Source organism: Tamandua tetradactyla, chromosome 3 (assembly GCF_023851605.1).
Source record: "Tamandua tetradactyla isolate mTamTet1 chromosome 3, mTamTet1.pri, whole genome shotgun sequence".
NCBI classification, from domain to species: domain Eukaryota; kingdom Metazoa; phylum Chordata; class Mammalia; order Pilosa; family Myrmecophagidae; genus Tamandua; species Tamandua tetradactyla.
Genome location: NC_135329.1, coordinates 30,974,675 through 32,015,532, shown reverse-complemented (window position 1 = coordinate 32,015,532; position 1,040,858 = coordinate 30,974,675). Strand labels below are relative to the sequence as shown.

The following is a 1,040,858-nucleotide window of genomic DNA, read 5'->3' as shown; positions in this document are numbered from 1 at the left end:
ACTTATTTTTCAGAAATAGAAAAACCAATAAGCAAATTTATCTGGAAGGCAGGGTGCCCCGAATTGCTAAAAGTATCTTGAGGAAAAAAAATGAAGCTGGAGGTCTCACGCTGCCGGACTTTAAGGCATATTATGAAGCCACAGTGGTCAAAACAGCATGGTATTGGCATAAAGATAGATATATCGACCAATGGAATCGAATAGAGTGCTCAATATAGACTCTCTCATCTATGGACTTTTGATCTTTGATAAGGCAGTCAAGCCAACTCACTTGGGACAGAACAGTCTCTTCAATAAATGGTGCCTAGAGAACTGGATATCCATATGCAAAAGAATGAAAGAGGACCCATATCTCACACCTTATACAAAAGTTAACTCAAAATGGATCAAAGATCTAAGCATTAGGTCTAAGACCATAAAACAGTTAGAGGAAAATGTAGGGAGATAGCTTATGAATCTTACAATTGGAGGCGGTTTTATGGACCTTAAACCTAAAGCAAGAGCACTGAAGAAAGAAATAAATGGGAACTCCTCAAAATTAAACACTTTTGTGCATCAAAGAACTTCATCAAGAAAGTAGAAAGACAGCCTACACAATGGGAGACAATATTTGGAAATGACATATCAGATAAAGGTCTAGTATCCAGAATTTATAAAGAGATTGTTCAACTCAACAACAAAAAGACAGCCAACCCAATTACAAAATGGGAAAAAGACTTGGACACCTCTCAGAGGAGGAAATACAAATGGCCAAGAGGCACATGAAGAGATGCTCAATGTCCCTGGCCATTAGAGAAATGCAAATCAAAACCACAATGAGATATCATCTCACACCCACCAGAATGGCCATTATCAACAAAACAGAAAATGACAAGTGCTGGAGAGGATGTGGAGAAAGAGGCACACTTATCCACTGTTGGTGGGAATGTCAAATGGTGCAACCACTGTGGAAGGCAGTTTGGCGGTTCCTCAAAAAACTGAATATAGAATTGCCATATGACCCAGCAATACCATTGCTAGGTATCTACTCAAAGGACTTAAGGGCAAAGACACAAACAACATCTGCACACCAATGTTTATAACAGCATTATTTACAATTGCAAAGAGATGGAAACAGCCAAAATGTCCATCAACAGACGAGTGGCTAAACAAACTGTGGTATATACATACGATGGAATATTATGCAGCTTTAAGACAGAATAAACTTATGAAGCATGTAATAACATGGATGGACCTAGAGAACATTATGCTGAGTGAGACTACCCAAAAACTAAAGGACAAAAACTGTATGGTCCCACTGATGTGAACCGACATTCGAGAATAAACTTGGAATATGTCATTGGTAACAGAGACCAGCAGGAGTTAGAAACAGGGTAAGATAATGGGTAATTGGAGCTGAAGGGATACAGACTGTGCAACAGGACTAGATACAAAAACTCAAAAATGGACAGCACAATACCACCTAATTGTAATGTAATTTTGTTAAAACACTGAATGAAGCTGCATCTGAGCTATAGTTTTTTATTTGTTTGTTTGTGTGTGTTTTTTTATATATATATATTTTTTATTATTATTATTTTTATTTTTTTCTCTATATTATCATTCTGTATCTTTTTCTGTTGTTTTGCTAGTTCTTTTCCTAGATCGATGCAAATGTACTAAGAAATGATGATCATACATCTTTGTGATGATATTAAGAATTACTGATTGCATATGTAGAATGGAATGATTTCTAAATGTTGTGTTAATTTTTTTTAATTAATTTAAAATAAATAAATAAATAAATAAATAATAGGGGGACAAATGTTAAAAATAAATTTAGTTTAAAGTGCTAGTGGTAAATGAAAGCGAGGGGTAAGGGGTATGGCATGTATAATCTTTTTTTTTTTCTGTTATCGTTTTATTTTTTTTTCTGTTGTCTTTTTTATTTTTTTCTAAATCGATGCAAATGTTCTAGAAAGGATGAATATGCAACTATGTGATGATATTAAGAATTACTGATTGCATATGTAGAATGGAATGATATCTTAATGTTTTGTCTGTTAATTTTTTTTAATTAATAAAAAATTAAAAAAAAAAAAAGAACCACTCCTGGTACTAAGCTATATTAGTGAAGATTCTCTAGAGAAATGGAACCAACAGGAGATATCTGTAAACATGAGATTTATAAAAGTGTCTCACACAACTGTGGGAATGGAATAGTCCAAAATCTGTAGGGCAGGCAGTGAAGCTGGCAGGTTTGATGAAGGGTCTGGATGAACTCCACAAGAGAGGCTCGTTGGCTGAAGAAGGAGTCAAAAAATCTCTCTAAAAGTCTTCAACTGATTAGACTATCTCATGGTTTATCAACCAACCACAAAATATCCTTGCAGCAATGGTCAGGCCAGTGCTTGCCCAACCAAACAACTGGGCACAATCCCTTGGCCAAGTTGACACCAGAACCTAATAGTCAATCACAGTTACCCTCATTCAAACAGTAACTTTTCCCCTGGTCTCCCAGGCTCCTGTCCTCCATGCTGTGGTCAGAAAGGTTTTTCTAAAATATTGACATGCAACCTAAGAAAGACCCTTCATGATCTGGTGCTTGCAGACCTATCTCTCTCATCATCTGTCTAGCCTCCCCACTTGCAGCTACGTGAGCATCTTGCACTTCCTGGAATGTCCATGCCTTCTCCCTCCACCATGCTTTTGCACATATTGCCCCACTAAGAAAGCCTCAATGCATGGATGGTAAGTGTCTGGTGTTGGTTAAACCCTTCTCTGCCCTGACTCTATGGCAGCATTGCTAACTGACCATAGCACACAGGAGACTTCTCATAGCTTTCCAACCACCCAATCCTGTAGCTCAGAGCTGACATCAAGGCAATATCTATTTACCCTGCCTAACTTTTTCCTTCTCTGGAAAATCCTTCAGTTGTCCTTCAGACCTCAGCTCAGGAGGCTCCACATCACCTCTTTCAGGAAGCCTTCGCCAATCTGCTATTCCTCTAACTCTCCTTTCAGTTATACCCTGTATATATCATTATCAGAAGATTTGTTATGCTGCATTTTAATAATGTGCCTACTTGTCACACTAAAATGTGAAGTTTCTGAAGACAGTGCTATGTCCTACTAATTTTTGTATTCCCAAGATCGAGCATTCTCTTCTCCTGATACCCAGTACATAGTAGATGCTCAGAAATGTTTGTTGGCATGAATGAGTGAATGAATACATGATCAAATAAATGAATGACCTGGTTGGGCCAAGTTATTTTGAAGATGAAACAATGGAAATTTCGTTAAGCCTTTTTAAAGAAGAAAATCTGTTTTTTTTCCCACTCTCCATGGTTGCAAGAGGTCTGACCTCTTGATGATTCTCCACGGAGGTGAGGTTGAAGTTGTTTCTGTGTGTTCTGGTCTTGGAGGATTCGGAGAGCAGTTGTTGCATCTGCCTGTGATAAGCAGTGTGATGTTTATGGCCTTATATATCTCATCCTTTGCAATCCTCAGATACAGGCCATCCTTGCTTTTTCATTCTCTTGGGTCCTAACTTCTTCTTAACTTGGTTGTGCGTATGCATGTTCACTTGCGTTCGTGTGTGTGCACATGCGTGTGAAAGAGAGAGAACTTTGTCATACTTTCCCCAAGTCTCCAAAAAGCCACAGAATGGCCATTCTTTTAGCTCCAAAACCACTTCCTCCTTTCCCCATGAAAGCCACCCCTTTGCTTCAGAGATGCTCTCCAGGAAGATGTCTGGAGAGGTTCCCTCTGCCCAGGAAGGGGCTGCAAGGACCAGAATCTGCTGGAGACAGTGGGATAGCTCTGGGGACATGGCAATTCTTTCTTCTCCTCTCAGGTCCCCAGTGAGGACTGAGAAGGATGTTCATGATCTCAAATGAAAATGAAAATCAAGTGAGAAGAAAACTGAGTCTGTTAGGGAAGGTATTTCCAGCGGGCTATACAGATGCTAGCAGGAGGTCTAAGAACAGCTTAAAGGGATTAATTGAGGGCAGAGACTGAGGAAGCTAATTATAAAGTTTGTGTCAGAGATGAAAGAGGATTATAGACCATTTCATGCACCAAGTTTTCAAAAATTAGAGATTTATTTTCCATGTGACTAATGGGGATAAGTAGAGAGCAAAGAAAAAATGGGAAATTGGGGTACTGGCCAAGTCCATCAAAACATATAAATAGATGGAGCAGGCAAGGCCTGTGTTTACCTTTAGTATTAATGAGGTGTATAAATGAGGGTTCTATTATGGTTATGAACTACGTGTAGGCTTAAGAAGTCTCCTCATTTGGTCAAAACTGTTTGATGGAAGCAACTTGAAAGACCTGAGTCTCTGTTGTGAGGCTGCATGAGTTATAAGCATTATTGATCAGAATGTATTTGCTGGGAACCATGGGGGGATACAACGATGGGGACGTCAGGTTCAATCTCCAGGGGCCTTAGGTGTAACTGGCAGGGAAGCATACAGACATGGATTCTTGGGTATGTCAAGTGAGCACTGCTGAAGATAGGGGTGGCCACGGGCTGGGGTGGCTGGGGAAGGCTCTCTGAAATGTTAGGAGGCTACGGATAGAAGGACAGAAGATGGGATGCAGAAAGACAGAAGCAGGCCATGCAGGGAGAATGTCAGAAGCAGGTCAACTGTATCACAATGGAGAATTTTTACAGAAAGAAGCAGGAGCTAAAGCTAGACGGGAACACATTGAAGAGACCCTTGAATAGCAGGATAAAGAGCCCAGACTTTTCCTGAAGACAGCAAGGAACCACTGAAGGTTTTGAAGCATAGGAAATGTCCTGGTGAAAGCAGGATTTCAGGATACCTAAGCCAGTAGGTAGACAAAACAGATTAGAGCACAGCAATTGTTGACAGGAAGAGTCTGCTGGCGGCTTTTGCAAGAGTCCAGCATGGAGCAATAAGGCTTCACCAAGGTTGGCAGTGGGAATAGAAATAAATGGGTTGAATGAATGGTCTTGATCTTACTCTGGTGGGTCTGGGCCACTAGCCCTAGGTAGGAGTTCTCCCAGGCTTAGAGCAGTGGCTGGGGACCCTCAAACCACAAGGTGCATGGCACATTTCCAAAGAGTTGGGGAAGGATGAAAGGAGGCCTTTATTTTTATATTAAAGTGAAATGACCATATCATGAAGACATCAAATAGTATCATTTTCTTTGATTTAAAGGTCTTAAGCTCCAGTTTCCCTTTCAGCTCCCCAATCTAGGAGGGCTTTAGAATAGGTGGATTCCCCCCTAGCCTCTCACCTGATGGCTGGGGAATTCAGAGAGGTGCGGTAACCTCAGCCAGTCTGAGAGTGGTCACACAGTCAATCTGAGAGTGGTGCACAGAACCTGAGCTCCTGGCTCCTCATTTGGTGTTAGTACTGATGCATTGCATAGACTTCTCTTGATTTACCCAACTTTTCGAGATAAGATAAACTACTAAAGTATTAAAAAGAATTCAAGGATTGGTAGAAGAGGGCCAGACAAACAGTATGGGGAGGGAAAGTAAGATTTATTGATGACTGCCCTGTACCAGGTGCTATAATTACGTAATCGTTATGACAACTTTGTAGAGTACATGTATCTGCATTTTATAGATGGGGTACACTGAAACACAGCTTATGTCATTAACTGCCCAGGCCACACAGCTAGTAAGTGGTGGCATTGGGATTTGAACTCGGGACCATCTGAAACCAAACCCCATTCTATCAAAGTGGACTAACAGCCACTTACTTCATAGATGAAAGTGGAGTAAATTTGGGGTGGGTAGGAAGCACCACTGTAAAGAAAGGAAAAGATGAGAAATGCAGACTACCATGAGTTGCTGCTGACTCTCCTCTCCCTTTGATCAGCTACAGCGGCCCGGTCCTACAAGCCATGAACAGCTTCCCAAGTGAAGCCCAAGCCCCAAGCCACCGCAAGTGCCTCCTTCCCTCTGTGGCTCAGACCCTCTCAGTCACCCAGGTCACACCAGCCAAGAAGATAACCTTCTTCAAGCAAGGGGATCCCCAGTTTCCTGGAGTTCGCCTGGCTGTTCACCAGCGTACTTTCAAGAGCTTCAGTGCCCTGATGGATGAACTCTCTCAACGCTTGCCTCTGTCCTTTGGGGTGCGCTCTGTCACCACACCCCGGGGGCTGCACCACCTCCACACCCTGGAGCAGCTGCAAGATGGGGGTTGCTACCTCTGCTCTGACAAGATGCCCCCCAAGACCCTCAGTGGGCCAGGCTGGCAACAGGGGAGAGGCCACTCTGCACTGCAATTGGGGGATGTTGAAGGTAGATTGGAGGTGCCAGGGACATCCTCTTCCTGGAGGGGTCCTAAAGTCCCAAGGAGGATAATGCTGATTAAGAACAGGGACCCTAGATTCCAGCGGACAGTGGTTCTCGGTCATGGAAACACTAGGAACCTCACGGACTTTCTCAGCAAAGCATCAGATGTTCTGCACTTCCCTGTGAAGCAGTTGTACACAATCCATGGGGAAAAGGTAAGCTGTTGGGGTCTGATAATCCCTTGAAAAAATTATTTGAACCTTGAATCAAAATACTTGGATGGGAGCGGGCCACGGTGGCTCAGCAGGTAAGAATGCTTGCCTGCCATGCCCGAGGACCTGCGTTCGATTCCCGGTGCCTGCCCATGTTAAAAAAAAAAAATACTTGGATGGAATGGGGACATTATTCCTTAAAAAGAGGCAATTTCTTACCTGGTTTCTAATTAGAGGTAAATAGAATGGAAGCATTCAGTTAGTTAATCAACAAAGTAATTTGTATCCATATTTTCAACTACCATTTAGTGAATACTTAGTAAATGCCAGGCATCGTATACTTGGCATTATTTTTTTATCCTGTTCTTTCAACTACCCATTTCAGTGAGAGTTCAGTGCAGAGGTTACTCAAGATAACTTAAGCAGAAGACAATTTAATGCAAGGCATTAGGGGGCTTCCTAATCTCTGAGAAGCTGGAGGAGTGAACTCAAAGCTGTGCCTGCAGGAAGGGCTCCTGCAGAAAGCTACCACCTCTGCTTATAGCTACTGTAATTATTGAGTTTAAGAATGCTTCTCTTTAGCTGGTATCCAAGATTATGAAGCTGGGATCAGTAAATTGGTGCAGCTGCCTCCTGACACCCGGGATCACTGGAGCACCAAGTCTAGCCAATGCTGCCTTAGCTGTCATTGCTTCCTGATACCCACACTATTGCTTTTGCAACAACAATAGTCAGAAGCAAGCGAAAGATGGCATCTACTTCACTTTGACCTTCCCAATCTTGACCAGGACATTTAATTGATGGAGAATTCAACTGCATCTAGCACCAATTGTAAAGAAGGCCATTAAATGTAATTGTTCCCTGTCCGGGAGCTGCAGAACATGATGCCCACCAAAAGTGGGAGGAATGGAAGTTCATTTATCTAATCCCCACCCCCCACAATCCAATCCTATAGCCACTTAATGTCTATATATGCTGTTCTACCAATACTTAAATTTCCAAACAGCAATCCCAGCAACATGTTCCCGCCTAATGTGTTCTCTTCTGTAATCAAAAACATATTTACTTTCTCTCCCCAGAGTCTCATCCATCACTGTATCCATACCTCTTCTAGGTCAGTCACAATTCCATTTTGATATCCTGTATCTTTTTTTTTTTTGCATGGGCAGGCACCAGGAATTGAACCCTGGTCTCTGGCATGGCAGGCGAGAATTCTGCCTGCTGAGCAGCTATGGCCCACCCAGTATCCTGTATCTTAAGGTCTAGCTATTAAATCAACCACCAAAATACCTTATATAAAGCAGTATAAGAAAGCAAGAACAATAAATAGGAAATTGGTTAATACACATGCCTAGCAGAGCTGTGAAGAAAATTAGGTTTTCTACTACAAGGACAATGTTGTTATTTAAAATTTCCTGGCACTCTCCATCCCATGTTCCCTCTGCCCTTAGCCAGAACCCTAACCAATTGTGGTTATGTTGCTGGCGAAATGACTGAATCATCATCCCTGACCTCCCTTGGAGGGCCATCTTATATTGGGTCACTGTGGTCTCATATTAACTTTTACTACTAGACATTGAAGCACTAGAAGTCACCCCAAAATCTATACTGGGCAATAGATGTCTTCCTCCCTGCCCCACAGTGTAATGGCAACCCCATTTCCCCTTGATAATCAGGATCAATCACCTCACCTAACACAATGCCCCACTCCCAATGTCATGAGGAGTCTCAAATGGTCAGGAGGGTCTCAGGTTTCTGCTCCGTTGACCATTGAGCCACTGTTGTATCACCTGGTAGAAAGAAACACTTTCCCTTGAAAGAAACACTTTCCCTTGGGCTTTTAGATCTCTAAACAACCAGAGCCCAAAGTTGCTGGGATGAGCAGCAAAAATATTTGCAGCTGAGTCATTAGACTTATGAGTGAAAGGAGCCACTCTCATTTTCACCCACTAATTCTCAAGTGTCTTTCATCTATGAAGGAACAGTACTATATATTGGCTGCCAATTTGGAGCACATATCACTTCCTATAAGATAATACTTCAACATCATGACATGATGCGTTCCAACTGGTACCAAAGTGAATTTTCCAAAGAATTGTCCGCTATTCTATGGTTGTTTTAGGATGATGGGTTGTATGACTACACAGTGAATTCCAAGGGTATTATCCCATGGTCTCATTTCTTTTGCTGTAACATCAGTTCTTTTTATAGAAGTAATCTTTGTGGGTATGGGGATGGTGAAAAAGCCATTCAGTAAGTCTATGGATGGTGATACTAGAAGAAAGATGATGGGTAAGGAAGAAAATCTATACAAAAAATACATGTCAATTTCAGTGAATACATTGTTTATCTGCTCCGTGGTGGAGAGGCCCAATGTAATCAGGTTCCTACCAGGAGGCTGCCTGATGCCCTCAAGGTGTGACAGAAATCGCGACTTTAGCATTGACCTCTGTTTTCCGCATGTTGGGATCTCAGCAGTAGCCAGGTCAACATTTATGACATGGAATTCATGTTGCTGGTTAGTGCTACTTTGTTGCTGGTTACTGCTACTTTGCCACTTTGTTCAGTAGCTGATTGATTGTACCCTGGGGTGTTGTGGAAAGAGGATGACTGACATCCACTAAACCAGTCATTTGTCCACACGATTATTGAGTCTCCTCTGAGCTGGATGACCTTTGGTTTGCATTCACATGGGATTCAAATATTATCACACTCTGGGCCTATTCTGAGAGCTCTCCTTACATATTCTTCTCCAGGTTTCCTTTCACCAATCCTCCAATCTTGTGCCCCCCAAGTTCCTGATTAGCAGATTATACAATTAACCACTGTTCATAAGTTGGCATAGGACCTTTTGCCGTTACTCCTTCCAGGAAAAAAGGTCAATCAAATAGCCCTGTTCCCTAGATTTCTTTCCTTACTGCCCTTCATCTCCTCCCCAAATGTGTCTGTAATGATGAAGCAACCCACTTTTGGCCAATGTTGACATATTTCGTGAAACTATCTAAATCCAGAATGAAATATTTTCTTCTTCAGACAGCTGATCGCAGGGAATTTCCTATGAAGTCATAATCATCTCAGCCACACATTGCCTCTTTACCTCTTTGACCTTTTCTGCTTGTGGCAACAGTTAAAAGCAAAAGGAAAATGGTCTCTGCTTCACTACCATTTTCCATATCTTGTGTAAATGCATCAAATTAGTGGACTGTATTTCACATTTAGAACCATAGCTGTAAGGTGGTCTGGAAAATGTGTTTATAGCTTTCTAAGCTCTGATGTACTGAAAACACACCAGAAAGAGAGTAGGGTAAAAACTAGTGTATAGTACCTACCACACAAACTTATGCGGTAGTTAATAATCTTATCTCCATTTTATAGATGAGAAATTTGAGGCACAGAGGTTAAGTAATTTGTTCTTAATCACATAGGTAGGAAATGATTTCAAAGTCATAATGCATTAATGCTTCTGAATTATTGTGCATCTAACTACGTACTAAGCTTGTGTTACATAAAGAATAGACAGACAAATATATACAGATAAACAAGATAAGGTCCCTACCTTCAATTAACTCACAGTTCAGTGGGTGTGGTGAGAGGAAGACAGCAGGCATATTTAAAATAAGTTAATCAGAAAAAAGGATATTAGGGTTCTCTCTAAGTTTCCCAGTTGCTAAAATAAATAGCATACAATGGGTTGGCTTAAGCAATGGAAATTTATTGACGCATGGTTTTGAGGCTAGGAGAAGCCCAAAATTGAGGTGTCAGCTGAGGAGAGTGGCATTTTGGGGCTGACTGGCTTCGATCTTTGGGTCCTTGGCTTTCCTGTCACATGGTGGCATACATGATGGATTCTTTTCCTTTCTCTTATGGGTTTCATTGACTTTCACCGTCTCCTCCATATGGCTTTCTCTTACCATTACTGAATTTCCTTACTTATAAAAGACTCCATCCTATTTAGATAGAGTTCACACTCAGGGATTAAGATTAAAACATGTTTATTAATTTTGGGTGGGGAGTACATAATTCAACTTACAACCCATTTACAGATCAATTTTCATATAGAATTACTATAGGGCTATTAATGTTTGTGCAGACATAATAACTTGGTTGCTCCCCAGAAGGGGTTGTGACATGATTATCAATTTTCATGTGCTCTATTGGGTGGATAACTCTTGATAATCTTTTTTTTTTCATGGGTTCTAGACTTCTACCTTTCCCTATTTTGGTGAAAATATTACTTTACAATTACAGATGGGAGCATCATTTAGTCCTCAATTCCTTTTTCTTCCCTGGAGAGTCTGATTCCCCAGAAGCATAACTCTGTCTATAAATTCAGAGACTTGGGTTATGTTTAGTTGTAGTGATAGACTCGAAATCTAAATCACAAGAGAAATTTACAAACTTCTAATTACTGTTTTGAAAGATCTAGTGCACGAAAACTCATGTCATTTTTTCCAGAAGAGCATGTAAGCATTCCTTCTTTTTTCATTTCCTTGTTAATGAACACATTCTCCTAATTTGAGAAAATGATAATATTCTGCATTTTCAAGATGGAATTAAATCTCCCACCAACACTGCTACTTACAATATAATGCTATAAATAGTGCAAACCCTCAGATATGCCAGAGTTTTTTGGGCCATTTAGATTTTTATAAAAGCAGGAACCTGTTTCTGGGGTGGAATCCAGTGCTGATGTTGCCTATTAACTCCTAGCCAGGAATGGACTTCTGGACATCCTGAAGGTGGGGACTGGGGCTGGGGAGAGGACAACACAAGCATCTGGATAGGAGCCTAGAGGATGTATAGTAGGAACCTGGAAGGTTTACTCTCTCTGCTTCACTAGGGGCAGAAACAGAAACAGAGGCTTGAATTGTTCTGGAAAACATAGGTCAGACATGAAAAAGGGCTCTGTCTGGGAAAAGAGTGAGTTGATGGATTGCATCACCATAAAGCTGAAGGGTTTTCTTCTTTGGTCACTTGAAAAACACAAACATTTTGGTGGGTGGAAGTGTGGGCAAGGAAGCAGGCTAGAGGGCTTCTTGAAGTCTTTTCTACCTTAGGCACCTAGAGTGAACTTTAAATCATTGACCTCATATCTGGTGGATGGAAGGATGTAGTTAGAGAGGAGGATCATGTTGGTAGTACCTCAGCCTTCATCTACTGATGGAAGTGATGTGAGTGAATGTGATTCTTGGATCAGGAATCTGGGGTAAATTATCCAAAATCAGAGTAGAATGGGAGGAAGAGGATGCTTCCTATACCTTTGCTTTCCTGGGAAGGAGGGGGTTCTGCAGAACTGGTGTCCTGACTCCATACTCTCCCTCTCCAGGTGGACTCCTTGCAGGGTTTGCTGCGCAGCCCCTCAGTACTGGTGTGTGCTGGTCATGAGTCCTTCAGACTTCCAGCAATGGAAGATACCAGGAGAAATGGGGCTGAAGCTTTATCTGAGCTGACTTCAAGGAACAAAAATGGTTAGTTGGTTCTGTTTCCCCCCAATCTAATGTGCAGCAGATGGTGGTACAATACAGTTTGGTGGCTATCCCGTCCAGATAATTCAGGAAACGTGCCTCTGGCTCCCATTCCTGGATACACTGCTGGCTTTGGGATCTCTCTTGTCTCTTCCTTCTCCTTCTTCTCATCACCATCAAACTTAAGTAGGTTGAACATCTGACTGGGATATGAGAGAATAGAGTGTGGTATTTAAAGAGAACAGAGCTTAGGAAATCTACTCAAGTTTGTAGGACCTAAAATGACATTTATTAAGATCCGTGGTGGGCATGACATTGTAGAGGCAATGGACCGTGAGAACGTGGCCTTGCATCCTTTAAGAGTCGTGACTTTTTCAGGCAACAGCGAGGCCTACAGGGGGTCTGTATTAGTTAGGGTTCTCTAGAGAAACAGAATCAACAGAGAACACTCGCAAATATAAAATTTATAAAAGTGTCTCACGTGACCGCGGGCATGCAGAATCCAAAATCCGCAGGGCAGGATGTGAAGCCGATGACTCCGATGGAGGGTCTGGACAACTCCACAGGAGAGACTCGCCAGCCGAAACAGGAGTAGAACCTGTCTCTTCTGAATCCTCCTTAAAAGGCTTCCCATGATTGGATTAAGCATCACTCATTGCAGAAGACACTCCCCCTTGGCTGATTACAAATGGAATCAGCTGTGGATGCAGCTGACGTGATCATGATCTAGTTCTATGAAATGTCCTCATTGCAACAGACAGGCCAGCACCTGCCCAACCAGACAAATAGGTACCACAACTTGGCCAAGTTGACACATGAACCTGACCATGACAGGGACCAAAGGGACTAAAACTAATGATAACCATTGGTCTGTCCATTCATGTATCCATTCAACTATGTACCTATCCAACCAAATGTCCATCCAACCCTGTGTATATCCAACCGTGTGCCTGTCCAACCATACATCTGTCCAATCATACATCCTTCTGACCATGCAGCCATCCAACCATGCATCCATGTAAACAGGCTACTTACTATGTGCAAAGCTCTGGGCTTTGATATTAAAAGGAAAAAAAAACAGATTATTTTTAAAAGTACAAATACTAAATGCTCAATAAAAGTTTAAGCAAAATTACTGGGAGTGACAATGGGCATTTTGGTGAGTGAATAAAGTAATGTCCTTTATAAGAAGTTGTTATAAAACAACATCAAACAACCATGATTTTGGTAACCATTGCATGCCAAGTATTGGAATACTAGGACACAAAGCCATGGTCCCTTCTCTGGTGGAGCCCCCAGTCTCATTTGGCGGTTGTGCAGGAGGAGGACTAGGCAAAGCTTTCTCCTGCCCAGATATAGACAAGGGGTGTGGCGTGTCTGGGGTAGAAGCTCATTTTCTTCCTAAGCAAAAAGGGAATTTATTGATCCATGTAAAATTGGAAAGTCCAGATGGGGAGCTGAAACCAGGGACTCAAGTGTCATTTGACCTCTCTCTCTTTCACTCTCTCTCTTTCTTTCTTTCTCACATACACTCACTCTTGCTGTGACTCTGCTTCTCGCTTTGAGCTGGCCTCCTCTTTTCTGTTACTGACAGTCTTTCTTCAAGAGATGGAAAAGATGACTTTCAACCTCTCCAGGCCACAGCCTCCCAAGTTAACTCAAGTAGAGAGAGCAAGCTTCTCGCAGAATCCTTATACCAATCCCCAGAAAGAACACTGATTCGCCCTCCTTTTATCCAAGGACCATCTCTGAGCCTGGAAGTGCCTGTACTGTGTATGTCAGTCCTAGAAAAACCACATGGAAAGTGAGGGGGCATTTGAAAGCACCCATCCCCATCGCCTTTTAAAATTTTTAATTTTTTAAAATTTAATTTAAAAAAATTACAAACAAACACTCTGTTTTGGGCCATAGGCCCAGCCTCTGTTAGCCCTTCCTTCCTGCCCAGCATTAGCTCAGGAGACGAAATGAGAAAGCACTAAGGCTTCATTCTTTCTTAGGGTCACTTCTTTCTATTCCCAGATGGCCTCCTTTTCTCTTTTTCATGGCTAGGAGTGCAGGCTTGATCATCAGGTCTTGACACTATATGTCCAGGACCTATCTTGCAATCATTTATTAGTGTAAGAGTTTGATGCTTGTTAGGATGATAACTCACCACTCATAATTGTAAAGCAGTTTATAGTTTCCAAGCAGGTTCGTAGGCAGCAGCTTATTGATTTTGCCTCCTGTACTGGGGGTGAGCGAGCAGGGAGTGGCGTTGACTCTGGGCACTGCTGCTCTGCCCTCCAGCTCTGCTGTGAGCTAGAAACTGTGCAGGAAGTTTTGCAGACATTTGTCTCAAATCGTCAAAACAAACTTACTAAATAGGTATTATTGTTCTTATTTTACAGCTCAGTTGAACTGTCTCTGCTTAGAGCTACGCAGTTTAAGTGGCAGAGCTGAGACTGAATTCAGACTTCATGCTCATCCCACTGAGCTGTGCTGATTCACAAACTGGCAGCATTATGGATATTCATTTTAGAACGGCTTCTGCCCGTTTTTGGAGGAGATGGTGGTGTTTGGGGGTGAAAGGCTCATGGCCAGCCTTTATTCTTTTAGTCTGATATGCCCCACAGTGCTTCACTATCTTTTTTCTCTTTCCTCCCCACTTCACTGTGCACCAGGGAGCTGGGGGCTGAAGGCCAAGCAGAGTGTCATCCACTCAAGGTCCAAGTCCGGCAATGGGCCCCGGCGGGTTTCCTCGCCATCGGAGAGGTCTGGCCTCAGTGACCCCCCGGAGTCCCCGCATCACACCTGGATGGGCTCTGACACTAACTGGCACCTTCAGGACACATCTGCCCGCCTTGGTCCCTTGGTGACGGGCGATGACATTGAGAAGAAGGTCCATGTAAATAAGGATGGCAGCCTGTCTGTGGAGATGAAAGTCCGCTTCCACCTACTCAACCAGGACCCGCGCCTGTGGTCCGGGAGGGCCACAGCAGCCGGTGGGGGGGGCCCTGTCCTGCGCAAGGGGGACTCCCTATGTGGTCCATGGGAAGGAAGCTCTTGGGGTTTCTCAAATGCTGGGGCTCTAGGACTGAGGCCCCGTGAGTCAGGATGTGAAGAAGTCTTTTACCAAGGCCAGCGGCCAGGGTCCAGGTATGAGATCTGGACAAATCCCCTGCATACTGCCCAGGGAGAAGGAATGGCTTCTCAGAGGAGGTGCAGGCTGACCCTGCATTCCTGCTCCAGGGGCTGTGAGAATCGAAGGGTCACTAGGAGGACAAGAGCCAGTGACAGGCCTCCAGAAGACTCTGAGCAGGATTTCTCCTACTTTCCCAGGACCCCAGAGAGTAGCATGGGCAGCTGCAGCCTGCATAAGGCCTCAGTGGCTGCTTCTGAGAGATGGCGAGGGCAGGAAGCTGGCAGCATGCTGTGTGCTGGTGAAGGCACAAACGGGGGACCCAACCCATGTCCAAAAGGAGCAGAGGTGGGCGATAGGGCACAACAAGCCAAAGAGTTGGGGAGTGAGGAAGAGCCTTCACTGGGTTGCATGATACCTGGGACCGGAGGCCTGGAAGGTGCTCTGTCTGACTCAGCAAAGAATGCCAGGTCTCATGAGAGCTGCAGGGAGAGAGCTGAGCAGTGCTGGGGCTGTGCAAGTCAGATGGGGGCTGTGACTTCTCAGCAGGAACTCAGCCGGGAGGGAGGCACCAGTTCTCCCACTTTGAGTCCCTTGTCTTTGAGAAATGAAGACCTCCAGGTAGAGGAGAGTATGCAGGGCACTGGGAGCACCAAGGCCAGGCTGCCCAAGGCACAGGGCCATTCTGATTCTTGGAAGGCTGAAGGATGCCCTTCCCCACTTCCTCCCTGGGCCTCAGCCCAGAGTGGGAAAAGAAGGCAGAGGAGCCAAGCTAGCACTGAGTCCTTACCCAGTATGTCTGGCTTTGGCCGAGTTTCCCAGAGAAACCACCAGAGGCAGCAGCACCACCGAAGGGACACTCCCTGCCCACTGGACTCGCTCCCAACCAAGCAAGCGCTGAGTCCTACCAAAAGAGGAAGGGCCTGCTCAGATGGCCCAGCACCAAGGTGTTTGGAAAGCTCATTGAGCCCCAGGGAAGGGGCCTCCAAGGACTCAGGATCTCCCTCCTGTGCCTCTCTTCATTCCCAGTACCCCGCAGGGGTCAGCAGTGCCGCCATTACACCTGTTAGCAATTCAGATCTTCAAAAATCAGACTGTGCTTCTGATTCCTACCACCCAAACTCTACCTCTGCTGAGAATGAAGGGGACCCCGAGCTCAGGGTGAGCTCACCTGCTCCCATAGCTTCTGACACATCAGATTCTTACAGCTCTCAAGCCAGGGCTGATCACCTGGATGAAGAAGCAGTAGGCAGCATCAAGTCTTCCTCTCCCTTGGTTCTTCCAGGAGCTCACCGAGGCAGCTGCTGCTCACAGGTGGGTACATCCCTGGTCTGCACAGATGGTAGTAAAGCACCAGCCCTACCTACACTTGTCTCTGAGGGCTGCTCTGTGCACAGCAGGTACTGTCCTGCCCCCACAAGGGGACAATCTTGTGTCAAGAAGCAGAGTAACTACAACTCTTCAAGTAGCACTAGCAACCGAGGGGCTGCTTGGGGGCTGGGTGGGGCCAGGCAGGGGGAAGAACAGCTCAGTGTACCACATGCACCATCCCCTGGCTCTAAATCAGGGGCCACAAGAACGGTCAGAGCAACCAGGAGAAGCAGCCCTCGCCCCAGAAGAATGTTGCAGGGAAAGGAGGCTGGTGAGGGGGAAAGTCTTGAGCAAGAAGGAGATGGCAGCCTGATGCCTACTGCTCTGCCCCACACCTCGCCAGAAACTGTCGTTTGTGAGTGGCTGAGCAACATTCCAGAAGAGCCCATACTCATAAAATATGAGATGGGGGATGAGACCACAAATGGGGTTGAGGATGGCCCAGAAGGCGCTAAGGAGGACCCTGCTGGTAAACATTCTCTGGAAGTCCTCAGGGAGTTAGCACAGGCCACAGAACAGCCCCTGGAAGGGGAAATCAGTGAGAAACCAAGACACGATGGAACCCTGGTGACTGATGATGCTTGTCCAAAATCAGGAGAAGGTCTCCATCAAAGAGGAGCTTTGGGAGGTGTTTCAGAAGCACCTGAGGAGGCCAGAGCAGGCGAGAAAACCAGGTGTGGTGGGAGCCAGGGTGTCCTGCCCAGCAGGATCTCTGCCTCCATACAGATCATGAAGGCCCTGACCAGCTCAAAGCAGGGCCGGCCCAGTAGCCTGCCCGAAGTACCCACTGCTGTGGGGAGAAGGCTCAGCCACTCTGCCTGTGCTCTTATCACCTGCCTTGCCAGGCTCCATTTCTTTGATGAAGACTTTGGGTCTACTGCCAGCAAAATAAGGTTCACAGACTCCGCCCGGTACCAGGAGCTCCTAAGCACCCTCCAGGTCTTGTGGCCAGGGTGTGACCTTGGAAAAGAAGAGCTGGACTTGGGCTTCCAGGAACTCAAGTCAGGTCAGGCTCTTCCAAGTATAAAGTCCCATGCTGTAAATGAAGACTTCACCCCCATGTCCTCATCAGGAGTGGACGTCAGCAGCGGCTCCGGGGGCTCAGGAGAAAGCAGCATGCCTTGTGCTGTAGACTCTACCTTGACCCCAGAGAGGATGGAGCTGCCCTTGAAAACAGTGGCGAGCATCATCTCCTATAAGAATCCTGATTCTAGATCCTCAGAGAACCCAGAGGATCTGAAAAGCCAACATTTGAGTTGCCCCAAATCCTCCTCAAATTTCCAAGTGTTGTCTTGTATCACAAGCAAAGATGAAACAGGAGAAAATAGCAGGGAACAGATTTTGGGCAGTAACCTGGAACAATCTGTTGAAAACATGATGCAAGAAGAGGGGATGAAATTAGAGAAAATAAAAGAAGAGGTAGAAAGAGAAGCAGTGCAAGAAGAACGTATTAAAGAGGAACCACTTCCAGAAGTAGAAAGAATCAATGAACAAGAATTGCCAGTAGACCATACTCAGGCTGGGAAGGGTACCCAGGAAGATAAGAGAAAGCAGAAGGAGGAAACAGCAAGAGGCCCTGGCTCTGTGGACCAGTGTTTTCCAGGGATGGGAGATAAACCAGTAGAGCCCTCTAGTAGCCCCAGTGAGAGTGGTGGCTCGAATGCCAGTGAGAGTCAGTGTGGTCCCAAAGTTGAGCTGCCCAGAGAGGTTGTGATGGGTGATGGACAAACCCAGGTCTGTTCTTCTGAGGAGCCTAAGGAGAAGAGCATCTCTATGGCCTGCAGAGCATCTCTGGATCCTGACCCCAGCTGGGTGTTTAAGCTGCTGAAAAAGATGGAGAAAGCCTTCATGTCTGACTTTGCCAGTGCCCTGGCTGAGTTCCGAGCCCGTTGGAGCCTGCAGGACAACCATCTGCTGGACCAGATGGTGGCAGAGCTGGAGCAGGACATGGGCCGCCGGCTCCAAGACAGCATGGAGAAGGAGCTCTGGAAGCTGCAGAGCAAGACCGAGGAGAAGGTGCCCAGGCCTCCCAGGGGGCCCTTCCCATGGGAGATGGCGCTACAGACAGAGCACCGAAGGCACTGTCTCCAGAGCCTGCACAAGCTCTCAGCCTTCACTGAGCAGACCTGGGACCTGGAGGAGGAGCTGGTGCCCGCTGGCATCCTGGGAACTGAGCCAGGCGGGACGGTGGCAGCTGGGGAGGAGTTCTGCCCCTGTGAGGCCTGTGTGAGGAAGAAAATGGGCCCCACCTCCCCGATGGACACCACAGGAGCAGCCAGTGCACCCCTCAGAAAGGCCTTTGACCTGCAGCAAATTCTGCAGAAGAGGAAAGGAGGAGACAGCAGTGGGGAGGCAGTAGAGGTGACTCCTAAGAAGGGAGGGACAGAGCCGCTTCTGGGGCAGCCCTCTACAGAGGCAAGGCTCAGCAGAGATGAGGAAGCTCCCGAACCAGGAGAGGCAGAGCAGAATAGTTACCAGAAGGGAGAGGAAGTTATAGCTGCTCAGAAGAAAGAAGGGAAAACAGAAGGAGGTGTTGGCAGAGATGGGGAGGAAGCAGAAAGGAAGGAGCAGGGAGTGACACAGGAGGAAGAAAGCAAGGCTAAGGGCTCACAAGAGAAGGATAATTTGGAGGGTGGAGCCTCAGGAGGAGGTGACCGAAGTCCAGGAGGAGAGGGTAATTGTGCAGAGGCACAGAAAGCAAAAGGAGAGGGACAGAGAAAGCCCGAAAGAGGACATCATCGAAGTGAGAAAGAAGGCAGCCTTCAGGACAGCCTGGGAGAGGGCCAGCTGGGTAGGGCTTCGGAAAACAGCAGTCCAGACCCAGAGGGGAAGCTCCTGCCTCTCATGGGCTCAGGGAAAGACACCTCCCATCAAAGGTCAGGTCCCCAAACAGGCATCGCCCCCTCCAGCAGTTTATCTCTGGGAATCTACTCTCAGGTCTCTCAGAAAGGCTCAGAAGGAATAGGGCATTCAAATGCAGACATAGGGAACACTGAAGATGAGCCTGAGGGAGTCATTCACCCAGAGAGAAAAGTCACTGGGATGTTTCCAGAAAGTTCCATGGCTGAGCAAGAAGGAGCGCCTTTGAGCCCAGGGACTCCAGACCAGGGGACAGATGGAGGCCCTGACTTAGCAGACAAGCAGGTAGTCAAAAGCCTCACCTTTACGGAGGTGGTGGCCAGGACAGATGAATTCGACCAAGATGATTTAGATTTCTAGGGAAGATGAAACCGTGTGATTGTCATGAGTCCAGCAGGTCTGTTCTCTTACTATTTTATTTACAAAGCAGTGTGGGACTCAGTCTGCTGGAGATGCTTAAAGAACATGGCAAGAGATTCAAGGGCTTGCCAAGGACACAGCATATACCACTGTTTCTCTGGTTTCTGAATTTTGCCCTGTGGGCCCGTCACCCCCGAAGCCTGCCCAAGGGTACCTTCAGATCTGACCTCTTGTTGGAGGTCAGCTGACCCTCATCCCCTTTGCCCACTGAGCCCAAGAGGATGGACCAGACTGGAAGTGTTCCATCAGAGCTTTTGTTTGTATTAGTTTTTCTCTTGCTCTTTTGCCTATTGATCTCCTGTTATTTTTCTCCTTGGCCTCTCTTGGCACTCACCTCATTAGACTTTGAGGTGCTTTTTTTTTTAGTCTTGAATTTATTTGGTGACTCTGCAGATGTGAACACTTGGGGAAATCAGATAAAATCAGGGAGGATCATTTGATAAAGTTTGTTCTTAGTCTTAAAGTCCATGTGAATTTCCTTGATTCATATTTTTTAAATGGAAAAATTGGAGAGTGCAAAAAAGCAGGAAGAAGGAAAAGTCACACATAGTCCGTCACTCAGAAATAACTTCTGTTAGTGGTTTGATGTATTTCCTTCCCATCATTTCGTTTTTCTAACCATTTTATAGAGAGATCATCCTTTATATTCATACTTACATACTTCCTTTTTTAATGTAAAAATATAAGAACTTCTCTCATTTATCACAAAATGTTCATAAACAATTTTTAATGTCTGAATAATGTTTCATTATAACAACATAAAGTACTTCACTATTTCCCTATTGTTGACAATTTAGATGGCTTCTGTTATTTTGTTCTTAAAATATTTTTTTCTGAACTTAGGCATTCTTTCCTTAGGAAAGATTCCCAGATGTGGAATTATTGGGTTAAAAGGATATGAACATTTTCAAGGCCCTTAATATCTTGCTACCAAATTGTTTTTCAAAATGTCTGTACTGATTTATATCACCAACAGTATACAAGAATGCCTGGCCTCACGTTCTCAGCAGTTTGGCCTTGTCATTAAAAACAAGAAATAAATTTCTAATTTTAGGGGAAAAGAATAGTACCTCATTTTAATGTGGTACTATTTTAGATATATTTGATTACTAATGAGATTAAAGATTTTTTTTAGGTTTTCAGAGATCTATTTGCATATAAATTATAGGTGCATAGATTTTGCCAATTTTTCTACTGGGATCCTAGCTATTTTTTTTTAAATTGATTTGCATGAGCTCTTCATAACTTTTTAAATATATTCTATTTCTCATTTTTGGAATTGAAAAAATGCCTTCCTTCACAACCCTCTATAGCAGACCTTGGGTTCTGACCGAATAGGGAGTTCCCTGATGGGACAGAATTTCTTTGGTTCTCACTGGCTTTCTGGATTGATTAAAATGAAAAGCTATGCTACAGATAAAGGTGTTGTTTGCAGATGTTTGGTGCGTGCTGTGTCTACCTGCCTGCAGCTATCATTCTACTGTTTCTGAGTGCTGGAGGAGATGTTCTTTAATAAAATTTGACTTGTTTCTAAAAATTCTGAAGAGGTCATTCTTTGAGGTTTTTACACTAAAAGTTAGCATGTATGTTAACTTTTATATACATTGGGCTCACAAAGACCACAGATTCATGGGCCATTTTGCAAGTCCGAGTGAAGAGCTCAAATCTCAGCCAGAATCCCCAGACGGAACAGATCAAGTTGCCAACTTGGTTTAGATTTGGTGACTTTCAGGCTTTGTCCAATACTCACCACTGTTAGTTGACCCGGAGTGTCCACAGTTACCTCTTCTATGAATTGAGGACCCCAGTCACCCCCTAAGAAATGTTCCAAGCTCTTTGTTTCCTATCTGCTGCCTCCCCAAATGCCAGACACAGCCAGCTATAACCCCTACTGACTGGGCACTTCATGAAAATGACCCTAACAGGAGAGTGCAATGGAAAAAAGCATGCGATCTGGAGTAGGAGGATCTAGGCTTAAGTCTCAGCTTTATCACCTGTACCTCAGTTCCAACATCTGTGAACTGGGCCAAATAATATTTTCCTCACTATTTCTTTAAGGGACGCAAATGAGATAACACACATACACATTAGGAAAATATCAATATTTGAAATTATTAATAGTAATTTTAACTGCCACTTATCCAGTGCCTACTCTGTCAGGTATCATATTAGACTCTTTATATAAATGACCCCGTTTAATCTTGCCAACAAGGCAAGAAGGCACTGCTATCCTTATTTTACAAACAAAGAAACTGAGGTTTAGAAAACTTCCATAAACTTGTGCAAGTTCACATAGCTAGCTAGTGGCAGAGCCAGGATTTAAACTCCGGTGTTTCAGATTCTAAAGAACAGGTCCTTTTCCATTGTACCATGTTTCCTTCATTTCAGTTCAGGTCCTATAAATATATAATTCAGCTAAGCATGGTCAACATGTTGGTGATTCATAAAGCTGAGGGTTAAACTGAAGAGCTATTTATATGTGAAATTCTCCCTTTAGTTACAATCTCACCTGCTTGAAGCCCTGTTTTAGTTTGCTAAAGCTGCTGGAATACAATATACAAGCAATGGATTTACAAGGGGGATTTATTAGGCTACAGATTTATAGTTCTAAGGCCATGAAAATGTCCAAATCAAGGCACCAACAAGAAGATACCTTCTCGGAAGAAAAGCAGCTGGCATCTGGGTTCCTTTGTCACATAGGAAGGCACATCATGACATCTGCCATGCTTGTCTCCCGGCTTCTGGTTTCAAACAGCTCTCTTAGCCCCTGTTGGCTTTTCTGGCATCTCCTAGGGCATTTTCCTTCTGTATCTACAAACTTATTTGTGTCAAAGGACTCCAATAAGCAAATTAAGACCCACCTTGAATGGGCACAGTTACATCCCCATGGAAACAACCTAATCAAAAAGTTCCACCCAAATAGTTCTGTACCCATGATTAAATTGAAAGAGCGTACTCCCGACCTGCTCACAAATCAATAAGCACCTGGAGGAAACCGGCATAAACCTCCCAGTGGCTTGCATTCTATGGTCAGTTTGGACCATTGGGATTGAAGTTCCTTGGGGAGGCTGAAGGTCTTTCACCATCTCCCCACCCCCACCCCCACCCCCTTGGCTCCCTAACCCCCTCCCCCACGCCTTACACAGGCACACACATTCTACTGCCGCTGAGGGGTGGCACCCTTGACTTCCCTGTTCTCCCTTCACTGTGTGCTCTCCCCAAGGGACAGTTTGGTTTAATACGAGTTTACTTCTCTCTCTTTCTTCACTTCCCTCCCCTGAGAGGCAACTAGGGTGAGTAAAGTGAAATCTTCCTTCCATACCCAACCCAGTATCCAGAGGCAAAACCAGCAGCCCAGATTCCCTGGTTGCCTTTGTAAAGGGGATGCACCAGCCATAGATCCTGGGCTGCCAAGGCCCTTGCGCTCCCTCTACGGCCAGCCTCCAGCCCCTGGTGAGAGTGACCAAACTTGTCTAGACATCTCATTAGGGTGAGCCAGGCCCTCCCTCCCAAAGGCATCAGTCCAGGCTCTTCAATCCTCTGTCTACTGACTCTTCCCAGAGTCTTAACTGAGCCCCAGGATGTAGGGGGCAAGAGGGACTGCCCCACGATGCTCCACCACTGGACCAGATCCCCACTTCCCACTGGCTTTAGCCCCCTCACCCCGTGAGGAGTTTGCAGAGCCCTACCTGGGCCTTCCTGTGTCTGAGACTCTTAGGCCTGGAAGGGATGGGAGGTGACCATTCCCAGTGCACACTATTTGTTGATGAAAAGACTGAAGACCACCTCAGAGCCCATCTCCCTCTGGATATTTCCCTCCCTCCTCCATTTCCATCTCCCCGTTTTAACTCACTGCCCCCCATCACTTAAGAGACCCTGAAATCACTATTTTCCGACTCTGGGAGCCTATTTCAGTCATTGTCTCCCTGGATGGTGGTGGTCAACATTCCTAACACTCTCCATTCCGCACCCCCATTGCGGTGACTCCCCCCTCTCCTAGCCCCACCCTAGTTTAGGCTCCTCTTCCTTTGGCTTCCACTTGAGATTGGTGCCTCTGTGTCCTCGGCTCACTGCTATTCTCTCCCCTCCCATCTTCCTGGACCATCTCATCTACTCTCACCTCTCACTGTTTCTGCTTTTATTTTTGTGCTGATGACTCCCAAATCCAGGCCTCCAGCCCGCACCTCCCATGTGGCCCCACCAGCCAACTGTCCCGGGCAAAACTCTCCCCCTCGATTGAATCTATGCAAATGGTCCCAGACCTCCTGTAGTTCAGTCCTCAGCAGCACCAACAACTGTCTCCTAAGGGGAGTCTCCCCACTTCTATACTTGTCCCTCTCAAGTTTATCCTCACCATGACCACCAATCATCCATCTAAAAGATACATAAGGCACTCCATGTTACGTCTACTTAAAGCTCACCAGTGGCTCCTCACCACTCAGAGCCAAGTCCAAGCCCCTTGTGGGCTCATGATGTACAGGCTTTGGTTCTACTCACACCTGTTGCTTTTCCTTCCTGTCTTTCCTTCCCTGCCTCTGGCCCCTCTCCCTCTCCCTCCTTCCCTTCCCTCCTGCCTTCTTTATGCTCTAGCCTGTGAGCAGCATTGGGGATACAGCTGCCTGTCCCCAAGAAGCTCCTCCTGTAGCAGGAGACAGCTGAGTTCCAGGGTCTTTGGGTCTTTGCTTTTAACACCTCCACTTAGGCACAATGACTGCCAACGTTTCCCTTAACACAAAAGTAGTACATTCATTATCTTGGAGGTCAGGGTGGCCCACTGGCCCACCTGCTCCTGACTTGCTCATGAAGTACCCCGCATATCATAACACTTATCTACCAAAGGCTTTGGATTTGGTTTTTTTTTGTTTTGTTTTTGGTGACTTGGAGAAATCAAAAGTCTTTATAAAATCTTTTGTTGAAGCTTTGGGAAGAGGTCATTTTCTTCCTAATTACTCTGTCCAGGGTTGAGGCATGAACATGTCTTGTCAGATGCTGGCGCCCAGTGGTTAGGAGCATGGGTTCTGGAGGTAGACTGAGGGGCTCCAGCCTCAGGTCCACCATTAGCCACAATTTGCTGAGCTCCCCAAACCTCCTTTCTGTGAAGAATGAGGGACATGCTAGTATGCAAGTTAAGTTGCTGCAATGGCCCAGAAGGAGCATGCAAGAAGCAGTCAGCACAGTGCCTGGTACCCCACAAGCCATCAGTAAATAGCATCAGCTGTTCTTTCCATCATTTTTTTTTAAGTTGGCAGAGATAGAGATGTCAATCAAAAGGAAGCAACCTGGTGCACTTTTATTTTGGAGACAAGTGAGTGTCCCCAAAATAGAGGCTGGTACAGTCCAGTTAGAGAACAGCATGATGTGGATAAAAATCCTGAACACTCGAAATGGGGAAGGATCTCTTCCAGCTGGGCAATCTGGGAAAGCGCCCTACACACAGCGACACTTGAGCTGGGCATTCAGGATATTTTTGCCAAACAAACGGATTTACTAAAATTCTACATGCACATTACATTTTACAAAAATAGTGTGTGTCCTGTTCTCTTGGCTCCTTCCCTAATCCTTGCAAAAGGAGGGGGGTGCAGTCCTCAGACAGCAAGGAAGACAGAGTCCCCAACCCAAGTGGTCAGGGCTGCCCCAGGCACCCCAGAACCCCAGGTCCACATATAGGAGGTAGAGGGAGGGGAACCCACTCACTGATCCCATAGCTCAGAGTTCCTGGAGTCGCTCATCACCCAATCATGGATGGTGGGTCCGTCTCAGGGGGTGTCCTGCCAGGGCCCCCTGCACAGCTAACCACAGCCTGTGCTCCAGCCAGCCCAGGCAGTCCCGCACTGCACAGGGGAGACGGTATACACAATGGTTGTGTCAGTGGCTGGGCTTCCGTTCCAGCTCCTCCTCCTCCAGGCAGCACTACGAGGGCCAGGCTTTGAAGAAATGAGAGATGTCATGGATGATGAGACCCGCTACCAGCGCCACCTGCAGGAGCCCAACGAGGACATGGCTCCGGTGGTGTTTATGGTTGGACACGCAGGTGTAGCCGACCAAGATACCCGAAGCCCACATAAAGGAGTGCAGGATGGGCTGCAGAGGCCACGCGCACCTCCTGCAGGGCCCCTCCTGCACCCAGAGCGCCAGGGAGTTCATGCAGTACATGGCAAAGGAAAAGCGTCCAGAATAGAAAGACGATCTGGCCTCCGTGACGTGGGCAGGGGTCCCCCCACCCTGCACACCTTCACCAGCTGCACTTAGATGGAGCTGTTCACGCGGCTCCACTTGGGGTCACAGGATGTCCTTCGCCAGGTCGGTCAGTGACCAGCTCACCACTGCCCCGTACAGGAACGAGCCCAACGCCTTCCAGACAGCGGCCACGTTGTTGAAGTTGAAGGGGATAGAGCGCGTGGTGCACACCAGGGAGGCCTCCAGATGGTCGGGGTAGTGGATGGAGCTGTCTCCACAGTAAAATCCTCGCTCGTAGGAGGCATTCGCCAGCATCAGATTGGCAAGTGGCAGAGAGGTGACCAGCACGCACTGCACATCCAGCAGGGCGAAGACCCACCTTCCCTCTATGCTGCATTCTCCACCCAGCCTGGGCTGCCCCATGACCCCTGTCCCAGCATGTCCCACTGCCGCTGGTCACGTGGCCACCCAGGATGAGTTTTGATGTGGGGAGGGAAGGGGAAGCGTCTTCCAGACAATCATAGGAGCAAAGGAACAGAGAGGTAAAGAATGGCCTTGAATGGTGGGAAGAAAACAATTCAGGGTCCCTGGGGCCATGGGTGCCTGGTCAAAGAGAGAGGGCTGGATGTGCTCAGCCACTGCCTCTTCTCAGCCTCACAGCTGAGGCTCCTTGAACCCCTGGGCTCCAGGACCACCCTAACCTTTGGCCAGAGGTATTGAAACAGCTCTGGGATTGATTCAGGCATGATTTAGTTCTGTATTCCAGGGGCCAGACTTGTGCCTCTTTCTCAAGGCTTGGGCCCTTGCTTTGGGAGCTGTGCTATGTCTGGGTCTCCCTTGGATGAAGGGTCAACTTTCTTCTTGAAGGTGTCATCCCCCATCACCTCAACAAAACATGCTGTGACTTACTGAGCCTCTAGTGTGTATCAGGATGAAGCTCTTTTGTACATTCCCACCTGCAACATCACCTTATCCCCACTTCATGGATGAAGAAACAGGTTCAGAGGTGAGTTGCCCAAGGACACAGATGCTTGGTAGCTGTTGAGTCCAGGATTTGACCCTAACCTGACTGTCTCCCAAGCCTGGGCTCTCTCTTCCATGGAGCCCGGCCTTGAGCTCCGTGGTCCCGATACCAGCTCAGGACCTGGTTTCATGACAGTCTTCTCACCTGGCATTCCAGGGCTTGACTCTGGCCCTGCAGGCTTCAAGCCCCACACCTCCCCCTGGAGCCCCGTTGCCAGTGCCTGACGTGAGTCCTGTCCCTGGACTGCTGGAGGAGCCTCCCTGGGTTCTTACATCTATCATCTGCCTTGAGCTTGTGTTTTTCCCAATCCCACTCCACCCGATGACCTTCCCCCTTCAGCAGCATCCCTGATACCCTTTCCACCCCCATTGTCCTGTCTCTTCTAAGGAACAAGCAACCTGCAGTTTTCAACTGTGGATGGTCCCTAGGGAGCACGTGCAGAAATGTTGAGTGTTTTTGTTTCCTATTCTGATGGGGGCGTCCTAGAGTGCAGGGGCATCCTGCAATGCTAAACATCCTCAAAGGAAGAGGAGTCACACCCCGAATGCCTCGGGTGCTGTTGCTGTCCCATTTTACAGTTAAGAAGATGGAATTTGGGAGCATGGTGGCTTTCCCCAAGCCACGTGGCTGTGTGAGTGGCAAGCCGTCACTTAAACTGTATTCTCTTAGTTTCCGACTCTTCCCACTGCGTCCCAGAAAGAACAGGATTGCTTCCCAACAACCCAGGGTGGCTTAGGAGCATCCTGACTTGATGCAAAAAGATGAACTGTGTAACCTCGTGCAGTTCTGTCAATCAGAGTAGTTCTGAGAAAAGACAAAATCAGCAACACTGGCTGGCGTCGGGTCTGCTGTGTTGGAGTGGGGACAAGTACCGGATGGGCGTGATGGACGGGAGGTGGGAAGAGATTGCAAAGTGATTCATTTTCTTGGAAAAGGCTGAGCCCCATGTTCTATTTTGTTCTGCCCTGGCACAATGAGTTATTCCTTGTCCTGCGAGAGACAGGCCCTGACAGGACAGGCAGCTCCAGAAAATGTTGGGAATCCAGGGTTAAGGAGAAGGCTTTATAGCTCTTTTGTTCTGCCATCAAGTCGCAATGCACTTGAACTCCACAGATGCATATCAAGTCCACAGATGCATCAAGTCCACAGATGTATCAAGTCCACAGATGCATATCAAGTCCACAGATGCATCAAGTCCACAGATGCATATCAAGTCCACAGATGCATATCAAGTCCACAGATGCATATCAAGTCCACAGATGCATCAAGTCCACAGATGCATATCAAGTCCACAGATGCATATCAAGTCCACAGATGCATATCAGAGTCAGATCTGCAAAACCGTCCATTGTCGATGAATGAATGGAAGGGATGAGGGTAAGGGGAAGAAACTGCCATAGGATAACTATGTCTGTTCCTTGCTGGGTCAGGGCTTTTTGTCCCTCCTCTGAAGCCAGACGGGGTCCATTTCCTCCTGCTCTTGCAGAGGGAGATTACAATTATGGAATTGGATCCCACAGCAGCACCGCGAGGCTCATGCCAATGGACTTTCCAATGCCTTCCTTGGACCTGCATTTCAGAGCATGTGGCACCCTAGGACGGTGGACATTTGTCAGCTCTTTCATCAGACACCTGTTGAGCAGCTCCTTCCTGCCAGGCAATTTGTCCGCTGATGAAGAAGTGCAGATAAAGCCACGCCCCTGCTGTCCTGATGTGAGCCCCCCACATCTGCCCTGCAGCCCTTCTCTGGGGGATCAGTGGACCAGCCCTGTGTTCCTGCATGGTGTGCTTCAATAAGCCAATGCCTCAGTGAAGGCAGAAAACCCAGAAGGTGGCTGAGAAAACTAGGTTGGGGGTGGCGGGGGGAGGATGGCAGTTGCAGGGGAAAGACTAGACTGTTATGTAAAATTTAGACCGATGGCAGGGAAGAACTGGAGTTAGGATGCATAGGCACGTTTATTATGAACTGAGGCTATGGGAGACAGGATTGCAGGATGGCAGGTGGGTCTGTGGGTAGCGGGAGAAGGGCAGAAGGAGAGCCGAGAGTCACAGAAATGCAGTCGAGTCGAGGCACAGGTGGTTCTCTGATGACCCCTAGCCAGCGATCTGAGAGACGCCAGTTTTTGAAGCAGGAGAATTTTGTCAGAAGGGAGAAGGGTAGAGTGGGAATTTTGGAACCTACTTTAGGCCCTTTCAAAGAAATAGGATAGATCTTTGGTCAGTGAGCAGGCGGCTCTGTGAGAATCCGGTTTGTGGCTTCTTTCTTCCCGGCCCTGAGGATGATGAGGCTTCAGTCAGTCCAGCCGGAGCAGCTGGAGGTCTGTTCCTGCTTCAGAGACCCATGTGGCCACCTGGTTCCTAAAATGCGGACACAGAAAGGAGTGACTGAGAGTCTGCAAGAGGTGTGGGCTGCCGTCCAGCTCGGCCTTTATAGGAAAAGCGCCCGGGCCGAGGCACGGGGGCCCCTGGGATCCTGGGGGCTGGAGTCCATGGCCACCATGAGGAGGGGGTGTCCTCTCGGTCTCTGGGGCCACGTACCCTGCCACAGTGCTTCCTCGCTGTACCTGGCTTCTCGTCCTGGAGGCTCTGTCCTAACCAGCAGCATGACCTGGGGCAACCCACGTCCTTGGAGGATTCAGCAATCCGTCCTCAGCTCCCGGAGCCAAGGATTCCTAAGACCCAGCCCTGTGGTTAACAGCTGCAACAGAGAAGCCAGGGTGAGAAAAGGTGATTTCCCATCTTACCCAAACACCCTCGGCTTCCGGAGTTTATCTAGGACAATGAACTACTGGAAGCATACTGCTCTTTTCCAAGCCTCAAGATGCTAGAAGCATGGCACTTTTAAGTAAGAACGGCCACAAACTGCTGTCTTCACTCTGCAAGGTTTATCTCTATTGCATTAGAGATTACTACTCCAGTGGTTTTGTTTTAGAGGTAAGAACACAGAGGTCCTGAGAGGTCGAGCCCCTCGCCCAAGGTCACACAGCAAGGTGAGGCAGAGTCATACCGAGAAACCAGATTCCCTAATTCACAGACCTGCCTGGCTCCAGAGGCCCAGAAAACGCAAGCATCGCGGCCAGGGCTGCTTCCAGTGCTCGGCGTGTGGGCGGAGAGCCGGGCAGCGAGGCAGCGTCCCAGCCTAATTAGAAGCTGTCGAGGAGCTGGGACACGGGAGGTCGTGCTCAGAGATTAGTGCCCCTTCCATAGATCATAGGCACGCCAAGGACATAATAAATAATCTTCCCAAAGGTTTTAAAGGTAAAAATCAGCAAACCATTAATAACGTCCCCGGCACCATATATCACGCTGAAATCTTCCCATTATGCGGCTCCCTGAGCCCATTCGCATTTTCTCCCTCGTACTTTTTTTTTTCTTTCCAGAGTGTTCTGCTGCAGCTTTGAATCCCCTCCCCCGCAGCCCGCTGAGACGGGAAGGATGGCGGTGCAAGGATGAGAGGGCTCAGTGGGTTTTCTTTTTAGAAGAGCTTTACGGGTTTACTATCGTGGTTTAGGCAGCAGAGGGACCACGGAAGCAGAGATGTCAGTCTCTTTCTTGGGACCCCCATATTTCTGACTCCACTTTTCCTTCCAATGGAAGCCTTAAGTAGGAATAATTCTGTGGTCTCTCTCTGTGGCAAGGACGGTTTAATTAATTAATGCAACAGGGTCAATTTAAATAAGAAAAGTGCTGAATGCTGATGCTGTCATTTCCAGGGCTGGTGTACCTGTGCTCTGCAGAACAGCAGGGGAGGCAGCAAGGAATTGGGGGGCCCTGGTTCTACGATTTGGGTGGATTGGACGTGCTTTATAGTTTGAGGTGATCTGCGGCACCAAGCAAATCAAGAGCTGGAGGCAGCAGTTAGGAAAATAGGGAATTCCTCAGCCCAGGCTGCTCTTTCTAGGCCAAGACACTGATGTGCAAGTGAAGTGACCCTGCAATGGGGTCACATGGGGATAAGGTGAAACAAAGGGCAAGAACCAGGGAGTCGCATTTGGGTCTCCTCTCTAGCACTGGTGTGAGACCTTGGCCAAGTCACATCCCATTTGGGTTCAGCTTCCTCAACTGCAAAATGAAGGAGTTAGAAAAGATGTCCTGCCATCCTTTACTGCAGTGTCATGCCACGATTCTGTTAATTCTTTAAGGACATCTGGATTGAGTAGCTCTTAAAATTAGCACAAGGTGGTTCTTGGACAAGGGATCTGCACTGAAGACGGAAGAATTCCATACTAGCTGATTGCTACCACCTGGGAAGACCCTGGTGAGGCCATGGCTCTCCTGGCAGCTAGGGAAGGTGAGTCCTAGTGCCAGCCCTTTTGTCATAAGCTGGATGACCTTAGATGAGCTCCTTTGTCAATCACCTACAACTAAGTGGCTGTTAAAAATTCCTTCTAGTTCTGAAATCTCGGACTAAGTCCGAGCTGAGCCAGAAGCTATATGCTGGTGGTTCTGGAAAACATCTTCTGTGTTCCTGGTATAGAGCATGGAACTGGACTCCAACAGCCTTGGGCTTTTTAGACCTTGGCTAAGACATATTCCTTTCTGTGGTTCAGTGTGCTTTTGCCATCTCCCCAATTCCACAAGTAGACAGGAATCCACATGACCATGCTGCACATGAGTGTGACATTTCACATCTTATAAAGCACAGCCATCATTTCCTTCAGCCCTCAGAACAACCCAATGATTGTTGATCAGCAAGGCATGGTCTACTGTACCCATTTGATGGATGAAGAAACAGATATGGAAGGATACACAGGAGGGTTACAGAAGTTTATCAAGGCCCTCTTGTGGAGAGATGCCGGGTAACTGTGTGTTACGACAGCCAACAACAGCGGGGTTTGAGAGCTGGTGGATGTGGATGCCTTCAAAACAAAAGCAGTCTCTCTCCCTGGATGAAGTACCTTTGTGTTTTTCCTTAAAGCATATTGCGGTTTGGTGCATATCACCCACGTTGTGAGCTGGCCTTCAACTGGACTTGTGCTTTATGAGAAAGACTCATATTTCCCAGGCCTGAGGGTGGCACCCCAAGTTGACACTGAAGGGTTGACTTGAGCAGGACCCTGAGTTATCAAAAGGGAATTGGTCCCCAGTGACCTTCAAAGATGCTCTAGCTTCTGTGTTTCCTAACAGATACTCCTGAAAGTCCAGCACCCCCAGAGCCAGTGGGACTTCCCTAAACAGATCATTTTGACCACAAGGGAATCCTCGATTGAGTACAGAAGCCACAAAGACACATCGGCAGACCTTGAAGGTTCAAAGGGTGGGCTTCCAAGATGGTTGTCCGCTCTGTCATCCCTTCCTTTGTACCTGCAGCTTGCAGCCCCTCTTCCACTCTGCTTTGGCTCATCTGCCACACTCTGCTTAGCAACAGTGTGATTTGGGGCAACTTAATAACTTCGTGGAGCCTGTTTTCCCATCTGTCAAAACTGGCCTTATACCTACCTTATTTAGTGGCTGTACATGCCCCAGTAATTCTTAATAAATTAGTGATTATAGTGCAAGCTTGTAAATTACTTATCTTGAGAGGTATAGAACGCTACTGGAGTTCAGCAAGGGGAGAGAAAACATTCAAACTGAAGGGAAGCCCATTAGGAATAGATCTCATAATGAAAATTGTATTTGATCTGCACCCTGAGGAAAGAGTTTAGCAGGGTTTGGATAGGAGAAGATAGGAAGATTCCAGGGGAGGGAACAGAAGAGTGAACAGCACAGAGTTTTACAGGCCAGGGGAGGTCCAGCTTGACTCAAGCACAAAGCATTCTGAAAGACCTCTTCCCTCACGTGAGTCCATGTTCCCTGCCAGAGCATCAATTCTGAAGATAAAATGCACTTTCCCAGCCATCTGTCCTGAGAGACTGTGACTTCCCTCAATTCCTTGTCATAGCGACAGGGCCTTGGTCCCCTCTCAGGCCTTGATGGATGACTCCCAAGCTGCATTTCATACAACTCCATCTTCCCTGGAAGCAGTGACACAAGTAATTGGTGTCACCTCTGTTGATTGCATGCCAGATGCTGACAAAACAGTCGGTAATAGCGAGCTGCAGTGTTCTGCCTTTGATTGGGTGGGGGAGGGAACACCTGGGAACCGACCCAAGGTGGCCTGGAGAGCTCTTGGGGTAACCGAGGGAGCAGCAGCCTGTCCACTGGAACCAGAGAAGCAAACGCCAAGACATCCTGGTCCCAACCTGGAGAATGTACTAGAATCCTTCCAAACTGATATAGCCTGGTGTTTGAGATTTATGGTTTGCCCCCAGGGTGCATTCTAAAGCCTGCGCAGATGGATGCATGTCACACACCCTTCTGATCCATCTGGTCAGTTGTCTGCCTGGCAGCCTGGGGGCCTGCAGTCATAAGCCTTGGAGTTGGATGGGCTCTTGAGGGGACATATTCTCCTGGTTCCTGATAGTACAGTTACTATTAATCCCCTTTTTAGATGATGCATCTAAGGTCCCGAGAGTTTAATGCCTTTCTCCTCCAAATGCAGAGTGAGGTGTTGGTGAGAGAAGGTATCAGTGGGATGGGTTAAGTGGGTACAAGTCAGGTCACTGCACCATAACAAGGTGTACTGTGCATTAGCACAGGCCAAATTTGACTAGGTTGGGAGCCTATGGCCTTGTCTCAACTCCAGGGTGGTGGGAGGCAGGATGGCCTCCTTAAACATCTTCTCTTTCACAAGAGAGTGGCAGCCCCACCCACCACCCACAGCTTAGCAGAGAAGCCTGCATCTCACCAGGAACACACGCCTCTGTCCCACCTCCAATGCTATGCTACCCAGGACCTAGTGAATGTTCAACCAAGAGCAACAGGATCGAATGAGAGTTGCCTGAGGACTATGCAAAACATTCACTTTCAGATGCACCAAAATCTGACCCTCCAGCCAGTAAACTGAAACAGCGAGAGCTGCTTACCCCGTCCTCATCACAGTGGCCGACAGAACACTTGTTCTATATGCCACCTCTGCCGACTTTGGGGGAGAATTTTACTTTATTAATTTAGATGCGTGCATGTAGAATCGAGTCTGGGTCTCCCGCATGGAAGGTGAGCATTCTACTGCTGAACCACCCACGCACCCTCACTTTAATTTCAGTATCAGAAATTAGTCTTTTTTTTTTCTCCTTCCAAACAGATTGTGATGAATCATGTTTCTTTTTCATGGTGCCTGTTAATTTTGTGGTTCTTTCTAGCAAATGTGTTGGAGGTTGCAGCATCTACTTTGGTGGGCAACCCTCACTCCTGGCTCAATTTTCCCTGTCTGCTCTTATTTTCTTTTCCCCTCAACTCTCTACCTTATTTTAATTAATTTTACCCTGTCATATTATTTACATGCCGGTAGATTGCTCTACATCTTTATCAGAATAAGGTGGGCCTAAGAAATGAATAAATACGCATAGCTTGAACACCAGCCATCTGAATTACGCACAGGAAAGAGGCAAATAAATATTCATCCAAGGCTCAGTAGTTTATCCACTGGACCAAATCTTTTGTGGTTTCAAATTCTTGCTTGGGCAGGTTCGCTTATACAGTGTTTGCACATTTATTGAATACCTACTGTGGTTCCAGGAACCATGAACAAAGTGGAGGCAGAAAGGACACTATTGGCAGAGAGCAAAGGCAGCTTCTTGTGGATACTATTTTGACCGCACCTGCACAAGGCACTGAGCCATTGGGACAATTGGTCTACCATTTGGCTGCGCCCCAAGCTTTTTCACTCCTAGTTGCCCCAAACAGCTAGTCTACCTGGATGATTGGCAGGCTGGCCTGGTTGTTCTCTGTGTAGACAGCCGCTCGCCATGGCTAATGTTGAAGAGTCCCTCCTGCCGGACCTCAGACAGGTAGAAGAGCAGTATGTTAGAAGTCACTGGGTTTCATGAGGTCAGAGGTGTGGCCATCCTGGAACCAGTTTTCTCCTTGCCCCAAATGCGCTACCCTTGCCCTCCTGCCATTGGAAAGCTGGAATGGTCCTTCTGTGGTTAGTGATTCCGTCTGCACCTGCTCTCCCTGCAGAAAGGGAGGGGTTCTCCCGGGGGCTAGAACAATGCCAAGGCTGTCCCTGACGAGTGGTGCCGTTCCCCCCAGCCCTCCTCCCTGGGGAATGGCCCCCGCCGGTTACTGGGAGCACAGGGCTCCCCCCAAACGCTCCTCCGGAGAGCCGTCTCCAGCCTGGCCCTTGGGACCTACAAATCTTTCCTAGATCTGGCCGAGCCTGGGAGAGTCCCTGCCGCTGGCGCATTGTCCCACTCCTTCGCCACTTTTCCTCTGCCGCATTGTTCCCGTTATCAGCATCCTACACGCTGCAGCGGCTGCACAGGAAAGCGTTGCTGCTGTCGCCCAGGCCGATGGGGCCCAGGTGTCCTGCTGGAAAGGGCTGCGTGAACAATTGGGTCCGCATAGACCCCCCACGGAGTCCCCGTCTTCTGCGGGGGTGGTTGAGGACCGGGCACGCAGACCCATGCTCTCTTTGAGGTATCCTGGTTCTCAGTGCTTGTGGGTGGGGGTGGGGTGGGGGGAGGACAAAAGACTGGGCTCTGGGCCCAGGTTCCCCATTTATCAGTCCGGGAAACCAGGGCCCCCCCCTCAGTCTCTCCGAGTCTCCCCCTCTGCAGCCGTCCTTTAAGGTGGATGCCCTGCACGAATTAGAAGCTGTTCGTCTTGGTTTCTTTATCGGATGCACACAGGCCTGTGTACCTTGTTGAAAGGACCAGATGAAGTTGAGGAAATGAAAGTCCTTCCTGGTCTGTCATGCATCAGACAAGCGACAGAGGAATAAGCGGTTGGGCAGACATGGCACACAATTGTGGCTCTTTCTAAAATGAAGGGTCTAGATTAGAGCAGGTCTAATAAAGCAGGTCCTATCCAAAGTTTTTGGAGGAGAAGGAGCTGAGGGGAGGTAGACAAAAACCTGCTTTCTGTCTGTGCCGGGCTGGAATTCTAGGTGGGAGTGAAAGAGAGCTGGATGGCACAGATTTAGCAAATAAAAATACCGGAAACCCAGTTATCAATTTGAATTTCAGATAAACAATGAATACTTTTTAAAGTATAAGAGTGCCCTATGCAACATCTGAGACAGGTTTATGTGAAATTTGTGTGTGTGTGTGTATCTGAGATTTAAATGTAACAGAGCTTGCTGTATTTTATCAGGCAAACCTGCACAAGACCCTCTTACGGGGTCCTGAACGTTGCAAGGAAGTCTTTGGGATGTTCAGACGGGACTGGCTGAGACAACTTCCAGAAGTCTCATTCTCTAGTGCTACCCAGAAGCACCCTTTCCAGACCCCTGACCCCTCTAGAGTAGACCTGCAGGCTGGGGGTGGCTCTCTTGAGTGCAGGTTGTATTCTAAGTCTGAGGCTCCCAGAGCAGCCCAGGCCAGAAATTTGGATTTAGGGCTCTTTGCTGCCTCCACAGGTGGGGCCACCTCCTCAGAGGATGTGGGTGCATCAGGAAAGTCTGCTGAGCTGGCCAGGTATACTGACCCTACCAAGGAAAGCAACCTGGCTCGGGAGCCAATTTCTTTCTTTCAGACAGGTATGTTTCGCCCTCTGCTGGCCAATGCAGATATGACAGGAGTGCTCATAGATTCCTCTTCACTCCAAGAATTAGCAGACAAGCAGTGTCGTGGGCCTAAATTCAACGCTTCTCTTTTCAGCATGAGGAGCATCTGAATTGTGGATTTTCCCGCAAAGTAAAAGTCACATTAATGAATTCTTCCTGTTGAAAATCTCCACCTATTTTACTTTAGCCAAGCAGGAGCTTGGAGAAAACAAAATATAAAGTTCATTAAGTTTGTCTTCCAGGAGTGAACTCAGAACCTTTTAGAGAAAAAGCATACAGCAGTCTGTGAGATCACAAATTGTCAGTAGCAACAGGAGCCTCAGGAAGGGTTGCCAGGCTGAGGGACCTCCTAGTACCTCTTAATCCAGGCCACTGGGGCAGGACGTCATTACGTTATCGGTTATACCGTGAACTCAATTCTAAAGTCACTGGCTCATGTTTTTCATTATTTACAGCAAATAATCATCTCGTTGTTGACATGAATAATTAGACACTTTCTGTGATCCCCTTCAACTTTAGCTCCAGGCACCTCTAAGAGATCTGTCATCTCAGCACAAAGTTCTCTACATTCCACCTAAAAGGCCAAGAGCTGTATCCCTGCAAATAACAATAAATGGAGTGTAATTAGAGGGGTCTGTTGACTCCAGTTTTACGTGGTATACCAAACGCAGGAAATGGTGGGTGATTTTGCACCATCAGGATATTTATAATTGGAATGGCAAAATGGTGGAAGTGCATGCTAACGTAGTTGCAAGGTGATGTTTCATACAGACAGGGCAGACCAAGATTTTGTGAGGAATTCAATAATTTGCAGGCCTTTCTTAATGAAAAAAAAAAAAAAACGAACTGGTGAATGCATAATAAGGCACAAAGTGAATATTATTTGGGATGAGAAAATACATCACAACAAATGACATATTTTTAAATGCTAGAAAAGTCAACTAATATCATGAAACCAGAAAAATAGTCCAAACAGCCTTCTGTCTCTGTACACTTCAGATCTTGTGTATCCACCACTTGTTACAACTTTCAACACTGGGAGCCCCAAGACACGTTCCCACAGAGGCAGGACTTTTGGGTTTACAGCTTTATCTCACAGCATTGGTGAGTCAGCACAGTGGGGCTCAGGGCTGTGCCTGAAAGCCACTTCTATACCCTGACAGTCAGAAATATTTAACTCTATACAGAAGTGACTAGCATACATAAATAGATGCCACTAAACCCAAATGAATAAATCTTCAACTTAGCCAAATCCTAAATACTGCCGTGGGCCCTCTGATGTCATATGACAGGACAGGTTTGATGGAAGGAAAGTTGGAGTGGAAAGAAACAACTAACTGCCTTGACCAATTCGTGATTAAAATATATTACTTTTGCAAATTTCACATGGAAAAAAGGCCATGTGATTACATTGCTAGGACCCTTTGGCTAGCAGTGAGGAGCCCTGAGGTTTTACCTTCCTGAGTTTCTCTGCAAATCTCTCTCCCTCTGCAGGTAGAACCAGTCCAAATCTCAGATAATGTCACCAACATGAATAATGTTAGCATAATCCAGAAAAATTTGGCTAATGGAGAATTATGCTACAGATGGCTGGTTATTTTTCAGGTTTTACAATGTTTTGGGGAACTTTTCTGATTTTTGCATGTATTTTAAGGATATGAGGAACCTTACTTGCAAGTTCAATAAATTATCAAGTGCTCTTTATTTATTCTTTACAATATCTTTGTTTATCCTGAACTTTCAGACAATGTTAATCTGTCCATGTTTAAATTAGGCTGAACTTGTCCTGTCCCATTCTCACCCTGCCCCCCACCCCCAGATATGCCCAAGTACCAAGATGTTAGCATGGCAGTGAATGGAAGCTAAAGAAGAATAATAGAGGGAAGGCATCTTGGGGAAGTAATTCGATCTGCTGCAATATGAACACAAGGTTCAAAGTCAGTGGAACAGAACAAGAGGAAATGTAACACAATAGATGTAGGTCGGTATGAGAATTTCTTGACAGGGTGGATGGCTACGACAGGACTGAGTTCGTGAGCAAGGCAATGGAGCACTTAATGAACTTACAACCTTCTCGTCTATAGGCCTAGTTTGAGCATGGTCCTGAGTTGATAGGAGAACCAGTCTGATGATCGTTCTTTGGGCATCAGAATTCTAGCTCTCTCCTGTCCTACTTCGATCTTGGATTGCAGGTAAACAATACCCTCTACCGCTAAACAACCAGCAGGACACTCACCGGGCAGCCCGGCTTTCCCACAGAGCCTCTGTCTTCACGGGTCTCTGAAGGAGGGTGAGACTTGGTGGAAAGGATGGTTTGACCCATGTGGCCTTTAGTTGCTGCAATATATTTAAATTCAAGCATTGGTTTGAGGTTGGACCATAAGACCCTTAGAGCTCTACCAGCTCTACCAGCACTGCGATACCTGATTATTCAGATTGGTTGGATTATTTTTTAAACCCTTCTTTTAGGCTCCATGGACTGGTTGTTGAATGTATCTCAATGGGTCAGTTCTCTGAAAGCAGAATGGAAGGCTTTGTAAACTCAGAGCATCTTCTAACAATAAAGAGTTAAGCTCCAACTGCACCTCCCACCCCCACCCCTGGGATTTTTACTTATTTTAGCGAACTCGGGACCATTGATTCCAATACTTGATATAATTTCGAAATATCTCCTCGGAAAACCTGAATTTTCTTCTAATGACCTTTTGAGGCTATAGTGTACCTAGGGACCTAAAATAATCTGGGCTCAATCATTTGAGGCCAAAGTCCCATGTCCACCCTCTCTGAGTCCTTTGGATTTTCAGGTTGCTTAGCTGCCACTCCCTTCTCACTTGATCTTTTGGGGGAGATGCTCACTCCCTTCATTGTCCCTCACTGTAGGTTGGGGTGGCAGGTCAACCTTCCCTTGAGACTCTGCCATTAACTATGTGTTTGACCTCAAACAGATTGCTTTATTTTCTTGTCCTCACTCTTCTCTCCTAGAAAGTGAAGAAATGTTTGGACTAAATGAAGTCTAAACTATCTTCCAGCGCCTCCCTTCTGGGACACACTAATCCCAATTCTTTCTGCCCCAAGCTTCCTCTCAGCACCTCGACAGGCTAGTTACAACCTTGCCATGAGATGCAGAAAGGACCCCAGCAGCATTCATTCAATAGCAGGTAGCCTCTGTGACTTGAAGCACCTATTTAACTTCTCTACAATCTGTGCCTTAACATTTCAATATGATATCTACCTACTCCTTCCCTGTATGAGAATAAATGAAAGTAAGGAAAGTCCTTGATACTCTCTGAAAAAAAAAGGAACATTATGCACATACTCATTTGATCATTATGGATGATTTGACAAGTTGTTTCAATGGCTTATGTGGTTACATCAGTCAAAAATGCCTCAACTCATCTGTGTTTATGACATTTTTAAGACTTAAAAATAACCAAGAGATCCCATTCCAAGGGATCTAGGCTCATATCCCATCTATAATTGCAACCAAAAGGCCTGCAAGCTCATAAAGATCCTTCAGAGTTCAAGTATGCATGTGCCTTAGGTGTTTACCCATTGCCAAGCAGTAGGCTAGATAAGCCTGTGTGCCCTCCAGGAGCTCCCTGACAAGCTCTAACCACCTGACCCTTAAACTTGTGCCAAGTCTCAGTTATGAAGGAGGTTACTCTTCGTGGAGACTCATCTGACTGCCCTCCAATTGATTTCTTGGCAGCTGAAGATGGAATTCATCTATGATAGTTAACCAGGTGCCTCAATGGGTTCTTGAAAACTCCCCTAGGCATGGAACCACCTCAGGAGATAATACATAATAAAGATAGAGAGAAACTAGTATTGGATAGATTCCCTTTGATCTTCTATTTTGTCCGTGAGGGTCTGGGTGCCTGGCTTTCAACAGTAAGCATTTTGTTCTACTGTTTGTGTCTTGGTATGAAAGTAAATACTCCAACTTTCTTCTGACTTCAAGGAGACCTGAGGAGAACTCTCCAGGGACAGCATCCTGACTACTTTCTACCCCCCACAACTTTAGTAAGCTCATGTCTGGAGAAGCTTGGCACCCTAATCCCTGCTGAGGTTCAGGTGGAGAACTTGGAAAGTGAAAAGCTGGGCTTAATATCCTGTTAAACCCACACGTGCTCACACACACACACACACACACACACCTCTGACTGTAAATACAGGATTCAGCTTATAAAAGAAACAATAAGAAATGGATTCAATGAGGTTCCCTCAGCAAATGGAGTGTTTAGGGTTTTGTTGGGATTCTATTGTGTAGAATGGAGTTTCTTAATACAGTAAGACAGCAAGCGGCTTCCTGTTATGGAAACAGTCAAACCCTGACATTCAGAAAGTCAATCTATACAGCAACTGGATAAACAACCAAGATAAGGATCAGCCATAATCGGCACAATAGCCAAAATGGGATTGCTCGGGGGAAAAAGGGCTGGCACAGACTCAAGCAATTCAGATGAATACAAACCATCTCCTGGTTAACAATCCCCATTCATTGCACCCTGGGCTTGTGCACACATCCCTGTACATGGCGCCAGGAGTGTGCATGTACAGATCCCAGAGCTATTTATAGGTCCACCCGCCAAGAGCTTTCTTCAGCTTTGTGTCTGGTTCTCTGGGTGACCTTCTGAAGACCAGCATAGGGCACCATGCCGGGAAAGATGTCCCTTGTCTTTGCCAATCCTGAAATCAGTGTCATACCCCAGGTCCTGTCACTCATGAGGACATATCAGTCTAAATCAGTTCTTGACTCTGGGTCTCAGTTTCCCATGGTAAAGGGGAATCCTAATAATCTGTTCAGACTCTTCTGCTGTTTCCTTTGAGGGCTGCACAACTGGAAGTACCTTTGAACTGGAGCAGTGACAGCAGAGATATATTTTAAGTACTTGCACTGGGCTCAACCCTTTGCAGTTACAAGACTCGGTGCAATGAGTACAGCAGACGCATCTTCTGCCCTTCACATGACCTTCTAACACTGAGAGGATTCTGGACCCCCTTCCGCCCTTACTCAATGCAGATTCAGCCATGTTAACCTGCTCTAGGCATCAAATTAACACAATCCCTCTAATCAGGTGGAATGGATGATCATCCATGTGTTCTGACCTGGAAGGCTCTAGGCCATGACAAATTCCCCAAATCAGCCGAAGTCTAATGGAAGGAAAGAGCCAGTCATTTGACCGACCCCTTTGGATTGAACTAAAAGTTCAGGAGCTTTGTGAGTGAAGGCACTGTGTCAGGAGAGCCCCCATCAGACCAGACATAAAACCTGAGAAGGAGATCTTGGGCACCGGAGGCCCTTGTGACTTTGTTCCGTGCCTACACCTACTAGTTTGCTTGGGTAGGAAGAGCACTCCAGGCAAGGCATGGGTGGTGAGAGGGTGGCATGGGCCATTTCAGGATTCAAAGGGACAGAGAGGTCTAGCCTGGGGATGATGGGACTCTTGGGGTTATTCAGTGGGACAGAAAAAAGGACAAAAGCCACCTGCTAAGTATCATTTGTTTGCTGGTAGCACTAAATTCTGAGGTAGATTGAAGAACGGAAGGGGCTGCAATCAATTTCGAATTTCAAAGAGCAAGAGTCTATTTCTCAGAGTTAATGTTTTAGAGTTATCAAGGATCTTAGAGGCCATTACAGGCCAAAAACTGAGACTCAGAGACATGTGACTTGCAAGTTTGCAGAACAAATTAATGGAAGGGCTGGAGTGAGAACCCAAGCTTTCCAGTCTAACCTTTGTCCTACCATTCCTCACTGCTTCCATTCTGTTTTAGTTTGTTAATGCTGCCAGAAATGCAATATACCAGAGATGGATTGACTTTTATAAAGGGAATTTATTAAGTTACAAGTTCACAGTCTAAGGTCTTACAAATGTTCAAACTAGAGTATCCAGATAAAGATTCTTGACTCAAGAAAAGCTGATCTGGGAAGGCATGTGGCTGGTGTCTGCTGGTCTTCTGGCTTCTGGTTTCAAGCACTTTCCCAGGGGTATTTTCTTTCTGCCTCTCCAAATGTCTCTATCTGTGTCAGCTCTGAGCTTTTTCCAAAACAGTTCCCTCTTAAAGGACTCCAATAAGCAGATTAGGGCCCACCTTGAATGGGCAGAGACACATCTTCATGGAAACCACCTAATCAGAAGGTTTCACCCACAATTGGGAGGATCACATCTCCATGGAAATTACTTAATCAAAAAGATCCCACCCAAACAATAGATCTGCCTCCACAAGACTGGACTAGGAAAAAGAATATGGCTTTTCTAGGGTACTCAACAGTCTCAAACCAGCACACATCCCATGGAGCTGGTGACAGCAGAAGCCTCTGAGAGATGGCTCCCACCTCCCAGAAGGATTTTTCAACTCAAAAGAGTGGATTGACTAGGGCCTTGCTTGTGGAATACTTGCATTCATCATTCTCCAAATCCCTCTGTGCCACCTGCCTCTGAGGAGAAACCTCCTCAAGCACTTACAAAATAAGACCAGCCTTCTTTGATCTCTTAGACATCCATGTCACCCTCTGAGAGGGTAGGAGTGGAGCCAGACTCACTGAATGATCCCTCCAGATCCCTGCCCAAGAATGCAGACCTTACCTGGGCCATGAGTAACCAATGACCTGCTATTGTACTTCATTACTGACAATCCACTTTCCATCCCACCTAGGGAAAGTAGGGAGACAACAGAGCAGGCCAACAGATGATGACTTTGTGCAAGAGATTCTTCGGGCAAAGAAAATCAATCCACCAAGTCAAAAATTGTAATGCTTCCCATTTCTATAGTACTTTACAGTATGTTAAAGCACTTTCATGCCCATATCCCATTCTATCTTGGACAACTCCCTTATATTCACAGTGCCATTCTTCCATTTTACAAATGATAACCCGTGGGGTTATCTAAAACCATCTTGTCAGGATTCAATCAACCCTTTGACTCTAGGTCTGGTGCTTATTCTACTAAATCCCCCCAAATCTAAACTCTACAATCCCCTGCTTAAACACTACATGGGCATTCAGTGACAGAAAGGATGACTAGAGAACAAGGCAGTGTTCATTGTGCTTACCTATATTCATTACAACTGATAATTTTCAGGCACATTAGAGACCATTGCAAGCTGCTATAGGTTCTGACAGAAATCTGTGATCCTATTAATCTAAAGTTCATGAAGTAAAAAAAGAAAAAGTTTTGTTTTCCAAACAAGGTGAATTTGGCATGGCCCATTAAGTCCGCTTCGCTCCGTGGTGGGGAAATCAGCTGCCTTCAACTATATACGATCATAAGGACATGACTTGAGCAGAGGAGCTAGAGGCAAAGGAAACTCCTCTGTCCCTTAAGCAGGTTATTTGCTGGATCCAGCTTCCGGCTTTTTGTTTTTTTCAACCCCACAATCAGCTCTGTGTCTCAGAAGACAAGAGCAGTCTCTGCCTTGGGACCGTGTGTCATGGTCTTAATCTTTGTTCTTTTACAGGGTTCCTGGCCTGGGACGTTGAATCCCTCCACCTGTGTCTTCCTCCCTACTCTTGCTGAGGTAGACCTCAGACTCTGTTTTCCACCTGGCCTTCTGTTTCCCTTGGTGTTCCCATTTGGCCCCCGTGGGTCCAGCGTCTCCCGAGGCAGACATTTAGGGTGGGTGTCCACATGCACTATCTCACAAGGCCTTTACAATGGCCCTGAGAAGGCAATGCTGTTAATCTGAGTGGCGAGTTAAGGCTTGTAAGGGTTTTAATTTGCATACAGGTCCCACAGCTAATAACTGGAAAAAACCTTAAGTTGAACAAGGTTGGCTGCCTGCAGTGTTTGCTCTTCCTAGCTCATTATGTCAATAGATCCCGTGGTCTTAGGCCCTTCCTGGTCTTGAACCAAGGAAGTTCCTTGCCCTTCTAGTTCATTCAGTCTTCTGGTCTGGCCTTCTTTGGCCCTGCTGGGACTTTGATACCTACCTCTCAGCATGATCCCAGATCAAGTATTTCTATCCTGAGACTCCTCTTGCTGACTCCTCCTAAACTCTCTGCTCATTCTCAGGGGGCAGAAATTTCAGTGACTTTGATTTTCCCTGCTTTCTTTGACATCAATACATGGAAGGAAGAGTGAGTGAAAAAATCTCCATGAGCCAAGTTCATGTCCAAGCTTTAGACACCTGTATTGAGGCCTGAAAGAACAGGGGACAAACTGGGTCCCTTTATCACCACGCCATGAATGGATTCTTCATTACAGATGCTAAGGTGGGATCTCAGGCATCTCAGAAACCACTAGCACGACCCACAATATCTTGAAGTCACTTTGAACACAGCCAGAGACCTGTGTTCAAAGTGACACAGCAAAGGATACTTCCTTGCCCTATAAACCTCAAGCTGTTCCCTCTTGCCTGTAGAAAAGACACCTAGCTCACACTTAGGTTAAAGACCCTCCCTGATCTGATTCCTCTCATACACTCTGATTAGCAAGACAGCCACACCACCCCTGCCACTTATTCCCAGGGCAGCCATACTGCCACCCAACCCCAGGACACACTGCCACCCATCCCCCAGACAGCCCACCACCATCCATCTCCAGGACTGCTGCACCACCACCCATCCCCAGGACTGCTGCACCACCACCCATCCCCAGGACAACCCACCACCACTCATCCCCAGGACTGCTGCCCTACCACCCATCCCCAGGACAACCCACCACCACTCATCCCCAGGACTGCTGCACCACCATCCATCCCCAGGACAGCCCACCACCACCCATGCCCAGGACTGCTGCACCACCACCCATGTCCAGGACAGCCCACTACCACCCGTCCCCCGGACAGCCCACCACCATCCATCTCCAGGATAGCTCACCACCACCCATCCCCAGGACTGCTGCACCACCACCCATCCCCACCCTCATCTCTAGCTCTCCTCCATCATGGTCTTTCTTATCTTCTTCATTTCTCCAAATCTTATGCATCCTTCTGGGCTCAATTCAAATGAAGCTTCATTTGTGAAACTTTCCCTTTTGATCATATTTTGCAAATGAGAAAACTGGAGAAGAGGGATTAGGTAATTTACCCAAAGTGGCACAATTAATAAGTAGTGAAATACAGATTTAAAGCCAGGACTGTCAGACTCCAAAATAAAAGACCTTTTTACCAAACCCTAAATCCACATGAGGAACACAAGGGATGACACATTTAATGCACTGACAAATACTAGATGCTGAAGCTCTATTCGTTCCCCTTTCCCCACCTGCTTGAGGGTAGGAAGTATAGGATGTTCTTCTCCATATCACCTAGAAGGGGGCCATGCACGCACAAGGTGTTCAGTCATCCCTGCCAGAAAAAAGACAGTAGCTGGTAACATCCCTTTTTGAATGCATTGTTTTAGTTTGCTAAGCTGCTTAAAGCAATATATTATGAAATGGTTTGGATTGAACAATGGGAATTTATTTGTTTATGATTAGAGTCCAGGAAAATGTCCAAATCAAGGCATCATGAAGGCGATGCTTTCTTCCTGAATACCAGCTGCTTGTGATCCTGGGCTCCTCTGCCACATGGCAAGGCAGTGTCTGCTGGTCTCTCCCTTCTCTTCCAGGTTTCACTGATTTCAGCTTTTTGCTTCTGGGGCTTTCTCCCTCACTGTCTTTATCCCGTTTATAAAGGGACTCCAGTAAGAAGACTCAGACCTACCCTAAACCATGCATTAACTGAAGTAACTTCATGAAAACTTACTTAAAATAGGTTTATACCTACAGGAATGGATTAACTTTAAGAACATGATCTTCTGGGGTATATAAAGTTCCAAACCATCATATTAGGTAGTATTATCTCCACTTTCAGAAGACTGTGCTCAGAAAGCTCCAAAAAGCTAGGCATTTTTCATGCACTATTGCCAGCTTTCTAACAACCATGGGAGGTATGGATGATCAGTTCTTTATTAAAGATGGCAAAATTGAGGCTAAAGGAATTGAAATCACTGGTCATTGCAACTGGAGCTCGGGGGTTAGAACCCAGATCTAAATATTTCCACATGACCGCACTGCCACCAACAACTGAGTATGAGATTTGAGACCCTCCAGACTGGGGCCCTCTGCTGACCGAATGGTCATCAATCAACCATGACCTCTGTATGACCTGGGTAGGTTTACAGCATTTCACTGGAGTGATGGAAGGAGGATGGGGGATGGGGAAAGGAGCAGAGTTCTGAAGATGATGGTACTAAGAGCAACAGCTACGGAGGAGCGTGTCTGTGTAGGTTCAGGGACCCAGGCCCTGGGCCTCTGGCTGGGGTGGAGAGGGAGAAGCTGATGGAGAAGGGGTCATGCCCCCAGCCAGGAACCTTCACCAATTCACTCCTGCCATCCTGGAATGCAAAAAGGCAGGGGCCCTGACTGGACCTCAGCAAACAATTTCCCGTTTCCACTCCCTGGAAAGATAAACAACTGGGGAAAGGAAGCCTTCTCTCTGCATTTCCCTTTAAAGCAAGCATTAACTCAGACATGGGCCCACAGAAAACTGGGAACTTTATTGTCAAGGGAAACAGGCCCAGAGAGGCCAGCAGAGGACCTTATGTGCAAACAGCCTACCAGACGGGAGAGGCACCAACGAAGGGAGCAGATGACTCAGTTCAATTCCATGGTACAGTTCCACGCTGTGGGAACCCAGTGGCAGGGGATGAGTGAGACACAGATCCTGCCCTAAGGTGCTGACAGTTGGGGTGGTCAGTAAAATCTGTCTACTACTCCATTCATGTACATTGACCTTCAACAAATATTTATTGAACTCAACTACAAAGTAGAGAGGAAAGTAAGATGACATGTCTGTTTCAGTTTGTTAATGCTGTCAGAATGCAATATACCAGAAATGGATTGGGTTTTACACATGTGATTTATTAAGTTACAAGTTACAAGTCTAAGGTCATGAAAATGTCCAAATTAAGGCATCAAAAAGAGGAAATCTTCACTAAAGAAAGGCTGATTGTGCCAGCATTCCTCTGTCACATGGAAAAGCACATGATGAAGTCTATTGGCCTTTCTGTCCTAAGTTGTTTTCAAAATGGCTCTTTCAGCTCCTGTGGTCCTTCTGGCTTCTGCTGGGACAATCTCTTTCTTAAGCTTCTCAAAACTATCTAGGCTCTGTTAAAGACCCACCTTGAATGGGTGGGATCATATCTCCATGGAAACAATCTATTTTAAAGGTCCCATCCAACAATAAGTCTGCCCCAAAAGATTGGACTAAAAGAACATGGCTTTTCTGGGAATACATAAGCAATTCAAACCAACACAACGTCCCTAACTAAAATGCAGGGCTTGGTGGTATAAATTAAGTCACAAGGGTGTGCAAATTCTTTAGACTCAAAATAGCTGAGAAAGCTCCTCAGAGGGAGAAGCCATCTGACTTGGACTCGTCACTACTTTTAGGGACAATGAGGCAAATTCCATATAATGTATGAAATGATTAATCGACCAGGAATCCCAAGACCTAGGACAGAGTCTTGTTTCTATTACTAGCTATGTGTCATGGGCAAGTAACCTAGCCTCTCTGAGCTTCCATTTCCTTAAAGTATAAACTGGGGATAACAATAATAAGGATTTATTTTTTCATTCAATAATTCATTTGTTGATTGCCAACTGTCACCCTTCTAGGCTCTGGGAATACGAAGGGTAGACAAGACAAGTATTTGGTCTCATGGAGCTTTCTTTCAAATGAGAAGAAGCAGAAAGTAAAATAGTGAAAAAATAATAGACAGGATAGTTTCAAGCTGTGATAACTGTTATGAGGCATGTAAACAAGGTGAGGAGAAAGATGTATAGAAAGGATGGAGAAGGGAGAAGGAGAGAGAAGTGAAGTAGACTTGCCCCTACTGATTGTCCCCCACCCCTATGAGACAGAGCTCTCTTGGCAGTACATATTTAATGGGTTATTTGCCCTTTCCACTCTTCTGGGCATGGAAATCTCCCTCCTGGTATTTTTTTCTGACTGTCTCTACCGTTTTCCCCTCCCCTAACCCCAAAGGCACAAAGAAGCTCTCTAGTGGTAATCATATCCTTGTCCTCCTTCCACCAGGATTGTTCTTCCTCTTTCCAAGGACATTAGATCACTGCACAGATAGAATTCCTGCTGCTGGGACGGCTGTTGTGTTACAGAGTCACCCATTTTGTAGCCCTGGCAGTAACCATGATCCAAGTCCGAAACTCAGGAGCAAACTGCTACACTTACACAAAATTGTAGTGATTCCAATCTGGCCAGTTCTCCCAAACCTCCCTTCCCACTCTAAAACTAATATCAACACTCTTCCAAGAAGCACAAGAATCAGAAAGAAATCTATGGTCACCATGGCCATACACAAATTGCTGTGAGTTCTTGGCCAAGTGGAGTATGGGAGGGGCAGAGGGTGGAACTGTTCTGGCTTGTGCCTGTGGAGGCTTTCTGGAAAGTAAGAGTCTGAGCTTGGTTTAGAAATTGCAAAATCACAAGTGATGTGGTTTGGCAGTGGGAGGGTGGGGGAGAATGGTGCCCTGGAGATAGGAGAAAGAGCTGGGAAGCACAGAAGGGTTCCTCTGCACTGGAGCAGAGGCCAGGAGGACTATAGGTGGGAGGAGAAAGACCAAACCATAGCTCCTGGAATTTGCTGTTTTGCAGCAGGGTCTCGACCTGAAGGGTAGTTGGGGTTTGGATAGCTGGAGCGGATGGGGAAAGCCTTCTTGGCTGGCTTGAAGGCAGCAGCTACTCCCTGCTCCTAATTTTTCTCTTCTTTCCAACAAGATGACATCATAGCAGCCTCTACTGGGTGGGTTTCTGTAGGGTGCAAGTGGATCCCAAAGGATAGAGGCCAGCAGTGGCTGGAGCCTTTTTAGAGTCACTCAGCAATAGAACTGGAAGAATAACAAAAGGACATCTAATTCAATTCCCTCATATTACAGATGAGGAAGTTGAAGGCCAAAGAGGAAGTTTCTCCTCTAAGATCACACAAGCTCCCAAGTGGCTCAGTTGCAATTTGATCCAGTTTCGTGGCACCCAGGTTGGTGTGTTTTCTACCACATCTCTCACCTATTTTGTGCCTGGCAGTCCGGAGCCCAGCACATGTGTGCAGACCAAAGGTCGGAGAAGGGAAGACATCACCATCCTTCAAGTTTTGGCAGAAGACCTGGGCCCACATGGTTTGCCAAGGAGCTTGAGGAAAATCCAGCTCCATTTATTTGTTGTAAGAAAAATTAAAGTCATCCCGCCCTTGTGGTGTTTCAGAGCCCAGCAAATTTCCCCAGTGTGGACGATTATATTCATCTCACTTAGCATCCTATGGGTAGTTCTGCTGTGGTAGGCTGCTTTGCAGAACTGACTTTCTTGGGTGAGAAGGCAAGATTCCCTGTGCCACTTGATGTATTTAAGAACTCTGAAACCCACATACTTCTATAAGCCTCGTGTTTTTATCTGCACCATAACACATACCGTTCTTACACAATTTAGTTACTAGAACAAAAATAAAATGTATAATATGAATACTACATAGTTCTTCATTAACTCTGAAGCTGTTTATCCATGTAAGGCATCACTATCATCATCAAATACCATCATCATCATCATCATCATCATCATTGCCCAAGGGAACTGAAGATGTACATATTTTGGATGTGGTTATGTATAACTCTGCCAATAACCAAAGGCTTTAAGCTACTAATAAAGATATCAATCAGACACCTGGACTGTCCATAGTCATAACTTGCACTCCAAACAACTTAACCAAGATGACTCCTCTGCTCCCAGTATGTTCTTAGTAAATATTTATTGTTTGGCTGATTGAATTCTCTTGAAGAAAGAACCAAGAGTAGTAAAGGGTAGAAATGTTAGGTTTTAGGGTTGGCAGTCGGAGGTGCTTCTGCCCACCACAGGGATGCTGCAGCAGTGGAATGGTCCTGGGAAATGTGAATATGGAGATCAGCTATTCATATATACAAGGTCATTATCAACCCAAGGAGGCCAGAGTTCAGAGAATGCAGTGTTCACGAGGGCTGGGGCAGTCTAGCAGGCTTTCTGAAGGAAGTGGCCTTCTTACTTGCAATAGCACATGTGCCTGATCCCCTGAGGTACTCTGATTTAAACATGTTTTTAATTTTAATCTACACCCCTGAGAGTGAGAACCCATTGTAAATAGGATTTTTGAAAATGTTTATTTTAGTGAAGGTGTGGCCCAACAGAATGAGGGTGGGTCTTAATCTGGATTATTGGAGTCCTTTATAAGCAAAAGAAGTTCAGAAATAGTAAGAGAAAGCCACAGGGACGAGCTAGAAGATGCCCAGAAGAGAAAAGAGAGAACATCAAAAGGAGATGACTTTGCCACTATGACATGAGACAGAGATGCAAGCCAAGCAACCCTAAGGATTATTGGCAGCCAGCACCAGAATGCTACAGACTTTAGGGAGAAAGTTTTGCTGACTCCTGGATTTTAGACTTCTAGCCTCAAAACCATAAGTCAATAAATGCTCATTGTTTAAGCCAACTGATTGCATGGTATTTTTATAGCAGCCTGATAAACCAAGACACCTCATAAGCAGGAGCAGTTGTCCCAAGATCCTTTGCCAATTCATCTAATGTGTGATGTAAATCATCTATTGTTTAAAGAGCCAAGTAATTTCTGATATATTTTCCAGCTCAACAGAATAAGTCTTACATATTCAAAAAACAAAGTTTTCCTTTGATGTAGCTGTAAGTCTGCATAAAGGTGCAAGCGGCCTTTGTGTGGCCATGAATCTGCTCTATTAAAACATTTAAAACACAAGATGATCATCCCAGTGGGTTCCTCAGCATCTGATGACAAGAAGGCTGTCTTAGCAGGGCCTTTAATCAGGCAGCCAGCAGGGCGGCCATTGGTGTACAATTACATGAGCAGAATGAAGAAAACTGAGAAGTCAAGGACTCTCTCAAGTGTCAGGAAATGATGTAACATCATTAGTCAATACTTCGGTCCTCCTTAATGGAAGCTGGGGTGGGAATGGAGCTGAAGAATGCAGCATTGAACATGCAGTGTTTTCAGAGCCTTTAGACCTCAGAATCAGCAGCTGTGCCTGATGAGTTTGCAAAGAGGCCCAGGAGAGTCACTTTTGGATAGGAAAAGAAATGTAACCGCTTTTTACAGAAGCCCTGCTTCCCTCTGACCTTCTCATTTATTTTCAGATGTGCTGATCTAGTCATGTGGATCAAGAACCCTAGGCTCCTCAGATTGAAGAGCTGTTCTATTCATTGTATGTTTGAACCAACAGGCCACAGGAGCCAGAATGGGAGTGCTAGTCTGCTGTGGTAGACAGAACCCCAGGCAGCATGTATGGAGTCCTAGGTCCAGCTGGTTCTAATAGAGACTGCTAGCTGTTCACCAATCCCATTTGTCCTTCCTGGGCTTCAAGAAGATCCTGTATCCCTTATTGTTATGAATTTGAATTATGCCCCTTAAAAGATATATTCAGGTCCTAACCCCTGGTACTTGTAGATGTCACCTTATTTGGAAAAAGGGCCAGAAGATGAAATTAGGTAAATTAAAATGAAATAATATTGGAGAAGGTTAGCACTCTTAATCCAAAATGACTAGAGTCCGTATTAGACTAGAGAAGGGGCACAGACAAACACAGAGAAGATGGCCATGTGATGACAGAAGCAGAAATTGAAGTGCTGTAGCTGCAAGCCATGGACTGCCATAGATGGCTGACATGCCACCACCAGAAGCCAAGAACATAAGTCTATAAGTTCCCTATAGACTTCAGAGGGAGCATGGCCCTAATAACACCTTGATTTCTAACTTTCAGATTTCTAACTTTCAGAACTGTGAGATAGTAAATTTCTGCTGTTTTCAGCCACCCAGTTTGTGGTACTTTGTTAGGGTAACCCAGAAAACTAAGACATGTGCACTTTGGTCAGGGCCCTGTGACTGAGTTCTGGCCAGTAGAATATGGTGGAAGCCATGAATATAATTACTAGGCTTGTCTATTCAGTGGCCCTTGTCACCCCCTTTGCTCTCTAGAATTCTTGCTTGTCCATCAGTGGTAGGCAAAGGATGGCAATACCAAGCCATGGAAGGCACAGGATCCTGCTAAGCTCCTGATCCAACAGTGCCATGTGTGAGAAATACTTGTTCTGTTAAGCCAGTAGGATTTAGGGTCATTTGTTGCTATAGCATCTAGCATCAATCTCCCTTTCCAGAATCCTGCTCCTGTCTTTATTCACTTCACCCTGGATTTGAAACATGATTCTATTACTTATTAGTTGAATCACCTTGGGCAAAAGAACTAATCTTTCTGAGCCTCTGTTCCTATATCTCTGGGCTGGTCTGAAGCTGTTATTACCCCAGAAAAGCCATGTTCTTTTCTCTAATTCAGTCTTGTGGGAGCAGACCTATCATTTAGGGTAGGACCTTTTGATTAGGTTGTTTCCATGAAAATGTGATCCACCCAATTGTGGGTGGGACCTTTGTATTAGTTGGTTTCCATGGTGTATTAGCTAGGGAAACAGAATCAACAGGAGATATCTGAAAATATAAAATTATAGAAGTGTCTCACGTAACCATGGGGATGTAGAGCCCAAGGTCTGTAGGGCAATCTGTGAGCTCGCAGCTCCAATGAAGTTCCTTAACAAACTCTCAAGAGCGGCTGGCTGAGTAACTGTGGGGGTGTAAGAATCCAAGATCTGTAGGGCAGGCCACAAACTGGCAACTCCAAGGAAGGCCCTCAGTGAACTCTTAGGAGAGGCTGGCTGGCTGAAACAGGAAGAGTGATTGTCTCTTCTGAATCCTCCCTAAAAGCCTTCCAGTGATTAGATTTAGCATCACTCATTGCAGAAAACATTCCCCTTATCTGATTGCAAGTGCAATCAGCTGTAGATGCCACCAACGTGGTCATGATTTAAGTCCATGAAATGTCCTCATAGCAACAGACAGGCCAGCACTTGCTTGACCAGACAACCGGGCACCACCACTTGGCCAAGTTGACACATGAACCTGATTATGACACATGGGTGTATCTCTGCCCATTCAAGCTGAGTCTTAATCCAGTTACTAGAGTCCTTTAAGAGGGAACCATTTTGGAAAAAGCTCAGAGTTGACACAGACAAAGAAGTTCAGAGATGCAGAAAGAAAACATCTCAGGGAAGCCATTTGAAACCAGAAACCAGGAGAGAAATCCAGCAGGCAGTGTTGTGTACCTTCCCATGAAACAGAGAAACATTGAATGCCATCAGCCTTTCTTGAGTCAAGGTATCTTTCTCTGAATGCCTTAGTTTGGACATCTTTATAGCCTTAGAACTGTAAACTTGTAACTTAATAAATTCCCTTTATAAAAGCCAAATCATTTCTGGTGTATTGCATTCTGGCAGCGGTAACAAACTAAAACAGCCTCTAAATTAAATATTAAGGTTCTTATCTGGTAGGATTATTGTGGAAATTAATATGGATGGCAGTTAAGGCAGATCAAACTCACAGGTCACACAGTAAATGTTAGTTGCTCTCCTTTCATTCCACCATTTACTGTGTTCTGGGCTGGGTATGTAGCTTTTGTATTTCAATATTTCCTCAACCAAAAACTGAGATAATAATTTTTGCTATGTGTCCTCCTAGGATTCTTGTGAGGATTTAATAAGATACTGTATGTAAAAGAACTTCAAAATAAACTATGAGGTGCTGTTGAATACAAAGGATTACTATCATTTTTTTTAAAGCTGCACCCCCAGGCTTGGGGAGAGCTCTTTTCCCCAGGAATGTGAACATTAGTCCTGTGGCATTCTCCTGGGATAAGGATATGGTCATCACTGTGTTGTTTTATAGATCTGATAGCTAAAGCCCTCTAAGGTTATGTGTTGGCTGAAGTGGAATTGATTTTGGGGAGTCTCTCATGTGTCAGGACACACCATTCTTAAACCAGCTGAAATGACAGCTTCTTATTCCCCACAGTCACCAGGAAAGGCCCACTCTCTCAACCAGCTTCTTTTGATGTGCTTCAGCCCTAGCAGATGGGTAGTCCTTCTTAGTGTTTAACCCCAATCTCCCCTGTTGTTGGGTAAACCTAAGCCTTAGATGGCCGGGCTCCTGGTTTGAATCCTTGCTGTGTTCCTGTCACCTATTCATGACCATCTGTCTCCACATGCACCCGGGTTCCCTCTTGTGAGCTTCTCCTATTGAAACAGAGGGGGGGAAGTAGACAATTTGGAGGGGGGGGGGCAGCATTTAGTACTCTTGTGACCCCTTCTTTCCCTTTTATTACAAATTCCAAAGAGTTCGGGCTACAAGGGTCAGAAGATCCCTATCACGGGGTCCCAGGAGCTCTAGGCCTGAAGTCGCCCCTAGTGATGGGGTGGGATTGGGGGCCAAGGGGTCAGAGGGTGGGGGAAGATTTGGCAGCACTGGCAATCCCCAAGCCTGAATGAATGGAAATCCCGGCGGAAACACCTGGTGGTAACGGAAATCCAGGACAACTTTTATTATCCCTTTTCACAGGTCCATTCAGACTACATTGGGGGCTTCCTATTTCCTCTGCTGGCACTTCACACTCATTCATAACAAGAAAGGCCATTGTGCTCCTGAGTTATGGGCTGAGGATCCCAATAGAGCTGGCATTAAAACACACGGGCCCCAAGGCTTATTTTTAAAATTGTATTCCCCACTGAATTGCAGGTTCTTATTTTTTCCTCCCACAAAGAAAACTTCACAGAGTAATTTTCTCGCAACTGGGAGGGTAAAAAGTAACTGTTAAATCTGATTTCTGTCTCCCTTCGTGGACTCTTATCCTGTGGGATCCAATAATTGGAAAGGGTGCTCCTATTAACTTCAGTTCTAGATGCTAAAGTTGGCTTTCCCTCCACATTAGCTAGTTGGCTTTGTGTGAGGTGTTTCAACCCAATGGTTCAGCTCCCATTTTCTTCTACTGTCAATTGAGGGAGTAGAACAGAGATCTACGGTCTCTCTTAGTTTCCAAATGCTATGAACATAGATACTGCACATTGAAGAGTCCTCTTCTTCTCAGACATGGCCCCTGGAGAGGGACCTCTGCTTAGAGAGGGCAACTCCAGCCCTGCAGATGCAGCAGAAGCCCAATTTTCAAGAACCAGATTTTCCTGCAAAGATCCTTCCCCAGGCTGCCATGATGGCAGGAGACTGTCAAAGTGACCATGAGCTCAGGATTCATTTCAAGTCAGATCCTCAGATACAGTGAAAAGTATCATGCCTTTGGTAGCCACCAACAGATCTATGGACCCCATTGTGCCAGCAGACCAGCTCCAGGGCTGTCCATGTCCTGGACTGTTCTCTCTTGGAAAAGAAATCCCAACAGTCTTGGGTCTTCCACCTGGCTGTGACTCTGTGCATGTCTGAAAGTCCTTAGGATTGTTCCTTAAGTCCATTTGTCAGCCAGGTACCTCAGAAAATGCATGTGCAAAAATTTATATTCAACAGAGCTCTCTGTGGCCAATCTAACCAAAAGCAGATATTCATTTATTTGTGTCTTTGTTTGTTCGCAATATCGTCCTTATCTCAAACATGGGAAAATGAATTTGCCAAGGGAGAACCACGGCCTTCTCTTTTGGGTTTCATGACTCTGCCTTCTGAGGCTCACAGTCAATAAATTCTTCTTTCCTATTTTCCCATGGGAGAGAGAGAGAGGATCCCTGCCTTGGGTGAGAAATCCTCATTAGTTGCCTTCCAAGTCTGATTCCATGGTCAAAGAAGTCCTTCGGGAATGGTGCCATGGGCCCCCAGGCTACTGGATTCACCTGTCATTTCCTTCAACCCAAGCAGCTAGCAGAAGACTTACATGGACATCTTATGGTTACATGGCATTTCTTGCCTTTCTTTGTCTCTTTTCCTTCTCATTCACTTGGTTATTCATAGCTAAGGGGAGTGGTCACAAGGACTGCAAACTCCGGAAGTGCTGGGATGGGTCTTATTCTCCACTGTGTGCCCAGAGCCCAGCAGCTTAAAAGGTCTGTTTATCCTATCTCTGTCTTCTTAGTTCTAATTTGGGGATTTGCTAGTTTGAAGACCACTGGAAGTGAAAAGTGGAAAAGAAAGTAGGTTAGTTACTCTAGTCTCTTTTTTTTAAGTCCCAGAGTTCTGGCAGGTCTGATTAGAGACAGCTTCAAGGTGGGAAATCTTAGCAAAAAGATTGCCTGTAGATAGGCGGGGAGAACCTGCTCCTGAGTCTGAGTTCCAGTTCTGGTCTCTGTGACCCTCTTCGAAGGGGAGGAGGAGCTTAAGTACCTTCTACGAATTGTGTTTCATGTGTTACGTACTTTATTGCATCAACCAAAGGATGAAGGTCCTCAGTGGATATTAATATATAATATTAATTAATACACTGAATGAAATCGGGGTTCAGGAAGTGTAACTCAGCTCTAGGGCACACAAATGTTAAGGTGCTAAGCCAGGATCCCAGTCCTAATCCTTCTGGCATCAAAGCCCTAGGGCCAGCATTTACCCTCATGCCAAGCTGCAAATGGCGACACTATCACCGGCTCTGCTTTCAAGCACAATTGAGAGAATGAAATGAAGCCACTCATGCAAGCATGTCTCGTGAGCTGCAGAGCAATGCTCTACACATGAGAATGTCTTAGGATGAGTTACATCTCAACCCAGTTGACTCCCACTCTCTCAATCTTCATCACAGTGAAGCAAAGGGCTCATGGGGAAAAGCAAACAGGCCAGAGATGATCCTAAAGATGGCTTTTAAAGAAGGGATGGGCTTGTGGAGAGAAACAGGTATATGTACCTGCCTGGTCCTGGATAAAACTGGGGGCTGTGGCTACTCACTTTGGAAGAACTCCAAGAGGCTAAATTGCAGCCTCTCTGCCTCTGCTATACCTTAGTGCTTTCCTCACCTCATCCAGGACACTCCAGCCACCTGCAAGTGTGTGAGCATGCACAAATGTGCACGCATGCACACATACACACACACACACCATGGGAAAGGGAGTCTGAGGGTAGACTGGGTCTCCATCAGGAGTCTTTGCATTCACATGAAGGTTTTTGTTTACCTTGCTCATCGGCCTCTGAGGATCAGGATTAGCAGCCTTTTTGAGTGTCATCAATCTCCAAATATCCTCTACCGTATATGTCCCTCCCCACCCCAGCTAGACCACTTCTTTCAATGCATGATCCCTCTTCCAAGAATGGAACCTACCTTCACTCAACTAATTTCTGTCATGTCATAACATCGCATGAGCTTGAGTACTCAGCTAAGTTCAATGGATGGTCAAGGTCATCCATGGATGACTTCAGGCAATTCACAATGCCAACAAGTTGTACACAGAAGAAGGGGCTGTTATGGGGGGACATACTTCTCCAGTGAATGTTCCAGGATTCTTTTTGGAGGTCCAGACTTCAGCCCTCACCCATTCTTCCATTTCAGATCCTGCTGCCATTCTCTTGTATTTGTTTCTTTACTTCTTGGGCCACTGGAATATTCATAGAAGCAGACAGTGTCTGGAAATTATCTTAGAGAAAGAACACACAAAATGCCCCCAATCTGCGGACAACCCAGGATGAACAGCCCAGCATATGAGGAAATGGAGCTGCTGAGCAGTGTGCTGAGCACATACTGGTTGTTGTGGGGAGCACGGAGGAGTTTGGTGAGCTGTAGGCTCTGTCAGGGCAGGGAGGTCATCTCTCTTGTATCCTGGTATATGCTCAGAATGCATGAGTGGAAGTGGGTTTTTGAAAACTTCCACTCCAGCTATGGAGCAGAAACCTAAATGTCAGAAATAACTCAGAAACACCTGGGGTGTAACACATTTGTTGTGGGGAAAATAATTCATTGCAAAGTGTGGGGGGGGGGGGGGCGGGGGGCTGATTGCTGCAGAATAAGAGGAAAGAACTCTTCAGAGCCTTTAGGACCCATCAGAGACGCTTCCTTGGGGGAAGTGAGCTGAAGCCTGGCCAGGAAAAAGTTAGGTGGGCCAATGGTGGCATGGGTGTGGGAGTGGGAAGGGACAGGACAGGGAGGGAGTGGAAAACTCCAGAAAAGGTATATTTCCAGAGAGGGCAGAAAGTCGGTTGGGAGTCCCTAGCAGCCCATGGATTTACTGGTCTCGAGCCAGAGGTCCAAGGAGAGAAGTTAGAGGTATGAAGGGACCAGTTTGGGGAAGAAATGGATCAAAATATGCAAGGGTTTTAGGAAGGAAGAGCAAGGAAAACAAGAAGAATAGTGAAAATGTGAGGGTGCAACTGAAAAGTTCTTGAATCTTTGTATCTTGTTTTCATAAGGAACCTTCTGGATTGTTTCTTCTATCTTGCAGGCATTCCTCAAGCAGCACCTTGGCAGGTGGTTGGCCAGCCCCTGTTTGGCAGAACACTGCTCCAGGAGTCTAGAGCCCTGGGTTCTAGTTCTGGCTCTGTCATGGATTCCCTGCAAGGATCTGAGCTGGTCACAGGGGAACCTCAGCTTCCTGGCCCCATGACATCTGGTCTCGATGGTACCTAGGTACCCTCTGGCTCTGACACGCTGAGACTCTGCTGCCAGTGATGGAGGTTCCCTGTGTTCCTCGGGCTGCACAGCCCACTGCTGACAGGGGGGAGCAACCTTATATTGATCTGAAATAGGTCTCCGTCCTTTTCCCCTTGCTCCTAGTTCTGCCCTTTAAGTTACTCAGAGTAAACCTGACCCTCTGCTCCACAACAGCCCACAATACAGTAGGAAAGCCCTATCATAGCCCTGGTGTTCTCCAAGTCTACTTAAGTGGTCTGCCTCTGACACAACTTCCAGACCTCTCATCGGCCTGTAGTCCGCCTTCTGCACTCATCCTGGTTTCTCAATGATTGAAAATGTGTGCTCCCATCTGGGCAGCTTCCTGTGGTAGGAGACGTTAGTCCTTTTTTAGGGCAGTCCCAGTCCCTAGCATTTCATCCTCTTGCCCAACCCCAACTGCTCACCACATCTGGGCAATCTCACATTTCCTAGCATCCAAGTCAGAGCTCCCAACTGCTTCTTGCCCATACCTATCTCAGGACCATGCAATTCGGTCCCCAGCCAACACCAAGAAACTGGGGCCAGGGTCTAGGGCCATTCCGCTGATCTGAAGGGTTAACAGAGCTCCAAGCCAAGGGGCCGGGGTAGGAAACTGGCTCCAAGAAAAGGGGAAGGATATCTTGCCATTTTATCTGGGTTACAATGCTGAAAGTGAGCCAGTTGGGGGAGAGGCTGGAAGCCAAAAAACAACCATCCCCGAATAAAATTATGAATGGGCCGAATCCACAACAATAGTGAAGGTTGTAGGGGGGAGGGGAGGGAAATCATTCTACATGTTGACAAGCAGCAAGGTCACGGGCCTCAGCCAGCCTCCGTAAACAAGGGCTCACAATACCCTCCTTTCCTCCGAGAATCAGCTCCTCTCCCGGCCCCCTGGTCCCCTGGGTCCTTGGCCTCCCCTGTCTCTCATCCTTGCGGTAGTCTGTCACTGAAAAGCCACGGCTACTTCCTCAGGGAAAAGCCCGGCCTTTTGTGAGCCCTCACTTCCTCCTCCTGTGGGAACCACTCTGGACCTATCAACATCTGCTGCAAGGCGTCTTTCTCAGGGGGCCCAAGGTGGGAAAAGAGGAGGGGTGCTGGCTGCAGGGGAGGGGGGCCGTAACCTGTGCCGGGGCTGGGATTGTCATCACGAGGCCCGAGGAGGGAGAACAATGAGGGGACCCCCCCCCAACCCACCGAGGTGCCTCCCTGCACCTCCGGAGAGGCAGATGCTGGCGCGCGCTTCCTCTTCCCACAAGCCTGCTCTTTTGTGTGTATGTTTATTGGGGGGTCAGGGGAATTCTTTTGTTTGCTTTTGTTTCCCTTTATTTTATTTATTTATTTATTTATTTTTTTCTGCTTGGCTTTTGGCTAGCTCCTGGCTGGGGGTGTCTGGAGAGGGCAGTGATGCCAACAGGGACAGATCCTAGAATCTTCCGAAGCAGCCAAGAAGGTGTCAGCATGGAAAAGGGTGCCTGTAGACGAAGAGGATCTGGGTGAAGAGGGAACTCTGTGAGGGAATGTTCTGGAAGCTTTGTGAGAGGAGGAGAATAAGATTCTGGGTAGGACCCAGCCTTTGAGATGCGTGTGCTGTCATCTGGACAGTACGCCTAAATCCCCGGCCAGTGTGCTACAGATGACAGGTGCCTGGTAAATATCTGATGGGGTAGACAGCAGGTGGCGGGGTCGGGAGCAGAGTGATATCTGGAAGGAAATCTGAAGGGAAATGGCTGGGATACCTCGCAGTCACGTGGATATTGAGTGACTCGGTTGCTCCTTGCTTTCATGCTTGCATTCCAGGAAATGGGTCCAAGGAAGCTCTGCCAACTTTCTTGGCTGTAAATGCTACACTGTCTGTTCCTGGCAACTGGAACAGGCATGTGAGATTTGCCTCAGAACAACTAAGAGAGCCCAGAGAAGTCACATAAACTGCTTTGAATTTGACTCTTTATGATCTCTGAGTGCAATTCTAAGAGCTCCCAAGTGAGGCTCAGGCCACAGGAGGCTCAGATATAAATGGAGAGTTCCATTCTCAAGAAAAGCCTCTGGGCCCCCAAGACAGGGTCAGAAGGACAGTGACAGGTAAAGGCCAGCCTGACTCCCCACCTGAATTTAGGTCAATTTTCTCCCAGTATCTGAAACTTGGCTGGAAGCCACCATGTCTTCCTGAGCGCATATCCAAAAGGACCGTGCATTGGCGCGTTAGGAAGGCAGAGGAAACAGCATGCTTCCACACTGGAGCAATGTTTCAGAGAGATTTCCCAGGAATTATCCTTGGAAACATTGGCTATCACAAGTGGATCAAATGAAGACCTCAACTCCATGAGCTAAAGTTCCTCCAGCATCTGGGAATGCCTCAGTTCTGCTTCTAGAACAATGATTCTCAGCCCTGGCTGCACAGTAGAGTCAGACGAGAGTTTTAAAAAAAATGCCAGACAGTCAGTCTGGAAAAGAGTTTGGCAGTTTCTTATAAAACTAAATATGCACTTGCCATACAATCCAGCAGTCACACTCTTGCACGTTTTTCCCAGAGAAATGAAAACTTGCGCTCACATGAAAACCTTCCCTAGAATAGCCATAGCAGCATTATTCATAATAGCACTAAACTGGAAACAACTCAGATTCCTTCAACAGATGAATGGTTAGACTAACCATGCTACAGGCATACCACGGGATACTCAGCAATAAAAACAATGAATTATTGCTCTGTGGAACAACTTGGAGGGATCTCAAAGCGGAGAGTAAAAGAAGCCAATCTCACTCATACTTCATAATTTCCTTTAGGTAATATTCTTTAAATAACAATATGATAGAGATGGAGAATAGATTAGTTGTGTCGAGTGGTGAAGAATAGTAGTGGTGGGGGTGGCTTACAGGGTAACTTTGAGGTGATGGACTAATTCTGTACCTTGATTGTGGTAGTGTTTACACAACTCTTCATGTCTGAGAAAACTGCACAGAAATACACATACACAGATATGCACACACACAAGTGTGTATAAAACTGGTGAAATCTGAATAAATTCTGTGGATTGTACCAACGCCAGTTCCGTGGTTTTGCTATATAAGGTGTTATCAATGCCATCCTTACCAAATGGGGGAAAAGAAGTGTAACAAGTAATGTATCAGTGGCTGAGAGAGTTCAAATAGAGTTGAGAGGCTACTCTGGAGGCCACTCTTACATAAGTTTCAACTAGATGTTGCTACCTATCATAGTTTACCAAACCCCAACCAAAGCCATTCCTGCCAATCCTTAAGAACACCTAGGGCTCTATCTGACATTCTACAAAGATTCCATGCACTAGTGTAATTTTCCAGAAATCTGCAATGTTCAGATGGTTCTGGACCATATAAGTCCTGAAACCCAGAGGGGCCAGTTTCTCTAGAACATCAGCTAGTTCCATCCCTCTAGCCCATATTATCAACAGCTCCTTCCAATATGAAAAAGTTAGAATGGGCAGAGCCCAAATATCCCTGAAGAGTGGAAGAAAGGTCAAAGGTGATGGTGGAGTTATACAGAGGAAGTAGGGTTTAACAAACGAGTATGAGTGCTGAATCATTACTATACTTCTTTTAGTCTCCAGTGTCTTGGAGCTGCTAGAAGTAAAAACCTAAAATTGTAACCCATACCAAACTCTGAAATCTGTTCTACAACTAATTCCGACATGGAAACCAAATGACCTGGACAGCTACATCATGCATTATGGGACGTCCTGTCTCTGAGAAGTCGGTTGTAGCCAGCAGTTAAGAGGTTTTAGAGCCTGCAGTTCTATTCTGAAGGCCCAGCCAGAAAGCCTGAGACCTCCTCAGGACCCAGGAGAGGACAAGAAATTCAGCCTCCCAGAGAGGGACGGAGGGGAGATGCCTGGAGGCAGCTCTGCACAGGTCTCCCATCCTCTCCTGCTCTGGAGAATTGAAAGGTGTCCTGCTCAGACCCAGATCAGCCGAGCCTTTGCCGCGAAGCCTTCATCTCCCTTGGCTGAAGTGTCTCCAGCTCTGATACTAACAGAAATCTTTCCTGAGCTTTGGCAAATCCCCCCTATTAGCAGAGAAGTGCTTGGGATGGGGAAAAGGCACATTTGATGACCATGGTTTCATGAAGCTCTGTCCTATATGTGAGCAGGAAAATGAAAAAGCATTTTGAGAGGAAGCACTTTGGAGGGAACAGGGCACCTGCTAAAATGTGCCACAGCTGTGTGTCCCGTTTATAGTAATTTCTAGAGCAAATGCCTCAGAATGAGAATCTTTCACACATAAACCTACACAGGTCTAATGGTTTTCACCTGGACATCAAAGCAAATTAGGAGAATGTGTCAGATACTAGCTTATTAGCTTTCTTATCCATTCATTTAGTTTATTCATTTGTTCATTCATTTATTCAATCCACAGACACTTAAGATGTGGCTCATCATTATTTGACCCTGCTTCTAATCAACTTTCAATTTCTCCTTTGAAACTGCATGTTCATGCTTGAACTCTGGAGCCTCCAGCAAGTGAACCTATTGATCTGATATTAATTATCAGGGCTTGAAATATGAAGAAATAACCAGGGACAAAAAAATAAGGCTAGAAAATCGGTGGAGGAAAGCAGGGAGCTGGGCCAGGGATATTCATAAGGGAAAGAACCAGGGCAAGGGCCTATTGCTGGCATCTCTGGGGTTGACCAGGGCAGGTGATGTCTTCTAAATGCCTCTGTCAATGGCTGCATTGGCCTATGCCACTATGGGATGTTCACATATGTTGCATGAAGAAAGGTCTTCCAGGGCCATGGAAACTGAGGGAAAGTTGTGTTCTGTCAAGTTGAGCAGTAGCATCATCTATAGAATTTTCCATAATCTTTACATGGAATCCCCAAGATGGGGAATTGGTCAGGAGAGTTTCCTAAATGTATCTGAAGAGGGAGCACCTCAGGGGAACTGCACTCTGTGGTACCCTCTTTGGGAAGTCCTGCCCAATACTAACAACAGAGTCTGTGGAAATGGGGAGGGCTGCTTCTCTCCATGGGAGAGGCTGGGCCCATGCCGAGAACAGACAGGGGTAAAGGACAGGTCGGTAAGGAAAGGGACAGGGGTAAGGAAAGGGGTCGGTTGGGAGGTCTTTGTGGGATTTGGAACCAGGAGAGTCTTGAAAGAAAAAGGGGGGAAGTTCCATCTACCCTAGTGAAGGAGGCTGCTTTTTCTCCTGGACATCCAGGGACAACCCAGCTTAGGGTGAAGGCAGACTTGGGGTGGGGGGTGGGTGAAGAAGAGTGGCAGATGTCTCATCTTTCACAGAAAAGAGCCTGATGAGAAAAGGGGCAGGTCTGGGTTACAGCAGAGGCAGCCCCTGTTGAGGAGTTTTCTAGACTCATACCCCAGGCAAGATGAGCTCCGATTTAGAAACTGAACCAGAACCTTCCCTCCCATCCTAAATATCAATCACTGCAGCAGTCAAAATAAACCATGAACATCTGCCCCCTAGTGGCAGTGAAAAATGTCACCGGACCATGGATTTGAGTACAGCAAATCAACATTTTCACGTAGTTTAATTTAATCTTACTTCATGTAAGACATTTGCTTATGAAAGTTTTTGATCTATTGCAACTTACCACACCAGTACATTTAGAAATAGTGATGCTTATTCCCAGAACTCCAACACCCTGTCAAGGACCTATAATCCTTCTTCATTTAATCCATTGCAATCCCTGGAGTCCAATAAACCCATGGACCCAAGCTCTCTCACCTCTTGAGGGGTCCCCCCGGGGACCTGGTGGTCTTCTTCTCATTCAAAGCCCTCCTGATGGATAAATGCATGTTCCTAAAACAGATGTCTGAATTAGAGGAAGCCCTCGTTAGGCCCTCTTATCTCTTTCAAAACCCTCAAATTGTAAAAATATATTTTTAGTATGGAACACTGGGGGACTTGAAGGTATTCAGCATTTGGTTCTCTGGATTTTAGTTTTAGTTCTTTGCCACAATATTGGGGGCCATTACTTGTGATTAGCCACTAAAAGATGTTTTTCTCCTTGGTTTTGCCACAACATGAAACTAGCCAATGATGGGTACTTGCCCTTTACCCTGCCTTACTGGACCTCAGAGAACCACTTCCTACTCCAAGTTCCCACCACTGTGCTTGAACCAATAATCATTCATTCATTCATTTGTTCAACTTTTATAATTGCATTCTTATCAGGGGGCAGCCACAGTGTTAGGGGCTGGAGAAAGGCCAGTGTTTTCTAAAGGAGGACAATCTGTTAGTGAACACAAACAAGTTCACGGGTAGTTACAACCTGTGTGCTAGAAGCCATGCTAAAAGTAGGTACAACTATAGAGACTCAGAAGAAATGTACCAGGGACTCTATGAAATGTTTCCAAAGGACATGACATCTCATTTGACTAAAAAGTGAATAACAAGGCATACAAAAATCTGGGGAAGGAAAGGAAAGAGTGTTTCAAGTAGACAAACCCTACAAAGGCCCATAGTTGAAAGAGAACTTGAGCTACCTGGGAACCTGAATTCATGGGTTGGAGAGATCAAAGTCTGACCCTGAGTGGCAGTCTTCTGTTTTCCTTGAGATTGAAATTGAGTTCTGAGATAAGTGTGGAAGTCCCACCTGAATGGGCCAAAGTCTTCAAGATAGGCTTCGTTTGAACATATCTCCCAGCAATCTTCTGGTCCAGGGGCAACATGAAGCTTGGGAGGACATATTGGACTTACCCAGTCTGCACTTCGGAAATGGGAGATTTTGGAGGGTCAATATCAGTGGACTCTTTTAGTGTCCAGTCTAGATGGATAGACCAAACACACATCCCTCTAGATGAGTGACCAAAAAATATCCTTGGAGAAATATGTGCACGCCTATGGAAGTGTCCTGGGGTCAGAACATTGGGTCTTGGGATTTAAGACATTAACTCTCTTATACTAGCTTCCTCCCCTAAAATTCCATGATGTTTTCCCTTTGTGGGTCTTGGTTTCCTCATCCATAAAATATGCGAATTGGATAAATAATCTCAAGGACACCTCCAGTGCAAACATTCCATAATTATGAATCAACCTCTTATCGACGTGCTCTTTCCTCTCTTCCCTTCCCTAGCATAGCAGAAGGGTGGGCACTGGGTGTCTGTCACATTCAACCTGCCTCCTGCACAGTGTCTCTGACATCAATCTCCTTGCCAAGAACTTTCTGTAATTAGCAGGGTGATGACAGCCTGCTGGGGGCTGTGTTTTCAGGAGCTGCAGCTGAGAAGCTGATATCACTCTGACATCCACATTGCACTCTGAGCAGCTGCTATTCTCACCCTGCCCCAGGCTGGGAGAACAGAGAGCCAGCCCCGAACCTTCCTGCATTCTCTTTGGGACAGTACCGTGGGAGAAGGAACCAGATTCCTGACAGGTAGGATCACTAGGCACTGCTCTGGGACCACAGAGCTGCCCCAGGCGGGACCCATAGGTCATTCCACACCAGCCTTCCATCTGGCTTCTCCTTCTGGCTCTGTGTGGGGCCAGTATGTGCCACAATGGGGACTTGTCATGCCTCATGCCATGTAGAAGCTCACTACCAAGGGCCAAGCCAATCTGGAACGATCACTCCTGCAACTAGATCGACTTCCTGAGGCTAAGTGGGAGCGGTATGGTGATGGGGTAGTTCCAGCTGATTAGAGAAGGGCCAGTAATATGGGTGGACCCTATCTGCAAAATACCAGGTAGGACGCTGGCATTTGGGCAGTTTGTCAAGAAGGGATGGGGAGGCTCTATTGTGAGTGGTTGGTGTGAAGCACCAAAACATTTGCAGAAGGTCACATCAAGGGGTAATGTGGACCTCAGTTTCCTCATTTATAACATGAGGATAATAATTGGATAAAAAATGGGGATAATAACTGTGAACTGAGAATGGGTATTAAATGAGGTCATGTCCATAAAAGTATCCATTAAAGGGGCATATTAGTCTACCATGATGCTATAACAAATTTCCCATGGCTTGGTGGCTTGAGACAACATACATTTATTCTTTCTCAGTTCTGGAGGGCAAAAGTCCAAAATCAGTGTCACTGGGCTGCAACTGCAGTGTCAGCAGGGCCTCACTCTCTCCAGAGGCTTGAGGGGAGTATCTGTTCATTGTCCTTTCCAGCTTGTGGCCATGTCACTCCAGTCTCCAAAGCCAGTGTCTTTAAATCTCTCTCTGCGTGGTCTTCACATCACTTTCTCCTCCGTGTGTAGTTAAATCTCCCTCTGCATCCCTCTTATAAAGGATTCATGTCATTGCATTTAGGGCCCACCCTGATAATCCAGGATAATTTTCCCATCTAAAGATCCTAAACTTAATCATATCTACAAAGACCCTTTTTCCAAGGAAGGTAACATTCACAAGATCCAGATTTTGAGACCTCATATCTTTGGGGGCCATTATTATGCCTACCACAGTGGGAATAATATCACCTCCTTCCCAGAGTTGTTGTAAGGGTTAAATAAGGCTACATCCTTGAAATACCTGGCACCATGCTTTACAAATAGATGGCACTCAGGAATCATTTTTTTGGCTGTGAAGTGCAGGTGGGCTGGGTGGCGTAGGGCCTGAGCCGCAACTACCTGGCAATCCACTCCCATCTCCCACCCCTCATAACCTTTAGCAAACAGGGAGGCTGAACCAATTCTAGGATTAGTCCTGCCCATGGAGTGGCACACGGGTTTGGGAAACTGAGCCCAGAGCTGACGCTAGCCTAGGAGGCTCAACAAAATGGTCCAGACTAGTTGAGAGCAGACAGGGACCAAGGAGGAAACAGGGGCTTTACAAGCCCTTATATAATGGCCCTGCCTGGCCCTCAGGTTTCATTTCCCAACTAGGGGTTTAAGCTAAGCAAGTGACCCTTTCTCTACAACCATTTTAGGACTGTCAGATTTCAGTTCAAATCTGAGTGCAGAGAATACTTTGAATCAGGTCCTAGAAGATGTACAAAACTGAAAGTTCTGGGCCTCCGCTAGCAGCCAGGATGCTGGGCTTGGAGGACCAGCCAGACCTTCTTACAATAGTGAAGCAGGAGCCAACTTCTGCCAGGGGCCTTTCACAGTAGGGTCGGCCTGATCAGACTGCAACCAGGTTCTTCACCCGGCCCTGGGATCCTGGTGAGACCACTGAGCTCCAGTAGGGAAAAAGTTATCTTCAGGGTCTCTGACTCAGGTGGACCCCTTGTTGCTGACTGCTGATTCCATGGTTAATGTGGGGGGCACATCCTATATTCTGGGATATTGTATGGCCTCTGGGATCCTGCTTTGGGTTAGGGGTCTTCTTAAGGACATGGTTGCCTACAGGAGATTCAGAATCAAGACAGGTAAACTACCCAGGAGTGGTAGTTCTTGGTTCCTGGACTCTCTCTGAACAGTTACTCAGTGCTGGGAAGTTGTTGAGATTCCTTATTGGGCCTGAAAGTGGAATAATCACCAAAACCACAATAGCTCATTCTGGAATTGTACAGACCCTTTACTGTGCTGGACACGGGTGCTCCATCACCAGGGAAATTCCAACATTTGGGAATTTTCCTGTAGTTGGATAGGTAGCAACCATTTGCTCTTGGGGGCCCTTCTTATGTTTCTCTGGATTCAGATGCGCTATGGGGTCTGTGATGCCAGCCTGCAGGCATGGTCTGACCAAAGCTGAGATGGGAGCACCAGGCTGAGGAAGGTCTCCAGAGGTAGCTTTCTGGGTCTAGGGTACCCTGTAGAGGTCAAACCTGCTGAGCTGCGGGAACAATGACCTTGAACTTAGACACTCTGGTCAGTGAGCAGGGAGCTCAGGATGTTGAGGAGCAGAGATTGTGTTAGCTTAGGACCTTTTATGGGTAAAGACAAAAGACTTTTTTGACCAGATGCCATGCCTTCTGGGAGGCAATAAGACTTGATTTTTTTCAAGCTTAGGGGCAAAAGCACTTGAATTTGGGGGGGAAAAAACTTCAGAAAGATTTATCTTTCGTGAGCTGGGGAATCAGATGACCCTGTGGCAAGGCTCCACTGAACAATAGGCTCCATGGAACTTGAGGTTAGCTGGGACCTCATCCTTTAATCCTGGTGAAGACCCTGGAGTCTGGCTTGTAGCTCTAAGGCCTTGGGAAACATTACGGCTCCTGGACACAGGTGAGTCCAGGGTGTTGGATTCATTGGGACATATGACATTTCTTCTGAGAGTTTAAGTCTCAGCAAGGAACCCCACAGCAACTCACAAAGGATGCCAATCACCCATATTTTCAGTCTTTCTTTTCAACCCCAAGAGAGCTTGGAGTGTTAGGATTTTAGATGAATTTAGAATTTCACAAGAATGTGTTAAGAACTCAGCAATTTTCCAAAACCATAGGCTCTTCTGGTCTCTGGGTCTGCCTTTTCTTCTTTTCTTTGTATTTATTTTTTAATCTATGTATACACCATTTACCTATTGAAAAGGTGTTCTGGATGTGGTGGAAGGTGGGCTGGTTAGGAATAAGGAGATTATTTTAATGTCCAAAAAAGCAGACTGAAAAGCTGAGGATGGAACCTGCAATAGTCCAAGGCCTTTTCCAGGGTGGGTAGCATTGCTTCTTTAAAGCACTGATCGAGTGACTCAGAGTATAAAGCTGCCCTCCGAGAATGGTGAAACAGGCCGACCGGTCAACTTGCAGTTGCTTCAGTGTACATCCTGTCTGCTCTTGGCTACTGTGGAAAACCAGAGGCAGCCTGGCTGATTTTCCTTCCTCCCTATGTCAAAGAACAGCCCTCTCATCCATTCAACTGCAGATATTTGAAATCTAGATTCTTTCATTTACCTCTCCCTCACCAAGTCTCTTACAGTCCATTACTAAGTGTCTTCAGTTTTACCTCCTAACTAGCTCTTGAGCCTATTAATTTCTGCCCATCACCCTGGCTGTCCCACCTCCCAGCCCAACCCCGCCCACAACCAGCCACCATCATCTCTCCTGGATCATATCATAGGCCCCTAACTGAATCATACACCCCCACTCTCAATCCACCCTAAAATCTTCTCCCTACATATTCTGAGGGCTTTTTTTCAAAATGGAATTGTGATCATGTCATCCCACTGCTTAGCTTCTTCAGTAGCTCCCCATAACTCTTAAGAGGGAAGTCAAACTCTTTGTATCATAGCCTCCTAGGCCCTGCATTATCCGCCTTGCCCAGCTCTCCAACTGTACCGCCCGCAACTCCTGGATGCCCTCGTCTCCTCTCTGCTCCAGCCACTCTGTCTTTCAGTGCCTTAGACTTGACATGTTTCTTCTTGCTATGACATCTTCTCACATTCCGTTGCTTGGAATGTTCTTCGCTTCATTGCTCTCTTTATTGGGCTGCCCTTCACATCTCAGTTTAAATGTCATTTTCACAGATAACCTTCCAGGATATCCCACAGGAGCCAGATCTCCTCTTATCTGCTCTTTTCATCCCAGCACTCTCTCCAGCATCACAGCATCATGTTTATCACAACTGCAACTGTGCATGTATTTGGGTGATTATTTCATAGACGTCTGATTCTTCCATAGTCTATGCAAGCTCCACAAAGCAATGGCAATTTCCTTTGGCTCTACTGCTCCATTTCCCAATACCTAGCCCACTGAAGGTTTCTGAAAGAAAAGCCATTTAGTCAGTGTAGGCAGGGGTGAAAATCTTAGGGGAAAGAGCAAGGGGATTAGGTTAATTAGAACTCATCTCTAGCTTGGATTCTTCTTTTAAAATATTGCTGTTTTCTTTTCCTGATGATACAGCAACATATGTTAACTATAGGAAATGTGACCACCTCAGTTGGAGTATCTGAAGGCCTAGCAGGTAGCCCTAAGAGGAAAGACCATGGACCATGGAGCAAGGGCAAAAGAGGCCTTCAGAGCCCAGTCCCTAAGGTAGGAGGCCACATACAACTTGGGACCAAAGTTTGGGGAGTTATGTAGGGCTTGCATTTTCCTGGGTGTTTCTCAGCAATTTTATGGATGTGAAACTGAAGGCAAAAAGTCCACCACTGACTGCTCTGTGACCTTGGACAGGTTATTCAAATCCCTTTGTGTCTCAGTTTCTTCATTTGTCAAATGGGTATAAATGCTGGTGCCCACTTCATTGGGCCACAGTGAGGATTAAATGAGGTTTTCTTATAGTGCTTGTACTGTGTTCAATAACTACTATTTATGCTAATTATTATCCAAGGGTTCATTAAGGCAGAATCCTGCCCCCATCTCTTGCCATGAAATATAACCAATCAAGTCATAATCATGAAGAGGCCTAATTTTTCTCGTCAGTGCACCTTATTCCTTTTGCTAGTAATTGGCTGAATTGTCATGATTAGGAAGGCAAAAGGAACCCTTTAGCAATAACTTAAGGCTACTTTTATCACAAAACATGGACATTACCTAAATGAGGAGACTTTATTTATTTTCTGTTCATCTGCACAGAAGAAGTCCTCAAAAGTTTTGAACTCCAGACTGCCTTAGGGACGTGTTTTCTTCCTGAAAAAAAAATGACTCGTACAGCAGAAAAAGAAAAACACAGATTTTGCAGATGTAAGGCATGGGATCCATGTGACCTTCATTTGGTGGTTTCCTGAGTTCATTTCATGTAAATTGGGAAAATATCTTTGCTCTTTCAACTGAATGCTCAGTAGATGAGAGTAGGAGGGTGTTTTCCTGGAGCCCCTCCACCATCTCCCAGCTTTGCAGTTATCAATACTCCCATGATTTCACTGTCTCAAAGAAAGGGGGCTTTCCCAGACATTCCAACCTTGAGGCATCGGTAACTTAGAAATGAGCTCTCTGGTTTAAATCAAATAATCCCTGATGGACATGAGGAGCTTCTTCAAAAACAGTAGCTCCCCAAACCTTTTCTTCTGGCACGTGAAGATATTCCCCATTTGCACAATTCACATTAATGTTTATTGAAGCAAAGCAGAAAAATGAGCCCTTTCCCTCAGTGATCTCTAGCCATTTTCTGCAGTGCTTCTCACCACTCAGTCACTCCATACTTCCCATCACTCAGACACTCCATATTTCTATCATCCAAATATGCAATCGTTCTGTCATGTAACTGTCTGTCTGGGCAGGAACATTTGAAGGCAGGGATTTTGCAAAGGTTCTGTTTTGGGAAGTAGCTTGTTGGCTGCCATCAAATAGACCAGTGGGTTTCCAAAGCAAAGGAAAGCTAGAAGTGCTTTATAGTGAGGTTAGTATGGGGACTCCACACAGGACCAATCATTAGTGCAATTTCTTTGGGGTGGGAACTTCCCCCTGGTCACAGAGCGTCCTCCAGGCCAAGGCAGGGTGATGAGTCCTTCCGTCACTGTTGACCGTGCACGTCAGCGTCTATCACCTGTCAGCCCTGGGAAGTGAAGCCCCTCTGTGAAGTTCTCCTGCTTTGAACAAGTTGATTCAGACAACCACATAGTCATGAAGGAAGCATCTTCTCCATCCTCTGCAATGCTCTGGCTCTCGGTTCAAGCCTCCACTGTGACACTGGCATCACTGCACTGCCACCTTCTGCCTGTGGTCCTGCTGTCAGCGATTCTGCTTCCCCTACTGGATTCTGAGCCCCTCCAGCATGACAGGCAGCTGTGCACAGGGTACTTTTTGTCCCTGCATTTCCCAGCAAGTAGAAAGGCATGTAACTCTTACTCTGATACAATAACATAATAAATGAATGAAGGTGTGAGTGAATGGGTGCATTTTCAAGCCAAGGGTGTTTGTACCTCCTGAGGTCATTGTCTTGTGAGTAAAGAAGGCAAATGAGAACAAGATTGCTAAGAAGTCCAGTGTGCTGGATTGCTTCCTCTACCTTCTGACCTTCAGCTCTGAAGCGTGACCTTTGTGACTAGTTGAGCACAGACTGCTTTTAAAGGATATCCTTCGAGTGCCCTTGGAGACCAAGGAGAGGAGAGTTGGGCTAGGGCTCAGAGGCCCCACTTTCAGGACTCTGTGAACATGATCTGAAATCACAGGGCAGTGGAAGGAAGATGGTAGCAGTATAAAAGTTCAAGGTGGTGCAGGAGGGAGGCTGGGCCCATTTTGGCAGATGGGGCAGGAAAAAGTTTAAGTAGGAGGAATCGGGATTGTTGATTACAAGTCATCTGAATGTAAAAGAAGACAGGAAAACAGAGCCAACATTTCTTCTGCAACCCCCATTCTCCCACAAACACACAAATGCATGTGTACCCATTTGCACAAACCATGTCTTTTTGGGAAGAGGGTCATGTGATAGATACAGGATCTTTCTTCAGAAGAGGTTAATACAGTAGAAATCTGAGATAACATATCCTGGAGTAACAGGAATTTGGATCTAACACAGCTGGCATGAAATATTCTTATGGGCAGCTGGCAGGAAGAAGAATGCAAATCTGGGTGGGGAAGCTGCAGGTAACATGACTCAGGAAGTAGGGAGATAGAAGTTCAAAGATAAAAGTTAAAGATAGAAGATAAAAGCACCCCAGTTTTCTCCAATAAGGCCTTCAAAATCGTGCCAACTGGGAATCTGCATCTACTTGGGAAATCCCAGAATTATCCTTGATATTAAGCCAGAGCAGAGAGCAGCCACCAGGTGGCACCAAACCAGAGCCAGGGACTGGGACAGAGCTGTAGCGTGCAGCCTCCCAGAGATCTCTCTGCCTGCTAACTGCCCAGCTCAAGCCACTCACTTCATGCGCTTTGCTATAACATGAACTTGCATTTTGGGAGCTTGAATTTCTCATAACGCTGCTCACAGAGTTATGGCAGGGTTTTGCCATAGTGAGACAATATTGACTCTTTATGGGATAATGATGATCCTCTAGATATCTAAAATGCCTATAGCTTTGCAAGTGCTTCCCTATGCATCTCTCACAGCAGCAAGACAGAGTTAAACTGGGAAGGGCTCATTACCTCCGTCTTGCAGGTGAGAAAACTGCAGTTTAGAGAAATCACAATGGAAGGGGCAGCTGGCTGTGCCTTTGCACTTTCTTGCCCCCAGCATTCTTTTTCCTCTCTATTGTTCTCTCTTTTCCCTCCCTCTCCTCTCCCTCCTAGACTGTTGCTATGGTCTCTTAACTGTGCTCTGTGTATGATCCTACTGTTCCCTTCTCTCCTCACCCACCTTCCAAACAACAGTTATAAGGAAGTGATCATGTGACTCCTGCTCAACCCTCCCTGCCCCCCCCCCCCCCCCACTGGCTCCCTAGGGCTGCTCCATGTACCTTTCAGGGTCCTAAATGATAGGCTCACCTACACCCGCCCCACCCTCTGGCCTCATTGCTCTCAACCCCTCACCTCCATCATAGCACTTATTATTGTTAAAAATATATACTGGACAAGATATTAATTATGCGAGTTTGAGCGGTTTCCAATGCATGCATTGGGCAGCATCCAAACCACAAGCGGAAAGGAGCTCCACCGAGAGGGTGGAAAGGGGGAGCTTATATAGGGCAAACATAGAAGCAAGTGAGGAAATGTTCTGATTGGCTGATGTTGTTTCCATTTTACGTGGGGTTTACACGCTTTGGTTTACAAAGCGGGGAGCACATATATGTTGACTGGTATGATGCAGATTGTCCATTCTGATAAGCTATCTCTCCTGGACCCAAGCAGGCTTATCATCAGGTGCGGCTTATCTGAAATTCCATAGGGTGCATTCCATTGTTCTATTTTCTGGGAAAGCCCTCAGGTTAATTGCTTTTGTCTTCTGGAAAACACTTTCTCAGAAAGGCGTCCCTCCTGGCAATGCTCAGTGCAGGCAGCCACTTTAGTTTACTTAACATTATGGTCAGTGCTTATCTGTTTACTTTCCTGTCTTCCTTTAACCAGGGGTCAGCAGTGTTCCATAAAAGGCCAGATAGTAAATACTTTTTCAGTCTCTCTCGCAACTACTCAACTCTGTCCATATAGCAATACTTTATAGCAATAGTTAAATGAATGCGCATGACTATGCTCCAGTAAAACTTTATTTCAAAAACAGGCAGTGGGCTGGATCTAGCCTGTGGGCGGTAGTTAGCTGATCCTGCTCTAGAGGATGGGCTCTGTGACAAGAGGACAGTCTCATTGACCGCCGAATTCCCAGCATAGGGCCTGGCACATAGTAGGTGTTTAATAAAAAGTCTTTGAATGAACATATAACCAGGAGGGCTGTCTGGAGCAGGGGTCAGACTGCTGGGCTCCACTCTGCTTGGCCAAAGCCTGGACTTTTCACCTTCGATGGCAGCCTCCTTGTGCTTGCTTTGAGGCATTAGCACGAGGGTGAGCTGTAGGGCGGGAATCCGGGTCCCTAGGGTAGAGGGAAGGGCCCCCAAAAGTCCCCAGCCCCAGAGCAAGGAAAGCTCCTTGTCAGCCCCATTGTGGCATCAGGCTCTCTCAGGAGTTTCTATCGGCTTCAGTGGGGGCCCCAAACCCCACCTGTGAGGGCCAGTCGGGAATGGCAACCATTGGGAGGGTGGGGGAGTCCACTGGCTCCTGGACAGCTCCAGCCAGTTGCCAGGCAAGAAACCTCTGCTTCCTCTTGCTGTTCCGAGGCCATGTCTGTTTGCTGCCTTCCCAGGTATGCCTCACTTACAGGAAGAAAGAACTATCTTCCCAGGTACCTGAAAGACCTTCTGTGTGAAGTCACTCCGCCACCTGGTGGCTATGTTCTGGAATTGCACCCACTGGGTCCAATCTCACATAAACTGCGTTTACCCTACCTGAAAATCCCTCCCCAGCTACCTAACCAGACCCTACTTATTCTGCAAATCTCTGTGACGCTCTATTTTGTAAATGCTCTTTTCCCACTCAGTGACATAGCTCTGTGCTCACTTCCTACCCTCTCTAAAGTTGCCAACTCCTCCATGCATCCAGCCTTCTCACCTTCTTTCCCTTTTTTCCTAATCTCCAGTGTACTGTCTCCCACCAGTAGCATCTATTTGTTTATTGTCTGTCCTCCACTATAAACATTCTAAGGACGTACAGTTTTGTTCACTGATGTATTTTCATGTCCAGAATATATAAAGGTCTCAAATATGATGTTTGATGAATGAATAAACAACACCACATACACACCAGTGATTTTTGTCCTCTCTAAACACTTCATTTCTGTTTTGGGTAATTGTATTTCATTGTGTGTCATCTTGTACACAGCTTCATGTGTGTAAATCCCATATTCCAACCTGGATTGCAAATCCTGGAGAGGATTTTGTTTACTTTTTTCTCACTGAAATTGAAGCTCAGTAAATAAATATTTCCTTATTAAGGTTACTATAATATTAATATTATTGACAGCAATCCCTCACATTTCTATTCTGTTTTATAGCTTCTATCAATTCTCAAAAATTAAAAGCAGGAATTACTAATCCCACCTTTACATAAGGAACAGGTTAACCTCAGTAACGTTAAATGCCTTGCCCAAGATCAAAGCTCCTGAGTGGAAGTGCTGAAACTTTTGTCTCCAAGCTGAGCATTCTGTTTGCTGTCTTTGATTAGTACCAAATGGAGAGGCCGTCCTACAGATAAGGTTGGGGAAAGGTGACATTATACTGTGGGCAAGGGGGATCTGTGAAAATCCTCCTTTGGTCTCTATCAGACAAATGTCACCTCCTTTGTCCATGGGCCTGTGGACTTCTCTGAGGTCCTGGATGCCCTCTGCCTACTCAGAATTGCCAGCAGCTCTCTGCGCCCAAAGTGCCAGCTGGTTGCCCCTGACTAGCATAAGGAAGGGCGAGGCCCCAGGACACCTGACTCACAGACTGTCAGTGACCAAGAGAATGGAAAATCCCAGCAGCCAGAGAAGTTTCTACAGGCAGAGCAGCTTACCTCTATATTATGCCACTTTGGCTGGCAGAAAATTAAAATCCAGAGCAAGGGGCAGGGGGCTTCTTTTGTAAGATGAATGATTTAAAGTCAACATCTAGGGAACTTTCTGCACACCTGGACAGAGGAGACACTTACAGAGCTCAATTTCAGAGGACTAAGAAGCTCTCCAAATTTGTCCTGATTTTCTGATGCCTGAAGCTTGTCCAACTCACTTTGGAACAAGCGTCCTCCCTACCCTGGACCTCAGTTTCTTATCCTGTAAAATGAGGGATTGGACTAGATCCAAGAGTAATATCTGAAAGGAGACCTCTCTGGGATTTAGTGTTCCCACTTCATAAATAAATAGAGCAGGTAATCTCTCACTGGTCCACCAGTTTGGAATTCTCTTTAGCTTAAGATTTTTTTCTACATTGTCCTACACAACCATAACACGACCATCAAAATTAGGAGATTAATATTCAGCTGTTCTCATCCAATCCTCATAGTCAATTCAAATTTCACTAACTGGCTCAATAGCGTCTTTTATAGAAAAAAGATCCATTCTGAATGACACGTTGCCTTAAGTTGTCACTTCTCTTTAGTCTTCTTCAGTCTGGAACAATTACTCCACCTTTCCTTAATTTCCATGACCTTGATATTTTTGAAGAGTACAGGTTAGTTACTTTGTAGAATGTTCCTCAATTCCAAGCCTCCCTACAGGGACGTCTTGCTAGAACTCTGATTTCCCATATCAGCTCATCCTACTGCCGAGACCCATTCAGACTCTGACTCCAGCTCTTTACTGTTATCCCTGCCTGGGCACTTTCCTCTCCCTTCTGGCCTCCAAGCCCCCATGCCAGCCGTTCTTCCCCGAGGATGTCCTCCTCACCCTGCCCGGGCTGCCTCTCTCAGGCTCTAATTCCCAGATCTAGGACAGTATGGCTTCCTCCAACTGAGGCCGCCTCCTTTGCTCTACCCCACGTAATGGTTTTAAGAATGAATTGTCAGGGAAGGGAAGCTGTGACTGTCAGGTTCTGGTGTCAGCTTGGCCAGGTGATGACGCCCAGTTGTCTGGTCAGACAAGCACTGGCCCGACCTCTTCTGCAAGGATATTTCATGGCTGGTTGATATGGAGGTTGGTGTAGTAAATCATCAGTAAGCTGATTGCATCTGTAGCGATTACATCTGTGATCAACTAAGGCATGCCTCCCACAACGAGATAATCCAATCAGTTGAAGACATTTGAGGAAAAAGAGAGACTTTTTCACTGCGAACCTCTCCCACAGGAGGGTTCATCCAGACCCTTCATTGGAGCCACCAGCTTCACAGCCTGCCCTGCGGGTTTTGGACTCTTCCATTCCCACGATTGCCTGAGGCACCTTTATAAATTTCATATTTACAGATATCTCCTGTTGGTTCTGTTTCTCTAGAGAACTCTGACTAGCACAGAAAGGAAGGGAAGGGAAGTGAAGAGAAGGAAAGGGAAGAGAAGGGAAAGGAAGGGAAGGAGAAGGTGGTGGCTTAAGATTTTGATTCCTGAGGGTATGCAAGTCCTCCTGAAAACTTCTACCTGATTAGGGATGAAATGTCTGTGGAATGGGTATCAATAAGAAGGAACAGAGGCACCAAGAAGTCTCAGGAATTCAGCGGAGGTGCTGGTGGTGTTAGAAGAGGAATGAGGGCCTCTAGAAATAAGTTTCATGTGTTCCAGGGTTGAAGAAAGTCTGGTGTAGGATCCAGCCTTGGAATCCCTAAAGATAACCACACAAGGGTAGGATGGGGAAGGGTTCAGAAGCAAATCCACAAAACAACATAGGCTTCCATTGCACAGGAAGCTCGCAGGAATTTTTTTTAAAGGGCGTGGGTCTTTAGGGGCACTGTCAGAAGCCCAGTCTTTAGGTGAAGGGTGATGGTTCTGCTCTGGAGCCCACAGGCTAGACCAGGCCTGGACCACCGCGTTCACCTCAGTGTGTCCCATGCTGGGAAACCATCTGGCACTGGGCCATGTTCAGAGCAAGGATGCCAGGATGGCAGCAGGTGTAAAATTATAAGTAGGTGAAATAACTGAAAATGCTGGGATGGTTAGTGAAGACAAGAGTTGTCTTCAAACATTCACACCACTTCATGGTCCCCAGGACCAGCAGCTGGTGAGTGTGTGGGATCTGCAGGTAGGCTGATGAAGCTCAGCACAAGGACTTTGTTCAATTGGCCAAAGTAGTGCAAAGACAAGACAGGTGGTGAGCTCCCTGTCATCTGGGGTGTTCAAGTTGGACAATGAGATTGATGTTGAGTATTTCAAGGGGATTCAATCTGGGCCAGGAATGGGGATCCAGGGAAGGAATACGGCAACCCTGAAGGTCCTTCTTCATGCCCAGTTCTTGTAGTTCAGTTTTGTCTGTGACGGTCATTTTAGTTCTTCTGGTTGTTTACTATGTGCCAGTCTTTGCTCGTCAGTAGGTGACACTGAGACTTGGCTCTGCAAGCCCAGAGGTCAGCTGTCTTTCCCCTCTCTGTGCTGGGCAGCTGCTCACAGCATCTGAGCCCCTGGGTGATCTGGGGACAGCACTCTGGCAGGATGCTCAGCAGGGAGGTGCTACCCATTCATACACACAAGCAGGAGACATAAGCCAGGGACTAAAGATAGAAATGCCTCTTACTGGGCCTGCTCTGGCATAAAAATGCAGAATTCCAAATTAAGCAGGCACTTTACATTGAGGAGCAATGGTGTCTAATTAAGCTATTCTGGGGCCCCTGGGCACTTAGGAGCTTTGTGAGTTTATACTGCTACAGACAATGAATAATACATAAGTCTGTACAGTTTCAATTCAAATGATGACTCATGAGTCAAACCAAGGACTTCATTCCAATCCAATGCATACTTTAATGCATTCCTCCTATGTAAAACCTGAGCTCAGCAGCTAATAGGCCCTTATTTCTTGATGACTAAAGTTTGGATCTTTTAGGGAAATACCTCTCAAAGTGTGCAACACAGACCATTGCTGGTCTGCAGACTGCTTGCTACTAGTCCATGAAGAGGTAGGTACAGAAATGGAGAGCAAATGTTTGGAAACCTGTGTAGCAATTTAACAGAGTGATTTTATGTCAGTTGAGCCTGATAATAAAAGTCTGGGTTTGCATTCCATGGCTTCAGTTTTTATTTCCTTTTAAATAATTCATTTTTATTATGTGTTATGAAAACACTGGTTTTTCATAAGTTAGAAGTTTTAGGAAAAGGCACTGTTCCTTCCCCAAAGATGGTCTGGGAAGCACTGGTCTTCCTGCTCATTGAGTCTGTGTCTGCAGAGCCGACGTTCAGCTTTATGACCAGTCACTGCAATGTGGTGGCCAGTGGTGCCAGCACTTGGCAAGAAAGAGCGCACACTTCATTCCCTGCCCGGGGCTCTCTGTGACTGACAGTGCTTGGGTCTGGGTGTGCGACCTTAGCTCATGACGATGGCTGACCATCTGGGAGCCACTCTGGGAACCTTCAGACCAGCGATGGAGTCAGGTCACTGAGTTTAAACCCCAGTGGAGTTGGGTGACCTTGGACAAGTCGCTTCCTTCTTTGAATGTCAAGTTTCTCTTTTATAAATTGAGAAGTTTGGATTATATCCTTCCTAAGGGTCCTTCAATTCTTTCATTCTATGCCACCACTACTGGAGCTAAGAATCACTACCCATTTTAAAATAACAAAATCAAGGCTGGATTTCTAAATAAAGTCTTATAGCTCAATGGAGATAATCTCTTAATCTGGGGCACAGAAAGCTACTGTTATCCAGAACTTAAATTTTTTGTTACAACTTTTAATGTTTAATTTAATACAATAAATACACACACTTGGAGTATATAATGTAATGAATTTTGACATATGCATTCATCTCAATAAAATGAGATGTGAAACCATCATCTCAATAAAAATACAAAGCATTTCCATCACTCCCTCAAATTTTCTTGTACCTCTTGGCAATCCATTCTTCCCTACACCTCTGTCCTCCAGGAAATCACTGATCTGCTGTCTAGCACTATGAATTACTTTTCATTTTCTAGCATTTTATACAGAGAATAATGTATTTTGTCCTCTTTTTGGGGGGGGCCTGGCTTTTTTTACTCAGCATAGTGATTTTGAGATTCATCCATTTGGCTGTATGTACCACTAGCCAATAGTTTGTTCTATCTTTATTGCTGAGTGGTATTCCATTTTAAAGAATACACCAAAACATTTTTTTACAACTTTTATAAACATGTTTTATCTGTTTTGCTATACCACCACATTTTAATCTGTTCAATAGTTGCTGAACATTTACATTGTTTAATATTGGCTTTTGAGTATTACAAATAAAGCTACTATAGACCTTCATGTAAAGTTTTTGTGTGAATGTGCACTTGTATTTCTTTTGGAGAAATACTCAGGAGTGGAATAGCTGTGTCATAAGGTAGGAATATGGTGAACTATTTTCTAAAGGGGCTTGTGTCAGTTTGTAAGCTGTCAGAATGCAATATACCAGAACTGGAGCGACTTTTAAAAATGGAAATTTAATAAGTTACAAGTTAACAGTTCTAAGGAAGTGAAACTGTCCAAATTAAAGCACCAGCAAGATGTTACCTTCACTCAAGAGAGGCCAATGGGTGAGGAATACCTCTGTCACCTGGGTAGTCACGTGGCTGGCATCTGCTGGTCCCTTGCTCCTGGGCTCCATTGCTTTCAGTCTCTGTTCCTGTGGGGGTTCCTCACTTTGCTTCTCCAGGGCTGGCTTTCATCTCTTGGCCTCCCTTGACTGTCCCCAGGCTCTGACTTGCTTAACGTCTCAGAGTGATGTCTGCTGGGCTCCAAGCATCTATGACTCTGTTCTCCAAGTCTCAGCATCTGTGTCATCTCTGGGCTCTGTTGGCTCTGAAGTTCCTGTCAGCTCTGAGGCTTCTGTCATTTCTGGGGTTTCTCCAAAATGTTTCCCTTTTTAAAGAATCTAGTAAACTAATCAAGACCCCCCTGGAATAGGTGGAGTCACATCTCCATTTCATCAAAGGTCACACCCACAATCTGGCGTGCTGCATCTCCCTAGGAACAGTCCAGCCAAAGTTCCCAACCTACAGTATTGAATCAGGATCAAAAGAAACTGCTGCCCCCACAAGATTGGGTCAGTAGCTCTCGTTTCAGGGTAAGAATTTGTCTGTCTTATTCTCTGTTTAGCAACTGTTGATACTTTTTAAGTCCTCAGCAAATGTCAGCGCTGCCTTTGCTGCATCCCCTAAGTTTTGGCTTCCTGGGGTACATAATGGCTTCAAACCAGCATAAGGCTGTACCATTTTATAATGCCACCAGCCTTATATTAGAATTCCAGTTGCTCTATGCTCTTATCTATACTTAGTATGGTCAGTCTTTTTTATTTTAGCTGCTCTAATGAATGGATCTATCATGGTATCTCATTATGGCTTTAATTACCCTGATGACTCATGGTGTTGAGCATCATGTCATATGCTTTTTGATCATTCATATATCTGCTTTTGTGAAGTTTCAGTTAAACATTCTGCCCATTTTTAAACTGAGTAATTGAGTTGCAAGAATTCTGTATGCAATCTGGGTAAAAGTTCTTGGTTTGATGTGTTTGCTTACCAAACTGGCAAATATTTTTTCCAATGCCAGCCCTTGCCTTTCAGTTTTGTGACTATCTCCAAGTTCAAGGAGTTTTCATAGTTTCTACAGGTCACCCATAAGCCGACAACCTTAGACCCCAGATGAAGAACATCTGTTCTAAGCTTTCAAACCTGACCAAATGATGACACTGGTGCTGGGGGCAGAAGTAGACCCGTGAAGACAGAGCATTTTTTATGAGTGACACAGTGTGTGTTGTTTCAGATCAGTTGGGTTTTAAGAGATGACAGTAGAGATAAGTGAAAGGTGAACCAGATTCACACTGTCCCTACCTAATATCCCGAGAAATTGCAGCACCTGAGTTGCAGGTTGAAGGTATGCCACTGAGTTAGACCTCTAGAGGACAGTCTGCAGAGAACATAAAATAAACAAGAGATTGAGGGCTGAAGGCTGAGAGAATGATAATCCTAAGTAGGGAGAGGAAGAAGAGGAGACATGAGAGGACTGAAAGAAGCCTGTATCATTGGATTTGGCTTTTGAGGCATTGACCAGGATAGCGGACCCACAAGTGGACTTGGAGAAAATGAGAAAAGATAAAATGAAGTGCATAAGAAAGGGCCTGCAGATACCCGGGGGAGAACAGATGGGACTGGAGAAGGTTTTCCAACAGAGAAGAGGTAGGAGGAGGAGGAAGACCAGACAGACTGGGTTTTGCAGAAAGGGAGAGAAGAATTTGAGTGGCTGCTGTGAACTGGGCATTTTGGGAGAGAGAAGGATGAGTTCAGAGGATTTATGGCAAGTTTTGATCTGTGATTCCAGTGTTACCTTTTCTTCATCTCTCCTTCAAGAAAATTTCAAGTAAAGAGTTTTGATGCACTTCAAAGCTTTTGGAGTAAGATTTGAATTTATTCTGAATGCCACTACATGCCAACACTGACCTCAAGGCAGCCCTATTTTATTCAGGTTCCCCAAAGTAGTTCTCATTTCAGGGTAAGAATTTGTCTGTCTTATTCTCTGTTTAGAAACTGTTGATACTTTATAAGCCTCAGCAGATGTCAGCACCGCCTTTGCTGCATCCCCTAAGTTTTGGTATATTCGGTTTTCATTTTCATTTACCTCAAGATATTTTCTAATTCCTCTTGCGGATTTCTTCTTTGACCCACTGGTTGAGAGAACATTGTTTACTTTCTACATTTCTGTGAATTTTCCATTTCTCTTTACTACTGATTTCTGGCTTCATTTCATTATCATTGGAGAAGATATATTATATGATTTCAATATTTTTAAATTATTGAGACTCGTTTTATGAATTAACATATGGTTTATCCTGAAGAACAGTCCATGTCCACTAGAGAAGAATGTATAATATGCTGCTATTGGGTGAAGTATTCTGTCTGTTAAAACTAGCTGTCTTAATGTATCATTAATATTGCTGTTAGATGCATATATATTATAGTTGTTATGCCTTCTTGTTGAATTACCCCTTGATCAGTACGTAATGGCCTTCTTTTCCCTCATAGCAGTTTTTTGCTTGAAGTCTATTTTATCTGATAAGAGTTTAGCTACCTAGCTCTCTTTTGGTTACTATTTGCATTGTGCATTTTTTCCTTCACTTTCACTTTCACTTTCAACCTACTTATATCTTTGAATTTCAGGTAAGTCTCTTGTAAACAGCGAATAGTTGGGTCATTCCTTTTTATCCATTCTGTCAATCTCTGACCTTTTGACTGGAGAGTTTAATCCATTTACCTTTAAAGTAACTATTGATAATGCAGTACTTTCTTCTGCCATATTCTTATTTTGTTTTTGTAAGTCTTAAACCTTTGTTGACATTCAATTCTTCTGTTAATCTCTACTTCTGTATTTATTTTTTTGCATTATACCATTTTGAGCCCCTTATTATTTCTTCCTCCGTGTATTTTTCACTGTGTTTATAATAGGGTTAAAATTAAACATCCTAAATCTGTAACTATCATATTTGATTTAATATGAACTTATCTTCAACAGCATACACATACGCTGTTTCTATAACCCTCCACTCCCCCACATTTTGGGGGGGGTGTGGTACATAAGCTGAAAATTGAACCCAAGTCTCCCACATGGCAGGTGAGCATTCTACTACTGCCCCACCTTTTTTGTGCTTGTTACAATTTATATTGTATTCCAAAGAGAATACAATTGTATTCTCTTGTATTCCAAAGCCATAAATTTATCACTACTTTTTATGCATTTGCATTTTAGCACCTTCAAAAGTAAGAATTAGAGTTACATAAGAAAAAATACAGTACAACAGTACTGGCATGTAAAAGTACCCATTTGGTTACCTTTATCAGAGGTCTGTATTTATCTAGCTGTTTTGATCCTCTATCTAGTATTCTTTCCTTTCAGTCTGAAAAACTCCCTTTAGTACTGCTTATAGGGCAGGTCTAGTGGTGATGAACTCCCTCAGCTTTTGTTTATCTGGGTGTCTTAACCTCTCCATTTTAAAAAGAAAATCTTGCCAGATATAAAATCTTTGGTTGTCAATTGTTTTGTTTCAGACAAGATTTTTTGTGCCACTGCCTTCTTGCCACCATGGTTTCTGATAATATGTACTAATCTTACATGGATCCCCTTGTACATAGTTTGTTGTTTTTCTCTTGCAGTTTTCTTAACTCTCTCCTTGTCCTTAGCATTAGAAAATTTGATTACTATATGTCTGAATGTGGTTTTCTTTGAGTTCATCCTGTCTGAAGTTCCTTGGGCTTCTTGAATGCATATATTCATGTCTTTTGTTAAATTTAGGAAGTTTTCTGCCAGTATGTCTTTGAATATTACTTCTGCTCCTTTCTCTCTTTCTTCTCCTTCAGTCGTCTTGTCTTCAAGATCGTTGATTCTTTCTTCTACCACCTTCAATCTGCTGTTGAGGACTTCTAGGAAATTTTTCATTTCAGTGATTGCATTCTTAAACTCAAATATCGCTCTGGAGAAAATTCCATATTTTAAAGTCATTGTTTTCCTCAAATCTTTTAGTTCTTTCTCTATTTTTTCCTTGATCTCCTTCTTAAAGTTTCTACCCAGTATGTCCAAATTCTGCTTCTTTGTTGATGGTTTCTGGATTTTTATTTTGTCTGTGAATGGGCCACTATTTACCGTTTCTTTGTTCATCTCGCGATCTTTTGTTGCATTCTGTACATTTTAATTTTTTAAAGTGTAAACTCTGGGATTTATCCTTGAGCAGTCTGTTCATTAAGTTTGTGTCCAACTAGTGATATGCCAGAGAGTTTTTGAATGCCAGGAATTAATCAAAACAAACAAGCCAGGGCAAGAAGTACATTTTGCAGTCTTTGCACACTGGCTCTGCTTTAGCTGGTAGTCTCCTTCCGAGCTTAGCCCTCCTAACAAGATCAGCCCAAGGCAAATGGGAAGTGCACGGTCCTCTCTTTCTTATCTTAGTCTGTACGGAGTAGAGCCATGGAGTTTGCTTCTTTTCCTCAGCTGGTGCTGGCTAGAAGACTTTAGAATTTCCCATTTACAGTTTCCAGGAGTGTAAGTGATTGCCCCACCTCTATTCCCTTTGAAACAGCTCTCTTATCCTCCTGGGTTCTTTACTGAGTGACTTAATACAGGTAGTCCTTTGCTCCAGGCCACTTCAAGTTAATTGTTTTTCACATTGTCCCAGTTGTCTGCAAGCTGCTTCTCTGCTCTCAAATTCTGGGATGGACAACCTGAGACATACCCCTCCATTTGGTCCCCCAGACTTCCACCCAGTAGGATGGCACTGACATACATGCACCACAATATACACAGGGGCCCCCTTCACAATGTTTGCAAATTGGCTCTGCCTTTGTCAGTGCTCTACATCAGGGTTTAGCCCTCTTATCTTGTTCAGGCCAAGGAGAATGTGAAGCGTAGGTTCTCCCCATCTTTTCTGAGCTTGAATTTTGTCCTGGGCTTGTGCTTACATGTGGCCTTAGGAATTCCCCCATTTGCAGGAGTTCAAATACCCTATCTCCTCTCTATGAAATAGACTCTCTTCCCTTCTCTGGTGCTTTGTTGTATGACTTAAAGTAGGTAATTCTTTGCTGCAGGCTGGCAATTGACTTGTTTCTTACACTGCTTTAGCAGTCTGCAAGCTGCTTTAGCCTGCAGGGCTAGTTTTGGGAGGGCCAGCCAGAGATGAGTTTCATGGTTCAGTCTTTCAGACTCCCACCTGATAGAATGCCACTGATATACAGGCACCCCAATATGCACATAGGGGTTACTCTGCTCCCTTCAGAACAGGGCCAGGGACCCACAATGGAAGCCCAGGCTGGCTCCACACTTTGACAGGGGTGGGGAAGAGGCCAGCAAGGTTGCCACAAGCTTCTACACTTTTTAAAGGTTACTACCTTTTTTAAGGCACTCATGCCATTACTGCAATCCTTGAACTGGTTTCCAGAGTTTTGAGGAAGATGGTTCTGCCAGTTTTTGCTGGTTGTCCAAGATGGCTGACCATCTTGGTTGGCCAGAACAATCCCAATTCCTAACCATGCTCTGGAGAGGACTGAAGATCGCAAACAAACTGAATGTACAAAATCTTCTGGAGCACTCTAAGAACTGTGATACATTAGCAGCAGGAAATTCATTGGTCTGAGGAACACCATGTGTGATTTATGCCAGGGCAGGGCTCTTATGTTGGCAACTTGCTTCTTCATTTCCTTGGATTTGTCTCCCTTAACCATAGACTGGGTTAAATCTCCCAGTGGACACTTTTCAGCAAGATTTATCATTCTGGTCATCATCTGTACATTGTCAATTTTCTCTACCACAATACAAAACTCACTACATCTACTTTGTTTATGGTTATTCTTCAGTGCCTAGGGACACCACAGGGGCTTAATAAATGTACTGATTGAATGGTTGATTGCTTTGATGCTTTTTATGTTCCCAGTGAATGAGCCACAAACTAAAAAGGAACAAGGGTCCTCCTCTCCTGTCCCAGGACTCTTCCAGGGATATGAGAGAGGGCATCCCACCAGATAAAAAGCTGAGGTGCTGCCTTAATTTTTTTGCAGATGTAAAATCATAGATTTCATCTCTGTAAGTTTCCTGAGAGCTTCTCTAGAGATTCTGTTCACCAAAGAGGATGCAGAAAGTTTGAACAACTTGACCAGATATTCAGAGAGCAAGCACAAACTGAGGCCCTTAACCCAAGTTTTGGACTCCCAGGTCAGTGTCCTGGCCAGTGGACAGTTCAAGAGGCAGTGTGGCCGAGTGGTGCCATCCACAGACCCTAGAACCAGAAAGTCTGGGTGTGAAAACCAGCCCCACCACCTAATAGCTGTCTGACCTTGGACAAGTTACTTAACCTCTTTAGGACTTGGTTCCCTTAATCTTTAAAAACAGATGATGATTATAATGCCTATTTCATAGGGTTGCTCTGAGAAGTATGAAGATTTTAATACATACGAAAGTATTTAGAACCATGCTTGGTGTATGTGAAGCACTGTGCAAATGAGGGCTGCTATTAGCAGAGAGGGTTGTATGATGTCCCTCATGTGGGGTCAGGAGCCACCGGATGCGTTTCTTCTGTTTAGAGAGAAACACATCAGCAGCAAGTGAGCAACTGAATTAGAACTTTACTCCAGAGTCTCTGGGGCTGCTGTAGTGTCTTAAGTTGTACCTGCCCCACCCCTAGTCTTGGTTCTCTCCCTACTGGTGCGGGACCTTGAGTGAGTCCCCTTCCTTCTCTGAGCCTCAGTTTCCTCATCTGTACAATGGAGATGGTAATATCTACCCTGCTCCATCTTGGTGCCACAAGGGGAGGAGGGAGAAAGTACTGTCAAACAGGAACACCCTGGAGGAATGTGAGTTCACAATTACTTTCTGAGCAAATGAGTTGTTAGGGGGAAGTTTTGAGTCAGAAATATTTTTCCTGCAAGAAGTTGCTCAGAATCTTGGCTTCTTAGGAAACCAAATGACCTCAAGTGGCGAGCAAACAGTTCATTTCATTCGCTCCATCTGTGCCCACACTGGGCGCTGCCAGTGGCGGGTGGCACAGTGCCCAGGCCGGCTGCTAGGGCCGGTGCTGTGTACCGCTACTTGGGGCGGCCAGGAAGAGGCAGGAGACATCTGTGAGGGGGCGGAAGCGGATGCGGCATTTATAGTTGGAAAACAATATGCATTTGTCAGGGTTTTGCTATTTCTTTTCTAAATTCAGAACATTTGGGGAAAGAACAAGAGGGAGGATTACTGATTTCCCCCTCTAGGAAGGGCTGATGGATGGGTAGGAGACAGAAAGCATCAACACTTTTCTCTCCCCGCACCTGCCCCCATCCATCTCTCTTACCAGCTCTTAATCTCTTCCCCTCACCCATTGCCTGATCTTTATCACTCCCCCTTCTCCTCCACGGCCTCCTCTTGTTCCCTCCTGCTCTTCTTCTCTCCCTTTCCTCCTTCCCTGACCAAAACAAAGGGCTGCTTGGTTTCCTTGTTACAAGTCTCAGAAAGAGTTGTCCTGGGAAGTTTTTTCCCTTAATGTAATGCAAATCTCTGGGATGAGCAAAGTGCAGCACTGCTATTGGAGGGTCTGGAAACGGGGTGGGGCCAGTGATACAAGGCAGGTGGGGGGAAGGAGGTAGGTAGCTCACCCATACCCAGCTCAGGGCAGAAGTGCTCTTTAGCAGAAGGAAATATAAAGTTTGGAACCCTACGGATGTGATAATCCAACAGGTAGGCGGTGGTGTAGCAAGAGAAAAGACTGACAAAGAGAAGAGGAGGAGAAGGAATGGCAGAGGAGGTGGGGAGAGGGAGTTCTTCAACCCCAAAGCTGACAGGGGTCCTAGAACAAGGCCTGGGCTGGGTGTCAGGAGACCAGTGCTCTGAAATCCCAGTTCCAATCAGACCTTCCTGAGCTTGGTGAGCCACACAACCTCACTGGTCCCTAGATGAGGGAGAGAGGATCTAAGGCAGGGTTTCTCAACCTTGGCATGACTGACAATTTGGGATGGAAAATTCTTTGTTATGAGCCTGCTCTGTGTTTAGCAGCATCCCAGGTGTCCACCCTCTCAATGCCAGTAGTCACTCACCCCAGTTGTGACAATCAAAAATGTCTCCAGAGGTTGCCAAATGTCCCCTGGGGTCAAAGAGTGCCCTTGGTTGAGAATCACTGATCTATATGGTTTTGTTTGGAATTGTTATTCCCATTGGGAGAAAGAAGAATTTGGTTTGGGCCTTTGGCATTTTTTCAACAGGTCTTCGAGCCCTCACTTTGTAAAAGATGAGTCTGAGATTTCTTCTGATCTTTATTCTGCAGGTAAGAAGCAAAATGGAGAGAGGTTTGGCACTGGGCGATGTAGCCAGCCAGTTTATCAGAAAATAAGATGGGGTGGGAGGGTGTCCATTGGACACCATGACAAATGGTTAAATCCACAAAACAGTGGGCTGGGCTGGATAGATTTTGTGATTTGATTTTGTTTTGTTGTCATTATTTTAAATAATATTTTGGAAATAATGGAGAAAACCTACCACAAAACTCATGTAGAGAGAATGTCAATTCTGGTAAACTGAGACACAGACAAAGAAAGCCCTTATGTAATCCTAGTCAGAACTAGTCTTGAGTTTCTGCCCCAGATCTCAGCTCATGTGCTGGTCCTTGATGTGGCCACAGACTGTACCCTGGCCAGTGTGTACATGGTGAGATCTTGGGAGGTGGAAGCCATATGCAGGGGCCAAACCTGCTCATCCGTCAGTTCCTAGGGCCTAGTACAGCATGTGCTCTCGTGGTCTCCTGCAATGGTAGAGAAACCTAGTGACGTAGGGAGGGAGAGCTGCAGAGCCCTGTGTCACATAGTCAAACTCAAGATGGAGTAGGAAAAGAGAAAGAATCTGGATTACCTGACTCCATACTACAATTACATGAAAGAATAGACCCTTATGTGTTTTGCACTGTTTTTTTCAACCTCCTTATCTCTTTGACAATTATAGTTAACTGATCAAGTTTTTGAAGCTCGGATCCATGCACTTTTCCTTGATGTTAGCCCTCAAGATCCTGCTTCAATGTTACCTTTTTTCAATGAAGAATTCCTTGATCCTTGCAACCTGAGGCAATCTCGCTATCCTCTTACCAATCTCTTATCTTTGTCAGTTCCTCTCTTACAGCGCCTCTTCCTCATTGCGCTGTTACCAATATCCATACTTCCCTTGTTTCCCATTTTCTTTCCATTTTATCTGCTTGGAAAAATCTCAGCTCTGGACCGATTCAACTGTCTTTTTCCTTCTTTTCTTTTCTTTTTTTTTTCCTCTCTCTCCCTCCTTCTCTTTTCTCTTAGTCATTTATCCAGCAGATTTTTAGTGAGTGCTTGCTCTGTTAAGTGTTAGGATAGGCTCTGAGTATCTAATGGTGAACAAAACATGGTCTTTTCTATGTCTAGTTGGGGAGATAGGCAATAAATGAATGTAGTTCTATTGAGATCATAAGAATGATATCGAGATGAAGGGGGAACTCAGTTAGATAAGTGGATCACTGACATTTTCTAAGAGTAGGTAACATCTCAGAAAAGAAGGATGAGAACGGGCAGGTGTGTGGAGAACTCTCCAGGCAGAGGGTGCAATATTTCAGACTTAGAGTTGAGAGAGAGCGGATGTGATCAAGGAACGAAAAGGCAAATGTGGCTGGAGTAGAGTGAGTAAGATGGAGAGAAGAACTGGTGACTGATCAGGCAGGGAAGTGATAGATCATGGAAATGAGTTTGGATTGTACACTGAGAGTATTTGGAAGCCATAAGAAGGTTTTGAGCTGGGAAGTGGCATGATCTGATTTATGTTTTTAAAAACATCACTCTGAGACTTATGGAATGGTGATGGGAGGAGCATGGTGAACCCAATGCCTAGCAAACTAACCATTTAACTATTAAAAATTATTTTTAAAAGACATTTAAAATCTCTGGAAAATTTCCCAAGGTAATACCACAAATGAAATATTTTATTCAAGAAAATCAACTAAGTGTTGGTAAGAACAATGAGAATTGGTGGCATTTGAACCATAAGAACATGTAGCTCCCACTCATAGGGCAGAATCTGTACTCTAGGTATATAGCACACTGAGAAAACTCATACGCAGAGGTGTCACTCTGGGAGAAGTGGGCCTCTGTCCCCACCCCTGGCTCCTGCACAGTCTGCTTAGGAGGAGAGATAGGCCTTAAAACCTTCCTAAGGGGACTGACTGACTTAGAGTGTGGGGAATTTCATACCTAAGAGTATGGTTGAAAACAATGGAGAAATTGACTGTAAGCAATTGAGAAGAGACTGCAACTCCATAATTCTCATAGCAACAAGTAAACTGGTAGACCAGCTAGAAGTTTAGCAGAAAGATCAGGGAAAGAGGGAGCTAAGAAGAGTCCTTCTGGGGTGAGAGCACCCTCTAAGATGGGCAACACTCTGCTCCTGCAAAAGGACCCTACTTTACTCAGATCAGACTATAGAGCAATTTATGCTCCAAGGTGTTGTGAAAAACATAAGGCTATATTCTAGTAATTAGTGGAAACTAGCTTCTGGGTGTAACAGCAATAGAGGCAGACCAGCTCATTCTCTGCGTCCTCTGAAGAAGGACACCAGAGGCTACACTCTGGGGAAAAAAAAGACTTCACTGAACTAGTCCAACCAAGAAACTAAACAAATAAGCAAGCAAACAAGAAGCAATAAGCAAACAAGCTGGAAGGTAGGGTGGAATCAGTGCCCAAAGATTCTTCAATGTTATCTAAAATCACCAGTTTTCAGGAAAAAATTTTGAGACATGCAAAGAAACAGGAAATTGTTCCCCATAAGCAGGGACAAAAGCAGACAATAAAATTACCTATGAAGGGGGTCAAGATGTTAGACATAGCAGATAAACAGTTCACGGCAGCTACTATAAATATATTTTAAAAGCTAAAGGGAACCATGTCTAAGGAATTAAAGGAAGGTGCTAAGACAATGCTCCATAAAAGAGAGAATATCAATAAAGAGATCGAAATTATTGAAAAATAACCAAATGGAGTATCTAGAGTTAAAAGTACAGTAACCACAATAGAAAATTCACTAGTGTAGTTCAACAGCAAATTTGAGTGGACAGAAGAATCAGAGAACTGGAAGATAGGTTGATAGAGATTACACAGTCTGAAAACCTAAGAAAAAACAATGAAGAAAAATGAATAGAACCTCAGAGAAATGAAGGACATCATTAAGCACATCAACATATACATAATGGGAGTACCAGAAAGAGAAAAAGAAAGGAGCAGATAAAATAATCTATGGAGAAATAATGGCTTAAAATTCTCTAAAATCTGATGAAAAATATGAATATATATATATTCAAGAAACTCAAAAAACTCCTGTTAGCTCCCAGGTGTCATAGTGGCTAATTAAGTCAAACCAAACTGAAAACCATAATCAAGGCCTTTATTCACTTACTGTGTTAATATAAGCAAGTGATTACATAGGAAAAGTTACTGGCTTCCTCAATGTTCCATTTTCCCCCATGAATGGCACTGGACAAGGGTCAGATGGCATGTAGCATGGATGGGATAGGGTGGGGGAATTATCTCACTGCCGAGGGAGCCCCGAACATGGGCAGGGGAAGGAGAAGACAAAGGGCTAGATGTGGAAAAGTACTACTACGGAGTCAGAGTGGACAAAAGTATTTTCAAGGTTTCCAATAAGAAGATCTCAACAAAGACAAACTAAACAGTATCTCTGCCAAGTCCTCCCCAAAAAGGCCTCCTAATGGAGGCATCTGGGTTAGGAATGCACTATGCATCAGAGCATGGCTTGCTAAGGAATCTGAGTCCTGAGTCCTTGACTATAACTCACTGCAGAGATTGCAGTGCACTAGCTGTGCAGCACATCTGGTTTGGGGAGGGCAGCTTTTCTATTGAGACTTGTCAGGTAAAGATTTTGTGATTGCCTGAAAGGCACACACAAGATTTTGGCCAGGAGCCAGACTCCTCAATTCCAAGTAGGATAAACACAAAGAGATCCACATCCTGACATGTCATAGTGAAAATGTTGGAAGTTAAAAACAGAGAAAATCTTAAAAACAGCAAGAAAAAACATGACTCATAATGTACAAGAGAAACTCAAAAGATTAACAGCTACATCTCATCAGAGACAACAGAGGCAAGATGCAGTGGGATGATATTTTCAAAGTACTGGGAAAAAGAAAAACACTGTCAACCAAGAGTCTTATTGCCAGCAAAACTATCTTTCAAAAATTAAGGCAAAATAAATAAGTCTTTCCAGATAAATGAAAACAGAGATGATTCACTATTAGCAGATCTGCCTTACAAGAAATTCTAAAAAAAGCTCTTTGAACTGAAAATAAGTAACAACAAATGGAAATCCATATCTGAATGAACAAAAAATGAGTGCCAGTAAATGCAAGTATGTCAATAATTACAAAAGACAGTATAATTGAATATTTCCTCTCTTAACTGACTTAAAAATAAGTTGCATGAAGAATGTATATAATTGTATTGTTGGGTCTATAGTCATACATGGAAATTACATATATATAGCAAGAATAACTGTATTGGGGCAAGGAAATAACACCAGATGATAAAACAAATCCACAGTAAGAAATGAAGGGAACCAGAAATGGCAAATAAGGTGTGCTGGTTTGAAAATATCATGTACCCCAGAAAATCCATGTATTAATTCTGATTCCAACTTGTAGAGGCAGCTATTTCTTTTACTCTTGATTTAATAATATAGGTGGAATCTTTTGATTAGATTATCCCATGGAGCTGTGACACACCCAATTGTGGGTGTTCATTTTTGATTAAAGGGAGATGTGACTCCACCCATTCAAGGTGGGTCTTGACTCGATTACAAGACTCCCTTAAAAAAGGAAGCATTTTGACGAGAGTCAGAAACAACAGAAACTTCAGAGCAGAGCTGACACGCAGAGAACAGACACATGGATGCTTGACGATGCTTGGAGCCCAGCAGATGTCACCATGAGATGTCAAGCAAGCCAGTACCTGGGGAGAGCCAAGGGAAGCCAAAAGATGAAAGCCAGCCCTGGAGAAGCAAAGTGAGGAACCCCACAGGAACAGAGCCTGAAAGCAATGGAGCCCAGGGGCAAGGACCCAATAGATGCCAGCCACATGACTACCCAGCTGACATAAGTGTTTCTGACTCATTGACCTTCCTTTAGTTATGGTATCTTTCCTTGGATGCCCTAGTTGGACATTTTTATAGGCTTAGAACTGTAAAACTGTAACTTAATAAATTCCTCTCTTTAAAAGCCATTCCAGTTCTGTCATATCACATTCCGACAGCTTGCAAAGTAATACAGAAAAGGAGATGAGGCAATAGAACTATATAAAAGTTTCTATATCTCACTTGAAATAAGTTAGCATAAACCTAAAGTCAATTCTGATAAGTTCAGACATATATTGTAGGCCCTAGAGCAACTACTAAGAAAATAAATCAAAATAGTTAAATCATTAAAGGAATAAAAACATTACATGTTAAAATATTATTTTAATGCAAAAAACATTGAAAGGAGAACAGGGGAACAAAAAAGATATGAGACATGGAAAACAGATAAATGACAGACATAAATTCAAACCTATTAAAAGCATCATTAAGTGTGAACATATTAAAATCCTATCAAAAGACAGAGATATTAGAATGGATAAACAAGCTTCAACTACATGCTGTTTAAAGGGAACACACTTTAGATTCAAAGATATGAATAGGTTGAAAGTAACAGTATGGAAAATACGTACTATATAAATAATAATCACAAAAGAACTGGAGTGGGTATACTAATATCAACAAAATAGACTTTAAAACAGTAGCAGCAACAAAAAACCTGAGAAATAGAGTGAGACATTTTATATGAGAAAATGGTCAATTCATCAGGAAGCTATAACAATTATCTACATATTTGTACCTAACAACAGAATCCCAAAACATATGAAGCAAAAATGACACAAATGAAGAGAGAAATAGAAAACTCAACAATAAAAGCTGGAGATTTCAATACCTCATGCTCGGTAATAGATAGAACAACTGGACAGAAGATTAACAAGGATACAGCAGACTTTAACAATACTATAAACCAACTAGACTTAACAGACATTTATAGAGCACTTCACCCAACAAGAGCATAATGCATATTCTTCTCTAGGGTGCATGAAAAATTCTGAGATAGACCATATAGCTAGATAAAGCAATCCTCAAAAATTGAAAAAGATTAAGATCCTATAAAGTGTGTTCTATGACTACAATGGAATTGAATTAGAAATCAATATGAGAAGGGAATTTAGAAATATGGGGAAGTTAAACAACACACTCCTAAATATTAAGTGGATCAAAGAAGAAATATGAAAGAAATGGAAAACCCTTTGAGATAAACGAGAATAAAGACACAACACACTAAAATGTATGGTTTCTAGAAAGAGTGTTTAATGTGGCATTCACGGTTGCAAATGCCTATATTAAAAAAGAAGAAAGATCTCAAGCCAATCATCTAAATTTCCACCTTTAGAAACCTGAAAAAGTAGAGCAAACTAAGCTCAAATCAAGTAGAAGGAAGAAAATAATATAGAGTGGAAATAAAGAATAAAAAAACAGTAGAGAAATCAATAAAAACAGAAAGTCAGTTCTTTGGAAAGTTCTTTTAAAAGGTTGGTAAACCTTTAGCTATACTGGCCAAGGGAAAAAAGAGAAGACTCAAATTACTAAAATCAAGTGAAAGAGGCCGTATAACTACTGACATGAAAGAAAAAATAATACACGAGAATACTATGAACCATATGCTAACAAATTAGATAATGTAGAGGAATTGGGCAAATACCTGCAAAGACATAAACTACAGAAAACTACTCAAGAAGATATAGGTACTTTGAATAGACGTATAGCAGGTAAAGAGATTGAATTAGTCATTTTAAACCTTCCTACCAAGAAAATTCCAGGTCAGAAGATCCCCCTGGTGAATTCTATCAAACACTTAAAGAAGAATTAATGCCAATCATTAATTGATATCAATGTGATGGTTAGGTTCTGGTGTCCACTTGGCCAGGTGTGCTGGTTTAAAAGGATATATGCCCCCTAAGAAAGCCATGTTTTTATTTATTTATTTATTTATTTATTTTTAATCCATATGTTTTACTCATCTGTCCATAAGGTAGATAAAAGAAGCATCAGACACAAGGTTTTCACAACTACACAGTCACATTGCGAAAGCTACATCATTATATAATCATCTTTAAGAAACGTGGTTACTGGAACACAGCTCTACATTTTCAGGCAGTTTCCTCCAGCCTCTCTGTTACATCTTAACTAAAAAGGTGATATCTATTTAATGCATAAGAATAACCTCCAGGATAATGCTCTCAACTCTGTTTGGAATCTCTCAGCCACTTTATTTTATTATTTTTTTTTATTATTAATTAAAAAAAGAATTAAAACAATTAGAAATCATTCCAATCTACATGTACAATCAGTAATTCTTAATAACATCACATAGTTGCATATTCATCATTTCTTAGTACATTTGCATCGATTTAGAAAAAGAAATAAAAAGACAACAGAATAAGAATTAAAACAATAATAGAAAGAAAAAAAAACAAAAACAAAAAACCTATACCTCACATGCAGCTTCATTCAGTGTTTTAACATAATTGCATTACAATTGGGTAGTATTGTGCTGTCCATTTCTGAGTTTTTATATCCAGTCCCATTGTACAGTCTGTATCCCTTCATCTCCAATTATCCCTTCTCTCTTTTTTTTTTTTTTAATTAACGGAAAAAAAGAAATTAACCCAACATTTAGAGATCATACCATTCTACACATGCAATCATTAATTCTTAACATCATCACATAGATGCATGATCATCATTTCTTAGTACATTTGCATTGGTTTAGAAGAACTAGCAACATAACCGAAAAAGATATAGAATGTTAATATAGAGAAAAAAATAAAAGTAATAATAGTAAAATCAAAACAAAACAACACAAAACAAAACAAAAACCTATAGCTCAGATGCAGCTTCATTCAGTGTTTTAACATGATTACTTTACAATTAGGTATTATTGTGCTGTCCATTTTTGAGTTTTTGTATCTAGTCCTGTTGCACAGTCTGTATCCCTTCAGCTTCAATTACCCATTGTCTTACCCTGTTTCTAACTCCTGCTGAACTCTGTTACCAATGACATATTTCAAGTTTATTCTCGAATGTCCGTTCACATCAGTGGGACCATACAGTATTTGTCCTTTAGTTTTTGGCTGGATTCACTCAGCATAATATTCTCTAGGTCCATCCATGTTATTACATGGTTCATAAGTTTATCTTGTCTTAAAGCTGCATAATATTCCATCGTATGTATATACCACAGTTTGTTTAGCCACTCTTCTGTTGATGGAGATTTTGGCTGTTTCCATCTCTTTGCAATTGTAAATAATGCTGCTATAAACATTGGTGTGCAAATGTCCGTTTGTGTCTTTGCCCTTAAGTCCTTTGAGTAGATACCTAGCAATGGTATTGCTGGGTCGTATGGCAATTCTATATTCAGCTTTTTGAGGAACCGCCAAACTGCCTTCCACAGTGGTTGCACCCTTTGACATTCCCACCAACAGTGGATAAGTGTGCCTCTTTCTCCGCATCCTCTCCAGCACTTGTCATTTTCTGTTTTGTTGATAATGGCCATTCTGGTGGGTGTGAGATGATATCTCATTGTGGTTTTGATTTGCATTTCTCTAATGGCCAGGGACATTGAGCATCTCTTCATGTGCCTCTTGGCCATCCGTATTTCCTCTTCTGAGAGGTGTCTGTTCAAGTCTTTTTCCCATTTTGTAATTGGGTTGGCTGTCTTTTTGTTGTTGAGATGAACAATCTCTTTATAAATTCTGGATACTAGACCTTTATCTGATATATCATTTCCAAATATTGTCTCCCATTGTGAAGGCTGTCTTTCTACTTTCTTGATGAAGTTCTTTGATGCACAAAAGAGATTGTGCATCAAACTCCTCTTTTGAGGAGTTCCCATTTATTTATTTCCTTCTTCAGTGCTCTTGCTTTAGGTTTAAGGTCCATAAAACCACCTCCAGTTGTAAGATCCATAAGATATCTCCCAACATTTTCCTCTAACTGCTTTATGGTCTTAGACCTAATGTTTAGATCTTTGATCCATTTTGAGTTAACTTTTGTATAGGGTGTGAGAGATGGGTCTTCTTTCATTCTTTTGCATATGGATATCCAGTTCTCTAGGCACCATTTATTGAAGAGACTGCTCTGTCCCAGGTGAGTTGGCTTGACTGCCTTATCAAAGATCAAATGTCCATAGATGAGAGGGTCTATATCAGAGCACTCTATTCGATTCCATTGGTCGATATATCTATCTTTATGCCAATACCATGCTGTTTTGACCACTGTGGCTTCATAATATGCCTTAAAGTCAGGCAGCGCGAGACCTCCAGCTTCGTTTTTTTTCCTCAAGATGTTTTTAGCAATTCGGGGCACCCTGCCCTTCCAGATAAATTTGCTTATTGGTTTTTCTATTTCTGAAAAATAAGTTGTTGGGATTTTGATTGGTATTGCATTGAATCTGTAAATCAATTTAGGTAGGATTGACATCTTAACTATATTTAGTCTTCCAATCCATGAACACGGTATGCCCTTCCATCTATTTAGGTCTTCTGTGATTTCTTTTAGCAGTTTTTTGTAGTTTTCTTTATATAGGTTTTTTGTCTCTTTAGTTAAATTTATTCCTAGGTATTTTATTCTTTTAGTTGCAATTGTAAATGGGATTCGTTTCTTGATTTCCCCCTCAGCTTGTTCATTACTAGTGTATAGAAATGCTACAGATTTTTGAATGTTGATCTTGTAACCTGCTACTTTGCTGTACTCATTTATTAGCTCTAGTAGTTTTGTTGTGGATTTTTCCGGGTTTTCGACGTATAGTATCATATCGTCTGCAAACAGTGATAGTTTTACTTCTTCCTTTCCAATTTTGATGCCTTGTATTTCTTTTTCTTGTCTAATTGCTCTGGCTAGAACCTCCAACACAATGTTGAATAATAGTGGTGATAGTGGACATCCTTGTCTTGTTCCTGATCTTAGGGGGAAAGTTTTCAATTTTTCCCCATTGAGGATGATATTAGCTGTGGGTTTTTCATATATTCCCTCTATCATTTTAAGGAAGTTCCCTTGTATTCCTATCTTTTGAAGTGTTTTCAACAGGAAAGGATGTTGAATCTTGTCGAATGCCTTCTCTGCATCAATTGAGATGATCATGTGATTTTTCTGCTTTGATTTGTTGATATGGTGTATTACATTAATTGATTTTCTTATGTTGAACCATCCTTGCATACCTGGGATGAATCCTACTTGGTCATGATGTATAATTCTTTTAATGTGCTGTTGGATACGATTTGCTAGAATTTTATTGAGGATTTTTGCATCTGTATTCATTAGAGAGATTGGTCTGTAGTTTTCTTTTTTTGTAATATCTTTGCCTGGTTTTGGTATGAGGGTGATGTTGGCTTCATAGAATGAATTAGGTAGTTTTCCCTCCACTTCGATTTTTTTGAAGAGTTTGAAGAGAATTGGTACTAATTCTTTCTGGAACGTTTGGTAGAATTCACATGTGAAGCCATCTGGTCCTGGACTTTTCTTTTTAGGAAGCTTTTGAATGACTAATTCAATTTCTTTACTTGTGATTGGTTTGTTGAGGTCATCTATGTCTTCTTGAGTCAAAGTTGGTTGTTCATGTCTTTCCAGGAACCCGTCCATTTCCTCTAAATTGTTGTATTTATTAGCATAAAGTTGTTCATAGTATCCTGTTATTACCTCCTTTATTTCTGTGAGGTCAGTAGTTATGTCTCCTCTTCCATTTCTGATCTTATTTATTTGCATCCTCTCTCTTCTTCTTTTTGTCAATCTTGCTAAGGGCCCATCAATCTTATTGATTTTCTCATAGAACCAACTTCTGGCCTTATTGATTTTCTCTATTGTTTTCATGTTTTCAATTTCATTTATTTGTGCTCTAATCTTTGTTATTTCTTTCCTTTTGCTTGCTTTGGGGTTAGCTTGCTGTTCTTTCTCCAGTTCTTCCAAATGGATAGTTAATTCCTGAATTTTTGCCTTTTCTTCTTTTCTGATATAGGCATTTAGAGCAATAAATTTCCCTCTTAGCACTGCCTTTGCTGCGTCCCATAAGTTTTGATATGTTGTGTTTTCATTTTCATTCGCCTCGAGGTATTTGCTAATTTCTCTTGCAATTTCTTCTTTGACCCAGTCGTTGTTTAGGAGTGTGTTGTTGAGCCTCCACGTGTTTGTGAATTTTCTGGCACTCTGCCTATTATTGATTTCCAACATCATTCCTTTATGGTCCGAGAAAGTGTTGTGTAAGATTTCAATCTTTTTAAATTTGTTGAGACTTGCTTTGTGACCCAGCATATGGTCTATCTTTGAGAATGATCCATGAGCACTTGAGAAAAAGGTGTATCCTGCTGTTGTGGGATGTAATGTCCTATAAATGTCTATTAAGTCTAGTTCATTTATAGTAATATTCAGATTCTCTATTTCTTTGTTGATCCTCTGTCTAGATGTTCTGTCCCTTGATGAGAGTGGTGAGTTGAAGTCTCCAACTATTATGGTATATGAGTCTATTTCCCTTTTCAGTGTTTGCAGTATATTCCTCACGTATTTTGGGGCATTCTGATTCGGTGCGTAAATATTTATGATTGTTATGTCTTCTTGTTTAATTGTTCCTTTTATTAGTATATAGTGTCCTTCTTTGTCTCTTTTAACTGTTTTACATTTGAAGTCTAATTTGTTGGATATTAGTATAGCCACTCCTGCTCTTTTCTGGTTGTTATTTGCATGAAATATCTTTTCCCAACCTTTCACTTTCAACCTATGTTTATCTTTGGGTCTAAGATGTGTTTCCTGTAGACAGCATATAGAAGGATCCTGTTTTTTAATCCATTCTGCCAATCTATGTCTTTTGATTGGGGAATTCAGTCCATTGACATTTAGTGTTATTACTGTTTGGATAATATTTTCCTCTAACATTTTGCCTTTTGTATTATATATATCATATCTGATTTTCCTTCTTTCTACACTCTTTTCCATATCTCTCTCTTCTGTCTTTTTGTATCTGACTCTAGTGCTCCCTTTAGTATTTCTTGCAGAGCTGGTCTCTTGGTCACAAATTCTTTCAGTGACTTTTTGTCTGAGAATGTTTTAATTTCTCCCTCATTTTTGAAGGATAATTTTGCTGGATATAGGAGTCTTGGTTGGCAGTTTTTCTCTTTTAGTATTTTAAATATATCATCCCACTGTCTTCTAGCTTCCATGGTTTCTGCTGAGAAATCTACACAAAGTCTTATTGGGTTTCCCTTGTATGTAATGGATTGTTTTTCTCTTGCTGCTTTCAAGATCTTCTCTTTCTCTTTGACCTCTGACATTCTAACTAGTAAGTGTCTTGGAGAACGCCTATTTGTGTCTAATCTCTTTGGGGTGCGCTGCACTTCTTGGATCTGTAATTTTAGGTCTTTCATAAGAGTTGGGAAATTTTCAGTGAAAATTTCTTCCATTAGTTTTTCTCCTCCTTTTCCCTTCTCTTCTCCTTCTGGGACACCCACAACACGTATATTTGTGCGCTTCATATTGTCCTTGAGTTCCCTGATACCCTGTTCAAATTTTTCCATTCTTTTCCCTATAGTTTCTGTTTCTTTTTGGAATTCAGATGTTCCATCCTCCAAATCACTAATTCTATCTTCTGTCTCTTTAAATCTATCATTGTAGCTATCCATTATTTTTTCTATGTTTGCTACTTTATCCTTCACTTCCATAAGTTCTGCGATTTGTTTTTTCAGTTTTTCTATTTCTTCTTTATGTTCAGCCCATGTCCTCTTCATGTCCTCCCTCAATTTATCGATTTCATTTTTGAAGAGGTTTTCCATTTCTGTTCGTATATTCAGCATTAGTTGTCTCAGCTCTTGTGTTTCATTTGAGCTATTGGTTTGTTCCTTTGACTGAGCCATATTCTCAATCTTTTGAGTGTGGACAGTTATCTTCTGCTGCTGGCGTCTGGGCATTTATTCAGATTTCTCTTGGTGTTGGACCCAGCAAGGTTGTAATATTTTTCTGTGAAATCTCTGGGTTCTGTTTTTCTTATCCTGCCCAGTAGGTGGCGCTCGTGGCACACGTTTGTCTGCGGGTCCCACCAGTAAAAGGTGCTGTGGGACCTTAAACTTTGGAAAACTCTCGCCGTCCTGGGGGTTCGCTAGCCGAAGCGGCTTGAGCCGGCCCGGGGTCCGAACGCAGGGAGGGTGTCCGAACGCAGGGAGGGTTGCTGGTCGCCGCAGCCAGGGAAAGAGCCCGTCTGAATTTCCTAGTCGGCCCTGGGCAACAAGCGTGGCGGGAGGGCGCCAGCGGCAGCGGCCCGCCCGAGAGAGTGCACGTTCCCCGGGAGTCACGGGGTCACCGTTCTCCGCCGCCTGGGGGTTTCCGATCCAATTCTCTCAGTTGGTCCGGGGGCTGCGCGTGGTGTGGGCGCCAGTCGCCTTGGTTTCAGGGGACCACCTCTCCAATTCTCCCAGCCGGCCCGGGAAGGGGGAAGGGAGTAACTCCGGCCGCTTGCCACCCCGCCCGGTAAGGCCCGCGCGCCTCGGCGATCTCACCCGAGCTGCTTCTCTCAGCCAGCCAGCCGTTCCAGGATGGGGTACGCTGTCTTTTTTATCTCTGTTGTGGCTTTGGGTGCTTTCTGTATCGTTTCTACTCCCCTAGTAGGTGTCCTGGAGAAGAAACTAAGATCCGCGCGTCTTACTAAGCCGCCATCTTCCAGGAAGTCCTCGCCACTTTATCAGAAAGCCATGTTTTAATATAAATCCCATTTCGTAAAGGTAGAATAATCTCTATTCAATACTGTATGTTTGAAACTGTAATGAGATCATCTCCCTGGTTGATGTGATTTAGTTAAGAATGGTTGTTAAACTGGATTAGGGGATGACATGTCTCCACCCATTTGAGTGGGTCTTGATTAGTTTCTGAAGTCCTATAAAAGAGGAAACATTTTGGAGAATGAGAAACTCAGAGAGGGCAGAGAATGCTGCAGCACCACGAAGCAGAGAGTCCACCAGCCAGTGACCTTTGGAGATGAAGAAGGAAAACGCCTCCCTGGGAGCTTCATGAAATAGGAAGCCAGGAGAGAAAGCTAGCAGATGATGCCGTATTCGCCATGTGCCCTTCCAGCTGAGAGAGAAGCCCTGACTGTGTTCGCCATGTGCCGTCTCACTTAAGAGAGAAACCCTGAACTTCATCGGCCTTCTTGAACCAAGGTATCTTTTCCCTGGATGCCTTTGATTGGACATTTCTATAGACTTGTTTTAATTGGGACATTTTCTCGGCCTTAGAACTGTAAACTTGCAACTCATTAAATTCGCCCTTTTAAAAGCCATTCCATTTCTGGTATATTGCATTCCGGCAGTTAGCAAACTAGAACACCAGGTGATAGCTCCCAGTTGTCTGGTCAGGCAAGCACTGGCCTAACCATTACTGCAAGGATATTTTGTGGCTGGTTAATAACCAGAAGACTGGGTTATTAAATCATCAGTCAGTTGATTGTAGCTGCGGCTGACTACATCTACAGTCAACTAAAGGTGTATCTTCCACAATCAGTTGGATTTGATCCAATTACTTGAAGGCTTTTGAGAAGAAGAATTTTCACTTCTCTAGCCAGTGAGCCTGTGGAGTTCTTTGAGACACTTCAAGGGAATTGCCAGCTTCACAATCTGCCATATGGATTTTGGACTCTTGCATTCCCCAGTTGCATGAGACACCTTTACAAATCTCATATTTATAGATACCTCCTTTTGGTTCTGTTTTTCTAGATAACCTTGACTAATATAATCAATCATATCAAACAATTCTCATTATGAATATAGGCACAAAAATTCTTAATAAAAATACTAGCAAACTGAATCAAAGAATATAAGAATTTTTCACCATGACAAGTGGGATTTATCCCAGGACTCAAGATTGGTTAAACATATGAACAGCAATCATTGCAGTACACCACATTAATAGAATAAAGGACAAAAACTAAATGATCATCTCAAAGACTCAGACAAAGCATTTGACAAAATTCAACACCTTATGATAAAAACACTCAACAAACTAGAACTAGCAGGAAACTTCCTCACAACCTGATAAGGGGCATCTACAAAAACCCATGTTTAACATCATATTTAATGGTAAAGTGGGAGATTTCTCTCTAAAATCAGGAAGAGAACAATGACATCTATTCTTGCCACTCCATATCCTAGTTCTAGCCAGGGCAATTAGGAATAAAAAGAAATAAAAGCCATTTAGATTGGAAAGGAAGAATGTAACTGTCTATAATCATGTCTATAAAAATGTCTATAAATACAAACCACCTTGTATTTAGAAAATCTAAGAAGAACATTAAAAACTATGAGAACAAATAAGTTTAGCAAGTTTGCTATGCAAAATCACTAACAACTCAATGCAGAAACAATAATCTTTTCAACATATGGTGCTTGGACAACTGGGTATTCACATGTCAAAGAAGGAAGTTAAACTCCTCCCACACATCATACTCAAAAATCAAGTTAAAATTGATCATAGGTCTAAAGGTAAGAGCTAAACCTGTAAAGCTTCTAAAAGAAAACACAGAAGTAAATCTTTGTGATCTTTGGTTAGGCAATGGTGTCTTAGATACAACACCAAAAGTACAAGAGTCAAAAGAAAAAATGGATAAATTAGATGTCATCAAAATTTAAAATATTTGTATTGAAACTGTTAACTAAAAAAAATTGCAAAGACAGCCTTAAGTGTGGGAGAAAATATTTTCAAATCATATATCTGATAAGAGACTTGTATCTGGAATATAGTAAAGAACTTTTACACCTTAACAATGAAAAGAGAAATAACCCAATTAAAAATGGCAAGGGTCTGAAAAGACATTTCTCCAAGGAAGATACACAAATGGAAGTTAGGCTGATGAAAAGATGCTCAACATTATTGGTCATCAGGGAAATGAAAATCAAAACCATCATGATAGATGCCTTTTCACACCCACTAGGATGGCTATAGTCAAGAAGATGGATAATAACAAGTATGGACATAGCTAGTAGGAATACAAACTGGTGCCACCATCTTGGGAAAGGTTGGTGTTCCTCAAAAAAGTGAAACAGAGCATTACCTTATGCTCTAGTTTGCTAGCTGCTGGAATGCATATATCAGAAATGGAATAGCTTTAAAAAGGGGAAATTTAATAAATTGCAGGTTTACAGTTCAAAGGCCATGAAAATGTCCAAATTAAGCAAGTCTATAAAAATGTCCAAATAAAGGCACCAACAAGAAGTTACCTTCACTCAAGAAAGGCCGATGAAGTTCAGGGTTTCTCTCTCAACTGGAAAGGCATGTGGGGAACATGGAAACATCTGCTAGCTTCCTCTCTCGGTCTCATGAAGCTCCTCCAGGGGTGTTTTCCTTCTTCATCTCCAAAGGTCTCTGGCTGTGTGGACTCTCGTGGTTCTCTAAAAGGGACTCTCTCTAAAATGCTTCCTCTTTTAAAGGATTCCAGTAAACTAATCAAGACCCAGCTAGAATGAGTGGAATCACTTCTCCATCTAATCAAGGTTAATACCCACAGCTGGGTGTGCCACATCTCTGTGGAGAGAATCTAATCAATTTTCCAGCTTATAGTGTAGAATAGGAACTAAAAGAAAGGGTTGCCTCCAAGAGATTGGATTAGGATTAAAGCATGGTTTTTCTAGGGCACGTAAATCCTTCCAAACTGGCACACCGTATTACTCAGAAATTCCACTCTTAGATATATGCCCAAGAGAAATGAAAATACACATCCACAAAAAACCTTGTACATGAATGTCCACAGCAGGATCATTCGCAAGAGCCAAAAAGTAGAAACAACCCATATTTCATCAATTTATGAATGGATAAAAAAATGCATTTGTTGATAAAGTGAAATAGTCAGCCATAAAAAAGGAATGCAGGTCTGATATATGCTACAACTTGAATAAACTTTGAAAACAGACTAAGTGAAAGAACCCAGCCACTAAAGACCACATATTGTTTGGTTCCATTTACATGTAATGGCCATAACAGGAAAATCTCTAGAGATGGAAAGATTAGTCATTGAGCTGAAGACTTGGGAGTAGGGGGAATGGGGAGTGGTCTTGCCAAGGTCATCGGTGACCTTCTTTTTTTTCCGGTCCCTATTTTCTCTGACCTCTCCGGTAGTATTGGATGTAGCTGACCACTCCCTCTGTCTAGTTTCTGGGACTCTACACTTTTCTGCCTTTCCTCCCATCTCCCTGGCTGCCTCTGCCAGTCTCTTAGTGTTAGTGTTTCTCCAGGGATCTGTCCTCCCCCTTATTTCTTTTCATTAACACTCTCCCTTGGCAATATTTTTCACTCCTATATAGAGAAGGGTCTGAAATCCATTCTCTCCCTTTTCTGGTGACATCATGGGAAAGAAATAGGACCAGTTCAAATTCTTTAATCCAGTAATGCCAGACCTACTGGAAAATGGATCTTGGGCAAAGTTGATCATAAACTGAGAGTGGTGAAGGGAAAGCCTCAAAATAAACTAAGGCATTGCCATGCTGGAGACCCGGATTTGATTCCTGGTGCCTCCCCATGCAGATAAATAAACTAAGGCACTGAGTACAAAGCAGACAAAAAGTCAGTGTCCACCGCAGCCTTGGCTTTGAGTCTCCTGATGGAGGGAGATAACCTTTGAGGAGGTGTTCAGGCTACTCTTGGACTGTGCTGCCACAAAGTTACCGTAACAACCCACGCCTTATTCTTAAAGGCAGATTATGGAAAATATCAGCAGTTTTTCTCTAGGTCACAGGCTCCCAAAATTTCTCAGGTCATGGGCCCTTAGTGTGTCAGTAATTTTTTTCAGTGTTTCTAGGCCAAAAGAAATACCTGATTGTTGTATTTATTAAGTTGTTAGGTCCAAACAATCTAATATAGTGGTTTGTTCAATGTCCAACAGATGTCTCTCTGTATCCATAGCGTCCCTATGAATTTGCCATAGTGTCCCGGGGCACCTCAGTGAACCTTTTAAGAACTATGGCTCTAAGTGTTAAAATTCTGATGGCATATATATGATAATCATGTAGCATGACTAATCACAAATCAGTTGACAGGATAATGTTTAAACTTAGAGGTTCCATATCATGATAAAGGTTGGTTAAATGTTACAATGGCAACAATGCTCCATCTCATTCATCTTAGCAGCCCCTTCCCTGTACTGAAGACATTTCTCCACCGGAAACTTCACATGGTATTTTTTGTTACTCGCTACATGTTAGGAATATGTGCTTATGAGCAGACTTACCTTGAGGATAAATACTTATTCAGCCTTATCTTTTTACTCTTATTTTTTTCCTCAGGATCCAATTTCTGATCATCTTTTTTCACTGCTCACGTTGGAAGTCTTCTCCTGTGGAGCAGAAGGGTATGCTCTCCTTTTCCACACCACTCAGCTTGCTACCAGTCCTCTCTTCTGGTTTATTCTTGAACCAAATTGATGATGCTCATCTCCACCTGACAGATGCTCACCTACATTTGTTCTCCATACTTAGAAAGTTCTCACTTCTCCCTTTGATTATCTTCCTCCAAGTTTCAGCTTCTCTGAGGAATCTTCTGGGTTCCACCAAGTGTAGTGACGGCTCCCTGTGCAGTACACAGTCTTCCCAGGTGGTCCCACACCCTCTAGCATTCAGTTGGATGGGTTGGCTGTGGGATGTTTAACCATTTGCCAAGAAACTCCATGAGGACAGCCTCTTGTCTTCTGTTTAATCCCCCACAGTGCCTGGTACTCTGAATTCTCAATAGAAGACTCAATGATTGAGTGCCACCATTTGCCTCTTTCCTCTGGATTTGGATTTCCTATTGGATTTTCTGGACCCCCACTAAAGATGCAGTCACAATTTAGGAAGTGCAAAGCTTTAAATGGAAGCTTGGCCTTCTCCCATGACCTATAGCACGGCTGATACTTCTTCAGAAAATGTAAGAGGAAATGCTTTCAAACTTTCATCTTCCCACCAGTCTAACCTGATCCTTCAACACTTTTAAAGCACCAATTTCTGGAAATCATTTCTTCAGAAGTTCACAGGATCCTGGTATTTGGCTGCCAATCCACATTAGCCAGGTAGGAAATTCCAACCAGAATTTCCACAATTAAAGGACTTCTCCAATATCCATTCCCCCCCTTAAAAAAATATTTTTATCGAGAAATCTTCACACACATACATTCTATACATAGTGAACAATCAGCAGTTCACAATATCATCACATAGTTGTGTATTCATCACCATGATCATTTTTTGAAATTTGCATCACTCCAGAAAAGAAATAAAAAGAAAAAAGAAAAAACTCATACATACCATATCCCTTATCTCTCCCTCTCATTGACCACTAGTGTATCCATCTACCCAATTTATTTTACTCTTTGTCCCCCCTCTTATTTATTCATTTTTTAATCCATATTTTTTTTACTCATCTATTCATACCCTGAATAAAAGGAGCATCAGACACAGGTTTTCACAATTGCACAATTACATTGTAAAAGTTATATCTTTACACAATTGTCTTCAAGAATCAAGGTTACTGGAACACAGCTCAACAGTTCATTCTCCTTTTTGCATTCAGAACACCTTGATTTTTGTTTGGAGGACCACCCTTGATCTACTCTTAGTGCACACAGTTCTGAATGGATGGCCCTTTGCTGGGTTCTGGTATGGGCATGTGTTCAGAAACAGATTAGAGAAGTACCACTTTTGGACACAGTGATTGATGCAGCAATTGATTTGTGGGTTTATGATTCATGAGTGCTGCACCATGGACATTTGGCCAGAGTTATCAGAAGTGAGGTTACTTTTTCTTCTGGAAGCTACTAACTAAGCTTGTAAGATGTGAACTGGAAATACAGGTGGTCCTTATGGCTACCACTCAGAATCTGTTCTTGAGGGCAATGGCCACAAAAAAGAAACAATCTCTGTCAATCTCTTGAGCCCCTAGATTCAGCCATGCCTGAAGCCATCATACCACCCCTGGTTTCTGTTATGTAAAAAAAAACTTTTTTATTATTTTTTTGGCATAAGCTAGTTTGAGTTGGATTACTATCACTTGTGATGTTAGAGTCCTGAATAATACAGAGAACCAAAGCCAGCCCACAAACCAGAGCTCTAGCCTCTTTTTCTGATCCTATCCTGGATTTTCCTTTTCTGCTATGAGCCTCAGGTCCTAGCCCTTAGCTTTCATCTGTAGCCAATCTCTCTGCTTGTGACATGTTCTCACACATCTTCCTTTGGTTAATGAATAAACATGCTTTATTATCAGTGGAAAACATTTCAGAACAGCATGTAGGGCAGAAAACAGAGCAGGAGCCAGAATCTGGGGATTGGCTCGAAGAATTTTGAGGCCAGGGATTTTACTTCCTCCCTGGGAGTGGTTTTAATTTGCTCATAATTAAAAGGCCTTCCTTCCAACTGGGTCACATTCTTGATCCAGAAGTTGTAATTAGCTAACAAGGTGTATATTCCTGGGACGTTGGTCTGTCCACAGCTTTTCCCCCAGCTGATGATGCCTACCTGGTACCACTTCTCTCCAGGTTCTGGGGTGCAGACTAGAGGCCCCCCACTGTCACCCTGTGAACAGAGAACACAGTTCAGTCGTGAATTACATTCTAAACTGTCCATTTGAAAAAACTGCAGTTTATTAATGGAAGAGGACTCAGAGATTTCCTCTACTCTAGGCCACTGAAGGAAATCTTGCAATTGCCAACCAATCCCTACTCCTATCCTGGCCCTATGAGAGAAGTGTGTTTTGTCAGGCTGCCTCCAGCAGTTGCTTAATTAGGAAACTGAGAATCAGAAGAGATGCGATCATTTCGAATTACCAGATCTTTATTGTGGTACAATTAATTGTGAAACATCTGTGTTATAGAACTTCATGGCCTAGTGGGGGAGAAACAAAGGTAAACAAAGAGGATCATTGTGTTGTATGGAGCAGGCGCAGTATGAATGAGATACGGGAGAAGAACAGAGTATGGGAGGGATAGATTCTGTTGGGGAAAAGATCTTTCAGGAAAGACTTCAAAGCACTTCAAAGTTTGAAGGATGAAAAGGAATTTGATAAGCCGAGTGTGTATGGAGGATCAATTGGAAAGGAGCCAGGCAGGTGGTGGAGGGCTGGCTGGCTAAGGGGAGAAAGGTGATGAGGTCTGAGCCAGGGCACAAGGTAGTCTGGGTGGGAAGTGTGATCAAATGAAAGCAAAACCAACACGACCTGGTGATTGGTCATGGAAGGACATGGGACATGGATGGAGAGGGAGAAAGAATTGACAAGGATTCCGTCCATTTTTTTCTGGTAGGGCTTAGGTCACTGCATGCAGGTAATGGAGATGAAGTACGGGGCAAGAAAATGAGTAAATCTTGTTTGAGTAGAGTTTGGGTTGACTGGAATTTATCACCAAACTGGTTGATGTATAGATCTACGCTGTGAATCTACAGAAAGGTCGAAGCTTGAGACAGCTCAAAGATACCCAGTAAATATCAGAGAAAACCAAAACTACTATTTCCAGTAGACACTTTTCTCGAACACCCATCTATTTTTGTGGCTGCATTTTTTTGTGTTCTTTATTCTAGTTTTATTGGCAAAGTCATAAGGCAAGAATCAAGCGAGCAGGATTTCCACTCAACTAGCTCCTTCCATTACAGTTGTTATTACAATTTTCTTCATTTTATAAAGGAATGAACTTTATAAGAATGTGGCATTGCATATTTATGATTTCTGTACATAACAGGGAGAGAATGGTCCGTAGGCAAATAACCAAACTTTTCTAAGTCTCAGCTTCCTCACCTTTAAAATAGAGATAACAACTATTTTCTAAGATTGTTCATAGATGAAATGAAAAAAATTTATAAAGCAATTGGCACAGGGTCTGGCACATAGTAAATGCTCCAGAAATGGAGTTCAATGTTATTATTTTACTCTTATGTATTAAAACATTGCTTGTATATTAAGAAACAGAGAATTCCTTCATGAACTGCTGGGATCCAGAAGGATATCTGTAAATACATGTCTTTTCATGCTTTTAATTTTTTTTCTTCTTCCTTTTGGTAAGAAAGCAAGGATTGATTCAAGGAGGGCTTGGCCTCAGCCAGCAGGGGATCTGGCACTGATAATAGCCTGCCTAAGGGAAGGTTCCCTTGTAAGGGCTGAGGCTGGTAGCCAGCAACTTGTCTGGTGAGAAACCTACTGACAGCAAAACCTCCCAAGCTCACCCGTGTGAGATAACTGCACCACCTGATCAATGCTCTCCTTTTTGTGGGTACAAGAGGCAGTTTACCTGGCTACCAGGCCTGGCCCTGTCACTTAAAATTCTGAATTCCTGTTTCTTCATCTGTTAAATGGAGAGCGTGGGACCTGTACAAGCCCTTCTTATAGGATAAGGGAGAGGGTAAAATTTAGTATGTGTGAAAGAGCCTCAGAATGATTATATTGTTTCTGATCCATTCAGACATCAAAGGGAATCGTTGTTCCAAATAATTATATAAATCATCCGGGTTTATTTTCTCATCTGTAAAACAGTTTTTTATTTTTATTATTTTTTTTCTGTTTATATAGTCTCACACATATATTTTAATATTGGTTTAACATAGATATTATGTGTTATGTAATTGTCAGTTTATAATAAGTTTTATTATCTGTATTAAAAAAAAAAAGAAAAATAATGGTGGAAGGCTAATGGAAAAAAAATGGCCCATTGCCTCTCTGTGTTAAGGTCCATTATTTGTTTCAACAAATATACAATTTAGTATTAGAATTCTCAGCAATACTCTTCCCACAGCTGTGCTTTCACTTACTAATATTTGTAGGAGGCTGATCTCATTAATTAATATTTAGACTCAAGATCCATTTAACAGTTTCTTCACTGATTGATCCTTGGTGCTCTCTGAAATTTACAAATCCACTTTGCTCTTAACATGTTATATGACAAAATTTGATGGTAATTGCTCAATCATGTTCTAATATTTTAAAGGCATTTTCATCAGTATGATTTCTCTGATGATTAGAAAGATGAGAGCTCAAATGGAAGGTTTTTCTCACATAGTTTACATACATCAGGTCTCTCTCCAGTACAAATTCTCAAATGTTGACCAACGATTGAGCAATGATTGAAGGTTGTCCCACATTCATTAAAACCATAGGGCTTTTCTCCAGTGTGAAATCTCACTGATGTGCTCTATAAATGAAGGATTTCCCACACTGCTTACTTTTTTTTCTTCTTGTTCTTTTTTTTTGCATGGGCAGGCACCAGAAATTGAACCCAGGTCTCCAGCATGGCAGGCAACAATTCTGCCACTGAGCCACCATCACACCGCCCCTACACTGCTTACTTTTATATGGTTTCTTTCCAGTATGAATTCTTTGATGTTCATCAAATGACTTGTTCCAGTTAAATCTTTTTCCACATTTGCTACATTTATAGCATTTTTTGCTGTGTGAGTTCTTTGATGCTTGTAAAGGCTAGAACTCTGGCTAATGGATATTCCATTCTGGTTACATTCATAGGTTTCTCTCTAGTTGAAGTTCTTCCATGTTTTTTAAGGGACATATAATAATTGAAGACTTCTTAATATTAGGCACATTTATATATTTTATCTCCAGTGTGAATTTTCTTATTTTGATTAAGGGATGAATCATAAATGAAGACTTTTCCACAAACATTACATTCATTTGGTTTCTCTTCAGTATGATCACACATACTAAGTTATGTACTGTAAGTGAAACTTTTCCACATTTATTATATTTAAGTGGCTCCTTTATAATATGAATCAACTGGTCTTCATTGACCATTGAGTTTCCAGGTTAAGTCTTTCTATAATTTTTACATTCATATAGCGTTTCTCCTCTATGAACTGTAGGCATTATATTATGATCAAAGAAGTTTCCATTTACAGCGCACAATTAGGGTTTCTGTCCTTTAGGATTCCTTTCAGATTCTAGAATCAGGATGGCCTAATAGAAGAGACCTTTTTCAGCTTTGTAACTCTTATGGGATTTCTTGACTGAGTAACTTCTCTGAATGACTTTGCATCATGTTTCAAACCTTCAACATAAGGGTCATATTTATGGTTTGTGCTCAGATTACTGTCTTTCTCCAGATTCATAATATTCACAGTCTTTCTCCTGAGACACGATATTCTCTTAGGTGAGGGTCACTTGTCTTGAATATCTTCTGTGTTTTGGGAAGATCTAAGTTCTAACGTTCATGAACCTCCCCTAATGGAGGGGACCAGCAATCATCTCTTAGGAAGTTTACCATTATCATACCAAAGAACCAAGATATCTTGCACCAAGATATCTTGGCAACAAAGTTCCTCTTTCTTTTTAAGTCCAGTCTCCCAGCCCAATAAGATGGCATTCCTGAGTCTCTCCAGCATCTCATCTCTGTTGAAGTTTCTCGAAGCAGAGTCCAGCAGTGCCCAGTCTCCTTGGGCGAAGTCCACAACCACTTACAGGATCCTGAGACAAAGTAGTTTGGACCTGGAAGCCATTCTTTCATCCTCACTGTTCCTCTCTGAGTCACAGGTATAGCATTGAACAGAGTGAGCAAAACAGAAAGGAATGGGCAAGATATCAAGCTGAGTGGTGGGTAAATTTTGTATTGACATCTTTCCTTAAAATTGAATTTTGATTAAATGTTTTGGTAATTCTTTTCCGGCTCTAAAAGTTTGTGATTCTAAGATTCTATGTAGTAAAATAAGACTTCCTTGAAACTGCTGTGGGTGATGTGTTTGAGATATTTAACACTCCAGAAAGTAGTCCAGTTTAAAACCAGTTCAGCTTAATAACCAAATACCCAAGCAGCCTAGCTGACTGCTAGCTCTTAACTTCCTTCTCCACCTGAAGACTCTTACATACATCCCTTAGGCCTTGCTCAGATGTTCCCTCCTCTGTGGTTACTTTGTTGACAGGAAGTTGCTGGATTCTGTGGTTCACTTACTTAGCAAACATTTGTTGAACATTTTTTCATAGACCAAGCATTGTGCTAGGCACTGGGAATTCACACATACTTAAGACTACTCTACTTGAGATTGGGGAGATGGAAAAGAAAATAGACAGCTGCAGTTTCCTGTGATAACTGTTAACCCAGAATGTTGCCAGATCCTTCAAAACACTATTTTGCTTTACAGATTGGGGTACGTTTGATTTTACATTTTGCTTGACTGTGCCACTGAAAAATTATTTCTTTGAAATTAAACATTTTATTTTGAGATAACTATAGATTTACATGCAGTTGGAAGAAATAATAGAAAAGTCCACTGTGCCTCTTACCTAGTTGCCCCCACAAGTAACATCTTGCAAAATTCTAGAGTAATATAATTGTTCGGGATATTAACATTTATATAGTCAAGACATAGAACTTTTATGTCACTCCAAAAATCTCTCCTGTTACACTTTCATATCTATGGTCTTGGTTTGTCTCTGGAGATCCATAGAGGTTGTTGTGTATCAGTAGTATGTTCTTTTTAATTGCTGAGCAGTATTCTGTGGTATGGCTGTACCACAGATTGTTTAACAATTAACTGTTGAAGGACAACTAAATTGTCTTCAGTTTGGGGCTATTATGAATAAAGTTTCTATAAACATTTGTGTACACCATTTTGAGTGAATATATGTCTTCGTTTTTCTGATATAAATGCACGGGAGTGCAACTGATGTGACTTATAGGAGTTGTCTATCTAGATCTTTAAGAAATGGGCACGCTGCTTTCCAGAATGGTGGCACCATTTGAAATTCCCACCAGAAATGTAGCGTGAATCGGTTTCTCTGCATTTCTACCAGGATTTGATGTTATCACTATTTTCTTTTTTAATTTCAGCCATTCTGATAGGTGTGTAGTGATCACTCATTGTGGTTTTAATTTGCACATCCCTAATGGATAATCACTTGCACATCTTTTCATGTGCTTATTTGCTATCTGTTTATCCTCTCCAGTGAATTATCTGTTCATGCCTTTTGCCCATTTTCTAATTGGATTGTTTGCTTTTCTCACTGTGGAGTTTTGAGAGTTCCTTATATATTCTAAATACAAGTTCTTTGTTGGATATATGGTTTGCAAAATTTTCTTCCACTCTGGAGCTTATCTTTTCATCCTCTTAACAGTGTCTTTCACAGAATAAGTTCTACATTTGAATGAGTTTCACTTTAACATTTTTCCCTTTTATGGATCATGTTTTTGATGTCAAATCTAAGAACTCTTTACCTATCCCTGACTCCCAAGATCTTCTCTTGTTTTGTTGTTTTTATAGTTTTACATTTCAAATTTAAGTCCATGTTCATTTTGAATTAATGAACAAGGTATGAGGCTTAGGTTAAGCTTCCTTTACTTTGCTTGTGAATGTCCAATTGCTCCAGCATCATTTTTTAAAAGGCTGTCTTCCCTCCATTGAATTGTTTTTGTACCTTTGCCAAAAATCAGATGGGCATATTTGTGTGAATCTACTTCTGTGTTCTATGTTTTTTTCCATTGGTTTATGGGTCTAGCTGTCTGTCAATACCATATAATCTTGATTATTGAAGCTATATATGTAGAAAATCTTAAATTCAGGTGGACTGATTCCTCTCACTTTATTCTGCTTTGTCAAAATTGTTTTAGCTATTCTGTTTCATTTGCCTTTCCATATAAATTTTAAAAGAATTCCTGGTCTGTGCAAAAAAACAAAACAAAACAAAAAAAACCAAGCAAAACAAACAAAAATTCAACAAATGGTTCTGCAATAACGGGATACTCACATGGAAAAACAATGAAATGTGACCCCACCATGCAGCATACAAAAAAAAAAAGAATATTGTCTTTATCTATAAACATTCTCACTAAGATTTTGATACGAATTGTGTGAAACCTGTATATCCATTTGGGAAGAATTGACATCTATACTATGCTGAGTTTTCCAATCCATTTATAAGCTATATTTCTCCATTCTTTGATTTCTTTCACCCATATGATGTAATTTTCACAAAGAAGTCCTGTATATGTTTTGTTAGATATTCATCTATTTCATTTTTTGAGTGACTGTGAATGGCATTGGACTCTTAATCTTTGTTCCACATGTTCATTGACAGTATATAGAAATACTATCGATTTTTGTTTATCTGATATCCTGCAACCTTGTTGAACTCACTTTTTAGTTCTGAGTTTTAAAAAATAGGTTCCTAGAGATTTTTCTATGTAGATAACCATATCATCTGCAAATAGTGACACTTTCATTTCTTCCTTTCCATATCATATGCCTTTTATTTCCTTTTCATGCCTGTCTAGTTTGCTAGCTGCTGGAATGCAATATACCAGAAGCGGAATGGCTTTTAAAAGGGGGGATTTAATAAGTTACAAGTTTATGATTCTATGACCATGAAAATGTCCCAATTAAAGCGAGTTTATAGAAATGTCCAATCTAAGGCATCCAGGGAAAGATATCTTGATTCAAGAAGGCCGATGACATTCAGGGTTTCTCTCTCAAGTGGAAAGTCACATGGTGAACACAGCAATAGATTGCTAGCTTTTTCTGCAAGCCTAGCTGCTGGAGAAGCTCCCTGGGAGGCGTTGTCTTTCGTCATCTCCAAAGGCTGCTGACTGGTGGACTCTGTGGCTCTCTTGTCCTCCTGTCATGGTTCTGCAATTCTCTCCTCATTCTCAAAAGGAACTTTCCCTGAAATGTCTCTCTTGATTCCAGTAAACGAATCAAAATCCACATAGAATGGGTATAGACACTCATCATCTAATCAAGTTTAATACCCACCATTAATTTAGTCACATCTCCATGGAGATAACCTAATCAAGTTTCCAATTTATAGTATTGAATGGAGATTAGAAGAAACCATTGCTCTCACAAGACTGATTAGGATTAAAACATGGCTTTTCTAGGGTATGTAAAATCCTTTCAAACTGGCACAAATTGCACCGACTAGAACTTGCAGTACTATGTGGAATAAGAATGATAAAAGTGAAAATCTTTGCCTCAATCCCAATTTTAGGGTGAAAACACTCAGTCTTTCACCATTAAGTGTAATGCTAATTGCGGACTTGTTGTAGATGCTCTTTATCAAGTTGCAAAAGTTCCCATTTATTCCTATATTTTTCTGAGAAGTTTAATCATGAATTGGTTGTTGATTTTGTCAAATGATTTTTCTGCATCAACTGATAAGATCAGATGACTTTACTTCTATGGTCTTAATACAGTGGATTACATGATTGTTTTTTTAATATTGAAACACACTTGCACCTTTGGATAAACCCCAATTGGTCATGGTGTGTAATTATTACACAGTGTTGAATTCTAGTTGCTAATATTTCATTAATCATTTTTGCATTTATATAATAAACAATATTTGTTTCCAGTTTTCTTTTTTTTTGTACCAAATTTGTCTGGCTGGGTATCAAGTAAAACTAGCTTCATAAAATGATTTTTGAAGTGTTCCCATATCTTCTATTTTCTGGGAGTGATTGTATAGAATTTGTCTTAATTCTTTAAATGTTTGGTAGAACTCTCCACTGAAACCATGTGGACCTGGAGATTCCTTTTTTTTGGAAGATTTTACATTATAAATTCAATTTCCTTAATACGTATCAATATTTATTAGGTTTATTTTTCTTGATTGAATCCATGTACACTAGCACAACTCTAAGTATGACATTTTCTCGACATTTGGGTAGTATACTATGAGACTTGGGTCACTTAAATAATTATGTTTTAACAAGACTGGGGAGGGGGAGGGGGACACCAACTCTTAACACTGGATGGGACTGAAGTCCAGGCTCCTCACTCGGGTCTTTACTGACACCAACGGGAGGGGGTGGGATGCCCCGTTGGAGCTGGATGGGATAGAAGTCCAGGAGGCCTCCACTAGCACTGTGGAGTCAGAGATGGCTCGTTACTACTCGGTGGTGGTAAAAGTCCTGGATTTGCCCTTGGCCTCCTCTGACACCAACTCTTAGAGGTAGAAGGCGGGGTGCCTCATGAAAGCAAGTGGCGCTCCACTTGGCCTCTGCTGGTGGTAAGAAAGGGGATTGTGATTTTTTTCCTGATGATTTTCTTGAATAGAATGTTTATTATAAAAAAAATCAAAAAACAAAATAAACACAATAAAACTTTTCTTTCTTACTAGGCTGATCCTTCTTGGTCATTTGGGAAGAGAGAGCAGACTTTGTTTTCTGTTTTTGTCAGCGCCCATTGGCTTGTGGGCTTCTTCAGCATTGTCCAGAATATGTAAGAGGCAAAAAGAAAACCCAAGTAGCCCACCACTTTTGTACCCCTAGTCCTAGAGTCTGCAGCCAGTTTACCTTTTTCTCTCTGTCTTTCAAAATCTCTTTATGTTTGTTTTACATATAGTGGTCAGGATTTTTAGCTGTATGTAGTAGGAGAGATAAGGAGAAATGCACCTACTCTACCTTGTCCAGAACTAGAAGTCCAACACTCTGATTTATTTTTAATGTTTTGAAATATCCTGATTGGGAAGAAAACACAAGTTTCATAGGATGTTAATTTTGTCTCTCTTTATGTATCTCACTTTATTTACCACGCAGGGACTCTTCCTAGTCCTGGCGCCATGTTGCTGGGTCTATTACATCTTACTTCAGAGACCCTTCTCTATTCTCTTCTCCCTCACTGTCCCCAACCCCTGTTTTGGCACTGGTCTTCCCAAGACCCTATCTCTCCATCCACCAAGGATAACCACCAATCTCCACACATTAAATAATAATTCCTTCCTCTCTCCTTCCATGTGGCAGCCTTTTACGTAACTCCACAGAACATTTAACATTTCATTGAAACATTTGCATTTGTAATTTTCCACCAATCACCAAATCAACTGCCTGAGCCATAAGTAGGCAACTAACTTCAGCTAGAACTAGATGGGTTCATCAGGTGGCCCCTTCCAAGACAAAAGAACATTTTTTAGCTTTGAAGACAAATCCTATCAGTTCTCCTTAAAACCAGAGGAAGGCAACTTCTGGGTTTCTATCTATTCTTCTAGTCATCAATCAAAATTTTTTTCTTTTTAAATTTTTATTTTCATTTCATTAGACAGACACTAAAATACCAGATTGTTAGTTCAGTGAAACCTACACACATCATATTGTTGTTGTTGTTTACTCCTTTAGAAGAGTAGCCATATCTCATTCATGGCTGGATCCCCAGGGTGTAGCATGCAGTAGATGCTCAACAAACTTGGTAAATGAGTGAATTAAAATGACCCTTGGTATAGATCTTAAATACTGCTTGGATTTTTGTTTTTTAAGAATTCCAAGATGTGGGGAAAGGCTTGGAGCCCTATTTACCTGCGCTTCCTGGAGAAGACCAGAAACAATTGTGCAGGGCTGCTGCACATTGACTCCCAGACAGTGCCTGGATTGTATGCATGCAATCTATGTTCCCACTCCCATGGCCCAAGGCCCTGATTCCCACGTTTTCCAGACTCTTAATCATCTATTCCAGCAAAGACAGGATGCACTCGCTGTGGTGGCCTTGAAGCAGAAGAGGCTGTAGGGTACGGGATGGAAACACCTTAGTCACCTGACAAGCATCATAGTTTTCATTTCTGTAGCCAGCACACATCATATTTTTGGTAACTTTTGGAAACTTCTTTGAACATTCCTCCCGATCCATGATGATCATTGGCACTTTCAACAAGTCAGTGTTCGCAGAGTTTTTGTCACCTGGTGCACAAAGAAAGCACATTGGAAAAGCCACCATGCAGAGGGTCTTAGAGCTTCTTATGCTCCTGTATGTCCTACATCCCACTGGCCACCCTATCCAGCCCCCAGGCCCCCATCCTTGTTCCTCACAGCCCCTTTCTCTCCACTCCTTCAGGGAATTCCTTGCACATTTTACCCTCTTCTTCATCTGTCCCCCAGGCTTTTCCAGGCTACTCCCTACCTACTTTACTTGTATGATTCTTTTCATTCAAAATCTTATTTCTATTTCCACATCCACTTCCAGATTCATTCTAACTATGCATACTGACTTGATTTCTCCTTAGAACTGGCTATTGACCATTTCTTAGCATAATCTTGCTTTTTCACATGTTTTCCTGTGGTTATTTTTAATGTGAGTATGGCATTTCCCTCACACAGGGCCACTGAAAATTACTTTGGACCCCCCCAGAGAAAAAAAATTCCAGGTACTCCAGCAAGGGTGAGTTGGCTAAAAGTCGTTAGAGGGAATTTCTCTCAGCTTCTTTCTGGGCTGCTAGGCTCCAGTTATTAGTATGGGCTTCTCTCTATCCCACGAATTCTGACCACACAGAAATTTCTCAGTTCTACCCTTTACTAAGTTTTTTACTGTTATGAATACTCCACCTGCCTAATCCTCCACTTCTAACTTTCCTGTAGTGTCTGAAGCCCAGAATTGTGTTCCACCAGTTTCCCTTTTGTTGCTAAACTGCTGGAATATCTACCATCTTCAAGGACAAGCTTATTGTGAAGCATCCCTATGGATCCAGAATCTTGTTCAGGCCTGAGACATTGCTATCTGTCCCTTTTCCTCCCCTACTTGTTGCATGATCGTCAGCTTTTCTGGGAGGGGGCAGAGAGAGTCTAGCTGGGAATTCATCACACTTTTCTGTACTAATAGACTTTTTCCTACTTTGGTCAAGTAACAGTGTAACAACAAATAGCAAGCAACCAGTAACAACAGATTCATTTCTCAGAATTGCTGGGCAATAGTCCAGAATAGTCAAAAGTCTGGGCTAGGGCTGGCAACTCAAATCCTGCAGGAACCACATAGGAAACGTGAATGTGTGAATCATGGGGGATGTGACAGAACTGTAGCAGGCCCACTGCAGAAAGGTATTTAAATTCAATTAAACAAACAAAGCCACTCTGCCGTAGATGAAGGAAACCACACCTGAGAAATGTATCAGGCCTGGCATTTCAGTTTGCAGAGTGGGACATGCTTCCTTGGCACTTGGAAGAGGCTGAGCTAAGCATCCTCTTCCATGCAGGGATTTGCACTAATGAAGGGTCTTTTCCCTTCCCCTCCCTCCTTTTCTTCCCTCTGCCCTTTTCCTTCAGATTCAGTGGGCTATCCTCAGACACCCATGATATGGCTTTTCACCCAGCAGCCACATCACGTACCCGTCTTAGTCCACCCCCATCCTGCTGCCCAGCATTCGTGCCAGGTGCTGTGGTTGGATTCCTTGGGCAGGCAGATGGGTACTTTCAAGTCATTGAAGATGATGGGTGTGTCCACCAGGAGCAAGGCGATATCATTGTCCATGCTGTTTTTGTCAAAATCCTTGTGGAGAATCATGTTGGTGACCATCCTCATTTCTAATGATGGACTGGTTAGGTCATTGGTCCCAAGCACAACAATCAGCTCTGTTGGCCTGAGGGCAGAGAACCAGAGAGTTAGAAGTGGGAGGGGTGGACAGTCACAAAGTGGACAGAATTTGATGCCAAAAAAACCTAAATCCCAGATAGTTGTTGAGACCTTTGGAACTGGTCCTACTGGGGCTGTGCCAAAACAAAATGTGAGAATTTGAGCAATGCAGAGAAGCAGAATAAAATAGCCAATGCAGCAGACCACAGTCATACTGCTGCTCCATCATGGGGCTCAGGAATATCAATGAAATAACTCAGCTAATAAAGTTAAGGTAGAGCTGAACTTTGGACACTTTGAAGATCCAACAAAAGATGAGATGGCATGGATCAAACCAGTCTTCAGATAGGCAAGGTATTATCATATCTATTTTATACAAATCAGTTTACCCCCAATTTAGAGATCCAGGAATAGGATTTAATCTAGACCTGTTGCTGATTAAGCAAAAAAGATCCTCAATATATGTTAGCATTCAGTCCCCACTTTCAGGTAGAATAACCAGAAACTTTCCAATAGCCAATCCTTAAATATCCCATGGGAAGAGATGACACAAGAATCCTTGGTTATGTCATTTTGAAGCTCTTTCCCCAGGTTGGTGATTAACCCTTTAAAGTTAATCTTTCTCCACACCTTCAAACTTTCTTGAAGTGGTGTGGTGGAAAGCACACACTTCGGAGTCAGAATTTAAATTCTGTCTCTGTCTACTAGTTCCATACCTTGGGTGAGTCACTTAACTTTGTGGACTTAAGTTTCCTTATCTATAAAGTGAGATTTTAAACTCTACCTGCTTTAGAGGGTATTGTAAGATTAGATGAATGAATGCAGATGAAGTTCCTTAGCGGAGTCTCTGACACATGGTCAGTAATCAGTAAATGCTAGATGGTCTAACGATACCCTGAAGAACAGAGGAAACTCTACAAGGGGCAGGGAAATAGAGTTGCAGATGGCCCAGGAAACCAGACTTCCAGAATTTAGAAGAGAATTTTCTCCTAGAAGATTTTGAATGTTCTACAAGAGCTTGGTGGACTAAGCCTTTTGACCCCACCAAGCCACAGCTTTTCCTGGAGAGGATAGCATAGAACCTCAAGGAAAACTACTGGCCTTCCCTGAGGTTACTGGTCCACTGAGGAGGGCACAACAGCGTACCAGTCTCGGGTTCACAGTTTCTACACTCTCAGGGCTGGAGAGTATGCATGGGGATCATCAGGACTTTGTGTCTGACTCAGGACTGAATAGTGATAGCACTCCCCCTCAACCATCAGGTCTGAGAGTGACATGGGTGTAGACAATGATAGAAGTAAACAAAGATGAGCTCTTTTGGTACTTACAAAACTTTATTTATCACAAAGCAATGAGCAGCTGTTAGAATCCACCAGTTGTTCAGGATCGCACCACCACAGAAATGTTCGTTATTTGCTTGGATGCTCACCTGCCATGGAAACTCACCCACCTTGGCCTCAATCCCCCCAATGATTCTGGAATACTGAGCAACTCCCTCGAACATGGGTCTCTCACCACATCCTGTCAGAAAAGGAAATAGAAAGCATTAGTTCTGGATCCTACCAAGGGTTGGCAGAGAATTCACTGCCTCTGAACTTCCCAGGGGAGTGGAAGGGAAAAGATTTAACACTTAGTCAACACCTAATATGAGCCAGGCACTGTGCTAGGAAGAGGAGGCTTAGTGTGACATGATTATACCCATTGTATAGATGAGGGCACTGAGGCTGCCCCAATGAGCCAGTCTAGTAGCATAAGCAAGCTGACAGATACTTTAATGTTGCTGCATAAGGCTCAGGGCATGGGTCAAAAATGTAGGCTCTGTCTCTTCCTGGCACTGAGATCTTAGGCAAGTCACTTCATAGAGCTAGTTTCTGCTCTCATCTAAGAGAAATAAGAAAACACTTGGCCTAATGCCAGCTCTGTGTGGCAGACAGAACAATGGACCCCCAAAGGTGTCCCTGGAACCTAGGAATACGGTACTTTACAAGGAAAAAGGGATTTTTCATATGGAATTAATGTTGCTGATCAGCTGACCCTAAAACAGGGGCGATTATCCAAATAGCCCAATGTAACCACAAGGATCCTTAGAAGTAGAAGGAGGCAGGAGAATAGGGTCAGTCAGAGGACAATGCGACTATGGAAGAAGGCACAGTGAGATGCACTGTTACTGGGTTTCAAGATAGAGGAAGGGAATCATGAGTCAAGGAATGTGAATGACTTCCAGAAGCTAAAAAAGGCAAGGAAATGAACTCTCCCTTAGAATCTCAAGGAAGAAACACAGCCCAGTGAGATCTATTTCAGACTTCTAGCCTATAGAACTGTAAGATAGTAAATTAGTATTGTTTAAATTTCTAAGTTTGTGGTAATTTGTTGCAGCAGCAGTAGAAATTTAATACATCTGGGAAACCAGAAGGGAGGCACAGTAGAGCCTAAACTTACTGGAAACCCTGTAAGAAATGTTCTAGGCTAGTCCAGGCCGAGGAGCTCTATTTACTGGAAAGGTGGGAAGAAAGGCTGCAGCTGCCTCCTCTGAGGACAGAATTCACCTTTAGGCTGAGTCCCAGTCCAGCTCATCTCCCCCAGCCAAGAGGAGACACTACATTAACATATGCTGACTCCACTGACAATCTTGTGTTCTGGAGTAAGGAATGAGTTTGACTGTTAAGAACCCAGGACCCCACCTTCTCTCTTTCCCAATGCTAGTTTTCCAAGCATCAGCTCAACAGAGCCTTTGAGGATTTTGTAGTGTATGCTTAAAGGACCCAGTGATGGTCAGTTTTTTTATTTTAAAAAACCTGGGATATGAATTTAGCAATGTATCAAGAGCCTTAAGTCATCGAATATCCAAAGGCTCTACTCAGGACTTTTGGATTGGTTCTGTCTTTTTAATTTTATTTACCAAACAAATATAGTGCTAACTATGTGTCAAGTACTGTTAGAAGCACTTTAGGAAGACACTCACTTAGTTTTCCTAACAACCCTTTGAGGTTGGCACGATTTTTATCACCACACCCATTTTATACCTGGGAAGACTGAGGCACAGAGAAGTTAAACAGCTTGCCCAAGATTACGCAAGTAATAAATGACCAAATCAAAATTTGAACCCAGCCAAACTGGCTTAAGGGTTAACCCTACTGAATGCTCCTCCCTCCTCAGAATTTTCTCTCAGATGGTTGCATGGCTTACTGCCTTATTTTGTTCAGGTCTCTGTTGAGTTTTTTCTTCAGAGAAGCCATCCTTGACTTGTATCTAAAACAGCCCTCCTACCTGCATTATGTTCCTTCATTCATTTTATCACTGTGTTATATCATTATACTATTGATCTGTCTTTGTCTGACTCTGATGCCAGAATATAAGCTCCATGAGGCCAGGAACCATGTTATTTTGTTGGCACAGAGTGCCAGCGCCTGGGATCATACCAGACTTGGAGGAGACATTCAACCATGAGAGGTAATCCACTCATGGAAACCTATCCTAAGGGAAAAATCTCAAATGCAGCAAATATAAACATCAAAAGATGTTTGCTGCAGTGATATTTATAATAGTAAAAAAATTAAAATAACCTAAATGTTATGATTAATTAAGTCCATATCATGAGCATTTCAGCCTTGAAAATTTTAATGATGTAGACAATGTTAACGATGTGAGTAAAACAGTCAGGAGTTTAGTGATGTGAGTTCTATGATGTTAAACTTTTGGACCTATGGGTGTAGAAGGAAATATGTTAAAATATTAAGAATGATCATGAGCTTGTAGGTTGTCCGGTGACTGTTATGGATCTTCTCTCTGAGATGCAGAATATGGCATCTGCTGAGAGCATGGTCTCTGGATTCAGATAGTCCAAGTCTGAATCCTGGCTCAATTGCTTATTTGGCTAAGTGATTTGGGGAATGTTTACTCATCCTCTCTTTTTGTCAGTTTCTTCATTTTTAAAATGGGCATAACATGACACCTACCCTATAAGATTGCTATAAGGGTTAAACGAGGTAATGGATGTTAACATGCCCATTACAGTGCTTGGCACAGAATAAGTCCTCATGCTGCAATAGCTATCAGAATGTCTAATATCCATTTTGGATATTAGGGTATAAATAGGTGAGAACTGACCTGAGTAAGCATTTGTTTTAGGTCCCCTTGCTATTGGGCACACTTGCAGAGGGGGTATCTGATGTTCTGCAGATTCCCTCTCTACACAACATGCACCCCTTACCCCTACCCCCTGTACTCTGTGAGGCCACAAACCAGAGAAGTTATAAATTCCTAGACACAGCAAACACCCACCCCCACAGATACAACTTAAAGCACACGTGCACATTCCTAAGCATGTTAGTTATCTGCACTAGAACTACTCCTGCTACTTATCAGTAACTTCAAAGAAACATGTTTATGATGTTGTAAATCCTGACTTGGCTTTGTGATTTCCTTGTTCTTACCAGGTATGATCTCCATTCATGCCTCTGGGTAGTGTGGAGTGTTATGCTGAATGTTCTGTGGTCACGAGGACCAGCTGCTAGTCTGTAAGTTCCCTAATAAACTGTTACTATTTCGCTATATGAAGTGACCTGCTTCATTTTTCAGTTTTAAGTGCCTGTCAAATTTTGGCAAAAAACCCTACAGAACCAAAGTGTCTGTAGGTTCACTGCCAGACAGTTGGTGAGCCAGCCAGGAGACTGAAAATATAACAAGTCAAGGGATACAAGAATCCATGAGGGAAATCCCATGGTGGCCACATTCCAGTATGTAGGGGGAGGTAGCCTGTTTTTTTAGAACAGTTTGGCCCAGTGCATGGTATGGGACACTCTGGAAATGCCAGCCAGAGTGTTTTTGTCTTGCAGGAGACCTGGGGGCAAATGGAAATTGCAAGGAAAAGGAGTGAAGTCACCACATGGCAGTTGTTATGGGTGGTTAGATATGCTACTGAAGCCCAATTAAAAACAGAAACTGAAGAAAGAAGATTAGAAGAGACTTTAACTCTAGGAAAGGATATTAGGTTAGCAGTTCCAACAATACTAATGTATTAGCAAAAAAGGTACAAACCCATGAAGGATGATTAGAAGTAATTGGCAAGTAAAGTTGTGAAAATGCACAGATGGAGGATGCCATAGTGGTAGGACCAACAGGTTATCCAGAGGAAAGTCTGGGATCTGAAGAAGGGAGGAGGAAATAGAAATTGAAGACAAGCCTAAACAGGCAAGGCTATTACTAATGGCAAAAATAAAAGCAACCAAGGATCTTGGTGACTCTTGGGAAGCAGACAGCAATGAGGGAGTATACCCCTGCAAAATTAGTAGAATTAACAGTAAAGTTTAAACAAAAGGACTGAGAGAGCATAGTCACTTGGTTACTAAGATTATGAGATGTAGGGGGAGATGTTATTATGCTTTCAGGAGTGGAAATAGCAAAAATGGCTAGCATAACTACAAATCCCCCTCTTCACCAGCATCTTTACCAGGCAGGGAAAAACCAAACAATCCTCAAAACTTATTAGTACGGTCCATTTTAGTTGAAAAATTGGCCTTGCCTAATGAAGGAGATAGGTCATCCACAACAGGCAGATAATCATCTTTGGAAGAGTTACAGGATATATAGTTAGAGAATTGTGAATGAAGAAGGCAGCATATGCGTAACGCTTTTGTGGATTTAATGATGATAAAATCCTCCTGGCTGGTATGGGATGTTAGTAGCTATTCTAAATCCACTAATCAGCCAAGCCATTCACTGGGTGGTAAAGACAATAGTGGACTTGGGTGAAATGGAAAGAATACAGTTCAAAGGGATAAGGAAAGTTACCAAAGAGATCTGGTAAGGAAGGGGGCAGAGAGAGTCTGCACGTGTAATCAGTAAACAGTTATGGGCTGATTTAATTGCCATGGGCACTTCCAATTAAAAAAAATAGACAATCATCTAATGCTATATTAGTATGGTTCTGACAAAATCTGCCTAAGGAGAAAAAATATCAGCCTCTGTCTATGTTTAAATCTGTGCCACCAATTCTCACTCCTACAGCACCCCTCAAGGAAAATAGATCTGGTATTAGGGGATGGATATCCCCTACTCCTGAAGACTAGGGGATTTGCAGGCTATGGTCACCTGCAAATACTAGTAATAGCAGGTGATCAGAGCCCTCACGTAAAGCTGGTTATCCACTGGTCTCCAACAAACCATTTACATGTTGTAGCCCTTACTGATGTTGGCACAGAGTGCACACACATCTATGGAAACCCCAAACAATTAAATGGGCTCCTAAAGGTGATAAGTGGGTTGGGGGAAAAGTCATATGATAGTGCAAACTACTCCAAAGTTGCAAATTGGGTCCTCATCCCCTGAAAAGATATTGTATGTATCTCTCCCATTCCTGAATATGTGTTTAGGGGTAGATGTGTTACAAGATCTAGACCTTACCACCACTCTTGTGCAATTTCACCTTCATGGTGGAATTGATTATATGGGGCTCTTCTCAATGGTCCCTGGTACATGTGCCCCCACCCAGGGGGATTCAGCTCACCAAACTATCACCTCTAAGGTGAACATGCTGAGATGAGTGAAACACTAAAAGAACTGGCCAGACTTCATATGACAAGCACAGAACCCATTTAATAGTCCCATATGGCTAGTGAAAAAATCGGATGGTAGTTGGACAATAACAATTGATTATTGAGAATTAAATAAAGTTGCTCCTCCTTTTCACACAGCAGTGTCTAATATTGCAATGCTTCTTGAAAACTTATAGGCCCAGTTTGGAGAGTTCCATTATGCATTAGACTTAATTAACTTCTTTTAAGTATCCTACTAGCTAAAGATACCCCAAATCAATTTGCATTTATATGGGGAGGGTAGCAGTAGGCTTTCCAGGTTTTGCCACAAGAATACCCACATAGCCCTATCATCTGTCATGGAATGGTGGCAGTTGATCTAGCAAGATAGGAGAAGCTACCAAATGTTGCTGTCTTTCACTATACTGATATTACGCTTACTTCTGATAGCATTACATCTCTAGAAACAGCAGCCTTGTTACAGCACCTTTTACTATGATACTAAGATCCAGAGGCTCAGACAGTTTGTAAAATTCCTAGGGATGGTTTGGTTGGGTAAGACAAAGGTTGTTCCAGTAATGGTCATAAAGTACAAATATGTCCAACAACCTGCACTGTAAAGGAACTACAAGCCTTTATAGGCTTGTTATATTATTGGAGACCCTTTTTACCCCACTTAGCTGAAATATTTTGACCCTTCTATGAATTGATAAAAAGGGAGCTCACTGGTATGGGATACTGAGGCTGAACAAACATTTCAACAAGCAAAAAGAGCTGTAAAAGAGATCCAGTCCCTAGGTATTTTAATAGCAGTGCAAGCTGTGAAGTAAATGTTGCCAGCTACCCAGAAGGGTTTGGTGGGGCCTATGACAAAAACAAACAGTAAGCAAGTACCATCCAGGGTCTGGTTCCAGCTATGGAAAGAAACAACAACAATGTAGTCCTACTGAATAATAATGGTTAGCAGTATATCTTGCTCTTATGCAAACTGAACCTACAACCAAGACTTTGCCAGCAACTATGTGAGTGTCTTTGCAAATAAGTGGATGGGTCAAAAACACTTGTTTTCAAACAAAAGTGCTTGTGCATAGGCTAGCATGCTACAAAAATGGCATCCTTATTTACAACAATGAAGTTCTCTCCAGACTAGTCCACTCTCTGAGAAGTTACATAAATTATTGGGGCCATGTATGTATGTAGGGAATCTGAACTCCCTATACCATCCACGCCAGTAACAGAGGAAGTAGCATCAATGGGGTAAGGGGCACCTACCTATTAATGAGGGTATAGGAGCCCCATCAAAAGATGTTTGGTATACTGAAGGCTCTTGCAGAGTACACCCCCCACTCCCGATGGCAAGTAACAGCAGTTCAAACAACTGCAGACACCACATGGACGGATGCAGGAGAACATCGAGAATGTCAGAGCAGACAACGAGCTGCGAGCTGTCAGATGGTTATGAGCCTATGCTGATATCCATATGCACTGACAGCTGGGCAAGATATTCCCATCTTTGGATGGGATGGTGGCAACAGGATAAGTGGACCATATCTAGCAAGGACATAAAGGGGAAAGCCCTGTGGGAAGATATCTGGGTTAAGGTACCAAATCCCAAAGCCAAAATAATAAAAATACAGTCTGGCACATTCCAGCCTGTACCTCATGCATGCCTCTGGGAAATGTGGGAGCCAACACCTTAGCTAAAATTAGGTAGGTTGATGAAAACCATGACCAAGCAGATTGACTACATCATAAATCGTGACATAAGGACAATAAGACTGTATGGGAACTATGTAAAAGAGTACACCCCCTTTGAAATACAGCAATGTGCTTATGGCCTATGTGTCTTGTCTAACAAACACTCAACAGAGGTGTCCCGTACCCATAATATGGAGCAGATATCATGGGGAATGCAGGCCGGACAACCCTGACAAATAGACTATATAGGACCCCTTCCTCTGCCAGAAGGACAAAAATATGCCCAGATCCATGCAGATACTGCTTCAGGCATTCTGCAGGCTTTTGGACCTCAATGAGTGACTCAAGTGTCAACAATATGAGGACTTGAGAAACTTTCCTATATGGGGACCCACAACATAGACAACAACCTAGGCATCCATTTTACAGGTCACCATATCCAAAACTAGGCACAAGAAAAAACTGCCTGGCATTTTCATCTGCCATACAACCCCCAGGTCACTGGCCCGATAGAGAGGAAATATGGTATTTTGAAATAATAGCTACTGCAGTTATCTTTCAACCATTCATTGCATGGGTGAGCCCCTCAGTTACAGGAAGCAATTAGGCTGATAAATAGTGCACTGGTGACTGGACAAACTTTAGCATACATATGTTTCAGGACTCCTATGTACACTCCACCAGCAATAAAAACAGAAATAGCATCAGAACAAGGTATTCTTCCAATTATAACAGGGACATGTACTGAGATTGCCGCAGGTCATATCCAAAGGCACCGACCAAATATGGGGGGAGGAAGGGGCCTCCACTGGAAAACATCACCCAAATGGACAGGAACTCTTATTCCTTGACAGGGAAAGAAATTAGCAATAACTCTGACACCTCTCAGCTATGAAGAGGATCTCTATTGCTCTAGTTTGCAGACAGCCTCTTCTACAGAAGCTAGGGCAGAAGTTGTACTCCTATTATGGCTTAATACACAAGTCCCTTCATATAATCTCCTTTCGGATGCCATAAAGTCCTTGGTACACCTCCCTGGGATAGAAACCAATGCTGGGAATTATCTTGCCTGGAGATGGGCCTGTAACTCACAAATTACCAAACACATCCATGTTACTTCCACTAAACATCTTGCATTTTGTTCTGAGATTGTTTCTAATCTTTACAACAGAAAGAAATGAATTTCTAAAATGGACAACCAAAGTGGCTGCAACGCATAAGCAGACTGACAGCTGAATGTGTGGATGGTTGCTGGCTTCTACCAGAGATGGGATGCCTTGGAGAGAATTGCCTTTTAACCTAACAGAATGGGGATCCTGGGTCTCCTGACAGTCTCTTGATGATTGGAATTTACCATTAACTAGCCTATCTTTAATCACACACATACCATCCAACAACTAAAGCTATACATGCACTGTAGAAATAAACTGAACATGAGCTGCTCCGCTTTAGTACCGAATATGGGATGGACTAGGATGGGTCATAGCTGAACAAAGTGTCTTAGTGGAGATGGCACCCCTATGCTTCAGACCGAGACAAAAGTAAAACTACTAATACTCCTATACATTTAGGATGGACTCCCACACCAGCATGCACTTGAACATATATTGTATCTGACACACAGTACACAGGACAAAGGCACAAAAACTATACCCACGGCGTTTCCCCAGCTCCTAGCCAGGGTGCACGAGCACGAGGAAACCATCAATGGCCATCTTTACCCTTGGCTGGCAGGTTGATGCACACGAGGATATTCCCTCTCTTACCAGGGCAAATATTAAAAACTTTACCAGCGACACCCCATAACTTTCCAGCCCTGAAAGCCTGCTAGATACATGGTAGAGCTTGATGTGAATATCCCCTGGCCATTATTCTCCCATCAACAGGAGTCCTTTCTTGATGCTGGTTTACAAGTGTATGCTCTTGCAGGTTATACTGCAAGAGCTTTAAATGATAGAAAGCAAAGCATTCAATTCTTAACAGTAGAAACCACCCAGATGCTCAAGGTGAATCTCCAAAACTGCATGGCCTTAGATATTTCCACAGCAGCACAGGAAGGAACTTGTGCCTTAGTTAAAACTAGCTGTTGCACATATATACCTGGAACTGAAGGGAATATCACTGACTTTTTGTCGGATATGAAGAATGAACTAGTGACTATCACTAATATGAGGATGCCCGATGCCTTCACCACGTGGTTTCATCAGTTACTGGGGGGTTTGGGGATCTGCTTTACTGATTTTTCCTCTTGACATTAGCAGGCATAGGTATTGGTATATGTGTCTTATATTGTTGCTGTGAATTCTGCATCTAGAGGTGTCCATCAATTACCATTCAGGGATATTTGTGGAAGAGGAGCGTGTAGAATGTAAGAATGGGGTTTTTTGAAGGATGGAGTGTGAAGCTACAAACCACAAAGCCACAAACACAGAGAAACAAAGCTGCCATCCTTGTTCTCTTGCGAGTTGGCCTCCAGTGGCTAATTATCTAGTTATTCAGTCAGCTAAGAGATTCTCTCTCTCCCTTTGCCCCTGCTGCTGACCACTGAAGGGAGGGAGGGCAGGGGAAGAGGGTGGTCAGGTGGCTGCCATGTCCAGCCCTGAGGATGGACCCAGCCCTGACACTGTGAGATGCTCTGGCCCTTGAGAGAGGTGTACACTCACCGAGGTATGTGCCCTTGGCTTGGGACATGAGCAGCAAAACTGGTAACAGGAGCATGCGGGTGACTTTGCTCATGGGCCTGGAGGTGACAAAGGCAGGGGCTGAGGGAATGACACTGACAGAGCCTTCCTCCTTAGAACTCCATTCTGACTGGTGACATCACAATGGGCTCTTGGTTTGAGAACTCAGACTGAGCTCTCACAGACTCGTTTTCCCTCCTTCTTGCTTCTAACATGGTTGCAGAAAGGGATCTCATCCTTAAAGCTTTTCTTACCAGAGCTTACTTTCCCGCTGACTGGCCGTGAGCTGCCCTTCACCGAGCCCTTTGTGGGTACTTTGCATTTGGCCCCTTCACATCCAGCCTAGTGTTGCCCTTTGTGAAAATACAAATGCCTCCCGTTCCAGAAATCTTTCTGTCTCCCCAATCCCCCACCTCGCCCAGCCATCAATCCCCAATCTTGCTCCCAGCTCACTTCCCAAGAAGCATTTCTATTTGAATATGTAACTTACTGGAGAATATATTTTTTATTATCTTAACTGCTGACCCTGAAATTCTTCTTAAGGAGATAATCAAGTTGGTGTTAAAAAATTTACCCTGATAAACTCTTGGTAATTGAAGGTAACATTTCTACAACTTGATGGTGGCTATTGGCTCTGAGGAGTCAGAGAAGAGGAGTTGAGGAGCAAAATTGACATTTCCAGGAGGGGCAGGGGGTGCAGAGGAGAGGCTAAAAGCCACAGGGAGGTGCAAGGAGAGGAGCCTCAGGCAGGGTGCTGAGAAGCATCTGGAGATGGAGAGGCCCCAAGGGGATTGCTAAATAATTTTACACCAAGTGAGGCTCACCCCAGATTGGAACTGAGATTGTACTGCACCCACAAATGCTGTGATGAGGGCCTGTCCTTGCTTTGGGTGAGCAACTGGGGCAAAATAGCGAAGTGGCTGAATCTGGGGTTTGGAATCCAGATAGTCTGTGGAAGAAGAAGGTAGAGACACAGTGGATTGGGAGACATGATCCCCCGGTAATTCTCAGAAATACTGGGCCATGTTTTGGATTTCACGTTTCCATGAAATTGGAGGTTCAAGGTAAATCTTAAATACAAGCGCATATCCCAAGCTTTCCTGGCCCTTGAGATGGAGATAAAAATCTCCCTGTACACACACATTTTTGTTACCTCCCTTCCCCTATTCCTTCTCCTTTCTCCCTGCATCTCTCCTCCTCTCTCCCCACTCTCATCTCCCACACCCCTCTGCCCCATAGCAGTGTGTTGTGGTCTCAGAATTCTCGCCTGGAACCAAGTGTACATGCTCCCATCTCATCTCCACCATTACGTGGCTACATGATCTTCAGCAAATTGTCCCTACCTTACTATTGTCATCCATAAAAATGGGGTAATGATTATATCCACTTGCTAGGGTTGTGGTGAGGATTAAATGGTTTAAGATGTAAGAGGCACTTGGAATTGGGTCTGTAGGTGGCCAGGTAGTAGGTGCATATGTTGTTCCTGTTATAACACCTATGGAGGAGACGCTCCGGGCTGGGCAAGATCTTTTAGCAAGGACTAACTCTCCCACCTTCGTGTTCCCCAGAGCACCTAGCACAGCTCTTGGGACCTATCAGTAATCAAGAGATCACTGATCAAAGAAAGAATAAATAAACGAAATGCTTTCATGATCTGCTCAGCTTTTTTATTTTTGGTCCAATCTTGTTCTCGCTGGAATACCCTGTGCTCCAGCCACCCTGAAACTCTCACTCTGCCTCAACACACCGAGGAAACCTCTTCTGCACCCATCTGAATTGTTGCAGACACTTCCTAAGTGATCTTCCTTTTTCTAGTTTCATCCTCCCTAAAATAATCTCCATGTTACACCCAGAGTAACCTTTTAATGGAAAAGTGATCATGTGATCCATTTAATTCTTTTTTTTTGTATCCTCTATGGTTGGAGTCACATTTCATCTTTTTCCATGTGAGTATCCCCTTATTACAGCACCGCTTGTTAAATTTTTGTTTGCTTGGTTTTTCGTTTGTTTGCTTGTCTGTTTTTTGGGGAAGTGCATGGGCCGGAAATCGAACCTGGGTGTCCTGCATGGCAGGCGAGTGTGACCCATTTACTTCTACTCCCAGCCTCCCTGCCATTAATCTCATGATGAAGTCCAAATCTCCTAACAAGACTTACTGATATCTGGTTCCAGGTGCCCAAAGACCCAATATTCTTTAATGCCAACATAGACCCTAGAAGGCATAGCTCCTTAAGTCGCTATGCTTATGAGAGCTGAGGGTGGGAGGTGAGTGTGCAGACAAACGTTTGTGCTGAAGTGTTAGACCACGCCTTAGATAAGCCTAACATGGACCTTCAGGGGTGTCCCTTTAGAATCACCACAGAGAGAAAACAGGCAGTGAGGGATTGGGTTGAACAAACTCGGCTAAGCTGCCTGACCCGTGTGCTCTGCTTCCACCCCAAGCCCATGGTTTACTGTGATGTCACCCAGGACCAGTTGGGCCAGGCATTTGTGACGGCCCCACCCAAAGCAGCTGCAGCTGGCATTTCATCAGTTTTGGCTGGAGGCAAAGGTTGGGCAATTCTGGACTGGAATGGAAAAAAGATGCTTCAGTTTCTAATTCCACTGCTCATGGCACTCGAAGGACATACCCAAGAAGATCCAGGTCTGTGCCAGCCTAATGCAGTGCAGAGGTTGGAGAAAGTCCTGTAACCTCTTACTTGTTTCATACAGAGTTGATTAGAGACACGATGGGGGACCAGGTTAGAGCAGATGGCTCAGAAAATGAATATACAGGAATCTGAGGAGATTATAATGATTAATCAAAGTAGGGGTATTAGGGATAGTGAAAAAGCTATTTCAAATGATCCCCTGGGGTCTGTACCCAGAGTTCTGGAAGTATTGAAGACTTTATGGTCTAGTCATGGAGATAGGCAGGTCAACAAATAATACAGTTTGGTAAGTTTTCTATTGAAATTGTTTCAAAGTACTTTGGGACTGTAGAGCTATAAATAACTGCCTTGGGTAATCCAGGAGGGCTTCCCATAAAAGGTGAGTTCTCGAAATCTATGTAAATATCCTAGTGGGTGAGGAAAGTACCTAAGGGAGAGAGAACAGAATTGCAGTCAGGAGACAAAGGCGAGGATATGTGCACAGATCTGAAGGTAATTAGGGATGGGTGTCAGCACGGTGAAGTGTTATGAGCAGCCAGAGGTGAAGCTGCAAATAGGCAGGGGCCAGAGGATGGAAAGTCCGTAAGTCTTGCTGAGGAATATGGCCATGCCCTGTTTGGGGTCATGGGAAGGGGCCAATAAAGGGTTTTGAGAAGAAAATTAGCAAAATCCAATTATCATGCTGGGAAGGGAACAGCTGTGTGCAAGGTACCATTTTGGTCAAGAAGCCTTTCTCAATCCTCTGATGCCAAGTCCCGGCTCATTCCTGGGAGTCAGGGCCCATAGCGCCAGGGAGATTTACACCCCTGGGGACATGTCCTACATTGGGGGGAGGGCAGTGAGTTCACCTGACGAGTTGTTTGTCCATTTTTAAATTTCGGATTACTTGTCTTTGTATTGTTGAGTTGTAGGATTTCTTTGTAAATTCTGGATATTAAACCCTTATCAGATATATGGTTTCCAAATAATTTCTGTCATTTAGTAAGTTGACTTTTCACTTTCTTCACATAGTCCTTTGAAGTATGAAAGTTTTTAATTTGGAGGATGTCCCATTTATCAGTTTCTTCTTTTGTTGCTTATACTTTGGGTGTATAGTATAAGAAATCATTGCCTACTGCAAGATCTTTTTGTTTTTTTGGTTGTTTAAGTTTTTATTTCATAATCATAAACTTAATTCTGCAATCCAACTAGACTTGGAAAGCGAGGACAATGTAGAACCCAAAGAACTGTGGCGTGAGCACAATGATAGGATACAGAGGCAGACCAGCAAAGGTGGGATGCACTCCTGATCTACAGAAAGAATGTTCTGGTGGTTAAGACAAAACACAGCACAAATGGTTCCCAGTTTTTTTATCTGCACTGCTAACACTGAGTGGTTGGTTGGCAAGCACATAGTCTTTGGCAAGGTGAAAGAGGGCATGAATATTGTGGAAGCCATGGAGGGCTCTGGAGTTTTATGGTCCTGATTCTTATAGTTAGGTTTTTGATCCATTTTGAGTTCATTTTTGTATAAGGTATAAGATAAGGGTCCTCTTTCATTTTTTTGCATATGGATATCCAGTTCTTCCAGCACCATGTGTTGAAGAAACTATCCTGTTCCAGTTGAGAGGTCTTGGAAGTCTTGTTTGAATATCAATTTTCCATAGATGTAAGGGTCTATTTCTGACTCTCATTTCAATGCCATTGGTCAATATAACTATCTTTATACAAGTGCCATGCTGTTTTGACCACTGTAGCTTTGTAATGTGCTTTAAAGTCTGGAAGTCAAAATCTTCTTTTCCAAGATGATTCTGATGATTTGGACTGCTTACCCTTCCAAATAAATTTGATAATTGGCTTTTCCATTTGTGCAGACAGGCTTTGGAATTTTGATTGGGATTACATTTAATCTGTAAATCAATTTGGGCAGAATTGAATTCACATCTTAATGATATTTAGTCTTCCAATCCATGAATATAGAATGTCCTTCCATTTATTTAGGTCTTGAGTCTTTAAACAATATTTTGTAGGATTCCATGTACAAGTCCTTTATGTCCTTGTTAAATTTCTAGAGATTTGATTATTTTATTTGCTCTTTTAAATGAAATTTTTTCTTGATATCCTCCACATTTCTCATTCCTAGTGTATATAGAAACACTACTGATTGTATTGTGCATCGATCTTGTACCCTGCCAGTTTGCTGAATTGGCTTTTTAGCTGTATTAGTTTTGTCCTAGATTTTGGGGGACTTTCTCTGTTTAGGAACATGTCATTTGCAAATAATGAATGGTTTACTTCGCCCTTTCCAATTTGGGTGCCTTTTATTTCTTTTTCTTACCTAACTGCTCTAGTTAGAATGTCTAATAACAGTGTTGACAGTGGGCATCCTGTTTTGTTCCAGATATTAGAAGGAAAGATTTCTGTCATACACCATTGAGTATGTGTTAGCTTGGGTTTGTCATGTATGCCCTTTTTCATGTTGAGGAAATTTCCTTCTATTCCTGTGTTTCTAAGTGTTTTTATCAAGAAAGGATGCTGGATTTTGCCAAATGCCTTTTCTGCAACAATCAAGATGATCATGTGGTTTTCCCTTCAATTTGTTAATGTGGTGAATTGTGTTAGTTGACTTTGTTGTGTTGAACCAGCTTTGTGGACCTGGGCTAAAACCCACCGGACCATGGTGATTAATTCATTTAATGTGCTATTGGATTTGATTTGTAAGTATTTTTGTTGAGGATTTTTGCATCTATAGTCATTAAAGAAATTGGTCTGTGATTTTCTTGTCTCGTATTTTCTTTATCTGGCTTTGGTATAGGATGATGTTGGCTTCATAGAATGAATTAGGTAATGTTCCTTCCTCTTCATTTTTTTGGAAGTTTGAACAGAATTGGTATTAATTTCTCTTGGAATTCTCAGTAGAATTCACCTGTGAAGCCATGTGTCCTTGGTTTTTCTTTCTTTCGAGGTGTTTTTCCCAATCTCTTTACTTGTAATTGTTCTGTTGAGGTCTCCTCTTTCTTCTAGAGTCAGTGTATGTTCTGTGTTTTTCTAAAAAAATTGTCCATTTCATCTCATTTGTCTAATTTGTTGGCAAACAGTTGTTCATAGTATCCTCTTATGATACTTTTGGATTTCTTTCCCCAATCTCATTTCTCATTTATTTATTTGCATCTTCTCTTGTTTTTTCTTTGTCAGTCTAGCTAAGAGTTTATCAATTTTATTGATCCTTGCAAATAACCAACTTTTTGCTTTGTTAATTCTCTCTTTTGTTTTTTTTTTTCTTTCTTTGGAGGGTGTGGGGCTCATGATCCAGGAATTCAACCAGGGTCACTCACATGAAAGGTGCCATTCTAGTACTGAAACACCTGCCATGCACCCTCTCTATTGTTTTGTTTGTTTGTTTGCTTGTTTGCATGGGCAAGCACCAGAAAATGAATCTATTGTTTTTTAATTCTCAGTTTCTTTTATTTCTACTCTAATCTTTGTTATTTTGCTACTCCTGCTCACTCTGGGGTTAGTTTACTGTTCTTTTTATAGTTCCTCCAGGTGTGCAAGAGGTCTTTGATTTTTAGCTCTTCTTTGTTAACGTCAGCATCTAGGGCTATAAATTTCCTTCTCAGCACTGCATCCCATAAGTTTTTATATGTTGTGTACTCATTTTCATTCACCTCAAGATATTTACTGATTTCTCTTGCAATTTCTTCTGTGGCCCACTGATTCCTTAAGAGTGTGTTGTTCAACCCCCAAATATTTATGGATTTTCAAGCTCTCTGTTATTGATTTCTAGCTTTATTCCATTATAGTCAGAGAGATGCTTTGTCTGATTTCAATCTCTCTAAACTTATTGGGACTTTTTTTTGTGACCCAACATGTGGTCTATCTTGGAGAATGATCTATGTGCACTCGAGAAGAATGTATATCCTGCTGTTTGGGGTGCAATGTTCTGTATATGTCTATTAGGTCTAGTTCATTTATCATATTGTTAAAGCTCTTTCTTTTCCTTATAGAACCTCAGTCTAGATTTTGCCTATTGATGGGAGTGGCATATCAAAGCCTCCAACCGTTATAGAGGTGCCTATTTCACCCTTCAGTGTTTGCCTTATGTACTTTGGGGCTCTGTGGTTAGGTGCATAAATATTTATGATTGCTATTTCTTCCGGGTGGATTGACACTTTTATTAAAATATAATGTCCTTCTTTGCCTCCTATAACAGTTTTGTACTTAGTCTATTTTTCCAGTATTAAAATAGCCACTCCAGCACTTTTTCAGTTACTGTTTGCATACAATACCTTTTTCCAATCTTTGACTTTCAGCCTATTTGTGTTCTTGGGCCTAAGGTAAGTCTTTTTATATAGTATATAGATGGATTACTTTTTTATCCATTCTGCTCATCTGTGTCTTTCGATTGGAGAGTTTATTCCATTAACATTCAATGTTATTACCGTAAAGGCAGTACTTACTGCAACCATTTCATCCTTTGGTTTTTATATGTCATATCTTATTTTTGGCTCTCTTTTTACCCTTTTAGTTACTTTTATTGATGATCTTCACTTCTATGCTCACCTCCAAGTCTCTCTCCTGTCTCTTCCTTTCAGCCTGAAGAACTCCCTTTAGTGTTTCTTGTAGGGTTGATCTCTTATTGATGAATTCTGTTTATGTTTATCTGTGAACATTTTAAAATCTTCCTCATTTTTGAAGGACAGTTTTGCCAGATATAGAATCTTGACTGACAGTTTTTCTCTTCCAGTTCCTTAAATATATCATAATACTGCCTTCTTGCCTCCATAGTTTCTGATGAGAAATCAGCATTTAATCTTTTTGTAGTTTCTTTGTATGTGATGAATGGCTTTTCAGGACTCTCTTTATTTGGCATTTGGCATTCTGATTAGTAGATGTCCAAGAGTAGGTCCATTAGGATTTATTCTGTTTGGAGAATGCTGTGGTTCTTAGACATGTTTATTCATATCTTTCATAAGAGTTGGGAATTTTTAGCCATTATTTCCTCAAATATTCTTTCTGCCCCATTTTCTTTCTTGTCTCCTTCTGGGAAACCCATGACACATATGTCTGTGTGCTTCATGCTGTCACTCAAATCCTTGAGACCCTGGTCAACTTTTTCCATTCTCTCCTCTATCTGTTCTCTGTTGGTGATATTTTGATTGTCCTATCTTCTAATTCAGTAATTCTTTGCTCTGTTTGTTCAAACCTGGTGTTGCATGCCTCTACTGTATTTTTAATCTCTTGTATTGTGACTTTCATTCCCATAAATTCTGTTATGTTTCTTTTCATACTTTCAAATTCTTCTTTATGCTCAGTTAATGTCTTCTTAATAATCTTTACCTCTTTAGACATATCTTCTTCCATCTCGTTGAATTGATTTATGAGATTTGCTTGAACATCTTTGATTAGTTGTTCCAACTTCTTTGCCTCTTCTGAGGTTTTAATTTGTTTCTTTGACTATTTCATATCTTCCTGTTTCTTAGTATGGTTTGTAATTTTTTGTTAATATCTAGACATCTGATCATCCTGATGAGTGTATGCTGAAGGTCAGTTTCTCTCTCTTGCCTAGGATTTTATTAGTGATTAGCTTTGTTTAAGGCTCTTTTTGACACTTGGTTTAATTTATTCTAGACCTTTAGAATTGCCTGGGTTTAACCGATCAATTTTTTTTCAGCTCTTCATCTAATTCTTGTCCTGTGTATGCAGTAAAAATTTTAAGATTGTACTATTTGTGCAATTTCTATTACAGTTATAAAATTATAATTTTATAATTGTAATATGTATATTTCTATTACAATTATAAAAATGTACTATTTGTACTATTTCATGCCTAGTGGAAAGTTTCCTTTCCTCTGCTCCTTCTACAGGAAACTTTACCTGTTCTGTTTGTTTTGTTTTGCCTCTACAGTTTTTAAAAAATACTTAAACTCTGTTTTCATTGCCTCTAGCTGCTTTTGTCTAGAGGGCAAATTCTGGGAGGAGGATCACCCTGGAGAGGACCTTCCCAAGACCTCTCGGTATTTAGTTCCTAGCCACAACAGGGCCAGGAATCCATGAAGGGGGCACAAATAAGTCCCAATGAGCCCTGGGGAGAGGGTCAGGAATGATGCCCAAAAGCCATTTTATCAGTTCCTTGAAGATGCACTTTCCCTGCCTGCCCTGAAGATGGCAGTCTTATGCAAACTTTTCCCTTCAGCCCTCCACTCTCTAATATTTCGTTGCCTTTGCCACTCTTGAGGGCAGGGTTGAAAGAATAACCAGGCAGTCACTGTCTAGGGCAGGCTAAAACTGTTGCTTAAAGCCAGGAACTACAAACTTCTTTGGATTTCTCTATGCCAGTTATCAATTTATTGCTGCTCAGCTCCAAATCTATACTTCATTATCTGCTCTACAACAATGTAGCTGGACCCTGTAAACAATTTTCATTTGCAGCTAGTACAACATTAAACTCCAGTAGAAGATGCTGGTCCAGAAGATGCTGGACCCAATAATGAAGGGGATTTTCATCCTGGTTCTGTCTGGTATGCTTCTGTTTGCTTCTTCTTGATCTCGCACAGGTACCAGAGGTGGGTGTGGGACATTCAAGGATGTTCTGTCCCTGCCACATGCCTGTGCCTGGAGCATGCAGTTCCTCAGTGAGCTTGCAGCCTCAGTTACCTTCTCTCTGCTCAATAACCTTCTCATTGCAGCCATCCAATGCAGATATTGCACATCTTAACCACCTGGTCAATGAGCAGGCTCCTAAAATCCCTCTGTTTGCCACTTGCTTATCTGCACCAGCCCTGGCCATGGTTTCCTATCCGCTTGCACTGTAGAGGGGTATTTCAGCAGGGGTGTTCTTTCTTGCCCAGCAATGTGGCCCAGCTTAGGCCAGGGGCAAACTGGAAACATTCTTTGCCATCCACTGGGATGCAAACATGCATCTTCCAATGAGTTCTGAACCCCTGTTTTGGGAAGGGGCCCCCTTCCAACTTTTATCCTTCCTTAGGCACTCTTCCCTAACCCTATGGTATTCTGAGTCTTCGTTACCCTTTATAGCTACTCCCCTGTTATAGTTCATAATTCATATGAAACTTTACCCATTCAAATTAATGCATGGTTTCTGACTGACTCCTGATTGAACCCTACATTTCTTTGGAGTTTCTCCACTGACACTATAACCCCACATGGCTTCTGCTCTGACCATCAGACTTCACAACTGTTTTTGAAAGTGAGGAATGGACACAAAAGGACATGCATTTTGGTGATGCTTTCTGACATCTGTCCTTTGGGTTTGCTCAATTTACTTCAGGCAGCTTCAGCACTTGTTTTAGCTGGAGACATGGGATATGTGCTTTTCATGTACAGATAGTACCTTCTTTTTTTCAGAAAGTGTTAAATGTGGCTACAGACCTGCCTTTTCAAACTTATCAAGGTTTCAATTGCATGAACTAATTGAAGTCCAGGAAGGTGAGTTCCCATGGCAAGTGAGTGTCCAGATCTCTCAGAAACACCTATGTGGAGGCTCAATCATACACCGGTGGTGGGTTCTGACAGCAGCACATTGCTTCCAAAGGACACTGTAAGTTTCTGGGGCATTGTTTTAATTTATATAAAGTTTCTTCAATGCATTGTCTGGGGGGGTGGGTGGGTTGTTTAATGGGTTGATGAACAAGGCCTGTGAAGCAATTACTATACCCTGTATCTTCTAATTGACTTTGTACTGAAAAGTCTCTGCTCTACATACATTCTCTCCCCTTTACTTAGCTAACCATATCCAAGTTGGACTGAGGCTATGCCCTCAGTATTGGAAAACTGGTACAAGGCTTCTCTCCTCCTGCCTGTCACCTGTATATGTACACAACACATCAAGTTCACTTGTTCTGTACAAACTCATGGAGTTACCTACTGTGTGCCACCAGATGCTGTTCTAAGAGCTGGGGTTATAGCAGTAGATGAGACAGCCAAGCTCCCTGTCATCAGAGAACTTGCATACTGTTTTCTCAGATGGATTTATTCCACTTCTTCATGGGAGGCTCCTTGGGTAGACAGTTCACTGGCTTAGAGATTTTCCTGGGTTTTGACTAATTGATCTTTAGCTACTCTCTGGACCACATTATCCTCACTACTTTGGACTTCTCAATATTTAATTATAAACTCTGTTGTTTACAAATGTGTCTACAAATATGAAGCACAGTACCACTATTATTGGCATCAGTGTTGTTATATTTATTCTTTAGACTAGAAATGGTAATGGGAAATGTGACTGTGGTCATGGGAACCAGAAAATTCAGCAATATCCACTTGGAGAGGAAGCAAGTGCAGAAGATAATTATTCACAAAGATTATAAACCACCCCACATTGACAGTGACCTCTCCCTGCTTCTGCTGGCCACACCAGTACAGTTCACTAACTTCAAAATGCCCATCTGCCTGCAAGAGAAGGAGAGGGCCTGGGACCGGTGTTGGATGTCAGAGTGGGTTACGACATATAAGTATGGTAGGTGCCTTCCCTTTGAAACCCACAGAAGACACTGTTTAGGTTTTCCTGGGCCAGACAGAATGATGCTTTGGATGCAGGAATACTTTGGTCTGAATTTTGGTTTCACTCCTGTTTAGCTCTGTGATCTTGGGAGAGCTATTTCACCTTCCTAGGCCTCAGTTTTCTCATCTGTAGGATGACAGTAATGGCGCCATCAAATAAGCTGTCAATTAAATGAAATACAATTATACATGTAAAGTCCCTGGTAACACATATGAATCCCAAGATATGAGAGTAATAATAACTTTTAGGAGGCCCAGAGCATTGTAGAACATCTGTGTGGATCCTTCCTTTGTGGGTTGTTTTACAATGCCCATACCCCCATTTGTTTACCCCCCGATTAAGCTCATTGAGACTACCATCCTCAGATAACTCTAACCCAGTGATTCCAAACTCAGCTTGGTCACCAGTGATTCCACCCCTTTCCCCACAAGCACCAGGCTGGCCAGCAGTGAGAGGCTCTGGGAGGGTGGGAGTCGAATGGAGAAAGGACCAGGAGCTCCTCTAGAGTTAAGGGCACTTCCTTTCCACAAGATGACACTTCCAGGTATGTAATTTTCCTAGCTTCTCCATCTGGCCTGACTGAGATTCAAGACACTACGGCTTCAGATGTTGCGCTGTACTGAGCCTCTGCACATGGAGAAAGCATGGCTATGGAGAGGTGATGGGGCAATGATAAAAGCTCATTCCAGGCTCTCCATGCAGGGGCTGGGGCTGGGGATTTTGTAGGCTGCTTCCTGAAGAATTGATGGTCCCGTAGTAAGACAGATATAAGTAGAGTTGAAGGAACCATTTATTTGCATACAGGAAAAGAGATTGCTACCTTGCATTAAGTAAACTTAAAGGATTTTCCATCCTGTGAGTTCATGATTTACTGAAACTTTTTTACTGCAGCATTCCAGGACTTCCAACTTGATCATGTGTGAGCCCATCACTCTTGGTAGCTAATGCAGTGCTTGCTCTCACACTGGCTTCTTCACTTTGCCAGGTAAATATAACAGCTTAAATACATACCTGCAAAAGCTGAGAGTGGTGCAGATTAGCTGGAAAGAATGCAGAAGGAGGGTGGACCAGCTGTCCAGGAACATGCTTTGTGCCTGGAGGGAACCAGGCACTAAGGGCAACTGCCAGGTACTCAGCCCCTGTTCCAGCCCCTACCTCACCCACCCCACCACTTTCTGTTTCCCAGGAGAGAGCCCAGGAGGGTGGCCCCTACCCCATACCACTCCCCTCTCCTTTCTCCTCCCTTTTGTCCTCCTGTTGGCAGTACTGTTGATTGTTTGCCAACTGCTCTTCCTTCCTTCTCTCATTCCCAGGGAGACAGTGGGGCACCTATGGTCTGTACTATCCATGGAACCCAGAGGCTCTACCAAGTGGGTGTCTTCAGTTGGGGCATAAGATCTGGCTCCAGGGGGAGGCCTGGTATGTTTGTGTCTGTGGCTCAATTTATTCCATGGATCCAGGAGGAAACTGAAAAGGAAGGGAAAGCCTATACTATTTCTGGATCCCTGAGAGGCTCCCTGACTCCTGTTCCATGGTACCCCTTATTGCTAGGCTTGGGGTCTCAGGTGCTGCTTACAGCTATGTGTACTCATGATAAATCAAATCACTAAGCCCACTCTTTCCTCTGTGCTTTTTTTCGTCCTTCCCATCTTTACACAAACATTTATGGAACATCCGCTATGGATTAGCCTCAATGCCAGATCCTGAAAGTTAGACTATTAGATCTCCCTAATCTCACAGTCTAATGAAGGAAGAGCAGACACAGTGTTAAAAAAGAGGTACAAGCAATGCATGGGACATCACAGAGGAAGAAACAATGACCCCTGACTAGGAAGTTAGGAAGACTTTGGGAAAGCATTGGAAAATCAATCTCAAGATGTTACTCCATGATTCTGGACTTCATTTCTTCTATGAACGGTGAGATCCAGTCAGATTAACTTTAAGATCTTTCAACATTCTGACACAAGATTAACTTTAAGATCTTTCAACATTCTTACATTCTGGTTAATAATTTAACTTTCTTTCTCTCATGAAATACAACATTAGCTAAGGAAAGACCAGCTTTAGTGTCTCAAGACATCTGTGCATCTTTTCACAGGGTCTCCTGAGATCATTAGTTTCATGAAATATTACTGCTTTACTGACATAGTGCCATCTTCTGGAACCCCCTGGGGATAATATGAAATATAGGCATACCCTCTATGTCAGTTTGCTAATGTGCCAGAATGCAATATATTAGAAATGGGTTGGCTTTTATAAAGGGGATTTATTAAGTTACAAGTTACAATTCTAAGGCCATGAAAATGTTCAAATTAAGGCATCAACAAGAGGATACCTTCACTCAAGAGAGGCCGATAACGTCCAGGATTTCTCTGTTATATAGGCAGGCACATGGCGACATCTGCTGTCCTCTCCCAGCTTCTGGTTTCAAAGTTTCTCACCTTCTGATGTCTCCTGGGGTATTTCCTTTGCATCTCCATATGTCTTTGTCTAGCCGTCTGCTCTCTATATCAGCTGTGAGCTCTTTCTCTCTCCATGAGCTCCTTTAAAGACTCCAGTAAACTAAATAAGACCCACCTTAGTGGGTGGTGTTACAACTCCATGGGAATATCTAATCAAAAGATCCCACCCACAATGGGCCTGCACCCACAAAATTGGATTGGGATTAAAAGAACATGGCTTTTCTGGGATGCATAACAGCTTCAAGCCAGCACACCTTCTTTAGAGTTTAAAACAAAATATAAGATACATCAAACATTTAGCAAAAGGAAGCTAAAATTACTCATGCTACTAAAACACCACTCTTTTTGATGCCCGTTATTCCACAGATGGAGAAACCTGTGGGTTCTTTTCTCTCATGCCCCTGAGAAAGTCTTCCTTGGTCTGTTTCTAGATTTTCCAGACCTCCGAAGTTATTCTGCTTTCCATGGTCAGTCCTCAAGGCTTGCTTCACACCCAGGTTACTACAAATCCTGCTGCTCACATTTTAGGATGTTTCAAGATGTGCATTAGAATTATCTGTATACTTGCTCAGAATGCGGTTCTTGGGCTGAATTAGGAGCTCTCTCAGTGAGGCCTCATACTTCTGTATTAAGATTTTTCGGTTTTTTTAAAATTTAATTATCAACAGGTCTATTGAAGTTAATTCACACAATAAATTGGGCACATTTAAATAGAAAATCACATGTTTTAACATATATATATATATATATATATATATATATATATATATATATATATATATATCCATGAAACAATCACTATAACCAAGATACTGTAATTTATCTATTAACAGATGACTTGTGACTTTGAAGTGTGAAAATTTTAAATTTTGATAAAGTACAGTTTATCATGTTTTTCTTTTATGGCTTGTGCTTTGGGTGTTGTAACTAAGAAACTTTTGCCTAACCTAAGATCAGTTTTTGAATGATAAACCAATCTTACATTCCTGGGATAACCCCATGTGGTCATGATGTATTTTCCTTCTCATATATGGAGAGGGACAGGAGAGAAGTAAACCAATGAGGGATGGAAGTATATATAAATGCTTTAGCCTCCCTTCCTTCTGGTGAAACAATTCTGTGTGAATTCTGTGTGGAACGGTGTGTTCCACACAGTTTATCAGAGTCTCCAGTGGACTGAACTCCAGGTGTCTACAGTGGCAGCTAACACATTGGTGTACCCTCTCCTGGCTCTTCTCTCTCTCTCACTTCACTTTTTCCATTTACTTACTTACTTGCCTTCCTGGACTCACTCCCAAAGTAAACTATTCACACCCAAATAATTTTCATAAGGTTTTTTTTTTGGGGGGGGTATCCAAAACAGAATATCTCCAAAGGTCAGGATTTTTATCTGATATACCACAATATCCACATTTTCTAGCCAAACTGAGTAGCACAGAGTAGACACCCATACTTCTGTGTTCAGTTCAAGGGTACATCCTCTTGTCTTCACTAACTTCTTATAACTGCAAGGGTTTTGGAAACCACAGGAATTTCCAAATGAGACAGTGAGAAAGAATCTAACTTCTTGAGCTGGGATGGCACAAACATGGTACCTGTGCGAACCTCTTCTTTCCTGCACTCATGGAGGATATCACTAATTATCACAGCACACGTTTTTCCACTGTGCCTAAATGTGGTCTGTGAAATCCCAATAGAGCATGCCAAGCTGCCACTGCCAGTGGACTGAAATCGTAACAAGAAATTAAACCTAGGGTTCTCCTGGTTCTGGCATAATTTTAGTACATATTGTACTGCTTTGTATATCCTTTTGAGTACAAAGGTCTGGTTTTGCTGCAGAAAGGTCACTCAGTGACACTTTCAAATAATTCTCCTTTCAAGCTCCTTTTCACTGCTTTGCCCCACCTCAAAAGGAGAGAGGAACAAAAAACATTTTCTCCTTAATGAATAACAAAGAAACCAAAGCATAGAAACAGCATAGAGTTGGTGAACAAGCAAAGACTTTTTTTAGAGACACAGAGACCAGGGTATAAATCCTAGTTCACCACTTTCTGGTTCTGGTTTTTCAGATAATTTGACTAACTTCTCTGAGCCTTAATCTAAACTGTATAGGGACAGTAAAACCTACTACATGGGGTTTTGGTGAGAATGAGATGATTTATTCAAGGAGCCTAGCACAGTACCTAGAAAAATCACTGGTGGGCAATGCACGGTAACTGTTTTCAGTATTACAGAATGAGCAGAAACTTATCCACTATTGGACAGTGCAATGGGGTAGAGTGGAGAAGGAAAGTTTATGTCCAAAAGTCATTTGCTAATTTTTACCTTTGAAGAGAAACTTCTTGAACTTTTTCTAGACATTAGGAGGAAAGACAGCATTTATTGAGAATTTGTTATGTGCCAGGCACATCAGATACATTCTCTCACTGAAACACTATAACATCCTGTATAGTAGGATTATTCTGAGAATTAGGAAACTGGAGCATAGGGAAATCAGAGCTTGGAAGAGAAAGAACTGGGATTACAACTCATGTTTGCCTGGCATCATGGCATGTGCTGTTTCACTGCTCTAACCCCAGAGCCCTGCAATCCTCTCACCTGAGCTCCCTCAGCACCTCCAAAGAACAATCTCCCATGAAATCTCCTAACCACAGGGATGGGCTCCTCTACTTTCTCAGGGATGCACTTCCAAGCTGCTGCTGGAACCCATACCTCTCATCCATGTCCCTCCTGCCTTTCTTCCTCCTTTCTCTGCCAAGGTAGTCTCTTGGCCCTGAGCATTCTAAGTGCGGATAGATGCACAGACTAGGATCCTAGAGATGAGTTCCCGCCACCCAGGCACCTCTATTGGACAGCTAGTCCCGAGGCAAGAGTAGATGCTGGCAGCACTTAGGAAAAGTCAAGGAGAGAGGCCACTGGAAGATGGTACCAATAGCCCTGAAAGTGCTTCCAATGTTCCAGAGCATATTGGCCCCCAGGCACTCAGATGGAGGGTACGGGAGTAAAGAGGATTGGGTGGGGAGTATATCCTAGAGTTAAGTGTAAATAAAGTATGGGGAAGGGTTCTCCCACTTTCAAGCTGCAGAAAAATGCTAAGTCTCCATGTGGGAAGGAAGGCAGAGTCAGGGCTGTACAGGGCAAAAATTGGACCAGAGGATTTTTAGTGTTAATATTAAATGACCAGCCAGGATTAGAACCATTCAGAAGATTACAATAATTTCAGAAGACAGAAGAAGTATAGATTTTTGGAGTAGGTCAATATGCACTAGAAGTCATCCATATCAATGTTTCTTATACTTTTTTTTTGAGCGAACCCCATAGTAAGAAGTAAATTCTTTATCATGGCCTAAGACACATACACACTCACACACACACACACACGCATACAGAACTAAAGTGTCATGATACAATATATATCATTACCATGTGCTGGATACAACTGGACAAATTGACACCATGACCCCTCAATGTGACATGAATCATCATTTGTAAAATTTTGATGGAGATCAAGCCTTGCCTTCATTTTACACTTAAGGAAACTGAGTCCTAAAGAAGGCAAGGTTTTGCTAAGGGTTATCAACAGACCCAGGACTAAAATTTGCATTTCCTAACTCTCAGATCAATTCATTTTATTCTTAAACATCTGTTAAAGAAAATAAAAAGGGAATATGTGGGCTGTATTTTGAAAAATGATTTCTCTAGAAAAAAACTTTGCAGGACAAAATTTAAAAAGCATACTTTAAAATGTGTAGCTGAGCCTCCAAGAAGTAAGGAAATCTCTGAGTCAAACACCAAAGGAAGCAGAAGTCCGGAGTTGTTATCCAGAATGTGAAGCCAACCAGAGGTATGCATCTAAAGCCTTGGGTTTTAATAGCCACGTGGGGACAAGGGCCTGATGAGTTCTTGGAAGGTGGGTTGTGGGAACTGAGAGGCATTCACAAAAAATGGGCACCTAAAGGATTACTCCCTCAGAGAAACTGAGGGATAGGGAAAAAAACATCCTCTGGCAAAAAGAGACTATGAAATAATTTGTTTTAGCTCCAGAGCAGATGGGGAGAGAAGTCTTCCCTGAGAAATAGTAAACACAACCTTTATCCTCACGAATGTCCTGAGTTCAAATTTAACCTTATTTGAAATCCCAGAAACACCAAACTGAGAAATCATAGTGGGCCTGCTTGGGTTATATTCCAGGGAACCCCTCAGAAGTAAGGACAAATATTCTCTGGAGGTACAACTCTTCATCATAGTTAGGAATGCCAGGTAAAGTACAGGATAAAATATTGAATTTGAATTTTAGATAAGAGCAAAAAATTTAGTATAAATACGTCTCATGATATATTTGGGGGATACTTACACAAAAATTATTAGTTGTTTATCTGAAATCCAAATTTAACTGGGCATCCTGTTATTTTTCTTTAAACCTGGCAACCCTAATCAGAGGCTCTTAAAGAGTCCCACAGACTAAGTTCAGCCAAATGTGGGCTCAAAACACAAAATTCCTAAACTCATGAACAGGAAACAAATCGTGATGAGAAAGAGTCAGCAGGAGAAGAAAAAAAAAATCACAGAAGATAGACTCCTAGGGATTTGAGATATTTAAATTATTTGATCATGAGTATAAATAGTATTATAGAAACTATTTGACCAAATAGGAGAAAAATAAAATAGGATACATGGAAAATGAAAATACTGTCAAAAATGACCAGGCAGAATTGGAAAAGAACCAAATAGAACTTATGGGAGCAAAAATATAATCAGTAAACCAGTAGATGGATCTGAAAAAATTACCAGAATGCTAAAAGACACTATGAGAAAATATGAGAGAGAAATTATGAAACAAGGAAAAAAGAGTGAAAAGTTCTAACTGGAGTTTCAGAAGGAGAGAACAGAAATATGGAGAAAAGGCAATGCTTGATGAGTTGCTAAGAATTTTCCATAATTAATGAAAAACATGAATCCTTAAATTCAGGAAACACAACAAAACCCAAGTAGAATTTATAGAAATATATCTCTAAATGCATTATAGTGAAATGGCAGAACAATAAAGACAGAGAAGACATGAAATTAGCATATAGGAAAGAAAATTAAATACTTTTGAAGGAATATCAGAAGCAACAATGGGTGCCAGTAGATATTGGAATAATACTATCAATGTGCAGAGAGAATATCATTCCCAGATTTAAATTGTTGACATCACAAAACTATCAATCAAGTAAAAATAGATTTAATATAGATTTATCACCAACAGATTGTAATAGAATTTTTTAAAACATTAAAAAAATTAAAGTTTATAAGATATATTGAGGAACATTCATAGTATCGTGGTTTATAATAAAAAATTGGAAACAATCTAAATGCTTATCAGAGACATAGCAAACTACATTTTAGTATAGTTATATAATAGAATATCAATCAGGAATGAATGTCTACATGAGGGAGAGTTACACTGATCAACACAGATCAGTCTCACTTGGTTAAGTTGGCAAGTTGCAGAAAAATGGGTTCAATATGACAGCATTTCTATAAGCTCTAAAAAATGTGCAAAACATTACTATCTATAGTACAGCTTAGCATACATTCAGATATAGTAAAAGTAAATAAATGCCCAAGAAAGATAAACATCAATTTCAGGATAGTTATGACTGAAAAGGGTAGAAGTTCCACAGGGGCCTTCAAAAATGTTAGTAATATTTTATTTCTTAAACTGTGAGAGATAAATGGTATTTATTATATTATTTTTATCATTTGTATATCCTAAATATTTTGTTACAATTTTATAAAAGAAATGGAAAAGGGGGGGAAATTTGAAGTTTTTATAACCCCTTGTCATTTTGCAAAGCAAAATGCATACTAAATGGGAAAACTAGTACATATGGAAGATGGCTTCAGGGAAACCGGGGCAAGAGAATAAAGATGCAATGGGCAAAGTTAGCAGACAGAAACATTGTTAAAAGATCAGCCTTAGCTAGTGGGCTGCCACTCCGGTTCTCCAGTGATTTTTTAAGCAGAAGTCATGGGGTCTCTGTTACCCTTCAGGTCATAATACCTATGGCCAGAAGGCTGGTGCTCCAGCCTGTGGTTGGGAGCAGCAGGAAACATAGCTGCTGAACATCTGTCCCATGACCTGGAAGTTGGTGACTATGGGGGGACGGAAAAGTTAGGCCACTGTAATAACTCTTCTGGGGCCCAGTTTCAGATGCCACTGCTACCACCTCACTTCTGCATTTCACATCTTGGCGAGTGCATCTAATTGGATCCTAAATCACATACAGAATGTTAGAGCAAGGGAGCTAAGAAATACAATGGGTAGACTTTCAGATGGAACTGGAATTTGAGTGCAACTAGATAATATCTAGCAAGCCTACCACTTTGGATGCTTAGCATACATATATAACCTTCTGCCACATTCAAATTTTCAGAGGACAATAACAGCAACAACAATATGCTCTGTCTAACATGATGCAACTATCCTTCATACAAACAAGAGTACTCCGTTCCTATTCTCAAAAGGGGAACCCAAAGTTTCATAAATCATAGTATCGGTCTCTGGATGATAATCACAATCACAATCCCACCTCCACATCTTTCAGTTTGAGTCCTTTGAGAAGCACATGCCAAGAAAATTATATGTGAAAGAGATTTATTGGGGGAAACACCTTGGAAGAATAAAGTGGGGAGGCAGGTGTCAGCAGGAAGTCTTCAGGTCTTGGCCAGGTGGATGGCCATTCCAGAACAAAGGCTGCCACTTTAGGCAGTAATGGACTGGTTCTTGTACCCCATGACACTTCCAGTCATTGGCTTTGTGTAGCCCAAGAGAAAGGTGGCCTTCTCACGACTGCCATGATGGATTCGAAGAAGTGGAGCCTGAAGGGTGTCCCTCAACCATGCTCCCTACAGCAGGCTCTCTTGAAGGAAATCTGAGTAGTGAACCTTCATGGCCACTGCAATTGTGTATACTAAGGACTAGATAATTTAACCACTACTAACACACCTTACATAGGATAGTAATGAGGGTAGGAAGAAATATAAACATTGTATATATTCAAATACATAACAAAACAAAAAGGAAAAACTGGGCAGCTACTATTATTCTCAAGTCCACAACTGATCCTGAGGCCATAGTTGTATTTATAAATTCCTTAGCTAGTTGTTCTTTTATTTTAAGGGGCAATCCAAATTTTCATTTCCAAGCTCTTAGTGGTTATGCCTATTTGAGGTTGCCATAGTTTATCATTACTTTGTCCCTTTGGATAATGAAACACTAGGCGCATTCCCAGAGGATTTCATGGATTCCAGACATATTCTTCCTTGCCCCAGTCATAAGTGGCAAACTTATATTCCCTTGATCATTAGAGTCAATCACCTAGCCAGTAGAGTAGCCTCCTCCTTGGCTTATTGGTTGAATGGAACGAGGAATGTCAAATAGCCAGGTAGTCTCAGCTGTCCATTCAAAAGATCCATTGTGACCCTGGTAGAACCATTGCTCCTTTAGAAACTAGGACCTTCAAAACCTCCAGAGCTCAAAGTTTATCTCCCTTGTTTTATAAACCCATGCTTACTTGTCATAAGAAGAACAGCACCATGTATTTATATTTGGCATACATTTATAATACCATACATTAACATATTCCATACTTTGTAGAAGAGTATGGAAACTTTTTAGATTGCAACTGGCTTAGTTATAGAACCTTCGGTGGACAATTCTACTGTTCTATCAGGCATGCTTCTTCTGGATGGTGGGTCCATGGTAAGATCAATGAACCCCTTGGAAATCTACTCATTACTTCACTTCTGTAACACTATAAGTTGATCAGAAATAATGCTGAATATAAAACAATCATGTTGCATAATTAGGCATTTAGTAAGTTATGGATGCTGGAGTGGCAGAAGCATTATATATAAGGAAGGCTCATCCATTTACAGAGTAAATGTCTATTACTATGATGAAAAATTTCTGCCCTTTCCATGATGGAAAGGGTCAACCATAATCAACAGTCCACTAGAGGGTTATGTGCCACACCATCTACAGATGATAATCACAAGGGGGATTTTCAAGGATGCTGATGCTGATGCTTTTCTTGGAAATGTCCCATACCACATATAACAGTGCTCTCAAGGCTCTTCTAAGGCATGGAATTAGGATATGGGTGAATGGTTCACACTGAATAAATTCATTCCAACCTTCCTACCTATTGAAAACTTTGGATTCCTTCTTTTATATTGCACAATGGAAGTTCATTTAATGTCATTTTTTTTTGTCCACGGTTTCAGTCTTTCAACAAAAAACAGAGCCACTTTCAGCTGCCCAGCTAACCCATTAAATTCAGAATTTTTCTTAGATATTGACAAACTTGGTCCAATCAAATTTTACTTTACCCTTCATCTAATTTCCTTAGAATCCATCCTTACACATAATCCTCAGGCTTCTACAAATATAGAAGGTGCAGTTCCTTTGATGTGTAATCTATCTTCTCCTGTATCAATTTGAATTTATCCCTATGAGATCTATTAGGAAGACTCCACTGATGGCTCTGAAGGTTTTGGGGGTTGGGGGTTGGGAAGAATCATAGGCACCCCTTGGAGAATACTTGCCTCAGATGATTCGAAGTCTTTAAACAAGGAGGGCCGAGCCTTCCCAAAAAGGGATGGAGGGGTTAATTTTTTTAGGAAGGGAAGCTCAGTGAGATTTGAGGGCTCAAAGTACATGGATTCATCTTAATCCACCCAACTATCCCACTGAAATTCTCTCAGTGACATTCTTTCCCAATTAATCATCTAATTTTCCTGTAAGAAACTAAAGAGGCCATGAATCCAAGTTATGGTGTAATTCTGCTACTTGCAGGATCAAACTTTGGGTCTGATTTTGATATAAGAGATAAGAGATTCATTTAGGGTAGCTGTAGATGCTCTCTGGCTCTTGATTGCACCTTTGATTTGAAATTTAAAGCCCTGGCATCATCAGGGTTTTGTTTTGTTTTCTGTAAACTTTCCCTTATATTTGATAACTGTAGCCCTTGTATTCATCTCTTCTACCAGGGCATTCTATTGCAAAACCACCTGGTCTCTAGTGGCATTATTCACACACCTAAGTATCCATCAAGGATGAATGGATAAACAAAATGTGATATAGAAATACAATGCACTATTATTCAGCATTAAAAAGGAATGAAGTTCTGATTTATGGACAATATGGATGAACCTTGAAGACACCATGTTGAGTGAAGTAAGAAGTCAGACACAAAAGGACAAATATTGTATGATCTTATGGATATGAAAAAATAAGAATAAGCAAATTCATAGAGTCAGAGTCTAGAATAGAGGTTACCAGGGGCTGGGTTGGGGTAGGGAATGGTGAATTAATGCTTAAATTGTACAGAATTTCCATTTGGTTTGATGGCAAAGTTTGGAAATGGAATGGATTCACAACGTTGTGAATGTAAATAACAGCACTGAAGTATATATGTGAATGTGGTCAAAAGGGAAAATTTTAGGTCATATATATGTTTCTAGTACAAAAATTAAAAGAAAAAATATATAGGACCATCCAACACAGTGAACCTTATTTTAAATGATGGACTATAGTTAATAGTACAATTATTGAAATGTTATTTCATGAATTAGAACTAATGTAAGGTATAAAAGGGTGTTATAAGACAAAAATAATATACCCTAATGTAAACTATGGACTGTTTTTTAAAATCATCAGTCACTTGATTGCATCTGTGGCTGATTATAATCACAATCAACTAAGGGAGTGTCTTCCACAAGGAAAGAATCCAATCAATTGGATTTAAGCCAATCAGTTGAAGACTTTGAAGGGAAAAGAAAATTTTCATTTCTTCTTCAGCCAGCCAGCCTGCCTCTCCTGTGGAGTTCAAGGACCTTCATTGGAGTTGTCAGTCTTGTGGACCGCCCTATGGATTTTGGACACTTGTATCCCCACAGTTGTGTGAGACACTTTTATAAATCTCATATTTACAGATTGATTCCATTTCTCTAGAGAACTCTGACTAATACAAGTACCAAATACTTCATCAGTCAGGATTCTGTCAGGAAAACAGAAAACACTCGTATGTATTTCCAGCAGAAAAGGATTTATTACATAGAACAATATGCTTACAGACCCATTAAAAGGGTTTAGGGGCAAATGTCAGGAAAAAAAGTCACTTGCTTTCAAGAGCTCAGTAAACTACAGTAACCATGGGAAATGGCTGCTAATGATCTTACTTATTCTTGCAGCATCAACTTGATGATTTGAGAAAGTTAATAGCAAAACCTCATGGCTGCCATCCGCTTACATCTACATGCCTGTACATAAGAAAAAGTATTGGTCTCTTCTTTTCCTCTGCTTCCTAAAACTTGGGTAAGAATCCAAACTGGAAGTCTGGTAGGGTTCTTAAAAAAAGAAAGTCATTTTTTAAGCTTTTAGTCTTTACAGTATTTGGGAGAATTTATAAAGGCAGATATGGTACAGAATATCAACATACAGTATCTTGCAAATTGACCTACTAAATGTAGAAAATAAGAAGAGTAATTACCAAATATGGTTGCTAGGAGGATTAAATGAAATAACATTTACAATATCTTAAGCATAAATGATCAGGCTTAATACTGGTTGATTTGAATTTTTAATCAGCCCTAAAATCATATTCCATTCTAAGGATCACTGGCTGAAATAGCCCTGACTGATTCTGAGCAGTTATTTCCCATCTGTCTCCTATTTTCGCACTACAAATCCATTCATGGCCCTTCCCTGTGTCTTGGTTGGATGACCCCTAGGGACTAAATCACCGGGGATCCTAAGCCATTCAGCTCACCCTCAACAAACAGAAGGTACTGAGAGAAGGGGAAGGGCAGGAAGAGAGAAGGTTTGGGTATTTCTTTGCTGTTCCTTTCCTGTTTAGGTCATGGGCCTGCTGGTTGCTTTCTTCCTCCTTGACTCAGTTGATGGTTTCTCCTTCACAGCTGCGGCTGTTACTGCAGTTCAGGAACAATATTTTCTCTCCTTGCTCTAGTTCTTAATATGGCTGCTAGTCTCTGGAGTCTCCTTTGTTGGACCCCTTTATAATGCCCTCAACCCTAATAGCACCTTCATTAGAGTTTCTTCATTTGAATTTTCTAAGCGGGAATCTACTTCCTTCTGAGACCTACCCTAATTGATACTCTCAGGTTATCTTCCTCTAGGTAGCTTGGTTTCAGAACCGTCATTCTCGTCTCTTTGATTCCACCTCAGAGGGACTGAAGGGAAATTCAGAAAGTCATGCCAGTGCTCAGCAAAAGTCAAGGCAGTGGAATAATCCCAAATGCTAAGACTGGATCCACTATTCATCTCAAAGAGACCAACAGGCTGTCAGCAATTCCCTTACGAAGACACAAGTTCAGGGTTTCCTACCTTGCACCCCTTTCCAAAATGGAATCAGTAATCTAGAGTTGAATCTCTGTGGCATTGTACTCAATATGCCAACTGGCCATCTATAAGAAAGAATTAGGGCACAGCTGAAATCCAAAATGGAAAAGAAGCAGGCTAAAATCCATGGGGATTTCTTAATCTCTCTCCTGCCCCACATAGTTCTGCTCTCCTTCTCCAGTTTGTGTTTACGTGTCTGTTTCTCTCCCTTGCAGCAGATGTCACCAGACCATCCGGATTTAAACTAGGTCAGAGAGGGTGATGAGTTGACAAAGGCCTCAGGCCATGTCCTCCCCTGACCTGACTCCCCAGGCTCCCTGGCCTGGCTATCAGTTCCCAGATGACCCTCTGTTCTCCAGGGGATCCTAGCAGGTCCCTGATCCCCATAAGGACTGGATGATCTCCTTTCCTCAAGGGCAGCCAGGGAGCCACCCCTTTCTGCTGTTTCCACTGGGAGATCACTGGGGCCTGTCTCAAACAGACCGACAGGGTCCACACCGCGGCTCCCCTGCAGACAACTGAGGCAGCACTGGTGTAGGGGGTGGGCATAAACTAAGGAGTCAGAACACCTGACTCAAATCCCGGTAAACTGAGGCACAGGGAAACAAGGGCTTTTCCTGAAAAACCCAGTTGGGAAGTGGCAGAGTCCAGTCCTGAACTACCCAGTGCACAGCCTAAGCCACCCATGTCTGTTTCCCCTAAACCTGGGCTCGCCGAGCCCCCCCGCTCCTCCCCAGTGATCTCTGTGAAGCACCCAGTCTCTCATGGCTCCTTTCTCCCCACAGGTGCTTTCCCAGAGCGGCTATGGCCCCATCACCACCGACATCCGCCGAGAGGGCCGGATGTTCTACTACGCGGAAGATTATCACCAGCAGTACCTAAGCAAGAACCCCGATGGATATTGTGGACTGGGGGGCACGGGGGTGTCCTGTCCTGTTGGTATTAAGAAATAATCTCTGCTCCGTGGCTGGGCCTTGAGATTACAGTGAAAAAAAAACAACCAATGCTTTCAACAAACTGAGCAATTCTTTTGTGATTGCTATCAGTGATTGCTATCAGTGGCTTTTTTTTTTTTTTTTTTTTGCATAGGCAGACTCTGGGAAATGAACCCGGGTCTCGGGCATGGCAGGCGAGGAGCCACACAAAGTGCAAAGGCATTTTTTTAAAAGCCTGGGTTTTTGAGGAATAATTTACATACAATGAATTCAACTTTTTAAGGTATACAGTTCTGTGAATTCTGAGAAATGCAAATGTGCGTAACCACCACCACAACCAAGGCACAGAACCTCTCCATCGCCCGCCAACCCCCCCCATACCCTTTTGTAGTCAATCCCCTTCCCCAAACCCCAGCCCTGACAACAATTGATCTGTTCTTTGTGCCTTTAGTTTTACCTTTTCTAGAATGTCATATGAGTGGAATCATATAATATGTAGCCATTTGAATCTGGCTTCTTTACTTGCATAATGCATTTGGGATTCATGTTGCCACATATATCTGCAGCTTATTCCTTTTGTTAAATAACGTTCTGCTGTATGAATGAACCGATGATGGAAGTCTGGGTTCTTACCAGTTTTTAGCAACTATGTATAAAGCTACCATAAACATTCATGTACTGGTTTTTGTGTGGACATATTTCATAGCATGACATTTTGGTAAAAATGTGAATTCATCTGCTGATAATTGCAGTGAGAAAGTTGAGAGATTTCTGGATTATTTGGAGTCCTGAATGAAGATAATACAATAGCTATGCTCTCACTTTCTGAAGCCGAAGAAACCAACTAGTGAAGCTGCGTGATTGTGGGAGATGCTGGGAATTCCTTATGCCCTGTTCCACCTCATATGCACACATGCCTTCCAATGCCTAGAAGTTTGCCAATACATGGAGCAACAACACACACTGGTCAATGAAACATGTTGTTCTACTGAGCACAAATATGTGCTGTTTCCAGAAACAGAGGTAAGGAGGCTTTCTCTTCCATTCTAGAACTCCTCTTAGCAGAGAAAATATACCTTAGGTTGATGAATTCTTAAGTTTTCCTTCAGCTTTAAGAAGCATAGCAAATGCTTATCTATTAAAGCTGTTTGGACAGCTACAAACTGCCTGATATTACATCTGTATTTCCCTAATTCTGATGTGATATTTCCAAGAGTTCTTTTTTTTTTTTTAATTTTTTTATTAATCAAAAAAAAGAAAAGAAATTAACACAACATTTAGAAATCATTCCATTCTACAAATGCACTCAGTAATTCTTAGTATCATCACATAGATGTATGATCATCATTTCTTAGTACATTTGCATCGATTTAGGAAAAGAACTAGCAAAACAGCAGAAAAAGATATAGAATGTTAATATAGAGAAGAGAATTAAAATAATAATACTAATAATATATATATATAAAAAGGAAAAAGAAAAAAAACAAAAACAAAAGATACAAACACACAAACAAACAAACAAAAAACCATATTTCAGGTGCAGCTTCATTCAGTGTTCCAATCTAGTTACATTACACTTAGGTATTATTGTGCTGTCCATTTTTGAGTTTTTGTATCTAGTCCTGTTGCACATTCTGTATCCCTTCAGCTCCAATTACCCATTATCTTACCCTGTTTCTAACTCCTGCTGGTCTCTGTTACCAATGATATATTCCAAGCTGATTCTCGAATGTCGGTTCACATCAATGGGACCTTACAGTATTTGTCCTTTAGTTTTGGGCTAGACTCACTCAGCATAATGTTCTCTAGGTCCATCCATGTTATTACATGCTTCATAAGTTTAGTCTGTCTTAAAGCTGCATAATATTCCATCGTAGGTATACGCCACAGTTTGTTTAGCCACTCGTCTGTTGATGAACATTTTGGCTGTTTCCATCTCTTTGCAATTGTAGATAATGCTGCTATAAACACTGGTGTGCAAATGTCCATCTGTGTCTTTGCCCTTAAGTCCCTTGAGTAGATACCTAGCAGTGGTATTGCTGGGTCGTAATCCATTCTGCCATTCTATGTCTTTTGATTGGGAAATTCAGTCCATTAACTTTTAGTATTATTACTGTTTGGATAATATTTTCCTCTACCATTTTGGCTTTTGTATTATATATATCATATCTGATTTTCCTTCTTTCTACACTTTACTCCATACCTCTCTCTTCTGTCTTTTCGTATCTGACTCTAGTGCTCCCTTTAGTATTTCTTGCAGAGCTGGTCTCTTGGTCACAAATTCTCTCAGTGACTTTTTGTCTATAAATGTTTTAATTTCTCCTTCATTTTTGAAGGACAATTTTGCTGGATATAGGAGTCTTGGTTGGCAGTTTTTCTCTTTTAGTAATTTAAATATATCATCCCACTGTCTTCTAGCTTCCATGGTTTCTGCTGAGAAATCTACACATAGTCTTATTGGGTTTCCCTTGTATGTGACAGATTGTTTTTCTCTTGCTGCTTTCAAGATCCTCTCTTTCTCTTTGACCTCTGACATTCTAACTAGTAAGTGTCTTGGAGAACGCCTATTTGGGTCTATTCTCTTTGGGGTGCGCTGTACTTCTTGGATCTGCAAATTTAGGTCTTTCATAAGAGTTGGGAAATTTTCAGTGATAATTTCTTCCATTAGTTTTTCTCCTCCTTCTCCCTTCTCTTCTCCTTCTGGGACACCCACAACACGTATATTTGTGCGCTTCATATTGTCATTCAGTTCCCTGATCCCCTGCTCAAGTTTTTCCATTCTTTTCCCTATAGTTTCTGTTTCTTTTTGGAATTCAGATGTTCCATCCTCCAGTTCACTAATTGTAGCTTCTGTCTCTTTGATCTACCATTGTAGGTATCCATTGTTTTTTCCATTTTTTCTTCTTTGTCCTTCACTCCCATAAGTTCTGTGATTTGTTTTTTCAGATTTTCTATTTCTTCTTTTTGTTCAGCCCATGTCTTCTTCATGTCCTCCCTCAATTTATTGATTTGGTTTTTGAAGAGTTTTTCCATTTCTGTTCGTATATTCAGCATTAGTTGTCTCAGCTCCTGTATCTCATTTGAACTATTGGTTTGTTCCTTTGACTGGGCCATATCTTCAATTTTCCGAGCGTCATCCATTATTTTCTGCTGGTGTCTGGGCATTTGATCAGATTTCCCTGGGTGTGGGACCCAGCTGGTTAAAGCTTTTTCTGTGAAATCTCTGGGCTCTGTTTTTCTTTTCCTGCCCAGTAGGTGGTGCTCGTGGCGCTCGTCTGTCTGCACGGCAGTCGCCTGGGAAACCGCGCGTGGAGGTGGGGGTCGCTGGCCGCTGCGGCTTGGGAGAGTGCCGGTCCTAATTGCCCAGCTGGCCCGAAACGCCAAGCGTGATGGGAGGGCCCCGCTATCCAACGTTCCCAGTCAGACCAGGGAGCCACGTGCGTGGAGGGGACCCCAGTCGCCAGCCGCCCCGGCCGGGAAAATGCGCGCCCCTCGGGTATCTCACCGCAGCAGATTCTTCCTGCCCGTTCAGCTGTTCCAGAATGGGGTACGCTGTCTTTTTGGTCTCTGTCGTGACTCCGGGAGCTGTTTCGTATTGTTTCTGTTTCTTTAGTTGCTTTTCTGGAGGAGGAACTAAGACCCGCACGTCTTACTAAGCCGCCATCTTCTCCGGAAGTCCTTTCCAAGAGTTCTTAAGACAAATTTTAAAGCCTCAAAACAGCTGGGGGAGGAGAATACCTCACAGTCATCTGCCTTAAAAGGAAATCCATTATGTGTAAAATTTTGGAAAATATCTACACCTACAACTCCCTGAAAATCTCTGGTCCTTGTTGCCCATATACCTGAGACATCCATGATGATTTGTTATGAAAATTATTCAGCGATCGCCAGTAAGCAAGACTGTTTATTCAAATTTCAATTTTATTCACTCGATTGACCCCGGCTTGGTGCTCAACTTGTACATTATTACTACTCAATATATTAGCTTGAATCATATGACTTTGCCAATATTTACTATTTTCAACCCACTAAAACAGCAATTCCATATGACAACTTCAAAGTTCCTGCAGCTCCCATACATATCCACACCTTTGCAAACGCTGCTGCCCAGCTAGAATGCCTTCCCACCCTTTCTCAATCCCATGTGCCTTTGTAGCTAGGCTCATCAAGAGCTTGTTTCCTCAGTGGCCTCCCCTTCTCAACCTCATCCACCACACACCCGTGACCCTCCCTCCCCACTCGATGTGATGCCCCTCCTTGGGCTCCAATGATACTCTTATCCCGTCGCATTACCATAGCCTCTTCGCTCATCTGCCTTTTCCTAATGGAGCTTCAAGAAAAACAGAGAACATGTTTGCTCATCTTGGCATCATACGCCAAGCCTGGCAGATAGAAAATGCTACAGAAAGTGCTGAGTGAACTAATGAATGAACAAATCAATGTAATACATCAATGAAATCAATGAATGCCACCCTCCATGTATGGATCTGTATTTCATGCTTTCTTGTTCATAGAGGCTGCTGTTCAATATGCCATTCTTCACAAGAAGTCATTATTAGAAATGAAATTGGAGAATCAAAGTCAGGGACTTGGCATTTGCCTGATACTGTGCTAGGATATACACATTATCTCATTATTTCTCTCAATAAGGATGTACATACTATTACTATCCCCACTTTACAGATGAGTAATCTGAGGTTCAAAGTTAAGCAACTCTTCTACGAGCTTACTAGAGCGTAGGTGGAGATGTGAGTTCTCATCTGCAGGAGCTTAGTACTGTGCTGTCTCTGCTGAATCCCCTGGTCTGTTTGGCCCAGCCACTTCAGATCCATTATTATTAACTAAGGCTATTCCTGGGTAGTACCTTCATGCTATTTTGTCCTGGCACGTTAATGAATCCTGGATGCCCTGACTCACAGGAGCACAGCTGCATGTGGTGTCCTCCCTTCTTGCCTCCTCTCACCTCCCAGTTCTATGCTGACCTCCCCAGGGCCAGAGGAGCTAGATCATTGAAACCATCAGGCCTTGAGCTCAGGTTTACCCCTGGCTGCTAGCCTGGGTTCTGCCCACCACACACAGTGCTGTATTGTGACCTCGGCAGTCAGGCTGGGCTGTGAGATAACAGGCATGGAGAGTGAAGCCCTCCACTTGGTGCCTTGGCATTGAAATGGGCTGCACCACCTGAAGCATCTCCATCCTCTGTGGTAAAGACCAGGGTCCAATGAAACGGTGGAGGGATGGCAGAGCAGAGCTTCTGCTCCCGGTCGCCCTGCTGCTCCCCTGGGTGCACAGCTCCCTCGCAAGTAGGTCTTCCATTGTGTCCTCTGTGCAGCCACCAGGGTTCTCAGTTCCCAGTGGGCATGAGAATCACCTGGGAGCTTGTGAACAAGGTCAATCCCTAGGAATACTTCAGTAGTTGTTGGGTGGGATCCAGGGAAGGCATTTTTAATAAGCCCCTCATGTGACTTTGATGCAAGTGGTCTGTAGGGCCACACTTTCAAATCATTGCCCCTACAACACCCAAAGCTTTAATGTTTTGTGTGGTGGAGCCTGTTGTATGTGTGTGTGTGTGTGTGTGTGTACTTGTATGTAAATTTAAACATTTATGTTAGAGTCAAATATTCCAGAGTGCAAAGCCAATGGAAGCAATGCCTTTGAAGGGGTAACCAGGCATCTGGTCAGATATGCCAACTAGCCATACCACGCAACTTTAAGGCCAGTGTGTGATCCTAAGATTTTCCTGCTTCCTTTTCTTTGAAAACAGTCAGAAGGGTTGTATGGAGTCTAATTGTTCTAATGCAAAATCCTAACATAATGCAACTCTAACAAAGGCAGAGTATTTATATCTAGTATGGATGTGTGTCCCTGAGTCCTGAGAATGTATATAGCCTTATTTTACACTCAATCATCATTGTTTGGTTCACAAATACTAAAGCCCATGTGGCAACATGCCAGGAGAGGAGCTTGGATTATATTAGAGAATGACATATTCAGTTCCTACCCTAAGAAGTGAGGGGGAGAAAATATTTAACATGTAAATGAGCAAATAAATTAAATGCATTTCCTGTTAAATGGGGATGTTTGTTGGGAACTGTTCTAGCCAGGTTGTCATGGAAGGCCTTCCTGAGATTATGAGACTCAGGTTGGCATGAGACCCAACTGATGAGAAGGAGTCATATCTTCTAGCAGAAGTGACAGCAAGTGTAAAGGCTCTGAGCGGTGAATGAGCTTGATATGTTTCAGAGGCAGATAGGTCAATGTAGCTGGGACAGAGTGAATGGGAAGGGGGTATTGGAGAAAGATGAATTCAGAGAAGTCAGCAGGGTCCAGATGGAGCCAAGCCTTAGAAAAGTATAATAAGGACTTTGGGTTTATTCTGGTTGTAATGGGAAGCCACAAGAATCTGAATAGGAGAGTGAGAAATGAGAGGTTCTTTAGAAAGATATTCTGGCTACTCTATAAAGGATGGACAGTGCAGGAGTAAGAGTGAAAGAAGAAAGATGAGTGAATGAATAAGAAGTTAAAGGCTAGGATGGGTTGTGTTAGTGGGAATGAAGAACAGTGGCTGGTTTCTGGGTATAGTTTGGTAGTAGTGCTGACTGAACTTCCTGATGAATTGGATGTGTGCAAGAGGAACTATCAAGGGTAACTCCCAGATGTTTTTCTTGCTAGAGCAATCAGATGGATGGGAACTTATTGAGCTGTAGAAACTTGTAAGGAAGCAGATTTGGGGTGGGAACAAATAAAGTGGCAGTTTGGTTTTGTCCACATTGAGTTTGAGATGCCTTTTAGCCATTCTGAGTTATTGAGTAGGGTTATTGATGAAATGAATCGGGTGCTCAGTGGAAAGGTTTGAGATAAATGTGAGTCATCTGTATAAGGATGATATTGAAGTTATGTCCCAGGAGATTATCTAGCCAGGGAGTGTAGAGAGGGAAGTGGTTTGAGGAATGAGCCTTGGCTTATGGAAGAGGATGAGGACTCAGCAAAAGAGTTTGAGAATGTGTAGCCCATAGGAAGAGAACCAGAAAAGTACTTTCTCCCAGGGAAAATTCTGCCCAGAGATGTCACCAGATTGCTCCAGATTTCTTCTGCAAAACACCAACTTATTTCTCCTTGGTCCACACTAGAATGCAGTTAAATGCCATCCCTCTAAATCAATGTTACATGAAAAAGTATGCAGAAGGTGGTATTAATAATTATTTTCACATTAAAGGTGAGGAAAATAAAGCCCAGAAAGAGTAAATCAGTTGCTCCAAATCAAACAGCCAGAAAACGATGCAGCCAGAGCTTAAACCCAGAACTTTTGACTCCGAATCCCACCTCCTTCCCCCTTTGCCAGTTACTCGACCAGCTAGGACAGAGTGGCAATTTTCCATGTTACAAACACATTACCTTCTGCAGACCTGAGTTCTGTCTCTCCATTCATTCTTGTCTTTCAAAGTTAGCAGCATATTAATAGGATCTTTTTAAGAGAATTTCTGAGACAGCCTTGATAGTTCAGGCAAAGAGCAACCACTTTGAATTAAAAAGCTGAAATGAAATTTCTCTGTCTTAATGTGTTTTGGTCACATCCCTAGTTCTAGATCAATTATCGCTTTGGAAAAACCTAGAGTCAGGAGCATTTTCATTCTATTGTGATCTTCTATCACCAGGAGGAGGAAACATTTCTGAACATGCACAGCAGGAGTTCTATGACTCCTTTTTTCTCCCCGGCACTGTGGGACTCTGTGGTCTTTCTCTGCCCATAGAATATACAAATTACATGGGTTCCCAGTAACCCTCCTAAATTTACAAACACAGGCCTCAGATTTTCCAGGGCGGCCACAACTTTGTGTCATTTTTTTTCCTTTGTATCATTTTTAACAAAGTTAACCATTAAATACATAGAAATATGGAAGATTTTTATAAGGCTTTTCATGTGAATAAATTCACATGCCAGTTTAAATGACCATTAGCAGACTTACATTAATATCCATTGAGCATTTAAAATGTAATAGAAATCACACACCCCTTCAGGAAAAATTTCTTAAGAGCAAGGAAACTAAAATGAGCTTCAATATTTATATATAAGGATGTAAAGATAGTCCTGTCTTACAGTAATGTCATTTAAGCAAAAAATATTTCTCCCTTGCCATTTTGAACTGTAAAATTACAATGTTTTAGAATTGGAAAGAACATCAGAAATTATTTTGTTGCAAACCTTAATTTTACAGGTGGGGAAACTGGGACCAAGGGGTAACTTGTTCCATGATAGGCAAGTTCCACAAAGTTAATTTTCTTTTTGTATGCTATACGGTGGGGTCACATTTCATTCTTTTTCCATGTGAAATCCCATTATTGCAGCACCATTTGTTGAATTTGGGGGGGGGGGCAGGGTGTTTTGTTTTTGGCTTGTTTGTGGCTTTTGTTTGTTTGTTTGTTTTGGGGGGAAGTGCATGAACTGGGAATCGAACCTGGGTCTCCCACACGGCAGGTGAGACATCTACCACTGAACTACCCTTGCACCCCCCACAAAGTTCATTTTTAATTTAAAACATAAATAAATTCCCTTGCTCCTATGAGTGTTCCCAAGTTTCACAGCCATGGGTCCCAGATCATCCAGGTCAGCTTAATTCTGTGTAACTTCCAATAACATTCGATATAACAATATGGAAGAATTTCTGGATTTTTATAAGATTTTTCATGTCATCCTGTGGTTTTCACCCACTGATGCTGGATCTACCGCGTGGGGCCACAGTGAACAAGTCTAATTCTTCACCTTAGGAAACTCCTGCAGAGATCCGAAGTCTTGGCTGTCTTCCTTCCTCATACGTTTCTTATAAGAATTGGCTTCCCAATCTGCTAGCGACTCACCTCTGAAGGTTTCCCAGGTGGTTAACATCCTACCTCAACCCTGAGACCCACTCCGAATACCACTCAAGAGCTGCCATCTGTGGAGAGGTTAGCAGTCAATCTGGTTAGGACTTTGTTGTTAAAATTTTCATGTGAAAATAATAAATCTTGCCAAGATTCCCTTCACAATCTTGGGCTTTTAATTTATTACTTTTTAGACTGGAATTGCAAGACTTTGTGTATACTCCTTTTTTTTTTTTTTTAGTTTTATATGGCTGGTTTAGGCTCAGGATTCAGATCTGGTGAGATAATTTTCAATCTAGATTCTTTTGATCTATATTAGTTCTCTCTCCCAGTTGTGCATCACACATGTTTATCGTGCATGCTTTCTACGTATGTTTAGGTTTTTTTCAAGGCTTAACATGGCTTTTTACCTATTTAAGTTTTAAAGTCATCTATTAGGAGCCAGCATGGCTTGATACCCTACTGCCCCTCCAACACCTTTTAACCTTCAACAGAAATTGCTGTTAGATGGTGAGGCTCTTTTCTGCTTAGCACAGATGTACCTTCACACCACACAGAGAACTGCAGACAGCCACTGCCAACCAGTCCGACTTGGCTTTCCAGGTGTAACCTTCTCTCACCTCACCAACACTCCCTGCCCCCCATAAAGCTTTCCTTCCCAAGACACTCAGAAGTGATGATCAATATTCAGGCTACAAAACCCTGTCCAATTTTACTTTAGACCACTATCATCCATATCACGCCACTTGAGCTAAATAAGACTATCCAAGAACTGAGCAGATGCTTTGCTGAAATATACACGTACCTCTGATGCTATAAGCAAGATGAAGAGAACAACTGGGGTTTGGATTCAGATATCCCTGTTAGGAAACTCCTGTTCTGCCTTTTACAAGTGGAAAGATCGTGGGCGTCACATGATCTCTCAGAGAGTCTCTCCTTATTTGTAAAATGGGAGTAATAAAACATAGCTTGGTGGTTTGGTGGGGATTATTAAGTGTAACACACACACTGTAGTTGCTCAGCAGCTATTATGTACCAAAAAGAAAACTGGGACTAGTGGAATGAGCTTTTTAACTGTGGACTTAACCTGACTCCTAATCATCAATAATTTTGTTTACATACTCACAATTTTTCACTTTAATTAAAGTTTATTTAAAAATTTCCCAGGGATCGGCATTGCTTTACTGTATAGTAATTCCAAGATTCCCTTGTTGTTCCTGAAAGACCAGACATTTCCATCTGAGAGTCAGTATAGTTTCCTTGTAAAGTAGGCTGTTGCTCTTGGAAGATCAAAACATGTCTTCCCTGATCTCAGGAAGAGTGGGAAGACAGGCATTCCTGAGCCTCAGCTGCTTGTTCACTCTTTGCACCTACAACTGAAATGATACCTCTAAGGTGGGCCACAGTGGCTCAGCAGGCAGAGTTCTCGCCTGCCATGCCAGAGACCCAGGTTCGATTCCCAGTGCCTGCCTGAGCAAAAAAAAAAAAAAAAGAAATGACACCTCTATGAGCCACTTACTCTACTCTCCCCTTACCTGAGGCTTCCTGATTTAAGACTTCAAAGGGCTGTGTTCCAATATCCTTGATTGTTGAAGAAAATTGTATAAGGATGTAACTTTTACAATGTAACTGTGCGATCATGAAAACCTTTGTGTCTGACGCTTTTTATATCCAGGGCATGGATAGATGAGTAAAAAATTATGAATAAAAAATAAATAATAGGGGCAATAAGGGGTAAAATAAATTGGGTGGGTGGAAATACTAGTGGTCAATGAGAGGGGGCTAAGGGGAATGGTATGCATGAGTTTTTTCTTTTTTCTTTTTATTTCTTTTTCTGGAGTGATGCAAATGCTCTAAAAAATGATCACGGTGATGAATACACAACTATGTGATGATATTGTGAGCCATTGATTATACACCATGCATGGAATGTATGTGTATAAAGATTTGTCAATCAAAATATGTGAAAAAAGAGAAATTGAAGGGCAGTGCCTCCATGGGTGTAGGAATTGACATTCCTCAATTCCCTAATCACCTGTAGAGATGATCTGTAGGTCAAGGAATTTTACCACTGATGTTAATATTTCCATTATACATCCATCCTCCCTCCCTGCCTCCTTCTCTTCTTCCCTCTTCTCTCTCTCCCACTTTTCCCCTCCCTGCCACCATCCTTTCTTGCTCTGTTTTATTCAACACATATGTATTGGGTTCCTAGTATGTGCCAGGCTCTAAACTGGGTATCGGAGATGTGAAAACTAGTCAGACAAAGATTATAATCTAATGATTATAATTTAACAAACTAACAATTTTACAAATGTTTGATTATCAACTGTTCTTAGTGTCTGAAAAAAAAGGCACAATGTCTCATAAGAAAGTGTCTAATAATGAGAGTACCTTAGGTAATCTGGAAGGGGAAGGAAGATTTCTAGAAGGACCTTATAATTAAGCTAAGAAGTGAGAGGAATTAAATAGGCAAAGAGGGATGAAAGAGGTCAGGAAAGCGTTCTTTATTTAAATGAGGGTATGTGGAAAGGCACTTTTAGGGAACTGAAGACAGGTTAGGAGACAACTGTAAAGACAGTGGAGATAGTAACTGGTGGCGGTGGTGGTGATGTGCAGTGGTGGTACTGATGATGTGTGATGGTGTGTGGTGCCGGGTGTGTGTTGTTGTGGTGTGTGGTGGTTGTGGTGTGTGGTGGTTGTGGTGTGTGGTGGTTGTGGTGTGTGGTGGTTGTGGTGTGTGGCTGTAGTATGTGGTGGTGGTGTGTGGTTGTGGTTGTAGTGTGTGGCGGTGGTTACATATGGTGATGGTTTGAATAGATATACCTATCTATATTACACTTTTCTGTGAAAAGTTTTTGAATGTCATTGCCTTTTCCACTTATGTATAAAAATTTTAACCCTTTAAAGATGGTTTCCCCATGGCTATGAGAACAGCTGTTCAACTCTTAGCTCAGTCAGACACTAGTGACTGGGTCTTGGCCAGTTGCCCTAACCCTAAATTTGCCTCTGTTGTCTTTCCTATAAAATGGGGTAATGATGACTTCACTTTTCTCACAGGATTTGCATGAAAATTAAATTAATATAGACAGAACAGAATGGTGCCTGACAAACAGTTAAATGCTAAAATTTTTAGACTTATTATAATTCAATTTTTCATTACCCAAGTATCATTAAGTTATCAAAAGTTGTCAAAATAATTTCCTTACATGGGAAATGCCAAACTTTATATTGAATGGGATGATGCCTAGAAATAAAGTTGGGTGAAAGGTGTTACCATTGATTACAATTGGCAATGCAGGGGAAGAAGCAATTAGTGGGGGACTGATCAATTTCCCTTTGCCCTGTAGAATTTCTGGGGCTTGTGGGAAGGCCAGGTAGGAATATGGGCCCAGATCTGAGGGGAATAATTTTATGATCTTTGCCAAGACAATATACGAAGGTTTTGTTCTTTTTCAGAGAACAGCGAGGTATGATTTCAAATAAATTAGGTACCACCTTGACTTACTTCCTCGGGTGCGATAAGATCCAGCCCTAGAGGCTGTGGTGTTGAGTCCCTCTTCTTACAGGACCTCATAGGGACACTTTCTAAGAAGCAAAGCTATGGCAAAAGCAACCCCTGGTACTCCCCATATGCACATTCTCCACAATTGTGATGCCTTGTTAGGCTTAGTGTGGCATCGTTTTTGCCGGATGGATCTCTTGCCTGGTGTTGACCTGACTAAGCTACTGCTGTCTGTGCGCTGGGGGAAGAAGAATGAGCAGCTGCATTTAACTTTCTTCCAAGCCAACCAACCTTGACTCTTGGGTCCTGGCCCTTTCCTCTCTCTCCCTCCTTTCTTCTTTTAGTAACATGTGGCCGAAAAATATATACCAAATCTGTGATGCCAGGAATTTCCCATATCGTAGGCGGGGTTCCTACAGACATTAGAGAATTCCCATGGCAAGTGGCTATTCTTGAAAAAGGGAAGCATCTCTGTGGAGGATCTATACTCAGTGACTGGTGGATTCTGTCTGCATCTCATTGCTTCTCAGACAGAAATGCGTAAGTATTGCAAACAGAATCTTTTTTTTTTTTTTAACCAGTGTGGTTTTCTAGTATTCACTCATAGGTACTTATTATTTCCTTTGAACCCAAACCCAGCTTTGTCAATCATAGAGCAATATACCAGGAATAACAGAAGGCTAAAGATAGGCCTGTGTGGTAAAATATCACACTTTGCAGGGATGAGGTGGGTTGCTCTTCTCCTAAGACCCTTTATACGCACACTGTCAGGTATACCCTCAATTGCAAAACAAACATTCTTAGCATCTCTCCAAGTAGTACATGTATTTCTGGAGTAAACCTCTGAAAAGTACTTTCCTAAGCGTTTGCTCTTACAGATGAGAGTGGAATAGCTGACAGTGACCCAGAGAAGGCTAGGATCTGAGGCATGTCAGCAGGCCTAGAAGCAGATCAGAAGCTCTTGAAATCAGTATTTTTAGCAAATTCTGTCAGATAACAGCTGTCTGTTATCTGGCCAATCTAGTGCTTTTTGAAAATCAAGGCCAAGTCACTCAATTACTTTTGCATAGTAGCATAACTTCACAAACATTGCTTGGTGAGATGTACAAGTGAGGAAACTTAGATTGACTGAGTTGAAATTATTTGCCCAGGCCAGGAGTAGGTTGGAACTCAGGTCTGCCTCCTGCTGCCCAGTTGAGGCCATTTTCCCAGCTCTGTGACAAGTACCCAGCCTCTCTCCCCATATATTGGTGTCACAGCCTCAGACTTGGAGAAATACTTTCCCTTAAGGTTCTCATTTTGCCTTGCCACTGCTTACCTTTTTTTCCCCTCCTTTTATTTTGAAATAAGATCTGATTTGGAGATTGTACATGGTGAAGATAACTTAAACATCATGAACTTGACAAAGGTGAAAGTGGACAAGCTAATTATTCACCCTCAATACAACCCCTGGCTCTTGGATAATGATATAGCCCTGCTCTTGCTCAAGTACCCATTAATCTTTGATGTCAAGAAAGCGCCAATCTGCCTTTCCGAGGTCGCCAACATACGCAGATGGAAGAACTGCTGGGTAACTGGATGGGGCATTACTGGTAAGTTACTATAATCAATTCAATGGGTTGGCATAGCTGACTGATATTTGTAATGGGAAGTAAACTCTGGAGAGTCTCCTAGTTCTGGAGAATCTACCAGGTGGGTCCACCAGATTTTAAGTAAGAACTTAAAGCTTCATTAGAACCTCATCCTCAGTCCACTTTAGAAACCATCTTTTCTCCTACAGCCAGATTTTTATGCCCATAATGTGGAACATGGATCCTGAACTGGGCCTCAGGGATAACCTAGGCAAAGGTTTTCAGAGCTCTAGGGATGACTTGGAGAAATTTTGAGGAACATCTTGATGGAGAAAGGGGTGGCAATGAGGACTGAGCTCTAGGGAATCCACACCAATTTCAATCTGAGAACCTCTGTTCCAATTCACGGTGTCAGCTCTGCTTCCCAGTGACAAAGGGTTCTGTTCCTAAAATGTTTGAAAAGCACAGATCCAGCCCAAGAAGGTGGTCAAACTGAACGTATCTTTTTTCTTAGAGTCAGCCTGTAACCCACTCATCTCCCCTTCCCAGTCAACTCATAAAATTGTGCCCTTTTGTCTTTGTTCTTGGTAAAATTGTTTTGCCTCTTAAAAAAATGGAGCAGAAACAAATACATTGAAGTCACTGCTGCTCTTCAGAGTAGGTACCAAAGAGCTGGACACTTTCAGTGGAGCTCCAAAGTTGTCTTAGAATTCCTCTTTGGGGATTGTCCTCAGAAGCTTTTCATGAGTTTCCAAAAAAGGCCATCCTCTCCCTCTCATTTCACTCAACATGTATTCAATGAGCCTCTTTTATGTTCCAGGTAGTTTTTCTAGGCAACAGAAATGTAGCAAAAAAAGAAAAACAACTCTATCTATGGGGAATGAATATTTTAGGTGTTGCTCTCCTCTCCTCCCAGGCCGTCACCTCCTTAAGGGCCCTGTCACAGATCACGCATGTCTTTATTTCTCCCTGGCCAGAACACTTGCCTGTTGTGGGTTCTCCTTGCATCTTATTTACATTCCTGTGCATTCAAATGAAATACCTCTCCAAGGCCCTAGCTGGCACCTGGCACCTGTGCAGTCTGGGATGACAGTGCACTCTGGCTGAGATTGAGTAGGTACCTAGTCTTGGGGAGCTGTGGATTCAGAGAAGGTGGACTCAAGAGTTTCCTGGACACCTCTCCCACCACCTCCCCAATCAGTCCTAAATACATTGGTCTCTGGGCCATAGGGCAGTTCCCTTGTCACTGAGGTGAAAAGATGTGATGGGGATGAGTGCTCAACCTCAACCCAAAGGAACCACTTTGGCTTCAGGGCCCTCTCCCTATTTATTTCTCCTTTGGGCCAGTTCCAATGCATACTAAGAGTCCAGTGCTGCGGAAAGCTGACCTCACACTGATCAAATGGAAAAAGTGTTCCCATTACGTCTTACTACTCACCAAGAACATGCTGTGTGCTTGGAACACTGAAGGTCTGAAGGATGCCTGCCAGGTAATGGAAGTTGCCCCGTGCTTGTACTGAGGCTGCCACTAAAAGCTCAAGATAGTTGGCTCCCCCCTTCCTCCTCTGGATGTCTGAGTAGATGCTCTGGAACCAAAGGGAGGCCTGGAGGGGTAGTGGTTAAGACTGTAAGTTCTGAAGTCAGATGACCTAGCTTTCCTCCTGGCTTCTGTACTTACTGTCTGTGTGATCTGTAAGTGACTTCCTCTGTGCCTGTGCCAATTTTCTCCATCTGTAAAATGGGATGATTAGTAGTAGTTCTCACTTTTTATCTCACTTTTTATCTTTGGTATGAGAATTAAGTTAATGCATGCAAAGCACTTAGAACAGTACCCAGAAATGTAAGGTAACTGTAGCTGTGTTATGTATGTCATTTTCTTCACCACCATCCTTCACACCTGTTCATTATACTCTATGGCATACAAACTGCTTCTGTAGATACTCAAAAGGGTAGTGAATTAACTGTACGAGACAGTCCTATTGCAGATGGGGAAAGGGGATCAGAGAAACAAAATGTCCCTGCTGAGGATGGACTTGTACCTTAAGTACAGACATAGGATTCTAAGGCTTGCTGGCTTCTGGGTAAGAACCATCTTTTGGGCTCCAACAGAAACAGGGAATCCAAATGCCGCAATCAAGAGTATCCACACACACATCTGCCTGGTTCAACAACCACAAAAGTGAGAGCTGCCATTGATTAAGGGCTTGCCATAGACCAGGAAGTGTGTTGAGTGCTTCACAGGTGTCATTTCCTTCCATTCATACAGCCCACCTGTGGGAGAGGTACAACTATTTTCAACAATTCAAACACCAAAGTTTAAACTGTTTAAGAAAATTTTCAGATTCACTCAGCTATATATTCACATTGCGATTTGAACCAAGATCTTATCTGATTTTAGAAATTTAACTGCTTAATAATACTACCTTTCTGCCTGACATCTTTCACATAGATCCCTTATTTACCCCAGAAAAGGGATTATACTTCTTCATTTTAAAGAAAAGTCATGTGACTTTCCAGTGACATCAAGGAATTTAGTAAAAAACAGTTTGGTTCAAAGTTAAGTTGATGGGCACAGCAATTTGGTAAAACAATCTGATGAAACAAAAGCAAATAACCCCTTATCCCAGTTTTGCTGGTGTGGGTCTTTTTGTTTTGTATTTGAATTTTTAATTCTGGCATATAATTGCTTTTTCCAACTTTCAGTGTGCCAATTAGCATTTTCAAAAATAAAGTTTTGTAAGTTATATAACAATATGTACAGCCTAATCCTATTTCTGTAAAAACAATATTGATTTATGTATATTTGTATGCAAGGATGGGGATAGTTATATTTTAATGTATCAATTGCAATTGCCTTTGCATGGGTAGAAGTATAAGTATCTAAGTGCACATGGTAAATAAAACTCAAATAGAAGCAAGAATGCATACTCTCCCTCTCACTCTTCCTCCCCATTTAACTCCTAAGAGGGGAAACCACTGTTATAAGGTTATGCATCCTTTCTGAAAAATTTTTTCCTTGGACAATTGCATATGTAACTAAATATCTACATAGAAATTTATTTATTTATGTAATTATGAATTATCTTTATGTTCTTTTTCCATGTCTGAGATTTCTGACTTTTTTTTTAAGATTATACAAGCTTTTTAATAGAATAAAAAAATAATCCAGAGACTTACTCTTGTGAAGCTTATGTAGGTAGTGGAGAAGCTTAGACTACCTATAGGCATACCTAAGAGTTACTTCTGGAGGACCTCTGTTGTTGCTCAGATGTGGCCTCAGTCTCTCTAAGCCCAACTCTGCAAGTAGAATCATTGCCCTCCCTCCTACATGGGACATGACATCCAGGGGTGAAAGTCTCCCTGGCAACGTGGGAGAGGACTCCCTGGGATGAATCCAGACCTGGCACTGTGGGATCAACAATTCCATCCTGACCAAAAGGGGGAAAGGAAGTGTAATAAAGTATCAATGGCAGAGAGAGCTCAAATGGAGTTGAGAGGCTACTCTGGAGGTTGCTCTTATGCAAGCTTCAGGTGGACCTTGCTACCTGTCATAACCTGCCAATCTCCAACCAGGACCATTCCAGCCAACCCTAAAGAACACAACTAGGGCAATATATAAGATTCCACAAGGGTTCCAGGCACGAAATTAACTTTCCAGAAACCTACAACCTCCAGATGGGTCCCTGGTCCAGATAAGTCCCAAAACCTAGCCCAGCCTCTCCAGAACATCAGATAGTTCCATCTCCTTATCCCACATTAGTGACAGACCCTTCCAATAGCAAAAATTTAAAATTTCATAGTCCAAACAACCCCAAAGAGAAGTATGGAAAGATCAAAGGTGATGGTGGAATTATACATAGAAGATAGGACTTAAATGAATATGAATGCTGAATCATTAAATTGATATCTCTTTCAGTCTCCAATATTTTAGAGCTAGAAGTAAACACCTAAAATTGTGAAATTGTAACCCATGTCAAAGTCTGAAATATGTTCTACAAGTAATTGTGGTACTGTGCTTTGAAACTTACAGCTTTTTTGTATATATGTTATTGTTCACATAAAAAGAAGGAAAAAAAAAAGTCGATTGTGATGCTAAAACAGTATTTAAGCCCTCTAGTCTCCTATATTCTAGAATATAGCAGCTAGAAGGAAAAATGTGAGAGGATTGTATGGTAGCCCATGACAAACTCTGGGATCTATCCTGTTACCACTTTTTGAAAAGTGCTTTGAAAACTATTGTTTTTATTTCTTTGCTTTGTATATATATTATACTATACAATTAAAAAAAGTTAAAAAAAAATAATCCAAAGGGTTTTGGGTATGAAAGTTACTGTATTTCTCAATTTTCATGCCAACTATGTCTGCTCTACCTAACTCTGCCTATTTGGAAATTTTTTAATGATATATTTCTTTTGTTGTTTTTGTTTTATTAGAAAAGTTGTGGGCTTACAGAAAATTATGAATAAAATACAGGGTTCCCATATACAACTCTATCATTAACACCTTGCCATGTTATGGTACATTTGTTATAATTGATAACAGCACATTTTTTTATGAAAGTAGCCATTCTAGTGGGTGTGAAATGGTATCTAATTGTGGTTTTGATTTGTATTTCAAATCAAATGGCTAGTGATATTAAGCATCATTTCATGCGGCCTGGCCATTTGCATGTCCTCTTTGCAGAAATGTTTATTCATGACTTTTGCCTATTTTTAAGATCAATTTCTAATCTTATTATTATAGTTTTAAATTTATGTAAAAAAGTTTTTAATTAGAGAAATTGTAGATTTACAGAAAATCATGTAGAAAATGCAGCATTCCCACATATCCCCCCATCATCATTATTGTGCTTTAAAGTGGAATCTGTGTTACAATTGATCGAAGAATATTATAATTGTACTATTAACTATAGTCCATAGTTTACATTAGGGTGAATTTTCCCATATACAACCCTACTGTTAATGCCTTGCATTAATCTGGAACATTTGTTATAACTCATGAAAGAACATTTTAATAACTGCACCATTAACAGTAGTCCATCATTTACAATAGCATTCACTGTGTCCTATGTTTTTCCTTTTAATTTTTATTTTAATAACATATATATGACCTAAAATTTCGCCTTCTAACACATTCACTTATATAATCCAGAATTGTTAATTACATTCAGTGTTGTACTACCATCACCACCATCCATTTCCAAAACTTTTCAAACAACCCAAATAGAAACCCTGTAAAATTTAAGCATTAACTCCCCATTTCTTATCCTCCAACTAAGGCTCTATAACCTATATTCTAGATCCTAATTCCATTAGTTTGCTTATTCTAATTATTTCACATCAGTGAATTAATAAAATATTTGTCTTTTGGGGTCTGGTTTAATTCACTCAGTGTCTTCATGTTGTGTGAATAATAACTGCATTCCTTTTTAATGCTGTATAATATCCATTGTGTATATATATTGGGCACCAAAAGAAACAGGGAATATATATGTATATTCACATTTTGTTTATGCATTCTTCTGTTGATGGTGACTGTGGTTGCTTCCTTATTTTGACAATTGTGAATAATGAAGCTGTGAAAATCAGTGTGCAAATATCTGTTCAAGTCTCTGCTTTCAATTCTCTTGGATATATACCTAGTAGAGGGATTGCTGAGATATCAGAGATACGGCTTTCAAATATTTTTTCCCATTAAGTAGGTTGTCTTTTCACTTTCATGATAAAGTCCTTTGATATCCAAAAGTTTTTGAGGAGATCCCATTTATCTATTTTTTTTCTTTTCTTTTGCTACTTGTGCTTTGGATGTAAAGTCTAAGAAATCATTACCTAACACAAGATCCTGAAGATGCTCCTGTTTTGGTTTGCTAAAGCTGACAGAATGCAATCTAACACGAATGGGTTGGCTCTTTCAAAGAAAGCTTATTAGTTTACAAATGTACACTTCTATGGTCATGAAAGTGTCCGAATTAGGATAACTTTTCAGGGGAAAGACAGCTGGTATCTGGGGTTCCTGTTACATGGAAAGGCAGATGGTGATGTCTGCTGGCCCTTCTCTCCAAAATGTCTCTGGCTCCTAAATGTCTCTGGGATTCTGAGGGCCCTTGCTTGTTTCTCCTGGGCATTCCTTTTCTCTCTTTAAGAGTCTCTGGGCATTTCTTTTCTCTCTCTAAATGTCTCTGGGCTCTCTCTGCTTTTAATGTCTTTTTATCCTCTCACAATGAACTCCAGTAAAGATGATTAAGACCCACCTTGAATTGGGTAAGTCACATCTCCAAGGGAATAACCCAATTAAAAGTCCCACCCACAACAGGTCTGCACCCACAAGAATGGATTAGAATCCATTCTTTTCTGGGGTCAATAACAGTTTCAAAGCAGTACATACTTCCCTATATTTTCTTCTGGTAGTTTTATGGTCCTGCTTCTCATATGTAGGTTTTTGATCCATTTGGAATTAATATTCGTATGTTGTGTGAGATAGGGGTTCACTTTTATTTCTTTTGTATATGGATATCCAGTTCTCCCAGCACATTTTGTTGAAGAGACTATTCTGTCCTAATTGAGTGGACTTGGCAGCTTTGTCAAAAATCAGTTGGCCATAGATGTGTAAGGGTCTATTTCTGAACTCCCAATTCAATTCAATTAGTTGGTATGTCTATCTTTCTGCCAGTACCATGGTATTTTAACCACTGTAGCTTTGTAATAAGTTTTGAAATCAGGAAGTGTGAGTCCTCCAACTTCATTCTTCTTTTTCAAGATGTTTTTGCCTATTTGGGGCCCCTTACCTTTCCAAATAAATTTGATAAGTGATTTTTCCATTTCTATAAAGTAGGCTGTTGGAATTTTTGCTGGGATTGCATTAAATCTATAAATCACATCGGGTAGAACTAACATCTTAACAATATTTAGTCTTCCAGTCAATGAGTATGGGATGTCCTTCAATTTATTTAAATCTTCTTTGATTTCTTTTAGCAAAGATTTGTAGTTTTCCATGTGTATATCCTTTATATATTTGTTTAAATGTATTACTAGATATTTGATTCTTTTAGTTTCTATTGTAAATGGAATTTTTTTCTTGATTTCCTCCTCAGATTGCTCATTACTGGTGCACAGAAACAGTATTGATTTTTCATGTTGGTATTGTACCTTCCCTCCCCACCCCACCCCCACTTTGCTGAATTAGTTTAACTTGATAGCATGGTGGTAGATTTTTGGAGATTTTATATAGAATCTTGTTTGAAAATAGTGAAAGTTTTACTTCTTCCTTTCCAATTTGGGTGTCTTTTATTTCTTTTTCTTGCCTAGCTACTCTGGCTAGAACATACAGGATGATGGTGAATAACAGTGGTAACAGTGGACATCCCTGTCTTCTTCCAGATCTTACAGGGCAAACTTTCAGTTTTTCACCATTCAGTATGATGTTAGCTATGGGTTTTTCATTTTTTAATACATTTTCCTGTGGTTACCATCAGGTAAAAAATTAACATTATAAATATATAACAATCACATTTGATTTGATACCAACTTGATTTCAATGGCATACTCATACACCATTCCTATACCCCCCATCCCTGCATTTGTTTGTGCTCATTACAAATTATATCTTTATACATTGTGTATCCAAAACCATGTATCTATCATTAATTTTTATATCTTTACATTTTAGTACCTGTAGGGAGTAACAAGTATAGTGAGTAAGAAGTCCCCAAAGCAGTATAATATTGGCTCTTATAATTACCCAAAGGGTTGTCTTTACTGGAGGTCTTTATTTCTTTATGCTGCTTTGAACCACTGTCTAGGGTCCTTTAGCATTGCTTTTGACATTGTTTTTAAGGCAGGACTAGTGGTGATGAATTCCAACAGCTTTCTTTTATCCGGGAATGACTTAATCTCGCCCTCACTTTTTAAAGAAAGTCTCTCCAGATATGAAGTTCTTCATTGGCAATTGTTTTCTTTCAGCCCTAAGTATTTCAATCCACTGCCTCTTTGCCGCCACAGTTTCTGATGAGAAATTTGCACTTAATCTAATGGGGACTCTTTTGTACACAACATGTTGCTTCATTCTTGCAGCTTTCAGAACTCTCTTCGTGGCCTTTGCCTTCAACAGTTTGATCAGTGTGTGAGTGGGCATGTTTTTCTTCAGTTTTATCTGTTGGGTATTCTCTGGGCTTCTTGGATGTGCAAATTCACATCTTTTTTAAGTTTGGGGAATTTTCTGTCACTAGTTCTTTGAATATTCCTCTTGCCCATTTCCTTCTTCTCCTTCTGGCACTCTCATAACGCAGTGATGATGTCCCACATGTCTCTCAGGCTATTTCTGCTTTTATAATTCTTTTCTCTCTCTGTTCCTCAGACTGACTCATTTCAATTGTCTTGTCTTTGAGTTCATTGATTATTTCTTCAGCCAGCTCCAATCTGCTGTTGAAACCTTCCTGGGAATTTTTAATTTGAGTTATGGTGGTCTTCAACTCCAGTAGTTCTGTTTGGTTCCTTTTTAAAATTTCGATCTCTTTGTTGCTATTCTCATAAAGTTCATTCATTGTTTTCCTGATCTCTTTTAGTTCTTTCTCTGTATTCTCCTTCATCTCCTTAAGCATATTGAAGATCATTTCTTAAAAGTCTTTGTCCAATATATCTATAGTCTGGTCTTCTTTGATGTTTTTCTGTGGCTTTATTCCTTTCTTTAAATGTGCCATCATTTCCTGGTTCTTTTTTTTTTTTTTTTTTTTTTTTGTCCTGTACATTTTTGTGGCACAATGTATGCTTTAAAATATCTGGGATTTGTTTCCTGAGCTGTTTGTTTCTTCAGTTTGTAACCAACTGGTAATTTGACAGATTCTCTTGAATGTCAGAAACTAACAAAACCAAGAAAGTCTAAGCAAAAACAACACCTTTCATTGCCTTTGCATATCAGCTTTGCCTTGTCTGATGCTGCTCTCTGTCAGAGTTCAGCCCTCCTATCAGGCAGGGAAATCCAAGATAAATGCAAAATTCAGGGTCCTCTCAGTCTTTTGGGCCTGTGTCTTGTCCTGGGCTTGTCATTGCTAATGGCCTTAGGTGCTCCCCTTTACAGGTATTTGAATGCCCCCTTCACTTCCTCTCCTTCTTGAGGGTCTTCCCCTGAGGACTTATAGCAGGTAAGCCTTTGCCCCAGGCCATCTGCCTCAATTGTTTCTAACACTGCTTTAATTGTCTCAAACTGCTTTTGTCTGGAGGGCAAATTCTAGGAGGGGAGCAGGCTGGAGAGGAGATTCCCAAGTCAATCTATCCCAGCTTGAACAAGGGAGGGGCCAGAAAGGGCACCAGGAGTTATTCCATGGATTTCCCATGCTATGCTATCTTGCATCAGCCCCTGACCAGCCAGTGCAGACCTTCAACACCCAGTGATATGAACTACCTAATCAAAAGAAGCGATCAGCTCCAGCCTACACAACCCACACTTTACCCCTAATCCCACTCCCAGATCTTGGGGAAGTAGAATTTTATGTTCCTCTCTGGCACTAGCAACCTTCACCAGGGGCTACCCCACTGCTGGCTACCACGACAGTGGGGAGTGGTTTCCAGTAACCACCAGCATGGATAGAGCAATTTACTGATATTTACCATAATTTAACAGCCTCTTCTTTCCATTCTTCCCTGGATGCTGTACAGTGTTCTACTGGACTCTGGAGTTTCAGTATAGCTGATTCAGACAGTTCCTGTTCAACAGTTGTTCTAATAGAAGCAGTGATTCCTGGAGCTTTCTACTCTGCCATCTTCCCACAATTCCCCACCTTTCATGCTGTTTTAAGACTTAAAAGTTGTTTCACATTTAATGTTTTAAACCACAACATTTTAATACAATTATGTATATTTTGCATTTTGTATATGTCAGTTTGTGTATGCATACTGTATTTAACCAATGACCTATAATGACACATAATGGACTTTATTTCTGTGCTTTACTTTTTGCTATTGTGAACAATGCAGAAAGAGAATAATGGGCTCGCGAAAAATGGGTGTGAAGTAAAAAGGCAGAGGAAAATTTTAAAGAAATCTGTAAATCAACAAAAGTGCTTATAGACAAAATGGATTAGAAAACCACTCTTTGATTCATCAAAATGAATACCTGAGACTCGATGATGATGGCTATAAATTTTTGACTAAATTGTCTTTCATCACATTGCTTTTGATCAAATTGTTTGCTATCTTTTCTAACAGTCAAATAGCTGGGAGTACAGTCATGTAGTTGTGGAGCCTAGACAAAATTCAACAGTCTGCGCATCGAAAGGTACCATTAAGTGCTTTTAACAGGTGCCCACAACTCAATAGTCTATAGGAGTAACTTGCTACTGTCCCTTCTACTCCCAAGAAACTCTTCTCTCCTAGGGTGACAGTGGGGGGCCTCTGGTTTGCCAGAAAAAGGAGAACAAAACTGTATGGTACCAGCTGGGCATTGTTAGCTGGGGCATGGGCTGTGGCCGGCAGAACAAACCTGGAGTGTACACAAAGGTGCCTAATTATCTGTCATGGATTGTTTCGGAGACAGCGCTGGCAGGAAAGCCCTACAGGCATGAGCCAGACTCCGGGCACAGTTTTCTTCTATCACCCTGGACCATTTTATTACTGCATTTTGTGATGCTTCTTTTACCATAGTGATTAAACACCATATTGCCTCAAAACAAAGTGTCTTTCTCAGTTTATGGTATAAAATCAAAGGTGGGGTACAGGTTGCAAAGAGTGATTCTCAAATGATTACAGATCCCCAAACTAATTAGGCCCAGACCAAGTTTATGCAGAGCACAAGTTGGTACTGCTGTGAGACTGAAAAACAGGCCAGGCACAGAAGTAGACATAGATTTATTGGGACTTATGCACAGGGGATGTTCTCTGGTGGTGGCCACTTGGGATGTTCAACATTCCACAAGGGATTGGGGGAGTACAAGGAGCAATGAATTATTTTAGAACCAAGACAGTCCATATAGTATGAAGACATCAGATTTCTAGTATAATCATTAGGTGCCTGAAGCCTGATGTTTTACTAAGATTTGCATTTCAGAATAAGATACACCAAAGCAAAAATGTCCTAGAGATTAGGTGGAAAAGAAATCCATAGTTAGTGGTTGGCCTAATCGAGTCACTGTTGCTTGCAAGCAGAATAAATTCAATCTGGAAAAGAAAATAAAACTATAAAGGGGTAGCACAGCTCAAAAGAACAGCAGCACAACCTTGAGAGGCTATTCTAATAAGGCATGGTCTGATGGTGTGACTTAATTCAAGGGTACATTTCAGACTAACTAGAAGATTTACGAGGATTGTCCATCCTTCATGCAATCATCCATGGAACACAATTAATGGCAAAACATAATAAATGGCAGTTTTTTTCTGTGATGCATATTTTTGAAGAGGGGGAGAGGTGTAGAGGATTAAAAAGATGCGTTTTTGTATAAGCTTACCTTATTTAGTGGAATTCCTTGATTTGTAAACAGAAAATGAACAGGAAAAATCAACTTTTCTACCCATGCATTCTGAGAGAAAAGAAAGATCATGGAAACAGTTCTCTACTCAGACCTTCACTGGCAACATCAGTACAAGACAGTGTGGCTATCATTTGAATCTGGAAAGAGGATGGGCAAAGAAGCATTTAGGTAGGTAAGAGTAGGAAGAATCAGTGTATAATACGTTAATTTTTCCCAGATCTGCAGAATTACCGTAAGAATTGTAGCAGATGGTAGACAGGGAAATATGATTAGAGACAGATGTGTTTGTATCCCTGAGAAAGATAGATTTAAAAAGAATTCCCTCTTTCCAGTGAAATATGAGGCAATGATAGGTCCCTGAGCTTCAAGGTCAGAAGGTAGAGGCTGGGAGTGGTCTAGTGAAGGATGGCAGGCTAACAGATAGGAAACAGCCACACCACTCAGCCTGTGAGAGGGAGTGTCTATGCAGAGGGAGCTGTTTTGCCTCAACCATAAAGTATATTGTCAAATTTTAGACTTTTGCCAATCTTACAAAGAAGAAATGAGAGCTCAATACAATTTTTTTAAAATTGAAGTTCAGTTTACATAGAGATAGATGCCCTGATCTTAAGGATAGAGTTTGATGAGTTTTAAAAATTGCTTTATATCCATGCGATCCGTGCTGCCAACGAGATATAGATCATTTCCCTTACCCTATAAAAATCCCTCACACTCCTTTCCTACTGTGATGGATTGGATAGTATTTCCAAAAAGTTATGACTACCTCAAACCTCAAAATGTTACTGTTTTAGTTTGCAAGCTGCCAGAATGCAACATACCAGAAATGGAATGGCTTTTAAAAGGGGAATTTATTCAGTTGCAAGTTTAAAGTTCTAAGGCTGTGAAAATTAGGCATCCAAATTAAGGCATCCAGAGAAAGATATCTTTACTCCAAAGAAAGGACAGATGAAGTTCGGGGTTTCTCTTTCAGCTAGGAGAGCACATGATGACATCCACTAGTTTTCTCTCTTGCTTTCTTTTCATAAGGCTTCCAGGGACATATTCCTTCTGTAACTCCAAAGGTCTCTGGCTCTGTGGGCTCTGTCTGTGCTGAAGCTTTTTCCAAAATGGTTCTCTCTGAAAGGGCTCCAGTAAGCAACCCCACCTTGAATGGATGGAGATGCATCTCCATGGAAACCATCTAATCAAAAGTTTTCACCCGCAACTGGGTGGGTCACATCTCCATGGAAGCAATCAAAAAGCTCCCAACCAACAAAATTGAATGAGGATTAAAGAGCATCATTTTTCTGGGGTGCACAACAGTTTTAAACTGACTGGATTTAGGGTGGGTCCAAAACCCAATCACTGGTGTTTTTGTAAGAAGAGCGGATTCAGACACAGAGACACCATGTGTAGATGGAGTCAGAGATTGGAGGCAAGGAACACCAAGGATTTCCAAGAGCTACCAGAAGCTGGAAGAGGCAGCCTTCAGAGGGACCATAGCCTTTGCTAACACCTTGATTTCAGACATATGGCCTCCAGAACTGAGAGAGAAAAAATGTCTATTGTTTTAGGGATGCTGCCTCTTCCCCCTGCCCTGTTTTGGTACTTTGTTATGGCAGTCCTAGGAAGCTAAGACAATCGGCAAACTCAAATTGTACCCACCCTCCCGACATTGCACCACAGGCAGCCATTGTTCTGGTTTCTTTCACTATATGTTAGTTTTTTCCTGTTTTAGAACTTCTTACCAATAATATAGTATGTGTACTTTTTGTGTTTGATTTTCTTAGCTTAACAAAATAATTTTGAGGTGGTTGTTGTATTTATCAATAGTTCTTTTTTATTTTTTCAGCACCAGGAAATGAACCTGGGTCTCCAACATGGCAGGCAAGAATTCTGCCTGCTGAGCCACTAGTTCTTTCTTTTTTTTATTGCAGAGTAGTATTCCATTGTAAGGATACACCACAATCTATCCATTTTCCTTTTGATGCAAACCTGGATTATTTACAGTGTAGGGCTATTATAAATAAATAAAATTACTATGAAAGTTCTTGTACAAATCTTTTTTGTGTATATATGTTTTCATTTCTCTTGGATAAATACCTAGAAGTACAATTTCTGGGTCATAAAAATGGGTATATTTTTAACTTTAGGAGAAATTTCCAGACCAATTTCCAAAGTGGTTATAACATTTTACACTGCCCCATCCCCACTCCAGTAATAGATGAGATTTCTAGTTACTCCACATCTTTGCCAACATTTGGTATCTTCAATCATTTTAATTTCTCCATTCAGTGGGTGTGAATGGTATCTCGTTATGGTTTTAATTTGCATTTACTTCCTGACCAGTGATGTTGAGCATTTTTTCATGTGTTTACTAGCTGTCTTAGTTTCCTATTGGCTAGAACAAATACCATACACTGGGCTGGCTTAACAATGGGAATTTATTGCCTTGCAGTTTCAGTGGATAAAAGGCTTGCTTCCCCCCAAGGTCAGGATTTCCCAGCTAGCAAAAAATCTTTGGGGTTCCTTGGCTTTTATGTCATATGACAATGCACATAGTGGCATAGTCGCCTTTCTTTTCCGGGTTCTGCTAACTACCAGCTTTTGGCTGCTCCTTGGGGCTTCTGGCATATTGAATTAAGGCCCACCCTCACGCAGTTTGAGCACACCTTAACTAATGACATCATCGAAGGTGCTATTTACAAATGGGTTCACACCAACAGGACCAGGAGTTGGGACCTGAACATGCCTTTGTGGGGGACATAATTCAATCCCTAATAGTCTGCCCTCTGGATCCCCAAACGACATATCCTTCCCATATACAAAATGCATTCATTCCATCCCAACATCCCCCCAAAACTTGAGCCATTTCAGTAACAAAGCTAAGTACAGAACTTCATCAAAAGTACAGCTAAGTACAGCAACTGTGCGGGTGTTGTCCATCCTGGGAAAAATTCCTCTTCAATGGACCTGTGAAACCTAGAAAACAAGTTATCTGCTTGTTATCAAAATACAATGGGAGGACAGAGAGAGGATAAACATTCACATTCCAGAAGAGAGAAACTGGAAGCGAAACTGGTCACACATAGGTCCCAAATAAGTCTGAAACCCAGCAGGGCAACTCCATGAGATCTCAAGTTCTGAGGGCTATCTGTGGCTTGATGCTTTGTCCTTCCAGCTTGATGGAGTGGTAGCCCCACACCTGCCAAGTGCTTGCACAGCAGCCGTGTTCTTCCCGAACACTGGGGTCGAGGCCCTACCCTCTTCTAGCATCAGAATAGTGGCTAGGCATTCTGAGCTCACAGGGCCACAGACTCAGCCCTCCCTGAGCATTGGGATGGTGCCCAGGCTTTCTGTGAACTTGTAACTGAGAAATCAGAATTTAAGGGATGATTTTGATTACTGAATCATTATAGAAATATTCCTTTTTTTGCTTTCTGGCATATTGGAGTAGACAGAGGGAAACAGCTGAAATATCTGAACTGTAATTCATCTGCCTTGACCTCTGATAATGATTGTATACCCCTTATCTTGTGCCTCTGTGATTGTAAAAACGCTGGGACTGACCTTCATTTGTACACAGTTATCCAGTTTTTCAACTTTTTAGAGTCTTATCATCACTAAAGACAGCCCCTAATGTTTATTAATGAAGGGTCTTAGGTCAGCCCAGCCCCAAATCTAAAGTTATTTTGATAATGGAGAGTGGATCTAACCAAAGTGAGCCTCCCTGACATGTGCAGTAGCTCAGACGTTAATCTACAAGTCACCTATACCTCTCTGCCATCTTCTTATACACACCCTGTGACTAAGCATGTAATCAATCTACATAAGCTCAATAATCAGACCACCTCTAATTACATCATCTGGGGCCACTCTGATCATTACCCATCTTTTTAACAAATAAAACTATCAGAATTACTGGAGTTCAGGGAGACAGATTTTGGGCTGCTAGGCATCTGCTCTCCTACTATGCACCTAATAATAAACTTGTTCTCTCTGTGGAAACTCAGTGTCTTAGAAATTGGTTACTGAGCTCATTGGGCAAAAGAATCTACAACCTTTGTCTAGTAGCAAACCACCAGGCCCAGACCCCACCATCTCTGAGCATTGGGGTGGTGGCACTCTCCCCAAACAATGGGGTCCAAGACCCACCCCCTCTAAGGACAGCAGCAGATGGTCTGTCCCCTGAAAATGCAGAGGTGGATTTGCCCTTTCCACAAACATGGGTGGGCTCACTCTCTTGGCTGGAGAAAATAAATTCTGTCCAGAATTTGGCTTCCATATCTGCTCTTGAAGTCATTCTTCCTTCTGTTTATCCCTGCTTTGTCCCTTTCAGCCACTGCTTCTGTCCATGCAAGATTTGTAAAAATCTTATTAGTATTGCATGTAGCTCCAGGGGGTCCAAATCATCACACGAAAGAAAAATATCACAGATCCTCTCTAGATAATTGCATTTCCAAACTTGGCTTCCACTGAAAAGGCTGACTGGATCCATATTCAACTACAGCATCTTTAGCAAATGATTGTTCAGTTAAACACTCTATCCTCTGGGGACTTACTTCCCAAAAGCTCAGGGAAGTTCCTGATAGAGCCATTGAGGGTCCTAGTCTCAGAGTACACTATCACACACTAACTGGACAAGTGTTTCAGTTTGCTAAAGCTGCCAGAATGCAATATAATTTGCTAAAGCTGCCAGAAATGGATTGGCTTTTACAAAGGGGACTTATTAAGTTACAAGTTACAATTCTGAGCTATGAAAATATTCAAATTAGGCATCAACAAGATGATACCTGGACTCTGAAGAAAGGCCACTAGCATCAGGAACACCCCTGTCAGCTGGGAAGACACATGGCTGGCATCTGCTGGTCCTTGCTCCTGGCTCATTGTTTTGAGCTTCTGATTCCAGGGTTCTCTCTCAGCTCTCCAGGTCAAACTCTGGATTTCATCTCGTAGCATCTCCCAGAGCACTTTCTGTCTCCAAATGTCTGTGTTTTCTCCAAAAGGTTTCTCTCTTAAAGGTCTCTAGTAAGCATGTTAAGACCCACCTTGAATGGGCAGGGTCACATCTCCATGGAAACCACCTTATTAAAAGGTGCCACCCAACAATAGTCCTGCTGCACAAGATTGGATTAGAAGAACATAGCTTTTCTGGGATACATAACAGTTTCAAACCAGCACAATAAGCTCAGAATTTTTCAAATCATTAATTGCTGGGTCCTTTGTGCTTCACAATTCAATCCTCATTTTATCTCTTTCCTCTCTCATTTCACTATTAATTGCAAGGAGAAACCAGGCTGCACCTTCCACTCTTAACTTGGAAATTTCCTCAGTTAAATTTCCAAGTTCAAGTAATTTTTTGTTCTTTTAATATCTTTGTCATATTTTTACTGAAAGTTAAGCTAATCTCATAAAAATACTTAAGGGTTAAGTGTTTCCCTTTTCTGGAAAGGTTTGTTCTTGTTTATACTCAGAGTTAATTTCTTTAACAGAGATAGGACAATTTATATTTTCTATTTTTCTTCTGTCAGCTTTGGTAAATTGTATTTTTTGATGCATTTGTACATTCTTCCAACTTGTTAAATTTATTGTAATTAAAGTTGCTCACAAAATCCTTTTATTTTTTGCTGCCTGTAGAATCTGTAGTTCTGTTGTTTCCATCCCTGTCATTAGTAATTTTTCTCTTTTTTATCATAATTGCTCTAATTGGGGGTATATAATTTTATGTTCTTTTTCAAATGACTAAATTTTGACTCTGATGATATACTTTACATTTGTTTATATTTAATGTATTTTAGCTTGTTATTATTTCCTTTTTTCTACTTTCCTTATATTAAATTTGCTCTTCTTTTCTTAGCATTTAAGAAGGAAACAAATGATTTCCAGTCTCTTCATTCAAATATAAAATTTCAAGGCTATAAATTCCCCCCAAGCACTGCTTTATTTCTATCCCACAAATTCTGATATGTGATATCTTAATTTTTACTCAATTAGTATATTCTCTAGTTTTCATTTTTCTTTCACCTTTGGATTATGTAGACTACAGTGGGATTTTTTTTCTTTACCCTTTCGTTATTAATTTCTACCTTAATTCCATTACAGTCAGAATATTCTCTGAATAATTTCAGTCATTTGATATTTGCTGATGCTTTCTTAATGGCCAGTATATGGTCAATTTTGGTAAATGTTCCATGCATCTGTTGAGTGTGATCATATGTGCATTACATAAAATTTGTTAATGGCGTTATTAAGTTCTTCCACTTACTGATCTTTTTATCTTCTTGTTCTATCAGCTGTTCAAAGAGGTAAATTATAATTCCCACTATGATTGTGGAATTATCTATTTATCTTTTTGGTTTCAAAATTTTGTCACATATTTTGAACCTAGATTATTATGACCATTTATGATTGTGATATCTTCCTGTGAAGATATCTACATTTTTTATCCTTTTACCTTCAAATTTTCTGTTTTCTTATATTTAAATGTGACTTCTGTGAGCAGAATAGAGGACTGTGTCTCTTTCTAGCTAGTACAATAATCCCATATTATTTATTGTTTAGTTTGGCTTTATATACCAATTTACTATTTGTTTTCTATTTGCTCCAAAAGGAAAGAACCCTTTCTTTTCCTTATCCCTTGCCTTCTTTTGGCATAGTCAGATAACTTTTATTAATCCATATTTTCCTTCCATTAATTTGTTAGTCACACTTTATAATTTTTAGTAATTAGAGTCAAAACAAGCAAGTTTCACTTATCTCAATCTAATAAAATACATTATTTTACCACTTCCCTGAACTGGCAAAAACTTAGAATCTTTAAACTCTATTTATCCACCCCCATATTTTGTCTTATTGTTCTTATGCATTTTTAGTTCTATGTCTATTTTAAATTCCACAAGAATTGTCATTGTTTATGTAAGTATTCATTTATATTTACCCACATAGTCACTCTTTCTGGGTTTTTTTTTCCATCTAGTATTTTTGCATTTCTATTCAGGGTCATTTTTCTTCTGCCAAAAGAAATCTCTTTCATTATTTTTTTTATTTTATTTTATTTTATTTTATTTTTTATTAATTAAAGAAAAAAAGAAATTAACACAACATTTAGAAATCATTACATTCTACATATGCAATCAGTAATTCTTAACATAATCACATAGATGCATGATCATCATTTCTTAGTACATTTGCATCAATTTAGGAAAAGAACTAGCAAAACAACAGAAAAAGATATAGAATGTTAATACAGAGAAAAAAATAAAAAGGAAAACGAAAAAAAAAAACAAAAGACACAAACAAACATTTTTTTGATGCAGGCCTGCTGGCAACAAACTCCATCAGTTTTCATTTGCTTCAAAACAACACTTTGAAGGATATTTTTACTGGATTAGGATTCTAGATTGTCTATTTCTTTCATCCCTTTAGAGATGTTTTTACCTTATCTTCTGGCTTTCATCATCTCTGTTGGGAAGTCAGCTGCCATTTTCATTGAAGTTGCACTGAAGGTAATGTGTCTTTCTTTTCCTTCTGGCTACTTGTAAGATTTTCTCTGTCTTTGGTTTTTAGTAGTTTTATTATGGTAGGCCTGGATCTGGTTTCTTAGTTTTTGTCTTGCTTGAGGTTCTCTGAGCTTGAATATGGGGATGGATGTTCATCAGTTTTGAAAAATGCAAATTTAATACTTCTTGAATATTGATTTTATCTCCTGCTCCCTCTCTTCCCTCCTCCCTCTGGAGCTATGGTGGTACATATGTTAGACATAAATGGGTACCGTGTGTCTCTTTGTTTTGCATACTTTCCTATTTTTTGCCTCTTGACACTTGACCTGTCTTCCAGCTAACTAGTTCTGTGTTCTGTTGTATCTAATCTGCCACTGAAGCTACCCATTTGGTATTAATTTCAGATATTGTGTTTTCCAGTTCTACTAGGGTACATTTGATTTTTTGATACTTCTGCAATTTATTTTGCAGTTATGTATCTTTTAACTCATTTTGTCCATCTTGCCTCTATTTCATTTAATCTATTAATTATGGTTACTTAAATGCCTTGTCTGCTACCTTGGCTACCTTAATCTTATATAACTCTGCTTCAATTTATAACTTAAAGTCAAGTATATTCAAATAGCTTTACTAGCTTTCTTTTTGTTAGTGTTTATAGTGTTTCTCTCTCATTTTTGACTTTTAATCTATCTGTGTTTTTATATCTAAAATATGCAGGCAGTATTTTTATATCTAAAATATGCAGGCAGTATATAGTTAGCTTTTTAAAAAATCTATATTGGCAATGTTATATTGTTTATATTGTGGGGTCATATTTTCTTGCTTCTTTGTAAGTTAAGCAATTTTTGAAATGTACCCAATATTGTATATTTAGGAAAAAAAGAAAATGACAAGAGTTGCTACCAGAGAGTAGTTTCCTTCCTCTGTTGGACAGATAAATTAAAAGCCTGATTATCTCAATCCAGTAGGGATTTAGTTGTATTGCAGCTATTTTTGCAGTTTTAGTAAGATCCAGGCTATCTCTCATTGACCTTTATTATTTCAACATGGCCCTTGCAAGTTTCTGAGTGACTCCTGGCAGATCTCAAACTCATCAGCCTTGAAAGTCTGTAGATTTCTAGCCTCTCATCCTAGGCAGCTTCAAGCAAGCCCATGAATAGAGATCTTGAAGCTGTCTCCTTCCAGTGATGGGTCTCTGTTCTCCAAGTACTAGAGAATGCAAGGTATTACCCATTGCCTTTCAGAAGATAATAGTCTAGTTTTCCAGACAGCCATAAGGCTCAAAATAGTGCACGTGGGGTTTCTAAAGTTCTATGTCCTACAGGCCCATACAACTGCAAAAAGTTTTACTGGTTTCCCTTTTTACCTGTGAAGGATCTCTACCTGGACCTTGTCTGATACTCAGCCTGGACCAGAGTAGGCAAATGTCCCCAGGAAAGGAGAGAGTCAAAATCCTGTTGGCAATGTCAGCTCATTTCAGGACATGCTGATTCTCTGAAACTTTAGTTCATGTAGTCTTCATAACACTCACGTTTTCCTACACAATGATTTTTAAAAATTGATTCCAATTTTTCTATTGATATTCTAGCATTGGTCTGCTAAAACTTACAGCACTACTCCAAAGTGAAAATCAAGAGATTATCTTTATAATACCAGTTGAAGAGGAAAATACCATGTTCCTGATTCCTCAGTGTTCATTAGCTTTTGCTTCTTTGCTGCTGATAATCTTTGGCATTAATATAATATAATTCATATAATTATTTTCCTTTCAAATATTAGTCATACTCATGCCATAGCTATTCTCTTAAAGTTCACCTTGATAGAAGGGGAAAATTGAAGCCTAGATTCCTAACAAAGGTCAATGAGGAAGAAGGAAAATGTGAATGAAATTGTATATTGGAGTTGGAATTGTAAAGCTTGACACTGGATTCTATCCCTTGGTAGATGCGCAAGTCACTGATTTCCCTAAGTTTTAGTTTCCTGGAATTTGAAATAAGGCTTATTTGACCTTAAAACTTATACTCCACTCATACAGAAATGCTGTCTCAAATGCACAATGGGGAGCCCTGATGTGCATTTTGTCTGTCTATTTGCAATAGGCCCCAGCACAATAGAAAGTCAAGAAGAAAATAGTGGTTTTCTAGCTGCCATGATAAATAGATAGATGTCCTCTGAAGTTATTTCATCTGTGTTATACTGGAATGAAAATGAAAGGGCTCAAGGTTGGTAGAGGCATAAGAAGATGAGGACAGTCAAGATCTATGTACCATTCTTGGTTCCAGCTGAAGGGATTGACAATCTGCAGATAAAGAGTCATGAAGCTGGACAGAGGACTCCCCAAACCCTGATGGTTCTGGGAAACAGGACTACTCTAAGATGTCATGGAAATCAGGCCAGGGAACTGGAGGGGGTGTCAGGACGAGGGATGATGTGGCCCAAGGGCCTTTGTCAGTTCACCACCATTCTTTCTGACCTAGTTTAGGGACGGCCAGTCTGATGACATCTGCTGCAAGAGAAAGAAACTTAATTCATAAACACAAATTGAGGGGAGGAGAGCAGAGCTATTTGGGACAGGAGACAGATTAAGAAATAGAAAGTTCTCCCTATGGGTTTTAGCCTGTTTCTTTTTCCACTTTTGTATTTGATCTGTGCCCTAATTCATTTGCACACCAGATGGCAGAGACTCAACTCCAGTTTCAGCAATTCCACTTAGAACAGAGGGTATAAGATAGGGTCCTAGACTTGTGCTTTCATACTGGCACTGATTCTGTTTAGAGTAAAGAATTGAAGTCTTCTAAGAATATGAGATCTCATCTCAATATAGAGCATTGTTCCTTTGATACTTTTTTTTCTGAGCCCTTGCATGAAATTTTGAATATCCAATCACCCCCACCCCCAACCCCGAGCTGAAGTAATGGAAGTTGATGGTCCTGCAACCCAGGATTCCTGTGATGATGATGTAATGTCCCTTAGCATGAACTCCTTCCAGAGGTAAGGAAACTCAGGCTGAGAAATTAAAATGGATTTGCCTTGGCTGTATTGACTTCAAATGCCCTGCTATACACATCACCCTTCAAAGCCTCTCTGCCTTCCTTCTTTTGGTCCTGTCTCCTCTTCTTTCTCTTACTGATCCATTATGAGCCCAGTCCAGGGCCTCTCTGCTTGTTTCTCAAGAAACCATCACCATCAGGGAGCACATCCAATTACATTGTTCTGTTTCCTTTTGAAAGATAATGCACATCTCCAGCTCTTAGTTAAGACGCTTTACCTTACCTATAAGCAAGGCTACATTGTGATTTTTGTGGACACATCACTTTTTTGTTTTCATTATGTGGTCTTTTTTGCTCTCACAGCCTGTCTTGCTTCACTGTACAGAAAAGCCATGCTGAGGGGCTCAGGAGAGAGGCTTCACCCTGACAGAAAAGTCAGGCTTCTTGCTCTGGTTCCATTTAAGAAAATTTAAAAGCAAGTCCTGCAAGGATCAAACTGTTTTAAAGAAATTTAGCTATGTCCCAGAATAAAGCTCTGTAATATTTATAGAAATACAAAAATATTTGATAACACAAAATTAAAAATTCACTGGCCAAAGGCTTGTCCTGTCCTCAGCAGTACCCGCTTCCATAGCAGAGGTTAAGGGGGAAGGGACCCCTAATCTGCCAGTATGGTTTGGGGGGAGTATAAATGGACACAGCAAAGAAGCTCTAGGAAAGAAGTATGAGAACCAACCAAGAAGTCAAGACCAAGGTGATGAGGGTCCTAAGGGTCCAGTGAGGTACTAGGGACCAGCCTGAACTGCTAAGAACCCTGCCCTGAGCTTCTAAAATGTCACCTATGGCATCACCATAGCTGTAGGAACTCGAGGTGGCCATCCATGACGCTGATACTGGTCAGCTTTGTGTACAGTACAAAGCCACCCTGGAGGCAGCAGAAGAAGGTATGAGGGTCATGGTGGACCAAGAAAGTGGCCACATCCAGCACTTCGGCAGTGGGCTGGCTGGCAAGTTTGGGCATGTCCCATGCTCTGGCAGCCTCTGTGAGTTCATAGGTGCCACTGCTCAATAAAAGCACGTCAATAAGCCCTGGGTTCCATGGTCCTAGCTCTGCTCTATCATGCAGGACCATCTCCTGGTTCTAGTTACCCTTGTCTGACCCCTGCAGTTGCACTTTGTGCTCCCAACCAGGCAGCAGAGGGGCCTCTAGCCCCTACCACAGCTTCCAGAACCTCCTCCAGCTGCAGATCTGGGAGCTGGAACTGAGCCACCAGCCCCTCAAGTTCTGCCTTCTCCTCCACAGAAGCCCCAGCTCCAGGTGGGACAAGAGAGGCTCCAGTCATTGAGGCCATCAGTTATAAAACTGAGCCATGATTTGCACATCACCCTGCATGGCTGTGCTCAGCCCTATGGCCCAGTAACCCAGAGCTTTGGTTTGCTGCTGGCCTCAGCCAGTGTCAGCATGTTGGAGCCAATCGTCACATTGAGAATGTGACCACGAGCGTGTGGCCCACAGCAGAGTTGGTCTGAGCCAGCACTGTCTTCACCAAATGTGGCAAAGCAGCACGAAGGCCATAGCAATTGAGAATATGTAGGCAAGCTTGCATGTCGTGGGGACTGGCCATAGTGGGCCTGCTGGCAAGCATCTCCACAGGGCCCTTTACTACATCTGACACAATCAGGCTCACCATCATGGGCAGGTGAGTTGGCCTTGGCCAGCTCCCCACCTGTGATCTGGGACAGAGCCTTTCAGATGGTATTCAGCTCCTGGATGGTATCTCCACAGCTGCCAGCAGTTTGGTGAGCACCTGATTCTCCTCCAGTGTGGCAGGTAGGCTGGGGCTGGACGTAGGGCTGAGTCACCCCCTGAGATGAGTACCAGCAGCAGGGTTGTCATCTGTGAGGCCCTCAGCCAGCTGCTGGATGGCAAGCACAGCCTGCAGGGCCTCACAATCTGGCAGGTTGTCCTCTACACCTTTGAATATCTGGAGACAGCTGTGTGGTTTTAGCTGCATCTCCTGCTGGTGGGCATACTCCATAGCTGCACAGATCCCCTTAGGAATGTTGAAATCACACCTTGTACAACATGCTGGTCTAACAGCTTCTTGGCTGCAGCTGCCATGCTCAGCATAGTTTTGCTGAAGCCCAGTTAGAGGTTTTCCCATACCTAAAAGCACTGGTCTTACACCTTCAGCTGATCACTGCCAAGGTCCAAGGCCAGGTCCCAGTGTGGCCTGAGGCCCAGCAGCATGCTATCCACAGCACTCTCAAACATGTGACCCATGCTCTGCTGGGGTCATGCCATGGACCAATTGGACCACCAAACCTTACCAAGAGCATGGACACAGGGGTCTTTGGCCAGGTGAGGCAGGACCTACAGGACTGCAGCCATGCCCACCCTGTTCTCAGCACTGCTTGGCATCCATGGCTGCCTGCCAACACTGGGCCCCCAGAGGTGATATCATACGCTGGCCTGCAAGGAGAATGGTTCCCAATGAATACCAGCTGGCGACTCTAGGGATAAAAGCCCACTGCCTCCCGGACCCACCATCACCCAGCTCAGGGCTCACTCCCAGGGCCCATGCAGGTCATCGTGGCATAGACTCACCACCCATGAATCTGGGCCATGGCTTCTAACTGCCCTAGTCGTGTTTATCTCTGTGTGCCCCTCCCTACCTATATCCACATATTTTACAACTGCATTGGTATAAAGATGAATGTTTTAGTACTTATTAAAACATTTTCTTTGACTTTTTTTTCTGATCGTAAAATAAAGTAAACATTTTGTGAGCCTCCTAAAAGTATTGTAGGCCCTGGGCACCATGCTTACTGTACCTAATGGATAAGTAAATCCTGCCTATGTGATTCTTCCATATTCTGAGACTGAGAAAATAACCATCCAAAAATATTAGCAGGACCAATCCTTGGCGCTAACACAGGGCTGGAAATAGTTCCTGGTTCCATCAGATAAAATAGAAAACCTCATATTTCAAGGCATCTACTAGATTGCTCCTAAGAGGGGAAAGTATTCATCCAAGATTTAATCCTGCTCCCGTTCCATCTAAGAAAATTTAAAAGCAAAATCTGCAAGGATCAAAATGTTTTTAAGAAAGTTAGCTATATCCCAGAATAAAGCTCAGTAATATTTATAGAAATACAAAAAATATTTGATACCATGAATCAAATTCACAATGTCTCTGGCATACAGTAAAAAATTACCAGTCATACAAAATTATAAAATAAGACCTATAAGGAGAATGATTATTCAATTAAAAAGGGACCCAGAGACTTCCAGGAAGATGCCACCATCTCAGACTAGGATAGGCTGAGTTCACCCCTGCTCCAAGGAATGGCTAGAGAAGCAACAGGAAAAGGTCTGGGACAGTGATCCCAGGGTGCCAATGACCTGAAAGGGTCTTCCACACTACAAAGGGAGGTCCTGGATGAAAATGCAGAGGAAAGAGATGCAGAGAACTGGAAATCATCCAGCTAGTGCAAAAAGCCCTCCCCCCCCCCCACCCGCACCCCTTTCCAAATGGAGGCCCAGAGCCTGCAGAAATGCACAGACTGGGAGGCGGGAACTAGGAGGTTAACCAAGCCACCTCCTTGAACACACCACACCCACGCGTGCTGCCGCTCCCCGCACCCACCCTCCCTCTGTGCCCCATGTCCCGCACTCCAGCACCTAACGGTACCCCAAACACCTATGTCCATCCCCCCTGTGCATATGCATACCCACATCCTGCCCCATTGACCCCTGCATCCCTCCCCTCCTGCCCCAGACACTTGTGCACTCCCCCTGGCCCCCCACCCCCACCCCCACATCCTTCCCCCCTACCCTCACCGGCCCCAATCTCAATAAGAAACTGGCCCTACAAGAAATACTAAAGGGAAATTTGTTGACTGAAATAAAAAGACAGGACTGGGAGGTCTGGAGGAATGCACAGAGTTGAAGAGTACCAGTATGGGTAATTTAGGGGATAAAAAGAAAAAGAGAGAAAAGAATATATAGACCTGACAAATATAATTCAAAGGATAAGATGGTAGATTCAAGAAATGCCTTTACACTAATAGCTTTGAGTGTTAGTGGACTAAACCCACCAATTAAAATGTACCGATAGGCAGAATTGGATCAAGAAATATGATCCATATATATGCTGCTTACAAGAGCCTTATCTTAGACATAAAGATGCAAATAGATTGAAAGGGAAAAGATGGAAAAAGATGTTCCATGCAAGCTGTAACCAAAAGAAAACAGGAGAAGATATACTAATATCAGACAAAATAGACTTTAAATGTAAAGAAGTCATAAGAGACAAAGAAGGATACTACATATTAATAAAAGGAACGATTTACCAAGAAGAAATAATAATCATCAATGTTTATGCTCCCAATCAAGGATCTCCAAAATACATGAGACAAAAATTGGCAAAACTGAAGGGAATGACAGATGTTTCAACAATAATAGTGGAAGACTTCAATACACCAACCTCCTCTCTAATAGAACAGCCAGACAGAGGATCACTGAGGATATAGATATAGAGAACATAAACTATTTGATTAGTGAATTAGACCTAACAGGCAACTATAGATTCTTATACACCAATACACCAGAATATACATTCTTCTCTAGTGCTTATGGAACAGTTTCCAAGATAGATGTGGTGGGGCATGAAACAGATCTTTATAAATTTAAACACATTGAAATTATTCAGAACACTTTCTTTGCTCACAGTGGACTGAAGCTGGAAATCAACCACCAAAGAACCAGAACTTTCACAAATATATGGAGATTAAATAAGACACTCTTAAGCAACCAGTGGGTCAAAGAATTTGCCAGAGAAATCGGTAACTATCTGGAGATGAATGAAAATGAGAATACGACATATCTGAACTTATGGGATACGGCAAAAGCAGTGCTGTGAGGGAAATTTATTGCCCTAAATGCTTATATCTTTAAAAGAAGATAGAGCAAAAATCAAGGACTTAACTGCTCATCTGGAGGAACTAGAGAATGAACAGCAAACTAACCCCAAAGCAAATAGAGGAAGAAAAACAACAAAGATTAAAGCAGAACTAAGTGAATGGGAGAACAAAAGAACAATAGAAAGAATTAATGAAACTAAAAATTGTTTTTTTGAGAAAATCAGTAAAATTAATGGACCCCTAGCTAGGATGACAAATAAAAAGAGAGGACGCAAATAAATAAAATCAGAAACGAGAGAAGTGTCATTACCATGGACCCTGAAGAAATAAATAATGTCATAAGAGGATACTATGAACAACATACACCAACAAACTAGACAACTTAGATGAAATGGACAAATTCCTAGAAATATGCAAACAACCTAAACTGACTTGATAAGAAATATGAGATCTCAACAAAACAATCATTAGTACAGAAATTCAATCATAAAAAATCTTCCTACAAAGAAAAGCCCAGAGTCAGTGGCTTCACAGGGGAATTTTATCAAACATTTTAAAAAGAACACCAATCCTGCTCAAACTCTTGCAAAAAAAATGGAGTGAAAAGGAACACTACCTAACTCATTTTATGAGTTTTATCACTCTAATAACAAAACCAAGTAAAGATGCTATAAGAAAGGAAAACTACAGGCCAATCTCTCTAATGAATATAGATGCAAAAATTCTGAACAAAATTCTAGCAAATCAAATCCACATTAAAAGAATGATACACCAGGCCTAAGTGTATAGGAATGCAAGGGTGGCTTAACATAAGAAAATCAATCAATGCAATACAGCACATTAACAAATTGAAAGAGAAAAATCACGTGATCACTTTCATGGATGCTGAAAAAGCATTAAAAAAAATTCAACATCCTTTTCTGATAAAATCACTTCAAAAGGTAGGAATCAAAGGAAACTTCCTCAATATGATAAAGGGCATGTATGAAAAACCCATAGCTAGCATAGTACTTAATGGTGAGAGACTGAAAGCCATCCCTCTAAGATCGGAATGAGACAAGGATGCCCTCTGACACAACTATTATTCAACATTATACTAGAAGTTCAAGCTAGAGCAATCAGAAAAAAAAAAAAAAAAAAGGCATCCAAAGCAGAAAAGAAGTAAAACTTTCATTATTTGCAGATGACATGATACTACATTTGGAAAATTCTGAGAAACGTATGAAAAACCTTCTGAGCTAATAAACAAATTCACCCAAGGCAGGATATAAGATTAGTGTGCAAAAAATCAGTAATGGAAGCTTGAGATGGGTGAATGGGTCCGTTAATGTTTCTATACAGAAGCAATGATGTAATGAGGAGACAATTAAGAAAAAACTTCCATTCAAAATTGAACTTAAAATACTTGTTATCTAGGAATAAACTTAACTAGGGATGTAAAGGACCTATGCACAAAAAACTACATCACATCGCTAAAAGAAATCAAAGATGATCTAGGTAGGTAGAAAGACATTCCCTTGTTCATGGATAGGAAAGTTAAATGCAGCGAAGATGTCAATTCTACCCAAATTGGTCTACAGATTCAAAGCAATTCCAGTCAAAATTCCAACAACCTACTTTGAAGACTTGGAAAAGCTAATTATCAAATTCATTTGGAAGGGAAAGAGACCTCGAATAGCTAAAAATATCCTTAAAAAGAAAAACGAAATGGGAGATTAACAGGTCCTGGTTTTAAAATTTATTATAAAGCCACAGTGGTCAAAACAACATAGTACTGGCACAAATATAGAAGTATTGACCAATGAAATTGAATTGAGAGTGTGGTAATAGACCACCAAATCTATGGTCAACTGATCTTCAAATCCACTGAGCTGGGACAAAATAGTCTTTTCAATAAATGGGCACGGGAGAACTGGATATCAATAGCCAAAAGAATGAAAGAGGATCCTTACCTTACACATATGTAAAAAAATTAACTCAGAATGTATCAAAGGCCTAAATATAAGAATCAGTATCATAAAACTCCTAGAAGAAAATATACAGAAACATCATTAAAACCAAGTAATAGGAGGTAGTTTCCTAAATTTTACACTCAAAGCACAAGCTACAAAAGAAAAAGATAAGTGGGAATGCCTCAGAATCAAAAGCTTTTGTGCCTCAAAAGACTTTGTCAAAAAGGTGAAGAGGCAGACAACTCAAGGGGAGAAAATATTTGGAAACATGTACGATAAAGGTTTGATATTCTGTACACATTCTGAAATCATATAACTCAACAACAAAAGAACAAACAGTCCAATTATAAAATTGGCTAAAGATATGAATAGACATTTTTCTGAAGAGGAAATATGGATGGCTAAATTGCACATGAAGAGATACTCATTCTGATTAGCTATAAGGAAAATGCAGATCAAGACTACAATGAGATACCACCTCACAGCTATAAGAATGGCTGCTATTAAAGAAACAGGAAACTACAAGTGTTGGAGAGGATGTGGATAAATTGGAACACTTATGCACTGCTGTTTGGAATGTATAATGGTATAGCCACTTTGGAAGACAGTTTGGCAGTTCCTTAGAAAACTAAATAACAAGTTGCCCTATAACCCAACAATACCACTACTTGGTATATACCCAGAAGAGCTGAAAACAGTGACACAAACAGACATTTGTACACAGATATTCACAGAAGCATTATTCTCAATTGCCAAAAGATGGAAACAATCCAAGTGCCCATGAACAGACGAGTAGATAAACAAAATATTGTATATACACAATGGAATATTATGCAGCAGTAAAATGAAGTGACATACTGCAGCATATCACAACATGGATGAATCTTGAGGACATATGTGGAGTGAAATGATCCAGACACAAAAAGGTACAGTATGATTTCACTATTATGACCTTGGTAAAGGTATACACAGATGCATATAATACAGAATATAGGGGACCTAGAGATACATGGAAGCTCGAGATGGGTGAATGGGTTAGTTAATGAGGTTGAACTTCAATGTAAGGGAATGCATAGAAGTAAATGCAATACATTAGTGAGTCTAGAAGTAATATTGCCATATTGAAGGTGAATGTGATTGAAAGAGGTTGTATAGAGTCATGTATCCCACTGATTAACACTAAAAATATAAATAAGTTCTTGCATGAACTACTTCAAAGGTATGAATTCTGTACAAAGAGTTTATAATATCAGGGTCTAGGGGGAAACTACTATTGCATGCTATGGGCTATGTTTAACATGAATACATCAACAGTACTACAGCAATACCAGGGATAAATAAGTGCGGGGGAAGACAAGAGTTAAGGGGAAGTTTGGATTTTCTATTTGGGGAGGATGTGTTTATTGGTTATTTTTCTCTTGGGAGCAATGAAAATTATCTAAAATTGAGAGTGTTGATTATACCATTAAATGAGGATAATGTGAGATATGGACAGTTGACTTTGGACATTATACATGATGCCCAATAGATGGAAGTGGCTGAAGGATACACTGAGATGTAAAATGACAGACTGTGGTATATACATATGATTGAATATTGCACTGCTACAGAAAGGAATGAAGCTGTGAGGCATACGATGTTGTGAATGAACCTGTTGGACATTATGTGATAGAAAATAAACTAGACACAAAAGAACAAATATTGTATCATCTCATTTAGAAAATACTTATAAGAAAATTGGGGCCAGGATTGCAAGCTCCTGTAGCAGTCTCACTGAATCCAGATCTATAATTGTTATTTGTAGATTTTGGGAGGTTGTGCTATAGATATATAACCTGGTATGTCCCTGGAACTTTGGGTACCTGTGTGACACCTAAGTCACCTAAGACTCTGCAGATCTGAAAGTCAGCATTGCCAGATACAACTACTGTTAAAGAAATTGAAAAAGAGATTAGGGTTAGGGTGCGCGGGTAGTTCAGTGGTTAGAATGCCCACCTTCCATGTGGGAGACCTGAGTTCTATTCCTGGACCATGCACCTCCCCCCTCTCCAAAAAAAAGAGATTAGGCTCCAATTAGAGATAAGAACAAAACCAATTGGGTTGGGACTAAGGTAAATCAGAATACAGGGGTGAGGAGTATAGTGTCTGTATTTTAGAACTTCACCTACACTATGAGACCAAAGGAAGAGAGATTTATTTTTCCAAAACCTAAATTTTCTGTAGCACACTGTGTCAGTTTGAAAGTATTATGTACCCCAGAAAAGTCATGTCTTAACCCTGATCCATTCTTGTGGGAACAGCTCTTTCTTTTAATCCTGATTCAATAATATAGGTTGGAATCTTTTGATTAGATTATCTCCACCGAGATGTGACACATCCAATTGTAGGTGTGATCTTTCGATTAGATGGAGATGTGACACCACCTATCCCAGGTGGGTCTTGATTAGTTTACTGGGATCCTTTAAAAGAGGAAACATTTGGAGAGGGTCAGAAATGACATAAGCTTCAGAGCCAACACAGAGAGGAGATGTAGATGATTGGAAAAAAAGAAACTTCAAATAACAAAGCCAAAGATGTTTGGAGATGCTTGGAGCCTAGCAGACATCACCATGAGATGTTAAGTAAGCCAGAAACTGGAGAGAGCCAAGGGAAGCCAAGAGATGAAAGCCAGCCCTGGAGAAGCAAAGTGAAGAACCCCCAAAGGAAGAGAGGCTGAAAACAATGGAGCCCAGGAGCAAGGAACCAGCAGATGCGACAATGGGACTACCCAGCTGACAGAGGTGTTCCTCACCCATTGGCCTCTCGAGTGAAGGTAACATCTCGTTGGTGCCTTAATTTGGATAGTTTCACCTCCTTAGAACTGTTAACTTGTAATTTATTGAATTCCCCTTTTTGAAAACCATTCCAGTTCTGGTACATTACATTCTGGCAGCTTGCAAACTAACACACACAAAATCTAACTCAACATATCAGGATAGATCATTTAAACAACCCAGTTACATGGAGCCCAGAATGGGAATCAGGGCTTGTAATTCTGTATAGCTAAATATGCTGCCTGGATACATACCAGAGTATATTGAGCAGATAATTCAAAAGGATTGGCGAAGTCCCTTGAGGAACAAGATAAAAATATGGAACTATTTAACTTTACCACCAAGGAAGCCCCTGGTACTGTTTCAAATATTAGGGACTCCCAAGTCAATAGATAAAATGCTTGATCTTGAGGCTTGCTCTTGTGAAGCTTATTTATGTAGTGGAGAAGCTAAGGCTACCAACAGTTTTAGCTAAGATAACCTCTTTACTTTGCTCAGATGTGGACTCTCTCTCTCTCTCAGCCCAACTCTATAAGTAAAAACATTACCCTCCCTGCTACATGGGACTTGATATCCAGGGGTAAAAGCCTTCCTGGCAACATGAGGTATGACTCCCAGGGATGACACTGACCCTGACACTGTGGCGGCAACAATGCCTTCCTGACCAAAAAGGGAAAAAGAATTGTAGCAAATAAGGTATCAGCCTGGCTTGCCAACCCCCAACCAAAACCATTCCCATTAACTCTAAAGAGCACCTAGGATTCTATCTTAGATTCTGCAAAGATTCCATGCATTAACATAACTTTCCAGAAATCTACAACCTCCAAATGGGTTCCTAGGCCAGATAAGTCCTGAAAGCCAGAGGCGCCAGCCTCTCCAGAACATCATCTAGTTCTATCCCTCTATCCCATATTATCAACAGCCCTTTCAACCATGAAAAATTTAGAATAGCCCAAATACCCCTAAAGATTGGGAGAAAGATAAAAGAAGGTGAAGTTATAACAGAGAAAATAGGATTTAGCAAATGGGTATGACTGCTGAATTATTATATTGATATTTCTTTTAGTCTCCAGTGTCTTGGAGCAGCTAGAAGGAAAACTTAAAATTGTGGAGCTGTAACCCATACCAAACTCTGAAATCTGTTCTTTAACTAATTGTTTCAGTGTGCTTTCAAATTTACTGCTTTTTTATATATATGTTATTTTCACAATTAAAAAGATAGAGAGATCCATAAATAACATAGATAATAGAATTAGTAGACCAGGTCATTTAAACAGTTAGTGTAAGTATATTAAATATGTTTAAGAAACTAAATGAAAAACTGAACCTGTTAGTAGAGATATGGAAGGTATACAACATATCCATGTCAAACATCAAGAGATGAAAATAAACATCAAGAGATAGTACTCACAATGTCTAAGATGAAAAACACATGGGATGAAATAAACAGAAGATTAAACATTGAAGAAGATTAGTAAACTTGAAAATATAGCAACTGAATGATATAAACTATTCAAAATAAAACTGAGAGACAAAGAAGGCTGACTAAATAACCAGAATATCAGTGGGATATGTAATTGAAGTCCCCAAAGAAAAGAAGAGGTGGGGAGACTGAAAAATTATTTGAAGAGTTAATGGCAGAAAGCTTTTCAAGCTTTATGGAAATGTTAAAGTCACAGATTCAAGAAGATCGATAAAATCCAAGCACAAGAAATATGAATAACATTACTTCAAGGCACACCATAATCAAATTACTGAAAGCAAGTTGTATTAGTTAGGGTTCTCTAGAGAAACAGAATCAACAGGAAATATCCATAAATGTAAAATTTATAAAAGTGTCTGTGCTGGTTTGAAATGATGTATGTGTCCTAGAAAAGCCATGTTTTAATCCTAATGCCATTTTGTAAAGGCAGCCACTTCTTCTAGTCCCTATTCAGCACTATATGTTTGAAACTGTGATTAGATCATCTCCCTGGAGATGAGATTTAATCTACAGTGGTTGTTAAACTGAATTAGCTGGAGGCGTGTCTCCAACCATTTGGGTAGGTCTTGATTAGTTTCTGGGGTCCTATAAAAGAGGAAACATTTTGGAGATTCAGAGAGTGATTCAGAGAGAGCAGAGTCCACCAGCCAGCAACATTTGGAGATGAAGAAGGGAAACACCTCCTGGGGAGGTTCATGAAACAGAAAGCCAGGAGAAGAAGCTAGCAGATGATGCCGTGTTCACCATGTGCCCTTCTAGAAGAGAGAGGAACCCTGATCATGTTCACCATGTGCCTTTCCAGATGAAAGAGAGTCTCTGACTGTATTTGCCATGAGCCCTTCCACTTGAGAGAGAAACCCTGAACTTCATCAGGAAAGGTATCTTTCCCTGGATGCCTTTGATTGGGCGTTTCTATAGGCTTATTATAATTGGGACATTTTCTCAGTCTTAGAACTATAAACTAGCAACTTATTAAATTCCCCTTTTTTAAAAGCCATTCCATTTCTGGTATATTGCATTCTGGCAGCTAGCAAACTAGAACAGTGTCTCACATAACTGTGGGGATGTAGAATCCAAAATCCGTAGGGCTTTTGAAGCTGATGACTCGGATGGAAGGTCTGGACGAACTCCACAAGAAAGGCTTGCCAGCTGAAGCAGGAAGAGAGACTGTCTCTTCTGAATCCTCTTTAAAAGGCTTCCACTGATCAGATTAAATGTCACTCATTGCAGAAGACACTACCCTTGGCTGATTATAAATGCGATCAGCTGTGGATGCAACTGATACGATCAAGATTTAATTCTATGAAATGTCCTCACAGCAAAAGACAGGCCAGCACTTGCCCAACTAGACAAATGGCTACCACCACCTGGCCAAGTTGACACATGAACTTGACTATGACACAAGTGATTAAGAGAAAATCATAAAAGCAGCTATATGGAGGCGGCACATTTTGTACAGAGGAACAAAAATAAGGACTACAACAAATTTATCATTGGAAACAATTAAAGCCCCCACCAATATACACAAAAGACAATGAAGCAACATCTTTAAATTACTGAAAATTACATATCCTGTGTACACTAATCTAAAGAAACCTGGAGTGACTATATCAATATAGTCACTTGATTTCAGAACAAAGAATATTAACAGGGACAGAGAAGGTCATTTCATAATTATAATAGGATAAATTCATCAAAAGGATATTAAAATCCTAAGTATTTACATAGAACTTCCAAAGACATGACACAGAAATCATCAAGCTGCAAGAAGAAATATGCAACTCACAATTACAGTTGGAAATTTCAACAGTCCTCTCTCAATAATTGATAAAAAAACAAATAAACAGTGTGCCCGGGTGATTCAGTAGTGGAATGCTCGCCTTCCATGCAGGAGACCCGGGCTCGAGTCCCGGACTATGTACCAAACAAACAAACAAAAACAAGTAAACATAACATCAGTAAGGATGTAGAAAATTTGAGCAACAGATCAATTGAATAGAAAATATTGTACAGAAAAATCAATGAAACTAAAAGCTTAACCATTCATAAAGTCAGTAAAATTGATAAAACAGTGGGAAAAGAGATAAACAAATTACCAACTTCAGGAATGAGAGAGGTAATAGCATTCATTTATTATGCCAATAAATTCAATGACCTAGATAAATGGACAAATTCCTTGAAAAACAAAAATGACTATAGTTCATCCAAGAAGAAATAGATTACCTGAATAACCCTATAACTATTAGAGAAATTGAATTTGCAGTAAAAACTCTCCTGCAAAGAAAATTAAAGGCCCAAATAGTTTCACTAGAAAATTCTACCAAACATTTAAGGAAGAAATAATACTAATTCTAACCAGAAATTTGAAGAAGGGAGTACCTCAAAACTAATTTTATGAGGCCAGCATTATGATCCTGATCGCAAAACCAGACAAAGATATTACAGACACAATCAGACAAAGAAAAGAAGTCCAGCTCAATATCCCTCATGCACGTAGATGCAAAAATTTCTTAAACAAATTTTAGCAAATCAAATCCAACCTTATATAAAGGTGGCAATATATCAGAACCAGGTGGATGTATCTCAGAAATATAGGTTACACTCAAAATATCAATTAATGTAATTCATCACATTCACAGACTGAAAAAGAACATCCACGTCCTCATCTCATAAATGCAAAAAAAGTATTTGGCAAAATCCAACAACTACCCCTGTTATTTCTAAAAACAGGAGGAAATTTGGCAAAGGGCTTCTGTGAAAACCTGCAAATAACATCATATTTAATCATGAAGTATAAGGAGCAAGACAAAGATATCTGCTCTCACCACTTCTGTTCCACACTGAACTGGAATAAAGGGTAATAATGGAAGGGGTTAAAAAGGCACTCAGTTTAGAAAGGATGAAGTAAAACCATCTCTGTTTGCATATGACATGATCATCTAGCTGAAAATCGAAAGCAAGTTTAATGAGGTGGCAGTATGCAAGATCAATGTATAAAAATCAATGGCATTTGTATATAATAGCAATGAACAATCAGAAATGGAAAATTTTTAGATGATAACTTATAGAAGCTTTGAATAACCAGTAAGAACTGACAGAAACATCTTTCTCAAAGCTTCAGAAAATAGTTAAAGGCTTACAGAAACAGGGAGAACACCACATCAAGAAAAAGGCTGCTTAAAAGTGGTAGGATCTTGTGGCACCTTGGCTAGCCCCTCCTCCATCCCCCTCAGTAGATTGATGCAATCTACTGAGATTGACCTACACTCTGTGCAGGTCTCAGTTCCTCATTCCAGAGGAGGCAGAATAATCCTTGTGCACATATCGGAAGCATGTTTGTCTGGCATAATCTGACTGGTAGCAACCTGAGGGACTGAATCAGAATACTTGCAGGTTGCAGGTTCACTGTCCCTGAACTTGCCCTGCTTGTAGATGCTTGGACACATATAACACTGTGAGACAGCAGTCAAGTCATGGCTGCTTGAGGGCGAGGGAATGCTGTCTGCAGGACATACAGTGGAGTGCTCAAGACCGTGAGGAAACACTTCCCTAGGAAAGAGAGGACATTCATACCCATGCAAATGGGAGAGTTCCTAGGGCCACACACTCATGCCCAGGTCAAGATACATGCTTAGAAAAATTAGGAGGCTCCCCATGCTTTGGCCTGGAGCTGTTCTCTAAATGGATAAGCTATCCTCTTATATGAGATAAGCTCTGAAGGAGAGCACTGACACAGGAGTGTGAGCTGCAAAAACTAGGAAAGGCGTTTTATTTTTTCCTTTTAATTGTTTTAGCTCCTGGCGTTCAAGGAAAGCTCTGTCATAACAGTAGCTGCATAAACCTTAAAGAACAGACATCTCAATCTAAATTCCAGCCACAGCACATTAAAATATCAAAATGTCTAGGTATCAACAAAAGATTGCAAAACACATGAAGAAACAGGAAGTGTTGACTCAGGCAAAGGAGAGAATTATAGCATTAGAAATCATCAGTAGGGAGAATACCTAGAACATACCAGACAAAGACTTTAAGAACAACGGTCCTAAATATACTCCTAGAGCTATAGGAAAACATGGACAAAGAACTAAAGGAAACCAGGAAAATGACAGAAGAACACAAAGAGAATATCAATGATGGAGAGATAGAAATTATGATGAAAGAGAGAAAGGGGCAGAGGGAATATTTAAAGGAATAATGGCTGAATAATTGAAAGGAATAATTAATGCAGCACATGAATATACACATCCAAGACTCTCAACAAATTCCAGACAGGATAACCCAAATAGAACTACACCACAGCATATTATTTTGCTGTTCATGGATTGGAAAATACAATATTGTTAAGATTTAATTTCTCCACCAATTCATCTTTACAATCAATGCAATCCCAACTGAAATCCCAGCAGGACTTTCTGTAGAAATTAACAAGCTGATTGTATAATTCAAGCATAAATAAAGGATCTAGGCTAACCAAACACAACTTCAAAGAAGAAAAATATTGGAGAATTTATACTATCTGATTTTGTTACAGGTTATAATCTTATTCAGGACATGATTGAGTAAAGATGTAAATTATCAACATTTAAGTTTCCAGAGAGAGACTTCAGTATTAAGTATATTCACATCCAACTTGTATGTATGTAGTTCCTCTCCATATCCCCTCCTGGGAGCCCATAGCAGTCCCATTTCCAGAGTCGCAATACAGCTCACTGCCATGGAGTCACAAAGACCCTCAGGAGCTGGCTTCAAAAATCCAATTCCTGTGCAATGTTTATATGCCAGTTTGTCGTGGTCAGGGAAGCTAGGTTCAGACTGTTTACAACACTTCTTTTTTTTTTCTTCAAGCAGAGAACAAAATAAAATTTTAGAGAAATCAAGGATGTATACTCATGCTGATTGATGGAAAAGAACTATTAAATACCTTATCTCAAGAAGAATAGACTTTTAAATTCTAAATTTTCACTATTTTTCACTGTTCACACTACTGGACACTAGAACTTACCATAAATCTACAGTAATTGAGACAGTGGGTATCAGCATAAAGATAGACCAACAGATTAATAAAACAAAATAGACAGTCCAGAAATAGACCCATGCAATTATGGACAGTTGATTTCCCATGAATGTGACAGATCAATTCAGTTGAGAAAGGACAGACTGTTCAGCATAGTGCTGGAACAACGGATATCCATATGCAAAAAAAAAAAAAGAAGGAGGTGAACTTCAATCCATGCTTTGTGTGATGCACAAAAATACCTCAAGATGGACCATGGACTTAAATGTGAAGTATTTCCTTAGGCAAAGATTTATTAAAGATCTCATAAGCACAATTCACTTTTCAAAAATGATAAATTAGGATTTCATCACACTTAAGAACTTGTGTCATTTAAAAAATACTGCTAAAGGAATGAAAAGAAATCTACTGTCAAAACAGATATTTGGTAAAAGACTTGTATACAGAATATATAAAGTGCTCTCAAAATTCAGTCCATACTTATACCCCTCTAAGTGCCTGAAAAGCATACTAAGCCACATTCTTAGAAGAAGCCCGTTTTCCTTGCCACATGTTCTTCCTCCTTAGCTCGATCATGGCAGCACCTGGGGCTGGCCTCCAGGAGATCCCCTCCCTAAAGTCTTTGTTTGTGGCAACTACTCTCATAGTCTAGGAAGTAAGTTAACGCGCAGACATCTAGGAAGATGCATGGGTCAGCTCAGCAGCTTCAGGGTAGTACCAGGCCATCCATCCCTCGGGTCTTCAAGGACTTTGGGGACACCTGGGGATAGGAAGCCTGATCCTATGGGGCCAAGGGACCAGCACTCAGAACAGAAGCCAGAAACCTGGAAGTCTGCCTTTTTCTATTTCTTCCTTAAAATGGGTGGTGACTCCAGTATTTTCTACAACAGACTTGCCTGGAAGATGGACAATGTTGGCCCACAAACAGGACAGTCAGCCATAACCCTGTTTTACAATTAAATCTCTTTTGTAAGAGGGAGTGAAAGCAGCAAGAAATTCTTACGTACAGCTTTTACAGACTTGTTTCATGACAAACCCAAAAAGAGCTCTTGTAAATTGTTATGCCCAGGGAAACTGTCAAAAACTTCTTCCTCATGACTCTTCTTCATGGAAGGAGGCAAATATTTTAAATTATCCCTTTTTAAATAGCCTCCCCCCAAAATCTTCATTTAGTCTCAATGAAAACCCATTGCAGCCAAACATAAAACTTCACTTCTTAATTATACTCTCTTTTTAGCCCTCAGAAAACAGGAAACTTAGAGGACAAAAGGTCTCCTCTTTTCCCTTTTCCAGAAAAAATGGGAAATGCCAACAGCCAATATAAACTAAAACACTGGGGAAGCATAGCCCTCCAGTGGGACTTTCAATTATAATATCATCCTCCAGTCTGTTAAAGACAGGGATAATAGAAATTCCCTATGCCCAGAATTTTATAGCTCTCTATCAAGATAGGGACCTAAAAAAATTACTTGTCACTTGTGTTATGCCTGTGTCTCAATTTCCATGAGAGAAGAAAATACTTGTTTGATAAAAGGCATGAGAAAATGTACCGCCAAGCTAATTATAATAAGCTCAGGGGAAAAAGGAAATTCTGGCTCTGTTCCAGGAGAGTAGTGAAAGCCTTAAAAAGTTACTTAAGTAAACCTGAATTCCTAGGAAGGTCAAATTTTGCTGGGCACCGATTTCATCAGCTAGTGTGCCCCTTACATTTGGAGATAGCTGCAAAAGCTCTTCATAGGCTCAGAAACTCCCACTAAATGACTTATTAAAAACTGCCTTTTCGGGGCGGGCCGCGGTGGCTCAGCGGGCAAGAGTGCTTGCCTGCCGTGCCGGAGGACCCCGGTTCGATTCCCGGCCCCAGCCCATGTGGGAAACAAACAAACAAACAAAATATAATAAAACAAGAAAATGTTTAAAAAATGTTTCCCTTTCTTCCTCCCTTCCTTCCTTCTCTGTCTTTCCTTCCCTTCCTCCCTTTAAAAAAAAAAAAACTGCCTTTTGTATCTTTAACAATCAAAACAAAGCCAGGGAGGAGGAGAAGGCAAAGGATCAGAGAACAGGCGTGGCTTATTGTCATTGTTAACAGTGCCTTGTCCTCTTGAGGTCACCCAAACTGTGTTTTCAAGCTTCAAGAGCCTCGCTTCAACTGTGAGTCAGAGGGCCACTGGCAAAGAGGGTGCCAGAAACCTTGAGACAACCCTCAACCTCGGACCCACCAGGGACTTGCCCCACGTGCCGCCAACATGGGCTTCAGGCCCAGGGACTGCACTGTGTCCCACAGTGAGGCAGGACAGCCCTTCAAGCTCTGCTTGCAGCAAGTGAAGAAGACTGAGGGTGCCCAAGGCCACATATGGCTCTACTGACTTCACATATGACCAACTCAGAGGAGCCCCAGGTGACATTCAGCAGGACGGGTAAGATTATGAATTTCTTCATTAACACTGGAGTCACTCTGTCCTCAACTGCTACTCCGGGTCTATCTCCACTTGGACTTTCCTAGTTATGAGAGTTAACAGCAAAGCCAAAACTAAAATCTCTGCCACCCCTTTCCTTTATAGGCTCAAGAACATTCTAGTGCCCCATCTTCTCATTGTTCCTGAATGTCCTACCTCCTTCTAGGGAACTTTGTTTTACTCCCTGCAGGCCACTTTAAGACCTTAACACCACCAAGTAGTGTTCACCCTTTTCTTTGCCCTGAGGCCCCTATAAATCGAGGCTTCATGGTTTCCTAGAGAAGACCCTTAAGCAAATAAGCCTGTCTGTATGGGATGAAACCATCCCAAGGCTAGCTCGTGAGTAACCCCTGACTATTCGGATTTTCAGTCCTACATCTTAAAAATGCATCTCTTCACCCTAACTCTCAATACCTATTTGCTGTTAAATGACTTAAAAAATAAGATTCCCACCCTACTTACTTAGGTATCAAAATAATCCTGATATATTTAAAAATACCTTAGCAGCAGACCTTATAGGCCTTCAACTGTCTCCAAGTCCATTCTACTATTGCGGTTGGCCAGTCCTAGTCAATGCTGCTCTCTGTTAAAACTGCTCTTAAAAAAGTTATACAAGGTTTTTCTTAATCATCTGAGTACTGTGTCTACAAGATAAACATTTTATATGAGAATAATATCCTTTTTACTGCTTATGTTAACCTTATCATCCTTTATTTCAGAAGACAAGGCTTCTCATTCTTAAAGGAAAACTGTTATAAAAGATGTGTTCTCTCACCTTATAAAAGTAAAATGCTAAAATAATGTAACATATTATCTTTAAAAAGTGTTTAAAAAGTATTACAATAATTAAAATAGATATTTCTAGGGTGGGCAACAGTAGTTCAGTGGCAGAATTCTCGCCTGCCATGCTGGAGACCTGGGTTCAATTCCCAGAGCCTGCCCATGCCAAACAAAAAACAGATGTTGTATCCTTCTGTTAGATAAGTTTGCATGGGTAAAATGTTATTCATGTATTTAGAAACTGTTTGTATCTTAATACTGATCTAACATTAAAAGTTACAAATCATGGGAACAACTAAATTTCCTCATCAGTTACACTACTCTAAGGCTTCTCTAAAAGTATAGGTGGTCAGCTATAAGGTAGAACTTCATCTTCAAAAAACGGACTTTGAAAGAGAAGCCAGGCAACTATAAAAATTATGTTCTATCTGTTTATTAACATAACCCTGTGTTCTAGTTTGCTAGCTGCTGAAATGTGTTATACCAGAAAGGGAATGGCTTATAAAAAGGGGGAATTTGTTAAGTTGCAAGTTTACAGTTCTAAGGCCATGAAATGTCCCAGTTAAAGCAAGTCTATATAAGTGCCCAAATTAAGGCACCAACAAGATGTTACCTTCACTCAGAAAAAGCCCATGAAGTTCAAGGTCTCTGTGTGCATGGGCTCTCGTGGTTCTTGTGGCTCTCACATGGCTCCACTGTTCTTTCTAAAAAATGTTCCCTCTCTTAAGGGATTCTAGTAAACTAGGCAAGACCCATATGGAATGGGTGGAGTCACATCTCCCTCTAATCAAAAGATAATACACATAATTGGGTGATGAGTCAAATCTCTGTGGAGATACTCTAATCAAATTCCCACCCAGCAATACTGAATGAGAATTAAAGGACATGGCTTTTCTGGGGTACACCACAGATTCAAACCGACACACCCTGGTAAATGTATAAAAAGTAAAACAGTACAAAACTTCTGCTATAGTTTGTTTATATAAAACAACTGTCAAATGTTTTTATTTCTGAAAGTAAATTCATTTTAAAATGCTTATAAAAATTAAAGCTTAAAATGTTAGCTCTTACAGCAATCACATTTACTCCTAAACTTTGTTATTTCTAAATTCTGAGATACTTTGCACTTTGTATAAACTAGTAGTTCCCTATAACTTTAAGTATCTGTGTAAGACTTAAAAGTTCTCCAGCTCTGAAAGTGAGCATTACTCATGTAATTATATCATTTACCACATGTAAATGATGCTGATCTAGTTAGGGCTAGGATAATAGAATATTGTCCAGGTTCTAAAACTTTATCGTCTGTGTGAGTCCAAAAAAGAGCCAGAGTATTTTAAGGAAAAAAAACGTATACATATATATTTTCAAAGTCTCTTAAACGAAAAAAAAAAAAAAAACAACATGTGAAACTATTAAACTTTCCCACCTGGGGAATTCCTTCTATACTCTTAAGCAATGAGGGATTCCAATTATTAATCCAAAACCCTGTGCCCAGGGACTTAAACTCAAAAAGCAAAATTAAGTTCCCTCCCCTGAGCTCTAAAACAAAACAAAACAAAGAAAGAAAAAACAATGTTTTCCTAGTCCTGCATGCTCATGCAACAGTGTAAAAAGAGCAAAAATTAACTTCTTCCCCACAGGAACAAGTTTCATTAAGGGCAAGCCTCTAAATCAAGGGCCTGGCCCATTTTCCTGGGAATCCCCAATGGTAGAGAGGGTAACTGGGGCTTCTGGGATGGGAAAGTTCAATATATATATATTTTTTTTCCTTCAGCCCCTCAAGAGACTCCACCAACACCTCCCAATTATCAACCCACCCCAGATATTACACCAAACTACACAGAACTACAAGGCCTGTTCCCACTCTGGACTCCAGGAGTCTGTGTCATTCAAATGAGCTATCCAGACAGGTTGACTTCGATTGTGTGTTACCGAAAATCTAGGTTCTAGACATAATAAACCTCTCTGCCCTTGGTCCCATACTGTAGGTGAGGGTCTAGAGTACCTATACTATCACCTTTTATCCTTTATTCTGATTTGCCTTAGACTCAGCCAGATTGTCTTCATTTTTAACTCTAATTGAGGACTGATTTTCCCTTCGGTTGCTTTAAAATGCTAACCTTCAGGTTAGCACGCCACCTCTGGGTCCCAGGTGTCACAGAGTTACTCAGAGTCCCAGGGAAATACCAGCTGATGCACATACAGCTCAGTGTCAGCATCCAGAAATATGTTTACAACTGCAGACTAAGAATGGCTGCATGAGGGCTTATACTCGAGGCTCTAATTTTCTTATAAGTATTTTCTGAAAGAGACTTTAGCATTTTTGTTCTTTTGTTTCTGGCTTATTTTGCACAACACATTATCCCAAAGTTTATTCAGTTAATAGCATGCCTCTCAATATCCTTTCTTTTTTGTAGCTATACCATATTCCATCCTATAAATGTATCATGGTTTTCCATTCTGCTTCTCATCATTGTACCCTTCAGCTCCCTTTATGGTATCATGGATAATTTCCCAAATAAACAAACCATATCTTACAGTATCCTCACTTGGTTGTACAATCAGCAGCACTCTCAATTTTAGAGAATTTTCATTGGGCTTTATCAGAGTCATAATAGCAGAATTATACAGAATCAAGGCCTGGGAGTTTCTTCCAGGAAGCCTCTTTGTTGCCCATATGTGGCCTCTCTCTCTTTCTCTCTCTCTCTCTAGGCCCAATTCTGCAAGGAAAGTCATTGCCCCACTCCCCACCTCCACTGCATGGGACATGACATTCACAGGTGAAAGTCTTCCTGGCAGGGTGGGGCATAGATCGTGGGGATGAGTCTGGTCCTAGCACCATGGGATCGACAATGTCTTCCAGACCAAGGAGAGGAAAATACATATAATAAAATAAGGCATCAGTGGCCAAGAGAGATCAAGTGGCGTCTAGAGGCTACTCTGGAGGTGACTCTTTTGCAAGCTTCAGTTAGATAGTGCTGATTGCCATAGTTTTCTAAACTCTGACCAGTATCACTCCTGTTGAGTCTTGAGAATACCTAGGGCACAAATTGAGACTCTATAAAGACATCATGTGCTAGGTTTGCTTTCCTGGAATCTATAATTCCCAGAAGGTTACTAAGTCAGATAAATCCTGAAACCCAGAGGGACCAGCCTCTCCAAGATTATCAATTAATTACTATCCCTTTTCTCTACATGAAAAAAGTCAGAATGGGCATTGCCCATCAAAAAAGTAATACTAAGATCTCTCGAGGGAATAACTAGGGCCAGTAGGGCAGCCAAAGCCTCAGCCTAATCAATTGAACCTTTTCTAAGTCTCATTCCCACACCTCTTAACTTGGCCCTCTTATTTCCCAGTTAAACAGGAATGAACCGTGTAGCTAAAATTCACTCTTAAACTGGAATTCCCTTCCCTCTTCCCCAGTCTTTCTTAGCTAATACCTCTTCTAGACCCACTCACTTCTATCCTCCCCTTGCTATAAATTGGCCCTTGCATTTTTAAACTTCTCGCCAAGTTTAATTCTTCCAGGCTTGAAACTTTTCGCACCAAGCCAATGCTGACACAAAAAACTTCAGTCATTCTAACCACCCCTCCCCGTTCAGATATGACAGCCAGAAAGTTCTGTGCCCTGTTAAGCAGGACCTACACCCCCAACAGGCCAGAAGCAGCTATAGAAGACAGAGCCTCATTCCTCAACAGCCCTTAAGATTAAGGGCTGAGAACTCTCTGAGGGGGAATTTGAGGTAGGCTAGAACAGAGAGAGAGGGGAGGGAACAAACAAACAAACATGAAGAAGCCCTTAAACAGGAATGGTTAATCAAGGTCAGGAGGACCTGTGTCCTGGACAGACAAACTGCCTGGGGGCTACCCACTTACAAGAATCACCCAGCGATAGCCAACCCATCTGGAGCCAAACAACTCCCACCTGAGTGGGTATCTAGCTACAGGGTGGAGCCAAATGAACCCCACCTGAGTGAGTAATCCACAGGGAAGTGTAGAGCCAACCAACCTACCCGAATGCGGTATCTACTTCCAGGCACCATCCTGGAGAGAAGGGAGAAGAGAAGAAAAAGCCCTGAACAAGGAAAGGGGAGGGGGAGTAAGTAAAACTAATCCATGAAAGCAAATGGCCCCACGTTGCTTACTGCCTCTCTCGTCTCATTCACCTCTGTCTTTGCAAGTGTGCCCCCATGTCCTCTAACATGTGTACCTAATAAATTTTCTGTCTTCTTAGTCTGAAAAAAAAAGTTATAACAACTTGGAAAAGTTTGACAGCTCCTTAGTTAAATATGCACCTGTGGTAGTTAGAGTTAGTTGTCAACTTGGCCAGGTGAAGGTGCCTAGTTCTATTGCTGTGGACATGAGCTGATGGCATGTGAACCTCATCTGTTGCTGATTACATCTGCAGATGGCTAGGAGGCATGCCTGCTACAATGAATGATGTTCGACTTAATTGGCTGGTGCTTAAATGAGAGACTCAATGTAGCACAGCCCAAGCAGTTCAGCATATCTCGTCTCAGCACTCGCAGCTCAGCCCAGGCCTTTAGAGATGCAGAAAGAAATCACCCCAGGGAAAGTTGTTGGAACCCAGAGGCCTGGAGAGAAGTCCAGCAGAGATCACCCTGTGCCTTCCCATGTAAGAAACAACCTCAGTTGACAGCCACCTTTCCTCTGAAGAACAAATGAAATAAATCCCCTTTTATTAAAAGCCAATCTGTCTCTGGTGTGTTATGTTCCAGCAGCTAGCAAGCTAGAACAGCACCTATCACATGACCTAGCCATTTTACTCCTAGATATTTACTTAAGAGAAATGTAAGCACTTGTCAAAGACTCATATGAATGTTCATAGCAGCTTTATGTGTTATAGTCACAAATGGAAAAAAAAAGACCATCCACAGATGAATGAATAAATGTAATGTGCTATATTCATACAATGAAATACTAAGCAATAAAGAGGTATGAATTAATGAGACATGCAACAAAACAGATGAACCTCAAAACATTTATATTGAGTGTAAGATGTCAAAGCTATTTTATTCTGGTTATATTCAATTATAGAAATTCAAATTCAAATTAATCTCTAATGATAGAAACCAGACTGGTGACCACCTCAGAATAATGGGTGGGGAAAGAGGTCAGGGAATGAGGGGTTACAAAGAGCCACAGAAGTATTTTGAGGGGTGATGGATGTATTTATTATCTTGCAGTGATGGTTTTATAGCTGTAAACATATGCCAAAATATATCAAATTACACATTTTAAATGTGTAATTTTTTGTGTGCTAATTACATCTCAATAAATCCTTTAAAAGGTGAAATCCAACAGTGAGGTACTAACAGTTTTAGGAAAAGCATCAACAATGAAAACCAAAGGCATCTCTTGAGATGTCCCAAAAGGCCCTCAGGAAGGTGTCTGAAAAGGTTCATGGTCTCATGCACCCCCAGTGCCTAGTGCAGTTGTTCAATTGTGGATGCTCAAAAATTCAGAAACTTATTTTGTGTACGTCACCAACCTTCTTCCCCATGCCCCATCATCCTACTCCTCAGCTGTAAAAATTTAACCATTAACACACACACACTACAGCTGCCCTTAGATTTCCTTCTTCCAATGTCACTGGCCTTCCTTCAGTTTCCCTGAACTACCCTGCTCCTTCATATCTTAGGGTCTTTGCACTGCCTCTGTCTGCAATATGCCCTCTTTGGATTGCATTCTGCACCCCCCTTGGCCCGTTAATTCTCATGAATCTTTCAGAATTCAGCCCAAATTCCCCTTCCTCAGGTTAAATCAATGTTTACTCTTTTATAACACACAATGATTTTCCCTCAGAGCTCTACCCACAGTTTTTAATTATATATTTGGAAAACTTTTAATGTCTCTTTTCCCCTACGAGACTGTGGTTTTTTATGATGCCCTCACATTAAATATGAAGTGAGCAATCATATTTGGCTCACCTGGTGCCCACTTCATCTCACACAGACTCTGGCACATAGAAGAGACTCAATAAATACATTTTGAGAGAAAAAGCAATGAGAAGATCTTAACATTATCAGTGAACTCCTCTGGTCTACAAATTACTTTTACAGGTGCTTGGGAGATCTGGCTCTGGAGTTATTCCCTTTGCTTCTGCCTCCATGGGGACCACAGGATAGCAAAATAACAGCTATATAGCGAGAGGAAGGTTAGTGGCCCATAGAGAAGTCATTTCTTATGAAGATGCACAGAGTAAATTGTTGTCCAAGAATATCTGCCCCACACCCATTGTTGATGTCAGGAGGAAATGTTCTTGGTGTCCCTATGTTCCAGCTGGAACTTAATACATTTCAAGGAAATTGTAGGCAGAACTCAGATGGAAATGTCTAAATTTTCAAGGACAAAGAGGACATCTTGGAACCAATACATGGTGAAAAAAGATTGTTTCCTAGAAATTTAATCAACTATTTCAACAAATTAATAATGTTTAGAAAAGGTCACTGATCATTCTGGAACCAAGATGGAGTCATAAAAAAATGAATGAGATGAAAAAGTCTCATAAAATGATCTTTTCTTTTTTTCATAAAACTCAACAACTACCACATGGGGAGTACAAACTATGTTTCAGGATCTGTACCAAGTGCATATATAATATATATCATATTTAATTTTCCCAGTAACCCTGCAACACAGGTCTTATCATCACCACTTTACTCATGAGGAAACTGAGTCTCAGGCTATCATGTGACTTCATCAAGTTCATTCACTTTAAAAGGCAGATCCAACATTTTCACCCAGCTTTGTCTGATGTTATCTACAGCTACTTCTGTAGTATTTCTTGATTTCAGCAAGGCATTTTCCCCATGCACTGATCACCATTTTGTGGCTATTTTCTGATCATCATTTTTTTTTTACCTAGAAGATAGCTTTCTTAGGGGAACTCATAAATTTAAGGCATTATATGCAAAGCGTTAGTCAACAGTTCTGTGTCTATGTGGAAGGAAAGCTGGTTTTACTTGGGAAACCAAGTCTGACTGGTTGGAAGTGACTGTGCCAAGTCCTCTGTGTAGCAGAATTCTGAAGGTGCCTGCAGGCTTAGCAGGAAAGAGTACCACAATCTACCAGCAATGCCTGCTAGAGGTGGGGGTCAGGGGAGAAGGAGGGTCATGAATGGCAGTACGGTGACAAATTATGCCAATTATAATAGATGCTTTAAGACCTTAAACATGTGACATGTCTTTCTAAGTGAACTGTCCAGTTCAATACTTTGTGTAAGGACTTTTTAAGAAGACAATGAAACCTATGCATGATACAAAACGGAGAGGGAAACAATTTTTAATGTCAACATCTAAATTAAAAGTATGCTCACAGATTGAAATTCAGGGCCTAAACCAACCAAACAGAAGTCAACAAAGAATGAATGGAGATTCCTATAACCCAGGATAAAATGATAAGACTAGAACAAGTGTACAAGAACATGAATAAAGAGACAGCTAGTTCATGTGAGAAAGATTCATGCTTTTATTGGCCACTATAGGCCAACAGGATGACTGGACTGCATTTTTAGAAGGATATCAATATCTAGGTTAAGCCTACTTAAAATTAGGCCTACAAATCACCCCCCAGGAACCCCTTTTGTTGCTTAGATGTGACCTCTCTCTCTAAGTCGACAATGCAAGTGAACCCACTGTCCTCCCCCGCCCTCCCACCCACCCACATGGGACATGACTCCCAGGGGTGTAAATCTCCCTGGCAACATGGGACAGAACTTCTGGGATCAGCCGGAACCCAGCATCAAGGGATTGAGAAAACCTTCTTGACCAAAAGGGGGAAGAGAGAAATGAGGAAAGATAAACTGTCAGTGTCTCAGAGATTTCAAACAGAGTCAAGAGGTTATCCTGGAGGTTATTCTTATGCATTATATAGATACCCCTTTTCAGTTTATGGTATCTGAGTGGCTAAAGGGAAGTACCTGAAACAGTAGAGCTGTGATCCAGAAGCCTTGTTTCTTGAAGATGATTGTATGAAGATATAACCTTTACAATATCACTATGCGATTGGGAAAACCTTGTGTCTGGGGCTCCCTTTATCTAGGGTATGGACCGATGAGTAAAAAATATGGATAAAAAAATAAATAAATAACAGGGGAACAAAGGTTAAGATATATTGGGGAGATGGAAATACTAGTGGTCAATGAGAGGGAGGGGTATGGTATGTATGAGTTTTTTCTTTTTCCTTTTTATTTCTTTTTCTGGAACGATGCAAATGTTCTAAAAATTGATCATGGTGATGAATATGTAACTATATAATTATATTGTGAGGCATTGATTGTATACCATGTATGGAATGTTTCTGCGTTAAGAAACAAAAAAAGACATTATGGTGAAAAAAAATATTTAAAAAGGATATCAATATCATAGAGATCAAAAGACATACAAGTCCCATTGAACTCTCTCCTTAGGTCAACCCTGTCCAATAGACAGGTTCTAGTGTTCCAAATGGTGGTGGAAGCATTCTAAATCTGCACTGTCCTATATGGTAGCCACTAACTACTTGATACAGCTAGCCTGACTGAGGAACTGGATTTTTAACTTTAATTAATTTAAATTTAAGTAGCCACATATGGCTAGAGGTGACCATGTTGCATAACGCAACCTTAGACCATAGTTCACAAATAATCTTTGTTTCTGGACCAAGGGCATCAAGTCGCGCATGGTCAGCAAGTGTGAACTCAGATTTCATAAGGACTGTAGAAAGTTATTCAAGCTTATAAATATGATTATTTGGGGAGAATGAGTCCTGTCTTTAAACATCCTTGGGTAGCTCCTGAGAAAGGGAGTCAGACATTCCTAGTGGCACCCAAGGATAGGGCCAGGACCAGTGATTTGAAAACCACAGGGGGAGGATTTCTTTATAATATCAAAATAAATTTGCAGCACTTCTCCCCCCGCCCCCCCCCCAAAGGCTATATCTTGGGTCCTTGTTTCCTCACATATAAAATGAGGGCTGTCATCTGAATCATCTGTAGGACTCTTCCAGATCTAGGACACTGTGATTTTACGTATCAAAACATGATATTTAAAAATTATTTTTACTTAATAAGCATGAACTTAGAAAAGGAGCATCTTTTTACAATATTTTTTAACATTTATGGAAGGGATTTCACCTTCCTTATTTCTTTCTGTGAGGGTCTTGGCAGGAAACAGATGGCACACTCAAACTGGATCCATAAGGAGAGTTTCATGCAGGGAATATTTACAAAATGAACAAGGTTCAGAGAAACCTTAAAAAGATAGTGTTGCAGACCACAATTGGCAAATGCTGCTAACACCCATACACGGTCAACCCACAGGGACCTATAGGGAGAACTAATACCTTGGCCTTACCCATCTTCTACCAACAATCCCCTACCAGCGCCTCCTATTGGCCAAATCCAAAATGAAGCAAGAAAGCTATTGTCACGGTTGGTATAATACTCCCAGGGCACAAAGCAGGATGGAGAAGAGTGGATTATGGATCCTGAGGGACAAAAATATGATATTCAGCACAAGTTAACTCTTCTGTCTTTCAACAACCATATCCACTCTTTGTCTAGGCAAAGAATTCATGTTCCCAACACAAGTCCCGTTAACAAACATCATGTCAATTTGGTCATATTCCCAGAAGAAACTAAAATGTTAGTTACCTCCAGCAATCTTCAAATAAGGTACTGGGTAAAATGGAGTGGGGAAGGGACAATCAATTTACCTAAAACATTACATGAGACTTAAATTGATATAACACAGCTCCCTTCTTTTACCACCCATTCCATAATCTCCCTTCCCTCTGCCAACAACTCAGCAGGGCAGGGTTCTTTACCTGCTGGGCAATCCATACCTTTATTCCCATTGGGTCCAGGAGTCTATACGTAATCCTCCCTGCTCCCACAGTTTCTTCTTGGTAGTTAGGATAATTCATCTCAGTCCATATAGTCACTCCCTTACCTGTCTATTGGTTCATCAACATAAGGAGCCAAAAAATGGATGGGGGATGAGAGCAGTTTCTACATCAAATTTAATGGAAGTATATGTTCCCTAATGGCAGTTCTGATCCCTTTGAGTGCTGGAGCCTTCAAACTCATCCAGTCCATGGCCTCTGGAAAATGTTGAAGCAAATATTTCTTCGGTGAATTATTTGGCATTATGATGAAAGGGATCATTCCAGTGTCCATGTTTTGATTCCCAGACCTGTGCAGTTAGGATCCTGGGGAGACAGCACCAAATATTGGGTGCTGATCTAAGTCATATTCCACATGATACATCTTATTTTTACAGTTGCAACCCATCTGTAGGTGGGTGTAGTAACCAAGTCTTCAGCAGACCATTCCTCAAGCCAGCTGCTTCTAAGTGATGGGGAATGTGGTATGACGAGTGAATTCTGTGACCAGGAACCCATTAACATACTTCTTTCACTATAAAATATATTCTTTGGCTAGAAGCATTGTCGTGGACTGTTATACCATTATGATATAATATAGGCACACTATCCAGGGTGCTTAAAGGAGCTCCATGAACAGTGGTGCAAATTTGAACCTGGAATATGTATCTAGTATCTAAGCACAAATCAACATCTGCTCCATGATAGAAAAAGTGCAATATAATTAAAATGCTACCAGGTAGCTGGCTGTACACACACACACACACACACACACACACACACACACACACACACACAGTCAGTGAACAGGGCCAGATTGGGGTATTCATTTTTGGATACTCATTAATGGTGGAAGTCAGATCAGGCATGGTGAGTCTATGTTTCTGAGTTCATGCATAGCTTCTATTCCTGCCACATGATTACTTTATGAGTTCAAGGAGCGAGCACTAATGTAGATGGGGAAAATGGCTCATATGCACAGGTTGAGGTATCCTAGCCATTTGCTTACTGACTCCAAAGTGGATGGAGTCTGGTAAACACTTATGTGGAACATGAATACTTTCATACCTTGTGCTCATTTCAAGAAATTTATCCAAATAATTTTTCTCTAGACTTCATTTGCATCAATCTTAACATTTTCTTCTTTTCTTACCTTGACCATTAGACACTAGTGATGAGTCAGTATTGACACATACCTCTGGTGATTTCTCCTTGCATATCAAGTGGCTAACCACATGTACTACTCAAATTGTTGCCCACCAGGAGAGTTTTCTCAACACTGTCATTCAGGGTAATCCAAGTAGTGCTGTAATGTGAATTCTACAGTGAGGAGCCATCTGCTAACCAGGCCCACAACTTTCTCCTTCTTTAACTAGTCATGGGAAACTCCTTACAAGGTCACTGGAGTTGGGCTGAAAGAAAGGGGGGGAAGAATCATGTGAGATCTATCAGACAAGTGCTGAAAATGGAGAGTGTACAGCTCTTCACTCCTAGGTTTACCATTGGTGTCGCTAGTCTTTTCAGTTTTCTCAGAGACAAGGTATTGTTTGTTTATCTACTATTTTGGGAGTAGGGGAGTCTGAAGATCTTTATGTGTCAGGGAACTAAAATGGGGATTTTGTCAGTTATATCATAGATATATCGATTCCCCCTATACCTCTGGAAATGGGAAAGAACTTCAGTTATGTTACTCAAATTCAGACTCGCTGGGAGACAGACATGAAACAAGATGCTGCCTATCACCTGATCTTTAAAACTCCTGCTCTGCCCAGTGGACCATGGTGACATTTCAGGTTTCCAAGGATTAGCATAAGTTCATAGCCAGTATTTAAGAACAGCTAGAGAGCTGGATTATTTCCATTTCTCCAGTGTGTAGCCACCTGGGTAAATGGCTCCTGTTCCCACTGGGGAAAGATTGGAGCAATATTCAAGGTATATAATTCTCAAGGTGTAGCAAAGTCCTTTCTCAAAAGGATCCAGCCTCCTTCTCACTTTTGACTTTGTTCTGCTCTGCATGCAGAGGAAAGTTACTTTCTAGCTTTGCCCCATACTCATGATGCAACCTAGGGTATACATCTGTGCCTAGTTTCCAATAAGATGCCTCCTTCAATTTGACTACTTCAAATGTCAATTCTCAAATTCCTTTGCTGATTCCTCCTCCTTTACCAGAACGCTATATGTTGAAATGCCTCAACATTCAATCCTCATAGTCTCTCTTTCTATATTCCCTCATTAATGATCTCAGCTAGTTACAAGGCCTCAAATGCCATCTATGTATTGGTGATTCTTAAATTTCTCTTTCTCTAATCTCTCCCAAGCTCCAGACCCAAATAGCAAATTGCCATACCCCACATCTCCCCTAGGATGCCTAAGAAATCTCTCAGACTGAACAATATTCATTTACTCATCTCCATCCATATCTGCTCCCTCCAAGTAAATAGCATCACCATCTATACAATTTCATAGGTGAAAGAGAGAGAGAAAAACTGTTTCAAAATTTCCAAAGGCTGCACAATTAAATAGAATAGCTGCAAAAAAAAACATTACCATGTCCTTAGAAGTTTCCATAATCTGGATTCTGCCCACCTCTCTGTGATCCCTCTTCAAAACCCTTCTTCACTTATTCCAGACACACTGGCCTTTCTGGCTCTCCAATACCAGAAATTCTCCCCTGTCTTAGCAAATACTTCCTGACCCTTCTGTTTGGAAAGCTTTGTCTTCAAGCAACCAAAGTGTGGGTGCTGACAGTCACTAGGTATGTTATTACCACTTAGGTATTCCTGAGATGCTGCCTCCTTTTTGTAGTTTAGACCACTCAGGTCTCAACTTATGTTTCACTACCTCAGGAAGACCTTCCTTGGTGAGCCTGGATAAAACAGTCCTAAATCCAACTCCACAAGCCCTCAGATATGATTTATTATCTTTTTCCTAATTATTTTCATATCATTTATCAGGACCTGAAATCATCTTATTTATTAATTTATATATTTATTGCTTATGTCTCCCACCTGTGGTAAAAAACCTGTGGTTTTGCATATAAAAATTCTTAAGGATTTTGAGTATGCTTTGTGCTCTGTTTTATCTTTGAACTTGATTGGTACTTGGTCCATGATAGACACTCAATAAATATGTGTTAAATGACTAAGTTACATGAGTCCTCAGAACTGAAGTAGAGAAGGAGACACATTTTAAAACACATGATTTTATTTTTGCTTTCCCTTGCCACATTGTGGCAGGTGGTTTAGTATAGCAGACCTCTGACAGAATGGCTACTGAGGTTTACAGCCTTAACCTACACAATTAGAATATCTTGAGGATGTTTTTGAAGTGAAAGAAGAATTGCTGTTAGGCCATGTATTGTCTGTCCTTAGAGCTGCATTTCATGGCTTCTTGGGCCTGCTGGCTGGTTGTGCAGGACTTGAAGGATTTCATCATTGTATTAACAATTCAGTCTGGACAAGCTCTGGCACATAAAAGAAAGCTAAGCTCCCTCACACACAACCTCACATACATCAACTTTCCTCCACACATAATGCTCAAGTGTGGGGTGTTGTAGGGGCAATGATTTGAAAGTGTGACCCCATAGACCACTCACATCAAAGTCACATGAGGGGCTTATTAAAAATGCTGGTTCCTGGATCCCACCCCACAACTACTGAAGCAGCATCCCCAGGGATTGACCTTGTTCACAAGCTCCCAGGTGATTCTCATGCCCACTGGGGACTGAGAGCCCAGGCGGCTGCACAGAGGACACAATGGAAGACCTACTTGCAAGGGAGCTGTGCACCCAGGGGAGCAGCAGGGCGACCGGGAGCAGAAGCTCTGCTCTGCCATCCCTCCACCGTTTCATTGGACCCTGGTCTTCACCACAGAGGCTGGAGATGCTTCAGGTGGTGCAGCCCATTTCAATGCCAAAGCACCAAGTGGAGGGCTTCACTCTCCATGCCTGTTATCTCACAGCCCAGCCTGACTGCCGAGGTCACAGTAAAGCACTGTGTGTGGTGGGCAGAGCCCAGACTAGCAGCCAGGAGGAAACCTGAGCTCAGGACCTGATGATTTCAATGATCTAGCTCCTCTGGCCCTGGGGAGGTCAGTATAGAACTGGGAGGTGAGAGGAGGCGAGAAGGGAGGACACCACATGCAGCTGTGCTCCTGTGAGGCAGGGCATCCAGGATTCATTAATGTGCCAGGACAAAATAGCATGAAGGTACTGTCCAGGAATAGCCTTAGTTAATAAGAATGGATCTGAAGCTGCTGGTCCAAACAGGTCAGGAAATGCAGTGGACAGAGCACAGAATTGGACTCCTACAAACAAGATCTTATGACTTACTTTCTATGTGAGAACTCAGGAAATTATTTAACTCTGATCCTCAATATCCCTTTTTCATTTTTCTTTTGGTAAAATGTGGATAATAATAGTACTTTTGGAGCTGTTAAGAAGAGATAATGTATACATCTAACACTGCAATGTTCATTCCTCCACTTATTTTTTCATGTAAAGAAAGCCACCTTTATAAATAAGAGATGTCTGAAGTCCCTAATCACAAATCATCTACATGATGTTTTTCAAAAATGTTTTTTTCATTCAGCCACCATTAAGGACCTACACACCAGGCTGGCCCAGGCATCTGAAACAACGATCAAGTGAAATATAGGCCTTGTCTCCTAGGAGTTCACAGTGTAATAAGAGAAACAAATCGGTTAAAAAAAAAAAAAAGCTAATTTTAATACAATATGCTTGTGATGGTTAAGTTCATATGTCAACTTGGCCAGATTTTGGTGGCTAGTGGTTTGGTCAAACAAGCACTGGCCTGATTACTACTGTGAGGAGATTTTGTGAACTTAAATCATCAGTAAGTTAACCGTTATCTATGGCTGATCATATCTACAATCAACTGAGGAGACTGCCTTCAACAATGAGAGAAGTCTCATCCAAACAGTTGAAGGCTTTAAAAGGAGATTTCCACAGTCAGAAGAGAGAATTTCCATCTCTAGCTCAGCCAGCCAGCTTCTCCTGGGGAATTCACTGAAAACCTCCATTGTGGTTCCTGCCCCATGGAATTTGGACTTGCCCATCCCCACAGTTGTGTGAGACAACTCTTTTAAAAATCTTGTAATATTTACAGACATCTTCTTTTGGTTTTGTTTCCTTAGAGAACTTGGATTAATACAGTGTTGAATGGAGCTGGGTAACTGGAGGTCAGAGATGAGCCCCATCCAGCCTAAAAGGAAGATGTGTGAATGGTTGGTGAGTGGAAAGGTGCCATTGGGGCCCACACAGGGGGACAGCAGGTCACGGGGGGTGGAGTAGGGGGGTGGCAGATGCCATTCCAGGTAGAAAGGACCACACGAGTGAAGGCAAAGAGTCTGCTTGAGAATACGATGTGAGGCTGCAGTGGAACCTAGGGGCCAGTCACAGTCTCAAGCTCAAACCTGAATAAATACTTTCCCTGATTTAAAGGTAGAGAATAATTCTGATTAAAAAAAAAATCATTGTGGATGTGACAAGTATGTAGAAAACAACTATTATTGCTAAAGTTGCAAAGAGCTGGTGGTATACGTGTTTTCCAAAGAATTTCAATCATGGTATTTCCCATTTGGGAGACTATGGGACTTTTTCCCTCCCAAGCTCTATAAAGTTTATATTATAGCACTTAGAAATATCTTATCTAAATAAGTAAAAGTCAAAAAATCAGGCAGTTTGTATTATTGGGCTGTAGTCTTTTATTTGAACACGCATTTCTCATAGCTGTTAGCAAAACATTAGAATTCATCAAGCGAATGCACGTCTTTTCTCTGCCACAAGGAAGGCTAAAAGCCCCTTACACGTCTTGATTCACCAGAGCAAAGCGTTTTGGTGAATGATTCACTGAGGCTGTAAATGTTTGCAAATATTAAGGCACTGGAGGGTACGAGTACATGTGAGGTGGAACAGGGCATAGGTAAACAATTCCCAACATCACCCATATCCTGTCCAACAATCTCCCAGTTTAATTCCTTAGCTTCTATGGCAGGCACTCAGAGTTCGAAAAGGATGAACACAGCATATTCATTATCTTCCTTTAGATCCCAAATGATACCAAAAAATTCACATTATATCGACTTGCCATTGCATTTTATGTAAATTAGACCTCAATAAACCAGAAATTAAAAAATGCCTTTGCACTTTGTGTACTTCAAAAAGCCACTGACATCAATTACAAAATAATTGTTCAATCTGTTTAAAGCTTTTTTTTTTTTTTCGCTGTAATCTCAAGGCCGAGCCACGGAGCAGAGATTATTTCTTAATACCAACAGGACAGGACACCCCCGTGCCCCCCAGTCCGCAGTATCCGTCGGGGTTCTTGCTTAGGTACTGCTGGTGATAATCTTCCGCGTAGTAGAACGTCTGGCCCTCTCGGATGTCGGTGGTGATGGGGCCGTAGCCGCTCTGGGAAAGCACCTGTGGGGAGAAAGGAGCCATGAGAGACTGGGTGCTTCACAGAGATCACTGGGGAGGAGCAGCGGGCTCGGGGCAGCCCAGGTTTCAGGGAAACAGACAGGGGTGGCTTAGGCTGTGCACTGGGTAGTTCAGGACTGGACTCTGCCACTTCCCAACTGGGTTTTTCGGGAAAAGCCCTTGTTTCCCTGTGCCTCAGTTTACCGGGATTTGAGTCAGGTGTTCTGACTCCTTAGTTTATGCCCACCCCCTACACCAGTGCTGCCTCAGTTGTCTGCAGGGGAGCCGCGGTGTGGATCCTGTCAGTCTGTTTGAGACAGGCCCCAGTGATCTCCCAGTGGAAACAGCAGAAAGGGGTGGCTCCCTGGCTGCCCTTGAGGAAAGGAGATCATCCAGTCCTTATGGGGATCAGGGACCCTGCTAGGATCCCCTGGAGAACAGAGAGTCATCTAGGAACTGAGAGCCAGGCCAGGGAGCCTGGGGAGTCAGATCAGGGGAGGACATGGCCTGAGGCCTTTGTCAACTCATCACCCTCTCTGACCTAGTTTAAATCTGGATGGTCTGGTGACATCTGCTGCAAGGGAGAGAAACAGACACGTAAACACAAACTGGAGAAGGAGAGCAGAACTATTTAGGGCAGGAGACAGATTAAGAAAGAGAAAGTTCTCCCTATGGATCTTAGCCTGCTTTTTTTTTTCCCTTTTGCATTTCAGCTGTGCCCTAGTTCTTCCTTATTACAGGCCGCTTGGAGCATTTGAGCACAAGGCGACAGAGACTCAACCTCAGTTCCATTGATTCTATTTGGCACAGAGGTGCCAGAAGAGCCCTGGATTTGTGCTTCATAAGGGAATTGACTGTCTGTTGGGTCCATTTGAGAAGAAGTCTTCAAATCTGCCAAGTATGGTAAATCCAATATTAATATACAGAATTATTCCACTGCTTCAGCTTTTTCTGAGCACTTTCACGATTTTTTCTGAATTGCCTTTCATCCCTCTGAGCCAGAATGAGGCAGCTGGAGGATCCTAAAGCCATGCAGGCCTGGGCTGATAAGCAAAAGGATCCAGCTAAAGTGGGTGAACTGGACAAAGCAGCCCAGAACCAGCCAGTTTTCTCTCAGGGGTTAAAAATGAGAATGAGGAGACATTCTAACTTCAGTTTTGACAATTTTTTTTGTAAACTAGCAATTTTGGAGGGTTTACCATATGTCACACTCTATGCTAAGATTTCACAGTGTTAATTTTTAGGCTCACAACAACCATATGAAGGAAATACTATTATTATCATCCATATTTTAAAATGTATGTCAGATATTGTTCCTTCAACACTGACCTTCTAAGCTTGCCCTAGCACTACATAGGCTGGAAGCTTGGAAACTACATTTTCCAGATTTTATTGCCAGCAATGTTCCAGTTTAGATTCCATTAATGAAAGAGACTTAGATGAAACTTGGAAAACCAAACAAAAGGAGAAGCTACTATTCTCAAGTTGCAGCTGTACGAAGGGGAGCAGGTGCCTGCAGCCAGCAGATGCAAGGTTTTTCCAGTTCCTTCTGGCCGTGCTCCTGAGAACCATTCACTTTGGTGCTGCAGGCTATTAAGATCCTTGGCAATGATTTCTGGCAATTTCTGTAACCTCTTGGTATCCTTAAATATAGAGGTGATTTTCCCTGACCTTCACTCTAATAGCCTTTATAAAGATTCTGAAAACACCCCATTCCCTGTGCGAAACCCATCCTACATGAAATACCTAGAATACTTTTTTGAATCCCAGATAACACAGCATTTGTTATCAGAACCATTTTTAGGAAACAGAATCTCGAAGATGGGAATCTGGGACTGGTTAGTTGTATGCTTAGATTTAGAGTTAGTAATGACCTCTTTGTGAGCACTTCCCATGGTGTGTAGTGGGAAAGCATTATTTAACTTGTCACTAGTATTTGTCTGTAAAGAAGCGCCTATTAGAGGAAGGTTTGAGGACTCCAAGTAGCTGTGGCAATGGAATATTACCGTGAAAATGGTAAGTACAAGGCCTGTGGGGGTATGGTCGCTGCTTCAGGCAGCACTAGAGAGTTTACAGAAAGAAAATGACAAGTTCAGGAGTTTGCATTCTTGACCCAAGGCAAGTTCAGAGAACATCTATGGTGATTTAAAATAATCCCCCATCTCCTGAGCTGTTTCCAAAAACCAAATCAAAACTTTGATCCTGAGGGCTCCAGATTTATAGTGCAAGTGGAAGTCACACCCTCCTTAGGGCTAAAACCCAGAAATAACACACATGTGATTACCCTCTGAGCGCTCATCCACCCACAGCGCTTCAAATACCACCTGTTGAGTGCAGTGGCTCACCTCCAGCTCTGACCCGAGATGCTCTACCACCCTGAACACAGTCTTATCTACATGTTTCTTCCATATTTGCAGGTGACCTCATATTTTGACCCCCGAGTTTCCCACAATGGCTGAGGAATCCGAGCTGCTTCCTTTTGCAGATCCTTTGCCCCTTCCCTAGCTGCTTCATCCCTCACACCCAGGACCGCCCCTTTCTCCACCCACTCTCCTAGTCCAGCTACCTTGGTGAACCACACCATAGCAAGCCCCGCACAGGCTTCCTGCCCTCACTTTTCTCCTTTACAAACTGCTGTCCTCCTAGTGCAAGCAAGAATGGCCTTCCCCAGGCCCTGGAGTGCAAACCACTGTCTCCCAGAAGCTGCTCTTCAAGGAGCTTTGTAAATCAGGCTCCGCCTCCGCCTCACAGGCCCTCTCGGGTCACAAGCCAGTCTCCCCGCAGGCCCTCAGTCTGCATCACCGCCTGCTGAGCAGCAAAGTGCCAGAGTGGGGCAGAGATGGCAGTCTTGGGGAGCAGTGGGAAGGAGGCTTGACAGTTGGGGGCCCAGTCAATACCAGCACCTCGCCACCAGATGGCAGACACTTCACTTTTATTTGAGATTAAAAAATATATATCCAGGAATAAACTGTGATGAAAGGCACAAAAGACAGAGCTACGAGCTGCTGTCCTGCACCTGCTGTTCAGCTGGATCATTCTGGACAGGTCTTGGTGGGGTGGCACATAAACGCCGGAGCCCCCTGGACCTATGGTCAACCTTGTCCCCTCTGCATGCAGCTAGCCTCGCCTCTGGGCTGAGGCTGTCACTTAGCATGGACCTCAGCTATCTTCTGCCCCCTCCTCCCCGCAAAAATGGAAGGGAGTATAGGACAGAAACATGCAAAAGAAACTGGATGTAAAAGAAGAGAAAGAGGACACAGAAAAGCCATTTCTAGTCTGTTTTATTTTTCCTTAACATCCCTTCCTTCCCCATGCACACCCTCTGCATTCTCACTTGTATCTTTCCAGCATCAAGGAGCTCTCCTCAAATACCCCCGGGCCTGTTTCTTTCCTCCATCCGGTCTTGCCAGGCACACACAGACGGGATGCAATACATCGGCCTCTGTGGGAATTTGCCTTCAGCCTTTTATTTTTATTTTTTGATTTTTGTCTGTGACTTTCCATTTTGCAGTTGTCCTTTCAATTTCTCTTCCACCTCCCTCGTTCCCCCTTTTACTGTGCCCTCTTTATGTGCTTGGCACAAGCTACTGAGTTAAATAAAACCTGATGCCTCAATCTAGGGACTTGCAGGCTGGTTGATCTTCAAAAATGGAAGCTTCATCTGATTATTCCCCATAGACTCTGGAACAGCATGTGGTTTTAATGCCAACTCCTTACCCTGAGGAGTGGAAAGCCTCTCACTATCCTTCACAGAGCAGACAAGACCCTTCCTTGCTAGGTCCCACTCATCCTCTTCAGCCTTGTCTCTCTCACCATTTTCTAACTCTTTCCTATCCCTTCCCATCTGTGTACTATTTGCTTGATATCCATTTCCCTGAACATTCCATTTCCTTGTTCACAGCTTCTTTGGAATGCCCCTTCCTTTTTTCCGTGTTATATGAATTCCTTACCATCTTTCAGGGCACAGATCAAATATCGCCACCTCTATAAGACCTTTCCTAATTCTCTAAGGCAGAAGTTATCCATTTTTATGCTTCTGCAACACAACAAAATCCCTTTATTCCAGCACTTAAGACGCTGCTTTGACATGACCATTTATTTCTCTGAGTCCCCCTTCCACTCCCATCTGACAACACACATCCTAGACTGCGTGCTCCTGGAGAGCGTGGACTGTTTTGTTTCTACCTCATCTCAACACTTGATATATTTGAAATGAATGATGACTGAACAAAATGAACAAATGATTCTTGGGGATTCTTGGAGATTCTCCTGACCTCTGAGGGCTCTACCTGTCTTTAATAAGAACCAACCCCTGTTTCTGTCTAAACCCAAAGCACCTCCGTTGGGACCTGGGAAGGAACACTGAGAGAGAGCCAGGGCACCAGGAAACTTGGGACTTCTTTACTGTGGATGGGTTTACTCTCTTTCAGGGGGCTGGGGAGGTATTACTCTTTAGATCATGACATTGCAGTGGCTGTGGCTGTTCAGGGAGGACCAAAAGCCTTCACAGTAGGATGGCCTCAGTGTCATCCACAGCTCCTAGAAATGCCAGTTCTCTCTTCTGAGGGATGAGTGGGGCAAAGGAAGTGGGGAGGAAGTGGGAGGTAAAGACAGTTATCTCTGGGGTATGGACAGTACCTCGGGGCCACCCAAAAGTCCGCAGGCATGGGAGCAGGACGCTTCCCACCGCAGCATTGCTGTCCATCAGGGGTGTCCCAATCAGGTATGAGGGCGTCATAAGCAATTCCTTACTGGTAAAGACTAAAGAATCAATGTTTGTGAATAACTTACTTTTTCTTAATAGACTGGAGAAGATGGAGAACTATCTCAATCATAATATCACTCTCTCACTTGCCTACTAGAGTGGGAGGGAAAGGCGTATCAGGTAGTCTAGGGATGGGGGTACGCATGTAATCAACAGACCATCTTGTCTATCCCAGAGACCATGGTCAGTGACCCACATTGCTGATGAACCATCAATGATTACAGAAAGGGTAAATCACATCACTTACACAGTTGTTTGGTATCTCATGAACAGGATGCTGTCCCGTGAAAGGGGGTTGCCAATAGAAAAGTTGTGGCAGAGAAAGAGGGAAATAGCTGCAGCAAACTTTGGCCTCTAGACACAGGCTTCCTCACTGGGCTGAATCCCTGAGGGATACCCAGGCTGCTCCACCATGTCTCTAATCCAGGGCTGATGCCTCTCCCAGGTGACTTTGTGCTCTTTCTTCAGACTCTAACAGAGTCACCTTTTGGTAGGGGGAATGAATTAAGGTTATGAAGGAGTTGTGTGGTTAGGGTGACTGCCCAGGTTGCTTCAAAATTCCCTCTATGATGCTGCCAGAAATCAGACTTTCTTGCTGGTCAAGTGCCAGGGCAGCTCTCTGCCCAGCCCTTCCTTTCCCTGTCCAGGTCCAGCCATGGTCCACCCACCACTGGCACTGACAGCCCTCCCTGCTCCTCCCACACTCTTTCTCTGCCGGGTTCCTCTCCCCAGGACCAGCTTCAGAGGAGGAAATGACCTAAGCCTAACTACCCCCACTCCTTATTTTTCTATCTTCCACTCTTATTGACTCCAAAACAATTATTTGACATTTGTTGTTTGTGGCATCCTTTTTTTTCTTGCTGATTTTTTTTGGAGGAAAGTGAGATTTAATTAAAATAACCTACATGGGAGTGGCTCCTGGTTCAAGAAAGGTCACCTAATGGGATTGCTTTCATGCTTTCCTCACTGACCCTTACCTCCCTTTTTTCTTAGATCACCAGGAAAACTTCCAGTGCTTTTGTTCTCTTAAGGTTCTCTTACTGGAAGCAGCTTCCCTCTCTGTGAAATGGGGTCAACACCTAGATTGTTGTGCTATTACGAGGCTTAGCGATAATGCACAGAAAGTGCACATCACTCCGACTGGCACATTTTAACTATGCAACAGTGTTGACTCACTCGCCCATTAAGCCTGGCTCCCGCTTTGGAGAAAAGGTAGCCCATCCATCTTTCCCTCCTTAAGTTGGCCCCTATTTACACACTATGTACCTCCCACCCCTATAGGATGAGCAACGCTCTGAGAGACAGGAAAAGAGGGGGAGGGGACATCAATAGGCTGTGGTTGGGTTCCCAGCCCCTGAAGAGCCCGCTGAGCGCCCGTGAACACATGGAGAGGTGGCCAGGTCACTCCCTTACAGCTGCTCCGCCGGCAGGAGCACAGTGAGCCAAATCCATCCTTTAAGGGCTGCCAGTAGGAAGCCTTTCTTTTAATAAAATTAATGAACATGTGATTTCCCTGCTTACTGAAACCTGCTAACAAGCTTATTATTAGCATTGCTGAGATTCTTCAAGTGCCCAGCTATACTCAGCATTTTGCATGGCAATGATACATCTTTGCACCACCCTGGAAACATGCAGATTTGAAGGCACATAGCAGTGCAGGGTATGGTGCAGTATTAATAGGTGGTTTTAAATATTTATCAGGACAGAGGAGGCCAGCATTAATCCCCATCCCTTGCATTTTTCTAGAACTACAGTGTTTTCAAAGGGCTTTCACGTGCTCTGCATTTCATGTGAGCCGTCCGCTGATGCTAAGAGGTGAAGATTAAGTTACTTCTCAGCTGAAGACAATGACACCCAGAAAGGGAAGAAGTTTGTCCAAAGCCACTCACTAGTTAGAAACAGAACTTGTTCTAGAACCCCTATCTCCTGACTATTTCCATTTCTACCATAAGGCTACTGCCCAGATAAAGGTGCCACCTTTCCCTTGAAAACTGACAGTTTTTTATCTTAAAATATCCAAAAGAGTCTTAGAAATGGATCATCCTATATTTGAATCATGCTTTGTCCCCACCCTGCTCACATTCTGAGAACTCAAAATATGTGGTGTGCATCCCACAGGTCATCTAATTGTTTTTAGTTCTCAAATGATACATCTTGCCCTGTGGCAAGCACTCCCTACTACTGTTACTTAGACATTTCCTGGCCTGTTCCTATCACTAGCCACCTGTTACAGTGCAAAGCTCCTTCAGAGAACTGAAAAAGGAACACAAAAGTGAAAAGACTGGCTGCAAATATGTGGCTCAGTTACTTACTATTGTCCCCCTCAACTGAACCCACGTATCAATGACTCCATCATAAAGATGGAAAGCTAATGCAGAGAGCTTGTCCAAGATCACCTAATAGGAGAGAGCTGAAACTGCCTGTCTCCCACCCACCTAGAGGAATGTATGCCCTCCATATACTTAATTCTAAAAACTTCCCAAGGCTCACCTGATCTCAAGAAAATAACATAAACATTCAATAGGTCAGGAAAGTACAGTTTGCATTTTAAGTGCCAGACACCATATCTAGTTTTTAATGGATTTTAGAGGTGTTTGCTGGGCCCTCCCACGTGGCAGACAGGGGTTGTAGAGTGCTTTTTCCTGCATTTTTTTCATTTCCTTATGCCAACAACCTGTGAGGGTGAGGAGACCATTATTCTAACTTAACCCATAAGCGAACTGAAAAAGGTTAAGAACCTTGCCCATATTCACATGCCTAGAACGTTAATGGTGGGTCTGGGACAAGAATTCAGATCTTTCGACTATGGATTCTATTTCCTTCCAACATACACGCTATCCATAGAATTTGGGATTGCAGGGTAAGTACAACCCCAGGGAGCTGAGTCTATACTGTTCTGCAGTGTCAGAGGTACAACAGATCACTATGAACCCAACAAGAACCTGATATTGGGATTTCACAGAGCAGGGCCAGGGAGAGAATAGAGAAGGTTAACTCTAAAGATACTGAACCAGACCAGCACTCAAGGGCCTGGCAAGGTCTCTATGCTCATCTCCAAAGCTGGCTGGAAGCTTGTACATGCATGTGCATGTGTGTACACGTGTACACTGGAGAGGAGGGGCAGTGTGTGCACACTTGCATATGAGTGTGTACTCACATTATGTGTATGCAAATATCTGCTCATGAGGATGCCATAAGATCTATATTCACCTCCCACCTTTGGTGGATTTACCTGTAGATAACTTTCACTTTTTAGAAAACATTATGAGTACAAAGAAGAAACTTGATTTTATGACAGTCTTCTTTACATTTTGGGGGGGTCAGATATTCTCTTGAGATTCAAATGAACACTATGGTACCCTTTCCATGTAAATTCACAAATATTTGCTAATAATTTCAAGGTTCTATGACTCTCTGGAGTTCAATCATTAGCCCCAGGCTCAGAGCCTTGAGATACAGCTGCCAAGTCCAAAGTCATCATAGAAACTGCCCATCCCCCAGCACTTACCATTCAAAGAGTACTGGAAACGAAGACATATCCAATTGGCAATGAACATTTTCAAGACAGATGACCCTAATTTTGATCACAGTTTGAAGGCCCTTGTAGCAATGAGAAATGCCTGTGCTTGCTCAAGGGAAAGTCACTAGGATGGGAGAAGGCACCTGTAGTTCAACCTCATCAGATTCAAATTTTTTTAAGTCTCATTAAATTGGATCCAAGCAATCCAACTCTATCTTCTCCACCCACCAAAGGACTTATCTTAAGTGTGGGATTTTTGTAAAATTGTTTGTAAAATCCATACATGTAGTTTATTTTATTGTCATTTTAAGAAAATATTTCAATTGTATGAAACTAGTTTCCTAGAACTGAAATCCAATTTATGATACTGAGCCCATAGGAAATTGGTGTTTGACTGCCAAATGCTCAGCCAGAAACTGCTGTCCAGGAGCCAGCTAGGTCTCCTTTAGAGGAAGGAGCTCTGGGACAGGACTCAGTGATCTGGAATTGATTCCCACTCTGCCCTCTAGCAGCTGGAGGGAGCTTGTGCCAGGCATCACTTCCTTGGCTTTTCCTTCCCCATTCTGAACGAAGAGACCTTTCAGTTCTTCTATCTATAATTCCATGTTCTGCTTCATTTTATACACACACACACACACACACACACACACACACACACACACACACACACACATATTCACACACGCACGCACGCACCCTGTGCTGGCTTAATAAGTTTCAGCCAATGCCAATGCCCAAGTCAGCAGTTTTATTTCATAGGCAGCTTCTGGCTGACCAGATTGCCATCAATCAAAAATCTAGGAAAGGATACAGAATGACTGGCATAGCTTTTAAATAAACCACTAGCAATAAAAACACCATTTATTTGGAGCTCAGCTTAGGCTTGGTTTGGTATGGCACAAAGCACCCTGAATCTGGGGGTGTCTGGCTCCTGCTGGTGAGTAAGTTTACTCTGCCTATAGTGGTTCAGTCACAAGTGGGGGAAATGGGGGACTGGCTTCTCATCTTCACCAACAGAGAGGCTCCAGACCAATGGGAGCTCCAGGCCCTGGACTAATGGAGTCACCTTTTGTGAGTCAATCAATTATTGTTGACATATGCAAAAGAGGACAAATTAGAGCATGCAGAAGATCACTCAAACAATGACATGACTTTGACAGGGAGAGGGGTGCTAGAAAGGGCTAAAGCCTTTACAAAGCCCAACTGGAGCCACACTGACCTTCACAATTATGTAACTGATGGGAGGGAAAGCAGAAAAAGAGGTGACACAATTAGATCTAATTTGGTCCCCTTTAAAAACCTGCTAATGCAAATGGATGGCCTCTAGATGGAACAATTTGGCTTCTTAGAACAGTTATAGCACCATTGTGCTCAATCTTTTCCCAGACTCTGCAGTTTTGAGGAAGTTAATGGCTTTCATTGTTTATTCCTCTGTGCCCCCCTAACCCTTGAGGTAAGGTATCTTCTGACCCTCAAGTATATTTTTCTTGGTTTGCAAAGCAAAGTGACAAAGCTACAAGATGAGTTTTGTCTCTATAGGGAACGGGTGACTTTATACTGTAGAAATCTCTCTCCCTGCAGAGCAGCTCAGGGCGGGAGGGAGGGGGTTCAATTTGTTCATTAGACCAATAAGGATCGCAAGTGCCACCTTTGCTACTTAAAGCATGGACATTTGTCCAGTAATTGCAAAATCTGAGCCCCTTTCCAGATCTAATGAATCAGAACCTGCATTTTAAAATGATCTCCAGGTAATTCATATATATATCACAACGTGAGAAGCTTTGCTCTAGAGAACAAATGTGGTAGATTGTACCACAGTCTAGGTAAGGTAAGGGTCAGCCAAATCCTTTCCCTTCCTTTCCTCTTCAAGTCAGCTTACCTATGTGAGTTGATTTGGCAAATAAACTGCAAGTGAAAGTGACCTATATCACTTCTGGGCAGAAGCTTCAAAGAGCTAGCGTGAGTTTCACTACCTCCACCTCCCATCAGAGCTCCAGGTAGTGGTTTCTCTATCACCCTGGGTCCTAGTATAAGGGCAATGACAATCTGGGAGCAGACTGGGCCCGTCAAGCAGAATATCTTATTTCCTCTCATTTATTTCTCTGGTTTTTACTGGTTTGGGTGTGTCCATCTATTATATATCTCTGGTTTTCCTGGTTTGGGCGTGATACTGAAAGATGTTTGAAAGACTGGGACAGTTCAGTGAAAGCCAGACATGAGACTTCTCTGCAAATAAGTTAAAAAAAAATTCTCTAACTTCACTTAATTAACTGATTTCAATAATCATTATGGGGCATTTAGTATGTGCCAAGGACTGTGCCAGGCATTAGAAATATAGAGATGAACAAAACAGTCCCTGACCTCAAGTAGCTCTCAGCAGAGTGGAGAAAATGACCCATGCAAACAATTAAAATATAATGCATTTTATATGTCTAATGTGTAGCAGTGACATACTAGACGCTGGGTATATAGGACTGAAGGAGAAAAAGTTCCTTGCCTTAAGAAGTTTATGGTCTACAGGGAGAGTCAGGGGATATGATGAGAATATGATAGCCTCAGGGTGCAGAGTGATAGTTAAAATGTGTTAAAAATGGGACTAGGAGCCACAGGTCTTAGAAGATGGATAGAAGAGAGCTGTAACTCAATTCAATTGATAATCATCAGGTGCCCACTGAGTGCCACAGCCACACACTAAACACTGTGAAAGATGTTCTCTGTCCACAAGAAGGTCAGGATTCTACTAGAGATAGAATGTATGTGAACACGAATATTCATAGTACAAGGCAGAGGGATTGTGCCATAACACTTAAGGTGCGAACAGAATCCTTGGATGACATCCAGCCCGGGAAGCTGAGTCCTAAAGAAGAAGGACACTGATTTGGGAATTTAAAAAAAATGGGTGGTTGTGAGGACAGAAAAGTATCTGTTCCAAGCAGAGGAAACTACTGTAATCAAAAGCCTGGAGGTAGGGAGGTAGGTGATAAGGCATATTTGAGTGGTGCTGAATGGTCTGGGGAGGAGAGGTAGGGAAAGCAATGGTGAAATCGAGGATAAACTAGAAAGGTAGGCTGGGGCTGGGGCCAGGTTGATTGGCAGACAGCCTAAAGAGACTCGGGCTAAATAGCAGGAAAAGATGAAAGCAGAGATAGAGGGATAGTTTTGTGGTCTTTTTCTGTTTGTTCCCATATAAAACAATCCAATGACACACTTTCTGATCACCCACTGCCCTGCAGTCACAGTGACACTACCTGAACCCAGGCATGGGTAGAAATGCCTCTGTGCTTCACCTGCTTGCCTGCAGCTATGTCTATAAGGCCAAGGTGGGGTTGCAGAAGAGGGAGATAATTATTGTTTGTTTTTCCATCACTTCATTGTAATCCTCTACCTCCCCTCCACAAACCTTACACATCGCAAGCACCATTTCCTGGGTACAGGAGGAATTAGGTCTTTACTTTTTCTCTACTGTGCGCCTTAAAAGGTAGAAACCTGCTTGGATGGGCTTCAGGCTGCCCTTCACTGCAGTCCTAGCCTGACGAGGTCTTAGGAGAGAATCCGAACTGCGGACTATTGCTTCTGGCCAGGGGCAGAAGCTAAGGGTTGTTTGGCATAAATCTGCCACTCCCTATTTGCTCTAGTTTAGAGCAAGTTCTCCACCCACAAGATAATTTACATCAATCGTACACTCAAGGACTACTAGTTCTCTTGATTTGATCTTTCCTTTGAGGTTTCCTGGTTTTGAAAAGGAATTTGAGTGACTTTGTATGAGTTTTCCTTCCATGGCTTTCAGTTTCATGAGAAATGGAGGGGTCTCTCTCTCTCTCTCTCTCTCTCTCTCTCTCTCTCTCTTTATACTCCAGATCTCTAATCTGCTTTTTCGTCTGAAATCAATTAACTACCACCTGTTTTTCTTATATTCTTAGCATTGAGTATACAAAAGAAATCACTTTTTGCTTTTCATAGAAAGCCAAGGACACTGGATTTCACCTTGAGAGTGAAACAGATTTAATTAAAAGGAAAGATCTTTCATTCTAAAAGTTTGAGTAGAAAATAACTTAAAGCAAAATGCCAGCTGCTTTAGTTTGGAGCACTGAATTTAGTACAGAAAAAGAACTTTTATGAGCACTGCCATTTCTCATTTATGTATGAATCTCAGTAATTCAGACCAGTTGGAAAGAAAATTGGTCCCAATTTAAACTGTAGCCAGAGGGAGCAACCATCCTGGTTTGTCCAGGACTGTGGGGTTTCTTAGAATGCAGGACCTTCAGAGGTAAAATTGGGAAAGTCTCAGGCAAACTGGAATCTAATGTAGAACAGTTAAAGAAAGGTATGTCTATTATGTTCAAGCACTGGACAATTTGTTTCACTCATCAGGGACTCAACTTCCTCACCTGTAAAATGAAAGTTTTAGTACTAGATTGCCCTCCTATTACAACATGTTCTCTCTTTTACCTGTCTGCCCCACAGCCTTTTCTAAGTTATCTCCTTTTAAAATACAACTGTTTTATTGAGATATACCATAAATTTACTCATTTAAAGTGTACACTGTTGTGGCTTTTTAGTATTACTGATTTTCATCACTCCAAAAAAGAAACCAATACCCTTTAGTGGTCACCATCCATTTCCTTCTCCCCTCAGCCCCTGCAACACATGAATCTACTCTCCGTAGTTATGGCTTTGCCTATTTTGAACCTTTCATATAAATAGAATCATACAATATATGGCCTTTTGTGTCTGGCTTCTTTCACTTAGCATACTGCTTTCCAGAATCATCCATGTTGTGGCATCCATCAGTACCTTTTACACAAAATAATATTCCATTGTATAGATATACCACATTTAATTCATTTGTCATTTAGTAAACATTTGGATTGCTTCTACGTTTCACTATCATGAATAAGGTTAATGTGAACATTCATATGCAAGCTCTTGAATGGGCAAACATTTTCATTTGGGGTGGGGGATATACCTAGGAGTGGGAGTTGCTGGATCATATGATAGCATTTTGAGTTTAAACCATATTTAACATTTTGAGACACTGCCAAATGGTTTTCCAAAGCAGCTGTGCCATTTTGCTTTCCCACCAGCAGTGGGTTCCTATTTGTGCTCGATCTCATCAACACTTATTATTGCCTTTTTATATTTTAGCCATCTTAAGTGGGTATGAAGTGGTATTTTATTGTGGGTTTGATTTGCATTTCCCTATGACTAATGATGCTGAGCCTATCATCTCATGTGCATATTGGTCATCAGTATATCTTCTTTGGAAAAATGCTTATTCAAATCCTTGCCCATTTTTAAATTGGGGGTTATTTATCTTTTTATTGTTGAGTTTTAAGGGCTCTTTATATATTCAGAAAACAAGTCTCTTATATATAATTTGCACTATTTTCTCCCATCCTGTGGGTTGTCTTTTCACTTGCTTGATGATGTTCCATGAAGCATAAAGTTTTAAATTTTGATGGAGCCTACTATTTATTTTTTGTTTTGTCATGTGTGCTTTTGGTATTGGAGCTAAGAAACTACTGTCTTACACAAGGTCACAAAAATTCACTCCTATGTTTTCTACTAAGAGTTTATAGATTTAGCTCTTAGGTTAAGGTCCTTGATCCATTTTGAGTTAATTTTCCATTTGGTAGACCTCTAACTTCATTCTTTTGAATATAGATATCTAATTGCCCTAGCACCTTTTGTTGAAAAGACTGTTCTTTCAAAATTTGAAGTGTCTAGGCACTTTTGTGGAAATCAATTGACTATTAATATGAGACTTTATTTTTGGACTCAACTCCATAGATCTGTTCTATTTCACCGATCTATATGTCTATCCTTGTGCTGATAACACACAGTCATAATTACTACAGTTATGTGGTATGTTTGGAAAGTGACAGTGTGAGTCTTCCAATTCTGCTCTCCTCTTACAGGATTGCTTTGGCTATTGTACATCCCATGGATTTCTATATGAATTTTAAGATCAGCTTCTAAGTTTTGAAAAAAAAAAAAAAAGCCAGCTGGGATTTTGATAGGGATTACATTGAATTACATTGAATCTGTACAGCAATTTGGGAAGTATTATGATTTTAATATAAGCCTTCTGATCCATGAATATGGGATGTCTTTCCATTTACTTATGTCTTTTAAAAATCCTTTGAATAAATAACATTTTATAGTTTTTAGAGTACAAGTCATGCATTCCTTTTGTTAAATGTATTATCAAATTTTTATTTTAATGCTGGTATAATAGAATGCTTTTCTTAATTTCATTTTGGATTATTCATTGTTGTTGTATAGAAATACAATTAATTACTGCTTTTTTACTCTCTAATGCTGCTGGACTTGTTAGCAGTTCTAATAATTTTTTATGTATGTGTGTATTACTTATGAGTTTCTGCATACAAAATCATGTCCCCTGCAAAGAGATCTAATTTTACTTTGTCCTTTCTAAAGTAGATATCTTTTATTTCTTTTTCTTGCTTAATTGCCTTGGACAGAATCTCCAATACAATATCAAACAGAACTGAGGAGAGAAGACATTCTTGCCTTGTTCCTGATCCTAGGAAAAAAGCATTCAGTCTTCCACCACTAAGTATGATGTTAGCTGAGTTTTTTATGAATGTCTTAATCAGGTTGAGGAAGTTGTTCCCTTGGATTCCTAGTTTGTTGGGTATTTTTATGAAAGGATACTGGGTTTTGTTAAACACTTCTCCTGCTTGTGTTGAGATAAAAAAAAAATGTGGGTTTTGTCCTTTATTCTATTAAAACATAAAATGTGTTACATTGATTGATTTTCAGGTGTTAAATCAGCCTTGTATTTCTTGGATAACCCCCACTTGGTCAGGGTATATAATTCTTTTTATATTTTCCTCAACTTGCTTTGCTTGTACTTTGTTGAGAATTTTTGTATCTACATTTATAAGGGGAATTGGTGAGTTTCCTTTTCTCGTAATGTTTTTGTCTGGTTTTTGTATGATGGTAACACTTGCCTCATATTGCCTCATAGTATGAGTTGGGAAGTGTTTCCCTCCTCTTCTATTCTTTGGAAGAGTTTATAAAGAATTGGTATTAATTCTTCTCTAAATGTTTAGTATAATTTACCAGTGAAGCCATCTGGGCCTATGCTTTTCTTGGAAAAGTTTTCTTTTAAAAGAAAATTAAGTCTCTACTTATTATAGGTTTTGGATTTTTTTTCTTCTTACGTCAATTACAGTACTGTGTTTTTCTAGGAATTGGCTCATTTCACCTAGTTTATCTAATTTGTTGGAATACAATTGTTTGCTGTATTCTCTTATAATCCTTTCTCTTAATCTAAGGTCAGTAGCAATGTCTCCTTTTTCATTCTTAATTTTAGTAATTTGTCTACTATCTCTTTTTTTAATTTCTGTCCCTCAGACTAGATAATCTTAACTGACTTATTTTCAAGTTTTATTCCTTTGTCTTGCTTAATTGTCTTGGACAGAATCTTCAATACATTATCAAACAGAAGTGAGGAGAGAAGACATTCTTTCCTTGTTCCTGTCCCTAGGGAGAAAGCATTCATCTTCCACCACTAAGTATGAGGCTAGCTGAGTTTTTGTGAAGTTTGCTGATAGTATTAGTTCGTTAAATGCTGTTGGAATGCAATGTACCAGAAATGGAATGGCTTTTAAAAAGGGAATTTATTAAGTTGCAAGTTTACAGTACTAAGGCCATAAAAAAAGTCCAAACTGAGACATCCAGAGAACGATACCTTGATTTAAGAAAGGCCAACATCTATCACATGGGAAGGCATGTGGCTGGTGTCTGCCGGTCCTTGTTCCTGTTTCTGTTGCTTCCAGTTTCTGATGATAGTGGTTTCCTCTCAAGTGTCTGTGGACCTTCACTTAGCTCCTCCCAGACACAACTCTGAGTTTTGGCTTGCTAAGCATCTCATGCGAAGGCACATGGTGACATCTACTGGGCTCTGCATCTCTGAACATCCATGTCTAGGTGTCTGCTCTCTTGGTCAGTACCCCAAGCATCTCCAAATGTCTGCATCTCTGTTGGCTTTGAAGCAATTGTGTTTTCTCCAAAATGTCTCAGCTTTTAAAGCACTCCAACAAAGTAATAAATACCCACCTTGAATGGGTGAAGTCACATCTCCATCTAATTAAAAGGCCACCTTCACAATTGGTGTGTTACATCTCCATGGATGTAATCTAATCAAAGGGTCAGGCCCAGAATTGAGTGAGCCAATTTCCATGGAAACAATCAAATTAAAGGTTTCCACCCTACAATATTGAATCAGGATTAAAGGACGATGGCTTTTCTGGGGTAAGCTATACTTTAAACCAGCATACTGATTCTTTTTTCAGCCAACTCAGTCCCTGTAGTGAGTTTTTTCATTTAAGCTTTCGTATTTTTGAGTTCCTGTTTGGTTATTTGGTTTTTATAATTTCTATCTTCTTATTTATATTCTTTATCTGGTGAGACATTGCTCTCACATTTTCCTTTAATTCTTTAGGCATGGTTTCCTTTAGTTCTATGAGCATATTTATAATAGTTGATTGAAAGTCTTTTTTTCTACGAAGTCCAACATCAGGGCTTCCTCACAGACAGTTTCTGTTAACTGCTTTTTTTCCCAGTGTATTAACCATATTTTCATGTTTCTTTGTGTCTCAATTTTTGTTGAAAACTGGACATGTTAAATAACATAATGTGGCAACTCTGGAAATCAGATTCCCCTTCTCCCCTCTTGGTTTACTATTGTTGCTGATTTTTGTTGTTATGGCTTCTGCTAGTGTTCATTTATTTAGTGATTTTTATTGGACTAATTCTGTAAAGTTTGTGTTTCATGCCATATGTAGCCACTGAAGTCTCCACAGTTAACAAATGGTGAGGTAATGATAGGAATGAGAGTTTCTTAAATGCCTTGAAGAAATATGCTCAAGCAGTTTTCATCTCTATCTGTCTTTCCATTTTTATTTGTGCAGGGCCTCAAGGTCAGCTACAGGTAAGAGATTAGGGACTCTCAGGTGTAAATATACCACAGTGGAAGAAAATTTGGATTGCTCCCAGTGTGGGGTTATTATGAATAAAGTTGCTATAAACATTCAAGCATAGGTTTTTGTTTGAATTTAGATTTTTCTCTCTGAGGTAAAAATTTAGAAGTAGGATTGCTGAGTCACAGGGTAATTATATATAAAATGTTATAAGACATTTCCCAACAGCTTTCCAATGTGGTCGCACCATCCTGCCTTCCCACCAGCAATGTATACATGTTCCTACTGCTCTGCCTCCTTTCCAGTATGTGGTGTCATTATATCTTACTTTAGTCAGTCTAACTGGTATATAATGGTACATCCAAATTGTTTTAATTTTCACTTCCCTGATGACTAATGATGTCGAACATCTTTTAATATTCTTATTTGACATCCATATATTTTCTTTGCTGAAGTGTCCATTTAAATCTTCTTCCATATTTAAATACTGGGTTGTTTGGTTGTTTTTATTGCTGAGTTTTGAGAGTTATTTATATATTCCAAAGTTGAGTTTTTATTTCAAATGCATAAACTCTACTCCAACTCTCTGGTATGTTCCCCAAGAGTCATATATATTACCCATTGAGCAGCCTGGCTCTGTATTTGTAATGTTTCGTATTTTATATTATATATAATATATATATGTACATATGTATACACATTATACATACCCATACATGTAGCTTCTTAAGCAACTTCCTTTTTTAGTTTAGTTCAAGAAGCATTTATTGTGTCTAAATTCAGGGAGTAAGCACTGAGTAGATATGGCCCCTGTAACTGAGGAACTTTAAGAAATGTGATTTTAATTTGGACTAAATTAACAAACACACAAGAATGCATGCATGCAATACATAAGCATTTTGTGGGTAAAATTATTTATTTATTCAGATAACTGGTTTAAACATTTTCATCACTATTTCATTGAGATCATTAATTGTCATCAGTAAATCTTTATTAATAGTCAAAAATATTCCTCATTAGGTATACATACCAGTTGGCATAAACACTACCTTGGAATTTTCCCCTCTGATATGAATTATTTTAATGAGTATGCCGAGTGTGAAAGCCTCTAAAATTGACCCTCCAGGTGAGATAGTAAAATACCCACAGATTTATGCTATTATTCTAGCCTAAGGAATGCAGGCATTGTGATCTCCAATATATCTGCTTTTTATTTGCCAGTCTGACCTTGACAGAGACAGATTCAAGTGACCATATGGCCGGAACTGTCCATTATGAGCTAGGTTTGGTCAAACCTTCAAGTCATAAGTTCAAGCCATCTCAGCAAAAGATGTAAATGCTATACCCAGTGCTATCTCGGGATTGAACTAACATGGAGGGCAACCCCCTCCTTCTTCGCTGATGGAAAAAAAAATGGGGGGAGGGTGTTAGTGGGTTGGCCATTATGAATAACATGTTATGTATATTCATATGCAAGCCTTTTTGTTTTCATGTATTTTCATTACTTTGTGTAAATACTAAGGATATAACTGGCTGAGTATATGATACTTGCATGATTTTAGTGATCTTAGTGAATATGGAACGGTATCTTATAGAGGTTTTAATTGCATATTCCTGATTATGAATATTTTGGGGCACTGTTGATCACTCAGGTATTATCTTTTCAAAGTGTCTAGTCAAATATTTTGTCCATTTTCATCATTTCTTTTTTATTATTGCATGGTAAAAAGTTTTTTTTAATTCTGGATGCAAGATGTTTTCAGATATATTTGTTTTTGCATGTAATCTCATTCTGTGGGGGCTTACCCTTTTATTTTTTTAATTAGAATTCTTGAACAGTGGACCTTAAAATTTTAATGAGATATATTTTATCAGTTTGTCTTTTGTGGTTCTTGCTTTTGTGCCCAACCTAAGAAACTGTTGCCTATTATCAAAATCGTGGAAGAAGTTCCTCTAGATTTTATGGTCTTAACCTTGCTTAAGGTATATTATGCATTTTAACTTAAGTTTTGGTACAGTGTAAGGGTCAAGGTTCCTCTATCCCATATGATATGGTTTTTTTTCCAGCAGTATTTGTTAAGCAGTATCTGTCCAACGAATTTACTTGATACGCTTGTAAAAATAAATTGGCTGTACAATAATGTAGGTACACTGAATGAAGCTGAATGTGAGAATGACAGAGGGAGAAGGGCTGGGGACACATATGACACCAGAAAGAAAGACAGACGACAAAGATGAGATGGTATAATCTACGAATGCCTAGAGTATACAATGATAGAGACTAAATGTACAAATTAAAAAATGTTTTTGCATGAGGAAGAACAAAGGAATGTCAATATTGCAGGGTGTTGAAAATACATGGTCATCCATTTTTGTTGTTGTTCTTTTATTTCTGGCTTTTTAAAATCATTTTTTTATTGTATAGTATAACATATATATATAAAGCAAAGAAATAGAAAAGCAATAGTTTTCAAAGCACTCTTCAACAAGTAGTTACAGGACAGATCCCCAGAGTTTGTCATGGGCTACCATATGATCCTCTAAGATTTTTCCTTCTAGCTGCTCCAGAATATAGGGGGCTAGAAGGTTTAAGTATTTTTATCATCACAATTGATTTTTTTCTTTTTTGTGAAAAATAACATATATATGAAAAAGCAATAAATTTCAAAGCATAGCACCACAATTAGTTGTAAAACATATTTCAGAGTGTGACATGGGTTACATTTTCATAATTTTAGGTTTTTACTTCTAGCTGCTCTAAGATACTGGAGTCTTAAAAGAGATATTAGTTTAATGATTCAGCATTCATATTCATTTGCTAAATCCTATCCTCACTGTGTAACTCCACCATCATCTTTGATCTTTCCATCCCTCTCTTTAGGGATGCTGAGCTATGGCCATTCCAAATTTCCCATATTGGAAGGGTCTGTCACTAATATGGGGTAGGGAGATGCAACTATCTGATGTTCTGGAGAAGTTGGGCCCTCTCGGTTTCAGGACTCATCTGGACCAGGGAGCCTTATGGATGTTGTAGGTTTCTGGAACATTACTCTAGTGCATGGAACCCTTGTCAAATCTTATATATTGCCCTAGGTCTTCTTTAGGATTGGCTGGAATGGTCCTGGTTGGGGTTTGGGAAGATCTAACTGAAGTTTGTGTAATAGCAACCTCCAGAGTAGCCTCTTGACTCTATTTGAACTCTCTCTGCCACTGATATTTCATTAGTTATACTTCTTTCCCCCCTTTTGGTCAGGATGGAATTGTTGATCCCACAGTGCCAGGGCCAGATTCATCCCTGGGAGTCATCTTCCATGTCACCAAGGAGACCTTCACCCCTGAATGTCATGTCCCATGTACAGGGGAAGGCAAAGATTTCACTTGCAGAGTTGGGTTTAGAGAGAGTGAGACCACATTTGAGCAACAAAAGAGGTCCTCCAGAAGTAACTCTTAGGCATGCCTATAGGTAGTCTAAGCTTCTCCATTACCTACATAAGCTGCACATGAGTAAGCCTCAGGCTCAAGGGCATGGCCTATTGATTTGGGTGTCCCTAAAGTTTGACACAGTATCAGGGGGTTCCCTGATGGTAAGGTTTAATTGGGTCATTCATATTTTAAAACTTCAACTCCTATGTGAGACTAATGTAAAAAATGTTTATTTGGTACAAAATTTATGTTCTAACTAGTGCATTCCTAATTTAACTTATATGGACAGTGTAATTGAACACCATAAGTTCATGGAACCTTGAATAGGACATGAAATTTTTTTGGTTTGTCCAGGTTAGTGTGATGCCCTAATAAATTCTAGAGTGATTTGAACAGTGAATAAAGAGGTACTTGCAGGATCCCCTTTGGAGAATGGGGAGAAAGGGGGAAAAATTCAACTTCCCCATTTGGAGAATTCCTGATATTCTCACAGGCAGTGGGGACAACCAAATCAATAGGCTGAGCCCTTGATCTTGGGGTTTGCCCCTGTGAGACTTATACCAGTAAAGGATAGGCTAAGTCTACTTAACATTAGGCCTAAGAGTCACCCTCAGAGAGCCTCTTTTGTTGCTCAGATGTGGCCTCTCTCTCTCTTAGCCAACATGGTGGGCGAACTCACTGCTCTCCCCCTTGTACATGGGACATGACTCCCACAGGTAGAAACCTTCCTTGCAACGTGGGACAGAAATCCTAGAATGAGCTGCAACTCAGCATCAAGAGATTGAGAAAACCTTCTTGACCAAAAGAGAAATGAGACAAAATAAAGTGTTAGTGGCTAAGAGATTTTGAGTTGAGAGGTTGTCCTGGAGGTTGTTCTTATGCATTTTATAGGTATCCCTTTTTAGTTTAAGGTATATTAGAGAGGCTAGAGGAAAGTGCCAGAAACTGTAGAGCTGTGTTCCAATAGCCATGTTTCTTGAAGATGACTGTATAATGATATAACTTTTGCAATGTGACTGTGTGATTGTGAAAACCTTGTGTAGGATGCTCCTTTTATCTGCAATATGGACAAATGAGTAAAAATATGGGTAAGAAATGAACAAATAATAGGGGGAACAAAGGGTAAAATAAATTGAGTACACTGAAATTTTAGTGGTCAATGAGAGGGAGGGGTAAGGGGTATGGCATGTATGAGATTTTTTTATTTCTTTCGCTGGAGAGATGCAAATATTCAAAAAGATGATCACAGTGATGAATTCACAACTATGGGATGATACCATGAGCCACTGGTTGTAACTATGTCAAGAATGTTTGTATGTCAAGAATGTTTTATTTATTTGCTGTTTATAATAAATAAATAAATAAAAACACAAATTGGCTCTATATGTATGGTTCTATTTCAAGGCAATCTATATGTTCCCTTCATCATTATAAATGCCCCTATAGCAGCAATACTGTAGCTTACTAGTAAATTTTGAAATAAGGTTCTGTGGCTGTTTCATGCTTTATTGATTTTTTTTTTCAAAGTCAATGTAGCTACTTTATGTCCTTTGTATTTTCATATCATTTTAAAATAAAGTCGTCTATTATCATGAAAAAAGTACCTTGCCTAAAGTATCACATATTCTAAATCTAATGCAGTTTACCTTAAAAGATTTCTGCTGTAATTTTTACTGGATACTCCTGTGCTCTAAATTTATGAAATGTGATGAAAGCCAAGCCATGTTCACTTAAAAGATAAGTAAAACCACTGTGTGCACAGTTCAGTACCACCCTCTTCCTGCAGAGGGGTAGTGTCTATACAACAGTCCTATAGGAATTCTTACTTAACTGCAATATGACTACCTGTCTGCAAACTGCTGAAAGAATCTTCTTGAATACAGAGAAAATTTACTTTTAACAGTAACTTAAAAAGCAATTGAAATTCCTTAAAAATCCTCTTATACTGAGTTTAAAAAAGAGACAACAATTTTATTGTTTTTTATTCACTGATTAAGACAATAAAAGTTGTGCTCATTACAATATTAAGAAATGAAGGCATCCCTTGAGTCTTTCTCTGCCCTTGGGTAGGTTACATCTGTCAAGTGCAAACAGGCTGGCCAGCTTGCGAGCAGAAATTCTCCCTTGGGCTGCAATATGTATAACCTCACATTATATTGGCTAGGGCTTAGAATTAAATGATTGGAATTTTATTATCAAAGGAAACTAAAAATAGGACTATAAAATAACGCATAAGCAATAAGAGAAAACACATTTAAGATATATTTTGCTTTAATGCTTTAGCTTCCAGCCTCACATCATAGAGGTTGTTAAATAAAGAATGAAAAGAAGCTTTTGTTACTTCCCTCTAAAGCTTAAAAATGACACAGTGTGAGTAAACGGAGGATGGCCCACAAAAGGCTGTTTCCATGAGACACTGTCAGTGGGAAGTCTAGAAGCTGCAGGTGATAAGCATGCTTTGCTTTCTAGTTTTCGGCAATATCATCTCAACTTCTAAGCAGGCCTCATTGGAGGATTCTTACTTCCTTAGTTCTAAGATGGAAACGCCTGGAATATGAAGACTTTTTAGGCTGTTTAAGCTTTTTTAGCAATGAAGTATAGTCAGGATATTTTTGAAAGACGGAAGGAATGAAGGGAAAGAGCCCAAAATAGGCTATGGGTGTTTTTTGCCAAAACATAATTTTACTTTTCTTAAAGGCTCAGAACCAGTGGAGAACTGGAACTACCTCAAGAGACGATTGCAGGAACATAAGCTAATTACACAATTTAAATTTGGTGGTACAATAAAATTGGCATACTTTTCAGTTAAGGACATAAAAAAAACCCATGTGAGCTGGAGTTAAGACAATGGCCAATATATTGAAAGCAGCATTTTGTATCTCTAAGTACCAAAACTTCCTTATAATACCTCCAGTTGTCAGGTACCTAATGTTTATACAGATTTTGGTGACAAGAGGGGTTGGAATTCTACTCCTGGTTCTCATGAACCACATGACCTTGATGCCTGGCTTTCTCCTCTGTAAAATGGGAATGAGATACCAACTCTCGGCTTTTTTTTTTTTTTTCAGGAATATTCATGAAATTGGATATTCAGAATGAGATCTTTTATTACAGTAGCACTCCTCATACTTTGTCAGTTGTTTTTGAAATGTTGTGGTCTTTTTGAGCTCTTGGCATGTCACACTGTGAGAATTATAAAGTGGTCGAGACTATGCCCGCCCGGTGAAGGTGGGAGAACCAAAAGCCTGGTTTAGTGAAGCCTCATTCTGCCTGTTTCTGTTTGTCACCAGCACATCCAAATGAGTGACTTGATTTTTCACATTTCATCCCAATTTTTGGTACTCTGAATACACAGCCTGTGGACCAGACTTTCCCCAGTAGAGTGTTGGTGGCACTTGGCCAAGCACTCAATCCGCATGTGCGCTGAATGCTCACGCAGCGAAGAGTGGGCTCAGCAGCCGCCACTAGGAAGAACCTGGGCCCAGATTTCAGAGGATAATCTTTCTTTCTTTGATTTTCTCCATGAAAAAAAAATTCTGATTGATCTCTATTAAAACCCCAGTGAGAATCCTGTTTCTGGAAGACAATGGATAGAATGCGTATGTTGGGGCAGAGGGTGGAGAGAAGCTGATAGCTCACATTTCTTGAGAGCCAAGCACTGCCCTAGATGCGTTATATTTTAGTCTTATGTAATCCTCCTAACACCCTCTCTAAGAAAGGAATACTATTAACCCACCTTAGTAATAAGGAACCTAAGCACAGAGAGGCGGTGGAGTGAGAGTTTGAGTCCACGCAGTGCGACTCCAGAGCCCAAGTCTTAACCACTCACTATAGCTGCCTTCCTAACTAAAAAGTATTTCATGGTAGAAAACGTCTCGTAGTATCTTCTTTCAATATGATAAATGAGATAAAATTCATACAAAAATTTGGATGTTTTTATTACATATTTTTCTTTGAGTATCATTACAAAGAAAGAAAGTAAGACTGGTCCTCCTAGTTAATAATCCCTGAGATAATACTACTACTTCTTTTTATTTTTTAGTATCTCTCCTCCCAGACATGTGCCCATTTGTTCCTGCCTTGTGTTTCCTGTCAGTAAGCTAGTTTCTTGTCTGTGACAACACAGTTGTTCTGCTGTGCTCCAGACCTCATGATTACCCTTGAAACAAAATTAGAATTTGGTGCAGAACTTGGCAGCCTGTTATTGTTTTTAGTCAAAGTCTAAGAAGTTCACATCTATTGGTTCCTCTTTGCAATCCTATTAATCCATTCAGAGAACCTCTGCATTGCCAGGGTAGCTTAAAGATGTGATTCCTAAGAAAACCCTCAGAATTGTTACCTGATCAAACTTCAGAATGCAATTATCATAGGGTGCAGATTAAGCATTGAAATAAAAGATATAATGACTGAGTAAGAATTAAAAAAACAACAAACTATCCTATACCCCAGTTACCGTGTTGTTTAGATCAGCACTGACTCACTACACTATTTCTCTCTTCCACCATTTCTTGGTAGCCAGACATACCTCTTTGTTGCTTACTGACTATTGCCACTCACCTTGCAGAACTTTAGACAAAGCATGTCCAAAACTAGATTCCTTCTTTCTGTCCCAAAGCTGTTTGTCTTCCCCAGTTCCTTCGCTTGTTATATGGCACCATCATCCATTTATCCTCCAGGCTTTACATCTCATTGCTATTGCCAACTCTTCCCTGTCTGATGATCCATAGCAAATTATAATTGTCAAGCATATCTTGGCACTTCAACTTGAATAGCCTATGAATACACTCCCATTCTCACTGACACTTTCAGTGTTCAGCCATCACCAACCTTTGCTGGGGCAGTTGCAAAAACCTCTGTATTAGTCAGGGTTCTCCACAGAAACATTATTTTGTAATACTATGAGATTTATTATAGGAATTGGCTTTTGTGATTGCGGGGATTGAAAGTTCAAATTCCCCAGGCAGGCCTCAAGCTGAGAACTCCGATGAAAGTTTCTGATGAATTCCCCAGGAAAAACTGACTGGCTAATGCAGAGATGGAAATTGTCCTGACTGCTGAAGTCATCAGTTCTCCCTTTAAGGCTCTCAATAGATTGAATGAGACTTCTCTCATTGCTGAAGGCAATCTCCTTTGTTGACTGCAGACGTAATCAGCCATAGATGTACTCAACTTACTGATGATTTAAATCCATGAAATACCCTCACAATAACAATCAGGCCAGTGCTTGCTTAACCAAACAACTGGACACCGTAACTTGGCCAAGTTAACATATGAACTTAAACCTCACACCCTTTGACTGCTCTGACACGTCATGTCACTAAAATCTATCCCTCACCCTGACCATGGAGCAAGGGGAGCTGATGCAAAGTTGACTGTGAGAACACAGATGTTCTACATTAACTTCTAAGTTGTGAAACACATAACTTTTATTATATATTTGCATTTACAAATGACAGAAATACCCAAAGATAAAGGTGTGATTAAAGGCCATCTCCAGAAAGAACCTCATCTTGTTTCCTTGAGCTGCATACATTTCAAGGGAGTCACACCTGGCCAGGAAAGTAGGTCCAAAAAAATAAGATGTTGCAAAGAGAAAAGGAAAATCCCTGCACCCTATTTCAAACAAATCGAAGAAACAAGGACATAGCAGCAGAGGAGACCTGGCTCATGTGAAAAATAACAATTTTTGTTTATGAGAGTAGGCTATCAGCTTAAATTATGCCAAGAGGGAAAAGTGAACATCATGAAGATAATTAAACACAGCATAGTGGCCAACACTGAGGGAGAATCCCAAAATACACTAGGTAATCCTACTCCAATATCTGCTGCCTGATATTCCTGATGCTAACTTCTAGCCTGCCTGCTCCTGGCATCGTCCACACCATCTCTCTTATATCTGTGCTCTAACCACCTGTTAGGACACTATGCTAGTAGTAATTATGGCCGCCGTCACCACCACCACCATGTCCACCATTTACTGAGTGACGCCATGTGCTACATGCTACATCGTAGTGGATAAGGGTCATGGACTCCAGAGCCATACTGCCTGTGTTTGATTGCCTGCTTGGTCACTTATCAGCTGTGTGACCATGGCCAAGTCACTTAACCCCTTTCTGTACCTCAATTTTCTCATTTATAAAATGAAAATGTTAATACTACCTTGTAGGGTGGGAAGTTCACTAAACAATTCTTCAAGAGGATATTATTCCCAGTTTTTCGGAAGAATAACAGAGGCTCAGAGAGATTAAGTAGCTTGCCCAAGGTCACACAGCTAGCAAGTTGCTATGACTACTTGATACCATAGTTGGCCTGCCACTAGACTTCCGCTCAGCTCCTCTGGCTGAGAACGTACTTCCCCTCTCCCCTGCTCCTGCCTTACACATGTGGCCCAGTCTGGAGTCTATCACTCCATAAAGAATCAGATACAGTGAAAGTCATTAACACTTCTCTTCTGTATCAGGAAAGAGCAGAAACATGGAGACTTAGTTCCTACTATCTTATTGTGATCCTATTCAGTTCACTAAAATAGTTACTGCACAGAGCCTTACATGTAGAAGACGTTCAGTGAATAGCTTCCCTCTGTCACACCTCTATCCCTTGTGATCCCATCATGGGTGTATGTGCATTTTCCCTCAGAGTGCAACTCTGAGTCTCCCAACTTTGGTAAGCCCCACTCTGCCCATATTCACATCATTTATTCTAATGCCTTGATCAACATCAAGTGGTAAAAGCTTACCCTAAAATAGCTATGGATATTGGTGTGTAAGTTCCAGGGAAAGAAAAGTGACAGCTGAGATGTCAGGGATAAAAAAGAAGAAAAAAATGTGGGACATGAAACATAAATTTTTATTCTCCCTCTCTTTCCGAATCTGGCACAAAGAGCTTATCTCCTTCCTGCCAGTGATGGAACAGTTGTGACTTGGCAACAGTCTCCAGCCAGATGTCATCCTCATCTGGTTGCCTTGGCTGGTTATTTGTTTGGAATGAACAGCCCAAACACAGTACAGGCGGGGCTCCTGCAAAGCTGCCGGATGGCAAAACTGGGTGATGTTCCTAGTAATGCCTGGACACTCTCGAGGGGGGTCAGTTCAGTTCATGGGCATCTCTCAGCTTAGGTGCAGGGTCAGCAGAAGGCAAAGGGCAGACCCACTTAGTTCCTCCTGGCTCTCTCCCAAGGGTGAGCTGTGTGATCCTGTCCCATCTGGCATCAGAAGCACAGAGGTGTCTTGCTATTTTACGAAGAAATGAGGCTTCCAGTGCATTTCCAACCCAGGCAATAGTGGAGCAGCTTCTGATCAAAAGAGTTTATTTTGTCTAATATACACAAGACCACACTCCAGGAAACAGAAGGAAGGAACAAAGTGTGGAGCAGCTCCAGCATCTGGAGACTGCAGCTTGGCCTTTGTGGGATTTCTCCAGGCAGGGCCCAAAGCCATCCGTTGTGGAGCCATGGGTAAACAGCTACAGTTCTAGTTAAACACACCAGTAAGTATACACATATAGTGGCAGAAGGATGAGACAGAGAGCCTTGCCTAGGAGCAAGGACATGCCAGATTCCCAGTTTGGTGGCCAAACAGTGAAGGGTTTCAGATAGGTGAATAGTCCCAGGGAATCCAGGGTCCAGTGTGTCATTCTAGAATGGGCTGTCTGGCTTCACCTGAAACCAAAGGCAGGTGCGTTTAGAACAAAGCCGAGCGCTCAGATGTGTGTTTGTATACACATCAGTATGTGTGATGGGAAGGCGGCATAGTGGTAAAACCTGCCAATGAGCCCATTTTGGTCACCATCTGCTGTGGAGAGCTCAAGCACCTGTTAGAAACAGCTGCTGATGGCAGATCGCAGGTGAGGGAGGGAAGCAGCCCCACCCCGGGATGGCCTATTGCATGGAGCACATGGCCTGGCCCCACAGGAATGCCAACTGTTCACGCTGAAGCCCATCCCAATGAGGAGGGGGAGTGCGATGAAATTCTGCACTGTTCGTTCACCTCATTACAGGGAGTGTGGAGGGAACGCCGCTTTCCTGGCCCCCCTGGTAGAAGATATGACAGTTGTCAAAGGGGCTGAGAAGAAACACATAGGTATTCAGGATTCCCTGTCGTGAAAAGAAAAATTCCAGCGGGACTCTTCTCTGGAGGAGTTGGCCCAAACAACCCCACGGTAAAAATCCCTGCCTCCCTGCGGATGGGGGAACAACAATAACACTTCATTTCCTGGTGTGATTGGGGAACAAGGTGTTCCAGCTGTGTGAAGTAGGGGCAATGGTGACAGATTAGAAAGAACATCAAAGAGAGGGTCTGACGGTTTGGGATTGGGTCTTCCAAAGCATTTTCTTTCAGGAAATTGACCTTTACTCCATTAGAATAAAAACCTTACTATTGTAGTAACTTTTAAAGAAAAATCTTTCTAAAATGAGTTATATACTCTCCTGTACAACATTTTAAAAGAATCTTTTTATAAAAGCTTATTAGTTGCAGATATTTTACTACTTTATGTTCTTTAAACCTAGAACAATCCTATCAGGTAGGGGCAGTTTTTAATCCCTATCTAACAGATTGGAGAACTAAGGCTTTAAGAGGCTAAATTACTCACTAGGGACGCACAGCTGGTAAGTGTGAAGTTAGGACTCAAGCTCAGGCTGTCTGCCTCCAGCCCCTGAGTCGGAACTACTATGCTACACGTCTGCTTCTTCCCGTTGAAGGTCCCCAATCAGTTTCAACTTTGTAGGCCTTAATGAATGTCCACAATGTGCAAGACCCCCATGGGTTAGGCCTTCTGTAGGCCTCCAACACGCGAGGCCCATGTTGTCTGCTCTTCCAGAATTCTCTTTCCCAGACAGCCACTCAACGTCCTTTCTGCTGAATGTCACAGCCCAGCTCAAAGCTCTCTGTCCCCAGTGAGCATTTCTATATGCCCAGGCAGCAGCTGTCCCTCCCCAGGCTCACAAAGCCCTCTGCAAGCTCCATCATGCCAACACTGCCTCAGTCTGCCTCGGAGCAGGTTACCCAGGAACCCGTGAGGCCTCAGAGCTCCTTGGGAGCAGGGACTGCCATCTCATCAGCTTCTAGCAGTGGCACATAAGCTCGTTGAATCGAATAAGGCAGCATACCTGCTTCCTCACACAACACACTGAATTTTTGGCCTTCACTTGCCCAAGGAACCTGAGTCTCAAAGAGATAAAGGGAGTGACAGCAACCCTTAGCCAGTCATAGATCACAATGCACTCCAGATGGGAGAAATACGGAAATCTGAAAAGGAGCCTCCCAAGTTCAGGATCTGACTGCCTTCCTTAACCTCTCTCCTTCTGCCACCACCTGGACCACTTGACTTCTCTGAAAGTCCCCCAACCAGATCATTATTGCCTCCAGGCAGCAGCCTCCAAATACAAGTGCACCATTCCAAGTTGGCACATATTAAGCATAATTCTCTTCTGCTCTCCCTCACCTGTTTCCACTCCTGCTTTCCCTAGTTCAGTTGCAATACCGACCACACAAAGGGGAAACCTTGATGTTCTTCTCAGCTCCAGCCCTCATTCACTCATCACTTAATACTCCTCCCAAATACACATACAGAGACTGACTCTGATTCCAGACTTTGTCTCTGGTTTTTGTCTTATATCCTTCATATATATTGTGCCTCCTTTGCTGTTTATTAGTGACACCAGTAATAATGGCAAAAATGAACACTTCCACCAGCACCACCACAACCATCTCTATCACTATTTACTGCATGCCCCTGTGTTCCAAATCTATGAGGGGTACCTGTAGAATATCTCTCAGAGTATACCAGAATTATTTGTTCTCTTATCCATTTCTTCCCCTAGACAATGAGCTCCTTAAGGACAGGGATTGTCCTCTATTCACCTTTGCAGCTCTGGCACAGGACCTGGCACACATCAGGTGCTAACAAATATTTGCTGTAAAAAAAGACTTACTTCAATCTCCTAGTTTAGAGTTTTTTTTGGAAAATTCCACAGTTTAGGCAGCTGCTAAGTCCTCTGTGCAAATAGGCAGTTTATCAATCCAAAGTTGGCAGCAGATCTGCTGAGCCAAACTCAGTCCTCAGGCTCTTTCCCAGAGCCATCCCTCCGCTCGCGTGGAAGCTGCATCTGACTCTCGATAGGGGCGTCTGCCAGGGAACGAGGAAAGGCTCTGAATTGAGCCCTATCATTTCTAATGTTATTTTAAAAGCAAATCTGGAGGCAATGGCAAACTATTTTGCCCTTAAGAACAAGGCAACTCCTTTGACATAATAAGGTTAAAAAAGAAACAATAAATGTCATACAGCTTTTCCTTTCAGCTGACTTGAAAAAAATTCCCACTCTCCCAGTTCCAGCTGGCAGACCTCTGCTTCCATGAAGAAGGGGAGCAGAAAGTTCAGTCCTCAGCAGCTGAGAACGTATTTTTGGCTGAGCAGCTGGTAGTGGAATTACTGGCATGAGGCAGCTTCTGCCCAGCATAGAGTGCAGGAGCATCTGACACTATCTGGGCAGAACACCCCTGTCCAAATCCGGGCACTTGCTTTTAAATTGACATTGATACGTATGAACATCTTGGGGTGAAGTCCACCCCGAATGGTCAAAAGCATTTTGAGGGACCTTTGGGAGAGAAGAGGGTACTTATACCACTAAAAAGGAGGCTCCAGGAAAACTTCATTGCTGGCCCCAAAGAAAGGTCCTTTTGGAAAAGTAGAGAAGACCTGCTCTGTCTTGCTTTAAAGCTAAGACTAGGACAAGGTGGTGGAATTCCAGAAAGGAGGAATTTGGCTCTTTTATTTTGAAGAAAAACTTTCCCCAAATTAAAGAGGTCTCCGATAATGGAATAATTTGCCCCACAGCTGTTAAAACAGGTTGATGACTGACCATTTATCAGGAATTTTATAAAAGAGGGATCCCTGGATTTTGTAGGGGAAAAACCCAAACCTTAGCTTCTTAGAGTTGAAAGGCTATAGTACATAGTACACCACTTAGGAGCATGAGGACTGTCGACTAGATGGTGGAGGTCAACATTTTGATAGACTCCAAAGTTTTTACACTAAATTATAAATGTGTTTATTTGCTCTGATTAAAGTCACAGAATAATTGTCAATCTTCTTCACTTTGTATAGCAGTGATGTTATAGCCCAAGTTCAAGGTTTTCCATATCAACACAAGAGAAAAGAAAGGACCTCTATCCACTGCCACTCTTCACAAAGCTACTATAATAGACTTGCTTCTCTACTTCTTCGTTACAGTAATTTAGAGCAACAGGAATAAAAAGTCCTAAAGACGGCGAGGAAACAGAATGTTCTTCGAAGAAAGCTTTTGCATTCATATTCAATCCAGATAGTCAATACTCCAAAACAACATGTTCAATGTGAAATACTTTAAAGTAGAAATCTAAAGCAAGAAACCTTTTTGGTAGAAGCAAAAATAAATTTCACTTGCCGAGAGTCTTCTAATTCAATCTCAGAGACCACCTGTTGTGTGCCAGGTACCACATTAATGACCCTTGTGGATAAAGAAAGACCTGTGAAAGATGTGGTCCCTATTCTCCAGGGACCTCTGATAAGCACAACAGAGGCAGCCACAGAGAATGCTCTCAGAGAAGCAAGCACTATAGCATGGTTTTATGAGGGAAAAAATTCAAAACCAGAGGAGAAGATAGTGGAAGCCTTTCTAAAGGCAGCTCCTTTGTCAAGAGAGACAAGGTCATTCAACAGTCAAAAACATATCATCATTCTAAGAAGTTCTAGTTTAGGAGTTATCTTCAACCCACATCTAAAGTCCTTATTCTCTGAGGAACGCCAAAAGATCTGTAATCATTCCAAACAGGTTGAACAATCATGGCGTTCTTTCGGGGGATTGCAGTGTGTGTGTGTTCTGAGAACATACTCTCAAAAAAAAAAAAAATCCCATTTTAGCTATAGCATTTCTCTGGTTTTGCATGCAGACTCTTATCTCACTGGAGCTTTGAATATAGGAAAATGATAAAGTTATTGAAACATTACATCTTCTTTCTTTGAATGCTACATCAGCTTTCACAGCCCTTGCAACTCAATGTGTAAATAAAAGGGCAGGGGCAGGAGGGATGAGAACTAAGAAGGGGGAGAAATGGAAGCCTCTGAGGAATGTGAGCATGGTAAGTGCATGAATGGTTTCCTCTCTGAGACTTGTACCAAGGACATAGACCATTGATAACAACAGCAACTCCTCATTGTCCCTGTAATTTAACTGGCTATGGGTCCAACTAAGTGGGCAGAAAAAAAAATCAACATTCTAAAGGTAAAGACAGTGGAGAATCACTCCTGGCAGGTGGGAGATGCTAGTCTGAGAGATTAAAGGTTGCTGCTAAGGACCCTTGTGGGAAGAGGGGAAGGGAGTGAATAGCATTAGAGATGGATTATTCCAACAGAGATTGTGCAATACGAAGTGTGGAGAAGACATGGCCCACTTGAGCTTGAACGCACTTTGAGGACTTTGTGAAGACTGACAGAAACAGAATGCTTCATGAAAGGCCATTTCTTTTTTTTTTTTTTTTTTTTTTTTAAAGGAAAGACAGAGAGAAGGAAGGAAGGATAGAAGGAAGGAAGGAAGGAAGAAAGGGAAACATTTTTAAACATTTTCTTGTTTTATTGTATTCTGTTTCTCCGTTTTTGTTACATGGGCTGGGGCCGGGAATCGAACCGAGGTCCTCCGGCATAGCAGGCAAGCACTTTGCCCGCTGAGCCACCGCGGCCCGCCCCGAAAGGCCATTTCTGACTTCAGCTTTTGTAGGGAAGGAGGCTGTGTGCTCAGGAGCACCACTTCATATTTTTACTAAAGATAGTTGTCTCTGAAACCCAGAGAAGATGGGACATTTAAAGCTTCAAGGACTTCAGTATTTTTCAGGAATATAGGGAAAAAAAAAAAAAGGAGCTGTAAAACACTTTCTGAAGTAGGCAAATGTGTTGTCACTGAATCCAGGATGGGTTTCAAATTGCTCTGTGCCGAAAGGTAATCTTTGTAGCCAGTGTGGACCCAAAGTCAGTGGACACATAGACATTCTCAACACTTCATTATCATTGGAGGAGCACGGACAAAAACCCTCCTCATTTTGGACTTTTATGGCTCCGCCTGGACTTCTGCAATAGCCTCCAAACTATAGTCTTGGCCTCAGGTTTTTTCCTCCTCCACTCCATTCACCTTACCTCTGGTTGGAGTGATTTTTCTAAAATACATCCCTGGCCTGGCCATACTCTGCTCAAACATATAGCAAAGTATTGCCTCAGGTTTTTTCCTCCTCCACTCCATTCACCTTACCTCTGGTTGGAGCGATTTTTCTAAAATACATCCCTGGCCTGACCACGCTCTGCTCAAAAATATAGCAAAGTATTTCCTCAGCATTTTCACCTCAACCAAACTCTCCAGCCTCTACTCCTTGCCCTCTTTTACCTACATCCTATGCTTCTACCCCAATGAATACACTGTTTCCTAGCCTCACATCCTTTTCAAGCTAGTCTTTCTCCCTGGAGTGCATTCCCTCTTCTCTTGTCCACTGCAGCCCTTCCTGAACATGTGTGTGCATGTACATATACACATGCATGTACACACACACATGTAAACATACATGTTCTTCCACTGCTTGTTAAACATCCTAATCACCTTTCAAGGTACACCTTGAATTGGAACAGCCCCTGGAAAGTCTTCATCTAAATGCTCCCTTCTCTGTGTCCTTAGAATATCTTGAGCCCATCTTTGTTAGAGCACTTATTGCATTGTTACGGATAGCTGTGGTTGACTTACACTTCACTATGAGTTAACTTGAGGGCAGAGACTGAGTAGAAATCATCTTTATGCCCCCTTCCCCCCACACACATCCCAGTGCCTAAGGCAGTGTTTTTAAATGGTAGATACCCAGGATTAATTGAATTGATTTTGTAATTACAGATCATTGTCTCACAATCAATAAGTATGGACAACATTGAAAGAAACTTGGATCCAATTCAGACAAGCAGCCATTACAACAGATAGAAATTGGACAAGCCAACTCACTTTTGTGCCTCAGTGTTTCACTGACTGAAATATTTATAAAGAAAAGAATACAATTTATTAGAGCAAAGAGTAGAAAGGAAGAGTCATAGTTCATTACTGAAAACAGTGAAAAGTATGAAAAATGGCCTGGTTGGAGAACCCAGCTTTATCACTTACCAGTTGTGTGACTCTGATTAAGTTCCACATTTTACAGAGGGGGAAAATGAGCCTTCATTTCCCCCATATGTAAAACAGATGTGAGAATGCTGCCAATCTAACAGGGTAGCTAAATCAACTGAGATGAAAATATGAAAGGGCTTTAAGAACTAAAATCTTGTCTTCAAATCAGTTATCTTATGTAAGCATCTTAAAATACTACTGCGATAAGCAAATTTTCACTGTTAATACAATATTAATCCTTCATTTTGGAGTGTGTGACAGATGTGCATATGGGAACGGTGGGGAGTTCTATTCATGGTTTAATGCCCCTTTGGCAGTAAAGGGTCTAATACTTTAAGACAGACAGCTTCTTTGAAAATACAGACTGTTATCTTTGAGACCACAGAATTCTGGCTTCCAAAAGTATAGATGCATACTATTAACTTTGGTTTCTCTGAAAACAAAACAAAACAAAACAAAACAAATAAAAGCAAACACTAAGCTCCTTTCCTTGGTATTGGAAAGATGAGAAGAACTCATAACAAGGAACATGAAGAGACTGATAAAATAGTTCAATGTTATTGTAAATACACAGGATGCCATCTTCCTAATAATTCCTAGCAATTCCCTAGAAACACAATGCTAAAACTGGACTTGTTGTCTCAGAGTCTCTCCCATCTGCCATTTACTTTGTCATAGATCGTAAAGTGCTTGCACTACACAAGGGCTGTGGGCTGGCAGCATGGCCGTGCATACGTTATGTTGTATGCAGATGTAACTACACATGTGGCATCTTCTGCCAGCTGTATATATGTAAATGCAGGAAACATGAATATTGACCAGGAAGCTACGCACATGTGATGACCGTGGGCTAGTCACAGCACCGGCTTGCTTCTGCACCTGGCACACACCTGGAAGATGAGTAACTGTACCTATACAATACCCCCATGCTGACCCCGCAACTACAGCTATTAGTTGCTTTTGTGCAGGCCATAAACTATTTAAGGCATCTGCTTGCTGGCTAGTCCTGAATATTTACAATTCCTATGCTATAATCAAATACACGGAATATTTCCAGGTTCCCTATATTACTACATATTCTGTTTGTATGATTGCCAAGTAGCTGTACATCCATGATATCTGGCACCAGTCACGACACTGTATTAACACAGTGACCAGGAGCTCGTCATATCACATGGTGGCCATGTGGCTGACATGTAATTATCGTGGCAAGAAGGCATCGTTTTGCCTAAAACTCAAGGCCCATTTTCACTCAAAAGTCAAGAAATCTCTCTCAGTTATACAGCAGGATTTGCTCTAACAACTTTGGATTCATATAGGAAATCTCATTATGGAACGTTCAACAGAAAAACAATGCAATAAAATGTGCCAACAAATCCCAAGGAAATAAACACTAAACTGTCTCACCCTTTCCAAAAGCAGAAGGGGCTCTGTCTCCCCCTTGTACACTGAATGGAAAAGCTTGATGACCTAGAAATTAGGGTGGCAGCTCTGCTTTATGTTCTCCCCCAAATTCTCCTTGAATTCATGGAGTAGCTATGGCAGCCTAGATCTGTTCTGTTCTTGCTATATAACTCAGTGCTTAGGGAATGCAGAACATTACTTTTAAAATATAAGAATGTTCCCTTGAGGTCAGCTAATTCAAGCGTCCTCATAGCACCGATGGAAAAACTGAGGGTAGAGAGGTAAAGTGATGGCTACAGGCCACACTGCTGAATAAAGGATGAACTGTATTGATGGTGACATACTTAGCCACCATATTAATTTTTAATTACAGAGCACACTTGTCTACTGAGCAAATTTACTGATAACAAAAAGAGCATCATGGCCAGACACAGAGAGAGGGAGTAAGCAGGATAAGGGTAGAAAGAAGAGTGTAGGATAAAGTAGTGGCTAGAGGTGGGGAACAGCATGGGATGGAACACTGGACTGGGAGGCAGGGAGCCTGAGGCCAGTGCCTGACTGTGATACTGACCAGCTGTATGGCCTTGGGAAAGTCACCTTCCCTCTCTGGGTGGCGCTTCCTGGGCTTAAATGGAGAGGATAAACTGCTACAATCCCATCTAACATTAATGTTTCAGACTGATTCAGAAGACACAAGATTTAGTCATCATTTTCAGAAGGCCTGGCATTCAGACTGCTAAAATCCAAGAGAGAAGCTGACAGCCATGCACCCACACTGCTCTGGCCAACCTAAGTGGTATGCCTTCAATCACCTCACTCTGCTCTCCCAGGACTGAGGTCAATTTTCATCATTCCATAGCAAAGTTGGTCCCCACAGCCTCCTTCCTGTCACAGAGGTGAACCTTCTACTATCAAGTCAGTAGGGGAGGTTGTGTTACCAAAGTTCTTAGCTTGTTTTCTGAGCACACTCTAATCATGTAGTGAATTCTTCTAAATCTGAAAGTTGGAAAAGTAAATCTAAAATATCAACTTTTGTAAATTTAGATAAATATTCTGTCTGGAAATGTTTTTGCATACTTGTCTAGATCAGGAACCATCCACTGCTTGAACACTGCTGCAGCAAAATTAGGCCAATGAACCCAGTCTCTAGTATGTAAAAGGCAGTATTTTAAAGAAGACATCACAGTTTACCCACTCACTATTCCATCACCTCCTTTTACATAGGACAACTGATGCTGAATAGGCCATGGAGTATTGTTCTTATACTCGAGGGCAGGGCAGGCCAGGATAGTGGGGCCCTGTTAGATGTGGCAGCATAGAGGGAGAACGCAGCTTCTCTATCAGCCACGGGCCAGATGATTGCTAGAAAATCTTCTTAGATTCATTAGACAGATTTATTACTAATAAAATGCCCTCAGTTATAAAGTGAGGAAAATATTTTAATAGAGCTTTAATTAAAGATAAGGTTTTTGTTTTGTCATTCAGAATGACACATATCTACAAGTGTCTGTTGGGTCAAAGCAGATAACTTCGTATCAAATATATGCCTTCCTCTATAGAGGCCCAATCTGGAATAACTATGCCCATTTTCAGATGAAGGAATTGGGACTTAAGTTGCCAAGAGCTTAAAGCATGCTAAGTGTTACAGCAGGATTTGAATGTGGGTCTGCTGTTTGAATGTCACAACAATGATAAATACACCTCTATTCTAGATGGGTCAAGCTGGGTTCACATTAGTGGAATCAAAGGTTGGGATGGCTTAAAGGTTTAAAGGGACAATATAAAACTCAATGCAAAATCAAGTTAATTTTTTTATAAAGGTGTTCTTCCTGGGTGCATGGGTGGCTCAGTAGTAGAATGCTCACCTTCCATGTGGGAGACTTGGGTTCAATTCCTGAACCATGCACACCCCTCAAAAAAACAGTGTTCTTCTGATGGAGTCAGATTATTGAGAAGTAAGTTCAAAAACTACTTTGCTCTGTTTTTCCATTTGGAAGCACCAGAACACAAGCTATATTTGGGAACAGGTAGAATTCACCTTTAAAAATTCCCTTATGTTGTTTTGAAAATGTAATTTTATATCCTTAATTTCATCACTTTTATAAAAGAGTTAATGTGTGCCCCCCACCTCTTGGGAGGATTGAATAAGTTAATATACACAGAAATAATGACAATAATAATTCATTAAACAAGTGCAAGATATGATTTAATTGTTATAATTACTGCTGTTTTGAAAAATATCTCAAAAGTTTCTCAAATCATCATTATGATGATATGATTTAACTAGAAGCTTTCATCTTGCTTGCAATCATTCAATAAATGCCAACAGGGATGCTGCTGGCTTCCTGCAGTGGTAGGAAAAGGGAATAGAAGCTGGGCGGTAAGACCCAAAGGGCAAGCACAAGGAGCCCTAAGGGATGAGCGGGATCAGAGCAGACAGCTAACCAGACTTCTCCAGTTCAATCATATACTCTTTTTTTTTTTTCACATGGGCAGGCACCGAGAATCGAAACTGGTTCTCTGGCATGGCAGGGGAGAACTCTGCCTGCTGAGCCACCATGGCCCGCCCAGTCATATACTTTTGATGGATCTATTAACCAAATTATTGCCATGTCCCCATTTTGCAATGGGAAACAAAGCCTTTTTTTTTTTTCTGATGCCTTCATTCCCTCACAGCAAGCCCCTGCCCAGGGCATGACTATAAGCACTTAACATAGCATCATAGGAGACATCCCCAAATAATACAGACCGAAATTCTGAAAGTGGTCAGCCAGAAACAAGAGGAATAGAGAAGAGGGCGAGATTTGATCTAACTGGGGGACATGGTGGAGGTGGCCATCGAGCTGGGCTTCCAGAAGGGAGAAAGAGTAGGAGTGAAAGCAGGGGAGCAGGCACAGAGATGTCAGAACACAGGGGGTCTGGCTGGCTGGGGCCCGGAGTCTATGCAGAGTGTGCTACGCTGTCAGTGGCCTTGAATTTCAGGCAAGAGTGTCTGATTGTGGGCAATGCAAAACCACTGTATTCTGAAAACAGAGAGTGGTGCTCCAGGATGTAAAAGGAGGGTTAACCTGGCAGTAGAGTCAGAAGGGTTGCTGAAGTGAAAGGCAGGAAGAAAAGGGAGTGAGTGATGGGGTCCACTCCAGCTTTCCAGGGTGAGAGTGTAGCCAGAGCTTGCGCCCAGGTAGCAGAAGGGGGAGAAAAATCAAGACACATGAAGAAGGAAAGCCTGCAAGTGGTTCTTATGACCATCCCTCACCCCACTGTTTTTTAAAAGAAAGAATAATTTGATTACTGAAGTAACAACAAGAAAGTTGCAGTTAGATAGGAAACAAAGAACAATAAATTTATTTCATAGGGTTTTCAGTGTATAACAACCACTTTAAAAAATTATTGCAAAGGGAACTGTGTAACTTTAACCCCTCACACTATAATTGTACACTATCTTATCTTCTCTCAACATGCCTTCAAAATATTTCTGGTAGAATTATATCACATCTCAATTTAGAAGATGAGTCCAGTGATTCTCAAGCCTACCTGCACAGTTAGAATCACCTGAGGACCTTTAAAACGCATAAATGCCAGGGCCCTTGGTTTCTGAGAAGCTGATTCTGTTAGTCTGGGGTGGGGCCTGGTGGCAGTAATTTTTAAGCACCACAGCTGATTCTGATATACTACCAGAGTTTTGAGCTAGCACTCCAGGTCAGCGGTTCTCAATTGGAGGCAATCTTCCCCCTGGGGGAATTTGGCGACGCCTGAAGACATTTTTTGTCACAACTGGGAAGAGGAGTGTTCTACTGGCAGCTGGTGGGGAGAGGCCGGAATGCTGCTAAACATCCTACAATGCACAAGACAGCACCCCCCCCACCCCCCGCCACAACACACTGAGCACTGCTGGTGAGAAACCCTGCTCTAGTTGAAATATATTGGCTTCACTTAAAAAGAAGGGTTGGTATTATAAGGTATTTGGAATGCACTTTGGAGCTTGATATACTAGAAAGAAACCAGAACTTGAACCCTGAGCAGTCTTTAGCTTCCTGAAAGCTCAGTTTCATAATCAGAAAAGTCAGAGAGAGACTGTCTCTTACTGTGCTGGATTTTTTTTTTAAAGCTAATATGAGAAGTATTGATGCATATAACTTTGCATTGCCTGCTTTCTTGAAAATTATAGAGGTTTTCAAAGAGAGATTTTTATACAACTATAACGTTATTCAGGGGATGGGAATCGGGTTAAATCTCAATGAGAAGTCACATGTACCAGTGTGAGCAAGGACCCTTCACGTGTAGAGTGTGGTCTGGCTGGGCAGACAGCAATGTGCGTCTGCTGGGAGTCTGTGGCGAATGCAGAACCTCAGCCTGCTGAATTAAAATCTGCAGGTTAACAAGATCTCCAGGTGATTCACAGGCACATTAAAGTTGGAGGGTCACTGATCAACGGGCTGCAGATCTGTGTCCCTGTGCCTTACAGTATTGCTTTTCTGCAGCTTCTGAATGACACAGGGGAAAAGGATAAACTCTGAAGAGTCTCCTCAAAGGGTTAGCCTTTCTTCTCTGGAGAAGGGCTCTAACGCGGAGATCTAAAACCATATGCATTTATCCCACATTTAAAATTAGAACAGTACGTCTCAAAATGTGATCCCAGGATCATCAGCATCACCTGGGAAGTTGTTAGAAATGCAAATTTTGGAGCACAGTCCTACTGAAACAGAAACTCTACAATGGGGTCCAGCAAATTAGCTTTAACAAGTCCTCCAGGGCCTTCCAATTCACAGTGAAGTTTGAAAAACACTGGAAGGAGGAGACCAGAGCCTCTAAGAATAAGATTTGAATGTTCAGTCTTTGATCTAGTACCGTCCCTTTTCAGAATCCATCCTAAGGAAATACCCATTCCCCTGTCGTTGGACATTTTTGTTGATAATACCCTAATGAATATCATTGTATGAAACATGTCCCCTCCTGTTTCAAGTATATGTATTTCACCCCATTCCACAGCCACTTAAAACAGTTTCCTTAAGTCAGATCTGAGAAAAATAATTGGTGAGCAAATAATGTGAGACAGTAGAAAAGTCTAGGATGAGATAAATCTAGACTCCAGTGCTACCTTTTCCATTTAGCTATAAAACTACGCATTATTTCACCTCCCTGGGCTTCGGTTTTTTCATTTGTAAGCTGGAGACAATAATACTTATCTTATGGGATTGTATGAGAATTAAATGAAACTCAATATATATTAGTTTCTAATCATTTTAATAAATAGGCAACAATACAGTGGAGCAGCCCCTATGTTCTGAACTTTTAAGAGGAACTAACATGATACCACCCATCCATCCCACCCACCTGAAATACCCCCAGAGTCACCAGCGAGTTATGATAAAGGAAGGGGCACTGTGTCCAGAAAGTCATTCCTTCCTCTTCTGTTTTCCACAATATATAATTATCCTCCTGTACCACTGTTTACTCTTAGTCACCTTTGCAAGTTCCTCTCTTTTGCTCTCTCCCTGACTGTGGATCTTCTGTCCTTCACCCTATTTTTATAGGATACCTCACCCAGGGTGAGTGATAAAATTCACAATTCACTCTTATGGCTGATGACTCTTACATTTATAGATCCTCTACCTCCACCCCCAGTTTCTGACCCTCATTTCATTGTCTCCTGGAAATCTCTGCCTGTACTGCCCAGGAAGGACCTCAAATGCTTCTTGCCCACACTGAGTGAATTTCTCTAAGAGCCAGGCCCTCCTAATTTCACAACACCAGAGTAATCTTTCTAAATCACAGACCTCATCTTCTCACTTCCGTGGCCATCCCAGTCATAAAGGCCAAGCCCAAGTTTCTCATCGCCTACCATTTCCGTCTGTCCCACACTCTGTGAGCCTCACCACAATGTGCCAACCACGGTTCCCCAAATAGGTCTGTGAGTCCGTCTATCTAGTCTAGCCGTTCCCAACCCTGACTGCCTACTGAAAACACCTGAGGGCATCTAACAGAAACTACTCAGACCTGTTAAAAATCAGTGAAGGGATGGGGAGGGGTAAGTAGTCTTAAAACTCTACAAGTGACGCCAGCGTGCAGCCAGAGGAGAACCCTGACCCGGATGTTCCTCCCACTCACTCGCCAGCATGGCCACCTGGTGAAAGAGCAATTCTGCCAGGAGTATCCGGGAGACTCTCCCTCAGCACTGCCAGCAGGGCATTTGTCACACTGTCCTGACAACATTTGTTTAACTGTCCAAAGCCCCTGAGGACAGGAATCCTGATTTTTCATTCTTTGAAATCCCATCCCTGGCAGACTGCCTGGCAATGTTTAATTGAATTGAAGGGGCCAGAGCAAGCAAGTAGGGGACAAAATGGAGGCTCGGGGATTCTCCTATTTCAAGGCAGGCTGCTACTACTACTTTCCATCTCTAAGAGCACAGAAGGAATCATCACACAGTTCTCCGATGTGGTGCAGCCCTATATGCAAGGTATTTCTAATTTAAGGTACTTATTCTGAGCTCACAGTTGCCTAAAACTCACAGGTAAATGTCACTGTTAGCATTTTAACTTTTGACCTTGCGAAGCAAGAGATCTAGAGTCGTTGATTTGGGTGTGAATCTCAGCTCTAAAGACCTGGGGAAAGGAATGGGGCGAGTGAATGAAGAAGGCCCCTAAAATTCTTGCCATCTCTAACATCTTACAAAATCTGACAAACAGAACAAAAACAAATGATATGTCCTTAGGTGTGCTCAAATGAAGCAGAAGTTGCAGAAATGAGGGCAACAGTGAGTGGGAAGCAAATGCACAAAGACAACCATGCTGAGAAGCACCCTATAATTTTACAACCCATCACTGGGCTTTGTCTGTGTAGATTGTTGAAAAAGAGATACACCATAGGGTGGCCAGAAGAATAATTCCAATTGTGCTTCCCAGAAATAAATTACTTTAAATTCTTTTTTACTTCAAGGTGTCTGATATGGTTTCCAAAACATTTTTACAAATGTCAAACTCACTGTCAACCCTAAACCGCCTGGGAAAAAATAACTGACAGGCAGCTAAATTAAGGAGCTAAAATTTCACTGAAAGTATTTCAGGGACCTTTTAAGCCACCAAAAAATGAAACTGAAATTATTTCAGTAGAGCCCAGATGCTTGAGTTAGAATAGGACACAAAACTCTCTCTCTCTCTTATCACCTGTGAGAGATGATCCGGAACGTCTTTTTAACACAGGCCCCCAATCATCCTACTTCCATTCTGAATTCACCTTGATATGGCTTACACAGCGATCCTTCTGAAGTCTATTTACCTACCCTCCTCTTTCTAGAAGAGGAAGCCTCTGGCTTCTAGATTGCCACAGAATTTGGCTAGCACCTTTCACTGAACAGTCCTGACTCTGCCACCAACTGGCTCTATGGACCTGAGTGAATCACCAGGTCTCCAATGTTGGGCCTAAAAAGTCAGGTGGGTATACTAGGTCCTCTCTCATGGGTCCTCCTACAGCTCAAGGAGCGTGCCCATATCCTTTTAGAAAGTGAAGACTCAGGAATTGTAATCTCACCTCCAGCACTCCAGGAGATGATGGAATTTGTAAACAGAGGAAAACAAATTTAGGAAGCTGAATATCCAGAAGGGAGTTAGCTGGGCAGGAAGGGAGGAGGATATAAGGGGGTGGGGGGCCAGGAAGCATGAGCCTTCAGGGGCAGAGACTATATGACTTGAGTGAATAGCAGAGCTGGACCTCTTCCAAGAACAGCCCTGTCCTTCTGCTACTGGGGAGCTTCCCCTTGGGGAGAAGAATTTCAGAAAACATATTCAGGCTCTTGAATGACCTTTAGTCTGTTCAAGACCTTTGTCACCTGCCAAATCTGAAAACAGAGCCAATATGTTTGCCAAGCAAAGCTGTAGCTAGTGAATTCCAAAGGCCTGTTGGACAGATTTTCATGAGATTCTTTGGCAAAGCTCTCTCCTGGCATCACCTTCACAATTCTAGATCAGGTTTCCAAATAAGAGGCATTTGGAAAAGGTCATTTTGTAAATGGGGCACTCAAGGTGTGCTTCTCTTCCAGATTAAGATATGCCTCTACATCAGCTGCTACCAATAGATCTTTTCGTTAAAAGAAGTTCAAGGGAGACTCTGGTCACAGGTATTTCCTCAAAACCAGCGTAGGTCAGGGATATAAAGACTAAGAAGATTGTGGCTCTGGACTCTCACCCTAAAAACTTGAGAGAACCATGTAGGAGGGAAATATCTATAGGCAGAGCCATCTCCAAGTCCAAACAGACAAAATTGCTGGCGCTGCTCAATAACTTGGAGAAGCAGTCAGAAGAAGAGAAAGAGGTGGCCCCATCTGCTGAAGCTAAACTAAAGACCTGAAACTCATCCACTATCAAGCAAGACACAACATGATCCCAGTCCAGTGATCACTGAAGGCAGTACAATTTCAGGCAAGCTATTTGTACTTACTGGGCCCGAGTTTCCTCACCTGAAAAGTGGGCAGGAAAACCCTAAACCACATAGGATGAAATGACTTAGCAATACTATTCTCCAATCACAGCCTACGTCTTCAAACAGTTACCTATTTGTGATCTGTCAATTGCAAGTTTATATTTGATGTGTCTCTAATCTCCTAGGGTACCATCAGTGGCTGGTACCCAAGGTGGGGTAGGGGGCAGATTGAACAAGGGTGATTTTTCCAGTTCCTAGGGATCGCCCTGACTTTAGGGGTGGGCTTAGGTTCCTGGAGCTCCGAGGAAAGCAGGGTCTCGTCAGTTTCCAGAGGGTCTACCCTGCCTCTGCTTAGACACTGTGATGGGACAGAATCTATTATTCCTAACATAATGGGGAGTATGGGGGAGAGTGTTCCCCTGTGTGGTTCAAACCAGCAACTCCATAAAGAATGCCAGAACCTAGAGCATCCTCCAACCACAGGATGTCTAGTGGCATAGAGATGAGAAAACAGTTTGGTTCTGGAAGAGCCAATGGTCTCGCACAGGAAAGAAACTATAAATGTAACAGCACTTTTTAATCCAGGGTTGTCTACAGAAGAGTTCAGAGTCTAGGGTATTTCACTCAGTATGGGCATACCAAGATAAATGCACATAAAAAGAGACCACCATTAGCATTTTTCACAAGTCCCTTGGGTATCACAGGTATCCTTAAAGAAAGAAATTTGAAATTGAATGGTAATGACACTCAAAAAAAGCAAAGTAATGCTCAGAAGCCCTGACACATCCCACCAAGCACAGAGCCAGGGGGTGTCTTTTCTCATTGTCTCCCCACCCCAAAGGCTGGGGCTACTGCTGACCCAGAAGAGAGAGTCCTGCAAAGATTCCAGCAGGAGTTGACCCTTCCAGCTGAGTCTTAAACCATGAGTACGAGTCAGTCAGATAGATAAAGGAAGAAAAAGACATTCTAGGCAGAGGAAAGGAAAAAATAAAAGCAAAGCAAAGGTCGGGCAAGAGAGCATGGGCCATTCAGGTATAGTTGGAACATACAGTGGGAAGAATGTATGATAGATGAAATCAAAGGGATAAACCAAAATCAGGATTGGAACCTGTCCTCTTGGTCATTTATCGTTCACTGCAACTTAAAAAAAAGAGAATATGATTGACTCCCAGGGGTGTAAATCTGCTTAACAACGTGGGAATGAGCCTGGCCCTGGCATCAAGGGACTGAAAAAGACTTCTTGACCAAAAGGGGGAAGAGAAATGAAACAAAAAGTTTCAATGGCTGAGACATTCAAGTAGAGTCGAAAGGTCATTCTGGAGGTTATTCTAATGTAGTATATGGATATCCCTGTCTGGTTTTGGGTGTATTGGAGTAGCTAGAGGGAAATACCTGAAATTGCTGAGTAATCCAATAGTCTTGATTCCTTAAGATGACTGTATAACTATATGGCTTTTAAGGTATGACTGTGTGATGGTGAAAACCTTTTAACTGACACTCCTTTTATCCAGTGTATGGACAGATAATTAAGAAAATAAAGATAAAAATAACTAAATAATAGGGAGGGATGGGGGTGTATGGGATGTTTTGAGTGTTCTTTTTTACTCTTATTTTTATTCTTAGTTTTATTTTTGGAGTAATGAAAATGTTCAAAAATTGATTGTAATGATGAATGCACAGTTATATGATGATACTGTGAACCACTGATTGTACACTTTGGATGATTATATGGTATGTGAATGTATAATATATATATATAGATAAAACTGCATTATAAAAAAAAGAATTCTTGATCAGACACAAAGATGGTATTGAACACCCGAGCGTGTTCAATATCACATAACCATGATAAAGAAATCAAAGGTTAAAATAATATCAAATGTTTCACTTACATTAATCCCAAAATGCATTTAAAAAAAAAAAGAACAGTCAGATTTTGTTTCTTGGTATCTCTTTGATTAATATGTAATGAAAACCATTCTTCATTCATTTTTAAAAAATTGAATACGATTGCTTTTAGGTTGGGGGTACTCTCCAGCTCATAGACTCCACCCTTTTCTATCATCTGGCCCGATTCAATATTTATGTAACTAGCCTGCATCTTCTAGGCATTAGAGTTGAGTTTGCAATCCATGAGCCAAATAATGAAGAACCCAGTTGCCATGAAGTTTGGATTTTATCCTTTAAACAATGTGGAGCCAGTGATAGGGCATAAATGCAGATTGCCATGAACAGAAGAGACAATGGCATAAAAGATGCACATACCCATAGACCTAGTGGTCCCATATCTAGGTATTTAGCCTGACAAAATAATTTTAAAAGATACAGTGTTTATATGGCCCAAGAATTATAATTGGTCTGGGCAAAACAAAATGGTCTACCACTAGGGGGCGTGCGGGTCAAGCTGTGTGTTTCAGACTCTAAAAGGGTTCCAGGGGCTGTGAGAAGGAAAAAAGAGACAAGATGGTATACCGGAGTGGGAGAGTGAGAAGGTGGAAGCAGCGTGAGAACAAAAGAGAGGGGCCTTCCTGCTGGGAGACCAGGATGCTGAGGAAATGATGAGTTTCAGCCCCTGCTGGGTGCATACTGTAGGCCTGGCAGAGGGTGAGGCCACAGGTTTCCAGCCTGAAGGGGCAGGGGAAGCACCTGCTCCCATCCCCCACACTAAGCTCCTCCTTTTCCGATACCAAGGTTAAGAAAATGTGGGAGAACAGGGAGTTTTCAGTCATGCTACATCACTGCAGATTTAGTGCCTTCTCTCTCTCTCTCTTTTTTTCTGTTAAGTAATCATGGGATAACCTGATTTGAGGACTTACAGGGAAGGTCGGACATGGGGCTGACAGGAGGCTATGTGGAATGCCTCAGAAGCTGACCTAGCCCTGTGTCTGAGCTCACTGGACAGGCAGACTACTTTTACAGTAGTGGACAGCCAAGTCACCAAATGTCTAACAATAGGGCAGACAAGCATGTAAAGCAGGTCACGGTAGGGAAGTGTTTTGCAGTCATCGAAAACGATAAAGATGAAGGTTACGAAGCAATGGAAAAAAACACTCAAAATGTTATGTGACAAAAGTACAACACAAAAATGTCTCTGCACAGTGTCATCTGTGTAAAAACTGTGTGCAAATGGATGATGGCTGGAAGAAAACCCAGAAGAAGGAAAACAGTTATTGCTATGGGGCAGAGGGGTTACAGGTAATTAAAAAATTATCTTTATTGCTGCACTGTTGTCTTAATAACAAGACAATTTTTTTAAATAATAGAGACAGACAATTCTGAATGGCATTACTTTAGTGCAGTGGTTCTTGAACTTCAGCATGCCTCAGACCAATTGGAGAGCTTTATAAAGAATGTTGGGTCTTGCCCCTTGAGTTTCTGATTCAATAGGTCTGAGGTGGAACTCAAGAATTTGCATTTTTAACAAGTTCCCAGGTGCTAGGACCATACTTGGAGAGCCAATGGTCTCTTGAATGTTCATGTTAACAGGTCAGTGTTAGGGATGGACTTTGAATTGTTAAGAATGATATTGGGAACCAAAGTGATGAGGCCTTCAGCTGGCCCAGGAGATGGTATCTATGTTCTGATGGATGCAGGAAGCCCAGTTATCTCCATCCTGTGGTCAGGATCAGTAACTCTGAAAGGTCATGATCACTAACTCAGAAAGGTCACTAAAGATGTGGCCCTGATAGGGGACCCCTTCCAGGGCTCACAGAGATGGAGAGATCATTAGATGCTAGGTTAGTTAACAAGCCCCCTAAATTTCTGTGGGTGGTGGTGCCTGGCAACAGGGCTCCATGTCTCTGCAAGGATGCTCTCACCAAACAACTGCTGTCCAAGTCGGCTCTTCCCAGCAATCCCCTAGAACAATGAACAGAGAGACTGGGGGACACCATGGGTTATCTAACCCAATCGCCAGCTTTGATGTGTGTAGAAACCAAGGCCTGGAGAGGAGAAACCTGGTTAGTGGCAGAGCTGAGACTAGAAACCGAGTCTCCGAACTCTCCATCCAAAGCTCTTTCTCTACCATTAATGCCCTGTGCTCTTGAGAGTTAGCACAATGACTCACTGCCAATGTTCAGTCACTGATAAAGACATCTGCTGGCCTGGCCACCCAGAGGCTTTCACCCTGAGCAGGTGTCGCTGATTAGAAGCTTCTGTGCTGGGGCCAGAGCTCCCAGTGTGGGGGTCACATGCCCGCTGCCACAGCCAGAGCTCACACTGAGATCCTCCTGGACCACAAACGCCAGTGCTGCCAGGAAACTTCATCCTGGTGGGCAAGGGGGATCTGTGCTAAGCTGTTCCCAGCTGGCCGGCCCTGGGAGATGCAGCGCCACCTCCATGCCTAGCACTTTGGTATTCATGACCCTCCTTTGAAAAAGTGTTTTGACAGCGGGAGTGTGCCCTGTGAACTTGCCATAATTAAAGCAGCCCAGAGAGACCCAGCAGAGGTTCAAATCTGATTTCAGAGCCTGGAATCAGTCAGCCCCAGTGTTCTGAAAGACACATACAGCTCACTCTCCCGCTCTCCCTCAGCTCCAGTTCACAGGCTTCCAGCTGTCTCCATAAGCTATTTTCGTACTAAATCTTGCTGGGCAGAGGCAAAACCAAAAGGTCGGAATTGCAGAGCACATTTTTGAGTAAAAATATCTATACTCCTTACCTCATCCACCCCTGTGCCACTTTTTCTCCTACCCACCCACCCAACCAAAAGATAGAGCTACAAGAGAGTCAGTTCCAATTGAGTCAGGTTCTGTTATTGTAATACGCTCTTTGCTGAAGTGAACAAAGAACCATGATCTGCTGATGGAAAAAGATGGTACTAATGCTAGCAATATCAAAGGATCTGGTTCTTAATAGGTCAAACTGTGCTTCAAATCAGAGGTCCTACGTAGATGCTGGCAGAAATCTCCTTAAAGGGGATTGAGGCCACCTTCAGGTTTGGAATTTTGCCAGCCAAGAATGTCAAATGTAATTAATGTAAAATCATGCAGGCAAACTGGCCTGGATCTTACCCTCTGGCTGAGTCCACCTGTACAGCAGGCGAATGATTCCAAAAGAACTTCTGGTCATTACTTTCAGTCAGATGGATCACCATGGCCCTTCTATACAGTTGCATGATATGAACTACCAATAGAAGCTAGGGCTTAACCTTGCAGCTCCATGGTATAGATGGAGTACGTGTGTCAGACCCTAGAAGCTTCTATGGCTTCCCCAATGGCTCACACAATGAAATAATGGCAGATGTGGGCTAAGGCCCAGTCCTTTTGAGCCCCTCCCCTCCACGTTTTTTAATGTGTAAGGCAAGAGCTTTTTTTTTTTTTTTTTTTAACCCAACTTAAATGAAATAAGAAAGAGAGGACCTTCATATTTGTTGTGCCTATTCTCAGGCATACATGCTTCCATTAGAACGAAATCTTTTCAAGGAAAAGGACCTTAGCTTAGTTGTTTTTATATAATCGGCATTTAGCTGTCAGTTTAGTGTATGTGCTCCCTGAATGCCTATAGTTATAAAAGTTGAGCTCGACAAATAAAACTGGTTTAGAAACTCTAAGAAAGTTAAAAATAGGATTTCCTAGGGGGTTGAAGTATTTAATAATTGCTAATATTTATTTGGCATTTACTAGGTGTCAGGCACTATTCTGAGAGCTTTACATGGAACAACTTATTTAATATTTACCAAACCTCAGGAGGCAGGTACTATTATTATCCTCATTTTACAGACTGGGAAACCGAGGCAGAGTGGATAAATACTGAGTGTTGGAGCCAAGATTCAAACCCCAGATAACAGGATACCAGAGCCTATGATCTTACCCATTGTGCAATGTGCCTCTCGTTGGTAATTTCTTAATCTCTATTTCACTATAAATATATGTGCAGTAATGAAGATGTCTTATAAGTAAGCAATCAGAGTGATTTTTGCTGTTCCTGGTTGTACTGTAGGAGGAAGGAATTTGAGGATTCTCAAAAGACATGCCAAAAACGTTAATGCCCTAAGGTTCAATTGTTCATTATCTCATGTGTACAAAGTACACTAATTTTAGTCAAATGATTCTGCTAGGGAATATATTATCTATCTACTAAGCAATGATGAGCTGCTTAGACTGTCAGAAATGGAATTCTGCCACCCAGAAAGGGATTCATTAAAAGAAACTCAGACAAAATCAAGTCCAATTCCAGGAAGAAGCAATCTTCCCAGGGTCCTTCATGAGGGAAGTCAAAAACTGGGGAGCACCATTATCAAATAGGAACACATTTAATAAACCCTATCACCACCACCTGGGCCAAATCTAAAAATCCATACAGAAATCTCCAGTGTATTACTGATTTCATTGACCTACTACTAAATTTGACTCCAGTGCAAAGAAGGGAAGGGAAATTACTTCCTGTAGATAGGCTGGGCAAGCAGAGTTGCAGAAAACAGGAACAATATGGTGTTTGTATAAAGTCCTTTGGTAGGCAGCTTGGCTCAAGCCCCTATAGCATGATTTTGGTCCTCAGGGGTTGCAGGCACCTGCAGGGCATACCTGTGTATGCTTCCCTATTCCCGTTAGTGCTGTAGCCTCCTGTAGATTGGGTAGAAGCAAACTTGATGCTTTATTTATCAAAGGATTACCACTCTGAAAATTCCAAAACTAAGGATTTGCTGCTGGTTAATGGGCATCTTCCATTAATAACTTGGCTCCCTGCTTTGTGGTCGGCTGTCAACAAATCATGCAGAGTGCCCTTGGCTCCATGCATCCCCAAGTACAGCCTGCTCTTCTGAGGCATCCATGGAACCACCAGCTCCACAAAAAATCATTCCACTGGGGACGTTAAGATAAAAATTTATGAGTTCAGTTTTGAAAAGAAATTCGTAGTAGTGACTCCAATATAAAGTTTTTTTCATTCATCTCAAGGGCCAAAGCTCCACACCACTCAGCCATGTGAAGTTGGTGTAGGATGTCAAAAACTCCTGGATTAGGTTAAGTCTGACATGTCAGACTGATACAGAACTGATGTCAGCCATATGTGGTTCTAAATTTATTGGGGATGGCGAGATGGGAATGTTCAGGAAAGAAAGGAAAAAGTAGGAAGAGGAGGAACAGATATGCGTCTTTACAAGTCAATTACAAAAGTCTCTTGTATATCCAAATGTAGAAGAGATCTCAAAGGCAAAACTGAGGGGGAAATACAAACTAAATGACTGTGCTCTCTGAATAGTTCAAAGCAAAGATCCTTGGCCCAGCCAGCAACCTCCATGTGCTTATTTTCCTGCTAATGTACAGTGGGAAGGGCACAGAATGACCTAAATTATAATTATTATTTGTCATTTACTGGCTGTAAAACCTTGAGAAAGTTATTTAATATTTCTGAGATTTCATTTCCTTACCTGCAAATTAGGACTCATAATAATGCCTTCCTTATAGAGTTCTTATAAGGACACATACAGAAAATGCCTAGCCTGGGACCTGGCATGCACTATGTGCTAAATAAATAGTTACTATTATCACATCTCTAAACCAGTACCTGCGCTGAGGCAGGGGTCTGTGCCCACTCCCACTAAGGCAGCCAAGTGGTCCAACACCACAATACCCTGGATTTAGGAGAATCACTGTCTCTCCCTATAGTGTGTCTATACATAATCCCCAAATTATAGTCTGTGAGCTCACTTCCGTGCTTTCTTATCATACACTCCACAGGCAAAATGTACTGGGACCAAAAGGATCCTAGGAATTTGGCCTGGAAAACAAAAGCCCATCAGTTCACTGCACTGAACATAAGGAGGCTTGACTTCTCGATCAATCAGCATAATAGCTGGGAAAAAAAAAAAGTCTTTACTGGTGTTTCCAGTGTTTGCACATAAGCCAGGAGCAGGGCTGTGCGGTGGGCCCAGGAGTGCATAAACCAAGGCAGAGGATGTTAGAGGATGTTAAGGTGGCAGGAGTCATCCATTTGTCCTCGGCTCTGGCTCACAGTCTGTTTGTGGACTCTGAAAGCCAGCAGCCCCGGCACTGACCCCCAGCCAGCGCTCCGCTTTGACGGTCTTTAGGTATACCTCCCTTCCCACATTCGGCACCTGCTCGAGTCCCTCTGAAGGCTCCTCTGCCTTGGTGTTAAGTCCCATCATAATCCGGCCCATTCTCACCTCGCAAACTGCACTATTTCCTGCCCCTGAGCCTTTAGCCATGCTGGCGTCCTTCCTGGAATGCTCTTCCTTCTCTTACCCCTAGAGAACAACCTTGACCCCATCTGAGGACCAGTTCTGGTCCTGCTCCCTCCACGAAGCCTAGGAAGGCAGCAGCACAATGTTGTAACCAAAGAACCAGTCAGACAGGCCTGGGTTCGAGCCACAGCCCCTTACTGTCTAGGTCACCCGGGACAATTTATTTAACCTCTCCAGTTCTTTTTGACACGTGTGGAAATGATACTAATGCTAGTACCTACCTCAGAGACTGGTATGGGGAACAGAGTAAGATAATGCTCGGAAACCCTCAACACAGTGCTTGGCACACAGTTAACCCTCATAAAGAGCGGCTATTATTTTTATTATTATTCCCCAATTATTCCAACCTTTCTTTGCAAACTCCTGTAGTGCCTATCATCTGTCTCACATCATTCAGTGTTATTCTTTATGCTTTTTCAAGTCTTCACTTTGACTAGTTGTTCACATCCAGTGAGAGAGAGATGGGAATAGAGCTGTATCATTTGGGTCATTCCTGTCACTGGGAACACAGTGAGTGATATCTTTTTGGGCTTGTTTTGATGCCTCTTATCTTGTGCCAATTTTTAAACAATGTTCTAAGGCCTCAGCCATGTCTGTTGGCAGAAACACATTTGATTAAAAGCCCTTATGCCACATGGAAAAATAGAGGCTTAAGATTTGTGGGTTTAATGGATTGCTAAAACTTCCTGAGTTTTCTTTTATGAAAAGGTAAAATATAAATATTTAGACATGCAGTCTTTACACAGCACAATAGAAAGTGCATTCAACATGGAATCAAGCCATGGTTTCTTTGCACACTGGCTGTATGAGTCAGATTCTCTGAGATATCAGTTTATTTATCAAGAAATAGGAAAAATAGCACCTTCCCCACTTACCTCCTAACATTATTGTAGGGAAGTAAAATAAAGTAGTATATGTACAAGCATATTATAACTGCAAAACACTATACAAGCATAAGAAATTTGTTTACATTATTTGTAGTCATGCTGAAAATAGCCTCCATGGAGTTCAGTTAGAAAATTACTACAAACACTTTTAGCTCAATGAGGCCTGTGATTATAATAGTCTATTTCTGAATTCGTAATTGGATCCCTCTGGCTCCTAAGGCAGCCACTGCCCAGCAGAGTCAATGACACCCAGCAAGAAAGTCCTGAGCAGCATTCGAGGTGAAAGGTGCTAGGATCTACTGCCTGTGTTAGAAGAGCCAACAACACCCTTATAAAGACAACGGTCCTGTTTATACCACTCTATCATTCTAGACTAAATTTGTCACTAAAGAACAAAGAAAATGACTTCAGATCCTTGAAATCATATGGCAACCACAAGCTGATTCAACCCTGGCCTCTTCAATGTCAGTCTCATTCAACTTCCCATGTAGGAGGAAAGGGAAAGAAGAATTGTGGAAAACCTTGGGAAACCTGATAGAATCATAAATCACAGACTTGGAGATGTGGAACTGAACAAACCTCAACAAAACTTACTGAGCACCTAACATGTGCCAGATGCTGCACAAGGCCCTGAGGCCACAAAGATGGACATGTGTGCTTCTTCCTCTACAGCTGCTGGGAGAAGACAGAGATGCACGTGTGAATACTGCCTAGCGTGCAGGAACTGTGACACATGGGCCATGTTGAAGGGGGGTATTCACTCTCCCCGGAGAGCTGAAAGTTGACAGAGGGGCAACTAAGGGCAAGCCGGGGGTGGGGGGGGGGGGGGGAGGGAGGGAAGAGAGATCCAGGCAGAGGAAACACCACAACACCACATGCAATGGCGCAGAAGTCTCAAAGAACACAAAGAAATTTTTGGTACCATGAGAGCAGAGGGAAGGTGTGCTTGTTTGAAGTTATGTACTCCAGAAAAGCCATGTCCTTTAATCCTCATTCAATATTGCTGGGTGGGATCTTTTTGACTGTTTCCATGGAGATATGACTCAACCAAATGTGGGTGATAGCTTTTGATTAAATGGTTTCCACAGAGATGCGTCTCCATTCAAGGTGGGGTTGCTTATTGGATCCCTTTAAGAGGGAACCATTTTAGAAAAAGCTGAGAACCAACAGAGCCCACACAGCCATAGATCTTTGGAGATGCAGAAGGAGAACATCTCGGGGGAATCCTTGTGAAACGAGAAGCCAGGAGAGAAAGCTGGCAGATGTTGTCATGTACTTTTCCAGCTGACAGAGGTGTTCTGGACCCATTGGGCTTTCTTGAATTAAGGTATCTTTCCTTGGATGCCTTAGTTTGGCCATTTTCATGGTCTCAGAACTGTAAACTTGTAACTTAATAAATTACCTTTTTAAAAAGCCATTCTGTTTCTGCTATATTGCATTCTGGCAGCTTACAAACTAAAACAGAAGGAGTCTGGCAAAACTGAGTACAGCCTTGGGTGCCACACTAAGAAGACCAAACACTGTCTTAGCCAGATGACCATTACTCTTCTCCTTTACCACTCTTCGCGGCCTTTTAATTTTGTCCAGGCAAAGAGGTGAAAACAAGACATCAAGAATTATGTCGCTCCCAACGTATAGGGACCATGTGGGAAGGGCGTTTGTCAAAACTGGAGAATCAGGTGCTGGCCAGCATAAGTTGTGGCACAGATGACACTCTCCCCTGTGCCCAATAGGTAGGAGATCCCATGAAAGCAGACTTCTCCTATAAGAGAGGAACTTCCCTAATCTTAAATATGTACCACCTCTAGAGCCCGAGATGGCAAGTTACTTCCTTCCTGACTTTCAAATGCCTTCTGGTATTTATCTTCTTTCTAAATCTTGTACCCAAAATAATACACCCTAAAAATAACTGATGAATTAAGTTTTTATCAATCACCTATCATGACAGAATGCTCTGTTTCTTAATTGGAGTTGCAGAGAGGGTACAGCACATAAGCATGGTTTGAAAAAGGTCCCAGGGGATTATGATATACTCAGATTAGCAGAAGATGGTGAGCAAATGATCTTCATTTTTAGGAAGGTCCAAAGTCAGAAAACGATCCAAGAGGAGGCTTGGATCACAGTTAAGATACATTTTGTAATGACTAACCAGTGTGTGACTAATGCATAAGTGTGACAGTATGTCCCAGAACCAAATAACAGCATCTTTTTTTCTCCATGGCAACACTGGCACATATTTGCTCAAATGAGTGTTCACATTTTGACTGATTCATTTGGCAGGAGAACAAATCCAACTGCCAATACAGAGGTTGACCAACAAGAAACCTCTTCAGTGAAAACTGTAAGAGCTTTGAAACTATGTTTTCCTCCTTGTTGTTCACCATGACCAGTAATGACATTCCCCTACTATTCTAGGTGTGGGTCATGGACTGGAGATGGCAAATATGGAAGAGAAAGAGGATTCAGAAAAAGGGTGAGGCACTTCACAATTCATCAAAATGGGGCATTCTTAATAGCGATCAGGTTGTTGTTCTTTCCCATGTTGATGGTTGTTCTAGTTTGCTAGCTGCTGGAATGCAATATACCAGAAACGGAATGGCTTTTAAAAGGGAGAATGTAATGAGTTGCTGGTTTACAGTTCTAAGGCCAAGAAAATGTCCCAATTATAACAAGTCTATAGAAATATCCAATCAAAGGCATCCAGGGAAAGATACCTTGGTTCAAGAAGGCTGATGAAGTTCAGGGTTTCTCTCTCAAGTGAGAAGGCACATGGCGAACACAGTCAGGGCTTCTCTCTCAGCTGGAAGGGCAAATGGCGACCATGGCATCATCTGCTAGCTTTCTCTCCTGGCTTCCTATTTCGTGAAGCTCCCCGGGAGGTGTCTTTCTTCTTCATCTCCAAAGGTCGCTGGGTGGTGGACTCTCTGCCTTGTAGTGTTGCTCTCTCTGAATCTCTCATTCTCCAAAATGTTTCCTCTTTTATAGGACTTCAGAAACTAATCAAGACCCACTCAAATGGGTGGAGACATGTCATCCCCTAATCCAGTTTAACAACCATTCTTAACTAAATCACATCAACCAGGGAGATGATCTCATTACAGTTTCAAACATACAGTATTGAATAGAGATTATTCTACCTTTATGAACTGGGATTTATATTAAAACATGGCTTTTCTTAGGGGGCATACCTCCTTTCAAACCAGCACAATGGTACACGTGATCTGGCTGAAATGCTTTCAGTATTTACTGTTGATTGAGTAAAATGAGTGAATGAAACTGACATTTCATTAAAAGAAAAGATTATATCTCACAATTGAAATGTGAAAACACTTTCCTTGGAAAACTGAGGATAACTGTGTCATTCTCAGGCTAACACCTAACTTGCCAATTCTTGGCTGGCCATAAAGTTGGTTTCCTCATCTATAAAATAAAGGCACTAATGATCTAATGGTTGGGAGAATGGAAATGAAATGTGAAAGCACTTTGCAACTTCAAAACATGATACCAATGTTGATTAGTATTAAATCAGAAAGCAAAAATAATGACAAAACAAGATTATGAGGGTGACCCCCTCTACTTACTGAGGACTCAACATCAAGTTTCTTCTTCAATGAGAACAGAAGTGCCACAGCAGTGTCCATCAAAGATTAGGCCATGAAAACTTTGCCTTTATCTGCTAATGGCAAGCTGATGAATGAGTCTCATGTATGTAGTTTTGTCCCTATAACTGCTTTCTTAAATGTTAGTGATTAATAGGCCCTAATAAAGTAAGTTAAATCACCGAGCTCTCAATAATGCACAAATAAGATGACTGATGCTGCACATCACCTATCACGCATGAATAATTATTTTGATCTATGCCTCATTTTTAACAACAGTTTTCATTCTAAAGTCAAATCTTGGTGTATTGTAAATTTCTGTAATCTTTTTACATTGCCTTTTCTTAATTTCTGATGGACTTTTCATGCATAAAATACCAGGAGTAAAAAGCCAAGCAAATGGGGTGTGAGGGTAGTTCAGTGGTAGAATTCTCACCTGCCAAACAGGAAATCCGGGTTCGATTCCCAGTCCATTGACTCCCCTCCCCCCACAAAAAAACTAACTAACAAAGATAAACAAACAAACAATTCAACAAATGGTGCTGCAATAACAGGATACTCATATGGAAAAAGAATGAAATGTGACCCCTGCCATACAGCATACAAAAAAAGGAAAGCAAAGGCTTTCTTAGTTTTGGGCAGAATATAGACTTCCACTTCCCAATAAGCTGCCACTGGGAAGAATTATTTTCCTGTCCACTCATAACTAGACTGAAGTCCCAACAGGCCCTGAAAGAACTCAGTTGCAACTGAGGTGGAATCTAATTGTGACCATCCCATTTCCTGTGCTTTGGAGTCAGATGATATGGGTTTAAATGCTGGCTCCCCTGCTTAGAACTGAGAACACTGGACAAGGTACTTAATCTTGTTAGCTTTAGTTCTTCTGTGAAAAGAGATTTTAGATTGCAATCTTGAGTGAGACCCTGTTTTGTTAAAACAGAAGTGCCCCAAGATGATCCAACTATTACATGTTCATGGTTCCATAGAACCTGTATTTGTAAAAATACAGTCTTCAGAAGGCAAAGGCCCCTGTGATGCAAAAATAGATGGTGACAAGTAGGATGAGCTCTCCTTTCCTAATGGTCTTCATAAATTGGGTCCAAGTCCATCGTCATTCTTTTTTCTGCAATCCCAGCTCTGGTGGTGTGCAAAGTCAAGGTCATAATAACCTTTGTTCCCAAGATGGGAGGGAAGCCTTCAGTTCTATTTCCTGCACTTTTAGTTTTTGGACTTCATGACAGTTGTTTCAATGCACATGTGGGACATGTTCCCTATAACTGTATAATTTCTGTTTAGGTCTTAAAGCCAATTAAAGAGAGAGACTTACTTTGCTTTTATGGCTGTTGGGTCAGTTAGAAGGTCCTTTCCCAGCCTTCAGTGTTGACTGTCCCATCCCTCAGACAGAAGAAGGAAAAAGTGGTGACAGACACGTGCAACTATCTGTGGGGTGTAAATGTCATGAATCTTTCTAGTACCTAGAAGAAGCTGGTAGTCCACTCTTTCTTAAGGAAGAAGCATCCCTCCATACTTTCTGCATGGTCCCTTGGTAATAAATTAAGCTTAGGGTCTGTCAGAAACTGTCGCACATAATTGATTTATAAAAGAGCTTTTGTCTTTTATCACAGAACAGCGCATCTTGAAATTTATGTAGATAACTTAGCAAGTTTGGTTTTCTTTTTAAAGTAAGCAGGTAGAAAATGTACTGAGAACACATGTGAAAGGACATGCAGGCACTCTTAAGAACAGAGGGGCGGGAGGGGAGAGGCCCCGACCCTGTGGAAAAATACGCTTTTATACATCAGCTTTACTTACTCCCCCTCCCTTGCTCAGGGCTCTTTCTCTGACCCTCTCTTCTCCCGAGGGTGGTGCCTGGTGGTACATAATGCATTTGGGTGGGTCAGTTGGCTCCACCCTTCGCCACAGATGACTCACTCAGGTGTGGGTCATTTGGCTCCAGGTGCTGTCTATTGCTGTTCTTCTCCCCTCCTTGAGGCCTGACCACTTCTGGGAATTTGCCCTTTGCTCACCCGTCACCACCACCATTCTAACCCTATCTCATTTCCCGCCTCAGAGATTTCTAGCTCCCTTCATCCTAAAGGAATTTGAGCCAATGGTCTGTCATCTGTAGTTGCTTCAAGCTGTTAGTGGCATTGCAGGCCCTACTTATGGAACTTAGCAGGGTTTTAAATGTGCATCTTCCATCACTAGAAGAAATCAGAGGAGAGACAAGGTCCAGTTGGATTTGGCCATAAGAGGGTATGTATTTCAGCTGCTCTGCTGAGGCCTGTGTGTCCACCCAAAATGTTTTTGCAGATCAACACTACAGTCCCTGGAAGGGACCACTGTTTTATCTTCCGATATTGCAAAGGAAAACACCCGGGAAGACACCTTTCAGTAAGGCGAATGATAGTGTTACATTTATCTTGTTTTAAAATTTTAATTATTTTTTGAAAATTTGGATTCTCAGATTTTCAAGGCTGGGGGTGGGGGTGGATGTCTTAAAATGACTCATGCTATAAAAATGACTTAAGACTATTTTAAGCTCTAAAGATGTATAATCATCACTGTTTGCTTTACGTACTAAACTAAGGATACAGAATTCAAGAATTTTGGAGGTGGAATGGACATTTTAAGACTCATTTGTACCACGCTCCACATCAGTGAGACAATCTTTCTATGGCTTCAAGACAAATGGACACTTGGTTGCTGCCTGATTCTACTGTGACAGGGCAACTGCTCCTTCCAGGGGCAGGAAAATCTAGTGTTGCGGCACCTCCACTTGCCTGGAAATCCTTTCTTCTGAGAAAAATCTGCCTCTCTGCAATCTTCACCCACAACTCCTCTTCTATGCCTGGAATTAGTAAGAACCCCCTTTCTTCCATCCAAGGATGGCCATCAGAAACTTGAATGCAGTCTCCACACCTCACCCCAGTGTTTTCAGGCTAAATGGAATTGCTTCCTTGAACCTTACTCACAAGGCCCTTCTCGTGTTAGTCACCCTCTTGCAAATGTCTTTTTGCACAGGTCAGTGCTCTTCAGAGTCTCCCCAGGACTGAACACGATGCTCCAGGGAGGCTTGAGCAATGCCAACACAAGGCAAGGGGGTCATCTAAAAGGAGCTCTGGAATTAGAGCAGCCTGGGCCCCCATCTGCCTCTAGGAGAATTAAAATCTCTGTGCTTGGTTGCCTCATCTCTAAAATGAGAACAGTGACTTCATGGTGCTGTTATATAATAAACTGAATTAAACTGTATTAAGAACTTATACAAGGTACCTAGTACAGGGACTAGCATACATGGCAGTTAATAATATTGCCTATTGGAACACAAAATTGTAATATTGGGGGTAAATCAAAAGTAGTTTTCATAAATGGAATTCTATAGGCCCTGAGTCTAGTGGTTAACACAACCAATTAAGCTATGTATAAGCGATTCAGCAACTCACTCATTAAGCATTAGGTGAATACTTATTAATGGTCTTTAGGATCCAAAAGACAAGCAAGATAGTCCCTTCTCACAAGGAGTCTAGCAGGAAGGACAGTTGATTAAAGTGATGAAAACCACCTAATGTGGAGGTGACATAAGAGCTACAGCAGCGAGTGGTCTGTGGGGGTACAGAAAATGGGTTCATGTTATGGTGAGAGAGATGGTTTCTAAGAGGAGATCACACTGCCTGTCTAAAATCCAAATCAAACCAAAAATCACCACCACTACCACAATAGTTCTCATCTCTGACACTCAAATCAAGACCCAAGCTGAGCAGGTACTTGCGTGGACCTAGAATGTGAAACTACAAAAGGGTGATGCTTGTCACTGTTCCTATGGTCAGTTCAAGGAGAATTCCAGGGAGGCTGCACAAGGCCTTGCTCAAGAGACACCCGATGTGCTGCCCCATCCAGCATCAGGTACAAAGGGTCCTCGCATCTTCCCAGCTCAGGCTGGCATCCCCAGGGTTCCAAACTGTAGGCAGTTGCCTTTAGCATAAATTTAGAGCCCTTTGATTCCTCTGCCCACTCATAAGTTCACACTTTTCCCCAAGCTTCCCTTGCCTGGAACAGCTCCCCTAAAAGTTAAATGAAACCTTTTTTTTTTTTTTCAAAAGAGAAAACAGAAGATCTTTAATCCATCTCTGGAAAGCTGTCCAGATACAATAGCCACTCTTCCCCTTAGGCCACAATGTCAACATCACAGTGTCCCCCAAATTATCCTGCTGTACATACCTTCTCTGGCCTGTCCTGCAGAAGCAGGGGAATTAGGCATAAAAGGTTGCCACAGTTAAATATTAAGATCTAAAGGGAGATGGAAGTTCTCTCACACACATAATGACTAGTCAAGACAGGCAAGGGAGGAAGAGATGGGGTAGCAAAAGGATACACCTGGGTGCTAGGAGTTCTGGGTTCAAGACGTTGCTGTTCCATTAAGGAGCATGTGACCTTGAAGAGGCATTCCAACTACATGCATCTCAGCCTTCTCAGCTGAATGACAAGGGGGCCTGCTGAGAAGTTAAGACATGTTTTCCTTTCCTACAGTGGGGAATTATGAAGAGATCCATTCTCCTTGAGGCTGGGACAGTTTCTCCAGCCCCATGGCCCTGTATCCTCTTCTGTCTAGTGCCAGGCAAGTAAAAAGTTAATGTTCTCAGTCTATAAGTAGTTCCTGCTGTTGCAGATAAAATTAAATGGCGTGGCTATTTTGGTGGAAAATCAGGTAAAAATGCTGAAAAATAAACTCTGTCAAATGCCAACTTCCCCCTACCCAAGTTCTTTTTTTAAGCCCATTTGGTATTTGTTTTTAATTCTGGCTGATTGTCAATTTTAAAACCTGATGCATAGAGTGGCTTGCTATTCCGAAGGCGTTATTTTAAGATGAAACAATGTAAATTCTGACTTGGATGGCAGATGGCTGGCAGTTCACTGTTTGGCAAACCAACTGGTATGGTATGTTGGAAATTCAGAGCAGCAGGTATGCAGCTCAATTTGAAACCACCACAGATGCTTGGAGGGAGCGGGGGAGGGGCACAAGCTGGTCAGGAAATTAAGAACAGTAGTTGGAGCTCAGAGGGGGGAAAAGATGATAATTAGCTGAGAGTTTGCTTCTTCCAGTCTCTACTTTTTTTTTTTTTTTTTTTTTTGGTTGCTTCTTAGAAAACGAAGAAGGCCCTTAGAAGTCAGCACAGGGAAAAGCATCTAATTTTGCTTCATATCTGTCTGTTTGGCAAAGCTTAGTCTAGACGAGAAATTCAAAGGTGAAGAACAAGCAGATAAGTGGAATCTCAACTTGTTATTTGGAAGAGAGGTGCAAACAGGCAATGTTAAATGTGGAACCTAACTCCGAGTCCATTTTTAAGCAGTACCAATTAATTGTATGTCAGGAAGAAAGGATTCCCAGTCTAGGAAAGACCTGCACACATAAAATCGACAACTCCAGTGTTTCTACATCTAGGGAGTTCCCCAAAACAAAGTAGGAGGGAGGTAATATTTACTGTCCATTTTGGTTATAGGCCTAGATAGTGCAAAATGATATTCGGCTTGCCTGTCAGTGGTAGGATTAAAGACTCTGCCCGAATTCGCCCATCATTTATGGCCCATCCAAAGTCAGTGAAGACACAGCATACCGTTAAAAAAGGTCACTCACACTGCAAACATCAAATTGTCAGAATTCTATGGAATAGAATGTTAAGACAAATTAGAACAAGAGCTTTTGATTTTTGGTGAAAATTGAGCTATATTTCATTTCCCCCAAATTCATATAATGGCTGGGAGGCAAGTAGGGAAGTTTTGTTACGAGCCCCACAATTCCCTCTGGTGGGGGTGTCAAAAGCAAAAGGAGGATGAACAGGTAAAATGAGATCTAAGATTAAGAATTTGAGACATTATCTTCAAAATTATGCTTGCATTAAGAATCTTCTGGGGCGGGCCACGGTGGCTCAGCAGGCAAGAATGCTTGCCTGCCATGCCAGAGGACCCGGGTTTGATTCCCGGTGCCTGCCCATGTTAAAAAAAAAGAATCCTCTGACACATGGTTGGCTTGGGAAGCTTGTCTGGGTGATTCTGAAAGACAGCAAAAAATCCCACTTGGGGTGTTCATTGATTATATTGAACCTACTTAAATTCAAGCACTATGGTCCTAATGATTTTGAATAACTCCAATGGACATGGGTGATTCCAGTCACTATATTGCAATTAGGTGTTTTGGTCAGAACAACAAGCTAATTAAAAATACAATTCATAACATAATTGCTCATCTGGACCTTCAGTAATGAGCACAGGTTCTCCCGGTTTTTCAATAATAACAAAAGTGTGTATGTACCATGTCTTCAGCAGGGCACTGCCAATTTCAGAAAATAAAAAGGTAGGTAACTGCCCAGCAAGAAAAAACTGGAGAAAGTGCTCTCTTTCTCCTCACATGTTCAGTTAAGTGAGTATTTGTGCATTCTTCCTTTCAGGAGACATTTAGCATCTAGAAGGCACTGTTCCAGGTACAAAGATGAATGAGACTTGAATCCTGCCTTAAAGAACTATACAGATCAGGTGAAACAATAAAATGTAACATACCTAATCACAGAACAAGATGTAATGTGGTAGATCCTGGGGGAGAGATACAGATAAAGAGCTAAGGCAACTTGAGTTCCTAGTTCTCCGAGAAGGCTCTATCTCCGCACAGGTAAATGCACTTTTGGAAGAGAAGTCCTCACAAATTCTGTCTGCAAGATTCCTCTCTTGCTCTATATTGGCCCCATGGGTCAAGGGAGTCCACAGTCTCTCAAGCCCTTCCTTCCAGCATATAGCCTGGAGAAGCAGACTGGATATGGCCATGTTCCCTCACAGGTTTCCCAAGAACCTGGTTCAAAGCTCTGCCAAGGGGCTAGCTCAAGAGGGATCTCCCATATCGACAATAAATTAGGAAACTACTCTGCTTCAAATATAGAATTCCCTGAAAGACAAAGGATTCTAAGGAGAGAGGATTAAATGATAGAATGGACATTTCTGGGAGAAAAATGTTTCACTTGTTGTATCACCAACCACCAAATGTGAACCACACCAGTTGAAGAGGCTGGTGAGGGTCCCTGAATATAATTCTTGTGAGAGCTCTGTATCACCAAATGGATCAAATTTTTTTTTCCTCCTAAGATGCTGCAAAAACAGCGTGTCCTTCTGTTGCTTCAAAAATGACATTTAAGTAGCACTGAAGCTGACTGTATTGGGAAGGGGGGACAGTGACAGAAGAACAAAAGAGTTGGAGGCCAGGAGGGGTGGGGTAAGCCAGGGACAGCACAGGTTGATGGAGAGAACTGGGTTTAAACATTGACAAGAAGGAAAACAAAAGGGACAGAAGGCCTGGAGAGAAATCAGGACCAGCAGGCCTGAGCTTAATTTTCCAGGGTCTCAAACAAAAGGGGCCTCATCTGAGACCACTTTCTGAGACTGGTGGGAGAGGAGGCGTATAGGCCTTTCTGAAAATTCTCGACTCCAAGGGGGTTGCCTGGCTAGAGTCATTCTATGTCCATGAAAAGGGACAGGCCAATACATGAACAGAAAACAGATGAGGCAGGAAAAATTGAGAAATGGGAATGAAGTGAAAAGATGTCTCAGTGACTCCCCCTCCCATCCCACCACCCAGACTTTTCAAAGATCTTGGCCAACATTTCTAATTTGGGTTTCTTTGCTTACAAAATTACTGGATGGGTATTTCAGATTTGTTTTAGTGGCTATAGATAGAATTGCACTGAGAAACATGTCCTCATAATACAGAAAGAGAAAAGGATGAAGCTCATTTTTAACCCATGGTGGACTAGGATTTAAATATATAAAGTATTTATCGTTAGCATTTGCCTTGGCAGAAGTACTCCCCAAATATAAGGGCAATTATTTTTTGAGCATTTATCTTCTGCCAATCACTAAGCACTTTATATGTTATTATATTGATCCTGCTGAGAACCAGGTAGTGGTCAGACATCGGGAATCGAACCCAGGTCTCTGGCATGGTGGGGGAGAATTCTGCCACTGAGCCACCATCGCCCTGAAACAGATTTTTTTAAAAAATATTTTTATTGACAAATCTTACACACATAAGATTCATACATGGTATACAATCAGTAGCTCACAATATTATCTCATAGTTGTGTGTTCATCATCATGATTTTTAGAACATTTGTACCACTCCAGAAAAAGAAATAAAAAGAGAAAACTCATACATCCCATATACCTTATGTCTCCCTCTCATTGACCACTAGTATTCCCATCTACCCAATTTATTTTACCCCTTATTTCCCCTATTATTTATTTATCCATATTTTTTTACTCACCTGTCCATACCCTGGATAAAAGGAGCATGAGACACAAGGTTTTCACAGTCACACAGTCATACTGCAAACACTATATCATTATACAATCATCTTCAAGAATCAAGGCTATTGGAACACAGCTCAACAGTTTCAGGTACTTCCCTTCAGCCATCCCATAACCTAAAAAGGGATATTCATATAGTGCATAAGAATAAGCTCCAGGATACTCTCTCAACTCTGAGATCTCTCAGCCACCGAAACTTTATCTTGTCTCATTTCTTTCTTTTCCCTTTTGGTCAAGAAGGTTTTCTGAGTCCCATGATACTGGGCCCTAGCTCATCCCAGGAGTTCTGTCCCATGTTGCCAAAGAGATTTACACCCTGGGAGTCATGTCCCATGAAGGGGGAAGGGCAGTGAGTTCACCAGCCAAGTTGGCTCTCTGGGGGTGACTCTTAGGCATAATTTTAAGTAGGCTTAGCCTATCCTTTGCAGGAATAAGTTTCATAGGGGTGAAACGCAAGATCAAGAGCTTATTGTCCCCACTGCTTGCGAGAATATCAGGAGTTCTCCAAATGGAGAAGTTAAGTATTTCTTCCTTTCTCACCAGTCTCCCAAAGGGACTATGCAAATACTTCTTTATTCACTGCCGAAATTACTCTGGGATATAGCGAGGCATCACACTAACCTGTAAGACCTCATGCGCTGTTCAATATTCCATGTATTTATGGTGTACAACTAAACTGACCATACAAGTTAAATTAGGTACTGTGCTACCCAAAAATAGAAATTTTGTACCAAATAAACCTCTCTCCCTTTAGTCTCATGTACAAATTGAAATTTTAAAATATGGACCATATCATCCTTTACACTGTATTCTGATCTACTTTAGTGCTATCTAGATCAGCTTCTTTCTTATCTCTAGTCGAGGTCTGATCCCCGTTTCAACTTTTTAAACATTTCCTTTATGGGGAAGTGCTGACTTTCATAGCTTCAGAGCTCTGACTCTGAGTCTCAGGTGTCTCATAAACACCCAGAGTTTCTGGGAACGACCAGGGTATATACAAAAGCTCATATCTCAGAATTTAGAAATAGCAGTTACAACTCCTAAATATATGTGACTGCTGTAAGCACTTACAATCCAGGACCCTTATAACAGGCCCCAACCTGATAACCCATGCTCTTGACTTCAATTCACTGAGTTTTCATATTATACTTAGCCCATATGAGTAAGACATGATAATATTTGTCTTTCTGTTTCTGACATTTCATTCAATATATAGTCCTTAAGGTTCATTCACCTTGTTGCATGCCTCCCAACTTCATTTCTTCTTGCAGCTGCTCAGTAGTTTATTGTATTATTTAGCACAGTTCCCCCTTCCTTCCCTCAGTTGTTGCACCCTTAGGCCATCTCTAATCATTGTGAATCAGGAACATGACAGCCATAAGCACCAGCGTGCAAATGTCCATTCCTGTCCCCAGATATATACTGAACAACAGAGTTGCAGGATCATATGGCAACCCCACCCCTAGCCTGCTGTGGAGCCAGCACACTGGCCTCCAAGGGACTTGGTGCAGGGATTTTTTAATACCCATTTTAAAGGTGAGAAAACTGAGGCTCAAGAGGTTAACTAAATTGTCAAACTCTCAAAGGTGCTTAGGGCAAAGGTGGAATGGGAAGCCAGGTCTCACTCACTGCCACATGCAGGATTTTTGCTCTGCTTCCTTGGGAACAAGAGATTCCATCAAAGTGAAACAGCGATAGGGAAGATTAGGGAAAGAGAAACCATGTGTGTTAGGTAAAGGGAACTATTTCCCTTTCCAGGAAAGGAAGGAAAAGACAGTGAGAAGAAAGAGAAATACAACTTTAACTTGAAGGATGGCAGTGTGACATTTTAAAAGTTGACATTTTAAAACAGGTCAATTGGAGAGTCATTTTTCACATTACAAAGGAAGTATTTAATTAACAAAATGTTTTTCTTAAGATATACTTTAAGTAGACAGCTCCCCCAAGTAAATTTAAGCTAAAAGCCAAATAGAAACTTTTCTCACATAACTTTTAAGGAAGGGGGGGATCCTAAGAAGATAGGAAATAATTTGAGTACTCAACTGTATCTCCCAATAGTTATTTTTTTTATTTGCATCGAGAATTTTTAGTCTCCAGAAATTCTCATAAACTGAAAAAATGAGCTTGGGTACCCACCCACCCCCCAAAAAAAACTAGGATATAACGGAAATTCTAGGAATGAGGCAATTCAAAGAGGATGCTGCCTATTTCAAAAGTTTGCCCAGGATCACGGCCATCTAACTTGAGTTAAAGTCTAAAACAAGCGAGAGAAAAGAAATAGAAGCACATGTCTCTTGAACAAAAATTTAATAAACTTTAGAGACAGATCCCAGAGCTTTTTGGCCAAGTCAGAAGTAAGGCATTATTAGTATGACTCATAATGGTTAAGGCAGTCACTGATCTTGGCTAAACACACTGCATTTCAAAAGGCCTGTTATCTCAGAAAAGGTTGCATTAAGTGTCTCTTGTAATTATGCCTCCAAGAAACAATACTCTTCTCCTCATTAAATGTTTCAGTGGGTGGCCTGCTGAAGGCGGCAGGAACTTAACCCTGGAGCTATCAAGCCTGAGAGGACAAAAGAAGAGGCCACCAAGGAGTTGTCCAACTCTATTAGTCTGGGTGAGGCTGTTTATTGAATTGAAAACTGCTTTAATTAGGAACCGAAGCAAAGAATCAGATAAGTTATTGCTATATAAAGTACTTTAATACACAAAGGCACTGAGAGTCACAAGCTTGCCCAACTACTTTCCATACTGGTCATGGTTCAAAGTGTCAGGCTGTGAACTCTAAAAGCCAATTCAGCATTTGCGACTCATTATCTCCATAAAAGAAGTAGCAGAGAGTCACTCTCCCCCACTAGAGGGTGAACTTTCAAGGACCAGGACCTGACCATGTGTCTCAGACATCCTAATGAACAGCAATTCTCTTTCGAATAGGACGAGTCACCAAAAGCATTTTTGCCTATTTGTGGGCTGGCATTCTAATCCAAAGGTAGACAGTTTTATTTCATTCCAGAAATATTTACTGAGGTCATGTTATGAAGGACAATGTGTGAAGAGCAGCAGAAGATTCAACATTAAGTCCTGCTTTCCATCTGCTTAATATCCTACTAAGGGACAACAAAATTACGTGATAAAGTGTCCCAATGAACTCCAAAATACAAGTCAGCAGATGAAACCAACAAAAGCCACAGACCTGGACTTTATCAGCATCTATGTTAGAGAAAGCAGAGAGAAGAAACAGGGCATCTGATGGACCCAAGAACAAAATACCAAAATATCCAAGTTATTCACTGGAAAACAGAGAGGGCCAATTTGTCACCAACATAAGGATGCTGAGTATTAAATATATAGAAACCTGTAGAACTAAAGCTAAAGAAAGATTAAAAAGTGACAGATTGTAGAATGTATTGGTTTATGGTTTGAGAACATAAATACAGTATTATAAAAATTAGGGGATGGAAGAGAATAAGGAGATATAAAATTAACTATTTTCATGAAATATAATTCGTGGTGGGAGTATTGTTATTGTTATTTTGAAACTATTGTAATAATTAAGGGATATTCTAATTTTAAGATCCCTGGTGTCCTTAAGAACCAGGAACTTTGGTTGGAAGAAAGAAGATGAAAATGAAATATAGAAGTTGTTGTTCAGTCTGGAATCTGAATTAGAAATATCAGTTTGATCTCATAAAGTACTTTTTTGTTGTTTTTGTTTGTTTGTTTTTTGCATGGGCAGGCAACTGGGCATCAAACCCGGGTCTCCAGCATGGCAGGCGAGAACTCTGCCTGCTGAGTCACCGAGGCCTGTCTCTCATAAAGTATTTTATCACACATACAGACATATGTATGGGTTTGCACTCTGTCCATTGAAAAGGCTAGAAAATAATGACCTACCAAGAAACCAAGAAGCATCCCTAGTGCCCAAATTGTGGACTTGATATACCTTTTTCCATTAAAAGAGACCAGGCTTCTTGGATGAATGTCTGATTCTCTGTCTGGGAAAAGAAATGTACAATATGAGCCTGGAATATCTTCATATACCAGATAGTAAAGGAGATATGAAAGCTCCTAGGGTCATGTAAAAAGGATCCAGGAGTCAATCTGAAGAAATCCCCACTGGCCAAAGATGGAAAAATATGAGCTTCAATAAATATAATAATTGCAATCGATTAAAACCCATCAATATATATGAATCCATAAATTCATAATACTATTTAACCTGAACTAATAGGTTTGAGAATGTCAGGAAATTAATTTATATCTTGGAAACTGGGTATGTAAAAGAAAAGCTTTAAGTATTTATCATGCCTTTCCATATAAGAACTGTACCCACTAGGTATTTGGTTAGTAGATGTTTAGGGAAGCATCTCCTTAAAAAATTTATCCCAGCTAAGAAAATGAAAACAGAATTGCAGTTTAGAACGACACCATTTCGCAACCCTCAATGAAGTGATAGAGCTAGGTACTGAGCATCAATAGCTGTTAACATAAAAAAAGAGTGAAAACACACTTTATACATCGTGTGCTTCCTGATAAAAGACATCAGTACCTTGTCAGAGATTGAACCTTAGTCTAATTATGCTTCTGGATCCAGGTGCCAATGCGCAGAAGTATCTAAGACAGGAATGTATTGAACGGCACTACAAGTATACAATCTTGCAGGAATTTATAGATTAAAACTGCTTGGGTTCTTCCAAGCAGAAAATTATAAGGAAAATAAAGGGATGGAATGGAAGCCCAGGTTAAAAGAAACTTCAAAGATACATCAACTTTTAAAAAACAGGAAAGACCAAAAATATCAGTGAGAAATACACACTTAGGTGATAAAACCATAAAGAAATGCAAAAATGGAAATACTATGAAAGTTGGTAAGGGGAGAGGGATTGTGATTGGGAGGGGTAAATAGAGGGCTTTGGGGTGACTGACAAAGTTCGATGGTAGCAAGGGTGCTTGCCTTATAAAAATTCACTAAGCTATACCTTCGTTTAGTATTTCTTTCTGTTTTGTTTTATAATAAAAAGAATCAAATTTCAAAAATTTCCATAGGGATCAATATTAAAAGATTTTCAGTGTTTTCTAGGCTCTATGAAGACCTCATTATAATACTAAAACCCACACCCATCATCATATTAAGGCTGTCATTTTCTTACATACGTTCTGTGGCTAAACAGCTAATCAGTCTACACATGCTCAATAATCAGATCACCTCTAATCTAAAACCTGCCAACTAAGAGATAAGGCTGCCTACTAAGGAGGTAAGAGTAGTGAATGCCCAGACTTTGGTTTCTGTAACTACTGAAACTTCACACCTGGAACCACTTAATCCCACCAACTCCCCAGACAACTTCAGATCAATTGCTCAGCAGTCTGGATTGTTGGTCCCATCTGACCTTTGTACCTCAAAGGAACTGGGCTCCTGTTCGATTCATTGTAACTAAGAAGTTAGGATGTAGGGGATGATTATGATTACTGAAACACTGTACAGATAACCCTTTTTTTACTTTCTGGTATATTAGAATAGACAGGGAAATACCTGATATCTCTGAACTGTAATCCAGCTGCCCTGATCTCCAATAATGATTGTATAGCTTTTATCTTGTGCCCTTGTGATCGTAAAAATTCCATGACTGATCCTCACTTATAGCCACTCTACCTGCTTTTTCAACTTTAGAGTCTTATGATCATTGAAGACAGCCCCTATTGTTTATTAATGAAGGGCCTTGAGTCACCCCAGAACCAACCCACCCCAATTTCAAAGCTATCTTGATAAAGGAAGCCGGATCTAGCCAACATGGGCCTATCTGACATGCGCGGAAGTTTAGGCTTTAACCTTAAGTGACCTATACCTCATTATAATACTAAAACCCACACCCATCATCATATTAAGGCTGTCATTTTCTTACATACGTTCTGTGGCTAAACAGGTAATCAGTCTACACATGCTCAATAATCAGATCACCTCTAATCTAAAACCTGCCCATCTTTTGTACAATAAAACCATCAGAATTACTGCACTTTGGGGAGACAGATTTTAGGCTGATCGGCTATCTGATCTTCTGCTTTGTACTTATCAATGATCTCTTTCTCTCTTTGAAATCCTGATGTCTCAGGAATTGGTCATTTGCACACATCAGGCAAAGAACCCACCGATTTTGATGGATACCAATTGTGAACAGGAACTTTCTTCAAATCCCAGTTCTACCTGAATAGGGAATGAGATCTTGCTATTTTATACAGGTTTTTGTAAAACTTCAGTAAGTCCCAGAGTAATTTGGGCAGAAAATAAAAAAAAGTATTTGCAAAGTCCCCTTGAGGGACTGGGGAAAAAATGTGGAAATACTGAACTTCCCTACCTGGGAAATTCCTGATATTCTCACAAGCATTAGAGATTACCAATTTAATAAGCCAAATCCCAGATCTTGGAACGTGCCCTTATGAAACTTATTCCTGCAAAGGAGAAGCAAAGCCTTCTTACAATTATGCCTAAGAGTCATGCCCAGAGGACAAAAGAGGACATATTTTGTTGCCTCTCTCTAAGCCAACTCTGCAAACAAACTCACTACCTTCCCCCTACCCCCATCCCCTACATGGGACATGATTCCTGGGGATGAGCCTAGCCCTGGCATTGTAGGATTGAAAAAGCTTTTTTGACCAAAAGGAAGAAAAGAAATGAACCACAATAAAATTTCAGTAGCTAAGAATTTCAAATTAGACTCAACAGGTCATTCTGGAGGTTATCTTATGCATTATATAAATATTCTGTTTTAGTTTCTAGTATATTAAAAAAGCTAGAAGGAAATACCTGAAACTGTTGAACTGTAATCTAGTAGCCTTAATTCTTGATGATGACTGTATTATTATATAGCTTTTATGGTGTGACCATGTGATTATGAAAACTTTGTGACTGATACTTCCTTTATCCAGTGTATGGACAAATGACTAAGAAAATAATGAATAGATAATAGAGGTGTGTGTCAGTTTGGATCTCTGGTAGACTCCAGAAAAGCCATGTCCTTTAATCCTCATTCAATATTGCTGGCTGGGAGCTTTTTGATTGTTCCCAAGGAGCTGTGACCCACCCAATTGTGGGTGGTAATCTTCTGATTAGATAGATGATTTCCATGGAGGTGTGTCTTTACCCATTCAAGGTGGGGATGCTTACTGGAGCCCTTTAAGAGAGAACCATTGGAAAGAGCTCTGCAGCCAGAGACCTTTGAAGATAAAGAAGGAAAACACTCCTGGAGCAGCTTCATAAAATAAGAAGCCTGGAAAGAAAGCAAGCAGATGTTGCCATGTTTGCCATGTGCTTTCCCAGTTGAAAGAGAAATCCTGAACATCATCGGCCATCTTGAACCAAGGCACCTTTCCCTGGATGCCTTAGATTGGACATTTCTATAGACTTGCTTTAATTGGACCAATTTCACAGCCTTAAACTGTAAATGTGCAATTTAATAAACTCTCTTTTTAAAAAGCCATTCCATTTCTGGTATATTGCATTCTGGCAGCTAGCAAACTAGAACAGGGGGGATTAGGAGTATAGAATGTTTTGGGTGTTCTTGTTTATTTATTTGTTTGTTTATTTATTTTTGGAGTAATGAAAATGTTCTAAAATGGATTGTGGCGATGAATGCATGACTATAAGATGATAATGTGAGGTACTGATTGTATACATTAGATGATTATATGTTATGTGAGCATATCTCAATACAATTGCAAAAAATTAAAAAATAAATCCCAGTTCTAGTACTAGACTCTAGTTTTCCCATTACTCAAACTCCAAAACCCTAATTCCTATGAAACAGGCCATGCTTTGCTATTTCTAAATCTCCAAGGAATTGGGTTTCTACTTTGAACCCTAATGACACGACTGCTGGGCCTCCCTGAAGCAAAGCAGGCCATCTGCCTGGATAGCCATCTGACCATCACCTCCTTTTGCAACCCCTCACTCAGCACCACTGTCAACCAGCTGCATTCTGAAGGTATCCATCAGATAGATGAAGCTGGTCTTTCAGCCAACCAAAACTTTCAGATACCACCTATTTCCAAGAGCCACCCTGACTGCCTGGCTTCCCACAGTGTGATTGTCCTGATGCAGTCCAGGCCCTTCTGCTGTCATTTAGGTTCTGAAGGAATTTACCTATTAGGTGGTCACTGTCCTTCTCCAACTTCCCTGCAGTTTCTTTTTCTTTGACAGCACACCATTCAAGCCAGCTTTTTCTATCCCTTATGCATGACTCAGAATCAGATTCATAAATGTGCAGATCTGGAAATGCCTTTAGACAGGGCTTCTTTGTTTTTAATTTCCTAGCTTTGCTTTAGTTAGGAAATTGATAATCAAAGAAATAATGAGTATTATACAGGTCCCACATTTTTTAAGTGATAAAGCCTGTACCAGAATCCAGGTTTTGAGTCCCAGTTCAGAATCCAAAGTCCGTTCCATTTCATTGTACTGCATTTTCTACCAATATGCCTTGGAGTCTCCAACGGTGACTTTCTCCTAGTTCTTCTCCATACAACCAGGGCCACTGTCTCACTTCAAACATGCATTAATACCAAGTACTTCCGTGTCAGCTGCCATTAAGTCTGTGCCAAGAACTATGCTGGGCAGGGGGAAGTGGGGCTGGAGGGCGCTGGTGTAGGTTGATGAACAAGGCAAACACAATCCTGCCCTAGCAAAAATAAATATTTATGGGGAGGACAATAAAAAAACAATTACAATATGTCAGGTTAAAGACCATAGTACAAAAAAGAACATGGTACTGTTGACACACATCTATGCCAAAAGCTATTAAAATAGGCATTCCTATATATGCAGTAATTTCCCTGCTGGAAACTTATTTTAGGTAAATAATCATGGATACAAGAAAAGACTTTGCCAAAAGTATATTCATTACAGCTATGTTTATGATAGGGAAATGTTGGAAGCAACCCAAATGCCAAACAATACTGAATTGGTTTAATAAATTATGGTATATTCATTCAATGGAAACTAAGAGTGATAAAAAAAATACAGCAAAATAACACTTAATTATATGAAAGACATTCATGAAATATTGACCAGTGAAAATATATATTACAAAATGAAATGGAGACCGTAATTTTTAAGGTATTTATTCCCATAGAGAAAAGAAATATATATACCAATATATCTTTTAAAAATATGATTAAAGTTTTTTTATTCTCTTCCTTTTGCTTACTGTGTTTTCCACAATACACATACCTTAATTGTGTAGTAGAAAAAAAAAAAGAAAATTAAAACTAATCTGTTCCTCCAGAAAACTCCTTAAAAACTCATCTTATTCTCTCACGTTCTCATTCTTAACTGTTTCCTCTGCATTAGTAAGTTTAGGAGGGGCTTTACAGTGGATCTTAGAAATATGGATTCTACCAACTTAGAGATAAAGTCCAAAGCAAATATATTATAAGTCAATTAATGACTTAGCAAGACCATTAGTAAGCTTGCTTTTCCACATATCAGCAGATGGGCTTTCCTAAGTACAGGAAAATCTTTATTCATGGCTAAAAAAAAAAACTAATTGAAACTCTAATACTAACCAAAGATATGCAAAACAAAATAAAATGCTGTTTTATGCTCATCATATTAGCAAACATTAAAAACAATGATATCACCTGGTGATAAGGTTGTAATAAGAAACATTGCAATGTAGTACACTGAATAGTGCCTACTTTTAAAAGATAACTCATTGACAAAAGAAAAAGAATTCGTTTTAGCTCTCTTCTCAGCATTTGCACAGCAAATTTCCTCACATGCCAGTTATCCAACTTTTCTTTAATAATAACAAAGATTTCACATTTTGAAAAATTCTTGGCTTCATTTTTTTACCTTATTTTATTTTTATTATTTTTTTAAATATACAGCTTCCTAAGATAACATATAAGTTCAGGGAAAACTGCTATGTATTTATTTGCTTTGATTGTCCTATGTGAGATTCTAAAGAATTTTCCAAATGGAATTCTAATCTGTAAGATATCATAGAAGATGGAAGACTGGGCACTATGCAGGCGCAGAAACCAAGGAGACAGGAATAATTAGGGCTCACATCTTTCCTCATTACGGCTCAGTCTATTTCATATTTTTCAATTGGACATGTATATGTACCTTAAAGAAAATTTTATAATTAGAAAGATGATACTTAAGAAAAATATTAAAAGAACAGAGGCTACTCAGAAAAATGCATCTAATCACAGAAAAGTCAGCCATGCTGTTCTGCCATGGAAACTGACCACTACCACAGGAAATACTGCCTCCCTACCCCCACCCCAAGTTTCACAGATGGAGATCAATCAACTCTGAGGTTGGAGAAACCTTCAAGATGGGCCACAGTCCCTCTCAGGATCCCTCTCAATGGATTCTATCAAAGGATCGGTGGCAATCAGCAACAAATCAGTGTAGGGATTTTTTTTCTTTTTTTTAAATGAGTGCACTAAACAGAAAGTTAGTTGCTGAGTGGATTTTTATGAGCAAGACTAGTTGGAAAAGTTAGTCCTCCAGAGAATGTTTTGCAGTGTGTCAACCACCTTAAGCATTGCTTTGCTCCAGAATTCTTTGTCTACGGTAAGAATGTGTGTGAATGCAAGTGCATATTTGCGGCTCTGGCCTATAGTCACAGAAAAATGCAGAGAAAGGGAATACAATGCTCTCCTCCTCCTCCCCCTACCCAAATGAAGATGGTGACTGGTAAAATGACTGCAATTGTAGAAGTACACCCTAAAGACTGCTCAGATGGTCAATGAAGGGAAAGCAATGTGGTACGCCAGCTGAGCAGTGCGACATGCTCTAATATACTGCAAAGCAGAACCGATTTTTAAAAATAAAAGAAAAAGATAGTCAAGGCCTTTTTCTCCCCCTGGTTGTTGTTGACTCTCCAAAACACTGGGTCTGGCGCATATTCTGATCCCTGGAGTTTGCTGCACGTTTGATTCACAGACTGCAGTGTGTCTGCACCAGATGGCCTCGAGTTAATGAACACAAACTCATCACTTTTGCTCACCAGGGAAATGTGCAGCTCAATCTGATTTGTACTCTACAACTAAAAATATTTGAGTATTTTTAGGGAGCATTTTACTGAGACAAAATGGCACTTTAGGAAAGCATTAAAAGAATAGAGACTAACCAGCAAATTGAAACTGCAATCTTCTACAAATTGATAAGCCAGCTCCTCAGACCATTCTTTTACCAACATTAAAGTAATATCCTATAAACTGTAAAGCAATGATCACCCCATTCTGCTTTCCCACCCTTTTCCTCTTCTGCAGCCGACTGCCTTGCCCCAAGTCAAACATGTAATCCCAAAACACACAATGTAAAAGTTTATTCTAAACAGTAGGTTTTCCTCATTTACATACTAGTAAAAAATTTTTTTCATACTATAAATATATAATCATTTACAAATTCTTTTAAGTGTTCATATAGATATACATATATGAATAATTTTAGGACTCAGGTAAAATTCATTAAACTAATTCTACAAGCTCTCTATCTTGTCCTACTGCGACAGGACTTTGTTTAACCAAGTGCTTTCCCAGTCATTAACACAAGCAAACTAAACAGCTGACCCCCAATAATGAATTAGGAAACCAGAAGCTGTTTTGTATAGCTAGCTCACTTTTTCCCTTCTCCATATGCCCACGTTTTCTACAGGTAGTACTGGCTGCAATCATCAGGAACTCTTCCCTATTAGGATTATTTTACAAGTGCTGGGAATTAACAGAAGCCTTTGGTTTTTTTCATAGTGATCATCTATCCTAATAAGTTATACCACTACTCAGAAGCAAAAAAGTCACCCTGCACAAAGTGTTCTTTGAAAGATTAGCATGAAGGAGGGAAAGTTTAATGCTTCTCATTTGACGGGATGAGTCTCAAGTTAGGGTGTCACTACTAAAAAGTAAGCTTCAAACGAAGCATCTCAAATTGCCCTTGGTAGGATGTCTTCTGACTCATAGCCTTTTCCTGCTTAGGGAGCATAAATGAGGTTCTCCTTCCAGCGAATTCTGGAGCAGCTGCATATAATTAACAGGAAATGATAGTTTTGTGCCAATGGTTTAAAAAAGCATACTCTGTCACCTTAATGCCATAGGCAGGGCAGTGCAGTGGGAAGATCTCTGGCTGCTCAGGACTTAACAACTTAACTCCTCTCTGCCAGGCTGACTACAGCAAGTGGTTACAAATGGATCCTGGGCAATGAGAAGAGACCAAGAGAAGTCATGCATGAGGAAAAACTGGAAATGGACCCGAGGCCCCCAAAGGCACTGATACAGGGGGTGAGTCAGTTTGGGGCTTGGTCTGGGTGCTGCAGCCATGGACCAAGAGCACATAGGGGTCTGCCGGCCACGGCAATGAACCACAGGGCCTGGGTCAGAGACAAAGGATGGACTTGCTACAAAGTCCACTCGGTCTTGAATGCCAGTAAATCTGACTCTGCAAATTTGAGAGCCACTTTCTGATTCAGGTTCAAACACTGTGGCCACCAACAAGTGAGTTCTAATTCAGTGAAACAACTAGGGTGGTTCTAGACTAATTTAACTCAGAAATTTACCCAACTATAGATTAACAGTATGTCAGAGTAAAAAGGACTTTATACGACCTACTTATCCAGGGGTTTCATATTTAATTGCCTTCTGAAGTCAGCAAGGACAGTAAATGAGTTGAGAAGGCTATAGAGCTGCACTGTTCAATCATGCAAATACTAGCTACATGTGGCAACTGAAATTGAAATGGGGCTGGTCCATACTGAGATGTGCTGGAAACATAAGATACAAACTTTTTAAAAGATTTAGTAGGAGAAAACAAAAGAATGTAAAACTACTCATTAATAATTTTATATTGATAATATGTTGAAATGATAATATTCTAGAAACATGGGGTTAAATGAAATTATCAAAACTAATTTTGCCCATTTCTTCATAATGCTTTTAATGTGTTGACCAGATAATTTTAAGTTACATATGCTTCTGAGATTTGTGGTTTGTTTTATATTTCCACAGGACAGTGTTACTCTAGAACAATGGGTAAGGGGATGACAGTTGTAAAGTAGATGCGTTTTGAAAGGCATTAATATTTAAACTTTAAAAAGAGAGAAGACTGAAAATCAAATTATGCTCATAAATCACTGTTTTGTGACTAATGATTTTAACCCAAAGGGGGCTGCCCAGATCATGCAGCTGGTTAATGGAAAATCTGAAATGAAAACTTAGGTTTTCTGACACTTAGAGAATGACAATTTTTCCTTACAGATACTTGTTTAACAAAGTCAAAAATTTAAATGGCAGCTGTAAGGAAATCTGTGACTTGAATTAAGCACATTTACCTCTTTGGAATTTGCATCTCTTAGACAGCAGGGCTGTATGAGAAGGCCCCCAGGTCCCCATGGATGCTAACATTCTAGCATTCATGAGCATCACATAGAGAACTCAGGAGAGACCTGTCAAACTTAAAGGGTAGAGGGACCAAATGAGCAGTGATAAGGAGAACAGTAGTTGTCCTAGAATAAACAGTTCTAGGAATCACAATCCTGTGTTAATCCAATTTCATTCAATAAGTATTTACTGATTCCTAATAAGTGTCAGGCCTTATGCTAGGCAGATCATGGGAAAGAGTTCACAAAAGCAGTGAAGAGTGGATCCCCCTTATCTTTGAACAGTTAGCAGGGGTGGAGAGACACATGCAGCAGGCACATTACAAGGTCATATGTGCATGTTAGTAAATGTGAAAGGTGCTATGTCATTGCAGAGAAGAAAGCTGTGGCGAAGAGAGTTTATAGAAGAGTTGGGGTTTTAATTAGATCTTGAAAAATGAAAAATTTGAGAAGGGAGGAAAAGATATTCTAGGCAGAGGGAACAGTGTGTGTAAAGATATACAATTGTAAAATTAAGAAGAATGGGGAAAAGTGTAGAAGAATAGAGAAACATTTCATTGCATCTATACTTCCCACGAGAAGCACTTATTGTACGTTATTAAAATCATTTGAAATGTTGCATTGTAACTCATAACAGCAAAGGTGAATCTGCCAGCAGCATAAATGCTGATGCTATTAAAAGTAATTTCTAAATATAAACTTCTGCAATTTAAACAATAAATGTATTCTGTTTTATTTATAATTGTTTTAATCTATGATGATCATGTATAATTTGCATTATCTAATCATGTCTTAAAACTAATAGCTGTATTGCATATGATTATTCAGATTTTATAGGCATTCTTTTTATTTTATTTTCTAAGGCTAGCATTCTACACATGCTGGCATTGTCCAGATGATTATCTATATCTGATGCCAAAATCCAAGGACTAAAATACCAAATTGGCAAGCTTTTTCAGATAGTGTGAGCCATGGGGCAGTCCTGCTGGTCTATGAGATTCGTCAAGCTCATACCACAAACCTCTTTCTCAGTAAACCTTCTCTTCCCAGTACCTCCCAGATCCCAGCCACCTGTTGGTCTCAAAGTCAGCCAATTCAGTTCCCTTCCCAGCACACATGACTACAGGATTTTGATGAGTAAGTAAATAAATATCTTAAGTGCCCTCCTAGGGTGAACTAAACTTCCACTAAAAAAGAAACCAATCATGTTTGGCCATAACATGGGAATCAGGCTTTTGGCCATGCTACTGGTAAGAAATCCCCTTGGAAGAGGGCCTCAGCACCTACTCAAATCCAAAGAAATTTACTAGTGCTACAAAAGGAAAGATTAAATAAACACTGATGGTTTCAGACATACATTATTTGATACGCTGTCTAGATGGTACCATGATTCACAAGTAGACTTTCAAATGCAAATTTGATCAATCCCTAAATCTATCTAAGCATAAACCCATTTTATATGAAACTCATTCTAGACGTATAGACCAGCTGCCTCGCTCTTTCAACAAATATTTATTGTATGCCTTCTGTCCCCAAGACCAGCTAGAATGGAGGTTTCAATGGGCTTAGACCAGTACAAGAGAGAAGATATCTGCATTGATAACTACAACACAAGGCAGTATATATAACTGCCATCAGAGTGACACAAGGGGAGCAGGTTATCAATGGTTAGGGCAAATAAAACTTGATTTAGCTAAAAAGCCTCCATTGTGAACAAAGACTGGAACTGAATGGTGGATTTGACCTTCTCCTCATATTGTTTTTTACTTCACGCAAACACATCTAGAATTGCCAAACTTCTTTGAGTGAATTTAAAACAGAAAAGAAATGGAACTCTGAGTAAGTCAATTCTTACGATTATGTAATTATTTTAAGTTATGTTATTTTTAATAGACACATGTCTTAATAGATTATGTTAACATTTCATAGATTACATTCATAATCTCATCACAAGTTTTTGAAAGTATCACAAGAATTCTTCCTAAAGGTAATTTGTAAAAATAAATTATATTAGTTTTTCTACTTTCGAGATACTTCCAATTATATTTGATTTCTTCATCATCTTTGTGCAGAAGATGGAAAACAGCTTGTGTGTCGAACCAAGAAATTAGGATTTAAGGGATGACTTTGATTACTGAATCATATTTCTTTTTGCTTTCTGGTATATTGGAGTAGACAGAGGGAAATATCTGAAATCCCTAAAGTATAATTCAGCTGCACTGATGTCTAAAATGATTGTAACAGCCCTTTAGTTTGTGCCTTTGTGACTGTAAGAGCTGTTATCTGGTCACTTTTTTGTAGGGTCCTAAGACTAATGAGGAATTTGAAGTCAGTACCAGACATTTGTAAAGACATTTGTAAATCGTATCTGCTAGACTCTACTAGTGAACGATAGTGTGTCTCCCTTGCTTTTGGCTTACAGCATTAGTATTGAAATGATAGCCCTCCCTCCCCTCCTTTCAGCTTATGTTCTCCTATTGAAATGATAATAATAACACCATCTCCTTTTCTGCTTAGAACCTGCTATTTGAAATTGTAATGACCTCATGTTCCCTTGCTAAAATCCTTAAAAACCTTGAACCCCCTGGGCTGGACTGAAAATATTGTGTACTCCAGAAAAACCATGTTTTAATCCTGACGCAATCTTATGGGAGCAGCCATTTCTTTCAATTCTGATTCAATACTGTGGTTTGGAAACTTAGATTATCTCTATGGAAATGTGACACACCCAATTATGGGTGTGATCCTTTGATTAGATGGAAATGTGACTCAACCCATTCTAGGTGGGTCTTGATTAGATTACTAGAGTCTTTAAAAGGGGAAACTCTTTGGAGAAAGACAGAGCCAAGAGAGAGCCAACAGAAACTTCAGGGCCAACACAAATGTTTGGAGACGCTTGGAACCCAGCAGACGTTGCTGTGTGCCTTCCCATGAGATGTTAAACAAGTCAGAAGCTGGGGACAGTCAAGGGAAGCCAAGAGATGAAAGCCAGCCCCAGAGAAGCAAAGTGAGGAACCCCCATAGGAACAAAGGTTGAAAGCAATGGAGCTCAGCAGCAAGGGACCAGCAGACGCCAGCCATGTGACTTCACAGCTGACAGAGCTATTCTGGACAGTATCAGCCATTCTTGAGTGAAGGTAACCCCTTTGTTTGTTCCTTAATTTGGATACTTTCATTTCCTTAGAACTGTAAATTTGTAACTTAGTAAATTTCCCTTTTGTAAAAGCTGTTCCAGTCCTGATATATTGCATTCCAGCAGCTAGCAGGCTAACACACCCCCTGAATTTGGGACACAGATCTTGGGCCGCTAGGCCACCTGCTCTCCCACCAAGTGCTGAGTAATAAGCTCTTTCTCTCCTGGAAACCCGATGTCTCAGGAATTGGTTATTGAGCGTGTCAGGCAAAAGAACCCATGGCCTTCGTCCAGTAACACGTGTATTGATAGGTGGGCTTTTGGATCATTTTGTTTAAGACTTTCTCTTTACTGATGGGAAAATGGAGACTGTGATCACATACATACTTAGAAAGGGATCTGGCATAGAAAGCACACCTTTTGATTCTCAGGCTGGCTCTTTGTGCATTCTTGGTAACCCATTCCTATCTTTCTAACAAGAAAACAGGCTTCCACAGTCTGTTACACTAACAGCCTCAATGGATCATGCTGCCTTTTGCCCACACCCTTGTATAGTCTCCACCCAAAATAACTCTGGGCTTGAACATCAGCAAAGTGGGCAGAGGCTTGATAAGTAACTGTGTGTTAGGCCTAGGCATTCCACTACCACCTTGGGAAGCAGCCAATCCAGGCTAACTGCCTTGAGGATGAAGAGAGAGTTCCAGACATACCAGCTGTCTCAACTGAGCCCAATCTCTAGGTGATCCACCAATTAAATGTCGTCACATAAATGAGCTTAGGGGAAATCAGCAGACGAACCATCCAGGCAAACCACAAAAAATCATTTTGTTTCAAACCAACTTTTGAAACAAAATTTTGGGGTGGTTTGTTATATACAATAGATAACTGATGCACTAAGGGAAAAGAAATTTTGTCAACAGCAGTCATTTACAGGCCCAAGAAGGACCTTGAGTCGTCAAAGTTTACCACCTCATGCAGAAATGTCTTTGTGAACTGAGCTATCCCTGATTTGGAAACCTGAGATGAAGTTCTAGATTCACTCAAAGTCATAGTGGTTAGCTTATCCAGCTTCTTAACCATTCTTATTTTATGGAAAATATTCTTCCCATCAAGGCCATTGGATATAGTGGCTTTGTACAATATTGCTGGGTGGGACCTTTTTGATTGTTTCCATGGAGGTGTGACCTACCCAATTGTGGGTGGTAACTTTTGATTAGTTGGTTTCCATGGAGACACGTCCCCACCCATTCAAGGTGGGATTGCTTACTGGAGCCCTTTAAAAGGGAACCATTCTGGAGGGAGCCACCAGAACCAACAGAGCTCACAGAGCCAGAGAAAAAAAAGCAGAAAGAAAATGCCCCTGGGGATGCTTATGAAACGATGAGAGAAAGTTAGCAGACATCGTCACCATGAGCCTTTCCAGCTGAGAGAGAAATTCTGAACATTATCGGCCTTCTTGAACCTAGATATCCTTCCCTGGATGCCCTAATTTGGACATTTTCACAGCCTTAGAACAGTAAACTTGCAACTTAATAAGTGCCCTTTTTAAAAGCTGTTCCATTTCAGGTTTATCACATTCCTATAGCTTGCAAACTAGAACAATGGGTAACAAACCATTGATCTATAGACCAACATTAGAGATGGAAAACTTCAGAAAAATCAATGTACAAATGGGGTGAAGGATGAAGGAAATGCCTAAATCACACAGCTGTTAGAACAAGGGCCAGAATGAAAAACCAGGTTTCTTACTCCAAAACTAGTAAGTTTGGGGTGATACATCCTACCTCATTAGCAAGAGGGACAAGCTCTGATACAGTGGCTTAGAGATAATGACTGCGTGTCAGTTCCAGGTGTGGTGGTGCTATTTGGGACTATAGATACTCTATCTTCAAACTGAACTTTAGGTGACCAGAAGAACCACCAGAGTCATCTCGCAGAGATATGCAGCAAGACTGAGGATGGATCAATCTATTCATTCATTATTGATATGTCTAAACAGGATCTGAGAGGGCAGGGCTGTGGATTCTAGATGATATTTGGCTGGATACATAAAACTATAGTTATTTCTAAGGCTTTATTTTAAAACCTCTGTCTTTTGTTGTTTGTTTTTTTTAGTGAAATCTTCAACTTCATATATACATTTTTAACAATATAAATAAGTTGCAGCAGAAATCTGTTGTCCTGCATGTGAGGGCCTCCAGGAACACCCGAGGAACAAAGTGTTACATCTATATTTTTCAAATAAGGAAAGCTGGGTCAAATGCCATCACTAAGCTCTCCCATGAACTGATTAGTAGACAATTAAAAAGTGGTTTAGGAATGCAATTTGCAAATGGATGGGGCTAAAGGAGCACACATTCCACTCTGGGGGGAAAAAAAAGGAAAAAAAATATGCTTGAAACAAATTTTAACCATCATAAATCATGCTTCAATTTATTCAACTATAATAATACTATTTGTTGGCTCATTATAATGCTTCATACCACCTTGAAAACATTGATCACGCCTGCATGACATGCACCATGGATTGTTGGGTCTGACATGTAAACTAATTATATCCAATTTTAGCTCTGCCTTCAGCCTGTTGGGAAGGCAGATAGATAAAGGCATTCACCATGAAGCCGGAAATCCCCTTGCTCTGCTCTGTTGCTGAGCTAGCCTGAAGGCTGTAGGAAAGAGGCACAACTGAGATCACAAGATGGGGGAAAGTCGGTAGTAATTTCCAGGAGTAGTGACTGTTATAACAGTACAAATGTATACCTCCAAGAGCTGTGAAGTTAAAAGAGGAACATAAAAATGATTATAAAGCCAGAGGAGCCAATCAGAGTGCAATAGAGGCTAATAATTTATTAAATGCTTAAGCAAAATGCCAGTCACTGTCCACTTATTATCTCATTTAATTTCCCCAACAAGCCTATGAGGTAGATATTTTTATTATCCATGTTTTTTAGATTAGTAAATTGAGGCCACAGAAGTTAAGAAACTTGCCCAAAGTCATATGGTGGCAGTGCTGGGTTTAGGACAAAGCTGTCTTTTGCCTGCGACTGCATGCTAAGGCACAAAACTAAGATGAAGGAGCAAGGCCAGTAGTAAGAAACTCTAGGTTATAAACTCAGTTTGGTAACTAGACTTGGAAAAATTGCCTCATCTCTCTGGGGTTCAGGTTCGTTGCTTATAAAACCTGGGAACTGGAATGGGCTCTGAGGTCTTCTCTAAGATCCCTTTCTGGTCCTTAAAGTTAGTGCTTCACTGATCATGGCTTTGATTTCTGTGCTTCTCTGTGAGACTGATCAAGATGATAGGCTATAAGCTATGTACTAGAAGTCAACAGTTCTCAGTGTGGCTCAGGAACCCCTGGAGGAGCCCCCCCCATTTTTTTTCAGGGACCCACAAGGTTGAAACTACTTTCATAGTAATATTGATTTACATTTTCTTTTTTCATTTGCATTCTCTCATGAGCATAGATGGTGTTTTCTAGAGGCTACCTGAAGTATGATGACATCATCACTTGGATGTGCTTTAAAAATTTCTCAGCTTTAATTTCTAGTACAGTCAATGTTGACAGATATAACCCTCAAGAACAAAAACCGTCCATAATTTTTAAGAGTGTGAAGAGATCCTGGGGCCCAAAAGTCTGAGGACCACTATTCAAGGTTATGGAACAAAAGAGCTTTTTCTCTCAACACTGGAGAAAAGAATTTAAGAACAAAAAACTGGTGCTTTCATTTTTTGTTTTTGTACAACTGATTAATACCAAGTCATTTTAATTCTTTGAATTTAACAGGGCACAGATAGCTCAGGAGGATGAGAGCAGGAGAAGACTGATGAGCACCTCATGGGTTAAAACTCTTCCCTAAAATTCCAACCACTAATTAGAGCCCACCACCCAGAAGGCATAGCTGATGTCAGGGGATGAGATAGATTGGTAGAAAACTATGTAGCTAAGAATCAAATGTTAATTTTTCAAATAACAGAAAATTATTGCCCTGGCATCAAGATGAGGCATAAATATATCTTAGCCAACAACTGTCCTGACCCCATGCTTCCCTCCAGTGGTTGAGTGTTTAATGTCAAACCCCTTGAGTAAGTCATATCCCTCTATCAGCTAATCGCTGATAAAGCAGAAGACCTCAATATAAACTGAATCTTGATATGACGTGATGGAATGGAAAGAGTGCTGACATGGAGGGGAGATTTAGCAAGCCCTCCTATAAATCATGGACTTGGTACATGATATCTCACGCATTTTACAAAATTATCCTCTGAGGCACATATTATTAGATCCATTTCAGAGAGTAAGAAACTGAAGTTGAGAGGTTAAGTTGCTTATCCATGTTCAAACAGTTAACTATGACACCAAAAGATTAAGTACTTGTCCACAACACTTAGCAGTACAAACCAATTATTTGGGGAGTTTTTTAAAATTTCACATTTCTTGGCCCCATCTCTGACAATTCTAATTAAGTAGGTTCAGATGGGGCTTTTGAACCCTACAAATAATCTACCTCTAGCACTAGCATGACCTCTAATTAGCAATATAATTAGCTGGAAAAGTCATTTCACTTTTGGGGGGCTTTTTCCACACAGGCCCTACTGGTTGGCTTTCTTTTACTAAAGAAATTGTATTTTTTATCACTTATAAGAATTGCTCTTTACATGAAGATAAGCAGTGAACAGAGACCAAGTGACAAGAGAGACTGATGTAGAATGGCTGACAGGCTCTTCCAAGCCCTAGGCCGTCGTGCATACACATTTGTGGACTCTGATTCTGCATATAACTTTCTGTAACACCTGTACCCCAAAAGGCAGGTACATGAGAAATATTTTTTTAATTAAAACGAAATGTGATCTTATGTAATGCTCACAACTCTGTAAAGGAGGTATAATAATTTCCAACTTGGTGGCTCAAAAGTTTTCCACAGTAATTGGAATTGGGATATAAAGCCTTTTTTTCACATGAAAAATCAAGTTCAAAAGCCTGGTGGCAATGATCTGGAAAAGGCTGGGCACTCTGGGGTCTGCTCTGAAGAAGTGATAATGGCACAGAGCTCTGTGGGGAATGAGCAGCTGTGGCTCCCTGGTCTCTGGTGGCCACATATCCCTTTTGCTCTCTTTCCTGGTCTGTGACAGCATTCGCCACTCGTATAGCCTCACACCACACAGGCCAGGTAAAGGCGGTGTTGACAGCTGCTGCCACCCTCAGAGTACCGAGGCCGGCCAGCACCGCCGCCTCTGGGATGTGAAACGGCAGAGGGAGAGCGCCAAGTCCTGCAGAGGCAGGACCTGAGGCCACCGCAAGAGGGCAGGCGAGAGGAAAGTCCCTTTGTCTCCTCTCAATTTCAGACAACCTGAAGGGAAAAACCTCACTGCCTTAGAAGGACACAAAAATAAATAACCTGACAGTGAGACACAGGGTAGACACTGAATTCATCCTTCTGTGTTGACTTCTGAATAGATATTATTTGAAAAATGGTCAATATAGGACATGAATCATAAATTATGGCAGTTCACGGCACAAATCTCAACTCTAATTTTAGGGGTGTGTTCGTCTTCTGAAGACAATTTATTTAGCCAGGAGAGGTACAAAACAGGGCCTGTTTCCAAACTCAGAGAAAGGGACAGACATGCAAGAATTCTACAAACTTCCACCAAAACATGGTCTGTCTGTCACGGCTCACAACTTGTGGTTTTCAGTTTAAAGGGCTGGGAGAAGCAGATGCCGGCTTCCGCAGCGAAGCAGAGGGCTAAGCTGAATTTCCATGTGCAAACCACCCTGCTTTCATTTCTGCAATCAAGGAATCTTACTTCATTAGAATAAAGCAATAGGCTCAGTGAATTTAAAAAATAAAACGTCAAATATTCTCTCAGTTAGAAAATGTAGCTCAGCTAGGGTCATGAACTCGCCCATCATTTGCTCCAGTTCTGAGCGAGCACTGCATTTTGTAGGGTGTTCTCTAGATTACAGTGCTCTTCACACTTAGGATATCTCTGGATCCTCACAGCAGCTCGCAGTGTCAGCCAGTAGGGCTAGGATTACCAACCCAATTTTACAGATTAGAAAATTCTTAAAAAAAAAAAAAAAAAGTTGCATGAGTCACAGGTACCACAAAATCCCATCAAAGGCTATCAGAAACGTTCTGGCACAAAAGCAGTATTCCACAATATATATAATGCATGTTTTTGCATCTGTGTGACTTTTTCCCCAGTGTTTTCTCAACCCTAAAACATTTCATTTTTCTTTCTACCTGGACACAATTATCCTTGATCACCTTTCACTTTCTGCTAGTATTTCTTTATCCAGGCCTACTTTTTTAGGCTCCTCTTACAAACACAATGTGCATTCAGTGGTTCGTTTTTTTCTTTCTTTGTCCTGCCTGGTCCCTCATACATCCTATCTGCCCTTTTTCTCTAGGGATACTTTTTCCTCTTCTGTTCTTTGATTATCCCTTTGGTTCATTTCTCTTATCTTTTATCAACTTCCTAACCCCTGATTTCCTAGGGCCCCTAATTTACCACTTTACTTTCACGTCTTATCAGTCTTTCACCAGAAACACAAAGCCATCATCACAAAGAGTGTCTGCATTTGTTAGGACTACTTTACAAACTGACTTAGCAGAAAGAGGGGTGCCTGGCTGCATACTAATGATGCTTTAATAATTTTCCTATCACAAATTCGTGGGCATTAAAATCTGAAACCACACAGCACCATTTGTGTGAAGATTTATAAAATTACTATGTTAGTATTTAATCCAACCAGCTATATTTAGCACAAACAATGACATCCCCCAAACCAGGTTCCTTTCTTCTTGCATAATTATTTCCTTTCCTATTAAATCTTGCTATTTTGTAATAGAGTATTTGTATTTGTAAATTTGTTTCTACTTTTATAAAACACTCCTTGTGGCGCACGGGTCTGGTGCTTTCCTTTAGGAAATAAGATTGTCTGAATAAAAAGAATATTGGACCTACAATCTGAAGATTGTGTATATTTGTTGCCCTGTAAGGACCTTGGTGTTTTATAAAACATGCAAGGAAGACAAGCTGTAAAGAATTTTCCTCTTGTGTTGTCATTTAGTCTCATGGTATACAGTAGGTACCCAATAAATCTTTGTTGAAAAAATATCAAACTTTAACCCCAATCCATATTCTCTTATCACCATTTTCTTATAGAATCTGAGAAGCAGTGAGAAAATTAAGGGTCATTTTATATAACAACTAAGCCATCGTTGTGGCTGAAAAATGCTGAGCTAGAAGACTATGGGAGTATTTTCTAGGTGGATGAAACTATACTTACAGATAAGAAAAAGGGGGAAAAGGAAAGAAAGAAAAAATATTTTGCCATTTTTAACATGAAGAGTAGGCGGTAAGGGCCTTAGACAGCTAAAGGTCTTGTTCCTCTATGTCTCTAGTAAATCACTGTTACAGGCGGGACTTTCTCTTTTTTTTAACCAATTAAAAGAAGGTTAGATTAATTTCTTTTCAGGACATTTAGACGGACATCAGGAATGTCTCTGACTTTTTCCTTTTTTAATATTTTCTCACTACGTTTTTCTCATGGCCTCATCAATACTGATCTAGGACAATATTTGGAGGGTTAGGAATGAACACTGGAAGTAAATGGAAGGCATGATAAGAACAGCTGATTGCAGGATTCTGAAGACAAATTTTATCCCCTTTATCTTCCACTCTACTTGCTCCTATCTTCTGGGACACAATGATACTTAGGGTAACTTCACCACTCAGGTTTTAATAAGAACATCATTTGACTTGCAATATGAAATGTCCTGGGATTCTTGTTGTCACTGAAGTATATACTTTAGACCCTACTAACATTTTTATCTCTAGGTATTGAAAGGCTCTTCATTTTTATTAAGTTCCCCTAAGTGGATGCTGTATACAGTCTAAGTGGGAGGAAAGGAAGCAAGTCGGTCAGTTTAACATTAAGTTCAATAACCTCTCGCTACATTCAGAGACTGGATTCCAGAGTAACTTCGGGGGACTCCTGCCTTATCGCCAAACTGACCGAATGTTCATTAAGTTTACTGGCTCTGATTAGCATCTGAGTGTTAAAGGCTGGCAGGTGAATCACTGACAACTGTCTGCTCTTGATTTAGCCAAGCTGCAGAAGCAATGGCTCTCATAGCATCACACAAAAAGACATGCACATTACATAACATTTTTTTTCTGTTGCCTACTTTTTTCAAGATTTAGGAATAAATCCCCAAGCTTCTAGAGTCAGGCCTAGGTGTGGCAGAAACACAAACATTAATAATATTGACCTTCTCCTTCATGATTCTGTGGTACTTTTCTATTTTGATAATTCCTAAATCATCCCAAAATTCAGTGACCAAATAAATAAGTCTGAGAGAGGAAAATAGAGGGGAGAATAACTTGTATTTTGTCTCATTGGCTCTGGCACAAATCTACTTCTTGTTCTTAGCCTTGAGCCGTTTTGCTCAGTGAAAATGCATTGAGCTTTCAGTCCAAGTATCCATAACCTAAGCAGCCAACTGGAGGCAACAACCAAAAAAATTCCTCAAATCATTAACCCCTGACCTTGACAAATTAAACAGCAATGAGGCAGTCTTACAAAATGTAAAATAGGCCTAGAAAAATATACGGAGAAACAGGAAAAATTATCTTCTTCATAAGCCTCCTTCCCCGTTTATAAAACTGTGAAGGCGTTAAACGTCCAGGAGGAATCTGTGAGTATGTGATGGGATGGGAAAGCAAGCACGAAGTTTGAAAGAAAAACAAAACGAAGCAAAACGCAAAACCACAATTTGCATCGCGGACTCACCATGCACAAGCGGTGTGACGGTGGGGCCTAGCAGCTCCCCTTTCCTGTAAGGCAGTGCACCTCATGTGCGCATAGGGAAGTTTGTGAAAGTTCGTCCTACACCCCCAGCTATGCTGACCGCTGCCCTCGGTGTGGCCTATGGGGCCAGGTGGCCACCGTCCCTGGCTGGTGGCCTGGCTCTCAGGATTGGAGGCCCTGGGTGTGGCTGAGGCCCAGGCACTCCAGGAGAAGTGAGTCTGAGAGCCGCTGCAGCAGCACCATGCCTCAGCCTGCCCGGACAGTCCTTCTCCAAGCCAGACGCAAGATTGGGCATTGGGGTGACGGGGTCCCTTGGTCATAGGGAAAAGATACACGCAAACGACAGCTATGAGGCCGGAACAGTGATTCCAATCACGTCAATTCAAGTGACTCCAAGAAGAGGAAAATGATTTTAAAAACAATCAGGTTCAGGTGTAGAGGTTGGAATGGAATGCTGCTGTCCTCTTTCATTTTAAAGTGACAGGGTAATGGTCAAGATAAATGGAATCCGATTGAGCCTTTTATTCTGCCAGCTTAACTCAGGCATAGGCCCTCTCACGGTGGGGACGGCTGGGAGCAGAAAGGGTCGTTCTACCGAATTTCAAATCCAAACGCTACAAAAGAACACGGAGCTCAGAGGAGTTCAAGGTGGAGGAAGAGGCAGCCCACTTTCCTCTACACGCTCTGCCTTTGTCCTTCACACGCTTCACACATTGAGGGAGAAGCTAATGACATTGACCTTAGGGGCCCCCACTGCACCCGGCAATGTACACAGCTGTGGTGGGCGGCCCCTGCGGGCCTCTGCTGCCTCCAGCATGCTCCATTAATGTGGCCGCGCCAGCAGACGACAGAAAACGGTGGCAGGCGGGCACTAGGCGCGTGACCCCTGACACTGCGGGCCTTTTTTCCCTCCCCTCTGCTTGCAGCCAATGGGGCGGGCTCTCTTCACCGGCTGCCATGGCAACGAGAAGACTGTTCTGCAGTGCCCAGAACAGATGTGACATGAGCCAAGATGAATGTGGTGGGGGTGGGGAGTGGGTGGTGGGGATGCAGTGGGTGGGGTGGGGGGAGGGGACAAGTTTGGAGTTAAATGGACCCACCAGAGGGAGTAAGTCATATTTTGAAGTAAGTGCCAAGCGGTAACATCTATTTTCTTTCTTTTCCTTGTCCTTTAAGTTCTAAACACACACGCACAAACACAACCGTCCTTTCATCTCCGCTACTGAGGTGCTTGAGGCTCTCTGGCTTTCACGGCAAACATGAAAGCTATGATCTTCCCTAAACCTTAAATGAACAGCGCCTCCATTACAGAAATGCAAGCTGGCATTTTGCGGCCATTTAGAAACGGGCTGGGAAGCTCTATTTCGGTGAATAGGAGAAACTTAGAGGCACAGGGAGCTGAAACAAAAACAGGAATTTTAAAGGCAAACGCACTGTCCCTGTAGGCAAACGACAAATCCTGCTTCACTCTCGCTGTCACTAAAATGAAAGGGCTCCACCAGCCCTCTTCCCCTCTTTGTAGCCTTTCTGTTTATACCATTCCTAAGGCTGCTTTTTATAGACTAAACCAGGGCAAGTATTATAAATCTACTTGCTTGAACAACAAAGGCTCTTTTGTTGTCTCTAAAATAGATTCTATACTAGCTGCAATACTGTATTTAAAATTTTTCCACTGTCTTCCATTTATTGCCCAGTGAAGTTAACAATCAGAGCATCTCTCTATCTACAATAAACCTATATATTTGTTGGTAAAAAGGAGGTGGTATTAGTGGCAGGTGGCACTCTGCACGGGACCCCTGACACTATAGGACAGGCTGGAACCCGGTCCTGTCCTGTTATCAGACCACATGAATGAGGGAGGCCAGAGGAAAAATGCAGAGGTCCTGTCCTAATCCAATAGATGAAACGTGCAGAACATGTCAGAGCATGGGAAAACATTGCTCAGGATTATTCTGTGTGGTGTTTAATTCATACAACAAACATTCACAAAGTGCCTGCTTTGTGCGAAGTACCACATGGAGTGCTGCACTAGATACAAAGCAAAAGAAGGTTCCACTTATAATCAAGAGGGAGAAGAGACGTGGAAACTCTTATTAAAGTGTCAGGTGAAATAAGTGTTCTAAGTAGAACACTTTGAGAACATGGAGGAAGCAGGGCTCTGAGAAATGTCCTGGGGACTGGGGACATGAAAAGGAAGCATGTAGCACTGACCAAGCACCCGTTCTGTGATGGGCACTTTATAACTACCATATCCTATAGTCCCTATAACACCCTATTGAGTAGCTGTTAACTTGTTATCATTTTATCTCTAAACTGAGGTGTAGTAGCAATCCAAAGTTGTACAACAAGCAGAGCTACTCCTGCCCAAACCTCAGCCATCCCTGAATATCTATGGTGGTTTCGGCTGTGCAGTCTAACCAAAGTGATACATCACTGAGAAGAATGCAGCCGTGTGGGTAGGCACCACCTCCTGGTCTTCTCCTAAGCAATAATGTTTGTGAAATCGTGGGCTTTGAACACTCACTGCATTACTTCGAATGCATGTTAAACACAAAACCATTACAATTTAAAGGTTAATCCAGACATCCTAAAATCATCTTGTGTACCACAAAAGGTACACGTGTCACACTTTGCGATGCACTGCGCTTTCCCAGGTTGGCCTTCAGAGATAAATAAGATCATGGCCCAAGAAGAATATGAATCCACTTAAATGTTACACTTACCCTCGTCAGAGTGATTGTGTGTATATACCTCCACTAAAATAAAAATGTTTCCTTGGTTCTTAAAAGAATACGTTCTTCTATCATTATTCTGGCCAGTAAGTAGAATCCTGGGGTGTTTGCAATGTACTTGAATGAAAAGCAGGGAAGGTGATTAAAGACTGACTGCCCATTAATACCCGATGGCTGCATCGCCTCTGGAACCTGCTGCTGCAGGCAGAACTCCACCCCGGGACGCACTCCACCGCCACTGCAGCGAGGGCCTGTAGCCACCAGAGGGCAGTCATACAAACCAGATTTCTCATCTGGGCCAAAATGTGGATGTGCACAGTTTAATAATATGGAAAGCCCATTATTACAAGCTTTTCCTCTCCCCACCCCCTCTTAATGAACAAATGCCCACGGGTAATGCAGAGATTTCTAAATACAGTGCAAGAAAGGGCAATCTGTACCCATACACAGGAAGTCTAACACAAAGTAATAAGTAGAAATGAAAATAATCACCCAGATGCAAGTAAACCATTAGGGCTAAAGATCTAGCTATCTATACGGCTGTATATAGATATACAGATGCATGCAGATAGAGAAATATAGATGCCTGCCTTCCTGAAATGAACATTTCTTAACATTTATTCTCTAAGTTGTTATTTAGAGTTCATAACAATAACCTTAACTATGACCACAAAGTTACAGAAGGGTAGAAGAGGAATTTTATCTCCATTGTTGAGCATCACAAAGGAGGGCTTTTCTCTTTGACTAAGGTAAGTGAATGAATTATTCAGGGGCTTTCCATGGACATTTTAAAACCATAACTTCTTCCTTTAAACAATAACACAAAATTTAGAAAAAACAAAAAGACAATGAAGAAGAGCTGGCTAATCCTCAAGCCCTAAGACATCACCTGATATTTATCCATATCTATTTAGGATTGTCCAATGCAAATAAATTATTTTCAGTGTTGGTGAAAGCAGAAGTCTTTTGGTGCTGTTACTGGTTTTCAACATCACGGCATATGTGATACAATATGCTGAGAAGGGATACCTCTAGTGTGTATGTAACCTATACATTTCCCCATGAACAAAGAAACAAATATCCTTCTCAACGAGGATTCACATATCCTATATTTTAACACTGATTTTGCGAAATTTGAAGGTCTCTGGAAAAGGCAGGAATTGTAGACAGCTTTGTCTCTGGAGTCACCTCCATTAAAGCCTGATATTCATAAACATTTGGCTCAGCACGTGTGAAAGCATATGGAAAGCAGAGCCAAAGGAACTCTAACTCTCAAAATTTACTCTCGGCCATCCTGGGAAGGTGAACTAACCTCTCCGAGTTTCCTCACAAGGCAGGTAAGACTCTTAAGCTTGCCCACCTCCCTGTGTGGATGTGAAGGTCACAGAAAAAAATATGGGAGAAAGCAGTGAAAACTGTTAAGACATACAAAGTTTCACTGCTCTTAATTTTCCAACAAGTTTTCTCATCCAAAGCCATGGTTCTCCCCACTTCAGGCAGCTGAGCACACGGATGGGGAGAGAGTGGACTTCACTGTTCTGCCACACCTTTTCAGTCCAGAGCAACAAATATCGGCTGACAGTCACCTACGTGCCAAGCACAGTAACAAACAATGGGCAAACAAAGAGGAGTGAGAGTACCCAAATAATTTACTAAATGGAGAAACTGTGAAAACATTTCATATGGTGACTCTGTAGGAAATGCTTTACAGGAACGAGCATTTGTGACATGGGCATTTGTGAATACGTGTAGGAAAGTTTATTAAGATAAACTTTATGAGATCCTTCAGATGGCTTTGTTTAGAACCGTGTATGTGAATCTGGCTACTAATCAGTATACAGTTAATAGTTAATAAGTAATTTACTGAGGGGAGGTTGTGAATGAAGAGAAGGAAGGACATTTTTCAGTTACAGATATTTAAAAGGAAACATAAAGAATCATATTTCCTGGTAGGGAATTACCAATACAGTTATACTGTGATGGTTTTAGTATGACTGTTATTTATCAAGTATACTTAATCTCTCTCAATTGGTTTGGCATAATTAAAACTATTTTCTGGATTGGAAACTAAAGGCATTCAACTCCAATTAAGGTATACTGGGTCACTACTACATGCTAGTTACTTTTTATACATATGTATTCTCATTTAATTCTTAGAAGCCAGTGAGGAAAATTAGATAACTTAATGATGAGGAATACAGAAACTAAGCCAAGGCTCACCAACAGCAAGTGACTGATAGAATTTTCTCCTCCCTCCTTCTACCCTACCCAACCTTCTTGCACTTAGGATTTGTTCTGTCTTATTTTTGGTATGTTGCTTCCTTTTAGTGAGTACTATGGAGGTGGAACTGGGTCTTTTGTGGGGGGCAGAGACTCCAAAATATAGAAAATCAAGTCCCCATCTTCCCTGGGGAACTTGAAGCTGTACTTTGTGTGGCCCTGCATTTCACTCAGTGAACATCTTGCCTTTCCTGAATGGTTCAGAGAAGAGCCTCCAGTTTCAGTTTTCCATCTAAAGGTGGGCATATGGTGGTGGCAGGTTTGAAATAACGGCCCCCCAAAAGGTACCCACCCAAATCCCTGGAGCTTGTGAACATTCTCATATGGCAAAGACTTGGCAGATGGGAGTAAGAACCTTGAACTGAGGAAGATTATCCCAGATTATCTGGGTGGGCCCAAACGGCAATCACAAGTTTGGAGGCAGAGGAAGATTATGCACAGAGAAGAGGGGACGGCAACATGACCATAGAGGCAGAGACAGACGTGATGCCACCACGAGCCAAGGAATGCCAGCAATCATCAGAAGTTGTGGGTGGCAAGGAACAGATTCTCTCCTGGAGACTTCCAGAGTGTGACCCAGCCCAAACCTTGATTTAGGCCTAGTGAAACTGATTTTGGACTTCTGGCCTCCAGAAATTTGAAAACATAAATTTCTGTGGCTTTAAACCTCCAAGTTGGTGGCAATTTGTCACAGTAACCATATGAAAAGCCAGAGATTTGGCAAATAGGAGAAAGACAGTTTCATGTATTAACCAATGACTTAATCTTATCAAAGTTGTTTCACGATCATAACATTTAGTAATTTCTTAGGTCAAGAGATCTTGTTACTATAGGCTTTGTGGGCAAGAACACTATGTTAAATGTAGTAAGTATTCCTCCTGGTATAAAACACACACTAAGCAAAGCAGCAGTTCCGCAAACCTCTGAATTTGTCTCTGTGGCAACAGTGGGTTCACCCAGGAGTTAACTTTGAAATACAAAGAAACATAAAACCATCCTTTATGATGTTCACTGCACAGTAGTAAAATTTTCTGACTATTGTGGTTCCCATCCTGAGTTCCCAGATCCCTAGAGGTTCTTGAGTTTTATTTAAAGGTTCTGAGTTCTGGACAAGAAATATATATTACATCTTAGATGTACCATGATAATCAGGCACTTTGATTAAAGTTCTATCTGTCTCATGGAAAGATGGCAAAATTTTTATGTGGGAGCTTACAAAGTCTCATGGAAGAGCTTGAGTTTCATTCTAAAGACAATGGGGAAGCCAGGGGAGAGTTGAAACAAAGAAGGAAGATGATCTAAGTGAAACTTATGAAGGTCACGGTGGCTGCTGGTGGACTACAGTGATGGTGCAGTGGTCCAGGCCTAAAATATCACATGAACATGAAAATGAAGGAGAAGCAGGCACATTTAAGATATATTCTGGAGAAAGAATATAGCCTAATCTGATTAATTGGATTAAACAAGTCAAAAGATGATTAGAGGGAAGACTGTCGGTGGGTGGGGTGAGAGAAGGTTGCTGCAGCTTGTTTATGGATGGGTGTGTGTATGTGAATCAAACCTTCTGTTTAGGAAATATTACATTGACAAGAAAGCGGAAATAATATGATGGCAGTTGGATATAGGGATCTGGAACCCAGCAGACCATAAATTCAAATGTCACTGACATGGAGATTGTATTGAAATCATGCTAGAAAAAGAAACAAAACCTAATTGGTAGCACAGAAAAGTTGCTTATTTGGGAATGAAAGATTATCTCTGTCTGTCCATCTCTCTTTCTCTGTCTCTCTCTCTCACACACACACACAAACACAAATAGCAGCCAAACCCCAACTTGCTAGTACCCTAACTAGAGAGCATGAAGTTTCACTGAATATCTGGCTGCAATATATATATATATATATATAGCAATATAAATGCAATATAAATTAAATGATCAAAGCTGAATCTTTATTCTAAAAAATACTAGTGGATAATATAATCATTTCATACTGTTCTTCATCCTTCACTTTGAATATTTTTCTTTAAAATGACCCTGCATTGAACATCAGATAGTTTCATCTCCCTATCCCATATTATTGACAGACCCCTCCAACATGAAAAAATTAGAATGGCCATAGCCCAAACACCCCTAGAGAGGGGGATGGAAAGATCAAAGGTGATGGTGGAGTGATACAGAGAAGATAGGATTTAACAAATGAATATGATTGCTGAATCATTAAATTGATATCTCTTTTAGTCTCCAGTATCTTAGAGCAGCTAGAAGTAAAAACTTAAAATTGTAGAATTGCAACCCATGTCAAACTCTGAAATATGTTCTACAACTAATTGTGGTGCTGTGCTTTGAAATTTATTCCTTTTTTGGATATATGTTATTTTTCACAAAAAAGAAGAAAAAAGCCGACTATGATGATAAAAAAAAATATTTATGTCTTCTAGCCTCCTATATTCTGGAGCAACTAGAAGGAAAAATCTGAAAGGATGGTATGGTAGCCCATGACAAACTGTGGGATGTCCTGTAACTAGTTGCTGCAGAGTGCTTTGAAATCTATTGCTTTTTCTTTCTTTGCTTTGTATATATGCCACATTGTACAATTTAAAAAGTTAAAAAAAGTTAGATTTCACATGCGCTACAACATGTATGAGCTTTGAAACCTTAAGTGAAATAAGCAAGACACAAAAGGACAGATATTATATGATTCAATTTATAGAAAATGTCTAAAGCAAGCAAATTAATAGACATAGAATGTAGACTGGGGGATGGGAAGCTGGGAACTGTTTCTTAATAGGTAGGTTTATGTTTCATCTGTGTGATAAAAAAGTTTGGTAATAGATATTGGTGATGGTAGCACAACACTGTGAATGTAATTAATACCAGTTAATTGTACACTTGGAAATGGTTAAAATGGGAAATTTTATTTTAATTACATAAATAATATAATCATTGCAAAATATTTGTAAAATACCTAAATCTATAAATTAAACATGAACGACCCCTTCAAAATAGAAAAAAATGACCCTGCATTGAGTGTAGACAAGAACACAGATGACAGCAGATTGATAGATAAATGAAATTTAAAATAAAATAATGATAAATACTTAAAAGATTATAGCTATATATTAGAGATAGAGATGGATGGATAGCATAGATGGATGGATGAATAGATGGTGAGGTGAATGAACAAATAAGCAAGAGACAGAAACAGAGACAGCAGATTTTAAAAGAATGTTTTTATTTAAAATAGCAGGTAATTTAGTGTTTACTTCACAACAGGTTTTATTTGTATAGAATTTAATATGCTGTGAAATGTATGCAAAGCAAACCCTGCATTTTTTTCTCCTATTAATGAAAGAAGTATCCAGAGGAAAGGTTGTATTTATTGTTTCATGAAACTTGAAGAGTTGGGAAGGAGCTAGGTCATATGGCCAGAAGAACAATCTTAAGTATTAATTCTCTATCAAATTATAAGAAACAATCTATCAGGGATCAAAAGATTTGATTTCTAAATGAGGAAGAGTCACACTTGCAAGATGTAAAATTCCCATGCGAACCATCTCCCCACCATTACTAGAAGCCATGATTCAGTTTGGATATTATAAAATTTCTGTCATGTCAGGTTCACTTGGGAGGTAAAAATTGTCTACATTTGAGAATCCAAAAATAGTAATACATCAGATCACCTCCTCTAATTAATACCATAAGCAGATATTTCCACTATGAAACTCTTTGAGGAAAAATTACAAAAATGCAGTTAAGAAAAATTGCTAAATCTTTGTCAAAGGCAGAAACACCCCTCAGGTTTTCTGGCAAAGTTCTCAGCTTATCAAAAGGCACTAAATAGCAGCTATCACATTGTGGGCACAGAATCCAGCACTTTTGGGGTCAGTGAACCCACTCTGAGGTTCATTTTTCACTGTAGTCTCCTCCTTAAGAGTTTCTCCTCTGCCACTAATGGGATTAGAAATTAGTAAACTTCTTCAGCCATCTTTTCTGTCCCTGGGTTGCTGGTGGGCCTGGTATCCACAACCCAGCCAGCTTTGCAGAAAACCACAGTTTAGACGGAAAATCACTTTGGGTTTCTGGCTCATCAGCAGTACTGCACATCTAATTAGCTCAACAATTGGTCCCTGTGATAAAATCAGCTAATTTTATGTTCAAATGGCTGCTCTATGGTAAGCAATACTGTCACTTTAAACTTCACATATAAGGAAGTTGCTGAAGAAGCTGGTTACTAGGGGGTCACTGGGGGCAATTTAATAGTAAAGACTATTAAATTAGCAGCCTAAGTCAATGTTATAGGTGGTGTATAGAGGTCCCAGATGGATTCAAATCAGATGAATTCCCAGAATTTAGTGACAGGGCCAGAAAGTGACAACATATAAAGGGGAAAACAGTATATGTAAAATGAATGAAATGGGTGACCTGCAGAATTTCCCCACTCTTCGAAAGAAACCCTAAATGTTTTTGATGAGACTAGGTTCCAGACCCCAACCTGTGAATTTAACTGTCCTTCACTTAAACACCTCTGTTGTTTCAAGAATTTGGCTCAAGGTTACCCTACAAATAAAACACAGGAAAGAAAATCCCAGTAGTCACCTCTTCCGCATCCTGCTCTCCTTCAATCAGTTAAGACAGGTGGTGAGATCTGAGGGTCTCCCCCTACTTTGTGGGAAACCACATTACTTTTTAAGGTAAAAAGTATATAGCATGTGATGGAATATTATTCAGCCATAAAAAGGAATGAAATCCTGATGCATGAGACAATGTGGATGAACCTTGAGGACATTATGCTGAGTGAAATAAGCCAGCACAAAAGGACAGCTGTGGTATGATCTCACTGATATGAACTTACCATAGTAAGCAAACTATAATAGAGTTAGAATCTAGAATATAGGTTGCCAGGGATAGACTGGGGGTAGCAAATGGGGAGCTGATGCTTAATTTGTACAGAATTTCTGTTTAGGTTGATTGAAAAGTTTGAAAATGGATGGTGGTGTTGGTAACACATTGCTGTCAGCATAATTAACTGTGCTGGATTATGTATGTGCATGTGGTTGAAAGGGGAAGTTCTGGATTGTGTATGTTACTAGAAGGAAAGTTAGAAGATAAAACACAGAATTGTATAACACAGTGAACCCTGCTGTGGCAACCCAGAAGTGCAGAGTGAACCCTGACAAGTGGGGATGGACTCCATCACAAAGATGCTTTCCTTTCTTCTCCGAGGGTCCTTAAATCACCAGTAATGGGGGCCAACTTGTACTGGTTCTTCCTTCTTTTCTTTTTCACTCCTCCGTCCCTTACTCCTGCTTCCCGTAATACATATTCCAAGAAGTACCCACACACAAGCATTTAGTTATGTGTGAACTATCTGGAATATAAGATTAATGTCCCCACATTTATGAAAATAATAGTGACAAGGATTAAAACCATGAATTAATATTTAATACCTAAACTTTATTGCACATGTATCATTTATCTAAAGTCAACATGGATTCCATCCAAAGCTAGAAACAATACTGGAGTAGAAACTGAAAAATGAGATATAAGTAAGCCTTTGTCATCATATGGAAGGCACTGGCCTTTTGGATATAAAATCTTCATTGTTAACACAAGAATTCCATTTCATTTTGAGACATTCTGGAGGAAATGTAATATCCTTCCAGACTCTCTTAGTTTTACTGTTGGTAACCTGAGGAAACATGAATCACTGCATCAGGCAACTGTTTTACAGCCCTAATTACATGTAACTTTCAAGATTAATTATTAATATCACCTTTATATGCAAACATAGTGATATCAAGCCAAACAGAACTGCTTTTCAAGTGTTCCTTGGGGCCCACATCTATGTGCCCAGCACTCCCCTCCCATCTCTCAGATACTGCTGCTCTCAGGTCCCGGGCCGCCTTCTCCCCTCATCTCCCATCACTCTGCCTCAGTGATCGTATCAGCAATTAGATCTGCATTTACCAAATATATGTTGATTACGCCCAATAATTATAAAGACTGATATTTATTGAGCACTTATGATATGATAGGCTTTGTGCTTTATAAGCATTAACCAAGTTAACAGTCACAACAACCCTTCCTATGAGGTAGGAACGGCCCACACCTCCTCTAAACAACAACTTGGATGACCATCTCATGGTTACCTCAGACACTGCATTTCCAAAACTGAACATGCCTTTCCACAAATCTATCTCTCCTCTTCCATACCTTTCTACATAATATTACCAGCCAGAAACTTGTAAACCAATTTGGGCTCCTCCCTCATCCTACTCTCCAATTCCAGTCAAGTTCCAAGTCCTATTTATTCTTCTTTCAAATATCCCTCCATTCCATTCAAACTAGACAACACTCCATTATTTCTTTCCTGGAATCCCACAACAGCTGCCCAACTCATCTTCTTACATCTGGTCTTATTTCTCTCTGATTCCAGTTATTCTACTGATTTAGTCTTATGACTTTGGGCAAACTACTAAACCATCCTAAACTTCAGTTTCCTTATCTGAAAAATGGGGTTAATAATAGGGTTTCCCTCATCCTTATAGGACTGCTTGAGTTAAATAAGATACATGGCTTTCTAAGTATCAGGCCCTGATGGTAACTGCAGGGCTGAACTGAGAGTTGAAACAGCCTGATGCTAGAGGCTACATGCTATATACCCAGGAAATATATACACAACATATACCCAGGAAAGCCCACCATTATCAGGGAAGTCAGTAATGAAAACGGATATGAATATAAATATACTCAAATTACCCCCAAAATGTAGCAGCTTCAAACAACAAACATCAATTATCTCCACTTCTGTGGTCCAGCAAGCTGGGCCTGGCCTCACTGGGCACCTCTGTCTCAGGACCTCTCATGAGGTTGCAAAACAACTGTCAGTCAGGGCTACAGTTTCATCTGAAGGCATGACTGGAGTTCTTGGGCTTCCAAACTCACTCACTTGGTTCTTGGCAGACCCTCATCTCTTACCACATGGGCTATTATATAGGGTTGCTTCTCAACATGACAGCTGGATTTCCCCAGTGTGTGTATGGGGGGTAGGGGTGGGCAAGAGAGAGGGGAGTGAAAGGGCCCCCAAGATGGAAGCCACAATCTTTTTTTAAAAATATTTTTATTGTAAACAACAAAAAAACATACAAACATTCTTGACATGCAGTCTATACATGGTATACAATCAATGGCTCACAATATCATCACATAGTTGTATATTCATCACCGTGATCATTTTTTTGAACATTTGCATCTCTCCAGTAAAAGAAAAAAAGGAAAAAAGAAAAAATTCATGCATACCATACCCTTTACCCCTCCCTCTCACTGACCACTAGTATTTCAATCTACTCAATTTACACGATCTTTCAATATCACTCAGAAGTGCTATCCCATCACTGCCATCACTGATTACTAGTGAGTCACTAAATCCTGTACACTCTCAAGCAAAGGGCAATTCGTAGGGGTAGGGACCATTGGGGGCTGTCCTGGAAGCTACCTACCATAAGAAGGAAGTTTCAGTTATCACCCAAGTAGATTATCACAGCCTTGGAAGGAAGGAGGAAGAACGGGAGGACTGAGGAAAGAATGGGGTCCCATCAACGTTCTCATTTAGTCTTCTCTGCTTTTGAAGTCAAGATGACCACGAGTTGCATGCCCTGCATCTTTTTTGTTGGTAGGTACACTTCCGGGCCTACCTCCTCTTCATACCACCTTGCTGCTACCACAGGGGATGGGAGGAAACCCACAGATTCCTGAGGTCTGTTGTATACCAGCCTTTTTACATAGTTCTTAAATAGGTCAGAATGCCAGTAGCTACTAGTTCTCCTTTGCTAAGTGTGAATCCAAATCAGAAAATATAATGACAATTAACATTTAAACATCATCCCAAAGCTCTAAAAATTAAAACAACTCAAGATGTTTTTAGAAGCATTAAAAATCTATTGGAGAATTTTAAAATTCTGTACAGTTTATTCTGAAAATAATCATTTCCTGATATAATATGCTTCTAAGAAGTATTTTTGTTATAATTTAATCTACTGTTTGATAAGAGAGAGAGAGAATGACTCTACTAGCACATTTATTGAGCACAGTGGCTCTACTCCAAGAGGCTGATAGAAATTTCCAAAAAATATACAAACTTTTCATAGTTTCAGGTGGAGAGAAGCTAGACTATCCCTCTAAAGGCAGCGACCTGGCCTGCGTCATGGTGGCTCAGCCTGATGCAGGCTGTGGTGCGTGAGTTGCCCTACCTTCTGGTAGTCCTCCTTGGACCTGATGGCCACTTCCATTTGCTTCACAGAGGTTGGATAGATGGCTGAGCGGTACTGAGTGCCATGATCGTTGCCTTGGCGCATGCCTGGTAAAGAGGAAAACAAAATAATTGGGGTTGAATGGGTAAAAAAGCCATTGTCTAACTAGGCAAAATCCTGAGGTGTTTAGATATTTTTTTCATATGTTCTCTGTAGCTCATGTGTTGCTAAGTGCTTATCATGGTCAGGTTCATGTGTCAACTTGGCCAAGTAGTGGTTGGGCAAGTGCTGGCTTGTCTGTTGTGATGAAGACACTTCATAGAATTAAATCATGATATGTCAGCTGCATCCACAGCTGATTCCATTTGTAATCAGCCAAAGGGGCGTGTCTTCTGCAATGAGTGATGCTTAATCTAATCACTGAAAGCCTTATAAGGAGGATTCAGAAGAGACAGGCTCTTTCTGTTTCGGCTGGTGACCCTCTCCTGTGGAGTTCGTCCAGACCCTCCATCGGAATCGTTGGCTTCACAGCCTACTCTGCAGATTTTGGACTCTACATTCCCGTGGTCACATGAGATACTTTTAAAAATTTTATATTCGCGAGTGTTCTCTGTTGATTCTGTTTCTCTAGAGAACCCTAACTAATACAGTGCTTATTGGAATTTCGTTTTGACATCATTTTCTTTAAACAAGCATGCATTGTATCTGTTTGATCTTCTTATTTTAATTATAACCAGTATTTTTGAGCTTAGCTAAATTTATCACAGATCTTAGGACACAGATGCTCTATGTGCATGTATTTTTTTTATATAAAAGTATTTAAAAAATAATCTATTCCTCTTATCACTTGCAAAGCACTATGATGCACGTTCTTTCTTTTGGCCCTAACAAGACACACTGTGTGGTAGGTAGTACTGTCTCCCACATGATGGATAAGGAAATGGGATAATATATGTGACAGTCCCCAGCAGAGTGCTTGGCACATAGTGGCTGTCTAAAAGATGAAAAAGTAACTGATGCTCAGTGGAGTTTCAAGAGTTTGCCTGAGATCATACACTTAATCAAAGGAAAACTGAGAGACTTGAAATTAGCCCAGCACACTTTGTACCCAGTTACAACTGGTGAAAAGATGGTGGTCAATTTTTAACTGAACAATAGAATTCCCAAAGTCACCTAAAGGTCACCATGTGTAGTCAAAATGAACTTCACACACATTTATTGGCTCATTCAAGAATTAGTTGCAGTTCTAAGAAGTGTCTCCCAAACTACTCCAGTAGAGGATTAAACCTTCCAAAAGGAATGCTTTAGGATTTTCAGACTTTAATTTGCATGCAAATTCCCTGCAGATCTTGTTGAAATGTAGGTTCTGGTTCAGGAGGTCTAGGTGAGCTTGAGAATCTGCATTTTTAGCACCCTCTCAGGTGATGCTGGTTACCAGACCACACTTTGAGCAGCAAGTGTTTAGAGTTTTCCCAGGTATCTTCAAGATTCCTTATTTAATCCTTCAGCAACATTCTTATTTTCAATACTATGATGAGGAAAACCTGACCCTTATTGGGTACACCATGTGCTATTCTCCCTCTTCCCCCAGCAGTCATGCACATGTTCTGCTTATTCATCTTTCAAGACTTAGTTGAAGCATGTTCTCTCTGTCAGAGCTGCTCTGATTACCTCTCACCAGCTGTGACTGTCACTGTCTTCTTTGGCCTCCCCTGTACCTTGTAAGTCCCTTTCTTATAGATTTCTTCCCACTGCACTGTTAACCACACAGTGTTTATCTACCTTCCTCCTCTATGAGACTTCTAGGGGCAGAGCTTTATAGCCATAGTACCCAGAACAGGGTCATAAATATGGAAATATTTCCACAAATATTTGTTGCATGAAAATTATGAATTTATATCTTATGATCCAAGTCCAGAAGTCAATCTCAGTGTGTAGATCAATTAATCAAAGCTCTTGTGTCATATTTAATTTGTACTGCTAAATGCAAATTAAAAAGTAACCTTTCTTAAGAGCTACAGGAAAAGTGTACAAATGAACTAATTAGTTTGACAAACAGAGGCAAGTACAGTAGCTGAAAACACCAAAGGTTCGCTCTGGCAGTTAATGGATTGACAAGATGGAATTCATGATCAAAATCCAGGCCAAAAACAGAGATTTGAACAGTAACAAACTAATAGAATTTAGGGTCAAGCCAGGTTATCTGCAGTGTATATGTAAGTGCATGTGAGAAAGAGAGAGAGAGGGAGAGATTCACACCCAGTGATCACTGGTTTATATCCCCCGCTTAGCTGAATTCCTAGAAATCCCATTCTCCTGCCTTTAGAGTTCCATTCTCTCCTCGAAGCACCAAGGTCACATGCTGAACAGGAACTAATTATTGGCTTGAAAAGCCAATACCAATAATGGCACCAAAATATTAATTTAATAATATATAATAAAATAAAACCAACTTACGTCTTATGCCGGTTTGAGGCTATTATGTACACAGAAAAGTCATGCTTTAATCCTGATCCAATCTTGTGGGGGCAGCTATTTCTTTTAATCCTGATTCAATCTTGTAGGGTGGAAATTTTGATGAGATTATCACCATGCCCAATAGTGAGTGTAACATTTTTTAAAAAATATTTTTACTGAGAAATATCCACACACATGCAGTCCAATCATATTGTACAATCAATGGCTCACAATATCATCACGCAGTTGTGTATTCTTCACTATGATCATTTTTAGAACATTTGCATCACTCAAGAAAAACAAATAAAAAGAAATACACCACATACCCATTATCCCTCCCTCTCACTGCCCCATAGTACTTCAACGTACCCATTTTTTATGTGGTTGTGACATTTTGATTAGATGGAGATGTGACTCCACCCATTCCAGGTAGGTATTGATTAGTTTACTGGAGTCTTTTAAAAGAGGAAACATTTTGGGGAGGGAGCTCAGAGAAGAGACATAGATGTTTGGAGATACATGGAGCCCAGCAGATGTCACCATGTGCCTTCCCATGAGATGTTAAGTAAGTCTGAACCTGCAGAGAGCCAAGGGAAGCCAAGAGATGAAAGCCAGTCAGAAGAAGCAAAGTGAGGAACACCCAGAGGAACAGAGGCTGAAAGCAATGGAGCCCAGAAGCAAGAGAGCAGTGGATGCCAGCCACGTGACTACCCAGCTGGCAGAAGTATTCCAGACAGCATCAGCCTTTCTTGAGTGAAGGTAACTGCATGTTGGTGCCTTAGTTTGGACATTTTCTTGGCACTAGAACTGTAAATTTATAACTTATTAAATTTTCTTTTTAAATGCCATTCCATTTCTGGTATATTGTATCCTGGCAGCTTAACAAACTAATACATGCCTCCCATAGGCACTATGAATACAAAATCAAAATTTCTCTTTCACAAGATTCATTTCTGTGTAAGTTATATATTTACTTGTTTACTAATTTAAAAATCACTGCTTAAGCATCTGTTTCAGGAACTTTTACAGATGCTAAGGATATGGCAGTGAAGAAAAGAGAGTCTTACCTTCACAGGGTTTATATTCTAGTGGGATGTAAAAGACTGAATAAATAGTCATTCCAGAATGGTACTTTTTTCTTTGCCTTTTTCATTTTTCCCCTTTCACTTATAAGTAGGGCTTTGCTTGTGTCACTATTTCCCATCATTCTTTGCACGTTGGTAGCATATTTCTTTCAGAATCACTCTCCACAAAGAAAAATAATGCTGATGACTGATTTTTTTTTATGAAATTTGAAACCTACTCTCTGACCCTTCCATTCAGTACAAGATAAAGAAAAACAGCATCTTCTATTTGAGTTTTTTTTTTTGAAAGAGAAATTGGTATGTGACAGAGAACCTACAGGTGTGATTTACTTCTGTTTACCTAACAGGCTTTGCTAAGGTTCCACAAGCCTTGTACATTGAAGACAATAAATACCTGTGTATTTGGTTGAAGGTCTTTGCGCTATCACAGGTTTGTGGAAAACTTTTGCTTATGTATAAAAATTGGCTTTTTAGCAAATGCGGTCAGAATAATTAAGAATCACCTCAAGGGTATAGTATACCGATGGGCTCTTTCACTGATCATATTGTTATAAATGGTCTGTAGAAGCATGCACCAGGAAACCCATATTTAGATCTTCTCTAGTAGTTGACATGACAATCTAAGAAGTAGGAACATCTGGAAGATTTCATAAAACTGTGTGGTTGGGCAGAAAAGAGGCACATGACTATCATTCTAGGCAAGTATGGACGGCAATGTACTTTTATAAAAATAATCCATTGTATGTATTATTTATATAACCAGAGGTTCGAAACTATTATTGTAACCCAGGTTAGGGATTTATAGTCCATTCCTTAAAGTCATGATTGCCTGATTCTAAATTTTAACTTGATTAGATATTAATTGTAATACTACAATACTAATATTGCTGCTGGCCAGTTGTCCTTGTACAGATCTGGGATATTTATGCCATTAAAGAGGAATAATGTCATGGGCATTATCCACAGTTGTGCCCCAGTCTCTCTATCCCTTTCCCTTTGCACAAACTCAAATCAATTATTCATCCACTGTAAAGAGTAGAGTTATTCAAACAGAAGTATTGCAGACATGAATTTCCAGCCCTGGGCCTCTGACCCTGGCCCTTCTTGGATGTTCTAACAGAACTGAAACCTCTTGATTTGTCAAAAATAATGCACATTCTCTTCTTGGTCACCCTGGCTAAGCATCTGCCTATTGAGAAAGTAAGTTAAGAAATTGCTAAAGAGAACAGAGAAACAAGAAAAAACGTTAGACCCTTTATTTAGATGGATTGCTTTGAATCTTAAGTGATACTGTAGAGAGCATGAACTCTCCAGTCCACTCATGGGCAATAATGATAATATGATTGATTGTTTTTCCATCAACGTCTAGCCCAAGGAGAAGATATAAAATTTTAAAACAAAACCACACGTGCACACACAAGGAACATAATCAAGTATTAGAGGTGCTAGGGGAAATCCATGCAGATTAGAAAAGCACAGGGGTCTAGAGGAAGGAGTGGGTAAGTTCATGTGGCTGGTGAGGGCTGGGGCTGGGGGCGGGGCCGGTGTGCTAAGCCAGGAAAGGCTTTATAGGGTAAGTGACCCTTGTCTAGAAAGAGCAGTAGATAGGCATGAGGGGTGACAGATATTCTTTAAGAAGCAGAAGAACAAGCAAAGATAAGCACTGTGGAACAGCACGGTGTCTTCAGGGACTTGGAAGGAACTGGTACTGCCTGTAAAAGTAGTGGCAACATGATCAACCTCTTTCTCAAAGCTCTGAGTCATACCATCTCTAGAAGGATGAGCAATTTATGATCAAGCTTGAAGCCCAGATGAGAAAGCTAACTCTAAGAGCTCTGGAAATACAAGAAATAGCCTCCCCTACTTACCTATTGAATTACAAAATAAATAAATATTTCGCTGTTATAAGTTGATTGAAATGCCTTAATGATATTATTAACTAAAGGACACAAGTAACCAAAATTATATTGTGAGAAAAGACAGAAAAAATACCCTTGAGAGACAAAATAAACCCTATTTGTCTTTCTTTCTTCTTCAAATAAATATGTCCTCTCCAGCAAAACGTATTCATATAGGGCTGGCTGTGTACTCAGCACTGTGCAGACTGCAGAAGAATTCTTGAGATCCTTGATCTCAGGAAATTATCCAGAAAAAGGAGGGAGGGAAAGGATCACTTGCTGAGCTTAACACCATGCTACACTGTACTAGGTCTCTGTCAACACTTCTCAATTAACCCATACATTAGCCCTGTGAAGTAGGTATTCTTCCCCCCCCCCCAATTGTTTACTCTTTATCTCCCCCATTATTTATTTATTTTTTTACTTATATGTCCATACCCTTGATAAAAGAAGCATCAGATACAAGGTTTTCACAATCACACAGTCACATTGTAAAAGCTATAGTTATACAGTCTTCTTCAAGAATCAAAGCTACTGGAACACAGTTCAACAGTTTCAGGTAATTTCCTCTAGTCACTTCAATAAACCACAAACTAAAAAGGGATATCTACATAATACATAAGAATAACCTCTAGGATAAACTCCCAACTCTATTTGAAATCTCTCAGCCACTGAGACTTCATTTTGTTTCATTTCTGTTTTCCCTTTTGGTCAAGAAGGCTTTCTCATTTTCATCATTACTCGTGATACAGTATACCAGCTCATCCCCAGGAGTCTTATCCTATATTGCCAGAGAGATTTAAACCCCTGGGAGTCATGTCCCAAGTAGGAGGGAGGGCAGTAAGTTTACCTGCTGTGTTGGCTTAGAGAGTGAAGCCACATCTGAGCAACAAAAGGAGCTTTCTGGGGTGACTCTTAGGTATAATTATCAGTAGGCTTAGCTTCTCCTTTGCAGGAATAAGCTTCATGGGGTGAGCCCCAAGACTGAGGGCTCAGCCTATTGAACTGGTTGTCCCCACTACTTACAAGGAATTTTCCAAATGGGGAAGCTTAATATTTTCCTCCTTTTTCCCCAGTCTTCTAAGGGGACTTTGCAAATTGAAGTAGTTATTTTTAACCCTTTTTTATGAAAACTATAGATCGGAGACATTAAGTGACTGGCCCTAAGTCAGAGAGCATGTCCTATAATTTAAACCTAGATCTACCTGACCCCAACTCTCTTCCTCCTTTGAAATCAATGCACATGAAAGAGTAGCAATATAAGAAAAGAAATGGAAAAAGCATGCCTGTATGTGGTACAGCTATTTACAGCAATGGAAGTTCAGAGGAAAGAGATCCCTGCTGCCTAAAGAAGTCAGGGAAGTGCCAGTGAAAAAGAGGGAACAAGAACTGGGCCTCAAAGAATGAAATACAGAGAAGATAAAAGGGAGCATTCTGGTGGGAAGAAGAATATCACAGCCTAAGCTCCGGAAATAAGAACAAGTTTGGTATATTCTGAGGACCTTGAAGAGATAGGACTGAGTTCTAACAAGAGGCCTGATAGGAAACTAAGCTGGTCAATTTGAGCACGGATGAGGCCACACTGGTACTTTGGCAGGTCTCATCAGGCAGCAGAGATTCATGGAGAAATTAGTTTCAAAGGAGCTACAGAATTCTGTAGAACTCTGGATAAATATAATCATCAAACATTGAGAACTCTTTCACTCTCTCAGAATAAACAATTGTAAAGTTCACTCTGCCCTCCACTTGGCTTCAGAAAAACCAAGAGGGTAAATTAATGACATCCTTTGGCTGTCCTCATTTCCCAGGAAAGCAAACAATGAATGGGCTTGCTGTGGTGGTTAAAAAGAGAATAACTGGCTCAGAGACAACATTTTGTGCTTAAAATTCTTCCATAATACTCTAGAAGCTGATTAATGAGGGTTGGGCTTTAGGGCATTCTTGAAGAGGACTGACCTCTTGGCATCTACCAACTGTTTGTGATTTCTCCATCGACCTTCTCTAAACAAGATTTTAATATGACAAAACATCTTGAGACTGCTCTAAGATTTCTCTTCCTGTCAGCAGAGCCAGAGAAGCACTGGAAAACAAAAGAAATGCTTAATCTGTAATGACACAGAAAGATTGATGAGTTCTCATCTGCTCAGTGGACCTTTCTAACTTGAGCTCATCTTTAGCTACTAGCCTCATTTTATACATTCTAAATGGAGATGTGAGAAACATGATTGAACATGGGAATTTTAAAGGGAAGTTCATGCTATGGGCTGCTTCTAGGTGACTACTTTAAGAGATCCCAGGATTTTCACCACCCGATAGTGAACATCAGGACAAGTAAGGACATATTCCTAAGGGTCTGAAATTACTATCTCTACATTCGGGAGTTTCAAAGCAACAAATTCATTAGCAAGACTACCTATGTTGTTTGTAAGCACAGGGTGACTTCCACCAGGATGAATCCATGTTCTTCTCTTGTATAGATGCATTTTTCTAGGGAAAAAAATGCATCCTGACCCACAGTCTGCTGCATGGAGTAGAGGAACAGGCATGGTGTTCTTCAAGAAACAGCTTTGGATTCTAATTCCAGCTCTGCCATTTACTAACTATGTAACTTCAGGCAAGTTATTAAATGTCTATCAGAAAGAGACACCCCTTTTGCCACCTCCAGGGCTGGATTCTCACCATGTGGAGGATGGCAAGAAGGTAACAGTGCCTGCCTTCCAGGAACTCAGCCCTAGCAGAGCACACCCACTCCATGGTTTGCAGGTGTAGGAGTCACCAACAGAAGCAAAATCCACACAGCGCTGGATGTTTTACTCATGTAAAGTAGACACAGAGTCAAGTCAGCTTCACTAGTAGGCATCGAGTCCCCATGGTCAGTGGGACTTCTATGTAGCACCCCACCCTTAACATGTGTGCACGGTAGTACAAGAACCCCACTCCCTCCCACCAGGGACAGATACATCACTGGGGTATGAGCAGGATGCCATAAACATGCCCACTTTTAATCAGATGGTCTCCAGTGAATATTTACATGTGCTCTAGACAGTGGGGGAAGAAATGTACCCCTATTATCTACTAGGGGATTGTGTCTTACCTCACCAGCCCACACATCTGGTCCTGAGCACAGGATGTATTTGTAGGCAACATGTGGCAGGCCATGTGAAGACTGTCCCCTACCAGACTGAACTTTTGTAAGCTTCAGTTTCCTCATTTGGAAAAATGAGGATAATAATTTGTACGCCCACAGAATTGTTAGATATCTTACATACGTGCTCAGAAAACACATCCTCCTATCCCCTTGTGACTTCTAACGCAGACATCCAAGGAAGAAAATTTTCAACATACTCTTCTAACAATTTAAAAATTCCTCAGCCAACAAAAGAATTACTAATCGCCTACAATAGTCCAGGAATCTTGCTAGGAATTCAACTAAAATATAGACCAATGAGTCGAATCTTAATCCCAGAAAATTTGTGGAACATATAAAACATATAAGAATGTAGAGAAGCAAGATATGAGCTATAAGGATACACACAGATTCATCTGGAAATCCATGCATCTTAACATCTCAGACTCAGTTTGTCATCTATACAAGGGAAAATGTGGATTATATACCTTTAAAAAGTTTTATTGAGGCATAATTGACATACAATAAATTGTATATACTGAAAGTATACAATTTTATCAGTTTTCATACATGTATACAACATGAAACCACGGCCACAATCAAGATAATGACCATATATATATATATCTATCATCTGCAAAGTTTCTTCATGGCCCTTTTTAACTTCTCCCTCCCACTAAACTGTTTTCCAAAATGGTTGTAACATTTTGCAATACTACCAGCAGTGTATGAGCGCTCCAGTTGTTATACATTCACACCAATACTTGGTATGGTCAGTCTTATTAATTTTAGCCATTCTAATAGATGTGTAGTAGTATCTCACTGTGGTTTTAATTTGAATTTCCCAAATGAATAATCATGTTGACATCTTTTAAAGTGATCATTTTCCATTTATACACTTTCATTGGTGAAGTATCTGTTCAAAGCTTTTGCCACTTTCAAATTGTGTTTGTTGTATTATTGCATTTTCAGAGTTCTTTATATGTTTTGGATACAAGTCTTTAATCAGATATGTGGCTTGAAAATATCTTCTCCTAGTTCATGGCTTGTCTTTTCCTCTCAACAGTGATTTTTGAAGAGCAGAAGTTAATCTTGATTAAGTCCAAGAGATTATCTCCTCCCTTACCTACAGTCTAGAAACTTTCAATAAGATGGGGCCAAACTATAAGATATATTTGTTTTTTGCCTGATGTCTGATATCTTGAAAACCACTGTTTCATATGCTTTGTTCAGTTTTATCATTTTGGGTTGTAAATCCAGTTCCTATTATTCCATCACGACCTTAAGAAGCAATCTTTGGGCTAAATATTTTCTAACATACCTGCTAGTCCTAATTTTTAAAATCATCTACACTTAAAATCGTGGGCATGGGGACATAAGCTGCAAAAATTTCCTTTGTCTTATTAAACTATTCTGTTAACAAATGGACTCTGTATATTCATTTCAGTATAATATCTCAGACAATTAAAAATTTATTTAAAAAAAGCACCTGGATGATAATATTTTTAAAGCCCCATCATGTATCAACAAATTAATTTTGTCAATTTTGGGCCTTTTTGTCCTTATTGTTCTTGATCACTGTGCTGCATCTGACAGTGTTAACAGTTCTTTCCTTTCTTCATTGCTTTTCCCTTTGGCTCCTGTAACTTCACTTCCCTAAATAGTTCTCTATTTCCTGACCACTCTCTGTTTACTTTACTGTTTTTCCCCCTCATCTGCCTCACTGCAGTATTCCTGGGTTCAGTCTTTGGTCTCTGCCCTCCCTCCCATGTGCCTTCCAACTGACTCTCTCCTCCCACTATGCTGAGACTTTCCAAATCTACAGCAGTCCTGTAGACCCACCTTCTCAGTAGATGTTTGCACATCCAAGCTCCACGGTCACCAGCTTCTCAACATGACCGCATTATCTCTTATTGCCCCTGCTGTTTTCATTTCTGTTAGTTGATATGGTCATTCTCCTTACCATAGAACCTTCAAACCTTTGTGAGTCAAGCATGTTTTACTGAATCCTCTTTTATTTCTACACCAGGTAGTCTCTCAGCTTTACCACTGCCTTCTATGAAATCCCTTACTAACGTTCTTCTTTCCTTGTAGACAGTGTCTACCCTGATGTATACCAAACACCTCATGGTGTGTATGGGTAAGGGCAGGCTGAATCTCCTGAAGAACTCTCATTCAGGGTTGCTTGACAGATGTTACTTGAGTGTTTTGGTTGTGAGGGTTGAATAAAATGAATTATTATCATTTTATGTAATAAACTAATATTTTAACTGTAGATGATTCTTAATTGTTTTATTGTTAAATATAACATATATACAAAGAAAAGAAAGAAAATGCAATGATTTTCAAAGTACACTTCAACAAGTAGTTACAGAACAGATTTCAGAGTTTGTTATGGGTTACCATTCCACTATTGCAGATTTTTCCTTCTACCTGCTCCAAGACACTGGAGGCTAGTAGAATTTTTTTTTCTTTTTTGTGAAAAATAAAATATATATAAAAAAAAGTGATATATTTCAAAGTCCATCACAATTAGTTGTAGAACAGATTTCAGAGTTTGGTATGGGTTACAATTCCACAATTTCAGGTTTTGATTTCTAGGAGCTCTGAGATACGGGAGGCTAAAAGAAATATCAATATAATGATTTAGCAATCATACTCATTTGTTAATCCCTACCTTCTCTATATAACTCCACCATCACCTTTGATCTTTCTTCCACTCTTTAGGGGTATTTGGGCTATGCCCATTCTAACTTTTTCATTTTAGAAAGTGCTGTCGATAACATGGGATGGGGGATAGAAATAGTTGATGTTCTGGAGAGGCTGGCCCCTCTGCATTTCAGGATTTATCTGGTCCATGGGCACATGTGGAGGTGATAGGTTTCTGGAAAGTTACCCTAGTGCATGGAAACTTTGTAGAATCTTATATAATGTCCTAGGTGTTCTTTAGGATTGGCAGGAATGGTTTTGCTTGGGCTTTGACAAGTTACAGTAGGTAGCAAGGTCTAATTGAAGCTTACATAACAGTGACCTCCAGAGTAGCCTCTCGACTCTATTTGACTCTATCAGCCACTGATACCTTTTGTAAACACTTCTTTTCCCCCTTTTGGTCAGGATGGCGTTGTTCCCACAGTGCCAGGGCCAGACTCAGCCACAGGAGTCATCTCCCATGCCGCGAGGGAGATTCACCCCTGGATATCATGTCCCATGTAGAGGGGAGGACAATGATTTCACTTGCAGAGCTGGGCTTAGAGAGAGAGAGGCCATATCTGAGCAACAAAAGAGATCTTAGGCATACCTTTAGGGAGGTAAAGCTTCTCCACTACATACATAAGCTTCACAAGAGCAAGCCTCAAGATCAAGGACTTGGCCTATTGATTTGAGTGTCCTTAAAGTTTGACACAGTATAAGGGGTTTCCCTGGTGGTAAAGCTTCACACTCTTCTGGGGAGGGGTGAGAGAGGAACCAGCAAAGATGCTAGGAGCTTCCCCTATGGCTCTTTGAAGCTGTGTTTTCTTGGTTTGGCTCTTGCCCAGTAAATGCAGCTTTTTAACCCTTTTCTACAGTTTTGAGGAAGGGTCTTAAAAGCTCCTCTGCTGCTTTTGCTTGGGAGAGTTTCAAACACTGGTTGCTTTCAGAGCCAAGCACACAGTGATCTTAAGTAGCTGATCAAAAGTAGTGATCAGCTATTTGACTACATACCCCTGGATCTTGGAGAAGGGGGGCTTTGTGTCTATCCCATCCTGGCATCAGCAAGTTGTACCACAGGCTGGGGTTGAGGACGTCACTGACTGCCCATGAGTCTAGGGAATCAATGATGGTTGCTGCTGTCTGAAGAGAGCAATTTGCTGGTATTGACTGCAATTTACCAGCCTCTTCCTCCTGCTGTTCCTTGGATGCTTTACAATTTATACCAATCTCCAGAGTTTCAAAATAGCTTGTCCAGACAATTCCTACTTGTTTAATAGTTGTTCTGGTGGAGAGAGTGATTCTTGGAGCTTCCTACTTACCAACCTCCCCCAATTACATTCAAAATTGAGTTGTTTTAAAAGACATTGTTGGGCAATTAAACTTAAACTCAAAGGATGAAAAACAAGGATTCTGTCTACATCAGAGGGAATCTTGGCACTACTGACATCTTGGGCTGCGTAATTCTTCGCTGTGGGGACATCCTATGCCTTGTAGGGTATATAACAGCATCTCTGACTTCTACCCACCAATGCTGGTTGCAGCCACCCAGTTGTGGCAACTACAAGTGTCTCCAGACACTAAATAAATACCCCCAAGGAGAAAAGTCATCACCATTTGAGAATCACTGCTCTGTATTAATGGGCTCATCTTTGAATTTCATCACTTATAAGGCCTCCATTTTCAGGGCAGGCAAATGAAGCAACTCTTATATGACAGCCTTAGGTATCAGAAGTCTGTAGTATTAATATAGTCTTTGTATACACTAATTTCAGGGGTTGCCAGTTCAACTTTTTTTTTTAATATCCAAATTGAAGAGAATAGAGACTTCCATTAGAGAATACAAAACTTTTTTTGTAAAATAGAATTTTAAGCTACAGGTTGAAAATCTAACCAGACGGGAAGAAGAAATTATAGATCTTTAAGGAATAAAAACAAATTAAAATTTAACATGCATGCAAGGTGAAACATGCCAAAGGGCCTCAATTTCAGGGAGAAAACAAAAAAAGTTTTTATAATTTTTCTTAGTGAATAGCTTGGGCAGAAAAAAGGAAAAAAGCAAAGTCATCATGACAATATCCTTCCTGGTGATTATAGAATTTTATCAACTCTCTCAGGAAATCTCTATACCTGTCTTTCTAACTCACTATATCAATTAGGAATTGCATTCAGTACTAGTAACGTAGCCTAAAAAATAACAGTGGCTTAAACAGGCAAGAAATTATTTCTCATTCACTTAAAACAAGTGAAAGACTGCAGAGGTAGGTAGTCTGGGGGTGAAAAGTAGTAGCATGCCTCCAAGAATACCAGGGCTCAGAATTCTTTCTATGTAAGGATCCTTAGTATATGGCTTTAACTTTCAAGGATTAAGATATTTTCTGGTGAGACAGCCATCATATTGAAATCACAGACCAGAAGAAGGAAAAATGGAAAGACACTTCCTCCCAATTCCTCTATCTTTAGAGATTGTGCTGGTCTGAAGCTATTATGTACCTCATAAAAGCCATGACCTTTAATCGTCATTCAATATTGCTGGGTGGAATCTTTTTTATTTTTCCCATGGAGATGTGACCCACCCAGTTGTGGATGGTAATCTCTGATAGATGGTTTCCATGGATATGATTCTCTACCCACTCAAGGCAGGGTTGTTTACTGGAGCCCTTTAAGAAGGAACCACTTTGGAAAAAAGCTTTAGAGCCATCAGAGCAACCAGAAACAAGAGAGTCCACACAGCAAGAGACCTTTGGAGATGAAGAAGGAAAATGCCCCCAAGGGAGCTTACAGAAAGCTAGCAGATATCACCATGTGCTTTCCCAGCTGAAAGAGGAACCCCAAACTTCATCAACCTTTCCTGAGTGAAGGTAACCTCTTGTTGGTGCCTTAATTCAGACGTTTTCACAGACTTAGGACCGCAAACTTTCAACTTAATAAGTTCCCCCTTTTTAAAAGCCATTCCATTTCTGGTATATCACATGCTGGCAGCTTTCAAATTAGAACAGAGGTAGTCCCATATGGCATTTTTTACTTGTATTTCATTGGCCAAAACATAGTCCTATGACCACTTCTCCAGAACTCCCCTCTCTCTCCTGTGAATCAGGTCAGAGATAGACTACCTAAAACTACATACTTGCTTAGCTTCTTCCTTTTCCCTGTCCCATGTCTCTCATGCTCTTACAAGTTTCTTTTCCTGAGTACTTCCTCAGTAAATCATGTGTACCTACATCCCAGTTTCAGACTTTGCTTCCAGAAAAACCAACCTAAATTTCAAGCTATCAACTAGTTTGCTCTCATTCAAGTGCCTCACTGGCCCACCTCTAGCACTATGCTTTCTTACATTCTATTACTTAAGTTGTTAAGGTTTTTGGATAAACTCATGTTAGATATACTTAATAAAGCATTGCTAGACACGTTTATTAAATTATTAGAAGTTACTTCTTGTGGTCAACCACAGAGTTTACACATGCCTGAGAGATATCTCTCTCAGGGAAAGACCTTGGGCTTACATGCTCCATTGGTTACACTCAGAATAGTGTACCTTATGTTATAAATTCATTCTTGTTGTGAGATCAGCATTAGAAGCGTAGCTGTTTGGCTCACTTACCAGATTCTGAACACTCCCCCTCACATCTTATAAATTTATTTTAGTAAAAAAATAAATAAATCAATAACTCAGTGCTCCAAACTTCCCAAGCACATAAACAGAGTTAGTTCCTCAACTAATTGCTTCTTACATTGATTCACTAGTTTGCATCCATGGAAATGGATACAAAGGCCATCAGGACAAAATTCCCTGCATGCTGTAGTGGTACAAGAAGACTGCCATGGACAACAGGCATCAGTGGAACAGCTAATAAAAGCGCTTCTATAAAAATGGCCTCCTGCCTTCTACTGAACAATAGGACCTCTATGGGAAAGTCTATCACAGAGGCCTAAAATCCTACAACACTAGATAAATCTGTTTCACTCACAATCATAGATAGCACTTCTCATTATTACCCACATGACATTTCCCTGGCTTGGGGAAACTGAGTGTATAATCTGCACTTTAACTCAGGTGTTTGAGACAAGGCTTATTAATATGGAACAATCTCAACTCTATCTGATGGAAAAATTAATTATGCCAATTTTAACTGACATCTCATTTTAAATTTAGAAATTTAGAACACTGAATGGATGACAATAACTCGCAGGGGAAGAAAATAATTGGAGTGAGGGAACTATGAGGATGATTCTACTATGAAACTGACCAATCTGCACTTAACGGAATCTCTAGCTTGGAAGAATAATAAGTCATATCACTTCAGAAAAACTCATCTATGTTTTTCTACTTCCACTTCTCATACTTGAACATTACACAAAATTACTTCTCCCAACTAGTTACAAGTACATACATACATGCTCGTTAAACTAACTTACCTTAACTACAAATGAATGACGATTCAGAAGATCACTAAAATGGTTAATGACCCTACAGGCCTTTCTGTGTGCCAGGTGCTAAGCTTTACTTATGTTAATATATGGAGTGTATAATCAAACCCATTTTCCAGAAGATAAAACTGACACTCAGAGAGAGCATGAGCACCTGCCAAAGTAGGTACTACATCCAGACCTATCTATCTCCAGAGTCCATGTTTTAACCTGTATTATTCCAATTTGTAAATAGTATATAATTTAATTTTAAAAACTGGAATGCAGCAAATTATGAAAGACATTATTATATGGTTCTCTTCTAAGAAATAATCTATTGTCACAAACTCATTTTCATAACGTTCTATTTTTCCATACACTGCATCTCAAGAGAGAAAAAACAATATTGCTATGTGCCAGAAGTGCCAAGTATTCACTTTGTACCTAAAAGCAAAAAAGGAAGGTTATTAGTTTGTTAATGCTGCCAGAATGCAATATAACAGAAACGGAATGCCTTTATAACAGAATTTATTATGTTACAAGTTTACAATTCTAAGGCTGTGAAAAAGTCCAAATTAAGGCACCAACAAGAAGTTACCTTCACTCAAGAAAGGTTGATGCTGTCTGGAACACCTTGTCAGCTGGGAAAACTCGTGGCTGGTGTCTGCTGGTCCATGTTCCTGGATCCATTGCTTCCAGTTTCTGATGCTAGTAATTTCTCCTCCAGTGTCTTTGGGCTTCAGTTAACCCCTCTGGGGCACAACTCTGGGTTCTGGCTTGCTTAGCATCTCATGGAAAGGCACATGGCAACGTCTTCTGGGCTCTGCTCACTTCTAGGCATCTGCTCTCTCTGTTGGCACTCCAAACATCTCCAAACATCCATGTCTCTGCCAGCTCTGTCATTTCTGAGGTTTCTCCAAAATGTTTCCCCTTTTAAAGACCCCAGGAAACTAACCAAGATCCACTTTGAATGGGGAGAATAATATCTCTATCTAATCAAAAGGCTATACCCACACTTAGGCATGCCACCTCTCCTTGGAAATAATCTAATAAAAAAATTTCCACACTGTGATGTTGAAACAGGATTAAAAGAAATGGCTGTCCTACAAGATTAGATTAGAATTAAAACACAGCTTTTCTGGACTACACAATAGCTTCAAACCAGCACAGGAGATTTTGCTTTTCAATAATAAACCCATATTACTTCTATAACCACAAATAAATTACTTTGAAAAGATTTTGGTGATTTCTTCCTAAAAGGTAAAAACATATCTCAGAGTGGATTTTGCATCTATAAAATGGAAATTCCACTTATGGTTGGCTGAGGGAAATGTTTTTAATAGTTATATCTCTCCTTGAATGTATTCTGGGACTACATATCCACTTTTGCTCTGAACACCTAAGTTTGACCAAACAATGAGTCTTAAAATGTTCAGATAATTTCAAAACATATCTCACACAGCAAATATTGTTCACATTTTTAGCAGAAGTATCAATCAATATCCTCCCATTGTAATTTCTTGGTCCAATTATAGAAAAGTATGGAAAACATAATTTACAAAAGTGTATAAAAGTTACTGACCAATACCTCTCAAGAATGTAGATGCAAAAATCCTCAACAAAATATTAGCAAATCAAATCTAGCAATGTAAAAAAAAAATTATACATCATGAACAAGTGGGATTTATTCCAGGTTTGTAAGGCTGGTTCAGCATTCAAAAATAAAGTAGTGTAATCTATCACATCAACAGGCTAAAGAAGAAAAATCATAATAATCACGTCAACAGATAGAGAAAAGCTTTTGACAAAATCTATTATCCATTCATGATAAGAACTCTCAGCAAACTAGAAATAGAGGGACTCCCTCAATTTGATAAAGGACATATACCAAACACCTATGGCCACATCATGCATAACAGGAAGAAACCAGATGCTTTCCCCTTAAGATCCAAAACAGGATAAGGATGCCACCTCTCACCATTCCTATTCAACACTGTACTGGAAATCCTAGCTAACACAGTAAGACCAGAAAAGGAAATAAAACGTATTCAGATTGGGAAGGAAGACATAAAACTGTCTTTGTTCACAGATGATATGCTTGCTTTATATAGAAAATGACAGAGTCAATAAAAACAAAAACCCTCCCAGAGCTAATAAACACTTGCAGCAAAGTTGCAGGATACAAGGTTAAAATACAAAAGTCATTTTTGCTTTTAACATACAAAGCCATACAGATGCTTTTCAATATACCAGCCAGCAATGGACAACTGAAATTTGAAATAAAAAACAGAACCCCATTTAACTAGCACCCAATAAAACCGAAAATACTTAGGTATAAATCTAGCAAGCGCTATATGAAGAAAAATATAAAACTATGAATAAGGAAATCAAAGATCTAAATAAACAAAGAGAAATTCCATGTTCATGGATAGGAAGACAGACTATTATTAAAATGTCAGTTCTTTCCAACATGACATATAGAGCCAATATAATACTAATCAAAATCCTAGCAAGGGCAGTGCAATAGTGGCTCAGTGGCAGAGTTCTCACCTGCCATGGCAGAGACCCAGGTTCAATTCCCAGAGCCTGACCATGTAAAAAAAAAAAAGAAATTCCAGTAAGTTATTTTGTGGATAAGATCTTAAGTGTATATGGAAAGTCAAAAGACACAGAATATTCAAGAAAACACTGAAAAAGAACAAAGTCAGAGTACTGACACTGACTTTTTATAGTTTAAGATTTAACTATAAAACTACAGTAATCAAGACTGTATAATATCAGTATTATACAGAATAGACCAATTGATCAATGTTCTTCTTCTCTAGTTGTAACCATGACTGATTTTTGTGATAATCATTTTCTTGGGTACATAGAAACATCCAGAAAAAAACATAGTTTAGTTGGCCTGTTTTTAAAATGTCTATAAATGAAATTACTTGAATTTTTCACTTACTATTATATTCATAACATTATTCCTTTTTTGTTTTTTTTCTTACTTTATAATATCCCATTGTGTGAATAATCCAAAATTTAATTATCCAATTTACTGTTGATGGCATCTGAGTTATTTCCAGCTTTGGGCAGCTAAGAACATTCTTTTTCTTGTTCTAATTTTTTTTTTTTAACATACAAACATGTACATTCTTACATATGATCATTCCATTCTTGGTATATACTCAATAATTCACAATATCATCACATAGTTGTATATTCATCACCATGATCATTTCTTAGAACATCTGCATCAATTCAGAAAAAGAAAAAAACTCATACATAACTCCTCCCTCTCATTGACTGCTAGTATTTCCAACTACCCATATATTTTAGCCTTTGTTTCCCCTATTTTTTTCTTTACCCCTTGCCACTCCCTTTCATTGGTCACTAGCATTCCCCCTATTATTTATTTATTTTTAATCCGTATGTTTTACTCATCTGTCCATACCGTAGATAAAAGGAACATCAGACACAAGGTTTTCACAATCACACAGTCACATTGTGAAAGCTGTATCATTATATAATCATCTTCAAGAAACATGGCTACTGGAACACAGCTCTACATTTTCAGGCAGTTCCCTTCAGCCTCTCCAATATACCTTAGCTATAAAGGTGATATCTATATAATGCGTAAGAATAACCTCCAGGATAACCTCTCGACTCTGTCTGGAATCTCTCAGCCACTGACACTTTATTTTGCCTCATTTCTCTCTTCCCTCTTTTGGTCTAGAAGGTTTTCTCAATCCCTTTATGCTGAGTCCCAGCTCATTCTAGGATTTCTGTCATTGCCAGGAAGGTTTACACCCGTGGGAGTCATGTCCCACGTAGAGATGGAGAGGGCAGTGAGTTTGCTTGTTGTGTTGGCTGAGAGAGGCCACATCTAAGCAACAAAAGAGGTTCACTGGGAGTGAATCTTAGGCCTAATTTTAAGTAGGCTTAGCCTATCCTTTGTGGGGACAAGTTTCATATGAACAAATCCCAAGATTGAGGGATCGGCCTATTGCTATGGTTGTCCCCACTGCTTGTGAGAATATCAGGAATTCTCCACATGGGGAAGTTGAATTTTCCCCTTTTCTCACCATTCCCCCAAGGGAACTTTGCAAATGCTTTTTTATTCACTGTTCAAATCACTCTGAGTTTTTTTTTTTTTTTTTTTACATGGGCAGGCACCAGGAATCGAATCCGGGTCCTCTGGCATCGCAGGCAGGCATTCCTGCCTGCTGAGCCACCGTGGCCCGCCCTCACTCTGAGTTTTATCAGGGCATCACTCTGAACAAACCTACAAAATCTCTTGCCCTACTCAAGGTTACATGTACTTATGGTGTTCAGTTAAGCTGTCCACGTAAGTTACATTAGGAAATACACTAGTCAAAATATAAATTTTGTACCAAATAAACATTTTTTACTTTAGTCTTACACATAAATTTTAAAATATGAATTACCATCTATTTTCAACACCCTGCAATATTGACATTTCTTTGTTCTTCCACATGCAAAAACATTTTTTAATTTGTACATTTTGTCACTATCATTGTACACTCCAGGCACTCCTAGATTATATCATATCAGTCTTTATTGTCTATCTTTCCTTCTGATTTCATTTGTGCCCCCAGTCCTCCTCCCTCTATCATTTTCACATTCAGCTTCATTCAGTGTACTAACATTATTGTATTACAGTTAGGTAGTATTATGCTATCCATTTCTGAATTTTTATAATCAGTCCTGTTGCACAATCAGTAGCCCATCAGCTCCAATTATCCAATATCTACCCTATTTCTATCCCCTGATGGTTTCTGTTCTTAGCTGAAATTCTCTGAGTTCATTCACTAATGTTAGTTTCTATCAGTGAGACCATACAGTATTTGTCCTTTTGTTTCTGGCTAATCTCACTCAGCATAATGTCCTCAAGGTTCATCCATGTTGTTACATGCTTCCTGACTTTATTCTGTCTTACAGCTGCATAATATTCCATCATATGCATATACCATAGCTTGTTTAGCCATTTGTTGATGGACATTTGGGCTGTTTCTATCTCTTGGCAATTGTAAATAATGCTGCTATAAACACTGGTGTGCAAATGTCCATTTGTGTCCTTGCCCTCATGTACTCTGAGTAGATACCTAGCAATGGTATTGCTGGATCATATGGCAATTCTATACTTAGCTTCCTTAGGAACCACCAAACTGCCTTCCACAGTAGCTGTACCATTTTATACTCCCACCAACAGTGGATGAGTGTGCCTCTTTCTCCACATCGTCTTCAGCACTTGTCATTTTCTGTTTTACTGATAATGGCCATTCTGCTGGGTGTGAGATGGTATCTTATTCTGGTTTTGATTTGCATTTCCCTAATAGCCAGGGAAGTTGTGGCCATTTGTATTTCTTCTTCTGAGAAGTGTCTGTTCATATCTTTTGCCCATTTTGTAATTGAGTTGTCTGTCTTTTTGTTGTTGAGTTGAACAATCTCTTTATATATTCTGGATACTAGACCTTTATCTGATATATCTTTTCCAAATATTGTCTCCCATTGTGTAGGCTATTTTTTTTACTTTCTCAGCAAAGTTCGTTGATGTACTAAAGTGTTTAATTTTGAGGAGTTCGCATTTCTTTCTTTCTTTCTTCAATGTTCGTGCTTTGGGTGTAAGGTCCAGGAAACTATAAGATTTATAAAATATTTCCCTACATTTTCTTCTAACAGTTTTATTAACATTTTCATTTAACATTTAGATCTAATGTTTAGGTCTCTGATCCATTTTGAATTAATTTTTCTATAGGGTGTGAGATATGGATCCTCTTTCATTCTTTTGCATGCAGATATCCAGTTCTCTAGGCACCATTTATTGAAGAGGTTGTTCTGTCCCAGGTGAGTTGGCTTGACTGCCTTATCAAAGATCAATTGTCCATAGATGAGAGGGTCTATATCTGAACACTCTATTTGATTTCATGGGCAGTATATTTATCTTTATGCCAGTACCATGCTGTTTTGACCACTGTAGCTTCATAATATGCCTTAAACTCAGGTAGCATGAGACCTCCTACTTCATTTTTCTTTCTCAGGATACTTTTAGCTGTTCAAGGCACCCTGCCCTTCCAGATAAATTTGGTTATTGGTTTTCCTATTTCTGAACAATAAGTTTTTGGGATTTAAATTGATATTGCACTGAATCTGTACATCAATTTAGGTAGAATCGACATCTTAACTATATTTAGTCTTCCAATCCATGAACACGGTATGCCCTTCCGTTTATTTAGGTCTTCTGTGATTTCTTTTAGCAATTTCTGGTAGTTTTCTTTGCATAGGTCTTTCGTATCCTTAGTTAAATTTATTTCTAAATATTTTATTCTTTTGGTTGTAATTGTAAATGGAATTTTTTTTCTTGATTTCCCCATCAGATTGTTCATTACTAGTGTATAGAAACACTACTACCAGTGTATAGAAACACTATGCTAAGAATATTCTTGACAGCTATTCTGCTACACACATGCATGAGTTTCTCTTGAGTACAAAGCTAGAAATAGAATTACTGAATTTCTTCAACTTAAGTAGATGCTGAACCATTTTCCAGAGTAGTTTTATCAATTTACAAATCCACATAAATGCATGAGAGTTCTTGTTGCTCTAAATGATTGCTAATTCACTAAAATCTATTAATCTCAGAACTTTAATTTTTTCATTCTGCTTGGTGTGTACTGAAATCTCACTTGATTTTAAATTTCATTTCCCTCATTAATAGTAATGTTGATAACAGCTTCATGTTTCTTCACCACTGTTTAAGTCCTTTGCTCATTTTTCTATTCAGTTGTGGTTTTTTCAATCTATTCAATATATTTCAAAATCTATTCTGTACATCTACAAATAGTCTTGTCAAATATAATCCCTTTTATTTTCTTTATGATGTTTTCTGAAGAACCAAAGTTATAATTTTAATATAGTTGAGTCTATCTAATATTTTTTCTTTATAGCTATTGTTTTTTGTGTCTTAAGAAATGCTTACCAAACCTGAGGTCATAGTGATATTATCTGATATAATCTAATTGAAGTTTTGCATTTCCCAACTTATATTCATATTTGCATTTATATCTTTAATATATCAAGAATTGAATTTTGTATATGATGTGGGGTAGAAATCCAATTTATTTTTTTCCCATATGAAAACTCAATCATCTTACAACTATATTAAAAAGTCATTCTTTCCTCATGTCAACTGTAACCTGTTATGTTTATATATGTGCAGGTCTGTTTCTGAATTCTCTGCTCTATACCAGTGGTCTATCTGTCTGTCTCTATATCACAGTCACAGTGTTTTAATTACTGTAGCTTTGGAATAAATTATGATATCTGGAAGAATGAACCCATCTTTTTTTTTCTTTTTTATAGCTCAGATGCAGCTTCATTCAGTGTTTTAACATAATTACATTGCAATTAGGTAGTATTGTGCTGTCCATTTTTGAGTTTTTGTATCTAGTCCTGTCTGTTGCACAGTCTGTATCCCTTCAGCTCCAATTACCCATTATCTTACCCTATTTCTAACTCCTGATGGTCTCTGTTACCAATGACATATTCCAAGTTTATTCTCGAATGTCGGTTCACATCAGTGGGACCATACAGTATTTGTCCTTTAGTTTTTGGCTAGTCTCACTCAGCATAATGTTCTCTAGGTCCATCCATGTTATTACATGCTTCATAAGTTTATTCTGTCTTAAAGCTGCATAATATTCCATCATATGTATATACCACAGTTTGTTTAGCCACTCGTCTGTTGTTGGACATTTTGGCTGTTTCCATCTCTTTGCAATTGTAAATAATGCTGCTATAAACATTGGTGTGCAAATGTCCGTTTGTGTCTTTGCCCTTAAGTCCTTTGAGTAGATACCTAGCAATGGTATTGCTGGGTCGTATGGCAATTCTATATTCAGTTTTTGAGGAACCGCCAAACTGCCTTCCACAGTGGTTGCACCATTTGACATTCCCACCAACAGTGGATAAGTGTGCCTCTTTCTCCGCATCCTCTCCAGCACTTGTCATTTTCTGTTTTGTTGATAATGGCCATTCTGGTGGGTGTGAGAGGATATCTCATTGTGGTTTTGATTTGCGTTTCTCTAATGGCCAGGGACATTGAGCATCTCTTCATGTGCCTTTTGGCCATTTGTATTTCCTCTTCTGATAGGTGTCTGTTCAAGTCTTTTTCCCATTTTGTAATTGGGTTGGCTGTCTTTTTGTTGTTGAGATGAACAATCTCTTTATAAATTCTGGATACTAGACCTTTATCTGATATGTCATTTCCAAATATTGTCTCCCATTGTGTAGGCTGTCTTTCTACTTTCTTGATGAAGTTCTTTGATGCACAAAAGTGTTTAATTTTGAGGAGCTCCCATTTATTTATTTCCTTCTTCAGTGCTCTTGCTTTAGGTTTAAGGTCCATAAAAACGCCTCCAGTTGTAAGATTCATAAGATATCTCCCAACATTTTCCTCTAACTGTTTTATGGTCTTAGACCTAATGTTTAGATCTTTAATCCATTTTGAGTTAACTTTTGTATAGGGTGTGAGAGATGGGTCTTCTTTCATTCTTTTGCATATGGATATCCAGTTCTCTAGGCACCATTTATTGAAGAGACTGTTCTGTCCCAGGTGAGTTGGCTTGACTGCTTTATCAAAGATCAAATGTCCATAGATGAGAGGGTCTATATCTGAGCACTCTATTCGATTCCATTGGTCGATATATCTATCTTTATGCCAATACCATGCTGTTTTGACCGCTGTGGCTTCATAATATGCCTTAAAGTCAGGCAGCGCGAGACCTCCAGCTTCGTTTTTTTTCCTCAAGATGTTTTTAGCAATTCGGGGCACCCTGCCCTTCCAGATAAATTTGCTTATTGGTTTTTCTATTTCTGAAAAATAAGTTGTTGGGATTTTGATTGGTATTGCATTGAATCTGTAAATCAATTTAGGTAGGATTGACATCTTAACTATATTTAGTCTTCCAATCCATGAACACGGTATGCCCTTCCATCTATTTAGGTCTTCTGTGATTTCTTTTAACAGTTTTTTGTAGTTTTCTTTGTATAGGTCTTTTGTCTCTGAACCCTTCTTTTTATTCTTATGCTGGTGTCTGCTTTTTTTGTCTTTTAGCATTTCCATATAAATGATAGAATCAGCTTGTGAAGTTCCACAAAAAGAATGGCAAGAAAAACAACAAAAACTATAGTTTGTACTGATTGTATAAAACAATTTGGTAAAAATTGGCACCTTTAAAAACCAGGAACAAGGCCCAGCATTGCAACTTAGCCGCCCAACCACTAAATCAAAGCCATATTTTTTAGGAAGTTTTTTTTTTTTTGATGTTACACCAGGTCAATGTACCAATTTCTGATAAATAAGCCCTAAAATTTCAGTGGTTTAATTTCATATAAGTTTATTTCTTGATCATGCAAAGTCCAATTATTAAAAAGGAGTTGTGAAAGGGTTGTATTTTCTTTTAATTCATTTCAGAGGCCTAGGCTGATGGAAGGTTAATGATTGTCAACATATTGCTTCAAAGGTTTCTTCTGGCATCCACACTGAGCTGGTAGAGAGAGGAATAAAAAAGTTCAGAGATTGTGAAGGAGGTTTTTATAGGTCAGGCCTGGAAGAAGCATATGTCATGTGTGTCCACATTCCATTGGACAGAACATCATATAGCCATTCCAAGGAAGGATGGATAATGTTGTCCAGCTAAGGAATGGTAAACAGGTGTCCATCAAAGTTTTCAATCATTGTATCTCTGTTTCTTTCCTTAAGCTAATGCATCACCCAGGATGTTGTGTTAATTAGAAGTTATAATGGAATCACTATAGTTTCTCAATGTATGTTTGCTGTAGGCTTTTGTATGTACTTTTCATCAGATTAAGAAAGTCATCTTTTTTTATTGTGAAATATAACATATACACAAAAAAGCAACAAATTTCAAAGTACATTGTAACAAGTAGTTACAGAAGAGATTTCAGAGTTGGTATGCACTGCAGTTCCACAGTTTTGGGTGTTTCCTTCTAGCTGCTCCAAGACACCTGTGCTGGTTTGAAGGGAAGTATGCCCCCTAAGAAAAGCCATGTTTTAATATGGATCCCATTTCTTAAAGGTAGAATAGTCTCTATTCAATGCTGTGTATTTGGGACTGTGATGGGATCATCTCCCTGGTTGATGAGATTTAGTTAAGAATGGTTGTTAAACTGGATTAGGGGATGACATGTCTCCACCCATCTGAGTGGGTCTTGATTAGTTTCTGAAGTCCTATAAAAGAGGAAACATTTTGGAGAATGAGAGACTCAGAGAGAGCAGAGAATGCTGCAGCACCATGAAGCAGAGTCCACTAGCCAGCAACCTTTGGAGATGAAGAAGGGAAATGCCTCCCGGGGAGCTTCATGAAACCAGAAGCCAGGAGAGTAAGCTAGCAGATGACGCTGTGTCTGCCATGTGCCCTTCCAGCCGAGAGAGAAGCCCTGACTGCGTTCGCCATGTGCCTTTCCAGATGAGAGAGAAATCCTGAACTTCATCGGCCTTCTTGAACCAAGGTATCTTTCCCCGGATGCCTTTGATTGGACATTTCTATAGACTTGTTTTAATTGGGACATTTTCTCAGCCTTAGATCTGTAAACTAGCAACTCATTAAATTTCCCTTTTTTAAAAGCCATTCCGTTTCTGGTATATTGCATTCCAGCAGCTAGCAAACTAGAACAACACCGGAGACTAAAAGAAACATCGATATAAGGATTCAGCATTCACTCTTATTTATTAAATCCTATCATCTTAGTTATAACTCCTCCTTCTCCTTTGATCATTCTCCCAATATTTAGAGGTGTTTGGACTATGCCCATTCTAACTTTTTCATGTAGGAAAGGGCTGTTGATAATATGTGGTAGGGGGATGGAATTAGTTTATGTTCCAGAGAGGGTAGCACCTCTGGGTTTCAGGATTTATCTGACTTAGGGACCCATCTGGAGGTTGTAGGTTTCTGGAGCATAGAACTTTTGTAGAATCTCAGATAGAGTCCTAGGTGTTCTTTAGGGCTGGCTGGAATAGATTTGGTTAGGGTTTGGCAAACCATGATAAATAGCAATATCTAGCTTAAGCTTGCATGAGAGTAGCCCCCAGAATAGCCTTTCAACTCTATTTGAACTCTCTCAGCCACTGACAACTTCTTTTGTTACAATTCTTTACCCTCATTTGATTAGGTAGGCATTATTGATTCCATGGTGCCAGGGTCAGGCTCATCCCTGGGATTCATATCCCACACTGCCAAGGAGAATTCACCCCTGGATATCATGTCCCATCTGGGCAGGGGGTGGGTAATGATTTTATTTGCAGAGTTGGGCTTAAAGAAATAGACCACATCTGAGCAACAGAAAAGGTACTCTGGAAGTAACTCTTAGGTATAGCTATAGGTAAGCTTAGGATCTCTGCTACATAAGGAAGCTTCACAAGAACAAGCCTCAAGATCAAGGGCTTGACCTCCTAACCTATTGACTTGGGAGTCCCTAATGTTTGAGACAGTATTCCCAGTGGTAGGCTTAATTGTTTCATAGTTTCATTTTTTTGTTGTTGTTGTTGTTGTTGTTTTTTCTTGTCACTCAAGGGACTTGGCCAATACTTTAAAATTATTTGCTCAACATACTCTGGGACGTATCTGGGCATTATATTACTCTATACAGAATTACAAGCCCATATTCCCATTCTGGGTTCTATATGTTTGGGTTGTTTAAATGATCTTCCAGGTTTAGTTAGAATATGCGTTAGAGAAAATTTAGGTTTTGGACAAAATAAATTTTGTTTTGATAATATTTCAGATAATAATTTCAGATAATAACTCTGAAATCTTTAGTCTCAGAATAGGTGAAGTTCTAAAATACAGACAATGTCCTCCTTGCCCCTGTATTCTGATTTACCTTAGTCCCAACCCAGTCAGCTTTGTTCTTATCTCTAATTAAAGCCCGATCTCTTTTTCAGTTTCTTTAACAGTTGTTGCATGTGGCAATGCTGACTTTCAGACTGCAGAACTCCTACTCTGAATCTTAGATGTCACACAGGTATCCAAAATTCCAAGGAAATACCAGGTTATACATATATAGCACAGCCTCTCAAAATCTAGAAATAACAATTACTGCTCTGGACTAAATGTGACTGCTATATAAAAGAGTTTACAATCTGGACCCCAATTTTCCTATAATTATTTTCTAAAAGAGACCATACAATATTTGCTCTTTTGTTTCTGGTTTATTTTGCATCACATAATGTCCCCCAGTTTCATTCACCTCGTTGCAAGCCTCACAACTTTGTTCCTTTCTGTAACCACATAATATTCAACCTTATGTATACACCACACTTTGCCATTCTACTTCTCAATGGTGTATTCTTTGGCCATATCCATCCATTGGGCATCATGTATAATATCCAAAGTCAGCAATCCATGTTTCACATTATCCCCACTTAACTGTATAATCATCAACATTCTCAATTTTAGACAATTTTCATTCCTCCCAAGAGAAAAATAATCAATAAGCACACCCTCATCAAATAGAAAATCCAAACCTCCCCTTAACTCTTGTCCTCCACCCTCAATTATTTACCCATAGTATTGCTGTGGTACTATTGATGTCTTCCTGTTAAACATAGATCATAGCATGCAATAAGAAAGTCACCTTTATTTGTGGTTGTCTAAGAGATTTTTTTTTACCATATATGAATACTGACTTATATTAACACTTTTTATGCATCTATTTTGGAAATCATATGAATACTTTCTTTCATTCTGCTAATGTGGTGAAGTACATTGATTGATACTAAAGTGCTAAACTGACCCTGCACTCCTTGGATGAACTTATATTGGTCATGATGCATTTTCCTTTTTATATATTACAAAATTCAGATTTTCAATATTTCCTTGAGGACTTTTGCATGTACATTCATGAGTAAGATTGTCCTACAATTTTCTTTTCTCATACCATCAGGTTTTGGTGGCAAGGTTATGCAGGGATCATAAGATAAACTGAGACATATACTCTCTCTTTAATCTCTGGAAGAGTTTGTGGAAGAGTATGGTTATTTCTTCCTTAAAGTTGGTAGAACTCACCGATGCAGTTTTCTGAACCTAGCAATTTCTCTGTGAGATGTCTAAATTGATTCAATTTCTTAAATGAATATAGTATATTCAGTTATGGTAAACTGTATTTCCAAAGAGTTCCTTTTATCGAACTTTTCAAATTTATTGACACAAAGTTGTTTATAATGTCTTCCCAGAATCACTCAAGTCTGAAGCATGTATAGTAATAACCCATTTTTTATTCCTGATACTGGATATTCTGCCTTCTCACTTTTTCTTTGGCTCACCAAATTTTTTTCAATTCTACTAATTTTGATATAACTTTTTAGCTTTGTTGATCCTCTCTTCTGTTTGTTTGCTTGATATTTCACTTACTTATACTCTTTATTATTTCTTTTTTTCTTAATTGTTTGGGTTTTGTTGTTGATTTTCTAAATTCTTCAGATGGATACTTAGCTCGGCCTTTCTTGTCTTCTAATATATGAATTCAAGGCTCCATATTTCCTGTAAGAATTGCTTTAGTTATGTCCTTTAAGTTTCAATGTGTAGTATTTTGATTACCATTTAATTCAAAATGTTTTCTAACTTCTAATATGATTTATCTTTGATTCATAGGCTATTCTGAAGTACATTTCTTATTTTCCAGCATAAGGGTTTTTCTAGAAATCTTTCTGCTATTGCTTTATAGCATAATTCCATATGGTAAGAGGATATACTCTATACTGATTTTTAATCTCTTTGAACCATAGTGCGCCTTTATGGTTTAGTACATGCCCCATGTGTGCTTGGGAAGCACATATATTCCACAGGTATAGGGTAAAGTGTTACCTATTTGCCCACTAGGTCAAGTTTTTTTAACTACATTGTATCCTCTATATCATCACTAAGGTCCTTGAAATTAAAAATTTCTGGAATTGGCAAATTCCCTCAAAACAAAAGTATCCTTAGTCCTTTGATTACTGGTCTGAGTTTCTGTGTTCTCTTCAATTATAAATTTCAATTTAAAATTTTGTCAGTTCTTTGACATGATGCTTTTAATAGGTTTTTACATTTTGTACATTTTGAGTTGCTATCTCAAAGAAAAAGAGAAAGTTGGTCTGAATAACTTAGTCTGCCATTACCAGAAACTGGAAATTCTAGTTCCTGCCAATGTTATCAGCTGCGATTTTTCTTTTATCCAATTTAATACTCTTTTATATGAATGATAGTACTTGTACTGACTCCATTTCATTGTATTGATTTTATACTATTTCAGAAATTTATCCAAAATTTAAACTATCTAAAATGTGAAATTCTTCCTGACTGAAAGTTTTCAAAAGCCTGATTATTTGAACTTCTTTATCTTACAAACCCTTAATAGGATTACAAAATTATAATGGATACCATTATTTAACCGTAACTCTACATTAAATAATGTACTGCTATTTTCAGTCTTAGCAGGTTATGCTTTTGCTGTTTGATAGCATCTTATAACAATGTGGGTCTCTGTGCAATACAAAGGGAAAAACACCAGGCTTGGAATTTAGCCTTTAGGTTCAAATCCAGGCTGTGTCACAGAATGCACTGATTGACTTGTGCCAAATCACTTCACTTCTCTGAGCTTGCTTCTTCATGTGTAAAATGGGGCTAAGGCCGCCTACTCACAGTTACTTTAAGGATCAGATATGGATCACGATTATGTACGTGTAACCACACCCAGCAAGGAGAAGACACCCAGTGAGAGTCCTTACATTCAGTCTGGAGGCATCAAATCCTTAGAACACTAAAAAGGCAGAGGAAAAATGTTAACTATAAGCTATAGTAGGATCTGAGAGAATGATTTGAAAGTGTTTTTCTAAACTACTAAGATAATGTCATGCAAGGAAAAGTGTGACTGAAAGAACAATTAATAAAAAAATCAGTTAAATTCTTTGTTACATTTTCTTTCTGCTTCTGAAATCCTTAAAAGAAGAATGAAATCCCTTTCAGAATTCATAATACTGGGTTTGGGTCTTTTTTTTTTTTTTGCGTTTTCTATGTGTGCAGCTGTTCCTCTACTATAAGTATGCACATCTGCTCATTAGCAATACAATATAATTCCCACTGTCTAATTATTTGCAGATGATAGATCTCTTGTACATGGGCTAAAAAAAGTATAGTTCTTCAAAACTGGTGACTTATTTAAAAAACTAACTTAAAGGGTCAGCACAATGAAGTTCAGATATTATTTGTTCAAATATATGAACACCAGCACTTAATTGCCAACTTGATGAGAAACAGAAGGAAAACAGGATTTCTCTCCCTCCAATTAATGTTTCCCAGTAGACAGCACAGGGGTCTTGGTTCTCTACTGTGCACCTGGAAAGAGGCTGTGGAGCTGACTTGCTAAAGATAGAATAAACCAAACCCCCTCCACGTTCTGGGGGCCTCCTAAGAATAACGTGCCTGCTTTGTGGTGAGAGTGGGGAGGGGAAATGTGGAGTCTAAGGACACTGAATGGAGAAGAATCTTTGGGGGTTCTCTAGTTCAACCATGAGCTGAACAGACCCACTTAATCCCCCCCACATGGCTCTGAGACCTTAGGCAGCAGACAGGTGTAAGGTCCAGGGGCCCCATGAAACCCCAAGAAATAAGCCATAAATAGTGTGACCCACTGGAGCAGGCCAGTTGAAGCTTTCTGAGAATGACCTGAGGTTCATGTTGGAGGGTAAAGGTGTTGGGGTAGGGGGTGGGGGAGAAATAGTGATAAATTGATTGAGGAAAAGGGATGAACCAAGAATAGGAAATTTTCAGGGATACTCAGAACATGGGATTGGGACAAATGATAGTTAAAAAGTGGAGAAATATTGGTGTTCGAGAAGGAGCAAGACAAATAGCTGCTGGTGAAAGCAGCTGTCGTATAGGCAGTATAATTGCAATAACTATTACATATGGAGCCCTTATTCTGTGCCAGGCACAATGCTAAGCACAACAGACATTACCTCTCACACCCTGACACAAACTTATGAAGTGGATATTAGTTTACAGATAGAGAAACTGTGAATCATTTTTTTTATCCAATGAGAAAATTTTTAATATGAAGTTTACTTTCTAGAGGAGGAGATGGATAATAAACAATAAATAAGCAACCAGATAACTAATCCTACCTTATGTTGTTAGGAAGGAAATAGAGTGCAGTGATGTTAGAGTGAGAGAGATGTTAGAGTGAGGGCTGCAGAGGACCACTTTAGTTAGTGGGTCAAGGAAGGATTCTTGGAGAAAATGACTTTTTAAAAAAATTTTTTCAGAGAGGACATTTTAAGTTGAGACCTAAGGAAAAGAAGGAGTGAATCTCATCAAGAGCTGTCGGTCGATTAGGCAGTAGGGACAGGCCCCAAGGCAGGGAAATACTTGGGTCTTTTAAGAATGGAATGAACAAAGGCCACAGTTGCTGAAAAGCAGTGAATATGATTAGGGAGGAATGAAGAGTGGCAGAAGCCAAGGCTGGAGAGTAGGCATGGGCCAGTTAATCTGCACCGTATTGGCCACTGCAAATGATTTGTGTATTATTTGCAAAGCGTTTTAAGCAGGAGAGGAATGTACTATGTATTTTTAATAGATAATTATGGAGAAAAGATTGATATAGGGCAAACTGGGCCAGTTAGGAGGTTGTTGAAACAGACATGAGATGATGAAGTTGTCAAGTGAAGATAGAAAGAAATAAAACATAGATAGGGGAAGTAACTTTCTCAGGTCACATAGCCAGTATATGGCAGACCTGGCTCAAAGTCATATCTTTTAGAGTCTATACTCTAGCCAAACAACAGGTTTGATTAAAGAAGTTTTAAGTAAGGGAAAATTTTAATTAAAGTTCTCAGAGAGATGGGACTTGTGTCAGATCAAGGTTGAGCTGTTGTAAAGAAGGAAGGGTGCAAATGCCTAAAATGACCCAAAGTCATAGCAGCTTATAGAAGAGAAGTCTTGCCTAGAGAGTCCAGTCTTGGATAGTTACTCTGTTCTATCAAGTCCAGGTCCAGGATCTATCTTGCAGCTCCACTGTTGCAAACATAAGGGCCCCATGCCTATAGTCCAGGACAGCTCACCACCATATCCACATCCCAGCTTGACAGAAGGCAGGAAGAAGAAAGGCATACCTTTTACTTTAATACTCTAAGAGCACACAACCCAGAAGTTGCAAACTACCACTTGCACTCATGCCCTGTAGTAAGAACTTTGACACACAGTCATACCTAGCCATAAGGAATCTGGGAAATGTAGCCTTTGTTGGTGACTGCTCATCCAGCTAGAATTCTAATACTACAGAAGTGGGGAAACTGATATTGGGGTCAAGTAGTCATCTCAGAAGGTCTCTGCAAAAAGGTATTTGTTTCTAAGGAAAGAATGGGCCAGTTTTCTGCCTGTGACTGCAGTCCCCTGGGCCACAAGGCAGTCTGAAGCCTGCAGAATGCATCATGTGGGTGGGCATTTCCATTTTCCATGGATACATGACACTGTGGTGGCTAATAAAATAGGCATTCAACTTAAAATATGCTAAATTTTTATAGCATTTTAATATTTTCCTTTAAAATGAATACTAAAAGTGTAACCACTATCATTTGAGAGCTCCATAAAAATCTTTATCCTTAAAATAGACCCTTGAGCGGGCCACAGTGGCTCAGCAGGCAGAGTTCTCGCCTGCCATGTAGGAGACCCAGGTTTGATTCCCAGTGCCTGCCCATGTTGAAAAAAGAGAGAGAGATCCTCTTAGTCAGAAAGCTTGGACCCTTCTAGAGGAGGATAAAGAAAACAGACTTCAGCTGTAGACCGAGATGGATCCAATACTGTCATCAATATCAAGCAAGATGATCAATCATTTTGAACTTCATTTTTTCTCTTTGTTAAATGAAAACATGATCCCCTCCTATTCACAGGGTTATTGCAATAAATAAATAAATAAAGTTATAGATACAAAACATCGTTGACTAAGACTGGCATATAAGAGGTGCTTAATAAATGTTGCTATCCTTTCCCCTGACAAGGCCTGAAGGCTGAGAGAAACAGTCTCGTTTGTCACAGAAAGCAGAACAGGTTGGAATTGAGAAGTCAGAATTATAGGGTCAAGTCAGACAAAGTTGAAGCCTCTACCTAGGAATTACATCCACGCAGACGGCACGGTAGTTAGAAGGATACGGACCAGGCAAGAAAGGCTGGGATCTGATCCAGTTCTTTTGATTACTGTGTCAACAGCAAACTTAAGGTGCCTTCCGAGTAAGGATCCCCCAGTTTTACCACCACCATCCCCCAGTTTCATCACAGAACAACAACCAACATAATGCCGAGAACTTTTTAACTAAGGGGAAGTATGAAAGAATATCTGTGGGTAGAAAACCTGTATTTTGGTAGATGGAGGGTAAATATTTTCTGACAGAGAGAAATCAAGGGCAATGTGGGCATTTTAAAGCATTTTGGGTGAAATTTTATTGTCGTTTTGAGAAGGAGACAACAACATTTACATTTGCATGGGACCTTATCATTTTCAAGTTATTTTCACTATATTGCATTTAATTCTTTTGACAGCCCAAGGTAGATAATATCATCCATTTCTGTGAAGGAAGAAAAACGGAAATCCAGATTGAGTGAATGTCATGGCCAAGGTGATGCAGTTGTGAAGGGGCCAAGCTGGGCCCGAACCCAGGTCATCTAAATCTCAGGTTACACAATGTTGCCTGGAGACTGCCTGAGTGTGGGGGCCACGTGATCAGGAATTGGCTCCAGCCTCGCCTTAGAAGGCTGGAGGAACTCTATTTGTTTCATGAGTAAGACAGAAAGCCCAAACAGGATACGTTACTTTTAAACAGTGGTATCTGAGTGCTTCTACAAAATTATAAGTTTCATAATCATTGGTAAAATAAGAGAAAATACTGTGCCATTATCTGGTCAAATGTAAAATACTACTGTTAAGTCTATTACCTCATCTGAAGCTCCTCCATCAGATGGTATTCTCTTGGACTCACTGCAGAGTAAACACGTCTCTGGACCCATATATATTAATGTATTTAAAAATCTACATTTTCTGATCTCTTGCTTAACATTTTGTTGTCGCTTCAACAAAATGGTGCATTATGCATTAGGACAGATACAGTGAGAGCTGCTGCAGTAACCTGAGCAGTGAAGCACATGTGGGAGTTTCTCCGTCTAGTCTCTACCATGAAGATCTGGTTGAAATGAAAGGGGGCTTTAATTAAGCTTAACTTTTTGCTGTTTCTACTCCAGAAGATCCTTGACATTAGCAAGAATTCTCACATTTGCAAATATCATTGTAGAATATTGTTTCTCCCACAAAATGCAGTAAATTATGACTAAAAATTTTAAGTGGCCTCTTCAAATCCCTAATGACTTTATAAATTAGGTACTGAAGTCTTTTGACATGCTAATTAAAATGCATTTATCCTGAGCCATATTTCTGTTGAAAATCATGTGTTTCCTGGGCCTATCTTCACACCAAAGGTCAATGTCTTCTCAACTTTTACTCAAGTTCCATCTCTTTGTTTATAAGCAATTCTGACACAGACAAGAGCATTCCTTGAATAGCTTCAGGAATCATTTGCTATTGTGTCTGAAAAGAACATAGAGTGGGTTATTGCTCCACAGATCAGAGTCTCCACCAAATCCAATATGCCATTCTCTTCCAAAACATCCATTTTCTGAGTAAGAATGATCAGTATAATACTTCTTTAACCTCACTATCAGGTGGCTTTCTTTTCAGGGCCACTTTTCACTGGGAAACTTCACAAGGGTCACCATGTGACTTTAAGTAGAGAATAAAAAAGCTGGGTGTTTGCCTGATGGTCAAGCTCATTTGCCAGCCTGGCATTCTCAATTTGCAAGCCAGTTTTTCAGGGAGCGGTCTTCAAATTCTTGGTTGAGAAAAATTACACATGACTACAGGTTTGGACCTTTAGGGTTTGCTGGAAATATTAAATACATTGACACCAGAGTTCTTCTGAACTTGTGTCTTTTACTTCTAACGTGTCAGTGTTTAAGATACACTTGTTTTAATGATTTTATGTTAGTAATTTAATCTGTGGCCTTATATACATTTATTTGCATATTTACTTAATCTCAGTACATTAGAATTAACTATTTTATTCCTAGAGGAATATATTATTCCTGTGCATTAACCCAGAAACTGGGTCCTCCTGCTCATTCCAGACCACTTGGCGATTAGCAGCACCTAGCAGAGTGCCTGGCTGACAAAGGATACACAAGATAAATGTTGCCAATGACTTACAGGCTTTCAGAGAAGCTCAGAGATATTGAGATGGGGTCTGATACGTTCTTGGGCCATATATCCCAATCCTAAACCCCAATTTTTAGTTTGGGATTGCCAAGGAAACTCCTAATCCAACTGCCAATGGGTTCTGAGGAAACAATTTTTAGTGCCTTCTACTCAACAAAAGAGTCAGTGGTAAAACTAGTTTCCAAATGGCTTAGAACCTCTGCTCTCTAAATCCAAATGAATAGGGTTAACTGATAGTCACTTAGTACGATGAACACGGTGATTGTTTACATTGAATGAGTATATTAGTTAGGTTGTTGTGAGTTTTTTGGTTTTGGTTGCAAATGATAGAAACCAAGAAAAAAAAAAGCTTAAGCAAAATATATTTTAAAAATGGGGAACCTAGTGGTTCTCATAGCTTGGAAGCTACTAGGAGAGCTCTTAGGATTGAAGGAAGAGCTGCAAGAATGAGAGGCTGCAGGGACCTAGTGTCTACTGGGTGTTCTCTCTTTCTGTCTCTCATCTCTCAGTGTTCCTGCTTATCTTCCTCCTCTGGTCCTACCTGGGGCACATATTCATTACTTGGATCAAACACTGTTGACAATGGGACAAGTTATTGTGATTGGCCAGGCCTGAGTCATGAATCCACCCTTTTGGCCAGTGAAGCAAGGTTATTTCCAGAAGGGTCATGGAAAACCTTGCAAGGCAGAAAAAGATTATTACCACAGTACATTACAATGAGCTGTCCATAAAAGAAGCTCTAATGATAATGTGAAAAGACTAGATAACCTGTGACTTCATGTTTATGACTATGACAGTTATACTGCATCAAGCACTATACTAAACAAGAACAAATATATGCAAAAGAAGAAAACTCCCTCCTCATATGAGTATAATTTATCCAAAATCTCAGTGAAAAAAATACATCATTCAGTAATGGAACCACACTGTCCGTAAACCCTGCCATAAGCAATATAGTCTTCTGGCTTACATTGAAACAGAAAGCATCTAGTCTATGATGTTTAACCAGATGGTCTCTAAAGTCTCTTCTAGTTTATGAGTTCATGAATTCTCTGATTGGGACAAAACACCTCTGGAAGAACAGTACACCACACTACTACCAGTTGCTAAAACATTACTGGACTATAAACCATGAATCTCTAAGTAGGTGGCTGGGTTGTGAGGACTGAGACACAATGAACTAAGTTTGACACATAGAGAGGGGAAGAACAAGAGGTTCCTTTAAGGTAAAATTCTCCCAGAAATTCAGGTGCCAGTACTAGTGACTCAATCAGCTGGGGTGGTAGGTAAAAGTGTGATAAAATGTTTAACAAGTTAAGAGAGGTAAGGAGAAAGAAGTAAATGACAGATTTTATTCTCTCAGAAATTTTGCCAGAGCTGGGCCTGAGGAGATTCTTTTAGGACGTGGCAGCATGTTTATCCAGGCCAAAAGCCACATACCCAAACTGGTGTGCCTCTGGGGAGATCCTGCCTCTTACGTGACCTCAGGCTTGTGCAGGCTCCTGATGTGTGTCTTCATTGACAGTTCTGGAGTTCTCAGTGTTCTGCCTTGATCCTTGGCTTTGAGAGTCAAATGACTGAATGGCCTGCTCCATCTGGTTGGAAGGCTTACCAGCATGAGCTCTTGGTCATCACGCCCCCTATTTACGGTGCTCACCAGCTTCCAACTGAGGTTTCTAACCACTTGGGCTTGCCTTTCTCACCTGAGATGACTGTCCAGTACTCCCAACAGCCAAGGTGGCATCTGAACCTTCTGATTATAGTATGCTTATCCTACCAATCCTCTATCTCCCCTTCTCCACACCTTATCCCTCTCACACAAGGTCTCATCACCCTATATCAAACTATCACAAATACCCTACCCCTGGCCTCCTTCCTAGGTCTATCCCCCCTAGCCTTCACCCTCCCTGGTGGGTCTGTCTGGATCCCGGACCTACTGTATGCTGCTGGAGCTTATCCCTCTTTTGCCTTGGAGCTGATCTTTGCCCTCTAATAAGTCACCTTGGTATTCGGATGTTCTTAGATCCATAACTCAGAATCTGCCAACTTGTGCTCCTGAGGTCATGTTAAGATTACACCACAAAGCACAATGAACATTTGGAAACACTCATCCATTCATCGCACAACAGCCAACATTGCATGTCCAAGACACAAAAACCTGACACCAACAGGAAAATATTTCTGTTGAACAGACTGATTGCTAAATGAACAGGGTTTGTGAAAATCACATCTACTATATAAGATTTTTCAGTTTATAAGCTCCATAATATCAGATCATGAAACTGGAAGCAGTGCTTGTAAAGCTGTTAGGATGAAATCTGGAAATTGCTTTTTTATTGAATATTACAATGATATTTGCCAACATGGGAGTTTTGCATGTGTGTACAGTCAAATAAAATTCCTGACCACCATTGTTTATAGCCAAAATATATTAATATCCTCTAAATAACAAATTCCAAAGACGATAAATGAGATATTTAAATAACTCGAGCATTGTGGACCCACTGACTACTGCATTTTACCAATGTTCACTATCTAAAAAAATCACCCACAGATTTTTGAAAAAACAAAAACAAAAACCCGATAACATCAAAAGAAAGGCTAAATTCAGGGAAATAAAGGAGCCATAAATCAGGAAAACTTTGGGAGCTGCTAGAAAGACACTAATTTTGTAGACAAAAGACTGCATTAAGGGGGAATAATGCAATAATCAGAGGTGAAGGGATCTCTATTGTCTGGCGTCTTTCTCTGTGGGAATTTTCCCACCCCTGACAGCTGTACAGGGGGGAGGGGCGACGAACGTGGCTGCGCCTTTATTCTCTCACCCTCTTTCTCCCCAGCCCCTCCTCTTCTCCGTCAATAAATGTCTGCAATCATATTCTTGAGCTCCTGTGTGATTTCAAGGTTCATCTCTTCCATGCAGCTCAAACACTAATTACCCCAGCTGTAATTAGTAAGATAATTAAATACTGGCTCACTCATCACTCTACCTTGTGTCGGGTCATGATTCTCCCAGAAGACCTTGAGCAGTTCCTCAAAGCTGATGTGTTCTGGCTGGTACACAACTCGGACTACTTCCGCATGGCCAGTTTTTCCTTGAAAGAATCAGAACACGCAAGTAAAATTTACCGACAACACCAATTTCTTACAAGTTATTTGCTTCAAAAACCAATAGACAATAGCTGAAAAATCTTCCCTCTGAAAGAAAGGTGGGAAGATGATTGTACTTTGACAGTTTCACACTATGTCTCTGTTGCTGGTTCTTCTTCTATAAAAGCACAGTTATCCTGTGGCGAGCTTCCTGAGGACAATTACAAGCCTCATTGTGCCTCTTATTTTTATTTCTGTAAATTCATGAGGAAACAAAGCCGGGTTTTCATTTTTCTAATCTCACTCTCATGATACCCTACAGATCTAATCTGCCAATGCTCAAGAAGGTTTGAAACTCTGGGAAGAGGAATGAGCCAATTTATTTTTATTATCACCCTATGCTATATGTAGTAAGCTCAGCTGCACTACAGAGGGAGATAGTGGCAGACAGAAAAATCTGTTAAACAAACAACTACAACAACAACACAAATGCAGGTTTATAATTCGTTCACATTAGATAAATTACTTAACGAAGCGACATATTTGCTGTGCTGTTACCACTGAGGCAAAGGTCAGGTTCAAATACCCAGTGGGGCAGAAGTGTTTTCTCAACCTAATTCGTCTCCGTGGTAAACAACACTGTAGAAATGCCTCTCTGCAGCACCCGCGGTTAGCGGACCCATTCTTAAAGGCAGTCCCAGAGGTTCTGTGAATCAGGCAAGTAGATATTTGCAATACCACTTGTACCCATGGAATTCACGCCCGTCCTTATTTTACAGTTTTAGACCATGATAAATAATAGGCTCCTCCATCCTAACATGTTACCACTATATTTAATATTTTTCCCCATCTCTTTTTCTGGGGGGTGCATGGTCCAGGAATCAAACCAGGTCTCCCCCACGGAAGGTGGGCATTCTACCACTGAACCACCCGTGCAGGCCCACCTCCCTCCAATCTCTTTTTATTCTCCTTAGTTTGCAAAAGATTTTTCCTATACGTGCTTACCTCACATATTACCACATTTATCTGATAGTGTAGGTAGTAGGATAGAAAACCCCATTTTCCAGATGGGGAAAACTGAGACATAAAAAAGTTAGAATCGCCCAAGATCACACAGCTAGTGAATTGCTGGGCCATAATATGAAGAAATACTGTCTTACTTCTTGCTCAAGTTTCCTTCCAATACATCAAAGGAAAGCAAGGTAAGTATTTAGAATGTGTATCCAGAAAAGGAAAAACATATATTTATTATCTTTAAACTTTCAACATTAAAATTTCTTTAAATTTGAGTTAGAATTAGAGTTAGAGTTAGAAACAATATTTGCAAACAGTGTGAGGCTTAGAAATTGTGAAGTAAAAAAAAGGAAACAAAAATGACCTCTGATCCTACCATATAAGATAGCTATTTATCAATGTATACCTTTCTGATACATACCAGTTATATAAACATGCCAGCCCCCCCATTTGTTTTATTGTGATTATATCCTATTGTTTTACTTACCAGTATATTGTGATTATTTCCTCATGTCACTGAAATTTTTAGAAAACATCATTTGTGACTACACAGCACTCCATCAGATGATTGTACTATTCCTTATTCAATCATTCCCTATCATTAAGCATTTAGATTAAATCCTATTTTTAACTATGAATATATCATGTATAAATATTTTTTCACATTTCTGAGGCTGCCTTGGGTCATATTTATATAAATGGCATTCTAACTGTTTATAAACCTTTTTAAGTTTCTTGATACCTAGTGCCAAATTGCTTTTCAGTAAAGTGGACCCAATTTTTCTTCCCAATCGGCAGCATATTTGAGAGCCAGTCTCAGTCACTATTACAGTGTTTTTAATCTTTAGAAATTTGTAGCTAATGGGAAAATAGTATCCTATTATTTTATTGGGAATGAATTTCTTAGTGAGGTAAATTTTTCCATGTTTATTAGTAGTTTTAACTTCTTTGTTCATGTCTAATTTTTCTTCATGTCCTTCTTATACTGGATAATTAACATTTTATTATTAATTAGTCAGTGTACACAATTTTTTTTACTTCAGGAATTTTTTTATCTAATATTACTATAACTGCCTATAGTTTTTAAAAAAGTTTTTTAGTTGTAAAATATAATGTATTACAAAGAAAAGAAAGAAAAAAAGCAATAATTTTCAAAGCACACTTCAACAAGCAGCTACAGAACAGTTCCCAGAGTTTGTTATGGGCTACCATGTCCTCAACTCAGATTTTTCCTTCAAACACTATTTTAATTCAAATACTATAGTCATATGAGTGAGCATCTAAACAGATTTTATACTAAGAGATAAAGGATGATAGTGGGGAATTATGGAAAGATGATACATTAAGTATAATAATCATGTTATTATAAAACCACTTTTGATCTACTTTCAAATCATATTAATTTGAAATGTTTAAACAAAGAATTCAAAATATAAATTCTAAAATAGTATAAATATTAATAATGGCAACAATATATTACAAATATGATAGATATATCTGAAAAGCACTGAAGAGAAGCATTGAAACTACAATAGAAATATAAACAAAGGATGACAGGAAATTCACATAAGAAATAAATGCAAATCAAGACATGAAAAATGCTCACCATTTTAGTGATCAAATAAAGCAAATAAATGCATATTAAAACATTAACATGCCACCTCGTTACATTTTGTAAAAATGCTTACAAGTGAACCTAGAGCAGTTTAGGATACAATGAAACCAGTACATTTAAGTGGCTGGTGGCAGTATAAATTACCACAATATTTTTGAAATCCCACTGGAATGTAACAACAGCCACAAAGATGTCCATCCTGATTAAGTGATGCAGGATCTCTAATCCAAAGATACAACTCCAAATAATGAAAAGGATACCCAGACTCACAAAAAAGTCACTGCGTCATTTTTCCAATGGTGGAGGACCAGAAGAAATCCAAAAGTCAAACAAAAAAAAAGAACAAATTATGGTATAGCTACATGATGGAATATTATGTAACCATTAAAACATAACATCCCCACCATATAAAAGTTATTACTATTCACTGAACACTAACAATGTGGCAGGTACTTTACATACCTGACATCTTTTAATACACCCAACACTTTGCATGGGTGATATGGTCCCCATTTTACAGATAAGGAAACCAAAGCTTTCTACAAGTTTTCTCACAAAAAATCTCCCAGCCAGTAAATAAGTGGCAGAATCTGATCAAAATTCAAACAGGTTTCAATCAGAGGTGAAGCTTGGGCTTATTCTATGACCCTATGCTAGAATCTTTTTTTTTTTTTTTTTTTTTACTTTTTAATTGTGTAATATAACATATACAAAGCAAAGAAAGAAAAAAAGCAATAGTTTTCAAAGCACTCTTCAAGAAGTAGTTACAGGACATATCTCAGAGACTGTCATGGGCTACCATACCATCATCTCAGATTTTTCCTTCTAGCTGCTCCAGAATATAGGCGGCTAGAAGGAATATTTTTTTATCATCACAATAAACCATTTTTTTGTGTGTGAAAAGTAACATATGTATAAAAAAGCAGTAAATTTCAAAGCACACACAACAATTAGTTGTACAACAGATTGCAGAATTTGGTATGGGTTACAATTCCACAATTTCAGGTTTTTACTTCTAGCTGCTCTGAAATAGTGGAGACTAAAATAGCAATTTAATGATTCAGCAATCACATACGTTTGTTAAATCCTACATTCTCTGTATAACTCCACCATCACCTTTGCTCTTTTTCCCACTCTTTAGGGGTATTTGGGCTATGGCCATTCTAACTTCTCCATGTTGGAAGGGGCTGTGAATAACATGGGATAGGGAGATGGAACTATCTAATGTTCTGGAGAGGCTGGCCCTTCTAGGTTTCAGGGCTTATCTGGTCCAGGGACCCATCTGGAGGTTGTAGGTTTCTGGAAAGTTACCCTAGAACATGGAAACTTTGTTGAATCTTATATATCACTCTAGGTGTTCTTTAGGATTGTATGCCAGACTCTTGAATGTACAAACCTGGAACCGCCAAGTGACAGCAAACATCACACAGGCAGTGGGCCCAGATTGAGAAATCAAGGGTATGTGGTAATTGACACTCAGGCTGTCAAGCATATTTTACAAGTTTAGGCTCTTCTTTTGTGGCAGCAAATACAGGGTCAGGAAAGATCACCACTCACTGGCAAACACTTTCAGACATAATCTTAGCACTGACATTATTTGTGGAGAGGCTAAAAGTAGCGTGGTTGTTTAAAAGAAACTACCACCATTAAAATTCATGATCCATCTGCATCAATAAACAGTGCAGAGATGCCCTCTCCAAACTCACCTTTAAGTTTCTTTACTCTATTTCTCCAAAGTAAAAGAACCAGTGTAAAGATACAGAGTGCAAATGATCAAAAGGATTAAGGGACTAGGAAGCACTTATAGAAATGCCCACACTTTACAGGAACGAACCAATGTGCTAGGCTAATTTGATTTCAGAGGCCAACCTGCAAATATCTTCTGGTGCTTCCAGAAATAAAAGGCCATATCGTAAAAATGCTGTAAGCGTTGTCTTCACATAGCATCATGTAAATAGTACAACAGATCTAATGTGCAAGGGTGCTTGTTAAACATTCATAGCAGCGTTACAGGTGCTTTAACATCATTGTTCAAAAATATCTTTAAAGTAAAAATGAAAAGGATGAATGTCCTCCTTATGCATTTCCCTCTTTTGCCTCCCTGGGTAATTCCAGAGGGTGAGCACAAAGACCACAGGCAGACATTCCTCACAAGCAAAAGCATCTGGGGACAGAAAAATCAGGCATTCTGAAGTTCACCAAGAGCTGTGTGGAAGCTGAGTCATCCATAGAACCAGATGCCTTTAAAGAGAATCCCAAGATCAGTCATTTTTGTAATCGTCCCATTGAAGGGACAATATCATCTTCAACTCTGTGAAGCTAGCATGATTCATTTTGGCTACTGTTGGACTGTAAGGAGAGAAGATTAAGCAGGAAGTTGGCCTACCCTGTATATGAGAATAGAAGGGAACTGAGAACTTTGATGAGATAGATAAACAGGTGGATTTTAGAGGGAGGAAGTATTGTGCTGTGGTTAAGAGTGTCTGCTCAGGTGCAAGACTACCTGGATTTGCATTTCTGGCTCAGCCACTTGGCAGCTACATGACTTGGTAGGGACAGGGAGAGAGACAAAAGCTGGTTTAAATGACGAGTCCCTGGCAAATGAGCCATGCCTTTCCTAGGGAGGCTCACACCTATTACTGAAGGCCATTACATATTTGAGCCCTTTATGTCTCAGCTTCCTCATCTGCAAAATGGGGGATTAAATATATTAGTGCCTGGAACTCGTCTATGGGTCTATTTGAGTCTATAGGTCTTATCATAAGTAGTATTATTTTAATTATTCTCTAATTAGCTGTGATGGGGTGGGAAAAGATCCGATTTGAAGTAACAAGAAATAGCTTAAGCTGCTGTTGCTACTTGTTTGTGATCCTGGGTCTCCCACTTTTTTAGATGAGAATAAAAGTAACCCCCATGTCAGCACAGTCATGAAGATTAAATGAAGCGATATGTGGGAAGGTATTTGGAAAGAGTAAAGCCTTCTGTACACAAATCTGAGGCCTCTATTGTGGTTTCTTTAAATGGACACCTCCCCCAGAAGGACTAAAATCTGGAAGAAAACATATAAACACTCAACATATGAAACCTCCATTTTATCAAGCTGAATTTATTTCTGTTAAGTGTCTAACTTTCACTTTACTTATCCACTGATTACAGAAATTTCAGTTAAGTATTGAATTGGGTTGTAGAGTATTCACCAACAGTTCATGTCCACCCAGAACCTCGGACAACAGCCTTACTTGGAAACAGGGTCCGTGCAGATATCAACAGTTAAGATGAGGTCATCCTAGATTAGGATGCTAAAATCAAGGACTGATGGCCTTATGATAAGGAGACACATGGAAGGGTAACAGCCAGGCCAAGACAGAAGCAGAAACTGGAGTGATGCCACTAATAGCCAAAGAATGTCAATATTGGCAGTAGCCTCCAAATGCTAGGGGACAGGCAAGGAAGAAATTCGTTCCTAGAACCTTCAGAGGGAATGTGGCCCTGCTGACACTTTGATTTTAGATTTCTAGACTCCAGAACTGTGAGGGAATAAATTTGTGATGTTTCAAGCCACTCAACGTGTGGTAATTTCTAATGGCAGCACTAGGAAAATAATACAAGCCTAACAGCTATTGAGCTGAGTGCTGAGGGCACAACAAACCTGTCTGAAATGCTACCTACCTCTGATTGAGGGCGCAGTTTCTGGCCTTTATTCACACCATGCAAGATTCTCACTTTTCTGATGAACTGGAAGGAGACTATTGCATTTTTTTTTTTTTTAGTTATTGCCATCTGTGACTGGAACTCAAAGACCATTGCATTTTTAAAGTGATTACCCATTTGAAATAAAAAAGGGGGGGGGAACAGATGTAATTAAAGTATACTTAATTAGGATAAATAGAAGCCTCAATAAGTAGGGCTCAAAGAGTAAAAACTGAGGCTAGAACCTTTTCTCTCTAAAGAGCCCATTTCCTACTGTGTCATGTCTGTTGAAAGCTCCTTTCTGACAAAAGATCTCCATCCACCTTAGTCAATGAGATCTGGGGGGATAAAACAGGGCCACTTGGCTGAGAGATGGAGTGGAAGCCCCACCACCACCACCATGTCTCCTGCACTTACAGGCTTCAGAATGCAAGCCTCACCTCTCTCCAGTCAGTGTCCTGTACCCCCCAAGCCAAATGATGGCACATTGTCAGGTGATGGGTTGTCAGCATCACTATATGACAAGAACTAGCTTGGTGAGCAAGTGAGATAAGAGATGAGAATGATACTCCAAATTCTCTATAAAAAATGATGACTCTTTCCAACAGGGGCTGGCAAATTGCATGCAGAGGAGATGAACAGGGCCATCTGTACCAAGAGCAGCTTGATCCAGGGAGGGTTCCTGATGGTGGGCTCATCCATACTGACCAAGAGATCTCCAAGTGGCAACCAGTGAATTGGTCCAGACCCACAAGGTCTGTGTGACTTCCCAGGTCCTACATATGAAGAAAAGATTGGGGAACCAGAGCAGAGCCCTTGCCTTCTGGAACAGGGCTTGATGAGGGTAAGGAAGGGGAAATGAAAAGAGAGATGGAGACAGAGAGATGAGACCAGATAAGTAGAAGAATGTAACAGCACCCACTCAGAGCACTCGGGGCTCCTGGGGCTCTTTGCTGTTTCTACAGGGGGGTGAGGGAAGCAGGGGAGAGGGCAAAGATTCCAGTCCCAGGTAGACACTTGAGTCAAATGTGTACCCTTCTCTTGCAAACAGGGCTGCTGTTATATCTACCAGGGCAATGAGAGACCCCAAGGCTCACTAATTCTTCTCCCTTAAGTCTTAGCCATGGGTCACCACACCACTGTCAACAGGGTGCTTGTCTAGACAGACTGTTGAGTACCCCCCAGACTGAGGAAGCATATGCAGAGGGCTTAGAACTCTGGCTTCAGAGCCAGAGCACCTAAGTTTGCTTAGGTGCAAACTTGGGTTTGCTTCCTGGCCACTTATTAGCTGTGTGATCTTGGCAAAGTTCTTTACCCTCTGGGCTCTAGTTTCCATATGTGTAAAAAAATGATTTTATTGTGAGGATTAGTCAAATAATCCATGGAAAACATTTAGAATAGTCTGGCCCATTACATACATAAGAACTCAATCAATATTAGTTTTATTATTAATGGCATTTTTATTGTTATTTCACTATTGTTAGTTCATAATTTGGGGGGATTCGATCTAGGAATCTATATTTTTATTAGATTCCCCCAGGTGATTCTTGCCTTTCTTTTTTTGGGGGTGGGGAGCAGGCACCAGGAATCGAACCCAAGTCTCTGGCATGGCAGGCAAGAATTCTGTTACTGAGCCACTGTCGCACCACCTCACCCCCACCCCAAGTGATTCTTAATAACTAAATTTTGAAAACCACTGTGCTACAACCCAGGGCACTCCTTAAGGAGTTAACTCTCAACTTCCTCTCTTCTGTAACGCAACATTCACCAACTTATTTATCAGGAGATTTTCAGAAGCCCCCGAAGTCTGGAAGGAAGGAAAGAAGGGAATGGGAAAAGAAGGAAGGGATATATGAGTGGGTGGAGAGAGGAGGGGATGGGGAGAAGGAGGAGGAAAAACAGAGGAAAGATCTACAGTATGAATAAGGAGAATAGGTGAAAAGAGACATATAAACCCTTTCTTTAATTTCAGGAGATGATTCACTAGTAATACTATTGTGAATAGCAAATGTAAAGCAATTAAATCCAATGCATTGTTTTAAGTACTTTATATATATATCAATGAAGCTAATCCTTACAAAAACCCTGAGATAGGTAATAATATTCACTTTTTTTTTTGGTTAAGGAAACTGAAACACAGATAAGTAAAGAACTTGTCCAGTCATACAAATATTAACTGGCAGAGACTGGACTTGAGTCAGGCCTAATATGGCTCACATACACAGACAATTAGAGGACAGGATAAGGTGGGCTTATCATTGGATAATATCATTATTGGAAAATGAGATACATAAAGAGGGAAATGGGTTCAGGAAGCAGGAGAGGGGAGGGCATCTTGAGTGTGGCAAATTTGCTAGCAGAAGCAGGAATTCAATGATGAGAGGTAAAGGGTTAAGGAGTTTGTCTATCCTGCTTCAGTGCTACAAACCTGCTCGTAGGCCACGCCATCATTCCCGTTACTATAAGAGTCTCAGCTGGCCCTTGATCTATGCTCCCCTGGCTGCAATCCAATAGAGGTATGAGCCACAAACTCCCTGACTTTCATACTATAAACCCCCTGCACTTTATACCGTGCAAAGTGCTTTTGGGCACCCAAATTCATTTTATTATCACAACCACCCTGTGAGTCTGTTAAGATGAATATTACATCCGTTTTACTGATAGGAAAGCCACGGCTTCAAGAAATTAAATAACCTGCTCAAAGTCTCAGAATTCATAAGCAACTAAGACTTATCCAGAGTCCAAGGCTTTTTCCTGCCACTTCTCCTATCCCTTTCCTCTACACGAGCATTTGCCTGGCCACAAGGAACCTCAATAAGCTGGATTTATCCCCCACCTCATTTCCCCTCACATTCTCCTCTCCCTAACCCAAACAGACCACAACTTCACAAATCCACCACCCTCCCCCAGCTGGTGTTGTCCCACATCTGCCTGAAATGCCCTGCCTTCAGCCACACTAATTCAAGACTCTGACTACTCTCAAGTCACTTTAGGTCCTGCTCCCTCCACGAAGCCTTCTCTGAGTATGGGGCCTTGAGAACAGGCATGATGTAGTGGTAAAGCCATAGTCTACCAGATCCAATGGGCTCTGATTTGCTCAGATTCAGGCCTTGACTGAATCATGTTCCCTGAGGTTCCTCGGAGGGTTGGTGTGCTGAATAAAGATGAGGTATGTAGGAGGTAAAGTCTACTAACTGGTAAATCAAGTAGCTTCCAAAGAATGATGTTTCTACTTCAAAGCCCCCTAAATCAAGCCTCTTATAATAGTTGGAAGAAGATCCACAAAGTGAAATACTTGAGTGCTAATTGCTCCCAGAGTGCTTCTTTGATCTTTCCACATGTATACTGAGCTCCTAAAGAAAAGGAATCACGATACTGGTTCTTCTCTGTAGCCCCCAGGACTGGGCACATAATGTGACATTAATAATCACATATGAATCAGAAGATTATCTCAAATTTTTTGAAAGGTACTTAACCTTCATTTAGATGGGGAGTGTCCATGCTGACCCCAGCAACCGCCTGATAACCAGTCCCTTAAATGGAATCATACATGCATGCTCTGTTCAGATCTTCTGTCCCTAGCCACTGAATTCCTCATACCTCACCACATATCCTAAATGGACTAGGCAACCACCCAGGGAGAAGTATTAGATATAATCAAAACAACTATAATATTTTACTGTACAAACTGACAATATTTTATTTATTTTTAATTAATAAATACTTTTTGAACATTTACTAAGTACCAGGTACTATGCTAAGTGCTGGGGATTCAATGATGATAAAATTATAATATGGTGACACAAACAACTCACACAATTAATATTACCTGTAACTTGGGTCCATGTAAGGAACCGCTCTCTAAAATAAAAAGATCTGATCTATTTTATTAACTCTACAGGCAAGATGGAGGGGAGAAATTAACTATAGTTATATTTTCATTAAATAATAACTATTCTTTAACTTCCCTCATCCATCCCTGCCAACAAGATCCATCCAAACCATTAAACCAAATCAAACAGCACACGAAAAGATCCAGGTATCTGAAGGGAAGAAGGGGAGAGATGGATGAATAATGCCTCCCCTTTTCTGTACAAGATTCAAAACACTACTTTTCTCTTGCTAATTAACTACAAAGAGGTAAGATGTCAGCTCAGTTTCATCTCCAGCTCCTGCAGATAGAAAATGTGATTTCCAACAATGTACTCATTATATAAAAAAATCCTAATACATCAAAATTGGATGCCCTGTGGAGTTCATTATAGGATTTGAGGAGTGTCTATACTGTCATTTCATCTCAGCTTTTTTTCTTTTGTCTCATCAGTCACTTAAAGTATCCAAAGAGAAATGTAAGCTTTAAAAGCATCCTATTGATTGAAAAGTAGAAAAAAATACTGTTAGAGCAATTGTAATCTTTTTTTTTTTTTTGGTCCACCACGGAGAGACATGGTGGGGAATTTATAATCCTCTGGTGTATATATAATACAGATGCATCCTTCAGAGATTATTCTCTCAAAGGAGTGCTATGAACACAGTTGAATATTTGATCAAGAAAACTCCAAAAAAAGCAGTAACTACAACCCTTCATTCTTTCTGCCACTGGAGGTTTCTTATTATAGCCACAAGGTAACTAGGAAGTTAGTACAGGACTGAGCAGCTCACTAGTTTCTGTATCCAGCTTACTGATTATAGAAACTAGTCTTCACTCCCTTGGTACTGGTTTTTCTAGACCATGAAGTGTATGAAAGGATCGATGTGTTTGTGATGGTCAGCATGTATTTCCTAGACCAGCACCAATTTCCATGATACCATGAGACAGGCAGGCATACTAGCAAAACTAACATGCCAAATAGGATCATGATATCCTTGCAACCTAGGAGTACAAAGTTTTATTAAATTGCCTGATGAATATAAGCAAGAGTGTTGCACACTGAAAAACTATGACTACTTGAGGCTGCTAAATTATATCATTAAGTTTAAATGAGGCCTGTTCGTTGTTACCAGTGAGGCTACAGAACAGTGGGTGGCAACTCTATGCCTTAGAATCCCTTGTGCATTCAAAACATGCCCTCACACTGTCTCCTCTAGCCCCACTGAAATTTTGCCTTGGCATACATCTACTCACATAGCTCTACAGATGCTTCTAATGTGAAGCTGGGAAAGGGAATCTTGAAATTAGGCATCTGATACATGTGACTATACTAAAGGAAAGTAAGCCATATAGAAAGATTTTTTTTTTTAAACAAAATTTCAAGATTGTAAAGAACCTGAAAGGTCATCTAGTCCAAACACCATAATGTGTGTTTAGCCCGCTACAACAACCAGATGGCGATTTCCAGTGACAGGGCACACACAACTTCACCAGATAGTCCATGCCATTGTTGAAATGTCCTAATCTCTGGAAAACTCTTCTTTTATTGAGAAAAATTGGTCTTTCTACCTCCTGGTCTAAGTTGAATCTTTTGGGGTCTGAAAAAAAGCCCTTTTACTCCTCCATAATAGCTCTGCAAAAGGTTGAAGGCTTAAGGCATTATGGGGAAATTAAATGGGCTCTGACTTTAGAGTCAGAATATCTGAATTCAAGGGTATAATCTGCCAAATAGCCTATTCACATCTCTTAACTACAAGTTCCTTCTCTGTGAAATGGGAATACTAACATTTGTCCAATAAATCTTAGATTAAGGTTGAGATAATTAAGTGACAGAAATAAAAGAGAAAGTACTTCAGGAACATACTGGTAGTAATAAAATTTTTCCTATTATAATCACTAGTCTTAATGTAGCCATATTTTAATGATAATGAGCCACATCATAATGGAACTATGAAAAGCAATAAACATTCAGGATTTAGGTTAGGACAAAGAGAACAAAATATATTACTCTCCAAACAAAGATGAGTTTCTGTGAATAAGACGACAAGAACGGGTTTTCCTAAAAGTGTATGTGTTCCATATCAAAGTGAGTAGACAGCTATAGAATCCTCAAAATCATCACAACAGAGGAAGCATTTAAAACCAAATCAGAAGAAGGAAAAACCTGAAGTTGTGGAACTGTAATCCATACCAAATTCTGAAATCTGTTCTATAACTATTTTGTTAAAATATACTTTGAAATTTATTGCTTACATATATATATATATATATATATATATATATATATATATATAATATTTCACAATAAAAATGTTAAAAAAAAGAGCAAATGAGATTGTTTTTTCATTTATTCTTCACAAAATATTCTCCACTGGATTATGGGAAGATGGCAGAGTAGGAAGATCCAGGAATCAGTTTCTTCACTGGAACACTACACTAACAGGCAGGAACCATCTGAATCAACTATTTTGAAACTCCACAGTCCCATAGGACACTGTAGCATCCAGGAAAGAGCAGGAGGAAGAGGCTGGCAAATCATGGTAAATACGAGTAAACTGTTCTCTCTAGTAGGAGATTACCGTTGCCCAGATACCACCCTCACAGCAGGAAGCAGAGAAGTCTGGCCCCTGGCATATCTCGCTGATGCCAAAAAAGGGACATAAAAAATTTACTTCCTGAGATCAGGGTGGACACAGGCTGCTTGATAATCAAAACTTTTGATTAGCTACTTGGGGGCTTGGCTATGAGGGTGGTCATTGTTCCAACCCACCTGGAACAAAGGCAGCAGACGAGACTTAAAATCAGTGTGCTTCCTCAGACCTTCAGATGACAATTGAAGACTACATTTCCTGGGCAAGCCAAGAAAGCGTAGATTTGGGAAGCCATGGAAGAATCTTCTGGTGCCCTTCCTGGCTCTCCCTCATCTTCTATCCAAGGCAGTTTGGAGCTGGCTGGAGAGCCTTGGCCTCTCTGGTGTACCCCATCACCACCCAGAATTTGCCCTCCAGGCAAAAACACCTTGAGATAATGAGAGCAGTGTAGGAAACAATTGAGGTAGACAGCCTGGGAAAGAGATTTACTTGTGTTAACTCCAACAGTCGAATACCCAAGACAGGGAGAAGGGAAGGCCTGTATTCTGAGAAGTAAAGGGGGCATTAAAACACCTTTAAATAGGGAACTCATAAGCCATTAGCAAGCATGAGTACAGGACAATATAGAAGTCTAGAAAAGACAGGGAGGACCAAGACTTAGTATTCACCTCGGAAGGACCTTCCTGATAGGAGGGCTGATACTCATGAAAACCCCTGTTATATCACTGGCTGGTTACAAACTCATGAACTAGACATATCAGGGAATAAATCCCAGAGTTAACATTTCAAACTATTAAAATGTACTACAAGCAGCAAAAGATTACAAGACAAACAAAGATACAGGAAATGATCACCTATCCAAAGGGAGAGGATAAAAATCTAGAAAACACCAACAAAGATGACCAGACTATGAACATACCTGACAAAGACTTTTTAAAAAAGATCTTCAATATGTTAAAGGAGCAGAAAGAACTAACGAATATCAGTAAAACAATGAATGAATAACATGAGAATCTCAATAAAAATAAATTTTAAGAAGGAGCCAAACAATTACTGGAGTTGAAGACTACAATAACTGAAATGAAAAATCCCAGGAGGATTTCAACAGCACACTGGAGCAGATACAAGAACGAATCAGTGAACTTGAAGATAAAACAATTGGATCAGACTGAGGAGCAGGAAGAAAAAAATTATTAAAAAAATGAAAATAAACTAAGAGACTCTGTAACACCATCAAGTCTACCAATGCATGCATTATGGAAGTCTCAGAAGGAAACAAGAGAGAGAAAGGGGCAAAAGGAATATTCAAATAAATAATGACAGAAAATTTCCCAAATATGGCAAAAGATGTGAATATACACACCCGAGAAGCCCAGAGGATACACTTAAGCAGAAATAAGCCCTATCACATACTGTTCAAGCTTTTAAATGTACAGAACACAGGGAGGTTCTGAAAACTGAAAGAGACAAGCAATGAGAGCACTGTATTGCATATATATGGGAGTCACAATTAGATTAAGTGCCTATTTCTCATCAGAAACCATAGAGACAAGAAGGCAAAGTACATTGAAATATTTAAAGTGCTGAAAGAAAACAATTGCCAACCACGAATTTTATATCTGGTGAGACTTCCTTTCAAAAATGAGGAAGAGATTAAGTCATTCCCAGATAACAAAAGCCGAGGGAGCTTCATGACACTAGACCTGTTCCATGAGCAAAAAAAAAGGAACAATAAATCTATGGTTTGGTGTACACATGTACAAAGATAAATAATTTGTAAAAAACACCAAAAAAAAAGGTGGGGGACGAAGGAGTATATGAATAATATATGTATGGTATTTTAGTCAAGTTAGTAGAAAATCAAATATGATTGTACTATATATAGGACGCTAAAATTTAGCCCCTTGGTAAACGCAAGGAAAATATATTAAAAAATATATCCAGATAGAAATGAAAAGGGCCTCAATATAAAAAAATCCAATAAATATGAATGTAGGCATTAACAAATTTTGAGGGACAAAAAAATATATAAAAGATTAATAAAGACTAAATAGCAAAATGACAGAAGAAATTCCTACAATATCAGTAGTGACCTTAAACATAAATGGATTAAACTATCCAGTTTAAAGGCAGAGATTGGCAAAGTGGATAAAAAAGCATGCCCCAACTACAAGCTTTCTACAAGAGGCTTACTTTAAATTCAAAGGCATGAGTAGGTTGTGCGAAAGGATGGAAAAAAAATACAATGCAAGTAGTAACCAAAAGAGAGCTAGAGTAGCTATATTAATATCAGCTAAAATATACTATAAGGCAAAAACAGTTATGAGAGACAAATAAGGTCACTATGTACTGAAAAAGGGGTCAATTTAACAAAAAGACATATTAATTATAAATATATCTGCATCTAAAAGCAGAGCTATAAATCTTATGAAGCAAATAATGACAAATTTGAAGGGAGAAATAGATGGCTCTACAGTAACTGTAGGAGACTTTAATAACCACTTTTAGTTATAGATAGAACATGTAGATAGTAGATCAATAAGGAAATACAAGACTTGAATGACACTCTAAACCAACTACACTTAAACATATATAGGAAACTTCATCCAACAACAGAATATACATTATTCTCAAGGGCACATGGATTACTCTCCAGGACAGATGATATCTTAAATCACAAAACAAATGCCAATAAATTAAAAAATATTGAAACCATATAAAATATCTTCTCTCACCACAACAGAATGAAGGAAGAAATCAGTAACAAAGGAGAAATAGAAATTTCATAAATCTGTGGAAATTAAACAACATTAATTAAAGAAGAAATCACAAGGGAAACTAGGAAATAACTTGAGGTGAATGAAAATAAAAATGCAATGTACCAAAACTTATGGCATGCAGTAAAGGCAGTGCTGAGAGGCAAATTTATAGCTCTAAAATGCTTACATTAAGAAAGAAGGATTTCAAAACAGAGACCTACCCTCAAAAATGGAAGAACTAGAAAAAGAAGAGTGAATTAAACCCAAAGCAAGTGGAAGAAAAGAAAAAACAAACAAAGATTAAAGTGGAGATAAATGAAATAGAGAATCAAAAACAGTAGCAAGAATCAATAAAACCAAAAGTTGGTTCTTCGAAAGGACCAATAAAACTGACAAACATTTAGCTAGACTGATGAAGAAAAAAAGAAGACACAAATGACTAAAACCAAAAATGAAAAGAGGGGCATTATTACCAACCCCAATGAAATAAAAAGGACTATATGAGTATACTATAAACAAATGTACACCAACAAATTAGATAACCTAGATGAAATGGACATCTTAGAAACACACAAATGACCTATACTTATTCAGGAAGGAACAGAAAATCTCAACAAACCAATAACTATTTCAAAGATTGAATCAGTAATAAAAAAACTTCTCAACAAAAAGAAGCCCAGGACTGGATGGCTTCACAGGGGAATTTTGCCAAACATTCCAAGAAAAATTAACACCAGTTCTGCTCAAGCTCTTTCAAAAAAATTAAAGAAGTTATATTTCCCAACCAAATCTCTGAGGCCAACATCACCCTCATACCAAAGCAGGTAAAGAAACCACAAGAAAAGAAAATTACAGACCAACATTTCTTATGAATATAATGCAAAAATACTCAACCAGTAAACCAAACCCAACAGCACATTAAAATAACCATAGACCATGATTAAGCTGGGTTTATCTTAGGTAATGCAAAGGTGATTGAACATAAGAATCAATTAAGGTAAAACATATTAACAGAATGAATGAAAAAAAGCACATGATCCCCTCGGTTGATGCAGAAAAGGAAATTAACAAAATCAAGCACTGCCTCTTGATAAAAATACTTAGAAAACTAGAAATGGAAGGAAACCTCCTCAACATGATAAAGAGTATATATGAAAAACCAATAGCTATCGTCCCATTTAATAGTGAACATCCGGAAGTTTTCCCTGTAAGATCAGGAAGAAGACAAGAATGTCCATGTCCCCACTGTTATTAAACAGAACTAGAAGTTCTTGTCAGAGCAATTAGGCAAGAAAGAGGAATAAAAAGCTTCCCAATTGGAAAAGAAAGAAGTATAACTTTCTTTCTTTGCAGATGACATGATTCTATAAACAGAAAATCCTGAAAAATCCACAACAAAGCTCCTAAAGTTAATAAATGAAATCAGCAACATAGCAAGGTATAAGATGAATACCCCCAAATCAGTAGTGTTTCTCTACACCAATAATGAACAATCAGAAGTAGAAACAAAGAAAACATTTACATTTACAATAGCAACTAAAAAATCAAATATCAAGGAATTTATCTAACCAAGGATAAAAGCAGTTATCCACAGAAAACAATAAAGTATTGCTAAAAGAAATTAAAGACCTAAATAAATGAAAGGTTACTCTGTGTTCATGGATTGGCAGACTAAATATCATTAAGATGTCAATTCTACCCAAAGCAGTTTACAGATTCAGTGCAATATCAATCAAAATTCTAACAATTTCCTCTGCAGATATGGAAAATCCAATAATCAAATTTATATGGAGGAGTAAGGGACCTCCCTCAAAAGGCAAAGCCATCTTGTAAAAGGAGTTGGAGGACTTATTTTTCCTGATTTTAAAACTTCATAATCAAAATAGCATGGTAGAGTAGGCTATGATGGCTCAGCAGGCAGAGTTCTCACCTGCCATGCCAGAGACCCGGGTTCAATTCCTGATACCTGCCCCTGCAAAAAACAAGACAAAAACAAAACAAAACAAACAAAAAAAAACTGACAACAATAACAAAAAAAGTATAGTACTGGCACAAGGACAGACACATAGACCAATGAAGTCAAACTGAGTGTCCAGAAATCAAGCATCATGTTTATATCCAACTTGTTTCTTTTCACTATTTTTTTCTGAAAATTTCATTGAGATATAGTCACATACCATATAATCCATTCAAGTACTCAAGAAATGTCTCACTAGTATCATCACCTCATTGTACAATTATCTTCACATTCATTTATTTCATCATAACCTCACATTCAATTTTAAAACATTTTCATTGCTCCAAAAAGAAAAATAACAGATAGACATAAAAAAAGAAAACCCCAACATCCACACCCCTTACTCTCCCCTATAACTGACCATTAGTATTGGTGTGGTACACTTGTTTCTGCCCAACTCATTTTTGATAAGGGGGCAAAGACACTCAATGGGGAAAGAATAGTCTCAACAACAAATAGTGCTGGGAAAACTGGATCTCCATTTGCAATAGAATGAAGGTGGACCCCTAATTCACACCATGTACAAAAACTAACTCAAAATGGATCAAAGACCTAGATATAATAGCCAGAACTATGAAACTTCTAGAAGTAAAGGCAGAGAAGCAACTCCAAGACCTTGTGTTGGCAATGGTTACTTAGACTTTACACCCAAGCAACAAAATAAAATATAAATATTCTTGCCTCAATGGACTTTATAGTAAAATTAAAATGACAACCTACACAATGGGAGTAAATATTTGGAAACCACATATACAATCAGGTTTAATATCTAAAATAGATAAAGAAATCCATCAACTCAGCAGCAAAAAGACAAATGACCCAATTAGAAATAGCCAAAAGATGTGACTAGGTATTGCTCCAAACAAGGTACACAAATGGTTAAAAAAAAAAAAAAGCACATAAAAAGACACTCAACACTATGAGCTATTAGGGAAATGCAAATCAAAATGACAATGAGACACCATTGCACACCCACTAAAATGGCTACTATTTTTTTTAAAAAGTGGAAAATTACAAGTGTTAGAGAGGATACAGAGAAATAGGAACACTCATTCATTGTTGGTGGAACTGTAAACTGGTGCAGCCACTGTAGAAGAAGGTTAAGTGTAGAATTACCGTACGATCCATCGATCCAAAGAATTGAAAGCAGGGACTTGAATAAATATTTGCACACCAGTATTTCTGGAGGCATTATTCACAATTACCAAAAGATGGAAGCAACCCAAGTATCCATCAACTGATGAATGGATATTGAAAATGTGGTATGTACCAACAATAGAATTTTATTCAGCCCTAAAAAGAGTGAATTTCTGACACATGTGATAACATGGATGAAGATATTTTGTTGAGTGATATGTCAGACACAAAAGGACAAACATTGTATGATCCGACTGATTTGAAATAATTAGAATAAGCAATTCTAACTCACAGACTCAGAATCTAGAATACAGATTACCAGGGGATGAGGTAGCGGGCTAGAGGATAGGGGCTTAAGTCTTAAAAGATACAGATTTCCTATTTGGGATGAAGGAAAAGTTCTGGTAATGGATGGTGATGATGTCAGGACAACATTGTGAACATAATTAACAATGCTGAAACATATCTAAATGAGGTTAAAGGGGAAATGTTAGGTTGTATATATGGTACAAGAATAAATTTTTTTTAAAAATCCATGGAACTGAATAACACAGTGAATCCTAAGGTGATTAATAAATAATTAATAGTATAATTACAAAAATGTGCTTTCATCAATTGTAACAAATGTACCACACCAATGCAAGATGTCAATAATAGGGTGATAATATGTGGACCCTGTATTTTATGCATGAACCTGTAAACCCACAGTTTCATACACACACACACACACACACACACACACACACACACACACACACATACTCAACTTATGGAAGAAATAACACAGATGAGAAAAGGTGCCCCTATTGATGTCTGTCATTATTTTAACACTGTGGCTGCTTACATAAAATTCCCAGAAGAGCTACTTTAATCCACCCAATGGTAACGATAACTTCCTATTCATTTTGCACAGAAACCACCTTATAGTTTATTTTTAAGCCTCTATGGTAGTAGCATATTCTCCCAACTTGCAGTGTATCTTATGTATAAGCAACCTACATAGAAATGATTTGGCAGGATCATCTAGGAAGCACAGCTCTCATTTATTTGAATGTCTAAGTTCATTAACAATAAATATAATTATATATTTAATTTAATAATTTCTGAGAATATTGTCATTAAAAGCCAAGCCTTTGGTTTTATTTATAACTTATCCCCATGTGAAATAATTTTTCATGGTCTGGGAAAAGTCTTGGCTTTATTCATATAGCACCAAAGTCATCAGTTATTTTGTATAAAACATCAATCTTATAGCCTCATTTGCAAAGCACATCAACAAAACATTCCAGGAAGGCTTAAACTTAACAGACTAAGTAAACATCAAATAGAAAGTCTTCAAATATCTACCTAATACCAAAACAACCAGATGATCCTATAAATTTTCAAATATAGTCTAATTCATGCATTCCTAATGCATGTTATCACTCCCAAGTGGGCATAAATTGGTTCTGGGGAGAAAGAAACATTTTACATATTACAATACCCTTCAAAGGGCCAGAGTACATAAACTAATATACAGTATATCTGTGATATTAAAATTAAACGGGGGGAAAGGGTGAGAGGAGACAATTAGCAAGAAATGTCTAAAAAGTCTCCTTAGGGGCACAATAACTTTTAAAAGGTCGAGAAACATTAGTCTAGTTGATTCGATTTATACTTCAGTACCAACAAAATGGCCAAACAATTTATGTCTCATCTTCACCTTCTGATAGGGCATGCAGTGTAACAACCACCAGAGGAGGCGTTCACCCAGCAAGTACTTACTGGGTACCTAGCATGAGTTCTGTGCACTCTTTAAGGTACAACTTACACAATAACGAATAAGACAGGAGTCCCCGCCTCAAGGAGTTCAAAATCCAGAGGAAAGAAACATGTAAATGCAATCTTGCAGGGTAAAGCATCGCTGCTAGGAGAGAAATATGCTCAGAGTTCTGAGAGAACACAGGAGGAATACCTAATCCAGCCTTGAGTCAGAGACAACTTCCCAGAGAAGGGGATAGCTCAAACTCTTCTAGTACTAAACCCTAGATGGTTCCTTCATACCTGGGTGTCTCTCATACTTGGCAACTTCATACTTGTTTGATATCTAGGCACTCTTAAACAAAACTGGGAAGCATTTATCTAAGCTATGTGCCCTTGCTTATAGTTATTTAAATTATGAAGGGGAACAAGGCCCTCAGCAAAAATTTCATCAGACCAGGGCACTAATGCCAAGCACATCATATTAGGACAGTGTGTCCCTCAAAAAGCTCCCATAGTAACTAACACCAGACTGCCAATTAAGTTTTGAAACTTAAGGCAGCTTTTTCTGTATTAATTCACATTCTGCACTAGACTTTTGCTAACTAGATTAATGGGTAGTCAGTAAATGTGGGACAGTGATAGCAATACTTTAGATTTGTGCAATACTTTTCTAGGTTACAAAGGGGCATTCATATGCATTAAGTATCTGTTAAATCTTCATAGTAATTTCATGTATTATGTCCATTTTACAGAGGAGAAAATGAAGGTTCATTGAGATAACATGATTTGCTTAATTAAGGTCATTTAGTAGGTGGCACAGCCCGGTAGGTTGAACCAAGGCTCCCACAGTCACTGATTCTATAAATTCATGCTTTCTCTTCATAAACACTGGAGCTAAGGCTAACCACTAAAGTATTGCTACCCAAGGCTGTCTATATATCCAAATTCAGCTGTAATTTGATTGATATTGGAATTTTTTAGCCTTGATTACCAGGTCTTTGATGACAGCCAGTAATTAATTTAGCAGCCCAAAGAGATGTCTTGAAGAATTTGCCAAATGTTTTCAACAATGAAGCACTGGAACATTGTGCCAAGGGCACTGGCTTTACACTCAGACTATTTGATTTGAATGAGTTACTTAATTTCTCTGAGTCATAAGTAACTTATCTGCAAAGCAAGCAGTTATAATAAGAAAGCCAAACAGGATATTGTAAAGATTATTCTCTCTCATTCTCTCTCTCTCTCTCTCTCTCATACACGAACATACACACACACACACACACACACACACACACACATGCGCAGAGACTTTATTAACTATGAAGTACTCTAATACTTAGTCTCCTCATTCTCTCTCTTCTACCTTAGCAAGGCAATCATTTAATAAACACGAGCCTTGAGTTTTGGCTACTTTGCAGAACACTAAGCCAATGATATGAGAAATCCAAAGATGTGACACACAGAGCCTGCTCTGAGGAAACACATGCAAATGTGCTTCCATAGTTTGGAGGGGAAGAGAACAGGGAATATTTCATAAAGGAGGGATAACTGTGCTGGATCTTGAAAAATAGGTACAATCTAGACATACAGAACCTGGCGAGGGTGTTTCAGATGATAAGAACATAAGCATGATGGCACAGACAGGAAAAACCATGGGGTAGATATGATGGCCCAGATTAACTGATCCATATCATTCCTTCTGGCAAACATGGTGGCAGATGCCCATATCACCAACAATACCCACAGCTGCTTTGGCATTCTCTGGCATACTCGCACCTTTCTGCTTCCACCAATTGAGGCGTATGCTTACCAATTTAATTGGGTTTGTTTCCAAACCTGTTTAGACCAATTGTATTTTTTTTTTATTATAGAAGTGGTTGGTTTACAGAAAAATTATGCATAAAATATAGGATTCCCATATTATCACCCTATTAACACCTTGCATTAGTATAGTACATTGTTACAATTCATGAAAGAACATTTTTATAATTGTAGTATTAACTATAGTCCATGTTCAACTTATAGTTCATTGTTTGTGTTGTACCATCCCATGGATTTTTAAAAATTTTTATTCTAGTACCATTTATACAACCTAACATTAACTCTTTTTATCACATTCAAATATATACTTCAGTGCCAATAATTACATTCACAATGTTGTGCTACCATCACTACCAGCCATTATCAAAACTTTAAAAATAGCACAAAGAAGAAAAAGAAGAGTTCTGTTTCTATTAAAACGAAATAGAATGCTTTAGAAGAAATTCATTAAAAGGAAGTTATTTTTAAAATGCTATCAAATACATAAGTTAGGGAGGGAAATCATAAAAATCCAGGTAAATTCTTTGTTGCACTTGTTTCACAGATGTCTAAGTTCTCCATTGTTTTTAAAGATGTCAAAACTAGAAATCACTGATGATAGTGAGCCATTAGTGATGATCAATAATGATGGTAAACACTTGGTACTTAATCTATATGAGGCATAGTTCTAAGTTGTTAATGTATATTAATTTTTTTAATCCTCTCAACAAGCCAATAAGGGAGGTAGAATATGATCTCTATTGTTTTCTTTTTCTTTTCTTTCTTCTTCTTTTTTTTTTTTTGCATGGGCAGGCACCGGGAATCCAACCAGGTCTCTGGCATGGCAGGTGAGAATTCTGCCTGCTGAGCTTCCGTGGTCCACCCAATATGATACCTATTTCACAGATGAGGAAAATTAGGCACATAGAGATTAAGTAATGTGACAAAAATCACAACACCAATAAGTGGCAGAATCAGAATCCAAACCTAAATAATTTAGCCCCAAAGTTTGCACTCTTAGCCCCACATTATACTACAGAGGAAAGATAAGCAGGCACTCCAATTATAGTAACCATGATCAGTTATTGGCCCTGAATAAAATATGGGTGAAAGAATATATGTGTATTCAAACTTAAAAATATTTAACATTTATGTAAGTCTTTTTTAAAATAACGAATCCCCTTTAATCAATTTTACTAATTAACCAACTATTAGCCTAGAAAAGCAGTGAATAAGACATTTCTACTGTGATGCATTCTAACTGGAGCTTAGGATACTATTGCACTATAAGAAATAAGCATCTACATCAGTAAACAATATGATGAACAAATAGCTTTGATCAATGAAACAGCACAGGAGCATAATACTCCTCAAAACAAACATGATGATGATTCTGAAATCAACTAATTATGTGTACTTTTTATATAACAAAATATAGATTTCCTTGTGTGCCAGTGGCATCCAAGAGAATGTTTGGATGCAGCTCACATGGTGTATGTATTTGAGGGTTCTTTAGAGAAACAGAGCCAACAGGAGATGTCTGTAAATATGAAATTTATAAAGGTGTCTCACGCCATGGTGGGGATGGAAGAGTCCAAAATCCATAGGGCAGGCTGTGAATCTGGCAGCTCTGATGAAGGGTATTGACCACCTCCACAGGAGACATTCACTGCTGAAGAAGCAGTGAAAAAGTCTCTCTTCCTTTGTAAAAGTTTTCAACTCATTGGATTATCTCATTTGAGGGAGATACGCCCTTAGCTGGTCACAGATGTAATCAACCACAGCTGCAATCAACTGACCGCTGATTTAATACACCAGCCTTTGGGTTTATCAATGAGCCACAAAATATATTTGCAGCAACAGTCAGGCCAGTGCTTACCTGACCAGAAAAGTGGGTATCATCACCTGGCCAAGATGACACCAAAATCTAACAGTCACAATTTATTATTAGAATAGTAACTTCTGTAAAAAGCCTTTTCCAAGCAAACACTATGTGTATGTGGGTAATGTGAATATGTATACATAATGTATGGGTATATATAATTTGAATTGGATGGGTTTTAAGGAAGTCTTCTGGGCTAGGTTTAAGGAAGTTCCTGGAGGTAAGAATGCTACCCACTCAACTTGTAACTTAGCAGTCTGCAAGCCCTAGGTATTTTCTGACCTCCTCTTTTTTTTTTTTTTTTAGGACGGGTAAAGGTAGGCAAACTCAATCCAAGTCTTTTTCTCAATAAACTATAAGGAGAAGTTGATGAGAGATATGGCAGCAAGCTCCCTTTCCAGATGTATGATAGCAAACCCTGAATGCCAGGATCAAGAATACAGATCTGGGGGCAAGAAAGTAAGTTGAGAAGAATTAAGAAGTTAATTCTTAAGAACTAACTCAATAGCCCGGTGTAGGATAATTTGGTGGTGACAAGGACTAGTAGCAGACATGACCAATCAAAGAAGCATTCCTCCATTATTCCTTGTTTGCCTTCATCCCTCTTCCCCATCACTGCTGATTCTGGCCAGAAGAACAGACTAGAATGTACTGAAGGGTTTACATCAAGCACTATGCCACCAAGGCTACGTCTACCACCTGGGACTACAGAGACAGCTGAGCTGGACAACAATGGGGCACAGACTGGACACCTGTCCTCAAAATGGCAATGGTACTTGGGCTAGTGGAACAAGCCTTTGCTGGGTTTGCTATTACCTGACAACATCTGAATAATTGAATTTTGTAGTTTTCATCTTGGCATATATTCATTATGTAGGTCAGTACAAATTATATTCCTTGACCACCAAAAAAAAAAAACTGAAGAAGAAAAAAAAAGTTCAAAGTGACTTTCAAAATATAAATTTCAAGCAGCAGATAAATCAATAATTACTTCTGCACTATGTTCTCTATCTTGGCCCTTTTGCAAATTAGGGATAATTGTACTTGCCACACACTTGCTTCAGAGGTTGCTGAGAGGATAATGTTTGTAAAGCTTGTTGGTTTTCATGGATGAAAGGTTTTTGATTAGTACAAATTATAAATTATTACTATTCATTAGAAAGAACAAATGAATTATTTCAGCTCCTAATGCATCTCTGACATCCACATGCTATTGTACACAGGGGGATAGTCTTGAAGCACACACCCTGTTCACAGCAACACTAGTCAGCCAGACCATATCCCCCTACCTTAAAAAGGACACTTCAGAGCAGCCTGAAAAACCTGAAAAGTCAGCCATTATTTCTTTGTCCCTTTATCTAAAAAGCAGGAAAAAAAAATAATTAGAAATGTGGCTAAGAAGCCTTCACTATTGTGCTTGGTTATAAGCTTCAGATGTTTGGATCCCAGCTCTATAATGGCAACCGTCTCGATCAGTGCCCTTTACAGAGACGCTCCTACTTCAGACAGGGTAGGTGGGGTCAAGGTTCCTGGCACAGAGAATCAAGTAAAATTCCCCACAGAGGAGTAACTCCATAGAACTCAGGCATTGTGTAGAGTTGATACCTTTTTCCCCTGTAGCACACGCCAGAAATTATCTCTCAGAGACCACTTCTTGCCTAAAGTATTTTTCTAAGGTGTATTATATATAGCATACTTGCTCCTGCATTCACTGCAGTTGTATTGTTTCAGTGTTCTGTTTTTGTGAAATCATGCTCTAAGCCATTTGTGCTGGTTAGTAACTACTGACATTTTTTTCAAGGTCATGTCATCCAAGCCTGTTTGTATGCCATTACCTATGAGGGTGGAAATCTGAAAATTATGTTCATGTCAATATACTCCATTAATTTTCATTAAATCAGTGTTTTGATAATTAAGTTAAACTTTGTTACATGGTATTTCCAAGGACAGGGGAGTGGGAGAAGGAGAGAAAGAGAAAGAATTTGCAAATGCAACTTTAAATACTTTGGAACTATTATAATTTATTGGCTACTTGGGTAGCATATGCATTTTTTCTAACAGCTTCATTGAGATATAATTATATACTATAGAAGTCAATGGATTATAGTATATTCACAGAGTTGTTCAATGATAAATTTTAGAACATTTTCCTCACCCCAAAAAGAAGCCTTGTACCCTTTAGCTGTCACTTTCCAATCCTATCATCTTCCACAGTCCTAGGCAACCACTATAGATTTGCTTATTCAGGACATTTCATATAAATGGAAGCTTCTGTCACTGGCTTCTTTCACTTACTATCATGGTTTCAAGGTCATCCATGTTGTAGCATGTATGAGGACTTCATTCTTTTATATTGCTGAATAGTATTCCATTGTATGGCTATCCCACATTTTATCCATTCATCAGACGATGGACATTTGGGTTGTTTCCAATTTTGGCTACTATGAATATGCTTCTATGAATAATTGTGTACATGTTTGTGTTTTCAATTCTCTTAGGTATATATCTAGGAGTAGAATTGCTGTGTCATATAGTAACTCTATGTTTAACCTTTTGAGGAACTGCTAAACTGTTTTTCAAAGTGGCTGCACCATTTTATATTTCCACCAACAGTGTATGAGGGCTACTAATGCCTTTTGTGACTTAAGACTTATTTCTAAACAACAGTGTCATCATCTAGCAGCAGAATTCCTCAGTCAGGTAGAATGATTCTAAGGAAACACATTTAGTGATTAGAGTAAAAACCATTTTGCAGGAGTTCACCCAGATTTAGAATATTTATTTCTTTTCCCCATATTTTCTTTATTAAATCAACCCTACTTACACTCAAACATAGCAGTAGAAGTGGTATTTAATTTTTATTAAGTGCTTACATTTGCCAATGGTTAAAAGCCTGGGCTTTGGAGACTGTCTGAATTCAATCCCCAACTCTGTCATTTGCTAGGGTGTATGTCTCTCTGGGCTCAAATTCCTTATAGATGAAATAGGAGCAATAATAGTGTTATACTAGGTTTCTGCAAAGGATATGAGGATGGAGAAATAAGTCCTGTCCACAGGGAGTTCAGAATTGACCAGAAGTCAGTGATGCTGATCAACAACTGCTATAAAATAAGAAGAGTGCTATTGTGGCTATAGATACAGAGCAGACCCAAGAAGGCTAAAGACACTAAAATGTCAACTCTGCTTGCTATTGCCTAAAATTATTTCAATTCAGTTCTGGTTATCTCATGGGAAAAGAAGCTATTAATAAATCCCCTTGTAGACAAAATGTTTTGGATCAGGCAAGCAGTAATAAAAATGGTGGTGAAAAAATAGCAAACCTCCATAAAGCATGAAAAAACCTACTTCAAATTCTAAGACACAAAAGTATACTCTTCTTTAATATTCAACCTCGACCATTCCTTATTCTGCTTCTCTGTTAAACCTGCACTGATTGGACTTCAAAGCAAACCCTTAATTTGTTTCAATTATCTATTTGATGCTATTGTGTGCTGTTCCACTCCAACAGAAACACATCCCTCAGTCCCAGCTATGGAGTCTCTAAGGAAATCATTGTAAGTAAACCCTCCAAGGTCACCTTCTGAAGTTATTCATCAACTGATTTTTACCCTACCTAGGTCATCTTCATTGCTTAGCCTCTTCCTTCCCTCTCTCTCCCTCTCCCTCCCTCTCCCTTTCTCTCTCTCTCTCTCTCCCCCACCCCGCACATGCGTGCGCACACATACACTACACACACACACACACAGACATGCTATAGGAAAAACTTCCATATCCAGCTTTCTACATGAAATTCTCCTGCTACATGATACCTATACAGGCTAAATGTGGTTGCTTGGAGTCATGTAGTAAAACGTGTTCTAATTTTTTGTAAAAAAATACTTTTACTGAGAAATCTTCACACACATACAGTCCATATGTGGTATACAACATCATCACACAGTTGTGTATTCATCACCATGATCATTTTTTAGGACATTTGCATCACTCCAGAAAAGAAATAAAAAGAAAAAATGCATACCTACCTCTTATTCCCTCTCATTGACCACTAGTATTTCAATCTATCCATATTTCTACCCTTTAACACCCCCTCCCCACTATTTATTTATTTATTTTTACTCAGCTGTCCATAACCTGGATAAAAGGAGGGTCAGACACAAGGTTTTCACAATCACAATCAATGTCTCTCTGGGCTCAGCAGTTTCAGGTACTTTCATCCCCCCACTCCAACACACAAAAAGTAAAAGGAGATATCTACATAATGCATAAGAATAACCTCCAGGATAACCTCTCGACTTTGTTTGAAACCTCTCAACCACTGAACCTTTATTTGTCTCATTGTTTCATTTCTCTCTTCCCCCTTTTGGTCAAGAAGGCTTTCTCAATCCCATGATGCCAGATCCCGGCTCATCCCAAGAGTCCTATCCTACATTGCCTGGGAGATTTAACCCCCCGGGAGTTATGTCTCATGTAGGGTGGGGGGGGGGGGCAGTGAGTTCATCTGCTGAGTTGGCTGAGAGGCCACATATGAGCAACAAAAGAGGTTCTCTGGTGGTGACTCTTAGTCCTAATTTTAAGTAGGCTTAGCCTATCTTTTGCAGGAATAAGTTTCATAGGAAAAATCCCCAAGATCAAGGGCTCAGCCGCTGAATTGGTTGTCCCCACTGCCTGGAATAACATCGGGAATTCCCCAGATGAGAAAGTTTAATATTTCCTCCTTTCTCCCCAGTCCTCCCAGGGGATTTTGCAAATATTCTTTATTCTCCGCCCCAATTATTCTGGGATATATTGGGGCATCACACTAACCTGTATAACCAACAAGATCTCATGTCCTATTCAAGATTCCATGTAATTATAGTCTTCAAATAAACTGAACATACAAGTTAAATTAGATAACGCACTACCCAAAATATAAATTTTGCACCAAATAAACATCTCTCCCATCAGTTTCACATAGAAGTTGAAGTTTCAAAATATGGATATCATCCTTTATTCAGTCTTCTGATACACCTTAGTACTCTCCAAATCAGATTCATTCATATCTCCAGTTGAAGTCTGATCACCTTTTCAACTTTTAAATAGTTGCTGAATGGGGTAGTGCTGACTTTCATAGCTTCAGTGCTCCATCTCAGAGTCTCTGGTGTCACATAAATACGCGACGCTTCAGGGAATGACCAGGTTATACACAAATAGCTCTGTATCTCAAAATCTAGAAATAACAGTTACAACTCCTGAATACATGTGACTGCTGTAAGAGCTTACAATTTAGGACCCTTTACAATAGGCCTCAACCTGATAACCCATGCTCTCAACTTCAGTTCTCTGAATTCATATATTATTGTTAGTCCATTTGAGTGAAGCATGATAATATTTGTCTTTTTGTTTCTGCCACTCCATTCAGCACACTGTCCTTAAGTTTCATTCATCTAGTAGTATGCCTCACAACTTCATTCCTTCTTGCAGCCTCTCAGTAGCCCATTGTATATATACATTTCCCTCCTCCATTCCATAGTCATTGTACCCTTAGGCCACCTCAATCCATTGCAAATCACATACACTGCCACTATAAACACGAGTGTGCAAATATCCATTCTGTCCACACTCTCAGTTCCTCAAGGTATATGTGTGTGTGTGTGTGTGTGTGTATTTATATATATATATGTATGTATGTATGTATATATATAAAACCTTGCAAGTTCATATGGCAACCCCACCCCCGGCCTCCTGTGGTACCATCACACTGCCTTCTGGAAGGGCTGGACCTCTCAGCTTCCCTACCAACAGTGAATAGATATATCTCTTTCTCCACATTTTCTCCACTACCTGCTTCTTTCTGTTCATTTTTTAGTTTTATTCACACATAATACAACCCAACCTAAGTATATAGACATGCCTTCACCACCATAATCTATATGAAGACATTTTCTTTTCTTCTGCAAAGAATTCCATACCCCTACCCCAAATCCCCAACTTGTTGACTTTTAGTTTTGGCATAATATCTTTGTTATATTCAGTGGAAGCATATCACAGTGTTACTGTTGACTCTGGACCCTAGCTTGCAGTGATTGTACCTTTTTCCTTTATAACATCCCATTTTCAATACTTCGTAATACTGACATTCATTTGTTCTCCCTTATGGAAAAACATTTTTATATTTGTACATTTAATTACCATCATTGTCCACTCTAGGCATTCCTAAGTTATACTGTTTCAGTCTATCTTTCCTTCTGGTTTCATACATGTCCCCTGCCCTTCTCCCTCAACCATACCCACACTCAGCTTCATTCACTGTACTTATATTATTGTACTATCATCAGACAGCATTGTGCTACCCATTTCTGAGTTTTTAAAATCAGTCCATTGGGGGTGCAAGGGTAGTTCAGTGGTAGAATTCTTGCCTGCCATGTGGGAGACCCAGGTTTGATTCCAGGCCCATGCACTTCCCCAAAACAAACAAACAAGCAAACAAAAAAAGAAAACAACAACAACAAAAATTCAACAAATGGTGCTGCAGTAATGGGATACTCACATGGAAAAAGGATGAAATGTGACCCGGGGCATATAGCATACCAAAAAAAAAACCAGTCCTGTTGCACAGTTTGTATTCCTTAAACACCAAATGCCCAATCTCTACCCTCTTTCTATCTCCTGATAAACTGTGTTCTTAACGTTAACTCTCAAAGTTCACTCGTTAATGTTAGTTCATATTAGTGAGACCATACAGTATTTGTCCTTTTGTTTCTGGCCAGTTTTACTCCACATAATGTCCTTAAGGTTATCCATCCATTGAGACTGGTATATGCTGTGTATATCCAGTCACTGATGTCCCCCAAGCAGTTGTTCTGTATAGTTTTGAGCTATTTTCAGCTGCTCTGGAGGATGAACTGAATTCCACACTTCATCATGCCACCATCTTCTCTTAATCTTAATTCATTCTTGTGCATGTGAACTCATTGTAAATATGACCTTTTGATGAGGTTACTTCAGTGAAGGTGTGGCCCACCTGAATCAGGATGGGTCTTAATCCTCTTACTGGAGGCCATATAGAGAAGGCCACAGAGAAGCTACAGAAGTAGCTCAGTGGTAGAATGGAATTCTCAGGGGTATGGAATTCTTTGCAGAAGAAAAGAAAATATCTTCATATAGATTATGGTGGTGAAGGCATGTCTGTATACTTAGGTTGGGTTGTATTATGTGTGAATAAAACTACTACAGAAGTAGCTTCTTGCCAGAACGTGGAAGTCAATGGAACCCAGACGAGAAAGGAGGAAACACTGGCATGTGCATTGTCATGTTATGGAAAAGCCAAGGAACCCCAAAGACTGCCACCTGACAAAAGACACTGAACCCAGGAGAAAGTAAGCCTTCTAGCCTCTGAAACCATAAGCCAATAAAGTCCTGTTAAGCCAAACCATTGTATAATGTTTGTTTGAACAGCTATGAAATAAAAACTAAAGTATAAAATACCTTTTAAACGCATGGATCAGATGGGAGAAAACTAAAAGAAGTCTTCTATAGCCAAGAATGAAGTAGAAGTGTAAGTTCAGGAAAGTAAAGGAGTAATGAAGCTGCAGTGACATAAAGCTTCACTATTAATAGTCCAGTTAGGGGGAGATAGGAGACATAGCCTTGGGAAGAATGGGGAAGAATCAAATAGAGATGCAGGCATAAAGCCAAGACTATATAGGCTACATCCTCAAGGAAAGGTCAGCTAGAAAAGAATCCACTCTATGGCGGCAACTGTAGAACAATAATGGAGTATATTTAACATCACTGAATTATATACTGCAAAGTGGCTAAAATGATTAATTTTAGGTTGTACATATGTTGCCAGAATAGACCTGTACAACACAAAAAGTGAGTCCTAATGTAAACTATGGACTATAGTTAGTAATATAATTACAATAATGTTTCATCAATTGTAACAAAGGTACTACACCAATGCAAAACGTTAACAATCAGGAAAACTTTGGGGGGAGAATATATGGGAATTCTATACATTCCACATGTTTTTTCTGTAAACCTCCAAATGCTCTCAATAAAAAATCTAAAAAAGAATCCACCCCACTGAGTTAAGCAAAAAGCAAACATTACCTGTCTTAACCTTATCTACAGGTGAGAGGATGGAGGAGATAAAAAATTCTTCCCTAAGAATTAATCTATAGACACAGGTTGGAGCTCACATGGATATGGGGACTAACTCACTGTACACACATTGTCTTAAAACCTATAAGCAAAAATTTAAATTAAAAATGGATTTAGATTTATATTGCTCCCTACCACCTAAAAGAGCCAACCAAAATCCTGGCGAAGAACCTGCTCTCCTTCCCAGGCCTCAGAATTACTGGCACTTATACACATCTTAATGACATGACCTATAATTAAAAAAATGATAATACACAAACAAAAGGGATCTAGGGAATAAGAATCAACAGAAACATAAAAAGGCATAAGCACAGACCCACAAAAGTTTTCGAGTATGAGATAAATAAGTTTTAAAATCTAAAGCAGTAAAAGAGGGAATAAAAGCATAATTAAGGAGAAAGTAACTATCAAAGATGACCAGGCAGATTAGAAAAAGAAAGGTAAACAGAATATAAAATATAATAAGAAAAGAACCTCAATGGCTTTGTAGTAATGGATTAGAATTGAAAACATCTGTAAAAACTCATGTTTAACTTAATACAAACATAGAGGGTAAAACAAAGAAATTTTAATAGACATGTATATATATGTATATATGGTTAATATCCTCACATATTTATTTGTTCTGTTAATTGAGAGGACCTAAAAGAAACAACACCCTGGTAGCAAAGGGTACATTGAGTGCCCAAATGTTGGTTTCAATAAAAAGAAGCAGGGCTCCTCAGAGAAATGGCTGATTTAGGACTGGGGCAGAAAAAATAGAAGATGAGCCTGGAGCATCCTATAGTGTCATAAAGTAAGGAATGCTCAGAGCAAACCACACTGATGGGATCCTGACAAAAGGGCACTTGAGTCAACTGAAAGAGCTCCCAATATGAGCAATAAAATACATAAAGTAGTACTGGATTATAATCTGAACTATAAATTAAATATACATGGTCTGTAACGATCTAAACAAATGATTAAATAAAATAATGAATGGGGGAGAAAAGATAAATCTCCCATGAAGAAGAATTCCAAAAGTAGGCGACTATAACTTCCTACTCATTAAATGTGGGTGGCACACAATGACTTCCTTCCAAAGAGTACAGTATGGAAAGTAAGGGGGAAAAAAAGAGTAACTTTTACAGTAGAGAAATCTGACAAACACAACTTCAGCCAAGTAGTCAAGGTCAATGGCAACATGATCAGTCATAAATCATGCTGCTATTATATACCCTTGATATAATATGATGAAAATGTTACCTTACCTCTACAATATTCCTCCTAAAAAAACATAACCTGAGTTGAATCATGAGAAAAACATCAGAAAAATTCCAAGAGAGGAGTATCCTGAATTATACCTAAACACTACTCTTCAAAATCCTTACAGTCTTAAAAAAAAAACAGAAAAGTCTGAGAAAGTTTTATAGCCAAGAGGAGCCTAAGGAGGCATGACATCTAAATGTAATGCTGTATCCAGGATGGGATCCTGGTACAGAAAAAGGACATTAGGCCCTTTTGAACTAAGGAAATCTGAATAGGCTATAGAATTTAGTTATTAAGAATTATGGATCAATGGTGGTTCATTAATTGTAACAGACAAACCAAACTACTGTAAGATATTAATAATATACAAAACTGTGTGCAGATGGGTATGGGGAAACTGCATTATATGTTCAATTTTTCTGTAAATTTAAAATTGTTATAAATAAGTCTATCAATTTTTTAATAGCCTAAATGGAAATAGGAAACAATGGATTTGAAATGGTTAAAGAAAGAACTAGTGAACTGAATAAACTAGTAAACTGGATAAACTATGCAATCTACAACACAGAGTCAATGAAACAAAAGTACAAAAGAGAGTAATAGACATAGAGAAGAGAGTAAAAGGAGGCTATCAGAGTCCTAGAAGAAATAATAGAAAAAAATATGGTCAAATAATATTTGAAGGGGGTAATACTTTTGAAGGGGGTAATACTTTTGAAATTTCCAGAATTAAAAAAAATTAATTCCTACAGAACTACCACTGACTATTAAGTAACCTAAATAAATAGAAAATTGACACATGCAAACATCAAAGTGAACCTGCAGAATACCAAAGACAAGAAAAAGATTTTAAAAAGTAGCCAGAGAGAAAACACAGATTACCTTCAAATGACTGACAATAAATAGTCTTTGCTATAGCAACAGTGTAAGCTAGAAGGTCAAATGACACATCAATATGACAGAAAAAATACTTACTACCAACCTAATATTACATACAAGGCAAAATTATCAAGAGTAAGGATACAATACAAAGCAGCAGCAGAATACATATTCTTTTCTAGTGCACACGAATCATTCTCCAGGTTAGATCATATGCCAGTTCACAAAATAAGTCTCAATGAATTAAAAAAAATACTGAAATCATACAATGTATCATCTCCCACCAGAATGGAATAAGCTATAAATCAACAAGAGGAAGAAACAGAAAATTCACAAATATGTGGAAATTAAACAACATATTTTTAATCAATGGGTTGAAGAGGAAATCACAAAGGAAATCAGGAAATATTTTAAGAATAAAAATGAAAACAAAACATATGAAGACTTATGGGCTACTGAATTCCTGGTGGGCATTTTGTTTTCTTTAAGGGATTTAAATACGTCTTTTGGCCTCCAAAAGATTTTTCTGATGGGGGTGCAAGGGTAGTTCAGTGGTAGAATTCTCACCTTCCATGCAGGAGACCTGGGTTCGATTTCCAAACCTGCACTTTCCCAAAAAACTAACAAAAATTCAAAACAATGGTGTTGCAATGACAGAACACGCACATGGAAAAATCATGAAATGTGACCCCGCCATACAGGTACAAAAAAAAATTTCTCTGATGAGAAATCTGGCAAAAATTATCTTCAAAAATGAAGTAGAAATTAAGACATTTATAGATAAACAAAAGCTGAAAGAGTTCATTACCACAAGTCCTGCCCTACTAGAAAAAAGCAACTAAATACAAGAAAAATAGTAATGGAATAACTGAGAAAAATACAAAGACACAGAAAACAAATAGCTAAATAGCAGAAGTAAATCTTTACTTCACAGTAATTACCTTAAAGGTAAAGACTGGCAGATTAGATGAAAAAGCATGATGCACCTATGGTATCTATGAGGGATTCACTTTATGCACAAAGATAGCAGGACTTGAAAGTAAAAGACGGAAAAGCTATTCTGCATAGACAATAATAAAAAGACAGTAATATAGACTGTAAGTCAAAAAAGATTACAAGAGATAAAGAAGGATATTATATGTTGATAAAAGGTTCAATCCAGCTAAAAGATGTAAAAATTATAAAGAACATATATGCACCTCAAAACTGAGCCCCAAAAATATATAAAGCAAAAACTGACAAAATTATGTGGAGAAACAGAAAGTTCTACAGTAATAGGGGGATTCAATACACTACTTTCAATAATTGATAGAACATCTAAGCAGATAAATAAGGAAATAAAGGACTTGAACAATATATTAAACAATGAGACCTAATGAATAATCTAGAACATTCCACCCAACAAGAGCAGAATCATATTCTTCTCAAGTGCACATGGAATATTTTCCAGGATAGACCATATGTTAGGCCACAAATCAAATATTAACAAATTTAAGAATATTGAAATCATATCCAGTACTTTCTAAGACCATAATGGAATAAAGCTAAAAATCAATAAAAGAAGGAAAATTATAAAATTAAAACATATGTGGAAATTAAAGAATATACTATTAAACAATCAATGGATCAAAAAATCACAAGAGACAGCAGCTCTGGCTGCAGCGGCTGAGGAACTGAAAGGTAGAAAGCTGGAGGCTGGCATGGAGGCAAGGAGCTGTGGAGCCTGTGGGAGTGCATAGATGGGAGCCTGGGACTAGGAAGTAAGCCAGGTCATGTTCTTAGGCACACTACCCTCACCAGCACAGCCCCATTACTAGCAATTCACCCTACACCCCACGCACCCGAACCTCATTATCCGCTCCCATTCCCAGTGCTCCAGGCACCCCCACCCCACCAGCCCCCAGTGCACTTACCTGTTCCCCACCCCCACCACAAGTGCAGCCCAACCCACCTCTCCTGCATACCTCCCAAGCATCACCTCCCCTTCCCTGTTCCCTGTAGGCTGTTACCAGTGCATAAAGGCTGCAGGCACTAACCTCCATACCTAGGCTACCCACCCCTGCCACCCTACCCCACTGCCCATAGTGTCGCACAGCCACACCCTGCCCCCTCCAAATTCTGTGCATCTGTTTACAGCACTCCCAGGCCCACACATGTGCATGGGCCCCAATCACATCATTCAGCTCTGGGAACCACACTTTACAGCAGTCCTAGAACCGTACATGCACACAGATCTCAGCCTCACTTCCCAGCTCTGAGAGAGTGCTGACCTATGGAGCAGGGTCACATCTGTCTCTAATTCACAAAGGCATAATGCTGACCCACTGTCACAGCTCTAAGCATGTACACAAAGGGCCCCATGCCTCAGACCAGCGCATACCAGGGTTATACCACCCAGACCAGTGTACTCACACAGCTATATCCTCCCTGGCTGCTGGACGCCCACATTCACAAGCATCAGCATAACATCCCCAAACTGCGCCTGTACCTGCCCTGAAACAAATCACTGCACTGAGTGCCCACCCCATGCCCTGATGTACAACCATCCCATAAACACAAGGTCTTAGACTACTGAAAAAAATCAACTCCCAAAGTAAATCAATCAAGATATTTACATGCCAAGAAGACAGCAGAAGATCACCAAGCATATCACAATGCAGACAGATACAGCCCTGCCTAATGACCAAATTGAAACACCAGAGGAGACACAGAGAGTGGAACAACTAATTAAAGATATTCATACAACTCTGATTAAAAAAATAAGTGGTACAGCAAATGACATTAAGAAAGATCAAGAAGACAGTAGAAGAGCATAAAGAGGAATTTGAAAGAATAAATAGGAAAATAGCAGATATCACAGAGATTAATGACTCTGTTGACCAAATAAAAACATATTAGAGGCACTCAACACCAGATCTGGAGAGACAGAAGAAAGAATAAGTGATGTAGAGGACAGGATAATTGACTTCAAAGACTTAAAACAGCAAATGGCAAAAAAGATTGAAAAAATTGAAGGAACTCAGGGAAATGATAGACAAAACAAAGCACACAAATATAAGAATCATTGGTGCCCCAAGAGAAGAGAGGAGTAAAGGGCTAGGAAAAGTAGATGAAGATATAATCGGGAAAAACTTCTGAACCCTCAGAAAGAACATAAATATTCAAGTCAAAGAAGCCCAAAGAACTCCAAACAGAATAAATCCAAATAGGCCTACCCCAAGGCACATACTAATCAGTCCATCAAATGTTGAAGAGAAGCAGAAAATCCTGAAAGCAGTAAGAGAAAAACAATCTACTACATACAAGGGAAATCAAATAAGACTGAGTTCTAGACTACTCAACTAGCACCCTGGAAGTGAGAAGGTAGTGGTATGATATATTCAAGATCCTGAAAGAGAAAGATTTCCAGCCAAGAATTCTGTACCCAGCTGTGCTGTTCAAAAGGACGTATGTCCCCTAAAAAGCCATGTTTTAATCTAAATCCCATTTTGTAAAGGCAGAATAATCCCTATTCAATACTGTATGTTTGAAACTGTAATCAGATCATCTCCCTGGAGATGTGATTTAATCAAGAGTAGTTGTTAAATTGGATTAGGTGATGACATGTCTCCACCCATTTGGGTGGGGCTTGATTGGTTTACTGGAGTCCTGTAAAAGAGGAAACATTTTGGAGAATGACAGATTCAAAGAAAGCAGAGAATGCTGCAGCACCACGAAGGAGAGAGTTCAACAGCCAGCGCTTTGGAGATGAAGAAGGAAAATGCCTCCCAGGGAGCTTCATAAAACAGGAAGCCAGGAGAAGACCTTAGCAGATGATGCCGTGTTCACCATGTGCCTTTCCAGATGAGAGAGAAACTCTGACTGTGTTCACTGTGTGCCTTTTCACTTGAGAGAGAAACCCTGAACTTCATCATCCTTGTTGAACCAAGATATCTTTCACTGGATGCCCTTGGTTGGACATTTCTATAGACTTGTTTTAATTGGGACATTTTCTCGGCCTTAGAACTGTAAACTTGCAACTTATTAAATTCCCCTTTTTAAAAGTCATTCTGTTTCTGGTATATTGCATTCTGGCAGCTAGCAAACTAGAATACCAGCCAAATTGTCCTTCAAACTTGAGGGAGAGATTAAAGTTTTCATAGACAAAGAAGTCCTGAAAGAATTTGTCAAGAAAAGATCAGCCCTACAAGAAATACTAAAAGGAGTCCTGCCAGCTGAAAAAAAAAAGTCAGGAGAGGGAGGTCTGGAGGAGGGCATAGACTGGAAGAGTACCACTAAGGGTAATTTAAAGAATACAAAGAAACATTCTATATCTTTTCCGGTTATGTTGCTAGTTCTTCTAAACCAATGCATATGTACTAAGAAATGATGATCATGCATCTATGTGATGATGTTAAGAATTAATGATTGCATATGTAGAATGGTATGATCTCTAAATGTTGGGTTAATTTCCTTTTTCCGTTAATTAAAAAAAAAAAAAAAGAGAAGGGATAATTGGAGCTGAAGGGATACAGACTGTACAACAGGACTGGATATAAAAACTCAGAAATGGACAGCACAATACTACCCAATTGTAATGCAATTATGTTAAAACACTGAATGAAGCTGCATGTGAGGTATAGGTTTTTTTTTTTTTCTTTCTATTATTGTTTTAATTCTTATTCTGTTGTCTTTTTATTTCTTTTTCTAAATCGATGCAAATATACTAAGAAATGATGAATATGCAACTATGTGATGTTATTAAGAATTACTGATTGTACATGTAGATTGGAATGATTTCTATTGTTTTGTTAATTCTTTTTTTAATTAATAAAAAAAATTAAAAAAATAAAAGAATACAAAGAGAAAGATGGAAAAAATATAGATAGATCTGACAAATAACATAAAAAAGATAAGATGGTGAAATCAAGAAACGCCTTTTCAGTAATAACTTTGAATGTTAATGAACTAAACTTACCAATTAAAAGATACAGATTGGCAGAATAGATTAAGAAACATAATCCAGATATATTTTGCTTACAAGAGATTATCTTAGACACAAGGATACAAATAGATTGAAGTGAAAGGATTAAAAAAGATTTTCCACATAAGTTGAAAGCAGGAGTGGCTATACTAATATTGGACAAAATAGATTTTAAATGTACAGACATCATAAGAGACAAAGAAGGACGCTACATACTAATTAAAGGGTCAATTCACCAAGAAGATAGAACAATCATAAGTGTTTATGCTCCCAATAAAAGAGCTCCAAAATACATGAGACAGATACTGGCAAAACTGAAGGGAGTGATAGATATTTCAACAATAACAGTAAGAGACTTCAATACACCCCTCTCCTCTGCAGACAGAACAAGACAGAAGATCAACAAGGAAATAGAGAAGTTAAATAACTTGATAAATGAATTAGACTTAACAGACATATATAGATCATTGCACCCCAAAGCATAAGGTTATACATTCTTCTCTAGTGCTCATGGAACATTCTCCAGGATAGATCATATGCTGGGGCACAAAACAGGTCTTTATAAACTTAAAAATACAGAAATTATTCAGAGCACTTTCTCTGATCAGAACGTGATGAAGCTGGATCTCAATAACCACCAAAGAGCAAGAACATTTACAAATATATGGAGATTAAGTAACACATTCTTAAACAACCTGTGGGTCAAAGAGGAAATTGCTAGAGAAATCAGTAGCTATCTGGAGATGAATGAAAATGAGAATACAACTTATCAGAACTTATGGGATGTGGCAAAGGCTGTGCTGAGAGGGAAATTTATTGCCCTAAATGCCTATATTAAAAAACAAGAATGAACAAAAATTGAGCACTTAACAGCAAACCTGGAGGAACCTGAGAAAGTACAACAAACTGACCCCAAAGCAAATAGGAAAAGAGAAATAACAAAGATTAAAGCAGAGATAAATGAATGGGAGAACAAAAGAACAATAGAAAGAATCAATAAAACCAAAAGCTGGTTCTTTGAGAAAATCAATAAAATTGATGGACCACTAGCAAGACTGACAAAGAAAAAAAGAGATAGGATGCAAATAAACAGAATCAGAAATGAGAAGGAGTGCATTACCACAGACCCTAAATAAATTAAAGAAATTATAAGATGATACTATGAACAACTATATGCTAACAAACTAGACAACTTAGATGAAATGGGCAAATTCCTAGAGACACACAAACAAGCTACACTGACTCAGGAAGAAATAGAAGATCTCAACAAACTAATCACAAGAAAAGAGAATCAATCAGTCATCAAAAATCTTCCTACAGAGAAATCCCAGGGCCAGATGGCATCACAGGGGAATTTTATTAAACACTCCATAAAGACACCAATCCTGCTCAAACTTTTCCAAAAAATTGAGGAAAAAGGGACTCTACCTAACTCATTTTATGAAATTAATATCATTTTAATACCAAAACTAGGTAAACATGCTATAAGAAAGGAAAACTACAGGCCAATCTTCCTAATGAACATAGATGCAAAAATTCTCAATAAAATATTAACAAATCAAATTTAACCACACATTAAAAGAATTATACACCATGATCCAGTGGGGTCTATACCAGGAATGCAAAGATGGTTCAACACAAGAAAATCAATTAATGTAATACAGCACATTAACAAATCAAAAGGGAAAAATCACATGATCATCTCGATTGATGCTGAAAAAGCATTTGACAAAATTCAGCATCCTTTTCTGATAAAAATACTCCAAAAAATAGGAATCAAAGGTAACTACCTTAATATGATAAAGGGAATATATGAAAAACTGAAAGCCAGCATCATACTCAATGGAGAGAGACTGAAAGCTTTCCCCCTAAGATCAGGTACAAGACAAGGATGCCCACTGTCACTACTATTATTCAACATTGTGCTAGAAGTTCTAGCTAGAGCAATCAGGCAGGATAAAGAAATAAATAGCATCCAAATTGGAAAGGAAGAAGTAAAAGTCTCATTATTTGCAGATGATATGATACCATACTTGGAAGATTCTGAGAAATCCACAGCAAAGTTATTTGAGCTAATAAACAAATTCAGCAACATGGCGGGATATAAAATAAATGTGCAAAAATCAGTAACATTTACACAAACAATGACTTAGCTGAGGCATTGGTTAAGGAAAAAATTCCATTCAAAATAGCAACTAAAAGAATTGAACACTTAGGAATGAACTTAACTATGGTCATAAAGTTTCTTGTACACAGAAAACTACTTAACATTGCTAAAAGAAATCAAGGAAGATGTAAATAGGTAGAAAGACATTCCCTGCTCGCGGATAGGAAGACTAAATATAGTTAAGATGTCAATTCTACCCAAATTGATCTGCAGATTCAACACAGTACCAATCAAAATTCCAACAATCTACTTTGAAGATTTGGAAAAGCTAACTACCAAATTCATCCGGAAGACAAAGAAACCCCTAATAGCCAAAAGCATCCTAATAAAGAAAAACAAAGTGGGAGGATTAACACTCTCTGACTTTAAAACCTATTATAAAGCCACAGTGGTCAAAACAGCATGGTACTGGCACAAAGACAGAAACATTGACTAATGGAATCAAATCCAGAGTGCAGAAATAGACCACCAAATCTATGGCCAATTAATTTTTGACAAGTCCCCCAAATCCTGTGAGCTGGGACAAAATAGTCTTTGCAATAATTGGGCATGGAAGAACTGGGTATCAATAGCCAAGAGAATGAAAGACGACCCCTATCTTACACCCTACACAAAAATTAACTCAAAGTGGATCAAACACCTAAATATAAGAACTAGCACCATACAGCTTCTAGAAGAAAATGTAGGGAAATATTTCCAGGACCTAGTAATAGGAGGTAGCATCCTAAACTTTATACCCAAAGCACAAGCAACAAAAGAAAAAAATAGATAAATGGGAACTCCTCAAAATTAAATGCTTCTGTACCTCAAAAGACGCAGTCAAAAAGATGAAGAGGTAGCCTACTAAATGGGAGAAAATATTTGGAAATCACATATTGGACAAAGGTTTGATTTTCTGTATATACAAAGAAATCATACAACTCAACAACAAAAGAACAAACAACCCAATTATAAAATGGGCTAAAGATATGAAAAGGCATTTTTCTAAAGAGCAAATACAGACGGCTCAAAAGCACATGAAGAGATGCTCAATTTCACTGGCTATAAGGGAAATAAAGATCAAGACTTCAATGAGATACCCCTCACACCTATAAAAATGGCTCCTCACACCTATAAGAATGGCTACTATTAAACAAATAGGAAATTATAAATCTTGAAGAGGATATGGAGAAACTGGGACACTTATGCACTGCTGGTGGAAATGTATAATGGTGCAGCCACTATGGAAGACTATTTGGCAGTTCCTTAGGAAACTAAACATCAAGTTGCCCTATGACTCAGCAATAGCATTACTTGGTATATACCCAGAAGAGCTGAAAGCAATGACATAAGCAGACATTTGCACATCAATGTTCATAGCAGCATTATTCACAATCACCAAAAGATGGAAACAAACCAAATGCCATCAACAGACAAGTGGATCAACAAAATGTGGTATATACATATGATGGAATATTATGCAGCAGTAAGATAAAATGACACCCTGAAGCACATGACAACATGGATGAATCTTGAGGACATAATGCTGAGTGAAATTAGCCAGACACAAAAGGATAGAAACTGTATGATTCCACTTTTATGACCAGCATAAAGGTATAATCAGAGGCTTATAATAGAGAATATAGAGGACTTAGAGTTACACAGATGCTAGAGATGGGTGAACCATTAGTTGATGAGGTTGAAGTCCAATGTAAAGCAACAGATAAGAGTGATGGTGAGGTACCTGAATTATCTTAAAGACGGAGCTTTATAAAGATAAAACTTTATAAAGATGTAAGTTTATGCCTTATGGTCATTTGTATGCCTCAAAATGCCCACACTGCCCAGCACACAGAATGCCACACAAAAATGTGGGCTGAATTTCTGCATATATATGTGCATTTTAGCAATACACATAACTTACTATACAGTGATGGGAAAGACAGACAAAAAGGATTAACTCATACATTTAATTTATAGGTTTGATTTTACAGGCATTTTGTAATAATATAATGTCATGATTTTTATGGCTTTTTTCCTCATAAAGTAACAATATACATAGAAATGCTTAGAAATACTTTTTGTTTGTTTGTTTTTTGCATGTGTAGGCACCAGGAATCGAACCCAGGTCTCTTAGCAGGTGAAAACTCTGCCTGTTAAGAAATACTTTTTAAATCTGCAAATCCTCCACTAGCAAATCATCTCTTATGTCAAGCCTACCATCATGAATAAGATAAATGTGATCATCCTACAGCAATACTTCTTTTGTAAGTTCAGCCTTAATGGATGATGGATTTTTTTTGTTTTTACTTTGGTTTGGTAATCTAATAGAATGTCTAAAGACCTATACAATTACTTACTTATTCTGCTTACAATGTCTCAGAAAGCACAACTTTTATCCAAAATGATGTATTAAAATCCTGTTAACATTTTACAAGTTTTTTTAAAATGAGAATGCTTTTAGACATACACATTCAAACGAAACAAGGATTGAGGAAGCACTCTACATATGTGAAATAAAAAATATAAGAGAAGGAACATGTCTTAGGTTTTAGATACATACTAATTGTGGAGAGCCGCCTCCCGGGTCTGGCCTAGTGGACACGCTGCGGCCTGCTCTAGAGTTCCCCCCGCCCATCGAGTGAGTCAAGATGGCGCCCGCATCCTGTTTCCGCGTATGACGCACGCGCCCACCAACCCTATCTTCCAATCACCTCTGTATACGTGGCACTAACCTATTGGGTTTGGGCACAGTATATAAGAGGTTACCCGGACAGGGTGGGTGGAGACGACCCATAGGGAGCCGTACCTGACGGCCGCATAGAGGTTGTTCCCCCGCGGGGTATTCTGTCCCGCGCGGAATTTGTAACAGAGCTTGCAAGCTTAGCTCCAGTAAAGGTCTGTGCTCACAACTGCAGCGTGTCTCGAACCCGTGTCTGTCACTTGAGTCGGTTTGTCTGCGTCTGTCTCTCTCTCCCTCCTGTTCCCTCCGCCGGCCGGGGACCAGAAGCTGAGCGAGACGGCGCCGGACAAGTGGTGGCCCGTACGGGGACCCTCCTCTCTCGACACCTCTTCTGCAAGGAGAGCCGTACTGTCTCTTCTTGAACTGAGAAGGACGTGCATCCTGAGCTCGCAGCGGACTTCCCGCGCCTGATCACCGCGAGAAGGAGCCAGGACGTCAACCAGTGTGGGTTCCGGAAAGACTGGTGAGAACCGTGACATCGCCCGAGGAGGCCACGGAGCTGTTGCCCAAAAAACCAACAAGCCTTCAACCTGAACCATCAGATCAGGCCTCCAACTCTGCTGATGACGGCGGCGACTGACGAGATGGCAACGAAAACGCCGGTCACCCTTCGACTGTTTAGAAGGGGGGACCAGTTTTAATACCCCCCGCTCTCCCAACAGGTGGAATCAGACCTTAAAGTGCTTGGGAAGATCAAGTTAACCCCCGTTGCCTTCGACCTTTCCAAACTGGGCGAGACTGTACAAAGTCTGTGGAACCGAGTCACCTCTTGGTTCTCTTGGCCCAATTTGACTACTTGGATTCTCGTAGCGGTGGGACTATTAGTGGGATTAGTCACTGTTAAATGCTTGTTAGAACGCTTGTTCCAGACACAGCAGTAATTGCGTGTTACTACCATGTTGGCTATGTCACTCGCCCCTGGTGCTCCTGACAACGACCGCCCTGCTGCCCAGTCCCCCATTTCACCGTATGACCCATCCCGGCCACTCAGGGCGGGACGCTCGAAAGCAAGACCCGCTGCAAGGCCCATGGCTGTGTCCCGGGTATAAAAGGCGGCACCAGCAGTCATAATTTTGGTCGTAGGCTGATCTCTTAGGCGAAGTCGCAGTCCTGGCCAGACTAGACTCCAGCCATTGCACAGAGACACCTAGCGACACTCTCGATTCTGGTTGCCGCTCTCCTGCCCCCCCTCATAACCCAGTTGCGAGGCGAAGCACTGCAGGGAGAGTCACGTGGTTTCCAGCTCACGGGCTCTCCGGTCTCTATATGAGGTGGCATTCTGGTTGGTGCCTAGCAAGCCTAGTCCAGACTCCCCAAAGCACCAAAACATGTAGTGGGCCACTCAGGCCCACGGGAGCACACTCATCAATGGAGACACTGGGTCAAAATAAATAAAAAAAGGGGAGATGTGGAGAGCCGCCTCCCGGGTCTGGCCTAGTGGACACGCTGCGGCCTGCTCTAGAGATCCCCCCGCCCATCGAGTGAGTCAAGATGGCGCCCGCATCCTGTTTCCGCGTATGACGCACGCGCCCACCAACCCTATCTTCCAATCACCTCTGTATACGTGGCACTAACCTATTGGGTTTGGGCACAGTATATAAGAGGTTACCCGGACAGGGTGGGTGGAGACGACCCATAGGGAGCCGTACCTGACGGCCGCATAGAGGTTGTTCCCCCGCGGGGTATTCTGTCCCGTGCGGAATTTGTAACAGAGCTTGCAAGCTTAGCTCCAGTAAAGGTCTGTGCTCACAACTGCAGCGTGTCTCGAACCCGTGTCTGTCACTTGAGTCGGTTTGTCTGCGTCTGTCTCTCTCTCCCTCCTGTTCCCTCCGCCGGCCGGGGACCAGAAGCTGAGCGAGACGGCGCCGGACAACTAATAACCATCAAACTAAATATTATAATCCTAAACTCACATTTACATCATGCTTTATGGTTTGCCAAGCACTGTCACATAGCATGGCAGACACTCTTGGTTGTCAATCCAACAGCTATCCACCACCACCCCCACCACCCCCCGCAGTCGTTTAATTCAGAGCAGGACAGGCATTCTGAAGAGCAGGGGACAAATCTTAACCTTTTGTGTGTTCACGGTCATTTCATTCCGTTTTTAGTGCTGAGTTTAGGCATGGTCATGTGAAACAATTCTAAATAGGGGGCTATAAAGGGGTGTCTTCTAGGGACCCGCTAGGAAATCTTTCTCCATCTTAAAAAAAGTACACAAAAACAGGTCATAGTCCCTTTTCTTGACAATGGACACTGATGCTACAAATTATGGCAGCCATCAGGGCCGATGAAGGAAGATGCCAAAACTGAGACTGGAAGAGTAGGAAGGTGAGAAGAACCTGAATTCTTTATTTTTTTTTGAGTCACTGAATTAACCACCCTGGAACCTCTTGACCTCTAGTTATATTTAAAAAGTACATGTTCCTATTTTTTTTTATTAATTAAAAAAAATTAACTAACACAACATTTAGAAATCATTCCATTCTACATATGCAATCAGTAATTCTTAATATCATCACATAGATGTATGATCATCATTTCTTAGTACACATGCATCGATTTAGAAAAAGAAATAGCAAGACAACAGAAAAAGAAATAAAATGATAATATAGAGAAAAAATAAAAATAAAAAATAAAAAAATATATAAGAAAAAACAACTATAGCTCAGATGCAGCTTCATTCAGTGTTTTAACATAATTACATTACAATTAGGTAGTATTGTGCTGTCCATTTTTTTTTTTTTTTTAGAAATCATACCATTCTACATATGCAATCAGTAATTCTTAACATCATCACATAGATGCATGGTCATCGTTTCTTAGTACATTTGCATCGGTTTAGAAGAACTAGCAATATAACCGAAAAAGATATAGAATGTTAATATAGAGAAAAAAAATAAAAGTAATAATAGTAAGAACAAAACAAAACAACACAAAATAAAACAAAAACCTATAGCTCGGATGCAGCTTCATTCAGTGTTTTAACATGATTACTTTACAATTAGGTATTATTGTGCTGTACATTTTTGAGTTTTTGTATCGAGTCCTATTGCACAGTCCATATCCCATCAGCTCCAATTACCCATTATCTAACCCTGTTTCTAACTCCTGCTGAACTCTGTTACCAATGACATATTCCAAGTTTATTCTCGAGTGTCGATTCACATCATTGGGACCATACAGTATTTGTCTTTTAGTTTTTGGCTAGACTCACTCAGCATAATGTTCTCTAGGTCCATCCATGTTATTACATGCTTCATAAGTTTATCCTGCCTTAAAGCTGCATAATATTCCATCATATGTATATACCACAGTTTGCTTAGCCACTCGTCTGTTGATGGACATTTTGGCTGTTTCCATCTCTTTGCAATTGTAAATAACGCTGCTATAAACATTGGTGTGCAAATGTCCGTTTGAGTTTTTGCCCTTAATTCCTTTGAGTAGATTCCCAGCAATGGTATTGCTGGGTCGTATGGCAATTCTATATTCAGCTTTTTGAGGAACCACCAAACTGCCTTCCACAGTGGTTGCACCATTTGACATTTCCACCAACAGTGGATAAGTGTGCCTCTTTCACCGCATCCTCTCCAGCACTGGTCATTTTCTGTTTTGTTGATAATGGCCATTCTGGTGGGTGTGAGTTGATATCTCATTGTGGTTTTGATTTGCATTTCTCTAATGGCCAGGGACATTGAGCATCTCTTCATGTGCCTTTTGGCCATTTGTATTTCCTACTCTGAGAGGTGTTTATTCAAGTCTTTTTCCCATTTGGTAATTGGGTTGGCTGTCTTTTTGTTGTTGAGTTGAACAATCTCTTTATAAATTCTGGATACTAGACCTTTATCTGATACGTCATTTCCAAATATTGATTCCCATTATGTAGGCTGTCTTTCTACTTTCTTGATGAAGTTCTTTGATGCACAAAAGTGTTTAATTTTGAGGAGTTCCCATTTATTTATTTCCTTCTTCAGTGCTCTTGCTTTAGGTTTAAGGTCCATAAAACTGCCTCCAATTGTAAGATTCATAAGATATTTCCCTACATTTTCCTCTAACTGTTTTATGGTCTTAGACCTAATGTTTAGATCTTTGATCCATTTTGAGTTAACTTTTGTGTAGGGTGTGAGATATGGGTCTTCTTTCATTCTTTTGCATATGGATATCCAGTTCTCTAGGCACCATTTATTGAAGAGACTGTTCTGTCCCAGGTGAGTTGGCTTGACTGCCTTATCAAAGGTCAAATGTCCATAGATGAGAGGGTCTATATCTGAGCACTCTATTCGATTCCATTGGTCGATATATCTATCTTTATGCCAATACCATGCTGTTTTGACCGCTGTGGCTTCATAATATGCCTTAAAGTCAGGCAGTGCAAGACCTCCAGCTTCGTTTTTTTCCCTCAAGATGTTTTTAGCAATTCGGGGCACCCTGCCCTTCCAGATAAATTTGCTTATTGGTTTTTCTATTTCTGAAAAATAAGTTGTTGGGATTTTGATTGGTATTGCATTGAATCTGTAAATCAATTTAGGTAGGATTGACATCTTAACTATATTTAGTCTTCCAATCCATGAACACGGTATGCCCTTCCATCTATTTAGGTCTTCTGTGATTTCTTTTAGCAGTTTTTTGTAGTTTTCTTTATATAAGTTTTTTGTCTCTTTAGTTAAATTTATTCCTAGGTATTTTATTCTTTTAGTTGCAATTGTAAATGGGATTCGTTTCTTGATTTTCCCCTCCGCTTGTTCATTGCTAGTGTATAGAAATGCTACAGATTTTTTAATGTTGATCTTGTAACCTGCTACTTTGCTGTACTCATTTATTAGCGATAGTAGTTTTGTTGTGGATTTTTCTGGGTTTTCGACGTATAGTATCATATCGTCTGCAAACAGCGATAGTTTTACTTCTTCCTTTCCTATTTTGATGCCTTGTATTTCTTTTTCTTGTCTAATTGCTCTGGCTAGAACTTCCAACACAATGTTGAATAATAGTGGTGATAATGGACATCCTTGTCTTGTTCCTGATCTTAGGGGGAAAGTTTTCAATTTTTCCCCATTGAGGATGATATTAGCTGTGGGTTTTTCATATATTCCCTCTATCATTTTAAGGAAGTTCCCTTGTATTCCTATCCTTTGAAGTGTTTTCAACAGGAAAGGATGTTGAATCTTGTCAAATGCCTTCTCTGCATCAATTGAGATGATCATGTGATTTTTCTGCTTTGATTTGTTGATATGGTGTATTACATTAATTGATTTTCTTATGTTGAACCATCCTTGCATACCTGGGATGAATTCTACTTGGTCATGATGTATAATTCTTTTAATGTGTTGTTGGATATGATTTGCTAGAATTTTATTGAGGATTTTTGCATCTATATTCATTAGAGAGATTGGCCTGTAGTTTTCTTTTTTTGTAATATCTTTGCCTGGTTTTGGTATGACGGTGATGTTGGCTTCATAGAATGAATTAGGTATTTTTCCCTCCGCTTCGATTTTTTTGAAGAGTTTGAGGACAGTTGGTACTAATTCTTCCTGGAATGTTTGATAGAATTCACATGTGAAGCCGTCTGGTCCTGGACTTTTCTTTTTAGGAAGCTTTTGAATGACTGATTCAATTTCTTTACTTGTGATTGGTTTGTTGAGGTCATCTATGTCTTCTTGAGTCAAAGTTGGTTGTTCATGTCTTTCCAGGAACCTGTCCATTTCCTCTAAATTGTTGTATTTATTAGTGTAAAGTTGTTCATAGTATCCTGTTATTATCTCCTTTATTTCTGTGAGGTCAGTAGTTGTGTCTCCTCTTCCATTTCTGATCTTATTTATTTGTATCCTCTCTCTTCTTCTTTTTGTCAATCTTGATAAGGGCCCATCAATCTTATTGATTTTCTCATAGAACCAACTTCTGGTCTTATTGATTTTCTCTATTGTTTTCATGTTTTCAATTTCATTTATTTCTGCTCTGATCTTTGTTATTTCTTTCCTTTTGCTTGCTTTGGGATTAGTTTGTTGTTCTTTCTCCAGTTCTTCCAAATGGATAGTTAATTCCTGCATTTTTGCCTTTTCTTCTTTTCTGATATAGGCATTTAGGGCAATAAATTTCCCTCTTAGCACTGCCTTTGCTGCATCCCATAAGTTTTCATATGTTGTGTTTACATTTTCATTCGCCTCGAGGTATTTACTAATTTCTCTAGCAATTTCTTCTTTGACCCACTCGTTGTTTAGGAGTGTGTTGTTGAGCCTCCACGTATTTGTGAATTTTCTGGCATTCCGCCTATTATTGATTTCCAACTTCATTCCTTTATGATCCGAGAAAGTGTTGTGTATGATTTCAATCTTTTTAAATTTGTTAAGACTTGCTTTGTGACCCAGCATATGGTCTATCTTTGAGAATGATCCATGAGCACTTGAGAAAAAGGTGTATCCTGCTGTTGTGGGATGTAATGTCCTATAAATGTCTGTTAAGTCTAGCTCATTTATAGTAATATTCAGAGTCTCTATTTCTTTATTGATCCTCTGTCTAGATGTTCTGTCCATTGATGAGAGTGGTGAATTGAAGTCTCCAACTATTATGGTATATGAGTCTATTTCCCTTTTCAGTGTTTGCAGTGTATTCCTCACGTATTTTGGGGAATTCTGGTTCGGTGTGTAAATATTTATGATTGTTATGTCTTCTTGTTTAATTGTTCCTTTTATTAGTAGATAGTGTCCATCTTTGTCTCTTTTAACTGTTTTACATTTGAAGTCTAATTTGTTGGATATTAATATAGCCACTCCTGCTATTTTCTGGTTGTTATTTGCATGAAATATCTTTTCCCAACCTTTCACTTTCAACCTATGTTTATCTTTGGGTCTAAGATGTGTTTCCTGTAGACAGAATATAGAAGGATCCTGTTTTTTAATCCATTCTGCCAGTCTATGTCTTTTGATTGGGGAATTCAGTCCATTAACATTTAGTGTTATTACTGTTTGGATAATATTTTCCTCTACCATTTTGCCTTTTGAATTATATATATCATATCTGACTTTCCTTCTTTCTACACTCTTCTCCATACCTCTCTCTTCTGTCTTTTCGTATCTGACCCTAGTGCTCCCTTTAGTATTTCTTGCAGAGCTGGTCTCTTGGTCACAAATTCTCTCAGTGACTTTTTGTCTGAGAATATTTTAATTTCTCCCTCGTTTTTGAAGGATAATTTTGCTGGATATAGGAGTCTTGGTTGGCAGTTTTTCTCTTTTAGTAATTTAAATATATCATCCCACTGTCTTCTAGCTTCCATGATTTCTGCTGAGAAATCTACACATAGTCTTATTGGGTTTCCCTTGTATGCGATGGATTGTTTTTCTCTTGCTGCTTTCAAGATCCTCTCTTTCTCTTTGAACTCTGACATTCTAACTAGTAAGTGTCTTGGAGAACACCTATTTGGGTTTAACCTCTTTTGGGTGCGCTGCACTTCTTGGATCTGTAATTTTAGGTCTTTCATAAGAGTTGGGAAATTTTCAGTGATAATTTCTTACATCAGTTTTTCTCCTCCTTTTCCCTTCTCTTCTCCTTCTCGGACACCCACAACACGTATATTTGTGCAGTTCATATTGTCCTTGAGTTCCCTGATACCCTGTTCAAATTTTTCCATTCTTTTCCTGATAGTTTCTGTTTCTTTTTGGAATTCAGATGTTCCATCCTCCAAATCACTAATTCTATCTTCTGTCTCTTTAAAATATCATTGTAGGTTTCCATTGTTTTTTCCATCTTTTCTACTTTATCCTTCATTTCCATAAATTCTGTGATTTGTTTTTTCAGTTTTTCTATTTCTTCCTTATGTTCAGGCCATGTCCTCTTCATGTCCTCCCTCAATTTATCGATTTCATTTTTGAAGAGGTTTTCCATTTCTGTTTGTATATTCAGCATTAGTTGTCTCAGCTCTTGTATCTCATTTGAACTATTGGTTTGTTCCTTTGACTTGGCCATATTCTCAATCTTCTGAGCGCGGACAGTTATCTTCTGCTGCTGGCGTCTGGGCATTTAGTCAGATTTCCCTGGGTGTCGGACCCAGCAAGGTTGTAAGATTTTTCTGTGAAATCTCTGGGTTCTGTTTTTCTTATCCTGCCCAGTAGGTGGCGCTCGTGGCACACGTTTGTCTGCGGGTCCCACCAGTAGAAGGTGCTGTGGGTCCTTTAACTTTGGAAAACTCTCGCCGTCTGGGAGGTTCGCTAGCCGAAGCAGCTTGGAAGAGTGCCAGCCGGCCCGGGGTCCAAACGCGGGGAGGGTCGCTGGCCACCGCAGCCCGGGAATGCGCCCGTCCGAATTTCCTAGTCGGCCCGGGGCACCAAGCTTGGCCGGAGGGCCCCAGCGGCAGCAGCCCGCCTGGGAGAGTGCACGTTCCCGGGGAGTCACGGGTTTGGAATGGCCCCCCCCGTCACCGTTCTCCGCGGCCTGGGGATTTCCGATCCAGTTCTCTCAGTTGGTCCGGGGGGCCGCGCGTGGTGTGGTCGCCAGCCGTCGCAGTTTGAGGGGACCGCCTGTCCAATTCTCCCAGCCGGCCCAGGGAGGGGGAAGGGAGTGACTCCGGCTGCTTGCTGCCCCGCCCGGTGAAGCCCGCGCCCCTCGGCGATCTCACCAGAGCGGGTTCTCTCAGCCAGCCAGCTGTTTCAGGATGGGGTACGCTGTCTTATTTTTATCTCTGTCGTGGCTTTGGGAGCTGTTCTGCATTGTTTCTACTCCCCTAGTAGCTGTCCTGGGGGAGAAACTAAGATCCGCGCATCTTACTAAGCCGCCATCTTCTCTACATTTTCCTATTTTACAACCAATTTTAGTTAAGTTTTTTTTTTTTGTTACTTACAGTCAAAAGAATCCTAAATAATCCACATACTGGCTCTCATTAAATCCTCACAGCAGCGATGCAAAGCAGACATTTTACAAATCTAACAGTGAAAAGTTAAGTGTGTGTGCAAAGGTCACATGCCTGTGAATAAGATAGCTGGATCTGAAACCAGGTCTGATTCCAGATTTGATATTCCCTCCAATGAAACCTGAAGACAATCACAAAAAAACCTAGAGCAAGGAAGCATACTATCAAGTAACGCTGATCTCTGTAAGTCTAAGGCAACTTTGCCATCACATAAAAAGAAAAGCCTCTGGGTACAAGTACTGTCATGACTCCATGATTGTGACTGAATCACTTAGCATTTATCAATTATGAAACTCAGTTTCTTCATCTAGAATTTAAAACAAGAGAATTCAAGACAACTTTTAAAGTATTAAGTGTTGGAGAAATCATAAAATATCACCAACATGGCTGCCATGGCTGATGCAAGGCAACACAAAATGGCTGACCTTAAATCTGCCCTCTGCCCTAGCAACAATGGTGACCAATCCCAGAAATCTGCCCTCCACCCTAGCAACAACAGTGACCAATCCCAGAAATCTGCCCTCCACCCTAGCAACAACGGTGACCAATCCCAGCCTGACAGGTGTCCCTGCATGCTCCCAGTCTATATAAACCTGTGCACTTCCTCAATAAAGGGGACGCCTTCCACTCACCCCTGAGGGTTGTCTCCTGAGTTGTGTGCTGTGTGCTCTGTGTGTGTGTGTGACTGACTCCGTATGGCCACTTACCCCCAGCCATCGGCTACCCAACATTAAGTACCTACCATCTATCTACAACTATTTGGCATATGGAAGGTACATGATAGAGCAGATACCGGCTTGTCCTTAAAGAATTTGCAATTCACCCAAGAATCTAAGTTATAGATAGTTGAAACAGGCTTAAGAAACACACTAAGGATTACATCATATATTAGGCATATATGATGTTGATGGTGGCATAATAGATGCTAAACATAAGCATGGGGTGCAAAAGAAGAATAATCTGCTACTTCCTATGGACTACAAGTTCAAGTATCAAATGTCACTTCATAGCAGATAAAACATCTCATTTCTCCTATATATTAGGTTTAACCATATGAAATTGCTAATTTCAGCAATACGAGATCGGTAATCCACCATTTCTTACCATAAAAATGGCAATTGCGTGCTTCAACTTTGTTAAGCCTACAGATGCAGTAGGAAACAAGAAGCACTTGATCTATTGAGCGAATCAGAGATGTAAACTGGTGATAAAATAGTGGAATTAGTGCTCAGATATAGGTGGGATAAAAGCACTTGAAGGAGACATAACTCAAACTGTGGGCCAAGAATGTTATCTAAATGGAGGAGATACCTCAACTGAGTTTTCAGTGGGAATTAATCTTGATATTACTGATTTCTTAAATTTGATAATGTGTATTTCTAAAATGAATGTTCAGAATCCTCCCAATTTTTACCTACTATCTATGTCTGAAGAGCCAGCAATTTTACATTAATTCACTTAAAGTTATATTGAACAGCTACATGGAAGATACTGCAATGCATGCATGCTCATCCATCAAGGTAAGAATTACAATCCCTACTTATATTAAGGAAGAAACAGAGGCCCAGCTACCCAAGAACATGTATCCATTTAGTAGCAGAGGCTGGAAAAAGTTATGGTGGGAAATAAGAGGAAGAAAACAAAAGGATGATCTCCATACAATCAATGACCTAAATGCCCTTTATTAAAAAAAAAAAAATCAACCATCAAAGGAAATAAACAATTCTACTTTGACACAATCTATTCTGGTTACTGAGCATGCGCAAGCAAGACTACCAGAATTGCCCTGACAACCACCCAAATGGGGCTAATAAGACTTGCAGTTCCAGCAAACTTCAACCAAGCCAGAAGTCAAATTAGCCAGATGGGAGTTTGAAGATGCCTAAGCCCTTTGAAATCCAACTTAAAAAGACCATCTGAAACTTCTAAAGCTCCATAAAGTGCTACACTCATAAATGATAACCATTTCAATACTTCCTTCCAGGAGTTATCAAGGGAAGACAGAGCTGAAAAAGACTTTGGGGATCCTGTGCTAGCTGGTTACCAAAAATCCATTTCATTATCTTTGGAAACCCAATTTAATTGCATTTCCTGGCCTCCCTTGCAATTAGTGACCATGTTACTGAGTTCTAGCCAACAATGTGAGCAAAAGTGATTTGTGCTATTTCTGAGGCAAGACCTTTAAGAAGCAGGTTTTCTCACTATGTGCTCCCCTTACCCATCTGGTAGGCTAGATACTGATGACAACAGGGCTAAGGGAGATAGCAGAGCCACAAAATCTCTACTGCTTGTGAAGAGTTGCCCACAGACTGGGAATGCTTGCTTTAGGTTGTTAAATGAACAAGAAGTAAACCTGTATTGTGATTGAGCCATTACATACTTTTGGATCCATTTGTTATAGCACCTAATCCAATCCCATAGATATGACAATTTAAAAAAAGGTAAGTATGCTGCCACTTTTGTAGAAAATGGGTTTATCAAGCAGATGACTCAGACTAAGTCTTAAAGGAAATTCAAAGTATATCATTGGACTCAGACCAAAGTATCTCATCTGACTCAGTGGCTATCCCCTGCTATACCTGTCTATCAATCCCATTCTCCCCCCCATCCAGGAGTATTACAACAAATCATTTTTGGAAGTGAGATGTAAATAATGGATAAATGAGTGACTCAAGGGATAGAAATATATTTAACAAAACAATGAACATCAGAGTTACACGGGATATCAAAATATTGAGCAAAATGGGAGGTGGAAATGGAAAAATTTTTAGAGCGTGTCCTTGGCATAATATGTACTACTCCTTGATACTGGTTTTTATGGCCTGCATGAAAAGTTCTTAATGCAAACAAAATTTATGGCAATAAGTAGCCAAAGGACTATCAATAAGATGGACATTTATTTAAAAGAAAAATGCTGAGCCATTAAAAGTATATGCAATGATATTGAATTATTTGAGCCTCTTTGACTTCCAGGAATTGCCAGATGTGACTTACATATCAGCACATTTGGTCATTTACACTTTACACTTTGTAAAGGGGAGAAGCAAGAAGACTGCATTGGAATCAGACTCAAAGAATCATATTTTTTAATTGAGTGAGACACATTAGAAGTCGGAGCTATAGAATATGGGGCTAGAAGAGACTTTGGAATACTCTATCAATTTCCTAATTTTATAGAGAAGAAAACTTAGGCACAAAGAAGTTAAATGATTTTTCCAAAGAAACACAGCTCTTGGGTGAGGAAAACATAGAGCTCCATGTTTCCTGAATTCCAGATCTGTGTTCTTTGGCTCTCATAATACAAAAGAAAATTATTTTCCTTAACCTCAAAAAAATAATTAAGCATATAGTTTAATAAACTAAATTATACTACGGGTGAAAAAGAGACTTAGAATTATTACCATCTTAAGTTTTTCAGGATAAATTTTATAAAACTAATTTCACTGAGCTTAAAAATTATTAGAGGCATTTTAAAACAACACCTTTATTTCTTCCACTATCATCCGCCATGGTTGTTATAAAAATGTAGGTCTCAAGTAATGAGGGATATACTTTCTTATTTAAAAAATCTAGCAGATTATTTGTAATCATCATAATGGCTATACACTTTCAATTATAGAGAGAAAAAAATCAAATCCCTTTAATTTTACCTTTCTTAACATTGAAGGATATTTCTTCCAGATTTCACCAGCTGATGCAATTCAGATGAAAAAAAGATCCTTTCTTTATTACTTAAAGGGAGCTGTAAATCAAATGTAGATCTCAGGGGGGTGGGGACAAAGGGGAGAAGGAAGGAGGACTCGTTTGCTTATTAGGTTTTCACAAAAAATTAAGAATAACAAGCTCATCTAAGTCTGCCCATAACTGAAGCCTTGTATCAGTTGCTACTGAAACATTAAAGGCTTTTCTTACAGACAAATTGCAATCAACCTAACTTTCTGTTGTCTTGAGTCCATACGTGCTGCTCCATGTGATGAGATGTTATTAATAAAGGAAGAGATGGCTACAAATTAAAGCAAGCCCTGCTTAATCACATTAATCCAGAGCAAGTCAAAGGCTTCAATTTTCTAAATAATTTTGGGCTTAATGCTTCAGAGATGGGCAGACTGCTCCATTGAGGCAGCAGCTGGTCCAATTTAAGCTGCATTGTGAGGCAGGAATTGTCAGGTCCTTACAGAAACAAGGAAGCCTGACAGTTTTCAGGATGCAACCAAAACTGCTGAGACAAAGGAAATTGCAAGAAATTGAAAGGGCCCCCAAACAATTACTAGGCAGCCCACTGTTGGGTGAATTATATATGATTAATCAACTCTCACTGTCGGGATGGGGTGGCATGCACTTACTGCTGCTGTGCCCCCAACCACTGAGCCCCCAACAGCTGCTGCAGGAAACAAGTCACAGAGCCACACTTTGGACTATCAATCAGCAAAAGGCTTGTCTATAAAAAACAGAGTAACCACCACCATAGAGGTGACCTTAAACATTTTCCCTGTCTCTCCATAGAGACAGAAGTTACACTGACCTCCAGGTAGCTCTATGCCCAGAGAAGAGAAAGGCCTCAGTAAAGCACCAATAAGTAAACACTGCTGGAGCATTTGAGGTTTAAATTTTGAGCATCAGAACAGGTTTTTAGCAGTGGGATTTTTATTTTCAAGAGCAATAATCGCAATGATTTCTATGCATAAAACTAAAAAGTAGGTCAAAAAATAAACAAGTACTGGGCTGTGAATCAAGAGACCTGATTTCTAACCGCAGATGTGCAACTCCTTTGCTGTGTAATGCTGGCCAATTCCCTTTATTTTCTGGGCCTTGGTTTCTTCCGGAGTCGAACCAAGTTTCCAGCTTTATATTATGTGGCTTGTAAATGACAGAGTTGACTAACTCCAAATTTCCCATAATACCTCCCTACACTTATATATTTCCTAACACATTGGGACTTGAGATTGCATGGAGTGGTTACGAGTACGGACTCGGGAGTCAAAAATGACTGAGTGTGAATACTAGCTCCACCACTCACGACTCATTATTACTGTTATCATTACCACTTATTTCAACACGGAACAATGAAGACGCCCTACAGAGGAAATGCTTTTCTTGATTTCATTTTTGTATTAGAACTCCAATTCTTTAAAATTCCCGTCTGTCAGAAAAGGAAACACATCCATTTTCAAGCAGTAAAACCATACCATTAGCCCTCTCAGACAAAGCTTTAAGTAAGGAAACAAGGCATATGAGATATAAAGGACCTACATCCTAGTCCCAGCTATTCTGCTTAGAGGATTTGTTACATTTCTGAAACTTCAGTCTTGATGGTGTAGAATTACCTTAGAGTCACTTGTTTTATTATATAATATGCTGTGATTTCTCATTTTAATGCTTTCATTGTATGTAGTTTTATTCAGTCTCTGCCAATATTACTCCTGTCTTTTTCAATTATCATGAGTCTTTTCTAAAGGACACCTGGAGTAAATAAAAAATTCTATAAATACTTATTTCGTTAATATTGTAGATTATACCATACACAATATCCTTATATATTTTATGTCATCCATTAATATAAGTATAAATATAAATATCCTATAAGACATTCTAGAACATAAATATAAATATATTCTATTATTTAAAATGAATAAAAATAAAGTATTTGTGTGTATGTATCTTCCATTAATTCCAATATTAATATAACTGCTAAACACCGGTTCAAATAATACGAACTTTGTGTAAAATAGCTTCATTAATTTCAAAGAACTCAAAAGAAGGATGAGTGGGAGGGTGGGTGGATGGATGGATGAATGGATAGATGGACTATACATGGATAGGCAGATATACCTCATTTTAGGTAACAGAGGTGTGCCTGAGAACTCCATAATTACTTCAAATTGAAATGACTTTGGAGATTATTCAGTTCAACCCCCTACCCAGGAATCATCCCAGCCTCTGCTTCATCATTCTAAGTGTCAGGATAATTGCTACATTTACAGACAAACATCCACATTCCTTCCATTATGCCAAAATCTGCCTTCCTATAACTTTCACTGCTCTTATCCTCTTTGAGCAATAATGCATAATAATGATTTCCGTCTTTACGTGGCAGTTCTTTAGATATGTGGAAGCCACTAATAAACTCCCTGTCTCTTACCGCCCCTGCCCAAGTCTTTGAGTTAGCATTTTTGGAGTGTATCTATAATATTATTAGAAGACTTGAATTAAATAGGAGTGCCAGTTATTAATTTACTGTCTCTCAATTTCAAATCCACCCTCTTTCTCTGCTCTGTGATAATGGAGGTGGGCTTTGTAACTATTTCTCCTTTGCTAGATGGCATGATGTTAAGCCTCGTCTGTAGAGGGCACTGGAGGGACACTAGAAGAGGTAGGGGTTTTGCCTTCCAGCTGTCAGTGTGCTTTCCTCACCAGGCTCCTGCAGGGTACAGCTTTCTCTCACTCTAGGTGCTGCAGGGAACCATCTTCTCCAGACCTCCTGTAAAGTACAGTTTGCTCTCACCAGGCTCATGCAGACACATTTTCTCTAGCGGTCAGGAATGCACAGTTTCTCCCGCAGCTCAACTCCTAGAAAAAGCAGTTTCTCCAGTTTCTGCTCCCTGCAACTCCTGGCAACCATCATCTCTTCTAGCAGTTTTGCATGGAGGCACTGTCCTATGAATGGCTTTTCCTGACACCCTCTCAGGCAACTTTATAATAAGTTGTGAGGCATGACACCTCCTTGTGGACAGAGTCTTTCTAGTACTCTAGAGGAATGAATAACACAAGTCCCACCAATGAGGCACTCCTAAAACTTCTCCGCCACCCAGTAAGCCATGGCCATACCCCTCCAGTGAGGTCTGGACCCTAGTCCTGGGCAAGTGAGCGTGGTTCTTGGGTACTCTGTCCCAGTCCCTGGGTAAGGGTGTGCCTTTATTGTTACACTGTGCCTGTATTCTTTAGTGTTCACTTTAACTCTTAATAGCTGATTTCCTATTTCTCCAATCCCCTATTAATAACTTTTCATATTAAACTTTCCCTGTTCAAATCACTATGTGGTTTCTGTCTCCTGATTGGACCCTGACTGATACAATAGGATTATGAGAGCAATTTATACTGTCAGTCAAACTTCAGCAGTGGAAACAATTCAATGGAGACATTCAGTTGAAGATGATGGAATGCATTAGTTTTTTCTTTTCTCTCCCAAGACCTAGTTAGATGAGAAATAAAGAATTTGTTTTCAAAAGTAAACCTCCTAAGACAAAGAAAATGAGATCAAGAATGATAACAGAAAAGATATTTCAAACTCTCTGGAAGAGAGAAAACAAGAACAGAGGTGGTAAAGAGGAGCAAGCCGAGATGTCTCCACAGAGTCCTGAAGAGATTAAAGACTCCAATACAATGATTATGGTGGGGGCAGGGAGTAAGATACAGAGCTGAAAACGAATGCTGCATAAAAAAGCTGGTCTCACTCCTACTCATTGAGCTTCTACAGTCAGGCACCTACCACTCAGAAAGAAAATCATTTGTGCCTTGTCTATAGGAATACAGTAACCTCAGAAAATAGTCCTTCACCTTTTAGCACATCAGAGACTGAAGATTGGTGGGTCCACCAGTATAATTCAGCTCCCTTGAGGTGATTCAAAGAGGATAACCAGAAAATAACCCTAAAATATTCAGAAAGCTTCCAAGCAGCATTTTGGTACCTCGTGCTTCAATATGAACTGCCAGTCAAGGTTCATAAAACATATGAAACAAGCTTACAACTCAAAAGACAGAAATAAGATGAATAAACAGAAAATAAAGGAACAGATTAAATTGGGATAAAACTAACAGAAGAGAATTTTTTAAGCTTTAGTATCTTCAGTTATTTGAGAACCAGTGATTAAAGAAACAGCTCTTAAATAATAAACATACAACTTCTAACATTAAAAAAAATAATAGAAGGGGTGGAAGATAAAAGTTAAAGACATTTCCTAGGAAGTAAAACAAAAAGACAAGGAGGTTTAATAAAATATAAAAAGATACAACAGCAAAGTAATAAGAGCTCTAGAAAGAGAGAACAGAGAATATGTTAAAGTATTTCTGTTACAGTGTTAATAAAATCTTAAAGATACAGGAAAATTTTACATGGTTTAAAAGCATAAATCTCCAGACTGAATGAGTCTACCAAGTGCTCTAAAAAAATGACTTTTGAAACCCAATACCAAGATATATCATACCAAACCTTCAAATATCAAGCATAAAAGGATTATCCTATATGCTTCAAAATAAAAGACAGAACATCTACAAATTAACGAGAAACAGAACAGCAAAACAAAATGCTAGAATAAAATTAAATAACTTCAAAATTCTAAGTGAAAATGATGCTTGACCTATAATTCAGTTCTTAATCACACTATAAATACAAAATAAAGACATTTTCAGACTTGTAAGTTCCAGGAAATTTACCTCCTAAGAGCTCTATATTTGAAGTTGGTACTTTAGAAAAATAAGACTTACTAATAAAAAGACAAGAGCATGAATGGTATCCAAGAAATGGTAAATCCAGGCCAAAAGAGCCATGCAGGGAACTCATAGGAGAGCTACTGTGCAGCATGTCCAAAGCGCAGCTGGCCCACATAGGAGCAGGAAGACAGAGACTCCAAGAGAAATTTCCCAGAAAAAGAAAGGAGAACAATTAATGATAAACGAGAGAGGACGAGTTTGATTACTTCAGGCAGAAGATGAGGTGGGGAGTATTTGATTAGATGTAGATCATTATCAAAAGTCTCAGCTTTTGTTCTGGGTGGCAAGTTCTTGGATTATTATTACATTATAAATATAAGCCTACATACATACATACATAAAAGGCAGGTCATACCTGCTGTGTGTCATGAACCAAGAATTATGCTTAATCTAATTCTGTGCACCTGAAGTCCAATACTTACATTTGTTTATATGCTGAAGCAAGCTAAAAATTGTATTTCCCAGACTCCCTTGCAGCTAGAATTTTCAAGTGAGGAAGTTTCATCAAAAGATCAGTGTTCTAGTTTGCTAGCTGCCAGAATGCAATACACCAGAAACGGATTGGCTTTTAATAAAAGGGGATTTATTTTGTTAGTTCTTCAGAGGAGAGGCAGCTAACTTTCCACTGAGGTTCTTTCTTACGTGGAAGGCACAGGATGGTCTCTGCTGGTCTTCTCTCCAGGCCCCTGGGTTCCAACAACTTTCCCTCGGGTGACTTCTTTCTGCATCTCCAAAGGCCTGGGCTGAGCTGCAAGTGCTGAGATGAGGAATTCCAAACTGCTTAGGCTGTGCTACCTTGTGCTCATTTAAGCACCAGCTAGTTAAGTCAAACATTACTCATTGCAGCAGACACGCCTCCTAGCTGACTGCAGATGTAGTTAGCAACAGATGAGGTTCACGTACCATTGGCTTATGTCCGCAGCAACAAGACTAGGTATGCTCACCTGGCCAAGTTGACAACTGAATCTAACTAACACAATCAGCTACACAAGACTTGAATTCAGAAGTAAGTTAAGTGGAGAAAGAGGCAACTTTTTCAAACTTCCTCATCCCTGGATTGCAACTAAGGTGATATGATCCGGGAGTCAAAAGTTGGATTTAGCAGCTTCCCATCTGTGGATGAGGTAGCTTAGTTACCCGAGTAGGCCCATGCTACCATGGTAACATATTTGAGAGACATTCATGGGAACTGGTCTAGACCTGACTCTTGCAGACCAACCATTCTAAGTCCCCAATTCTCTTTATCAGGTTCTGCTTAAAGTAGTTTGAATCATTGGTGTAAAGTTATCTACAACTGTACCTTAACATTCAGTATATTATCTATATCAATTGAGAACATGTTTCTGTAGTCATAATAATATAAAGATTATTTATTGACTTATTGAAAAACTGTGATGTAGTTATTTTGGGAAAATGAGGGGAGAACAGATGGTGAAGGGATATGGAGGTGGTATAAGAAAAGTAAGTTGCCTTGAGTACGACATGAGATTTTGTTGGTTTGTCCAGAGTGATGACCCAATAAATCCCAGAGTGATTTGAACAGTGAATAAAAAAGTATTTGCAAAGTCCCCTTTGGGGAATTGTGAGAAAGGGGCAAAATTCAACTTCCCCAAGTTGAATTCTTGATAGTCTCACAAGCAGTGTGGACAACCAAAGCTATAGGCTGAACCCCCATTCTTGGGGGTTGTTCATATGAAACTTAACCCCACAAAGGATAGGTCAAGCCTACTTAAATTTAGGCCTAAGAGTCAGCCCCAAGAGAGCCTCTCTTGTGGCTCAGATGTGGCCTTTCTCTCCAGCCAACACAACAAGCAAACTCACCACCCTCCCCCCGTCTACATGGGACATGACTCCCAGGGGTGTGGACCTTCCTGGCAACATGGGACAGAAAGCCTAGAATGAGCTGAGACTCAGCATCAAGGGATTGAGAAAACCCCTAGAATGAGCTGAGACTCAGCATCAAGGGATTAAGAAAACTTTCTCAACAAAAAGGGGGAAGAGTGAAATGAGACAAAATAAAGTGTCAATGGCTGAGAGATTCTGAACAGAGTCAAGAGGTTATCCTGGAGGTTATTCTTACACATTAAATAGCTATCACCTTGTTAGTCAAGATGTATTAGAGAGGCTGGAGGGAACTGCCTGAAAATGTAGAGCTGTGTTCCAGTAGCCATGTTTCTTGAAGATGATGGTATAATGATATAGTTAGTTTTCACAATGTGACCATGTGATTGTGAAAACCTTGTGTCTGATGCTCCTTTTATCTACCTCATCAACAGACCAGTAAAACATATGGAATAAAAATAAATAATAGGGGGAACAAATGTTAAAATAAATTCAGATTGAAATGCTACTGAACAATGAAGGGGAGGGGTAAGGGGTACGGTATGTATGAAGTTTTTTTCTGTTTTCTTTTTATTTCTTTTTCTGAATAGATGCAAATGTTCCAAGAAATGATGATGATGATGAATATACAACTATGTGGTGATGTTGTGAATTACTGATTATATATGTAGAACGGAACTATCAAAAGTTAAGAATGTTTGTGTTTGCTTGGTGTTTTTTGGTATTTTAAAAAAAATTTAAAAATTAATAAAAAGAAAAGAAGAAAGGTAAATTCTCATCTGTCATTGATAATCATCATAATCATTGTTAAAAATATCATTCTAGGTCAAAACTACATGACTCTTACTATATACTAAGCACTTTATTTATTATAGCCCATTTAATCCTTTCAAGACTCTTATGAGATATAATATAATTACAAAAGATGAAATTGAAGCACAGCAAAGTCAAATAACTTGTCCAAAGTTTTACAACTACTGAGGGGTGGAAGTTATTAATGTCTAAAATGGGTAAGTTAAGAAACAGCAATACAAATGTATTATCTCAAGATATGGTGGAAAGAAACAGCCAAAGTACAGACTTCAGAAAAGCAGGATTTAAGGCAGAGTATAACAAAGTGGAGAAGTACTGTTTTTTATTTTAAATGTGCATTGATTTTAACCATGTACATATAAAACTTCGTAAAATAATTTTTAATTCCACTACTTTTTAGACTAAAACAAATTCAAATAAACTATATTTTGAGTGATAACTTGATCATACTTATATTTCAAATCTATGTGAATTGTTTTTAAGAATTAACTAGTTTGCTTTCACTGGATCTACTTATCTAGCTTTTTTTTTAAATAAATTATCCTTCATATTTATATCAATCCTGAAATCTACCCGAGTCATTTAAATTTAAAACATTAAAACCTGGTATTTTCTGACTCATGGAGTTTCTCCTAAATCTATTGCAGATGCAATCATTCATCCATTCATTCATTCACTCAATAGACATTAATTGCTACTTGTTCTATGCCAAGCCCCAGTCTACTGCCTAGTGAATGAAAGATGAATAAGACATGATCTCTGCATTATGGGGTTTACAGTCAAGAAATAGATAGAGGAAACAAGCTTTTATAAAGTTTTGGAGGTATGAAAGGACCAATGGCTTTGGCTGGAGGGCTGAAGAGACTGAGGAAAGCAAAGAGCTAAACTGAGGATTTAGAAAAAGAATAATCATGGAAATTAAATAAATCATTTAATAGAATTCCATGGAAAACCATTTTATAAAAGAAACAATCCTATTTGTAATGCAAATAGACTGCCTGTTAAATCTGAATTTTTAAATGGAGATAAAGCCATTTTAATTGAATTTATGGACAGGTGTTTTGCATGTAAAATGTACAGCAATCTATTCCTAAAATTATATGCTTATTTACTTATAATTCTGCATAATTCCTGCAAAGATGTTTATAAAGGATTTGTATTATAAAAGTTTTCAAACATACACAAAAGTAAAAATGGTAAAATAAAATGCCACTTACCCACCCACCTTCCAAGTTCAACAATTTTAACATTTTAACATGCTTACTTCATCAATCCCTTCTTCTTTCTTTCTTCCTTTTTTCCTTTCTTTGGTAGTATTTTAAAGCAAATCCTTCACGTACTTTCATTTCTAAATACTTTCACATATAATTGCCAAAGGAACAATAACTGCAATATCATTATCTCACTCAGCAAAATTAACAGTTATTCTTCAACATCATCTAATTCCTAGCCCATACTCAAATTTCTATGATTATTGCAACAACAAAAAAATTTTTAGAGGTCATCTTTTCCAAATCAATTTCTAATCCACAGTCCACACACTGGAACTGTTATGTTCCTTAAGTGTTAATGTAATCTAAAATCCCCCTTTTTCCCTCCAAACCCTTTATATGTTTAAGAAACCAGGTCAGTTCGCTGAATATCTTACATTCTAGATTTGCCCCACTACATTTGTTTTCTCATTGTATGCATAATGTAAGGAATTTATCCCCTTTATTTCCTGTAAATTGGATGTTGGATCTAGTGTTTTGATTTTATTTAGGTTCAGCTATTTCAGCAAGAATTCTTCATAATTGATACCGTGAAATTCATCTTGTAAAAAACCAGGAGACGTATACTGTGTGGCTGTTCTACTTTTAGCAATACTAAGATTATCAGGAGTTCAGGTGGGGACAGCCATGTAACCTGCCATTAGAAAGTTTTCTAGTAATGTTTATCCTAATGGAGTTGGTAAGATGAATGTTGCAGAAAGAAACTACTTCATTAGGGGATACAAAATGATGATTTTCCTAGTATTACAATTCCCTCTACATTAGTGGCTAGAATACTTCTAAAGAAATGAATTTTGATCAAAACTGAGAGGTCTAAAATCCTACAAAATAGGAATAAAATGCAAATGACATACAAAAAATGCACATATTTAAAGCGTACGTCTTAAGTTTTAACAAACATATATACCCTATATTCTAAACAATGAACATATCTATTGCTCTCCAAAGTTTCCTCATTTACCCTTGAATTCCTCCCTCCCAACCCTCACTGTCACTACTGTCCCCAATCTACCCTATTTCTGTCAGTATAAATTGTTTTTCACTTTTTAGAGTTTCATACAAATTGAATCTATAGTACATATTCTGTTTTGTTTGGCCTTCTTCATTCAGCATAATTGTTTTGAGATTCATCTTTGGTGTGGTGTGTATCAATAGTTCACTTCTTTTCATTGTTGAACAGTATCCCATAGAATAAATATACCACAATTTGTTTACCCATTCACAGGCTGATGGACATTTGGATTGTTTCCAAATTGGGGTTATTATAAATAGAAGCTGCTAAAAAATTCCCTTTAGGTTTTTTTTTGCATGAATATAAGTTTTTATTTCTCTTGAATAATTATCTAGTAATGCGAATACTGGATCATATGATGAATTTTTATTAAACTTTATAGGACATTTCCAAATGGTTTTCCAAATTGGCTGTACCACTTTGGATTCCCATCAGCAATGTATACAAGTTCCAGCTGCCCCACATCCTTAGCAGCACTTGGTATGGTCAATATTTTTTAATTTTGCTATTATAATAAGCATGTGGTAGTATCTCAACTTGGTGGTTTTAATTTGCATCTTCCTGCTGACTAATGATGTTGGGCATCTTTTACCCTGTTCTTATTTGCCACCTGTATATGATACTTGGTGACGTATCCAGTCATATCTTTTGCCCACATTTTTATTGATCTGTTTGTTTCCTTATTATTGAGTTTCGAAAGTTCTTCATATAAAAATTTAATTCTTTTATGGAATATTAAAAAAAGAGGGCATATAAACGAGCTTAAAGTTATTTACAACCAGAACAAAAATGTATGCCAAGAAACTTGGGATTTGAAATAAAATAAAACCCGCTTCCAGGGATGAAAGGAGATTTCTGCCACCTCAATGCTTCTGTGATAGTAAAAGCCTAGAGGTGGGCAAAGATGTCCAGCTGTTTATTTTGCTTGGATGCCCATCTTCTGCTGTAAAAATTCCCACGCTGCAACACCTTTAGTCTAGTTTACATTTCTCTTCTTTTAAAGAAAAAACAGCATAGATCTTAGATTTAAACCTTTCCTAAATTCTTCATAGGGCTATCTATGAATAAGCTAGTGATATACATTTTGTTAATATCCCATGTAAGAAACCATAAACTCAGAGAGTCTCAGATATGCCCACCCACAAGGTGCTTCCTTCTGTTTTAGCATCCCACACCAATATTTGGAGCTAAAGCTGGCCTGACATTTTTTTGGTGACCCTATGCAGGCTCCTGGCAACCATCCCCATCCTCCTCCAGCAGTCACTACTAGAATCTTTTGTGTGACTGGCATCAAGCTGCCAGTCTTTAATTTGCAAACTTCTTTGTCTTTTTTATAATGAAACTTGCATTAAAATTTCTATTACATGAATAAAGCAACTACCAGGCTATTTTGATGTGTTTTCTTCAAAAGAAGACACACATACAATTTTATGAAAGTTGAGTATGAATTGGCCCTCTACCGAAGTATATTGTGTTGCCTCTTGCATAGAATTTTGTAGCTCAATGCATAATGACCTTGAATCAAAAAGAGTGATTGATAGGCAGACAGAACTTTGTTTTATTACTTGTAAAACCTTCAGAGATAAATATATAATTAAAAAAAATTTCCTGATAAAATTTCATTAAGGAGAGATCAAATCCCTAATGTAAAACTTGAATAAGTTTTACGTTTCATACAAGAGTACATTAATTCTATGGAAACTAAAAATTTTTTTCTCCTTTACTGTTTAAACAATACTGTACACCTGTTTTTTCTTATCTGATACTCATGAAACTTTTAAAGAAAAGACTTAAAGATCATAGAATCAAACCTTTTAGAAATTCTTCATAGGTTCATATATGAACCAGCTAATAATATATATTATATCATTGCTCCATATAAATAATCACAAAATTTGAGATTCTCAGATACACCCACTCACATGATGCTTGATTCCCTGGCAGAGAGGATAAATTTTCTGTGATCACATAGCAACCCAGCAATAGCAAAATGAATTTCTGCCTCCAAATCCCATGCTTTTCCCACCATGACACACTGCCTCCCTATAGGTAATACTTCACTGCTACTCATACAACTCTATAGGTGATGTGTCTAGGTAAAGAATTACTAGTGTGTTCCGACCTTACAAAAGTGAGCCAGTAATTAATGTTAACTTTTTCTTCATAAATAGGTATAGGTCATGACATATTTCAGATTCTGCTATAATTTCTGTTTCTTTAAGAAAATAAATTCCTTTAAGCCTTTATTTTCTCACTGAAGAACAGTTGACAAAGGGATAGCTTACAATGAAACCATTTAAATGATTCAGAAAACCCAGAATGGCTCACTCTGTGGTATCATTTCTCTGAGCACAATTGTTTGAGCACAATTGTTTGGATGAATTCTACTCTTTCCCATTATCTGAACACAACAGTGGCAGCAAATTGCATTTTGTGGTAACAATGCATCTACATTGGCTAGTACTCTATTTCCAACTGCCAATAAAGGCGTTGGAGAAGCATTCAAACCTGGAGACAAACGATTGTGCAAGGAGACACAGGGAGCACCTGCAAATGGGTTTGTGGGGTACGCTTTATCTATTTGTAGTGATTGTGTTCAAATCTGCATCTTTTCCAGAAAACTAAAAGTAAAGGTCCTACAAGGTGGAAAATGGTTACAACTATAAAGTTGTGTTATAATGGCAAGAAGTTAATTGTACCTGAATTCCAGGGGGATAACATAATATAATTTTCTTCAGTTGGGTAGCTCAGATAGGTATATGGTGATCCATTAAATGGCTTAATGTGGCCTACTGAGAAAATCAGCCCATAGTCTTGCTCAGGAGAAATAATTGGGTTACAGAGCCACATTAAAATCCCATGATGGTAGAAGAATTCAGGGCTTTAGAATATTTAAAACCAAGGTTATTATTTTGTATTCTTTATAGAACAGAAGTTCTTTGAGCAAATAATCCTTGAGCAGCAATTTACTTATAGAGTTTTTCCTATAAGGCAGGCACTGTTCTAGATGATGGGTATAGAGGAGTGGATAAGACAGTTAGGAGGCAGGTATTAAATAATTACACAAATAATTATTAATAAGTGTCAAAGAAAAAGATAGTGCTGTGAGAATGCACAATGGGGATGGGGGTTAACCCAGTCTAGAGAGTACAGGGGGGTTGCCATGAAAAACTAAGACTTACAGACAAGGACTGACTAGATAAATGAATAAAATCCCTTCATATCTTTTCTATTCTTTTTAGGAATCACTTTTTTCCTCACAACATACCTTCCACCCAAATGTCTTAAGTTCCAATAAAAGCTATTTTATTAGATGAGTGAGAAATGGATAAGATATAGGTGTTCCCATTTTGTTTGAAAATGAATAAATAATTTGCTTGCTATCTAGTCAGAGCAGTGTGCTGCAATCATCCCATATGATTTCCACTTTCTCTATTAGAAATCCTTTACCACTGCCCATCTTCAAATTTATTCATTTATCTGTTTATTCACCAAACATTTAGTAAATGGCACTAAGGCTATAAACATGAATTGAAGGTCTTGGCCCTGAGAAGCTCCAACTCTTAAGTCAGTGAGAAAATCTCTGTGATGTAGTAAGTTCAATGAGGGAAATATCCAATAATGCAGCACACAGGGCAGCTAAACTAGCCTCAGGGTCCAGGGATAGAGATAGGGAAGACTCCATGGAGGAGGGGAGGCAAATTCAGGCAGAGCCTCCCAAACCTACCTGTGGCAAGTAATTTTTGCTGTATGAAAAAATGAAGAATGCACTGCTCTCATGCCATTATTAGTTAATACCATACATGCATTGCATGCTCATAGCGTACCTGTGACTATGCAAAAAAACAAAAAATGCTCTTCTTGTTTGGCAGATACAGAAGTGGGTGTTGGGAGAGGCTAAATGAGCTCTCCCTGACCCATTACCAGGTATAAGGGACAGTTAGGACACAAATACTTGGAACTGCTGACCTCTATTCCAAGGTGCCTTTCTCTATATCTCTACTGCTTTTCAGAAGGCAAGCATACCTCTGGGGCCAGGCGCACAGGGGAAGGCCTAGTTCTAGGGTGAAATACCCAGGGATGAATTCACTAGTGCCAATCCAGGAAAACTGTGGCCTAGAGCCTGACGCATATTATAGTCAGTGGGATGGTGCTAACAAATACTAATAATTACAAGTGCAAATACAGACAAACTCCAGAAATCCCTACACTATCCTATGTAGTCTCTCTAAAATCAGCTCCCTCCCTGTCCATGAGCTCCCTCCCAAGTCCCAAGCCGCCCTACTTCCTCCCCCCACCCCCCCATCCCCCAACACTGTGTCTTCACAATAAGAATCCAAACTTCTCTTTTAGCTATCCTTATGAATGGCAGACAGAGTGCTCTACAATGTTTGGGATATCTTGTGTAGCCATCCAGAGGCATAATTACATGATTAAGCACTACATACTCTCCAGGAAATCTAAAGTACCATAATTACCTCAACCAGGAGGGGCTGGGGGGTAAACAATGGGCAATCACTGCTGCTGACTAGGTTTCAAACTTGAGCCCAAGATTATATTGGTCCCCATTAAAAAGGGAAGAGGCATACTTCTTACTCCAACTATGTTCATATCAAGAATATAACAAACTATAATCAAGAATATAATCAAGAATATAAGAAAACACTGATTGCCCTTAATGACCTTATTATTCTTTCATTAAATGTAGTCTGAACACTGGGCAATACATTTTGGTGTGTGATTTTTTTTTTTTTTGAGTGCCATGCATATAAAATGTATGGTTGACCTTTATATTTACATATGATTGTATTGGTCAAAGGTTCCTATTCTCATCTGTGGATGTGATGAGACCACACGTCTTTTGCTAAATTGCACACATGTGAAAAGACTCTGAGTTTCTTGCACCACTCAAAATGGATCAGAGACTTAATAAAACTATAAAACATCCAGAAAAAAATAGAAAATCTTTGTGTTCTTGGGGAAAGCCAAGATTTCTTAAAAAGACATCAAAAGTACTATCTATGAAAGAACAAAAACAGATTTGACTTTATCAAAGTTTAAAAATTAAAAACTTCTACTCTTTGAAAGACAGTTAAGAGAATGTATAGATAGATCAGACTCAGAGAAAAGATCTACAAATCATATATCTATTAAAGGACTTGTATCCCAAATATATAAAGAACTGTCCAAACTCTATAATAAGAAACAAGCAACCTAATTTTCTTAAATGTACTAATGATTTGAACAGACATCATCAAAGAAGTTATACAGATGGCAAATAATCACATGAAAAAAAACACTCAATATCATTAGTCATTAGAGAAATGCAAATAAAGTCACAGTGAAATATCAATACACATATATTAGAATGACTAAAGTTAAAATGACTGCCCAAACCAGGTGTTACTGAGGATGTGGGGAACTGAAACTCTCATACACTGCTGATGATACCACTGCTCTAGAAAACAGGTTGGCAGTTTCTTAAAAAGGTGAATGCGGACGGGGGGGCCAAGATGGCAGCTTAGAAAGGTGTGGGATTTAGTTCGTCCTCCAGGGCAGCTAATAAATAGCCAAGAACAGTACAGAACAACTGCTGGGGCCACGTCAGTGACCAGACACACAGCATACCCCAGTCTGGACCAGCTGGACTGGCTGCGAGCCCCCAAAGAATTGTGAGTTCCCCACACTGCAGCAGTTGGTGCCCCTTTCCCACAGGCTGCTTCCAGAGGGGAAAGGAAAGGGACTTTAACAGCAGCAGGGGCTGAGGGCAACCCAACTCCAATTGTGGAATTAACTAACAAATTCTGACTACTAAAAATATGCTCCCAGCTTACCTGAACGTCAAGTAAAAGCAAAGGTTGCTGTTTTTTTGCCCTGGCGCAGAGGGGGAAGGGCTGACGGAAAAAGAAAAAAAAAAAACAGGTTTTTTTGGATTTGAAAAGGTCTGGGCTCTGAAGGAAAGGAGGGGGTGCATAGGATCAGGAGATACACAGAACACATAACAACTGAAGCTCTTGATTGGCAAACCAGAGGAACAGTGGTACAGCTCTGAAAAGGATTTTTCTCTTTCACTTTGGTGGCTGTGTTTCTATGGCTGGACTGCTCTTTGGATACAGCTGCAAGGCTTCTCTGGCTGTACTGCCCCAGGCATAGGCAGAATCAAGCTTATTTCAGTGTTTGTCTGGAACCTGTACCTTCCCTATGAGAGGGGTGGGGCCCAGCTCAGGTGGAATTCCTCCCTTAAGGAGGTCAAACTCCAGGGTCTGGAAAAGGGAAGTGATTGAACCCACACTACAACCTCTCCTCTGTCTCCACCACACCCGCAACAGGGAGAGTCTGCTCAAGTTAAAGGTACTGCATCACCTTATGCTGATGGGACCTGCAGGCAAACAAGCACCACATACTGGGTAGGATAGGAAAAATGGAGACCAGAAGCTTCATAGGAAAGCCTCAATCTGCTGGGACTCACCCACAGGGAAAACTGATGCAGGTGACTCTTTCCTCCTGACAGGAGGCTAGTTTGGTCTGGGAAAATCTGGCTGGGGTCTATAACACCTAAGTAGACCCTCCTAAGGGGGGATAAAAAGGCACCATACAGGCAGGGAAAGAAATAGGGAAAAAAGAACTGAAAAATTCTGATCTGTTAAACAAAACCTAAGCTAGAGGTCCAGAACAAGTTGAACTGAAAGTCAAAGAACAGATAGACAACAAAGTCATCCAGCAAGAAAATCCTAGGTAAAAAAAAGTGAAAACAGTCTCCAGAATAAACTAATTAAGGTAATTAAATGCCTAGAAGCCAGCAAAAAATAACGAATCATACTAGGAAAATTGAAGATATGGCCCACTCAAAGGAATAAACCAACAATTCAAATGAGATACAGGAGTTGAAACAATTAATCCAGAATGTTCGAACAGACATGGAAAACCTCACCAAAGATTAAATCAGTGAACTGAGGGAGGACATAAACAAGGAAAGGAAAGAACAAAAAGAAGAACTCAAAAGTCTGAAAAATCAAATCACAGAACTTATGGGAATGAAAGGCACAGTACAAGAGATGAAAAAACAATGGAAACCTACAATGTCAGATTTCAAGAGGCAGAAGATAGGATTAGTGAACTGGAGGATGGGACATCTGAAATCCAACAAGCAAAAGAAAATAGGGAAACAAATGGAAAAATATGAGTAGGGGCCCAGGGAATTGAATGACAACATGAAGTACACAAGTATACATGGTGTGGGTGTCACAGAAAGAGAAGAGAAGGGAAAAGGAGGAGAAAAACTAATGGAGGAAATCATTACTGAAAATTTCCCAACTCTTATGAAAGACTTAAAATTATAGATCCAAGAAGTATAACATACCCCAAACAGAACTGATCCAAATAGACATACTCCAAGACACTTACTAATCAGAATGTCAGAAATGTCAAAAAGAAAGAGAGAATCTTGAAAGCAGCAAGAGGAAAGCAATCCATCAAATACAAGGGAAGTCCAATAAGACTATACGTAGATTTCTCAGCAGAAACAATGGAGGCAAGAAGACAATGGGATGATATATTTAAATTACTAAAAGAGAAAAACTGCCAACCAAGAACTCTAAGCCAGCAAAATTGTCCTTCAAAAATGAGGGGGAAATTAAAACATTTTCAGACAAAAAATCACTGAGAGAATTTGTGGCCAAGAGACTGGCTCTGCAAGAAATACTAAAGGGAGCACTAGAGACAGACATGAAAAGACAGGAGAGAAAGGTGTGGAGAAGAATGTAGAAATGAAGACTATCAGTAAAGGTAAAAGAGGGAAAACTAGTTATAATAATATAAAATCCAAAAGGCAAAACGGTAGAAGAAAGTACTGCCTGTACAGTAATGACACTAAATGTTAATGGATTAAACTCCCCAATCAAAAGACATAGACTGGCAGAATGGATTAAAAAAACAGGACCCATCTATAATCTGTCTATAGGAAATGCATCTCAGACCCAAGGACAAACACAGGTTGAAAGTGGAAGGTTGGGAAAAGATATTTCACGCAAATAACAATCAGAAAAGAGCAGGAGTAGCTGCACTAATATTCAACAAATTAGACTTCAAATGTAAAACAGTTAAAAGAGACAAAGAAGGACACTATGTATTAATAAAAGGAACAATTCAACAAGAAGACATAACAATCATAAATATTTAAGCACTGAGCCAGAATTCTCCAAAATACATGAGGCAAACACAGAGAAACACACACATGAGGCAAACACAGAGAAACAGACACATCTACCATAATAGTTGGAGACTTCAAGTCCCCACCCTCATCAATGGATAGAACATCTAGACAGAGGATCAATTAAAAAAAACAGAGATTTTGAATAATATAATAAATTAGCTAGACTTTACAGACATTTATAGAACATTACACCCTACACCAGTAGGATATACCTTTCTCTCAAGTGCTCATGGATCATTCTCAAGGATAGACCACATGCTGGGTCACAAAGCAAGTCAATAAATTTTAAAAGATTGAAATCATACAAAACACTTTCTCAGATCATAAAGGAATGAAGTTGATCTGAGGAAGAGTGCCAGAAAATTCACACATATATGGAGGCTCAGCAACAATCTCTTAAACAATCAGTGGGTCAAAGAAGAAATTACAAGAGAAATCAGTAAACATCTCAAGGTAAATGAAAACAAAAACATGACATATCAAAATTTATGGGATGCAGCAAAGGCAGTGCTAAGAGGGAAATTTATTGCCCTAAATGCCTATATTAAAAAAGAAGAGATGGTTGGGAGGGGCTAGGGTGGGAAATGCTTTGGTATATATTTGTTTCCACAATCTAAAACCAATAAAAGAGAAGCTAAAGAGACAGTGGCGGACTTTCGGAGAAGATGGCGGCTTAGTAAGACGCGCGGATCTTAGTTTCTTCTCCAGGACAGCTACTAGGGGAGTAGAAACAATACGGAACAGCGCCCAAAGCCACAACAGAGATAAAAAAGACAGCATACCCCATCCTGGAACGGCTGGCTGGCTGAGAGAAGCCGCTCGGGTGAGATCGCCGAGGCGCGCGGGCTTCACTGGGCGGGGCGGCAAGTGGCCGGAGTCACTCCCTTCCCCCTTCCCGGGCCGGCTGGGAGAATTGTAGAAGTGGTCCCCTGAAACAGCGGCGGCTGGCGCCCACACCACGCACGGCCCCCCCGGACCAACTGAGAGAATGGGATCGGAAATCGCCAGGCCGCGGAGAACGGTGACGGGTGGGGGAGGCCCCTTCCAAACACGTGACTCCCCGGGAACGTGCACTCTCCCGGGCGGGCCGCTGCCGCTGGCACCCTCCCGCCACACTTGTCGCCCTGGACCGACTAGGAAATTCGGACGGGCGCTTTCCCGGGCTGCGGCGGCCAGCGACCCTCCCCGCATTCAGACCCCGGCCCAGCTCGCACTCTTCCAAGCCGCTTCGGCTAGCGAACCTCCCGAACGGCGAGAGTTTTCCAAAGTTAAAGGTCCCACAGCACCTTTTACTGGTGGGACCTGCAGACAAACGTGTGCCATGAGCGCAACCTACTGGGCAGGATAAGAAAAACAGAACCCAGAGATTTCACAGAAAAATCTTCCAAACGTTTGGATCCAATACCCAGGGAAATCTGTCTAAATGCGCAGACGCCAACAGAAGATAACGGATCACGCTCAAATAATTGAAAATATGGCCCAGTCAAAGGAACAAACCAATAGTTCAAATGAGATACAGGAGCTAAGACAACTAATGCTGAATATACGAACAGAAATGGAAAACCTCTTCAAAAATCAAATCGATAAATTGAGGGAGGACATGAAGAAGACATGGGCTGAACATAAAGAAGAAATAGAAAAACTGAAAAAACAAATCACAGAACTTATGAAAGTGAAGGACAAAGTAGAAAAGATAGAAAAAAACAGTGGATACCTACAATGATAGATTTAAAGAGACAGAAGATAGAATTAGTGATTTGGAGGACGGAACTTCTGAATTCAAAAAAGAAACAGAAACTATCGGGAAAAGAATGGAAAAATTTGAACAGGGTATCAGGGAACTCAAGGACAATATGAACTGCACAAATATACGTGTTGAGGGTGTCCCAGAAGGAGAAGAGAAGGGAAAGGGAGGAGAAAAACTAATGGAAGAAATTATCACTGAAAATTTCCCAACTCTTATGAAAGACCTAAAATTACAGATCCAAGAAGTGCAGCACACCCCAAAGAGATTAAACCCAAATAGGCGTTCTCCAAGACACTTACTAGTTAGAATGTCAGAGGTCAAAGAGAAAGAGAGGATCTTGAAAGCAGCAAGAGAAAAACAATCCATCACATACAAGGGAAACCCAATAAGACTATGTGTAGATTTCTCAGCAGAAACCATGGAGGCTAGAAGACAGTGGGATGATATATTTAAATTACTAAAAGAGAAAAACTGCCAACCAAGACTTCTATATCCAGCAAAATTGTCCTTCAAAAATGAGGGAGAAATTAAAACATTCTCAGACAAAACGTCACTGAGAGAATTTGTGACCAAGAGACCAGCTCTGCAAGAAATACTAAAGGGAGCACTAGAGTCAGATACAAAAAGACAGAAGAGAGAGGTATGGAGAAGAGTGTAGAAAGAAGGAAAGTAAGATATGATATACATAATACAAAAGGCAAAATGGTAGAGGAAAATATTATCCAAACAGTAATAACACTAAACGTTAATGGACTGAATTGCCCAATCAAAAGACAGAGACTGGCAGAATGGATTAAAAAACAGGATCCTTCTATATGCTGTCTACAGGAAACACATCTTAGACCCAAAGATAAATATAGGTTGAAAGTGAAAGGTTGGGAAAAGATATTTCATGAAAATAACAACCAGAAAATAGCAGGAGTGGCTATATTAATATTCAACAAATTAGACTTCAAATGTAAAACAGTTAAAAGAGACAAAGAAGGACACTATCTACTAATAAAAGGAGCAATTAAACAAGAAGACATAACAATCATAAATATTTATGCACCGAACCAGAATGCCCCAAAATACGTGAGGAATACACTGCAAACACTGAAAAGGGAAATAGACACAGATACCATAATAGTTGGAGACTTCAATTCCCCACTCTCATCAATGGACAGAACATCTAGACAGAGGATCAATAAAGAAATAGAGAATCTGAATATTACTATAAAGGAGCTAGACTTAACAGACATTTATAGGACATTAAATCCCACAACAGCAGGATACACCTTTTTCTCAAGTGCTCATGGATCATTCTCAAAGATAGACCATATGCTGGGTCACAAAGCAAGTCTTAACAAATTTAAAGAGATTGAAATCATACACAACACTTTCTCGGATCATAAAGGAATGAAGTTGGAAATCAATAATAGGCGGAATGCCAGAAAATTCACAAATACGTGGAGGCTCAACAACACACTCTTAAACAACGAGTGGGTCAAAGAAGAAATTGCAAGAGAAATTAGTAAATACCTCGAGGTGAATGAAAATGAAAACACAACATATCAAAACTTATGGGATGCAGCAAAGGCAGTGTTAAGAGGGAAATTTATTGCCCTAAATGCCTATATCAGAAAAGAAGAAAAGGCAAAAATGCAGGAATTAACTGTCCACTTGGAAGAACTGGAGAAGAACAGCAAACTAATCCCAAAGCAAGCAAAAGGAAAGAAATAACAAAGATCAGAGCAGAAATAAATGAAATTGAAAACATGAAAACAATAGAGAAAATCAATAAGACCAGAAGTTGGTTCTATGAGAAAATCAATAAGATTGATGGGCCCCTATCAAGATTGACAAAAAGAAGAAGAGAGAGGATGCAAATAAAAAGATCAGAAATGGAAGAGGAGACATAACTACTGACCTCACAGAAATAAAGGAGGTAATAACAGGATACTATGAACAACTTTACGCTAATAAATACAACAATTTAGATGAAATGGACTGGTTCCTGGAAAGACATGAACAACCAACTTTGACTCAAGAAGACATAGTTGACCTCAACAAACCAATCACAAGTAAAGAAATTGAATTAGTCATTCAAAATCTTCCTAAAAAGAAAAGTCCAGGACCAGACGGCTTCACATGTGAAATCTACCAAACATTCCAGAAAGAATTAGTACCAATTCTCCTCAAACTCTTCAAAAATATCGAAGTGGAGGGAAAACTACCTGATTGATTCTATGAAGCCAACATCACCCTCATACCAAAACCAGGCAAAGATATTACAAAAAAAGAAAACTACAGACCAATCTCTCTAATGAATATAGATGCAAAAATCCTCAATAAAATTCTAGCAAATCGTATCCAACAACACATTAAAAGAATTATACATCATGACCAAGTAGAATTCATCCCAGGTATGCAAGGATGGTTCAACATAAGAAAATCAATTAATGTAATACACCATATCAACAAATCAAAGCAGAAAAATCACATGATCATCTCAATTGATGCAGAGAAGGCATTCGACAAGATTCAACATCCTTTCCTGTTGAAAACACTTCAAAAGATAGGAATACAAGGGAACTTCCTTAAAATGATAGAGGGAATATATGAAAAACCCACAGCTAATATTATCCTCAATGGGGAAAAATTGAAAACTTTCCCCCTAAGATCAGGAACAAGACAAGTATATCCACTATCACCACAATTATTCAACATTGTGTTGGAGGTTCTAGCCAGAGCAATTAGACAAGAAAAAGAAATACAAGGCATCAAAATTGGAAAGGAAGAAGTAAAACTATCACTGTTTGCAGACGATATGATACTATACGTCGAAAACCCGGAAAAATCCACAACAAAACTACTAGAGCTAATAAATGAGTACAGCAAAGTAGCAGGTTACAAGATCAACATTCAAAAATCTGTAGCATTTCTATACACTAGCAATGAACAAGCTGAAGGGGAAATCAAGAAACGAATCCCATTTACAATTGCAACTAAAAGAATAAAATACCTAGGAATAAATTTAACTAAAGAGACAAAAAACCTATATAAAGAAAACTACAAAAAACTGTTAAAAGAAATCACAGAAGACCTAAATAGATGGAAGGGCATACCGTGTTCATGGATTGGAAGACTAAATATAGTTAAGATGTCAATCCTACCTAAATTGATTTACAGATTCAAACAATACCAATCAAAATCCCAACAACCTATTTTTCAGAAATAGAAAAACCAATAAGCAAATTTATCTGGAAGGGCAGGGTGCCCCGAATTGCTAAAAACATCTTGAGGAAAAAAAACGAAGCTGGAGGTCTCACGCTGCCGGACTTTAAGGCATATTATGAAGCCACAGTGGTCAAAACAGCATGGTATTGGCATAAAGATAGATATATCGACCAATGGAATTGAATAGAGTGCTCAGATATAGACCCTCTCATCTATGGACATTTGATCTTTGATAAGGCAGTCAAGCCAACTCACCTGGGACAGAGCAGTCTCTTCAATAAATGGTGCCTAGAGAACTGGATATCCATATGCAAAAGAATGAAAGAAGACCCATCTCTCACACCCTATACAAAAGTTAACTCAAAATGGATCAAAGATCTAAACATTAGGTCTAAGACCATAAAACAGTTAGAGGAAAATGTAGGGAGATATCTTATGGATCTTACAACTGGAGGTGGTTTTATGGACCTTAAACCTAAAGCAAGAACACTGAAGAAGGAAATAAATAAATGGGAACTCCTCAAAATTAAACACTTTTGTGCATCAAAGAACTTCATCAAGAAAGTAGAAAGACAGCCTACACAATGGGAGACAATATTTGGAAATGATATATCAGATAAAGGTCTAGTATCCAGAATTTATAAAGAGATTGTTCATCTCAACAACAAAAAGACAGCCAACCCAATTACAAAATGGGAAAAAGACTTGAACAGACACCTATCAGAAGAGGAAATACAAATGGCCAAAAGGCACATGAAGAGATGCTCAATGTCCCTGGCCATTAGAGAAATGCAAATCAAAGCCACAATGAGATATCCTCTCACACCCACCAGAATGGCCATTATCAACAAAACAGAAAATGACCAGTGCTGGAGAGGATGCGGTGAAAGAGGCACACTTATCCACTGCTGGTGGGAATGTCAAATGGTGCAACCACTGTGGAAGGCAGTTTGGCGGTTCCTCAAAAAGCTGAATATAGAATTGCCATACGACCCAGCAATACCGTTGCTGGGAATCTACTCAAAGGACTTAAGGGCAAAGACACAAACGGACATTTGCACACCAATGTTTATAGCAGCGTTATTTACAATTGCAAAGAGATGGAAACAGCCGAAATCTCCATCAACAGAAGAGTGGCTAAACAAACTGTGGTATATACATACGATGGAATACTATGCAGCTTTAAGACAGGATAAACTTATGAAGCATGTAATAACATGGATGGACCTAGAGAACATTATGCTGAGTGAGACTAGCCAAAAACTAAAGGACAAATACTGTATGGTCCCACTGATGTGAACTGACATTCGAGAATAAATTTGGAATATGTCATTGGTAACAGAGTCCAGCAGGAGGTAGAAACAGGGTAAGATAATGGGCAATTGGAGTTGAAGGGATACAGACGGTGCAACAGGACTAGATACAAAAACTCAAAAATGGACAGCACAATAATACCTAATTGTAAAGTAATCTTGTTAGAACACTGAATGAAGCTGCATCTGAGCTATAGGTTTTTGTTTTGTTTTGTTTTGATTTTACTATTATTACTTTTATTTTTTTCTCTATATTAACATTCTATATCTTTTTCGGTTATGTTGCTAGTTCTTCTAAACCGATGCAAATGTACTAAGAAATGATGATCTTGCATCTATGTGATGATGTTAAGAATTACTGATTGCATATGTAGAATGGTATGATTCCTAAATGTTGGGTTAATTTCTTTTTTTCCGTTAATTAAAAAAAAAAAAAGAGAGAAGGGGTAATTGGAGCTGAAGGGATACAGACTGTACAACGGGACTGGATATAAAAACTCAGAAATGGACAGCACAATACTACCCAATTGTAATGCAATTATGTTAAAACACTGAATGAAGCTGCATGTGAGGTATAGGTTTTTTGTTTTTTTTTTTCTTTCTATTATTGTTTTAATTCTTATTCTGTTGTCTTTTTATTTCTTTTTCTAAATCGATGCAAATGTACTAAGAAATGATGAATATGCAACTATGTGATGTTATTAAGAATTACTGATTGTACATGTAGAATGGAATGATTTCTAATTGTTTTGTTAATTCTTTTTTTAATTAATAAAAAATAAATAAATAAATAAATAAATAAAATAAAATAAAATAAAAAAGAAGAAAGAGCAAAAATCGAGGAGTTAACTCTCCTCTTGGAAGAACTAGGAAAGAACAGCAAACTAACCCCAAAGCAAGCAAAAGGAAAGAAATAATGAAGATGAGCAAAAATAAATGAAACTGAGAACATGAAAACAATTGAGAAAATCAACAAAACCAGAAGTTGGTTCCATGAGAAAATCAATAAGATTGATGGCCCCTAAGCGAGGCTGACAAAAAGAAAAAGAGAGAGGATGCAAATAAAATCAGAAATGGAAGAGGAGACATAACCACGGACCCCACAGAAATAAATGAAGTAATGAGAGGATCCTATGAACAACTTTATGCTAATAAACTCGACAATATAAATGAAATGGACAACTTCCTAGAAAGGCATGAACAACCAACATTGACTTGAGAAGAAATAGAAATAGATGACCTCAACAAACCAATCACAAGTAAAGAAACTGACTCAGTCATTAAGAAGCTCCCCAAAAAGAAAATCCAGGACCAGATGGTTTTACATGTGAATTTTACCAAACATTCCAGAAAGAATTAGTACCAACTCTCCTCAAACTGTTCAAAAAAATTGAAGTGGAGGGAAAGCTACCTAATTCATTCTATGAAGCCAACATCACCCTCATACCAAAACCAGGCAAAGATATTACAAAAAAAGAAAACTGCAGACCAATTTCTCTAATGAATATAGATGCAAAAATCCTCAACAAAATTCTAGCAAATCGAATCCAACAACACATTAAAAGAATTATACATCATGACCAAGTAGGATTCATCCCAGGTATGCAAGGATGGTTCGACATAAGAAAATCAATTAATGTAATACACCATAGAACAAGCCAAAGCAGAAAAACCACATGATCATCTCGATTGATGTAGAAAGGCATTTGACAAAATTCAACATCCTTTCCTGTTGAAAACACTTCAAAGGATAGGAATAGAAGGGAACTTCCTCAACATGATAAAGAGAATATATGAAAAACCCATAGCTAACATCATTCTCAATAGGGAAAAACTGAAAACTTTTCCCCTAAGATCAGGAAAAAGTCAAGGATGTCCACTATCACCACTGTTATTCAACATTGTGTTCGAAGTTCTATCCAGAGCAATTAGACAAGGAAAAGAAATAGAAGGCATCAAAATTGGAAAGGAAGAAGTAAAACTTTCACTGTTTGCAGATGATATGATACTATATGTCAAAAACCCTGAAAAATCCACAGCAAAAATACTAGAGCTAATTAATGACTACAGCAAAGTGGCAGGTTACAAGGTCAACACTCAAAAATATGTAGTGCTTTTATACACTAGTAATGAACAATCTGAGGGGGAAATCACGAAAAAATTCCATTTATAATTGCAACCAAAAGAATAAAATATTTAGGAATAAATTTAACTAAAGAGACAAAATATCTATACAGAGAAAACTATAAGAAATTGCTTAAAGAAATCACAGAAGACCTAAATAAATGGAAGGCATACCATGTTCATGGATTGGAAGACTAAATATAGTTAAGATGTCCATTCTACCCAAATTGATTTACAGATTCAATGCAATACCAATTAAAATCCCAAAAACTTACTTTTCAGAAACAGAAATCCAATAACCAAATTTATCGGGAAGGGCAGGGTGCCCTGAAGAGCTAAAAGAATCCTGAGCAAGAAAAATGAAATCAGAGGTCTCACACTACCTGACTTTAAGGTGTATTACAAAGATAAAGTGGTCAAAACAGCATGGTATTGGCATAAAGACAGATATACTGACCAACGGAATCAAATAGAGTGCTCAGATATAAACCCTCTCATTTATGGACAATTGATCTTTGATAAAGGCAGTCAAGCCAATTCACCTGGGACAGAACAGTCTCTTCAATAAATGGTGCCTGGAGAACTAGATATCCACATGCAAAAGAATGAAAGAGGATCCATATCTCACATCCTATACAAAAATTAACTTAGAATGGATCAAAGACCTAAACATTAGATCTAAGACCATAAAACTGTTAGAAGAAAATGTAGGGAAATATCTTGTAAATCTTATACTAGGAGGTGATTTCCTAGACCTTACACCCAAAGCATAAGCATTAAAAAAAGAAAGAAAGAAATAGGAACTCCTCAAAATTAAATGCTTTTGTGCATCAAAGAACTTCGTCAAGAAAGTAAAAAGACAGCCTACACAATGGGAGACAATATTTGGAAATGATATATCAGATAAAGGTCTAGTATCCAGAATATATAAAGAGATTGTTCAACTCAACAACAAAAAGACAGACAACCCAATTAGAAAATGGGCAAAAGACTTGAACAGACACTTCTCAGAAGAGAAAATACAAATGGCCAAAAAGACACATGAAAAGATGCTCAACTTCCCTGACTATTAGGGAAATGGAAATCAAAATTACAATAAGATACCATCTCACACCCACCAGAATGGCCAATATCAATAAAACAGAAAATGTCAAGTGTTGGAGAGGATGTAGAGAAAGAGGCACACTTATTCACTGTTGGTGGGAATGTCAAATGGTACAACCACTGTGGAGGGCAGTTTGGTGGTTCCTCAGGAAACTAAGTATAGAGTTGCCATATGACCTGGCAATATCATTGCTAGGTATCTAGTCAGAGGACATGAGGGCAAGGAAACAAACGGACATTTGCACACCAACGTTTATAGCAGCATTGTTTACAATTGCCAAGAGATGGAAACAGCCCAAATGTCCATCAACAGATGAGTGGCTAAACAAGTTGTGGTACATACATTCAATGGAATATTATGCAGCTGGAAGACAGAATAAAGTTATGAAGTATGTAACAACATGGATGGACCTTAAAGACATTATGCTGAGTGTGAGATTAACCAGAAACAAAAGGGCAGATACTGTATGGTCTCACTGATATGAACTAAAATTAATGAATGAACTTGGATAATTTCAGTTAAGAACAGAGGTCATCAGGAGATAGAAATAAGGTAGATATTATGTAATTGGAACTGATGGGATACAGATAGTGCAATGGGAATGATTGTAAAAATTCAGAAATGGATAGCATAATACTATCTAACAGTAATACAATAATGTTAGAACACTGAATGAAGCTGAATGTGAGAATGATAGAGGGAGGAGGCCTGGGGGCACAAATGAAATCAGAAGGGAAGATATATGAGAAAGTCTGAGATGGTATAATCTAGGGATGCCTAGAGTGTATAATGATAGTGACTACCAAATGTACAAATTTTTAAATGTTTTGCATGAGGAAGAACAAAGGATGTCAATAATGCGTGGTGTTAAAAATAGATGGTGATTAATATTTTAAAACTTTAACTTATGTGTGAGACTACAGCAGAAAAGGTTTATTTGGTCCAAAGTTTATATTTCAACTAGTGCAATTTCTGGTATAACTTATGTGGACAGCTTAATTGAACACCATAAGTACATGCAACCTTGAGCAGGGCATGAGATTTTGTTGGTTTGTCCAGAGTGATGACCCAATAAATCCCAGAAGAATTTGAACAGTGATTAAAAAAGTATTTGCAAAGTCACCTTGGGGGAATGGTGAGAAAGGGGGAAAAATTCAACTTCTTCAAGTGGAGAATTCTTGATATTCTCACAAGCAGTGGAGACAACCAAAGCTATAGGCTGAGCCCCCAATCTTGGGGTGTGTTCATATGAAGTTAACCCTGCAAAGGATAGGCTAAGCCTACTTAAAATTAGGCCTAAGAGTCACCCCCAAGAGAACCTCTTTTTTTGCTCAGATGTGGCCTCTCTCTCTCAACCAACATGATAAGCAAACTCACTGCCCTCCCCATCTCTATGTGGGACATCTCTCCCAGGGGTGTGGACCTTCCTCGCAATGAGGGACAGAAATCCTAGAATGAGCTGGGACTCAGCACTAAGCAATTGAGAAAACTTTCTAAACCGAAAGCAGGAAGAGAGAAATGAGACAAAATAAAGTGTCAATGGCTGAGAGATTCCAAACAGAGCTGAAAGGTTATCCTGGAGGTTATTCTTATGCATTAAATAGATGTCATATTTTTTGTTAAGGCATAACAGAGAGGCTGGAGGAAACTGCCTGAAAATGTAGAGCTGTGTTCCAGTAGCCATGTTTCTTGAAGATGATGATATAATGATATAGCTTTCGCAGTGTGACTGTGTGATTGTGAAAACCTTGTGTCTGATGCTGCTTTTATCTACCATATGGACAGATGAGTAAAACATATGGATTAAAAATAAATAAATAATAGGGGGAATAGATGTTGAAATAAATTTATTAGATTGAAATGCTAGTGATCAAAGAAAGGGTGGGGTAAGGGATATGGTATGTATGAATTTTTTTCTGTTTTCTTGTTATTTCTTTTTCTGAATTGATGCAAAAGTTCTAAGAAATGATCATGATGATGAATATACAACTATGTGATAAAAAAGAATATTCATATTGTATTTCACTGGTTTTATTAATAAAAGTTAAAAAAAGACTTCCGGAGAAGATGGCGGCTTAGTAAGACACACGGGTCTTAGTTCCTCCTCCAGAACAGCTACAAAAGAAATAGAAACGGTACAGAACAGCTCCCGGAGCCACGACAGAGACCAGAAAGACAGCGTTCCCCATTCTGGAACGGCTGAACCAGCTGGGAGAATCCACTGCGGTGAGATCCCCGAGGGACGCGCGCTTCCCTGGGCCGTGGCAGCTAGTGGCCGGATCCCCTCCCTCCCTCCTTCCCGGGCTGGCTGGGAGATTTGGATCAGAGGTCCCCCAAGTCGCGGAGGCTGGCGACCGGGGTCCCTTCCACACACATGGTTTCCCGGTCCGGCTGGAAACTTTGGAACGGCACTCCCCCAAGCCGTGGAGGCCGGCACTCCCCCACGCGCGGATTCCCGGGCTGGCTGGGAGATTTGAATCGGCACTCCCCCAAGCTCCGGCAACTGGCGCCCCTCCCTCCCTCCTTCCCGGGCCAGCTGGGAGATTTGGATCGGCACTCCCCCAAGCCGCAGCGGCCGGCGCCCCCCGCCACGCTTGCTTTCCCGGGCCGGCTGGGAGATTTGGATCGGCGCTCCCCCAAGTCACAGAGCCAGCGCACCCCCCACGAGCAGATTCCCGGGCCAGCTGGGAGATTTGAATCGCCACTCCCCCAAGCCGCGGTGGCTGGCGCCACTCCATCCCTCCTTCCCGGGCCAGATGGGAGATTTGGATCGGCACTCCCCCAAGCCGCGGTGGCCGGCGCCCCCCCCGACGCACGGATCCCTGGGCCGGCGGGGAGATTTGGATCGGCACTCCACCAAGCCGCTTTGGCTGGCGACCCTCCCCCACAGCGAGAGTCTTCCAAAGTTAAAGGAGCCACAGCATCTTTTACTGGTGGGACCCGCAGACAGACAAGCGCCACATACTGGGCAGGATAAGAAAAACAGAGCCCAGAGATTTCACAGGAAAATCTTTCAACCTGCTGGGTCCCACACCCAGGGAAATTTGATTAAATGCCCAGACGCCAGCAAAAAATAATGGATCATGCCAGGAAAATTGAAGATATGGCCCAGTCAAAGGAACAAACCAATAGTTCAAATGAGATACAGGAGCTGAGACAACTAATTCTGAATATACAAACAGAAATGGAAAACCTCTTCAAAACCAAATCAATAAACTGAGGAAGGACATGAAGCAGACATGGGCTGAACAAAAAGAAGAAATGGAAAAACTGAAAAAACAAATCACAGAACTTATGGGATTGAAGGACAAAGTAGAAAAGATGGAAAAAACAATGGATACCTACAATGGTACATTTAAAGAGACAGAGGCTAGAAATAGTGAACTGTAGGATGGAACATCTGAACTCCAAAAAGAAACAGAAACTATAGGGAAAAGAATGGAAAAATTTGAACAGGGTATCAGGGAACTGAATGATAATATGAAGCGCACAAATATACGTGTTGTGGGTGCCCCAGAAGGAGAAGAGAAGGGAAAAGAAGGAGAAAAACTAATGGAAGAAATTATCACGGAAAATTTCCCAACTCTTATGAAAGACTTAAAATTACAGATCCAAGAAGTGCAGCGCACCTCAAAGAGAATAGACCCAAAGAGGCGTTCTCCAAGATACTTACTAGTTAGAATGTCAGAGGTCAAAGAGAAAGAGAGGATCTTGAAAGCAGCAAAAGAAAAACAATCCATCACATACAAGGGAAACCCAATAAGACTATGTGTAGATTTCTCAGCAGAAACCATGGAAGCTAGAAGACAGTGGGATGATATATTTAAATTACTAAAAGAGAAAAACTTCCAACCAAGACTTCTATATCCAGCAAAATTGTCCTTCAAAAATTAGGTAGAAATTAAAACATTTTCAGACAAAAAGTCACCGAGAGAATTTGTGACCAAGAGACCAGTTCTGCAAGAAATACTAAAGGGAGCACTAGAGTCATATACGAAGACAAAAGAGAGAGGTATGGAGAAGAGTGTAGAAAGAAGGAAAATCAGATATGATATATATAATATAAAAGGCAAAATGGTAGAGGAAAATATTATTCAAACAGTAATAACACTAAATGTTAACGGACTGAATTCCCCAATCAAAAGACACAGACTGGCAGAATGGATCAAAAAACAGGATCCTTCTATTTTCTGTCTACAGGAAATACATCTTAGACCCAAAGATAAACATAGGTTGAAAGTGAAAGGTTGGGAAAAGATATTTCATGCAAATAACAACCAGAAAAGAGCAGGAGTAGCTATACTAATATCCAACAAATTAGACTTCAAATGTAAAACAGTTAAAAGAGACAAAGAAGGACACTATCTACTAATAAAAGGAACAATTAAGCAAGAAGACATAAAAATCATAAATATTCATGCACCAAACCAGAATGCCCCAAAATACGTGAGGAATACACTGCAATCACTGAAAAGGGAAATAGACACATATACCATAATAGTTGGAGACTTCAATTCACCACTCTCATCAATGGACAGAACATCTAGACAGAGGATCAATAAAGAAATAGAGAATCTGAATATTACTTTAAATGAGCTAGACTTAACAGACATTTATAGGACATTACATCCCACAACAGCAGGATACACCTTTTTCTCAAGTGCTCATGGATCATTCTCAAAGATAGACCATATGCTGTGTCACAAAGCAAGTCTTAACAAATTTAAAAAGATTGAAATCATACACAACACTTTCTCGGATCATAAAGGAATGAAGGTGGAAATCAATAATAGGCAGAGTGCCAGAAAATTCACAAATATGTTGAGGCTCAACAACACACTCTTAAACAACGAGTGGGTCAAGGAAGAAATTGCAAGAGAAATTAGTAAATATGTCGAGGCGAATGAAAACGAAAACACAACATATCAAAACCTAAGGGATGAAGCAAAGGCAGTGCTAAGAGGGAAATTTATTGCCCTAAATGCCTATATCAGAAAAGAAGAAAAGGCAAAAATTCAGGAATTAACTGTCCACTTGGAGGAAGTGGAGAAAGAACAGCAAACTAACCCCAAAGCAAGCATATGGAAAGTAGTAACAAAGATTAGAGCAGAAATAAATGAAATTGAAATCATGAAGACAATAGAGAAAATCAATAAGACTAGAAGTTGGTTCTATGACAAAATCAATAAGATTGATGGGCCCTTAGCAAGATTGACAAAAAGAAGAAGAGAGAGGACGCAAATAAATAAGATTAGAAATGGAAGAGGAGACATAACCACTGACCTTACAGAAATAAAGGAGGTAATAACAGGATACTATGAACAACTTTACGCTAATAAATACAACAATGTAGATGAAATGGATGGGTTCCTGGAAAGGCATGAACAACCAACTTTGACTCAAGAAGATATAGATGGACTTCCTGGAAGATGGCGGCTTAGTAAGACGCGCGGATCTTAGTTTCTTCTCCAGGACACCTACTAGGGGAGTAGAAACGATACAGAAAGCGCCCAAAGCCACAACAGAGATAAAAAAGACAGCGTACCCCATCCTGGAACGGCTGGCTGGCTGAGAGAAGCAGCTCGGGTGAGATCGCCGAGGCGCGCGGGCCTTACCGGGCGGGGTGGCAAGCGGCCGGAGTTACTCCCTTCCCCCTTCCCAGGCCGGCTGGGAGAATTGGAGAGGCGGTCCCCTGAAACAAAGACGGCTGGCGCCCACACCACGCACAGCCCCCGGACCAACTGAGAGAATTGGATCAGAAACCCCCAGGCCGCGGAGAACGGTGACGGGTGGGGGAGGCCCCTTCCAAACCTGTGACTCCCGGGGAACGTGCACTCTCTCGGGCGGGCCGCTGCCGCTGGCGCCCTCCCGCCACGCTTGTTGCCCAGGGCCGACTAGGAAATTCGGACGGGCTCTTTCCCTGGCTGCGGCGACCAGCAACCCTCCCTGCGTTCGGACCCCGGGCCGGCTCAAGCCGTTTCGGCTAGCGAACCCCCAGGACGGCGAGAGTTTTCCAAAGTTTAAGGTCCCACAGCACCTTTTACTGGTGGGACCCGCAGACAAACGGGTGCCACGAGCGCCACCTACTGGGCAGGATAAGAAAAACGGAACCCAGAGATTTCACAGAAAAATATTACAACCTTGCTGGGTCCAACACCAAGAGAAATCTGAATAAATGCCCAGACGCCAGCAGCAGAAGATAACTGTCCACGCTCAAAAGATTGAGAATATGGCTCAGTCAAAGGAACAAACCAATAGCTCAAATGAGACACAAGAGCTGAGACAACTAATGCTGAATATACGAACAAAAATGGAAAACCTCTTCAAAAATGAAATCGATAAATTGAGGGAGGACATGAAGAGGACATGGGCTGAACATAAAGAAGAAATAGAAAAACTGAAAAAACAAATCGCAGAACTTATGGAAGTGAAGGATAAAGTAGTAAACATAGAAAAAATAATGGATAGCTACAATGATAGATTTAAAGAGACAGAAGATAGAATTAGTGAATTGGAGGATGGAACATCTGAATTCCAAAAAGAAACAGAAACTATAGGGAAAAGAATGGAAAAATTTGAACAGGGTATCAGGGAACTCAAGGACAATATGAACCGCACAAATATACGTGTTGTGGGTGTCCCAGAAGGAGAAGAGAAGGGAAAAGGAGGAGAAAAACTAATGGAAGAAATTATCACTGAAAATTTCCCAACTCTTATGAAAGACCTAAAATTACAGATCCAAGAAGTGCAGCGCACCCCAAAGAGATTAGACACAAATAGGCGTTCTCCAAGACACTTACTAGTTAGAATGTCAGAAGTCAAAGAGAAAGAGAAGATCTTGAAAGCAGCAAGAGAAAAACAATCCATTACATACAAGGGAAACCCAATAAGATTTTGTGTAGATTTCTCAGCAGAAACCATGGAAGCTAGAAGACAGTGGGATGATATATTTAAAATACTAAAAGAGAAAAACTGCCAACCAAGACTCCTATATCCAGCAAAATTATCCTTCAAAAATGAAGGAGAAATTAAAACATTCTCAGACAAAAAGTCACTGAAAGAATTTGTGACCAAGAGACCAGCTCTGCAAGAAATACTAAAGGGAGCACTAGAGTCAGATACAAAAAGACAGAAGAGAGAGATATGGAAAAGAGTGTAGAAAGAAGGAAAATCAGATATGATATATATAATACAAAAGGCAAAATGTTAGAGGAAAATATTATCCAAACAGTAATAACACTAAATGTCAATGGACTGAATTCCCCAATCAAAAGACATAGATTGGCAGAATGGATTAAAAAACAGGATCCTTCGATATGCTGTCTACAGGAAACACATCTTAGACCCAAAGATAAACATAGGTTGAAAGTGAAAGGTTGGGAAAGATATTTCATGCAAATAACAACCAGAAAAGAGCAGGAGTGGCTATACTAATATCCAACAAATTAGACTTCAAATGTAAAACAGTTAAAAGAGACAAAGAAGGACACTATATACTAATAAAAGGAACAATTAAACAAGAAGACATAACAATCATAAATATTTACGCACCGAATCAGAATGCCCCAAAATACGTGAGGAATATACTTCAAACACTGAAAAGGGAAATAGACTCATATACCATAATAGTTGGAGACTTCAACTCACCACTCTCATCAAGGGACAGAACATCTAGACAGAGGATCAACAAAGAAATAGAGAATCTGAATATTACTATAAATGAACTAGACTTAATAGACATTTATAGGACATTACATCCCACAACAGCAGGATACACCTTTTTCTCAAGTGCTCATGGATCATTCTCAAAGATAGACCATATGCTGGGTCACAAAGCAAGTCTTAACAAATTTAAAAAGATTGAAATCTTACACAACACTTTCTCGGACCATAAAGGAATGATGTTGGAAATCAATAATAGGCAGAGTGCCAGAAAATTCACAAATACGTGGAGGCTCAACAACACACTCCTAAACAACGACTGGGTCAAAGAAGAAATTGCAAGGGAAATTAGCAAATAGCTCGAGGCGAATGAAAATGAAAACACAACATATCAAAACTTATGGGACGCAGCAAAGGCAGTGCTAAGAGGGAAATTTATTGCTCTAAATGCCTATATCAGAAAAGAAGAAAAGGCAAAAATTCAGGAATTAACTATCCATTTGGAAGAACTGGAGAAAGAACAGCAAGCTAACCCCAAAGCAAGCAAAAGGAAAGAAATAACAAAGATTAGAGCACAAATAAATGAAATTGAAAACATGAAAACAATAGAGAATATCAATAAGGCCAGAAGTTGGTTCTATGAGAAAATCAATAAGATTGATGGGCCCTTAGCAAGATTGACAAAAAGAAGAAGAGAGAGGATGCAAATAAATAAGATCAGAAATGGAAGAGGAGACATAACTACTGAGCTCACAGAAATAAAGGAGGTAATAACAGGATACTATGAACAACTTTACGCTAATAAATACAACAATTTAGAGGAAATGGACGGGTTCCTGTAAAGACATGAACAACCAACTTTGACTCAGGAAGATATAGATGACCTCAACAAACCAATCACAAGTAAAGAAATTGAATTAGTCATTCAAAAGCTTCCTAAAAAGAAAAGTCCAGGACCAGATGGCTTCACATGTGAATTCTACCAAACGTTCCAGAAAGAATTAGTACCAATTCTCTTCAAACTCTTCAAAAAAATTGAAGTGGAGGGAAAACTACCTAATTCATTCTATGAAGCCAACATCACCCTCATACCAAAACCAGGCAAAGATATTACAAAAAAAGAAAACTACAGACCAATCTCTCTAATGAATACAGATGCAAAAATCCTCAATAAAATTCTAGCAAATCGTATCCAACAGCACATTAAAAGAATTATACATCATGACCAAGTAGGATTCATCCCAGGTATGCAAGGATGGTTCAACATAAGAAAATCAATTAATGTAATACACCATATCAACAAATCAAAGCAGAAAAATCACATGATCATCTCAATTGATGCAGAGAAGGCATTCGACAAGATTCAACATCCTTTCCTGTTGAAAACACTTCAAAAGATAGGAATACAAGGGAACTTCCTTAAAATGATAGAGGGAATATATGAAAAACCCACAGCTAATATCATCCTCAATGGGGAAAAATTGAAAACTTTCCCCCTAAGATCAGGAACAAGACAAGGATGTCCACTATCACCACTATTATTCAACATTGTGTTGGAGATTCTAGCCAGAGCAATTAGACAAGAAAAAGAAATACAAGGCATCAAAATTGGAAAGGAAGAAGTAAAACTATCACTGTTTGCAGACGATATGATACTATACGTCGAAAACCCGGAAAAATCCACAACAAAACTACTAGAGCTAATAAATGAGTACAGCAAAGTAGCAGGTTACAAGATCAACATTCAAAAATCTGTAGCATTTCTATACACTAGTAATGAACAAGCTGAGGGGGAAATCAAGAAACGAATTCCATTTACAATTGCAACTAAAAGAATAAAATACCTAGGAATAAATCTAACTAAAGAGACAAAAAACCTATATAAAGAAAACTACAAAAAACTGCTAAAAGAAATCACAGAAGACCTAAATAGATGGAAGGGCATACTGTGTTCATGGATTGGAAGACTAAATATAGTTAAGATGTCAATCCTACCTAAATTGATTTACAGATTCAATGCAATACCAATCAAAATCCCAACAACTTATTTTTCAGAAATAGAAAAACCAATAAGCAAATTTATCTGGAAGGGCAGGGTGCCCCGAATTGCTAAAAACATCTTGAGGAAAAAAAACGAAGCTGGAGGTCTCGCGCTGCCTGACTTTAAGGCATATTATGAAGCCACAGTGGTCAAAACAGCATGGTATTGGCATAAAGATAGATATATCGACCAATGGAATCGAATAGAGTGCTCAGATATAGACCCTCTCATCTATGGACATTTGATCTTTGATAAGGCAGTCAAGCCAACTCACCTGGGACAGAGCAGTCTCTTCAATAAATGGTGCCTAGAGAACTGGATATCCATATGCAAAAGAATGAAAGAAGACCCATCTCTCACACCCTATACAAAAGTTAACTCAAAATGGATCAAAGATCTAAACATTAGGTCTAAGACCATAAAACAGTTAGAGGAAAATGTTGGGAGATATCTTATGGATCTTACAACTGGAGGCGGTTTTATGGACCTTAAACCTAAAGCAAGAGCACTGAAGAAGGAAATAAATAAATGGGAACTCCTCAAAATTAAACACTTTTGTGCATCAAAGAACTTCATCAAGAAAGTAGAAAGACAGCCTTCACAATGGGAGACAATATTTGGAAATGATATATCAGATAAAGGTCTAGTATCCAGAATTTATAAAGAGATTGTTCATCTCAACAACAAAAAGACAGCCAACCCAATTACAAAATGGGAAAAAGACTTGAACAGACACCTCTCAGAAGAGGAAATACAGATGGCCAAGAGGCACATGAAGAGATGCTCAATGTCCCTGGCCATTAGAGAAATGCAAATCAAAACCACAATGAGATATCATCTCACACCCACCAGAATGGCCATTATCAACAAAACAGAAAATGACAAGTGCTGGAGAGGATGCGGAGAAAGAGGCACACTTATCCACTGTTGGTGGGAATGTCAAAGGGTGCAACCACTGTGGAAGGCAGTTTGGCGGTTCCTCAAAAAGCTGAATATAGAACTGCCATACGACCCAGCAATACCATTGCTAGGTATCTACTCAAAGGACTTAAGGGCAAAGACACAAACGAACATTTGCACACCAATGTTTATAGCAGCATTATTTACAATTGCAAAGAGATGGAAACAGCCAAAATCTCCATCAACAGAAGAGTGGCTAAACAAACTGTGGTATATACATACGATGGAATATTATGCAGCTTTAAGACAAGATAAACTTATGAACCATGTAATAACATGGATGGACCTAGAGAACATTATGCTGAGTGAATCCAGCCAAAAACTAAAGGACAAATACTGTATGGTCCCACTGATGTGAATGGACATTCGAGAATAAACTTGAAATATGTCATTGGTAACAGAGTTCAGCAGGAGTTAGAAACAGGGTAAGACAATGGGTAATTGAAGCTGAAGGGATACAGACTGTGCAACAGGACTAGATACAAAAACTCAAAAATGGACAGCACAATAATACCTAATTGTAAAGTAATCATGTTAAAACACTGAATGAAGCTGCATCTGAGCTGTAGGTTTTTGTTTTGTTTTGTGTTGTTTTGTTTTGATTTTACTATTATTACTTTTATTTTTTTCTCTATATTAACATTCTATATCTTTTTCGGTTATGTTGCTAGTTCTTCTAAACCAATGCAAATGTACTAAGAAATGATGATCATGCATCTATGTGATGATGTTAAGAATTAATGATTGCATGTGTAGAATGGTATGATCTCTAAATGTTGGGTTAATTTCTTTTTTTCCGTTAATTAAAAAAAAAAAAAAAAAAAAAAGAGAAGGGATAATTGGAGATGAAGGGATACAGACTGTACAACGGGACTGGATATAAAAACTCAGAAATGGACAGCACAATACTACCCAATTGTAATGCAATTATGTTAAAACACTGAATGAAGATGCATGTGAGGTATAGGTTTTTTGTTTTTGTTTTTTTTTTTTTCTTTCTATTATTGTTTTAATTCTTATTCTGTTGTCTTTTTATTTCTTTTTCTAAATCGATGCAAATGTACTAAGAAATGATGAATATGCAACTATGTGATGTTATTAAGAATTACTGATTGTACATGTAGATTGGAATGATTTCTAATTGTTTTGTTAATTCTTTTTTTAATTAATAAAAAAAAAAAAAGAACCTAGCTGAAAAAAAAAAAAAAAAAAAAAAGAAAAGAAGATATAGATGACCTCAACAAACCAATCACAAGTAAAGAAATTGAATGTCATTCAAAAGCTTCCCAAAAAGAAAAGTCCAAGACCAGACGGTTTCACATGTGAATCCTACCAAACATTCCAGAAAGAATTAGTACCAACTCTCCTCAAACTCTTCAAAATAATCGAAGTGGAGGGAAAGCTACCTAATTCATTCTATGAAGCCAACATCACCCTCATACCAAAACCAGGCAAAGATATTACAAAAAAAGAAAACTACAGAACAATTTCTCTAATGAATATAGATGCAAAAATCCTCAACAAAATTCTAGGAAATCGAATCCAACAACACATTAAAAGAATTATACATCATGACCAAGTAGGATTCATCCCAGGTATGCAAGGATGGTTCAACATAAGAAAATCAATTAATGTAATACACCACATCAACAAATCAAAGCAGAAAAATCACATGATCATCTCAATTGATGCGGAGAAGGCATTTGACAAGATTCAACATCCTTTCCTGTTGAAAACACTTCAAAAGATAGGAATACAAGGGAACTTCCTTAAAATGATAGAGGGAATATATGAAAAACCCACAGCTAATATCATCCTCAATGGGGAAAAATTGAAAACTTTCCCCCTAAGATCAGGAACAAGACAAGGATGTCCACTATCACCACTATTATTCAACATCGTGTTGGAGGTTCTAGCCAGAGCAATTAGACAAGAAAAAGAAATACAAGGCATCAAAATAGGAAAGGAAGAAGTAAAACTATCACTGTTTGCAGATGATATGATACTATACGTCGAAAACCCGGAAAAATCCACAACAAAACTACTAGAGCTAATAAATGAGTACAGCAAAGTAGCAGGTTACAAGATCAACATTCAAAAATCTGTAGTATTTCTATACACTAGCAATGAACAAGCTGAGGGGAAAATCAAGAAACGAATTCCATTTACAATTGCAACTAAAAGAATAAAATACCTAAGAATAAATTGAACTAAAGAGACAAAAAACCTATACAAAGAAAACTACAAAAAACTGTTAAAAGAAATCACAGAAGACATAAATAGATGGAAGGGCATACCGTGTTCATGGATTGGAAGACTAAATATAGTTAAGATGTCAATCCTACCTAAATTGATTTACAGATTCAATGCAATACCAATCAAAATCCCAACAACTTATTTTTCAGAAATAGAAAAACCAGTAAGCAAATTTATCTGGAAGGGCAGGGTGCCCCGAATTGCTAAAAAGTATCTTGAGGAAAAAAAACGAAGCTGGAGGTCTCACGCTGCCGGACTTTAAGGCATATTATGAAGTCACAGTGGTCAAAACAGCATGGTACTGGTATAAAGATAGATATATCAACCAATGGAATCGAATAGAGTGCTCAGATATAGACCCTCTCATCTATGGACATTTGATCTTTGATAAGGCAGTCAAGCCAACTCACCTGGGACAGAACAGTCTTTTCAATAAATGGTGCCTAGAGAACTGGATATCCATATGCAAAAGAATGAAAGAGGACCCGTATCTCACACCCTATACAAAAGTTAACTCAAAATGAATCAAAGATCTAAATATTAGATCTAAGACCATAAAATAGTTAGAGGAAAATGTAGGGAGATATCTTATGAAACTTAGAATTGGAGGTGGTTTTATGGACCTTAAAGGAAGAGCACTGAAGAAAGAAAGAAATAAATGGGAGCTCCTCAAAATTAAACCCTTTTGTGCATCAAAGAACTTCATCAAGAAAGTAGAAAGACAGCCTACACAATGGGAGACAATATTTGGAAACGACATATCAGATAAAGGTCTAGTATCCAGAATTTATAAAGAGATTGTTCAACTCAACAACAAAAAGACAGCCAACCCAATTACAAAATCGGAAAAAGACTTGAACAGACACCTCTCAGAAGAGGAAATACAAATGGTCAAAAGGCACATGAAGAGATGCTCGATGTCCCTAGCCATTAGAGAAATGCAAATCAAAACCACAATGAGATATCATCTTACACCCACCAGAATGGCCATTATCAACAAAACAGAAAATGACAAGTGCTGGAGAGGATGTGGAGAAAGAGGCACACTTATCCACTGTTGGTGGGAATGTCAAATGGTGCAACCACTGTGGAAGGCAGTTTGGCGGTTCTTCAAAAAACTGAATATAGAATTGCCATAAGACCCAGCAATACCATTGCTAGGTATCTACTCAAAGGACTTTAGGGCAAAGACACAAACGGACATTTGCACACCAATGTTTATAGCAGCATTATTTACAATTGCAAAGAGATGGAAACAGCCGAAATCTCCATCAACAGAAGAGTGGCTAAACAAACTGTGGTATATACATACGATGGAATGCATTCCAGCTTTAAGACAGAATAAACTTATGAAACATGTAATAACATGGATGGACTTAGAGAACATTATGCTGAGTGAGTCTAGCCAAAAACTAAAGGACAAATACTGTATGGTCCCACTGATGTGACCCGACATTCGAGAATAAACTTGGAATATGTCATTGGTAACAGAGACCATCAGGAGTTAGAAACAGGCTAAGATAATGGGTAATTGGAGTTGAAGGGATACAGACTGTGCAACAGGACTAGATACAAAAACTCAAAAATGGACAGCACAATACTACCTAATTGTAATGTAATTATGTTAAAACACTGAATGAAGCTGTATCTGAGCTATATTTTGTTTGTTTGTTTGTTTGTGTTTTTTGTTTTTTTCTTTTTCCTTTTTTTATGTATTTTTTATTTTTTATTTTTATTATTATTTTTATTTTTTTCTCTACATTATCATTGTATATCTTTCTCTGTTGTTTTGCTAGTTCTTTTCCGAAATCGATGCAAATGTACTAAGAAATGATGATCATACATCTATGTGATGATATTAAGTATTACTGATTGCATATGTAGAATGGAATGATTTCTAAATGTTGTGTTAGTTATTTTTTTTAATTAATAAAAAAAAAAAACGTTGAATGCATACCTACCATATGACCCAGCCATTCCACTCCTAGGTATTTATTCAAGAGAAATGAATGCATGTGTCCACCCAAACACTTGTACATGAATGTTAATGGCAGCTTTTGTGGTAATAGGTGAAAACAGGAAACAAACCAATTGTCCACCAAGTAAATGGATGATGTAAGCCACATAATGGAATACTATTCAGCAGTAAAAAGGAATACACTATTTAGACACACAAGAGCATGGATGAGTCTCAAAATGATTATGTTGAATGAAAGATGCCAGGAATAAAAGAGCACATAATAAAGGATTCCGTATAAAATTCTAGAAAATACAAACTAATCTATAGTGCCAGAAAGGCAATCCATGGTTGTGTGGTTGCCTGGGGATGGTGGAGAGCGGGCACTCATGCAGGTGCAGGAGGAGAGATTACAAAGGCACACAAAGAAACTGTGGGGAGGGCAGATAAGATTTACAGGTATTTACAAAGTCTAAACATACTGAATTGTATGTACACGTCAAAATATGTGTAGTTTATTGTAGAAGAACTATACCTCAATAGAGCTGTTTTCTAAAAATTAAAATAAAAGATCAGAATTCTAAACTTTCTAAAAATTAAGAAAAAAAAATTAGTAGTTCTAGGCCTACTACAGGCTGGCTCCCTGACAGTGGTAAGCCATTTCCCTTCTCTGAGCCTCAGTTCTTCCCTCTGCAATGAGATGATTCCAAAGGCCCTTCCTTAAGTTCTCATCATTTGATAAGAGGCATGGATTACTGTTTCAGCCTGAAGACCTGGCTCAAACGAAACACCCCAGAGCTGACTGCTTCCCATTAGGCCTCAGTAATGGGCCTGTCCTGAGTAAGCACTACACTCTTGGTATCTTGTGCGCAACACAGATCTTTCCAGGAGCCAAGAGCCAACTTTTGACTCTGTGGTGAGCACTCCAGACCAGCCTGCATCCCTTTGCTTCTCCCTTTTACTATCATCAGTTGGTGTTTGATCAGGCTGTCTTCCTGTCAGCTACTTGGCATCTTACCATCTAGTCCTAATTTCTGGAATAAGGACTGGCCTCCCCTGTATTCAGTCCTTAACTGGGTAAATGCCACCATGATATTCACACAAGGCCTCAAATCAGTCGCAGGTGAAAAGTCAACAATCACCCACAATCCTCTCACTTTCCTAAATCAAAGACAAAAACCTTGGTTTTTCATGGCCTATTCCTAGTGGCTGCCTATGATTCACCAAAGCTCTAGCCTCACTCCAGCTCCAGCGCCGCATGTACTTAGAGATGGGTTTAAAGTGCCCTGTCCCTCGTTGGGCCCCCTGATCTCCACTTCCCCCATTTCCAATCTCTTCATCAAGCAGGCCTATCTTTTTAACTATTGCAGTACCCTCTGTTTTTTCTCAAGTTAATTCCAGAGATTTCATATAGAGGATTGTAGTCCTAGCCCGTTCATTGAGGCTAAAAGTTTCTCACTAATAAGTTATCTAAACTTATGCTTTAATTTCCTAGAATGCTCAAGCAAAATACCATGAAATGGGTGCACTTATGTAATGGAAATTTATTTGCTCATTTCCCAGTTTGAGGCTGGGAAAAAGTCCAAATCAGGGTGTCATCAAGGCAATGCTTTCTTCCTGAAGACTACGGCATTCTGGGGCTGGCTGCCGGATCCTTGGCTCCTCTGTCACATGTCAAGGCACATGGCAGCATCTCCTCGTCTCTTCCCTTTCTAACAGGTTCTGTTTCAGCTTCCTGTTTCTTATGTTTTTTTTTCAATCTGAATTTCATTCTCTTATAAAGGACTCCAGTAACAGCCTCCTGATGAGGCTGGGCCATACACACCTTAACTGCAGTAGCCTCATCAAAAGGTCCTACTTGCAATGGGTTCACACTCACAAGAATGGGTTACATTTAAGAACATGTTTTTTTCAATGTACATAAAACTTTAAGCCACCACACTTTAATAGCCATGCATGCCAGAAGGCAAACTTCATCCCAGCTGCCCTCCTTCTTCACCTTGGACATTTCAGCCATTCCCTTGATTATGCCCCTTGTGCTGTTTTGAAATGATGTATGCACCCTAGAAAAGCCATGTTTTAATCCTAATCCCATTTTGTAAAGGCAGGTGTTTCTTCTAATCCCTATTCAGTATTGAATGTTTGAAACTGTAATTAGATCATCTCCCTGGAGATGTGATTTAATCAAGAGTTGTTGTTAAACTGGATTAGCTGGAGGCGTATCTCCACCCATTTGGGTGGGTCTTAATCAGTTTCTGAAGTCCTATAAAAGAGGAAACGTTTTGGAGAAAGAGATTCTGAGAGATGCAGTCACAAGTGACAGAGTCCATCAGCCAGCGACCTTTGGAGATAAAGAAGGAAAATGCCTCTTGGGGAGCTTCATGAAACAGGAAGTCAGGAGAATAAGCTAGCAGATGACGCCATGCTCACCATGTGCCCTTCCAGATGAGAGAGGAACTCTGACTGTGTTCATCATGTACCTTTCCAGATGAGAGAGAAACTCTGACTGTGTTCGCCATGTGCCTTCTCACTTGAGAGAGAAACCCTGAACTTCATTGGCCTTCTTGAACCAAGGTATCTTTCCCTAGATGCCTTAGATTGGACATTTCTATAGACTTGTTTTAATTAGGACATTTTCTCGGCCTTAGAACTATAAACTTAGCAATTTATTAAACTCCCCATTTTAAAAGCCATTCCATTTCTGGTATATTGCATTCCAGCAGCTAGCAAACTAGAACACTCCTGTTCACGTCTGCTTCTCTAAGCAATTGTGACCCAGCCTGACAACTAGCTCCCTAATGTACCCACCTAAGCCCAAGCTGGATCACCTGTACCTGGCAACTTCAACTTTAGTCCAGACAGCCATAATTCCAACAAATAAGTTGAAATAGATCTGGAAAAACAGCAGAATACAAAACTTCGGAAAAGATTCAATGCCAAGCTTCTGAAAAAACTTATAATCAAATATATTTTGCAATTATTTTACACCATGTGCAAGTAATTTATAATAGTTTCATTCAAGGATAAGACTGGTATAATTAAGGAGATGGCATAATATTACATGAGGTGAAATGCTACTACATATTAACAACTGGAGTTTTCATAAGCTAAAGGAAGTGAAGAGAAGACAATTTTGGTACTGCCTTAATAACAAGTAAGTATTGCTTGAGAAGGAAATCTAAAATTTACTTTGGGTGAATTTTTTTGTCCAAAAAAAGTTGTTAATTTTTTCATAAGTAATGTGGTACAACACTTAAGAAATGGCAGTGAAAGATGGCTTTCACATATCTTCTTGCAAATTATTCACTATATGTTTTCTTTTTAAAAAATATATATTTTTATTAAGAAATCTTCACACACATACAGTCCATCCATAGTATACAATCAATGGCTCACAATATCATCACACAGTTGTGTATTCATCACCATGATCATTTTTTAGAACATCTAAATAACTCCAGAAATCAAATAAAAAGAAAAAACTCATACATAACATACCCCTTACTTCTCCTTCTCATTGATCACTAGTATTTTAATCTACCCAATTTTTTATACCTTATCCCCCCTATTTTTCATTTTTTCATCCTTATTTTTTACTCATCTGTCCACAACCTGGATAAAAGGAGCATCAGACACAGGTTTTCACAATCGCACAGTCACATTTTAAACGTTCTATCTTTATACAATCATTTTCAAGAATCAAGGCTAGTGGAATACAGTTTAACAGTTTCAGATACTTCCCTCTCACCACTCCAATACAGCATAAACTAAAAAGGGATATCTATGTAATGAATAAAAATAACCTCCAGAATAACCTCTTGACTCTGAAATCGCTCAGCCACTGAAACTTTATTTTGTCTTATTTCTCTCTTCTCCTTTTGGTCAAGAAGGCTTTCTCAATCCCTTGATGCCAGGTCCCAGCTCATCCCCAGAAGTCTTGTCTCATGTTGCCAGGAAGATTTACACCCCTAAGAGTCACGTCCCAAGTAGGGGGGAGGGCAGTGATTTAACCTGCTGTGTTGGCTTAGAGAGAGATGCTACAACTGAGCAACAAAAGAGGCTCTCTGGGAGTGACTCTTAGGCATAATTATAAGTAAGCTTAGCTTCTCCTTTGCAAGAATAAGTTTCATAGGGGTGAACCGTAAGATTGAGGGCTCAGCCTATTGAATTGGTTGTTCCCACTGCCTGCAAGAATATCAAGAATTTCCCAGATGGGGATGTTTAAAATTTCCTATTTCTCCAGTCCCCAAGGACACTTGGAAATACTATTTTATTCTCTGCCCAAATTATCCTGTGATATATCGGGCATCACACTAACCTACACAAACCAACAAGATCTCATGTTCTATTCAAGATTCCACGTAATTATGGTGTTTGAATAAATTGACCATACAAGTTAAACTAGATAATGCACAACCCAAAATATAAATTTTGCACACTTTGGGTGAATTTTATCAAAAGAATGGTATTTGGAAAATACCATTTTTTTGACTAATGGTATTAGTCAAAAATTTGAAGTTATTCCATAAATTAAATTTGGAGGTCTTAATTTCCCCTATTATAATAAACCATTAGTTTAATAAAGTAAAATACAAATAGATGTATAGAGCTGAAGTTTGTAAAGAGAAAAATTTTATTTAAAGAAAAAACAGATTTTTCTTTTCTTATTTACCTGCATGAAGAGGAAAAAACAAGGGTATAAATAAGCAAATCACAAAGCTTTTACAATTACTAAAGCTTAGTTTTGTAATGTGCTTTGTGTCTACCTTTCATTTGTAAAAGCACCAGAGCATCTAAGAATCCACTTCAAATGGAATAAGAAAAAAAACTGAAAAATGATCTAGTCCTTTCTATCTTATTATTTTACTCAGATGCTTTCCCATTCCTGTACCAGGACAGGTTTTCCTTCATAAAGACCCAAAGCATGACTCTAAAGCCAAGCCTCAGAGGGCCAGCCATGAAGACAGAGCCAGTTTCCAAACTGGTGGCAACTGGAATAAACAAGGGAAAGGGAAGGATAGACTTGAGAAGCATTTCAATTTTTATTAAAAAGGCAAAGATTCTTACCAGATATTAGCACTGTAAAAGTTTGTGTATTACTGTTCGGTATTGAAATGAAGGCTCCATCGTGTATTTCACACTTTATTTTGAAAATTGAACCACATGGTATAATTAACTACTTCCAAGAAAGTTATGATTTTTAACTTTGTCCTCAGAGTAAAAATTCAGCGTTAAAATTTATTTCAGATTTCTTTTGCATATATATCAAAATATCCAAATGTTACTTCCTCTTCCAATGCTCTGGATGTCATATGATTACAACACTCAAAGTGACAGAATGAAAGTCAGGTTTCAGATGAATTAAAGACAAAAAATATATATACACACAATGGGATTTCCCTTATTTTCTTACTGAATTTCATTTTCTCCCCACCAATGCAAACTGCTGTCTATTCCTCTTTCAGATCATGAGCAAATGGCTTCTACTTCTGCCCAGGTATGTTATCATTGGGTCAACCTGATGTGTCCTTGGATTTCTTAACAGGCATTTGTGTTCCCTGAGTATCCAATTTATGCAGTGAACTGTCCATCTGTTGCCCTAACTCCAGGCTACGTGAGCAGCCCATCTGTGCTTGTTGACATCGTGGGCTGCCTCACTAATGTGCATGAGCTGCTAGAGTGGTGAGAAGCTCTCATTCTTCCCCCATCCTCTCTCTCATCTATGGAAACTTTGTTTATTTGCTATTCCATTGATCTTGGCTACCTGAAGCTTTTCCACTCCACTTTCATTACTAACCAGAATTCAGTGCTATATGTATCACTGACCCAGGCATGTTGGTATGTAACAGCTCTTGTTTACTTGTCATATGTGACTCCTCATCTAGAAGTGGGATTTATATGTTGCTGCAACTGGTCCAAATTACAGGGTGAGCACTGTTCATCACACACTCACCCTATATACAGCTGCTGATTTCTTCACCATTTATCCTAACAGATAATATATTTATTGTGCATCCATTTTGTCTTGGCATGTTTATTTCAAATCCAAGTTGGGAAACAAACCAAAATAATCTGATTGTATTTTCTTTTCTGGAACTGCTGTATCATAGAGAATCTCAGGGAAATGGGTCCAGGTTCCTTCTGTGGAGCTTCTGTGTCAAGGTTGTCAAAGGGCATACACCAAACCAGGATCAGGAACGGCAGAGTCACTCATCCACAAGGCACGTGGGTGAGGCAGCCATACCCAAGAAGAATCAAGGTCAGGAATAGAAGTGGGTAGAGTAAAACTGCAAACCCAAAGGGTAAAGCCTACAAGAGCAGCCGTCACAAGTTGCGAAGGCAAAATCAGAGATACAGAAAATAAGATTCAGGAAAGGGTAGAAAATACCACATCTTAACTCTCTCCCTCTATATCCCCAAATCACTTTCCTTAAGTCCTATATTTTCTACTGTAGCATACATTCCTGAAGTAGACTATTCAACATACTCATGTAAGAATTTGAGAATTTTGCCACGCAAAGGAGGACTCCAAGAGACGTTCTCTCATGCAACACGCAAGGGGTTTATTTTCCACACATGTGTGGGGCTCGCTGAACACGCAGGAACAGAGAGCTCCCCGCCTCAGCTTGTAAAAGTTTTTTAAAAGGGGTAAGATGAGGGGGGTGGGAGTCGAGCATGGGTCACAGGTGCTGTTTTGCAAAAAGCAGATAAGAGCAGCTTTACAACAAGCACTTTTAACAGTTTCACAGCGAGCATTTCTTGAGCATGAGTCATGGGAGTGGCTATTGCAGATAGCCACAGTTTTACAACAAGTGATTTAGGCGCAAGGAGTCGGGGGGGGGGGGGGGGGGGGGGGGGGGGGGGAAGGGCGAGGATAACCGCCCTGGGAAAGTCTCGGATTGTTTATTTTCAACCTGATGGGGCCCATAATTCTTTTCTTTATAATTCTTAACTCACACCAAATGCATAGCCATGAATACAAAATGACACAAATGCTTTTGCTGGATATTTCAGAAGCTAAGATATATGTAAATAGCGAAATTAAGCAGGAAAAAATTAGCTACTGTTAAGCTTTATAAAATCCCTTTTTACACTCATTTCTGAACTTCCCCAAAAGCCTAGAAAACTGTTTTTCTCCTAGTAGGTACTCAATAGATACAGGAAGAGAAAGTGAAGTTATAAATCCCACCCACAGAAATGGGAGCGAGAGAGTCAGAGCACCACAGACAGGAAAACGACTTGGGTCTTTAAACACCTGGTTCCACCCCAAAGTTTATCCTTTACCACCTGCCTCTGATTATGAACCATGTTCCTGATCCATGCTTAGAGAGGACTCCAGAGCCAGGTAAACTATCCAGGAGAACTGCGCCACCTTGCCACACACTCCAACAGGTGCCAAGGCAGGGATCATTTTAAAGTTCAGTCTTCCTTACCAGCAAGTAAGTGGCGGTAGATAAAAATTCATTTTTTTTTTTTAGGACATTAAGAACCTCCTTAGATCTGTCAAAGGTAGCAGATGAATGTGTGTTATATATATATATATTTTAATTACTCGGATAACTGATAAGTCCTCTGCTGAAAAATCTGAGGCAAAGCCTGATTTTATCTAAACCTCTCCATTCCAAACCATTAAGAACTTGCAAGCTGAGGGAAGAGAGATTGTGGACAGAATTAAGAAGAGTCCTTGGCCTTTTTTCATGATATTTTTCAATTCTTCAACTAATCAGGCTTCGTACAAGTGTCCCAGGGCCTTCCTGAGACTTCCAGGCTGTATGGCACCTATCTTTCCTCAGGTATTTCCTCATTTTAACACTCAAGGGCATGTAACATCTCTGATTTAGTCCATTAGCATTTATTGGGTGCCTACTGTGTACAAGGCATTATGGGAGTAGACAGATGAAAAAGATATAATCCCTGCCCTAGAAGAAAGTAGAATCAAGTTGGAGGGGAGGGTATGCATAATAATAAGTTCTGCTTCCCAATTATCCCAGTGAATTTTAGCTGAGCATTTTGTTTTTCTGATTTGGGGAGATTATTGTGCAGTTTACTGAAAATAGAGTTCCTTTAAATGTAACTAATTGTTCTTTCTCATTCTCCTTTAGAGAGACATAGTATAGTAGTTTAAAGCAAGGATTCTAGACACAGAGTAGGTATGAATTCTGTCTCTACCACTGACTAGATGCGTGGGTTTATACAAATTAGATAATCTTGCTGTGCCTCAGGGTTTGCTCATCTTTAAAACAGACATACTAGCACCTCCCTCACACAGCTGTTTTGAGAACTGAAGAACTTGTTACATATAAAGACTTCAGAATTAAGCCTAGCATATGGGAAACCATTAATCAAAAATATTAGCCATTATTTTCTTTCTCCAATCTTGTAGTTAAAAATCATAAAAATGTGCAGGTGATAATCTCATAATCTCACTTCCTGCTGCTAAGCAAGAAATGCTTATGCTCACCTCTCAGACGCTTTGATCTGGCTAAACAGGTTAGTGACATCAAGAGCATCCAGTCAGAAAAATAAAATTATGTCGGGGTAAAAGATTGAATTTTTAGATCAAGTAAAGCTCCTGCTCAAAATGGGACTCTTTCTACTTCGCTTCAAAGCCTTGAAAAATGGGCCCAAAGATTGAGATAAAACTGTAACATCTATACTCAAATGTCAGGTCATCAAGGAGCAGTATGTTAACAAAATGGAAAAGGCTTATAGAAGTGCACAGAACACAACACATGGGGCTGCTGGAGGATCTAAGCTGCCGAATGCATTGAGACATGAAGTCTCCAAGACCAAAATTTACTGGTGTAAGTATATTCCGTTTTTAATTACCCTGTTTTACTTGGAGCTGGAGAAAGCCTGTCATCTTCCTCTCACCTCCAAGCTGCCCAAGGACCTTTCCAAGTGACTCGGTTCCATCTGTTCAGGTCTGTTCCTAGCCAGCACCTGAGGGAAATGGTATTACCACTTCTTAAACAAACCCTTGTTTGTCTATGAGCACTAACCATTCCTCACAATGCCCACTGTCAAGAACACAGCAGATGAAAACCTTAAGCAATCTTTCTGTCTAATATAACTAGAACGTTAAGTCAAATTTTTAAAAAAACCTCTTCTAAAAGATCTTCACTGAACTAGCGTGAAAGAAAGAAATGTGCAAAAGCCAAAAACAAAGGGAAAATAGGAACCCAGAAGGTGAGTAAGCTTCCAAGCTCTGGGAGTTTCTTCTGAATCTACTTTGGTAGCTGCATGAGGTGAGGCGAGGAGCTTAGGAGACAAAGCCTGGGGCCTTCCTGAAGTAGGAATCCAAGAGGAAATACGCTCCCCGTACCCCATATGCACACACAATGCTGGAACTTCAAGGAGTTATGCCTTGTGAAGAGAGAAACCCAGCTGCCCCACTGAAAGGGTGGTATGGAAACTCACCTATCAGCCTTAGGACTCAGGGACAGAGAAAACATTTATTTCCCTGAGAATTTATAACCACTAGCCACCCTGCACACAGGTATGCTGTCAAAAGCCTTGTTACCTATATGGCCCTCAAAAACTTCAGTGAAGAATTGACTTGAAAGCAGTTGAGGATAGAAAAAAATCCCAGCGCCTGGCAATACTAACACAAGTTCTCTCTGGCAGGACTCTGCTTCAACCCAGGCCTCTAGCACTGCCCCAGCCCAGAGTCCCTGAGTGTTCTCCCTCCACGGTGTGGTTAAAAACCTGCTTCCTCCCAGCACTCCCCTCTCCCCCAGAACGCGGCTACTTGCCGCTTTACAACCAGACTCTGAAAAGCAGACAGACAATTTTCCCAGGAGCGTTTCAAACTGGCAAACACAAAAGAAAAGCCTTAAACAAGATGACAGATTTTTTGTTTTCTCTAATGCACAAAGATACCCAAGTTCATATATAAAGATATGACTTCTTGTCAACCTACCCTTTCAGAGCAAAGCAGGTCCCTGACGAGGGTGTTAGCGTTACAGCAGCTAACAGTCCCTTACCTTCCAGGACTGAGGAGAGGATTTAAAACAAAAACGTTCAAGGTGCTGGAACTGACATTTAAAAAGGAAGGCATGGGGGAGGGGCGGCCACGGTGGCTCAGCAGGCAAGAATGCTCACCTGCCATGCCAGAGGACCCGGGTTCGATTCCCAGTGCCTGCACATGTAAAAAAAAAAAAAAAAAGGAAGGCACAAAAGCAGTTGGGAGGAACCGGATGTTTCTGGTAGCTCTGTTGTGCAGCCTGCAAGTCTCCTGTAGGGCTTTTCTCATGCCTTGGGCCATCTCTAAAAAGGCTGGGAATGAAAAGTCCATTTCCCATGCCCTCTAGCTTTTTTTCCTTTTGGATGGTCTCCCTGACAATAATTTCCATAAGCGTCCAATGTGCAGACTTAAGGCAGGCAATAGTGTATAGTGGCAGTTGAGACATTTTCTCCTTTTTACTACATATTTCATCCCAGACTTAAGTAATCTATGGTCCTCAATTCCTTTACAAACTGAGCTTCCTGTGGGTTCCAAACAGGCATTTCATGGGTGAGAATACAAGGACAGTGTAAGGGTGGGAGGACCCCTCTCCCAATCAGAACATCTCTAGTACTATGTTTTAATATTAGACTTCTGTATAAAATTTTCACCTGAAGAAAAGATTCTCATGCTCAACAAAAGTTTCAAAAAGAAAAAAAGAAACAGATTATCTCTATGGTCCAACCAACTAAAGGAAAATAAGAACCATGTTTCTATAGACACAGTACATCTAAATGATTACAGACTGATAGATCTTTTTTATAAACAATTTTCAAAATTCAGTTTATTCCTAGGAGAACTTAACAGCTTTATTTAGTATCTTTTAAAGTTTTCCAAAATGCTCAAGAAAGGCACAGAAAATGCATTTATTGGAAATGAATGAAGAAAAGGCTTAGGAGGAGACTGTCTAAAATACAAACCCTGTTTTCTTTGCAAGAAGAAAAACTACCAGAGACTGCTGATACCTCTAATTAGCTGGGTGACAAGCTGAGCAGCGTACTGAATGTTTCTTAGTTGCTTGCACATTTTTAAGGGCAAGCAATGATGCTGTTCTAGCTCATAAGCATGTTGCAAAGATTAGTTGAAAGCACACAGTATGTAAAAGTGGTTAGCGGATCACAAACTAGAAATTAATATAAGATACTATTATAATACCTACCGCAAGTATTATGTTGTACACTGTTCTTGTAAACCTAAATGTGTGCATTATATACCAAGCCACCAGCTTTTGTGATATTTTAGGACTATAATAATAATAAATTCAGGAGTGGAAAAACCAATTTATCCTTAACCAGAGGACAGAAGGAGAGAAAGAGGAAAAGGAAATGAGAGAAAAGAAGAGGAAGGAGACAACCACAAATAAAAGAGTTTGAAACGCGTTGTGGGTGAGGGGTCTTCCCCACCAGAATCCTTCTTCAAACAGTACTGACGCAGACTCCCAATTCCAAAGGCTGAAGACGCTGAAATCAGCTCTGTCCCCTGGCACGTCCCGATAGACCATGTAATCCCACGCATCAGGGGCCAGGATTTATTAAGCAAAGCTTATGCCACAGCTGAGGAAGCTCGGAGGTTGGTAAATGATTCACATGCTGATGAGGCTCCGGCAAAGCTGGGGTGAGGGACCCGCGCTGGCACACGGCAGCCACCCCTACCGAAGCTGCTCAGTTCATAACCGGGTCGATTCACTCACGCGATCCGCGGCTGTGTTTTTGTAGGAGTCCCTCTTTGTTGCAATTTTAACTTGGCAGATAGGGCAGTAATTGACCCAGATATTTATTTTTAATGTAATTGGGGAGGGGGGGGGAGGGTGCAAATGAACCTTATTCTAAGGCTCTAAAAATTGTCAGTCATTATGAAGTAATTAAGACCTAGCATATCACATAAAATTCCTAGAGAAGCTCAACCCCCTCTCTAAGGTTATTTTCTCGTGTTACATTATGGCTTCATTATATGTGATTTGAAAATATCATTGTAGGCACATTCATCAACTGCTTTTGCAATTACATTTGACAAACTGCTTGCCATAGCAAATTCCTCCTAACCTCCCTTCTAAATCTTTGAGAAGATAATACTGAAACAATGAAAGAATAAACTATTCTAGTGCTGTATGGGTATAAAGAATGTTTTATTATTGCCTCTTTCCATATAATTTATTCTTCACTTAAGTGACCTATTAGGATTTTACCATCAGATATGCTAAAATATTGGCACATTTGACTACTTAAGGTCCATCGGCCTTTTGACCTTTGACCCCCACACCTGTTCCCAAAGGTGATTTTAAGTTGTTCAAGGAGAGGAGTGGGCTGAATAGCCAAATAGGCTACAGAATATTAAAATACCCAGCTTGTATGAAGATTATACAGAACATATAAACAGTCTTCATAGAATCCACCATAACAGTACATTTCCTCTCCTCCCCTTAAATGGCAAATAACAAACATTGACACAACTGGACTCTATGGATGCAAGAACTGACAAAGAAAGGAAAGGCACAAAGCACTTCCTTTTACAGTCTGAAGACATCAATCTTGCAGCGCTTTATGTTTTTGTGCTTGCTGGCCTTCAGTCCTTTGCAGTTATTAGAAATTCTCATCCCCTGCCATGACTAAGGATTGATTTAAATATCTTGGTAGACTCTAAATATTTCTAACAAAGCACCCCAATGTCTATTTCATTTCAACTTCTGGAACTTTGGCCTACCCTTCAGGATACTGGTTCCACACCTATCTGAGTATAAGAGACCATATCATTTTGTCAAGAAAGTGTAAAAAGAGACCCCATTAAAGTAGCTCGAATTTTAAAATTCATGCATGAGGGATATATGTGATGACCTAAAGCTGCTCTGAATTCAGGAGCACCTTTCAGTGATTATATATTTTACTTATCAATGTCATCACCCTTACATATTGAAAGCATAAGTCAATGGGACCAAGATGATTATGTATATGGTCTGCAGGTCACGCTTGCTGGACAGATCAATTTGCAGACTGCCCTAACTCTGCAGGCAACAAGGAGCCACAAACCTGTCTGGGAAGCAGACCTGCAGAAGCTTTGAAATATAGTAAGGGGAGGAATCAAGGAAAACACTCTCCTGTTAATGACTACCTTTCTCATTCCTAAATCCAAGGGACATAGGAGAGGCCAAAGCATCTTAACAAGAGAAGCTCCTCCAGGCTCTCTTTATTGTCACATCCTCAGCAGCTCTGCTCCTGGTGGTAGCAGAGGGCACTTAAAGTATCTAGCCAACACAAGAACTGTCAATCAGTAAATCTTGATATTCAATTTTTTAAAAGGATCCAGCCTAATTAAAATAACCATGAGCTAGTTGACAAAAATATTGATCTCTTGGGAAATCTTAACATTACAAACTCAAAAGCCACCTCCAGTTTGAATCCGTGTTCCCCACCCTCACCTCAAAGGGCAAAACGGATGCAAGATTTCAACTTTCTTTTAGAATTCTAGCAAGACTATGATCGAGGGGGATAAATTTCCAACCTTCTATTCAAATCTACTTCGCAAATCACTTAATTTCTCTCCGTCTCAGTTTTCTATGACAAAGAAAATAGTCTCAATGGTTTTCAAACATTAAGAACTTTTAAAAATGAAATATTAGCCAGAACCGCAGTAGGTAATACAGTTAAAAACTGTGAATGAGTTCTCCATTCACAGTTTAAATCTTCATTATTTAAATGATGCATTATTTGTAGAAGCCCTAAAGCCAATTCCTAGAGCCCTAGGGTTCTATAGTGTCAGTCTGAATGCCACTGGAAGAGAAGATGGTGTTAAAGGAACTCTAAATTGACATTCTGGCCCCAGGTCAAAGAATGGCTCCTGGCAAAGGAGGCACCCAAGGGGGACACCTGGTGCTGATGCAATCAGGTTTCAGGAATGTGCAGGCAGAACCAGACTTGTAGGACAAGAAAGAGAGGCCTAAGCTCTGACCAATCAGTTTTGGACAAGTTTCCTTCTGCCTCTAGGTTCTAGTAAGCCATTAGAACAGAGTTCATCTAACAACTGCCCGTTTCCTTTTCTTACAGACTAAATTCCTAAGGCCTGCCCTTTCCTCCACCCCACCCCCACCCCCACCCTCAAACCTTTCGCAAAGGTTTTGAAACACCTGCTGTTATTTGGTGCTGCCCAATCCACAAATTGCTATACTCTTTATAAAGCTCCTTTCTTTGTATTTGCAGTAGTACTTCTTTTAACAATGGTTGAGGTTCCTTCCCGGTTTGAAATATCCTCCTGAGGTCAGTCCTTCAAAGAAGTGCCCCTTAGCAAGAAGTCAAGCTTGTTTTTTCTGGTGATTGAGATTTAGAGAAAAACAAAATGAGCAGGTATCCCTTTACCTGTTTTTTGTTGTTGTTGTTGTTTTGTTTGTTTGTTTGTTTTTGTAGATCAGGCATCCATTCACTGAAATAGTATACTTTGAATAGTAATATGGGGGGGTGGGGGGAGAGGAGCTGTATTTGGTCTAGGAGGTTATAACGATGCGTTACTGGGTCTCTGCACTTGAGGTAGGCTTTCTGTCTGTTGTTTTGAGAGAAATAAGCATTTTCATCAAGCTTGCTATGTGTTCAAAATTCAGTTATATGTCTAAAATAAGAGGAACAAAAAGTGATCACATTGCTTATAGCGAGAACTGAACACCAGAATTCTTACATTTTTTTAGGGATATATAAATAATTTAGTCATAATTTATCTTGACTGACATTGAAATGAGTACAATAAGACTGACTATGCACTAAAAAGATTTAATGTAGTCTGCAAGGAATTTAGAAAGGTTTTTACATTGCTTGATGAAATCTGCTAATAACAGAACTCATCACTACTTTGAAGAAGAATAGATCATTAAACTCATGTGAGATACACAGACGTGTACATCCACCCAAACACTTCAGAAATTAAATCAAACTAAAAAAATACAGTGAGTCGCTTTATGGTAGTGGGGAAATTATGTGATATTTGGTTAGAGACAATACATGCCTTTGGAGAGGTGGGTAGATATGAACCATCAATAACACAGAGGAGGAAGAGGAGAAAATAGGTTGCATTTGTAGCAGCATGCTCTCCTACTGTGAGCTGACCCCAATCCTTCACCAAGAAATGCTCCATGTCCATCATGCTTATCTTTAATACGAGAAAGAGCAAGAGTGATAGAAAACATTTTTGGGAATACTTACGATCTGAAATAGTTTTTAAAATAATTATTTGAAATACCGTTATTTTCACCACAACTCTATTCATTTTATAAAGCAAGCACTGCTCCCATTTTCCAAGTGAGAAAACTGAGGATTAGGGAATGAAGTGGCTTTGGCATCAATTCCACTAGAAGGTGACATGAGGACTCCCACTCTCTGCTCCTCCCAGACTCAGGCTCCTACTCAGGATCTCTGTCCCACATTTTGCCTGAAAATCTATCAGGGCACTCTGTTGATAAGGAAAGTGTCTAGGCCTCAGATTTTCTGTGATGATTGTATAAATCTCACTTATGAGACAAAGTTATGAAGTCCCTTTCATGCTTCTGGCTTTGGTGCCACTTGGGTTTACAGATTTCTAAGAGCTTTTGAATAGACTAATAAACATGAAATTGTTCTGAACATCTGTAAGCAAAATATGAAAGATATTAACCAGTGAATGAACATCCTGGGTTTTCTTGGCAGAAATGGGGTATTTGTGTATTAGGCTAGTGCACTGAAATTAACCCAGAATGCTTATCCATTGCAGAATTTCTTTTCATATTTTCATCTGTACAGTTGTCATAAAATGTAAGAATAACTCTCTATCAGGGTATTCAGGAATCTAATAGCTCAATTACTTCTAAAATCAATACAGTAAAGCAACAGCATGCCAGTTACTCATTGAGTTTGCATAACAACCGTTTGGGGGAGTGTGTGTGAGTATGTGTGTATGCACACACACATATGTATGCAGAGAAAGCCAGGGTCAGTCCAGCTCTTTAAAACAAATGAAAGATTAAGCTTTCATTTTACTAGAGAAAAGAATCTTGGAAGACAGGAACTAGTATCATTCTGCTTCATATTATAAACAACCTTCCCCTCGTACTTAGCATAGTGTCTTGCATTTACTACATTCCCAGTAAATTTATTTATTCAAGAAAGCCTATATGAAATTTAGTCTCCAGGTTCCTATGAGCTCTCCAGTCCCAGGCAAACACCAAGCTTTTAAGGAACACTAAATGATAAATGAATCTTTGGAAATCATTTTCAGAACAGAATGGTGGCCAGCAAGATTTCAATTATTTCTCAGTACGACTCTTAGAGGCAGGTCAGAAGCACAACACACAGTGGCCAAATAGGGGTCTACAGGCTGTGAGAGATGCTAACCCATACTCAAGCCTAGGCTGAGTTCCTGCTGCAGGAGCTGGTGGTGGGCAGGTCTCAGAGGAGTCAATTCAGGCCTGAGACATTTGGGAGATACAAGTTTTACGGCCTATGAGCCATGAGGTCAGTGTTAACAAATACATCTGACGAAGGGAAACTTAAAGTGCCTGTTATGGGAGGATGGTCACTTTTCAGACAGGGTCAAATGAAACTATGAATGCATGTGAGGGATAGGGAGTCTCCAGGGAAATGCATAGAGGCATCAGAATCTTGGAGAAACCATAACGGTTTAGATTCTGGCTCTCAGCTTTGCAAGGCCAGAAATTCAACTGATATTGTTTAATTGAACCTAAAGTTAATCCCATTTGGAAGGAATGATCCATGCAGACTAAATTCACAATAGATTGAGGTACATATCCTAGAATGGCATTTTACTGACTTAGAAATGAGAATTAGAACTGTCTGGCTGACTAACCTGGACTTACTCCATTTTCTTTTTGTAAATAGTCTCCATAGGAAGATAAAAGACTAGACGTTTCCACAGGGTATGGATCAGAACAAGAGACATTAGTCAAACAACTTAAAAGTTTGATGGTGTCAGGCTCTGTGAGCCTGTCCTTTAGATTAGACCTTGCAGAGCACCCAACAGGCAGCTAACAGGCTTCCTTTTCTCTAGGCTGCTATGGCTGGCCAACCTCCTTGTTTATGTCCTGTTTTTCTCTTTTCACAAATCAGTGCATTCCATCCAGTTACTCTGAAGTCTACAGACTTGGAAGGCATTCTCTCTTCTAATTGGCTGCGAATCCCTGCTCTGATTCATTACAGGTATATTTTATACTTTAATATCCAATGGGCAACTTTGTTCCACATTCTTATAAAATTGTTGTCCCCTGGTATCTTCTACAGGCTTAAATCTCCCACAGGAGATCTCCCAGCAATGTAACAGACCCATTAGCAAACCCATTAATGAATGTTCTGCTTACATGTCACAGTCAACTCTAATCATGTGTTAGTTCTGGATTCACATCCTCTCAAGGCTATTATTAGAAGTCATATATCTTTCCTGCATGCTTAATCACAACTCCAGCTTAGGTTTTAGAATCAATGGCCCATTAAATATCCACAAAGAAATATTCAGACATTAATACACATCCACTCTGAAAACACACTTGCTCTTACACTCACATATATGCACATTCACTCACTCATCACCTGATGAGACTGCACATATTAGTAGAGAGGGCACAAAAAAATTTTAACCTATGGCTCCTGGGTATGCATGCCAAGACAATGCTTGGGGAAACTCTGACATTTGCTACCATGTAATAAATTGGGAGTAAATGGTGATGGTAAGGTGAGCCCCATGGATTTGATTACCTCTCCTAAGTGCTACCACTGTAATTCTGCACCTGCCCCCAAGAAATCAAATGCTACCTTAGGCATAAGAGTGTTGCTGCTTGAGAGAAGAATTAGTCACACACTTTAAATTTTTATGCTTCTTTTCTTGGAAAACAACAAAAATCCTTTACAAAATACTCCTAGGTTATGACCAAAGATTTACAAACTTAATTATAAATACAAAAGTCATCAATCTTGGAATTAATGCCAATATTAGAATATAGACTAGAATGTCTCTTACACTCAGCCAAATATTACCCATCTTTGCAGAATCTTGTTTTTTCCTTTCTTTCAAGTCAGACTTTGAGCACTAGAGGTGTCAGAGGGGCAGCCCACCAGTATAACCAGCTTTCCATCTCCTCCAAATCCCTCCTCAGACAAAAATCTTTAATTAGCTAGTTATCATAATTACTCTAGCCAGGGACCTTATTTGTTCTCCTTCCTTCCTATTCCCAGGGATCTGAAATATCTACAACTCCTGTGCCATAGAATCACAGCTTCTTTCTGCCTTTTTGCCTTTCCCTTTTACGATCAGAACAACAAAAAAATCCTGGGGAAAGAAATCATCTCTCCTTCTCTGTTTGGGTAGGACCCTATAACTATCTTTTTCCAATCAGGAACAAGTTTCCATGACAACCGTGCTTCCCAATGCTACCACTAACTTAGCAGGTAGTGTTCATATCAAAGAGAGGGTTCTTTACCAACCTCTGTGGTTTCTGCACTTCCCCACAGCTATAGGGCTCTCACATACCAGCTGTTAGCACAAACTGTATTTTAGGAGGGTTTTGTCCTTTTCTCTTCTAAATCACAGAAAGGCAAAAGAAATTGCTTCTATGCTTCTCATACTAATCATTTTAAAACACATCTAAATATATATAAAATTACTGTAGAGTGAAAGATATGAAAGAGAATTTGTGACTTGGTGGATGGAAATGTGAATAGATGAATGAAAAACAGCTAAGACTAAGGACTTAAGTGACGTAACACCCTGGTCATGGTATAAACCTTGAGCTGCAAGGCAAGGAGATTGGAATCCTTGCTCTGCGTGGCTTTGGCAAACTACTTATTCTCTCCAGGCTCAATGCTCTCTCTGTAAAAGACAGAAACTGAGATACCTCATGGGATTGTAGGAAGACTAGATGGGAAAAAACAGACACAAAAGGTGTTCCTTAGAGTGTCTGGCACATAGTAGGATTGCAACAAATGGCAACAATGCTCTGTTTTAAGGAAAAGAGTTGAATTTGGGAAGAATCTGAGCAAACAAGCAATCACAATGTTCTATTTCATTATTAATATTTTGATAGTAGTGATAACACTAGAAATAATAGTACAAGCACTAGACATTTGGAGATTTTCTTAGCAACCTTTTTCTCTTAGGCTATTAAGTCATGTCTAGAATTCCAGGAAGGGATCAATTCATTTCCGTTTCTGAGACTTGAGAGGAAACACCTGGGTAATCTCCAGGGTTCATCTGAATCTCTCTATTTATAGCTTTGCATAAAAAATTTGTTTAATTTTTATACAGAAGCAAAAGAAAAAGGACTGAACAGAAAGTATTTGTTCACTATTCCACATTCTCAATACCAATCAGTACATTTCAATTCTTCTCTAGAGGCAGGGCAAACAAGAACATACAGTTTTTTTTTTTTGTGATATTTTCATTGTTGTGCAGTTCAAATTTCATTTCAAAATGAGAATTCTTATTGTTGCAATCAAACCAACATGTTCATTACCCCACACATGCCCAGGCTCCCCCTCCTCCCCCACCTTTACTCACTGTGCCTTAGAGAGGCGAGGGGGTCCTCCACAAGCAACACAATTCAAACCTTTAATTTTTAAAACTGGAATTGTTCACATATTTTTAAATCCCATTTCTGCCAATATGGTGGTCTGTATATCTAGATAATCTCTCCCTGTTAAGAACTCTTAAGATGGTGAATAATTTTTTTTTTAAATATGTGTTAAATGCTATCTGAGCTGGCAGGAAAGTAAAGGAAATCCTTGAAAGCCAGAAACAAAAAACAAGTCCAGGGAGGTAATTTGGTATTCAAGCTAGAATTTGTCATGGGGCATTGCCTATTCTTGGTAGCCTAGAGCCCAGGTTAGCAAATTTTTTTCTGTAAAAAACCAGATAGTAAATATTTTAGGCTTTGTAGGCCCTATAATCTCTGTCACAAACACTAGTTCAGCCACTGAAGCACAAAAATAGCCATTGACAATCTGGAAACAAATGAGCATGGCTACATTTAAACCTTAAACTTCAAATTTTGTTGAAACAGTGGGTTGGTTTGGCCTGTGGACCATGGATTGCCGATCCCTGGATTATAGGATGGCTTTTAATGATTTTTCCTCTGGAAAATAAGTCTGGTATGTTTATCCTGTGTGGGAGACTGTTGCAGTGATGACCCCCAATTTCTTCACATCTCCCTTTGTATCCACGCCTTTGGGGAGGCCCCTCCCACATTAACCCTGGGCTAGGTCATGTGATTTACTTTGCCCAATAGGACAATAATAAAGGTGAAGCAGAGATTTGAACAGCACTAGTAAAATGGGGCTTGTTCTCTCTTGCTGCTCCTGGGATCTCTGCAACCACCACCATGTGAATCAGCCCAGGCCAGCCTGCTGAAGACATATGGCCCAGTCATCCCCATGACCCCAGCCAACAGACAGGACCAATTACCAAACACATGAGTGAAGCCATCCTAGACCAATCAATTCCCAGGCAACCCACCAGTCGATGGTGACCACCTGAATGAGCCCAGAGAAGGACAGCAAAACAACCACTAAGCTAAGCCAAGCCTAAATTACTAAGCCACAGAATCCTAAGTTAATAATTGTTTTAAACCTATAGGTTTTAGAGTAGTTGTTCTATGTAAAGAGCCAAATGATCAATTCTGTAGGAAGTTTATTATTTTTTAAAAATATAATGTGAGAGACCAACGGTATATTTACAGAAATGGGAAAGAGGAGACTGATTCATTTTTTTTTATCCTGTCACCCACAGCAGGGACAAGTCAACCCTTTTTCCTCCTAGTGATTTGACAAAGTGAATTTTTCCTACCTGAACAGACTTCTTTATAAGTAGGATTGTTAGTATAGCCTCCTGCAAAACCAACTTGAGTTGAATATACTCCTTTCAGGATCCAGAATTTCCTTTCAGCTCCCCAGAAACAGCCCATTCCTAAGAAAAACATAAGATGCTTTAAATATTTCATCAAAAACAAGATAGACATTTCACATTAGAATTCCTATTTCATTGGAAAATTAAAACTGTTAGTTATTTTTGATTACCAAATGACAGCAAGGTTTTATCTTTTAAAGAAGTTAAATTTAATAAACAATTTATATTTAAGGTGATTAACACAGAATATCTCTACTTTAGAACTGCAAAACCCAAAGGTAAAATTGGGAGCTTATAATACAGAATATAGGGAACTTAGAGATACATAGAAGCTAGAGGTGGGTAAATGGTTAGTTAAGGAGGTTGAACTCAAATGTAATGGAATAGATAGAAGTGAAGGTAGTTCAGTAGTATGTTTATCAGTAATATTACCATATTGAAGGTGGACATGACTAAAAGGGGTTGATATTCCTGTGTGTCCCACTGATTAACACAAGAAATATAAACTAGTTTTTGCAAGAACTAATTCAAAGGTATGATTCGTATAGAAAGAGTGCTTAAGTCCAGTGTACAGTGGGAAAACTGCTATTGTATGCTATGGGCTATGTTCAAAAGGAAAACATCAGCACTACCACAGCAACAGCAGAGGTAAATAATGGGGGGGGAGGGACAAGAGTTAAGAGCAGGTTTAGATTTTCTATTTGGCAAAATAGGAACCAAAACTATTATTGGTTTTCTTTCTCTTGGGAACAATGAAATTTTCTGTAATTTCCTCCCACAGTGAGGAGGGCAATGATTTTACTGGCAGAGTTGGGCTTAGAGAGAGTGAGGCCACATCTGAGCAACAAAAGAGGTCCTCCAGAAGTAACACTTGGACACACTTACAGGTAGGCTAAGCTTCTCTGCTACCTACATAAGCTTCAAAACAGTAAGCCTCAAGATTAAGGGCATGGCCTATTGATTTGGGTGTTCCTAAAGTTTGACGAAGTATCAGGGGATTCACTGATGGTAAAGTTTAATAGTTCCATATTTTTTCTCCCATTCCTCAAGGGACTTTGCCAGTACTTTTTGATTATCTGCTTAATATACTCTAGGATATATCCAGGAATTATATTAGGCTATACAGGATTAAAGGACCTCTTTCTTATTCTGGGCTCCCTGTGTTTTAATTGTACAAATGAGCTATATAGATAGGTTGAGTAAGATGAGGTGCTACAGAAAATTTCAGTTCCAAACCAAATAAACCTTTCTTCCTTTGGTCTCAAAGAATATGTGTGGTTCTAAAATATAAACATTCCTTCCTTACCCCTATGGTCTGAATTACTTTAACCAAACCTGATCAGCGTCATTCTTATCTCTAAATATCAAGTTATATATATAGCATCTTACTCAACCTATCTGTATAGATCATTTGAAAAATTGCCCTCCCCACTATGTGGGACATGACATCCAGGGTGAAAGTCTCCCTGGCAACGTGGGAGATGACTCCAAGGGATGAATCCAGACCCAGCACTGTGGGATCAACAATTCCATCCTGACCAAAAGGGGGAAAAGAAGTACAATTAATAAAGTATCAGTGGCAAGAGAGTTCAAATAGAGTTGAGAGGCTACTCTGGAGGTTGTTTTTACACAAGCTTCAGGTAGACCTTGCTACTCATCATAACCTGCCAATCCCCAACCAGGACCATTCCAGCCAATCCTAAAGAATACCTAGGGCAATTTATAAGATTCCACAAGGGTTCCATGCACTGGAGTAACTTTCCAGAAACCTACTGGGTCCCTGGACCAGATAAGTCATGAAACCTAGCCCAGCCTCTCCAGAACATCAGATAGCTCCACCTCCCTTCCCCATATTAGTGACAGACCCTTCCAACATGAAAAAGTTAGAATGACCATAGCCCAAACACCCCTAAAGAGAGGGATAGAAAGATCAAAGGTGACGGTGGAGTTATACAGAGAAGATAAGATTTAACAAATGTATACGACTGCTGAATCCTAAAATTGATATCTCTTTTAGTCTCCAGTATCTTAGAGCAGCTAGAAGTAGAAACCTAAAATTGTGGAATTGTAACCCATGTCAAACTCTGAAATATGTTCTACAACTAACTGTGGTGCTGTGCTTTGAAATTTATTGCTTTTTTTGGTATATATGTTATTTTTCATGAAAAAAGTCGATTGTGATGATAAAAAAAAATATTTATTCCTTTTAGCCTCCTTTTTCTGGAGCAGCTAGAAGGAAAAATCTGAGAGGATCATATGGTAGCCCATGACAAATTCTGGGATCTGCCCTATAACTGCTTGTTGAAAAGGGCTTTGAAAACTACTGCATATATACAAAGCAAAGAGAGAGAGTGGCTTCACTCTCTCTAACCCCAACTCTGCATATATACTAAGCATATATACAAAGCAAAAAAATATTTATTTCTTTGCTTTGTATATATGCTACACTATATGCAATAGAAAAGTTTTTAAAAAGTGCAAAAATGTAGAAAGCCTTCTAAATAATTTAATAAAATAACTCTTTTTATGAACGAGTCTCAACTCTATTCACTATGAACTTGTCAGAACATAATAACTTGTTGTATTAAATGATCAGCATTCTGATCATGCTTTAAGAAAATATTTCAACAAAGGGTAATACTAAATTACTGATTTTAATGGAAAAACTCCCCAAATCAGCATCAATGCAGTATTTCCAGTGAACAATTTCTACATATATGTTGTTCAGTTTCTGAAGATTTTAAAAAGACTTTATAAAACTTCATGGGATATATACTGTTCAACAAAAAATTATTTTTCTGAGTTCTACTATAGAGTATAATGAAAGAGGGTAGAAAGAGAAAAAGGGAGAAGAGGGAAGGGAGGTAAAGGGGTAAAGATTACAATAAAAATTATAAAGCTCAGAAATACAGTGTTGGATTCAACCAGCAAAATTGTGTTCATTTCAGTAGTCAATGGATTCCTTTGAGCATCTGACGAACACTTAAGATCTATCTCCTCCAAGCACACACACCCGGAACGAAAAGGTGGCATTCCATTTCAGGTGGTTCTTAGACCTATGGAGGCCTATCCATTGGCTCCAGATAAAGAACCCATGATTTCCACCGTAAGTTTCTAAACTATCCAGAACAACTGCTATTCTATGGCTAGTTCCTAGAACTAAGCAAGATTCCTGCCTCCCTCAAGTTTTATATGGCTTTCCTAAGTCATATAAGTATCTTGGGTAGAACAACAGTTGGCAAATTAAAATATGCTTCCTCCTCCTGTAGAAACTAGATTTGCTGGACTCAACAACAGAGGTAAAAAAACAAGATAGGTAGAAGTTTACTGAAGTTATTGCCACTTGTTGACATTCTACTTCAAAAATTCAAAGCAATAACAATAACCAAAAAGCAATGTGCATAAGTTTTTAAATTATAAAATTATTCTATTTGTTAAAATGTAAGGAGAAATCTACTAACCCAAAATAGGCAAACAATTCAACAGCTTGATAGAGTCAAATGATTGAATTTAATATAGTAAAAATTATACTTGTGAAGCTATTGCAATGTGGAAATAAATATATCATAATTATCTAGAACTAAAGGAATATATATATACATGTTTTCATTACAATTGTGAAAAAAATATCCATATCAAAAAGAAAAGACTACAAGAAAATCCACTAAAATTATAGCCATGATTGTGTTAGAGTTGTGACAATAAGGATTTTCTCTTTCAGTTTTCAAATTTTTCTGTAATAGATTCTTATTATCTTAAAGTAAAAACATACACATTTTTTAGAGGAAAGCAAAAAATTCAAAGAAATAACAGATAAATATATGTATTATTTGAGTTAAATGCTGCTAGCTGCCAATTTCCCTGTTTACAAGTGAATTATTCGCTGCTAGTAAATATAAAAAAAAAAACTGAGTATCTATGAAAATTTGAGTGTTCCCAAGTCTTTGAAAAAAGGACTGACTATTAATTTTACTTCACTTCATTCTCTGGGATGAGGGAATAATATCAATCTCTGGAGAAGAAGAGGTAAAAAGCAAACTGACAAGATCATACTTCTGGTATCTTATTTCATGCTTTTGAGACCGGTAGCTGAACATCAGTTAATGTGAGGAATTTTTTTTTTAATTTTAGCTTAAATAAATAAGTATTTAACTTAAATAAATTGACATTTATTTGGTTAACAAAAAATGAGCTGAGCAGTTTCACTGGATATAAAAGTTCACAAAGGTACCCAGGAGTTAGTATGTGTGCTTTGTGCAAAGTTGAAGGTATTTCAGCCCTTGAAGTTCAATCTATAGGGCTCACTGAACAAAATGTTCCTTTATTGTCTAATATTTATCAGTGATAATACCAATAGATACTGTCATGATCAATATTATAAACATCAGGTATGTGGCAGGCTATTTTAGAAGCCAGCCAATCCTGACATTCATTCATAATTTCATTTAGATGGCCCCACACACTTCAGGCCATCTGTCCACACAGTGTAGACAGTACAAACCTAAAATGATCTTGGACAAACCAAGTGAAACATTTGCTGCAAGCAGAGAGAGATTTAATCCCCTTTTTATTTTTAATAGGGATCAAGAACAGACTCCTGCCATAGGGAGGATGATCAATCGCCATCTGTACAAAGGTTTCCAGGGACCACTTGTAGATGAAATAATGCATCAGAGACCTGGGGTATAATCAACATCAAAATTTCTGGAGAGGTACTTAACTTAGGCTGGGGCTTGTGGTTAAGCACGAAAATTCCGTCTGAAGCAATCAGAGGTGTCTGGTATAACCAAAACATTCTATTAGTTCTTTTTCTTTTTTCCACTGTAAAAGTTACATCTTTATACAGTAGTTTTCAAGAATCAAGGATAATGGAACACAGCTCAGTAGTCTCAGGTACTTCCCTCCAGCCACTCCAATATACCTTAAATTAAAAAGGAATATCTATATAATGCATAAGAATAACCTCCAAGATAATCTCTTGACTGTTTGAAATCTCTCAGCCACTGAAACTGTTTTGTCTCATTTCTCTATTCTCTCTTTTGGTCAAGAACGTTTACTCAATCCCTTGATGCCAAGTCCTGGCTCATTCTGGGATTTCTGTCCCACATTGCCAGGGAGATTTATACCCCTGGGAGTCATGTCCCACCTCAGGGGGAGGAAAGTGAGTTCATCTGTTGAGTTGGCTTAGAGAGAGAGGCCAGATCTGGGGGTAACTCTCAGACCTAATTTTAAGTAGCTTAGCCTATACTTTGTAGGAGTAAGTTTCATAGTGGTGAACCCCAAGATCACGGGCTCAGCCTAATGATCTGGTTGTCCCCACTGCTTGTGAGAATATCAGAAATTCTTCAAATGAGGAAGTTGAATATTTCCTCCTTTCTCCCCAGTTCCCCAAGGGGACTTTGCAAATACTTCTTTATTTTCATTGCCCAAAATATTCTGGGATATATCAGGGCATCACACTAACTTGGACAAACCAGCAAAATTTCATGCCCTACTCAAGATTCCACATACTTATGGTATTCAACTAAACTGACCATACAAGTTAAATCAGGAAATGCATTACTCAAAATATAAATTTGGCACCAAATAAACATTTCTCCCTTTGGTCTCACGCAAAAGTTGAAGTTTTAAAATATGGACCATATCATCCTTTACCTTAGTTCTATCTAGATGAGCTTCATTCATATCTCTACTTGAAGTCTGATCACTTTTTCAACTTTTTAAACAGTTCCTGTATGGGATAGCGCTGACTTTCAAACCTTCAAAGCCCTAACTCTGAGTCCCACATGTCACATAAATACCCAAGGTTTCTGGGAATGACCAGGTTATAAACAAACAGCTAAGTATCTCAGAATTTAGAAATAACAGTTACAACTCCTGAATATATGTGACTACTATAAAAGCTTACAACCTAGGACCCTTTACAATAGGCTCCAACCTGATAACCCATGTTCTTGACTTCAGTTCACTGAGTTTTTGTATTATAGTTAGTCCATATGATTAAAGCATGAGAGTATTTGTCTTTTTGTTCCTATATCATTCAACGTACAGTTCTTAAGGTTCATACATGGAGTTACATGCCTCACAACTTCATTTCTTCTTGCAGCCTCTCGGTAGTCCATTATATGTATACACTATAGTTCCCCCTTCCATTCCTTAGTCATTGTACCCTTGGGCCACCTCCATCCATTGTGGATCACGAACGCTGCCACCATAAACACCAGTATGCAAATGTCCATTCCTGGAGGAATACTCAGTTCCTCCAGGAATAAACTGAGCAAAGGATTTCAGGATCATTTGGCAACACCACACCTAGCCTCCAATGGGCTGCACCTCTCAGTTTCCCTACTGAAAGTGAATAGGTACATCTCTTTTTCTGCATTTTCTCCAGTACTTGTTTCTCTCTGTTCATTTCTAAACAGCTTATTCACATATCATACAATATCAAACCTAAGTGTATAGACATGCCTTTGCCACCACAATCTACATAAAGACATTTCCTTTTCTTCCACAAAGAATCTATACCCCGACTTCCAGAGAAGATGGTGGCTTAGCAAGACGTGCAGATCTTAGTTCCTCCTCCAGAACAGCTACTAGGGGAGTAGAAACGATACAGAACAGCTCCCGGAGCCATGACAGAGATCAAAAAGACAGCGTACCCCATCCTGGAACAGCTGACTGGCTGAGAGAACCTGCTCGGGTGAGATTGCCGAGAGGCGCGGGCTTCCCGGGGCCGGGGTGGCAAGCGGCCGGAGTCCCTCCCTTCCTCCTTCCTGGGCCAGCTGGGACAATTGGACAGGCGGTCCCCTCAAGCCGCGGTGGCTGGCGTCCCCCCCACGCGCGGCCCCCCGGACCAACTGGGAGAATTGGATCGGAGATCCCCAGGCCGCGGAGAATGGTGACCGGGATCCCTTCCAAACACGTGACTTCCCGGTCCGGCTGGGAACGGTGCACTCTCCCGGGCCACGGCGGCTGGCGCCCTCCCGCTACGCTTGGTGCCCCGGGCCGACTAGAAGATTCCGACGGGCGTTCTCCCGGGCTGCGGGGGTCGGCGACCCTCCCCGCGTTCGGATCCCCAGGCTAGCTGGCACTCTTCCAAGCTGCTTCGGCTGGCGACCCCCCCCACAGCGAGAGTGTTCCAAAGTTAAAGGACCCACAGCACCTTTTACTGGTGGGACCCGCAGACAAACGTGTGCCACGAGTGTCACCTAATGGGCAGGATAAGAAAAACAGAACCCAGAGATTCCACAGAAAAATCTTACAACCTGTGGGGTCCAACATCCAGGGAAATCTGACTAAATGCCCAAACGCCAGCAGAAGATAACGGATCACGCTCAGAAAATTGAAAATATGGCCCAGTCAAAGGAACAAACCAATTGTTCAAATGAGATACAGGAGGTGAGACAACTAATGCTGAATATACGAACAGAAATGGAAAACCTCTTCAAAAACGAAATCGATAAATTGAGGGAGGACATGAAGAAGACATGGGCTGAACAAAAAGAAGAAATAGAAAAACTGAAAAAACAAATCACAGAACTTACGGAAGTGACGGATAAAGTAGAAAAGATGGAAAAAACAATGGATACATACAATGATAGATTTAAAGAGACAGAAGATAGAATTAGTGATTTGGAGGATGGAACATCTGAATTCCAAAAAGAAACAGAAACTATAGGGAAAAGAATGGAAAAATTTGAACAGGGGATTAGGGAACTGAAGGACAATTTGAACCGCACAAATATACGTGTTATGGGTGTCCCAGAAGGAGAAGAGAAGGGAAAAGGAGGAGAAAAACTAATGGAAGAAATTTTCACTGAAAATTTCCCAACTCTTATGAAAGACCTAAAATTACAGATCCAAGAAGTGCAGCGCACACCAAAGAGAATAGACCCAAATAGGCGTTCTCCAAGACACTTACTAGTTAGAATGTCAGAGGTCAAAGAGAAAGAGAGGATCTTGAAAGCAGCAAGAGAAAAACAATCCATGACATACAAGGGAAACCCAATAAGACTATGTGTAGATTTCTCAGCAGAAACCATGGAAGCTAGAAGACAGTGGGATGATATATTTAAATTACTAAAAGAGAAAAACTGCCAACCAAGACTCCTATATCCAGCAAAACTGTCCTTCAAAAATGAGGGAGAAATTAAAACATTCTCAGACAAAAAGTCACTGAGAGAATTTGTGACCAAGAGATCAGCTCTGCAAGAAATACTAAAGGGAGCACTAGAGTCAGATACGAAAAGACAGAAGAGAGAGGTATGGAGAAGAGTGTAGAAAGAAGGAAAGTCAGATATGATATATATAATACAAAAGGCAAAATGGTAGAGGAAAATATTATCCAAACACTAATAACACTAAATGTTAATGGACTGAATTCCCCAATCAAAAGACACAGAATGGCAGAATGGATTAAAAAACAGGATCCTTCTATATGCTATCTACAGGAAACACATCTTAGATTCAAAGATAAACATAGATTGAAAGTGAAAGGTTGGGAAAAGATATTTCATGCAAATAACAACCAGAAAAGAGCAGGAGTAGCTATACTAATATCCAACAAATTAGACTTCAAATGTAAAACAGTTAAAAGAGACAAAGAAGGACACTATTTACTAATAAAAGGAACAATTAAACAAGAAGACATAACAATCATAAATATTTATGCACCGAACCAGAATGCCCCAAAATACGTGAGGAATACACTGCAAACACTGAAAAGGGAAATAGACATATATACCATAATAGCTGGAGACTTCAATTCACCACTCTCATCAATGGACAGAACATCTAGACAGATGATCAATAAAGACATAGAGAATCTGAATATTACTTTAAATGAGCAAGACTTAACAGACATTTATAGGACATTACATCCCACAACAGCAGGATACACCTTTTTCTCAAGTGCTCATGGATCATTCTCAAAGATAGACCATATGCTGGGTCACAAAGCAAGTCTTAACAAATTTAAAAAGATTGAAATCATGCACAACACTTTCTCGGATCATAAAGGAATGAAGGTGGAAATCAATAATAGGCGGAGTGCCATAAAATTCACAAATATGTGGAGGCTCAACAACACACTCTTAAACAACAAGTGGGTCAAGGAAGAAATTGCAAGAGAAATTAGTAAATACCTCGAGGCGAATGAAAACGAAAACACAACATATCAAAACTTATGGGACGTAGCAAAGGCAGTGCTAAGAGGGAAATTTATTGCCCTAAATGCCTATATCAGAAAAGAAGAAAAGGCAAAATTCAAGGAATTAACTGTCCACTTGGAAGAACTGGAGAAAGAACAGCAAACTAATCCCAAAGCAAGCAAAAGGAAAGAAATAACAAAGATTAGAGCAGAAATAAATGAAATTGAAAACATGAAAACAATAGAGAAAATCAATAAGACCAGAAGTTGGTTCTATGAGAAAATCAATAAGATTGATGGGCCCTTAGCAAGACTGACAAAAAGAAGAAGAGAGAGGATGCAAATAAATAAGATCAGAAATGTAAGAGGAGACATAACTACTGACCTCACAGAAATAAAGGAGGTAATAACAGGATACTATGAACAACTTTACGCTAATAAATACAATTTAGATGAAATGGACGGGTTCCTGGAAAGACATGAACAACCAACTTTGACTCAAGAAGAAACAGATGACCTCAAAAAACCAATCACAAGTAAAGAAATTGAATCAGTCATTCAAAAGCTTCCCAAAAAGAAAAGTCCAGGACCAGACAGCTTCACATGTGAATTCTATCAAACATTCCAGAAAGAATTAGTACCAACTCTGCTCAAACTCTTCAAAAAAATCAAAGTGGAGGGAAAACTACCTAATTCATTCTATGAAGCCAACATCACCCTCATACCAAAACCAGGCAAAGATATTACAAAAAAAGAAAACTACAGACCAATCTCTCTAATGAATATAGATGCAAAAATCCTCAATAAAATTCTAGCAAATTGTATCCAACAACATATTAAAAGAATTATACATCATGACCAAGTAGGATTCATCCCAGCTATGCAAGGATGGTTCAACATAAGAAAATCAATTAATGTAATACACCATATCAACAAATCAAAGCAGAAAAATCACATGATCATCTCAATTGATGCAGAGAAGGCATTTGACAAGATTCAACATCCTTTCCTGTTGAAAACACTTCAAAGGATAGGAATACAAGGGAACTTCCTTAAAATGATAGAGGGAACATATGAAAAACCCACAGCTAATATCATCCTCAATGGGGAAAAATTGAAAACTTTCCCCCTAAGATCAGGAACAAGACAAGGATGTCCACTATCACCACTATTATTCAACATCGTGTTGGAGGTTCTAGCCAGAGCAATTAGACAAGAAAAAGAAATACAAGGCATCAAAATTGGAAAGGAAGAAGTAAAACTATCACTGTTTGCAGATGATATGATACTATACGTCGAAAACCCGGAAAAATCCACAACAAAACTACTAGAGCTAATAAATGAGTACAGCAATGTAGCAGGTCACAAGATCAACATTCAAAAATCTGTATCATTTCTATATACTAGTAATGAACAAGCTGAGGGGGAAATCAAGAAACGTATCCCATTTACAATCGCAACTAAAAGAATAAAATACCTAGGAATAAATTTAACTAAAGAGACAAAAAACCTATATAAAGAAAACTACAAAAAACTGCTAAAAGAAATCACAGAAGACCTAAATAGATGGAAGGGCATACCGTGTTCATGGATTGGAAGACTAAATATAGTTAAGATGTCAATCCTACCTAAATTGATCTACAGATTCAATGCAATACCAATCAAAATCCCAACAACTTATTTTTCAGAAATAGAAAAACCAATAAGCAAATTCATCTGGAAGGGCAGGGTGCCCCGAATTGCTAAAAACATCTTGAGGAAAAAAAACAAAACTGGAGGTCTCACGCTGCCTGACTTTAAAGCATATTATGAAGCCACAGTGGTCAAAACAGCATGGTATTGGCATAAAGATAGATATATCGACCAATGCAATCGAATAGAGTGCTCAGATATAGACCCTCTCATCTATGGACATTTGATCTTTGATAAGGCAGCCAAGCCAGCTCACCTGGGATGGAACAATCTCTTCAATAAATGGTGCCTAGAGAACTGGATATCCATATGCAAAAGAATGAAAGAAGACCCGTATCTCACACCCTACACAAAAGTTAACTCAAAATGGATCAAAGATCTAAACATTAGGTCTAAGACCATAAAACAGTTAGAGGAAAATGTTGAGAGATATCTTATGAATCTTACAACTGGAGGCGGTTTTATGGACCTTAAACCTAAAGCAAGAACACTGAAGAAGGAAATAAATAAATGGGAGCTCCTCAAAATTAAACACTTTTGTGCATCAAAGAACTTCATCAAGAAAGTAGAAAGACAGCCTACACAATGGGAGACAATATTTGGAAATGACATATCAGATAAAGGTCTAGGATCCAGAATTTATAAAGAGATTGTCCAACTCAACAACAAATAGACAGCCAACCCAATTACAAAATGGGAAAAAGATTTTAACAGACACCTATCAGAAGAGAAAATACAAATGGCCAAAAGGCACATGAAGAGATTCTCAATGTCCCTGGCCATTAGAGAAATGCAAATCAAAACCACAATGAGATATCATCTCACACCCACCAGAATGGCCATTATCTACAAAACAGAAAATGACAAATGCTGGAGAGGACGCGGAGAAAGAGGCACACTTATCCACTGTTGGTGGGAATGTCAAATGGTGCAACCACTGTGGAAGGCAGTTTGGCGGTTCCTCAAAAAGCTGAATATAGAATTGCCATATGACCCAGCAATACCATTGCTGGGTATCTACTCAAAGGACTTAAGGGCAAAGACACAAACGGACATTTGCACACCAATGTTTATAGCAGCGTTATTTACAATTGCAAAGAGATGGAAACAGCCGAAATGTCCATCAACAGACGAGTGGCTAAACAAACTGTGGTATATACATACGATGGAATATTATGCAGCTTTAAGACAGAATAAACTTATGAAGCATGTAATAACATGGATGGACCTAGAGAACATTATGCTGAGTGAGTCTAGCCAAAAACTAAAGGACAAATACTGTACGGTCCCACTGATGTGAACCGACATTCGAGAATAAACTTGGAATATGTCATTGGCAACAGAGTCCAGCAGGAATTAGAAAGAGGGTAAGATAATGGGTGATTGGAGCTGAAGGGATACAGACTGTGCAACAGGACTAGATACAAAAACTCAAAAATGGACAGCACAGTAATACCTAATTGTAAAGTAATCATGTTAAAACACTGAATGAAGCTGCATCTGAGCTATAGGTTTTTTTTTTTGTCTGTCTGTTTGTTTGTTTGTCTTTTTTTCTTTTTGTACTATTATTATTATTTTACGTTTTTCTCTATATTAACATTCTACATCTTTTTCTGTTGTTTTGCTAGTTCTTCTAAATCGATGCAAATGTACTAAGAAATGATGATCATGCATCTATGTGATGATATTAAGAATTACTGATTGCATATGCAGAATGGAATGATTTCTAAACGTTGGGTTAATTTCTTTTTTTTTCTTTAATTAATTAAAAAAAAAAAAAAAGAATCTATACCCCTCCTCCACGCCCTCCCACTCCTGCCTGTTGACATTTAGTTCTGGCATAATGCCTTTGTTATATTCAGTGGAAGTATTATTATAGGCCCTAGCTTGCACTGAATGTACTTTTTCCCATACATACCTTCTATTTTCAGTGCCCTGCAATATTGACATTCATTTGTTCTATCTCATGCAAAAACATTGTGTGTGTGTGTGTGTGTGTGTGTGTGTGTGTGTGTGTGTGTGTGTGTGTGTGCATGGTCCGGAAATTGAAGCCAGGTATCGTGCATGCAAGGCCAGCATTCTACCACCTTACCATTGGTGTACCCAGCATTTTTTATTTGTACATTTAATCACCATCATTGTCCACTCTAAGCATTCCTAAATTCACATTCTCAGTCTCTACCCTCTATCTTTCTTTCTGGTTTCATATGTGCCCCCAACCCTTCTCCCTCAATCATACTCACATTCAGCTTCATTCAATGTACTTACATTATTGTGCAACAATCAGGTGGTATTGTGCTAGCCATCTCTGGATTTTTACAATCAGTCCTGTTGCACATTTCGTACTCCTTCAGAACCAAATGCCCAATCTCTACCCTCTTTCTATCTCCTGACAGCCTATGTTCTTAACTTCAATTCTCAATGTTCACTCAATAATGTTAGTTCATATTAGTGAGGCCTATGGTATTTTTCCTTTTGTTTCTGGCCAATTTCACTCGGCATAATGTTCTCAAGGTTCATCCACCTTGTTACATGCTTTATGACTTTATTCTGTTTTACAGCTTCATAATATTCCATTGTATGTGTATACCACAGCTTGTTTAGCCACTCGTCCATTGATGGACATTCCAGTTGTTCCATCTCTTGCCAATCGTAAATAATGCCACTATAAACATTGCTGTGCAAATGTCAATTTGTGTCCTTGCCGTCAGGTTCTCTGAATATATATCTACTAATGGGATTGATGGATCATATGGCATTTCTATACTTAGCTTCCTAAGGAATTACCAAACTGCCTTCCAGAGCAGTTGTACCATTTTACATTCCCACCAACAGTGGATAAGTGTGCCTCCTTCTCCATATCCTCCACATTCGTTGTTTTCTGGTTTTTTGATAATAGCCATTCTAGTGGGTGTCAGATGATATCTCATTGTGGTTTTGATTTGCATTTCCCTAATAGCCAGTAAAGTTGAGCATCTTTCCATGTGCCTTTTAGCCATTTGTATTTCCTCTTCTGAGAAGTGTCTGTTCATGTCTTTTACCCATTTTTTAATTGGGTTCTTTGTCTTTTTTGTTGTTGAGTTGAAGAATCTCTTTATATATTCTGGATACTAACCCTTATCTGATATATGGTTTCCAAATATTGTCTCCAATTGCATAGGCAGCTTTTTTACTTTCTTGACAAAATTCTTTGACATGCAAAAGTGTTAAATTTTGAGGCATTCCCATTTATCTATTTCTTTTTTCAATGTTTGTGCTTTGGGTGTATGGTCTAGGAAACTGCATCCTATTAAATAAGATTTATAAGATATTTCCCTACATTTTCTTCTTAAAGTTTTATGGTCTTAACTCTAATAGTTAGGTCATTGATGCATTCTGAGTTAATTTTTGTAATTGTGAGACATGTTTCCTCTCTCATTCTTTTGCATATGGGTAATCAGTTCTCCAAGCACCATTTATTGAAGAGGCTGCTCTGTCCCAGGTAGGTTTGCTTGATCACTTTATCAAACATCAATTGTCCATAGATGAGAGGGTCTATTTCTGAGCACTCTAATCAATTCCATTGGTCAGTATATCTATCTTTATGCCACTACCATGCTATTTTGACCACTGTAGCTTCATAATATTCTATAAAGTCAGGCAGTGAGAGATCTCCCACTTCATTCTTCTTTCTCAAGATATTTTCAGCTCTTTAGGGCACCCTTCCCTTAAAAATAAATTTGGTTATTGGTTTTCTATTTCTGCAAAGTAAGTTTTTTTGGATTTTAATTGGTATTGCTTTGAAACTATAAATGAATTTGGGTAGAATTGACATCTTAACTATATTTAGTCTTTCAATCCATGAACATGGTATGCCCTTCCATTTATTTAGTTCTCTCATGATTTCTTTTTGCAATTTCTTGTAGTTTTCTGCGTATGTCTTTTATATCCTGTTAAATTTATTCTTAAATATTTCATTCTTTTGGTTGCTGTTGTAGTTAATGGAATTTTTTCTTGATTTCCTCCTCAGATTGCTCATTATTAGTGAATAGAAACACTGATTTGGGGGTGATGATCTTGTACCCTGCCACCTTGCTCTGCTCATTTATCAGCTCTGGTAGCTTTGCTGCAGATTTTTCAGGATTTTCCATTTATATTATCAAATCATCTGCAAACTGTGAAAGTTTTATATCTTCTTTTCCAATTTGGCTACCTTTTATTTCTTTTTCTTGTCTAATTGCGCTGGCTAGATCTTCCAGCACAATGTTGAATAACAACATTGACAGTGGGCATCCTTGTGTTGTTCCTGATCTTAGAGGGAAAGCTTTCAGTTCTTCCCCATTGAAGATGATGTTAGCTGTGGATTTTCACATATTCCCTTTATCATGTTGAGGAAGTTCCCTTCTATTCCTATCCTTTGCACTGTTTTCATCAAGAAAAGATACTGAATTTTGTCACATGCCTTTTCTGCATCAATCAAGATAAGAATGTGGTTGTTCTGCTTTGATTTGTTGATATGGTATGTTACATTAATTGATATTCTTATGTTGAAACATCATTACATACCTGGAATAAATCCCACTTGGTCACAGTGTATAATTCTTTTAATGTGCTGCTGGATTTGATTTGCAAGTATTTTGTTGAGGATTTTTGCATCTATATTCATTAAAGGGATTGGTCTACAATTTTCTTTTCTTGTAGCATCTTTGTCTGGCTTTGGTATTAGGGTGATGTTGGTTCACAGAATGAATTAGGTAGCTTTCCCTCCTCTTCAATTTTTTTGAAGAGTATGAACAGGATTGGTACTAATTCCTTCTTGAATGCTTGGGAGAATTCACATGTGAAACCATCTGGTCCTGGGCTTTTCTTCTCTGGGAGCATCTTGATGACTGATTCAATCTCTTTACTTATGACTGGTTTGTTATTGTCTCTTTCTTCTTATGTCGATGTTGATTGTTCATGCCTTTCTAGGAAGCTGTCCATTTCACCTACATTGTTTTATTTATTAGCATAAAATAATAGATTTTCATAGCATCCTCAGTTATGCCTCCTCTTCCATTTCTGGTTTTATTTAATTGCATTCTCTCCCTCCCTCCCTCCCTCCCTCCCCTCCTCCCTCCCTTCCCCCCTCCTTCTCTCTCTCTCTCTCTCTCTCTCTCTCTCTCTCTCTCTCTCTCTCTCTCTCTCTCTCTCTCTCTCTCTCTCTCTCTTTCTCCCCAATCTAGCTAAGGGTCCATAGATTTTATTGATTTTTCTAAAAGAATCAACTTCTGCTTTCTTTGATTTTCTTAATTGTTTTCATGTTCACAATTTCATTTATTTCTGCTCTAGTCTCTGCTATTTCTTTCCTTTTGTTTTCTTTGGGGTTATTTTCCTATTCTTTCTCAAGTTCTTCCAAGTGAACAGCTAATTCCTCAATGTTTGCTCTTTCTTCTTTTGAATATAGGCATTTAGGGCAATAATTTCCCTCTCAGCACCACTTTTGCTGCATCCCATAAATTTTGATATTATGTGTTTTCACCCTCATTTGCCTCAAGATATTTACTGATTTCTCCTCTAATTTCTTCCTTGACCCACTGGTTGTTTAAGAGTGTGTATTGTTTTATTTATTTGTGAATTTTCTGGCCCTCTGCCTGTTATTGATTTCCAGCTTCATTCCATTATGATCCAATAAAATGTTTTGTATGATTTCAATTTTTTAAAATTTAGTGAGACTTGCTTTGTAACCCAGTATATGGTCTATCCTTGAGAATGGTCCATGAGCACTTGAGAAAAATGTATCTCCTGCTGTTGTGGGGTGTAATGTTCTATAAATGCCTGATAAGTCCAGTTTATTTATTGTATTATTCAAATTATGTCTTTATTGATCCTCTGTCTAGATGTTCTATCCATTGATGAGAGTGGGAAATTGGAGTCTCCAACTACTATGGTAGAAGTGTCTGTTTCTTCCTTCAGCATTATTAGTGTTTGCCTAATGTACTTTGGAACACTCTGGCTTGGTGCATAAATATTTATGATTCTTATGTCTTCTTGTTGAATTGTTCCTTTTATTAATATATAATGTCCTTTCAACTTATTTTTGTTCTTGCATCTAAAATGAGTTTCCTGTAGACAGCATATAGAGGGTTCTGTTTTTAGCCTATTCTGTCACTCTACGTCTTTTGATTGGGAAGTTTAAACCATTAGCATTTAACATTATTACTGTAAAGGCAGTACTTTCGTCTATCATTTTGTCTTTTGAATTCTATATGTCATCTCTAATGATTTTTTTTCTTTTTACTTTTACCAATAGTCTTCATTTCTACACTCTTCTCCAGCCCTCTCTCTCCTACATTTTCCTATCTGCCTGAGGTGCTCCCTTTAGTATTTCTTGCAAAATCGGTCTCTTAGTTACAAATTCTCTCAGTAATTGTCTAAAAATATTTAAATCCCATCCTCATTTTGAAGGACAATTTTTGGGGGTATATAAATTTCGTTTGGAAGTTTTTCTCTTTTAGAATCTTAAATATATCATACCACTGTCTTTTTGCTCTATGGTTTTTGCTAAGAAATCCACACATAGTTTTATGGGGCTTCCCTTGTGTTCTAGTTTGCTAGCTGCTGGAATGCAATGTACCAGAAATGGAATGGCTTTCAAAAGGGGGAATTTAAAAACTTACAAGTTTACAGTCCTAAGGCCATGAAAGCGTCCCAGTTAAAGCAAGTCTATAGAAATGTCCAGTCTAAGGCATCCAGGTAAAGATGTCCTGATTCAAGGAGGCCGATAAAGTTCAGGGTTTCTCTTTCAAGTGGAAAGGCACATGACAAACTTGGTCAGGATTTCTCCCTCATATTTAAAGACACACAGTGAACACAGCATCATCTGCTAGCTTCCTCTCCAAGCCTCTTGCTTCATGAAGCTCCCCCAGGGGCATTCTCCTTCATCTCCAAAAGTCGCTGGCTGGTGGACTCTGCTTTGTGGCTCTTGTCATTCCATCATCCTTCTCTGTTCTCTCAGAATCTCCAGTGGTCGCTCGCTGGTGGACTCTACGGTTCTCTCGGCCTGTGGCTCTGCTTGGCTCTGCTGCAGCTTTCTCCTCGTCCTCAAAAGGTATTCTCTTCAATACATATATATAAAAAACAAAAAACAAAACAACAAAAAAGCATATACATATATGTTGTTTTGTTTTTTGTTTTTTAACATGGGCAGGCACCAGAAAACAAACCTGGGTTTGAAGTTACTGCCTTCAGGTCTCAGCCAGCTACCATCCCATATAACATGGTATCAGTCCAGGGGGACAACTTTACAGTATACAAGATGGAGCAGTGAGCCCACAATCATGTTTCAAACTTTTTCATTATATACCATACAAGCGAGAAGCTGCTGTCCTGATAAAGCACTGGAATAACCCTGAGACACATCTCCGGCCATCAGCTCAGAGCCAATACTCTATGAGGGTAGGGTGCCATCTCTGAGGACATTGAATACACACTGAATCAAAGACATCTATACAGCACCATATCCCCAAAAGGAATAATACATGGTTCTGGAAAACAGGAGTGGAAACAGAAGTTGTCCCACTTCCCATCATTCCCAATGACCCACCGGACTGCCTGTCTCTACAACTTTTTGCTCTGAAAGGATGGAGAACTTGGTCTCCAAAAGGGAACACTTTCATAAGGGGACACAGCAATAGTTCATTGAACAAGGAACTCTGGTTTCCTTGTGTCCAAAAAAGAGCAAGCAAAAACAGCTCAGCAAGTGTAATTGACCTACAAGCAGTACATACTATCTCTGTTCTACCACAGCCTTGCAAAAAACTGATGGGTTTAAAATGGTATCTTGTGATTTTAATATATACTTGGCTGATCAGCAGTAAGGTTGAGCCTATTTCATATTGAGCTGACCATTCACGTTTGCTCTTTTGTAAATTGCCTTTTTATAGCCTTTGTCCACTTCTCTATTAGGTTGTTATATTTTCCTTGTTGATTTGTTGAAATACTTATATTTTCTGAATAGTAATGTTTTGCCAATCATACAGTAGAGAAATCTTGTGTCTGATTTACCTTTTAATTTCATTTATGATGCCTATGAGTCATTCAGATATTTTAAATTTTAATGTGGCTAAATTTCTCTAAATTTTCTTTTCTAATTTGTGTTTTTGGTATCTTGCATAAGAACTCCTTCCATACATTAAGGTTATAAAGGTAATAGCCTATATTTTCAGAAGCTTTAAAATTTTGTTCCGCATGTTTCAGTTGCTAATTCATCTGCATAAGATGTGAGGTTGGGATTTAATTTAGTTTTTTCTATATGGAGAGCCAGTATCTCAAATAATTTATAAAATAACCCTTTCTTTCCCCCACTGATCTGTAATGTCACCTCTGTGTAATATCATATGAGTAGTCTTGTTTCTAGGTTCTTTAATATGTTCCAGTCACCTGTGTATTCCTGCCCCAATACCATACTGTTTTTAATTCACTTACTGAACAAATATTTATCCTATTACGGTGCTCAGGGTAGGTCTCAAAGAAAAGGTGACTTCAAACAAAGACTTGAAGGTAGTGAGGCAGTTACCCACTCGGATATCTGGGGGAAAGAGGGTTCCAGACAGAGGAAACACTCCAAAGGCACCAGAACATGTCTGGCATGTTTAAGGGACAGCAAGGAAGCAAGTGTGACTCAGGTGGAGTGAGCAAGGGGAAAACTAGTGGGACACAGATCAGGTGGGCCAATGTGAGGACTTTGAATTTTTCTAGTTGATTAACCTTTGGTGAAGTTTTGATCAGGAGAAGGGATAATATAAATTATGTTTTACAAAGATCACTCTGGCTTTCCTCTGCTAAGAACAGACTAGAGGGGAACAAGCAAAGAAGCAGTGAATGGTTAGGTCCATAAAATACCTTTAATGATTTTAATTGGAATTACACAATATATAATGATTTGGGGAAAAAAAACATTATTTTGGACAAATGACAGCTTTATCTTTCTCTTTCCAGTTATTATTCCCCTTTATCTCATTTTATCCCGTTGGCTAGGATCTCCAGTGTAACAGCCTGATGGTGGGACTCCCTCTCTTATCCTAAGTTTAGTGAGAGTGCTCCACTAAGTTTGAGATTTGTTGTAGGATTTTGGTAGATCCTCTTTTTATCAGGTTAGGAAAGTTTCCTTCCATTCCTAATTTATAAGAAGCTTTTATCATGAATGAATTTAGAATTTTAACAATGTTTGCATTCTTTTTGTTTGTTTGTTTGTTTTACATGGGCAGGCACCAGGAATTGAACCTGGGTCCTCGGGCATGGCAGGCAAGCACTCTTACCTGCTGAGCCACCGTGGCCCGCCCTCAGGCTCATTTTTAACAATTGCAAACACATGGATGTAACATCTTGGGCAGAAAACAAAAAGACAAGTACCTTCAAGCTGCACCTGCAAACAAGGTTAGCATTCAAAGGGTTAGTTGCTGCTACTGCAGCAGCTGAAACAAAAAAAAAAAACAGGTAAATCCTCTAGGATCTGAAGTGGAGCATAAGAGGTCTTTTACAGAATATTGTCGGAAGAACATTCTATAAATATATAGTTCATATATATAGTTCATCCCAAGGTGATACTGAAGCCAGTAGATTCAAAGGATTAAACCTGTCACTCCCAAGAATTTCTAGAAGATGTCTACAGTCTGTAGAATTAAAGTTTTGAATTGAAGGGAATAAAGATTCAAATTTATGTTCATAGTTTAAGCACCCAAGAGATGTATAGAACATTTCAAAATTACAACCGTATCAATGGAAAAAAAAATTACAACTGTGTCACTGTATCAGATTTACATTTGCAGCACTATCAAGAAAAATCATTACTTGATTAGAATTTTCCAAAAGTCCTGCTAAGTTTTTTTATATTTAGAATTGCCTCTAGATCCCTGCATTTCTATCCAAACTGTTTATCATTTGTCATGAGTTTCTATGGAATCATTTCTATTTGTGGCAATTTTTTTCTTTTAAGTTTTATGATACTCAGTTGCAGTCTTCAGAAAGAACTTTAAAGTAATTCAAAATTTCATTCACACTTCAATTTTGATCTGACTAGTAAAGATCTGTGACTGGGGAAATGCCATTTTTCTAAAAATAATTGAGAGACTGACCACTCCAACTTCAGCACTCTCAAGAGGCAGTCTTCCTCAATCTACCAGAATGTTCTTAACACTGCACAAGTTGGCTAGGAGAAGTTTTGGTAAGAAGAGTACACCCCATCCTCTGCTAACTAGCATAACCAGTTCTCCATCTCTGCTCATTAGGGGTGGCACAGAACAATAAGCACCCAGACACAGATGGGGTAGGAAGAGTGGTCTGCCCGTCAGCGTGGAAACCAACAGAGAGACTGGGCTTTCATTAAAGCATGTGCGTTCACCACATGTTCCTTTAACATTTTATCCAAATGCTCCCTCCCTTCTGGTTCTTTCCCTACTTTTAGACTTCACAAGGAATACAGTCATGCCCACAATAAAATTTCCAATACTATCTCCACTAATAGTATCCTAGGAAGTTAGACGGATAGAAAGAGTGACAGCCGTGCCATTTGTAAGATTGTATGCTTTTCCCCCAACTCTTCTACAATTGTCTGATGGTTTCAGGCAAGAAAATCCCTTTCCTATTTTAGCTTGCCAGAAAGTATATACTTTGCACTTATTTTTTAGCTTTAAAATAGACTTTTTCTATATAGTTCAAGTCACATATCATCTGTTTGAAAATAGCTCTTAAATCTCTAAACTTAATCCCTGACTATTCACCTAACCATGCTTTGGAAGACAAACATTTCCGGCTGCCTGCTGGGTATCTCTACGTGGAAGGATCCCTTACACCATAAATTTAACATATCTAATATCAAATTGACCACCAAGCCAGTTATCCCTCTAATGTTGCTATTAATTAGAAACAAACTTAGGTTTCTGCACCTAGATAAGAAAGCTAGGAGTCACTTGTGTTTCTTCCCTCTGACTTGAATCACATATCTTAACAACTTCCATCAGGAGCCTAGTTCAGCAGCTCACCAGCGAGATGATTACAACTACTAAACAATATCCCTCCATCACCCTGCTCACTCCCTACTCCCCTCTTTCTATTGCTTTAAAGTTGATTTTCATAAGACACACTTTCACATGGCGTTTTTCTTCTTTCTTTCTTTGTTTTTTTTATTTGTATGCTGTATGGTAGGCTCACATTTCATTCTTTTTCCATGTGGGTATCCCAGTATTGCAGCACCATTTGTGGAATTTTTGTTTGTTTGTTTTTTGGGGGAGCGTGTGGACCGGGAAAGGGACCCAGGTCTCCCACATGAGAGATTCCACCACTGAACTACCCTCGCACCGCTGCCCCCCACCCCCATTTTTTTTTTTAAACCATGTGTAGGTAATGTGCAGGAATCTTCTAAGAAGCAGTTCTAAAGAAATATTTCTAACTGACATATTTTGGTTTTTAAAAATGTTTCTAATAGCATTTAATAAAAGATGGGGCACCCATAATTTGGAGTAGAGTATTATGTTATACATCCATGTTTTCTAAGTTTATTTAATTGTATGGAAAAAGATGCTCAAAATATAATGTTAAGAAAAAAGCAAGACAAAAAACACATATGAAGAATTTATTCATATTTGGTTTACTGCATATGTATTGAAAAACAGACTCAAGGGAAATAAACCGAAATGTTAATAGCGGTTATTTCTAACGAGGAGTATATATGATATTTTTTTTACACTCTTCAGTATTTTCCAAATTTCTATGAGAAGTTATGTATTCCAACTGTCAAAGTCAAAAGAGAAGTCTTTCTAAAATGTTTATATAGATTGATTGACAGACAGTCTAGAAGGAAATACAATAAAATGATGAAATGATGTTGGCTCTGGCTGTTATCTATTGTGTTTTCTAAATTTTCTCTAATGAGCATGTGTCATTTTTATATCCAATACAATTAAGGTAGTTTTTTTAAAGTTCTAATACCTACAAGCTACCCTCCAGCCAGCCTGAAGCACCCTGTTCCCCTCTCACCCCTCCTGAATTTGTCTTTGCTCCTTCACTGTGCCTCCTCCACCATCTCTCCCTGAAAATCCTACCCCACCACCAAGAATAATTCTAGGGATCACCTTCTCCCTTAAGTCTTTCCAAAACCCCAATCAGACACAAAGTTTCTCTTCTTGGAATGGCAAAGCAAAAGCACATCTTACGCCTCTTAACTCAGACATTTTTCTAGTCCTACACTGTGACTGTTGGCTTACTTGTTTAAAACTCCATCTCGAGCATGGGATCTGCCTCCCTGGTGTTTGTTTCCCTCTATCACCTAGCATACTGCCTTGTACCTGTTAGGCTCCTTGAAAAACAAAAAATCATTTTAAGTGGAATTCTTTGAAAACTCAATGGCTCATCTTTTCTAATTCCCATGGAGTTTATAATAGGGGAATTTCTAGAAGGCAGAGTCCCAGTTTATGGAAGAGCTCAAGACTTCGCGAAGTTTCTAAAGTAGAAACTCAATTATCATTTGGGGGGAACTGTAGTACTAAGCACAGAGATGAAAATGTACTCATTTCACCTCTTCCTCCTTCCAAATTCCTGAATTTTTGTAGACATGGATTCAGAAGTATTGAATGTTGGATGTTTCATCCAGATCTATATAATGAAACACTTCCTACCTATGTAACCTTGAGTGAGTGCCCTAATATTCTCTAAGCCTTGGTTTCTTCACCAATAAGCTAGAAATAAAAATAATACTTTTATCACAGAGTCATCAAAAGTAGTAAATAACAAAAGATATCAAACATACAGTAGGTACTCAAATATTATTCTCCACTCTCTTCTCCCAGTTTCCCTGCTTGCCCCCCCACCTTCCGACATACACATACACACACTCAAAATACCCTTCTCAATTCACACAAGTCCACAGCTGCTTCTCTTATCCAATATAGCATAAACTAAAAAGCAGTACTATATAATACATAAGAATAATCTCTAGGATAACATCTCAACTTTGTTTGAAATCTCTTAGCCACTGAAATTTTATTTTGTCTCATTTCTCTCTTCCCTCTTCTGAATCCATAATTTTTTAAAAAGCTTAATGCTTCTTCATGTCTCTGCCTTCTTACTGCCTCCTGCCCAACACACTAGTCAGGTCTTGTCACTCCAAGCCAGCAACAACACTGGAACCAGGAACATTCCAAGTTATGTGTCCCTGGGTAATGCACTGGGAAATATTAAGCCTCAATTCTTACCTGAAAAATGAGTAGAACTAAATTCTAACATCCATCTTGATTATTAAATGATCTGATAGTTCTGTAGAGTGAATAATAGAAATTGAAATCTATCTTCTTTTTCTTCTCAACTTTAATTGTGAATTTATATCAGATCAGTTAGCAAGTACAATTTTTTTCTACAAACAGGGCAAAACCTGGTGTTGTTTCCTCATAGAGACAGGAAGGAAAAGAAAGAAAAGGAAAGGGAAGAGAAAGGATAAAGGAGTTCATATTCATCAAATACCAGCTGCGAGCCACACATTGTACTAGTATCTTTGTACACATGTAATCCTAGGAAGAAGGCATTATTAGCCCCAATTTAGGGATGAGAAAATCGAGATTCCTAAAGGTTATGAGATAGATAGGGAAAGAGGGAGGGGGAAGTGACTGTAAGACTCATAACAATAAGTTCCTTTTGTCATGCACAGACCTAGCCCTCACTCAGGTTAGCACTCAAAAAGGACCAATGAAAAGTGCAGCTCATCAATCCCTTTAGCAGAGGGGAAGGACCCCTCCAAGTCCTTATAATGCAAGGATCCCAATCTCAGAGGGCTTCTTCTTGGGACAACGCCCATGCTCACCCCTTTCGAGGTGAGCACTATAGCACTATAGCACAGACTTGCACTATACATTAAAGTCTGGAGCTGTACAAACTGACCAGTCCTTGAACTCTCTCCTGTGGCAGAGTCAAGGACCTTTATGGCCTCAGCCCCAGCCAAGAATTCCCAGAGCTCTTCAGTATCTAGCTGAGAACTCCTGGGGCTCTCTGGGACTGAGCTCATTAAACTATTTGGCTGTACACACCAACTAATCCTTGAGTTCCTTGCTGTGACTAAAACTAAAACATGCCTTCCTCTATAAAAAGATAACAGATAGCAACTAGGGTCTGACTGATACTTTCAGTATTTAATGACAGATAATTACCTCTGTCCGCGGCAATTCCTAATGCTGCTTTAATTTGATCCTCTGCAGTATCTTCCCCAATTTAAGACACACATAAACACCCAGGTACACACCTCTGTACTTCTGTACCGTGATTAACGTAAGAATCCCCATGACACCAGCCCTTGGTTGAGGTCTAGAATTCTCTGAGAACTCCCAGGGCTGTCCGGCTTCAGCCAGGTCATTTGCCCAAAGACAAAACCAAGTCAGAACAAGGAATTCTGATCCAGACATGCCTGATTTTCAAAGCCTATGTTCTTTCCACCATACTATGCTGCCTCCCTAGAAACAACCTCAAAGCCTGCATCTTTGAAGAACCTGTGGAAACATGGAAGTAAGCTGAATTTAGAGCCTTCCTGCTATGGGTACAAAGTTTGAGGATAGTTCTGTTGTATTACAAGACTCATAAAGAATTCAGCAGCAACAGATAAATAAAATACCGTTCATGAGGCTCTCATAAAGACAGCGTGATTTTATAGGGCATTCTCCTGGAATTGCATTTTCTATAATGCGATTTTACTGGGTATAAATAAAGTATATTTAAAGTCAATAGCAAAGGCACAGTGCACCATTTGCAGCACATTCTCCAGGTATTCGTTCCATGGCCCCCCTGTCTTCTCTAAAGGCACAGGGATGATAAGAACTCTGTCCAGGGCAACACACTGAAAACAAAATGCTGACCACAATCTAACAGGTTTAGGCTTTATCAGAAGGTGGAACCCAGGCAGAAAGGGAGCATGCCCCAGGCTAATATCTAGAAAGGCAACTCAGCCCATCTAAGACAAGAAGAGACCAGGCCGTGACTCCAACATTGAAATGTGTGTGGCTTGGGGCAAGTCACTGCTGCACAGCACAACAGGGTGCAAGAGATGGCAAATTTGAAGATGGATTTCAGCTTTAAAATGCTATGAGTCTCTCCCAAGGAAGATGAACATGTGTGAAAAAATGTAAATACGGTTTCAGTATCTTTTCTATGCTAGCTTTACTTTTTTAGCACACCTACATTAAGTTAAATAATTCAATAAGATGCCTTCTGTATCACTACTTTTACTTTAGAACTATAAAACTAAAATATGCTTTCCTCTATAAAAAGATAACAGATAGCAATTAGGGTCTGACTGACACTTTCAGTATTTAATGACAATTAATTACCTCTGTCCATGGCAATTCCTAATGCTGCTTTAATTTGATCCTCTGCAGCATCTTCCCCAATTTAAGACACACATAAACACCCAGGTACACTCCACTGTACTTCTGTACCGTGATTAATGTAGTTTGAGTTCTTTACACAAATTGCTGCATTTCAGCTTTCACCCTGGGAATTTCCTCAAAGAGGACTAGGTCTTTATTGACCAAGAAGGTTAAAGAACCAGAATTTCAAGGTTGGATGAGACCTTAGCTTCCATCTAGCTTAAACTGCCCAGCTAATATTAAAAAATTCTCTTAATATCACAGCCAACCGTTGCCCAGTCAAAGCCTGAATTGCTTTCTATCTCTTGAAGCAGCCCAGTCCACCTCTGAAGAAGTGACAGTCAGAAGGTTCTCCCTACACTGGACCAAAACCCTGGAATGTTCCCTCCTCTGCTCTAATTCTCTCTTAAAGTCACACAGAACAAATTCAATTCCTTTCCTCATGACAACCTGCCAACTTTATTTGAGGCAGCTCCGGTATTTCCCTGAATACAATGACTGCCTTCATCTGTTTCTCATTAGACATATTTTTTAATTCCACTAACTCTCCGCTCTCCTCTGAATGTACCCCAGTGTGCCTTATCCCTTAAAGGACAGTGGGCCAGAACTGCTCCCTGGACACGGACTGCTGAGGCGGTGGATTCCCTGAACAGAATTACCATTAGACGTGCCAGCACTGCTGAAGCCCAGGCTTCTCAAAATCAGCTCACTGAAAGCAGCACCATCCTCCAGGTGGCTGGAAAACAAGTGGATGCTAACTAGACTAGAGGATGACAGATGATGAAATAGCAGCACCTCAATTCAAGAGAACCAAACCCTTCCTGAGGACATGAGCAGGAGGCTGGAGATCAGGCAGGTTGAGAGTAGCTATGGAACTTTAACACAGTCTGACAAATATGTTTAATAGCTTGCCTGGAGCAAAGAAAACAAAGCCTTAAGAAAAAAAAATTAGCATTCAGCTTGACTAAGAGGCATCCTTTAGTTGTTTTCTATTTCCCAAATGTGTCTGTTTATGGGCCCTGCATTCTCTAGGGTACTCGCACTTTGATTTTTCTCTTCTAGAGTAGATAGGGGATCTACAGAATTTCAATGAACAAATGACCATGAAATTTGCCAGTAGGTGCTTATTAACACAGCAGAAGGCTTTCAGTTCCAGCTCAATCCTAAGAGAAAATGTAAGACATATGGACGTGGGAAAGAGGCCCAGATGGAGAAATCTTCCTGAAAGGTCCCTAAAGCAATCTGCAGCCACAGTGTGGCCCTCTTCCTCTCTTTCTCGAAAAATAGTAAAGTGGAGGGAGGCACAAGTCAGCCTGGATCGCACCACTTCATCATGGAAGGGTATAGCTGCAAGGGCTCTCAGTGAAACTCGTTCCCTTCATTTTACCAACATTTTATCCAACAGGATCCACGTGGTCCAGATATAACTAGATAACTCTGCTGCCATCTCAGGCTATTACCCAGTGAATAAGAGGAATTTCAGACTTTCCTTTTTTCTTCTGGCATGTCTCACAGTCATTTACACTCTTATTTTTCTGGCATGGATTTAATTATTCCCTTTTCACTTTCCTATCTCTTGACCATTTTTCTCCCTGTTACTTGGGAAATATCTTCCTCTCAGCATTGCCTGGCATCCAGTTGACAGTCAATAAATGTTGGTCCTCTTTACTGAACACCACCATCCTGTCTCCATTCTCTCTGAATACCCCTCATCCAACAGGTACCAAGAAAACTGAACTGGTGCTACACCTACACCACAGCAGAGAAAAGCCATCCACTATAAAGAGGCTCTTTAATCATGAAAGCAATCAAAAGTAGGTCCCCTTAAGACTTCCTCCAAAAGTCTCTCTGTCTTCTTACTTCTCTAGTGAAAACTTTTCTTCAAGAGAAATTTTAAAAATTTATTTCTTATTCAACTTCACTGTTGAATTGTTTACCAATTTTGTGGTTGGTTGGTTTGTTTTTCTGTCAAGGAGTATGTCTCTCTCTGCTTCTCCCCATTTTTGGTTGCTCTTCAGTGCCTTCAAATAATTGAAATTCTTAAAACATTTTGTCCAGAGTTCAAAATTATCAGTTGAAGATTCAGAAATGTACCCAAGTTCACAACTTATAAGTAGCAGAGTTAGGATTTAAACCCAGATTTGGCTGATAAAAGATACCTGACATTTTTCAAATCAGTCTTTGCAGCTAGAAGAAGAGTTATGTAAATGCTGATTTACTTCATTGGTAAGTTTTACAATATTATTTTAAGCATTGATTTCAGATTTTTAATCACCTCACAACATTCCTTTGTCTTGTGTTCCATTCCACATTTTGCATATACCAAAAGTACAGTTTGACATGCTTCTCAACCATTCAGTGTATTTGTGGAACGATCCATTTTGTATGGTATCCAATGCACACATTAAATATAATTCTATGTGGTTGCATTCAATACATTCCATCTTAAAATGCAAGTAATACTGATCTATAAATAGAGCAATAATACTTAAATACTCTTTACACAGGATTTATGCCTATTTTTTAGCTAATGAATCATTTAAAAGGGCCATTTAGAGTCTTAAAACATAGAAATAGATAACATTCTAAAACAATGAATATATAGAATTTGAGAAAGATTGACAAGGGTGTAGTTAAAGTGTTTATTTTATTTCTTTTACATACAGGCAGTGGGGATTCAAGCCAGAAACACTGGACTAGTAGACTATCACCTCCTGTTGTCCTTTCACTATCCTAAACATTCTATCTTCAACAAAACAGCCAAGGTGATTCTTTTCAAAAAGTCAAATCATCTCTCACTCCTCTGTTCAAAATCCTCTAATGGATTCCCATAGTGTACAAAAATAAAAGTCTAAATTCCCACAACTACCTACAAAGCCCTTCATGAAATAATTCTCCCTTAATACCTGATATCAGCTATTCTCTGTTTACGTGGGCCTCATGACAGGCAAACTCCTACCTCAGGACCTCAGGACCTGCATTCCTTCTGCCTGGAACACTTTTATCAAAGATCTCTGCATGGCAATCTCCCTCACCTTTTTCAAGTCTTTGCATAGATTTACCACTTCATTGATGCCTTCCCTGGCTATCCTATTTAAAATGATAACCAGCCAACCCCAACCTGGCATTTACTATTCCCCTCCTCTGCTTTATTTTAATCAAGTGCACATATCACAATCTGAGAGACCATAATTTTACATATTTGTCTTATTTCCTGTCATACCCTAAGAGAGGGTAAACTCGCTGAGGGGAGGTATTTTTGAGTGTTTGGTTCCTACTGCAATAAACAAACAGTTGAAGAATGAAAGAAAATGTTATCTCAGTTTTCGACCCAGCTCTACAATTAACTAGTAGTTTAACCCTGGGAAAGTCACTTAATCTCTCTAAGCCTCAGTTTTTTCATCTAAAAACAGGAATAAATAACTTTGGCTATTCCTACCTCTCAATTTTAAGGAATGAATGAAGTTACATACATATAAAAATACTTCATAATATGAAAATTGCTACACAAGCATAAAAGTTGGTTGCTGATTATGGTTTCATTTTACAGCTTCTTCACTGTACAATATGTTAAAAATGTCCTAAGTAGAGGGTAAAAAGGGACAAAAATTTCAGCAGAGTTACCAATGTATTAACAGCAATTGAAAAACTATTTGTCATTCAGCTGGTGCAACTACCAGGTTATTTATTATATGTCACCACAGAAGTATTTACTGGCACCAGGGTTAAAACAGATTATCTTCTTGGAAACCCAACTCATTTTTTGCATGTGGGAAAGCAAGCCATATGCTGAATCTATACTTAACTGGACTCTCTCCATATCATGGTCACCCAATTGTACACCTCTACTGCACAGCTGTTAAGGTAAGGTTAAAAGACATACCTGCTGATGGGAACTGCAGGTCGACCTTCCCATGCATTTCTGACAGCTCACTTGCTCCTCAGGAAGCTCTCACTCTAATCTCCTAGTGTTATCATGTTCCTGAAATTTTCCCATACCTACTCACTCCTTCCCCTCCCCATTATATTCTTCCCCTCCCCATAATGTTCATAAAATCAAACTCTCCCATTCTTCCTAGTGCAAACATCACTGTCACCTGGACAAATGTCATAAGTGTTCTTAGTCTATCAGGACTACTATAACAGATACCACACACAGTTGGATTAAACAACAGGAATTTACTGCCCCACAGTTTTGGAGGCTAGAAGTCCAAAGTCACGGTATTGACAGGCCATACATTTTCTAAAGTCTAGCATTCTGGCGGTGGCTTGCTGGCAATCAATCTCTGCCTCCATCATACAGCGATGTGTCTATGTCTCCTCCTGTGGCTTCTACTACCACAGTGTCCAGTGCCCTCTGCTTATAAGGTCTCCAGGCATACTGGATTAAGGCCCACCCTGAATATGATTCAGGTTAGCCTTAAAGTCTTCAAAGATCTTATTTACAAATATGTTCACCCCCACAGATTGGGGGTTAGGACTTGAGCGTGTCTTTGCAGGGGGCATGCAATCTATCACATATGTCAAGGATAAAGAATCCAGGTAAAAAAGTGGGTAACAAGAAATTCTACCACATGTTGAATCAATATGTGGAGGTTAGAAGCAAAATGGTTATGGGCTTCCACTGAAAATATTTTCATCCTAGCCTGACAAGTGGCAACATCATAAAAGTTAAGAAGCTGAAAGAGGAGGACCATCACATAGGAAGTTATTCTGAATTCAAAAAGTGACATGGGAGTTTCTAGGAGAGACCAGAGACTTAGCTAAAAAAATTTTTTAATACTGTTCACACCAAAAAAAAAAAAAAAAAAAAGCAGCGATTCCTGAATAAACTTGATTCTGGCAGGTCACATCTGATCATATTTTGACTCATCTTATGGTATTTTTTTTAAAATGTCTTTTTGGTTTATTCATAAGGTCTACTGTGAACTATAATTAATTCCTTCCATATCATCATGAGTCTCAGAATCACAGTTGAGACTTTGAAGGATAAGTGGTAGGACCCACACCAGAAAGACATCCACTTGGCAAGAGCCACCACTGGTACCGGTGTAGTGAGCTCAAAATAGCCCTTGGCCTTGGTTAAGTATAATCCTTTGCCTAAATCCTAGGACACTGTGCTACATCAGGAAGATGAAAGGTGTTTTACACAACACCCACTATATCTGGACATATGGGTTTTTGTGGACACATTGCACAAAATGTAGGAAAAGTCCACAGATTGTTTCATTATTTTTCATACTCTTTTGGTCAAAAATATATCAAGTCAAATAACTATTTCTCCGCATAGATGGAGCATGTTGCTTCAACCCATCCCAAATCCCAAGGTTTCAATGAAAACATATTTCCAGTTATTCCTGAAAAATAATTAGAACTGGCAGTGTTTGATTCTTTTTTATTTGTATTTTTAGAGAAGCTCTGAGTTTAAAAAACAATCATATGTAAAATATAGGATTTCCATACATCATCTCATCACCAACACCTTGCACTGGTGTGGAACATCTGTTACTGTTAGTGATAAGTCTTTTGTTCATAAATCGTACTTTGTTTTTAACAGAAGTTACCTTTGTTACAACTTATGAAAAATTATTAAAACAGTTCTATTGTTAATTATTTACATTAGCTTTTTCCTCATATACCACCCTATTATTACCACCTTGTATTAGCATTGTACATTTGTTATAATTCATGAAGAGCATTCTTATACGTTGTACTAGTATGTATAGTCTGTCATCTACAGTAGGGTTCACTGTGTTGTATGGTCTTTGTTTATCTTTAAATTTTTATTCTAGTAATATAAACATAAAGTTTCCTCTAGTTAACCACATTCACCTACACAGTTCAGCACTGAGGATTACATGCACCATAATGTACTACCATCACCACTATCCATTACCGAACCTTTACCATCAGCCTAAACAGAAATTCTGTACAAGTTATACTTCAACTATTCATTCTCTAACACTAATCTTTCTTTTGATAACTCATATTCTAGATTCTATTTGTATGAGTTTGCTTATTATAATTAGTTCACAACAGTGAGATCATACAATATTTGTCCTTTTGTGTCTGGCTTATTTCACTCAATATGTCCTCAAGGTTCATACATGTAGTTGCATGCATCAGGACTCCATTCCCTTCTAGAGCTGAATAACATTCTGCTGTATGCATATGCCACATTTTGCTTATCCATTCATCCATTGAAGGACACGTGGGTACTTCCAATACATGAACATGAAATATTCTTCTATTTATTTAGATCCTCCTTGATTTCTTTTAGCAATGTTTTGTAGTTTTCTGTCTATAAGTCCTTTATACCTTTGGTTAAATTTATTCAAGTATTTGATTCTTTTAGTTGCTACTGTAAATGGATTTTTTTTTCTTGATATCCTCCTTAGATTGTTTGTTACTAATAAAGAAACCCTAGTGACTTGGGGTGTTGCTCTTGTATCCTGACACTTTGCTGAACTTGTTTTTTAGGTCTAATAGCTTCATTGTAGATTTCACTATGTATAGGATCATGTCATCTGCAAATACTGAAAGTTTTACATCTTCCTTTCCAATTTGGATGCTTTTCTCCCTCCTTCTTGCCTAGCTGTTACAGTTAGAACTTCCAGCACAATGTTGAATATCAGAAATGACTTTGGGCATCCTTGTCTTGTTCCAGATGTTAGAGGGAATGCTTTCATTCTTTCATCATTGAGTATGATGTTAGCTGTGGGATTTTACATATGACCTTAATCATGTGAGGAAGTTTCTCTCTATTCCTATTTTTCTAACTGTTTCTGTAGAGAAAGAATGCTGAATTTTGTCAAATACCTTTTCTGCATCAATCAAGATTGATCATGTAGCTTTTACCCCTTAGATGTGTTAATGTAGTATGGTACATTAATTGATTTGGGGTAACCGTTGCAGACCTGGGATAAAACCTACTTGATCATGATGTATAATATTTTACTGTGCTGTTAGATTCGATTTGCAAGTATTTTGTTGAGTATTTCTGCATCTATATTCAAAGGATAAATTGCTCTATAATTTTCTCCTCTTGTGTTATCTCTATTTGGCTTTGGTATTAGGGTGATGTTGGTCTTATAGAATGAACTAGTGTTCCCTCCTCTTCAAATTTTTGGAAGAACTTGAACAAAAATAGTACTTATTCTTCTTGGAGTGTTTGGTAGAATTCACCTATGAAACCATGTGGTCCTGGGGTTTTCTTTGTTGGGAAATTTTTGATGACTGCTTCAATCTCTTTTCTTGAAATTGGTCTGTTGCGGTATTTCATTTCTTCTAAAGTCAGAGTGGGTTGTTCATGTGTTTTTAAGCATTTGTCTATTTTATCTGTCTGATATGTTGGCATACGGTTGCATGTATCCTCTTTATTTCTCTTGTAACGTCCTCTAATTTCTTATTTTATTTAATTGTATCTTCTTTTGTTTCTATGTCAATCTGGCTAAAGTCTTGTCAATTTTATTGATCTTTTCATAAAAACAACTTTTGGTTTAATTCTAATTTTATATTCTCAAATCCATTTATTTCTGCTCTAATCCTTGTTATTTCTTTCCTTCTGCTTGCTTTGACATTAGTTTTAAAGTTATTCCAGGAGGGCAAATAGGTCTATGATTTTAGCATTTTCTTACTCTTTAATATAGACATTTGGGGTTATAAATTTTCCTCTCAGCACTACCTTCACTGCATCCCATAAGTTTCGATATGTTGTGCTCTCATTTTCATTGAGATATTTAATGATTTCTCTTGCAATTTCTTCTTTGACCCACTGATTAAGAGCATTGTTTGACTTCCACCTACTTGTGAATTTTCCAGTTATCCACCTGTTATTGATTCCTAGCTTCATTCCACTATGGTCAGAGAAAGGGCACTGCATAATTTCAGTCATTTAAAATGTATTGAGACTTGTACTGTGACTCAACATACAGTCTATCCTGAATTATCCATGAGCACCTGAGAAGAATGTATAGTCTGCTGTCTGGGAGTTCAATGTTCTGTATTTGTCCGTTAAGTCTAAGTAATTTTATCATATTATTCAAGTTCTGCTTCCTTATTGATCCTATATTTAGATGTTCTACCTATTGATGAGAGTCACATGTTGAAATCTCCAACTATTATTTCTCCCTTCAGTTTTGCCACTGTTTGCTTCACGTATTTTTGGGCACTTGGCTTAGGCGCATATATATTTATGATTATTTATTCTTGGTGGATTGTCTCTTTTACTAATACATAGTTTACTTCTTTGTTTCTTTAAACAGTTTTGCATTTAAAGTATTTTTTTCCAATATTGATATAGCTACCCTAGCTCTTTTTTTGGTTACTGTTTGTGTGGAATATCTTTTTTCAGCATTTCACTTTCAACCTATTTCTGTCTTTGGTTCTAAGGGAATTTTCTTGTAAACAGCATATAATAGGATTATGCTTTTTTAAATCTATTCTGCCAATCTGTATCTTTTGATTGGGGAGTTTAATCCATTAACATTCAGTGTTATTACTTTTGCCATTTTATCCTTTGATTTTTATGTGTCATGTCCTTTTCTTTTCTCTCATTTTACCCGTTTAGTTATCCTTACTGATAATCTTCATTTCTTCATCCTACTCCAAGCCTCTCTGTCTTTTTCTTTCAGCCTGCAGAACTCCCTTTAGTATTTGCTGGGCAGGTCTCATGTTGGTAAACTCTCTCAGTTTCTGTTAATCTGAATATATAAAACTCTCCCTTATTTGCAAAGAAAGTTTTTCTGCATAAAAAATTGGGGGTTGGTAGTTCTTTTCTTTCAGTACCTTGAATATATCATACTACTGCCTTCTTACCTCCATGGTTTCTGATGAGAAATTGGCACTGAGCCTTATTGAGAATCTCCTGTTTGTGATGAATCGCTGTTCACTTGCTTTCAAAATTCTCTTTATCTTCGGTAATTGACATTCTGATTAGTACATATTTCGAAGTAGATTTTATTAGGATTTATTCTGTTTGGAGTATGTTGTACTTCTTGGACATGTATATTTGTCTTTCATAAGAGTTGGGAAGTTTTCAGCTATTATTTCCTCAAATATCCCTTCTCCCCCTTTTCCTTTCTCTTTTCCTTTCACGGCATGTATATTTGTTCACTTCATGCTGTATTCAGATCTGAGACCCTGCTCAATTTTTTCCATTCTTTTCTCTATCTGCTCTTCTGTCTGTACGATTTTGATTGTCCTGCCTTCTAGCTCACTGATTCTTCCTTCTGCCTGTTCAAATCTGCTGTTGTATACCTCTAGGGTATTTTAGTTTCTTCTATTGTACCTTAATTCTCCATTTTTTTAATACTTTTGATTCTTCTTAAAATGACTTCTTGATATCATTTATCTTTTTATAAATATTTTCCTTCATCTTCTTGAATTGATTTAGGATATTTGTTTGAACATCTTTGATTAGGTGTTCTAAGTTCTTTATCTCCTCTGAAGTTTTTAATTGTTCCCTCAACTGGGCCATATATCCCTGTTTCTTTATATGGTTTATAATTTTTTTGTTGATGTCTGGGCATCTGATTATCTTGATGAATTTACTCTGGAGGTCAGGTGACAGCGTCTCCCAATCAGATAAGGCCTACGGACCCATGAAGGGGGCACAGACAGGATTCCAAAGTGCCCTGGGGAAGGAATTGGGAAGGACATGAAAAGTTCTTTGACAATTCCTGAAACTATGCTTTCCTGGCCTGCAGAGCAGATGCCACCTTTCAGCAAACTATTCCCCACAGCCCTAAAGAACACTGAGCCTATAAATCTCCACCCCCACTCCCCCACAACTCTTTTTGTGGTAGGGTAGAAACAATGGCTGCCACTGCTTTTGTTCAAGTTGAACTGAAACAGTAGCCAAGAGACAGGACTCAGCAATCCTAACTTGCTAGTCAAAAGCCATGATAGGTGTATGGCCATGTCCTCCCCTGCTCTTGGGGAAGAGAATTTGTCTGTCTCTTTCTGACAGCAATCACCAGACTTGACCGAATCCTAAGGGAGCTGTGCCAGTTTGAAAGGATTATGTAGAAAAGCCATGTTTTAATCCTGATCCATCTTGTGGAGGCAGCTGTTTCTTTTTAAACCCTATTCAGTATTATAAATTGGAAACTTGATTAGATGGAGATGTGATTCCATCTATTGCAGGTGGGTCTTGATTAGTTTACTGGAATCTTTTAAAAGAGGAAACATTTTAGAGAGAGTCCCGTTTTAGAGCCATGAGAACCACTAAAGCCCATGCAGACAGAGACTTCTGGGGATGAAGAAGGAAAATGCCCCTGGGGGAGCTTCATGAAGCAAGAAGCCTAGAGAGAAACATCACCATGTTCACCATGTGCCCTTTCAGTAGAGAGAGAAACCCTGAACTTCATTGGCCTTTCTTGAGTGAAGGTAACCTCTTGTTAGTGCCTTAATTTGGACATTTCTATAGTCTTGCTTTAATTTGGACATTTTCACAGGTTTAGAACTGTTAACTTGCAACTTAATAAATTCCTCTTATTAAGGAATTATTTCTGTTTCTGGTATATTGCATTCCAGTAGCTAGCAAACTAGAACAGTAGCCCACTGTAAGAGCTCAGGATGGGTGCTGGCAGCCACAGTGTGGAGAGAGCAACTTACTGTTCTTTACTGTAATTCATTAGCCTCTTCCTCCCGCTCCTCCTCAGGTGCTGTACAGTGTTCTTCTGACCTCTGGAGTCCCGGAACAGTTGTTTCAGACAGTCCTTCCCTGTTCATAGGTGCTTTGTGGGAAGGACTGTGTCCTGGAGCTCCTACTCTGTCATCTTCTCTGAAATCCAACACACTTTTCAGTACTCTTTGATTGTGATTGCCAAAAAAAATCTGTGTGTTGTACTGGACCTAAGAAATATTCATAGAAATTATTTTTCTTCACTTTATTTACACACAAAATCATTCCAACAGTATTTCAGACAACTTACAAAAATACATAGAGTACCATGAGGTAAAAATAAGTGATCAGTAAATATCTTCTCTTTTTCAATCCCAAAATACTTGACAGTGAAAACTGGATAACTTGACCTACTCTGTGAAAACTGGAAGGCAAATAGTATGTACTCTGATATATGTTTCCTGCTACCTCAAACTCATTCACAATATTAAGCCCAAGTGTGAAAACATGCTCCAGGTGAAATGGCCCAGTTGTTAATCTTTTCGTTAGACAGCATTCCTGAGGAAGCTATGTCATTTGTTGTCTGTTCATCCATTTTCATTTCAATATTTTGAAAGCATTCCACTTTCAGAATCAAGACCTCCCCAGCCTTCCAGCCTGCTTTAAAGTTTTTTGTTTGTTTGTTTTTTCAGTCCTTGTCTGCTGAGGTTCAGGTCTCAAACCTGCATGACAGGATGTCACCTGGTAATGAAATCTGGGGTGAGAATGGAAGAGAGGCTCAGGGTTCCATAGACTCAGATTTTTCCTGAGAAATAACCTTCTGCCACCTGACAAAATGTGCGTGTTTCTTAGGTTTATTCAAATCTGCTGAGGCAATCTGTCTGCTGTGATTATACTTTTAAGCATTTGACCAAATGGTTACAAGTTTTTAAAATTTGGTTAAATGATCAAGTGAAAATGACCACTCAAACAAATTAAAGATGTTTTCATCACTTGTTAAATGACTTGAGGCATTATATATACATGACTTACGAGTTTACATCTAACCCATTCCCAGAGCAAAGCGCTAAATAATGGGGGGGAGAGAGGGGACCTAAGCATTTATCCTTCTTTCCTAATCAAACTGGATCTCAAACAGTTGATGAGGGGAAGTTACTTTTTATAGAAATATTCTATTTAAAAATAAAAGGCAGGGGTGGGTCATGGTGGCTCAGCAGGCAGCGTTCCCACCTGCCATGTCGGGTTTGATTCCCAGTACCTGCCTGTGCATAAATAAATAAATAAAGCTAAAAAACAAAGGGCAACGCTAGAATCAAAATATCACCATTTTACAGGCTCTAATAAAATAACGGATCTATGCACTGATCATTAGGAGGCTGCTAACTTCACCAAAAGAGAGAGAACCAGACAATAAACTCCACCTGAATGACATACATACCACCACCTGCCAAAAAATCAAATCTGAGTCCAATCAAGCTCTACCAATTCAAAGAAAATACAGAGGAAAGATGACATAATTCAACGCATCCTGAAGAAAACATTACAGGATAAATGACCTAATTTCTTGAACAAATAAATTGCATGGGTGGAAAAAAAGGAGAGAGATGAACATAAAGATTTAAAAAGACTAAATATGTATATCAACAATTGCAATGTATGGACTATTTGGATCCCAATTGAAACCAATAATTGAAAAAAAATTTGTGGGGAGATTTGGATTGACTGGATATTTGATATTAAGGAACTACAGTTTGTCTATTATGATAATAGCATGGGGTTACATTTTCTTAAAATTGTTAACTTTTAGAGATACACACTAAAATATTCATAGATGAAGTGATGATACCTGAGATTTGCCCTGAAATAACCTAGGCTGAGGAAGAGGGAATGGGTGGGAATACAAATATAACACATTTAGCCTCAACTGATAACTGTTGAAGCTGAGTGAGTGAGGTCTCATTATATTACTCTCTCTTAATATATGTTTGAAAATGTTTACAATAAAGAACTAAAAATAATTTTTTAAAAAACTAACTGCAAGAAATAATATTGACAGAAATCTCCCTAAAAGACAGTCCATTTCTTATTACAGATACAATGAAACCGACTTCAGAGAAGCACACCAGTGTGCCTGCAGGGCTGCTTGTACTGAATTGTGCCCTGGTGGATGTCATGAACCTAAAGAGAAGAGTGTAACAAACAGCTCCACTGAACTCCTCAGCTGCTCCCTCTAAGGGTGCTGTCAACAGTACTGTTTATTGCATCACATTACTTGGCATTCTCCTTATAAGCACCCTTGAAAGAAATTTCTTTCTGATTTTAGAAATCAGGAATTTTTTTTTATTCCCCCAAGCACTTAGATTTTCAGTATCAAGAAAAACTGAAACCCATGATATAACCAATTAATCTTTCTTCTTTGGGCTGCTAAGAAAGAATCATGGAGTCAAATTTATGGTCAACTCATAAGTTATACAGAATTATGGCATTACACTCTGTATATTTCATTGCTCTTATTTTTCTTTGCTCTAATATTTACCTACTTTTAATACATGTTTTTGCTGAATCTTGCATATATTTTTAAGTTTCCTGCAACTCATTTATAACAATGCTCAAGACAAATAGTTGGGGAGGGTGCAAGTAAAAGAGGGAATGCTCTATTTGGTATCTGCAACATAGGTCACAGTATTTTACTTAAAAGTGCTAGTTGAGGGCCATGGTGGCTTAGCAGTCAGGAATGCTTGCCTGTGATGCCAGAGGACCCGGGTTCGATTCCCGGTGCCTGCCCATGTAAAAAAAAAAAACAAGGAAAAAAAAATGCTAGTTGAATGAAACTGAGTAACTCTCATAGTTTTTATTCTCCATATCTGTTTCTCTTCTAAGAAAAAGTTAGTTAACAGTAAAGCAGTAAAAATATATTTCTCCTACAAATCCTATTGAGTATATTTTCTCTGCAGAAATTTAGAAAAAAAACAAATCTATTTTCAAAACTAAAAAGAAATCAGTCCAGAGGGTGATCACTGTATACTAGTGAGAAGAGTGAAAATTTACCACAACTGATCTACTATATAGTTGTGGCCAAAAGAAAAGTAATGTTACTTTATGAGAGTTCTGAACTGATACTGAAGGAAGCCACCATTCTATCTTAGACCAGTGATGAGAGTAGATCTAACAGAAAATTTAATAACAAGGACTGGTCAGTATGCCATCAACATCAGATCATTTCTCAACTAACGCTATTTGTTTTTTCATAATCACTGACTCCTCAGGACTTGAGGACTCATCAGGTACTGTGGAGGAGAGAGTGGAAATCATGTGGAAACTGCCTAGTGTTGTGGTCACAATTCTGGGCCTTAATCACAGCAGCCCTGACTGGGGAGACCACTAGTGGCCTTCCAGGGAGCACCCTCTCAGGGGGGCCCTGTAAGCACCCAGGGCTGAGACCCCACACCACGCTTAGCTTTGTGTCAGGCCCTATGCTAAATGCCTCATATGCATCATCTCATGACAGCCTCACAATAACCCTATGAGATGAATATTCATGTTCTCATTTTATAGATGAGGATTGAAGCTGAGAAGGGGTAAGAAACTCATCTAGAGTCACACACCTAAGTTTATCGGACTCAAGACCGCTTATGAATTCTGAATTATTTATGGACTTGTCCACAACTTTTTTGTGTAGGAGGGCTTACTTTCCCACTCTCTTTTGCATTCAAAGTGGTTGAGGTTGATGCATAAATGATCTTGAAACAACTGAAGTATTATTTATTTTATTCCTTTCTACAATGGGTTCAGTTCTTTTCTTCAAGTACAGAAAATCCTGGGAGTACAAGGGTAATTCAGTGGTAGAATTCTCACCTGCCATGCAGGAGACCTGGGTTTGATTTCCGGTCCGTGTACTTCCCCACCCCACCCCCCCCAAAAAAACCAAGTACAGAAAATCCCCACCTATACCTCAGCTTCCATACTCGATATATATTCTCCTCTTGCCATCCTCACCCTCAAATAGCCTCTCTGGCTCCATACCTGCTCTTTTTTGGACCTGGACAGGACCATGTAGCTGCATTATCCCAGGAAATATCAAACAAATTAAAAGGAATTTTTATCAGGGTTTTAAAAGATCTCTTCCCTACTCTTAAAACTGTCTGATCTCTCACACTCACAAAGAAAATGAAAACTGAAGATCATTGTACACATGAAAAAGATACACAAAATAAAATGTGTCTTAAAACATGTCTCCATATGACCAGCCATGGACCCTTAAGGTACTTCTAATTACCACGGGAGAAAAGCCTATTTTTGTTCTCCCAAGTGCCTCACGATTTAAGAAGTTTGCACCAGTTAGCAGCCTGCTGTTCTAACAGTCTTGTGAATTTAGATGGTTTAGTTAATTATAAACACATTTCAAAGTCATTCTCGCTGGCCTTTTTCCTGGAATGAGTGACTGTCACTCCACAGCTCACAGAATGATCTTCAATAGTTTTCAGTCAAGGTTCAGAGAGAAATATGCCACACCGGGATTCGATTATTTACCAACATAATGTTGGATTCAAGCCAATGAGACACCAATATATTTTCCTTTGAAGTCTGACATATTGCCTGCTGCTTTCAATGCTGTTTTCTTGGCTGACAGACAAATAACTGTGGCTGTTTCAAAAATCACCTACAATTCAAGTTAAGAAAAAAATTCCTTGCGATTGGTTTATCATACAAACACTGATCTCATTCTCCTTCTGGATGCTGAAGGTGAATCCCCCAAGTAGGGTGAGTTTATGGGCCTCTGACAGCTGCTGGCCCTCTGTTTTGTGATCAGTCAATCCACTCACAGAGCTATACGAGAAAGGGTCCAATGGGTTCTTGGAACTTTGGCTTTAAAGACAGAGGTGCAAAGAGATTATCTGCACATTTCCATGATGTCTTTGATCGGTGTTTGCTCCTTCGCCCTAAGAAAACCTGACTTGGACAATGATTTTTTGTAGTGGTTTGAGGTTGTACAACCATTAATGTCCAGCTATTGTGAGCCTAAAGCCTCATGGCAACCCAAAGGATTTTCTGAGGTGCTTCTGCAGGTGTTGTTTGGTATCAATTACTGAACATAAAGACTTCTCACTGGAGAATCTTCCCTCTCTCCACACAGCCTGGATATGGGTTTCCAAATGATAAGATCAAAGAATTTAGAGACAGAAGTAACTAAAAGGTTTAATATTCTGACACAAAGTAAATTCTCATTAAATGAGAAGAAAGGATCTTAAAGGCCATTTAGTTCCACACAACTGACTAAGAATGGCCTCTCTATCATTTGAATACCTCTAGTGATGGAGAGCTCATTACCATATACCACCAGACAATATTAGTACAATATCCACACTGTAAAGGTATAAATGGATCAATTTCCCCTCACTTATTGGAGTGCTATGAGCCAAGTTTTATAAATATGAATTAACTTTTCATTTGAAGTCATTAAGAAAGAACATGATAATATTTACTGAATAAAACCTTCAGAGTTAATAGTATATTACTAACAGCTTTTGTGTTGATGCTACATTACATAAAATCTAATTCTACAGCATTATAATTTTTTTCATTCAGTTACTTTAGTTTGTACATCTAAGTTCATTATTTTTTCAATTTCAACTTTCCTCAATGCATATTTATTATTCTTGACATGCTATTCTATAACGGACACTCTCATCATAGAGCAGAATTATATCCCAGTTGCCTGAAACCTCCAGGTTTACACCTCATCACTTCAGCATAATTTTTAATAGCACCATTTTCACTCTCAAGTGTCCTAGTTTGAATGCTAAATGATATGGTCAAGAACTGAACTTTAACATTACATAAAATTGTATTTCATTTTCTTAAAAAACTGTACTAAAAAGCTTCAGAACTTAAAATTGGAATTCCCCACACCCTGCTTCCCACCATTCTCAGTTAATAAGCTTTTATTTATTTTATTTTGAAATTCTCAATCTTTTTTTACTATGGAGTATTTTCAATACAATGAATAGCTGCTCCGTGCTTAAGAGCCACCAGCACAGAGAAGCCTGTGCTCTCTGCCTGGATAGAGTGGCCCACTGCCAATGGGATGCCACTTTTCATTAAGACATTGAGAGCCGGAAAGAACCTTTCTAAGACAGGCACAGCATGTTGGCAAATGTAATGTTGGTATCCTCATACCTGAGAAAGCCTTCCCTCTATTTGAGCACATTTCTTTGATCTTTGGGTGCCTCAGTTTCTCTGTCTATAAAAGAGCACAATGATACCCACTTCACAGAGCTGTTATAAGGATTAAAGGGATGATATCTCTAGGGCACTCTCGGGCACCAGGAACAAAGACAGTAAGTAATTGCAAAATGTTCCTTCCGCTTTTCCAGCTTATGAGAAAAGGGCTCCCACTGATTTGAAAGAGAGCATCATACCGAAGAGGAGAAGCCCACTGGGAGAACAGGGCCTATTACCTTCATTATCACTGTCCTAAAGTACAGAGCAGAGAAAGAGGGACAAAGAGGCTAAAGAATTGGTCACAGGAAAACAAAATATGAAAAGGAAAAAGCTAACCAATGGGCCACAAAAGAAAATCAGAAAAATGAACTTCTTATTTTTAAAACAATCTGTGAGGATTGTGTACCAGAAACAGAGTTAATTATATATATATATAAATATATTAACTAATATACATTAATATGTCACTTGCTATAATAACACATTCATATATTTTCACTATAGAACGTGTCTTTGTTCTTCATGTTATCCTTTCTTACATTATAAATTTGAATCTAAAAGCCTAATGACAGTTCAATGGTCACTTTTAGAGTAGGTGAAATTTCAAAGTTCCTGTCCAGACAGCATTCTGTATATTCAAATGATTAACTTATAAATTATGAAGTTTAAATTGGTGTTGCTATTTTGCATAAAATATTAAAACCTCCAAGACTAAAGAATGAGTTTGAATAAACACAAAGTGCCAGTGTTGTTCTGGTTAACTTGCAGTCAAGTAGATGTAAGACATTTTCCTACACATTGACACGTGCTACTAAAATCAAATAGAGCAAAACTATACACAGAAGGAGATGCAGCAAAAGCCACCTTCAAGGGTTCTTGAGATGGGTTTGGAAATGCATAGAAATTTACAAATCAATTTGCTAAATTGGCTTGGTTGGAAATCAGGCTCTTGGGCAATTCTGAATCTACTAGGTTCTCCCAGGGCTTATTCAACCTGAGCTAAGAGTTATGTGGCATCAAAAGGAAAAAAAATGGTCTTTGGGGTCAGTTAGTTCAAATTGTAGCTCCTCCACCTCACTAACATATGGTTTTAGAAAGTCATATCATCTTTCTGAGAAGGGGATTTTATAACATCTCCAGCCTTGTAAGGTTCTAGGAGGATTAAATACCCGAGGTATGTAAAACAGCCGAGCACTCTGCTTAGCTTGGCCTTTTCAGTATAGCTATAAGCAACCAAGAATGAGAGAAGTCCACCCCTGCTCCCTCACTTTACTGCAGGACAGGTGGACAAGCAATACAAAGTGAGAACAGTTTTGAAAACATTAATATAAGATGCTTATATATACTTAACTAAGATAGAAGTCTTAATTTAGGCATCTAGAAGAGCCAAACTGCAGTTGTGAAGAATTCTTAGATGTCAAAATAATACTCTATTTTACAATCTGTGTAATTCTGCTCTTTATATGTTGTTAACTTGTAGAAATTATGCACATGATCCACCTCTTTTAAAAACCAAGCATGGGGCAGGCCACAGTGGCTCAGCAGACTGAGTTCTCACCTACCATGCCAGCGACCTGGGTTCAATTCCCAGTGCCTGCCCAGGAAAAGAAAAAACAAGCATGTGGGCCATTCACAGTGGGCTTCTCAGAAACTGTCTAGTGCCAGAGGAGCTTTTGGTCCTGAATATGTTACAAGAACCCAGAGCAGAAATGGTTTCAGAGCTTATCTAACCTTCTCATACTATGGGTTAAAAAAAAAAATTGAGGCTTGAAAAGGAGAAGTTGCTTGCCCAAAGTAAAACAATGAAGGTCTTAAGATTTTAGTAAGCCACTATAAACCAAACTTGTGCGTGTGTGTATGGGGGCGGGGGGGGGGGATAGATCACAAAGCTTTATTCAGTGATATTTCCAATTCTGTGGCCAAACAAGGTCACTGGTCTATCTAGCACTGGGTCTCGGTCTTCCCTTCAGGAAGGACGTTTTCCTCTAACATCACAACAAAGAGAAACCTGCTAAGATAGGCAGCCCCATCCTATAACTCCAACATGGCATGGAACTTAGTTCCTAACATTCTGGGGGTTGACAAATTCAAAAGATTAAAAAAAAAAAATCATCAAAATAACCTTTCTAACATTGACACATGTAACATATGTCATCCTATGATAAGACACATAGTGCTAGGTGTGCAATTTAGGCAAAAATATCCTCATCTAAACATAATTCCTCCTAGGCGAGTTAACAAATCAAACATTTTAGCATCAATTTTAGGGTGTCTATTAAGCCTTTTTCTATGAAAACCAAGTTTTCCAGTTAAATTTCTGAGAATAATTTCTAAATACTGATCAGTGTATTTAAAAGACGACAGCCCATACAGAGCAAGAGTTACAAACACTTAAGTAGAATTTAGTCTCTGTATCCTAATTCTGGTTCCATCTCCACAATTAAGAAAACTTTACATCCTAAATATACTAATTTAGAGACAAGATTTTTTGTTGAGGCTAATTTCCAGTTCAAATACATTTCAAAGCTTCAAAGCAGTTTTGCATCAACAACCCTGGTAAGAGATTACCATCAAGACCAGAATAAGAGGGAAGCTGGGGGACAGTATGAAGTCAAGAGCCATGTCTTTAGGGTGGGAGAGACCATAGAACCTGTCTATAGGTTGAGAGGTAGGAGCTAGGAGGTACAAAAAAAGTGAGAATCCAGAGGACAGAGAGGGTAATTCCTGAGAGGGTGATACAGGACAAACCCCAGAGAATGGAAGTCAAGAAAAGAGGGAGGGAAAAAGAGAGAGGGGAGGGACAGCAGAAAGTGAGGGGACAGAGGGAAAAGAGGAAGAAGAAGAAGGAAAGCAAGCAAAGAAAGTACCAGATGCACACATATTTTGAAGGAAGTTTTGATGGTGTTATATGAAGGGACGGAAACACGAATTCAAAAGGACTTCTTTAACCAAATGATTTGGGATTAACAGAGAGGTTCCATATAACTACATAATTCTATATTGTAGGTCGGCATTCAAGGACTGGATTTTATTCTGTTCAACACATTTTAATCGATATTTACTCAAGGAATATGCTCAACTCATGATGGAGGGAAAAGAGGTCATTCAAGTAGATTGATTTTTTCTGGAATGATAATTCAAAACTATTTGAATCCCAGCCTTCAACAAAGTCATACCAATATGGAGAAAAAAAATCCCTCCTAGCAAATAAAAACTCAAAACCTAGTTTAGCAGGTTAATTGACAGTGTGGACCTAAGAAACAGCAAATACAGTTTGATATTTATGTCAAAGTGAGAAAAGAAAGCACACTAAATTCTATAAAATAAGCCTTTCCGATCCCAGAAATTACTAAGAATCCAATTGTTTTCTTGGCTGCAATGACTTGTAAATATCTAGAAAAGCCCAGATTTTGAAGCCCAGAGGACACTTGCTAAAACTAAGAAATTTGGCACTAGTCTTTGCACACAATTTGGGTTTTCTCTCAGAGTTGATAACTTACCAAATAGAGCCATCTGTGTTCCCTCTGGGAAAGGTTCAACTGTTCTATTGCCATTGACATGATGTTTGGCTAGAAAAAAAAAGAAAGAAAGAAATGCAAGTTTTAGTGTAAAGTTCTACACACATACTAACACATGTCATTAAATGTGTCAACGAGCCTATTTTTCATTTTTTAACTATACCAAATGCTTTCCCTCTTAAGAGGGCAATGATTTAATGATGAAACACAATGATTTTGCATTTAATCTCAGAGTTAGAAGAATCCTAGAGGGTCATCTAGTTCAGGTACTTCAGGTGACACATATGTGTGCCACAGGCAGAGCTACTGCAGTCACACACTGGTAGCACTGGTGGCAGCAGAGCTAACTAAGCATTAAAGCTCCTTGCTCCTGGCCAGCAGGTTTCCCCTGTGCCAGGGTATCCCCTGGAGAACAAGGGAAAACCCTGGGTTCTAAGACTAGGGGGGTGGCTTTCCCCTTACAACTCCTAACAATTAGAACAATGACCCAATCCATAAAGTGAGAAGTAAAAAGGAGCGGAGTGACATTAGGGACAATTTTTCAAGAAACAGACTAGCAGCACATGTCATTTCACTACAATTCAAGCACTGCTCCCGGGAGCCAAGCACATTGGCTTTCTTAAAGATGAGATGGCTCCTTGCAGTGCTTACAGCGCTCTTCATTCCCCAGCCCCATAACTAATGATCCTTCCCACCCTGGTGTATATCGAGGATTTGGAAATAAGAAAAAGTTACCAGGTGATAAAACTGGAGGAGGACTGTGGGAAGATAGTGGAGTAGGGAGCTCCAAGGCTCATTCCTTCCACCAGAACAACTATTAAACAGGCAAAAACTGTCTAAAACAACTATTCTGAAACTCCGGAGGCCAAAAGAACACTGTATACAATCCAGGGAAGAGCAAGAGGAAGAGGATGCAACCTGCGCCCATTCCCTACCCCCACAGAAGAAGGCCACAGGATCCAACCCCTGGCTAGCTCACTGGTAACAGAAAGTGACATTTAAAATCCTTTCCCCCAAGACCATGGGTGAGCAATCAATGATCACGGCATTTGATTGGCAAATTCAGATAGCTGGGGGCCTGGCTCTGAGGGCAACAACTGTTTCAAATCACCCCAGGCAGTGGCAGCTGCCATTATTTCAACCCTCCCAGGGCAGAAGCAGTGGCGGTAGAGACACAAAGATGTGCGACTTCCTCGGGCCTGTGGGGGACAGTTAACTGAAGGCCTGTATTTGCTGGGCAGGCCAAGAAAGCTTAGCTATGAGGACCCATCAGAGAAGTTCTTGGCCCTTCCTAATCCCCTCTCCAAGGCACTCTGGAGCCAGTCTGCACCCCTTTTGTGGGTCCCTGGCCCTGTCGTGGCTGGGAAGCACTGATCGAGAAAGATCTCTCCAGTGTGTCCTCCTCCCAGAATTTGCCCTCCAAGCAAAAGCAGCTTGAGACAACAAAGGAATGTAAAAACTATGGAGTTGGACAGTCTGGGAAAAAAGGCATTACAGTTTCAAACATTCAGGAGAAAGAAGTCTGTCTCATGGGAAACAGAGGGGACAAGTAAACTCCTGGAAACACGGGAACCCCAAAACAACAAAAAAGCAAATGCCTAGGACAAGACAGAGGCCCAGAAAGATGGGAAAGTTCTGCAAGATGCATTTACCTTGGGCAGACCTTCCTGATAGGAGGGCTGAAGCTCAAGAAAATCTCTGTCTTATCACCAGCTATTTACAAAACCAAGAAATGGATACCTCAGGAAATAAGGCCTGAGCTAACATTTTAAAATATTGAACTGTACAGTGTGCAAAAGATTATAAGACAAAGAAACAGGAAATAACGCCCATCCAAAGAAAGGACAAAAATCCATAAAAACACCAACAAAGAAGAAAAGACTGTGGATGTAATGAACAAAGTCTTTGAAAAAACGATCTTAAAAATGCGCAAGGACAAGAAGGAAAATAAAGAACATGAACTAAAGGATATCAGGAAAACAATGAATGAGCAATATGAGAGTATAAGTAAAGAGAAAGAAATTTTAGAAGGAACCAAACAGAACTGCTGGTGTTAAAGACCATAATAACTAAAATTGAAAATGCCCAGGAGGGCTCCAAGAGGAGACTGGAGCTGGCAGATGAAACAATCAGTGAACTTCAAGACAAGACACTTGAAATGAGTCAGGCTGAAGAAAAGAAAAGAAAAAAAAAAAGAAATATTAAAAGTGAAAATTGCCTAAGACACCTCTGGGGTACCATCAATTTCACCAATATACACATTATGGAAGTCTCCCAAGGAGAAGAAAGGGAGAAAGGGACAGAAGGAATAGTCAAAGAAATTATTTCAGAGAACTTCCCAAATCTAGCAAAACACATGAATATGCACGTCCAATACCGGAGAACACCAAATAGGACGAGCATGAAGAAAATACACTCTATCATTTATTGATCGTACAGTCATATGCAGAGGACAAGGAAAGAGTTCTGAAAGCTGCAAGAGAAAAGCAACTTATTATATACGAGCAAGTCTTAATTAGATTGAGTGATGATTTCTTATCAGAAACCATGGAGGCAAGAAGGCATCAGGTAAAAGACAGAGAAAGATTGAAGGAAAAAACCGCCATCCAAGAATTTTATATCTGGTGAGATGTCCAAAAATAAGGGTGAGATTAAGACATTCTCAGAGAAACAAAAGCTGAGGGGGTTCAACACCACACCTCCCCTACAAGGAACGCTCCTAAAGAGAAGTATGCGGACTGAAAGGCAAGGATAATAGACCGTGTGGATCAAAGCAGCATTCAGAAATCAAGACCTGTGGTAAAGGTAACCATTTGGGTCATTGTAAGTGTCAGTATTATGGTGGTGTATTGTTTGGTATGTAACTCCACTTCTTACTCCCTATAGGTGCTAAAGTGTAAATTCATAAAAAATAACGATAAACCTATGCTTTTAGACATACAACATACAAAAATACAAGGGGTAACAAGTTCAAAAAATGGTGGGGGAAGGCAGAGGGGTGTAGGAAAAAGATATGTACATGCTATTGAAATTAAGTTGGTATTAAAACAAATATGATTGCTATATATTTAGGCTGTTAAATTTTGGCCCTATTGTCACCACAAGGAAAACAGAAGAAAAATATATACTGATAGATATGAGAAGGCAGTCAATGTGGTACAACAAAAAAATCAAATACAAAAGTAGACATTAATGGATGTGAAGAACAAAAAAGAATATATAAGACTTATAAAGGCTAAATAGCAAATGGCAGAAGAAAGTCCTGTATTATCAGTAGTGATTTTAAATGTAAATAAATTAAACTATACAGTCAAAAGGCAGAGATAGGCAGAATGGATAAAGAAAAGTGTGACCCACCAATATGTCTTCAAGAGAATCACCTTAAATTCAAAGATACAAGTAAACTAAGGGTGAAAAGCTGAAAAAAATATATACCATGTAAGTGCTAACCAAAAGAGAGCAGAGGTAGCTACACTAATATCGTAAAATAGTCTAGAAGTCAAAACAGTTACAAGGGAAAATGAAAGTCATTTTATAGTAAGGAACATGACAATTAAACAGAAAGACATAACAACTTCAAATACACATGCACTGAACAGCAGGGCCCCCAAACACATGAAGCAAATAATCACAGATTTGAAAGGAAAAACTGACGGTTCAACATTAATAGTGGAAGAATTTAATACACCACTCTTAATGATGGACTGAACATCTAGGTCAGGTGATCAATAAGGAAGTAGAAGACTTAGAATGATACTCTAAATCAACTAGACCTAACAGACATATATAGAACACTACACCCAATGAAAACAGAATACACATTCTTCTCAAGCACACATAGATCATTCTCCAGGATAGACTTGGTCACAACACAAGTCTCAAAAATTCAAAAATATTGAACTCATATAACGTATATTCTCCAACCACAAGAAATGAAGCTACAAATCAATAACAGGGAAAATGAAAAATGTACAAACATGTGGAAATTAAACAATAGACTCTTAAACAACTAATTAACGGGTTAAAGAGGAAATCAGAAGCAAAATTGGGGAATATCTTGAGACAAATTAAAATAAATATACAACATACCCATACTCATGGGATGAACTAAGGCACGCTGAGGGGGAAATTTATAATTCTAAATGCTCACATTAAAAAAAGAGAAAAGGCTCCAAATCAAATCAAATCAAAGACCTAACCTCAAAACTAGAAGAACTAGGAAAAGAAGAACAAACTAAACTCAAAGCAAGCAGAAGAAAGGAAAGAAAAGAGTGGAGATAAATGAAACAAAGAATAAAACACAATAGAGAAAATCAGCAAAACCTAAAGTTGATTCTTTGAAAAGATCAATAAAATTGGCAAGACTTAAGCTAGACTGAGAAAGAAAAACAAAGAGAGAGAGGATACAAATAACTAAAATCAGAAATTAAATGAGGGATATTACTATCAAACCCACTGAAATAAAGACTCTAAGAGGATTCTATGAACAACTGTTCAACAATAATTTACATAACCTAAATGAAATGGACAAATTCTTAGAAACACACAAACTACCTACCTCAATTCAAGAAGAAATAGAAGGTGTCCACAAATCAATAAATATTAAAGAGATTCAATCTGTAATTAAAAAATCTCCCAACAAAGAAAAGCGCATGGCTTCACAAGGGAATTCTACCAAACATTCCAAGAAGACTTAACTCTGATTCTGCTCAAACTCTTCCAAAGAATTGAAGAGGAGGGAAAAATTCCCTTAATTCATTCTCTGAGGACACCACTACCTTCATACCAAAACCAGATAAAGATACCACAAGAGAACAAAACTACAGACCAATATCTCTTATGAATATGGATGCAAAAATCCTCAAGAAAATACTAGCAATCCAAATGCAACAGCATATTAAAAGAATTTTACACCATGATCAAATGGGATTTAGCTCTAGTATGTAAAGTTGGTTCAACATAAGAAATCCAATTAATGTAATATGCCACATTAACAGAATGAAGAGGGAAAAAAACACCTGATTACCTCGGTCACACACACACACAAAAGGCACTTGACAAAATTCAGCATCACTTCTTGATAAAAACACTTAGCATACAAGGAATAGAAGGAAACTTCCTCAACATGATAAAGGGCATATATGAAAAGCTTACAGCTAATATCCTACTCAGTGGTGAAAGACTGAATGCTTTCCCTCTAAGATCAGGAACAACACAAGAATGTCCACCGTTACCACTGTTATTCAACAATTACTGGAAGTTCTTGCCAAAACAATGAGACAAGAAAAAGAAATAAAAACATCTAAATTAGAAAGGAAGAAGTAAAAGTTTCCCTATCTGCAGATGATATGATCCTATATCCAGAAACCCCTGAAGAATCTGCAGCAAAGCTCATAGAGCTAATAAATTCATTCCGCAAAGTGACAAGGTACAAGAGCAACACCCAAAAGTCAGTAGTGTTTCTTTACACAAGCAATGAACAATTAGAACAAGAAATCAACAAAAAAAATCATTCATAACAGCAACTAAAAGGATCAAATATCTAAATAACTCTAACTAAGGATGTAAAGAATGGTACACAGAAAATTACATAATATTGCTGAAAGAAATCAAAGAAGACCTAAATAAATGGAAGAATATTCCATGTTCATGGACTGGAAGACTAAATATTGTTAAGATACCAATACCACCAAAAGCATTTTACACATTCAGTAAAATCCCAAAATTCTAAAAACGTTCTTTGCAGAAAGGGAAAAGCCAATCATCAAATTTATATGGAAGTGTGAGAAGCCCCAAATACCAAAAGCCATCTTGAAAAAGGAGAATGAAGTTGGAGGACTCATATTTCCTGATCTTAAAACTTATTATAAAGCCACAGTAATCAAAACAGCAGAGTATTGGCATAAGGACAGATATATAGAGCAACAGAGGAGAACTGAGAGTTCAGAAATCAACCCTCACATTTATGGCTAACTGATTTTTTTTAATTTTTTATTTTTTATTGATAAATATTGTATATTCATATAACATATAATTATCCAAAGTGAACAATCAATGGATCACAATATCATCATATATCTATGCAATTATCACCACAAATTGACTTTTTCCTTTTCTGTGAAAAATAACATATACAAAAAAGCAATACATTTCAAAGCACATAGCAAAAATTAGTTGTAGAACAGATTTCAGAGATTGGTATGTGTCCTGGTTTGAAAGGATGTATGGACCCTAGAAAAGCCATGTTTTAATCAAAATCCCATTTCATAAAGGCAGAATAATCCCTATTTAATAGTGTATGTTTGAAACTGTAATCAGATCATCTCCCTGGAGATGTGATTTAGTCAAGAGTAACCACTGGATTAGGTGATGACATGTCTCCACCCATTTGGGTGGGTCTTGATAAATTTCTGGAGTCCTATAAAAGCAAGAACATTTTAGAGAATAACAGATTCAGAGAGAGCAGAGCAGAATGACATAGCCACAAGAAGCAGAGTCCACCAGCCAGCAACCTTTGGAGATGAAGAAGGAACATGCCTCCCAGGGAGCTTCATGAAACAAGAAACCAGAAGAAGAAGCTAGCAGATGTCGCCGTGCTTGCCATGTGCTCTTCCAGATGAGAGAGGAACCCTGACTGTGTTCACCATGTGCCCTTCCACTTGAGAAAGAAACCCAGAACTTCAACGGCCTTCTTGAACCAAGGTATCTTTCCCTGGATGCCTTTGATTAGACATTTCTATAAGTTTGTTTTAATTGGGACATTTTCTCAGCTTAGAACTGTAAACTAGCAACTTATTAAATTCCCCTTTTTTAAAAGCCATTCCATTTCTGGTATATTGCATTCTGGCAGCTAGCAAATTAGAACAGGTAGCAATGTCTAACTGAAGCTGATATAAGAGTGGCCTCCAAAGTAGCGTCTCGACTTTATTTGAACTCTCTCAGCCACTGACACCTTATTTGTTACACTTATTTTCCCCCTCTTGGTCAGGATGGCATGGTGGATGGCTAACTGATTTTTTTTTTTAACTTTTTTTCTTGTATAGTATAACATATATACAAAGCAACTTCAACAAGTAGTTACAGGAGAGATCCCAGAGTTTGGCATGGGCTACCATACATTCCTCTAATATTTTCCTTCTATTTGTTCCAGGACATAGGAGGCTAGAGGACTTAAATGTTTTTTTATCATCACAATTGACTTTTTTCCTTCTTTTTTTATAAAAAATAACATATAGACAACACAACTATAAATTTCAAAGCACAGCACTACAATTATTTGTAGAACATGTTTCAGAGTTTGACATGGGTTACAATTCCACAATTTTAGGTTTTTACTTTTAGCTGCTCTAAAATGCTGGGGACTAAAAGAAATAATCAATTTAATGATGGGTGGTGCAACGGTGGCTCAGTGGTAGAATTCCCGCCTGCCATGTCAGAGACCCGGGTTCAATTACTGGTGCCTGCCCATGCAAAAAAAATATGTATATGTATACCACATATATATATGGTACCTATAACAATATTATTAGAGTATTACTTGTAATAAAATATTAAAATATATAAATATCCAAAATATATAAATTACTTAGAAAATCATAATTCAAGATTTATCAAAATAATGAAATTATGCAACACATTTTAAATATAGCATTTGAAAGATATATAGAAACATGGAAAAATATTTGGGATGACGGTAAGTAAGAAATCCTATTACATATTGCCTGTAAATTATAATTATGACTAATTAAAATACGAATGCTTATAGAAAAAAGACATCTTTTCTTTTTGCATCTGTGCAAAAAAACATGCACATGAAAATAACCAGGGAGATTATGCAAGCTATTTATTTTTACTAATTTCCTTTGTCATTGTTAGTTTCTTTTCTCTTTTCTAGGATGAAAAGCTGTTTATTTGAATGTTTTTTAAAGGAACAGTTATTGATTTTTAGACTTTTTTTCACAGTAGGTAGTCTCCCAGGACAGTCCACCAAGGCTTACTTCTAGTCCAACTGAAATATTACACATTTACACTAAAAAGTGTAGCCTATTTGACATTTCTTCTTGGATAGCTCAAAAGCACCTCAAACTCCAGCCTAAAACTGATCCTCTTACAGCATCTCCTGTCTTTGGGAATAGGACTGCCATTAACTTATTTTTTTAGTTATCCTTGACCTTGCCCTCACTACCCACAGTTAATTTCACTTCCCAGACGTCTTTAGAATCCCTACACTTCTTTCCTTCACCACCCAAACCACCCTAGTCCCAGCTATCTTGACGTCTTGCCTGGATTACTACAATTGTCTTTTAACATTTCTGTTATTTGTTCTTCCCAATATAGCCAAAATTATCTTTCAAGAAGGAAAATCTAACTATCAACACAAACTCTAACCACCTCCCCCACCACCCAAGTCTTCCCACAGTTCTTAAGCTGAAGTCAGAATTCTATAACATGGACTTCAAGTTGTGGACACCTCAGTTCCCATTCACTCTATTAGAGCCACCCTGCTCTCTTAGAACCAAGGACCTTTCTTCTGCAGACATCACCTGAGCTGTAACTTTACATTTATGTCATTACTTGTATATGACTGTATCTATCAGTAGACCATAAGCTCAGTGAGGGAAGGGGTTGTATCTCTTTTTGTCACCGTTTCCTTAATCCTAGCACAGTGTGGTCGCAGCATAGGTGTTGTATCAGTGGGTTAAATTAACGAATGAAGAAGTAAACGGTACTAAAAAGTCCCTTTTTGACCACCATTATGAAAGATATATTATTTTATTTTAAATATCAAAAACAAATATCAAATTTGTGCATACCAAATAAAATACACATGTACACATACACACACACGCCTCTTACGCAAAAGCAATCTTTCAAAATGGTCATTCCGAAAGTTTCCCTAGTCAGATAGCTTAGTGCAAAGAACATCACTGTCCCACTCCTTAAATTTCCACCCCTCTTTTCCTTAGCATTAGCCTCCTCTCATCTGGGAAGGTGGCATGCTGGCAGGGAGCAGAAAGACTAGAAACACTGAATGGACTGGAGAGGAAGGAGGAAGTCCACTTGACACTCCTTCTTCAATGCTGAGGTTACCCCAGAGGTCTCTTACCACACCCCTGAGTACAGCTGTCTTTTATTCTACAGCCCTCTGCCCAAAGACGACCTGTAAACCTGATTTTGAATGTGCTTCTGAAGATTTACATTAGTCCACACGATTAAGAAACAAGAGATAGAACAATACAAAAGGCTAAAAGCATGGGCTCTGGAGCAAGATTGCCTGACTTCACATCTCAAGATTCCCTCTTTCTACCTGTCTGATCTTGACTAAGTCATTTAACCTCCTTCTGCTCAGTTTCCTCATTTGTAAGAAGATGATAATTATACTATCTTATAGGTTGTTTTGAGAATAGAACACTATGTTTACTATGTTAGGCTATTATTATAATTTTTGTGTAAACATTATTTTCCACAAAAAGATCTGAGACAGGATTGGTAAATACATTGCCTCTCCACCACTTCCATGCCCAAGGCTGACATCACTAATCAATAACGGCATGGTTTCTTAATGACCCTAATGTGACCACAAAATCCTTTTTCAACACGGTGCCCCACTGAGTTTCTTACTTAGCAATGGCATGTGTGATGAAATACTTACTTAGACCAGGAATGCCAAACTGATAACACAGAGATGGCATTCCTTTCTTATCTTTTCATGATAAATTACAATTAAAAACCTTCAAAAAAAAAAAGTCCAAAAATCTATATATATAGACTTAAGGAAAAAAAGTGGGGGAAATCAGAACTATTTTCAATTCCATAATGAGAGAATGGGGAGTTTCTTGCAAGCAAACAATTGCAGTTCTACTCTTGGAAACCAAGGCTAAACAGAAGTCCCACTGAAACTCTGCTAAGGCAAGTATCTGAGGACCAAAGAACCAGAAGTCCTATATTTTAAGCACATTATGGGTTAAATAAGACTGGGAGGGCACAAACCTGGGAACTCAACCAGTATTTATATTTCTTCTTTTCAAATTTGAAGTTACATTTCATGGCAGAAACAATCCTACTTCCTAAACAGAAGAGCTGTTTTATTGATTTGGCATTCACTATTGATTACTGGAAAACAAACCAACAGAGTATGATATGCAGACAGAAGTAGTTTCCGATGGGGACAACTGTTGCCCAGCCACAGTCCGGTAGATATTTTGGACCTGTTGCTGCACCCATTCTCTGCTCCATGGGGGCAGGTTCCAAAGCCACACACTCCAGGAGGACAACCTCTGCTGATAGCAATGACTTGTCCTCAGTCAAGGGTATATGAAGATGAGGAATAGATTTTCATTTCTCTTGAAAGCCTCATACTTGAGGAATAACAAGGTTAATTAGTGCAAGAGCAGGTCAAAGCCAACTTTCGCTGAGATTTCTAAAGGGAATTTGGAGGGCATGTTCAAAAGCTTGAATAGATGATACTGTGTGTGTGTGTGTGTGTGTCTAGTGCACTTCAGATTTTGTGGCTGTTTTCTTCCTTAAAAAATGGGCAATAAAACTGCTCAAGAACGTACCTGCAATAATGCAAATTCAGATACAAACCAAACATATCCTGTGCTCGGACTGAGTTAGCAAAAATTCTTATTTTCTGAGTAAGAGGAGGATTGGGGATGGCGTGAGGAGGGCAGGTGCGTAAATAGCAGAGAAACGGGAAATTGAAGGATGGGACCTCTTAGTATTCTTTACTAGATACAATCTCCTCTGGTGACCAAGGGGACATACTTGGAAATTCAGGGAGTGCTGCTGCTTGTCCTGGGAGCTCTGGACCCACTGGACCCAGAGTCACCCCAGGACTGGAGCAGACTTGGATCAGACTAAACCCTCAGAACTGCCAATCAGTTGCCAGTGCAAGCCTAACCCAGCCCCATTAATCCCGCAGTAACTTGACCTACATTATATTACTGAGTTATTTGCACTTGATTTTTCATATTTTACCCTCAGTCATTCATGCTGCCCTGCAGCTTATCATGGTGACTTGGGTCATTTTCTTTTTAGCTGGAGTAAATGTGCATTTATTTTACTAATGTGGCCATAAAAATATGTCAACCTCCAAAACCAAAATATGATCTCACAGTCTCTCCCATCATCTGTTGCTTTGTGACTCCTTCTCCAGGTCTCAAAACACAAGTTAGCCAGGAACTAGGTAGTGTTCGTGTTTTCCCCCACAAGCTCTAGTCAAACAGACTAACCTGATCTGTCTAAGGCACTCTCCACAGTATTTTAAGTATGATTTGGCTGCTCGGAGTGTCGATTTTTAAAGAAGGGAGCAGGAGGTCTGAGGACAAACTCTTTGCCCATCTTTCAAATAGGCTGTTATCTTTATGTGGGATGAGGGCATTGGGAAAGGCAGAGAAGTAATGATGCCTCTGTTCACATGCCCAAAGGCATGGTGGTTCTATATTAATGGCTGTGTCCTTACTGTGCTTATTAATTGTTGGCTACAGTGTTTTAAGGTAAAAGTTAACCAAGAGTGGGTTTTGTCCCCAATAGAGTGCTCTGTATATGAGGAGGAGAACAGCATTAAAACATAAGGGTGGTGACCAAGTTGCCAGGAGGGCAATCCTCAGCCTGAGTCCTGACCTCTGGCCTCCACCCACCTGGGTCCTAGGAAGTCCAAGTGCTTTTTCTGATAAGGTGAAAGTGAAAAGCATGAGCAATGATAACCAGATAGAAACTGTGGCTAGGAGAATCCTGTCTCCTACAAAGGTGATGGGAGCTCCACCCTTCTGGGTGTGCCCACAAGGAGAGCTTTACATTCAGAGCTCAAGGAGGGGAAGGCAACCCTGCCTTCCTCACTTGGGGACCAGCGATGGTATGGAAGTAGGGCTGTCCTAAGAGCAAAAGATATGCCAGGTGAAAACACAACAGAAACAATTAATATAATAGAAAATCAGATGAGAACAGGTTAAGGTTGCAGCACCCAAAAAAAAATCAGGTTATCATTCAAGACTTTACTCAGCTAGGTATTGCAGAAGCAAAGGTAAATATCACAGACCTTGTATTCAAGGACATTCATGGGGGAAGTCCTAAGGGAAGACTTCTCACCAAAACAGTAAGGGGATGAGGATGAGAATGTAGTTTTAAAAATACAAAGCACTTGAAAACATAGGACATTTTTATTTTAATGATGTGCCTGCTGTATTTTTCTGAAGCCTGCTCAGTACACAAGACCACAAGTAAAACTAAAACCTGGAACAGCAATGCAAATGCAGACGCCCCCAGCCACAAGTCCCTTTGTGTTCCTAAGAAAAAAAAATGTCCTAGAATGATCTTGCCTAGAGTGATTTCACCACGACTGCTCGTTCCCTGAGGCTACTAGAGTGACTGAGAGAGGAAAAGGAGGTAAGCCCAGAGGCCCCTGAAATCACTTCAGGATCATTTCTGCATGCTCCCCAAGCAATTTCCTTGACTACAGAAAAGACAGTGATGCCAATACCATGGAAAAGTGGGAAGTAACAAGAACAGACAATTAAAAATAAATAAATAACAAGTACATGAATAGATGCTCAATCACACTAGATACTATTTTTAATTCATCCAAATGGCAAACACAAAAGCAACGCTCAGTACAGAAGTGGTAGCAGTGATATGGGTACATTCATAATCTCACAGAATTATGAATAGCCATAGTCTATTTGGGAAGCAATTTGGTAATGTGTACCAAGAGTGTCAAAAGTATGAAATCCTTTGGGTAATTTCGATTATAGGTATCCACTTTAGTAAATAATCAGAGTTGAGGCAAAGATTTCCAAAGGTGTTTATAATAGCTCTGTTTATCCTAGTGAGCAAATAATCTAAATAACCCAACAAAGGGGGAATAATGAATTATAGTAGTCACAAAATGGAATATTATGTAGTAACTTTAAAAATATGTTCATAAACAGTTTTTCACAGCATCAGAAATAGCAATATTGAGTTGAGTGGAGAAATAAGCAATTTACAAAAGAAGCCTGTTTAATTAAGGAAAGAACAAAGACAGAAAAATGACTAGAAGGGACCATGTTAAAACTGTAATAGTAGCTGTTTCTATATACTGAGTTATGGATGATTTCTTTTCCTCTTTTTACATTTGATGTACTTTCAAAGTTTCCTCAAGCAAGGACTTCTTTGATAATGAGCAAACTATAAAAAGGGGGAAAAAATCTAAAAAGCAACACTTGAAAAAGAAAGCTAGCCCCATCAGATAAATCTTTAGGTTATAAAGATCTAAACATTTTCCTTTTGAGTCCCACCCCTCTGTTTTGAGTAGAAAGAACAAGGGCAAAAATTTTTTAAGTGAAGAGTCAACCACCAGATTGATTCCTACTTAATCACAGAAGGACTTCATAAAGGATCTGTTCTAGTTTGCTAGCTGCCGGAATGCAATATACCAGAAACAGAATGGCTTTTAAAAGGGGAATTTAATAAGTTGCTAGTTTACAGTTCTAAGGCTGAGAAAATTTCCCAATTAAAACAAGTCTATAGAAATGTCCAATCAAAGGCATCCAGGGAAAGATACCTTGGTTCAAGAAGGCTGATGAAGTTCAGGGTTTCTCTCTCAAGTGGAAGGGCACATGGTAAACACAGTCAGAGTTTTTCTCTCATCTGGAAGGGCACATGGTGAACACAGCATCATTTGCAAGCTTCTTCTCCTGGCTTCCTGTTTCATGAAGCTCCCCGGGAGACATTTTCCTTCTTCATCTCCAAAGGTCACTGGCTGGTGGACTCTCCTTCTCATGGCTGTATTGTCCTGCTTTGCTCTCTCCGAATTTTCCATTCTCCAAAATGTTTCCCCTTTTATAGGACTCCAATAAACCAATCAAGATCCACCCAAATGGGTGGGGACATGTCATCATCTAATCCAGCTTAACAACCACTCTTGACTAAATCAAATCCCCATCATCCAGGGAGATGATCTAATTACAATTTCAAACATAGACTATTGAATAGGGATTATTCTACCTTTATTAAATGGGATTTTGATTAAAACATGGCTTTTCTAGGGGGCATACATCCTTTCAAACCAGCACAGGGTCCCTTTCTTTCCAGGTGTTTGAGTAACTTGCGATCTCCAGGCTGGCTAAGTAACACATTGCACTGAAGCTGTTCCAAGTGACTTCCAGACTAACTCAAACCAGCTGAACTGTTGGTATATTAGATCCTCTCTGATACAGGTCATCCAGGAACTTGTTCCTGACACGAGTAGGAGCTCTGGAGCTTATGAAATCATAGGGTTGGCATGTGAGGGGAATGAATGTTGACTGAGGGCACTGGGAGAGCACATCTCTGGCAGCAAGGCAAGTTATTCTGGCCAAATAACATCACAGTTCAGAACATAATCCAAGCACTCGTTATGTGCCACTGCTTTGCTTAATGCTAGTGATACAAAGTAAGACAATACCTGAGCTCCATTCATTCTTCACCAATCTACAGTGGCCCTATCCCCATTTCTCAGGACTGTTCATTAGAAACATCTATATAAAGCTTCTACATTAACAATACTGCCTACATGTCTCACTGTTATCAGACCAGCATGAGTTCCCAATTCATAATACTTTTCTCCAATAAAAGTACTCTATCATTGGTTCCATTTTCTAGGAGAATTCAATTTTCACTTTTGTAATACTTTTAGTATCTCATTTAAGAACCATTTATAACTTAGGCATCTATGATAAGTATAAAATGTCAGTTGAAGGAAAACGTCCACCTGACATCGAAGAAATATTACCACCACCACCTCACAACACACACACACATATACACAGAGGTAACATGTAATTCCTAATGGATACCAAAATCCTAGGTTGTCTTAAATCTAGAGATTACATTTTAAAAAGGTTATTTGAAGGATTAAAATCTGTATTTCAGCCTGATTAATGTGACATCCCTGTGTATAACAGTGTTGAAAATAGTTATACTGAAAACTTTTGGTTGTAAACCAAAAGAATTTTCTTTTATTCTAAGGTTAATGTTTCCTAATGATCCTAAAATGTATTTTAGATTTTTGCAGATATCTATAAAGATAAACATATCTATAAAGGATCCCAAAGGAATCACTTTTTATTATGTTTTTTTTTAATGTTGCCCTTCAAAGACTCATAGAGGTCTCTCTTCTTTGACTTTCATTGCTTTAGTCCCCTATACATAGATGAAGCAGTCATTTAGTTTCTCTCCAGCATTTGTCAATGTCAGTTCTCCCACATTAAAATAATCAGTGTAGGGCAGAGTATCCAAGTCCTGTAAATGCAATTAAGGTATGAGCGCAAAAGTACCTTCTCACCCTATTGTAGCAAGCAGGCTTTAAAGCAGGCAGGCCTCTTCCCCACTTATTCTTCTGGTTCAGCTGCCTTCTCTGTGGAAAATTCCCAAATCCCCTCTCCTGACCTTCAGAAACAGGTAAAACTGTAGGCAAGTGAGATAAAACACCTGGGATGGGGACCTTCTCCTAACAGCTCATCTGCCTCTGTAACCTGCTTTGTGCCTTAAACTAGCGAATTGTTTTTCCTTTAATATTGCCAGTGGCCATATGAAGCTTACCTTATCTCAAGCATGTAATACAGTCTATAAAAGCTAAGGTTGCCGTTTGCTCAGACTTTCAGAGGCTACTCAGCTGAACCCATATGGCCATAGAAAATAAAACCTGCTTCCCAAAACTACAGATCCTTAGTCTATTCTAATTTCGCAGGATGTTCCTGGAGGCCTGTGGCCTCGTTCACAGGTTTCGTGCTACACTATCAGTGTCATCTGATCACTTTGGAACCTAACTGTACGCCTCGAATATACCATTAATCTGCCTTTACAATCTGTTCTATAAAACACCGTGGAAATGAGGTGAAGCAAAGCACTGGTTTTAGTAAAACACCATAGCATGCAGCAGGTCTTATTTCTTTCTGCCTTGTGAACATTCCAGCAGCCTTAAGCAGGTAGCTCATGGCCCCTTAGTGGTACACAGTCGGCCTGGAGGTTGCATGAGGCGCCATCAGCTGTCAGTCAGCAGATGAACACGAGTGGTCCAGAAACACCCGCCTTCCCTCCACCCCCAACCCACTTTAACAGTGATAAATGATCAGGCCTAAAGCTCAGCTGAGCCTCACTGGCTCAGCCCTCCCCTTGCAATCTGTTCTGGACCAACACCTACCTTTTCCCTAGAACAGCCCTCGTCAGCATTATAAAGCAGGCCTGCTCCACTCAAGGTCAGATCTATTTGCTTTCTTGTTGCTGTCCTTTCATGAAAAGGAAATAAATTTATTTCTTGATGGAAACTCATCCAAAATGGAAAATAAAGGATCATGGAATATGCTATTACCAACTTTATGGAAAGCTTGTCTCGATTCTCTTTTTACATTATAAATGGAGGAGAGATATAGTCAAAGGTGTCTTTAAGAAGAGAGGAATAGTCAGATGTAAGTATAGGTGTCAAGTTTGCTCTCAAGTTGACCTCTTTTAAAGACAATACGGTTTCCAGTTTATTAAGTTATTATCTGTCATTGAGGGTCAGGAGAGAGATGAAGGATTCTAAGGGGAATAAAATATTGATAAAGAGATGGAACATTAATAAGGTTCAAAGATTAGCTTCTAAAATGCAGTTTTTGCTCATGTACAAAGAGTCATTACAAGATGCGAAAAGACTGACACCAATGTTTTACATAAAAGAGTCTTTGTTGTGGAATAATATGCACATGTTATAAAGAACATGGTAACTCTATAGGTATAGATATGGAACTATATACGAGATACACTGTTAATTGGAAAAATTAAAAATGCAAGATAATGTATATAACATGGTACAATTTGCGTTGAAAGTCTCTTTGGTGTTTGAACAGAAATAAAAAGTGTTTTAAACATCCCCAGTCTTTGCTAGCATGGCGAACATCCCTGGAATCCCAAGAGCCCCTTTCTAGAGGCTGTGGGCCTTACCTATTTGTATCAGATGGTAGCAGAAATGCAACCCAGCTTTAAAATTCTATAATTTATAGCATCCTTAAAGACCTCACTCCGTTTCCTCTTTAACATTGGTTGGCATTCTCCAAAATGATATGCTAATGCTAATTGTCCTCTTGTTAAGGGGGAAAGGATTTTAAGAGGATCAACCATTCCAAATTTTAGATGGAATTGAATATTTGCTTAATAATAAAAGAAGTTTCAGTGATTAGCCCTTTTTATTTAGAGACCTGAAAAAGAAAGGAAGAGGAAGAAAGAGAAAGATGCATCCGTCAGCAAGTACTTTGCATTTCTGGAATTTGGTACATATTTTAGACCATTTCTCTGTCCCTCCTGCCTCTCATCCTTTCTGTTTCACTCTCCCTTTTATTTTCTCTCCATAACAGCATATAAGAATGTTTTAAAATCTATTTTGGATTTACTGAATAGAGATTTATGTTCACCATTCTTATTTTCAAAAGCAGTTGAAACAGTTTTATATTGCCTGCAAAAAATAATTTTTACTATGAAGCCTTCAAATGATTTTCAATGAGTCAGTGGAACTGGCAGTGGCAGGGAGAAGTACTCCAAATCTTACTAGAGAGACAGCATATATAAATTAGCCATTTTGAAAATTTCACCTCACCAAAGGACCTGTCATTTTGAGATAGCAGGCTTATCCTGTGGCTAATTAGGGGAAACTAGATAACCCAGAGCATATTCAAATTAAGAAGCATAATGGACAAAATCTTCAACTATGGTTCTACAAATAACACGGAAAGGGATTTTAAGATTCTTTTAATACTTTCTTCTGTCAAAGAGGGATGCAAAATAAAATCTTAACCCAGGGAAGTTAAGTGGAGATGGTATGGCTCTTAAACATAATCCAGGAACAATGCTTTTAGTCATGTGACTAAATGAATGCTAAAAATTAGAGGTGGCAATGCCAGATCTAATTGGTTGTCTTTCTCAAATATATGCTCAAGAAAACCCGTGGATATTCAAGCAATTGAGTCAATTGCTAGAAGAATTCTCTAGTGGTTGCTGGCCCATTGCTGAACTATGTGAGAGTCATGCCAGATAATAACAAGCATTCAGGAAGCAAAGGCAGGCACCCTTCCACTGAACCCAGCAAGGGGCTGGAATGGTGGTGTGACGCCATTGGAACACCGTCCAGCTTCCATACTGATGTGGGCTTAAGGGGAATCTAAGGCAGGCTAAAAATGTTTTCATGTCCTGAATCTGATCTAGTGTTTCTGGAAATATTTGATTAAACTAAAGATTAAGAAGAAAAAGACTATAACTTAATGCAACTAAAGTACAAAGGGATTTCAGTAGAGGACCTGTATGAAGTCTGACTTTGAGTAGAATTATTTCCTGTTAGGTCCACAAAGCTCTTACATGAAGAGTAAATTATAGTAATCTCTATTCTGACACATTCTCTTCCCAAAAGGTTGAAAGCCTCAAATGTGAACTATTGTGGGAAAGGCTGTTTGGGGAAGACCTACTATAATATGGGCTGACCCCAAATTAAAAGGGAGCCACATTTCAAAAGCATGCTTATAAGATGGACCTCTGCGATATAGAATCCATTCACCCATGAACATGCTGTTATAAATAATGGGGAGCTAGCCCGTAAGAGCCTAGTTAATCTAAAATGAGACTCAAATATAACTCCTTCTGAGGATTCTAACCACTATTTATGGAATATGGTTTCAACGGGAAAGTCTATTCTAAATTCTACTCTATAACAAGAACACACACTTTCCTACTTGTTAAGTTGATTGCACGCTATAAGTAGACAAAAGAAAATATTTCCCTACTTTCCCAAGCAGCCCAGCTACTAACCTGGTTATAGAAAGAAATTTTCACACTGTATTACCACCATGGGAAGGATATTTCTTCCTAAGAAGAGGAGGAATTCCCTTGTTGCACAATAACCATTGTACAAATGCAAGGTATACTCTGAAATCGGTGGTCTACTTTCACAATGGACTATTTGGATGGTTTCCCAAAAGGCTTCAATTAAGGTGTCAGCTGGGACTGCAGTTACCTGAAGGTGCAGACTGGGGAGGATCCACTCTCAAGCTCATTCTCATGGTTGTCAGCAGGCCTCAGTGAGCTTGTGAAAGAATCTCCCCCTGTTCTAAATATATAGCCACAAACTTTGTGATGCTCCTCCCATCAAGAGGTAGAGCTTAATTCTCTACCCCTTGAGTGTGGGATAGACATAGTGACTCACTTCTATTGAATAGAATACAACAGAAGTGGAGGGAGGTCAATTCTGAGATACTTTTTTTTTTATAACTCAGAGTAAGTTACAAAGAAGACAGCAACTTCTGTCCTGGAGCCACTCTTGCTTCTTTATTGGATGGAGTTCTCTAGGGAAAACAAGTGACCGTGTCACGAGGCAGCCTTGTGAAGAGACCCATGTGGCAAAAAACTGAGGCCTGCCAACAGCCATGTTACCATGAGAGCAGATCCTCCTCTAGCTCAGCCTTAGATGACTGGAGATCCAGCTGAAACCTTAACTACAGCCTGGTGGGAGAGCCTGAGCTTGGGGCACCCAGCTAACCCACACCCAGATTCCCGACTCAAGTAAACTGTGAATGAGCATTGTTTTAAGCTAAGTTTTGAAATAATTGATTGCAGAGCAATAAATAACCAATAAACTAACACATTTGAATAACGGAGAAATGGTGAGATTTTTAGCAAAGCAAACTAATGGCATAAACCAGGAAATCAAACCATCTTTTATAAAGCCATTTTTCACAGGAAAAATATATTTTCAATTTAACTGATTTACAAATCAACCCCCCTGGAACATGACCCATTTCTAAATTGGAAACTATCTCTATGTAATTTATTTTCTCCACAAACTTTGTTCCCTTGTGTGCTGGGGATTGCTAAACCAGGTATTCCTGAGCCACTCGAATCTAGGAATAGTATACAAGATATCAAAGTAAGGCTTTTAGAGCTTTTGCAATAAATCTGGCAATTCTTATTCACTTGCATTATCCAGAGGATTGTTAGTTGCTTTTCCTGCTGTTTTGTTTGGGGAAGTTAAATCTCTGCCTCAGAGGGCTTACAAAAACAATGAAGTAAACTGTTTTTCCAGAATTCCCAGAGAGGCTAAAATTTAAATTCATGCCAAAGGCCTAAGTGAAATGGAGAAAATTTTCTATATTTGGGGGGAGTTTTGTTTGGTTGGGTTGGCTAGTAGAGTTTGGGGATTTTTTTCTTTGATTAGATGGAAGAAGATATTGGATTATTTCTATTCATAATGGTACCTCTAAGAAATATGGCTTTCTTCCCTCACCTTTTCTATGGGAAGAAAAAATCGAATCTGAAAGTTAAAATTGTAGCTCCTATTAAGCAAGTTTATTTATCAGCCTGGATACTTCACCCAGAGCAGTTAAAAGTCATAGTATGTCTACTGAAAGCTATAAAGTAGTGGGATCATATTATATCCTGTGCTCATCAGTACTTCAAGAAATTCTAAACATCTCTGCTAACCATCAAGAAACACTAGAAGGGTAGACCTGGAAATGGTTATTTGAATGGTGTGGGAAAACATGATCCTGGCTGATTGATTCCTGAACTTCAGTTCCTACAAAATATCACTCACCACACTCTGGTCTTCTCACTCATTTTCCTTTTAAGACCCAGGAAGGGAGGGGAAAGCTGGATTAAAAAAATACCAGTAGAATACACAGTAATGTCTCCCACCTGTCTTAAAAATTAGGACAAAAGCCACAGACCAAAAAGACTCTTTTTGGGGGAAAAGAAATGTAATTTATAAAGTATCAGTGGCAGAGAGAGTTCAAATAGAGTCGAGAGGTTACTCTGGAATTTGCTCTTATGCAAGCTTTAGGTAGAACTTGCTACCTATCATAACCTGCCAACCCCCAACAGGACCATTCCAGCCAATCCTAAAGAACACCTAGGGCAATATGTAAGATTCCACAAGGGTTCCAGGCACTAGTGTAACTTTCCAGAAGCCTAAAAACTCCAGATGGGTCCCTGGTCCAGATAAGTTCAGAAACCTAGCCCAGCCTTTCCAGAACATCAGGTAGTTCCAGCTCCCTACCCCATATTAGTGACAGACCCTTCCAATAGCAAAAATTTAGAACTGCCATAGCCCAAACAACCCCAAAGAGAGGTATGGAAAGATCAAAGGTGATGGTCAAATTATATAGAGAAGATAGGATTTAACAAATGAACATGAATGCTGAATCATTACATTGATATCTCTTTTAGTCTCCAGTATTCTAGAGCAGCTAGAAGTAAAAAACCTAACACTGTGAAATTGTAACCCATGTCAAAGTCTGAAATATGTTCTACAACTAATTGTGGTGCTGTGCTTTAAAATGTATAGCTGTTTTGTACACGTTATTTTTTTACAAAAAAAGAAAGAAAGAAAGTCAATTGTGATGATAAAAAAATATTTAAGCCCTCTAGCCTCCTCCTATATTCTGGAGCAGCTAGAAGTAAAAATATGAGAGGATTGCATGGTATGGTAGCCCATGACAAATTCTGGGATCTGTCCTGTAAAAACTTGTTGAAGAGTGCTTTGAAAACTATTACTTTTTTATTTCTTTGCTTTGTATAAATGTTATACTATACAATAAAAAAGTTTTAAAACAAAAGACTTTCTTTTTCTCAATTAAAATACTGCTTACAAGAAATTCCTTATGCAGCAGTCTGGGTCCAATCAGGAGCTAGAAACCACAGAATAGATTGAAAAGGAAAATTTTAGCATAAAAAAAGTCATTAACTATGATAAAATTATAACTATAAGATATAAGGATGGTATACACATATGATCAAATGCTGTGTTGCTACAAAAAGGAACAGAGTTGTAACTCATGTAACATGGTGAATGAACCTGTGGGACATTTGGTGAGGCAAAATAAGCCAGAAACAAAAGAGCAAATATTCTATGGTTTAATTTAGAAAATACTTATAAGAAAACAGGGGCCTAGATGGTGAGCTCCTATAACAGTCACATTTAGTCCAGAGCAGTAATTGTTATTTCTGGATTTTGAAGGGTTGTTACATATATGTATTACCTATTATCTGGAGATATGAACAAAACTGATCAGGTCAGGATTAAGGTAATTCAGGATACAGGGGTAAGGAAGACACTGTCTGTATTTCAAAACCTCATCTACTGTTTGAGAACAAAGGAAGAAAGATTTATTTTGTCCAGAACCTAAATTTTCTTTAGCACATAATCTAACTCAACCTTTCTGGATAGATCATTTAAATAATATAAACTCAGGGAGCCCAGAATAAGAATGAGGTCCTTTAATTTTGTATAGCTTAATGTAATGCCTGGATAAATCCCACAGTATATTAAGCAGATAACCAAAAAGTATTGGCAAGGTCCCTTCAGAGATGGAAGAAAAAATATGGAACTATTAAACTTTACCACTGGGGAACACCTTGATACTGTGTCAAACATTAGGGACACCCAAATCAATAGGCCGAGTCCTTGATCTTGAGGCTTGCTCTTGTGAAGCTTACATATGTAGCGGAGAAGCTTAGCCTACTTATAGGTATGCCTGGGAGTTATTTCTGGAGGACGACTTTTGTTGTTCAGATGCGGCCTCTCTCTAAGCCCAACTTGCCAAGTGAAATCGTTGCCCGCCTCACTATGAAGGACATGATATCCTCAGATGATAGTTTCCCTGGCAGCATGGGAGGTGACTCCTAGGGATGAGCCCGGCCCTGGCATCAAGGGATCAACAATGCCACCCTGACAAAAAGGGGGAAAAGAAGTGTAACAAATAAGGTATCAGTGGCTAAGAGAGTTCAAATAGAGTAGAGGGGTCACTCTAATGCAAGCTTCCATTAGACACTGCTACCTATCATAACCTGCCAAACCCCAACCAGGACCATTCCTGCCAATCCTAAAGAACACCTAAGGCATTATATAAAATGCTACAAAGGTTCCATGCACTAGGGTAACTCTCCAGAAACCTACAACCTACAGATGGGCCCCCGGACCAGATAAGCTCTGAAATGTAGAGGGGCCAGCCCTTCAGAATATCAACTATTTCCATCTTCATCCTATATTATCAACAGCCCCCTTCAAAATGAAAAAGTTAGAATGAGCATAGCCCAAATACCTCTAAAGAGTGGGAGAAAGATCAAAGGTGATGGTGGATTTATATAGAGAAAGTAGGGTTTAACCAATGACTATGATTGCTGAATCATTATATTGATATTTCTTTTTGTCTCCAGTATCTTAGAACAGCTAGAAGTCAAAAACTTAAAATTGTGAATTATAACCCATAACAAACTCTGAAATCTGTTCTACAACTAATTGTTATGCTGAGCTTTGAAATTTTTGCTTTTTTGTATACATGTTATTTTTCACAAAAAAGAAAAAAGTCGATTGTGATGAGAAATGCACATGATGATATTGTGAACTACTGATTGTACACTTTGGATGATTACATGGTATGTGAATATATAATATATATTAATAAAAATAAATAACTTTTTTAAAATGGGTAGATTGAAACACTAGTGTTCAATGAGAGGGACAGGGAAAGGGTATGGGATGTATGAGGGTTTTTTTACTTTTTGTTTCTTTTTCTGGGGTGGTGCAAATGTCCTTAAACTGATGATGGTGGTGAATACACAACTCTTCGATGATACTGTGAGGATGAAGATACCTCAATAAAAATATTTTAAAAATAAAAAGATATAAGGAAACTTCCTGTGGTAACACAGGGCTAAGCGATTACTTGAGGAAGGATAAATGAGATCTGGAAGGGGGTCAGAACTTACTGGAGAAGTTCTGGTTTAAGCCACATAATAGCAGAGAAGTTTATGAATTTGGGCAGGCCAGAACTGATCTGGAATTGCTGGACAAGCAGTAAGCCACCCTCTGGAATGTAGTCAAGGCGGGAGGCAGGCCACAACTCGTGGCATGGATGTACAGTAGGAGTTGAGGCACCAGCAGGGACAGGGGGCCTTTAGAGCATATAAGGGCTTTGGGTGCTGGCACGGGTCACACAGGGACTCTGTTCTCCCTGACAGGAAAGCCGCAGAAAAGTAATCACCAGCCAAAGCTGAAAAGTCTCAGAGGGGCTGTATGCCAGACCCCTAGCTGGGGTAGGCTCCATTTAACATCTTCCCACCCACACCCCTGACCTTGGCCCACAAAAGAAACAGAAGAGCCTTTTCCTCCTGCAATGCCCTTCCGGCACCATCTACTGAGAAAGCTTAATGCTGTGCTTGCTTTAAAGGAGAAACACTAAAGAAATTCCTTTATGACAAAGCATCTACTAAAAGCCGGTGTTCAAACCTGAGGCTAAATAATAACTGACACACTTTGAAAGACACAGATTACAAAAACCAACATAAAAATAGAAAATCTGAGATGGAAAACTCTAGGCTCAGTTTCATTGGGAAATTCTAGAGACATTTAAGGAAGAGAGCAAATCAATCTTACACAGACTCCTTCCAAAAACTGAGGAGGAAGGAACTCTTCCCAACTCATTTCATAAATTATCTGGATACCAAAACCAGACAAAGACACAAGAAAACTAAAGACAAATCTCCCTTAAGAACACAACATGGAATCAAAAATACTTTAATACCTGTTGAATCCAGGATTTACATAAAAAGTATAATAAACATGACTGGTCAAATGGGACTCATCCAAGAAGTTCAAAATTATTTTAACTTTCAAAATTGCAATGCAATTTACCACATGAGCAGGCCAAAAAAGGGAAAAATATACATATGACCATCAACAGATGTAAAAAAAAAAAAAAAGCGTTTGGCGAAATTCAGCTTCTATTCATGATTTTTTTAAAAAGCAGGAAGAGAACCTGATAAAAGGCATCTACAAAAACCCTACAGCTAGCATATTTAATGGTAAAAGACTGAATGTTTTCACCCTTAAATTTCAGACAGGGCAAGGATGCCCACTCACCCTACTTCTATTTCATACTGGAAAGGAGATCCTAGTCAGTTCAAAATGGCAAGAAAAAGAAATAAAAGGCATATAAAAGGGAAAAAGAAAAGAAACATTTTATATGCTGACATGATTGTGAAAGTAGCAAATCCTAAGGAATCCATAAAAAAAGTTATTTGATTCAATAAATCTGATAACTTTATCAAGAATACCAAGTTAATATGCAAAAATTAACTGTATTTCCATATAGTAGCAATAAATAAACGGGAGTTGAAATTCTTTAAGGTAGCACTATTTACAATTGCATCAAATAACAAAAAAGTAGGGAAATTTTTAACAAAATATATGTAAGACCTACATCCTGAAAACTATAAATAAAACATTGCTGGGAGAACTCAAAGAAGATTGAAATGAATACAGAGAGATAACATGTTTGTTGATTGGAAGACTCATTGAAGACATTGATTCTCCCCGGATTAATCTATGCATTCAACACAAAGCCAATGAAAACCTCAGCAGGCTTTTTGTAAAATTGACCAGTTGATACTAACATTTATATAAAAAGTCAAAGGATATAAAATAGACAAATTTGAAATAAGTTGTAGGACTTACGCTACCTGATTTCAAGTCTTACCATATGGCTACAACAATCAAAGAGTACAGTATTAGTGTAAGGATAGCCTTACGAGTGAGTAAAACAGAATAGAGCATACAGAACTGAATTTTGACAAAGGTGCTGAGGTAATGCAATCAGGAAAGAATAATCTTTTACACAAACGGTGGACAATTTGACATCCACACAGGAGACCATTACCCTCAATCCTTACCTCACACCATACAGAAAAGTTTAACTTGAAATGGGTTATAGATGTAAATGGGAGAGTGTTCACAGCCTGAATATGGCTGTCCATTTTTTCATTCATTTAAAATGTACCAATGTGGAAATCAAATTCAAAACCAAAAACTTTCCCCAAATCTACCTATATTTTTATTGCTATTTTCATATTCTCACAAAACCTTATGAGGGGAAAGTGTGACTGCTAAAGCATAACAATGGTGAGGTTTTTTGTGGTGACAGAACAGAACTGTAACCCAAGTGTTACATAAGACTGCAAAAGATAAAATTTCATCAAACTATACACCAAAAAAGTATATGCAGTAACTGATGAAATCCAAACAACATCTATATTTCAGTGAAAGTATTCTTCCAAGGTCAGTTTCCTGGTTCTGACAAAGTACTATGATTATGTAAGATGCTATCATGCAGGAAGCTGGTTGAAAGGCATATTGGAACTCTCTGTACTATTTTTGCAACTCCTTGTGGATCTTAAACTCTTTTGACATAAAAGGTATTCTAAAAACTTGTGAGAAGCCGTAAACATGAATATTCCCTCAATGTCTGAAATGAGAACTCAAAACTAATCAAAGCTTATAAAGTTAAAAAGATTTTCCTTCCCAGAACACAATTTTCTAACTTCCAGAGTACTAAACCATTCATTTAAATTAAATTCCATGAGTTTGTAGTCTGCATGTATAACAATTTCAAAGAATTAAATAACTGCTAGTCCAATTTCTTTAATACAGTAGTACTGTAGAATTACTTCTAAATAGAGAATTAAGTAAAAAGCACCATGCTGAGTGTGACATGACATTTACTTCAAGCACCTTTAAGCTTCATTTAAAAATAACAGTTATTCTTGCAATCATTGGGGACTGCCAATTTGATGGGACAGGCCCTCAATCTTACCCTTATGAAACTTACTCTTGCAGGGGAGAAGCTAAGCCTACTTATGATTATGCTTAAGAGTCACTCCCAGAGAAGCTCTTCTGTTGCTCAGATGTGGCCTCTCTCTCTAAGCCAACTTGGCAAGTGAATTCACTGACCTCCCTCCTATGTGGGACATGACTCCCAGGGGCGTAAATTTCTGTGCCAACATGGGACATGATTCCCAGGGATGAGCCCGGCCCAGGCATCACGGAATTGAGAACGACTTCTTGACCAAATGGGGGAAGAGAAATGAAACAAAATAAAGTTTCAGTGGCTGAGAGATTTCAAATGGAGTCAAGAGGTCATTCTGGAGGTTATTCTTATTTAGTATATAAAATCATCTTTTTTGTAGCTAAAGGTATAACAATGTGATTGTGAAGTCCTTGTGAGTGACACTCCCTTTATTCAGTATACAGACAGATGAGTAAGAAAAGAAAAGATAAAAAATAAATAAACAATAAGGGGCATGGGGGATATGGGATGATTTGCATGTTCTTTTTTTACTTTTATTTTTATTTTTATTGTTTCTGGAGTAATGAAAATGTTCAAAATTGATTGCAATGATGAATGTGCAGCTTTATGATAATACTGTGACCCACTGATTATATCTCAATTAAAAAATCATTGAAGGAGCCGGAGAAGATGGCGGCTTAGTAAGATGCGCGGGTCTTAGTTCCTCCTCCAGAAAAGCAACTAAAGAAACAGAAACAATACGAAACAGCTCCCGGAGTCACGAGAGACCAAAAAGACAGCGTACCCCATTCTGGAACAGCTGAATGGGCAGGGAGAATCTGCTGCGGTGAGATACCCAAGGGGTGCGCGTTTTCCGGCCGGGGCGGCTGGCGACTGGGGTCCCCTCCACGCACGTGGCTCCCCGGTCTGACTGGGAACGTTGGATAGCGGGGCCCTCCCGTCACGCTTGGCGTTTCGGGCCAGCTGGGCAATTAGGACCGGCACTCTCCCAAGCCACGGTGGCCAGTGACCCCCGCCTCCACGCGCGGTTTCCCGGGCCGACTGCCGTGCAGACAGACGAGCGCCACAAGCGCCACCTACTGGGCAGGAAAAGAAAAACAGAGCCCAGAGATTTCACAGAAAAAGCTTTCAACCAGCTGGGTCCCACACCCAGGGAAATCTGACCAAATGCCCAGACACCAGCAGAAAATAATGGATGACACTCGGAAAATTGAAGATATGGCCCAGTCAAAGGAACAAACCAATAGTTCAAGTGAGATACAGGAGCTGAGACAACTAATGCTGAATATACGAACAGAAATGGAAAAACTCTTCAAAAACCAAATCAATAAATTGAGGGAGGACATGAAGAAGACATGGGCTGAACAAAAAGAAGAAATAGAAAATCTGAAAAAACAAATCACAGAACTTATGGGAGTGAAGGACAAAGAAGAAAAAATGGAAAAAACAATGGATACCTACAATGGTAGATCTAAAGAGACAGAAGCTACAATTAGTGAACTGGAGGATGGAACATCTGAACTGCAAAAAGAAACAGAAACTATAGGGAAAAGAATGGAAAAACTTGAGCAGGGGATCAGGGAACTGAAGGACAATATGAAGCGCACAAATATACGTGTTGTGGGTGTCCCAGAAGGAGAAGAGAAGGGAAAAGAAGGAGAAAAACTAATGGAAGAAATTATCACTGAAAGTTTCCCAACTCTTATGAAAGACCTAAATTTGCAGATCCAAGAAGTGCAGCGCACCCCAAAGAGAATAGACCCAAACAGGCGTTCTCCAAGACACTTACTAGTTAGAATGTCAGAGGTCAAAGAGAAAGAGAGGATCTTGAAAGCAGCAAGAGAAAAACAATCTGTCACATACAAGGGAAACCCAATAAGACTATGTGTAGATTTCTCAGCAGAAACCATGGAAGCTAGAAGACAGTGGGATGATATATTTAAATTACTAAAAGAGAAAAACTGCCAACCAAGACTCCTATATCCAGCAAAATTGTCCTTCAAAAATGAAGGAGAAATTAAAACATTTATAGACAAAAAGTCACTGAGAGAATTTGTGACCAAGAGACCAGCTCTGCAAGAAATACTAAAGGGAGCACTAGAGTCAGATACGAAAAGACAGAAGAGAAAGGTATGGAGTAAAGTGTAGAAAGAAGGAAAATCAGATATGATACATATAATACAAAAGCCAAAATAGTAGAGGAAAATATTATCCAAACAGTAATAATACTAAAAGTTAATGGACTGAATTTCCCAATCAAAAGACATAGAATGGCAGAATGGATTACGACCCAGCAATACCACTGCTAGGTATCTACTCAAGGGACTTAAGGGCAAAGACACAGACGGACATTTGCACACCAGTGTTTATAGCAGCATTATCTACAATTGCAAAGAGATGGAAACAGCCAAAATGTTCATCAACAGACGAGTGGCTAAACAAACTGTGGCGTATACCTACGATGGAATATTATGCAGCTTTAAGACAGACTAAACTTATGAAGCATGTAATAACATGGATGGACCTAGAGAACATTATGCTGAGTGAGTCTAGCCCAAAACTAAAGGACAAATACTGTAAGGTCCCACTGATGTGAACCGACATTCGAGAATCAGCTTGGAATATATCATTGGTAACAGAGACCAGCAGGAGTTAGAAACAGGGTAAGATAATGGGTAATTGGAGCTGAAGGGATACAGACTGTGCAACAGGACTAGAAACAAAAACTCAAAAATGGACAGCACAATAATACCTAAGTGTAATGTAACTAGGTTGGAACACTGAATGAAGCTGCACCTGAAATATGGTTTTTTGTTTGTTTGTTTGTGTGTTTGTATCTTTTGTTTTTGTTTTTTTTTCTTTTTCCTTTATATATATATATATATATATATATATATATATATATATTATTAGTATTATTATTTTAATTCTCTTCTCTATATTAACATTCTATATCTTTTTCTGCTGTTTTGCTAGTTCTTTTCCTAAATCGATGCAAATGTACTAAGAAATGATGATCATACATCTATGTGATGATACTAAGAATTACTGAGTGCATTTGTAGAATGGAATGATTTCTAAATGTTGTGTTAATTTCTTTTCTTTTTTTTTGATTAATAAAAAAATTTTAAAAAAAAATCATTGAAGGAAAAAGAAGTATTGCTAAATATGAAACTCAATTTGAAAAAAAGTATTGCTGAATTTAAACTAAAGTCCCAAATGAAAAAAACACTTCATGGAAGTGTTCAGAAACAAAAGCAATCTTTCTGCCAACACTAAAAAGCAGGAATTTACAAGATCAACAGTCAGAATGGCTAATGACAGATCACACAAAGAAGCCTGGTATTTTATAAAAACCAAAGCAAGACTTTTTTCTCTATATAGAGCTCCAAGATAAATGACAAAGGATTTAAATCTAACATTTTCACTGAAGAGACAATAGCTGCACAGCAGGACTGACCTTATTTTATACATAGGCAGCTATCTCCTTGGTGTCACCTCTCCCACCCCATCACCATCACAGCCACAGCTGCCTGAAATCCCTTTAGGAGGTGACAAAGCCTTTCACCTGCAGTTAAAGGCTTAAATTGTCAGTGCTTCCAGAAAACTCACACAATGATAATTTTACCCAAAGGTAAATGATTGCCATCCAATTATTTCCTAGAAGAGGGGTTGGCAAACTATGGCCCACTAGCAAAATCCAGCCTGCCACCTGTTTTGTATGGCCCATGTGCTGAGTAGTTTTTATAATTTTAATGGTTAAAAGGAATATTTTGTGATACATGAATTATACAAAATTGAAATTTCAGTGTCTATAAATAAAGGTTTATTGGAACATAACCACACTCATTTATATACTGAATATGGCTGCTTTCATTCTACAATGGCAGAGTGAAAAGCTGCAGAAGCAGTATGGCCCACAAAGCTTAAACAATTTACTATCTGGATCTTTACAGAAAAACTTTTCCATACCTTGTACTGAAACAAAGCTCTGAGAGGCAGGGTAGAGGATGATGAAAACGAAGGTACAGAAAGCCTCTCTTTCGATATAGAAGTAAACACACAATAGAAAAAGGGATTCATGAGAAAAGGCAAGGAGCACAGAGGCCAAACCTGGCTAACTTGCCAATGTGTCCAGGTCCAGTAGGGGGAATATATTTTCAGTAAAGGTAGTGCCAAAAAGATATGAGTGGGATATAATACAGAAAGGCCCCTAGCCAAGGGTCAAAAGAACCGAGTCTGGAGCTCTGGTGGGCACTATGCCCCAACATAAGGGTGCCTTTGAGCAAGTCACAACATCTCTCTGAGCTTCAATTTCCTTATCAGAGAAAATGAATGAAAACAGTATCTATCTTACAGAACTAGTATGAGAATTGTGAGGGATGAGCCACATGAAAGTACTTGTTCCTAGCATTAGGCTTGAGCCTTGAAAATGAATAGGCTTTCCATTGGTATAAAATTGGGAAAGGCATCTGCGGTTGAGAAAACACAGGATATAAAGGTCCAGGGGATGAAGTGAATGGTTAGTGAAGTCCACTGTCTAGGATCCAGTGAAAGATGACACAGTAGCTGAAGCAGAAAAGGCAGTCAAGGTCCAGATCTCGAATGTCCTCAAGTATCATGTGCAACTATTCTCCATTCTCCCTTTGGTTATTTGTCTCCCTCCTCTGTTCATGCCCCTCTTCCCAATGACTCTCAAAGACACTCTTGTGTGTTAAGGGCACTAAGGGTTAAACTGTGCCCACAGCTCTAATTACTTACCCCAAAGGCATCTTCAGAGCCTCTATGAGGTAGAAACAGGCTTTTCTGCCTTACCTCCGCCAACTCATCACCAGATCATTTGACCTATTTACTGCCCACTCTACGGTTAAATCTTTGGGGGGACCTAAAACCACAGCTTGGTAGCAACATCCAGCTGCTGAGTGAGAACTAAATGAGATTCCTGGGATCTTGAGTAATTTATGAGTTCTAATGACTGCTAGGCCCCATTCTGATGCATACTGAAGAACAGCCCTTTGCAGCTAGCTGTTCCTCAATCACCAACTGTCCACAAGGAGATTCACTAACTAAGGACACAGTCAATGTCCAGAGATGAGAGATCAGCAGGGGCTCTGGAGATGAAAACAGGAGACTCTGGGACTTCAGATAGAGGATTTCATGGAAAACACTGGGAATATTTACATAAAGCAGAAAACAAAAGGAATGAACAGTTAAAACCTATGTTTCAGCCCTGCCATAAAGCTCATAAAGCTATATATGTAAACTAGTCTCATGTTTTATTCAATATCATTTACTTTCTTTCTCTTCTTTCACCCTTGTTTTCTCATCTTTCACAAGTTGTATGATGAAATCAGGCTATTTTCTATTCTATTTAAGCATTAGATTTGTAGTCAGAAGAACCATACATGAAGCCTGGCTGCATTTAATTAGCTGTATGGCATACACTGTGTGTCCTCTGACATATCACCTAACTTTTCAGAATCTACATCCCTTCATCCATCAAACTTGGGCCATGCCTGCTGTATCTGCTTGTCAAGGATATGTAAAACAAGTAATAACATATGGAAAGATGGATATGTTGAGCTTAAGGCATCAGACAAATCTAAAGTATCCTACTTTTTAAATATCTATTCATCTTTAAAAGTTCCTTGCTGCTTTCTAATAGAACTGATCAGGGAAGGACTTAAGAACCTAGAAACAAAACAAAAAAAAAGAATTTAGAACCCTGTGTAAATTGGGCCATTCACTCTCAGCCTGGAAGGAGAAATGGACTCTCTTGCCATTTTTTACGGAGTATAGCATAGGAAACCTTCTACATTTAGAGGGAATGCAGCCATCAAGGTTTATAGTTCTCCAGGCCAGGAAACTCATTCCCTGTGCTTCATACAAAGAAGTTCAGAGTCTATAAGTATCTGAGGAGAGACTTTAAGGGAAGGAATAACTTCAGAAACTGGCTAAATAAGAGAGCAGTGAGGGAATTGAAACTCTACACCAACACAAACGGCCTCAGTTTTCCCTCCCCTGATGCCACATCTTCATCTCCAACTAACAGAAAGGAAACCATGCCTCTATATCTAGGATTCCAGGGAAAATTGGAAAAAAAAAAAAAAGTCTAGGGATAAATATCTCTGCTATGGATTTGCCTGCCTCCTGCTCTGTACTAACCCATGTTGCTTGTCTACTCAATCTGAACTTCTATATGTTAGACCATTTTTGTCTTGACCACCATCGCTTCAAGCCTTGAGACCTCTGACATGCCACTGACTATGGCCTTCATGGGCTCTCAGGTATAGCGCTGACTTCTTTGGTGTAGGATTCTTCCCTGGCTCTGAACAGTAGATCTCAGGGAGTAGTACCCCAGCTACCTACTAAACCTCTTACTTCCTGACACATTATCACATTTGGCTCCTAGCAAATTGAGGCCATAAGTACCAAGTGCTATGCCATAGATCTGTCTTCTGTTAGTTCTCACCCAGACCCAGTCCTGACAACAGCTTAAAATGAACACTCATGGCCAGAACTGATGGGACTAAGGTAGCGTCAAGTCTGGAGGGCCAAACAGGCCTCAAAAGTTAGGAACAAAAATAAAGATAAGCTCGGAGATAAACTAAACCATAAAAGTGAGGATTCCTAATCTGACAATCTATAGCATTAAAAAGCTATGAAGGAAAATGTTAGACAATGAGATGGCTAATTGGATCATAGAGCGTACAGTTTTAAAAACCTACTTTAAACTATATTATCTGCTCCAAATATATGCTGTGTAAAGGGGGGGGGGGGGAGTATAGAAAACATAGGCTTTAAGCTGGATAAGCTTAAGCAGAGCCTAATGTCTTCAGTCTCAAACTAAACCTAAGATGAGCCATTTATACCCAACGACTGTGGTCAGAGACCACCATGTGGTGGTAGTGCATTCAAAATGTGCAGACAAATAAAAAAATTCAGCCTTGGCAACCACCCTGAGCCCAACCTTAACAGATGTCCTGAAGCAGAAGATATAGTTAGGCAATGTGTAGATTCCTGGATCATAGAATCTCCTGAGAAGACACCTAGTTACATTTCTCAGTCTTCCTTGCTGTTAGCCATGTGAAAGAATTCTGGTGGATGGAATATGATACCAACATGTCTTGAGAGCAGATAATATGGTTTAGAGCAAGTCTTTAAAACAAGACACTCCATGATCCAATTAGCCATCTCATTGTCTTTAATATTTTCCTTCATAGTCTTCTTTAATTCTACAGACCACCAGATTAAGATGAGAAAAGAGATAAATGCTTTTCTAAGTCCAGACCACAAAAACCTCTCACGTGATTCTCTACTTTCTTTTTCCCCCCATCGCCACCTGGATGTCAGTAGCCCAAGTAACCTTGGAAGCCACATACCAAAGATGACAAAGTCTCCCTCAACTTGGATCTTGAACAACTAATGGAACAGAGAGGCATCTGTCCCAAGCCACCTGGAATTTGTGCAAGCAAAACAAATTTCTGTGTTGAAACAATAAGATTTCACAGTATTTCAGAGCAACTAAGCTTAGCTTAATATGCTAGATACTGCAGAATACAAGAATGTGTGAGAGGACACTTGCTTCAGAATAAAATAGAGGAATAAGACCCCATTCTTAAAACAGACATCATTCTTCATGAACGAAACTATTTATCTCATTGCCATTACAAGACAAAACATTCTTCTCTTTTTTTCAGAATGACTGTAAAGCACAGGTACAGCATGCTTTATATTTATAAGTGCTAGACTTAGAGCTGAAAGCACCATAGTGATCAAACAGTTCCACCCTTTTACCTGAAAGATAAAGAAACCAAGTCCAGAGCCCAGAGTTCTACAGAGAGAGAAGTTGAACCTCTTCTCTTTTGTTACCTTGTACCTACACTGTATACAAACATGAATATCTGCAGCTCCTATACAAAATTGGGTTGATTTTTTTAAAAAGCTTGCTATATTTTAAAAAATAGATGATGGTCTTGTTACCACATTACTGTAGAGCTGAAAACAATTCAATTATTAATTGACAATGCTGACCTGTGGGGCAGCCGTGACATAAGAATGAGACACTGACTAACAAAAGATATCAAAGTATCCTGGAAACTTCTGGGAAAATGGCAGAGTAAGACAGGCTGGATTCCTCCCCGCTCCACAGAATAAAAGACTGGGGGTGGTGGGTAAAAATATGACCGGGATTGCAGTCCTGGGGGGAGTGATCAAAGAGGGTCTTCAGAATTTCATAGGGAGGAGAGAGGTGAGGAGATCAGGTCGGGGAGAACAGAGTGGATCTGCCTGGCCATGACCCCTGTGGGTGGTGGGTGGCAATGTGTGGGGAAGTGTTGATCTGTGGAAGCAGACCACCCCTCCACTCCAGCCAGCCACAGCTGCTGGCTAGGGAAACATCCCTGTGCAGTTTCACAGTCAGCAGTGCCCATGGGGACCCCACAGGTACGCCTAACCGTCCACCACAAAAATCATACCTCCTGGGTGCTGGGATTAGTCTCCCCACCAGGTTCTGCAAATAGCTGTCCAGTCAGGCACCACGAATGGTGGATCCTCTCGGCACCAGGAGCAATGATTAGCTGCCCCACCAGGCAATATGACAGGCTCTGTCGTCCCACCACCATGCACTGGGAGCAGTCCCCACCACCACACACTCCATCTTCCTAGTGAGCTGCTGCAATTGGGAAGGGGTGGGCCTGGGAGAAGGAGATGCCTCAGGAGCACCACCTGCTGTGAAGAAGTGATAAATGCAGCCTGGCAAACTTCAGACTGCATTTAAAATATATTTCAAAAATATTTTTTAGAAATATTTTATTATTTTTATTCATATATATTTTATACATTTACATTTTTATTTTATTTGTTATTATTATTTTATTTTTCCTCTCAATTCCCAATATATCTTGGGGTATCTCCTTCTGACTTCAGGCCAATTACTGTAGTGTGTGTTGTTGTTGTTTGTAATTTAATTTAACTTTTTTGGGGGGGTGCACGGGTCAGGAGTCAAGCCTGGATCTCCAGGTGGTGGGCGAACATTCTGCATTGAACTACCCATGAACACCTGCCTAGCTTTTAATAGCCCCTCAAGTAGAATTATTTCCCCTACAGGAGATCTGGGCCTTGGTTTGGCAGGGAATTACTGACAAACCAAGTGCAAAAGGTAACCTTCGATGCAAAACCAAGTAAATACAAAACTTTAGACTAGTAAAGGAAACCGACTTGCAAAATAACCTTATTAAGATAATCAAATACCCTGAACACAACAGGAAATCACAAAACATGTGAAGATCTAGACAGAAAAAACCCAGCCAAATGACCAAGTCAAAACACAGAGGGAACACAGAATATGGAACAATTACACAAGGATATTTACAAAGAAATAGAGGATATCAGGAAGATACTAGAAGAGCATAAAGAAGAATTCAAAAGATTCAATAGAAAAATAGCAGCTCTCACAGAGAACAATGATAGGCAGATAGAAACTATGGCAATAAGAGGCTGGGTGAAATATCCTTGCAAACCTCACAGCTGGCAGCGCCCGTGGGGAGCCCAAAGGTATATCAAGCCATCTACCATGGAAAGCAGCACCCCCTGGGTGCTGGGATCAGTCACTCTGCCAGGTGTCACAAATAGCTGTCCCATCAGGGATGTCACAATAGCAGATTTGAAGAAGCAGAAGGAAGAATAAGTGAGTTAGATGATAGAATAATTGAACTAGAGAGCAAAAAGAAGAAATGGCAAGAAAAATGGAAAAAAAATGGAACTGGAACATAGGGAACTGTGGGCAAGAAAAGGTGTACAAATATAAGAATCACTGGTGTCCAAAAGGAGAAGAGAAGAGTAAAGGGCTGGGAGGGTTAGTTGAAGATATAATTGGGGAAAACATCCCAACCCTTATAAAAGACATAAATATGCAAATCAGAGAGGCCCAACAAACCCCAAATAGAATGAATCCAAATAGGCCTACTCTAAGACACATCCTAATCAAACTGCCAAATGTTGAAGAGAAACAGAAAGTCCTGAAAGCAGCATAAGAAAAGCTATCTATTAAATACAAGGGGAAAAAAAACACATAAGACTGAGTTCAGACTACTCAACAGGCACCAGGGAGGTGAGAAAGCAGTGATATGATATATTTAGGATCCTGAATGAGAAAGGCTTCTGGCCAAGAATTCTTTATCCAGCCAAGAATTCTTTATCCAGCCAAGTTCTACTTCAAAACTGAGGGAGAGATTAAACTCTTCAGAGACAAAGACTTAAAGAACTAGTCAAAAGAAGACCTGCCCTATAAAAAATACTAAAGGGGTTCCTGTCAGCTAAAAAAAAAAAAAAAAGACAGGAAAGGAAGGTCTGGAGGAGGGCACAGAATTGGAGAGTACCAGTAAGGGTAATTTAAAGGACAAAATGGTAAATTCAAGAACTGCTTTTACGGTAATAACTTTGAATGTTAATGGGAAAAACTCACCAATTAAAAGATACATATTGTTGCCAGTACCTACCCATGCAAAAAAAAAAAAAAAAAGATACATATTGGCAGAATGAATTTAAAAATACAATCCATCTATATGCTGTTCACAAGAAACAAATCTTAAACCCAAGGACACAAATAAATTGAAAGTGAAAGGACAAAAAAGATGTTCTATACAAACCATAATCAAAAGAAAGCAGGAGTAACTATACTAATATCAGATTCAATAAACTTTAAATGTAAAGATGTCATAAGAGAGAAAGAAAGATATTACGTATTAATGAAAGGGACAATTCACCAAGAGGAAATAACAATCATAAATGTTTATGTTCCAAAGTACATGAGACAAACACTAGCAAAACTGAAGGCAGCTATAGACATTTCAAAAATAATAGTGGGGGCAGGCCACAGTGGCTTATCAGGCAAGTTCTCGCCTGCCATGTCGGAGACTGGTGTTCAATTTCTGGTGCCAGCCCATGCAAAAAATAGCGATAATAAAAATAATAATAGTGGGCTACACAACACTATACTCCACTATAGACAGAATAAGCAGACAGAGAATCAACAAGGAAATAGAGAATTTAAACAATACAACAAATGAATTAGACCTAATAGACATATATCGATCATTATACCCCAAAACACCAGAATATCCATTCTTCTTTCATGCACATGGAACAGTCCCCAGGATAGATCATATGCTGGGACACAAAATAGGTCTTCACAAATTTAAAAAGACTGAAATTATCCAAAGCACTTTTTCAAAATACAATGAAATGAAGCTGGAAATTAATAATCACCAAAGAACCAGAAATAGGTGGAGATTAAACACACACCCTTAAATAATCAGTGGATCAAGAAAAAAATTGCTAGAGAAATTGGTAAATATCTGGAGATGAAAGATGAGAGTACAGCATATCAGAATTTATGGGATGCAGCAAAGGCAGTGCTGAGAGGGAAATTTATCGCCCTAAATGCCTATATCAAAAAACAAGAAGGAGCAAAAATTGAGGCCTTAACTGTTCACTTGGAGAAATTAGAGAAAGAACAGCAAACTAACCCAAAAACAAAAGAAGAAGAAAAATAACAAAAGGTTAAAGCTGAAAACAAACAAACTGGAATACAAAAACAGAAAGAATCAACAAAACCAAAAGTTGGCTCTTTGAGGAAATCATTAAATTGATGGACTTCTAGCTAGACTGACAAAGAAAAAGAGAGAGGATGCAAATAAACAAAATCTGAAATGAGGGGGGGGTTCATTCCCATGGATCTTGAAGAAATTTTAAAAATCATAAGAGAATACTATGAACAACTAACTATATGCCAATAAATTAGACAACTTAGATAGAATGGATAAATTCCTAGAAGCACATAAACAAGCTACACTGACTCAAGAAGAAACAGATCTCAAAAAACCAATTACAATTAAAGAGATTCAATCAGTCATCATAAATGTTCTCACAAAGAAAAGTCCAGGACCAGAGGCCTTCACAGGGGAGTTTTATCAAATATTCCAAAAAGAACACCAATCTTGCTCAAACTCCTCCAAAAAAATTGAGGAAAACGGAACACTATCTAACTCATTTTAAGAAGTTAACATCACTCTAATGCTAAAACTGGATAAAGATTCTTCAAGGAAGGAAAACTACAGACCAATATCCCTAAAAATTCTCAACAAAATACTAGCAAATCAAATCCAATGACACACTAAAAGAATTATACATCATGACCAAGTGGAGTTTATACTAGGAATGCAAGGATGATTCAACATAAGAAAATCAATCAATATAATACAGGACATTAACAAATTGAAAAGGAAAAGCCACATAATCACACTGATTGATGTTGAAAAAGCATTAAAAAAAATTCAGCATCCTGTCCTCAAGAAAATACTTCAAAAGGTAGGAAGCAAAGGGAAGTTCCTCAATATCATAAAGGGCATCATGGTCACCACCATACTTAACAGTGAGAGATTGAAAGCATTCCCTTTAAGATCAGGAACAAGACAAGGATGCCCATTGTCACCACAGTTATTCAACATTGTACTAGAAGTCCTAGCTGGAGCAATTAGACAGGAAAAAGAAATAAAAGGCACCTAAACAGGAAAGGAAAAAGTAAAACTTTCATTATTTGCAGATGATATGATAGATACTATACTTGGAAAACCCTGAGAAATCTATGACAAAGCTACTTGAGTTAATAAAAAAAAATTCAGCAAAGTGGCAGGATACAAGATTAATGTACAAGAATTAGTAACAGTTCTATTTACAACTAATAACCTATCTTAGGAGACAATTAAGGAAAAAAAATCCATTCAAAATAGTGATCAAATGAATCAGGTATCTAGGAATAAGCTTCACCAGGGATGTCAAAGACTTGTACACAGAAAACTACAAAACATTGCTAAAATAACTTAAAAATGAACTAAATAGATGGAAAGACATTCTGTAAAGATGGATAGGAAGGTTGAATGTTGTTGTCAATTCTACCCAAATTGATCTACAGATTCAATGCAATATCAATCAAAACTCCAACAACCTACTTAGAAGACTTGGAAAAGTTAATTATCAAGTTTAATTGGAAGGGAAAGAGATCCTGAATAACTAAAAATAGCCTAATAAAGCCACAAATGATCAAAATAACACGGTACTGGCAAAAAGAAGTAACGACCAATGGAGTTGAATTGATAGTACAAAGGTAAATGATGAAATTTATTGACAACTGATCTCTGATAAGGCCCCCAAATCCACTGAACTAGGACAGAATAATATTTTCAATAAATGGGCATGGGAGAATTGTTTATCAATAGCCAAAAGAATGAAAGGGCTCCTACCTTATACCCTATACAAAAACTAATTCAAAATGGATTAAAGACCTAAATGTAAGAACCAGTATCACGAAACTTCTAGAAGAAAATATAGGGAAACATGATCAAGATCTAATAATAGGAGGTAGCTTCTTAAACTTTATACTTAAAGTACAAGCAATGAAATAAAAAATAGATAAATGGAAACTCCTTATGATCAAATGCTTCTGCATCTCAAAATGCTTCTATGAAAAGGTGAAGAGACAGCCAACTCAGTGGGAGAAAATATTTGGAAACCATATATAGGATAAGGGCTTAATATCCTGTGTACATAAAGAAATTATACAGCTCAACAACAAAAGAACAAAAAAACCCAATTATAAAATGAGCAGAGGATATGACTAGACACTTTTCCAAAGAGCAAATACAAATGGCTAAAAAAGCACATGATGGGGTGCTCATTTTCATTAGCTATAAGGGAAATGCAAGTCAAATCAAGAGAACAATGAGACATCACCTCACATCTACAAGAATGGCTGCTATTAAACAAACAGAAAATTACAAATGTTGGAGAGGATGTGGAGAAATTGGAAGATTTATTCACTGACATGCATTCACTGTGCAAAATAGTTTGGTGATTCCACAGAAAACTAAATACTGAGTTGCCCTATGACCTGGCAATATCAATACTTGGCATATACCCAGAAGAGCCGAAAGCAGTGACACAAACAGACATGTGCACACCAATGTTCATAGCAGCACTATTCACAATAGCCAAAAGTTGGAAACAGTCCAAGTGCCCATCAACAGATGAGTGGATAAACAAAATGTAGAATATACACAATGGAATATCATGCAGCAGTAAAATGAAATGAGGTCCCTAAGCATATAACAATATGGATGAAGCTTGAGGACACAATGCTAAGTGACATAAGTAAGACACAAAAGGACAGATATTGTATGATTTCACTGTTATAACTCTGGTAAAGATAAACTCAGAGGTTACACTGTAAAATATAGCAGACCTAGAGGTACAACAGGGGAGAGGCTAATAATCAATGAGGCTGAACTTAAATGCAAGGGAATGATGGATAGAAGTGATGTTAATTAGTGGGGTTATAAGTAGCATTGCCATATTGAAAGTGAATGATTGAAAGGGGATGCATAGTACCATGTATTCCACTGATTAAATCTACAATTATAAATAAGTTCTCCCACGAACTATTTCAAAGGTTTGATATTGGACAAAAAGTCAATAGTAGAAGGGTGCAGGGGGGAAACTAAAATTGCAGGTTATGGCCAGTGGAAGATATCAATGGTACCACAACACTACCAGGGGCAACTAATTGGGGTGAGGAACAAGAGATAGGGGTAGCTTTGATTTGATATTTGGTGAGGCTGTGTTTGTCAGTTCTCTGTCTTTAGGGACCAATGAAAACTATCTAAAACTGAGAGTGCTGCTGATTGTACAACCAAGTGAGCATACTGTAAAAAATGGTTTGTTAATTTGGGACATTATCTATCAGGCCCAACAGATGGAGGACACCAAAGGGCACAATGACTGGAAAGAAGAATGGTGAACTGTGATATATTTATATAATGGAATATGGTGGTGGCTACAAAAAGGAAAGATGTCGTGAGACATGCAATGCACTGAATAAACCTTGGGCCAGAAACAAAAGAACAAATACGCCAAGATCTCTTTCAGAAAATACTTCTAAGAAAATTGGAGCCTAGGCTGTAAGTCCCTATAGCAGCCACCCTTGGTGTGAAGTTATATTTCTAGATTCTGAGACATTGAGCTATATGTGTATCAGCTGGTATTTCCCTGGAACTGTGACTAACTCTGTGACACCTAAGACCCAGAAATTGAGGCTACAGCCCTGAAAGTTAGCATAGCTACATATAATGATAAAGTAACCGAAAAAGAGATCAGGACTCAATTAGAGATAAAAACAAAGTCAATCTGGCTGGGACTACGGTAAATCAGAATACAGGGTAAAAGATGATAGCATAGGTCCTCTAGACCTTCGCCTACTTTATGAGACCAAAGCCAGAGAGGTTTATTATTTCTAGAACCTAGATTTTCTGTAACACACAATTGAAATCAAGCTGTCTGGACAGCTCAAACAACCTAAATTCCCGGAATCCAGAACAGAAACAAGGTCTGGTAATTCTGTATAACTTAATGTAACACCAGTATACATTTCAGACTATGGTGGGCTGATAACTAAAAAGTATTAGTAGAGTCCCTTCAGAGTCCAAAGGAAAGAAAAAAAGGAACTATTAAACTTTCTCATCTAAGAAATCCCTGGTACTCTCTCAACCCTTGTGGACTTCCAAGAAAATAGGCCAAGCCTTTGATTTTGAGGCTTGCCCTAATGAGAATTGTTTATATAGTAGAGAAGCTAAAACTACCTATAACAAAGCCTAAGAGTTGCTTCCAGAAATGTTTTGTTGCTCAGATGTGAACTCTCTCTAAACCCAATTCTGCAAAGAAAAGCATTGCCCTCTCTGCTATGTGACATTCAGGGGCGAAAATCTCCTTGACATTGGGGTGTGGCTCCTGGAGATGAGCCTGGCCCTGGCACTATGGGATCAACAATGCCTTCCTGGCCAAAAGGGGGAAAGGAAATGTAATAAACTAAGGCATCAGTGGCTAAGAGAGATCAAATAGAGTCAAGAGGCAATATTCTGGAGGCTACTCTTATGCAAGCCTCAGTTAGATAGCGCTAATTGCCATGGTTTGCTAAACCCCAACCAACACACTCCGGTTAACTCTTAAGAACACGTAGGGCTCAAACTGTGACTCTACAACATGCACTATATTTGCTCTCCTGGAATCTATAGTTTCCATAGGGTTCCTAGACCAGATAAATCCTAAACCCAGAGGTACCAGCCTCTCCAAGATTATGAACTAATTACATTTCCCTATCCTTCAGTGTTGACACCCCTTCTCAGTATGGGAGAGTCGAAACAGGCATTGCCCAGGGATCCCTGCGGATTGGTGGCGGGGAGAGAGGATTGGGGGAAGAGGAGGAGTTATAACAGAGAAAATGGGATTTGACAGATGAGTGTGACTGTTGAATCACTATATCGATGTTTCTTTTGGCCTCTAGTATTTTGTAGTAGTGGAAGGAAGGATCTGAAATAATGGAATGGTTACTCTTAAGTCTGTTCTGTAGCTACTTGTTGGGATGTACTTTGAGAATAATTGCTTTTCCTTTCTTTTCTTTGTATGTTACATTTCGCAATTTTTAAAAAAGTTAAAAAAAAGGAACTATAACCCATACCAAATTTTGAAATATGTTCTATAACTACTTGTTACAATGTACTTTGAAATTTATTATTTTTTTTGTTTATATGATATATTTCACAATTAAAAAAAATGTTTTTAAAAAACGCACTGAATATGCCAAGGGGGAAATTATTATAATAAGGATGTTTTAACTCTAATAGCTCTGAATCAGCAAAGGCATCCAGAAACTTGCAACCAGGCTAAGTCCTAAGAGTCAAGTCCCTCTAGTAAAAACAGAAAACAAAATTACCAAAAAACAAAAATCTTATGAAAGGCTAAATCTCTTCAAGTGGCAGGAGGTCTGAGCAATAGGTTCTGATACTGGTGTCATCCTGTTCTTCTCAATCACAGACAGTAACAGTTGTCTCTCTAGATGCTTTAATCACACAGTGTCTCAACTTAGCTCCAATCCTTGATAAATCGAGAGCCTCCAATCCTTCAAACATCATGGCCCACATATCAATCTCAGTTACTTTGAATTTCAACTTAAGAAACAAAACTGAGTCACTAAAATGACTGTTAGTTTCACCGAAGTCCCTGCAAAGTGTTTTGAATATATGTCTTCAGTCACTAAGGTGGCTATTCATTTTTCTTAGATAAAATGTTTGTCTTCATCACTACACATATTACTCTGTGGTAGTATCCATGATACAAAATTAGTGATATTACAGTTAACAGGTTTTTAAAATTACTTTTCTGTTTATAATGTTAGTGTTGAACAGCAACAACATTACATTTGGTTCTTACTGACAGAGAATGTCAAACTTAAGTGAAGTCTCAGGCAGTGTATTTACCCCTGAGCCTTCCGATTTTCACACTCTTAGTTCAAGGACAATGCAGACATTTAAAATGTCATAGATAATTACCTAGACTCTTTACAAATAAGATTTCTTGCCCTGATAGAATCACAAAGTTTGCCAGTCCTGGGAATAGATGTATTCATTAGGAGGCGATCAGATGTGAAATATTTGTTTATATTTCCAGAATGAAATAGGTGGCAAGAAGTGGTGGAAAGTGTGAGCCTAGAAGTACGGAGGTCCAGATTCTACACCTAGGTTTAAATGATTTTAGACAACTCACTTTACCTTTCTATTTCTATTTTTTCAACTATGAAACAAAGGTACACAGAAAATTCCCTCCAGTCCTTGAAAGAGATACTCCATGGGTACCGTGTATTTTCAACCTGGCATCCTAGGCATCTACAACTTTTCTTCTTTCCAAGATTGGTTTTAAGAAATGTCAGGCATGTTCATAAATCTATAGATAAAAAGAGTTCACCAATAAAAAATAACATGAACAAATATCAGATATGAGCTGAGAACTTCGTTACCAAAAAGACTGTATATTTCCCTAGTGGCAAACATTATGTCACACACACAAAAAAAAGTGTGGCCAATACCTATAAGCAACTTTTAAGATGATGCTGATATACTACATCAAACTATTATTTCTATAGCCATAAGGATTAATACTGAAATGTGACCATTTCCTCCTAAAGTAGGGGCTGTTAATAATACATTTGTGAAGCACAAGGCACTGAGGAAGTTCACTGTTTTAATAACAATAAACTGAAACAATGTGTCAATAAAACATATCAAAACTCAGAAATAAAAGCAATACATAAGTAAACAGAGTATAAGTACCTCGAGTTCAAAGAATCATAATTTTTATAGCCCCACCCTTACCCCTATATTCACCATAGGAACTTGCCACCAGTTATATCAGGTTTATCAAATTGTTGAAGTACACAATAATTTAGGGTCATGGGATCCAAACCAATTCCTCACCAATGAATCAGCACCAACCGCTCTTTTGCCTGCAAATGCTCTGAAGAGTGTCTGTACCCACAAAAAGCACCTGCTTAACACATTTCAGCAGCACCAAATTCTTCACAGTAATGACACCACTCACGAAATCTACCATTTGCAAAGACGCATGAGGCTCACTGAACTAAAGAGAAGAGCAGCAGATAAAAACTGAAGGAGTCAGTAGAGCCGTTTCCACCCTAAGGTTTCTTTTGAGAAACAACAGTTCCATCGTGACCCGAGTTCAGTTATAAAATATGGTGAGGTTATAGTCCCCATTTATAAGTCTCTAGACAGACTAATTTTGAGAGGAAGCAACATTATTGAAGTCCATTTTCCAGAAAAGAAGAATGAAAACAGCTATTGAGGTGATGAGAAATCCCCATGGAACATACTTCTGAAAGTGATGACAGGAACTCTGGGTGGGCACTAGGTTCTACCTCTGTCACATTAACTGACCTTAAGACTTTGGAAAGCCATTTCACTTCTCTGATCAGGTCTTCAGACACAGAAAATAAAAAGGATGGCCTATGATTACTAAGCACCTTTTTCACAGAAGTCTCTTGAGTCAGATTTCTTCTATCTTTATTCTCCTAATGAAAGGAAAAAGAATATTTTTGGAAAAGTGCAAAGTCTTCCACCACTAAAACAAAAGATGGGTTTATGATGCACATGGATGGGCAATAAATTCTGGAGACCGCCTTGACAATTGAGGCAAAGGAACTCTTGACTGGGGTACATACTTAAGCCCACAGGGAGGGCTCCCTGCACCATCTCCATACCTGCTTCCTTTGTCCTTTCTGTCCTGGGTCCTTTTGAACTGACGCCCTGCTTTTCCTGGTACTTTCCTGCCCTAGGGGATTGCTCAGAAAGGGCTCAGTTCTCTGGGAAGGCTTGATTTGAGATGAACAAATGGTTCTGATTTTAGAAAAGACAGATTTGAGAACTTTTCCACATGCAGACTTCTGAAACTTCAGTTCTCATCCTGAATTTTAAAAACATAATGTGACATTTTAACATATGGCAAAGAGAAATGAATTTGAGATCATTTCAAACTGCTTAAAAGAGCTGCATTAAACACAGATTTCCATTACTACAGATCTAATAAGTCCTATTCTCATCTGGGCTATCAGCAACAGGGTAAGTAATTACCATTCAGCTTAGGCCTTTCCAGTCCATTAGTCCAATACTGATGACTCAGGAAAAGCTATACATTAAGAACAAAATGCTGATAAAAGATAAAATGGAATGTAAGAAAATGTGGCTATCTTATCTCATTCTGTTACATCTATTATAAGGAATGAATCAAAATAAATAAACTTGATAGAGTGACAAGTTTAACAATAAATATTTAAAATATAAAATAAAGTTGTAGACACCTAGATAAAAGCAGGAAACAAAATGCTTCCTTGAATACATAATAAGCTTCAAAGGACCTTCAGTCATCAGTTACAATGCTGTCCTACATACAAGGACTGGATTTAAATGATGCCAAAATTCTTCAAAGTGAAAAGCTTAAATAAGTTAGCAAGGCATTCATTCAATGAACTTTTGCCAATAAGTCAGGCTCTATGCTAGGTACTGGAGATACAAATACTAATGAGACACTATTCCTACCCTCAAGGAGTTTTAAGACTATGAGAGAGATTGAAAAAAAGAGTTTACCAAATATACAATACAATGTTTGATAGAAATATTCACAGGATGTCAGGGTATTACTGGAGCATCTAAATCAGAGCAGATGGTGTCACAGAGGCTTCTGGAAGGAAGAGCTGCCAGAGCTGAGCCTTAAAAGTAAAAGGCGTTAAGCCAGGTGAGGAAAAGGGCTAGAAATATGCCAGGCAGAGGATGCAGCATGTGCACAATGACGTGAGAGAACACGGAGGGTGAGTAGCTCTTAAGTATGGCTGGGCAAAGAGTACAAGGCTGGGGCTGGGAAGAGTGGAGAGTCTAAAAGACATATGATTCTGGGTAGGCAGGGACCAGATTATGGAACATTCTACATACCATAACAAAGAGTTTGGATTTTGTCCTGTAAACATTTGGTTTTTAAGCAGGCAAGTAACCTAATTAGTAAGGACATCAAATTTGTGTAGGAAGGACATGAAATTGATGACAGAGACTGGATAGCATTTGCAATAATGTGGGAGGAAAGTAAGGAGAGAAAGGGAAAGAGATTGAAGATAGTCATTCTAACCACACCACACTTCCTGAACTGAATGTATTTTCCACCTAGACTAGTCAGTTTTAAGCTCATTAAACTAAAATGTGCCTTTAATCCAGAACTCCAGATATCAAGTAACCAACATTTATTGAGCCTACCTCATATTCTTGACATTTGTGGGAATATGAGTAATGATCCTTGTAATTTTCATAATTGTATATTCATGTTAGGGAGATAAGACTACTATATTTGAAACAGGAAATACTAGACATATACAGTTACATGTTAAATTGTGTAGAACAAATTACCAGTTCTAGAGGAAGTCAAAGAAAAAAACTGAATGGTCAATATGAGGTAGAAAGGCTTCAGGGAGGAGGTAAGGTATGACCATCATAGCATTTCATGAGTGGAAAGAAGAAGGGCCTTCCTAGAATAAATCAGGTGACTGGGATGGCTAAAACCAAGGGTGTCTATAGAAAAGTTGATGAGGAAAGAGCTAAAATGATAGTGCAGAACCAGTTACAAGGACTGTGAGAATAGAGCTGAAGAGTGTTTAGGTTAGAAGTGATGTGCAAATTGGATCACAGATAAGTCGGGAGAACTATATTAAAGGAATAAGGTTCAGAATTCCTAATGACTTCATGGACAAGGAGAAGAGTTAGATGCAAGATCAACAAGGCAGTGAAGGCAGAGGAAACATCAGAGGTATATCATCCTCAGACTTGTAGTCTTATGTTAACTCTATTGACAGAAACAAGGAAATGCTATTTGAAAAGGTGAAGATAATGACTTTGGTTCATGACATAAGTCATAGAAATTCAGATTGGAAGTGATCTCGGAGGTCATTTATAGACTCCTCCAAGTGGATGTTTGAATATAGCACACTGAGTCTGAGGTGATAATGGGACAGTCAGTGGATATGCCCAATAATCAATGAAGAATGGGGGCAAGATTGAGAGGACAAGACTACAGACATAGAATTGGGAGCCTGTTGCCACAAAGTAATTCTTGAGACTGGGAACATGGTTGAATTTAAGGGAAGAACACTGAAAGAGAGAAAAGAACAAACGGCTAAGGACTGAGATCTAAACTCAAGAAAGGAGAAGCAGAAAACAGGCTGGTAAGGTATCCCAAGAAGCAGCAAACAGAGAAGGTCAGGAGAAAAACCAGGACTATGTCATAAGATCCATGAAGGAAGAGTTATGAGAAAGAATGGTTATGATGATGCCAAATACAGTGACTTGCTTCTGGTTAATCTGGTCTTCCTTCATCCCAAATCCACTCCCAGTCATTCCTTCTTTTCACCTATATGCCCCATGCATTTGGCCCACCTCTTTTTTTAGCTACCACCATAAGCTCTTCCATCTGTGTTTCCTCATATCCCTCCTACCTTTTATAACATTGGGTACAGGTTACCTGGCTCCCCACTCCTAAATCTTTATACACTCACCAATATATCCAATAACAAAAATCTAAATCCCTTTCTGTAATATGCAAAGAGTTGATGGTGCCCAAAACTCCCTTCCCCCAAATCTTTCTTAGAAAGGCATGTGGATGGGAGCCCTCCATGTTAGCTCTTGTTTTGGAATCTGCCCAGCCCAATTCTCTTTGGTTTGATGATGGACCTAGTCAATCAAATTCATGGCACCCTGGGATGACTAGCCTATTTCACCAGCTTTTTGTGCATTCCAGGTGTGTTTCATCATGCACTGGACAAAATCTGCCTTGTGTGAGTTAAATGTAAATCTAGTCATTTGCAAATGCAAACACTTAAGATGGGACAGACTATGAACACAGATGACTGCAGGAAAAACTAAAAGAGTGACAAGAAAACAGTGACAAAGAAGGGGGCTGCAGATTGAGTTAATCAAAGCAGGATTTGGAAGACAACATCTTGAAAGGTTGAGCCTGGCTGCCAGCCCAGAAAAGAGACAAGCAGAAAGATTCCTGGGCATGGGGCCCAAGGAGGGTTCAGCATACGTGTGAGGTGACAGGGAGATGCCTAGAGAGCAGTTTTATCTTCAATATGTAGGCAATGCCTGAAACTAGCAAGACAAGGCCAATTCCTTCAAGGTTAAGGGGCTGGAGAGAGACTAGTTGACTCAATGCAGAGTTAAGTGACACCAACAACTGAAACATGTTGGCTGGACAAAGTCAAACCATGAAACTAGGCCATTTGTCTACACTCTCAGATTCTTCACCAGAATCATTTATTGATTTCAAAATAGCTGTGTTCTATTGCTGATACAATTTTTAATCTTTCACATGACAGAGAACAAAGACTCCAGGCAAATACAGAGAATTTTCAGCTCAGAGGTATCCTGGCATCTAACTGCCTCCTCTCAGAAAAGTTAAAAAAAACATACATGAATCAAGGGTGCTAAGATTTTACATAAAACAGTTTGTATTAGGGAAAACTTTGAATAGAAAAAGAGCTCACAAAGGACAGAGATTGCTGTGATAAGAGGTAATCCCCTCCTCCATGCTCATCCTTTGCATAAGTAGTACACTATTTCAATGGCCTCTATGCATGCTTTCTGTCTGTTTAGAATATTCTTCCTTCTCTATTCACTCTCCTCTTCACTTTCCAAACTCCTTAAAGACCCAGCTCAGGTCTCAGCTTACTTTATTTCCTTGTTGTTGCAAATTTTGCTTGGGATTATACTTATAATTATTGGATCAGTCTGTCCCCCTTCCACACACGACCTCCTCAAGATGGTTCTTTTCACCTTTGTAACAAATCACCTATGCCTGCCACATGATAGGTATATTTTGGTCCAATAAATGTATATGTATTGGCCCAAAAAATGAACAAAAGATTCCACTTAAAGAGAAGTGGAGCTACAGGTATCCAGTCTCATGCTGCTCAATTAATTTGCCTCCAAATAACAGCACAATTCTACTTCTTCCGAAGCTCCTTCATTTTACCTCTCCAGTGAGCCAGCTCTTTCTATTATGCAAACGTGGGGTCCTTACTTCTCTCTTAGAAGTCTGCTTTAACTTTCATTCCCAATTTCAAATTGGACTATTTCTTTTGCCTTCCTTGGCCTGAGTTTCAGGTCTATCTTCTATTTCAGGTTAAATATAATATCCCTTCCATCAACTGGTTCCTCAATTGACATTGCCTAACCTCTGCCACTTAGCTAATGCTTTGCCAGCCAGCCACGGTTCCAAGCTAGAAACCTTCATGCCTATCTCTTTTCCCCTTTCTCACCAAATGCCCAAAACTGGACTCTTCAGAGTCAGCTCCATAAATGAGTCCAGCAGCCATGTACTTCCAATCAGCCCTGCTTTTTCTTATCTATACTGCTTTCTATCAGACCCTAACTCCTCCAATCTTAATCAGCACTTACTGAATTCTCCTAAAATGTCACTCCTTTCCTGTTCTAAAATCTATAAGCTCCTTCAGTAGCCCAGCATCATATAGGGTGACTGCCACTCCAGCCACTTCTCCTCTCCAGTGCCTTTGTCACTGTCACCTCCTTTTCAGACACTGGCATGGAAGAAGACTGTATCCGTAACCCTGCTGTACTTCCATTCCTCCAACCCCAGCCACTTTGGAGAGTACTCAACAGTCCATGTGGAAATCTGGGAGTTTGTTAGCTTATTATTATTACTATGATGATGCTCACAACAAAGACAATGACTGCTACTATAATATGAAAAATTTCCTAAATATCCCTGTGTCATATGCTCAGTTCTGCTGGTTCCATTGCTTACTTGGTCAAGATGCCAGATTTTATATGATCTCTTCTAAGAGGAGACATAAACACTTCAGATAAACCAAAACTTTTTTTTACACACTGTTATAAACAATAGGTACAATACTTTGAGTTCAAGTAGCTATTAATAAAACTTTAATACTATTACAATGATTGATACTTTATACAAATCCCACTATCAACTAAACAAATTGCAAAGACATTTTTAAGATGATTTCTAAAGTGTGTTTTCATATGGTTGAGTTGATGATTTAGATTTTTTCAGTAATATAATCTTTATTTAATTAACTGGGTGATTTCATATCAGTAGTTTGCTGTGGCTGCCAGTGCGATCATATGTGTGGCAATCCAGTCACAGGGGGAAGAGCAATGCTGAAAAATTAAAAAGGATATTTATTCTTACAGATTTTTTCATTAATAACAGTTACCTGATGTCTCATCAACAAAGATATAAAGCCCTTGTTTTCTCTCGCAGAAACTAATGGTAAAAATTTGAATACAATTCCTATTATAAAAACAAAGAAATGTAGAGAGCTATTCCTTTTCTTAGCATTCTATTTTCAAAAAGTAAGGTTTAAATTGGGATAACTATCATAAAATGCCAGCTCTGATGCTTTTTTTCAGGGCTAGGGAGTAGAGAGAGAAAAGAACAAAGACACACAGGGAGGTATATGCTTGCACTGGTCCAAAGGAGAGAAAGATAAAAGATTTATAACACAAATTAAAACTGGCTCTCAACTGGCAGCTTTTTCCAACTAGGCTGTATTTGCCCAGACTTTCTCTTTCTCTATCCTTCAGCAGAATGTTAAACATATAAGGAAAAGGCAGCTGGGTGGCTATAACCTTCCCATCAAGATGCTAAAAGTAAAAACGAATGGCAGTAAAACATAAAATTAAAAATAAATAAATTTAAAACAAACATTTAAAAAAAACAAAGAGGGTGCATGGATAGTTCAGTGGTAGAATTCTTGTCTGCCATGCAGGAGACGTAGGTTTGATTCCTGGACCATCTACCAGCCCATCTCCCCACCCCACCCCAAAAAGGGGGAATGCAGTACACTCAAAAAACCAACAACTAGCATTATCCCTAATGGGGACAGACAATGCTTTTCCCCCTAGAATCAAGAACAAGGCAAGAACCTATTAGAATGACTACTGTTGAAAAAACAGAAAAACAACCATTGGAGATGACATGGAGAAACAGGAATACTTGTACATCATTGGTGGGTATGTAAAATAGTACAGCCACTGTGGAAAACAATTTGGCAATTCCTTAGAAAACGTAAGCATAGAATTACCTTATGACCCAGCAATCCCACTTCTCAGTGTATACATCTCAAAAACTGAAAGCAGAGACATGAACAGACATTTGCAGTGATGTTCATAGTGACTTTACTCACAACTGCAAAAGCAACACATGTCCACCAACCAATGAGTAAACAATATGTGATATCTATACAATGGAATATTATTCAGTCATAAAAAGTAATAAATTTCTTTATACATACAACAACATGGATGAACCATGAAGACATTATGTTGCATGAAATAAGCCAGGCACCAAAGGACAAATATGATCTCACTTTTACAAAATTAGCAGAATGTGCATATTCATAGTCAGAAACTAGAATACAAGTTACCAGCAGCTGAGTTGGGGAGGGGAATGGAAAGTTAATGTTTACTTGGTACAGTTTCTGTTTGCGGTGATGGAAAAGTTTTGGTAACAGATGATGGAGATGGTGGCAAAACTCTGTATTGTAAATAACGCCACTGAATTATATATTCAAAAAGGAAAAAAAGATTATCACATGGATATATACAAACTACAGAATTGTACAAAGAATGAACTCTAATGTAAACAATGGGCTACAGTTAACAGTATAACTATAATAATATTGTTTCATGAATTGTAACATGTACCACACCAATGCAAAACGTTATTAAGGAAACCCATGTGTGTTGAATGGGGAGTGTATAGAACTCTGTTTTCTACATGTTTCCATAAACACACAACTGATCTAATTAAAAAGTTTTTTGTAATGAACAAGGCAACGATATCCGTTCTCACCATTACTATTCAACATCATGCTAGAGATCCCAGCCAGAGCAACAAGAAAAGTAAAAAATACTTAAACTGGCAAAGAGGAAACAAAACTGTCATTATTCACAGAAGACAAGTTTGTCTATATAGAAAATCCCAGAGAATGGACACAAGAGTTACTAGAACTATTGAATGAATTTAGCAGCCCTGAGGATACATGGTTAATATGCAAAGAGTAGATGAATTTTTTTTTTGCATGCTCTATGGCAGGGTCACATTTCATTCTTATTCCACGTGAGTATCCCATTATTGCAGAACCATTTGTTGAATTTTGTTTGTTTTTGTTGGTTTCTTTTGTTTGGGAAACGCATGGCTGGGAGTCAAACCCAGGTCTCCCGCATGGCAGGCGAGAATTCTACCACTGAACTACCCTCGCACCCTCTACATGAATTTTTATACACTCACAGCAAGTACTTGGAAATTGAAAATTTTAAGTATCATTTACAATAGCAAACAACATGGCTTCCTTAGGAATAAATATAGGATTTATCTTTTCATTCTTTGAAAACGTCTTTTGAAGAACAAAAGTATATTTTCATGAAGTCTAATTTATTTTCTTAATTTATGGCTTGTGTGTTTTTGTAAACTATCTAAGAATTATTTGCCTAATTTGAGATCATAAAGATTTTCTCCAACGTTTTCTTCTGGAAATTTGACAGTTTTGTGTTTTACATTTAGGTACATGATCCATTTTTAGTTAATTTCACATAGGGTACAAAGTAAGTAGTTCTGAAATAAGGAAACACCAATAATCTAAAGTGTAAATAACACAGGACACTGAAAGATGACAAAAAGCAAAAGGGTTCAGACTGAGTATACATATACTAAATAACCCTTGCTGCTAACTTTCCTTGGTTGCTGCAAACAGTTGTGTTTTTACTTACATAGTAATGAATGTTGACAAATATGCTAAGACTTTTGCCAGTTTTCCTATTGTTTAAATTCTTTAGTTGGTCAGTTTGATTAAAAAAAAAGGTGAAGGAATACATTAACCCCAAAGCATAGCCACAGACTCAGGATTCAACCACTGTTCTTTCTACACTGTCACTTGAAGCCTCAATAGGTTTTTATATCTGACATCTCAAATTGAGTATCTGGAAAACAGACAACCTCCTGCCACTAAGAAGGAAGGTTATGAGAAAAATTATACAAATTTAAAAATTACATATAACATTCTCTTCATTAGGTTCTGTCCCAAATCCTGCTCATGTCACACAGTGATCAATAATATAATTTGCAAATATTTTGATCATGAATATATATACATGCCTTGAGGTCAATTAGCATTACCTGAAATTGGAAAAAAACTAAGTCAGTTATATTGATAAATATGTAGCATATTCGAGATGTCATACTCTTTCAAATTTATGATTTATTCAAGCAAAGTGGGTTATCACTTTTCAGGAGTGTGAAAGAAAGGATTCTTGCATGTGTGAGAGGTTGGTTTGCCTGAGCTTGAAGTCCCTCAGATGGCAGGCAAGAGTTCCTGCTTCAAAAAATAAAAATTTGTTAAAATCCCAGCTGAACATTTTACTAGCTATGTGAAATTAGACAAGTGACTTCACTTCTAAGCCTCATTTTCCTGATCTCTAAAATGGACTACAAATACTTTATCTTACAGGAATCTTTCCCTAGGGTTAAATGAGACTACACCTAAAACAGTCAGCTCAGTGTCTGACACTTAACTATCCATTCAATTTCCTCCCACCTTCCAACAATCACATCATGCCCTGGAATTCTCCAAAGAATTACTTTTGTGCCAAGGTGCAATGTTCTGCATGGGAGTGGAGGGAGAAACAAAGCATATACTTGAGACATCTGAGCTGGCCTGGGGTGGCCTCACCCATTAGTAGAGAATTAGAATAGTATGGAAATCTATATATGTCGGTTGAGTCTGCCAGATTAGGAATTCCAAAATTAAAAAACACAAATATGTGGGACAAAGAAACCATTACTACTAGTAGTAGTAGCTAACATGTATGTGCCTGAGGGTCTTTTAAGCATTTCACATGTATTAGTCCACTTGTGCCTCAAAACAATCCTATTAAGTAAATACTTCTATGACCTCCGCTTTACGAAAAGGGAAAACTAAGGTACAGGGAGCCCAAGTGACTTGCCCAATGTCACAAAGCTAATAAGGACCTAAGATGAGATTCAAACCCAGACAGTCAGGCTTCAGAACTGCTCCTAAACATATGAAAGCACAGGAAACATCTTCTCAAAGTGGCATTTCCAAGTCCTAGCAAAGTCTTTCGACTCCGGACCACCACATGCCTATTCAATATGCCTGGTGACAGAGGGGAGCCTTCTAGGGCACTGGCAATACTCTATTATTTGGGGGAGGGACTACATTAAATTTTATGTATTCTTCTGATTGTGTGTCTCATTAAGAAAAAGCAGATCAGCATGCATGCAAAGGCCCAACTGTCCATGCATTTGACATTGTGAAGGCTCCAAGTTAAGCTGACCCTGATGCACACAGCACACAGGTTAGGATGTAGATGAGCAGATGCCCCACACGTTCCTCCCATCTCCTCCGCATACTCTGAATCTGCATGCTAGAATCGCTAGAGCAAGAGCTCAGCTAATCTCCTGGCTGGCGTGCTTGTTATTATCATGCAGCACACACATGCATATTCATCCAGATTTAAAGGAATGAAATAAGCTTCCCTCATGGCGCCACTGATAAACAACCCTCCAAAAATCTTTTTCGCTGTACTTAAATGAAACACATTTTGAAGACTTTTCATACTTAAGTGATTTGCCCATAAGCCTTCTTATATGTTAATAGCATTGTATGTTGAATATTTCATTCCAAAGATCATTATTTGATTGGTTTCCATGTGACTTTTAGCACAATGGAAACGGACACAGCGATATCCAGGGCATTTGGACATCAGACTCCATGTTAAAAGCTCACATAGCTGGCATCTGAACACACTGAACACAGTTGCAGCAGAAGCCCAGGTTCTTGTTTGTCAAGTCTGCTTATTTCCAGACAAAACATTTTAATTCCTTTCATGGGGAAGGGGGGGAGAGGGGAGTGTTGGAAGAGAATGGGGAGGAGGGGAGAAGGGGAGGAGGGGAAAAGGGAGAATGAGAAAGGCATAATGACCCTAAGTTAAGGTATTTGGCTCCATGGCTTTTCTTTCTTCTGGCTAGTGTAAGCCTTCTCTGGGTTATCTTCTCAGAGCTTAGGTGTTTCTCAACCCTGGCAGTGCATAACAGTCTCCCAGACCCCACCTACCAGAGGGCCTGGTTTAATGAGGGGGCTGGGGTTGCATGCTGGAGCAGGAGAACGGGATCGACTAGGGCATCAGTCAGTCTTCAATTGTCTATACTGTGCATCTGGGGTTGAGATTTTGTGAGAAATCCATGGGTTCAGCACACATTTGAGATTCAGAGAGGCCACAAAGCTGGTAGGCAGGGCTTCTCAAATAAACCTAGAAATTGCCTTAATCCATCATTTAGTGATGGGGTGGGTTGACTTAGCTAAAATGGCATCTAGCCCTGAAAGTATCATCAGGTGAGTGACTGGGTCAAAGCAATACAAGTTGTCAAAAGATGTAACTCAGATCCCCAACTCAGAGAATGTGAAGTTGAAAAGCGAGGCCAGGTCACTTGTCTAGTAACTCTCCGATGTGTTCACACACATGCGCACACACACACTATTATGCAAAAATGCATCACCTGTACATTTTAATCTGACAGGCAGTTTCACTGACTGACAACACTGAGTTCATTTTCCCTGCAATTTAAGCCAAGAAAAACTGGCACCACCACCCGTGTCCTACCAACCCATCCCATGCCAATTTTTATTTTAATTCGAGTAGAGATATGAACACTTTCACTCCCATGTCTCTAATTTTACCAGCCCCAGGTTCATTCATTTACTGAGGGTCTTATCCTGTGCCAGGCACAGTCTCAGGCACTTTCACTTGCCTCAGATCTGCACAAACTTAAGCTCATTTCCTAGATGATCCAGGTGTGAACTCACTGCTGGCCCCCTGACCTTGGTGGTCTGCCCTGGACTGTTTTCAGGCTGCGTTTGCCTGTTGTCTCAGGGCCCCTGTGGATATCTGACAGGGAACTATTTGAACTCCATAATCTAAAATCACGTTTCAATGCAGTTCAAAGAGTCTGTCCTGATGTAAACTTGTGTTAACTGGAGGCCCAGTTTAATTAAAAGGAAAAAAAAATGCCCCCACTAATACTTATGCCAGAGAAAATGTATATATTGGTGGAGAATGGGGTGTTAATTCTCATTAAGTTTAATGCATTATATTTTAATGATGTTAACCCTAATTAGATGCCAGCAGCTCCAGAAGCAGAAAGCAAAAAGAAGGCCAAATGCATTCTTCTAAAAGCTGAGTTTCTCAACCCAAGTGGCACATTAGAATCACCTGGGGAGATTTTCAAAAACAGTAACACCTAAAACCCCTAAGATTCCAAGTTAATTGGTCTAGGATGAAGCCCAGCCATGAGTATTTTTTTTTTTTTCAAAAAAGCTCCTTCGACAATTCTTATGCACAGCCAGGGTTGAGAATCACTACTCAAAAGTCTTGGAAGAGAAACCAATATATTTTTTTAAATGCTTATATGTTCCAGGCATAGTACTATGATTTCAAATAAATTAAATTTAAAGATATAAATCCTATTGCATTTTGGGTACAAGCATATAACACTTAGGTTTTTCCATGACATTGGATTGCTTATCATGCCTGAAAGAATTATGTGCCCTAGAAAAGCCATGTTTTAATCCTGATCCATTTTGTGGAGGCAGCTGTTTCTTTTAATCCCTATTGTTCTAGTCTACCAAAGCTGCCAGAATGCAACACACCAGAGATGGCTTGGCTTTTAATAAAAGGGGAATTATTTAGTTAAAAATGTATACTTCTTCAGAGGAAAGGCAGCTAACTTTCATCTAAGGTTCTTTCTTACATGGGAGACACAAGACTATCTCTGCTGGCCTTCTCTCCAGGCCTCTGGGTTCCAACAACTGTACTCAGGGTGATTCCTTTCTGCATCTGCAAAGGCCTGGGCTGAGCTGCAAGTGCTGAGATGAGGTATGCTGAGCTGCTTGGGCTGTGCTATGCTGAGCTTTCTCATTTAAGCATCCAGCCAATTAAACCAAACATCATTCACTGCAGCAGGCAGGCCTCCTAGCTGACTGCAGATGTAATCAGTGACAGATGAGAATCACATGCCATTGGCTCATGTCCACAACAATAGAACTAGGCACCTTCACCTGGCCAAGTTGGCACCTGAACCTGACTACCACAAATCCAGCACTATAAGTTGGAAACTTGATTAAATTATGTCCAAGAAAATGTTGACTCGCCAAATTGTGAGTATTAACCTTTGATTAGAGGGAGATATGACTCCGCCCATTCCAGGTGAATCTTGATTTGTTTACTGGAATCCTTTACAAGAGGAAACATTTTGGGAAACACCAGAGAGCCGCAAGAGGCACTGTCAGAGACCTCTGAAGCTGAAGAAGGAAAATGCCCCTGGGGAAGCTTCATGAAACAAGAAGCCTGAAGAGAAAGCTAGAAGACATCACCATGTTCACCATGTGCCTTTCCAGTTGAGAGAGAAACCCTGTACTTCATCGGCCTTCTTCAACCAAGATATCTTCCCCTGAGCCTTAGACTGGAAATTTCTATAGCCTTGCTTTAATTTGGACATGTTTACAGGCTTAAAACTAAATTTGCAACTTAATAAATTCACCCTTTTAAAGGCTATTTTGTTCCTGGTATATCACATTAAGGCAGTTAGCAAACTAGAACACATTATTATTATTTTCTTCTTTGGCCAATGGAAGGATGGGGCAAGCCCTAGTGGGGAGAGAAGTGGTCAGAACCAGCACAGCATAAAACTAACAAGCTAAGAAACCATCTCTAGGGCCATCCTTTCATGCTCTGAACATAAGGGGCAAGGCACTAGATGGGGAAAACCAACCAGCAGCTTGGAAGAATTTCAGTTTTTCTAGGGCCAAAGTATACTGAAGTCCCAAAGCTATAAAAAGTCCATTGAGGGATTTTTCACTAAGGAAAGATTTACAGAAATTTAATAGAAACATTCTAATCAATATAGGAGGTTAGGGAGGAAAGGCCAGGTTTACATTAAATTGTGAATGATAATAGTTATGGACACATGAGAAAGATACCTACTTACATTTTATCCTTATTTTTTAAATTTTCTTTTATGTCCATCCAGTTAAATGTAGTATTCTATGATATAAGTTTAACTGTGGTATGGTGGTTTTAAAAAGAAAAGCTTGATTTCTTAAGAGGCGAATAGTAAAAAAAAAAAAAAAAAAAAAAAAACTCAAAAGAAGAACCTAAAGAAAAGGAAGAAAGAATGATTCCCCTTTTTATTCCCAGGTCTGGAAGCGGAAGTATTGGTTTCCCTTTTAGACTCAGGTATAAAGGCTGCTACTTCTATAAAATGCCTTGGGCATTCAGATTTAAACAAGTGGCACCTGACAATACTGACATATAAGGCAAAACAGTAGAGTATGTCATTTGGTCCTTGGTGACTTCCCACCTGCCTCTTCTCCTGATTGGCTATTCAGCTGCTGCTTGGGCATCCAATGTCCACCATTTGAAGGATCTGGGGGCCCCTCTAAAGCCCATTCTTATCCAGTTTTAACTTCCCCCTTAATGATGCCTAGGGCTCCTAAATTACCCTTCCTTGTGTGTCACTCATCAATAATAAATGCTCCCTTCATCACAGGCTTCACTACCATAGATAGAGTTCTGTTTCCACCCAATGCCATTCTGATTTCACACAATCTTCCATCTTCTCAATATGTGCTGGCTTCATCTGATATTCTGGTGTGGCACCAAAACAGGAATTTTTCTCTACAGCTCCATAAGGCATAATGTCCCACTTCCCAAGGTAAACTGAAGAATAACCGGTTATATGGTTCAACAATCATCAGCCTCTTGACATTTTAAATAGTGCAAGCATTTGCAGTTGCTCAATAGTATACACAGCAATTTCATATGAATGGCCTCATATCCTTCTCACAACAGCCCTGTAAGGAAGGTACTGTTTCAACAAAGAGAAAACTGAGAGTACATGGAAGAAGTTAAGCACATAGCCAAGGGCCCACCCTAGACTCTCAACCCATCAGTCTCCCAATCCTACGGCATCATGATATTAGCTACACTCTCCATTAACACATGATTCTGTCACAGCTAACGGTGTGAGGGCTCCAGTCAGAACGCCTACACTTGAATCCTAGACCCCCTAGGAGCTAGTGTGACCTTAAGCAAGCCGTTTAACCTTTCTAGGCCTTAATTTCCCCATCTACAAATGGAAATATTAGTACCTACCTCAAAGGTAGAAGTAAAAATTAAATGAGACAGTGTGTGTATATATATAGAAATAGATCGATAGATACAGATAGATAGATAATTATTTGGCACAATGCCTAAAATAGAAAAATCAGTCAATAAAGATAAGAATAGCTTATGTTTATTTTATGGGTATATCTGTGCATATAAATATATATTCACATGTGAGTCTCATCCAGGCTCAGAGATCTTTCTTGCCTCTTGCATTGCTGCCATTTACAAGTGGTCTTTCCTTCTTTTCTGTCTTTCAGAAGCCCCTGGGCTTCCCCAGCTCCTCTAGGCCCCCCTCCCCAGGCCACTGCCTTCCATCCCTACCTCCCAAGGCTTCTGAGGAACGGAGGGAAGGGAATAACCATGGAAATAGTGGGAAACATCCTAGAGCCAATGAAATAGCAGCAATCCCAAAAAAGTAACTCTTTCTGAAGCAATGGCAGCTTCAGGATCAGCAACAGATAAAGTCATATATTAGAAAATAACATGTATTCCAAACCCACGAAGAAGACAAATACTGCCAGAGCCAGACCAGGGAATATAAAAGGAAACTATCTTCTCAGTCTGTCTTATGTTATACTTGCTTCTTTAAGTCAACCATCAACTCTCCAGACTTCCCCTTTGCCACAGTTTGACAAGGCCTTGAGTAATTCTCCCCTCCCATCTCCAAGGGTGGCCCTGCCTCTGACAGCTGCCTGTCTCTCCATTTTTCACACACATGGCTCGGCAGGAGGCACCTCACAGAGCCTTCAGAACTGGCGCACTCACAAAAATCAAATACTTGTGAATTAAAGCAGCAGCATTGTTGGCACTCAGTGGGCATTAAATACCCATAATGATAGCATGATGCACTCTAGATTGCATCCCACACCCCCTCAGCCTCAGTTCTCCAAGTCCTCTTTCCAAAAATAAAAATAGAGCTACAGGGTGAGCCATGGTGGCTCAGTGGCAGAGTTCTCGCCTGCCATGCCAGAGACCCGGGTTCGTTTCCCGGTGCTTGCCCATGTGAAAAAGAAAAGAAAAAAATAAATAAAGCTTCAGATCAGAGCTATGGTAATAATTCAGGAATTGCTCCATTTCAGATCACTTTTCTGTATTTAGCCAAACTGTCACTTTGCCTATTATTTAATCACCTCACATTAGAAGTACTAAGAACCTTATAGAATCCAGAGAACCAATATCTTTTGAGCACCTGCTATGAGCCAAGCTTTGTGCAGCTGCATTCAAGATTTTTTTGTTGGGGGGGAGGGTGGCAGTGCAGGATCCAAGAATCAAACTCGGGTCTCCCACATGGCAGGCGATCATTCTACCACTAAACCACCATGCACCCTCAACTTTATATTCTTTTTAAATCCTCACGACCACCCTGTAACACATGTAGTAAAAAATGTAATGTATTGCCATTTTAATGATAGAGAAACTGCAGCGAGATTGGGTGAATTGCCAAGGATCCCAGCCCTCAAGGGCAGGGTCAAGGTTCAAACACAAATCCATCTGCCTCCAAAGCCTGTGTTCCTCACTCCTCAGAGTCCTTGCTGAAGTGGGCCTTAGAAAGCCACTAACCAGTACCCTTGCTTCCCAGATATGGCAACCGACACACAGAATTTCTGCTTGCTTCAACTGCACCCCTGGAATGAGATCCCAAGTCTCCAGCATTCTTATCGGTACATTATGTTCTTCATCCACCTTTTCTTTATCAAATAGGATTTTCAAAATTCATCAGTTTGTTGACAATGAATGTGTAAAAGGATGCTCTCCTAGGAAACCAAAGTGTTTCCTAAAATTGTTTTCTTTAAAAAAACAAACCAAACTTTATTTTCTTCTCTTCTTCAAACAAACCAGTTTAGAGCTGCCTAAAACCTGCCCTAGTTAGAGCTTCTGTGAAAGGTTCAGCTTTTGTTCATGCTAAATCAAATTCAGCATTATTTGGGGACTCATCACCACAAGTACCTAATGAAGATAATCCATCAGACCTGCAGCAACTATATTGGGCCATTCCTGCCCAAGGAAACAGAAAAACAGCCAGGAGGAAAAAAAGCCACCAGGAATTAAGTGGAGAAACAGATGATATTTAATTATATAAATACTCTCAGCAATGCTCTGAGGATTGGTATTATTGCCTTGCTGAGCAGCCCCTCACTGAACTAGGTGGCAAAGGAGATTTATAACACATAGTTCATGTTCTCATTAGAATTCATACAGCCTTTATTTAGAAAGGGGGTGTCTAGAAGCTTGATAATTTTGCGTATTCATAATCTGATGCTGTAATATGGTGGCTTTAAGAAGAGAAGGGAGGGAGTTCTGCTTTTATTCAATATATTTCATTAATGTTATTTGACATAATTACACACAAAGAATTAGCAATGTTAATTAGTGCATCAGTAATGTAGTCAAAATTACTTCTATTCATTTTAGAATGTAAAGTGAATTTATACATTTTTTGGAATTCAAGTGACTTTTTAGATTCACATTTTTAAAAAAACAGCATATTTGTCCATTCTCAAAACTAACCCTGCAGAAGATAAGAGGTTTCCACAGTTTTAACAGGATCCTCCTACTAAATTCATGAAATGGAAAATAAAATAATTTTAAGTAGGAACCACTGATTTATCATAACTATATTTCTAATCACCTGTTGCGATCGCTTAATATTATTCTTATCCTACTTCTGCCATAACAAAGTAAGTTAAGGTACCCAAAGAGAATTTTAAATGGACTTTTCATATTTCAGTTGACAAAGTACAAAGAATAAAAAGAAACCCTGCTAAGTATCATGTTGACTTTTGTTTCTAAGGGTTTAAAGGATTTCAAGTCATAAAGGTGTCCTTCTGGAGAAAACTGAGTGAAACTTTATAAATATTTTCTTCCCAATTTAACAGTGAAACGCCCATTGGAATTAGTATTCTAAAATTCTAAAATTTTTGTTCCTGGAAAGAGAAAAAAAGACATGCAAGAATCACTAAACTGGTTAAGTATTTAAAGGGAGCGTTCTATCAATGCACCTCTTCCTGTCATCATTTAAATCCAAACATCATGTTAAGTAGATTTTTGCTGGAAATTAATATTAAAAGATAATGCCAGTTGATGTTTTCCATATACGAGGCAACCCACCTTCCTTCCCTAGCTCCATGGAAAAAAGTCTACTTTACTAGAAAGCTTTGGGAAGTGCTTTGATAGAGAGATTATTTTGAAACAAATTTCAACAAGTTGAATAGGTTAACTGTATACTATATTAAATAAATCATAATATACTCTGTATCTTTGAAAAAATAAAAAGACATCATAAAAGACTTTATAAAAAGATAGGGAAAAAGTAGAGATATCAACAATAAGAGTTAAGCTTCCTCCATTTGCCCCCAGGACGAGGGTTTGGGGCCCCTTTCCCACTACCTGTATCTGAGACCTGGAAGGCATCTAATCGAGCCTTGATCCCATGTCAGCCTGAAACTGTCTCTGACTTCATGAAGTAGCATCCAGAAAAAGAAGCAGAGAGCTGGCCTTGTCTTGTAGAAAGAATTCTTGCAGGGAATCGCAGTCCATGTGATTTGAAGGGAATGACATCTCCCTGCCCACAAAGGAGGGAATTCCATGCCCATACATGCACTGACTGCTCAACATCTTCATTTATCTCAAATATATATGTGAACTTAATATACCCAAGACTGAACTCCAGATCTTCCACCCTCCAGATATAATATACCCAAGACTGAACTCCAGATCTTCCACCCTCCAGATCTTCCTCCATAGTGTGCCTCAGTCAGTTAATACCACTGCTCTCATCCAACCTGTTCAGGTCATCAATCACGGAGTCATTCTTGACACCTCCCTTGGGTCTCACATTTCACAATCAATGTGTCAAGAAGTCCTACCAGCTGTAACTTCATAATATCCCAAGTTCATCCTCTACTCACCACCATGTCCCAGGCCACCATCATCTCTCACAAGAATGACTGCAACACTGTCCCAATTGGTCTTCCTGCTTCTGCCTTTGCCATCTCCATTCCAGCATATTCTCCATTCAATAGCCATTGAGCCATTACGTCATATTAAGTCAGTCCTCTGGTCAAATCCTCCAAAAATACCTAAGTAGACCCTCCTAAGTGGGGGGGGGGGGGGGGGGGGGGGGGGGGGGAAGGAAGGCACCATACAGGCAGGGCAAGAAACAAGAAAACAAGAACTGAAAGATTCTGATCTGTTAAACAAAACCTAAGCTAGAGGTCCAGAGCAAGCTGAACTGAAAGTCAAAGAACAGACAGACAACAAAATCATCCAGCAAGAAAATCCAAGGCAAAAAAAGTGAAAACAATCTCCAGAATGAACTAATTAAGGTAATTAAATGCCTAGGTGCCAGCAAAAATAACAAATCATACCAGGAAAATTGAAGATATAGCCCAGTCAAAGGAACAAACCAACAATTCAAATGAGATACAGGAGTTGAAACAATTAATTCAGAATGTTCGAACAGACATGGAAAACCTCATCAAAGATTAAATCAGTGAATTGGGGGAGGGTATAAAGAAGGCAAGGAATGAACAAAAAGAAGAAATTGAAAGTCTGAAAAAAAAATCACAACTTATGGGAATGAAAGGCACAGTAGAACAGATAGGAAAAAAAACAATGGAAACCTACAATGTCAGATTTCAAGAGGCAGAAGATAGGATTAGTGAAGTGGAGGATGGGAAATCAGAAATCTGAAAAGCAAAAGAAAATATAGGGAAACAAATGGAAAAATATAAGCAGGGACTCAGGAAATTGAATGACAACATGAAGGGCACAAATATACATGTTGTGGGTGTCACAGAAAGAGAAGAGAAGGGAAAAGGAGGAGAAAAACTAATGGAAGAAATTATCACTGAAAATTTCTCAACTCTTATGAAAGACTTAAAATTACAGGTCCAAGAAGTACAGCATATCCCAAACAGAACTGATCCAAATAGACATACTCCAAGACACTTACTAATCAGAATGTCAGATGTCAGAAATGTCAAAAAGAAAGAGAGAATCTTGAAAGCAGCAAGAGAAAAGCAATCCATCCAACACAAGGGAAACCCAATAAGACTATGCATAGATTTCTCAGCAGAAACAACGGAGGCAAGAAGACAGCAGGATGATTTATTTAAATTACTAAAAGAGAAAAACTGGCAACCAAGAATTCTATATCCAGAAAAATTGTCCATCAAAAATGAGGAGGAATTTAAAACATTTTCAGACAAAAAATCACTGAGAGAATTTGTGACCAAGAGACCGGCTCTGCAAGAAATACTAAAGGGAGCACTAGAGACAGATATGAGGAGACAGGAGAGAGAGGTGTGGAGAAGAATGTAGAAATGAAGACAATCAGTAAAGGTAAAAAGAAGGAAAATTAGATATGACATATAAAATTCAAAAGGCAAAATGGTAGAAGAAAGTACTACCCATAGAGTAATAACACTAAATGTTAATGGATTAAACTCTCCAATCAAAACACAGAGATTGGTAGAACAGATTAAAAAACAGGACCCATCTATATGCTGTCTACAGGAAATGCACCTTAGACCCAAGGATAAACACAGGTTGAAAGCAAAAGGTTGGGAAAAGATATTTCATGGAAATAACAATCAGAAAAGAGCAGGAGTAGCTAAACTAATATCCAACAAATTAGACTTCAAATGAAAAACAGTTAAAAGGGGCAAAGAAGGACATTATATATTAATAAAAGAAACAATTCAACAAGAAGACATAACAATCATAAATATTTATGCATCAAGGCAGAATGCTTCAAAATACACGAGGCAAACACTGAAGAGAGAAATAGACACATCTACCATAATAGTTGGAGACTTCGATTCCACATTCTCATCAATGGAAAGAATATCTAGACAGAGGATCAATAAAGAAACAGAGAATTTGAATAATACAATAAATTAGCCAGACATAACAGACATTTATAGAACATTACACCCCACAACACCAGGATACACCTTTTTCTCAAGTGCTCATGGATCATTCTCAAGGATAGACCATATGCTGGGTCACAAAGCAAGTCTCAATAAATTTAAAAAGATTGAAATCATACAAAACACTTTCTCAGACCATAAAGCAATTAAGTTGGAAATCAACAATAGGCAGGGTGCCATAAAATTCACAAATATATGGAGGCTCAACAATACACTCTTAAACAATCAGAGGGTCAAGGAAGAAATTACAAGAGAAATCAGCAAACATTTCAAGGCATATGAAAATGAAAACACAACATATCAAAATTTATGGGATGAAGCAAAGGCAGTGTTAAGAGGGAAATTTATTGCCCTAACTCCCTATATTAAAAAAGAAGAAAAAGCAAATATCAAGGAATTAAGTGTCCACTTGGAAGAAATAGAGAAAGAACAGCAAACTAACCCCAAAGCAAGGAAAATGGGAGATATAATGAAGATTAGAGCAGCAATAAATGAACTTGAGAACATGAAAACAATTGAGAAAATCAACAAAACCAGAAGTTAGTTCTATGAGAACATCAATAAGATCAATGGCCCCTTAGCAAGGTTGACAAAAAGAAGAAGAGAGGAGATGCAAATAAATAAAATCAGAAATGGAAAAGGAGACATAACCACTGACCCCACAGAAATAAAGGAAGTAATGAAAGGATACTATGAACAACTTTATGCTAATAAACTCAACAATGTAGATGAAACAGACAACTTCCTAGAAAGGCATGAAAACCAACATTGACTCAAGAAGAAATAGATGACCTCAACAACCCAATCACAAGTAAAGAAACTGAATCAATCATTAAGAAGTTTCTGAAAGCATGAGGTTTTGTAGGTTTGTCCAGGGTGATGCCTCAATAAATCCAAAAAGGATTTGAACAGTGAATAAAAAAAGTATTTGCAAAGTCCCCTTGGGGATGGTGAGAAAGGGGGAAAATTCAACTTCCCCAAGTGGAGAATTCTTGATATTCTCACAAGCAGTGAGGACAACCAAACAATAGGCTGAGCCCCCCAATCTTAGGGGTTGTTCTTATGAAACTAGGCTAAGCCTACTTAAAATTAGGCCTAAGAGTCACCCACAAGAGAACCTCTTTTGTTGCTCAGATGTGGGCTCTCTCTCTCAGCCAACATGACAAGCAAACTCACTGCCCTCCCCCTCTCTACATGGGACATGACTCCCAGGGGTGTGGACTTTCCTGGTAATATGGGGCAGAAATCCTAGAATGAGCTGGGACTCAGCACCAAGGGATTGAGAAAACCTTCCTGACCAAAAGGGGGAAGAGAGAAATTCGACAAAATAAAGTGTCAATGGCTGAGAGATTCCAAACAGAGTCAAGAGGTTATCATGGAGGTTATTCTTACACATTAAATAGATATGATGTTTTTAGTTAAGATATAAAGGAGAGGCTGGAAGAAACTGCCTGAAAATGTAGAGCTGTGTTCCAGTAGTCATATTTCTTGAAGATGATTGTATAATGATATAGCTTTTGAAATGTCACTGTATGATTGTGCAAACCTTGCGTCTGATGCTTCTTTTATCTACCTTATGGACAGGTGAGTAAAACATATGGATTAAAAATAAATAAATAATAGGGGGAACAAATGTTAAAATAAATTTAGCACATTGAAATGCTGGTGATCAATGAAAGGGAGGGGTAAGGGGTATGGTATGTATTAATTTTTTTCTGTTTTTTTTTTTATTTCTTTTTCTGAATTGCTGCAAATGGTCTAAAAAATGATCATGATGATAAATATACAACTATGGATGAAAAAAGAATGTTCATATTGTATGTTCATTGGTTTTATTAATAAAAATTAAAAAAAGACACTCCCCAAAAAGAAAAGTCCAGGACCAGATGGCTTCACATGTGAATTCTACCAAACATTCAAGAAAGAATTAGTACCAATCCTGCTCAAACTCTTCAAAAAAATTGAAGAGGAAGTAAAGCTATCTAACTCATTCCACAAAGCCAATGTCATCTTCATACCGAAGCCAGACAAAGATATTACAAGAAAGAAAACTACAGACCAATCTCTCTTATGAATACAGATGCAAAAATCCTCAACAAAATTCTTGCAAATAGAATCCAGCAGCATAGTAAAAGAATTGTACACCATGACCAAGTAGGATTCATCCCAGGTATGCAAGGATGGTTCAACATAAGAAAATCAATTAAAGTAATACACCATATCAACAAGTCAAAGTAGAAAAACCACATGATCATCTCGACTGATGCAGAAAAGACATCTGACAAAATTCAACATCCTTTCCTGTTGAAAACACTTCAAAGGATAGGAATTGAAGGGAACTTCCTCAACATGATAAAGGGAATATATGAAAAACCCACAGCTAACATCATCCTCAATGGGGAAAAACTGAAAACTTTCCCCCTAAGATCAGGAACAAGACAAGGAGGTCCACTATCACCACTGTTATTCAACATTGTGTTAGAAGATCTAGCCAGAGCAATTAGACAAGGAAAAGAAATAGAAGGCATCAAAATTGGAGAGGAAGAAGTAAAACTCTCACTGTTTGCAGATGATATGATACTATATGTCAAAAACCCTGAAAAATCCAAAGCAAAAGTACTAGAGCTAATAAATGAATATAGTAAAGTGGCAGGTTACAAGATCAACACTCAAAAATCTGCAGTGTTTCTATACACTAGTAATGAACAATCTGAGGGGGAAATCATGAAAAAAATTCCATTTACAATTGCAACCAAAAGAATAAAATATTTAGGGACAAATTTAAAGAGACAAAAGACCTATACAGAGAAAACTATAAGAAACTATTAAAAGAAATCACAGAAGACTTAATAAGTGGAAGGGCATACCGTGTTCATGGGTCAGAAGACTAAATATAGTTAAGATGTCAATTCTACCTAAAATAATTTACATATTCAATGCAATACCAATTAAAATTCCAAAAACTCACTTTTCAGAAACAGAAAAACCAAAAACCAAATTTATCTGGAAGGGCACGGTGCCTCAAATAGCTAAAAGTATCCTGAGAAAGAAAAATGAAGTAGGAGGTCTCATGCTACACAACTTTAAGGCATATTATGAAGCTACAGTGGTCAAAACTGAATGGTACTGGCATAAAGATAGATATATTGACCAATGGAATCAAACAGAGTGTTCAGATATAGACCCTCTCATCTATGGACAATTGATCCTTGATAAGGTAGTCAAGCCAACTCACCTGGGATAGAACAGTCTCTTCAATAAATGGTGCTTAGAGAACTGGATATCCACATGCAAATGAATGAAAGAGGATCCATATCTCACACCCTACACAAAAATTAACTCAAAATGGATCAAAGACCAAAACATTAGATCTAAGACCATAAAAATGTTAGAAGAAAATGTAGGGTTTAATAGGAGGCGGTTTCCTAGACCTTACACCCAAAGCACGAACACTGAAGAAAGAAAGAAAGAAAGAAATGGGAACTCCTCAAAATTAAACACTTTTGTGCATTAAAGAACTTCAAGAAAGTAAAAAGACAGCCTACACAATGGGAGACAATATTTGGAAACGATATATCAGATAAAGGTCTAGTATCCAGAATATATAAAGAGGTTGTTCAACTCAACAACAAAAAGACAGACAACCTAATTACAAAATGGGAAAAAGACTTGAACAGACACTTCTCAGAAGAGGATTTACAAATGGCCAAAAGGCACATGAAAAGAGGCTCAATTTCCCTGGCTATTAGGGAAATGCAAATCAAAACCACAATGAGATATCATCTCACACCCACCAGAATGGCCGATATCAATAAAACAGAAAACGACAAGTGCTGGAGAGGATGTGGAGAAACAGGCACACTTATCCACTGTTGGTGGGAATGTCAAATGGCACAACCACTGTGGAAGTCAGTTTGGCAGTTCCTCTAACTACAGAATTGCCATATGACCTGGCAATACCATTGTTAGGTATCTTCTCAGAGGACATGAGGGCAAAGACACAAACAGACATTTGCACACCAATGTTTATAGCAACATTATTTACAATTGCCAAGAGATGGAAACAGCCCAAATGTCCATCAACAGATGAGTGGCTAAACAAGCTGTGGTATATACATACGATGGAATATTATGCAGCTGTAAGACAGAATCAAGTTATAAAGTAGGTAACAACATGGATGGACCTTAAGGACATTATGCTGAGTGAGATTAGCCAGAAACAAAAGGACAAATACTGTATGGTCTCACTGATATGAACTAACATTAATGAATGAACTTGGAGAATTTCAGTTAACAACAGAGGTCATCAGGAGATAGAAATGGGGTAGATGTTGGGTAATTGGAACTGAAGGGATACAGATTGTGCAATGGGAATGACTGCAAAAATTCAGAAATGAATAACACAATACTACCTAACTATAATACAATAATGTTAGAACACCGAATGAAGCTGAATCTGAGAATGACAGAGGGAGGAGGCCTGGGGGCACAAATGAAATCAGAAGGAAAGATATATGATAAAGACTGAGATGGTATAATCTAGGAATGCCTAGAGTGTATAATGGTAGTAACTAAATGTACAAATTTTAAAATGTTTTGCATGAGGAAGAACAAAGGAATGTCAATAATGCATGGTGTTGAAAATAGATGGTGATTAATATTTTAAAATTCTAACTTATGTGTGAGACTAAAACAAAAACTATTTATTTGGTACAAAATTTATATTTTGACTAGTGCATTTCCTAATATAAATTATGTGGACAGCTTAATTGAATGCTACAAGTAAACAGAACCTTGAGTAGGGCATAAGATTTTGTAGGTTTGTCCAGAGTGATGCCTCAATAAATCCCAAAAGGATTTGAACAGTGAATAAAAAGTACATGCAGGGCGGGCCATGGTAGCTCAGCAGGCAGAGTGCTTGCCTGCCATGTCAGAGGACCTGGGTTCGGCCTGACCATGTTAAAAAAAAAAGTATGTGCAAAGTCCCCTTGGGGAAATGGTCAAAAGGGGGTAAATTCAACTTCCCCAAGTGGAGAATTCTTGGTATTCTCATAAGCAGTAGGGACAACCAAACAATAGGCCGAGCCCCCAATCTTAGGGGTTGTTCATGTGAAACTTAACCCCACAAGGATAGGCTAAGCCTACTTAAAATTAGGCCTAAGAGTCACGCACAAGAGAATCTCTTTCATTGCCCAGATGCGGCCTCTCTCAGCCAACACGACAAGCAAACTCACTGCCCTCACCCTCTCTATGTGGGACATGACTCCCAGGGGTGTGGATCTTCCTGGCAACGTGGGACAGAAGTCCTAGAATGAGCTGGGTCTCAGCACCAAGGGATTGAGAAAACCTTCTCGACTGAAAGGCGGAAGAGTGAAATGAGACAAAATAAAGTATCAGTGGCTAAGAGATTCCAAACAGAATCGAGGGGTTATCCTGGAGGTTATTCTTTTTTTTTTTTTTTTTTTTTATTAATTAAAGAAAAAAAAGAAATTAACACAACATTTAGAAATCATTCCATTCTACATATGCAATCAGTAATTCTTAACATCATCACATAGATGCATGATCATCATTCTGGAGGTTATTCTTATGCATTAAATAGATATCACCTTTTTAGTTAAGGTGTAATGGAGAGGCTGGAGGGAACTGCCTGAAAATATAGAGCTGTGTTTCAGTAGCCATGTTTCTTGAAGATGATTGTTTAATGATAAAGCTTTCATAACGTGACTGTGTGATTGTGAAAACTTTGTGTCTGATGTTTCTTTTATCTACCTTATGGACAAATAGGTAAAACATATGGATTAAAAATAAATAAATAATAGGGGGAACAAATGTTAAAATAAATTTAGTAGATTAAAAATAAGATTCCTACAGAATTAGATTCTTTCAACATCCTAACTGACCTTGCACCACCCCCTTTCCCCACGTAACTCCTTGAACTTCCTCTCTGAACTAACTCCTCTCCTACTTACTGTGTCTTTCCAGCACTCTATTCTAGCCACACTGGCCTTTCAACTTTTTTGAGCATTCCAGGTACAACTGCAGCCTTTGCAGTGACATTTCTTTGCCTAAAATGTTCTTTCCCCATATACCTTCAAGTCTTTGCTCAAATGAGTCATCTTCTCATTGCATTCTACCCTAGTGTGCTGGTTTGAAAGTGTTGTGTACCCCAGAAAAGCCATATCCTTTAATCCTGATTCAATACTTCAGGGCAGAAACCTTTGATTAGGTTTTTTCCATGGAGACTGACCCACTCAATTGTGGGCATGAACTTTTGATTAGATTACTCCATGGCGATGTGATGGGTCCAATTGTTGGTATGGCCTTTTGGTTAGAAGGAGGTGTGACTACACCCATTCAGGGTGGGTTTTGATTAGTTTACTGGAGTCCTTAAAAAGAGGAAACATTTTGGAGAAAACTCAAATGTTTGGAAAACAGTTGCTTCAAAGCTGACAGGGATGCAGATATTTGGAGATGCTTGGAGTGTCAACAGAGAGAGCAGATAGATGTCTAGACAAGGACATTTGGAGATGCAGTGCCCACGAGATGCTAAGCAAGTCAGAATGCAGAGTTGTGTCCAGGAGGAGCTAAGTAAAGGCTTACTTATGCTTAGAGAGGAAACCACTGGCTTCAGAAGCTGGAAATAATAGAATTGAGAACAAGGACCAGCAGATGCCAGCCACATTCCTACCCGTGTGACAGACATTGGCCTTTCTTGAGTCAAAATATCTTTCTCTGGATGCCTTAGTTTGGATATTTTTATGGCCTTAGCTCTACAAACTTGTAACTTAATAAATTCCTTTTTTAAAAGCCATTCCACTTCAATATATTGCATTCCACCAGCGTTTAACAAACTAAAACACCTGGTTACCCTATTTAAAACTGTACAACCCTCCACAATGTAACACACTGTCACCCCACTAAGGCCTTCCTTGTTTTACAACCTAGCATAATAGGTTATTTATTTATTATGTTTATAGTCTGGCACACTCCCTTCAACTGAAGTCATGATGGTAGAACTTAAAAAAAAAAAAATCTTTTGTTCCCTGCTGTGCCCCAGTGCCTAGAACAGGACTGGAACATAGAAAACACTCAATATTTATTGAACGAATACTGTGGCACCCTGTACCATAAGTTTCTTTCTCAATCCCCTTTTCTCCCTCTTCCCTCCCCAGTAGAATGCTATGGACCCCAAGGGTGGGCATTATGTCTTTGTAATCTTTGTGCACCAACACGAAATCCAATTGATTTTTGAGCATTTTCATTACATTAAAAATAAAATTAAATTTTTAAAAAACACTCAAAACATCCCATACCTCCCTCCTTCCCATTATTTATTTATGAATTGTCTTTTTTTTTTCTTACTCATCTGTCCATACACTGGATAAAGGGAGTGTCAGTCACAAGGTTTTCACAGTCACACAGTCACACCTTGAAAGCTCTAAGTTATACAATCATCTTCAGAATCAAAGCTATCGGATTATAGCTCAACAGTTTCAGGTATTTCCCTCTAGCTACTCCAGTATTCCAAAAACTGAAAAGGATATCTATATACTGTAGAGCTAACTGTGTAAAAATAGACCTCTTGACTCTATTTGAAATCTCTCAGGCACTGAAATGTTATTTTGTTTCATTTTTATCTTCCCCCATTTGGTCAAGAAGTCTTTCTCAATCCCACAATGCCAGGGCCAGGCTCATCCCTGGGAGTCATGTCCCACATTGCCAGGGAGATTTACACCCCTGGGAGTCATGTCCATGATTGGAGGGAGGGCAGTGAGTTCACCTGCAGAGCTGGCTTAAAGAGAGAGGCCACCTCTGAGCAACAAAAGAGGTTCTCTGGGGGTGATGCTAGGCATAATTATAAGTAGGCTCAGCTTCTCCCTTGCAGAACAAGTTTCATAAAGACCAGCACCAAGATTGAGGGACTGGCCCATCAACTTGGCAGCCCCCAGTGCTTACCAAAAAAAACAGGTCTTCCCCAGGTGGGGAAGTTTAATAGTTTCACCTTTTTCCCCAGTTCCTTAAGGGGACTTTGAAAATACTTTTTTATATTCTGCCCAGATTACTCAGGGTTGTATCTGGGCATCACACAACCTGTATAAATTAACACGACCTCACACCCTATTCAAGGTTCTATGTAATTACAGTGCTCGAATAAGCTAACCGTACAAGTCAAATTAGAAGCTGTATTACCAAAAACATTAATTTTGCACAAAATAAATATCTCTTCTTTGGTTTCACACAGAAGTTGAAGTTTTACTATATAGTCAATTCCATGCTTTACGCTTTACTCTGATTTACCTTAGTCCTAAGTAGATCAGCTTCATTCATATCTCTAATTGAAGTCTGATCACTTTTTCAGTGTTTTTAACAGTTGCTTAATGGGGTAATGCTGGCTTTCATAGTTGAAGTACCCCAGCTCTGAGTCTCAGGTGTCACACAGATATCCTACGTTCTAGGGAACTACCAGGTTATATACAAAGAATTAAGCATCTCAAAATTTAGAAATAAAAGTTACCGCTCCATATGCCTAAGAGACACCACCGGAGGACCTCTTTTATAGCCCAAATTTTGCCTCACTCTCTCTAAGCCCAACTCTGCAAGTGAAACCATTGCCCTCCACCGTATGTGGGACATGACTTCCAGGGATGAAAGTCTACCTGGCAGCATGATAGATGACCCCCAGGGATGAACCTGGCCCTGGAACTGTGGGATCAGCAGTGCCACCCTGACAAAAAGAGGGAAAAGAAGTATAACAAATAAGGTATCAGTGGCTGAGAGAGTTCAAATAGAGTTGAGAGGCTACACTGGAGGTCGCTCTTACACATGCTTCAGTTAGACATTGCTACCTATCATAACTTGCCAAACCCCAACCAAAATCATTCCTGCCAATCCTAAAAAATTACTCAGGGCATTATATAAGATTCTACAAAGATTCGGTGAACTAACTCTCCAAAACCTACAACCTCCAGATGGGTCCTTGGACCATATGAGTCCTGGAATGCAGAGGGGCCAGCCCTCCCAGAACATCAAATAGTTCCGTCCCCCTATCCCATATTATCAACAACACCTTCCAACATGAAAAAGTTGGTATGGGCATAGCCCAAATACCCCTAAAGAGTGGGAGAAAAATCAAAGGTGATGGTGGAGTTGCACAGAGAAGGTCAGGTTTAACAATGAGTATGAGTGCTGAAACATTATACTGGTATTTCTTTTAGCCTCCAGTACTTAGAGCAGCTAGAAATAAAAACCTTACAGAACTGTAACCTATACCAAACTCTGAAATCTGTTCTACAACTAATTGTTGTGATATACTTTGAAATTCATTGCTTTTATGTATACATGTTATTTAAAGAGAAGGAGGGGTATAACAGAGAAGATAGGATTTAATAAATGAGTGTGACTGATGAATCATTATATTGATACTTCTGTTGGTCTCCAGTGTCTTGGAGCAGCTAGAAGAAAAAACAAAAAATCATGGAACTGTAACCCATACCAAACTTTAAAATCTGTTCTATAACTACTAGTTAAAATGTACTTGGAAATTTACCGCTTTTTTGTATATATATTTCACAATTAAAAAAAAAAAGTTACCACTCTGGAATAAATGTGACTGCAGTAAGAGCTTACAACCAGGAACCTGTACAATAGGCTTTCCCCTGACAACCTATACTCTCAAATTCAAATCTCAGAGTTTGCACACTATAAATAATTCACATTAGTGAGGCATTATAATATTAGTCTTTTCGTTTCTGGCTTATTTCACTCAACATACTGAACTCAAGTTCATGCACATAGTTCCATGCCTCACACCTTCATTTCTTCTTACAGCCACTCAATATTCCATTGTATGTATACACCAGTTACCCTTTCTGTTCTTCGGTGGATGGAGGTTTACGCCACCTCCATCCATTGCAAATTGTGAATACTGCCACCATAAACACAATGCGCAAATGTCCATTCATGTCCCTGCTCTCAGTTCCTCCAAGTATATACTTAATAATGGGGTTGCAGGATCATATGGCAATTCTATCCTTAGATTCCTGAGGAACCACCAAACTACTTTCCAGAGCATTTGCACCATTTTACATTCCCACCAACAGTAAGTGTGCCTCTTTCTCAACTTTTTCTCTCCAGCACTTGTTTTATGTTTTTTTCTGATAATGGCCATTCTAGTAGATGTGACATGATATCTCATTGTAATTCTGATTTGCATTTCACTAATACCCAGTGAGACTGAGCATCTTTCCACGTTTGTCTGTCTGTTTGTTTTGCTCGTTTCTCTCTGTTCATTTTTAAACAGTTTATTCATACATCATACAATCCAACCAAAGTAAAAATTCAATAGTTCTTGGCACAATCTATATGAAGACATTTCCTTTTCTTCCACAAAGAATCCCATATCCCTCCCCCATTTCCCTCACCTGTTGACATTTAATTTTGGCATAATGCCTTTGTTACATTCAGTAGAAGCATATTACAATGTCAGTGTTGACTACAGACCCTAGCTTGCATTGATTGTATTTTTTCCTGTCTACCATCCCATTTTCAACACCTTGCAACGCTGATATTCATTTGTTCTCCTTCATGCAAAAGCATTCTTATATTTGTAAATTTTATCACCATCACTGTCCACCCTAGACATTCCTAAGTTATACTGTCCCAGTCTTTATTATCTATCTTTCCTTCTGGCATCATACGTGCCCCAAGCCCTTCCCACTCAACCATGCTCACATTCAGCTTCATTCACTGAACTTATATTATTACGCTACCACCAGATAGTATTGTACTATCCATTTCTGAATTTTTACAATCAGTCCTATTGCACATTTTGAACTCCTTCAGTACCAAATGCCCAATCTCTACCCTCTTTCTATAATTTTAACTCTCAAAATTCACTCATCAATGTTAGTTCATATTAGTGAGACTATACAGCATTTGCCCTTTTGTTTCTGGCTAATTTCACTCAGTATAATGTCCTCAAGTTTCATCCATGTTGTTATGTGTTTCATGACTTTATTCTGTCTTACAGTTATGTAATATTCCATCATATATATATATACCATAGCTTATTTAACCATTCGTCCACTGGTGGACATTTGGGCTGTTTCCATCTCTTGACAATAGCAAATGATGCTGCTATACACATCGGTGTGCAAATATCTGTTTGTGTCCTTGCCGTCAGTCCCTCTGAATACATATATAGTGAAGGGATTGCTGGATCACATCACAATTCTATATTTAGCTTCCTGAGAACCACCAAATGCCTTCCAGAATGGTTATACCATTTTACATTCCCACCAACAGTGCATAAGTGTGCCTCTTTCTCCACATCCTCTCCAGCACTTGTCATTTTCTGGTTATTGTTTTGTTTTGCTTTGTTTTAGATACAGGACTTTCTAGTGGGTATGAGATGATAGCTCACTGTGGTTTTGATTTGCATTCCCCTAATAGCCAGTGAAGTTGTACAACTTTTCATGTGCCTTTTAGCCATTTGTATTTCCTCTTCTGAAAAGTGAAAAGACATGAACAGCATGTCTTTTGCCTATTTTTAATTGGATTATCTTTTTGTTGTTGAGCTGTAGAATCCTTTATATATTCTGGATATTAAAGCCTTAACTGATATGTGGTTTACAAATATCATCTCCCATTGCATAGGCTGCCTTTTTACTTTCTTGAAAAAGTTCTTTGATGCATGAAATTGCTTAATTTTGAGGAGATCCCATTTATCTATGTCTTATTTCATTGCCATGCTCTGGGTGTAAGATCTAGGAAACCACCTCCTATCACAAGAGGTGTAAGATATTTCCCTACATTTTCTTCTAAAAGTTTTATGGTCTTAGCACTAATGTTTAGGCCTTTGATCCATTTTGAGTTAATTTTTGTATAGGGTGTGTGCTGGTTTGAATCTGTTGTGTACCCCAGAAAAGCAAGTTATTCAATCCCCATTCAGTATTGCTCGGTGGGAGCTTTTTGATTGTCTCCATGGAGATGTGTGACCACCCAAATGTGGGTGGTAACTTTTGATTAGATGGCTTCCATGGAGATGTGTCTCCACACATTAAAAGAGGCGTTGCTTATTGGAGCCCTTTAAGAGGGAACCATTTTGGAAAAGTTTTAGAGCCACCACAATAGACAGAGCCAACAAAATGGACAGGGCCCCAAGGAAGCCGTTGGAGAAGTTTGGAAAGAAAGCTAGCAGATACCACCATGTGCCTTTCCAGTTGAGAGAGAAACCCCAAATACTTTCAGCCCTCTTGAACCAAGGTATCTTTCCCTGGATGCCTTAATTTGAACATTTCTATAGCCTTGCCTTAATTTGGACATTTTCATGGCCTGAGGACCATAAACTCGCAACTTAATAAATTCCCTTCTAAAAGCCATTCCATCTCAGGTATATCACATTCTGGCAGCCTGCAAACTAAAACAGGTTTTGGTGCCAGAAGTGGGGTGCTGCTGCAGTTTGCAAATATCAAACATGTTGGAACAGCTTTTTAAATGGATAAGGGGAAGATTCTGGAAGTATTGTGAGGAGTTTGATACAGAAGGCCTAGAGGCTTTGAAGAGACTGTTGGTAGAGATGTGGACTCTAAAGATACCTCTGATAAAATGAGGAATGTGCCATTGCATACTGGAAGGAAGGTGACCCTTGTTTTAAAGTGACACAGAATCTGGCAAAATTGTGTACTGCTATTGGGTGGAAGTTAAAATTTAAAGGCGACAACCCAGGATACTCAGCTGAGAAGATTTCCAAATTAAATGTGGAAAGTGAAACCTGGTTTCTCCTTGCAGCTTAGAGTGAAATGTGATAGGAAAAAGAGAAGCTGAAAACTGAATCTTGGGTTCAAACCAGATATTGATGGTCTGGAAACTTTTGGGTTTCCAGAAAGGGAGATCCCAGAGAACAGTACCTCACATGAGGATTTAATCAAACACAGAACCACTCAGTCATTTCAGGAAGAACCAGGATTGGAGATGGAATTATCCAGGAAGGATATGTGGAAAGTCCTTTTGTCTGATGGGCAGGAGCCAAGCCCACTACATAGAAAACCAACAAGAATGTTTTGGGATCTGTATACACAGAACCCTGCCAGTCTTGACTAAATGGGACAGAAAATGGACAAATTGTAGGAAAAATAACTTCAGAGGCAGAATTATGGAAGTGAAGGACTGAAGTCAAGAAACCTTGGGGCAGGAGACTGGACCCACCCAAGCACTTGGAATGGGTGAGTTTGCCCTCACTGCAGTGGAAGAATTGTGCTGCTTCAGGCCTTGGGGAGGGTGGAGCACATTCCTTGGGGATTGGGGAAAGCTGCCACCCCCATTATTTTGGAAAGGTAGAGCATGTGTCCCAGAGATGGGAGACACAGCCTAGATGTGGCCCCAATACATGGAGGGGGTAAAATCAAGAAAAAAGTGGTCACCCCAATGTTCCCCAAGTTTGCATTCAGAAAGAGGCTAGACACTGCATAGACCCTTGGAAAAGGTAGGATGCCACTTTCCAAAGCCCAAAGGATAAATGACTCTCAGCCCTTGAAATCTAATGATGTTTACTCTGCAGTTCTCCAGAACTGTTTGCATCCAGTAACCCTGTGTTCCTTCCAATTCCTCCTATGGAAATGGGAATATGTATCCCATGACTGCTCCTCCTTTGTATGTTGGCAGCAAATAATTTGTCCTGAGTTTTGCAGGTCCAGAGCCAGAGGATAATTTTGCCTTAGGATTAACCAGGCCTGTAGCTGACTTTGATGAGATTTTGTACTGTTTCTGACTTTGTATTATATTTGTATTGTTACTGAAATGGTTTAAGCCTTTCTGATATTGTTATAGAATGAATGTAATTTGCACTTGGAAAGAACATGTCTTTGGGGGTCCAAAGGGTGGAATCTGCCAGTTCAAATCTATTGTGTACCCCAGAAAGGCCAAGTTCTTTAATCCTCATCCAATATTGCAGGATGGGAGCTTTCTTTTTGTTTTCATGGAGATGTGACCCACTCAATTGTGGGTGGTAACTTTTGATTCGATGATTTCCATGGAAATACATCTCCACCCATTCAAGGTGAGGTTGCTTACTGGAGCCCTTTAAGAGGGAACCATTTTGGAAAAAGCTTTAGAGCCACCACAACTGACAGAGCCAACAGAATGCACAGAGCCCTGGTGAAGCCTTTGGAGAAGGCTGGAAGGAAAGCTAGCATATGTCACCATGTGCCTTTCCAGTTGAGAGAGAAACCCTGAATATTGTCAGCTGTCTTGAACCAAGGTATCCTTTCCTGGATGCCTTATTTTGGACATTTCTAGAGGCTTGGCTTAATTTGGACATGTTCATGGACTTAGAACTATAGATTTTCAACTTAATAAATTCCCACTTTTAAAAGCCGTTCCATTTCAGGTACATTGCATTCTGGTAGCTTGCAAACTAAAACAAGATGTGAGATATAGGTACTCTTTCATTCTTTTGGATATGGATATCTAATTCTCCCAACATCATTTACTGAAGAGGCTGCTCTGTCCCAGTTTGGTAGGCTTAACCGCCTTATGAAGAATCAACTGTCCATAGATAAGAGGGTTTTTCTGAACAATCAATTCAGTTCCATTCATCAGTATATCTACCTTTATGCCAGTACCTGCTGTTTTTTGTTATTGTTGCTGTTTTAATCTTTTTATTTTATTTCTTTAAATACCAAAAAACACAAAGAAAATGCAAACATTCCTATTTTGATCATTCCATTCTATATATATAATCAGTAATTCACAATATCATCATCATTATATTCATAATTCACAATGCATATTCATCATCATCATCATTTCTTGGAACATTTGCATCTATTCAGAAAAAGAAATAAAACGAAAACAGAAAAAAAATGTATACATACCATACTCCTTACCCCTCCTTTTCATTGATCACTAGCGTTTCAAACTAAATTTATCTTAACATTTGTTCCCTCTATTAGTTATTTTTATTCCATATGTTCTACTCATCTGTTGACAAGGTAGATAAAAGGAGCATCAGACACAAGGTTTTCACAATCACACAGTCACACTGTGAGAGCTATATCCTTATTCAATCATCATCAAGAAACATGGCTACTGGAACACAGCTCTACATTTTCAGGCAGTTCCCTCCAGCCTCTCCATTACATCTTGAATAACAAGGTGATATCTACTTAATGCATAAGAATAACCTCCAGGATAACCTCTCGACTCTGTTTGGAATCTCTCAGCCATTGCCACTTTGTCTCATTTCACTCCTCTCCCTTTTGGTCGAGAAGGTTTTCTCAATCCTTTGATGCTGAGCCTCAGCTCATTCTAGAATTTCTGTTCCACATTCCCAGGAAGGTCTGCACCCCTGGGAGTCATGTCCCACATAGACAGAGGGAGGGTGGTGAGTTTGCTTGTTGTGTTGGCTGGAGAGAGAGGCCACATTTGAGCAACAAAAGAGGTTCTCTTGGGGGGTGACTCTAAGGCCTAATTTTAAGTAGGCTTGACCTATCCTTTGTGGGGTTAAGTTTCATATGAACAAACCCCAAGACTGGGGGCTCAGCCTATAGCTTTGGTTGTCTACACTGCTTGTGAGAATATCAAGAATTCAACTTGGGGAAGTTGAATTTTTTCCCCGTTCTCACCATTCCTCGAAGGGGACTTTGCAAATACTTTTCCACTCACTGATCAAATCACTCTGGGATTCATTGGGGCATCACTCTAGACAAACCAACAAAATCTCATGTCCTACCCAAGGTTCCAAGTACTTATGGTGTTCAATCAAGCTATCTACATAGGTTAAATTAGGAAATGCAGTAGTCAAAATATAAATTTTGTACCAAATAAACATTTTTTGCTTTATTGTCACACATAAGTTGAAATTTTAAAATATTAACTACCATCTATTTTCAGCACCCTGCAGTAATGGCATTCCTTTGTTCTTCCTCTACAAAAACACTTTTAAAATTTAGTACCTGCTTTTTGACCACTGTAGCTTCATAATATGCTTTAAAGTCAGGTAGTGTGAGACCACTTCACTTTTCTTTCTCAAGATATTTTTAGCTATTCAGGGCACCTTACCCTTCCAAATAAATTTTGTTATTGGCTTTTCTATTTCTGTAAAGTAAGTTGTTGCAATTTTTATTGGTAATGCACTGAATCCATAAATCAATATGGGTAGAACTGATTTCTTAACTATATTTATTCTTCCAATCCATGAATATGGTGTGCCCTTCCATTTATTTAGGTCTTCTTTGATTTGTTTTAGCAATTTCTTGTAGTTCTCTGTGTATAGGTCTTTTGTGGTCTGGGGTAAATTCAGTCCTAAATACTTTATTCTTTTGGTTGCTGTTGTGAATGGAATTTTTTTCTTGATTTCTTTCTCAGATTATTCCTCACTAGTGTATAGAAATACTGCTGATTTTTGGTCACTGAAATTGTACCCTGCAACACTGCTGTACTCAATTATTAGTTCTACTAGCCTTGCTGTAAATTTTTGCAGATTTTTTACATATAGTTTATGTCAACTGCAAATAGTGAGAATTTTACTTATTCCTTTGCAATTTGGATGCCTTTTATTTCTTTTTCTTGTCTAATCACTTAGGCTAGAACTTCCAGCACAATGTTGAATAACAATGGTGACAGGGGATAATCCTTGTCTTGTTCCTGATCTTAGAGGGAAGTTTTCAGTGTTTCCCCATTGAGGAACATGTTAGCTGTGGGTTTTCATATATTCCCTTTATCATATTGAGGAAGTTCCCTTCTATTGCCATTCTTTGAAGTATTTTCATCAAGAAAGGATGTTGAATTTTGTCAAATGCCTTTTCTGCATAATTGAGATGACCACGGTTTTTCCACATTGATCTACAGATATGGTGTATTACATTAATTGATTTTCTTGTGTTGAACCAGCTTTGCATCCTGGAATAAATCCCACTTGGTCATGGTGTATAATTCTTTTAATATGCTCCTGGGTTCAATTTGCAAGTATCTTGTTGAGGATTTTTGCCTCTATATTCACTAAAGAGATTGAGCTATAATTTTATTTTCTTGTAGTATCTTTGTCTAACTTTGGTATTAGGGTGATGTTGGCTTCATAGAATGAGTTTGGTACCTTTCCCTTGTTTTCAATTTTTTTGAAGAGTTTGAACAGGATTGGTACTAATTTTTCTTGAATGCTTGGTAGAATCACATGTGAAGCCATCTGGTCCTGGACTTTTCCTTTTGGGGAACTTCTTGATGACTGATTCAATCTCTTTACTTGTGATTGATATTTTGAGGTCATCTATTTCTTCTTAAGTCAGTGTTTGTTGTTCATGCTTTTCTAGGAAGTTGTATGTTCCAGTTTGCTAGCTGCCAGAATGCAATATACCAGAAACTGAATGGCTTTTAAAAAGGGGAATTTAATAAGTTATTAGTTTACAGTTCTAAGGCTGAGAAAATGTCCCAATTCAAACAAGTCTATAGAAATGTCCAATCAAAGGCATCCAGGGAAATATATCTTGGTTCAACAAGGATGATGAAGTTCAGGGTTTCTCTCTCAAGTGAAAAGGCACACAGTGAACACAGTCACAGTTTCTTTCTCATCTGGAAAGGCACATGGTTGACATGGTGAGGGTTCCTCTCTCATCTGGAAGGGCACATGGTGGACACAGCATCATCTGTTAGCCAGGCTTCCTGTTTCATGAAGCTCCCCAGGAGACATTTTCCTTCTTTGTCTCCAAAGGTCACTGGCTGGTGGACTCTGCTTCTTGTGGCTATGTCATTCTTCTCTGCTCTCCCTGAATCTCTTTCATTCTCCAAAATGTTTCCTCTTTTATAGGATTCCAGAAACTTCTCAAGACCCACCCAAATGGGTAGAGGTATGTTGTCACTTAATCCAGCTTAACAACCACTCTTGATTGGGTTATATCTCCAGGGAGATCATCTAATTACATATTCAAACATACAATATTGAATAGGGATTATTCTGCCTTTATGAAATGGGATTTAGATTAAAACAGGGCTTTTCTAGGGGACATACATCCTTTCAAACAAGCATATTGTACATTTCATTTACATTGTCTAGTTTATTAACATATAGTTGTTCATAGTATCCTCTCATTACCTTATTTATTTCCATGGGGTAAGTGGTTATGTCCCTTCTTCCATTTCTGATTTTTTTTTGTCAGCCTAGCTAATGGTCCATTGATTTTACTGACTTCCTCAAAGAACCAACTTTTGGTTTTGATGACTTTCTCAATTTCACTTATTTCTGCTTTGCTCTTCAGAATTTCTTTCCTCTTGTTTGCCGTGGGGTTGGTTTGCTGTTCTTTCTCTAGTTTTTCCAGGTGAACAGCTTAATTCCTCAATTTTTGTTCTTTCTTCTTTTTTAATATAGGTATTTAGGTGAATAAATTCTGCCATACTATGTCTTTTGATTGTGGTGTTTAATCCATTAACATTTAATGTTATTACTTTAAAGGCGATTGTTCTAGTTTGCTAGCTCCAGAATGTGATATACCAAAAACAGAATGGCTTTTAAAGGGGGGATATATTAAGTTTCAAGTTTACAGTTCTATGCAGTGAAAATGTCCAAATTAAAGCAAGCCTATAAAAATGTCCAAATTAAGGCAACAACAAGAGGTTACCTTCACTCAAGAAAGGCCAATGAAATTCAAGGTTTCTCTCTCAACTGGAAAGGCACATGGTGAACCTGGAAATATCTGCTAGCTTTCTCTCCAGGCTTCTTGTTTCATGAAGCTCTCCCAGGGGTGTTTTCCTTCTTCATCTCTAGAAGTCTCTGGCTGTCCACACAGCCTCTCGGCCTCATGGCTCTAAAAGGGACTCTTTCCAAGATGTTTCCTCTTTTAAAGGATTCCAGTAAACTAATTAAGGTCCCTGGTGGAATCAAAACTCCATGGAAGCCATCTAATCAAAAGTTACCACCCACAATAGGGTGGGTCACTTCTCCATGGAAACAATCAAAAAGCTCCCAGCCAGCAATATTGAATGAGGATTAAAGGACATGGCTTTTCTGGAGTCTACCACAGATTCAAATCACCACAGCTGTACTTTTTTCTACCATTTGTCTTTTGGATTTTATATGTAATATCTAATTTTTTTTCTTTTACCTTTACTGATAGTCTTCATTTCTACACTCTTTCCAGCCCTCTCACTTCTCTCTTTTCCTATCTGCCTGCAGTTTAGTATTCCTTTAGTATTCCTTACAGAGGTGGTCTCTTAATCACAAATTCTCTTAGTGACAGTTTGTCTGAAAATATTTTAATCTTCCCTCATTTTTTGGAGGACAGTTTTGCTGAGTATAAAATTCTTGGTTGGAAGTTTTTCTCTTTCAGAATCTTAAATATATCATACCACTGTTTCTTGCCTCCATGGTTTCTGCTGAGAAATCCACATACAGTCTTAGCAAGCTTCCTTTACATGTGAAGGATTGCTTTCTCTTGCTGCTTTCAAAATTCTGTCTTTGACATGTGATAATCTGACTAGTAAGTATCTTGGAGTAGGTCTATTTGGATTTTTTCTGTTTGGGATATGGTGCATTTCTTGGATCTATAATTTTATGTCTTTCATAAGAGATGGGAAATTTTCTGTGATTATTTCCTACATTAAACTTTCTGCTCTCTTCCCTTCTCTTCTCCTTCTGGGACACCCATAGCACATATATTCATGCGCTTCATGTTGTCATTCAATTTCCTGAGACCTAGCTCATATTTTTCCATTCTTTCTCCTATATTTTCTTTTGTGTGATGGGCTTCAGATGTTCAGTCCTCTAGTTCACTATTTCTTTCTTCTGTTTCTTCAAATCTTTTGCTGTAGGTCTCCACTGTTTTTTCATTTCTTCTACTGTGTATTTCATTCCCATAAGTTCTGCTACTTGTTTTTTCAAACTTTCAAGTTCTTCTTTTTGTTCACCCAATGTTTTCTTTTTATTCTCCTTCAACTCACTGATTTGATTTTTGATGAGATTTTTGTATGTCTTTTTGAACATCCTGAATTAGTTGTTTCAAGTCCTGTATCTCATTTCAAATGTTGGTTTGTTCCTTTGGCTGAGCCATATCTTCAATTTTCCTACTATGACTCATTATTTTTTTGCTGGTATCTAGGCATTTGATTTCCTTAGTTTATTCTGGAGGTGGATTTCACTCTCTTGCCTAGGGTTTTCTTGTTGAATGGCTTTGTTCTGTATCTGTTCTTTGGTATTCAGTTCAACTTATTTTAGACCTCTAACATAGGCTCTCTTTAATCAGAATTTTTCAATTCTTGTTCGTTTCTTGCCTTGCCTATATGGAGCCTCTTTTTTTGAAGGGTCTCCTCAGATATTATCAACTCCAGTCAGATTTTCCCAGACAGGCCCACATCTCAGGAGAAGAGAGTAGCCAGTATCAAGTTTCCTTGAGAGTAAGACCCAGATTGTCAGACTTTCCTATGAAGTATCTAGACTCTGTACTTTTCCTATCCTACTCAGCATGTGGTGCTTGTCTGCCCACAGCTTCCCACCAGCATAAAGTGATGTGGTGCCTTTAATTTCAGCAGCCTCTCCCTGCCAGGAGTGTAGTTGAGATAGAGGTTAAGGTAGCAGGTGGGCTTTGATTGCTTCTGTTTTCCATCCTCTGGGGCCTGAATTCCCTGAATAAGGGCCTCCACTTGAACTGGGCCCTGCCCCCATTTCCTTGGGGATACACCCTTTAGGCAATTGTCCCTATCCATCTATTTACTCTGTCTCTCAGTCATGCCTTAATTTTACCCTTGGCTGTGGCAGTGCTAGAGCCTGAGAATGCTCAAAGTTCTATCTAATGAGCTGTTAAAAATTTTGGAAAAAAAAGGCTTTTCAGAGCCTGACTTTCACTCCCTGCATTTGCCAATCAAGAGTTGGGGTTGGTACATGGTTGTATGTGTTCCCCTCTTTTCTTGGGATCCAGCCCTTTTCCAGTATTTTATGCTGTACAATTCAACAAGCCTCTGTTGTTGTTGTTGTTGTTGCTGTTGTTTTCACCAGCCCCAACTCCTGTTTGCCTGGGTGAAAACTCCTGGTTCCTTTAGTGTTCACTCAGGTTGATCTGTGCTCACGGCCTGTTTTAGTAGTCAGAATTTGTTCATTAATTCCACAATGAGAGCTTTGTTGCACTAACTCCTTGCTACTAGCAAAGTCTGTTTCCTTTTCCCTTGGGGAACTATCCTGCCTTACTCGTGGAGGAGGTGCACTGGCCTTCAAAGCTTGGGAGACATAGTTCTGTGTGGGATCTCAGCTCTTCCACCCATTCCAGACTGGTGTACAATGTGTGTCCAGTCATAATGTTGCCCCAGAATTTGTTCCATACAGTTCCTGGTTATTTACTAGCTGCTTTGGAAGACGAACTAAATTCCACACCTCACCATGCCACCATCTTGTCCCATCTCTTTATATGTTTTTGAGCTATCTGTATTTCCTCTTTTAAAAGAATCTGTCCATGTTTTTTGCCCTTTTTTTAACTGGGTTGTTTGTCTTTCTGTGGTTGAGTTGTAGAATCTCTTTAAATATTTTGGATATTAAAACCTTATCTGTGGCAGAATGCTCATCTTCCATGCGGGACCAAGGTTCTATTCCTGGACCATGCACACACACATACAAAAACCTTATCTACTATATAGTTTCCAAATTTTGACTCCTATTGCATAGGCTGCCCTTTCACTTTCCTCACAAAGTTCTTTGATGCATAAAAGTGTTTAATGGAGATCCCACTTATCTATTTCTTTTTTCATGCTTTGAGTGTAAGCATTAGGAAACCATCTCCTATCACAAGATATATAAGATAATTCCTTACATTTTCTTCTAAAAGTTTTATGGTCTTAGCCCTAGTGTTTAGGTCTTTGATCCATTTTGAATTAATTTTTGTATATGGTGTGAAATATGGGTCCTCTTTCATTTTTTGGCTATGGATATCCAATTCTAAAAGCACCATTTATTGAAGAGGCTACTCTATCCCAGTTGAGTTGGCTTGATTGCCTTATCAAAGATCAATTGTCTATACATAGGAGGGGCTATTTCTGAACACTCAACTCAATTTCATTAGTTGTATAGCTATCTTTATGCCACTACCAGACTGTGTTGACCACTGCAGCTTTGTAATATGCTTTAAGGTCATGTACTCACTCCATTCTGAAGTGCTCTGTTTCTTCACGTTCTTTATCTTCTAGAATGACACTTTTCTTCATTTCCTCCTTTATCTCTGGCTGCTCCTTCTCAGTCTCCTTTGTGAGCTATTCTTTCCTTAGCAGGTCTTTTTCTGGACTATGCCCAAACTCCTAGTGCTTCTCACTCTAATAGTCTCATCTACTCCTACATATTGAATTATTTCTGATATACTTATAATTCCCATATCTGTAAGTCCAGCCCAGAGATCTCTCCTGATTCCTTCTCTTGCCAGTAACCACTGGCACCTCAAACTCAACCCATCCAAATCTAAGCACATTATTTTTCCTTCTGTACCCAGAAAACCAATTGTTCTGCTCTGTACCCTTTGTCAGTGAATGATATTGCTCTCCACCCAGTTGCCCAAACAGGAAATCTGGTGGCAAGCATTCCCCAATTCCAAAATCTTTCAGACTGTACTTCTAGATACTACTACAATCCACCTGATTCTCACCATGTTCCCTACCATTAGCTTCATCTATCTACTGTCATTCTTTTCACTTGCTTACTATTGCTGACTGGCCTCCCTGCCTGTATCCCTCACACTCGTCTGCTAAATGCAGTAAGGGTGAACTTTCTAAAATCTAAACGGGATCATTGAACTCCACTGCTTAAAACCCTACAAGGGCCATCAGGGAAATGCACATCATGACCATAATGAGATACCACTTTGCAATCACTAGAATGGCTATAACCAAACAGACAGATAATATCAAGCATCAGTGAGGATGTGGAGAAACTGGAAGCCTCAAGCTGCTAGTAGAATTGTAAAATGATGTCAATGCTGGGGAAAACATGTTGGCAGTTCCTCAAATTATAAATATGGTTACTTATATATTTATGTATCACTCAGAAATTCCACTCCTATGTATTTACCCAAGAAAAATGAAAACCTATGTCCACATAAAAACTTGTACATAAATACTCATAGCAGCATAATTCATTACAGTCAAAACGTGGAAACAGTCCACCATCCATCAACTGATGAATGGAAAAATAAAACGTGGTTATCTACACAATGGAATATTATTCAGCAAAAAAAAAGGAATGAATTATTGATATACTAAAACATGGATGAACCCTGAAAACATGCTAAATGAGAGAAGCCAGAGACAAAGACCACATTTTATGATTTCACTTATATGAAATGTCCATAAGAGACAAATCTAGAAAGACATAAAATTAATTAATGTTTGCTTGGGTTAGGGAAGGACTGGAGGAAAATGAGAAGTGACTGCTAACAGAGACAATAATTCTTAGAGAGATGGAAGTGTTCTAAAATTGATTGTGGTGATGGTTACAGAACTGTGTGAACATTCTAAAAATCAATGAATTATGCGCTTTCAAAAGATGAATCGAATGGCTGTAAATTGAATCTCAAAACCATTATTAAAAAAAATAAGGGTGGGGACAGCAAAAGACCTATCAACCAACTGTAATGTTTAGACCTCTTTTAGATTCTGATTTGAACAGAATAAAAATCAGGAAAATTTGGCCCTGATTCTAACACTTGATGATATTAAAAATTATTATTAAATTTCTAAAGTGAAAACAAAACCAACAAGAAGACTCCAAGACCTCATACTGACATTTCCAACTCAACTCTAATACAATGTGATCCTTCTTCACATCCCTCTACTCCATATTTGTGTTCCTCCTCTTTCCAGAGTAAGTTCTGGTTTCCAAAACATCAATATATTTACTCATTTGCTCTCTCCTAAAGAAACACAATAGTTTCAGAATTCTATCATCAATATCCCTACCAACACAAGTCTACTTTTAGGAAATTCATGTTTCTTTATGGTTCCTTCTGTCATTAGACTACACCTAGTACTAGATAATTTTTTTTAAATACAGGACTCTTTGGCAAGTTTAGAATAAAAAGATTTTTGTAATGATTCCACTAATCATAAAGATAGCTTGTTCTCTCAAAATGTGAATGCAAGACAATACCAATACAAATACGAATCAAACTCTGGCTGTTAAAATTAGCCTTCACGTTAAGTTATACACTACATGTGGTATTTAAATAGGTAATATTAAGCTTTTATGAATCAACATTAGAAAGCATTTAAAGACCATGGCTCCAATTTCCACAGAAACAAGAGATCACTATTTTCAAGGGAAAAAAATTAAAATCTTTCTGAATACGTTGGTAGTTTTCTTAAAAGCATCTTCAAACAATTATACGTTTGACCCATACTTTATTGTTATTTCACAAGATAAGTAGAATGGTTCCATTAAAAATGGAAATGTACTGTTCCTTCAGAATACAAATAAAGCCTTGAGGCTTTCATCTTAATGAAGCAAGTTTTGGTAATATTTTTTTAGCTAGTACCTTTAATCAGGTGATCACATCTACTATAACCTTGGTAAGACATAAGTATTTCTGACAGCTATTCCTCTACAATGTTCTCAAACAAGCATCCCCACCCATACAGATAGAGTTCACCAGTATGTTTTGACCATTTCTTATCCCTCAAGAAGATCAGGCCTTATCCCATGTTGCATTCTAATCTTGACAAGTAAGACAGACATTATGTGTTAAAGGATCCCATTCTATTAATTTCTCTCCTCTCTTACTACCTATGTGTGCTGGTTTGAAAGTATTTATGTATCGCAGAAAATCCACCCTTTAATCCTAATCCACTCTTGTGGAGGCAGCCATTTCTTTTAAACCCCATTCAGTACTATATGTTGGAAACCTGATAAGGTTGTCTCCACAGAGATGTGACTAACCCAATTGTGGGTATTAACCTCGGGTTAGAGGGAGTTGTGACTCCACCCATTCCAGATGGATCTTCATTAGTTTACTGGAATCCTTTAAGAGAGGAAACATTTTGGAGAGTCTTTTCTCAGAGCTGCAAGAGCACTCATAGCACAGCTTCAAGAATCACACAGTCCACCAGCTAGACCTTTGGAGATGCAGAAGGAAAACGACCCCAGGAGAGCTTCATGAAACAAGAAGGTGAAAGAGAAAGCCAGCCAATGCCACCACATTTACCATGTTCCTTTCCAGTTGAAAGAGAAATCCTGAACTTCACTGGCCTTTCTTGAGTGAAGGTAACCTCTTGTTGGTACCTTAATTTGGACATTTTTATAGACTTGCTTTAATTGCAACATTTTCATGTCCACCTTATTAAATTCTCCTTTTTAAAAGCCATTCCATTTCTGGTATGTTGCATTCTGAGAGCTAGCAAACTAGAACACTATGAAAGCATAGATTCCCCAGTCCAAGATGAGGATAATTTCTATCTAAATTTTGACTACAAGATATCAAATATCCACACAGAAGTTGTCAAATATTGTCAGATACACCACTGTTGTGGTTTTCTCTCTATGATGTTAAACATCAAGACCATTTTTAATTACTGATAAACAAGAAACATTCTAAAACCTTGATCATAAATAACATGTAAATTGAAACTGGAAATACAAGAGTCTAAAACCAACTTCATGTTCTCTTCTAGAATTTTCTAAATCTGTTTTACTAAATATGCTTTTGGAAGAAGGAAGTAACACAATAGCACATTCTTCATTATGAGAACACAACATGGAAGAGCAGTCAGTGCACTCAATGATGGTCAGTATCTTCACCTGTACCACACTGCTCATGCTTTGGGAAGTAGCCAACTTCAATAACCATAGCTTTCAGGGAAGGAAAAACAAATCACTGAAGTCCATCCCAACTATTGCTCTTATGCCACAGTCAGCATTAAAGGCAGTGGGGATTGGGGAGAGGGGGCTTGAAGGCTGAAGCAGAAGAATAATGATGGTATGAGGATTTTCCTAGGATAAAGAATAAATGTCAGGGGGTAAAAATAGGTTGGATGAACGAGGAGGTAAATGGACAAAAAATGCACGTAGTGAGATTTCATTTGAAGGAAGACTAGGTGCCTTCTTGCCTCACCTTGTCCCTCATCAGAATTTCCATACTTCACAATAATCTGCCATCTCAACTTCATAGTCTCCTGCTTATTGATGCTCTGAATAAGATGCCTCACTCATTTTTTTAAATTTATTTATTAATTTAAAAATTTTAACAAATGAACTAAAACATCAACATATATAATCAGTAATTCACAATATCATCACTTAGTTGCATATTCATCATTTCTTAGAACATTTGCATCAATTCAGAAAAAGAAATAAAACGAAAACAGAAAAAAAAAGATCATACATACCATATCCCTTACCCCTCACTTTCATTAGCATTTCATACTAAATTTATTTTAACATTTGTTCCCCCTATTATTTATTTTTATTCCATATGTTCTACTCATCTGTTGACAAGGTAGATAAAAGGAGCATCAGACACAGGTTTTCACAATCACACAGTCACACTGTGAGAGCTGTATCATTATTCAATCATCATCAAGAAACATGGCTACTGCAACACAGCTCTACATTTTCAGGCAGTTCCCTCCAGCCTCTCCATTACATCTTGAATAACAAGGTGATATCTACTTAATGCGTAAGAATAACCTCCAGGATAACCCCTCAACTCTGTTTGGAATCTCTCAGCCATTGCCACTTTGTCTCATTTCACTCTTCCCCCTTTTGTTCGAGAAGGTTTTCTCAATCCCTTGATGCTAAGTCTCAGCTCATTCTAGGGTTTTTCTCAATCCCCTGATGCTGAGTCTCAACTCATTCTAGGATTTCTGTCCCACATTCCCAGGAAGGTCTGCACCCCTGGAAGTCATGTCCCACGTAGACAGGGGGAAGGTGGTGAGATGGCTTGTTGTGTTGGCTGGAAAGAGAGGCCACATTTGAGCAACAAAAGAGGCTCTCTTAGGGGTGACTCTTTGGCCTAAATTTTAGGTAGACTTGACCTATCCTTTGTGGGGTTAAGTTTCACATGAATGAACCCCAAGACTGGGGGCTCAGCCTATAGCTTTGGTTGTCCACACTGCTTGTGAGAATATCAAGAATTCAACTTGGGGAAGTTGAATTTCTCCCCATTCTCACCATTCCCTGAAGGGGGCTTTGCAAATACTTTTTCACTCACTGATCAAATCACTCTGGGATTCATCAGGGCATCACTCTGGACAAACCAACAAAATCTCATGTCCTGCCTGAGATTCCAAGTACTTATAGTGTTCAATCAAACTATCGACATAAGTTATATTAGGAAATGCAGTAGTCAAAATATAAATTTTGTACCAAATAAACATTTTTTGCTTTAGTTTCATACATAAGGTGAAATTTTAAAATATTAATTACCATCTATTTTCAACACCCTGCAGTAATGACATTCCTTTGTTCTTCCTCATGCAAAAACATTTTTAAAATTTGTACATTTAGTCACTATTATTATACACTCTAGGCATTCCTAGATTATACCATCTCAATCTTTAACATCTGTCTTTCTTTCTGATTTCATTTATGCCTCCAGCCCTCTTCCCTCTATCATTCTCATATGCAGCTTCATTCAGTGTTTTAACATAATTGTATTACAGTTAGGTAGTATTGTGCTGTCCATTTCTGAGTTTTTATATTCAGTCCTGTTGCACAATCTGTATCCCTTCAGCTCCAATTACCCAATATCTTACCCTATTTCCTATTTCCTGATGGTCTCTGATACCAACGAAATATCCCAAGTTTATTCACTAATGTCAGTTCATATCAGTGAGACAAATACAGTGTTTGTCCTTTTGTTTTTGGCTAATCTCATTTAGCATAACGTCCTCAAGGTCCATCCATGTTGTTACATACTTCATAACTTTATTCTGTCTTAAAGCTGCATAATATTCCATCGTATGTATATACCACAGTTTGTTTAGCCACTCGTCTGTTGATGGACATTTTGGCTGTTTCCATCTCTTTGCAATTGTAAATAATGCTGCTATAAACATTGGTGTGCAAATGTCTGTTTGTGTCTTTGCCCTTATGTCCTTTGAGTAGATACCTAGCAATGGTATTGCTGGGTCATATGGCAATTCTATATTTAGCTTTTTGAGGAACCGCCAAACTGCCTTCCACAGCGGTGGTACCATTTGACATTCCCACCAACAGTGAATCAGTGTGCCTCTTTCTCCACATCCTCTCCAGATGGTCTATCCTCGAAAATGATCCATGCCTCTCTCATTTTTAACTACCTCCTTTGGAATGTACAGCATTGTTTCTTTCTTAATACAATTTTTTTAAAAAAGATAGCTCTGTATTTAGCAGGAGATTCACAGAACGAAAAACATGAAAGAGAAATGTTTGCTTTGATGATTCCCCAATCCACTTAGATACCCAATCACTGATTTAGCTGATGTTTCTAAATATCCAGTCTGAAATAATTTTGTCCAGGATTCTTTACAGCCTTATGATTCAAATCTAGTGACTCATATTTCCTGTCAAGAAGATGAGAAATTAGGCAAAAAGAAATTGACAAACACTAGTTTGTCTTAAAAATACTTCTTTATTACACATCTCTTCTGAGTCATAAAAACAAACTTCTTCTCTAATAGATTTTACATTCATACTTTTACTATTCAATTCAATTATATTTTATTTATATACCCATACATATGTATATGTGTCTATGTATGTGTATGTATATGTATTTATAGTGTATACATACATATATTTATATATATTTATACATAGTTCTATTCTCTATCCTTTAAGCTGAAGTCCAATTTGCGAAATTTAAGAGAATTTTCTACTTCAATAACACAAAAAATATGCTCACAACTTAACAGCATGCGATAAAATTGCCAGTGCAATTAAGTGATACATTTCAGAAGGAAGATATCTACAAATTAAAACAGTGAACTCTTTTAGAAGTTACTCCTGGTTTTCTTTTGAACAAGAAAGTCTCCCAAATTGGCCACAATAAGCCACAGAAATAAGCATCAAGTGATGAGACACTGAAGTCTTAGAGCTGAGTTAAAGATTTTAGGTCACATAGAAAGGCCAGATAACCTTATAAATCACCTCATTCTTTACTAAAGCGTTGAAACATAGCCTCCTCATTGAGTGGCACATGCAGAAGAAGTAATATTGATAGGTTTATTCTCCCCAATCTAATTTCACCATAGCTCTTCACCAACAATCCTAAACTCTAGCCAAACTGGTGCCCTGACCCAATGTAAGCACTCTAATCCCTTCCTTGTGCTACAATGTCCTCCAGTCCTAATCTCTTTCGGCCAAAGTCCTTTCATCTATAAGCCTCCTCCATGAAGCCTTATCTGACACGACAAGTACATGATCCCTGCCTCTTCCAGTCCTCCTCATTTATGACTCCCAAGTGGAACAATGAGGATGTCATGAATTATGACCATGTCTTGGCACATGCACAAACTAGTATGAGCTCCTTAAAACACCTATACCAATTATGCCTAGTCAGCTACATGAATCTGTCCATTCTATACCTTTCCTATCTATTAAATAGGCAGATAGATCACTGTCTATGTTATCCACTCCAACAGGTTCATCGGGCAGCTGCAACTATGCTAAAAGGGACCCAACTGACAGTGCAGTGCAGGAAAGAGAGGATTTAAGAGACGGGAAGAAGAGGGTTGTATTTTTAAAACCCTGTGCACTTCACGCTGCAGCTTCAAAATAGAGATGAGAATAGGCTGATTTTTTGCTATAAGTCAAATTACCAAGACAGACACCAACACAAATTCACAGATACCTGTCAATCAAACTAGGCCATAATTGCTGTGTGAGGCTGCCTTTTTTATTGTTTGTTTCTAGAGATTTGAGGTCATATATTCACACATTAATTGAAATTTTGGTCACAATTAACATGTGTTAGGCTGTTGATTACATGGTTGCATTTTGAATTTTTTAATTGGTTTGTTTCAATTGATAAAAGGTAATTTGTTTGGGGATGATGGTTAGAGTTATGTATTTAATTATCATTGAATGGATAATTAATATATTGTAGCAATAGTAAACAATGACTATGGTAATTATCATTGAGTACACATATTTGTACAGATATGACAGACTGATTTCCCTCTAAAGTTGCTTCATCTTTGCTAGGAGCTGGTTGCACTAATAACGCCCTATTTCACTTCCTTCATGGCTGTAATTAGCAGCATCTCTGTCTTCATCCACTTCCTTCAATTTGAGAAGAGCTTTGAGAAGCCGTACGGAAGGACAAAGGACATCTTAAAAGCCACATCGCACTCTGTCTTTCCCCTCTTTGCAGATTTCTCACTCAGAGAGCTTTCCTGCATTTTCGGTCTGCTTTCATAATTCTTACAGCATTAAATTGAACCTTTTTTATTAAAGTGTTCCTCTATCATTAGAGCACTCTTTTCCTCAGCCCAATAGAGGAATCACAATCCAAGTGTGGTAAAGCCTCCCAAAGTGGCTTAACTGAATTCAGTGGAAAAACAGCACTTACCAACAGCCTGTGCATCACTATTTGTAAAATGGACAGATAAAGCTGTCAAAAACTCAGGGTTTGTTTTACTTCTTTAACTCTTCTACCAAAAAAAAAAAAAATCCCCAACCCATGAGAAATAATCATGAACATTTTAGGCTTAATTTTTTTTTAAGTTCTGCCTATCAATCCATCAACAAAATTGCTGTGCTACAGACTGAGGTCTTCTCAAAGGCTCAGGCCTCATCACAGTCTCCTGAAACCCCCCAGCAAGCACGGTGAGAGCGAGGGAAGTCACATAAGGCTTTTCCAAGCCATGGGTGGTAAATAGGTTTCTGTAATTCCTTAAAGGTAACCAGATGCTACCAGCAAAACCACCCCATGCACTTTCCCTCCTTGAATCATCTTTCCTGACTTCAGTTTTCTCCTTTCTATATACAGCATGAGAACTCAAAAGGCATAGCTGTGGCAGAAGAAAAAAGTGACTCCATTAGCAGATGCTTAACAAGCCAAAAGGACTGGTGCAGCAGGGACTAACGAGTCCTCATCCCTCATCCTTACCAGAGCAGCGCAAAGCTGGTCTTGTGTTTCCCCAGCATACTGTACCCCACACTGTGTTTCAGTGATGACCAAATCCAGAACTCACTTTACCCACCAGATAAAGATTAAATAAATGAGTATACATGAGTAAAGGACTAATTTAATAGACTTAAAGATGGGGGAAGGAAGCATGAGTGGTCAGAATGCAAAATGAGCTGCCACAAAAAGGAGCTCGTGTCCATAAACTTTTTTTTTTTGCATGGCCAGGTACTAGGAACTGAACACAGGTCTCTGGCACAGCAGGCAAGAATTCTGCCACTGAGCCACCATCACACCACCCCCATAAACTCTTTTGTAACTTATATGGAAAAGTTAAAACCCAGAGATCACTATCATCACCTGAATATCAAGAAGACTAAACTAAATTATAGTTTGTTGGAACTTATTACAAAATGTATTTAATAGTTTCCAAACTTCTATAGAAATATAAAATAGCTTATTCTAACAACCATCTTGCACATATGAAAACCCAGTATAAAAGAAGGGCATTTTACCAGCTGTAAGTAACACTAACTACTATACAAATAGCTCATTTGATCCTCATGGTAGTTCTGTGAGGGAAGAATAGATGTTATTCCATTCTAGAGATAAGGAAACTGAGGCTGAATTATGTGCCAGTGGCCACACACTTAAGATGTAAAGGTACCAAACCAAGCAGTACTGACAGAGCTGAGGGCATTTCCCATAACACAAAGATACCACAACACCAACTGTTGACTAGATGAGTGAACTCGAACTTACTCTAAAGTAATATTTCCTGAATACTAGTCATTTTCAAACCACCTTTGTGATTTCTGCCAGCCATGGTATTATCTTGTAACATCTTTCATTAAACCAGTTTAAAATAATGTATACATATTTATTTTCCAAAGAGAGCTGCATACTGCTACCATAAACCAGTATCACTCTCCATAAACAAGAGTCATAATAAATACAGTAAGAGCCAAACAATGTTATTAAAATTTTATGCTACCCAAGGTTTGAGTCTTCCTCTTCTTTGTAAAAAGGAAAATTTAGTAAATGTTAGCGAGACATTGATGCAATAGCACTAAGTTGAGACCTTTTTCTTCTAATAAGAGGACCAAAAGAGAACAAAGGATCCAGCAGGGCAGGCAGGACAGAAATTGGTGTAAACAGAACAATTTACCTCCAACAAATACACTTGCCTCAGATCCTTTCCTATCCTTCACTCCTGGCCCATGCAGAAGTCTCCGGGTCACCCAATCTTGACAGTTCATGTCTTTCTCTCTCTGGGACTCACTCTCAATCTTTCTTAGTCTTTCCCACTCCAGTTTTTCTTTAATTACCTATTCTCATTTTAACAAACTATAATCAAACTAGAGTACCTAGAATTCATTACTTTTTAAATGATTAAATTCTTATTCTCAATTTTAAAGCAATATTTTCCACTTTTGGAAACTCTTCACACTCAAATTAAAACATTGAATTTTATTGGTGGATAGATTTTAATTTTTTATATACAGATGAGAGGCTACCCTACATAAAGTTTCTTTCCATTCCTATGCTTCCAGAAATAGAATATTATCTGCAACATAATTGTAAAAGAATTTCCCTTTCCATCTTCATAAGATAAAAGGAAATGTGCTGCAAACCTGAAGAGATTCATTTCTGGCTACTCCAATCTTAGTTCTTTAATTGGGCTCAAATCTTACAGTTTTTTAAAATTTTAACAAAATTTATTGATTTTCTTTGAGTACCTCTAGGCTGGCTTCAGCAGGGCTCTCCAGGCTCCTCTGGCCTTCTTTTTTCCAGGCTGCCACTATAGCTTTAAGGTATACTTTTGTTTCTTCTGCTTTTGAGACTCCTAGAAAATCCAAATGCAGAACCTTCTTGGTCACCTCACAGTGGTGGGCCCATCAGTAGTTCAGGGGGGGAAAGGCTCACTCAATCCCCCAGCAACTTGCATGTCTTCTCAAAGGCAGATATGGAAGTTTTTGAGCATCTTCTTCCACTAGCCGATGCTCATCAGCAGAAGAAAGCTCTAGTGGGCTTTGTCTTTTTGATGTTTCTGCATGTATTCTTCATAACTGTGGATCTCAAACGTCAAGGCAACAATTTGGGTCTCCAGGAAACTGGTGTCTTCAGGGATGACCATGACCTTGTTCATCAACCACTCGAGTTTTAGTCTCTCCTTCTGTTTGCCAATGCCAAAGACAACCTTCTCAGTCCCAAGAAGTTCTAGTCACCTTTGAACAGACTTTGGCACTGGTTTCTGGATATCGTCAGGAGGACTGGAGACCTCCAGGCTGCAGGGCCCCTGGTCAGAGGAAGCCTGGCACTTCTTCCACCTCACAACCCAAAGACTGGGGCAAGGGTCACTGCCTGGGTCTGAATCAAACACAACATCCTCCATGCCCCTCCCCTGACCTCAGTATTGTGACTTTTGACCCCAGTAGGGCCCATGTGACAGCCTCTGTCCTCTTCCTGGTACAGCTGGGATCACACTGTTAACCAACAGACATCAAGTCTGGTTATAGTTGGGAATCTCTCAGCCCTTACTTGGCTGCCTCTATAGCAGTACCCATGGTGGAATATGTATAAATGCATAGGTATTGGCAACAGTACTTAAAATGATGGAAAAAAACACTCTTCCTTTCCCAGTCTCTCCCAAGTCATTTTTCCTTCCTTCAGAGCTTTACATTGAAACCTGGAATTAGGGACAACTAATTGGGGTGAGGAATCTTTGCCCCACTCTTCTGATCTCTGAATCAGGGGACAGCAAATTCCCAAGAATGAAAGCCCAGAGAGACAGTAGTCTATTCATTTTGTTTCCCCAGCATCTGGCACATGAGTGATGCTATCAAGTATTGAGTGAATGGATGAGTCCCCCGGGTGGTGGGCGTGGATACCTTGCAACTGAGCTTGCACCAGCTAGGCAGCTGAAGGCCAGAGTGGTAAAATAGCAGAAGGCCCTTCCCTTCTCAAACTTTACAGCGTCAGTGATCTACACTTTCCAAATTATTATTTAAAGTTCAATATCAAGGAGCCAGGATGTAGTGGCCAGTCTCCAGGGTGGCCCCTGGTCATCCCTACCTCCTAGATTTCTGCCCTTGTGCAGTTCCCTCTGACCTTGCATCACAGCAGAAGCGATGGAATGTCACTTCCAAAACCAGGTTACAAAACACATTGTGGCTTCTGCCACACTCTCTCTCTCCTGGGTCCCTGGCTGGAGGGAAGCCAGCTACATGTTGTAAGGACATTCAGGTAGCCTATGGCACAGCCCCATGGTGAGAATCTGAGACCTCCTGTCACAAGCCAGGTGAGTGAGCTATTTTGGAAGCAGATCCTCCAAATCTCCTGCTTGCAAACTCCCAATTCTCTGTTTCCAGCCTCTTTTCTGAAGTCAGAGCTATATTTCCGATTCTGCTGGACATTTGCTTGTGGATTTATCACTGGTCCCTCAAATCCAGTACATGCAAAACTGAGCTCATCACCTCCTGCAAACTTGTCCCTTCTCTGCACCTTCTTATCTGGTCTGACTCCCCAAGGAATGCAGATTAGAAAACAGAAATCCTCAGATTTCTTTCTCTCTCTTCTCTTGCTCCAGATTCAGACAGTTACCAACCCTACCAGGATTCTGGTTTCTCAGCATCTCTTATCTGCTACCTCCCATTCTCTCTGCAGTGGACCAGTTAAGGACCACTTTGCTTCTCAGCTGGTAACCTAAAATAGCCTCCTTTGGTGTCCCAACTTCCAGAAGTCATTCTCCATATATCTGTGCACAAGTGGCTTTCTGAACAACTGTCTAAACATGTCAAGCCCCTACTTTAAAATGTTCCCTGGTTCTCTTTTGCCAGTAGAAGCACAAATGTTTTTGCATGACCTTCAGGGCTCTCTAAGAGAAAACTCCAAGCTATCCTTCCTGCCTGAACTCTCAATACTCCCCTATTCCTCTCCTAAGCTCCAACCCAGTGGCTCTTAACACAACACATTATAATCACTTGAGGAGCTTTAACAAAAGGCAAGAGCGTGCGTGTCCCACCATTAGAGATACTGATTCAATTGGTCTGGGGTGGGACCCAGGCAGCAGTATTTTTTTATAACTTTAAAATTCACATACTATATGACTGACCCATTTAAAGTGTTTTTAGTAATTTCACCCAGTTGTGCAAACAACACCCATTCAATTTTAAAACATTTTCATCACCCCAAAAAGGAAACCCCATACCCATTAGCAGTCATTCTTTTTTTCCCCCAGCTCCCTATGCAATCCCCTGCAACCACTAATCTACTTTGGTTCTCTCTAGAGCTCAAGCAGCAGTAATTTTTATTAACAGTTCCCCTGTGATGTGAATGTAAAGGCAGAGCTGAGAACCAGTGATGGTCTGGTTTGGCTACCTGCTTTTGATCATGAGTTTCGCTCTGCTTACAACATTCTTCTTCCATTTCTATGTACAAAATTATCCCCAAGTTTCAAAATATACTTCAGATGCATCCTCCTCTCTTCCGCAACCTACAGCTCCATCGTCACCTAAATCGCTGGGGGGGAGGGGGAGGAAGGTAACAAAGCAGGTATTGTTTCTCCCTCTACATTCCCCACTATTCTTTGAACCCACAGAGCACACTCACATCCCTTGCTGTGAGTTCTACAGGCATGTGTGTTCTTTTCTAGTCTAGACCACATATTACATAACTGCAAGAATCATTTCTAATTGAACCTTCTGGCCCCACAATGACAAGTGCCTTGCACATAGTGGATGCTGAAAATATATATTCAAAATAAAAATATGGTTTAACCTCAGATTTTCTCCACTGTTACAAGACTTCAAATTCAAAGATACCATCTTCCCCTCCCATCCACACTAAATCTTCATTTTTTCTTTAATAATAGTAATAATTTAAAATATTAAATAACCTTTAAGTTACTTACATATATACAAGTATAATTTTTAACTTTCCACCATGGTGAGAAGGGATAGTTACAATAAAACAAATACAATTATTAACCTACCATCATATGAGTCACCTTCCTCAAAACACTTCAGGGAAACCACACATAAAGGATTTTTTTTAACAAAGATTTTGAAAATGAGCAAGCAACGCGTTAACATCATCAGAATTTGTAAACAGTAAAAATACAACAAGGGCACTTGCCCTGAAGATTAGATGATAATCAGCATGCATCTTCAGAGAATGCATGTGTGAGAAATGTGGCAATATGAAATGAATTATGCAGGCACTAAGTAAAATAAAATAAAAATCAAGACAATACATTCTTCACCTAAAACCCAGGCTTAATCATAATCTAGATGCTTCCTTAAAATGTATTACATACACTTGAAAATTACACAGTAATTTTACAAAGAATCTTATCTAGCCCAAGTGTCTTATTTTATTTTCTATCATTGATCTTTTTCCAACAAGATATTCTATATATTAATTATTTTATTTCATTGTTTGCTTTAAATAAGAGAAAAATGGATCCTGAAATAGAACAGGTGCTTATATCGGACCTTTCTTTCCTTATGGCTGTATCTCCTGCCTCTGTCACTTAAGTTTTGACTTGCCTCCATCAGTGAAAAATTAGACTTCATTTCGGTATGCTAATAGCAATCTATCCAAAACAATGTAATCAAGGCCTCATGCGCACCTATAATTTCATCTTTGACATAAGCCTGACAGCTATTTATTGTCTGAAAGGAAAGAAGGAGAGGGTGTGGGGGGAGGGGACTGGTACCACACCCCCCCTCCTCCAAAACAAACCCAGCAGCTTTATATTTAAAGACAAAGTCTTTGCAAAGTCCAAAAAAATGGCAATAATCATGGGGTTTACATATGTCTTGTCTTAAGCAATCAAGGCAGAGAGTTAACAGAGAAGCACATTCAGATGTGCCAATTCCCAAACTGCCCACCTCTGATGAGCCAGCTGTGAGCCGCAATTGTCACATTATAATTTAGTCAAAGGGAAAAAAAGGCATCAGAATACACACTGGATCAACATAATTATTCACAGCAGGATGCTGCAGAATTAATTTAGCCAATCAGAATTATACTTGGGGGTTGGGCACATCGCAGAGATGAAGAGACATGTCAGAAGAGAAAACAGGGAGTGGGAAGAGAGGGCTGGGAGGACATAGGGGAGCAGGGAGGAGGGCTGTTTTCAACACCTCACTAATATTTGGATAATTCAATCTTGAATATATTTTGAATACAAGTGCAATGTTGTTTATTTGTCACTTATTTACAAACACCTATTCAACACTTACAGTGTGCCAATCACCAGTGTGAGCACTTTACAAATGAGAACTTATTTCATCCTCCTACTATGAGGTGGGTATTTTTATTACCTTGTTTTACTCACTGAAGCACAGAGAGGTTAAAAAGCTTGCCAAGGATACACAGCTGTTAAGTGGCAGAACCAGAAATCAAATCCAGGCAGATTGAGTCCAGAGGCCATGCTATTAACCAGCACAGTGAAAGATTCTCGCTCTTACACCAAATAATAGGCAATAAGAAAAAGAGCAAGCACACTAGGACTGCTGCCATGTACTTAAACTAGAACACTACTCCTCTAGTCCTTTAAACTGATTTTCCTAAATGCAGTGGTGATCTCACACTACTGAATCTGATCACTTTATTTTAGGGCTGTTAACTTCCCCACCCAGGTACTGTCATTACCCAATTTTCCAAATTGGGAAGAACAGTTCTCTCAGGAGCTTCACCGAGTTCTCTGGGATTTATGATAGAACAGCCTCAACATTTGTGGTAGCATCTTGGCCTCCCTGTCTTGACATATTTTCACGTTGAAAAGCAGCAGATCAGAATCCAGAAACCCAACTGATAAGAAAGGGCTAGTGTGCTGCTCCAAGAGTAAGAGTTCAGTTAAATGCCTGACATCACAATGCAAATAGAAGGATTGAAGGAGAAGTTAGAGGTCACACCAAAATAGTTTCTTGCCTGGATTTTTATCTACAGATTCAAGTTTGCAATCACATGAGATGATGCTCCCCTTTCCCACAGGTACAGGGGGTGGTTATAAATTAAAACAGCCTTCTTTCTCCCCTCCTTGGAATTTCATCATGAAAGGAAATACCAAAGGAGCCAGGAGGAGTCTTGATTTCCTTGTAAAAGTTAGACTTCAGCTTGCATTCACTCCTTCTGGAAATGGGGAGAAGTGACAGGGAGCAGCCCAGGATTTTATGGCTGGCAGTAATGTTTGATCTATGCCATTGTCAATGAGAACTGTGATTTAATCCATAAGGATATAGAGCCTCGTGATGAAAGGGAAATAACGGCAAATCCTGATTAACAATCACTGCTACACCAAAGCAGTTACCATAGTAACAGGCCTGAAATTATACAACAAACTGTGATGCCATACCAGGCAAATTACTCTATGAAGGGGCCCTTTTCTGAAAGCATTTGGCTTTCTCTGTTCTCTTAAAATTAAGATGCAAGCATCTTACTTTTAACTTGTATTAGCCTGCCTTTTTTTTCTTCTAAGCATTCCCTCTTCAGTTGATTTCAGATAATATGATGGATAAATATGTACGTACAGGAAACGTAGCAAACAAGCACATTCCAGTGCCTCTTTTCCATGAAAGGACAAAACAAGATTATGGAAAAGGGTATGTTCCTTTTATATAATCCTTATAAATTGAGTGATTTCTTTATTTAAGGTGGAAGGGAGTCAAAGCATGTCCTAGCAAAATACTCCACCTCTCAATCCGTGTGACAAAATTCTCGAATTTGTAGGAAAGAAAAGCAAAATAAAAGATTATAGTGGGGCTCAAGAAAGGAAAGGTATTCCCTTTGTTCCCTAAAATGTTCATTTTTTAGTTAAAATTTTTAAAGTGAGAACATGACTTTGTATTTTCCAAAGCTTACTCAAAATAATTTCAAAAACTATGCAAAAAGGAAGTTCTGCATTGTAAATGTCACTTTTTTATGTCACTGTTATATCATTGCAACTAACTTTGGCAGAGCCTTTATAAAAGATATCAAATAGCCAAGGTAAAGTTTATTGCACTCAGAAGTTGTATTCAATGCCTTCTTTCAATCATAGCAGAATATGAAGTGAGACATTAAAAAGATCATAGTCCTGTAGTCCCAGATGATGGGGGTACTGGGCTTCAGGCACAGCCTGGAGTGGCTGCTGGGCTGCTAGCTCCTCTGCCACATTCCCACCACCCTCCTCATGGACCTAAAGGTGTTGCTGTTGCACGAACTCTACCTGGTCAAGGAGAGGTGTGCTGGTTGGTCCTGACCCGCCCACAGCCGAGTTTGAGGCTCCAGCGGTGCTGCCGCTGTGCCCTCGCCCCCCTTACCTCATCCACTCAGGCTTCCAGATCTGCCCCCGCCTTTCCTCGGGTCCTGCCTGTGCTCCCACTCCTTCCTTACTCTTCAGATTGGCATCTTCCTTGGGCTTGTTCCTTCTCTATTCCAAACCCCTTCCCAATCTGCAAGGACAAAGACTAAGTTCGTTTTGCAATCAGGTCTTCCCTGGGTATGATTAAGGCTCCCACACACCACCTCCAAGCTAGGTGTTAGTGGTCGAGGGAAGTAACCTGGATGGAACTGTATCTAAGCCACGTGTTGGGTTTCTGTTTCTTTGTTTTTTTGGGGGGTGAGTATGGTCTGGGAAGCCACGTGTTGTTTTTTGGTTTTGGTTTATGTTTTTTACGTGTTGGGTTTTAAAAGTTGTGGTTTGGAGGGAGAGCTTTAAAATCCCAGTCAAATAGAAGAGAAATAACCCATATTAATTAGACTCATCTAAAGGCTTAGCACCTTGGTCTTGCTGCTTGGGCATTCACAGATGGCCACTGCTTCCAGTTGGGGATCCCAACACTTTCAGAGTTCAGAAGCCAACTGGCATCCTTTCAAATGGGTTCAAGCAAAATGGACACCAGGGTAGAAATAAAGGTGAAAAGCCCCATTTCCTGGTTGGTTAGTAGAATGCTTTCTTTACCCCAAGCTTTGCTTTAATGATTTTTTTCCCCTCTTCAGAGCTAGTTTTAGTTTTCCTGGTCTTTTCTTATCTGGACCCTGCGACCTTCTTCCATGAAATTCCTGTCCTCAATCCTGTGCTTCTCCAACCTTTCTGTTGAACTTTGGGTAAACTTGATTTGTCTACCTAAACATTTGATTTTTGCCTTTCTCCTCCTTAATTGCCTTTTCTTTACAGAGCAGGGATTTTTAACCTGTTTTCTATGAACCCCCAATAGCATCTGCATAATTGTGTGCACCTTGTGTTTTCAAGGAAGAGGATCTATAGCCTTCAGGAACTTTTCCAAGGTTCTAACTCTCCCAAGACAATTAAGAGCTACAGATCTCTGCATCCGTTTTATTTGCCTCTAGAGTCAAGCATGAGTGGGAAGACCTCTTACTCTGCTTTCCCCAGAAGGGCACAGATGGTGTGCAGCAAAAGCACCAGACTTGCAGTCTAAGGACTTAGTTCGTCCAAGAATTAGCTCAGTGTCTTGGGCTATGTAAAGTAGGAACTGGGCTAAGCTACAGTCTCAAACATGTACAGGGCATATTAATTTCCAATTGCTGCTGTCACAAGTTACCATAAACTTAGTGGCTTAAAACAAATTCATCCTCTCACAGTTCTGTAGGTCAGAGGTCCAACATGAGTCCCCCAGGGCTAAGATCGTAGTACCGGCAGGGCTGCTTCTACTTGGAGGCTCCACTGGAAAAAACTTTCCTTGCCTCCCCCAAATTCTAGTGGTTGCCAGCTTGGGGCTGTATAAGCCTAAGTCTGCTTTTATCCTCACCCTGCCTTCTTTTCTGTAGTCAGGTCTCCCTCTGCCTCCCTTTTACAAGGACATTCGTGAGTACATTTAAGGTCCACCTGGATAATACAGGTGACTCTTCCCATCTTGAGACCCTTATTTACACCTGCAAAGTCCCTTTTGCCATATAAAGCAATAGTCTCAGGTTCTGGGAAGTAGGACCTGGACCTCTTTGGGGGCCAATATTCAGCCTACCACACAGGGCCAGGGAGCACATCCTCTTTGCAAAGGGCACATCACAGCTCTATCCTCAGGGCCACACAGGCCAGAGAGTACATATTCCTTTAAAAAGGGAAAGTCACAGCTCTGTACTCAGGGCCACTCAAGCCAGAGAGCACATCCTCCTTGTAAAGGGGGAGTCATAGCTCTGTACTTAGGGCCACTCAGGACAGGGAGTGCATCCTCCTTATAAAGGGAAAGTCACAGTTCTGCACCAGCCATCAGCTGCCCTGAAGAAACAAGAGCCAAGTGATGTCAGGTCTATGGTCTCCCAAACCTGCATGCCCAACAAGCTCAGAGTGCGTGTTTATAATCGGATGCTATGGATCCCTTTAACACTTGGTAATCAGGTTGCTACCCTAAGTAGCCGTCCAGATTTAACAGCTGTTGGTTTCTTCTTCCTTTCTGAATGTGCCATTCCCATAAATCCTTGCTCACCTCACAAAATACAATTTAAAATGTGCCCAGCATCATAACGATCCCATTTAAACATATGTATCTGATTTGGTGACATTGTCTCAGGTTTATTTTTTTCCTTTTCACATTTTTTTAACTTTTTTATTGTATAGTGTAACATATATACAAAGCAAAGAAATAAAAAAGCAATACTTTTCAAAGCACTCTTCGACACATGGTTACATGACAGATTCCAGAGTTTGTCATGGGCTACCATACGATCCTCTATCAGGTTTATTTTTTAATGTTGACTTACAGTAAAAGGCCAAGAGCCAGTGCTGGCAGGACCTGGCCAGAAATCCTGTGTGTGTGCATATGTACATGTGTGCATGTGGGTGCATGTGTTGATGATGACGTTTGATGAAATTAGCAGCACTGGGAGCATCCAGACCTGGAAGGCTCATGCCTCTACTTGCTCTTCTTGCTCTGGGGTGGGTAGCAATGGTCTCCTTACGAGTTACTTTCAGATTCATTGAAAAACATTGAACTGTAACATCTGTTATCTTTTCTTTCCTAAATAACAGGAATAAAGGAACTTAAAAGACTGGGGAGATCTCCTAGAGGTCAGGCTAAATTCTGCAAATTAAATCTTTTTCTTGGTTTGAGCCAAATCAACACTTGGAGAAACTGTAACTTCATTATGAAACATTAAGAAAACGTAGTTTGGAAAAGAGGATGCGAAGTGTCATTTGCAGCTGCATGGCATTGCTTGTGATAAAACAGTGCCAAAGGAAAAACAGGTGAGCATCTAAATCTGGAATCAGTCTTTGTTCTCATTCTAAATTAGAGAAATGCAAGATTGTTCATTAGCAACGGCTGGTTTAGAAATGCAATGCATGCAAGCCAGGCAAATTTTTTAATGGCTAACAATAGTGAGTTGAGTCAAATATTAGTCCGGTATAAATGGCAACAGTTTTAGCCTTTATTTGATCTTAACCAATAAGAATAAATTTGTATTGACCAGTTGCCTGATGAGATTTTTAACAGAATTAAACCTGACCACCTCAAAATATCTATTAACTATATTCAAGTAAGTCATGTTAACATTTTCTACATGCTAGGTATTGTGCTAAAAACTGTACATGTATTGAGTCATTGAATCTTACCAACAGTGAGGTAGGTACTATTACTAGCCCTGCTTCACAGGGGGAGAAACAAGCTTAGTGAGATGAAAGATCTGCCCAGAGCCAGGCACTCTGCTCACAGAGCCTACGCTTTCTGTTCCACCTGCTTAATCCAAGGCTAGGTCCTGGCATCAGGTGGCAGTTCTGCAACTACGGGCAGGTGGTTGGGTTCTAATTGGTTACTATGAGTGCTGGCTGATTTGATTTTAAATTTTTGCTAATAATCTCAGCCTGTAGCCCTTAGAACTCACAGTGCTGTATGAGTCTCCCTTGAATTATAGGTGGATCTGAGAGATTGTATACAAATTGAATAAAAATTAATTGTTCAAGGGGGCCGGAATGTTTTTAAAATTCTATGGCCTACTCCGCACCTTCCCATCCCATTTCTGGCCTGCAAACTTTTTTGTGATTAGAGAAGTTGTGGATTCACAGAATAATTATGCATAAAATACAGGATTCCCATATATTATTTTTAACACTTTGCATTGGTACGGTACATTTGATGAAAGCACAGCTTTATAACTGTACTATTAACTGTAGCCCATAGTTAAAGAGTTCACTGTATTGTAGAGTACGGTAAGTTTCTTAAAGTAGGTAGTTTCCTCTAGTATTTTTTTTAATGTAAACCTTGAAAAGAAAAATGACCTTAAAAAACATTTAGTCCAAGTTGCTCATTTTATAGATGAGGAAATAGATACTCAGAGAGGTATAGTACTTAATCTTTATTAATATTTTCTACCACATTACTGTCCTGAAAAGTGCTTAGAAGGAAGAAAACCATATTGCCATGAATTTAAATTTCAGTCAAGTTTGTCAATAAATGGTTATGTAGCCAGAGCTTTTCTGAAATTAACATTATGCCAACATAATGTTTGTTTCTTGATATTTGCTTAAAGCTGTCTGTTTCATAATAGTGACCCTTTATCTGTTGACTAAAAATTAACATTATATGTTACCACAATATTTTAAAAAATAATAATAATACCATTAGTGAGAGACATGAAATGAGATTTGAAAGATCTCACTGAAAGACTATTGTGAATATGTCAATTTCTCCCAAATTAATTGGTAAGCTGAACGCCATTCCAAACAAAATCCCAGTAGAAATGTTTGGGGGAGACTTGTCAAAATGATTCTAAGTATCATCGAACAGATGAGTGAGAATATCTAAGAAACTCAAGAAATAGAAGAGGAATAAGGAGTAGATTATTAGCAATGAAATGCCCTATAAAGCCACAATAATAAAAGAGTTTGGTGCTTGGAATGAGCATTGATATATTTGACAGATGAATCAGCATCACCCTGATGTTATTTCTTGAGCACATCTGTTCATAGGGAATGTGACCAATCTCAACAAGGTCAATGGCTTTAAAAAATTAACATTATCCTTGGATTTTCTATTGTAAGCTAAGTCCTTCTCTTGGGCCTGAATTAATTTATCATCATATCAAGACTTAGTTATTTAGCTTTAAAAGGCAGGTGAGTCAGGGAACATTACTTGCAGGAGGTTTCATGTGAGACAGCTGCTGTAGTACAGGCAGAGCAGTGAGCCCAGGGGGCGGGCTCTTACAAAAGCACAAACAGGTAACCTCAACCCTACTGCTTTCTTCCTCTGCCTCTAGCCATGCCAACATGGGTCTCCATCTTTCTATTTGGCAGGGTAATTACAGTTCTGGGGCCCAAGTTAAAACCAAGACCACTCTCAGGCCTTGCTATAATCTAAGAGTTTATCGTTTGTGGTTTAAGGCAGAGTTTATTCTTCCACCAATATACTACCAGCCTCCTAAAAGAAAAAAATTAGAATTGAGAGTGTTAAGAATTCATGAGGACTTTCACTGTTTGTGCATGACATGATCCTATATTTAGAAAGTCCCAAAAAATCTACAAAACTACTAAAGCTAATAAATAAGTTCACCAAAATCTTAAAATTGGGTAGAGTGCAATACTAGTGGTCAATAAGAGGGAGGGAAAAGGTGTATGGGATGTTCAGGTTTTCTTTTTTAATTTCGTTTTCTGGAGTAACACAGATGTTCTTAAAATGACCACAGGATGAATACACAGCTATGTGATGATACTGTGAACCATTGACTATATACACTTTGGATGAATTGTATGGTGTGTGGAGGTGTCTCAATAAAACACACGTAAAAAAAATTTTTTAAATTTATTTAGAAGAACAAGGGACCCCAAACAGCCAAAAACATCTTGAGAAAGAAAAACAAAGTTGGAGGACTCACACTTCCTGACTTGAATGCATATTACAAAGCTACAGTGGTCAAAACAGCATGATTCTGGCATACAGATAGATATACTGACCAATGGAATCAAATTGAGAATTCAGAAACAGACCCTCACATCTATGGTCAAATTTATTTCTGATAAGGTAGCTAGGTCTACTCAAGTAGGACAGAAGAATCTCTTCAACAAATGGTTCTGGGAGAACTGGATATCCACACCCAAAAGAATGAAAGAGGACCCCTATCTGAGATTGTGTACAAAAATTAATTCAAAGTGAATCAGAGACCCATATATAAGTACCAAGACTATAAAACTCCTGGAAGAAATGGGTAAAAGGCTCAAATAGACACTTTTCCAAAGAGGAAATACCAAAGGCTTAAAAAGCACATGAAAAGATGCTCGGCATCACTAGCTATTCAGGAAATGCAAATCAAAACCACAATGACACATTTTTTCACACCTACTAGAATGCCCATTAACAAAAAAACTACAAGTGCTAAGAGGATGAAGAGAAACAGGAATACTCAGTTATCACTGGTGGGAATGTAGAATGGTGCAACCACTTTGAAAGACAGTTTGGAGAATCCTCATGAAGCTAAGTATATTCTGCCATAGGATCCAGCAATCCCATTACTAGGCATATACTCAGAAGAACCAAAAGCAGAGAAGCAAACAAATATTTGCACACCAATGTTCATAGCAGCATTATTCATGGATGAATCTTGAGGACATTATGTTGAGCAAAATAAGCCAGACACAAAGGACAATATCGACGGTCCCACTAATATGAACTAATTATAATGAGCAAACTCTGGGAATTAAGATCTAGAGTACAGGATATCAGGAGACAGAAAGAGGGTAAGGAATGTGCAGATAATGCTTAAGGTGTACAGAATTTTTATAAGCTTGATTGAAAATGTTTGGAAATGGATAGAGATGACAGTAGCTCAATACTGTATGTGTAATTTACAGCGCTGAGCGGGCATATGGTTGAAAGGGGAAGTTTAGGGTCATGTATGTCACTAGAAGGAAAGCTAAAGGATAAAACATGAGACTCTATAACACAGTAAAACCTGTTGTGGGCAATGTCTGTGTTAATTTCACAAATACAAGAAACTTCTTACATGAACCAGAACAAAAATATGTCACTATTACAAGGAGTTCATAATAGGGTGATATATGAGAAAAATACAATTAATGCGAACTAAGGACTATAATAACAGTTAAGATTGTAATTTCTTTTTACCAGATGTAACAAAGGTACTATACCAAAGCTAAGTGTCAACAATAGGGAGGTATATGGGGTATCGGAATTTTTCTTCAGAGCAATGAGGATGTTCTCAAATTAATTGTGATGATGAATGCATAACTATACAATTATACCATACACTTTGGATAGAGTGTATGATGTACGAATAAAATTGTTTAAAAAAAAAAGAGAGAGAGAGACTAACTCAGAAGAAGCTTCCAAAGCTGCTGTCTTCTAGCTCTTGGGAGTTGGGCTGTGGGGGGGTGGGGTGGTCATTGGGGGAGCCACAAAGCCCTGAAGAACCCTAATTTGCAGAGTTACCTGATAGGGGTTCCCAACTCCCTTCATTAGAATATGATGTCTAAACAGGATACACTACAAGGACTTCAGGGCTTCAGAGAATAATGTCAGTTATATTTGAAGCTACTTGTTCAACTCAGTTGGCTTTTAAACTTACTGATTTTATTCTACAAGTAAAACGTGTTCTGAGCACCCACCATGGATGTGGCACTGTACCAGATGGTAGGATGGGGGAGGAGTGTTTAAGAGATGGATGAGACAACAACCTCCATCCACAAATTCCACAGTTCAGCTGAGAAACCCATAACAGGAGCTAGGCAGTGCAGTAAGGCTGGTGTCAACTCCAGCCTAGAGAACGAGGGGCTGGACAGCATTGTGTTCAGGGGTGCCCAGCCAGGGTACCTTAGCTTCTTAGCTCAGAGCCTGAGACAACCAGGGAAGTGGACTTGTCCTTTGTTCCGTGGCCCTGATACCATTGAAGGAGGCTGAGCAGAAGCAGAATGTGCTGACTTTAATCTGTTATATACCCCAGAAAAGCCACGTTCTTTAATCCTCATTCAATGTTGCTGGGTAGGAGTTTTTTTATTGTTTCCATGAAGCTGAAACTCACCTAACTGTGTAGGTGGTAACTTTTGACTGGATGGTTTCCATGGAGACGTGTCTCCACCCATTCAAGGTGGGGTTGCTTACTGGAGCTCTTTGAGAGGGAACCATTTTGAAAAAAGCTTAAGAGTCCACACAGCCAGAGACCTTTGGAGATGAAGAAGGAAAATGCCCCAAGGGGACGTCTTGAAACAAGAAGCCAGGACAGGAAGCTAGCAGACTTCCCCATATGCCCTTCCAGCTGAGAGAGAAACCCTGAACTTCATAAGCCTTTCTTGAGTGAAGGTAACCTCTTGTTGATGCCTTAATTTGGACATTTTCACAGCCTTAGAACTGAAAACTTGCAACTTAATAAATTCCCTTTTTAAAAGCTGATCCATTACTAATGGACTGCATTCTGGCAGCTTGCAAACTGGAACACAGAGAGAGGCCAATTTGGCCTCCAAAATTTTCCTATCTGAAGTAAAGTAACAATGAACATCTTCGTACTCTTACACTTGTAATTTATATAAATTTCTAGATACTAAGTTACTGGGACAAAGAATACATACATTTTTACATACTTTAGGTATTGCCAATTGTTCTTTAAAACAGTACTACTTTATACTCTCAACTACCGCATAAGAGTTCGCATTTCTTCAGACTGACACTTGTCAATCTGTAATGTGAAAAATGTTTTCTTTTTGCAGTTTTCATTTTAATTTCTTTAACATTAGTGAAGTTTAGCATCTTTACTTATGTCTAATGTTTATTTTCATTTTTTTTCTCTGAACTGTAGGTTCACATCTTTTGCCCTCTTTTACACTGGATTCATTGTCATTTTCTTATTGATTTATAAGTTCTCTTTACATATGAACCAAATCAACCCTCAAAATATCATATGTGTAGCAAATAGCTTTTCCAATTTTTACAGAAATTACTATGACATATTTCCCACATGAAGAGTTTCCATATTTACTTAATGTTATCATTTTCCTTTATGGCTTCTGGTTTGTCCTTAGAAAGTTCTTCCCCCCTCCAAAATTAAGTATATATATATATATAAATCATAAATGTTTTATTTAATTTGAATAAAGTTTTCATTTTTTTAATACTCAAATTGAAGTAAACCAGAATTAATTATAGTCCTAGGAGAGTGATAGGAATCCACCTTTATATTATGTGCAACTGAGTTTAAAGAAAAATGGGTAGGGGTGACAGAAATAGGGTCTTGAATTGCTAGCATCTTCCTTCTTGTCCTTTCCTAAAAGAAAAAGAAAGAATTTCCCTATCTACCTAAAAGAGTTAAAGCTTCCTTCAAAACCCAAATCAATATAGAAAACTGTGTCAATTTGGCCCTTTCCCTGAAGGGAGCATGTATCATTCTGAGTATGCACCCAGCCATGAACTACAGACTCTGTAGCCCCAATTCTCAGGTGAGCAGACATCCCCACAGACCCACAGACAGGAGCATGACTACTCATCCTGGCTGGGAGAGAATCCAGCCATGTGTAACTTTTACAAAAAGCCCTCCCTTTAATAACATGAAATGAATCTCCTTCCATTGAGGAATATAACTTTGGAGTTAAAAAAATAAAAGAATCATAGGATATTGTCCAATTGCAACATTTAAACCAAGAGTTTAAGCAGGACAATGCTAAAGGGTTGAGTTGGCCACATAGCATAGAGAGAGCACCATCACGTTTCTCCGCCAAGTCCTTCCACAGGCTCGCTGTGAGAACTTCCCCAGGCCCAGCTTATCGCATAGACAGAAAGGGTAGGAATCAAAGGTCTCCTAGACGCCCTCTGGCTCTGAGCTAGAAGATTAAAAAAAAGCTTTCAGAACCCAGACTGAGAAGAAGAACGAGCACCATCCCAAGATGGTGCCACCCAAGACCCTAATCAAGGACCCATGCCAATTCCCAAGCTCCCTGTCCAAATCCATGCAGCCTCCCTGAAGGGCACAGTCCTCAGGACAGGTTGCCCATTCATCACACCATGCAGCTGCAACAGGCAGGACACCTCTCCTGATCCCAAAGCACAGGCTTTCTCTCTAGGGCTGGATTTTTGGCATGCGAGGGTTTGGCTGGAATAGGGGAGAGGGCTAATGGACAGCACATCCTTCTCATGCCAACCTGATTTTCACTGTTCTATGTAGACAAAGAGGTACGAAGCGACAAGCCACAATGCCTTGGGCCCTGAGTTCCTTGTTACCAGGCCTAACGGGGCTGCAGGAGCTATAGCCCAGCCTAGGGCAAAGGGCACAGGCTTTGAAAAGTCTCCAGCCCAACACTAGAACTTAGCATGAGGTCCTGAAACGATCCTTTTCCAACACTGTTGTTGAACCCAAGTCTGTACCTGGCAGCAATCAGCCTACCCATTCTTTACTTTTCTGGGGTCCCGAACCTCTTTGATTCAAGGCTGGACTTCAGAGGACAACTCTGTGAACCAGCAATTTAGCTGCCAGAACCCATACCCAGGCCCAAAATACTGCTCTGAGAACAAAGAGGTTTGAAGCCCAGGGACTCATCAAGGAGGGAACTTGAACATATTGGCCTGATGCTCACCACTGCCCCCTGGGACCTGTAGTGTTCTCCCCATTTTATAAATGAGAAAACCAAGGTTGAGTCACTTCCACAAGATCACATAGTTGCTAAGTGGCCCAGCTGAGATTGAAGCCCAAGTCTCCCAGACTTAGCAGTACTTTTCCCACAATGCATGTCAACTCTCTATGTGCCCAGCACAGTCCTGGCTATCACAGACCATAAAAAGAAGCATAAGGCACAGCTGCCTCCTACCAGCATTTAACAGTATTTGCTGGGAGATAACGCACACATAAACATTTATATAAAAAATGCTTCACCTATCAAAACCTCAACTACATTTTTTTTTTTTTTTGCAGAAACTGACAACTTGTATCTAAAATTCACATGAAAATTCAAAATTTCAAAATTATATATATAAAACTCTTAGAATAAAGCATAGACATAAATCTTTGTGAACTTGGATTAGGCAATGGTTTCTTAGATATGATACCAAAAGCATGAGCAACACAAGAACAAATAGAAAAACTGGACATCATTATCATGTAAAATTTTTGTGCACCAGAGGACACTGTCAAAAAAGTAAAATATAGAATGGATGAAAATTTTTGCAAATTATATACTTGATAAGGGACTTTTATGTATGGTATATAAAGAACTTTTACAACTCAATAATAAAAAGACAACCCAAATTTAAAATTGGGCAAAGGATCTAGATAGACATTTCTCCAAAGGAGAGCTACAAAATGGACAAAAAGCATATGATAAGATGATCCACATCATTAGGCATGAGGAAAATGCAGATTAAAACCAAATGCAAAAACTGAGATACCAAATGCAAAACTGCAAATGCAAAAAACAAGATACTACTTCATACCCATAAGGTTTGCTATAATCAAAAATTTGCATAAGAACAAGTAATTGGTAAGGATGTGGAGAAACTGGAGCCCTCATACACTGCTGGTGGGAATGTAAAATGGTACAGCATCTTAGGAAAACAGTCTGGCAGTTCCACAAATGGTTAAACCTAGAATTACTATATGATCCATTAATTTCACTCCTAGTTATACCCAAGAGAACTGAAAATACACAAAAACTTATACGTAGCAGCATTGTTCATGGTGAAAATAATCCAATGTCCACAAACTGTTGGGTAGATTAAAAATACATATTAGTGTATACTTAAATGGAATATTACTTGGCAATAAAAAGGAATGAACTTGTGAAACATGTTGCCACATAGATAAGCACAGAAAACTTTATGCTAAGTGAAATAAGCCATGACAAAAGATAGCATATTGTACAATTCCATTTTATGTGAAATGTCCAAAGCAGCCAGATCCATAGAGACAGAATGTGATTGTCTAGGGCTGGAGGTGGGTGGGGGTGAAGGGGGGAGGGAGTCGGAGGAAAATAAGAAGTCACTGTTAATGGGGATTGGATTTCTTTTTAGAGTGATGTAAATGTTCTAAAATGTATTGTGGTGAAGGTTGCACAACTCTGTAAATGCTCTAAAAACTAGTGGATTGTTTAAAACAAAAGAATTCATAAGGAACTTATTTGAGATGAATGATAAAGTGTGAAAAAACCAGCATTCAAAATCACATTTCCACAGAGATTAGATTCATACCACCACCCAATGGGCAAGGGGATTTAATTCATTTCAGTATATGAGGGATATCTGGCCCTCAGTTTGACGTATAGTTGCTATCATGTAAGAACACATCAAGATGGCTTTCACATCTATTTCTTTACAAAAAATGATAATGTTGGTGGAAATGTCACGTTTGTCCACTCAGCAAACATCCTGAGCACTTATTAAATGTCAGACATTGTTGCTCATGGCAGTGGGCCACATACCTGGATATACGTTATCAGGGACTCACAAACAAATGCTGGGTAGTGCAAAGAAGGGGCTGCAAGAGCTGAGGAAAACCTCACAGAGCAGGAAACATCTGAGTTAGAGCTAGTGAATTTTTATGTGAGTTTTGTACCACAAAAGCGAGCCCAAGTGTACCATCTACCGCCAAGGGGACTGGTTAATGAGAGACCCTTCCGATGCATCTTCAAATCAGTAGGAGTGCCAAGCCTTTCCAGTCAAGGTTGCTGAAATTTATTGTGAATTATCGCTCCATTATCTGTTTCCAGCTGAGAAACCTGCCGGATTGGTATACCAAGGAGTTCAAAGACCCTTTGCTGCAGGATCCCCCAACATGGTTCAAGTACTTCCTGCTTTGTGTGCTTGTATTTCAGCTGCTTTTCTTTTCCATCGCAACATGTGCCTTCTTCAAAGGAGGCTACAAGTGGATCTGCACCGCTGCAATCATCTACTCAGTTCACTAGATGACAATCTTAGTTCCAATTCTCTCTGAATTTTCTATTTGGGGAGTTCTCCAAAGCTGGTGCTTTCAAAGGACAAGGACCTAAGACTTTCCATGAATAACTAACTCCTGTATCTGTCTGTGCCCCCTACTTTCTCATTCTTCTTATGCTTCTGCTTTTCATGTCACAGAGCCCCTACTACAAGTATAAGAAGAAAAGAAACAGAAAATGAGGGAAACAACCACCGGCCCAGGGGAGAAAATGCCCCCAGGGCAGATTCCTGGACAGCTGCTCAGAAACCTTGTCTTCAGCAGCACCTGAAACACAGCAACAGTACACAAGAGCAGGGTGCTGGGGCCAAACCAGACCCTCATCTTATAAGGCTACTGGGACAAACAAACTGATGACCTAAGGGATAGGTTGGGGAATGGGGCAGCTTGTAAGGAAGTGGTGCCAAATATCTTACTATGTGCCCAGGTTCCAATTCAGGATGATTGAGAGAAGGACCAGACCAGAAACTGGACAAACTTCCAGGAAATGTGGCCTTCTTGATATATCTGTGAGTCATTTGGCCCACAAATTTATGTGACTAACCCTTGACTATGGTTCTCTATAGCATACTACTAATCAGCAAGATGAATATGGGATATTTCAGGACATTTAAAAATTCATCTTTGTGCATCTGTTTCATTTTGTATGTCTCTTATTCTAGGTCATCATTTTTTCCTTTATTTCTCTTTGTGTATGCATGTGTATATGTGTTTTCCTCTCTATGATTTCGTACTTCCTGTTTATTTTTCTCCTCAATCTCTCTTAATTTTTAATCATAGCATTCATTTAAATAAGACTTTTAAGTTTCGTGTTCTTATTTTTTAAAGCAGAAAACATTTCTCATAAAGAAATCAATTTGCTTTTTACTTAGTAGAACTTGATTCATTTTCTTGTGTATCAGTGACTTTTGATAGAAAAATGCTCTCCACTTCTGCTGCAAGCAAATTCACATTAAAAAATAGATAAATTGGAAAATTATATGCATTACAGAAGAGTTCACTTGGGCATTTTTTTTGTTTATTTGTTTGTTTCTTTGTTTTACTTGTATTGTCAGATCTTTATTACACTGAAACATGAATTTATTATAGACCATCAAGTTACTGAAGCTGAAAGACAAAGAAAAATAAAGCTAAACATTTGAGAATAAATGCCTGAAATCTGAACCTGCCACAAAAATAAAAATAGAGAATCTATGAAAATACTATGCAAACCAATGGAAAGATGTGGGCAATACATACATAACCTTAAGGAGCACATCCCCTCTCTAGTTTTTACCCTGGGGTTGCATTTACCTGTACCTGTGTTAATCCAAGACTCTAAAATGTCATTTTTAAAATTAAAAGGTCTGCAGAATAGTGTTTTACCATCCAATATTCAGATCACTGTTTTTATTCACAGATCACATGTCCCTAAAATATATTAGCAAATACGGCCCAGTTAAGATCATAATGCTCTCAGATTCTTTCTGGCAAAATAGCAGCAGTGAGAAATTCGCAAAACATAAGAAATTCAAATCTAAGCATTCTTCGGCATTATCAATTCAAATACAAGAAATTCAAATGACTCTTTCCAATGTGCTAGCTTAATGAAAACCTTAAAAATAATACAATCCTAGAGTTCAAAAGAACAGAGTGATCTAATGTACCACTCGATGCAGGGCTCAATCCCTTGGTGTCCAGGAGAGATGGTGCCCAGCCTCTGCCTGCCTATTTCCGAGATGGGGAGTACACCACACCTCAAGGCATTCTACCCCGGTACACAGCTCTGCTGTTGTTAAGCTGAACCCAAATCCCTCTCACTGAATTCTGGACCCTTTAGAGCTCAGTTCTGTGCTAGCATAGTTGCACTAAGACAGGCACTTTCTTGTGACTGGTTTCTACCCAGATAAAATTATGAGATTAATCAGTGGTGAACAGCCTCTTTTTCCAAAGATGATTCAGGAGGGGGAGAAAAAATGTTTTAGAACCTTTTAGTCCATCCAAAATGCAAATAGCTTTATCTAGCCCCATGGGGAAATGTACAACATTCTTATGCTACAGATTACCTACTTGATTGAATAAAAGAAACGTCATTGAGAAAGTTGGCATATTTAAGAAGTAGAAACATAAAAACAAGCTTCTAATTCTTTATCCTGAAAAGGGAACAAACGCTGTATTTTGAAAATTGGTGGGCTACCTGTGTCCCCTGGGCCTAAGGCTGCTCCCTGAAGTTGCAGTTCTTATGTTCCACCTCTTACTCCTTCCTATCTTCTCACTCTCCCCTCACTGATCCTGAGGCTTACCAAGCCTTAAGATTTTGAAGTCCCTCCTTTAAAAAACAGTATTGTGTACACTTAAAGAAACCAGTTTACACCAACAAATTAACTCTCAAAGAGATCTCCACTGTGTAACCTTTAGTCTATATTGTGAAGGGCTACACACACACACACACACACACACACACACACACACACACCAGATATCCTCTAGTTTACTACCCACCACTAAACAACACATTCCAGATATAGTTTGGCCACTTCAAAGAATCGGAGCCTTTTATTTCACCTATATGCAATCCTGACCCTCCAATTCAATGAAATGAACACTAAACTGAAAGTCAGAAGAACTACGTTCTGATCTGCGGCCTTACATATTAGTTGTATGGCATCGGACAAGTTACTTAACCTCTCTGATCCTCAGTTTCTTTTTATGAAACATGGGGCAATGCGGATAACGCCTTTGCTATCTATTCCCCAGGATCAAATAAAATAATGTATATTAACATGCCTCTAAAATTATAAAGTCGTATATTTACTTAAAAGATAGCTATATCCACATAACTTATGTATTAACACAGTGGTTTTCAAATTTCTGTGTGCAAGATTACCTAAGGAAGGGAGAGGTAGAGCAGGTTGCACAGCTGGGACCCCAGGCTCCTTCCACCTCACCAGTCACCATGTCTGCTTCTGTCTGTTTTAAGTATAGGGTTCTGAGTACAATTTCCTTTGAGAAAAAGATCCCCCCACTTTATAATAGTATGAATACCACTGCATTAAACCATTCTATCTTGAATATTACCTGACATCCCTATTAAGTCTACCGCCAATTCTTTCTAATGAGTTAACCCCTGTATTCTGAAATGATTTTTCACCAAACTCTTCTATTTCCCAGTATACTGCAATCCTCTTAGAATGAAAACAAGCACAGATTAATAAAATAAATGCTGATTCCAAGTGTAGAGTTGAGGAAGTACTTTTTGCTCTCAAAGAAGGCAGTTAACAACTTCTGGAATTTAAAAGGGTCTTTCAAATGACTGCCATGAAAAAACAACAGGTACCTCAAAGTTCCTAAATTAAACAAAACTATAAAATAACTTCTTTATACGCTAATACAGAAAACCAATTTTTAAAAAATAAATGCTTAAGTTGTGAAATAAAACCAGAACAGTGATTTTCTAAAGTTAGTGTCAAAATGTTGAAAGCACAAATGCTAATTTACTGAGGTCACCCATAATCCCATTTTGTTTTGTTTTTCAAATGTATACCCTCTTCAGTGCACCAGTATTTGAGATGGAAGCTGATTTTATCTCAGGCCAGTGCACATCACAGCAAACCAGAGAATTCAAGAGAAATATCTTTGATCTACCTGTACTGTAAAGGGGCAAATAGTCTTTTCAGGCTCATGGGGACAAAGAATAGACTTATCCCTGTTAAACAGTATGGCTTCCACAGGGGACAGCCAGGGCAGGCAGAAATTCAGTGTGTGGGGGGGGGGGCAGGGAAGAAGGGACAATTTCTATTTTAAGAAAGACATACAGAGAATGGTGAAGGAGACAGATGAAGATATAATCGTAGGTAAAACATCCAAAGGCAAATGCAGGTGCCCAGGATAGGTGATCTAATGTTAAATTCCTTCTGCTCCCTGTATGGATTTCTACCTTGGCCACAGATGCAGCCAAGTTTATGTCAACTGCATACACTTCCAAAAAGATGTGTGCCTGCATCTATTTGGTCCCATGACATAGTAAGCCCCAGTTTCCACCACGTAAAAAAGAAATATGCTTATATGATATACAAAAGGTTTACTTTCATCCCAATTTTCTAATTTTATAGCACTTTTAAAGACCACAAACCTATAGTCCTTGGTGAGAGGTATCTTTTCCATATGGCTACTTGTTATCTGCACATTTTGATTTAATGTTCCAATGAGGTGAAACTTAATTCTTCACACATGTGAGAAAATAACAATTGCTATGAGGAACTTGAAGGTTGCTGGGCAATGAGGGAGTATATTTTTAGCATAAGGAGCACAGAGGCCCTTCTGGGAGAAAAGGAAAAGTTAGACCTTGAGCACCTAACCCTTTCTCCCCACGATTCAATTACTGAAGCCTGTTGAGATGATTAAGGTTAGCACCAGGGACAGTGGTGGACAATAAGTCCCCGGGGGTACAAGCACCAAGAAGAGAGAAAGATAATGAACTATGCGCAGGCCTCTGTCTAAGAAAGAAAGGGGCTGCAGGTTCGATCCAACCAGCACACTACTGCAGGCCTGCACTCTGGCCCAGTGGCTGTGTGAGGAATCTAAAGAGCTTCACACAGAAGGGAGGGAAAGGAACAAAGACCAGACCAAGGCAGGTCACTTAACCCCACTGAGCTCCAACCCTATCTGCAAACAACCTTTCCAGCTGGCATTTCCACATGGTATGTATGCTGGCTTGTGCTCTGTGCACAGCCCACTCTTTACCTCAAAGGCTGACTGACTAACTCCCTCCCCTTATCGTTTTGCTCTGTACCACAGAACTTGCAGTACCTTGCTATAACTAGAGGACTTAGTCAGTTTTCTCCTAAATTAGAAACAGCACATGCAATATTTTGTTTGGGAATCTGCAATTTTAAATCAATAGGAGCAAACTGTAGGAAGATGGACTAAGGAGGCTCCAGGAATTAGGCCCTCCACCAGAATAGGAGAAATTGTCCATGTCAACTATTTCAAAATTCCAGAAATATTTCTAGATTAGCAGAACATTGTGCAGCATCCAGGGAAGAGAGGGAGGAAGAGGCTGGTAAACTACAGTAAACACCAGTGAATGTTACTCTCCTTACAATGGCTTTCATCACCCAGCCCCCAGCCCTGCAGTAGGCAATGGCACAGTCCTCAGCCCCAGCTCCTGCCACAGCTTGCTGGTGCAGGGGGAGGATATAAAGACCTAATTCCCCAGGTCTGGGAATGTGCAGTCTGATGACTGATAACTGCTTTTGGTTAGCTACTTCGGATCACTGCTTTGGCAGCCACTGTCCCAGCCTGCCTCAGGCAAAAGCAGGAAAGGATTCTTAAGGACTGTAAGTGTCCTTCCTCAAAACAATGGAAAACCGTTAAAGGGCTGCATTTACTGGGGAAGTGCAAGAAATCAAGAAAATGCAGCTTCAAATAGCTATTGGAGAAGCACCTGGCACCCTTCTGGCCCTTGTCTCAGTCCCTCGGGGCAGTGTGGAGTTGACCAGTGCCCCGTTGGTGGGTCCTGACCTCCTTCCAGATGGCAAACACTGACTAAGACAACTCCTCTCTAGCTTATCCACCCCTCCACTCCTGAATTTGTCCTCCAAGAAAAGCAGCTTAGGACTCCTAAGGCTGCTAGCAAACGCAAGCCCAAGACAAGACACGGGCTCAGAAAAGACCCTGCACTTTGCATTCACCTTGGGCTGAATTTTTTCATAGGAGGTCTGAATGCTAAAGGAGAGCACAAGGAACAGAAAGTCAATTTGCAAAAAATGTGAAAAGTTTTTTTTAAAATCACCGGTATGTTTGCTTTTGTCAAGTCCTGGCTCTCAAGAAAATCTCTTGTCATATCACTAGCCGGATACAGACTCAAGAAACAGATAGATGAGGGAATAAATAACAGACTTAACAGTTTAAAATATTAAAAAGAACCGTGTGCAACAAAAGATTACCAGACAAACATAGAAAGGAAATGACGGTCATCCAAGTGAAGGGGATAGAAACCAAGAAAACACTAAAAAAGAAGCCCAAACTGCGGACATACCAGGCAAAGACTTTTTTAAAAATCATCTTCAATTTACTCAAGGAGATGACAGAAAATACAGAGAACTAAAGGATATCATGGAAACAATGCATAAATATAATGAGAATCTCAATAAAGAGATAAGAATTTTAAAAAGGAACCAAATAGAATTACTGGAATTGATGACCGCAATCACTGAAATGAAAAATTTCCAGGAGGGTTTCAGGAGTAGATTGGGGCTGGCAGAAGAAAGAATCAATAAACTCAGAGAGAAAACAATTGAAAGGAATCAGGGTGAGGACCAGAAAGAAAAAAAAGAATTTAAAAAATCCAAAATAACCTAAGACACCTGTGGGATACCGTCAAATGCACCAACACACTCATTATGAAAGTCCCAGAGGGAAAAGATGGTGAGAAAGGAGCAGAAGGAATATTCAAAGAAATAATGACAGAAAACTTCCCAAAGGTGGCAAAAGATGTGAATATGCACATCTAAGAAACCTAGAGAACACCAGACAGGATAAACTTGAAAAGAAATATGCCCTGTCACATACTGACCAAATTGTCAAATGCAAAGGACAAGGAGAGATTTCTGAAAGCTGCAAGGGAAAAGCAACATGTTATACACAAGGGAGTACCAGTTAATTAAGTGCTGATTTCTCACAAGAAACCATGGAGCCAAGAAGGCAATGGGTTGAGATAATTAAGGTAATCAAAACCACATAGTACTGGCACAAGGCCAGATAATACGGTCCAATGGAATCACACAGAGAGTTTAGAAATCAACCATCACTTTTATGGCCAAATGATTTTCAACAAGGGGGCAAAGACCACTCAATTGGGAAAGAAGAGTTTCTTTAACAAATGGTGCTGGGTAAACTGGATGTACATATGTGAAAGAATGAAGGGGAACCCCTATCTCACACCATATACAAAAATCAAATCAAAATGTATCAAATACCTATAAAACTCCTAGAAGAAAATGTTAGGAGACATCTTCAGGACCTTGTATTAGGCCATGGTTTCTTAGAGATTATACATAAAGCACAAGCAACAAAAGAAAAAAAAATAGATAAATGGGATTTCATCAAAATTTTAAATACTGTACACCAAAAGATTTTATCATGAAAGGAAAACAATACCCACACAATGCAAGAAAATATTTGGAAACTACATATCCAATAATTAAGAATATATAACAAAATCCTACAAATCTTAAGAAAAGACAAACAACCAACATAAAAGTAAGTGAAAAGCTTGAACAGACATTTCTCCACCGAAGATATACAAATGGTCAAAAATACATGAAAAGAGGCTCAACATCATTAGCCATCAGGGAAATGGAAATCAAAACTACAATGACATATCATTTCACACACATTGGAATTGCTACTATTAAAAAAAGGAAAATAAGTGTTGGAGAGTTTCTGGAGAGTTCAGAACACTTGTTCATTGTCAATGGGATTATAAAATGGTGCAGCCACTGTGGAAGACAGTTCATGGTTCCTCAGAAAGTACAGAATTACCATATGACCTGGCAATTCTACCATAGGTATATACTCAAAAGAATCAAAACCAGGGACTCAAACAGATATCTGCACATCAATGTTCATAGTGGCATTATTCACAATTGTGAAAACATGGAAGCAAGCAAGAGTCCATTAACTGATGAATGGATAAACACACTGTGGTATGTACACACAATGGAATATTATCATCCATAAAACAAATGAAGTTCTGATATATGTGACAAAATGCATGAACCTTGAAGACATCATGTTGAGTGAAATACCAGGAACAGAAAGACAGATATTATATGGTCTCACTGATATGAAATAATTAGAATAAGCAAATCTATAGAATCAGAAACTAGAATGCAAGTTACCTATGGCCAGGGTAGGGGTAAGGAATGAGGAGTTAATGCTTAAATTGTACAGTTTCTTTTTGGAATTATATAAAGTTTTGGTAATGGATGATGGTGATGATAGCATAACACTGTGAACCTAATTAACAGTCCTGAAATATGTATTCATAATGTGGTTAAAAGTGGAAATTTTAGGGTGTATATATGATACTTAAAACAATTTTTTAAAAATCCATAGGACTGTACAACATAGTAAACCCTGAAGTAAATCACAGAAAATTATAAAAATGTTCTTTCATCAGTTGCAACAAATGTAACCACACTAATGCAAGGGGTCAATAATAAAGTAGTATATGGAAACTCTGTGTTTTCTGCATTATTTTTTTTTATAAACCTACAACTTCTCTAATAAAAATTGTTAAAAATAAATTTTAAAAATTCAATAGAGACTGATCGTGAAGCTTGCTTTTGTGATGCTCACGTGGGTAGCACATTATAAGCCCTTATAAGAGTCACCTCCAAAGAACCTCTTTGTTGCTCAGACATGGCCTCTCTCTAAGCCCAACTCTGCAAGTGAAATAATTGTCGTCCCCACTATGTGGAACATGACATCCTTGGGTGAAAGTTTCCTTGGTGGTATGGGAGATGACCCAGGGGTGAGCCTGGCCCTGGCACTGTGGGATCAACAATGCCATCCTAACCAAAAGGGGGGAAAGAAGCATAACAAATAAGGTCTCAGTGGCTGAGAGAGTTCAAATAGAGTCAAGAGGCTACTCTGGGGGCCACTCTTACGCAAGCTTCAATTAGACTTTGCTACCTATCATAGCTTGCCAACCCTCAACCAAAACCATTCCTGCCAACCCTAAAGAAGCACCTAGGGCATTACAGAAGATTCTACAAAGGTTCCATACATTAGGGAAACTTTCCAGAAACCTACAACCTCCAGATGGGTCCTTGGACCAGATGAGTCCTGAAATACAGAGGGGCCAGCCACTCCAGAATATCAACTAGTTCCATCCCCCTATCCCATATTATTGACCTGAAAGAATTCAGAGTGGGCATAGCCCAATTACCCCTAAAGAGCGGGAAAAAGACCAAAGGTGATGTTGGAGTTATACAGAGAACGTAGGGTTAAACAAAAGAATATGATTGCTGAATCATTATATTTCTTTTAGTCTCCAGTATTTAAGAGTAGCTAGAAATAAAAGCCTAAAATTTTGAAATTGTAACCCATACTAAACTCTGAAATATGTTCTACAACAAATTGTTGTGATAAGTTTTGAAATTTATTGCTTTTTTGTATATATGTTATTTTCCACAAAAAAAGTCAATTGTGATATAAATGCAAAGCTATATGATGATATAGTGAACCACCGATTGTACACTTGATTACATGATATGTGAATATATAACATGTAACAATAAAAAATTAAATAGTTAAAAAAACAACAAAAAAAAAGTCAAAAGAGGAAGGTCAAACAATTTTAGAGAAGCTGCATAGGCCAAACACCCAGTACTAACTCACTTGGGACCACAGGCAGGCAAGTCCCCTCACCTACCCTACACGGTATCAATTCTATAAAAGAGGAAGGGTAGCTACACAACCCCTCAGGATCCTCTGGCTCTTCAATTTGGTGATTATTAGATAAAGCATTTGAGAGTCTTAGGTTTTGCATGGCTATTTATACATTTGAGCAAATTTCCTTTGCATCTTTATGCCTGTGAAACATATCAGTATGTCCCAATAAAATTCTAGAATTCTACCTGCCAATTTGGGTGTACAAAACATGGTAGGCAGGTAGTTCAGTGGATAGCATGCCTGCCTCCCATGTGGGAGACCCAGGATCAATTTCCAGACCATGAACCCCCAAAAAACATACATGTGGTAGGTTGAACAACGTGAAATTGTTGACATCTGACATTTTTTGTCTATGAAAACGGCAATTTCATGCAGTCCAACCTAATATATCTAGCATAGGGCACACGAATGCATAGACTGTTGCTTTCATCTTATATTCAGTTGCAGTTCAATGTATATACTTGGCATCATGTACCATACATTTGTTTTATAGTATTAAGTGGGGTAGTACATCTTAACGTGTAGTATTAAATGGGATAATGTATGTTAATGCCTAACATAATCCCTGATACACTAGTAACATCCCAATATTACTAATGAAATCTTTAATATTACTCATTGGAATGGCTTCTACTATTTTTCAGCATAGGAAAATTACTTCTTTCTACCTAATATATATCAGAACAAAAATGCACCTTAGGTAGACAGAACAGGTAAAACCCTATCACACCAAGTAAGCCATGGAATTTCTTCCGTCATCTCTTTTAGAGAATTAGGTTTAAATGGTTAAAACACAGGAGGACTATTTTCTTCTCATCAATTTGCCTCTCTCTGAAGTAAGCAATCCCCACTAAAGGGGACTGTTTCTGTGGAGGGTGTTGCCTTACAGGCAGAGTACCATTGCAGGTATAGCTGATCTAGGAGTTTTTTAAATAAAAATAAATGAAATATATACACATTTGGCAAAAGGGACAATCCTAAAAAAGGTGCGGTACCCATCTCATTAATTTTTTTGTGTGTGGGGGTGCATGGTTGGGAATCGAACCTGGATCTCCTGCATGGAAGGCAGGCATTCTAACCACTGAACCACCCATGCACCCTTCATCTCATTAATTTTTGACAATAATAATTCCTAATTCCTTTCCTCTTCACCTTAAAGTCAACCCTGGGTCAGATGTTATATGAAATTTAAATATAATAGCAAGATTTATACATTTAAGTTCCTCAAGCTCGTTCCCTTGGCAACAATGCTAACTTTCATAGCCTACCTTGGATACAGAATATTCTAGCAAGAGTTCTTTGGGATTGATTTCTTAGAAAGCCTACAGTGTAATCAGAACACAGCTTGTAAAACAACATTTGAACAGAAAATCTAATGACATTTTTAAACAGAGAATTAACGTGGGTCCATTACAGACATATTTTAACAAAATGTTTGGTTTAGCTGCGCTGTTCTGCCATAAGGAAAAAAGATTTCCCTCCTAAGCATTTCAAAATAGTCAGGCTTTTTTTTTTCTGTCACTACAAAGCTTCAGAACCCTAACATGGTGCATACAGCCTTGTCTGGACCAAAATCCATGAAACCACAATGGGCCACAGGTAAATTCAGACCAGAGTCTGTTCAGAAAAATAAACCTCTTAGCAAGAGAGTCCCCAAACAGGAGCACAAGCACTGACAATGGCTTGGTATGTGTGTGGCTCAGACGTGGATATGTCATACTGCCAACAGTATTTGAGAGCAACACTGACACATGTATAAATTAAAGTTCCCATTTTTCTACCGTCTGCTAACACCACATGAGCTCAACACTGAAAATTTTACAGTGTGGTATTGTTTTTTTCAATTGATAAACACCAGGAAGTGGTAAGCTATTCTCTTTCTCATTTTTCTTATTTCTCATTTCCAGCTACTGACTTGCACCTGGAATTCTGTGAAACTCACTGGTAATGGAACAGGAGAAAGGTAGAAAGAACGGAAGAATGAGCACAGAAAGCCAGATGGCAAGGAAAAGTAATTTTATAATTTATCATGACATAAGTTCTCTAAAGACAAGATCTAAAGAGGCAAATATAGGGCGGGCCGCGGTGGCTCAGCGGGCAAAGTGCTTGCCTGCTATGCCGGAGGACCTCGGTTCGATTCCCGGCCCTAGCCCATGTAACAAAAAACGGAGAAACAGAATACAATAAAACCAGAAAATGTTTAAAGATGTTTCCCTTTCTTCCTTCCTTCCTTCCTTCTCTCTGTCTTTCCTTTAAAAAAAAAAAAAAAAAAAGAGGCAAATATATGGGTCAGCTAATGTATCCAGTTAAGATTCAGCTTCAAAGAATCACAATAATAACAGTCACTACCATTTCTCGAGCACTCACCATGTGCCAGTGATGTCCATTTTTTCATTTTAGCCTAATAGCCCAATGACATAGGTATTACTTCCCATAATTAGGGGATGACAAAACTAAGGTGTTGGGGGGGGGGGGGTGTTCAGATTTGAAGGGCCACACAGTGAGTCTGCAGAGAAGCCCAGATTGGAACCTAGGCTTTAGTAAAACTGTCTTCAAATTATCTTTCCAGGGGTATCCAGAGGGGATAATTCTAAACCTTGCCATGCCCACAGGCAGGACTTCATTGTTGAAGCCCTGAGGCAAAAGCGGGGCAGGGCCTGGCTCTGGACAAAGCACCACTGTGGGGGGCGGGGAGGGGGGCATCCTGGGAGCCAGAACATCTCCCAGGGGCTGTCCTCATTTTAAGTCCAGTCAATATTATAAATCATACGGAGTGGCTGTGTAGATTCGATGAACTAGAACAGAATGTAAAGCACTTAGCACCATGTAATGATGCTTAATCAACATTCAATCCCCTTCCCACCAACTACTCTCCCTGCTCCCACCCCTATATTCCGTGGAAAAAGATGATTCAAAATGCAAGTCTTGCTGACAACGGACCCAGGACCACAGGCATCTTCCAAGGGCATCCATGCCCCAATGGCTCTTCTTCCCTGAAAGTTAGATAGCCCCAGGCCTTTAAAAGGCACTCCGTTAGGATCCAAATTCATGGCAGGATCCCAAATGATGCCTGTTGCTACTGAAGCATGATTTATGCAACATCAGGCCTGCTATAGAGCCTTCTGGCCTCCTAGCCCAAGCGGCAATATGTAAATGGCCAAGGTCTTGTTCCCCCAGAAGGTAGGATCTGTCCACACTAAAAGTCAAAAAACATATCTTAGTGGACTGACACAAACCCATTTATTTCATCACTTTCAGTAAATCTTACAACCTTTCTGACTTCAATGTTGTGTCTGGCAAATAATAGGCACTCAATAAATAGTAACAGGTATGCTTATTACTATCACATATTCTGCAGGATTGTCAGGGTTTTAGTGTACAGGAAAGTGCCTGGTAATTGTAAAAGGCTAGAGAAATGTCAGGAGATGGGTGCGGCAGGCTGGAATCAGCTGGAAAAGAACGGGGCAGATGGGTCGCTGGGTTGACAGCCAGGACTACACCCAGACCAGCCCATCTGTCCTTTAAGAGCAAGAGTAGCAGGAAGTCATCTACACTTCTAAGTCAACGGCAGCACTTAATCTTTCAAGTGTGAATGCAAGTTGGCATGAAGCTCTGCAAAACTCAAGTGGATTCTACAATATGCTGATACAGCCAGACTCTGGGCCTGGGATTGGGAGGCGCATGAAGGGTCAAAGGTGCTACGGGGGATCCACTGACAAAAACATCTGTGAGGGGCCTGGGGAAGGCTGCAGTGGAGCATAGACATAACATCATCAACGTCGGATACGCAATCTGAAAGTCCATATTTGTTTTGCAAGGGGACAGCATCAGTTCCTCAAGTAAAATTTCCCTATTTACAGAATGATCAGGACCAATGTCGACTCATTGAAAAGCACTGCTCAGATAAATTAAAAATAGCAGTAAACCTTGAGAATCATATGGGCAAGGTGGGAATAATTTCATTCCATCTAAAACGTAATAGAAGATAACATGTCAGCTTTCCCATTTTTTCCCTTTATTAATCTATTAGGAGACCAAAAGAAAGAAAAAAACCTCAATAAAAAAATCACATAAAAGACTTATAAACATCATTCAAATCTTCTTTACCAGTCATTTGCTTTCATTTAGTATAACTGGTTTTTCCATTAAAAGAAAATTAAATAAAATATGAGATGCTATTATAGTTGCTGAAGAGGAGATTGGGGGATTATACTTTTTAGAAAAGTAATTTCCCATTTCCCTTCTGCTCTCGGCATCCTAGCATTGTCTCCCAGTTCAGTAACGCATACAACAGTCTCCTGAGGTTGGCTGGTGGGCCAACACTGGCCATGGACCATGAGGAGGAGAAAGGTCTTTGGGATCTTTGAAACAAGCAGTCTAACATCCAGGTGTGGGAATATTTAACAAGCTACATAGGAGTTTCTGGGGCATATGGAAGTTCGAGAATTGGAATTCTAAATCATTAATTAATTACCAATTAGTACAGGTTCCTTCTCTGAATGATTTGAGATATACAACAGGAGCTTCCTAACCCTTAGCTATTCCTCCTGCTTTATGCCACTCCTGTCCTAATCTTTGCTAATGCTATTTCCTCAATTTGGAATGCCCTCCTCCACTGCAATACCCTCTACTTTCTTTCTGCAGCCTAATTGCTACCTGCCCAAATCCTACATACCCTTGAAAACTGTTAAATACCATTTCTACTGTTTTCTCTGTGTAGCTTTCTTTGATCTTATCAGCCAGAAGTAATTTATTCTTCGGTTAAATTTCCATTTAATTTGTGCTTTATTTGCATCATTATCAGCAGCTATCTGGCATTGTGGATATTAATGCACACATTTCTTCTATACTAGACTGCAAGTTTCTGGAGTAAAGAACCCACATCAGATTCATCTTTCCATCCACAGAAGCCAGCATATGATAGGTGCTCTATTATTATAAACGGAAGGAAATAAATAAGAAACAAAGGAACAAAAGGAAGGAAGGAGAATGTGCGTCCTTTCTGATAACTTTTATAGTTCTGTAGTTTGCAAAACAAGCTGAGCTTGCTCCACAGACCATTAACATTTCTATATACACACTCCGCCTGCTAATAAAAGCACACTGAGGATTCTTAAAGGCCCTATAAGAAAGTTTTTATATCCTGGCTTTAACATTGCCGGCATCTGTGGCATCTAAAACCTGAGAACGTGATTCCTCTGAGGTGTCATTAGCTTTCCGTGTGTCTTCAAAGGCTCAGAGACAATTTCCTGTACTCCTGTAAAAAAGCCAGTTTCTTTCCAGCCACTGCAAACTATATCTCAGCTACCCCTGGAATTGTCATTTGCTTTCTACGCCTTCAAAAGCACTGTGAGAGATACAGCCCTGTGCTATTATCGGCACTGTTGGTGTCTCGATGAAATATCAAAAGAGCCCTCCAAAGTTTCTTTTGTGTGCGGTCTCTGTGTGTGCACAGTGACACTAAGATTATTTTCCTGATGAAATGCCTTGCCCACAAAGCCAACCGAATTTTTATCTAATAGCTTCCCAATGAAAGAATGTCTGGGGGGTGGGGGTGGGAAACAAACAATAACAACTCTTATTTCACCCATACCTAAGGTGAGAGAACAACGATCTAAAACCTAAACTAGGATTCACACAAATGTTAGAATTTAACTAACCTAGCATTTCACAGCAGGGATCAAGATCCAGTCAATATTTCCACTAAATAATATCCTTAGTCCAGGCATAGGCTCTCTTACTTCCCCTGAAGGTATTATTCTTTATAAACTAATTCACAAGGTTGCAGAGGATTCTTCCACACCCTAAACACACAGTGTTTCTCAATGAGGGTGCTACCGGCATTTGGGGTAGGACAAGGCTCTGTTCTGGGGGACTGCCCTACATGTTGTTGAATGTTTAGCATTCCTTGTAATGACTGTGATGAATAGAAATGCCCCCACTCTTTTCCAGTTACCCTGTCACCCCCAAGGGTGGTGAGGACTGCTAGCATATGGTTGGCTGGAACACACAACAGGTGCACATGCTTAAAAATAGATACTGCTACTGTATATTATATCTTGCAGGTAACATCACTAGATATAATAGATATGGCTTGCTGCACTAAAGAGAGAGAAAAAAGGGGAAATGTGGGAAGCAGAACTGTCTATCAACAGTCAACTTTACGCAAGCCAGATACCCAGTGCTTTCACAAGTATCAGCAGATTTGGACACAGATTCAATTGAGTTTACAAATGCAATATCTTTATTTTTCCTAATAATTCATTTCTTTGCTTTTATGAGCTCCCTGTTGCTCAAGAACGGGGAAATGGGAAAACGTAAAATTGCCAATTAACAGCACGTCCGTCCTTTGTGATACACTCAATCTGATCAAGTGAGTTTTGTGCCTCACTCTGTTTCTTCGCTGTTTCAAGTTACTGCCACAAGTAAACTCTTCACCTCACCATTTTACACATGCAATAATTCATTTAATTTTCTCAACAACCCTGAAAGATGGATATTTTAATCCCCATTTTTCAGATGGGAAAAATGTAGCTCAGAAAAGGTCAATCAAATTTTTCAAGTAGTGAGGCCAAATCTGTTCACTCCAAAGCCTTGTGCTTGCATTTTACCTCTCTGCCTCTATAATTCCACACTACCATCATTATCACTAAAAATAATGATGAGAATAATAATAATGCCAAGGAATGTCCACGGTAGGAAAGAGCCAACACAAATTCATGCCTGATTATCTGTTTCAAAATAGAGTGTCAGTCAGCCAGAAAGCTAGAGGAATAGGATGCCCTGGTTGATGGACTCCATCGATTAACCACAAAGTGCCTCTGTGTAGAACAGAACTGGGATAGTGCCGAGACGCGGTCTTCTTTCCTTGAGGGGCCTGCAAACTAAGTCTTAGAGAGCAGCATATTACACAGTGTTAAAGTAGGGCTGACAGTAAAGGCATATGAAAGTTTACCAAGGACACTTGAATGCCTCCCTAAACTCCTGTCCTGGAAAAAAAAATAATAATAAACATAAAATATAATTAATATAACTTTTTTATATAACTAATTACAATCTATCCGTTGCATAGCAAACATTCAGTAAAAATTGCTGTATGAATGAATAAACGAGGTATGGATAGTACCTTGGATGGAAGAGTTGAATAGAAAAGAACTTTTCACCATATTTTAGCACTGTATAAAGGAAAAAAGATATGATAGTAGCCCTTCGTATTCTGGAGATTCACTTAAATTTGGAGTGTCGCCATGGGGTTAATTACCCTCATAAAATGAGTTTTGCACAGACAGCAAAGACAAACAGAGAAGTGAATGCGGAGTGACTTGTTTTCTAGACTCAATTACTTAGCTAAGTAAACCATGCCAGCCTCAGTGGTTATGCCTCAGGAGAATTATAAACTAATTTGAGGCCCAGAAGTTCAGGTATACGATAAGATAGTCCAAATTAGAAATGGCAAATCCATCAATGCCACATGTTCTTCAATATATTTTTGTTAATATATTATTATCATTGGAATTAAAATAAAAACTTAAAAAAAAAAATTCTCCTGAGAACACACCAAGAGGGTCCATGATCTACCCCAGTTTGCGGAATACCTAGATAACAAGACTAAGCTGACAGCATGCCCACATACAATTAGAAATCATTCCAAAAGTGCACAATAACAAATCCATTCCTCCTAAATGTTAGAAAAAATATGAAATTAAGTAAGATTTAAATTTTCACAACACTATAATAAGGATAATAATATTAGGTTTTCATATCTGAATATCTATACTTGAACTTATTCAAATGCTGGCATTTTTAAATTACCTCTTTCTTCTATTTAACAGCTCAGTTGTAATCAAGTTAGCTAAGGTATGTACCACTTTACTCAATTCTCTGTGATCAATAATTATAACAAGTGCCCTTAATCACATTATCAAAGATTATCCAATATGCATTGATCATATTGTTAAATAGTAAGCTTCCAGAAGGATCCCCAGAGAACATCATTTAATATATGATGCCCTGTCCATCTAAGCAATTATAATCTAGTGATATCTACCTGTATGAAATAAATTTAACCAGTAAAATGACCACTAAACACAAGCATGGTCTCTAAACAAGTGCAAAAAGTCGGTTATCAAAATCAAGGATAATTACAAATGGTTCAGAATCAGTTTTTCCTTCCCATCATACATTTTATTTGTTTGTAAATAAGCCAAGCACTGCAAAGAAAAGAAGTTAAGAAACTTAAGGAGCAAACAAAAAATCTAGACAAACACAATACCACATGATGAATGCTATGCTACAAAGAGGACTGGAGTTGATAAATCAGGAGTAACTAAGAACACAGCACTATAAATTCTAGAGAGATCTCCTAGAAGTATGTTCAAAATATCATCTGTGGTTATCTCTAGGAGATGGGATTTGGGATGCTTTTTACTTTCTTTGTATTTGGGGGAACTATTTGACTTCATTTCTACTAAGCATTTTTCATTTTAACAAAAACAATACAGTTTTTTTAATGAAAAAATAACTAAAACACGAGACAATGGAGTCCTTTTGTCTCTAGTCTTCCTCCATTGTGTCTGGTTTTAAAAACTTTGATTTTGGGTAAAACTCCACTAATCAGGAGTATTTATTAATTAGGATTTCCTTTTTTTTTTTTTTTTTTTTTTTTTTTTTTTTAAAGGAAAGACAGAGAGAAGGAAGGAAGGATAGAAGGAAGGAAGGAAGGAAGAAAGGGAAACATTTCCAAACACTTTCTTGTTCTATTGTATTCTGTTTCTCCGTTTTTTTGTTACATGGGCTGGGGCCGGGAATCGAACCGAGGTCCTCCGGCATAGCAGGCAAGCACTTTGCCCGCTGAGCCACCGCGGCCCGCCCAGGATTTCCTTTTAAAGAAGGATAAATAACGAGCCTTGCTTGAAAATTTGACCAAGGTCTGTAAGAAACTTTGATCCTCAGTGACTTTGATTAACCTCAAAGAATAAAAGATACGGCAAAGGCCTTTTGAAGGGAATGATGGTTTTGGCCCACTATAAAATGGCCAAAGGGCTCTGGATGCTTAATAAAGGATGATAAATAATTATAAACAATAACACTTACTGGAATCAATATCTGTGAATTAACTTCTGGTCATCATTAAAAGACTACAGAAGTTAAAGTACTGCATCATCTGTTATACAATACTATTGTGAACCAATTGAACAATTAAGAAATTGAACAAAAAATGTTTAGGAGAAAGAACCTTTATTAGAGATTTTCTGATGACTTAGAAGTCCAAAGAACGTGTCTATTATTCAGTGCTGCTCAACATGGTATTATTCAATGCGGCCCACTGCCTTCAAGATCAAGTTCAAGCTCCTTAGCCTGGCATATGACGTCCTTCATGATCTTGCCCTGAATTTTCTCCAGCCTCATCTCTCACCATACTCCACATGCTTCTTTCACCCAGGAACATCCAATTCCTTGCAGGTCCAGACTGCCTACATTCCTCTCACCTTAGTATCACTGCATAGGGTATTCCCAGTTCTGAAATCCCCCCTTCCCTCCCCTTCTTCATAGAGCATTTGAGGAGTTTTCTTTGAATACCCAGGTTCACTTTTCTATTAAAATTTTTATCTGTGCCTCCCTAATCCCTGTCTGCACCTGAAGCCTACAAACTTCCTAGAATAGTCTGGTAGCTGGTAATGCAAGCAGAATTATTGGACTTTTCAAGATATGGAGGCTATTGTAGTATACCTTCTGAAATCATTAATGACAAACATACAGCAACTAGTGGTTTGTCAAGTTGATGGAAATGGCGACTTGCATCAAAGCTTCTTGGTTTGAATTTTATGGTTTCTCTTAATCTTACAATTTAATATCTCTGTTTAATCATAAACTGAATTATCTTCCAAAATAATAAATGCTCACTACCTTTCTAAATAACAAAACACATTTTCCTAGCACATAAACCAATAGCTTTATTTTGATGCTAGAAATAATGTGAAATTAAATGTCATGAATTATCCATGCCATCTAATTTAATTCAATTATCTTTACTGAATTCAGATCTAATCCATAAAAAATGTTTAACTCAACCCCCCAAAACATAATCTCTGTACCTTGAATAGATTTCTTGCAAAATTTCAAGAAAGATAAGTGGGTATTTGGTTTGAAATTGCAAGGCATATTATAATTGTAGTGATGAAGATAATTTTAACTATTTAGCCAGACATCCAGTCCTATTTACTGACTGATACTCATAAAGGAAAGCTTATTTGTTATCAATGTAGAATCGAAGGAACAAGAAGTTTTCATTCCAATGACGGCATCAAAGTTACTTTCAGATTTTACTTAAGGTTCACTCATTTAGAAGATGCCTTAATCCAAAAATGCATAAATTTTGTGCTTATAGAAGCAAAGATCTGATTTGCCCCACTGATGTCAGAAGTGAGAACAACCTTCACTTTCCTCTCCTTAGCAAAAACTGCTCTCAGGCTTATGCCATTATATCATCCTCTACTCCTCAGATTTTCTCTTGCCTGCTGTTCGGGACTGAATTATATATGCCACCAAAGACATGTTCAAGTCTTAATCTGTGTTCCAGAGAACGTGAACCCATTTGTAAACAGTATTTTTTTAATATGTTAAGGTGGATAAGGATATAGACTCAATTGTAAATAGGGTTTTCCAAGATCCTATTTAGGTGTGGTCAAACTAAATGAGGGCAGGCCTTAATCCTTATGACTGGAAGCCTATTTAAAGAGAAAATTCAGACACAGTTAGAGAAGCCACAAGTCAGAGAAAGCCAAAGAAGGAGACCAAGGACACTGCCGTGTGACAGAGGACTGTGATCCCCAGAACACTACCAACTCCAGAAAAAAGTATGGCCTTGACAGTACCCTGATTTGGGACTTCTAACATTTGAAGCCATGAGCCAATAAGTTCTTATTGTTTAAGAAAACCCATTCTGTGGTATGTGTCATAGTATCACTGGAAAACTAAGACACCTTAGTTTTACTGATCTCACTGGAACTGTCCCTACATTCATTGATGACTTTGGCATTTGTCTCACCATCTACTTCTCTATTCCAAATCCTGGCATCATTTGGAGTAGTTTCAGTGTTCCCAAAGACCCCTGAATCACCCTTGTCCTTAAATTTCTAGATTTCTTCAGTTCCATCGATCTTTACCACCACTTCACTTATACTACCCACGACTATAATCACACTCTAACTAGAAATCACTCTGCCTCTACAATCCTAACCTCTAATAACCTAACAGAACTTCCACTTTCATCACACTTTCTCTGGACCTCATTAAGACTTCCATTTCCTTGGCCCCACTTTATTTTCTGGATTCGCTTGCATTCCTAATCAGACTGCACATCAAAATTAATCATTTAAGTCATTTTTTGCCCTAATTTCCAACTGTCTTTTCCCTTTAAGCTTCTGCCACACCTGCCCAACAATATCCCAAATCTGGATCACTCCACATGTACCTTTTCCACTTCTACACCAGTCTACTGAGCATTGTTAGAGGAAGTGACTCAAAGTTATGGTCTCTAGTCTCAGGCAGACCATCAACACAGTCCAGAAGTTCTTCTAAATACCTCAAATGAGCTCCCTGTCCCACTATCCACAACATCTATTTCAAACCTTCTTTACCCTCCTCAATTCCCCACCCTGTCACTTCATTGCTCACTCCTTTCCTACTTTACAGAAAAATCTAGAAACCATCAATAAAGTACAGTCTCAATTTCTTGCTCATCATCAATAAACTTACCTTATCACAATCATCCTCCTGCCAGGTTTATGGAATGAGGGAGCCTGTACATATTTTAATGGTATTTTTAAGAGATTAGCTTTATTAAATCTTTCCAAAATGTTTAGCTTAATTTTAATGCAAATAACTGCTCTTGTTCAATTCCCAGGCCATGTACCTCCCAAAAATAAAAAATGAAGGCTCTTAAAAACAAACAAATAAATAAACAAATAAAGGCTCTTGTATTTTGTATCTATATTCCATTGGTTTGCCTATTATGCGATCAGATCACATAAAATTAGTAACAGAAAAAAAGAAATTAACCCAACATTTAGAAATCATACCATTCTACATATGCAATCAGTAATTCTTAACATCATCACATAGATGCATGATCATTGTTTCTTAGTACATTTGCATCGGTTTAGAAGAACTAGCAACACAACCAAAAAAGATATAGAATGTTAATATAGAGAAAAAAATAAAAGTAATAATAGTAAAAAAAAAAAAATTAGTAACAAGCACAATTGATAAAAAAAGTTTTGAGAACAAACACAATGGATTCCTAGTAAGGATACAAATTACAGAAGTATACAGGTGTATGAATATACAGCCTACTAGCTGAAAGCACTCAGACTGCCAGTATTTTAAGAGACAAGAATTTTCTACTAATATAGTGAGTCTGTTCAAAGTAAAACAGCTTAAGAGAGCTTCTACTGTCTTATTTCATACTTATCACACATGACTATAATTATATAATTTTTATATAATCATCTCTTCTACCATAGTCTAATTCCATGCCTTCTAGCTTGGTTTCCTAAACATACCTAGCACAGTTTCAAGGAAATGATTGGTGTTCAGCAAATGTGTTCAATTGAACTGAACTGAGATAATGCTAGCTAGCTAAAATATGTAAGAATCAAAAACATTTTACATGTATTATCTGTTTAAGTGGCCATACACAGAGAGATGGGCCCTTAACCCTTGATGTCATTATCCTTATATATACATTCCATGGTGTTAAGGTCAGAAACTAGATCCCAGATAGGCAGATTACAGGTCTTAGAGCACATGACACCTCTTACAATTAAGAGAAAAAGCTCTCCTTGCTCCCTCACTGAGAATCACATATCCTTCCTAATTGGTGCAATCACAGATCATTTTTTCCAATTCAGCATTTCCAACTCCAACGTTGCTAAGTAAAATTTTTACTTGTGCCTAATTAATCCTTCTGCTGGACATTCTCTGCTCCTCCAGAACCACTCTTCACAATTCTACCTGTTCTGTGCACTGGAAGGCTGACCTTTTTGGTTTCAGCCAATGGGAGACACATACAAGAGAGCAGAGAGACCAGTTGGGAATTTATTCCCCTGGCTCTGTCGCCCTGCCTGGCCACAATTTGGCAATGGTTGTGTTCCTCTACTGAAGGGCCCAATTCCTGTAAGATACTGTCTCCTGTAGCACAGTTCTGTTTTCGTAATACTCCCTCTTCTTGCTCTTTTCAACCTAGGAATAGTAATGCTGCTGCTAGCTCCTAGAGGCACTACCATCTATTGCTGGTTTCTTTTAACCCTGTCCACACTTTTGTAGTTTTTTCATTATGTTTTCTCCATTTACCCCTCTTCAATGTGTCATATTTCTGCCAGAACCCAGACCTAGGCAATCCCTTTTCTACTATACAGAAAGACAATTCCAAGATACTACTATTATCTGTATCCTACTCTAGGCCCAAACTCTGGAAGCCTTACCCTCAAACTCATCTTCTCTCCTACCCTAAGGCTAGTCATCTGACGACTAGTACTCCCCAAGAATCATGCTCTATTAAAGCACTCAACACTTTTTTCTTTGTGACAACATTGCTTTGAATGTTTTTCTCTCCAAAGGGGCAAGACTGTGTATTAATCATCTTCCCATAGTGCTTATTAGAGAACAAAATACATATTGAATATTTTACTTTTCCCGTACTAGAATCACTTATACTTCGATCATTCAGCCCACTGCAAACCATCCCCAAGTCTAGGACTTAATCACCAGTTCTCTGAAGTAGCAGCAGAAAGCACATTAACCAAATGGCTTTCATTACTGCCTCTAGATACTAGGAATGTGACCCAACAGAGGTTCAACTAACAATGTCTGTCATCATCTTGTGCATCAAAATTCTCTTTCCTTCAACAGAGACCCATTCATACTTCACTAAGAAGACATGCATTTTATAGACAAATTATATAGCAATATTAAAAGATATTAGAAATAATATCCAAAATAATAGATCTCCATGGAATTAATAGCTGTAATTCAGTATCATGCTTTTAGAGAGTGCTTGCGGAGGCAAGAGCCATGAATTACAAGGAAGCAAAACAAGAGCGTACAGAAATACAGGAGGGGCTGAAATGCATACCCTAGATCCCTACATTCACAGGGGATTCTAAAGCTCTTGGAGAATATGGGAATTCTCATTCAAGGGTCTTCAGAACTTAACTTCATGAAGGCTGAAATCCTCCTAGAGGAGTTAACCAGTCTGGGCTGGATCAGGAAAGCCAAGGAATGTTGCCTTGTAATACTCCAAGTATCAATGAGTTCTACTTAAAGTAATCCTACATCCCAGATGTTCTAGTACAACCCCAGAGACCAGCTCTGCAATAGGGAAACAAGGAGAACTTTGGTCAAAAGTTTTACAGAAGAAATAATAGAAGTACCAGTTTTAAGGACTGTGTAGACATTTTCTAGCCCGTGAAAATGAGGAAGCCCATTCTAAACAGAGAAGGCAGAGGTAGGGAATAACATGGCATTTTGGGAAAGGGCAAAATGCTCAGTGTGGGAGGAGTGCAGGGTATGGGGAGGAGTGGTAGGAGATCAGGATATCAAGATGACAAGGGGTTAGATTGTTGAGAACCTTGGGTGCTAGGTAAAGAATTTGAACTTCATTGTGGGGAAAAATGGAGAGTCACTAAAGGTTTCTGAAAACAAAAGAAACATATTAGGCTTATAGTATTTTCTCACAGAGATTATAAACTGATTGGGGTAAAGATATGTTTTCTACAATGATATATGTCAATCAGTAGCCTGTACACCTAGTTGGAACAGTGATGCATATATATTTTTTTCCTTTAGCACTCCCATAGTTCACTGTATTTAGCTAATACTCAAATGATAAGTGAAAAAAAGTTATTATAAAATCTTTCCTATAATCAAGGATGTACTTCAATATCTGCCAAGGCTATTAGGCAATGAAGTAAAAATATTAATCCAATGCAAGAATGAGGAATACGATAAGTTATAGCTAATGCTCAAAATCTGCCAACCTTGCCAACCAACATTAGATCGAGGGGATAGTTAAAATCCTGTGAAAATAAAATAACTAGAAATTTTCACTTAAAGCCTGTAAACATTTTCAATTTGGTGTCTATATCTTTTCTGACTGGATGAAAACTAAACATCTCTTCAAAGTGATGAAGTGCTTCTTATGTTTCTGTTTATGTTCAACTTTAGGTATCTTCTGATCAAGATGTTATCTATATTTCTGTTAATTCGAGCAAGGATGTAGGGCCCAGAATTTTTCTTTATCACAGCAATCAGAGATTCACTGATAATTGAAAATTAGGATAAATCTAGGTTTTCTCTGACATTTCCTAACTGGCTCATCAGAGAAAAGAAAGTTCAAGTTATTGAAAATTAAAATATTTTAATACTAGAAAGTAACTCACACTAGCACAAAAAAGAGGCTGAAATGTATATGCTTGATCCTATGGTAACTGGACAATTACATGTATTCTTTTATTCATATCAGCTCCATCAAATTATTGATTAACCATATGCAGTAGATTGAATTACGCATCCCAGTGTATATATGTTCTTAATCTAACCCACATTCCTATGAGTATGAACCCATTATAAATAGTATTTCTTGAAGACATTATTTTTAGTGAAGGTGTGGCCCAACTGAGTAAGAACTGGCATTATCCCAGATTACTGAAGGCCTTATAGGTTGGTTGGCAATGGTTAGCAGATCTTGAGCACTAGTTGTAACTTTCTTATTCCTCTTCTTGCACTGGATTAATATTTTTACCTAATTGCCTAATACCCTTGGCAGAAGTTACAGGAGCAAAGAAGGAGAGGACATCGCTATGAGACATGAGCAGAGATTCAAGGCAAGGAACCCCAATGATTACCACAAAACAGCACTACATGCTACCAACCCAGGGAGGAAGTGAGCCTTCTAACCTCTGATACCATGAGATAATAAATTCCATTGGTTTAAAACCAACTCATTGTATGGTATTAGTCAGGGAAGCTTGGCATACTAAGATACCACATATACAAGACACTTTATTTGGTAAATAAAAATCATACCCCCAACAACTAGCATCCGTTCTAATACTCCAAATATAAAAATTTACATTTACACAAAGCCCATCTCTTTCTCCATTCCTAAAAAGAGGAACCATGAGTTCACACTTAACGAAGGCAAAAACCAACCCAAGCTTCCCTTTCTATGCACATTGCAGCTGGCCAGAGTACTGGAGCAGAGAACCTAGGTAGACTCAGTCGCCCAGGTAAAACTATAGTGTTTTCAGACTATCTTTGATACTATTTATGAGGGCTTTCTCCTTTCTTTCTTAGCAATTACTGGCAATACCCAATGCTCTTTCTGGGCCCCGGGAGTCCTCCTCTCCAATTCCTCTCTAAACTTGCTCATCCTTTCTCCCATTTTTTTATCACTGGTTCTTCCCTTGAAAACCAACCTGCAAAATCACTCCCCAACAAAAAAGGAATGCCTGATTTGAATGGGTCATGAAGCCTACAAAAGAATCTGTGTTCTAAGAGAGAATTGACTGAAAGTATAAGACAAAGAAATAATTTTCCAAGGCAAAATTTCAGGCAGTATTTAACCAGAGATATTCTGGGCAAGAGTGCATTTTTAGTGCCTTTCATATTGCTTCACATAGTAAACCAATATCCAATTTCACCAATATCCAAACCTCTACCACCCTTAGAGCCTTCAAAAAACTTAATGTTTTTTAAACTCTAAAATACCTAATTTCATCTGAGCAGATCTTGCCCTATGCTCCTTTGGCAACCTCTGCTTATATCAATGGTATATTATTACACTATATGAGAATTATTTTTCTACTGCCTTGCCTTCTATCCCCATCTTGAAGGTGGGGATTATATCTTTGATCTCTGGACCTTAGACCCTAGCACAGTACTCAGCACACAATAAAAGCTCAGTAACTGCTTGTTGAATGAATACATTTTTACTCAATATGAGAAATAAATTAATGAACTATTTTGATGCATGTACTATAATTTAACTTGAGTTTTAACTTGAATGTCAGTAACAAGGACGTTCATTGCATTCTTTGACACACAGCTTTAAGCCATGCGTCATGACATCAGAGTGCAAGGTAACTGTGTTAGCAGCACTGAGTCACTGTGGTGGCTCCAGATACTAACTCACATCTCCTTCCCCTCTAGCTGCCATGAGTGGGCAAAGGGAAAAGGAAGAGGATGAAGAAAAGGCAGTGCTTAGAGAGAAATGTATAGCTCCAAATGTTTACTTAGGAAAGAACAAAGATCCCAAATCAGTCACCTAACTGCATACTTGGAGGAACTAGAAAAAGATGAGCAAACGAAATCCAAAGTAAGCAGAAGGAAGGAAATAGTAAAATTACAGCAAGGATAAATGAAAAAGAGACTAAAAACACAATAGTGATAATGACTGAATCCAAAAGTTGGTTCTTTGAAAAGATCAGTAAAATCAAAAAACATTTAATTAGCTACACAAAGAAAGAAAAGGGAGGACACAAAGAATTAAAATCAGAAATGAAAAGAAGGACAATACTACTCTCCCCACAGATATAAAAAGGATTATACAAGCATACAATGAAAAATTGTATGCTAGCAAATTAAACAATCTAGTTGAAATGGACAAATTCCTAGAAACACACAAACAACTACACTGACCCAATATGAAATAAAATATCTCAACAGACCAATAACAAGTGAAGAGATTAAATTAGTAATCAAAGCCTCCCAACAAAGAAACGCTCAGGACCTGATAGCATCACTGGTGAATTTAACCAAACATTTCAAGAAGTAACACCAATCCTGCTCAAACTCTTCAAAAAAATAGAATAGGAGGGAACAATTTTTAATTCATTTTATGAGGCCAGCATCACCTTAATACCAAAGTCAGCTGAACATATCACACAAAGAGAAACTACAGACTAATATCCTTTATGAATATAGATGCAAAAATCCTCAAAAAAAAAATAGGAAACCTAATCCAACTGCACATTAAAAAAATCATACTCCGTGATCGGTGGGATTTATCCCAGGAATGCAAAATGTTCCTGTGCTGGTTTGAAAGGATGTCTGTCCCCTAGAAAAGCCATGTTTTAATCAAAATCCCATTTCATAAAGGCAGAATAATCCCTATTCAATACTGTATGTTTGAAACTGTAATCAGATCATCTCCTGGGAGATGTGATTTAATCAAGAGTGAATGTTAAACTGGATAAGGTGATGACATGTCTCCACTCATTTGGGTGGGTCTTGATAAGTTTCTGGAATCCTATAAAACAGGAAACATTTTGGAGAATGAGAGAGATTCAGAGAGAGCAGAGAATGCTGCAGCACCATGAAGCAGAGAGTCCACAAGCCAGCGACCTTTAGAGATGAAGAAGGAAAACGCCTCCTGGGGAGCTTCATGAAACCGGAAGCCAGGAGATAGCAGATGATGCCATGTTCGCCATGTGCCCTTCCAGCTGAGAGAGAAGCCCTGACTATGTTCACCATGTGCTTTCTCACTTGAGAGAGAAACCCTGAACTTCATTGGCCTTCCTGAACCAAGGTATTTTCCCTGGATAGATGCCTTTGATTGGACATTTCTATAGACTTGTTTTAATTGGGACATTTTCTCAATCTTGGAATTATAAACTAGCAACTTATTAAACTCCTCTTTTAAAAGTCATTCTGTTTCTAGTATATTGCATTCCAGCAGCTAGCAAACTAGAACAGTCTCAAAATAAGAAACTCAATTAATGTCAGGCACATTTATATAATAAAGGCTAAAAAATTGTCACCTCAATTGTAGGAAAAGCATTTGACAAAATCCAGATTGCTTTTTTAATAAAAACACTCAGAATACTAGGAATGAAGGAAACTTCCTCAACATATAACAAGCATGTATGAAAAACTCAGAGCTAACCTTATACACAATGGTGAAAGAATGAAAGCTTCCCCCTATGATCAGAAACAAGACAAGGATATCTTGTTACTCAACATTGAACTGGAAGCTCCAGACAGAGCAATTAGGCGACGTAAAGAAATTAAAAACATCCAAATGGAAAAGAAAGAAGTGAACCTTTCCATATTTTCAGATGACAAGATCCTATATACAAAAAATCCCGAAAATCCATAATAAAGCTAATAAATGAACTCTGCAAAGTAGTGGTGTTCAAGATCAACAGGCAAAAATCAATGGTATATCTATACACTAGAAATGAACAATCTGAAAAGGAAATCAATAAAATATTCAAATTACAATAGTAAATAAAAGAATCAAATCTCTAGAAATAAAGTTAACCAAGGATATAAAGGACCTGTACATAGAAAACTATAAAATATTACAAAAGAAACCAAGGAAGATCAAATAAATGGAAGGATTCCATGTTCATGGTTTGGAAGACTCAATATCGTTAAGATGTCAACCCTACCCAAAGCAATTTACAAATTTAGCACAATCCCAAAAAAATTCCAACATCCTTCTTTCCAGAAATGGAAAATCCAACCATCAAATTCACATGGAAGAGTAAGGAGCCCCAAATAGCCAAACCCAACTTGAAGGGAAAAAAAAAAACACAGAAAGCTGAAGAGCTCAAATTTCCTGATTTTAAAACTTTTTGCAAAGCTTCAGTAAACAAAACAGTGTGATACTAGCCCAAAGACAGACATATAGACCAACTGAGAGTTCAGAAATAATCCCTCTCATCTGTGGTCAACTGTTTTTTGACAGGGGCATCAAAACCACTCAAGGGGGAAAGAACAGAATCTTCAACACATTTTTCTGGGAAATATGAATATCCACCAGCAAAAGAACGAAAGTGGACCCCTACCTCATACCATATTCAAAAATGAACTCAATGTTATTCATATATTTAAAGATTATATAAAAATTCCTAAAGATTTGATAATGTTCTCACTGTCCATGTTATATCCTGATACTAATTTGTAAAATATTAAACAATGGTATGATGCTGTTAGTCAGGTTTTAGTTATTCTTAATAAAAGAAAAGCTACAGATAATAGGAACATCCAAATTTACTTGTTAGTTACACTGCTTTGCCCTAACATGTCTCTAAAAGTATATGTGGTCACCTATAGGCCAGAGCTACATCTGAAAAAAATGAGCTCAAAATAGATCAAAGGCTTAAGTATATGAGCCAAAACTATAAAACTCCTAGATGATAACATGGGGAAACATCTTCAGGGATTATATTATACAATAGTTTCTTCAACTCTACCCCAAAAGCACAAGTCACAAAAGAAAAAAATTTTAAACTTTTGTGCATCAAAGGACATTATCAAGGAAGCAGAAAGACAACCTACAGAAAGGGAGAAAATATCTGGAAACCATATATCTGATAAGGGTTTAATATCTAGAATATATAAAGAATTCCTACAACTCAACAACAAAAAGACAAACAACCCAATTTTAAAATGAGTATATGACTTGAATAAACTTCTCCAAAGAAGATATACAAATGGCCAATAAGTACTTTTCAGATGCTCAATGTCAGCACACATTAGGGAAAGACAAATCAAAACCAGAATGAGGTACCATTTCATACCCTCTATAATAGCTATTATTTTAAAAAAGAAATTATCATTATAAATGCTGGAAAGGATAAGGAGAAATAGAAACCTTCATAAATTGTTGATGAGAATGTAAAATGGTACTGCAGCTGTGAAAAACAGTCTGGCAGTTCCTCAGAAAGTTAAGTATGGAATCACCATATAATCTGGCAATTCTCTTCTAGGTATATACCCCAAAGAATTAAAAGCAGGGATTTGGACACATATTTGCACAATGATATTCACAGCACCATTACTCACAATTGCCAAAAGGTGGGAGCAACCCAAGTGTGTATCAGTGGAAGAATAAAAAAAAAAAAAAATGTGGGATATACACACATTGGAATATATTCCCTAAAAAGGAATTACATTCTGATACAAGCTAAAACATGGATGAATCTTGAGGACATCATATTGAGTGAAATAAGACAGATACAAAATGACAAATATTAGTCTCACATGAAATAATGGGAAATCTTAAGTTGTATATATGCTGCCAGAATAAAAATTTAAAAAAAGAATAATGGAAATGTACAACACAAAGAGTAACCCCTAAAGTAAACTATGAACTATACTTAATAATACAATTATAATACTACTACTTAGTTAATTATGAAAAATGTACCACCCTAATGCAAAATGTTTAAAATAGGGAAAACTGTGCATGGGGGAAGGGCAGTACGGGGACTCTATTTTCTGCATTTTTCTATAAACCTACAACTGCTCTAATAAAGAAAAATTTTAATGTACAAACAAAAAACCTGTCCTCATCAATGCCATACTTCCCTGCCTTACCCCAAGGCCATCCCTCTCTGGGTCCTCCTGAAGGAGTAGCCTACAATGGCCATATACTGTCTCTACTTTTTCTCTTTCAACACAATCACTCAACAAATATTTATTAAGCACCTACTAGGTGAAGACTATTTCTCCACTCTCAGGATAAAACAGTCAACAAGACTGACAAGGTTTCTACACTCTTGGGTCATACATTCTAGGCAACAGAGAGGTGAGAAAGACAATAAACCAGTAACAAACTAATGAGGCCACTGCAGAGCATGGCAGTTGTACACAAAACAGAGTGATATGAATGAGAATGACACAGGGGTAAGAGGCTGCCTTTACTTGAGTGTTCAGAAATTCCTCTGAGAGGGAGATATTGAGCGGACACCTGGGTGGTTCAAAGGAGCCAGCCAAAAAAGTTCAAGGGAAAGAGCTTTCCAGACCAAGGAAAGGGCAGGTGTGAAAGGCCCTGAGGCAGTAATGATCCTGGAATGTTTGAAGACAAGAAAAACTCACCCAACCCTCCCACCCCGAGTCTGGGATAATGCCCCAGCTGTTATGCCTCCATAACTATTTGTGGTTTTTCCATCATAGAATTTATGATACCACGTTGCAATTACTTACTTAATTGAATAGCTTCCACACCACTCTGTAAGTTTTGCAAAGCATGGAGTTTAGCACATGGTAGCTGTTAAAAAAAACACATATTTTCACGAGCTTTCTAGGTAGTGATAACATCTGAAAATAATGATTATTTCTTTCCAATATTTGTATCTCTTTATTTCTTTACAATGTTTAATGGCATTAGCTGCAATTTCCAAAAACAAGGGTGAAATACTGTGATGACAGCAGGCATTTTTATCTGGTTCACAACATTAATAGGAATGCTTATGTTTAACTAATAAGCAAATGATGTTGCTAATGGCTTTTTGTAGATACACTCCATCATGTGAAAGAAGTCTCCTTCTTCTATATCTCACTTACAATGGGCTTGTTTCTTTATTTTTAAGAAAAAGTATATTTCAATTTAACCAAATGGCTTTTGAATATCTATCAAGATGATCATACAGAGTTTCTTCTCTAACTAATTAATATTATCTATTATAATAATAGCTTTCCTAATACTGAGCCACACTTCTTTTCTAGAATAAACCCTATTTGATTATGTTGTATTATTTTTTCAAAATAAGGAGACAGTATAGGATTGTGGATAAAAGGCTAAGACTTCGGTGTCAGATAGAACTGACTAATGAATTAAACAACAAACTATGCAAATAAAGAAAAGATCTATTAGGATTAATAAATGAAATTAAGAACTGGATCTTTGAAAAGGAAAATAAAGTAGACAATTTCTGACAAGTGTGCTCAAGGAAAAAGCACAAACACAGAGACACAAGCTTAGGAATGAGAGGATAAAACTCAGATGCAGCAAGTCCTTAGATCTCAATTTCTGCTCCTATTAATAATAGAATATGAACCTCCTAGCGTGCTCGTGAGGTTTAAACGAGACGGTGTGTGTAAAGCACATAACACAGTGCTTGATAAATCACGGTGTGGTACTAAAAGAAGTTCTCTTTCATAACAGTAAGATTCAATTTGTTAATATTTTATGAATGCTTTTATTTTAACTGTCCTTCACAGGTTAAACTATCCTAATATCATGAATGGGTACACATTTTTATACTTTCTCTATGTTCTGAAAGATTTTAAATAACATAGGAATTCCTTGTTCTTACATTTTAGATCGTGGTTGTTTTCGTTTCCTAGGTTGCTCAAGAAAATACCATGAACTGGGTCAGTTGAAGCAATGGGAATTTATTCGCTCATGGTTTGAGGCCAGGAAAAAGTCCAAATCACGGCATCATCGAAGCTACGCTTTCTCCAAAAAGACTGTTGTAACCTGTCTTACGCTGGTTAATAATGTTAACCAGAATTAGATAAGGTCATGTTCAGACTGGTTTTGAACTACATAGTACCATTTGATACTGTACTGAACAAATCAAATGTCAATGAAAACAGATGTCAAATGAACATGTACCTTACCAGTAGCTTCATGAAATTATGACTTCCTCTCCTCATTAAAATTTTTCAAAATAAAAACCAAACTACTACCAGAGACAAACTGTTCTTTCTGCTCAAAAATTATGTATTTTCAAAATGTATAAGTTCAAATACTAAAAGTGCATTATATGAAAAAAGAAAGCATTTATACTTTTTGGCATTTTAGTACTCCAAATATTAATTTGGATACCCTAAAAAATTCAGTTCTAAGGAGAGATAAAATGGTTAAAACTAATTTATTAGATGATGTCAAATTTGGCTCCTTTGTCAAAGTACTTATTTTAAAGCCAAGCACTATATGCATTGTATCTCCTGATCATAATTTTTCTTTTGCTATGCTCAACAATTTTAATGCCAAGAAGAAGAAACTAAGCGAGAAAGGGAATGTACTGGTTTGAACCTGGAGAGTTGATCTAATTGAACTGAAAAAATTAAAACCCTTCTCCATCTGTTCAGTACACCTGCTGATGGAACACTACCACAGGTAGGGAGGAAATCCATCAGAGACCAGTTATAAATAGATTTTTATTTCATCTGCTAAAAGCTTGGCAGCAGAGGTGGGAGGACTGCCTGCATTGTCAGCTAGGCAAAAGCTCTGTGCTACTTTTATGTTAGGTGAAAGGAGTGAAAAAATAAAGACCTACAAAAATAAAATAAAATAAAAGTAAATTTCCCAATAACTAATCTGACAAATAACCAATAGTTATTAAGTATGTTTAAACTGTGTTGGGCATTGCTGGTAAGTGCAGGAGAGATACAAAGATCAATTACATCCCTCCTAAAGATTGTATAGAATGTAATAGGAAATTGCCATGATCACCAATAACTTATATAGTAAAGTTTATATGTTAAAACTTCCTTTGTGGCATTTATAAAAATTAAATCAGGAGTGAGGAGAGAACTGATAACATGATCATTATAACTTTACTGACATTCCATATCTTTCTGAATATTTCCATGTATTCTCTAAATGCATCAAAATATAAATTAGAATAACATGTTTTCATGGAGAAGAAAAACCAGCAGTTCCAATCCATAGACCATCAGAAAGACCATTACTGGCAAGAAGCATTTGAGTTTCTCCTTCTAGATATAAATCCTACCAGGCAAATGCAGTAACTCCTCTTCACACCCCTTCAGCCTCTAGAATAGCATCTCACATCTAGAAGAAGGTCAACCAACGTCAGTAACATTTAATAAGGAATCAATAGCAAATGAAATGATAAAAAGATCTTGCTCTTGTGGTAAAAATGAAGCCAATGAATGTCTCAAGACAGGCTCAGAGTTAAGAGCAAAATGTCAGCAAGCATATTAGGACTCGAGAAAGGAGGTGGGAAAAAAAGAAAGAAAGAAAAAGAATATATTTATTTCATGTGGGGGAAGGGAAACTTCCTAATGCCCTTCAAGAACATTAAGGATATTATACAGAAGATAATGATATGCTGTTCTCTGTCGCCACTGAGGGCAACAGGAGGAACGGGCTTGAACTGTGGCAAGGGAAAACTGGATTAAATATGAGGAAGAATTTCCTGACAGCAAAGGTTATTAAAGACTGAAAAGGGAAACTAGAGAAGATTAGGGATTGCTCTCCAGAGGTCTTAAAAAAAAAAGTAGAATAGGTTGGCATCTATCTGGGGGTAATTTAGATACATTCTGCCCGCTCCTCTGGCCTTTATCAGTACTCTAATTCATCCCCTGGCTCGGACAAGACACGTTTGCCATGGTAAACTACTGTCACACTCTGTTCAATAATGAGCTCTCAGAAGGAGAATAAGCATTACGAAAATGGCAAAAGCTCTCTTGGAAGTAGAACTCATTCTTCTTTAGTTAACTGTGTGTTGGAATGTGTGTCTGTGTGTGTGCCTGTGTGTTTTACACTTGTATTGAGAAATAGCCAAACAAAGCTCATCTCTACTGATCTATTATTCCAAAGTATTGAAAGGATCCAGGTGGAAGGACACATGTGTCTAATGTTCTGAGTCAAAAACATATAGACTAATTTATTATGTACCTCTTAGTGAGGCATTGTTTAACATGGGAAACTGCTGCCCAGAGATTCTGGGATCTGGTTCTCTGGAGAGTAAGAGAAGTAAAAAAGACATGTTTTTCCTGTATGCAAAATACATTAATTCCAACCCAATATCAGAAATCCTTAAACCATTTCAGTAGCAATACAAATGAAATACAAAGTCAGAAACAGTACAAACTCCTATAAAAGTTAGTTACAGGCATAGTCTGTTCTACGGCAAAGTTCTCCTCTGGCTCTGGACCTGTAAAAACTCAAAACAAGTTATTTGTTGCCAACACACAAAGGAGGAACAGTCATAGGACACATATATCCATTTCCATAGGGAAGAAGGAACACAGGGGTCACCAGACAGTTTCAAAAACCCCCAGGGCAAAGTCCATTAGATTTCAAAGTCTGAGAGTCATTTATCTTAGGGGCTTTAGAAAGCGGTGATCCCACCCTTTCCAAGGTCCTACACAGAGGCCTGCCTCTCTCCGAATGCAACCTTGGGGGACATTGGGGAGACTACCTTCTCAGCTTATCTCTCTCCTGTCACATTTCACTATAAGCTCTGAGGAGAAACCAGGCTGCACTTCTCACATTTAATTTGGAGATCTCTTCTGCTAAATATCCAAGTTCATGGCTTTTAAAATCTGCCTTCCAGCCGAAGCCACTAGTGAATTTTGCCAGATTATCTGCTACTTTAAAACAAGGCTCACCTTCCTTCCAGTTTGCAATAACACATGCCTCATTTCTGTCTAAGGCCTTATCAGAAGTGTCTTTAGAGTCCACATTCCTACCAACAGTCTCTCCAAAGCGTTCTAGGTCTTCTCTATCAGACTCCTTGCAACTTGTTCAAAATCTTCCCCTTATTCTTTTAAAAAGCTGTTCTAACATGTTTGATATCTGTAAACTGCAGCAGTACCCCACTCCTGGTACAAAAATCTGTTCTAGTTTGCTAGCTGCCAGAATGCAATACACCAAAAATGGAATGGCTTTTAAAAGGGGGAATTTAATAAGTTGCAAGTTAACAGTTTTTAGGCCACGGAAATGTCCCAATTAAAACAAGTCTATAGAAATGTCCAATCTAAGGCCAGGGAAAGATACCTTGATTCAAGAAGACAATGAAGTTCAGGGTTTCTCTCTCAAATGGAAAGGTAGATGGTGAACACAGTCAAGGTTTCTCTCTTGGCTGGAAGGGCACAAGGCAAACACGGTGTTATCTGCTAGTTTCCTCTCCAGCTCCCTGGAAAGTGCTTTCCTTCTTCATCTCCAAAAATCACTGGCTGGTAGATGCTCTGCTTCATGCTGTTGTGGCTTTCTTGTGGCTCTGTCATTCTTCTCAGCTCTCTCTGAATCTCTTCTATAGGATTCCAGTAAAGTAATCAAGAGCTGCCTGGAATAGATGGAGACACATCTCCACCTAATCAGGTTTAATAGCCACACTGATTGAGTCACATCTCCATGGAGATAAGCTAATTAAAGTTTCCAACATACAATACTGAATACAGATTAGAAGAAATGGCTGCCTTTATAAAATGGGATTAAGATTAAAATATGACTTTTTTAGGGTACATAAATAATTTCAAACCAGCACAAGAAGATACACTCATTGGATGGCTACAAGAAGACAAAGTAAATGCCATCTAAGATTCTAAAATTCTGAAATCTTTGCTTATTTTTATTTCTCTGTACTGTGCTACAATGAAAAAAGTTCAGAAAAGTCTCATTTTCCAACACCTCATGTTCTTTGAAATTCATGAATATGTATTCTCCCTCTACATTCCAAAGGGAAAGCAGGCTGAGGAAATGTAGGGTTTTTAAACTGGCACCTTTTTCTCCCCCATTATAAGTCATTTTACTTTATTGTATTTACTCGTTTTTGGTCTCCTTTACCACTATAAACTCCATGGAGGCAGAAGTTATGTATGTTTTGTTTATTCCTGTATCCTCATTGCTTAGCCATAACAGACACTCAGATGTTAAATGAACAATGGGTTGACTGCTTGAATGAATGAATGGAGGACAGAGGATTTACCTAAGTACACAGTCCCAAATTGTATGTGAAAGGGCTGCTATGAGAGTAGTAAACTGCTTATCTCCAAGTGACCCCATTACAGAGTGAACAAATGTGAAATAATGGAATGAACAAGGGATTTGGAGGCAAAGCACTTGATTTGAACCCTAGCGTTGCTACTACCTAGGCCAGGTACTTCACCTCTCTGACTCTCAATTTTATCTCTGAAGCGAATGTGTGTGTGTGTGTGTGTGTGTGTGTGTGTGTGTGTATCACAGAGTTGCAGTAACTTCAATAACATCTAGAAAACAGAGTTTGTAGTTAAATAAATCATGGTCATTATTTTTACACATTCTTTTATTAAAGTTTCCCATAAAGCTTTTAAACAGTAGAGGAATGGTACAAAGATGATAGCTGATGCAAATGCTTGTTCCAGGGAGGAATGCAATAAGTAGATGAGGGAAGAATTATCAAAGCTCAGCCATTTGCGGGGAAGGTCATTTACTGTACTCGACAGCAAACAAGCATAATAAGGCAAGCATACTGATCTAAGCTCATGGCTACTGTGCCTAGGAGAAGCAAGTCTTCAAAATCCTCATCAGGAGACTTGTTTTGTAGACTTGCAACTCCCATCAGTGGTTAATTCCTATTGAGAACTTTATTTATGATTATGGAAAACTGTCATCAGAAAGGCATTGGTGCTAAAGGCCTAAACGGCCATGTTTTCTATAGGTTTAGTTAAGAGAGCATACTTCCCCGCTCAAATATTATTATTAAAGAAATTACATATAAATAGTAACTAGCAGGAAAGGAGAGAGAATCATGCAGAACCTATAACATCACCCCCAGCCTTCCTGGTTTCTGTATCTTCTGTGGGATCTTTTGTTCTGCTAAGTGATGTAGGAGATTAGGAGGGTTTTGTTTAGGTGGAACAGTAAAGTTGTTGGATAAGTGCTACTTGACTGCACACAAAAGATACACAAGAAGCCTCGGTCACAACTCAATTCCACTTGTCTCAACAGTTTGAATTTCTCAATTAAGTTATTTTTTTAGCAAGACTACTCATTATGGAAAGGAGAAATGCTTATTGCACCAAGATTATTCACTGTACCGAAATCACTGTAATCAGATTAACAAAACATTCTTTCTAAGGGCCAAATTACTCCTATTTGGTACCATAGCTGATACAATGGGTATTTATACCACGGGTGGGTTGTAGAAGGTTTGGCAAACAATAAAATAAAATTGAACAACAGTCTTTAATTCAAAAATTGGTGCTGGGGAACTAGGAATATGCCCAAAGATTTCAAGCTGACCTGAAGTCTATATGGCAAATAAGAAATTTTCTCTCCAGATATTAAATAAGAGGGTAAAAATCTGGTGCATTCAAAAAAATGTTAATATCATTAGCCTTCTTTGCCATTTCAAAAGCACAGATTAAGTATTACCAATAAAATAATTTCAAAAATGAAAAATGGAAGCATTCCAATTCTTCAAACATATGCCATAGTTTATTTCAAAAGTCACCAAAAATAAAATGAAAACACAAACAAAGATAGAGAGAGGATATTTTCAACCATATAACAAAGGATTAGTATAAAGAATATATTACAAATTCATAACAATAAAACAAACAACTCAGAAGAAAAATATTCAAGGCACATAGAGAATTTACAGAGAAGGAAATCTAAATTGCCAATAAAAAAAGGTGCTCAATCTCACTAAGTAATGAAGTATGCAAATCAAAGTAACAGCAAAATATTTCTTGCCCATCAGACTAACAAAGATATTAAAGTCTGTTAACACCAGGTATTGGTGAAGGTTTGGAGATATGACAACTTTGATACCCTACTACAGGAATTGTTAAGGCACAAATGCTTTGAAGAATAATTTCGCATTATCTAGTACAGCTGACATATTCAGCAACTCAGCTACATTCCTAGGTATGGAGATCATAATATGTGTAGGAGTCATGTGCTAGGATGGCCATTTCGGCACAGTTAGCAAAGGAAAAAACTAAATGTCCCTTAACAGAAAAGTGAATAAAACTGAAATGAAATTCACTACAGCATCACATTGAAACAAACAACATAGATAAATCTCAAAAACATGATATCAAGAAGATAGGAACAGTATAGAAGCATTTATATAATACATAATATAATTATATCTTAAACCATATAAAATTATAGTTATATTGTTTATGGCAGCATATATATGTAATAATAACATAAAAACATGTAGGGAAACTTTGGTATTAATTTCAGGGATGACAGAAAAGGGCTTTAGTTAAACCCCTAATGTTTTATTTTCTTTTAAAACAAAAAAGACCGAGAAACTTCCAGAGAAGATGGTAGAATGAGGAGATGTAGGACTCAGTCCTCCCAACAAATCAACTATTAAACAGTTGTTTCAGACAGTTTCTGCCTATTTTGTAACTCCAGAACACTGTACAGCATCAAGGGAAGAGTGGGAAGAAGAGACAGATAAATCACAATAAAGAACTATAAACTGCTCTTACCGTGGCGCTACCAGTGCCCATCCCCCATTCTTGCTGCTATGGGGCCCAGTCCCTGGCTAGCAGCTAGTGACAGAAAGGACATAAATATCCTTTTCCCCAAGAGCAGGGGTGTGCATAGCCAATCATTGATCAAGACTTTTGGTTAATGAATTCAGATCACTGGGTCCCAGCTCTGAGGGCAGCTATTGTTTCAACCCACCGAAGACAAAGGCAGTGACAGTGATTGTTTCAACCTTCCCCAGACGAGGGCAGAGGTAGTGGAGATTTTAAGGTGCAGGGCTTCCTCAGAGCAGCAGCCAGTTAGCGGAAGGGCTGGATTTGCTGGGCAAGCCAGGAAAGTTCAGCTTTGGGGAACCACCAGGGAAACTTTTTGCACCCTTCCTGATGCCCTCCCCAGGCACTTTGGAGCCAGTCTGCAACTGCTTCATAGGTTCCTGATCCTGTTTTATATGGGAAAGATTGACTTGGGAAATCCTCTCCAACGTGACCCTCCCCCCCAAATTTGTCTTCCAGGCAAAAGCAGCATGATAAACAAAAGGACTGTAAAAGCCATACTGGAAGACATGTAGGCCTGCCAGCATCAAATACCCAGGAGGGGGAGGTCTGTCTCCTGAGAAACCAGGAGACAATCAACTCCTGCAAACAGGGGAAGTCCAAAACATTTAACAAGCAAAAGCCCTAGACAAGACACAGGCCCAGAAAGACAGGGAAAACCTTGCACGATGCATTCGCCTTGGGCAGACCTTCCTGAGAGGAGGACTGAAGCTCAAGAAAATCTCTGACATGTCACCAGCTGGTTACAAAACCAAGAAACAAACGTCCCAGGGAGTAAATCCCAGAGTTAACATTTTTAAATACTAAAATATACACTGTGCAGCAAAAGAGAGCAAGACAAACAAACAGGAAATGATGCCCATCCAAAAGAGAGGATAAAAATACAGGAAACAGCAACAAAGAAGACAAGAACGTGGACATACCAAGCAAAGCCTTCAAAAAAAAGATCTTAAAAACCCTCAAGGAGCAAAGGAACTACAGAGAAAGAACTAAAAAAAAATCAGGAAAACAATGAATAATATGAGAGTATAAGTAAGGAGAAATTTTATTTTAAAGAAAGAAAACAGAGCTCCTGGAGTTGAAGACCACAATAAATGAAATGAAAAATGCCCAGGAAGGTGTCAAGATCAGACTAGAACTGGCAGAAGAAAGAATCAGTGAACTTGAAGATAATGGAAATGTTTTAGGCTGAGGGGCAGAAATAAAGAACGAGCAGTGCCTAAGAGACCATGGAAAACCATCAAGTGCACTAACATATGCATTACGGGAGTAGGAAGGAAGGAAGGGGCAAGAAGAATAGTCAAAGAAATAATAACAGAGCACTTCCCAAACTTACCAAAAGACATAAATATGTGCATCCAAGAAGCTCAGAGAACACCAAAGAGGATAAACATGAAGAAAAATATACCCTGTCATATATTGACTACACTATCAAATGCAAAGGTAAGAAGAGAGCTCTGAAAGCCGCAAGACAAAAGCAACATGCTACATATAAGAATCCCAATAAGACTGAGTGTCAATTTCTCACATACTCTTTGAGACCAAAGAAGAAAGGTTTATTTTTATTTCATCTGGAACTGAAATTTTCTGTAGCACGTAATTAAACTCAACATATCTGTATAGCTTATTTGAACAAATGAAACACAGGGAGCCCAGAATAAAAACGAGGTCCTTTAATCGTATAGAGCCTAATGTAATGCCTAGATACATCCTGGAGTACATTAAGCAGATAATCAAAAAGTATTGGCAAAGTCTCTGGGGGGATGGGAGAAAAAATATGGAGCTATTAAAATTTAACGTCAGGAAATCCCCTGATACGGTGTCAAATTTTAGGGGCACCCAAATCAATAGGCCATACCTTTGATCTTGAGGCTTACTCTTGTAAAGCTTATGTAGGTAGCAGAGAAGCTTAGACTACCTATAAGTATGCCTAGGAGTTACTTCTGGAGGCCCTCTTTTGTTGCTCATATGTAGTCTCACTCTCCAACTCTGCAAGCGAAATCATTGCCTTCCCCCCCTACGTGGCACACAACATCCAGGGGTGAAAGTCTCCCTGGTGACGTGGGAGATGACTCCCAGGGATAAATGTGGCCATGGCATCATGGGATCAACATTTCCATCCTGACTAAAATGGGGAAAAGAAGTGTAACTAAAGTATCAGTGGCAGAGAGAGTTCAAATAGAGTCGAGAGGCTATTCTGGAGGTTGCTCTTACACAAGCTTCAGGTAGACCTTGTTACCTATCATAGTCTGCCAAACCCAAACCAGGACCATTCCAGTCAATCCTAAAGAACACTTAGGGCAATATACAAGATTCCACAAGGGTTCCAGGCACTAGACTAACTTGCCAGAAACCTACAACCTCCAGATGAGTCCCTGGACCAGATAAGTCCTGAAACCTAGAGGGCCCAGCCTCTCCAGAATATCAGATAGTTCCATCTCCCTACTCCAAATTACTGACAGCCCCTTCCAACATGAACAAATTAGAGTGGCCATAGCCCAAACACCTAAAGACAGGAATAGAAAGATCAAAGGCGATGGTAGAGTCATACAAAGAAGATAGGATTTAACAAATGAATATAATTGCTAAATCATTAAATTGATATCTCTTTTAGTCTCCAGTATCTTAGAGCAGCTAGAAGTAAAAACCTAAAACTGCAGAATTTAACACCCATGTCAAACTCTGAAATATGTTCTACAACTAATTGTGGTGCTCTGCTTTGAAATTTATTGCTTCTTTTTATATATGTTGTTTTTCACAAAGGAAAGAAAGAAAAAAGTCAATTGGGTGACAAAAAAAATATTTATTCCTTCTAGCCTCCTAAATTCTGGAGCAACTAGAAGGAAAAATCTGAGAGGATCATATGGTAACCCATGAAAAACTCTGGGATCTGTCCTGTAAGTACTTGTTGAAGGGTACTTTCAAAACTATTGCTTTTTGGGCAGGCCACAGTGGTTCAATACGCAGAGTTCTCACCTGCCATGCTGGAAACCAGGGTTTGATTCTTGGTGCCTGTCTATGCAAAAATAAATAAATAAAAACTATTGTTTTTTTTAAATCTCTTTCCTTTGTATATATGCTATACTATGCAATAAAAAGGTTAAAAAAAAAAAAGCATATACCCAAAATTGAGGAACTGTTATGCACACTATACTTTGAAATGCACTCTTTAACTACTTGCTAAACTGTACTTGGAAATTTACTACTTTCCTGTTTACATGTTATATTTTACAATAAAAAATGTTTTTAAAAAAATTTAACCTCATGGTAGCCATAAATAAAATAAATGAAAAATATAGTCAGATAGAAAGATAAGGTACTCAATATAGTAAAACAAAAAAAGGCAAATAAATATAAAGGTAGACATTAACAGATGTGAGAGACAAAAAAGGTATAAGGTATACAAAGGCTAAAAACAATAAAGGCAGAAGAAAGTCTTATATTATCAGTAGGGACTGATTAAATGTAATTAAATTTACATTAAATGTAAATGGATTAAACTTTCCAGTCAAAAGGCAGAAATTGGCAGAATGGATAAAAAAAAAAAAAAATGACCCAACTAAATGCTATCTGCAAGAGGTACATATTAAATTCAAAGATGCAAGTAGGATGAAGGTGAAAGGAGGAAAAAACATATACCATGCAAGTAAGTAACAAAAAGAGAGTTAGGGTGGGTATAGTAATATCAGATAAAACAGACTTTAAGACAAAAACAATTACAAGGGACAAAGGTGGTGATAAAGGAGACAGCTCAACAGGAAGATGTAATAATTATAAATATATATGCATCAAAGAGCAGAGTCCCAAAATATATGAAGCAAATACTCATAAATTTGAAGAGAGAAATGGATGATTCTACATTAATAGTAAGAGACTTTAACACACCACTCTCAATAATGGATAGAACATGTAGTCAGGAGATCAATAGGAAAGTACAGGACTTGAATGATATATTAAACCAACTAGTCCTAACAGACATATATACAACACTGTACCCAATGAAAACAAAATGTGCATTTTTCTCAGGTGCACAAGGATCATTCTCCAGGATAGTTTCTAAGTTAGGTTACAAAACAAGTTCCAATAAATTCAAAACATTGAAGCCGTACAATGCATAGTCTCTAACCACAACAGAATGAAGCTATTAATCAATAATGAAGAGAGAAATGGAAAATTCACAATTATGTGGAAATTAAACAACATACTCTTAAACAACAAATGTGTTTAAGAGGTTATTAGATATGGATAAGAAATAACTAAATAATAGGGGAAGCAGGTTAAAATAAATTGAGTAGACTAAAATATTAGTGTTCAATGAGATGGAAGGGTAAGAGGTAGAGCATTTAAGTTTTTTTATTTTTTATTTATTTCTTTTGCTGTAGCAATGGAAATGTTCAAAAAAATGATCAAGGTGATGAATACACAACTATATGATGATATTGTGAGCCACTGATTGTAACCATGTCAAGAATGTTTGTATGTTTATTTGTTGTTTATAACAAAAATATTTTTTAAGAAAGAGGTTATTAGAAGCAAAATCAGGGAATATTTTGAGGTAAATGAAAATGAAAATGAACCAAGTTCAGACAGAGGGCACAATGAAAAGCGGATGACAGCCTGCATTCTCCAGCAGGTGAGCTGAGGGCCAGAGGTGGCAGGGAGCAGCAGCCCATGGTCCCTTCCCTGCAAAGACCCAGAGACCCAGTCCAGGTCCTGAGGCAGTGGCAGAACCCTGTCTTCCCTCACCCTGTGATGTCCTGTTGGAGCTGGTGGCCTCTCCAAGCCTTGACCCAGCCAGCTTCTCAGTTTCCCTGCTGAAACCTGATTGACCGGTGAGCATGCATGTAGGAAAGAAGAATGGCAGCTTCCCTAATGCTACGGAAGACCATTAGGGAACTCCAGAGCCCAAAAGGCAGATCTGCAGGCACTCAAGCTTGGCCATCTCTTCAGGCTGTGGAGCTGGGCAGATCTGGAACCTGGGTTGAACACTCTGTCCCAACTGGACGAGATGCCACCTCTTCCTGACAATGACAGACAAAGGCCTTAATGGGCCTGGAAAGTGAGCACAGCCCTGGAGGAGGCTGGTGGAAAGGTTAGCAGGCCATCGAGCAGATAGCCTTCCTTCTATCAGAACTTCATTGATTTTGGAAGAAAGACAGTAGAATAATGTGCCAGTTGTCCAATAAGAAGTACCTACCCACCCTTTGGGAAGATTTACTGGCTGTTTATAGAAGGCCTGTGTATATAATATGAAAAAATTGCTCTAAACTTTTCCTCCAACTTTTTAAAAGAAAACTTTTCCTATATCTAGGTTTTCTAGATATAAAGAGATTTCTGACATATGATAAAATAGAGTTAGAAAATTGTAATTGTAATGCCCGTTTCTCAAAAAAAAAAAAAAACCATAGAAATGTCTTCTGGGAATGACTTTAAATGAAATCTAGACTACCTCTGAAAGCGACACACTTCCATGGTTGTTCTGTGGGTTAGAGAACATGGAGCACAAGGCTAAGAAGAGGAAGAGAAGGGTCTATGCCAGACAGTTCATATTTAGAAGATATTTCATATTATAATCATTGTTCTGTGTGTGCATTTTATTCCTCACTATATATAGTTGCTTTTCTGTAATATCTCCTCTTCCTAGATGTTCTGAAGTGCCTAACAGACATTTAAAATAGAGGTAGTAAAAGCACACATTTTGTAAATATATTTCTGTTAAAATTCATATGAAATATTGTGGGGGGTCTTTTGTAATGGCCAAAATACCTCTCTGAGTAGTACACATTTTGTGTATTGGTTTGGGGAAGAAGGAAGTACAAAGGGCTCTATGCCTGTTTGCTTATAATACAGCAAGATTGACCACTGTCCCTATGTTCATGCACTTGGTTTTACTTTGCTGTGTATTTAGTACATAAAATGGACAAACACAAACAACAGCTAGTCTTCTAGATGTTAAAGAGCTTATCGGTGTGTGCTGGTTTGAAACTATTGTATACTCCAGAAAAAAATATGTTCTTTAATCCTCATTCAGTATTGCTGGATGGGATCATTTTAATTAAGTTGTTTCCATGGAGATGTGGCCCACCAAACTGTGGATGGGACCTTCTGATTAGGCAGTTCCATGGAGATATGTCCCTACACATTCAAGGTGAGATTGCTTACTGGAGGCCTTTAAGAGGGAACCATTTTGGAAAAAGCTTCAGAGCCCACACAGCCAGAGACATTTGGAGATGGAGAAGGGAAACGTCCCTGGGGAAGCCTTATGAAACAAGCCAAAAACCCCAGCAGATGCCAGCCATGTGCCTTCCCAGCTGACAAAGGTACTCTGGATCTATCGGCATTTCTCGAATCAAGATAACTTTCTCTGGATGCCTTAGTTTGGACATTTCTATGGCCTTACAACTGTAAACTTGCAACTTAATAAATCCCTTTTTAAAAGCCACTCTATTTCTGGTATATTACATTCCCGCAGCTTTAGCAAACCAAAACACCATGTGTGGAAAAAACAGATAAGAAAACTAATACATTTTGAACATTTTGTGTTAACATTCCTAGGAAAGATTGTCTTCTGAAATTTTGAGCATTAAAGTCCATAGGGTTGGTAGAGGGGGAATAAAAAGGAAGGATTCTAAACTATAATATTCATATTAAGGAGACACCTTCAGAGTATAACTGTTGTTACATGTGTGCAGTTTATTCAACACCACTCTATATATAATGGACAAATAATTCCTTATTTGAAACATCTAGTCTGTCTAGGTTTTTAGAAGTACCTGATACATGTTAAGATTAGATGTTGTAAAACATTACTTTGTAAATACTGTTTTATTCAAATTCATAGGAAATAGTGTCTTTTGGAAATGGGAATGTTAAACCATCTCTGCGAACAGTATACTCCTGTCTATATCCTCATTCAGAAGTTTGGAGGAAGTGGGAGGGAAGCAATTGCAAAAGGTAATAAGCTAGTGTGTTCATGCTTGGACAATTTCAAGCAACGCTTCTTCTGTATGTTCTGTGCATTTTGTTTGGCTGTATTTAAAGTGTATATAAAGGACAAATTAGTCCTAATTTTGCAACATCTAGTCTCTAGGTGTTAAAAAGGTTGCCAGTGTATGACAAAGTAGAATTAGTAAAATTAACATGTTTTGTATCCTTTGCATTGAAATTCATTGGAAAGCTTGTCTCCTGTAAATGACTTTTGGGTATGAATTTCTTCAACCACCTTTAAGCATTACATTTGCCTGTAGTTGTCCACTGAACTGGTAGTAGAGAAAATGAAGTGAGGAGGGAATGGTTCAAGGTCAAGGTGGTCATGTTTAGGGCATACCTCAGAGTATAACCATTGTTATTGAGTGCAGTTTTATTTAACAATACTATGTATGAAGTGGACAGGTAAGCTCTTATTTGAAATATCTAGTCTTTCTAAATGTTTAGAAGTACTTGGTGTGTTTAAAAATAGAGGTAGTAGGATAACACTGTAAATAGCTTTTTAAAATTGGAGGGAAATATTGTCTTTGGGAGTGGAATTGTTAAACTACCTGTATTAGTCAGGGTTCTCTAGAGAAACAGAACCAACAAAAGATAACTGTAAATATGAGACTTATAAAGATGTCTCCTTTATAAAGAGACCCAAGAGGTCTCCCTCAGTCTATTTCTTGTTTTGTTCTAAGTATTGCCCAAAAATCAAAGGTAAACACCCTGGCGTATCCATTGGCAATGTTGCAAAGAAACTAAGAGAGATGTGGAATATCTCCACTGCAGAGGACAAAAAAGCCTTATGAAAAGAAGGCTGCTAAGCTGAAGGAGAAATACAAAAAGGATATTGCTTCATACCAGGCTAAAGGAAGCCATGATATGGGGGAAAAAAAGGAGTTACCAAGGCTGAAAACAGCAAGAAAGAGATGGGGGAGGAAGATGAAGATGAAGAAGATAGTGATGTTAAGTTGGTGCTAAAGCACTTTTTTTCTTGTCTATAAAGCATTTAACCCTCCTGTGCACAACCCACTCTTTCTAAAGAAAGAAACTGAAAGAATGGCTGTGTAGAATTTGTTTTTAAAGTGTACAGTGTCTTCTTTTGTTTAGTTAACACACCACCGAATGTGTCTTAAGATAGCCCTGTGCTAGTGGTCTTTTCCATGGTCACTAACCATGCCTGGTACAGTATGGGATTGTAAATTGACATAGAAATTTAAAGCAGGTTTTTGTTAGAGCACAGCACAAATCAGTTATATTTGGGATGGTAGTTTTTTCATCTTCAGTTGTCTCTGATGCAGCTTATCCAAAATAATCATTCTGTTAACTGAATACCACTTTGTAATTGAAAAAGAAACAAATTGCAGCTCTTTTGCTGATATTCTGAATGCTTCTAAGTAAATACAATTTTTGTTATTAAAAAAAAGCAGAGGTAGTAAAAAAAAACACATTTTGTAGATGCTGTTTTGTCAAAATTCATATGAAATATCTTTAGGAAATGGAATGGTCAAACCACCTCCAGAGCAGTATATATTGTGTGTGTGCTGTTTCAGGGAGGATAAATAAAGTGCCAAGGACTTTAAGCCAGGAAGTTTACAGTTGGGGAAGATATACTATTATCCTATATGTTCTGTGCATTTTGTTTCACTTTACTGTGAATATAGTGCATATAATGGACAAATAAGTCCTAATTTTACATCATCTAGTCTTTTTAGACGTTAAAGAAGTTGCCACCAGTGTATGATAGAAGTAGAGTTAATAAACTAATATATTTTATGTCAAAATTCATAGGGAAGACTTTATTCTGAAAACAACAGAAGTTTACTTATGCATGTAAAATTGTTAAAATCTCCCCTAAGCATTGCAGATGCGATCATTGGGTTGACAGAGAAGGGAAAAGGTTCTAGGCCAGAATATTTCTATTTAAAAAACACTTTCAGATTATACCCTTTGTTATACGTATATATGTGGTTTATTAAATGCTAATAATTATTAATAAAAAATTATTAAATTAATTAAATTTAATAAACATATTGTGGGCAAATTTAAGTCCTTATTTGAAACATCTAGTCTTTCTAGATGCTTAGACATAATACAACGAAAATGAAAAATAGAGAGTGAATATAGTTTTTTAAATATTTTTTCTGTTAATCCATAGGAATGGCTGTATTTGGGGAATGGCATTGTTAAACAAGACATCTTGGAGCAGTATGCTGACAGAGTAGTGATGGGGCAGAGAAGGAAGTGCAGAGGGAAGCGTTCTTTCCCTGTGACTTGTTAAACAAGTTCAGATTGCCTGACCATTCTTCTATATAGGCATTTTAGTTATTGCTGTGTATTAAAGGCAAATCCTAATGTCCAAAGTATATTTAAAATAGAGATAGCAAAATATTCCCTATATAAATGTCCTTGTGTTAGGTTATTGGAAGGTAGCAAAATATTCCCTATATAAATGTCCTTGTGTTAGGTTATTGGAAGGACTATCTTCTGGGAGTGACCTTCGTTAACCTACCTCTTGGAGCTATACGTATTTCCGCACTTAGTCACTGAAATGGTGGAACAAGAGGAAGGGCAAAGGAAAGGGCTCTTTGCTGGTTTCTCTCTCTATCTAGAGGACAGTTTTAGATTATAATAATCCCATGCTCATTTTTTGTAAAACACTATGTTTTATTGCAGATAAGATTCATTCTTCATTTCACATCTGAGCTTTTTAGATAATTTGAAGTGACTATGATAAAAAGTAGAGCTAGTGAGTTAATGAACTTATAAATATGTTTTTGTTAAATTAATAGAAAAGAAGTATCTTTGACATGGGATTGTTAAACCACCTCTGAGCAGTATGCATCAGGACTTGTTGATTAAGTTGGCTGCAGAGGGGCTGCAGAAGTTCAGAGGGAGAGAAGCATGCAGATGTGTTCATATTTCCATTTTGACGTAACCATTGCACATGCACATCTCTTGGTTGTACCAAAGAAAAGCATTGTTAAACAATTCAATGGAAACTTACCTTCTCTCTAATATTCCAATATACAGTTGACAATGAATTCACTTAGATACATTATACTTATTTTACTCTTGTTTTACGTCTCATTTTAAACTGAGCTTTGAGGAATGCATTTTTTGTAACTTTGCCAATATCCATAGAGGCCTGTTGCCATTTTTGTCTTTTATGAAATTTTTGTCCCCAGGAAAAGTAGGAATATATTTTTTACCTGTAAATGGGTTGGTGACATATATTTTTGGTTATCATAATACTCATGGCTTTGGGACTTTGAATTGGTAAGTAATCATGAAAAAAGCATGATACCTTCTGTGTGATCTCAACCACATAATAATATATGCTCAGCTGTATATATACAGATACAGCACGAGAAGGATTAGTCAAACTTTAAACTACTGGTGATTCTACATGACTTTTGTGTTCTTTACTTCTTGTGTTTGTCAGTTTTCTATATTTCACAATTAACTTAAAACTTTGAAAACTAAAGACTATTTTTTTAAAACCTTCAAGAAAAAATACAACATAACAAAACTCATAAGTTTCCCATAGGAAACAGCAAAGTCAATGCTGAGATGGAAATTTATAGCTCTAAATATTTACACTTAAAAAGAAGAAAGGGGTGAGCCACAGTGGCTCAGCAGGTAAGAATGCTTGCCTGCCAAGCCCGAGGACCTGGGTTCGATTCCTGGTGCCTGCCCATGTAAAAAAAAAAAAAGAAGAAGAAAGGTCTCAAATCAGAGACCTAACTCCAAAACTGGAAGAACTAGAAAAAAGAAGAGCAAGAGCAAATTAAATCCAAAGTGAGCAGCAGGAAGGAAAAAAAAAAAAAAAGACTAAAGTAGAGATAAATGACACAAAAAAAAAAATAGAGAAAATCAACAAAACTAAAAGTTGGTTGTTTGAAAGATCAACAAAATCAACCTTTAGCAAGACTGACAAAAAAAGAGAGAGGATACAAATAATGAAAATCAGAAATGAAAAGGGGTACATTACCATGGACTCTGCAGAAAGAAAAAGGTCTATCAGTGGCTACTATGAACAACTATATGCTAATAAGTTAGATAACCTAGATGAAATGGACAAATTCTTAGAAACAAACTACCTACACTGACTCAAAGAAACAGAAGTGCTCAACAAACCAACAAAGAAAAGCCCACGATCTATGATTTCACGGGGGAATTCTACCACACATTCCCAGAAGACTTAACTCCATTTCTGCTCAAATGCTTCCAAAAAATTGGAAAGGAGGGAACATTTCCTAACTCATTCTGTGAGGCCAATATCACCCTCATACCAAAACCAGAAATGAAATGACACAAGAAAAGAAAACTTTCGACTAGATGTCTCATAAATATAAATCCAAAAATCTTCAACAAAATACTGAACCTAACAGCATACTAAAAGAATTATACACCATGATCAAGTGGGATTTATCTCTGATATGCAAAGTTGGCTCAAAATAAGGAAATACAGTAATATAATATGCCACAATAACAGATCATCTCAATCAACAAACAAAAAAAAGGCATTTGACAAAATACAGCACCTTTTCTTGATAAAAACACTGAGAACACTAGAAAAAGAAGGAAACTTCCTCAATGTGATAAAGGACATATGTGAAAAATCCACAACTAACATCCTATTTAATGGTGAAAGACTGAATGAAAGCTTTCATTCTATGATCAAGAACAAGGAAAGAATGCCCACCACCACTGCTATTCAACATTGTACTGGAAATTCTTACCAGAGCGATTAGGCAAGAAAAAGAAATAAAAGGTATACAAGCTTAAAAGAATAAGTAAGCCTTTCCGTATCTGCAGATGATATGATCATACAAACAGAAAATTCTGAAATATCCACAACAAAGTTCCTAGAGCTAATAAATGAAAAGTTTAGAGTATAAGATTAATACCCAAAAATCAGCAGTGTTTCTATTCATAAGCAATGAAGCATTGGAACAAGAAATCAAGAAAAAAATTCCATTCACAATAGCAACTAAAAGAATCAAATAACTAGGAACAAATCTAACCAGGGATGTAAAGGAATTGTAAACAGAAAACTACCATTGCTAAAAGTAATTAAAGAAGACCTAAATAAATGCAAGATTATTCCATGTTCATGGGCAGGAATACTAAATATCATTAAGATGCTGTGCCAGTTTGAAAGGATGTATGTACCCTAGAAAAGCCAAGTTTTAATCCTAATTGACCTTGTGGGAGCAACCATTTCTTCTAATTCCTATTCAGTACTATAGGCTGGAAACTTGATTAGGTTATCCCCGTGGAGATGTGACTCAATCAACTGTGGATATTAAACTTGATTTGATGGAGACGTGTCTCCACCCATTCCATGTGGGTATTGATTAGTTTACTGGAAGCCTATAAAAGAAGAAGCATTTTAGAGAAAGCTTCAAAACGAAATGGCCACAAGAAGCAGAGAGTCCACCAGTCAGCAACCTTTGGAGATGAAGAAGGAAAACACCTCCCAGGGAGCTTCATGAAACAAAAGCCAGGAGAGAAAGCTACCAGATGATGCTGTGTTCACCATGTTCTTTCTAGATGAGAGAGAAACCCTGAACATGTTTGCCATGTGTCTTTCCACATGAGAGAGGAAACCCTGAACTTCATCAGCCCTCTTGAATCAAGGTACCTTTCCCTGGATGCCTTAGATTGAACATTTCTATAGATTTGTTTCAATTTGGACAATTTCATGGCCTTAGAACTGTAAACTAGCAACTTATTAAATTCCCCTTTTTAAATGCCATTCCATTTCTGGAATATTGGATTCCAGCAGCTAGGAAACGAGAACAGATGCTAATACTATCCAAAGTAATATATAAATTCAATTCAATCCCAATAAAAATTCCAACAACCTTCTGTGCAGAAATAGAAAAGAACAATCATCAGATTTATAAGGAAGGGTAAGGGAACCTGAATAACAAAAGCCATCTTGAAAAAAGAAGAATGAATTTGAACGACTCATACTTTCTGGTTGCAAAACTTATTACAAAGCTGCAGTAATCAAAACAGCATGGTACTGGCACAAGAACAGACATTTAGACCAATGCAAGAGAGCTCAGAAATCAATCCTGACATTTATTGCCTATTGATTTTTGATAAAGTAGTAAAGACTATTCAATTGGGAAAGAATAGTCTCTTCAACAAATGGTGCTGGAAAACCGGATTTTGATCTGAAAAAAAAAAAAGGAGGAGGACCATTACCTCACACTATATACAGAAGTCAACCGAATGTGGACCAGTACCCCATACGAAACTCTGAAATCTGTTCTATAACTATTCATTACAATGTACTTTAAAATGTATTGTTTTTTTCTATACATGTTATATTTCATAATAAAAGCTGTTTAAAAAATAAATAAAATAAAACTAACCACACATGGTGAAGGAACCTCAAATCAAAGGCCTAACTTCAAAACTGTAAGAACTAGAAAAAAGAAGAGCAAACTAAAGTGATTAAGTTAAGGATTTTGAGATGGAAATATTATTCTAGATTTTATGGCAGGGCCTGAAGTCATTACAAAGATCCTTATAAGAAGGAGGAAGGGGATCAAAGAGGAGAGAAATGCTATGTTGCTGTCTTTGAAGATGGAGGAAGAAGTCACAAGTCAAGGAATACAAGCAGCATCTAGAAGCCGAAAAAGGCAAGGAAATTAATTCTGCCTCCCAGAACGCCCAGAGGGAACCAGCTATGTGACATCTTGACTCTAGCCCAGTAAGGCTCATTTTGGATTTCTGACCTCCAGAACTGCATTATTTTAAGCTAATTAAAAAAAAATTGAAAATATATCAAAGACCTAAATATAAGAGCTAGAATCATCAAACTCCTAGAAGAAAATGGAGGGAAGCATCTTCAGAACCTTGTGTTAGGCAATGATTTCTTACACTTTACACCCAAAGCACAAGCAACAAAATAAAAAACAGATAAATGGGACCTCATCAAAATTAAAACCTTTGTTCCTCAAAGGACTTTATCATGAAAGTAAAAAGACAACCTACACAATGGGAGAAATATTTGAAAACCACATATCCAATAAGAGATTAATATCCAGTAATAAAAGAAATCCTTCAAATTCACAACAAAAAGACAAACAACCCAATTTTTAAAATGGGCAAAGGCTTTAACTGACATCTCTCCAAAGAAGATATACACACTGCCAGAAAACACATGAAAAGAGGCTCAATACCATTAGCCATCAGGGAAATGCAAATCCATAGTGAAATACCATTTCATACCCAATAGAATGGCTGCTATTTTATAAAATGGAAAGTAAGTATTGGAGAGTATGAAAAGAAATAGAAATACATTCATTGCTGGTGGCAACGGAAAGTGGTGCAGTCACTGTGGAAGATAGTTCGGCAGTTCCTCAGAAAACTAAGTATAGAACTACCAAATGACCTGGCAAGCCCACTACTAAGTATATACTCATAGAATTGAAAGCAGGAACTCTAACAAATATTGGCACACCAATGTTCATACTGGGATTATTCACAATTGCCAAAAGATGGAAGTAAACCAAGTGTCCATCAAGCAAAGAATGGATAAACCAAATGTGGTATATACATACATACATACAAAGGGGAATATTATGTAGCTGGATAGGAATGGGGAATAGGAAGTTAAGGCTTAAAATGTACTGGGTTCCTGTTCGGAATGATGGAAATGTTTTGGTAAGGGATCATGCTGATGGTAGCACAACATCCTGAATGCAATTAACAGCACTGAAATATATCTGGATTTGATTAAAATGAAAATATTAAATTGTATATATGGTAATAGAAGAAAAAAAATTTTTTCAGATCCACTGAACTACACTACAGTGAACCCTAATTTAAACCCAGACTTTAATTAGTAGTACAAATATAAAATTGTGCTCTTATCAATTGTAACGGATGTTCCATACCAATGCAAGGTGTTAATGGTGAGGTAGTATATGGAAATTCTGTATTTTATGCATGATTTTTCTATAAACTAAAACTTCTCTAACAAAAAGTTTATATTAAATTAGATTGGATTAAATTAAATTTAGAAGATCAAAAGCAAATAAATATGGTATTTGTTAATTCTGGATTATAGGTACATGGGAATTCACTCTATTTTAGTCAGTACTTGGCTATGACTCTGAACGTTTTTCATATTTAAAAATTTCAAAACATTTTAAAATATGTGTGCATTTGTGTGTGTGTGTGTGTGTGTATAATCCGTAGTCTACTACCATGCAGAGCTGAAAAGTATACAGAACTGGGTATATTATCTTTACCCAACACAGTCGAGTACTTGCGGTAGTTAGACTACGTAATTATCTCTCACATCTGTGTAATACATATTAATTAAATGACTTCAGGCACATCATCTTATTTAATATTCTTAACAACCCTTTTATCTGTGTATTCTGGCACCCATTTTACTGATAGGAAAACGCTACCTTTAGAATTTAGAAAATTTTCCTAAGATCATCCAGTTAGCGAGTGATCTGGTACAAGGATCCAGTACTATCATTTTATACCACCGATCACCTTTAAGAACCCTAAAAATCTATTATTATAAAGACATATATCTTTAAGACATCATCTTTAAGATCTGTGTTATCAACGGGTACCAGTGGAATCACAGGTACCAGATAGCAAATGACATTAAGTACTTCATCACTGAAATTTTTTAAGTTTCCAGTCAAAGAATTTCTGATCATTTCTCATGTATTGACCTCTTTCAAGCAGAAGTCACAAAAGTCTGATAAAACCTAGCATGTTAATAAGTGGGGGGCATATGGAAATCTTGCCCAAGCAGGCTTTCCTCTCCTTTTAAAAACACATTTTCAAAATAAATAAAGCAGAAACTATAATTCCATTTCTTCACTTAAAATCTCTTGTTCAATATTCTAATGACAAACACATCCTAATCTCAGGAAGCTGGTGATTAGACAGGGCTCAGTCCATAATTTGAGAATTTGATTATCATTAAACAAGTTATCAAACACAGGTAGCATCAATAACATAAACTAAATTTAATAATGCTCAGCTCAGGGACTACCCAGATTATTGTATCATATATAAAACAAACAATAAAAATAACTATGGGTACCATTTTTTGAGTACTTACTATGGACTAAGCACAATGCTGAGAGCCTTGCCTATATTTTGCTATTTCTCCTCCCAATAATCTTTGAGAATGATATCATTATTCCTGTTTTACAGATGAAGAAACTTGGTCTACATTACTTGACCAAAATTCCATAATTAAAAATGGAATCAAAATTTAAACTCAGGTTGGTGAAACTCTGAAACCCATCCACCCTAACTCATGATTCTAAAGAGACATTTGTTTCAAAGATAGCTTTCCTATGAGCATACCTCAAGTAGAGCACTCCCAGTCTCTGAGAACAATTTGTTATTTTCAAGCAAGATAAGATAACCAAGAGTGGCTAAAGGAAAAAAAAAAGGTATACATGACATTGATACAAGGAGTAAAAAGAACAGCATCACTACAGAGGTTCTAATTTCCAAAAAAAACTTAAGCCATAATACCAGACTGTTTCCCATAAAACCTCAAGATCCATACATTAGGGGTATTCTTTATTTGTAAGGAGCAAAAGGTTAACTGTAAAATAGGAGAAAGTTTGAATTCTTATAACACTGCGCAATACAGAATAAAAACAAGTAACTTTTTTTTCTTTCTTGCATTTTTTTTTTAGAGATACAAAATAACCTTAGCATAACCAATGAGGAAATTTTAAGTAGATCCTTCCAGAGTTGGTGCTATTATTCAAACCTGTTGGAATTCAGATAAATTCCTAACTTCAGTACTCTCGGAATCTTTTCTTTCACTCTGTTGGAATTTTTACTCACTCATCTTTCCCTAATTCACCACGTCCTTTGGAACTCTTCTACATTTCCTACAGCACCTGGACCCCAGGGTCAAACACTGGAATGCTGCCCTCCCCTGTCCTAGACTCTTTGACCTTTTGTCATTTCTACTTTTCACATTTCAAGCCTGGATTCACCCCTACTGCCTATGACCTTCAGGGCCACTACTAACACATCCACATTGAGTCCATGCCTTCCTGGAGTAGACCAAGAAACAGACAGGGTAGAAGAGAACAGAGGTGAACTTCAGTCTCCCCCAACCCCTCAGCCAGATGCCTTTGTACAGGTTCCAAATCAAACAATTGTACATAACTAGCCCTGACTCTGCACACTTCCTGCCACCACGCCCAGCTCCTGGGTCTCAAACATCCTAGAGAAAGATCTAGAAAGATGTTGTTCAACATAAATTGCCCTCAGAACCCTTTTAAACACCCCCCCACCCCTATAATGCCTTATCACACTCTTGACTGGCTAGTTATATCCCATTCTAACACCAAAATCCCACATTTACCTCTCTCTCTTAATTGGCATAATCTCCTAAATCACTGGCAGGATTGAAGCTGTGCCCTCAGATCATCACGATTTCCCCTCACCACGTTTCTCTCTCAATTTCTTCATCCTTTTCTCATGTTTATAATACTCTAAATTTGTAAAACAGTTCAATTGGACGGCTCACACAACCATATCATAAGACACATTTATGGGATCATTTGGGGCAACTAGGACAGAGAGAATGCAAAATAATGAAAGAACCACTGGAGAAGGATTGGGCCTACCCTACCACAGTTAGGGTCACTGTGTACCAGTCAACTCATGATTCTATATTGTCTAGAATGGCTACTTCAGGGTATTCTAAAATTGTCACTCTCTCTAAACTCATAATGACAACGCAGTCTCAAGATAAAAGCTAGCACAGTGCTTGTTTCTTAACCATAATGAAAAAAAAGTATCTCAATCAAACAAGACTCAAGAAGATAATAATCTGGTTCATAACATTTTTATTCCTTCTATAAGTACTTTTTGAGTGCCATAATGTACCAATCTATGCTCTAAGCATTGCTGCTAGGAGTAAATGAAATAATAAATGAAAGTATTGGGTAACACGTAAAGAGATAGAAATATATCAGTTATTCTTAGCAACCCCCTCCCAAATAGGCTATGAATTCCTTCTGAGTGGAAATTATATTTTCATATCCTCTATACCCAACATGGTATATCCAGGACCTGGCACAGATTAGGGCCTCTGAGAACATGTGTTGGATTGCTTCAGTGGTATGTATCTGCGGCTGAGACATTCCTTCTTTCCATTCCATCGGCCACCACAACAGTCTTCAAACTCATCTCCCTGGCTTGTGTTACTTTATCTCCTCTCAGAATATAAATCTGTAGGTTATTTTTTATATTAAAGAGCTGCACAGAAAGAAGAACTACCTGGAATAAAGGTAAGCCACTAAATTAAATACTCTCTAATATCTAGAATCAAGATACGTATTTTGTATATGAGTCTTTATGTTAGCAAACAAAGCTAAAGATAAAAAAAAAGAGAGAATCCATAAAATGAACTGACTGGTCCCTTAAAATACACCATCCCCTAGCAAACTTTCTCAAAGAGCCATGCTGGCTTAAGCATGTGGTATTGGCCACCTCTTCTTCCTTTTTCCCAAAAAGGAAACAAACCAACAAGCAAATAAACCCTCATAAAGAGGACACTTTTTTATGTTATGTTCAATAACAGCTACTTTGACAAATGCAAAATTTAGCCAGTGAGCAGTGGTTCAGTCTTCCCTATTCAATTTCTTCTTTGATGATAACAATCTATAATATGTATATTATGCAATAAAAGTTAACACACTTTAATCTAGTTAAATATATCTCATGGCAGTATTGCTGTTTTCTAAGTAGGCTTTTGTACTTCTACTTTAAATCTATTCTCTTGTCCATCCATGTGTGCACTTCCTTCACTGTCACCAAAATAACTTTGTCAATAAAATATTAGCATTCTTAATTGTGCTCAACAAACGACTGTTGAATAAATGAAGAAATGAGTTAATAATTATAAAATACTGGATTAAGGCCCCCTGAAAGGTTCACATTAGTTTAGAATAATATCCTTGTATGTTCAAGTACACACATCTACTTGATGTGCTTAATAAAAGGCATCAAGAAGCAGTTAAATATGAATTCATTTCAATGTTGATAATTCCACTTTAAAATATTATGCAACTCAAACTACAATGAGTATATGCTGAGATACTGTTCATTTGCAAATCAAACTACTAGAAGTCATACACTTTAAGATTTGAAATATTAATACCAATGTGAAATCATTAAAATTCCTTAATGTCGATATGTTTCTAAAATAAAAGATCTGAAAGTAAAGAAGGATGCATCATGTTAAACCTAAACATATGCTTTTTAAAAATTGAACTCACCCCAATTTCTTTAACATATCCTTTCTTTTTAAAAAATTGTATAAAGAAGTATTTATTATACCTAGTTAACAAGAAGTTTCTTAACAAGGAACTTTTTTCTTGTTCAGAAATGTAACAAGTAGACCAAAAAGAATATAAGAAACTTTATTGGGTATAACAGCTAATATTTATAAAATCTCAAGTCCAATAAATACATAAAATGTCATTGTACCATTACTGAGAAATTTAACATAGCTTATAGTATATTCTTACGTCTTTGTTATTTAAATCACCTATTTTTGATTATAGGATTAGAAAATATTTAAACAAAAGTTTCGCTGTAAAAAGTTAGAAAGTAAGCTAGCAAACATTCTTTTAACTTTAAGAAAAAAATCGGTCTTAAATATATTGAAGCAGTTATATAGTTACCAAACCTAAATGTCAAGATGTTAAGTTAAATTTTTAAGAAGTAAATGAAATGTAACACAAATCGGTAATAGGACGTACAGTATTAAAATGTAACTCTAATTTAAACCTTTTCCTGAAACTTTTTGTTTCATATATTGCTCATTTTTAGAATAAGCATGAATAACTCTGAGATCAATTCGAAAAGGAAGACTGTAGTCATGCAAACATTTCCTTTCCAGTGACTATCAGCGTGTCTTTTATGCCTTGGCGTCCATTTTAGGAGTATCAGCGAGATAATGTGTAAAGAGGCTTATGAAACAAAGGTTGTCATTTTGGCAACCCACATAAACATAAACATAAAAGTGATTTCATTTTATTGAAGATCAAGATGTTGATAAGTTAAAAAGTTGAAGAAAATATGTTAGTTTCACTATACAAACACCTGTATTCGATTTCATATATTCTTAAATCCTATTTATATATTAAATGCCATTCTCAGAATTGCTGATATGCCAATGTACTCCTATAAAAACTCCTATTTTAAACAACTGATAATTTAAGGCGTGCAATAATATAAAGCTATAAACAAATTTTTTTCTTTTTTTGTCAAAGGATTAACAAATCAATGATTACATGCTCAAAACAAAAGCATAGATCCTGGAGCAATCTTTTGTACTACTCAAAATGATTAGAACTTATGTGAATATATACGATTTTCCTCTATTCTTTTAATATATAAAACAAAAAGAAAATGTATGGTTACAAGAAGTCATAACCGAATCCTACAACTGAACCCCTCATTTTCAGAAATAGAATACTTACTGACAATGAGTATGGTCCAAAAAATACATGGCTTACAGTACCCTCTGCTACAACAATGCTGATTTTAAAAGCAGAACTATCACACTATCATAATCCAACCAAAACCAGGCCTCATAGGAAGTATTTATTAAGAAATTAGAAATAAATTGTATGTGTATGTTTGTATATACATATATATATAACTAAAATACCAAGTAGTTTTTAGAAGAAAATCGATGAACTTTCTAGATTCCCTTCTACTTAAAAATTTTTGAGAGAGCCAAACTATAGTAATCGTTTAATTAAAAATCTAATTAACCAAAAATAATGGAATTTTTCTCTAAGTATATCAAACACAGTCTACCACTGCTTCTTAGCCTCAAGAAACATTTAAATTTCTATTTTCTACCATTCCCAACCATTTCTGCCATCACAAAAATTACCTTTAATCATTTCCTTCTCACAATGAGAATACATTAATCGCACATATCTTTTAGACATAGACACCTACCCACCCACCTCCCCACCCCCCTCCAAAAAATGGTTCAGAGTAAAGACACACACAAAAAAGAATGACCAAGCTCACATTTCTTGTTTGCCCTTCAAGCGAAGTCTGGGTGTCTTCAGCTTGCCTTTCTGGTCTTCAGTGTTGTCACTAATTGCTGGGGGATGTAGTTTAGGACAGCATGAAGCAGCAGAAATAAAAGCTGTTGCTTTAAGAAAAATGTTTTCTTAAATGCATGTATAGAACAACTTTTACTCTGACTTCTTGGCTGGGCTGCATAAAATCTTAGAAAGGCTCCTTGAAAAGTTAATGTCTATACATGGGAAAAAATAAAATAAAATCTAAAAACTTACGTTCTGAACACATTCCGAAGGATGTCTGATTTGATTTGAAAGCAGGTTTGTATTGATGAACAAACTTAATTTTGTAGAAAATTTAATATTCTCTCTAATTAGAAATTTGCCTTGCCATCTTCTAAGTTAATCCTGTCTCTTATGGTATAATCATATATACAAAAAATCAAATACAGTATTTCCCAAATGCATGGACACTGTGGAAGCTTCACTTTGAAAAAGCCTTTTATTTCCCTTAATACTGGTGACTAAACGTCATTGTATATACAACACTTTCAAATAGCCCGAGAGACTTGAAAAGCCTTCTAAGTTTGAAAACCAAAAAGTTCTGAGTTTTCCTGTACCCCAGGACGGTTTTCTTTCCTGAAGCTCAAGCCGAGAAAGCAGACAAAAGAAGCTGATTTGACTGAGCTGTGCCAAGTCTTGCCTTTTTTTCTTTCCTCAGCTCTCCCTCTGCCTCTCCTCTCCCTCTCTCCCTCTCTCTCCCCCTCTCATTCACTCTCCCTCTCTCTCACTCACTCTCTTGCTCCCAGTATGGCAACCTTCCGAGCAGTCTTGGCGGAGCTCCAGCCTGTGCCAGTCTGTCTGAATTCCTGTCTCCAAAAGATGTCCTTTGCAGATCAATTAATACATTTGAAAACAGGGTGGTACAGTACCCAAATCCTGGCACTAACAGCATCGACTTCTGCCAAACCACCTTACACATTTCATGGTATCCTACCTTTCATAATCATTACTAACATGTTCCCGGAGCAATAATGGAATACTGGAAGCCATTCACTGTTCAACGATAAGAAATCTGTTCCCTAAAAATGTCTGTATGTTACATATGCACAACCAGCAGTAAATCAAAATTCTCCTGTGAGAAGAGACGTATGTAACTTTAATAAGCTCCACATACTGTATTTCTTTATAAGACTTGGTTTTCCTTGTCCTCTGCAAAGAATTGTGGAAGACTACAAAAGAAGGCATGCAGATTAAAATTAAAATTATATGCCCAAATAAGTCACGCTTTGACCTATGGGAAAAGAATGTAGTTCTTACTGGCACCTTCTGTTTTTAGGGAAACTGTAATAGAACCTTTATCCACTCTAAACTTTACTGGAGATACAGGTTGGGAAGGAAAAAGGTTGCTTTCAAAAAAGAAAAAATCAATAAAGGGGGAAAGAAAAAACTTAGAGTAGGTTTAGAAAAATGATGTATCTTTTCACTTTTGATACTTCAAGTTTAAACATTTGTTTGCTACATTCATATAACTACAATCTAATGAGCACAGTATTTATATAAACACTGTTTCCTTGTAGTTGTGGTATGCATGCACTTTGGAGCAGAATAGCCAGTCTATGCTTCACACGTTTACCTAATGTACAAAATCATTTATACCTTCAATGTGTGAAAATACAGAACAGCTACACTCAAGGGTCACCACAGTTTCATAGAAAAAAATCAGGATATTGAGTTCTAGTCTCTGGCTCTGCCACTTTCTAATTCATGTAACTTTGTGGTCTCAAATTGCTTAATCTGTCTAATCCTCAGTTTGCTTATATATCAAATATAGAAATCAGTAACTCTTTCTTATGTACTCCTATAATACTGTGTTTATACTCACAGTATATCTTACTTTTTATCTTCACAATATACATTCACCTATTGTATAAAAGTTGGTTGCATATGTGTGCTTCACAACCAAATGTACCATCCTCATGCAGGCCATGTGTTCCTTAACTCAGAAGACTAACAGCCTCATATGAAGCCATCCAAATGCAGGTGCACAAAAAAATTATTAAGTGAATGGGTGATGAGAATGGCTCACATACATATCACTCAAATTCTATGCAATTATGAATTATAATAAAAAACGAACCAATATGGTACTAAATCATAAGGTTAATACATAAGGAAAATACTATAAAGATACCATAAGGGCTGAATAAAAAGCACTGACAAAAGTGTGCCATGCTATTCTTTCATAAAAAGATGATGGTAGATGGGCAGGATCACAGTGGACTTTCAATTAATAAACAAACTGTTGAAAGACAAAGACAGAGAAAATCTTGAAAGCAATAAAATAAAAATGACTCATCACATACAATGGACCCTCCATAAGATTAACAGCTGATTTCTCATAGGAAACCATGAAGGACGGGAAGCAATGGGATGACATATAAAAAGTCCCAAAAGGAAAAAACTGCCAACTAAGAATTCTATATCTGGCAAAACTATCCTTCAAAAATGAAGAAGACATTAAGACATTTCCAGATAAACAAAAATTGAAGAGATTGTATCTAGCAGACCTGCCCTATAGGAAATTCTAAAGGATGCCTTTGGGCTGAAATGAAAGCACACCAGACCATATCAAGTCCACACAAAATAATAAAGAGCACCAATAAAGGTAACTACATAAGTAAATATAAAAGTTAGTATAAATGTATGCTTTGTTTAGTTCTTCTTTCTCCTATTTTATTTAAAAGACAACTGCATAAAGCAATAATTATAAATCTATGTTGATGGGCACACAATATATAAAGATGTAATTCATATAATAACAGCATAATGGATGAGCAGAGTTAAAGAGGAACAAAGATTCTTTTATGTTGGATTGGGTATTAATCCAAATTAGGCTGATATAAATTAAGATGTTAATTGTAATCTTAAGGGCAACCACTAGGAAAAATAGCTCAAAAATATATAGTAAATGACAGGATAAGGTAATTAAAACCATACTTGCATAAAATATTTATATAATGTGAAAGGAGGCAGTAATGGAAGAATAGAAGAACAGAAAAGATCAAGGACACATAGAAAACAAATAGTAAAATGGCACATATAAACCTTACTTCATCAGTAATTACATAAAATTTACATGGATTAGGAGAACTTCCGGGTCAAGATGGTGGCTTAACAATGTGCGCATTTTAGTTCATCCTCCAGAACAACTACTAAATAACCAGACACAGTACAGAACAGCTCCTGGGGCCATGTCAGTGACCAGACACACAGCGTACCCCAGTCTGGACCAGGTGGACCGGCTGCGAGCCCCCACAGAACCATGAGTTCCCAAAGCTGCGGCGGCCAGTGCCCCTCCGCCAGGCTGTTTCCAGAGGGGAAAGGAAAGGAACTTTACCAAGCAGCAGGGACTGAGTACAATCAAATACCAATTGTGGAATTAATTAACAAATTCTGACTACTAAAAATAGGCCCCCAGCTTAGGTGAACCTGGTCAAAGCAGAGGTTGCTCATTTTTGCCCCGGTGCCAAGGGGGCAGGGCTGACAGAAAAAGGGGGAAAAAAATAGAAGGAAACAGAGGTTTTTGTGGCTGTGTTTTTACAAAGGCTTGACTGCCTTTGGATATAGTGGCAGGACTTCTCAGGCTGCAACTGCCCCAGGCATAGGCAGAAGTGAGCTCTTTTGGGGGCTTGTCTGGAGCCTGTGCCTTCCCCGGGGGAGGGGTGAATCCCAACTCAGGTGGAATCTCTCCCTCAAGTCTTTCAACCTGTTGGGTCTCACCCTCAGGGAAAACCGACGCAGGTGGCTCTTTCCTCCTGATAGGAGGCCAGTTTGGTCTGGGAAAACCGGCTGGGGTCTATAATATCTAAGTTAGACCCTTCTAAGTGTGTGCGTTGGGGGGGGGGGGGGCACCATACAAGCATGGCAAGAAACAAGAAAACAAGAACTGAAAAATTTTCCTCTGTTAAACAAAACTTAAGCTAGAAGTCCAGATAAAGCTGAACTGAATGTCAAAGAACAGATAGACAACAAATTCATCCAGCAAGAAAACCTTAGGTAAAAGAAGTGAAAGCAATCTCCAGAATAAACTAATTAAGGTAATTAAATGCCTAGACACCAGCAAAAAATAACAAATCACACTAGGAAAATTGAAGATATGGCCCAGTCAAAGGAACAAACCAACAATTCAAATGACATATAGGAGCTGAAACAATTAATTCAGAATATACAAACAGACATGGAAAACCTCATCAAAAACCAAATCAATGAATTGAGGGAGGATATAAAAAAGGCAAAGAATGAGCAAAAAGAAGAAATTGAAAGTCTGAAAAAACAAATCACAGAACTTATGGGAATGAAAGGCGAGGTAGAAGAGATGAAAAAAACAATGGAAACATACAACAGTAGATTTTGAGAGTCAGAACATAGTATTTCTAAACTGGAGGACGGAACATCTGAAATCTGACAAGAAACAGAAACTATAGGGAAAAATATAAGCAGGGACTCAGGGAATTGAAAGACAATATGAAGCGCACGAATATACATGTTGTGGGTGTCCCAGAAGGAGAAGAGAAGGGAAAAGGAGGAGAAAAACTAATGGAGGAAATTGCCACTGAAAATTTCCCAACTCTTATGAAAGACTTAAAATTACAGATCCAAGAAGTGCAGCGTACCCCAAAGAGAATAGATCCAAATAGACATACTCCAAGACATTTAATAATCAGAATGTCAGAGGTCAAAGAGAAAGAGAGGATCTTGAAAGAAGCAAGAGAAAAGCAATCCATCACATACAAGGAAAGCCCAATAAGACTATGCACAGATCTCTCAGCAGAAACCATGGAGGCGAGAAGATAGTGGGATGATATATTTAAATTATTAAAAGAGAAAAACTGCCAACCAAGAATTCTATATCCAGCAAAACTGTCCTTCAAAAATGAGGGAGAAATTAAAACATTTTCAAACAAAAAATCACTGAGAGAATTTGTGACCAAGAGACTAGCTCTGCAAGAAATACTAAAAGGAGCACTAGAGACAGATACAAAAAGACAGAAGAGAGAGGTGTGGAGAAGAGTGTAGAAAGGAAGACTATGAGTAAAGGTAAAAAGAAGGAAAATTAGATATGACATATAAAATCCAGAAGGGAAAACACTAGAAGAAAGTACTACCCGTGCAGTAATAACACTGAATGTTAATGGATTAAACTCTCCAATCAAAAGACATAGTCTGGCAGAATGGATTAAAAAACAGGATCCATCTATATGCTGTCTTTACTCAAAGGACATAAGGGCAAGGACACAAATGGACATTTGCACACCAATGTTTATAGCAGCATTATTTACAATTACCAAGAGATGGAAGCAGGCAAAATGTCCATCAACAGATGGTTGGCTAAACAAACTGTGGCATTTACATAAGATGGAATATTACGCAGCTGTAAGACAGAATAAAGTTATGAAGTATGTAACAACATGAATGGACCTTAAGGACATTATGCTGAGTGTGATTAGCCAGAAACAAAAGGAAAAATATTGTATGGTCTCACTGATATAACCTGACATTAGTGAATAAACTTGGGATATTTCGTCGGTAACAGAGATCATCAAGACATAGAAATAGGGTAAGATATTGGGTAATTGGAGCTAAAGGGATACAGATTGTGCAACAGGACTGAATATAAAAACTCAGAAATGGACAGCACAATATTACCTAACTGTAATACAATTATGTTAAAACACTGAATGAAGCTGCATATGAGAATGATAGAGGGAGGAAGGCTGGGGCATAAATGAAATCACAAAGAAAGACAGACGATAAAAATTGAGATGGTATAATCTAGGAATGCCTAGAGTGTATAATGACAGTGATTAAATGTACAAATTTAAAAAATGTTTTTGCATGAGGAAGAACAAAAGAATGTCATTACTGCAGTGTGCTGAAAATAGATGGTAATTAATATTTTAAAATTTCAACTTATATGTGAGACTAAAGCAAAAAATGTTTATTTGGTACAAATTTATACTTTGACTAGTGCATCTCCTAATATAACTTATGTAGATAGTTGGTTGAACATCTTAAGTACATGGACCTTTGTATAGGACATGAGATTTTGTTGGTTTGTCCAGGTGAGTTTTCCCTGATGAATCTCAGAGTGATTTGATCAGTGAGTGGAAAAGTATTTGCAAAGTCCCCTTCAGGGAATGGTGCAAATTTCCAGGGGAAAACTTTTCAGGGGAAAACTCAACTTCCCCAAGTTGAATTCTTGATATTCTCACAAGCAGTGTGGACAACCAAAGCTATACGCTGAGCCCCCAGTCTTGGGGTTTGTTCATATGAAACTTAACCTCACAGGGGATAGATTAAGCCTACCTAAAATTAGGCCTAAGAGTCACCCCCAAGAGAACCTCTGTTGTTGCTCAGATGTGGCCTCTCTCTCTAGCCAACACAGCAAGCAAACTCACCACCCTCCCCCTGGGACATAACTCCCAGGGGTGTGGATCTTCCTGGCAACATGGGACAGAAATCCCAGAATGAGCTGAGATTCAACATCAGGGGATTGAGAAAAACTCTAGAAGGAGCTGAGACCCAGCATCAAGGGATTGACAAAACCTTCTCAACCAAAAGGGAGAAGAGTGAAATGAGACAAAGTGTCAATGGCTGAGAGATTCCAAACAGAGTCAAGAGGTTATCCTGGAGGTTATTCTTACGCATTAAGTAGATAACAAGGTGTTGTTAACCAAGATGTAATGGAGAGGCTGGAGGGAACTGCCTGAAAATGTAGAGCTGTGTTCCAGTAGTCATGTTTCTTGATGATGATCATATAATGATATAGCTTTCACAATGTGACTGTGTGATTGTGAAAACCTTGTGTCTGATGCTCCTTTTATCTACCTTGTCAACAGATGAGTAGAACATATGGAATAAAAATAAATAATAGGGAGAACAAATGTTAAAATAAATTTAGTTTGAAATGCTAGTGACCAATGAAAGGGAGGAGTAAGGGGTATGGTATGTAAAATTTTTTTTTCTGTTTTGTTTTATTTTTCTGTTGTCTTTTTATTTCTTTTTCTGAATTGATGCAAACGTTCTGGGAAATGTTCATGATGATGAATATGCAACTATGTGATGATATTGTGAATTGCTGAGTGTATGTGTTAGGAATGTTTGTGTTTCTTTCTTGTAATTTTTTAATTAATAAAAAGTTTACATGGATTAAACTCCAAATAAAAGGCAGAAAGCAGTAGAATGGATTTTTTAAAATACTTATGATCCAACTATATCCTGTTTAGCAAGGATGAACTTTAAATTCTAAGACACAAATATTTTGAAAGTTAAAGTATGGAAAAAACACACTACGGAAATAGTAACCAATACAATGCTGGAGTGGTAATATCAATATCAAACAAAATAGACATTTGACAAAATCTGACACACTTTGATGATAAAAACACTCAACAAACTAGGAATAGAGGTAACTTCTTCAATCTTATAAAGGACATATACAAAAAACCCCACGGCTAACGTTAATGGTGAAAGACTCAGAGGCTTTCCCCTAAGATCAGGAAGAAAATTAGGATGTCCACTCTTGTCATTCTATTCAACGTTGAACTACAGGTCTAACAAGGGCATTTAGGCAAGAAAATGAGGTAAAAGGCATTCGTATTGGAAAGGAAAAAGTAAACTACCTCTATTTTCCAATGACATGATCTTGTATATGAAAATCCAACAGGAATACATACACACACACACACACACACACACACACACACACAAAAGAATTAGAATTAATAAATAAGCTCAGCAAAGTGGCTGGATATAAGATCAATGCACAAAAATCAGTTGTATTTCTATAAATAGCAATGAAGAATCCAAAAATGAAATATAGAAAGCAATTCCATTTGCAATAGCATCAAAAATAATAAAATACTTAGGAAAAATTTAGCCAAACAAGTATAACACTTGTACACTAAAAACTACACACACTGTTGAAACGAATTAAAGACATAGGTAAATAGAAATATATCCCATGTTCATGGGCTCTGCAGATTTGATGCAGTCCTTATCAAAATCCCAACTAATTTCTTTGCATAAATTGACAAGACATTTCTTGTCATATGAAAATGCAAGGGACCCAGAATAGCCAAATTGTGAAAAGAACAATAATATTGGAGGTGTCACCCTTTCAAATTTCAAATTTAGTAAAAGCTACAGTAATCAAGAAAGAACTGAACTGACAGTCAAGAAACAAATTATATTATCTATGGCCAATTGGTTAGGCAATGATGCCAAGAAAATTCTTTGGAGGAAAGAATAGTCTTTTCAACAAATGGTGCTGGGGACAAATGGATATCAATATACAAAAGAACAAATTTAGATGCCCACATTGCATCACAGACAAAATTTAATCAAAATGTATCATAAAATTAAATGTAAAGGCTAAAACTATACAACTTTTTGAAGAAAATGTGAGTGCATACCTTCACGACACTGGATTAAGCAACAGTTTCTCAAATATGATACCTAAATAGCACAAGAAACCAAAGGAAATATGTACATATATATACGAACCTCATCAAAATTTAAAACATGTGTAGGTCAAAAGACACAAGCAAGACAATGAAAATATAATCCACAGAATGAGAGAATATAATTACAAATCATAGATCTGATAAGGGTCAGTATTCAGAATATAAAAAACTCTAAAATTCAATAACAAATGTCAAATAACTCAATTAAAAATGGGTAAAGGATTTGAATAGACATTTCTCCAAAGAAGATGCACAAATGGCCAATAAGTGCATGAAAAAAATGATTCTCAATATTATTATCATTAAGGAAATACAAATCAAAACCAAAATGAAATGCCACTCCATGCTCACTAGGATAGCTATAATCAAAAAATGAAAAATAACAAGTTTTGGCAAGGATGAGGAGAAATTGGGACCTTCATACATTATTGGCCTCATATAGCCAAGTCCCTACTTATGGGTTCTTCTTGAATGGCTAGTAGAGACTTCAAGTTCAACTTGGCCAACCCAGAAATCTTGATTTTTCTCAAAAAAAAAAAAAAACAAACTCTATTTACCTCTCAACTTCCCATTAAATGATAGCACTTAACACCCTAAAAATCCAAGATTCATCCCTAGTCATCCACCAGAATAGCTATAAGGAAAAAGAGAATACAAAGTAGTGGTAAGGATGTGGAGAAACTTGAAACCTCATACATTGCTGGTGGAAATATAAAACGGTAAAAAGTTTGATAATTTCTTAAAAAGTTAAACTTATACTTACTATAGGATCCAATAATTTCCACTCCTAGGTCTACCCTGAAGAACTGAAAACTTAGGTTCATACAAAGACACACATGTGAATGTTCATAGCAGCTTTATCCAGAACAGCCTAAAACCAACGTGATCCAAATGTCCATCAAGTGGTGCATGGATTAACAAAATATGGTATATGTACTATAAGAACAAAGTACTAATACATGAATGAACCTCAGAAACATTATTCTAAGTGAAAGAAGCCAGACAAAAAAAAAAGACTACACATTGTATAATTCCATTTATAGGAAATTTCTTTAAAAAGGAAAACTGTAGAGACATAAAACAAATCAATTGCTGCCTGAGGCTAGGAGTGGAAGAGGGGATTGACTGCAAATGGGTAAAAAAGAACTTTCGGGATGATAAAAGTGTTCTAAAGCTAGACTGTGTTGTTGGGTTGTGCAACTGTATAAATCCCTTATCATCAAAACTTACACTTAGAAAAGGGGGATTTTATGGCATATTAGCCTTAAAACCTTAACTGACATAACCTCATCAAAAGGTCCTACCTACAATGGGTTTACACCCACAGGAATGAATTAGATTTAAGAATATGTTTTCTGGGGTACAGGCAACTCCAAACCACCACACTCCACCCTCCGGACCCCAAATAAAAGCATGTTCTTTCTATATGCAAAATATATTCATTCCATCACAATATCCCAAAAGTCTTAAGTCATTTCAGAAACAATGTCTGGTACAAAGTCTCGTCAAAATCTTTTATGTCCTGGAGCATAATTCCCCTCTGTCTGTGCACCTGTAAAACTTAGAGAACAAGCTATCTGGTTCAAGTATAAAATAGAGGGACAAGGAGAGTATAAACATTTCCATTCCCACAAGAAGGAAGGAAAACAAGGGTCACAGGTCCCAAACAATTACAAAAACCAGCAGGGCATACTCCATTAGATTTCAAGGTCTGAGAGTCATCTATGGAATGATGTTTTGTCCTCCAGGCCTGATGGAGTAGCAGCCCCACCCCTTCCAAGGCCTCCCTCTCCTCAAACACCGGTGTGAAGGCTCCATCCTCTCCAAACATGGGGATGGCAGCCAAGCTCTTAGCAAATGTTCGGACAAAAGGAGAAAAAAGCCACAGAACCAAGAAGCTGAAGCCAGGGAAACCAGGACGAGAAAGGAGAGACAAGGAGATGCCACCATGTACCTTGCCATGTGACAGAAGAACCAAGGATCACCAGCAGCCAGCTCCAGAATGCTGCGTCTTGGGGAGAAAGCATTGCCTTGATGATGTCTTGATTTGGACATTTTACTGACCTTACACCATGAACGAATAAATTCCCATTGTCTAAATCAACTCATTTCATAGTATTTGCTTAGGAAGCCTTGGAAACTAAAACAGATTCTGGTAGCATATATGGTGTGCTGCTATTGCAAACACCAAAAACGTGGGAATGACGTTGGAATCAGGTAATGGGTAGAGGCTGGAAGACTTGTGAAGTGCTTGATGGAAAAGGCCTAGATTGCTTTGAAGAGATTGTTGGTAGACATATGAATGCTAAAGGTGCTTCCGATGAGGCCTTAGACAGAAACAATGAAGGTGTTATTAGAAATTGGAGGAAAGCTGGTCCTTGTTTTAAAGAGGCAGAGAACTTGGTGAAATTGAGTTCTGATGTTGGGTGGAAGGCAGAACTTGAGATGATGAACCTGGATATTTAGCTGAGGAAAATTCCATGCTAAGTATAGTAACTGCAGCCTGGTTTCTCCTGGACTGCAATAACAGAATTAAGACCCACCCTAACTGAGGTTGGACAAACCTTAACTGAAGTGTCATCAAAAGGTCCTACTTACAATGGGTTCACACCCACAGGAATGGATTAGCTTTAAGAACATGCTTTCTGGGGTACATACAGTTCCACACCACCATTAGCTATACTTCAATACAGAGACACAACAATTAAAATATTTACTAACATATAGTACATTCAAGGCACTGCATTAGGCCCAAAAAAGGATATTAAGATGAAAAAGACATTGTGGCCCCCCAAAAGATTTTCAGTCAGTCCTTTTCTTCCAGTTGCAGAAACAGGTCATCTACATGGAAATGATAGAAATCATATACTGAAAAAGTGATTTCCAAGTAAATGGAACAGATGGCAGACATGATAAAGCCCGAAGGAAGGGGAGTTGACTAAGCCAAGGTGTGTAAGGGAAGCCTTACGTGGGGGCTGGGGGGACAGTCAATGTTAAAAGGGGCCTTGAAGGCTGAGTATAAATCAGGAAAGTGGAGAGTTGCTTGGAGGGCATTCTTGAAGGAAAAATAAATAAATAAAGACAGGAATGCTCAGAACATGTCAACAATTACTGGAGCAGTATGGTTGAAAAAGAAGTCAATGAGAAGAGCAGAAAATACCCCAGGCCAGTTGTGCACCGACTGTAAAGACCACGTTTCTTCAGACTTCAGACATCTGTGTAGCAGGTTCTTGATTTTTGCCATTTTTGAAAACTATAGCATGATTTATTCAATATTTACTTAATATTTTTGAGACTTATTTCTTTTTGCCTCAATTAATTTTTCAGGGAAACTTTCTCTTAACAACTATAAAAGGAAAACCAGCATCATTTGCCAGAAATAGAAAAGATACTGTAAAAAGAGTTGTTATTAAATTCTTAAAGCCTATAGCTAACTCTAAGCTTGAGGCTTATGTCTACTAAAATGAGAGAATAGCAACTGTTGGAGAAGGGTTAAAAATATTGTGATACCAAAGTGCCACTTTCACCTTCATATAAACAGAAAAGCTGAAAACAGTTGAAAGAAAAAAAAGAGAAGAATTTCTCACTATTTGATCCACTGTTATTTCATTCCATGCCTTTGAGCCATCTAATATCATCTGATACTATGATTCCCACATTTTGGGAAATGCTGGTCTCCAAAAGAGAGTGATAATTATAGCAGCAACTGATATGCATGTAGTACTTACTTTGTGCCAGACAATGTTCTACACAATTCTCATTTTATTTCATTTAATCCTCACACTAATAATACCTACTTCATAAGGTTATTATAAACCCATTTTTCAGGATAGGAAACTAAGGCATAGAACATTTAATTTTAACTTGCCCAAGGGCATGCACTTAATAAACTGCAGAACTAGGCCTGAATCCAGGCATTCTGTCTCCAGCCTGTATACATAATCACAACTAATCTGCTTCTCAAAAAAAAAAAAAATGATATGCTGTATTAGGAGGATTTCTCTGACTCTGACTTGTTTGCTGAATGAAGTGAAGAGAGACCAAAAGACTACTGCAAAGATCCCGGTATCAGATCCCATGAGCCAGCAGGGCCTGGAGGATTAATTGCTATTTGCTGTAAGCAGCAGAGGGCAGCAAAGGGCTGTGGAGCAAGAGGTGGGCCCAGGCCCAGGCTTCTGGCCAGTCAGTGTCCAGCAGAGAAGGGGGACCTTAAGGACCAAGGCCCAGCCTGGGGAAAAAGAGTTGCTGGGAACACCACCATCCAGAGAAAGTCAGAAGACGTCAGATCCTGGAAGTCAGGCCGAACCCCTGAGGGAAGTCAGAGGGTACGGAAATACCGATGTCCGAGAGCCACAGACAGGTTGCTGAAACACCAAGTCCTACCGCCTTGACTCCCAGATGACCACACCAAGATCCGCTTACCATCCGATACTGCAAATCTGAACGAAAAACTGATATAACGATGCCTTTTTATTTGTAAAGGATTTCACATCTTTCAAGAGTACAAAATTCGGCTGTACGTTGACCTACAACCTTCTCTTTTACATGCAAAACATTCACTTAGTACCTAAATCTTAGAGAAAGTGTTTTAAAATTAAAATTAAGAAATACATGTGAATGTTATTTCCAAGCTTCTGACAGGTCTGAAACATCCTGAATACAGGCACCATTAATCCACAGACATCAAAATTGCTTTATCACCTTAAGTCTTCCAAAAGCATTGTGGACAAAGAAAAGGGGAAAGCAAACTGTCAGAATAAGGGGGGAAAGAAAAGAAAACCTCCTCTAAGAAATTTCTTTTGCATGGTTTTAAAAGAAAGACTCAAAAAATTAAAAACAAAAATAACTGATCTACAACTGCCCAATTTGATACTTAACTCAGACTTCTTTTGATAAGCAGAAAAAATGAGACGTAGTTTTGTGATTCACTCTTGGAAAACTGTGATTTCTTATTTCCCAGGAGAAAAGCTTTAAGAGCATCAACAGACTTCTCTGGATATCAAATATTTCTCCATAATTGTGAGTAAATTATATTTGGATCAAAATCAGATGGATTAAATTTCCTTTAAAATGCCCAAGAGATTTTTAAAATACAAAGAATTGTGTCATATACCCAAAAACAATATTTCATCCTAATACCCCCGTGGAAATTTCTCCCCATTAGAATAGTTATCCAGAAAACAAAACTAACCTGTGTTTTAGATTTTAACAAATTCAAAAGAACGTGTTAAAACTAGACTGTCATTTGCTGATGTTAGAATGAAATTCATAATCTGTGGAGAGCCGCCACCCGGGTCAGGCCTAGTGGACGCGCTGCAGCCTGCTCTAAAGCTCCCCCCGCCCATCGAGTGAGCCAAGATGGCGCCCACATCCTGCTTCCGCGTATGACACACACGCCCACCAACCCGATCTACCAATCACCCTCTTAGACGCGGCAACAACCTATTGGGCTTGAATTATGTATATAAGGTATTACCCGGACGAGGCGGGGGAACGACCCACAAGGAGCCGTGCCTGACGGCCGCACAGAGGTCGCTCCCCCGCGGGATGTATTCACCCGGTCGGGGAAAGTTATAGATAATGCAAGCTTAGACCCAGTAAAGATTTGTACTTACAACTGCTGCGTATTCTGGACTCGTTTTCTACCGCCAGGACCGGTTTGTCTGCGTCTCTTTCTCTCTCCCCCTCTTCTTGTCGTACCCTCCGCCGGCCGGGGGCCCGACGTTGAGCGAGGAGACACGGACAAGTGGTGGCCCGTACGGGGAACCTCCCTTTGCATCCGCGAGCTGATGAGGACGTGCCTCCGGAGTCTGTGGTTGTCTTTCCGCGCCTGATCATCGCGGAGAGGTAAGTACTTTTTCTTTACGTGGAAACTAAGGGCCGCGGGTTTTCAGGCAGCCCCGGTGACTCTGGAGAGCTCCCCGAGTGGTTAAGAGACAGCGCCGACTGCAATCATGGGGCAGTCCGAAAGCTCACCCCTGTTAGCTCCGCTAATGACCCTCTTGAAACGGCGGGGCCTCTCAGTTAAGAAAAGTTCTCTCCTAAGGTTCCTTGATGATGTTACAGTTTTTGCCCCCTGGTTCGCCCAGACTGGGAGCCTTAGTTTGCCCTCCTGGATAAAGCTTGGCCACGACATGGACCGAGCGCGCCGGACGGGCCTATGTCTGGACCCAATCCTAGTTCCCGTTTGGGAGGCTGTTCGCGCTTGTCTTGAGGCAGAGGCTGCCATGGGCCTCGGCCCGTCCCTCGTCCTGCAGCAGGCACGGGGCGCGCTTCGGGAAACTCAATCAGTTTTGTCTGCGGATGGCTCCTGTAAAGGGGAGCCGCCAATCCGTGAACGGCCAGAGTCCAGCGATGGTTCGGACACCTCTGACTCTGAGTCGGATGATGATCAGAATGAGGGTGTGGACGAACCTCCGCTGATCGATTGGGAGAGGCCCCCTGCCTCACCCACGCAGCCCTCTGCCCCGCCAATGAGTACGCGGCGGTTTTCGGCGAGTGGTCACGGCGATCCCGCCAAAAAACCTCACCGAGGGCTCCCCCTGGTGGCCGAATCAGGCTGCACTGGCCCGCCCTTGCACAGCCCAGAGTTCCCTGGAAGCTGGGTAGGGGAGGGGCAGCCACAGCTGTATCCCCCACCTGCGTACGCAGGCCCTCAGGACTCCATCTCATTAAGCAGTGGTAAAAGGCATTTCTGGAAATGGACCCCTTCATTTACCTTTAGACCTTTCGGAGTTCTAGGCGGATACCAGCCGCTTAAATCAGAACCAGACTCAGAAATGTATCCGGTTATCATCAATCCCCAAGGTGGTAATCAGCATGAATCCTATGATTATAAAGTTCTGAGGGAATTGAGGCAAGCCGTCCATCAATATGGCCCCAATGCTCCTTTTACGTTAAATTTAGTTGAAAATCTTGCCACCCTAAACCACACGCCCGCAGATATATACCAGCTAGCCCGTGCTTGTTTGCCACCGGGTCGGTATATAGACTGGAAGGCCTGGTTTGAAGAGCTAGCTGAAGAGCAAGCCGCGAAAAACGCCGCGGTTAGACGTGGCGCCTGGAATGCGGACATGCTCCTAGGGAAAGGGCCCCACTCCCAAAATCAAACAGGGTTCCCTATAGAAGTCTATGGGCAGATCTTCCGCTGCTTCATAGGCGCCTGGAAGAAATTAACGAGCCAGGGAGAAGCTCAAGCATCTCTCAGTAACATACACCAGGGCCCCACTGAACCATTTGTCGAGTTCGTAGCTAGGATGCAAAACACAGCAGAAAGGATTTTCACCGACCCAGGGATAGCAGAAACTGTAGTCAAACAAATGATATTTGAACAATGCAACAAAGACTGCAAGGTAATCCTAGTGCAGAACAAGGGTAAAAGCCTAACCGATTGGGTTCGTTTATGCAGGGACGCTGGCAGCCCACTAACTAGTACAACTCTAGCTGCCATGCTGGCTAGCTCACTGCGAGTAAATGCAGAACAAGCTAAGAACACAGGAGCGAGGCAGAAAGGATGTTTCCAATGTGGAAAACCAGGACACATTAAAAGAAATTGTCCTAATATGAGCCAGCTAACCCACACTCAACAGGTGGCCAAGCTCTGTGGCCGTTGCCGTAAGGGACCCCATCGCGCGGAGGACTGTAGATCAGCCTTCGATGCAAACGGCAAGCGCCTCTCTGGCCGCCCGGAGCAGGCGCCAAAAAACGGGCAGAGGGGGTCCGCCTTTCCGGTGGACCCCCTTGCTGGCAATACAATGATGCAACACCAGTCCAAGTCCGTGCCTCCCATGAGTCAGCAGGACTGGACCTCTGTGCCACCTCCACACTCATACTGACCCCATCTGAAGGAGTTCGGTTGGTAGAAACCTCCTTTAAAGGACCTCTGCCACCAGGCACTGTGGGGCTCCTGTTAGGAAGAGCGTCCACAACCCTGAAAGGATTGGCAGTTGTGCCAGGTGTTATCAACCCTAACTCCACAAATACTGTCCAGATCATGGTTCAATCTATGCGAGGCACCCTGGTTATTGAAGAGGGTGATAAAATAGCACAACTTTTACTCCTTCCCAGCTTACACGCGCTCCTTCCGAGCAAAAACAGGAGGAAAACGGAAAAGGAACAAAAATCTACCGAGGGGATTTTTGAAGGCCTTCATATGTCTTTAGAGCACCGACCCATGCTGACTATTAAAGTGCAAGGCAGGCCCCTTTTGGGCCTGCTAGATACCGGGGCTGATAGGTCAATCATAAGACAGCAAGAATGGCCCTCTGCCTGGCCAACGTGCAGGGCAGAAGAAACCCTTAACGGCATAGGTCAAGTCTCGACACCCATGTTGAGCGCAACTGCCCTTCATTGGGCTGATGATGAAGGACACCAAGGCAGTTTCCAACCATATGTATTACCCCTGCCCGTATCCTTATGGGGGAGAGACGTCCTTACCCAAATGGACGTCACCTTAATTAGTAACTGCTCCCCAACCTCAAAACATCTGTTGAAAGGGATGGGATACGTCCCTGGCAAGGGTTTAGGAGCCTCACTACAAGGGCGCACAGTGCCTGTACAAACTGTGTCCAACCCCGACAAACGAGGTCTGGGTTTTTCCTAGGGGCCACTGAGGGGAATTTCCCACTCACGCCTATACGATTGCGGTGGAAAACCGAAACTCCAGTTTGGGTGCCTCAGTGGCCCCTACCAAAGGAAAAACTCTCAGCACTACACCATCTCGTCATAGAGCAATTAGAAAAAGGTCACATTATCCCTTCCACATCACCTTGGAACACCCCTGTGTTTGTTATAAAGAAGAAATCGGGCAAATGGAGATTGTTACAAGATTTGAGAGCCATCAACAACTGCATAGAGTCCTTAGGGCCTGTTCAAATGGGGTTGCCCCTCCTTTCAGCCCTGCCAAAACACTGGCCCATTTTTATACTAGATCTCAAAGACTGTTTCTTTTCCATTCCCCTTCACCCCGAAGACACTAAAAGGTTTGCCTTTACCGTGCCCTCTATTAACCAAGAGGAGCCCTGTCTACGTTTCGAGTGGACAGTTTTACCTCAAGGCATGATTAATAGCCCCACTATGTGCCAGCTGTATGTTACCACAACGCTGGCTAGCACTCGACAGCAGTTCCCACAAGTAAAAATTATCCATTATATGGACGACATTCTACTAGCCTATAAAGACATGGAGCTTCTTAAAACAGCTCTCTCACACCTAGTCCTGACGCTTAAAAAGGCATGCCTAGAAGTAGCCCCGGAGAAGATTCAAATAGCAGAAGTCAGCACATTCCTGGGAGCAAAGATTATGCCTAGTCAAGTCTCCCCCCAAAAAATGACCCTCAGACTAGATGGCATACGCACCCTCAATGATCTACAGAAACTTGTGGGAGACATCAATTGGGTTCGTCCGTATCTAAAAATACCCAACGCGAGCCTGATGCCTCTATTCGATTTACTAAAAGGAAATCCAGACATAAATTCATCCCGGTGCCTCTCTCCGGAGGCGAGACAAGCACTCGGTCAGGTAGAACAAGCGCTCAGTAGCACTGCTTTAACAAGAATAGACCCCCAAAAACCTCTTGAAGCTTGTCTGCTGCCAACCATACTACAGCCCACAGCAGTGTTATGGCAACAAGGGCCATTACTTTGGATCCATCCTGGAATCTCCCCAAAGAAAAGTTTAGAGCATTACCCTACGGCACTCGCAGATTTAGCATTGGAAGCAATCAAAAGGGCTGTGCAGCATTTTGGCCAACAACCTAAAGATCTCAGGGTACCTTACACCGCCCAACAACTTGAGGTGCTTACTGGGTGCATAGATCAATGGGCCATTCTTCGATGTACCTTCCAAGGAAATATTAACAACCAGTTCCCAAAAGATCCCCTCTTACAATTTATCACCCGGCACCCGGTAATTTTTCCCAAAGTAACCTCGCCCAAGCCCCTGGTAGGCGCAATCACCGTGTATACGGATGGTTCAAGCACTGGTGCAGGAGCATACTGGGTAGAAGGGCGTACCCCAAAAACAGTACTCTTTCAGCCACAGAGGCCTCAATGGGTTGAATTACAAGTCGTCATCGCAATCCTAAAAGAGTTTGACGACCCCCTGAATATTATATCCGACTCCAATTATGTCGTGAATTCTGTGGCGGTCTTAGAAACGGTAGGCATGATAAAATATTCCTCCCCAGTAAGACCGTTCTTTATCGAGCTTCAGGAAACTATACATGCCCGACGGTGTCCCTTTTACATAACCCACATTAGAGCTCATACAGGCTTGCCAGGCCCTATGGCACAGGGAAATAACATAGTAGATATGGCCACGCGACAGCCACACATTTTCCCAGCGCTGACACCCTATCAGCAAGCTCAAGAGTTTCACGCTAAGTTTCACATCAATGCAGGCACTCTAGCCAAGCGATTCAACATACCGCGCGCAGCTGCTAGAGATATAGTCAGAGCCTGCCAAAATTGCACAGAGTCAAGAGTGCTTCCTTCAATCGGAGTCAACCCTAGAGGCCTCATTCCGGGAGACATCTGGCAAATGGATGTCACTCACCATTCAGAGTATGGTAAGGCCAAATATCTACATGTGTCAATAGACACATGCTCTCAAGTTATGTTTGCCTCCGCTGAAACAGGAGAAAAGGTCCATCAAGTTATTGCTCACTGCCTTGCCGCCTGGGCGGCATGGGGCAAGCCAAAAATATTGAAAACAGATAACGGACCTGCTTATACCAGTAAAACCTTTCAAAAATTTTGTGAAACTATGGAAGTGCAGTTAAAGCATGGTATCCCTTACAATCCCCAAGGGCAAGGTATCATAGAGAGAGCACACAGATCTCTCAAAGAATTGCTTAAAAAACAAAAGGAAGGAATAGGCCACAGCCTATCCCCAAAAGCCCAACTGTCAGTAGCCTTGTTTACATATAATTTCTTAAATGAAAACTCACAAGGAATGACACCTGCCCTCCAGCATACCACTCCAAACCCATTACATAGAGGTTTGGTCCGATGGAAAGATGTCCTGTCAGGACAATGGCAAGGCCCTGACCCGGTGCTCAGCTGGGCCAGAGGCTCTGTTTGTGTTTTTCCCCAGGAACCAGGACGTCAACCTGTGTGGGTTCCGGAAAGACTGGTGAGAACCGTGACGTCGCCCGAGGACGCCAAGGAACTGTTGCCCAGAAAATTGATAAGCCTCCAACCAGAGCCACCAGATCCGGTCTCCAACTCTGCTGATGATGGCGACGAACGACAAGATGACAACAGGAGCGCTAGTCACCCTTCTATCGTATAGAAAGGGGACCAGCTTTAAAACCTCCCTACCTTTACTAACCTCTCCCAACAGGTGGATTCAGACCTTCGAGTGCTTGGGGATATCAAGTTGACCCCCGTTGACTTCGACCTTTCCAAACTGGGCGAGACTGTACAAAGTCTGTGGAACCGAGTCACCTCATGGTTCTCTTGGCCCAATTTGACTACTTGGATCCTCGTGGCAGTGGGACTATTAGTGGGTTTAGTCATTGTTAAATGTTTATTAGAACGCTTGTTCCAGACGCAGCAACAGCTACGCGTCACCACTATGTTGGCTATGTCACTTGCCCCTGATGCCCCTGGCGACACCCGCACCGTAGCCCTGTCCTCCCCCCCACTGCGTGGCCCGTCACGGCCACTCAAGGCGGGACGCTCGAAAGTAAGGTCTGCCGCAAAGCCCATGGCTGTATCCCAGGTATAAGTGGCGGCACCAGAAGTCGTAATTTTGGTCGAAAGAGGGTCTCTAGGCAAAGTTGCGGTCCTGGCCAGACTAGACTTAAGCCATTGCACAGAGACACCTACGACACTCTCGACTCTGGTTGCCGCTCTCCTGCCCCCCTCATAACCCGGTTGCGAGGCGAAGCACTGCAGGGAGGGTCACGTGGTTTCCGGTTCACGGGCCCTCCGGTCTCTATATGAGGAGGCATTCTGGTTGGTGCCTAGCAAGCCTAGTCCAGACTCCCCAAAGCACCAAAACATGTAGTGGGCCGTTCCGGCCCACGGGAGCTCACTCATCAATGGAGACACCGGGTCAAAATAAGTAAAAAAGGGGGAGATGTGGAGAGCCGCCACCCGGGTCAGGCCTAGTGGACGCGCTGCAGCCTGCTCTAAAGCTCCCCCCGCCCATCGAGTGAGCCAAGATGGCGCCCACATCCTGCTTCCGCGTATGACACACACGCCCACCAACCCGATCTACCAATCACCCTCTTAGACGCGGCAACAACCTATTGGGCTTGAATTATGTATATAAGGTATTACCCGGACGAGGCGGGGGAACGACCCACAAGGAGCCGTGCCTGACGGCCGCACAGAGGTCGCTCCCCCGCGGGATGTATTCACCCGGTCGGGGAAAGTTATAGATAATGCAAGCTTAGACCCAGTAAAGATTTGTACTTACAACTGCTGCGTATTCTGGACTCGTTTTCTACCGCCAGGACCGGTTTGTCTGCGTCTCTTTCTCTCTCCCCCTCTTCTTGTCGTACCCTCCGCCGGCCGGGGGCCCGACGTTGAGCGAGGAGACACGGACAATAATCATAGGTATCCTTTATATAGTCTCTGAAAATAGGACTCTACATTTTTATTTTAAATATGGAAAAAACTGCACCTAAATTAGTGATAAACTAGATGAAAATCACAATTTTATTAATATGCTACAAACACAACAAAGAATGTAAATATGGTTAAACACTTCCAAATCCTTAAAAAATTCACCCCCTAGTCAGTGCCACAAGGCACATGATTTAATTATTCTCTAATTAACTCACATTATTTTTGTCTTCCTGACTAGACTATCAGTTCCTTAAGAGGAGAGTTTAATTTTTTTAGTCATCTCCATTAGCATAGTGCTGAGCACATCTATTTTTTCACTAAATATTAACTGAATACTTATTATGTTCAAGGCACCTTGGTAGGTGTTCTGGGGATAAGATAACCAAGCAGACACAGTTCTTGCCTTCAAAGGTGCTATGTCTGGTGGGCTTGGGGGCGGGGCGGTGAGAATAGCAGGGTAAAGTAAATACATGGGACAAGACTAAGGGGTAAAACAAACAGCCTGGGGTGGAGACTAGAAAGAAAGGTCCTTCAAATCCAATCACTCCTTACCACCCCCTTTTCCTCTGTCTCTCCTAGTTAGTTGGGCATCTAGTTAAGGCTCCACTATGACAATATTTAATCCTGGGTGAACACATAAAAAGTCTACTGTCTTTAAGATCCTGGAATGAGCTGATACTCAGCATCAAAGGACTGAGAAAAACCTTAGAATGAACTGAGAATTAACATCAAGAGACTGAGAGAACCTTCTCGACCAAAAGGGGGAAGAGTAAAATGAGGCAAAGTGTCAATGGCTGAGAGATTCCAAACAGAGTCGAGAGGTTACCCTGGAGGTTATTCTTACACATTAAGTAGATATCACCTTGTTGTTCAAGATGTAGTGGAGAGGCTGGAGGGAATTGCCTGAAAATGTAGTGCTGTGTTCCAGTAGCCATGTTTCTTGATGATGATTGAACAATGATATAGCTTTCACAATGAGACTCTGTGAATGTGAAAACCTTATGTCTGATGCTCCTTTTAGCTACTATATCAACAGAAAAGTAGAACATATGGAATAAAAATAAATAATAGGGGGAAACAAATGTTAAAATAAATTCAATTTGAAATAGTGGTAAATGAAAGCGAGGGGTAAGGGATATAGTACGTATAGTTTTTTTTTCTCTATTATCATTTTATTTCTTTTTCCGTTGTCTTTTTATTTCTTTTTCTAAATCAATGCAAATGTACTAAGAAATGATGAATATACAACTGTGTGATGATATTAAGAATTACTGATTATATATGTAGAATGGAATGATTTCTAAATGTTTTGTTTGTTAATTTTTTTTAATTAAAAAAAAAAGTCTACTGTCTTTGAAAACATAACTTGATGAGGTTGTTGAAGGAGTAGGTGAGGCCCTTAAAGCACGGATATTAGCTTAGAACTCATAACAAAAAAAAGAAATGCTAGATCTGTTTTATGTGAGATATTAACATTTTCTTTGAAGGAGGGTGCAAGAAAAAAGGAATGAAAAAGTGGGGAGAAGAATGAAACCTGAGAGGTATAAGGCTTTGCTCTGTAGGTTGTGAAGGGCCAGAGAGAAAGCTCTGCCTGGAGTGGATGACTAGCCAAAAGGCATCTGAGAGCACGAACGTCTGAGGGAGGACCTTGAACCTGCCTGCTGTCATGCAGTGCAACTCCTTCATCACTCCTACCCCAATCTTCAGAAAAGTCTATGGCAGTCTCAAAAGTGTCCTGAGTGGGGTTGGGATAGAATTTGCTAAAGGGGCCAATTCACTGTTAGAAAAACAAAAAAGATGGTATCTATGGACACAGGAACCTAGAGAGAGAGATAACCATGACAACATAACCATTCCCTTAACAATGGCTTTGGACTTCCACTGTATGGAACTGGAATTTCAGCAATTAAGCAGAAGCCCAAAATGGTAAGTAGATATAAGTAAGGTACGGGATGCCACATTTAGCCTGCTGAAGGGATGCCAGCAGCTTCAAAGGAAAGCCCTGTCCACGTCAACACGTGCAGACTGCCCATGTTTGGGAATACCCTGCCTCTTAACCAACCCCCTACCGATGCTGTACGCAGTCCAGCCTGGGACTGCCCCCTCCTGCTGTGCTGTCCTGGTATCTGGCCCTATCCTGCCCCCAACACTTCTGCTTCAATCTGTATTATGACATCTTGCCCAAGCATTTCCCCAACAATGCCTCTGTTTTCTGTTTGCTGTTCCCTTTCTAGATATCAGTTTACAAAGGCTATGCCTCATTACGTGGCCAGTATGGAAGACCTAGCACATGGTGATTAGGGGGAAACTAGTCTTTGGAAGGGAAAGACATTTATAAGACAGAGGTTCAGGCTGGTACAGAATCAACACTCTACAAAGAGCAAAGTCCACACGTATTTCTTGTGGAAAGTACTTTTGGTCACTGAGGAAATCACTGTAAACTGCTTGTGTGGCTTGGCTCAAATGTACTTTCCAATATTCAGATATAGAAAAAAGGCTGTTCTCTTTAAGAAATTTCAGAAAGGAAACCAGATTCTAAAAAAAAACTGTAAAAAATCATCCCATTCAAAAGAGATAATAATAAAGAAGGATAAAGTTCAGAGGCAGGGATATGGATTCATAATTGCTAAAGTAACTTCCTCTAGATTTAGAAGGAGGCTATCAGGAAACGCCAAAACTGTATTTACAACCATGTTGAATGCCTCCATTTTCTTTCCCTGCCTCTTCCTCAAGGAGAAAGAATAGAAAAGAAAATGGGAAAAGAAAGGAAGTGATACCATAGACGGAAGAAGCAGGATTCATAGGTAGAATTAATAAGCTTCTTAGGAGAGAAGATTAATTCCTAAGGAAATGCTAATCGTAATACAAAGAAAGCATCTAAAGTTGTTACAGTTTCGAATGGGGGAAAAAATTACCAGGAACTTTGCTTTCAAATACTTTTTTATGGATTAGCAAATGAAAGGCCAGAGGGTAAGTACATTGCACAAAGTTGCACAGTGATTTAGCAGCAAAACCAAAACCCAAAATTCCTGACTCCATTCTTAGTGCTCATTTCTCAAGGCCACAAATGGCCTTTCCCCTTCACTTTGTTAAACAAAACAAGGCTGGCAGCAGGAGAAAAACTTTAAATGGCTTATGGGAGTCATTGGATAAACCAAGAGCCCTATGATTAGGAACTTTTGAAGTACCAAATATAAAAGATAAGTAAAATTTTCCTTTAAGTAGAAAAAAAAAATCAGTCTTTTCTGGTGCAATGCTTGATGACAGTCGAGCTTAAAACAATGCTCTTAGTTTATTCCAAGTTTTTGCATATCTATATGCATTATCTCATCTAGTGAGGACTATGATAATTGGTGCTGCTACTTTAATTTTTTTATAAAATCACTTTTCTACAAACCACATAAGCACTAGCTCATATGCTCAGTCGGCGTCTGCCATTCACCTGGTCTTTTCAACCTGAAAGCGTATGCTGCCTGCATTGAAAGAAATGCTCAAACCCTGTGGGAGTGGAGGAGCAAATCTGCAGCCGCCACAAGTGCTGTGGCAGAGCAGGCTTCCCAGGGACTCAAATGGGTAGGAATCCCCACCGGTGGGAATCCCGGTATGGCAGGATCTTTAAAAGCAATGGTGGAAACTGGATATAAATGTCTAGTATGCCTATGGCTGTGTCATAGCTTGTGAAAAGCTAGCTAGAGAGCAGAGGTTTGAACTGGTGATTCTCACTTATTTTCCATGAAAGACAAACCTTTATAAGGAGACAACAGAGTTAAGGGTAAGAGCCTTACCGTTAGTTTGGTTACAAGAGACAAAAAATCCAACTTGAACTGGCTTAAAAAGAAAGGGATAGAGAGATGGAGCAACAGAAGGAGATGGAGAACTTGTTTTTCGTTTCAAAGCATCCAAGGAAATGCTGAACAATGGAACTGTAGGAAGGGCAGGACTGCAGTTAGATCTCAGGGATAAACACAGTGAGAGACATGAAATTCAGCCAGGACTACCTATCACTGCTGCCTCCTATAGGACATGGAACTTCATCTTCTACTGAAAACAGACCTTCTTCTGAGGGCAAAAAAATATGGTTGCTGTAATTCTAGAATTTTACAGTTTATAGCTCCTGTCTCTTGAGAAGAGGCACAAAAAAGTGTCCTAGAAGGTAGACTCAGCCCAGATAGGGCCAGCTCCTACATCAGGTAATCAGCTGCACCTGGGGGCAGCCACATTAGACTATTCCAGCTCTTGCAGGAGTCTTATGGAGGGGGCTGAAGCGGTTCCCAGACCAGGGTACTGGGCAGACAACCCCAGGTAGGCACAGAGAAACTAGTCTCATCTCTACCTCACAAGACACTATGTCTCTATGTCAACATAAACAATTCATACACATAAACTCATAGCTCTGCTTCCATTCTTGCCTCCAATATGGTTTACTGCACTCCACATCAAACTGGCTGAGGAGACCGAGGAGACGAGGAGAAGGGGATTGATAGAGAAGGGGGGGGGAGGAGAAAGGAACTGGGAGAAGGAGGGGACAGGGGGACAAGAAAAGAGGAAGTTTCAAACTGTGAAGATCTTAATTGTACTCACCTCTCCTCCTTCAAAAACAGCTGTTAACGTATACCTATTGGGAAACAGCCAATTTTCCCCCATCGGCTTTACAGTCATTCGACATTAAAATTTATTTTGTGTGCTTAATTTCCTATGCTACTTGTGCTTGACAGAAATTAGTTGGCTTACATTCCAAAACTTTTAAAGAATTAAGCATAAAAGTGAGAAAATTAACAAAAGGGTGAATTAAATGCCCTGAGGTATATCTTGACACATATAAGTTACACAATATAATTGAAAGACAGTGAGGACTAACATATAGTTAAAGATGGATCAGTGGGACCAATGGCCAATACAAGCCTCTTCTTAGAAGGATATAAGAAGTGCCATAACTCAGCTCCCAGGTAATACTGATGGTATACAAGAAAGGCTGGAGTGTGAAAAATCCATTAAAAAATAAGTTGCCAGGGAAGGAAGGGAAGGAGAGGGAAGGGGAGGGGTGAAAGAAAAAAAGAGAGAGAAGAGAGGGGAGAGAAAGAAAAAGAAAGGAAGGGGGAGGGGAAGGAAAAAAGAAAAGAAAGAAACCAAGAAAACAACCACAAAATAAAAAATAATAAGGGACAGAGAGCTGGTCAAGAAGTAAGATAAGAATCCACATGTAAAATAACAAAAAGCAGCATGATGTGATTTATTCAATATCCTCTCATGTCTTTCCCCCTCAGAATATACACATTCAACTCTCTCCCATCTTCAAAAACTTTTTTGTCTGAACTTAATTACTGCCTTATATCTTTCCCTTTCCAGCCAAGCTTTTCTTTCTTTATTAGAGTAATTGCGGCTTTACTAAACAATTATGCATAAAATACAGGATTCTCACCTTATCACCTATCACCTTGTACTGGCATGGGATAGCCGTATAATTAACTGTACTATTAACTATAGCCCCTGGTTTGACTTAGGGTTCACTGTGTAATACAGTTCTATAGATTTTTTAAACTCTTTATCCTGTTACCATACATACAACCTAACATTTCCCCTTTCAACCACCATCAGAAATGCATTTCAGTGCTGCTAATCAAGTCCACAATGCTGTGCCACCATTACCACCATCCCTTACCAAAACATTTCCATCATTACAAGCAGGAACCCTGTACATTTTAAGCTTTAATTTCCCATTTCCCCTCCCCATTCCATCCCCTGATGACATATTCTAGATTCTGACTCTATGACTTTCCAGCCAACATTTTGGAAAAAGAAGATGGTGTTAGTTCTGGACTCCCCTTCCTCACCGCCTGATTACTTCCTAGCCTAACCCATGCTCAGCAGCTTCTGTCCTTTGCTCTCTACTCCAACTGCTACCGGCAAGGCACCCTGATCTTGCCAAATCAAATGGGTGTGACTAACACTTCCTTCCACTTGCTATTCTCTCCTCTCTGTTTCCTGAATACTCTCCTTTCTTTTCTACTAGTTTTTCTATTTATTCTTGGTGGCTCTTCTTCCTCTTCATTGTTGAGATTTCACATCACTCCCTTCCCAGGCCTCTTCTCTCCTCTTCTGATGCTACATACTTTGTCAGGACTGTGTAAAGTCACCTTGAGGAAAGACACTGGACTCTAAAAAATTGAACATTGCTAGAAGGCACTCTAGAGGCCAACTACTCCTGCCACCGCTGTTTGTAAACACCCCAATAAAGATTCAATCAGCCTCTGCTTCAACTCTTGTGTTAACTGGGAGCTCACTGATCCACAAGGCAGTTCACCTATGAGAAACTGGAGAGGACCATGAGGAAGGATGCCATCTCCAGGGAAGAGGGGAAATGGAACCTGAGTAAGTACACACACCACGTTGGATACCCAAAGTCACCTGAGTGACTTACTTTTCAGAAGACGTGAGAGGATGTGACAGTTTGAAACTCATGTACCCCCCAAAAAACATGTTTTTAATCCTCGTTGTTTTAATCAATATCGTTGGGTGGGATCATTTTGATTAAGTTGTTTCCATGGAGATGTGTCCCCACCCATTCAAGGTGGGTTGCTTACTGGAGTCCTTTAAGAGGGAACCATTTTGGAAAACGCTTCAGAGCCAGCAGGAGACCCAAATGTTTGGAGATGTAGAAATTAAATGCCCCGGGAAAGCTGTTTGAAACCAGAAACCAAAGACCCCAACAGACACCAGCCACCTACCTTCCCAGCTGACAGTGGTGTTCTGGACCCACTGGCCTTGCTTGAGTCAAGGTGTTTTTTTTTTTCTGGATGCCTTAGTTTGGACATTTTTATGGTCTTAAAACCATAAACTTCCAACTTAATAAATTTCCTTTTTAAAAGCCATTCCATTTCTGGTATATTGCACTCCAGCAGTTTTAGCAAACCAAAAGAGAGGAATATGGATGGGTTTAAGTAATAACAGATCTCCCTGCTTCAGATATGGATCCAGTGGCCAACCCTCTGACAGGAAGGCCCAGGAAATTATATCAAGTTCAAGATCAGTGAAGAATCTGGCTTTGCTGCCTCCCTCTCATGTACTACAAATCTTCTGATGAGTTTTGTGATAACATATAAACATCAGTCACTTTCACAGAACAGGGGGCACAGCTCTGTAGTAAGTTGTCCCCTAAGTTTCTCCATTGGACATACGGCACAGCAAAAGATTTATTCTATGGCCAGGGGCCAGGTGTCATGCTGGACTCTTTTACCATTATCTCATCTATTTCCACAAACATCTACATGAGGAAATTGCCCCTGTTTCTGTCTCACAAATGAGAAAACGGAGGTAAATTTGTTCAAGGTCAGGCAACTAGTAAGCATATTCACTGAGTTTCAGGCTCACTGCCCCACCATGAAGTACCTGTGCTTCCCACCAACAACACTGAACTTTACTAGAGAATACATTTCTGAGCACTGCCTATTTATATTAAGGCAGCAAACATCTACCTATGGTCATGAAAGGTCCTATAGAGAGAGATGATAAACAAGCATTCATTTCCCAGCATCATACACCGCAGCATAAATGAGTTTCCATATCTTTGTATTAAGTCAAGATAGAAACTGGTACCCTCAGGAGAAAAATATGAATGATACTAAAGGAATGCAGCAAACTCCATAAATCCAGAGACTAAAATTGCTATGTGAGCTCTGTAGTAGTTATGCTGGTACTGATAACCTTATAAAAATTCTTTGAGGAACTTATTAAATCATAAAATCATCTCTTGATTCTTGAACATAAAACAATGTCTTTTTTATGTAAACACAACCTTGGGGAAACTGCAGATAACTGCAGATCTTTTAAGATATTTTCTTCTGTCACACTGGGAGCCATTTCTTTCACTCACCAATATTTTTACATATTTGTAAGAAGACTTCTCTTCCCTAAATATCAAACACAAGTCATAACATAGAAGCTGAAAGCTCAGATCTCCTCTAATAAGTATTTGGAAAATCAGCTATTGGGTTCAAGCAAGCAGTCATAATCAAATATCTAAAGATGGATATTTTGTGCTAGAAGGTAAGTTAAAAACATAGCATTCATTTATTGAGATTCATTAATATTAATGTGTATTGACCTGCACAATACTAAAACGACTTTACTGAACAGACAACTTCCAAACATAATATTACATTAAGTATAAACTCATTCTTTCATTCATTTAACTAATAATTACTGTGTAACATAAACCTGCGTAGGCATTGTGGGAAACAAGTAAGCAAATAACCTTACAATGTAGTTACAGAGGAAAAAAAGTATACATACTTAAAATTTAAATGACTATTATAAAGTTGAACAATAATAAGATATCTTAAAACAATATGATTAGATGACAAATGAGTAGTTCAGAAAATAAATGCTAAGGATTCCTACGAGAGGAGGGTCAAAACGGATTGGAGATTAAAAAACTATACTACTCGTGGAAGAGGGGGTAACTGAGTAACAGGAGGCTTGGAAAAGAAAAGAAAGAGAAAAGTCTGGATAGCGAATATCAAGCAAGCTAGGGAAAAAAAAGTTTATGTAAAGATGCAGTATTTAATATCTCTCCCAATTAGTACTCGATTAGCACAAAACGACAATGGTTTACTTTTCAGTGATTAAAAAGAGCATAGTCACCTATTTCATAACTGAAGACTCAGATAATTGTTTATCCAGCTCCTAACTAGCAACCAAAGCAACAAATTTGCCAAAGCTAAAAGCCTTTAAACTTCCTTAAATAGAACCACCATTGGGCCCTGTGGTGATCACTAACGTCATTTATCATTCCATCATGAAAACATTCCCAAAGACAGCAATGCATGCTACCGTGAGAGGCAGAGAATCAGGGCAGGAAACAAGGTTCAGGCCATGAGGTAAGTGCAAGGCAAGTAATTTGTTCAGGTGATAGTAAAGGTAAGAAGATAACAGTAGTTATCAAATTAACATCTTAGAACTACCCAAAATACCACCACTGACAGAAATACAGATATTTTGCAGTTAGAGGAGCCTAGGAGGGCTGCTAGAACTATAAACATTCATCCTTCCTGCTTTCTTATAAGGCTGGCTCCAACCATTGACTCACTCAGGTGGAGTGATTAATAAGAGTTTACCCATCTTAAGAAAATAGGAGATAGTGGGAACTGAGAAAGAGGAAAAACACCTGATAAACCAAAAGACAGATGTTATAAAACCATAGCAGAAGTCAGAAAACCTTATCTGTAAAAGGCCAAACAGAAAATATTTCAGGCTTTGAGGGTCATACAGTCTCTGCCACAGCTACGCAACTTTGGCGTGCTAGTGCAGAAGCAGCCACAGGCAATATGCAAATGAAATGGCACATCTGGAATTACAGAAAAAGCTTCATTTATTAAAATAAATCCAGATGCTACAACACCTATTCATGATAAAATATCTCAACAAATTATGAAAAGAGGAGGACTACTTCAACTTAATACAGAGCATCTATAAAAAACTCTAAAACTAATATGATACTTAACAGTGAAAGACTGAATGCTTTTCCTCTAAGACTGGGGGAAAAGTAAAAATAGACTCTCACCATCCCAAAATATATATATACTCTCATCACTCTTATCCAACATAGTTCTAGAAGTTCTAGCCATTGCAGTAAGGCAAGAAAACGAAATAAAAGGTAAACAGAAACGAAAAAATAAAACTGACTCTGTTTTCAGATGGCATGGTGTCTATGTATAAAATTCCAAGAAGTCTACAGAAAAACTCCTAGAACTAATAAGTAAATTCAGCAAGGTCAGAGGATACAAGATTGACATGCAAAAATCAATCACATTTCTATATATTAACAATGAATATGGGGAAACTGAAATTGAAAACACGACGATTAGGTATAAATTTAAACGTGCATAGGACCTGTACGATGAAAATTACAAAATGCTGATGAAAGAAACCAACGACCAAAAAAAAAATGAAGAGATAAATTGTTTATGAGTTGGAAGGCACCACATAATGAAGACCTCAAGTCTTCCCAAATATCTATAAGTTTAAATGCAATTGCTATCAAAATTCTAGCAAGAGGCCTTCAAGCTACAACACAAGATGGCAGTCACCAGAGGCTCGAGAGTAAAAGTCACTTGCAATTTCCAACTGTTGGAAGAACTTGAAAGCCAGAAAAGAGTAGGAAATGGCATATTAGCTGAGGTCTAGAAGATGATGAAGACATGACATTTAGAAGATGGGCAGGGATAACTGGGCCTCCAAGAACAATTTAAGAAAACCAAATATACAGCCTTAAAATAGAATGTGGCCCTAAATACTCAGAAGCACCCCATTTTGTAAAATTTGTAATAAAAATTAATATGAATGGAGTTAATGGCTCTAATGGAGTAGTGGACCCAAGAGCCATATCAGGGCTAGCAAAATGGCAGAATTCATATAGCATCAAAGCTGTCCTGCAAGAGCTTCAGCATCAATTCTAGTTTGCTATTGCCAGAATGTGATATATCAGAAATGGAGTGGCTTTTGAATAGGGGAATTTATTAAGTTGCTAATTTACAGTTCTAAGCCCACAAATTAAAGCAAATCTATAAAAATATCCAATCTAAGGCATCAGGTAAAGACAACTTCGTTTAAGAAGGACAATGAAGTTCAGGGTTTCTCTCTCAGCTGGAGAGACACATGGCAAGCATGGTGTATTAGTTAGGGCTCTCTAGAAAAATAGAATCAACAGGACACACTCACAAATACAAAATTTATAAAAGTGTCTCACATAATCATGGGAACGCAGAATCTAAAACCCACAGGGCAGGCTGTGAAGCCGACAATTCCAATGGAGGGTCTGAATGAACTCCACAGGAGAGGCTCACCAGCTGAAGCAGGAAGAGAGCCTATCTCTTCTGAATCCTCCTTAAAAGGCTTCCAGTGATTACATTAAGCATCACTCATTGCAGAAGACATTCCCCTTGGCTGATTACAAATGGAATCAGCTGTGGATGTAGCTGATGCGATCATGATTTAATTCTATGAAATGTCCTCATCACAATAGACAGGACAGCACTTGCCCAACCAGACAACTAGGTATTACCACCTGGCCAAGTTGGCACATGAACCTGACCATGACAATCCACCTCTTGTCAACTTGGCAGCTATACATATCACCTTAAACCGTACATAATTTCTAAATAAAAACTATAAAACACACATTTTTTTTCCTTTCACCTAACAATACTCAACTGTCCTGCATATAACTGGAAACACATTAAATCTCTCTAGAATAGGGTGCAAGTCCTTGGGTAATATCCATTCTTAAACTTAACATCTTACAACTTGAATAGTATAACATGATACTGTAAGAGTAAAACAACATTACAGTCCTCATTTCTGTAACCTGATTACATGGTCGTAGTTCATATTTATCACTACCTTCTTCCACTATCCATTCCATGTTCCCTTTACCCTCAGCAAGCACTTCAGCTGGCTGTGGTTCTTTGCCTGATAGGGTGATCCAAACCTTCATTCCTGAAGTTTCAGAGCCATTGGCAGTGCCTGGATTGGGTTGTTGCAGTTTTCCATCGATTTTTAATGACAGGCACAGTAGTGCTAAAGGATACCCTAGGGGGATCTCCCATATTCCAAGAAAACTTTTCTTTACCTCTATTTTGTAAGCACAGTCCTATTTCCCCTGATAGTCAGGGTCAATCATCCCAGCCAATAATATAATCCCCTTCTTGGCTTGTTGATCCAGGGCCATGACTAGCCCAAAGTGACCAGGTGGCAGTCTTAGATTCCAGTTCACTGGAATCGTTGTTTCTCATGGTGGAAGCACTCCCCTTTTGGAACTAAAACCTGTAGATGAGCAGAGCTCAGGGTCACAGGGACAGGAAGCAGAAATTTTCCGAGTGGATCACTAGAGGTAATAGTGAGTGGTACCACTCCCATTTCCACCCCTTGGTTCCTGGACTCATGGATCCTGGCTATGGGAGAAACAGCACCATACAGCGGATGCTGATTCAGAGCATATACAGCTTCCTGGAGAACATTACCCCAGCCCTTCAAGGTACTGCCACCTAGTTGGCACCATAATTGAGTTTCCAAAATGCCATTCCACCGTTCTATCAATCCCACTGCTTCTGAATGATGGGGAACATGGTAAGACCAGAGAATTCCATGAGCATGTGCCCATTCCCATACTTCATTTGCTGTGAAGTGTGTTCCTTGATCAGAAGCAATGCTGTATGAAATACCATGATGATGGATAAGGCATTCTGTAGGCCCACGGATGGTAGTTTTGGTAGAAGCACTGCGTGCAGGGAAAGCAAACCCATATCCAGAGTATTCCAGTTAGACCAAGTCACTGTCCCTTCCATGAAGGGAGTGGTCCAATGTAATCAACCTGCCACCATGTAGCTGGCTGGTCACTTCGGGGAATGGTGCCATATAGGGGGCTGAGCGTGGGTCTCTGCTGCTGGCAGATTGGACATGCAGCAGTGGTTGTAACCAACCACTCAGCCTTGGCGAGTGGAAGTCCATATTGTGGAGCCCATGCATAACCTCCATCCCTACCACCATGACCACTTTGTTCATGAGCCCATTGGGCAATGACAGGAGTTTCTGGGGAAGGAGGCTGACTGGTATCCACAGAACGGATCATCTTATCCACTTGATTATTAAAGCCTTCCTCTGCTAAAATCACCCTCTGGTGCACATTCACATGGGACACAAATATGTTCATGTTTTTAGCCCACTCAGAAAGGTCTCTCCACGTACTTCTTCCCAAGACCTCTTTGTCACCAATTTTCCAATTATGGTCTTTCCAAGACCCTGACCATCCAGCCAAACCATTAGCAACAGCCCATGTGTCAGTATACAAATGCACCTCTGGCCAGTTCTCCTTCCAAGCAAAATGAACCAGGTGTACTGCTCAAAGTTGTGCCCACTGGGGGGATTTCCCCTCACCACTGTCCTTCAAGGACACCCCAGAAAGGGGTTGAAGCGCTGCAGCTGTCCACTTCTGGGTGGTACCTGCATAAAGGGTTGAACCATCTGTAAACCAGGCCAGAGTTTTCTCTTCCTCAGTCAATTCTTGGGGAGTAAGGAACTCCCCAAGAGGCCATAGCTCTGGTCTGGGAAAGAGAAGGCAATGTGGCAGAAGTGGAGACTATGGGCATTTGGGCCACTTCCTCATGTAACTTAGTTGTGCCTTCAGGACGTGCTCTGGCCCTATCTCGTATATACCATTTCCATTTTACAATAGAGTGCTGCTGCACATGCTCAACTATATGACTTGGTGGGTCAGACAACATCCAGCTCATGATAGGCATCTCAGGTCTCATGGTAACTTGGTGGCCCATGGTTAAGCGTTCATTCTCTACTAAGGCCCAGTAGCAGGCCAAAAGCTGTTTCTCAAAAGGAGAGTAGTTATCTGCAGCAAATGGTAAGGCTTTGCTCCAAAATCCTAAGGGTCCTTGTTGTGATTCAACTATAGGGGCCTACCAAAGGCTTCAAACAGCATCTCTATTTGCCACTGACATTTCCAGCACCACTGGATCTGCTGGACCATACGGCCCAAGCGGCAGAGCAGCTTTTACAGCAGCCTGGACCTGTCGCAGAGCCTCCGCATGTTCAGGTCCCCACGCAAAATTAGCAGCTTTTCTGGGCACTTGATAAATGGGCCAGAGTAGCACACTCAGATGAGGAATGCATTATCATCAAACTCCAAAGAGACCAACTAGGCATTGTGCCTCTTTTTTGGTCATAGGAGGGGCCAGATGCAGCAACTTCTCCTTCACCTTAGAAGGGATATCTCGACATGCCCCACACCACTGGACACCTAGAAATTGCACTGAGGTGTAAGGCCTCTGTATTTATGCTGGATATATCTCCCATCTTCTGACACACAAATGCCTTACCAGTAAGTCTAGAGTAGTTGCTACTTCTTACACACTAGGTCCAATCAACATGATATCATTAATATAATGTACCGGTGTGATGTCCTGTGGGAGGGAGAACAATCAAGGTCCCTGCAGACAAGATTATGACATAGGCTGGAGAGTTGAAATACCCCTGAGTAGGACAGTGAAAGTATATTGCTGACCTTGCCAGCTGAAAACAAACTGTTTCTGGTGGTCCTTACTAAGAGCTATTGAGAAAAAAGCATTTGCCAGATCAATAGCTGCATACCAGGTACCAGGGAATGTACTGATTTGCTCAAGCAATGATAACACATCAGGAACAGCAGCTGCAATTGGAGTTACCACAAGGGTGAGCTTACAAAAATCCACTGCCATCCTCCAAGACCCATCTGTTTTCTGTATAGGCCAAATAGGAGAGTTGAAGGGGGATGTGGTGGGAATTACCACCCCTGCATCCTTCAAGTCCTTAAGAGTGGCAGTAATCTCTGCAATCCCTCCAGGAATCTGGTATTGCTTCTGATTTACTATTTTGCTAGGTAGAGGCAGTTGTAGTGACTTCACTTGCCCTTTCCCACCATAATAGCCCTCACTGCATGAGTTAGAGAGCCAGTGTGGGAATTCTGCCAGTCACTTAGTATGTCTATTCCAATTATACATTCTGGAACTGGGGAAATAATTACAGAATAGGTCCGGGGGCCCATGGAACCCCCTGTGAGATGGACCTGAGCTAAAACTCCACTGATCACCTGGCCTCCATAAGCCCTCACTCTGTCTGGTGGACCAGAGTGATGTTTTGGGTCCCCTGGAATTAATGTCACTTCTGAACCAATGTCTAATAATGCCCAAAATATCTCATCATGTCCTTTTTCCCCAACACATAGTTACCCTGGTAAAAGGCCATCAGTCTCCTTGGGGAAGGCTTGGAGGAAGATTAACAGTATACATTTGTGGCAGTGTAACAGGGTTCTCCCCCAAAGGGACCTGGCCTCCCCTTCATTCAAGGGGCTCTGGGTCTGTAAACTGTCTCAAGCCTGGAAACTGATTAAGGGGCCGTGACTCTGTTTTTGTAATTCAGGTTAGGCTTCTGTTTACTTGACCTAGAACTCTTTTGTTTATACAGCTCAAATAAGAATTTAGTAGACTGCCCTTCTATTGTATTTCTAGGTACCCCATGATTTACTAGCCAATGCCACAAATCTCTGCAAGTCATATAATTTTGACTCCTGTTTTGAGTTTGATGTCTAATAAAACAGCCATGTTTACCCTGTCTTTGGCAATTAAGTCCTGTCACCTGGCTTCTTCCAACTCCAGATCTCATCATCCCCACTGTGTTTAAGGATTCCAGCTCAGTAACAGCAGTTCCTACAGTAATATCTGACTTACAGAGAAGTGCAACTATAGAGGTCTTCAGGGATGATGGTGCTATTCTCGCAAATTTATTTCTCACTGTTCTGGTAAAAGGTGCATCCTCCAGACATTCCTGGGGTGTAAGAGCAGGCTTTGCATGATAAATCCACTCTAACTTCCAATCTCTCTGGAGATTGCCACTCTCATTGCTCTGCCGCTTGGGCCGTATGATCCAGCAGATCCAGTGGTGCTGGAAATGTCAGTGGCAAAACTCTCAGGGAAGTTCTGACATTTTAGCCTCAGGTAATGTCAGCTACCTTTTGATCCATGTTTCAAGCAACCATCCAAACAAACTGTTAATACCTTTTCTAACCCCTCGAGCTATAACATTGAATGCAGAATCTCTGCTTAGTGGGCTCATATCAATAAATTCAGCCTAATCTAGCCTTATATTCCTCCCACCATTATCCCACACCTTTAAAATCCATTGCCATACACATTCCCCTGATTTATGTCTATATAAATTGGAAAACTTCCACAGTTCTTTTGAAGTATAACATACCTCCTCATATGTGATACTTTGTACCTCACCTTTAGGGGCCTGTTGGGACTTTAGTCTAGTTATAGGTCTGGAAGAAATGAGGGGTTGTGGGGGTGGGTCATGAAAAGAATTAGAAATATCTTCCAAGCCATTTGCTTCAGGGCATTCATTTGCAGTTTCATCTGTTGAAATAGGATTAGTCACTCTAAGGCTAATCCCTTCAGGAGGAGGTTGGGTGGCCAACTCCTCAAGGCAGGTTGGAAGTGGGGCAGCTAGGTCCTCAGGGCAGACTATCACAGGGTTATCTAGAGAAGACTTAGCATGACCTAGGGTTTCAACCTTGCCACGGACATCATTATCAATCCATATGTCACCATCCTATTTTTCAGGGTCCCACTCCTTTCAATCAATGCGCTCACTTTAACGGCAGACACCATGCAACATTGAGATTTCAGTTTACGTTGTAAAGTTGCTACTCTAACATAAGATTCTGAGTCTGATTTTCAGAGATCTCAAGCCTACAGCAACAGGAAATAAGATTTTCCTTCAGGATACTCATAGAAACTTCTACATCTGTCAGAAGGCGCTTAAGCATCTTGTTTGATGTCTTAAGCCCACCCCTTTCACTCCTTAATGTAGCCAGTGTATCTAACAACAACCAGCCAACATCTCTATACCTCTTATTTCCACAAAACTCTGCAAAAGTATCAAAAACATTATCCTCCGGAGCCTGGCTTCACACAAGCGAAGCATTAGGATAATCAAAAGGTAATATTTTGACTATCTCTTTTGTCAACTCACTCCATGGACTGGGAGTGTCATTCTGATTATGGGAATCAGAGTCCTTTGTGCTTCTGAGTCCAGTACAGAGTAGAAAACCATTCATAAAAACCCATTTTTAAGATTCTGTTTCATAAGAACCACTCCTGGTACCAAGCTGTATTAGTTAGGGTTCTCTAGAGAAACAGAATCAACAGGAAACACACGCAAGTATAAAATTCATAAAAGTGTCTCATGTAACCGTGGGAATGCAGAGTCCAAAATCCACAGGACAGGCTGTGAAGCCAACAATTCCAATGGAGTGTCTCCACAGGAGAGGCTCTCCAGCCAAAGCAGGAAGGAAGCTTGTCTCTTCTGAATCCTCCTTAAAAGGCTTCCAGTGATTGGCTTAAGCATCACTCATTACAGAAGACACTCCCCTTGGCTGATTACAAATGGAATCAACTATCGATGCAGCTGACGTGATCATGCTTTAATTCTATGAAATGTCCCCATCACAACAGACAAGCCAGTACTTGCCCAACCAGACAAATACTTGCCCAACCAGACAAACAGGTACCACCACTTGGCCAAGTTGACACATGAACCTGACCATGACACACGGCAACATCTGCTAGTTTTCTCTCTAGGCTTCCTGTTTCATGAAGTTCCCCCAGGGGCATTTTTCTTCTTCATCTCCAAATATTTCTCGCTGGGTAGGCTCTTGTGGTTCTTCTAGCTCTCCCGTTGTTCTGTAGCTCTCTCCAAAATGCTTCCTCATTTAAAGGATTCCAGTAAACTAATCAAGACTCATCTGGAATGGCGAGAAATCACACCTCCCTCTAATCAAAGGTTAATACCCACAATTGGGTGAATCATATCTCTGTGAAGATAATCTTATCAAACTTCCAATCTATAGTGCTGAATAGGGATTAAAATAACTGACTGACTCCATGAGATGGAATTAAAACATGGCTTTTCTAGCATACATAATAAACAGATCCTTTCAAACTGGGCCAAGCTTAATGATGTCGAAAGAAAATAGAAAACTCCCTTCACCACCTGAAGGACAGTGTTCCAGCAATTAATCAAAAAGAAAAACTATATGCCCTTCCCCCACCCCATTCAATTTAAGAAGTCTTCATTTTAAGCAGTCTTTATTTTCCACAGTAGTTAATTTTCTAGATATGTCTTATAGACTTCAAAGTACTGGAAAGGAAGCTCCCATTCAAAGGCATTTTTATCTTAAGATACTCTAAATGATACTAAATTTTTTGTCCATTTGAAATATGTAAATTGTGATTTAATCAAAAAAATTCTAGCAAAGTTAAAAAGACACAGACAAGCTTACTGAGAAATTTATATGAAAAGGCACAGACAGTAAAATAACTAAAACAATCTTGAGAAGAATAAAGAGAAATCACTGTATATTTATATTAAGGTATAAAATTTAGCCACAGTAATCAAGACATTGTGGTACTGACAGAAGGAAACACATATTCCAGTGGAAAAGAACAAGGAATCCAGAAATATGCCCAACCAATTTTTGGCAAAAACAATTCAATGAAGGAAGAATTTCAACAAATGATTCTAGAGCAACTGGATAGCCAGAGACAAAAAAATGAACCTCGACCTAAACTGCACACCTTAAACATACATTAACTCAAAATGAATCACAAATTTAAATATAAAACATAAAACCTATAGAAAAAAATTGGAGAAAATCTTCATGATATAGGGCTAGACACAAAGGTTTTAGATTTAATACCAAAAGTGTGATCCATAAAGGAAAAATTGGCAAATTAGACTTCATCAAAATAAAAAACTTTGACAGGACTTCCTGGAAGATGGCGGCTTAGTAAGACACGCGGATCTTAGTTTCTTCTCCAGGACACCTACTAGGGGAGTAGAAACGATACAGAAAGCGCCCAAAGCCACGACAGAGATAAAAAAGACAGCGTACCCCATCCTGGAACGGCTGGCTGGCTGAGAGAAGCAGCTCGGGTGAGATCGCCGAGGCGCGCGGGCCTTACCGGGCGGGGTGGCAAGCGGCCGGAGTTACTCCCTTCCCCCTTCCCGGGCCAGCTGGGAGAATTGGAGAGGCAGTCCCCTGAAACAAAGACGGCTGGCGCCCACACCACGCGCAGCCCCCGGACCAACTGAGAGAATTGGATCGGAAATCCCCAGCCCGCGGAGAACGGTGACGGGTGGGGGAGGCTCCTTCCAAACCCGTGACTCACGGGGAACGTGCACTCTCTCGGGCGGGCCGCTGCCGCTGGCGCCCTCCCGCCACGCTTGTTGCCCAGGGCCGACTAGGAAATTCGGACGGGCTCTTTCCCTGGCTGCAGCGACCAGCAACCCTCCCTGCGTTCAGACCGCGGACCGGCTCAAGCCGCTTTGGCTAGCGAACTCCCAGAACGGCGAGAGTTTTCCAAAGTTTAAGGTCCCACAGCACCGTTTACTGGTGGGACCCGCAGACAAACGTGTGCCACGAGCGCCACCTACTGGGCAGGATAAGAAAAACAGAACCCAGAGATTTCACAGAAAAATATTACAACCTTGCTGGGTCCAACACCAAGAGAAAACTGAATAAATGCCCAGACGCCAGCAGCAGAAGATAACTGTCCACGCTCAAAAGATTGAGAATATGGCTCAGTCAAAGGAACAAACCGATAGCTCAAATGAGACACAAGAGCTGAGACAACTAATGCTGAATATACGAACAGAAATGGAAAGCCTCTTCAAAAATGAAATCGATAAATTGAGGGAGGACATGAAGAGGACATGGGCTGAACATAAAGAAGAAATAGAAAAACTGAAAAAACAAATCGCAGAACTTATGGAAGTGAAGGATAAAGTAGCAAACATAGAAAAAATAATGGATACCTACAATGATAGATTTAAAGAGACAGAAGATAGAATTAGTGATTTGGAGGATGGAACATCTGAATTCCAAAAAGAAACAGAAACTATCGGGAAAAGAATGGAAAAATTTGAACAGGGTATCAGGGAACTCAAGGACAATATGAACCGCACAAATATACGTGTTGTGGGTGTCCCAGAAGGAGAAGAGAAGGGAAAAGGAGGAGAAAAACTAATGGAAGAAATTTTCACTGAAAATTTCCCAACTCTTATGAAAGACCTAAAATTACAGATCCAAGAAGTGCAGCGCACCCCAAAGAGATTAGACCCAAATAGGCGTTCTCCAAGACACTTACTAGTTAGAATGTCAGAGGTCAAAGAGAAAGAGAAGATCTTGAAAGCAGCAAGAGAAAAACAATCCATTACATACAAGGGAAACCCAATAAGACTTTGTGTAGATTTCTCAGCAGAAACCATGGAAGCTAGAAGACAGTGGGATGATATATTTAAAATACTAAAAGAGAAAAACTGCCAACCAAGACTCCTATATCCAGCAAAATTATCCTTCAAAAATGAGGGAGAAATTAAAACATTCTCAGACAAAAAGTCACTGAAAGATTTGTGACCAAGAGACCAGCTCTGCAAGAAATACTAAAGGGAGCACTAGAGTCAGATACAAAAAGACAGAAGAGAGAGATATGGAAAAGAGTGTAGAAAGAAGGAAAATCAGATATGATATATATAATACAAAAGGCAAAATGGTAGAGGAAAATATTATCCAAACAGTAATAACACTAAATGTCAATGGACTGAATTCCCCAATCAAAAGACATAGATTGGCAGAATGGATTAAAAAACAGGATTCTTCGATATGCTGTCTACAGGAAACACATCTTAGACCCAAAGATAAACATAGGTTGAAAGTGAAAGGTTGGGAAAAGATATTTCATGCAAATAACAACCAGAAAAGAGCAGGAGTGGCTATACTAATATCCAACAAATTAGACTTCAAATGTAAAACAGTTAAAAGAGACAAAGAAGGACACTATATACTAATAAAAGGAACAATTAAACAAGAAGACATAACAATCATAAATATTTACGCACCGAATCAGAACGCCCCAAAATACGTGAGGAATATACTGCAAACACTGAAAAGGGAAATAGACTCATATACCATAATAGTTGGAGACTTCAACTCACCACTCTCATCAAGGGACAGAACATCTAGACAGAGGATCAACAAAGAAATAGAGAATCTGAATATTACTATAAATGAACTAGACTTAATAGACATTTATAGGACATTACATCCCACAACAGCAGGATACACCTTCTTCTCAAGTGCTCATGGATCATTCTCAAAGATAGACCATATGCTGGGTCACAAAGCAAGTCTTAACAAATTTAAAAAGATTGAAATCTTACACAACACTTTCTCGGACCATAAAGGAATGATGTTGGAAATCAATAATAGGCAGAGTGCCAGAAAATTCACAAATACGTGGAGGCTCAACAACACACTCCTAAACAACGACTGGGTCAAAGAAGAAATTGCAAGGGAAATTAGCAAATACCTCGAGGCGAATGAAAATGAAAACACAACATATCAAAACTTATGGGACGCAGCAAAGGCAGTGCTAAGAGGGAAATTTATTGCTCTAAATGCCTATATCAGAAAAGAAGAAAAGGCAAAAATTCAGGAATTAACTATCCATTTGGAAGAACTGGAGAAAGAACAGCAAGCTAACCCCAAAGCAAGCAAAAGGAAAGAAATAACAAAGATTAGAGCACAAATAAATGAAATTGAAAACATGAAAACAATAGAGAATATCAATAAGGCCAGAAGTTGGTTCTATGAGAAAATCAATAAGATTGATGGGCCCTTAGCAAGATTGACAAAAAGAAGAAGAGAGAGGATGCAAATAAATAAGATCAGAAATGGAAGAGGAGACATAACTACTGACCTCACAGAAATAAAGGAGGTAATAACAGGATACTATGAACAACTTTACGCTAATAAATACAACAATTTAGAGGAAATGGACGGGTTCCTGGAAAGACATGAACAACCAACTTTGACTCAAGAAGACATAGATGACCTCAACAAACCAATCACAAGTAAAGAAATTGAATTAGTCATTCAAAAGCTTCCTAAAAAGAAAAGTCCAGGACCAGATGGCTTCACATGTGAATTCTACCAAACGTTCCAGAAAGAATTAGTACCAATTCTCTTCAAACTCTTCAAAAAAATCGAAGTGGAGGGAAAACTACCTAATTCATTCTATGAAGCCAACATCACCCTCATACCAAAACCAGGCAAAGATATTACAAAAAAAGAAAACTACAGACCAATCTCTCTAATGAATACAGATGCAAAAATCCTCAATAAAATTCTAGCAAATCGTATCCAACAACACATTAAAAGAATTATACATCATGACCAAGTAGGATTCATCCCAGGTATGCAAGGATGGTTCAACATAAGAAAATCAATTAATGTAATACACCATATCAACAAATCAAAGCAGAAAAATCACATGATCATCTCAATTGATGCAGAGAAGGCATTCGACAAGATTCAACATCCTTTCCTCTTGAAAACACTTCAAAAGATAGGAATACAAGGGAACGTCCTTAAAATGATAGAGGGAATATATGAAAAACCCACAGCTAATATCATCCTCAATGGGGAAAAATTGAAAACTTTCCCCCTAAGATCAGGAACAAGACAAGGATGTCCACTATCACCACTATTATTCAACATTGTGTTGGAGGTTCTAGCCAGAGCAATTAGACAAGAAAAAGAAATACAAGGCATCAAAATTGGAAAGGAAGAAGTAAAACTATCACTGTTTGCAGACGATATGATACTATACGTCGAAAACCCGGAAAAATCCACAACAAAACTACTAGAGCTAATAAATGAGTACAGCAAAGTAGCAGGTTACAAGATCAACATTCAAAAATCTGTAGCATTTCTATACACTAGTAATGAACAAGCTGAGGGGGAAATCAAGAAACAAATCCCATTTACAATTGCAACTAAAAGAATAAAATACCTAGGAATAAATTTAACTAAAGAGACAAAAAACCTATATAAAGAAAACTACAAAAAACTGCTAAAAGAAATCACAGAAGACCTAAATAGATGGAAAGGCATACCGTGTTCATGGATTGGAAGACTAAATATAGTTAAGATGTCAATCCTACCTAAATTGATTTACAGATTCAATGCAATACCAATCAAAATCCCAACAACTTATTTTTCAGAAATAGAAAAACCAATAAGCAAATTTATCTGGAAGGGCAGGGTGCCCCGAATTGCTAAAAACATCTTGAGGAAAAAAAACGAAGCTGGAGGTCTCGCGCTGCCTGACTTTAAGGCATATTATGAAGCCACAGTGGTCAAAACAGCATGGTATTGGCATAAAGATAGATATATCGACCAATGGAATCGAATAGAGTGCTCAGATATAGACCCTCTCATCTATGGACATTTGATCTTTGATAAGGCAGTCAAGCCAACTCACCTGGGACAGAGCAGTCTCTTCAATAAATGGTGCCTAGAGAACTGGATATCCATATGCAAAAGAATGAAAGAAGACCCATCTCTCACACCCTATACAAAAGTTAACTCAAAATGGATCAAAGATCTAAACATTAGGTCTAAGACCATAAAACAGTTAGAGGAAAATGTAGGGAGATATCTTATGGATCTTACAACTGGAGGCGGTTTTATGGACCTTAAACCTAAAGCAAGAGCACTGAAGAAGGAAATAAATAAATGGGAACTCCTCAAAATTAAACACTTTTGTGCATCAAAGAACTTCATCAAGAAAGTAGAAAGACAGCCTTCACAATGGGAGACAATATTTGGAAATGATATATCAGATAAAGGTCTAGTATCCAGAATTTATAAAGAGATTGTTCATCTCAACAACAAAAAGACAGCCAACCCAATTACAAAATGGGAAAAAGACTTGAACAGACACCTCTCAGAAGAGGAAATACGGATGGCCAAGAGGCACATGAAGAGATGCTCAATGTCCCTGGCCATTAGAGAAATGCAAATCAAAACCACAATGAGATATCATCTCACACCCACCAGAATGGCCATTATCAACAAAACAGAAAATGACAAGTGCTGGAGAGGATGCGGAGAAAGAGGCACACTTATCCACTGTTGGTGGGAATGTCAAAGGGTGCAACCACTGTGGAAGGCAGTTTGGCGGTTCCTCAAAAAGCTGAATATAGAATTGCCATACGACCCAGCAATACCATTGCTGGGTATCTACTCAAAGGACTTAAGGGCAAAGACACAAACGGACATTTGCACACCAATGTTTATAGCAGCATTATTTACAATTCCAAAGAGATGGAAACAGCCAAAATCTCCATCAACAGAAGAGTGGCTAAACAAACTGTGGTATATACATACGATGGAATATTATGCAGCTTTAAGACAAGATAAACTTATGAACCATGTAATAACATGGATGGACCTAGAGAATATTATGCTGAGTGAATCCAGCCAAAAACTAAAGGACAAATACTGTATGGTCCCACTGATGTGAACGGACATTCGAGAATAAACTTGAAATATGTCATTGGTAACAGAGTTCAGCAGGAGTTAGAAACAGGGTAAGACAATGGGTAATTGAAGCTGAAGGGATACAGACTGTGCAACAGGACTAGATACAAAAACTCAAAAATGGACAGCACAATAATACCTAATTGTAAAGTAATCATGTTAAAACACTGAATGAAGCTGCATCTGAGCTATAGGTTTTTGTTTTGTTTTGTGTTGTTTTGTTTTGATTTTACTATTATTACTTTTATTTTTTTCTCTATATTAACATTCTATATCTTTTTCGGTTATGTTGCTAGTTCTTCTAAACCAATGCAAATGTACTAAGAAATGATGATCATGCAGCTATGTGATGATCTTAAGAATTAATGATTGCATGTGTAGAATGGTATGATCTCTAAATGTTGGGTTAATTTCTTTTTTTTCCGTTAATTAAAAAAAAAAAAAGAGAGAAGGGATAATTGGAGATGAAGGGATACAGACTGTGCAACGGGACTGGATGTGGAGACTCAGAAATGGACAGCACAATACTACCCAATTGTAATGCAATTATGTTGGAACACTGAATGAAGCTGCATGTGAGGTATAGGATTTTTGTTTTCGTTTTTTTTGTTTTTTTTTTCTTTCTATTATTGTTTTAATTCTTATTCTGTTGTCTTTTTGTTTCTTTTTCTGAATCGATGCAAATGTACTAAGAAATGATGAATATACAACTATGTGATGTTATTAAGAATTACTGATTGTACATGTAGATTGGAATGATTTCTAATTGTTTTGTTAATTCTTTTTTTAATTAATAAAAAAAAAAAAAAAAAACTTTGACAATGCGAAAGACTCTATAAGAGGATAAAAAGACAAGCTACAGACTAGCTACAGATACCTGCAAGTCACATATCTGAAAAAAAAAAGGTCTACTATTTAGAATATATAAAGAATTCACAATATCCACCAAAGACATTTCACCAAAGAGGATACACAAATGGCAAACAAGCACCCAAAAATATGTTCAACATCATTAGCCATTAGGGAAATAAAAATTAAAAATATAATGAGATATCACTATATAGCCATCAGACTGGTCAAAAGAAAAAATAATCACCAACATTCCCAGAAAATTCAGATATTTATGTGACACCTGAGACTCAGATTTAGCGCTCTGAAGCTATGCCAGTCAGCACTACTCCATACAGCAACTGTTAAAAAGCTTGAAAAGTGATCAGACTTTGTTCTAGTTTGCTAGCTGCCAGAATGCAACATACCAGACACAGATTGGCTTTTAATACAAGGGGGTTTATTTCATTAGTTCTTCAGAGGAAAGGCAGCTAACTTTCATCTGAGGTTCTTTCTTACGTGGGAAGACACAAGATGGTCTCTGCTGGCCTTCTCTCCAGGCCTTTGGGTTCCAATCAACTTTCCCTGGAGTGATTCCTTTCTGTATCGCCAAAGGCCTGGGCTGAGCTGCGAGGAATGCTGACCCGCTTTGGCTGTGCTACATTGTGCGCTCTCTTTTAAGTACCAGTCAATTAAGTCAAACGTCATTCATTGCAGCAGGTAGGCCTCCTAGCCGACTGCAGATGTAAATCAGCAACAGATGAGGTTCACATACCATTGGCTTATGTCCGCAGCAACAGAACTAGGAGCCTTCACCTGGCCAAGTTGACAACTGAATCTAACTACCACAGACTTCAACTAAAGATATGAATGAAGCTGATCCGGATAGGACTAAGGTAAATCAGAATACAAGTTAAAGGATGATATGGTCCATATTTTAAACTTCATCTTCTGTGTGAGACCAAAGGAAGAAATGTTTATTTGGTTCTAAATTTATATTTTGGGTAGCACAGTACCTAAATTAACTTGTACAGTCAGCTTAGTTGAATACCATAAGTACATGGAATCTTGAATAAGGTGTGAGATCTTCTTGGTTTGTACAGGTTAGTGTGACACCCCTATATATTCCAGAGTAATTTTGACAGAGAATAAAAAAGTATTTGCAACTACCCTTGGGGGACTGGGGAGAAAGGAGGAAATATTAAACTTCCCCATCTGGGGAATTCCTGGTTTACTTGCAAGCAGTGGGAACAACCAAATCAAGAGGCTAAGCCCTCAATCTTGAGGTTTGCCCCATGAAACATTCCTGCAAAGGAGAAGTTAAGCCTACTTATAATTATGCCAAAGAGTCACCCCTAGAGAATCTCTTCTGCTGCTCAGATGTGGCCTCTCTCTCTATAGCCATCTCGGCAGGTGAACTCACTACCCTCCTCTCTATGTGGGACATGACTCCCAGGGCTATAAATCTCCCTGGCACTGTGGGACAGAACTCCCAGAAGGAGCTGGGACCCAGCATCATGGGATTGGGAAAACCTTCTTGACCGAAAGGTGAAAGAGAGAAATGAGACAAAATAAAGTTTCAGTGGCTGAGAGATTTCAAACAGAGTTGAGAGATTATCCTGGAGGTTATCCTTATGTGTTATATTGATATCCCTTTTTAATTTATACTGTATTGGAGTGGCTGGAGGGAAATACCTGAAACTGTTGAGCTGTGTTACAGTAGCCTTGATTCTTGAAGACAATTACATAATGATATAGCTTTTACAATGTGACTGTATGATTGTGAATATCTTGTGTCTGATGCTCCTTTTACCCAGGGTATGGACAGATGAGTAAAAAAAATATGGATTAAAAAATAAATAAATAAGTGAATAAAGAGGTATTTGCAAAGTCCCCTTGGGGGAACGGGGAGAAAGGGGGAAAATTCAACTTCCCCATTTAGAGAATTCTTGATATTCTCGCAAGCGGTGGGGACAACAAAATCAATAGGCCAAACCTTCAATCTTGGGGTTTGTTCATATGAAACTTATCCCCACAAAGGATAGGCTAAACCTACTTAAAATTAGACCTATGAGCCACCCCCAGAGAACCTCTTTTGGTCAGATGTAGCCTCCCTCTCTCACCTAACATGGTAAGCAAACTCACTGCCCTCCCCCTCTTTACGTGGGACATGACTCCCAGGGGTGTCAACCTCCCTGGCAACATGGGACAGAAATCCTAGAATGAGCTGGGACTCAGCATCAAGGGATTGAGAAAACCTTCTCGACCAAAAGGGGGAAGAGAGAAAAGAGACAAAATAAAGTATCAGTGGCTGAGAGATTTCAAACAGAGTCAAGAGGTTATACAGGATAATTCTTACGCGTTATATAGGTATCCCCTTTTTAGCTTAAAGTGTATTAGAGTGGCTAAAGGGAAGTGCCTGAAACTGTACAGCTGTGTTCCAGTAGCCACATTTCTTAAAGATGATTGCATAATGTATTGCTTTCACAATGAGACCGTGTGATTATGAAAACCTTGTATATGATGTTCCTCTTATCTATGGTATGGACAGATGAGTAAAAAATATGGATAAAAAAATAAATAATAGGGGGAAAAAGAAATCAATAAATAATAGGGGAATAAGGAGTAAAATAAATTGGGTAGATTGAAGTACTAGCATCAACGAGAGGAAGGGGTAAGGGGTATAGGATGTATGAGTTTCTTTTTTTTTATTTCTTTTTCTGGAGTGATGCAAATGTTATAAAAATGATCATGGTGATGAATACACAAGCATGTGATGATATTGTAAGCCAATGATTGTACGCCATGCATGGACTGTACATGTGTGAAGATTTGTCAATAAAAAAAAAGCAGGTAGCAGGCACAAATAAAGTCCACGGGCAATATTTTGGAACCCTGGTTTATAGTTATAGTAAAAATGCTATAATTTTTTATTCCATTCCATCAAATGTGACTCATCATTACTCTAGATGCAAACTGATCCTTAGGTTCACAGAACAAACAATACCATAACCAAACCTGATTGTCTGGCTATCTTTAGAAACTAATTTAAAAGTACTAGCTAAAGCATCAAAGGCCCATAGAATATTTTATGTTTCATAGATAAGGTGGCAGCCATCTGCCTAGCTGCACCTATTATTTCTAGCAAAAAAAAAAAAAAAAAAAAATTACAACATCACAGAACCACTGTTCTTTCCATTTTCATTTCAGATCAAACTCTTTAGCTTGGCTTTGGAGACATTACATTATATAGGACCAACTTTATAGCCCTTGGCTAGATTTACAAAGGAAATATCCATAACTGCTTACCATACACATAGCGTATGGTGTGACTATTAAATATATCAATATTACCACTGGAGCCAAATACTGAAAAACTGCTAATGAGGTTGGTTTTGTGTTGTTTTAATAAACTTTGTTATATACATACTGTGCTATTTTGAAACTTACATACCCCCAGAAAAGCCATGCTCTTTCTTCTAATCCAATTTTGTGGGAGGCAGACATACTGTTTCCATGGAGACGCAATCCTCTCAATTGTGGGGGTGACCTTTTGATTAGATGGAGATGTGACTCTGCCCATTTAAGATGTGTCTTGATTAGTTTACTGGGGTTCTTTAAAAGGGGAAACATTTCAGAGAAAACTCAAAAGCAACATGGACATAGACATTCAGAGATGCCTTGAGTACAGACAGAAATGTTTGGAGATCAAGACAGAAATAGTCATCGGAGTGCTAAGCAAAGACTCAAAGAAATAGCCAGAACCTGAAGAGAAGAAATCTCCAGCCCTAGGAAATGTTAAGCTAAGAAATGAAACCCAGGGTTTTTCCCTAGAGCAGTTAAGTGTGGACCAACAGATTCTTAGAGAGGAAGCCACTGGAATCAGAAGCTGGAAGCAACAGAACCAGGAACAAGGATCAGAAGACACCAGCCACGTGCCTTCCCACATGACAGACAGCAGCCTTTTTGGAGTCAAAATATCTTTTTCCGGGTGCATTAGTTTGGACTTTAGAACTGTCAACTTGTAACTTAATAAATCCTCTTTATAAAAGCCACTCCATTTCTGGTATTTTGCATTTTGGCAGCATTAGCAAACTAAAACACATACCATGGAATATTATGTAGCCATTAAAAGGAACATACTAGATTATATGTTGACTTGTAAACACCAGTTAACTTGTAAATATTTCCATGATGTACTAGTGTGGGAGAGAAGCAAGATGCATAGACTATAATGTGATGCATTTTTATAAAATATCAAAAATAAATAACATGTATATGCTTGTATATGACATAAACATGGAGAAAGGTATTGAGCAATGCTCTTTCTGTTATGAATTTTATTTACTTGGTAGTTTAGGAGATGCAGATCAAAATGATTCATAACTTACAGATCAAACTAAGAAATAATATAAATAAAATCTAAGATTTAAGCACTGAAGTCCTAGAAGCAACAAAGAGCCATCTCAGAATAGGTTGTATATGACAAGCCCATTGTGAGGTAGTGGTGAGAGGTTATTACCCCAATCCTACTAAGACAAACTGGAGATGACAGCAGAAATCACTTGGTTCTTTTCTAATTAGCTTAATAAAACATACAACAGAGTCTTCATTTTTAAAATGCTATCAATTTTGACATTCCTCAACATGATAAAGGGAATATATGAAAAACCCACAGCTAACATCATCCTCAACAGGTGAAAACTGAAAACTTTCACCTTAAATCAGGAACAAGACAAGGAGGTCCACTATCACCATTGTTATTCAGCTTTGTGTTGGAAGTTCTAGCCAGAGCAATTAGACAAGAAAAAAATAAATAAATAAATACAAGGCATCAAAACTGGAAAAAAAAAGAAGTAAAATTCTCACTGTTTGCAGAAAATATGATACTACATGTAAAAAATCCCGAAAATTCCACGGTAAAACTACTAGACCTAATAAATGAGTCCCAGCAAAGTGGCAGGTTACAAGATCAACACTCAAAAATCTGTAGTGTTTCTATACATAGTAATGAACAATCTGAGAGAGAAATGAAGAAAAAAATTCCATTTACAATTGCAACCAAATGAACAAAATATTTAGGAATAAATTTAACTAAAGAGACAAAAGACCTATACAAAGAAAACTACATGAAACTGTTAAAAGAATTCACAGAAAACCTAAATAAATGGGAGGACATACTGTGTTCATGGATTGGAAGCTGAAAATAATTAGGAAGTCAATTCTACCTAAATTGATTTACAGATTCAATGCAGTACCTATTAAAATCCCAAAAACTTATGTTTCAGAAAGAGAAAAACCAATAACCAAATTTACCTGGAAGTACAGGGTACCTCGAATAGCTAAAAGTATCTTGGGAAAGAAAGAAGTTGGAGGTCTCACACCACCTTACTTTAAGGTGTATTACAAAGCTACAGTGGTCAAAACAGCTTGGTACTGGCATAAAGATAGATATACTGACCAATGGAATTGAATAGAGTGTTCAGATATAGACCCTCTCATCTATGGATAACTGATCTTTGATAAGGCAGTCAAGCCAATTCACCTGAAACAGAACAGTCTGTTCAATAAATGGTGCCTAGAGAACTGGATATCCACATGAAAAAGAATGAAGGAGGATCCACATATCACATTCTACACAAAATTAACTCAAAATGGATCAAAGACCTAAACATTAGATCTAAGACCATAAAAATGTGAGAAGAAAATGTAGGGAAATATCTTATAAATCTTAAAATTGGAGGTGGTTTCCTAGACCTTACACCCAAAGTACAAGCACTGAAGAAAGAAACAAACAAATGGGAACTCCTCAAAATTAAACACTTTTGTGCATCAAAGAACTTCATCAAGAAAGTAAAAAGACAGCCTACACAATGGGAGACAATATTTGGAAACGATATATCAGATAAAGGTCTAGAATCCAGAATATATAAAGAGATTGTTCAACTCAACAACAAAAAGACAGACAACCCAATTACAAAATGGGCAAAAGACTTGAACAGACAATTCTCAGAAGAGGAAATACAAATGGCCAAAATGCACATGAAAAGATGCTCAATGTCCCTGGCTATTACAGAAATGCAAATCAAAACCACAATGAGAAATCATCTCACACCCACCAGAATGACCATTATCAATAAAACAAAAAACGACAAGTGCTGGAGAGGATGTGGAAAAACAGGCACATTTATCCATTGTTGGTGGGAAAGTCAAATGGTACAAGCACTGTGGAAGGCAGTTTGGTGGATCCTCAGGAAGCTAAGTATAGAATTGCCATATGACCCGGCAATACCATTGCTAGGTATCTACTCAGAGGATATGAGTGCAAGGACACAAACAGACATTTGCACACCAGTGTTTACAGCAGCATTATTTGCAGTTGCAAAGAGATGGAAACAGCTAAAACGTCCATCAACAGACGAGTGGCTAAACAAACTGTGGTATATACATATGATGGAATATCATGCAGCTGTAAGAAAGAATAAAGTTATGAAGTATGTAACAAAATGGATGGATCTTAAGGACATTATGCTGAGTGAAATTAGCCATAAACAAAAGGACAAATACTGTATGGTCTCACTGATATGAACTAACATTAATGGATGAATTTGGAGAATTTCAGTTAAGAACAGAGGTCATCAGGAGATAGAAATAGGGTAGATATTGGGTAATTGGAACTGACTAGTGCACTTTGGCTAGTGCATTTCCTAATATAACTTACGTGGACAGCTTAATTGAACACATAAGTATATGGAACCTTGAGTAGGACATGAGATTTTGTTGGTTCGTCCAGAGTGATGCCCTGATGAATCCCAGAATGACTGATCAGTGAGTGGAAAAGCATTTGCAAAGTCCCCTTCAGGGAATGGTAAGAACAGGGGAAAATTCAACCTCCTCAAGTTGAATTCTTGATATTCTTATAAGCAATGTGGACAATCAAAGCTATAGGCTGAGCCCCCAGTCTTGGAGTTGGTTCATATGAAATTTAACCCCACAAAGGATAGGTCAAGCCTACTTAAAATTAGGCCTAAGAGTCACCCGCAAGAGAACCTCTTTTGTTGCTCAGATGTGGCCTCTCTCTCCAGCCAACACAACAAGCAAACTCACCACCCTCCCCCTGTCTATGTGGGACATGACTCCCAGGGGTGTGGACCTTCCTGGCAATGTGGGACAGAGATCCTAGAATGAGCTGGGACTCAGTACCAAGGGATGGAGAAAACCTTCTCAACCAAAAGGGTGAAGAAAGAAATGAGACAAAATAAAGTGTCAATGGCTGAGAGATTCCAAACAGAGGTGAGGGGTTATCTTGGAGGTTATTCTTACACATTAAATAGATATCACCTTTTTAGTTAAGGTGTAATAGAGAGGCTGTGTTCCAGTAACCATGTTTCTTGAAGATGATTGTGTAATGATATAGCTTTTGCAATGTGACTGTGTGATTGTGAAAACCTTGTGTCTGATGCTGCTTTTATCTACCTTATGGACAGATGAGTAAAACATACGGATTAAAAGTAAATAAATAATAGGGGGAACAAATGTTAAAATAAATTTAGCAGGTTGAAATGCTAGTGATCAACGAAAGGGAAGGGTAAGTGGTATGGTATGCATGAATATTTTTCTGTTTTCTTTTTATTTCTTTTTCTGAATTGATGTAAATGTTCTAAGAAATGATCATGATGATGATGAATATACAACTATATGATGATATTGTGAATTACTGATTATATATGTAGAATGAAATGATATGGTAAGAATGTTTGTGTTTGTATGTTGATATGTTTAATAATATATAATAAAAAAACGAGATACCACTTCATACCTAATTGAATGGCTATTAAAAAAAACAAAACACAGAAAGTAAGTGTTGACAAGGAAGCAGAGAAGCAAGAATCCTTACACATTGCTGGTGATGTTGTAAAATGGTTCAGCCACTGTAGAAATCAGTTTAGCAGTTACTGAGAAAGTTGAAAATTGAATTACCATACAAGTCCTTGCTTTGATGCATACCCTCAAAGAATTAAAAGCAAGGACTCAAACATATTTGTACAATAACAGCAGCATTATTCACAATAGCCAAAAGGTAGAGTCGACCCAAGTGTCCACCAACAGATGAATGAATAAACTAAATGTGACATATACACACAATAGAATATTATTCATCCATTGGTGAATTGCATAATATTCATCAATAAGGAATAAAGTTCTGATACATATTACAACATGTATGAACATACTGAGCAAAATAAACCAGATACAAAAGGCAAACATTTTATGATCTTGTGTATATGAAAGATCTAGAAGAAATATTTTCATAGGGACAGATAGTAAATTATAGACTACTGGGGGTGGGGTGGGGGGGTAGGAGTTACTGCTGAATGGGTACAGAGTTTCTGTTTCATATTATTAAAAAGTTGGGTAATGGATACTGGAAAAAGCCAACCCACTTCTGGTATATTACATTTGGCAGCTTTAGCAGACCAAAACAACAACCTATTCTCAAATGTTTAAAAAATAAATTATATATTCAAAATGGTTAAAATGGGAAATTTTATGTTGTATATGTTACTACAATAAAGGTTTTTTTAAGCACATGGAAATATATCATTCAAGGAGTGTTATCTTCACAACTGTGCTGCTTTGAATCTGTTATGTACCCCAGAAAAGACTATGTTCTTTCAATCCAATCTTATAGGGGGCAGACAAATTGTTGGGTGGGACCTTTTGATTAGGTTGTTTCCAAGGGCATGTGGCCCCGCCCATTACAGGTGGCTCTTAATTCACTTGCTGGAGTCCTTTGAGAAGCAAATTTTTAAAAATGCCCTGGGAGAAACCAGAAGCACTCATAGAAGCTGAGACAGCCATTCTGAAACCAATCCAAGAGAGAAGAGCCAGCAGACATCATGTGCCTTCCCATGTGAAAGAGGAACCACAGACACCCTCAGCCTTTCTTCAGTGAAGGTATCACCTTGTTGATGTCTTAGTTTGCAGGGTTTTATGGCCTTAGAACTATAAATTTGTAACCTAATAATTCCTCTTTGAAAAAAATCAACCCATTTCTAGTATATTGCATTTGGCAGCTTTAGCAAACCAAAACAACCTACTCTCAAATGTTTAGAAAATAAATGAATAGATGGATAAGACAAAATGGCATAGCAAAAGTGGCAAAATGTTAAAAGCTGGGTATCTGGGTAGAGGGTATGTTGGTGTTTTCTGAGTTTTTTAAGATTTTTCCGACTGTCATAAGTTTGAAATTATTCTAAAACAAAAAGTTTTTTAAAAAAATGTGCTCAGTTTTGCTTATCAACCACCCTACAAGTACTGAAGTCAATGAATGTATATATAAAATGAAACCCAGGCTTTACCTTTTTAATGGATCTCATTCTGAAAAAAAATGACAATTTGAGGATTTTTAATGAACCAAAATAATTAAGGCTTAACTTCCATTATTATATTATCAGAAATACCTCAGTTCATATTTTACACCTGGAAATTCATATTTAAATTTATCTGGCCTATGCTTTAAATCAGGTGTGTGTTGCCCCCAAAACTACTGCAGCAAACAGCTACATAAACTTACTCATTCAACTTCTTTCACCAGAAAATAGTTATCCTTTTTTATTCTCCATATTGAAATAAATCCACAGAGCTTCTTAATATGAATATAATCCAGAGGAAGAAATTTTTTTTTTATTTCTTTTAAAAAGTTGTCTGCAAGTTGGATTCCTCAAACCTTTTTTACACTCAGAGGGTTGGCAGTTGGGTGAAGTTTCTAGTCTTCCTGGTATGCTGTTTCCCAGCAACCTGCATGGGGTTGTCAGGGAGAGACCCTGAGTGAACTCAGTCTGTTATCAGGCCTGCTGCAGTCCTTGGGGGGCAGATGGGGAGGAGCTGGGAGGCTTTGTGCAGCTCTGCTTCATGCCAGTGCACACATCCTAGTATGGGAGGAATGCTAAGTGGTTAGCTAGAAACTCCAGGGAACATGCCAGTTGCTGCAGAGGGCTTTCTGCCAGATGACCTAGCTTTTTACGAATTGGTGGGAAGAGGTAAGGAAATGGAGGTTTTCAGCAATGCAGTGTTTTCTCAGGAGTTCTGTGTGACTGCTGGACTCCATTCTGCAAACTCTCGTATGGTATTCTTTTCGTTTGCTAACCGCATTTACTTGTACTTTGTCTAGATACTGCCACGTCTTTGCTAACTGCAGTATACACAAGTTTTTTACTTTATGTTTTATTTTCTCCAGCTGGAAAGCTATGAATGCCTGCAAAGTATTTTATTTTCATTCTTCTTCCCTTCTGCATAAAATTTCCAACTGGCCAAAGAAGAATTTTTGGTCTCATTCAAACAGTGCTTTCTTAATTTTTAACGCTGCATTTGACCTAAGCGAACTGTAACCAAACTATTACCTAATAATAAACTAGTGCCTAAAAAAAAACACACACACAAGTAAAATAGGAAATTTTTATGAAGGAAAATTCAACACTACTATCACCTTATCGCGGTAATTTCTTCTCAAACTTTTTTTATTGTATAGTATAACATATATACAAAGCAAAGAAATGAAAAAACAATAGTTTTCAAAGCACTCTTCAAACAGTGGTGACAGGATAGATCCCAGACTTTGTCATGGGCTACCATACAATCCTCTCATATTTTTCCTTCTAGCTGCTCCAGAATATAAGAAGCTAGAGGGCTTAACTACTCTCTTATCACAATCGACTTTTCATTTCCTTCTTTTTCTGTGAACAATAACATATATACAAAAAGCTATAAATTTCCAAGCACAGCACCACAATCAGTTGTAGAACATATTTCAGACTTTCACATGGGTTACAATTTCACAATTTTTGGTATTTACTTCTAGCTGCTCTAAAATACTGGAGACCAAAAGAGACATCAATCTAATGATTCAGCATTCATATTCATTGTTAAATCCTATCTTCTATGTATAATTCCACCATCACCTTTGAGTCCATAGGGCAATTCTAAATTTTTTATATTGGAAGGATTTGTCACTAATGTGGGGCAAGGAGATGGAACTATCTGATGTTCTAGAGTGGCTGAGCTAGGTTTCAGGACTTATCTGGACCAGGGACCCATCTGGAGTTTTTAGGTTTCTGGAAAGTTACTCTAGTGCCTGGAACCCTTGTGGAATCTTATAAATTGCCCTAGGTGTTCTTTAGGATTGGCTATAATGGTCCTGGTTGGGGGTTGGCAGGTTATGATAGGTAGCAAGGTCTACCTGAAGCTTGCATAAGAGCAACATCCAGAGTAGCCTCTCGACTCTATGTGAACTCTCTCTGCCAATTGATACTTTGTTAATTACACTTCTTTTCTCCAATTTGGTCAGGATGTAATTGTTGATTCCATGGTACCAGGTCTGGATTCATCCCTCGCTGTCCTCTCCCACATCACCAGGGAGACTTTCACCCTGGATGCCATGTCCCACGTAGGGGAGAAGGCAATGATTTCACTTGCAGAGTTGGGCTTAGAAAGACTGAGGCCATATCTGAGAAACAGAGGTCCTCCAGAAGTAACTCTTAGGCATGCCTATAGGTAGTCTAAGCTTCTATGCTACCTACATCAGCTTCACAAGAGTAAGCCTCAGGATCGAGGGCATGGCCTATCCCTAAAGTTTGACACAGTGTCAGGGGATTCCCTGATGGTAAGGTTTAATAGTTCCATAGTCTTTCTCCCATCCCTCAGGGGACTTTGTCAATACTTTTTGATTATCTGGTTAATAAACTCTAGGCTGCTTCCAGGCATTACAACAATCTATACAGGATTAAAGGGCCTCTTTCTTGTTCTGTGCTCCCTGTGTTTCCTTTTGAACACAGCTCATAGCATGCAATAGCAGTTTTCCCCCTGTACCCTCGACTTAAACACTCATTGTACAAGAATCGTATCTTTGAAGTAATTCTTACAATGTGGTAATATTTTTCAAATAATTAATTTTACATATGTCTGGGAAGACATTCAATACTCCCAAATATTATTCTTCAGTTTTTAAATGCAGTAATAATATATTCATCAAAATATATTGTCACTCTGCATTTCTTCCAGTTTCACTATTACTATTCTTCACTGTTTTATAATGCAAATTTAATACATGTATTCAACAAGCTAGTGGATTGGAGACCTAGATCTAACCTGCTGAGAAACACTGTAGATATAATCACACAAAATGATACAGAGTCCTACAGTCCTACTTTCCTTATGTAGGGCCTTTTGTCATCTATCGTAAGAGACACAGTTTACAGAACAGGTTCCAGCTACCCAGAAGATATGGTGGTCTCTAGTCAAGGTAAAATTAAGCATTTGTAGTGGTAAATGAAAGCGAGGGGTAAGGGGTATGGTATGCATAGTCTTTTTTTTCTCAATTATCATTTTATTTCTTTTTCTGTTGTCTTTATTTCTTTTTCTAAATCGATGCAAATGTACTAAGAAATGATGAATATGCAACTATGTGATGATATTAAGAATTACTGATTGTATATGTAGAATGGAATGATATCTTAATGTTTCGTTTAATTTTTTTTAATTAATAAAAAAGTTTTTAAAAAAATTAAGCATTTGGCATCACAAGTCAAAGTAGCAAAATATCCCACTAAATGGGAAGAGGATTTTAATAGAACATCCAGGAGGAAGTTACCCAGAGGTTCAAGCAATTTAGCACTTGTAATAAACAGCAGTCATTATGCCAGAAGTGTACAGTAACCATGAAGGAGTTCAGAAACACAAAGGAAGGAAACAGCAATCACTGAACACCAAATATAGGAAAGGAACTCCACCTTCACCTCCCGTAGGAGAGACACTGGAGTAAAAGCACAAAATAGGGCTCTAAAGGCCCTAGTGATTTAAGAACAATCTAAGCTGAAAAGGCTGCATAATAGTGGAAGAAGGTGAGTTTAGTCTTGAATGGCCCAGGAAGATGTATTTAGATAAGCTGTGAGGAAGAAAGAAAACACCCAGGGAGGGAAGAGCTAAGAACAGGAGTCATGCCTCATGTGTGAAACTGGAAGGAAAGGTCAAGTGAGCAGCAATTTACAGAGTTTCTCATATCACGATGAGGAATTGGCTCACACATACCACAGAGTGTCACTTCTGTTTCCTAAGTAGCAGAAAAATGAAAATCAAGTTTTAGGCAAATGTTTGATAGTGGGGCTTGGGATACACTGGACTGGGGAGATTAAAGGAAGGGAGACAGGGAAAAAGATAATGAATCAAGACTTATTGGAAGCAGGATATATTAAGTACAGAGGTAAGAATCAAAGATAAATGCAGGTCTATTCTGAGTTGTAACTGTTGCTTCTAAATTCTGAGATACTAAGCTATTTGTGTATAACCTGGTTGTTCCCTAAAACTTCAAGTATTTATGTGACACCTGAAACTCAGAATTAAAGCTCTGAAGCTATGAAAGTCAGCACTACAACATACAGCAACTGTTTAAAAAAGTTGAAAAAGTGATCAGACTTTGACTAGAGATATGAATGAAGCTGATCTGGACAGGACTAAGGTAAATCAGAATACATGGTAAAGGATGATATTATCCATATTTTAAAACTACAACTTCTGTGTGAGACCAAAGGAAGAGACGTTCATTTGGTTCTAAATTTATATTTTGGGTAGTGCATTACCTAATTTAACTTGTACGGTCAGTTTAGTTGAGTACCATAAGTACATGGAATCTTGAATAGGGCATGAGATCTTGGTGGTTAGTTTGATGCCCTGAAACATCCCACAGTAATTAGGGCAGAGAATAAAAAAGTATTTACAAAGTCCTCTTGGGGGACTGGGGAGAAAGGAGGAAATATTAAACTTCCCCATCTGAGGAATTTCTGATATTCTCGCAAGCAGTAGGGACAACCAATTCAATATGCTAGCCCTCAATCTTGGGGTTTGTCCCTGTGAAATTTATTCCTGCAAAGGAGAAGCTAAGCCTATGTATAATTATGCCTAAGAGTCACCCTTAGAGAACCTCTTTTGTTTGCTCAGATGTGGCCTTTCTCATGAGTCCCAGGGGTGTAAATCTCCCTGGCAACATGGGACAGGACTCCTGGGATGAGTCAGGACCCAGCATCATGGGACTGAGAAAGTCTTCTTGACCAAAAGGAGGAAGAGAGAAATGAGACAAAGTTTTAGTAGATGAGAGATTTCAAACAGAGTCAAGAGGTTATCCTGGAGGTTATTTTTATGTATTATATAGATATCCCTTTTTAGTTTATGGTATATTGGAGTGGCTAGAGGGAAGTACCTGAAACTGTAGAGCTGTGTTCCAGTAGCCTTGATTCTTGAAGATGCTTGTATAACTATATGTGTCTGATGCTCCTTTTATCCAAGTGTTCAAGTTTGCTAGCTGCTAGAATGCAATATACTAGAAATGGAATGGCTTTTAAAAAGGGGAATTTACTAAGTTGCTAGTTTATAGTTCTGAGGCTGTGAAATTATCCAAATTAAAACAAGTCTATAGAAATGTCCAATTTAAGGCATCCAGGGAAAGATACTTTGATTCAAGAAGGCCAATGGCATTCAGTGTTTCTCTCTTCACTGGAAGGGCACATGGCGAGCATGGTGGCATCTGCTGGCTTTCTCTCCAGGCCTTTTGCTTCATGAAACTCCCTGGGAGGCGTTTTCCTTCTTCATCTCCAAGGGTTGCTGGCTAGTGGACTCTCTGCTTCATGGTTCTGCAGCATTCTATCGTCCTTCTCTTCTTTGTCAGAATCTCCAGTTTTCTCCAAAATGTTTCCTCTTTTATTGGGTTCCAGTAAACTAATCAAGACCCGCCTGAATGGGTGAAGTCACATCTCCATTTAATCAAGTTTAATACCCACAACTGATCGCATCACATCTCTTTGGAGATGACCTAATCAAGCTTCCAACCTATAGTGCTGAACAGGGATTAGAAGAAACCGTTGCTCCCAAAAGATTGGTTAGAATTAAAACATGGCTTTTCTAGGGTACATAAATCTGTTCAAACTGGCACACCAGGATATGGACAGATGCATGAAAAAATAAGGACAACAAATAAATAAATAATAGTGGAGGTTAAAAACGGTAAAAAAAAAATGGGTAGACTGAAGTACTACTTGCCAACGAGTGGGAGGGGGAAGAACTATGGGATGTTGTGAGCTTTTTTCTTTTAATTTCTTTCTCTGGAGTGATGCAAATGCTCTGAAAATGATCATGGTAATGAATACACAACTATGTGATGATACTGTGAGCCACTGATTGTATACTTGGATGAACTGTATGCATATGAATATATCTCAATAAACGTATTTTTTTAAAAGACAAAGTGGCTAAGGTTTTGGAGATATGAGAGCATAGACAGAAATGGGGAAATTAAAATATGTAGTCAATCTTTTAAATGGAAAAATGGCAAATTTGCTTTTAGAACTGAGTTTAGAGTTACAACAGGACATGCACGGCCCATAAGTAGCTGGAAATGGAAAAGCAGAACTTTCACAAGATGAGATACAGATTCAGAGCCATGCACAGATAGAGTGGTTGAAACCATGAAAGAAGCTAGCTATTGATGAGAAGGGCAAAAAAAAGAGTAGAGCATTAAAATGTGGTAAGGAAGAGGGCAATGCCAGAAAATGCCAATCTACTTACTAAAAAAAAAAAAATGTGATCAGAAACTCCTGACTTCTTACCACTTTTTGGTTTAAAATTTGATAGGGAGATAGCTACAATTTTCAATACTGAATACTATATTACGACAAACCCATGGCTTACTACAAATCTGATATAGCTGAAGCTCTGGACAGCATGCCAAAAACTCAGCTCTACACAGCCAATCCTGGGCTGAGTCTCTGAACTACAGGAATAAGAAGGGAAGTGGCAATAAGGAAATTACCATCATGTAACAGGGTGAACTGATACTTCATTCTTCAAAAATGGCCCACTCCTTATCACATACAATCCCACCTGGCTGCAGAAATTCTGTCTAGCCAATACAGTTTTTGAATATGATAGGGGAAACCAATAACATTGAAACCAACAAACAATGATAGGCCCAAGTTCCAAACCTCTTCAGTGCACTGCTCTCCTTGGCATTACTCATTTAAGCATTTATTGAATGGTCTATATTGCGTGTATGTCTATTATTACGATACTGCTCAGAGTAGCCCCACCTCTCAAAAAGCTCAGAATGTAATATGCTACAGTCATTCAACAAATATTTATTGTAAGCCTATTATGTTCCAGGCACAAAGATTAAGATAATTACTGCCCTCAAGTAGTTCACAGTTTGGTGCTAAGTATTCATAAAACATTGAATACTGTGAAACTCTCAAACTGAGAATTTAAGACACACGAAAGATGAAAGAATAGGATAGAGAAGACCCACAACTTCTGCTCATCATACTCTGACACCGGGAAACCTTCTGCAGAACACAGTCTTTCCCATGTCACCAGAGGGTCGATGATTTTGGCTATCGCAAGATGGTAGGGTCAGCCAGCTGCTGCTGCAATGGGAGGGTGCCTAGCCTCTGCAAGGCAAAAGCAGTGATGGGTACCAGGCCACTGGGGCCTGTGAGTGCAGGGGCCAGACTAAGTTCAACCAAGCAGTCTCCACTCTTATCCTTAAAGAGGGCCTGGAGACCACTCACACTCTTGAAGCCCACACCCCAGACTGATATGTCCTTGCCTCAGCCATCCTCACTCTTCCCTCCCACCTGCCTTCCCTCTCCTCCCTGCAGCAGCCAAGGCCCCTCTTGGATTAAGTAGAGGTTAACATCCTTTTCTACATTCCTGCAGCACATTCCTAGCAAATCCCTGCTCAGAGATTAAGGATTAGGGACTCCCCATCATTTATCCTGGCCAGAAAAAATGTTTATCACTAGTCACAAGAGAGATTGGAGGGAAGTTTGAAGAAATCATCACAAATCTATCACCACTACAGGAAAAATACTTTACAGTACCTATTCCAAGGATGAAAGGTCAATTGTGTTAGCTGCTACAGTTGGCCTCACACTATAACCTAAAAGAACGCCTCTTTGCTTTTTTGTTTACAGCTGATTTTTTAAAACTATAAATTATCTCTTATTTCTGTAGCATACAAAAGGTAAGGATATGATTTATGTAAAACCAATCACTTGCACACTGTGCTGGTTTGAAAGGCTGCATGGACCCTAGAAAAGCCATGTTTTAATCAAAATCCCATTTCGTAAAATGGCAGAATAATCCCTATTCAATAATGTGTGTCTGAATCTGTAATTAGATCATCTCCCTGAAGATGTCTCTCAATCAAGAGTTAAACTGGATTAGAGGAGATGTGTTTCCACCCATTTGGGTGGGTCTTGATTGGTTTACTGGAACTCTATAAAAAAACATTTTGGAGAATAAGAGATTCGAGAGAGCAGAGAATGCTGCAGCGCCATAAAGCAGAGAGTCCACGAGCCAGCAACCTTTGGAGATGAAGAAGGAAAACGCCTCCCGGGGAGCTTCATGAAACCAGAAGCCAGGAGAGAACGCTAGCAGATGACGCCATGTTCACCATGTGCCCTTCCAGCTGAGAGAGAAGCCCTGACTGTGTTTGCCTCATGCCTTCTCAACTGAGAGAGAAACCCTGAACTTCATCAGCCTTCTTGAACCAAGGTATCTTTTCCTGGATGCCTTAGATTGGACATTTCTATAGAATTGTTTTAATGGGGACATTTTCTTGGCCTTAGAACTGTAAACTAGCAACTTATTAAATTCCCCTTTTTAAAAACCATTCTGTTTCTGGTATATTACATTCCAGGAGCTAGCAAACTAGAACACACACTCACACAAAAAGCACAGGAAGTTGTGGTATACATCTCTCCAAGCCAGAGAGAGGAAGAAGAAACAGGAATAGGTCCCGCTGTCCCATTACAGGCACCCCTGTCCCAGATGCTGTCATATTCTGCAACTGGAGATACCTAAGCGATGAGTTTTCTGTTTTCAGCAGGGAGGCTGGTAGCCTGTACATCAGGATGGTGGGGGGAGGGAGGTCTGAAGGGCCTAGGGCACTACTGGAAATTAGGAACTTGATAGCCCCTGCCTGATATCAACTAACCATTACTGAGTGTCTGATGTGGGTAGGACCTTTGCCAAGTGCCATAAACTAGGGGTTAATATGAGTAAAACCCATGGTCCCTCCTTTCAAGGAGCTCATCACCTAACTAGGGAGATAAGACATAGATTTGATAACTTAGATAGCAACAAAACAACTAAGTAGCAATGCAAAATGCTAGTAGAAAGAATTCACAAAGTAGCCTATAATTATTTGCCCAAAGAGAAGAATAAGGTTCACTTCTTTGGAGAAAAATGGGGTGGGAGAAATAGAATTCAAACAGGGAAAGTTTTCAGGAATGGGTAGAATAAGGGTATATGGAGAGGGTGGGAAAACACAATCACTTACCTAAGTAGGCACTTAATAAACATTCAATTTACGAATAAATTTAAAGATTGGAGTATGGATTCCACATGAGTAACTGCAGAGACAGAGCAGAGAAACATATGTTAGCCAGAAGACAAGGTCTTAGAGGGACACAGTAGTAAATAAGGCAGAAATGAGGATCAGATTGCAGGAGCTAGGAAATACCCTCATCACAGAGATTTGAGGGGAATATTGAAGGTTCTGGAACAGCAAGTAAAATAATCAAAAAGATTTGAGTTGGAAGCAAAGAAGAGAAATAACACTTCTGTCCCCTACATTTTAGAAATTAATCACACACTAAGGGAGACTTTTCTAAAAGGAAAGATGTTTTCTCTCATTTTCTTTTAAAAATCTATATATGTCACTCAAAATAACAGAAATATACATAATGTCTTCTACATAATAGTGGAAGGAATTTGTCCCCAAAGATCTCTTCTTTGTACAAATGATGCCACAATTGATGTTTCAATAAAAATGAATATTTATGAAATGTAAAATGACTTGGATTAACTTATTCCAATTCCACCCTCTAAATTTAGATTTTTAAATCACTCCAAAATGTAGATTTTGATTACAAAAGCAAGTTGGGGGGAAAAAAAGATCTACATGACAAGAAAAAGAAGAGCAAAATTTTATTTGAAAGAAGTACGGCAAAAGATGATAGAAATGTGGTCAATTAAACTAAAAACAGCAGAGCGAGATCATAATAAAAGTGGAGTTATTTAATTCAATAATGCAGTCACATTGTAAGAATCGGAAATTATAAAAAAGCATGAAATAAAGTCTCCCACCTATGCCTCCCAGCCCTCCACATCTCATCGCATATCCTTCTTCCCAGCTATCAGTTTCTTAGCTATCTTTTCAACGTTTCTTTATGCATTCATTATTACTTTCCTCCCTGTTCACACAAAAGTTAGGGAACACAAACACTGTTTTGACCTTGTTTTTACCACTTAACACTACATCTTGGCATGTTCTCCATTAACTATTCACATAGATTTTGCTCATTCTTTTTTACACCTGCATAATCCATTATGAGGGTAAACCATAATTTATTTAACTAGCCCCTATTGATGGGCATTTGGGTTGTTTCCAATCCTTTACTATTGCAAACAAAGCTGCAGTGAATAACCTGGTACAGTCATCATTTGGCATGCATGCAAGTATATCAGTAGGATAAATTTCCAGAAATTGAAATCCTGGGTTAAAAGGTATATGCATTTAAATTTTTGATAGATATTGTGAAATTGCCTTCCATAAGAGTTGAGCCAATTTACACTTTTGTTAACAATGTATGAGAGTATCTCTTTCCTTAAGGATTTACTAACAGAAGATAATCATCAAACTTCTGGATTTTTGCCAGTCTGAAAAATGAAAAATAGTGCTTGCATGCTCCTCATTGTTAGTGAAGCTGAGCATCTTTTTATAAGTTTAAGAGCCAAGTGTATTTTCTTTTCTGTAAACTGTCCATATCCTTTGCCTATTTTTTGAAGGCAAAAATTGTTTTGCTTATTAATTTCTAGGAGTTTTTATATGTTTGGGAGACTAGTCATTTGCCAGTGATGAGTTGCAAATATTTATTTCAATTTGACTTTTCCCTTTGCTTATGATGATTTGGGCCATACAGAAGATTTTTATTTTGATGTAATCTAATTGATCAATCTCTTAAGTCTTCTGAATTTTAAATCTTAATTACAAAGGCTTTCCTCATATTAGGATTATAATGGCATTCTCCTTTTCTCATACTCACATCCCTTCATATTTTACATTTAAATAAATGGAAAAACGGTATAGTAGTTAAGACTACAAACTCTAGAGACAGATTGCCCAGGTTCACATCCCAAGTTCACCACTTATTTGATTTGTGACCCTGGATAAGTCACCTAACCTCCCTGGGTTAGAATTTTCACATCTGTAAACAAGAATAATAATAGTTGCTTGTAGGATTATTGTGAGGATTAAAGTGTTAGTAAATGTAAAGTAGTAACTACAGTGCTGGCACATAGTTTGCGCACAATAAGTATGAGCTACTGCTATCATCATATATCTAGGTTTATCATGGCTTGAGGTGTGAAATAAAGACCCAACTTTTTGTTTTTGTTTACCCAACACCATTTACTGAATATTCCATCTTTTCCCAACTGATTTGAGATATCGCCTTTATTATATGCTACATTCCCACATGCATTTAAGAATTTTGGATCTTTCTATTCTGCCACACAATTTTAATTTTGACACTTTACTTTTACTATCAAGTAGCACAAGCTCTCCCTCGTTGCTCTTCTTTTACAGTTCCAAAACTAATCTTATTTTCTCCATATGAGTGTTTCAATCACTGTGTCTAGTTCTAGAATAAAACAAAAATATCATTAATATTCTTATGGAAACATTCATTTTATAAATTAAGAAAAACAGATATATGCTTGCTGTCTAGGATTCCCTTTCAAGAACCTAGCATTTATTGCCATCTGTTCATATCTTCTTTCATGTCCTTTAGCAGTGTTTCAAAGTTTTCTTTACTTAGGTCTTCCAGATTTCTTATTAAGTTTACTCCTAAATTTTTACTTTATTGGTTGCTATTATAAACGGGGTGTTTTCTTCCATTAAACTTTCTATATTGGCAAGTACACAAAAGGCAATATTAAATAATAATGGTGATAATGGGCATCCTTGTCTTGATTTGGACTTTAGTGAGACTCTCTAATGTTGCTTCATTAAACGTGCTATCAACTTTTTCTAAGGGCCAAATTACTTCTATTTAGTAAGAAGCAGTGGGATGTACTCATATTATCAGTGTGCTGTGGGAGGCTTGGCAAACAATAAAATAAAGCTACACATCAGTCTTTAATTCAAAATTGGTGCTGGAGAACTAGGAATATGCCCAATGATTTCAAGGTGATCAAAAGTCTATAGTGTAAGTGTGCCGGTTTGACAGGATTTATGTGCCCCAGAAAAGCTGTTTTAATCCTGATCCAATCTTGCAGGAGCAGCCCTTTCTTTTAATCCTGACTCAATATCGTAGGGTGGGAGCTTTTGATTCGATTATATCATGGAGATACGAAACGCCCAATTGTGAATGTGATCTTTTGATCAGATGGAGATGTGACTCTGCCCATTCCAGATGGGTCTTGATTAGTTTACCGGAGTCCTTTAAAGGGGAAACACTTTAAAGAAACCTCAGAGTAGAAGCAGATGCTTGGAGAATAGATGCTTCAGATCTGACAACACATGGATGTTTGAAGATGCTTGGAGTGCTTACAGAAAGAGCATATGTCTAGACAGCGGCAGAACCCAGCAGACATCACCAAATGCCTTTCCATGAGAGGCTAAGAAAGCCAGAACCCAGAGTTGTGCCCCAGAGGACCTAAGAGAAGGCTCATGGGTGCTTAGAGCAGAAACCACTGGCATCAGAAGCTGGAAGCAACAGAACTGGGAATAAGGATGAGCAGACACCACCCTCGTGCCTTCCCAGATCAGCCCTTCTTGAGTCAAGGTATCTTTCTCTAGATGTGTTAGGATATATGTATATGGTCTTATAACTCTAAACGTGTAATTTATTAAATTCCCTTTTTAAGAGCCGTTCAATTTCTGGTCTAATGCTTTCCGGCAGCATTAACAAACTAATACACACCCTAAAGATCGCACATATGTGTAGGACTCATGTGCAAGGATGGCCATTTCAGTACGTTTAGCAATGGAAAAAAACTAAATGTCCCTCAACAGAAGAATGAATAAACTAAAATAAAATGCATTACAGCATTAAATCTAAACAAATGACATGGATAAATCTCAAAAACATGATATTGAGTAAAAAATCTAGAGTGCAAAAAGAGAGGTATAGTACATAAGAATTTATATAAGTTTTAAACCACATAAAATCATAGTTATATTGTTTATGGCTGCATATATTATGCAGTAATACCACCAAAAAAAAATGCATGGAAACATTCTACATTAATTTCATGGATGAGAGAAAAGGGCTTTAGTTATATCCTAATGTTTTATTTTAAAAAAATCAGGAACTTCCAAAGAAGATGGTGGAATAGGGAGATCCAAAGCTCAGTGTTCCCACCAAAACAACTATTAAACAGGAAGGAACTCTTTGAAGCACTTCTTTTTAAACTCCAGAGGCCAGAACACCATACAGCATCCAGCAAAGAGTGGGAGGAAGAGACAGATAAATCACGACAAAAGAACTGTAAACTGCTCTGTCCAGCAGGCATAGGCTTGAAAGTGAAGTGATGCAGGGAGACAGGGAATAGAAACTGCTAGCGAAGATGAATGAGAAACAAACCACACAGTGGCAGCTTCCAAACTACCTCAAATCCAACAAATTTCTGTTTCCTAATCTCATACTCTGTAAAACCTTCACCATGACCTACTCCTTTACGGAACAACGCTGTAAGCAAAAAAGAACAGATGCCTAGAAAAAAATCTAAACGCAGATATTAGTATGGAACCATATGCAAAAGCTTATTCACCACGGAGCCTTCACAAAGAGTCCTAAGGCAATGATTCACAAACTATAGCCCTTAGGAGCACTTGGAGAGCTTGTTCAAAATACAGACTTGTTGGACCCAATCCCAGAGTTCCTGATTCAGGAATCAGGGGTGATACTGATGCCAGTGAGACCACTCTGGAGCCACACTTTGAGAAGCACTGCACTAAGCCAATACTACTCAGAGTAGATCCTCAGACTGGCGGGCCAGGGCTGTCTGAGAACCGCTTGTTACCAGTCTGAGACAGAAACTGAAAATAAGCTTTTGAAAACGCTTGTAGCAATTAAACATTACTGTAACATCTAAGCACACTGCCACTTTTCTAGTAATTTACTTTTTTTTTCCCCCATGGACAGGCAATGGGAATCAAACCCGGATCTCCAACATGGCAGGTTAGAATTCCGCCACTCAGCCACCAACGCACCGCCCTAGTAATTCACTTTTTTATTTCAGTTCCAAAAGTACTAGCTTGCAATTGATTGGAAATTTTTTAAAAAGTTAAGTTGCTGAGAAACACCGCTCTAAAATGACACTTCTGCAAGACTGATATACCCGGGCCCACCTCTCCTGAGAATGCCGGTGGGCCCACTTTGTCCCACACACACACGCGGTGGCGAAGGACCAAGAGCAGCTCCTGCCAATTACTGGAAACCCGAGGGGCCCTAATCCTTAACAGGTCCTGTTATCCTTAACAGGTCCTGTTATCCTTAACAGGAGTCTAAGGCTAATACTTGCAGCTGGAACACTGAACTGAGGTACAGCTTCAAAACTGAAGTTTTCATCCTTGTTTCTTTCGAGACTCCCGTAACAACACAGCACTGAACTATCACTGCCAGAGACCGGAAACACAGAGTCCTAAGCAAACGCGCAAAGGGGAGCTGCCCGCTCGCCTGACACTCGGAACAGGAGGTCCGATTAGAGCTTTTCCGGTCCAAAGTTTAGAACTGCCAGGGTATCTGCACTCTAGGAGAGTTAGAGCAACATACTAGACTTTTGCTTTGTTTTGCCTTAGCAGGGTAAAAAGCTTAAAAAAAGAGAGAGAAAAGTTCCAGCCCAACCCACCCGGACCTTTCTCGCGGCACGCCCCCCACCCCCGCAGGTGCCTCTCCGCGCATGCGCGGAATGCAGGAAAAGGACCAGACAGAGGAAAGCCTACGTCTCCCTTCCTAAGAGGGGCAGTATTGCAAGCCGCCGGGGGCTCGCGCGCATGCGCAGCAGCGACGACCGCGCCCCTCGTGCGTGCCCGCGTCCTTACCGGCTACTGGGATCGCTTCTTTACGGCCGGGTAAGGCCTCCTGAGGGCTGACGATCTTAGAGGTGGAGTCGCCCATTCTTGGGCCAGGAAAGAGGTTTTGGAAAAGCTGAGTAAACCTCCTAGTGGCCGAGAGCATGGGCCGGCCGTTCGGCAGGGGCAGGCGGGTTGAACTGCACTGCCGAGAACGGAGCAGTCGCCTGCGGAGCCCACGCTTGGCGCCCGTGGAGGCGGCGGCGGCGGCGGCGGCGCGCGGGACCGGCGTGCACTGGGCCGCGCTGCGGGCGGGCGCGGGTCCGCCGAGGCCGCGTACGTTCCAGATTGTGCAAGCAGCCGCCCCGGAATCGAGGTTACCCAAGGCTTGGGGCAAAACGGACTTAGGATCAGGGGCGTGTTCTTTCCTTGGATGGGGTGCGTGGTCAAGGGTGGTATCGAGCTAGGAGTCTTTCCGACTCTAAAGGACAGAGTTCCTAGGCGAAGAGCAAGTGTACTAATTGCGGCACGAAGGACACGAAGTGGGAAAGGCCAAAAACTGCCTAGCCTTTGGGGTGTAACTTGATTATAAAGTTCGTTCGTAGTTCACCATCTCCTTAGTGTTCAGTAGGCCCAATAGGATTTACGTTAGGGATGACTGGAGTGTGTGTCCATTGTAGCGATTATAATGATAAATTATTTGTACGGTTAATATTTCTCCAAAATGAAACCTAGGCACGATATTAAAAAAGCTCAGAATAGGAAAGGTGCATTCAATATTATATAGACGTAAACATATTTTACGGCGGGGGCGGAGGATAGAGGAGCTGTTTCAGTGAATTTTTGTTTGACTTGTTTCTCAAATCATGGGAAATATTTGTTCCTTGACATTTTCAACCTAGTAAGGGGATGTGGAGCCAGATAAGTGACTTGAGAGTTCAGTATGTGAATTTTGGCTTTAGACAAATTTCTGCCAAAGTAAGCAAGATAATCTCAGGTGAGGGAGAGAAATTGAGGTTAGCACCCACGGAAATAAGCCTCTGACCCAGCCTCCCATGAGTTTAGTTACCGCTTTCTTTTAATGCTGTCTGGACTGTAATTTAAGGAGAGGAGGTTGAGCCCGACTATATTATAGAATATTGCCAAACAAATAACACTGAATTTGGATTAAAATAATTGTTTTGGAATTTAGATTTCCCACGAGCAAAATAAAATAATGCTCCAATTTTTACTTTTCTTTTTTTCTTTTTGTCAGGAGATAATACCCTTATGAAAATACCCCTGTATGTCCTTTCCACGCTTGTGAAGTCACAGCTAAGCATTTGAAAAAGTAGTGTGATCCTTCTGCCAAAGAAGATCACACAAAAATCTGTGATTTTTTGAAATGTATTGCCTTTTGATACATAATGATTTACTTTTTGTGTGTGTTTTATAGTTGATTGTATGAAGTTAAACAAATTTAACAATATTCTGCAACTAAGAACTGAAGAATTTTGGGGGGAGGCGGGGGTGCATGTTCCAGAAATAGAGAACTGAAGAATTTTTTATAGGAAGGAGTACTTATATGTTAAGTGAAAACACGATAGAACTACAGTGTGAACCCTACTATATAAAAATGCATTTACACCAACTTCCACACTCAAGAAAAGCTAGAAGAAAGAAAAACAATGTTTTCTTTGTTTTTTTGTTGAAGGTAGTGCAGTTTGGCTGCTTTTTGTTTCCTTTAAACTTCTGTTTTTTGAATGTTCTACATTGTTACAGTATTCTCAAGTGTTCCAGTGGCTCCGTGATACTTATATAATTTAAAAAATAAAAAATTTTAAATAAAAATCTTAATTTATTAAAGCTTCTTTTCATAAGACTGGGGTTTCTTATCTCATTTGCTAAATAGAATAGTAGCAAGAAAAGTTACATCAGGTTTTTTCCCCCTCTAGGATAGAATTAAATATTCTTCAGCCATGCCATTTTCACCACTGGGAATTCTTTTTCTTCAGATACTCTACCTCATTCCTTCTGAACTTCTCTACAGTGAGATAGTCTTTTCTAGTAGTCCATATCCCCCATCTGGCCTGTACTGATTTATTTATTTTATTGTGCTCTAGTTTTTCAGCTAATTCTAATACAGTATATTTGTTAGGATGAAGTTTAAGCATTCCCTTTGGCTTAACAGAGACTCAAAAGACAGTGTTTAAACAAATAGAAGTTTATTTCCCTTTCATGTAAAACCTAGAAATAGGTATTTGAGCTGCAGCACAATACTTTGGCTTTTCTTCCCTAATATCTCCTACAGTATTGACTCATATTCTTGTATTTTGTTCAATGGTTATGAATTGATTTTAACTGGGCTAAAATCTTGACTTAGATTAGCGAAAGTTTTCCATTTGTTCAAGAATGGTACTGTCTTGCCTCTTGGAATTAAGGATGCTTAATGTTCTTATCCAAAGCTAAGCCTAGGTTTTAGCTGGGATACAGATTAGGTTGCTTTTACAGAGACCCAAAGATTTCATATCTGAAACAAGATTGTATTTTCTCTCATATAACTGTCCAGGGGTAGGTGGTCCCAGATTGATAAGAGAACTCTGCCATTCTCAATACAGGGCCTTTAGTGCCTGCTCTAGCCCCTGCCATCACATTTGCATCTTAGCCCAGCAGAAAGGAAAAGGGGTGCATACCCCAATACTCTTGTACGAGTGTATCCCAGAAGTGGCACACATTACTTCACATTCCATTGGCCTGATTAGAGACAGCTACATCTAACTGTGGGAAAGTGGGAGATAAAGTTTTCTGGCCGGCATCCATGCATCCAGCTGATATTTGGTAGTTTGGGGAGGTTCTAGTACTAAAGGGAGAAGTGAGAGAACATCTTGGTGAACAACTCTGCCACAGTCTACTCCTCTGGCCACCCAAATATCTATGCATACCCTACTTCTGACACACAGAACACAGCCTATGCCAAAGGGGAGAAAACCCAAAGTTGCAAGCAATCACTGCATCCAGCTCAAAGTCCACAATCTGAAGATGGTGTGCAGACTTTTACAAATCTGATGTGACTCTTCGAGGTCCAAAGGCCTATCAACTAAAAGACAAGTTATCTGTTCTCCCTGTCTCTAGGGATAATAGAAGTCACTGATCCATAGCCTAACCCAATGTTGGAAAGGGGAAATGTCAAAGACTGCCAAGATGATGGAGTAAATTCTTGGTTAGACCTCAGTTCATCTTTCTAGAAGGAATGTCCTTGTTTTCTGCATCTGAAGGTCCTGGCTCTACCCACCGGTCAATTCTTACCCATGATCCTCCATGATTCCATTTGAAGTGTGTTTTGAAACATACATCCTTCTGACAGGCTCCACATCTTTTTGTACCCATTTCTTACTGGTGCAGTTTTGAGAGACTGTGGGTTACCTTAGAGTCAAATAGACACGTACATTGGCAAGGAAGGCTTGCAGCTTCCTTGTCAAATCAATTTTTATAAATACTGGGTAGATTTCTGGTCTGTTTGCTTCCAGACATTTCCTACAAAGATCTCATCTTTATGCCTAACTACTCTTCCTTTTTATTTACTAGACTCTATGCTTGGCTCTCTTGTATCTGCTAACTTAATGGCAGTGCCCTTGAAGCCAGAAAAACAGTAGGTTTGGTTGGAAAGGCAACCTCCTTAATTTGATCTTTAATGCTGACTTCCATTGGCTGGCTTCCACTGGCTGGCAAAGAACGCTTTGATGAAGGCTCTTGAGAAGGGCTTGGGGTCAGTTTTATCTTCTGCTATTGGGAGTATAGTAGCTTTTGGCTTTATCAAAACTAGAAGGCCCTAAATAACCACTCTCCATCAATTTGTGTGGCAGGCTACAGACAGAGAATTCCAATCTTGATTGAAGCAGAGCTTCATTTCCTTCCATCTCTGTTTACGAAATGGCTATATTTTACCTGACTTCATTTTTCTCAAAGCACTTTGCTATAAGTGCAGGAAGCAGCTAATACTCTCGTTGGACAGAGAAGTATCTTTGCCAATCATTTTTCCTGCAGCTACAGCTTAAGAGCACATGCCTTAGGGTGTTGAAAATAGATGGCAATCCATATTTTAAAACTTTAACTTATGTGTGAGACTAAAACAAAAAGTGTTTACTTGGTACAAAATTTATATTTTGACTAGTGCATCTCCTAATATCACTTATATGGACACTGTAAGTACATGGAACCTTGAGTAGGGCATGAGATTTTGTAGGTTTGTCCAGAGTGACTGGAACAGTGAATAAAAAAGTATTTGCAAAGTCCCCTTGGAGGAATGGTGAGAAAGAGGGAAAATTCAACTTTCCCATATGGAGAAAGCCTAATATTCTCGCAAGCAGTGAGGACAACAAAATCAATAGGCCGAACCCTCAATCTTGGGGTTTGTTCACATGAAACATATTCTCACAAAGGATAGGCTAAACCTACTTAAAATTAGGCCTAAGAGTCACCCCCAGAGCACTTCTTTCGTTGCTCAGATGTTGCCTATCTCTCAGCCAACACGGCAAGCAAACTCACTGTCCTCCCCCTCTCTACGTGAGACATGACTCCCAGGGGTGTAAACCTCCCTGGCAACATGGGACAGAAATCCTAGAATGAGTTGGGGCTCAGTATCAAGAGATTGAGAAAACCTCCTCGACTGAAAGGGGGAAGAGAGAAATAAGGCAAAATAAAGTGTCAGTGGCTGAGAGCTTCAAATGGAGTCAAGAGGTTATCCTGGAGGTTATTCTTACGCTTTATATAGATAACCCCTTTTTAGTTTAAGGTGTATTAGAGAGGCTAGAGGGAAGCTCCTGAAACTGTAGAGCTGTGTTCCAATAGCCATGTTTTTTTTTTTAAATGATTATATGAATGATACAGCTTTTGCAAGTGGTTGTGTGACTGTGAAACCTTGTTCTGATGCTCTGCTTATCTAAAGTATGAACAGATGAGTAGAAAATATGGATTAAAAATAAATAATAGGGGTAACAAATGTTAAAATAAATTGGGTAGCGGGAAATACTAGTGGTCTGAGAGGGAGAGGTAAAGGGTATGGTATGTATGAGTTTTTTCTTTTTCTTTTTCTGGAGTGTTGTAAACATTCTGAGAATTGGTCATGGTGATGAATATACAACTATGTGATGATATTGTGAGCCACTGATTGTACACCACTTATGGAAGTTCATATGTTAAGAATGTTCGTATTGAATGCTGATTGATTTTATGAATAAAAATTTGAAGAAAAAAAAAGAGCACATGCCTTTTTTTTCACTTTTTTTCACAGGTAGTGAATTAGGAATTTTATCAAAAGTTTTGTGATGGCACAAAGAGAGTTCCAGCTTTCCAGACTGTAATATCTGCATCTTTGTTGTCTGCTGCCTGCCATTTAAATCAATCCACAGAACTTAGGTAATATTATGGACTCTACAGAAAAACTACCGGAACTAATGCATTAGTTTACAACACTGAAAGATACAAGATTGATATGCAAAAATCAATTTTATTTTATACTAGCAACAAAATCATGGAAATTGAAAATTTTAAAATACCACTTACAATAGTATTAAAAATACTACATATTCCATGCACTCCCTCCCCCCCAAAAAATTCAGCAAATGGTGCTGCAATAACAGGATACTAACATGGAAAAAGAATGAAATGTGACCCCACCATACAGTAATACACTCACACCAAAAAAAGTACTACATATTTAGGGTTAAATCTGACTAAAGATGTGTTAGACCTGTGCATTGAAAACTGTGAAATATTACTAAGAGAAACTTTGAAAGGCCTAAATATATTCATGGATCAGAACACTCGATATTATTAAGTTGTTCATTCTTCCCAAATTGGCCCATATTATTCAACACAGTCCCAATAAAAAATGCCAGCAAGTTTTTTTGTTTTTGTTTTTGTTTTTAAGAAATTGGTAAGTTGATTCTAAAACCCAAGTGAAAATGCAAAGGACCTACAATAGCCCAAAACTGAGAAGTCAGGCTCTAGACCAAAATCTTATGGGTGATCATTTGGGCCTGCCCATAAGCAATTACAAAGGCTTTGCCTGGCAGGCCTCAAGAGGGAAAGCTGTCATTTCCCCATCAGACTTGGTGCAGTGAATTGAAGCTTCTGGAGAGAACTCCACATGGCAAGGAACTGAGGCCTTCTGCCAACAGCCAGGTACGTAAGCAATATTGGAAACAGATCCTCTTTTAGCCCCAGTCAAGCTTTTTGAAGATGTCCCTGTCTGCCACCTCAAAAGAGACTCTGAGCTGGAACTACCCAGCTAAGCTGTTCCCAAATTCCTGACCCACAGAAACTGTGAGGTAATATTTAATAAAAACAAAAAACTTTGCTTTTTAAGTCCATGATGAGATATGAGACAATAATCCTGAAAACCAAGCTTAATTGGATAAAAGGATTTTCTTGGAACTCCCAAAACTGATTATTACATAATAAGAGTTAAAGTATAGAGGACAAGCCTTAGAATAAACTCTATATGTGCTAGACATGACTTAAGAGATGAAAGAGGTGCCAAGTGTCCTTATCTCATCCTCCCACCCTAGGATAAACTGGAAATGAAATGTGAGAAACATCCACATGGACTGGAGGAGAATCTGAAGATTTGGTGCTTCATTTCCTGGGACACAGCCTAGAACAGTGACCTGTTGGTGGGTGAAGAAATTAGTTTGGTGGGTTGGATCAACCTGTGTTTTAAATGACTTAGAGTTAGACTAAGGTAGAAAATATCAGAGTGCATCCATCCACAAGGAATAAGAGCAAATATAATTTTGGAAAACTTCTTTCTCCTGTTACTTACATATGTACATAATATATGTACACCACGTCTACACATAAAATATATTTCTTAATGTAGCTCCTGGTCAAAAAAGCTTGAAAGCCATGGTCTAGAGAGACCACAACCCTCCCAGAATAGGCTTACACTTGACAAGACATGCAATGTGGTATGTCAGCAGAGGAGCAGTAGCTGAGGGCAGGGCCATGGTTTGTGGACCTGAAGGCCCCTCTACTATCATGGTGCCATGTGAAGAAAGCAGAACAGATGCCTACGACACCCAGTGAGATTAAGGGTTTGGAAGTACTGAGAAAATCAATGACCCCATGTTCTAGTTTGCTAGCTTCCAGAATGCAACATACCAGGAACAGAATGGCTTTTAAAAAGGGGAATTTAATAAGTTGCTAGTTTACAGTTCTAAGGCTGAGAAAATGTCCCAATTAAAACAGGTCTATAGAAATGTCAATCAAAGGCATCCAGGGAAAGATACCTTGGTTCAAGAAGGCTGATGAAGTTCAGGGTTTCTCTCTCAAGTGAGAAGGCACATGGTGAACATAGTCAGGGCTTCTCTCTCAACTGGAAGGACACATCGCGAACACAGTGTCATCTGCTAGCTTTCTCTCCTGGCTTCCGGTTTCATGAAGCTTCCCAGGAGGCATTTTCCTTCTTCATCTCCAAAGGCCGCTGGCTAGTGGACTCTTTGCTTCGTGGTGCTGCAGCATTCTCTGCTCTCTCTGAATCTCTCCCATTCTCCAAAATGTTCCCTCCTTTATAGGACTCCAGTAATTCAATCAAGACCCACCCAAATGGGTGGAGACATGTCGTCACCTAATCCAGTTTAACAACCACTCTTGATTGAGTCACATCTCCAGGGAGATTATCTAATTGCAGTTTCAAACATACAGTACTTAATAAGGATTAGAAGAAATGGCTGCCTTTACAAAATGGGATTAGGATTAAAACATGGCTTTTCTAGGATATATGCTGTTCTAGTTTGCTAGCTGCCGGAATGCAACACACCAGAAACGGATTGGCTTTTAATAAAAGGGGATTTATTTTGTTAGTTCTTCAGAGGAGAGGCAGCTAACTTTCCACTGAGGTTCCTTCTTACGTGGAAGGCACAGGATGGTCTCTGCTGGTCTTCTCTCCAGGCCCCTGGATTCCAACAACTTTCCCCGGGGTGACTTCTTTCTGCATCTCCAAAGGCCTAGGCTGAGCTGCAAGTGCTGAGATGAGGAATGCCAAGCTGCTTAGCTGTGCAACATTGCGCTCTCTCATTTACGCACCAGCCAAGTCAAACGTCACTCATTGCAGCAGACACACCTCCTAGCCGACTGCAGATGTAATTAGCAACACATGAGGTTCACATACCATTGGCTTATGTCCGCAGCAACAAGACTAGGTATGCTTACCTGGCCAAATTGACAACTGAATCTAACTAATACACATGCATCATTTCACACCAGCACACCCCATTAAAGTCTGGCGCTGGGATACAGAGACCCCAGTACTGAGATTTCAGGACTGGATGCAATAGCAAAATTCCCAGCCATCAGTCTCAGGAGCCAGCATGATGCACAAAGAATCAAGTGGGAGCAGCTATATCTCAGCAGATCGGGAGGTCCAATGGCCAGGAGGTCAAGCCACACCAGTGCAGAAACAGGGGGGACAGAAGTAATGCCAAGAGACATCTCAGGGGGAGATCAAAATACCAAGAGGATATGTAAGTGCCTCCCAGTTCCAGATGCCATCTTGAAAAGGAGGAAGGAGAAGGAAAACCCCGGAAAGAATTCCAAAAGCCTGAGCAGTTAACCAAAGAGGCTATTTTAAACTAAAAGACAAGTTTGGCAAGACCAAGTATTTTCCTCCATTATTAGGAATGAGAACCAAAATGGCAAAATGGTGGGGGGGGGGGGGGGGGATAAGTTTTCTGTAATGTTAAATATATTCAGTTTGAAAGATTACCCTTTATTATAAAATAATATACTTATGACTAAAATAGCCTTCCTTCTTATGTCGTGGTGATGATAGAAGGTAGTTGTGCCTTTAAGGTCCTTATTTGGCAAATAGAAAGCTGACAACTCTATGTTGGTTCCCAAAATATATTTTTAATTCTATTGAAATCCAAAAATGTCAAAATCATTGAGATAATGTATATGATAGCACCTGGCACAGAATAGGTATTCCATAATTATAGCATTCCCTCCCTCACCCACCCATCCCCATCCATTTCAGAGATCAGCCCTTAACAAGCGGGTCCTTGCTTTCTTTCTCAAAGGTTCCACCTCATTTGACCCTCTTAGTTTTCCTAACCTTGCACTGTCCCAAACTGCACTGCCTGGGTAGACCAGACAGTGTAAAGGACATACTGAATGGATGAGAGAAAAGGCCAAGTGTCCTCACCCCACCCTCACATCCTCTGGTAAACCTAGGATGGAATGTTAGAGACAGTCACATGGTCTGAGGGCAGTGGGTGCAGAATCTGAGCATTTGTGGGCTAGTGCTCAGCAAAGGGGAGGGCAGAAAAAGAAAGGTGGAGAGGTACTTCTTTCCTGTTTGTGTCTGGCATCCCTCCAGAGGAAGAATTTATACATTTGTCCCACTCATCTGGAAATGTGTGCAATTCCCAGGTCATGACCATTAAGAGAATGAGAAATGCTTTCCTTCTGACCCTTCTCCTTTCCCACTGGCTGAAATGTGGACATGAGAGCCAGAACTGGAACCACTATTCTAGACCCGGAGATGGGAGCCACATTTCCGGGACAGCAGAGTAAAAGGATAGGGAAAGTGGAGTCCATAGCATCACCAAATGTCTTTTCACCCCTGGGCTGCTTATGCATGGACTACTCATACATGAGTGAGATCTGAACTTCTGCTTTGTTAAGCCTTTGTGATTTTGAATAGCTGAACTTGTGTTTTTTAGCCCAGTGGTTCTCAAACTTCATTACGCATCAGCATCACCTAGAGAGCATATTAAAACACAGATTTCTGGGCCCCACCCCAGAGTTTCTAATTCCATAGGTCCAGGTGTAGGCTTTGGTTTATAGCCTTTCTAATGAGTTCCCAAGTGATTTTCCTGGTCTGGGCACCAAATTTTGAGAACCACTGTTCTAGCTAACCCTCATAACCCACTCTCCTAGCCTTCCATAAAAATGCCTCCAGAACCCCTAATAGCTAACAATTATTCTGAATTGCCCTCACCCATTCCAGGTTGCACACTGAATCCAGCACTAAAACTTAGTTCAGCTATAATTGCCGCATAAAAAAGATTTGAAGCATCCCCAAAATCACATAAAGAGCCAGAAAATACAGTATATCCAATAGCATCTGACAGAATCTGGTGGAACCTCTAAATCTAAATTGTAGAAGCTAGACATAAAATGTCTTTATAATAACCTATCATTTTCAGGAATTATGGCTGGAAATTTAATAAATATTTTTAAAAATCCATGCATATTTGTTATACATTAAATTAAGCTCTGATTTTCAGTAGTTCATCTTTCTGCACTAAGCACATTATTAAATCAGATCAAAAGCTGCAGAGAGGGTGAGGCGAATGAAACAACAGCCAAATGGCTGAAAATGGAAAATAAAACCCCCATGGAGAAATCTTAAAATTTTGAGTGACAGCAGTACTCAGCAGACAATGCAGGTGGTGACAAGCTGAATACTTGAAAACCAGAAAGCATAAAAGATGCTATAAAAGGTTTTGTAGGGAAACTTTTAAATGTGTAACATACTTCCTCAGCCACATTGGCCTTTGGAACCCAATAGGAGACAGCTCTGAGCTCTTTCTCTGGCAGGGTCCTGAGTGACTTGTGAGCTTGCCTCGGCTGTCACTGATGTTCCCCAGCTACTACCATATATGCCACTCTCCCACTGCCACCTTTGGGACATCTGACACTGCTGACCCCAGTGCTGCTACTACTTTGCAAACAGGGTTCACATCTTTTGCATTAGATTCACCTATGGTTATTCTGATGCCCTTTATCTCTGACTTACCCTGTTTGAAGAACTCAAGATTAGAACCCTCAAGCTGGGTCAGAAAACAATTCGGGAACACAATTCAGTACTGTGTAGACTTTCACATATGCAAAGTGGTAAATACTTAATAAATGTTCATTTTTCACTCACTTACCTAACAATTAACCAATACACTTTCAGCAGTTCCCTACCTCATGGTGAGGTCCCCCAAAAAATGATATCATATCACCATGAACCTTTCCTTCATAGCTTTTATCAGAAATATGATTTGGGATAATAATAGTAGCACAATTTCATAGTCTTTTGTTGTTTTTTTTTCTTGGTAAGGATTAAATAAGGTAATATGAGAAAAGTGCCTGGAATAGTGTCTGACACACAGGAGCCCTCAATAAATATCAGCTATAATTATTAATTTCATGCATTTGTATCATCTTTGGACTCTGGCTGCTCTACTAGACAGTATGCTGTATGAGGGCAGGGATGATTGTCTATTTTCTGCTTATTTTGTATCCCAAGTGCCTACTAAGTGTTAGGCACATTGTATGCCCTGGGTCAATGCTGGTTGAATGGAGGCATGCATCCATTCTGACATCTCCTGAGCCAACGAGGACCTGCATATGTCCTTCATCCTCCTCACCACTCTCCCCAGATGTCCATGGGCACTTGATGCAAATAAGTCTCATTGTTTCTTATTTTGTTATCTGAGCATTTTGGGGTTAGAATACAAATTCAACTCCTTCACACACATACACATACACACAAGCACATGCAAACTCACACACACATCACAGAAACCCCCTAAAGCCACAGGTAGATTATTTTTTAAGCATATTGTCCAACTGTTACTCAAAATATATGATGGTTAAACAAGATAATCCAAGTGAAAATACTTACTAGACTGCCTAATGCCTAATAGCTGTTACTGTTTTTGTTGTAAGACATGACAAGCCCAGACCACTTGACTGCCATTGCAGAGACTTCACAAACATGTACTGATTAAATGAACAAATGGCAAGGTGAGTACAAAAGAGGAGGTCTGGTTGTAGTTCTAATTTCAGAATAACTAGTTCTATGACCTTTGACAAGTTACATCCTGACTCGGTTTTACTCATCTGTGAAGTTGAGGGGGTAGGGAGAGTAGAATCACAAGTCCTCTAAATCCCTGAATCACCAAGTTTTTAAGCTGAAAGGGCATTTGGCAGGCCTGTCAGTTACTGGATGCTTCATTAACTTCCCCATAGTCTCAGACGTGGTACTGCCAAGTTATCCAGGTTAGAACCACACTCTCTGGTCCTTAGACCAGAAAACAATACCTCCAACCACATAGTAGAGTCTTAGTAAGTGAGTGTTAAAGGGATGAAATGGTGAATGGTATGGCATGATCTAATTTAAAGCTGCTTTACAGTGATTGTTTTAAAGCTTAGTTATCAGATAATTTATTTATCTGACTATTAATTATCAAAGCTAATTCAATCAACTATGCACATGAAGATAATTCAATCATCTAATCATATATTTTAGGGGACGTTTTGCCCCAAGAATACAGGTACAGAACATCTTTTTTTCTTCAGTATATTATTTTAACAAGAGAATTATTTTAAAGTTTTATTATTTTAAATGTGTGTGAGTGTGTGTGTGAAAGAGAGAGAACAGAAGAAATATCCAGGATGTTAACAGTAGTTATCTCTAGATGGCAGACATATAGGTAATTTTCACTTTCTTCTTCTTTTATAATGAGCGTATGTTTTTTTAATTCAGAAAAAATAATACTATATGAATTCATATATTGATAGTCTGAATTTAGGGAATATAAGCACAGTTAACTAACTTTCCTTGCTTTCTAATTATAAAAGTAATATAGTTCCCTGAAGAAAATTTGAAATATACAAGATGTATAAAGGGGAAAATACACAGTACCTAATACTCTAATACGTCACATCTCCCTTCCCTTATAGATGTCTGGAGGGTTCCCAAGCTTTCTGCTCATTTCCAGTTATTAAAAACTCAATCCAGTTCCCGTTCATATTTAAAGACTTCAATCATATCTGCTTTAATGTTCACTTACTCCTTTTCCCACTCCCAGTCCAACTTGGACCCAGATCCAGCTCCCTCCCAAAAGACAAAAACAGAGAGAAGGCATCCAATTTTCACATTTCCTTCTCTTCTCTTTTTTTTTGTATCCCGAATGGTGGGGTCACATTTTGTTCTTTTTCCATGTGAGTATCCCATTTTTGCAGCACCATTTTGTTGAATTGTGTTTGTTTGTTCGCTGTTTGTTTAGGAAGTGCATGGGCTGGAAATTGAACCTAGGTCTCCCTCGTGGCAAGGGAGAATTCTACCACTGAACTACCCTTGCAGTCCTTCCTCTCTCTCTTTTTTTTGAGATCAAGATCTTTTGGAATTGAGAACTGGGGAAAAGGATGAAAGAAACAGGATAAGCTTCTCTTTCGTTAAGTGGACAGCCCTGTGGGTTTCTCTATAAGCTTCTCAGGCTCACACCCAGGCATAGAAGCAGTCCATGAAATATTTGCAGACTCACTAACTGAATGAATGCTCAAATGAACCTCCCTTTGGTACTGTATCCTGGCAAGGGTACTGTCCCAAGAGGAAACCTCTTCCGAACACTCTCTAGCTCCTGCCCCAGTGTCGGGCTGCTAGGGATCCCTTGTCCCTAGGAAAGCCTGGTGTTGATGAGACAGGTTGAATGAAACTAAGTTACTTTTCATGGTGCCTTCTTGTCCCAGGAGGAGGTTATTCATGCTCACATTGTCAAATGGTAGGACTGCTTCTTCTCTCCACCTTGCCTAGCCTCTCCATTTTTGTTTCCCTGATAGGAAAAGGATGGAGCAGATCTACAAGTACATGCTTTTAGCAGATATTCCTCCAGGGGAAACATGCAGATTTACCATATTGGAAGACCTTCCCCATCTGTGGGCAATTCTGTTCACTTTAGCATGGGAAGGAGGGGTAGTAGAGCCCTCTACAATGGGGCAGATCACTCAGGCCTCTGACCTATCTCCCTCTCTGCCTCCATCAGCCATTTGCTTACATACACTGGAGAGGGTTAGCTATTTCTTAATAAACTCTAAGTGAGAAGCTCTCTTTAGACCATGGAGTACTGATGGTTCTCTATCCTAAACTTTGGTTCCTCTTTGCCAACTCTAAGGAGACAAGTAAGATTTCTCTCAACATCCAATTGCATATGTGTCATGTCTACACATATAGGAAAGAATGACATAAAATAGCCCAAATGCTAACATTATGTAATGTTGTAATGGGGTTGTGTCTATTTTTAAAAAATCTTTTCCTTTACACTTTTCTATTACAAAATTTCCCAAAGTATGTATGTATCACTTTTATAATCAAGAAGTAAACAGTTTATTTAATAAAAATTGTTTATTTAATAAATTATATTTTGTTCTTTATGTTCCAAAATGCAAAGATGAATTTGTAGATTGATAAAAAGAAAAATTAAGTAAACTGTCTTAACCAATTCAATGTTTTTAACCCCAAATATTGGTTTACTCCATTAAACTAAATTTTTACCTCCTTGGGTTTATTCATAGCCTGGATAGAAAGATACAATTTTTCTATACATTCAGAAGAAATTAGTGCCTTTTAAAATTAATTGCTCAATTTTAGTTTATGTGATAGTTAGGTTCTCACGCCAACTTGGCCAAATGTTTATGTGCAGTTGTCCAGTCAGGCAAGCACTGGCCTGATGGTTATTTCATGGTTGGTCAATAAACCCAAAGGCTGGTATATTAAAGCATCAGTCAGTTGATTGCATCTGTGGCTGATTACATCTGGATCAACTAAGGTGTGTCTCTCACAATAAGATAATCCAATCAGTTGAAGGCTTTTAAGAGAGAAGAGAGAATTTTCACTGCTTCTTCAGCCAGTGAGCCTCTCCTGTGGAGTTCATCCAGACCCTTCATCAGAGCTGCCAGCTCACAGCCTGCCCTACGGATTTTGGACTCTTCCATTCCCACATTGCATGAGATACCTTTATAAATCTCATATTTATTGATCTGTCATGTTGGTTCTGTTTCTCCTTGAAAAGAGGCTGGTTTCCTAATTCATTGGGATTCTTTTATTAAATTCTCACTAGTAAATAAATATTTTTAAATTGCTAACCAATAATTATAAAATGTATTATGAAAAGACAACAAATAGAATGGGAGAAAATGCTTGGAAACCATACATCTGATAAGGGTTTAATATCCAGAATATACAAAGAAAACTTAACAACTCAACAAAAACATAACCCAATTTAAAAATGGGCAAAAGTCCTGAATAGATATTTCTCCAAAGAAGATATACAAATGACCAATTAGCATGGGGAAGGAAAAAATATCATTAGCTGTTAGGGATATTCAAATCAAAACCACAACAAGATACCATTTCACACCCACTAGAATGGCTATTATATTTTAAAGAAGGAAAATAACAAATGTTTGCAAGGGTTTGGAGATATAGGAACCCTCATTCATTGCTGGTAGGGATGCAAGATGGTGCAGCCACTGTGAAGACAGTTTGGCAGTTCCTTAGAAAGTTAAGTGTAGAACTACCATATGACCAGCAATCCCACTATCTGGGTATACCCAAAGGACTTGAAAGCAGGGACTCAGACAGATACTTACACACCAACATTCATAGCAGCATTATTCACAACAGGCAAAAAAAGTGGAAGCAATCCAAGTGTCCATCAATGGAGGAATGAATAAACAAAATGTGGTGTGTGTGTGTGTGTATGCACAAACAGCAGGATATTATTTGGTCATAAAAAGGAATGAAATTTTGATACATACTACAACACGGATGGACTTTTAAAACACTATGCTAAGTGAAATAAGGCAGACACAAAAAGACAAATATTGCATGATTCCATTTACAGGAAATATCTAATATAAGCAAATTCAAAGAGACAAAAAATAGACTGCCAGGGACTGGGGTGAAGAATTAATGCTTAATGCACACCTCATTTCTATTTTAGGTAATGGATGGTGGTAATGATAGCACAACATTGTGAAAGTAATTAATGCCACCAAATTGTATACTTACAAAGGTTAAGAAGGCAAATTTTGTGTTATATATGTTACCACAATTGAAAAAAAAAATTTAAGGCAAGTGAGTCCCGGCTTACAAGAAATAAATAAGTAAACAAATAGCCTTTGTGGGGAATGAAAATAACTGCCCCCTCCCAAACACACACACCCAAAGTCCAGAAAAACACATTCTTAACTATTAAAAATAGGTTCCTTATGTAACAAAATAGTTTTATAAAATATGACTCTTATAAAAATTTCTCCCAGCATCATGGAGAAATCTTTGCTGAACTCCTTTATCCTTCAACTTTTGTTCAGATGTTTAAAAGTGATCTGATATTGAATACTTCTAACAGGCCTTTTAAAGATGTATTTTTAAAAACAGGCATTGCAGATTGATCTTTATTTTTTTAACTTTCCAAAAAGCTATCTTGAGATTTATACCATTTGAAATTAGGACCTCTAATCTATGACGCTCTTTGAGCTGTAACTGTCCCCAGTGCCTGCCATCATATTTTGTCAAATGAATGACTTTGGAATGATCTTTTACCAGATTTGTAGTTAGTTCTTTACATTCTAAAATATTAAAGATGTACTTGTTCCAAAAAGTTCATACAGTTTAGAGTTTATAGAGTAAAAAATTAAAGAGCCACTTCAACCATATTTTACCAATATATCCTCTAAAATCCTTTTCTATATAGATTTCTTTTTCATTTGTCCCACTAAAACTCTTACTCTGACCACCTCAAATCTGGTTCTGATACACAAATACCGCATAAAATACATTTATGTATATGTTTTATTTTTGTATGTTTTCCCTTTTACTCATTTGGTATATTACCTTATTATAAAGGTAATATTCCAAAGAGTCACAATTATCTTTCTACCAGCACTTCTTAAAGCAGTAACAAGCAGAGAAAAAAAATCAGCCTTAATTTCTACTGTACCATACATTTTTTCCATGTTTTGTAAACTGTGCTTTGTGTGGCATATGCTTCAATAAGCCTCTCATAACATTTAATTACGACTTAAGTATCCAATAAATATTTGTTGAATTTAATTGAATTCCAGTAATTATTCAGGAACTCTTAAAATAAGTAGATATTGGAAGGTAGAAACATAATACCCAATCTCACATTTTTACTTTGAAGGTTGCAAAAACTCTACAAATCCACTCCTGAAATCTGGTGATACTGATGACTGGGTGGTTGTTATTTGTCTGGGGTTCATCACAAGTGCCATTTGAACCCTTCCAATTCCTGCATTTTTTTGGTCTCTAATTCCTAGACTAAAAATCTCATTTTGAAATAAATTCATTTCCTTAAGCCATCTGGTGGCTTTCACTTGTAACTACAACAGCAACTAATTGCCAAACACAGAATAATAATGCATGGCTTAATAGACACACGGACTGTCATTCTTTTAGTGTATCTCCTACACGGTGTGTCATGATGAAGTGATACCCAAGTGATGTATAGATATAAAAAATCCAGGCATAATCTTCATGGTTCTAACCTCAGGGCCACTGTGATATCAAGATCATAAAAGGCTGTGGACAATGGGGTAAGAAAAGCCATGTTAATTTATTAATGAAACAAGCCTTATCAAACACCCACAATGTGCCGAGCAGGGTGCCTAGACTGTGCGGCTACAAAAACTAATATGATAGGACCATGTTCTCAGAGAATATAGACCAAAACAATGTGTAAACAAATACAACACAACAATGTAAATGTCATAATAGACATGTTGAGATAGGGATGAGAAAACTTTGACTTGTGTTTAGGGCTCCTTTACCCCAAACTGAATACTGGGTAATGGACACTCTTTCCTGCTGAAATATGTAAACTACCAGAAAACAGAATCAAAGTTCTGTTTGGGAATCAGCTCATAAGATAATGGAGCCAATCCTTTTGTGTAATTTTGTATTTTACCTTGTCAGAAGCCAACAGTATCCATACCTTTGTGTAATGTACAACTTCCAAATTCATGTTTACTCAAGTTGGATTACAATTGGGGAATCAGAGACCCTAGGGTTAGTAGATAAGCTCCTACGTGTTCATTCTAACTTAGCCAAATTTCCTTTCCCACCCCCAGCTCTTGAAGGAAAGACAGAAAGAGGGTACAGAGCCTGTTTGCTAGACTGTAAGTCTGCTAGCACTACTGCTAACCCTTACCACCCCTGAACAACAGAGTGTTACTGAAGCAAAGAGACAGACCAGTCTGCCTTGAATAGCAGGAAGGATTCTGAGAAGGTGTGAAGATAAGGAGGCAAGGTCATTCCTTAACGGGGGACATAGGCAGCAATGCAGAGTATAAAGAAGCAAAGCCTATTTGGAGAACTGCAGGTGATTTGGTATGATCAGAAAGGACATTGTGAAGGGGAAGTGGTAAAAGCTGCAGCTGGGGATGTAGGGAGGGTGATGCATGCCCCCCTAAGGAGATGGGCCTTTGCCTTGCTGATAATGAGGACGCTGAAGGATTTTAATCAGGGCAATGATATGATCATTTGCATTTTAGGAAGACCTCCGTGACAGTGAAGTTGATGTTAGGTTGAAAGGACACAATGACAAGAACTACAAGGTCAGGCAAGTGCCTATGAGTATATTCCAGACAAGACATTCATTACAAGAGTTTCCAGATGAAGTTAGTGGCAATAAAGATGGAGAAGCCGGGGTGTATTTGAGAAATATTTAGTAGGTAAATAATCAAGTCTTTGTAACTTGGATATAAGAGATTAGACAGAGAGAGGAATCTAGTAGGATTCCCAGGTTTCTGGCTTATAAGTCTAGGGAAAGAGGGATGCCCATCACTGAGATCAACAGCAGAGGAGGAGAAGCAGGTTAAAGAGCAGGCAAACATAAGGAGTTTGGTTTTGGAGGAGTTAATTTTAAGGTTCTTATGGGATAGTGGTGATGCTCCATAGGCAGTCAGACGTACAGGTCTGAAATACGGTGAGAGGTCGGGTGAAGATAAGAATTTGAAACTGATCAGCATGAAAGCTATGGGAAAGGAAGAGATGATTCCTGACCAGGATATTATGATACCCATACCCGAAGAGATGTGTTAAATATATGTCAAATGAATAGATATGCATTCCATATATACCTTAGTATATAAGATAACCTCACAGGATCAATAGGAGGAGACCAGCCTAGCATTTTCCACAGAGCAGTACCTGGAAATAAGGTTGGTGGAGGTGGGAAGTCCAAGGGTGAAATGAGGATCTGGTTTCATGAAAATATTATGGATAGTTCTAAAAATAGGAATCTTCACAGAGCATGTGTCTGTCTGAATTAATATCCTATAGCTGAGGTCATAGTGCTAAGACATCCTTGTCCAGGACGAGCTGTCGCTCCTTATCTTCAACCTTGATCCAAACCCTGAACCCGGGGCCCGACCAGCACGAAGGGATGGAAAGAGGACTAAAAACCTCTGTCTGCCTTTTCCCAACTATCTCAGACCAGGTAGAAATTCCAATCAAGTTCCCCCTGGGGAAATACCAACATTATTCATCTACCAGAACTTTAAATTAAAAAGCTACCTAATTCTTTAGGGAGAAAAATTGTTTCCCCTTCCATCAATAAGTCAATTTGCCCCTCTCATCTTCCATCTTATTATATTTTAGAAGAAACTCATTCCAGTTAATATGAAAATGAGAAGCCAGAAATTATGAAGGATGCTTATAGAAGCAGTTCTAGTTATTCACTGCATCTGTCTGTTAACCTGGGTATCAATATTACACTATTTTTCTGTGATTTGAATGGCTCTCAGTATCCATCTGCTCTAGGAACCAATCTGAATATCCTAGTATTAGAAGCAATGCACTAATGAAAAGACACTGAGCCCTTTTACTAATATTAAAAGTTCCATGTCACTCTCAGGGAATCAGTAGGGACCATTCTAAATGGAGGCATGATCTCCATACAAGGATAGCTTTGGAATGAGTCGGACAATGTACCTAAGGCCAACCAGAAGCAGGCTGTGCTTCAGCCTTCTTTTACTGAGATGTTCAAAAGTCAAAAATATATACCAAGTGGGCCATGGTGGCTCAGCAGGCAGACTTCTCGCCTACCATGCCAGGGACCCAGGTTCAATTCCTGGTACCTGCCCATGCAAAAAAAAAAGAAAAAAAAAAAAAAATATATATATATATATATATATATACCTATTTAACCACATCTACTCAAGCTTTTCTTATTGTTTTTATCTTACCCCAGATGGGAGGATAAAAAAAAAAAAAAGAAATCGCCCAAATAAAACCAAATACTTTCTATAAAATGTTCTGACATCTAATGAGGCAGCAGCCCTTAGTTAATATTCTTTTTCAAAGTTATTTTTGTTCCCCTTTCCCATTCATTTTAGTGTTAGATTTTAAATGACTTTGTCAATTTCTCCAAAAAAAAATCCTTTTGGGGTTTTGACTGGAATCTTAAAAAATTGATGTCGTAAACGAGAGAAAACAGATACCCTTACCATCTCTAGTCTTTCTATCCATGAATGTGCTGTCTCTCCATTTACTCAAGTCTCTTTTTTTTCTGCCTCTGTGAGTTTTACCATTTTCTTTATGTAGTCTGCACATTTCTTTTTTTTAAACCACTGAGCGTATTTTTTATTTATTTATTTATTTTTACATGGGCAGGCACCGGGAATCGAACCTGGGTCCTCTGGCATTGCAGGTAAACATTCCTGCCTGCTGAGCCACCTTGGCCAGCCCTCTGCACATTTCTTAAGTTCATTCATAACTATTTTATAATAGACTGTTTCAGTTAAAATGTAACCAAAACTGCAAGCCAGGATGTCATATTTATCAAGACACTTAAGGAACTGAAATATTTCTATTATTGTATTTTAAGAAACCACAGAAATGAAGAAATGGTTCATTTTGCAAATTTTACTCTCTTTGCTTTATAGAAATAGGCAACTTGCAAATATCTCTAAAATTTCAATGTAACCACAGTAAATGTTGTTTTTTGAAGTGCATATCCAGTCATATCAGTCTAATATTTTGCTAAAACAAGGTAGTCAACTTTTAGATAAGGGTAAAGAAATACATATGAAATATCTGGATTTCAGAAGTCTTTATTATAATGAATATGATTCTACCACAAAAAAGAAAATGTATCAATATTTCCTGGTCCTGGCTACACTGTGGGTGGAGAGGTCGTACTTGAAAAGGGGATGTCTTTTCATCTCTATGTTTATTTTTATTAAATATAAATAATAGGGGGAAATAAAGGGAAAATTTTGGATAGATTGAAATACTGTGGGTCAATGAGAGGGAGGGATAAGGGGTATGGGATGTATGAGGTTTTTTTCTTTTTATTTCTTTTCCTGGAGTGATGCAAATGTTCTAAAAGTGATCATGGTGAAGAATACACAATTATGTGATGATAATATGAGCCACTGATTATATAACATGGTTGGACTTTATTGTGTGGATATTTCTCAATAAAAGCATTTTAAGAAAAAAGATAACCAGCTTTTACGGCAAACATATATTTTAAGAGAACTCAAATAGCTTTTGCCACTGTTGCTTTTGGTCAGAGATAAAAATTAATTTAATTCTCTTGGTCTATTCACTTGGAAACATTTGCCTAGAATTCAACATAAAACTGCAAATATTAAACAACATGACCATGTCAGTATAAGAATAGAGGACCATGGTTGTATAACTCCATGATTCCATGAAAACTGCTATTTCTGTCCCCATCAGTTAATTTAGCATCTTATTAACACATGGAAGCCAAAGTCCAAAGAATAGCTAGGGAAGCGGGGCTTCTGGACCAAGTATTAAGACCCTTACACCTAATAAAACCTCCACTAGTTTTAAAAGGTTGAACAGATAATCAAGGTAAAATGCAAGAGGAAATGATGAGGACACGGAGCAGCCAGAACCCTCATACATTGCTGGGAGGATACAAAATAAACAACTACTTTGGAAAACAGTTTCACAGGATCTTACACAGTTAAACATTCATTTACAATATAACCCAACTATCCCGCTCTACGGATTTACCCAAGACTGGTTACGTACTTTTTCAGGGCCAGGGCAAAATGAGGATGCAGGGCCCATGTTAAAACTTTACTAATAATTTCAAGACAGTGGCATCAGATCATTAAGCCAAGCCGGAGGCAATTACATAGGTGGTATATCCATATTTTCCCAGGAGAAATGAAAACACATACCTACACAATATCTGTGAATGTTTATGTCTGCACTATTCATCATAGTCAAAAATGGAAACAACCCATGAACTGATAAATGTATAAATTCTGGTACATCCATAAATGGACTACTACTCAGCAATAAAAAAGGAACAAAATATTAAATCTTAGAATATGGGTGACTTTATACTAAATAAAAGAAATGAGACACAAAGATGGTATTTTATGATTCCCACTGAATGAAATTCTAGAAAAGGCAAAAATATAGTGTCAGAAAGAAAATCAGTGGTTGCCTCAGCCTGGGGGTTGGGAGAAGGGCTTGACCACAAATGGGCAAGAGGTAACTTTATAGGATGATGCGAGTACTCTATATCTTGGGTGGATGTTATTGCAGGTGAATTATACTTTAAAAGCAAGAAATTCAAAAAGAAAAAAAAGGGCGGACCACAATGGCTCAGTGGCAGAGTTCGTGCCTGCCATGCCAGAGACCCGGGTTCGATTCCTGGTGCCTGCCCACGCAAAAAACAAGAGATTCATTTCCTGGTGCCTGCCCATGAAAAAAAGAAAAGGCAAGAGAAAGCTGAGTATACATAAATAGAGTTAAGTATGTCATATTAATCCAAAACACTTAAAGATATACATAAGCATCATTAAGTTGCATGGCATTTTGGCATAACTGGAACGATCACATAAATGTATAAATGTCTTTGAGTAGGATTATGTTTAGTCAGAATATATTTTTATAATTGTCAGAATATATTTTTATAATTGTTATTTTCTTACTTTATTGCAACTCCAGGTAGCATCAGTGTTGGGGAATTTTTCTCATGGAAGTTACAGGATCCAACTTGTACAGTGTGATCACCCTGTTCTGTATCCCAGCTGCTCAGAACTGGGTGTCTACACCTCCCTAGTCCTTCGTTTTTACAGGATATGTCCAAAGGCAACACAATCCGCTGCTTTCTGCTTCCTGTCCGTGGTGCCCTGAGTACAACCAGGGTTGGGACAACAGAAACTTAGGAACAGGAAGCTGCCTTGATGGTCTATCCAAGAATTGACAGCACCATTTGGGGCATCAGTGGCTCGTAGATAGGGAGGAGGACACCTCTAGAAAAGGTTCTGCTGCTTTTCCAGAATCAGGTCTATAGACAATAAAAAAGAAGGGTTCTGCTCCCAAGCTCAGACAGGGAATAGGACAAGCAAGATGTCAAAAGGAAAGGGTTGCCCAGGCATCATGAACCCAAGTAAGAAAGGCTCTGGTCCTATAACTGTCTGACGTGCTCCTCCCAACAGCAGGTGTTAGGGCTCTAGGCCTCCAAAGATGAAGTAACTCACAGCTGTTTCTATGGGTAAGAACAGGGGGTAGATGGAGACATCTTCACTCCAACTCCAGCCACCCTAAAAAGATTAAGTCAAGTGTAACTGAAAGTCTTTTCTGGCAATCATCAAAGTGTGATTTTAGAAATAATGACAAATCTCCTTAATTAAAATAAAGGATTTTTTCTGCCTACTTGAGCATCCTTAAATTCCTTTAAGAGAAGAGAAAAAGAGATAAAAGTGTTTCCTTCTAAATGTCTGGAGCAGGCAATAAATTAATAAAAAATTCCTTTGCCCTAAAGAGTAATCAGAAAACTCTAAATGATTCTTTCTGGTTACAGCTGAAGCAAGGGGTTAGAGGTGAGGGAAAGGAGTTGTCAAGAGGTGGTGGGGCATGGGAAGCATAGGAAATAAGAGTTGGAAGACAGACTTGATGAATGTCATAATTTTTCAAAAGGCGAGCAGAATTTGCTTTGCATTAGACAAAAAGACTCTGGGTAGTATAGTATTTCTGCTATTCATCCTGAGGCCCAGCTCAATTTGGAAACAGAGTTTACCAAGAACCTTAGAACATGAGAGAAAGCATGTAGTCAACTACCTCATTTGATGATGTAAAGACTCAAGCTCAAGAGATAAGTAGCAAAGCTGAGACAGGATCCTGGGCCTTCTAATCTCTGTGTTCATGCCCTTTACACCACACAGCATGATGTACCCAAATCACACATGCTTAGGGAATGATCCCTTGAAAAAAGGAAAGGAAAATCCCTAACCCCACATTCTTTAAATTGTCATCTTTGGCTTCCCAGACTTAAACCATAAAAGCACACTTGGAGAAGTCATTAGGAACTCTGTTCAGCAACTTTTCAAAATGGCAGAGGATAGAAGGGGTCCCGTGTTAACCACAAAATAAGTGGCTTCTCTTTTGAAAATAACACAATCCCGTATATGATCCTTCTTCCTCCAGCCCTACCAAATTCTGTGAGTTTTTCCAGGCCCATCCAAAATACTCCTTCTGTGGGAAGAGAGAGAAATGGAACCACCATCAGTTGAGCACCTAATGTGTGCCAAAAAGGTCTTTACATGTGCTTCTCTCATTAGCTCTGCGCAGCAACCCTCTAATGTAGGCGTTATCTGCATTTACCAGTCAGTTTCTCGACTCCTTCATCCAAATATGTCTTTCCCTTCCTCTTCTGAAGTTCCTCTGCACTTTGTCTGGTTTGCTTTATTCTACCATATATTAGAATTACTCATCATCATAAGTTTGTATTCTGAATACTGTCCTCCAAAAATTCATGTCCACCTGGAACCTCAGAATGTGACCTGTGTACCCAGTTTCTGGCATATTACCATGTTTATGTGCAAGAGCTGAACTGAACAGACTTCATTATTTTAGAATTTAGCCAAAGCTTCAAGAAAATTCTGAATAATCCTTAACATTCCATTTCTTAATCAGAGCAATGCAGTAGCTCAAAGAAGATTTTAGGCACACGTTATGTATTTTAGAGGCACACGGCACTAATAGAGGCTAGAAAGCTTGCCCTACTCATTTCTTCACAGTTTATTATGCGGAAAAACATAAGCCTTCTGTTTCCCTGGGTTGTTAACTTGGTATCTCATTTCATGTATAAAACTTGCATTAAAAGACACTACCTCTAAGAATTAATCAGCCATCTGAAGAGCAAAACTACCTTACAGTATGAGGAACTCATAGAGCTCACACTATGAAGAATGACTTTATAGGCCATGTAAGGGGAGAAATGAATATTTTAGAGAATTATGAGCTGGGTGCCCTATCATTTAATCCTCAAAACAACTAGGTGAAGTTGGTATAAGATGCAGTTCAAACACGGTGTTACATAGACTCAAAAAGTTTAATCATATAACTGATACGGGAGCACCCAGCTGTCTCTGACTTAAAGCCAGGGATTTGTAAGGCACTCCACTCAGACTATCAAAGTAACCGAGTTTTTTTAAAAAGTAACTAATTTTTTTTCAAAAAAAGATTTGGAATTATTTGGCCAAACTGGTGATATTCTTCACAGTCATCCTTCAGAAAGTTAAACAGCAGTTCTGATTATGTTGTTACCCATGTCCTTCGGGCAAGATTTCTCCAAAGTTTTGGTTTAGAACCTGAGAAACGTTCTTATAAGTATTACCTTTGCTGGTAAATCTTCAACTCAGAAGTCTTTCCGAGCATAGTGTGGGGAATAAAGCAAATGACTAAATTGAGCACTAATATTTAAGTTCAAAAGTAAGGTAGTCTATAAAAGTACAAGTAGGTTTTCTAGGGTGGGTCTGGAGATAGCATGGATATGTTCCTGCACTGGGTTTGGAGCTAGGCAGAAAGGTTCTGAAACCTGCTTGTCTCTTACCAGCTGACCTTTTGTAAGTGACAACCTCTCTGAGCCTGTCTCCTTCTCTGTGAAATCAGACCACCACCTATCTCAGAGGGTGATTCTGAGGATTAAGATGAGATGATGCATAGAGAGCAGTTATGAAGAGTGAGTACCTAATAAATGATGGGCATTATTATCAATCAAAAGAGGCCTTCACAAAAAGGTTTTGAATAAGAATAACATCATTGAACATAGAGCCTCAACAGCTCATCTTCACATTTAAGTTCTTCTGGTGTTTGTTAAATATACCCAGAGACAGGGGAGGTGGTTCAAGTGAGCATTTTGGTGTCTCATGCATTCCCATGTGTTGAATGGTTTGCAAGGACATTGGTCCTTACAATTTATAGCAATAAAATAACGCCATATTCAAAGCCTGCTCATTCCTTTTCTGCTTATTCTGATCATTCCCACAACGCAACAAGTTTCCAGCAAAAAAAAAAAAAAAGGCTTCTGTTGAAATAAGAAAAATCCATCCTTTGGAAAGATTGGTAAGTAACTGACCATGGCCTCCTCCACTGAAGCAGAGCTGACTCTGCACCCGAAATGATTAGCTGGATATTTATTTCAGAGTTTTATGCAGTAAACTGGCTTACTGGGATTCAGATTCTAGGGAAAAAAAATTTCTTACAACATATATTTCTTTTTCATTACACTAGAAATATTTGTTCCCTGTAGAAAAACTAGGAATTGCAGACCAGCAAAAATTACTTAAATCACACATATTTCCACCACCCAGAGATAAATTATTGCTAATATTCTTGGTGAGCATTCATTCAGATGTCACTATATGTTTCTCTGTTTTTTACACAAATGAGATCACATTATACAATACTGTAGCATGGTTTATTAGCTTAGCAGTACCATGAATATCTCCCTATGTCAATAAATGTACTTCGTACAGCACAGTTTTCATCAATTGATGCATAGAATTCCATTATAAGAATAACTCGTATTTAACCAATCCTGTACAGCTGCTGACTGTTGTTTCAAAGTCATGTTTTTGTTATTAGAAACAATGGTATGATAAGGTCACCTGGGAAGAGTGTGTTTAGTGAAAAGAGGATTGGTAGGGTCTCTTGGCCTGAGGACAAGGATAGGTTTCCTGGGATGAAATGGAGTCCAAAGGGCAAGAAACAGCAGCCAGAGAGACAGAATGAAACCAGGTAAGTAAGGTGCTATAGAAGTCAGTGGAGGAGAGAGCATCGCAAAGGAGGGAGATCTTTGGAATACTGCAGTATTTTCCACTACACTAGCAAATGGTCATCAAAACTAGAGAAAAGACGATTGGGTGTTATAAAAAATCCATAAATAAACCTACACAAAATTCACTCACAAAGTCCCTGGAATATTCCCTCCCCCAGTCATACGCGCGCACACACACACACACACACACACACACACACACACACACACAGTGCAGCCATGACTAAGCCAAATCATAACCCAGTGGAGTTGGTGGACTCTAGAGCCTGAAGTTGCTTTCTGGAAACTCAAGCAATTGCTGATTTATTGGTCTATGTCAGTGTATACTGATGAACACAGATATCATGTCTCAAAATTCAACAAAAAAAAGACAATCCCATTTAAAATGGACAAGACTTAAACAGACATTTCTCTGAAGATACACAATGGCCAAAAAGCTCATGAAAAGATGTTCAATGTCTTTAGACATTAGCGAAATTCAAATCAAAACAACGAGATACATTTCACACCTTCCTGAATGGCTACTATTTAAGAAAAAATGAACAGAATATAACAAGTATTGGAGAAGATGTGGAGAAATAGGAATGCTCATTCGTTGTTGGTAGGAATGTAAAATGATGCTGTGGAAAATAGTTTGGTAGATCCTTAGGAAGTTAAATATAGAATTACTATACATCCTATCAATCCCGATCCTGGATATATACCCCCAAAAATTGAAAGAAGGAACTCAAACAGACATTTACCTATCAAGGTTCATAGTAGTATCATTCACATTTGCCAAAAGATGTAAGCAATCCAAGTGACCCTCAACAGATGAATGGATAAACAAAATATGGTAAATATATACAATGGAATATTATACAGTCATGAAAAGGAATGAAGTTCTGATATTTGCTACAACATGAATGAACCTTGAAGCTCATCATGTTGAGTGAAATAAGTAGGGCACAAAAGAATAAATATTGTATGATCTTACAGGAAATAATTAAAATATGCAAATTCATAAAGTCAGAAACAAATACAGGTTAACAGGTGCTGGGGTAAGGATTGAGAGTAGGAAGTTAATGCTTCATTGGTACAAAGTTTCTATTGGGTTTGATGGAAAAGTTTTGGTAGTGGATGGTGGTGATGGTAGCACAACATTGTAAATGTAATTTACACTACTGAATTTTGTTAAACCATAGAACTGTAAAATACAAACAGTAATCCTTAATGTAACTATGGACTATGTTTAATAGTTAATATAGCAATAATAACATTGTTTCATCATTTGTAATAAAGTTACCACACTAATGTAAAAGGTTAATAAAAGGGAAAATTGTGTGTGAGTGGTTGGTTTATATGGGAACTCTAATTTCTGCATGATATTGTTGTAAACCTATAAATGCTCTCATAGAAAAAAAAGAGAGAGAGACGAAAAAATTCCTTCCAAAACACACACACGCATAAAAACACACCTGACATCACCACTGTGAACATGGGCCTCTTAAAATAACCTACATATTTAACACAGTCACCAATTCTGTGTTAACATATTCATTAGATCAGCTCCAGTTCTATAAAGGATGATGCTTTCTGGACTTTTCAATTGGGGCCCAGGATGATGACTACAAATATTGTTTGGCTAGAGTGACCAATTCATCCCAGTTTGCCCAGCACTTTCTGGTTTTAGCACTGAAAGTCCCACATCCTGAAATACCCCCTTAGTCCCAGGCAAACAAGCACTGTCAGTTATCATACATTTGGCTCTAGTTAGTTCAAGTATCTCTCTCGCTACTGAACTATCTCTGGAGGCATTTTTAATCTGAATTTTGTAATTCATTGATTATGAGTGAACCCCTATCTCAGAAGGAATTATAAGCAGTTTTCTAGCAAGTAAAAAATATTTGTAACATATTATAAAATACACATATAACAAATGATTAGCACTGACATAACTCCTTGGGGTTCTGGGGTTAACTACCATCCACTCCACCCCCTAATTAATGTAGCCCTTAAGTAGAAGTGACTGGGGGAATGTCCCTCTCCTCAGCTCAGTACAGGTCCTCTTCTTATATCACACAGGGTCAGTGTTATATCTGATCCCTCTTCTTTCAGTTTGTAGCTGGAGTGCCTACTCCATGCCAGGCAATGTGCTGGGACCTGGGAATAGAATAGAAGACAAAGAAGACTCAGATCCCAACCTTGTGGAATTTGCACCATGGAGGATTAGAGGATTATTAATCAAATAACCCCACAAATGAACATATGATTACTAATGATAATGAATGCAGAAAAGGTCCAGGGTATACAATAACAGAGCACAGCAGAAGAACTTGATTTAGACAGAGTCAGAGATAACTTCTCCAAAGAAGAAATCTTTAAGCTATTCATAATTTGCAGAAAGGCAAATTAAATCTACAATAAATTACCACTTAACTCCTATCAGATTGAAAAATTAAAAAGTCAAATAATACCAAATGCTAGCAAAGATGTGGTGCAGAGGAAACTCATTTATACTGTGGGAGTGTGCATCAATTTTTACCTAAAATCTCTGAATCCTACACCCCTTTTCTATACTCTGCTCTGTACTGCTAGGGTTTAGAGTCTGCAAATTGCAGTTCCCAGTATCCCTCACCTGCTGGATTCCTGCTAGGTTCTGCAAAAGAAGGCATTGCGACTGTGTGATTGTGAAGACCTTGTGTATGATGCACCTTTTATCCAGGATAAAAAATATGGATAAAAATAAATAATAGGGGGGATAAGGGGTAAAATAAATTGTGTAGATGGAAATACCAGTGGTCAATGAGAGAGAGGGTATGGAATGTATGGGTTTTCTCTTTCTTTTTATTTCTTTTTCTGGAGTAATACAAATGTTCTAAAAAAAAAAGATCATCATGATGAATACATAACTCTGTGATAGTATGAACCACTGACTGTACATCATGTATGGACTGTATGTGTGCAAAGATGTGTCAATAAAAATATTTTTTTAAAAAAGAGAGAGAAAAAGGCACTGGTGAAGTTTAGAAGGCAGAAGGAAGAGAGCTTTCTGCTTTGGGCTCTTACCCTGTGGGCAGCTTCCAATGAAGCTATCGCACAACGAAGCTGTGGTGATCTGGATGAGCCCTGGTAGAGGCAGCACCTCTTTTAGCAGTTCCAGCCCTGGCTGAGGAAGTACTTCCTCCCTGGATCCAGAACCAACTGCAATAGCGTTTTGCAGCCTTACGTACAGGCTTGTAGGCTGAGCTCAGGAGCATTAGCAGCTTCTGATTTCTGGGTATCGCTTCTTCCTTTCTGGTCCTCCACCCCACCGCACCTCCTTCCTTTTACTCTTCCACCCTCCCAACCCCTTTGAAATCAATTCCTCGTGTAGAAGTTTCTCTGAAATACTTAAAGTGGTTTCAGTTTTCCTAATGAGGCTCTGGCAAAAGTGTAAGTTAGCTCAACCATTTTTCCTTTACACAACCTTTTATTTTGAAGTACTGCAAACGTAAGTATATGTTCCACCAGTATTTTGCCACATTTGCTGTCGTTCTCTCCCTCTTCCTCTCCCACTCTCTTCCTCTCTCTCATTCCATATATATAATTTTTGCTGAACCATTTGAAATGAAATTATAGATATCTTGGCACGTCACTCCTAATGCTTTCAAGAAAGAGAAAGGAAAGGACATTTTCATACATAATCCCAATACCAATCACATTTTTTTAATTAACAGTAACTCCATAGTGTTATCTAACATTCACTGCACATTCAAAGTTCTCCAACTATCCAAAACACATCTATCCTTTACAGTTTTTTTCTCCCCTAGTTCAAGATTCATGCATTGTGTTTCATTGCTATGTTCGTTCAATCATTGTTTAAAAACAATCTGGCATTGTCTTATAGAATTTCGTGAACGTATACACCAGAAGACATGTGAAAGTGTCCATAGCAAAGTAATTCTTAAAAGCAAAAACTTGGAAACAATCCATTTGGGGTTAGGGAAGAAAATGGAAGGAGATAAGGAAGAATTCTCCAGGTCCGAAGGGAGCATCTTGGTATAAAATTGTCTCTCTGCTGTCTGTGTGTTCTGCATTCCCACAATGATCCATTTGCTTTCTGGTTTCAAAGTGTTCCCAGTCACTGTCTGCAGTGCTCAAAATTTACTTTTTACTTTACTTTGTGCCTCAAAAACATGAAGAGCACTTTTATAGCTCTAGTGACTTTTGTTCCCATTTGTCTTCCACAAAACCAAGAAATGTAAGGAATGCTGTGGAGGTAATTCCCCTCCAATGCTAAACAGCTCTATTACCATCCCTCATTCCGCATACCCCCTGAATGTCCTCAGAGGGTGTAATGGCTTTTAACTCCACGTGCAGTTTGAAAGACTCACCCATCATGCAGAAGTCATTTTTTCCTTTGATTATGCCCTGTCTCCACTATGAAACTTCCCTAAGTCACCAACCTCACCCTTTTTCCTTGCTGCAGCTAGAGTTAAAAGCGGCCCTGTTGCTGCCCCATGGAATTTTACTACTTCATTCTTTCCTATAATTTTATGTATAACGGTTATATATGCAGCACTATAATCATTTGCTTGGTTGCTATATGCTTGTTTATAGCAATATAAATATGGATGGCCTGAGCCATCCACTGTTGAATATCCTGACTTATAACATGTCAATTTTGTAGGGCATTTTGCAATTCACGCTGATGAAGCCTAAAGGATTAATGGGGGGAATTATATCTTGATCGATGTCTTATGACAAACTGCTTAAGGAAATTAAACCATAAACAAGCATTCAACAGGACTTCTGAACCCACTGCCTCTCATGAGGGGATCACACTGTCATTCCCACAAATGGTTCCCCATTATCTTGCTTACCCTGTTCAGCATGTCTGGTAATAGTTCTAATGAATTCAGCAGTTAGAGATTATGCCAGGGGCAACATGGTAGGTTGTTTGACAAAGTCTTTGATGGACATGAATGCTTTCTTGAGGAGTAACACTAGCATCTTGGTCAAGTGCCCCCAAGTATTTTGCAGTTGTTTGGGCCCAGACTGAGTTTGTGCAAAACGGCTACCACAAGACCAAAAACCATGCCAGACATGGAAGTAGACATAGATTTATTGGAATTTATGAACAGGTGAGGTTCTCCCGTCGCAGCCGTTCCAGAGGGTTAGCGCTCCACAAGAAATAGGAATGTGGGGTGGGGGTGGGAGTACTAGGTATAAGATTTTAGAACAAAGATATTACATACAGCATGAAGACATCGGGTCTCTAGTATAAAACATTAAAGGGCTTAAGACCTGATGTTTTACTAAGATCAGTGTTTAAGACCAACAGACAATCAATGTCGTTTACATCCGTGATTACATTCTTCCCTCTCCAGGGAGATTGTTGACTTTCTTGATCTTTGTCCTTGGCTAAAGCAGATTTGTTATGGGCCATTTAGGAGGAGCTTCAGGGTCTGGACCACCACAGCAGTCTTATTCTAGGAGTCTTTCAAGATTATCATAGGCTTGTAATAACTGAAAGCGTCGCTAGTCTCATCTCAAACTTTTGAAGGAAGCAGTAGCTCCTTCTCTGGCTATAGAAGCACAAATGGACTCTTCTGGAATTTCTATACCCAGCATATGTGATAGCATGGTCATGGTCACCAAAGGTGATAGCCCCTTGCCGATTAAATAAAGTCTTGCCTTAATAAAGGATTAGGAGAGTCTTGTATGGCAAGGGTTATTCGTTATGTGTGGTTTTGTTCTTTTTAGTTTCCTGATTCACTTATTGCCATGGCAATGTCTGTTTTCCCAAGCTAAATTAGCCCAGAGGTGATCAGTGATCACATTCACATCAACATTGCTTCTGCCTCTTAATGTTATACTCTGCTGTAAAACCTTCAATGCCTCTCAAAGCCTCCCCAGTTATTTCAAGAAATTTCCAGGAGGTGTTATATATGCTAATGTATGAATTCCCCCAATACAAATGCAGTATCTACAATTTTCATGCTTTTCTGATCCACACCCCTAGCGATATCAGCTGCCCAGGTCTCATGCTCATAAAGCTGCAGGAAGCCAATGTTTGCTACTGCCTCACCTCCCAGGGCACGAAAGGAGCATGAATGCCCATATCATGTTCACTGTCTGTCCCTTGATGCTCTTAAATATCAATCCCTTCTCCTCCACTGGTCTTACAATGTTCTGAACATTACACCACAGAAGTTACAAGGAAGACATCCCCTCGCTATCTTGTTTCCGTACCCCCTCTCAATAGGATACAGAGTCCTTAGGAGCTGAGCTAGAGACTCACTCTGAAAAGTAGGTCCCATGCTGCATTAAGAAGCATCCCACGACTTAAAGACAAAAGCATTGTTCCAAGGCCCAACCAGTAGGCCTTCCCATTCCTACTCAAGAAAGTATTAGGTCCCATATACAACTGGTCTTCTAGCAGGCCCACCCCACCAGGCTTCTGGATATGCTCAGGTGTGTCTGCTTCCCAGGGTGGGATGAGTTTAGCCTCAGACCACATATCCAATAGCACCTTGATTCAGAGTGAGACTAGCCATGACTGTAGCTATAAAGAAGTATTTTACTGAAAGTCCATTGCTCCGGAAGATCCCCCATCTCCTGCTACATTTCCGTGTAGAATTTCTTCCCAGCATTTCTTGTGAAAGTTTTCTCCCAATCTGAGAAACATCAGTGGAGATATCAAGAAAATGGGAAAACATATCATAATTCTCCTGTGAGAATTAAAGCTTAATAATCAATATGCAGATGGTAGTGATGCGAAGGAATCCACTGATACCAAGTTAATAGCCAAAACAGGAAATGCTAATGAGTGGAGTCCATGATAAAGTTGACATTTCCAGGAACAGGGATAGGAACATGTGGGAGAGAAGGGGTCACACTTGTCATCATGCTTGCTTACAGCTGGCCTGCTATAAGTGTGTGTTTTCGGGACCAGTGTGCTGCTAATGGTAAATCACTCTCGCAAATTAAATAAACAGTACTAAGTTTGTACACATTAAGTATGGTATACAAATCATGAGTGGTGTTCCAAGAAATAGCAAATTCTACAAGCAAAATAAGCCCTGAAGCTGACAATGGCAACACACAATTTTATGTATTGCTGTTATTTAATAGGAGATCCAAATGTTAAAGTATTTGATTACTACCCAATTATTGTTTACCGGCATTTTCCAGTGTTTGAATATTCTCTATAGACTACAGATTTTATAAATAGTTTACCAGAAAAAAAATGCCAGAGAAGATGTGAATGCTCCTATGGAATGCTTAACATGAAATCAGAAACTGATCTACAATTGAATTAGCAAAAGCAATATTGTTAGCAAAACAAAAAGCAGGGAAAGCAGACACAGCATTTTTATCATTAAAAAAGGAAATGAGTTTAAATGAAGCAACTTGGACCCTAACATCCAACCTGAAGACGCTTTTGGATGCACTCTTAACAATTCTACCAATGGCAACATAAAATAAAAGAAACTTTTCTGCATCTGAAAGATTTGTCAAGAAACAGAAATCAAAACTATTGAATAGGACAATTAATGTTTACTGTGCTTCTAAACTTCTATCTTAAATTGGCAACTTTTAACTATTAAATATTTGTGGCATCTTTCACACTTATGATATTTATTTGACATTTATTTGGTGTAATGTTACCTCTTTTTAGTGTTTCATATTATCAAATGTTTATATAGACATCATTTTTACATGTTACTGGAAATATATAATCTTTTCATAATACATTAGTTAATACTAATCATAAACCAGGCATTCATAACATTTTTTTCTTTACAGAAAAATTCTGTATAACCCTATCAGAAAAATTATTCAGTATTCATTATTGTCACTCATTATTTTATTTTTAAACATGTAAATAAAGTATAATACAAAATACAGAATAAGTTATGGCTTTAGGAATTCCTAGGAACTCCCAGGGATTTCAATTTCTCATTTTTGAATCCTAAAGAACTAACATATATCAGGAAATTGGAAATTCTATTTCCTGCCCACTTATTAATGCCATAAAATATTGGAAAATTTGCACAAAAATCTAACTCATATAGTTCAGGTAAACTGCATATGCATGTGGGTAAATAAAAAGACCCTGGTCTTACCACACACTGCATGTCTGATAGATTCACTGGAATTGAGAAATTACTTTCTGAAAACTAGAGTTTAAAGAAAATTCTTTCAAATAGTTAAATATTACTGCTACTCAGTAATTTCATAAAATAATTAGCCAGACATTATATTTCAACATTTGCGGTTTTAAAGGAATTGAAATTTTCTGATGACTTTTTCTTTTTAATAGTTGAGACAGTTTATTCACGGACATTCCCCATGATGTGATGGTCTTATTGATAACAATGAAATCTGCAGGCAAGAGAGGACACATTCTTATCATAAATAAAGGCTGTAGTTGAAGAAATAATCTTATTCAACTTTTGTGCCTATTTGAAAGGATCATGTACTCTAGGAAAGCCATGTTTTAATCCTAATCAATCTTGTGGGAGCAATCGTTTCTTCTCAACGCTATTCAGTACTATAAGGCTAGAAACTTGATTAGGTTATCTCCAGAGAGATGTGACTCGCCCAATTGTGGGTGGGTATTAACTTTTGAATGTGACTCCACCCATTCCAAGTGGGTCTTGCTTACTTTACTAGAATCCTTTAAAAGAGGAAGCATTTTTGGGAAAGCTTGAGAATGACGAGAGCAGCAGAGACACAAGAACTGCACAGTCCACCAGCCAGTGACCTTTGGAGATGAAGGCGAACGCCCTGGGGAAGTTTCATGAAGCAAGAGGTCTGGAGAGGAAGCTAGCAGATGTCACCATGTTCACCACATGCCTTTCCAGTTGAAAGAGAAACCCTGAATGTCATCAGCCTTCTTGAACTAAGGTATCTTTCCCTGGATGCCTTAATTTGGACATTTTTATAAACTTGATTTAATTGGGACATTTTCTAAGCCTTAGTACTGTAAACTAACAACTTAATAAATTCTCCCTTCTAAAAACCATTCTGTTTCTGGTATATCACGTTTCAGCAGCTAGCAAACTAGAACAACTTCTAAACACATTTGCTCATAAAAACTGAAAAAAAAAAAAGAACAATGCAGATGAGTACACTTAATGAATTCACATCGGTCACAGGATGGTACTACTGAGTCAGTATGGCTCAATGTCCACTGCAGTGTGTAGTGATTGTATTGTGCTCCCCCCACTTATTAGTAAAAAATGGTAAATTCTCCATAATAAACACTGAAGAATAATTTTTCTCTTATAGTGGTATTCAAATATATTGTCACCTCTCTAATTAGGGCAACACTTCTATAATGGGTAAAATATTGCTTTAGCCTAGTTTCCCTAGAAAATTGAGTCTGATTAGGATTGAGTCCTGGTCCTTCATTTGACAGGTACAATCCCAGAGCAGTAAGAGTGAGAGAAAGGGAAAATGAGGCTGGAAGAGATAAAAAGCATTGCAAGATACTCTTTATAAATACTGGCTGCTGCTTTACAGCAAACTGTAAAGAGAAACAACTGGGTGTTTGGCAGAAGCTCCCCACTTGGCCACACAGAACATCTCTAGACAGGTGTACACAGAAACTGTGGCTTGGGATTGGCTAAGGAAGAAGAAAGGAGATGGGATTTATCTATCCTACTCTTTCTCATCTATTTCCATTGGTCAAAGTTTGTCCCAGTGGGGAGTTAACTCCTCTGCATTTCTGGGTTGCATCATCTGACCCCTTTGGCTGATGCTCTAGAAGTCAGACCTCACAACCCACTATGTGGCATTTCATCCAAGTCCTAAAGTAGTGGGAGAAGACATAAACTCAGGGTTGATGACCAGTTGGTCTGACTATGTAGCAGATCTCATTGACTTGTTACCAACAGGCAGTGGAACCATGTAAGCCCAAAGTCAAGAGGTCAGAGCAGTAGCTAAAACAGAAGAGGAAGCTAAGGATCTGGGAGGTGACAGCATCCAGAGAATCTGAGAAAGAATAGAAGATGTGCCTGAAACCAGTATTTCACATCAGAGTTCCAAATTTTGATTTTGATGGGGACAGATCGGTAATCAACCAAATCAAATTATACCATGATTTCCTTTCAAGTCTGTCACTCATTCATGTCCCCTTGAGGTCAATTCCTACAGCAGGCAAATTATGAAGTCTCTGACTCTTCCAGAATTAATGGGCCTTCTTAATTTTTTTAATCAAAATGATACTCTCCAATAAAGCACTAGATGCATTTGCCAATAGAATGCAGCAATATATTCGAATAGGCACTATATGTTTTAATGAATAATTTATGTATTACACTGCTATTTGCTCTACAATTATCTTATACCACTTGCTGTGACATAGCAACAATGATTAATATATTAGTTCACTGATGGTTGGGGTTGTAGAGTAACTTCAGTCAAGTCAATAAAAGAAATGAAAAATAATAGAAATTATAATGTGTTCTACAAAAATCTAGACTTCTTAGACTCCACAGTGAAGGCCAATAATACCAGAAAGAAAAAAAAGTAAATAGAAAAGGAAAATGACTGAAATACCAAACATTTACATGGCTATCACTAATGTCGAGTTTTATATAACTATTGATTTATTCGGTTCCATTGCTGCTTTGGAGACAGAAAAAAATAATGTAAATTGAACAAAATACATTTAAAATGATCAAATACGGTAGACCAAGATAAGTCACACACAGCAAATAAGAAAATAGCAAACCAAAGCACTGTTTTATTTTTGTGTTATTGGAGGATTTTTAAATGTCCCACAGACACTAATTAGATTCATTTACATCATAGCAAAATCAGTACTGTTTTATGTTATTTTAGGTTATTTCTTCTTCCCTTTTTCCCCATTCATTAAGCCATTCTTCTGTCTTTTTAGAGAGTCCTGTACTATTTTTTTCATGTCTCATGTTTTACATCTTAGTTACATTTTATTACTTCCCCATTTTGCAAAGCTAATTTGAATTACATCAACATTCAGTTGAGTGCCTTTGTAGGATGCAGTGAGTTAGTGAGGAGGGAAAAGATAAAGTCAGCCCCTGTCCTCAAGGTATTTACTATCTAAAATGAATAACCAACTAGATGTTGGGGACCCAATCTATTTAGCTTGCTTCTAATTCCTTCTAATAGAGTACTCTGTACAGAATATTAAATATAAAGTAATTTTGAGCCCCCCCTCCCAGTGGCCCACCTCCGCACCCCGAAAAGCTGCCTTTCAACAGTAAAATGAATAAACAGATTGTGGTATATTCTTACAATGCTAAACTATAAAGCAATGAGAATGAACAATCTATAGCTACACTCAACAACACGGATGAATCTCTCAAACACAATGTTGGACAAAAGAATCTAGACAATGGATGGATACAGAAAGTTGTAGAAGCCTTATTGGAAGTAAATTTTATTGGTTGTGGTTAAAGTCGGCTAAGATTTTACAGTTTCATAAGATTTTTAGTAGTTTTCTTATCAGATGCATCTTCATGCAAAACAAGAATTTGGTTTTCACTCTGTTAAAATGACAATGTTTGGACTATTTGTTTGCTTTTAATGAGAATCTATAAAAGGTTTTAACCATCTGAGTAATCTACCAATATACTTACTGATATGTTTAAAAAAAGGAAGCTAGACATTAAAGGGTCCATACTGAGCAATAAATATCATCTATACAATACACAAAAGCAGACAGAACTAAGCTATCTGTTAGAAACCAGGAAAGAAGAGGTTTGGGGGGAGTAGTGAGTGTTAGGAGCATGTGGAGGGCTTCTGAGATGCTGCCAATGTTGGGTGTCTTGGTCTGAGTACTGGTTAAACCAATATGTTCAATTTGTGAAACTTCACTGAGCCGCACACTTAGAACATGTGTGCTTCTCTATAAACTTCAAACACAAAATTTAAAATACATAATGAAAACATGCCCGACCACCGATTCAAAGTTTTCCTAATACAGTTAATAAATTAGTACCCAGTTTTCCTGATTTTTATAGAAATAGATTTAAAAAAACAATGCCTCTTCATGACAAATCTCAAAGAAAGAGGCATTACTTTGTTCAAAATGCTTAAAAGCATCTCCATAGTCAACTCCTCTTCACATCTGGGCTGTAAGAGGAGACTGTGCCATAATTGATTTGGTTTTGTGTCCTTTGCCCATTCCAAATCATAGGCTAAAAGCCACAGAAAAATTAGAGTAAAATAACAAAAACAGTTAAGTCAACTTATAAAGGCAGCTAAGGGTATAGGGCTACAAGAACTCAAATTAGGTTACCAGCTGAATGAAGAAAATGTGTTTTTAAATTATTTTTATTTGGTGGTGAAAAACAATGCTCTTTAAAAAACACTCACATCGTATATTCTAGCACCCATAAAGCAAGAGAGAGCTAATGGATGCACCACTAAGTGAAAAATGAACAACTTGTGAATACAAAAAGACAACTAACTACCTTGTTTAACCGCATCTACACAAAAGAATATACATGGAGTCAATTGTGCCAAATGAGTTTATTCAAAAAAAAAAAGTCTCCTTAAGGAACAACATAAGCAAAGGGGAAATTGACTAGATTTTACAAAATAAAAGAGTGGTTCTAAAATTTGAGATCTGTATCTGGCAGAATTGAAAGTCTTTTCACTTTCCTTCCACATGTATCTATAGCATACTGTATTTAAAAACAATTCTACAGGCCCAAAATGCAAAAACACAATAATAATAAAGTAGCAACAATGGTGTATTATATTAACCAAAAGCAAGCATCTTAAAACCTGATTAGATACACATTAAATCAGCGCATGACCCGTATAAAATGAATCCATCTATCTTTGATTTCAAGGAAGGACTTATGAAAATGGTTCAGAGTATAAAATTATGGAAAACATTACAGTACATCAAAGCAAAGCAATTTTAATTAGGCTTAGTTTGATAATTACTGAAAACAAAGAACCCGCCTCACAGCATGGCTGATGTAAAATCCAGCAGTAAGTCCAGTTGATCCAAATTAAAACCGTCCTATCTACCATCCCACATGAATCCTTTTATCTGAAGGCTACAGAGAACAAAGAATTACAATTCAGCTCAGAATTGCAGAGGGCCAGTCATTTTGTCATCAAGGTTTGCTCTGGCTAAAACCTAACTCGAAATCTATTTTTAAAATATAACACAAAAGGACTTTGAGGTAAAACTCAAAAGACTAACCAACACCAGCAAGCACCGTAGCAGATCAGTTCTATTCCTTGAACATATTTGGATCCATAGAATTAATTTCTTCTCTTCCCCATATCAGAGTCATAGGGGAACAAATTCATAGTCTTGAAGTTAAATTCTTCTCTGAATCACTGATTTTCCTGAAATGGGAAATATAGAAACTGACTTCTTAGGGAATTGTAAAATTTAAATAGGTTCGCATCATGGCAAGATTAATTGGGGCAAAGCATTGTTGTTATGCTAATTTTTAAAAGTGGAAAACCATAATAATGAATCAGGAAGCCAAAACGGAAGTCAGAGATGGAGATGGAATGCTTTTCAAATCTAGCTTCCTTCCTCCGTTTCCACCTTCACTGCCCAGTTCAGGCCCTATCATTTCTCACCAGGACCCTCACCACAGCTTCCTTCCTGGTGTTCCGGACAGCAGGCTCTTTCATCCACCCACTTTTGAAACACTCACCCAAATTACAGATCTAATTCCACTGATCAGGTTCTGTCTGCTTATAGAATTTCACTGAAATTTTTTAAATTCAATACTCATATGCAAAACATTCAACTTCACTAAAAATAAAAATGCTAATTAAAACAGCAATTAAATATCATTTTTGCTTATCACATGGGCATAAAGGTAAATCAAAAAATGATTAGTACTGACAAGAGAGTTATGAAAGAGGCACTTTTACAAATACTGTCAGTGAAAGCATCAGTTAGCATTACCTTTTTGAAAATCATTTTGGCCATATGAAATCAGGAGCATTTAAAAAGTCATGCATGCTGACCCTACTTCTAAGAATTTATCCCAAAATATAATCAAAGATAGGAGCAAATATTTTTGTAGAACGAATGTTAAGGCAGCTTAAAATTACTGCCCTTAACAGAAATAATTTAAAGGCCCAACAACTAAAAAGAAACAAGGTGGCTATAAGCCCACCCCAGGGCAGACTGAATACCCCAGGGTAAAATTCTGAGGATAAGAAACTCCACAGTTAGCACTGGCTGTGCATACATAGACCAGCCTCCAGAGGAAAATGGCTAGGGATGAAGCTGATGGGGAAAACACAGACATGGAAATAGAAGAGGGTGGAGCAAGCGCCATTCCGATTTGCAATGCCCTGCAAAGTTGCTGACACAGCATTAAAAAAACATATGGAACTCTTTAATGATACATACATAAAATCAAGAATTCAAGTAATTATAAAAAAAGAGTTAAAACTTAGACCAAACACCAACAGAGGAAATAAATGATTATTAATATTAAAGCGAACATCATTCCAAGCAGTTCCCTACCCAGGGATAAATATATCCTACAGGGATATATATATATCCCTATATAAAGATAGGCTAGAAGAAACACTTTGCTAAAAATAGGATCATAGATATGGCTTCTTTTTTTTTTTAAAGTATTACATTTAATTTTACTTTAATGGAAGGAAAAGAAAATAAAGTGAAACTAAAGGAATTGACAAAGCCTAGAGAAATATTTTTTGCCACTACAGATAGATACTATTTCATAAATTATCCCTCCAAGGTTAAGGGAAAAAAGAGGTTGGAGTCTTTTCAAAAACATCAAATCGCTGTCTGAGATGAAAGATAATGGGATTAACACTCATTTTTTCCTCACCGTTTTTTTTTGTTAGCTGCTATTCTATTTTCCAAGGAAGGCATTTATTTTATAACTAATATTTACATTCAGTTCTGTCATCATAATTCTCACAGTTGTATGGTCTTACACCTATATTTAGATTTACCGTTTGGGGAAACATACCCATGTTGTAAAACTATTTTTTGAAATTCAAGGGAATGCTAAAAACACAATTCAAGTGAGTCATTTCTTCTGTTTGAGGAGGAGACCAGGAGAGACAGGTGAATAATCTTAATTGTGTTGGGTAATGTGATCATACTTCTTTGTGTATTTACCTCCAGTCTGTTTCCTATACACACATTTACAAAATTGGAATCAAAATTCATTACTTTTGATATCTTCAAAGTGCTGAGAGAAAAAATAACTGTCAACCTAGAACCATATACCCAGCAAGACGATCTTTTAAGAATGAAAATGAAATTAAAACATTTTCATATAAACAAAACTGAGATACTTTATAGCAGCAGCCTTCTCTAAAGGAACATCTAAAATAAGTATTGGGGGAAGAAGGGAAACAACCCTAAACTTTCCAACTTATTCTGTGATGGCTAGTATAACCTTGATACCTTCACTGAATTAGGACAATATTGAAAAGAAAACTACAGGCTACTATGACTCATGGCTATAGATGCAAACATCCTGAAAAAATATTAGTGAATGAAATTTAACTTATTAAAAAAAAATGCAAATCATGACCAAGTTTGGTTGATCCCAAGAACATAAAGATGTCTGACATAGGTAAATTAATAAACATAAACCTCCACATTAAGAAATTAAAGGACAAAATCACATAATCATCTTGTAAATGCAGAAAAATAATGTGATAAAATTTAATATTCATACATCCAGCCACTACTATTACTATTCTTTTCCCTGATCATTCATTTTCAGGTACACTGGTCTCCTTGCTGTTTCTTAAACATTCCATACATATTCCCACCTCAGTCTTTGTACTTAATACTGCCTCTGTGTAGAATGCTTTCCTGAAAAATATTTGAACAGCTTGGTCCTTTGCCTCCTTCAAATATCTGCTCAAATATCATCTTATTTACTACAGTAAAATGAGAATAAAAATAGAAGGTAAAATCAATTGGACTGGAATAAACAACATTTCCTTTTTTCATAGATGATATGATTCTCTACCTAAAAAAGCCCTCAAAGGTACAGAGTACTAGAATTAATGAGACTGACAGAATATGACTAATGTAAAAATCAACTGCATTTTATATACCAACAACAGAGAAGATTTAAGAATACCATTAACATTAGTAACAAAAATAATGTCTATGAAAATATCTATCAAAAGATGTATAAAAGCTTTATAGAGAAAAGAATAATTTAATGGAAATACATCAACTAAATACAGAGACATACCAAGTTTATAATTAGGAAGGCTCAATATCTCAAAGCTGTCCATCAAATTTACATACAGATTCAATGCAATTCCAATCCAAATCCCAAAAGTGCTTTTTGACATATTTGACAACCTGATCCTAAAATTTATATGAAAGAACAGAGTCCAAAAAATAGCCAAGACATTCTTGAAAATGAGTAAAATAAAGGCTGGCTCTGATAATACTGTCACTAATAACAAAGTTATAGTAATTAAAACAGTGTGGTATTGACATGGGTATAGATATCTGAAAAACAATATAAAAAAGAGGCAAGTTACATATATATATTTATGATATAAATATATATAAATATTTATATATATGATACTTGAAATATGTTAGAGCTGGCAGTACAGATCAACAGGGAAAAGTAATGGAACTTTAATAATGATTCTAGAAGAACTGGCTGTGAAAATGGAAAACAAATAATTGATTCTCTATCATACACACCACAGGTACTATTCAATTTCTGATGGTTTAAGCACTTAAAGAGGACAGGTAAATAATGCTTTAGAAGAAAACACAGGAGACTATTTTTATCAGCTTTGGGGTGGGAAGGATTTCCTAAAGAAAATACAGGAGTGGTGTCATCAACATGGTGACATAAAACATCCCCTGAAAAAGCCTCCGCACAGATTTAATGAATGAAAAAACAAATCCTACTCGCTTAGAACTCTGGAGGATGGTAGACACTGGAGAAGGACTTCACAGATGCTGAAATGAAGACACGGAAAAATCTCAAGTAGGAGAATTCCATCTTGGACCACCAGTCAGCTCCCATTCCCTTCCCCCTCACTCGGTCCCACACAGTTTCAGAGTCACACAGAGACAGCATGGCCCAGGGCCCTGCCACTGTCAGCAAAGACTATAGAGCAACTCATAGCAGTGAGGTAGAACCCTATGCATACCCAGGTGCAAGGTCCTCTACAGAGACCCAGGGCAGAAGGCAAGTTGCTGAGGAGTGCTGCAAGCAAAAGGGATTCAAAGGGGAAAAAAATAATAATAAAAAGAGGAAGCAGGGCAAGATAGTGGCATAGGGAGGTATGGAATTTAATTTGTCCTCTAGAGCACCTAGTAAATAACCCAGAAACTGTCTGGAATGACTGTTTGTGGGATTTTCATGACCAGACACACATCATACACCAGTCTGGAAAAGATGGAAGGGACAAGATCATACACAGAACTCTAAGTAAAGCCCCAAACCTCAGAGCCTGATGCCCCTCCCCTACTGGCATGGTAGGCTCTGTTGGAGAACCTTCCCCATGGGAAAAAGAAACAGTTTCTACTAGAAGCAAGGGAGATAGTTCAACTAAGCTCCAATTTTAATTAATTAACAAATTTGGACTGCTGAATACAAGCTCCAGGCACAGATAAACCCAGAGAAAGCAATAAAGTAACCTTGCGGTCTCTCCCTGTAGAAAGGAGACAGGGCTGGCAGAGAAGAAGAAAAAAATGGAGACTTTTAGAGTTGGCCAACTCAGAATACTGGAAAAGGACTGTGCCTCAAGAATAAGGGCAGACAAGAAACGAATCCCATTTACAATCGCAACTAAAAGAATAAAATACCTAGGAATAAATTTAACCAAAGAGACAAAAAACCTATATAAAGAAAACTACAAAAAACTGTTAAAAGAAATCACAGAAGACCTAAATAGATGGAAGGGCATACCGTGTTCATGGATTGGAAGACTAAATATAGTTAAGATGTCAATCCTACCTAAATTGATTTACAGATTCAATGCAATACCAATCAAAATCCCAACAACTTATTTTTCAGAAATAGAAAAACCAATAAGCAAATTTATCTGGAAGGGCAGGGTGCCCCGAATTGCTAAAAACATCTTGAGGAAAAAAAACGAAGCTGGAGGTCTCGCGCTGCCTGACTTTAAGGCATATTATGAAGCCACAGTGGTCAAAACAGCATGGTATTGGCATAAAGATAGATATATCGACCAATGGAATCGAATAGAGTGCTCAGATATAGACCCTCTCATCTATGGTCATTTGATCTTTGATAAGGCAGTCAAGCCAACTCACCTGGGACAGAGCAGTCTCTTCAATAAATGGTGCCTAGAGAACTGGATATCCATATGCAAAAGAATGAAAAAAGACCCATCTCTCACACCCTATACAAAAGTTAACTCAAAATGGGCGGGCCGCGGTGGCTCAGCGGGCAAAGTGCTTGCCTGCTATGCCGGAGGACCTCGGTTCGATTCCCGGCCCCAGCCCATGTAACAAAAAACGGAAAAACAAAATACAATAAAACAAGAAAATGTTTAAAGATGTTTCCCTTTCTTCCTTCCTTCCTTCCTTCTATCCTTCCTTCCTTCTCTCTGTCTTTCCTTAAAAAAAAAAAAAAAAAAAAAGTTAACTCAAAATGGATCAAAGATCTAAACATTAGGTCTAAGACCATAAAACAGATAGAGGAAAATGTTGGGAGATATCTTATGGATCTTACAGCTGGAGGTGGTTTTATGGACCTTAAACCTAAAGCAAGAACACTGAAGAAGGAAATAAATAAATGGGAGCTCCTCAAAATTAAACACTTTTGTGCATCAGAGAACTTCATCAAGAAAGTAGAAAGACAGCCTACACAATGGGAGACAATATTTGGAAACGACATATCAGATAAAGGTCTAGTATCCAGAATTTATAAAGAGATTATTCAACTCAACAACAAAAAGACAGCCAACCCAATTACAAAATGGGAAAAAGACTTAAACAGACACCTACCAGAAGAAGAAATACGGATGGCCAAGAGGCACATGAAGAGATGCTCAATGTCCCTGGCCATTAGAGAAATGCAAATCAAAACCACAATGAGATATCATCTCACACCCACCAGAATGGCCATTATCAACAAAACAGAAAATGACAAGTGCTGGAGAGGATGCGGAGAAAGAGGCACACTTATCCACTGTTGGTGGGAATGTCAAAGGGTGCAACCACTGTGGAAGGCAGTTTGGCGGTTCCTCAAAAAGCTGAATATAGAATTGCCATACGACCCAGCAATACCATTGCTAGGTATCTACTCAAAGGACTTAAGGGCAAAGACACAAACGGACATTTGCACACCAATGTTTATAGCAGCGTTATTTACAATTGCAAAGAGATGGAAACAGCCAAAATCTCCATCAACAGAAGAGTGGCTAAACAAACTGTGGTATATACATACGATGGAATATTATGCAGCCTTAAGACAAGATAAACTTATGAACCATGTAATAACATGGATGGACCTAGAGAATATTATGCTGAGTGAATCCAGCCAAAAACTAAAGGACAAATACTGTATGGTCCCACTGATGTGAACGGACATTCGAGAATAAACTTGAAATATGTCATTGGTAACAGAGTTCAGCAGGTGTTAGAAATAGGGTAAGACAATGGGTAATTGAAGGTGAAGGGATACAGACTGTGCAACAGGACTAGATACAAAAACTCAAAAATGGACAGCACAATAATACCTAATTGTAAAGTAATCATGTTAAAATACTGAATGAAGCTGCATCTGAGCTATAGGGTTTTTTTGTTTTTGTTTGCTTGTTGGTTTGTTTGTTGTTGTTGTTTTTTACTATTACTACTACTTTTATTTCTTTTCTTTATATTAACATTTTATATCTTTTTCTGTTGTGTTGCTAGTTCCTCTAAACCGATACAAATGTACTAAGAAACAATGATCATGCATCTATGTGATGATGTTAAGAATTACTGAGTGCATATGTAGAATTATATGATTTCTAAATGTTGTGTTAATTTCTTTTTTTTTTTCTTTCCGTTAATAAAAAAAAAAAAAAAAAAAAAAAAGAATAAGGGCAGAGAAAGCCTGGTACCAACTCTGACTCTTGACTGGTGACCCTTGGGGCTCGTGAGTCAGGCTCTGAAAAGGGATTTTACTTTATTTTATTCTCCCTTTCTTCTTTTCTTCTTTTTCTAAAGTATTCTAAATAGCTCAACAGACAAAGCCTCAGGCATTGTTCTAGTTTGCTAGCTGTTGGAATGCAACACACCAGAGACGGATTGGCTTTTAATAAAAGGGGATTTATTTCATTAGTTCTTCAGAGGAAAGGCAGCTAACTTTCATCTGAGGTTCTTTCTTACATGGGAAGAAACAGGACGATCTCTACTGGCCTTCTCTCCAGGCCTCTGGGTTTCAACAATTTTCCCCAGGGTGATTCCTTTCCTCATCTCCAAAGGCCTGGGCTGAGCTGCGAGTGCTGAGATGAGAGTGCTGAGATGACGTATACTGAGCGGCTTGGGCTGTGCTACGTTGCGCTCTCTCATTTAAGCACCAGCCAATTAAGTCAAACATCATTCACTGCAGCAGGCACGCCTCCTAGCCCACTGCAGATGTAATCAACAATAGATGAGGTTCACTTACCATTGGCTCATGCCCACAGCAACAGAACTAGGTGCCTTCACCTGGCCAAGTTGACAACTGAATCTAACTACTACAAGCATTTTCAATTACCAGTTGAGGCAGGCAAAGGCAAAGTATAGACATATCTGAGAGACAAAATAAGTCAAGTGAAGGAGATAATTCCCTAAAGGGTGTTTCTTCCCCAATAAAAAGGGGGTGGGGCCCAGCTTAAAAGGTGGTCTTCCTTCAAGGAATTCAGACTCCCGGGGCTGGGAATCAGAAAGAGCTTAAGCTTGCCTTCAGCCTCTGTCTCAATCATACACCAGGCAAGCTGAGAATTAAAGGCACTGCCAACTTCATGCCCCACAAATAAACTAATCAAGGAAATCAGATGCTCAGACACCAGCAAAAAATTATGAGTCAGAGTTCACCTCTGCTTTGTGGGACAAGATAAGGGAAGGGGAGAGAATGACAGGGACTGCAGTCCTGGGGGAATGAATGATAGTAAAAGATCTTCAATGATTACTGGGAAGGAGAAAGGCAGGGGGATCAGGGGTAGAGAGAGGAGGTGGGTCAGACTGCCCGTTTCACTAGGTGCAGACAGTGGTATGTGGGGGGATGCGGACTGGAGGAAACTGACCTCCCTCTGCTCCAGCCTGTGTCAGCAGCTGGCTGGAAAACCTCCCCAGGCAGTTCAAAGGCCAGCAGCACCTATAGGGAGCCTGGAGGCGGGCCTGGCTGACTAGTGCAAAGAGCAGCATCCCCAGATGCTGGGGGTGGTTACCTAGTCAGGTGCCATAAATAGCTGGCTTGTTGGGCCCACGGATGGGCGCGAGGCGCTGTGGGTCCACTGCTCTCCATGGACATAGCTGTCCTCTTTCCCATCCCACAACTAGACCAGCCATCCCACTGCCTCAGGCCAGGAGCAGGCCCTGCCCTCCACACCCTGCATTCCAGCTTCCCAGTTGGCCACTGCAGTTGGAAAGGGGGAGGCCTGAGGGAAGGACGTGCCTCAGGAGTGCCACCTGCAGGTGAGAAGCAGTAAGTGCAGGTTGGCAAACTCCCTATCTCCCTACACTTTTTTTTTCCTTTTTCTATTTTTATCTGCTTTTTCAAATATATATTTTCTATATATTTTTCATTAGTACTATTATTGTTATTTTATCTTCTATTTTTACTTATACTTTTTATATTTTCAGAGATTTTTAAATTTTTATTGTTATATTGTGCTATTTTTAAATTTAGTTTATTTTTTTCTTATTTTCTTTCCAGTCCGTGGGCACCAGTCTGAATTCACTCCAATATACCTTGGGGTGTCTTCTGAAGAAGACTTTGGGGCCCACTATTGTTGCTATGTGGATTTTTTCATATTTTTATTTTTATTTTGTAATTATTATTTTATTTAATTTCTTTTATTTTATTTTGGGAGAGGCGGAAACATGGCTGGGAATCCAGACCAGGTCTTCTGTGTAGTGGGCAGGTGTCCTGCTACTGAACTATCCACGCAGCCCAGCCTAACTTCCAATAGACCCTCAAGTAGAACTGTATACCCTACATGAGTTCCGGGTCTTAGTTTAGTGGGGAATTACTGGCAAACCAAATGTAAAAAGGAAAATTTCAAAACAAAGCCAAGTAAATACAAAACTTTGGATGAGTGAAGGAAACCAACTTGCAAAATAGCCTTTCTAAGACAGTCAAATCCCCTAACACAACAGAAATCACAAAACATGTGAAGATTCAAGCAGAAATGGCCCAGCTAAGCAACCAAATCAAACTCTGGAGGGGACACAGAATATGGAAAAACTATTCAAGACTATTTATAAAGAAATAAAAGATATCAGGAAGGCACTAGAAGAGCATAAAGAAGAATTCAGAATATTAAACAGAAAATGGCAGCTCTCACGTAGATGAAGATACTGTAGACCAAATCAGAAATATACCAGAGATACATGATAGCAGATTTGAATAAGTAGAAGGAGGAATAACTGAGCTAGAAAACAGAACGACTGATCTAGAGCACCCAAAAGGACACATGGCAAGAAAGATGGAAAAAATGGAACTGAATCTTAGAGAAATGATGGACACCAAAAGGCATGCCCCAGAATGAGAAGAGTAAAAGGCTGGGAAAATCAACTGAAGATACAATCAGGGAAAACTTCCCAACCCTTATAAAAGGCATAAGTATTCCCAGAGACTGCCCAAGGGGGAAAAAAAAAAAAGACATAAATATGTGAATCAATGAGGCCTATGAACTCCAAATACAATATCCAAATAGACGTACTCCAAGACATATACTAATCAAACTGTCAAATGGTGAAGAGAAACAAAGTCCTAAAGTCAACACAAGAAAAGTGAGCTACAACATAAAAAACACATAAGACTGAGTTCAGAATTCTCAACAGGAACCATGGAAGCAAGAAGGCAGTAGCATGATACTGTGCCAATTTCGAAAGAATTTACTTACCTAGAAAAGACGTTTTAATTCGAATTAATCTGGTGAGAGCAACTGTTTCTTCTAATCCCTTTTCAGTACTATAGGTTGGAAACTTGACAGTACTATAGGTTGGAAACTTGATTAGGTTATCTCCGCGGAGATGTGACTCAATCAAGTGTGAGTATTAAACTTGATTAGACAGAGACGTGTCTCTACCCATTCCAGCTGGGTCTTGCTTAGTTTACTGGAATCCTATAATAGAAGTATTTCGGAGAAAGCTTCAGGTCACCACAGAACCACCGAGCAGAGAGTCAGTGACTTTTGAGGATGAAGAAGGAAAACACCTCCCAGGGAGCTTCATGAAACAAGAAGCCTAGAGAGAAAACTAGCAACCCTTGCCATGTGCCCTTTCAGCAGAGAGAGAAACCCTGAATGTCATCGGGCTTCTTGAACTGAGGTATCTTTCCCTGGATGCCTTAGATTGGACATTTCTATAGACTTGTTTTAATTGGGACATTGTCTCAGCCTTAGAACTGTAAACTAGCAATTTATTAGATGCCCCTTTTAAAAACCATTCCATTTCTGGTGTATTGCATTCTGGCAGCTAGCAAACTAGAACAGATATACTTAAGATCCTGAAGGAGAAAGGCTTCCAACCAATTATTTTTTATCCAGCCAAGTTATCCTTCAAAATTGAAGGAGTGATTAAAATCTTTAAAAACAAAGACTGAGAGAACTAGTCAACAAGAGACCTGCCCTACAGGGAATACTAAAGGGAGTTCTGTCAGCTAAAAAAAAAAAAAAAAGAAGAAGAAGAGAGAGGTCTGGAGAATGGTACAGAATTGAAAAATACTAGTAACTGTAACTTAAAGAATAAAAAGAGAGAGCAGGAAAAGAATATATACATCTGACAAAAAACTAAAAGATAAGATGGTAGATTCAAGAACTGCTTTTACATTAACAATTTTGAATGTTAACGGACTAAACTCACCACTTTAAAAGACAGATTGGCAGAATGGATTAAAAAATATAATTCATCTATATGCTATTTATAAGAGACAGATTTTGGACCCAAGGACACAAATAGATTGAAAGTAAAATAATGAATAAAGATGTTCTATACAAGCTGTAACCAAAAAAAAAACTGGAGTAGCTATACTAATATCAGAAAAAAATATATTTCAAATGTAAAGATGTCATAAGAGACCAAGAAGGACACTACATATTAATAAAAGGGACAATTCGCCAAGAGGAAATAACAATCATAAATGTTTATGCTCCCAATCAAGGAGTTCTAAAATACATGAGGCAAACATTGGCAAAGCTGAAGGGAGCTATAGACATTTTAGCAATAATAGTGGGGATTTCAAAACACCACTCTCCACTATAGATAGAACAACAAGACAGAGGATCAACAAGGAAACAGAGAACCTAAACAATGTGATAAACAAATTAGACCTAACAAACATATATAGATCATTTTAGCCCAAAACACCAGGATATACATTCTTCTTTAGTGCACATGGAACATTCTCCAGGTTAAATCATATGCTGATACACAAAATCAGTCTTCACAAATTGAGTAAGATTGAAATTATCCAAAGCATTTTCTTTAACCACTACTGAAAAGCTGGAAATAAATTAATCACAAAAGAACCAAAATAAATTAATCACAAAAGAACCAGAGCTTTCACAAATATATGGAGATTAAATAATACACTCTTAAATAACCAGTGGGTCAAAGAATTGCTAGAAAAATTGGTAATTATCTGGAGATGAATGATACCAGGAATACAACATATCAGAACTTATGAGATGTGGCAAAGGCAGTGCAGAGAGGGAAATGTATTGTCCTAAGTGCCTATATTAAAAAACAAGAACAAGCAAAAATCAAGGACTTAACTGCTCACCCAGAGTGTTCAGAGAGAGTACAGCAAACTAACCCAAAGCAACAAAAGAAGACAAAGTTTGAAACAGAAATAAACAAAGTGGAAAACAACAGAATCAACAAAACCAATAGTTGGTTCTTTGAGAAAATCAGTAAAATTTATGGACCCTGTGTTAGTTAGATTCCGTTGTCAACTTGGCCAGGTGAGCATACCTAGTCTTGTTGCTGCGGACATAAGACAATGGTACGTGAACCTCATCTGTTGCTAATTACATCTGCAGTCAGCTAGGAGGCGTGTCTGCTGCAATGAGTGAGGTTTGACTTAATTGGCTGGTGCTTAAATGAGAGATCGCAACGTAGCACAGCCTAAGCAGCTCAGCATTCCTCATCTCAGCACTTGCAGCTCAGCCTAGGCCTTTGGAGATGCAGAAAGAAGTCACCCCGGGGAAAAGTTGTTGGAACCCAGGGACCTGGAGAGAAGACCAGCAAAGACCATCCTGTGCCTTCCACGTAAGAAAGAACCTGAGTGGAAAGTTAGCTGCCTTTCCTCTGAAGAACCAACAAAATAAATCCCCTTTTATTAAAAGCCAATCTGTCTCTGGTGTGTTGCATTCTGGCAGCTAGCAAACTAGAACAGACCCTTAGCTACACTAAAAAAAAAGAAAACAGAGGATGCAAAAACAACATAAGAAATGAGAAGGGGGTCATTACCATAGTATTTTTGTTTGTTAAAGCTGCCAGAATGCAAAATACCAAATATGGAATCGGTATGGAATGGAATGATGCTAAAAGGGGTGATTTATTAAGTTCTAAGACCATAAAAATGTCCAAACTAAGGCATCCAGAGACAGATATTTTGATTCAAGAAAGAAAGGCCATTGGTCTAGAAAAACTCTGTTAGCTGGAAAGGCACGTGGCTGGCATCTGCTAGGGTCTTTGGCTTCTGTTTCAAACAGCTTCCCAAGAGCATTTACTTTCTGCATCTCCACACATCTGGGTTTCATACTGGTCCTGTCAGCTCTATTTCTTCTGAGTTTTCTCCAAAATATTTCCCCTTATAAAGTAAACTAATCAAGACCCAACTTAAATGGGCGGACTCAAATTTAATCAAAAGGTCACACCCGGAGTTGGGTATGTCATCTCCATGGGAATAATCCAATCAAAAAGTCACATAATTGGGTGGGCCAATATCCATGGAAACAATCTAATCAAAGGTTTCACCCTGAACATAAGTCTGGCCTCACATTATTGGATCAGGATAAAAACATGTCTTTGAGGGGTACATAACAGTTTCAAACTGGCACACATGGATCCTGAAGTAAAAATCATAAGAGAATACTACAAGCAGCTATATGCCAGCAAAACAGACAACTTAGATGAAATGGACAATACCTAGAAACACATGAACTGCCTATACTGACTCGAGAAGAAATAGAAGATCTGACCAAACCAATTATAAGTAAAGAGATTCAATCAGTTATCAAAAATCTTCCCATAAAGAAAAGCACAGGTTGACTTCACAAGGCAATTTTATCAAACATTTCAAAAAGAACTACCATCAGATTTGCTCAAACGCTTGCAAAAAAATTGAGGAAAAAGGAAGGCTACCTAACTGATTTTACAAAGCTAACATCACTTTAATACCAAAACTGGATAAAGACGCTACAAGAAAGCAAAACTACAGACCAACCTCCCTAATGAACACAGATGCAAAACTTCTCCACAAAATACTAGCAAATCAAATCCAACAACACATTAAAAGAATTATACGTATGATCAAGTGGGGTTCATACCAGGAAGGCAAGTGTGGTTCAACTCAAGAAAATCAATCAACATAATACAGCACACTAACAAATCAGAAGGGAAAATCACATGATCATATCTATTGATGCTAAAGAAGCATTTCACAAAATTCAGCATCCTTTCCTAATAAAAACAATTTAAAAGGTGAGAATCAAAGGAAACTTCCTCAATATTATAATGGGCATATATGAAAAACACATAGCCAGTATCAGACTTAATGGTGAGTATGCCAGTTAGAAAATGTTATGCACCCAGAAAAGCCATGTTTTATTACTGATTCGGTCTTGTGGAAACAGCACAAGATTGCGGAAACAGCACAAGATTGAATCAGTGCAGGATTAAATCAGGCACATTTAATCCTAATTCAATATCGTAGTATGGAAACTTCTGATCAGATTATCTCCACAGCCCAACTGTGGATGTAGCCTTCTAATTAAATGGAGATGTGACTATCCATTCAAGGTAGGTCTTGATTAGTTTAGTAGGGTCCTTTAAAAGAGGAAACATTTTGAAGAGAGTTCAGAGCTTACAGAGAGAGCAGAGTCACTGATGTTTGGAGATGCTTGGAGCCCAGCAGACATTGCTGTGTACCTTCCAATGAGATGTCAAGCAAGCCAGAACATGGATAGAGCCAAGGGAAACCATGAGATGAAAGCCAGCCCCAGAGAGCGAAATGAGGAACCCCCACAGGAACAGAGGCTGAAAGCAGTGGAGCCCAGGAGTAAGGGACCAGCAGATGCCAGCCACGAGATTTCCCAGCTGACAGAGGTGTTTCAGATCCATTGGACTTCCTTGAAATAAGGCATTTTTCTTGAATTCCTTAGTTTGGACATTTTATAGGCTTATAACTATAAACTTGCAACTTATTAAATTCCCTTTATAAAAGCCATTCCAACCTGATTGTAGCACAATAATGTAAGTATACCGAATGGAGCTGAATGTGAGAATGATAGAGAGAGGAGGGCTGGGGGCACATATGAAGCTGGAAGGAAAGATAGACAATAAAGACTGAGATGGTATAATCTAGGAATGCCTAGAGTGTACAGTGACTAAGTTGTACAGTGATTAGACTGTCATTCACTGCAGAAGACACTTCCCCCAGCAATCAGTTATGGATGCAGATGGTGTAATCATGATTTAAGTCCATGAAATGTCCTCATAGCAACAGACAGGCCAGCATTTGCCTGACCAGACAAATGGGTACCACCACCTGGCCAAGACCATGACAGGGGTTTAAACAGAACTACTATAAGACAGGATGGGTCCCCAAACTGAACAGTGTAAGGAAAATGGGGCACTAAATGAGGCACAGAATTTAAACAAGTCTGCACAAAAACAAACAGAAAAGAGTGGGCAATGGTGGCTCAGTGGCAGAGTTCTTGCCTGCCATGCCAGAGACCCAGGTTCAATTCCTAGAGCCTGCCCATGCTAAAAAAAAAAAAGGAAAGATCATGATTCTCAGAGAAGGAAGAGAGGAAAGGAAATTCTCTCCTGGAGATGAAACAATTGTACAGAACTTGTACAGTCTGAAAAACTGTACTGCATATCCATGACAAAAATCAGATAAAGAAGAGCTGAGGAAATCTCAAGTTAAACATGGGCTATTCTAAAGGTCTAGAATAAGTTGAACCAAGTGTCAAAGAACTACCTTAAGACAAAGTCAATCAACAATAAAAGCATAGACCAGAGGGAGAAATGGGCCTTCAGAGTTAATTCACCAAGATGAACAGATGCCTGACATCAGCAAAAAATTACAAGCCATACTAAGAAACAGGAAAATACGGCTCAGTCAAGGGAACAAATTAAAACTTCAGAGGAGACTGAGAAGTTGGAATAACTAGTCAAAAATATTCCAACAAATCTTCTAAATCAATTCAAGGAGATAAAGTAAGATATTCATAAAGAAATGAAGGAAATTAAAAAGACCATGTGTGACTGCCTTCCCTCCTATGTGGGACATGACTCCCCAGGGTGCAACTCTCCCTGGCAACATGGGACAGAAAGCCTGGGATAAGCCAGGACCTGGCATCGAGAGACTGAGAAAGCCTTCTTGACCAAATGGGGGAAGAGAGAAATGAGACAAAATAAAGTTTCAGTGGCTGAGAGATTTCAGAGTCAAGAGGTTATCCTGGAGGTTATTCTTATGCTTATATCCCTTTTTAGTTTATGGTATATTGGAGCAGATAAAGAGAAGTACCTGAAGCTGTTAAGAGTGTTCCAATAGCCTTGATTCTTGAAGATGACTGTATAAAGATATAACATTCACAGTGTGACTACATGATTGTGAAAACCTTGTGTCTGATGCTCCTTATATCCAGGGTATGGACAGATGAGTAAAAAATAAGGAAATAAGGAAATAGATAAATAAATAAATAAATAAGTAAATGAATGAATGAATGAATGAATGAATAATGGGGGTAAAATAAATTGGGTAGATGGAAACACTAATGATCAATGAGAGGGAGAGGTAACATGTACAGTAAGATTGAGATTTTTCTTTTTATTTCTTTTTCTGGAATGATGGAAATGTTCTAAAAAATGATCATGATGATAAATACACACCTATGTGATGATATTGTGAGCCACTGATTGTGCACCATGTATAGTAAGTACGTGGATATGTGTGTGAAGATTCTTCTCAATTACAAAACTTTTTAAAAAGACTGTGTGAGCATAAAGAAGAATTTGAAAGTATAAAAACATAGCAGAAACTGTGGGAATGAAAAGCACAATAGTACAGATACAATATAGTAGAGGCACACAACAGAAGAGTTGAAAAGGAGGAAGAAAGAATCAGTGAACTAGAAGACAGGACAATTGAAACCATACAGTCAGAAGAACAGATAGAGAAAAGGATAGAAAAAAATGGAGCAGTGTCTCAGGGATTAGACTGACACCATGAAGTAACATACATACACATCATGAGTATCCCAGAAGAAGAAGAGAAGGGAAAAGGGGCTGAAAGAATATTTGAGGAAATAATGGCCAAAAACTTCCTAACTTTTATGAAAGACATAAATATTCATATTCAAGAAGCTCAATGTCTCCAAACAGAATAAATTCTAATAGACTTACTCCAAGACATATATTAATTAGAAAGTCAACTGACAAAGATAAAGAAAAAATTCTGAAATAAGCAAAAGAGATTCATCATATACAAGGGATCCTCAATAAGACTAAGTTTGAAGTTCTCATCAAAAGCCATGCAGGTGAGAAGGCAGCAATATGATATATTTAAGGTACTGAAAGAGAAAAACTGCCAGCCAGAAATTCTTTATTCAGAAAAATTGTCCTTTAAAAATGAGGGAGACAGAGTAATTTGAACAGTAAATAAAAAAGTATTTGCAAAGTCCCCTTCAGGGAATGGTGAGAAAGGGGGAAAATTCAACTTCTCCAAGTTGAATTCTTGATATTCTCACAAGCAGTGCCGACAATCAAAGCTATAGGCTGAGCCCCCAGTCTTGGGGTTTGTTCATATGAAACTTAACCCCACAAAGGATAGGTCAAGCCTACTTAAAATTAGGCCTAAGAGTCAGCCCCAAGAGAACCTCTTTTGTTGCTCAGATGTGGCCTCTTTCTCCAGCTAACACAACAAGCAAACTCACCACCCTCTCCCTGTCTACATGGGACATGACTCCCAGGGGTGTGGACCTTCCTGGCAACGTGGGATAGAAATCCTGGAATGAGCTGAGACTCAGCATCAAGGGATTGAGAAAAACCCTAGAATGAGCTGAGACCTGGCATCAAGGGATTGAGAAAAACCCTAGAATGAGCTGAGACCCAGCATCAAGGGATTAAGAAAACCTTCTCAACTAAAAGAGGGAAGAGTGAAATGAGATAAAGTGTCAATGGCTGAGAGGTTCCAAACAGAGTCAAGAGGTTATCCTGGAGGTTATTCTTATGCATTAAGTAGATATCACCTTGTTATTCAAGATGTAATGGAGAGGCTGGAGGGAACTGCCTGGAAATGTAGAGCTGTGTTCCAGTAGCCATGTTTCTTGAAGATGATTGTATAATGATATAGCTTTCACAGTGTGACTGTGCGATTTTGAAACCCTTGTGTCTGATGCTCCTTTTATCTACCTTGTCAACAGATGAGTAGAACATATGGAATAAAAATAAATAATAGGGGGAACAAATGTTAAAATGTATTTATTTTGAAATGCTAGTGATCAATGAAAGGGAGGAGTAAGGGGTATGGTATGTATAAATTTTTTTTCTATTTTCATTTTATTTCTTTTTCTGAATAGATGCAAATGTTCCAAGAAATGATCATGATGATGAATATGCAACTATGTGATGATATTTTGAATTACTGATGATATATGTAGAACGGAATGCTCAAAATAGGAATGTTTGCATTTGCTTGGTGTTTTTTTGGTATTTAAAAAATAAAATTTTAAAATTTTAAAATGAGGAAAGTTTAAAATATTCACAAACAGAAACTGAGAGACTGGTGAGTAACAGATCAACCATACAAGGGTTACTAAAGGGAGTTTTGCAGATTGAAAGTTAAAGACAGGAGAGAGTGGTTGGAGTAGTATGAAGAAATGAAGATGACCAGTAAGGGTAATTAAAAGGGTAAATGTAAAACATAATAGTACTATATCCTCAATATACAACTGCACTCTTTAATTCATGTAAGACTTAGAGTACAATGGAACAAGAAAAAGGCATATTTCCTGATAATGAATATGCAAAATATAAAGTGGTAAAATGAGACAAAAACAACTTAAGGAGGGGAACAGAGGGATATCGGAGTAGAGATCATGTCTGCTATTGAAGATAAGTTGGTATTTTTTTTAATTGGTAAGCAGTATAATAAAAACCCTAGGGTAACCAAAAGAGAAAACATTCTTAAAATATACTGAAACAGAAATGAGGAAAGGATCAGACACATCACAAAAGATCAACTATACAGAAAGGAGGTTGCAATAAAGGAAAATAAAGACCAATTTCCTTTAACATATAATGAACAAAGGAAAAAAATGGCTAAAGTACGTACTTTCTTTAGAGTAAAAACACTAAACATTAATGTATTAAATGTCCCAATGAAAAGACACAGGTTGGCAGAATGAATTTTAAAATTTATGCTGTTTACAAGAGACATCACCCTAGAACCAAAGACACAAATGGATTGAAAGTGAATGGAAAAAAAATATTCCATGCAAATACTAATCAAAAAACACAAAAGGATAGATACTGTTTGATTCCACTTTTATGATGACAGTAAAGGTAAAATCATAGGCTTATAATACAGACTACAGGGGACCTAGAGATACATGGAAGATTGAAAGGGGTGAACAGTTAGCTAATGTGGTTGAACTTAATTTAAGGAAATAGATAGAAGTGAAGACAGTTCATGAGTGGGTCTATAAGTAATATTGCCATATTAAAAGTAAATATGATTGAAAGAAGTTGTATAAACTCATGTGTCCTAATGATTAACACTACAAATACAAACAAGGTCCTGCATGAGCTACTGCAAAGGTGTGAATCTTCTACAAAGAGTGTATAAGTTCAGGGTATAGAGGGGAAACTGCCATTGCACGCTATGGGCTATGTTTAACAGGAAAACATCAACTGTACCACAGCAACACCAGGGATAAATAATGGGGTTAGGTCACCTTGTCTCTCTACTGCAGACCCCTTTTGTTTTTGATGACCATCCTACACACAGTCTGCCGGTTTTGATCTTTGGGGGACTTTCTTAGACATTGTTTGACATTTGCCCTCTGAAATTTTCAACCCTTATTCCTTGTTTATGTCCTCTCATCAGTGTCAGAGGCAATGCCTATGGAGTACTGCAAATGCTGCGTCTTTTTCTTCTCCAAAATATACATTACCATTGGCTGATGGATAGGTCATTATTTGGTTTTTGATGTATAGGTGGGTGACAATCAATCGAAAGCACAATCTCTGGCCAATCCAAAAGGATGTCAGTTGAAAACCACTGGAATAGCTGTGCCCATGCATATCAGCAGACTGTCTTCCCTGAATATCTGTCTATTAATGGGAAAGAGTTATTTTGAATGTTATTAGAGCTTTGCTCATGAATTTTCTTGAATGCATTGTGCTTTGTGTACTGTATATAAATCAAGCTTCGTTTAATTGTAATCTTATTGGTAATACTTTGGTGTGTGTAAATACATATATTTCTAAAACTCCTTGGATATGAATATTAATGATGGTGAGGAAGATGTGTGCCCAACTCTGTGGCAGCAGTTTTGCAGGAAGATTCTAATTTTAATCCTTTAAGTAACACGGTGAGATGCATATGATCGCTTCACCATTTCACAGATGAGGCTATGTAATTTGACCAAGGTCACAAACTGAAAAGTGATGGAACTAGCTCTCTTTGATGCCAAAACACACATTCTTGACCACAAGGTTATAGTACCTCCCATATGAGAAAAGAATATTTTATTTAACAAGAATTGTATACTGCCTCTTGACCCAGAGCAATTCAAAGTCATTTAAGCCCACTGGTCCCTTTTCTTCACCTGGAAATGAAAATACTGGATGTGTAGTTTATAATAACGTAGGGGAAAATGGAACAATCATAGATATACAATATTAAAAAATTGGATAAATAAATGATGGTATATCCACTTAATAGTGTATAAGCAATCACTAAAAATGAATTTTTCAAAGAATTCAACAACATTTAAATGTGCTAATATTATCAAAATCATTAAATAAAGGAGGATACAAAATTTAAAAAAATAATAATAATAATGGGGTTAGAGACAAATGCTAAAGGGAGGTTTAGATTTCCTATTTGGTAAGTGTTCTAGTTTGCTAGCTGCCAGAATGCAATATACCAGAAACAGAATGACTCTTAAAAAGGGGAATTTAATACATTGCTAGTTTACAGTACTAAGACTGAGAAAATGTTCTGATTAAAGCAAGTCTATAGATATGTCCAATCAAAGGCATCCAGAGAAAGACACTTTGGTTCAAGAAGGCTGACAAAGTTCAGGGTTTCTCTCTCCAGTGGAAAGACACATGGCAAACACGGTCAGAGTTTCTCTCTCATCTGGAAAGGCACATGGTGAACACAGTCAGGGGTCCTCTCTCAGCTGGAAGGGCACATGGTGAACATGGCATCATCTGGTAGCTTCTCCTCCTGGCTTCCTGTTTCCATGAAGCTCCCCGGGAGGCATTTTCCTTCTTCATCACCAAAGGTCACTGGCTGGTGGACTCTGCTTCTCGTGGCTATGTCATTCCACTCTGCTCTCTCCAAATCACTCTCTGAATCTCCTTCATTTTCTAAAATGTTTCCTCTTTCATAGGACTCCAGAAATTTATCAAGACCCACCCAAACGGGTGGAGACATATCATCACCTAATCCAGTTTAACAACCACTTTTGATTAAATCACAATCCAGGGTGATGACCTAATTACAGTTTCAAACATACAGTATTGAATAGGGATTATTCTGCCTTTATGAAACGGGATTTTGATTAAAACATGGCTTTTCTAGGGTCCATACATCCTTTCTAACCAACAGTAAGGGTATCTTTATTGGTTATCTTTCTCTTGGAAATGATGAAATTATCTAAACTTGAGAGTGTTGCTGTACTGTTGACTTTGGACTTTATATGTGATGCCCAGTACATGGAGGTGGCTGAAAGATGCACTGATTAAGAAGTAGACTGGCGTATGATGGCATATACATAAGATCAAATATTGTGCAGCTACAAAAAAGGAATGACACTGTGAGGCATGCCACGATGTGAATGAATCTGTAGGACATTCAATGAGGCAAAAATAAGCCAAAAACAAAAGCACAAATATTGCATGATCTCATTTAGAAAATACTTACAAGAAAACGGGGCCTAGATTATAAGCTCTTATAGCACTCACATTTAGTCCTGGCCAGTAATTGCTATTTCTGGATTTGAGAGGTTGTTTTATATATGTATAACCTGGTATTTAGAGACATGAACAAAGCTGATTAGGTCAGGATTAAGATAATTCAGAATACAGGGTTAAGGAAGACATTGCCTGTGTTTTAGAACTTTACCTACTCTTGAGACCAAAGAAAGAAAGGTTTATTATTTAGGTTTATTTTAGAAAACCTAAATTTTCTGTAGCACATAATCTAACTCAACCTATCTGGATAGATCATTTAAATAATCCAAACACAAGGAGCCCAGAATAAGAATAAGGGATATTAATCTTGTACAGCTTAATGTAATGCCTTGATAAATCCCAGACTATATTAAGCAGATAATCAAAAAGTATTGGCAAAATCCCTTGAGGGACGGCAGAAAAAATATGGAACTATTAAACTTTACCACCAGGAAAACGCCAGAATCTATGTCAAACATTAGGGGCACCCAAATCAATAGGCCAAGCCCTTGATCTTGTGGTTTCCTCTTATGAAGCTTATCTTTGTAGTGGAGAAGTTTAGCCTACCTATAGGTAAGTCACCTCCAAAGGGCCTCTTTCGTTGCTCAGGTTTGTCCTCTCTCTCTCTCTAAGCCCAGCTCTGCAAATGAAACCATTATCCTTCCCACTACGTGGGACATGACACCCAGGTGTAAGTCTCCCTGACGTCATTGTAGATGACTCCCAGGGATGAGACTGACCCTGGCACTGTTGGGTCAACTATGCCACCCTGACCAAAAAAGGGAAAAGAAATATAACACATAAGGTATCAGTGGCTAAGAGAGCTCAAATAGAGTTGAGAGGCTACTCTGGAGGTCACTCTTACACAAGCTTCAGTTAGACATTGGAACCTATCATAACTTACCAAACCCCAACCAAAACTATTCCTGACAATCCTGAAGAATACCTAAGGCATTATATAAGCATCTACAAAGGTTCCAGGTACTAGCAAAACTTTCCAGAAACCTACAACCTCCAGATGGGTCCCTGTACAATGTAAGTCCTGAAATGCAGAGGGGCCATCCTCTCCAGAACACCAACGAGTTCCATCTCCCATTCCATATTATTGAAAGCCCCTTCCAACATGAAAAAGTTAGACTGACCATAGCCCAAATACCCCTAAAGAGTGGGGCAGAAAGATCAAAGGTGATGGTGGAGTTATACAAAAAAGCTAGGGTCTAACAAATGAGAGTGAGTGCTGAATCACTATATTGATATTTCTTTTAGTCTCCATTTACCTTAGAGCAGCCAGAAATAAAAACCTGAAATGGTGGTATTGTAATCCATACCGAACTCTAAAATCTGTTCTACAACTAATTATGGTGCTTTACTTTGAAACTTACTGCTTTTTTTTTTGTTTCACAAAAGAGACAAGGAGGAGTACAACAGAGAAGACAGAATTTAACAAATGAGTATGACTGCTGATTATATTGCTATTTCTTTTGGTCTCCAATATCTTGCAGCAGCTTTAAGAAAAAATGAAAAATCATGGAACTGTAATCATACCAAACTTTAAAATTTGTTCTATGACTACTTGTTAAAATGTACTTGGAAATGCATTGCTTTTTTGTATAAACGTTACATTTCACAATTAAAAAAGTAAAAAAAAATAATAACCAAAAAGAGCTGGGGTAGCTATACTAACATCAGACAAAATAGACTTTAAGTCAAAAGCTGTTGTAAGACACAAAGTAGAGCACTATATGTTAATAAAAGGGACAATGTACCAAGAAGAAATAACAATCATAAATATTTATGCACCCAACCACGGTGCCCCAAAGCACATGAGGCAAACACTGGCAAAACTGAAGGGAGAAATAGACACTTATATGATAAAAGTTGGAGACTTCATGTACCACTTTCATCAACAGATAGAACATCAAGACAGATCAATAAGGAAACACAGAACCTGACTTATATGTTAAATGAACTAGACCAAGCTTTGCCCCAGCAACAAGATACACACACTTCTCAAGTGCACATGGATCATTCTCCAGGATAGACCACATGCTGGGTCACAAAACAACATCTCAACAAATTCAGAAAAGTCAAAATCGTGCAAAGCATCTCAACTGACCACACAATGGAATATTATTCAGCTGTAAAAAGGAATGAAGTGGAGGAGGCATAGAATCCATCACCTGGACCTGGCACCAACCAGTACGTAAAGAAAGGCCTTTCCTACTCCAACATCCCTAGAGAGAGACACTCGCAGGGCTCCAGAGGTGGGCCATGAGGCTCGTTTGGCCACTTGTCCTCACCTGGAGGGAGAGGGGACACTGCCTACTCAAAGGGCCTCAGCACCGAGGTTGTGTGGCTCCACCGAGTTCCCTAAGCCGCAGCACCACCCCACCCCACCCCACCACTGGCCGAAGCCCCAGGGCTCACCCGAGACTGGTCATCCGCGTCTGGAAACCCGCGGGCAATGGGCCGCCCCAGCTCCTTCGTGTACTTGGAACATCGGTGCCGAAGCACTCGGCCTTGTAGAAGGTGCCACTCCAGCCCGGGCTGCAGCTCTGTAACTCGGCCCCGGGTCGACCTGGGGACCCAGGCCCCCCTTTGTTGGGGGCCGGCTTCAGCCACCGACTGCCGCTCCTTCTGAGGATGTAGTGATTTCTGAGACTGAAATCCCACCTCAAAGTTTCCTCCGGAGAGTTCCCCGGAGTCTACGTCAGACGGACGTGGGCGAGCTGGGGGCTCTGTAGACGCAGGGGCTGCTGGTTTTTCTTTCCCTTGGGTAGAAGAGGCCATGTTCTGTGTCTGTCTTGTCTGGGCAAACTCATGGTGCATGTCCAGGGAGAGGCCGCCTGCACTCGGGGATGCGAGTCTCTCGGGAGACCTAGCATGGCCCAGAACAAAATAGTTTCAGTGGCTGAGACATATCAAGTAGAGTCCAGAGGTCATTCTGGAGGTTATACTTATGCAGTATTCGATATCCCTTTTCAGTTTTTGGTATAGTGGAATAACTAGAGGGAAATAAATGAAACTGTTAAATGTAACCTGATAGCCTTGATTTTTTAAGATGATTGAATAACCACAGAGTTTTAAAGTATGACAGAGTGACTGTGAAAACCTTGTGACTGACACTTCTTTATCCAGTGTATGGACAGATGAGTAAGGAAAAATTTAAAACTCTAAAATAAACAATAGGGGAGACGGGTGGTGTGTGATGTTTAGGTTTAGATGTCCACTTGTCCAGGTGATGGTGCCCAGTTGTCTGGTCAGGCAAGAACTGGCCTAACCATTACTGCAAGGATATTTCATGGCTGGTTAATAAACCAGAAGGCTGGTTAATAATCCAGAAGGCTGGTTTATTAAATCATCAATTGGTTGATTGCATCTGTGACTGTTTACATCTACTATCAACTAAGGGTGTGTCTTCCCCATCCAGAGAGTTCTTCAGTTGGATTTAATCCAAACCGTTGAAGACTGTTAAGGGAAAAGAGAGAATTTTCGTTTGTTCTTCAGCCAGCCAGCCTCTTGGAATTTGTCAAGGACCTTCATCAGAGTTGCCAACCTCGTGGCATAGCCTAAGGATTTTCAACTCTTGCATCCCCAAGGTTGCATGAGACGCTTATATAAAGCTCACATTTACAGATATCTCCTGTTGGCTCTGTTTCTCTCGAGAACCCTGACTAATGCAGGGGGGTTGGAATGTTTTAGGTGTTCTTGTTTATTTTATTCTTTTTGAAGTAATGAAAATATTCAAAAATTGATTGTGATGATGAATGCACAGCTATATGATGATACTGTGAACAACTGATTGTACACTTTGGATGATTGTATCATATGTAAATATATAACATAGCTCAATAAAATTGCATTAAGAAAAGAAAGGCTCAGGTCAGTTTCAATGAGTTTACAGTCAGTGTTTTGGAGGTGGTATTAGTTAGGGCTCTCTAGAGAAACAGAGTCAGCAGGGAACACTCGCAAATATAATATTTATAAAAGTGTCTCACGTGACCACGGGAACGCAGAGTCCAAAATCCTCAGGGCAGGCTGTGAAGCCGACGATTCCAATGGAGAGTCTGGACGAACTCCACAGGAGAGGCTCGCCAGTCAAAGTAGGAAGAGCCTGTCTCTTCTTAATCCTTCTTAAAAGCCTTCCAGTGATTAGATTAAGCATTACTCATTGCAGAAGACACTCCCCTTTGGCTGATTACAAATATAATCAGCTGTGGATGTAGCTGACCTGATCATGATTTAATTCTATGAAATGTCCTCATGGCAACAAACAGGCCAGCACTTGCCCAGCCAGACAAACAAGTACCACCACTTGGCCAAGTTGACAGATGAACCTAACCATGACAGAGGTGAATCTCTAATGTTGAATCAAGCTAAGAAATAACCACTGATCATCCTAGTCTGCAAATTTCATTAGCAAGTTCAATTGATGTGTAAGGGAATGGGATCACGTTATTAGTTCTCTTAAAGGTGGAGATATCTAGGGTAGGAAAATGTGTGTGTGCTTGCCTGGCCAGTGAGAGGTGGGCTGTCTATACAGCATGCCCAGGAAGATTCCTTAAAGGGAGAGAAAGTACATGAGAAAATATTTCTAAGCAAGATGTTCTTATCCTTCTGTCCGTTTCTCCACTGCCCCCCATCACCCACCCCAATTAAACCAAATGGTTGTGATATTCTGACAAAGAAATAAACGTAATTTTAATACAGATTTCATCTATTCTTTCTGTCAGAATAGTTCCTTTCTTCCTTTTGCAATTGTCTTCTAAGTTTCTTTTCCCACTCCAAAATTATTCCATTTAGGCTGGCAGGACTTCAAATGGAACTAATCATAATTTCTAATTATTTAAGCTATTTCAGTGATTAATGAGAGATTCTTCTATGCTATAGAATATTGTTGAACAATGGGGTCCCTTCATGATCTCATTGGCCAGTTTCAATTTAGTTAGGAAAAGAAAATAACAAAAGCAAAAATATAAATTTTGAGAAACTTACCTTTTTAAATTCCAGACAAATGCTAGCTTCTGTTTCCTATCAGAAGTAGAGGATTGATTTTGCTGTTAACTTTCGAGAATATTTCCTTATAAAATAATAAGAACTCCTTTCTGAGCTTCAGAACTTTGAAATGCTGAGATACTTTCATTTTTCCTTCCTAATTTGATTCTAGAACCTAGAATTTCTTCCATGAATTTAATTTCCAAACCCCAAGATCATAGCCCATATATTTTGAATTATTATTTTTAATAAAAATAATAAAATGAATGACACTGGCACTCTCCGAGTTAAATAAATCCCAGTAAAGGTTCATGTCCACCCTGCTTAAGACCTGCTAGTCAAGTCAAAAGCAACTTGGGCTGAAGGTGTTTCTGTTGCACCCATGTATCCACGGAAAAAACTTAAGGAGCTCCCTCAGTGGAAGTTGAGCGTTGGCTCTCAAGTTTCATGTGCACATATAGTTGAAGAAATAAGATAACTATTCAAGGAATCCAGATAAGATTTCTCTTTCTGAGGCACACTTATTCATTGTTGGTGGGAATGTCAAATGGTGCAACCGCTGTGGAAGGCAGTTTGGCAGTTCCTCAAAAAACTGAATATAGAATTGCCATATGACCCAGCAATACCATTGCTAGGTATCTACTCAGAGGACTTAAGGGCAAAGACACAAACGGACACTTGCACACCAATATTTACAGCAGCATTATTTACAATTGCAAAGAAATGGAAACAGCCAAAATGTCCATCAACAAATGAGTGGCTAAACAAACTGTGGTATATACATACGATGGAATATTATGCAGCTTTAAGACAGAATAAACTTATGGAGTATGTAACAACATGGATGGACCTTGAGAACATTATGCTGAGTGAGACTAGCCAAAAACTAAAGGACAAATACTGTATGGTCTCGCTGATATGAACTGACATTAGTGAATAAACTTGGAATATGTCGTTGGTAACAGAGATCATCAGGAGATAGAAATAGGGTAAGATAGTGGGTAATTGGAGCTGAAGGGATACAGACTGTGCAACAGGACTGGATACAAAAACTCAGAAATGGACAGCACAATACTACCTAACTGTAATACAATTATGTTAAAACACTGAATGAAGCTGCATGTGAGAATGATAGAGGGAGGAGGGCTGGGGACATAAATGAAATCAGAAAGAAAGATAGATGTTAAAGATCGAGAAGGTATAATCTAGGAATGCCTAGAGTATATAATAATAGTGAAATGTACAATGTACAAATTTTAAAAATGTTTTTGCATGAGGAAGAACAAAAGATTGTCATTATTGCAGGGTGCTGAAAATAGATGATAACTAATACTTCAAAATGTCACATTATGTGTGACTAAAGCAAACAATGTTTGTTACAAAATTTAGATTTCGACTAGAGCATTTCCTAATATAACTCATGTAGATAGTTTGATTGAATGTCATAAGTACTTGGAATCTCAGGTAGCACATGAGATTTTGTTGGTTTGTCCAGAGTGATGCCCTGATGAATCCCAGAGTGATTTGATCAGTGAGTGGAAAAGTATTTGCAAGCCCCCTTCAGGGAATGGTGAGAGCGGGGAGAAATTCAACCTCCCCAAGTCGAATTCTTGATATTCTCACAAGCAGTGTGGACAACCAAAGCTACAGGCTGAGCCCCCAGTCTTGGGGTTTGTTCATATGAAACTTAACCCCACAAAGGATAGGTCAAGTCTACTTAAAATTTAGGCCTAAGAGACACCCCCACGAGAGCCTCTTTTGTTGCTCAGATGTGGCCTCTCTCTCCAGCCAACATGAAGAGCAGTCTCACCACACTCCCTCTGCCTACGTGGGACATGAGTCCCAGGGGTGTGGACCTTCCTGGCAACGTGGGACAGAGATCCTGGAATGAGCGGAGACTCAGCATCAAGGGAATGAGAAAAACCCTAGAATGAGCTGAGAATTAACATCAAGGGATTGAGAGAACCTTCTCGACCAAAAGGGGGAAGAGTGAAATGAGACTAAGTGTCAATGGCTGAGAGATTCCAAACAGAGTTGAGAGGTTATCCTGGAGGTTATTCTTATGCATTAAGTAGATATCACCTTGTTGTTCAAGATGTAGTGGAGAGGCTGGAGGGAACTGCCTGAAAATGTAGAGCTGTGTTCCAGTAGCCATGTTTCTTGATGATGATTGAACAATGATACAGCTTTCACAATGTGACTCTGTGAATGTGAAAACCTTGTGTCTCATGCTCCTTTTATCTACCATATCAACAAAAGAGTAGAACATATGGAATAAAAATAAATAATAGGGGGAACAAACATTAAAATAAATTTAGTCTGAAATGCTAGTGGTAAATGAAAGCGAGGGGTAAGGGGTATGGTATGTATAACTTTTTTTTCTCTATTATCGTTTTATTTTTTTGTGTTGTCTTTTTATTTCTTTTTCTAAATCAATGCAAATGTTCTAAGAAATGATGAATATGCAACTACGTGATGATATTAAGAATTACTGATTATATATGTAGAATGGAATGATATCTTATTGTTTTGTTTGTTTGTTGTTAATTTTTTAATTAATAAAAAAAGATTTCACTTTCTGTTTTTCAGTCAAATAGATGTTTTTATTGGATATTCAGATGGTGGCATCAATTTTCCATTTTCATTTTGTATCTGCTTCTATTAATGTTTTCCTTTTGCATGTGAAGTCAAGTAAAGTAATTGTGCTGGTTGGAAAAAAAGAAAGTTCAAGAATGATTGATTTGCTTGACTACATTAAAATCAGGAGCTTCTACTAATCAAAGGAAATCATAAAGTAAATGTGGTAGTTTGATTCAGTTGTCAACTTGGCCAGGTGAAGGTGCCTAGTTATATTGCTGTGTACGTGAGCTGATGGCATGTGAACCTCACCTGTTGCTGATTATATCTGCAGTCGGCTAGGAGGCGTGCCTGCTGCAATGAATGAAGTTTGACTTAATTGGCTGGTGCTTAAATGAGAGACTCAACATAGCACAGCCCAAGCAGCTCAGCATACCTCATCTCAGCACTTGCAGCTCAGCCCAGGCCTTTGGATATGCAGAAAGGAATCACCCCAGGGAAAGTTGTTGGAACCCAGAGGCCTGGAGAGAAGGCCAGCAGAGATCATCCTGTGCCTTCCTGCAGCCTTTCTTCTGAAGAACTAACAAAATAAATCCCCTTTTATTAAAAGCCAATCTGACTCTCATGTGTTGCATTCCAGTAGCAAGCAAACTAGAAATTATTTGGTACCAGGAATTGGGTGCTGCTGCAGTTCGCAAATACCAGATATGTTGGAATGTATTTTTTGGATGCCTAAGGGGAAGATTTTGGGGGAACTGTGAAGAGAATGATGGAGAAGTCCTGGAGTGCTTGAAAAAACTGTTGGTGTAAGCGGAACCACTGCCAATCTGGACAAAGGGGGACACAAAAGGGACAAATTGGAGTTTGCAGAGTGAGAACCATGGAAGCATGGGTCTGAAGCCAAGAAACTTCAGCCAGGAGAGTGGACCCACCCATATAAATGGAGAGGGTAAGTTTGCCCTGAGGATAGAGGATGTCTCCCATCTCATTGCAGTGGAAGAGTTGTGCCACAACAGGCCTTTGAGAAGGTACAGCATGTTCCTTAGGGGCTGGGGAGAGCCTGGCTGCCACCACATGGAGGGGTTGAACGTGTGCCCTGGAAATGGCAGACAGCCCAGGTGTGGCCCCGATGCCTGGAGAGAGTGGAGCCAAGAAAAAGGTGGTCTCCTCAATGTTCCCAGAGGTTGATTTGGAAAGAGGTGGGCCACTGCATAGGCCCTTAGGAAGAGTGGGACTGCCACTTTCTAAAGCTGAAGGATGAATGACTTTCAGACTTTGAAATCCAAAGGCGTTTGAGCTGCAGGTTTTACATCTGTGTTCCTTCCAATTTCTCCCTATGGAAATGAAAACCTGTATCCTGTGAATGTCCTCCTTTGCATGTTGGCAGCAGATAATTTGTTTTGAGATTCACAGATCCACAGCTAGAAGATAATTTTTTGCACCTTAATATTGTTTAAGGTGATGTATGTAGTTGCCAAGTTGACAAGAGGTGGGCATGTGGTAGTTAGATTCAGTTGTCAACTTGGCCAAGTGAAGGTGCCTAGTTATAGTGCTGTGGACATGAGCTGATGGCATGTGAACCTCACATTCCATCATGTGCCTGCTGCAATGAATGATGGTTGACTTAATTGGCTGGTGCTTAAATGAGAGAGCTCAACGTAGCACAGCCCAAGCAGCTCAGCATACCTCATCTCAGCACTTGCAGCTCAGCCCAGGCCTTTGGAGATGCAGAAAGGAATCACCCTGGGGAAAGTTGTTGGAACCCAGAGGCCTAGAGAGAAGGCCAGCAGAGATCACCCTTTGCCTTCCCGCATAAGAAAGAACCTCAGTTGAAAGTTAGCTGCCTTCCCTCTGAAGAACTAATGAAATAAATCCCCTTTTATTAAAAGCCAATCTGTCTCTGGTGTGTTGCATTACAGCAGCTAGCAAACTAGAACAGTAAATGAAAAAGAGAAACAACAAACTAGGAGAAAATGTTTGTAGTACATATAATAGAGAAGGAATTGCTATCTAGAATAGATAAAGAGATTCTACAAGTCCAAGAAAAAAACAAATAGCAAACTAGACAAAAGGACAAAATGCATAAACTGGAATTTCACAAAAAAGAAAAAATGACCAATAAACATGAAAAGATGCTCAACTTCATTAATAATCAGGGAAACGTATATTAAAGCCACAAAATACCATTTTCAGCTATTAGAATGGCAAAAATTAAGAATCTAATAACACCTAATATTGGTGAAGATATGTGGTAAAAGGAACTCTTATACATTATCAATGGGAGGTGTAAATTGATAAACCATTTTGGAAAAAATGGGTAATGTCACGTGAAGTTGAATATGCTCATACCCTATGACCCAGGAATTTCACTCCTGGATATATAACCTAAACAAACCCTTCCCCAAGGGCCCAGAACTATTTATAACAGCAACAGTGAGAAACAGTTCAAATACCATTAACATTAAATAGATAAATTATGTCATTCCCTCCTAAAAATTATACTCAAAAACTAGCCAATATATATAAGTTTTTCTTATATTTTATCTTTAAGTATTTTTTCTGTTCCATTTGTTGGATTCTCTTCTTTAAAGCCATCAATCACGCATATCTGGAGTACCTGTTCCTCCTCTAATCTATACTTGCTGTCTAATTACTTCAACTTCTGACTTTTTCTTTTGCAAGCACTATGATCACGTCAGGGCTTTCCTCTGTATCAGTATTTCTGAATTTTATCAATTCTATTCTGTTTATTCATTGTATTTATTTACTCACTTATTTTGTCGTAATGATATATAACATTTTTTCTCAGTTCCTGTAACTCTCTTCTCATCTCATATTGTTGTTTTTAATCTTTCTTTGAGCTGTTTTATCAAAGTCATATTCTTAAATTTTTCTATAAAAGGAAGCATTCTCGAGAAAATTCTTTCTGTTCTTTGAATTTTGTGAACTGTTTTCTTTAGCTTTTTGTTGTTTTTTTTTAACGCTACATTCTTTTTCTTCTTAATATACGTGCATGGTTTCCATACCATTTCTTTTTGTCCTTCTCATGCTTAACAGACTCCAGCACACTCTCTGTTTTCTTTAGATACTACTTTACTTGACTCCTTTCCCAAGTACCTCATATACCTGTGAGGTACTTACAGTATTTATAGTACTCCCCTCAAGAGTATATATTAGGTCAGGATTAAATGCTATTGCCAGAATCTTCTCCCTTCACTGCAATATTTTGATATTTACAGTATTAGGTGGTAGTTTTTTTCTTGTATAAATGCTGCTAGTAAATTTTTAATTATTGTTTGTTTTATTTTGATTGTACTTTTTATATTGTTCATTTCACTAGGTATCATTTGATTGTACTTTTTTATGTTGTTGTTCATTTCATCATGTGTCATGGCAAGGAGATCCTGTCATCCAGTTTCACTCTGCCTTGTTTACCCAGATGCCTTCCGTAGGCCCAATATTAAAATTTTGATGCTAGGTTATATATCTTTAAAAACCTGCTATACTAATTAGAGTTTCTAACCGAAGAAATTCCTTTTATTAGGATAAGGACAGGCATATTTCTCTATCAAATGTTGCCAGGATTGAGACCAAAATAGAATCATAGTTGAGAAAAGAGATGCCTATTTAAGTCCATTCTTAACAACAACAAATAATAAAATAAGCGTAAGCCTTGAATGGCTTTTAAGTAGTAAATGCTGCCTGCGAAGTTTGCTGAGGAGTCCACATAATATTACCGTCTTGTAATGGCTCTTAAGGATAATTATTTAGAGTCATCTAAATTTTAAGAGTCCCTGAATTACCAGTATCTGGAATTACAAGATTCAGAATCAATCTATTAGCACGTATTGACTGCCTACTATGTGTTCAACTCTATACTTCCTGCTATGTGAGGCAATGAAAGTATCAAAGAGTCTCTGCCCTCAAACAACTTACCATTAGGGGGATAATGGTTTCACCCCCAACAGTGATAGAACAGTTCAAAACAGAGATAAGTGCCCCACTCTAGGCTCCGACTCAGTCTGAAGGTTTTATTGTCAACTGAGAAGGCCCTGAGAGGTCATTTTGTCCAACTTCTTGCACTGAAGCACTCATAATAAATGCCTATTTGTTGAGCTGCCATTAACTGTTAACTGCAAATAACACTTTAAAAACGGGAAATTATCAAGCTCTTTGTGCGTAAAAGGTTTTTGAGCTACCTATTAGTCAACCAGTTTTCCCTCAGAAGCACATAAAACTGTCATTTTGAGTCACACAGAGTCGGTCACAGGCTCATGAATGCTACCTTGGCTCAGGGTTGCAAAAGCCAGTATATGTTGAACAAGAGGTTAAGACGTACCCACCTCTGCTACTATTCTACTTTCCCCAAAACTTAACATGTACCTGTCATCTGTCAAAACCAGTATTTTTTTGCTAGTGATAAAGGAAAGGGAGGGGTAAGGGGTATGGTTTGTACGAATTTTTTTCTGTTGTCTTTTTATTTCTTTTTCTGAATTGATGCAAATTCAGAAAAAAAGTTGTAAGAAATGATGATGATGATGAATATGCAACTATGTGTTGATATTGTGAATTACTGATTATATATGTATAACGGAATGATCATATGTTAAGAATGTTTGTGTTTCTTCGTTGTCATATTTTTTTTAATTAAAAATTTTTTAAACTATTTTTTTAATGTAAATTTCAGCTTGGTTGGCAAGTTAATATAAAAGGAAGTACAACTTGTTGAAGTGTACTTTGAAAATTATTGCTTTTTCTTTGTATATATGTTACATTTAACAATTTAAAAAAATTTTTTTTTAATGAAAAAGAAGTACAGAACCAACCCTTGGTTCAAAATCCAGCTCTGCCTTTTCCAGCTCCGTGACCTTGCCCAGGTGGGTTTCTCATCTGCAAAATGAAGATAAGCAGACCCACCTATTGACATTGTTCTGAGGATTAACCTATTTGTGTGGGGAAATCCCTGGGCACCTCACAGTACTCAGAAACTGTAGTGCCACCCCCCTCCTAACTAAGGAGTTCTAGATGTTTATGGCCTTATTGGGGCCCCCAAATTTTAATATGCCAAGATTTCATTTATTCTGTACTTACTAAATCATTGATGTGTCCAAGATAGTGTATCCATTTAGAGAATGGAGAGATTGATGAGGGCTGAGTAAAGAATATAAAAACCTAAAGCTAAATCTTAACAAATACACAGGCTTTAAGAAGGCAGAGAAGAGAGGGAAGGGCATGGTGGAGGTGAAGCCAACAAGGGCGAAGTGGAGGACTTGGGAATGATTGCGGCATGTTGTGTTTCAGGGAGACTGCCAACTAAACAGCTGCAAAAAGGAAGATCAAAGAATAAAATAGATATAGAGAGTCTGCAATATGCCAAACACCTTTCTGGGCACTATTAGACAAATCATTACATTTAATCCTCCTACCAAGCCTGTTAAATTGATCCATTTATCCATAACACAATTATTTATTCAGCTGTTACTACTTTATTTGGAAGAAGTTAGGAGAAGTTAAGAAATGTCCTAAACATCATGCAGCAGACAAGTAGTAGAGCTAAAATTTGCACCCACCGCTGCATGCATCAAGCTTGTGCTTTTCCAGCTACAAGCTGCTGCCTCTGGCATAGGTAGTAGTTAATAGATAATTAGAGTGAGGGTATGTTATAGAGACCTGAAAACCAGTTAGAAGAGTTTAGCATTGTTGATTTGGGCATTTAGAAGCCATTGAAATGTCCACATTAATATTAATAACAGTTGATTATTCTATTGCTCTGTTAATTGAATTCTATATACATAGGCCAGCCATGGACAGATATATCATTCATCAATGACTAAATAAATGGTAAAATATAGTTTTGTTAATCTAGATTAAAGGAGACATAGCAACCAAATGCAATACATCATCCTACACTGAATCTTGTACTGGCAGAGGGAAAAAGCCTTGCGAAGGACATTATTGGATCAATTGACAAAATTGGAATGTGGATGGTACATTAGATGAAAGATTCAATCGATGCTAAATTTACTGAACTTGATAACGGTAATTTAGTAGGTAAGAGAATATCCTTATTCTAAGGAAACACAAAAATATTAAAGGATAAAGATCTCATATATGCCACTCATTCTCAAACTGTTCATAAAAAATTACAAATATCCATATATAGATACATATGTATACGTGTATGCGGAGAGAGAGAGAATGATAAAGGCAATAAGGTAAAATTTTAACTATAAATAAATCTGGATGAAATATATTTACATATTCTTTGTACTTTTCCTGTTCTTTCAAGTTTTCTGTAAATTTGAGGCTATTTCCAAATATAAAGTTCAAAAATATATATAGTATTTGTGGCCATTTTTATTTTTAAGATTTGAGAATTAGTGCGTTGGCCATATATTTAAGGTCTAACAACAAATTACTTTCTGAAATAAAAATTTAGTATAAGTGTGCACAGGTGGATCAGTGGTAGAATGCTCACCTCCATGCAGGTGACCCAGGGTTGATTTCCAGACCATGCACCAAAAAAAAAAAAAAAAAAAATTAGCATAGACTTTTTTCTCTGAAAAAAAACTTAATGCAGATTGTAGGAAAAAAGGGGGAAATTTAGAAAGCATCTAATGTTCTAGATCCATTCAAATTTTCTCATTTAATCCTCATACCAACTTTAAGGTGGATTTTATCTTTATTTTGCAAATGAAGAATCCAAGGCTTAAAGAACTTTGATGAATGGGGCAAATCACCAACAAAGAAGCTAATTTATAAAGCAGAGAGGAGAAGCCACAGCTCCTATTGGCCAGGATTACACCTGACCTCAACTCATCATCCATCACTTAGAACCGTATCTCCATACACACACACCACATGAGACTACACATAGTCCCTTACTCTCTACCCATCCAAACATCCCCAACTTAGGACTTTGTCAGTTCCGGTTACCAAAGAGGGACTGCAACAACTCATCCCTATAATGAGGCAAGACCATCCAGTGTCCCAACTCGACAAGTTTGTCTCTCCACATGTAATTTCCCCCCAAAATGCACTTCATTGATTTGATTTTTTTTGTCACATTCATTCTCTATTATGATTCAAACAGGCTTAAATGAGGTAAAACCAGGCTAAGAATGTGTTTAGAGATCATATAGAACAGAGCTGAATATAAGATGTGTCAATTATCATAGACTTGTTCATCTTTTTCTGGCCCTGGTGGCATTTGAAATTTTTCTCTTTTTCATTTATATTCCAATCTCTGAGCTTCCCTTTACTTTCTCCCTGCTTCTGAGTCAAACAGATTTTTCTCAGCAAAATAACCCTTCAGTTACTACCAGGAACAGCCTGGCATGTGGGCCACAACAGATGTACAAGACAAGCTCTACAGGCATTTTAAAGGGTTCAATGTCAAGATAAAATGTATCTAATGCAGCATTTCTTCTCAAGTGCAATTTATCATCCCTTAGATGTTGAACCCCTTATAAATATTAGATTTCCTTTTTTTTTCACAAACCCTGTTTGTTATTTTACCCTTGGTTCAGGACAAGCTTTGAAATTAGATTGACTCATTTCATTTCTGCTTGTAAATTCACTTTCTTTACTTCCAATTCTAATTTTTTCCCCTTTGCCTTGAAATTCAATTTATATTCTAACACTTTGAAAAACAATGTCAATTATAATTTGGCACTTTTGTGGAAGCTGTTTGTTCCAAAGAGCCTTTTAGTACATCCCCATCAATGAAGTGTCTATTGGTGTACCCACATCCTAGGAAAACTGACGGTGGCTACAAAGTCACCCAGATGTGACAGTCTCTCTGATGACATGAGGCCTTTGCTATGACTGAGCAAAGAGACCTGGTTGCTTCTAAAATTATTAAGTCCAATGATAACTGAACATTAGAGCTCAAAGCTGTCTGGGCCAGCCGATTGCATAGCAGCAAGACAGGGGAAAGGAATAGCCACAGAGCATGAGTCCATGGAGCGATCATTGGGTCCTGACCACAGAGGATACCAGGTCATGTTAGAATAGCATATCTGAACAGGCTGACAAAGCCAGGTCCTCCCAGGGTAAAAATTGGAAATACCAATGCATAGCCAATGGATGTCAGAAGTCAGGGGAAGACATGTCCAATGTGTAGTGGATCAGAAAAGCAAGCTAGATTGCAGGTGAAGCAAATACAGAAAGTGGGCCAACATCCTCTGCTGGTTCCATTCTTTTTATAAAGGCTTAGAAGAGGCAGAATTCAGAGACCTTCCACCCAATACCTATGCTGAACAAAGCCCAGGAACATCCAGCTTCTTTATGAATCTTTCTGTATTTCCCCCCCCCACTGAAATTAATCATTCGCGTCCCAATACTCCCACAGCACTTTGTTACCTTATTTACTGCACTTGAAATAATGGATGTGCAAGTGCTTTGTAAACCAAAAAACCCTGTACAAATGTCAGATGTTCAGGGTTTAGCAGGGGAGCAATAGATAATATATCTATTCCATTCCTGAGTCAGGAACTAGTTGACACAGGAGTGAGCCAGACGGAGATCAACATGTCAGCCTTATTACCGAAAACAGCTCTCTTGTATGCACAGATGAACTTCCTAATACTTCACCCCAGAATTAAACTTATTCACTCAGTCAAGGCAAATTGTATGCATGCTGGGGACAGGCTTGCTCCAAAGGTGCCCAAGCTAATCAGATGAGTCATGCCTCCTCCCCTGGCCTGAGTGAGAGGAGCAGAGAGTGGCCAGAAGTATTACTTGAAGTCCTTCCTCATCAATGCTCAAAGAGAGGAAGGCAGAAATCCCACATGTCATAAAGTACTTTCCATGCTTTATGTTTCATCCATTTTAAGTATATTTGGAAGGTTCTATGCCAGATGCTGGGAATGTAAATATAAATGAGATTTCATGATGCTCATAATCTAGTAGAAAACAATAACAATCCAACATGATAGTCAAACAAGTATTAGGGAAGGTAGATGGAGTTCTTTCTGCTTGGATGTGTTGGGGAAGGTTTCACAGAGCAGATGATAATTGAGTTGGCTCTTGGTGTATGCATAGGAGCCCGCTAGATGGAAAAGAAAAGAAAGAATTATTCCTTGCAAAGAAAGCAGCACAGCATAGAAGGAAAGCTCAAATCTCATGAAATGGGATACAAATAAATGAACACACAAAGACATTAAAGAGTACAAAGCCATATACTTTGATAGCTTACTTTTCTGAAGCCAAGGTTGAAGGTAAAATTAAGATTTAATACCCACATTTCTTATCACAAGATAAAACATAATCATTTTCATTTATAATCCTATTGATCATATGTAATTAAAGCTTTGGGAATTTTTTTTTCTTTCTTTTTTAAAGAAAGAAAAGGGAAGTTTAAAACCTGTCTTGGAGAAGATAAAGCCCTTATGAACCCAGAGGCAAAGATGGTTCAGTATTAGAGATCTTTACTAGAAGATTCAGTTTAAAAAACAATAGAAAATAAAAAGGAATACCACTATTTACTCATGTCTCCTGGGACATTAAAGGAGAACATAATCTAGAACAGTACAATAAAATCACCTTTCTTGACTTATCCATTTCCCTCATATATTAAATCTGTTTAGAACCTCTCTTCTCAATATGCCCTCTCCAAACCAAATAAAACCTTCCTTAGGTAGAGGAAGGGAGCACTTCCTTAATCATTTATGTTCTAACATATATATTTGCAATAAATATATATGCAGCATTTATATATAAGACAATATATATGAACTTTATAGATAAAAATATAAACACCCATTCAATCTAGAGAGAATTTATTGGTCATTCAAGAAATAAGATCCATATCTGAACATATTTCCCACTACTCCCCATACAATGAAAAGCAAAACATTCTGGTTGCTTCCTTCATATTTAAATCTTCAGGATCCTCTTACATGCACTTGGCAGGATTTTGTTTTGAGCAGCTTCTCCATCCTAGGGAATGGAATTGCATATACATCTGTTACCTGAACTCTCTCAAATAAGCTTTCCCAAAGTCTGAGAACAGTCCGTGCCTATAAACTCTAAGGTGTCAGAGTCACTTTCTCTAAATGTTCCCATCTCTTCTACTTCATCAGCCACTTTTCCCAATCCTGAAGACCCTCCAGGGCATGTGCCCTTTGCCAGCCTTTCTGCCTTCTTCCCAGTCTCTGTGTGGCCTTGCTAATCTGTCCAAGGGTTAGCTGTGAAACCTAATGTCTCAGCTGGGCTTCACACCAGCATTCTCAACAAGCACACCCCAATCAGAACTCTTGACCAGAATATTTCCAAATGTCTGCTTGTCCCTACCCTCCACATGGCTGTGCTTTTGTGCCCCGGAGCCAATTGTTCTGGCATGGTTATGACTTGGAGAACAGAATTGTTCAGGAAAAAAATATATCTGTAACAGAATGACAAGGAGTTATAACAAATATGGTAAAAGATAATACCAAAAATAATTAAGGACCTAAGATGATAAGTAACTAAAACAAACAATTTACCAAATTTAAATATAAATGGTTACATACTCAAGTAGAATTCTCAACCTCATGCAAAGCAGTACAAACTGAAACAATGATAAGATAAAATTCGATAACAAAAATATTTAAAATATAATACACAATGCTTTGATAAGTTTGGAGAACAGATATTCTCACCCATTTTTTGGTAAATTGGTATAATCTTTGTTGAAAGCAAATTCCAAGTATATGTTTCCAATTTTAACATTCTATCATAAGGAAAAATGGAAATAGAGATGTAAACACGAAGATGCTCCTCATTATTTGTATTCCTCAGCATTATTTGTATTAGAACACAATAGGAATATTCTTAGTGTCCATCCACAAATGGTTAATAAATTATTATAATGCTGGTAAATACATTACTGCATAAGAAAATATGTATGTATACATGGAAATATAGGTAAATAGGCATAAAGAAAAGAATTAAAGGAAGTACACTAAAATATTAACAGTGAGTTTAAATGATGGGACTTTTGGTAATTTTTATCTCACCTCAACTTTTTTGTTATTCAAAAATTTTTTTAATAAGAATGTGTTGTATCCATAGTAAGGGGACATTTTTCTTGTGGGATAGTTGAATTGGAAATCAAGAATCCTGGTTTCTAGTTCAAGTTCTGCCATTGTGCTTTGGATAAATCACTTCATCTCTCTGAACCTAGTTTTTCTAATCTGCAGGTATAGTGGTTTTGTAATATGTCAGCTTGACTAGACTGAACTGTCCCTAAAAATTCCTTTCCCTGGAATTTTGCAGTTGGGGTGGACCCCTGAGAAACGGAGGGTGGAAATAAAGCAGCAACTGAAGGTCTCTGCTGACAGGACGTCAGTGCAAGAGCACAAGCAGCTCACATGCACTGTCACTTAGCTGCTGACTCCCCTGGCTGATGTGGGACAGCAGCTCTCCTAATGTTGCTCTGTCTTCTCTCAGATTCTCAGTCAGCTTCCCCAAGTCCTAGACCAGGTCACTGTTTAGATCTGTGATGAAGGGTGCCAGCTTCTTCTTCAGGGCACTTGTATCACCAAAGTCAAAGGCAACAAGAACTGACATAGGTTTCAGTTCATCCTCATGGGCTCCAGCTTGTACTTCTGGATTCTCCCTTGTCTTACCTGTCCCTGCTTTACATTTATCTTACCTACCCACCCAGCAGGATTCAAACTCCAGGATCAAACACAAAAGCAGCAGCTGGAGAGAGACCTTTAAATCACTTCTCACAGTTGTGTAAGGTTAAATCACACGCACACACACACACACATCTATACATACATATATACATTCATACATACATACATTTATCTGAGTGTTCATGCTTCACTGGCTGAACCCTAACTGATACAGAAAGTAAGAGGTGGGGATTTATCTATCAAAGTTCAACATTCCTTTCAGTTCTAAACTTGGATGATTCCAAAGCAAACCAGGGAGTTGTCTTCTCCACACAAAATTGACGTCCACAGAAAGATGAACAGTCCAGGGTGAGAGGCCAAGCACACACAGCTATCTCCTCTCACTTAAAGATCCCATGACAAAGATTGCAAAATAATTTAAAAGATGGACAACAGTTGCTCAGTGGCAGAATTCTCCCCTGCCATGCCGGGGAGACCCGGGTTCAATTTCCAGAGCCTGCCCATGCCAAAAAAAAGAATTTAAAGGTATAAATTCATCAGAACCAAGAGATTGGGAAGAGAGTTAATAGTAGGTGAAGAATTTTAATAAATTGCTATGAGACATGAATCAGATGGAAGAGTGGTAACTGTTGAAAGGAAACAAAAGACCTGGAAAAGCTCTTGGCTAGACTGAAATAGTAAATGCCATGGGGCACAGGGATGAGAAGTGGTTCTGAGAACAAAGGACCAGTTGAAGTCCTGCATGTTGAATATGTAGACCCGCCAACCCCCAAACCTTCTCTACTATAGTGAGTAGAACTGCTACAACTAGGCACTTCCCCCTGGCCAAAAATTGAGTTTTTCTCAATTTCTTAAAAAAAAAACAAAAGCAAATGTTCTCAATGTTAGAATTTATCTGGGGAAAATTAGGGCCCTAGTAAGCATTATCTATCTCCAAGAGTGCAGTCCTCCATTTAACTCTATGTAGAGGGCTTCCCACCTACTCATTCAAAGCAAAGCCTGCCAGTCAGCAATCCCAGTTCATACAAACAGAGCTACCAATTCATTCTCTTTATTGCTTTGGCATTAAATATAAACAAATCACCCAATATTTTCCATGTAAATGAAAAAAATCAAACAAAGGTAATTCAGGCCACAGAAGAGAACTAAAAACAACAAAATCTGTAAAGCCAAGAATTATATTCCATGAATAAATGAATCATGAGAAAACAAGAATGAGCTCTTAGAATTAAAAAATCTGGCAGCAGAATTACTGAAATTTTAAACATGCAATAGAAGAATTGAAAGATAAATTTGAGAGTGTCTCCCAGAGTATAGGAAGAAAAACAATGACTTGAAAAACAGAGAAATTTTAAGAGAGATCAATCCAAAACATCCAAGAACAGATCACGTTTTGGAAAGAGGTAACAAAGAAAGCAAAGGGGAAGAAACGTTAAGGAAATAATATAAGAAAATACACCAGAGTTGAAGAAGGATACAAATCTTTAGATTAAAAAGAGTCCCCTGAGTGAAGGCTAAATGAATGAAAAAAGACCCCCCACCTAGACATATCATTATGAAATTTCAAAATATCAAGGATAAAGAGATTAAGTATCTAGAAAAAAATACCAGGTTACCTAAAAAGAATAGGTGTCAGCCTGGCATCAGACTTTTCATCAGAACCACCAGATGCAGTGATACAATGAAGCAAGCCCCAAAGAAAATGCTTTCCGGCTTGGAATTCATTTTGCAGTGTGATGGGAAATGAACCCATTCAAGTAAGCAAAGAGTCTGAACGCTTACCTCACACAAACCCTTTCATAGGTAGCTACTTGAAGATAGATTGCAAAAAATAAGAGTATAGAGCAAGAAAGAAGGCATGGATGCAGGACACCAACCTCAACTCCATCCCAGCAAAGTGGAGTGGATCAGACCAGAAGGACAAAGGGTCCTGAGAATTAATAAATGAAAATAACAGAACAAAAGTACAATTTATAATTTGAAAAAAATGAAGAGCGGATAAAGTAGTAGAAGGTGAAAAAAAAAAAAAATCTGAACTGTTAGGCACAATCTCCACTGAGCGGCAAAGCGGCGATGACGTTAGACCCTGAGTGCAAGTGTTGTAGTTTGCACATCGGTGAATAATCACATGATCATAATGTAAACAATGTTTACTGATTTTAAGCTTATAGTAATCAACATATAGAGAAATGATGGAAAAATCAACAATGGTTACAGAATACAATGCAGCTGTTAAACAATCACGATGCTATAAATATAAAGGCACAGCTGACAGATTGGGAAGTGGAAGGAAGAAGGAAGAGGTGGAAGGAAAGATGAGCGCACAGCATCCTCGTTTAACAAAGTAAAAAATCAGGATACAGTTGATGGAATAAGAAGTGAAGTGCATGTTATTTGGAGCTGCAGAAGTAACCAGGGAAGAAGAAACCAAGAATAGTAATATAACACTGTTGGGCTAGACAGGATATGAGCAGGCAAAGTCTCCTTGATCATGGAAAGAAATTAATGTTGATAAATCAAGAAGCCATGATATTTACCTGTTTGTATTATTATGTTATCGTGCATGTTGGAGAATGTGAAAGTGACTAACCAAAAGAACCCAAAACATAGGGGGAAAGTAGTCACCTTTGGGGAATGAGACAAGAAGTGAGGATGATATAAACCTGGAGATAACTTTAGAAGAGATCATACCCCAGAGTGAAGCCAACTTAGGGGAGCCAGGATCAGGAAACAGTGACAAGAACAATCTATATCTGATATTGTTAGAGATCCTTGGTCAAGCTGAATGTGGAACTGGATTTTTAATGTAAACCAGTAGAGTCTGTCTTTGAGTAGGATTTCTACCACTTGCCATTAAAAATGTCTAATCATCAACTGTCCCTCTCCCCCTACCCTCAATCCCACTCCAGTTAAAGTCTTTACCTTCTGGTCTTTACAACCTTGCTCTGTCGGATGCCTTGTGTTGTATATTTTCATAACAAGTTGGAAGTTCCTAGCTATGTGAATTAAGAGTAGAATTATTTTTTAATTGATAAGTGCAAGATTATCTAGCAACACAGTCTTTAAAAATAAGGAGGCACTGTTGATTTGAAGAGACTGGTTTGGGTGCCTAAATTGAGTTTCTATGTTTGGGACCTCTCTGATGGCCGCTGCCTAAATTGAGTTTCTATGTTTGGGACCTCTCTGATGGCCGCAACGAGAATATTCTTGGTTAATCCCGAAGTTCAAAGTGCATGGCTCTCTTTTTTCATTCTCAAGATCATAAAGTCATGGATTACCAGAATTAAAAGGATCTTAGTCATCGTCTTGTTTAACATCCTCATTTTTACATATGAAAAACTGGAACCCTGAGAGGTTAAATAGTTTGAGCAGAGGACACATTGAGAATTCATGATAGAACCAGAATTGGAATCTAGGTTTCTCCAGGCTGGCAGTCCCCTTGTTCCTTGGGTTCAGGAAGGAGTCTTTGGGGGGTGGCAGGGAAGGAAGGAGAATCATAGCAAAATTATAACATCAAAACTGCATAGTCTATAAGAAACATAAACAGGATACAAGTGTACCTGGGATAACACTGACTGACCTTGGGACCTTCCCTGAGCCCTCCATGCCCAACGTTTGTCCTGACTGAGGCCAGATCTTCAGGAGCTTCTGAAGCTACAATTCCAGACCTTGGAGGCCGAGCTATCTGAGACAGGAAAATCCTCTCTGCCTCCTCTAGGTGTGTAGGGAACCTGCTGGGACACCCCCAGTCACTGTGATAAACGACACTCTTCTGGCCTGCAGCACCTGGCACAGGTCAGTGGTCCCTGGGTCATGCTGTTGGATTTTAAACACTTTTCTATCAGAGAAACAATTTATTATTTTTCAAGCTTTATCAAAAGTAAATTGTGGTCTTATATAAATGTTATATAATAGCATTAAAGGACCATGTAAAGGAGAAAAAAAAATTACCCTTCACCTCACTACCTTTGCACAATAACTGATTTCCCTTTTGCTTATTCTCTTCTGGCTTTTGTCCATGTGCACACATAATTTTGCTTGGTTGCAATCAGAAGGAGCATACAATTTTGTATTAAGGCAATAAAGTTTTAATGATATATAGATATACAAGGCAAATAGCTATAAAGCAAAATTTATGCAGGCTTGTAGGGAAAAAATCCATTTTAAAGGGGAGAGTATAGGATAATAGCACATATTAGAGTAGTACATTTGGGAGAGTGCTTATAAAGATTTTAATAAAATTCCTCTCTTTCTTTTTTATATTGTTCCTTAACCAAGTCATGATGAAATAAATGTAATATATATTCAGCCTATATCTGTACCATTTGATTTTTAAAACAATCATGGTTGAGGAGGAAAAAAAAAAGCATAGATCTAAGTGATAGAAGATACCTTAAGAGCTATTTCTTCTAACCAAGTGAGGGGCAAATTGTCCATAACTTTTGAAATTGTGGGAGGCCCTAATTTTTGTATCCCTCTATCTTGCCATGCAAGTTCAGCTAAACTCAAGTAATAAGCTAACAAATATTAATTTATTATTTACTGTGAGTCTAGTGCTGGGCATTATTAGGGTCACACAATCGTAAACCCTTGGCCCACAAAGTTCTTAACAATCTCCTTGAAAATTTCAGGCAACCATACATTAAACTGTTGGTGAATGACTACTTGACATGTATATTTGTTTTTTTGTTTTCTGTTTATATTCCTCTATTAGAATACACGCCCATATCCTAATTTGGACTGCCATTAAAAAGTACTATAAGCTATGTGGCTTACAACATGAGAAATGTATTGTCTCACAGTTCTGGGCTATAGAAGTCCAAAATCAAGGTGTTCACAGGCCCAAGCTCCATCTGAAACATGTAAGGGAGAATCCTTGCTTGTCTCTTCTAGCTTCTGGTGTTTGCCTGCAATCCTTGGAGTTCTTTGGCTTGTAGAGGCTTCAATACCATCTCCGCCCCCTCCTTCTTCACATGGCCTTCTCCCAATGCCTGTGTCTCCTCTTCCCTTCTTACAAGAACACCAGTCATATAGGATTAGGGGCCACCCTACTCTACTATGACCACATTTTGCTTAATTAATCCCATCTGCAATGGCCCCATTTCCAAATAAGATCATATTCACAAGTACCTGGGATTAGGGCTTGATCATGCCTTTGGGGTGGGGATGGAGTGCACAATTCAAACCATAACACCCCATGAGGCAGGACTTCGTTTTCCTTGTTGCAGCATCAGTGCCTGACCATTGAGATTCTCAACATTTAACTGATCCCATTTTCTGTTCAGTCATCCTAGAGTTGCAACCCGACAGCATTCTCACAGCTTTCCTGTACCCACTGCAGGGCTAGAGTGCCTTTTTTCAGCTCTATATCTCATACAGCACAAATCAGATCCTACTATTTGAGAAGATGGCCAATCTTTGTATCTCATAACTAATAAAATCACATTGACTCTTCTCCTAATTCTTTAAAATTTAAGCACAGATAGCTCCCCTCCCAGAGACATTGTATCAGTCAGGATAAGTTGTAAAGAGCACAATCCACTCTTACTGATGTAACCAGAAGGGGGGTTATTTAGGGAATTACATGTTTCACAGTATCACTTGGAGATCAAGCCACATTGTCTTCCATGTTGAACGAGGAAAATGCATCAAAATTAAGGGAATGATCTTTATGTGTCACCCCTTTGTATTTATTTTAATTAGAGCAATGAATTTTCTCAGTCAAAAAACACTTATTGAGCCTCTGCTATGAATCAGGCACTGTGCTAGGGGCTGGGAACACCAAGATGATGAAAACATTGGCATTGCCCCTAAGGAATTCATAGTTTAGTGGAAAAAGTCAACTGATAAACCAACAGTAGCAACATGGAGGATGAGATTCTGGTGGAGACTTGCACAATGTGCTGAGGAATCCCGGGTGGAGCTTTAAGCACAGACTCTGGGTTCTTCTCCTTCAAGAGAACAAACCAGAGTTCTACTTCTTTTGTTCCCTGCTCTCTCCAGAGTATTTTCTCTGAATGAGCTCTGCTGTCAGATTCTAGGCAATCAGACTTGAAACCTACCTGAGATTCTTCAAGTCTATTTGCAGCCATTATAATAAGACACTGACATGGCATTCCTCATCCAAAACACTTGCAAGCAAACGTCAATACAGCTTTCGCAAGCATGTATTTATGTGCATATTTATGTAGTTCTGGTTAGATCTGGGTATGCATGTCCCTATGTAAACCTGTTTGTCTACATTTGTACCCATGAAGGTTTATGGAGAGATGGCACTCCATAAACATGTATTTTGATGCCTAATCTTTTAACTTTCTTGATGTTTGCAAAAATGCATGAATGTGGATGAAATCTCAATGAAAGTGTCCTTCTCTGTTTAACAACACCTGTATGATCTCCAAGATTCATTCCAGCCCCAGACTCCCATGATGCTGCACCGGGTAGCTCCTGCCTTCACTGCCAGGCTTGATGCTCCAGTTTTTGCTTGTGACTGAAGGTTTGGGGAGCACAGTCCTTCTCCTTCTCCCATAGTCTCTCCCCTGAGCTGGTCATCACAGAACAAACCCAGGCTCACCTTTGAGGAAAACAGCAGCCACCTCTGCATGGGCAGGAAGGGTCAACAAACAGGGCAACACTATTATTTTAAGTTTAGGTGAGCCCTCACTCAGGCTAGACACAGACTTCAGCTGTTCCCACTAAGCTTTGCACAACCTGATGAAATCCATCCAATCCCAGTCCCAGTCCCAGTCCCTCCTCAGTCAGGTCTGCTTCCATCTCTGTACAGACATGAGCAAATCCCTGCTCAGGCTCCCTTGGCTTCTCAGGAAGTCTGCTGCATCCGAAGACTTCTCCTCTACTCAACTCGTTTTCTCTTCTCTGTCCTACTTCTCCCGTAGTCCTAGTCCCTGGTTCCTCTTAATTCTTTGTGCTAAGAACATGATAAAGAGAGGGCCTCTCCTCAGGAAAGCAAAGAGACCTCTTGTTTTCTTCAAGGCTCACAAAGACCCATTACCTGTCAGCGATTAAAGGAAATTGTCGGTTCACCCATATCTAAAACTCCCCAAGGACACAGAAGAATAGGGAGGTTTGCTGCTTTCTCTGAGACCAGCAAAGGAGAGAAAATGGGTATAGATGAAGATATTTGCCCTGGGGTGGGATGAGGATAGGAATTCCGTGGATATTAATGTTCGGAGCTCTGAGGTGGGTTCCCTGAGAGGTTCCTAGAATGAACGCATCACAGCCTCCCCTCAAGGACTGTTCTGTGAAGAGAAGGAGACAGGTGTAGGAGCCATAAACTGATTTGCGTAAAGCACCCTGGGAAAAAATGCCAAATGCGGCATACTAAAGAACTTCCAAGAAAGTAGACACTAATTCTGTCTTGGGGAGAATCAAGGTAGACATTCAAGGGGAAATAGACTTTGAAGACTTATTACATTTTAAAATTTTATTAAATGTGATAACGATCCTTTGCATTTTTGCTATGTGTTATAGTCTACAGAGTGCCTTCTTTGCCTTTATTTCATCTTATTCATTCATGCATTTATTCGTGCACTTAAACATTGGTGAGCCTACTGTGTGCCAGGCATAGCTATGACTATAAAGATGGGGTAAAAATAGTCCTGGCCCTCAAAGTTCATCCTCTGTTAGGACGGAAAAGCAGGCAAACAAATACTATTAGGCAAAGACTGAGTCTTAGAGTGGAAGTTCAGATTTTTGTGGCGGCAAAAGGTGATGTGCAGTGTAAACTGAGGTGTGGGGGAGAAAAAAGTTTGGGGGCAGAATTAAGACAAGAAATGCCTGGGGATGCTGGAAATGAGCTGAATGAGCTGGGGTGTGATGGAAAGATGAGACGGGAAGGGACAGAAGAACTTAAGAGACAAGCAGATTCCAGATCATCCTTGGGACCAACCATCCTGGGGATATAGCACAAGCGGAAGAGGCATCAGAATTACTTGAAGAGCTTCTTCAAAATAAACACATCCCAATCCCTCTGCCTCCAGGTCCTGGTATTCCAAAAAAGGACACCTGGTTCTCAGAGATCTCACAAACTTCTTTTGAAATTAGAAAAGAAAATGAACACTCTTCCCCCAGGCCATTCTGTTTTCTTTACCACCCTCCCCTTCCCTTAAATCATCCCCTAGATTGAGTTAACTGTTGAAATTAATTTCACTATTTCTGTCTCTCCCTAAATCAAGAGTAGAATTCCCTCAGTATCTTCTGACTTACATCTGGTTGAGATTAACTTTATTGGGCCCCGGGCTGCCTACATGCGGCCTGAAGTTTTGGAGTCAGCCCTCCCTTTCGCATCTCCTGTTCGGCAGCTGCGAAACTTCAGCCTCCTGTGTGCCGCACCCTGACTTGTCGGACCCTCTAGCCCTGACCCCTTGTCCGTCAAGATCCATGACATCCACCCGAGCCCTGTTTAAGCCCCTGTAAATCAATCTCTTGAATACTTGAGTCAAGAGACCTGCATCAGCTTATTCTCCCCACTGGTCCCAGCCAGGCCTATGTTTTGCCACATCTAGCCATCCCAATATGCCAGAAGGATGCAATCCCGGCTTCCCCTGGTACTCACGGATGAGTAGACCTTTCCCAGGTGGGAAATCTTTCCAAACACAAGAAATGGCATGTGTGAAGCCACAGGATCGTAAAAGAGTATGCTGCTCGAGAAACTGTAAAAAATGTGGTATGACTGCAGCACAAGGTATATATGTTCAAGAAACAAAGAAAAAGAGGCTAGTAGACTCCAGTGGAGCAAGATTTTTTCGTGGAATATAAAACACTCTCAAGGGCAGGCCACGGTGGCTGAGCAGGTAAGAATGCTTGCCTGCCATGCCCGAGGACCAGGGTTCAATTCCCGGTGCCTGCCCATGTAAAAAAAAAAAAAAAAAAAAAAAAACCACTCTCATACTTGGTAGCTTTGGGGGCTCATCAGTTAGCTTTTTAATCTCTGAAGTGCCAGGCTTCTGCGTTCTTAGAAAGATTCTCAGTAATAAAAAAAAGTCATTTCAAAAATTAAGTGGTCCCCAAAATTGAGAGATCAAACTAGCAACTATTTACCGAACTATCAAGTGACATTCAGGAATGTTAAGGGAGTTGGAATTGAGATATATTAAAGAAGCAAAATCCGTAGGATGCAGGGAATGATGGGAGGTTGGTAGTATGTTAGTTAGGTTACTTTTGTTCCAGAACATTCAACAGAAACTGGTATAACAACAAAGGAAATTGGTTGGCTCGTGTAACTGAAAGAGTCCAGCAGTAAAGTGGGCTTCAGAAATGGTTCAGTCGAGAGACCCTGTTTCCTTATGATTGGCCTGGCTCTGCTCTCCTCAGCCAATGGGATATATCCTCATGCCGGGCTTCCCCATGGAAGCAAAGTGGGTTGAGCTCATTCAGACCTCATATATTGCAAACCATCTCATTCAAAAGATATTAGAGCTTTAGATTTCCTTCCTCCAATCATCATACAAAAAGTTCTGCATTTGGGGAATCATCTTGAAGCAACCTGAGGGCCAAGGAAATGCCATATGCTAAAAGGCTTAAGCCCCCAGGCCAATTTCTCTGGCAAAAGGAATGGAATCATATTGATTGATTGACTTAATCAGACCCCACCACTTGGGCTAGAGGCAGGGTAAATTCTACCCAAACCACACAACAAAGACCTAATGCAGAGTGATTCCCCAAAGGAAAATCTGGGAGCTGTGAGCACCGAGAAATTAGGCTTTAATGGGATCATTATGGTTGCTGAATCATTATATAGATATTTCTTTTTGCTTTCAAGTATATTGGAGTAGACAGAGGGAAATACCTGAAATCTTTGAAGAGTAATCCAACTGCCTTGATCTCTGATAATGATTGTACAACCTTTATCATGTGCCCTTGTGATTGTAAAAACCTTGACATTGACTCTCATTTATACCCATTTGTGCTGGTTTGAAAGGATATATATCCCCTAGAAAAGCCATGTTTTAATCAAAATCCCATTTCGTAAAGGCAGAATAATCCCTATTCAATACTGCGTGTTTGAAACTGTAATCAGATCATCTCCCTGGAGATGTGATTTAATCAAGAGTGGTTGGCTAAAATGGATTTAAGATGGATTGGGTGAGGCCATGTCTTCACCCATTTGGGTGGGTCTTGATTAGTTTCTGAAGTCCTATAGAAGAGGAAACATTTTGGAGAATAGGAGATTCGGAGAGAGCAGAGAATGCTGCAGCACCACCAAGCAGAGAGTCCACGGGCCAGCGACCTTTGGAGATGAAGAAAACACCTCCCGGGGAGCTTCATGAAACCAGAAGCAGGAGAGGAAGCTAGCAGATGATGCCATGCTCACCATGTGCCCTTCCAGATGAGAGAGAAGCCCTGAATGTGTTCATATTTGCCTTCTCATTTCAGAGAGAAACCCTGAACCTCATCGGCCTTCTTGAACCAAGGTATCTTTCCCTGGATGCCTTTGATTGGACATTTCTATAGACTTGTTTTAATCGGGACATTTTCTCGGCCTTAGAACTGTAAACTAGCAACTTATTAAATTCCCCTTTTTAAAAGCCATTCCTTTTCTGGTATATTGCATTCCGGCAGCTAGCAAACTATAACACCATTTTATCCAGTTTTTTACCTTTGAAGTCTTGTGGTCACTAAAGACGGTCCCTAATGTTTATTAACAAAGGGCCTTGGGACAGCCCCAAAATAAGCCACCCCAAGTCCAAAGTTATCTTGATAACCGAAGCTGGATCTAACCAAAGTGGTCCCGCCTGGATGTGCAGTAGCTTAGACTTTAACCTATAAGTCACCTATCTTTCATTATAATACTAAAAATCATGCCCAACATCATATGAAAGCCTCATTTTCTTACATAAGTTCTAGAACTTGATGTAATCTATCTGTGCATGCTCAATAATTAGATCACCTCTAATTACATCATCTGGGGCCATTGTTCTCATTATCCTAAAACCATCCCGTCTTTTAATACTATAAAACTATCAGAATTACTGCAGTTCAAGGAGACAGATTTGGGGGGCAGTAGGCCATCTGATCTCCTGTTTCATGCTAGCAATAAACTCTTTCTCTCTTTGAAACCCAGGTATCTCAGGAATTGGCCATTGAGCACATAGGGCAAGAATCCACCACTTTTGTCTGGTAACAGAGGGAGGAAATGCAGGATAAGAAATGAACTCTTGTCCATGAGGAAGGGTGAGGAGAAAGGAGGAACAAAAGACAGAAATAGGTTGCTCTCTTGAGTAATTGTGAGGAGGCACCCTCAACAGAGATTGGAAATACAAGAGAAGAAGCAAATTTGAGGGTAGAGCAGAGATGTGAGGGGGACATAATGAATTTACAGTTGAGTTTGAAGTGACTGAAATACATGTAGGTAGAGATATTTGATGGTCAATTCTGAATCTTTCCAGTAACCCCACATAAGCGAAACCACAACTAAGTGGCCCCACTGTATTTCACAACACTGCACCCTGTCTCTTTAGAGTTTTTAACTACTCCACAGTTATTGATTAGCCATTAGTGATTCCCATGACCCTACATATGTATTTCCTCTTCCTCTTTGGTGCTACAACCAAAAATCGCTGGAAATGGGGTTGAGCAGGTGCAGATCGGAAAACAGAACATTCCTCTTAATGTGAGAAATTAATTTGTGGCTCTAATTGCTCAAACTCTAAATGAAAAAAAAAAAAATCTACATTCTCCCAGCACTCAAAATAGAACACAGGCTTTATCTGAATAAAGAAAATAATCTGTCAGGGAAAAAAAAGGACTTATGCTGCTAAAATGTCAATCTTAACCACATTGTTAAGGAAAAGCAAGTTAATTACATTCAAATCTACATAGAGTCATTTTAGAGTGGTGTGCACAAGAGCCTAAAGATCTAGGATTTCAGAATTGACAAGATACTTTAAACAAAGGCAATGGAGAAAGAGCAAAGTTAATGGGGGGGAGAGCATGATTTGGGAGTCAAAGGTTTGGGGCTGTGAAATTGCTCTTATGACCTTGCTCAAGACATAGAGCCTCTCTGGACAGTAGTTCTGTCATCTGTAACAGGGTATTGAAGTGAAAATGTTCTCAAGTTGCCTTTTACGTCTCTAAAAATGTCAGTGAAAATTGAGTCTAGATCATTTCCTCCCAAAGTATAGAACACAGATTTATTGATTGTTCCTATATCCCTGTGAGGTATAGGGGGAGATGACCTGAAATTTTCCAATTCACAGATGTCAAAACCGAGGTTAGGGAAAGGGCCTATTTGAAGTGATCCAGAAAACCAATGGCGACTCAGAGCTTTATGGACTAAAGCCATACTGCTTCCCCCAGGCTAGGCCCCTGAGCCATCAACTGAAAATTAAAGGTAGTTAGCTCTAACTCGGTGGAAAATAAGCCAACCCTTATCTATATTCCCTTTCCCCAGCCCACCCCCCACCAAAGAAAAGAATTGGGGGAGAAAAGTCATCTTAAATCTCTCCATACGTTGCCAGCTTCCAAGGGCAATAAACCCAGAGAGGAACATGCTATCACAAAGCATCCCTGCTGAAGGCACAGGCTTCCTTAGCTGAGCAACTGCTCTGCGCCACGGTCTGTAAACAAGGCATTTGGGAGGGAAGATTTAGACAACTCAAAAGACTAATTGCTTTAATAAGCTTTAAGGGTTGTACCTCAAGAGGCAGCTGCCAACCTGCAACCAGCTGCAGACATTCTCTGAGCCACATTCAGGCTGCTCTGCATTATAATTGCAAATGGCCCCCACCCAGTTTCCAACATTAGCCTAGCCATGTCTAACCTAGTTCCCTTTGGAAAAGCATTTTCCTAAGTCTTCTCTCTTTTTTTCTTTTCTTTCTTTCTTTCTTTCTTTCAGTTTTTGGAGCAAAGCCATTTGAGGCTATCAGTTCTTGGAGCAGTGTATGTCTGCCCACTCGTGTGTTTTATCTCCTGAGACCTTTAGAAACATCAAGAAAGAGCTGAAAACAAATAAACAAAAATAATGCTAGGGTGGTACAAGGGTAGTTTGGTGGTAGAATTCTTGCCTGCCATGCAGGAGATCCAGGTTCAATTCCAGGACTATGCACCTCCCCCCCAAAAAAAATTTATATAAATAATAATAATGCTAGAACACAGAAATTTATTGAGGCACTAAACTGAAGAGAAATTCTGTTTTCCATAAACAATAACGGGGTAGTACGCAACCCACGCGGATGGGAATACTCCAGGTTAAGTCCTTTATCCATAAGAATAACGCTCAGGACTAGAATTTTGCCTTCAGAAGTCAGAATGCTCCAGCCGGTTTCCAAATCAGTCTACAAGGACACCTGAAGAAGTTCTCTAACACAGGGCATTATGAGGTCATTTGGAAATGAAGGGATCTGCACTGTGGTATGAGAACTACATGCAGCTTATTATACAGTTAAACATAACTAATAAACAATAATAAGAAATAGACAGCAGGGCTCTGATATGAGCTTCCAATCTTCCTTCAGTAAGGTCCTGGTGAAAATCCTGAGTCAGCCGTGACGGGAAATTGCCTTTGTCTGATCCCGTATGAATTTATTTTCTTCTCACATTATTCAGGGTCTGCAGATCCTCTTTGTCCCAGGCTGTTCTTGTTCTGTGCCATTTTGTGCTGGAATGGTTACTTCCTGTTATCTGTGTTATTATTACTAATTTCAGAAAATATCTGCCTCTTGGCCTCAGATTTTAAAAAGAGCCTTCCTGTATTGTAGTTAAAGAAGAGTGCTTCTTGCTTTCAATTCTTTCTGTGATGACTATTGCCTGTTACTTATCATCTCAAGACTGGCTTTTTCTCCTACGTAACAGCGTCTTTCTGCCTTTCTCTGCATACCTTTGCCCGAAATCTTTTGTCCCCCAAAATTCCTCAGGGAAGATTGGGAACCTATAAACGTGCTTCTTTTGACAGGAGTGTTAATTTACAGATTGGAATCCAAATAGAATTGCTTCCCTTCCCCACTACTATAAAAGCATGGATGACTTCTACCTCTGACACCGCCTTCTTAGCTGCAGCAGCCCTAGGTTTGATTATTTAACCATTTCACATCCTCTGTCATGTTAGAACAAACTTGCAACATTCTGAGCATTTTGCCAAATTTGCCCCTGACCAATGCTCTCTTTTCATTCTGACTCTGGTAAAACACTGCATGATTGCATTAAAGACTAAATCAAGACCACAAAATTTTCAAAGTTATATGATCCTAAAGAGAATCATATTTTTGCCTTTATACACCGTTTACTCTCAGGGATTAGTTGACAGTCAATCACAATAGGCAAAATCTATACTTGGCAATCAAATATATTTAAGTGACAGAATCAATGCCACCAGGATATTTTGCACCTGACTTGGTTTAGATCTAGATTTAAGCACTCTGGCTGCAGCCCTATATAGAATGCTTGGACTCGGAACCTATAAAACGACATTAATATACAGTAGACAAACTTAAAACAGTTGTTTCTATGAGTCAACACTCAATATGTGTTCTCAGCTAAAATATTATTTTAAAATCCATTTTCAAGTGAGAATTTTTTATTTTCCCCAAATACTTGGCTCTGCGGTTGAAACAATTTCCAGCTGTATCAGTTGCCATATGATCTTAACAATAGAGACATTTATAAAAAATATCTAGGTATTATGGATATGAAGAAATGTTGTAGTACCCAACTACAAAGATGTCAGATCTCTGAGCAACAAATAAATCACCAATGCATTTTTCTTGGCTTTCTGAGCAAATGGCATGAAAAATAGTATTCCACCACAAAGCACATCTGAACACTGTTCTTTGCTTTGTCACTGCAGTTGGTGACCCCAGAAGCGATGTTTTTTACCACTCTGCCTCTCAGATGGATCCACCTAATGCTCCCCTAACCCTAGTCACACTCTCCAGTTTGAGTGTATCCCGTTTAGTGAACTGAATAGGAGCGAGGAAATGTTTTCCATCAGAGGCCAATTACTCAAACAAGTATCTATATATATATATTCATTTTTAAAGACAGATCTCTAAAGACCCCACATGATCTGTTTTATAAAAATTCTTGGAAGACTCAACTTCAAATAAGGTTAAAAATTCATCATCAAATAAAAGTTAAAATTAAAATAAATTCTAATGGAAACAAATGAAATCCTAAATGACACATAGATTTTTAACAGTTGTATTCTCACATCATACAATCTATCCAAAGTGTACAGTCAACGGCTCTTGATACAATCACATTCACACCACAATCGCTATAAGAACACTCTCATTTCTCTAGAAAAGAAACCGCCCCCCATATCCCTTATGCACCCTCTATTATTGAGGCTTAGCCTGTTATAACTGATGAAAGAATATTACATAGTCACAATTAACTATAGTCCTTAGTTTACATTAAATGTATTTTTCCCATATACCCCCTATTATTAACACCTTATAATATTGATGTACATTTGTTCTTGTTCATTTAAGAACTTTCTTACATTTGTACAATTAACCACAATCATCATTTATTTAGGTTTTACTATGTCATACAGTCCCAGTTTTTATCCTCTAGCATATCTTCTAGTCACATACATAACCATACCCTTCCCCTTTCAACCATACTCACATTCAACCTTGTTAGTTACACTTGCAGTATTGTGCGGCTATCACATGGAATTGTGCTATCCAAAAAACAGACTTTTTGCTTACCCTTTTTTACACAGTATCTTTGCAGGTGACTCTGCATTAGATTTCTTTCCCCCATGTCTAACTCTGTCTCCGGAAAGCAGTGTGATTCGATAAAAAATAAGAGGGGATGAGGGCTTTAAAGCTAGAGAAATGGATCTGAATCATAGCCCTGCCATATACAGACGAGGGATCTCTCTGGAAGATAGTACAGGCCCCTATACTGCAAGTTTGTGGTGAGGGTTATAAATGACATATGCACAGCATCTAAAGTAGTGTCTGGCTTATAGTTGTTGCTCAATAAATTACAGTAATAATCATGATGTCACATAGCTCCAATGCTACTGCACCTCCATTACTGTTCCTCAATAAAAGATGTTCTGCTCATAGTCACAGGTAAGCAGCACATAGAAGTTTACCCAAATCCTTTCTCCATGGAGTATTTAAGATTTTATCAGTGTGGAAAAGTAGTAGGAAAATAACACAAATACAGTAAGAATTTCTTCATCAATAAATACCACAACAGGCCTCAATACTGGGATTTAAATATATACATTTTATCTACCTTGGGCATACTCATAGTCATTATCTAGAGACAGAGCCCAGGCCAGAGGAGTGCTAGGTGTCCTTCTCTGCTGCTATGGTTCTCTTACTCCCAACCGTTTTCTATTCTTCTCTTTCCTTTCATGTAGAATGTGTCACCTGAAATGTGAACAGTTATGTTAAATACGAACAGCTATGTTTTTCTTTAATACAATTCATTCTTTCTTCATAGGGGATATGCTTATTCAGAGGGAATCTAGCAAATACAATATGCTCTGTTGTCCAGATTTGGCCTACTCATCCGTTAGTATTGGTAAAAAGATCAAAGGACAAGGATGCATGCTTATAACAGCCACCTTAATCAATTTGCCTTCCTTCCCTGCCCCATCTCACAGGTTCTTCTTCCAATATTCCTGCTGAGTAGGCAATGGCAAGTGACCTCATCCCCTTAATCAGAACTTTTAGGACCAAGGATGAACACCTGATCCAAGCTGAGCCAGTTGGGTTCCCTCTCCCAAGAAGTGATCATTGAAACCACACAAAAAAAATCAGCCAGTAGCTTTTGAGTTCTTAAGCTGGGACATGGTCAAGACTGGGAAAACCATGTTGGGTCCATAGAAATAGAACTGAGAATTGTAGTCTACAGGAGGTAGAAAAATGAAGGAGATACCCAGAGAGAAGCAGAATGAGAATATATATATGAAAGAAGGAGAAAAAGAGAGGGGGGTGAGAGAACTGTCCTTTCTGAGGGCTTTCCAATCAGGGGTCCCAGCCCTTCATAAGACCCAGGTGTGCTCTCTGCCCTTTGATTCTTTGAGAGACACTTGTATCCTTCTGATGGCTTTCTCTTTTTTTTGCTTAAGCTAGTTTGAATGGGTTTTGTGCTTTAAAATCAAGTAGTCTCCGAGATAATGCTTCTCATCTTAGTCACTCACCTAATTGGCTAAGTCTATCACCATTGCCACCAGCCGTCACAGTGGAAACCATGCCCTCTGCATGCAGGGAACTAGAAGCCAGCACTCCATGGAGATCAGATCTAAATGCCAAAACAATGTCTTACTTATTTGTAGTAGCATCCCTTAGCCCAGTGTTGCGCTGATAATGTTTACCAACCAAATCACTAGAAAGCAAATAAATAAATTCCTAATTTGAAGCCTCTGATAATTTCTGTGGTATAAATTCTACTTCCAACATGATATCGCTGAACACAGAATTGGAAGAGATATGTAAATCTGACCCTCAGGAGGTGAGATACCTAGTCTAAGTTTTCTGGCTTAGAAGAACTTCTTGGCTCTCTTTTACTACTTGGTTCTTGTTATCTTACTCTTGATTCAATGGTTTGGAATTTTATTAGCTCTGCACCTTTTATTCTCAACCAACTTAAATCTCTTTTGGAGTAGGCCTAGTGAAATCATTTTTAAAATACAGCCTATTCTTCTCTAAGACCAATAGTTTCATGCTTTCTCAAACACTAAGGAGAATATAATAATAATACTCCATTCTTATACAGCAACTTACAGTTTCTAAATTACTATAATAGCATGCAATACTGGCAAGAACATGGGCTTTGCCATCAGATTGACCTGCTTTTTAAATCACTGCATAAAGGATGCATTTGTAAATGTTAGGTTTGCCTTCATATATACTGACTCATCTGTTCCAAATATCCATCCAGTCTAAGTGTTGGTTTTGTACATGACAACCAGAATCAGTAAAGGTCACAACTTTTCCAAAGTTCCGTCACCCATGTTTTAGAAGGCAGAGTTGACTCCTAGCTGAGCCTGGAGGCAGTGCACTCCTGACTCTAGCTTTGGGAAACCTCTAGTGCTCCATATCGGAGACCAGAAAGAAAGGGAGAGCACAAATGCCTCATTTCTTGTGTTCTGCTTTTAACTGGGTTGTTGTCTTTGATTTTGCTAATAACAAACAAGACAAGAACTCAATAGAAGACCTTCTGTAGATGGCCAAATATCACTCTATCAACAGCCAGAGAAGAAGAAAAAAATGGCTTTTACTGGTTAGCAATGGAGGTATCTAAGTGATTCCCCTGTTAGATTTCAGCTTCAATTCAATTCCCAGTTTTGCCTTTCCAATGATTTGATAAGAATCTGTTTTAGTTTGCTAAAGCTGATGAAATGCAATATACCAGAAATGGACTGGCATTTACGATGGAGATTTATTAACTTACAAATTTACAGTTCTGAGGCCATGAAAATGTCCAAATCAAGGCATCAACAGGTGATGCTTTCTCCCCAAAGTCTGGCTACTGGCCATTTGGGACTCATCTGTCCCATGACAAGACACATGGTGACATCTGCTGGTCTCTCCCTTCTCTTCCAGTTTCTGGCTTCAGTGGCTTCCTTTCTGCTTCTGTGGTTCCTCTCTGTTTTCTGTGTGTCCTTCTCCCTCAGCTTCTCTCAATTTCATCTCTTATAAAGGATTCCAGTAAGAGGATTAAGACCCAAATGGAGCATGCATCAACTGAAATAATCTAATCAAAAGTTCCCACCCACAGTGCAGGGGGAAAAACTGCTATTGCATGCTCTGGGCTATGTTTAACAAGAAAGCAACAGCTGTACCACAGCAGCAGCAGTGGCAGATAATGGGGGGAGTTACAAGAATTAAGGGGAGGTTTAGACTTCCTATTTGGTGAGGGTATGTTTATTTTTTTTTTCCTTGGGAACAATGAAATTATCTAAAATTGAGAGTGTTGATGGATTGTGGACTTTGGGCACAATATATGATGCCTAATGAATGCAGGTAGCTGAAGGATGCACTGACTGAGAAGTAGGTTGGCAAATGATGGTGGATACAGATGATCAAATATTGTGCTGCTACAAAAAGGAATGAAGTCATGAAGCATGCAACAATGTGAATGAATCTGTGGGACATTTGGTGAGGCAAAATAAGCCAGAAACCAAAGAACAATTATTGTACAGTCTCCTTTAGAAAATGCTTATAAGAAAACAGGGGCCTAGGGTGGTGCAACGGTGGCTCAGTGGCAGAACTCTTGCCTGCCATGCCGGAGACCCAGGTTCATTTCTCGGAACCTGCCCATGCCAAAAAAAAACAAAAAAGAAACTAAAGAAAACAGGGTCCTAGATTGTAAGCTCTTATAGCAGACACATTTAGTCCAAAGGGGTAATTATTATTTCTGGATTTTGAGAGGTTGTTTCATATATAATATAACCTGATATTCAGAGATAAGAACAAAGCTGATCAGGTCGGGATTTAAGTAATTCAGAACACAGGGGTAAGAAAGACATTGTCTATATTTTAGAACCACACCTACTCTTTGAGACCAAAGGAAGAAAGGTTTATTTTGTGCAGAACCTTAATTTTCTGTAGCACAAAATCTAACTCAACCTGTCTGGATAACTCATTGAACAATTGAAACACAGGGAACCTAGAATAAGAATGAGGGCCTATAATCCTGTGTAGCTTAATGTAATACCTGGATATATCCTAGAATATATTAAGCAGACAATCCAAAAGTATTGGCAAAGTCCCTTGAAGGATGGGAGAAAAAATAAGGAACTATTAAACTTCATCATCAGGGAAACCTCTGATACCGTGTCAAACATTAGGGACATCCAGACAATAAGCCATGCCCTTGCTCTTACTCTTGTGAAGCTTATGCAGGTAGCGGAGAAGCTTAGCCTACTTATAGGCATGCCTAAGAGTTACTTCTGGAGGACCTCTTTTGTTGCCCAAATGTAACTTCACTCTCTCTAAGCCCAACTCTGCAAGTAAAATCATTGCCCTCCTCCCTATGTGGAACATGACATCCAGGGGTGAACGTCTCCTTGGTGGCATGGGAGATGACACCCAGTGATGAGTCCAGCCCTGGCAAGGTGGAATCAACAATTCATCTTGACCAAAGGGGAAAAGAAGTGTAATTAATGAAGTTATCAGTGTCTGGGAGAGTTCGAATAGAGTCCAGAGGCTACTTGTGCAGCTTCAGTTAGACGTTGCTACCCATCATAAGTTGCCAAATCCATCCAAAACTATTCCGGCCAATCCTAAAGAACACCTAGGGCAATGTATAAGATTCTACAAAGGTTCCATGCATTAGGGTAACTTTCCAGAAACCTACAACCTCCAGATGGGTCCCTGAACCAGATAAGTCCTGAAACCTAGGGAGCCTGGCCTCTCCAGAACATAAACTAGTTCCATCTCCCTAACTCTATTATCAACAGCCCCTTCAAACATGACAAAGTTAGAATGGCCATAACCCAAAGACCCCTCAAGAGTGGGATAGAAAGATCAAAAGTGATGATGGAGTTATACAGAGAAAGTAGGGTTTAACAAAAAAATATGATTGCTGAATCATTAAATTGATATTTCCTTTAGTCTCCAGTATCTTAGAGCAGCTAGTACCATCGTGGAATTGTAACCCATCCAAACTCTGCAATCTGTTCTACAACTAATTGTTGTGCTGTGCTTCAAAATTTATTGTTTTTTGTATACATGTTATTTTTCACAAAAAAGAAAGAAGTGATGATAAAAAATATATATATTCCTTCTAGCCTCCAATGTTCTAGAGCAGCTAGAAGGAAAACTCTGAGATGATGGTATGGTAGCTGATAACAAACTCTAGGATCTGTCCTGTAACTACTTGTTGAAGAGTGCTTTGAAAACTATTTCTTTTTTCTTCCTTTGCTTTATACATGTGTTATATTATACAATAAAAAAAAAGTTAAAACATATGGAATAAAGATGACTAATGGGGGAACAAATGTTAAAATAAATTCAGAGTGAAATGCTGGTGATCGATGAGGGGAAGGGGTGGGGGGTATGGTATGTATGAATTTTTTTCTGTTTTCTTTTTATTTCTTTTTCTGAATCAATGCAAATGTTCCAAGAAATGATCATGATGATGAATATGCAACTATGTGATGATATTGTGAATTACTGATTATATATGTCAAACGGAATGATCAAAAATTTTTTTGAAAAAATCAGTTACCCCTAAGCAGTCAATTGAAAAAAAAAAAAAGCCTACACAGCAAGAGACCTTTGGAAATGAAGAAGGAAAACACCCCTGGGGGAGCTTCATGAAATAAGAAGCCTGGAGAGAAAGCTAGCAAACATTGCTATGTTCATCACGTGAATTTTCATTTGAGAGAGAAACCCTGAACTTCATCGACTTTTCTTGAGTGAAGGTAACCTCTTGTTGGTGCCTTAATTTGGACATTTTTATAGATATGATTTAATTTGGATGTTTCCATGACCATAGAACTGTAAACTTGCAACTTAATAAATTATCCCTTTTAAAAGCTAAAAAAAAAGTTAAAAAATTCCCAGTGATAATAGATCGACACCCGCAGGAATGGATTAGCTTTAAGGCCATCATCTTTTCTGAAGTATATACAGCATCAAACCATCAGGCAAGCCTTGGAACAACTGAATCAACATGACCAATCTTCCCCTCACCTCTCCCTCACTCCTACTACCTCCATGATTCCCCCCAACGTTGGTTTGTAAGAAACTCAAATGTCCTCAGGTCTCCTTAACCTTAGGGAACCAAGGAGTTAACTTTAGCATGAGTTTAAATAGCTTCTCGAATTCTACCTGGAGAGCTTTCAAATCTAGACTGACTTCATCTGGTAGGTTCTTGAGTAGGGTCTTGGGCTTTAGACACAGGTTTTCCAATTTTTAGCAATAGATATCTTTAAATGAAATCTCACATGAAACTTCTAAAACAGATTTCAAAGTAGAGCTTCTCAATGCTTTTTAAAGTCTTTATATTTTTCAGATCTCAAAAATTTTTTTGATTAGATATTGAAACTGGCTCAATTGCAATAAGGGCTCCCAAGAGACTCCCCCATGCCCTCAATGCTGAGGACATCTTGCAATATCTCTGGGAAAGTGGGTTCCTTGGGGCACAGTTTGAAAACCACTGCATTAGGAAGCTCTCTCTTGCTTGTGTATAAGATCAATCAAAGTGGGTTGAGATCTGGGAGCAGGAAAACCAGTTAGGAGTTTCCTGCAATTGCTCAAACAAGAGCTAATAAAGACCTGAACTAGCCTAGGAGACATTTCAAGGAAAAAGTCAACAAGACTAAGAAACTGATTGGATGTGAGAGTCAAGAGAGAGGACAAAGATAGCTCTGATTTTTCAAACTTGTGTGAATGAGAAAATTGAGATGATATTAGTAGAAACAGCTTTTAGAAGGAGAGGGAAATAGTCAGTTTGGTTGGGGCATGCTGTGTATTTTATTTGGAATAGTTTAGCTTCTTTAAAACATCCTGGGAGCATTTACCTATGACAGAGGGAGAAAATGACTTGTCCACAGGTTTCCATTAGCAAACCAGGAGCAAGCAACGAACCCATTATGCCTCTGAGGTGAGCATTCACAAGTCACAAAGCACAAAAATATAAGCCTGTTTCAAGGGAATGGGATTTCAGACCATGCGTCTTACCCCAAAGCCAAAGACAAATAACCAAGGTCACTCTTCCAAATTAAAATGTTTTCTCTCTCCATACCCTTCCAAGGGCATTGGCTGGTACATTGCCATCAGAATGAATGCTGTCAGATCGGATCATCAGCAAATGTTTACTGAGGGCCTACTATGCTGGGGCTAGCCTAGAGAGGCGAAATCACTGGCTCCCTTCAGGACTCAACCAGCTTAAGTGTACAGATGGGGTTACCCCACACACACACCGATTGTGCTCCAGAGTGAGTTCATTTGTTTATCTCTGCGGCGTGATCCACAAATAGGGGCTGCATGCAGTTCTGACTAGGGACTCTGTGCTTCATGACCCAGGCTAGATGCCCTTGGCCATCACAGCTAGAAAGCTGTCATAGAAAGATCTTCCAGTGCCAATCTTCTTTCCCCCTCTGTTTGCCACTGGATCACCAGAGAAGGCAGATGGTGTACTGCAAACACATCCAGAAACAAGGCAAATGTGAATCATTTTGATAATGGAAATCCAACATTGGACACACCATCACGAGAAAGTGACTATCGCTGTGGGACCAGTGGGGGAAAATGGGAGGCAAATCTCAGCTCAAGATAAGAAACAGCTTCCTAACGAGTTAAGATGTAACCTAGAGAGTTTGCCTGCATGGGTATGAATCTCTCTTCCACCAGTTACTAGCTGTGAAGCCTCTCTGTGCCTCAATTTCCACAGGTCAAAACTGAGGAGAATGATAAGACCTTCTAAGATGAATGTACACATAAAGAGAGAATAAGTGCAAAGAATATTCAGCACAGTGGCTGCCACAAAGTAAGCACCAAATAAATGTTAACTATTATTAAATCCCACCAACAAAGGAATAGGCTCCCTTCGGGTTAAGAAGTGCCCTATCCTATGATTTTTCACGGGTATTGTAGAGGGGATTTCAGCATGGATAGGGAGTGGGATCTGTTTTGCTTGCTCTTATGTCATTTTTACTGCTGAGACTCTGAAATTTGGAGCCCAGGAACATCATTTCTTCAGGGCTGTCTATATTACCCCATGTTCACTCAGCCACATTCATGGGGCATCTGCTATGTCCAAAGCATCATGCACTGCATGTTGAAAGTGGAGAATTTTATCCACAAAGACAAGACAGATTTCTTTACGTCCAGCCACTGTAGCCACAGCTCTAGTGAGGAGGACCGAGCCAGGTGGTGACAACAGGAATGACCCCAGGGAGGAACACAGAACAAGCTACACGTACTAATCAAACTAGGACTTGTTTTCTATTTCTGCCTTTGGGATTATCCAAGGGATTGGCAGGTCTTTAAATCACTCCAAGCTGCTTGACCATGACCCCAGACCTGCTACTGAAAATGCCCTGCCAAGCATGATGTTGTTTATCAAAACAAGGTTTAGAAGATCTTTATTTCAATTTCTACTCCATTTCCTAATCAAGAAATACATAATCCCAGGAGAAAATCATCTCTCTTTTCTCTCTCTATCTCTTTCTGCCTGCGCCTCGCTCTCTCCCTCTCCATCCCACCCTCCCCATCCTGTCTCCCTCCGCTTCCTTCTGTCTCCCTCAGTCCCCCTCTGTCTCCCTCTCTCCCTCCCTCTCTTTCCACCCCCTTCAGCTTTTATCATTTTAAACTGCATGCATGCCATTCTTCAGGGGATTAAAGTCAAATTTAGTCTTCTGCAATTGTTATTACCTACCCCTTGGCTTATGAGATGCATTTGCCTGCATTTGTAATGCATCAATAACTTCCACTCTCCTCCACTTGTAAACAATGCATTATATTAAATAGGCTGTGTCTAGCCTTGTACTGAAACAGACCATAAATTAGGACTTGAAGTTCTTGGTTTTTACTGATTCCTAAACCTGCCAGTTACATGCCTGTCCGCCCCACTGAACATTCGCTCTAAAGCTGAGAATGCACAAAGCCCTTGTTCACCGTTCCTCCTGTCTCCATCACTGCTGCCGGCTGTCAGTTTCACACCACCAAGCAGATTGTAATTGGCAGTATGAGGTGCAGAAATAGGGAATGGTTTGAATATGTGGTTTTCAACACACGACACACACACACACACACACACACACACACACAGTTTTTCTGGCTTTCAACATTCTGCAAATTTAGGGACTTGATTTGTGAAAGCTTCTAACCAGAATCCACAAGGGCTGCCCTCATTTTCTAGCACATGGATTGGAAGCAGAGAAAGGAAACACAATGCAATCAACACCTAGTGCCGTCCTAAACCAGTGCGGGGCCTGCCGGTCCTGGATGGATGTTGTTTTGGGAACTAGCCCTTGTTCTTTACTGGGAGGCCTCCCTGGGATCTGGGATCTGAAAACTTCCCAAGAGTCACGATTGCCCTGCGCGAAGCTTTAAGTGAATTCCAGGAGCAAGGAAGCAGAATTTCTACGAAGACGAGAAACCAAATCACAGAATTGCGGGTAAGTTTTGTGCACCCTTCCCTTCTGTGAAATGAAAACTTAATATCGATCTCATCACACGGCATATTCCAACATCTACCATCTTTATACAAATTCAAACGTAGGTTAATAGGATCACCTGGAGCAGGGTTTCTCAGTCTTGGCACTATTGACATTTTAGACCACATCATTCTTTGTGTGGGTAGCTCTTCTGTCCCTTGCAGGATAGTGGCCAGATCCCTGGCTTCTACCTACCAGGAGCACCTCCCCCAGAATCACGACAATCAAAATGCCTCCAAACATTGCAAATGGCCCCTGCAGGGCAAAATTGCACCAACCCCCCCATGAAGAACCACTGTAACTTGGAGTTATAGTTGGTCCTGATGCTTGCCCATAGTTACAGGAGTTCAGACCTAGTAAGAACCAGAGAGCGCCTCTACTCCAGTGGTTCTCAAAGTGTGGTCCCGGAACCAGCAGCTACAGCATCACTTGGGAACTCGTTAGAAATGCAAATTATGCTGGCCCACCCCAGATACACTTAATCAGAAACTCCGGGGGTGGGCCCCAGCCACCCAGATGTGATTCTGATACAAGTTAAAGTTTAAGGATTACTGCAGTATCCCAACATTCACCTTTAACAGATAGAAAATCTGAGCCCCAGAGAGGTAACGTGACTGCTCCAAAGTCACACAGCTACTTAGCAACACAGACCTTCTCATGTCCAGACCAAAGCACAGACCACTAAGTCGCTCTCAGGTACATCTCCCTGGGCAGGTACCCCCTCGTCCCTTCATTTTTCAGCCTGCTGCTTGCTTTACCTCCCTAAATTATTTTTCTTGCCACTTTTCCAAATGGCATTATTCTTTGTGCTTGTTTTCCTGATTCTTTACCCCTTTTGAGGTATTGACAGGATTGTCCACTAATAGGATGAGACTGAATCTAACATTTTTTCTGTGTATGCTCCCTCCTTGCCTGCTGAAGTGAGACATGTGAGTGATCTATATTTACATGTGTGCATCTAAGCATGAGTGTGTTTGGGGGAGGAGAGACACAAAGGAGGGAGGCAGAAGTTATTGTCATAGAGAGACCATGCTCCTACTCTCTCACAATAAACTGTGACAGCCACTGGCAGTTTGTCCCTTAGCTTAAGGACCAGTGGCAGGCACAAATTTTGCGATGTAGATGTCAGGCAGGCAGAAATTGATATGTTCCTTTTCTTAGATAGGGTGATTATGAAAATTCATCTTTTGGGACTTCCGAAACTCATATGTTAATCCAGGGTCGATAAGCTGACTATTTAGACTAAAATTCAAGCAGTCTTTGTGATCTCCAGCCCCCTTCCCCCCCCCACACACACACTCTCTCTCACACACACACACAGAGAAAGATCAGTTACTAAATTTAAGTCCTGCTTCCTCCAATTCTGTAGAGTTCTAGTGATAGCTTTTCATAATCCAGGGTCTCCTTGGCTTATAGATGCATCTCTGCTTTGTCACGTGGTGATCTCTTTTTCTTCTTCCTTGCCTTCTCCTCGCTATGTCTAAATTTCTTCTGCTTATAAGAACTTTAGTCATCCTGGACTAAGACCCATTTTGATTCAATTTGGTCTCATCTAAATAGGATCTTTGATGGTCCTATTTAAAAATGAGTCCACATCTACAGGACCTGGGTGCAGGACTCGAGCATGTCTTTGGAGGAGGCGTTCAATCTATCACAAGAAGAAAAATGACTTAGGCTGGAAGTTCACAAAAGAGCTCAGGAAAGAACCCAGGAGTCCTGGCTTTGGTCCACATGGGTATGTACCCACATAACCAGGTTTTATCCATTTTGAATGGCAAAAACTTCTTTGATAAATAACTTGGAGTGGGAGGAGGCCATTTCTTGGCTTTCAAAGTTCTAATAGCAACTTTGAAAAGCTAGGAAGCAGAGACCAGATGAGCGCACCAGGCCACCCTTTCCAGCCCTCAGTCCAGCATCTCTGATTTCTGCGAACTCCTAGAAACAGGAGAATCCAAGCCACAGATGAGGATTAATCAGCATACCTATGGGGAGAGGTCAGTGCAGTCCCAGATTAAATAGGGACCCTATGAAATTGCTTTTTTATAGTGAAAAGTGGTAGAACATTGGCACGTGTGCATGGTTCAACCCGATAGCATTTCATCCCTCTCCTGATAGGAGTCTTCTGAGCACCCACTACACCAATGGGACTCAGTGTCCTGCTGGAGAGAGGTGAGAGGGCAGGAGAGAGAAGTCTTCTAAGAACTCAGCTATCTAATTCAAGACAGAAAATTAGAAGTCGTTCTTGACTTATTCCTTTCTGAATCAGAAATATCAGCATGTAGCTCTGCATTTCTTCTAGAGTTGATTGTCTTTATGAAGATTCCTTATCATAAGAAATTATTTCTTGATTAAAAAACAGAAAACTGTGGTTCCTGTTGATAATCAGTATTTATTATGCTTTGTTTTTTTTTAATAATTTCTATTTCTAGGAGATGAAAACAGCTATAAGAAAAACATTCCAAGAGTCACTCAGCAGAAGATTGCCAAACCTTGCTCCTTACCAAAGAAATGCACACCCCCCCCTTTTTGGTAATTTGCCAAAGGAAAACTAGCGGTTGCAAATCTACATACAGCTGTGCAGTTTGGAGTGTGGTCCATGAGCTGGTGGCCATCAGCAAACTGTCACTGTTTCATGATAAGTAAGTAAAGAAATTGAGAGTAATCGTTTTAAAATATATATATAGCAATTTGACGTAATAATTTTATTTTTGTTGATTCTAATAATAGAAAAATGGGGGGGTTGGGTACCAAAACCATTCCCGCTAATCTTAAAGAATGCCTAGGGCATTATATAAGATTCTACAAAGGTTCCATGCACTAGGGTAACTTTCAAAAACCTACAACCTCCAGACAGGTCCCTGGACCAGATAAGTTCTGAAATGCAGAGGGGCCAGCCTCTCCAGAACATCAACTGGCTTATCCCCCATCCCATAGTATTGGCAGCCCCTTCCAATATGAAAAGTTAGAATGGGAATAGCCCAAATACCTCTAAAGAGTGAGAGAAGGATCAAAGGTGATGGTGGAATTATACAGAGAAGGTAGGGTTTAACAAATGAGTATTAGTGCTGAATCATTATGCTGCTATTTCTTTTAGATTTCAGTATCTTAGAGCAGCTAGAAATAAAAACTTTAAAACTGTAGAATTGTAACATACCAAACTCTGAAATCTGTTCTACAACTAATTGTTGCAATATACTCTGAAATGTATTGCTTTTATGTATATATCTGTTATTGAAAGAGAAGGAGGAGTGTAACAGAGAAGATAGGATTTAGCAAATGAGTATGACTGCTGAATCACGATACTGATATTTCTGTTGGTCTCCAGTGTCTTGGAGCAACTAGAAGAAAAAATGAAAAATCATGAAACTGTAACCCATACCAAACTTTAGAATCTGTTCTACAACTACTTGTTAAAATGTACTCAGAAATGTATTGCTCTTTTGTATGTATGTTATATTGCACAATAAAAAATAATAATATGGGAGGAGAGGAAGCAGTGTGTCCTAGGGGAAATAAGAATGGCTATGAGAAAAAAATCTAACACTTAACTGTACAAATACAAAAAAGTTCTTACAGGAACTAAAGCAAATGTACGTCACTATTACAAGGTGTTAACGATAGGATGGTATACGACTAATGCAAGCTAAGTTAACAGTAATATTGCAATATTCTTTCATCAGTTACAACAAGGGTACTATACCAAAGCTAAGTGTTAATAATAGGGGATATAAGGTGCTCAGGATTTCTTTTTTCAAAGCAATCAATCTCAAATTGATTGTGGTGGTGAATTCACAACTCTATGATTATACCTAGAGCCACTGATTGTACACCTCGGATAAACTGGATGGTGTGTGAATAAAACTTAAAAAATAATAATAATGATGGCTATGAGTAGGTTATTGCTGAAAACAGGTGGTGACTACCTATAGGTTCACTACAAAATGTTTCTAGTTTTCTAGATATTTGAAATTTCTATAATAAAAATATTAAAATGAAAATACTTCCAAAAATGAGGGGTTGTGTTTTGTATGTTTTTTTAATTGCTTTTTCTAATTATTCCATTTTTAATAATTTACAAAATTATCAGTCCATAATGAATTGGAAATTTAAAAAAAATTCCTTCACAGATATTTGAGAGCTGATCTGCAGGGAGGTAGATATCAGCTTAATGTAAACAATGATAATGGACATTCCAGAATGGTTATTAGGTACCAGGTCCTGTTATAAATGCTTACAAACATAAACTCTTTAACTTTGCACTTTAACTATCAAGTAGGAACTATGAGTTTCTGATTTTATAGATGAGGAAACCGAGGCCCAGAGAAGTTAAATTACTTCCCCAGTATTGCAAAAATGGTAAATGGTAGGGTGTGAGATGTGAATCTACATAGCTTTGGCTCTTGATTCCATGCTGCTAACTTCTGTCATAAGACACAAAAAAATATGAAACAAACAAACAAACAAAATATATATACATATATATATATATATATACACACAAAACTACCTGATTCATCTGTGAGCAGTAAAATATAAAGAAAATCAAGGAATGATTAACACCAAAACTTCAGAAAGAGAACGCCTTTGGGAGAAAGGAAGGCAGAGGATATAGCTGAGAGGCACACATGCCAGGCTTCAAAGTCTTACCAAGTTCAGTGTCTTGACCTGGTGAGAGATACACATGATGTTCATTCCACTGGTGTTCTTAAACTGTACACAACACAAGCTATATGGTCCTTTGTATGTGTGATACATTTCTCAGTCTAAAAGTAATTTTAAAGGAATAGCTGGAGCTGTGAAACAATGACATCTGTGGTCTCTGGAGATGATAAGCAGGTCCCCCCAGACAGAGCAGACAAGTACAGCCATTCTCTCCCGTCAGACACATGGCAGGTGAGAGGTCAAAACGACGTCTTGGGTGGTACGATGGTGGCTCAGTGGCAGAGTTCTCGCCTACCATGCAGGAGACCCCAGTTCAACTCCCAGTGCCTGCCCATGCCAAAACAAGCAAAACAAAAAAAGGACCTGTAAGTTTCCTTCTATTGCTATGTCTCAGAGTCTTCCTGAAGTCACATTCAAGATTCACAGGATGGAAGAAGCCCACCTTACCTGAGAATTTAAATGAACACCCTAAAAATGGATGCATAATTAACATTTAAGGCTACTGGAAATGACACAGTTGAGAAAATATACAAGAGCACAATTTACAGTGACAGAGGGTATTGAGGAACTCCTTGATATATTCTGAGAGCTTCCACTACATAAGATTTATATATTAATACTGATATAGAAAATATGGGGGTGGGGCAGGGACTCCTCAGTACACAGATGAAACTTCTTGCCTCAGAAGAGACTGAGGGAGTGATTTGAACAGTGAATAAAAAAGTATTTGCCAAGTCCCCTCCAGGGAACGATGAGAACGGGGGAAATTCAACTTCCCCAAGTTGAATTCTTGATATTCTCACAAGCAGTGCAGAAAACCAAAGCTATAGGCTGAGCCCCCAATCTTGGGGTTTGTTCATATGAAACTTAACCCCACAAAGGATAGGTCAAGCCTACTTAAAATTAGGCCTAAGAGTCACCCCCAAGAGAACCTCTTTTGTTGCTCAGGTGTGGCCTCTCTCTCCAGCCAACACAACAAGCAAACTCACCACCTTCTCCCTGTCTACGTGGGGCATGACTCACAGGGGTGTGGACCTTCCTGGCAATGTGAGATAGAAATCTTGGAATGAGCTGAGACTCAGTATCAAGGGATTGAGAAAAACCCTAGAATGAGCTGAGACTCAGCATCAAGGGATTGAGAAAACCTTCTGGACCAAAAGGGGGAAGAGTGAAATGAGACAAATGAAGTATCAATGGCTGAGATATTCCAAATAGAGTTGAGAGGTTATCCTGGAGGTTATTCTTATGCATTAAATAGATATCACCTTGTTAGTCAAGACGTAGTGTAGAGGCTGGAGGGAACTGCCTGAAAATGTGGAGCTGTGTTCCAGTACCCATGTTTCTTGAAGATGATTGTATAACTATAAAGCTTTCACAATGTGACTGTATGATTGTGAAAACCTTGTGGTTGATGCTCCTTTTATCTATCTTATCAATAGACAGGTAAAACATATGGAATAAAGATGAATAATAGGGGGAACAAATGTTAAAATAAATTTCGAGTGAAATGCTGGTGATTGGTGAGGGGGGGTGGGGGTAATGGTATGTATGAATTTTTTTCTGCTTTCATTTCTTTTTCTGAATAGATGCAAATGTTCCAAGAAATGATCATGATGATGAATATGCAACTATGTGATGATATTGTGAATTACTGATTATATATGTAGAACGGAATGATCAAAAGTTAACGAATGTTTGCATTTGTTTGGTGTTTTTTGGTACTTAAAAAAATTAATAAAAAAATAATAAATAAATAAAAAGAAGGGACTGAGGTAAAGTGTGTTTGCACTAAAAAAAAATTCTTCTTTGATGTGTGTAAGGCTGATGTTGCTAAAGAAACTCTGGGCTTGGAAGTGTTGAACAATTTAGAAGCTTCCCAACAACAGCCACATGAGATGAGGACATACAGCCTTAATCACTGGGACAGCTGCACTGGTGTGCCGACCAATTCAATAAATATTTACTGAAGATTCCTAGATCCCACACCAAGCTGACTGAATCAGAATCTTTTGAGAGTAGAGCCCAGAAATCTGCATATCAATAAATTGCATCCTCCACCCTCTGATTCCAATAGAGGAATATCTGGGGTTAAGAGTAAAGCTTCGTGGTGCAAGGGGAGATCTGTGGTAGAATTCTCGACAGCCATGCGGCAGACCCTGGTTCGATTCTCATTTCATGTACTTCCCGAAAAACAAACAAACAAGCATAACAAACAAAAACGAAGAAACAAAAATTCAACAAATGTTGCTGCAATAACGGGATACTCACATGGAAAAAGTAATGAAATGTGACCCCACCATGCAGCATACAAAAAAATTTAAAATAATAACAAAAAGTAAAACTTTTGTAATTACACAAACCTAAGTTGAATCTAGTTTCTGCCACTTACTAGTGGTATGATCTCGAGCAATTTATTTAACTTCACTGATCTTCAATAGTCTCATCTATAAAACTGGATAAAAATACTACTTGCCCCTCAGAGTTATCAGGAGGATTTAATTATAGATTATATATAAAATACTTGACACATAAAAAGTGCTCAAAAATATTAGCTATATTCACTTGTATCATATATGAGTATCCAAAAATTATAAGGCAATATGGGGACACAGCAGAGGAAAGAATACAAAAATGAACAAAACCGTTTCCTGCTTTCAAGGAAATTATGTCTAGAGGGACTGCAGTTAAAACTTTCCTATAAACCTGGTAGTACCACAAGAAAATTCTCAATTTTTTTCTAGGATTAGTAGCATATTACCAGCTTGAATTAATATTCTTTTAAAACCCTTGATCTTGGTATGGGTTACAATTCCACAATTTTAGGTTTTTATTTATATGGTATAAGTTTTTACTTATATAGTATAAGTATGGTATGTAACCCATACCAAGTTCTGAAATCTGTTCTACAACTAATTGTTGTGCTGCGGTTCAAAACTCATTGCTTTTTTTGTATATGTTATTTTTCATACCCAAAAAAAGTTGATTGCGATGATAAAAAAATATTTATTCCTTCTAGCCTCCTATATTCTGGAACAGCTAGAAGGAAAAATATGAGAGGATCGTATGGTAGCCCATGACAAACTCTGGAGTCTGTCCTGTAACTATTTGTTGAAGAGTGCTTTGAAAGCTATTGATTTTTTTCTTTCTTTTCATTCTGTATATGTTATATTATACAATAAAAAAAAGTTTAAAAAAAAAGAAAACTTGATCTTTTTCAGAAGACACCTTCACAAAGTAAAGGTGGAAAACTTGTTCGGAATGTGTATGAACCAAAAACGTGAACTTCCTAAGAATCAAAACTAGGGGCCGTGAATGACTTTAAACTATCAACTGACAAAAAGTTTAACAACGTTTCAGAAACTTTTTATGGGTATGGTGGCTCCAAGGACCCTGCTGACTAATCCTGCTAAATGAGGAGTGGGGACACCTTTTCAGACTCCTTCTGGCATGGTTGGGCCAGGCCTTTGCAGAGCCCATCCCCCCCGAAGGGAAAGCAGACCCCATACAAAAGCACCTCTGATTCTTCAAGGTTCTGTGACACTGTTTTGTAAGTACTAGAATCGGTTCTCTGGGCTAAGGGAGGAATATCAGTAGCAGCTCTATTTCAGAATGATAACTAATCCAGGAATCATAGCCGGGTTTGAAGACTGCACAAACTTCAAACAAATTGCTCTATCCAAACTGACCCAGAGAAATAAAAAATTGTATACCTGCCCTAACCTGGACTTCTCCACATTTTATTGATGAACAACTCTGGGGTTGATATAAAGCAGTCCAAAGCTGATTTTCCCTCTCTCTGACTCAAATCTGGTTAGGATTGCTAAGCAAGAGCTTTAATTAAAAAATCTCCTTAGTAAAATTGCAGCTGTGTAGAAATATAACTTTAAGTGAGAGTTAGTAAAAAGTTGAAGAATTTGATCACCTTTGCTTATTAGTCAATAAGAAATTTAAATCAAGGTGTTTCCTAGGAGAAACAATAGTTCGATAATCCACCATCAGATAACTAACAACTAATTATTAGGAAAGTTATGATTGTGAGTTATGATGCTTAACTTGGTACAGTGATTCTCAGTGGATACTCGGGGTAATTCCTGTAAAGTTTGAATGCCAGGCCCTACACCAGACCAATTAAATCAGAATTCTTAGAGATAGGACCTGGGAAGCAATATATTTTAAAGATCCCCCAATTGTTCTAGCAGGAAACTTGGGTTGAGAACCCCTTCCTTATTTAAGAAAGCATAGTTACCAAAAGAGATGAATGCTACTCTTAAACTAGTTTGACTTTTTCCATTGAGCACCAGAAGAATCCTGTTGATTAATTAACATTTTTCCAACAACCATGATGAATTAGTCATGCTAAGATTCAGGCCCTGGAATCAGGCATGATTCCTATGGATCAGACTCATATCTCTAAGGGGAAGATTGAAGGTGGATTTCAGAAAGGAGGGCTTGGCAGGCAACAGTCAGAAACAGGTTGACCTTGGTTAAGCAAGCCTCACAGAAGCAACAAGAAGGAAAAACTACAAGCTCATTTCTACATTCACTCAAATATTAAGTGTGCCAGGCACAAGATTCTGGGATTCTTGTGGAGAGAAAGAAATGCAGACAAAACTTCCCAGCAATGCAATATTGTAATATGTAATTGAGGTACAATATGTAATGGAGATATTTGGGGAGCACAAGGGGGTATCACAAGGGGGAAGCACAAGGAGGCAGCACAGAGGACTCAAGGGACAGGCAAAGATTCCTGGAGGAGGTAATGTATGAATTGAGTCTAAGGGTGGGAGTCTGCTAGTTCATTGGGTACTATAGCCATGCAAAGAAAAGGAAGAGCGTGACCTGTTCTGCGAATTGCACAAGTGACAGATGATGCTGGAAGGGCAGGCAAGAGGCTGATTGTAAGGATTCTGGTATGCCATACTAAACCTTGGAGTTATCATTGGAAGTCAAATGGATTATTGGTGGATTTTTAAGTAGGAGAGTAACATGATCAGATGTACAATTAGAATGATCACTCAAGCAGTTATATAAAGCCTTGCTATTCAAAGTATGGGCCAGAGACTAGCATCATCAGCATCACTCAGGAACTTTTTAGAAATTTACAAATCTCAGGTCCTATCCCAAAAGTATTAAATCAGAATCTGCATTTTAAGAAAATCCCAGATGCTTCACAAGTGCATTAAAGTTTGAGAAACACAGTTAAGGAGGAGACATTTTCATGAGAACGAGAAGTGTAATTTAGTAAGACAAGATAGGAGGCCATGACAATAATTTGTTAAATCATTCCTTTAAAAAGCTCCTTAACAACTACCCATAGAACTTTCTAGAATGCCCAGTGAGAGGCGGAGGAACAGCCGCCGCTGGAGTTGCGCACAGCGATACACTCCTTCCCGCTCCCCATTACTGGCCTCGGAGTGCTCACTAGCTGTAGAAAATGCTGAAAGAAACCACTTATTAGGGGTCAAACCCAATGTCACCCTGGAAGCGTTTCTTTATAAGAAACTTTCTTTGAAATACCAGCCTGATAAGAATCCAAATGAAGGCAAGAAGTTTAAACAGATTTCTCAAGCACATGAAGTGCTCTCTGATGCAAAGAAATGAGAATTATATGAGAAAGGAAAACAGGTCATCAAAGAGAGTGGAGCAGGTGGACGTTTGAGCTCCCCCATGGACATCTTTGATATGTGTTTTGTAGGTGGTAGAAGGACGCAGAAAGGAGAAGTAAAAATGTTGTGCATCAACTTTCAGTAACCTTAGAAGAATTATAAAATGGTGCAACAAGAAAACTAGCTCTGCAAAAGAATGTGATTTGCCACAAATATGAAGGTCGAGGAGGTAAAAAAGGAGCAATAGAGTTCTGCCCCCATTGCCGAGGTACTGCAATGCAAGTCAGAATTGAGCAGATAAGTTACCAATGAAAGGAAGGGGTAAGGGGTATGGTATGTATGAATTTTTTTCTGTTTTCCTTATAGTTTTCTGAATTGATGCAAATGTTCTAAGAAATGATCATAATGATGAATATACAACTCTGTGATGATATTGTAAGTTATTGATTATATATCAAGAATGGAATGATCTTATGGTAGGAATGTTTGTGTTTGTATGTGGTTATGTTTAATAAATAAAAAATAAATAAATAAATAAATAAGAATTCAGCAGATAGGAACTGAAATGGTTCAGCAAATTCAGTCTGTGTGCATTAAGTGCCAGGGCCATGGTGAACGGATCACACTTAAAGATAGATGTAGAAGTTGCAATGGAAGGAAAATAGTTTGAGAGAAGAAGATTCTAGAAGTTCATACTGACAAAGTCATGAAAGATGACCAAAAGATACATTCCTGGGTAAAGGAGACCAAGAGCCAGGCCTAGAGCCAATAGATATTATCATTGTTTTAGATCAGAAGCATCATGGTGTTTTTACTCAACTAGGAGAAGACTTTTACATATGTTTAGACATACAGCTGGTTGAAGCATTATGTGGCTTCCAAAAGCCAATAACCACTCTTGACAACCAAACCATAGTCATCACTTCTCATCCATGTCAGTTGTCAAACATGGAAATATCAAGTGTGTGCTAAATGAAGGCATGCAGTTTCTCATAGGCCATATGAAAAGGGTCACCTAATCATCTAAGTTAGGGTAAACTTTCCTGAAAATGGCTTTCTCTCTCCTGATACACTGTTTTTGCTGGAAAAATCCTACCTGAGAGGAAAGAAGTAGAAGAAACTGATGAATGAACCAGGTAAAGCTGATGGACTTTGACCCCAATGAGGAAAGATGGCAGCATTACCATGGAGAGGCATATGAGGATGATGAGCATCCCAGAGCGTCGAACCTCTTAGTTGGGGCCAGTGACTAACACTACCAGCATCTTATGTATGCAGTAGTGAATATGTGAAGGGCTGTAATCATAATATGCTCACTACTTGTTATTATTTTTGTTTTAATATTCAACTATAGTAGTGCTTTAAAAGTTAAATGAAGAATAAACTCAAATATAAAAGCTCTCACTTTGCCCTGTATGTATGATGACTTCAGTGTGCAAGGTGAAGTTTAATACTTGAAAGAACCATTGGTTTAGAAAAAGAAAAGTCTCCTTAGCATCTGTTAGGCCATACCTTGTAATCGTTTTTCGCTGTATACATGACTAGCTTAGAGTGAAATGCCTAGGTCTAGATATGTGTATTGACTTCAGTGAATGACCTTTCATTGTTAAACTATGAAATTAAAACTGTATTTAACTGGCAATCAGAAAAAAAAAAACACCACCACCCATGGAGTAAGGAGGACATTGTCTGTATTTTAGAACTTTACCTACTCTATGAGACCAAATGAAAATAGTTTTATTTTGTCCAAAACCTAAATTTTCTGTAGCACATAATCTAACTCAACCAGTCTGGATAGATTATTTAAACAACCCAAACACAGGGAGCCCAGAATGGGAATAAGAGTTTGTAATTCTGTATCACTTAATGTAATGCCATCCCAGATACATCCCAGAATATGTTGAGCAAATAACTAAAAAGTATTAGCAAAGTCCCTTGAGGGATGGGGAAAAAAAATAGGAACTATTAAACTTTACCACCAGGGAAATCCCTGATACTGTCTCAAACACTATGGACTCCCAAGTCAATAAGCCAAGCACTTAATCTGGAGGCTTGCTGTTGTGGAGTTTATTTATGAAGCAGAGAAGCTAAGCCTATCTATTGATATGCCTAAGAGTTACTTCCAAAAGACCCCTTTCATTGCTCAGATGTAGCTTCTCTCTCTCTCTAAGCCCAACTCTGCAAATAATAGCATTCCTCTCTCCCCTACATGGGATATGACATCCAGGAGTGAAAGTCTCCCTGGCAAAATGGGATGTGACTCACAGGAATGAGCCTGGCCCTGGCACTGTGGGATCGACAATGCCTTCCTGACCAAAAAAAAGGGGGGAAAGAATTGTAACAAATAAGGTATCAGTGGCTAAGCGAGTTCAAATAGAGTCGAGAGGTTACTCTGGAGGCTACTCTCAGACAAGCTTCAGCTAGATATTGCTATTATTTCATGGTTTGCCAAACGCCAATCAAAACCATTACTGCCAACCTGTAACACCTAGGTCTTTATCTGAGATTCAACAAAGGTTCCATGCACTATGATTACTTTCCAGAAACCTTTCCATATGGGTCCTGAAACTCAAAGGGACCAGCATCTCCAGAATATTAACTAATTCCATCCCCCTATCCAATATTATTGACAGCCCTTTCCAATATGAAAAAGTTAGAATGGGCATAACCCAAATACACCTAAAGATTGGGAGAAAGATCAAGGAATAAGGTGAAGTTATAACAGAGTAGTTAGGATTTAACAAATGAGCATGACTGCTGAATATTGATATTTTTCAGTCTCCAGTGTCTTAGAGCAGCCAGAAGTAAAAACATAAAATTGTGGAATTGTAACCCATACCAAACTCGGAAATCTGTTCTACAACTAATTGTTGCAGTGTGCTTTGAAATTTATTGCTTTTTTGGTATATATGTTATTTTTCACAATTAAAAAAAATTTTTTTAAAGCAACCCATGGACATCTGTCTCTGTGTATAGAATGCATCTACACACCTCCAAAAGATCTAATTGATAAAAATTCAAACAACCCTTGAAGAAATCAGCTGAGCTTTCTCCTCAAATTAGCTTCATTTTCCACCAACTTAGCCAGATCCTGTAGAAACAGCAACAGCCTAACAAGAACCATAGGTCATGTACACTGGAACGTGTACAGATATCTACGGTGGAGTTTCAGATGCAGTTTCAGCAGAAGAAAGGAGTGGTCCCTCTCATCGTGTTTTGATGATGAGTACAGACAATAAGGCTATTGTCTTCCACTCTTTGTTTCCTAGAATACCACATGTGATATGAGAACTGCCTTGGTGGTGGGGACCCAGATTAAAATCAGTTGTGAAAACTAACCATTTTAAGAAGGGCGAACTGTGGTATATACATATGATAGAATGGGCATTGCCCAAATATCCCTAAAGTTTGGGAGAAGGATCCAGGGAGAAGGAGTTATAGCAGATAGGATTTAACAAATGAGTATGACTGCTGAATCATTATGTTGATATTTCTTTTAGTCTCCAATGTCTTAGAGCAGCTAGAAGGAAGTATCCGAAATTGTGGAACTGTAACCCATACCATACTTTGAAATTTGTTCTATAACAGCTTGCTAAAATATGCTTTGAAATTTATTGCTTTTTTGTATATATTTCATAATAAATAATGTTTAGGATTTTTAAAAAATCAGTTGTGAACTGTATAGTTGCTAACTGTGTATCTGAGAGAGAAAGAGAGGGAGAGAGAGAGAGATCTGAAAAAGAAATATAGAAGAGGCTGTGTGTCTTGGAAGTAAGTCTAGGGTAGAGAAAATGCCCTCTCTTTGATCATGGGCAGTTGTAATTTAATGTTAAGTTATGTCCACTTAGACTCTCTTCCTAAATCACCAAGTCCAAGTCACGGACTTCTAAACAAAGATATACATGCACTCGTAAGCATGGCTGGTATTCCAAGAAAGGACCCAGAATGAGAAGAAGAGGAAAAGCCAAGTTCTACTTCCCATAGCCCTCTAAAATCATCACATTCCCTCGGTACTCATTCTTTCCATAAAGTAGAATACCCCTTTCCAAGCTGGGGTTGCCCAAGGCACTTCTTTTCATCAGAAAATAGTCTGTCCCCGAAGTGGGGACAGACTATTTTCACTTCAGAAGTGAATCTTGAAGAATTTGAAAGAAGGTAAGGTAAGAAGTAGGGGGGTTAAAAGGACAACAAGCAATTAGTCTATAAATAAACATAAGTGTACCTCATCTTTAACAATCAGTGTATTATTGAACAGTGTGTACAAATTGGACTGGGGTTAAATGAATCCTATTTTAAGCCCATTCTGGGAACTTGCTATTTAAAGGAATCCTTTGTAAAGTGGATAATCACCCATTAATGAAGCTTTTGTTAAATATGGAGTTCTACAAAGCCGAAGGTCTCAAATAGGCTCTGATTGGAAGTTCACCCACAGATATTGGCAGAATATAACTTTGTCTGTGTGCCAGAGAACCGAACTCTTCAAAGTGTCCCAAGGTTAGGGACCCCTACACTGAATGGAAATAAATTCCTGCTCTTGGGTAAGTAGAAAACAAAAATAACTTGGTGACTAGAAGAAAGTGGAACAGGTATGGGTTGGTGAGTAGAGAGCAATTAATTAGTGGATAGCACATAGGGGTGGACAGAAGAGAAAATGAATGATCACAAAGTGCTGAGAAACTGTACGTATATCATGACTAAATCCTTCTTTGCTCATCTCTAGCCTCAGAATTTTTAAAACACCATTAATTCAATTGCCTGTGGGGCATCTGTGAATTCCGAACTAACTACAGAGACATTTTGGATGAGAGCAATGCAATATGCAAGTAATTTAGTGTTAATTGAGTGATCTTGGTTATCTTAACACTGACTGCCAAAGGGAGAGATCTTTCTGTGATGAACTTAGACCATCTTCCCAGAAAAGATAGAGCTTAAATAAAAAATTGAAAGATGAGGAAATTTTGGCAATTTGGAAAGGGAGGTAGAAAAATGTGAAGCTAAATCCAGAGGCATGTCTATTTAAAACTCTCTTTGTAAGTTACCAAGCCCAAGTCATGGATTTCCAAATGAAGATATAAAGGCAGCCATAAGCATGGCATGGTATTCCAAGAAGGGGCCCAGAGTGAGGAGATGAAAACCAAGCAAGCTCTACTTCCTATATCATCTACAATCATCACATCCTCTTCAGAACTCATTCTTTCCATAAAGTAGAATACACCCTTCTGTATTCCAAGGTGACTGAGAATGAAATTTTCACTCACTAAGCAAATGATACAGGGTCCTTAATGATACAGGGAAGTTTGAGAATTTCTCACTTGCCTTTAGAAGGCAAATGATGGGGCAGTCCAACAGTGGCTCAGCAGGCAGAGCTCTCGCCTGCCATGCCAGAGACCCGGGTTCGATTCCTGGTGCCTGCCCATGCAACCCCCGCCCAAAAAAAGATTGTAAAAGGCAAATGATGGCCTCTCCAAAAATAGATTGTAAAAGGCAAATGATGGCCTCTCCCCTCTCCCCTGTTCTCTCTCCCCTCTCACCTCTCCTTTCTTATGGGAGGACCCACATGCCCTCTCACATGTGTTTCAATAAACTCTCTACCTGCTTATTCTATGCTGTGCTTGCCCTTGAATTCTGTCTCATGGCATGCCCAAGAACGTAGGAAACTGAATCTGACAACATATTTTGGCAAGCCAGCCAGGAGACACTCCTCTCTGACTGGCTGGACTGATTAGAAGCCTTTCACAACAAACTTCTCCTTGCAAGAGGCTACCCTCCTGTTCCCCACGCTCAACCTGCCACCCTCAACAGCATAGCCAGAGACTTCCATGCTCCCACAAGCAGGGCTTGTGGCCCACTGACAGCTTGAAGCCCTTACAGAAGACAGACCATTGGCCCAAATTTCCTTAAGTTTAAGGGAGCTAGAAATCTCTGAAGGGGAAATAAGGCAGGATTAAAAATAAGGCAGTAGCTGGATGATGAACAAAGGGTAAATTCCAAGGAATAGTCAGGCCTCAAGGAGAAAAATATCTTTGAAAACAGCAATAAACAACACCTGCAGCCCTAATGGCCCCACCCCCCACCCCTACCCAGTGAGTCCTCTACAATTAAGCATCCACAAATGAGGGAAAAGGGGAGAGAAGTAAAATAGTTAATAAAAATTACAAAAGGAACACAAATCTATAAAAGCAGATTGCTTAAAAAAAATTAATTAATTAAAAAAATAAAAATAAAGCTGATTGCCAGGGCCTCTTGCCTCTCACCTCTCTTTTCTTGTGAGAGAACCCATTTGTCTCTCACATGCATTCCTGTAAGCTATCTACCTGCTTACTCTAAAAAAAAAAAAAAGGCAGGCAAGGATTGGCAGAAATGCTAAGAAATAGTTCTGCAAGTCAAAGAAAATCTAAACATGAGGAAGCAGGCTTCAGTTTAAATAAGTTGGATGTAAGAAAAAAATCTGTTTGATACCAGGGTTATTAAACATTGCAGTGGGCTTCCTCTAAGGTTATGGAAATAGAGGCATTTCCAAGGGGACTTTCCTAGGTGATTTAGAGAACGGAATAAACAGTTAGCAGCTTCCTTGCAGGTACAGGTGAGCTCCACTGGAGGTCTTTTGAGTCTGTCAGCTACACCCCAACTGTTATGTCTGCCCCCACTTCACTTCCAATAAGTCCTATGGAGGAGAAAGGTTGGGATGCTTTAGCGTGGAAGATGTAGGAGTACCAGTCCAGAGAATAAATAGGAGATCAAGGGACCAAAAAAATCCAGGAGATGGGCCAGTGAAAAAATCAGAAAGGGGTTAAGTAAGGTCAAAAGAAGTTACGTATGGCTTTCAACCAAGATCAGTACCAGCTATTTCTCAAAAGCTTTTAAGACTTCATGTAACGTAGCAACTGACCCATGTTTGTTTTTTATTTTTACCTATGTCAGTTTCTCAGTAGTTACTGTCAGTAAAAATGCTTAGGATTGCGCACTTACTGAGGGATAAGAAGTATAGAATAAAATTTATGTGCTATATCCTGTTTGACAAGTTTGTGACAAGATAAGACAGAAAGAAAAAAAAAAGATGAGCCAATAGTCCAATCCTTGGGGTCCTCGGAAGAAAAATCAAGGCCTAAAAGCTGTCCCTAAGATCCAAAAGTGCTCTCAGGAGAGTGTGTACTAGGAGAAGTCCCCCCTTTTGAGACATTTCCTTGAGATTCTTCAGGGAAAGAGAAGACAATCTGACAATCAGAGCTAAATCAGGGGATTTGTCTTCATAGGCTACTACCCTGTATCCCACATATCTCAGCCCAGGACTAAAGGGGCTGAGAAACAATTCAGTTCAATGAATATTTTGAAAGGTCACAGCATGTGCGCTCTCCCCATTGTCAGCAATGACTCTCACCAGAATGCTAGAGAATCATACTGCATTCTGAGAATCTCACTCTCTCTCCCTCCCTCCCTCTCTCTCCCTCCCTCCCTCCCTCTCTCTCTCTCTCTCTCTCTCTCTCTCTCTCACACACACACACACACACACACACACACACGCGCGCGCGCGCACATGCACATACAACTTGACCTCTCCTTGTTGCTGTCATGGAATCTAGTCAGCAGGAGTTTGTAGGTACAACTCCTAGGTTCCTCAATAGCTGGGTTGACATAATGTGCAGATCAGCACCACCATGGAGGTCCACTCATCTAAGAGTTATAGACGTTGGTTCAAAACTCTTAATCATATGAGGAAAGCAAACTTCCTAATTACCTGCTCTGCTGCCCCCTGCACTCTACCCTGAGACAGAGCAAAGCTGTTCTGTAACTCTCTTCTTGCCTTAAGGAAGGTTCTTACAGCTTCTCCCTGGGTGTACATATGACTTTTCATTTTAGAATTAGGTATCTGGTTTATTTGTATGGGTTTGGAGCCTCGATGATGCCACGTAGAAACCCAGGTCTTTGCATCTTTCCATTCTGCCATCCTTAGCTTGTTAGCTTTTTGTCATCTAATGGCCTCTGGATGGCTGCCCTTGCTCCAGATATCACATCCACATTCAAAAAGGATGGAAGGGAAAAGGAAAATCACTCCAGCATCATCTGTTCATTTTATGGGGAAAACAACAGGTTTTCCTGAAATATCCATAAATTTTCAATTAGGTCTCATAGGAGCTATCAACACTCACTGGGAGATCCAGGAGGAATACACTGGTCTTGGGCTTCCCAGTGAGAAGAAAATGTTACTTCTTGCCTTTGCAGAAATCCAGCTCCATGCTAGCCCCCACCCCCACCCATGCAGAGATATGTGACCACAGGGCCCTTTCCTAGGCAAAAATGTGTTCTTAACCAAGACCCATATCTGATATATCTGCTTGCTGTTATTTCAAAAAGAATGGAGCTTTTTTATTCATCTATTAGATATTTATCCACCATCAACTTTATGATAAACACTGTGTGACATATGAGACACCTAGAAAAAGAGAGAAAATATATGAGATTGTTTGTTGACCACCAACTTCATGTCAAGTCCAATGTAGGAGCTTTGCAATGGTTATCACATTAGATTTCAGAAGTAACAATCACAAAGTGAAAAGTAATAAATTGCCGTGAGAAATTCAGATGACAATGATGATGATAATAATAATCATAATAGCTAACATATCTTGAGTGTTTAGTATGTGCCAGGTACTGTTCTAAGCATTTTGCATGTATTATCTCATTGAGATCATGTGCTATGAGAGGTCTCTTAATTTTTCCCCTCTTCTTTCTTAGTTTCTCCCTAATCATCCTAGCTTCTATTTCCTGAGTTTCCTTCCTGCTTTGTGAACCTCTGAGCCTATCTTTGGTCTCTGTCCATAAACGAAAGATTCTGGGAAAGAGAAGAGTGTTGGTGGAACTCTTGATAAGCTGAGAGCCCCCAAGGTGGTGTGAGTCAGTGTCATGACCCAAATGGAGCCATCCTGGGAGAAGAGCAGGGAAGAACAGTTCCCCTGAGAATGGATGCATTAAGGAAGAGGTATCGCTTAGGAAGTGATCCATCACCTCTGACATTTAAAGTGAACCTGGGAAGAGTCAGAGGATAGGAACAGACAGAAAGGATCTCCATGACTAATGCCCAGAAAAGTGAACTGGATGAGTTCCTTATAGTGCCCTTTTCTCTGTTTTCTGGCTTCTACCCTACAGACTCAGAGGCCCCTTTCAGAAATCAGGTACTGAGCTCAGTCCAGCTTAAGACAGGGACTCCAAGTTTTAAGCCCAATTAGACTCTCCATTTGCTTTTGACCCTTGATCTCTTAAGTACTGTCTACACAACCCCAAAATATCTTATCAATTGAATCAGAAAATTCAGCTAGTCATTTACCTAGAGGTCTGGGCTCCAAATCTTTGGACCAGTTTAAAAGGATGCTTTTATTGGATTGATTAAATTGAACAAATGTTTTCCCTTCATTTTGGCATGGCCCCGCGTCCATATCTGGTTTCAGCACTACAGCCTGAGGGTAGGGATGAATGAGGACTGAATGTGCATTTTTTAAATGCGGGGTTCACTTACTGACTTGCTTTAATAAATTAGAATGACCTCATTAGGTTACTGTGAGCCAAATCTATGAAAAGAGTCTCCTCTTTGTTGATGACTCTTCTTTAATAACAACTACGGGCACTTTAAGTTTACAATGCCCTTCCATATATATTATTTCACCAAATTCAAACTCAATGCAAAAGAAAATACTATTATTATTTCACAATCAAGAATCAGTTTTCCCTCACCCCTTAAAGATCACCTCTCTCTGGTATAACCTAAATAAAATTCAGTCTTCTTGTACCTGCCATAAGGCTCCATTTTTGGGGTCTGAGATTTTGGGATAGTTCACATCCAAAAGAAAGCAAATCTAGCTTCAAAATAGACCCAATAAAAACTTGCAGTTAAGATGATGTACAAACTCTGGTGTATCTTTGTGCTCCAATGCATAGCAATGACAGATTAACATACTTTTTAAAAACATTTAAACATGTGTATACTTTTTAAAAACATTTAAACATGTGCAGTTTTGCTCAAAACCAAATAAATATTTCCATGTGCCATAAACAGAACAACAAAAGCAAACTGGTGAGAGCAAGCAGGGTTGAAGGTATGACCTCCTGGGCCCTGGATCCAGAAGCAGGCAGTGCCAGCTGGGAATTCAGCTCCTGTAGACAGCAGTTACTAAAAATATTCTTAATCAGACTGAAGATCATATCTGAAATCACTTCTGAAGCCACAAGCAGGATGGTGTCCTTCCATCCCCTCCCCAACTCCTGCCACCTTGCTCTTAAAAAGAGATTTTAAAAACTGGTGCTTCCATAAGGGCAAGGAATTTTAAATAGGGCATGAGATCTTGTTAGTTTGTCCAGGTTAGTATGATGCCTAGATACATCCCAGAGTAATTTAGGCAATGAATAAAGAAGTATTTGCAAAGTCCCCTTGGGAGACTGGGGAGAAAGGAGGAAATATTTAACTTCCCCATTTGGAGAATATCTGATATTCTCGCAAGCAGAAGGGACAACCAAATCACTAGGATAAGCCCTCGATCTTGGGGGTTGCCCCTATGAAACTTATTCCTGCAAAGGATAGGCTAAGCCTACTTAAATTAGGCCTAAGAGTCACACCAAGAGAACCTCTTTTGTTGCTCAGATGTGGCCTCTAAGCCAACTCAGCAGGTGAACTCACTGTTCTCCCCGCCCCCCCCCCCCCGTGCAAGTTTGAAAGGATGTATGTACTCTAGAAAAGCTCTGTTTTAATCCTAATTCCATTTTGTAAAGGCAGTTTTTCTCTAATCCCTATGCAGTACTGTAGTTTGAAACTTTAATCAGATCATCTCTGTAGAGATGTGACTCAATCTAGAGTGATTGTTAAACTGGATTAGGTAGAGATGTGTCTCCACCCATTCGGGTGGGTCTTGATTAGTTTACTGGAATCTTATAAAAGAGGAAATATTTTGGAGAAACTGGAGATTCTGGAGAGAGCAGAACGACATAGCCACGGGAAGCAGAGAGCCCACCAGACAGCGACCTTTGGAAATGAAGAAGGAGAATGCCTCCCGGGGGGCTTCATGAAAGGAAGCCAAGAGAGAAAGCTAACAGATGACGCCATGTTCACCACATGCTTTTCCAGATGAGAGAGAAACCCTGACCCTGTTCGCCATGTGCCTTCTCACTTGAGAGAGAGACCCTGAACTTCAGTGACCTTCTTGAACCAAGGTATCTTTCTATGGATGCCCTTGATTGGACATTTCTATAGACTTGCTTTAATTGGGACATTATCTCAGCCTTAGAACTGTAAACTAGCAACTTATTAAATTCCCCTTTTTAAGAGCCGTTCCATTTCTGGTATATTGCATTCTGGCAGGCAGCAAACTAGAACACCCCATATTAGACATGACTCCCAGGAGTGTAAATCTCCCTGGCAACATGGGATAGGACTCCTGGGATGAACCAAGATCTGGCATCATGAGATTGAGAAAGCCTTCTTGACCAAGTGGGGCAAGAGAGAAATAAAACAAAATAAAGTTTCAGTGGCTGAGAGATTTCAAGCAGAGTCAAGAAGTTATCCTGGAGGTTATTCTTACGCATTATATAGGTATACCTTTTTAGTTTATGCTGTATTGGAGTGGCTGGAGGGAAGTACCTGAAACTGTTGAGTGTATGCGCCAATAGCCTTGATTCTTGAAGATGATTATATAACTTTTACAATGTGACTGTGTGATTGTGAAAATCTTGTTTCTGACGCTCCTTTTATCCAGGGTATAGACAGATGAGTAAAAAAATAAATAATGGGGGGATAATGGGTAAAATAAATTGGGTAGATTGAAACACTAGTGGTCAATGAGAGGAAGGGGTATGAGGTACGGGATGTATGAGTTAAAAATTTTTTTCTTTTTATTTCTTTTTCTGAAGTGATGCAAATATTCTAAAAATGATCATGGTGACACATACACAACTGTGTGTTGATTTTGTGAGCCATTGTTGTTCACCATGTATAGTATGTATGGGAAGATTTGCCCATAAAAATATTTTTTAACACTGTTGCTTACTGTTTAAAAAGCTGAAAAAGAGATCAGACTTCAATTACAGATACGAATGAAGCTGATTTGGTTAGGACTGAGGTAAATTAGACTAAAGGAGAAAGGATGATATTGACTATACTTTAAAACTTCAACTTCTGTGTGAGACCAAAGGAAGAGATGTTTATTTGGTGCAAAATTTATATTTTCTATAGCACGCTATCTAATTTAACCTGTATGGTCAGTTTATTCAAACATCATAATTACAAAAAGAATCTTGAATAGGGCATGAGATCTTGTTGGTTTGTACAGGTTATATGATGTCCTGATACATCCCAGAGTAAACTGAGCAGAAGATAAAAGTATTTGCAGAGTTTCCTTGAGGGACTGAGGAAAAATGTGGGTAGATTAAACATCCCCACCTGGGGAAGACCTGATATGCTTTCAATCATTGAAGACTACCAATTTAATAGGCCAAGCCCTCAATCTTGGAGCTTGCCCTTATGAAATTTATTCTTGAAAAGGACAAGCTAAGGCTATTTATAATCATGCTAAGTCACTCCCAGATGTAGCCTCTCTCTCTAAGCCAACTCTGCAGGTAAATTCCTGGGGGTGAGCCTGGCCCTGGCATCATGGGATTGAGAAAAACTTCTTGACCCAAAGAGTTCATGAAGATAAATGAAACAAAATAAAGTTTCAGTTGCTAAGAGATTTCAAATAGAGTTGAGAGGTCATTCTGGAAGTTATTCTTATGCATTATAAAGATACCCCTTTTTAGTTTATGGTGTACTGGAGTAACTAGAGGGAAATGCCTGAAACCATTGAACTGTACTCCAGTAGCCTTGATTCTTGAATATGATTGCATAACTATTAGCTTTTACGGTGTGACAGTGTGGATATGAAAACCTTGTGACTAACATTCCCTTTATCCAGTGTATGGACAGATGAGTTAGAAAGTAAACACAAAAAAATAAATAAATAATAGAGTGGATAGGGTGTGTCATGGTCAGGTTCATAGTCAACTTGGCCAGGTGGAGGTACCTGTTTGATTGAGCAAGTACTGGCCTGTCTGTTGCTATGAGGACATTTCTAGAATTAAGTCATGATCACGTCAGCTACATCCATAGTTGATTCCATTTGTAATCAGCCAAGGGGAGTGTCCTCTGCAATGAGTGATGCTTAATCTAATCACTGGAAGCCTTTTAAGGAGGATTCAGAAGAGACAGGTCCTCTTCCTGCTTTGGCTGGTGAGCCTCTCCTGTAGAGTTTGCCCAGACCCTCCGTCGGAATCGTCAGCTTCACAGCCTGCCCTGCGGATTTTAGACAATATGTTCCCACGGTTACGTGAGACACTTTTATAAATTTTATATTTATAGATATTTCCTGTTGATTCTGTTTCTCTAGAGAACCCTAACTAATACAGGGTATATGGGGAGTTTGGGATGTTCTTTTTCACTTTTATTTTTATTTTTAATCTTATTTTTATTGCTTTTAGAGTAAAAAAAAAGATCAAAAATGATGAATGCACAACTATATGATGACACTGTGAACCGTTGATTGTATACTTTGGATTATAATATGATATGTGAATATAACTCAATAAAGTTGCATTGAAAAAACAAACAAACTGGTGTTTACTCTTCCCTGAGGCTGTGGCTTATACCAAGCTAGGGTCCAGTCTGAGGGCATGAGCTGCAGGAAGAGCCAGATGTAGACTCACATCAGGAATTAACCAAACCAAGCACTGACCTGAATGAGTCAAATGTTGCTTAGGGACAAATAAAATGAGACTCCTCTGGTTTCTTTGCTGGCTTCTCCTCCTCTTCCTAATCACTAAATAATGAAGTGCCCTAGGGCTCTGTCCTCAACCCCTTCAGACTCTATCTACATTCACTCCCCAGGGACATTCCTATAGCCTGATGTTTCCCAAATTTATGCTTATAGTCTTAATCTCTTCCCCCCTTTTACTCCAGCTCATATAAATAAATTCCATCAGGCGGACACTTGTCTTAATTCATCTGTGTGTCCCTCACAGTACTTAGGGCAATACTTTTCACACACCGGGGCTCAGTGACAGGTGCTTCATTAACTTCTCCTTAGGTTGTGTGACCTACAAAGTCCAGCAAACATTTCTTAGACCTGCAGTTTCACTCTTAGGATATTCAAGGGTGAACAGCCCTCAGGCCATCCCAAGAGAGTATATCCATCTTTGCCCCCACATGAATGGAAGAGTATCTCCCTGCCACACTTCTTTCAACATTGACCAAAACACCATCATCAACCTGCAGTTAGGAAAATCGGGATTTTCAGATATTGCACTGCTGGAAATGAAAACAGAAATTATTCAGCTCAATCATAATAATGTCTGGAACAGAAGCAAGGGGATCCTGGGATGAAATGTAAGGAGGGCTCTCCAATACTAAGTAGGAACAGTAAATAGATATAAATTCTACCTGGTACAGTATACCAAATGTGGAAGGAAGCCTCTAAAACAGACCCCAGTAATCCTCCCAATATTCGCACGCTTGTGTAATCCCCTTCATTAGACTGGGTTTATTGAGTCATTTCTAACAGAGTATGGTAGAAGGGATTGGATGACACTTCCAAGATTTCCAAATAAAAATACTGTGGGGGGGTGCAAGGATAGTTCAGTGGTAGAACTCTTGCCTGCCATGTGGGAGACCCAGGTTCAATTCCCGGTCCATGCACTTCCCAAGAAACAAGCAATTAAGCAAAATAAACAAAACACAAAAAACAAACAAACGAAGTTCAACAAATGGTGCTGCAATAATAAGATATTCACATGGAAAAAACAATGAAATGTGACCATGTGACCCCACCATATAGCATACAAAAAAAAAAAAGAGTATGATTTCCTTTTCAGGGATCACTTTCACTCTCCCTACAGGAAGCCAGTTGCCACTTATAAGGCAGCCACGTGGACAGATCCACATGGAAAGAACTTGTGGCCTGCCAACAGGCACATGCATGAGCTTGGAAGGGGCCCCTCTGCAGCTGAGCCTTGAGGTCTGGCCAACACCTTGAATACAACCTTGGATGAGACCTGGAGCCAGAATCACCTGGCTAAGCTCCCCCTGGATTCCCGACCCACTTAGAAACTGTGAGATTGTAAATGTTTGTTGTTTTTTAGCTGCCAAATTTAGGAGTAATTTGTAACACAGCAATAGATAACTAATACACCAATTTTAACGTCTATTGACCTCACAACTCTGAACACTTATTTAGATGTCTTCCACATTTGCTTAGACGTTACATACATTCAGTTTAATTGTTACATGCATGTGGATTTTTAAAACACATTTGGATGCTAAATGCAGCTACTCAAATATAAAATATTCATTTAAATGTGCATGCAGGATCTCAGATGCTATCTTACCACAGATTTCTTAGAAAACAGAGCCTGAAGCAAATCGTATGTGCCAATACATTACTGGTAATACAATCTCGGAGCCACAACAGTAAGTGGGAAAAGGGAAGGACAGAATAAATACAAGGTGATATGTTACCGAGCTTGGCTATAGCTTCATGAAAAAACAGTCAGTGGCTTAGTCACAAAGGAAGACTCCAGAGAAGCCATATGAAACTACTGTGACTTGAACAGTCCATGATGGGGAGAAAAGGTGAGTCACTTATTTGCTGGCTCTTCCCTGTCTCCTGACTGTAACTGGTCAAGTTCGTTCCACAAGACCCAGGACAAACGCCTGCACTTCCAAGTTGTGCCAATCTTGCTCCTCCAGGCAGCCATTGGAGAACCCAAGTTCCATGCCCCATGGCCTGGTGCTTCCTCTGAGACCAGCCCTGAAGGGACCAAAGCTTCTGTAGGTTTGGTCAGGTCACTTCTAGGCACTGGAGCTGCTGTGGCTACCACCACAGCAGACGTTGTGGACATCCTGCCAAAGTCTGGCCCTCACCCCAGGGGAAGCCAAGACAGATGGTAGTATCAGTAGATGAGGTGACAGAGGAAGCAGATGGGTTCTTCATTGAGCAGGCAGCCAGGAACTAGAGGATAGGTGAGACTGAGCAAATCAAAGAGGAAAATAAACTGGGTCTGCAACAGATAAAACCCACTCTTTGAGATTTTGTATATAAATCACAAACATATACATATGCATAGACATTCAGGTGTTACATGTATCAATTCAGACTTTATTATTTGTCCCTTGAACATAGGAATGAGACATCCTATAGAGGAAGCTTAGCAGAGAGAGGAAGCTTAGAGGTTTTGCAGCTCTTGACAACTTTAGCTCAAGGAGGTACCCCTATTCCTCAGGGGAAATGCACATTCCTGGAACCTTAATATTGTTTCATTTCAATCCCTGATTACAGGTCATGATGTCACCAATTTGTCTCTTCTTTCACAAAATACAGAAAGATCAGCTGACTCAGGATGTGACTGCAACTGAAACCTGATCCAATCCTATAGGGGACTCTGGAGCTGAGTTGGACTTTCAGAGTTGTCTTAAATTGAGGCCAAGGGACTAAGCTTTTGTATTCCTATATAAGCCAGTCATTGGCAGACCACACCCCAAAAGGGGTGTAACCTTGGATAGGGCAGGTTCCAGCTGCCAAGAGCACATCCCAGCAAGGGAGGCAGCTCGGAGCCATTTCCAGTCAATATTCCCAGTTAACTGGGGGATGGGTGCATAGGCCCCATAGACGGAGTCTGGGTGGAACAGGACCCAGACTATTACAATCTATTACAGTCAGCTACTGTCTTAACTAAACTTCTCATGTGAAGAACTGCAACTTAATCTAACTCGGGTTTTCCTTCAAAATTGAGAACATTGGGGCAGTGCAGAATTCTCGTCTGCCATGCTGGAGATCCGGGTTCGATTCCTGGTGCCTGCCAGGAATTTAAATTAAAAAAATTGAGTACACTGATTAACTTTAGACCTTTTCCCAGAGTCAAAAATATTTCTAATCAGACATCATAAAAGTATGCCAAGAGATATTTAGAATGATGACATAATGGTTCTTTCTGAGCCCAAATGACTCCCTGATTCACCATAGTTACAGGGAGAAGAGCAAGGATTTAGTCAAGCACCAATTACAGGAATTTTTCCTTTACAAATACTCTGAAATGAAGATTCAACTTTCTTTACATATATATGTGTACATATATATACAAATGTTGTGAGTTTATAAAATAAATCAGTAAAATACAGGCACCCATATACCAACCTATTTTTAACAGCTTGCTTTGGTGTGATACATTTGTTACAATTGGTGAAAACACTTTTTTGTAATTGTACTATTAACTATAGCCCATGGATTAATTTAGGTTCACTGTTTGTGTAGTGTAGTACCACAGATTTTTTTATTGTGAAACATAACATATATACAAAAAAGCAATACATTTTCAAGTACTTTTTTTTTTACATGGGCGGGCACCGAGAATCGAACCTGGCTCTCCAGCATGGCAGATGAGAACTCTGCTACTAAGCCACCATGGCCCATTCTCCAAGTACATTTTAACAAGTAGTTATAGAACAGATTTTAAAATTTGGTATGGGTTACAGTCCCACAATTTTTCGTTTTTTCTTCTAGCTCCTCCAAGACACTGGAGACCAACAGAACTATCAATATTATGATTCAGCAGTAGACTTTTAAAAATTTTTTATTCTGTTACCATACATACAATCATATATACATGTTTCATTATAATCATATTCAGACACATATTTTAGTGCTAATTACAGTCACAATGTTGTGTACCCATCACCACTATCCATTACCAAACATTTCTATCATTCCAAATCGGAACCCAATGCATTTTAAGCCTTAACCTCCCATTCCCTATCCCTACCTCATCCCCTAGTAACCTATATTCTAGATTCTGACTCTATGAGTTTTGCTTTTTCTAATTATTTCAAATCAGTGAGATCATATAGTATTTGTCTTTTTGTATCTGATTTATTTCACTCAACATAATATCTTCAAGGTTCACCCATGTTGCTGCATGTATCAGAACTTCATTCCTTTCTAAACTGAATAATATTCCATTGTATGCATATACCTCATTTTATTTATTCATTCTTTGGTTGATGGACACTTGGATTGCTTCCATCTTTTGTCAATTGTGAATAACACTGCTGTGAACATCTGTGTGCAAATATCTGTTTACGTCCCTGCCTTTAACTCTTCTGGATCTGTACCTACTAGTGGAATTGCTGGGTCAAATGGTAGAACCAGCAAACGGATCCACAGTGACTGCACCATTTTACATTGCCACCAGCAAGAAATGAGTGCTCCTATTTCTCCACATCCTCTCCAACATTTATCTTCCTTTTTTTTATTACCAGCCATTTTATTGGGTGTGAAATGCTATCTCATTGTTGTTTTCATTTACATTTCCCTGATAGCTAACGATGTTGAGCATCTCTTCATGAATTTCTGGCCATTTGTATATCTTCTTTGGAAAGAAGTCTATTTGGAAAGACATCTATTTGAGTTTTTTGCTCATTTTTAAGTTGTGTTGTTTGTCTTTTTATTGTTGAGTTGTACGATTTCTTTATATATTCTGGATATTAAACCCTTACCGGGTAGGTGCTTTCCAAATATTTTCTCCCATTGAGTAGGTTGTCTTTTCACTTTCTTGACAAAATCCTTTGATGCACAAAAGTTTTTCATTTTGAGAAGGTCCATTTATTTATTTTTTTCTTTTGTGGTTGTCCCTTAGATGTAAAGTCTAAAAAACCATTGCCTAACACATTTAGGTCTTTGATCCATTTGGGGTTAATTTTTGTATATGGGTGAGATGGAGGTCCTCTTTCATTCTTTTGCATATGGATATCCCGTTCTCCCAGCACCATTTGTTGAAGAGATTATTCTATCCCAATTGAGTGGATTTGGCATCCTTGTTAAAAATGAATTAGCCATACAATGGCTGAGAGATTCCAAACAGAGTAGAGAGGTTATCCTGGGGGTTATTCTTATGCATCAAGTAGATATCACCTTGTTAACCAAGCTGTAATGGAGAGGCTGGAGGGAACTGCCCGAAAATGTAAAGCTGTGTTCCAGTAGCCATGTTTCTTGATGATGGTTGAATAATGATATAGCTGTCACAGTGTGACTGTGGATTGTGAAAACCCTGTGTCTGATGCTCCTTTTATCTACCTTGTCAACAGACGAGTAGAACATATGGAATAAAAATAAATAATAGGGGAAACAAATGTTAAAATAAATTTAGTTTGAAATGCTAGTGATAAATGAAAGCAAGGGGTAAGGGGTATGGTATGTATAATCTTTTTTTTTCCTCTGTTATTGTTTTATTTCTTTTTCTGTTGTCTTTTTATTTCTTTTTCTGAATTGAAGCAAATGTTCTAAGAAATGATGAATATGCAACTATGTGATGATATTGAGAATTACTGATTATATATGTAGAACGGAATATGTTAATGTTTTTGTTTGTTCTTAATTTTTTTAATTAATAAATTAATTAATTTTTAAAAAAATGAATTAGCCATGGATGTGAGGATCTATATCTGAGCTCTCAATTCCATTCCACTGGTCTCTATTTCTGTGCTTGTGCCAGAACCATGCTGTTTTGATCACTTTGTCTTTGTAATAAGTTATAAGATTGGGAAGTGTGAGTCCTCCAAATTCATTCTTCTTTTTCAAGATGGCTTTTTAGCTATTTGGCCCCTTATCCTTCCATATAAATTTAATGATTGGGTTTTCCATTTCTGCAAAGAAGGTTGTTGGAATTTTTATTGGGATTGCATTGAAACAGATTCAGCTTTCTTAATCACCATGCCTGGATTTAGTTGCCCCTCCTGAATCAGGGGAGCACACCCAGCTATTTGCTCTAGGCCAAGAGCCTCTGCTGTCTCAGTTTGTTAACGCTGCCATAACAAACCAGCACAAATTGCAGGCTTAAAACAACAGGAATTTATTGCCTCACAGTTCTGGAGGCTAGAAGTCGAAATCAAGATGTTGACAGGGTCATGCTTCCTCCGAAGCCTTTGGCTTTCCTGCAATCCATGGCATTCTTTGGTTTGTGGCATAACTCCATCTCTCCCTCTGTCACATGGCCATCGTCTCTCTGTGTCCAAAGTTCCTCTCTTTATAAGGATGCCAGTCATATTGAATTAGGGTGGGCCTCATCTTATCTAGTAACATCTTCTAAGACCCTATTTCCAAATAGGGTCATTTTCACAGGACCAGTGGTTAAGAATTGGAACCTATCTTTTTGGGAGTCACAATTCAATCCGTAACCCCTGCCTTGTTGCCTCCCTAGATCTTACAAAAGTAGTAAGAGAAAATAATCTCACTTCCTGGGTCAAAAATTCCCACCAGACCCCACCTGCCCCACCCCCATGTGTAGCCAAACTCTTCTAACCACTGCTCCTCATCTCTGTCTTATGATTGCTCCTACAGCCCCTGCTGGTATAAAAACTGCTGGAGTCTGTCACTGGATCCAAAGTATTCAAAATCAGCTCACCTCCCTGGCCCCCAGGATTCCTCTGTCTCCCTAAGCAAGTGCTTGTCAAAATGCAATCTCCATGCCCGGGGGTCAGATACAGTAAAGAATGGGTCCGTAATCTGACTTTGTTGAGAGCAGCTGTTTTGTTTTTTGTTTTGTCCCTGCTGCTGCTGCTGTTGTTGCTAATCTGTTTTATACGCTGGGTCTTTAATGTAGGGGGTTTTCTGAAAAAAATGTCCAGAAAATAAATTTTTAAATCTCCCTTCTGGTTCGATATTCATGTGTTTAGCATGTACCGCATCAAATCGGCCCCAGTTTCAGCAACTCTCTAATACTGCTAATTTCCCGTGTTAATCAGGAAAATGTGGGCTGTAGCCTTTAGCAGGAGCTAGCTGGCATTACATAACAATTTTTTCTGTTGTGTTCCATTTACAGTTGCTTTCTATTGTGGCAAGCAATATTTGCTTGTCCTCTACAGTTATGGCATAAACTTCTCATTTGAAATGAATAGATTTCAGATCTTTAAATGAATTAATTTTAAAAATCAATTAAGTTAATAATAAAGTAGGCTCACACATCTATGGCAGAAAAGTGAAGGTGCAGAAATGGATGTCATCCTCTATGGGGCAGTTATATCTTGCTGGGCATTCCATCTGTGACCCATCACCACCACTATCCAAATACAGCAGTGACTGCAAGAGTTCTCTTACCTTCTTGTGCATAAGAACTAGAGAATTAATTCAATATGTTGAAAGTGAAGTCCAGGAACCTGCATGCTTAACAGGTGCCTTGGGTTATTCTGATGCCTGATTATCCCCTTTGCAGGATTCCAATTATCCAGGAGTTCCATGAGTATGTCTTATTCAAAATTGCAACCCCAATACTTTGCTGTGCTTACACATAGTTAGTCCTCAAATCTTTGTGGGGTACAGTCTGGAAGAGTAGGCAGAAATTCCACGAATCAGGAATACCAAGCTGGGAAAGCTCTTTCCATTTTATAAAAGAGAAAAGTAAAACTCAGAGAGGTTAAATTCCCTGTGCATGGTCCTTGACGAGTAAAAGAGAGAGCCAGGACTGAAGCCAAACATCTGGGCTCCAGGTTCTAAGTTCTCTCTCTTCTACCCCTAGCCCACTGCCTCCTGAGTTGGCATGCCTCCCATGGTTGAACAGGTGCTGACAAGAACTTAGAAGACCATGGTCGCATATTAAGTTGGTTAGATTCTCTGTTCCACAGCCTAATTCAAACCTCAAATTTTGCAAAAGCATATGGGAAGTTAAGTCAGAGAGCCTAGGTAGACTGCATGGTTGGAGGAAAAAAAACAAGCATATCTTCTACTAGAAGGAGTCAGTAGCAGCTTCTTCAAATGCAGGTGGCAAGCATTGAACACAGCTTGGAACCAAATGAATTGCATGCCTTGGTGATATAAAGAAGTTGCACTTGCCCCCCAACTGAAGAGAATGTGAGGTTCTATATAACCATCTTTATCCAACTCTATGTCCCTACTATTTTGCTGCAATACAGAATCCCATTAAACATATCCCTGGGAGACAGTATAGTGCCCTGGTTAGCATGTGGGTTCCAGAGCAGACACCTGGTTCAAATCCTGATGCTGCTTCTTACGATCCGTTTAATCTTAGTCAATTTACTTGACATTCTCTGTACCTCCACTATAAAATCGGGCAGTGGTAGTTCCTACTTTATAGGAGTATCTCTTTGTCAAAGACTAGAACAGTGTTTAACATGTAATAAGCATTCAATAAGCTTAAGCAACTATTTTACATTTTGTCAATAGTCACCAATCAAGCACCTTTGTTAGGCACCAGGAGAGATATAGAAATCCCCTAGAAGTAAACAGGTCCAAAAGAGGAGATGAAAATATACAAAAATAACTATAATTCGAGGAGAAACAGTAAGGGTCATAGGGTTGTGACTAAATAGATACCATTTAGTGAACCCCTACCTCTGAGGTGGATAACCAGTTGTTCCCATTTGATAAGTGTGCTGGTTTGAAACTGTTATGTACCCCCAGAAAAACCATATTCTTTAATACTGATTTAATATTGCAGGGTGGGGTCTTTGTTATTAAGTTGTTTCCATGGAGATGTGCCCCACCAATTATGGGTGGAATCTTTTAATTAGGTGGTGTCCATGAAGATGTGTCTACACCCATTCAATGTGGGTCACTTACTGGAATCCTTTAAGAGGGAGCCATTTTTAGAAAAAGCTTCAGAGCTGACACAGACCTAGACATTTAGAGACACAAAAAGTAAACACTCTTGGAGAAGCTGTTTAAAGCCAGAAGCCAAAGGACCAGCCGAAGGAAGCCACATGCCTTCTCAGCTGACACAGTTGCTCCAGATGCCATCGGCCTCTCTTGAGTCAAGGTAACTTTCTCTGGATGTCTTAGTTTGGATATTTTTATGGCCTTAGAACTGTAAACTTGTAACTTAAATTTCCTTTATAAAAGTCAATCCATTTCTGGGGTTACTGCATTTCCGGCAGCATTAACAAACTAAAACAATAAGCAATAGAACTAAGGTATCGACAGGCTACTTTACTTGCCCATAATCACACTGATGGTAGCAGAGTTAAGGTTCAAAGATGGGCTTCTCTTACTGCAAAGCCTGTACTCTTAAACACCATACACATTGCTGGTAAAATACTATATTGCAGCCACAATATGTGATGGGTTCTAAATAAAATCTATCAGTAGATAAGCATTCTCCAGTGTCAACCTTACCAAACCCAATGAATTCCTATCAGTGATAAACAGTCATTCATTTAATTAATTACTTAATTAGCTAATGGATTAATTAATAAGCATACCTTTAGGCTGGAAATGTTCCACAGGCACAGTCCTGTGCATAACACAATGCCTGGAACATTACATGTATTTGATAAATATTTGTTGAGTAAACAAATCTACTAATGGTGTATATTCATTTTCTTGTTCAAATGCTTTCACATTTTTATTATTATTGTTAGCATTCTGTGCAAATGGCCTCATAAAAACTGAGCTCCTTATATTAAAAGGACACCTGCCCCCCCCCACACACACACCAGCTGAATACAAGGGATCAAATGAGAAACTTTTTCTATTGTACAACTCTACCAGAAGCCTGAGATAACAACTACTCCCAGGAAGGAATGATGGAAAGATCTTGAATGGGGCAGGAGTGGGGGTGGGGAAGAGGCTGTTGGACTCTGAAGAAGGAAAAAGATCTACAGCAAGAAGCACTCTAGCAACCGAATTAAAAAAAAGTTGACTGGGAAATTGGAGATGGAGCCATCTTTTGGGAAATAAATTAGAAGAACATTGTATGAAGCCGCCAACCCACTTTTTCTATTCTGTGATCTTTAGTCCACACAGCCCATAGTGCAGCTTATGTACAATGACACAAGAAACTATAATAAACAGTTTATTCTAACAAATCCTACTCTAAAAGGTGGCCTTGTCTCTCCTAACGTGCAAGGAAAGGTCCAGGCTCTGCACAATGAAAGCTGGAATGGACTGGAGAAAACTACCCATGCCTGTGAGTGTGAAGCAAAGGAATACTAAGGTTCCCACCCTTGACAAAGAATGGTCTCCAGCAACAAAGCACAGGGAGTGGGCAAAGAAAAAAGCAGGCCTAAAGTGAAGGACCTCTTTCAACAGTGGTCAGGTAAGTCGGAGCAGGGATGTTTAGGAGGCAGAACCCAGAGAGTCCCTGATGCAGCAGTCAAGGTAAGTAGAGACCTGGAGGCTTCCAGTGGCCAGCAGCACTCGTGGAAAGGGACAATTGTTCCACACATCATGCTAATCATGGAGGTGCAGTGAATCGCACCGCGCATCAGGAGAGCTGAACTTTTTATCAGTCAGAGCCCTGGCAGGAAATGGATGCAACTCAAGTTGGATAAAAGGGGAGAAATAAATTATTCATCAAGGAGTGGTCAGATTAGAAGAAACCAATGAAAGATGGAACAGGGCTAGCGACATCAGGGACCCTTTCCTTGAGGGGACAAGGGCATTATTAGCTACCAGAAGTTGGAGAAAGTAGCTGTATAGGGGGTGCTTCCTGACAAGAGCTGTGGCCTTTGGTACAGGGTCGTGGCCCGGTGGCAGCAAGGGAGGGAGCCAGCAGAATACATACCCTCCACTCCTCCTGGGGGTACCTCCCACTGACCAAATCTAACCAGAAGCCAGAGGACAAGGGCAACTCAGGGGCACAAAACAAAGTGAAGGATGGAGAGCAGCCTGGGGAGGGGATGAGGGCAGCGAATGTGACACAAATCTTGTCTTTCACACACACTCCAATGTACTCCCTACCCTTTCCATCCAGCATATGTATCACATCAAAGGATTCCCATGACCTTTGACTTCCAGTGGCAAAGATGAGAATGTGATCCAGTTGCTTATTCTTCTGGTTACCTGTAGATCATCTGAGGCTCAACCAAGAGGTCACTGGAAACTCTGCATCTGGGTTCCAGTGACTGCTCTCTCCCCTTGTCCCATCAGATGATCATATTTTCCCTGTGGTTGCCCTATAGTCACCTTGCCTTTCAAATAGTTCTTTTTTTTAGAGGTCTCTTTGATTTCTATCCCATTTTGGGTATTTCATCTTTTTCCTTCTGGGACCCTAATTCACTTCATAAGGATTATTTTTATTATAATGTGATATCTTTCTACTGTAACACATCTCCAATTTTTCAATGGTTTATGAGAAGTTAGTATTTATTTACCAGAAAGCCATTTTATATTTTACATACCCTGCCAGAATACATACATTCCATTATGTATGCATAATCATACAGTTCTGCATAATCATTATTTCACAAATGGGGAAAAAGACAGTTCTGCATAATCATTATTTCACAAATGGGGAAAATGTGAGTCAGAGAGAGGCTTCCTTCCTCCAAGATTTTGTGACTCAACCCCTGGCAAGCTCCCAGTTTAGTTCAAATTTTTTGTTGTTGTTTAGTTCAAATTTAAGTAAAGTTTTCCCAATACAAGTATTGAAAGGGAACTGATCATTTAGCTTAACTATTCAGCAAAATGTGGTTTGAGGGGATGTTAATCAGAACAAGATTAGAATTCTAGTTGTGACTTTCCCTCCTTAAAAAACAAAAATTGCTCTCCATTGTATATAGAATAAAACAAAGACCAAGGCACAAACTCCAAAGCCCTATAAGATCTGACTCCAACCTGAATTTGCAGTGTCAGCACCTGCTCTCTCTCCCCCTGCCCTCTAAATAAATACCCTGCATTCCTACTACCTCAGATCACCACAATACCATTTCCTTTAGTAGCCTGGTCTTTGCTTCTTTATGTCCATGTACTCTGTCGGTCTGAAAAATGCTTTCATCTCTAGCTGTCAAAATCCTACTCTACATCCAAAGAAGTATACTTAGATCTTCACAGCAGCTCAATTTTTAACAGCCACAAACTGGAAAGAACCAAAATGTCCAACCACAGATGAATGGGTAAACAAATTGTGGTATATTCATACAAAGAAATTATACTTGGGCTCAAAAAAGGACACTCTATTAACACATGTAACAATATGGATGAAATAAAATTATACTCAATGAAAGAGCCAGTTTAAAAAAAAAAAAAAAAGACGGCATACTGTATGAGTCCATTTATATAAAATTCTAGAAAATGTAAACTAATTTATTGTGGCAGAAAGTAAAACAAAGTGTTGCTGAGGATAAGGGTGGAAGGAAGGGATTCCCATTCATCTCAAGGAAACTTTGGGGAGTGATGAAAATGGGTGTTATTCTGATTGTGATGTTAATTCCATTGGAGTACATGTATTTCAAAACTTGTAAAACTGTATACTTTAAATATGTGCAATTTATTGTATACTAATTATACCCCCAATAGAGTTGTAAAAAAAAAAAATACTATGAGCAAAGTTGAAGCAAACTGCAAAGTGGAAAAACCACTAGCAGCAGGCCAAGAATGGGCTATTATTCATAATATACTAAATGTTCCCCACAAATAAAAAAAAATACAAATAAAGCAACGGAAAATGGGTACCAAGCACGAGTAGGTAACAGGAACAGACACAAACGACAAACCCGCTTGAATGAGATGGCTCAATCTGAACAGAATGTAGAAGTACACCCTATTGTTTCGTCCAGCTGCTGCCACGCTGCCATCACGGACACGGGTCGTGTACAGCTCATTAAGCTGGCCAGGGTCACCTGAGGCTGGGCAGGACCGGCCGGCAGGGACAGGTGCGCGGAGTTCATGGACCACGAGGGCCACGCCGTGGTCCGTGAGGTGAAAGGGCCCGTGCGCGACGGGGACCCGATCACTCTGTGGGAGTCTGAACGAGGGGCTGGGAGGCTGCCCTGATGAGGTGCTAGATGTCCGGTGGACCACCCGGCCCGCAGGGGTGATGTGTGACTGTTAAACAAAGCGCATTGGTTGTATGTAAAAAAAAATAAAACTAAAAGAAAGATGCCCTTTTCACCTGTAGGGGCGTGAAGGGGGCGCACTACCCGTGACGATCACGTGAGGAGGAGGTCCTTGGGGGGGGGGGAGCACGTGTCTCCAGACACCCTAACCATGTCCTCAGCCCTTACCTTCGACCCTGCAGTCAGAGCATCCTAGGAACCACCTGGCATGGCAGGTTGCCAGAGTCTATATGTGAAACTGAAGCCACGTCCCGCGTGGACACACGTTCCGGCACCCTTATCTCTTGAGACTAATCATGAATATGAACATCAATCAGCATATCTCATTCACAGTTGCCTTCAGACTAGCCCAATACGGGGAGGGGGTTGGTGCAATTCTCAGGTCAAAATAGAACAGGAAAAAAGTTTATCAGAGTCACATTCTCTCACAGTGAGTGACATATGGATCTTTATCTCCCATAAGAAAACACAAACTCCTAGAAATGAATGAAGCGCTTTCATTCATTTCTAATCCCCTCTCCCCACCCCCGCCCAGAACCAAGCACAAGGGTTTCTGTCCTGCAGCTAGAGGAATCTCTTGAGTTTTGTCGTGGCGTTTCCCAAAGCACTTTCACGACCTTTCTTTTAAATTCAACTCTCCCAAGAGCCCTGAGATATTATTATTGTTTGTATCATGACCCTTGTTCTCAGTTTGATAAAACAGAGACTCGAAATCGGGTGCCTTTCCTCAAGGATGCTCGGTTAATCTGAGAGGAAACAGAAGGCTCCTGCCTTCTGCCTCGGCACCCCCTGCTTCCCACAGAGCCCCGACTGCTTTGAAAATGAGTGCCGACCCCAGGTGCTGCTCCGTGCATGGAGCCGAGACCCGGGAGGAGCGCGAGGGGTGCGCCAGCCCTGCGCTCTGGCTGTCTACGGTTTTGTGGTTGTTGCTGTTTCTTCCTCTTCTTGTCTCCCCCTGGCCGGCAGTTCCACTCTGTCTGCCGGCAGCGGACTGAAACTGACAGGCGAGCGGGAGAAGTGGAGCAGATCAGACAGTACTGGGGCAAAGAAAGGAGGTGGGGGAGGGAAAGTCAAGGGAGGGACTGAGACCGAGAGAAAGAACAGGGTCGGAAAAATCCCAGGTGACCGTGGAGGAAATAAGGGAAGAAACAGGAACGTAAGAAGAGCAGACACAGAGAAAAGTTGGAAAACCAAGGAAACCCTAAATGTGCATAAACCTTGATGAAAGAAAGAACGAAATGTGCAGATTATGGTTCATTTATTAATTATTAACAAAGAAGTAGCACTAATGAATAGCATCATTAAAAGACATGTCGTGAATATTAACATGTAGTTGCATTGGAAGTAAGGACTCTGTTCTCCCCTTGGCCAAAACCCTTCCAATCTTTGTTTAAAAGCCACCTATTTGCATTACAGCCCCTCCCCCATCAAAACCCTGATTCCTTTTATCATGTTTTGTATCTTCCTTAGTTTTTATTATCTAATAGCACACTATTAACCCAATTTTTGCATTTATTTTTATTGTCTACTTCCCTGCACTAGAATATAAGCTTTACAAAGGCATAAATCTTTTGTGTGTTTTATACATGATATTGCAAATACCTAACACATCAATATTTGTTGAAAAAATAAATACTAAATATGAAAGGGAGAGAGGTTTCCTTCAAAGCAGCATCACCCAATTCCAGTAGAATTTCTCTCCCAACCAGCCCTTTCTCTTGTGAAGCCCTGTTCAGCCATGAGTTATGCCTTTTGCTTTAAGCGGGCTTCTAGCAGCGAAGAGGCCGAGACTGAGAATCCCGGACACAGAGCTCCTGGCTGCTACGACCTGGCATCTGAAATCCTGGGTTGCATTTTGCTAAATAGACACAGAACCAGAGTTCAAGCCTGAAGGAGTTCCACTGTCTCATTTTACAGAAAGCCCACTTTGGTACTCAGTGAAGTGGAGTGACTTTTCCAAGGGTGCACAGTGAACTCCTTCCATCACTCTCTACCCTTCGCAGGGACTTGGCAGCCAACGGCCTAGCCCTTGGCATAATGCAGGGAGGTGGGGGATGTAGTGGGGCCTTGCAGCCTTCGTTTTCTATGCTCTTCCCCTCCCTCACCCTGGCATGGGTCCTTCCCAACCTTCCCAGAACCATGATGTAGTTCAGTAATTTAGTCAATGGTTTGCATTTGGCCTAACAGAGAAAAACCCTATTTGGATTATTTGAGTGGAGGAAGCTCTGGCAATGGGATTTTAGTCCTGGGGGAGCTCAGTGGAAAGGTTTCTTGTAGAAGAGTGTAATCTTGTCCAAATGTGTCCCAGTTTTCCAGGGCTGCTGTAACAAATACCTCACACGGGTGGGCTTAAACAACAGAAATGTCTTCTCTTGCCATTATAGAAGCTAGAAGTCCAAAATCAAGGTAGCAGCAGAACCATGCTTTCTCCTTTTGACTGTGTCCAAATTTCTGTGCTTAAAAAGACTCCATCATATTAGATGAAGGCCTATCTGACTTAGTTTGGCCTCACCCTAACTAATAACTTCTTCAAAGATCCTATTTACAAATGGGTTCACATGCATGGCACCAGGAGTTAGGACTGAACACGTCTTTGTGGGGGACGTGATTCAATCCATAACAAAACTCTTGTTTTTTCCCAAAAGATCTTCCAACATTTTTTAACACACCTGACAGAACAGATCCAAATCCACTGAGAGGAGATGACTGGTCCAGGATCTGTCAGTGAGTCAGAGCGGTAGGAATTAGAGTTTCTGATTCTTGGCTCTCTGCTTGAAAATTTACCTTCCCTGCATTATTAACATGTCTTGACCAAGGAAGAGTCACATATACTAGGAAAATATCAGGCAGGTGTTCCCTAAGTAAGCCTGAGATATGGAAGTTCTCAGCCCTACTCTTCTAAGAAGATGAACCGCATCATCAGAGGCTATCAGTGGAGAACCTGGAGCAGAAGATAAGAAACCCAGTCCTTAAAAGAGACCACAATGATGGCCTATCTCTCTCTAAGCCCAACTCTGCCAGGAAAATCATTACCCTCTCCCCTACATACGACGTGACATTCAGGGGTGAAAATCCCCCCTGACAATGTGGGGCGTGACTCCCCAGAGATGAGTCTGTCCCTAGCACCATGGAATCAATACCACCTTCCTGTCCAAAAGGGGGAAAAGAAGTATAATAAAATAAGGCATCAGTGGCCAAGAGTGATCAAATGGAGTCAAGAGGCTATTCTGGAGGCTACTCTAATGCAAGCTTCAATTAGGTAGTGCTAATTGCCATGGTTTGCTAAACCCCAACCAACATCACTCCTGTTGATTCTTGAGAACACTTAGGGCTCAAACTGAGACTCCATAAAGGTTTCATGCATTACATTTGCTTTCCTGGAAACTTTAAGAAGGTTCTTGGTCAGATAAATCCTGAAACCCGGAGGGACCAGCCTCTTCAAGATTATCAATTAATTACATCCTTTAGATACCCCTTCTCAACGTGAAGAAAGTCAGATAGGCATTACCTAAAGATCCCAATAGGTTGGGAGAAGGATTAGGAGAAGGAGGAGGTAAGACAGAGAAAATAGGATTTAACAAATGAGTATGACTGTTGAATCACTATTTTGATATTCCTTCTAGCCTCCAGTGTTTTGGAGTAGCTAGAAGGGAAAATCTGAGATAGTAGAATGGTAGCCCATGACAAACTCTGGGATCTGTTCTGTAACAACTTGTTGAAGTGTGCTTTAAAAATTATTGTTTTTTTCTTTCTTTGCTTTAATATGTATATATTACAATTAAAAATTTTTTTAAAAAAGAGACCACAATGATGTGTATTTGTTGAGCATGTAATATGTGCCAAGTACTTCCAATTTTTCATCCTCTGGGTTATCCACACAACAATCCTACCATGTAGGCTCAGAGAGGTTCAGCGACTTGCCAAGTATCACAGAGCTACCAAGTATCAGCTAGGTTCAAACTGCGCACTGTATGAGCCAAAATGTCCATGTTTTTTCCCTTTCCTCCCTAAAGTTCCAGCTCCAGTGGGTTAGGTCAGGATGGAGAGAAGGACCAGCTTCCCATTTGCCTTCAAAAGGATGAATCTCTTGGTTGCTCATAGACTGCCATCTCCACAGGTAACTTTCCATCCCACATTTCAAGGTTAGGTTTTCCTGTTACCATGGCATTAGGGGTTCTTGTCCCCATTTGAAAACCAAGAAGAAGAAAATAAGAGGATCTGGCCCTATAATTCAAGAGCTGACCAGTTATTTTAAAAGATAAACTCAGTCTGGCTTTGAATCAGGATTAGAAATTGGAGAGAGATAATGGCTCTTGTAGGTCTTGTAGTTTTGTAGTGCCTTGCTCCAAGATTTCAGTACACATTTCAGACATGATCTCATTCTTCTCCACAGGATCTTAGTGGGAGCCCAGAGGAGAAATGGGGACAATTCTCTGTAGAGGCAGACTAGGAGTGAGGCATGTGGCACTGCCCATGTGTCTGAACTTGTTCCCCGTTTTCTCCTCTGCTGATTGGCATGAAAGAAAGAGATGTCACACTACTGGAGCTAATACAGGTAAATGAGAATTTATATGAATGCAAGGATTTGTCCCACCAAGCTTAAAAGATCAAGAAAAATATATGCTGCAAGATTTGAGGCTGAGATTTATAGTTGAGAGGGACATTACTGTCCCAAGCTCTAAACCTCCACTCACCGTCCAGGTACTACCTTCCAGAAGAGCTTCAAAACAACCTGTAGGTATTAGGGCCTCCTTTTCTGCTACCAGTGAAGAACAATTTCAACCCTGCCTGTAATATTCTTAGAGTATGCTTTGCTTATCACTCATTCTCTTGGGTCTTTTGCAGGTTTTTCCCCCCATGACTTAACTTGCACTATAAATGTTGGCATGGTGGAAGGAAAACACTCTTTGGAATCAGACTTGGGTTTAAACCTCAGCTCCTCTATTCAACAGCTATGTAATTTTAGGCAAGCTACTTAATATTATATCAGTCTCAGGGCTGAGAGCAGGCCTGAACAGGCCCACTCAAAGTCCAACCCTCTGATTCTCTGTCCCAGTTAATTAAAGTAACATATTGTAATATTCCTAGTCCTTACTTTATGCTTCAGTATTCTAGTATTTGCATTTCTAATGTCTTTAACATTCAGTTTTAAATTCCTCATTTCAAATTCACCAAGTTTTTATAGTTTGAGACTATGGGTTAAGTATTGTTGACCTGTTCTCAATACAGAAAGATATGTTTGGAGTCCTACAACAGGAGCATATACAATTTACAACTTGGCTAAAACTCTCCATGACCAAAGAAGAAGCAGAGATCTTGCTAGTAACCAACTCCCCAGTTTGGAGATGAAGCAAAGGATAAGATAAGTGTTGTTTGTTTAGCAATCTGTGAATAAATACTCCAAAGCTCTGTCCAAATACAAAGGGAATTTTTTTTTAATTTCCTAACTTTGGTAGCACATAAACAGAGAAGAGAAAAATGAAATAGGAGTGCAATTTTAGAAGTTCCTAACCCGGTCAATATATTCAAAAATTGAGCACAAATATATATTATTCAATAAAAATTCATCCAGGAATTTATCCACATACTTATCTACATATTTTAGATTAAACTATCTACTTACCTAAATTGTCAGAATCAGTCTCAAAGTCAGTGGGGCTTGGGGAGCAAAGTAATAGTCCAATAATTTAGGACCTGTGAGCTTTCAGACTCTACAAATCCCTTAGTTTCCAATACATCTGAGTTGAACCCCCTGGGCAAAGTTCTGGAGGACTAGGAGGGGAATGGGAAATGACCGCTAATGGGTTCCAGGTTCTTTTTTTTGTTATTTTTATTAGAGCAGTTGTAGGTTTATAGAAACAGCATGCAGGAAATACAAAGATCCCCTCCCTCACATACACACAGTTTTGAGGTTTCTTTTTGAAGTGATGAAAATGCGCGAACATTGATTATACTGATGATTGCACAACTGTAAATATACTTTAGAAAATTATTGTATTGTACACTTTAAACAGATGAAGTGTATGGTGCATGAGTTATATCTCAATAAAGATATTAAAAATTCCTAGGCAATCTCATTGTCAGTTTCATTATTACCAAATGGAGATAATAACATAAAACGCTTTTGTGAAGACTGAGCTACTGTAGTAAAGTGTCTAGAACTGGCTTCTAGTAGCTGCTTCAGTAATAGAATCTGTTATTGGCCGAGTAACAGTAGTAATAATAATCATGACGGTGATGGTAATTAAATTATTCCCATATCCTCCATAAAGTTTCTTACTCTATTGTACCCCAAATTTCCTTTTTTTTTTCTAGAATTACTGTGCTTTTATTTGAAATTTTGAAAAATTAGTTACCTACTTTTTTTAAAAATTTTTTATGGTATGTATATATAACATATATATAAAGCAAAGAAAGAAAAAAACAATAGTTTTCAAAGCACTCTTCAACAGTAGTTACAGAACAAAACTTGTCATGGGCTACCATACCATCATCTCAGATTTTTCCTTCTAGTTGCTCCAGAACATTAGCAGCTAGAAGAAATAAATATTTTTATATCATCATAATTGACTTTTTTTTCTTTTTGTATGTGAAAGATAACATATATACAAAAGAGCAATAAATTTGAAAGCACAGTGCGACAATTAGTTGTAGAACAGATTTCAGAATTTGGTATGGTTTACAATTCCACAATTTTAGGTTTTTACTTCTAGCTGCTCTAAGATACTGGAGCCTAAAAGAAGTATCAATGTAATGATTCAGCAATCATATTCACTTGTTCACTGTTACCTTCTCTGTATAACTCCACCATCACCTTTGCTTTCTCCCACTCTTTAGGGTGTCTGGGGATGGGCATTCTAACTTTGTCATGTTGGAAGGGGCTGTTGATAACAAGGGGTAGGGGGATGAGTTACCTACCTTTCATAATAACTCTTCAATTTTTATTCAGAACAATTATTCACATCTTCTATTCATCTACTTACAGAGTTAAAAGTAACTTTTGACTTGTTTATATCATCTTTCAACTAGAGTATGTACCACTCAAGGACCGGGAAAATATCTCAATGCCCCTCTCACAAAAACTTCGTCTTAGGAGGTACTCAATATGATTTCTTGACAGAATTTTATTATTACATCTGTTATGAGTGTGAAATTAATCTCCTTGCAGCTCCTTTTGTCCCTCAGCACCCCCATCTGTCTTCTTTTTTCTATTTGTTTAGTAGCCAATGAATCATCTATCTACAAGTGCAAAGAATCAAGCTCTCTCTAAACGTGGTTTCCCCTACTTTCCTCCAACTCTATGAGGCAGATAACACACCAGAGGCAAGAGAAGGAAATTATTGTTCCAGATTACAGATCGTTAGTTGGAGTTTCCTGCATAGAAGGTGTTCACTATATACTCTCCATATGTTCCTTTGAGGAAGATTAGTAAATATGGACCCCAGAGACCCTTTATAAACAGAATTTTGGGTCCCAAAACTGGCTTCCAAGGGGCAAAGGGTCTTCTTACTTGACAAATATCCTTTCTTGTAGAGTTCTTGTTCTTTACAACTAAAGAACTTCTTTTCTACCAAAACGAAGAAAGCTTTAGCAAATGAGACTTGGCATCTAGAGGAATGAAACAAGCTATGATTAAGAATAAATCTGTCTGGAACTCCCAGGATGAGCCAGAACCCAGCATCATAGGATTGAGAAAGCCATTTGGACCAAAAGGGAAAAGAGAAATAAGACAAATAAGGTGTTAGTGGCTGAGAGATTTCAAATAGAGTTGAGAAGCTATCCTGGAGGTTATTCTTATGCATTATATAGATATTCCTTTTTAGTTTGTGGTGTATTGGAGTGGCTGGAGGGAAGTACCTGAAAGTGTTGAGCTGTGTTCTAGTAGCCTTGATTCTTGAAGACGATTCTATAAAGGTATAGCTTTTACAATGTGACTGTGTGATTGTGAAAACTTGTGTCTGATACTTCTTTAATCCAAGGTATTTACAGATGAGTTAAAAAGTAATAATAATAATAAGGATAATAAATAAATAATGGGGGAGGATAAAGGTAAAAAAAATTGGGTAGATTAAAATACTCCCTCAATGAGAGGGAGGGGTAAGAGGTTTGGGATGTATGAAGTTTTTCTTTTTTCTTTCTTTTTCTGGAATGATGCAAATGTTCTAAAAATGTCATGGTGATGAATACACAACTATGTATTAACATTGTGAGCCACTGATTGTACACCATGTGTGGACTGAATGTGTGTGAAGATGTCTCCATATAAATATGTTTTTAAAAAAAAGAATGACTCTGTCTGGATGTAAGATGTAAGCATTTTAATAAATTTCTGTAAACTGCCCCCCCCGAAAAAAAGAATGAATCTGAATACTTAGCAAAATAGAATCCACAAACTATCTAGCCGAATATGTCTTCTAACTGCTGCCACCTAATGTCATCTGACATACATGGTTAAGTATGGCAGGAGTGAGTGAAAATTGTATTGGTTTAAAAAGATTAGTAGATTAAATTTACTATTTATTGGGTCAAATAGCAGGTCAAATATGGATTGTATCTTTGATAAGTGACTTAAACCCATCTTCTAACCAGTGACTGAGTGAATTAGAATGCTTTTAGCTACAAGTAACAAAAAACCCTGTTCAATCAATAAAGAACTTTACATAACAGGAAAATTAGACAAAATGCAGATTTCAGAATTGATTCAGTGGCTTGACAATGTCACCAGAGACTCAGTTTTTTTCCTAACTTGTCATCCTCAGTGCTAGCTTTAACATTAGTCTGGTAACAAGTTGGAGGCAATAATTCTAAGCATCTTGTCCTGGCACTCCGTCATCTCTTGGTGATAAGGAAGCCTTTCCTCGATATCTCCCAACACTAATCACTTGCAAACGGAAGAAGAATGCCCTTTGCCCAGTCAGACACATCTGAGAGCTGGGCGCAAGGTCAGCTTTCTACAAGGCGCATGGCTGCAAAGGGTATGGGCTATACATGAACAAAACTGGGGATCTGTTAGGAAAGAAGGAAAGAAAAATGGAGCTGTGCAGGCAACCAAGCATGTTCATTATACAAACCTTCCTAGCACATGATGGGGTGACTGGAGAAGAGTTAAATGCTTATATGAGCATTTTTGACAGGAATTGCATTATCCACAGACTTAGTGATGATAGGGCCTACAGGACCCTACCCCTCCCTTAGAGGCAATACAAAGAAGTGCTTTTTAAGGACTCCAAAGAAAGGTAAATTCATCCAAAAGATGTGGCAGCAGTGAGTGAAAGTGACACATGAGGGAAACATGTAGATAGTTACTAATAAAAATCCACCAGCTTTGGCAAAGTTGTGAGAAGTCTGGGTGCCCATGGGAAGTAAAGGTGGGGTGGGGATGTGTCATTAGCTATTTCCAACAGGACTGAGACTGCCTGATAAATCAAGGGTATTAATATGAGTCTTTCCTGACTTATTAGGTTAATGGAAGAAAAAAAATTTTTCAGGTATAGAAAGGACCAAAGCCAAGTTCACAGGCAACAGCCAACTCAAAGCAGGACCAAAAGTTTCCCTTTGATGTTGCATGTTTTGTCGATAAAAATATTTAAAAAATAAAAAGTTTCCCTTTGAACTGACCTGCATCATGGTCTGCACACTCTGTGATGGGCATGATTTAACATTTTCATAGCCCACAGTGATTAGGAAACCAGAAATGCCAATCCCTTCCCATCAGAGATTTTGTCGGGTCTGTTATTACTGATTATTGTTTGGCACTCTGCAGTTAACAAAACAATTTCCCATAAATGATCTCATTACTTTTTACATAAAATAAATACTATTATTATTATGCCGACTTTGCAGTTGAGACTCCAAGTTAAGTGACATGCTCAAGATTCCATGGCTGGTAAAGAATTCAAACTATAACCCAGAGTGGACTTTCATAGAGGTAGAATATCAATTCATATTTTATAGCATAATTTGTGGCATCCCTGAGTCCCTGGAGATTCTCAGAGGAATATGAGGTAGACCCCTGGATATGAAGCCTTCCTTAAGTCTCCAGGCTCCAATCTCCAGCACAACTTGCTAAAGACACTGAATCAAATTTCCAGGTCTCCCCCAGTGTGAAAAACAACGGACAGAGGCCCTAGCTCAGTTTCCACTGGAGAAGCAGAACCCTGGAGTCGCTGTCTTAGGTGCTGAAGTAGCACAGCCTGGTGCCCTGAACATGCAGAGGCAGCAAGGATATTCCCAGGCTGCTTCAGCCTCCACTTCTAATTTAGCTTCAAAGTCACAGCAATTCTCAACTTTGCAATTCAGTCGCTTGTAGTTCATAACTGGGATATAGTTCTTAAATCCCCACCTCTATTCCCGCCAGCTCCTTAAAGGCATAAGTTATAAGAAAGAGAATTTTAAGGCTTCAAAACCTGCATACCACCCAAAGCTGCCAGATCAGACATTTTCCATCAAGATCCCAAGAATGCAGTTTTTGTGTCCAAATTCCCCTCTCTGTGGCTTTTCCTTCCCCTGTCTCAAGCACAAACTTTCCTGTACTTGCCCCTCTTCCACAAACCACTTCTCAAGTCCACTCTTAGAAGAGGATCTGGGGGCCACGGTGGCTAAGCAGGCAAGAATGCTTGCCTGCCATGCCAGAGGACCTGGGTTCGATTCCTGGTGCCTGCCCATGTGAAAAAAAAAAAAGAAGAGGATCTGGGAGAACTGGGAGAACTCTTTTATAAACCAGTGTGAATTTAAGTCAGTATGAGACTTCATTTGAAACCTTATGTGCCATGGAATGAAAGATTATATTGCAATTTAAGAATTCAGAACATTATCAAACTGGTCAGGAGAGGTATTTGGGAGACATAGGAAGTGAAAAGATTTCTTGAGGCCTGTATTATCATTCCCAGGCAGTTTTCTATTATATCTACATATGACCAGTCCCACTCTAATTTTACAATGAGAAAAAGTGTAGAATTATAAGAAAAAACACATTTAACTTACTAAAAACCAAGAATGTTTAGCTATTCAAGTAAAAGACAAGGATGACCAAGACAAAGGCTCTATTCTCAAAGCCTCCACAATCCAGTTGGGGAGAAGGATGATGTATTTCAAGCTAATAATTTATATACCAAGCTATGAGAAAGATCTAGACATGGATCTTGAAAAGGCATTTATTAAGTTGATAAATATTGAAAGGGAAAAAAAGTGCAGACTTTGAGATTAAAAAACTGGATTCCATTCCTAACTCTGCTAATTATGGTATGCTCTTTGGAAAGTCATTTAACTTTTCTTTCCTTGTGGTAAAATGAGGATAATAATAACACCTGCCTTACTGGGTTATCTTGGAGATTCATTGAGATAATATGTAACTTTCTAGCTAGTTACAGTGCATCATGCTCCTAGAGATAATGGTTAAGAGCACTATGATTCCGAAAGAGCTCTAACTTGAGGAAGAAAAAGTACAAGCTTTGTCCTCAGTGGCCAGTTCTACCCAAGTCACCCCTGGGGTGCAGGGCTGAGAGGTGCAATGGAGAAAAAAGGGCTTTCACAGGAGGAGTTGGCCTAAAATGTTAGCTCCAGATGGAATTTCAGCTGGAAGCATACAGCAGCAGCTGAGCTCAAAGAAATTAGTGAGGTTTTCTGGACCTTCTCTCTGGCTGGTGGATGAGATGTATCAGAGAGGAATAGAGGACAGGTGGTGCAGGCAGAAGGGAAAGGAGATAGAATGAGTCAAAGCAAAAGATAGGTCATGATGTAGGGTCACATTCCAAATCATTTGCTTGGGTGGAAATTTTTAACTAATACAACTGCCACTAGTTATTGTTCTATCTTCATGAATAGATACTTTTCAGAAAGAAGACACAATAGATTATTGAAATGAGAAAAAGTCTTTTAAAGGGCCTAATCCAATATTTCATTTTACAAATAAGATTAGACAAAGAGAAGAGAAGTTCAGACTCAAAAAAGCTAGTTTCTGGAAAAAATACAGAGGAAGGATTCAAGTCCCCTGATTCTCATATCAGTTTGCTTCTCATTACTTGATAATTGAATTAAGAAGTTTGAGCTTCTATGACAAATAAACCCAACACTGGAGAGACTTGAATAATAAAAAAAGTTTTTTCCCCATTCATTTTGCAATTGTCGCAACTGTAACAAAGGCTTTAGCCAGTGCCATAACCATAACTGGGATGACCCTTCAGAATAGTCTAAAAATGAGGCATGGGAAATAGGTCTTTTGACCCATCATTGCCCAATTACTGGATATAGACTGCCCCTGGGGGAGGGGGTAGAACTTCAGGTGATGTGGCTCCCTTTGGTGAGGAGCAATTTCTGAGAAGAATTCAAATGTGAACCATCAGCAGCCAGTGCAGGGAGAGCGAGTGTCTCCAGCCTGAAGGGAGAGACCTAGACGATCCCACACAGTATCCACTACAGTAGTCCAGGTTTTGCGTGGGAAGTAGCCTTGCTTCATATAGTCATTAGGGACCCAGTACTGCTCAGCCATCCCTCATATAACTATCCATCATCTACATAGGCAAAACAGGCTCACCATGATGTTTGGGTTCATTTATGTCATGGGAAGAAAAAAGAGGGCATGGTGAAGACACACCAATATCTTAAGTAACAGACCTAGGAGTGGTTCGTATTCTATTGCAAGAACTTGGTGATATGGCCACACCTAATTACAAGGGAAACTGGGAACTGTAATCTTCCTGGGCAGTCATGTGCCCAGCTACAATTCTATTACGAGACAATTTGTTTCTTAATTTTTAAGAAAGAAGGTCCTAAACTGCCATTTATTTTGTAATAAATATATGTTTTAAATGGTCTCTTGGTGTTGAATTCTTGATACTCTCACAAGCAGTGCAGACAACCAAAGCTGTAGGCTGAGCCCCTAATCTCGGGGTTTGTTCATATGAAACTTAACCCCACGAAGGATAGGTCAAGCTTACTTAGAATTAGGCCTAAGTGTCACCCCCAAGAGAACCTCTTTTGTGGCTCAGATGTGGCCTCTCTCTCCAGCCAACACAACAAGCAAACTCACCACCCTCCCCCTGTCTACGTGGGACATGACTCCCAGGGGTGTGGACCTTTCTGGCAACATGGGACAGAAATCCTAGAATGAGCTGAGACTCAGCATCAAGGGATTGAGAAAACCTTCTCAACCAAAAGGGGGAAGAGTGAAATGAGACAAAATAAAGTGTCAATGACTGAGAGATTCCAAACAGAGTCTAGAGGTTACGCATTAAGTAGATATCACCTTGTTAGTCAAGATGCAATGGAGAGGCTGAAGGGAACTGCCTGAAAATGTAGAGCTGTGTTCCAGTAGCCATGTTTCTTGAAGATGATTGCATAATGATATAGCTTCCCAATGTGACCGTGTGATTGTGAAAACCTTGTGTCTGATGCTCCTTTTATCTACCTTATCAACAGATGAGTAAAACATATGGAATAAAAATAAATAATAGGGGAAACAAATGTTAAAATAAATTTAGATTGAAATGGCAGTGACCAATGAAAGGGAGGGGTAAGAGGTATGGTATGTATGAATTTTTTTCTGTTTTCTTTTTATTTCTTTTTCTGAATAGATGCAAATGTTCCAAGAAATGATCATGATGATGAATATGCAACTATGTGATGATATTGTGAATTACTGATTATATATGTAGCACAGAATGATCAAAAAGTTAAGAATGTTTGCATTTGTTTGGTGTTTTTTGATATTTTTTTAAAAATTTAAAAATTAATTAAAAAATTATCTCTTGGTGTTTTATCCCTCCCGTTGGTGCTGGATAACCTTGGGATTCTTCTACCCTATTATCCTTCCTAAAGCCAAACATTATTCCAGAGACAATCACTCCCTCCAAGATAATGGTCAAGCCAGACTGCCCAATGAGTAGGAGTCTTTCTGACCTGTACTTGGAGTGACCTAGAAAATTAGTAAAGAGGCTTTCAACTCCTATCGCTCTTTTTAAGGAAAAGTATGAGTTCTAGAGTTCCTCCATGCCCAGTATAATCTGAAGGACACAGTGACTTAGAATCTTTGTCCCTCTCTATGTATGTCATCCTTTAATAAGTTACAGGAATTTCCCCTATGAATCTTTACCAAAATCAAAATTTGTAATGTTCCTTTTTCTTCTCCCTCTCTTTTGGCTGATCATAAACAGTCTTCCCTCCCAGCCCAATGCCCAATATGACTTGACCCCACTTATTTCATATCAGATCTCTGTAACCTAAGTGGTCTTTAAGAAAGAATTGAAATTTTCAGGATCCTGAGAACGATTTCTGAATATTCTGCCAAAGTCCTAGAACCGCACTGACCATTCTAGTTCTCTGCAATGCAACAAAACCTTCTGAAGTTACAAAGGAGAAAATTTTTCATTCATCATATTTATAATCCTACAGCTACACTAAACCCACAAAATCTTCCTTCTTACAGAACATTCTCTTCGGCCTCCAAATCAGAGATTAGAGAATTAGCATCTTTACTCAAGATGCTTCTCGTGGTCATGCAGGGAGCAGAGTTGGAAGTCAGAAAGATCTACGTGTGACCAGTCTAACTTGTCCAACCACAAAATAGGACTAATCAGGCTTATTCTTATTGTGAGGACTGAGGGATCCTCCTTGATAAAGTATTCAGAACTCCTTAGACTTTTACATGAGTATATTGCTTTTGATGACATTCTTCTTTGAATAGAATTACCGCCACTGCTTTCATTTTGTTCTCTGCAGCTTTCAACGCATATTTATATCCATTAATTCAGGGGTTTCCAAAAATGGATGTGGGAACATATCCTAAGGAATATGCAGAACCAGGCATTGAAGTACAGGAAGAAACTATTAGAGCCTCTATTTTATATTAAAAATGGGAAAAGATGTTAAACTTTATTAATTTTTAATATATGGATTAACTGATGCAAACACCGATCTCTATTTGTTCATGTGTCAGAAGCCTGGGTGTCGCTTATCTTGAGGGAAGAATGAGAGTTCCACAAAGTAGACAAATTAAATGAAATTCCCAATTACATTATCTAGTTTTAATTAAACCAACCCCTCACAAAGTGGATACTTGGCTTAAAAAAAACTCCTGCACCCTCCCAAATGAAAATAATACTAATAATATAAGCAACAGGAGAAGGCTGAGCCGACATTTTTATTCCTATAAAGGGATCTTTGCAACCTAATTACAAGATCAAAACAATGATGGCTTCTTCAGAGCCAATAAGAAATTGAAATTTTTTCTTGAAATTATGAAAAATGTTTGAAATATGATTTAATATCCACTCTCTTTAATAATAAGGAGCATCACCTTAAATGATATTATTTAATGACATTGCTGTATTATATAATCTGTAAATATTTTATTATATATACATTGAGGGTACATGTTCAAATAAGTTTTTACTTGATGGGGCTCATACTGAAAACATTTGAAGACTATTGTCTTAAGTCATTTAAATTATTCTTCATGATCACAGGGTGAGTTATTTTGCAGATGAAAAAAAAACAAAACTCAGGGTGGCAAAAAATGCCCAGTGACCATTAGCTATAAGAATTGATGTGGAAGAGAAGCCATCAATGACACCAGCACCCTGAAAGCTGAGTGAGCTGTTCAGAGGACATCTGTGACAATGAAAAAGTGAACCCAGAGCTAATGAGGCCCACACTCTGCTGCTTTCGGTTCCCAACAGACTATGCCAAGAAAGGATAATACGCCACAAAGAACATCTCAATCCATCAGGCTGAATGAAGTCGCCCTTGACCCTGTAAGCCCTCAAAAACATCACCCTTTAAGGAAAATGCCAGGCATTTGCCCGAGGATGCGTCAAACAGCCTGTCACCACTGCCATCCACAAACACTAATATTACTTTAGTGTGTAGATCTGGAGCAGGAAGCCACAACACACTCTTAGACAAGTAAATCTGAGTGCATTAGAGGGACCTGACTGTGGCAAAAGCCAAGGTCTTTCAAATTTATCCCTTTGAGGACTGTAATGCTTGAAAGAAAATGTCTCCCACCACTGATACTCACTGGGTGGAAATAGCCCTTGGAAGAATGGAAACCCATTTCCCTCTGTAGCAATCCAGTTTGCCTCCCAAAAGCCTGAAATGTGCCATGCTCAGCATTTTTGTGCTGATGCAGCATCCATGGTAGGAAAGGCAAGGGCAGCCGCAGCAGCCGCAGCAGCAGTTGCTTGTAGGGTGGAGGGTTGGAGGAGGCGGGGGTGGGGTGGGCAGGCATCAGATTGCACAATTTCTACCTCATTTGGCAGCAGGAGCACTGAATCACAAGGAAGACGAAGTTCTAGTCCAGAAGCAGCTAGGCTAGTCACTCGAAAGGTGGTGAGTAAAACGACTATTGCCTGGGACATTCGATGTGTGTGCTATTTCCCTGAGTGAAGGCTCTGGTTCTAAGAGGGTGCGTGTGTGCATGTGTGTGTGTGTGTGTGTGTGTGTGTCTAGGTGTTTGATTGTACACGTGTTCGGGCACTTATATGTTCACTAAGCAGAAATACTTGGAAAGCCATGGGTAGAATAAACAAATAGAATATAGAGTTTTGAATTAGAAGACATCAGAGAAATCATGCGTTCCCATACCCTTGTTTCACAGCTAAGGACCCTGAGGTCAGAGAATTGAAGTCCTTGGCCTGAGGTTACAAAGCTACTGAGTGGCCAGGTCTAAAATTCAGTGTCCCGATTCCTAGGTGAGGATTCTTCCCATTACTCTGCACAGGTACCAGAGGATTGGCTGTCTTCCTATCAAATGACCTGTATCCCCGGGAATGAGACTAAAACCTGCAGCCACAGCATTAGCATCACCGAGACACATCTTGACATGTCCAGTAAACATGGAATGCCATTTCTGACTAACTGCAACCTGGGGCGCAGGAGCAAAACAGCAGCACGGGTTGGCTTTAAATTGCTCCAGTCCTAATGGCCACTTCTTCCCTCAAGGTTATTCTTTAGGTCACATTGAAATCAGACTGTATACAGCACCAGCAAATCTTCCCAGCAGGGTCAAATGGGCTGTTGATAGAACTGGAGATTGTGGTTCATCAATTAAATTCCCCATTTCCTGGAACAAGTATTTGCCGAATGCCAACCTTATGCCAGGCACAGTGCAAGCTACCATCGCATTGTTTATCTCACCTAATTCTCATCACAGCTTCATGAGATATTACTATCCATATCTAACAGGTAAGAAAACTGAAGCTAGATAAAGTATGGGTTTTTTTAATGCTAATTTTAATCTTTAAAAAATTCCTAGTTTTCCCAAGAATCATAACTTTAAAAAAAATTACTCATTTTCTGTCATTCTCCTTACCAGGATGGCCATTGCCCCCTGAAAATAGCAGGAAATGTTCTCTCTCTCTTCTTAACAAAAAGCAAGTATCTGCAATATTCTGGATCAACTGCGTAGACTAGTAGGGAAAATGGCATTGTACGTTCACAGACCTTGACTTTAAATTAAGCATTATATGGGGCTTTGAGCTTTTCTCAGGTTTTTCTCCTACTTTTCTAGGTTCTGTTTGAAGTTAAGATTGTACAATATGCTTAGCAACCCTGGTTTTTTAATCCAGCTCTGCCCCTAAATGTGTGACCTTGAATAAGTCACTTTGCTTCTCTCAGTCTCTGTCTTCTCATTTATAAACTGGCAAATAAGACCAAATGATCTCTACCCTCCCTTTTAGCATTGCAATGTTTATGTATATATTCATTTATCCAAGCATTTCTTGAGTTCTCAGGACACGCCAAAAGTAGCACTGAGGGTGGAAGGAATTGTAGAGATTATCTCCTCCCTGCCACACCTTGCAAGCTGGAAAGGTTATTTGCCAACAGTTCCAGTTCCAGCAAAGCCTGGCCGAGACGCTGTCCGGCATGCTTTCCAAGAACTTTACACCTCTTACCCTGCACCTCTTTCCCAGTTTTAACCTATTTGAATTTTCTCTCTTCTTGCTTTTTTCTATAATGGCATTTATTGAGCACTTACTCCGTAAAACACAGTGCCAGGCTCTGTGCTCAGCAGATTTCATGCATTACATCATCTAATCCTGACAATAATCCTACTCAGTATATCCAATTTATAGATGAAGAAACTGGACAACTTACCCCAAAATCCAGTTTAAAAGTAACAGAACTTCAATCCAGGCACATCCAACCCCAAAACCCATAACTGCTCCGCATCCATCACCACCATAAACAGGTCTCAGAAATAGAGTGGATGCTGTCATATAACCAAGGACTGATGGAATGTGTTCCCTCTCTGCTTCCTTCTCCATGGAGGGTTTAGGTGATCTTTTTCTTTGTTTTTAAGTTTCTTAGCCACAAAATCATGCCCCCACACCAGGAAAATTCCTCTTTGTGTTGAAGGTCAGCAGTAGCCTATTCTGAATTATTCCCAGATTCCCAAGTCTAGAAGAGTCAGAAGTCACTTTTGCCTTCTTTCTCCCATTTCTCTCCCTTCCCCTAAGCACCTCTCTGTAAACACCTCCTATGTCTACACATTCAATTCAAATATCAGGTACCCTTTGCACTTGGTCCTAGTTTACCTGTTGGGGGAGGGGGGAAGAGATAAGAAAGATACAGTTTTTGCATCAAAGAATTTACAATCTAGCAAAAGGGGTAAAATGCACAAATGAAAAAAAATCATTCAATGAAATTACCGAGTACCCATGCCATATGTGATGCAAAGAGTACAGATTCAGCAAGAATGGCTTTCAGAGGAGAGAGACTAGGTTCTGCTGAGAGGGAAAGTTATTTGCAATGGAGAAATGTTTCCCTCATTAACGAAATAGCTTTGGACCTACTCTAAGTGGTATTAGAGTCTAAATTTTGCCACCCTTTCCCTCTTTTCGTTCCTATTTTTTTTCCATTCTCCTTTCTTTAGGCTTACTCTGTTTTTCTTTTTCTTTTTTTTTTTTTTTTTTTACTTATTTAGTTGGACACTGAGATGATTAATCTCTGAACTTTCTTCTTTACTAATACAAGCATTTTAAGGTGTAAGCTCTCCTCTAAGTATTATTATAGCTACATGACTCAAATTTTGATGTGTAGTATTTTAATTAATTAATTAACAGTTAGCAATATGATTTCTTCTTGGACCAATGAGTTATTTAGAAACAACTTTTTTCTCCAAATGTATGGGGAGAAGTGGATGATTTTTTTTCTTGCTAATAATTTCTAACTAAACTATGTTGTACTCAAATAATATGGTGTGTGTGACATCATATAGTATTTATTGAGACCTGGTCAAGGTTTATAAATGTCCCTTGTATGCTCAAAAAGAACGTGATTTTTCTAATTATTAATAGAGCCTTCCAAGCTTATCCATCAGAGCAACTATGAGCCATGTTGTTCAAATCCACTACATCTCTTCCACTTTTTTTAAATCAATTGCCAAGAGATATACATTAAAGTCTCTTATTATCATTGTCACCTTGTCATTTTCTCCCTAAATTGCTTCATTTTTCGCTTTTTTATTTTGAAGCTATGTTTCTAGGAGCATACAAGATTCAATTTATTCTTCCACCAAATTGATCTATTTTATATTGTTCCTTATGTAGAAGCCATCTTTATCACCAATAATGCCTTTTTTCTTCAAGTCTGTTTTACCTGACATTAATAAGCTACATCTGTTTTCTTTTGCTTGATATTTATGCCATCACTTTTCCCAAAATTTTCCTTTCAGCCTTTTTGCCTCCATACATTTTTGATGTGTCACTTGTAAACAGAATAACTGTATTTTATTTCTAGCCCAGTTTTACTTATTTCCTTCAGGTTCTACTATGCAAATAAAAGAATATTCTTATGTCTTATCTAAAATTTTCAGGTATTTATTTCCAAGAGGCTTTTCATACTTTTTATTGACAGAAATGGGGGATTTTGGACCCTATTTTTAAAGAAAATGTCTAAGAATGTTTTTTACAGTCTCTCCCTTGCAATGTTAAAAATTGGCCCTTTAACAGATTCAATTTGTGTTGTTCTATCATGTGGAACTTCAAGGCTCATGTCTACAAAAGACAGTTACTTAGCCACTGGAGAATTTTATTACAATCTACTTCCGCTAAACTATCACCCATAAAGAATTGGGAAGTTCTCTGCTGTTTTTCATCAAAAGGAAAGCCAATTGTACTAACAGCCCTTCTTTGACAGTAAAAACATGGCTGCCATTTTTGAGGTAAAGAAAATTGTTTAAGTATTTACTTTATAAGGTATTGTGTTAAATGTTATTAATGCATTGTTTCATTTAATGAAACAACTCTATGAAGTAGATGTAACTATTATCCCTCTGAAAGGGGACCTCTAAAAGTTGGGATTCTTTCAGGGTTGGGCTCGGGTCCAGTGAGAAAGCAAGACAACAGATTATACTTATATTATACAAGTTTCCCAACATAAAATTCTACTTCATATCTGGACCCTCCTCTGATTTCCTACATTTGGGAGCAATTTGTCCTTTATTTCTAGCCACCTAATAACGATGTGACTTTGAGCAAATTACTTCACTTCTCTGAGCTTCAATGTCTTTGTCTCCTGTCTCTAAGAGTCTCTGACATCTCTGATCACTCAACACAGAATTGTCAGAGACCAAGACTGCCTGTCAGCTAGGGGAGGGAATTTTCCCCACTTGCTCAAGCTCTGTTTCTGTGGAAACTTCTGAAAAACTTCAGGATTCAAAATCTTTCGCCCAGAACTCAGGAGGAGTTCATTGTTGCATTATCTCTTGTTTCATCACGTGCTATTTTTACAATATTTGTTCAGTCGGGTTGTGCGTCAACTATGGGGTGCAACTTAAAATAATCCTTCCTCCAGGCTCCCCTTCTGTTCAGACTGAGGCCAGCCATGGACCATACAGAGTCTGGGCTGGAGAACAGTACAAGGCACACCAGTTTACCTACCCTACTTCCCCCACCACCCCTGTCTTTTTCTGGACAAGAGGAGGGAATGACAAGGAACAGTGGTCCTCAATGCTCATTCTGGCCCATCTTTAAAAGAAAGCAGAAAAGCAGGAAAATGTAAAACTGGCATTGACAGAGTGTTTTCTCAGTGAACAATAGCCCGCTGATGTCAGCAATATCATCGCCCCCATATTGCACATGGAAAACCAACCTAGTCACCAAGTAAGTAGGTAGTGAAGCTGTAACGTGGGCTCAGGTCTGACTTGGCTTCAAGACTCACGGTTGTTCTTCTACAGATGTATCTTCTATGATGGAAGAGGACAAGGACCCATGCAAAATCAGCACAACATCAGAAGGATCAGGAAGTCATCTTCTGTTTTCCCAAACAACCATTCCCTCACTACTTAGGGGATTCCAAAATGCTGTTAATTGATATTCAGGCATTTAAAAAATTTTCTTAAAGGAATAAGCATAATAAGATGGCAGTTGCCAAGTTTAGGTCTTTCCCTGCAAGCAGATTTGATGAGGTTTCAAGAGGACCCTTATTAAGAGAGAGCAGGGAACAGAACAAAGAGAAGTTAGAGCTCTGAGTAAGTGGAAAGAACCCCCATGCCCTCCATTTACCAGCAAAGGAGGATTAAAGCTCAGAAAAGAAAAGTGACTTGTCCAAAGTCATTGTTTGGTAGCAAACCTAGAGCTAAAACCCAGATCCCCTGACTTCCAAGCAAGTACCCCAATACTACACAGCATTTGGGTGGCATGTTTGCTCCTTTATTAGACAGGGAACTCTAATATCTGGGTAATACCGTGGTTGTTGACATATGACTGACTAGTAAAGAATTTGGAATGAAATGCCATCTTTTTCTGTCCCCAGGACAGCTCAGTGATTTTAAAATGTGTTAAACAGAGTAACAAATCCTTTAAAAACTAAATCCCCAGCATTCCTTTTTTATTCCCACCTACCTTTTTTTCTATCACTTGCTTCAGTCCACTGTTTTCTTTCGTATTGTTTAGTATGAGTTCTCAGGGTATCTGGTCATCCACCAAAAGCCAGGAGCATCTCTGCCAAGCAGGGGTCCTGCCTTATCAGCCTTGCCTTAAGGGAGACCTGAAGCAGAATATCATTTAGAACAAAATGGAGGTATATTTACCTTGATTTACAGTCTGCCACCCCAAGTGGCACTCTGCTCCCAAATAGACTGCTAAGTCCTTCTCTATTTCCCCAAACCCCACCCCCACCCCACCCCAGGTGGGGAAACCCTGTGACAGTTAAGATGCTGTTTAAATGCAAAATGTTATTATCACTATATATCATCTAGATTGGCTTTCTAGGTCTACTAAGATGTCAGAATGATTCAAGCCAACATTTTTATTATTTAGGATACAGTATACTAAGTTTATGTTGATTACTCTAAGTATCATCTTTGAAAGATAACTAGCATTAAAGTGTTGATAATGTTCCACTTTTGCAATCATATTTGCATAGTGTACAACAGAGTTTAGCAGAAAAAAATTATCTTAAGTGGTGTTTTTCATCTGCTCTGTCAGTCTCACTGCTTGCTTCAACTCGGTACATAAGGCAGGACAAACGCTTATAATTTTTTTTATATCAGCTTTACATTCTATAATGTTATTCCTGTTCCTTTTGGAAAACCTGCATTTCTAATGGAAAAATCAGAGTATTTGGAGACGGTCATAACATAAGCTTACGCACTTGAGAAGGTCATTTAACTGCTCAGCGAAGCAGTTACCTCTTCTGTAAAATGGGGTTAGCATGGCTGTGAGATTGCAGATAATATATGAAAAGTTCTTACCGAGCGCATGGCTGGCACATAGCTGGCATGTGACCCCTTTGTTTTAAATATGGTGTTTAAAATGGCTATTAAATACAGTTTGAAATTAAAGATTGAAAGTAAGCTGACATTCCCTGCACTGTATTTCTAGTTGATGATTCATCGTCTCCCAGCAAAGTTATGTATGCAGATAATCTGTTTGATGCTGCTCAACACAGAAGGGACACTGATTTTATTTTATAAACAATAGTTAAATGTCTCCTGGGTATTGGCTACTAGGAAATAAATATTCTAGATTTCATCTATTAATTCATTCATTACAAACAAACTATCCTCCAAATGACCCCCTCATTCTTCCCTTTTCCCCTGTTTTTTTTTTTTTCACATTCCCCCAGACCTACTACAGTCTTTTTTGCCCAGTTGGATGCTATTTTTCATTTTCTTCTTGTCACCACCTAATGTCCAAATTTATTTAAATCATCCTCAGACACAATCCTACATGATATGAATCACATTTGGGGTTTTTTTCTCCCTGACTTGTCAGCTGTCTCATTTATGATTGACAAGATTTTCATTTCAGCAATTTCTACTAATTCTGCCTCAAATCTGTATATTTAATGAACACACCAATTGGCACCTCATTATTAGTCAGGACAATATTTTAAAGTGCAATGCACTGATTTTTAAAATTTAGAGTACATAGTGGCTGCCTCTAAATGAAATTCAAAGGAAGCTTTTTCCCGTTTGCATTAAAACACTATCGGGCATGTAAGTACTAACATTATATCCTCTTCAGTCTCATCCTTCATGCATATGGACACTGTTTTCATGCTCCTGTCAGATGCTTAAACACAAACAAGGCTTTTTATCTTTGTAACAGTATGTTGAATTATATATCTCTGAGTAAAGACGAAAAAAAATAGATAAGTTTGCTTGCACTAAAAAAAAAAACACAATCCAAATTCTCAATGCAAACACAATCTGACACATGCTAAAAATTGCCTGAAGCAATGGTGAGTTATAGTTCTTCTCCCTGGAGGAGATAATTCATTAGGAAATAGCCTATGCCCTATGCAGTAATAGAACAAAAATATTTGCTTGTGGTAATATCAGATTATAGGGGTAACAGGGTTTCTTTCTGAACCATGGGGGAGGGGAATACTGCAGTAGATCCCCATCATAAGCATTGCAAATGAATCATTAGCCTTCCTGCTCCAATCTAGGTCAGGCTGGGAGCTAAAGGAGAGGGCTTTTAAATCTGCTTCTGGGCTCAGGTTGAATCTGCTTATGTGAAGTCACACTAGGCAGACAGTTATATTATGGTAGAGCATTCTAAGGGGAATATAAAAATGCTTTCACTTGATATGGGGACTGTTTCCTGATCCAAGAATAAAGGGAATTGTACTTTTAGATGAATGCCATAAAAACACATGCACACTCAACTTTTCTCTAATTCATCTAAGCTTTCAGTGTTCAACTTTTCAGCCCCCGAAACAGTGTCTGCCAGGTAAATTTTAAAAGGGAAACAGTATTTCCTAGACTCAGAAACGTGGATTTTTAAAAAAGCAATAGATTTATGACACTATTCATGTGACAAGGGACCTTAGAAGTCATCTAATCCAAGCACCTCAAGTTGAAAAGGATATGGAGCAAGGACAAGTAAAGAGACGTACTTGTCCAAGGTCATTGACGTCTATAGTCATCACGCTACAGTCTAATTTTATTTTTTTCTTTTAATGATTCCTTTTCTGTACAATATGAATAATTTATTAAATAATGCAGAAACAAAACAAATTGACATGGTGACTGCCACCTGATAAACTGAATTTGGGTGAGAATGAGACTCTTACTGCATGCCTCATCCTTCTCCAAAGATGATGACAAAAGGATAGTATGTTTCCCTCAAAACCTCCTGCCCTGGTTTTAATGTGATTTTTTTCTGGACTTGATTCACTTAGTCAATGACTCTGAAACTTTAGTGTAGATTTTGTGCACCAGAGGATGGCAGGATATATCTTCCTAAATATCTTCTGAAATATTGCTAAAACTAGAGATATTTAAATAGAAAAAATTAAAATTAAATCCAAAGTGGTCTAAATGGGAAAATTTATGTTGTCATATGTTACCAATTTTTTTAAATTAAACTAAGCACTAAATGAACTTGCTAGGGTCAGTTGTTTAGCTGTATTTATCAAAACCATAAGAAAACTTAAAACTCAAATATGATATGAGAAAAATATGCAAGCATATGAAAAGACTTGGATTTTGTTCTTAGCTTTACCAGCACATTTGCTACAAACCATCCACTTGTCATCTAGAAGCAATTTTTCCATCTCTACGCAACTCACTTTCCTCTTTTATAGAATTAAGAGAATAGACCAAATCGTCTCCAGAGTTCAATCTTGCTTCATTAGCTGTGTTGTTCAAATAGTATCTCCAAGATTTGTTTTTGTTTATTTTTTTAAAGTTACAAGGACTGCCAAACTGTCTGTGGCTATTACCAATGATGTGAACTGACATTAAAGAAACACTTGGGTATCTGTGAAATCTGTGTAAAGCTTTCAAACGAGATAATTTCACTATTGAAAAATTTTTCCAAAATAATGTTGACTGAGTTTGGACTAAGAGCTCATGTTCCTAACCATCTAACCAGTATTTTTCCCCATTTTACTTTCCAGATTGATTTGTGAGGTTTCTATCCTGTTCAGGCCTGAGGAACACACGAGCATGCCAGTGTGTGCGTGTGCACGGACAGATAAGTAAGAACAAGGCTGGTTCTTATCTAGCCCGAACATTTCACTAGGAACAGGGTTTTCTGTTCCATTTTTCTGGCCACTGCAACTGGAAGGTAATAGAATATTCTATTTCAGGACACCTTTTAAAACTAGGAGCCGGTTAAAAGTACTGCAGTGTTATTTTGATTGCTGCCACAGAATGAATCACTCCTCCTGAATGCAAACACCAGCAAAGAATGCGTTAGAGGATACGCCATCATATTAAAAATTAAATCTGACTGCATTTCATAATGGGCTTTCTTTTCTAAAGTACAGTTTCATCTTCTCACCAAGGAAATTTCACTCTGATGGCTGTTCTTTATGGTTCACACTGAGGCATCGGTTGAGGTCAGAACCCTAGTTTTTCTGAACAAGGAACCACAAATTTCACTGACACATGCTGCACATGACAAATAATGTATTTCTTTCCAATCTCCTGTGTCTTCAGTTTGCCTAAGGTAATGCTTGTGGTAAACTGAAGAGAGTTTATTTCTCCCGTCTTCCTTCCTTCCTTTGGTGGGACCAGCAGGAGGCAAGTAGTTTATAAAGAATTCAAAAGTGCAACTCTTTTGATTTTTGTTGTTGTCTTTATTTTAACCTCCAAGAAGAGAGAGATTTAACTCAGTCCTTACCTCAGGCTAAGCTAATACTTAGGTCATGTCTGAGCTCTCTGGGGATCCCCTGCTTTATACTATCCGAGGGGCAATGGTGTCTTTTCACGTGGAGCAGCACAGCTGTCCAGCCATATGGGCCCCAAACAGCCCAGTCAATCGGATTTGGGGAGGTTTTACAATGTAATTTCTTAACATGTTAGTATTGGGGGTGAGTTTGATCAGAAGCATAGACAGCTCTTAAGCCCAAGGGTTTAGGTTTTAAGAAGACATCACAAATGTCCCAAAATCTGATCAGATTGGTTAAAAGATATGAAATCTGTGACTGGGGTGGGGGGGGAGGGGAAAGGACTCCTGACCCCCTCGAAGGAGAAAGGCCCAGGGGTATGCTCCAACTATTAATTCAGCATCAGCTGCTCCCGCCCCCTCCCCCCTACATTTTTTTTTTTTTTGACCTGGAGCTCATCATTTAAGGCGTTCCCACTCCGGCCTGCAGAGCCTGTTACCAAACCGTCTCTGAGCTCCCCTCCCCCCGTGCCGCAAGATGAGAGAGCACATATCCTGCATTGCAGCAAGAGCGCAGGCGGACTGCATTGAAACCATCCTCAAGCTAAACAAAACCAGGCCTTTAAGGCAAAAAAAAGAAGAAACCGAAAAAAAAAGAATCGGGAAGGCGAGACCGCGGTATGTCCCGCTGTCCTTCAGTTAAGACGAACTGAAACTCATGTCACACCCCATCCGTGTCGAATGCGTTCGTAAACTATGTGCTAAGTAAATTGTTTGTGATTAGAAAACAAATAGTCCTGAATCTAAAACCCTAATCAAAATGGTGGAAGTCTTGAACCAAGCTTCTGCCACTGTAGTTTTTCCATCAAAAAAGTATTTGTTTGAGTGCAGCATTATTAGAATGGTAAGTTTTTCCCGGAAAGGTACCCCCAAATGATGGTTTCCCCCCATTAGCTGCAGTCATTAGAACTTCGAATCTATTGCAGGGATTTTTAAAATATTCGTTTCTTTTCTTCCTTTCTCTCTCTCTCTCTTCCTCTGTTTAATTTAAACCAAAGCTTTCCGCTCCTTAGAATTTACAAAACCGCTTATTTTCTAGTGGTGCATTGTTGGAGGAGGGAAAGCCAGTGCGAGAGGTTTTTGAGATCGCTATTCTTCTTCTATTGGAGCAAGCATCCAATAATTTGCAAGACCCGAAATGGTCTTGAACTGAGCAGGGCAGCTCCCGGGGTCAGCGCGGCCTCTGGGAATACCATTCATTCGCACAATTCCCGCTTGGTGTGCGCAGCATCTGCCGCGATCCCGCAGGACCACGCGCGGCCGCCTCGCACGGGCCGTTTGATTATAGGAGGGTTGCTTTTAGCTGTTGAGAGCTTTTTCTCTCCATCTCTGAATCCAGCGCTGCCCAAGAAACACTTAGAATTTTTTTTTAAGTCATCAAAGAAGAAAAAAGCTGGAGTAGGGGAAACAGATGAGCCCTACGTGTGCGTAAATGGCCCAGGTTGGGGCTGACTCCCGCGGCTTCTGAAGTGACCCTTCGCAAAGACTGAAGATTTCTCATTCCAGTAGCTGATTTTTCGTTTGGGGGTGGGGGTGGGAAGGGGTTGGCCTTTGGGTTTTATTCTTATGGGCAAATTCATTCTGAGCCCTTCCTTGAGGCCAAGTTAACCCTGTGCCCCGGAAAAACAAACAAACACGACCACAACCACAACAAAAGGCGTCTCCTCGAAGTGAGTCTAAATGTACGCGGCAAGTGTGGCGGCGGGACGTGGAGTCACACTTTTGTGCCTCTGTAATCTCAGGCGTCCATCTGGCCCCAGGCGCGCGCGGGGGCGGGGGGCACAGGCGGGGCGCGCGCACGTGTCCAGAAGCGCGGGCACGCGCGCCCGCTCTCCTTCAGATTCACCTTGACTGTAGGGGGCGGTTGAGGGGGGGACGGATGGGAATATCGTCTCCCCGGAACTCCTCTCCCCACCCTCAGCCGCCGTCCTCCCCAGATTACAACCTGAGGGTGGGGGGGTGGGGGGGATGGCTGCAAATGAGCTTCAGGTCGCCGCAGCTACCCGGCAGCCGCGCGCTCTCCGCAGTGATGTCAACCGCATCCGCCGCAGCGCCCCCGCCCCCACCCGGGCCTGGGCTGCACCGCGGCTCGCGGAAATCTCAGCTGGCGCCTCCCGCCCTGGTGCGAGGAGCAGAGGGCGTGCCCCGTGCCCTGTGCCCCCCACTCCATTTGCAAATGTCGGGGAGAAAGGGCGTGGACGACCAGCGGTTCCGTGGCAACTGGGGCGGAGGAAGGGGACGCAGGTTTAGGTTTGAAGCCCAGGCCTCTGAAAGCAGTCTTCCAGGAACCCGTGGAGCAGGAGTTGCGTTGAGCGGGCGGAGGGCATGGACCACTGCAGGTGCCGCGTGTGTGGGCACGGTGAAAGCGCGCCCTTCTCCCAGGACAGAAATGGATAAACGGAAGCGCGTGAGAGTGCGGGGGTGCGAATCACCTTTGCTTTCCCGCTCTTCCGAGCGCTCCCACCTCTCACTTTCCCCAAATCCGCATTTTCCTTGGCACTGCTCTTCCAGAGCAAGAAGGAGAGGGAGGTACCCGGGGGCAGTGAGAATGACGTGAGCTGGTGCAGAGAGGGGGTGGGGGGCTGCGGGCCGGGCTCTGTGGACAGCCTCGTAATCCTCTTGTTTTCGGTACAGTCAGCAGATGTGGCTTCTTTTAGCTGAATAATCCGTTAAAGGAATAATAATTTTTTTTAAAAAGGAGAGCTACCTCACCTAAAGAGGACAGTGAAAGAGATTAGAGCTTGGTAAGGATAAATTAAAAAGGCTCCAAATTCCCCCTGTCCCTCTCTGCCTTCCTCTCCACCAACACCCCCTCCCTCTTCCCCCTCTCTCCCTCCTCCTTCTTCTCTATCCCCTGCAATCCGCACTCGACGCGAGTTCACGCTAAGGGCTGGATTTCCAGACTGAACCGCAACTTGCGCTGCGCGTTATTATTATTCATCTGACGCTGCTGCCTCCACAACCTTTGCCTCCTGCGCTCCTTTCCTTCCCCCCGTCCGCTGCCGCCAGCAGTGCAGTCCCTCCGGCACGCATGCTCTGGTTCACCAAAGGGAGTTTCTGCATTTTTTATCACGTTCATGACCATCATCATGATGCTGCTTATCATGGTTAACATTTCCTCCTGCCAGGTGGAGCGACCACCAGCGCTTTCTCGCCGCCCACCCCTTTCCCCAGCGAAGGAAGCAGTTCTGGCTCGGCCCTGGCGGCCGCTCCCTAGATTCAGATTTCCTTCGCCTCTCCGCCTCCCACCCTCATTCATCTGCATGTGTATTATCTTGATCCTTTTTATTCCAGTAGATCAATTGCCTTTCGTTGGGCTGGCTGAAACGCGGAGGATTGAGACTCCTGAAAAAAGAAGAAAAAGATGAAGACCTTGTGTGGACACCCGGACAAAGCACCTTGGGCTCGGCGAGCAGGGTTCGTGCGGGAGCGCTAGCTACGGAACACAAGTCATCTTCGCCACCGAAGGGCCCGCGCCGCGTGATCACCTCCGACGGTATTCGGGATTTCATTTTATTTATCTCTTTTGGCATGCTTTAACAGTGTCATTGTCATTGTCGGGAGCGGTTGTTTTTGTTTTTTCCGTGAAGGGAAGCTGAACCGTGGAAGATCCAGGGGGCTTTCCTGTTCCCCTACCTCACCTTCGAGGTGAGCGGGATCGGCTAGCTGGAGGGGTATTGCGGTTCAGAAGGTTGTTTGGGGGGGTTGGTTGGTTTAAGGGTTTTTTGTGGATATTTTAGTTTGGTTTGGTCCCCCCCCCCCGCTCGGATCTGTAGGATGACAGGATGACTTTTGCTGGGGATGAGAATATGGGTCCCTGTGGATCCAGAGATGGTCTCTGAGAAATTGATGAGTCCATGTACATGCATAAGAAGGCGACAGAATGTGTGTAAACCAAGCGGCGAGATGAAGGAGGGTATGGAGGGATGGAGCTTAATATAATCTTATTGTCCGTTTGGCTTTGAGGACTCTCATCTTCTGTCCCTCTCCTCCTCTCTTTTATTTGACCTGGGGATCCAGCCACATTATACGCGACTGACCTTATAAATCTACGCCCACTCTACCAGGTAAAGCCCATTGACAGTAGGGTGGGGGGCGAGTAGAGAGTGGTAGGGGTGTTTCGAAGTCATTTTCTCCCTCTCCCTCTCTCTCCCCTCCCTCCTTCCTTCCCTCCCTCAGTCCCCCCCCCCCGCCACCCCTCCCTCGCTCCCCCGTCTCTCTTTCTCTTCCTCCGTCCCACCTCCCTCTCTCCCTCCCTCCCTCCCTGCTGCATTTTGCATGAGCTATCTAGGTCATTAGCATTTTAGCGTATGCAAGACTTGACAAAGCTGGTGAGGGGCCAGATGGGCCTCGCTCTTATGTTGTTTTTTTTTTTTTTCTTTTTTCTTTCCTTTTTCCCCTTCACCACTTGGGACCTGAGCTAAAGGACTGCAGCAGGCGAGTTCCGGGAGGCTGATTCCCCCAGATTCCGGCCCCGGACCGCTGCGGCTGGCCCCTGCGGCACACCCGGCCCCGGCTGCGCCTGGACTCAGCTATCTAGGTAAAGGCGGCGGCCGCGCTCCCTGCCCTGACAGCTGCCGCCGAGCCCTTGCTGCCCTCCTGGTTCCTTGTCCTCTTCTTCCCCCTCCTTGCCCCCCTCCGTTTCCTGGGCTGAGCTGAGGGCGAAATGGGTGGGTAGGATTTGCTGCACTGGGGCGAGGTGGGGTTGGTGGTGTTTTTTCATTGTCTGGAGCTGCAGGCGAGGCAAGGCGCAGAGCGAGGGGCGAGGGTACTCGGGTTAATTAACACGGGGGAGGATCCCCTCCGTCCCCCACTTCCACCCACACCCCCCAACCCTCCACCCCCTCCGCTTTGCAGGAAAAAGCCTGGATACGAAAGGATGAGGGAGAACAAAGAGCCTTTGGAAGACGTTGCTGTTATCTCATTGTCTGTGGCTGGGGGAGCTGCGGTAGGGAGGATGCTCTGGTCCTTTTCTCTCTGCACTCCTCCCACCGCCATCCCTCTCCCCGCTGTCAGCGCTCACGCGCACGCACTGCTTTTGATTTCTTTTTCCTCGTTTTCTTAGTCCATCTTCTCCTCCCTTCCTTTCTTTCTTCCCTCCTTCCTTCCTCAGGAGAAAGGCCTCTCTCTCCGTGTTCACAGCGGACCTTGATTTAAATGTCCATACAATTAAGGCACGCGGTGAATGCCAAGAATGGGGCTGGCTGAGCACCGTGTCCGCGAGGGCCGGCCAAGGAAGGAGCGACAGAGCCGAGGCGCCCTCCGCAGAGTTCAGCGCTGCGGCTCCGCGGCGGGAGGGGTCGCGGGCTCCCTCTGCCCGGGCTGTCCCCAACCTGAGCCCTTGAGGAGGGGAGGTGTGAAGCTTGTGAAAGACTAGACAGGGGCTCAGAGATGCAAACATGGAGACTTGGGGAGAGAAACAGAAGCTGATTCTGTGACCGAGGCACAGATCTGTGTATGCACAGATGCGTGGGGTGGAGAGGTGGGGGGTGTTGCCTGTGAGCGCATTGAGGAGTGCTCCTGTGTGCACTCTGGGCTCGGGGTGCATCATTTGTGGGTGGATCCCTTCCTCCGTGGCTGTGTTTTTGTTCTGGGTTTAGCTTTTGGTTTGCCCTTTTAAAATAATCTAGCATTTAAAAGACTAGCTGCCTGTGCCAGGGCCTGGACTCCTGACATATTGTGTTGGACTTGAGGGTTGTGGGATAACCCGTGGAAGGGAGGGAGGAGATGTCTGACACCCTTGCGGTAGAGCTGTAGGCACCTGACAGGCTTGAGGAAGTCACTGGGCTATGCAGGGAAGAAGGTACAAGCTCCTGGAGGGTTCACAGGCTCTTTCAAGGCTGAAGGCAAGGCCACGGCTTTAAGGAGTGCCTCACTTCCTCATTGCGGCTGTTACTGCAGTTTCAGGCAGAGATCCAGGAGATGCAGAGGAAGGGAGAGGCGCAATAGCCTGTGTGTACTGATGTGCCTTCCCTTCAGAAGGTAAAACAGAATGTGCACAGGGTGGGGGGTCTGGTGAAAGCCTATTATGAAAGAGGCAGTCAGGGATTGGAAAGGATTAAACCTCCCTCATCTTGAACTACCTGCGCTCCAAATCAAGCCTTCTCCCTTATCACTAGACCTAGAGCAGCAGCTGGTACTAGAAAACCCCCTCTTACTGCAATTATACCAGATCCCATCCCATCTCTATATCAACCCCCAGGGTGCAGTGGATGGTGGCAAAACCTAAACTCATTCATTTCCAAGTGGAGAAAATGGAGGAGGGGCAGGTCCCTGCAGTAGACAGAGATGAAGCAGGAGAAAGGAGGCCAAGCACTGGATCTTCCTTCCCAGGGAGGCTATTGCATTCCTTCCCCACCCAGGACAGAAGCCTGTATTTGCAAGCCCAAGGCCTTAGGGATGTTTAGGAGAGTATATTGAAGGATCTGTATTCTCAGTTTAGTTTGATTCCTGATACAATAATCAAAGGCCTAAAATAGTCTCAGTTGCAGCTTACTCAGGACCTCTTTCCTTTCCAAAGCCTCAGTTTAGCCCACTAAATAAGTATTTAATGATACCATGGATCAATATCCCATCCCCACTCTTCTCTCTGACCTAATTTACCTCAAAAATATTTATTGGGTAGCTTCTATGTGCCAGTTATTGTGTAATTATTATATTTTACGTTCTTCATTCGCCCCCCTAAGAAGATGCTTGAAGTCAGTAAGGCTGAGGTTAAATGTGCCGCACCCCATCTAGCCACTCCCAGAACCTTCTCTGGGTCTGCTGAAATGTGCCATGACTTGCTTACCACTGCAGAAAGAAGGATGCAGTATACATCATGCACACTGCAGGCATTAGACTCCCCCTCAAGTCCCAGAAGACAAAATTGGCTGTAGAACAGAAAGCGAAAGCAGCTTCTCTCACCCTTAGCAAAGGCTATCCTAAGAGGCACCGACAGTCACTGCCTCTAAAATATACCCCCCTTGTAAACAATGCCCTCCTGAGGTTCTTAAAATGGAGAGCAGACCGTGTGCTTCGCCTTATTCGGATGTAAATCCCCTTTACCTCTCGCCTCTCTTCGGGGAGAAGGGTGCTCTGGAGTTCTTTTACATATGGTTTAAGCGTCTGATGACCAAACCCACTGCCCCACAATTGTTCACATTAGTCAGCCTCCTCTTAGTAATTGCTTTCCCTTAGTTTCTTCAGACATTGATGGACCCTTCACTGATGTGTCCTCCAGTAAAATCTCCAGATGTCTCCCCGTGTAATGCCCATTTTAGGTGGAAGTGTAGCACACTTCTCCCTGAGCGCTTAAACCACAGGCACCATGGACAAGGCCTGTCGAGATAATCTAGGGTGGGAGGGGCAGTTTTTGTGCTTTTTTTTCTTTTTTTTTTTTTTAACTTACGTAAAATCTTGTTCCAGAAAGCTTTATGTGTGGGAGTATTCTGGGTTGCTGGGTCTGTGTACATCAGTGTGAGTATTTTCCTGTCTTCACAAGGTCTCATTACAAAATGTGTTTTCATGTGGGACCTTAATGGCCGAAAATGGCAGAAAGATGAATGGACCACTCTGCCCCTTGCGTAATTTTGAGGCTCCTTCTGTGTTCACTAAGGTATGTGGGGTAAAGGGCAGTCCTAGCTTTTCCCCTTCCTCTCTATTTGGGCCCTATTTATGTCCAGCAGTATTTATGCAAGAAAACTTCTTATGGAGTCTGCTCCTTCAAAGCATTTCTTTAACTCCCAACATGATCTTCTCCCCTATCCATCTATTTAAGCCCCTATAAATATATTTTATGGCTTAAAAGAAGGGCAAATATTCTGTAAATGTTATTTTATTTCATTTCATCTCAGATTTTAAAAGAATATTTTAAATTATTAATATTTTAAAAATAAATATAAATATAAAATGGACGAGTTGAAGGAAGTGCTGACTAAACAGTTAAGATACCCATCTGCTTGCACACATCATGGTCACTACAGTCATGTGTCTTGAGTTTCTACCAAGCTCATATATTTCTTAGGGTAACTGTACCAGGTACTTTAAAATTGATTTAGAAATACTTCAAAAAAAAATTGGCAATATTCTTATTTCCCCTGCCAGAGACAGTCCAAATTTCTGTTTTAAATGGAAAAGAATTGATCCTTTAACAGAGGCAAAGGTAAATTCCTTTAAGTTCCTTCTATTACCAAAGGGGAGAGGGGGAGCTTCTGTTAATGCATGAACAGCCTTAGCATGAGAAATAAATATTTGGGGGAGGGGAATGACCTCAGCAGGCATACGCCCATAAACACAAATATATACATACATTTTCTCACATAACCACATCCATGGTTAATATTTATAGGAAGGCATTTAACCACCAAAAAAAAATCCATCCATCCATACTGTCTCCACAGGGAAATAATCTTATCTTTCTCTCTATTGAACTTACATAATGCTCCCCCCACACACACACACTCTTTTTCTAGCCTTAGAATAGAGTCCTGGGGGGGGGGGGGGCAGCTGCAAAGCGTTCTCCCTAGGACAGATGGAGCCTCCCCTTCCTCATCTACTCTGTGGGTGGTTTTAGAGCCCCATGAGTCAACATGGGCTGACTGAGGGGTTGTGCTGGTTGTGTGTGTGTTTGAGGTTTGACTGGCTGACTCACAGGGATGAGTATGTCAATAATAACAACGATGAGAATTATGATAACTAATAAAGATTTGTTTTTCTTCCAAGTCCCATCTACAGTTCTTTCCTTGGGTGTTTTTGCCAAATCTCAGTCAATTGTACTTCAGTTAAGAAAGAAGAAAACTTAATTGCATCTATGTAGAGACAGAATAAGGAAAAGGACTTCAAATGGGATTTTTTGGGAGGCAATACCGCTGTTTTGTTGCCACAGTAGGTGGGTGTGTGTTAGGGAGGGAAGATCTGCAAGCCCCATACTTAGGTGGCGTGGAAAAAAATTTTAGCAGGCCTTATTGAGAGCAAGAAATGCTACAGGTCAGAAATGGGGTACCAGCAAATTCTCAGTAGGTTCATCTCATTTTCTTTTCCTGTCTCCCTTTTGTCTTAAAATGGAAACATTCCGAAGAAATGAGGGCCTGGGTCACGACTGCAGAAGCCCGTAAAATAAATCTTGAGAATAAATAGGTGCTCTCTCTTCTCCAAATTAAAGTGTGTGTGTGTGTGTGGGGGGGTATTTAAAATTTAAATCTAATCTATGTGTTGTTTGAATATATGCAAAATATTGAGACCTAGGACCACGGAGGCAATATTTTTGCTGGAAGTTCATTTTTCTCCTTCGTGTAACGTTTTCAAGACAGTTTTTCACCAAGAGGCGGGCGAGACTGCTGGTGCTTTCCGGGTGCGGCGGCTTTGCCGGGCTCGGCCTGGGCGGTCGCCGGGGCCCGGGGCTTTCCCCGCTGCAGCGAAGTGCAAGCCTCGCGCTACCGCCCGGGTGCCCTTTTGCATCGCTTCCTCGGGACCTGCTTTCCAACGTGATTGAGGCTTTTTCTTATTACCCGAGACATCTAAATTGAGAAAGACAAGTATTAACAAACGCTGGTTTTCTTTTCTTTTTTTTTTTTTTTTTGTCCTCCCGTTTCCCCAGCTTTTTTGTTGTTCTTCTTGTTGTTTTCTCGATTCACGAAGATTTGGGGTCAGAGGACGGATGAGGATTCCGCAATTGCCGGAGCTTTGGGCTAATTCGAGGTGCCGGTTGAGACGAGATTAGTTTTCAGACCAATTCCAGGGTGCGCCACAGGCCGAGATCCAAAGGTTCCGCGTGTCCCCGGCGGGCGCGAGGTCCACGGAGAGCACCCGGCTCAGGGGCCGTGGCGGGGCCTCCAGCCCGCCCGGCGCGCTCCTGCCTTTCTCCCTTTTCCGCCCACCTCCGGTCCCTCTATTTCGCTCTAGCGTCCTATGGACACCCGACGGCCAGAGTTAGAAATGATCCCCAAAGCCGGGTAGGAGTGGGGGCGAGTAAGGGCAGCATCTTCGGCTTCGAAGAACGGGACCTGCCAAATCATAAGACTTCTCAGAAGGAAAGGTCACCTCCCCTCACCATCCCCGCGCAGCTCCGAGCCGCAGGCCTCGGGCCTAGACTCCGAGAGCACCCTGCACTTCCCTTGCCTGGGGAGGGCCAAGGGGTTCGGTTCCCGCCGGTCCCTCTGTCCCCAGCAGCTTCTTCCGGGCCTCCTTTCCGTCCACTCCCAGACCTCCGGCCTAAACTGAAACCCCGGGGCCTCAGAGTGTGCGGGAAAGAGAAACAGGCGAGCGCAGCAGGAGAGGAGCCGGGCTAGGCGGGCCGCTGGGGAGAGGAACTTGCCCTGCAGAGATCACTTCTTGGCCCCTCCCTTGGCTTTCCATCAGCCAAGCGCGGGTGAAAGAGCGTCAGGGGTTGGATTTTTTTTTTTAGGCGGGGGGTTGGGGGACAGTCCATCCTCACGACTCTCTTTCCGCCTGCCCAGCCAACCCCTGTCCTCCATGCCCACCATGCGGTTCCAAGGGACAGGACAGCTTCCCCAGTACCCAGTACCTTCGCCGACTCCCGGTGACCCGTCCTCTGCTATCCCCAAATACCCTCCCTCCCCCACCCCCACAACGCCCTCTGAAGAAGCCACACACACACACACACAAATCCTCAAACCAGAAGGAAAACAAACACATTTTCTCCTGCAGCCTTAGTCAGCCCTAGTCCCAGATCCTACGCCAGAGGGAATGGAGCCGCTTGGAAACTCCTAGGTCCTAGGTCTCATTATTTTGTATATGCTCAAGCAACACATCGATTGTACTTAAATTTTAAATAACCCCTTCTCACGCTTTAATTTTGAAACGAATGGAGAGCAGCAGAGATGCTTTTTCTGTCCACTTGCGCCACTTTACCTCGGTCCCTTCTAAGGCAGAAAGAGATGCAGCCAATTCCCATCGACTGGGCATGCGTTCTTTTTTAAAAAAAAAAAGAACTGAAATGTCTTCCTTTCCTTGCTGTTTTGGGCCCTCCTGACTCCGGCCCAGGGTGCACTGAGGTTAACAGGGCAGTGCCCCGAAATAACCTTCAGAGCCACCCCTCCGCGCCCCCCACCCCCACCCCAGTCTCAAGGTCATGTGCATGAGGAAAGGGGGCCTGGTCAGCCCGTAGAGGCCCAGAATGTGCCTGATAAAGAGTGTGCCACCCAAAGCTTCTGAAATACACAGGATGGGACACCTGGGCTTCATGGGGGGTGGGGGGGCGTCGCTTCACCCCCCTCCCGCACTTACACGGATTGATGTGGCAATATTTATTCCCATTTAATTGAGACACTGGTTTAATTTCAGATTGTTTCAGTTTAGGGCCCAATGGGGTTTTCTGCAGTTCTTTTCCCCAGTGCCTCTACAGAAACTAATTGCTGTTAATATCCAATTTTGGCTTTATTATTCGTTAGCCAATTATGTATCCCATAGCCCAGGCCCCTTGCTGCTCACTGCCTCTGCTGGAATCAGCGAACGTTATGCCTGGCTGTTGCTTTTTTTTCCCTTTGCCTCTATTCAAACTCTCTCCCCCACCCCAGATGATTTATTTGGCACATCAGTCATTTTGTTTGTTTCTTAGCCCTGCGCTAGCCAAGTTGGGGGAGATTTCTTTAAGGCTTTTCCCCCTTTGGAGGGAAATGTCTTCTTTGCAGTTAAAGGAAATAGTTTCCATTTTTTTTTAAAAAAAAAAAAAAAGAAGAAGAAAATGTACGTGGGTTTTTTTTTTTGCTTTATTTTTTTCCCCACTCTTTCCTCCCTCTGAGCTTTCTTTTTCTGCAGCCATTTTTGTAGTAGCATTTTTTTCAGTCTAAAGAAAGTGCCGCACATCGGGATCCGGGAGCCCCCTGCCCACTCCCCTCCTCTCTTCCCCAGTAATCCGAGCGCAGCCCACCTTAAATCTACTGCACATACTTAACACCAGGGACTCAAATAGAGGACCTGACGACATCATTTCACATTTCTAGGAGGGAAACTCGAAAAAGCTATTTGGGAGAGGCACCATTTTCAGAACCCAGGAGGGAAGCTCTCACCTCCTCCCCCACAGCTGCCGGGGAAACGGCTCCTGTCTCTCACCACAGGCTCCTTCCTGCTTTCCTCTTTGCCATGCAGAGCCGGCGCAACTGGGGGTAAAAGCCTTTTTTTTTTTTTTAAGGTATTCTTTTTGTGTGGTCTGGCTTCACTTATACACGGAAACAAGCACTTCCCATTACTGATACACTGGAAACAGGAAAATAAAAGTAAAAATTCTAACAGCAGGAAGATCATCCTTCCTATGCCTCTCCTCCTCCCCCCCCCCCCATTTTCAAATAATACTTTAGATGCTGTAATGCACCCTAACATCTATCTCTTGCAGTTCTTGGGTAACTCTGTACAGTGACAGTATCAGAATCGAATGGAGAGAAAACCAAACAGAGCAGCTGGCTTCAGCTGAGGCTCCCCCCCACCCAACCCCCCACCCCCCACCCCCCATAGCCGCCTGGAGGCTCGGGCCGTTCTAATGAAGCCAGGCTGGAGGCTTTTAAGAAGACCTGGGAATCCTGTGGTCAGGTTTTTCGTAGGGGGGAGTGGGTGGTGAGCGTTGTGTAAGTTGGGACATTGTTGAGAAGATGCCTTACACATAAGGCTCAATAAATACCATCCAAATTGGATGTAATTAAATTAGCAGCAGCTGTCCTTCTGCTTTTCCTGCAGAAAAGCTACAATTATGCATTAAGGACCCTTGGGCAACAGATAGATAGAATGGCATTATAGGGAAGGAAGGAACTTGGAAATGTTTCTGGTTCAATCCATCCCCTCTCCTTATCCCCTGCTTAAATTTTCCCAAACATGTGGAGTTTTATTTTCAAATAGGTCACTCATAGTAAAGAGAGTACGTGACCATGCTTCAGCCCTAGATGTAATTTCTAATGAAATTTCTTCGTTAGAACCCTTCCATTTGCCTTTTAAAACATTTCTTTTACTTTCTAGTGGCCCTTATTCTCAAATATCCCCCTTTCCCACTCCAATTCACGTCTCATTCAAAGACTTCTTCAGTTGTGTATGCCTCTAAAAATAATAATCATAATAATCAACTTCTATTTCCTTCTACTCTCCTCCCCCCACCCCGTAGCCCTTTGAAAAACATCTAAGTTCAAGGGAGGTTAAGAGAAAAGCAGTAAGGTCAAACCATTTCACACTTATACATGAATTGCTTTAAACAATCTCTTAACTTTCCCAGAGATATTACATTTTAGAAGAATGATTTACGTAACAAGTGAAATGCCAAAGGAGTTTCTTGTAAAGGCACCCAGAAGTAGGAATTCAGAATGCATCAACTTCACTTTTTATAGCATCATCACACTTCCATTCCAAGCACATTGATGGGTATCCTTTCAACACATATATAGGACACAGTTTAAAGGGAAACAAATTTACAGAAAGAATCCAAAATTAATTCTCTGCCTCTCCATGCTCTTGCATTATACTTATATGAACTGAAGGCAGATAGGATCATCCTACAGAGATACCTGTGATTTTTGCATGATGAACAGGTATAAGTGGAGGTTAAAATCACAGTTCTAGTTTGCTAGCTCCCAGAATGCAACACACCAGAGATGGATTGGCTTTTAATAAAAGGGGATTTATTTTGTTAGTCCTTCAGAGGAAAAGCATCTAACTTTCAACTGAGGTTCTTTCTTACGTGGGAAGGCACAGGATGGTCTCTGCTGGCCTTCTCTCCAGGCCTCTGGGTTCCAACAACTTTCCCCGGGGTGATTCCTTTCTGCATCTCCAAAGGCCTGGGCTGAGATGAGGTATGCTGAGCTGCTTGGGCTGTGTTACCTTGTGCTCTCTCATTTAAGCGCCAGCCAATTAAATCAAACATCATTCATTGCAGCAGGCATGCCTCCTAGCTGGCTGCAGATGTAATCAGCAGCAGATGAGGTTCACGTACCATTGGCTCATGTCCGCAGCAACAGAACTAGGTGCCTTCACCTGGCCAAGATGACAACTGAATCTAACTACCACATGTCCACCCCTTGTCAACTTGGCAACTACACACATCGCCTTAAACAATATTAAAGTGCAAAAAATTCTCTTCTGGCTGTGGACCTGTGAATCTCAAAACAAGTTGTCTGGTGCCAATATGCAAAAGAGGATATTCACAGGATATAGGTTTTCATTTCCATAGGGAGAAATCGGAAGAAACACAGATGTAAAACCTGCAGGGCAAGCACCATGGGATTTCAAAGTCTGAAAGTCATTCATCCTTCGGTTTTTGAAAGTGGCAGTCCCACCCTTTCCAAGGGCCTATGCAGTGGCCCGCCTCTTTCCAAATCAACCTCAGGGAACATTAAGGAGACCACCTTTCTCTCAGCTCCACTCTCTCCAGGCATCAGGGCCACCCCTGGGTTCTTTGCCATTTCTGGGGCACATGCTCAACCCCTCCATGTGGTGGCAGCCAGGCTCCCTCCAGTCCCCAAGGAGCGTGCTGTACCTTTTCCAAGGCCTGAGGCTGCACAACTCTTCCACTGCAGTGAAATGGGAAACTCATCCTCTGCCCTCAGGCAAACTCACCCTTTCCATGTGTGTGGGTAGGTCCACTCTCCTGGCCGAGGTTTCTTGGCTTCAGACCCAAGCGTCCGTGGTTCTCACTCTGCAAACTCCAATTTGTCCCCTTTGTGTCCTCCTTTGTCCAGATTGGCAGGGGTTCCATTTACACCAACAGTCTCTTCTAGCACTCCAGAACTTCTCCATCATTCTCTTCAAAGTTCCTCCAAAATCTTCCCCTTAGCCATCCAAAAAAGAGCTCTAATATATCTGGTATTTGCAAACTGCAGCAGCACCCCACTCTCCAGTACCAAATCTGTTCTAGTTTGCTAGCTGCCGGAATGCAACATACCAGAGACAGATTGGCTTTCAACAGAAGGGGATTTATTTAGTTGATGTATAGTTCTTCAGAGGAAAGGCAGCTAACTTTCAACTGAGGTTCTTTCTTACGTGGGAAGGCACAGGATGATCTCTGCTGACCTTCTCTCCAGGCCTCTGGGTTCCAACAGCTTTCCCTGGGGTGATTTGTTTCTGCATCTCCAAAGGCCTGGGCTGAACTGCGAGTGCTGAGATGAGGTATGTTATGAGCTGCTTGGGCTGTACTACCTTGTGCTCTCTCATTTAAGCACCAGCCAATTAAGTCAAACATCGTTCATTGCAGCAGGCACACCTCCTAGCTGACTGCAGATGTAAATCAGCAACAGATGAGGTTCACGTACCATTGGCTCATGTCCACAGCAACAGAACTAGGTGCCTTCACCTGGCCAAGTTGACAATGGCTCTAACTACCACAGCCACCAAGTTTTAGCAAATTTGAAGCCTGCCCTTTCATGTTACTTTGCATAATTGTGAATTCTGATATCAAGGTTTCAACAAAGGATATTTAATTAATTCTTTGATTAAATACTGGCACAGTGAGCCCAATTCACCCCAGCTACCCGAAGTAGACTCAGGTCTAGTCCCAGACAAAAGTAGGAAATGGGCGAAGCTTGATTTCGGCACTTGCCAGAATTGATTTTGCTTACTCTCCTTTCCTCAGTCAGCTCTTCTTTTATCAAACTAGAACCCTCTCATCCTAATACAAAAATCAAAGTCTGCCTGTCCTGTGTCTCATTCCCACAGCTACCTATGTACCTGTGTATCAAACAATTGTAAAGCCAGGACTCATGAGCAAGTTATTATAGGGCAAGAAGCAAACATTTATGACGTTTTCAGTGAGAAATCCACAAATACAGCAGCTGCCTTCCCAGGTCCCCATCAGCCTCTTGGAAAATTTTGACTTGGAAAATGTCAAATGTCCTTCTCCTCTTTCTATTTTCCCCCTTCTACCTCAGCATCTTGCCACCTTCACATGAACAATTAATCAATAGGAACAGCATAAGATAAAACGCTAGTGGCATGAGCTTTCTCCCAACGCAGAGTGCATCCCTATTGTGTTAAGCTTGTCTTATCCAATTTCTGAATCACTCTTCATACTATTGACTAAAAACTATCCAAGACAACATTTGGGACTTTTAAATTCTACTTAATTTAAATGTAAAATGGATACTGTATTCAGTAATAGGAAAATTTTTAAGAATTGTTGGGACTAACTTGTGTATGTGATTTACTTTTTCAACTATGAAAGTTAAATACAAATCAAGTATTTCTGATGAAAATGTAGCGTCTAAATTGAAATGCGCCATAAGTGTAGACTATACATCAGATTTTGAAGATGTAAAAGGTTGTTAAACACCTCAATAGTTTTTATATTGATTACATGTTGAAATCATAATATTTTGGGTATAGTGTACCAGGACCATCTTCGTGATTCTCCCCACTGTAATTCTAGGAGCACTTTAGGAATCTCCAAGCTTATTTTGCTGTGTGTATGTATGTAAGGAGTGGGATTAACAAGGCTTTTGTGGAGAGTTTTTCTTGGAAGCAATAACATCTGTGCAGCAGGAATGACAGGGTTGATACGGTCACACTAGTGACGGATGTGTGTTCCAATACAAAGATTAAATTCGTATGAGAGAAACAGACTTGAGTGTGGAACATATTCCTAAATTTAATCCTATGCTTGTTTCTCTTACTGTTAATTACAAACCTTCTCAGCCACCCCTATATTCACTTTTTCAACAAATATTTATTGAAACCTTATGTTTCAAATGCTCATATAGACTAAGAGAGATTTGTGGCTGAATAAGACTCACTCCCTGCCCTCCATGAGCTCACAGTTCAGTAGAGAAGATAAGGCAAATACATAAACAATTATGACAAAGCAAAATATGACCGGTGGCATGCAAGAGAGATAATCAAAATGATAGAAGACTTCAAAATGAAAGAGATTTCTTTCCAACAAGAGGACGAGGGAACATCAGGATTTGGAGTGGGGTGGGGGTCAGGGAGGAGAGCATCCTAAGGAGGAGGATTAGCATGAGCACCGTCACAGAGGTGAGGAAGGTTTGCAGGTCTAAGTGTAGGTATAATGACAGTAAATCAGAAAGAAAGTTTGGTGCCACATTGCATGTGGGAAAAGGGTTTCCCTAAATGATCCGATCTTGTAAACTATCTTCCACCCAAAGATTCATTCTAGTGTAAAAAGCCTTCATTTTCTGAAATCCCCAATGGAGTGGAACTCATAGCTATTGGACTTTCTACACTGCCAGAGCACTTTCTGGAAACATCGTTTACTTTGCTGGAATCATGGGAAACTTGCTCATTTGCTTCCTGGAAAGATTGTGTCTTTCCCTTTGATGCAGTTCTAGTTAGCTAGCTGCTGGAATGCAATATACGAGAAAAGGAATGCTTTTAAAAAGGGGAGTTAAATAAGTTGCTAGTTTACAGTTCTAAGTTCATAAAAAATGTCCAAATTAAAGCAAGGATTTAGAAATGTCCAATCTAAGGCAACAAGGAAAAATACCTTGGTTCCAGAAGGCCAATGACATTTAGGATTTCTCTCTCAACTGGAAAGGCATGTGGCAAACATGGCAATGTCCTCTACCTTTCTCTCCAGTCCTCTTCCTTCATGAAGCTCCCCCAGGGGTGTTCTCCTTCATCTCCAAAGGCCACTGATTGGTGGATTCTGTAGTTCTCACGTCTCTGCTGCTCTCATCATTCTTGTCTGCTCTGTTGCTCGCCCATCATTCTCAAGCTTTCTCCAAAATGCTTCCTTATTTAAAGCATTCCAGTAAAGTAATCAAGTCCCACCTGGAATAGATGGAGTCATAGCTCCCTCTACTCAAAAGTTCATACCCACAACTGTGTAAGTCACATCTCTGTGGAGATAAGCCAATCAAGTTTCCAACATACGTTATTGAATAGGGATTAAAGGAAATCTTAATCTTGCTCCCACAAGATTGATAAGGATTAAAACATGGCTTTTCTAGGGTGCATAAATCCTTTCAAACCAGCAGAGATTGGGTATCTGGAAGCAGGTACATAGAATGCCTTGAAACCAAAGCACTGTCCTCAAGAGTGAAAGCTATAAGCTTCTTAAACCTTATCCATGTGTGAGCTCTGACATCAGCACTTTCACAAATACTGAGGCAATGTTGACATATGGGAGGGCACCAGTATGCCCTTACCCACCAGTGGATGAAGATTTGCTATCCTAAGTTTATATCTGGTGATGCTCTGGTCACCTGCATGTCCACTGACCATGATGTGTCCCCCTTCTACCTCACTGTATTTGCTCAAACCTTCAAACCTCTTTCCACTTTGTTTGGGTCTCTGAAACCCTTCCTACATTTTGCCTACCTCCAGCTCCTGAGAACTAGGCTTGACCTCCAGAAGACTCCTACTCCAAATCTGATAAACCACTTAAAACAACCATAGCTTCACATACCTGACTCTGAGTTTCAACATATTATTCAGAACTTTTGGAATTTCAAGTGACAGAAATCTGATCCAAACCAGTTTAAATGCTAAGGAGAATGTGTTGTCTCAAGCAACCCTGTTTAAGAATCTGACTATACCTTGGAGACAGCTGGAAACAAGAACCCAAACATATTTGTCTGAGTTTCTTTCCTCTGCTCCTCTTTGCACACATTTAATTTTTCTTTCTTCTGCAAACTGGCCTCTACATCTTAGGTCCACACAGCAAGAAACATGGCCATTGATATTTCCCTGACTTTATATTTTATAGCCCACCTTAGAGCAGGTGCTCAACCCTGAGACAATCACCTTGACCAATGGAATGAATACCCCAACTGATCAAGTAACAGTTAGGTGTTGTGAGGGTTAAGTTCATGTGTCAACATGAGCAGGAATGGTATCCAGTTGTTTGGTCATGAAAGCACTGGCCTGCTTGTTACTAAAAGAATATTTCATGGAATTAAATCATCAGTAAGTTAATTACATCTATGGCTGAGTTCATCTACAATGAATATATATATATGTATATATTGACAAAGGACACAACACTGGAAGGCCTTCAGGTAATTCCTGCCTGACTTCTCAGGTCAGATTTTTGGTAATACATATATATATATATAATGCAAATACTATGAGAGTATTTATATATCCTGTCAGTTCTGTTTCCCTAGAGAACCCTGACTAATACAGGTGTATTCATGGAACTCCCAAGATAACTATAGGTAGGAGGTAACTATAGAGAGAAAAAGGTGCTGGCCAGGGAATGCCATTCACAGCCACCAATATCCTATGAATGGGACCCTTGGATTTCTGCAATGCACAAACCATGTAATGGAGGTCCTGGTGGAATATTTTATTTTGGACTCAAACCCATGAGATTAACATCTTCCTCCCACATCTTCCTTTCTCAGAAGACATCTACAACTGAGTCCATCATGTCTTCTTGAATCCTGTGGCTTGAAATGTTGACCATTTCTCCTAATGCTGGTGCCAAGGTCCTAGCATGCTTTATAGTCCAGGTTTTTGTTTATGACAAAAGCTGGTTGTAAAGACCCACAAATTGTTTTAATAATTTTTACAAACTCTAGAACATTTGGTGCTTTTCACAACACCACACTACTTCTGTCTTACCATGCTGCTTCTTTCCCTAGTGAGTCACCAATATTTCTTCTATAATCCCTAGAAAAGGAAAAAGAGGGGGCTGGGAGGAAGAATACCAGAAATGCCTATTCTCTCCTCTCCAAGGAGTTCCTAGACAAAGGACAATTTGGGAACTAAAAGAAATCTTTATGGGGGAACACTGCTTCCAAATCTCACTAATTCTGGATCTAATTCTCCCTTGTAGGACAGTTGCTGAATTACTGGCACACACACACCCATACTGTCTGTTTTCCATCGTCTCATACTAATAAAGATGCCAAATCTGAAAAGTCTTTGAGACCCTATCCTTAATCCAATTAAACCCTGATAAAGCAACTAGATTTAGGAATGATGGAGAGGTGAAGAGGTTAATAGCAGACAGAAACTCCACTGACAAGCTAAATTAGCCTTGCCCACCTCAGGAGAAAAGTTAAAAGTAGATTACTAAAATTGCTGTTGGTGATTAACATTTGCTCAAAATTCTAAGTAGCTGAATTTTTCTGCAAGTTAAACATTAACCTGTGGAAAGAGGGCCAGTAGCTATGGGGAGAGGAGTGTGATGAAGAAAACAGAAAGACTAACCAGTTGGGCTGATGCCTTCTTCCCAAGGCAGTCAAACCAAGAAGATTGAGGATCAATTCCCCATTCACCCTGTTTCTTTCTTGATCAGGAAAGACTGAAAATTTAATATCTCCATTCAAAGAGAAGCTCTGTTCCAGGGTGAGAACGGAAGGAAGGAGGCAGCTACTAAAAATCTGACCTTAAGAAGCCAGGCAGGAATTACCTGAAAGCCTTCCAGTGTTGTGTCCTTTGTCAATCTGTCTGTGGGATAGATTTGTTCTGATGCAACAAGTAGCTAACATTGTGGGAAAACACTATCTCTACCCAATATTTTGGGGCAAATAAACCTCTGGGCTTTCCTTAACATCCTTTGGTAGAAGCTTCATTTACCATGATTTAGAGTAGAAAGATCATGTGTGTATGTGTGTGTGATTATTTGTAAATATTGCTAATAGGGATGTCAGTATGGATATAATTGCATTCTTTCAACCAAATAGTGACTTGCAACATTAAGGCACTGATCTAGGCATTGGGTAGGAAACAAAAATTTAACATGGATCCCACCTTGTTAGGAACTTAAAATTACAGGAAGGAAAAGACATATAAATGGCTTAAAACATAGTAGAATGGTAACTTTGGTAGAGATAATGTTAAAGGGTCACGTAGTTTCAAATGAGACTTCACATAAAAGGTGGTACTGAGCTAAGCTTTAAGGGATATATGAATTTCAATATGAAAAGAAGAGAAAGAGGGATATTAGAGTCAGAAGGTAGAACCTGAAAGGGCCAAAGGCAGTGAAGTTTCCACAGTTAAGCACAGTTTCCTGGAACAAAGGGTTTAAGATTTCTGAAACAAAGGGTTCAGAAAGGAAAATAAGGTTAGAAAGCTGTTAAAACTTTGACAATGGCAGGCCTTGAATGCTAGACTAAGGAGTTTGAATCTTATTCTCTAAACCAGCATATCCAGTCTCTCCGTAGTGAATTCCTCAGAACACTAGTTCCAGTAGATGCTTTGAAAAAATGGTGAGGAAGGGAGTCTTAGTCAGAGAAGTTTGGGAAACAATGCATAGTCCATATGGGCAGTTTACAGTGCACATCAACTTATCAATGATAAGTCCTGACATAAAAAAAACTTGATGAACTTTGTTTAATTTAGTGTTGCTCAAACTTGTTTGATCACGCTCCTCTTGGAGTCTCACACATATTAATATCCTCCAAAAGTGATGCTCCACACATTTTGAGAAACACCTCTTCAGGAGTAAGGAGCTGCTGGAGATTTTTGAACAGGAGCAGTTGCATGATCAGTTTTGCTTTTGGAAGGTTAGTCAGTCAGCAGGTTGATAAACGGGTTGAAGGGGGTGGAGACAAATGACTAGAACTGTGGATAAATGCATCATTAAGGATGGGACACATGTCAGATTTCTATAAATTCACCTGATGATTCCAGTTTGAAAAAGTGTTAGAAACACCAAACCCCTTATCGAGGTCAAATACCCAAAATTTGAAGTCTCCCTCCTCCCCTAAATTTTGACTCATCCTAACCTGAAGCCCAACATGATCCTCCACAGATCCAGTCCACCTGTTAGTCAAGGTCCCTGCACCCTGCACCCTGCAGAAGGAGATGAAGTGGTATGTAGGACCCAGTTTTCACCAGCTTGAGAGAGCTATACAGGAATGTTGCAAGAACCATTGATAGGAATCTGCCATGGTAGGTCTATTTATACCATGGGAATCAGCAAATGTTACAAATCAGAGCTTTTGTTTTTGGAGATTCATTTTACCAACAATACACCACAAGAGGATTAAACATGTAAGAATTATATCAGGGGAAACACCTTGTATGAGAAAAAAAAGAGAAGGTCAGTCAAGAAAGCTAGGAGAGACATACCAGGCAACAAACCAAATTCAACCCCAAATGAGAGAAGGGAGATTGAGTGAGTGAAAGTGTCCTTGACTATCATGCCATTTAAGGAAGTTTAATGGAATCCCCAAATCAAAGTAAGCATTCAGTGAATGTCTCCCAGGAACTGACCTGTCTTAGTATACCTGCAGTGCTCAGTCATTGACTGGGAGCAGCCTGTGGGAGGGGTGGCCTCAGTGCAAATGTAGTAATTCATTTTAGAGCACATGATCTGGGGCTTTGTGTCATTTACACCTCCTGTAGCCAGAGGTCTGCAAGGTACATTCTTGTTACCACTACAGTCCACCCCCTTGCCCCATGCTGATCTATTTCTCAGGATTCAGGAAGCAGCTCCTCCATGTCAAGGAACCTTCCTAACTGAGGGGATGCTCAGAAGGGGGGTAAACCACAGCCCCCATCACTGCAGTTGCTCTTGGGGCTGCAACTAGTAGCATCTTCATTCCTCTATCAATATTCATTCTATATTCCCCTCGTCCTTAGTTATTCCTTTGGCAGTTAACCTAATGGTTGACCTAATTCCTAATCCCTGATCCCTAATCCCTGAAGGGTCTAACTCCTTGATAATCACATCTTTCTCAGTTTGGGGTTGCTACATTTGTCTAGTCACAATTACAGTGGAGCCAGGAAGTACCAGGAGACAACCAAGTAGATCACCTGTGTTTCACATGTGTTCTTCTTTCATCCATTATGTAAGAGCACTCCCACCTCCTCAAGTTGATCAAGGGCAAATAATCCCTGTCAATATGATGGCTCTTTTCTCTACAGGATTCCTGTACAGAAGGAGTCCAAAGTGCCCTGATAACAGCCTTAACTTGTAGTTCGGTGGGACTCTTACTCTGTCTCCTGACAAGAGTGTGCCTTCTTTCAGTATCAGGATCTCCAAACATGCAGATCCCAGAATTGCTGGAACAGGAAGGCTAAAATCCTCCAGTGAGTCATTGGGAATGGTAAGTAGGATCACTTCTGCTTCTACCCCTTGGTTCCCAGACTCAAGCATTCTTCCTTTGAGGACATGGTGTCATGTAGAGGACTCTGTATCCTGAAAGATGGCACCTCACCCTTTCAGTGTACTTCTTCTGAGCCGGCACTTCAATGATCAGGTCAGCACTAGAATGAGTCCAGTTGCCTCAGAATGGTGTGATATGTGATACAATTAGTGAATCCCTTGGTCATGGGCCCATTCCTGAATCTCCTTAACTGTGGAACGGGTCTCTTAATTGAATGTTATGCTGTATGAAATTCCAGGTCTGTGAATCAAGCATTCCCTAAACTCTTAGATAGTGCTACTGGCTGAGACTATGGGCGGGAAATGAAAAACCATATCCAGAATAAGTTCATCCCCTATGAGGATGAACCACTGACCTTCAGGATGGAAAGTGTCCCATGTAGTCAACTTGCCACCAAGTTGAAAAACAATGCTATATCAGTGTTCTAATAATAAGCTTTCTGCATTAATTACATAAATGTAAATAATAATTTGTGTAGCACATATATGTTGCTCTGAATATGAAGGAAAATGTACTGGATATTTCTATTTTTTTTTCCTTCTTTCATATCTGTCTTATTTTAGAAAGACTTTTATTTTTCATTGTAACTCCTACAGACAGTAACCTGGGTATTTATTTGCTTTGGTTCTTAATTGTTTGCCTATTTGTTTATTAATTAATATTTTCATTTGTTTCTTTATATTTGGTGCCCTGACAGAGCTATCAAATTTAGTCAAATCCATTGCTTATAAAATGTTATTTTAATGTTTCTCTGGAAAACAATGGAAACAGAAAAACAACCTTGGTTTTCTCATAGAAAGAAAAGGCACAATTTCTCACCCCATAGACGGGTATTTTGGGTTGCTTTTCTCCCTTTGGGCTTCTTCTCCTTCTTTTTATTTGTAATTGAAGTGAAATCCACATAACATACATTTAGCCACCTTAAAGTGGCATTTGGTGCATTTGTAATGTTGTACAGCCACCATCTCCGTCTAGTTTCAAAACCTTTTCATCACTCTAGAAGAATACTTGGTACCCTTTAAACAATCACTTCCCATTCCCCTTCCTCCCATCCCCTGGCAACCATTACCCTACTTTCTGACTTTATGGATTAGCCTATTCTGGATATTTCATATAAAAGAAATTATATAGTGTATGACCTTTTGTGACTGGCTTTTTTTCACTTAGCATAATGTTTTCCACATTAATCCAAGTTGTATCATGCATCAGCACTCCATTCTTTGTGGTTCAATAATATTCCATTGTGTTATATATCACAGTTAGCTTGTCCATTCATTTGTTGATGGACATTTGAGTTGTTTCCACCTTTTGGCGATTGTGAATGGTGATACTATAAACATTCATGTAAAAAAAAATACTATATCAAGGGCTCTGTTGCTGATATTCAGAGACATCAGTAGTTAGACTAGCCTTAGTAAATGAAATCCATGTCATACCATACATAACCCATATCTGCCACCATAACCACTCTATTAATATGCCTATTGTGCCAGTTCTGAGGTAGTCAATGACAAAGGCTGCTAATATCAATTGGCCAAGTCATTTTGTCCAGGTGATTGGTCAGTACCTCTTCCATGATGAATGCTTTCTGGTGGACATTGACGTCCTATACAGTTCTTCATACTTTGTGCCCACTCTCATATGTATATCCACATGGCTGAATTCCCACTTCTGGCTAGTTCTTCTTCTACATAAAGTGGATGACCAGGTATACTGAAGACTTTCTCTCTATAATGAGCTTCATGACCACATCTGAGTGTAACTGTAATGCAGCTACCATCCATTTTTGGTTTACTCGTACATATCATGCTGATCCATTTGTAAACTAAGCTTGGGATTTTTCCTCCTCTTTCAGCTGGCTATAGGGGATCCCACATATAGCCACAGGTCTAAGCTGGAGGAGAGGCACTGGTACAACTGCTATGGGTAACATGGTTGACTGTGCTATTTGTTCATGTGGCTTATTTATCAGGTTCTCTGGTTCATCTCAGGCTCAATCTAGGAGGCACCATTTCCATTTTATGATTACTGAAACTGTCCAAGTTATGACAGACTTCAGGTCTAATACTAGCCAGCTCATAATTGGCAGTTCTGAATATATGGTCACTGGGTATACCATGGTCAAATGTTCCAGCCCTGGCAAGGTCCGGTAATATGCAAAAAGCTGATTCTCAAAGGTCATATAAATCTCTGAGGAAGATTGCATAGCCTTACTCCAAAATCCCAGGGGTCTGCATTGTGATTCCCAACAGGTGCTTGCCATGAGCTCCATAGTGACTCTTTTCCCACTACTGACACTTCCAACACCATAGGATCTGCCAGATTGTATGGTGCAAGTGATGGAAATTGTGCAGTGTTCTGGACTTGCTGGAGCACCATTTCCTGCTCTGATCCCCACTCAAAGCTGGAAGCCAGTGTTGCCCAGCATATGAGCCAGAGCAATATTCCTAGGTATGGTGTGTGTTGTCTACAGAATTCAAAGAAACCTAGCTGATACTGTACTTCCTTCTTTGTGGTAGGGAATGCAAGATACAGCTGTTTATCTTTTACTTTGGAAGCATACACCTGCCCACTGGACTCCTAAAGACTTTACTGAAGCAGTAGATACTGAATCTTCATAAACTTTATTTACTGCTGACTGGGTTACATGTCTTACCCAGGCTTCCAGCTTACTGATCATCTCTTTCTTGTCCTGACCAATCAGAAAGATGTCATCAATGTAATGATATAATCCAGATTTCTTTGGACTATATTATGACAGAGGACAGAATAGCACATACAGACCTGAGAAAAACTGTAAATGAGTTTTTTTGGCCATTCCGCAAGAATGCAAACTGTTTCTGATCCTCTTTTTAAATTGGATTGGAAAGGAATGTATTTGCCAAATCTGTAGTCATATACATATACCTGAGTCTTTATTAATATGTTCTAATGATGATACCATGTTCAATACAGTAGCTGCAATTGAGGCTACTACTTGAGTTGTCTGCGGTAGTCAACAGTCATTCTCCAGGATCCAACCAGTTTTTGCAGAAACTTGGCAAATTAAATGAACCACCACCCCTACATCCTTTAGGTACTTAACGGTGATGATTCTTTTCCATCTCCCCAACCCCCCCTCGGGATATGATGTTGTTTTTATTTACTCTGTTTGGCTGGGTGTATTGAGGGCGTCAGATTCAGATGTTTCCATTTGCCTTCCCCACTATGGTAGCTTTATAACTCACAGACTGGAACCTGAGGTGGAAATTACTCCACATGCCAAATACATCAATTCCAATTGTACACTTAGGGATTAGGAAAATGACCATTGGATGCGTCTGCAGACTGAGTAGATCCACTGTGAGCTACACTTTAGCCAGGAGTCCATTTATTGCCTGGCTCTCAAAAGGTCCCCCTCTTAACAAGAAGTTGTAATTACTACTTGGGTCTCCAGGTATCAATGTCATCGCAGATCCTGGTCCAGTGTCCTTTTCCCCAGTGTACAGTCACCCAAGTAAATGGCCTTAGATGACTTTGGAGAAGGACTTGGGGAATCATCAATGTTATGCTATAATTTGGGTATCTTGCCCCTCTAGGGATCCAGTCACCTCCTCAGTCAATGGGTTCCTCATTTAAAAATTGGATCAGGTCTAAGAATTGAACAAGAGATCTTGAAATTTTATTGGAGTGACTGTCCTCAGCCTACTGCACCTCCATTCTTGCCTTATTTTTATTATAGATATTCAGAATCCCTATTAGCCATCTCCACAATTCCTAGGAGAGTCCCCTTGGCTGTCCCTCCAGCCTTGCTGATCTGAGCAGTAAGTGTGGCCTCCTTGCTTCTGGTGGTTAAGTGCTGCCACCTCACCTGCATTGCTTAAGGGCTTTGTCATCCCCATGGAGGTTAATGAGCTCAAGTCGGTGACCACTTCTCTTCTCCTACCCCTGGCTTGAACATCTTAGTGTATTCCTGATGCCCTCATAAATACCTCTGGGCCCTCTCCTGGAACATAATTCTCTGATAAATCTTCTTCTGGTTGTATGTAATATCTTCACTCCAGTGAATGCATTTTCCTCATCTTTATGCCACCTTCTACTATTTGCCAGGTCAACTCAGGCATTTTGCTTGGGGCTGTCTGTTGTCTTTTCCTGGTTTCTAAGAACTGCTCCAGCAAGGTGCACATCCTCTGGACAACTTGCAAGGGTATTAAATCTCGTGTTCTAAGAAAGTGACCTAAATCAATATATTCTTGCTTATCCAACCTTATACTCCAACTGCCCCCTAAAATTCAATCCCAGGAGTACTCCCCTAGTTCCTACTAGTAAATATCATCTAATTTTTGGGTTCTTTAGGTGTACAGTCTCTTTCCTCCCTCACCTGGCCCAACCCATCTCATACCAGGTTGTGCTGGGATTTTTTTTTTAACATTTTTTTATTGTGAAATAAATATACAGAAAAGAAAAAGCAATAATTTTCAAAGTACACTCCAACAAGCAGCTACAGAACAGATTTCATAGGTTGGTATGGATTACCATTCCACAGTTTCAGATTTTTCCTTCTAGTTACTCCAAAACACTGGAGGCTAAAATGAATATCAGTGTAGTGAGTCAACCATGATAATTATTTGTTAAATCCCATCTTCTTAATTACAACTCCTCCTTCTCCTTCAATACTTCTACTCTATAAGGATCTTTGGGCTATGCCATTTCTAACTTTTTCATGTTGAAAAGAGGTGTCGATAATATAGAATAGGGGGATGGAATTAGTTGATATTCTTGGAGAGTCTGACCCCTCTGGATTTCAGGGCTTATCTAACCTAAGAACACTCTGGAGATAATGGGTTTCAGAAAAGTAAACTTAGTGCATGAAACTTTTATAGTCTCAGTTAGAGCCGTTGGTGTTCTTTAGGATTAATAGGTGTGATGTTGGTTGGGGGTTGTCAAACCGTGGCAATTGGCAATATTTAGGTGAAGCTTGCATAAAAGTAGCCTCCAGAATAGCCTCTAGACTCTACTTGAACTCTCTTAGCCATCAATATCTTGTTTTGTTACATTTCTTTTCCCCCTTTGGCTGGGATTTAACCCTAGTTATCAGCTTAGTAGCCAGGAGAGAAGGTAAGGGCAGTTCTTAGGAGAGTACCTGGAGCCTAGAAGAGGAGAGGTTTCTGTAGCATCTTCACACAACATAAGTGCTGGCTTTTTCTAGGGAGGTTTTGCTACCTCTGCAAGCTCATAGAGTCCAGGGATAGTTGCAGAATCAACATGTTCATGTGCATCCATTCAGATGCTCCTCCCCCATGTTTAGGTTCAACAAATTTTCCTCACTAGGGCCCTGTCCTTTGAATACTAGACCTGCCTTAGCTGAATACCTCTGGGACTCTGGGACTCTCACAATTAGGTCTTTAGCCTGCTACTCAATTATGTCTGCCTTTCCAGTACTAGTGACAAGATCCTCTTTGTGACCTACCACCAAGGGTTCCTGGCTCTTGCACTTAGCCATAAACTGTTTGTTAATAACCCTTAGTCTTTCATTATCCTTTTATAGGGCATCAATAGCTTAACGGTAACCAGTCAAATCCACTGTCTTTTTAGATATTGTTCCTTCCTCCCCTTATTTTTCATGTGCCTGCATCATTATATCTGTCACAGCATTTCCCTCCACCAAGACATTTTCCCAAGTCATCACCAGTGTGAAATTTTTAGCAGTTGAGCCACCCCAGGGTGCCAGGGACTATCTATGCCCCACCTATAATTCAGTATGCCATCCTCTTCGTGAAATGGCTGTTAAGTGATACAGTCCCAAATCCCCCATCTATCCTGTTTCCTCAGGCTGCTCTTGGTACCACTTATGTTAGTCCATGTCCTCTGCAAAACAGGTGCCAAGAAGGGATTGAGCATATAAAGATTTTATTAGGGGTTAATACCTTCATGAGATAAAATGGGTAGGGAACCAAAAAGGCTGGCAAATCATGCCAGAATGTAAAGCAAGTGTGATCCTGAGTAAAGGAGAGAGAAAGGGGAAGATGAAGTGTCCTAGACTGCTGGGTAGTCTAAGCAGTTTTAGCAACACTGCCAAGGAGTTCTATTTTCCCAGCCACACTTCATCATTGGCTGGGAGCAGCAGGTGGGAAGCACATCCTCAGCACAGATTCTACCATAGATTTTAGAGTGAAGCATCTGGGGCCTTTGGTAAATGGTGACCCTTGTAGTTAGAGGTTTGCAAGGCGCAATCTCATGCTGCTACGCCACTCTCCAGTACTTCAGTCTTTCTCTGACCCCAATTGGGCAGAAAGAAAAAAATGTAACATTCAACAAAAGTATAAGCATATAGCATTTTAAACTCTTTGGGTGCTGGCCTAAATGTCCACTTCTGCCAATAGATAGCCGAGATAGATTTCCTTATCACTTCATAGTGTCTACCATACTGTTATATAGTTTTGTTACTTATGCCTACAAGTTAAAAATAACAGTGATGGCAGCAAATGAGGCCAAGGATGCTAAAGCCCATGTTCATGTAAAGGCCACTTTCACATTTTGTATGGTATCTTGTCAAAACTTTTCTTCTGGGAAGCTCACCACCAAGAAGTATTCATATGATCACCACTGCCATGGTATTTTTACTATGATCCTGATGCAAGGCTAGTCTCAGTGCAAGAAGATTAAATGGTTAATAAAAACTCATTCCCATGATACCTCTAGAAGGAAAGGAGCGAGCAGGTGGGATTGTTTTCCTTAACCAGAAGGGAGACACTTGACCCCATGGTATTGGAGCCACTGTCCAGGAATGATCTGCTGCAGGACAGAGTACTCCCGACTACCACAGATACTCCACAGCTACAGTTACCAGTCCAGTCCTGTGCCATTGGCTTTTCATATCTATAGGAAGATTTTATCTTTTCTTTTATATTTATCCCAGATACTCTTGACTCTGGTCAAAATCAATTCCCAGTCATCAAGGGCAGAGTCCTCACATAAAATACAAGAGAAAAAAGAAATTCTAGATTGGCAACTCAGCATTTCTTGGACTCCTTCTGCAATGCCAAGCTTATGGCATTAAATCCTAGGACACAGAGGTAATAAGATAGAAACCCCACTTTCTAGAAGCTCACAATCAGTTCTTTCACAATCCTCACACTCTCCATCACATTTTGAGTGCCAGTGCCTAAATTATTCACAGAGGATAAAATGGTCTATTTTTATGTGATTCCTATAACACTTCATGGTGACTGCTTCCATTTTTAAAATAGCCTCCAGTGTGACTATTAATCATGATATCATTAAAAATAATATCTGTCAGGATGACATTCATTTCTATTCCACAAATAATGTCACCACCATTGAGTTCCTGAAAACTGGAACATTTACAGGTTATGGAGGAACTCTAGGTAATGAGCTTCTAGAAAGCAGGGCTGCATCCTGAGCACCTGGGGTAATAGTGCCTGACACCTAATAGAGTTCAGCAAATGTTTGTTGAATCAATTTTGAAATTCAAACATCCCACACATGACCCTGTTGTGGACGTACGTGACCCTTCTTTGTGATGTCAAGCTCCAAGTTTAGAAAAACTTCCAAAATGTCTTAATGTTTCTTAGTGTCCCATTATTGCTTCCTGAAATATGTTTATTTCTTTATTCTCCAGCATCTCTTGGGTTAATAAACTTCATAAATTTATTGATGTCGTTAATTTCACTTATTAGCCCAATATGTGAAAGATCTACTTAGTTTTATTCATTTGAATCTACTTCTATTAAAGGTTGAGAGCTTCCGCCTTTCGGATTGAGTAAAAACCAATGTTTGAGTGTTGCCTTGACCATTTCTACTTTCTCTAGCACTAACATTCTAGGCTTACTTAATTTTTTAACTTAAATTTTAGTTAATTGTAGGCTCACGTGCAGCTGTGAGAAATAACACAGAGTGAGCCCATGTACCCTTCAGCCAATCTCCCACTAGTGGTAATATTTTGCATAGCTATAGTGTAAAATCACAACTGGGATATTGGCATTGATACAATCCATAGACCTTATTCAGATTTCACCAGTTTTACATGTACACATTTGTGTGTGTGTATGTGTGAGCATGTTTAGTTCATATAGGTTTTTTTCACATGTATAGATTTGTGCAGCCGCCACGATCATGATCAAGCTACTGAACAGCTCCATCACCAAAAGGATCCCTTGGACTACCTGTGCTTTTATAGCCACAGCCACCTCTCTTCTTCCCCTTCCTTCATTAACCCTGGCAACAACTCATCTATTCTCCAGCTCTAAAATTTTGTCATTTCAAGAATGTTATATAAATGGAGTCAAACAGTATGTAACCTCTTGAGATTTGTCATTCTTACTCAGCCTAATTCCCTTGACAGCCATCCAAACAGTTGCATTTATCAATGGTCTATTGCTTTTTATTGCTGAGTAGTATTCCATAACACGGGTGTACCACAATTTGTTTAGCCATTTACCCATTAAAGAACATTTGGGTTGTTTCCAGTTTGTGGCTAGGCCTATTTGATTTTATACAAGAATAAAAAATAGGCATATCGTCTATCAGCTTTACCAAATTTGAAAACCCTACTACTTTTGATTTCCTTCCCCATCCTCAACCCTGCCTGTTTCTTTAACTTTTTGAAGTGCTGTTCTCCAGTCCTAGCATATTTTTCTGAGGTTTATTGACCAAAATTCCATATAGAATTCAGATGATGGTTGATAATGTTTTCTCTTATCTTTCCAATACCTTTCTTGATTGGGCCCAATATCCAGTCAACTTTTTTGGCTACTTTAAGCTGATGATCTCAGAGAACCATCTAATATTCAATATAGACAAATGTTTAGCCTTACAGGCTGTAAGTATAGACAAATGTTTAGCCCTACAGGTTGTAAGTATAGGTCAGATTATTTTTCTCAACATGCCATCTTTCATGTATCCACACTGAAAATCAGCTGCCACTTTTCTGCAGCCCACAAAATCTGGAAAGAGTTTCTTCTATCTTATGACTTCTAGCTTGGATTTTCAATACCTGGAAAGTTCTATGCCAGTCTGCAAACTTGGAGACTGCACCATGCATCCCCTCCTCCTTATGCTTGTAAACATATTCAGGGCTACAGGCCAAACTTTTCTCAATTTCCTGTCCCTGTGTCTCTTACAAATGAGAGTCTTATCTATAACTGCTTTCTGTTCATTAGAAGAAAGAGATTCATTTGGCTTTCCAAAACCCTGTACTCTAGGAAATTAGCATCGTTTCTGTCATAAACTGAAGAAGAAAAAGACCAATAAGCAACACCAGTTGTTCCCAAGCCTGACTGTACATCAAAGCCTGTCCTCGTCTCTGATACCTTATATTGGGAGAAAATCCAGGGCATGAGTGTTTTGTTTCATTTTATGTCCAGGAAAGATTAATTCTTTAATACAAAATTAAAAACAATGAGAATTATTATTAAACAGACTTCATGTGCCTTTAATTACATTTTTAAGTTTTATACTATAAAATAATTAATGCTTCCTCAAACAACTTACTTTGTGTATTAATACTCTGAAGCAAATGGTACAATTGTTCAGGTGTCCAAAGAAATCACCTTAATCCCAGCACAGTTTTAACTTGCTGTATGGCCTTGAGAGTAACAGTATTCATTTTTCTCATTTATACGTGTGTTTTTAATTATTTATTTTTATTGATATAAATCATATTTTCACATACTATGTAATCATCCGAAGTGTACAATCAATAGTTCATAATATCATCATATAGCTGTGCATTTATCATCACAATCAACTTTTTATTCTTTTTAATGAAAAATAGCATACACAAAAAAGCAATAAATTTCAAAGCACATCACTACAATTAGTTGTAGGACAGATTTCAGAGTTTGGTATGGGTTATAAGTCCACAATTTTAGATTTTTACTTCTAGCTGCCCTAAGATATTGGAGACTAAAAGAAATGTCAGTATAATGATTCAGCAATCATACTTCTCTGTTAAACCCAGCTTTCTCTATATAATTCCACCATCACCTTTTGTCTTTCTCCTACTCTTTAGGGGTATTTGGGCTATGCCCACTCTAATTTTTTCATGTTCAAAGGGTCTGTCAATAATATGATGTAGGGGGATAGAACTAGTTGATTTTCTGGAGATGCTGGATCCTCTGGGATCCAGGGACCCATATGGAGGTTGTAGGTTTCTGGAAAGTTACCCTAGTGGATGGAACCTTTGTAAAATCTTATATATTGCCCTAGGTGTTCTTTGGGATTGGCACGAATGGTTTTAGCAAGTTATGATAGGTAGCAATATCTAACTGAAGCTTGCTTTAAGAGGGACCTACAGTGTAGCCTCTCGACTCTATTTGAACTCTCTTAGCCACTGATACCTTATTTGTTATATTTCTTTTCCCCCTTTTTGTCAGGATGGCATTATTGACCCCATAATGAGGGCCAGGCTCATCCCTGGGGTCTCTCCCATGCTGCCACGGAGACTTTCACTCCTGGATATCATGTCGCATGTAGCAGGGAAAGTAATGATTTCACTTGCAGTGAAATCATTGGGCTTGTAGAGAGTGAGGCCACATCTGAGCAACAAAAGAGGTCTTCTGGAAGTGAGTGTGTTTTTTAAATCCCAGGACTCAACTAAATTATAGTAAACCCATACATTGGAATATTATGCAACCATTAAAGAAGAATGAGGAAGCTCATATGACTGATAAGGAAAATCTCCAAGATACAGTGTTATACGAAAACAGCTGATTTAAGTCTGTATGCTATTATTTGTGTAAGGGATAATACTATATATTTGTGCTTGCTTCTATATAAAGTATCTCTGGAAAGATTTATGAAGCACTGGTGAGAATGGCTGCCTCTGGGGGGTTTGAAGCTGGAGGGCCAGAGTTGGAGAGCAAATTTTCACTATGTACTTTTTAAAAATCTATTGAGTATTAAACCAGGTTAGTAGAATACTTATGTCAAAAAATAAAATAAAAAATAAAAATAAAACAAAGATGCTTCTGATGCACAGCCAGGATTGAGATCCACCAGGCAACACAGTTGCATTGACAGTAAAGATGGCAAGTCCCGTTACATGCTTACCTTCTTTTTCTTGGAAAAGGCTAACATTGCCTTTTTTTTCCCCCAAAGATGAAAGAGTTTATTATTACTACACATGAAGCAGGAGAGCAGAGAGACTAATGGTCCAAAATCTGTCTCCCAGAGTTCAAGGGTTCAAAGTTAACATTGCCTTTTAAGGAACATTTTCCACCCTCCAAGAGACTCCTGCATGCCTTCTTTCAATCAGTAACTCTCCTCCAGAGGTGTCCACTATTCTGACTTCTATCATTATTGCCTGTTCTTGAGCTTCCTATAAATGGAATACAGTGTGAAGTCTTTTACATCTGGCTTCTTTCATTCAGCATTATGCCTGTGAGATTTATCCATGTTGCTGCATGTGGTAGTAGTTTGTGTTTTTGTTTGTTTGTTTCATTGCCGAGTAGTATCGCATTGTATGAATACACTACAACTAGCTTATCTGTTCTACTATCGATGGATCCTTTGGTTATTTGCAGTTTGGGGCTACTATGAATAAAGCTATTAGAACATCCTCGTACCTGTCTTTTAGACATGTACATTCCACTTTCTTGAGCATTATTACATCTTCTTAGCCACATTCCTGACTTGTGTGATAATTGCTTAATATTTCTCTTCCCTGAAGGATTATAAACTCTATATGGGTAGAGCAGTATCTGTGACTGTTTGCTCGGGCATCCTCTGAACAAGAGCAAATCCTCTTTTTATGCCTTTCACCTTTCTCCTGTATTTTAGCCTGGATTGAGAACCTGATGCTTGGAGATACGGCAGCCACCTTCTGATAATGAGAACAAAAGCAAAAGAAAAGCAGAAAAGGAAGTGCTGAGGAATGTAGGTCTTTAAGGATGTCGTGGAGCCGCTGCACTGACCTGGGACTGCCTACCTTCAGACAGGTGTGAGGGAGAGCGGGAAGGAAATGGGAAAGGCCCAGCGCGGAGCAGAGAGGAGACGTGGAGAAGGTCCTGCTGGGGGTTTGAGCCGCAGATCCCAGTTCGTTCCTGAGACCCAAATGCATCCCTGCCCTGTAAGGCCTCTTGGGTCTTCTGAGAAATCCTTCATTCTTTGCTTAAGCAAGCACTACTGGATTTCTGTTATTGCTACCAAGGATTCAACTAGATCGGTACATCAACACTCTATTAGCACTGATGTTCATAATTTTGTCTCTAACTCCACACAAGAAGGTTAAAATATGCTTGATAATTTCAAATTTTGAAGAAGTAGGAGAGGCATTCCAGCGTGGCAGCAATAATATCAGCTTTGGAGTCGGAAAAAATTGGATTCAAATCCCTATTCTGGCACTCACCCAACTTGTGACTTTAGCCAAGTTATGTAAATTCTGAGCTTCCGTTTTTCTCACTTGGCTAAATGGTGATAATGTAGCACCTACTTTGCAGGATTGTTAAGGGCTAATGCAATAATGTACCTAAAAGGCTGTCAAATAATTTGGATTTAATAATGATAGGAATGTTTTTTAAAACGGTGGAGAAGTATATTAGTATATATAATATATATTAGTATATATTAGAAAGCTTTGCCTTGAAAGTAATTTTTCTACTTAACAGGATTAGATTATCTTCTCTCATTTTTTAAGGGGGAGAGAAAGAAAGAGAGGAAATTACCTTATTTCCTAATGATGCCAGATGGTACACCATCCACATACAGCAGTCCAAGCTTGGAGTATCGCAAACATTATTTCTGAGTGTCAATAAACCATCAGAAAAAAATATATATGTGCTAAGTAAATGATTATTCTCAAAGTAAGATCCCTCAAATTTATAGCCACTGTGTAAAGAGATTGGCAGCCCAAGGCTGCTCAGAGTTTCACTTGCCAGAGTTCGCAGACTAATCGGCTGTCTCAGAACACCAGATGACTCCACAGACCACACGCCTCCTGTATGTGTTTAAACCCCAGAGGATCTGTGCAATCTCTGGGCTAGAAAACCACATCCACGGGTCTGGTCTTCATCATGGACAACCATAACTTTAAATACAAGGCAGCACTCTACAATCAAACAAATCCAGATGGACAGCTCGCCCAAAGCCAAATCTATACCCAGGACACAGATTTCTGGAGGAAAATTCAGCCAAGACAGATACAAAAACAACCCAGGGAACACAGAGTCCCAGTCACTATGAAGTCAATCACGCGGCTGCTCAGAGTTGAGCAGCACATGCGCGTGGGGATGGCAGGCCTGGGGCTGGGGGAGGGCTGCGAGCCAGATGCCAAAGCCCAGGAAATGTGAGGGGTGAGTGGAGGTCAGCAGAAGACAGCAGGGACAGGGGGAGGGTGTGTGTTCCCTAACAACACAGTCCAGTCCATCTCGATTCCTCTGTAAAGTGTGAGGGCCTGGCCTCATACATGTCCAGGGCCCTACTATGTGCCCAGACCTGTAGTGTGGACCATTATTACATGTGCCACACGTGACACATCAAGGAAATGGACCATTTAGGATGCCGCACCCTTCCCAAAGGCTCTGCAACTACGGCCTCTCCTCTCAGCATTGCGAGCCAGGCCCTCAGCTTGGTCAGAGCCCTCCAAAGTGGCCAGATCCTAAGGGAGCCCCTCAGGGACTGACCTGTGCTAACCAAACTTGTAAGAGACCCTTTAACAAACCAGATGCCTGCTGATTGGCTTTGATTAGGAGAATTGCATTCGTTTCCTAGGACTGCTGTAACGAAGTACCGCAAACTAGGTGACTAAAAAGAATATACGTTTATTCTTTCACAGTTTTAGAGGCTAGAAGTTCAAAATCAAAGTGTTGGTATAACCATGCTCTTTTCGAAGGCTCTGGGAGAGGAATCTTCCTTTCTCCTCCCTGCCTTTGGTGGTAGGTGTCTAATCATTGGTATTCCTTGGCTTGTAGTTGGGCAAACCCAGTCTCTGCTTGTGTCTTCACATGGCCTTTTCCGCTGTGGGCGCCTTTCTATCACTTCTCTTCTTATAAGGACACCAGTCACATTGGATTTGGGCCTACCTTAAACCAGTATGACTTCATTTTAATGTGAATATATCTGCAAAGACCCCATTTCCAAAGAAGGTCACATTCACAGGTACAGGGTTAGCATTTCAACCTATCTTTGGGGGGAATACAATTCAATCCATACCAAGAATGGATCCTAATTTAGGCCACGCTTGCTTGGTAACATCCCTTGCTCCAAACCTTCCTTATTCCTTCCTTCCAGCAACATCTATTTACTCTATGTCCATGTCTTCAGGATCCTTTCCTTCGAGGCTAAATAATCTGATAAATTGTTAATGAATGATGATGAGTAGTAAAGGGTAAGCTATTTCTTCCCTCAGAACGATAAGAATTAATATTTATTGAGTAATTATTATGTGCCAGGCATTTTAGTAAGTGTTTTACATACAATTATCTCATAGTTCTCACATAACCCTATACAATGGTGTTCTAGTTTGCTAGCTGCCAGAATACAATATACCAGAAATGGAATACCTTTTAAAAAGAGGAATTTAATCAGATGCAAGTTTACAGTTCCAAGGCCGAGAAAATGTCTCAATTAAAACAAGTCTATAGAAATGTCCAGTCTAAGGCATCCAGGGAAAGATACCTTGGTTCAAAAAGGCCGATAAAGTTCAGGGTTTTTCTCTCAAGTGAGAAGACACATGGCGAACACAATCAGAGTTTCTCGCTCATCTGGAAGGGCACATGGTGAACACACTTAGGGTTCCTCTCTCATCTGGAAGGGCACATGGTGAACACAGAGTCATCTGCTAGCTTCTTATCCTGGCTTCCTGTTTCATGAAGATCCCCAGGAGTCATCTTCCTTCTTCATCTCCAAAGGTCACTGGCTGGTGGACTCTGCTTCTCATGGCTATGTCATTTTGCTCTGCCCTCTCTGAATCTCTCTTCTCCAAAATGTTTCCTCTTTTATAGTACTTCAGAAACTAATCAAGACCCACTCAAATGGGTGGAAACACGCCTCTACCTAATCCAGTTTAACAAGCACTCTTGATTAGATCACATCTCCAGGGAGATGATCTAATTACAGTTTCAAACATACAATACTGAATAGGGATTAGAACAATTGGCTGCCTTTACAAAATGGGATTAGAATTAAAACATGGCTTTTCTAGGGTATGTGCATAATTTCAAACCAGTGCAAATGGGTATTAATATTGTCGTCCTAATTTTTATAAATGAAGATATGATGAAGCATCTAAGGTTAGGGTCCCTTGAAAGCAGAGTTTAGTGTACAGGAAGTTTATTAAGGTATGCCCTTGGGATATCAGCACCTGCAGAAGGGAGGGGATGGAAACAAGAGTGGACAGAGAGAAGTGAACCTGTGGTGCAACTAGAGGAGAACCTCAGCCAACCCCATGGGGAACTCCAAGCTAGAATGGCCCTTTAGAGTTTATCAAATTGGGTGTAGGTAGAAACCAAGCCTTTATATTGCCTCTTCATCAGTCACTGGATATGGGCCACCCCCAGGAGGGTGCAACTTTGGATGGGGCAGCACTGCAACTGAGGCAACCTCAGAAGGAATTGACAGCTGGAGGCAGTCTGCTGGCCACATACTCAGCAGCTAGGGAAGGAGTCCTTCATTGCAGGGGAACTGGATAGAGCATCACCGTGTCCTCAATTTTAAGACAGTCACACAGCTATTGGATAGTAGGGGCCTACTTAGAACAGGAGTCTCTCTGATTCCAGATCCTTCCAGTTAACCACCTTCCTGTGTCTCCCACAACCCTTTAAATTTAATGTTGACCATTCAGCTCTCAATAGGTGATTTTCTTATGAGGGTTTGGGTGGGGGTGGGGAATGGAGAATTAGTACTTAATTGATACAGGATTTCTATTTGGGGTGATAAAAAGTTTTGGTAATAGATGGTGGTGATGGTAGCATAACATCATGAATATAACCGATAATTGATACCACTGAGTTGTATATCTGAATGTGGTTAAAATGGGGAATTTTAGGTGGTATATATGTTAGTAGAATAAAAATTTTAAAAGAAACAACCATAGGACTATACGACACAAACAGTGAACCCAAATGTAAACTTTGAACTCTAGTTAACAGTACAATTATAATACTCTCTCATCGGTTATAACAAGGGAACCACACTAATGTAAAATGTTAGTAATGGGGCACATATATGAGAACTCTGTATTTTCTACATGGTTTTTCTGCAAACCTTCAATTTCTCTAATGAAAAATAAATATATGTAAATCACCACTTAAAAAAAGTGATTTTTCTTCTTTTGTGCATTTTGCCTGGAGGATTATCTTCCTCCATGAAGGTGGGCTCCTGTGTTACATCCATGATTCTTGCCTAGGGGAAGAAAACCCTGCACTCTTCTAGAAGAATGTGGTCTCGGTGCTGCCGAAAACTTGAGCCCTTAGCCTGGAGTAAAATCAGCAGATACATGTGTCCCTTGTGATATACTTGGTGGTCATTTCAGTCACACACACACACACACACCAGAGAAGAACTAAACCAAGCATTTCAGCCACCTCACTTCTTCCTATGACTCTACAACAATTCCCACCCATTTCCTATTGTAAAAGCTAACTTTTGAGATCTTATTTAATTTACTCTGTTCTAACAGAGCTCTTAAACAAGAATGAGTCAAACAACCAGGGAAAAGTCACATATCGATTTGGTAAAAGTGACACATTACCTCTGCAAAAATTTTGAACCACATATTTTCTTTAATCTCCCAAAATGACGCCATCCAGAGGTAACCATTGTTAACATTTTTGATTCTACCTAGAAAGATCTGTGCCTAGAACAGATGAGACGCAGCTGCCAGGCGCCCTCCTACTCGGATGTGGCTCCCGCTGGAGGCACCGTGGCCCCAGATAAGCTGCAGACCCAGGACCCGAAGGAGCTCTGAGGTGGTGAATAATAGCTCTTCAAGCCTGCAATTAAAATGGCCTCCAATAGCCTGAAAATGTAGAGCTGTGTTCCAGGAGCCATGTTTCTTGAAGACGATTGTATAATGATACAGCTTTCACAATGTGACTGTGTGATTGTGAAAACCTTGTGTCTGATGCTCCTCTTATCTACCTTATCAACAGACGAGTAAAACATATGGAATAAAAATAAATAATAGGGGGAACAAATGTTAAAATAAACTTAGATTGAAATGCTAGTGATCAATGAAAGGGAGGGGTAAGGGGTATGGTATGTATGAATTTTTTCCTGTTTTCTTTTTATTTCTTTTTCTGAACTGATGCAAATGTTCTAAGAAATGATCATGATGATGAATATGCAACTATGTGATGATAATGTGAATTATTGATTATATACGTAGAATGGAATGATCATATGTTAAGAGTATTTGTTTCTCTATTGTCATATTTTTTTTAATTAAAAATTAATTTAAAAAAAATTTTTAAATGGCCTCCAATAAAGCCACATTGCAAAAAAATGGGAACGAAGAAGAATGGAAAGAGTAAAAAAGTCAAAGAGGCAGTGCCTGAAGAATTTGTGCTAGAAAAAGCACTGGATTGGTGTGTAGTGGGATGGGAAGGTGGAGTAGTCCTGATGTGAAAGGGATTTACAGATGCTAACAATACTTGTGAGCCTGAAGAAAATTTTGATTGTCCAGAGTGCATGGAAGCATTTCTGAATTCTCAAAAAGCTGGTAAGAAAAAGATGGTACCAAAAAAAATTTTTTATCTGATGACAGCAAATCGAAGAAGAAAAGAGATGCTGCTAACAAACTAAAAGGTTTTGCTAGAGATCTTGCTCTTGAATACATAATTGGTGCTACCGACAGCAGTGGAGAATTAGTGTTTCTCATGAAATGGCAAGATTTAGATGAGGCAGAGTTGGTGTTGGCGAGAGGCAAGCATGAAGTGTCCTCAGATTGTAATTGCTTTGTACACTTTGGGTGGGATATATGGTGTGTGAATATATCTCAATAAAATTGCATTTTAAAAATTGTAATTTGCCTTTTATAAAGAGAGACTAACTTGACATTCTTGTCCGAAAGATGCAGTACAATGATTGCCTGCATTGCTTTACGTATATATATATATATATATATATATATATATATATATATATATACATATGATCTGGGTCTTGGTTTTTTTTATTAGTGTGAAGATAACTACATTCCAATGGAAATCAAGTTTGATATGTTTGTTTTGAAGTAGTAACATGGCAGAGGAGCTGTAAAATTTTTTGTTCATTTGGTTTTTGCCTCAATATGACTGGTTACTTTGAACAAATAAAAGCTGTCTGTAGTTGTTTCATTTATCAGAAAAGAACATTTGATACCATGGTATATTATTCCCTTTGCATTAGAGAAAGCTTTTCTAAGTATGGGGAAAATTTTTCAGTCATTACTGAATCAGAACTTGTGTTTAACCTGCAGATACCTAATGATCATTCTAATGATTATGGGCTTTTTGTTGTTGTTGTTATTTGTTTGTGTATGTGTATATAGAAATACATACATCATTTTTATTTTAGTTTTAAATTATTTTTTTATATTTTTGTTGAGATATCTTCACACAATACAGTCCATCCAAAATATACAATCAATGGTTCACAATATCATCACAAGTTGTATGTTCATCACCATGACCATTTTTGAAGCATTTGCATCACTTGAGAAAAAGAAATATAAAGAAAAAAAAGAAAAGCCCATACATCCCATACCCCTTATCCCTCCCTCTCATTGACCACTAGTATTGCAATGTACCCAATTTTTTTACCCCTTATTCTCCCTACATTATTTATTTATGTATCCTTATTTTTCAGTCATCTGTCCATACCCTGGATAAAGGGAGCGTCGGCCACTAGGTTTTCACAATCGCATGGTCACATTGCAAAAGGTATATAGTTATATAATCCTCTTCAAGAGTCAAGGCAACTGAAATACAGCTCAACAGTTTCAGATACTTCCCTCTCGCCACTCCAATACACTATAAGATAAAAAGAGATATCTATATAATGCGTAAGAAAATTCCCAGGATAACTCTCGACTCTGTTTGAAATCTCTCAGTCACTGACATTTTATTTTGCCTCATTTCCCTCTTCTCCATTTTGGTCAAGAAGGCTTCCTCATTCCCATGATGCTGGGTCCCAGCCCATCCCCAGGAGTCCTGTCCCACATTGCCAGGGAGATTTACACCCCTGGAAGTCATGTCCCTCATTGTGGGGAAGGTAGTGAGTTCACCTGCAGAGTTGGCTTAGAGAGAGAGGCCGTATCTGAGCAACCAAAGAGGTTCTCTGGGGGTGACTCTTAGGCGTAATTATAAGTAGACTTAGCTTCTTCTCTGCAGGAATAGGTTTCACAGGGGCAAGCCCCAAGGTCGAGGGCTCAGCCCATTGAATTGGTTGTCCCCACTGCTTGTGAGAATATCAGGAATTCCCCAGATGGGGAAATTGAATATTTCCTTCTTCTCCCCAGTCCCCCCACCTCCCCAGGAGACTTTGCAAATACTTTTTATTCTCTACCCAAATTACTCTGGAATGTATTGGGACATCATACTAACCTGTACAAACTAATAAGATCTCATGCCCTATTGAAGATTTCATGTAACTATGGTATTCAAATAAACTGATGATATAAGTTAAATTAGACAAGGTGCTACCCCAAATTTAAATTTGGCACCTAATAAACATCTCTCCCTTTGTTCTTACACAGTGGTTGAAGTTTTAAAATATGGGCCCTATCATTCTTTACCCAGTATGCTGATTTACCTTAGTCTTATCCAGATCAGCTTCATTCACATCTCCAGATAAAGTCTGAACATTTTTCAGCTTTTTTAACAGTTGCTGAATGGGTAATGCTGACTTTCATGGCTTCAGTGCTCTGACTCTGAGTCTCAGGTGTCACATAAACACCCAAAGTTTCAAGGAACGACCAGGTTGTACACAAAGAGCTCAGTATTTCAGAATTTAGAAATTTCAGTTACAACCCCTAAATATATGCGACTGCTGTAATCACATAGGAACAATCTAGGAACCTTTACAATTGCCTCCACCCTGATAACTCACACTCTTGACTTCAATTCTCTGAGTTTGTATATTATAGTTAATGCATATGAGTGAGGCATGATAATATTTGTCTTTTTGTTTCTGACAGTTTATTCGATGTTCACATTCTTAAGGTTCATTCACCTACTTACATGCCTCACAACTCCATTCCTTCTTGCAGCCATAGTATTATTTTTTACATTCACCAAAAACAAAACCATTCCAAACAGAAATGGCATGTCACAGCCATGAATAAGTCCATGGTGCTTCTGGGTTGCCACCATTCTGAGCAAACCAAGAAATCACTTCAAATTAAACCAAAAATTTTCCTGAAATCGTAAGCTTTCTAATTAAAAAATAAATGATTCAGTAATTAATTGGACAATTTAAATGTAGTACAGATCATTTAAATCACATAATTTAAAGCAGCCAGATCAAAAGCCATGTCGATATCTATAGTCATATGAATACAAAATATTTGCAATACTCTTAGAGGAAAATCTGCTGCAACCAACAATCTCCCCACCCAGATGAGAAAACTAGGTAAATACTGTTGTGTTCCTTTCAAAAGACAATGAAATTTTGATTCATTCAGAAAATCTCATACAAAATATCAAGAGGATGGAGAGAGCTCAGTTTGAATATAACTCTTTATTCAGTGTGGAACTCCTGAACAAACAGAATTCATCATTCTGGAATACTATGAATAGAGAGGTACTTGAAGATATTAGAACTTTAAGCACAGCAATAAACCTAGAGAAATTGCTATTCCAAGAGGCCCTGCAGTCTGAAAACTCAGAAGGGTTTGGAGAGTACTGACTTGAGATTTTATAGCTTTCGTTAGTATAGGATGAATAGTATAGCATATAGAGATCTGTAATGTGTCATTGGTGGGAAATAAGAACATGTCTACTTTTAAACAATAAGGAAAACAATATGTGCACAATAAAGAGAATTTTCATATCTTAAAAGAAAGCACTGTTGTGTTTTTCATTAACCACACAAGACTTTGTTAAATGGGCTTTTAAAATTTCCATCTAGAGAGCCATTCCTTTCTGGAAAGTTGAAATACCTGAACTGCATTGACTAAAGAGGTCACGATTCATGGAAACCTAACCAGACGGTTAGAGATGTTGCAGTTTAGGACCTGTTGGCAGAAATGGGTAAGCAGACTTTTGTACTCTAAACTATTGATATGCAAGTTTTTTCTTTACCCTCAATGCATTTCTTATATGGAGACCCAATCTTTTGAGTATTTGGGTTACTGGTTCAGCAGAAGCCAGGAAAAACAATTACTCGGTAGAAATCAGAATGTTATCCAACTGCATGTTGTTTACTCTACTGTAAATACTGGTGAACAGTGGCCAATAAATAGTATTAGATTCCTGTTTTTAAAAAAATAGACTGAAATATGTGTATTCAGCTATGCAAAAATGGGAATATGCTATCGATGTGAGGGTGGAATTTTTCCATGCTTTCCTCTTTTCACAAAAGGTAAGACCTTGTGAGGAGACAGAGACGACCCCGGAGTTATGGACAGTGCTGGGGACAGGAGATAGGCTATTGTAAAGGTTTAGGATCTGATCCTAAATACAAGGAGAAGACATTGAAGGACTGCAAAATTCGATTGATTTTTTAAGAAGTTTGTTCTGCCTATGGGTTGTGACATAAGTGTTAATTGATATTATTCAGTCAAAATCTACATCTAAGTGACTAAATGTACAAGTTTAAAAAATGTTTTTGCATGAGGAAGAGCAAAGGAATGTCATTACTGCAGGGTGTTGAAAATAGAGGGTAATTAATATTTTAAAATTTTAAGTTATGTGTGAGACTAAAACAAAAAAATGTTTATTTGGTACAAAATTTATATTTTGACTAGTGCATTTCCTAATATAACTTATGTATACAGCTTAATTGAACGCTATAAGTCCATGGAACATTGAGTAGGGCATGAGATTTTGTAGGTTTGTCCAGAGTGATGCCCTGATGAATCCCAGAGCGATTTGAACAGGGAATAAAAAAGTATTTGCAAAGTCCCCTTTGGGGAATGGTGAGAATGGGGGAAAATTCAACTTCCCCAAGTTGAATTCTTGATATTCTCACAAGCAGTGCAGACAACCAAAGCTATAGGCTTAGCCCCCAATCTTGGGGTTTGTTCGTATGAAACTTAACCCCACAAAGGATAGGTCAAGTCTACTTAAAATCAGGCCTAAGAGTCACCCACAAGAGAACCTCTTTTGTTGCTCAGATGTGGCCCCTCTCTCCAGCTAACACAACAAGCAAACTCACCACCCTCCTCCTGTCTATGTGGGACATGACTCTCAGGGGTGTGGACCTTCCTGGCAACATGGGACAGAAATCCCAGAACGAGCTGAGACTCAGCATCAAGGGATTGAGAAAATCTTCTTGACCAAAAGGGGGAAGAGTGAAATGAGACAAAATAAAGTGTCAGTGTCTGAGAGATTCCAAACACAGTCGAGAGTTTATCCTGGAGGTTACTCTTATGCATTATATAGATATCACCTTGTTAGTCAAGATGTAATGGAAAGGCTGGAGGAAACTGCCTGAAAACATAGAGCTGTGTTCCAGTAGCCCTGTTTCTTGAAGATGACTGTATAATAATATAGCTTTCACAATGTGACTGTGTGATTGTGAAAGCCTTGTATCTGATGCTCTTCTTATCTACCTTATCAACAGATGAGTAGAACATATGGAATAAAAATAAATAATAGGGGGAACAAATGTCAAAATAAACTTAGATTGAAATGCTGGTGATCAATGAAAGGGAAGAGTAAGGGGTATGGTATGTCTGAATTTTTTCTGTTGTCTTTCTATTTCTTTTTCTGAATTGATGCAAATGTTCTAAGAAATTATCATGATGATGAATATGCAACTATGTGATGATATTGTGAATTACTGATTATATAAGTAGAACGGAATGATCAAAAGTTAATCATGTTTTTTGTTTGTTATATTTCTGTGTGTGTTTGTTGTTATACATATTTTTTAATTTAAAAATTAATTTTAAAAAATCTACATCTAAGTGATATCTCCATGGGGTTCAACCTCAGGCATTGAGAGAGGCAAGTGTCATTAGATTTTTCCACTCAGCCATAGCCTATACATAATCTACTTCGATTAGAATCTATTATTTAGCAGAGAAAGAGCCATTAAATATAAAGTTTCCCATCTTTACAAAAATATATCTTTCTGACTTCCAAAAACAATAAATGTTGATGGTAGAAAGCACAAAGAAATTCTAAAAAAAGAAAATTTAAATCACTTGTAAATACACCACTGATAACCACTAATATTACTATTCCATTGTATATCCTGCCAGTCTTTTTTTTTTCTAGGAATTTTTTTTGGTTACAAACAAGAACAATAAAATTGTACAAACTGTTTTGCGTTTTAATATATTTCAAACATCTTTCTAGATCATTAAATATTCTCCTATGACCTCATTTTCAATGGCTGCCAAGAATCCCTTATGCGACACCATCATTTACTAAACTGGTCCCCAACTGGTGATAATTTAGGTCATTTCAAATGATTTGCTATTATAAACCACACTGTAATGAACATCCTTGTAGGCAGATATTTGCATGCATTACCATTTTAAGACTTCATAGGCCCATCTATTTTTGCTTTGGAAAGCTCTATCCTACAAACATTGTAAATTACACCTTGAGCTCACTTTAAATATAATTTTTTTTTGCTGTTAAAAATGCAAAGGATTTTTATAATTTTGCTTTTGCAATCATTTAGCTCTGAAGCCCCATTTAATTTGGCTATGACTTCTCAGCAATAATTTAGGCATGTACCAGAAGTTGTGAAGTGAGAAAACCAAACCTACAGATAATTTTCAAATAAAATAAAATTTAATGAACACTAAATTTCATAGCTCATGAAATTCATATAAAGTTACCTTTTATAAACATTTCGTTAAATATTTGTTGATTTATGTTTTATTTTGGTGCTGTATTTTTACCCTAGGTCTCAAACAATTTTGGAGATTCCTTAAAAGTGCACAGGTTTCAAATAGTATATAACTGCAGAGCCTAATCGATAAAGAGACCTTGTAAATTTTCCTAAAAGGGACCATTAATATAGAAAGCATTTTAAATGAAAACATGGCCACTACCACTCTCTTAATAGACTGTAAAATGCTTCTCCCTCTTTTCTCCTGCAATCCCTCCCTGCCTATAAGTTTAGCAGCAACTACCTATAGGTCAATGGGTGTCACTGGGAGAAACAAGAGAAAGAAAGACATATTGGTTACAGAGGTTTATTTCACACAATGGTCTGCTTTCTATTTTCTGGTGGCGAGGTCATCTAGGTCAGCCCACACATTGACATATGAGCTTGTTCTTGCTGAATGAGTTTGTTGAGATGGATGTGCTAATTTATGTGCAGGGACATGTCAACAGGGCTCTGAAGATGTGACACTGTGTATCTCTGACAGTGATGAAGGCACATGCCACCAGAAAAGCCCTACTTCTGGGCCCTGTATGCTCTCTTGGGTTCGGCCCAGCATTGCATTTCTACGTCCAGGGAAGCTCATTTTTCCACTCGTGTTCTCATGAGATTAAGGGACCTTCAGTGAAAAAGTCTCCGGCGCGGAAGACTGGCAGAAAGAAATCTGCACCCCCCTCTTCCAGCCATCTGGGATTAGGCAGCCTTTAGCAGGCAGCCCCCAGATATACCACAGCAGGATTTCTCAAACTGTCTCCAAATGTCAAGTGGAGGAATGAATTACAGCTATTCAATAAATGCTTTTTTTTTTCTTTAAAGAGACATTTTAGGAAGAGGAGAAAGTCACTGCCTTCCCCTATCCTTCCCTTTTAACTCAGATTTTTTCAATCCTCTTCATTTTTTCTCTGGGATTTTTCTTTAAAAACCTTGACCCTATTTCCTTTTTCCAGAAATGCTTCTCCTTTCATTTCACACTTAGTGTTCAAAATACTTTAATCCCTTATCACTGGCACAGGATCTCCAGGGCTTCTTCCTTAGGTCTTCGCTTCGGCTTAGTCTTCTCTACCAAAAGTTTCCCTCTGAGTTTATCAACAATGCATTCTCTTTTTATTTTCTTTTATTAATATAAGCATAATTACATAAATCCAGCATGGCTTGGTGTGGTAGTTAGAGTCAGGTGTCAACTCGGCCAGGTGAAGGTGCCTAGTTCTATTGCTGTGGACATGAGTCAATGGCATGTGAACTTCATCTGTTGCTGATTACATCTGCAGTTGGCTAGGAGGCATGCCTGCTGCAATGAATGATGTTTGATTTAATTGGCTGGTGCTTAAATGAGAGAGCTCAACGTAGCACAGCCCAAGCAGCTCAGCATACCTCATTTCAACACTAGCAGCTCCGCCCAGGCCTTTGGAGATGCAGAAAGGAATCACCCCGGGGAAAGTAGTTGGAACCCAGAGGCCTGGAGAGAAGGCCAGTAGAGATCACCCTGTGCCTTCCCACGTAAGAAGGAACATCAGTTGAAAGTTAGCTGCCTTTCCTCTGAAGAACTAATGAAATAAATTTCCTTTTATTGAGAGCCAATCTGTCTCTGGTGTGTTGCATTCTGCCAGCTAGCAAACTAGAACACTTGGTATTTAGCTATAATCAAATTATTCAACCACTCACCCCACCACCACCACCACCAACGGCATCATCAATCCTTCATTCAAAATTTACCGGATTCCCGCTATGTACAGGGCTATGCTAGGAATTCCGTAAGATAAGACAAAATGGGTTTAAATTGGAGCAGATGGGATTTTTATAAAATAAAAGTAATTTAGTGACTTATGACTTAGCCAGTGCTTTCACAAACATCATCTCATTTACCTCTTTTGACAGCTCTAGGAACGGCCCACAAGTATTATCCCCATTTTGAACTGAGGCTCAGTGATTTACCCAGGACCATTAGAACCAAAAAGTAGACATGCCAAACGTCTTCTGTTTGCCCCTCCAGACACACTCTCCACTCTCCTCCACCTTCATGGACAATCAGTGGGGTCCTGTATCCTCTGGTTCTGGTTAGTTTTTTTAAGTGGGAAGCCTGGCAAGGGATAAAAAGGAGGGAGGCGAGTGAGGTCAGGATATATTTATTCCCCCAATTCTCTCCTTGCAAGATCCCCTCAGGTGGCTGCAGACCTCCACCGAAGTTCTCTGCTCTTCTCAAGGCTACCTGTTCTACATAACTCTCCTTCTAGGTTCTGGTAACATCTTCCCCTCAAGCTTAGGGGCATCATGACAGCTCCATTGATGCTATCCCCATGTTCTTGCACCGTCCCTTGTGGTTCCCCTATACCTATCCACATTTTAAAAATTAGTCCTCCGGTAAATAAATCCCTCTCAAATCATCTTAATAATTTGAGTGGTATGATTTGTTTATGTTGTTGCCTGAATGACCAATCCACGTCGAAATGGTGTAAACCTACACTCAGGGTGACCAATTGTTCCGGTTTGTCCAGACTGTCCTGGTGGAAGCCCTGTAACCCCTACACCCTGGGAAAACCCTTAATTCCAAGCATGATTCCACAGTCCCATTGTGTTTCTCCATGAAAGAACCAGAATGCCTGTGGAGCAGGAGAGTCCAAGCAAGGTCCTGATCATCTCCCTAGTTAAATAATGAGCCTCCAGCCTAAATTCTTAGCCAAGAACAGGATAATGGATAATTATTTGTAAACTGCTTATATTGTTTTGGTCAAGTGTATATCGATGATAATAGTAACTCAACTCTGAAAAGTGTATTTTGAACTTTTAGAGCCTTATGGTTTGAATTTCTTATTTCAATTATATTTGATAAGGGTGGTCAGCAAAGAATACGCCAGCATAAAAAAATATGTTAGATAGTTAACTGCTTGAAGCTAGATTTTACTTTTTACTCCATATTATGTGTGTGTGTGTGTGTTTTAAAGCATTCCAATAAATTGAATGGAATGTGCAAATAGCGAGTATGTAAGATGTATAGTAGAAGTGGAAGTGTCTTTTTTTCAAAGATTTGAACTACAGTTATATCCCTTAAATCTCTGAATGGGCTTTATGGTTGGTTATCTGCCATGCATTGATATTATGGAATGCTATGGAACAATTCCATTTGCAGTGCTGAAATCATTGTTCATTTCTCATTTTTTACCCAAAAATGTGAATTTGACTCCCATTATACCTATGGCTCTATGTAACAAATTAATATAGCCAGTGATTAGCACCGGAAAATACAGGTTGAAATGTGCAAGTATGTCTTATACTACTAGGTAAGAAATTTTGGTAAGAAATTTTTCAAGAAATTTGTATATATGCTGAAAATTGGAAAGCAAGTTTTTTTTTGGTTTTTTTGGGGGGGTGGTGTATGCTGTATAGCAAGGTCACATTTCATTCTTTTTTCCATGTGCGTATCCCATTATTGCAGCACCATTTTGTTGAATTTTTGCTTGTTTGGATTTTTTTGTTGGTTTGTTTTTGAGGAAAGAGTATGGGCAGGGAATCGAACCTGGGTCTCCCTCATGGCAGGCAAGAATTCTACCACTGAACTACCCTCGCACCCCTGGAATGCAAGTATTACTTTGAAGTCAAATAAGTTGGATGTTACAAAGATCTGTTCTCTAACTTTGTCCACCTACAGTTTACTGAAGAGGGTTCACAGATTTATGCACATATATATATTTCACAAGTAACAAAAATATGTCAAATTTATGTATTATGTTTGCCTCTGAGGTTTTAGATGATAGAATATTTACTACCTCAACAATCAAAAATACTTGAGTTTTACAAATGCTAAAATAAATTTAGTTTGAAATGCTAGTGATCAATGAAAGCGAGGGGTAAGGGGTATTGTAGGTATAATCTTTTTTTTTCTTTCCTGTGTTCGTTTTATTTCTTTTTCTATTGTCTTTTTATTTCTTTTTCTGAATTAATGCAAATGTTCTAAGAAATGATGAATATGCAACTAAGTGAAGATATTATGAATTACTGATTATGTATGTTGATGTTTTAGTTGATTTCTTAATTTTTTAATTAATAAATAAATTTTTAAAAAAATTTCCAAAACCTTTATGGAATAAAAAAAAAAACTTGAGTTTTAGATATGTAAATTGATTTATTTGTTCTTTTTATCTAGATAACTTATTAGTTTATTAAATTAAGGTTAGCTAAATATGTATACCTTACTTATTTTTCTCCCCCAAAACTCTGAACAAATATATACAAATATATATAGGGTTTTATGCTTTTTCAAACCATATTTACATTATCTCTTCATACTCACCTAAAAAATAAAAACTGATCATTCTGCAAAAAAAAAAAAGCTCTATGTCGCTATTACAGTGTGACTGTGTGTTTGTGAAAACCTTGTGTCTGATGCTCCTTTCATCTAGGGTATGGACAGATGAATAATTTTTTTTAAAAAAGGATAAAAGTGAATAAATAATAGGGGAAGATAAAGGGTAAAAAATGAGTAGATTGAAATACTGTGAGTCAATGAGAGGGAAGGGTAAGAGACATGGGATGTGAGAGTTCATTTTTTATTTATTTCTTTTTCTGGAGTGATGCAAATGTTCTAAAAATGATCATGGTCGAGAATACACAACTATGTGATGATATTGTGAGCCATTGATTGTATAATATGGTTGAACTGTATGTGTTTGGATGTTTCACAATAAAATATTAAAAAATAATAATAAGCTCTATGACACAGGTGTTACTGTCATCCCCATTTTACAGATAAGAAACGTGAGGCCTCCAGTAGTTACTTACTCAAGGTTATAATGCCAGGCAGTGTGACTCCAGAGTGGCAACAATGAATCATAAAGGCATTTGATGGTGTTTTTTATTTTAATTTTCTAACGTCTTTTTTTTTTAAATTGTGAACTATAACATATATACAAAAAGCAATAACTTTCCAAGTACGTTTTAACAAGCAGTTATAGAACAGATTTTAAAGTTTGGTATGATTATAGTTCCACCATATTTCGTTTTTTCTTCTAGCTGCTCCATGACACTGGAGACCAAAAGAAATATCAATATAATGATTCAGCAGTCATACTCATTTGTTAAACCTGACCTTATCTGTATAACTCTACCCTCAACTTTGATCTTTCTCCCACTCTTTAGGGGTTTGGGGGCTATACCCATTCTAACTGTTTCATGTTGGAAGGGACTGTCGATAATATGGGATAGGGGATGGAACTAGAATATGTTCTGGAGAGGCTGGGCCCTCTGCATTTCAGGACCTATGTGGTCCAGGGACCCATCTAGAGGTTGTAGGTTTTGGAAAGTTACCTTAGTGCATGGAACCTTTGTATTGATGGTGTTTCTGGTTTTTGTTTTGTATGCTGTGTGGCGGGGTCACATTTCATTCTTTTCTCCATGTGACTATCCCGTTATTGCAGGACCATTTGTTGAATTGGTTTGTCTGTTTTTTCTTTCTTTCTTTGCTTGCTTGTTTGTTTTTTGTGAAGTGCATGGGCTGGGAATCAAACCTGGGTCTCCTGCATAGCTGGCAATAATTCTACCACTGAACCACCCTTGCATCCCTGATGGTGTTTTAATTTATGTCGCATGGGAGAGGTTAAGTGGTTATTAGCAAAAGGGCATGTTAGTGAAATTGAAGTGTCAGTTCTGACTGACAATAGGTGGAAGCCAAAATTATTCACCTCATCAACCAGACTGTAAGCCACCCTGGAGGTAGGGACCCTGCCACGCATTTCTTTTATCCCAGTACTTGGCATGGTCCATATGCACAACAGTTTCTGCTGCTCTGAAGGTTATGTGAAATTCAATTGATGACCCTAGCCCAGTCCACATGGAAACAATCCTCTCCTTCCCATCATACCACCACCCACCAACAACTCATTGTTCATCTAATTTAGGTCAACCCTGCCACTGAAAGAGCTCTCCAATCAATTACTTCTCCATTCCTACTGCCACTCCCCAGGCTAGATCCTGACCCTCTCTTGCAGGGATTATACCCTCCCTTTTCTGCCTGGAAAGAGAATCTCCAAAATCCAAATCTTCCTTGACTGTCCAGACAATCTCTGTCTCAGATAGTACAGTATCATTGTATTAGAATTATCTATAAGTACCTTTATAGTCTCCAGTTAGACTGAGTTCTGCCCGCAAAGATGCAATGTCTTTTTCATATTTTCATCACTTATGTTTAGCACAGAATCTGAAGCACAACAACCATCAATAAATGTTTTTTAAATTAACGGGCTCTTAAAGGCCTTTATTAAAACATCTTAAAATAAAAATCATACGTAAAAAAAAAGCAAAGCGTAAAACATTCAAACAATAGAAATTATAAAGAGAAATCTTCCTTTCCACCCCTGATTCTCCTAAAGATGATATGCGTGTATATGTTTTGATTTACAAAAAAAGGGTTTACTCTGTATATACATCTGCGTCTTGCTTTTGTTGTATGTGTCTGGGAAATATTATCCATGGAATTTCTCTCATTCCCTTAAACAACTGCATAGTATTCTACCATATGTACATTTATTTCACCAGTCTCTGGTTAATGGACATTTTGGTAATTTTCAGTTATTTGCTACAACACTATTCTTTCCTTGAAATCCTTTATAAAATTAAATTTTATTTATTTTTTAATATGAATGTATTAATTTTTTAATGAGCAAATGTGAATCATTTTTGTACAAATTCAAATGTACAGAAGGCTATCAAGTTTAAAAGTCTCCCCTTTTTCCCCTGTAATTAACCCCCACCCTTCCTCCATGGCCCCCAGCCACCCAATTTCCCTCCATGGAGACAATACATGTCACCACTTTCTTATCTATCTTTATATTGATGTTCTTTTGAGAGAATGCCCAAGGTATTAGTTCCTAGTACCTAAATTGTTAGGTCGAAGAGTATGTGCTTTTTTTGTAATTGATATTGCTAACTTGTTCTTCAAAAAGATATACTGGGTATGGTAGGTATAATCTTTTTTTTTTTCTTTCCTGTGTTCATTTTATTTCTTTTTCTATTGTCTTTTTATTTCTTTTTCTGAATTAATGCAAATGTTCTAAGAAATGATGACTATGCAATTAAGTGATGATATTGTGAATTACTGATTATGTATGTTGTTTTATTTTGTTTCTTTATTTTTTAATTAATAAATAAATTTTTAAAAGATATACTGGTATAATTAGTATATTATTATATTAATAAATATTAATTAAACAATTAGCAATATTAATTAGAAATTAATACATACTATTTTACACTCTTACCGGCAGCAAACAATACTTATTTCCCCCCATCCTCAGCAACACTATTTTCAAACCTTTAAATATCTGCCAACCTGGTAGATGATAAAGAATACCTTATTGCTTTATTTGAAGGTGAGCAGCTTTTCATATGCTTGTGAAAACAACAACAGTTTGAGTTTCTTTTTCTATGAACTGCCTATTCAGATCCTTTGCCCATTTTTCTATTGGGTTGTTCATATTTTTCTTATTGATTTGTAAATTTTTCTGGCATAACATTTACAAATATTTCCCTCCTACTACATTTGTAGTTAGTACCACATACTTCATCATTTAATTTTTATATTCATGGGTGTCACTTCTGTCTTCCCTGCCAAATTGTAAATTCTTTGAAAACAAGAGAAAAACATCTACTCTAGTCTTAGATTATGGCATGCATTTGGTAAACATGGGTCGTCAGCCTCGTCCTTTATCCTGGGCACCTGACATGGTCTGTGACCCTCTGGGGACAAATTGCATCTTCTGTAGCTACAGAAGAAGATGAGATTTTCTTTTCTGGGTCAGACCCTTGATCGATCCAGTCTAGCTTTCTATCTGACAGCAGCAACAAGAAACATGTTGAAGAGAATCCAATTACCCTCCTTGACATCTGTTCAAAAGGTTAGGAATTTATCCTATGTATCGCCATTTGAGATCTATCTTCCATCCATTCATCTAAACCCTTCCTGAACCTACTTATATTTCAGCATATAGTCCCACTCCGGGCCCTACAGGTAATGTGTTCTTTTGTTTATAATGCAATATATCAGCTTCCTGGTCGGGAGGGCAGCATTATCTGTGAGCTCATGTAATGATCCCTGCTCTTGTAATATGTTGAAAACATTAAAACGATATTTCTTTTATTATTTCCAAAACTTTTTCAAGCTTCTTTTTGAACTTTTTCATGTATATTATTATATACAGAAAAAAACTAAAATACAAATATTCAATTTAATAAATAATCTTATAAGGAAAAGTTTTGCAATCGCACCAAGAATCAATTGTCAAGCAAGACCACTGCCAGGGTCCCAGAAACACCCTTTGAGTCTCTTCCCCACAAACGGAAGGTTAATACACCCTGACTTTTCCAATAATCAAGTTCTTGTTTCCTTTGTGTTCCATCCTTTGTGGATACATCCCTAAATGCTGTATTTTAGTTTGGCTGTTTTTTAACTTTATGTAAATGAACTAAAACTGTGTGTATTCTTTATCTGGTTTCTTTCCCTCACCATTAAGTTTGGGGAACTCATCCATGTTTATTGAGTACAGTTCCAGTTTGTTCATTTCCTTTCTTGATGGAAGTCCATTATATCACTATACCATACTTTAATTATACGTTCTCTTGTTTATGGCCATTTGAGTTGTGCTCACTTTCAGATATTATGATTAATGCTGCTATCCATTCATATACAAATTTCTATGTGGCCATTGTTTTTTATTTCTTTTGGGTATATACCTTGGAGTGGAATCGCAGAGTCATAAGGTAACTCTGTGTTTAATCATAGATTAATAATTCCTATGAGGAAGTGCCAGGCAATTTTCTATAGAGGCTGCAGCATTTTTGCATTCTCAATAGTAGTACATGAGGGTTTCGATTTCACCAACAATTGTCATTATCTGTCTTCTGGTTATAGCCATCCTTTTGGGTACGATGTGGTAGCTCCTTGTGGGTCCCCCCCACCTCTCACCACTCTTTTATTAGAGAAGTTGTGGGTTTACAAAGCCAGCATGCATAAAATACAGGATGTCCACATACCACTCTACCACCAACACCTTGCATTGGTGTGGAACATTTGTTACAATTGATAATAGCACATTTTTATAATTGAGCAATTAATTAAAGTCTAGGGTTCAACTTAGGGTTCACTGTTGGTGTAGTATTGTTCCATGGATATATTAAAATCTTTATCATTACCATATATACAATCTAACATTTCTCCTTTTGATCATATTCAGATACATATTTCAGGGCTGTTAATTGTATTCACAATGATAATTGTATTCACAGTACACCACCATCCATTACCAAAACATTGCCATCATTCCAAATAGGAACCCTGTACATTTTATGCCTTAACTTCCCATTCGCTATTGCCACCTATTTTCTAAATTCTGACTCTCTGAGTTTGCTTATTCTAATTGTTTCAAATTGGTGATATCATACAATATGTGTTCTTTTGTGTCTGACTTATTTCACTGAACATGATGTTTTCAAGGTTAACCCATATTGTTTCATGTATCAGGACTTCATTCATTTTTACAGCTGAATAATATTCCACTGTGTATATATACATATATATTTATGTATACCACATCTTATTTATCCATTCATTGATTAATGAACATTGGATTGTTTCCATCTTTTGGCAATTCTGAATAATGCTGCTATGAAAACTGGTGTTCTAATATCTGTTAGACCCCTGCTTTCAATTCTGTTGGTTATATACTCAGTAGTGGGATTGCCAGATCATATAGTAATTTTATACTTAGCTTTCTGAGGAACTGCCTAACTGTCTTCTACAGTGGCTGTGCTGCTTTACATTGCCACCAGCAATGAACCCATTTTAAATGCTCATTTCAAAGATTCTTACTGAGTTGTTCCACCATGACCACAGTCCTGTTTTAGAACCTAGATCCGTCTTGGTAAGCTATTTTTTTTCCAGGAATTTGTCCATTTCACTTAGGTGTGTGTGTGTGTGTGTGTGTGTGTGTGTGTGTATGGCACAAAGTTGTTCATAATACTTTATCAAAATATTGTTAATTTTTCCTTATCAAAGTTATGTTCCTTTTTCTCACTCCTGAATGTTTTGCACTATCTTCCTTTTTTTTCCCAATTAGTCTTACCAAAGGTTTGTCAAATTTATTATTATTTTTTTTAAAGGACCAGTTTCTGGCTATATTGAGACTGTCTTTTGTGGCTCTGTTTTCTATTCTATTAATTTCTGCTCTTAATCATAATTTGTCCTTCTTACTTACTATGTTTTTTTGGTTCTAATATTTTTATTGACAAATATCTACATATGTACAGTCCAATCACAATACAGTGGCTCAAATATCATCACATAGTTGTGTATTCATCACCATGATCATTTTTAGAACACTTACATCACCCCAGAAAAAGAAATGAATAAAAAATGAACTCATACATCCCATGTCTCTTACCTCTCCTCTCATTGACCCATGATGTTTCAATCTACCCAATTTTTACCCCTTATCTCCCCCTATTATTTTTTAACACTTTTTATTGTGAAATATAACATATATATAAAAAAGCAATAAATTTCCAAGTACATTTTAACAAGAAGGTATAGAACAGATTTTAAAGTTTGGTATGGGTTAAAGTTGCATGAGTTTTCGTTTCTTCTTCTAGCTGCTCCAACACACTGGAGACCAACAGAAATATAAATATAATGATTCAGCAGTCATACTCATTTATTAAATCCTTTCTTCTCTGCTATACTCCTCCTTCTCTTTAAATAGCATATATATATATATATATAAGCAATAGATTTCAAAGTACATCACAACAATTAGTTGTAGAACAGATTTCAGAGTTTGGTGTGGGTTCAATTCCATAATTCCAGGTTTTTATTTCTAGCTGCTTTAAGGAGAGTTAAAAGAAATATCAATATAATGATTCAGCACTCAAACATGTTTGTTATCCCAAACTTCTCTGTATAACCATCATCTTTGATCTTTCTCCCACTCTTTAAGGGTATTTTGGCTATGCCCATTCTAACGCTTTGATGCTGGAAGGGGCTGTTGATAATATGGGATGGAGGATGGAACTAGTTGATGTTCTAGAAGGGCTGGCCCATCTGCATTTCAGGACTTATCTGGCCCAGCGACCCATCTGGAGGTTGTAGGGTTTGGAGAGTTACCCTGGTTGCGTGGAACCTTTGTAGAATCTAATATAATTGCCCTAGGTATTATCTAGGATAGGCAGGAATGGTTTTAGTTGGGGGTTGGCAAGTAATGATAAGTAGCAATGTCTAACTGAAGCTTGCATAAGTGTGACCTCCAGTGTAGCCTCTCAACCCTATTTGATCTGTCTAAGCCACAGATACCTAATTTATTACACTTCTTTTCCCCCTTTTTGTCAAGATGATATTGTTCATCCCACCATGCCAGGGCCAGGTTCATCCTCGGAGGTCATCTCCCATACTGCCAGGGGGACTTTCAGCCCTGATGTCATATCCCATGGAGGGGGAAGGGCAATGGTTTCATTTGCAGAATTGGGTTTAGAGAGAGAGAGAGGCCACATCTGAGCAACAAAAGAGGTCTTTTGGAGGTGACTCTTAGGCTTACATATAGGTAGGCTAAACTTCTCTGCTACCTACATAAGCTTCACATGAGCAAGTCTCAAGATCAAGGGCCTGGCCTATTGATTTGGGTGTCCCTAATGTTTGGCACAGTATCAGGGGTTTCTCTGCTGGCAAAGTTTAATAGTTCCATAATTTTTCTTCCATCCCTCAAGGGACTTTGCCAATAGTATTTTTAACAGAAAAAAAAAACAGCTTTACTTTATGTAATAAATTTAAGATGGATTCCTGAGAAGCAAGAAAAACTGTTTTCTGTGCATGAAAAATTTGAAAAATTCATGTAAAATTCAAAGCTCAAAATTTAGCTACTGTACACTATTTCACAGTAAGTGTTATCCATTGCACTAGGGCACACATTTTTTAAAAATTCACTGCTTTAGTTCATTACCAAAAAAAAGTCAATCTCCAGCTCTTTGTAAGAACTTTTTTTTTTTTAATTTTTTATTGTGGTAACATAGTCACAACACAAAATTTCCCATTGGAACCAATTTCAAGTATATAATTTAGTGATGTTAATTACATTCACCATGTTGGACTACCATCAACACCATCTGTTACCAAAACTATTCCATCATCCCAAACAGAAACTCTGTACCAAGCATTAAATCTCCATCCTCTACCTCCTCCCACCCCTGGTATCTTAATTTCACTCTGTATTTGTATATTCAAATAATTTGATATAAGTGAGAACATATAATATTTGTCCTCTTGTGTCTGGCCGATTTCACTCAATATGGTGTCTTCAGGGTTCATCCACGTTGTAAGATGTATAAGAACTTAATTCCTTTTTATGGCTGCATAATATTCCACTGCATGAATTTATACCACATTTTGTATATCCATCTGTTGATGAACACATGGGTTGCTTCCACTTTTTGGCAATTGTAAATAACTATGAACGTTGGCATGCAAATAACTGTTCAAGTGTTTGCTTTCAATTCTTTGGGGTATATACCTAGAAATGGGTTTGCAAGATCATATGGTAATTCTTTTTTTATGTGTGTGTTCTGTATATCAGGGTCACATTTCATTAATTTTCCATGTAAGTATTCCGTTATTGCAGCACCATTTGTTGAAGTTTTGTTTGTTTGTTTTGCCAATACTTTTTTTAAAATTTATTTATTAATTTTAAAAATTAAGAACAAACAAAAACATCAAACATTAACATATAATTTTGTTCTACATATATATTCAGTAATTCTCAGTATCATCACATAGTTGCATATTCATCATTTCTTAGAATATTTGCATCAATTCAGAAAAAGAAATAAAAAGAAAACAGAAAAAGAAATAAAGCAATAACAGAAAAAAAGATTATACATACCATATCCCTTACCCCTCACTTTCATTTATCACTAGCATTTCAAACTAAATTTATTTTGACATTTGTTCCTCCTATTATTTATTTTTATTCCATATGTTCTACTCTTCTGTTGACAAGGTAGATAAAAGGAGCATCAGACACAAGGTTTTCACAATCACACAGTCACATTGTGACAGCTATATCATTATTCAATCATCTTCAAGAAACATGGCTACTGGAACACAGCTCTACATTTTCAGGCAGTTCCCTCCAGCCTCTCCATTACATCTTGAATAACAAGATGATATCTACTTAGTGCATAATAATAACCTCCAGGACAACCTCTCGACTCTGTTTGGAACCTCTCAGCCACTGACACTTTGTCTCATTTCACTCTTCCCCCTTTTGGTCGAGAAGGTTTTCTCAATCCCTTGATGCTAAGTCTCAGCTCATTCTAGGGTTTTTCACAATCCCTTGATGCTGAGTCTCAGCTTATTCTAGGATTTCTGTCCCACATTGCCAGGAAGGTCCACACCCCTGGGAGTCATGTCCCATGTAAACAGGGGGAGGGTGGTGAGATTGCTTGTTGTGTTGGCTGGAGAGAGAAGCCACATCTGAGCCACAAAAGAGGTTCTCTTGGGGGTGACTCTTAAACCTAAATTTTAAGTAGACTTGACCTATCCTTTGAGGGGCTAAGTTTCGTATGAACAAACCCCAAGACTGGGTTGCCAATACTTTTTGATGGTCTGCTTAATATACTCTGGGATGTATTCAGGCATTACATTAATCTATACACGATTAAAGGCTCTCTTTCTTATTCTGGGCTCTCTGTGTTTAAATGGTATATCCAGTTAGATTATATGCTACAGAAAACTGAGTTAAATTACGTACTACAGAAAACTTAGGTTCTGGATGTAATAAAACTTTCTCCCTTTGATCTCAAAGATTAGGTGAAATTCTAAAATACAGGCAATGTCTTCCTTACCCCTGTATTCTGAATTACCTTAACCCTGACACAATTAGCTTCATTCTTATCTCTAAGTATCAGGTTATGCAAAAATAAAACAGCCCTTCAAAAATCCAGAAATAACAATTACCACTCCAGACAAAATGTGACTGCTATAAGAGCTTATGCTCTAGGCCCCAGTTTTCTTATAAGTATTTTCTAAATTAGATCATATAATATTTGCTCTTTTGTTTCTGGCTTATTTGGCCTCACCAAATGTCCCACAAGTTCATTTACATCACTGCATGCTTCACAACTTCATTCCTTTTTGTAGCAGCTCCATGTTCGATCATGTTTATACTACCGTTTGCCAATCTACTTCTCAGTCAGTGCATCTTTCAGCCACCTCTATTTACTCGCCTCGTGTATAATGTCCAAAGTCAACAGTCCATCAACACTCTCAAGTTTAGATAATTTCATTGTCCCAAGAGAGAGAAAGCCAATGAACACACCTTTCCAAATAGAAAATCCAAACCTCCCCTAACTCTTGTCCCTCTCTCCATTATGTACTTCCAGTGTTGCTGTGGTACTGTTGATGTTTTCCTGTTAAACATAGACCATAGCATGCAATAGCGGTTTTCCCCCTATACCCCGAAATTATCCACTCTTTGTACAAGATTCATACCTTTGCAGTCATTCATGCAAGTACTTATTTATATCTGTAGTGTTAATTAGTGGGAAACATGAGTCTATATAACCCCTTTCAATCACATTCACGTTCAATATGATATTTTTACTTATAGACCCACCAGTGAACTGCCTTTATCTGTCTATTCCCTTACAATTAAGTTCAACCTCAGTAGCAAACTGTTCACCCATCTCAGCCTTCTATGTATCTCTAGGTCCCCTACAATCTGTATTATAAGCCTCTGATTTTACCTTTACCATGGCCATAAAAGTGGAATCATACAGTATTGTCCTTTTGTGTCTGGTTTACTTTGCCCAGCATTGTGTCCTTAAGGCTCATCCATCTTGTCATGTGCTTCAAGACGTCATTTCGTCTTACTGCTGCATACTATTCCATTGTATGTATATACCACTGTATTAGTTAGGGTTCTCTAGAGAAACAGAATCAACAGGAAATATCCGTAAATATAAGGTTTATAAAGTGTTTCACATAACTGTGGGAATGTAGAGTCCAAAATCTGTAGGGCAGCCTGTGAAGCTGACAACTCTGATGGAGGGTCTGGATGAACTCCACAGGAGAGTCTCACCAGCCAAAGCAGGAAGAGAGGAGTGGCTGTGTCTTCTGAGTCCTCCTTAAAAGCCTTCTATTGATTAGATTAAACATCACTCATTGCAGAAGACACTCCCCTTGGCTGACTACAAATGGAATCAGCTGTAGATGATTTAATTCTATGAAATGTCCGTATAACAACAGACAGGTCAGCACTTGCCCAACCAGATAAACAGTTACCACCACATGGCCAAGTTGACACATGCACCTGACTATGACAACATTTTGTTAATCCACTCATCTGTTGATGGGCACTTGGATTATTTCCATCGTTTAGCGATTGTGAATAGTGCTGCTATGAACATCAGTATGCAAACAAATGTCTGTTTGTGTCACTGCTTTCAGCTCTTCTGGATATATACAAAGTAGTGGTATTGCCAGGTCATAGGGCAACTTGATATTTAATTTTCTGAGGAACCACCAGACTATCTTCCACAATGGCTGTTCCGTTATGCATTCCCACCAGGAATGCATAAGTGTCCCAATTTCTCCACATCCTTCCCAACATTTGTAGTTTACTGCTTGTTTAACAGCAGCCATTCTTTTTTTCTTTTCTTTTCTTTTTTTAATTTTTTTATTTTATTTTTTTAAATACCAAAAACACCAAACGCAAACATTCCTATTTTGATCATTCCGTTCTACATATACAATCAGTAATTCACAATATCATCACATAGTTGCATATTCATCATCATGCTCATTACTTGGAACATTTGCATCTATTCAGAAAAAGAAATAAAATGAAAACAGAAAAAAAAATTATACATACCATACCCCTTACCCCTCCCTTTCATTGATCACTAGCATTTCAAACTAACAGCAGCCATTCTTATAGGTGTGAGGTGGTATCTCATTGTAGTCTTGATCTACAGAAAAATATTCTTCATTGTATATAAAGTGGGAGTTATTTTCTTTTATTGAGTTAATTATTTGATTACATTGTCTTCTGGCATCCCATTGTTATTTATGAGAAATCAGCTGTTAGTCTTGCTGCCACACTTTTGAAGATTTTTTTTCTCTGGCTGTCTAAGATTTTCTTGTTTTTGGTTTTCTAAACTTCACTGTCATCTCAGTATGAGCTTTCTTGTTTTTTATCCAGGTTGTGGTTCTTGAATTTTTATATCTATGGATTGGTGTTTTTCGTCATTTCTAGGAAATTACTGGCCATTTTCTCTTCAAATACTACTGCTGCCCCATTTTCTCTCCTCTTTTTATGGAACTTTGAATAAGCACGTTAGACCTTTTCACTCTGTGAATTAGTCAGCATTCTCTAGGGAAATAGAACCAACAGGACATATCGATAAATAGTATGAGATTTTATAAAAGTATCTCATGCAACTGTGGGAATGCACACATCCAAATTTCTTAGGGCAGGTTGCAAGCTTGCATTCCAATAAAGGCCTTCAATGAATTCCCTAGGAGAGACTGGCTGGCTGAAGTAGAGACAAAAGTTCTTCTCTCTAAATACAGGTTATAAATAAATAAAACAACCCTTCAAAATCCAGAAATAAAAATTAACCTTTGACTGGAGGAAGGTGTGACTCCACCCACTCCAGGTGGGTCTTGATTATTGTACTGGAATCCTTTAAAAGAGGATTCTTGGAAGAGCCTTGAGATTCTGAGAGAGCAGAGAATGAGGACAGCAAGACAGGAAAAGAACAAATCTGAGTCATGAGATTCTGAGAGACACAGCCCATGCAGCCAGAGACCTTTGGAGATGAAGAAGGAAAACGTCCCCCCAGGGGAGCTTCATGAAACAAGAAGCTGGGAGAGAGAGCTAGCAAATGCCATCATATTCATAATGTGCCTTTCCAGTTGAGAGAGAAACCCTGAACATCATCAACCTTCTTGAGCCAAGGTATCTTTCCTGGATGCCTCAGATAGGATATTTTTAGAGCCTTGCTTTAGTTGGGACACTTTCACGACCTTAGAACTGTAAACTAGCAACTTATTAAATTCCTCTTTTAAATGAAAGACATTCTGTTTCTGGTATATTGCGTTCTGTCAGTTAGCAAACTAGAACAGATGCCAGGTAGACCATAAGGTCTCCCAGCCTGTTGCTGTAGTGATATTCATTGTCATACCAGGACATGAGCTTAATGAATTGGTCATTGAGGGCAATGCCAGCCCCAGCACCAAAAGTGGAAGAGTGGGTATCACTGTTGAAGTCACAGGAGACAACCTGGTCCTCAGTGTAGCCCAGGATTCCCTTTAGGGGGCCCTCTGATGCCTGCTTCACCACCTTTTTAATGACATCATACTTGGCTGCTTCCTTCAATTGGCAGGTCAGATCCACAACAGACACATTAGGCTTGGGGTCACAGAAGGCCATGCCAGTGAGCTTCCCATTCAGCTCCAGGAGGACCTTGCCCACCACCTTGGCAGCAGCAGTAGATGCAGGAATGATACTCTGGGCAGCCCCATGGCCGTCACACCACACTTTCCCAGAGGGGCCATCCACAGTCTTTTGGGTGACAGCGATGGCATGGACAGTGGTCATGAGTCCCTCCATGATGCCAAAGTTGTCATAGATCACCTTGACCGGGGGGCCAGGCTGTTAGTGGTGCAGAAAGCATTGCTGATGATCTTGAGGGAGTTGTCATACTTCTCATGGTTCACACACATCACAAACATGGGGGTATCAACCAAAGGGGAAGAGATGATGACTCTTTTGGTACCACCCTTCAAGTGAGCCCCAGCCTTGTCCATGGTTGTGAAGACACCAGTGGACTCCACAACATATTCAGCACCAGCATCACCCCATTTGATGTTGGTGGGATTTCACTTCTTGGAAGATAGTAATGGGATTCCCATTGATGACAAGCTTCCTGTTCTCAACCCTGATGGTGCCTTTGAACTTGGCATGGGTGGGATCATACTGGAACAACATGTAGTTGAAGTCAATGAAGGGGTCACTGATTGGCAACAACCTGCACTTTGCCAGAGTTTATAGCAGCCCTGGTGACCAAGCACCCAATACACCCAAATCCATTTATTCCAACCTTCATCATTGTGCCTCAGAGATGTGGCTGGCACTGCACAAAAAGATGAGGCCATCTGTCAAGTAGGGAGGAGCAGAAAGCCTAGTTGCTACTACTTGCTCACTAGGTCCAATCAGCCTGATATAATCAATATAATGAACCAGTGTGATGTCTTGTGGGAGGAAGAAACTATCAAGGTCTTTTCAGACAAGATTATGACATAGGGCTGGAAAATTGATATACCCCTGAGGTAGGACAGTGAAGGTATACTACTGGCCTTGCCAGCTGAAAACAAACTGTTTCTGGTGATCCTTACTATTCTAGTTTGCTACCTGCCAGAATGCAATATATCAGAAATGGAGTGGCTTTCAAAAATGGGAATTTAATAAGTTGCTAGTTTACAGTTCTAAAGCCAAGAAAATTTCCCAATTAAAACAAGTCTATAGAAATGTTCAATCAAAGACATCCATCCAGGGAAAGATACCTTGCATCAAGAAGGCCAATGAAGTTCAGGGTTTCTCTCTCAAGTGAGAAGGCACGTGGCAAACACAGTCAGGGCTTCTCTCTCAGCTGGAAGAGCACATAGCAAACACAGTGTCATCTGTTAGCTTCTTCTCCTGGCTTCCTGTTTCATGAAGCTCCCTGGGAGGTGTTTTCCTTCTTCATCTCCAAGGAGCTGGCTGATGGACTCTCTGCTTCATGGTGCTGCAGCATTCTCTGCTCTCTTTGAATCTCTCATTCTCCAAAATGTTTCCTCTTTCATAAGACTCCAATAAACCAATCAAGACCCACCCAAATGGGTGGAGACATGTCATCACTTAATCCAGTTTAACAATCACTCTTGATTAAATCACATCTCCAGGGAGATGATCTTGTTACAGTTTCAAACATACAGTATTGAATAGGGATTATTCTGCCATTTTATGAAATGGGATTTAAATTAAAACATGGCTTTTCTAGGGAACATACATCCTTTCAAACCAGTGCACTTACTAACAGCACCTGAGAAGAAGAAGCATTTGCCAGATCAATAGCTGCATACCAGGTATCAGGGGATATGTGTCTCAAGCAATGATACCACATCTGGAACAGAAGCTGCAATTGGAGTAACCACCTGATTGAGTCATCCTCCAAGACTCGTATGTTTTCTGACAAACCAAATAAGACAGCTGAATGGCAATGTGGTGGGAATCACCATCCCTGCATCCTTCAAGTCCTAAGAGTGGCATTAATCTCTGCAACCCCTCCAGGAATTCAGTATTGCTTCTGATTTACTCTTTTGCTAGGTAAAGGCAGTTCTAGTGTCTTCCACCATAATAGCCCTTGTTCTACAAGTCAGGAAACCAAGGTGGGGACTCTACCAGTTGCTGAGTATGTTTATTCCAATTAATGCATTCTGCAACTGGGGAAATAACTACACAGAATGGACCTGGCGACCCATTGGACCCACTGTGAGGCAAACCTGAGCTAAAACTTCAATTCCCTGACCTCCATAAGCCCCTACTCTGATTGCTGGACCATAGTGACATTTTGGGTCTCCTGGAATTAATGTCACTTCTGAGTCAGTGGTTGATAATCCCCAAAATATCTGATCAGTTCCTTTCCCCCATTGCACAGTTACCCTGATAAAGGCTGTAGGTCTCCTTAGGGAAGGCTATGAGGAAAGATTATCAGTATAAATTTTTGGCAGTGTAACGGAGTCCTTCCTTCAAGGGTATCTGTCTTCATTCAGTGGGGCTCTGGAACTGTAACCTGTCTCAAGTCTGGGAATTCATTAAAGGGACATGACTCTATGTTATATATATATATATATATATATTTTTTTTTTTTTTAACATGGGCAGGTACCAGGAATTGAACCCGGGTCTGGCATGGCAGGCAAGCATTCTTGCCTGCTGAGCCACCGTGGCCCGCCCTGACTCTATGTTTTTGCAATTCAAGTTAGACTTTTGTTCACTTGACCTAGAACTCTTCTGCTTATACAGATCAAACAAGAATTTAGAAGACTGCTTAAATAGACAGTACCTATTTTACTTCTATGTGCCCCATGAGCTACTAGCCAATGCCATAAATCTTTGTGAGTCAGATTATTTTGACTGCTGCTTTGATCTGATACACATAGTATGGTAACCATGCCCACCTTGTCTTTGGTAATTAAATTCTGCCACATGGCTTCTGCCAACTTGGGATCTGATCATTCCCATTGTGTTTAAGGATTACAGCTCAGTGACAGCAGTTGTCACAGTAATATTTTACTTACAGAGAAGGGCGGCTACAAAGCTCTTCAGGGATAACGGAACTAGTCTCACAAATTTAGTCCTCACATTCCTGGTAAAAGGTGTGTCCTCTGGACATTCCTGGGGTGTGTGAGCAGGTCTTCTATGATAATCCACTCTAACATTTTAATCTCTCTAAGCATTTGGATCACCTCATCTACGTTACACCAGGGCCGTTCTGGTATCTCAACTTCAGGTAACATTGGCAACCTCTTGGTCCATATTTCATTCAACCACCCAAGTAAACTGTTAATACCCTTTCTAACCCCTTGAGTTACAACACTGAATCCAGAATCTCTGTTTAGTGGGCCCATATCAATAAATTCAGCCTGATTCAACTTTATATTCCTATCCCACACTCTTATTATCCATTCCCACACATATTCCCCTGATTTCTGTCTATATAAGTTGGAAAACTCATTCAATTCCTTTGGAGTATAGCATACCTCCTCATGGATCACACCTTGTACCTCACCTTTTGGGGCCTGTTGGGACTTTTAGTCTAGTTATAGGCCTAGAAGGAAAGAGGGGTAAAGAGAGTGGGTCATGGAAATAATTAGAAGTGTCTTTCAATTCAATTACCTAAGGGCATTCCTTTGCAGTTTCACCTGGTGAAACAGGAGTAATCTTCCCAGACAGAGTAGTCAGGACCGTTTCCCCAGGGGAGGGATTACAGGTTTAGCAGGCAATGAAAAGTTATTCTCTTCAGATGAAGTTTGGATGGCAGACCCTTCAGAGCAGACTAGAGGTCTGGAAACTGACTCCTCAGTGCAGACTGAAGACTGGTTGGCTGTTTTCTCACTGCAGGGTGGAGGTGGGGCAGCTGTTTCTCAGGGCAGACCATTATAGATTTATCTAGCAAGAACTCAGCAGAATCTGTGGTTTCAATGTCCCCACTGACATAATTTTCAACCCATGTGTCCCCATCCCAATTTTCAGGATCCTATTCCTTTCCAATCAATGCCCTTACTTTAACAGCAGACACCCTGGAATGTTGATAATTTAGTTTATGCTGTAAATCTGCTCCTCAAACAATAAGACTCTAGTCTGCTTTTCAGAGATCTCAATTCTGCAGCCACAGGAAATAAGTTTTATTTTTTTCAGGGCACACATAGAAAATTTTACATCTTTCATATGATGCTTAAGCTGTAAATTTGAAGCCTTCAGCTTATCCCTTTCTTTTTTAACTGTATCCAGATTGTCTAGAAACAACTAGAAAACATCATTATACTTTTTAACTACACAAAACTCTGTTAAAATCTCACCAGCTCCTTGCTTCATATAAGCATATGATCAGTAGGATCGAATGGTGATATTTTGCACGTCACTATTGCCAACTCATGCCATAGACTCTCAGTGCCATTTTAATTATTGGAAATCATCATTAGTGCCTTTGAATCTAATCAGAGTAGAAAACCAACAGTAAAGGCCCATTTTTAAGATTCTGTTTCTCAAGAATCATCCTAATACCAAAGCTGTATTAGTCAAGGTTCTCTAGGGAAACAGAGCCAATAGGAGATATCCATAAATAGTATGAGATTTTATGAAAGTGTCTCATGAAACTGTGGGGATGCATGAGTCCAAATTCCATAGGATAGGCTGCAAGTTAGCACTCCAATGGTTTTAGGTCTTTGATGAATTCCCCAGGAGATACTGGCTGGCTGAAGTAAAGATGAAAGTTCTCTCTTCTGACTACTGAAGCTATTGTCTCTCCCTTAAGAGACTTCAGCTGATGAGATTAAATATCTTTCATTGTGGAATATACTCCCCTTAGCCGACTGCAGATGTAATCAGCCATCTATGCAATCAATGTACTGATAAGTCCTTGAAATGTCCTTGCAGCAAAAGATAGGTAAGTGCTTAGTTGACCAGACAACTGGGCATCATCAACTGGCCAAGTTGGCACATGAACCTAACCATCATATCAAAACTCCTAACCATTTTTTCTATATATTCTACCTGTTTGTTTCTCCACACTACTCTCTGGATAATTTTTCAGAACTCTAACAAGGTGATTAAGTCTCTCTTCAGCTCTATCTAATCTAGTTTTCAGCCCATTCATTGAGCTTTTAAATTCAGTTATTATAGGTTTTACTTCAAGAAGTTCTATTTGGTTCTTTTTCTATTAATTTGCCTTTTTGTTATTGCTAACTTCCATTTCTCTATAGATATGTTCAAGCTTATCTTTTATTTATTTAAAAATAGTAAGCATAACATTTGCTTTTGTGTTTATTAGTGTCTGACAATTCCAATGTCTTTGGTCTTTATGAACCTTGGGCTGTTGTTTCTTCTGGATCTCAGTTATGGTTTCATGCTTCTTATGCAGTTATTATCTTGGTGTGCTGCTACTATACTAAAAATAATTACTTATAGGAAACACTTGAGGCATTAGATAAAGCTTGTTTTTTTCCAGGGAGGATTTACATTGTTCCTGACTGGTCTTGAAGCATTACTAGTCCAGGGACTGCTTGAATTTTCCTGGACCACTCAGATGATGCAAACATGGGCTACAAATTCCTTTGAGGACCTGTTCGCCTTTGCCCTAAGGATATGGCCCTTTTGAGTTTCTGATAATGGCCATCACTCAAACTATCTTTACCTGGGAACTTTTTTTCTTAAAAGTCCTGAAAGCATCTAGTCTTCTATGTGAAGAAATATATAGCTTAAGAAAAGGGTAACCTTGGGGGAATGGTGAGAAATGGGGAAAATTCAACTTTCCAGGTGGAGAATTCTTGATATTTTCACAAGCAGTGGGGACAACCAAAGCAATAGGCTGAGTCCCCAATCTTGGGGGTTGTTCATATGAAATTTAACCCCACAAAGGATAGGCTAATTCTACTTAAAATTAGGCCTAAGAGTCACCCCCAAGAGAACCTCTTTTGTTGCTCAGATGTGGCCTCTCTCTCTCAGCCAACATGACAAGCAAACTCACTGCCCTCCCTCTCTCTACATAAGACATGACTCACAGGGGTGTGGACCTTCCTGGCAATGTGGGACAGAAATCCTAGAATGAGCTGAGACTCAGCACCAAGGGATTTAGAAAGCCTTCTCAACCAAAAGGGGGAAGAGAAAAGTGAGACAAAGTAAAGTGTCAATGGCTGAGAGATTCCAAACAGAGTCGAGAGGTTATCCAGGAGGTTATTCTTATGCATTAAATAGATATCACCTTTTCAGTTAAGGCATAACAGAGAAGCTGGAGGGAACTGCCTGAAAATGTAGAGCTGTGTTCCAGTAGCCATGTTTCTTTAAGATGATTGTATAATGATATAGCTTTTGCAACATGATTGTGTGATGGTGAAAACCTTGTGTCTGATGCTTCTTTTATATACCTTATCAACAGACAAGTAGAACATATAGATTAAAAATAAATAAATAATAGGGGAAGCAAATGTTAAAATAAATTTAGTAGATTGAGATTCTAGTGATCAATGAAAGGGAGGGGAAAGGAGTAAGGTATTTATGAATTCTTTTTCTATTTTCTTTGTATTTCTTTTTCTGAATTGATGCAAATGTTCTAAGAAATGATCATGATTATGAATATACAATTATGTGATGAAAAAAATAATGTTCATATTGTATGTTGATTGGCTTTATTAATAAAAATAAAAAAGGGTAAGACAATAATGTTGCCATGGTCAGGTTCATGTGTTAACTTGCCAAGTGGTGGTACCTGTTTGTCTGGTTGGGCAAGTGCTGGCCTGTCTGTTGCGATGAGGACATTTCATAGAATTAAATCATGATCATGTCAGCTGCATCCACAGCTGATTCCATTTGCAATCAGCCAAGGGGAGTGTCTTCTGCAATGAGTGATGCTTAATCTAATGACTGGAAGCCTTTTAAGGAGGATTCAGAAGAGACAGGCTCTTCCTGCTTCAGCTGGCGAGCCTCTCCTGTGGAGTTCGTCCAGACCCTCCATGGGAATCGCCAGCTTCACAGCCTGCCCTGCGGATTTTGGACTCTGCATTCCCTCGGTTACATGAGACACTTTTATGAATTTTATATTTGCGAATGTTTCCTGTTGATTTTGTTTCTCTAGAGAACCCTAACTAATACAAATGTCTATGCTCTTTTTTTTTGATAATATTCCCTATAATATCAAGAAGCTTGTAGCTCCTTTTTTTTTTTATGCTGTATGGCGGGGTCACATTTCATTATTTGTCCATGTGAGTATCCCTTTATTGCAGCACCATTTGTTGAAATTTTTTTTGCTTGTTTCTTTGTTTTGCTTGTTTGTTCGTTTTGGGGGAAAGTGCATGGACCAGGAATTGAATCCAGGTCTCTCGCATGGCAGGCAAGAATTCTACCACTGAACTACCCTTGCACCCCTGCTTGAAGCCCTTTTAAGCCAAAGCAACATATTATGTCAGTTTCCTTGGGAAACAGTTTAAAATACTAAAAAGTATACTATTCAAGGATAATATATTCAAGACTTAGTGTCTGCCATGATCAGGCATTATGGTTCTGGAAATACAATCATGAAAAATACAGAAACCAACCCTCCAAAGACCACTTAATTTCTTTCCTGGATATAATTGGTGGCTTAAATTTTATTTTATCATTTTGATTTATAACTTTAAGGGTAAAAAGAAAATCATGCTTATGTTACTTTCCATGCACTCTAATTCCTCAGAGAAATCAAAGTCTATTTGGGAAGAAAATATGGACTGGTTTAATCATTTACATGGAAGGTCTTCTGCGGGGAATACGTGGGAACTAATAGTCATTGAGTCCTTAATCAGCATGTGTTCAGTACCCTAAATTGAATTCGAACCTCAAACTTATGAGATAGGCATTACTGTCCCCATTTCACAACTGAGGAAACTGAGGTATAAAGAGATTCCTTTCCCTGAAGTCACACAATATAATAAGCAGCTACAAAAATGTTTTTCAACAATTCCTGCCTCCTGATATCCCATGCATGGATTGTCCCCTCCCCTTGAGTGGAACTGCAACTAGCGACCTGCCTCTAATAAATAGAATATAGCCAAGATGGCGGGAAATTACTTCTGAGACTAGGTTACAAGAGACCGTAACTTTCATCTTGTGCTCGCGTTCTCTTTCTCTCTGGTTCTTCTCATTTGCTTAAAACCTACCATGTTCTGAGCTGCCCCATGAAGAGGTTCATGTGCACGGAACCAAGACTGAACTCATGCAACAACCAGCAAGAAGACTGAAGCTCTCAGTCCAACAGCCCATGAGAAACTGAATTAGGCCAAAAACCACAAGAGTGGGCATGGCAGCAGATCCACATGACCCCAGCCAAGCCATCACATGACCGCAGCCCCAGCTGACACCGTCATTGCAACCTCATGACAGACCCTTAACGGGAAGGCCCAGTTAAGTCACAGCCAGATTCTTCACCAACAGAAACTGTGAGATAATAAATGTTGTTTTAAGCCATTGGGTTTTTGGGGTAATGCATCACACAACAGCAGATAACTATACACAGAGCTAATGTGAGGCAATCCAATAATTGGCACACCCCTTTGAGCCCACAATCTTCTTGGACATGGTTATGATCTAAAAAATAATCAAATCTCAGGGGAGGTAGAGCTAAGAAAAATTTCATATAGAGCCCACACAATATAAACCATACAAAATTAGAGCCAAATTTGTTCTTGAGGTTCACTTACTCCAACACTCTGACTTTACAATTGAAGAAATTGAGTGATTGAGAGACTTCCCCAGGTCACGTGGCCATTTGTGATAGGGCCAGGATTAGGAGCCAGCCTGTTTCCCCATTCAACGGTCTTGACACTGCTTCATCTTCTCTTCCCGTGATCTTTAATGTAGGGAAAAGGATTCTCTGGGGTTTTTCTCACTAATGTACTTTAAAGAAGCAGCATGCCTGTTGGTTTAATTTGTAACAATGAATACTTGTTGCAGGGGTAGAAAACCGAGGACAGTTTGCCCTTGACGGTCTCAATGAAGAAAAATTGCTCAATGTTCCATCATCCCCTTTGTTCTTCACCTCCTGCCCCAGCAGCAAGAAATGAACACGGAATGAAATACTTGGGCGCCCTGGATAATGGGTTAACAGGACCCTTTATGAATAAGAATCAGACGCACCAGGAGATTGTAACTGGGCCCAACACAGGCAAGAGAGAAGCAGCTGGATACAAAAGAACCAGAAAACTATTTTGTGACTCTTGGGATGTGGAAGGTGATTCAGAAACTAAAATAAAAACAAAAAAATTCCAGGGTCCCAAGGAATCCTCAGAAGAAAAAAAACAGAACACTCTGCAGAATGCATTAAAAAACAATTTATCATGCAACTTTTCTCCTCCAGCAGCGTTCATGGGCTGCAGTGTTACACATATCCACTAGAGGGCAGCAAGTGCTGCCATTTAAAGCAGCATTTCCACACTTCATCTCAAGGCTCCCCGCTTTGAGATATTTTGTCTGCCAAACAAACCGATTTTATTAATAACTTGGTTTGACCCTGTTTATCTGTAAAAGACACAAATAATGACTACCAAAGTTTCTGGTCACTCAGAGGTAACCAATGTTATGAAATTCCAGCAATATTTTAATTAACTTTCTCACAGGGAAATGTATCATATCTATTTGAGTTTTAAAGTGTTATAAATTGAAAAAGAAAGAAAGAAGGAAAGAAATGAGGGAGGGAGAAAGGGTAGGAAGGAAGGAAGGAAAGTAAGAGAGAAAGAGAAAAAGCAAGAGCCCATGAATGAGCTTGGGATTTCTCCGAGGAACTCATTGTGCCTTCCCAGTCCTTGGGATCCAGCGGCCCTGGTTTTGAGAAATCATCTTACCCGGAGGATTCCCATTATTTCCTCAAGGCAAGAGAGTTATATTTTCCTTTTAAAAGTAAGACAGGCACATGTTCAGAAGGCTACGTCCTTTCCAACAGCTTCTTAATTCATCCTTGGGAACAGGGAAGATAAATGCTTGCTGAAGAGATCTTCTAGCTCAGGCAACCTCCTAATCACATTTTCTGGCAACTGACGGTTGTTACTGATGATAGAGTTGAATTTAGGGCTACAAATTCAGGTCAATTTGGGAAGGAAACATCAGGTCAATTTGAGGTAAGATGAACTTAATGTTCAGCCTGGCCTTGACCAGGTTGCAATCTGCTTGAAGGCAGAGACTCTATGTATAGGCCTTTTCTTTCTTTCTTTCTTCTTTCTTTTGCATTCAATGTCACTACAGAGCTTGGAAAAACAGTATAAATGAGTTTATTATAATGTGCTAAAAATCAAGAAGTGCTGATAAGCCACCTAATGAAAGAAGAATAATTTTCCACAATCTATGACTCTAGAGATTTATGTGTAAATGGCAATATACATCCATGGTTTAGATATATAGTGGATATTTTATGCCAGGTTAAGACTTTAACAGTTGACAAAATTCTGAGGATGTGAAAAAGAATAATGAGAGCTGGGGCTGTAGTAAAACTGTTGGTCACAAGGTGGCGCTGTTGCCTTAGAGTCTACCTCTCCGCCTCATCATCAGAATTTTAAAGCCCTTGAGAACGTTTGCTTCAACTGCGAGGTTAAAGATACACTTTAATTAATAAATTTGAGAAGGGAAAAAATGGAAGAACAGAAAGCTAAAATTCACAGTCAAGACCCTCAACCACACAAAGACTCAGTTCAGTTTTATCAGAGAAGGGGGGAGAGGACTTTTTTTTTACAGAAGCTTATTTCCCATGATTGACAGTATTACTTTGTGAAGAATCATCTGTCCAGTTAATAGATTCTGCTGTCTGTCCTATTCTACGTCTGTTTCTATTCTCCCAGGTGATCAGTAGACATCAGTCAAGGCCTCACTCCTTGTGGAAGAGAGAGAAATGAAAGTTGAATATGGAAACAGCCTTAAGGGAGGTTTAGCAGAGGAGAGTTAAAGGTCGGTCTCTCACCAGCCCTTACCATGTTTTCAAGGAACACAAAGCAGGGAAAGTTATCAGATACTTTTGAGCAGGATTAAAATAAAAGATCAAAATAAACTGAAATGACTGGCTAAATCATGTTAGATGATGTTTAATCCAGAATAAAGAAATCCCAAACCTGGCTCCAAATAAATAGATGTAACTCACCATTCTCTGAAGGCGTGGTCCATGTAATAGCTACTCTGGGTCATGTTGTGTTAAATCCTCCCAATAGCCCTTTGGTAGGTTGAATTGTGAATTCCAGCAAACACATGTTCTTAATCTGCATCCCTGTGGATGTCAACCCATTGAAGACAGGACCGCTTGAAGATGTTACTTCTAGTTAAATTGTGGCCCTAAATGAGGGCGGGTTTTAATTAGGGTGATTGGAGGCTTTATTAAGAGAATCCAGAAGCCACAGAGTGCGAAAGGAAAGGACCTCACCCTGGGATGGAAAGCAGAGATACAAGGCAAGAATGGTCTGGGAGAGAGCAAGCTTTCGAGTCTGCGGAACTGTGAGACAATACATTCCCATTGTTTAACCCAACCCATTGTGTGGCATTTATCACGGCGGCCTAACAATCTAAGCTGAACCTCATAAAGAAGCTATTCACAGCTCCATTTTTATAGTGAGAAAACTGAAGATAACTTTCTTGACTGAGGGCACATAGCTAGGAAGTGGTGGGCCTGGGATTTAAATGTGCCCTCCTTACTCTAGAAAAAAAAGCTTTTTCAGCTCTGCCATGCCCAGCCTCCCCCATAAACTTCAGAGAAGGGAGGTTGGGGGGACCCTACTCTGGAAGGGAGATTCTTGGTAAGAATCAATGAGGCAGCTCTACTGTGATACGGTGGTGGATGGAATTTTTATTATGAATTACTGGGACTCTTAGGGAGTGTAACATAGTGGTTAAAAACACAGACTCTGGCCCCAGCCCGTTGGAATCTCAACTCTCTGTCACTTAGCAGTATATAAACTCGGCAAGTTACTTAACCTCCATGTGCCCTAGTTTCTCATCTGTACACTGGGGACAATGACAGCAGCCATCATAGGGTTGTTGTGAGAACTAAGTGACTGATTTATCAGTATCCTCTGCACGCTGGGACACTGTACAGGTGTTTGCTATGGTTGTGATCAGATGGGTCTAAACAATCAAATTTCTAAGTAAAAATGAAGTCAGAGAAAGCTTTAAATCTCTCGAACGTATTTTTGAACTTAATGTCTGTAGTTTCTTGGCATAAATCCAGACTTCTTTATCCTGTGGACCTGTGGACCGGTAGGCTTATGCTTTGGTGAAGTCTTAATGAAGCTTGTTCAATTCAATTCAGCACATGTATTGAGCTCCTACTGTTTGCCAGGTTCCAGGCTAACTGTCGAGGGAGTCACAGATGAAGCCACTGGTCCTCATCCGATTGAGAGGTATTTTTTATGGAAGCATTTTCTGTGGTCTAGAATAAAAGGAACCCATTAAATAGTAGGGTGAATGCCATTCCAATTAGTGGACTCAATCCAGCGGCTACAGCAGGATAAATAGAATCTGTAGCAAGAAATGAGGAATGACAAGTGAAACGCTTGTTTTGAAAGAAAGATGGTTCCAGTCTGTGGGCTGGGCACCTCTGGGCCTGATGTTTTCAGATTCAAAGACAATTATGATGTTCTATCAAACAAGAGGAACAAAAATGGGTGACAAATGAGGGAAGAAAGGAAAGAAGAGCTCCTAGAGTACGAAGCAGGTTGAGCCTGCTACTACAGAAATCGGGCGTGTTAAATCACACTTTTGAATACAGAAAAGCGTTACAAAAGACTGGGAATCCCATCACCCAAAACAATGCTGACACCACCCCCCCTCCAAAAGAAATGTGCATGTGGCCAAAACAAAAAAACACAAAAACCTACAAAAAATTATAAAATAAAAAGGACCCGTTTTTTCTTCCACCAAGCTCTCTCCCACAGTTACCTGCTATTAACAGTTTTCTTGGTGTATCTTTTTATGAAACAATATGTGTACCGTTATATTTATGTGTAATATTTTTGTATTCATATAAAAATATTACATATAATGTTTGTACTGCCTTGGAGTTTTTTGATTGTTTGGGTTCATTTTTGCTTTTGTTTTTCACTCAAAAGAGAAAAGAATGTAGCAAGAAAAGAGCATGAGAAATTAAGGGCAGAAAAGGGCAGAGAGTTCTATTAATACAAATGCTGTTCAAATGCTTCCACTAGACTTTTTTTTTCCCCAGTTTTTTCCAAAACATCCCTTGAGCAATTAAAGGTGTCAGCACCTGTAGTTGGAGCTGAAGATGGCAGATTAAGATCTCCAGTAACATCAAAATTCTCATTATCACATCAGACATAAAAGCATTTTCAGCAATATCAAACCTCTCATCATTCACAGAGGAGGAGAAAAGAAAAACTGCTCATTTAATTTGCTTCAATGGGCCACTTGCCATGTCCTCAACTCTTCTTGTGACTATGATAGGAAAGAAGGAATTATTTTGTTACAATTTTAATCATATGTGGATCATCCATGTTTTCAGAAGAAAATTGTCAAACGTGCTTTTACTTTTTCATCCTTTGAAGGGAGCACTTTCTTTTCTGCAAGAAGTAGCAGCTATTTCAGTAAGGCTCCCCTGATGCTCCTTATTTCATCTTGTCCTTTCACAGAGTAACTTTGCTGACATAAAAATCCTCTGGCAGTGCAAATGGAAAGGTTTCTAAAAGCAGATCCTAGAAAATTTATAGCTAAAGTTGCCAGGCATTTGCTTGACATATGTCACTGAGTTCCATTATTTGTGAATGATTGCTATACAGGTGAATATATTCAATATACTGTATTTGTCATGACTCCCCATGATCATTTCATTCAATAATCATTTATGGAGTACCTACTATGCTCCAGCATAGGGATGAGAACTCAGTCTCTGTCTCAAGGAGGCACTCACCCTCTGTATTCCCATCTTGGTAACTTGTACCGCCACATTGCTCAAGCCAGAAACCTAGGAGTCACCTTTGAAGTCTCTCTTTTCCTTTATGCCACATCCAACTCATTGCTAAGTCCTATTAGCCCTGCTTAATACATCCTGGGAGATGTGGCGTCTCTCTCCAGCCAACACAAGGAGCAGTCTCACCACCCTCCCCCTCTCTACATGGGACATGACTCCCAGGGGTGTGGACCTTCCTGGCAACGTGGGACAGAGAACTTGGAATGAGCGGAGACTCAGCATCAAGGGATTGAGAAAAACCCTAGAATGAGCTGAGACTTAGCATCAAGGGAATGAGAAAACCTTCTCGACCAAAAGGGGGAAGAGGGAAATGAGACAAAGTGTCAATGGCTGAGAGATTCCAAACAGAGTTGAGAGGTTATCCTGGAGATTATTCTTATGCATCAAATAGATATCATCTTGTTATTCAAGATGTAGTGGAGAGACTGGAGGGAACTGCCTGAAAATGTAGAGCTGTGTTCCAGTAGCCATGTTTCTTGAAGATGATTGAACAATGATATAACTTTCACAATGTGACTCTGTGAATGTGAAAACCTTGTGTCTGATGCTCCTTTTACCTACCATATCAACAAAAGAGTAGAACATATGGAATAAAAATAAATAATAGGGGGAACAAATGTTAAAATAAATTTAGTTTGAAATGCTAGTGGTAAATGAAAGCAAGCAGTAAAGGGTATGGTATTATAACTTTTTTTTTCTCTGTTATTTTATTTCTTTTTCTGTTGTCTTTTATTTCTTTTTCTAAATTGATGCAAATGTTCTAAGAAATGATGAATATGCAACTATGTGATTCAGAATTACTGATTATATATGTAGAATGGAATGATATCTTAATGTTTTGTTTGTTGTTATTCTTTTAATAAATAAATAAATAAATAATAGGGGGAACAAATGTTAAAATAAATTTAGTTTGAAATGCTAATGATCAATGAAAGCGAGGGGTAAGGGGTATGGTAGGTATAATCTTTTTTTTTTTGTTTCCTGTGTTCATTTTATTTCTTTTTCTATTGTCTTTTTATTTCTTTTTCTGAATTAATGCAAATGTCCTAAGAAATGATGAATATGCAACTAAGTGATGATATTGTAAATTACTGATTAAATATGTTGTTTTATTTTGTTTCTTTATTTTTTAATTAATAAATAAATTTAAAAAAAATACGTTCTGGGTGTGACTGCATCTCACAGTGGCTACTCTGCCACCTAGTCCAGGATAGGTCATCTCTCTCCTGCACCCCTGCACTGGCCTAACTGGGTCTTCTCCATCCGCTCTTGACCTCTGACAGTCTCTCTCCCACACAGCAACTGCAGACACCCTTAGTAACCAAAATGAGCCCATTTCCCAGCACTCCTCCCACCGCAGTGACCTCTTTGCTGTTCCCTTTCTGCGCCTTGGCGTTTGCTGTTATTTCTGCTTGATGTCCTAGCAACCCCAGATTTGTACATGGCTTACCCCCTTACTTCATTCAGACCTGTACTCCAAGGTCCCCACCTCCAAGGGATTTTCCCCCTGCTACTGCCTCTGAACTAGCACGTCCCACCTCATTCTCTGCCCCTGTGCCCTGCTTTATTTTAACTCAAGCCTGGTATTATACTTACAGTGCAATATTTATTTGTTCAAGGTCATTGTTCTTGGCCATAGGTCAGCTCCAGGAAGGAGCTGATTGCTCTGCTCCCAGCATTTAAATGGTGCCTGGTACATAATAGGCACATTCAATATATAATGATTGTTTGATTGAGTGAATGAATAAATGCAACAGATTTCTTGGCTTTCTATATGTGATCTCTTGGCTTTGAACAAGCAGCCCAGATCACATGGAAGCCAGCAAAGCTGGCGGCTTTGGCTCAAGCTAACAATCCACCCCGGGGCACAGCCTCCGGTCCTAACAGCAGGGAATGAATGGACAGGGAAATCCGGTCAAGCCCTCACAGGTTTACTCTCAAAGAGAAAAAGAGCAACCTTTAAAGAAAACCTGTACCCTTTTCCAGTGCTACCAAATATATCCTACTTTTTCTCCAGAAATGTATTCGTGTTTACACTGTTCTGATTACCACCACAAATGCTAAGATTAAGAGGCTGGGGAGTCCTTTTATCCCTATCCCCTACAAAACTAGATTACCTGCCCTTCCAGCTTTAGAAAATCATGGTAGCTCAAATCTAAACAGGAGTCATTCTTCACAATAAAAAAAAAAGACAAACAAACCCAAAAAAAACCGTAGTAGATAGAACGTTCTGGAGAGAAAATAGTTTGCTCCCTTTAAGGAATGTTGAAGACACTTCTGACAATCATTTCAAGATAGAAAGGAAATCATGGGTGAATGGCTTTTAAAGGGTACTGGGAGCCATTTGGTCTAGAAATGTCAGGGAAATGGTTGCTCATGGAGGAATTCCATAGGGAACAGTTTCTGAAGCCAGGGGAGGTCAAGAAAGAGGTGAGCACTAAGCTTTTGATTAAGGGAATGAACAGTGCTTTTTTTTTTTTTAAACTTTTTAAGGCATATTATGAAGCCACAGTGGTCAAAACAGCATGGTATTGGCATAAAGATAGCTATATCGACCAATGGAATCAAATAGAGTGCTCAGATATAGACCCTCTCATCTATGGACATTTGATCTTTGATAAGGTAGTCAAGCCAATTCACCTGGGACAGAGCAGTCTCTTCAATAAATGATGCCTAGAGAACTGGATATCCATATGCAAAAGAATGAAAGAGGACCCGTATCTCACACCCTATACAAAAGTTAACTCAAAATGGATCAAAGATCTAAACATTAGGTCTAAGACCATAAAACAGTTAGAGGAAAATGTAGGGAGATATCTTATGAAACTTACAATTGGAGGCGGTTTTATGGACCTTAAACCTAAAGCAAGAGCACTGAAGAAAGAAAGAAAGAAATGGGAGCTCCTCAAAATTAAACACTTTTGTGCATCAAAGAACTTCATCAAGAAAGTAGAAAGACAGCCTACACAATGGGAGACAATATTTGGAAACGACATATCAGATAAAGGTCTAGTATCCAGAATTTATAAAGAGATTGTTCAACTCAACAACAAAAAGACAGCCAACCCAATTACAAAATGGGAAAAAGACTTGAACAGACACCTCTCAGAAGAGGAAATACAAATGACCAAAAGACACCTGAAGAGATGCTCAATGTCCCTGGCCATTAGAGAAATGCAAATCAAAACCACAATGAGATATCCTCTCACACCCACCAGAATGGCCATTATCAACAAAACAAAAAATGACAAGTGCTGGAGAGGATGCGGAGAAAGAGGCACACTTATCCACTGTTGGTGGGAATGTCAAATGGTGCAACCACTGTGCAAGGCAGTTTGGCAGTTCCTCAAAAAACTGAATATAGAATTGCCATACCACCCAGCAATACCATTGCTAGGTATCTACTCAAGGACTTAAGGGCAAAGACACAAACGGACATTTGCACACCAATGTTTATAGCAGCATTATTTACAATTGCAAAGAGATGGAAACAGCCAAAATGTCCATCAACAGATGAGTGGCTAAACAAACTGTGGTATATACATACGATCGAATATTATGCAGCTTTAAGACAGAATAAACTTATGAAGCATGTAATAACATGGATGGACCTAGAGAACATTATGCTGAATGAGACTAGCCAAAAACTAAAGGACAAATACTGTATGGTCCCACTGATGTGAACCGACATTAGAGAATAAACTTGGAATATGTCATTGGTAACAGAGACCATCAGGAGTTAGAAACAGGGTAAGACAATGGGTAATTGGAGCTGAAGGGTTACAGACTGTGCAACAGAACTAGACACAAAAACTCAAAAATGGACAGCACAATACTATTTAATTGTAATGTAATTATGTTAAAACACTGAATGAAGCTGCATCTGAGCTATAGTTTTTTTTTGTTTGTTTGTGTTTTTTGTTTTTTCCTTTTTTATATATTTTTTTATTTTTTATTTTTATTATTATTTGTATTTTTTCTCTATATTATCATTCTATATTTTTTTCTGTTGTTTTGCTAGTTCTTTTCCTAAATTGATGCAAATGTACTAAGAAATGATGATCACACATCTATGTGATGATATTAAGAATTACTGATTGCATATGTAGAATGGAATGATTTCTAAATGTTGTGTTAGTTAATTTTTTTTAATTAATAAAAAAAATTAACAAACAAAATATTAAGATATCATTCCATTCTACATATAAATCAGTAATTCTTAATATCATCACATAGTTGCATATTCATCATTTCTTAGAACATTTGCATCGATTTAGAAAAAGAAATAAAAAGACAACAGAAAAAGAAATAAAACGATAATAGAGAAAAAAAAGATTATACATACCATACCCCTTATCCCTCGCTTTCATTTACCACTAGCATTTCAAACTAAATTTATTTTAACATTTGTTCCCCCCTATTATTTATTTTTATTCCATATGTTCTACTCTTCTTGAACTGTGCTTTTGAGGCTGGCAGCACAACCCAGGAATGGAGGAGCCTGGGGACAATGGTGAAGAGTGCTAAGGCCTGAGGCTCATTTCTGCTCAGCTCCACCGAGGTTCTGAGGACTGCTTGAGGCAGCTGTGCTCCTGGCAAGAAGAAAGAGAGAGATTAAAGAACAGATAACTCTCATTAGATGACCTTAAAATCCTTTCAAACAGGGACTTTCCAAAGGAGAAATGGGATAAAATAAGAAGTACAGATAAGGACCATGAAGGAAAGTTTTGTTTTTCTTTACTTTAACTTTATTTTGCATTTGAACTACTCATCTAGTACATTTCCTGGGTGACTCTGTCCCAGGCAATCACCTAGAGATACAGGCCCATAGGGCCAC

General features: G+C 39.7%; 4 protein-coding genes, 5 long non-coding RNA genes and 5 pseudogenes across 20 annotated transcripts; 8 read left to right on the top strand and 6 right to left on the bottom strand.

Annotated features, from left to right (window-relative positions):
- The first annotated feature begins 5,862 nt into the window (after positions 1–5,862).
- RP1L1 (RP1 like 1) lies at positions 5,863–19,641 on the top strand. Its single transcript, XM_077151707.1, has 3 exons — positions 5,863–6,471; positions 11,795–11,936; positions 14,594–19,641. The coding sequence occupies exons 1-3, from the start codon at positions 5,863–5,865 to the stop codon at positions 19,639–19,641; spliced, it is 5,799 nt and encodes a 1,932-aa protein (XP_077007822.1).
- A 5,925-nt stretch (positions 19,642–25,566) lies between these two features.
- Positions 25,567–26,301, bottom strand: LOC143675527 (phospholipid phosphatase 2 pseudogene; annotated as a pseudogene).
- Positions 26,302–66,126: 39,825 nt separating this feature from the next.
- On the top strand, positions 66,127–419,068 carry LOC143677213 (uncharacterized). Its single transcript, XR_013172449.1, has 3 exons — positions 66,127–66,249; positions 70,592–70,723; positions 417,916–419,068. It is a non-coding gene; the product is annotated as an uncharacterized LOC143677213 (long non-coding RNA).
- On the bottom strand, positions 109,507–132,631 carry PRSS55 (serine protease 55). Its single transcript, XM_077151857.1, has 5 exons — positions 132,477–132,631; positions 122,911–123,103; positions 121,339–121,589; positions 119,777–119,919; positions 109,507–109,843 (listed from the first exon to the last, which is right to left on the bottom strand). The coding sequence occupies exons 1-5, from the start codon at positions 132,547–132,549 to the stop codon at positions 109,547–109,549; spliced, it is 957 nt and encodes a 318-aa protein (XP_077007972.1). The 5' UTR covers positions 132,550–132,631; the 3' UTR covers positions 109,507–109,546.
- LOC143677208 (uncharacterized) lies at positions 134,958–158,559 on the top strand. 7 transcript variants are annotated; one of them, XR_013172441.1, is made up of 10 exons: positions 134,959–135,138; positions 142,493–142,685; positions 143,344–143,603; positions 144,634–144,776; positions 145,337–145,565; positions 149,863–149,954; positions 155,147–155,333; positions 155,958–156,059; positions 156,350–156,473; positions 158,303–158,559. It is a non-coding gene; the product is annotated as an uncharacterized LOC143677208 (long non-coding RNA). The 7 variants fall into 7 exon arrangements; XR_013172446.1 differs by lacking the exon at positions 143,344–143,603 and having other exon boundaries at positions 134,958–135,138; XR_013172442.1 differs by lacking the exon at positions 149,863–149,954.
- LOC143677209 (serine protease 52-like) lies at positions 159,203–183,037 on the top strand. Of its 4 annotated transcripts, none has more exons than XM_077152944.1 (6): positions 159,203–159,475; positions 167,219–167,395; positions 171,161–171,356; positions 172,167–172,408; positions 173,735–173,877; positions 182,755–183,037. In XM_077152944.1, exons 3-6 carry the CDS (start codon positions 171,196–171,198, stop codon positions 183,019–183,021), a joined length of 813 nt encoding a protein of 270 aa, XP_077009059.1. In that variant the 5' UTR covers positions 159,203–159,475; positions 167,219–167,395; positions 171,161–171,195; the 3' UTR covers positions 183,022–183,037. The 4 variants fall into 4 exon arrangements, with proteins under 4 accessions (XP_077009059.1, XP_077009056.1, XP_077009057.1 ...); XM_077152943.1 differs by lacking the exon at positions 159,203–159,475 and adding an exon at positions 163,642–163,755; XM_077152941.1 differs by lacking the exons at positions 159,203–159,475; positions 167,219–167,395 and adding an exon at positions 163,572–163,755.
- On the bottom strand, positions 195,161–196,705 carry LOC143676706 (glycerate kinase pseudogene; annotated as a pseudogene).
- LOC143676010 (uncharacterized) lies at positions 223,780–227,579 on the bottom strand. Its single transcript, XR_013171755.1, has 3 exons — positions 227,389–227,579; positions 224,817–225,032; positions 223,780–223,947 (listed from the first exon to the last, which is right to left on the bottom strand). It is a non-coding gene; the product is annotated as an uncharacterized LOC143676010 (long non-coding RNA).
- Positions 227,647–231,671, top strand: LOC143677212 (uncharacterized). The gene is made up of 3 exons (XR_013172448.1): positions 227,647–227,827; positions 228,775–228,868; positions 230,773–231,671. It is a non-coding gene; the product is annotated as an uncharacterized LOC143677212 (long non-coding RNA).
- Positions 229,321–789,051, bottom strand: MSRA (methionine sulfoxide reductase A). 3 transcript variants are annotated; one of them, XM_077152948.1, is made up of 6 exons: positions 788,810–789,051; positions 539,986–540,054; positions 493,375–493,494; positions 373,312–373,416; positions 334,335–334,441; positions 229,321–230,062 (listed from the first exon to the last, which is right to left on the bottom strand). In XM_077152948.1, the coding sequence occupies exons 1-6, from the start codon at positions 788,943–788,945 to the stop codon at positions 229,898–229,900; spliced, it is 702 nt and encodes a 233-aa protein (XP_077009063.1). In that variant the 5' UTR covers positions 788,946–789,051; the 3' UTR covers positions 229,321–229,897. The 3 variants fall into 3 exon arrangements, with proteins under 3 accessions (XP_077009063.1, XP_077009061.1, XP_077009060.1); XM_077152946.1 differs by lacking the exon at positions 788,810–789,051 and adding an exon at positions 740,698–740,887; XM_077152945.1 differs by lacking the exon at positions 788,810–789,051 and adding an exon at positions 732,873–733,110.
- LOC143677211 (sigma intracellular receptor 2-like) lies at positions 645,439–658,381 on the top strand (annotated as a pseudogene).
- A 115,471-nt stretch (positions 789,052–904,522) lies between the features above and the next one.
- Positions 904,523–906,053, top strand: LOC143675526 (dnaJ homolog subfamily A member 1-like; annotated as a pseudogene).
- A 25,325-nt stretch (positions 906,054–931,378) lies between these two features.
- Positions 931,379–936,193, top strand: LOC143676009 (uncharacterized). The gene is made up of 3 exons (XR_013171754.1): positions 931,379–931,465; positions 935,662–935,765; positions 936,042–936,193. It is a non-coding gene; the product is annotated as an uncharacterized LOC143676009 (long non-coding RNA).
- An 85,692-nt stretch (positions 936,194–1,021,885) lies between these two features.
- LOC143675525 (glyceraldehyde-3-phosphate dehydrogenase pseudogene) lies at positions 1,021,886–1,022,888 on the bottom strand (annotated as a pseudogene).
- Between the last annotated feature and the right edge of the window lie 17,970 nt (positions 1,022,889–1,040,858).

Bases quoted from the DNA above. Each gene is read 5' to 3' on its own strand.
- PRSS55 (XM_077151857.1), bottom strand. From the start codon at position 132,549: ATGAGCAAAGTCACCCGCATGCTCCTGTTACCAGTTTTGCTGCTCATG. The intron at 123,104-132,476 runs GTGAGTGTACAC...CTTTTCTGACAG, and splicing joins AGCCAAGGGCACATACCTCG to GATGTGGTGAGAGACCCATG. The intron at 119,920-121,338 runs GTACGTGATGTG...TTTGTGCACCAG, and splicing joins ATGGGGGTGGACTAAGACGG to GTGACAAAAACTCTGCGAAC.
- MSRA (XM_077152945.1), bottom strand. From the start codon at position 733,095: ATGATCAGGCGCGGAAAGACAACCACAGACTCCGGAGGCACGTCCTCA. The intron at 540,055-732,872 runs GTAAGTACAAAT...TTTTTTTTCTAG, and splicing joins GTCCAGAATACGCAGCAGTT to CCAAACATCATGTCAATGGC. The intron at 230,063-334,334 runs GTAGGGCAACTC...TTCTCCCCACAG, and splicing joins CCAAGGAGGACTACCAGAAG to GTGCTTTCCCAGAGCGGCTA.
- RP1L1 (XM_077151707.1), top strand. From the start codon at position 5,863: ATGAACAGCTTCCCAAGTGAAGCCCAAGCCCCAAGCCACCGCAAGTGC. The intron at 6,472-11,794 runs GTAAGCTGTTGG...CTCCCTCTCCAG, and splicing joins ACACAATCCATGGGGAAAAG to GTGGACTCCTTGCAGGGTTT. The intron at 11,937-14,593 runs GTTAGTTGGTTC...ACTGTGCACCAG, and splicing joins GACTTCAAGGAACAAAAATG to GGAGCTGGGGGCTGAAGGCC.
- LOC143677209 (XM_077152941.1), top strand. From the start codon at position 163,674: ATGAAACGGTGGAGGGATGGCAGAGCAGAGCTTCTGCTCCCGGTCGCC. The intron at 172,409-173,734 runs GTAAGTTACTAT...CCTTTGGGCCAG, and splicing joins AACTGGATGGGGCATTACTG to TTCCAATGCATACTAAGAGT. The intron at 173,878-182,754 runs GTAATGGAAGTT...CTTCTCTCCTAG, and splicing joins GTCTGAAGGATGCCTGCCAG to GGTGACAGTGGGGGGCCTCT.